Source organism: Lissotriton vulgaris, chromosome 6, assembly GCF_964263255.1.
Source record: "Lissotriton vulgaris chromosome 6, aLisVul1.2, whole genome shotgun sequence".
Taxonomy (NCBI): domain Eukaryota; kingdom Metazoa; phylum Chordata; class Amphibia; order Caudata; family Salamandridae; genus Lissotriton; species Lissotriton vulgaris.
In genome coordinates this window covers 777,857,054-778,790,741 of record NC_141694.1, presented here as the reverse complement: position 1 = coordinate 778,790,741, position 933,688 = coordinate 777,857,054, and the positions used below count along the sequence as shown (strand labels likewise).

Sequence of the window (933,688 nt, the reverse complement as noted above, 5' to 3'; positions counted from 1 at the left end):
AGCCTTAGGCCACCAGAATATTTACAAACTACTGGCTGGAAAGATAAACATACAAGGTCTAAAGACAAATAGATACAAAATATGCAATCGGAAATAATTTATTACCCAAAGAGGATTATATCATAATATGATAAAAATCTTTGACTTGAATAAGTCAGTTCAAGCCTCCGAACAGGTATTTATACACTTCCTGCATCAACATTTATACGAACAACCACACCCACTGGACGCAGAGTCCTGGTACAATAAATGTAATCTACAAGCAATTGAATATTATACACAAATTGATGTATACAAATCAAATTTGCATTCAATATTTTTCAGTGGATTAAACCAATATCTATTCTTTATACATCTTCTTGAGGCTCCATTTTGAATATCTATGTGCGTTTCGGCAAATCGCCTTCTTCAGGAAAGCCACATGCTAAGTACCAGACGAAGTACCTTGTGTTTTTATGTGACAAGTATTTGTGATACGCTTAGTTCAGTACAAATTAAATTCAGTAATCTGACCTGCCACTTAGGGATAAAGCGAAACAGCCACGTCCTACAAGGGCTCATAGGTAACATGTACCAGGCAGATGGCCACTGGCCACCTACTCCTTGCAAAACATGGACATCAAAGTTCTTCTCTGCATTGGGCACATATAGTTAAGGAGAGAGGCTAGATGAAGAGGGAACTCCCGGGGTATTAGGGCAGTACGGCACAGTGGATGGCTTTGTTAGTGTTGCCAAAAGTCCAATATGAGGGCTGGACTGTTGGTTAAACGGCATTGGAGCACAGCAGTAATGGTTTGTACTTAAAATAAATTTAAAAGCATATAATTTCTGGCCTGGGTTTTGTGTTCATAATTCTAAGCTGCCCTGGAAGTTACAATGAGTGCTCATTTGAGGCTTCAAGACTGGTCAAGACTTCAGGAGTTTGTATATATTCTCTCAATTGGCCCACCCTGTCACTTGGTGTGTATGGATTGCAAGAATGGGTTGTAGACTTCCTCAGTAGCAACAGGACAAGGCTTTGGGTGACCTACAGATGCTTCTCCCGGATGATGCAAAGGGCCAGGCAACCCAGATGGGTAGTCTTAATTCTCGGTGGGTTGAAAAACTCTGCCACTGCCCTATGCAAGAGCAAAAGTGGAATCCATGTGCTGGGCTGGCATGTCACTGAGTTCCTGGGGAGAACTCCCCTGCTTCACTAGGCTGAAAGACCTAACAGGGTGTGAGTTTTGCTTCTTGCTGGCCCTGTATGAGAACCTACAGGTCCGGTTCTGTGCACTGGCCAGAAGTGTTGCAAAGTGGCTGGGACGGGGTCCTGCAGATCCCTAGCCTGGCTCCTCCGCTTGGGTGGTTGAAAAACCTCAGGGGGGCCATGGGTCAGAGCTTTAGTTGGGTAATGGGTAGCAACTCCCTTCCTGGGTGTCCATCCTCTGGCCAAACAAGTTGCAAAGGGTCCAAAATGGGTTCCCACATGCAAAGGGTGGGCTCCTCCACTGCCTCAATCCGTCATTGGCAAACGGCGCCGGGAACTTCAAGAGGGAGCACAACACAAATAGGGTGTACCCGCCTACGTGAAACCAGAGCACTACTCTCTTATCGACTCCTCCCGGTTACAGCTCCTACTATTAACAATCAAGATTCAACTATTACGCGGACAGCGTTTTCGGAAATCTTTGACTATCCAAAAATATTTAATTTGAAGCACCGCCCCAAACGGGTTATAACCAACACGAATTCGCCCGTGTCCACATGAGGCCCTGAAGATTCGCAGTGTGTTCCCTGCGATGAAACACGTGTTGGCCTAATTAAAGGAACAATAAATTGACACTTCACACCAAGAACGGAACGTCTCTTTTGAACTTTTATTTGTCTTTTTAGAGGATTGTGATTCTCAAAAATTTACTCTGAAAGTGTTGATGTACACAACCAATCAATTCTAATGACACCAGCATTACCAAGAATGTTTTAACATTGTATAGAGCAGGGGCTTTGTTGTTTTTTGTTATTTGTGTGGATCATCTTGGTCCGACTTTGAGCGGTTGTGAGGGATTACCGCTCACCCTATTGCCTATACCACCTACTTCATATTACTATTCACTTTGCGGCCACTCAGGTTGTGCGCCTAATCACTCTGGTGACTAAAAAACCTCCTAGCTGCAAACTATCTATACTGAACTCCAGAGAAGGCTGCCCCCGCTAAATACTCTCCCAAATTTATTCACCTACTTCAGCACTAATTCTCTAGAACATCTTCACGTCTCTACCACAACATGGACAGAGACAAAATAGCAGCGGACCTTTTTGAGAATCTTGCCAAAGGCATGCCCACACACACCGCCACGGCCAATTCTGGTCCACCTCGAGCAGAGGGTTTAAAAGACAAATTTAAGAAACTGGAAAAACTAAAAAAACAAGAGAACTCACGATGGTGGGATGCCACAACCTTGAAACAATATATGCCCCTTAAACAAATACCTAGAGGCTTACGCTCTCATATCTTCCCAACATACGACGATCTCGATATAGATCTCTTGAAAAAATGGGAAGATTCTGTGACCAACAACTCTTTTGTTCTCATGGACATCTTAATAGAAAGTGCAGATCGCAAATCTATTAAACTACTAGGGGAAATTGCGATTCTGGAACAGGAGATCAAGGATCTCAATTTACCAGAAACCACGATTAAAAACTATACCATCTTAGACGAGGTCTTACTGAAACACCAGGAAGAAATCAAAAATAGGAAAGCGAGGCAAATTAAAAGAGACGATGCAGACTACCGTAATGGTAGAATTTTCACCTATGATCGTAAATATGATGCAATGATTCGGCCTAATAATTCCAAAAAATCCGGGAACAATGCATCTGCCCCCAGTTCTGTCTCATCTAGCAATACATCTTTGAATACTGCAGGCACAAGCGAGCCAGAACTAGAATTGGGTGAGAGTCTAGATGCCAATAGTCTTCCTTTTTTAGTAGAAATGGAACGAATTCGCAAAGGGAACAGGACTCAACCCCAAAGGGGGGCGCAAAACCAAAAACCCACAGAGGCAGTAGGGGAGGCAAACGAAGAATACCGCAAAAAACTAAGGTCAGGAACGACAAGGAAATAGATAACGGGAATAAAGAGGTTCAAGTAATTAACCTTTCCTCTTTTCCACTAACTCCTGACATGAATACTCTTCTCTCCAAAGGCCTTAACTTCAATCCTTACTCCACAGGGGACATCTGCCAAACTAAGATTGATCTCTTTAAATTTTTCCGCAGCCTAAAAATAAAAAAGTACTTTGCAGGTAAAACATCTAGCAACAGAAATGTGACAAATATTCCTGATTCTGTGTTGAATGATGAACATACAATAAAAGATATACAAGCTATTCATTTACTGTTGTCTATCACTGAACGGGAAGACAGCCCTGTAGAAATGGGGCAACTCTTGGAAGAACTCAATATAGACACAGAGCTTGGGATTGTTAGTGGTCTCAAAGGCAAATCTACATGGACACCTACATTACCTGGTGGTAACAATATTGACAATTTTCATAACGAGTTCTTGAAGACCTCAACAAAATCAACACTAAAAAACTGAATGAGACGTTTACATTCAAAGATAATCTAACCAAAGGAGAGCGTCACGCACTAACTACACTTACACAAAGTCCCACCATTATCATTCGTGAGGCAGACAAGGGAGGCAATATCGTGGTTATGAACGCAGATGATTACAACAACGAAATATCTAATCAACTAGCAGACCTAACTTGCTATGAACTACTTGCACATAACCCTATGGGTTCACTGACATTGACCATCAACGACAATCTACGCAAATGGAAAGAGGATGGTCTCCTGAATGATGACGAATATCTGTACCTCAAGGTACTTAAACCTACATACCCATGGCTTTACACTCTCCCAAAAATCCACAAGGATCTCCCCTTTCCACCAGGCAGACCTATTGTCTCTGGAATAGGGGGCCCCACCGAAAGACTGGCAGAATATGTGGACGTGTTTCTAGGCCCACTGGTCAGAAATCTGCCGTCCTATATACAAGACTCTAAGCATATACTGAGCTCGTTGAATGACCTAGAATGGCAACCGAACACCACCCTAGTGACCATGGATGTTGTAGCCCTCTACACCAGTATCAATCCAACACTAGGTGTAGAAGCAATCACTCGTGTTCTTTCTAACAGACCAGCATCCCTTTGGGCACATACCCAAATGCTAATCTCTATGATGAACTTGATCCTCAACAATAACGTTTTCATTTTTCACAAGCAATGGTACCAACAGAAACGTGGAGTAGCCATAGGTTCAAAATTCTCTCCTTCTTTCGCCAATCTTTTCATGGGTGCATTCGAAGCAGACCACATTTGGGGCACCCAAGGCAGCACATATACCGACTCCATTTTATTTTGGGGTCGGTATATAGATGACTGTATTTTACTATGGACAGGGACAGATGAACTACTACAGAGTTTTGCCAACCACCTTAACCACAACAACTGGGAATTAAGCTTTACCATGAAGTCCAGCAAAACTAACATAGAATTTCTAGACCTAGAATTCTACGTTAAAGACAACAAACTAGAAAGCAAACTCTACAGGAAACCCACATCCTGCAATGCTATACTTCGTGCCGATAGCTTTCATCCCTTCCACCAGATCAGAGCAATACCTTTCGGATAATTCCTCCGGGCCAGACGAAATTGCAGTGACGATACAGATCTAGAAAACACTATACAAGATATGGAATTAAGATTTGCAAAACGGGGTTATCCCAAGACTACCCTATCTGTAGCTAAAAAGAGACTGGATAAAATCAAAAGACCTGATATTTTGAAAATGAACAACTCCAAGAAGGCGAAAGACTCTACAGTGAGAATGATCACTGAATACAATGGTCTACACCATTTGATCAGAAATAGCATCACCAAACACTGGGGTCTGCTAAAAGATGACTCAGTACTTAAAGAATTGATTCCAGTAACTCCTCAAATCACTTTTTGCAAAGGGAGAACATTGAGGAATAGACTAAGCCCTACTGTTCCACGCAGATATGACCCCTGACTGGTTGACACAACGCAGTAACGGGTTTTTCAAATGTGGCTTCTGTACTATGTGTAAATGGGCTAAACACAAAACCAAGCATTTCTATGGACCTAATGAAGAAAATTATGATATTAGAGTCAACATCAACTGCACCACGAAATATGTGGTATACATAATCGAATGCCAATGAGGCAAGAAATACGTCGGAAGTACTATTAGGATGTTGAAAGACAGAATATCAGAACACATGAGGGCCATCCAAAAACAGGATCCCAAATATCTGGTAGCCCTTCATGTAGCCAAATGCCAAGCTAACACAGAAGATTTTCGGGTTTCGTTTTACGGCATTGAAACAGTGCACGTCCATGTAAGAGGCGGCAACCGTGACTGACATTAAGACGAAAAGAAGCCACCTGGATTATGCGTCTCCGCAGCATCGAATTTGGGCTCAATTATGACCCTGAACTACAATTTTTCCTAGGATAGTAAGCCCTGAAACAATTACTATCTTTGTGTTCTCTCCTTGTTAGAACTGCACAAATAGCTGTACAATTCTAAAAATACCAAAATGACAACTCATCAATATGTTTCCGATCACATATTGGATAAACACTAAGATAGCTCTGATTGTATAACGTGTTAACATATTGTTGTCTGTATAATCATCTTGTTATCATTTTCGTTCATAACCCGAGAATATTGACAAACACAAATGTCATGTATTAACTTAACATATGGCTCCATAATGACTCATCAAGATCATTAAGCAGGACACATACTTCCACCATTAGACATGGAGTATGACAATGACATTTTGGAAAGGATTCATCCTAATCACCATTGTGCCCCATATTAATACTTTTTTTATAAACCGTCATTGGCAAACGGCGCCGGGAACTTCAAGAGGGAGCACAACACAAATAAGGTGTACCCGCCTACGTGAAACCAGAGCACTACTCTATTATCGACTCCTCCCGGTTACAGCTCCTACTATTAACAATCAAGATTCAACTATTACGTGGACAGCGTTTTCGGAAATCTTTGACTATCCAAAAATATTTAATTTGAAGCACCGCCCCAAACGGGTTATAAACAACACGAATTCGCCCGTGTCCACATGAGGCCCTGAAGATTCGCAGTGTGTTCCCTGCGATGAAACACGTGTTGGCCTAATTAAAGGAACAATAAATTGACACTTCACACCAAGAACGGAACGTCTCTTTTGAACTTTTATATGTCTATTTAGAGGATTGTGATTCTCAAAAATTTACTCTGAAAGTGTTGATGTACACAACCAATCAATTCTAATGACACCAGCATTACCAGGAATGTTTTAACATTGTATAGTGCAGGGGCTTTGTTGTTTTTTGTTATTTGTGTGGATCATCTTGGTCCGACTTTGAGCGGTTGTGAGGGATTACCGCTCGCCCTATTGCCTATACCACCTACTTCATATTACTATTCACTTTGCGGCCACTCAGGTTGTGCGCCTAATCACTCTGATGACTAAAAAACCTCCTAGCTGCATACTACTCATGCCCACTGTGCCACTTAGAACCTAGGGCAGGGTCTCACAGGCCCTGGTAGGGCTCACTTGCTTTGCCAAGTGAAATGCCTCTGGCCGGGCCCCCACCTCCCATTGGCCCTGGGACTGAAGCCTAAGTCGACCTCAAGACAGGGTCCCAGAAGTATGGGGAGGGCTAGGTTAGAAGCTTTTTATCTGGGCCCAGACTCAGAACACTGGTCACCTAGGGGTGGAGGACCCCTTCCTTGGGCTACATTTTCCAGCCCACCATGTTGCAAAGTGCTCGGACGAGGTCCAGCAGGCACAACTTAGACTACCCTGCTTGCATGGGTTAAGAAGATCTAAAGCAGAGATCCAGCTGCACCAGGAGGAAGCATCCCGTCATGGTCCCTTCTTTCCAGCTCATTGAGTCACTTAGAGCCCAGTATGGGATCACGCAGGCCGGGGAGGGCACCAGAAAAAGCTCAGGCAGGGCCTCAGGTGTCAGGAATCTAGCTAGTTTGAGACAATATGTCAGGGAGACTAGCTAATTTCAGGACAAGGCAAGGTAGTAGGGTGCTTGCTATATGCAGGCACAAAGGGTTTCTAGAGAAGGGATTAAATATAAACAAGAGAGTACCTATAAGCTTGGAGGGAATCAGGACACAACAAGGCTGGAACAGACAGTGAGTAGGGCTCTGGAGTCTGCAGGGTAAACTATAAGATAACACAAGTACAAACAACAGGGAGATAAAAGAATGGAAATAGACAACCTTTCATAAATTAAAGTTTATCTGCTCCTCAGAAGAGATCTCTCTCTTTGAGGTGAAAAAGATCTTACAGGAAGGCAACAAGCAGATTAATCTCACAGAGTTCAGAAAGAGGCCTAGCAGCAACTAGGGAGAAGGAGTGTGTAGTATTCTCCTATTTCTATTTATCTCTTATGTTAACTTGCTCCTAGCTGCTCAGCCTGTGTGAGTGTTTTGAGTGGAATGTTTGGTGTGCTGGAATAAAAGAGCCACTTTTGTGATTTTGGCACCCTATGATGACCCTCAACCACCATCATTTTAATTGACTTTAGTATGTTCCTTAATGTAGGATGGTCCTGCATATGCCTGCTTCTCTTCTGTCCTGTAATCTTGCTGTCGTTCAGTGGGAGCTGTTACGAAGTGGAACACTCTTGCCATGAGCCGAGCGTGTGGGATGTGAATTTGAAGGTGTGCAATTGTGCAGGAATATGTATTGTATTGTGCATTGGTGAGAATTATGAGTTCTTACTCATTCTGTTTTCTGACTTTACCTTTCTTTAGGCAGTGCTTAGCATTGACGTGCTTTTCAATTCGCTCTTGCTTTGGGCCTTTCTGTGTGCATGGCCTAACTATCTCCGTTTTCATGACTGAAGCTATTTTCTGTGCTTGCACATAGCAGCAATGTGGGGAGGGATTTTCCTCCTGTTTTTTATACTTTTCTGACTAGAGACAAACGGTTCTTATCAGAGGAATGTTCATGGTCCATCTCGAAGCCATATCAAAGGCCTGTTCAACCGATGCCATGGCCATGGAGCAGACTGGTACGGGCTCTCATGAGAACGAGGGGGCGAGGCTTGCTAGAAGCTTTGTTATGTTTGGATTTGTATTAAAAGGGGGAGCCTCCACTTGTCTGGTGGAAGTTTGGGAGTTTAGATTCCGAGTGAGGTCAGACGTCTCTATCTCGGATTGAACCCTGGTTGCTGAGCTCTGATCCCTGGCTGTGTGAAGATTTCCCCCGGACAGAAGTGGGCAGTGTATGCATCAGGTGATGTATTGAGTTTCGTGATTATTGCCATTGTGATGTGAGCAAGTGACTGTGATTGTTTGAGGTGTTTTCTTTGTGGTGTGGGAGGTGCACATCCAGAGTGATCCTCTACTGTGTGTGTATATATACATCTTTATGATCTCTTGCAGGACGTCCAGTGTATCTTATCAGTTATTGCTTGTTTATTAATCAGTATTATAGTTTGCTCCGTTATTGATTCATGCCTTTAAATTATAAGTTTGCTACATATATTTAAATCCTATGAATTTGGTATCTGAGATAGCCTTTGTTTAGAGAGTATTATGTAATAAACCCCAAGCCTTATTCCAAAAGTGATAGAGTCTTTGCATTTTTGTTAAATGAAACCCCTTTTCAAAAGGTGCTGTATGTTTTGTGTTAAAGTCTTGCTGTGCCAGGGGTGTTGTAAGACATGCTAAAAAGTGTATATTATTCAAAAGTGCAGTGGTATATTTGCCTCCCAGGTGGGAGTGCAGTGATTGGGTGTGGCTTATTGGTGAGAAGCCACATTCAAAACAAAACATGTGTGGGCTATGTGTGGAATGCTTGGGTGACTGGAGCAGAGTGACAGTTGGATGGATGGGGTTGAGCAGCTAGCAAGCTGCTCCCGGTGGGACTGTTGAGGGACTATTGATGGAGCTTACAGAGACCTTGCTTTACCTACTCTTCAATAAACCTACGCTGACTTCCTCATACCTGTGTTGTCCTGATTACTACACTTATTTTTGGCGATGATTTGGAGACGTACCTACGCTCAACAGAGGGTACAAGTGGCCTGAGATACCTCAAGTAATGGACGACTGGATAACGCAACAAGAACAAGTTGCTACAGAAAAGAATCCCAAGAGGCCTCACAGGTATCATTCTCAAAAGACATTCAGCTTCAAATGAAACAAAGGAAACAAGCACAAAAACAGAGTGCTGTGCAGTCCCACCGGTGTCCATCACACCGGACAGCCCCCAGACAAGCGTGCTGTACTCCTTCTCATCAAACTACTACATCAAGATGTGTCATGAATGTTGCGCAGAGGGAACCTACATGTGCAGTAAGCCTCTTGATTTTCATTATGAACGCTGCGCAGAATATGACAAAATTTGCAAGTGGTTGCCTGATTTTTGCCTGCAATGGAACTGAGCCAAGAGACATGTTTGAAGTTACTCTGTCACCACTAATTAGTTATTCATCTCAACAATGGCACTGCTGGGAACATGAAGTCAGGTGACACAAAGTAAATTGTCTTTACGTTTTCACTGAAATGCATTTACAGAAAATGTGTAAAAGTGATTATTTGCAGCAGGTACCACTTTCTGGATTCACTTTTGTATGTTCCACATGCCAGATGACATCTCTGTAAAACCAGAAATCTACTGAGTGTATCAGCAGCTGGAATTAATTTTTCAACCATACCAGTCTCAACGTTTATTGATTTAACCTATGTGTTAAAAGGAAAATCAGTCTGCCGTCTTCACACGAGGAATGTATTTGAACTTGTTTGCTTTTGTCCCAGCAGAGTTGTTTTGCCGTTTTAGTGACAGTCTGATTGGAGTGGCACACAGATAGACAGAGGAATTACCATCAGAGTGAACATTGAAGAATTTCCTGAACCTTTCGTTTTCCTTGCAGTGAGGCCGCTAAGAACAACTGCTGTTCTAAGAGTTAAGCTTAGTGTTTAATTGGACTTCAGGGGGTAAGTTTTTAAAAATATTTTCTTGGCCCCAATCGTCCTCTTAACATTTGGCAGTTCAACTGCTGCTGGACATTTCAATATTCATGCCCACAAGCCAAGCAGGGCACGTGCACTTAACTGTCTTTTGCTGCCTTGCACTGAGCTTCTGTTACGTATTGCCTTCCTTGAGGGATCCTCGGATGCAGTTTAATGTTGGGGAGCACCTGCGTGCCGTGAACCTCCCGGCATCGCTCACCTAATGTGCTGCTATTTTGTGGCTGCCACCAAAGAATCACAAATTTGCTAGCATTCGCGCTAAGAATTAGCAATTCTATTAAGGACACGGAGGCGAGGATTATGCTTCTCAATCTTTATTGAAGCTCACTGCAGCCAATGAAAATGCTTGCTTTTCATTACTTAAACGTTAAACAACTACACATCCCATCATGACTAGCACATAGGCACGCCCCCCTAGTCCATAAGAGGCCTCTGCCTGCCGCCATCTTCCTCTTTCTTTAAGGCGAACAGCTCCAACAACAACTTGGATAACTTGGTAACTCCTCCAACGTGGAAGAACATAAACTTTTCAGGCGTAATATCCTGGCAGTCATCGACGTTCAGTCGTTTTTCTTATCTGAACCTGCAATAAAGGATATGAGACCGTAACCACCATAACCACTGGGTGGGCAAGCATTTATACATAACATGCCGGGTGGGATAATCCTCGCCTCCGTGTCCTTAATAGAATTGCAAATTCTTGGCGCGAATGCTAGCAAATTTGTGATTCTATTGCAGGACCGGAGACTTCAGATTATGCTTGTTTAACGCATATTAAAAACAACAGAGGTACTATCCCCCACCGGCTTATAATAATACGTTTTGAAGGTCGATTCTGATGACCAATCTGCGCTACGCATGATATCTTGTATACTGGAACCCATCATAAATGACTTTGACGCCATGGCTCCTCTGACTGAATGAGCACCAAAAATGGTGACGTCAACACCAGCTTCCTTCATGACATAACGAAGCCATCTGGCAATGGTGGCAGCTGCCACAGCTTTAAAAGGCTTTTGTATGGCAATCAATAATTGACAACAGCCCTGCGGCCTATTAGCCGCTGTACATTCCTCATAAGTTTTCAAACATTTAACTACACATAACTTGTCATTCTCTTGAAAAGCATTATATGAAATATGACGAGATAATGTCTTGGTGCATCCTGAAATGGTAAAAGAAACTCCTTCCGGAGTAAATACTCTACCTGTAACCTCCAGCGCCCGCACGTCCAACGACCTCCTGCATGCCGAGAGGCAGAGTAACATGGCTAACTTAGCTGACAACTGCTTCCTGGATAAAAGAGAGTTTACCGGCCATTTGTTAAATAATTCTAAAACCAAAGACACATCCCACAACCAGGTGTATTTGGGCTTTGGTGGGTTAGCCACCCTAATTCCTTTAAGCAATTTGCACACCACTGGGTGCATGCCTATTGGTTTTCCATCCAGCTGAGCATGGCCTGCTGATATGGCTGACCTGAAATTATTGACTGATCTATAAGCCAAACCCTCGGAAGCCTTATCCGATAAGAAATTCAGCACGTGGGGAAAGTCTGCCCCCACGAGATCCAGATGTCGTTCCATGCACCAATCCACCCAATTCTTCCAGGCCGAGGAGTATCTTTTCCGCGTGGATGGTGCCCAGGCCTGCTTGATGAAAGCGCAAGTTCTGCTCAAAACGCCTGGCAACTGCCACTGTTCCCTGAAAGCCTCCAAGCCATCAGCTGAAGTCTGCCTTCCATTATCAAGGGATGCTGTTCCTGATGAGGGCCCAGCAATAGCGTCTCCGATTCCGGGAGGAGTCTGGGACGATCGCAACTCCACTGCATTAGTTTGGGGAACCATGATTGTGACGTCCACCATGGGGTCACCATGACTACTTCCGCCCGTTGCCTAATCACTTGGGACATTGCTCTGGGGATCAGCATGAAGAGGGGGAAAGCATACTGCATCCCCTCCGACCAATCCTGGAGAAATGCATCCGGATCCGGTCTCTAGCTGAAGAACCGGGGTACCTGATACGTTAGTCTGGAGGCAAATAAGTCCGTCCTGAACGGACCCCAAATTCTCTGCAGCCATTGGAACACCTTCGGGAGCAACTTCCAGTCGCTGTAGTCCCTGAGGTATCTCGAGTTCCAGTCCGCCACCTGATTGGACTGACCCGATAGATATTCTGCAATTATCGATATCCGATTCTCTAGACAGTAATGCCAGAAGTCTTTGGCTATTTGGGATAGGGAGAGGTGTGGCGCCGCGGCCAGGGTGACTGACTCCGGAATCTGGGGATCACGGTTCGATCCCCAGGGCCGGCGGCAGATTAGCCCAGCACCATGTGACTCTGGGCAATAGCTTGCTTAATCTTCCCGACGGCCCCCAGCGCCTAGAGACCCTTACGGGTGATTGTGCGCTTTACAAATGTGGATTATTATGTGGATTAATATTTGCACAAGCATCGACGACCTCCTGCCGCCCAACTTGTTGATGTATCTCACTGCTGACACATTGTCCAAGCGCAGGAGGATACAACAAGATGTCTGCCTCGGGGACAACGTCCGCACCGCGAACGACCCCTCGAGCAGTTCTAGACAGTTTATGTGAAGCGAAAGCTCCTCCGGAGACCATCTGCCACCTGTGGAGATGTCTCCGCAACGAGCTCCCCAGCCCCAACGGCTGGCGTCCGACTCTATTGTTATTTCTGGGAGAGAGCCGAAGATAGCTAGCTCGGCCATTCCAGGCATCTACGTGTCCCAGCCACCATTGCAGTTCGGTTCTCACCTCTTGTGTGAGAGGGATACTGTCCGAATACGACAGTCCCTTCTGCAGATGTCTGATCTTTAACTGTTGCAGGGCCCTGTAATGCAGAGGGCCCGGGAATATCGATTGTACTGATGACGCCAATATTCCTACCACTCTGGCAATCGCCCTGAGTGAAACTGTCTGACTGTTCAGCAGTCTCCAGATTTCCCTCTTCAGGTCCTTCAGCTTTTCCTTCGGGAAGCCTAGCTGCGCTGTCATGGAGTCGATCGTAAAACCTAGGAAGTCTATCACTTGAGTGGGTACCATGACCGATTTCCTGGTGTTGATTACGAAGCCCAGATTCTGAAGCAACGCTGTCGTCAGAGTGAGGTGTCGCAAGAGGGTCTGCTGACACTGATCCACTATCAGGATGTCGTCCAGATAGATTATGAGGCGTATACCTCGTTCTCGGAGGTATGCCACCACTGGCTTCATCACCTTGGTGAAGCACCAAGGAGCCGAGGAGAGCCCGAAAAGCAGAACCAAATATTCGTACCATTGGTCTTTCCACCGGAATTGGAGATATCTGCGATGCGGGGGAAAAATTGGAACGGAGAGATAAGTGTCCTTCAGGTCCAGCCGGACCATCCAGTCTCCTACGTGGAGTAGATCCTACGTGGAAAGATGGATGCCCTCCATCTTGAAGTGATTGCATGTGAGAAACTGGTTGAAATCCCTGAGGTTCAGAACCAGTCTGTTTCCGCCTCCCTTCTTCTGTATAACAAAGATATTGCTGCAGAAACCGCGAGGACCCTGATGAACCAGTGCTATCGCGTGTTTCGGCAGCAACTCGGCGATCTCTTCGTCTATAAAACTGAGATCTTGTTGGGAAAAATGGAGACCTGTAGGAAGTCCCGATTGAACAGGACGAGAATAAAACTCCAAGTGAAAACCTTGAACTGTTTGAAACACCCAGGCGTCCTGTGTAAGCTCCTGCCACTGCGCCAGGCAGTGTTGTGTCCGTCCCCCCAATGGAAGAAGATAAACATCTGCTACTCTCACCTGAGTTTTGCTGGTGTTTGAAGTTCCCCCTGTTGTTATTCGATTGATAACGGCTCCTGTTGAACCTCCTACATTGTCTTTTTATTGCCCGACTCTGCTTTTATGATTTTAACAATCAAATAAAGCTTGTTTTGACTTTGACTTTGAACCTCCTACGGGAGGGGTAGAAGGTCCCACGTACTTGTTCCTGCCCCTGCCGAAGTCGCCTCTTTGGGAGCCTTGTGGACCTCCACGGCCCGACGAGCGACCCCCGCCTCGTCCGGCCCTGTTAAAAACTCCTTGGCTGAGAGCTCTCTTAATGCCTGACTGCACTTTGTCCAGCGCCGTAAAAGTCCCCACATATTTGGAGACGTCCTTAACAAATTTGTCCCCAAACAATTGACCCGCTGCTAGGGGTCCTGGCTCAGCATCCGCTAGCTCGGTCAAATTACTATCCATTTTCATGATCAGTGATTTTCTCCTTTCCGATGAAATGGCACAATTCGCGTTGCCCAGCAAGCAGATGGCTCGCTGGGTCCAACCGGCCAGCACGTCCGGGTCCACAGGAGAGGAAGCCTCTTTGGCCTCTAGAGCCATCTCCAGAATTTTGGCCAAAGGTCCGATTGCGTCCAACATTTTGTCTTGGCATCCTGACCATACCCTATCCAAACCTCGTTTGGGGTCCTTAGAGAATTTCTTCAGGAAGGTCAAGAGACTTGCGTCAATCTCTGGTGTCTCCGCTACCTTGTCCGGGATGTCAGGGCGAGGGCATTCGGACTTGAGACGGTTCCTCACTTCCCTGGGGAAGCTCGGTCTAAGGTTGTCATGGATATATGCTGCCACATCCGGAGGTGGCACCCAGTCCTGTGACCTGGGGTGCATGATTTCAGACGGATCGAAGGTAAAAGGTGTATTCAACGGAGCAATATCTGCCTGCGTCTTCTTCGCCTTCTTTGGAGGAGGATGCTCCTCAGAAGTATCCGTGTCTGTGCCTGTGGTAGTGTCCGTGTCAGTGTCCCTGTCTGCATGGGCCTTACGTTTTGCCTTGACGCAGGAATAAGAATGTTCCGCCGTATCTGGTAAGGTAGCTAGGGCCTGTGCATGAGGCCATGTGGCAGTGTCAACCGAAGGTTGACCAGACGTGGATGCGTCAGCTTTTTTTCTTTTGTGGCTTGTCAAAGCCATGCCTCTTGGCGAAGCCCTCCAATTGTTTTCTGATAGGGCGAAGGGCTGTAGCTAGGGCTTGCTGCACTGTCTGTGGGACTGTAGTCTCCATAGCCCTATTGACCGAAGACTGGACAGAGGCGTCCAAAGTGTTGACCAAATTGTCCTCCAGGACAGCTTCCTGCCGTCCATCATAAACCTCCTCCTCAGCATACTCCTCATTGTATTGCTCCCACTCCGACATTGCAGGGGTGGCTTATCTCAATGCGCTTCAGTGAAGTTAGCACTCAAGTTCGTCTGAACACTGTCCAGCCACAAGGAGGGTCAAGGGGGGGGGGGGGGGGGGGGGGGTCAGCCCTGAAAGCACACTTAATTTCAAGAAGTTCAACCCCCTCAGCAAAGCTGTATTCACAGGGGTCAGAGACCCAGGCCACACAATAGATACAAAGAGCGTGTGCACACTCAACCACTGGCCAATATATTTTACAACCTTTTCAGGCAATTCACAAGAGCAGAGCGACCACCGGTATGCAATTACGCAAAAACCGCTATGAAAATCAGTCAGGGATTCGCGCCGCGACGTGCAGCCCAAACGCGACTGAAATCCTATTAAAAAGTGACCCAATTTCAGCACGTTTAGACGCATATTGCGGCCGAGAGCCACCCGGACCCTACTCGCGTCATCGGCCTACTAGGGGTGCCGTATGCGCATGCACGAGACGCGCTTAACTGGGAACAGCCGGGATAAACATAGAAGGCTCACAGTGAACCACACAGTGTCCGTCTGCTCCCGGTCAGTGACCGCAGCAACCACGCGCCGCTAGGCGCTGCGAAAGCCAATGAGGAATGAAGTTAAGTCGCTCGGCGCCGCTGAGGCGCTAGCGCTCGTGCACAAAACACCCCCCGATATGCATATCAGCCCCGATGACAGGTAATTAACATGACAATCCTTTGCCCATAGCCCAACCTGGGACTCGACTAATCAGTACCATCTAATTAAATATCAAGGAATTATCAATTAACATCAGTAATTATCAAGTAACATTTGCTAAGCAGCAGAGGGAGGAAACAACGTGCACTTAACTCTTGCTGTGAGCAGCAAAGAAAGAGGAAGATGGCGGCAGGCAGAGGCCTCTTATGGACTACGGGGGCGTGCCTATGTGCTAGTCATGCTGGGATGTGTAGTTGTTTAACGTTTAAGTAATGAAAAGCAAGCATTTTCATTGGCTGCTGTGAGCTTCAATAAAGATTGAGAAGCATAATCTGAAGCCTCCGGTCCTGCAATAAAATTCAGCATTGCCTTGCTTCACAAGCCATTTGCAAGCACGCACATGCAATCTGCCAACCACGGAGTTAAGTCTTAATAAAGTTATTCCCTTTTCAATTCACCACCATCATCCAGTGTGGAGGATTTTTTTTTTCCATGTGTTTCCAAGTGGTGAGGCCATATTTATTTTCATTTGGACACTGCAACATAAAGACATTTCTTTATTGTAATGGGATAAACATATTTGCAAGACTTATCAGTGCCCCTGTTCTCACGAGTGCAGTGTAGGAATCTTGTTTTCTTTCATTGCAGTATTCACTGCGCTGTGGTATGCTGCCATCTAGTGGCTATTTTTCTCATTTGCTTTTGGATGTCCTAATTCCATATATGTTTGCAGCGTTTAAGTCAAAATTTCACTTTTCCATCTGTAGCAATCTTTAATGTCTTATTTCAAGTAGTGTTACTGTAATACAGCTTCCACATTTCGCATATTGAGTTTTCCTTACATTGGGGATGTTTCTTTTACAATCGTTAGCTGTTTTACATAATCCCTTCCACTAGGGATGTCTATTGGGTTTGTTACATGTCATTTCAGGTGCCCCTACACAGGGGTGAACCCTTACACAGGGTGAGTGTACCCTTACATGAGGGTTGGCCCTACCGTGGGGTAAGCTTTAGGATTTTTATGTCCAACTTTATTCTATATTACATTTGTACTCTTACGCAAGGGTGTTTTTTAAAATTTGTTGCAGGGGTTAGGTCCTGCGTGCTTAAGACGCCTTGCACCGCACAATTTTTCTTGCTGAGTCTTTACATTGTTTGTCTACTCTCATCGGAGAGTTTTCACAGGTTGTCCCTTAGTTGCTAGTGGGGCAGGACATTGGGTGCAAGTCCCTATGTTCTCATGACGTTTTATTTCAGAGGTTGTCCCTTAGTTGATAGTGGGGCAGGTCATTGGGTGGAAGTCCCTATGTTCTCATGACGTTTTATTTCACAGGTTGTCCCTTTTTGGTTGACGGGGGCAGGACATTGGGTATTAGTCCCTCTTGTCTATATTTTCATACATGTTGTCCCCTGTTTAGGGTGGGGGCAGGAATTTGGGTCCCACCCCTCTTTCCACACTTTTACATGGATTCTGTACGTTTTCATCATCAATTTATTTCCTTTATTAAGAGGGGGAGATGGGTATTTTGTATTTTATATATTTACCTTTTTCCCTTCTCTTTTTATATTGCGTAGTCGCTATCCTTCTCGTGATGTTATTTCTGTCATCCCTCGGTTACTGACTATTTTACTTACCTTTTTGCTGTTTTTATTACAGTCTTAAGATGTTCGGTATATTATGTTTTTTATTATTTATCTTATCTTGTATTTTTAGGTCGATAGTTTCAAGATGTTTAGTTTCGTCTTTCATTTATAAGGAAAGAGATACGTAGTATTCTCCTATTTCTATTTATCTCTTATGTTACCTTGCCCCTAGCTGCTCAGCCTGTGTGAGTGTTTTGAGTGGAATGTTTGGTGTGTGGGCTATGTGTGGAATAATTGGGTGACTGGAGCAGAGTGACAGTTGGATGGATGGGGCTGAGCAGCTAGCAGGCTGCTCCTGGTGGGACTGTTAAGGGACTATTGATGGAGCTTACAGAGACCTTCTTACCTGCTTTACCTACTCTTCGATAAACCTACGCTGACTTCATCATTCCTGTGTTGTCCTGATTACTACAAAGTGCTGGGTGATTCCCAGAAATCTTGGAATCTAATTGGCCCCATTGGAGGGGATTAAAACCAGGATAATAATATAAGCACTCAAGAAAACAAAAAAGAACAGTGGAAAGTTTACTGAAATAGGAACTACGCTCAGGGAACATTTGATCTAAAATACGGGTCAGAACTGGAATACGTAAAACTGATTATACTGGAAACCTACACACAAGCCAGGACAGGAATAGACAGCCAGAACAGAAACACAGAAACACAAGACAAGGAATCTGCATATACAAGAGAGGTCTGAATGTGGGTCAAGGCAACAGAAGAACTAAGAGGCAGGATAAACAGAAGACAGGAAACAGACAAATAACTAATCAGAACAGGAACATAGAATCAACAACAATGAAAACTGAAATCAAAGGCAAGCTTGGAATATAGCTGCAGGATCCAAAAGACAACAAGGACACAAAGCACAAGTGCAGTTGCAAACCACTGCACTCTCGGTTCACTGGGTAAAAATAACAGGAGGCTTAAGGGAGGTGCACAGGTACAGGATGAGAACCAGGTGCAGGGAATCAGGGAATCAAGAAATAAAGGGGAGGCAGAACTGGAACTTGGAAAGGGGAAGACCAGGGAAAGCAGCAAATACAAGACTGGACAGAAAAAAACAAGGGATGGAGTACAAGTCAGAGCAAAGGAAGAGGAAAGTGCAGAAGACAGATATAAAGAACTCAGAAAGGCCATGGGATACATGAGTCAAGAGAGAGAAGAGAGACCACCCCCAGGGTGCGAGTGAGGCAGCGTTTTGTGACAGAAAGGACTGCAGGGACCATGATGCACCCAGAAGGTGGTGTGGGAGCCGGGACTGGAATATGAAGTGTATATAGGAACGCAAGGTATAGATAAGTTCATAAATACATCTAGGGGAAAAGGCAGATCCTTAGACAGCCTTCTTTAGCACTACCTGATGATCAGATAGTAAAATCCTAACACTTTCAACTTCCCCTTCCCCCCAAAGAATCACCCCTGGGCGTACAAGGAAGAGTACAAACAATAAATAATGTTCAAATAATTTAACAAAGTTGAATGATTCAGGTGGGTACACAGTTGTACTTTGGAACATGAACATGGAAGATGCAGGAAACTCTCCTTTTCAAAATGCTGGAAATCAGTAATGTCCATGAGGATATGAGGAGACTCTCCATCTGAGTTTGTGCTATCATTGGAACAATACACTGAGATTAGGGAGAGAAACTGATTGACACACAGAATGTTTTCAAGAAGAGTCCTGGAGTCTGAGAACATGCACTTGCAGTGCCAGGAGTGTGTTTCAGAAATGTTACAGCCATTGGAGTGAGCAAGACTGCCCTCTGGAAAGGTCACCCAAGCTAGAGTGAAGAATGTCTCAGTTACCATGTTGTTGTTGAGGATATTGACAGGCATAGGAACAGACACTTTCGGAGTACACACTTCGTCATAACATGGATTCTGAAATATCCATGAGGGGCTTCCTCTGAGCAAAGGGATTGGAAACAAAAGGTGATACAGACGTTTATTCTGTTATTGAAGCACAGCTCTCTTTTAGAACAGAAGGCAAGGGCAACTCATAGTGTTAAACATACTCTTCTTGAGGTTTCAAGATTTTCTGCATCTCTCACTAGGCTGCAAGGCTGTTTCATAACAGAAAAGTCTGTACAGTCAGCACCATCACAAATTGGTACATGTAATTCTTCCATGTCAGGACATAGTTCAGGTGTCTTACTAGTTTGCAGTGAGTTTGTGGATAACTTGTGCTGGTCATCATGGATTGATTTAATAGAAACAGCTTTGATTTTTAGGTCAGGGTTATCCTTGCATTCACCCACAGTTTCAAGAAGCATCACACTGTACATTTTAGCAGACTTTGAAGCTCAATTTTAGATTGTATGTTTTTGCAGTGTCACAATAAGTGATAGTCACAGTAACAGAAATAAAGATGTATTCAGCCTTGGATAGTGTGGATAAATCATTGTGCTCAAATTCGGCTCCGTCCAAAAAGCTTTCACCCATGCTAGCATGGAAAGTAGAGAGTGATTCAGAAATGGGCTTAGGAATGGGCTTAGGCACAGTCTTTTCATGCAAATCAGCTTCTACCACTACATCCGAGATTATTGAGAAGTCTATCATGCTGTGATCTTTCAGTTCAGCTGCACTTATGGCACTGAAACATGATACCAACTCGATATATGCACAGCTCGAATATGGTTCACAGAAAGCCTTCTTGACCTTCTCAGCAAGGAAGGAAGAATGTTTTTAGATTAATCTTCAGGTGGTTGGCATCCTGTTCCTCAAGCTCTGCTCTCTGTTTTAAAGATGAATTCCTCCACTTAAAGCAATTCAGTTACACTTTTAACATCTTTAATGTTCAGGGACAGAATGTATGATTTATCGAATCAGGGATCAGTCCTAGAAAACACATATCATTTGGCATCATTTTAGTAGTTGCACAGGTTTCTTTTCAGTGACTTTCTCGGAGTATAAAGTAGGCCAGGGTGGTAAACTCCGCTACAAGGGTGGAGTTTGAGTAGCTTTTGACACTCTGTGCTCTACTTACAGCATGGAGTTATGAAAAAACTCTGCTTATGCCTTGTAGTGGAGTTTACCCACTGGTGCTTAACCCCTAACTGCAGCACGTCTATTGAATACTGAATACATATATCAGTGCAAACATATAGCAAACATTTGGTACTGTTAAATATACATACTATTTTGAAATTATGTTTGTTTCACATAAATGCCAAGGAAGTGAAACTCATCCCACTTGGTCAGAAACATTTACATTCACTGTGTAGCAGATAACATTTGGGGATATTATAAAGTGCTTTTTTAAATTTACCAAGCCAAAAACAGATGGAGGGACAAGTTATCGTGTGATCTATAGCTAAATTATTCAACAAACTGAGGGGCAAATTTACAAGAACTGATGTATCTCTGCATATTAGCAGAGATGCATCAGTTCAATTGCGTCACACAAAAAAACACTTTCACCATCATGGATGACAGATGCATCGCACATCTGTCGACGTAAAGGTAAGACATTGCTGGAGTCGTATCGCAAGCATGACACAACTCCAGCAATGCTCTGGAATGCCTATTCCTATTGTGCTGTGTCACTCCTTACGCCTGCTTCAAGAAGGCGTAAAGTTTTGACGCAGTGGCGTCGTAGAAGTGATGCAGTGAAATCTTGTAGATTTCACTGTGCTACTTTTACGAAGCTGTCTTGCGTCGGGACGCCCACCCTGCATACAATATACCTGATGGAGGTATAATGTGACGCAGGGCTTTGCAACGTGACACATCTCCCTAGATGCGTCACGTTGTAAATGTGCTGCAACGTGGCGCATTGTTTACGATGCCACTGTGTCACAAAAGTGATGCAACGGCGGTGTAAAAGTGTTGCAAGGGGCTTGTAATCTGCCCCACAATATCAATGTGGTGACCGCAACTCAGGCAGGTCAAGAAAACTTTAAAAAGTTGATGGCAAAACACCACCTCTCGGTGACCCCTCTTGCAACACAGAATGCTGCTGAAGGAAGAACGTGCTGTCTATATGAGAAGTAAATCTCCTCTGTGGACGGGCAAAGATGTGCACACAATGCGCAGCACACCTCAAGAGAGACCACAAGGAGGGTCAGCCCATAAAGAAGGATGTGGAAAAAGGCAAACACATAACAGCACAAGTCAACCTGGCCATACTAGTGATGCTGAGTCCAGACCATGGAGCAGCCACAAAGTCGGAGAGCGTTGGCTCAGTCAGGTCCCCTGAACTTCAAAGTGCATGCTCAGACCGAACTACACATGGGCATAAGTGCTCGATATTAAACACTAATGTTCTTTTTTTTTTTTTAATAATGGGAATGAACACTGGAGCGCTCGAGACTTACAGGATGGGCATACAAGATGCACAGTTACATTATTCTAATAATAATCAGTCCTTAAATTAACAGGGTTCAGCGAGGTTCTGGCACCCCTGAGCTAGAAACAAAGGCTGTACAGTTAAAGGAGGCAGCCTGCCAGGTTGGCTCTCACATGCAGGGCGCGTTGAGGGTGGGCATGTGAGGCACCGCGAGAGTGGGCATATACTTGTGCATCCAGGGGGCATATTATCAAGACAGGCGATAAAATTATCGCCGCTTTAGGAGCAGAAAACTGCTGCTAAAGCGGCGATAATTGGTTTGATAATATGCTCTATGAATTCTAAATGAAGCCCTGTTAGATGTCCTTCACATTTAACATGGGCTTCAATTGGAATTCCATAGAGCATATTATCAAGCCAATTATCGCTGCTTTAGCAGCAGTTTTCTGCCGCTAAAGCAGCGATAATTTTATCGCCTGTCTTGATAATATGCCCCCAGGTCTTTAAATGGGCCGGGTCCTGCCGGAGCTCTACATCAGCAGTTCTAAAAAGCAAGTGCTGAGATGGGTGCCTATCGGGCTCTCCATTTTTGCTCTCAGGGTGAAAAGAAAATCTGAACTTTACAGCAGTACCATTCTTTACTAACTTTGTTGTAACGGATAAGAGACTCGTTATTGTTCTTCCACAGTCTCATCATTTCAGAAGTGAAGAATGTTCCATATTTCATACAATGAAGCCATAGTTGTTGCTTATGTATCTTACGTAACTAACAACTATTGACAAAGCCAATAGTCCTGCCTTGTAGTTCGTATAATGTTACTTGCTTTATTATCTATCCGGACGCAATGACAGAAACAGCAACATTCCAGTTGTGCGGCACACTGCGCTAAGCACAGGTTTTTAGCTCAGGTGTTTTAAGCAACACCCTTAATTACATAGGCTCGCCCATTTAAAAGAACCGCCCCGCACCCCCCCCCCAGTGTTTTCATTCTACTAATATTCCTCGCCCGGCTGGGCTTGGAAGCTAAAATATAGTACTTATTGTGGTCTATCTTTTCATCTACTTCTCTATTACAACTCCTTAGGACCCTTGTTCCTTTTAATAAACATATGACCCATGGTCCAAAGGCCCCCTTTTTGGGTTTCCTTGTTCTTTAAAAACGACTTGAGCGCAAACGCTGGTTTGCAAGGCCTCACATCCCGTCCAAACTCCTTGGTTTGGGTTCCCTAGTACCTAGTACTACTTCTCTACCCCACTGCTCTTATACTTACCCCACACAGAGAAATCTCCCTCCCTTTCCTCCAGCAAGGCAACTATGTCAAATCTGGCTCCATTATACACAGACGATTATCTCAAACATTTGTGTTCTGGCCCCTCTCTGCTTTCAGATAATGCGGACATCTCCAACCAGATTAATACCTCAATACCAGAACAACTTGAAAAACTGAGGAAGAAGCAAGTACGATTACAGTTAATGGTATTAATGTTGACTGATTACCTTAAAGCTGAGGTTATTCCCCTGGGCCTCCAGGTTCGTAATATACCAGGTATCTTCACAGATAACCCAAAATATATATCAGGTTTCAGTTACATAGGGACTACTTGCTCCCGCCACTGGTTGGCACTAGGCATTGACACGGCGACTGAAACATTAAAGTCACTAGAGGTAGAAATTGCCGACATCCTTAAACAAATTGAGGACTCTGATACCACAACTGAAAGCAAAAAACTCATAGAACAGGTAGATAAGACCGTTGCAGAGTTTTACAGAATTGAGCAAAATAAGAAATCAAATAAAGTTAAAAAGGATATAAAGTCTTATAACATTGAAACAACTTACCCTTATCTACAAAAGGACTTTTATACGAACAAGTCATATACCAATCCCCAACAAAATAGACCTTGGGGGAGATATAACAGGCAACAGAATCTGGTTGGTTTCTCCGACACCTCCGCCAAATCATCTGACAACTCAGACGCAGGCGAAGGTTCGAGTACATCAAGGCGAGGGGGAGCACACCAGAATTCCAATACTTTTTTACAGAGAGGCCAGCAAGAACCGCCACAACGAGGGCATGCCAAGAAAGCTCAGAGATGGGTCAACCCCCCAGGGGAACGGAGGACCAGGAACAACTATTATCAATGGTAACACAGAGTCCCTCCGAAACTTACACTATTCCCATCTTCAATCTTACCACTCACTTGCTGGCGCAAGACGAACTCTCCCTCCTTAAGAAGGGCCTTACTTTTGTCCCAACGGTGGCACCCAACTTCATGGAGGTACACACCGAACTCCTAAGGTTCTTCAGGCGTGTTCGCCTGAAGGCATTTTTTCAAATCCACCCATCGCCCGAAGTCAATGCACATACTCCCTTCCGCCCTCCCTCAACCTTTTTACCATCTGCGGGTTTAATACCACCAGAAGTGATCACGTTCGAGAAACTGGTTCTTAAAGACCTCACGAGCATGAAACAACAAAAAAGATTTATACCATCTAACATTACACTTAAGGAGAAACAGGCAATCTGTTCCCTGAAAAGTAATGACTCAATAGTTATTAAGAGTGCAGACAAGGGGGGCGGAATTGTCATACAGGAGCATGACTCTTACACGGCTGAAATCCAGAGACAATTAGATAATACAGATCATTATCTGAGGCTCGCATACAACCCTACCAAGGTAATTCAGGAACTGATACGCAAGGTAACAACAGAAGCAGTATCAGAAGGTTTTCTGACAAAAAAAGAATTCAACTATTTAAATGTGAAAAGTCCTAGGACCCCGGTAATATATACTTTACCAAAGATTCACAAAAATTCAACCACCCCTCCGGGTCGCCCAATTGTATCAGCATGCGGTTCAATTTTGGAACCCCTAGGGGCATTTGTTGACTTCTTTATAAAAGAATTTGTCCCTCCAACAGCTTGCTATGTACGTGACTCCATGTCCATGATCAATTTGATCGAGCACCATCCCTTCAACCCTTTAACCGATACCCTGTGCACCATGGACGTGGAGTCTCTGTATACTAATATCCCGCAAACCGCGGCTCTGCTTGTTATACAGAAGACTTTAGATGGACGCCCACGACCACATGCCATTCCCACATCATTTATTTGCAAATTACTGGAACTCTGCCTTACCAGAAATTTCTTCACGTTCCAAGGCCTCTTTTATCAGCAAATAAAGGGGACTTCTATGGGCGCGATTTTTGCCCCAAACCTGGCCATATTGTTTATGGACGAAATAGAAAGGCAGGTAATCCTGTTACCATCTAATCCCTTCTTCTCCGGTATCATCATGTGGCGCAGATACATTGATGACATCTTCATGATATGGAAATTAGACACCAATGTACTGCGTCACTTTTTGCACTGGATGAATAACAACTGTTTGGGCCTCAAATTCACCTCCACATCTGATAACACTTCCATAAATTTCTTGGATTTGACAATCTTTCATCAGGAAGGTGAACTGCTCACAAGGCTATTTAGAAAACCCACTGAGAGGAACACCCTGTTAGAATACACTAGTAATCACCCCAGGGCACGGAGGGATTCTTTACCATTTTCCCAATTCCTAAGGATTAGGAGGAACTGTTCCCACAGGAAGGACTATTTTAGAGAAAGTACCATCTTGGCCAACAAACTCAAAGACAGGGGATACCCAAAGAAAATTGTAAAAAACGCCCTGAAAAGGGCTTGGTATCGCCTACGTGAAACACTGCTTGTCCCAAACCCAAAGAAAAACATGGACAGAATAGCATGCGTTACAACTTTCTCTCCCATCTCTAACAATTTGAGAAAAATGATTCTAAAACACTGGCCTGTGATAAATGCAGGCATTCTAGAATTCGCTTTCAAAAAAAGTAAGAATCTAAAGGACCATCTGGTCCGCGCAGTGCTCCCCAGTCGTAACCACTCTTCTACACTTGAGACAGCATGGGGTCTGTCCCCCATAGTTGGACATGTCAAATGTGGTGGATGCACAGTATGTAATTTGACCATTGAAGGTAAAACGCTTGTGTTCAATAATGTCACTTTTAAATGTAACACTCTCACAAATTGTAACACAAGCAATGTAATTTATCTTATCCAATGTCCTTGCAACAAAAACTATGTGGGCCAAACCTCACAAAAAATCAAAACCCGTGTCTGCCAGCATAGGAGCCGCATCAGGTACAGGACACCGAATGCGCCACTGGTCGAACATTTCATGGAGGCAAATCATGATGAAGACGACATTCGTTGGACTGTATTAAAGGCATTGAAACTTCCCCAAAGAGGGGGCAGCATGTCCAGCCTCCTTAACAAAGAGGAATTGAAGTGCATAATAATGCTGGACTCTATTCGAAACGGACTGAACCGGACAGAGGATTGGACTTCGCTACTCTAGATTTCTATGGACGTCTTGTTAGCAGTTATGCCCATTTAATGCTAAAGCAACTCATGACAAGTATCATAAATAGACTTGTACATATTCTCTCTGAAAACCATACAAGCCTTGAGGTTTGAAGAAAATAGGAAATGAGATGGAACCTATTGACTTTGAATGTTTTACCACTACCATGGCCAAAAATCAGTATTGTTTTAATTGTTTTATAATCTTATGTGTATGACTGTAGAGCACTAAAAGGCCCTCACTCCTCACGGTTATGAGCACACAATTGCACTTGAGACCACCACTGAAATCACGATTCTAGATAATCACTGGCCGATGGTTTAAATCGCACTTGGCCCAAAATACCGCATCTATACTCATTGCAAGGATAGACTGGGTTCCAGCCCAATCCATTATGGCCGCTGCAACACAACCTGATTGCACAGCCCCTTTTCAGTAAATACCACCACTCCATCATGGCCCCCAAACACAGGGGAATTGTGCCCAGTCCTCCCTCAGATTCGGCAATTCACTAGCCTTAACGACCAAACAACGAGGCACACTCTCGAACAGCGGACTCGCGCTGCCACAGCAGAGGGAGAAGACCATCGTGTTTCTTCCTCCCACCCACCGCCGCTTCCATTGTGAAGAAAGGTAAGCGCCCACCCAGTCCGCCCCAATACACAAGCCCCAATTCGGAAGGGGCCACCCTTAATGTCAATAATTTTCACTTTATAGCATCGAGCTTGCGGACCTTAAAATCCAAGGAGCCAACTCACTCCGCCAATTTAAAAAGGGAGAAGACCCTCGTGTTCCTGCCTCCCACCCACCGCCGCTTCCATTATGAAGCAAAGTAAGCGCCCATCCTAACCCGTCATATACGCCAGCCCAGACCCTGAAGTGGCCGCCCTTAATGGTAATAATAATAATTTTCACTATATAGCACCATGCTCCCGGACCTGAAAACCCAAGGAGTAAACTCAACCCTCCGTTTGATAACCCCCCACGAAGGAAGAATCGTGACCTCACGACCCTGAATCTGGACCCGTGAAGGTAACTACTCCCTGTTCCGGCAATCACCATAATTGCATGATCGGAACTAGCCCCATTCTAACAAGTATTAGTTTTCTCTCAGTGTCCTGACGAAACGGCAACAGCCCCACTGCAGTCCCACGTCCAACCAAGCCTCTCACGGACTTGGCAGGTCAGTGCTCCTCTCACCAACGCTCACCACCACCCCACCCCACCCACGTTGACCGCAATCCTCCCAAATTCACTCGGCATGCAGGACCATTTATATATTGCTGCAATTCATTCTGAACCTCACTGTTTCACTACCGTCACGAGCACCCTATGTTAGATAAGCTCGGTTTTCGCCTAACCCAAATCACAGACATCTCGCCGCCCACCTATATATGCACCAGCGAACAGACTACAAATGAATCACTAAGTCACCGCGCCGTTTTTTCACTGTGCTAAATTGAAAATGCACGCATGCATAAGGAACCACGACGAGGCATCTTGTCAGCTATATGACATTACCACTCACCGCTATTTCAGATAAATAGTTCACTATTAGATGTATTTAAGAGTGGCCTTTAGTCACACATGGACCTTGCTGACTGTTTTCTAATTCTATGATCTCAGGCGGATGCCTTATGTTGTCTCTCCATTTTTTCCCCTTTTTCACTTTTACAGGCGTTCGTATTATAAACAGGCAGTGATTTAAAACAGTCCTGATGATGATCCCGGTTCATTAGGAGCCTTAGGGATCGAAACGTTGACGCTTTAAAACAGTGTTGCATGGAACTTATTGCACATATCAATCTGTATACACTGTATGTTGAGACTTGCGGAATTGATCATTAATTCGCAAGCTACTATTGGCTCCAAAGAAATTTTTACTTGCCTGTTAAACCTCTTTCTTTACTTACCTTTTTCTTATTCTATGGTTTTTTCTATGTTCTTGGGATAGGTACAGGATTGTGCCCTATCTAAATGTTCTTATGTGACCCCCTTCAGGTCAACTAATCTCTTGTTATCTCTAAAATAAAATATTCCTCGCCCGGCTGTGCTTGGAAGCTAAAATATAGTACTTATTGTGGTCTATATTTTCATCTACTTCTCTATTACAACTCCTTAGGACCCTTGTTCCTTTTAATATTCATTCTACTAACAGCACTGTGTGCTTCGAGGATATCAAAGTAGGAATTTACCATGTGCAATAGCATTATCATTAGGTTCTTTCCAACCAGACCCCCACATCGAGCGTGAGACAGGTTTTCGTGGCTGACTTTAGAGATCTGGTTCATGTCGGTCGCATCATCAAAGTATGTAAGGTTACGGCTTTCCGTTCAAGCACATACATGCTCTTTTTGTGACCGCCATGACAGACACTGTTGATGTAGAAGCCATAAGTGCGCTTTGCTTTGTTCAGAGCCATTCAAATTAATTGTCAAAGCAGTTTTCTATGTACCGAATGTCATTGATCTTTATCATTTATTATATTCACAATAACCAGCCCACATTAATGATGGAACACCGTCATCTAGTGGCATGATGTCTCCTTACACCTCTAATAATGAAAAGTATGGATACACCTGCAAGACTCATCAAAATACAGTGACATCATAAAATATAATAATAACGTTTTTAAATATAAACTGCTATTGACTTTAAAATACAACAGATCTACATAACAAAGTGTCAAAACAAACATCCTAAAAATTATTCCTTGGCCTACTCATCATTGACAGAACGTATGAAAACGGTAGAGAAAAATACTCCGCCCGCTCTCAAAAATCAGTGGAATGCTGGTAAATTTTTCGGTAACTCCGTGGAATTCTATGGAGTATATCTCTGCGAGCCCTTCCTAGTCCTAAATTGAGGATATAAATGAAAAACACACAGGGCTAAATAATCTGCCTCTATTTGCAGGAGGACAGTCCCAAAAGAAAGTGCAACAGGTTCGTGGGAGAACTGCCATTCTATCACCGAAACTTGTCACAGACTCATACAAATACTAGCCCGCACATGCAATTGTAAAAGGTAAAATGCAGGGAATATGATTGTTAGGGTCGGCGCTGCCGCTAGGCATGGGCAGTGTGGGCAGCTGCCCAGAGTCCTACTCACAACTAAGGGGACCTGTACTGACTTTAAATAAACATTAATGGCATTAATGGGCCTTATTTATGAGGCCTTATAAAACTTTGTGATGCCATTGCATCACTTTTTGTGACACACTAGCAGCATAAATAAAAAAGGACCAAATTTACAAAGTGTAACTTTGTAAACGCCTGCGCTACATTATGCCTGTGTCAGGTATAATGTATGCAGGGTGGAAGTTCCCTTGCAAAAAGCCACATAGAAGTGGCATAGTGAAATATATCAGATTTCACTGCACCACTTCTAGGACGCCACTGCGTCAAAATCCTAAGCCTGCCTCACAGCACGTGTAAGACTAATACAGGCCCTGGGACTTGCTCAATGTGATAAGACATATTGCTGGAGTTGTGTCTGTTTTCAGACACACCCCAGCAATGTGTCACTTTTGCTCCTACAAATATGTCAATAATACTGACGTATCTGACACTCCTTGCGACATGGAGCGCCGTAAATTAAATACGATGCATCCATCATGTATCAAGGAGGGTGCAGTGAAAACAGTTGCATCGCTGTTTAAAGGCAGCGATGCAACACTTTTCATGATATGAGGCCTGTAGTGTGATGAGGCCCAGGAATCAGCAGTGGCTCAGCACTGCATAGCCACAAGGGAAGGGGGACCCAAACCCAAGGACTCGCAGCCAAGGGCTGAAATGGTTTTATAATTCTAATCGCTGGATCCAGTACTGGACTGGCCATAACAGGCATCAGGCATTTTACTGGGAAGCTGAAATGGTGGGGGCCAGTTCTGTTACTGGAGGCCGGGTTTGCTGCAGTGCTGCCATATTGACTCCCAGTAACAAAAGCAGCAAGCAAGTGTTTCCAGCCTCCTGGGGAAGGCAGTGCTGTCCAAGGGGCCAGACAGCTATCCCCGATATCCCTACCCTCCCCCTGGACTGGCCCAAGAAAATTACAAGGACTGCCTTCAATTTCCCGTCCAGCCCGGTTGCATCTGCATGATAACCATGATTAGATGCATATTTGAAGTGCTCTTATGTGTGAAGGGAGCCCTGCCCCAGTGTGAATTTAAAATACACACAATTGATGGATGGAATGCAGAGCAAATCAAAACCCTTACCCCCAGTCAAGAGATCTGGGTTATATCCATCATTCTTTTGCTCACAAGTCAGGCTTATCCCAGAGGCAATGTGTAAAGCTTTTGCGCAACACACTAGGCACACAACAAAGGAAACTCCACACAAGGTTATATTTAAAATAGCCTTTATATTACTCATAAACACATAGGATCAAAATCACAAATGTTCCACCTGGCATTTTACAAGGGTTTATATACATGACAGGGCCAATCGGGCCACTGTCAGAACCATTAGATCTCACTTAGTAGTGAAAATAAAACAATCAGTAACTGCTGGCAACACAGCACTTAGCATATGCAGAACATTTTAGGCATAACCATCACATTTCACATTTGGAGGAAACAACCAGTAATCACTGGTAAAGGTACACCTAGCATAAACATATTATGCATCATCACGTCAGCCATAAATCCAGTATGCACAATCACCATAGGCATAAACACATTATGCATATTCACTGGGCATAAACACATTATACATCACATTACAAGGACCTTAGGTGCACACAGGCCAACTGGCCTTCCTCAAGGGCCCATCTGGGACTACCCCACCATGCCCTATGTCCAAATACTCAGGGCTCTAAGCTGCCACTGAAGCCAGGTACAGGCCCAACAGGCCGTTGCCAAGAATAGGTGTGTGAGGGTGTAGCCCACCCTGGTCTCTATTCAGACCCAAAATGCTCCCAACGTTGCAGCTGCCATGAACTGGCGGTACAGCTGTGTGCAAAATACTAGGCATCCACAGTGCCTTGGGAGGTCCTCCTTCCCGGGACTCCTTTCCTCACAAGGAGTCCACCGGCTCGTACTCCCCTGGGGCGAGGATGCAAAAGAGATGCTCCTGTCATTGCAGCTGCCTGCAACCTCGTGGTGCAGTTGTGAAAATCAGCACTGGCACTAACAGTGCCTTGTGAGCCCCATTCACCAGGGCACTTCCGGTGCCACTCAAAGGCACGAAAAATGTTCAATTTCACCCCCACTCACCATGGCTGTGCTCTTTTCGCTGGCCCAAAGGAGGGGATGTCACTGCGGGGAGCCTGCGAGGCTCCGATCCCTTCTTCTGTGTCGGGGTAACCGGCAATGCTCCATCTCCCACTGGCCGGCGCGCAGGGCTCTCCCCGGCAAACCATAGCCCCGCCCACACTCAGGCACAAGATGCCTGACTTCCTGGCTTGTGCTGCTTCTTCCAGCTTCCTCGGTCAAGGCTACGCCCACGTCCAGCTAGTTTGCCTGACTTCCAGGAACCGCAGCTTCATGGAGGGACCCCTCACCGCGGTATTCCTTCTCAGGGAAATTCCACAATGGGGCAGTCTGCGCAACAAAGTGCTTTTAAGCACTCAAAGTCCTGCCACGTTCCTCGCGCCTTGGTGGTCTGAGCCCACCCGTGGGGCTCTGACAAAACCAGACCAGAAGAGCTCGTCCTGCACCAGCAAGCAAGAGCCTACTTCTAGGACTCAAAGGGCAAGGAAGACAAAGTGCTCACCATGCGCTTGCTGCAGATCACTCCCTAAGATCTAGAGGGGCAGAGCTAGGACCAGGCAGGTCAGCTCGCAGGGCCCTCCAGCGGAGGGGCAAACCCTCCTGGCAGTTCCTCCTGGGGCCCAGCAGTCCAAGCAGGCACACAGCTCCAAGTAAGCACCAAAGCACACAGAAATCGCAACTTTTAAAAGTGGCATTTCTAAAATAGTGATAATAAATCTGCGTACTCCATTACGCAGCATTTATTATTACTATTCCAAACATACCAAACTTGACCACGCTCCTCCTCTCATATCAGGAATTACCACTGAAACGCTTATCAGGGAATCCTCAATGCATTCCTATGAGAGGGCAGCCTCACAGCAGTGAGAAACCAAAATTGCTGATTGTCACTACCAGGACATGTCATACAATTAAGGTACATGTCATACCTTTTACCTACAATGCACCCTGCCCATAGGGCTAGCTAGGGCCAACCTTAAGGGGGATTGATATGTAGTAAAAGGGGGGTCACAGACGTTTCAGTCACTTTATGTGCCACATCACAGCTGCACTAAACTGCACGTACAGGCCCTGCAATGGCAGAGGCTTTAGACAGGTTTGAAAGGCATCTTTGGAGGGTGGTGCAATCAACGCTGCAAGCTCACCAGTAGCATTAAATTTACCAACCCTGGGTATCTGAGATACCACTTTACAAGGGACTGACAGGTAAATTAAATATGCCAAACAGGTCTAGACCAATCTTACCATGTTTTACCATAGACAGCACATGCACTTTATACTGGACAGCAGTGCTGAAGTTCCCAGCGTCCTAAAACCACCAACACCAGGTCAAAAAAAATACTAGAAGGAAGTCAAAATGCTCAGGAATGACCCTTGCAAAAAGGGCCAAGTCTACACTTCTTAGGCTAAATAAGAGTTGAGTGGCGATGCTTCTTGTCCCTTTGCAATTTTGCAAGTTTCATCTCAAATATTAAGGACATATGACTGTTAGTAATGGGGGTCTCCAGTTGCAAATGGCTGGCGCCACTGTCCAAATAGAGACCCTTCTTCCTAAGTCAGGGCAAGGGGGCCACCCCCTTTGACAACCCCTGCTCAACCGTGTCGGTGTCGTAACGTAGCACGAGCAGTTAGGCCTATCTCAGAGGCAGTGTGTGAAGCTTTTATGACCACGTACAATAAGGCAGTAATGACACCACAAAAGGACACACCTCAGGTAGATATAGAAAAAATAATATCTTTATCTAACAGTTTAACTCTAAACTCTCAAAGCGTTTCAACAACTACAATTCACGTCAACCCGTAGGGACTCAACAAGTCAGTAACGTATTCACCAAAGCGTGACACTGACTGAGCTCAAGGCCGGGGTCCACGCGACCCGTTGCACACCAGATACCTGTTGTTGAAAGGGGTTACAGCATGCAGCTTTGCGAAGAAGTGGAGACTGTGGCAGACGGACTCCCAGCGACCTCAAGTCTTGGAGGCTGAGGCCCGCAACGTGAACCCACAATGATTCGGGCACTCTGGGATAGGAAGGCACTCAACAGCAGCAGCACGCGGCTGAGGCGGCCCGGGCTGGTGGTGGCAATGACTCCCGTCATGCAGCTCCGTGGTGAGATCACAACAGCAGCAGCTCTCTCTTAGCTGCGGCGGCCCACGAAACGATAGCGGCAATCCTCCACAAGGGTGAACAAGGTGCAGGCACACAGCGGCTGCAGCATTCCCTCAGCTGTGGCGGCCCACAGGACAGATCCCAAGGATGCAAAGTTGTCAAAGGTGCGGGCACTCAGCGGCCATAACTCTCTCTTAGCTGCGACGGCCCACGGGACAAATCATGATAATGCCAAGTAGCTAAGGGTGGGGACACTCAGCGGCTGTAGCTCTCTATTGGCTGTGGCGGCCCACAGGACGAATCACGATGATGCAAAGTAGCAAAGGGTGTAGTCACTTAGCGGCTACAGCTCTATTATGGCTGCGGCGGCCCACGGGACAAATCACGATGATGCACAGTAGCAATGGTGCGGGCACTCAGCGGCTACAGCTCTCTCTTGGCTGTGGCGGCGCACAGGACCAATAATGATGGTGCAAAGTAGCAAAGGGTACGGGCACTCGACGGCTACAGCTCTCTCTTGGCTGCGGCGGCGCACGGGACAAATCACAATGGTGCAAAAGTAGCAAAGGGTGCTGGCACTCAGTGGCTAAAGCGTTCTCTTAGCTGCGACAGCCCACACGACAGAGGATGGTCTTGGCCAGGCTGGCACAATGATGGACGCTAAGCGGCCACAGCTCTCTCTTGGTTGCAGCAGTCCACACAGGTTCAGCAGAGGGCTCAAAGGTGCAGATGCCGGTGGGCTCTCAGTGGCGACAGCTCTCTCTCAGTAGCAGCGGCCCACACGGATCCAGTGGAAGAGTTGAAGGTGCAGATTTAGGTGGACACTCAGCTGCAGCAACTCTCTCTCAGCTGCAGCAGCCCACACAAGTTTAGCAAAAGGTTCAGAGGTTCAGAATAAGGTGGGCTCTCATCGGTGGCAACTCTCTCTTAGCTGTAGCAGCCCACACAAGTTTCGCAAAAGGTTCAGAGGTTCAGAATGAGGCGGGCTCTCAGCGGCGGCAACACTTTCTTAGCTGCAGCGGCCCAAAAAGTTTTAGCGAAAGATTCAAAGGTTCACAGTCAGCGGTCCTCACAGTAGATCTAGAGGCTCCGGATTACTCGACGGAGGCCTCCCTGCAAGTAGAATTAATCTCAGAGGAATTCTGACGGCTGGCGGGGCGATGTCTAATGTCCCTGAGACTTCTGCAGGAGGTGCTCTCGATTTAGGCCCACGGGTAGTTTCGTCGGCAAGCTGGGTGAAAGTTTTAGAGTCCTTTCCTCTGTTCACTCGGACAGAGTTTTGGCTTGACATCCAGAAGGAACACACATGGCCAAAGTTCCAGCGCAGAATTTTATACCTCAAAAGTCTTTGTTCTTTAAGGTCGCAAATCACTGACTCCAGTCAGAACCAATTCGGTGGAATCGGGGAGCACTTGGTTTACGAGGCGACATCCTGCCCTTTTCAGAATGAGGGGGCCTGCTATCAGACAACCAATGGGAGGTGGAGCCATCATTCACCTTGCCATGCACGGCCCTGCTCGGATCAAAGAGTCACCCCTCCTCACGCTCGGAATACTGAACTCTCTCTCCAGCCAAGTCTGACCCAGCTGGCCCTGCTGCTCCAAAACCAGACAGCCAATACACATACTCGCAACAGCCTGCAGTAAAGCTTTAGGCAAGAAACTACTGCATTTTCAGGAAAGGCATTTCAAAACATGTGATATATAACGGTCCTTACGAAAAGGTGGCCCTCAATGTCCTGAGCATAACCATATCAAACGCGAAGTTCCTATCGGGTTCCTAGGGCCGGATAGGGTGATAGAAAGTAATCCTTAATGAACAGGCTACAGAGATGTAGGGCCCGATTCACAGAATGAATTTAAGACTAAATCCTAAACTTACTACTATTTGGTATTCACAGAATGCACTTACTACTTTCGGGATTCACAAAGTGAACTTACTACTTTCGGGATTCACAGAAAGAACTTACTACTTTCGGTGTTCACAGAATAGATTTAAGACTACTAACTTTACGTCCGCACTCGGGCCGGAAATTCCGGCCCGTAGGCGGAGTCTCCAGCTTGGGGGCGGAGCTTACAGCCCAGAGGCGGAGCTTCTGGGCCGGAGGCGGAGCTTCCGGCTCGGAGGTGGCTATTTAGCCAAGGCTGACATATCCACCTCTGGGCCGGAAGCTCTGCCTCCAAGCTGCAAGCTCCGCCTCCGGCCCGGAAGCTCCACCTCCGGGCCGTAAGCTCCGCCCCAAGCCGGAACCTCCGCCTCCGGGCCGGAATTTCCGGCCCAAGTGCGGACCTAAAGTAAGGAGTCTTAAATCTATTCTGTGAATACCGAAAAGTAGTAAGTTCCTTCTGTGAATCCCGAAAGTAGTAAGTTCACTCTGTGAATCACGAAAGTAGTAAGTGCATTCTGTGAATACCAAATAGTAGTAAGTTTAGGATTTAGTCTTAATTTCATTCTGTGAATCGGGGTCGTAGACATTAGGGTTATCCTTATTGTTAGAAATGGGATCTCTGGTTGGCTAAGGCTTGTGCCAAAGCAAGGCAGAGACCACCACTCTAGTAAGGGCAAGGGAGTTATACGTCAAAGATAACCCCTGCTTACCACCTTGGTAGCTTGGCACGAGCAGTCAGGCTTATCCCGGAGGCCATGTGTTAAGCATTTGCACACGCACACAGAAACATCCCAGGGACACTACAAAAGGAACTCCACACAAGGTTATATCAAAAATAGCCTTCATATTCTCATAACACATTAGAATAGTAAACTCATAATTTACATGGTGCCACCTGGCACTAGGTCATATTTACAAGGGATTATTTACACCTGACAGGGCCCACTGGACCACTGTCAGAACCATCCCAAAGCGAACTTAGTAAAAGTAAAACCGATCATAAACATACAACCAGAAATCACTGGTAATCACTGTACATAGCATCAGCCTGTAACATAAACTACATTATGCACAGTATCACATCAGGCGCGAATTACATTCTGCGCCAACCTCACCAGCATAAACACATTATGCAATCCTCTCATAAGTCTAAGCACATTAGACACTAACATCCTAAGCAAAACTCACATTAGGGGCATAAATCACACAGTGAAACATAATCTCACTAGCATAACCCATATTATGCAAAACCACCTCATAATCATAAAAACCACATTTAGAGGAATAAAACAGGGTGCGTAAATCATACCACATACATTACATTTCCTAGCACCCTATAAATCACATCAGGGCCAGGAACAAACCTAATAGTGCCCCATGCCAACTGGGCATCTCAAAAGGGGCTTAAATGCCCTATGTCCAACAGTCAGGGCGTGCTGCCAAGGCAGTGGAAGTTAAGGGTGCGTAACTGCGCAGACCTAAACATTGCAGCTGCCCACTACTTGCTGGGCAGCTGAGAATATCACATGAGAGCCTAAACCATGCAGCTGGCACTAATTGCTGTGCAGCTGGGAGGACCAAATGAAGTCCTGGGCTCTCAATATGCCGCCTTTCCCACTCCAGGACCATAGATCAATCATGGCAGCTTCCTGCACTCTCGCAGGACAGCTGGGAAAATCACCCAACTGGCATGCACATGCGCTACTGGCCCTCTGGACTCTCACTGGGCCCTAGAAACAAATGCCAACATTGGAGCGGCCCTCTGGCAAGCGGGGCTGTTCAAGGAAGAGGCACTGGCACCAAACAACATGCCCCCCAAAGCTTTGGAGCGGGCCCGCTCATGGGAATCCATCTTCCAGTGCACTGCTCCTCTGGCCTCTTAAGGCCACATTTTGACCCCGATGGAGCGGCCCTCTCTCTAGCGGGACCACTCGGAATCAGTGCCTTGACCGGCACCACCCTGCCCCCCCCCCCCTCGAACTCTCACTCACCCGGTCTGGGGCGAAGGCAGGATTCTCCTATAGGCGGTGGCAGCACTTCCCTCGCGGGGCTTCCTGGGACCCCAGTGCTGCCATTGACGGTCCTTGGCCGCCTTTGCTCTTCACCCGGGCCCCCTCCTTAGACACGGGACTTTTCTTTTGTGCTACGCAAGTGGGGATGGGCACCCGTTCTCCCTCGATCTGCACACCGGGGCTCCCATTGGCTCACTGGAGCCCTGCAACAACACGGCACAACTTCCGGTCCTGCCACTGCCCCGCCCACATCGCAACAAGGGTTGCCTGACTTCCGGGTCGCATTTGGCAGCGGCCCGGCAGTTTCTTATCGGTGACTTCTCTGCAATACGGGGTAGGTTCCCGTTTTCGCACAAAGATACCGGCGGGGTGGGCCCCCGCTGTGACGGCAGTTTAGCGGGGTGGGCACCAGCACAGCTTCATAAATAAGCGGGGTGGGCACCCGCAAAGCTCACAAAGAATGCGGGTGGACACCTGCCCGTGAATAAAGAAATAAGCGGGGTGGGGACCCGCAACAGGTACAAGGCGGGGGAATCCCTACACTGGGGATTCCCTTCCAAAAGGGCTGCAGCTATGCGCTGTGAAACCCACGGTCTCTATTAGCTTCTGTTCCTGTGGAAGTAACCTCCTGCTTAGAAAGGCTACCAGTTGGTCTAGTCCCTCCTCATTGATCAGTGACAGACAAGCCCCTATACCATGCTCTGAGGCGTCCGTCTGGACAAGAAATTCCTTTGAAAAGTCAGGCCCCTGAAGCACGGGTGTGGTGCACATGGCAGTCTTCAGGGCGGCAAAAGCTTTCTGACAGGTGTCAATCCAGTTAACCTTCTTTGGCTGCTTCTTAGAAGCCAACTCAGTCAAGGGTGCAACAATGCTGCCATATCCCTTGACAAACCTCCTGTAGTACCCCATGAGTCCTAAGAAGTGCCTCACCTGTGTCAGAGTCTTGGGGGGGTTCCCACACCAGGATGGTTTCAATTCTGGGCAGGGGGTGCCACCTGGCCGCTCCCCACCTGGTGCCCCAAATATACTACAGAACGTCGACCAATCTGGCACTTGCTGGCTTTGATTGTGAGGTCTGCCTTCCATAGTGCCATAAATACTTCCCAGAGATAGAGAAGGTGGTCTTCCCAAGAGGAGCTAAACACCGCAATGTCATCCAGGTAGGGGGCGCTGAAGTCTTCCAGCCCAACTAACACCCTGTTGACCAACCTCTGAAAGGTGGCAGGGGCATTCTTCCTTCCAATGGGCATCACCCAGATCTGGTAATGCCAATCGGCGGTGGAGAATGCTGACCTCTCCTTTGCTCCCTCGGTCAAGGCGATCTGCCAATACCCAGACGTCAAATCAAATGTGTTGAGATATTTGGCCACCCCAACCTATCTACGAGCTCATCAGCTCTCGGGATAGGGTGCGCGTCAGTCTTGGTGACTGAGTTAAGACCCCGATAGTCCAAACTGATCCGAAGTTTGGGGGTGGCACCAGGTGCTGCAGCTTTCGGGACCAGGACCAATGGGCTGGACCACAGGCTGCTCGAGGACTCAATCACCCCAAGGGCAAACATTTTGGTGACCTCATCCTTAATGTAGGCCCTTACCCGGTCTGTCACTCGGTAAGCCTTATGCTTAATGGGAGGACTGTCCCCAAAGTCCACGTCATGGACATACCAATCAGTGACACTAGGCACCAGGGAGAAAAGATGACTGAATTGCCTCAATAGTTGGTGACAATCACCCTGCTGCTCAGTAGTCAGTGTCGGGCCTTCCTATTGGAATTGGCGCATGAGATTCCTTTGGCTGGACACCTGGGCCAGGACAAAACCTTTGCGCGGTTGGTCCCGCATTTTTATTGGCCCGGGATGAGAGTTGCCTCTGACACCTATTGCAAGACCTGCAAGACTTGCCAGGCAAGTGGCAAGACTGGGACTAAAGTGAAGGTCCCTTTGGAACCGCTCCCGGTGGTCAGGACCCCTTTTGAGCGGGTCGGAATCGACATCGTTGGGCCGTTGGACCCTCCGACCTCTGCGGGACACCGGTTCATCTTGGTGTTAGTGGACCACGTCACTCGGTACCTGGAGACTATTCCTCTGAGGACCGTCACTGCACCTGTGGTGGCATGGGCCCTGATGGAGATATTTATTAGAGTGGGATTCCCCAAGGTCGTGGTGTCAGATAGGGGTACAAACTTCATGTCGGCCTACATGCAGGCCATGTTGAAGGAGTGCGGAGTGACCTATCGGTTCTCCACTCCTTACCACACCCAGACTAACGGGCTCGTAGAGCGCTTCATTAAGACTCTAAAGAGGATGTTCCGGAGCCTGCCAGTCTGCCAGAGGACTTGAGGCGGAAGTGGGACATCCTCCTCCCTTGCCTGCTGTTTTCATACCTCGAGGTACCACAATAGGGAGTCGGGTTCAGCCCCTTTGAGCTGCTCTATGGCCATCACGTTAGGGGGCCCCTCTGCCTTGTCAAGGAGGGGTGGGAGAAGACTTCGAAGAAGCTTCCCCGTGATGTCGTCAGCTACATGCTGGCGATCCGCAGCCAGATGGCCAAGCTGTGGAAGGAAGCCTCAGAAAACTTGGAGGCTAGCCAGGCCGTCATGAAGGAGTGGTATGACCGCAATGCTTGGACGGTGGAGTTGGACGCTGGACAGAAGGTGTGGGTCATGGAGCCTGGGAAGCTTAGTGCCCTCCAGGACCGGTGGACTGGTCCATACGAGATTGTGGAGCGTCGAGGCCAGACCACCTATGTCGTTGATTTGAAGACCCCCCGACAGCCCCATCGGGTGCTCCACGTCAACCGCCTGAAGCCTCACCATGAGAGATCTGAGCTTGCTCTCCTCATGGTGATGGATGGGAGCAAGGAGGAGGAGAGTGAGCCTCTTCCTGACCTTCTGGCGGCTCAGGAGAAGGATGGTTCAGTGGAGGGAGTTGTCCTCTCCCCATCCTTGACCCCAGAGCAACAGAGGGACTGCCGCCAGGTGTTGGAGCAGTACGCCTCGTTGTTCTCCCTCGCGCCTGGAATTACACATCTGTGTACCCATGATGTGGACACAGGGGACAGTCTGCCTGTAAAAACCAAGTCTTACCGGCTGTCCGATAAAGTTAAGAACAGCATCCAGGGTGAGGTGGCCATAATGCTGGAGCTGGGGGTGATTGAACCTTCCAGCAGCCCGTGGGCTAGCCCGGTCATGTTGGTGCCGAAAGCGGCCCCACCGAGCACCACACCAGAAATTCGGTTCTGTGTGGACTATCGGGGGTTGAACTCTGTCACCAAGACAGACGCTCACCCGATCCCACGGGCAGATGAGCTGATTGACCGGCTGGGAGCAGCCCGGTACCTCAGCACCATTGATCTAACATCAGGGTACTGGCAGATCGCCATGGCCGATGGAGCCATAGAGAAAACAGCTTTCTCCACCGCCGAGGGCCACTTCCAATTTAGAGTGATGCCCTTCGGACTCAAGAATGCTCCGGCCACCTTCCAGCGGTTGGTGAACCAGGTGCTGTCTGGCTTGGAGTCCTTCTCAGCGGCCTACCTGGATGACATAGCTGTCTTCAGTAGCACCTGGGAGGACCATGTGCAGCATCTCATGAAGGTGCTGCAGGATTTGCAACGTGCTGGCCTGACCATCAAGGCTAGCAAATGCCTGATTGGACAGGGATCTGTCGTTTACCTGGGACACCTGGTGGGCGGGGCTAAGGTGCAACCCCTCCAGGCCGAAATTGAGACCATCTTGGCCTGGGAGCCCCCCAAAACCCTGACTGAGGTCCGAGCTTTCCTCGGTCTCACTGGCTATTACCGCTGGTTCGTCAACGGATATGGTACCATCGTAGCCCCCTTGACTGAGTTGATGTCCAAGAAGCAGCCACGAAAAGTGATATGGACGGCTGCTTGCCAAGAGGCATTCGAAACACTGAAGCACGCGTGCTTGCAACACCGGACTTCTCAAAAGAATTTATCGTGCAGACAGACGCCTCTGAGCATGGCATAGGCGCTGTGCTTTCGCTACTCAACAACGATGGCCAAGACCAACCAGTGGCCTTTATCTCCAGATGACTCCTCCCTCGGGAATGGCGAGGGAGTACCATCAAGCGAGAAGCCTTTGCTGGGGTCTAGGCCTTGAAGAAGCTAAGGCCATACCTTTTCGGCTCTCACTTCTTGATTCAAACCAACCACGACCCCTTCGCTGGCTCATGCAGATGAGAGGCGAAAATCCCAAGTTGCTAAGGTGGTCCATTTCCCTACAGGGGATGGACTTTAGGGTGGAACATCGACCCGGAGTTGACCACTCCAATGCTGACGGTCTCTCCCGGTTTTTCCGCCTTAGTGAAGAGAACTCCCTAGAGGTTGGGTAACTCTCCCCACTTTCAGCTGGGGGGACGCATGTTAGACCTGTCAGCCCTAGGGTGGTCTTTCCCTATTTTTTTCAGCATTGCCTCATTTTTTTCCCACCTTTTTTTGTTGGCCTTAGGTCTCCGGGCACCTTCCCATTGCTAATCAATGCTAAGGTGCAGGTGCTCTCTACTTCAAACATGGCTGCCACAGGCTGCCACAGGCCCCTGATACTGCAGTGTGGTCTTTTTGTGTAGCACCCTAGTTGCCAGGAGCTGGCTGGGACCCCAAACATTGTTGCAATACCAGCCTTCCATTGCCTGCCCACAGTTAGAGTGGGGAAGCTCCTTTAACCTTCCAGAATAGAGGCGGAGTCCATTTTTGCCGCCTCAGAGAGTGGTCACCTGACCTGGGCATATAAAAGAAAAGGGAGGGAAACTTTTCAGTCAGTTGGGGCATCACTGACCTGGGGGACGCCACGCAGGAGATTTAGGCGGTAGGGCCTAGTCAGGGACCTATGCCACTGGGAGTGACAGGGCTTAGGTGCTGCCTTCCAAGTAGAGTGAGGAACCCTGAACTAGCCCACTGATCTGGCCCGGTGGGAGGGGAACCCAGGGACCACCTGAAGTGACCTGCTGACAAGCCTTCAACTCAAACCCCCCCCCCTGCTCCTCAAGAAACTAAAAAAACACCTCCTAAGGGCACGAGAACCACCAAGCGGCGAGAAGACTACTCTCTTGTGTTACCAGGACTACTGGGGATCGACCAGGTACTGGGCTGTGCCACTTCTGCGTCCCTCTATCTTCATCTGGGCCTGTGCTGTCCTGCCTCATCCCCCTTGCCTAACTGCCTGGACTGTCTGTTAAGCGCTCTGATTGCCTGCCCCTGGCCCCCTGAACTACCTGTTCACTGAGAGAGTGATTGCATGTATTAACTCCCCCATCGCTCTACTCCTGTGTCCTTGAGCAGCGCTGCATCTGCCGACCTGCTGCCTGCCTGAGGCACTACCTCCGCCCCGAGTGCCGCACCATAGGAGCCTGTCCCTGCTCTTAGCGCTGTGCCTTTGGTGCGCTGTCTTCCCCCACTGTGAGCCCTACTGTCCAATTTCACCGCTGCGGCCCAGGGGTGCGCTGGAGCTACATCGCGCCGCCTAGGAGCTTCCTGACCCTACCTTTGCGCCGCGACCCCAGCGCCGCCTGTGGAGACCGTCACGGCCTACTGCATCACCCCGGCGGCCCTCGGAGCCAGGAGAGGGCCGCCGCTGCTCCAGCCAAGGAGAGTGCCTGGGAGTCCCCAAAGGCCGCGCTAGGCCTCAGAAGCCAGATCACTCGCCTCACGTGATGGGGGCACCCGGCCACATTATTGGCCACGCCCCCGCCCGCAACTGCGCAGCCATTGGCTGGCAAGACCGCACCCTCTCAGGCGAGGCCTCCGATTGGGCCCAATACAAAGAGAAGCCCCAGAAGCCCCACGCCAGTGAAACCATTGTTGCGGAGGGGGCCCAGAGGAGCACAAGCCCCCTCCTCCTGCTGCAGAATCGGGCCGGCTCTCCCCACGGCGTGAAGCCCCTATTTAGCCCCGCAACCGGCCCAGGCCGCGAAGGCCCCTCGGGGACCGCCGAAGACACAGGTACTCCCCCGGGGAGAAGGGCGGAAGGCCAGGAGGAAGAGCGGGCCCCCAAGGAGCCAAGAGGGAGCCCCGTGGCCGCCCTTCCTGGGAGAAACTGTAGTTGGGCCCTGTTGACCCGGATTAGCCCCATAAAAGAACCTGAACTGGGCCGGAGCCCTGTAAGACCATTTGGGGGCCTGCATTACAGCAAAGTGAACCCCACGTTGGGGGACTGTTTTTTTTTCCCAGCCTGCCCTAGGCAGGACTTAATGGTTTGCTGATAAGGTGCCACCTCTTCATTGGTCCCTAGGCACCAGGTTTCTATAGGCCCAATGTGTTTAAACGAAATGCTTATTCCTGCCTAAGGAAATGGTTGTGTTTACCTAAGGGAATATTTATTCATGCTTGCTGAAACGTGACCTAAATGCCTATAGTTATCTGAGGAAACGTTCGTTTGGCTACTCTAATGAAATGCGTAAAGAGTTAATGCTGTAGTGAGTATGGAATTGCCTTAATGATTTGACAGCCGTGATTTTGGTTCTAGATATGCTGTGTTGATGAGGGAATTACCCCCCTTTACTCCTGCAATGACATGGTTATAGTAACAGACTGCTTTATTGAATTGCTCCCTGTGCTCCACTCTAATGAAATGTACTTGAATGTCTCTTTAATGAATTCCTTGCAGGGGCGGGCTTCATGAAATGTTTATGGTGATATGCTACAGTGAATATTGAATTGCCCCCCCTGATGAAACGCTTTGAGGAGCTAATGTATTGAGTAATTGATCACCCTGATTTTGGTCTTAGATAAAATTAATTATTTTGAATCAAAAATCTCACTGGTGTGGTCTCAGTCATTGCGTGTGCGTTCATTGTCTCAGTGGATGCGTGTGCTGTGTAGTCACCTAACACCTAAGCTTTCGGATGCCTACCTGTTCGTGCCATGCTACCCCCTGGGGAACTGGTGACCCCAGTTCCTACAAGGAGGTTTCCTGAGATGGGAGTATCAGGCAAGTGAAGCTTCTCAGGCACTCTCATGCCCTCCTCCTCGGATTCCCTCACTGCCACCCTCCTCCAGCACCCCTCACCTCTCCGTAGCCCCTCCCCTTATTGACCTCCTCCTCCAGCGCTCCTCATCTCTCCATAGCCCCTCCCCTTATTGACCTCCTCCTTAGATTCCCTCATGGCCACCCTCCTCCAGCGCCCCTCATCTCTTCATAGCCACTCTCTCATATGCATTTCATTTGTTGTCAGTGTAGGGCATAACAGTACTTTACATCATGCACACATTGTACAGAGACATTCAATCATGCATGTATATAAGTAAATCAGTATACAGGGAATGTCAGAGAAGCCTATGATGATTAAAAGGTGTGGGAATCACATGTCATCCATACTGGTGGGCAGAATATTTTAAGGGCGTTAACTCAGGATTTAATGCACACCCCAGTGATTAGGGGTTGGCTTTGCTGATAAAGGCGTATATCTGTCCCGACAAACTCTTTATGGCAACATTCGAATGATGAAAGACTGTGAAAGTTAGGACTATGTTACAACTCAGAAATAAAGCTAAGTTCAGACTAGTAATTCAGTTTATCATGCAGCTCTTTGATGACAGTTCCTAGGTCACTGTCCTATGATAGGATTTTAACTTCTGAATTACAAGTTACACAAGTATCTCTGTGACAAAGGTTGTAACCCACTGAGCTATCCACATCAAGTGCAGTTTATCTGCAGTTCAAAACTACCAACAGAGAAAGGATTGGCTGCATCATTAATCACCAGTTATCTGGGCATTGTTATTGTTGGCTTACATCCGTGGCAGTGCCTTGATTAAGATGCAAAATGTTTAAATGAAGTATACAGGAAGTATGTATTGCTGGGCCTTCCCTCATAATTTTATGAAGAACAAATAGATAGACATTATCTCACCTGCTCGGTTTCTACTCACTGCCCGGTCTGATAAGCAGCTGCAGTGGGCAGGTAAAGTGAATCCGGAGAAATAAACTTTTCTTCTCCCTGTGGAATTGAGAAGGCGATATCCACACAGCAGAACGGTAAAGGTTATCTGGTGCAGAAGAGAGGATTTGTCCTGTTCGCCATGCCATATTTTAGCTGCACGAGTAGGCAGGGACACAGCACACCTTTCTGAAAGGAGATGTGTGATTGGGGGTGCCTGTGAGAGAGGGCTTTGGCCCAAATCTGCAACTCCCAGAACAGGAAGATAATCAACGTTCGGAGGGCCGTTTCACATGAATGTGGCCATTTACTACTGGGCTTCTTGCCGTCACTGCCAGGGCCACGGCTCATATTTGGGTGGGCAAGGCTCATGTTTGTGTAGGCCTGGTCCACCCATCCCACCTACTGGAACCAGGCCTGCTCCCAGGTCATAGAACTCCCCCTTCACAGCTGACAATTCATCCCTCCTCGGGAAGAGAACATGTCTGTCCTTGTGAAGCATCAATGCTGACAGGAAGTTACACACCACCATGCTGAACATGAGCTGTGACATCCCACCGGTGCTGACCCAGTAGTGGAGAAATGCAGTGCAGCCATAACCTTCACTGTAGCAGACAATACAGCCGGATGTATTCTTTTGGGCTTCACCTGGGGCTCCAAATGGGCACATATGTTCCTTAGTGTGCGGCGATCCAAACAGAATTTCTGGAGGATTTCGATGTCCTCCATCGTCGCCAGGTCGGGGACAGGTCAAAGAATGGGTGGACTCCTCCTACGTATGTCAGGGTACACAAGCATGAGCTGAGTTATAGATGAGATGTGGTGAACAGCTTTCTGAGAGACTCACACAACCACAACATTGAGAGAACTCGTGGTCACATGAAATGCACAAGTGACCTGCATTCAGACGTAACTTTTATTCACTCACTCACCATACTGACACTACAAAATCCAAAGAAGTCGATGTGCATGGCATATAGTACACTGCTCCATCAAGTATGAGATGACCTGTGGTTAGATGGCACAGCACTTGTGTTTTTCCAGTATCAGTGATGAGTTGCATGTAGCTGCTATCACTGCATGGCCGCAAGCCTTAGTCCCCCTATTCACAACAACATTACAGAATGGGGCCACTGAGTGTCATCTGGACAACGCAACATGGATGTACAGTATGGTGGACAGAAACATGCGGACATCATGGGGTCAGTCCTGCGTGAGTGTGTGAGGATTTAGCGTAACAGACATTGCAATATTCACCTTGATTGTGTATCCATGCCCACATGGCTGCCAATGTCCGATGATGTTGGTCAGAGCTATGTTTGTTTGTTCCACATGTGCACTTCTATGATGTGTGTGAGAACATTTACAGGCAATGGCATCTGGGCAGAGTGCACACCACTCCAGTACGTGTGTTGGAAGTGCTACGGATTATAAGTACGTCTGATTTGCAGAAAATGGACACCTCTAATTGTCTGCCTGCATCACTGGCCCTTTACAAGATGACCCCTGGTCAAGAGACGCTACTCAGACGTCAAGGGATATACATGCAATATTCACAGGTTGGATGTTTCATTACACAACATTGGTAGAGTGGGAGAGACCTTTGTCTTTTTCGGCTCCTTCCCTCATTGCAGTTCATGCTTGCCACGAAGAATGACAATGTATGTGATTTTACTCTCCTTTCTTTGGACATACCATGTGTGTGGTGACTTGACTCAAAGGTCCCACTCTCTCATACCTTCACAGTGTAGTGACCAGCTGGTCACTGTTCTAGTTGTTCTGATGTACCATCCACTCTCAGAGGGCTGACTTACCCCCCATCCAAGAGCTACCCAGCACAGGCATTACTGGACATGTGACCCAGCCAACAAACGGGGCTGGACGCAAGTGCCCTGGGCCAGTTCTCTCATCAAGTACAGTGTCTCTGTGTGTGGTTACTTGATATGCTTGGGGGCCCTGTGGTCCACAACATTACACATGGGGTGCACCAATCAATTTAGGTGAATGAGTTGTGATGTGTGGTGCAATTCGCATGGCGCCAATGCAAATGCAGTATGTGTTCGCATGCGCGGTAGCTGGCATCCGCAGTAATGACACGCATTGCCCCAATTGAATGATGCAGGGTTGCGGACACAGATTCCCAGCTGCCGCTGTGTGGCAACCACTTTGCGAATGAGCCATCAGCCAATGGGAGCCTTCAGCGTACATACTTCGATATTGCAGTGTACGTGCTTTGCAACTGCGGGACTCAGCATTAGCCCCAATTACCTTCTGGGGCGCCGAGGGTCACTCATGGGGATTGGGTGGGACTCGCACTTTACATTTGGCAGGTTGCCACATTCATCGTGTTGCCGCCATGCTTGCTGGGAGTTCTAGTTGTTCAGGGGTTGCATGCGTGGAGATGATTGGTAGGTACCTCTGCTGTTGTGTGCCGCAGCGTGTTATGTGCCGGAGGTGCATCAGATAGAGTAATGTGGAGGCCTGTGGTGCAGGATCCGTGGCGGCTCCAGTGGTTTAGATAGGTACTGTATTGGCTTTTCCTCTCCGTTTTTGTGTTTCCGCCATCCGCTACATGGTGGTTTTTACGCTGCGTTGGGAAGGGCTGTTTGCATCATTGTAATCTTGAGGGCGGACACAAACATGTTTCTGCACACTGGTCCTGCTCTATTGGCTCTGTCTGCCACTGTTGCTTACGCAATAAACGCGCGGAGCCTGACAGCCTGCAGCGAACAGAAAATGTCCTCTGTTGGACCATTGTAATTTGGCGGTCGCAATGTCCGCACCTGGAGCGGGAAATGAACATTTTCTGCCACCCCCACCAGCATGGATGGGCTTTTGTCTGGTATCGTAATGAGCTCCTTAGTATTGATTTGTGAAGGTGTCTCCATATACATTGATTAAAATTATAGTAGCAACCCTGAATTGCTGTGTGTGGGTAGGTTTTTATAATTGCCTGCTCAGAATTAATAATAATTTTTGGGTGAAATAATTATTGGGTTCTTGTTTAATTTTAAATAGTAGTTCTATATAGGGGAAGTTTTGTTTATTTGGTAGTGAGGAATAGGAAAAAAGGATGTTAGTATTTTGGGATAGTGCATGGACAGTATATAATTGATAAAGTGGTTTCGGGCATATTTTAAAAGTCCCATCCATCATCCAAGTTTCTTACTTTTGGAATTGTACTAAATTATTTGCAGTTCCAAACATAATTATTCCTTTATCTTTAGATTTGTTATCATAAAGAAGAAATAGTTCTATCTTATGTTTAATTGATAGTTCTGAGGGAATTTCTACTTCTTTAAATGTTTTTGGGGCAGGTGTGGTGGTGGTAGTGCCTTATTTCGTTCGAGCTATAGTTCTTTTCAAGGAAGCAATAGAGGGCCTTTCGCCAGTAGCATGCTGAGGTACTTTGGGCAGCAATTCCTTCAGTAATTCAGTGGTAGATGTTTGTGAGCTTGTGCTAGCTTCTTTTATATTGTCTAGAGCATTTCAAACCTCTATTTCAGTAACATTTGGGGGATGCCTATGCTCCCTAACATACAGAACAGTTGTTTCTTTAGTTGTAGCCCTCCCATAACACTTATTAGAATATTATTTACTACATTTCCAGTTTACTTCCACTCCACTTTGCTTTTCTTGGGTATACACATACCCCATGTAACGTAGTAAAAACTTTTCTTTCTGTGAAGTTATGAATTGGGCGCCTTCAGTCATTGTGATGTTTAAATGCTAAGAAAAATGTATAGAGAAGTTACCAAAAAGAATACTGTACAAGTTTTTTTATTAATGCATATACATTGTTATTTATATACTTACAATGTTGAATTGTAGGTTGTTTTCTATGCTGATAGCCTTTCTTTGTTGTTTGATTTCAGTTTTGTTGCTGATATTTCTGTTGGTAGGAAAAAGATTATTTTAATAATTGTGTTCAAATGTGCACAGGGTGGAGGGGATTTGAGATAAAGTTGGGCTTTGGTTGGGTATTTTTGGTAACTGTTTTAATAAAATTTCTTTTAATAAATTCTTTATTTCTAAGTTGATTTTTCACACTGTTCTCTAATTGTTTGAATGTTTTCGGAATTATCTGTAGAGGAAACATAAATGTAAAATAAAAATATTTATCCGTTATAAAAAGTTGTTACAGATTAGCAGTAATGTTAGATTATAAATGGTAATCTACTTACTTCCTGAAGTAGGAAATAGAATTTTCTTTAATGAAGTCCTGTGTTCTGGCAGCAATCCGGCATAGTTTCGCCTTCTTGTTTCTTTTTGGTTTGAGGTGTAAAATAATGATTCGTTTTTAGTTCTTTATATAGTGTTTAGTTAATTGTTTGTTTAATAGGATTGGTTTATCTCAATGGTGTGTGTTTTTCATTGGTTAACATTTGTTGGATTAATTGTTTTGGTAGTTGTATTATATATAAATGAAAAACGCTAACCAAGAATCAGTTATTGCTTTCTTTTTTTTACAGATTTAATCCGTTATTGTTGTTAAATAATGTGTGCATATTATTGAATTATAATATTTATTCAGTTATTAATAGTGTATTTATAATATATTTTAGGATTATATTTATTAATATTTTAGAAATAGGTTGTATTTGATTTACTTTGTATGAAATGTATGTTTATTGATTACAATATATTTTTGGTGTTAAGTTTTGTGTATTTTAACTGTTTTTAATATGTTGACATTTTTTTAAGAACAAAATCTTGTTGTCTATATTATTGTCATCGATATTTTAACAGGTATATTTTTAGATTATGTTCGATATTTTAGATAACAATATTTTAGTGTTCGATAATACTGATATGGATATCAATGTTTGAAGATATTTTAGCGTCGATATAAGTGTATTTTTTTAATTAAGTATAGGTTGTCGATATTAGTGTAATCAATATTTTTGTGTTGATAATATGGTAGGTCGATTTTGTGTCTGTGGATAGATATTATGTCAGTGATTCCACTCCTCCTCCAACTGAAAGACTTGACAGAAAAGAACAATCATTGGCCCCATAGTGTTGTATGCTGGTGTATTCTATACTAATTGAAGTAAAGGTGTGTGTTCTGTATATAGTATGTTTCTCCATAATCCATAAACTCCTCTAATAAAAGAGGAAAAGAAGCCGGATATGACCCTGGCGATTCCTTCCGGCTTTCAAATCATTTGTGTTAACCAGAGCGGAGATTGGAGGGTGAGAGGAGTAGCAGTTCTTCTGAAGGATACTTGGGAGATCTCTTCATCTGAGCTTAGTAATATAGGCAATATGCAGGGTTTAAGCTTCTGCAGCAAGATCTCATCATTTCTTTCCTTTGCAGGGCTACTGACATAAAGACCACCTGATTGTTCTTATAGCTTCATACCAGAACTATGAAATGTCATTGCCCAAATGTCACTACACTATGCTAACTTTATGGTCCTAGGTGATTTCAATCTCCATGTAGATGATCCCAGTTGTTCCCAGGCGTCTCAGCTAATTTCGACACACAATGGCTTTAACCTCACTCGGCTCGCTGTCTCACCCACTTATAGAGCTGGCCATCCATTACATCTAATTTTTTCGAACATCCAGAATCTGGAAGTGGAGGCTTTCCTCCACATGATTTGGACGGATCATTTCCTCATCTCTTTCTCCTTCTGGCTGGAGACTAAGCAGCCATCGGAGGGAAACAAATTGAAGTAAAGAGGAATTGGAAAAAGTAACAATTGACACCCTGGGGTCAGCTTTATAAGCAATTGAGACACAACTGTTGGGCAATCACAACATTGACTTCTCCTCATTTACCTTGTAGATCTCATCCGCTTTAGATACAGTGGGCTTTAGGCCAGTCATGACCCCTAAAGGATCCCCCTCTGCCCCGTGCTTTTCAGCAGACCTTAGAACTGAAAAGAGTAGGTGCAAGAGGCTTAAGCACTGCTGGAGGAAAACTTACACTCCAGCAACAACAAACAATTGCCTATAAAGAGGCGCTGAAGAATTTCCGAAAGCTGATGTGGGTTACTAGAAGAGAATATTTGGTTAGGCGCATACAAAGATTGAAGAACTCGTCAAAATTTTTTTTTAAGATTGTTCAATCAGTCCGTGTTGGAGGATATCATACACCCTTCCCCGTGCACAAGCTTGTCAGACTTATTCGAGAAAAGTGTATTCCCCGTTTCCAGCTGGGGCTGAGATTTTGGCTGCGCAGCAAATGGTAAGCTCAAACTCCCAAAGCTCCTTCACAGAATTTCTCCCTATAACTCTTGAGAAATCCTTGACTGAAATCCTGAGATGCAAATCAGGCTCCCCAGAAGATCCTTGCCTTCCCCAGCTCTTTAGATCTTTGGCCCACTTGCTGAATCCCACACTAAACAAGATCTAGAACACCTCGCAAAAAACCAGCTGGAAACAAGCATTTTTACTACCTTTACTGAAAAAAATCTAATGCGGATCCAGCTGTGCTCAGCAATTTTCGACTGATCGCCCTCTTGCCAGCACCTACAAAAATGCTAGAGAAACTGGTGCAACATCGCTAGCCAAGTTTTTTGAGACACAAGACCGCCTGCATGATTCTCAATCTGGATTCAGGTCAGGTTACAGCACTGAGACAGCTTTGGTTGAAGTCTCAGAATCCGTGAGAATGCCTTGCTAAACTTGTTATATCTATCAGCAGCATTTGACATGGTAGCACACTCAATTCTACTACGCAGACTAAATCAACAGTGTATTTGTGGGGTGGCACTCTCCTAGATTCGGTCCGATCTTAAAGACCGCTCCCAACACGTCTTTCATTGACCTTTTTTATCTGCTTCAAAACCCCTACCGTGTGTAGGGCCTCAGTTCTCTGCTTTGAGTCCATTTCTCTTTAATATCTACCTTGTGCCACTATCTACTCTCATTGTACCATGGGGGGTGAAAACAGTTTCCTATGCGGATGATATCCAGTTGGTGTTCTTGTTTAAAGAACATTCTGAGGCCACCTTCCTCAGATTCAAGGAGGGCCTGAAAGACACTTCTAGATGGATGAACAGCAACTGCCTAAACTTAAATGTTCATTAGTCAGGTCCTCCTCCTCCTCCTGCCGGCCTCTGGTGGCCTGTAGACCTGGGCTCACCGCCGGCCCCGGCGAAGACAGCATGAAATCTAGGCATCAAATGAGAAACGGATATATATTTTACCGCTCAAGTACGCCTGATCTCTACAGCTTGCTTTGGGGAACTGAGAATCATGTAGAATTTCCTTGACTTGCTACCAGAGGCCAGCCACAGGATCATAGTCCATGTGATGATGACTTCTCAATTAGACTATGCCAATACTCTATTTCTGGGGCTGCCAGCCTACCTTATTTATAGACTGCAGATGGTTCAGAACGCGAGGTAAGATTAAATCAGCAGGTTCCTTTCGGCCACCTTATCCCTCCACATGTGAGGCAGCTACACTAGCTCCAGGTAGCTGAGAGGATAGAATTCAAGGCTCTGACCTTCGCCTTCCAAGCTGTCCGTAACTTGGGCCCAGGTTACCTTAAGCTTAGGCTTAGTCTGTGTCATCTGGAACGGACTTTGAGATCAAACTACCAGTGTCTGTCCCTTGCTATGCTAAGTCTCGACTTGGGGGAAGATCTTTTGCGGTCAGGATCTCGAGACTTTGAAACTCGCTGCCACCTCATTTGTGCCAGATAAGAGTCAGAAAAGGATTTCAGGAAGACCCTAAAAACCTGGCCGGACACCTCTATTTGAGGTAGCTGTGCACTCTACAAATGCATATTGATCAATCATTTCCTTAAAAACAACCCATTTTGAATTTTGTATTTCCCTTTTTCCAACCACTACCCCTTGACCCACTCCCATCTACGTTTAAATCCCGTACCACCATACATGCAGAGATCTCAGGTGGAGGTTTGTAGATTGTATTCTGGAGTATGTAAAGTAGCAGTACTTTTCATACCCCAAAATTTCTTTTTTGTAAGGTGCTATTTATTTGTATGATGATTCCAATGAATGGTTACAACATTATCAGGTGCAGAGTGGGTTATCTATCAGGGAAGCTGAGAAAAGAGAACGAGTTTGCAAGACTGAGTCTAGCATCATGTGTTTAGCTATGACATTCTTCCATAAATGTCATTCCATCACTCTGGGTATCTCCACCCCATTACAGTACTGTTTTGTTCGCTGGTCTTTGTTGTTCCTATATGTATCAGCCCTAGGTAGGTTACTCTGCTAGGGAAAATTGTGTAAGCTAGCATTCCTAAAGTACAATTTACCCAAGTGGTGTTGTACTTTTTAAATGTAATTTTCCACATTTGTTTTTGTTATATCCGACACACCCATATTAACAGAGAGCTTTATTTTAGACCTTAGAATGATGTTCTTAAGAGTATTTAGTTTTTTCTTTGCTCCGTTAATTACCCTCTAGTCCCGTTCGTAGGACGTGCGTTCCTTTAGCTGTATGCAGCTCACTGTCTAAAAATGTAAGGCCACATTTAAGTACAGGGTGGTAGATCTGAACGCACAGGTCTCCTAACACACACTGGAATTCATAATTGATATCCATGGTTATGTCTCTAAACCTACATGAGTAGCAGCTCTCCAGGTCTAATCCTTGAAAGGTTTGTGCTTATTTTGCATTCCCAAATATACACACTTCTATTTTTACATGCAGAGAAAATAAACAAGTGTAAATCTGCTTGGTAAGTATTCCCCTTCTTGGGGAACATCTTTTTTTCACCATACAAAAAGCCTTTCTGTACACCTCCACCAATTGTGTAAGTGTTCCTTTCCAAAAATGGAAACTGATTTACTCCTGGTTTCTAACACACAAAGCTCCCTGTCCTTAAAATCATTTAAACATGCATAACGAACTTTCCTGAAAAGAAAAAACGCATGAGCCCTCATAGATTAGGCTACTTATGGATGTTAACCTTACCTGCATGTGCAATGCTAAATGCTATATTTTTTCTTTGGCAGGTACTTGGACAAATGTAAATATGAAACTGGAACATGCACGTTTTCACCTTCCACTACAAAATGTGCTTTGCTTAATTGTTGGGAAATTTTGAAAGGGTAAGGTGGACATGAAGCTCATTGACAGATTTTCAGTTGGTTTCTCTGCCCCTTTCTTGAAACAAGCCCAAATTGTAAAGACATTTATGAATGTATGTGCCCCATTCAAGATTTTATCACCATGCTTGTTTGATGGAGTAAGTGGGTCCATACATGACACATAAATCAATTATGATTTCAACATGTACTGCTAATATAGCTTCCAAATGTATTATTGTAAAAACGTCTACCATATTAGGGCTCACGATAAGTGCCATAGTAATATTAAGATATTGTGGAACATCACAGATCTAGTACCTTTCTCTTGGCAGTGGAGATATCGGGATAAAACTTCAGAGATAAATGAGGAAGTGCCAAAGCAACTGGAGAGGCTATTCCATATCAACCCTGCTAACAACTTAATTCTAAGGAGGCTCTTGAGAATCAACTTGTGATTTTGCTGCTCTTCCCACCCTGAGTTACTCATCCTAAATGATAAAAGTAACTGCTAAGGAGAAATACCAGGCCCCTTAGACACTCATCCTGAGGCCAGAGGTTTTACCTGAACCGTGACCTTTTTACTGATCTTCATAAGACAAAATAACAAATCTTTAAAGCAGAGTACGCAAATGAAAAAAACAACGTATTGCATGATCACGCCCCTAATCTAGATTCACCAACTGTGACACGAGTATTCCTATTGTTCTAAACATTTTCTTATCTGTCTGCATGTTGATACATTATTTTCTACTTTGTAATGTACGGCCAGGTTTTGGACTCAAGACCTACTGGCTATCGTACAGTCACAAACACAATACACATCTCAACACGAGAAATCTGTTATACGGTAACCCACCAACCACACGTGAATTTCATGAGGAGGATATGTTCTTGGCAATAATCTGTTTTATGGGATTTACAGGATTATTTATTTATCTGTCAGCTCCAAACCCCTTCCACCATGGATGAGCAAACACAAGAATCCACACTATATATTTTGAAGACTTTATTAAAATGAATAGTGCAGATTTAATGTTTACATTTAACAATAAAAACGCATATTTGTGGCGATGAAAGCAATTAATAAGCAAATGAAAGCAATTAATAAACAAAATATTAAGAATACTTTTTACGTTGTGATTGTGTTTCAGTAATTCACTGCTTTGAAAGATAGAACCAGTCTTTGTTAGCTAACCCCTCCCTTTTAACCTTGAGCTAAGCTACCATAGCACCAAATGTGCAATTCTGAGTTTCTTGAGGTGGCCTCTAGCCTGCATACTTTAGCTGAACACCAAGCATGTTATTCTGCTGATCAACTCGGTTGTTCTTTGTCTTTACTTGGTATTTCCTGAGCTGATAAATGGAAGTTGGCTAGGAAGAGCTGATGGCCTTTGCATGGGATATTTGCAGTGGTGCATAGTCAGAATATTGAGTAAAAAATATCAAATTGCACAAATATTGTGGCAAAATATCATGGTTCAAGAATATCGACAGACAAATTATTGTGGTCAAGAATATCGATTTTGGGTGAGTAATATTGATGTAAAAAATATTGAAGTGTTTAATATCGTTTGCAAAAATATAGATGTTAAAAATAACGGTTTTTTCTTAATGTTATGTATTATAGCCTATATTTTATAGGTGTGTGATGCATGTATTTTTTTATTTAAGAATTGTTTGTATTTTTATTATATGTGTTAAACTTTTAGTAGGAATAAAAAAAACTGTTTGAATTTTGCGTTTTTAGTTCCGTAGCGGGTTGTGGGTTTGTAAGGGAATAAGGTGGGAAGTATTTTACCTATAGTACATTTATTGAATCATTTATATTTATTAATATTTGTTGATTTAGGATGTTCGAATGTTAAAAGTGTAAATTAATTTTGGTTAATTATTTAATAATTAGGTGTTAATGAAAATAAATTAATTGGCAATTAAGTATGTTAATTATGTTAATTAAGTGTATTATTTTTAGGTGTGTGTTGTGGTGTTTATAGCTGAAAATGGAAAGGATTGAAAGTAATGTATTGTTAATTTATGACTTCATAATTAGTTGTTAATTAAAATGAGTTAATTAGTAATTAACCATGGTAATTGTGTAATTCATTTTAGGTGTGTGTTGGGCTTATTATAGTGTTAACGAATGCGTATTCAATTAATGTTTATTAATTATTTTTATTCATATTACTTTTAAAAATTATTATTAATTATGTTAATTATGGAAACTGCATCGCTGACTTCGCAATGCTGCAAGTGCATTGTAAGTGCTTTTTTAATTATTTTGTTCCTTACTCTCCACTTTCCCGTCATATGTCACACTCCACTGCCCCAGCCTCACCCCTCCCCACTGCCATACAGCGTTACCTATGCGAGCCGCCACTAAAGTCGATATTTTGTCATCGATATTTTTTACATCGATATTTTGGCAGTGATCCGTGTGAAACTCAGCTAGCATGAACTTCCAGTCACCCAGGAACTTGAAACCGCTTCTCTGCCTCATACATGTCTATACCTGGCATAAGTGCACTTTTATAATTATTTTGAGAAGGGCAGGCTTTGTGATAAATGATGTAACATCCAAAAATAGACATATTAATTAATTTGGCCGTCCTCTACATCCTATCACACATTATGAAACATGTTGATTCATATAACGAATGATGAACTATCAAATTGTGTTAAGACAAATGTTATATGTTGTAAATGTGCAATCAGTACTAAAGGCAGAACTACTTTATAAATGAAAAATGTGCACTTAAATACACAAATATATCAAATGGAATGGGGTACATAAACAGAAAATGCAAAGATCATGTCAGTATATTAGATGTATCAAATCAGGATAAGATGTGTAGTTGGTAAAATCATACTTAGCCATCTAATTCTAACAAGGTGTTTTATTAATTGTGTCTGCAAGTTTATATGTTTTCATTAATATCCCAAATAAATTTTATTGGCAGATCTTTCATCTTTTCCTGAAATATTTTGTCAAATCTTTCGCTTTTTGCCACAGTCAGTAAATTTTTCCAGTCTCCAATGGTGCCTGTAAGAGACAAGGTACAGAAGTAGTGAGATATTCAGAACTTGCACGAATTGGGAAGAAATAATGAACATACTGCAGGCTGCTACAATATCTAGTAAGCTGCTATACTAGATTGGCCTTTTGCTCTATGGAAAAATATCTTACAAAAACTAAGATTCCCACTGACGAGTGGTAAAGTCTCATTCAGGTTATAATTGATCCCCTTAAAAGTGCAACATATTAGAGAGACAAGTGCTGTGGATACTTTGTAAAAATGAAATATGTTGAAAAACATCTTCCTGCTAGCTCAGTGCTTTCCAGCTTATTTCTGAATGATAATTTTCATGCCATGCATTGTCACAAATTCTGAACATGAGAAATAAAACATGATAAAATAAACTTCATATAACAGAAATGCTTTAGGTAGATAACTGTACTGTAATTATATAATTTCAATGTTCTATATGTTGTATGCAAAATGCAGGAAACACTTGTATTTTTACACTGCACACAAGAAACCTAATGTTGGCAAGGGAGTTACACAATAGGTTATTTTCTGATCCAACTTAATGAAAATTATTTTATCTATCTCAACATAACGAAATACTTTCTCCACACTCTTAGGATTCAAACCCATTGCCTAATCTGACAATAAGATGGTGGAAGATCACAGACAAGGAGAATTGGGCCACAATTAAAGAGTGAGGAGGAATTTGAAACAAGAGCAGATACATATCTAAGGAGGACACCTTGTAAAGATGATGGCCCTAACCCATGATAGGCTGGTGTTGAATTTCCTAAAGTTTAACACCAGCTGTTCTGTCATTTTCGGAACCTTTTGCTGCCACACCAATATAACATGCATTAGCATACTTGAGTCTGAAAATGATCAAGTCATTCATAAGGTCAGCAGGGATAAATGGCAGAATGTTACTTAAAATTCTTTTTGAAGATTAATAAGCAGAAACTACTGAGTTAACCTGTGAAGTTAGACTGAGCCATTATCTATCCAAATGGAAAACTCCTAGGGGCTTTTTTACAAGCCAATTGCGCCACTTGTAGATCAATTTTTTTTATGGACCAGGGGCGAAGTTTGCCTGCCCATATTTACAAGGCCACATAAAGCCCCCCTGCATGGGTTTTCTTGTTAATATGCCCCCCTTTTAAGCATTACTCTGCATGGAAGGGACATTCCGTGGGTGTTGCTGTGGGTGTTCCCACAAAACATCCATGGAACCTGACACATTCTCAGATTTACAAGCCTTTGCGAACCTGGGAATGAGTAAGTTTCACATGCCTCTCCCGGGAAGGAGTAAAGTATGAGCAATGAGAAGAAATACGTTTATTTCTCCTAATTTTTCCTGTAACTATGCGTGCTGCTTTCATCAGTGATGTCATCAGTGAGGTCACTGAACACGTCATAAGCGATGTAATATGTGAGGTCATAAGCAGTGTATTGTGGGGGGTAAGATATAGTTACCCTAGCTCACTATAACTGCTGAAATTCACTGGTTTTGTACAAGTGAAATTTGAGCCAACTATAACATCCCTGTAACCTTTGCTTTTTCAGTGAATTTCTAAGTTAAAGTTTTTTTTTTTCCTAACTATAACGACTCTGCAACCTTTGTTTTTTAAAGTGAATTTCTAAGGTCTTTCAAAGTCTATTGCCTACCTATAACAAGCCTGTAATCTTTTGTTTTTTAAGTATACTTCTGTGATTTTTTAACTAGTAGTGGTGTTTGCAGAGTGGTGGAGAAATGGGGCGGGGCCTTCAAAGTCCTCTCAGCAATAGCACTCTGTGGGACTTACTGGAGGTAACAGGAGGGCATGTTGGCTCCCAAAGACCCTCGGTATCCAAGGTGACTTCATCTCGCAACCAGCAGTGTGCCAGGAGGTGTGTTTGCATAGTGGTGCAGAAAGAGAGCATGGCCTTCAAAGACCTCTCAGCAATCCTGTTGTGTGGGAATTACTGGAGGTAACAGGAGGGCTTGTTGGCCTCAAAGGACCCTCAGCAGCCTGGGAAACTTCATCCCCCAACCAGCAGTATGCCACGAGGGGTCTTTGCAGTGTAGTGGAGAGAGGGGGTGTGGCCTCTGAAGTCCTCCTAGAAGTTATTCTGTGTGGTCCTTTCTGGAGGTAAAAGGAGGGTTTGATGGCCCCTAAGGACACTCTAGAGCCAGGGGGACTTCATCCCACAACATGTTTGCAGAGTGGTGCCGAAAGGGGGTGTAACCTCTGACTTCCTCTCAGCAAAATCCTCTGTAAAACTTACTGGAGGTAACAGGAAGGCTTGTTGGCCCACAAGGATTCTCTGCAGCTAAGGTGACTTCATCCCCCAACATGTTGTTTGCCAGGAGGCGTGCTTGCAGAGTGGTGGTAAAAGGGGGCGGGTCTCAAACAATTTGCTGGTCTTTTAAAACAAATTATACTGCCCCTCCAACCCTGGGCCCGACCCTAAATCCCCAAAGGAATTGTTCCTAAATATGTAGAGTGTGATGATAGCACAAAATGGTTTACAGCCTTAGAGAGGGCTTGTAAAATGAGAAAGCTCAGCCAAAAGTGTTGAGGCTCTCTACTCTGGAAGATTTTCTCAGGTAAGTGCAGGGATAGACTCCTGAAACTAAATGCGGAAGATGCTGAGTCCTATTTCCTCATGAAGAATACTCAGATTGAGGACTTTGAACTCACCACTGAGGAGTACAGTATTAAGTTCAGGGAGACTCACAAAGTCCTGGGTTGATTTTGTTGACTTTTTAGTTAAAACACTAAGGGGCATATTTATGAGCTCCTTTTGTCACTGGAGCATCACTTTTTGTGACACTCCAGCGGCCAATTCAATTTTTTTTATCTAGGAGGCCATGCAAAGCCACTATGCAAGGCTTTCAATGGCCTCACAGATATGAAGTAAAGCAAGGCAGCGCAAATTGCTGCCTTGCCTTACTCTGAGCTCAGGAGGCGTTTCATTGGCATTATGGTGGGTTTTCACACACAGCACCCATGGATTTTGACAATTCTCCAGATTTACGAGAGCATGTTAACCTGGGGAATCACACAACCTATTGCCTCCCGAGGTGAGGTGTAACGAGTCGAAATAACTTAATTTTCCTTGTTTCTTCCACATTCAATGGGTGCTGCATTCTGTAGCACACATAGAAAGAGAAAAATGCCTCTTAGGATTGTTTCTGTGCAGGAAGGTTCCCCTCCCTGCACAAAAACAATCTTGCTGACAACACAGGCACCCTTGCACCATGGTGCAAGTGTGCCTGCATCAGCACTAGGCTGTCTAAACAGTGCCAGTGCGGGGAAAGGACAAGAATGCAGCATATTGCATGAACATGGTGCTTTCCTGCCCTTTCACTTCGAGAAGGGCAGTGCAGCCAACGGACTTGCTGGGCTGCCCTAAGCCAAATTACCATAAATTAGTGCCTAGATGGTTGGTTAAAGGGGAGTAAGGTGGTGCAAGACTATGAAGGGCTTTATAATTTACTGATAAAGAAGCATCTGTTTAGAACTGTACTTCTGAAAAATTCAATCAATACTTCGTGGACCTAGGTTTGGTCTTTCATCAGGAGTTAGGGAAGAAGGCAAGACTAGGGTGTCCAAAAAGTCTCATGGAATTGGTGACCAAAAGCAAGAGGTTGTTAATCCCCCCCAAGGGAAAGATGTGTGACAGTTTAAAAAAAGGTAAAGAGTCTTCTAAAGCCCCCCCCAAAACCTGTTCAGGATGGGGGCGCCCATAGACATTCCAAGGGTGAGTGCCAGGGTAAGAACTGGGATCCCAAAATGCTTGATGTTTCAATTATAAGGCCAATGGACACCGAAGTGAGGGCTCTTCCTGTCACAGAAATTCTTCCTCTAGTGCACCTCCAGTTATCAATGGGGGGTGAGTCACCAGATTGGATCTTTGGTATGCCCAGAAGAGGTCAGCGAGCACACTGAAGCTACAGTAATCTCAGAGGGTGGGATGGATGTAGCTGCCCTGAGTGTCTGGCCCAACAACCGGGAGGAATACAGACAACAGCCACATGTCAATGGGGCTAGAGTAGAAGCACTGAGGGATACAGGTGCATGTGTCACCATGGTGGCTGGGAAGCTGATATCCTCAGAGCAGTACTTGGCTGAACAAATGTCAATGTCAGCAAAACAGAAGTCATGCTGTTCGGGGAGGCTAAAATGCTATGGACTCCTGATTGGTGGCCACACGACCTGGGAGCAGTTCCTGAATCAAAGCAGGTTGTTAAAAATCTGGGGATCCGTTTAGATCAAGAACTTTCGCTGAAACAGCACAGCAACTATGTCATAGGCTCATGTTTCCACACTATCAGCCTGTTGCGCAAAGTTTTTCCCCTGCTCCCAGATTCCTTCAGGAGAACTCTGGTACAGGCTCTTGTTCTAAGTCGAATCGACTACTGTAACAGCTTGCTACTCTCTCCAAACGAGGGAGTGCTGGCCAAGCTCCAAGTAATCCAGAACACGGCGGCCCGCCTGGTCCTGAATGTCCCTCCGAGAACCGCGTCCAAACCTCTTCTGGACCAATTACACTGGCTCTCAATCCGGCAGAGAACAAAGTTTAAAATATGCTGTTTAATACATAAAAGCTTAAACGGACAAGGGCCCGTCTACCTGGAAAACAAATTAATTCCATATGTCCCTACCCGATCTCTCAGATCCAGCAACCACCTTCTTTTGGTGGTGCCCCATGCAAGAAAGGCCAGACACGGAGGCAAAGCTCTATCTGTAACTGGACCATCACTGTGGAACAAGCTCCCTCTGTCTCTCAGACAATGTTCAGAACATCTAAAATTTGGAAGGCAGCTCAAAACGCTGCTGTTTAGAAACCAGATCTAGATCCATCTGATGCTACTTTTGCTCTGTCTTTGTTTCCTTGCTCCCAGGCGCAGAGATACTCCTTCGGGAGTTTATTCAAGCGCGTTACAAACCGGCAAATAAATAAATAAACCTATACAGTCATCACTGCTGATAACTATACTAAGGTTCATCCCATGGCTATGGTGTCATTAATCAATCAGGGGTTTGCAAAGTGCACTACTCACCCTAAAGGGTTTCAAGGTGCTGGGTTGAGATGCGCATCTCTAGGACGTTACGGTGCTTCAGTGAAGAGCCAGGTCTTGAGTCCCTTCAGGAAATTGGTGAGTGAGGGTGTCTGTCGGAGTTGGGGAGAGGGGGTGGACCATGCCTTGGCTGGGAGAAAGAAGAAGGAGCAAACTCCTGTTCTGGTCTTCGTGATGCGGGGTTTTGTTGCAAGAGAGAGCTGGGCCAAGCTGAGGGATCTTTGAGGTGGGTGGAACGAGAGGCGGTGGTTCATGTAGGCTGGTCCGGTGTTGTGGGTAAGGAGCCTGAAAGTGATTCTCTTCTCTACGGGGAGCCAGTGTAATGTCCGTAGGTGTTGGCTTTTGTGGGCATGGGTGTGGAGCTTGAAAGTGATTCTCTTCTTGATGGGGAGCCAGTGTAGTGTGCATAGGTGTTAGCTAATGTGGCAGTGGCGCAGAAGGTTGAAGACTAGTTTGGCGGCGGCGTTCTAGACATTCTGGAATTTGCAGGTGAGGTTCTTGTCGATCCCAGCATAGAGCGCATTGCTGTAGTCCAGTATGCTGCGCATGAGGGTGTGGGTGACTGTTTTCCTGTGTTCGAGGGGAATCCAGTTGAAGGTCTTTCCAAGGAAGTGGATGGAGTGGTAGCAGGAAGAGGTGACAGCATTAATCTGGCGGTCCATTTTGAGTTCAAAGTCCAGAATGATTCCGAGGTTGCATGCGTGGTCCGTTGGGGAGTGTGGTTCCGAGGTTGCGTGCGCGGTCCGTGGGGGAGGGTGGGTTCCCAAGGACTGGGGGTCGCTCTAGGCATTCGGGTGTGGGCCCATGATGAGTACTTCAGTTTTTTTTCTGTGTTAAGTTGTAGGCAGCTGTTCTTTATCCATCTGGCGACTGCTTCCATTCTTTCTTGGAAGCTGTGTTTGGAGATGTTGGGTTCATTGGATAGGAAGACAATGAGTTGGGTGTCGTTGGCGTACAATACGATGTTGAGTCCATGTGATCTGACAATGGAAGTGAGAGGTACCATGTAGATGTTGAACAGGGTCGGGTTGATGGAGAATCCTTGAGGGACTCCGGAGGTGGTCGTGTGGGTCCTGAGTGGAAAGGGGACAGTCTGAACCATTGCCTTCTGTCCCGCATTGTGGAGTCTGCAGGCTAGGGTACGATGAGAGACTGTTTTGAAGGCCATGGAGGGGTCCAGGAGGATGAGAGCCTCAGTATCTCCTCTGTCAAGGAAGGCACAGATGTCATCTGTCGCGGCGAGAAGTGCTGCTCGAGTGTCATTAGAAGTGTCGTTAGAGTGGGGAGGAGGTACTGGCCAAAAGAAGGTAGTCATGTACTGTGCAATTCTTGTTGAATGCTGGGGAAAGATCCTATGCAGCCATGCTGGCAGAACCTGAATGGTTGTATGTAAAAACAAGAGCACTGACTAAAGCCCAGGGTGAAAAAGAGGAATTGGAGTCTGGAATATTGGCCCAATCCTCCAAGAGAAAAGGCAAGAAGGCTCGGAAACCAACTTCTGAGCAGACACAAGCTGATGTCCCACCTCATCATGGAGAAGACCTGTCAGCCTTAGAGGGAACTGAGCCCCAGGAACTTGGGCATTACACAGCAGAGCTCCTAGGCCCAGAGGGACCCTCTAGGGAAGATATGTGTCCGGGACAGCAACCTTGTCCCAGTCTTGAGAGCCTGAGGCAACAAGCTGCTGCACAGAAAATGGGAGATGTCAGTGGTTTCTAAAGGACCTATGGGGAGGAGGGGTTCCTGTATACTGAGGTTAGAGTTCCCAAACCTGTTGCCACTGGGAGAGTGGTTGTGCTCTGAAATACAGATAGTTCTTACTCTCATTGGCCCATGACATCCCCTTAGCTGGGAATCTTGGCCGGACAAAGACTTGGAGTAGGCTAGTCAATCACTTCTACTGACCAAACATGTCCCAGAAGGTGAATGGGTTTTGTAGCTCCTGTGTTACCTGTAGGCTTGGACTGTGAACTTCAGTTTGCGGGGTTTGTAGAGTTTTCTACACTCCGCGGAGCTCGCGGAGTGCAGAAATCTCTGCTTCGCGATGTGCAGCAGAGTTTTTCCCCGCTCACGAACGGTAAGTTCGCGATCGATAATTGTAAGTTTGCGAACACTGTAAGTTTGCGAGTGCAAGCTGCCTCTTGGGTACAAACACAAACTACAGTTTGCACTGTACTCTGCCACTCACAGAACTTTGCGGAGTTTTTTTTTTGTAACTTCACAGAGTTTCACATACCAAAACTACGCGAACTACGCCAAGGCTTAGTTACCTATCAAGCCAGTGACAAGACGGGTAACCACCAAAAGGCCCTGTTAACTCCACATCCAGTGGTTTAGGTTCACTTTGAAAGGGTAGGGATTGACAAAGTTTGTCCCCTTGACCATCCAACAGCACCAGGAAACGGATGTATAATGGTGGTAGTGGATCAAACCTCCAGGTATCCTGAGGCATATCCACTTAGGACTGTCACTGCTCTTGCAGTTTCCAGAACCCTCATCAGTTAAACCCTCATCAGTATCTTTACTAGATTGGGCTTTCCTAAGGAGGTGATGTCAGACAGAGTAACTTCATGTATGGCTATCTAAAAGCCACGTGGGATGAGTGAGGGGTGACATACAAGTTTCCCACCCTATATAACATACAAAGCATTCTTCTAATAGAGAGACACAACAAGACCATGACAGGTATGATCATCGTGCTCCCTGAAAACCTTAGAAGGAGATGGGATGTCCTTTTGCCATGCCTGTTTTTTTGCCTACAGAAAAGTGCCACAGAAGGGAATGGGCTTTGGTCCCTTTAACCTTCTGTTTGTTCATCCATTGAGGGGACCACTATAAACCTGGGAGAGGCCTCTCGAAGAGCCAGAGGCTATATATTGTGGACTGTGTGCTTGGCCTACATTTAAGATTGGCTGAGTACATGGGTAAAGCAACCAAAAATATTGAGGCAAGCCAACAGCTCCAGAAGCCCTGGTATGACCAAAAGGCTGCACAGGTAGAGTTCCAACGAGGAAAGAATTTATTGGTGGGGTGCCTACCCTGTCCTAAGAGGAAAGGTGAGATCACCTACCTAGTTGACTGAGGCACCTGCAGGAGCCCTCACAGGGTAATCCATTTAAACTGCCTGAAGCTTTTCTATGACAGGGGTGATGTGGCCATGCTGAAGGTCACTGACACGCATCAGGAAAAAGAGAGTGAACCTCTCCCTGACCTCCTCTCCCACAGTCCTAAAGATGGGTAAATTGAAGGAGTTGTCTTCTCAGACTCCCTCTCTGCCCAACAGCAAGCTGAATGCAGACAACGTCTGAGGCAGTATGCTGGGCTCTTTTCCCTAACCCCTGGACAGACAACCTGGTATACTCATTTTTTTTTTTTTTAAATATATTTTTATTGCAGGAATCAGTAAATCAGTACAGTAGCGACCAGCATTGTATCACAAGCAACATTAACAGAATAAAGCCCTCTGGCCCCCCTCCGTAAAGTCTGTACACAGCCAACCGGCCCACAACCCTGGGGTCGGGCGGCGAAATGCAACGGGGGTCAGTAGGATGCTGGAGCTGGTCCGGATAATACACTGTCCGTCATCTGCTTTTCCAAACAAGCCTAAAATCCCCAAAATAAACCCCCCCCCCAAAATGTCTACTAACTGAAACCCCCCCCCCCCCGCCCCCCCCCACCACCAGCGCCAGGGAGCTATCAACATAGGATCTGCTATTTGACCCACGGGGAAGACAATAGGACTGTCAGTGCTGACGTTCATCGGGACTCGGGGCGAGTCGCTTCTTCACTTTCAGAATCGCTGGGGGCACAATAATCCCTGAGGGCCTGCACCAGCATTTCCCACTCCAACGCGGCCTCCTGCGCCTTCTCATTACCCTGCCTCCAAGCCAGTTGATACCTCAGCGCGCTCTCTCCCGCCGCCCACTTCAAGAGCTCACTGTGCCATCTGCTGCCTGCCGGACCAGCTCGTGCCTTCCAGTTCCTGGTCCCCTCTCGCTTAGCAAGGAGGAGCCCCAGGTCGATAAATTTACTGGAAATTTTATTCCTGGGGGTATGGGGGAACCAGTGCAAGAGCCCCACCGCCGCATCTAATGATAAGAGTCTCCCTGTTACCTCCTCCAGAGTCGTCGCTACCTCCTGCCAGTAGGACGTCAGTCCTGGGCAGGCCCATAACATGTGTATGAGGTCCGCTTCCTGAGCCGGGCATCTAGGGCATTCCGCCGAAGCCGTGGCAAAATAACGCCTGATTTTCACCGGGGTCAGGTACGCTCTATGGAGAACATAATAGTGGACCAGTTGGAAACGGGCGCTACGTGTGCCCTTCCAGGCTCGTCTCACCAACTGGGCCCAGGTCGTCTCCGGGATCTCCCTACCAATATCCTCCTCCCAACGGGTCCTCAGGGTGGTGAGAGGAGCCAATCCCTCGGTAATCAACCTGCCGTAGAGGCAAGTGACCGCCTTCACCGTGCCCGCCGACATCATTACGTACTGGCACACCTGAGACAAGTGGGGTTCCTCCTGCCCGTTCTTCCAGTGTGCCTGGATCGCTCGCACTATGGCCGAGTGCAGCAGAAAGTCACCCCGGGAGATCCCGAAGCGGTCAATGAGATCCTGAAAGGACAAGAGCGCTCCGTCCTCGTACAGATCACCGACGAGCTGTAAACCGGAATCCTCCCAGGCCGCCAAACGTGACCAATCCCCTCCGCGGGGGAGGGCCGTCAGCATCCCCAACGGTATTTCAGGCGCATACGGTGTCCTCAGTTGGCCTCGGGCGTGAGCCCGATTCCAACACAGTCGGACAGTCCGCTCCTCCATCGACAGGTCCCGCAGGACCAAACGTTGTCGCAACGCTATAAAGGAGAGAACATGCCTGGCCATACCCGTCCCTCTACCGTCTTCCGGGCCCCGGAATTCCCTGGCGATCTCCTGGGTGAAGGTCTGGAGCTGCGCCGCCAGATAGTACTTCTCGAAGTCCGGCACAGCGAGCCCCACCTCGTCTTTCGGCCTCATCAAGGTATTGAGGGCCACCCGCCGCCGGCCCGTTCCCCAGAGGAATCCGACCACCATAGAGCGTAAGCGACGAAACGTGGCCGGTGGGACCCAGATCGGCAAAGTTCGGAAGTAATACAATAACCGGGGAAGCGCCACCATCTTGAGCAGGGCGATACGTCCCGCCACTGAGAGCGGCAGCGTGGCCCAAAAGTCCATGCATCCTCGGAGTGCTCGAATGCAGCGGGCAATGTTCCCATCTAGGAGGTCGGGGTGGTCGTGGTAAACGAATACCCCAAGGTACTTAAAGCAGTCGGGCTCCCATCTAATCTCCCTACTCAGCGCAGGGGTGGGGGTACCCCTGCGTACTGGAAAAAGACAGGTCTTAGACCAGTTCACTCGGAGGCCCGAGACCTCTCCGAACTCCGTGAGCGCCAATTCCGCTCCCCGTAAAGCGCCGACCGGGTCCTCTAGGAAGAGCAACAGGTCGTCCGCATATAACGAGACATAATGCGGGCCCGCAGACGTCCATAAGCCCGTATAGTGGGCTCCCGAGCGAAGGTGCATCGCCAGTGGCTCCACCGCTAGCGCAAAAAGAAGCGGGGACAAGGAGCACCCTTGCCGCGTGCCTCGTTCCACCAGATACCGCGATGAAATTAATGGGCCCGCTCGGACCCTGGCCGAAGCAGAAGCATAAAGAACCGCGGTCCATCTGACAAATCCTTCCCCGAGGCCGAATCTCCGTAACACCGTGCAGAGGTAGTCCCACTCTAGGCTATCAAAAGCCTTCTCCAGGTCCACCGACAAAACTACCGGGGACGGGGCATCCACAAATGGTTCCCCGAGCAAGCGGAACAACCTACGAATATTCATAGTCGTGTTCCGCCGTGGGATGAAACCGGCCTGGTCCTCATGCACCAGGGAACTCATATGTCCCAGCAGCCTCGAGGCCAAGATGCTGCTCAATATTTTGTAGTCCACCGTCAACATTGATAGGGGACGGTAGGACCCCGGGTCGGATGAGTCTCGGCCCGGCTTGAGGAGAGGAACCACCAACGCCTCACACATCGAGCTCGGGAGTCGCCCCAGCCTCTTCGCCTCCCTGTAGACCACCAGTAACCGAGGGGCTAGGAGGTCAGCGTAAGCTGCATAAAACTCCACTGGCAGGCCATCTAGGCCCGGGGTCTTGTTCCTCGCCATCCGTTTAATGGCCCCGCGGATCTCACCCAAGTCGATGTCGGATCCCAGAGTTTTCGCCACTTCCTGCTCTACTGTGCGGAGCTCCAGTGGGCGAAGATAATTATCAAGCCGGTCTGGGTCACGTGCGGAGCGACTGCGATATAAACATTCATAATACTGCCGGAAGCAACTGAGAATCTCCGGTTGGGTGCATACCTCGGTCCCGTCTGCCCCACGCATATTCGTCGTCGTCCGGGACTGGCGCGTAGGGTTGGCCAACCACGCCAACAACGCACTCGACCTGTCTCCCTCCGCGATAGACCGGACCGTATAGGCCTTATAATCAAAACAGCGGAGCCGTTCGACCTCCACCGCTACCCTCTCCCTCGCCTCCGCCGTTTGTGTTTGCAATTCCGGGTGTCCGGGGCGGCGAACTTCAAGCTCGCGGAGTGCCCGGTCCGCTGTGTCCAAATCAGCCAGGATGACGCGCCTCATGCCCACCTTCTTAGAGATACAGTAGCCCCTCACCACTACCTTAAAAGCGTCCCATTCTAACGCCCTAGTACTCGCGGAGCCGCCGTTGGACGCAAAATAATCCGATATTCTCTCCCCCAAGTCCGCCTTGAAGACACTGTCCTCGAGGATCTCGGGTCGCAACTTCCAGGTGGGCACCGCCGGCGTCCCAGGAAACCAGCGAAGGTCCAGCAGGAGGGGGTTATGGTCCGAGATGGTCCTCGATAAGTACTCCGATCGGACCGCTGCCGAAACCAGTTCGGGCGAACCAAGAAAGCCATCTAGTCTGACATGCAGCTCATGGAGGCTCGAGAAATATGAATAATCCCTAGATGCGGGGTGATGCGCCCTCCAAATGTCCGTCAAACCCCAGCGGGTCTGCCAATCTTGACGACCCTTAGCCGTGCGACGGACCGGGGAATCGGGGAGCGGGGGATGCGAGCGGTCTATGTCCACATCCACTACGGAGTTAAAGTCTCCCCCCAACAAGAGGGGCCCGGCGAAAAAGTGGGCCAACGAGCCCGATAACCTGGAAAGGAAGGCAGTCTGGTCTACATTAGGAGCGTATACACAGCAAACGTTCAGGTCCCTCCCTCCTAGAGTGCCTGAGATGGCCACGAAACGCCCCTCTGGATCCAACACTGTCCTTGTGACTTGGAAGGGGACCCCTGCCCTGATCCATATTAGCGCCCCCCTGGCAAAAGCAGAGTACGACGTGGAAAAGACCTGCCCTCGCCATCTACGCTGAAGCGCCGCCCCTTCCGCCTTGTTCAGATGAGTTTCCTGCAGCAGCGCCATTTGCACTCCCCTACGCACTAAATAAGCATGGACCTTGTGGCGCCTGGACATAGTGTGAAGCCCCCTCACATTCCAAGTAACACATTTCAAGTTAGCAACATCAGCCATTGTCCCAGATTGTTCTTGCACAGTCCCCCCATCCGGGTCCCCACAAAGAAAAAAAAACATCAATCCTCCCAGCGCTGATGGCGGCCATTTTCCCCAACCAAAACCAAACCACCCAAGAACCAACCCAACCCCCCCCCACCCACCCCAGAACAGGACCCAAACTGCACCATCTAGATCCCATCCAAACCTCGTCTTTCATCAACCCCAGAACCCCCACTAATCCTACGGTCGCCACCGTAGGAAGGCCTTATGGGCCAGGTGCGGGCTGGGCGGAGGCAGTGGGCCCTCGTCGCCCAGGCCACCAGGACTATAACAAGCCCCAAACAGTGCCAAAACCTTCCGGGGCAAAAGCAGAGGCCCCCCAACCCTCTCTCCCTCTTTGTCAGCAATAAAGGACGGCAACCGCCTCCCCCCTGCCGGGCCCCCACCCAAAACAAGGCAGTACACCCCGTTACCCTTGCCCATCTAGAAGGTCCTCCACCGATTTCGGTGTGATCACCGGCGTATGGGTACTGTCTGCCACTGAATCCTCCGAGTCCGATGGTGCCCCCTCAGCACCCGGGTTTTCTTCCTCCTCGATGGCTTCATCCCTTGCTCCCGACAGCTCCGACAATACTTCCAGCACTCCCCTTCGTTCCGAAGATGTCTCCGCAGTCGAGGGCCCTCCCGTGCGGCCGCGGCGATTCCTGACCCTCTTGGATCGCCTCCTTTGTTCCGGCTCATCTGCCTGTTGGGACGAGGAGCCAAAACCATCTTTCCCTGTCCGGTATAGTTCGAGCCAGTCACAGACCTCCTCCGGGGTGTCGAAGAACTGGGTTTTGTCATCGACAATGATGCGGAGCCTCGCAGGATAGAGGAGTGAATACTGAATCCCCTCGCTCCTGAGTTCGCGCTTAACCGCTAGAAAGGAGAACCGCTTGCGCTGCGTCTCGTAGGTGTAATCAGGGAAGATGTTCACCTGACTGTTCGCTACTTGGAACGGGCCATTGTGCCTGGCGGCATTGAGGATTAAGTCCCTGTCCCGAAAATGCAGCAATCGCGCCACCACCGGCCTCGGGGTACGTCCCTGCTGTGGGGGCCGTGCAGGGACTCTGTGGGCCCGTTCCAGAGTGTAGAAGGAGGACAGACCCTCCGGGACCACCGTGTCTCGGAGCCAGGTCTCCAAGTATCGCACCATGTCGCCATCCTCGATCTTTTCCGGCAGGCCCACCACTCGGATGTTGTTCCTCCTGTTGCGGCCTTCCGCATCCTCCGCCCTCCGTTCCAGGGTCTCAATTCGGGATAAGGCGCCCTTCATCGTCGCAGCCAAGGTTCGCTGCGCCGGCTCCAAAGTTTTCACCGTGCCCTCCACCTCCTTGACCCGGTCTGAAAGTTTGCCATGGTCCGCCCTGAGGAGGCCCAGGCTCGTCGCCACCTGCGCAATGTCCTGTTGGAGGGCCGATCTCGTAGCCTCTATCGCCTCTAGGACACGGTCGAACTGTTGCTGCATCGGCGCGCTACCAGAACTTTTTGGGTCCCCATGCTCCTCTTTGTCTTGGGCTTCAGAGTCCGAGGTGGTCTGGGTGGATCCCTTGGCTCCTCTAGGTTTCCCCATGCTTCCAGGGGCACTCCATGAGGGTCCCGGAGTAGGCGTCTCCGTGCACAGGTGACGATCACGACCTTCCCGGGTGCTTGTCCTCACTTCGGGTATGGGCGACCTCCTTCTCCAGAGCCTGTGGAGACTCCGCCGCTTCGGCTCACGCCACCGCCACGGCGACCGAGGGCACCGACGAGGGGGCGGAGACAGCCGTCGCCGAGTCGGGCAGACCCGTTCACCCACTATAGCCCCGGGGTGAGGGCCACCAACTCCCTCGGAAGAACTGTGGCGCCAGGGTGTTGCGCCTCCCATATAGGTGGACTGGCCAGGAAGATGTAGCTAGTTGCGGAGTCGCGAGGTGGGCCACCGCTTGGATCACAGGGCGTCCGCTCCCAGGGCCCTCCACTGCGTGGGCACCCGTCCGGCCGTCCAACCGAGTGCAAATCCGTTGCAAAAAGGTCCAATCTAGTAAATGTCCAATGTCCAGAACAGCCGGGGATGGCGAAGCCGGGCGCCAGTCGACACTCGCGGCACCTCTTCAACTCAGTAGTTCCGGCCAGGGGGACAAAGGAGTCCGGGCGCCATGTTGGGTCGCACTCCGCAACTCCGCGAACTTCGGTAATACTCCGGAGCGACCCTCGTCCAAGCTCCACCAGGGGCCCCGGCAGGTTGCCGTCGGCACGCTCAGCAGAATGCGGGGTCTGGGGTGCCCCGCAGCCTCCGATTTTCAGGATAATCCCGGGCTTAGTCCCGGAGCCGAGCTCTCAGGCGACCATCGCCATCGGCGCCCAAGCCACGCCTCTCTAACCTGGTATACTCATGTGAACACTTGAGACAATACACTTGATCAAGTTAAGGAAAGCATCAGGGCTGAAGTCAGCAAGATGCTGGAGTTAAGGGTGATTGAGCCATCTGGAAGTTCCTGGGCTAGCTCAGTGGTCTTATTCCCCCAAGCATTATTCCAAGGGTGGTAAACCAGAGCAGAGGTTTTGTGTGGACTATGGAGGTCTTAATCTGTCACCAAGACAGATACATACCCTATCCCGAGAGCTGAGGAATTATTTGGCAGGTTGGAGCAGTCATACTTCTCAGTACTTTTGATTTGACATTAGGGTACTGGCAGATTGGTCTGACCCCAGGAGCAAAAGATAACCTCAGTATTATAAACCATGGACATTATCAGGTTACTGTGCTGCCACTTGGATTAAACAATGCCCCTGACACCTTCTAAAGGTTGATGAATAAAGTCCTTGCTGTGCTAGAGTTTCTTAGTGCAGCTCATCTTGATGATAATACAGTCTATAGCTTCACTTGGCAGGATCACCTGATCCACCTCGACAAGGTCATCGAGGCTCTGCAGAGTGCAGACCTCACTATCAATGCAATCAGGTGCCAAATAGGGCAGGGATCTGTTGTATACTTGAGCCACATTGTCGGTGGAGGACGAGGTCAACCCTTACAGCCTAAAAAGCAAACAATTGAGGAGTGGGTAGCTCCAACAACCCATCCTCAAGTCAAGATATTCCTTGGCTTGACTGGGTACTACAGGAAGTTTGGGAAGGGGTATGATACCATTGTGACACCCCCCTCACTGAGTTGACCTCAAAGAAGCAATCAAAGAAAGCAAACTAAACAGTTAGCAGTCAAAAGGGTTTTGACACTCTGAAGGAAACAATGTGCTCAGGATCAATTCTAAAAGCTGCAAGTTCATAGTGTAGACGGATGCTCTGAACATGGTAAAGGAGTGGTGCTATCAGAGACCAACAATGATGGCCATGACCAGCCTGTTGCATTCATTAGCAAGACGTTGCTTCCCAGAGAACAGTGTTTGAGTGTAATTGAGAGGGAAGCCTTTGCTGTCATTTGGTCTCTGAAGAAGCTGAGACCATACCTGTTTGGTACTCACTTCCTTGTATAAACTGATCATAGGCCTCTCAAATGGCTCATGCAAATGAAAGGTGAAAATCCAAAGCTGTTGAGGTGGTCCATCTACCTACAGGGAATACACTTTACAGTGGAGCACAGACCTGGGAATGGCCATGTCAATGCAGATGGCCTTTCCAGATATTTCAACTTAGAAGATGAAGACTCTCTTGGGAAAGGTTAGTCTAATTCTCTTTCATTTGGAGACAGAGGGTTTGTAGGAAAGTACCCCCTTTTGACATGGTCACCCCCTCACTGTTTGAATGGTATTTGATTAAATTTGATTGAAGTGCACTGGGTTCCTGCTAACTAGGTCCCCAATGCCAGTGCAAATGCCCTTTTCTTAAAATAAGGTAACTGTCCAATTGTTCCCCAATTGGCAAGACCATCAGCACTTTTGTAAATCCCTAGTAAATGGCAGCTCTAGTACCTAGGGTATTAGTACTAAAGAGAGTCCCTAGGGGCTACAGCATGTATTGTGCCACCCTATGGGACTGACAACCAAAGCTCATGCAGACTGCCAGTGCACGCTGCGTGAAATGGCGCAAACAAGTGTGAAAACATGACATGGCACAAACCCTGTGTGTATACACAAAAGAGAGGAGCCCAAGGAGATTTAAAGACCAGTGACTCCCCGACATAATAACAAAACAAAAGAAAGAGATATTGACTTAAAAGGCTGACTAGAAATAAGGCGTCCCTTTAAAGGATGGTTTCCCTCACCCACCAAAGGTGGCATTCTTCATCAATTCAAATAAACTTTATTTGGTTTTACGGAGGAGAACCATAAAAGTTACAAACATACAATTACATAAAAACCATAATCCATTAAAAATACAGGTTAAAAATAAAATAACTTACACAGCCTTCCAATTTAATCTATAATCATAAAGTGCAATTTGCTATAAAAATGATCACTCCTTTGAGGATTTAACCTTATAAAGTAGTCTGAGCCTACACATCTTAATAAATTCCCAATGATGCATACGTTAACTATACCTCCAAACAAGCCCTCGTTTTCATAGTGGATTTTAGATATCTCACAATGAAGAGTAAACAGTCCTCCTTCAGCAACTGCAAGTACAAATGGGCGGGGCGAGGCTGAGTAAAATCCATCTTCTTTAAAATTGGAACCAAAAAGTGCCTTCGAGGGATTACATAAAACTTATATATAAACATAAAATGCAGCAAATCCTGTGGAGACTGACCGCCACAGGGTGCTAGCACATGACCTCTACTGCATCCCTTGGGCCTTGCTAACCAGAGGTGAAAAAGGTTAATCCCAAACCTAGTAAGTAAAAACCTCTTGTGTGTAGATAGGGGCCCCATAAGATAGGGCTCCGTGAACGGAGTTGTTTTAAGCATTAAAAGCGTACATACACTTAACTTCTGCAACTCCTGTTCGTCCCTATCTATTTTTCTTTGGGTTAAAAAGGCTTCCCTGATTGATTCCACATCTTTCTTCACAATAGTTTCACGCTTGAGAAATAAATCAACACGCCCTACCCCTTCAACCAATCAATCAATCAATCAATCATTTGTAAAGCGCTCTACGTACGTACCTACTAATCAAACAGCCAGGTCTTGATTATCCTCCTCAAGGTCAACAGGTCTTGGGTCTCTCGTAGGCTCAGTGGGAGGGTGTTCCATGTCTTGGCGGCGAGGTGGGAGAAGGATTTTCCACCGGTGGTGGTTCTTCAGATGCGCGGGATGTGGCGAGTGAGAGGTCGGCGGAGCGTAGCTGGCGGTTGGGGATGTAGAAGTAGAGCCGTCTGTTGAGGTATGCTGGGCCAGTATTGAGGAGTTTGAAGGTATCCTCTTGTTGACGGAAAGCCAGTGCAGGTTTCTCAGGTGGGGGTGATGTGGCAGTGGCGTGGTACGTTAAGGATCAGTCGTGCTGAGGCATTTTGGATGCGTTGTAGTCGTTTGATGAGCTTGGTCGGGGCTCCCGCGTAGAGGGCATTTCCATAGTCGAGTCTGCTGCTGACGAGGGCCTGGCTGACTGACTTGCTTGTATCTGTCTGGATCTATCACTAGATATTGCAGAGCATGCAGAGGGTGTTGAAGCAGGAGGAGGAGACAGCATTGACTTGCTTGGTCATTGGGAGGGTTGAGTTGAGGATGATTCCCAGGTTGCGTGCGTGGTCGGTGGGTGTCGGGGCTGCCCCCAGTGCCGTCGGTCACCAGGAGTCGTCCCAGGCTGAAAGTTTGGAGCCAAGGATGACGACCTCCATCTTGTCCGAGTTCAGTTCAGACGGCTGGTCTTCATCCAGCCGGCGACGGCCTTCATCCCTTCGTGGAGGTTGCTTTGGCGGTGATGGGGTCCTTGGTGAGGGAGAGGATCAGCTGAGTGTCGTCGGCGTAGGAGATTATGTTGAGTTCGTGCTGTCTGGCTACGTGTGCGAGCGGTCCATGTAAATGTTGAACAGCGTCGGGCTGAGGGAGGATCCCTGGGGTACGCCGCAGATGATCTCGGAGGCTTTAGAGCAAATGGGTTCTGCCAGAGAGGAAGCAGGTGGTCCAATCCAGAGCACTGTCTCGGATCCCTAGGGCGTGGACGCGTGCGCGTAGTGTGCCATGGCAGACGGTGTCGAAGGCTGCAGAGAGGTCTAGGAGGATGAGTGCTGCAGTCTCGCCGTTGTCCAGCAGGGTCCTGATGTCGTTGGTAGCGTCGATGAGGGCAGTCACAGTGTTGTGGTTGCTGCAGAACCCTGACTGGGAAGGGTACAGGATTTTGTTTTCTTTGAGGTTTCGGGTTAGCTGCCTGTTGACGGTTTTCTCGATGACCTTGGCCGGGAAGGGGAGCAGAGAGATGGGCCGAAGTTCTTGAGTTCTCTTGGGTCTGCCTTAAGTTTTTTGAGTAGGGCATTGATCTCGGCATGTTTCCAGATCTCTGGAAAGGTCGCGGTCTCGGGGGAGAGATTGATGACGTTGCTCAGGTGGGGTGCGATAGAGCTGCTTACTCTGTTGAAGACGTGGTGTGGAAATGGGTCTGACGGAGAGCTGGAGTGGATTGAGCGCATGGTCTTGATGGTGTCATCGATGCTCACGCTGGCCCAGGCTAGCAGGGGGTCGTGGTCGATGGTGTACGGTTGTATTGCTGTCTGTTGGGGCTGTCTGGGTGTTGATGCTGTTGTGGATGTCTGCTATCTTGCGGTAGAAGAAGGTGGCGAGGGAGTCGCACAGGGCTTGCAACGGCGGGATGTCGTTGGTGTTGGAGCTGGGGTTGGAGAGTTCCTTCACGCTCTTGAAGAGCTCCTTGCTATTGTGTGCATGGTTGTCGAGGTGGTCTTTGAAGGAGGTCCTCTTGGCCGCCCTGATGAGGTGGTGGTGGTTGCGGATGGTGTCCTTGTGTGCTGCGTGGCTGTCCGGAGTTTGTTCACTGTGCCATTTCTTCTCTAGTCTCTGTCAGGCTTGCTTAGAGGCTGGGGTGAACCAGCTGGCCCTCTTGCTGGTGTCTCTGTGGGGGGGTTTCTTCAGCACGGCGCAGGTGTTGGCGCAGTCCTCGATCCAGCGTCTGAGGCTGTGGGCAGCGTTGTCAGTGTTGGAGGGTTCAGTGGGTGGGCTGAGAGCGAGGTTTGTGTGTAGTTGCTCCAGAAGTGGCGGGGGATTTGTTGGGTGCGGTGGTGTATTTCTGGAAGGCGAAGTGGATGCAGCGGTGGTCGGTCCAGAGGAGTTCCGTGGTGTGGCTGATGGAGACGTAAGGGCTTGAGGAGAAGACTGGGTCGAGTGTGTAGCCCGCGGAGTGGGTGGGCGTTGTGACGAGTTGCTTCAGTCCGAGGTTGGCGAGGTTATCGATCAGGGTTGTGAAGTTGTTGTCGTTGTTGTTCTCAAGGTGAAAGTTCAGGTCTCCGAGGAGGTTGTAGTCGGTGGACGTCAGGGCGTGCGTGCTGATCAAGTCGGCGATGGAGTTGCTGATCTGAGGGCGGGGTCCAGGTGGGTCAGTAGACGAGAGTGCCTCTGAGGGTGGAATTAGGGTCTGTGTGGATCTGGAAATGCATGTGTTCGGCGGTGCTGAGCGCATCATCGTTACTAGTCAAGACCCTGATGCTGATCTTGTGGACGATGGTGATTCCTCCTCCTACTCCATTGGTGCAGTCTCTGAGGGTGATCTTGTAGCTGTCTGGGATGGCTATGGCGATGTTGGGTGCAGAGGAGTCGTTAAACCAGGTTTCTGTCAGGAAGGTGACATCAGGGGATGTTGTCTCTAGCAGCTCCCAGAGCTCGACGGGATGCTTGCGTGTGGAGCGGGTGTTCATTAGTATGCATCGGAGGTGGTTGGGGTCTTTCTTGGCAGGTGGTTAGTCACCTCTGAGACTGGTGTAGCTGCAGTTCCGGCAGGTTAAGGGGCCGTGTGTGAGTTGCGGGGCAGCCTTGAAGCAGGTGTGGCTCAGTCTGGAGCTGAGTGCGTGCAGAGTGCTGGCATTGTAGTGGTGGCGGTCATCGTGGCGGGTGCGGGGGCCAGGGGTTCTGGCGCTGGGCGTGGTCCAGGCGCGGACGGGCGCAGACAGGATCGCCTTAGGTGCACCTCCGGCGCGCCAGCGGCTGGCATATATGGGGAGGTGGGAGGGAGGAGCAGCTGGGAGGCGGGGGCAGAGAATTGGCAGTGGGCAGTCAGGGGGCGGGGCTTCAGGGAACTCAGGGGCAAGGGAGGTGAGGGACAACAAAGGTAACAGAAGGAAAAGGGGCACAAAATCGAGGGTAAAATGAGTGGCACAGAAGGCAAAAGGGCAAACAAAACGAGTGGAACAAAAGGCAAAAGGGGCACAGAAACGAGGGAAAAACGAGTGACACAGAGGGCAGAAGGGCACAAAAAACAAGTGTAACGGAGGGCAGAAGGGCACAAAAAATGAGTGAAACAGAAGGCAAAAGGGGCACAAAAAGCAAGTGGAACAGAGGGCAGAAGGACACGAAAAGTGAGGGAAAAATTAGTGGAACAGAGGGCAGAAAGGCGCAAAAATTGAGGGAAAAACGAGTGGCACAGAGGGCAGAAGGGCACAAAAAAATGAGTGGAACAGAGGGCAGAAAGGTACATAAAATGAGGAAAAAATGAGTGGAACAGAAGGCAGAAAGGCACAAAAAATTATGGAAAAACAAGTGGCATAGAGGGCAGAAGGGCACAAAAAACGAGGGAAAAACGGTGGGAACAGAGGGCATAAAAGCACAAAAAACGAGGGAAAAATGAGTGGCACAGAGGGCAGAAGGGCACAAAAAAAGAGTAGAACAGAGGGCAGAAGGGCACAAAAAAAAACAAGGAAAAACGAGTTGAACAGAGGGCAGAAAGGCACAAAAAACTAGGGGAAAACAAGTGGAACAGAGGGCAGAAAGGCACAAAAAACTAGGGAAAAAACGAGTTGCACAGAGGGCAGAAAGGCACAAAAAACAAGGGGAACGGAGGCAGAATACAGAGTACAGAAATACAGGGGCAGCTAAGAACAGAAGGCAGAACGGGCAGAGAGGCAAGGGGCAGCGAGGGGGACAGAAGGGAAAACCGGGCAGGGACAGGGGGGCAGCAAGGGGAACAGAATAACTACTGCTGTGATAGTGATCTCTAAAGTATGTAAAGAAAAAGCAAAGAGCTACGCACAATAAGCCGGTAGGTTGGATTTGATACTAAACCAGTGACCCAAGGGTAGCAAGATAGTGGATTCAACATTGGTATCTGCAGTAGTCAGGCACACAGCCCCAGCTGTCCTTAGAATGCGTGCTTAAGCTGCATGCGTGACTCCAACCTGTCTTGTTCGGGTTGGCCCCTTTTGCGCGCTGCCCACAGACACTGCAAGCAATATGTGTAAGTCATCCTTACAGCAGGCCTTATAGCTCCAATGCAGGGTGCATTATATTACATGTGAGGACATATCTGTATGAACAGATGTATCCATGTGCTGTCTAATTCAATTACTAAATGGTACACGATATATAGAGAAGCCATCTTACTTATATGTACAAGGGATTGGTCATAATGAGCTCCCCAGCTACATAATGGCTTTGCTGAAATCTTTGAAGTTTGGTATCAAACATCTGGTCTTAATAAATCCATACTGATGCCAGTAGTAGATTTATTAAGATATGCACCCAGAGGGCACCTCAGAGATACCCCCTGAAAACCTGCCAGCATCTTAGTGTGCTGTCTGACTGATACTGTCCAGCTTGCTACCACAGACATGTTTTTAACTTCGGTATGCGAGAGCCCATGCTCTCTGAATCCAGAAATAGTCCCTGCTCTGGAGGAAGGTATTCACACCTCCTTCATCAGGATGGCTAGTGATTACGCATATCAAGTCCAGGAACTTCAAAGGCCCTGCTGCCTTTGATATGCGACCCTGGCTTCCCCCAGACCTGGGAGATGTCACCCCCTGCACTGAGGCCCATTTGGCACCACGGTAGGTGGGAAATTAGCCATTCTAGAAGGCGTGGTGCACTACAAGGCCAATCACAGCCCTCAGATGGGCTGCCAGAAGTGCTCCATGAAAGAAGGATTCCGCATCTTGATTATGGGGGAATTTGGAACTCTGGGACAGGTTTATGCCCAGTCCCCACAGGAAGTGGACATATAGGGGGTGTAGCGACCCCAGGGGTAATTAGCCCATTGGCTACCACCCTTCACTCCCCCTAACACCCTTAAATTCAGTATTTATGTGGCCCTCTTCCACCAGGAACTGAGATTTGCTTTACTTAAGAAGAAGAAGGACAAAGAAGTGCCAAAGAAGCGAGAACTGTGGACTTCCTGTGGACTTTTGGTGACAAACCCTGCCTGCTCCTGTCCAGACAATCACAACAACCTCATATGCCCTGCAGCTGTTCACCCTCCAAAACCATTGGAGCACTGCCAGCAGTTTGCCAGCCAGCCAACATCTCCCTTGAAGTGGAGGAGCCATTTTCCTGCAACCTGCAGGCAGGGACCTCAACGTCTGGTTCAGCGATCTGCTGACCACTGGGGGTACCAATGCAGCAGCCAAAAAGGAGGAGGACACCATGCTCCAGAGGGTCAGATCCATCTCCACTTCAGGTTTGAAGATGCCAGGACCCCCAGGAGTTATTCTGCACCAATATTCAAGGTACTGGACCCCTTGATTCAACCATTGCTTTTTTGAAGTCCCATCAGGACTCCAACACCACAAAGACTGACCAGATGAGGAGGGACACCAGCACCACAGAGGCTTGCACTGAGAGTGGCCCAGCTGTCCTGTTTTGTCCCCCTCTGCAGGTCTGACCGAAAGTGCCTTCAATGCACAGGAGCAACTGGCCAAAACGCTCTGCACCAAGCTCCCCGGCCTGGGTCCTAGAACACTGACTGTGCCCCCTTGCTCCTCAGACCCTTACAAACTGAGTACCCATTGGGAGCTTCCAGATTCATCCCAGATCACCCTCTGCAGACTGTTTCTAGGTGCCCCCTTCCTCGTAAATGGTGCAGCTCGCAAGGCTGCCAACATGTACAGCACTTCTGAACCTGAACACTCCAGAGCAGGTAAACTCGAACTACTGTTGGATCATGTGGCCTTGATCCACTAGTACCTTAAGTCCAAAAAGAGACCCCCAAAATACATTTGCAAGTACTTCTATGCAGCATATGTTTCTCCATAGGACAACATTACAGCGTAAAATGACAACTACAAAATTCTTGGTGTTAAAAATTAAATAAAAATACCTGTCATTTTTCTACATTGGATTTTAGTTTCTTCTTGCGTGGCTCTCTCATTTATTGACTCTGTGTATTTAACAAATGCCTAACACTACCCTCTGATAAGCCTATACCAGTGGTTCCCAAACTTTTCACTCCTGAGGACCCCATTGAGTCACTACTGGAAGCCGGGCACCCCCAAGGAATTTGTATGATTTAAATGTCAAACATTAAAACTGTAATTCGAAAATATTAACACACACGTGTGCACATCAAACAAAGACTAGACTTGAATTACTAATGATTTTAGTATTTCTATATAAAAAAATATTTGCAAAAATTGAAAAATTGTAATTGGAAGGTTGTTGCTGCATCTTGCGACTAACTTATCATTGTTTGGTTTTATTTTGCTGCCCGAGGCTCCTGCTCCTGCCAATGGCTGGACTGGAAACCCAAAGCAGCCCTGGCAAATGTTGTCACACCAGTCCCTGTACAGTGCACACCAAGTGCAGTGAGTGAGCCTGACCACTACAAAGTTTGAGGGGCTCTCCTCAAAGAATATTTGGAGGAAAATGGTGTATTCTACAACACATTTGTCATTATATATTGAATTGTTTTAGCTCTTAAAGCATAGTAAATAATGACCTGACTGTGCACCAGGATACAACAATCTTTTGGCAATCTTCAATGAATCCCTCACTACTACCCTCCAAAAGTGCCTCTCATCTTCCCATGGCCCCACTATGACATGTATTTAATTTATTTTATAGCACCACTCACACCATTGTAGGGTGTCAGAGCACTTTACATCACACACATACAGAGACGATGAATCATACGTTTGTAAATCAGTGAAAAGAAAATGTTACATAAGGCAAAGGGGACTGCAATGTGTAGAGTGCTTGGTCTGGAGAAGCACAAACTCAGGATTCAGAAAATAACACAGGCGTTAGCGTTGACTTTAATAATAAGGATTTATTTCTACCCAAACAAACCTTTTTAGCAGCATTGGGATAATAAAAGACTGGGTAAAAGCATAACTTACTAACTTTTATCATGGAGTTTGCATGCAGCTTTTTGATGGTAATTCATAGCTCACTGTGCTAGATTACGATTGGAACTTGTGAACTGCACAATAACAGAAGAATCTCTATGGCAAAAGCCAGAACCCTCTGTGCTATGCACAAAACACAATACAGCTTTTAAAAAAATGCATTGTAGACATCTTCGCAGCAGGCATATTAACCATCTGCGCTTCTTTAGATGAGTCAAAGTTGCCACTGGACAAAACCCACATCTCTCTTCAGCTAATCACCAGAGATATCTTGACACGTTTATGGCTGCCCAAAAACTGTTGATTATACAAGGAACTTTGCAGTGCTTTTAAAACTGCTGGCTGCGGACCCCCTGAAAATGTGTCATGGACCCCAATTTGGGAACCACTGGCCTATACTGCTCACTCACACTGCCACAAAAGACCGTATTTGGATTAATAATGTAATCCCTGTGAGCCAATGCAGGTCATCTGGACTTTATAAAGTGTACTACATAAAAAGTCAACATCCTACACCTATCTACAGAAAATTGCACTCAGGGATTTGCACCAAACTCCTGCGCTTCCTAGAGCCTGGTGTAATGAATTGAAATGTTTTTGCCCATTTCTCCCACTTGGCCTGTTTTCTGCATTGTACATCGCATGTACAAACTGGGAAAAGTATAGTTTGTGCACTGGAATGGGTCCCTTCCAGCACCTAACTTATGCTTCCTGAAACATAGATAATTTTTCACAATGGTAAAAGGTTGTCTGTGTTGGCACATATCAGCCAAAAGTGCACCAGCACAGGTAGAGAGCTTAACAGAGACACATCTAGGTAGATTTGGCGCTATTCTGCTCCCTTCATTTCACACAATACAGCACACAAAATTTGTTTCCTGCCCTGAATTGCATGACTTCTATGTAAATCTGAACTAACGTCTTCTCAATTCCCATGACCTTTGTGGACCTACAAACAAAAAAAAAAACCAGACATTCTCCACACTAATAAGCAAAGATTACATATGTAGCCGAAGCAGCAAACATGAAGTCATGGTTGTCTTTATATGCTGTAAATATATATTTAACAGTTTGATCATATTATTTTGATTTATTGGAAATAATAGTAGTAAAAGACAAGTAGTGCTTTTATAGGCGTAAATTGGATTTAGTTATTGATACAAAGCTATGTATGTGGCCATATGTATTCTAAAGCTTGGAACTGACTATTTAGTATCTGAATTAATGGCCCCCTATTACCTACTGATAATCATCACATCTTTAGTATCTCTTCCCTGATCCAGCTCTTCCTGAGAGATCTGACTACCTCGTCAGGCTTCAGGTGACCCAATCATTTAAAGAAATTTAAAAAAACAACTTTTCTAGACCGAATACCGATTCCCAAGTTCAATGCTCTTAGAAGAACACTCCAATATTTTCTCTTGTGTTTGTATTGTATTGTATTTTAAAAAGCAAGTCATTTTTGGAAACTGAATAGCAAATGCCACACACCTTAACCATTTGCAAATATTCACAGAATAGCCTGGCACTTAATTTTGAAATTAAAATGGAAAAGGGGTGCCTGTGAGTAAATGTACAGGTGCCTATGAGCTAAAACCTTGCTAGAAAGTAACATAACTCTGTACAAAGCCCTTAAAGGGAGGGAGTGGCTTGAACCACTACAAGACTGCACCGTTTGAGTTGTGTTTCCTTTAGCGGCAGCCACGCTGTGAAGAAATCTATGGAGCGAGCGTGGGGGCAAAGGTAGCGGTCTTTTGTTTTAGTTCTAACCCACTTTTTAGACCTGTTCCCCCTGTGCCGCTCTTTCCTCTCAGACGTCTCAAGTGGCGTCCACCATTTTAGGCATTGCTAGACGCCGCTCTGTTTCACCCGGCAGTTGGAACGGCTCGTTATGCAGCTTTTTAAACACCGCTGAGACTTAAATGCAGTTCTACATGCCCAGCTGCCTCCAGTGTATGGAATACTTGCTCTAATGTGTTTGGTTGTAGAATACTGGCAGCATTTATATGTTATATGATGGTGTTTTCTTTTAGAGGACTTTTGAAGCCCCTTTCACTGCTTTCTTAATGGATGTCACCACATAAATCCCCATTTCCATGTTAGGGGATACTAATGTTTGACTTTGTCTCTTCATTTGACTGGAATCTTATATTTTGGAACATAACTGTATGGCTTGCTCTTCACACTATCCCTTATCACCATTTTTCTTCACCCGTTTTGGAGATGTTTGTTTGAGCTGGCTTCGGAATGCTTTCTAGCCAATGCTGTAGTTAACGTCTTCTCTATCTAGTAGCTGGGAGGCCTCTTCAGAATAGACTGCGCTGGCTGCTATGTTTTTTGATGCTGTTTCTTCAATGAGCTGACCCTGTATTCGTTAGGCGATTGCTGCCAAGTCCATTATCATTTGTTTAACAAGTTCCAAGTGCAGTCGCCTATTGAATTAGACATATCTATTTAAAGTTAGTTAGTAAAGGATCAGCAGTGCTTTTTCATCTTTATTTTTAGCAGGCTTCAACAAATATCTTACCAATTGTCTGTTAGCACTTATCTCCTGAGAATTACAATATATCAAGTACTCACCTACATGGAGGTTTCTTCTTCATTTGGACAAAAACCCACTTTTGTTGGTATGTCTTCTCTTCGCAAAGATTCCAACCCTGCCGCCCCTCCAAAACGTCACAAGAAGGAATCTAACTCTCCTACCAAGTCTCCACTACCTATAACAATGGAGGACCTTATGGAAGAGATAAGGATGCTTAACCCTTTCATGGTAGAAACTAACGCTAATCTTCAGAAGCTGGATAAGAAATGGTCAAATTTAGAATCCAGAGTGTCGGAGGTGGAACAATGGATTAGTAATGCTCAAGATCTAATTCCCCAGGTTGCTGATATGTCTAAAGAAATTGCTCTCCTCGAGAGGCAAACAGAAGATTTAAAAAATCCCAACAGGCACAATAATCTTTGAATTTACGGCATCCCTGAGGGGGAGGAAGGATCTGACATGCTTACTTTCTTAAAGATGCACATTCCTAAAACTGTTAGCCTCAAGGATGGCAGCGTTCTCAATCTGCAGCGTGCTCACAGCATTGGTCCTAAACCTGGTGCTTTGTCTACTTCCTCGACAGTCACTCGTCCTAGAGGGATCCTTGTTTTATTTCTGGAGAACACTGAGTTACCGGTCCTCTCAACGGCAAAGTCTAGAAAGCAAATGCTATGGTCTTGTCATAAAGTTTTTTTCTCTCAAGATGTGGCCAGTGCCACTGCTGCTTGTCACAAAGAGTTTCTTTCTCTTCACCCAGCTCTTCGTTCTATGAATGCCAGATATGGTTTAGTCCACCCTTGCATTTTTAAGGTTATGTACAAAGAGAGATCCTACTCTTTTGACCGCCCGTAAGATCTAAGACAATTTATTTCTTGTCACAAGGGAGATGTTATGGAATTTGGAGGACCATGAATAATAGTGTTGTTATTGCTTTGAATTGTACTTTTTAATGTTATGTTTCATTCCATCTATTTGAAAAGTTTTGTCTCCTTTTTGGATTGTAGGTCATAGTCTGTTGTTGCAGTTTATCTCTGGTTCATTGTGGGTCTTTTTTCCTCCTTGGAGGCCACTATATATTACTGTTTCTCTTTGTCTTTTTCTACAGATGTTCTCTCCTCCTGTATGACCCCACTACCCTGACGTTTCCCCTTCCTGCCAAGTGGTTGAGAAACATATAATATACCTTTTGTTGTAGTTGTTTTACCTGCCTTTTGTCTAATAATTGCTTCTAAGTATGTTGTTGTTGTCCCCTGTGGTTTTGTGTTATTTTTTTAATTGGCTCCCTCTCTCATTTATGTTTACTTTTATTGGTTCCGTTTGTTTCCGGTTTCCCTTCCTGGCCCTGCCGTCTGTTCTCTTTTTGCGGTTTCCATGTTATTTTTTTTTGTCTTTTTTTCCCTTCCTGGCCCTGCCGTCTGTTATCTTTTCGCGGTTCCCATGTTATTTTTTTTCGTCTGGATACATATCTCATTTTTCTTGACTGAAGTCTCTCGACTTCCAGTCAACCTTTCTTGGTCTATCATTTGCTTCCTCTTCTATTCCTCACTTCTCTTCTTTTTTTCTGTTTTCTTTTCCCTTTTTGCTATTTCTCTCTTTTGACCTCAGTCCATGCATTTCCCCTTGCTTTTAGATTCCCCCTATTTCTTTTTCTTTTCCTTCCTTCTGTAACCCTTGCTTATAATTTTTTCTGTATCTATCTTTTTACTATATTTGTCCCTCTCAAATGTACACCCTCTCATTTTTGATCGACATTTTATTGTCTTTAAAATCCTTTTGCATTTCATAGTGCTCATGTTACTGACAATCCTTACAGTATTAATGCTATTGATTATTGTTTTTTTCCCATCGATATGACTGATAATGTCCGAATTATTTCATGGAATGTAAAGGGTTTACGTAATCCAATTAAAAAACAATGTGTACTTACTCATCTTTCAAAACTACAATGTAAAATTGCTGTGTTGCAAGAGACGCACCTTAATGACAATGATATAAATTCCCATAAAAAGCAATGGGCCGGTAATGTTTACTGTTCCTCATCTAGGAATAGGAAAAATGGTGTGGTGATATTATTTCATAAGTCCCTTTCCTTTAAGGTGGAGAGTGAGGAGAAGGATACTGATGGTCGTTGGCTCCTTCTTCACACCCTCATCAATGGTTCACATATTTCTCTCCTTAGCATTTACGGTCCCACAGGCAGAGACCCGCAATTCTGGCAATCCATTTCGCTCACACTTCATGCATGCTCTGACTCTAATCTTGTTGTGGGGAGTGATTGTAATCAGGTTCTTGATCCATTTATTGACAGGAAATCCTCTTCCAGGTATTGTCCCTAACAAAATGCAAAAAAGTTTTGTTAATACATTTCACTCTAGAGGGTTGGTAGACGCTTGGAGAATTTTCAATCCTGACTCTTTGGAATTTACTTTCTTTTCCCCGACTCATAACTCTACATCTAGAATTGATTATATTTTTCTGAGCCCACTTCTTAATCTCAATTTATAGCATGCTGAAATTGGTTCCATTTTGGTTTCTGATTATGCTCCTGTCCTTATCAATTTAGATCTTCCCTCCCAGTATTCTAAATCCTGCCGTTGGCGATTTAACAATTACCTTCTCAAGGATCCCTTGTTTATTGGACGCTTTAAGGATTTCACTTCAGAATTTTTTCTTCTTAATGTTAGTCCAGATTTGCCCTTTCATACCACATGGGAAGGCTTTTAAGGCGACAGCTAGGGGATTTATTATAGATTACATCTCTAATAAAAAGAAACAATATCGTAATGAGTCAGCGTCCATCTTATCGTCCATTAAGAAACTGGAACATGCATACTTTTCATCTAACAATGCTGACACCCTAAATAATTTGGTTCAGACCTAACTAGCTTTTAATAGGAAATCTACGGAGGACGCTTCTGGAACACTATTAAAAATTAATCAAAAATGTTATGGAGGCCGTAATAGAGCCAGCAAACTGCTAGCAAATGATCTGAAGGTTAAGTCTTAAAGGTCCAGGATTGTCAAGATTACTGATGATTGTGGTATTCATCGTTTCAAAGATGTTGAAATATTACAATATTTCACAGATTTTTATACGACCTTAGACAACCCCGAATCCTCTCCTTCTAATGTTGCATTGGACTCATATTTTGATTCATTACCCCCACGCTCTTCCCCACTACCACATTGTTCTATATTGGAAGCTGACGTATCCCTTTCTGAGATCAAATCCGCTTTATCTAAGTTACCTAATGATAAAGCTCCTGGCCCTGATGGCCTTACTGCAGAATTTTACTCCTGTGTTTCCCATATTCTTTAACCCCATCTATTATCTTTATTTCAACACTTTGTTTCCTGCAAGGAAGCTAGAGGTTCTTTTTTGGAGGCTATGATCTGTTTAATTCCTAAAAAACGCTTCCCTTTGTACTAATTATCGCCCCATTTCTTCGATTAATTTAGATTTTAACATTTTTGTCAAATGACCAGCCCTCCATATTAACCAAGTTCTGCCAGAGTTGATTAGTCCTGAGCATTCAAGGTTTGTCAAGGGGAAGACAATAGCTGATATCTCCCGAACTTTTCTAAATATTATTCATTAAGCATCTAAGAGTTGTTCCCATATCGCTGCCATACCTTTGGATGCAGAGAAAGCTTTTGACCGGGTTCATTGGCCTTTTATTATGCGTGCTCTCAAATGGCATGGTTTTGGACCCTTTATCTTATCTCTGATCAGTTTGCTATATTCCTCGCCTACAACTTCAGTTTTTGCCAATGGCTCTCAGTCGTCTTATTTTCCTTTACAACGGGGTACCCGTCAAGGATGTCCTCTTTCTCCTTTGCTTTTCATTCTTTCCCTTGAACCTTTTTTACAGTCTTTGCATCATTCACCTTCCTTCCGAGGCTTTAAGTATAAGGCAATTGAAATTAAATATATGGCTTATGCAGACGATATTATGCTATATATTTTGGATCCATCTATTTCTCTGCCTGCATTCTCGGATCTTCTTTCTTCTTATGCCTCCTTATCTGGGTACAAACTAAATTTCTCCATATCTGAAGTTCTTCCATTGAATAAATATTGTTTAAAGAGAATGTTTGACGGGTTTGCTCTTAAGTGGAACACTAGTAGTATTACCTCCTTGGGGATTAAATAGTCCTCTTCTGTTGCAGAAACTATCCAACCTAATTTGGATGAGGTTCTCTTAATAGTAAATAATATGAGAAGCAAAAGGTTTCCCTTTTTCTTATCAAGGTGGGGTAGATTGGACACCATCAAAATGATGATGCTTCCCATAATTAACTTCTATTTGTCCATGTTACTAGTTAGACTTCCTTTAAAGTTTTTCAGGACCCTGAATGGGACTCTGTGTAAATTTCTCTGGAATGGACGGAAGGCCCGAATTTATTTAGCCCTCTTATCTGCTCCTAAAGACCGGAGTGGTGTACACTTTCCTAATTTTCGCCAATATCATTCTTTCTTTTTAATTCGTTAGGTATTACAATATTTATCTTCCTCTGAAGGGACCCCTAGTTCTGTTTGCCACAGTTTGGAGGACTCCCTAATTCATCCTTTTCCTTTTTCCATTTTGGCTAATTTTGCTAATCCTTCTTGTTCTTTTAATCACCCAACAATTTCACACTTTATTTCTACCTTTCACCCAGTTAAATGCAAATCCCAGTCACCTCTACAAGTATTTTTAGACTCACAACTGTGGCATAACAGACTCATTAAATCATCAAATCGTACCATTTTTGGGAACCAATGGGCCATTAAAGGGATATTCCTTGTCAAACATTCACTTAAAGATTCCCTTTTCCTCACTCCCCAAGAGGTACAGCTTAAGTTTCATGTACCAGTCTCCTCATTACTCAGATATGAATATTTGACAATGCTTTCAATTGATCAATTCTCTCTCCTTTCTGGATCTCCCCCATTTTCTTCAGACTCCATATTTGAACCCTTATCTACTTCTCCTTCTATTCGAGCCTCACACACACACACACATATATATATATATTCACTGAAAAAACCATAGGTTTCACAACAGTTATAGTTAGGTGGAAATTTTACTCGCATAAAACCATTGAAATTCCCACGTTATAGTTAGTTGGACTCACTATAACTTGCGCGTGCAATGCACTGCTGATGACGTCACATATTATATCACTCATGACATGGTGAGTGACATCACTCATGACATCACTGATGACATCTCAAATGACATCACTGATGACAACATCCTTGTGACAAAGTGTCAGACCTCCTATCAGCATAAACTAACCTTTGACACACACATTCAAAAATAGAAACTAACATTTTCTTAAAAAAGGAGAAACCAATACCAATTACAACAACTTATTAGGTAATTCCAACATCTACATACACATCCACTCATTCACCAACAGTTCTACATAGTCACTCATGCATGTACTTACTCATCATATGTACTCATACACCTATACATCCTGTTACACACTAATACTCATCCATATAGTTACTCACACACAAATTCACACATGCAAATAAACTATCAAAAAACCATTTACTTGATTATACTGCTATATACACACCACTACACATACTTCTACAGTAACGGAAACATATTTACTCTCTTAAACAATCAATTATAAAAACACATACTCACTAACCCACCCATACACACAATCATCCACCCATACAGTCTTGCACACATGCTGTCTTCAAAATACATACAAAAAGTGAGTCACTCATTCATGCATCTGTGCTCTAAGTAATATCCCCCACCGAACCATACGGACACTGATACTGATACTCAAAAAAACAACTAATAACCCATATACACACTCATGTAGCTACTCACCAACCCATGCAGCCACTTATACACAAAGTGAGACACAGATACAGATATTTAAATATTTAAACATTACTCGCTGCATGCCGAAAAATCTGTCACTCATTGCAATAAAGTTGCTGAGTTCTTCTACCAGAAAGTAAACACTATTTACTCAACCTTCCCCCCAAAAAAATCAACTCATCAATCCAATCCAACATCCCCCCGGCTCCCCCCTCTCTTTATCTCAACATACCATGACCCATTTCCCCCTACTAGACCTCACTACCCTTGAATCACTAGCGCACAGTGTCAAATCCGGCTCGCCGGACGATCCTGCTCCACCTGACATAATAATGGCTGCCTCCCAGATCACCCTGCCTATTATTAAGGAGGTACTAAATGCATCCATTACCTCCAGCACTGTGCAGACCATCTGGAAACAGGCCATGGTCAGGTCGCTACTCAAGAAACCCAACTTAGACCCGTCTGACTTGGGTAACTTTCGTCCCATCTCCCTGCTCCCATGGGTGAGCAAGGTCCTGGAAAAATATATCAATCAACAGCTAGTGAACTTCCTGGAAAATCATCATGCACCAGACCCCACCCAGACAGGCTTCAGACCGAAACATGGGACCGAGACCGCTCTCCTCATGGTCACCGAGGAAGCTAGAAAAATCCTAGATCAAGGAGGATCAGTGGCAGTGATCCTCCTTGATCTAAGCGCGGCATTTGACACGGTCAGTCATGACATCCTACTGGACCGTCTGTCCTGAGTCGGGATTAAGGACAAAGCCTGGACATGGTTTAAATCCTTTCTGGAGGACAGATCCTTTAGAGTCTTTGAGGGTGAGTCGGTGTCCTCTAGCAAACCTTTAAAGTGCAGAGTTCCGCAAGGCTTCTCTCTGAGCCCCGCACTCTTCAACCTGTATATGAGGCCACTGGCTGATGTCATCCGCCCATTCGGAGTTAAGATCATCTCTTATGCGGACGACACGCAGCTGGTGGTCTCACTGGCGCAGGAGGCAAGCCGGCCTGCGCCAGGTGGGCTCAGAGAATGCCTAGAGGAGGTGAAGACTTGGATGTCTTCATCATCCCTCAAGTTGAACGGGAACAAAACTGAGCTGATGCTCCTAGGCCCCTCAGATCTTGCCCCCCCTCCTTGTGGCCTCCGTGTCTGGGTCCCCCCCAGCTCCCAAAAACAATATTAAGAGCCTCGGAGTGTGGTTGGACAGATCTCTGTCCTTCAACGTTCAGGCCACAAAACTATCGGCCACCTGTTTTGGCATCATGAGGATGTTAAATAAAATCTTCCCCCTCCTTCCCATGGAAGCCAAACAGGTGGCTATACAAGGTCTTATACACTCACGCCTCAATTTTAACAATGTGCTCTATCTTGGTGCCCCAGAGTACACCCTGCGCAGACTGCAGATAGTGCAGAACTGCGCAGCGCGCTTACTGCTCAAGATCCCTCGTAGACAATCAGTGAGGGCCGGACTGGTCAGCCTCCACTGGCTACCGGTTCGGCAGAGGGTTCTTTTTAAGGCAATGTGCATAGCCCACCAAGCATTCTGGGATACAGGCCCCAGCATTACCCGTGACCTAGTTACTCACTACATTCCCAACAGAAGCCTTCGCTACAGCCAGACCTTTCGAGCAGAGGCACCAAGAATAATAAGATCCAGATCAGGCGGAAGCACATTCACTCACAATGCGTCCAGAACCTGGAACACCCTGCCACTGCACCTCAGAGCCAATCCCAACCTTACTGTGTTTTGTAAACAATTAAAGACCTTCCTGTTTAATTCCCCCCCTTTAACCCTTAGTCTCCTCCTCCTCTGTTCTCCGGTAGGTTCTGGTAGGTTCTGGTTACTCTAGCGCTTGGACGCCTCCGGGCAGCAAATCGCGCTCTACAAGTCTACATCTATTCTATTCTATTCTATATATGTATTCACTAAGATACATTTAATGTCAGTTAATCAATCAATTTTACACAAAAAAACATCCATTTAGACATTTATTTACCCATTTATTCTTCCATCAACCTTTAGATATACATATACAAAAAATATTTTTCAGAAAGATACACATTCACTGGATGATGTCATCAGGGATGTCATTTGAGATGTCATCAGTGATGTCATGAGTGATGTCACTGACCATGTCATGAGTGATGTAATATGTGACGTCATCAGCAGTGCATTGCACTCGCAAGTTATAGTGAGTCCAACTAACTATAACGTGGGAATTTCAATGGTTTTATGCGAGTAAAATTTCCACTTAACTATAACTGGTGTGAAAGCTATGGTTTTTTCAGTGAATTTAATAGGTTTTTTAAATGCTAATTCCTAACTATAACAGTGAATATATATATATATATATATATATATATATATATATATATATATATATATATATATATATATATATATATATATATATATATATATATATATATATATATAAAAAAAATCTACGGCAAAATGAAACCCCTCATTTTGTAACTTTTCAAATTAAATGTATTAAGTGTTACCACTTTATTCCAATCAAGATGACTTCAGGTGTGCCATACTTTTGTCATAAGTAAGACTGTTAGCGTTCTAGTTGTTCTTTAGAACACTCTGGGACATTCTGTCATTGGGCTACATCTGGCTGATATTTGGGCTACATTTGTTTTTTTTTGTCTCTGGTGGCCATCTTTGGGCTACATTGGGCTACATTGGGCTACATTTGGGCTCTAACATATATATAGCCCAATGTAGCCCAATATATATTTTTTCAAAGTTAATTTTCGTAAAAACCACTGGAGCACATATCTTGAGACATAGCAAAGGCACATCGGGCTACCAGTCCCTACAATTTTGCCAAGTTTGGTGCAAATCCTTTTTTCACTGTCCCAATATTTCCCACTTTTGGACAAAAGTATGTGAATCTATATCTTCCATCTGTTCTACTAATTTTCCTTTTGACATACATTCTATATTCCTTGGAAGTAACTCTGTAATATGGATTGGTTCTCGCAAGGTTGGTATCTTTGTGGATATGTTCATTGCTATCGCTTTTCAGGTAATAACTTCTAATTGTAAAGATGCCTCTAAGGTTTCCTATTCTGCTTGGTGGAATCCCCTCTGTTACCACCACAGACTGGATAGAGCTTTTGTCAGCTCATCTCAGCAAATTATTAGAAAAGAAGCCTTGAGGTCTCCACTCACCAATTATATATCCTCGTCTGCACTTCATATTAAGGACTCTTCTTTTGTTTACCCACCACCAACAATGTTTCCTTTTATTTTTTTTTACTTTGGTAGTATTTATTAGTCATGGTTGGGTATGTTTCATGTAAATGATATAATGTATTTTGGTAATCTTTATATGGTATTTGATGAGGTCATCTCTCATTTCTTCTTTCTTTCTTTCTTTCTCTTTTCTCTTCTTTCACCCCCTTTTTTCTTAATTCTTTTACCTTTTTTCTCTTTCTGTTCTTCATCTACTTTTCCTCCTTTCTCCTGTCTTACCCTTCTTTGAAAAATGTAAGATGCTATCACATTTTAAGGTACGACCTCTCGCTATTGCTTTTATATTTTGGGATATGTATTATTGGTAGCTATCTTGTAATGTGTATTCCTTCATCATTTACATTCTGTTTTGCTAGCCTTCTGCTCTTTTGTCGAAAAAAGCTCTTAAAGGATTGTCCAACTGTGAAGTGCCAGTTTGATCTTCTATTCAATAATTAACAAACATCAAACTTGTTAGTTGTTTACTGGAAGCATTACCTTTGCGAAGAAAAGTAAGTTTTTTCGGGGTGTCTGACAGCTCATTCCCCATGTTCTCATAATTTGCCAATGGATCTGTTTTCATGGTCTTAAATGTTGCTCTTTCCACAATGGCATCAACCGTTTTGTCATCCAGCGATTTCCCCACAAAATTACATATCTTCAGTACAGCACCTCGCAGATCCTAAAATGATTAATTACTGTATCAGTAGTGGATTTGCATTGGTGGAACAGTACTCAGTTTACTTCATCATTTATAAATTGCAACCTCAAACACGTGTTACTTTTGGAAGCCTGCTAATAAGCTGCTTCCACAAAACATACATGCAAAATCTGAACTATATGGTAGGTCTTCAACTTGCATTACAAGTGCTCTACAGAAACCAGTGTGGTATCCAAAAACTGCAATCTGTATCTCACAAAATGAAAAAATTGCTAATGATTTAGGCATACTTTTGAAACACAGAAAACATGAGAAGGGAGACAATTTACAATGGCATGTTCAAGTAAGTAGTGTAGTTCTCCATTTTCTGGGTCGGACTGGAACAGAAAATAGACCCAGACACTGAAATAAGAGAGCCCTTCGATACAGCTGAAAAGCTGTATGAATCTTTTTGTGACATATAAACTGATTTGAGACATTTCAGGTAACACATGAATAAGTGCACCAATTTCATGTTAATGAGAAATGAAAAATAAAAGTGAGAGAACTTACTTTCCCCATCGTAAAAGCATGCAGATAAATTGTAGAATAGATGAAATCATTGTAATTTGAATAATTTAGGATAATATTTCAGTAACCAGCTTTAGACTGTTATTTCACTGTGTATTAAAATGGTAAAGTGATGTACTCCTGTTATGAAATTTCTAATCATCATCACTGAAATTGTAATATGTGTAAATAATTCAATACATTTAACGTGATATAGATGATTTTAGGTCTGCTATTGAAGGGTGTCATTCTGAATTTCATAATTGGCATATGTGAAATTGTGCGCCGAATGAGAAAAAAAACTGGTGCTGCATAGCCATATTTAGTGCAAATGTCCTGAAACTGTCAGAAAATATTGTTCCTATAGGTACTATTGTAAAACATTTGAAACCATATTGATATTTCATGATTTGAAATAATTTTACATGTTAGTGCTTTGAATATGTAGTAATGTGTCATAATTACATGTGATCTTTTCAATCCGACAAATAACTGATTTTGAGTGCTTCTAAGTTGGAAGGATGTTTAGAATATTGCTTTCCCTTATGAAATGTATATTTTCACTACTTTATATTCTGCATTTTTTAAACTAACTTTATTATAGTTCTGCATTTTTCCTACTCTGCTTGTCTTACACTTGTGAGAAGTGTTTCTAAACTTTCAATATGAGTCGAAACTGTCTACTAGAACAGTTCTCTCACTTTCAAGGACTGTTTGCAACAAAGTTGATACTTTGGTATTGGAATCTGTCCTCTTGAACTCACTCATATGCCTATTGCTAAAGGTTCATTGTTTGGAAGTTTACATATACCGGATGATCTGACAACTTACGTGATCTGTACCTCCTCTTCCTATAATATGTGCCTTCCTTTATGCCATATGACAATCATCTTATAAGACCTGACCAATGGTCTGAGTATTTTGATCACAACGAGGTGAACAAGGTGGTGTCATCCTGGAACTAGAGGATTATAATATACATTGCTTTGATGGATAGATGCTGGCTCTCTGACAGACCCCAGAGACTGCTCTTTGATTTTTCCTACATCTTTCCGTTGAGACCTTTGCAGACTCTATTTACTCTTATTCGGGCTGACGCATACACTATCTGAGCCAATCTTGGACTGTTTCTTGGACACTGCCCATGAGCTGTTGTCGCTCATGTCCTTGCTGAACTTTCCAAAGCTCCTTTTTACTTCTGGCAATCCCAAACTAATTAGACTGTCCTGCACTCTTTAAATCTTAAATGTTTATTAATTATGTACTGCTCTTTTGAATATCTTTGATACATTTTTACCTTTAACTAAAACCACAGACTCTGTTTTATCATGACTTGTCTTCTAAAGTTGAATGTGCATTTCAATTGATTTATTAATGAAAAGGAGAGATCAGAATAGAGAAATATCTGCTCATCAGGTACTAATGTTATTGTTTTGTATGGCCATATCAGAATAATTGGTTTGAATGATTTTAGTCCGGCTAAATTTCTTCTGAAGGTTCAGACTAGCTGTGATAATCCTTCATCTAGATGCTCATCATATACACTACTCTAATTACTAATTTGTGAATTGGTTATCCAATTCCTGATCCTCATTGGAGATGCTGATATTTCATCCCCGATATCCAACCCCTCTGTGGCACAGTACAAGATTCATTGGAAGATCAAGTGAGTGTCGGAGAACTAAGTCATATGGAAGAGATAATAGTATTAAGAGACTAATTTTATCAAAAAGGGCCCAGTATCTGCCGTAACACCCACAACAACAAATCATGTAGCTAAAAAAGTGGTCCACATTTGAAAACTCAGGGCAGTTTAAAACTTGTAAAGACATGGGGGCCCTATTTATCAAGTAGCTGTGTCGCACATGCACCACACAACAGGGAGCATGTGTGACGCAACTACTAAATGTGATCCATCAAGCCACACAAGGCCATCTTGCGTGGCCCTGAGTGGCTTAATGAAGATGGAGTATCGCAAAGTATTGCAAATTGCTGAGTTTTGTTACAGTGCCCCTGGGAGGCTGTCCATGGATGGTGAGTGGGTGTTCCCACGCAACACCTATTGGATTTTGACACATTCCCATTAGGAGGATGTGACGCAATTACCAGAGCTGCCAACTTGGGAGCTCGGGATCTGGGTTTGTGCCACGGCGCAACATCCTGTAATTCTGGACAAATCACTTGATCTCCTTGTGCCCATGGACAACGCCTGGATACTCTCACGGGTGATAAGCCGTGCTATATAGATCTACAAACAAACAAACAAACAAACTAGCCATAAGTGGCAGACCTGTGAATGCACCACAACTTCTACACCTCTTCAGGTCACAAGGAGAAATACGTTTATTTCTCCTAGTTTTTTCCTCATTCCTATGGTCTGCATTCTGCAGCACATAAAGAAAGAGAAAAATGTAGCAGGGATTGTCTTTGTGCAGGAAGCAAAACAATCATACTTACAGCAGAGGCACCCTTGCACCATGGTGCAAGGGTGCCTGCGTAGGCACTAGGCAGCACATTATACACCTAAGCTGGAAAATGACAGGAATGTTCTGTATATTGTTAAGTGCAGCTTATTCCTGCCCGTTCCCTGTCACACAGTGCAGCAATGTGACTTTGCTGTCCTCCACTCATAATTTTTTGTTAAATATGCCCCATGATGTTTTTCAAGGTTTGGGAGATTGCATGCATTTGTACTTGCTGTAGGCAATATATGCGACTATAGCTCGGAAACAAACAGTAAAAACTGGCTCACCATGGCCATAAAACAAGCCCACAAACAGCAAACAAATAAGGCCCCAGGGCCAGAGCTAGGCATGGGCAGTGTGGGCAGCTGCCCAGGGCCTGGCTCCTGCTAACAACTAAGGGGCCCTACACTGCCTTTAAAAAAATGTTAGTGTTATAAGGCCCAGAAAGCAGTAGTGGTGCAGCACTGCATGGCCTAAGGAAACAGGGTTCCCAACCCAGTGCCTTGTAACCATGGGCTGAAATTGTTTCGGAATTCCAATTGCTGCATCCAGGGCCGAACTGGCCATAGGGGGCATCAGGCATTTACCAGGGAGGCCGTAAAAGTTGTGACAATTTTGCAGCAGTGCTGCAATGTCGGCCCCCAGTAACAAAAGCAGAAAGCAAGCTTTTCTAGCTTCACGAGCAGGGAGGGCTTTCCCAGGGGTCAGACAGCCTTCCACAACAGCCCCACCTTCCCCCAGGACTGGTCAGAGAAAATTATCAGGGATGACCATAGGTGCGCCGGAGGTTCGCCAGAGGTGAGCCCATCTTTGCCCATCCGTGACCTGGGGCCAGAACCCCTGGCCAAAATGTGCTCTATTCCAGGGGTGACCTATTGCAGCTTAACTTGGGCAAGTCTCATCTTGAGCCGGCTACTATACATCGGCTGGCTTGTGAGGGCTTGCTAATTTCTCCTAGTAGCATTCGAGGGCGGCAGCGCGCTTCTAACATCTATACCCTGAGCTATGGCCTGCTGAATACACGCTCTTTGCAGAGCCATAAGATGGAGGTCTTCACACTTTTGGAAGACGGGGAGTTAGACGTCCTTGCGCTCACCGAAACTTGGTTGGAGGATTGTTCGGCGCCAGATTTAGTGGCGGCCCTTCCAGACAATTATCTGGCAATTCATTTCAACAGGGAGGGAGCCAAGAGAGGAGGGGGAGTAGCCCTTTTTTATCAGACACGCCTCCGCGCCGAAAGGTTTCTCTCCGAAACCCTCGGGGGAGCAGAGGTTATGGGGGTTAAGCTTAGGCGGGGAGCGGTTTGTGTGGTGTTCTTGGTGGTATATCGGCCACCTTGGGCGTCGCCAGACTTCCCGACCCTCTTTACGAGACTGGTCCAGGACCTGCGTACAAGATATGATAAAATGGTTGTTGTCGGGGACTTCAACTATCATTGGGAAAAATCCCCCAAAGAGGGACAAGCATTACAGATCGAGGAGGCGATCTCCTCCTTAGGTCTTACCCAACAGGTCAAGGGACCGACACATGAGAAAGGACATTACTCGACTTAGTCTGGACTACCATGCCAGTCCAGGGTGCTACGGAAATTCTTCCCTGTGCATGGTCTGACCATTCTTTAATAACGGGTAGACTCTTATTGAGGGGCCACCTGTCCAAACCTGGGGAGGGCTGGAAAATGGCCCGGAAATGGAGAAATCTTGATGGGGATAAATTGGTACACCTCTTGGAACACCCCCCTGCAGCAAAAGAGCAGGATGTCAACGTTGATGTCCTGTGTGGTCACCTCCAGCATAAACTGGGGAGTGCCATTGATGTGGTGGCACCTCTTCGCAGGGTGAAGAAGGTGGCGAGAGGAGCTGGGGCTCCTTGGTACAATGATTCCCTAAGGGAGATGAAACGTGGGGTTTGGAAGAAAGAACGGGCATGGCGTAAAAAATATGACGCCATTGCCAAACAAGAATACGTCTCATCCTTAGCTCATTATAAACTAGCCATACAATCTAGGAAGGCTGCGTTCTTCGAGGAAAGAATAGCTGCAGCAAGAAATCCGCAAAAGGAAATCTTCCGGGTCCTGGCGGAGCTCAGGGTAAATAAAGAGCAAAGTCCCGAGTTCACTCAGGAGGACTGTCAGAGGTTTCAGGACTTCTTCGTAAAGAAGATATCCGATATTTTGGACGAAATTGCTGCAACTACACCCCTCGAATGTCCTTGCCCACCGGACCTTACCACCCCGTTAAACATCTCATCATTCGCTGAGTTCTCCCCAATTTCTAAACAGGAACTATTTAAAATCATAGACCGAGTTAAATCGGGTTCCTTGGTGGATCCATGCCCTCCTGACGTATTCAAGTTGGCAGTACCAGGAATTGAGGAAGAGGTTCTGCATTTATTGAACACTTCTCTCCGTACAGGACAGATCCCTCTAGCTTTTAAAGAGGCTCGTCTGATTCCTTTACTGAAGAAACCTGGTTCGGACACGAAGTGTCTGAAAAACTTTCGGCCCATCTCTCAGTTGCCTTTTTTGGCTAAAGTGATTGAGCAGCATGTGTTAGCTCTACTCTCGGGCCATCTAGAGAGTAACAACTTGCTGGAGACCAATCAGGCAGGGTTCCGTGCTAATCATAGCACGGAACTAGTTATGTTATCCATCCTAGATGAGCTAAGAACTCGGGCTGACGTAAAAACACAGAGCGCCCTGATACTACTGGATCTCTCCGCGGCATTTGATACCATGTGTCACAAACAGCTTCTGTCGCGGTTGAGATCCTTTGGCATCATGGGTACAGCACATGCATGGCTTACATCATTCTTGCAGGGTAGGACACAACGAGTACAGCTGGGAGATTTACTTTCCACCTCTGCTCCGATCACCTGCGGGGTCCCACAGGGCTCTGCCTTGTCACCCCTACTTTTTAATATCTACCTGCAGCCACTAATTGCCCTCCTGAATAGGATGGACTGCCTAGTGTACAACTACGCCAATGATACCCAGATAATCATCCGGCTGGATGATGGCCCGGGAGCATCCACTAGGCTGCAGGACATACTGAAAGCCACAGTCAACTGGATGTCCGAGAACTCCTTGAAAGTCAACCCGGATAAGACGGAAGTGTTGCCCATTTCTATCTCGGGCAACCTTTGGAGTGAGAAATTTTGGCCTATGGAGCTGGGTACACCACCGGAACCAGCATCCGCAGTCAAAAGTTTAGGCCTATATGTGGATAACAAATTATCCATGGAAAAACAAGTTACCACGGTAGTGGGTACCTGCATAGGCCTTCTAAGACAACTAAGGAAGATCTCTGCCTTACTTTCATTCCCTACTCTGAGACACGTGGTCTCAGCCACAATTCTGGCTAGGCTGGACTACGGGAACTCCCTATACATAGGTTTGCCCCAGCGGCTGCAGGACAAACTACAGGGGGTTATGAACGATGCAGCGAGGCTGATCTATAAAAAACCCAGGACTGCTCATTCCTCTCCCCTGATGCAGGAGTTGCACTGGCTCCCAATTTGTCAGAGGATTGTCTTTAAAGGATTGTGTATCGCTCACAAGGCTCTGTATGGCAAAGCACCAAAATATCTGAAATCCCGACTATCCCCCTACACACCGGGTGGACTTTGCGCTCGTCGGACGCTACTCTTCTGTCCCAATCCCGCTTCAAATTGACCACGGTGGGGGGTCGTGCGTTTTCCAACACGCTCCCAGCCTTATGGAACAAACTGGCCCCAGAACTCAGGAAGGAAAGTAACTTACTATCCTTCAGAAAAAAACTAAAAACTGTACTGTTTAAACAAGCATGGAACAGACCTTAAGTGCACAGATGGGTTCAAGCGAATGTAACATCTCACCACGTAAATCTGGACAAACAGCGCTTAGAGACCCCGGTGGTTATAACGTGCGATATAAATTAAATAAATAAATAAATAAATAAATGACCGGTTCACGGTCTGGCCTGCACTACCCCTGTGTGAATGTAAAGCCGGGTGTCCTGCAGAGCTCACAACAAAAGAAAGGATCATGACTCATCATCTTGATTGAACAAAAGGGAGACAGGCATCAAAAACATTCAACCAATATAACCTGCTATGTTTACTTTGACTTTCTAAAAATCAAGATCCCTGTGCCCTCACTGATTAAAATACTGCTGACTTTGAGCGTTTGGTGACCTTGCTGTGATGTCAACTTGGTTCGAATAAGATGGTTCTTGCTTCTCGGTAAGCCCCCTTGTTTATAGCACAATTCTTTTGAAAAATGTTTTCTGACAAGGTTTGTAACCTTTTCTGCATTTGAAAACTCTGCCTTGATGAGTGCATTAACTACCCACAGTAAACTTTATAGTTTACAACAGCCTTTTATCATACCGAGGCTTGAACGTAGTTCTCTCCCTGTAAAGCCAGTGGCTCTGGCTGTAATGCCAGATCCTTTTCTAAGCTAGGAATATAAATCAATTATCACATAAAATGGCCATTGAAGTTACCTAAGTACATGGGATTGTATCACGGCACTGAGATGTATTTCGGAAAAGTGAGATTTTTTAAACATGAACTGCAAAACATTGCTGCCCCTGCCTTTGTGATAATGATAATTGTGACCTAAGAGCAGGGATACTGGAATAATGTGGCAAGAAAGGACCAAATTTGGTGGCGGGATTCACTAACTTATGTGGTATGAAAAAGAAAACTATGTGGCAAAATGCAGCACATTCTGGTGGAGATTTTTTAAAAAGTTGTGCAAAGATGCGCAGCCCCCCGCGAGGCGTTGCGCCACACGGAGGGAGCAGGCTCTCTCCTCTCCTTTCCCTTGCGCAGGTGCTGATTTCAGCTGCCATGCTCCATGCACACACCTTTGAGCAGCAGCGCTAGGGTTTGTGCATGAGTGTAGCATAGGTTTTGTACAGGAAGGGTATCCTTCCTGTACAAAACACTATGCAAAGCACGATGCAAAGCTTTTTCCACTTTGCATGTGTGCTGCAGAGTGCAGCACGCATTGAAAGTCAGAAAAGCACAGAGAAATGAAAACCCCAATTTACCAACTTCCTTAGGACCTCGACAGAAAAAGCTTGCTTCCTTATTGTGTGGACAAGGGTATCTGAAATAACAAATATAACATAATATATCTATGCCATTTAATTATAACTTTAGAAGGACAATCAATTTTCATTTTATAACATTGGAAGATACATGTTATTTTTCGTTGCGTTGGAATACCCGTGCACTGGCATATTAATTTATGTATCGAAAATTAAACTATCTCCATGACCCAAACCCCCGTGTGGGTACATTGGGATCCAAAATCAAAAATGATAGAAAGGTCGACCAGATATTATTTACAATCAGTGAAAATAAACCTTAATTTAGTGAGCCAGGATGGCAGGAAGTCGGAAGTAGAGAAAGGAAGTCATGGAAAAAGAGAAAAGAAAAGGGAAAAAAGAAAAGAAAAAAGAAAAAAAGAAAGGAAAACAGAACGAAAGAAGAAAAAGGAGGAAAAAAAGGGAGAAAGAGAAAGGAGTACTTTGCTGTCTTACATCTAATGCTACCACAACTATTTAATAAGCATGCTCTTACCCTTTGGGAGCTATGAGGAGACGTATTTGTAAGGGTTGAAAGGTCGCTTGATTTGGTGATCACTCCTAGGACAATATCAAATACTTATCAGCCCTCTAATATTTAAGTTATGGTTACCATTATGAGCTACGTATGTACCCCGATTTCCTTACCTATCAGACACTTGGATTTTATCAAGGCTGCTGTTTTTATGTGATTCCTATTTGTACGTTTCTCAATGATCCAAACACAGTTATTGACGAAGATATCTGTAAATGAAGGCATATTAATGAGCTATGCTAATACCATTGTTATTGTCATAGATAAAACCCGACATTGGATCCTGACCAAACTGACCTTGCTTTCATCAGGAGCCTCGATATTATGTGGTCCAACAGTTTGTTTTCTTGTTTCTTTAATTTCCCTTTTTAACTCAATGTAGGGATGATTTAAGTCTGGAATAAGAGATGTTTCATTCTTGTTAAACATAAGGTAGTTGGTAGTCTGTTCCTTATTCTTGTTCAATATAACGTAACTGATAGTCTACTCTTTGTCTACAAATTCATGTATACAAAACACCCTATTTAAAAAAAAAAGGACCAGACATCCCTCGATAATCACTCCATCTGCCTTTTAGTTATCAAAGCGCAACCCTCTAGGACTCAAAGGGTGCTTCCTGGTTCCAATACATTGACATCTACATTTTGTTCACATATTATAACTAAGCCCTACGCATTAATGATTGCATATCTTACAGGCTTCCTGAGTAGTAGCGGTGCGTGAAATGACCAACAAGGTCTATTCACGCTTCGTTTTATTCTACAATCATGTTTTAATGTTAAAAAATTCTATTCATCACATAACATAATCTCAGTAGGGTAGTGATCCTCAAACCTAAAATCACGAGCTCCTCAGCCTCATCGTGTATTCCTACAATGTTACATCTTATTTGTCCTTTAGCTCAGACTAACATGCATTAACTGGTCAGTAGAGCCTTAATGCTGACTCCATTATGTGGGTTCAGCCTAATCTTAAAGGTCTTTAAGACTAGGCTGAACCCACGTCATGGAGTCAGCATTAAGGCTCTACTGACCGGTTAATGCAGGCGTTCAGAGTATTGGGCATGTTAGTCTGAGCTAAAGGACAACGGGACTGGGTTAAGAAGGGTTTATGTATTCTAGTCCGATACATTTGGGTTTGTTGCAAATAAGATGTAACATTGTAGGAATACACGATGAGGCTGAGGAGCTCGTGATTTTAGGTTTGAGGATCACTACCCTACTGAGATTATGTTATGTGATGAAGAGACTTTTTTAACATTAAAACATGATTGTAGAATAAAATGAAGCGTGAATAGACCTTGTTGGTCATTTCACGCACCGCTACTACTCAGGAAGCCTGTAAGATATGCAATCATTAATGCGTAGGGCTTAGTTATAATATGTGAACAAAATCTAGATGTCATTGTATTGGAACCAGGAAGCACCCTTTGAGTCCTAGAGGGTTGCGCTTTGATAACTAAAAGGCAGATGGAGTGATTATCGAGGGATGTCTGGTCCTTTTTTTTTAAATAAGGTGTTTTGTATACATGAATTTGTAGACAAAGAGTAGACTATCAGTTACGTTATATAGTACAAGAATAAGGAACAGACTTCCAACTACCTTATGTTTAACAAGAATGAAATATCTCTTATTCCAGACTTAAATCATCCCTAAATTGAATTAAAAAGGGAAATTAAAGAAACAAGAAAACAAACTGTTGGACCATATAATATTGAGGCTCCTGATGAAAGCAAGGTCAGTTTGGTCAGGATCCAATGTCGGGTTTTATCTATGACAATACACAATGGTATTAGCATAGCTCATTCATATGCCTTCATTTACAGATATCTTCGTCAATAACTGTGGGCCCGATTCACAGAACTAACTTAAGACAAAATCCTAAACTTACTACTTTTGGTATTCACAGAAGTTAGGATTTTGTCTTAAGTTTGTCTTAAGACAAACTTAAGACAGACTTAAGACAGACTTAAGTTAGGATTTTGTCTTAAGTCTGTCTTAAGACAAACTTAAGACAAAATCCTAACTTCTGTGAATACCAAAAGTAGTAAGTTTAGGATTTTGTCTTAAGTTAGTTCTGTGAATCGGGCCCTGTGTTTGGATCATTGAGAAACGTACAAATAGGAATCACATAAAAACAGCAGCCTTGATAAAATCCAAGTGTCTAATAGGTAAGGAAATCGGGGTACATACGTAGCTCTTAATGGTAACCATAACTTAAATATTAGAGGGCTGATAAGTATTTGATATTGTCCTAGGAGTGATCACCAAATCAAGCGACCTTTCAACCCTTACAAATACGTCTCCTCATAGCTCCCAAAGGGTAAGAGCAAGCTTAATAAATAGTTGTGGTATCATTAGATGAGAGACAGCAAAGTACTCCTTTCTCTTTCTCCCTTTTTTCCTCCTTTTTCTTCTTTCTTTCTGTTTTTCTTTCTTTTTTTCTTTTTTCTTTTCTTTTTTCCCCTTTTCTTTTCTCTTCTTTTTTTTCCTCTTTTTCCATCACTTCCTTTCTCTCCTTCCGACTTCCTGCCATCCTGGCTCACTAAATTAAGGTTAATTTTCACTGATTGTAAATAATATCTGGTCGACCTTTCTATCATTTTTGATTTTGGATCCCAATGTACCCACACAGGGGTTTGGGTCATGGAGATAGTTTAATTGTCTATACATAAATTAATTTGCCAGCGCATGGGTATTCTAACACAACGAAAAATAACATGTATCTTCCAATGTTATAAAATGAAAATTGATTGTCCTTCTAAAATTATAATTAAATGGCATAGATATATTATGTTATATTTGTTATTTCAGATACCCATGTCCACACAATAAGGAAGCAAGCTTTTTCTGTCGCGGTCCTGAGGAAGGTGGTACAAACCCACCGAAATGCGCGTTGACCTGGTGTGATAGTTCACATGACAATCTGTGATACCTTAGCCACAGAAAAAAGAGAGTGTATCGAATGAGAAGGGATCCATGTGTTAGTGTATGTGTGAATACATGTGTGAGTATGTTTAGGTGTGTGCTCTGTAGGGTGTCCTTTGTTCTTGAATTTGTAAATGCAATTTGATACGTTTATATATTATGATTTAAATTTTACTATTTATTGAAAAGACTGAAGAATAATACAATGAATTTAAAAAAATCATAAAACAAATTTTGATATAAATGAAAAAACTAATAAATCAATATAAATACAATTAAAAGTGTTATTGCCATATTTTGAAGGACTCTTGGGAAAAGTATGCAAACTATGTGACAAGATAAAAAGTATTTAGGATATGAGGGAATCCTTTTTCTTGTTATAACACCCATGTACCACCCATGGCATGCCCCCTCAGGTCAAAGTAACGCAAAGCAGTGCTTGGCGCTGCTTTCTGCTACTTGCAGGCTACTTTCCAAAGCAAAACAAGTTTTGTGCTGTAAAGAAAATAGCAAAACACAAATTTGCGCTGGTTAGCGTCACTTTTGTGATGCTAAACCAGCGCAAAAGTTTTGAAAATCTGCCCCTCAGTGTTAATGTTACCTAATTATTTTGTAATTCGCCCAAATACAGCAATAACCAACAGAAAGACGATCAGTTAACCTTTGCATAGGGCTTTCCACTGTGCAGCAACAAGTGTTGCTGTGTTTTTAGCGATGTTTGATTTTTTTAAGCTAGATACAAAATTATTTATATGTGGCCTACATTCTTATTAAACGTGTAGCAAAATTACAGTCTATTACATCAAACTTAAGAGGTATTGTACAGCACACACCCTGACTGCATGTATTTTTTTTTGTAAGACCTTTATTCGTAACAAAAAATGGATACACAGCCGGGAGCCTACAACCCTGGGGCCGGCTGCGTTATTGTGAAGGTGCGTTTCAACGTGAATAGTACACAGCCATATAGCCGACAACAACTGTCCGGCGGCGTAAAGCACATAAATTAGGCCTTGTTTTTTACAAATTTTGTTGGTGTATTAGAACATACACAGAAAATACAAACCATTAACCCCCAACAACGAAACCTTCACCTTTCAGTTGTACACATCGATAAGTACAGTGCAAATACATCATGTCATTTTTCCTGAACACCTCTCCCCCCAGCCCCCATCGGCACCATTACGCTCGGCATTTATCACCGGTAACTTCTAGTGTCACTCCGTGTCACTGCCCACCGTGGCCAAATATTCAGTGAGATACAACCAAAAGTCTTTCGGCCTGGATCGCAGTGGTAGGCTCTCTTCGTAAGTCAGTAGTTTGTCCCTACAGCTGGACACATCTTGTAACCATTTTAGTGTGGTGGGTACCTGAGTAGTGTGCCAACACTGTGATACCTGTCGCTTGGCCAATAACAAGGCGATTGCGCAGAACTTACGCTTAGATGATTTGAGCTGCTGTACAATGCCTAACAAACAGCATCGGATTGTGCAGTCCACCTCAACCCCCACCATTGTAGACAGTTTAGTGATTACCTCTTCCCAGTATTCCTGAATTTTGGGGCAATACCAGGCTAAATGGACAAAATCAGCACCCTTTGCGCCGCACCTTTTGCATCTGGTGTCATCCTGCATTCCGTATCTACACATTCGTGCAGGGGTGTAGTATGTCTGGTGTAAATATTTGAAATGTATGATTTTGAGATTCCCGTTAGGGGTCAGTATCTGTGTTAGTGCACATGTCTGTTCCCATTCCTTCTCTGTCAATGGGATGTCTAATACAAAGTCCCATCTAGTCTTTGCCCTGTCCGTGGACTGTGGAATTTCAGCTTGTGCAGAGGAGTATAGTCGCAATGTGAGGTGTGATAGATCCTGTGTTGTAATGAGGAGTTGTAAGGTATCCAGGATGGCCGGCTCTTCAGGAAAGGTAGGGTATAGTTCCAGCATGGCTCTCTTCAGCCTATAATGTGTGAAATAAAACATCTGTGATTTGTTGTGTATGTACTGGAGTTCCGCAATGTCTACGAATCTGCCCTCGTTAAATAAGTCTCCCATCTGTGCAATGCCCACCTGCTGTAATAGCGACATTCCCACCTTCCCGCGCGTGACAGAAAGCGCTGAGTGATCGTGCAGTGGCATGTTTCATGCATAAAGCAGCGTTTTGTGCGCCAGTCTCCCAATTTCGTGCCACACCTTGACGGTTGTGTCAACTGTATTTATGTCACGAGCGTGTAATGCCGGGCGTTTATGTGAGAGGATGGCGGTAAGAGGGACCGGATGTGCATCGCCTTCTTCGATCGCTGTGTGTGTTAGATATGGCACCATGTGAAACCAGTAAGCCGCATACTGTGACTGCGCGCATAAATAGTACCGTTTAAAATCTAGCACTCCAAATCCTCCCTTGGCATAGGGGAGCGTCAATGTCTGGAGATCGATCCGCGCCTGCTTACCTGCCCAAATGAGCTGTAATACTAGTGACTTGATGCAACGGAATACCTCTCCCGGTGGAGCAATGGGGATGTTAGTGAATAAATACAGCAGTCTGGGCAATATATTCATTTTAACTATTGCAATACGGTCTGCCAGAGACAACGGCAGTTGTATCCAGTGCTTTACTTTATCTTCCAGCTTGGATATTGTCACGCCATAGTTTGCGCGGAGTTCTATGTCTGGATCTCTATGGAATAGCACTCCCAAATAACGCACCGGGTCGGTCTGCCACTCTAGGGGGTATTCAATATCAAAGGGAGTCGTAGTGTCTGTGAGGGGAATGATGGAGGACTTTGACCAGTTGATTGTTAGTCCCGAGTGCCCGCCGAATTTGATGTACTCCCACAGCAGCTGGTTTAGGTGTACATTTGGGTCGCGAACATAGAGCACCATATCGTCCGCGTACCATGATATGTGGAGCGGTCTCGCGGGAAATTGTATGGCAGATGATTTATAGTTCTGCGGATAATGCAGGCCAGTGGTTCCAATGCCAGGGCGAATATCAGGGGGGAGAGCGGGAAGCCCTGCCTGGTACCGCGTTCTACTGCAAAACTGTCAGATAAGTATCCGTTAACTCGGACCTTGGCTCGTGGTTTAGTGTAAATTAGGGTCACCCACTGGACAAATCTTTTAAGGAAGCCCATGCGGTGCAGCACCGCAATTAAATACCGCCATTCGATGGAATCGAATGCCTTTGCAGCGTCCAGCAGCACCGCTACCGCCTTCGTTTTTGGTTGGATATAATGGGCTAGGGCAAACATTGTCCGGGTATTATGGGACGTGGACCGTGTCGGGACAAAGCCTGCCTGATCAGGTAACACCAAGTTGGTCATAAGCGGTGTTAACCTCATAGCCATGATCTTCGCTAGGATTTTAGAATCAACATTTATCAGTGACAGCGGCCTGTAGGAGTCACATTGGGTTGGATCCTTGGACGGTTTCAAGAGAGCTATGATGACCGCTTCTCGGAGCGTTGGGGGGAGTTCACCCTGATCGAACGCGGCCCCGTACATCTCCGTCAATCGGGGAGCCAGGATATCCACGTAATGTTTATAAAATTCGTTCGTGTACCCAATCGGGCCCGGCGCTTTACCATTCGGCAGTGTTTTTATCACCTCCGTGACTTCCTCAACCGTGATGGGTGCCGCTAGGTATTCCCTCTGGTGGTCAGACAGCCATGCTGTGGCCACGTCCCTAAAGTAGTCGTTGATAGCATCTGTGGAGGCTATTGGCTGTGATGTGTATAGTGTACTATAGGAAGTGACAAAGCTTTGCAGTATATCCGCCGTTTGTGTCAGTATAACCTCGTTTTCAGTTTTAATGCCAAGTACATCCGTGTGCTTCTTGCCCTCACAAATTTTTGCCGCTAGCAGCCCACCCGGCTGCCTCCTTCACCAAAAGCTCTAGCAGTGTGTTTTTTTATCCATATACTTTATTTTGTCGTCTACTAGATTTTGGTGTTCCGTGTGTAATGTGCGTAATTTTCCTAGAATCGCAACATCATGGGTAGTTTCATATACCCTTTCCAACTCCCTCATTTGCGTGTCGCATCTTTTAATCTGTTGTCGTATGTCGCGAAGTATGCCTATAGTTGTGCTCATACAAACCCCTCGAACCGTCGCTTTAAAGGCTTCCCACAGTAGGCAGGGGTCATCGACCGCCGGTTCGTTTAGCAGGAAATAGTCTTTGATTGCTGTGTGGATAGTGTCAGCGTACAGTATGTCTGTTAGAGCACGTGAGTTGAACCTCCATTGATAGGGAGGTGGGATGTGATCTGGTATGGAGAGTGTCAATAAACCCGGATTGTGATCCGATAGCGTCCTTGGAAGAACGTTAATGTCACTAGTCCAATGTATAATGTCATTAGTACCTAGCCAATAGTCCAAGCGGGACCAGCTGCTATGGCATGCAGAAATGTGTGTGGCACCTGGTTCCGTGTGAAACTTGTGTCTCCATATGTCCGTTAGCTTCACGTCCGCTAGTATATGTTGGAGTTTGGCTCTAGCATTTTTGTGTGGTTCGATGGACTGTGCGGAGCGGTCTACACCATCAGTAAGGGTCACATTCCAATCACCCCCACATATGATCCTAGTGTGTGTGAATTGTTGCAGGTGTCCCCACAAGTTGTGAAAGAAGTCGGGAGAATCTACATTAGGGCCATAAACATTAAGCAAAGTCATTTTCTTACCCCGTAGTGTCCCTGATACAATAACATACCTGCCCTCTGGATCTTGTATCACCCTCAGCACTGTGAAATTTAACCCTTTCCGCAACAGCAACATCACCCCTCTAGAGTAGGAGGAGTACGTTGCGACATGTACAGATTCGGACCATTTTAGGCCTATGGATTGATGCGTGTTCGGAGCAATGTGCGTCTCTTGTAAAAACGCAATATCTATGTAATGTCTGTTCAGGTATGCAAATACGCGTCTAATTTTCTTGGGTTGTGTTAAGCCTCGTACATTCCATGTTAGTAGTTTTATGTGTGCATTATTGGCTTGAGTCGACCTCTGAGTCATCGGTAAGGTGGTGGTGTCTGTATCTGTTGCGCATATCAATAGCGCCAGGGGTCCGCCGAGATGTGTCCAAGTGCAAACATGTGCATACAATTGTTCTCTAGTTCTACAAAATATAATCCATAGACAAAATCTGATTGTTCAGGTCTCAACATATCAACAGTTACCTCTTCCCGCCCTCCCCCTCCCACTCCAGCAACCCAAACATGCCGAAACCAGTCTCCCCCCCAATTACCCTCGACAACAGTTCAGGGCTAAACATCAAACCCATTCCTATTGAACCTGTGTGGGTAACTCCCTTGTGGAGGTCCGCTGGAGGCGCAACTCTCCCTCCAACTAAATGGAAGTGGACGGCATCCCTAACGTTAGGAAAAATATGCTCGTTGTGTCACAACACCCTCGGCCGCTCCCGGCCCTTCGTCTGAAAATATTAAAGTTGGCCATCATATGGGAACACGTACTTTGTTGCTCCCCGCCCTCCCGAGCCCAGTGGGGAACTTGCAATATATAACAGCACAAAGTCCTAAATGATGTGAGGATCCCAGACATCCCTCCATGTACCAACCATCGTTTTACTTCATACAGCACATCTCTCAAAGTGTCCAGTACCTTCAACTAAATAGTCATAATTATAAACATAACAACTTAACATAGGAGCAGGTAGGTTAGACGGGAAGCATTGTTCGTCCATGGGTGCTTCCGTACCAACTTGTGCATAAATACAGCTTATCACACCCATGAAAGTATTCCTTAAGTTTCGCTACTTCTCCATCGTGCAACCCCCCATCAGCTCTGGCCACGGGAGGGAATCAACATACCAAATGTGTATCTCCGCCAATGAGGTTTCGAATATGACCCATACCATGATGGCTCCCAAAGGTAGAGCAGCATCCACCTCTACCCAACAATCCGCACCATGCGGTCTTAAAGCATATTAGGTGACATTGCACACAATAGTCAATCTGTAATCAGTATTGTGAAAGATCACCCACCATTAGCAGTTATAAGTCCTGCAACCTGTTTTGGTCGGTCAATACCGCCTGGCATGGTCTGCATTAACGCTGGCTTAATGAAATTTTCATGGGGCGTTAAAGTGTTACATACTCACATACAGTTGCCTTTTGAACGTGGCCCCATCATACTCAATCTGTGTCCCCATGCTGTCCTTCTCACTCCCCAGCCTTTTTCCGTGAGATTATCTGCCTCACGAAGTCTTGCGCAGCTTTCGGAGTCGCCAATATAGTCGGTTTTCCCTCCCATTGCACCCGTGGTCTGGCCGGATACAGCATAGAATAATTGACTTGAAGATCCCTGAGCTTGGCCTTCACCGCCGTGTATTCTCTCCGAGCCTGTTGGACGGCCACTGTGTGATCCGGATAGAATTCCGTTTATGGCCCTGATGAGTTATGGGGCCTTTCTCCCTTGCCAGTCTCAAGATGGTGTCCCTGTCTCGATAGTTCAGTACCCTGGCCACAATCGGCCGTGGCGTCGCTCCTGGTGGCGGGTGGGGCGCAAGGGACCTGTGCGCTCTCTCTATGACGAAAATCTGCGATAAAGAGTCGTCGCCAAACACATCTTTACATAATTTCTCGATGTATTGTTCCATTCTTCCGGTGTTGGTGGTTTCCGGCAGCCCCGCTATGCGCACGTTATTGCGCCTAGAACGCGATTCCAATTCCTCCTCCTTTGCTTTGATCACCTCCAGCACCCTCTCCATGGCCGTGCATTTGGCAGTTGTGGCATGCGTTTCCGCTGTTTCCAGCCTCTCCCCGTGCTTTTCCATTTTGGCAGCCATACCATCCATTCTGCACGTTAAATTGTCCAGTTTGCCATTGATATCCTGTAGATTGGACTGGATGGCCAATAGGATCTTTTCCATATTGCTGCCAGTAGCAGGGTCGTCTGGCGATTCGCTCATGGCAAGAGGGCCCGTGTCAGTAGCCTTGGGTGTCTTTTTCGATTCGAAGGAGATCTTTTGCTGCTGCTTATCTGGCCTGACCATGCTGGACGGAGATGGGGGTATGCAGAGCCGCGTTGCGTGGCGTGGCCCTCGTCCTTCTAGTGGCCGTCGCCGTCTTAGCGCCCAGTGCTGTGCAATCGCTGGGTCCCGGGTGACTGATCTTGCTGGTGGCCCCCAGGTGTGGGGTAGCGCTTTTCCTGTATACAAGCCCTTTAGACCCTTGTTTTGGTAGCGGCAGGTTGAGCACCTCGGGCGCCCCAATCTCATCTGTCAGAGCGCGGGCACGCAATGCTTCTCCCCGGTGGTCTGCGTGATTGACTGGGGCCCGTGACGGTATTGGTCCCCTGCGCTAGCGCAGGCCTCCTGCAGTGTCTTTGATTGCTTCCGCCGAAGTCAACTATGCCCAGCGCCCCTACCAGCTGCAGCTCAGGGTCGGAGCCCTCCGGGACAGTCAACGCGCGTTATTCATGCCCCGCCGCCTCCGCATCCCCCACCTCGATCGCCGCCTCACGTCACCAGTCCGGCCGGCGGTAGAGCTCTCCCACGCGGCCCTTTTGTGCCTGTTGTCGCTCACCTTCCAAGAAGCGCTCCGCTCAAGCACCGGCCAGGAACACCTGGGACCCCATACGCCGCCTTCTCTCCAGCCGGCGAGTCCAGTACGCCGTTCGTTACTCTGGCGCGAACGGGAAAGTGATGGCCGCCATCTTGTTTGTTGTCGGCTCCCGGAGCTAGTTTGCCGTTTTTCTCAGGGAAAGTGCCGGGCACCAGGCCTCTATTACCAGCTCATTGCTTGCCCATTACATTCATACACTCGGTCCCGTGTTCGCCGTTGTTGGTGGCGGGCATTGGAGCGGCCGTAGGGCGCCTTGTTGTCAGCCGTCCGGCGGAGCTGCGGTCTTACCCAGCCATTCTGCTGTGCGCCCCCTAGCGCCTCCCCACCCTGACTGCATGTATTTGAATGTGCTCTGCTCTGATGTGTGATAATGAACAAAATGGAAGTTGATGAAATAAAACAGCCAGAGTCCGTGCAGGTAAGAGCGGTGGGGCCCGGTGGGGAGGATTTCGACATACGACCACGAGGGAAAATTCGTTATTTATTTCATTTTCCCTTGCGGTCGTATATTGAAATCCCACCCGGCCCCACTGCCCCACCGCTCTTACCTGCAAGGGCTGCAGCGTAATAAAGCATTTGCCTAGGCTTTCACTATTTGGTCAAGCAGGGAAGCCAAATTTCCAGTTTCTCACTGTGAAGTTGGGCAAACACATGGGTATTTTTTGTGGTATTAAAGCTTAATGTTTCATCTTTAATTCCTGTAGGATGAGATTAGATTCTGGGTGACAGGCAGGGTCCACATTGTATTTTTGACATTTTTACATAGCACAAACATTGTCCATGGACATAAGAGTGCCGCACCACTGATTGAGACTACAGTAATTTTCCCAGCAGCGAGATTTTCCTGGATTCACAGGATGATGAGCCAAGATCAACATTGAAGCCTGGATCCCCTTGATGCATGGTAGGCAGTTGTAGCTACAAGGCCACATCACTTTATGTGAGAGATCGCCTGATTTTGGGATCGAGGTTCCATGAGGATCTTGAGCTGGCTCTTCCACCCATAATAGCATTTTTCAAAACAGAATAATTTTAATAGGGGCAGAATCCATGTACAAATGTTAAAGAAAATCTGAGATATTGAGTCTGGAAGGGGGGAGATGGCTGTACAGAAGAGAACAGCTGACATAAGGCCGGATGCTATGGGGAAGAGTGGTAAAGAGCAGCATATGGAGGGAAGATGTGGATGTAAGAGGAGCAGAACCAGCAAAACGAGTCTGCATAAAAGGATTATATATTTCAGGGATTAGGTGGATACCAGAGGGAGATGAAGCAGTTAGAGTAGATAATAAGCTGAGAAGGAGACACGTTGAAAAGGGTTGAGGTGGATGTAAGTGGGCAGAATCAGCAAAAAGTAAGAGGCTGGAGAACAGATAAAAATGTCTTTGAACCAGTGTTTGCTGCTAAGTTCATTGAGCTTTCTGCTGAAGTTTGCAATTCCCTATCACTTTGTAAAAAATTGTAAAAAAAATGTTTTAGTTTTGAGATGCATGTGTCATTCTTTACAAATGGGTGGTAATCTTGAATCATCCTCAATGTGTCTGCTGAATTTCAGCCTGCTCTATGTGTACTCTATTACCCCTCTTGATGACCTTTCAATTAAATCTCACTTCCAGAGGGACCCTTTCCTGCACATGTCCTCACCAGAGATCTAAAGATCATAGTTCCTGTACTCAAATTCTTTTGCAATATCTTGCTTGCCTTGTCAAACGTTCCTACCAATGAAAACATTAAACAACCTTGAGCAGGATTATAACTTCCCTGCATCGTCCGACATCTCTTTGCTACTTTTTCTCAAATGTCTCACACTATTTTTCTGTAAAAGGAAAAGGATATTGTAAGACCTTTTCTTTGGGTCAGGGGAAGCAGGTGATTAATTGGCAGCATCTGTGGAGGATACTGTTGTTTAAGATTGCTTTTTCAGAAGTGACTAGTTCATTTATTTAAGAGTTGGTTCTTTTAGAAACTTGTCTCTCCAATGGTGGCAATAACGAGCAGTCAAAGCTTACTCCTGAAGGTGATAAAGGTTTTGGAAGTAAAATACAGTATGTCACATGAATTATGCTTGATAAGCACCTTATCCAGCTAGCCAAGCAATGTTTTTTAACGGGCTGATTAACACCAACATTGTGTTATGCGATTAAAAGTCCTCCAACACCCAAAAAACATCTTAAAATATCTCTGTGAGCAAAGTGTCCTGCAAAGTGATAATGGACAATAGTTCATACAGGGAAGACTTAAGTGCTGAAAGATCCAAGGAAGGGGTTAGATTTCAGTAGGAAAGGCAGAGATGGCAGAGCCACTTGATGAGATGATTTTTTTTATTTCTGTGGATAAACTGGGCTCCTTGCTTAGGATGTCCTAGCCACTTGTGCACAATCCAAAAGCATACTACAGCCTTATGGATGGTGTGTCCAGTCAGTTCGGCTGATCTCACATAAACAGCCTGAAGCGAGGGGGCATTCCATAGAGCATAGAGTACATCAATGCACATGGAGTGATCTTCCAAACATTGAGTCTATGTGAGTAGCTAGCCAGTAGTTTCAGAGAGTCTGATCTTGCATCAGAGGTTGATAGACCAAAGTGCTTGTTAGGTGCCTGGCATGAGACTTGTGGATGAAGGAAATGGCCTTGCAAGGGTCTTGCATTCAATTATCTTTTTACCTAAGATCCAATGGATTTACCCGAGGGCAGGTGCCATTTGGTTATTTCTTCTTAAGCTAAAGAACAGTTGAGTGGTGTGTTTCTTGTCTCTTTATATTTTAGCAAGTTTATTTTCAAATATTAAGCGCATGTGTCTTAATTGTTTGAAAACTGTAAGTTTCTGGTATTACTTTAGTGATATTTTGCAGGTAAAGCCCAACCTCCCCCAACATACCTATTCCACATTGCTACATTTCCGTTCCATATAGTTCTAATCTACACAGATTCTACTATGCTAAGCCCTTTTTGTTTTGTTACTTTAGTGAAGCTCTTTCGTGATTGACTTCCAGTTTAGCTTTGACAGTCTTCTTTTTCCCTGGCACAAACTGTTTTCCCTTTTAGCCGCCATCTCTTCTGTATATATGTGTTAGTTCAGCTCTTTGCATCTCTGCAAAACTGAGTTTGAGACTGTTTGCTGTGTTTATGTGCTCAGTGTTCAGGTGCGGGCCTGCATTTGGTGCTTCTGCCTGCCAATATATACTCCATTGTGCTATCTCCTCTCTTATGTTTTGGGATTTGCGCTTTCTGTTGTTTTGCTGCAGCTCTTGCTGGTCACTCATCCAATTGAGGATATATCTGTTTATGTTAACTTTCAATACCTGCTGAAAAGCAAATGCCTTATTTTGAGCTTCACTAATGTTCACTAGCGTGAAGAGAGGGTTGGGGAGTCACTTGATGTTCCGCTGTATAATTCTGGGACAATCTGACTTGGAATTTTAATCATGTCCTAATCTGGAAACAAATAGTGAACAATTAGCAATCATATTTGTTTTGGCAAGAACTATGTTAGCTTTTTCAACCAGTTTGATTAATGTAATGTATTTGCACTCAATACAGCTTTAAAATATGTGTACTTATTTTATTAATATTATTATTATTTTAATTTTTAGACATTTAGTGCTATCCACTCTAGGCACGTAGTTTCTTGTAAACCTGCGTTAACAATTCTAGATAATTCATATTCAATTGATTCCCCTTCTGATGCCACATCTTAGAGGGGCCTCACCTGGGCCCCACAAACACTAGGACCAGCCCTGTACGGCCCACAGAGTTGAACTACGCCCACATAGTTGTATGTTTTAGGTGTGTCTAAGGAAGTGGCCAGGGGGAGGGGCTGGAATGTGGGGAATAATCTACTGCAAAATGGAATGAGGAAAGGAAAAATTAAGGAGGGGCAAAGGAAGGAAAATGCAGATACAAAAACCCAACTGCAAAAAGGTAAGTCTGTTGTAACTGGCCAAAGTTACAACCACATCTACTTGTTGGCCAAATGTATATACTGGGAAATGCTGCATGTGAAAATCTGCTGTTGCAAGGGAGAGGAAAGTGTTGAAGGGGCCATTGGGATTTTTAAAGCACAAGAAGTAGCAAAGTACACGCATACAAGGAAGAATGTGATAACAGGGTTCCCCCATTCAGAAGAAGAAACTCTAGTGCCCGATGGACTGGCACCTTCACCATTAGTGTCTGAGGCCAGCCCCAGGACCACCCATCAGGACCCACAAACACTGATGCCTGAGGCTACCTTTTACAGTGTTCCTTATCTCACAGAGTATGCCGAATCAGAACAACAGGTCCTGGAAAAAACCCTTAATGGTGATGGGATTGAAAACGCATTGACTGCGGCAACTGGGATAGGACATCCTCAAGTGCTCAGGGAGAGAGTCTTTAATTAATTTGCCTCCCTTTCTGCCAACACTCTAAATCAGAGGTCCCAGAGCTGTGCATAGAGGCAGGAGATAACACACAAGTAGCATTTACACCGTTGGGTTCTTTTCTCCACCTATGTGCCATAATTATTTCTGAGTAACGGACTGGTGCCTTCTGTTGAGCAATTTTTGTTTTATCAACTATGCAGGATTTGTGTTACACACAATAATTGTGGATGTTTGATACACACTTGTAAATATATGTTGATGTTTGAAATGTTCATGTAACCTATGTAGTTTTCAATTATTTCATTATTTTGTATTTTCCTTGTTACTTAACATGATTCAAAGGCATTTAACTTTTCAGAAAAAAAGTTTAAGAGAAGTGGAATAAATCACATGAGCTTGTGAATTGAATACATTGGCTCGTCACTTGAGTAATTTTTAGAACTTAGGCTACTGGATACTGTTTTCATGCACAAATTAATAGTGGTCCCATCCAGTTAGCTTAGACCAAAGCCTTCCTTAGGGCCCGAATCAGAACTACAGAAGCTGAGGGTGTCACCCCAACACTTTTGAAACACTCAGAGGTTTCCCCTCCCTAGTCTCACGCATTTATCCAAAGGAAGGCCAAGAGCCCTTGAAGTCAGGGTGGCTGGGCAGCAGGCCATCTTTCAGGGCCTTGAGTACATACACTGGTGTAATCAAGGTTCTATAAATTACCCATGCAGCCCATTACAGTAAGCTTACTTCCTTGCTGTTCTCTTGTACTTCGACCTTGTCTTCTCCCTGTCCTTCCCACTCGTGGTTATTATCAGCCTCTATTCATCTATTAGCACTGCCCCTTTAAAGAACCTACATATCCCAGTACTCAAGAGGTGTTGGGTCCTGCCCTGCCAAACAACATTACCCCAGCCAAGGGAGTAGTAGAGAGGACCATCACCTCTGACATGTTGGTGGTCATGAGATCATGCCTCCAACCTGACATATCAATGGGGAGACCTTCCCAGAGTTAGGGGATTGACTTTTACCTTGACGTGGACAATGTTGCTTGTTGACTGTTGTTTGACATTTGCTTTCAATTTACTTTGAATTTAGAGTTTTAGACTTTTGCTGGGACTTTGAATTTCTATGTTTGTTCTTTGTTTACATACGTTCCCCTTTACATATTTTAAATATATATTTCCCTGACTTCCTTAAATGTATATTAGTTTGCTCACCTCACAATACCTTCCCATGAAACGTATCCTTCCTCCCATGTCTCAGGAACCATTATATTTTGGCAACTGGTATGATGAATAAGTCCAGAAGCCGAGATGTAGATATGATGAAGGTTTATTGATCTTAGTTCTTAGGATGGTCTTCTAGTAAGTTATGTAGTTAGTCCCACCAGATGCAGACTCCCTGCCGCTCAGCCCCCACTCCAACTGATGCTCTCTATCTCACAGGCACCCTAGCATTCCATTAATCACCATGCACTCCAACATTCAATTCAGCACATTCATTATGGCTGAGCAGCAAGGACATAGCAACAGGGAAGATAGATGCAAAGTAGAACACCAGATATAACAGCAACCCATTCCTTTGAAGCAGTTTTCATTGAACCCCTACCACCTATCCCCAGATCCAATGCCTCTTGTTCTCAAATTATTTTTATTATACACCCTATTTCTTTTTTCAAAATCCTGCTCTTCTTTGTTTCATTGTGTGCATTCCAAGTGAGCATGCCTGTTGGTGTATGTGATATCTTAGTGGACTTAGTACTTGAACAGAATTGGACTACACAGTACACTGCAGTTGTAAAATATCCAGATGTAAAGATATAGGTGCATGTGCAATCACACCCAGTGGAAAAGAGGGTGCTAAAGGTGTTTATTTCTCCCACGAGCCAGCGCCAAAGTATCATATGTCTGTTGTAAAGATCTCATCACAAACTAGGAGGTGTCTTCCCCTTCTGTCCATAAAACCAAGAGGTTCAGGTCACACTGATGTGATCATTTTCTAGGCCTTCATAGAAGTAATCTAGTTCTAAGTGTTTGCATTCTGTAAAGAAATATTTTGAATCTCAGCCACTCTGCTTTGCTGCAGGCCCATCTATTAATTGATAGTCCTCAAAAAAATATTGTTTTCAGAATGGCCTTGACCTGTTCGCCTGCTGTCATCTGCTACATTTCCTTCTGATGTAAAGCTAGCAAGTTTATGTGTTGTGGATCTAGTGTTAATTTTGCCTTCCCAGTATTAACCCCGTGGAGGTCGCCACTAGAGATGTGTTTTATATGCTGCCTTGTCATCGCCATGTGCCATGGTGTTTGATGACTCAATATATCACGAAGGGATAGATTTATCAATGTATTTCATTACCCTTGTGTCTTAAGGGCAACGCGATGCTAAAGTCAGATTTACCAAAAAATGCAAGGCCACCATGTGTCACCCTGCGTTGCTTACTAAATCGGGACGAATGCAAGGCAGCGCAAATCGCTGCCTTGCGTTTCTATTCACACCACATTCTACATTCCTGACATTTTTTTAAAAAAAATACATTTTTATTAATATTTTCTGTTACACATAATGCATATATAATTAGGCAGTTTGATAGAATGTCAAGTCATCAGTAGGCATACTGTTCTACAGAAGTTACAGATTCTAGTTCGAGTAGCCTGTGGTGTTACATTCTAATAGATCACATTACTAATATGGTTGTATCATCAGGGCCCAATTGTCACCAAATGTCTTAATGGAGTTTTTTTTATGATATCCACAATTCGATTTTCGATATGTTACAATTAAACATCTTTAACAACAATTACCTGTAGAACTTTCGAGCAACGGGAGCACTCAGGATTTTGTTATGAGATTTCTCGAGCAGCTGATAAACACTTCGTAATAGCTGGCGTTCTATAATATGGATGGGGGTCTGTCAATCACTAATGTCAAGTCAGGGGGATGAGACACTTTCAGAGAGATCGTTCCTTGCCTCATGTTGTGCTCGTACGCGGGTAGATGAGGGTAGGTATCCTTGTTCTGTGTTTTACATGACATCGGAAGGACCCTCTCTCTTGTCTTCCGTCCTTGCCTAGGCTGTTACATCTTTTTTCCAATCAGATATTTTGAGCCCAATTGAATACAGCCAACCATAAGGCTATACACCTTTTTGCCAACACTAATGTTAGGTCTATAAATTTAGTACCCACTTTTTTGGCCTTAGGCCTTGGAAATAGGCCTAGCAAGCAGACCTCTGCTGTAAGGGGAAGGGTGCCTGCCAGAATATCATGTAATATCACCATGATCCGACGCCAATATCCTTGCAGGGCCGGGCATTTCAACATCATGTGTGCGAAGCCCGCATCTAGGGTTGCGCATCTTGTGCAATGCTTGTCTGTGGTTCCTAGCATTATGTTGAGTCTGTGTGGGGAGAGGTAGGTCATATGTAGTAGATTGAACTGGGTGTATTTAAAGTTGGAGTTACTAGAGAGGTTCTTTCGCAAATTCAGTGCTCTATTCCATTCTGTCTCTGTAATTTCTATACTTAGCGCGTCCCGCCATTTCCTATGTAGTGCAAGCAGCGGCTGTACAGACATCTCCCTGATAGCCCTGTATAACCATTTTGCAAGATGTCTTGCCGAACACAATGTTACCATGTCTTGCAACAGTGCATGTGTGCCTGGTTCTTGGTTACCTCCCCCCCCCACACCTCACCCCCCCAGAGTGTACTTAAAAGATTTCAGTCAACCATGGTAATTCAAAAATCGGCCTGACGGCAGGTCTTAATGAGTGATTAAGTCAGAAAATGGGATTAATTCTCCATCCTGGTAGCAGTCACCGGTTGTCTGGATACCCGGAACAGTCCATTCTCTCAGCTGGGCTTCAGTAAAGAAGGAAGAAGTGTTTCAGCGCGGGAGGCCCACCAGAGGACGGTCAAGTGCATATAATGAAGTCCCCATTGCCAGCTGGATACCTTTGTACCAACATTTCAACGCTACTTCGAAAAGGGTGCCCTGGGGTTGGATCTGTAACTTGGGACACAAATGTTTTGGGAGTAGTCGCCCCTTCTGGTCCGTATGTGTCGAGATATCCAAGGTCTCTAATCCTATCCCATCTAACCATTGGGCCAACCACTGGAGTTGAGCTGTCAAGTAATAAGCTATGAAGTTCGGTGCTCCCAGTCGTCCTGTTGTTGGAGATCTATGCATAGTAGCCAGTGACCCCCTTGACGGCTCCCATCCCAAATCAGCTCTCTACGTAATGTGTCTAGGTTCCTAAACCATTTCTTTGGGATCGCTACAGGAAGATTTACAAAATAATATAACAGTCTCTGCAATACCACCATTTTGGAAAGAGCCATACTGGACATAGTGGAAAGTTTAAGGGAGCGCCAGAACGAAATGTTTGATTTAAGTGAGCGTATAGCTTGCCCCATGTTGCCTTCCAAGAGGTCCAGTTGCTCATGGTACACCTGTATTCCCAAGTATTTAAATGAGCGAGGAGCCCAGTTGGTGTCAGATTAGAACATTGGTGGGCGATGGTTGAGGGAGTGAGTGGAAAAACATGTGTTTTAGATGTGTTCACCTGCAGACCCATCAGGGTGGCATATTCCTTCAGTGTGATCAAAGCACTCTTGACCCCTTGGTCTCCTTTTCATTGGTATAGGAGTGTGTCGTACGCATATAGGGATATTATAACCCCCCTCCCATCTAGTAGCAGACCATGCATCCTTCCCTCCCGCCTAAATCGTTGTGCCAGTGGTTCAATGGCTAAGGCACACAGGAGGGGGAACAATGGGCAGCCCTGTCTGGTTCCTCTATGATTATATGGTGCTGAAACTATTCCACCTGTTCTGACCCTGGCCTTGGGGCAGGTATATAGCAACCTGACCCATGTGATCTACCCGTCTCTCAGTCCCATCTTTTGCATTACGTGCATCAGAAAGTCCAACTGCAGGGAATCAAAGGCTTTTTATAGGTCAACTGCCATTACTACTGCTTCAGGGTTCACAGCAATGTTTACTCTTGGATTCGGACAGTGGTCTCTGAATGTTGTCTTGCTCCCCAAGTCTGGTTCCTAAGGAGTGTATCTCATTTTCTAATTGCCGGAGCTCAGTCTCAATCTCCCGCCTCGCCCCCATGGTCTGCCCCATGCATTGGCCCTTGTGACTGTTTTAAATAAGTCCCTTTTGATCAGGGAGGAACTTGCAGTGCCCTGGTTCACTTGGAAGTATTCTGAAATAGAGGTACCTAATGTGTGCTGGAAGCAGGTGTCTCCCAACATGGCAGAGTCTAGTAACCAAACCAGGAGGGCAGCAGCTTCAGGGACTGGGGCTAGAGACAGGAGTAATGGGCTATGGTATGATAGATTGCGCCCAAAGTACTCTCAGTTACCACCAGGCTTAGATGCATCAAGCAGAGGAACATATCCAACCTAGTGTGCAGGCGGTATAGTGGGGAGTAGTATGAGTATTCATGTTGTAGCTGCCATATATCGACCAACTTCAAATGCCCCATCCAGTCGCGGAGACCGTTCACGTTTGTGCTCGCTACTGTTCTGTGCAATGGGGGAGTGGACCTGTCAAGGCCTATATCGGCAATGCAGTTATAATCAACCCCCAGTATTAGGTCATGTGCTGTAACCCCTGCTGGTGGACCAGATAGCTTGTGTAGCAATTGTAGTTGGTTCTGGTTAGGGGCATAGATACTACCCACTGTCACCTCTTTGCCCAGAAGCCTGCCTTTAACAATCACATATCGATCCACAGAGTCTACAAGTGTCAGTGTTGTCTCGAAGGGGGTCTCCATACGTATCCAAACGCATGCCCCCCGGAAGAATGCAGAGTATGTTGTCGCAAACAATTGTCCACCACATCGTCTACAGAGGCGATGCCCCTCTTCCGGTGTTAGATGTGTTTCTTGGAGTATTACTATATGTGCGCCTCTGCGCCGAATATAACTGTGTATGCTGTGGCGTTTTGCAGGGGATCCCATACCCCTGACATTCTAGGATAAGACTTTCATCCCTCTAATACGTGTGTTTGGAACTGCCATGCGAATCCTGTGTTATAATCTAGTCTTTGTAACAGGGAGAGCCTGTTTCTAGACACAGAGTGCTCATCTTAAGGTTCTTAAACCCAACTTCCCTACCCAAGGGCAACAACGCAACCAGTAATCGCTCAAACCTGTAAAAAAAACAATACGTTAAGGTAAAATGCTGCCTCCGATACATCAGACAGAACACCCTGCAATGGGGGGTAATCATGTTAATGTAGCATCTGGTCCTCATCTCGGTCCATCTCAGCTGTCCGTCGTCAAGTCGGCTGCTCTCCAGGGATTCTTGGTGCCCCCTACCGCGGTGTAGGTGTGGGTGATCCCATAAACCACTACTTTCCGTTTGAGGCCCAATTCGCGACCTCCATTAGCACCCCAGGTGTGGTGTAGTCTTGGGTTTAGCAGGTCTAAACAATGTCATCTGCTGATCGTGGAGTTAATTTGGGCAGTGGAGGGTCACTTCTGATTGAGTCTCCAGACTCAGATGTTGCGTATTTGGATCCAGAAGATGCATCTGTTTCTCGGTCGCAATTGTAAGGTGATATAACTTGTGCTACGGCTTGTAGCGCTGCTTGTCTATCTTGTGCAGTTTGGGAGGCCGTGGGTTTCTGCAACTGAGGTTTTCTCCATGGGCGCCTTTGCCTCTTCCTGGTAGAGTAAGTCAGTGTCAGAGGGCCCTGTTTCTTTCTAGGTAGGGGTGTGCCCACAATATATGCTTCCAGCCTTGACCAGGTATCTTCCAAGGAATCTAAAATGATTCTAAGCTGTGCGGGAGCCGTTAGAGAGTGTTGGATCCCTGCCTCCCGGAAGGTTCTTTTGTCTTCCAGGAAAGATGCTCCCTCGGCCTGAACCTTGGCAGTGAAGTCTGGAAATATGAACACTCTGCTGTTGTCTATTATGTAGGGGCCATGAGAGAGGGCTTGTTGTAGTATATTGTCACATACCTATAGTGGAGGAGTCTTACTATCATGTCTTCTATCACAGGACGGGGAGGTCTTCCTGGAGCCGGGGCGAGCTGGGACCCTGTGTGCCCTCTCTAGGGCGAAGAATTGTGAAAGGTGCTCCAAAGCTAACCCAGAGCAAAGCCAATTTTCCAGATAGGCCACCATGTCTATTCCCTCTGCAATTTCAAGGACACCTATAAATCGTATGTTCTTTCTTCTGCGGCGACCTTCCGTGTCTTCAGCTCTACGTTCTAAAATTGTTTCTCTGGAGGTGAGCTCTTCTATTTTGGAAGTGTTTTGCATTTTGCTCATGTTGTATTTCTGTTATTGCAGTCTCCACTTCTCACACTCTGTCAGCGAGTCTGTGGTGTTCAGCCTGTAGAAGGTTCAAACCCATGGAGACTACCCCATTATCCTGATGCAGGGCTGTTATAGTGTTGGTAATGCCCAACAGTACTCTGTCTAAGTGCGAAAGTAGAGAGTCGCCTGCTCCAGTGCCTTCCCCTCACCCATCTCTCGCCGCGCTGGGGAGGTCTCTCTGGTGGTTGGCTGGGTTCCCCCTGGGTTCTGTTTAGGCGTAGGCATCTTGTCTCACTCCAGGTTCTGCAGGCCTCCCCGAAAGCTATAAATTGCAGGAAAATCCCCTGGCTAGAGTACATTCACTCACTCCTAATTGGCTGTAAGATAGATTTAGATCGAAAAGATTCTTCGCTTATACAGGAGTATAGTAAAAATGAGTTGAAGTCAAGGTATATCACCTCAAAAGATATGGAAAGAGAGATGGCAATTGGCCGAATGCAAAGTGTGATTACCTATCGTGAGTATCCATTGTTTATGGGTACTAAACCATATCTTATAACGATGAGAAACACGCAGCAAAGCTTTTTTCTAACAAGGCCTAGGTTTGGCACTCTATATTATATAATAGCTTTCCCTAAAATGGGATAGTGGTCTCCTAAACTCTCAAATTGCCCATACGATGGGAAGTCTCCTCAGTCAACATTGCATTTTGTATTATTTTGTAATTTATATAGAGATATTAGAAAAACCGTACTGAAACCACTCTTTTTAGCAAACACATTTTATTATTATAGAAAAGCTTTTAATTTAATTTGCACCTTGGAGAATGTTCAAACTATAAATGCTGTTATTAGTTTAATTCAGATATCTATTAGGAGACACAAGGATCTCTCCTTTTTAGAGGCCTTATTCTATGAGTGATCATGACTGATTATGGTGATGTAAAAGATATATGTACTAAATGAATTTCAAATTAGATTTTTACGACCATGATGTATTTAAATTGTACTGTATGCACTTTAGGAGCTTATTTCATATAAGATTATTAGGCTAAAGATTTTTTTCTGCACTTTATTTCACAGATTTTTCACCCTGGCGCAATAATACTGAAATATGTCATTTCGTATGTTTTTTAGAAGATATTTATCAAATCCAAATCTTGACAGGCTTAATATTTCGAACTACTAACTGAAATTGAACTGTACACATGTATATACATCACTCTGTTTGGAATGTACTGTCTTTTTTCATGTTTTTATAATTATGTTAATTGTATATTATGATTACAATGCTTTTATGGCCGATTTTAACGTACCGAATAAAGCTGATTTGATGATGATGATGAATATATGATCCATAGAGAAAAAGTAAAAATTGGCTTTTCTGTCAAAATCGTTTGTCATCTGTGTTCCAATTCAAAATTTATAAGGAATAGGCTACTTACCAGTATGCATCTGTTCTTGGCATAGAGAGCTGCAGAGTGGTACATTTATGAATAGATCGCCATCTGGTGTTGGGCTCGGATGATTGCACTTGTTTTTCTCTTGGAGAAGTCTTTTGTCGTCACGAGACCGATGACTCCTCCCTTGGGTGCTAGTGTGCATGGGCATCGGCTCCATCCTTAGATTGTTTTGCCATAGTACGGTTAGATGGAGTAGTATGATAGAATACAGAAAGAGATGCCCATGTAAGTGTATCTAAATAAGATAGTGTTGGAACAGACACAGGTTCCCGGGGAGGCTGGGAGGGCATGTACCACTATGCAGCCCTCTATGCCAAGAACAGATGCATACTGGTAATTAGCATATTCCGTTCGAGGCATATGGGCTGCAGATGGTACATTTATGAATAGACTAGACAGCAGTTACCTCCCTAGCAGTGGTCACCAGTGTCTGTTGCAACAGTTTGAAATAAAGTTTTTAGTACAGCCTGGCCCACTCTAGCCTGTTGTGTTGCCTGCACATCAACACAGTAGTGTTTTGTGAAGGTATGCGGTTTAACCCAAGTTGCTGCTTTGCATATGTCATCTAGGGGAATGTTTCCTAAGAATGCCATAGATGCCCCTAGTTTACGTGTAGAATGATCTCTAGGAGGAACAGTTAATGTCCTCTTTGCTTTTATGTAACATATTTGTATACATTTTACAATCCACCTGGCAATGCCTGCTTTAGAGATAGGATTGCCCTTATGTGTTGGGGAAAACGCTACAAATAGTTATTTGGTTTTTCTGAAAGTTTGTGTTCTTTCTATGTAATACAATATTGCCCTTTTGACATCTAATGTATGTAGGGCACTTTCTGCTATCGTCTGTGGTTTTGGAAAGAAGACTGGTAGTTCCACTGGTTGATTGATGTGGAATGCTGAAATTACTTTAGGCAAGAATTTTGGGTTTGTTCTAAGAACCACTTTATTCTGGTGTAACTATAGGAATGGTTCTTGTATTGTGAATGCCTGTAATTCACTCACTCTTCTGAGGAAAGTAATGGCTATAAGAAAGGCCACCTTCCATGTAAGGAATTGTATTTCACACCTATGCATGGGTTCGAAAGGTGGTCCCATTATTCTTGTGTGTACTATGTTGAGATTCCAGACCGGGGAAGGCGGTAGTCTTGGTGGAATGACTCTTTTGAGGCCTTCCAAGAAGGCTTTTATTGCTGGCACTCTAAACAGGGATAGATGTTGCCTGTTTTGCAGGTACGCTTCTATAGCTGCAAGATGTACTCTAATGGAGGTGTAAGCAAGGTTACATTGCTGTAAGTGTAGTAAGTAGCAAATATTATCTTTTGTGGATGCGTCCAGAGGGTTGATGTTGTTACTGTTACAGTATACAGCAAACCTTTTCCATTTTGCTGCATAGCATGCTCTGGTGGTAGGACGTCTTGCTTGCTTAATGATTTCCATACAGTTTGGAGGTAAATGTAAGTATCCAAATTCTATGACCTCAGGAGCCAGATCGCTAGGTTCAATTGTTTGGGATCTGGGTGCATTATTTCTCCATGGTTCTGTGTAAGGTGCATGGGTAATATTCTTAACTTTTGATGTGGCACCTGTGAGAGTTGCAGGAGCGTGGTGAACCACGGCTGTCGTGCCCACGTGGGTGCTACTAGTATCATTGTCATTGAATGTTGTTGCAGTTTTCGAACCACTAATGGAATTAGTGGGAGAGAGGGAAAAGCGTATGCAAATTTGTTGGACCAATTTATCCATAACGCATTGCCCTGCGACAGGTGGTGTGGGTACCTGGATGCGAAGCTTTGGCATTTTGCGTTCTGATGAGTGGCAAAGAGATCTATCTCTGGTAGTCCCCATCTTTGGAAGAATGGCTGCAGTATTTGGTCGTGCAGTTCCCATTCGTGTATTTGTTCTGACTCTCAGCTTAAGATGTCTGCTATCTGATTTTGAACTCCTGGTAGGTGTTCGGCTAACAGATAGATGTTTTGAGGAATGGCCCATCTCCAAATCTCCTGCGCTAGTCTGGATAGTTGGAGAGAGTGTTTCCCCCCCTGTTTTTGAATATAATAATGTTGTCTGTTCTGATCAGGACTGCTTTGTTGAGAATCTGCAATTGAAAAGCTTTTAATGCTAGAAACACTGCTAGTAGTTCTAGATGATTGATGTGCAGTCTGTTTTTTGTTGTACACTACATCTTCCCTGCACTGTATATTTCTCCATATTCGCTCCCCATCCGGTGAGCGATGCATCCGCTGTTAGTATCACTTGTGGAATTGGTTCTAGGAACGACCGCCCCTTGGAAATGTTTGTTGTGTTCCACCACTTCACTGAGCGATGTGTGTGCGGTCGTCTACTAACACCAGATCTGTAATCTGACCTTGAGCCTGATTCCACTGTGTTGCTAGACATTCTTGCAGCGGACACATCTGTAGTCTGGCATAAGGTATTAGCAGTATGCAAGAGGACATCATCCCTAATAGCTGCATGAACACTCGAGCTGTTAGTGAGTGTTGTGGTTGAAATCTTTGAATCAATGTGAGCATTGTTTGAATCTTGACTGGATTGGGATATACTCTGGCTTTTTCTGTGTCTATAGTAGCCCCTAGATATTGTTGAACTTTGTTTGGTTGCAGGTGGGATTTTGTGTAGTTCACCGTAAACCCTAGCTGGTGCAGCAACTGAATGGTTTTTTGTGTTTTTTGAAGACATCCTTTTTGTGATTTGGCCTTTATTAGCCAGTCGTCCAAGTAAGGGAAGACATGAATTTGTTGTCTTCTTAGGTGAGCTGCAACCACTGCTAGGCATTTTGTGAACACCCTTGGTGCTGTTGTGACCCCAAACGGAAGGACTTTGAACTGATAATGTTGTCCTTCTACAACAAACCTGAGGTATTTCCTGTGGGCTTTGTGAATTGGGATATGAAAGTATGCGTCTTTTAGATCCAGTGTAGAAAGAAAGTCCTCTTTCTTCAGTAAAGGAAGTACTTGTTGGAGCGTGACCATGTGGAAAGGTTCCGAATTTATGTATGCATTGAGAGGTCTGAGGTCTAGTATTGGCCTTAGAGACCCGTCTTTTTTGGGAATTAGGAAGTATAGAGAGTATACCCCTGTTCCCTGTTGATGTTGTGGAACCTTCTCTATGGCATCCTTTTGTAGCAGTGATAGTACTTCCTGCTTTAACAATGTTAGATGATCTTGACTCATTGGACGCTGTTTGGGGGGGATGTTTGGTGGGGTAGCTGTGAGTTCTAGGCAATAACCATGTTGGATAATTTGTCTCACCCACCTGTCTGATGTGATGTTTTCCCAGACAGGTAGGAACTGTGATAGACGTCCCCCAACCGGTGTTATATGGTCTGGGGGGAGCTGTATGAAGTCACTGTTTTGGGGTAGGGGAGTTGCAGTTGTTGTTATTTCTGCGACCTCTACCTTTGTTGTTGTTACCTCTGTAACTGCCTCTAGAATTACCTCTGGGTGATGTTGGTGTAAAAGAGGTAGATTGCTGGCTTGAGCCTGTATTCTTTGATCCGCCTCTATAGGTGGACCTACGAAAGGAACCCCTTTGAGTTGGCTGTTGCAATGCTCCCATTGACTTAGCCGTTTCTGTGTCCTTTTTCATCTTTTCTAACGTCTCATCTGTACCTGAGCCGAAAAGTGTTTTCTCATCAAAAGGCTGGTTCAATAAGGATGTTTGTACCTCTTGTTTGAACCCTGAGACTCTGAGCCATGCATGTCTTCTTAACATGATACTGGTGTTCATGGATCTTGCTGCATTGTATGCTGCGTCTAAGGCGCACTTAATGGAAGTGTTAGTTATTATCTTCCCTTCTTGTATGAGCTGATCTGCCCTTTTTTGATGTTCCTTAGGGAGATATGTAATGAGTTTTTCTAACTCATCATAATGAGCTCTATCATAACGTGCAAGTAGCGCTTGTGTATTAGCTATGCGCCAGCTGTTTGCCGCTTGGGATGCTACTCTTTTGCCAGAGGCATCTATTAACTTGGACTCCTTGTCAGGAGGAGGAGCTTCTCCTGTAGTTAACGAGTTTGCTCTCTATGCCACTCAACTGTACTGCACTGTACAAGAGTTTCCAACACTCAATGACACACCATGCCACCCCACTCATCAGCATTACGCACCACTCCACTCCTCTCCTTTCAACTCTGTGACAATTTGCTACACTCTATCCTATGCCACTGCACTATACTCCACAGCACATCACAGCACTGTACTATACAAAAATGAACTCCACTCTACGATGGGCCACTCCACTCGATTCCACTCTATGACAGTTCACCCCACACTATGGCATGCCACTCTAACCGATCAACTATACTACACTTTACTGTATTCCACTGTACTCAATGCCACTCTAAATAACTCTGCTACACACTATGCCACTGTACTACACTCTAAAACTCTCTATGAACCTTAACCCCTCTGTACAACACACTACTTCACTCAATGACACTGTACAGCAACATTCTCCACTGCACGCCACTCTTCTCCACTCTGCGACAGACTATGCAATTCCCTCTATGCCACTACACCCCACTTTACTACACTCTACTTTATGAAACACTACTTCACTCTATTCCACTGTACTCCACTGTATGCCACTCCACTCTACAACAGTTTTGCCCACTCTAAGACACTCTACTCTAACTAATCCACTCTCCGACACTCTACTCTACTGTATTCAACTCCAATCTATAACAGTCAGCTACACTCTATGCCACTGTACTACACTCTACTACACTCTATACTACTATATTCCTCTGTACAACAGACTACTCCAATTTATGACACTGATTGACACCCTGCTCCACTGTACGCTACTCTACTCCGTTCTAGGATACACTACACAACACCCTCTATGCCAGTACACCCCACTTTACTCCACCCCACTCTATGAAATACCACTCCACTCTCCTCCACTGTCCACCATTCCACTTCACTCCACTCGACGACATTCTGTGGCCCTCCATCCATACAATACAACACTCTATACCACTCCACTGTACAATAGTGTGCTCTATTTGTACTGATTACGGCAGCACACATAATAGTTGCAAAAAGGATTTTTTTTAATGATTGTTTATGTGCAGGAAGGGACACCTTCCTGCACATAAACAATAACAAATCAATTGTGTTTTGCTGTTAATATGTGTGTTGTACAACGCAGCACACATGGAAACAGTAAAAACGAGGCAAAATTAATAATTTTTCTTCGTCGTGCCAGGCAAAGACAAGGTTTTCTCTGGTCTTAATTTTGGCGCTGCCCCATATTTGCGCCAACCGTGGAAATATTGGGCAGCATCAAAATCAATGGGTGTTGCGGTGGAACGCCCACCACAACACCCATCGCCCGCCCCTTTCACACTAAGTATAGTTTGAAATGGTGCCTTTACAAGGCAGCCTTAAGCCACATGCCAATGGCTTAACGCCGCCTTGTGAATAAGGCAAAGCCCCTATCATCACCACAACGTCTAGAAAAGTGACGCTGTGATAGAGATAGGGGCTTGTAAATATGCCCCTTTGTCTGTCTGAATATAATCGTTCCTGATGTCAGAGGGCTTTAAAAAGGAGGCAGGCAATGGTGAACCAAATTCTTGTATTCAAGGGTAATATGATGCCCCATCTGCACTGGAGTTATATGGTTGTTTGATGAAAAGGTCATTTCACTAATTCACTGAAATAACCGCTTGAGCTACAACAAAACAATCTGTTTGTTTAAGAAAAGGTATACCTCTGTTTAGGGCAAACAACACTCCTCTGGTCGAAATCAGCATGTACTTGATGAACAAGTTACTTACCTTCAGTAATGATATATCTGTAAGAGACATATATTAGATATGGAGTCCTCACCTAAGAATTACCCCCAGGCATCAGACTGGATCCAGGGAATTTTTTCTTCAGCAGTACCCCTGCGCATCGGTAGGTTGCGTTGGTCGACTCCACGTTCGTCGTTGGTGTTATGATCGCCGGAATGATGTAGCAGTATCTACTTAGACGCCGCCCCTGAATGCTGACATCAGTTCATTACACGACATTCCACACCAGAAGCACAGAGCCATGCAAGACACTGACTACTGGTACACAAAAACTAGGGTCCTGAAAGCGTGTCCCTTACTCTAGAAGTCAGTTTGCAGAATGGGGAGGATGGGTGGGGTGGTGAGGAATCCATATCTAATATATGTCGTTTACACATATATTGTTACCGAAGGTAAGTAACTTGTTGATCTGAAAGAGATGGTTATGGATTCCTCACCTTAGAATAGATACCCCAGCAATACCAACCCCAGAGATGCGTCTGCAAACTAAGTTCACACCAGAAAGTCCTGGAGAACTGAACGGCCAAACAAGCTGTCTCTCTGGGCCTGGCTTTCCAGAAAGTAATGTTTGGTGAATGTGTACAATGAAGCCCACGTGGCTGCCTGGCAGATGCAATGAAAAAGGACTCCACGTCCCAAAGCAGTAGTGGCTGCCGTAGCCCTGGTGGAATGGGCGCGCAGCCCCACTGGAGGTTCTTTCTTCACCAAGGAATAACAGATTTTGATGCAAAGAACGATCCATCGAGAAATGGTCTACTTTTGAACGTCTCTACCTTTCTTGGCGCCCACATAGCCAACTAAGAGTTGGTCATCCACCCGGAATTGCTTTGTGCGATCGAGAGAAAATGAAAGCGCACGTTTTGGATCCAGACAGTGGAGCCTCTCCTGCTCTTTAGAAGTATGCGGGGGTGGGAAGAAGGTGGGCAAGGTGATGTTCTGTCCTATGTGGAAAGAGGTAACCACTTTGGGAAGGAAATAAGGCCTTGTGCTAAGGGCAGCTTTGTCCCGACGAACAGCCAGGGAAGGAGGTATGGAAGAAAGAGCCTGAATTTCAATCGCCCTGCGAGCAAGGGTGATGGCACCCAAAAAGGCAGTTTTGAGTGTCAAAAGTCTGAGAGAACAGTTTCAAGTCCCACTGGGGCATTATAAAAGGAATGGGAGGAAACAAGTGAGTAATGCCCTTAAGGAAAACATTTAAAATAGGGGACTGGTAAAGAGAAGGCTGTTCAGGAAGCTGAAGAAAAGCCGAAATGGCTGAAAGATAGCCTTTTAGAGTGCCCAGAGCTGGACCAAAGAAAGAATGAAGAGGAGAACCTCTGAAAGGGGGGCAGAAAGGGGATCCACAGCCTTTGGTGCGCACCATGCCACAAATTTGTTCCATCTGCAGGTGTATACTGTTTTGGTGGAGGGACGCCTGTGAAGTGAGCCCACACAACCACAAATGGTAGGACAGATGGTATTTATTAGCCATCAGTCACAAGAGCTCCCAGGAACTGACAAACAGGCAGTCCAAGGACAGTATTCAAAGCTAAACATTCTGTATCCATAGGAATGGACATGACCAAGTAATGTTCTGATAAAGCATAGACATAGAAGAAGGAGACTAGATTATTACAACATTTCCCTTCTTTCACAAAAATCATAACCTACAAATTAAAAGATGAATGAAAAACAAATAGAAGAAAATACAGACAAAGGATAGAGGATATAAGAATAAACAGCATCAGGAAAAGAAGAAGAATCAAATAGCATATGCATTACAAAGTTTCAATAAAAACTAATTACATCCAGAAACTAAAGAGCATAAGCATTCATAAATTACATTAGAAAACTACATAGCATTCTAAAACAACAAATCCATGTTTTATTCTTGAACATAATCTTGGTTTCGAAGGGCAAGCAGTGTTAGAACATTTACCTGCAACACAGTTAGGTGAGAATGGGGAAGAATTAGATGAGTATCATAAGATAGTTAGTAGTTTACAGAAACAATTCAATGTTGAAAGTAGTTTGATTGTCGCAAGACATACGTTTTTTACTAGAAAACAAGAGGAAAGTAAAAGCATATTAGCTTATGTTGCAGCTTTAAGAATTCTAGTGTCCGAGTGTGAGTTTGAACAATTTACTGAACAGTTAATAAGGGATCAGATTGTTGTTCATACTAATTGTGGGAAAGTTCAAGAGAAGTTATTAACGCTTAAAAATCCATCATTGGATGAGACTATATCTATTGTCAAAAGTATTGAACTTTCACAAAAAGCTAAAAAAGAATTGAAACCTGAAAAGGATTCTTTAGCCAATGTTGCAAAAGAGTCAGCTACTCAGAAAAACATTAAAACTCAAGCAAGAGTGCCGTTTAAAGTAGAATATAAAGGGAATTCTGATTCAAAAGGTATTAAACCTTTTCAAAGTAAAGTCAAACAAAGGAATGTATGTACAAAGTGTGGGTTTGCTGAACATTTTCCTAATGCAAAAATGTGTCCAGCCAAGAATGCATCTTGCCATAAGTGTGGTAAACAAGGACATTTTGCAAAAGTTTGTAACACAAAAGAATACAGTTTATAGAGGAAAAACACAGGAAGATGAAAGTGATGGGGAAGTGGTGAGCTCATTATCAGATTTGGTAGTGGTTGTGAAGGATGAAACGGAAGATTGTGTAGATCCTATTCTTGAAGTTTTGGTAGACAATAAACCTTTAGATCTTTTGGTTGATTCAGGGGCACGTATAATGATGATAACTGATGAGTTATTTGAAAAGACATGGAAAGAAAGGTCACTTTTCCCACCTGACAGGAGACCACTCTCTTATGAGGGTAGGCGAATAGAATTGTCAGGTTTCTTTGAAGCTACCATAGTTTTTAGACAAAGAACTATTGAAGGTAAAGTCTATGTAGCTAAAAGTGGACTTAATATTCTTGGTTGGTACCATCAAGGCCTGTTCAAAATGCAACTTAGACCTGGTACGAAAGATCAAGTTTCTGTGGTTGAGGATTGTGAGTTAGAGGATACTTGTACTTCATGGTTTGATAGGTTCCCAAAGGTATTTGGGGATGGTTTAGGATGCATTTCAGGTTTTAAACATTTAATAAGGTTAAAAGAAGGTGCTATCCCTATCAAACATAAGTTACGGACGGTACCTCATAGTGTCAGGGATGATTTGGCTAATGAGCTCAGAAAGATGTGTGAATCCGGAGCAATTGAACCCATTGAGTCTTCTCTTTGGTTATCTCCCTTGGTTGTCAGACGCAAACCCAATGGTAGTTTGAGAGTCTGTATTGATCTTCGCAGTGTCAATAGTGAAATTTGGATAGATTTGCCCCGCATAGATGACATTCTTTCCAAGTTTGCGGGGTCTAGATATTTTTCGAAAATTGATTTAGCTTCGGCTTATCACCAGGTGCAATTAGATCCCTCTTGTAAACACATCACAGCTTTTGTTTCTCCTAGTGGAACATTTCAATTTAAGAGAATGCCATTTGGCCTAGCTAGTGCAGCTTCAGTCTTTCAACGGGTTATGGAGAAAGTTTTGCAAGGTGTCATGGAAACTGTGGTCTACCAGGATGACATCCTAGTAGCTGGAAAATCTAAAATTCAACATGATTCTAATGTGTCTAAAGTGTTGGAAAGACTTGAGCAGAATGGTACTGTGGCAAATAAGCTTAAATGCATTTTTGGTGTGCAGTCGATTGAATATTTAGGACATCAGATTTCAGGAGCAGATATAGTACCAAGGGAGGGTCTGATACAAGCAATTGTAGATGCTCCTTGTCCGACTACAAAAGAGATGGTTTCCTCGTTTCTGGGAATGTGCGAGTTTTATTCAAAATGTATTCCCAGCTTCTCTATGAAGACTGCACATATGAGAGATTTGCTAAAAAAAAGGGCAATTTTCAATTGGGATGACATCTGTGAAAGGGAATTCAAGAATTTAAAAACAAAATTAGGATCATGTAATATTTTAACACCATTTGACCCTAACATAAAATGCACTGTGTCAGTTGATGCCAGTTTGTATGGATTAGGTGGTATGATTTCACAAGTGAAAGATGGTAAAGAATCTACTGTTGGCTTTGCGTCACGGGCTTTGAGACCTAGTGAAAAGAACTAGTCAGTAATTGAGCGTGAACTTTTGGCTTGTTGTTGGGCAATTGAAAGGTTTAAATGTTTTTTGTGGGGTAGGAATTTCAATCTGCTCACTGATCACAAACCATTGATCCCCATTCTGCAAGGAAAGGTTGTGAAAGATCATACACCGCGGATAGCAAGACTTAGTAGTAAACTTTTACAGTATAGCTTTCATGTTGCACATATACCAGGTGGGAAAAATACTCATGCAGATTTCTTGTCAAGATTCCCAGTACCTATGTCTAAACACGATTTCAAAGAAAACATAGATGAACATTGCTTGATTGCTGCTGTGGATGCGTGTTTAGTTGGTTGTTTTTCTGAGAATGAATGGTTTGCTGCTATGGAGCAAGATAATGTTTTGAAGAGAGTCAAACATTACATTATCACTGGTTGGCCTAAAGAGAAGTTACTGGAAAAAGAATTTCATCCTTTTGCAAAGGTTGGTGATGAGTTAACTGTTCAAGGTGTTAAAATTCTTTCTGAAGTGTTTGCTCACGAAGGCAAATCAACTCATGAAGGCACGACAGCATACGAAGGCAGGAGACTTGACACAGCCGATGATTTGCGATATAGTTTACACACGGGTGAAAACTAAACAGATTATTGTAACCAGGCAACGAAAACACAAAAGAATGTGTGACGTTGTTTAATCACGTCCTCTATTCACTGTTCTTCCGGTAAGGCTTGACTCACGCAAGAACAATCGCCAATACCTGTGCAGCATTCCACGACGTCATCAGTTGTTGAAAGCCAGAGGAACAAGCAGATCTCCAGTGACAGAAAAAAACTTTGGGCAGCCCAAGATGAGACAACAGCTTAACTGACCAAGACGCGGTAAAAGTACTATTTTAACCTCGCGCAGTCAATATAACTCAGTATTATTTTTTTTTAAAGGCATGAATACAGTTATTCCATGTTCGGCAGAATAATTTCTGTATTTATTGATAAACAACTTTACTGTCAGACTTCTGCCTTTTCAAAACAGTACATTAGAGGATTACTCACAGTTGTCTTTAAAGATGTCATTTGTTGTGTTTATTTGCTGATAAACTGCGTATTACAAATCTGTTCTGCATCAGCAAAGCTTCAATGAATCTTTTCTAGAGCAGCAATACTCCAATGAAAGCAGGAAAATTATGGTTTAAAAGGCAATTTACATCTGTAATAATGCTGTTGTAGACTGCAGCGTAGGAAAAAGTAGGATTACTCACAGTTTATTTTGATATTTCCAAGTATTATATTCAAAGATGATAGTCCGAATCTTTTCCTTATAAGAGGAGCAGAATTGAAGTTAAAACATCCAAACCTTCACTGTTTAACTGTGTCACGGTCACAGCTTTTGATAAACGCTAAGATCTTTGATCCCATTAGCGTAAAAATAAAACAGAGGTTTTGATACACGCTGAGATCCTTGATCCCATCAGCGTAGGAGTTGAATATTAATCAAATTTTCTTCCAATTCGACAGAAGATAAGTTTAAACACACGTGGGTTGGGTGACTAATGACCAGACCTCGTCGCCAATTTGAAGTGAGCCCACACAACCACAAATGGTAGGACAGATGTTATTTATTAGCCATTAGTCACAAGAGCTCCCAGGAACTGACAAACAGGCAGTCCAAGGACAGTATTCAAAGCTAAACATTCTGTACCCATAGGAATGGACATGACCAAGTAATGTTCTGATAAAGCATAGACATAGAAGAAGGAGACTAGATTATTACAGCCTGGCTGCCAAAATAACGTTACAGACTTTGGGAGGAAGGTCGAAAGCTGTCAACTGATGGCGCTTAATCTCCACGCAGGTGGAGGCTGGACAGGTTTGGGTGGAGGACCGTCCCCTGCTGCTGCGACTGAAGATACGTCCGAAGGGGCAGTCTGAGCAGAGGATTGATGGCCATGTGCAAGAGCTCGGGACACCAGACTCTTTGTGCCCAGTCCGTGGCCACAAGAATGACTTGGGCCCGGTCACGCAGCACTCTGGGCAGAAGTGGTATAGGCGGAAAGGCATATAGAAGACCGCAGCTCCAAAGCGTCGCCAAGCGAGTGCCTACTTGGAAATTCCAACACGCAACCTGTTGACATTGCACGTTCTCTTCAGTGGCGAATAGATCTAACCAAGACTCTCCCCACCGCTGGCGTTCAAAGAACCTGCCAGGTGTTGAACCACCAGGGACATGCCCTGGTGTTCCAGCCACTTCCAGAGATGAAGTGCCTCCTGACATAGGGTCCACAACCCCACCCGCCCTGTTTGTTGCAGTACCACTTGGTGGTGGTGTTGTCCATGAACACCTGCACTATTCTCCCATTAACAGAAGGAAGGAATGCCTTCAGTGCAAGACGGATCGTCCAAAGCTCCAAAAGGTTGATGTGGAGCCCAGACTCTGCCGGAGAACAGAGGCCTCTGATCTCTGCCTCCCCCATGTGGCTGCCCCACCCCAGAAGTGATGCATCTGTCAGCACTGTGAACTCTGGTTGGGGAAGGGAGCGGGACTGTCATTGACCCAATCCTGGTTCGTTAGCCACCCCTGCAAATGGTGTGCAGTGCCCTCCAAGATCTGGATGCAATCAGAAAGATTCCCCTGAAGCTGTGCCCATTGGAACTTCAGGTCCCAATGCAGAGCCAATTATTTCAAGAAAATAGAGGAACCTTTGGCCTCCCAAAGGACTAGGGTTAAGCTGAAAATGAAAAAGAAAACGTCCTCTGGGATTTTTTTGAAAACTTTTATATACACCAGATCACACGTAACCAACCCAACTGCATACGTACCACAATCATTCATAAAGCTCACTGCCAACCTGGTGGATACAGTATATTGGCACAAATACTCATTCAAGGTCGATAGTGTTTGCAATTAACTAAGTTCATTTATTATAATTAGTTAACAAAATAGGGAAAGACTTGATTAAAATTCATTTATATTAAAAAATAATCACAAATTGTTCCAAATTAAAAAAAAAACCAGTTTATCACATAAGTAACAATTAGAATCAATAAACCAAAAACACGAGAGATAACACAGACAGTTATCTTTGTCTTTAGTGGCCACACCCCAGGTTTATAATCATATACACACGCCCTGATATCTTGTAAACCATCAGCATCTTGGGCAATGTCCGTACAGCTGGGTTTATGGCAACAAAAAAGGTGGTATAGGCGGAAATGCATATAGAAGACCGCAGCTCTGCTCGCAACACAAAGCTCCGCCTAGCGAGTACCGTCTTGGAAATTCCAACCCGCAGAACTGTTGACATTGCTCGTTCTCTTCGGTGGCGAATAGATCTAACCAAGGCTCTCCCCACCGCTGACATTCTGAGAAACTGCCAGGTGTTGAACCACCAGGGGCATGCCCTGATGTTCCAGCCTCCTCCAGAGATGAAGTGCCTCCTGACATACGGCCCACGGCCCCACCCGGTCTGTTTGTTGAGGTACCACACAGCAGTGGTGTTTTCCTTGAATACCTGTACTGCTCTCCCTTTGACAGAAGGAAGGAATGCCTTCAGTGCAAGATGGATCGCTCGAAGCGCCAGAAGGTTGATGTGAAACCCAGACTCATCCGGAGACCAGAGGCCTCTGATCTCTGCCTCCCCCATGTGGCTGCTCCACACCAGAAGTGATGCATCTGTCATCACTGTGAACTCTCGTTGGGAAGGGAGAGGGACCTGCCATTGACCAAATCATGGTTCTTTAGCCACCACTGCAAATGGTGTACAGTGCCCTCCAAGATCTGGACGCAATCAGAAAGATTCCCCTGAAGCTGTGCCCACTGGAACTTCAGGCCCCACTGCAGAGCCTGCATACGCCACCTGGCATAGTCGACTAGCCAAGAGGCCCAGTAGCCTCGGCGTCAGTCTGACCGAAACCCGGGATAGAGGCTGAAAAGATCAGAATCATAGTCCAAATATCCTGGACTCTCTGCTCGGGAGGATAAGCCCGAAACTGCGCCCAGAACAGCTCCAATGAAAAGGAGATTCCGAGATGAAATCAGGTGTGAGTTCTGCACAGTGATGGTGAACCCCAGCGAATGCAGGAGGTCGCTGTAGTCTGGAGGTGGGAGACGACAGCCTGGTGCGAGCCTGCGTTCAACAGCCAGTCATCGAGATAGGGGAAGACTGGAACCCCTGATCTACGCGGATGAGCTGCGAACACCGTCATCCCCTTTTTGAACACCAGAGGGGTGCTGGTAAGGCCAAAGCTGAAGTGCTCATGGTCTACCATAAACCATAGGTAACGCCGGTGGGCTGGCTGGACGGGATGTGAAAATAAGCGTCCTGCAAGTCCAATGCTACCATCCAGTCTCCAGGGTCGAGGGCAGACAGGACCTGATACAATGTCAACATTTTGAACTTCTCCTTCCTGAGGAAGCTGTTGATGTTCCTGAGATCCAAGATAGGGCGCAGGCCTTTGTCCTTCTTGACACCAGAAAGTAGTGGGAATAACAACCACAACCTACTTCTGGGGGAGGAACTCGTTAGATGGATCCCTTGGCCAAGAGAGCCGTAACTTCCAGGTCGAGAAGGGCCAAAAAGATCCTCTGACATGCTATGGAATTGAGGTGGCATGGATGGAGGGGTAGTCTGGAAGGGGAGGGAGTAGCCCCTTTGGGCTATGTGCAAAACCCACCTGTTCAACGTGATGTTGAACCAGTGGGGGAGGTGATGGTGAATCCTGCCGCCCACTGGCGACAGGTGGCCCTGAAAGGTTGGACTAGGAGGGCTTGGAGGCTGCTGCAAAAAGGGCGCTGGTGGACTGGCCCGCCCGCTGGCCCCCAGACACACAATGGTGGGTCCCACGTCCCCGGCCATGAAGAGGCTAGACAGCTTGTGCAGGCCTGTGGCTCTGGGATAGAACGTGGCTGGGCATCCCTTCCTTAGCCACGAAAGGGGGAAAAGCAGACTGCGCAGGGCAAGAGGTAGAAGCGAGGCCCAAGGACCTGGCCTTAGCCCTGGAGTCCTTAAGGCGCTCACGCGCGTTGTCAGCTTTGTCGTCAAACAAGCTTCGGCCATCAAAGGGCATGTCCAAAAGTGTAGCTTGGACATCACCCAAAAAGCCAGTGGACCTCAGCCAGATGTAGCGTCTCAGGGCTACTCACGTTGAAATCAGCCTGCCCAGCGAGTCGGCGGTGTCCAGTCCACATCATATGGTGAACTTCGCTGCGTCTCTCCCTTCGCAAATGCATGGGAGAGCACAGCCTGGGCCTACTCTGGGCACTGTGGCAGCACCTGTGCGACCGTGTCCCACACAGAATGGGAGTAACGGCCCAAGAGACATGCAGTGTTCACCTACTTCAGTCCTAAGCTGGAGAAAGAAAACATTTTCTTCCCAAGATGGACCAGCTTCTTGGATTCCCAATCAGGTGGAGCGGTAGGGAATGTGCCCTTAGGAAGTCGAGGCTTGGACCACCAAGCTCTCAGGGGTGGGGTGTTGGGAGAGGAAAATAGAGTCACCTGGGGCCGGGCGGTGGTGTCGGGCACTCATCCTATCCACAGGAGCCCCAGTGTTGGGCTTGGACCAAGTGGACAAAAGGATGTCCATGAGGACCTAATTTAACGGCAAAAGGGGCTCCAAAAAGGCTCCTGGGGGTTGAAGCACCTCTGTCGGGAGGTTAGTCCTGACAGCCACCTTAGGAAGCTCATGGTTTACGGCCTAACCTACCCTGCACAACAACACTGCATATGATGCACCTTCCTCTGCAGCCATGGTAGGGGGATATAGCATGCCAAGGTCTGGAGAGGTGTCCAGACTACTGGCATCACCCAACTCCTCTCTCCAGTCTGGTTCTTCTAACTGGTCTGCCAAAGGGTCAACAGACTCCTCCCAGTCCTCCTCACCCTTCTCTGGTAGCCGCTCAGGGCGATAGGGAACATCAGAGGAGAACAGGGGTACATAAATACCGGTCGGCACAGGTCCCGACGTTGGTCGAGCCCGGTCCTGCTCTGTGTCTACCTCAAGGGGAGGCTGGGGTCGACGTCGGTTGGGGACACAACCGTCATCGGAGGGGGTGAAGGCGTCGCCAATGGATTCAGCGCTTGAGGAGTAGCCGTAAGGTTGAACTTTGTCAACCGAGATTCAGGCCTGGATCCGCGGGGGCCCTGCTGCCCAGGAGCCGATGCCGCCTGCATCGAAGGCCTAGAACCCCCAGCCGAGTCTCTGGGGCCAAAGACGCACTGGTGGAGTCAGGCTGCCCAAAGATGGAGTGGAGGGATTCTTAAAAGCTACAAAGTTGGACAGGGATTGCTCCTGCTCCCAGAAAGGGAGGTAGGCTCGGAGCCGAACGAACAAGCTCCGCGGGCGGAGCCGGGCGAATACCTTCCGCATCCCTCGTCATGTCGGCTGATGGATGGGGACAACGCATAGAGCGACAATGCTTCTTCTCCTTCTTTGTGTGCTTTGACTCACCCAAAGATGAAGACTTCGACGAGGAGTGGTGGTGATGGCTCCGCGACCGGTTCCGCAACCGGTCCCGCGATCTCCCTCTCAAGTGGTACCTCGAGCGGCCCAGAGCCGACTGCCGGGCCCTCAGAAGCTTTTGGGCCCGCTCACGCAATGACTTTAGGGCCCATGGCCTGGCAGTTGGAGCATGGACTTGGGGTCGTGGTCGCGCTCCAAGCAGCATAGGCACAAGAGATGAGGGTCAGTCACCGACATCAGCTTGTGGCAGGAGCCACAAGGCTTAAAGCCAGTCCATCAAGATGACATGCCTGTGCACCAGAAGTCGGACGACTCAAAAAGATGTTGACAAAAAGTCACAAAAAGAGAGGCAAAAAGTGACATGAATCTAAAGAGTGCTTTCTCATCTAATAACATGCAGAGAACTCTTTCCTCTTGCTAAACACCGATTCAGCCATAATCTCTTCTTTTGGCTCCTTCTCCATTTCCTCCCTTTGACTCATACACTTAAATGTGAATTTACGAAGAATCTCTACGATGACGTCTAAACCTGCCACAACATACCTGAACTTCCCCAAAATTCCCTGGACATTCACTAAAGATTAACCATTTAGAATGTGATCCCTCCAGATTCAGGCAGGAAAGGTCAAATAAATTGATCCAAAGCTCATAGAGAAATTCGGGAACACCTTCAGCCCAATTTTTAAAGTTCACCCTCTTCTAATAACCATGGAAATCCATCCAATGCATCCTGAATTTGCCACCAAAGGTACCTTTGAAGTCACTTAAAGCATCTTCTAATATCTCATAACTCTTCACTGGGACCTCTGACTGAGTCTGCCAATTGCCATGCAGACTTTGTTGGACACAGTCTGATTCGACTGCTACTATAAAAGACTGAGGGGATATGTTCAAGGAAGTGGTGGAGTCAGGCGTTAGCCATCATGGCTTAACACCACACTCCGCCACTTCAGAAACGCAAGGCTGCACCATATTTACAAGGATATGGGGCAGCCTTGAGTTTCCCCCTGCGCTGGCGCTACACTTAGTAGTGTAGCACCAATGCAGGCACCCTTGCACCATAGTGCAAGGGTGTCTGCGTGCAGGGGAAAGATTGTTTATGTACAGGAAAGTCCCCCTTCCAAGGCATTTTGCTTTTTCCATGTGTGCTGCACATGGCATCACACATGGAAAAAGCATAAATGATAAATAATGCATTTCTCCTTGTTTCGCCCAAGTTAAGACCAGATTCGACCTGGTCTTAATTTTGCCGCTGCCTCCTATTTACGCTGCCTTTTTAAAAAGGGGGCAGCATCAAAATCAACGCCCACCGCAATACCCACTGCCCACCCCTTTCATGCTAAGCAAGCGGGAAAGGGGGCCTTATTTACAAGGCAGCGTTAAGCTACTTTAAGTGGCTTAACGCTGCCATGTAAATAAGGTTAAAGCCCCTAATGCCACCACAACGTTGTAAAAAGTGTCGTTGTGGTGATGATAGGGTCTTGTACATATGCCCCTGAGCCTCAAGAAATCCAATGAAAGTAACTAATGCCATTGGGCTAAACCCCAAACACCTGTCTAAAGTCATCCACTCATGCGTCTAGAGAAATGTTCACAATCCCATTGTTTCCCTAATTTTCATGAGACAGGCTTTGGCCAATGTCACTGATTTGTACTGAAAACGATCAAACATTTTTTGATTAATTGAGCTCAGTATTATTTCCCTCTAATTTTCAGTATTAAAAAGTTAGTGCATGTTTACACTTCTTATAATCTGAGGAGCTCGTATAAACTTTATTCAGCCCTTTGGTTCTTTGAACTGTGATGCTTTTTACATTTTTGCTATTTAGCGCAGCCAGTTTTACTGAAGTTCAAGACAAGGCCACTATGGGGAAACAGTTGGCCTGCCTTGGACAAAATCCCTGATGAGTGTTGTGAGAGCTGCTCAGGTACTCGCACACACCTACCTATCCAGTCCTCCTCATCAACTCCTGGGTAGATTGTTTGGATACAGTGTTCATGTTGTGCCTCGTGTTTTGTTGTTCAAAATTAGAATGACTTACAAGTAATTAGAACCTAATCACGTTGTGCAGCAAGCATTATGCACAATGAGCATACGCACAAATCACACTTGAACCAGTAGCATGCATGTATTAAATTATTTAGATTAGCTTATTATTCAGATGACTAACCTTGACCATGTCTTCATACTGGAGGAAAAGTATATTATACTCATCCTTGTGAGTGTACCAGCCTTTAACATGGTCAAACCAGGAGCCAGAGTGCACTGTTGGGAAACAAAGAGGAGTTAGCCGAATTAACACAAAACGTAAGTATGAGCAAGACACAAAGTCAGACACAATGTCAGATCGGACGAGATTATCCGTTGTTTATTTTTGCACCTGTGCCTAGGTATTGTATTTCTTTCATTGAGAAGAGATTTGACATTTTTGTTAAGAAGACTACTTACATGTAGGCGTGGCTTGGGCGCCGATGTGAGCAGCAGAGGGTCCCGGAGCTCCTCCACGGCGGCCCTTCTCCCGCAATTATCCTGGCACTAATTTCAGGCGCCCAACCCCGAAATGAGCATTGAAAGGGCTGGGGCACCTGAGGACTGCCGTGAAGAGAGCCGCAGTGCCCCGTAAACCGAGCGGAGGATATATTCCCCCTGCACCCGGAGCCGCCACGGCCTGAGCTTCCAAAATGGCGGCCGGCGTCGCCGGAAGATTTGCCAGACTGCGGCGGAGCGCTGGTGGTGAGAAGCGGATACTGATGACCGGAGCGGTGTATGTGGGGGCAGACTGATCCCGCAGGTTTCCACAGGTGGAGTGCGGCTTCCTATGCCCTCCGGAGTCGTCGCGGGCAGCCTGGCAGCACGGTGACTGACTCCAAAATGGCGGCGCCTCACCGGGGGTGTTGAATACACCTCGTCGGTGTTGGGGAGCAAGCAGAGTGATCCCTGCAGCGAGAACGCCCAGATGAGGCACCGCTGGTGCTCCTGCCCATGCTGCACTCGGGGGGGGGGTGTGAGTGCAACTCCTTAGTGACTAACCGGACGAGAGGGCAGACTGGGGCCCTGGGATCTGGTGGCGGTCTACTAGATCAGCGCCGAGGTGATGGAACGGAGAGGAGTTGAGCCGCAGGAAGGTGTTGTCCTGATGAGGTTCGCCACATCCTCGAGGGTCTGAAGCAGAGGTGGAACAGGGAATATAGCTTACCGGCACCTTGTGGGGTCCGAGCCCGAGGATGTGGCTGCAACACTGACCTGCAGGGGTGCATTCGCCACGTGGAGCAGCGGGCCGGCGGCCTGGTTTTTCCCTGGCTTCTGAGGTATTTGGGCCCATCACTGATGGACAGGGCCCGATAGTGCGACTGGTCTGCAGTTGGCTGGGGCTGAGAGAAGAGATCTCAAGTGATCCTTCCGCGACGGAGTGTACGCAGGTGGCGATGAGAGGTGACGCTTTTCAAGAATGGCAGAGTGACTACTAAAAAGAAGGGGTTTGAGGTCCTCCGGCTTGACAACCCGGGGCATGCCATGGAAGATAATCTATCACCGCATAACAAAACTGTTTCACATTCATTGGCTGGCTTTGAGCCTAGCAGAAAAATGTCGAACAACCAGGGATAATGTCCCACAACCAGATCACAATGAGAGTGCCTCCATTTTCTGGTTAGCCATAAAAATTGAAATCCCCAATTGACAGTAAGGGTGGGCATAGTATATATATCCAAGGTCAGATCCAATTCAGGCTTGGAGTAGAGAGCCTGGGCAGTTGGGAAAGAAATTGTGGCTACTCCCAATCTGACCACCACTAGGGGACCAAGACAGGGTAAAGACCAGGCCAAGTGTCTGAGGAAGTTCAGCAGGTCTTACTTTCACTGCTTTACCTTGGTCGTAGTACAGCATTTAAATCCAAGTCTAAGGGTGGGGAGTGTGTCGGTGCCCCCACTGAGGGCACCTACGCTGGATTTTAGGTATTGTGATCGCTCAGAGTCCACTTGCTCACCATAAGTGGCTGATACATTGTGTGAAAATGGAGCTCTATTACCCCTACCTCACTTCTCCCCATGACAGAGAAACACCTGTTGGCAACTATGCGTCATGGGTCACCCCGTTCCGGTATCAGAGTTTTCTGCCACTGAAAGCCCTGACCAAGATGGCTGCTTCTTCACCCAATGTCAGATCTGCTCCAGAGCGAGTCAAAGAAGTAAGATTTGCGCTGCTGACTCACCGTGATCTTCACCAGCAATAGTAGCATGTATTGAAACCCCATTGCTCTAAGTTTCTGTTTTATGCAGTCTAATATTTTCCCTTGTTTTAGCACCAGTCTGGTGTAAACATGGAAGCTCATGATGATATGGGAAATATATTTGATTTCTTTTTGGGTTCTAGTTAGCATTTAGTAGTAGTAAAGTTAGGACTCATAACTTTACTACTACTAAATGACTTTTGTGAATACAGAAAGTCGTACAATTAGGATTTTGTCTAAGTTTAGTAGTAGTTAAGTTAGGAGTCTTAACTTTACTACTACTAAATGCCTTCTGTGAATACCAAAAGTAGTAAGTTTAGGATTTTTTCTCAGATTAGTTCTGTGAATCGACCACCCCCCCAACGATCACAGGTCCTTTTATAGCAAGTGGTAAGAGTGTACTGGCAACTGGAGCAGCTAGCTCTCCTTAGGCGCTGCTGCAGAAGAATGGCCCTCCAGTCCGCGGCCAACTGACAAAGGCAGCAGCAGTGGCAATCTCGGTCTCACCTTGTTCCAGGCCGCAAAACCACCTCCACCACCACTGGCATAGGCCTCCTGAGGCTCAGAGTCTGTGCTGCTACCTTATGGCCATCAGGGAGTGCCATGAGGCCCCTCTGTTATCAACTGCAACACCTCCGGGACAGGCAGCACACCAGGACAGGCTACACACCAGGACAGGCAGAACAACCGGGACAGGCAGCACAACCGGGACAGGCAGCACAACCGGGACAGGAGGTGATAACCCTTGGCTGCAGCATAATGCAGCATATTGCAGGCTAGAGCTGTTCTAAAGTGAGCCAGCCATTTTTGGTAACTCGCCATATCTCAGGAATGTATAGTTTTAATGTCATGTATCCTACTATTGTTGTACAGTGCTGTGTTGCTGTGTTGTGAGTAGCATGGTTATGTAGGGAAGAGCCAACTTTTAACTAATCTTCAGAACCTAAGATTGTTGTCTGTGTATCTTATGTTTGGGGGTGAAAAATCCCTTAGTTTAGCTGCATGGACAGAGAAAGATGTTCCATCCAACTTTTTTTCTTGTGTGCTGGAATTTTGAGGCATGAAGTCAGTCTATAGTGGAGGATACGTTGTTGTATTTCTGATTTTCTTCCTGATACAAAGTGGTCCTTTGCTATATATTGCCTTGTGTGTGATACAAAGCAGCTTGAATGTGAAATTTATGGCATTGGTAACCAATATAGGAGCCTCAGGGAGTAGCATGGCAGCATGTAATGGTTGTATATGCCATCATCCAGCCTCATATAGACTACAGTAATGCCATGCTCCTGGCAATCCTGCTGCAATCCATACACTATCTTCAACTGTTTCAAAATACTGGAAGGTGTCGAGTTTGCTGCATTTCTAAATGTCAATTCATATCCCCCATTCTGAGACAGCTTCACTGACTCCCTGTATGCCAAAGGACTTCTTTCAAAGCTAGGGCAGTTGTCCATCAGACATTTTATCAACAGTCTCCTGATTTAACAGCTGAAAACAATAAATGGCTCAAATTCTTTTGTGATCTAAGATTTAATAATCTATTTTTGCTAAATATTCCCAGAACAGGAAAGCTTTTTTGGGGGGACTCTGCCTTTTCATTCACTGCTGCAAACATATGGAGTTCATTACCCCTTTCTGTTCTAGCAGAATCCTCTATGACATTATTTAGATAGCCACTGAAAAAACGTTTGTTTCCATCATCATTTGACAGCTTTAATAATAGCGTTTATAGAATATCCTAGTGTTAAGATACCTTAGTGTTTAAACATTCTAAATATCTGTAACCAGGGTCAATGGAATTATGCAATTTTGCAGCCAAGTTTTTTTCCGCATATTTATAGATTTGCCGCATTTGCCACAAAATCCATCATCTCCAGCGTAATCTGCAGATTTTAACAAGCTAAATTGTTTCTAGCTCAAATGGACCAAATGCTACTAAAAACCCAGCAATTAATGTTGCTTCGCACTGGAAGGCCCTCCACAAAGGTTGATTAGTCACCTTTCTGTTGCTTATTGCTTTATTTGTCTGTTAAACTGGTACTAATGATATGAAACCTTTGCCCAGACAGTGTTGACATGTAAATAGGACAAAATAAATATCATCACAAAATGTCCTGCATTAATTGCCTTTTCGTGCCACATAATTTAGTTAACCTGCCTAATATTTTTAACTTCCCCTGCCGCATATTTCCGGTGGGCCAGCCTATGACATAACAAATACCTAAAACTTGTATGTTTTTTTTTTTCAGAACAAGAATTTATTGTGTTGTTGAAAAGTTGCATGACAAGCACAGCGGCCCGGGAACCGGAGAAGCTGTGAACATTAAAGTAACAGTCACATTGTAGGCAATTCAAACAACCGTTTAAATAAAAATAACCACCCTACGTCCCCCCTCCCCTCTCCCCCCTACTCCTCCCACCCGAAGCCCCCCTCCCGCCCCCTGCACAGCAACTAGGTAGTCCAGAAACAAAAAGCATGTCAAGAAACATTCAGTGTGTATTCCTCATCAACCTGGATCAGTGTCCAAATATCTTTCCTCAGGTTAATCATGTGTTGGCGGTTCCAGCCACAGTCCTCTATAATCTGCCCATCTCTTCCAAATCTTATAATGTTTCCGGGGACAGCCCCTGGCTTCGAAGATCGGGCGCTCCACTCCCATATAAAGGTCTAGTCCCCTTTTCCACACTCCTACTAGGGGGGCCCTGGGGTCTTTCCAGGCTCGGGCCACATCTCTCTTGGCCACAGTGAGGCCCAACAACAGCAAATGTCGTTTCTAGATATTTCCCCCCACTTGTTCCAGTACATGGAGGAGACCCAATTGTGGCGTGCGGGGGAGTTCCCAGCCCAACACCTCAGACAGGCAGTCCAACACTCCCTACCAAAACCTCCGTAGTCCGCCACACGACCATACTGTATGTATAAAGGTGCCCACCTCACTGCCACATCGCAAACAATCAGGGGACGCAATCATGTCCGCCCTCCACAGTCATTCCCTGGTGTAATAGGCCCTATGTAGATATTTGAATTGAATGAATCGCAGGCGTACCGCAATGGCCGCTCCTCTTGGAGCCTCCAGCGCCTCTCTCCAGTCTTCCTCTTCAAATACACCCATGATCATTCTCCCATTTAGCCCGCAGAGTGTCTAGGGAAGATGAACAATGTGTAACTAGTGTTTGGTAAATAGTTGATATCTTTTTACTTTCCAATTCCCCATGAATACCTTAGCCTCCAGGGGGCTAAACTCGGGCAAGGAGTCCAGGCCTTTCAGGGCGGGTGTGATAGCATGGCGGAACTGCAAATATCTAAAGAACTGGGTCTGGGGCATGTCATACTCCTCCCGTATCTCCTGGAACGACTTAAGGGTCGTGCCCTTGACAACATGGCCTATGGCCGAAATGCCTATCTCGTCCCAACAACGGAACCCCTGTAGGGACGTCAATGCCAGCAGTAGTCCATTCTGCCACAATGGGGTTTCCCTCGTTAGTCTATTCCACCACCCCATGCGGCGGAGTACTCCACGCCATATATGAAACACTATTTGAGTGACCACTGGGAGCCCCTTCCTCTTAACAGCCGAATAAAGTATAGTATGTGGCGTGTCAGGGTCCATCAGGTACCTCTCCAGGGCATAGGCTGGATCACCCCGGTCCCCATACCACCACTCGTTCAGTATCAATAGGTGAGAAGCTTGGTAATAGGACAGGCTGTCTGACGTTACTATACCGCCACAATACGTGGAAAGGAAACATGTGCGGAGCGCTACTCTCGCTACTCCCCCGGCCCAAAGAAACTGACTGAGTGTCGAATTCACTTGCTTGAACCACTGCGGTGAAATGGGATATGGGTGGTTTTGTAGTTGGTATAAGAGACGCGGGAGGGCCACCATTTTAAATATGGCCGAACGGCCGTACACATTCAGGGGCATGCGGGACCATGTAGTCATGTCTGAGCGAATACGCTCCCATATGGGCACAACACTGCGCGTCCAGGAGACCCCACGTAAGTCTGTCAGGAATACTCCCAAATATTTAAGGCCTCTCGTCGCTTCCTACAATGCCGCCGCCCAGGACCCCAGGCCACGACGCTCCCCCAGTACCCACAGCACTGACTTACGCAGGTTCAGGCGGGACAGAAGTGCACGGAGGTAGACCCAACTTACTGAGTCGAAGGCCCTATCTATGTCGGCCAGTAGAAGTGCCGCCGGAATCCCTGCCGCTCGGGCCGCCTCCACCGCCACCTGCGCGCATCTAATATTGTGTCTTGTTGCTCTATGGGGCATGAACCCGGCCTGGTCCGGGTGGACAAGGTCTGTAATGTATGGGAGAAGGCGATTGGCCAGCGCTTTCGCCAATATTTTCGCTTCGGTATTCAATAACGATATTGGCCTATAGGACTCGGGTTGGTCAGGGGGCCTCCCTGGTTTGCAGAAGACCACTATTTCAGCGTGTCGCCAGTCCCTCGGGAGTCGGCCACATTCTCTGGCTGCCTCTAGCGCCCTGCCATAGTATGTACCTAGTTGGAGGTGAAATTTCTTTAAAAATTTGCAAGGGAACCCATTGGGTCCGGGGGCCTTGCCCACATTTAATTCTACGAGGGCTGTATCCAGCTCTTCCGCCGACAGAGGGAGTTCTAGGCGAGCCCGCCCTTCATCCGAGATTGGTCGTGGCGGGAGGTCTGCCAGGAATTTGTCAACGTCGTCTGCCAAGAGAAGCTCCCGGGGGCGTATTGGGCCTCATAATACCATGCAACGCTGGCTGCTAGGTCCTTCGGGCCGTCATGGGCGTTCCCGCCTCATCACAAAGACACGGTAGGGACTGTGCGTGGAAAGTGCTTTGGCAAAGCCTATACAGCATCGAGCTGGATTTGTCGCCCCACTGGTAGATCCTACTCTGAGTCGCCAGCCACAGCTGTCTAGCTTCATCTAACAGCAAGGAGGCATACGACTGCTGCGTCAGTAGTAGTTGTCCCACATCTTCCTCACCCCGCCAGCTTGGCATCTTTTTTCTTGGTCACTGACTTGGTCCGCAGCCTTCACTATATCCTCCCTACGTGTCTTGCGGGCAGCCTCACACCAAGCAATGTCCACCCCGCGAAGCGTGGGCTTCAGAGCCTCCCTGAGTGTCATATCATCTGTGTCAGAGTTATCATTATCACTCCAGTAGTGAGCAATAGCCTCCCTCATGTGGGTCTGATAGCTTTCTTGTTGTAAGTGCCACGTGGAGAGGCGCCATCTGAACGGCTACCGTCTCCTATAGAGAAGTAAGTCAATCACTATCGGGGAGTGATCCGACAGGCAGCATGGCAGTATGGACGTGGAATCCACCCTCCCAACCCAGGCATGGGGGACAAATAATTAATCAATTCTGGAGAAGGACTTATGTACTGCGGAGACATATGTGTATTCACGACGTTGGGTGTGTTGGTGTCGCCATGCGTCTACCTATCCCATCCCTCTCACCATGCCATTCAGTTTAGAAGGTGTGTCCGATGGCACCTCACCCCCCAGCCTGTGTCGATCCATCCGTGCATTCATCACATCATTCCAGTCCCCGCCTACTACTGCCATAACATCAGGTATCTCGGCCCACACACCAAACAACTTTTCTATAAGAGCACCCTGCAACGGAGGTGGGGCGTATACACTCCTGAAGACTACCGGCTCAGTGCCTATTTTGCCCTGGACAAACACATATCTGCCTGTGCATCGACCCACTGAGTCTCATGAGTATAGGACAACCTACGGTGCACCAAGATAGCTACCCCTCGAGATCCCCTCACAAACCCAGCATGATACACCTGCTGAAATCCATAACGCTGTAGACTAAGGGCCTTGGTACCCATAAGGTGAGTCTCCTGCAACAGTAACACATCAGCCTTGTCTCTCTTCCCCTGCCGCAGGACTTCTCCCCTCTTTATCCTGTCCAGCATCCCCGTACATTCCAGCTCACAAAACGCATCGACGCCCTCTGTAGGCCCGATTCGGGAGTGTCAACCGCCATCCATGGGCAGAAAAATTAACGGCCTGAGCGTCTGAGGCCACACACACACATCTTGCCTCAATAGGACTCGAAAGAACACTGTGCAGATTAATGCATCCCACCCTCTCCTACCCCCTTCAAGTCACACCCAACAAACCCCCCAACCCACACCCCGTTCCCAGTCACCTTTTCAACTTCCCTACCACCCCCCACCCCATACCTCAGTAACATTGAAGTACCTGTCGTGGTATAGATTATCTCCGGCCCCCAACGGGAGGTCAGAGACCCACTTTCCCAATGGATCCCCATGAACTACCCACACAGTCCCAACTCACCCCCCACTGAACAAACTCCTCTAAACTGAGGGGTTATGACCGCCCTCCCTTCTTCGTCCCCCAACCCACGTCCCATGGCTACCCAATTACTTATGCCTCAGGAGTCATAGTCGATAGATGGCAAGAGTTTTCATCGCCCAAGAGATGAGTTCCGGCCTCCGACCACTCCCAAGGGGTCATGTCTGGAGTCTGCCAAGTGTCTTTGGGTCTCATGCATACGGATTCTGAGAGTCTGTAGTTTCGGTCGCCTCCGCCGCACCATCATTAGGAGGGGGATTCTTCTTGGTGTGTGACCTCCAGTTACTCCTGCTCCGTGGTCGCCGGGGGTTCCTCGGGGGCCCGCCGTGGATGATGAATCCGAGTCTCGACCCGGAGGGGTATGTACTCTGATCCGGACAGTCTTGTCCGTCCAGGCAAAGACTTCTTCCGGAGTATTAAAGAGTCCGGGACTGGAAGACCACACGCAGGCGGGCCGGGTAGAGCAAGGCATACTGGATATTGAGGCCCCTCAACCGCGCCTTAAAGGACTGACGTTATTGCTGAACCAGTCTGGTGTAGTCCGGGAATATTAGGATTTTGTGATTTTCAAATAGCAAAGGCTCCTTCACTCTCGCTTGTCGCAGGATTGTGTCGCGGTCGTGGTAATTGAGCAACTTGGCTATCACAGGTCGCGGGCGAGCTCCCACCGGCGGCTTCTGGATCAGCGCTCGGTGCGCGCGTTCAATTATAAAACAGCGCGAAAGGGACTCCGGAGGGAGCCACCCCTCCAACCATTGGGTCAGAAAGGCTTCCATGTCGCCCTTCTCACAGCCCTCCGGAAATCCCACGAACCGCAGGTTGTTCCGCCGAGCACGCCCTTCCACGTCCTCAGCTCGCAGTGCAAGGCCCTTCTGAATCCCTTCCATGTTGGCTGCCTTCTTCTTCAGGGTCGCCACGTCGTCCTCCACCCCTGTAATTCTGGTCTCAGTCTCAGTGATGCGGGCCACGGCATTGCGCAGGTCCTGCCGCAGCAAAGTACCATCAGCTCCAACTGCCCCTATTTTAGCATCTAGCATGTCTCTGGATTGCGTTATCGCTGCCATGAGGGCTGCATTGTCCGGGCCAAACACCTGAGGTCCTCCAGAGGCCCCGGCTCCTCCAGTTGGCCCAGTAAATTTGTCGATTGTGCCTTATTTCGAGGCGCATCCACTGTTGCCACCCCTCATCATGGCTGCCACCGGATATGCGCACAAAGTTCAGAGCACCGTGGGGGCTGTGGGTCGGTCACCTTAACCTCCTTGGTCGCAGAACTGTGTCCGGGCCTTCCCCGCTTTCTGAGACGTTGGGGAGGATATCGTCCGCTCTCAGACCAGTCTGCGCTGTCGCCCGCGGTATCACTTCTCCTTACCCCAATGTCACGGTGCCCCCATCTATTTTCACTACAAGTGATTACTCCATCTCCAATGTGAGGGGCATATGGGTCTCAGCTTTGTCCAGGAGCCACTCCGGGGGCACAGTAGCCCCCCTCCAAGAGCCTGGGGCCCCAAAGAGCGCATGCAATTACAGGGTCTGCGCAGGATTGTCTGCCTCAGTCACTGGGCCCTCGGCTCCGCCGCCAGCTCTTCTCCACTCAGGGCCTAGGTTACAGCTCCCCGGCAATCCCCCCTCGGAGGTCGCCCCCAGGGCCCAATTCTGCCGCCGAGAGGGGTGCACGCAGTGGCGCGCCGCATGTGTAGCTCAAGTAGGTCAGGGTCCCAGCCGGGCCCGGTACATCACACCCGCCTCTTCTGCCGCGAGCGCCGCCACTGCCGTCCAAGCCCCTCCGGAGGGCCGGGGGGGGGGAAACACAGGAGAGATCCCCAGTAGTGCCCGCAGCTCAACAGTCTCCCCGCGGTCCGATACGACCGCCGAACGAGGCCAACCCGGCCCCTCCCACACTCCCCCGGCTCGCAGCCGGCGCAACCTCCGAATCCTAGGTGTGGCAGCAGTGGTATCAGGTGCCTCGTGGCCTCCGCTTGACACAGTGTACTCACTGCGGGCCTCCGTGCGCCGGATGTGTGGGTCCGTCCACTGCTCCTCACTGGTCCCGGTCGCGCCACACTTCCGCCCGGATTCACCCGGACTCGAGGTCCCGGCTTCCGCGTGTTTGGTAGGCCTCTCCACCTCAGGACCCGGATCGCCGTTGGGCAGGCATCTGAGATCACACAAATCGCCGTCAGGGCTTCCCCGCCACTTCCGACACCTGTATATCCTCGACACCTGTATATCCTTTTTGGGACGTCTCAGAATTGGGGAGACGCAGGATATTTGTTGGATATGTCGCCGGCGGGACGGAGCTCTCTTAGGCTGCGTCCGCCATGTTCGCCACCTTGGCCACGCCCCCTAAAACTTGTATGTTTAATAACAAAAATTACAACAAAGGACTAAGACTGACGAATACAGGTCTCAAAGGTTTATGAAAAGTATAACAATGGCAGTAGACCTTATTTATTGCAGAATCATTTGCTAAAGCCAATAGACTTTTCAGGATAGATTTCAAATACACTGTATTGAAGGCTGTAGATGTATATTTTCTTACAAGGAATTTTGTAGATTACCATAGCAGGCAAGAGTTTGGGTGTTATTTATCTCCTCAGGCAACCCCTTAAGATTGGAGTTCTGCAATATGTTAATAAGCATCTGATAGGGGTTGTATATTGTTTTGTCAACCATATTCCTGAAAATATTTGTAATTGTATTACTCTGTTCCTGATAGCTGCTGGCTTATGTGCAATACAGTAGACCTGACCTGGTTATAATGACAGACGAATGACAAAGCCTATGGCTATAATACCTAACTGGTTCATTTGTAAATATTATGTCAGCTTTCATAGGTATGGTCTGTTAAGACAAGGGTAGTTAGCCCGGTTTGTTCATCGTGAAAAGCATTTGTTAAATCCAAAAAGGCCTTTAAGGGTGTATTGGTATTATACTATGGTAAAGTCTGTATTTTCTTTATTACATGGAGTGTCACAAATAACTCTAGTAGGCAAAGGATGGGGGTGTCGATTCATCCCGTCTGACAAACTCTTGAGGTAGGAGATTTGCACTCTGATAATCCTAGTAAGCCCCCCTAAGGAAGTGTTGTATATTGTTCTGTTCTCTGAATTGTAATTGTGCAAATATTTAATTTTATGCCTGATGATTGCTTGGTAGGAATGATTATACTCAATACTGTAAGACTGAGTTGGTTACAGAGAAGGCTGTTAGCCTGATTAGTTCTTTGAGTAACATTATGGCAGAGGCCATAGGTCTGAATTCTGGCATCCTGATACCAACATAATATTCACTTTTTTTTTTTTTTTTTACAGAGTTTTATATAGCAGGAACTCTACCCGAATCGGGTATCAGAGCGCTTTACATAGCACCAGTTGCATTACATGAGGACACATTCATTTTTGTTAGGCACGGGGAGATTACGTAATTTGCCCACAATCACAGGATGTTCAGCTTCATTGCTGAGACTCGACCCCAGTTCCCCAGACTCGAGTTTGATCACCCTAGCCATTAGGCTAACTCCTCTCCCCAAGTTGGAAGTGACTATTTCTAAGGACTCCACAGAATGTCTCCTGTTATCCCATTGATCCAGGGTCCTTGGCTGCCCAATCCATCAATGAATTGATCAGCAGATTAGTTGACTGTGTACAAACTGCAGACGCATGCATCGTTAAAGCAATTTCAGTTGTGTGCATGCCCAGTCTAAGAAAGCAGAGGCAAATAAAATTTCTGCGCAGAGTGACTATATGCAGCCATATGAGGGCTCTACTGACTCAGTACAGTAGGAGCCCATGTGTTAAGTTACTGAATTCCTCAATGTTTTTATTAAACAACATCACAGTTGCTGCTTTTCTGGCAATAACCTTAATATTGTAGACTAAATTATACATTTTTTCATCATAATCCTGTATCTGTAGACCTATTCTAAGAAGATCAATGGAAGTGTACATTTTTTTAAACTGAAGGCTAATGACATCCACTGGGCTAGTGAACAGCGATGACATTGAGTTAAATGTTGCTCCCAAGGGATACAATCTCATCCTGGCCCCACCTCTGTTTCATTAGAATTATTTTGCAATTCCATAGCTGGTACATTTATTGGCATCTTGTTTTGACTATCTAAAATATATATTTCAGTATGTTCCCTCTGTAGCAGTAACAACACTTGGAAAAAGAAATTAGTGGGGAATCCTGGTGATCATTGAATTTTGAAAGTTAATAATTTCCAAGTTCCCAGATCAGTTTCACATGGATGTATTTTTATTAGACGGGATATCGTTGGGGTTTAGGTTGTTATAATTCCCACGGGCAATTTATTTAGCCCATATGGGGTTGGGTTCTGACCAGTGGGTGGATTAGATGTTTCACAGCTGTCAAAAATATGTTTATGGTGGCTCACAAAGTTATAATACCCGGATACGCTCTGTGTTGTGTATTGATCCTCTATCTCAATAAAATGGGTGTAGCAATTTTCAAATTGGTATAAACGGGGGCTTTAGATTGATGTCCTAGTCAAAAGAAGAGGTTTGCCCACTTGTTCAGGGTTTTAGGTCAAAATAAAATGCCTGATCGTGTTACCATACCCGAGTCTCCCTTTAAATGCTTACCTTTTGGCTGTAACAGACTAAATAGGGAAGCTTCAATTCCCAATGACTGAGGAGCTGTTAAAGGGTTTACTGAGCAAATTATTTTTATCTAAATAGATCTACCTTCTGCTGGATATGTCAGAGGTGAGGGGTGGGGAGGGGAACAACTGGCACCGAAAGTTAAATACTGTCCTCTGCACAGGGACCAAACCTTATGGACCGTCCCAGTATTCAGATGATATCCCTCCATTCCCCTCCCATTCAATTCAAGCTAAGATCCATACTAGTACTACACTTTCCATAATGTTTAATATATTTCAATTTGCCACTTTTCCCTGTCACAAGGATCCGAATCTTTTGGATTGATGAGCTCTGTCCCGTGTTTGTTGTATACCTGCAATATACCAAATAGTCCATAGTGGTATTGTCGAGGCAGATGTTGTCTCTAAATTTTAAATTTATTGAGGTGTTGAGTTGGACACCACCTCACCCTTCCCTGAGAACAGTGCCTGTGATTATGGCGGCTAGTCACAGAATTACTGGGAGGCTAGTGATTATGGGAATGGGGCAGGAGCACATCTGTTATATGTCTGTCTTGCTTCCCAGATTAGAATGGCATTTCGATAATTCAACAGATTAGGTTTTTCTACAGCTTGCTATGCAATTAGTTCCTCCGAGCCCCTACACATGAAACATTGTACAAACTCAATAGTGAAGATCCTTACAGTGAGAACTTCAGCTTTAACTAGGCTGTGCTGACTAGTGGACTCCCTCGAAGAGGGAAAAGAGAAAAGAGAGATGCCTACTGTGCCTGTGGCCGACCTCGCGGTCCTTAGGTGGACTGAAATGGAGCACACAATGGTGTCAGGCAACTGGCTCAGGATTTTGCTCCGCCAGGCACTCTCTTGTGATGCAAGGCCTGGAGCCCTGGGCCTGAGGCTAGTATCAGACCTCTAGCCTTGGAGTAAAGGTAACAGGTGGCAGCTTCTGTGTGGAGAACTATTGCTCCCTGTTCATTGCTGACCACTTGCTCATTGCACGTCACATCACTGACTGTGTTGAAAAATAACTGTTTTATTCAGTAGTTTTAATAAGCACTGTGAGGAATTATGAGGTGCTGCAAGGCTGTAGATTGCTGTGAGGCATTGCAAGGCAAAAGAATGGCAGGTTTTAACAAAATGTAGTTCGTTTTCATTGCAGCTGGTGTTGCAAGGCAAAAGGCTGGCATGGTTGAACACAATTCAGATGGTTTTCAATGCCTTTGGCTGGCCATAAACAAATTGCCACCCACCTATGCCACAAGCTGCACTGGTGCTGCTTGGTCCCTTTAATGACCCTCTGCTAACCTAGAACACTACTCACCGCAAGACCACCACGCCCGCTGACGTCTCCTACTACCTCTCGACTCCTCAGACAGCCTTTGAGAGGCATACAAGAAGGTCAGGTTCTTCACATTGTCAAAGAGAACAGTATAGAGATCACCAAAATGGATTGCTGCAGTGTCTGACAAGAGCATGCTAGCCACCGCCACAGTCCCCCAAATAGCTCTTGGCTCCAGTGCTCTGATGCTCCTCTCATACCTCTGCTCCTAGGTACCTGCTCTGGCCCCAACCTGCATCTCACATTGTTGCATCTATTCAATAGGTCTTTTTATTTTGAGAACATATGTGTTGAGGAGTGGCCTTATATGGGTTGATGCTTCTTTCTCTCATAATACATATATGTCTGAGTATCTAAATATGCTCACGGGAAAAGTCCCTGAAGGGTTTAAAAAAAAATATATATATATATATTTTTTTGTTTTAAATACAACAACCTATGCATAATTATGAACAACATGTATGTGTGTTGAACCATGCAAATATTATTACATTAATGTATAATATAGAGAACTGGATGTACGTGCAGAATGCATTAAATGCTCTCATGCTCACATTTAGAACAGTGATTGTAAATGTTTTCACACATCAGTCTATATCAGGTAAAGTGTCCCAGGGAAACGCATTGGTAAGCCAGCAGCTAAAAGAGCGTGTTGTCTCCCAATCATAAAGCTGCCCTTTGCGTATAACACTCTGAGGAATTTCCTTGTACCTACTGTTGGAAATGGCCCTTTTTGCAGGGTTATCCCCAAACTTTTTGCTTCTTCCTCCTTTAGTTTCCTGACCTGTGGTTGTTGGGAATAGGACTTTGGGCACTTTACCACTGCTGATCAGTGCTAAAGTGCATATGCTCTCTGTGTAAATTGTTATTGTGATTGGTTATCCATGTTTGGCACATTTGTATCACCAAGAAGTCTGTAGTAAAGTGCACCCAGTGTGCCAGGGCTGGTGATACAAATGCTACTAGTGGGCCTGCAGCACTGATTGTGCCACCCCCATGAGTAGCCCTAAAATGGTGTCTCAGGCCTGCCACCGCAGTGCCTGTGTGCAGTCTGTGAACTGACATGTCAACCTGGCCAGTGTCCCTACTGACAAGGCCAAACCCTTCCCTTTCTGAACACATTGGTCACCCCTATGGAAGGCCCAAGATAACCTCTTGGGCAGGGTGCAGTGTATGTGAAAGGTAGAGCATGTACTAGTGCAGGTGACATGCTCTGGTAGTAAATTACAGCCATTTTCGTTTTTCACTATTGCAAGGCTATCTTGCCCATAGGCTATCATGGGGAATGCTGGCTACAGTGGTTACCTGCATATCTTCCCATAGGCGCAAGATAGGACATTAAAAGTCTGGTATCCCTGAACTCAGAATTTAATAACACATCTTTTAGGAAAGGTGGTTTTAAAATCCTGTGTTTGACAACAGCACTTTTAGAAAGTGGCTGTTCTCTTGTCTGACCTTTCTGTGTGCCTTTGGCTGTTTGTGAATTGACTGTCTGGTTTGTGAGTGGCAGGGTTGGGGGATTCCAGGAGAGAGAATGAGTCCACCCAGTCGTGAATAGAGAGATCTGCATCTAGATGGGAGGGAGGAGTTGCACCTGGGACCTGAATAGGACTGTGCCTGACCCCCACAGTGCTGGCTCCACCCCCTGTGGAGCGTCTGATGTCTCTGCCCTGCACTGTGAAAGGAGAGAAGGAATCATGTCAGCAAAGTGCTCCAGGGCTGTGCTTTCGCTCCACAATGCTGGCTCCACCTCCTGCTGGGCGGCTGACGACCCTGCCCCTCTCTCTGAAAGGAAAGGAGATGCCAGGAAAACAAAGTGCTCAAGGAACACCGAGAACTGGTTCAGACCGGGCTCAGAGCCCTCCTGCACAAAGGGCCATATGTATGAAGGTACCGATTTGCGATTCTGAAATAGCGATTTTTAAGAAATCGCTATTTCAGAATGCTGTGTCCTCTTGCTTGAAGAGATCTCAAAGGGCCTGAGTAGAGCTGGCTCCCTGTTAAGTCCCAGGAACAAAAGAACTTCACCCCCAGCTTCCCCCTGAACTCTACTGAGAGAGTTCTGTCCTTCCTAGAGTGCTTGGTCCAGTTGTGGTGCCTCTGGAAGTTGTACCTGTTGTTTGGGAAGCTGGACAAGGAGAAACTAAGACAATCTGCAAATTTTCACGCATTGCTTGCCCGTCAGTGCGAGAAAAAATCCTGCCACAGCGAAGATCGAGATCATCGCAGCGCCTGTTGCCGCTGCAAGAACCGACGCATCCTTCGCTTGGGAACGCATCGGTCCGGTGCGGGAAGAGTACTATCGCTGCGAGTATCGTCGCAGATCCTGTCGTCACTGGGTGAGATCGCCGCACCGCTTGCTTGCGGACCGCATCACGTCGCTGCGAGAGTCGTCGCAGAGCTATCGCATCGAGTGGCCGCGAGAGGAGAAGATCGACGCTGGGCTGCGCATATGCGCCGCACCTCAGATCGTCGCCGTCCCGAAGAGTATCGCATCGTATCTTTGCGAGACGCTTTCTATGAAACCTGCGCACAGGAATCCATACAAGGCAGCGCATCCCTCCCCATACAGACCGGAGTCACAGCAACACGTCCGCTGCGTCCAGCGGGGTTGTCGCATCGCCTCCCCAGGGTCTCAGGAGTGATGCATCGCTTATTTTTCAACGCTGCAGCTTTCACTTGGAACGTTTGTCGCATCTAAAGGTACTTTTGGCTAAAACATGACGCAACTGTGGATTGTTTTAACGCAAATGTAAGAACCCTTTTGAAATCATATCCTTGAACTTTGTATGTTGGATTTTTGCCGTTTTGAGTGTTGATACAAATACTTTACACATTGCCTTTGATAAGCCTGTCTGATCGTGCCAAGCTACCAAGGAGGTGAGCAGGGGTTATCTAAAGAGTGTATCCCCCTTACCCTGACTAGAGTCCAGGGTCCCTATTTGTCACAAGTACCTACCTGTCCCAACTAGAGACCCCGAAATCTAACACCTACTGTCAAAGAATTGTCAGCATTGCTGGAAGGAGAATGTAATGTGGACACTCAAACAAGCCATGCATCAAACAAAACTGTAAAAGGGACCCCAATGGAGTGTGAAAGAACAACACTAGTAGAGTGGGGGCCCCAGAATTTTGTTTCCCAACCTAACTTGTTTGTATCATGCATGGTCCAAGTCGGAAGGATGATCTAATTCATGCTGCAGAGAAATGTAATGGCATGCCCCCTTCTTTCCTTCTGCTATTCAGAATAAATGCTACTTCTGTGTCACCCGTCAATCTCATAATACTGAGAAAGGGATCAAGAACAATTCTACTGCTCCCGGCATCCTCGGGTACCCTTCTCCCATTTGCAAATGGATTTTTATAAAATGACTTAGTGATGATCATATTACTATGTTATTATTGTAATTGTGCCTATGTGGTTGTGCTTTTGGGAAGCATACCCTTGTAAATGGGCAGATGCTGTGTGTGACTGCTGGAAAAACGTTGCAGAAAGATTATTTTCCCCATTTTGGGAGACCCCTTTCCCCCGCAAGTGACCTTGGTACCTACTATGATTCTTCCTTAGTTCAGTAACTTTGCAAGGTCCTAGAGGTACAACAACACACCCACTGCGCTTGCACCCAGAGTTTGTAGGGAAGGAAGGGCAGAGTAACTTCACATGCAAGAATTAGGAAACCACAATATGCTCAGAAACCCAGCTGAAATGACCCAGGGCTCTTCCCTTGGAGTTGGGGTCTATTTGACAATATGATGATATGGTTTTAGAATACTGCAGACAACTCATTGATTGTCTGTAAACTTTCTGTTCTCACGTCAGAACTGTGCTGACTGAGGAAGGAAGTGCACTCGGCAGTGTTGCTGGAAGGGAGTCTACCAGACCCACTGGTCCCCAGCACCACAGTGATGTGCTGATGGCTCTCTCCTGGATCGATACTAATCAATACAAGAGTGCACCATGCCTCCCGAACCTCACCAGTTTATCCCACCAGTACATCACATCTCCTGCATGCTTCCTGGTCTGGGATCTTCTTTGCTACTCCAGCCCACCCTGATGTCTCAAGTGAAGAATTTGCTGCCAGCACCTGTTTACTTCAAAATGAATTCCCTCCTTGCCATCCACTTCAGGGTCCCTCTGTGGACAATGACGTCCATCGTTGCTGCAAATCTCCTGCTTTCACAAATCTAGTTCAGCCTCAGAGAAATGTCTACTAACAGTATATTTTCCAAAGTTCTCTTGATCCTTCTCTAGAGAAATCCCAGCACCTGCTGAGACTCCCGCTCTCTGAGTTCCAGTTTGTTTCACATTTATCTCCTAAATTGCTCTCTATGGGTCGAGAATGCATAAAAAGGGATGAAATGTGGGAGTGGTTAAAATTCCATGCTCAATAGTGTGCCAAAAAGAAGCACTGTCTCATTGAGCAGCTACTTTTAATATTTTGGCTTTAATAAATACGTTTTAGACTTAGGTATGAAGACATCGCTTTTCACACATTTCAGAAGGGGCTTGCTGAACAGACTTATGTATAGTGACATGTTGACCAATTGCAAATCCTTACTGTTGGATCTGGCACTTCTTGGCGTGATTACTCCTGACTTTTTGCCTCTACCTCCACCATTTTTGACTGGCTTAGATGCTTTGGACACTTTGCCACTGCTAAACAGTGTCAAAGTGTAAGTGTTCCCTATATAAAGTAATGGTATTTGGTTGTCCATGATTGGTATGTTTACCTTACTAAGTGAAGTCCCCAGTAAAGTGCACTATGTGTGCCAGGGCTGGTAATGCAAATGCTACTAGTGGGCCTGCAGCACTATTTGTGCCACCCACACAAGTAGCCTTAAAAAGGGAACTCAGGTCTGCCATTTCCGGGGCTGTGCACAGTTTGTTAAACTGCCATGTTGTTCTGTCAAGTGCATTCACTTGCCAGACCTTACCCTTCTCTTTCTGAGTACATCAGACACCCCTATGGTAGATCTAGGGTACCCCCTGGACAGGGAGCAGTGCATGTGAAAGGTATGACATGTACTCAGGTGTGTGTCATGTCCTGATAGTAAAATATTTTCCATTTCGTTTTTTCACTATTGAAAGGCCATCTTGCCCATAGGATAGAATGGGAAGGCTGTGCAATATGTTTTCCAGCCTATCTTCCTAAAAGCTTAAGATGGAAAGGTGAAGTTTAGTATGCCTGAACACACAATGTAATAACACATCTTTTTATGTAGGTGGTTTTTGCATTGTATGTCCAGAAGCTACTCCTTTAGAAGTAGCTGAGTTTTTGTGCTCTAACTGGCTATGGATTGACTGCCAGGATTTGAAAGCAATAGGATCTGGGGAATCTCTTGACCCAGGGAAGGAGGTGAGGTAGCAACAGGCTGACCTGCATCAGGAGTGTTGGGGGAGGAGAAGCCTTTAGAGTTGAAGAGGCCTGGGTTGCTGCTATAAAACAATTGGCTCATCTCCTGCTGAATGATTGAGAATCCAGACCCCCACTAATCAAAGGAAGAAAGGTGTCACTGGCAGGGAGGCACCCAGAACTGGTTTGAACAGGGGCCAGTGCCCCCTGAAGCACAAAGACTTCAAAGCCTTTGAGGGGTATAAATATGAGAGCTGAAGCCCCTGTACTTTGGAGAATGGCTTGATCTAGTGTGAACAGGACTGGAGGTACTTCGTGGTCAAGAGGACTTGTGCCAAGGAAGAAACAACAGAAGAGACTGAAGGCTAGGCCTGACCCTTGCTGTGTGATCTGGGCCTGGCCTGGAGTTTGCTGTTTCAACCAACAAAGGCTAAAGGGACTTTACTGTGGGCGGTGTCCCCCAGCTTGAAGGACTTTGCTGTGTGCTGTGTCCTGAAGTAACTACCCCCAAGGGCCAGAGGTGAGCTGGCTCCCTGTTTGGAAACAAAAGAACATAAAGGTTTCAAAGGAGAGTCTCAGCGGTACTGTGGGAGCGTGTCTGTTGCAGTCTGAGACCCTCGTAAGAACTGCCTGTGATCGTGGGCGCCTCGTGTCCAAGTGAGTCTCAGTGACACTGTGTACGTGTTCTTTGTGCAGCACTGAGATCTTCAGGAGGATCGAACTGTGATCGGGGCACCTGGAATCCAAGCAAGGATCAGCGACGCTGTGTTTGTGTGCACTTTGTGCACCCTGAACCCCGTTGTGAGGATTGTCCAGTGATCGTGTGCACCCGAATCCAAGTGAGTCTTATCGACGCTGTGAGCGTGTGCGTTGTGCACTGTGAGACCTTTGTGAGGATTTGCCTTGCTATCGTGTGCACTGGAATCCACGTGAGTCTCATCCCCACTGTGTGTGGGTGCGTTGTGCACCAGGAGACTTTTGTGAGGATTCGCTGTGTTGTTATGTGCACCGGAGTAAAGTGAGTATCAGCGACGCTGTGCGTTTGATCTTTGTGCAGCCTGAGACATGTGTGTGGAGTGCCCAGTGATCGTGCACACGGTGTGAAAGAAGACTCAGCGACGCTGTGTGCGTGTGCTTTGTGGCAGCCTGAGATCTTTATAAGTAAAGCAGACCAGCAGTCCCGGAGGAGTTGTGTTGCCGGCCCGAGCTGCAGTTGCCATCTCACAAAGCTGCTTGGAGGCCCAGCCACTGGACGAGGAGAGGAGAGTGGGTTTGTGCCACACAGGTAACGTGTGTCGACTACCGGGGTGAGGCGAGGACGCGGAGGGAGACGGTGTTTGCCTCTCTCTCGTGTTGGCAGCGCAAACTTCTGCTTTGGCTCGTATCCCAGCCCGTATTGCCAAAGGGAGTGGCGGGACAGGGGCCAGAGTGCAAAGCTGCACTTTAGAATTACATCGTACTGTATTTAGGGCAACTGTGAGAGGCTGACTAAAGGTCAGAAGAGGAGGCAGAGAGACCGCCTAAGGCTCAGTGATCGGGGCCTGAGTGTGCTACGTAGTATTCCATTTTTGAGAGCGGAGTACCTGACTGACATATTACACATTGCAACATTTCTGTATAACGAACTACTTGATTGTCGTATGACGCATTGCCATTTTCCTGCATAATTAACTACCTGATTAGCGTATTGCGCATTGCAATATTCCTGCATAACGAATTACCTGATTAGTGTATGCGCATTGCCTCAATATTGCAGAATGAGATACCTGGTGGTTGGATTATGCATTGCATTGTTTTACCTTGCAAAGTGCCTTATTGTTGCGTTGCGCAGTGCATTCTTTTCATTGCAGAGTGTCTGATTGCTAGGTTACGCATTATAGTATATTTACATTGCACAGTACCTGATTCTAGCATTACGAACTGTATGACATGTGATTAGGAGTACGGGAGAATGTTTAGAAGTGCCCATTGACATCACCAGAACTTACAAGGACTGGCTGGGCTAACAACCGGTCAGGAGAAATATTACACAATCTCATATGTTGGTTTTATATCGTGTGGTCTTATCGTATATCTTTTTACATAAAGTTTATATTTGTTTTATAAAACTCGTGTGAAGTCTATTTGTGGAGTCATCATTGGATTATTGTGAGCGTGCTCGCGAATACTTTACACATTTGCCTTGAGGATAAACCTGGCTGCTCGTGCCAAGCTACCGAGGGGGTGAGCGGGGCTATCTAAGAAGGTGACCTTCCTTTCCCTACTTGGCCTAAGGTACCTACCTCAGCCAACCAGGGATACCGGGTCTAACACTTACCATACCAAAAGGGAGGGACAATGCTGTGGCATGGATATATGATCATAGGATATCACCCCCGTCCCTCTACTGGCCTCTGATCAGGGTGATTAGCAGCCAGACAGGGGCACAGCCTGATACCCCAAGGTGGGCAGCAGGACGAGCAAGGAAGGACGGGATGCTGAAGGTAGGTGAATATTTAGTAAGTTGGTTTGGCAGTGTATCAAATAGCCATCCTCTGCATCTTTTGTAAGTGAAAAAATTTAGTGAGGCCTGGTCTGAATCTGTAGAATATGACTTAATAAAAACTGAGGCTTAAATACACATTAGCTGTGGGGGTCTGGGGACATGTTACTTTGACAGTAATAGGCAATACAGCTGTTTACTCAATAACACCTACTTGAAATATTTACAACTTGAGCAACAGGGTAGTACAGAAATTTGCCAAGAATCACAAAAGTGTGGGGCAAAATGCAAAATCCAGCCTTCACACTAAATAAATAATTGTCAATGAAACAAAAGAGGCTGCATTTTCTTTCATAAACAGTGTGCACATTTACTTGAAATTATCTTCATCCTATGTTACAAGGCTAGATTTTTAACTTGTTTTATTCTTTAAGAGAAAGCTGTCCTTTTCTTACTCATTCTTTCAATATACAGCGTGCGTAAATGGCATTTTCTTCCCAGACAAAATTACCTTTTCCAGCTAGATAGTTCTCAAAGAATTCCTCCAGATTTTCAGGCGGCTTATCTTCAAGTTCTTTAAACATATTGATAAAATGATAGTGTGAAACAAAATTATCTTTAGGATTTCTAATGACATAAATAACCTGCAAGAAATGTAAACAATGTTAAACATATCAAACACAAATTAATTCAACTCTCATGTTTTAATCGTTTTATTACGGAAAGCTTAATGATTTAAGCGCACTCTGTGAAGAGGTTTCTGTCACTCCCAGACCACATGCGCAAATGCTGGCAGGACTGCCTCTACCCTAAATTCAAGTTTAATAAACTTTCTTCTATTCAATAGGGATAACAGTAACTTCTGTCAATTAAAGTGCTATGAAATACCAACAATTGTCTGTTGAAAGAGTTATTTTATTACCAGTATATTTTCAGATATAATCAATAGTAATAGACAAGATCCTCAAAAGATGTATATTTACTATTGTGTATAAACATTTCTGCCTTGGGATGCCCAACCCCAAAGCTTTATACAAGAAACCAAAGAAAGTAGACTTTAACCAAGCAATTCCTTCTCCACCCAGATGTAGCACTTTGTACGCAGAAGAACAGACAAGTGAATCCCCTTAACAGTAGTCCAAAAGAGTATAATTCGCAAAATGAAAGTCTAGTTCCAGTAGGAAAACAATTCTACTAATTTCTCATGGTTTGGGGAGTAGATTTCAGCAATTATGTTTATGAGGTTTGGGAACCTCTTAGACCTTTTGAAAAAATGGTCTGCCTCACAGAAGCTTATTAGACACCAAGAGGTTTTTTTCCAGCTCTCAGTTAGATTTAAGGGACTATCGGCTCATATGAACTCTAGGCAAAGTTCAGAGACTGACATACTTAATAAATGAGCTGTTAGCAGGCTTTCTTTTTAAGAATGCAATTGAGTGGGACCTTCATTCCCACCTGGATCTTAAGTGTACTTTTTAGGAGAGAGAGTAGAAATGTCCATATCTAAAAATGAAGCTTAATGTATTCTATCAAATTAAAATATTTCTGTGCTTACAACTTAAGGAGAAAATAAAAGTCCAGTCAGAGCTGATGTGCCACAAAAAGTTGCATTGCCTTTTGTTGTGCAAGCCTAAGAACCAAATGGAAGACAGTACAGAAATCTGGATTTGTGTAAGTTCCAAATTCATAAATAAGCTGAAAGAGAAACTTCACAAATAATTTAAGAGAGAAACTGGAACTAATTAGGCCGATTTTGTTTCCTTCCCAACCCTGAACACTGCAAAAATAAGGTTGGCAGGATTACAGGATCCTCACAGGAAAGTGATGGAAGTGTGCCATAACGAAGACATTCCCCAGAGGTGGAGGTTTAATAGTGATATCCTGTCAGACCAAGGAAACAAAACCAAAATCGAGGAGGCCACAAAGGAGTACCTTGTGCATAACAACACACAAGGCACTGATCCCAAGATTTTATGGGATGCACCTAAGGCGACAGTCAGAGGCACAATAATAGGAATCAAGGCCAAAATCAACAAAAACGCTAACCAACAACTGACGCAACTCGAACAAGAAATCAAAAGACTGGAGATTAACCACGCCAGAGACACCCAGAACACTAGCATCCTAACAGAGCTCACTAGGAAAAAATACGAGTACAACAAAATACTGAGCGAAAGGGCCGGGCTGTGGATGAACAAGTATAAGGCCATTAATCTCTGCGAGGCTAATAGAGCGGGGAAGCTCCTAGCCTCCTACCTAAAACACAAGCAAAGACAATTCACCATCTCATCAATCACTGACTCACACAACAACACGCACACAAGGATGAAAGACATCTAAGAACATTCCAAGAGTTCTATCAAGTGTGTGAAGTTGGCCTGGCATATGATGTCCACTATTCTAGTGGGCACCTTGCGCCAGTCCAAACGACCCTTACTGATGGTAGGTTTAAAGTCAACCTTTATAGAAAGCTATCTTAGTGGTAGCTGTGGAGAGCAGCCTTCAGGCTAAGACCTAGAGACGAGTTAAGCTAGTTGTTTGACCAATTATAATCTCTTGAATGATCAAATGAAAGCACGCCACACAAAGTATATATCAAATATATATGTATCTATTCTACACACAACCCCTCTGGACTAATTATGAAGTCAGAGGTAAAAGTACAATGCAAAAAACGTAATTAGTATACGATAAGTTGCACAGTATACGTTATGCCCTAGAGGCCTCACAAACCATATACTAAAATAGTGGTATATGAACCACATGAGAGTTAGAAAGCAGGACTAAGGCCTGTAGAACAGCTGGGGCTACCTAGAACCACCCAAGGTTAGGATGCAGGAGGCCCACAGGGGACGCGTGCAGTGTCTAAACACAGCTGTGGATCACCATTGACTTTCTATGGAGAACGAACAAGTTACAATTTTAAAGATTAAGGGCACTTAGAGGTGAACTACAATGGAACCCTTTTAGACTAGGACACTTCGACAGTCAAGACCCTCGGGAGCACCGGAGTACTCATGTTACCCCACCCAGGGAAGCCGGGTGCATAGGTGTTTTTTGGTGTCGGGTTTCGTCGTCGATTCCTATGGAGAGCTGCGAAGAAATGCTGCAGGCGACCAGAGGAAAAGTGTCCGGGTGAATCCAAGTGTGGATCGAAGACGTGAAGAACCCGAAAGCAGAGGGGACAGAGTCTGGGTCACTAGCCAGTGACCAGGAAGGCGAGGAGAAGATGCCAACTGATGTCGGGTGATTTCAGGTAAATGAGGTGAAGCTTGACTCTTCAGCCACGAGTAACAGGAGGAGTCGATGATGGCCAGGAGCTGGATTCGAGCTGTCCCAAAAAGGATCTAGCTGACTGCGGTGTCAGAATCCGGATTGGACCCAACAAGCCTTGGCAACAACAACCCACACAAGATGACACGATTGGCTTTGGTGCAGACCAGCAATGTCTGAGGGACTCCTCCTTTGGCGAGGAGTGGGAGGCTGTCTAGAGCAACCAGGAAAGCTCAAGAAACAAAGAATTGGCTTTCGTGGGGGCTCACTAGGACCCGCAAAGGCCCCTCGAGCTGCAGTGAAGAAAGGGGACTCACGGGTCACTCGTGGAGTGCTATCCTCTATACTTTGGTGCAAAAGGAGCAGGGGCTTCAAATACCCAAATGCACAACTTTGGGGTACCTCGGGAAGTAGGTGCAGTTGCAAAAATGCAGGATGTTCACGAGTTCCGGTCCCACGTCTCTTGTGTCAGCTGTGGGTCTCAGCTTTGCTGGGAGCTCTGATCAGCTTCAGAGATGTCTGGAAGTCCGTGTCCTGTGTCACAGATTCTTCGAGATCCGGCGGGAGCCTCGAAAATGCAGACTGGCAAAGATGCAGTTGGTGCCTGTTTGAACAGGGTGGTCACTCCTTGACCACAAGGGAGATTTCTTCTGACTTCCAGTCGATATGGAATGTCGAAGGTCCAAGATTTATGTTGCAGAGTTTTGTCCAGGGTAATCTAAAGTCCTAGGGACTGGGGTTCTATACTTATTGTAAGTTTAGGGGTTGGACTAACTCTAAGGTCCCTCCTATGGGTGGACCTGGGGAGGGGGTGGTTACACCCCTACACCTTTGTCCAGTTTCTTACCAGAGCTGGGTCTGAGTGCCCCAGCAACCAGTTTGAACTGGGAAATGCATGGAGCACCTTGTGTGCCACAGGCAGTGTCTGAAATGCATTCACTGAATGCAGTGGAGAAGTGTGGCTCACTGTGGAGAAGTGATGCTGGGGCTCTGTTTAATTTTAACCGGGTTTACCAGTATGTACATGTCTTCTCCCTCTAGAAAGGTAGAATGCTACCCCCGCCACCAGAACTGGCGGGTGGGGGGGGGGCTAGTATCCCAAAGTGTTTGGCACCTTACACAACATGTTTTGATAAAGCCAAACCAAAGTAAGCATTAACCGTGAGGATTATAATGCACTTAAGAGTATATGGTATGACTATATCATAGAACAGCTATAAGGAGATGGTTCCGAAAGTTGCAGAGGGGCTCAGCTTATGCTAGGGCACCTTCTCACTCAAAACCAAGCACTCTGCCTTCAGGATTGTCAGGGCCTGCCATAGGAGTGACTTATAGCTGACTATGTGTCTATATTTAGAGATACAGGTATACTATATCCAAGTAAGGGGTGCTTACACCACCTTACCCAGGCTGGAAGTACAGGCCTGTGGTGTCAGTTTGGAAGACTAACCAGGGGTGGCACAATACATGCTGCAGCCCATGGTAGGTCTCAGGGCTCCCTATGCCCTGGGTACCTAAGGTACAATATACAGGGTCTCACAAGTGTGACCCAGTAACCAGTCGGGTATGTACCTAAAGTACATGGTATCAATTTAGAGAGAGAACAGCTACGCTTTGGGCCTGATTAGCAGGGCCACCGCCATACTAAAGTCGAAAAATCAGTGAAACACAGCAAAAAGTGGGAGTAACCATAGGAAGCAGACCCTACTCTCCTTTCTAAACCCCCCCCACGCAGGAACATTAAACTAACCTTGACCAGTTCAGTCTTCATGTTCTAAGTGGAAATATCTGGAGAGTCCATCTGCATTGGCATGGTTACACCCAGTTCTACGTTCCACTGTATAGTCCATCCCCTGTAGGGAAATGGACCCCCTGAGTAGTTTGGGATTTTCACCCTTCATCTGTTTTAGCCATAAGAGGGGCTTATGGTCTGTCTGAACTGTGAAGTGATTACCAAACAAGTATGGCCTCAGCTTCTACAGAGCCCATACCACAGTAAAGGCCTCCCTCTCAATAGCTGACCAACGTTTCTCTCTAGGGGTCAGCCTTCTGCTAATAAAAGCTGCTGGCTGATCCTGACCTTCTTCATTCAATTGTGATAGCACAGCCCCTACTCCTAACTCAGAAGCATCTGTTTGAACAATGAATTCTTTGGAGTAGTGAGGACTTTGCAGAATTGGTGCAGTGCATATGGCCTGCTTCAGGTCATCAAATGCCTTTTGACAGCTGACTGTCCACTGAACTTTCTTAGGCATTCTTTAAGAAGTTAAGTCATTCAGGGGTGTCACTATGGAACCATACCCCTTGACAAATCTCCTTTAGTACCCAGTCAGGCCAAAGAAAGCTCTGACCTGAGTCTGGGTGGTTGGAGCAACCAAGTCCATTATGGTCTGGATTTTGCTCTGTAGTGGTTGAACCTGGCCTCCACAAGGTGGCCCAGGTACACAACCTGACTCTGCCCTATCTGGCACTTAGTAGTCTTAATAGTTAGACCTGCTTTTTGCAGGGCCTCCAAAACATTTTTCAGGTGGATCAGGTGATCTTCCCAGGTGGAACTAAAGACAGCAATATCATCAAGATAAGCTGCACAGTAGTCTTCCAGGCCTGTGAGGACTTTATTCACCAACCTTTGAAATGTGGCAGGTGCATTTTTCAGACCAAAGGGCATCACCACAAATTGATAATGCCCACTAGGGGATGCTGGCTTTGGCTTTGCATCATCAGCTAGTCTGATCTGCCAGAAGCCAGCTGTTAGATCAAATGTGCTCAGAAATTTGGCAGATGCCAACTTATCTATGAGCTCATCTGCTCTGGGTATTGGATGGGCATCAGTCTAAGTGACTGCATTGAGACCTCTGTAGTCTACACAAATCCCCATCTGTCTCTTCCCACCCTGGGTGTGAGGTTTTGGCACTAGGACTACTGGACTAGCCCAAAGGCTATCTGAAGGTTCAATCACTCCCAATTCCAACATTTTCTGGACTTCAGTCCTGATACAGTCCCTGACATGATCAGGTTGCCTGTAAATCTTTTTTTTTTTAACAGGAAGACTCTCCCCAGTGTCCACTTCATGAGTGCACCAGGTTGACTGACTTGGAGTCAATAAAAACATATGTCTGTAGTGTTGCAGAACTTGTCTGCAGTCAGTTTGCTGCTGGTCAGTGAGGCTGCCTGCCAAGGCTACACCATCAACTGACCCATCATCAGGGTTCTGAGAGAGCAGGTATCGGAGAGGGTCACTCTCTACCTCCCGTCCTTCATCAGTAGCCATGAGCAAGTCCATGTCTGCCTGGTCAACATATGGTTTCAGTCTGTTGACATGAAGCACCCTATAGGGGGTCCTGGGAGTTCCAAGATCTACCAAATAGGTAACTTCGCCTTTCTGTTCAAAAATAGTGTGGGGTCCACTCCACATTTGTCTTGGAGAGCTGCTGGGGACACAGGCTCCAACACCCACACTTTCTGCCCTGGCTGGTAAACAGTCAGCACAGCCTTTTGGTCATGCCAGGCTTTCTGTAATTCCTGGCTAGCCTCAAGGTTTTTGGTTGCCTTTTTCATGTACTCTGCCATCCGAGAGCGGAGACCAAGTACATAGTCTACAATATCCTGTTTAGGGGGCTTGAGAGGTAACTCCCATCCCTCCTTCACTAGACAAAGTGGTCCTCTAACAGGGTGTCCAAAAAAGGTTCAAATGGGCTATAGCCAACCCCCTTCTGTGGAACCTCCCTGTATGCAAACAAAAGGCAGGGTAGCAGGATATTCTATCTCCGCCTGAGCTTTTCTAGGAAACCCTTGATCATACCGTATAAGGTCTTGTTAAATCTTTCAACTAGACCATTGCACTGTGGATGATAGGGTGTGGTGAACTTGTAGTTCACTCCACACTCCTTCCACATTGCAGTTAAGTAATTTGACAAAAAGTTTGCATCTCTGTCAGAAACTACCTCCTTAGGGAAACCCACTCTTGAGAAAACTCCTGAGAGGGCTCTTGCCACAACAGGCGCTGTAGTGGTTCTATGGGGAATTGCCTCTGCGTACCTGGTGGCATGATCCACTATCACCAGGATAAACCTGTGCCCAGATGCAGTTTGGGGATCCATTGGTCCAACAATGCCCATCCCTACACATTCAAAGGGAACCCCCACCACAGGTAGTGGTATAAGGGGGGCCTTTGTAGTGCCACTTGATTTGCCACTGGCTTGGCATGTGACACAGGAGCGACAAACTCCTTTGTTTCTTCAGACATGTGGGGCAAGTGAAAGTGAGGGACAATTCTGTCCCACGTCTTGTTCTGGCCCAGGTGTCCTGCTAAGGGAATATCATGGGCTAGTGGCAAAAGGAAGCCCCTGAATGCCAACGGTATGACCAACCTTCTGGAAGCACCAGGCTTGGGGTCTCTACTCTCTGAATACAGGAGCCCTTCATCCCAATAGATTCTATGGGTGCCACTAACATTCCCAGCGGCCTCAGCAGCAGCTTGCTGTCTGAGGGGTTAAAGAGAAGGGCAGTCCAACTGCGCCTGACTCATATCTGCCCTGGAAGCGGCCCCTGTCCCTAAGAACTCAACCTGATCAGGTTTAAGCTCTGCTGGGACAGTTCCTTCTTCAGGCTCACAATCAGCTTCCTCAGAAGGCTGATCCTCACTCTGAGTCAGGGGGGAAGGCACTGCCTTAACCCTACTGCTCCTTTTCCTGGTAGGCAACTGGTCCGTTATTTCAGAATCCAGTGCCTGTTCAGTATTGCACTTTTTGACCTGTGACCTAGTCACTGCAAGAACATGTGCTGAGATTCCTAACATTTCTGCATGTGTCCTAAAGTCCACTTCAGACCAGGCTGAAGTCTCTAGGTCATTGCCAAGCAAACATTCTACAGGGAGGTCTAAACTAACATCAACCTTCTTAAGGCCAGTTACCCCTCCCCAGGAGAAATTAACAACTGCCATACTATGTGTGGTAGTGACATTGCTAGCATTGGTCACTTGGTAAGTTTCACCAAGTATCACTTGTCCAGGGTTCACAAAGTCAGGTATCACCATTGTGACACTGGCACCTGTGTCCCTATAGGCCTGAACCTTTTTCTCATTGACTAAAGGAGTTTGCCTGTATTTGCCCAGGTTACTGGGACTCACATAGGGGATCACATCCATGCCCCCATCACAGATAAAAACAGCTTGAGTTGGCACTCTGACTAGGCCAGAGTCCATCTCAGTTCCCAGGGTTTACCCTATTATACCCTTCTGTTGAGAACCACCACTTGGAGCTGAACTAGGGGGAACAGTTGCCTTAGGGGCAATGGTGGCTGGAGCTGTCTCCTTTTTGCTGCACTCACTAGTCCAGTGAGTATTATTTTTACAAACTTTGCACCATGGTTTTCTTGGACCTTCTTACTTTTTGGATTGGGGACCCCCACCATTAGAAGCTTTTTGGGGGCCTTGTGAAGACTTCTGGTCTTGCCCTTTCTCCCCACCCTTATGGTCTTGCTTCTTCTGGTCACCACCTTGGTTCTGTACCTTCTGCTTCACCCTGGTTCTGACCCATTTGTCTGCCTTCTTTCCCAATTCTTGGGGAGAGGTCAGATCAGAGTCAACCAGGTGCTGATGCAACAACTGGTTCTGATAGTTATTAAGAATCTGTTCTCTCATGATTAGATTTACAATCCTGTATAGTCTCACACGTTATTGCCCAGTAATCAGCCCTCCAGAGCCTTAGTAGCACAATCTACAAAGTCAGTTCAGTCCTGAGTCTGTGTCTTCTGGGTATCTGTGAACTGCAAACTATACTGTTCTGTGGTTAGGCCAAACCCATCTATTAGAGCACTCTTCAGGACATTGTAATCATCAGCATCCTCTTCTCTGACAGTGAGGCGCTTATCTTGTCATGTGGTTTGGTTTTGCCTTTGCACTGTGTTATGTTAGCATGAGATTATTAGAGGTTTAAACGCCATTTTCCTTTTCTGCAGGGTCTGTGCACGACACATTTTGTTATTGAAGCTTTTCGCCTAGTTGAATATTTTGCTTCACACGAGAATAATATATTTGCTTATAATATCAGCCTTGCTTGTTAAGCTATGTCTGTACAGTGAGTGCCGAGGCCTTCAAGGTTATTTCAACACAGCGCTTGTTGTTCAGTTTGATCAGCGCACTGGCTAGACATAATACATATGCAGCTGTGGCCAACTTTGGGTTTTAGGCGCGATTAATAATGCACTGCACAGAGCATGAGTTACACACTTGATGAATATTCGCATGCAGAGAGTTGGTGCAGGAGATGATGTGATCCATTTCTGCTAAAACCAAAGGTATGGGCCCGCCCTTCTGAACCCAAAAAGACCGTCTGTAGATATAATATAATATACTAGCAAGGGAGGGTAAACTGAGGATCTATTTAGACCTTTTCCCTTTAGCATTTTAACATGCTTTCTCCTTTGTATTTTATGGAATAGTAACTATGCTGCTAACCTTGTTCCTTATAATAGGTTTGCTTGTATTAGCCAAAATACTGCGCTTGAGGACACTGCATTAGAAATAAACATTTCAAACTTGCACGTGTCTTCATTTACTCCTTGTTCTGGATTGGTATGTTAGTATAACGAAAGAGTGTTCATGTGTTCCACGTTACCTGAGGTGTTCTAAGTCCATGTTCTGGGTTGTCTAAACATTGGGGGTGTGTAAGAACCAATGAGACACTAATTGCTAGTCTGGTAGGGGATTTTGGATACTAAGGTGAGTTTTGGCACACCCTAATTCACTGAGGTTCAAAGTCTCTATGTACAGTTCTGTGTGGGAGCAGAATCCCTGCTACATGGAGCCCGATCGTTGGCGGTCTTATTACATGACAATTGAGTAGTACTTATATCGGTCCTTAACACCCTTCACTATTGTTTCCGGAAGACAGTGGTGTCGGACAAACCTACCTATACTTACGTAGGTCTTTTCAAGCTTGATTCTTTCAAAATGGTTTCCTTGAATTACTACCCAGTTGTGCTACATAGTTGTTATTGTATCTTTTCATTTCTGTGTCACTATGGCAGCGGTGGACATTCCGCAACATAGTCGCATTGCGGTGCGCAATCACTTGCAGAATTATAATGTCCCGGTGGATGGCATGGCCGTAATTATGGTAGTGAGTGCAGAGGTGGATTACCTGTACATAATATTTTACTCGTGGGTGACCTTCCCGGCTGTGAACGCAAATACTACCCCACTCTTTGACAGCCCCGAGGTTAGGTCCCTTGTCCATTCCAGGCACGACTTGGCCTGTTTTGGCTGGATTTACACCTCATCCTCAACACGGGGCTTGTCCCATAGCTGATATCAGAGGACTACATGTAGTTGCAATTAGCGTGATTAGGTCGTTAGTACAATACATTACCCGCAATCTCCCGGGCGGGGCCCCAGGTGTTGCGGCATTTCCGGCTGGACAGAGCGGAATGAAACTTAGTCCTGTGATGGTCAAGGCTGTGATGCGCACGCGCCACCAGAATAAGGATGATTTTCCTTTCTGGCTTGCCGAGAAGTTTGACCAGCTGGAAGCAGTATTTCCTAACACGATTCCTGGTGAAAAACACAGGATTCTGACTATTAGCATGCCTAAAGACTTGATCCCAAAAGCTGGTGGCTGTGAGTCATGGGGTAAGATCTTTGCGGCAGTATATACAAGGTGCTTCGGCACACCGTCAATGACTGTACTTCCAACGGTCGTTAAGCGTGTTCAAGATGAGCACGGACCTGAGGCAGTGGTTGAATTGGGTTTGCGCCTCTGCAGCAGTTTTGACGTAGTTTCCGATCTCGTTCTTGCGAATGTCAAGGGAGATGTTGTGAGCTTTTGTGAGCTTTCAGGTGACTAATGCTTTGCAGGCTGTACCCGATGCCGACAAACCCCGACAGTTACCAAGAATTATTGTGGCGGCTTATAAGACCGTGGGCCGCAATAGTTTGGGAGTCAAGCCATTTTCCACTAAAGAGAAAAAGCAAATCCAAGGGCCGAAGTCAGAGACTGATGAACAGCCCCAGGCTAAAAAGCAAAATTGGCCGAAAAAACAAAAACAGGGTAAACAACAACAGCAGAAACAGGAGTCTCGTCCTGCATCGCCAGTACCTGCGCCTACAGAACGCATTTATGACTTGCGCGATCGCGCGACGATAAAATCATCTGATCGTTTTCAGGTTTCTGAACAACGCTCTACTCATTCTTTTCAGGACTCATCGGCCTCATCGACCGGTGGTGGAGGAGGCGGCAGAGGTCGGGGTGGCCAGCAGGGAGGCAACTAGCCCCGCCCGAAAGACAGTAAAGGCAAGCAAGACGATTCAACACCGAAAAGACCCCAGTTTCAGAAAGAGAAAGTTGCTGCTTTAACGGCGAGATATGCCACAGATAGTGAGAACGCAGCTACGGAATCAGACATGGGCTCTGACCTTGCTGGACAGCGCGGCGGAGATTACCATAGTGCGAGAGGCCCTGCGTCCGCTACTGAAGGTGACAGCGACTGACCAATATGTTGTTATGGAGACAGCTGATACTGAAGTAGCTCCCCCTGATAGACTTCATAACATAGTCCTTTTGATTGAAGGTGACATACAGCGTAACATCAAAGGGGTATTTTGGGAGAATCTTACGACTACCTATGACATTTTGTTAGGGGAGGCTGACTGGCCCCCACCTTTTGTGCTCGCAGCTCCGAGAGGGGAGGAGGTAATCCTCCCTAGCTTCGCGCACACAGTCTAGAAAGAGCATGCGCTGAATGTTGCAGAAGAGGGGGCTAAGGCTCTTGCGCCGGCTTTGTACCGTACACAGTGTGGTTGGGATAAATTTTCCCAACACCACGAGATTCCTTTGCGGTCTATGCCACAGCCTCAACCTCAACCTCAATATCCCATCCAACGTGAAGCTAAGGCTTCCGTGGTGGAAATCCTTGAACAATTGGAATATCAAGGTGTGATTGAAACTTGTGTGTCATCGATGAATAACCCTCTTTTTACTGTGACCAAGCCTGACGGCTCGTACCGTTTGGTATTGGATTACCGGCATTTAAACTCGCATTGCCGTACCTGTGCAGTACAAAATACTCACGGCTCTGCTCTTGTGGATGGTCTTGTGCGTAAACGATTTAAAACCACGCTTGACTAATCCAACCATTTTTTTGCCCATAATTTGAGTTCCCAGTGGACCAGTTTTACCTGTGGTGGCAAAGAAAGCCAGTATAAACGTTTACCTATGGGCTATAAGTATAGTCCAGGCGTATTTGCTGCCCGTATTGTCTCTCTCTTAGAGAGGATAGACACTGATGCGTGTTTGTATGTGGATGACATTTATCTCACAGACGACGAGCTTTGGGCGCATCTGTGTCGCGTTGACCGCATAATTTGCAACTTTGCGGACTTTGGTTACAAGTTCAACTTTGCAAAGTCTCACATTGCAGAGTACACAGTGTTGTTCCTGGGCTATGAGCTCAACAATGAAGGTCGAGGATTGGCTTCTCACTTCTTGGAGAAATGCGCACAACTGCACGCTCCTACAACTCTGAAGAAATTACAGTCCTTGCTGGGATTTTTGAATTTCGGGCGTACATATTTTCCTGAATATGCCCAGCGTATCAAAAGTTTGTATGCTTTGATACAACCAACTTTTACCAAATCTTGCTGGCTGCCAGAACATTCAGCTATTTTGCAATCTTTGCAGGCTGATCTTCTAGAATCTAAATTCTTACCGACTCGTGACAACCACACCAACCTGGTGATAAGAATCATCCCTGGGGTGGTGGGTTTCACGTACCTTACTTTTAACGAAGGAGATACAGTACCTATTGCTTACAAGTCACACTTGTATACTTCGGCTGAAATGCGGTTTTCCTCTGTGAAAAAAGTTTTGACAGCAGTGCAAATAGCGATTCTTAAGGAACGTGCGCTGTCGCAGGGAAAACGTATATTGGTTGTTACCCCGTTTCCTGCATTAGAGGCAGTGACGAAAGCCAGTGTACCTAATTCTAAAGCTTTGCACCCACGGTGGATACAAAGGGCAGCATCATTGACGTCTCCAGATGTTGCGTTTATTTTTGATGCCTCCTTACAGTCGCAGGAGTTTTTGTAGTATGAATTTGTTCATCCTGCGCCTTGGCTATGCGGCCTTTGGAGGATTTCCATTGCATCATATACACTGATGGTTCGGCGCATGTTGCGCATGGGTCTTCTAAGAACGCATACGTTTCCGCTTGTGCTATTGTGGTAGGTGCCATGGTGAATGATGAGTTCAAGTCCAGAGTCGTGCATACGCAGACTCTTGGAGACTGCACCGCACAATTGTCAGAGCTTCGTGCTCTGATGCTTGCATTGGAGTATGCCAATCCTAGTGTGACAACTCTTATTGTGAGTGATTCTTACTACTGCTGTGTCCAGTCTTACAATGCAAACCTGTTCTTTTGGATTCAGAATGATTTTCGTGATTCCAAGGGTAGCACAATAAAACATACAATGATCTGGGTCCGAGTGGCTGAGCTTAAAGAGCAGTTGCCTCTCGTGTTAGTGATTTACACTCTCGGTCATCAGCGTGTAGGAGTCCACGCTGTTGGCAATTCGCTTGCCGATGAGGCAGCAAAATCAGCAGTATCGACATATTTGGTTGCAGCAGTTACACGTTCCAAAAGTAAGGTTGATGATGATATCTTGGCAGCTGTTGCTGCAACTGAGAAGGGAAGTAAATATCCAAAAGGATTCCCTTCAAAGTATTCATATCACTTAAGTCCTGATAAAGTTCCTTATGTGAAAATACCTGACGTTGGTGAGAGGTTAATTCCCAACGCGGCCAGCAGGCCTACACTGATTACCGCAGCCCATGAGGTGAAGTGTCTGCGCATGCGGGCGTTTTGGCTACTGTAGCTCAGTTACAACAACGTTTCTGGTGGCAGGGGCTGTATAAACAGACGCGTGATTATGTCCTTCAATGTGACATTTGCCAGCAGATTCAGCTTTCAACTGCTGCGCATCCGCCCCAGACACAGTTGTACATATCTAATAAACTCCTTGGGTGTTTTATTTAGATCACTGCGGTCCTTTTTCTTCTGATACTGCGTATAAGTATATCTTAGCAGCAGTTGATTCATGCACACGCTTTGTGTGGGTGTGGCCACACCGCAGCGCTGATTCACGGACTGTCATAGGAGACTTGCGTGTCTTTGTAGGGATTTTTGCCTGTGATACCTTCCATTCAGATCAGGGTCCGGCTTTCGCCTCTAAGGCGAATAAGGATGCCATGATTTTGTTGGGGGTCCTGGTCAAGTTTTCGTCTCCATACAGAGATGAGGGTAATAGTGTTGTGGAACGGATGAACCGGGATTTAAAGCAGTCTTTGACAGCTCGAGTTATAGGCACTGGCAGGAACTGGCTGGCCCACCTCAATAGCGTGCAGCGTGCTCTTAATAATCTCCCTAGAAGGTCTCTGGGTGGGCAGACCCCATAAGAGATGCTCTTTGGTATCAGGATGTATGTTCAGGACCTTGACGGTCTAGACTCGGTGGCTCTAGCTGCCTCCTTTGACGTAGATGAACATTGCAATGTTTTACAGGATCTACAAAAGACAAGAGACAGTCTTGCAAAGGAACATTTGCCCTTCATCTCAGATGATGCGTTGCAGATCCCAGTAGTTGGCAGGCTACCCGAAGTTGGAGAACTGGTTCGTGAGAAGATCGAAAACAAGAAAGAATTTGGTCCCTCTTATCGAGCTTCGGTTCCAGTGCTTGGTGTGAAGGGCACTAGAACAGTCATTTTACCACCACTTCCAGGTCGTAAGGAGAACAGGTATATCTCCATTGACAATGTCAAGATACACAGAGTGGCCGATTCTTCTTAGTATGACACCGGCAGTCTCATGTCCTTCGATTTTGAGAAATTCTGTTCTGGCCGCGGTTTCCAATCCTGTGACTGATGTTGCTCTCGAGATGCCTGCTATTTCCAGTCCTTTATTGAGTACACTGCCTGGTGCTCAACATGATGAAACTTACTTCACTAATCCAACTGACTTATCGAAGCCTGATTTGCAAACTCGCTTAGCTACAGAATCCAGATTTTCATTTGACACTGATTCCCACACATCAAAAAAGCCTTCAAAGATTTCCATTCTGCCAAGACTATTTAAGAAATATTTTTTGATTCCCCCTTGGACCTATATTTGGATGGTGCTTTTTTTGATTTACCTTTTTATGTCAATTGGTTTTGTGTTTTATTTTATCCGTCTCGTCAATGGACACTAGGTCGAGGAGAGAACATGCATTCGACATATCAATGGAATATTAGCTCCACATTCCTCATCACACAGATTGAAAAGAGACTTGGCTTTTGTTACTATCACTGCTTGGCCTGTCTTAGATGGGATTGTATGGGATGCTGTTTGATTTCAAATCCATTGGCCCACTGAGGTTATAAATTTCCCCTAATGTGCTTAGAGTGTCTATGGGGGATGTAGTGAAACAAAATATACGTTCTGATGATTGGGATGCTCAAGCCATAGAATCATTGTTTTCTGATTTGAAATATTATGCTGCCTTTGATGCTGAAGATTTGTACTTGGAGTCTGCTAATTACAGTGATTTGTATTGTTATCAACATTTTGGCAATCACTGCCTGCATAAAACTAATACCAGGAGGCTCACTGTAAAGTACACCCGGTGGGAACACAGTCCGGCTCCTATACAAGGCAGTTCTGCTACCTTTTTGAAAAAGTTCACTTACTTTACAGATTTTAATCAGTCTAATCCCAATGCATTTTATTTTAAAATGACTGAAAAGTCCACATCCAAAGTTAGACTTACCGATACTAGATTATTGTATTTGAAGTCCTTTCTAGACCAGTCAGCTGTTGGGGGCTACGAGTTGTGGAGGGATACCATTAACCTTAAATCAGTTTGGGGTTCTAAAAGCTGGCAAGTGCAAGGCACTGAGGCTTTGCTCCGTGCATGCCTCATCCCGAACCATATGTTGTTTTTGAATTCTACAATTTCACAGACGACATGCTTTGGATTGGCTACTCTTAGAAAGTTAAATACTCCTTCTTTTCCTGATTTAGAGGAATATTCCAGTTGGAGTAATACTACAAAATTTTCCATGAGAGAGTTACAAACTCTGTTATTGAATTCCTCCTTTAACATATCCAGTTTGGATCCCGAGGGCTGGTTGCTCTGGCACAGAAGTGCTGACTCATGCAGCATCATTTTCTGGGTTTAGTTCATGGCATTTTCACAGGTCAGGGTAGATCCCCGTTTTGAAAGTGGCCATTCTGTGACTACCTATTCTGTAGGCAAATTATGTCAGAATTGGCTCAGACATTCTACCTTGGCGTCAGTTAAACTGCATTTATCTAAGCTGACTGACGATGTTGATCTGAATGATTTCATAAAAGGCCCGGCTAAAGGTAGATCTAAAAGATGGATATATGCTGTTTATAACGAATTCTGGAAAACATCCCAGATTGAGGCGGCTACCCGCCTTAGAGCTATAGATCAAACTAATTTAGAAAAAGTGCTAGCAGTTGTAGATAACAGCATTAACACGCTCTCTTCCCACATTTACACGTTAGATAATATTGTGTCATCTGTTGTAGATATTGTGCTAGATGAAGTGTCTGTTTTGTACCACGGTCAAAATCAATTGCGTTCTATTATGCAGTTTGAATGGACATTGCAGACCCTTAAGACCGGAGAAGTGCCATGGCATTACATGTACACATCATTATTGTTTGGTCCGTTTAATTTGACTGACAAGCAACGCTTACTGTTGATGAAAGATGCTTCTTTTTCCATGTTACACATTGAAAGATTGAAGCCTTTACCGTTTTCTGTGGCAGAGGCCAATACTGCAACATGGCTTATTCACGGTTTAATAACTCTCCCGTTCCCTTTGTTCGAGTTTAAGAACTGTATGAAGTACTTTGCCATTGGTAGATACGAGCCTTTTGGAAGTTCTTATCTCCATGAAGCTTGGTCACTTCCTTTTACATATAGATGCCTTAGGGAGGGAAAGGAAGTTTATTTCAATGGTGAAGAATGCACTGAAACACCGGATCATTCATTAATGTGTAGACATATCCAATTACATGGCTCCTGTAATCATAACGAGCCAAATTAAGCCTGTATTTTGAAAGGTACCCCATGCCTGCAATCGTTCCCACATTCACATTACTGGCAAATGGGAGTTATTTACTTTTAAACAATGAAGATTGCTGTGGGTTAATAAAAGGGATTGCTTATGTTGTTACCGTCAGTGAGCATGTGGTTTGTTGCAAGAATGTAATGTATCCACCCCCCCATGGGAAACTTGATGTTTCCATCTGGCCTAAGATTCCAACCTTGAAAGCAGAGTTCAATAAGATGAGTCGCATAAGAACTCTATTGTCCCAAAAAGAAGTTGCCCTCACATCTGCTTGTGAAACATTTGTCCTTCACGTGGCTAACACCCGCACAGAGGTGCATGCATTAATAAATACTGATTTGCCCTTGCATTTTGGTGAATTAATTCACACAATCTACAATGCATCCTCCACATCGGCGCTGGCTCACTTTTTGAAAGTTGTAAGCAGTGGCTTGGTGACTTCCTTTCAAAAGATTTTGGGAGTCTTTCCAGCTTTCTTCCATTCTATTTTTTCCAGCCTGTTCGGTGGATTTCCCTTACTACTGGCTCTTGCTGCTGGCGTGCTATTGCTGTTTTGTTTATTTCAAAATGGATGCACACCTGTATTACAAGACAAGCTGTCTCGGCTAGGGCTGATTCGCGCCCGGATGCTTGAGTACTATGGAGCGCTGCCTCTTGCTACATTGAGTGCAGCTTATGGATTATCGTTTCGATTTTCCTACTTTACATGCGTCCAGCCTGTCTTTCATTGCCTGAGTTGCGACTTCGAATGGGCCCTGGATTTGTGTCTCTGCAATACGGTGTCTCCCGATGCGGATTATAATCAACTTATGAGCTCCTTAGTTGCTCATGAATTGCTTTGTTCTGATAGAGGAATTATGGCCTTTGCAGCGATGCATGGAATACTGGGTCGTTGGAATGTATTCGCAGCGGCGCAAGATTTCTTGGCTCGCAGCTGCCTCGAAAACTCACCGAGTTGTCCTCTGATGGTGCAAGAGGCTCCGGTAATTGAAGAACATGTATGTTCCTTCCCTTTGTTAAATTGGATGGCCGAATTATTTTTGGATGACAACAGTGACTTCCTGTTGGAGGCTGTTGATGCATATTTTGCATATTCATTATTAGGATGAACTGTGTTTGCAGTCTCGCTTCCTTGACCGACACTTTTCGTTGGATAATTGGATTTATTTTTCACACAATTTTTTTTGAGCCCCAACCTATTGACTTTATCAATGTTTAAAGGCTAGATTTTTTCTTAAACAACAAAATGTAGCAGTGGGTCACAAGAAGAAATGACTAACTAAGTATCTGAAAAAATGCAGGAGAAAGAACCAAGATTAGTGGTCAATCTAAATCAACTTATTACGTGACTAAATAATATAACACTAATCAAAACAAGAAAAAAGGGTACTCTTTCCATGTGAAAAAATACCCATCAGTTGTCGATCGATACTGCCCTGTTCATCATCTGGGATCCTTCACACCAGGAAGGTAAGATTTTGTACCCACTACAGATGAGGAAGATGTATACAACTCATCTGACCAGCGAGGCCCAGTGTTTTCTATAGTGTATCTAGGTGTAAACTGACAACTGTAGAGCAGTGCATAAAAAGTGAGACAAATAATAAGTGAAAGAAAAATGTGCTTCAATATCTAAAATTGGATAGAGAAGAGGCTAGAACACTTTAATAAACACCTCCTCACTCCCAAATCAATAAAAAGAGTGCGACAGTAGTGGTTTCAATAGATAGCTACTACTCAATGTGTGCGGTCAACATGGTTCTGCAGGCTAAGCGGAGCCCAAAGGGTATCCTGCTGCTTTCATCAGGACCATTATCGCTACTACTCACTTTTAAGGTGAAAAAGAAAAAGATTTTTCACCTGGGTATTAAATCGGTCAGCATTCTCCTGGCAAAATGGCAGGAGAGAAAAACTCCACCTCACCTGGCCACAGCGAAGGTAATTGGAGCATAGCTCTTCCTGTCGGTACTCCAGACGTCCTTCTGGGCTGTCTCGGACCTCCCCGAGACAGCCCAGAAGGACGTCTGGAGTACCGACAGGAAGAGCGGTGCTTCAATTACCTGCGCTGTGGCCAGGTGAGGTGGAGTTTTTCTCTCCTGCCATTTTGCCAGGAGAATGCTAAAGAATGGTGATAGATTAAACCCAGATCAGTTGACTGGGGGTGAGTGTTTGATTGGCTCAAACGCTCCGTCCATCATCCCCTTTTGTATCGCTTTGTTCGCCCTAAGTTGGCAGACGTGAGTCCCTTGCTCACTTGGCCACTGGATTCAAGATAGCCTGGCTGATGAGGATTATGAATCCGAAACCGGTCCCAGGATGCTTGTTTCTGGTCCAGGGAACACATGGCTTGGCAGTTCGGGCTGGAATGTTCCCATGAGGCACAGGGTCAGACTGATTTGCGTATGGCCATGTCTGAACTGGGGTGGCTGAGTGAGCTAAAGAATGGTGATGGATTAAACCCAGATCAGTTGACTGGGGGTCAGTGTTTGATTGGCTCAAACGCTCCGTCCATCATCCCCTTTTGTATCGCTTTGTTCGCCCTAAGTTGGAAGGGTATGCTCAGACGTGAGTCCCTTGCTCACTTGGCCACTGGATTTAAGATAGCATGGCTGATGAGGATTATGAATCCGAAACCGGTCCCAGGATGCTTGTTTCCGGTCCAGGGAAGACATGGCTTGGCAGTTCGGGCTGGACCGTTCCCATGAGGCACAGGGTCAGACTGATTTGCGTATGGCCATGTCTGAACTGGGGTGGATGAGTGAGCTAAAGAATGGTGATGGATTAAACCCAGATCAGTTGACTGGGGGTGAGTGTTTGATTGGCTCAAACGCTCCGTCCATCATCCCCATTTGTATCGCTTTGTTCGCCCTAAGTTGGCAGGGTATGCTCAGACGTGAGTCCCTTGCTCACTTGGCCACTGGATTCAAGATAGCCTGGCTTATGAGGATTATGAATCTGAAACCGGTCCCAGGATGCTTGTTTCTGGTCCAGGGAAGACATGGATTGGCAGTTCGGGCTGGACTGTTCCCATGAGGCACAGGGTCAAACTGATTTGCGTATGGCCATGGCCATGAGGTTCTATTTAGACCTTTTCCCTTTAGCATTTTAACATGCTTTCTCCCTTTGTATTTTATGAAATAGTAACTATGCTGCTAACCTTGTTCCTTATAATATGTTTGCTTGTATTAGCCAAAATACTGCGCTTGAGAACACTGCATTAAAAATAAACATTTCAAACTTGCACATGTCCTCATTTATTCCTCGTTCTGGATTGGTATGTTAGTATAACGAAAGAGTGTTCATGTGTTCCACGTTACCTGAGGTGTTCTAAGTCCATGTTCTGGGTTGTCTAAACATTGGGGGTGTGTAAGAACCAATGAGACACTGATTGCTAGTCTGGTAGGGGATTTTGGATACTAAGGTGAGTTCTGGCACACCCTAATTCACTGAGGTTCCAAGTCTCTATGCACAGTTCTGTGTAGGAGCAGAATACCTGCTACAATCTCTACCTTTGTCTGCAAAGGAGAGCCACAAGATTGCTGCCCACTGCTCCTGGGGTACCTTCTGTACTTTGCAGGCCCTTTCCAGTGCAGTGATCCATTTGTGGATGTCATCCCCAGTCTGATAGGGAGGGACAATCTTGTTTAGGTTCCTATGGTCATAAGACCTATCCCTACCACTAGGGATATTGCTGCCACCATGGGGCTCTAGCCCCATCTTTTTTCTCTCTCTCTCAAGATCGAGGGTCTCTTTTTCTAAGGCAAGTTGCCTTCTTATCCTAAGCTTGACTTCTTTCATTCTAGCTTTATGTTCCCTCTTCTTAGGAGAAGTACTTCTCCTGTGGGTGAAGGCAGAGGACCTTACAGGTGTACCAGAATGGTCAGATTCCACTGAAGGTGATCTTTCTTTTCTAGGCACACCTACAGGTCTACGTGGGGGGGGGGGTGGAGGGGGGCCCATTCTGACCCACCTCATCTCCTGGTAGCCCTGGGTTTCCCAGGTTGAGTCTACTCACAGCATCCTGGTCTGCATCTTCCTCATCATCATCAGAGGTCTGGAGTGGCAACCCACCATTATCCTCTTCTGCTGATGGATGCCCCCTATTCCCATTCGCTAGTCTATCTGGATCTGATGCTTTTTCTAAGTCATCTGCCACTAAGATATCTATCAGTTGTTGGGTGGTGGGACTTTGTTCTTGCTTTAATTTCCTTATGACACACAAACCCTGTAACTCCTGGAAGGAGAAAATGTCATATTTAGATGTCTGCACCTGGCTGACATCTGGCAGAGATACACTAGCTCCTGCCTTTAAAGCCATGACTAGTGAGGTGTGGTGTGTGCACCTACCTACACTACTTGGTTTCCTACTAAACCTCTCTAGTAGTTGTAGTCACCTACAACTGCTAAGTTCAGTAGAACTTATGTATTATAATCTTGATTTCTATGTACCTACTGGTACCTTAATGTGATTTTTCAAATTATATTCTCAAGATTATTTGGTAAAACAATGCAAGCTCTAATCCCACACGCTGCACACCAATGTGAGAAGTTGGCCTGGCATATGATGTCCACTATTCTAGTGGGCACCTTCCACCAGTCCAAATGACCCTTACTGATGGTATGTTTAAAGTCAACCTTTATAGAAAGCTATCCTAGTGGTAGCTGTGAAGAGCAGCCTTCAGGCTAAGACTTAGAGGCGAGTTAAGCTAGTTGTTTTACCAATTATAATCTCTTGAATGATCAAATGAAAGCACACCACACAAGGTATATATCAAATATATATGTATTTATTCTAAACACAACCCCTCTGAACTCTATATGAGGTCAGAGGTAAAAGTACAATACAAGGAACTTAATTAGCATACGATAAGTTGCACAGTATACGTTATGCTCTAGGGGCCTCACAAACCATATACTAAAATAGTGGTATAAGAACCACGTGAGAGTTAGAAAGCAGGCTTAGGTCCTGTAGAACCGCTGGGGTTACCTAGAACCACCCAAGGTTAGGGTGCAGAAGGCCCACAGGGGACACGTTCAGTGTCTAAACACAGCCGCGGATCACCATTGACTTTCTATAGGGAACGATTAAGTAACAATTTTTAAAGATTAAGGGCACTTAGAGGTGAACTACGATGGAACCCTTTTAAACTAGGACACTTCAAGAGTCAAGACCCACGGGAGCACTGGAGTACTCGTGTTACCTCACCTAGGGATGCCGGGTGCATATGTGTCTTTTCGTGTCGGGTTTCGTCGTCGATTCCTATGGAGAGCTGCAAAGAAATGCTACAGGCGGCCAGAGGAAAAGTGTCCGGGTGGATCCAAGGGTGAATCGGAGATGTGAAGAACCTCAAAGCAGAGGGGACAGAGTCTGGGTCACTAGCCAGTGACCAGGATGGCGAGGAGAAGATGCCAACCAATGTCGGTGATTTCAGGTGAAAGAGGTGAAGCTTGACTCTTCGGCCATAAGGACCAGGAGGCGTTGACGACAACCAGGAGCTGAATTCGAGCTGTTCCATGAAGGATCTAGCTGACTGCAGTGTCGGAATCCGAATTGGACCCAACAAGCCTTGGCAACAGCAACCCACGCAAGATAACAAGATTGACTTTGGTGCAGACCAGCAGGGTCTGAAGGACTCCTCCTTTGGAGAAGAGTGGGAGCTCATCTGGAGCAACCAAGAAAGCTCAAGAAACAAAGGATTGGCCTTCGTGGGGGCTCAATAGCCAATGGACTAGGAACCGCGAAGGCACCATGAGCTGTGGTGAAGAAAGGGTACTCGCAGGTCACTAGTGGAGTGCTGGCCTCTGTACTTCGGTGCAAAAGGAGCTCGGGCAGGGCTTCAACTATCCCAATGCACAACTTCGGGATACCTCGGAAAGTAGATGCAGTTGCAAAAATGCAGGATGTCTAGGAGTTCCGGTCCCACGTCTCTCGTGTCAACTACGGGTCTCAGCTTTGCTGGGAGCTCGGGTCAGCTTCAGAGATGTCTGGAATCCATGTCCTGTGTCGCAGATTGTTCGGGATCCGGCGGGAGCCTCGAAAATGCAGACTGGCAAAGATGCAGTTGGTGCTGGTTTGAACAGGGTGGTCACTCCTTGACCACAAGGGAGATTTCTTCTGTCTTGCAGTCGATATGGAATGTCGAAGGTCCAAGATTTATGTTGCAGAGTTTTGTCCAGGGTAATATAAAGTCCTAGGGACTGGGGTTCTATACTTATTGTAAGTTTAGGGGTTGGACTAACTCTAAGGTCCCTCCTATGGGTGGACCAGGGGAGGGGGTGGTTACACCCCTTTGCCTTTGTCCAGTTTCGCACATGAGCTAGGGCAGAGTGCACTAGCAACTGGTTTGAACTGGGAAATGCATGGAGTACCTTGTGTGCCTCAGGCAGTGTCTGAAAAGCATTCACTGAATGCAAGCCACTCTGCCCCAATACACTAAAGCCTGTCTGGGGAGGTGCTAGCACCTCCCTGGACAGGAAACCTATTGTCCCGGCCTCCCTTGCCGGAGTTTCGTCCAGCAGCAGGAAGGCAGACTCATGTCTGTGGCAGCAGCATCCATTTTGTGATGCTGGGGCTCTGTTTAACTTTAACCGGGTTTACCAGTCTGTACATGTCTTCTCCCTCTAGAAGGATGGAATGCTACCCCGCCACCAATACTGGCGGAGGTAGTATTTCAAAGTGTTTGACACCTTACACGACATGTTTTGAGCAAGCCAAACCAAAGTTAGCATTACCCGCGAGGATTAAAATGCACATAAGAGTATATGGTATGGCTATATCATAGAGCAGCTATAAGGAGATGGTTCCGAAAGCTGCAGAGGGATTCAGCTCATGCTCGGGCACCCTCTCACACAAAACCAAGCACTCTGCCATCAGGATTGTCAAGACTTGCCATAGGAGTGACTTATAGGTTACTATGTGTCTATATTTAAGGTAGATATAGGTATACTATATTCAAGTAAGGGGTGCTTACACCACCCTACCCAGGCTGCAAATATAGACCTGTGGTGTCAGTTTGGAAGGCTAACCAGGGGTGGCACAATACATGCTGCAGCCCCTGGTAGGCCTCGGGGGTCCCTCTGCCCTGGGTACCTAAGGTACCATATACAGGGACTCACAAGGGTGACCCAATAACCAATCTGGTATGTACCTAAAGTACATGGCATCAATTTAGAGAGAACAGCTAGGCTGTGGGCCTGATTACCGATGCCACAGCCATACTAAAGTCGAAAAACTAGTTAACCACAGCAAAAAGTGGGGGTAACCATAGGAAGCAGACCCTACTCTCCTACATCAAGAACTCTACAAAAAAAGATCAGGCCTTAGACCAGGAAGGGTGTGCAAAATACCTAGACAGAATAGACCTCCCAAAGATAACGAATGAAGAAGCGCAGAAGTTAGGACAGGAAATAAGGTCGGCAGAGATAGAGATGGCGGTCAAGTCCCTAAAAGATAACAAAGTACCAGGCCCAGATGGATATACGGCCACGTTCTACAAAACTTTCCTAACGCACCTGGAACCAACCAGGAAAAAAGGTGTTCAACCACTGTGTGGGGGAGGGATTACTTTCCCAATCCATGTCAGAGGCGAACATAATTGTAATCCCAAAGGAAGGCAAGGACGCACTACTACCCAAAAACTACAGACCCATATCCTTAATTAATGTGGACTGCAAAATATACGCTAAAATCCTGGCCTCAAGACTAAACACAAGTCAAGTCAAGTCAAAGAATTTATATGGCGCACTACATACCCAGAGAGTTTCAAGGCGCTTAGGAAGGGGAGGAGGATTACTTGTCAAATATCCACGTTTTAAGTTGCTTTCTGAATGCTAGGTGGTTTTGGGTAAGGCGAAGGTAAGCGGGGAGTGAGTTCCATGTTTTAGCAGCCAGGTATGAGAAGGATCTGCCTCCCATGGTGGTCTTGTTGATGCGAGGTACAGTGGCGAGGGCTTGGCTGGAGGAACGTAGTTGGCGGGAGGGGGTGTAGAAGGACAGACGTGAGTTGAGGCATTCTGGTCCGATGTCGTAGAGTGATTTGTGAGCGTGGGTAAGCAGTCGGAAAGTGATCCTCTTATTGACGGGTAGCCAGTGGAGGTCTTTAAGGTGACCAGAGATGTGTTCGTTGCGTGGGATGTCTAATATGATCCTGGCTGAGGCGTTTTGGATTCGTTGGAGTTTCTTCTGGAGTTTAGCGGTAGTGCCTGCGTAGAGGGTGTTTCCGTAGTCCAGTCGGCTCGTGACCAGAGCGTGGGTGACTGTTTTCCTTGTTTCGGAGGGGATCCAGCGAAATGTTTTTCTGAGCATGCGAAGAATGTTGAAGCAGGAAGAGGATACGGCGCTGACTTGTCTGTTCATTGAGAGTGAAGAATCCAGGATGACGCCTAGGTTCCGTGCGTGGTCTGTCGGGATGGGTGCTTTTCCGAGGGCTTCCGGCCACCAGGAGTCGTCCCATGCAGAGGGGGATGTACCTAAGATGAGGACTTCTGTTTTGTCTGTGTTCAGTTTCAGACGGCTTTGTTTCATCCATTCGGCAACTTCTTTCATACCTTCGTGTAGGTTAGTTTTGGCGGTGCTGGGGTCATTGGTGAGAGAAAGGATTAGTTGAGTGTCATCCGCGTAGGAGATGATGTTGAGGTTGTGTTGGCGGGCGATGGCCGCGAGGGGGCTCATGTATACGTTGAAGAGGGTGGGGCTGAGTGAGGATCCTTGTGGTACGCCACAGATGACTTCGGTGGCCTCGGACTTGAATGGTGGGAGGCGGACTCTCTGGGTTCTTCCGGTGAGGAAAGAGGTGATCCAATCAAGTGCTTTTCCTTGGATTCCGATGTTATTGAGGCGTTGTAAAAGGGTGCTGTGGCAGACTGTGTCGAATGCTGCAGAGAGGTCAAGGAGGATGAGGGCGACTGTGTCTCCATTGTCCAGTAGAGTTCGAATGTCGTCTGTTGCTGCGATGAGGGCGGTCTCAGTGCTGTGTTTTGCTCGGAAGCCAGATTGTGAGGGGTCGAGGGATTTGTTGGCTTCGAGGAAGGCGGCGAGCTGGTTGTTGACAGCTTTCTCGATGACTTTGGCCGGGAATGGAAGAAGCGAGATGGGGCGGTAATTTTTGAGTTCGGTGGGGTCCGCTGTGGGTTTTTTCAGAAGGGCGGTGAGTTCAGCGTGTTTCCAGCTTTCCGGGAAGGTGGCGGAGTTGAAGGAGCAGTTGATGACGTCTCGGAGGTGCGGTGCTATGACGGAGTCTGCTTTGTTGAAGATGTGGTGAGGACATGGGTCTGTGGGGGATCCTGAGTGGATGGAGTTCATCAGGCGGATGGTGTCCTCAGTGGAGATTGGGTTCCAGTCGTTAAGGGTGTTCACGGGGGGAGAATGTTCAGCAAATGGTAGGGTGGGTTGGTTTCCGGGTTGGTTGTCAAAGCTGTTGTGGATGTCTGCAATCTTGTTGTGGAAAAATGAGGCTAGGGAGTCGCAGAGGGCTTGAGAGGGGGTGATGTCGTTGGAGTTGGCCGAGGGATTGGAAAATTCCTTGACGATGTTGAAAAGTTCCTTGCTGTTGTGGGCGTTGTTGTCGAGTCGATCCTTGAATGCTGTTTTCTTGGCTTTTCGGATTAGTTGGTGGTGAGTGCGGGTGGCGTTTTTGAAGGCGTCCTTGGTGCTAGTGGTTGGGTCTTTTTTCCAGGCCTTTTCAAGGGAGCAGCAGAGTTTCTTGGACTTCTTGAGATCATCGTTGAACCATGAGGCCTTCTTGCTGCTAGGTTTGCTTTGACGTTTTTTCAGTGGTGCTAAGGTGTCGGCGGTGTTGGATAACCATAGGGTGAGGTTGGCGGCGGCTTCGTTAGCGTTAGAAGAGAGGGCTGGGGTGTTTCGAAGGAGCGATGCGGAGATCTGGTCCGTGGTGATTTTGTTCCAGTTTCTTTGCAGGGTAGGATGGAGGTGGATGGTGGGTTTTGGTTTGTTGTAGGTGAAGTGAACGCAGCTGTGGTCAGTCCAGAGGAGATCCGTAGTGTGGCTGAAGGATACATGATTGCTGGATGTGAAGATGGGGTCGAGTGTGTGACCTGCGATGTGGGTGGGGGAAGTGACTAGTTGTTTAAGTCCGAGGTTGGCGAGGTTGTCTAAGAGGGTGGCGGTGTTGCGGTCGTTGATCTTTTCAAGGTGAAAGTTGAGGTCTCCCAGAAGGATGTAGTCTTTGGAGGGGAGCGCGTGTGGGGTGATGAAGTCCGTGATGTCTTCACTGAATTTTGCGCGGGGTCCTGGTGGTCTGTAGAGGAGGGTGCCTCTGAGTGTTGTTTTGGGGTCGATGTGGATCTGGAAGTGAAGGTGTTCGGAGTTTGCGAGGTTGGCGTCAGAGCTGGTTGAGATGCGGATTGATTTCTTATGGACGATAGCGATGCCTCCTCCTGTGTGGCTGGTGCGGTCTTTGCGAGTGATCTTATAGTCTTCAGGGATGGCAATGGTGATGTCTGGTGCGGAGGAAGCGTTCATCCATGTTTCTGTTAGGAAGGCGATGTCTGGAGAAATGGTGTCTAGTAGATTCCATAGGTCAATGGCGTGCCTGTGGACTGATCGGGTGTTGAGAAGGATGCATTGTAGGTGGTTGGGGTCGGGAGGCAGTGGTGTGGTCGTAGCGGGGATGTTGTCGGTGCCGCTGAATTTGCAGGAGAAGCAGGAGAAAGGTCCATGGGTTTGTCCGGGGGCGGCTTGGACGCAGTTGGGGGCGCGACCGGGGTTAAGGGCTAGGAGGGTGGCGGCATCGTAGGTAATGCGGGAGGTCTGGGCGGCGCGAGGGGCAGGGGGTCTGGCGCTGGGCGCGGTCCAGGCGCGGACGGGCGTAGACGGGCTTACCTTTGGCGCACCTTCGGCGCGGATTGGGCGCGGACGCTGCGCGTGGACGCTGCGCGCGGAAACTCCTGTCATATATGGGTGGTGGGGGGGGAGGGGCGAGGGCGTCTCAGCTGGGAGGCGGGGCGGGCTAGGTATCAGGACAACAACAACAAAATGGAGGGCGCTTGGGGGAATAGGCAAAAAGATCAGCAAAGTCGCGCTGGCAATGTAAAATTACTAATTATGCAAAGCGGCATACAAAGCGGGTTCCTAAAGATTCAATACCAAAAAATCCCTGTACCCTGGACGTTAGCTAGCATCCGTCTAGTAGACATGAGAACCTGATTTGCTGGAACAATATAATATTTTAGTCATGGAATGTGTTGAATTGGCTCTTACCCGCAACTACTTTATGTATAAAGACCAACTCTACCTGCAGACCTCTGGCACTTCAATGGGGCCACTATGACTCGCAGCTTGGCATGTATATACGTTGGCCAATTCGAGGGGCACATCGTCTACCCGGATACCAACCCCTTCCAGAGGCAGATTTGTCTCTAGAAGAGATATATAGACTATGTGCTCTGTATTTGGTCGGGTTCCGAGGAATCCTTGTTAAAGTTTTTGACCTGGCTAAACTCACAGGATCAGAGTCTTAAGTTCACCTGTTTGTATAGGCATACCAATGCTACATATCTGGATCTTGACATAGAGTTAGGCAGAGAGGAAGGCCTCAGTACCCGCGTCCATCAAAAACTTACTGACAGAAATTCCCTCCTTCTGTACAATTCATATCATCCCAGAGCCCTCCGTGATAACCTTCCGGTGTGTCAATTTCTCAGGTACAAGAGGAACTGTTCAGCTACAGGTACGTTCGTGGAACAGTCCGTTGACCTGACTAAGAAACTTGAACAGCAAAACTATCCTCCGAAGGTGGTCAGGAATGCCAGGAAGAGGGCACTTAACACCCCACGCAGTGCACTTCTTGAACACACTAGCAAAGAAAGACAAGATTGCCTACCAGTAGTGATGACGTTCGACCCAATGGCCACCAAGATCAGGCAGACTATCAGAAAGCATTGGAATTTATTATCCAATAAAGACTTTTCCATGCCACCACCCAGGTTTGCTTTCAAACGGTCAGGTAATCTAAAGGACAGGCTTGTCCATACCCGTGACCGGCTGCCCCCGAGAAATGAATCTACAAACCGTTCCCAATGGGCATTACCCTTGTGGGATGTGCTCGGTATGCCCATTATCAAAGAAATACAGCAGTGTGACGTTGTCAACAGGAAAGGAATGGTTTCTGAACCAATTTAGCAACTGCAACACCACTAATGTGGTTTACAGATTACTGTGCAGTTGCGGTCACCAGTATATTGGATTGACCACGAGAAAAATAAAGGTCCGTATACAAGAACACCTTAGTACGATCAAGACAGGTAAATTGGCCACCAAACTGGTCCAGCACTGTTACCAGGAGAAACATGGCTTCACATGGACTGTGCTGGAGACAGTGAAGGGTAATCCGAAGAACATTGAGGCTGTGTTACTAACTAAGGAAGCTAGATGGATTTTCAGAGAAAGAAGTGACATACAGGGCCTGAACGAGATTATTGAGTGGAACAGAGTCAAGTAGAACCACCTAGATTAATCTTTCTATCGTGGGGGTACACTTTCATGACTTTGCATATATATATATTTTTCTGGATTGGTGCCCTTACTGTCCATCTATAGTGAACTGATGTTGGGCTCATAAATAAATCACCCACCTTTGGCCCAACACTTTTAGTATGGCATTTAAAATAAAGCCCTTTTGCCACAGGCTGCCCAATGGATGTGGACGGCCCTATACCATGCATTATACCGTCAATATATGGGTTGCTTCATTTGTGAGCCACAACTATATATTTGGCAATGAAGTACCATTTGAACCTGTTAGGAGAAGGGTTTCACTGGCATAGACTCCACACTTTATTGGCAACTTATATAGTTTGTAATCCACAGGTTCCAATGTATTAACGTGTATATACACGGTTGTGTTCCTGTAATGACACACGGGAGGAGATTCATTTTGAGACACTGTCAATAAAGTTTCTTTAATGATGAAAAATAAAAAGACATTCTGTTCATTGTGAACATGCCCGAATTGTGTCGACATTAGCTGTTTTTTCCAACATCAGGCGTGTCATAAAGAATATGTGAGGGGTGCAGTTTTGTGAGTTGCAGAATGATGTAACCACCTATATTGGCGCTCTAAGCTTGAGAATAAAGTTTTCTCGAGCCGGATAATATTAATAACAATGAGTGCTGAATGTGTTTTTTATATGCGGTTCCAAAATAAGGACTCTCATAACATATTGATAAATGAGACAGGGGGTTCTGCTTTGAAAACATATAGGGCCAGATGTAGGTAGCCCTTTACCGATCGGAATCGGCCGAAAATACCGATTTTCGGCCGTTTCCGATCGGTAAAGGGCTATTGAGATGTAGGGGCACATTTTCGGTAATTTTACCGAATCGGTATCATTACCGAATCGGTAAATTTACCGATTCGGTAATATGTACCGAATCGGTAAAATAATTACCGATTCGGTAATATTTACCGATTCGGTAAAATTACCGAAAATGCAATGTAGGTAGGCAATGTACCTCCTGCACATGGCTTACAGAATCGGTATTTTACCATGGAAAACAAATCCATGGTAAAATACCGATTCCGGTGTGCATGCACATGTGTGCATGCACACCTATGCCATGTGACAGGCAGACCTGCCCTTAGGGCAGGTATGCCTGCCACATGGCACCCACGCCTGTTTAGGGGGTGCCAGGGGGTGTCAAAGTGACACCCCCTGCACCCTTGTGAAATTCGGTATTTACCGATTCGGTAAATACCGAATCGGTAAAGCCTATTGATTCCTATGGGCTTTGAAGCCCATAGGAATCAATAGGCTTTACCGATTCGGTATTTACCGAATCGGTAAATACCGAATTTTACCGATTCGGTAAAAGGGAACATCTGGATTCCCTACATACCAACCCCTCACATTTACCGAATCTTAATTACCGAATCGGTAAAATTCGGTAATTTTCGGTAATTAAGATTCGGTAAATGTTACTTACCTACATCTGGCCCATAGTTACTAACTCCACTCTAAGATGGCGCCCGCAGGAATCGGCTGTTGGCGTGGTTCCTTCTATTGTGCCCTCCTGACAGCTCGCTCTCCCGACCACGTGACCGGACGTGTAGATGGATCGGCAACAGCAGTGTAACTTTAAAAACCGAGGGCATTTGCTGTATGGCGTTCCTGGGATGATACATGGTCCTGGTTCCAAATCTGTACGGTGAGGAGTGGGGGGCGGCAGAATCGATGTATGCCCATGTAATAGTGACACACTCGATTGTAGTCACAGACGGTAATGCCTCCGGGTCGGGGCAGGTATCGGATATTTTGCATTTACTTACAGTGATTCTTACAAGGATGTGGGGGGCTACCTGACGTGAATATAGGTTAATGCCTGTGTTTGAAATGCAGAGTAGTTTAAACACGTTTTTTGGAGACAAGGAGCTTAGATATAAATAATGCTGGGAACATTTTACGCATTACCTTGAACATCAATACATAGCATGGCTGCATGTGTGTTTGGTCAGAACGTACATCGCTGACCACAGTTTGATTATTTTCAGATTGACATTACAGCCCGTGTCTGAAGTGCAGTGTAGTTTACACATAGCCTGGAGACAAGGAGCTTATATACAAATAATTAGGGACATGTTTGCTGTGAAGTATTGACGCCTTACTTTGAACACCAATGCATATCATGGCTGAATGAGGGTGGAGTAAGATATTATATCTCTAACTGCAGTTTGATTATTTGCAGATTGATATTACAATCTACAGTAGGGCGGATAATTTCCTGACCAGCTGGTATGAGAGGACATGGCTGGTTGAAGGTAATGACCCCGGTTTTATTCCCTTTTTACTACTACTTGATATAATAAGGAGATGAGTTTGGTAAAGAATTGATTTTAAGTGGGGTTTGTTTTTCAACTCGACAGTTTCCTATTTAAAGATGTCCAACACTGGTGCAGTGACAGAGTGGTGAACCCTGATGAATCTGCCATAAAGTCTACCGGGCAGTGAAACATGTTGGTTACAGGTAGTGGTATGCGATAGTGAGCTACCAGCCTTTTTAATTCACCAGTACACACCTGAGTTAGTAATAAAGTTGTACAATTGGTGTGTCTGTTGATTTTAACCTCACTCTTCATTATTTGTCACATCAGGGAGCTATTCCTCTAGCTTCTTGCTTAGCACCTTTCTGTTTGCACATTTTGCTTTGACACTGTTCTCTTCTTGGAAAAGGAATGGCAACCGATGATGAGAAAGGGGCATAGAATTGGTAACATCTGCCAAGTTCCCCGAGGGTTGTACGCCCGTGAGGTGCCTTCCTCTCCGCCACACATTTTTTCATTTATTTTTCGATTGTGGGTGGACGGACTGTCTCAGTGGGGCAGACATCATTGGATGTGTCGAGTTGAATTCTTCCCGGATTCTCCTGCTTACAGTTACAAACGGTGGTTTGTTGTGGACAGTAAGACATTAGAGAATACACACCTAACCATAAATTGAGAGGGGGTGGGTCTGGAATTAAATATTATATTGTTCCAGCAAATCAGGTTCTCATGTCTACTAGACGGATGCTAGCTAACGTCCAGGGTACAGGGATTTTTTGGTATTGAATCTAATTGAGTGGAGGGCTATCCCATAGGTACCCGTTTTTCCCTCTTAGCTCCTTTTTGTGATTACAGGGTTCCTAAAGACCCATATGTCACACGACAACACCAGACTCCTATGCCACATCCTAGTACACACCTCCAAAATAGAAGAGCCAGAGGTGGCTATCACACTAGTTGCAGAGAAAGCTTTCGACAGGGTATCTTGGGACTTCCTGGAGCAATGCATGTGGGCATTTAACCTGGGGGAAACATACACAAGGAAGGTAATGGCACTATACGGGGACCCCACACATAACATGGTGGGGTAGAATAGAAACAGTCAAGATGATGATCACCCCGATGATTAACTACCTGCTGAGCATGCTTCCACTCCTACTCACTGACGACTTCGACCGCAAGATAGACAAGATGATTAATACATTTCTATGGCAGGGCAAAATAGCGAGAATAAGCATAAAAAACTAAGACTAGACAAAAAACCGGGCGGATTAAACCTAGCAGGCTACAGAACCTTCCAAAAGGCATGCCTAACAAAACAAGGAGCCTACTGGTTGGCACCCCCTCAGGGGTACACGCCGGTATGGCTATTAATTGAGCGAGCCACCCTAAACAATCTAGAGCCACTGGTACTCCTCCCAGCCAATAAACACACACATGCCTCCAACCTAGTATTCAAAAACACAAAAATGGCCCTGCTTAAAATAGACAAGAAAATGGAATACAGTGTAAACAATTTGAAAGGGGAATCCTTGTGGGCAAACACCGAGATTAAGTATAGGGGGAAACCCCTTTCCATAGAGACATGGAAGATGATAGGAATCTCCTACCCAGCACAATTGGAAGATAGGGGCAACCACATTGTGTTCACCACGCTAAAAGAGAAACATTGGCTACCAGACATCGAGCTATACAACTTCCTAAAAATCAGAACAGCCCTGACAAAAGCAAAGTTAGCGCAACCCAATCCATCAACCATACAATACATAACAAAACTCAACGGAATAGGCCATTAGGTATAACATCTCTACAAACTACTACATCCTAGCGCCACCAACATTAACGGTAAACCAGCGGCATACTGGGCAAAACAACTTGACACCACACTTAGCGAGCATAAACTAATTCTCCTTTGGGCCTCCCCCTCACGAAACAAAATCTCCCCAGTACTAGCACAGACAAAATTCTGGCTTCTACACAAGAATTACTGGACCCCGGCTCGCCTTGCGGCGCTGGGCCTCAGGGAAGGGAAAATTATCTGCGCTGGAACTGCGACAAGAAAAAGGGGGACCTAACACACCTCATCTTCTACTGCCCCTAAATTAAAAAGTTCTGGGAGAAAATATTCACCTTCATAAAAAAAGCGCTGGGGTGCCCACTAAAACCAGAATTCTCTACCCTTGCCACCGTGTTTATGACTGCAGAGCTAGAGTCACAGCACAACAGGGACCTGTTAGATCTCCTCTTGACAGCGGAAGTGAAAATGGTACTTTTCAAAAGGAATGATACAGCTAAGGTCACATTCAAATTTTGGCTCAACTGGGTGACGTACCTCAGAGGCGGGACAGTACCGCCCTGCGGAACTCACCCTGGAGACCAGCAACCAGGGGAATGTGGGCATCACTGGACGAGTACCCGGACCCCTCCCAACCCCCGTGAACTCAGCTGGAGAAGGGTGCTTGCCCACAAGCATATCACCACGAGCCCAGAACAGACCCACGACTGAAGATATTTTCTTGTATATTATCTTCTCCTTTCTCTCTTTTATTCTCGATCTTTCCCCTTTTCACCCACTCTTATTCTTCTAGCAAGACAGCGGAAAAGGGGACAGCCAAACATATATACCACTCACCACTATCCTTGACAAGAACAGCCAGTTGGGGCTGTTACCCTGTAATTGTAAAGCAATCATAAATGTATATATAGAAATGTAATAAAATACTTTGAAATCAAAAGTAGAAGTTATTAAGAGGTTGTTATTTTAAGAGATGAACTGGAAATTAAAGTATGAACGAAGCTCGACACAGCAATGCTGAATTTGGTGTAAACCAGAAGGAGGTGGAGGCATACAGGTTTGTTGATATAAGAACTTTGTACGATTCCAAAAAGAATAATAGGTAGCTCTGCTCGCTCTTGGTTCGGTGTTTGATGAAAGGTAAATGTGTACTACATTTTATAATTGCACAAGGAATAGGGGAATCTGGCGTAATCAGAGTTGTATGGGTTGTAAATCATGGAAGGGGTAGATCAGTCCATGACCCAATGAGCAGTAACAAAGGAGCAGGAAGGATGGAAAGAGAGGGTAAACAAAGATGTTATTTAGTTGTAGTTTTAGGTGTGTTTACTCCATCTATATTGGTTATTGCAGCCCCGGTGACTAAAAACAGGTACGAATTGTAACTGTTTCTAGTTCTAAAAGCTGGTTTTTTGTTGTTGTTGTTATTAACAAATATTGATTGAGTTTTCATTTGAGATTTCACAATAAATTATTACTCAGCAGAAGCTCTGTCATGTGTTTCTGTATCTTTTATCAACACAAAAAATTGTTTCCCCAGAGTGAATATACATAATTGGTTTGATTTCCATGTGGCAATGAAATTGAAAGACTCCCCTAAGCATAATCTGCCAACTTGATGTTAAATTAGTCCCTGCTTGTCGTAAGCAACTGAAGCAGTGCAGTGATCACTATCAGCCATAATTCTGTTACTCAGTGTGCCAGTTTTGTTTTATTTTGCTCCCTAGTTATCTATATGACTGAGCAGACTGTTTGTCAAAGAGTTGTACACACTTTCATAAGACTTTTCAACCATACGGAAATGGATTGACATTTTGCTATGATTCTTTGGAGTTGTGGGATTTTCAACAAAATGGTGGCTAAGTCTTGGCCTGCGTTACACCACACTAGGGATGAGTGCACCAAATAATCTTTCTGTTTTGAACTGGAAGAAGACATCTGACAAGCAATTCGGAAAGCTTGCTAAATCAATATTGCTTCAGAAAAGGGGGTGGTGATGAACAGAGTGTCTGAATTAAGCAGACCACTCTTACCCAGTCCAAAGATCAGGGCTTGATCCATCACCGTTTTTTAGCTCACTGCACCATCCCAGCTCAGAACCTGGCTACATGCAAATTAGTCTGTTCCTGTCCCAGTGCATGATGGGAACAGGGCAAACCAAACTACCAAGCCAATTCTTATACTGGGAAGGAAACAAGCTTCCGGGGAACGGTTTCTGGCATTTCAGCCATCGTCGGCCCAGCTTGCTTGAATCCTGATGGTGCAATGAGCAAGGGACTCACATCTGAGTATACCCTTCCACGCTGATGGTGGACAAAATGATTCAGAAAAGGGGGTGGTGATGAACAGAGTGTCTGAATTAAGCAGACCACTCTTACCCAGTCCAAAGATCAGGACTTGATCCATCACCATTTTTTAGCTCACTGCACCATCCCAGTTCAGAACCTGGCTACATGCAAATTAGTCTGTTCCTGTCCCAGTGCATGATGGGAACAGGGCAAACCAAACTACCAAGCCAATTCTTATACTGGGAAGGAAACAAGCTTCCAGGGACCGGTTTCTGGCATTTCAGCCGTCGTTGGCCCGGCTTGCTTGAATCCTGATGGTGCAATGAGCAAGGGACTCACATCTGAGTATACCCTTCCACGCTTATGGTGGACAACATGATTCAGAAAAGGGGGTGGTGATGAACAGAGTGTCTGAATTAAGCAGACCACTCTTACCCAGTCCAAAGATCAGGGCTTGATCCATCACCGTTTATTAGCTCACTGCACCATCCCAGCTCAGAACCTGACTACATGCAAATTAGTCTGTTCCTGTCCCAGTGCATGATGGGAACAGGGCAAACCAAACTACCACGCCAATTCTTATACTGGGAAGGAAACAAGCTTCCGGGGACCGGTTTCTGGCATTTCAGCCGTCGTTGGCCCGGCTTGCTTGAATCCTGATGGTGCAATGAGCAAGGGACTCACATCTGAGTATACCCTTCCACGCTTATGGTGGACAAAATGAATCAGAAAAGGGGGTGGTGATGAACAGAGTGTCTGAATTAAGCAGACCACTCTTACCCAATCCAAATGTCAGGGCTTGATCCATCACCGTTTTTTAGCTCACTGCACCATCCCAGCTCAGAACCTGGCTACATGCAAATTAGTCTGTTCCTGTCCCAGTGCATGATGGGAACAGGGCAAACCAAACTACCAAGCCAATTCATATACTGGGAAGAAAACAAGCTTCCGGGGACCGGTTTCTGGCATTTCAGCCGTCGTCGGCCCGGCTTGCTTGAATCTAAGCATGAGCGAATTTTGCGGATCTCGCGTTCGCGAATTTTGCGGATTTGCGGATTCGCAATCCGCAAAATCCGCGAATTCCCGCGAATTTTTTTTTTTTGTGTTCGCCCGTGTTTCTGCCAGTTCGCGAGGGTTTTTACAATTTCGCAATTTGCGAACTTACCTGTCGGGTCGCAAGTTTTGCGAACTTGTTGTTTCTACGTGTCCAGCCTGTTTGGGACACTCTTCTTCATCACTGCCACTCTCTGTCACCACTGCCACTCTCTGACTACTCATGCCACCCTCTGGCCCACCCATGCCACCCTCTGTTTCATCACCACACCCTCTGGTTGTCCAGTGTACATTATTTTCGGCAAAGCAAAGCACACCTTCCCTGCCTCAAGTGACCTGAATTAACTTGGGGCTGATTAATGTGTCACAGAATATTTTTTTAGCTGGCACCTGCTTCCTTAGTGCGCCCTGATTAGTGATCTTTTGCACTTGCTAAGTGCTTTCATTGTTGCAAAATTAGTTACAACACCTGCCCTGCCCCAACTGACAATAATGAATTAGGGGCTGATTAATGGATTTTAACTTCCAGCCTGGCTCCTGCTTGTCTCCCTTAGCTGTAATTCAGGACCTTTGTGGTATATGTGTAACTATTCTGAGGTTCAGAGCAGGGTCACATAATAGTTTCAACTGGCAACTGAACTCTGGAGGGGCCCCTCAGGAAGCACTACAGGAAATGGCTACTAATGATGACCCTGAACTTTTGAACCTGGTAAGTAGTTACTTTCAGTTTTGCTAAGATCGTATTTCTGCAATTTTGCACTTATTCGCGGGGCGCGAACTCACGCGAACAGTGCGAGCAGTGCGAGCAAAATCCGCTGCTCGCGGATTTGCGGATTTTGCGGGAGATTCGCGAATCTCGCGGATTGCGAATTTCCCGAAAATCCGCAAAATCCGCGAGCGGAACGGATTTTCCGCCCATGCCTACTTGAATCCTGATGGTGCAATGAGCAAGGGACTCACATCTGAGTATACCCTTCCACGCTTATGGTGGACAAAATGATTCAGAAAAGGGGGTGGTGATGAACAGAGTGTCTGAATTAAGCAGACCACTCTTACCCAGTCCAAAGATCAGGGCTTGATCCATCACCGTTTTTTAGCTCACTGCACCATCCCAGCTCAGAACCTGGCTACATGCAAATTAGTCTGTTCCTGTCCCAGTGCATGATGGGAACAGGGCAAACCAAACTACCAAGCCAATTCTTATACTGGGAAGGAAACAAGCTTCCGGGGACCGGTTTCTGGCATTTCAGCCGTCGTCGGCCCTGCTTGCTTGAATCCTGATGGTGCAATGAGCAAGGGACTCACATCTGAGTATACCCTTCCACGCTTATGGTGGACAAAATAATTCAGAAAAGGGGGTGGTGATGAACAGAGTGTCTGAATTAAGCAGACCCCTCTTACCCAGTCCAAAGATCAGGGCTTGATCCATCACCGTTTTTTAGCTCACTGCACCATCCCAGCTCAGAACCTGGCTACATGCAAATTAGTCTGTTCCTGTCCCAGTGCATGATGGGAACAGGGCAAACCAAACTACCAAGCCAATTCTTATACTGGGAAGGAAACAAGCTTCCGGGGAGTAGGTTTCTGGCATTTCAGACGTCGTCAGCCCGGCTTGCTTAAATCCTGATGGTGCAATGAGCAAGGGACTCACATCTGAGTATACCCTTCCACGCTTATGGTGGACAACATGGTTCAGAAAAGGGGGTGGTGATGAACAGAGTGTCTGAATTAAGCAGACCACTCTTACCCAGTCCAAAGATCAGGGCTTGATCCATCACCGTTTTTTAGCTCACTGCACCATCCCAGCTCAGAACCTGGCTACATGCAAATTAGTCTGTTCCTGTCCCAGTGCATGATGGGAACAGGGCAAACCAAACTACCAAGCCAATTCTTATACTAGGAAGGAAACAAGCTTCCGGGGACCGGTTTCTGGCATTTCAGCCGTCGTCGGCCCGGCTTGCTTGAATCCTGATGGTGCAATGAGCAATGGACTCACATCTGAGTATACCCTTCCACGCTTATGGTGGACAAAATGAATCAGAAAAGGGGGTGGTGATGAACAGAGTGTCTGAATTAAGCAGATCACTCTTACCAAGTCCAAAGATCAGGGCTTGATCCATCACCGTTTTTTAGCTCACTGCACCATCCCAGCTCAGAACCTGGCTACATGCAAATTAGTCTGTTCCTGTCCCAGTGCATGATGGGAACAGGGCAAACCAAACTACCAAGCCAATTCTTATACTGGGAAGGAAACAAGCTTCCGGGGACCAGTTTCTGGCATTTCAGCAGCCGTCGACCCGGCTTGCTTGAATCCTGATGGTGCAATGAGCAAGGGACTCACATCTGAGTATACCCTTCCACGCTTATGGTGGACAAAATGATTCAGAAAAGGGGGTGGTGATGAACAGAGTGTCTGAATTAAGCAGACCACTCTTACCCAGTCCAAAGATCAGGGCTTGATCCATCACCGTTTTTTAGCTCACTGCACCATCCCAGCTCAGAACCTGGCTATATGCAAATTAGTCTGTTCCTGTCCCAGTGCATTATGGGAACAGGGCAAACCAAACTACCAAGCCAATTCTTATACTGGGAAGGAAACAAGCTTCCGGGGACCGGTTTCTGGCATTTCAGCCGTCGTCGGCCCGGCTTGCTTGAATCCTGATGGTGCAATGAGCAAGGGACTCACATCTGAGTATACCCTTCCACACTTATGGTGGACAAAATGATTCAGAAAAGGGGGTGGTGATGAACAGATTGTCTGAATTAAGCAGACCACTCTTACCCAGTCCAAAGATCAGGGCTTGATCCATCACCGTTTTTTAGCTCACTGCACCTTCCCAGCTCAAAACCTGGCTACATGCAAATTAGTCTGTTCTTGTCCCAGTGCATGATGGGAACAGGGCAAACCAAACTACCAAGCCAATTCTTATACTGGGAAGGAAACAAACTTCCGGGGACCGGTTTCTGGCATTTCAGCCGTCGTCGGCCCGGCTTGCTTGAATCCTGATGGTGCAATGAGCAAGGGACTCACATCTGAGTATACCCTTCCACGCTTATGGTGGACAAAATGATTCAGAAAAGGGGGTGGTGATGAACAGAGTGTCTGAATTAAGCAGACCACTCTTACCCAGTCCAAAGATCAGGGCTTGATCCATCACCGTTTTTTAGCTCACTGCACCATCCCAGCTCAGAACCTGGCTACATGCAAATTAGTCTGTTCCTGTCCCAGTGCATGATGGGAACAGGGCAAACCAAACTACCAAGCCAATTCTTATACTGGGAAGGAAACAAGCTTCCAGGGACCGGTTTCTGGCATTTCAGCCGTCGTCGGCCCGGCTTGCTTGAATCCTGATGGTGCAATGAGCAAGGGACTCACATCTGAGTATACCCTTCCACGCTTATGGTGGACAAAATGATTCAGAAAAGGGGGTGGTGATGAACAGAGTGCTGAATTAAGCAGACCACTCTAACCCAGTCCAAAGATCAGGGCTTGATCCATCACCGTTTTTTAGCTCACTGCTCCATCCCAGCTCAGAACCTGGCTACATGCAAATTAGTCTGTTCCTGTCCCAGTGCATGATGGGAACAGGGCAAACCAATCTACCAAGCCAATTCTTATACTGGGAAGGAAAAAAGCTTCCGGGGACCGGTTTCTGGCATTTCAGCCATCGTCGGCCCGGCTTGCTTGAATCCTGATGGTGCAATGAGCACCATCAGGGTCATCATGAGTCCCTTGCTCACTGCTCCATCAGGATTCAAGCAAGCCGGGCCGACGACGGCTGAAATGCCAGAAACTGGTCCCCGGAAGCTTGCCTCCTTTCTGGTGAAGAATTGGCTTGGTAGTTTGGTCTGCCCTGTTCCCATGATGCACTGGGCCAGGGACAGACTAATTTGCAACAAGCCAGGTTCTGAGCAGGGATGGGGCAGTGAGCTAAATAACGGTGATGGATCAAGCCCTGATCTTTGGACTGGGTAAGAGTGGTCTGCTTAATTCAGACACTCTGTTCATCACCACCCCCTTTTCTGAATCGTTTTTGGCCACTATAGGTGTGGCAGGGTATACTCAGACATGAGTCCCTTGCTCACTGCTCCATCAAGATTCAAGCAAGCCGGGCCGACGACGGCTGAAATGCCAGAAACTGGTCCCCGGAAGCTTGTCTCCTTTCTGGTGAAGAATTGGCTTGGTAGTTTGGTCTGCCCTGTTCCCATGATGCACTGGGCCAGGGACAGACTAATTTGCATATAGCCAGGTTCTGAGCTGGGATGGGGCAGTGAGCTAAATAACGGTGATGGATCAAGCCCTGATCTTTGGACTGGGTAAGAGTGGTCTGCTTAATTCAGACACTCTGTTCATCACCACCCCCTTTTCTGAATCGTTTTTGGCCACAATAGGTGTGGCAGGGTATACTCAGACATGAGTCCCTTGCTCACTGCTCCATCAGGATTCAAGCAAGCCGGGCCGACGACGGCTAAAATGCCAGAAACCGGTCCCCGGAAGCTTGTCTCCTTTCTGGTGAAGAATTGGCTTGGTAGTTTGGTCTGCCCTGTTCCCATGATGCACTGGGCCAGGGACAGACTAATTTGCATAAAGCCAGGTTCTGAGCTGGGATGGGGCAGTGAGCTAAATAACGGTGATGGATCAAACCCTGATATTTGGACTGGGTAAGAGTGGTCTGCTTAATTCAGACACTCTGTTCATCACCACCCCCTTTTCTGAATCGTTTTTGGCCACTATAGGTGTGGCAGGGTATACTCCGACATGAGTCCCTTGCTCACTGCTCCATCAGGATTCAAGCAAGCCCGGCCGACGACGGCTGAAATGCCAGAAACCAGTCCCCGGAAGCTTGTCTCCTTTCTGGTGAAGAATTGGCTTGGTAGTTTGGCCTGCCCTGTTCCCATGATGCACTGGGCCCGGGACAGACTAATTTGCATATAGCCAGGTTCTGAGCTGGGATGGGGCAGTGAGCTAAATAACGGTGACGGATCAAGACCTGATCTTTGGACTGGGTAAGAGTGGTCTGCTTAATTCAGACACTCTGTTCATCACCACCCCCTTTTCTGAATTGTTTTTGGCCACTATAGGTGTGGCAGGGTATACTCAGACATGAGTCCCTTGCTCACTGCTCCATCAGGATTCAAGCAAGCCGGGCCGACGACGGCTGAAATGCCAGAAACCAGTCCCCGGAAGCTTGTCTCCTTTCTGGTGTAGAATTGGCTTGGTAGTTTGGTCTGCCCTGTTCCCATGATGCACTGGGCCAGGGACAGACTAATTTGCATATAGCCAGGTTCTGAGCTGGGATGGGGCAGTGAGCTAAATAACGGTGATGGATCAAGCCCTGATCTTTGGACTGGGTAATAGTGGTCTGCTTAATTCAGACACTCTGTTCATCACCACCCCCTTTTCTGAATCGTTTTTGGCCACTATATGTGTGGCAGGGTATACTCAGACATGAGTCCCTTGCTCACTGCTCCATCAGGATCCAAGCAAGCCGGGCCGACGACAGCTGAAATGCCAGAAACCGGTCCCCGGAAGCTTGTCTCCTTTCTGGTGAAGAATTGGCTTGGTAGTTTGGTCTGCCCTGTTCCCATGATGCACTGGGCCAGGGACAGACTAATTTGCATATAGCCAGGTTCTGAGCTGGGATGGGGCAGTGAGCTAAATAACGGTGATGGATCAAGCCCTGATCTTTGGACAGGGTAAGAGTGGTCTGCTTAATTCAGACACTCTGTTCATCACCACCCCCTTTTCTGAATCGTTTTTGGCCACTATAGGTGTGGCAGGGTATACTCAGACATGAGTCCCTTGCTCACTGCTCCATCAGGACTCAAGCAAGCCGGGCCGACGACGGCTGAAATGCCAGAAACCGGTCCCCGGAAGATTGTCTCCTTTCTGGTGAAGAATTGGCTTGGTAGTTTGGTCTGCCCTGTTCCCATGATGCACTGGGCCAGGGACAGACTAATTTGCATATAGCCAGGTTCTGAGCTGGGATGGGGCAGTGAGCTAAATAACGGTGATGGATCAAGCCCTGATCTTTGGACTGGGTAAGAGTGGTCTGCTTAATTCAGACACTCTGTTCATCACCACCCCCTTTTCTGAATCGTTTTTGGCCACTATAGGTGTGGCAGGGTATACTCAGACATGAGTCCCTTGCTCACTGCTCCATCAGGATTCAAGCAAGCCGGGTCGACGGCGGCTGAAATGCCAGAAACCGGTCCCCGGAAGCTTGTCTCCTTTCTGGTGAAGAATTGGCTTGGTAGTTTGGTCTGCCCTGTTCCCATGATGCACTGGGCCAGGGACAGACTAATTTGCATATAGCCAGGTTCTGAGCTGGGATGGGGCAGTGAGCTAAATAACGGTGATGGATCAAGCCCTGATCTTTGGACTGGGTAAGAGTGGTCTGCTTAATTCAGACACTCTGTTCATCACCACCCCCTTTTCTGAATCGTTTTTGGCCACTATAGGTGTGGCAGGGTATACTCAGACATGAGTCCCTTGCTCACTGCTCCATCAGGATTCAAGCAAGCCGGGCCGACGACGGCTGAAAAGCCAGAAACCGGTCCCCGGAAGCTTGTCTCCTTTCTGGTGAAGAATTGGCTTGGTAGTTTGGTCTGCCCTGTTCCCATGATGCACTGGGCCAGGGACAGACTAATTTGCATATAGCCAGGTTCTGAGCTGGGATGGGGCAGTGAGCTATATAACGGTGATGGATCAAGCCCTGATCTTTGGACTGGGTAAGAGTGGTCTGCTTAATTTAGACACTCTGTTTATCACCACCCCTTTTCTGAATCGTTTTTGGCCACTATAGGTGTGGCAGGGTATACTCAGACATGAGTCCCTTGCTCACTGCTCCATCAGGATTCAAGCAAGCCGGGCCGACGACGGCTGAAATGCCAGAAACCGGTCCCCGGAAGCTTGTCTCCTTTCTGATGACGAATTGGCTTAGTAGTTTGGTCTGCCCTGTTCCCATGATGCACTGGGCCAGGGACAGACTAATTTGCATACAGCCAGGTTCTGAGCTGGGATGGGGCAGTGAGCTAAATAACGGTGATGGATCAAGCCCTGATCTTTGGACTGGGTAAGAGTGGTCTGCTTAATTCAGACACTCTGTTCATCACCACCCCCTTTTCTGAATCGTTTTTGGCCACTATAGGTGTGGCAGGGTATACTCAGACATGAGTCCCTTGCTCACTGCTCCATCAGGATTCAAGCAAGCTGGGCCGACGACGGCTGAAATGCCAGAAACCGGTCCCCGGAAGCTTGTCTCCTTTCTGGTGAAGAATTGGCTTGGTAGTTTGGTCTGCCCTGTTCCCATGATGCACTGGGCCAGGGACAGACTAATTTGCATATAGCCAGGTTCTGAGCTGGGATGGGGCAGTGAGCTAAATAACCGTGATGGATCAAGCCCTGATCTTTGGACTGGGTAAGAGTGGTCTGCTTAATTCAGACACTCTGTTCATCACCACCCCTTTTCTGAATCATAAATCAATATTGCAGCAGTTCAACAAAGGTCCCTTTTTTCAAGTGTTGGTACCCACATGAAAAACACAAAAATTGATGGGAGGAATGCTTGTAATTTTTCAGACCATTGGCAATTGCTAGGGGTAGCATCCAAACCCATCATTCTTTAGCTCATGTAATTGTCTCATGGCATAGGCTTTCAGTTGACCATGTCAGCCATACATTTCCATGTTAGTAGTTCAGTGCCTTGACATTTTGAAGGACAAGACATGTTGTTACCTCATAAAGATGGGCTCGCCAACATTGTAACGGGTGTTTCCTCAAAAAAGGGGAACTGTTATTTTTCTATACAACCCTACCTTTAAAATGCACTTATGGTGATGTTGTGCATGATAATGGGCTTCACTGTGAGATAGAAGGATTATCTGAAGTTGTATATGGAGCAACCTAACGTTGTGATCATTGGTGTGAATGAATGGAAAACTTGTATGTGAAAAGTAACATCAGATATTGTTAAATTGATACTTAACAGAAGTAATCTCAGTATTTTTGGCCCTGATGAAACCGGGATTTCGTGAAACACTTTCTGGCTTCTTGCATAGAAAGTGGGTACCAATACCAAAACCAAATGCTAACATTAAAATGGATGGCTGCTTTGTCAACTGAAAGACTATCATGTGACTATCAACAAAGATACCAGAAATTGGTTGATGTTATACAATTATTTTACACATAAAATGTGTACTTTCATGGTTAATGTTCAATTGTCTTTGTGATAAAATATAGGGAATAATATACAAGTACAAAAACATTTACATAAAAATGTTTTGATATTGAACTTTTTAGCGTTTGTAATGTATGCTCCTTTATTTTTTTGTAATATATCTAGGAAACTGTGAGCAGTGGGATTTTTTGGTCTTTATCATGTTGAGCACAGCAGGGCAACGTGGTGACTTAAAATCCCACATTGCTCCTGGAATGTGTTAGCTCTCCCACTCAAGACTTAAACTCCTTTCCTGCCAGATCCAAATACTAATACTGAACAGACCGAAACAATGTAAACAAATATTCAAAAGGGATGCCCACCTTGAAAAACAAACATAATAGAGTTCATGCAGAAGGAAATATCCCAGGGCCTCATTTATGAGAAGTGACGCATTGCTGCATGATAACAGCGATGCATCACTTTTCATTGCGCCCTCCTTGCGACACTAATGATGCGTCATATTTACTGTATGACGCATCATGTCAGAAGGAGTTATAGATACATCAGTATTTCTGACGTATCTGTAAGTGCAAAAGTGACGCATTGCTGGAGTGTGTCACGAAAGTGTCGCAACTTCAGGAATGTGTCCTTTCACATAGGGCAAGTCCCATGTGAAACGGCATGCGTCAGTCTTACGCTGGCTGTGAGGCAGGCATAAGATATTGACACATTTGCACTCCAGAAGTGGCACAGGGAAATCTCGTAGATTTCACTGCGTCACTTCTACGAGGCTTACTTTCGTGGGAAAGCTCACCCTGCATACATTATACCCGGCGCAGGTATAATGTAGCGCAGAGGTTTACAAAGTGATGCATCTGCTTAGATGCTTCACTTTATAAATAGGGCACAACAGGAGGCATGTTTTACGCCGCAGATGTGTCACAAAATGTGAAGCAACGGAAGCGCAAAACTGTTGCAAGGCCTCATAAATAATGCCCCCAGTTTCTACAAGCCGTGCTCAAAACAGAACAAAGTTTTATGCATCAAAAACTCAGTGTTTCTTACCTTTGCATTTTTGTCTTTCAGGCCTTTCGGGGCCATGTAATGTGGAAGGTGCGATCCAAAAATACGAGGCGAGGGCAGCTGCTCAAAATTTACCTTTCTCACATTATATTCAAAACCAGGAACACGATCGATCGACAGAAGGTTTTCTGTTTTGTTAAGATGCCCTTCATAATAAATCAAACATAAAATCTGTTGCGTCCATACGGTCCCTGTAAGATTAATTTGGAATGTTTAGTATTTATGTTCCCGGGAGCAGTATAGAGCACAACTTCTCCACATACTACGGTTTCAACGGAGAAATAATGTACCTCCAGGAGTTGATAATCCAGAAATTATATTGACAAGAGGAAGCAACCAATGCACCATTTTTCATTAAGCGGACAGCGATAGTAGCAATTTGATTTCGCATCCAGAATTATATCAGTGTAGATTACTAGTAGAAGTATTACTAGTGAAGTGATGTTAAGTTGTGTTACGTCATGATACCTTATGCTTTCTGTGAGGTTAGAGCATATCATGCTCGAGATCTTATAAAGCACCATTTAGACCTCAATCGGCCTCCTCTTGGTGAAGATACCCGACAGTTTCATTATAAACTCTTAGTAAAATTAAGAGAACCCTCGTTCATGTTGCTTTTGTAGTTTTATGAACATTTTAAAAGCAGCAAACATCTTAAAACCAGTTAACACCTATGTCAATGTTTTAATGTTTTTCTAGTTTTAATTTGAAGGCACTAGGACAGGGCAAGAAGCACTGGGTCAAAAGTGTTATTTGACACGTTAACGGTAGCTGTAAGGTAACGGTTATCTAGCAAGATTTTCATGTGACATCCTGCTCCTCATTTCAAAATTTTGGTTGACTAGTTTCCTGTGAAGAAGGCTGTTGACAGGTGTTTTACACGTGAAAAGTTTTCTGGACATTGTTGGAAATAGGGATACACCATAATTGCTCATTCCTTATCACAAGCGACTAACATCCACATCATCAGGTGGTGACTTCTGGTGGTGAGTTCTAGGACACCCCCGCGCCGCACGGCCACCAGCTGCTGCGTGTGCTCCCCGCCTTCTGCCTCACTGCCCCGGCTCCGCCGCGTGACCACGCCCCCTGACATCGAGCGGCGTGGTCTCTGCCAGCTTCCCGGCCTGTGTCCCTGCCTGCTGTTGCCATAGTGATCTGTTTGTTTGTATAGAGCTGTTTGCTTGTTTTCTTCCTCCCCCATTTGTGCCTGCCTGCGCCTTCGTTTTTCTCGTCCCCGTCTCGGCCCTGCCTGCTGTTGCCATAGTGACCTGTTTGTTGTATTAGCTGTTTGCCATTTACTGTTGATTTGTTTTCTTCCTTCCCCATTTGTGCCTGCTCTCGCCTTCGTTTCTCTCGTCCCCGTCTCAACCCTCCCCGCTCCCCGCGTCCCGCCTTCACCGCTAGCCCCGCCCCTTTTCTTTGTGTACCCTCCCCGCTCCCGCCTCCCAGCTGCTCCGCCCCCCCACGCACTTCGCCATATATGGCGACCGTGCGAACGCGCAGCGGTCACGCGCAGCGGGCGCGCCGTTTGTGCGCCGAAGGCGCGCCAAAGGTAAGCCCGTCTGCGCCTGGACCGCGCCCAGTGCCAAGACCCCTGGCCAGCGAAGACCCCGGCCGACCCGCCTGACGTACACCGCCGCCAACCTCAGCGCACTCAACACCGGTCGACTCCCTGGATGCCACCAAGCCACACCACGACGCACCCACGGACCCTTCAGCTGCCACGCCTGCAAGTTCGCCTGCATCCGGACCTGCCTCGCACCAGCACCCGCCAAGTCGAACACCAGCAGCACCCACCTCAAGTGTATCCTGCTCAACACCCGCTCCGTCCACAGACACGCCATCGAACTCTGGAACCTCATCGACACCACAGCCCCTGACGTTGCCTTCCTCACGGAGACCTGGATGAACGCCTCTTCAGCGCCCGACATCGCCATCGCCATCCCAGAGGGCTACAAGATCACCCGGAGGGATCGCACCGCCAACCAGATGGGAGGAGGCATCGCCATCATCCACAGGAACACCCTCCGCATCACGACCAGCACCGACAACACCCTCACCACCGCCAAACACCTGCACTTCCAGATCCACACCGACCCGCAGACCACCCTCAGAGGCACCCTGATCTACCGACCTCCGGGACCACGTACCCAATTCAGCGAGGACATCGCCGACTTCGTCAGCCCGCATGCCCTCCCCTCCGCTGACTACATCCTCCTGGGGGACCTCAACTTCCACCTGGAGAACAACAACGACCGCAACACCAGCACCCTGCTCGACAACCTCGCCAATCTTGGACTCAAGCAGCTGGTGTCCACCCCCACCCACCTCGCCGGACACACACTCGACGCAGTCTTCTCATCCAGCACTGACATCGCCTTCAGCCACGCCACAGAGCTTCAATGGACGGACCACAGCTGTGTCCACTTCACCTTCAAAAGAACGACGACCCACCACCACCAGCAACAGGTTGCCCGCAGAAGCTGGAACAAGATCACAGCCAACCAGCTCGCCACCTCCTTGAGCCAGCACCCTCCTGCCAGCTCAGCGAACCCCAGCCAGGCCGCCGACAACCTCACGAAGTGGATCAGCAACTGCGCGGACGAGCTCGCCCCGCTGAGGACCCCGCCCAGCAGACCCGGCAGCAAGAAAGCCCCATGGTTCACCGACAAACTCAAGAGCTCCAAGAAGAACTGCCGAGCCCTTGAGAAAGTCTGGAGAAGGGAACCAACACCGAACAACAGGACCACCTTCAAGTTTGCCACCCGGAAGCACCACCAGCTGATCCGCGCCGCCAAGAAAACTGCATTCAAGGACCGGCTGGACAACAACGCACACAACTGCAAGGAACTCTTCAACATCGTGAAAGAGCTTTCCAACCCCAGCGCAGGAAACAACGACATCACCCCATCGCAAGACCTCTGCAACTCCCTCGCCTCATACTTCCACAACAAGATCGCGGACATACACAACAGCTTCAACAACCAACCAACGCACTCCACAACCGAACCACCACCCCCCACCACCACCCTCCGCGCCTGGAATCCAATCACCACCGAAGACACCGTCCGCACGATGAACTCCATCCACTCAGGATCTCCGACCGACCCCTGCCCCCACCACGTCTTCAACAAGGCCGACGTTGTCATCGCACTCCACCTGCGAGACATCATCAACACATCCTTCGACACCGCCACCTTCCCTGAGAGCTGGAAGCACGCCGAACTCAGCGCTCTACTCAAGAAACCCACAGCGGACCCCACCGAACTCAAGAATTACCGCCCCATCTCGCTCCTCCCGTTTCCAGCCAAAGTCATCGAAAAGACCGTCAACAAGCAGCTGGCCGCCTTCCTGGAGACGAATGGATCCCTCGACCCCTCACAGTCTGGCTTCCGAGCCAACCACAGCACCGAGACCGCCCTCATCGCCGCCACCGATGACATCCGAGCCCTTATGGACAACGGAGAAACAGCGGCCCTCATCCTCCTTGACCTCTCCGCGGCATTCGACACTGTCTGCCACCGCTCCCTAGTACAGCGCCTCAGCAACGTCGGAATCCAGGAGAAGGCTCTGGAGTGGATCATCTCCTTTCTCGACGGAAGAACACAGAGAGTCCGCCTACCACCGTACAAGTCAGAGGCCACCGAAGTCATCTGCGGCGTCCCTCAAGGATCCTCGCTGAGCCCCACCCTCTTCAACGTCTACATGAGCCCCCTCGCAGCCATCGCACGCCAACACAACCTCAACATACTCTCCTACGCCGACGACACCCAGCTGATCCTCTCCCTGACCAACGACCCCGCCGCCGCCAGAGCCAATCTGCACGAAGGGATGAAAGAGGTAGCCGAGTGGATGACGACCAGCCGCCTGAAACTGAACTCAGACAAGACGGAGGTCCTCATCCTAGGCTCTTCGCCCTCCGCCTGGGACGACTCCTGGTGGCCTCCCGCCCTGGGCACCGCTCCCAAGCCGACAGACCACGCACGCAACCTGGGCTTCATCCTGGACTCCTCCCTCTCCATGACCAGGCAAGTCAACACCGTCTCCTCGGCGTGCTTCAACATCCTACGCATGCTACGGAAGATCTTCTGGTGGATCCCCACCGAGACCAGGAAGACCGTCACCCAGGCCCTCGTCACCAGTCGACTGGACTACGGCAACGCCCTCTACGCCGGTACCACCGCCAAGCTCCAGAAGAGACTCCAGCGGATCCAGAACGCTTCAGCCAGACTCATCCTCGACATCCCACGAACCAGCCACATCTCCGGACATCTCAGAGACCTGCATTGGCTCCCCGTCAACAAAAGAATCACCTTCCGCCTCCTCACCCACGCACACAAAGCCCTACACGACCAAGGCCCGAGCTACCTCAACAACCGAATCAACTTCTACGCTCCCAAACGCCACCTCCGTTCAGCCAACCACGCCCTCGCCGCCGTCCCCCGCATCCGAAGAGCGACAACAGGAGGAAGGTCCTTCTCCTACCTGGCCGCCAAGACCTGGAACTCCCTCCCGACCGACCTGCGCCTGACCCAAGACCACCTCTCCTTCAGGAAGAAGCTGAAGACCTGGCTGTTCGAGCAGTGACGGCACCCCCCACTCCCCCCAGCGCCTTGAGACCCTACGGGTAAGTAGTGCGCTCTATAAATGTCCTTGATTGATTGATTGACTTGATTGACAGTATGTGATGGCTAATTTATGGTCTTCCACAGTTTTTTAATTGCACAATCACAAGAAGACAACTAGTTCTGTCTGCATGAATCCATGCAGTTTGTCATGATGGGCCATTCAATGTTATCCTAACTGTAAGAGGAGTGTGTGTATAGTAGCACTTAAACATTAGGTGTGAGGATAACCCCAATTGAGGCCACCCCTGTATGTAGGTAGCCCCCTAATATTGTAGTATAATTCAGAGCTATAATGATAGTGAGTGGTCTGCTGTCTTCCATTCCCAGCATGTCATGCTGCTCAGCTTCCCTGACCCACTGCAGATATTTTAAAGCCATGCATATATTTTTGCTTTCACATTACTCACACTGGATCAGGAAGAGCTCTTTGTGTCTATGTCTGAATGAAATTATAACAAGGGGTTAGTGAAACTATGCCTCAGACATTTACCACACTGACATGGGTAGTGCAAAATGTGTCATGCTTTGTCACTAGTGACACAATCAAAGAACAAAACTACTGCCTAGATCTAATAAATATACGGGCTCTTATAGAGTCCCCAGCTAATAAAATTAGTCGGAAGCTCACTAGAACAAAGTTGCTTTACATCAAAAGGCCACAGCGATATTAGCAAACATTTTTTTATTATTATTTTTTTTCAAATTTTCAATTCAAACATCCGGTTGAAAAAATCATTCTATTTCCATTATAAATAATCACAACACTCAAATAAGGTCCCACACATCGATTCACACAATCATACAAAAGCACACATACATCAACAAAATTCATTCATCCTTCTCACAACACAATCAAAATGCTAACTGATGTGATGATGACTCAGGTTCCATGGGGTCTCATACAGAGTTGAGACCAGATTAAACAGCTTTGGGACTATCTTCAAGCGCCGACGCGCGTTTCGGTTTCCGGCCTGAGTTTTGGCTGCACCTTCATCAGGGCACAGTGAGGAAGGGAGGGGTAGAGCAACACAACTCTAGAACAATTTATAAGAAAAATATATATAATCAATTAACAGATTCCAATATTTCTAAAACAATTCATATTCTGGTTTAACATAATACAGAATCACATGATAAATTTAGCGTGGCCGTCAAAATAGTAAGCTTCAGATAGGATAGCAGCAATACAAGAGATCAAGTTAAAAAATAAACCAACATGAACTATGCGCTTTATGAGGAAAGAACACAGAAATCACAACACCAGATATGTGTAAACAGCAGAAGACAATATCCAATAGTGTCACACAAATTTGATATCAACTTTCATGAGCCCCAAGGCAGTATCATTTAGAAACACAATACCACATTCAATACATAAGAAAAAGGAAGAAAAAATGGACAGGTGATCTTAATTCCTGAATGATTCGAGCTTATAACACTCCACACAAGGTCTAGAACACTAATAAGTATCGCAATCTTTTCTTATTCGAAGCTGTAAATCAAAGCCTGAGTACCCTAAGTGCGTGGACATACAGCATGATAAGGTCCGTGGACAAACTAAACAAACAACTATCCATCTGTACAAAGAGTATAAAAAAGAGAATCCGGGTATAGTACCTTCCGGGATATCAAAACGGAAAGGTTGTTTATGCAGGGCTAGGGGTATCTATCTCGCCGTCCCTCAATAGTAAACTCTGAAATTTAGAAAATTGGCATAATGTCAGGTTATTAAAGGCTGTCCAATGGTTCAAGACTCATCCCGACTTAGTCTGTAGATCTAAAATATTCGGTCACAAACTCACCAAATCGCACAGGGGGTGCTCAACAACTTTCCAAATGAAGAGTGTTTCCCATTAGAATAGGCAGGGGATTGCAAGTAACCTCCACGCATTTCAGAAAACAGATCTGAAAAGTGGAAATCAATATCATGTTCAAGCCATCGCGTTTAAATAAACCCCATCAGTTTGGCTAACAATTCACTCAGTAGTCACAGGCGGAGATGATTACTTGGACGTAGTAGATGTTCGATGGTAAATGGCGCAAACAAAGCTCTCAAGGCAGGCGCAACAGGCAGGGTCGCCGGGCAACCCAAGCGCCTTTAATAGGTCCAAGCAACAAAGGGGTTCTGTTCTGAAAAGTAAGACAACAAGTAAAGAGGCTTTACCGCTTTAAAATAGGCCTTAGTAAACGGTATCTGCAACACGATGGGGAGCGGTGTGCCACGTCATGGGCCCGTCTCGATTCAAACATTCAAAACACATGTCTCGCAAGAAACGTCAGTGACAGGTTTAGCATATAGTCATGCTTATTGTCGTTCAGGCCGGGAGGCAACATAAGTCCAATAGTGTAATCCCTAATTAGGAATACCCCAACCTCCCTTCACACTGTATTAAAATGGGGGGCCGTGTTAATGTTTACCAGTCAGCTACCTTGGGGCGTACACAATAGTATGACGCCACCGAGGCACACAAAGGGTTGTCTGAAGCCTCAAAGCTGGGAGAAATCAATCAATAAGCTGTGTCCTGTAATGATATACAGGGGCATATAAGCGTGCTACATATATTGACAAAGAGAGTACACGGTACGGCGGTAAATGAAAACACCGGCAAAAAAGGCAAGCATGATTTCATGCACTAACTCACCCTCAAGACAACAACTAAGAGTCAAGCAAACGGGAGAGGCATTCTTGGTCGCGCCACATACCTTGGTTATTTCGACTCGCTCACGAAGGGGGCGGCTTCCGGAGTCCAAAACAGAATTCGACATGACAAGAGGTTCAAACCTATCGAGAGTAAGCAGGCGCTATTTAAAGATCCCGCGAGATCCGCAACGTAAACCGACCACCCAAAAAATGGGTGGGGCTTCAAACGAGGACGACAACCAAAAATAGAAACAAAAATAAACAACGGACAAGGAATATATAGGTATCCGACACTACGGCCAATGGTTGTTCATAGGTATTGCCGCAAGGTAGAAGAAGGGGCCTAAATCGTCCAGATCATACACATTATGAATAAGTAGACCGAGTAATCAGTCTCAAAATAAAAGTGTAAGACGGATATGGCAATAGCTTTGCAAATATGCTGCCATAAGGAGATAAGATATGCCAATCTGCCCATCTTGACGTACTCAGAGAGGCTAAACGAGGAAATCACAAACTAAGGGTTTGGGGGCTTACCTCGATCCCCTACAACCTATTAAATAGCCCAAATATACGAGATGGACGACGGGACACACGACAACGAAAATCGCTGATAGGACCAACAAAAAAGGAAAGAAGGAGCTAAACTTCAAGCAGCGATGGCCAGATAACACATACCATTTTATATACCCCAAAAGAGGAAGTCAATGAGAGACAATACACAATCCTCTCAACAATGGGGAGGAAAACAACTACAGAAGAAACATCCCTAGTCAGGGAAACAGAAACGCACTATGGTTCACGTAATGGCATTTTCCCACGGGCAATGCTGGTTGAGGCCATTACGAACAGCATTCAGAGCGAAGATCCAAAAAACCTCTCTTTCCTTTCTTATGGAGGTGGAGTCTTTTCCTGGGACAGCACGTATTTTTTCCAAAATGGACCACTTCAATTCAGATTCATTATGGTTTTTATCCAGCCAATGATGGACCAAAGGGTCGTCATTCTTCCGGGTTCGATTGTTCGACTTGTGCTCTCCGATTCTTAGTCTGCATTCACGACCAGTTCCGCCGACGTATATAAGCCCACACCGGCAAAAGATAATATAGATTACGTTGGGCGAGCGGCAGTTACTCATTTCACATAAGCTGACCGTTCGATTCTGGACCTCAAGATGTTGGCCCACGATGGCGTTGGGGCAAGCTTGACAAGTCCCACAGCGATGGTTACCTGATATGGGGGCAGTACCAATGATGGATGTTTGGCGAGACTCAGTGGGGTTAGGCATTCTACGACAGACTAGATGGTACCTGAGGTTCTTGTTTCGCCGAAACGCGAAAAGAGGTTTAGGAATTTTGCCCTCACTTTCATCAATGTTTAGCAGATACCAAAGGGAATTCATGGTTTGTCTCACCTTGTGGTTAATGGTGGAGTGTTTTATGATTCAAACCAGCCTGTCAGGGGTGGCAGCAGTTCTTTCTTCAAACATGGCTCCCTGTTAAAATACCTTGCATGTTTAAATGAATCCCAGATCAATCTGTGTGGGTATCCTCGATCAGATAAATTTCTCCTTGAGGATATCGGCCTGAAAGAGGAAGTCTCTCATTTCAGAACAGTACCTTCACAAGCGAAGGAACTGGCTGAAGGGAATACTATCCCGCTGGCACCGGGGATGAAAACTCCCATATTGGAGGAGGGTGTTCCTGGCGGTGGGTTTTACATACAGGGAGACCAGAAGTTCCCTGTTAGCATGTTCTAACAAACTATCTTAGAATTACTTGAATTGGCGGCAAATCTCAAATTGGTATCTGCTTCATTGATCCATAGTACTAATTCATTCAGGGATACCTGGTCCCCTTCCCAAATGAAAAAAATATCATCTATGAATCGAGACAAGGCTCGAACATTTTCAAAGAAGGGGGCCATCTCGTTGTGAATATTCGTATCTTCAAAATGCCCCATGTATAGGCATGCAACACTGGGGGCACAAGAGGCCCCCATGCTGACGCCTTGTATTTGATTAAAAAAACTGTTATTAAATTCAAAATAGTTTTCCCTAGAACTATCTTCAGACATTCAATTATAAAAGGGGCATTAGGGAGCCCACTTTCGGCCAGTAGAATTTGTTGAAGGACCTGTATCGCTCTGTCTTGCGGGATATTAGTATAAAGAGATTCCAGGTCCATGGTGACCAGGAACTCTTTATCACTATCGAACGGCATTTTTTCAATTTTCGATATGAAATGCCCTGTGTCCTTGACAAAGGATTGCAGTTTGCTCACCAGTGGTTTTAAAAACCGGTCAATGTACTTGGAGAGGGGCTCCGTGGCTGCGCCTATGGTGGATACGATAGGTCTCAGGGGGGGATCAACAGCATCCTTGTGCGTTTTTGGCCCCCCATAAATAATGGGCATTCAAGTGTGTTTAGGAGTTAGATATTCCGCTTCCTTGGGGCAAATGTGTCCATCGTCCACGGCTGCCTCAACAAGGGAAAAAATCAGCTGTTTCAATGTCTTTTCAGGGCTTCTCATGATTCTTTTGTAATGTCTGGTAGAAGAGAGGCAAGTGTTCATTTTATCAATATAGGAGGGGGTGTTAATAATAACAATACCCCCTGCCTTATCACATGGTTTGATGGTAAGCGATTAATTCTCTCTCGATGCTTCAGACAACCCTTTGTGTGCCTCCGTGGCGTCATACTATTGTGTACGCGCCAAGGTAGCTGACTGGTACACATTAACACGGCCCCCCATTTTAATACAGTGTGAAGGGAGGTTGGGGCATTCCTAATTAGAGAATACACTATTGGACTTATGTTGCCTCCTGGCATGAATAACAATATGCTAAACCCGTCACTGATATTTCTTGCGAGACGAATGTGTTTCGAATGATTGAATCGAGACGGGTCCATGACGTGGCACACCGCTCCCCATCGTGTTACAGATACCATTTACTAAGGCCTATTTTAAAGCAGCTCGTGTTACAGATACCATTTACTAGGGCCTATTTTAAAGCTGTATGGCGTCTTTACTTGTTGTCTTACTTTTCAGAACAGAATCCCCTTGTTGCTTGGACCTATTAAAGGCACTTGGGTTGCCGGACGACCCTGCCTGTTGCACCTGCCTTGAGAGCTTTGTTTGCACCATTTACCATCAAACATCTACTACGTCCAGGTAAGCATCTCCCTCTGTGACTATTGAGTAAATTGTTAGCCAAACGGATGGGGTTTATTTAAACGCGATGGTTCAAACATGATTTTGATTTCCACTTTTCAGATCTGTTTTCTTATTTGCGTGGAGGTTACTTGCAATCCCCTGCCTATTCTAATGGGAAAAACTCTTCATTTGGAAAGTTGTTGAGCACCCCCTGTGCGATTTGGTGAGTTTGTGACCGAATATTTTAGATCTACAGACTAAGTCGGGATGAGTCTTGAACCATTGGACAGCCTTTAATAACCTGACATTATGCCAATTTTCCGAATTTCAGAGTTTACTATTGAGGGACGGCAAGATAGATACCCCTAGCCCTGCATAAACAAACTTTCCGTTTTGATATCCCGGTAGGTACTATACCCGGATTCTCTTTTTTATACTCTTTGTACAGATGGATATTCTTTTGTATAGTTTGTCAACGTACCTTATCATGCTGTATGTCCACGCACTTAGGGTACTCAGGCTTTGATTAACAGCTTCGAATATGAAAAGGTTGTGATACTTATTAGTGTTCTAGACCTTGTGTGGAGTGTTATAGGATCGAATCATTCAGGAATTAAGATCACCTGTCCATTTTTTCTTTCTTTTTCTTATGTATTGAATGTGGTATTGTGTTTTTAAATGATACAGACTTGGGGCTCATGAAAGTTGATATCAAATTTGTGGGACACTATTGGATATTGTCTTCTGCTGTTTACACATATCTGGTGTTGTGTTTTCTGTGTTCTTTCCTCATAAAGCGCCTAGTTCATGTTGGTTTATTTTTTAACTTGATCTCTTGTATTGCTGATATCCTGTCTGAAGCTTACTATTTTGATGGCCACGCTAAATTTATCAAGTGATTTTGTATTATGTTAATCCAGAATATGAATTGTTTTAGCAATTTTGGAATCTGTTAATTGATTATATGTATTTTTCTTATAAATTGTTCTACAGTTGTGTTGCTGTCCCCCTCCCTTCCTCACTGTGCCCTGATGAAGGTGCGGCCAAAGCCCAGGCCGGACACTGAAACGCCCTGAAAAGCCCGGCGCTTGAAGATAGTCCCAAAGTTGTTTCATCTGGTCTCAACTCTGTATGAGACCCCATGGGACCCGAGTCATCATAACATCAGTTGGCATTTTGATCGTGTTGTGAGAAGGATGAATGAATCTCGTTGATGAATGTGTGCTTTTGCATGATTGTGTGAAGGGATGTGTGGGACCTTATTTGAGTGTTGTGATTATTTATTATGGACATAGATGATTTTTTCCACCTGATGTTTGAATTGAAAATTTGAAAAATAATAATAATAATTTTTTTTTTGCTAATATCGCTGTGGCCTTTTGATGTAAAAAAAACTTTTGTTCTAGTGAGCTTTGGACTAATTTTATAAGCTGGGGACTCTATATGAGCCCGTATATTTATTTGATCTAGGCAGTAGTTTTGTTCTTTGATTGTGTCTTTGATTCCCCTGCTCTTCTGCCTAGTATTAGCTATTCAGGGGTCCCCTTTGTTTAAGTAGTTATGTCACTAGTGCCGTTTTGTTAATGTGGGAAGCCATAGGCCATCACAATATTTACAAACTACTGTCTAGAAAGATATACATGCAATCAGAAAAAATGTATTACTCAAAAATTATTATATCAGAATATGATAAAAATCTTTGACTTGAATATGTCAGTTCAAGCCATTGAACAGGTATTTATACACCTTCCACATCAACTTTCATACGAACAACCCCACCCTCTGGACGCAGAGTCTTGCTACAATAAATTAAATCTATGAGCAATTGAATATTATCCACAAATTGATGTATACAAAACAAATTTGCATTCAATATTTTTCAATGGATGAAACCAATATCTATTCTTGATACATCTTCTTGTGGCTCCATTTGAATATCTATGTGCGTTTCGGTAAATCGCCTGCTTCAGGAAAACCACATCCTAAGTACCTACTGTTTTTATGTGAAAAGTATTTGTGATACGCTTAGTTCAGTACAAATTTAAGTCAGTAATGTGACCTGCCACTTAGGGATGAAGCGAAGCATCCACGTCCTACAAGTGCTCATAGGTAACATGTACCAAACAGATGTCCACCTACTCCTTGCAAACCATTGACATCAAAATGCCTCTCTGCATTGGGCACATCTGGTTTAGGAGAGAGGCTAGCTGCAGTTATATACTTTCATGAGTGAAGCCAAGATGAAGATGAAACTCCCGGGGGATCAGGTCATTACCGCAAAGTGGATGGCTTTGTTAGTGTTGGCAAAAGTCCAATATGAGAGCTGGAATGTTGGTAACACGGCATTGGAGCACAGCAGTAATGGTTTGTACTTAAAATACATTTAAAAATATATCATTTCTGGCCTGGGCTTAGAGTTCATAATTCTAAGCTCCCAATGAGTGCTCATTTGAGGCTTCAAGACTAGTCAGGGCTCCAGGAGGTTGTATATATTCTCTCAAATGTCTCTCAAATGCCCCACCCTGTCACTTGGGTGTAACAAAGTGAAAGAGACACAAAAGATGATTTACGTTGGAGGTCTTTATTACACAACCTCATCCGTCGACATGCAGTCTCCAACTGTCACTGTTTGGAACTTCCATGTACTGGAATCCATGTTGGAATACAAGTAATGGAACCTAGATACATCACATTGGTGTGCACAGATTACAGGAATGGGTTGTAGACTTCCTCATTAGCAACAGGAAAAGGCTTTGGGTGACCTACAGATGCTTCCCCAGGAGGATGCAAAGGGCCAATCAACCCAGATGGCTAGTCTTAATTCTTGGTGGGTTGCAAAACTCTGCCAGTGCCCTGTGCTAGATCAAAAGTGAAGTCCATGTGCTGGGCTGCCATGTCACAGAGTTTGTTGTGAGAACTCCCCTGCTTCACTAGGCTGAAAGACCTAACTGGGTGTGGATCTTGCTTCTTGATGGCCCTGCAGGTCCGGGTCAGTGCACTGGTTGGCAGTGTTGCAAAGTGCCCGGGACGGGCTCCTGCAAACCCCAGGCCTGGCTCCTCTGCTTGGGTGGTTGAAAATCCTCAGGGGGGCCATGGGTCAGAGCTTTAGTTGGGCAATGGGTAGCAGTGCCCTTCCTGGGTGTCAATCCTCTGGCCAGTCATGTTTCAAAGTGCCCAATCCCACATGCAAAGGGTGGGCTCCTCCGCTGCCTCAATCCCTGGGCCCATTCTCCGGCTTGCTGTGCCACTTAGAACCCAAGACGGGGTCCTGCAGCTCAGGGGCGGCTCTTCTGCTTGCACAGGTTTAAAGGCTGTGACCGGGCCTTGGATCAAGGTCCTGTCATCCTGGAAGTGGAAGCCCCTTTCCCTGGACAGTCTTTCCCAGCCCACTGTATCACAAACTGCATAAGACTGAGTTCTGCAGGTACAAGGAGGGCTTGCTTCTTGGTTAGTTTAAGAAGTTCTGACTGGACCCCATGTCAGAGCTCCAACTGGCCAGTGTGATAGAAGCCTGTGGCCCTGGGCCCCCCTCTCAAAAGTCAAAAAGTTTATTATGTTTTGGCTCTTAATGAGGGCCACATAAAATAAACACACCATATACAAATTTACATTCAATAAAATCACACAGAAGAGTACAGATAAAGTAACACATCTTATCACTGGTCGAGCAATCATCAAACATCTCCCCATGTATCATTAATAAATATCTAAAAAACCTTTAAAAAAATTAAAAATTCAGAAGCAAAAGATTTCATTTGGCGGACAATAAAGTGCATGGAAAAAAGTTTTTACATTTAAAATTCCTAGTTGTAGACAGATTGGTTTTAACCATTTAAGGCGTAATGGGCGTAGTGGAGTACAAATAAACAAGACATGATTACGATCCTGTACAGCATTATGACAGAGATTACACATGGGAGATTCACCATACCACTTTGCAAAGAGGAAGTTTAGTGGGAGCAAATCTTGTCTTAAAAGGTACCATAACCTACGGACTCTGTGAGGAATATTCCAAGTAAGATATTGTTGGGCCTGCTTTGGTATATATGTATTTAGCAGAGATTGTCTTTCTTTTTTCCTTGGTTGGGCAAGCATATCCAATTTATAACACAGTTCCCAGGATGCACATTTTAGTTTCGCCTTGAGCTCGGGAGGATTAAGTGAAAACAAAGTATTTGCATCCAGCTCTAACAAACTTACTGCTTTTCTAAAGTTTTTTACTAACAAAGAGAACTCATTAAAGTCTCCCAAGAGTTCCCTTTTAACGGCTTCTCGCAGGGAACCAGTTTTACCTCTAGCCAGACAGGCCACCCATCTTACAAGGGCAATCAACCCCTGGACCCAACAACTTCGCAGTCCGAATTCCAGCCTGCATGAGGATACAGAGCAGGCTGTATTAAGAGAAGAAATTTTTCTTAGTACCTTTCCTTCTATTCTTTGCAAGAAACCCCAGTGTTTTAACTCTACTAATTCAATTCCATATAGTAGAGTTGCAGGTATCTTTGCTTTAAAAACATCTAGGAATAGTGTAAAGTGTCTCTTCCCTGTAGCATTGTACAAGGAGCACAATCCCATGCCATGGGCTAATGCTTAACGAGAATTGTGCTCTATGTGGGGGTTCTCACTTAAATTTGCTGCAATTATTTTTCCTAAGAAGGTGTAGGTTTTAACCACCTCTAGTTTCTGTCCACCAATTGTCCAATTATAATTTTCAGACCTACATTTTTTCTTTCCAAATATGCACATAATTTTGCTTTTTGAGGCATTGATCTTCATGTGATGTGCTTCTGCAAATTGGTTTAATGCATGCAGGCGGTTGGACAAGCCCTTCGGGATTAAATCTAAAACAAGTATATCGTCTGCATACATTAGGACCGATAAAGGTGACCCTCCAATTATCGGGGATATTCCCCCATCAGCTGCTATGCAAGAAGGTAGGTCTGCCGTATATAAAGAAAACAATATAGGGGCCAGAATACACCCTTGTTTTAACCCATTCGGGGAAGGGATGGATTGAGAAAGACCCCTTTCACCACCTTGTAGCACCTTACACCATGTGTTCGAGTGAAGCGATTTTACCAATTCAAGTAACTGTATTGGCATGCCCAATGCAGCAAGCTTTCTCCACAGCGTTGGCCGATCTACCTTGTCAAACGCCGTGGAGAAGTCTATAAATGCTGCATATATGCCACCACCACGAACACGTACATATTTGTCTACGATCACCTGTAATGATGTCAAATTATCAAGAGTACCATGCTCTTTACGAAATCCTGTTTGCTCCAGGGGTAAAATACCATTTAATTCTATCCAATTAGTGATTAACAATAAAAGACACTTAGCGAACATTTTTCCTATAGAATGCAATAGAGCTATTAAGCGATAATTCGTAGGTTTATCCCGCTCTCCCTTTTTAAATATGGGAATCAATATACTTCCCCTCCAAGACTTGGGTACTGATCTAGTTCTGAAGCACGCTTGAAACACTGGTAATAGGATCTTGCTCCAAGAGGTGACATCCTGCTTAATTATTGACATGGGCAATTCATCCGGGCCCATAGCTCCGGAAGAGCGCATACTCTTTATCACGGAAGCTATGGATTTCTCGGTCGGGAGTTCTATGTTAAGCTCTCCAATCGGGGCTAGATCCCAGTTATTATCCTCCACTCCATTAGAAGCGTATAGGCTAGATATAAATGTTATCCAGGATTCTTCCGCAATAGAGATTGGGATGGGAGAAGTTCTTGCTCCACATCCCTTCCCTATTATAGACCAAAATTCTCTAGATTTGTTAAAGGTCGAGGCCTCTCTTAAGCTTATCCAGAGAGAATCTTCTTTTTCTCTTTTTATTTTGTTTTTCAGTCTGGTCCTCCTTCTTTTTAGTAAGGCTAACTTACGCTCATTTTCCCTAGATCTATTAAAGTACTGTTGCCTCACAAGTTTATTTATTTCCTTATTTAAGGGTAATAATATAGTTGGAGGAAGTAGGGGATTCTTAGGATTTCTGATTTTCTTTGCTGTCATGGTAAGCTTCTGCAAAAGGAATTCAAAGTGAGAAAATTCGGTACCCTGCCATTCATTTAGTTCAAGTAAAGTTTGGGCAAGAATACTTTGTACATCCTTCATGTTACTAAAATCCCAGAAGCATCTTCCAGACTTACGATTAATAGAAACTCCTTTATTGACTAGAGACCAAGACTCAGTATCAGGAGGTTGTAATGAGATGGTTATGTTAACCATATTATGGTCACTCAAGGAGGAATGAGAGATCAGTATGTCCCGAATAAAAGAAAACGTATCCTAGTCAGTAATTACATAATCCAAAATGGATTCACCCCTAAATGACCCATGTGTAAAATTAGCGGTTGTGTCAGAAGGCATTCTGCCGTTTACTATGAGCCCCTCTAAGGAGCCAAGTTCCTCAAGTAGTATCTTTCCTCTTTTGTTAGTTTTTATTTTACTGGGAAAGACTGATTGAGGTATATTATATGCTTCTTCCTTAGATTTGTTTCTAAATATATCTAGACTTAAGTTAGATACTTTACTATTTAAGTCACCCATAAGTAGGATATATGGAGGCTCATCAAGCTCTAATAATTGTTTTACATAAGAAAACATTCGCTTTAAAACAGTATTAAAAGTATCTTCAGGCGGTATATATGCATTTACAATTGCAAGTGAAGATCGTCTACCTACTGATGCTAGATTATTTATAGTTATTACCTGGAAAAGCTTACTACTATCCGTATAGTGGGAAAATTGCCATTGTAATGAATTAGTTAGAAAATAGGCAATTCCCCCTTTCGCATGACCTCTTTTAGAAGGTATAGCGGCAGCCTCAAAAACAAAATATTCTTTCCCCCCATAGTGGATATCTTTACACCATGTTTCCTGTATACATAGCACATCTGCTTTCAAAGAAAGAAGAAAATCCAATTTCTCAGGGGAATTATAGAGACCTGCTGCATTCCAGGAGATAATTTTTAATTGACTGTTAAAGATGTTGAGATAGTCGTGTACTGTTCGATGTATTATTTGATAAAACTCCTGGTAGCCAATTCCACTGCTGGGGATCTTCTATTTGAGGAGAGTTCATATTCTCAGGAAACGGAAGTACCTGAGAAACCATGCGCTTACCTCTAGAAACACAGATTTTTAGATCTTTACTATGGGGAGGCGGGACTTCCTGCCTAACACCCAACTTTGTAGTTCCTTCTCTGAAGCAAATACGTTTTCCATTACTAATAAAAGGTAACACATCAATCCCTCTACATTGAAAAGCTTCCGCTTGTTGGTAGACTAGGTTAGCAATTATTTTTGAGCTGAATTTAACCCTTGCTCGTTGCCCATTATCACACGTTATTGCTGAGACCAGGTCAATATACTCCAGGATACTCCGGCAGTAATTGTGCGCGCTATAAAACAGCTTAACATAACATAACATAACATAACAATATCACTTGACTGAATGAGTTTTAAGCTCTCAATGTCCTTTAGGCAATTTAGCAACCAAGATCTATTCAAATTTAGATCAGAATCAAATAATGGAAGAAAATCCAGTGTCAGAGTATCCACACATGGGGTAGAATCTTTCAGCGGCTTGATTGTTGAGGCCAATGTCACTTCGGGTGGAAGCCGGAAGATAGGGGCAGATGAATTAAGTACCCTTATTACTGTAGGCACAATTCTTGTATCTTCAACAACTGGTGCAGGGAGTTCTATCCCATTAACCTCGGAGGACCGGACTCTCCCAATGCTAGTGTTGCCCGGAGGGGTACCTTTCTCTACAGAGTTGGTGACACGATCCACTGCCTCTTTTCCGGGAATATCCGATGTTGAACTATCAAGATTTTCTATTATATCAGACGCTTCAGTTGTTAGATGTTTTTGAAAAATAATTTGCCTCTGTCTTCTCTTCTTATACTTACAAACTGGCTTCCTATTTTTCCCTTTGTTCTTTTTACCTTTTTCTTTTTTTATTCCCTTAGTCCCAGATGCTACTTCATGTTCTTTTTTCTCCTGATTGAAGATGGGGAAAAATTCATTTCCAGCAGTTTGATTGCCCTCTACCGGATTTTCTTCTTCCAATAATTGATCTTTTTCAGTAGATTGGTCCATCTCTACTGGACTTTCTTCCTTCCACATTGATTCTTTTTCTCTTTCCTTCCACCTTTTTGAGGAAGATGGGATTGGGGTCTCAGAAGGCTCATGCAAATCTACCTTTACCGTCATTCTGACCACTCCATTTTTTCTTAATGAGGTATTGCTGTCCATGGCATTTTGGGCAACAGATTTAGTAGGGGGAACTGTTCCATTCTCAGTATTTTTTGCCAATAATACTTTCAGAATCTCGGTAACTGAGTCCATAATGCAGTCAGAACTCACTGCAAATTTACCTAATAGAAGTAATATAGAGGCCAGTAGATCTTCAAGTGCTATCAGAGAATCCGAGATCGGTTTTTCATTTTTTGGATAACCAGAAGCAGGAAAAGCACGGATCCCTGAAAGATTAAGTTGCGGAGATTTCAAATCACTCTGCATTGAGAGGATATCATTGGATGCTATAGAAGGAGTGCTACTATATAGTAGTAATCCCGATGGCGTTGCTCCATTAGGAGTTTTAATTGGTTCAGACTGGTTCACCGTTCTCTCTCCCATATAACGACCACAAAGTTCGAGATCGATACTGGACGGAATAGATAGTTCCACTATATCTTTCTCCGGGTGTTCAGTGTCCGCACTATGCTGTTTTACTTTCGCGTTTGTTAACATCGGATTAGAATGGTCTCCTTTGGTTGAACATACTGGGAGAATTACTTCATTAGTCTGCGACCGGGAAGGCAAACTTTTCATAGTTAGTTCTTGATTAAGATTTGTCACTGCATCATGGTGCGATTCCGTCTGTGTTATCAACTCATCATCATTTTTTAGAGGAACTTCCATGTCTTTATTCACTGGTTTTTCCCATATTTGCATTAACTGCATTTGTCCCTTCAGTTGCATGCTATTTTCGTATTTATTCCTCAAGGGGTTAGATCTCGTTTTTATGCAAGACCTCCCCCCTAGAACTCTTCCAGAGCGTAATTTCTTTGCTGTCATAGTGCAGAAAAGGTTATAACCTAGCAGCAGACTTGTATCACCAAAATAGATGAATGTATATAGTTTTAAAATAAACAACAAATCGTTAAAATGCGAATCCACAGGGAGTTGCAGTAAATGCTCGGTCAGATGACAGATACGTCTCCTCACAGTTTTCTCATCTGCAAACAATATAAAGTCTTATTTAATCGAGAAGTAATAAAAGAAAATACCGGGGCCCAGCCCGGCCTACCTCGGCCACTGAGGGCCACAGAGGGCCCGCCCTTTGCCCGGGCTTCGCCCCGGGCGCTCCCGCGACACGGGGAGTGCGCGCAATTTCAAGCGCCTCCGGTGGCGGGAACTGACGATGGCGGCTCCTGCCGCTATGCCCCCAGGGAGTTGTAGTCCCGCGGCCGCTGCGGTGATATGCGGCGGCGGGAGGGCTGCAGGCAGCAACAGTGGTGTCCCAAACAGCGGACCAACGGAGCACAACAGGTCGCCCCAAATCACAAGGTTAGCAGAGTTGCCCCCCTCTCCAGCTAGCCATGTCAGTTAGAGCCCAGGACCTGGTCTTGCCGGCCAGAGGAAAGTTGCTGTGTGACCAGGAGGAAAAACTCTGACCAGGCCCTCGGTCAGAGCTGTGATTGGCCCTGCAGTGGAAGCACCCATCCCTGAGCTCCATGCCCACCATGTCTTAAAGTGCCCAGGAAGAGGCCCCATAGGCAGTGGGAGGCCTCCCCTGCTTGGGTTAAAAAACTCTAACCAGGCCCTAGGTTGAAAGCTCATGGTGGCCAGGGAGTCGGAGTCCCAGCCCTGGCCTTCATTCTCCAGCCCATGACTTAAAATGCACAGGACAAGGTCCTGCCATCTGCTCCCTATTTAGGCTGGGTTAATAAACCCTAACCAAGTCCTAGGGTCAGAGCTCCAGGTGACCCATGAGTGGAAGCCTTGGTGTCTGGGTCCAGTCTACGGCCTGCTGTGTTTCTTATAGTCCAGGACGGGGTCCTACAGGTCTGGGGAGTTCTCCCTTGCTTGGCAAGTGGAACAATTCTGACCATTCCCCGGGACAGAGCTCTGGCTCGCCCGGGGTGGAAGCCCCTGGACCTGGGCTACATTCCCTGGCCATCCTTGAATCAAAGTGTACGGGACAGGGTCCTGCCATTCTGGGATAAGTCCCCTATATGGCTGGGTGAAAAAACTATGATGGGTCCTGGGTCAAAGGCACAGTTGGCCTGGGTAAGCGTAGGTCTCTGGACTCGATTATTATGCCCGCTGTGCTACTTAGAGCCTAGGGCAGGGTCCTTTGGGCCCTGGGAGGGCTCACCTGCTTTGCCAAGTGAAAAGCCTCTTACCGGGCCCCCACCTTTCATTGGCCCTGGGGCTGAAGCCTAGGTCCCTGGACTCCATACTCTGCCACAGTGTAACATAGAACTCAAGACAGGGTCCCAGAAGCATGGGGAGGGCTAGGTTGGAAGCTTTTTTCTGGGCCCAGACTCAGAACACTGGTTCACCTGGGGGTGGAGGACCCCTTCCCTGGGCTACATTTTCCAGTCCACCATGTTGCAAAGTGCTTAGACGAGGTCCAGCTGGCACAGCTTAGACTCCCCTGCTTTCTTGGGTTAAGAAGCTCTGACTGGACCCTAAAGCAGAGATCCAGCTACCCCAGGAAGAAGCATCCTGTCACGGTCCCTTCTCTCCAGCCCATGGAGTCACTTAGAACCCAGTATGGGATCACGCAGGCCGGGGAGAGCTCCAGAAAAAGCTCAGGCATGGCCGCAGGTGTCAGGAATCTAGCTAGTTCGAGACAATATGTCATGGCCACTACCTAATTTCAGGACAAGTCAAGGTAGCAGGGTGCTTGCTATATGCAGGGACAAAGGATTTCTAGTGAAGGGATTACATATAAACAAGAGAGTGCCTAAAGGCTTGGAGGGAAGCAGGACACAACAAGGTTGGAGCAGACAGTGAGTAGGGCGGGCCTGGAGTCTGCAGGGCACACTATAAGATAACACAAGTACGGACAACAGGGAGATGAAAGCAGGAAAATAGACACACTTTCATAAATGTAAGTTTATCTGCTCCTCGGAAAAGATTTCTCTCTTTGAGGTGAAAAAGATCTTACAAGAAGGCAACAAGCAGATTAATCTCAGAGTTCAGGAAGAGGCCCAGCAGCAACCAGGGAGAAGGAGTGCTAGGTGATTCTCACAAGCCTTGGAATTTAATTGGCACCATTGGAAAGGATTAAAAGCAGGATAATAATATAGGCACTCAAGAAAACAAAAAAGAACAGTGGAAAGTACACTGAAACAGGAACTGCGCTCAGGGAACATTTGATCTAAAATATGGGTCAGGAACAGCACTGGGATACGTAAAACTGATTATACTGAAACCTACACACAAGCCAGGACAGGAATAGACAGCCAGAACAGAAACACAGAAATACAAGACACGGAATCTGCATATACAAGAGAGGTCTGAATGTGTGCAGTCAGAAATGGGGTCAAGGCAACAGAGGAACTAAGAGGCAGGATAAACAGAAGACAGGAAACAGACTAATAACTAATCAGAACAGGAACATAGAATCAATAACAATGAAAACTGAAATCAAAGGCAAGCTTGGAATTTAGCTGCAGGATTAAAAAGACAGCAAGGACACAAAGCGCAAGTGCAGTTGCAAGCCACTGCCCTCTCGGCTTACTAGGTAAAAATAGCAGGAATCTTAAGGGAGGTGAACAGGTACAGGATGAGAACCAAGTGTAAGGAATCAGAGAATCAACAAATTGAGGGGAGGTAGAACTGGAACTTGGAAAGGGGAAGACCAAGGAAAACAACAAATACAAGACAGGACAGAAAAAACGTAGGGTGGAGTACAAGTCAGAGCAAAGAGAGAGGAAAGTGCAGAGGACAGATATAAAGAGGTCAGAAAGGTCACGGTATACATGAGTCAAGAGACAGAAGAGAGAACACCCCCAGGGTGAGAGAGGCAGAGTTTGGTGACAGAAAGGACTGCAGGGACCATGATGCACCCAGAAGGTGGTGTGGGCGCCGGAACTGGAATATGAAGTGTATATAGGAATGCAAGGTATAGATATGTTTATAAATACATCCAGGGGAAAAGGCAGATCATTGGAGAGCCTTCTTTAGCACTACCTAATGATCACATAGTAAAATCCTAACATTTTCAACCCGCCCCCACCCGCAAAGAATCACCCCTGGGTGTACAAGACAGAGTACAAACAATAAAAAAGTCCAAATATTTTAAGCTGGTACATGTAATTCTTCCATGTTAGGAGATAGTTTATGTTCTTACTTGTAGTTTGCAGTGAGTTTGTGGATAACTATTGCTAGTCATCATGGATTGATTTAATAGAAAAATCTTTTATTTTTAGGTCAGGATCATCCTTGCATTGACCCACAGTTTCAAGAAGCGTAACAAGGTACATTTTAGCAGCCCTTGAAGCTCAATTTTAGATTGTATGTTTTTGCAGTGTCTCGATAAGTGATAGCCACAGTAACAGAAATAAAGATTTATTCAGCCTTGGATAGTGTGGATAAATCATTGTGCTAAAATTCTGCACTGTCCAAAAAACTTTCACCCATGCTTGCATGCAAAGTAGAGAGTGATTCAGAAATGGGCTTAGGAATGGGCTTAGGCACAGTCTTTTCATGCAAATCAGCTTCTACCACTATATCCGAGATTATTGAGAAGTCGATTATGCTGTGATCTTTCAGTTCAGCTGCACTTATGGCACTGAAACATGATACCAACTCGATATATGCATAGCTGGAATATGGTACACAGAAAAACCTTCTTAACCTTCTCAGCAAGTAATGGTTGGCATCCTGTTCCTCAAGCTCTGCTCTCTGTTTTTAAAATGAATTCTTCCACTTAAAGCGATTTAGTTTAAGTTTTAACATCACTAACGTTCAGGGACAGAATGTATGATTTATCGAATCAGGGATCAGTCCTAGAAAACACATATAACTTGGCATCATTTTAGTAGTTGCACAGGCTTCTTCTTTTCAGGGACTTTCTCTGAGTATAAAGTAGGCCAGGGTAGTAAACTCTGCTATGCGGGTGGAGTTTGAGTAGCTTTTGACAATCTGCGCTCTGCTTGGAGCATGGAGGTCAGCAAAAACTCTGCCTATGCAGTAGTGGAGTTTACCCACTGGTGCTTACCCACTAACTGCAGCACGCCTACTGAATAATGAATACATATGTCAGTGCAAATATATAACAAACATTTGGCACTCTTAAATATACATAATATTTTGAAATTATGTCTGTTTCACATAAATGCCAAGGAAGTGAAACTCATCCCACTTGGTCAGAAAAATTAACATCCACTGTGTAGCAGATAGCATTTGGGGATATTATAAAGTGCTTTTTTAATTTACCAAGCCAAAAACAGACGGAGGAACAAGTTGTCCTGTAATCTGTAGCAAAATTATTCATCAAACTGAGGGGTAGATTTACAAGAACTGACGTATCTCTGCATATTAGCAGAGCTGCGTCATTTCAATTGTGTCACACAAAAAACCCTTGCGCCACCATGGATGCGTTGCATTTACAATGCTGTGTATCATGGCACAAGGATTGACAGATGCATCACGCATCTGTCGACGGAAAGGTAACGCATTGCTGGAGCCGTGTCGCAAGCACAACGCAACTCCAGCAATGCTCAGGAATGCCTATTCCTATTGTGCTACGTCACTCTTTACGCCTGCTTCAAGCAGGCGTAAGGTTTTGACACAGTGGCGTCGTAGAAAGTGATTCAGTGAAATCTTGTAGATTTCACTGCGTCACTTTTACGAAGCTTTCTTGCGTTGGAACGCCCACCCTGCATACATTATACCTGACGGAGGTGTAATGTGACGCAGGTCTTTGCAATGTGACGCATCTCCCTAGATGCGTCACGTTGTAAATGTGTTGCAACATGGCGCATTGTTTACGATGCCACTGCGTCACAAAAGTGACACAACAACAGCATAAAAGTGTTGCTAGAGGCTTGTTTATCTGCCCCACAATGTCAATGTAGTGACCGCAACTCAGGCATATCAAGAAACCTTAGAAAAGTTGATGGCAATAGACCATCTTCTCTGTGACCCCTCTTGCAACACAGAACGCTGCTGAAAGAAGAACGTGTTCTCCACATGAGAAGTAAATCTCCTCTGTGGACGGGCAAAGATGGGCACACAATGCGCTGCATGCCTTAACAGAGAACACCAGGAGGGTCAGCCCATAAAGAAGGATGTGGAAAAAGCTAAACAAAAAACAGCACAAATCAACCTGGCCATACCAGTGAGGCTGAGTCCAGCCCATGGAGCAGCCACAAAGTCAGGGAGCGTTGGAACAGTCAGGTCCCCTGAACTTAAAAGTGAATTGAATTGAATTTTTGAATTTTGTATTAACTGTACAATTAATTAAAATCTTTACAGTAAAAGAAAAAAAATACAGAAAACTGTTTGTAAGCTGCTTTGCTTGATACAAAATGCAGTGGTGTGCCAATTAAAAAGGAAGAGGCGAAATAAAAAAAGAAAGCAGAATAAAGTGAGGGGGTGCGACGCCCCTATCTGAGTCCCCTGGAGGTGGCCTTTGTCCAACCATGTGTGCCTTGGTGTTAGTCTTGTCGGCGGACATTTCTTTCAGGGGTGGGCAATGTCAATGCTACGACGTGGCAATGTTACTTCAGCTGTCGTTCGCTTCTTTCAGGCATTGAATTCACAGGTATTAAAATGTTTTCGTTATTGGCTTTTAGGGCTAGCCTAATTTTGTGGACTAATTTCGCCAATCTCGCTAGAGTTATTGTGTTGGTAGTTGAGAAGCACAAGGCTGATGCTTTGGAGCAATGTTTTATGCTCTGAGTGAGGCAAATCGGGCTCAACAGTCTGTGGGTCGTTGTCAAAAAAAGGGCAGCAGCAGAGGAGGTGCAACCAAGATTCCCTCGTGTAGTTGCATAGCCTACAAGCTGTACGTTCCCCTCTTTGAGCCAATGCGGGGTTGAAGTCTGCTATCCCAAGCGTGGTCAGCCTCATGTATAGAATTTTGCTTTGAGCCTGGGTTGTTAGAGCCTCACTTAGGTATGATTGAGCTTTTCCTACCATATACGAGTTATTTAAAGGGTCCAAGTGTGGACTTCAACAAAGGGTTTTGTGGTCGAGGTCAAAGGAGATTTCATAAACTTGTTTGTTGACGGCTCTCTTCCATGCATTCAGTGGGATGTCCTGCCGTGGAATGTTTTCTTCCTCGCTCCTCAAAGCTTTAATTGCGTCTCCCAGCCTGGTGTGCCATATCGAGGCTGGCCCTTCGAAGATCGATCTTAAATGGTGTTTTAGGGAATTAGCCGGGGCCCTTAGTACCCTTAAATACAGCTTTATGAGCTCCCCCTGACAAATCAAGTCTGATCTTGCTAGGCCAAGTTCCAGTCTCAGCCTAGATCTTCTTGCTTTCCTTGGTATATGTAACACCAACTTGTATGCCTTCACTTGGGCCGTATTGAGAAGGACGTCCAGCTTTCCGGGAAAGGCCAGGTGACCATATGATATCGCAGGGAGAAGCTTTGCTCGTAGGGCTATCAGAATTGGGCTGGCAGATGGACTGATCAGGTTCTGACTTAGTTCTTTTAACATGTGTGTTACCTTATTGGCTTTGGAGGCCTGATGATTTAGATGTATATTGGCCTTGGCCCGTTCCGAGAACCAAACCCCCAGGTAGTTGTAAGAGGCCACCGAGTTTATTTGAGTATTCCTCAGCTGCCACTGTGCTTGCCTTTTCCGATGATAGGACCCAAAGATGATGACCTTTGTTTTCCCTTGATTGACAGTCAGACTGTTGGCGATGTTGAATCTATTTAAAGCAGTTAATGTTCTTTGTAGGCCGATCTTCGTGTGGTCCATTATAGCTGTGTCATCGGCATACTGTAGGACTGGTATCCTCACGCCTCCTAGTCTGGGGGCTACTAGGCTTAAAAGTGCATGCTCAGACCGAACTACACATGGGCATAGGTGCTCGATATTAAACGCTAAAGTTCTTATTTTTTTTACCAAGGTAATGAACACCGGAGAGCTCGAGACTCACAGTACGGGCACACAAGATGCACAGTTGCATCATTCTAATAATAATCAGTCCTTAGATTAACAGGGTGCAGCAAAGTGCTGGCACCCCTGAGCTACAAACAAAGGCAGTTCAGTTAAAGGAGGCAGCCTGCCAGGTTGGCGCTCACATGCAGGGCCCCGTGAGGCACCATGAGAGTGTGCATATATCTGTGCATCCAGGGCTTTAAGTGAGACGGGACCTGCCGGAGCTCTACATCAGCAGTGCTGAGTTGGGTCCCTATCGGGCTTTCCATTTTTGCCCTCAGGGTGCAAAAAAAAATCAGAACTATACAGCAGTTCCTTCTTCATTGCCTTTGAACTTTTGAAACTCGTTCTAGTTCTTCCAAAGTCTTGTCATTTCAGAACTGAAGCATTTTCAATGTTCTATACAACGAAGGCATAGTTGTTGCTTATGTAGCTTACGCAACTAACAACCATTGACAAAGCCAATAGTCCTGTCTTGTTGTTCGTATAATGTTACTTGCTATATTATCTATCTGGACGCAATGACAGAAACAGCAACAGTCCAGTCTGGCGGCACAATGTGCTAAGCATAGGTGTTAAGCAACGACCTTAATTACATAGGCCATGCCCCTTTTAAAGACAACCCCCCCCTTATCCCCTGGGTTTTCATCCTTCTAAAAGCCCTGTGTGCTTCGATTATATCAAAGTAGGATTATAGTTAGGTTCTTTCCTTCCAGATCCCCACATCGAGAGTGAGCCAGGTTTTCGTGGCTGACTTTAGAGATCTGGATCATGTTGCATCATCAAAGTATCTACGGTTATACCTTTACGTTCAAACAAATATATGCTCTTTTTGTGACCGACCCTGTTGAGTGGACGTTTGTTTCCCTGATGTAGCAGCCATAAATGCGGTTGCCTTGTTCAGAGCCGTTCAAATTCATTGTCAAAGCCGTTTTCCAGATACCGATCCTTAACTTTTATTATATTCCCAATAACCAGCCCACGTTAATGATGGAACAGCGTCATCTAGTGGCATGATCTAGCCTTACACCTCTAATAATGAAAAGCATGGATAATAAACCTGCAAAACCCATCAAAAGAAAGTGATATCATAAAATATAAGAAGACCGTCTTTAAATATAAACTGCTACTGACTTTAAAATACAGCAAATCTACATAACAAAGTGTCAAAACAAGCATCCTAAAAATTATTGCTCGGCCTTCTTATCATTGACAGAAGGTATCAAAACGGCAGAGAAAAATACTCTGCCCGCTCGCGAAAATCAGCGGAATGCTGCCGAATTTTTCGGTAGCTGCGTGGAATTTTGAGGAGTATATCTCCGCGAACTCGGCCCAGGTCTAAATTGAGGATATAAATGCCAAACACACAGTGCTTACTGTTGTAGTATTCTTAGTTAGGAATGTGGGGTTGATTCTTAAAATAGGAACTTGTATGTGGGGTTCCATCTCTCACTGGTTTGAGTCCATTTGTGATGATGAGAGGTAGAGAACCGATCACAAGGGATAATACTGGTTGGATGGATAGTACAAAACATATTGATTGGTCACCGGAAAAAGTAAAGGAGAATATCATAAAAGCACAACAAGTGTACAAAAGGAACTATGATAAGAAGAATGTGACCAAGGTGGAAGAACTTGTAGTAGGAGATTGGGTAAAAACTAAGAAGTGGGGAAAAGTGGCTGAGGGAGAAAGTGTATTTTCAAAGCCCTGGGACTTGCTCAATGTGATGAGACATATTGCTGGAGGTGAGTCTGTTTTCAGACACACCCCAGCAATGTGTCACTTTTGCTCCTAGAAATATGTCAGTGACGTATCTGACACTCCTTGCGACATGGAGCACCACAAATTAAATACGGTGCATCCATCATGTATCAAGGAGGGTGCAGTGAAAACGGTTGCATTGCTGTTTAAAGGCAGCGATGCAACAGTTTTCATAAATGAGGCCTGTAGTGTTATGAGGCCCAGGAATCAGCAGTGGTTCAGCATTGCATAGCCCAAGGGAAGGGGGACCCCAACCCAGGGACTTGCAGCCAAGGGCTGAAATTGTTTCAACATTTGAATCGCTGGATCCAGTACTGGACTGGCCGTAGCAGACATCAGGCATTTTACTGGGAGGCTGAAATGGTGGGGGCCAGTTTTGTTTCTGGAGGCCGGGTTTGCTGCAGTGCTGCCATATTGACTCCCAGTAACAAAAGCAGCAAGCAAGTGTTTCCAGCCTCCTGGGAAAGGCAGTGCTGTCCAAGAGGCCAGGCAGCCATCCCAGATATCCCTACCCTCCCCCTGGACTGGTCCAAGAAAATTACCAGGACTGCCTTCAGTTTCCAGTCCAGCCCGGCTGCATCTGCATGATAACCATGATTAGATGCATATTTGAAGTGCTCTTAGGTGTGAAGTGAGCCCTGCCCCAGTGTGAATGTAAAATACACACAATTGATGGACGGAATGCAGAGCAAATCAAAACCCTTACCCCCAGTCAAGAGATCTGGGTTATATCCATCATTCTTTTGCTCACCAGTCAGGCTTATCTCAGAGGCAATGTGTAAAGCGTTTGCCCAACACACTAGGCGCACCACAAAGGAAACTCCACACAAGGTTATATTTAAAATAGCCTTTATATTACTCATAAACACATATGATAAAAATCACAAATGTTCCACCTTGCACTAGGCAATTATTTTACAGGGGATTATATACATGACAGGACCAATTGGGCCACTGTCAGAACCATTAGATCTCACTTAGTCGTGAAAATAAAACAACAAGTAACTACTGGCAACACAGCACTTAGCATATGCAGAACATGTTAGGCATAACCATCACATCTCACATTTGGAAGAAACAACCAGTAATCACTGGTAAAGGTACACCTAGCATAAACATATTATGCATCATCATCTCAGCCATAAATCCAGTATGCACAATCACCATAGGCATAACCACATTATGCATATTCACTGGGCATAAACACATTATGCATCACATTACAAGGACCTCAGGTGTTCACAGGCCAACTGGCCTTCCTCGGGGGCCCATCTGGGACCACCCCGCCATGCCCTATGTCCAAATACTCAGGGCTCTAAGCTGCCACTGAAGCCAGGTAGTGGCCCAACAGGCCGTTGCCAAGAATAGGTGTGTGAGAGTGTAGCCCACCCTGGTCTCTATTCAGACCCAAAATGCCCCCAACGTTGCAGCTGCCATGAACTGGCGGTACAGCTGTGTGCAAAATACTAGGCATCCACAGTGCCTTGGGAGCCCCTCCTTCCCGGGACTCCTTTCCTCACAAGGCCTCCACCGGCTCGTACTCCCCTTGGGCGAGGATGCAAAAGAGATGCTCCTGTCGTTGCAGCTGCCTGCAACCTCGTGGTGCAGTTGTGAAAATCAGCATTGGCACCAACAGTGCCTTGTGAGCCCCATTCACCAGGGTGCTTCCGGTGCCACTCAAAGGCACGAACAATGCTCAATTTCAGCCCCACTCACCATGGCTGTGCTCCTTTCGCTGGCCCAAAGGAGGGGATGTCCCTGCGGGGAGCCTGCGAGGCTCCGATCCCTTCTTCAGTGTCGGGATAACCGGCGAGGCTCCATCTCACTCTGGCCGGTGCACAGGGCTCTCTTCGACACACGGGAGCCCCACCCATACTCAGGCACAAGATTCCTGAATTCCTGTCTTGTGCTGCTTCTTCCAGCTTCCTCGGGCAAGGCTATGCCCACGTCCAGCTAGTCTGCCTGACTTCCAGGACGCCACAGCTTCATGGAGGGACCCCTCACACCGGGATTCCTTCTCAGGGAAATTCCATGATGGGGCAGTCTGCGCAACACAGCGCTTTTATGCACTCAAACTCCTGCCACGTTCCTCGCACGTTGGTGGTCTGAGCGCACCCGTGGGGCTCTGACAAAATCAGACCAGAACAGCTCTTCCTGCACCAGCAAGCAAGAGCCTACTTCTAGGACTCAAAGGGCAAGGAAGACAAAGTGCTCACCACGCGCTTGCTGCAGATCACCTCATAAGGTCTAGAGGGGCAGAGCTAGACCCAGGCAGGCCAGCTCACAGGGCCCTCCAGCGGAGGGGCAATCCCTCCTGGCAGTTCCTCCTGGGGTCCAGCAGTCCAAGCATGCACACTGCTCCAAGTAAGCACCAAAGTACACAGAAATGGCAACTTCTTCTAAGTGGCATTTCTAAAATAGTGATAATAAATCTGCGCACAAAATTACACAGTATTTAACACTTATCAGGGAATCCCCAATGCATTTCTATGAGAGGGCAGCCTCACAGCAGTAAGAAACCAAAATTGCTGTTTGTCACTACCAGGGCATGTCACACAATTAAGGTACATGTCATACTTTTTACCTACAATGCACCCTGCCCATAGGGCTAGCTAGGGCCAACCTTAGGGGGGACTGATATGTAGTAAATGGGGGATCACAGACGCGTCAGTCACTTTATGTGCCACATCACAGCTGCAGTAAACTGCGCACACAGGCCCTGCAATGGCAGAGGCCTGAGACAGGTTTGAAAGGCAACTTTGGAGGGTGGTGCTATCAACGCTGCAAGCTCACCAGTAGCATTTAATTTACCGTCCCTGGGTATCTGAGATACCACTTTAAAAGGGACTGACAGGTAAATTAAATATGCCAAACAGGTGTTGACCAATCTTACCATGTTTTACCATAGAGAGCACATGCACTTTATACTGGACAGCAGTGCTGAAGTGCCCAGTGTCCAAAAACCACCAACACCAGGTCAAAAAAAAGACTAGGAGGAAGGTAAAAAGTTCAGGGATGACCCTGCAAAAAGGGCCAAGTCTACACTTCATAGGCTAAATAAGAGTTGAGTGGCATGCTTCTTGTCCCTTTGCAATTTTGCAAGTTTCATCTCAAATATTAAGGACATGTGACTGTTAGAAATGGGGGTCTCTAGTTGGCAATGGCTGGCGCCACTGTCCAAATAGAGGCCCTTCTTCCTAATTCAGGGCAAGGGGGCCACCCCCTTTGACAACCCCTGCTCAACCCTGTCGTAACGTAGCACGAGCAGTTAGGCCTATCTCAGAGGCAGTGTGTGAAGCGTTTATGACCACGTACAATAAGGAAATAATGACACCACAACTCAGGTAGATAGTGGAAAAATAATATCTTTATCTAACAGTATAACTCAAAACTCTCAAAGCGTTTCAACAACTACAATTCACGTCAACCCGTAGGGACTCAACAAGTCAGTAACATATTCACCAAAGTGTGACACTGACTGAGTTCAGGGCCGGGGCCTACACGACCCGTTGCGCACTAGATACCTGTCGTTGAAAGGGGTTACAGCATGCAGCTTTGCGCAGAAGCTGAGACTGTGGCAGGCGGACTCCCGAGTGACCACAAGTCTTGGAGGCTGAGGCCCACAACGTGAACCCACAATGATTCGGGCACTCTGGGACAGGCAGGCACTCAACAGTAGCAGCACGCGGCTGCGGCGGCCCGGGCTGGTGGTGGCGATGACTCTCGTCATGCAGCTCTGTGGTGATATCACAGCGGCAGCAGCTCTCTCCTAGCTGCGGCGGCCCATGAAACGATAGCGACAATCCTCCACAAGGGTGAACAAGGTGCAGGCACACAGCGGCTGCAGCTTTCCCTCAGCTGTGGCGCCCCACAGGACAAATCCCAAGGATGCAAAGTTGTCAAAGGTGCGGGCCTCTCAGCGGCCACAGCTCTCTCTTAGCTGCGGGGGCCCACGGGACAAATCATGATGATGCAAAGTAGCAAAGGGTGCGGGCACTCAGTGGCTACAGCTCTCTCTTGGCTGTGGCGGCCCACAGGACGACTCACGATGATGCAAAGTAGCAAAGGGTGTAGGCACTTAGCGGCTACAGCTCTCTTATGGTTGCGGCAGCCCACGGGACAAATCACGATGATGCACAGTAGCAAGGGTGCGAGCACTCAACGGCTACAGCTCGCTCTTGGCTGCGGCGGCCCACGGGACAAATCACGATGATGAACAGCAGCAAAGGGTGTGGGCGCTCAGTGGCTACAGCTCTCTCTTGGCTGCGGTGGCCCACGGGACAAATCACAATGGTGCAAAAGTAGCAAAGGGTGCGGGCACTCAGCGGCTACAGAGCTCTCTTAGCTGCGACAGCCCACACAACAGAGGATGGTCTCGGCCAGGCTGGCACAATGATGGATGCTCAGCGGCTACAGCTCTCTCTTGGTTGCAGCAGTCCACACAGGTTCAGCAAAGGGCTCGAAGGTGCAGATGCCGGTGGGCTCTCAGTGGCGGCAGCTCTCTCTCAGTGGCAGCGGCCGAAACGGATTCGGTGGAAGAGTTGAAGGTGCAGATTTAGGTGGACACTCAGCGGCGGCAACTCTCTCTCAGCTGCAGCGGCCCACACAAGTTTAGCAAAAGGTTCAGAGGTTCCAAATTAGGTGGGATCTCATCGGCGGCAACTCTCTCTTAGCTGCAACGGCCCACACAAGTTTAGCAAAAGGTTCAGCGGTTCAGAATTAGGCGGGCTCTCAGCGGCAGCAATACTCTCTTAGCTGCAGCGGGCCACAAAGGTTTAACGAAAGTTTCAAAGGTTTACAGTCCGCTGTCCTCACAGTAGATCTAGAGGCTCCGGATTACTCGACGGAGGCCTCCCTGCAAGTAGAATTCATCTCCCAGGAATTCCGACGGCGACGGGGTGATGTCTAATGTCCCTGAGACTTCTGCAGGAGGCGCTATCGATTTAGGCCCTCGGGTAGTTTCTTTAGCAAGCAGGGTGAAAGTTTCAGAGTTCTTTCCTCTGTTCACTCGGACTGAGTTTCGTTTTGACATCCAGAAGGAACACACATGGTCAAAGTTCCAGCGCAGCATTTTATACCTAAAAAGTCTTTGTTCTCTAAGGTTGCAAATCACTGACTCCAGTCAGAACCAGTTCGGTGGAGTCGGGGAGCACTTGGTTTACGGGGCGACATCCTGCCCTTTCAGAATGAGGGGGCCTGTTATCAGACACCCAGTGGGAGGTGGAGCCATCATTCACCTTGCCATGCACGGCCCTGCTCGGATCAAAGAGTCACCACTCCTCACGCTCGGAATACCGAACTCTCTCTCCAGCCAGGTCTGACCCAGCTGGCCCTGCTGCTCCAAAACCAGACACCCAATACACATACTCACAACAGCCTGCAGTAAAGCTTTAGGCAAGAAACTACTGCATTTTCAGGAAAGGCATTTCAAAACATGTGATATATAAACGGTCCTTACTAAAAGGTGGCCCTCAATGTCCTGAGCATAACCATATCAAACTCGAAGTTCCTATCGGGTACCTAGGGCCGCATAGAGTGATAGAAAGTAATCCTTAACAAACAGGCTACACAGACGTAGACATTAGGGTTATCCTTATTGTTAGAAATGGGATCTCTGGTTGGCTAAGGCTTGTGCCAAAGCCAGGCTGAGACCAGCACTCTAGTCAGGGCAAGGGAGTTACACGCCAAAGATAACCCCTGCTCACCTCCTTGCTAGCTTGGCACGAGCAGTCAGGCTTATCCCGGAAGCCATGTGTTAAGCATTTGCACACGCACACAGCAACAACATCCCAGGCACACTACAAAAGGATTCCACACAAGGGTATATCAAAAATAGCCTTTGTATTCTCATAACACATTAGAATAGTAAACACATAATATACATGGTGCCACCTGACACTAGCTCATATTTACAAGGGATTATTTACACCTGACAGGGCCCACTGGACCAATGTCAGAACCATCACAAAGCGAACTTAGTAAAAGTAAAACCGATCATAAAAATACAACCAGTAATCACTGGTAATCACTGTACTTAGCATCAGCCTGTAACATACACTACATTATGCACAGTATCACATCAGGCGCAAATTACATTCTGCGCCAACCTCACCAGCATAAACACATTATGCAATCCTCTCATAAGTCTAAGCACATTAGACTCTAACATCCTAAGCAAAACTCACATTAGGGGCATAAATCACACAGTGAAACATAATCTCACTAGAATAAACCATAATATGCAAAACCACCTCATAATCATAAAAAACACATTTAGAGGAATAAAACAGGGTGCGTAAATCATACTACATACATAACATTTCCTAGCACCCTATAAATCACATCAGGGCCTGGCACCCTACAAACCTAATAGTCCCCCTAGCCAACTGGCCATCTCAAAAGGGGCTCAAATTCCCTATGTCCAACAGTCAGGGCATGCTGCCAAGGCAGTGGAAGTCAAGGGTGCGTAACTGTGCAGACCTAAATGTTGCAGCTGCCCACTACTTGCTGGGCAGCTGAGAATATCACATGAGGGCCTAAGCCATGCAGATGGCACTAATTGCTGCGCAGCTGGAGGACCAAATGAAGTTCTGAGCTCTCATTATGCCGCCTGTCCCACTCCTGGACTATAGATCAATCTTGGCATCTGCCTGCACTCTCGCAGGACAGCTCTGAAAATCGCCCAACTGGCATGCACAGGCGCTACTGGCCCTCTGGACTCTCACTGGGCCCTAGAAACAAATCCCAACATTGGAGCGGCCTTCTAGCAGGCGGGGCTGCTCAAGGAAGAGGCACTGGCACCAAACAACATGCCCCCCAAAGCGTTGGAACGGCCCGCGATGGCGGGCCCGCTCATGGGAATCCATCTTCCAGCACACAGCTCCTCTGGCCTCTTAAGGCCACATTTTGACCCTGATGGATCGGCCCTCTCTGTGGCGGGACCGCTCGGAATCGGTGCCTCGACCGGCACCACCCTTCCCCCTCGGAACCTCACTCACCGGGTCTGGGGGCGAAGGCAGGATTCTCCTATTTGCGGTGGCAGCACTTTTCTCGCGGGGCTTCCCTGGACTCCTGGGACCCCCGTGCTGCCATCGACGGTCCTTGGCCGCCTTTGCTCTTGACCTGGGCCCCCTCCTGGGACCCAGGACTTTTCTTTCGTGCTATGGGAGTCAGGGTGGGCTCCCGTTCTCCCTCGATCTGCATACCGGGCTCCGATTGGCTCACGGGAGCCCCGCAACAACACAGCACAACTTCCGGTCCTGCCGCTGCCCAGCCCACATCGCAACAAGGGTTGCCTGACTTCCGGGTCGCATTTGACAGTGGCCCGGCAGTTTTCTGTGAGTGACTTCTCCGCAATACGGGGTAGGCTCCCGTTTCCGCACAAAGATACCGACGGGGTGGGCACCCGCTGTGACTGCAGATTAATGGGGTGGGCACCAGCACAGCTTCATAAAGAAGCGGGGTGGGCACCCGCAAAGCTCACAAAGAATGCGGGGTGGACACCTGCACGTTAAGGAAAGAAATAAGCAGGGTGGGCACCCGCAACAGTTACAAGGCGGGGGAATCCCTACCCTGGGGATTACCTCCCAAAAGGGCTGCAGCTATGCGCTGCGAAACCCACGCTCTCTATCAGCTGGGCAAATTAAAAGATAGTGTTCCCAGGCGCTAGATGAAGCAAAAGTCCAGGAGTAAAGAGAGTAAGTCCTAAGGAATGAAGGGGCAATGCAGGGCCCAGGAAGGCCAGCCCTTCCATGGGCCCCAGCAGCAGCATGCTCCAGCACGATCAGCACACTGAAAACTGAACATTTACAAGGGGTCACAGCCCCTATATTTATACCACATAATCCTCTATGTCAAAGTGCAGGGCATGGGAGAACCAGATGCAACTGTTTCAGGGGAGCTTTGGAGCACTTTGTATTGCTCAGCTCCGCTCTCCTTTGTCAGGTGGGGGCTCAGTGATCAGATGCACCACAGGGGGCAGAGCCGGCATTGTGGAGGGAAGGCACAGTCCTATTCAGATCCCAGGTGCAACTCCTCCCTCCCATCTGCATGAGGATCTCTCTATTCACCACTGGGCTGACTCCACCTGGCTCCTGGTGCCACCCACACCTCTCAGCTCCTGTCAATCACAAGCCAGACATGCAATTTACATCAGGTTGGCAGACACACAGTACACAGAAATGCTAACTTCTAAAAGTTGCATTTCTCCACAAGTCACCATAAATCTGCGCACACCATTGGGCAACATTTATCCCCATGACTTCATACATACTAAACTCGCTCCTGCACTCCTCTCATATCAGGAATTACCATGGACACACATATCCCCCATGCATTCCTATGGGAGGGAACGCCAATCTCACCACATGCACTCAGAGTGCACACACACTTTACACTGGGCCACAGTGCTAAAGTGCCCAGAGCCTAAAATCACTACCACTGTGTCAGAGCTTTAAGGCAAAAAGTTCAGGGGTATACCTGCCAAAAGGGCCAAGTCCAACACTTATTTACACCGTAATTTATATACAGGGAGCCTTTGCGCTGTGGTACTGATTAGCAGTGGCACAGCGCCCAGAATATCTACATCCAGCCAATCATACAAGACAGGGACAGCAGAGGGGAAGGGAGACCCACGCCAATGATGCCAGTTCTAACACACGTCCCCTCCAGCTGAAATGTGGGGAGAACTAACCATCCCCTTGGGGGTTCTCATCACTTAGGCAGAAAAATCTGGACAGACAGTCAGCATTGTCGTGTTCTGTACCAGGGCGGTGATCCACCGTGAAATCCACGCAGGGAAATGGACCACCTCAACAACTTGGGATTCTCACCCCTCATCTGCATCAACCATCTAAAGGGCCTATGGTCTGTCTGAACCTGGAATTGAATCCCAAACAGGTATGGTCTCAACTTCTACAGGGCCCGAACCACAGCAAATGCCTCACGCTCAATTGCACTCCACTTCTGTTCCCGGGGAAATAACCTTCTGCTTAGGAAGGCTACCAGTTGGTCTAGTCCCTCCTCATTGATCTGTGACAGACAAGCCCCTATACCATGCTCTGAGGTGTCTGTCTGGACAACAAATTCCTTTGAAAAGTCAGGCGCCTGAAGCACGGGTGTGGTGCACATGGCAGTCTTCAGGGCGTCAAAAGCTTTCTGACAGGTGTCAATCCAGTTAACCTTTTTTTGGCTGCTTCTTAGAAGTCAGCTCGGTCAAGGGTGCAACAATGCTGCCATATACCTCGACAAACCTCCTGGAGTACCCTGTGAGTCCTAAGAAGGCCCTCACCAGCGTCAGAGTCTTGGGGGGTTCCCACACCAGGATGGTTTCAATTTTGGGCTGGGGGTGCCACCTCGCCGTTCCCCACCTGGTGCCCAAAATATACTACAGAACCCTGCCCAATCTGGCACTTACTGGCTTTGATTGTGAGGCCTGCCTTCCGTAGTGCCATCAATACGTCCCAGAGATGGAGCAGGTGGTCCTCCCAAGAGGAGCTAAACACCGCAATGTCATCCAGGTAGGTGGCGCTGAAGTCTTCCAGTCCAACCAACACCCTGTTGACCAACCTCTAAAAGGTTGCAGGGGCATTATTCCTTCCAAAGGGCATTACCCAGAACAGGTAATGCCAATCAGCGGTGGAGAATGCTGACCTCTCCTTTGCTCCCTCGGTCAAGGTGATCTGCCAATACCCAGACGTCAAATCAAATGTGCTGAGATATTTGGCCACCCCCAACCGATCTACAAGCTCATCAGTTCTCGGGAGAGGGTGCGCTTCAGTCTTGGTGACTGAGTTGAGACCACGATAGTCCAAACAGAACCGAAGTTCGGGGGTGGCACCAGGCGCTGCAGCTTTCGGGACCAGGACCACTGGGCTGAACCACAGGCTGCTCGAGGACTCAATCACCCCAGGGGCAAACATTTTGGTGACCTCATTCTTAATGTAGGCCCTTACCCGGTCAGTCACTCGGTAAGCCTTATGCTTAATTGGAGGACTGTCCCCGAAGTCCACGTCATGGACATACCAATCAGTGACACTAGGCACTAGGGAGAACAGATCACTGAATTGCCCCAATAGTTGGTGACAATCACCCTGCTGCTCAGTAGTCAGTGTGGGGGAGAGGACCACACCTACCACTGACCCATCTTGCTTCCCGGCACACAGGAGGTCAGGAAGGGGCTCACTCTCCTCCTCCATCATAGCATCTGTGGCTAGGAGCATGCCCACTTCAGACCTCTCAAAGTGGGGCTTCAGGCGGTTAACATGTAGGACCCGTAAGGGTTTCCTGGGAGACTGTAAGTTCACCATGTAGGTAACAGGACTTTGCGCTCCACCTCCTCAAAGGGGCCGGTCCACCTATCCAGGAGCGCACAGGGCTCCACTGGGGCCATTACCCAAACTTTTTGTCCAGGCTGAAACTCAGAGTGGCATTCTGATCATGCCAGCATTTAATCTCTTCCTGGCTGGCTTCCAGGTTTGCCTCAGCAAGTTTCCTGAAACCCCAAGTCTGGTTTCTGAAGGCCTGCATGTAACTAAACACATCCTGGGGAGGCTACCTGGGAGGTTGCTACCAGCCTCCCTTGACCAGACTCAGAGGCCCTCCTACCGGATGACCAGGACTGAACCCTAAGGACTTCTGTGGCACCTCATGGTAGGCAAACAACAGGCATGGCAAGAGGATATCCCACTCATGCCTCATGGGCTCACCTAGGACCAAAATCATGCCCTTAATGGTCTGGTTGAATCTCTCAACCAGCCCATTAACCTGGGGGTGGTGAACTTATAGGTTACCCCACATTCCTCTCATAGAGACTTCATGTACTTGGAGATGAAATTAGTTTCCCTATCAGACACCATCTCTCTGGGGAATCCCAGGTGGGAGAAAATTCCAATCAGTGCCCGTCCCACCACGGGGGCTGTCACTGTCCTGAGCGTGATGGCCTCAGGGTACCGGGTGGCATTGTCCACCAAGACCAGGATGAACCTGTTGCCCATGGCTGTCTTGGGATCAAGAGGCCACACAATATCAATGCCCACTCTCTCGAATGCGGTACTCACAACAGGGAAGGGCTGTAGTGGTGCCTTAATATTTCCCCCACTCGTCCCACTTGCTAGGTAAGTTTCACACATCCTGCAGTGAGCATCTGAGCTCCTGCCCATCTGGGGCCAAAAGAAGTGGGTGATCAGTCTCTCAAAGGTCTTGGTCTGCCCCAGATGTCTGGCCAATGGCTCATCATGAGCAAACCCCAGTAGGAAGGTCCTGAAGCGCTGAGGTACCACCAGCACACAGGCTGACTCAGGCCCAGCAACCTTAGGCTTGCTGTACAGGAGGTCATTCTCCCAATAGATCCAATGTGACCCTGTCTGATCACCTGCTACCTGGGCGGCGGCTTGTCACCGCACTCCCTCAAGAGAAGGGCAGCTTCTTTATTGCTCGTAAAATTCCTCCCTGGATGGCCCCCCTTCCTGCTGCCAATGGGTCAGCTTTGGTAGGTCCCCCATTTCAGCCACTTGTTCCCCTGTAGGTTCCAGGGCATCCCCCTCAGGGACCGTGGGAACCATGGGGGCCAGTTTCTCACGCCCCCTACCCTCTCTCTTTGAGGCAGAGGCCTGGGCCATAATTTCAGGCTCCAGGCCCTCCTGAACACCTTCTGAGCTGTCATGGACCGATTGGTTGCACACGCCCACTCAGGCAGGCCCAACATTTCCAAATGAGACTTTCTCTCCACCATAGCCCACAGGGAGTTCTCTAGATCAGTGCCCAACAGACAGTCTACAGGCATGGCGGGTCTCACAGCCACTTGCAGAGTTCCTGAGACCCCCCCCCCGCTCGAAGGGAACCTGAGCCACTTCACACTGGCTCTCTGAGTTGTCTGCGGACACTACGGGACAGAACACATGGGGGACAATCTGTTATTTGGACAACCGGGAGCTGACAGCAGTCACACTAGCTCCTAAGTCCCTCAGAGCCTCCACCCTATGGCCATTGATGGTCACCCACTGCTGGTACTTCTTAGTGTTATTAGGCAGTGTGGGGTAATGGACCTTCTCAAAGTCTCCTACTGAGACAAGGGTCAAATCTATGGGATCCCACCCACCTTGGACCTCCACCCCCTCTCCCTGGGCTACACTGGCAATCTGGAGGGATGGTGCTCAGGATGGTGCACAAGGGGGTGCATTGGGGTCCCTCTGGGACACTGGGGATCATAATACCGGAGGCCAACTTGACCACACTTGAAACAAGTAAGTGGTCCCCTCTGAACAGGCCTACCTGTCGTGGACACTGGCTACTTCTCAAGGGGAGGCTGGGACACTACTGCTTGGTTCCATGGGGAATTACTTTGGGGCACTTTCTGGAACTCCCTCTGCTCACCCTGGTCCCCTCTACTTCTCTGCTGGGGACCCTGCCCACCTCTGGTAAAGTCTCCCACCAAACCTTTGCGGACCTGGGTGCTCACCCAATGGTCCGCCTCCTCAGCAAGCTTCCTAGAGTTACTCAGCTTGCTATCAATTAGGTGCTGGCGTAGCTCTGGGAAACAGTTACTAGAAAAATGCTCCCATGCAAACAAATCGTACAACTGCTCAAAAGTTTCCACCTTGCTAGCTTTCACCCAGCAATCCATTGCTCTGCATAAATAAGACACTTATTTAACCCATGTGGTACCCTCTAACTTCTTACAGGCTCTAAACCTCTGCCTGTACATTTCTGGCGTCAAACCATAACGGGTTATCAAAGCTTCCTTCACATGGGAATACACCATCCTGTTCTCCTCAGGCAGGTCCAACAGGGTATCCCTACCATCACTCACAAAGCGTTCCCACAACTCCGCTCCCCAATCCTTCTCAGTGACCTGGTGGGACACCATTGCTATCTCACATGCGGCAAACCATTGCCCAATATCCTCACTCTTGTGAAAATCCTTAATGACATCTTTAGGAATGTAAACTCTACTCTCGGGAGTTGCTAAAAGCATGCTGCCACTAGAGGGGGAGACCGGGACACTCCTCGCCCTGATCTGTATCTCCCTTAACGTTCTCTCATGCTCCATTTTCATTTTCTCAAGTTCAATTGACAATCGATTTTACTCAATGTCTAACTTCTTACTCTCAAAGTCCTTCTGACCTTCCAATTTAGACATCTCCGAACTATGCCTCCTATCTCTCTCCCTGTCCTCCAGCTCTTCTGGGGTCAGGCTCCTTTGGGATACATTAGCACATGGATTGGAGGGTGTTTTATCTCCACCCCCTCTACTGCATCATCTGGCTGCCTTGCAGCGTTCTCTTCCTCATCCCTAGCGGACTCTCACTTCCCACCAGGCCTTCACCACCTTCTGCACCTTCTCGTACTCCTCCTTCCTAGAAAGACCTATCATGGGGACTGCTTATTGCTTACAAAATGACTTCAGCTGTCTGGCAGTATAGGTATCTAATATTTCCTCCTCAAAGGTGAGATCCTCCGAAGTATTGGACATTGGCCTTCCTCTACTAGCAGTACTCATGGCTGCAATCAACAATTCACTCCTAAGACAAGCAACCAAACAATAAAAAAATGTTTGTGGCTGCGCTTGGATACCAGTGGTGTTTACCAGTTATCGTACGTGAATCATAAATGCAAGTCTTGATCCCATCGCTGCCCGCCAATGTTAGAAATGGGGGTCTCTAGTTGGCAATGGCTGGCGCCACTGTCCAAATAGGGACCCTTCTTCCTAAGTCTGGGCAAGGGGGCAACCCCCTTTGACCAACCCTGTGGTAACGTAGCACGAGCAGTTATGCCTATATCAGAGGCAGTGTATGAAGCGTTTATGACCACGTACAATAAGCAGTAATGACACCACAAAAGGACACAACTCAGGTAGATATAAAAAAATGTATATATTTATCTAACAGTTTAGCTCTAAACTCTCAAAGCGTTTCAACAACTACAAATCACGTCAACCTGTAGGGACTCAACAAGACAGTAATGTATTCTTCAAAGCGTGACACTGACTAAGTTCAGGGCCAGGGCCTTCGTGACCCATTGCGCACCAGATACCTGTTGTTGAAAGGAGTTACAGCATGCAGCTTTGCGAAGAAGCGGAGACTGTGGCAGGCAAACTCCCAGCGACCACAAGTCTTGGATGCTGAGGCACGCAACATGCACCCACAATGATTCAGGCACTCGGGCACAGGTGTGCACTCAGTGGTAGCAGCACACGGCTGCGGCGACCCGGGCTGGTGGTGGCGATGACTCTCGTCGTGCAGCTCCGTGGTGGGCTCACAGCAGCAGCAGCTCCCACGGATGCAAAGTTGCCAAAAGTACGGGTGCTCAGCGACCACTACTCTCTCTTAGCTGTGGCGGCCCACGGGACAAATCTCGATGATGCAAAGTAGCAAAGGGTGCGGGCACTCAGCAGCTACAGCTCTCTTGGCTGCGGCAGCCCACGGGACAAGTCACGATGGTGCAAAGTAGCAAAGAGTGCGGGCACTGAGCGGCTAACTCTCTGTCTTGGCTGCGGCGGCCCACGGGACATATCACGATGGCTGCAGCGGCCCACACAAGTTTAGCAAAAGGATCGGAGGTTCAGAATTAGGCAGGCTCTCAGCAGAATTAGGCGGGCTCTCAGCGGTGGCAACTCTCTCTTAGCTGCAGCGGCCCACAAAGGTTTAGCAAAAGGTTCAAAGGTTCACAGTCCGTGGTCGGTGGAAGCAATACATGTAACATTGTTCTTACTTAATCTTATGTATTGTAACAACTATACTTATCTTATTCATTCCAGTCTTTTAATTCATACAAATCACGTTTTATCATTTGTTACGAAAGTCCATATATATATTTAACAATGTTTTAAACCTTGTCCATTTATTGTGAAGAGCGTTATGCAATATTTTTATTCTATGTACTGTTCTTTTATGACATAACTGTAGAATAAAACTTTTTGGATTGGATTGGCACCTGTGTGTTTAAAGTACGCACATTGGTTCTGGAGATGCCTCTCGTATATCTTTTTGAGAAGCAGTGCACACATTTATGTTAGAGTTTCATCATTTCGCATAGTTTCAGATGCAAATAATACACAGTTGGAGCTGCACCACATGCAGACAGACATATGAACTGTGACAATGTCAAAGTAAAACAGTGTGATATGACACTTCCTTATAAATAACAGTGTCTATGTAGTTCATAGGTTGACTGGGGTAAACCTCTCCTCTCCTACCGTAGAGCGCGAAGCCTAAAAGATTCTTTGGTTCATACTCGCCCTAAGAAAGGCGAAGATGTAAGAGCAACAGTCCTGAATGCTTGGGGTCTTCCTTCAGTAATTGGTAATTTCCCCTGCGGGGGATGTAGCGTGTGCCACTTGACTAACAGTACCAGGGTTCTGAATCTTGAACCTGGTAAGGAATGGCAGCAGCAACATCATACCAACTGTAATTCGTCCAATGTCGTATACTTAATCACCTGCCCGTGTGGCCTTAAACACGTAGGGATGTCCAAAAGACGCATAAAATTGCACATCTGCGAGCACCTCAGCAATATCCGCTGTCAACGCAATACCACAATATTGACATTTCATTTTCTGACACAGAAACATGCGCCCAATGACATTAGATGGACCATCATTGAACAGCTGGTTATTGGGAATGATCAAGGACTATTTGAGAAGGAGCAAAGGTGGATATATCGCCTGTCTAGACATATTACAGGCTTGAATGATGACATCCCATGGGGCTCGGTAATGAGACGTTAATACTCCATAAATGTAGCTGCCCATTCATAAAATCCTCCTTCACTGTCATTGTTGATACCTATTTGTTTTGGCGGGCAGACTTGGGCCCTTACATACCACGTCTTTAATAATTTGTTCTTTTCTCTCTAAATCTGAGGTTACAGATACATTGGGGTCTGTTTTCCCCACTATTCGTTATGAGAGTTACATCTATGAAGATGCGTGGTATTTTCAATCAAAATGCGTCTTTGGTATGCAATTAAGAGGGCTGGTTTCCTTTCAACACTATGTACCTATGTAAGGAGTCTTCCAACGGGGTGACAGCAAGCTTAAACTTGTCTTTACTGTTATGTTACCTTTTGGTGACTCGAGTCCCAATAAAGCATTTTTTTTCTTCAACAAAAAATGTTTCACTCCAAATGGAAGATACGTGACATCTGTTATTCCAGAACTGTTTATAACTTGCTTAGCGCATAAAGTGGTTGGTAAAGAAAGGTAATTGATTGAAAAGGTTTTTTACATGAGCAAAAGCGCTTTCCTCTGATTTGCGACTTGTGCCTTACTTTATCGTTACTAAGAGGCAGGCAATGGAAGGTGGTGCCTTTACCTTTAATTCAACAAAGAGGAGAAACGATACGAACGTAGTTCTTACCCATGTGATCCTACACGTGACTCGACATGTGACCGCAGTAGGAAGGTTATCTCTCCCTTATCCGCTGGCGGTTGGTGTTTACGGGCCGCGGAAGTGCTAACAGCTAGGTACAGAGCGGGGAGTCGTCGCCTCAGAAGTAAGTGCGATACGCCCATGTGGAACCCCGTCCTGTGTTTAGAAATATGGCGCGTGGGATACAAATTAATCGCCACTTTGTTCTATTCAGTTGCAGCGCGACGTGAAGATCACCCCTGCCGTGTTGCCCATGTAGCTTGTTAATTCACCAGTTACGGTGAGTCTCCTTTTGGCTTTTTAATCTTCCAGCATGAACTTCCAGTTCTAGGAGCACAATTATTGGCACGTTTAGCCCGCACGGGACTAGTGAAATAACTGGTTAAAAATTTCCCGGTTGGCTTTGTTGCATTTACACAACGAGCACGAGTTGTTGGAACATGTAACTTTTTTTCAGACCTTTTAAATAAAGAAGGCATTACCGGTAGCGTATGAGAAGTAACCTCTGCGCAAATTGGGGGAGAGCGCTTTGTTTTTCAATACCCTTTTTTAAATGGGGGGCTCTCATTATAATATCGCAGTAATTACATATGCGATTATATGTAGGTGAAACGAGAAGGATAAGTGGAGTGTGATACAGCTCAACCAATGATAGTAACCATGACTGTCTTATTGGATGTCCTGTTAATTACATTTTGTACCTTGTACTATCATGTTCTTTTTCTTACAGCTTGTGGGCTCTGGTGACTTCCGGTGGAGCCCCCACAGTAATTCCGTGAGTTTATAAACAAAACATTTTTTTTACACATTTCCTCACGGGAGGGTGCGTCTTAGCGCACGCATACCACCGGAGGAAGTACACATTTTTTCTGGTCCTGATGAATGCTAATTGAAATTCACTATGTAAAGCAGAAACATGTTGACCTCATGATCCACAGGACAATGAGTTTTTGATTAATTAAACTCAATCTTGTCCAATAGTTTTTAATGAAACAGCCTGGCTCCTTATTAAATTTTGTAGTGGGCACTTGCTGTTTCTTTTAACATCACTGTCACCATCACCATTCATAACACCTTTTTTCAAAATAACCGGCTCTGCTGTAACACAGGCATTGTAGCACACTGGAGGGACATTCGGTCTCCCCAGTGGGAACCCCATGATGAAGCATGTCTCCACGAAGTGGTGAGTGAGGGTTCTTTCTAAGAAAATAGAATTTTTCTTTCTTTGTTCCCCTCTCCTTTTCTTTTTCTGTTATTTTACCTAGGTTCTGGTTTAGTATTTTTTGCATGCACATAAAATGTCCAGCACATAGTGTCACTCTTTAGTTGTTTATGCCTAGTATTAAGGGGTTGAGGAGTGACCCATATAAAACCCTAACTCTCTTGTTGTTTAAACTATACCATTTCGAAAATTTGCCAACCGAAGAGATTTGTGCTAGAGTTTACATTGGGTTGTGCCAGCACTGGTAAACTCTGCTACGTGGTGGGTGGCGGAGTTTTTTGCCATGCTCCAAGCTGAGTACGGAGTGGCAGAACTCTGCGAACTCCGCTGGCGGGTAGAGTTTACCACTCACCACTAATCATGACCCAGCAGTTGGAGCGCAGGGGATCTACCACTATCTGAAGCATTCTGAAAGCTAGGTAAAATAGTAAGAAGCATTTAATTACTTAAACTAACTCTTGTTCTTCAGTGATGGGGTACGCTTTGCATGAAGTTAGTTATCATAAACTTAGTGAAGCTCTGTGTACTACAAACTTTTCCTGAATAAGCATTCTGGTGGTAGTTTAAAGAAGACATTGTTACAATTGCCATGCACTAGAGCCACAGTATGGCATTCAGGAAGATACAGGCCAAGTCCTGAAATGTGGTGCGCGCGGACACGAGAAAGTGAAAGCAGAAAAGAAGGCATACATTTCAATTGCTAAACCCTAAGTTTGCCCTCTCTAGACTGTGCACCCATCAATTTTAAGTATTTGCCTGGATAATCTTCTACTGCCATTGTCCACCAATGTCTTCCACCCTTGGTTTCTTGTCTGAAAGCTGCCTTAGATGTGCAAGGAATGAGAGCACACATGTTTAAGGAAGATTAACTTCTTAATTCCAATCTAAGAAAATACAGGTTCCTATGACACCCAAAACATACAGGAAAGTCCTTTCCTGTAGAAAATAGACTGCTTCAATGGTTCTTGACTTCCTCTACATTGGTGTTCATGGATCTAAGACTTAAAGGTGGACACTGCATCTGCTATAGGCCAAGTTATGCCCATTATTGGGGAAGTTGGTTTCACCCAACTGACCAGACAAATTCAAAATGAGCCTCAAGCGTTTTGTGAAAAACAATGATCACTGTACCCTTGCCTTCTGGTTTTGTCCATTGAGCTCAGCTAATTTTGCCTCACAGCCAAGCAAGGGGGCAGGGGTGAAGCAGGCAGTTCCTCTCCACTGTAAGAGGTGAGTAGGCTAACCTTGCCTTTCAGTCATTTCTTTATATAGGTGTTGCTCAAGCCCGGTCACACAGCCTGGTATACTGCAACTGATTTAGCTCGTTCCATTGAACAACCAAATCACTTGTTTTTTACTTCTTTAAGGATGATTATTGGACACTAGACTTACAAAACATTCTGGGGAGGTAACATTTTGAAGCTATAGAGCTGCACAAGGATGGGGGGCAGCATGCTGACTTTAGGGAGTACCCTATACATCTAGTAGTTCTATATACAAGGGGCTATCAAACTCTCATACAGCTGACGCCGTTAAAAAAGGAGAGAGAGGGTCCAATTATGCAGCCTTACATGCATATATCAGAGTGAGCCATTAAGCTGTCTGTCCACTGAGATACAGACAAAAGTGTCTGTACCAAATGTCTATATTAAGCTGCCACCAACCTTTGGTAATGTCTCAGCTTGATAAGCCACCCACAATAAAATGATTACCACTTTGCAGGGACCCCAAATACAAAACAGCCTAACCCTCACTAACATGTTCAAATCAACAACAACATTAGTCAAGAAACTCATGTCTTCTGTCCCTTGCTAAAGAAAACATGCCTAGTCAACCAGGATGTAATAATGAGGAGCAGGTCATCAAATGTATCCTGTATTAGAGACTTTTGATGAGATGAAGAACATGGCCAATATTCTAAAAGTGGATGGGGTCCAGTTGGTATAAGAGAGCTTGTTTGCCCTCCCATCACTGTTGTTCAGTCACTCATACATCCATCCATCTATCCATTCATCTATTCAATGTGCCAGTACATCATCCATCAATGCACTTATTCATCTAGTCATTCATCCACCCTTTAACTCACTGTCACATTCACCATTCAACACAGGCACAAACACAAAATTGCTGATAATTGAAGAAACACTGTCATTTATTTAAAAAAAAATACTATTTGTTTTGCCAATACATTTAGGTTCGATGTGCATGGCACTTGCACCATTCGGGGCAAACCTATATTATTGTATACATACTTTATGGGGAGCTTTGGTTCATCCTGCTTCAGCCATTGTGGTCTTTGGCTCAGGAACCTTCACATACTAGCTTGAGCAATTGTCAACTACATTTTGAAAAGTCATTTTTTAGTATCATCTCTATAATAGCTGTTTGGTTGTATCCTTTCAGCATCACGGAAATGAATGAGGGATTATTTTACATAAGAAAGGTATTTTTGGTATTTCTTTGCTTAAAAAATTAAATTCGGATATGCATAAAAGATTTGAGATCTCTGAGTTAAACCAGGAAAGCATTAGGGCGGCTTGCGTTTTGTTAGAGAAAAAGATGGATGAGCTAAGTAGCCGAACAGTGGCATTAGAGTTGGACTTTAAGGATCTCAGGCAGGAAGTGACGGATAATTGAAAGGAATTAGAGAAAGTCAAGATTAAAGAGAGGGAATATGAGGAAAGGGTGGAAAGGTTGGAAAATATGCAGAGAAGGAATAATTTGAAAATCTTGAAACTCCCGGAGGGCAAAGAAGGAACAGATATAAAGAACTATGTAGCGCAGCTACTAAGGACTGGGTTACAGTTGGAGGAGACAGAGGAGGACATAGCGAGGGATATTCAGAGAGTGCATCGTGATCCCTTCAGGCTGAACCCAAATCAGGCTTAACCTGGGAGAATTTTGGTTAACTTTATGTCATATACTTTAAAGGAAAAGATCCTAGCTAGTGCCCTGAAGAAAAAGACAATTGAAGTAGCTGGTGTAAAGGTGGAGGTAAGGTCTGATCTATCGCCAGCGAGAGCCAACAGGCAATGGGAGCTTGACAAAAGGATTAAGCTGTTGAGGAAATTAGAGGCTTTGGTCCAATTGAAATTTCCCACGATGCTAAAAGTTATGTGGAATAATAAAATGCGCCCTGATACTAGAGGATACCCATCAGTAACTGTCCGGTACTGCCCTATTCATCATTTGGGCTTCCTCATACCTTGTAACTTACAAGTTCACCCATAAGGACTAGATGTATACATCCCATGTCTTAGAGTGAACAAGGTTGAGTTAGAACCGGGTATTAGATGATTTATGGTTACTGAATTGCAGTGCAAAAAATGAGAAAAATGTGTGGTTAAAATTGGCCTCGTGTGGCATCCTGGCCATTGGTGACAAGTAGAACCATTGGCCAGGGTTCTACATGACTCATGTTCCATTCTGAGTCAGTTGGCCCAGGCTCTGTTTAGAAGACAGTTCATTGTATTTATGCTAATAAATACTTATTATAATTCACTCGGTTTGGACAGAGTTTTGGATTTTACACTGGCGACGATCGGTTTTACGAATCCATTAAAGAGTCTGGAGCCCTGCCCGAGTTCTTTGTGGCAGAGCAGGAATTTCACAGTTCATCGTGACACCCAGAGGTTAAGTGACTACTTGGATTTTCAGACTTTAAGGAAACCGAGTCACTGTCACAAACTGTTAACGACACGCTGTTCTTGGACAGATTGGCCTGATTCCGATCGTAAGTACATTTGGTGCGTGTCTGCGTTATTTTGAAATGAAAATACGGAGAACGACTTTGTCATTCTGATAAGACAGTCATGCATGGAGGTTTCCAATAATTAATTTTCAACGCGCTGTGTATTTGGACTGTGGCATTCAGCTAAGCGTCGAGCCGTGCGTTTGTGAGCAGTCAAGCTTGAAGCGAGTCGGGTGATTAATTGTCTCACCTTGACAGATCAATTTCTGCTGAGGGCAAAGCTTTTGAATGTGTATTTTTCATCTTAACAAGTGAAAATAATATAAATAAACTGTGCGTTTGCGCGCTGACTTCTGAGTTAAATTCTATAATAACAACAAGCGCTCGAGCGTGGAGATTCTTGCCAGCGCTGTATCTTTGGAATTCACCGTGTCACTGTGCTGTGAGGAAAGCACGTGCATTGGTGCGTGAATGCAGTGGTCGGCAATTGTTCCTGCAGGAGGCGTTTGAAAGAAAACATTTCCCCAGTTTGTAACGTGACATTTCAGCGTGTGTGGCAAAACGTGAAGCTTGAAGGGAAGTCAACAAGCTGCATGTTGTCATTTTCAAGCTCCAGGGTGATCGGAAGAGTTTTCTACACATCGTGATTACAGAAGGTGCTGTGAAATAGTTGGGTGCGCGTCTAAACTTTCAATTATACAACAAATAATCACTCACCCTTCAGCCAGTTCTACTGTATACTCTATTTTTGTCAAGTTTTCTTCACTTCTATGCTCAAAGAGCTTTGATTGGTTAGGCTGTTCTCTTACATATTTTCTTAGGAGGATGCTGATTGGTTACTGCATTTCCTGCTTATTTTGATAGAACAAGGCCTTTTCTTTGGAAAAACAAGACCAGATCCTGTTTACAATCATTTATTATTTACTTGGGTGTTTTTGCTTGTTTTTATTTTTTTATTTTTTTTATTTTCATCATTTATACTGTCAATTTGTATTCATTACATTGTCACGTTGAAGATGGATGGTTTTGTTGCACCTGCACCTTTCTTACCCAATCCAGGTGATCCTGTTCTTGAATGGAAACAATGGAAAGATGGATTTTTAGCGTATTTAGAAGCTATTGGAGGGGAAGATTATGCTAGTAAACGTAAATTGGCAAATCTCAAACATTCTTTAGGTGCAGAAGGAAGACGTGTTTTGAATCTTTTACCACCTATTCATCTTGACGATAGTGATGATGATATGGATATATATGATATGGCTATTTCTCAATTAGACCTATTATATATTAAAAAAACAATGAAGTAGTAGCTAGGCATAAGTTTTTAACCCCTTCACTGCGGCGGCTATTCCACCGCAGTGCTGAGGGGGCGGGACGGCCGCGCGGCGGGCGCATGCTGGTGACGGAACTGCTCCGTCACCAGCCTCGGTTGAGCTGTGCTCATGACGTAGCGGTTCCGTCATGGCCCGCCCCGCTCAATAGAACGCTCAGCGCAGGCGCGGAATTCGCGCCGCGCAGGAGTTCCGAGCGGGCCATGACGGAACCGCTCCGTCATCAGCACAGCGCACCCGCAGCTGATGACGGAGCGGTTCCGTCATCAGCGTCCAAGGGGTTAAGTAGAGCACAATTACCAAATGAATCTGTTGATTCAATTTTAAATTGTTTAAGGGTTTTAGCTGCTAAATGTATGTATGGAAACATTCAAGATCAGATGTTACGTGATCAGCTTGTACAAAAGATTGGAGATACAAAGTTACAAGAAAAATTATTGGCTGCTAAAGATCTTACACTAGAGAAAGCACTTGATATCAGTCATAGATTCGAAGAAATGAAGTTAGGTATGCAAGAATTGGCTGCAAAACCTACTTCTGAAGTACAAGATGGAAGAAAAAAAATGAGTGATGTTAAGGTAGATAATACATTTTCAAATGAAGTTGTTTCGAGTAAAGAGAACACAAGGTATAACATGCAAAACATGAAAAAGAACAATTATATTTGTTTTAAATGTGGACTACCGGGTCATTTGGCTAATGATAAATCTTGTCCTGCTGTGGGTCAGATGTGCAGATACTGCAGAAATAAAGGCCATTATTCCAGAATGTGTAAAAATAGGAATAGATTTTCCAATAAACCTGCCCAAATTAGAGAAGTAGCTCAAGAATCAGAAACGTTAGATGAGGAACTCATGCTTTGCATTTATGAGGTCAATGATAATAAAAGAGATTCCCCATTGTGTATAAATAATGTGGATGGTATTGATATAGAAGTGATGGCCGATTCTGGTGCTCGTCACACTTTAATTGGTGATAATTACCTCAAGAAATGTCCTAATATTAAATTAATGCCTTCTTATTTAAAACTGGTTGGTTATGCGAAAAGACCCATTGATGTTTTGGGATATTTTGTTGCAAGAATTAATTTTAAAGGCATTACTATAACTGCTAATATGTATGTTGGCGAAGATGGTTCTTCTCTATTAGGGTGGCCACAACAAAGGGATCTGCTCATCACTTTAGATCCCAACCATCCTAAACAAGTGTTAGGTACCACTGATTGCATTGCTCAAGTCCAAGATGATAACGTAACTGAGTGGGAGAAATTATATCCAGAAGTTTTTGCAGCTAAATTGGGCTTACTAAAAGATTTTGTTCATAAGATTATTCTGAAGGAAAATACCACACCCAAGGTCCATAAGGTTCGAAATGTCCCTCTAGCTATGAGACAAGCGGTTAAAGAAGAATTGGATAGATTGTGCAGTTTGGACATAATTGAAGAGATCGAGTCATCCGAGTGGTTGTCTCCGGTAGTTGTCGTGCACAAACCGAATGGAAAAATCTGATTATGTATTGATTTGAGGGATTTGAACGAGTGTATGTGGGTGGATCGGCATCTGTTGCCCAATATAAATGAGATGTTTTCAGTTTTGAAAGGGGCTACTGTATTTTCGACCCTGGACCTATCTAATGCTTATCACCAGATTGCTTTGCATGAAGATAGTAAACCATCAATCAATCAATCATAGGCATTTATAGAGCGCTCTACTTACCCGGAGGGTCTCAAGGCGCTAGGGGGGGGGGGGGTGCTGCTGCTACCCGAACAGCCAGGCCTTGAGCTTCTTCCTGAAGGCAAGGTGGTCTTGGGTCAGGCGCAGGTCGGTCGGGAGGGAGTTCCAGGTCTTGGCGGCCAGGTAGGAGAAGGACCTTCCTCCTGTTGTCGTTCTTCGGATGCGGGGGACGGCGGCGAGGGCGTGACTGGCTGATCGGAGGTGTCATTTGGGAGCGTAGAAGTTGATGCGGTTGTTGAGGTAGCTCGGGCCTTGGTCGTGAAGAGCTTTGTGTGCGTGGGTAAGGAGACGGAAGGTGATTCTCTTGTTGACCGGGAGCCAGTGCAGGTCTTTTAGGTGTCCGGAGATGTGGCTGTGTCGTGGGATGTCAAGGATGAGTCTGGCTGAGGCGTTCTGGATCCGTTGGAGTCTCTTCTGGAGCTTGGCGGTGGTTCCGGCGTAGAGGGTGTTGCCGTAGTCCAGACGGCTGGTGACGAGTGCCTGGGTGACAGTCTTCCTGGTCTCGGTGGGGATCCACCGGAAGATCTTCCGTAGCATGCGCAGGGTGTTGAAGCATGACGAGGAGACGGCGTTGACTTGCTTGGTCATGGAGAGGGAGGAGTCCAGGATGAAGCCCAGGTTGCGTGCGTGGTTTGTCGGTTTGGGTGCGGTGCCCAGGGCGGGGGGCCACCAGGAGTCGTCCCAGGCGGAGGGCGAGGATCCCAGGATGAGGATACACCATACACATCTTTTATTACTTCTGAGGGTGCTTTTAGGTACAAAAGAATGCCATTTGACCTGATTTCAGCCTCAGCAGTGTTTCAAAGAGTGGTGCACAAATTGTTTAAAGATGTCAAAAATACGTTGTATTTCCAAGATGATATTTTGGTTTTTGGAAACAATAAGCAAGACCATTCTGAAACAATATGTAAAGTACTGAGCATATTGCGGAACTGTGGAATGACTTTTACTAAAGAAAAATGCAAATTTGGAAGGAGTTCGGTTGACGATTTAGGTCATAACATTAGTGGCAAAGGTATATCACCCAAGCAAAATTTGATTAAAGCAATTCAAGAAGCTCCCGAGCCTCATACAAAAGATCAGCTCAGATCTTTTTTGGGTCTGGCTGAATATTACACCAAATTCATTCCTCTATTTTCGGATAAGACTAGTCATATGAGGTGTTTAATGAAAAAAAATCAAAAGTTTGTTTGGTGTGAAAATTGTGCTACAGAATTTTCGAATCTTAAAAGAGAACTATCTTCAATTTATGCATTGGCAACATTTGATGCACACTGTAGTTCTGTCATCATTACTGATGCCAGTAATATTGGTATTGGGGCAGTTTTGATGCAAAATCAGAAGGGGAAATTAGTTACCATTGCATTTGCATCTAGACCTCTACGAGATGCTGAGGTCAAGTATTCAACACTTGAAAAGGAAACGTTGGCATGCTGGTGGGGTATAGAGTATTTCCGAAAGTATGTATATGGCACAACATTCAAGGTTAGGACTGATCATAGTCCATTGGTGGAGTTATTTACCACAAAGGGTTGTGGGAAAGCCACACCAAGGATAGCCAGATGGCAGTACAAACTGCAGGATTTCCATTTTAATGTAGAGTACATTCCAGAGGTCAAAAATGTTTTAGCGGACTGTTTATCCCGTTTACCCGTTAAGGAAGATTGTGAATCATTTATTCCTGATGAAAGTACTGAAAAAATCATATCTGTTTGTATGGTATCTAATGGGTGTATAAAACAAGATGAATGGAAAAATGCTTGTGCAACCGATGAGGGAATTCAAGAAGTCATCAAATATATTTCAACTCAATGGCCGTTAAAAAAGATTTAGATAAAGAGTTATTGCCTTATTTGTATGTGGCCAATGAATTGTCAGTTATTGATGACATGTTATTTCGTGGTGTACAATTAGTAATGCCCAAGGATTTGCGTGAACAGATATTGTATTTGGCACACGTAGGACATCCTGGGATGCCTAGCATGAAAAACAGATTAAGATCAGAATTTTTGTGGCCAGCTATTGACAGGTTTATTGAGTCAAAAGTTAGATTGTGTATGGAATGTGCTATGAGCGATAAGTCACAAAAAGTTGTTAAATATGATAAAGCTCCTGTATCTAGACCAATGGGTGTTTGGGAAAGAGTTTCTCTTGACATAGCTGGTCCAATTTGTTTGTCCAACAGTCCGATGTTTGTGATTGTCCTTATTGATCAATTTTCTCAGTGGCCAGAAATTAAGTTAGTCCATCATATTGATTCTCACACAATTATTCAATTTTTAAATGAAGTGTTTGATAAGGAAGGGTTTCCCAAGTGTTTGGTTACCGACAATAGTACACAGCTAACATCCACTCAAATGGAAGATGATCTGATTATGCATGGTATTTCTCATATTAGAACATCAGTATATTATCCACAAAGTAATGGAATTGTTGAAAGATGGATAAGAGTTCTGAAAGAGGGTGTACAATTGGCATTATCCAATGTCAAGAATTGTTCTCAGATTCTCAAAGATTTAGTGTGGAATTATAGGGTTACTCCCAGTGTGGTAGGTGATCTGTCTCCATTTGAGAAAATGAGGGGAAGAAAGGCTGTTCGTGACTTAAATCAGTCATGGATGTTAGAGATAAGGAACAAAGTTGATCAATACAAAGTGGTTAGAAGTTCTAGTGACATGTGAAGGTGGCCATCCAATGGAAGTCAAATTCCATCTCAGTATAGTGAAAATCCTGTGTCTCAATTTAAAATTGGTGAGTGGGTTCGTGTAAAGAAGGGTAGGTTAGTAAAGGCTGGAGAGTCCAAATTTTCTTTACCCATGAAAATAGTTAGAGTTGGACATCAAGTTGTAGAACTAACTGATGGAAATGTGTGGACCACGAGCAAGGTTGTAAAAGTGCCTGTTTGTTTATTGTCTAAATTGGACACACTGTCTGGTCAATCCAATACCACACTTAAACAACAAAGCTTTAAAGATTCATGGAATTCAGCTTCTTCAAGATTGAAATTCAAACCAGCTTGAAGTAAAGGTTATGTCATGACATAATCATTCAATTAAAGTTTGTATTCTTGTTTGGTGAACACATGTTCACTAGGATAACATTTGTTTTATATTTATGCTGATATTTGTAATGTTGTATATAGTTCAATTATATATGTGTCATGCGATTGTTTTGATAAGTATGTAACTTGCAATATTTGTGTTGACGAAAGGGGATGTGTGGCATCCTGGCCATTGGCGACAAGAAGAACCATTGGCCAGGGTTCTACATGACTCATGTTCCATTCTGAGTCAGTTGGCCCAGGCTCTGTTTAGAAGACAGTTCATTGTATTTATGCTAATAAATACTTATTATAATTCACTCGGTTTGGACAGCGTTTTGGATTTTACACCTCCCCAAGACGGTTCAATTGCAAGCCGGGTGTACCGACGGAGAGAGCGGTGCTCCATTCGCCTGAGCTGCAGCCAGGTGAGGTGAAGCCACACCCTCCTGCCATATAGTGATCTACTAACAGGAGTTGAAACCAGAAACACCTAGGAGTCCAGGTGATATGATTATTGTTTTATATTGTTTATTCGCCTATTGCAGTAGCAGTAATAATTTCCAAGGTCCTGATGAAGGCAGAGGACACCCATGTCCGCTAGTCTGCTGGAACATGTTGACCACATACATCTTTAGTAGCAGATATTTGTTTTGAACTGCTACTTCCTGAACTGTTTCTAATGTTGGATACATGAGGGACACTATTAAACTTGTTAATTTCTCTCATTCTCTCCAATTTTAACCACACATTTTTCTCTAAGTTTGCACTGCAATTCAGTAGCTATAAATCATATAATACCCGGTTCTAACTCAACCTTGTTCACTCGAAGACATGGGACGTTTACATCTAGTCCTCATGGGTGAACTTGTAAGTTACAAGGTATGAGGAAGCCCAAATGATGAATAGGGCAGTACCGGACAATTACTGATGGGTATCCTCTAGTATCAGGGGGTATCTTGATTGTAGTAATCACAGTTTGAAGATTTTCGCATCAGGTCCATCTTGTAGTTTTATGTCTTTGTAAAGTTCTTTCTATTTAGACCCATGGGCTCTTGTTGTTTGCTTAGTATTCTGTTGGGGGCTGTGTCTATGTGAGGTCGGTAAATATGCCCTAGGACCCTTTTTCAGTGGTTTGTTTTCAAGAATAATAAAATGCATTATTTTCGTTTCGTGGAGGAGGTTGATAACTTTTTGGAACAATATAAATCTGGTGATGTATAATTAGGTAATGCTTTTGCTCCTATATTTAGTTTTAAAAGAATTCATACATGTACATTAGTTAATTGGTAAAGTGTAAGTTTCTCTAACATTTCAGCCCGTCTAAAAGCACCCATAGGGCTTAAAAGCCATGGGTAATTCGGATGGGTTTTCCAGGGAAGGGGGGGGGGGAGTTTAGGTTCTTCTTTGGGTGGGGGTGGAAAGTGGGACAGGGTTAAAAAATTCGGAAAATTCCTCAAGAGCTTTTTTGTTGTTAGTAGAAGGATGGGAGTGAGAAAAGTCGATTTTGATGTCTGGGATGAGTGGGCGTAGGTCTCGAGAGTTGAGAATATTATCTTGGAATGTAAATGGAATGCGTGTGAAAAGAAGAAGGGACTTGCTTTTGAATTATTTGAAGGATTCTAAGGCCCAGATAATAATATTACAAGAGACACGTCTAACCGGGGAAAAGAGTAAGAAGTTGTTTTTGGCTCAGAGGTGGGTGGCCCATGCCATTTATTCCCCTCAGACAGCTGTGCTGAAAGGGGTCGCGGTGTTGATTAAACATGGTTTAAATATTTCACTGGAAGGGAAAGCGGCCAGTGTAGGAGGTAGATGGCTGATTGTTAAATGAAAGGTTTGTGGGCAGGTTTTTATTTTAGTGGGTTACTATGGCCCGAACCAGGATGATATAGAACCTCTAGATGATGTGGCTAGAGAATTATTAAACTTTCCGGGACAGATCATCATGGCGGGTGATTTCAATACAGTATTGGAACATAAGTTAGATCGCTCTGAAGGAAGTAGAGCAGCGTTTAACCCCAAAATGTCTAATAGAGTCAGGTTACTGATCTCCCAGTTTGGTCTATTTGATATTTGGAGACATAGATTCAGTCAGCAGTTAGGATTTACATTTCATAATAGAAAATATTATCATAAATCCCGGATTGATTATTTTCTGCTTGATAGTGGGTTTGTTGACTCGGTAGTTCAGGTGGGTCATGTTGGAGCTCATTTGCCTGACCATTCAGCTATAATACTCCATCTGACAATAGGGGAAGGCACTTCGGGTTCAGTCTGGAGATTAGATCGCACAACACTCTCAGACTATGAAGCGGTGGAGGTTCTGAAGGAGGAGACTAAACTATTTTTTGAAAAGAATCAGATATCAGCTAGGATACAGATTGTTTGGGACACTTATAAAGCGTTTTTACCAGGGAGACTGGGAGCTTTGGCGGCAAAAAAGGAGATTCTATTATGGAAGGATTACGGCCCTCGAGGAGAGGATATGTAATTTAGAGGTGGCTATGACAAAAATTAGCAGCAGTAGCTCCAATGAGAAGTCCCTTCAAGATCTTGCAGAATTAAAGGCAGAATTAATACTGAGGGAGAGAGTTAAGGAGAAGTGGGAGTCGAGTCAGTTGGCCCATTTTGAATATGGAGAGGGATGTAGTAAACTATTGGCGTGGAAAACGAAGAGTGATAAGGTTCGAAATCTAATTAAAGAGGTCAAGTCTGAGGACACAGGTCTGATGATTACAGACAATAAAGGGATAGCTGATGCCTTTTTTGATTATTTTTGGAAAGTTTATAAAGAGGACTTGGTAGTCGAAGAAAAGGATGTCCAAACGTGAGTGACATTGTTAGACCCTATATATGATGAACGGAATGAGGAGTTGAACCTGGAGTTTACTGAGTCTGAGGTTGAGAAGGTCATTAGTAAGGGGAAGAGAGGTAAGGTGTCCGGACCGGATGGTCGCCCTGCTGAAGTTTATAAACTACTGGCCGGGATAACATCACCATTTATTTGCCAACTATTTAACGGGATATTTTTGGGTGATGCATCCCTGCCTCCTTCTTGGAATGAGGCCAACATCTCATTAATATTAAAGCCAGGAAAGTCCCCCAATCTGTGGAATCATACAGGCCTATTTCATTGCTCAATACCGACTATAAGTTTTTTGCTAAAATAATGGCAAATATGCTGAATATTGTTATACCACAAATAGTTCATGAAGATCAGAAAGGATTCGCCAGGGGCTGATATTTGAAAGAGTTAACCTTCTCCCTCATTGGTGCTATCGATATGGCGTCTGCTCACGATCTCCCTTTGGCGGTTATCGCGTTAGAGGCCGCCAAGGCGTTTGATCGTGTAAATTGGGCCTACCTGCAGGCATTGGTAAAACACCTTAATTTGGGAGTACATTTTAGTAAAGCTCTATCTGCAATATATCAAGCCCCTACCTCCAGGGTATTAGTTAACAGGACATTAACTCAGCTAGTGTTGATCATGCGAGGCACTAGACAAGGGTGTCCGCTATCACCACTTTTATTTGATTTATACATAGAGGCTTTAGCGTGTATGATAAAGGTCCAATGAGGATATCTTACCCTTTGAGTTTGAAGGCTGGTCAAGAAAGATTGGTTTATATGCGGACAATATAATCATATATACTCCTAATTTACAAAAATCTATGACCTCTCTTTTAGACTTAACTAAAAAGTTCGGGTCTGTTTCAGGATATGATATTAATAAAGACAAAACAGAAATTATGGCCTGGAATATGAACACTGAGGGTACTTTATATAAAAAAGAGAAGAGCTATCTAGGAGTAGGGATTACGCAGAATATTGCAGACCTCACTAAGGTGAATTTTATTAAGATCAAAAAGGAGATAACTGCCAGCTTACGAGGGTGGTCGCATTTGCCACTCACAATATTTGGTCGGACAAAATTGGTTAAAATGATGTTGTTGCCTAAGTTAACTTTTTTATTTGAAACAATTCCCCTGATGTTTAAGAGGGATTGGTTTACAAGCTTGCAAAGTGAGATTAGTACTTTTTTGTGGGCATCAAAAGGTCCGCGCCTATCCTGGAAGAAGCTTAGGAGAAGACTTGTTAAAGGAGGCTTAGCGATTCCGGACTTACAATATTATTCATGGGCTTTCTTATTGAAAAACAGCAGGATGCTGTTGGATATCCCGACCAACAATGTGATTGGTAAAATGTTTGAAGCCATGCTCAGGAAACAAAAATGTAATGAAAAAGGTTTTATGTACAAATTTGCTGATCCGAAATTTTTTCAAAAGGTTAGGTTAAGGGTTATAAGAAGCATAGAAGAGACTTGGTTCAGAATTAGGAGACTTTTGAAGATTCCTTACCATAGTCAAATGGCTATGATTTGGGAATCGCAGGGATCTCCACTTTGGTCCAGGGATTTTTTGGCTCAATCATTAAAGGAGATGGGTCCACAGAGGTGGAAGGATTTATTCCTGGATGGAAAGCTGAATTGTTGGGGGCAGTGTGAGGAGATATGGGGGCGTTGTTTCTCCAGATTTAAGTATTTACAGATTCAGAGCTGGTTGGCGGGATCAGGTGGTCGAATTGATTCATACAACAAGTTTGAGAACAAGCTGTTTTCTAACATTCTGTTTAAGAAAGAAATATCACTTTAGTATTGGCTGATGTTGGAAAGGAAGGACGGCCCATTCAAGTTACCTGAGACCCTGTGGAGGAACAGCTTGCCTGGGATCACAACAGAAGACCAATGGCAAGTAACAATGACTAAGCTTTATAAAATAGTTAAGCCTGCGAATTTAAGAAGGAATCATTTCTTCACGTTGCACAGGGCATATTGGTCTCCACGAAGACTCTCGAGATTTGGTCCAGGCTTGTCCCAAATGCAACAGTCCTAATGAAGCTGATCTACATATGTTCATGCTATGCCCGAAGATTCAACCATTCTGGGAGGAAGTGAGTAGCTGTCTGTCGAAAGCCCTTGGGTCACAGATTAAGGTAAGCCTTGAGTCGGTTATACCTGGAAGACTCCACTTACATGGTAAGGGGATGGACGACGCTGCCAAGCTTATTTTTTATTCTGTACTTTTGGCACAAAGAGAGATTTGTAAATTGTGGGTCTCTCCGGTCTCGCCTATAGTGGCAGATTGGCTGCGTGCCATCAGATATTCATGGAAACTTGATATTTCGGATCAGACGAAAAAGAGATATACATTTTGGACTCCTTTTTTGACTTGTTTTGGGTGAGAATGGGTTTTTTTTTGTTGTTGTTTTTTGGGACTTTTGGTTTTGCTAAAGCATAAATCCAATGATTAAGCCTTAGCTTGCCTCGTTTGGTAAGAGTCTTCTTGTTATCAAGGAGATGAAGGGTCGGGTCTGATGCGCTGTGGAAGAGGACCCCCTTTAACTTTACCAGGCTTGTCCTGGATGGAGGTTTCTACGGTTGGGTGCGCTGTTGGACCCCCCCCCCCCTCCGCTCTCCCCCCCTCTCTATCACCAGCAAATGAGGTGGAAACTAAAGCCTAGGGTGGTCAATTTGAGTTTTGGGCACCGATAAGGCAAATGAGGAGGAAAAAAAAAAGAAAGGTATTTTACCCTCACTCACTTATAGCTTACTATGGTAAGCCCTTTTTGAGATTACAAGCCCTGTGATATGCAAAATCACTGCCTTATCAACTGCAAAAGTTCGATGTACAAAACTCATTTTACAAGTCAGAAAATTGATCTGTGAACCATATAGATTCACAATTTGAAATTGCCATGAAAGGGACATTCCTACCCATATTTGCTATTTGGTATTGAATAAATCAATGGTTTGGGACTGCAATCATAGGTAAAAACCCTTGACCAGTTATCAGCTCTTCGAGGAGGTGGCCAATTATTCACAAAGGGAAATGGGTCTCCTTGGGAGCCCTTCTCCTTTGGGAATTGAAATGGAAGATATAGGGAGAACATGTAGTGGTTCTGTGGACCATCTTCTTTGCCCCACCTGATGTTTCCCAAAATTGATTTTTTTTAAAGCAGCACCTTTACAGAACACTGGCTGCTTTAAAAACACTTTTCTGATTTGAAATGCATTCAGAGGGATGGTGATGTGCTGTTCCTTTTTAGCCCATCCCTGCAATTGCAGCCAAATACATGCAGTCACAAATTGAAATGTGTCTAATAAATATTAATTAGGCTGGCCATTCCGCAGCAACCTGTAATTCAATATTTTGTGAACTGACCTAATGTAGCCATATAGCCCAGTGACGAGGGCTATACTGGTTGTTAAAGGCCCTGAACCAGAGTCACATAATGAGGAAGAGGGACTTTAGCCAGTAGTATAGCCTGAGGCAGAACAGCTGTAAGGACATTAGCACATTCCACCCCCTGAGAGTCGAATGGTTTAAATAAAAAGAGGGAAACTAGTAGACAATCTTTTTAATGTTGGAGCAGAAGTGTCATACCAGCCATTATAAACATGAACTTACTTCCTTGTCTTCAATGGAGCTCCCAACATTCCAATTTTCCAATAATACATTATTATATATTTGCTAAATCTAATTCCATTTTCACAAAGTGGTGTGTAATTTACAACCACTTTTTGTGAATGAAATAACAATACATATGGCCTTTATTTTGTAGTCTCATCCAAGTATTTTAGATGCAAAGAATTTCCTTTTTTACAATGTTCTGTACTGCAAATGGCATTTTTTCTTGATTTTGTCAGTGCTCTGATACAAGCATGAAACCTACTGGCTCTGCCAGTTCTTGTTTTTAGATGCAGCCGGGTACTCATTCCTATCTTTTGGAAATTATCCATACTTATTGAGCAGTCAGGGCTCTTTGATTTGCAAACAACTACTTTTTATTCAAGAAACCTCTCTGGCAAATGACTATTAAAGAGTGTTTGTTGTCTAGTTTAGGAAATTGCAATTTGGAACTCTCTGTCAGTAACCGAGGCTGAAGATACTGCTTACTGCTTAGTCTGGTTTGTGTGAGAGGAAGCAGTACCATGAGGCCACCTGCATTGAGCGCCTTTGGGGGAGGGAAAGGCTGGCACCCATCATGGATTGTCAGAGCTGGCTGGATTGAGCCTGTGCATGGGTGCAGGACACACTGCACCACAATGCACTTGTAGTGGACTACTATTTCAGTAGGCCACTAACTTTAACAAATATGGAGAGTCAGGTACAAACTTCAGGTATAAATTCTGGTTCACAAGGTCCTTTACTAGGTAATGGTGCTATAAGTTGCTGCATTCAGGAAGTCGCTTCCTGGATTTCTGGGGCCAGATTTAAAATAGGATTGCATTGCCCTTGGAGTCGCAAACCTTAAGTCAGAGTTGCCAGGCAATGCCAGGCCACCTAGCCCTGGGTTTCATGGTATATCTGGAGTAACACACGGCACTACAAGTTGCTGCATTGCGTTACACTGCTCTGGGATGGTGTACCATGGGTGGCATGTTGGTTGGGTGTCCCAACACATTCACAAATTGGTTTTGGTGCATTCCCAGATTTAGGAATGCACCAAAATGTTATGCCTTCCCAATAGAGATGCAACAATGAGAATTATTGTTATTTCTCCCCATTTCTTACTCTTTTTAAGTGTGCTGCATTCTGCAGCACACTTAGAGAGAGAAAAAATAATTGAAGCTTGAATTTCCTGGAGCCTCCCATCACCTGCAACACTCAAGAAAGCCGGGTCCACCCCCTTTCCCAGATCTATGGTGTGGGTACCTGTTGCAGTCCCTAAGCCTACTGAGATTAACTCTCTCATACAGTCCTGGTGTGTAGTGCTGAGATTCAATGCACATTACCGCCTGGAACACTCTAATAGGAATATTGTGAATGAAAGTCCACCCGGTCATCGCATCATTCAAAAAATGTAAACCAGCCATAATAAATGCAGTTACTCCATTAAACAACAATCAATATTTTCACATGACAAATATGTGCAAAGGCTTTCCTTTCCCACATCTGGAGATCACAGAAAAAAAACTTTGAACTCCTCTGAGAGCCTTGTGCTCTGATAGTTGGGCATTAATGCATAGGTAATGGGTGGCAAAATTGAACTTATCAAATTGTATTAATGCTTACCAGTCCTGAACACCAATATTGGATATTGGATTAATAATTGTGCAGGGTGAGGCCTGCACAATTAATAGCTCCACACTTTTCTCTTACTAGAAACCAAGTGCCTCAGTGTAGTGCTTGACTCTCTCAGAACAGCGAAGCAGAGCAGTTCAAGGCCTGCCTACTCAGGGGAGGTGATGTTGGTAAGTAATCACCATTCACTGGATCCAATAATACCACTTAATAAATTATTGTCCAGTTTGTGCATTTGCTTCAGAAAAAGGGAAAGTAAATTTCTTACACACACTACAAAATACTAAGCATTAATTGACAAATACATACATTAGATAGATTTAAAATACCTTAGATAACATTCTGTAATCTTACTTGGCCCCCTATAGGGTCATGACCCACAAAATCAAAATGCTCTTCCACCTATACCAAACAACACATCAAAATATAAAGGGGTATCAGTTTATATAGAACAGGCCTATTTGCATTTTTAAGGGTTATTACATTAATAGACAAAGAATTCATATGTTTAAAAGATCCAGCAACATTAATAATAACAGGTGCAAACGTAATAAATATTATCAATAAAGTATTTCAACATTGCTCAGGAATCTTTGTCAACATAAATAATTTAAAAAACATTCAGAATGAACATAACGTGTGTCTGCGTCATTTGTATACACATTCAAGCCCAATAAAATGCAAATCTAGAGCCAGCACCTAAAACGTGTTGCACTCCAAGCACTACCAGCTGTAAAACAAAAGCTCCAACCTTAGGAGTACTTTAAATATGATGAATAACTTTGTGAGAGAAACTGCTGCATCTCCCCCTATAAATATGTTAAACATTGATGATGCCCCTGTCACCCTGAGGCCTCCACAAGGCAAGGGCAATATGTAAATGAGCCTCTTCTGAGGCATTATGTGGCAATTTAGTTGGAAGAGCAGTAACTACTTTATTACTGGCTCTCCAGCTGCTCAAGAGAATCGAAATTTGCCTAGCAGTGTAACGGTAAATTTCAATTCTATTAAGGACACGGAGGCGAGGATTATGCTTTTGTACCTTCTCCGCTGTTTTATTTACAAAAGTCACAGCAGCCAAAACACCAACAACAACAGCCCTACCACAGAACACAGGGTATGGGCAAACAAATGAAAAAATGTCCATCAACTACAACTCCCATGAGTATCGCCAGGCAGTCCATAACGTAGTCCATTCTCAGTATCCACTGCAGCTAGATAGGACATCCCCTTCATGACCACTTCCTCTTTCTTCGCGCGAGGCACGCTATGTTCTTATTGGTCCTGCTTGGCGCCATCATTTCCTACAAAAGATATCACAGCGTCAGCAGTGAAAGAGAAAAAACCTGCCAGCATCCAACGACCACACAATGCACAATGTACAATTCACATAACCACAGGACTGGAAAACCTAAGTACTTACTGCAGTACGGGCGGGAAATCTTTGCAGGAAGTCGGGGAGGGATAATCCTCGCCTCCGTGTCCTTAATAGAATTGAAACTTACCGTTACACTGCTAGGCAAATTTCAATTCTATATCAGGACCGGAGGATTCAGAGTATGCTAGTTCAAAGCTTACTCACCACCAAATGAGCAATATCAATCACCGGTTTGAAGTAAAACCTTTTAAAGGTGGAGTCAGAAGGCCAATCCGCAGCTCGCATCAAATCCTCCCATCTAGCACCTAAAGAGAACGCCTTCGAGGCCATGGCCCCTCTAGCTGAATGAGCACCGAACTGTTTCGTGTCAATGCCTGCTTCCTGCATTACCCACCGAACCCATCTGGCGATGGTGGGAGAAGAGACAGCCTTGTGCGGCTTGCACAGCGCGATTAGCAACTGTCGTTCGCCCGGAGGGCGAAGTTCCAAGGTTAGTTCCTTATAAGCCTTCAAGCACTGGACCACGCACAGTTTGGGAGTGTCCACGAAGTACGGGTAGGAAATCGTCCGTGAAGCACACTTCGTGCGACGCCCCAACGTGAAGACTACCCCATTAGGGGGAAAAAACTCTTGCCGCGACATCCAGGGCGTGCACATCCGACACTCGTCTGCATGAGGCATAAAAGCATTGCCAATTTTGCCGAGAGTTTCTTCAAAGACAGGTACTTATTCGGTGGCCATGACAAAAAAAGGTTGAGAACCAGGTTAACATCCCAAAGAACCGAATAACGCGGCTCTGGGGGCAGGGAAAGTCGAACCCCACGCAGGAGCCGACACACAAATGGGTGTTCCCCCAGCGGAACCCCGCAACCGGCTGATGGCCCGCCGAGATCGCTGAGCGCATCGCATTAATAGTACGGTAGGCCAGGCCAGCCGAAGCCGACTCTGCCAAATAGTTTAACGCAGGAACGACGCCTGCAACCACGGGATCCAGGTCCCGTCGAAGACACCAACGTGACCACCTATTCCAGGCAGAGCGATAACGTTTCGTTGTGCTGCCTGCCCAGGCCTTCGAGAGGAAACTCTCAGCTGGTCTCGAAAGGCCCGGGAGCGACCAACGTCGCCTGAAAGCCTCCATGCCATGAGGTGAAGCGAGTTCTGAGTGAGCAGGTGATGGAGTTCCCCGTCCGCGCTGAGAAGAAGCCGCGGAAACCAGGGGAGTAGGATTGGAGAATCCCAAGAAAGTTCCAAAAGAACTGGAAACCAAACTTGCGACCTCCTCCATGGAGTTACCATGACTACGTCCGCCTGCTGGCGGCGAAGATGGGCCGCCGCCCTCAGGATCATTGAGAACGGGGGAAAGCCGTAAGACCTCTCCCCGCTCCAATCCTGGAGAAAGGCGTCCGTGGCCTCCGCTAGGGGGTCCGGCCTCCAGCTGAAGAAACGATGGAGCTGGAAGTCCAGGCGAGACGCAAAAAGGTCCACCGAGAACGGGCCCCAGGCGTCGTTCAGCTACCTGAACACTTGCGGGTCCAATTTCCACTGACTGGAGTCCCGCAGATGTCGGGAGTGCCAGTCCGCTACCTGGTTGTCCTGACCCGGCAAATACTCCGCTGGCACTGAAACCTGATGCGCCAGGCAGTAATTCCAAAAATCTTTCGCCAAGTCTGAAAGGGCCTTGGAACGAGGGCCCCCTAAATGGTTGACGTAGCGCACAGCTGAGATATTGTCCATGCGAAGCAAGACGCAGGACCGAACCGTGTCCTTGGTCCAGCAGCGAACCGCGAAGGACCCGGCCAACAGTTCCAGACAGTTGATATGAAGCTCCGGTTCCTCGGACGACCAGGCACCGCCTGTGGAAAACTTTCCACAGCGGGCGCCCCATCCAGCACGGCTGGCGTCGGACTCTATCACCAAGTCGGGACAGGACCGAAAATTGCTCGGCCATTCCAGGCCTCCATATGTGCCAGCCACCAATTCATCTCTTCCCTGACTTTGTCCGACAGGGGAACCACTTGATTGTACGTCAGACCGCGTCGGAGATGGTGCTCCACCGGAACTGTAGAAAACGCCGGTGCAGGGGATGAATGGGAACCACCAAGTAAGCGTCCTTGAGGTCCAAACGCACCATCCAATCGTTGGGAAGCAAAACATCTCTTAAAAGATGGATACCCTCCATCTTGAAATGCCGGTAGACCAACCATCTTTTGAACTCTTTGAGATTGATTACCGGACGCTTCCCACCATCTGCTTTGTCCACCAGGAACAAATTGCTCAAGAACCCAGCCGGGTGCTGAACGGAGCGGCAAATGGCGCCCTTGCGAAGCAGGTCTGAAACCTCTTTGTCGACCAATCGTGCGTCCGCACAGGAGAAAACGATGGGAGGAGGCGGCCTGCCCTGGCGGGGCTGATTGTAAAACTCCACGTGGAAACCCCGTACAGTTTGCAAAACCCAGGCGTCTGCCGTGATTGCGGCCCAGGAGTCTGGAAACAAGGCATATCGCCCCCCCACGCGGACTTGGTCCGCTGAGACAACACTCACTGTTGAAGGCGTTCCCAGCAGCATTCTTGAATCCACCTCGACCACGGAAATGTTGTCCTCTGGTGGGATAGCAGGTGTTGTAATTCTGTGAGGAGTTATACTGTCCTCGTCCGGAGCCTTGATTCCTGTTGGTCGCTTGCTGACCACCACGGCCGGTCGGGCTGCCCCCTCCGCGACCGGCCCCCCTGGAGAAACGTTGGTGGAAGACTTTCTTGATACTCGACTGGGCCCTATCTAGTGACGTGAAGGTATTTACAAACTTTCCCAGTTTTTTTATAAATGGTTCTCCAAAGAGACCACCCTGGGCCACAGCCCCCGCCTCAGAAGAGGCCAGATCCCCCAACTTAGGGTCGAACTTAATTAAGAGGGACCTTCTACGCTCCGTAGACAGAGCGCAATTCGCGTTCCCCAGGAACACCACTACTCTCTGCGCCCAGTTGTAGAGGACCTCAGGAGAGATGGTCGCCCCGGACTCTTTCACCCCTTCTGCCATGTCCAGAATTTTTGTAATGGGGCCTATGGCGTCCAAGAGTTTATCTTGGCAAGATCGCCAGGAGTGGTCAATGCCTTTGCGGGGATCCTTAACAAATTTAGCTAAAAACGTGGCCATTTTCGGATCCAACTCAGGGGTCAGGGCAACCTTCCCCTCCAACGTGGGTTTGGGGCATTCCCCACGCAAACAACTCCTTGCCTCCTTTTCCAAGGGCTTGCGGAGGCGGCCAGCGACAAACTTTACCACCTTCTCCCCAGGGGTCCAGGCCGCGGATGCATTATCTCATCCGGGTCCAACATACCTGAATCATCCCGTGGAAGTTCGGCGGCGGAGCCCGAAGGCCGCCAAGAACGCTCCGACCCATCCTCATCATCGGTGTCCGCTGGGGAGGTCTGTCCTGGAGACAAAGGAGCTGACCCTGCGGAGCCCAAAGGGCCGGGGGCGGGGAGGACGCAGGGGCAGGATCTGTCACCTTAGCCAGGAATGCGTCACGCAACCTTTCAAAGGCGTCTTTGTCCATACCGCGTGTTCCACTTGACACCCCCTCCTTACAGGGTCTCTTAGGGGCTGGGGGAGTAGTCCCCGTAGGGGCCGTAGGACCAGCAGTAGCCCCTAGGTGTGCCTGAGTCACCCTCTCACACTCCTGTATAATGCGTGCTGAGAGGCGCTCCTCCATAGGTCCCACAATCTCTGACACCTATAAATCGAGCTATCCACAGCCTGGTAGAACTCCTCATCATTGAGGTAGCCCTGCGACTCCTCTTCCTCGTAGTATTCGTCCCCCATCGTCACCAGGCGCCCAGCGCTAAACCCAATGTATGAAGGTAGGATAAAAGGGGGGGCTAGAATCAACCTAACTGACAGGGATGTAGGCTATAGCCGGTGCAGGAATTTAGGGGCAGAGCGAAGCTGCCAGCATATGGTGCCCAGTGGAAACCGGGAATAATGGGGGGCACTCACCCCACTAGCGCGCAGGTCCTCCTAGCAGGACCAGGCCTTCGTCACCTCCCCGCGCTAGGCTCAATCAAGTGGAAGCAATCGGCTCAGAGTGCCCTCATACGCCCGCAGGCCGCAACGCGGTCAGGCCGCAATACAGACCCCAACCGGGGCGTTTAAAACAACTGTGGGGCAATACAGACTCAAAATCGAGCGTCTTGGTGAGGCGACAGGGGAAGGCTCGGCAGAAACGTTCTCCTCAGCCGATTCCCTGACAGAAAATCGCGCCGAGGAGAACGAGACGCACTAGCACCCCCTAGTGGCCGGAGGCGGCTGAAAAACGAGCAAAGTCGCGTAGGAGCATAAAATGCTCCCGCGACCAGAATGGGCTCTGTAAAGAAAAACGGAGCATAAAAGCAAACCCCACAATAAGAAATACACCAAAATGTGTCAATTTAAAACTCCAACAAACCCCAACCATGAAGGAAAATGAGGAGAGAGGAATAAAAACCACTTAACGGGCTGCGAAGCACCGAAGAAAGAGGAAGTGGTCATGAAGGGGATGTCCTATCTAGCTGCAGTGGATACTGAGAAAGGACTACGTTATGGACTACGTTATGGACTGCCTGGTGATACTCATGGGATTTGTAGTTGATGGACATTTTTTCATTTGTTTGCCCATACCCTGTGTTCTGTGGTAGGGCTGTTGTTATTGGTGTTTTGGCTGCTGTGACTTTTGTGAATAAAACAGCGGAGAAGATACAAAAGCATAATCTGAAGCCTCCGGACCTGACATAGAATCGCTTGCCTTTTATTGTATTTTCTTCTTCGAGGGTGCCTGGTCCCAACTGGGCACCCTTACATGCTTCCACTTCCGGGGCAGCAATAGAGCTCACCCCCGCTGCCAGCTTCTTGCCCAGCCTTCATCTATCTCTGCCAGCTTGGGAGCCATAAACTGAGTTCTCCTCTGCCTGTTCCATGTGGACAGGGTGCTTTGTGCTCAGTAGCTGCCCAGCTCCCACTATTCACAGGCAGCACAAGCGCCATTGGGGACCTGGAGATGGGGTCATGGGCCTCTTTCCCTTTGTGATGTGGTCTCCTACGTCAAGTTGGCTTTCTCGAGGCAGCAGGCTGGTGTGCCCCCTCTTCCTCTTCTATTGGAGGAGAGGTGCAATGGTGCTCCCCCCCAGCTTGCTTATGGGGCTGAAAATGGGGCCCCAGGCAACTTGTTACATGAATCGGCCTGGGAAATGAGGCCCCATGCTGCATAGAGCTCTGGAGAGGTTGCACCATACCTGCCCCCGAAGCTAGTTAAAAAGTTATAAGCTTGCAACGACCCCGTGCCTTGGGACTCCCTAGCCAATGTCTCCATGTTAAATCAAACAGATTAACTACAAAGTTCCTATTTGGGGCAGGCATCCACAAAAAAACATTCTTAACTCATGTTTTAATCTTTTAAAACAATCCTCTAGCACCCAATAGCGTGCGTTTTGACGAACATATCAGAACTTCAGTAAGGTATGGTAGCAATGTGAAATGTGGCAGACGGATGCCCCGCCTAAGAGAAAAGAATTTAAAAAAGATATGAACTTGTATATGTGCATGAAAAGCATGCAGGGGCGAGTGCTCACGAAAATATTAAAAAAGATATGGAGTTCAAGTGCAGAAAGAGAGAGGTGGTATATATACACTACTTTAGAACTGAAAGGATATGGGGCCAGCGAAAGAGAAGGGAACAAGCTTTCTCTTGTACTGTAACCTCATATTCACCTCGCAACAGAGAGTCAGAATGACTGCTTCTGAACCAATTCAGCATTTTTACAATAGATAAACAGCAACTATGCAAATGTTCGCTACTTGTGATAATGAAAGCCAATACAAATATTTTAAAATAGAGTATATGTGAATGTTATGTTTGAAGAATTTCTTCTTACCAGACTTTGGATAAGTGATTAAATATACATCAGTGTCCCTTACTGGAAAGTGCTCGAGAGAATCTATATATTCAGGTGTGGCCAACCTTTCTGCGAAAAGAATTCCCCTATGCATAAATAGTCGGCCAACAGCTCCGCTGTATGATGCCTCATCCATAATTGAAGGAGCTGCAATAGAAGAGCAAAAGATATGTTAAAGAGGACAAACAAAATTAATTCTATGGAAATGTTAAAAGAGCACACTTTTTCAAAGACTATCTCACCATCAAAGGATGATCCTAAAGAAAAGAGTCTCAAGAAACTAAGGACTTGACTTACAGTTTTGGGGACGGGCTACTCCATCACAAATGCAACAGATATCCCAGCTACCGTATTACAAGCGCATAGCATCCTATGGCACTTGTAATAAAGTGGACAGGTTATCCATCCCATTGTGATGTAGGAACCCATCTGTCAAAATCTGAATCAGGCCCTAAGCTTTGTAAGCTCTGGGTAAAGAAGCATTCTAAACTATGGATAAAGATGTGCAGAAGTTCACTTGTTCACCGTTTTGATACAGTTTATGTAATGCAAATTGTAATTAGTTTCCCTGCTCAGAAATGAATTTTCTTCTGTCCTCTATGTTGAACCAATTCTAACCATTAATGTCCAGAACTGTTACTTTTTTCTCTGCATGGGACCTTTTCAGTCTTCTTTTTAAAAACTCAAAAAACAAATTTTTCATAGGTCTGATTTGTCATAATCAGCACTTGTGACGGTGGCTGTGCCAAGGGCAGTATCATTACCATAGGTGATATTTTGACAATATCGCTGATGAGAAAAGACCATTTAGTTATGAGGCATTTGCAGGAAAAGCATGAGAAATGTGCTCCACAAGGCTGCATTAACAATGCCAGAGATAAACATGTAAAGAACAGTCAAAAACACAACATCTCTGGTAGAAATCATTTTACCCCAAGTATTTGGCATCATAGGTTCGAGTCTCAGCGTCAGCTCAACATCCTGTGATTCTGGACAAATCACTAAGGGACTGATTACGAATTTGGTGGTCCGACATAAACGAGACGAGATAAAAAATCAGATTAAGAGTTTCTTGCTCAAGGGGCATACTCAATCCTAAAATTCTAATCTTGTAGGCTCAAAACCCATTTGCTAATTCTAGATGTGGTTTTTACAATATCTTGCTAAGGCTTCTTTTTCGATAGCTGAATTTAATTTCGCATCTTTAAAAGTTCTTAATGCAAAAGCAACTATTCTTTCTTTGCCTTCTATTATCTGCTCCTAGTCCTTTATTACTACCATCTGTAGAAAGTATAGTGTCAAGCTTACCATCCAAATTTCCTATTAATGGAGCAGGAGTAATGGCCTATTTGATCTTATTAAAAGTTATTGTATGTTCAGGATCCAATTCCAATGGTACTCCTTTTTTAGGTAACAGCCTGATAGGTTGGACCAAATCAGGGAAATTTGTTATACATTTCGACATGTACTCTGACCTAAAATGATTTTACTTTATCTTTATTAGGTGGAGTAGGGGCTTTCATTACAGATTCCATTAAATCCATATTACCTTCCCTAGACCGAATGTGACAAAGAAAATCAACTAATGCTACTCCTATCTTGAATTTCTGTTTCTTGGTGGTGAAACCTGCATTTTTGATTTCAGATGAACCACTCTCAAATTGTGATTGTGTTCTGCTTTATCGACCACGATATCATCCTAGAAACACATAATTTTATCCACCCCCTCTAATATGTGCTGCATAATTCTTTGGAATGCCGAACTGCTGAAGGCAGCCCGAAATAACATTCTCAAAAATGTGTATATTGCAAAAGGGATAGTAAAAGTGGTCAGTATCTGTGATTCGGGGTGGAGCGTTAACTGATATTATGCTGAGGACAAATCCAAAACTGTGAAGTATTTGGTCTCATGTATAACATTCAGCATCTGTCCACCCATATGTCTGAATTCAAACTTCTTAAATCAACACAAAGACGTAGCTTTTCTCTTCTTTTTTAGAGGTTATTACAATGGGAGCCTACCATTTTGAATTATCTACAGCCTCTTGGACACCTTGTTCCTTTAGTCTCTATAATTCCTCTTTTTAGGGTTCTCTCATCAGAAGAGGAACTGATCTGGTTTCTTGTGGTATCCTATCAGATTTTATTTTATGAAAGCAGTTATTTAATATTTCCAACTTATTAGTGAACACCTCCAGAAAATCTTCACATGTGTCTATTCCTACTAGTGATCTGTCTACCATCAATACTTGTTCTTCTTTATTAGGATCTAAATGTATGACTACCTCTCTTTGGTGTTTTCATCCAAGCAAATTACACCCTTGTTTGGTGCTATAAATGTTTCCCATTGAGTCTATTCTTAAATAAAATACACATTCTTATCATTCCTTCGAATGGAATAGGATACTTCTTATACCCTTCCCTGGATGCACATCAGGACTCACTGGGATTTATTTTTTCTAAGGAAACATTCATGAACGGTTTGGCTATCAATGTACATGGTGAGAATGAATCTGCATACTGTCACGAGGGCAGCAGGGATGTGACAGACCAAGGGGATGACTGGTGGGAAGCCCGGGAACTCTCAACTACTTTGTTTTCTCCTCGCCAGGATGACGTATGGACAGCCTCCAACACGGAGCTTTCTACTGCCTAGGACGGTCCCTTTAACTGGGAAGAGAACGCCCCCTCCTATGACGTCATGAATTGTTGCCCAATAAGGAAGCCCAGGATACATAATGCGGTTTGTGACGACACAGGAGGAGGTTTGGAGAACACGGAAGGAGCAGGACGCTGGAGGACCTTAACGGAGGAGAACCCAAAACGACTGGAGCAGTTATCCAGCCAGAAGGGAGAAGACCCGTGGCGAGACCCGGAGCTGAAGCCAGGAGGCCAACGGGAATAAGCTCCACCGAGCCACGCCCACGGAGGAGCGTGGCTGACCCAGGTACGGGCCAGATTCTCGGGCTGGGTCGGGAGGCGGGAGAAACTGGAGGGTTGAGATCAGTTTTTCCGCCTACCGCCTCCCCTTGTACATTTCTGTAAATAGACCCCTTCCTCACCTTCACTCCTCTCACCCCGCGTCATCATTGCTTGTTTCATCAGAGCACCGGAGTGACACCTCACCCCCTTCCCCGTGTGTGCTGAGACAAACGGGACAAGAGATTGACGTTTAGTTTTCTTTGTGTTATTTTCCTTTTGGGGTACACAGAGAACATTTCCTTGTGGAAAATGACAATGTTAATGCACATAGGCGGCGTTCATTTGCTTTCATCATACCCTCACTGTAAGCAGAATGAATACCGTGAAGCGTTGACCGCATCATCTCGCCAGCATAGACCCATGCACGCACACACACAAACAGCCATTTTAGACACCGTGGCCTCTCTGCCCATTTGTTAAACTCCCGGCACCCCTCCTCCGCGCACTCTGGCTGCCCCTGCTCTCTCCTGCACGGGTCCTAAGACCTCTCCTTCTGTGCGACTCTGCCCCTGGGAATCACACTCTGCGCCTGACCAACACCTCCCTTCCTTTCATGAATACCCCTCCTTTGATGACCCCTTCCACTGAGCCCGACTGTCTGCACGGACCGCTGGTCATCCCTTAGCCTGAGGATACAGTTTATTGCCCGCTACTGTATGCACTCGCCCCTCTTCAAAGGAGCTACTATTGATCATGACCTCCCCACCCTCTGAGATCCGATTAGGCGCACACATTCCAAAGGAATCAGCGGAACACTCTGCTGCATTATAGCCCCCTCCTATTGTATGGGGGGTGAGGACCCCTACTGTAGCCACGTGTTGGAATAAACCGGAACAGGGGGGTACCGGGGATGTGTTTTCCTTGCTTCACAATGTCTTTATTGTAATAAGGAATGTTTATGCATCATCAACTTGTGTATAAAAGACGCAGTCTCAGAGAACTTGTTAGAGCACTTCCCGAAGACACTGTGTTTCGTGTCTGAAATGACAGGCTCTCCTCATGAGTAATAAAACTCTGTTCTTGTGTCCCTGTTTCCAGCGCCCGTCTCTTTGTTTGGTAACTATTCAAGATGGGAACTAAGAGGCGCCTTGCGCCAGCAGCCTGGGCATCGGTAGTATTTGTGGGCTGATTTTCCTCAATTGGCGTCCCAACGCGGGGCCCATCAGCGACATAAGGTCCGGTAAGAGAGGTCCAGACGATGGGGTGAACGTCGAAACGATTGGAGTATACCTGCCTTGAGAGGGCCCTCGCCCGGCTGCCGATTGAATGAACTTCACCGATTCTGAACGGACCTCTCTCAGGTGACCTACTGTCCTGACTGGAATCCCACAGGAATGCTGCGGTAAAAACATGGAATAAGAGAACGATCGGGCGCTGGAAAGGGAAGGCGAAGAACTGTCCACACGGTCCGGTCCGGGTAAGGTTAAGTAGGACGTCTTTACGTCTGATTGGTAGGATGGCTTTACCCATCTGATTGATTGATTGATTGTTTGTATTGGAATCGGTATTTAAATACTGATATTGTTCATTGATTGGTTCATTTAGCTTTGGTTGCTACTTGAAGTATTGGTTCTCTTTGAGACATTCTCTGTTTGCAAACAGCGACGAATAGGAACGTTCCTCTCTCTTTGCAAATAGTGAAGGATAGGTAATGCAGACTTTTGTCCCCATTGTAATCCGTCATGCCTATCTTTCTCACCACTGATTGTTTGTTATCGATTTTATCGATTATTGTTCTTTTGAGATATTCCCTGTCTACAAATAGAGAGGAATAGGAATATTCTGTCTCCCTTTGCAGATAGCGAAGGATAGGTAATGCAGACTTTTGTCCCCGTTGTAATCCGTCATGCCTGTTTTTCTCCCCACTGATTGATTGATTGTCTGGACATTTACTGTTCAAAGAATAGTTCGTTTGAGGTATTCTCTGTTTGCAAATAACGTAGAATAGAAATATTCTGTCTAGTCTTTGCAAGTAGTGAAGGGTAGGTAATGCGGACCTTTGTCCCCCGTTGTAACCTGTCATGCCTATCCACTCCCCACTGATTGATTAACTAGTTCCACCCGGACCATTTATTAGAGGTGGATCGTCTGGCTTAACCGGAGGACACCCGCCCTAGTAAAAAGGACATATGTAAAATATGAAGTAAACACCATATCCTGTTAACAGAAACTTTAGCATGAAACACACTAGGAAAGGAAGGAAAAAGGAGTCGAGCGAAATCAGTAGGCCACTGATGAGCTTTCGACTTCACTAAAAATAAGAAACGTTAGAAATAGCCCGCAATAAGAAACATTAAAATGGCGAGGGAAGCCAAGCTTGACACCAAGGCAGACACGAGGTAGTTAGGCTTCACCGCCCCTCACTGCTCCAAACATGTCTGTCCCACCGCCCGCCACACCCAATAACTATAAAATGAAATAGATACAAATCAGCAGACACCTACCCCCATTCCGGAAGCTCCCGAAGTGCAACAGGTCCACGGTCACGCCCATCCGGAAGGCGAGGCCCCGACGCGTGTAGAGCAGGGCCCGGCTGGCCGCCATCGGACGGAGAGGCCGTGGGGTGGAAGGCCCAAAAATTTACTGTTCTCCCCATTCCCTTCTTCTGCCGCCCTGCAGGCCACGGGGGGGGGGGGGATGTCTTGCCTCTGCCTCCGCCCCCCCCCCCCCCTCTATCGCCTGCTCCGGCCATGAAAAACCGGAGCCGAGGCCGACAGGGTCCCCTGGCCGACAGCACCTTTTCTTCTATCATTGCTGCCACAACACTCCTTTGTTTAATTATGGCTACAACGGCACTTTCTTATAATGGCTTCGACAACGCTGGACTGTTGGCTGCGACAGCGCCATACTGCGACAACACCGGATTGTTGCCTGCGACAGCACTTCCAATGATGGCTGCGACAATGGAGGGGGGGGATGTCTTGCATATGCCACCGACCCCCCCCCCTCTTCCTTGCCTGGTACGGCCATCCTGAAATGCTGGAGCCGAGAAACGGCGTGGGGTCGCTGGGAGGAGGAGGCGGCGCGAACAAGCCTCCCCCACCTCCCCAGGTGGAGGCTTCCAGCGACACCCCAACGCTCCTTTTAAAGGGTCCCTATCGAAAAGCGGCGCTTTTGCCCAGGACCGGCGCACGTCCTGTGCTCTTCTCCTCGACCTTGAAGATTCTAGAAGAGCCGGGGGGCCCGACCCCTCCACGCGGGCGCCCCCGTCCCCCGATGGAACCACGAGACGTCGGCGCACTCATGTCGGCACCAGCCTCAGTTTTGAAATGACCGAAATCCTGCAAGACTACCAACGTGATCAGTTCCGGTGGGACACCAGTATGACCCGGTAGGAAAGATTGTTGCCTCCCTCCCCACTTTTTGACTGATGGTTCATATCGCCAGTCCCCTATGTTACCCTTCAACATAAGACTTTTGAACTGCCGAAAGTGGTCCAGGTCCAACCACAAGTTGGTGGAGATATTTTTTTGGACTATACCGGGACCTGCCTGACCTCACCCAAAATGGCGCCGGTACAAATAGAACTTTCAACTCCTTGTTGTACCCCGATTGCTCAGCCTTGATGTTATGAGATATGTATGTAGTTTTTGGACAATGGATTGATATAAGATGGGTACTGAATATGTAGTTGGACAATGAATTGATATAAGATGGGTACTGATTATGTGGTTTGACAATGAATTGATATATGATGGGTATTGATTGAACATTTGGATAATGAAGTGATGTTAAGTTTTTACACCCCATGGTTATTGAAAGTTTGAATTCTCGACACTTACGATACTTGCTCACAATGAATTTTCGATATGATTTAATTGCACTTGCCGCACTTTCCATTATGAAATCAATGACCACCGACTCCGTTCCCCTCGTGCACAATTCCAGTCTGCTCCGTGGCCGGCCCACGGGGTTGTAGGCCCGTATTTGTGCACCAACATTTTCAATTAAAGGTTTTTGAAGAAGCAAGTATAATCGTAGTGTCTGGATTGATAAGCTTCGAATGTATGGCTACTGTCCCCGATATAAGTGAAATATAGGAGAGATAAAGCAGCTCGATTAAGGTCGAAGGTTAAAAAGCGTGGTGCACAGAAGCAGCAAATATGAATGTTCCAGGTTTTGATATGTGTGTTTTTTTCATCTTTGTGCAGCATAAAGCGATCAATGAAGGCCCTGATATTTAGCTTCTACTTTATGTGCTGCATGTATCAAGGAAGTTGTTTTAAATGTCCTAAACCACTCCGAAGGAAATGCCACCTAGCCCCTTTAGTTTCCGTGCCTGACAGACAAAAACAACCTTATACCACTGTAGACCATCCCTCTTCCTTAGTCCATCAATAATTATCTCTCCCACGCAACCGGTCCCTCTGGGCTTAAACGCCGAGATGGTAGGGACCGCATCCTGTGGAGATAGGCCGAGTATGTGGTAGGTAAAAACATTTTCGGGTTTATGAGCGCTGATGTGTTTTAAAACGCTGCCCCCACCCCTTTCATTTTTCCTTCTTTCTGCAGGTCATGTCGGGACGTCGACTAAAGTATGGAGAAGAGCTAGGCAACACGCCATGGTCCCGCGCGAAAGTCAGGCTCGCACTGTGAAGAATCGTGATTGTCTGAGGGGACAGCCCCTGAGAGTGTGACGATTTTTGTGTGATGTGAACACACGTGTGCATGCCCTGATGTGTATAGCTCGACTAAATATACGTTGCACACATTTGGATGGATGAGAGAATTATTTTGTGCGTGACTTAAGTAATGATCGAACGTCCGATGGAGGGGGGGAAAAAGGGAACTGAACATGGTACCTATACACGACGGACAAACACAGATATAGCATTCCCTTACTTACAAGTGACTCTCTCTGAACCCAGCAACTGAGGGAGTGGTCCGAAGTAGAAACTTGACGGGGTATTACAGTATGGCAAAATATGACTTCTCCTGATACCCCAAATAATACAACCAAGCAAGGACGCGCACCAATGAGTAATCTCTGCCCCGTTGTCCTCCCGGTTGATGCCCCCCTGTCGCTTCAGCTTGGAAAATCATTCGTTAGAAAAGAAAAAGAGAAATAATTCAAAGGCCCCACTGTGAGTATTAGCCCGACCAGGTTAATTCCCGACCAATTGGCAGAGGTGTAGAGAAGGAAAAAGGTAAAAAGCTCAACGCCCAGGTGAATTAAGTAGGATACTAAGAATGCGCAGCATGCAGGAAGAAATATTTTTGGCCAGAAAACTGTTCTATGTTCTGTCTTGGATCATTTGTGTGTAAATGCATGTTTTGTCACCTCTACCTGGATTCGTGTGTACGTAATGTATGGATCTATGTCGCCCTTCTGCCTGTGTTTCTATATTGCTTGACCCCTGCTGTTCTGTGTTGTGTGCGCACTAAATGGCCTATTATTGTCTCTCTCTCTCTCTCTCTCTCTCTCTCTCTCTCTCTCTCTTGTGTACCAAATGGTTCATTTAGAATGCGGACGACTCTCACTCTCTATGAGAGTCCCCCTACTCCCTCTTCCTTTATGTGGTAACGTTGTGCCCCGCCGGCACGAGCCTAATTGGGTCTTTTTTTTAAGACAAAGGTGTTCGGCAAAATTGACAGGAACTCAAACGATTGTAACTCGCCATGTTACTACCTCTCCTTTCTGCAAAATGAAGGAACTTGAATTGGCTAAAAAGGAAAGGACAGGTGAGACGACTGATGTCCCCTAATCTGGCCTTTTATAGGGGGACTATACGTCAAAGGCCTTCTATTCTCAGTCCTTAGAAAAACAACCCCCAATGCCCAGATCGTCCCACCCCTCTGCGCCCAAGTGCGGATGTCCAAAGCGTCCTAGCTTCTCCCGATTGACCCCAGCTCCATAACTGTTGCCCCCGAATTATAACTGATGACCCTGATTAACCGCTGCTCTCCGGGAAAAGAATGTTTAGCCTCTGTCCCTCTCTCATGATGCTAGATGTTAGTAACGACCCCCGTTCGCAAGAATTAGCCGATTCTGGAGGAAAAATGTAAGATTGTTAGGACTCGGGTTAGCAAACGAGTCTCTATTGAAGGTTCCAATTTCGAGTTTGATTAGATGCGCAGTTGACAGGAGCCTGGCTTCTCTCCATATATATGAATATAAGGGAACTCGCACAGCTCGTATGATCCAAATGTTAATGCTTTTAAAGAGTTGTAGTGTGCAGCTGGGGAAACACTGTCTGGCCGGCCAGTGTGGAAAGTGAACACTGAGAAGTAGCTCTCCCGCCTAGGGAGAGAACGCCCCTGCGCACAACTCTAGGGAGACCAAGAGGTCTAATTCCATAAATCCAATGTTCAATGAATGGTGTTTACCACACACGTGTTATCATCTATCCAGATTTATTAGAGTATCTTTTTCTTGATATCTTCTTAAGTATAATGCATATCAAACTTTGTAATCCAAAACAACGTGCATGATTGTAGGTGTGTTCTTTATCACACAACCCAATGCATTTCGGGCAGAGCCCATCGTCAGGGGAATACTCTACAACAAAAACAGAATACCTGGCTGTAATCACTGAGTAAAACAATGGTGACAAAACGAACTAAATGCATGCAGCGGGATAATGAAGTGACAGGCTGGAAAATGCTGAAAATCAAGCGTGCAAAAAGACCAGAGAAAGTGAATAGATCTTCAGGTGGGTAAAAGCGGAAAACGTAGACTCGATAAGCAAAGGGAGAAACAATATTAGTGCGTGAATACAAACGCCTCCACCAAGAGACAATGATGTAAAAAGCGGGGATACACCGGGTGTAAGCCGGGCGAGTGGCTCCATGCTCGTCAAACAATGAAAACAATGAAAAACCTCACCGCGAGTGAGCGCAAAGATAGGAATCCCATGGCCGTGTACTTACTCGTGTGATAGATGCATTCGGACTCCGCGGAGTTCCGAGGAAGTTGACTACCCGGCGGGGGAAAGGAAGGGGATCAAATAGCGGGTAATGGAAAGTGAGGAAGGACTACAAAAAGACTAAACAGTCCGGAGGGTCGGAGTGTGAATGAACGTGTGAGCGCCATGTTGTAGCAGGCAAAAAGTGTAAACAACGAGAAGCAACCATAGCAAAAGCAAAAGATGCAAGTGTAAAAAGAGGAGTAACAGGCAATGTAAGGCAAATGCAAATATGGCAACAGCAAATATGGAAACAAAAACAAAGGTTATAAATAACACAAAAATTCAATGCGGTCATTAAGCCCCAAGGGCGCCATCGTGGACAAAAAACGAATCCAAAAGTTCTCCCTTTTTAGTAGAAGGGTCTTATTGTTCAAGGTGATGGGTACTTGTTCCAATATCTGATATTTTAGCTGGGCCACTGAGTGTCTGTTTTCCAAGAAATGGGTGGCTACGGTGGATTTAAGATTACCAGTGCGAATATTGCTTTTATGCTCTAAGATCCTGGTGCGGATCTTTCTCTCTGTGTGCCCAACGTAGCATTTGCCACATGGGCATTTCAACACATATATGACATTTTTGCTATTGCATGTAGCGTTGACTCTCAATTTTATGGCGTGGCCTTTCATGGGACGGTTGATTTGGTTCCCTGGGATACAATTACTGCAATTACTGCAATTATGACAAGGTTTGAGTCCAGAATACGTGACCTTGGCTTTGGGTCCGCTGGGATCGCTCAGAATCTCTTTGAGATTTTTGCCCCTGGTGAATGCAAAAATAGGAGGTTCTGTGAATAACCCTTTAAAATCTGCTTCCATTGTCAAAATTGGCCAATGTTTTCGAATGATTTTTTGAAATTGAGTAGATGCTTTAGAGTACTTGGAAACCACCACTATACGGTCGGGGGGTGTCTTCTGTTTGGGTAGGAGCAAAGTAGCTCTGGTACATTTGTCACTCCTCTGCATAGCCAAGTCAAGTATAGGTGTGGGATATCCTCGAGCTCTCAAACGTTCCAAAACTGTTTGGATTTGGACTTTGCTTTCATCAGGTTTAGAGACTATTCTTTTTACCCGCAAAATCTGAGCGTACGGTAGGTTATTTTTTAATCCCATGCGGTGGAAGCTCTGATAGTGCAGTGTCGAGTTTCTATCGGTCGGTTTCCTGAAGATGGTGGTAGACCAATCTCCGAGTTCTCTCAGTATTTTCACGTCCAGGTAGTGGACGCAGGATGTACTGTAGTCCCATGTGAATTGTATCCGTTGTGTCACTTGGTTCCAGGTGTTAAGGAAGGTGACAAGGGTTTCGGAAGAGCCTGCCCATAAGAGAAAAATGTCATCAATATACCGAAGGTATAATCGGCCGTGTTCAAGCCAATTTTCTTTGCTTAGTATGTGTGTTTCTTCAAATATTCGCATGAAAATATTGGCGTAGCAAGGAGCCGCCGAATTTCCCATGGCCGTCCCGTTAAGTTGTAAGAACCATTTGTCAAAGATGGTCAAATAACTATGGTATAATGTGAAAATGGTAAGTTCCATCAGGAATATTTTTAGATCATGGTCAATGTCTGATTGAGCCAATGTTTTTTCGATGGCCTCAATCCCTTCGTCGTGAGGGATTGAAGTGTAAAGGGAGCTGACGTCCACAGTACACATGATGAGGTTGGAGTCCTTAAGTTGATTCATGATCGGTTCCAATTTCAGTAGAAAATCAGTGGTATCTTTTACAAAAGAATCTGAAGTTATGACAAAAGGTTGAAAGTATTTGTCCAAAAATTTCCCTACGTTTTCATGCATGCTAGTTCTTGTCGACACAATGGGTCGAAAGGGAGGATTGGTTGGGTGTTTATGTAGTTTGGGTAACATGTACAATATAGGAGGTTTCGGATTGATGGGTGTAAGATACCTCTTCGTTCTCTCGTTGATTGTCCCATTTTCAAAGGCTTTGTTGATAATGGTGATCAAATCTTTAGTATACTCCCTGGTAGGATCTCCCGGGAGAATGTCGTAGGTGTTGGTGTCTCCGATATGTTCTGTGACCTTTTGTTCATAAAAGGAGGTGTCCATGATCACCAGGGCGCCTCCTTTGTCAGCGTTGTGACAGGTGATGTTGGGGTTATCCGCAATTTTTTGTAGAATGTTTCTCTCCTTGCGAGAAAGGTTACCGCGTGTGGCTGGTTGTAAAAAAGGAAGTTTCAATATTTCTTGCTTCACCAAGTTCTCAAAAGCATCAATGATTTTGTGGCTTTGCGGGGCCATGAAAGTGCTGTGGGGACGTAGACCTCTGAGCATATCTTCCTCCTGAATGGTGTTGGGACTGATGTTTTGAAAGTAATGTTTCAAGCGGATGTTACGGGTTAATTTGAACATGCTCACTTCGAGTTCCAAGGTGTTGGTACCAGTAGTAGGAACGAATGATTGTCCTTTTTGTAGGATGTTAATTTCTTCTGTTGACATGGTTATAGAGGAAATATTGATCACCAAATTCTCATTGCTGTTCAGCGTCTTCCTTTCGTTTTCTTGTTTTTTGGAGGCGGAGTTTTTTCTAGTACCTCGGCGGGTTTTTCCCCCCCCGGGGTCTTTTTGTAGGTTGGTGCCTGAGTCTAAAAAAGGAACCGCAGGATCGGTTGAGGTACTCGGAGTTTGGACATCAGTATTTGGTTTATCCGTTGTAGGTCGTGTTCTTTGATCATCTTCAGAAGAGGAGGTTTCATTGGCAGAATAAGGGTTGTACGGTTTGTTGGTGCGGCGGCGGGCGTACACCTCAGCCCAGGTGTAAACCTCACCGAGTTTATAGTCAATGGTGTCTCTCTTAAACTTTCTCAATTTTCTCTCCTGGGTTTCACGTACATGTTTATCCAATTGTGTGTTTACGTCCTCTAGCATTTTCGTAAGTTCTTCTTCGGTCAGGGCATCGTCAAGTTCCTTTCTCACGCAGGTGATTTCTTGAGTGAGTTCGTCTAGAGTTTTAGCCAATTCTTCCACGATCAATAAAATAAGATCAAGGGAACATTTGTTAAGAATGGAGTACCAGCGTTCTACAAATTTGGTATTATTCTTGCAAAGGAGTGGTTTTAGATGGACCCGTAGGCCGCGGGGTATCCGTTGGACACGATGGTACCGGATGAGGGTGCTGGCATGCAGTTTTTGGTTTGATTGTTTTTTGAGTAGGTAGAGTAACTGGCGAAGATTGCTCTCTACGCTGCGAGTGTTGCTCGTGGAGGTGACATCGTCCTGTATCATGCCATAAATCTTGTCAGCATCATCTGTGGTGTACGCAAAAGTGCTGGCTTTTTGGTCGGTCATGCCGGAGACCGATTCAAAATTCATTATGAAAGCGTGCTGAGGTCCGTGGACAGGCGTAGAGAAATATATGAATATAAGGGAACTAGCACAGCTCGTATGATCCAAATGTTAATGCTTTTAAAGAGTTGTAGTGTGCAGCTGGGGAAACACTGTCTGGCCGGCCAGTGTGGAAAGTGAAGACTGAGAAGTAGCTCTCCCGCCTAGGGAGAGAACGCCCCTGCGCACAACTCTAGGGAGACCAAGAGGTCTAATTCCATAAATCCAATGTTCAATGAATGGTGTTTACCACACACGTGTTATCATCTATCCAGATTTATTAGAGTATCTTTTTCTTGATATCTTCTTAAGTATAATGCATATCAAACTTTGTAATCCAAAACAACGTGCATGATTGTAGGTGTGTTCTTTATCACACAACCCAATGCATTTCGCGCAGAGCCCATCGTCAGGGGAATACTCTACAACAAAAACAGAATACCTGGCTGTAATCACTGAGTAAAACAATGGTGACAAAACGAACTAAATGCATGCAGCGGGATAATGAAGTGACAGGCTGGAAAATGCTGAAAATCAAGCGTGCAAAAAGACCAGAGAAAGTGAATAGATCTTCAGGTGGGTAAAAGCGGAAAACGTAGACTCGATAAGCAAAGGGAGAAACAATATTAGTGCGTGAATACAAACGCCTCCACCAAGAGACAATGATGTAAAAAGCGGGGATACACCGGGTGTAAGCCGGGCGAGTGGCTCCATGCTCGTCAAACAATGAAAACAATGAAAAACCTCACCGCGAGTGAGCGCAAAGATAGGAATCCCATGGCCGTGTACTTACTCGTGTGATAGATGCATTCGGACTCCGCGGAGTTCCGAGGAAGTTGACTACCCGGCGGGGGAAAGGAAGGGGATCAAATAGCGGGTAATGGAAAGTGAGGAAGGACTACAAAAAGACTAAACAGTCCGGAGGGTCGGAGTGTGAATGAACGTGTGAGCGCCATGTTGTAGCAGGCAAAAAGTGTAAACAACGAGAAGCAACCATAGCAAAAGCAAAAGATGCAAGTGTAAAAAGAGGAGTAACAGGCAATGTAAGGCAAATGCAAATATGGCAACAGCAAATATGGAAACAAAAACAAAGGTTATAAATAACACAAAAATTCAATGCGGTCATTAAGCCCCAAGGGCGCCATCGTGGACAAAAAACGAATCCAAAAGTTCTCCCTTTTTAGTAGAAGGGTCTTATTGTTCAAGGTGATGGGTACTTGTTCCAATATCTGATATTTTAGCTGGGCCACTGAGTGTCTGTTTTCCAAGAAATGGGTGGCTACGGTGGATTTAAGATTACCAGTGCGAATATTGCTTTTATGCTCTAAGATCCTGGTGCGGATCTTTCTCTCTGTGTGCCCAACGTAGCATTTGCCACATGGGCATTTCAACACATATATGACATTTTTGCTATTGCATGTAGCGTTGACTCTCAATTTTATGGCGTGGCCTTTCATGGGATGGTTGATTTGGTTCCCTGGGATACAATTACTGCAATTACTGCAATTATGACAAGGTTTGAGTCCAGAATACGTGACCTTGGCTTTGGGTCCAGTTTTGGAACGTTTGAGAGCTCGAGGATATCCCACACCTATACTTGACTTGGCTATGCAGAGGAGTGACAAATGTACCAGAGCTACTTTGCTCCTACCCAAACAGAAGACACCCTCCGACCATATAGTGGTGGTTTCCAAGTACTCTAAAGCATCTACTCAATTTCAAAAAATCATTCGAAAACATTGGCCAATTTTGACAATGGAAGCAGATTTTAAAGGGTTATTCACAGAACCTCCTATTTTTGCATTCACCAGGGGCAAAAATCTCAAAGAGATTCTGAGCGATCCCAGCGGACCCAAAGCCAAGGTCACGTATTCTGGACTCAAACCTTGTCATAATTGCAGTAATTGCAGTAATTGTATCCCAGGGAACCAAATCAACCATCCCATGAAAGGCCACGCCATAAAATTGAGAGTCAACGCTACATGCAATAGCAAAAATGTCATATATGTGTTGAAATGCCCATGTGGCAAATGCTACGTTGGGCACACAGAGAGAAAGATCCGCACCAGGATCTTAGAGCATAAAAGCAATATTCGCACTGGTAATCTTAAATCCACCGTAGCCACCCATTTCTTGGAAAACAGACACTCAGTGGCCCAGCTAAAATATCAGATATTGGAACAAGTACCCATCACCTTGAACAATAAGACCCTTCTACTAAAAAGGGAGAACTTTTGGATTCGTTTTTTGTCCACGATGGCGCCCTTGGGGCTTAATGACCGCATTGAATTTTTGTGTTATTTATAACCTTTGTTTTTGTTTCCATATTTGCTGTTGCCATATTTGCATTTGCCTTACATTGCCTGTTACTCCTCTTTTTACACTTGCATCTTTTGCTTTTGCTATGGTTGCTTCTCGTTGTTTACACTTTTTGCCTGCTACAACATGGCGCTCACACGTTCATTCACACTCCGACCCTCCGGACTGTTTAGTCTTTTTGTAGTCCTTCCTCACTTTCCATTACCCGCTATTTGATCCCCTTCCTTTCCCCCGCCGGGTAGTCCTCGGAACTCCGCGGAGTCCGAATGCATCTATCACACGAGTAAGTACACGGCCATGGGATTCCTATCTTTGCGCTCACTCGCGGTGAGGTTTTTCATTGTTTTCATTGTTTGACGAGCATGGAGCCACTCGCCCGGCTTACACCCGGTGTATCCCCGCTTTTTACATCATTGTCTCTTGGTGGAGGCGTTTGTATTCACGCACTAATATTGTTTCTCCCTTTGCTTATCGAGTCTACGTTTTCCGCTTTTACCCACCTGAAGATCTATTCACTTTCTCTGGTCTTTTTGCACGCTTGATTTTCAGCATTTTCCAGCCTGTAACTTCATTATCCCGCTGCATGCATTTAGTTCGTTTTGTCACCATTGTTTTACTCAGTGATTACAGCCAGGTATTCTGTTTTTGTTGTAGAGTATTCCCCTGACGATGGGCTCTGCCCGAAATGCATTGGGTTGTGTGATAAAGAACACACCTACAATCATGCACGTTGTTTTGGATTACAAAGTTTGATATGCATTATACTTAAGAAGATATCAAGAAAAAGATACTCTAATAAATCTGGATAGATGATAACACGTGTGTGGTAAACACCATTCATTGAACATTGGATTTATGGAATTAGACCTCTTGGTCTCCCTAGAGTTGTGCGCAGGGGCGTTCTCTCCCTAGGCGGGAGAGCTACTTCTCAGTGTTCTCTCCATATATGCCATGAATGAACGCCAAATAGACTCAGTACAAACTCAGTAGAAATGACTGCATACACACTCCATGGTAATAACTTCTGACTGTGACCGATGAACATACCCCAAACTGCGTAGGATTGAAGGCGGAATTGAAATGTATAAATGTCTTCTCCTGCCAGTTCTCTAAAACTTGTTTTGTACCCATTTAAGGATACACAATCACCGGAGGAGAGGGGCCGGACGTGACGCTCAGCCTGGCCACAGATCATGAAGCACGTATAACCTGGACCAAAGGTGGAGCCGCAGAGCAACGAGACACGGGACGAGGCACCACTTTCAAACACGGAAAATGAAAGAATGAAGGGCTGCCCTGAAGCCCCTGTTTGCTGACCAACCTCCAGCGCATTATTAAAAACGAAGCTGTATCCCGGTCCAGACTTACCACTATAAGATGGCGGACCCGTTAACTTCAAAATATAGAAACACAAGCCACTTATCCGAAATCACGCGAGATTACGCGAGCCCCAAACAATTGGTACGGGACTGGCGCCAAAAACATCGGAGCTTAAAAAGAGCAAAGGCTATAGAATGTGAGATACTCACCGCATCCAGATGAAGAACACGTCGTAATGCCCGATCTAAAAAGCTTAAGGTATGTGGAAACATCGACAAAATCTAGGCGCCGTAATGTTTGGAACGCTCAAGTTTAAATCTTACAAAACAGCTCATGTGCCACTTATCTTATTTTTTAAATATAGCCAAAAGAATCGAATCTTAAGAGGCACAAAACGAGTCTACACCCAGCTCAAATAAAGCGACTCCGACATTAACAGCTTGATGAGAAGAACCCTATTCGGAGCTGACTTTAACATACAGGTAGATCATTTTTCTGCCTTATAGTTATTAGAGGAAAAAAAAGTATGTCATGAAAGTTAAAGCAGTGTATATATATATATTTCTTACAGAAATATTACCGAGAGGACGTCCAAAAGTAAACAATCCTAATGCTATCAGCCTCGAACTGTAGCAGAAAATTCCTTGGGCAGCCACGCTAATAATCAGGTACCTCTATCTGGCTAAAATCTTCACCATAATAATATATATGTAGCCAGTTCCAACCAAGACCACGCTACATATTGGGTGCAATTTTTACTTATAGGGAGCTATGCACTGGCTTTGAATCACGCGTATGCGACACACTACAGGTCAAGTCCACTGAAATCCAAGTCTGGAAAGTTAAGGTAGGAAAAAAATATGGACCGTTAAATAAAAATAGTAAGATAAGATTTGCCCATGTGGATTAATATAAATAGACCAAGTGATTAGCACGTAAGACTAACTCAGGCCCATGTTGACTGCCCGAGATTTTCCATTCCCTTTGAACCCTTCTCTCCCTGACCCCTGGCCTTTGAATTTAAACCTACCATATATGAGCTACCATCTGCAAGCAAGAAATCAGGTTTCGAATGTCTGAATGTAAAACATGTATAGATAAATTTACTGTAAGTTGCGCAAAATGTATATAAACTGTTGTAAAATATGTATATAAATGTATAGTTTTTGTAAATAGATATAGATGAATATAGATACGGTAACACTTAACCATGCAGGGCCGACCCATGGCAGTGGGGAAACCAGAAAATAAGAGATAGATAATATCTATGATACAGATAAGAATAAGAGAAGTAAATGTCTAGACGTTGAGAATGATTAGTCTGTTGCAAAAAGGGTAAATACTAAAATATTGTCTTTTTATTACTATAGCTACTATTGATTTAAGTAAGAAAAATGCAGAATTCCTGAGGAAGGCGAACGGCCGAAACGCGTTGAAAGGAATACTCTCTGCGTATTGTTGAATGTTTTAAAGATTTTCTGATGTGCAATAATCACAATGTATTATATGTAAAAAGTGTTTGTACAAAAAAAACAAAAAAGTGTGGATATATGTATAATCGATAGAAATGAAATAAGAGAAAATAAGAAAAGACAACAAAAAGATGAAATATAAATAAACATATTGAACAGAGATGATTTAGTAGAATTTTGATTCATCTATAAACAACGTCTAGTTTACTCAAAAAGTATAAATGTATATAACCTGACCAACTCTTTTCAAAAAAGTTCTTTACCTTGCTAAGGTTTATCCTTTTAGGCAGGGGCCCCAATCTTCCAAAACAAATGCTGACCAACCTGTGCCAGAAGTCCCCCGCCCCTCTGAGCCCGATCAATGGGCCTGCTTGCTCGTTATCATTTGCTCCCTGGGTCTGCTTCAGAGAATCTGACTCCACTCCGCCCTCTCTTCCCTCGATTACCCAACGACACCCCCATTCTAACCCCTGGATTTTGACTCAGAAAAAGGAACGACATTTAGGAAGAATAGGGTTTTTTTGCCACGAAGGGAAAAGGAAATGCAGGTGCCGAGCGTGAGGCACCCCTAAAAAAGGTTAGTTAGAAAACAGGACTGTGATCTAACAGCAGAGGACAGATCGCACCCTGCAACGTGTAAAGTTGGATCCGAGCTGGACTCATAGCTCCACCGCCGGTGATCAACAGCGCCAACGAAAGAAGACGGACTAGAGCCTACCAGTGATGGCTCGCTGCTAAAAAGACACTGTGACGAAGATATCATTCCCCTTTCCCTTGACTGATTGCTTGTACTGAACTGAATTCCTCCCTCAACCACTTTGTATTGTTTTCAAAATGTTTTATCGGTCACTTTTACTGTACATTGACACCGCCGAAGAGAAAGTCAGAACGTCTGTAGTATGTGGTATGCTGATCCCTAGATGAACAACCCACCAAATGTAAATTCATATGTACTGCATTCTGCCAACCGTATCGACTGATCATGGTTATACACAATCTGCTAGTATTGATAAACGCTATCTCATTGACCACACGCGACTATATGTACGCCCATCAATTGGGAAGAACAGGAAAATGAACTAACTTATGTTAAAAAGCGGCGACTGTGGAAAATGACAATGTTAATGCACATAAGCGGCGTTCATTTGCTTTCATCATACCCTCACTGTAAGCAGAATGAATACCGTGAAGCGTTGACCGCATCATCTCGCCAGCATAGACCCATGCACGCACACACACAAACAGCCATTTTAGACACCGTGGCCTCTCTGCCCATTTGTTAAACTCCCGGCACCCCTCCTCTGCGCACTCTGGCTGCCCCCGCTCTTTCCTGCACGGGTCTTAAGACCTCTCCTTCTGTGCGACTCTGCCCCTGGGAATCACTCTCTGCGCCTGACCAACACCTCCCTTCCTTTCATGAATACCCCTCCTTTGATGACCCCTTCCACTGAGCCCGACTGTCTGCACGGACCGCTGGTCATCCCTTAGCCTTAGGATACAGTTTATTGCCCGCTACTGTATGCACTCGCCCCTCTTCAAAGGAGCTACTATTGATCATGACCTCCCCACCCTCTGAGATCCGATCAGGTGCACACATTCCAAAGGAATCAGCGGAATACTCTGCTGCATTATAGCCCCCTCCTATTGTATGGGGGGTGAGGACCCCTACTGTAGCCACGTGTTGGAATAAACCGGAACAGGGGGGTACCGGGGATGTGTTTTCCTTGCTTCACAATGTCTTTATTGTAATAAGGAATGTTTATGCATCATCAACTTGTGTATAAAAGACGCAGTCTCAGAGAACTTGTTAGAGCACCTCCCGAAGACACTGTGTTTCTCTCATGAGTAATAAAACTCTGTTCTTGTGTCCCTGTTTCCAGCGCCCATCTCTTTGTTTGGTAACTATTCAAGATGGGAACTAAGAGGCGCCTTGCGCCAGCAGCCTGGGCATCGGTAGTATTTTTGGGCTGATTTTCCTCATCCTGCCTGAATCGGAAGCATAGGACAGGACGGAACCGGCCCGAAAGAAGAGGAGGACTCCTCATGACACTTTGGTTTCTTTTGCTTGTTTGTTTTCTTCAGTTGACTTTAAACTCAAATACTGAAGGGTAAAACTGGCTACTCAAAAAAGGCGAGACTATTTAAAAATAAAACCGTCCCTACCCCGACGAAGTGTACTTCGTATTCCTTCAGACCCCGCTACACTAGTGGAGAATGCGGGCATAGGTAACCCCATCTGTGATACCAAGATGGATGCACTAATTCAACACATAATTAAGGGGCAGGAGAAGCTTGAATGGGCAGTCGAGCATCAGATGGCCTCCTCAAAGGCTGACCCAGACGTCTTTAAGGACACAATGGCAGCACAACTAGAAGGTCTTCAAAAGGCAGTGACTGAAAACCCTGTCTCCCCATTACGCGAGAACAGAGGCACCAGTCACCTCACCCTGGCTGGGGTTTCCCTACAGAAATACATATGCGGGGAAGATCCGGATGCCTTCCTCACCAATTTTAAGAGGGTAGCTAGGGCATGTAGTTGGCCTCTAGAGAAATGGCCGTTTTTCTTGGCCCGTCTCTTGACCGGAGAGGCACAAGCGGCGTACCAGGTGGCTAACGCCAATGGTGATACCTCGTACAGCGAGATAAAGCTAATGATACTTGAACACCTCGGCTTGGACACGGAAGCCTACCGGGTGCGTTTCCGTAAGGAGAGGGGAGCACTTGGCGACAACCCCAAGACCTTGTTTTTACGACTCAAAATGGCAGCTGATAAATGGTTAACTCCCGGTGCAAGCTCCAAAGAGGACATAATGGAAAAGATTTATCTGGAGCAGTACCTAGACGCCCTACCGTACAACACCCAGAAGTGGCTACGACAGCACACCCACCTGACGGCCCAACAGGCCATAGAAATGGCGACTACTTTTTCGCGTGCCCAGCCGAAAGTGGCGGGATGGGAGTCAGAGAAACTGCGAACCCCAGGTTATCGGGGGGATAAGAAACACAAACCCACGGATATACCAAAGCCCAGACAACCCAAATATGAGCTACCCAATGTGAAGGGCCCACAGTGCTTCGAGTGTGGAGAGTGGGGCCACATTGCACATGCTTGTCCGAGGAAAAGACAGATGGAGGAACCAATGGAGGTGGGGTACATCCCTAAATCCATTTTATACACCGCTGAGATGGGGTCCGTGTTTCATTTGAGTGTGAAGGTGAACGTTAAGATGATACGAGCCATCCCAGACTCAGGCTGCAAACAGTTGGTACTACAGAGTATGTGGGTCAACCGCGAGCAACTAGTGCCTGAGGCACATATACACATTAGATCTGTACATGGCGATGTGAAGCCCTACCCCACAGCAGTCATTCCCCTTGTTCACACTGCGGGTATGAAGGGTTACATAAAAGTAGGTGTCCTTGATAATCTCCCGGAAGATCTTATTATCGGGACAGACAACCCTGACTTTCTTAAACTGTTCTGTGTGGTATTGAAAGGAAGAGGAGAGAAGCTAGATAACCAGGATAACAACCGGTCCCCTGAGTCCCCCGCGCTAATCACCTCAGAGCCATGGCTACTCGATCGTAGTTTTAAATTTGCCCAAGTAAATGATGCCTCCCTGTACAATGCATGGAAACAGGCCCATAGCTCTCAGGACAACCCCAAACCCACCTATCCCAGGTTCATTATTAAAGACTCCTTATTGTACCGGCATGCCGCCCCTTCGGAACCTCAGCAACTCCCAGTACCCATGTCATTTAGGGAACAAGTCATGTATTTTTCACATTCACACCTCACAGCTGTACATACGGGGGCCGAGAAAACCACTCAGAATGTGTTGAGGCATTTTATTTAGCCAGGGGTCTACAAAGATATAAAAATGCATTGTCAGTCATATGCGACCTGCCAAAAGAAGAACACCCATAGGCCCCCGGCCGTCCCACTACAGCCACTACCGGTGATAGGGGTCCCATTTGAACGGGTTGGTATGGACCTGATAGGTCCTCTGCCACGCACCAAGAAGGGGAATACATATGCGCTCGCGATCGTGGATTATGCAACTCCGTTTCCTGAAGCCTACCCGCTAAGTGCCCCTACTACCCGCAACATAGTGGATAGGTTCCTGGAGCTGATCTGACGAGTGGGTTTCCCTAAAGAGGTCCTAACCGACCAAGGCACCCCATTTGTGTCTCGATTAATGACAGAAGTCTGCCACACCCTGAACCTACGGCACATCAGAACGTCTGTATACCACCCCAGACAGACGGACTGGTGAAACGATACAATGGAACATTGAAAAGTACACTCAAGAAAATGTTGGAGGTAAATGGCAAAGAATGGGACCAGCTATTACCCTTAGCCCTCTATGTGATAAGGAGCCAAGTACAAAGCAGTCTAGGCTGCTCCGCATTTGAAATGCTATTTGGCAGACATCCCCGAAACCTCCTTGAAATGACAAAAGAAGCTTGGGAGAAGGATGAAGTCCTAGAAACCAGGGAGATGCTTGAATATACCCAAGGGCTGAAGGCCAAGATTGGGAAATTATGAGACCTAGCATATACAAACCTCACTAAGAAACAAGAAAAACAAATTCATTATTACAACAGAGGGAAAAAATGGAGGACTCTGAAGGTAAATGATTGGGCCCTGGTTATGCTTCCTACGTCGACTCACAAATTCCATACCGAATGGAAAGGGCCCTATAAAGTAATCGCCACCATAGGAAACACCACCTACAAACTACAAATAACACCAGAACGCACCCAAGTGTTCCACATTAACATGCTGAAAAAATGGATCGGGCCTCCTCCAAAAGCTGCCAGCTTCACGGTACCATCACACGAAAGCGACTAACACCTTAGAAGACCTGGTTGTCAACCCTGAACTCACCTCCACAGAGAAAATGGAGTTAAAAGAAGCTTTGAAGGAGTATTCTTCAATACTTTCCGACCTGCCGGGAAAGACACACCTGATGGAACATAGGATAGAGACCCACCCTGGTAAAGTGATTAAACTAAGGCCTTATAGAATCCCCGCAGCTAGAAGAGTAGCAGTACAGCAAGAAGTACAGAACATGCTAAAACTGGGAGTTATATGGCCATCCAGAAGTGAATGGTCATCGCCCATTGTGATGGTGCCAAAACCGGACGGGAGCACTTGTTCTTGTATGGATTTTAGAGTACTGAATGACGTCTCCTCCTTCGATGCCTACCCGATTCCTCGTATAGATGAATTGATCGAGAAGCTAGGTGAAGCCAGTTACATTACTACATTGGATTTAACTGAAAGGATACTGGCAGGTGCAGTTGAGGGAGGAAGATCGAAAAGAAATGGCGTTTTCAACACCCGATGGACTCTTCGAATTCACGGTGTTACCTTTCGGGTTGCACGGAGCCCCGGCAACCTTCCAGCGACTAATGAATACCATCTTGAGAGACCACCATGCATTCTCATCTGCGTACCTTGATGATATTGTGGTCTTCAGTCCTGACTGGAAGACCTACCTACTCCATCTTAAAACAATTCTAAAAACCCTACAAGCAGCCGGTTTGCATATCAATTCTAAGAAATCACGAATAGACTTCCAAAAAATAAAGTATTTGGGCTATGTTCTCGGTCACGGGCTCATATCTCCCCATGAGGAAAAAGTAAGGGCCATCACAGAGACCCCTTTCCCTTCCACCAAAAGGGAAATGCGTGCTTTCCTAGGCCTGATCGGCTATTATCGTAGGTTCATACCCAGGTTTTCTGAGATGGCCTCTCCATTGACCAATACCCTCCCGAAAGAGGTAACACCCCAAACCCTCCTACATCCTACCAAGCAAATGGTAGACGCTTTCCAGGCCCTAAAAAAGGTTATCACCACTAGTCCCGTCTTGTCCTCCCATGATTTCATTCGTCCCTTCATTCTTCACACTGATGCTTCCAACCATGGGATAGGGGCCGTACTCTCACAACTTTCCTAAGATGGCATAGAACACCCTATTGTCTACATTAGTAGGAAATTGTTCCCGAGAGAAACAAGATACCCCACTATTGAGCGTGAATGTCTTGCAGTCAGGTGGGCCGTGGATAAACTATGGTATTATCTCGAGGGTCATCCCTTCACCTTATACACCGACCACGCCCCCCTCCAGTGGATGAGCTGCAACATTGCTCACAATCCACGGGTACTCCGTTGGTTCCTCTCTCTACAACCTTTCTCATCCACGGTCAAACATCGAAAAGGGAAAGAGAATGCTAGTGCAGATTATTTGTCCCGAACCTTTCCTCTCCCCGATCGGGAGAATCAAAGGGAGGAGGAGTGTCACGTGGGTAGCAGGGATGTGACAGACCAAGGTGGTGACTGGTGGGAAGCCTAGGAACTCTCAACTACTTTGTTTTCTCCTCGCCAGGATGACGTATGGACAGCCTCTAACACGGAGCATTCTACTGCCGAGGACGTCCCTTTAACTGGGAAGAGAACGCCCCCTCCTGTGACGTCATGAGTTGTCACCCAATAAGGAGCCCCGGGATACAGAGTGCAGTGTGTGACGACACCGGAGGAAGTTTGGAGAACACGGAAGGAAGAGGACGCTGGAGGAGCTTAATGGAGGAGAACCCGAAACGACTGGAGCAGGTATCCAGCCAGGGGGGAGAAGACCCGCGGCGAGACCCGGAGCTGAAGCCAGTAGGCCAACGAGAATACGCTCCACTGAGCCACGCCCACGGAGGAGCGTGGCTGACCCAGGTACGGGCCAGATTCTCGGGCTGGGTCGGGAGGCGGGAGAAACCGGAGGGTTGAGATCTGTTTTTACGCCTAGCGCCTCCCCTTGTACATTTCTGTAAATAGACCCCTTCCTCACCTTCACTCCTCTCACCCCGCATCATCGTTGCTTGTTTCACCAGAGCACCGGAGTGACACTTCACCCCCTTCCCTGTGTGTGCTGAGACAAACGGGACAAGATATTGACGTTTAATTTTCTTTGTGTTGTTTTCCTTTTGGGGTACTACTACTAGCTATGTGAAAGTCTATATTAGTTATTGATTAGTTAACTGAGTATTTGTATGGGAGAGTGAATCTGTGCGTGGTTCGGTGGGGGGTGTGTGACTGCCCAAAGATGTGTGAATAGTTGATTCACTAGATATATGAAGTTAAAACTACATGTTCTAACAGTTGTTTGGGTGAGTGAATATCCTTATGGGTGTGGTGATGAGCAAATATATTTCTCAATGGTACATGTCCAACAAACTAGAAAAATAAAAGGCAGTGTATGTGTCAGTGGTTGTATATAAATAAGTATACATAAGACTCAATGATTGTGTGAGTGACTGTATGGATAACTTTATACTTGTAATAATGATTTTATAATTCACCAAGTATGACTTACTATCTAAATGAATAGATGAAGTTGTGTTTTTATAAGTGTGTAGCTAAGTAAATATGTAAGTATGATCCATTGTTTGCATAAGTGAATAGGATGACTTCATATGTGAATAGGACGTGTGCTGGTGTGTAATGTCGATTTAGGTGTATAAGTATTTTTGATAGTGTTCTATTGTTCATTGGCAGCATGTATGAGTGAATCTACAGGTAAGTGATTAGATGTGTGTATACATCTATGAATCACTGAGTGGGTTTTTAGATACTTGTATTGCTGTAACAATGGATTCAAATATGATACCCTGTATTTTACAAAGAGTGATGAAAGATTTTACTAGTGTATGAAAAGGTGTATGTGATTGTCACGTGGATGATGTCATCAGTGATGTCATCAGTGATGTCATTTGAGATGTCATCAGTAATGTCACTGACCATGTCATGAATGATGTAATATGTGACATCATCAGCAGTGGATTGCGGGTGCGCGAAATATAGTTAGTACAACTAACTATATAGGAGCAATTTAAATGGTTTTGTATGAGTGAAATGTCTAGCTAACTATAACACCCCTAAAACTTATAGTTTTTTGAGTGAATTTTAAAGGTTTTTTAAATGCTAATTCCTAACTATATAGGGCCTGAAACCTATGGTTTTTTCAGTGAATTTCAAAGGTTTTTTAAATGCTAATTCCTAACTATATAAGGCTATAAGGCCTGAAACCTATGGTTTTTTCAGTGAATTTGCAAGGTTTTTAAATGCTAATTCCTAACTATATAAGGCCTGAAACCTATGTTTTTTTCAGTGAATTTCAAAGGTTTTTTTAATGCTAATTCCTAACTATATAAGACCTGAAAGCACACCAGGAATCTCCAGTATGCGCCAGGGGGCTGCATTGCACAGAGGTGTAATGAAGCCACGCCCCTTTTTGCACGTCTCTGTAACGCAGCCCCCGTGCATGTTTGAAGAGGGGGAACTAATTCCCCTTGCATACTGGGGTCCCTGGGGGCCAACTAGCCCACCTGGAACCTCCAGTATGCGCCAGGGGGCTGCATTGCAGAGGTGTAATGAGGCTATGCCCATTGTTACACCTCTCTGCAATGCAGCCCCCTGGCGCGTTTGCAGAGGGGGAACTAATTCCCCTTGCATACTGGGGGTCCCTGGGGGCCAACTATCCCACCAGGAGCCTCCAGTACGCACCAAGGGGCTGCATTGCAGAGAGGTGTAATGAGGCCACACCCTTTTTTACACCTCTCTGCAACGCAGCCCCTGTGCATGTTTGAAGAGGGGGAACTAATTCCCCTTGCATACTGGGGGTTCTTGGGGGCCAACTAGCCCACCTGGAACCTCCAGTATGCGCCAGGGGGCTGCATTGCACAGAGGTGTAATGAGGATATGCCCCTTTTTACACATCTCTGCAACGCAGGCCACTGGTGCGTTTGCAGAGGGGGGACTAATTCCCCTTGCATACTGGGGGTCCCTGGGTCATATCTGCCCAAACGCCGATATTCCGAAAGATTGAAAATGACTTTTCTTGAGAAATATTTGGATTTGGATTATCATGTCCTATACTTTGGAATTTTTGAAAGACTGACTTTGAGGATGCTATAAATTATTCAAATCTGCCCGAATTATGTAGGTAAAATTGATACCTAGTCACTTTGAATAAGAAAGTACTTACGTCTCGTCTAACATTTGGAAGAAATATCTAGTTATATGACAACAGGATACCGACATAACTTGAAGGAAATAAGAACGCTCTGAAGAAGTTCTGTTGTACAGAACGAAACACGTCGGCTGGCTGTGGTACATAAACTTAAGGAAAATAAAAGCATTTGAATATACACCAAGATTCAGCGCTTCAATAAGACTCTAAGTGATATGATTTGATTGGACTTATTGTGCAAGTGGTGCTGTGCCAAACTTTGGAATATTCTCCACTACTCTCTACTACTTACTCTCTACTACTCCACTACTCTCTACTACTCATTCTCTACTACTCTCTACTACTCTCTCTCTACTACTCACTCCCTACTACTCACTATCTACTACTCTCTACTACTCACTCTCTACTACTCTACTCTCTACTACTCCCTCTACTACTCACTCTACTACTCTCTACTACTCACTCTCTACTTCTCACTCTCTACTTCTCACTCTCTACTTCTCACTCTCTCCTACTCACTCTCTACTACTCTCTACTACTCACTCTACTACTCACTCTACTACTCACTCTACTACTCACTCTACTACTCACTCTACTTTTCTCTCACTCTACTACTCACTCTACTTTTCTCTCTCTCTACTTTTCTCTCTCTCTGCTACTCACTCTCTACTACTCTCTACTACTCACTCTCTACTACTCTCTACTACTCACTCTCTACTACTCTCTCTTTACTACTCTCTACTACTCACTCTTTACTACTCTCTACTACTCACTCTCTACTGCTCTCTACAACTCTCTACTACCCACTCTCAACAACTCTCTACTACTCACTCTACTATTCACTCTACTACTTTCTACTACTCACTCTCTGCTACTCTCTCTACTGCTCTCTACTACTCTCTACTACTCACTCTCTGCTCTCTATTACTCACTCTCTACTCTCTACTTCTCTCTCTACTAGTCTCTACCTTTCTACGTCTACCTCTCTCTACACGCACAAATATACACATATATATATATGCATATATATGCATATGCATCTATATATGTATGTGTATATATATATATATATATACATATATATATATATATATATATATAATCTGCATATTTATATAAATACAAATATAAATGCATGAATACATATACATATATGCATTCATATGCATGTTATTTACATGAAAGTTTTAAAAACACTAATAAAAGCAAAGCTAAAAAGCCACCTCGATACAAACAGAATGGCTTTAACTTAAACGAGGGCAAGATCTATTGCATTTTCAATGCTTGTTTACTTTGGTTCCATCAAGAAGGCATTCAGATGTGTCACACATTTGCCATGAATTCTGAATGTTAGCACTCTAGTTGCTCATTAGATCACTGTAGTAAAGCTACTGCTCACCAGGGAAGTCTGCTGCTGGTGTTCAAAGTGCATGTTTCAGTCTGCATGTCAGATTTTTTTTAATGAAATAGAAGAGGATTTGAGAAGTCACTCAAAATGTGCCCTAATTTTTCTTTCTGAAGCACTAACCATACTTTCTATGGCAAAATTAACCCCCTCATTTTGTTCCTTTTTAAATTAAATGTTTTCAGACTTACCACTTCATTCCAATCAAGATGGCTTCTGGTGTGCCATACTTTTGTCATAAGTATGACTGTTAGCGCTCTAGTTGTTCTTTAGAACACTCTGGGACATTCTGTCATTGGGCTATACTTGGGCTACATCTGGGTGATAGTTGGGCTATATTTGGGCTCTTTTGTCTCTGGTGGCCATCTTGGGAGACTGCATGTCAAAAAATTTTAATGAAATAGAAGAGGATTTGAGAAGTCACTCAAAATGTGCCCACATTTTTTTTTCTGCAGCACTAATCATACTTTCTATGGCAAAATATACCCCCTCATGTTGTTCCTTTTTAAATTAAATGTTTTAAGAGTTACCACTTTATTCTAATCAAGATGGCTTCAGGTGTGCCATACCTTTGTAATAAGTAGGACTGTTAGCGCTCTAGTTATTCTTTAGAACACTCTAGGAGGCTGCAGTAGAACACAAAGGAATCAACTGACAGTCTCTGTCCTTGTTGGATGTACATGTTTTACTGAGAATGTCAGACTTCATTCTCACATGACTGAGAAAGATAATGTGAATTTACAGAAAATATGCTTTCAGTTTAGCTTATAGATCCCCTTCCAAACCACTATGGGAAAAGCATGAGTTAATAGTTTTCTTTCAAACATGATTCATGATATCCCAGCAGAAGGCTTTTTCACATGGTAAAATCACCTTAGAACACACCACAATCCCTAAAATGAATATGGTACCATCAACAAATGATTTATAATGTAACTATTAACTACAATGCTTTTTAATGAGGTGCTATCATGTATATTGGTCCCAAGATGACTGCCAACACTTCCTGGATGAAGTTCTGACAGCCAATCAGATCTCACGATGAGATGTGTGGTTAGGCTCCGCCCAGATATATATGTGTTTTTGAAGTTAATTTTCATAAAAACCACTGGAGCAATTTTCACCAAATATAGAAAAGGCACTTCTGCGTACCAGTTACTACAATTTTGCAAAGTTTGGTGTAATTCCATTCAGCGGTTCGGGCTGTAGCCTTGTCAGAACGTCCTATGGACAATTGCATGGGGAAAACACGTTTTGGGACCCCCCTTTTTCTCAGCCCCCACTTCACGAATCCCCCCAAAACTTTCAGGGAAGGAGCGGAGCGGAGCTGGCCAAAATTTTGGAAAATTACACGCAAATTCCTCTACCGGCGCCAAAGTTATTCCCAATAGAATGTTACGGATTTCCTATGGTAGCTAGGTCCTAACTATATATACCTACTGGCTATCGCCAGTAGGAGATATATATATATATATATACATCACAACATTGCCCAGCAATGAAAACGCCACATACAGGTGAGTGTTAACTTCTTCAATCATCGACCACAAAGTTGCAGGCCTCGTCATCACAGCCAAATTAAATCCAAATACGCCCTGCACGTTTCAGACAGCGTGTGTCCTTGTTCACGGGCATGGAAGATCTGAAGCAAGAGCAGTCATGCGAAGGAACACCTGATAATTGTACTCCACAGTCCCACCCCAGTGGGCGTGTGCCTACTTGCATCCTGGGACTTGAAGTTCCTTCGTGTTTTGCCCAGTGGTTGCTGCGCTTGCCCCAAATGAAGTTCACATGGTTACCCCAGTGGGATGATGGGGATTAGAAGAGACTGCCTCATTGTCCATATTTTGTCAGGCGACACGAACCCTTACCGTTCCCAATGCAAATAGTGGTACAAATCGCTGGATCTGCAGAGTCACAGCGGGGCGTTTTCGCTGTGTAGGCTAACCGCTAAAATCTATCACAACATTGCCCAGCAATGAAAACACCACACACAGGTGAGTGTTAACTTCTTTAATCACCGACCACAAAGTTGCAGGCTTCGTCACCACAGCCAAATTAAATCCAAATACGCCATACGCGTTTCAGACAGCGCGTGTCTTTGTTCACGGGCATGGAAGAACTGAAGCAAGAGCAGTCATGTGAAGGAACACCTGATAATTGTACTCCACAGTCCCACCCCAGTGGGCGTGTATTACTTGCATCCTGGGACTTGAAGTTCCTTTGTGTTTTGCCCAGTGGTTGCTGCGCTTGCCCCAAATGAAGTTCACATAGTTACCCCAGTGGGATGATGGGGATCAGAAGAGACTGCCTCATTGTCCATATTTTGTCAGGTGACTTGAACCGCAAGTATATATATATAGTTAGGCTCAAGTTTCAATTCCAGAGAAATTCAGCCGGTATAGCTAGTTGAGCTAACTATAACTCGCCCCCCGTGCACTGCTGATGACATCACATATTACATCACTCATGACATGGTCATTGACATCACTCATGACATCTCAAAGGACATCACTGATGACATCATCCACGGACTGGGTGTTTTTTAAAAGCTGTTATATATATAGATAAGCAAAGGTGTATTGAAGAATGAGTGGGTGTATGAGTGTCTGAATGGATGATTTTGTGGGTGTGTGACTGACTGTATAAGTGAGTGATTAAACGTGTCTTAGTGAATGCATGGGTGAGTGACTCCTCTGTGTAAATGTCGGTATCAGTCTGTCGGTTGTTATGTAAGTGGCTGCATGGATTGGTGAGTAGCTACATGAGTGTCTATATGGGTTAATGATTGGTTGGCTGAGTACCTGTACGTTTACCAGAGTATCTGTGTGGGTGGGTGGGGGTGTAATTCCCTGCATGGATGTGTGACTGGGTGATTCAGTGGGTGTATAGGTTCATGAGTGCATCTGTGAGGGGCTGTATGGGTGAGTGAGTGTGCACATGGCTGTGTTGGTGAATGAGTGAATGGATGTCTCAGTGGTATATGTGTGAGTAACTATAGAAGTGAAAGGCAGCATATGTGAGTGTTGGATTATATAACTGACTATATGTGAGAGTGAGTGGTTGTGAGAGTGGCTGTATGGATGAGTGTGTTTTTCTGTAAGTGACTGTATAAGAGAGTAAGTATGTGTTAGTATCTGTATGAATAAGTGAGGTGATGTGTGTATAACAGTATTGATGAGTGCAGTGCGATTGAATTTTTGGGTGACTGACTAGGTGTATGGGTATCTCTGTGGATGAGTGGAAGTATGTGAGTATCTGTATGGGTGTATGAGTGTATATATCAGAGGCTGTATTGATGAGTGACTGCATGTATGAGTGACTGAATGGGTGAGTGGATGTGTGATATAATATGTGACGTCATCAGCAGTGCTTTGCGGGGCGCGAGTTACAGTTTGCTCAACTAATTATGACGGCCAATTTTCTCTGGGTTTGTACGAGTGAAATGTCAGACTAATTATAACGTCCCTAAAACCTGTGATGTTTTCTAGTGAATTTGAAAGGTTTTTTAAGTGCTAGTACCAACCTGGATGGACTATTCATAAATGAACCCCTCCCGGTGATTTGGTCCGATCACTTTCTTATCCCATTCTCTTTTTCTTTGCACCATCAAGACCGTCTTAGATGCCCGGCCAAATTACAAGGTAGAAACTGGAGTAAGATCTCCCTTGATAGCCTAGCTGCTCATCTTTCCCCCATCCATCCCTCTGATACATTCTCTGACTTAGATGCCAGACTGACTAATTTCAATGGCTGGATTTCTTCCGCCATTGACCATCTTGCCCCAATCAGATCCATTAAAACTTATCACGCCGCCCCTTCTGCCCCTGGTATTCTGATGCGCTTCGAAAAAATGTAAGTCAGCATGTAAGCTCCTTGAGAGACGCTGGCGATTAACTTATTCTCTCGACCGTAAGCTCCTATACAAATCTGCCCTTAAAGAGTATAGGAAAAAAATAACTGAGCACAAAAGAATTTTTCTGGAAGAAAAAATTAACCTTGCACAGGGATCATCCAGGGAAATATTCGATACAGTCAGAACTTTCACTGACCCCTTAGCTCTCAAACGTCCTCCCCTGGTGTCTCAGACACTATGCAACAGTCTCTCTGATTTTTTCGATAACAAAATTGCCACTATATATGACTCCTTCCCTAGCAATACTAATATAGACAATCATCTAACCAGTACTGTCGCTATGGGACCAGACTGTACTTTCTCTAACTTTAATGAGATTACCTTGGATCAATCCCTAAAAGAACTCTTAAAATGTAAATCTGGCTCCCCTCTTGATCCTTGGCCTGCCAAGCAATACAAATCTCTGGCACCTCTCCTTAATCCCATTTTGAATGGGATATGGAACGATTCCCTGCATACCGGTATCTTCCCAGATTCGTGGAAGCATGCTCGGTTAGTTCCCATATTGAAGAAAGCCAATGCCGACCCTGGTGAACCCGCCAACTATAGGCCTATCTCTCTTTTACCAGCTCCTGCCAAAGTGCTCGAAAAACTTGTACAGCAACAACTAGCAGGTTTTTTAGAAACACATGGTGCTTTCCATGACTCACAGCACGGCTTTAGACCAGGGTATAGCACTGAGTCAGCACTAATTGAGATGGCCGATGCCGTACCCTGGAGGATGGACGAGGGTTCACGAGCGGTGTTGGTGCTGCTTGACTTGTCGGCAGCATTCAACACCGTCTCCCACCCCCTCCTCTTGGACCGCATACACTCAAAAGGCATCCAGGGTACGGCCTTAAAATGGATTGCATCCTTCTTGTCCAAATGGACGCAAGCAGTGTTTATCCCCCCCCACCCCCCCACCCCACACCTCGGACAGTCGTTCGCTTCGGTGGGGAGTCCCTCAGGGCTCCTCACTGAGCCCCCTCCTATTTAATGTTTAATTTTCACCCCTTGCTGAAATCATCGCCCAAACTGGAATAAAGGCCACTTCCTACGCAGATGATATTCAACTTTTATTCACTTTTAACAATATTACTCCATCTACCTTTGACCCACTAAAAAACTGCTGGGGCACCATTGCCCAATGGATGGACAACAATTTCCTCCGGCTTAACGCCGGGAAAACTGAGGTATTATTCTTTCACCAGCCTTCCCCATTGGATCCCGACATCTGGTGGCCCCTTGATCTGAGTGCCCAACCCCCCCAGCCTAAAGAGTCAGTGAAAAATCTAGGGGTCAGATGGGACTCTAACCTCTCATTTCAACAACAAGTACATACGGTCTCTGCAGCATGCTTTGCCAAAATCAGGATGGTGAAAAAGTTAATCAATTTCTTACCTAACAACACCAGGAAGACTATAGTCCAGGCGCTGATTACCTCCCATCTGGACTACGCCAATGGCCTATACATTGGACTGTCTGCAGGTCTTTGCCATCGACTCCAAACAGTCCAGAATGCTGCAGTACGGCTGGTGGGTGGCATACCCTTACGTGAGCACATCTCGCCCCACCGCCGCAGACTACACTGGCTGCCCATACAAAAAAGGGCAGAATTTAAAGCATTAGTACTGGCCCATCGTGCAGTGAGGGGAAAGGGCTCTGCCTACCTTTCCACGTGCCTCTCCCCCTACAGTAACACCAGGCTTCTTCGTTCCTCCTCAAAAAACCTTCTCACTACTCCCAGATTTAAAAAGGCCCGCTCAGGCGGAAAAACCTTTCAAGTATGTGCCTCTGCCCTCTGGAATAAGCTACCAATCTCCATCCGGACGATCCAGGAAGAACTCCCCTTTCGGAAAGCCTTAAAAACTTTCCTCTTCTGCTATCCCCCCTTCAAAACATCTAGTTCAGCTTAAGATCGCACAGGAAGCGCCGGGACACCCCGTTGGGGTAGCTGTGCGCTATACAAAACACACTAAATAAATAAATAAATAAATAGTTACTAACTATGACATCCATGAAACCTGTTACTTTTCAGTGAATTTCAACGTTTTTTAATGCTAATTACTAACTATAACGTCCCTGAAACCTATGTTTTTTTCAGTGAATTTCAAAGGTCTTTTAAATGCAAATTACTAACTATAACGTCTCTAAAACCTATGGCTTTTTTCAATGAATTTCTAAGGTTTTTTTAAATGCTAATTTAAAACTATAATGTAGTAGTCACGTTTGCAGAGTGGTACAGAAAGGAGGCTGGGCCATCGACCAGCGTTCAGGAACCCCGCTGCAATGGACTTACAGGAGGTACCAGGAGGGCTTCTTTGCCCCCAAAGTCGCTCAGGAGTAAAGTGGACTTCATCCCCCAACCAGTAGTGTGCCAGGAAGTGAGTTTGCAGAGTGGTGGATAAAGGGGGCGTGGCCTCCGAAGACCTCTTAGCAATGCCACAGTATGGGACTTACTGAAGGTAACATGAGGGATAGTTGGCCCCCAAGGACATCCTTGGGGGACAACAACCCGCCCTATTACCTCCAGTAATTCCCACACAGCAGCATTGGTAAGTTCACATAGCAAACGTGTTCCCTAGAGTGCTCTTGGATGGGGATTGAAGTCCCCTTTTCTGCTGGGGATCATTAGGGGCCAACTAGCCTACATGTTACTTCCAGTAAGCCCCAGATAGTGGGATTGCTGAGAGGTGGACACAGGCCATGCCTCCTTTCTGCACAATTCTGCAAATGTGCCTCCTGGCATGCTCTTGGTTGGGGGATGAATTCTCCTTGCCTCCTGAGGGTCCCTGGGGGCCAACTAGCCCTTCTGCTCTCTCTAGTAAACCCCACACAGCTAGATTACTGAGAGTTGTCCGAGGCCATGCCCCCTTTTAACCCCACACTGCAAACGTGCCTCCTGGTACACTGTTGCTCAGGGGGTGAAGTCCACTTTCGTCCTGAGGTCCTCTGGACACAAGAGGACCTCATCGCCCCACTACCAGTGTGCCAAAAGGCGCGTTTGCAGAGTGGTGTAAAAAGGGGCATGGCCTAAGACCACCTCTCAGTAATCCCACTTTGTGTGGCTTACTGGAGGTACCTGGTGGGCTAGTTGGCCCCTAAGAACCCTTAAGATTCTAGGGGACTTAATCCCCCAACCCAGAACATGCCAGGAGGTTCGTTTGCAGAGTGGTGTCGGGAGGAGGTGGAGCTTTTTCTTTTTTTCCTTTTGTTAGAAGGGGAGGCTGTGTGGTCCCCCTTCTCTCAATATTTTGTGGGCCCAAGAGACCTCATACCCCAGGGCCTGCATCTTTTTTTAAAAAAATGGGAATGGGGACAAAACTGACCCCCACCCTTAATTTAAAATTGCCATGGGAGAAGGTGGTCCCCAGGGCAGTGTAGGGATGGGGAGGATTTTTTAAATTTAAGCTCCAGGAAGATGGTGGTCCCCAGGGTTTGGGGGATCAGGGGGACCCCACCCATAATCAAGAATGCCCAGGGGAGGGGTCAGTCCCCGAGGCTTGGGTGGCCTGCGAGGCTCTCCACCCATAATCAAGAATGCCCCATGGAGGTGGCAGTGTGGGGGGGCAGAAGCCCCCAAGCATTTTACCAATAAGCCCCGGGAGGTGGTGGTTCCTGGGCTGCGGGGGGCGTGCTCCTGCATATTGTTTAAAAAACTCCAGGGAGGTGGAGGTCTCCAGGGCTGTGGGGGCCCACCCGGCCCCTGCATTTATTAAACACATTGCCCCGGTACCTGGCCCACCTGGGGGCTTATTAAAACAAAGTGTGGGAAATCGTGCTTCATTTTAAAAAATAAAATTCGCCCGGATTTGAGTACAGTACGCAAATCCCACCGAATCCTTTTTTAAAAAAATGCTTTTATTTGGCCCTTGGGGTTCCTGTGGGACCTACTGAGCAGGCCTAGGGGGTCAGGGTGTTTCTCCCCAGGCCCCTTTTCCTCATTGTTAACCTTTTTTTTGCGACTCTATTCAACCAAGTCACAAGATAACTGCCAACACTTTCTGGTTTAAAGTGTTGGCAGCCAATCGGAATAAAGCTCATACTCTGGAGGGTTTGCGGATCCACTGCGGCAGCCAGATATATCATTTGATTTATCTTTGACTTTCTCAGAAAATACTGAACATATTTACACCATTTAAAACAAAGGTCGCTTTCTGAACAAAGAGCTACCTTTTTGCCAAATTTTGTGTAATTCTGTTCAGCAGTCAGGGCTGTTGCCTGTTCCAAAATTTCCTATGTAAATTAACATGGAGAAGACGCGTTTTGGGACCCCCTTTTTTCTTGTCCCTGCTTGATGATTCACCCTGAAATTTTTTGGACGGGAGCTGACCGGAGCGCCCCATTAGCTTTGACAATTTCGCAAAGATTTGGCAAATCAAAAACCGCTTTACCTATGGAAACTAGGGGGCATATGTAGGTAGGCGTTTGCGAATCGCAAACGGTGCTTTGGTATGTAGGTGCATATTAGCAAAATAAGGAATCGCAAAAATTGCGATTCCTTATTTTGCTCAAGCATTTAAGGAATTGCAATTTTGCAATTCCTTAAATGCTATGTAGGAGTGAATTTTGAAATGCGATTGTGGCTTAAGGAATCGCAAAATACCACCTACTCCAAGTAGTTGGTATTTTGCGATTTCCTTTCAAAATGCAATTTAAAAAAAATTCTAAGTGCCATGTGGTGCACAGACATGCCCTTAGGGCATGTATGTGTGCCACATGTACTTGACGGCACATTCCAGGGGTGCAACAGGTGTCCTTTGGTCACCCTGGCACCCTTGGAATTGCGATTCTCAAATTGATTTTCTCATAGAAAATCGCAATTTGAGAATGTATCCCCATTCATTCCTATGGGCCTCACGCATTTGAAGTCATTGCAACAGCGTTTGTGTCTGGGAAAAGGGTCAGGAGGCCTTTCCCAACCCCGGGAGCAGCGGCACACACAAGTATTAAAGGCAAAGCCAAACCCGTCAGGATTGTGAGTCCGGATCGGAGATTGAGCAGCCGAGTGTTTGCAAAGTGTGACTGGGGTAGTATAGCATATTTTCAAAACACATCATAATCCCAGAAAAATGTCAAGTGACGAGCGCAGAGCACGGGAGCTCGCAGCAGATGAGATGTTCTCAGATGCAATAGAAACTGAAATCGCCACTATTTCAGATGCAAATGCAGAGGCAGGAGCAGAGTCTACTACTAATCTAAAGGAAATATTTAAGGAGCTGGAACAACGAAGCTGACAAGAGCAGTCCAAATGGTGGGAAGCTCGTTCTTTAAAAAGATATTTAGACGTGGGGAGGATTCCCCGGAGGCTCCGAATCATGTTAGCCCCGAGCTATGAGGCACCAAACCCCCTAATGATGGCCAAGTGGGGAAAGTGTAATCTCGAGTCATCTAGACGCCTTGTCCAGATTCATGTAAAGTACGCTGAAATAGATGGGGCAGATCTACAGAAAAAGATAGATGCCCTAGAAGATAATATAAAACAACTAGAAAGCGACCCCAGGCAAGAATCAGAATTTAGAGATGAGATGAAAAGTAGACTGGCAAAGGAGGAAGAAAAAATAAAGGCACGAAAGATTCATTAATTTAAAGGGGACAGAGATGATTATGCCAATGGGCAGATATTTACGTTTGCCAGGCGCTATGACAGTCTTAGAGCAGTAACCGCTAAGAAAAGAGCTGATGCCAATAAAGGGATTGTGGAACAACAAGTAGAAGTGTCCTCAGTGTCCAGCTCAGCACCCGAGAGTGGTTCAGATAATGAAGGCACCAGAAAACCAGCTGGAGTAAAACTGACTCTGGGGGAAGAGCTGGACATTTTAAAACAAAGCAGGCGGGATACCCTGAGACCAAGATTTGGCGGAACAGTGGCAAAACCAGCAGCCAAAGGAGAAGGGGAGACGCCAGGCCCGCAAACAAAGGCGAGCAAAACAAGCGGGGTCGGGGGCGAGCACGGAGGAACTAGGAACGCATGGCGAAAAAGAGGAAGATCCCATACTAATTGATGACATGGTAAAATCCAAATCATTCATCAATCTGGGAAATATTGATTTATCAAAAGCAGAGATACAATTACTTAGCTTAGGCCTAAGCTACTGCCCGGAATCAAACTTCAATTACACCAGAACACGGGCAGACGTGTACCAATTCATTCGTAAGCTCAAGTTTAAGAAAATCCACATACACAAATTGGCGGTGGATCCACAGCATAGCATGACATCAACAACAGCGCCTTTGGGACTTCAGGTCTCGGATGATAGTCTCTATCGGGACATCTCATTTAGCTTTTGGTGAGGAGACAAGTACCCAGGGGATATTTATTGAACAAGGGCAAAAGAAGCCAGAAACATCGTTTAGGTTGAAATCTAAATCTGTCCCAATGGCGGCACATGACGGCTTAGATACTTTTAGTGAGCATGTGGTGGCGCAAATAAAAAAACTGACCCACACAACCAATGAAAGGAAGAGAAAATATTCCAGCCACGAAAGAAGATACATCAGTTAATTCTGAAATTACAGCAGGAAAAACTGATAATACGTAATGCTGACAAGGGCGGCAATGTCGTTCTATGGCCAGTAGAGGACTATTTAAAGGAGGCATACAGTCAACTGGATAATGTTGAATGTTACAAGAAAAGCAATCCCCTGAAATATAAGGCAACACAAGAGATACTATTTGCAAACTTCCTAGCGTGGAAAAGTAGGGGTCTACTGAGTTGGGATGAATATAAGTTTTTAAAGAAAGATTATCCACTGACACCTTATATTTATTTTATCCCAAAAGTTCATAAAAATCCGGAGGCCCCTCCAGGAAGACCGATAATTGCTGCTTGTGAAGGACCATTGGAGAACTTGTCTAAATATATTGATTATTTTTTACAAAGCCACATGAAGAAACTGAAATCGTATGTGCAAGATACGAGTGACTTTTTCACTAAGATAAAAGATATAGTGTGGGGTCCGGATCTTCTATTGGTCACGTTAGATGTTTGCTCACTATATACGTGTATTAAGCATATGGATGGGCTTCGGGCCATTGAATATTTCTTGAGCACCAGACCAATAGAATTTGCACAACACACAAAAATGGTTTTAGACATGTTGGCTTTTTGTTTAGAGAATAATTATTTTCTTTTTAATGGTCAATTTTACCAACAGGTGCAAGGAGTTGCTATGGGGGCCAGTTTCTCCCCCAGTTATGCCTGTTTATTTATGAGCTGGTGGGAGGAACTGGTCCTCATACGCAAATATAAATATGCTTGCACTGATCACATTGCTTCCTGGCTACGTTTTATAGATGACCTTTTTATTGTTTGGCGTGGGACAGAAGAGAGTGTGTTAAAGTTTATTGAGGACATTAATCAGAATGATTTTAACCTTAAATTTACTTTTAACATAAGCAAAAACACCGCAACATTTTTGGATGTACAAGTTTTGGCTGGAAAGGACATTTTAAACACTACCCTTTTTAGAAAACCTACTGCTGGGAATACTTTATTACACGCCACAAGTGCTCATCCCCCACACCTAATAAAAAGCATACCATATGGGGAGCTGTTACGTATAAGACGTTTATGTAGTGACCCTGTGGATTCAATACAAAAGCAGAGGGAAAGTTGTGCGCGATTCCTTGACAGGGGGTATAGCCAGAAAATCAATCATTAAAATCAAGGGATGACCTACTTACCTATAAATCAAAAAAATTACAGGAGGTGGCAATTAGCAAAAAGGAGGAGCCAGTACGACTAACTTTAACGTATTCCAAACAACAAAATGAGTTAAGGAGCATAATGAGAAAAAATTGGCACGTTGTACAGGATGACCCTGTCATAGGAGCTTCTATGCCATCCAACCCAGCGATAATGAGGTAAGCCTGAATGTTTCGATCTAGCTTCAGGCAGTTAGTTAAAGGTGTATGTGCAGCTTGTAACTAGTCTGTATGATTCTGTCTTTATGTTTAGACGTTTGGGATAACATCACATACCCCGACTTTGAGACACCTTTACAGGATTTTGAAGTTAGGTGTTTTTAAGCCCGTTGGTGGTTTGTGCTGTTAGGTAATAGACACATTCACTGATTAGAGATCTTAATTTTGGTTTATGTTTCTTGTTTTGTTTTGTAGAATTCATGTTGGTCCTGAGGAGAACCCCACAATAAGGGGTTCGAAACGCGTCGACCCTTCCCCCCACTGGCCTATTGTCTATACCAAATATTAGAAGGACTGTAGTAGGAAACTATAGGAGTGATTCCAACTGATTCTGTTATACTACATTAATGAAAAAGTAACTAGGGCTCTTATTTGTGTATATTGAAGTAACTGTTCTGACAAAGGGCAACCCTCAGAGGTATAAGGTGTATTGTTTTTGTATGTATGTAGGTTGTATGTAGTGAGTGAGGTTTGTTGTGGATGTGATGTAAATTTGTTATTGAATAAAATGTATTCATTTGTATATAGTCTGTATATGCACTAAAAAATGTTTCTGATAAAAATGAAAATGGTTTAGAGTAGTCAAATAAATGACTCAATAAACTAGTGACGTTAGTAAAAACGGACCGGTATATTTTATTCATAACAGGTTCTCATATTAAAAGGATTGAAACCAAGTCCAGTATTGGCAGTTGTGTTGTTCTATATATCCAACCAGCGATAACATTTCGAAAAGCAGCTAGCATGGGTAATATGTTATCGAAGTCAGGAAAGCTTCGGGAAAGAAATCTGGCTTCCCCCCAGGAAAGGCTTTTATAAATGTCTGACGTGTAGAGCGTGCCAGTTTGGTATTAACACGAAATCCTATAAGACAGTATTTCCAAACACTATTAAAGATATTAAACAGCATCTTACGTATAAAACGGAGTACTGTGTTTATGTTCTTAAATGTGAATGTAAACTAAAATATATAGGGAGCACCAAACTGGCCGTGCACAAGAGGGTTTTACAACACCTAAGAGCGATAACAAATAAAGACCAAAACTACCCTGTGGCGAGGCACTTCCAGGCAGTGCATAACAAAAACCCCAAGTATTTAAAATATTTTGCAATAGAGTCTATACCATTGACTAAGAGAGGGGGTGATAGAGAAGCAGCACTTGGACGGAGGATAAGCACGATGCCATTTTAGCTATTCAATGCATAAATTGGATATAATGAGTTGAAGTGCTGGTATTTGGTTGCACTTAAACAGATTGATAGTATCATAGTGCGAATACATTTCAATGTACACCGTAAAGGGCTAGAAGTGCAGGATAAGATAAATACTGGACATCAGGTGGGGTGTCAGAACAACAAAAAGATAAAGACTGTAGGGTGAAAATGTTGGTTTTTAAAAACACTTTTTAACATAGTTAATTTATGATTTGATTCAGTTAAGTGGTACACTAGGGTGAGCACGTGAAATATTAATGATACCTTTGGCTAAACAGGAATATGAGTAATACGCATATTTTTTAGATAAAATTGATGAATGAAGCATTTATGCTGTTAGTTCTTTGGATCAATTGATATTATGCGATAAAATCGTTTGCAATGGAAAAAGAGTATAATTAACACATTTAAGCAGGTATTAATATGTACTTTTTCAAAATATGTTACTTGATATAAAAATGTGACGTATGTGCAAATGTACAAAGATGAAAAGTATTTTTTCCATGTTTATGCAGAATGGTATGCACTTGCACTTTAAATTTGGGTTAGAGACTGCGCATGATCAGGTGATCAAGGCCGCTTGGACGGCCGAAACGCGTCTTGACAGCTATGGGATTATGAGTGCATAAAATAATGCTGGTATACAAAGTTGGTCCATGCCCGTAATTTCGTTGTGGAAGACGAGTGTGTTACGAGTTGGTATATATATATATGTATTCACTGAAAAAACCATAGGTTATAGACCATATATAGTTAGGAATTTGCATTTACAAAACCTTGAAAATTCACTGAAAAAACCATTGGTTATAGACCATATATAGTTAGGGATTAGCATTTTCAAAACCTTAATTTACTTGCACAAAACCATAGCAATTCGCATATATAGTTAGTTGCAATAACTATATATCGCGCACCCGCAATCCACTGCTGATGATGTCACATATTACATCATTCATGACATGGTCAGTGACATCACTGATGACATCACTGATGACATCTCAAATGACATCACTGATGACATCACTGATGACAACATCCAGTGACTGTATGTTTCTGTAAAGTTAAAATATGTCTTACATATTGAAGAATGAGTGGATGTATAAGTGTCTGGATGAAGGATTTAGTAGGTGCATGACTGACTGTATGAGAGAATGATTAAATGTGTCTCACTGAGTGCATGGGTTAGTGACTAAACTGTCTTAATTTGTGCATCATTATATCTGTTGTTCTGTAAACTGCTGCATGTGTTGATCAGTAGCTATATGAGTAACTATATGGGTTATTGATTGGTTGCCCAAGTATTTGTATGGGAGAGTGAGTGTGTGTGTGGGGGTGGCTGGGAGGTGTGTGACTCTGTTCATAGATGTGTGAGCAGTTGATTCACTAGATGTATGGGTTCAAAAGTGCATGTGGAAACAGCTGTATGGGCGGTTGACTGTCTGCATGAGTGTATTGGTGAGTGATTGGATTTCTCAGTGCTACATGTCAAAGTACGTACATATGTAAAACACCGTACATGTAAGAGTTGACATATATAAATAACTGTGCATAAGAGCCAGTGAATGTGTGAGTGGCTGTATGGATCATTGTGAACTTGTATCAGTGATTGTATAAGAGAGTAAATATGTGTTAGTATATGTTTGATTAAGTAAGGTGTGTATAACTGTATAGTTGAGGAAATGGAGGCGTGATTGATTCTTTGCATGACTGACTAGGTGTGTGAGTAACTCCATAGATGAGTGACAGTCTGTGAGTGTCTGTTTACACTGATTGTATCTAAGGTTATATTAGAGTCTGAAGAGGTTCATCGTATTATCACATGAATGATATCATCAGTGATGTGATCAGTAATGTCAAATGAGATGTTATCAGTGATTTCATCAGTGATGTCATTTGAGATGTCATCCATCAGTGATGTCATCAGTGATGTCATTTGAGATGTCATCAGTGATGTCATCAGTGATGTCACTGACCATGTCATGAATGATGTAATAGGTGACATCATCAGCAGTGGATTGCGGGTGCGCGATATATAGTTATTGCAACTAACTATATATGCGAATTTCTATGGTTTTGTGTGAGTAAATTAAGGTTTTGAAAATGCTAATCCCTAACTATATATGGTCTATAACCAATGGTTTTTTCAGTGAATTTTCAAGGTTTTGTAAATGCAAATTCCTAACTATATATGGTCTATAACCTATGGTTTTTTCAGTGAATTTCATTGGTTTTTTAAAAGCTAATATCTATAGCTGTAAAATATATTCTTTATTACGTGACGTATCACGTAGCCACGTGAGACGCCTCATTACGCGTCACATAAACGTGACGTATCGTCTCTGCAGCGCAAACAAAAACCGTAACGTAAGCGCGCCAGAGCACGCTTACAGATATATATATATTTTTTTTAACCTTAATTAGACAAAATCCACACGTGCACATATCTTAAGGCCTTGCAAAGGCACATCAAACAAACAGTCCCTACAATTTTGCCAAGTTTGGTGGAAATCTATTCCTTTAAATTTTATTTTACTGTTTCTCTTGGTTTTCCCCTTGTTACACTTACCGGAACGCTACCCGGTACGCAAACCGGACGCTCCAAAAACACAAGATGTCGGACTCCCGTTACGCTACCGTTTAGCTGCCCGGTTGGCGTACCGGGAAGCGCCTCTACCGCGAAAAATCGCAATTTTTTTTTTCTATTTTCCTTTTGCCCTGCGGGGCACTTTAATATCCCCCTCATCAATCCTAGGGGGTCAGGAGGGGTCTACCTTGCCCCCTTTCCTTCATTTCCCCCTTCGTTTTTCACCACCTCTTGTCTCTCGATCCTACCGAGAGACAAGATGGCGGCCGCTCCGGACTGTTTACAAAGTTGACAGCCAATCAGCTTCTCCTCAGACTCCCGTTACGCTGCCGGTTAGCTGCCCAGTTAGCTGCCCGGTTCGCGTACCGGGACGCGCCTCTACGGCGAAAAATTGCAATTTTTTTTTGTTTTGCCCTGCGGGGCACTTTAATATCCCCCTCATCAATCCTAGGGGGTCAGGAGGGGTCTACCTTGCCCCCTTTCCTTCATTTCCCCCTTCGTTTTTCTCCACCTCTTGTCTCTCGATCCTACCGAGAGACAAGATGGCGGCCGCTCCGGACTGTTTACAATGTTGACAGCCAATCAGCTTCTCCTCAGACTCCCGTTACGCTGCCGGTTAGCTGCCCGGTTCACGTGCCGATATGCGCCTCTACGACAAAAAATCGCAATTTTTCTTTTTTTTTTTTGGCCCAGCGGGGCACTTTAATATCCCCCTCATCAATCCTAGGGGGTCAGAAGGGGTCTACCTTGCCCCCTTTCCTTCATTTCCCCCTTCGTTTTGGCCTCCTCTTGTCTCTCGATCCTACCGAGAGACAAGATGGCGGCCGCTCCGGACTGTTTAGAATGTTGACAGACACCGGAGAGCCAATCAGCTTCGCTTCGCAAAGCTCCGTTACGCGAAAAGTACGCAAACCGGTGCGCTATCCGGGACGCTGTCACAGATATATCTGTTTTTTTAAACGTTAATTTCTCAAAATCCACTGGAGCACATATATTGAGACCCAGCAAAGGCACATCAGGCTAACAGTCCCTACAATTTTGCCAAGTTTCGTGCAAATCCATTCAGCCGTTCGAGCTAAAAGTGAGGCCAAACGCCCTATGGAAAAATGAATGGGAAAAACGCGTTTTGGGACCCCCCTTTTTTCTCGGCCCCCCCCTTGACGGAACCCTTCCAAATTTTCAGGGGCTGCTCAGAAACAAAATGTGCCATTTTCCTGAAAATTTCAGCCGATTCCGTCCACAAACGCCAAAGTTATTAGACATAGATTTTTCAAAAGTTCCATAGAGAAAAAATCCTAACTATATATATCTATATATATATATATATATATATATATATATATATATATATATATATACCAAGCTGTATTGGTGAATCAGTAGGTGTATGAGTGCCTGTATGGCTGACTTAGTGGGTGCATGACTGACTGCATAAGTGGGTGATTGGGTGTCTCAGTGAATTTATGGGTGAGTGAGTAGGCTGTGTGAATGTCTGTATCAGTCTGTCAGTTGGTGTCTAAGTGGCTGTATGGGTTGGTGAGTGGATATGTGAGTAGTTGTATGGGTGATTGGTTGGTTATCTGAGTACCTCAATGTTGTGTGAGTGTCTGTGTGGGTGGGTGAGGGTGTGTATGACTGCCGGCAAGGATGAATGAGTGGGTGAGTCAATGGCTGTATGGGTTAGAGGGCACATGTATGAGGGGGCGTATGGGTGACTGAGAGTGTGTGTATGGCTATGTCAGTGAGTCAATGAATGTGTCAGTGGTATGTGGTTGAGTAACTGCATATGTGAAAGGCAGTATAGGTGGGTGTTGGAATATATGACTGACTGTGTGTGTGAGTGATTGATTGTTAGAGTAGCTGTATGGGTGAGTGAGTGGGTATGTGTATAACTTCTAAGTGGCTGTGCGATTGACATTATGAAAGATCGAGTAGGTATGTGAGTAGCTCTATGGGTGACTGACAGTGTATGAGCAGCTATATGGGTGTATGAGTGGATATGTCAGAGGCTGTATTTGTGAGTGAGATGGTATGTGAGTGGCTATACGGTTGACTGAGGAGATGTGTGTGTAGACCTATGAATTAGGGAGTAGTTATATAAGTACTAGTATGTGGGTGTTAATGGCTTTGAGAATGGTAGGGCAGAAGTTGGAATGGGTGTTGTAACAGGTTCTATTGGGGGAAGAGAGGGTGTCTCAGAGATGCAGTGGATGATGTCATCATTGATGTCACTGACCATGTCATGAGTGGTGTAATATGTGTGGTCATTTGCAGTGCATTGCATGGACTTGAGTTATAGTTTGCTCAGCTAACTAAGTCTTGATTTGTTTGGGTTTTGTACAGGTGAAACCTGAACCAGGCTATACAGTATCTGCAACCTTTGGTTTTTTTCAGTGAATTTTCAAGGTTTTTTAAATGCTAATTCCTAACTATGACATCCATCTGATATTTAGTTTTTCAGTGAATTTCTAAGGATTTTTTTTAATGCTAATTCCTAACTATAATGTCCCTGTCACCTTTGAATTTTTCAATGAACTTCTATGGTTTTTTCACTAGTAGTTGTGTTTGCAGAGTGGTGGAGAAAGGGGACTGGGCCTCCAACCAGTTCTTTGGAATCCCTCAGTGTAGGGCTTACAGGAGGTACCAGGAGGGCTTCTTAGCCCCCATAGTCCCTTAGGAGTAAAGTGGACTTCATCCCCAACCAGTAGTGCACCACAAGCTGCGTTTGCAGAGTGGCAGAGAAATGGGGCGTGGCTTTCCGAAGACCTTGTATCAATCCTGCTGAGTGGGACTTGCTGGAGATAACAAGAGGGGTAATTGGCCCCCAAAGATGTCCTTGGGGGACAACTACCCCTCCTGTTACCCCCGGTAAGTCCCCCACAGCAGGACTGCTGTGACCTGGTAGGAGGCCACACAACCTTTCTCTACCACCCTGTAAATGCACCTCCTGGCTCACTACTAGTAGGGGGATGAAGTTTCCTTGGATCTTGAGGGTCCTTGGGGGCCAACTACCCCTCTTGGTACCTCCAGCAAGTCCCACACAGTGGGACGTTTTCGGTTTCCATGCCCCCTTTATCCAACACTCTGCAAAAGTGTCTCCTGGTGCACCACTAGTTGTGGGATGAAGGCCCCCAGCTCTTGAAGGCCCATGGGGACCAACTGTCCCTCCTTTTACCTCAAGTAAGAGTCAGACAGCTGGATTGTTGAGAGATCTCACCTTTACTCCACCCCTCTGCAAACGTACCTCCTGGCGCACTGCTGCTTGGGGGAAGAAGTCCACTTCAGTTCTGTGGCCCTCCAGAGACAAGGGCGACCCGCCAGTAGTGCGCAGAGAGGTGTATTTGCAGAGTGGTGGAGAAAGGGTGTGTGGCCTCCAACCACCTCTCAGCAAACCCACTGTATGGGGTTTCCTGGAGGTAACAGGAGATCTTGTTGGCCCCTAGGGATCCTCAGCAGCCAAGGGGACTTCATCCCCAAACCAGCAGAATGGTTTAATATTTGAGGTCATTAGCAGTGCATTGCTGGGGCATGAGTTATAGTAAGCTCACTAACTATAACAACTGAATTTCTCTGGTTTTGTAAGAGTAAAACCTGAGCCTAACTATAACGTCCCTGTAACCTTTTTTTTCAGTGAATATAGATATAGTTTTAAAATACACATATATACATATATATTTTTTCAGTCACTATATGTGTATAGTCACTAAAAAAAACAAAGCTTACAGGAAGGTTGTCGTTAAACTGAGATTTCACTTGCACAAAAAGCAGTTATTTTTCCCTGAGCTAACTATAACTTACATCCTGCAATGCACTGCTTGAGACCTCACATTTTACATCACTCATGATATGATTAGTGACATCACTGAGGACATCACTGATGACATCTCAAATGACATCACTGATGGCATCATCAAGTGAGTGAAAGTGGTTTCAAGAGTTTGTGGGTGTTAAATATGTATACTAACCTACTACAAAAGTTACATTAGCATTAATCAATATGGTCTTTATTTCGATTGTCACAATCATAAAAGACAAAATACATTTACAATTAAAAGTGACTTGGAAAATTCAAAACACAAAACATTTCTAATATTTCCACAACCATCTAGACTTCTTTTTAAAACCACAATAATGTGAACATGTATTATTAAAACACATGGTTACAATAAATCCACACTTATGTAAAACACATAGTGTTAAAACATAATTAAAATAATTTGATAAGGATGTATAAAATATTTAAGAATGAGAAATAAGTGACAAACAAATACTTCCTACCTTTTGCCAATACTACTGGGTCGATATTTCGGCAAGGGACAAACAGGATGTACTTTCCTGGATATCAATTATCAAAACTTAAACAAATGATGGAACTACAACACCAGACCATATTATCTAAAACCTCGTACAAAAAGACTGGCAGAATTAATATACCCTCATCTTATTAGCTCGGATGACCCACATCCAGCTAATAAATTTTGCCACGGCAATCACAGTGGATTCCTGAGTTTTTGTCTTTAAAATCCTTAGTGCCTCCATAGCTAATCTTGTGCCCAGGTTCATACAAATAGGCTTAAGCCATTTGTTCCTAGGCGACTTATAGGCTGGGCACACAAACAAAATGTGTGCTAATGTCTCAGTTAGGGATGGACATGAAAAACATTTGTCAATCGTTGGGGGATGCCATCTACTAGTAAGTGCTGTTATAGGTAGTGAACCCACCCTAAACTGGTGGTACTTCCTATCATTCAGTCTGGTGATGAGGTCCCAATAGGTTTCAAACTTGATCTCATGTTTGAACTCCAAAAATTCCCTTACCAGGGTGGGCCTTGTGAAGGATGAAAAATGCTTGGTTTTAACCATATTCCAGTATGCTGCCTTAAAGTCCTTTTTTGATGGAAATAAGTTGTCAGTTAGGTCCTCCCACAAAATGCTCATCCCCTTATTATTAATCAAAGTGATTGTTATGTTGTCTAACCAAGAGATCTTACGTAAGCAACCCAACGCCCTTACTTCACAGAGCTTTAGCATACAGAGAAAGCTCAGGAGTAGTCCAAAGCCTTGTCCAGAATGCTATGGGTCTAAATCGGGCTAAGTCCTCTATACTGTGGCAACCCAAATCTAGATATAGGGGTGTGAGTGGTGTAGATTGCGGGAGGCCTATTAATGCTCTTACAAATTTATTTTGGGCTAATACCAAGGATGATATGTCCTCAAAGCCCCAGAGTTCAGCACCATATAGTATTGAGGTACTGATTTTAGAGTTGCAGGGGTAATAGGTCTGTGAGAGCCTCTGCTCTTTTATCAGTACACCAGCTAAGTGTACATGTTTGAGGACCAGCATATCAATCTGGGGCTCCCATTTAATTTCCTACCTAGTGTTATCCCCAGGTATGTAAATACATCGGTCTGTGCCAAGGGGACATTGTTTATATACACTCTCCCTTTTATAGCTTTATGTTTGTGGAGCTCCATAAACTTTGTTTTCTCCACATTTACCGCTAGCTCATGGTCGCGGCAAAACACCTCGAAGAGGGACAAAGCAGCCTGCAAACCCTGTTGAGTCTTTGATATTATCAAGGTATCATCCGCGAAAATGAGCAGGGGTATCTTCATACCAGCAAATGTTGGAGCATCTGTAGGGTGAGTGGAAAAGTACTGAACAACCCTGTTAATGAATAAAGAAAACAGGGTGGGTGCTAAAACACACCCTTGTCGAACCCCCTTAGAAACAGGCAACCTATCTGTGACATTCCCCTGTGTTCCCCAGCAAACCTGTGCGTAATTTGAATCATGCAGTTTTGCTAAAATGGCCAAGAATTCAAATGGCATCCCCATATCCACAAAAGCTCTCCACATTTTGGTACGAGGGACTAAATCAAATGCAGATTTAAGGTCAACAAAACTGCATAGATAAAGCCCCCTCCAATAATCACTAACCTCCAATAGATGAGCAGAATCCTAAAAACCTGATCGATGGTACTAGTGTAAGGTCAAAATCCCGCCTGCAGTGGTGTCAGGATATCTGTCTCTTCTATCCAGGCCTGAATTCTACCTAAAACTAGCCTGGCAACAACCTTCTGAATAGAATCTATAAGGCTATTGGCCTATAGTTGCCTGGTAGTGAACAATCTCCCTTTTTTATATATAGGTAAGATTTCAGCACCTGACCACGTGTCGGGAATAGTGGCATCACTGGCTATAGCATTGGTAAGTATCTTTATGTAGGTTACCCAGTGTTCTTTGTCATCCACAAACAAGTCAGCCGGTATACAGTCAGGACCTAGGGCCCTACCTCTCAGGATTGATCGTAATACAGATACGACCTCATGACTGGTAAAACATAGAGTAGTGGTTGGAGTAGGCCATTGGGGTAAATCATCGCTACAATTAGTGGCAGTAAACTGTGCCTCATAATGTGATTCCCACAATTCAGGAGTGACATAATTAATTGGTATCTGAATTGGTTCGCCACTGCCCCATTTTACAAGCTACCAATATTGAACCGTGTTTTTCCCATTACTGGTTGTAAGCAGTTCTTGCCAACGGGTCTCTCCCAGTCCTTCTCTGCTTGTAGTTGGGTTGTCTTATACCTGGCCCTTGCCTTTTTGATATCACCCATAACTTTTCATCTAATGGCCCTTGATAATGACTTATAGGCCTCTCTACAAGATTTGTTATGCCAGGAAGCTGCCTTTATGCAGAAGTTTTTCCTAGGTTTGTTAGGTTTAATAAAAACGTTTTTTACTTTCTTAAACAGATCATTGTGAACCTGGAGGACAATAGAAATAACGTCCTCCTGAGAATCGCAATTATGGAGAGTGGTTATCGAGCGAGCAACCATTGCCTTCATCAGTTCCAGATCCCCATCATTGTCAATGATCCTAGCCCATCTAACTCTCCTCATGTAATTTGTGAGCATGGCCTATGCTGTTACATAGTCGGCAGCCCTATTATTAAATTCAGATAAACATGGTGCCTGTAGTAGTAGTACCAGCAGGTTGTGGTCACGTTAGATCCGCTCCTGCACCAACATGTCCAAAAGGGATGTCCAGAATTCTACTTTAAGAAATATGTAATCTATGCGGCTGCTCCTCAAACCGCTGTTAAAGGTATGAGCGCCCTTTCTGTCCAACTGCGCCCTCCTGTTAGCTGCCCTCAGTCCCTTTTCCAGAAACAGCCCTTTTAACTGTAGTTCAGCCTCAGTCCATTTTTTGAAAAGTCGCCTTCTATTATCAAGTTACAACTTCCCCGTAGGCTTTCTAAGAAGTTATCAAGGAGGGTAACTACGTTGGATCCCCTGCCACCCGGCATCCCTCTTGCATAGACATTAATAATCAGAACATCAGGTTCATGCGCCATCCAAAGCCGTATGGCCATGATGTCCGGACTATCAATATATACTTCCTCCACCATGTAACCCGCTTGTTGTCTGACCCAGCAGGTAAGTCCACCTATGGGTCTACCTTTCTGTCCCCCCCAGTGCAGTTTTTGAGAAGTTTAAAAATCCAAGATGATAGATTTGGACCAAGGACCATGTTTCCTGAAATACCCAAACATCATGGTTGTCAATATATGCTGACCATTCATTTGAGATGGTTTTAGAGGATAATCCTGCTATATTCCAGGAAATTACAGACATGTGTGGGTTTAAATGCCCTTGGGTTATGTTGCTATTATTTTCTTGGGGGTTAGATACATAATTGTTATCCAAAGCTACCAAACTAGGAGTGCTAGATGGTATAGAAGTTCTTACAGGAGGGATTTTAGTTAGGCCTTTCTCCCCCCCCAGTGCTTGTTTCCACCTCTGTTCGACACGCACCCCCAGAAATATCTGAACTACAGGCATATACAACCTTCTCCTTTGAGACAACCCTAAGTTTAGACGGCCCAACAGGATCAAAAATAAGCAATCCTAAGTCAGACCCTAGCTGGCCCTTAAGGCCTTGGGTTCCGGTAGTAAAGGGACAAACCAATGTTCCAAGTCAATCTATGTCTTAATAATAAGTGAAGTTTTCAAAACGATTACTTGTGGTGACTGGATAGTTGTACTGGCCATATGCTTGGGGTGCCCCACTACTCTCACTGCACCAAAAACGCTGTTTGGTTGATAGAAGAAACCCAAGGGAAAGATGTTAACATCATCCACCTTAGTGAAGCAGTTTCTGGCCCTCTCCAATATGTGCTGGACCATGCTTGGCGACCTAAAGCTTAGGACCAGACAGTCACCGAGTAGAGACTTGTATGATTTCCCAACCCAGGGTACTCTGCGAACCATTTTAAATTCAGAAAAAAGATGATCTTTTATGCCAATCCTATTACTCAGCAAATGTAGGGCCTTCTTTCTTAACATTGACCAGTGCTCCCGTGCATTAGAAGAGAGCACTGGAACATTAACCAAGACAACTGTGTGTGGTGTAGCTTCCGGGGGGAGGTGTAAAAAGGTATGGGGATTCTGAGTGCTAACCGCATGAAGCTGGGAGGACCGTGTACTAATACCACTCTTCCCTTGCTGCGATGTCGATGGCAAAGACGTACCTCCTTGGGGTAAATTAGTAGGTTGGGTTACCTCAGAGGTTATAACTATTTGAGGTGGACGACAGCATGCATTGTCTAGTGGTCCCCTTAACACTGTTTCAACTCCCCTCACCGGTTGTGTTGCAATCCTGCCATCCCTCCGCCCGTTAAAATTAATTGGGGTGCTACTAAAAATACCCTGCTCTATTTTATTACGTCTTTCTTCAGTCGAGGTCAACCTCTTGAGTAGGAGATCGATCAAAACTGAAAGTTTCAGTTCTATCTGTTTACACATCTCATACATATTAGGCGGGAGAAGTGGATCGATAGTACCAGTGGTGTGTTTTTAGATTGCTGACTACCATTATTTCCATTTACAACTACCTTACGTTTGGCTGCTCTGGAAGGCAAAAGGTTGAAATTCTGTGGCCTACAGGCTTTCCTTTTTTTTAAGGGCGGTTTTTCGCATGTAGCCTGACTGGACTTCTGGCCCCTAGTGGTGACCATAGAGAGACTGGAAGAACTAGCCGGGCTAGATGTCATAAGTAACGTTAAATCTGATTGTGCAGTGGGGAGCTGGCTGGAATGCAGTGTGGTATCGTTAGTGTGTTTTAGCGTGGTTTGGGAAGAAAATACATTGGTGCTAAGGGTCCCAAGAGATGTTTGTGGTTCAATCGATAGCCTACGCTCAGTTAATTGGCTCTCATGCATTAACGCTGATTCTGCCCTTGAGAGAAAAGCGTCATGTGTACCCACAACCCCAGTACCCACTCCCTCCTTACGTTTGCTCATACTACTAGTCCCTGACAACCAATATACACACTAAAACTCTATTTCTATGTCATACGACAGAGGCTTACAGATCAAACGTTAGTGGGGTGGCCCAGCCCAACCTCTTCCAGTCTCTGATGGGCTCAGCCGGGCCCGCCCTTGCGTCCCGCGTTGCATGGTGCAAGGCAGCGCTTTAAAGTGCGATGGACATGCCTCCCCTAGCAGCAGCTGTGGCGGATTAGTGGAAGGTGGTGCACCGTGGGACATTAAGTCCCACCAGGGTGTTTCTGAGTCGAAAGAGTCCCGCAAATACGGAACCGGGTCAAGCTTTCAAAATGAAGGTCCGCGACCCACACAGGAGAGAACACAAGGGGAGCACAGCGGCAACCAAGCACAGCAGGGCACAGGAATCACAAGCACATCCCGCGCTGCGTGGGGCAAAGCAGCTCTTTAAAGTGCAATGGCCATGCTTCCCCTAGCAGCAGCTGTGGCGAATTAGTGGAAGGCGGTGCACCCTGGGACAACAAGTCCCACCAGGGTGTTGCTGCATCGAAAGAGTCCTGAAAATATAGAGCTGGGGTCAAGCTTTCAAGCTGAAGGTCTGTTACCCACAAGGGAGAGAACACAACGGCAGCATAGTGGCAACCAAGCACAGCAGGGCACATGAAACACAAGCACATCTCCTGTATGCTAGTTGCCCTTCTAGTGGTACTACTACTCAAATATATCTTGTGAGTAGCTATGTGAATATGTGTATCCTTCTGTGTAAGTGGTAGTATGGGTGTATAAGTGGGCGTGTGAGTAGCTGTATGGGTGAGAGACATTCTGTGAGTGGTGTACTGGTGAGTAAGCGAGTGTGTCAGTGGCTGTATGAGTGAGTGAGTGGTGGTGAGTGGCTCTATTTGTGGGTAAGAGGGTGTGTAGGGACTATGGGTGAGTGAGTAGGTATCTGAATGGCTGTATGTGTGAGTGACTTGGTGTGTAAGTGGCTGTGTGGGTGAGTGAGTGGCTGTTTGAGTGGGTGTTTAAGTAAGTTGGCATGTGAGTGGCTGTATTAGAGAGTGTGTGAATGGAGCTATGGGTGAGTGAGCAGATGTGTGAGTGCTTGTATGGATATGTGAATGGGTATGTAAGTTGTTATATGGGTGAATGAATGAATGTGTGAAATACTCTATAGGTAAATAAGTTGCTGTGTCAGTACTTGTATGGCTGAGTGTGTGGCTATGTGAGTGACTGTATGGGTGAGTGACTGGTTGTATGAGTGGCTGCAGGGTGAGTGAATGGTTGCATGAGTGGATCTATGAGTGAGTGAGTCAGTGTGTGACTGCCTCTATGGAGAAGTGAGTGGGTATATGAGTACTGGTATGGGTTTGTGAATGGGTTTTACGAGTCGTTGTGTGAGTGTGTCAGTGGGAGTATGAGAGGTTCTGTGGATGATGTCATCAGTAATGTCATCGGTGATGTCATTTGAGATATCACTGACCATGTCATGAGTGATGTAATATGTGAGGTCATAACATAAGCAGTGTATTGCGGAGGCGTGAGTTATAGTTAGCTCAGTTAACTATAGCTGCTGAATTCCACTGGTTTTGTAAGAGTGAAACCTCAGCCTAACTATAAAATCCTTGTAACCGTTGTTTTTTTCAGTGAATATATATAAAGGTTCACAAAAAACATCTGAAATATCTTCAACAGTATAATTACAAACCACCTTTTTTGAGAAATTAACACAACTAAAGGTAAGGTTATAATTTTTAAAGTGGGAAGCCCCAGGAAAAAAATTAATTTGTCAAGAAAAGTAGGCAATGGAATTTTAGAAATTGTGAAATCATATCTATATTTAGGTTAAAAAAATAGTCTGGTAATTTAAATAAAAGGACCATATTCAACATATGTCTAGGAAGGCAATCTCCCACTGTAATGGTATAAGATCTTTTGCCCTTGGCCGCCGGCGTTTCATAAATGTTTTATTTATGCATGAGAATACATTGCTTTTCAATGTTCATGATCCTCCTTTTGATGAGTTATGAGAGCTGGGCTCTTTAGGGGATCTTGAGGAAGGTCTTGTGCTAGCTTTAGTCTTCTTTTTAAGGAGGAATGTGCTTGCTTACTATTTCAGATCCAACAACATAGCAATAATCGACAAGGATCAGCAAACAGGAATGGTAGACAGGCCACAGAAGGATCAGGCAAATACAGTAGGTGATTGATGTTTGGGGGCAGAAAGCTTTGGGACCCTTGCAGGAGGTAACTTAAGTGAGACACAATAACCGGGCTTCTGTGAAACGGAGAAGTGAAATTAGGAAACAAGTAATGCATCTGGGTAATTCACAGGAAGAGTTTGCTTTGCTGACTGAGAATAAACACATGTTTTTATACTATTCACCCAGCGGAGTGGATTTCAGGCATATATGCTAATTGATCCCAAGTCATGAGTGGCCCGTTCACAACACTGATGTAAGTCACCTACATATTGTATCTTGGGAAAGGCAGTTTAGATTTTTGAACATGATAAGTAGAGTTTTAAGTGGGCAAGGCTCTGTCTCTACTCAGCCCTAATTTCTGTCCTTGACAGTGCTGTCTCCACAAAAGAAACCTAGAAGCCCCAAAAAAAATGAAATTAAAATTCTGAGTGACAGATTTGAAGGCAGTACCTGACTAAAGTAATTGTGGAAGGGGCTGGGGAAGCAAATGTAAGACCAATAGGAGGGGTTGATGATAGGTAGGAGAATAAGGGCTAGGAAGTGGACCACCAGGAGGACTAGGATGATCAGAACCACAAGTACGGGACAAATAAAATCATGCCAAGGGATACCTAATCGATGGGGGTCAGGGTTACCTATGCCTGAGGAACCATAAACAAACTGATGGAGAGGACAGGACAAGGGAAAACAGGACTGGCACCAGGGTGAGGAGGATCAGGAGGATGTGGAAAAGGGGAATTTGGACCCAGTGGATAAGGGCCTGAAGGAACAGAACAAGCAAAGGTAGAAGGAACAGAAGGTCCTGGATCAAAATGACAAGGAAGGCTAAGAAGGCCTAGGAGCACTGACCAGGACCAGAGACCAGGGCCAGGAGAAGCCAACCTTGGTAGACAGGCTATATAGGACCAGTACCAAGAAACCCATGTAAAAAAGGACCAGAGACAGAAGGGCCGAGATGATAAATATGAGATCAAGGAGAATTAGAAGTGAATGAACCAGGACTGGGAAGACCACAACAGGAAAGGACCATGGGTAGCAGGACCAGGATACCAGAGTATGATCAGGAGGAATGTAAAGGATCAGGCACTCTAGGCCTAGTCGGACCAGGATCAGAAGGTCCATAAAGGTCAGACTTGGTGGGATCCTAAACCAGGGTGACAAGGACTGCATGAACCATGGTGACCTGCAACATGGAAACTAGGGGGGCCAGTGTCAGAGGGTTGAGGAAGACAAGACCCAGGAGGACCATTAATAGGCAAACCATGATAAAAGAGAATAGAGTCAGATGTGCAAGACAAGCTGGAACAGACACATCGGGAAACCAAGACAAAATGACCAGTCTTTGGAGGACACAAACAAGGACCTGGATGAAGACGGCTAGAATCAGTGATTGCAGTACTTATAGGATTAAGAGGTCAAGGAAGTGATGGAGGAGGACTAGGACAACCTAAATGATGAGGACAAAGTCTAAGAGGGCCAGGACACAAGAGGCTATATGAACCAGGATATGTAGTACTGTGGCTAGGAGTTTCAGGATGAGGAGAACCAGGACAAGGTGACAGGGCCAAGAGAACAAGAAACAAACAGAGACACATGGGCCAAGGTTTGGGCAACCAAGAAGAGCCAGGATAACTAAAAATGAATTCTCCTTATGACGTGTTTTGTTGACCCCTAGTCTCTCGTAAATAATGAAGGTGTTCTTGTGCAAGGATTTCAGAATAAAATATTTTAAAGTTCCCGTTTAAGCCGATCTTCAAACGTGCAGGAAACATAAGATACGCCTCACAACCTATATTCTGAAAAGGTGTGATAAGTTGTCTCATTCGCCACCTTCTTTCCACAGTGGTATGGCAAAAGTCAGGGCGAGCGAAAAATTCAACACCGTTATAGCTACATTTGGACTGGGGCTTTGCTTTACTAATTATCTCTTCCCGCAATAGGAAGTTCCCGACGTAGAATAAAATTGCACGAGGCTTACCCTGTGTCTCTTTCCGTGTCATTGGGAAACGATGTGCTCTTTGTATTTCATGGTCCAGATCCCAAGCAGACAAGTCTGGGAGGGCACCCTTTAATAGTTCAACAACAAAGCCCCGAGCATCATTCCCCTCTTTCCCTTCCTGGATTCCAATCAGTCGTACGTTATTGCGCCTTTGCCTATTCTCGAAATCCTCCAGTTTCCATAACATATCGGCGGTGGTCTTATCCTGGTCTTTCCTAGCATCCTGTATTGTAACCATATCATCTTCCAATTTTCCCGTTCTGATCTCCACTTCGGAAACTCTCCCGACCATCTCTTCATACAATTTGCCAATTTTGTGTAAAGAAGATTGCATTTTTTTACGCGCATGTTTAGCCCTCCTCCTTGCCTTTTGGCTCTCGATACGAGTCTCACCTTGCATTTGTTTTAAAGTTGAGAACAAAACTTCAAAGTTAGAGGCACCTCCATCTATTTCACGAGCTGTAGCATCCTGAGAGCCTGCTTTACCATATCCAAGCTCCCCCATAGGTGGTACCAGGTTCTCCGTCACGTTATCCCATTCAAGTCTTTTTGCCACAGACTTCGTGTTGCCTCTACGAGATCCTTTTGACAATTTCTTTTGTCTGGGCTTACTATTCTGTTTCTTAGATTTGGTTTTATTCTTAGATCTAACGTTCTCCACAACTTTGATGCTGTCAGTGGTGACTGCTTTAAGCCTTGTGTGAGCATTCTTTTGAACTGTTACTTTTACTGCCTCTATAGATTCTATATCGCTATTTGTAGAGGCAGAGGTAGTTTCAGAGTCAGACCCTGATTCAATCTCATTGTCTTCTATATCAGTAGAAGGCCTAGGAGCACTGACCAGGACCAGAGACCAGGGCCAGGAGAAGCCAACCTTGGTAGACAGGCTATATAGGACCAGTACCAAGAAACCCATGTAAAAAAGGACCAGAGACAGAAGGGCTGAGATGATAAATATGAGATCAAGGAGAATTAGAAGTGAATGAACCAGGACTGGGAAGACCACAACAGGAAAGGACCATGGCTAGCAGGACCAGGATACCAGAGTATGATCAGGAGGAATGTAAAGGATCAGGCACTCTAGGCCTAGTCGGACCAGGATCAGAAGGTCCATAAGGGTCAGACTTGGTGGGATCCTAAACCAGGGTGACAAGGACTGCATGAACCATGGTGACCTGCAACATGGAAACTAGGGGGGCCAGTGTCAGAGGGTTGAGGAAGACAAGACCCAGGAGGACCATTAATAGGCAAACCATGATAAAAGAGAATAGAGTCAGATGTGCAAGACAAGCTGGAACAGACACATCGGGAAACCAAGACAAAATGACCAGTCTTTGGAGGACACAAACAAGGACCTGGATCAAGACGGCTAGGATCAGTGATTGCAGTACTTATAGGATTAAGAGGTCAAGGAAGTGATGGAGGAGGACTAGGACAACCTAAATGATGAGGACAAAGTCTAAGAGGGCCAGGACACAAGAGGCTATATGAACCAGGATATGTAGTACTGTGGCTAGGAGTTTCAGGATGAGGAGAACCAGGACAAGGTGACAGGGCCAAGAGAACAAGAAACAAACAGAGACAGATGGGCCAAGGTTTGGGCAACCAAGAAGAGCCAGGATAACTAAAAATGAAATGGTTTAAAACAAGCACAATGGGACAAGAAGGGCCAGGCTGACCAGGACCAAGGCTGGAATGGCTGGTGGATAAGGTCAGGACCAAGAAAAAACAAACTATAAGGATCAATGCCAGGAGGTTCAGTGCCAATGGCACAACATCTTAAGAGGGACAGGGACATTGTGAGAATCAGTAGCACCAGGATAAGGAGGACCAAGATCCTATACAAATATGGGTCAGGAGCAGGGCCAGGAAGGCAAGTGTCAGGAAAGACTAGAAACAGGAGTGCCGGATTCAGGAAGCAAGTACCTGGGTGGCTAGAACTAGGATGAGGATCAGGAGAACCACTACAACCCAGAAAAGAAAGACCTGGTACCGGACCAGAAGGAGGAGGACCAATACCAGAAGGCACAGAAGGTCCTAGAAGAGAATTAAGAAGACAGGGAGCAGGAGGACACCTATATGTTTCTATGCCACATGTATTAGGATATCTCTTCAGAAAATGGCTCTTAGTCATCTTGTTATGCTGTCAGCCCCAAGAAACCACTATCTGTGTCAGCTCAGGTATGGAACTGGTAAGTATTTGCTGAAAAATCAGAGCATGCAAAGGGATAAAAGGCAGTTCTGTTACACTCTGATCTCTGAGTCATAGCAGATGCTGTCTGATGCTATCACAGAAGTCTGAGGGTAGATCGGAGGGCAGAGGGACTTAAACTTGCCATAGGGGTCCGAAGTTAGATGGGTGGAAAGGAGTGTGGTTTGTGAAGAATGGCAGAAAGAGTTGGAGAAACTCAGCTGGCTGAAGTTCACGAAAATGGTTAATGGCTAAAAAAACAAGGGGGATCTAAAGGCTATGGAATTTGATGAAAGGACGCTCAGTTTCATAAGGCGGTTTAGATGAACTGAAGATGGGTGAGGGAGGCTTCAGTTAAATCCTCTCAGATGGCCTAAATAGGGATTCTGGCCCACATGCATCAAGCATTTTTGTAGTCGCAAACGGTGCGATTTCTTAAAATCGGCCGTTTGCGAATGCAAAAGTGCTTTTTGGGATGCATGAAGCAATTTTAGAATTCGTAACATGTTGGCGAATTCTAAAATTGCGGGTGCTTTTAAGAAGGCCCACAGATGTGCGATTTCTTAAAAGCAATACATCATTATTTTAAAAAGTGAAAATTCGCAAATAGGGTGCCAAATTTACCGAGTGGTTGAACCACTCGGTAAATTTGGAAAAAGTGTTTAAAATGTTGAAAATGCTTTTTTTTCAACATTCATGTTACGGACACACATGTCCTTAGGACAAGTGTGTGTGCAACATGATGCGAAAAATACATTTCAGGGGTGCATGGGGGGGTCCTTTGGACCCCCCCCTGCACCCATGAAATTTTCTAAGTGCCACTCGCAATTTGCATTGACTCCTATGGGCCTTTTGGCCCATAGGAATCAATGGGAATTGCGAAAATTAACTTAAGAATTCGGTATTTCTTTGGGATTCGGTAAAAATTGCGATTTTTACCGAATCACAAAGAAATACCGAAAAAAATGATGCATAGCATTTTGCACTTCTTAATTTGCGATTCCTTATTTTTCGCAAATTAAGAAATGCAAAATGACACAATGATGCATTTGGGCCTCTGAGTAACACCTAGCTTCATTGCCAACAGTCATAGCACTGGGAACCAAGGCCAGCAGTGATAGTGTCAGCACCAGACAAGTGGTCTATGAAACTCTAAAGGCTAAATAAAGTGTGGGGGAGATAGCTATATGGCAGAAATATTTCTAAGGCCAGCAAGGAGACAATGATTGTCAAGACAGGAAAAGTAGCCAGTGTGATTATAAGTTCTTAGAGTTGACACTCCATGTGCGAATATGTGCAGTAGATATGTACCAAATATGCAGTTGTTGGACTCCATATGTGGTGAAAGTTTAAGTTCATGGCCCATTGGGATGCATTTTGCATGCCGTGATAGAGAGTAGATACAGCTTCCTAGGCAGTGGAAATATATTGACTGCACCCATCTAGCTGGAGGGTGGAGAACCAGACATTGAAGGGAGGAAGGATGGATAAAAGGCTACCCACAGAAACTCTGCGAGGTCCTCGTTAGCAAACTGCTGATTAGTTTTGAGGGTTGAAATATGGTAAATATTAGGAGGGAGGGTTAGGTCAGAGGTTTCTCTTGGTAAAAGTGACAAAGTTTCTATGCATAAATGTCCTTTTGTCTGTTCTTTATGAAGGCTTCAGGAAGGCTGATGACTGCAAGGTGGGTGCGGAGTTCTCATGCTTCATTGTTTCTTTGTTAGGATACTCCTGCTTGGAACCAGGACGATTGCATCTGCTACGAGAGCCATCCCTAGCACAAAGGCTGTGTCTGAGCTACAGCCAGAAAATACAATTTGAAAGATAATCACCCCCAATCAGTTTTGAAACCTCAATAGGAGATCCACATCGCCTGTCTAGAAAATGAGTATAAAAGTAGAACTGTGAAATGATTCATCTGTAGGCACAAGAATGGAGGTAACAAAATGTTTCTGTTTATACAGTATTTTATTTCTTACATTTTTTGTAATAAATCCAATGAATAAAATACTTCTATGAGTTTCTTTTTTCTCTGCCCTTGATGCCTATGTGTGTTTCTCTGACTTACTGGGAATATTAATTCATATTCAAATTACATTCAGTTCAATTAATTATAATCACATTCTTTTGCTGTGGTTCCTCAATGTAATACTTCCTCTGGTGGCTTGACAGAGTAGGGGTCTTAGGAACACAAAAGTTACACTGTCCACCCCATCTAGAGCCAAAACTGCCTGTAAGGGATAGGGAAAAAACAATGACCCTGACACCCTGGAAAAAAGCTCATATGATGTGGGGGGGGGGGGCATTTGTTTTTTTTATTTTTCTAAAAAAAACTCCCATTTTAGCAATTGGTTTTTGAAAAACAATAAAAACATTTGAAATGTTTTCCGGCCAGCTGGACATCATGTCTGACAATATAGTCTGTCAATATTTTCCTTCATAGACAGGAACCTCCATTACAGCAATTCCTGCCAATGTTAAAAGTTAGCCACAGGGCAAGTGGTCAACTCTAAATTTGGTGGGCATATGTCCCTCATGATGATGGAGTTAGCTCTACCTTCGAAGTCCTGATTCTGTCCCATAGTTTTTTTTTCCTTTCATCATGAGATTGGAATGACGCCTCTCAATTATACTGTGTTGATGATTTCAAATGTTTCTATTTTGAGCAGTAAGAAACAGGGTCGGATGGCTGGGTGATAGTTTGCGCTAAGTGGTGAAGAAGAAGTCCCTGTGTGTACAATCAGGCAAGCTCTAAGGATAAGGAGATGGCCATCCACCATCAACCAAAAACCTGTACTGATGAATCAATACCGTTTATACAACATATTCACAACATATCCTGAGCTTAGGACACAACTAATAGATACAATCATGCACAGAAGTTCTGGAATTCTTCGTTTCTTCTTTTATTCACTAATGTGTAGTCTTCCAAGACACAGTCTAGCCGCCAACACGTGTTTCATCTATTGTGGTTCTCGCAACAGACTTCTTCAGGGCTAGAATATCACAATATATACAATCATATATTTATATCAAAATTACTTTAGAAACACAGCCATATTAACAGCAAGCAACTAATTCAATTTTGGCAAAAAGAAATTAATTCTATACAGAGAGTAAGCATCCTAAGGTGACTGAAGAATATCCAGTTGGATAAGCCAACCGTCATCGATTAATATTCCAAAAAAGAGAAAAGTATACTGAAGAAAGGTTGTAGAGACTGAAATATTCAATAGAAGAAAGTTACCACAATCACTGTATCAGAAAAGATTTTGTGTTACACCATTGTGATGAAAGACAACAAAGAGTGCTCAAAATATGAGACCGGGTTACCTAATACGTGTCAAAAATAATAGGATCAAAATACCCTAGACCCGCACACCCAAAGTCTGTCGCTCATGAATCCTTGAAAAACTCCCCTATAGCTAGGCTACCATTATGTTAACTTCTTAAGGATGTTATCAGTTAATTGAAGTAACTCTTCTTTCCGATTTAAACTACAAATAACCACAAAACAAATTTGTTTAGTTATCCTGGCCATAAAAGAACTTGTAACCTTACAAGAAAACGGAAAAGTGTATGCCATTCTGTTAATACCAAACTCACATAATGTTCTAGTCAGATTCCAATACTGTATTTCTTAATTTCTTCACTGGACTTCAATATCATGGAATTGCACAAAAATGACCTATTGGCAAAAATAGACGTAAAAAGTGTAAACATAATAACCTCATGATGACCTAATCAAGAAAGCAATGGAAGAAAGCGTCAAAACTATCTGTATACACGTCGTCCAATCTTTCCGTTAGTTAAGTAACTAACTACACTGAAAAGCACAAATCTTTAAATCAATAATGTCAGGTACGTTTCTAATGACAAGTCCCAAATAACGGCAAAAAAACATTTCTCGTCCCAACAGGGAGAGACCATCTGATACCACTGTCCAGAATCTATATTGACGTTAAAACAGCGGTCAGTAGAGCTTCTAAAAGTCTGGACTCACCTCTGACCGAGTACGGACCAACAGAGTATGCACGAGTAACCGGCGTGCAGCATCGCTGCCATGTTGGTGAAGTCATTAAATAGGCATTTTACTAGCCATCAAAGACGGATAACCCATTCAAAGCGCATCGTAGTGGTTCATTACCATTGTCGGTAGCGCCATATTGTGTAAACCAAACAATCACGCAACAGAACCCGAAAATATAGACCCAAAAATGTTTGTCATGAATCTTAAGCGAACTAAAATATTCAAGTTATAACGTCAAAGTGCGTAAAGATGAAATTTCATAGTTTACCGTATTTCCCAAATCGTGATTAATTTCCGCTCATGATCATCATGTTCTAATTTTTCACATCAATAACGGGTACATGAAAAGAGCCATATTGTAGCCCCCAAAAAAAACACAATCTTTCTATCGTGAGTTTAAATCAGGATTATAGCCCTTACATGTCGTAAGTAAAGGAAAATATAGAGTAAAAAGTCTGAAAGAAACAGATGTATCGAGAGACAGTGATTCAAAGAAACAGTAATAAGAATACTGTAGTAAGTTCCCCAAAAAATTATATCATAAACAATATTGTTTATTGTAACAGTATTATCTGACAAACCTAGCGTACTCAGGAGTTATGGAGACTGTCAGCAAGGAACCTGAATACTCTGAATCGGACGGACTCAGTAGTCCTCGTACACTTTTGGGGCGGGACTGGTCTGGATGAGAACCGTCTAAAGCTGGAATTGGAGGTACTTTATGAAAATTGATTTATGAATTTTGGGAACATACAAGACTCGAGCACAGATACTGTGGAACATATTTCATATCTGGTTTGGAATTATCACCGGACATATAGCTTCATTCACAGATTTTAGAGCCCTGGAGAGCGAAGAGAATTATGAAGAAGAACAATACAAGAAGTGGATATGAACATAATGTTTAAAATGTTTTGTTAATTGAAAAGAGCGTGTGCTAGGGAATGTAATGAAATAGCAAAATTTCTCTGCTATTTTCAAAGCAGCTGCAAAACAGTAAATAAATAATGTGTTCTGTTTAGCCAGAGGCCAAGTAAATGAAAGAGAAAATTCACTATTTAACCGCTGTCCATCTGAATAGCCACTACATATTCTCTGCTATTTAGTCGGCAACCAGATAAACAATGAAGTTTCTTTGATATTTGCATGACTTTGGGCAAACAGTACACAATCTCTGCTATCTAGCCAGTGACCAGGTAAATAGCAAAGTTTATTTACTGTTTGCACGGCTGTCGGCCAAATACTACATAATCTCTGCTATTTCGTTGGTGGCTGAGTAAATACTGAAATGTTCTACTCATTTACACAGCTACCGGTCAAATATTGAATAATGTCTGCTATTTAGCAAGCAACTGTATAAATAGCAGCAGAAACTTACTATTTATCCAGTGGCTGGGTAAATAGCTGCTAACATTAAAACATTATTTCCTTTTTTTGAATGTTTGTTTAAGAGTTGGCAGTGGTCCCATGACTACTAACTACTCTTAACTTTGTTTGCATTCAGGAAGAGCGCACTTTCTCTTTAACAAATATATTACCACCTCCATTGATGTGTAATACATTTTTAATGTTCTGGGATCGTATTTTGATTGCATATTATGGCAGTACACAATACTGATTCAGTATTTTTTCTACTCATAAAATGTGGTTAGTAAATGGAAAAAAACTAGGCATGGGCGCAAAATCCGTTCCGTTCACGGAATTTGTGGATTTTCTGCAATTTCGCGGTCCGCGAATCTCGCGAAATTGCAGAAAAATCTGCGAAATTGCGTGCGGGACAGATTTTCAAAACCTGAAGTACATGAAGCACCTACAGGGTTACAGCAGGTGCCCAAGTTGAAGCTAATTTCTTTGTAACCATTTACAAAATGGTTACAAAGAAATTAACTTCAACTTGGGCACCTACTGTAACCCTGTAAGTGCTTCCTGAGCGGCGTCTCCAGAGTTGTTGCCTACTTGCAACTATTCTCTGACCCTGCTCTGACCCTTGAAGCAGGGTCAGAGAATAGTTACAAGTATGGCACAATGCTCCAGGCTGTTACAAAAATTAAACCACAACAGGAAGCACTTATAGATAAGAAAGCAGGTGCCGGACAAATTCAGTAACACATTAACCAGCCCCCGGTTGAGGCTGGGCAGGTGTGCTTTCTCCCCATAGTCTGCAGTGGTGAACCAGAGGGTGCTGTGATGAACCAGAGGGTGGCAGTGGTGAACCAGAGGGTGGCAGTGGTGAACCAGAGGGTGGCAGTGGTGAACCAGATGGTGGCAGTGATGAACCAGAGGGTGGCAGTGGTGAACCAGAGGGTGGCAGTGGTGAACCAGAGGGTGGCAGTGGTACACCAGAGGGTGTCAGTGGTGAGCCAGAGGGTGTCAGTGGTGAACCAGAGGGTGGCAGTGGTGAACCAGAGGGTGGCAGTGGTAAACCAGAGGGTGGCAGTGGTGAACCAGAGCGTGCTGGGATGAACCAGAGGGTGGGCGTGATGAACCAGAGGGTGGGTGTGATGAACCAGAGGGGGACAGTGATGAACCAGAGGGTGACAGTGATGAACCAGAGGGTGGCAGTGGTGAACCAGAGGGTGGCAGTGGTGAACCAGAGGGTGGCAGTGATGAACAAGAGGGTGGCAGTGGTGAACCGGAGGGTGTCAGTGGTGAGCCAGAGGGTGTCAGTGGTGAACCAGAGGGTGGCAGTGGTGAACCAGAGGGTGGCAGTGGTAAACCAGAGGGTGGCAGTGGTGAACCAGAGCGTGCTGGGATGAACCAGAGGGTGGGCGTGATGAACCAGAGGGTAGGCGTGATGAACCAGAGGGTGGCAGTGGTGAACCAGAGGGTGGCAGTGATGAACAAGAGGGTGGCAGTGATGAACAAGAGGGTGGCAGTGGTGAACCAGAGGGAGCTGTGATGAACCAGAGGGTAGCAGTGATGAACCAGAGGGTGGCAGTGGTGAACCAGAGGGTGGCAGTGGTGAACCAGAGGGTGACAGTGATCACCCTGAATGTGGCAGTGGTGAACCAGAGGGTGGCAGTGATGAACCAGAGGGTGGCAGTGGTGAATCAGAGGGTGGCGAGATGAACCAGAGGGTGGCGTGATGAACCAGAGGGTGGCAGTGATGAACCAGAGGGTGGCAGTGATGAACCAGAGGGTGCTGTGATGAACCAGAGGGTGGCAGTGATGAACCAGAGGGTGGCAGTGATGAACCAGAGGGTGGCAGTGATGAACCAGAGGGTGGCATTGGTGAACCAGAGGGTGGCATTGGTGAACCAGAGGGTGGCATTGGTGAACCAGAGGGTGGCAGTGGTGAACCGGAGGGTGACAGTGGTGAGCCAGAGGGTGCTGTGATTAACCAGAGGGTGGCAGTGGTGAACCAGAGGGTGGCAGTGGTGAACCAGAGGGTGGCAGTGGTGAACCAGAGGGTGGCAGTGGTGAACCAGAGGGTGCTGTGACGAACCAGAGGGTAGCAGTGATGAACCAGAGGGTGGCATTGGTGAACCAGAGGGTGGCAGTGATGAACCAGAGGGTGACAGTGATGATCCAGAGGGTGGCAGTGGTGATCCAGAGGGTGACAGTGATTAACTAGAGGGTGGCAGTGGTGAACCAGAGGGTGGCAGTGGTAAACCAGAGGGTGGCAGTTGTGAACCAGAGCATGCTGGGATGAACCAGAGGGTGGGCGTGATGAACCAGAGGGTGGGCGTGATGAACCAGAGGGTGACAGTGATGAACCAGAGGGTGGCAGTGGTGAACCAGAGGGTGGCAGTGGTGAACCAGAGGGTGGCAGTGATGAACAAGAGGGTGGCAATGATGAACCAGAGGGTGGCAGTGGTGAACCAGAGGGTGACAGTGATCACCCTGAATGTGGCAGTGGTGAACCAGAGGGTGGCAGTGATGAACCAGAGGGTGGCAGTGGTGAACCAGAGGGTGGCAGTGGTAAACTAGAGGGTGGCGAGATGAACCAGAGGGTGGCGTGATGAACCAGAGGGTGGCAGTGATGAACCAGAGGGTTCTGTGATGAACCAGAGGGTGGCAGTGAGGAACCAGAGGGTGGCAGTGATGAATTAGAGGGTGGCAGTGATGAACCAGAGGGTGGCAGTGATGAACCAGAGGGTGACAGTGATGAACCAGAGGGTGGCTGTGATGAACCAGAGGGTGGCTGTGATGAACCAGAGGGTGGCAGTGTGGCAGTGATGAACCAGAGGGTGGCAGTGATGAACCAAAGGGTGGCAGTGGTGAACCAGAGGGAGCTGTGATGAACCAGAGGGTGGCAGTTATGAACCAGAGGGTGGCAGTTATGAACCAGAGGGTGGCAGTGATGAACCAGAGGGTGGCAGTGGTGAACCAGAGGGTGGCAGTGGTGAACCAGAGGGTGGCAGTGATGAACCAGAGGGTGGCAGTGATGAACCAGAGGGTGACAGTGATGAACCAGAGGGTGGCTGTGATGAACCAGAGGGTGGCTGTGATGAACCAGAGGGTGGCTGTGATGAACCTGAGGGTGGCAGTGGTGAACCAGAGGGTGGCAGTGGTGAACCAGAGGGTGGCAGTGATGAACCAAAGGGTGGCAGTGATGAACCAGAGGGTGACAGTGATGAACCAGAGGGTGACAGTGGTGAACCAGAGGGTGACAGTGGTGAACCAGAGGGTGGCAGTGATGAACCAGAGGGTGGCAGTGATGAACTGCCCGGGAGCCCTGTGGTTGTGAGCCCCCGCGCTGCTGAGCTGCCCAGGGGCTGTGAGTCCACGCGCTACTGAACTGCCCCGGGGCACAGTGGGTGTGAGCCCCCATGCTGCTGAACTGCCCCGAAGCCCTCTCAGTGTGAAAATCATTTGTGCTTAATTGCCTGGGAGCCCTCTGGGTGTGAGCACACATTGTGCTAAGTGCCCCCCTGCCCACAGTACATATATACCCGTACCGCACAGCACCATCATGCTCTTGCACCATGAAGTCTGGTGCCTGGATGCTCCTGATCCGTGTAGGTGGTACCACTGTCTGATGCAGTCAAAATGTAAAGTCATAACTTGCTACACAGCACCAATAAACATGTGTCCCCCCTGGCACTGGTATGCACATGTATCAGGCGTGGAGCACCCGCATGCCACTGCACCCTACTGCCCAGCGCCAGCATAAGCCTGTACGGGGCAGTTTAGTATGAGATGGGACATTGTCCAGCAGCAGCAGCTGCATGCGCCTGAACGCACTGAGCAGGATCAGAATGCCTTTGTACCAACACGCGCAGCAGAGCTACATTGGATATCTGAAGGAATCTGGGATCCTGTGCCAAACTTATTTTTGCATCCAGAGTTTCCCGAGCGCCATCCCCGTGTAGCTCCTGTGACCAGGAGGCTGCTTTCTCCTCATCTGCTGCTCTGCTCGGTCTCTGACCCTTTATAAACAAGATGCATGTGAACTGGCATAGAAGCCCCGCCCGTTTGGCCCCGTCCACCACACACTAGCGGTATGAAACGTCTTCCCGCCCGTCCCCACTATAATGGCCAGCTCGCTCAAGGGACCTCGGCGCGTATTGGCGCGCTGGCAAAGTTACAGGCACACGTGGTCACATATTTGTGCAAATGGCACAAAAATCCGCGAGTTCGCGGGAAAATTTGCGAACTCGCAGATTTTTTTGCCATTTTGCACAAATTCGCGGACTGCGAATTCGCAAATTTCGCCCATACTTAAAAAAAACACTTAGGGCCTCATTATGATGTCGGTCGGAAAGCATTCCGACCGAATCGGATTCCAGGAGTCCGACCGACCTATTACGATGTTTCTGAGCACCGTTCATTTGGACTCCCATTGACGAAATGGGAAATTGCTGAAAACCTTGTACCCTGTAGCGGGCACCCCATGGTGCCTGCCACACTGTGCATGGTTGCAAAGAAGGGACCGATGGGTACCCCCACAGGCCCCAACCGGAGGCCTCAGTGTGAAGGGGGGCCTGCTACGGTCCCCAAAAGTTAGATTCTGACAGCCGATCCATGTCGGACAAACCGATTCGGAAAGGCTGTCCGAATCCGACATCGTAATCGCTCAGTCAGAAAACACGCTCCATAGAGCCGTACAAGCCAGCCCAGACTGACTCTGTTTCTTAAAATTCAGGTTAAAACTGAGTCGGAAGGACCGACCGGGTACCTACCATTGTAATACGTCGGTTAAAAATGTTTCTGAGTCAGTTGGAAACATAGGTTCCGAATCGGATTCGGACAAATCGAATGCCGTTCGGAGCCTTTCCGACTAACATCCTAATTGGCCCCTTAAATAGAACCTTTGGAGTGTTTGTAACAATTAAAATGATTAGTACATCTGGCCTGTTGTGAGATTTCGTTGTCATTGATATCTTCAGGCTCGCCCAACAGTTATTTAATGAAGCAGCTGTTGTATATTTTGACCTCTCCTATGCTCGACGTGTTATTGTCACCTAAGATATGCAAATACATTTGGAATAATAATTTATTGATTTTTCAGAAAAAAAAAAATTGCAAAATAGAACTAGTAAAATGTAAGATGAAGTCTGGTAAACACATCTAAATAGGAGTCTAAAATACTCCTTTACATGGCAGAGTTTTTACTGAGGAAAAGGGCACTGAATAGAATGCACTGTACACTCCTGAAAATGTCTACAATAAAATGATCAAATTAGCCTGTGGGAAATTAATTGTGATAACGTTTCTCATATACTATGCAATTGTTCTGCATCACCAGACTTCTGGAAATACGTCTGTACCAGATGTTCCTCGCTCTTGGTGAATAACTAGTTATTAACACATGTATGATCGTGACATTTCATCTGTTATTTTACTGTACGTCTAGAGAGGTAGTGGTTAAGTATAGCCTCAATGATTTCCAAGTCCATGATTCTAAAGAATAGGAAATTTACACTGAAAATGTTCATTAGCAGTTGGTTATTGAAGAAGTCATTAGCAGTTATACTAGAAACGACTTTTTATTGTTTAGCTGAGAAGTAACATTTGTTTTTAACATCTGGAATAATTTTCTTTAATGTAAAATTAATTATTTTATGTCACTTTATTTTGTGCTTCAGCAGGTAATGTAGAGGAAGGTTCTTGTTATTTGTCTTTGTAACTTGCACCCTCCTTTTTTGTCATTGAAGTGGTGTTTATAAATTATTAACATTTCCACAGTGGTGTACCTCTAGTTAAATTGCTCTCACTATGACCTTTAGACTGTTCTAGTGCTGATAAGTTCTTGCTTCTATGTTTTGCTCTGCCCGCTTAATAAAAAACACTATAGTAAACATTATAAAGATATCATGCTAAAAGGTTTGTTCTTTGATGAGGCAACGTCATTCTTGAGTGAGAGAGATTATGTTGATAGCCAAACAACCTATGCAAAATTTTTGAGAACAAAGTGTGAAGACTCTTCTTTCTTATTATAGATCCCAAAGACATCCCCACTTAAAATAAACACCAGTGCTTCCCACTTTCAGGATAAGAGAGAATTATGTACTGAGTTGATGCTCTTAAAAATCTCCTTTTGAAAAGTGGAATCAGTGGTAGAAACTTGACTGCACTTTTGAGCACTTCAGATCAAAGCGGGAGAGTTGCTTAAAAGCACATATTTGAACAGCGATTCTTAACCTTTGGTCTACGGACCACTAGTGGCTCCCAACACCTACTCGGGGGGTCCACAAACATTGTTTAGAAGATGAATTAAGTATATGTATAAAAAGTTATTTAAACATTTCTCTCTAAATGTGAATGAATTTAAATGAAAGGCTAAATACTACGGGCTAGATGTAGGTAATTGGCATTTATTGATTCGAAAATACTGAATTTTAACCGTTCGGTATTTACCGAATCGGTAATTACCGATTTGGTATTTGCCATTCATTCCTATGGGCCTGGAGGCCCATAGGAATGAATGTCAATTACCGAATCGGTAATTACCGATTCGGTAAAATTGGGAAAAAGTCAAGGGTGGCAGGGTGTCACTTTGACACCCTGTTGCACCCCTGATTAAGCTTGTGTGCACATGTGGCACATTTACATCCCCTAAGGGCATGTATTTCTGTCACATGGCACAGGTGTAAATGCACAGATTTGCATTTATATAGGAATTCGTTATTTACCACGAACTAATAGTTAATGGTAAAAAACAAATCCTTAAAGCCCAGAAGCACTCTTTGAAGTGCTTCCTACATTTCATTTACCGATTCGGGGAATACCGAATTGGTAAATACCGATTCGTTATTTACTGAATCAGTAAATTTGCCCCCTACATAGGAAAAGCCTATTACCGGTCGGTAACGACCAATTTCGGCCGTTACCGACCGGTAATGGCCTTCCTACATCTGGCCCTGGGTTGGTATCCTTAGCTTTATCAACAGTAGCACCACAAATACATCAGACAGAATCCACTTTAGTAATGACAATCTGCAGATTCAATCAAGCATTGCCATGCACTGTCAAAAATAGCTTGCATTCAGGGCCAGGCTTATCATTGGACTGCAGTACAACACAATCCTAAAGTCAGATTTACCAGGTAAAGCAAGGCCACCTTGCTTGGCTCTGCGTTGATTGGTAAATCTGGAGAATTGCAAGGCACAGCCTTGAGTTACTCTGCCCTGGGAAGGCACTCCATTGGTGGATTGTGGGTGTTCTCATTCCCATGCTTCCACCCATGGATTTGGGCTCATTTCCTGATTTTCGTGTTCAATAAAAAGGAGCTTTAGAGGGAAAAGAAAGGCATCAAGGGTGCCCTCCACTCAGAATCAATAACAAACACAGAAGCCCTTGTTGCACACCAGAAATCAAGTCAATGCTTTTTGGGCCTCTCACTACTCACTTTCAAGTGGAGGAGGTTTTAGTGTATACCTATGAACCCACCCATTATGTGTATTTTCTTTAAAAAATCAACAACATTTTTTTATAAAACAAGTCAGGTGTGTCATGGTGAATCCTACACATATGAGTAAAAAGCGTGTATCTATAGAAAGAGCCTCATGTAATCAACCACCAAGTAGCAATTGACAGATTCTAGACAAATTGCTCACTTTTTCATCATCAGCGCTTTCCAATATTAGGGAACGGAACCAACACCCAAAATATGTGTGGAAGAATACTGTATGAGTTCAACCTAAAAACTACTCTTTGTGTGTGGTACACATCTCAAAAAAAGCCTGATGAATCCCCGTGAAGGTAGGAGACCTTTGTTCTCATAAGCACAGAAAAAGTTAAAAATGAGTTGCGAAAAGACACTCTGCATACCTCTTTATTTCGCCGTGTCTGCTTTCATGATCAAAAAACATACCATGTTTTAGACCATTTTAAGTTGAATGTTTTATTTCCAAATCCCTTTCATGCGCTGGGACCTCATTCCACCCTTGAATTGCACCGGACCATGGGGCCACCAGGTGGAGGCCTACCAGCAGACAGCAGGCTACTAACAGATTCAGGGACAAACACTCAGCACTGCCCGGCTTGGCGTATTACATCTGAGCAACCGTGATTTATCAAGATTTTCCAAGACTGGTAAACCAGAGAATGCGCAAATTGCTACGCTTTCCCAATAGAGGCACTGCGAGAAAAAATATTTGCATTCTGTAGCACAATTAAAAAGAGGCAAAAGCTTCTAAGGATTGTTTTTGTGCAGGAACATGTCCCTTCCTGCTCATAAACAATACTGCCTGCAACTCAGGCACCTTTGTACAACTGTGCAAGGGAGTTGGCATTAGGCAGCAAAATGTATGCCAGCACATGCAGAAAGCGGTAATGTGCCACATATTGGTAAATATGGTGCATTCTGGCCTTTTCCTTTTCACGTAGTACACGCAAGTTGTCTTGCTGCAGAGTGTCTTGTGTGAAATATTGATAAATCTGGCCCTCTGTACAAAAAAGGATTACTTTGTCTTTTAGAAATAAAAGCAAATATTGAAAATCTTCATCGTTACCATTAAAATGAATTAAATCAAACATGTCACAACATGTGTATTTGTTGGATAAAGAGTTGTTTCTATGTTTTTATATTTTGTTTTGAGGTTCAAATGATAGAAATTACTTATGATGGTGTCCCCAGATCCCAGTAGTGTATCAATGGGGTCAAGAGAAGTCAAAAAGTGAAGAAAAACTGTATTAGAATATTCACTTTTGATGGTCTAATTATGTTTTCTTCTTTTATGGGCTTAAAATCATCCAAATGCATGGTTATGATGGTGACAGTCTTTATCAAAGCTATGAGTGCACCTCCTATGCTCTGAAAGAACTATGGGCCAGATGTACAAACATTAGGAATGCTGATCTATGAATTGTATTCACTAATAACAGTTCTAGTACGTCACAAATTGACGTTTCTCATGAATATTAATGAGGTATATTGAAATTTCTGACCCATTATGAATCGCTGCCATCACAGGGATGGTGACCTGCTGAGGTCTGCAGACCACTTCTGTGACTGTTTTTCAATAAAGCAACTTTTTTTTTTTACGAAGCACGTTTCCCTTAAAGGAAAATGGGATGCGCCCTAAAAAGGAATAATTAAATTTTGAAGTTTCATTTTTGAAGAGTAGGCAGTGCTCCATAGGACCACTGCCTGCTCCTAAAAAAAAAATTTTCAACATTTGCAAGGGGTGCCAAGGGGTCCCTTTCTCATTTACAAATGAGTTACCTTTATTTTTAAAATGACGGTAAACTATTACTGCTTTGCAACCAAAATTTGGTTGGAAAACAGAAATACATACCATTCCGATTCGGTATTTGGAAGGGATGCCTGAAACACGTCCCTTCCAAATACCAAATCGCAAATGCAAATTGCAATTCAGTATTAAGCTACCAAATTGCATTTTCAATTTTGTACATTTGAAAAAGAATTCTGCAATTTGGGCCATTTGTGACTGCGAAAATGCTTTGTACATCTGGCCCTAGGTCACAACATCTTAATATTTATTTCAATTACTAGTCACTTCTACTTTGAAAATGTTTTTGCTTATAAATGTAACAGTTTTTTGTTTGTTTGAAGCTTCTGGCAGGTCAAGAAATAGGAAATAAATGTGTGCCAAAGGACTAGGAGATGGGTGATATAACACATTTAGATCTAGTGAGCCATCTTCTCTAACTTGCCTTTTTCTGGAACATAAAGTTATCCCGAAACGGAGCTATACTGGGACCAAATCACAAAACCACTTTACCGGAAACTGTATTTCCAGTTTTGGGTAGGCACACTGCCGTTAAGAGCAATCACTGCTAGATGGAACAAACCTAATGTTGATGTGTGCCTGGTATCTAAGTCTAGCAATGAATCTTTGGCTCACTTACTCTTTGTTTGTGCTGGATATGTGTCCGGCGTCGTGTTTGGCTGCTGCCAATTTGTAATCTTTTAGGTACAAGAAGGGCTAGCGAAGCTGAACGAATCCAGCGGACTCACACATCAGCAACGACTGTCATAGCCATGGCAAAATACTTTGGGTGGTCATGGACAATAAGGTCTAAGTCTATGCCTAGGCGAGGCTAAATGATGAAGTGATTAACTACAGCCAATTGATTCTCCGTAGTAGATGTCAGATTGATTACCTATGTTTAGCCCAGGATATATAAGTGAGAAATTGATTAACTATATCCAATTGAGTTATCATAGTAGAAGTTAGATCGAATCAAGTGTTAAATTTGCTAAAAAAAAGAAATGCAAATTGTAAATACCTTAAATGTTTATACTATGTTTTTTTGTAATGAGATTTTATTAATTCTTAACACTAATGTACATATTCTTTTTCTAAAGGTTATCTTTGCATGCCCTTCTATCCAGTTTATGTGATATTGTGATATACTATTGCAGATGTTTTATTTAACACATTTTTATCTGTATGTTTGTAAATGCTTTTATGACTTAATCTGTCGAATAAAGCTGTTGGAATGGAATGGGTGATAGTATGCTCTTAAATGACAATGCATGATGTGTGAGAAGAACTATGTTGTGGAGAATGAAAACAGATCATCATATTTTCCCAAAAATGGTTTGCTTGAAGACTTGGGACATTGTTAACAATATTGGGCTCAGACCATCTCAAGCTGCATAAAAAAAAACAATTTAAATAAAATCCACTTGAGCTTCGTGAAGCCTCGGTTTTTTTTGTTAGAACATTCTGTCCTCTAGTGGCAGAATGTTCTAATAGACTTATAGCGCTTCGTAGTAGGGCTGTACCGGCTATTAAAGTCCTATCCCTTGTTAAAGTCCCTCGCCTTTGGCTCTGGCCTTTAACGCAGGAGCGGGCCTTTAATAGCTGGTATAGCCCGTTACGGCAGGCTATAAGGCTATAATAAAGTACATAAGACTTTTCTTTTGAGTTTTTTCACATACAACATCATTTATCACTGCTTGGAGATTTTGTAATGCATTATTATTAATGTTTATATTCACTGATGTACAAAATGATAGAGAACATCTTACCTCAAAGATGAGACTATGTTTGAGGGAAAATATTGTTTATGGTCTTATAGAAGTAGCGAAACTAATGGAAAGTCAGATGTCCCTAGTTTTTAATTACTGATTTTTAGTTAAACACTTTTTGACGCACATCATAAATCTGACTGCTGAATGTATCAGGGGTGTAGCTTCCATTGGTGCAGCAGGTACAGTGGCACCGGAGCCCTTAAGCCTGAGGGGCCCACTATATCCAGTTGGGTAGCACATTTATTGAAATTCGGAGAGGCTGCTTCAAAATATATCCCCACCTGCACTTTCAAGAGGGGATATAGATCCCCTGCAGTGAGTGACTCCTCCTAAGGACACGTTTGCCTCAGTGTCAGCATCCATAAAATCAAATTGATTCCCTCATTTGCATGAGGCCACTCCCCCATGCAAATGAGGAAATACCTTATGAAGATAGTGCAAGCACTACATGTGCCCCCAGTGGAATAACTATGTGGGGCAGAAGGGTGGTCTGCCCCGGGCGGCACTTTTTTGGAGGCAGCAGCGAGTGCAAGGTAAGTCTTTTTTTCTTTCTTTTATTCTCCCTCATCATTGTCTGTCACCCCCCCCCCCCGCTTGTCATCATCTGTCGCATGCCCCCTAACCACCCACCAGCACAACTTTGTTCTTACCTGCCCGGGCCATCACTGGGAAGAAAAACTCAGGTATTGCACTGTTTGCGCCAGTGCTATCAGTATTACAGAAGGGGCCACAAAAGTGTCTGTGTTCCCTTCTGTAATACCATAATGCCCCTGGGCAGAAAAAGTAGGCATATTCACCTTTTGCTGCTCCGGGACATTATCTGTAATACTGCCCCTAATGGTTTCCTGATCTCAAAATAAGGCTGCAGTTCGGTGGGAAAGGTGAACTGTTAATTTAGTATGGGGCTTTTGCTTTGGCAAACTCTAAATGAATCATTATTAGAACATTGGAATGTTGGGAGCTCCATTGAAAACAATGGAGTGCTTTGGGCTTGAAATGGCTGGTATAAGCCTGGAGCTCCAACATTCCAATGTTTCTTTGCTCACAGCTCTGGCTGTGAACAAAGGCTTCAGGGAGCCTGAGGGGATTCCAATCCCCTCACGCTCCCAAAAGGCTTTGTTTTTTTTTTGTTAGAACATTCTGTCCTCTAGTGACAGAATGTTCTAATAGCCTTATAGCCCTTCGTAGATGGGCAATACCGCTATTAAAGTCCCTCTCCCTTGTTAAAGGCCCTCGTCTTAAAATAGTAAAACTTTTGTTTTCAGTTCTGCCTCTATTGCTCTTCTCATTCTCAAATCTACTGAATTTGGTACATTGTGTTTGTTTGCGTTCTTTACCTGGTATAGATTAATTATGAATAATAACTTCTCTAGAGCCGTATACCCAATTAAGGTAAATAAAACGTTTCTTTTCTTTCAACTATTCTCTATGTCGATTTAATGACCTATGAACCCTTCCCAATCAAAGGACAGAGTTGCAGTCCCTCATCTTTCAGTTAAAAAAGCATGAGTTTAGCTCCTCAAACAAGTTATTTTAATAAGTCACAAAGAAGCACATGCATCAAAGTTTCATTTTGCGATTACCAATTAGCGATTTATTGGAAATCGCTATTTGGTAATAGCAAAATGCAATGAAACATTACAAACAGCAAATAGTGATTCTCTGATTGCGATTCCTTAAGAATCGCAAACGCAATTAGGAAATCCCAATTTGCAATTGCCTCTCCATTCTTTCCTATGGGCCTCAAGGCCAATAGGTGAGAATGGCCTTGCATTGCCTACAATGTGATTATCTAATTGGTAATCGTAAATTAGGTAATGCAAAAGCAAGGGTGCCCGGGGGCCTAAGGCCCCCCTGAGGTGCCCCATACAAATAAAGATGCACATGTAAGGCAGACACATGCCCATAGCCATATGTGCGCCACAAGGCACTTTGAAAAATCCAGTGTTGTGCTTTTTTCGAAGTATGCACATGGTTATCATCAACTTGAAGTTGATGGTAATTAGAGTTTCCTAAATGCACAGTTCGCATTAAGGAAATGCTTCTTGCAAGTGCATTAGGGAATCGCAAATTGCGATTCCCTATTTGCATTCGCAATTTAGGGGAAAGCGATTCCTTAAATTGCGCTTTTAAAAAACTTTCATGTATTAGAAATGGCCATTTTGCAATCGCAAATGGACAAATGTTGCGAATGGCACTGTTTGCGATCACAAAATTGCTTGATGCATGTGTCCCAAAATTCAGTGATTTTTACAATGCTTCAAATTGCAATATGTGGTCCTTGCGCAACCATAATTAAAGATATGGCTGAATGGTTAGGGCGGCATCCCCTCGAAGCGGGGGAACCGGGTTCAGAGACTGGGCAGAGAGGCTCAACAGCATCCTGTGATTACGGGCAAATCACTTAGGGGCAGATGTACGACTGTTTTTTGCAATCACAAACAGGAATTTGGCTTCTTTGCGACTGCAAAATTGGTCTGCCCCATGCACAAACCATATTTCGCTGACTTATTAGTGACTTTCAAAATATGGTTTGCGACTCGGTATTAGGAAGAGGTCCGTTCCTAATAGCGAGTCTAACACCAATGTATGATTGTTTTGCGACCGCCACCTACTTGAAGCGGGAAGTAGATGGTAACTCACAAACGTGAAGGGATCCCTAGGGGACCACTTCCCCTTTGACAATGGGTGAGAACTTATGTCCCTGCCTGCCCTTAAAAACGACACTTAAAAGTCTCAGTTTTCTTTTTTAAATGCATCCCATTTTCCTGTAAGGAAAACGGGCTGCATCTTTTTTTTTTAAACTGCTTTATTGAAAAAGCAGTCACAGACATGGTGGTCGTTGGATCCCAGCAAACCACCATCCCTGTGTGTGCCAGCCATTCCTTATGGCACAGGTCTTCAAACTGGGGGGCGGGCCCCTCTAGGGGGGCCTCAAGTGTTCCCAGGGTGGGCACCAGACTGTGGCCAAGTAAAAAAATTAGAGGCAGTAAGGCTCTCTGTAGTGGGCCAGCACCAATATCTTTTGTCATTTATATCTGGCTGGTGGAAGGTGTCAAAAGGGAAGGGACTCCAAATATTCTCCTACATCCCCACCCCCATTTCTAATAATCACACTGTGGGTATTTTTACATGTTAGTAAGGCTTTCCTGACCAGAATAGTATGTTTGGCAATCATTTATTTGGTTGCATTTTTTAAACAGTAAGATAATTTGACTGTAATGTTTGAATATGTCTTCTCTTTAAATAAGTCGGGACATATTCAAACATTGCCAATATAATGGAATAATTGTAAAAAATTCGGAGGGGTGCCCGATTAATTAATTTTTTTCACTGGGGGGCCGCAGGTTTAAAAAGTTTGAAGACCACTGCCCTATGGGGTCGCAAATTGCGCTTGCCACGTGAATATTCATGAGGCATACAATTTGGGAACCTAATGGGTATCGCAAACAGTGTCTGAGACACAGTTGTACATTCTGTTTAGCGACTCGCAAATTGTGAGCCGTAATTATGTGCAATTTACGACTCGCAAAACTGAATGGTCGTACATCTGGCCCTTGATCACCCCGTGTGTAACAATAATTAACGTGCTCCTCTGTAATGCACATGGTGCCTGTGTAAAGCGCTCTGGTACATTAGGGGTCGAGTTTGCGCTGTATAAAAGTTCAGGATAACAAAACTCTTTTTGTAGTTGCTGCTCAGATAAAACGAATATTGGGAAGCCTCCTTGTCAATTGTCATTGTATTCACAATTTGTGTTACGCATAAGGCTTCCCTTTCATTAACGTTTTATTTTGAACTGTTCACTATTTTTAAGATCGCAAAAGTACATTCGTGACAACTGTCAAGGAAGGCAGCCCACCCATATTATACTGCCAAAACTTTCAAAGAGTTATTGCTTCTTTTTTTGTTTGTTCTTTGTTCTCCTGTGCAATCGACCATCTCAGTCCGGCCCTGAAGGGAGCTTCACAGCCATTGCAATCGGCTGTTACTTCTCTCTCTCGAGTGAGTTTTCTTCTCCTCACCTAATGCCTCAGCAAGACACTGTTAGTTGGCGCGAGTAACGTTTTAATGCTAATGCTGCCTTACCCTATTCCAAACGTCGTAGCTGGAGCGGGACTTGCTCAACGTGGTCACGTCACAACGCCGTTTCTAGTTCTACCGCGTCATCTATAAATATTTTGACTTAAGCCCGCACCACCCACACCCCACCTGCGACACATGCAATCACTGCTGTTTTTAGACATACCTCGGCACGGGGGTCTAGCTGTTAATAGCGTAGGAACTCCAGTGGTATCACGGTAAAGGAGTGTGCTCTGCCTACAATCAACATTTATGGCTGTTTTCCACGCCTACCTTGGCACATTTTATTTGCTTCCAATAGGGCGACTTTTATGCTGAAGGGAATTCAGCTGCCAACGTAAACTTGCATGGACCTGTATAATCGAGCTCCTGGCTTTCCTTCTGGTAAATTCAACAACGCATTTCTATTTCCTGGAGGAAAAAAACGCCTGTTAATAATTCTGAACATTGTATCTGTGATATCAGGAGCTGTGCGGCAATGAGCAACGTAGGGTCAAAGACCAAACGAAAACAAGAACTGCAATTCAAATATTTGTTTCCACCAGTGATATAACAAACATGAGGACTTACTGAATGCCTCCACATGCTGGGACGGAGGCCTGTGAGGGACAGCAGACCTCTATCTCTGGACATGGACATATGTTTTTGACACAGCTAACCCTGTTCACCGAGAAAAAGTGGCTGCTTTAAAAAATAAAACTCGGCCTCGAGGGAATGGCATCAGAAAATCTTGCACAGATGTCCTCTGATTCCCCCCCAATGCAAACAGGCACTATCCACAAGTTTAAATGCGCTGTCCTTGATTTTCCCAATTGTTGACGAATGCTTATTACATCACGCATTGAACTACTAATATTCATGAGCTGCTTCTACCTTACTTTTCTGCACCAGCAAAGCAACCAAATTGAATTTGAAATACTCTTCTCACAATGGATGAGAAGAGAATGGATAAAATGAGTTTAAATATACCCTGTAACAGTAAGAATACATGCTTTTTGAGTGGGTAGAAATGAGGTATGAAGTGCTATATAATACATGGAAGCCTGCAAGCCCTGCATAAAGGCCTGTTTTTAACTTCATTATTATAGGCAAACTGTGGCCCTCCAGTCTCCTATAAAAAAGAAATGACATAGCTGCTCAGCCCTATTAAGTTACCACAGTTGAGTACTGACATCACAATGCTTGCTGCCAAAGCCAGCGGTCAAGAGGAAAGCAGGACACAGAGCATAATTAATACATCTGGTTTGTTTTTTTAAACAGAGTGATCAGCAGAAAAGGGACATTTATGAAACCATACTTACTTTTTGTATGCTTTAGGTAATTATAGGAAAGAAGAAGCTCTATGCATGTTTTCACACATTCTGAGTTAGTGTTCTTTCAATCTGACTTACATTATGCTGATTTTAATATCTTTTTTTTTCAACAAATATCTAACTACTTTTGGCTGTGTTTGATTTTGCATTACAGAATATTTATGTCTGCAAACATCCTATCTCATATGAATGAGCAACAAACTAAGGATTTAGGTGGTTTTTGGGAAGGGTGATGATGTGACCATGTATTATAAGAATTAAAGTACCCGGTATATATTAAAAGGATTCTGCAAGTCCCCTCAGAGTTACCATGACTTTATAAAGAAAATTGACATTCTCCCTCGTTCCTCTACATGGTCACAGAACACCTCAGGGGCTTGCAATATACGTATAATGGACAGCAGAGAATACTTATATAAGAATATGGTATTACCAGCACGTTGCTTATCACTTGGCCCGGTCAAGTGTTCAGTTGTAATGTGAAATCTTTCTAATTTTAGAGTAAGTTTAAAATCCAGCTGCTACTACATAGGACTAACCTCTCCTTTACCAGGAAAGTGTAAGGACGTTCCTTGGTGGTGAGAAATGTAATTTTTCTATCTTAATTAGCCATGTAAGCACCTCCCCTATTCGAATTAGGAGCCCTCTCAGTCTCTATTTAGACAAACACTACTGGAGGCCTGGCCCAGATGGGAACTCGGGGGAGATTTCGTTCAAAGTTTAATGGGCAGTAGGGGGTGTGGCAGAGTAAGATGGTGGATAGGATGTGCTAGAGCATGGCTACTCACAAACTTTCTCTCGGGGGCCTAATTTACAGTGTGGTTTGTGTCTGAGGGCCGCACCGGTGGGGTGCGGAGTCAGTGGGGGGCGGCATTGGGGGGTGGCGGGGCTAGAGCAAAAAAAAACTGTGACCATGAGGTTGAACACGGGTACCTGCAGCGGACGGCTTCGTCCACTGAGCCACCAGACCCGGCTTACACACATCTCTCTCTCTCTCTCTCTCTCTGTCACGCTCGCTCCATCATTCTCTTTCTCTCTCTCACACCGTCTCCTTCCCTCTATCTCCCTCTTTCTCTGCCTCCCTCCATCACTCTCTCTCTGTCTCCCTCCCTCTCCGTCTCCCTCTGTCTCACTCACTCTGACTGTCTCACTCCCTCTCACTCCCTGTCTCCCTCTCTCTCCCCTCTCCTTCCCACTCCCTCTCTCTCCCTCCCTCCATCCTTCTCCCTCTCCTTCCCTCTCCCTCACTCCCCTTCCCTCTCCCTCACTCCCCTTCCCTCTCTGCCTCCCCCACTCCCCTTCCCTCACACCCCTTTCCTCTCTCTCCCTCACTACCTCCATCACCTCCCTTCCCTCACTCCTTCCCTCACACCTCTTCCCTCCCTCTCCATCTCTTTCCCTCCCTCATCCTCCCTCTCTCCTACCCTCTCCCTCACTCTCCTTCCCTATCTCCTACCCTCTCCCTCACTCCCCTTCCCTCACCCTCACTCCCCTTCCCTCATGCTCGCTCCCCTTCCCCGCTCCCCCTTCCCCGTCTCTCCCTCCCCTTCCCTCTCTCCCTCTCCGCTCCCCTTCCCTCCCTCACCCACTCCCCTTCCCTCCCTCACTCCCCTTCCCTCCCTCACTCCCCTTCCCTCCCTCACTCCCATTCCCTCACTCCCTCCTTCACTCCCCTTCCATCACTCCCTCCCTCACTCCCCTTCCCTCACTCCCTCCCTCACTACCACTCTCACTTCCTCCCTCACTCCCCTTCTCTCACTCCCCTTCTCTCACTCCCTTCCCTTCCCTCTCTCCCCTTCCCTCACTCCCCCATCACTCCACTTATCTCACTCCCTTCTCCCACTCCCCTCTCCCACTCCCCCTCACTCTCCCCTCACTCCCCTTCCCTCACTACCTCCCCCTCACTCCCCTTCCCTCACTCCGTCACTCCCCTTCCCTCACTTCTGCCTCCCTCCCTCCACCTCCCTCCGCCTCCCTCACTCTCTCCCCCACTCCCCTTCTCTCACTCCCTCCCCCACTCCCCTTCCCTCACTCCCTCTCTCCCATTCCCTCACTCCTTCACTCCCATTCCCTCCCTCCACCTCCCTCACTCTGTCTCCCTCCCTCTGTCGCCCTCCTCCCTCCGTCTGTCTCCCTCCCTCTATATGTCTCCCTTTCTCGGTCTCCATTTCTCGTTCTCCCTTTCTCGGTCTCCCTCTTCCTCCCTTTCCCTCCCTCTCCCTCCCTCCCTCCCTCTGTCTCCCTCCCTCTACCTCCTTCTGTCACCCTCTGTCATCTCACCCTGCCTGTGTGTCAGCCTGACTGAGACAGCTTCCTGGGCGCACACACACACAGCTCAGAGCTGCTCAGAGGATGAAGGCAGTTGATGCAGTTGCAGACATGCCTAGGGGTTGCTCCATGTAACTTAAATAAACATATTATTTATCCTAATCTACAGGCACTCTTAAACTCCTTTAGCAGCTACTGTGTGATTAAAGGGCTAGAAATAAACGTTGATAAAACTAAATGTATGGCACTGAATCCTAGTAGGCCGGACAAAGGGAATTTGATCTTGAACGGCGAAACTTTAGGAACTGTTGAGAATTTTTCTTATTTGGGGGTAGTTCTCGACTCAAAGTTAACATGGAAGGCCCAAATTGAGAAAAGTAAGGTGTCATATGCCCACAATGCCAAACCAATAATCAGCAAACTGAATGCTAGCACAAGTAAAAGTGTAACACCTGTACTTGAACTTTTTAAATTTAAAATCCAATCTGCTGTCCTATATGGGGCTGAGATATGGGGACCATGGGCCAGGGAGAGCTTTCAAGGCTTGGATAACAAATTCATGAGAACAATTGTAAGGGTTCCAACTAGTACACCATTAATTCCACTCCAGTTTGATTTGAATTTCAAACGAACTGACCATCTGGCCATCATTAGGCCATTAATGTTCTGGATAAGGACTTGGTCCACCCCAGAATTGATAGATTACAGGAATGGTCTTCGTGAAGTATTGAATTTAGACTCTTTCAATTCCATCCAATGGTTTGGACATATTAAAAAATGGTTCATAATGCTGGGCTTATACCCATTTTGGGAAAAGCCAGAGAATCTACCACCTTTTGCTAAATCCATGGTAAAAAGAGCCTACTGGTCTTTTATGAACAATAGGTGTGCTCATGAAAGCAGAATTGGTACCCTAACTCAAGATTTCTTATCCTTCAAAGATGAACCCTGTTTTGAATCGTTTTTGGACGAAATAGAGCCCCCTGTTGCTAAGACTCTCTACCTGAAATTCAGGTATGGGAATCTTATGTTGAACTCTAACATAGAACGTTGGTTAAAGAAAAAACCGGAACGTCTGAATAGTATAAGTGGGAGATGCCCTATGTGCTCAGCTTTGTGTACGGAGAACGAGGTCCACATGTTGTTTATATGTAAAGCGTATTTGAAAGCTCGGAAAAGATGGCTTAAACCCATGTGTGCACTCCTAGGGACTAGATCTTGTCTAACAGCATATAGGATTTTAAAAACTAATACTGCCCAGTTTATTGTATTCAGTGTCAGTAGATTCCTTTATTCAGTGCATATTGTTCGAAGAAAATTGGGTCAGATGCTTTAAGTAGGACTTTTTTATAAACTTACCACTAGTGCTAAATGAATGATGTTTTAAAGTGACTGGTGTAAATTAATTCTGCCTTTCATTTTGTATTTGTTGTTTTAAATGAACTGATGTATGTATACCGACATGATCTTATGTTTTATGTATGTATATATGTGCGTCTTTTATGGCCAATTGGCCGAAATAAAGAATAATAATAATAATAATAATAATAATAATAATGGCGACTAGGATGGGATGGAGAAGAAGATGACAGGATTAGAACTACTAGTAATCCTGAGTTGGACAACCCCTGGTGAAGAAGTATTCAAATCCAGAAGCACTTGATGTGTAGTGCTTGGAGTTGCTGGTTCGTGGAAATCACCTGGACACCTGATATAAAGAAGTGGATTTGAGGTCAGTGATAAGTGTATGATGAGGGTGCATTGATAGCACCAGCGGCAGTTGTCTGAATGGAAGTGCAGTGAAAGCACCAGCGGCTGCCATCGTGTGTAGTTAAAAAATATGCATCTGCGATTTGAAGGAAGGCTTGTTATTTAATTAATCACCTTGCGCGAGGACTAGTGGAGTACTAATTTATAAATGAATTACTGCTGGTAAAGAGTGTCCTGCTTGTAAGCAAGCTGTCCTTTGAGTAACTGGTTTTGCCTGTGCAGTCAATCGTGAAGGGATAATTAGTGCTGAAAAGAAGCTATTCCTTGAAAATAAATAAAGTGTGCAGTCAAGCTTGAAGGAAAGTAAACAAAACCTTCACGTTAAAAGCGAGTACTGTAAACGCTACTTGGAGAGCGAGAGTAGGGAAACAGCTTTTGCTTTAATTTAAAAGTAAATAAGCTTGCCACGTGTTGTGTCTGCAGTCCGACTTGCCAGGAAGAATCAAATACCTGCTGTGCTAATTGAACTGCCCTGCTGAGATGTACATTTAAAAATAAACATAATGAGCGCTTTGAAACTAGGGTGAATAGAGATTATCAAAATATATACAAGATGCGCATCTAAGGTGAACCTACTGCGTGTGAAGGAAAGCTTTCAAATGAACAAAACCTAATGCGTGTGAAAGACATTTCAAAAGTACACGTTTGAAACAAGTGTTATTTAAAAACTAAAGGCAACTTTGTCTTCAGCATATGTATTTCAAAGCCATAATTGAAAAGTAACATGCAGCCAAGTCAAGCATGAAGGGAATCGAATTAGGCAGCAGTGGAGCGTGAAGGGAATTGGGCTGGTAATTTAAAAGTAAACAACAGATCGTGTGCTTCAGCTCGTGTAGTGGAGCGTGAAGGGAAGAGAGCTGTTAATTGAAAGTAAACACTGTGTGTGTCTTAACTCATGCAGCCGAGCGTAAAGAGATTTAAGCTCTTAATTGAATGTTAGCACACAAATACAACAAAGTCCAAAGCAATATTTACCGATCTACACATGAGACCCCTGCGAAGTGAATGCTTGACTGGGATTGGCAGCAATGAAATCTCGTTTGTGAATAGCGTCAATGAGATCTTGGAGCCAGGTTTTGTGATTATTGGAACAGTTTAAAGGGACAGTACACCAGGAACTGTGATTAGTGACTGAACAGTTTAAAGGAGCAGTACACCAGGAGCCAACATGAAACTGTGATTATTGGTTTAATAGTTTAAAAGAACAATACACCACATAACTGAAACCAATAATATTCAACAACTACTTGAAGGAACTGTTATTCAATAAGACAACGGTGACTACTTTAATTATTTAAATTTCTTATGTTTACTTGAACAACCTTGTATAGGCGGTGCGTCCATTGGGGGCGTTGCCCCACTAGCATGGCCGACCGCACTGCCAACAGAATAAATAAGTCAAGTATTTTATTTAAAATTAAAAAATGAATTGGAAGCCGAGCGCACTAAGGCCCTGGGAGAAGCCCGACAGGATCGGGCATCCATAGGAAGTGGGCCGTGGGGGGCGGGACTGCGGCAGAGTGACAGGCAGGCAGCGCACAGGCAGAGGGGTGACTGAGACACTAGTAACTGCGCATGCCGGAGTAGTCCAGATTTAGACTGGCCCGCGCATGCGCACAGTTTAGACACCCCCCCTCTACAACAACTACTAGACATAGGCATGGACCCGGGGCCCCGGGTCTCAAAATGGGCAGAAAGCAGTCTGCTCTTAGCCAATCCTGGTGCAGTGGCGCTGCTAACGCTGCGCCAGGATTGGCTGCTGCAGCAGGATGGTTAATGTCGTCGGTGATTGGCCATTAGCGGGAACGCCTCAGTCACCCACCGGCAACGGTGTCGCTGGCATCAAGATCAGGACCTCGGGAGGGAAGGAAGTGCTGCAGAACCTCAGCGACAACAAGGTAGGGTGATCTTCTCCCCAATCTCCCTAAGCCTAAGGTGACATGACAGGTCCGTGTGGGCGTGACATTTCACACAACCTCGAGTCGAAACTCTGTGTAGACATGACTCGGTGCAAACACTGCTGCAGGTAGACAGGTGTCTCTCCACCACACGCCTAACTCCCTGCACACAAAGAAAATGACATCGGCTCGGAGGGGATGGGGACGCTTCTTGAGGCACCGAGAATGAGAAGTCTGTACAGGGAACGATCCCTCTCAGACATCTGAAGGCCTCACTCGCAGTGTCAGAGAGGCATTAAGCACTGTGTTCTGTTGCACGTGGCAGCTCTTCACTAATTGACTTCCATGGAAATGACTCACAGGCATGATTGATGGGACGGATTAATGATGAAAGACAGATGCAAGCAAGGAGCGTCAGCATCTTCCAGGCTGTGTCTATCCCAATCCATCCATCGTTTTCCCTTCACTCTTTCTCCGGCGGGTGATCTGCTCGTCTCATAGGCAGATGAGGAAATACTCCACTGTGTGCAGAAGAGGAGTGACTGGGGGAGGGATGGGGGAGAGGACACAGGGTCAGGCGTGTGAGCCTCTCCAGTCTAGGGGTTCTACTGGATTCGGTCAGGAAAGGACGGGTCTTAGGATGCTGTGGAATCTACACAATGGGCGACTGAAAATGGACTAGGCTGAAAACATGCCCTGTTCATGGTTAGGCCTAACCACGAGGAGCTGTGCCTGTTCCCCCATTGCTTGCACCTTTGCCCCCCAAGTAAAAAGGGGTATAAATCACAAAAATCATTGCGCACGCTGAAAAGTGCAAAAAGCTTAATTTATAGTTCTAAATCCAAATTGCTGATTCACAAAATCGGATTAAGACATGTTTTTTCCCAATCACATGAAAATTCCCAATTTTCGGAGAGATTAGGGGTGGAAGAGCCTTTTCTCTGCTGGCACCCTTTGCAATGCTCTCCCTTTGGAAATGAGGAAGACCTCCAATCAGCTCTCCTTGACAAAAGGATAAAGACTTTCTAATGGCTTTGAGGAGTGAGGCACCTGTGAGTGATATGTTTGCACCTTCTAAAAGTTATGTTACATAACCTATATTTATAAACAGAAAAAGGCTTAAGTAGGTTAGTACATTGATGAGAAAGAAAGCACCCAATGTGTCAATTTCCCTGCCTAGAACAGTAGATTCCAGATGTAGAACCTTGTTATTAAGTTATGCGTGTTAAGGCATCTCTTTGGAGTACATACGTCTGCCGACTGTGTGCCCTGCGGACAACCTGCTTAGTAACGTTTACTGAAAAATATATGATTTGTGTACATTTCTATGCAAAGTGGGGTTTGGGGCATATCATATATATCAATTCTTTACAAAAGAATGCAAAGCTGACAGCAAGAGTAAGGGCAGGGGAGACAGATAATCTGAATACACCTTGACCTGGGGCATCTTACTGTGCACATGCCTGAGGTGTGATCATTCTGGAGTGTGGAGCAGACGTCAGACTTAAAAAGGTCTGTTCGACAGGTGCTCCATGACTGACTGGTGCCATTAAACTGCTCTTGCTAACCCTACCACCCCCGCTTCATATCAGCATTGTGTAGGAGCAGGGGAAGAAGCTGTGCTAAGGCACCCCAGAACTATCAAGTCTTCACGCAGCCAGTGTAAGACACATGCTCCTGTGACCTGCCACTATGACACTCCACCAGCTGTGGATTCGGTAAACATTTGTGGTAGGATGCAGTTGCACTGTGGTCCCGCACAATGACACCAGCACGACGATTTGTACTTGACGTTGATTGAGTCTGTATGCTTAGATGGGCCATGTTGCCTACGCAGGCTGCATCAGCAGTGGAACGCATGCAAAATGGACCAACAACCATAACAAGTCTCCCAAGCGCCAAGTCTGTAAGTGTGAATTGAGTTTTTTGATTAGGCTCTCCTAAAAACAAGGGAAATAGGGCAATCTACATTGCTACATAGACAATAGAGATAACGTTTTGCTACCCGATCTCAAGGGAGCCTAAGATTTAAAACCTGGGATTTGTCAAGGCAAATGTGAAAGCCATAAACCTTACCTTACATCTCCAGATTTTTCTGTCATCGGGGCAGGTAAGGAAGGGTCAGGTCATATTGCTGTGACTGATCATAACGTCATCAGCATACACAGCTAGTTTCTAGATGCATTTGCCCATGCTAAAGCTTTTTTAAAAAAAATTATTTAATGGTTTTTATGATCAAAAAGAAATATACAATACATACATTTCCATCCAAAGGAAAAAAAACACAAAAAACGTCACAGCAATCATAAATGTGCAACACGTTTCATTAGTGGAAGAGCATTGCCAAGCGTATAGTTTGGCAAACCTCCCTGCACACTCAACGCTCTTCAGACACACCTCCCTGCAGAAAAAATTCATGCGCGCACAAGTAAATGGAGAACGTCATCCTTGCAGACACACTCCCTTCAGACACAGCTCCCTTCAGACACAACTCTCTGCACGAATACATCCCCGAACCCCAAATTTAATGCAGACACATTTCGCTGCGGAAACTGCTGCTTGCAAGCACACATCTCAGCAAGATGCAAGACCCTGGGGGCATACATCCCTTAGAACACTACTCCCTGCAGGTGCAACTCCACGTGCAAACATGTCACAAGGGCACAACGTCTCGCTGACATGTCTGACACACACCCCTGCTGGAATAACTCTTTGCAGACATAATTACTTTTAAAAATCCCTGCATGTAACGCCCAATTCAGGTACAACACCATACAGATACAACTGCTTAAATAACGGGAACTCCCTACAAATGCCGCTAACTGTAGACATAACTTCATAGGTGAGGATACACACCCCCCCCTGGCCTCAGACACAACGTGTTAAAATCATAATTCCTTGCCATTACGCCTTTGCAGTTTTCTAATAATGCAAACTTTGCATTACTAGAAAACTGGCGAAAAGAATACCGTTGGCGATAGATGTTAACCTCAGCGGTATTTGTCCTGCAGTTCAATCCATTAACATCTGTAATCCTCTGAGTATATTCACATAGCAGGCGGTAATAAAACAGAAACGACGTCACTGCGCGTGCTGGAATGAGAGTCAGTGGGTGCGTGACTGAGTTGTTGTCGGACTCGTGACCAGTACTGCGTGTGTGTATGAATTGGTGCCTAGGTCGGTGTCAGACCACCTGCCTGGACCTGCTTAAGCAGCCTGCTTTGCTATCGAGTAGCACGACCGGACCGCGTCCCCCCACTCACGTACGTTTTTGACTAATCCATCATTGAGTTTATTTATGTTACGTAACGTTATTATCAATGCACCTAACATAACCTATGGCCATGGTTTGGTGTAAGCAGGAGGCAGCAGTTCCTGCCTTTTTTTCCCATTTCAGGGAGAGTGCATCTGGAGCTGATCTGCATTTAGAAGGGAACCGGGTGATGGTGTTCACCACAATACCTGCTGTCTTGGTGCAACTTTTGGACAGGGGTGGAGGCCTTCCCACTAAGCATGGGCGAATTTTGCAAATCTGGCGTTCGCGAATTTTGCGAATTTGCGAACTCGCAATCCGCAAAATCCGCAAATTCTCGCGAATATGCGGATTTTTTTTGTGTTCGCAAGGATTTCTGCCAGTTCGCAAGGATTTCTGACAGTTCGCGAGGGTTTTGTAACAGTTCGCAATTGCGAACTTACATGTCGGCTCGCAACGGTCACGATTATGTTGTTTCTACGTCTGGTTCATCATCACAGGTTCCCAGCACCCTCTGTTTCACCCCTGCCACCCTCTGTTTCACCCATGCCACCCTCTGGTACATCAATGCCACCCTCTGGTTCATCATCACTGTAGATTATGGGGGGAAAAAGCAAGCACACCTGCCTGCTTCAACTGACATGAATTAATTTGGGGTTGATTTATTAATGTGTCACTGTTTTAAAATTCCAGTCTGGCACCTGCTTCCTTATCTGTAATTTGCTTTCTGTTGCAGTGCAAAAAATTTTTCCAGGACCTTTGTGGCCTACTTGTAGCTATTCTATGAGCCTGCTGTGAGGGTCAGAGCAGGGTCATACAATTGTTGCAACTAGCAACTGAACTCTGGAGGGGCCCTTGTCAGGAAGCACTACAGGGAACGGTTACTAATGATGAGTTTGAACTTTTGAACCTGCTTTCACTTTTGCAAAACTCGTTTTTCTGCAGAACAGCATTACAGCAACTGTAATGCCCCACCAAGCTTATATGAGAAAGTTGATTTCTAATCCAAAAGTTATCCAAAGAAGATCAAAAGGCATCAAATCCAAAAAAGTGCAGGCAAATGTCAACCTGAGGAGTTATTCTGATAAAAATCATCATTTTCAGAAGGTCTATGCTGCTTGCTAGTAGATTTCTTGTGCAGAATTGCAATTTTTGTAATTTCGCGAGTGCGAGATTGTTGCTGCCCACCGCACCTACATGTTCGCAATTGCGAACTTACACCGCAAACAAAAAAAAAATCTGCTGCGTGCGAATTTGCGGATTTTCGGTAAATTCGCGAGCGTTCGTGGATGATTTTACCGAAAATCCGCAAAATCCGCGAGCGTAACGGATTTTCCGCTCATGCTTACTTCCCACCTCCCTCCCGTCATTCAATCACTGGAGTTAACTCAGTTACTGTTCCAGGCTTGGTTCGGGGCTACACCACTGGGAGGGGGCTTAGGAGGAATCAATTGACAGTATGCTACGTCGCACCAGTCACCACAAACTGTATGTGCTCACTTAGATCTATGCAAAGGGAGAGGCAGCGGCTGCTCCCTGAGGTTTATGTCTGGTCGAAGGCGATAGAGGGATTCCATCATGACCTTCTGGTTTTACCTATTCCCTCCGTGTACCTCCCCTCAGGTGCCTCTTGCTCTTCAGCGATAATCTTCCATTCACGATCATGTGACTGAGATGTAAGTAAAAATATAAAACACCCCGTATTTCACTAACTTTGAATGGCATTAGGTGTAAATGCTAGCTCTAAGCTAGTGACATATGTAAATGGTAAAAGTTAGTTCTACAGGCCTAAATCTAAGTCACAACCGTGTATCATTATGAAGGAGACTGAATGAATGCAAAGTTCTCTTACGTTTGAAAGCTGTAATGCTGCATGGTAATTTTAGACTCATTTTCTTCTTTCACCTCTCTCTACACCTCCTCACAGTCTACGGCTACGCCTACGCCCGCTGTCCTCCTCCACTCACAACTAAGACAGCCTGTGCTCTTCTCTGCAGTTTCATTCCTACCGCCTTGACTTCTTGTCTCTTACTCTCTGTTCTCTCCCTCAAATCCTAAGCTTACTCATCCTGTCCCACTCAGACTGCCTTACTGTTACTACTCACCTGTAGCAACTACTCATGCCTTACTCCTACTACAATAGTCACTCCTCACTTATCCCTACTACTTTTGGCCTACTCCTACGATACAGCCGTCACTCCCCAGTTAAGCCTACTACTCTTCCTACACCCCTCTTCTACTCCACTAGCACACCACCTCTCTCAGGACAGTTTTCAGCAGGAGTATTTAGACCTTTCTTCCTCCACTGCCGCTCTCCTCAACTCTCTCTCCCCTCACCCACCATCTCTCCACTTCCCTATCCCCTTTTTTTTATTCTTTCACCTCCTTCTCTCATCTCCCAGCTCTCTAGCTCGAGTGGCAGGCTCTTGGGGCAAGCCCCCCTGTTGTTCAACAGTAAAAGGGCACCCTTATATCCCATACACTGATGCATCCCCTGTCCTCTTTCCCTATGGGTGTTACTCCAACGTTCTACTAGCGGCTATTTAGTTGTTTGGACCTGCACAAATCTTAGGCCTTCATTATGAGTGACTCAGTGTCTGGGCAAATATTTATCGCACCCGATAAAATGAAACCCAGCTGGGTCAGGTCTGGTAATGGAGAATAACTTGTTCTGAATAGATCTCTTTGGTTGGTACTGAATTCAATGTTTTGTGAGTGCATCTTACTTTGGACTATGTTGTGAAATGTGAGGGGTTTTAAGGTATATAAAAAATATGCATGCATTTTGTTCTGTGTGGGGGAGTGGTTAGAGCCACCAGCGTAGGACGTGGACAGCCAGCATCATGGCAGTTTTCAGTAAATCCACTTAACATTCTTTCACATAGAACGAATCTTAAAGGAACTCATTTACAAAGTCAGTGGTTGTCCTGGAAACAAGGCATTAATCTGCCTCCGTGGGCCTAGGCTGGACACCCACCTCTTATCCACCTCTTGGGGCATGCTTTTGGTAGGTGTGATTGTTGCATTTGGGGCCTATCAATGAATCTGACATTATTATTCAGGTAGTGTGTTGTGCTGGATGAGTTATTCTGCAGTTGGTAAGAAAGCTTTATCAGATAAATGCCAGTGGAAGAAACTTTGTTTTACCTCCTGAATGTTGGACTGAAGCTCGGAGGTTCAGCACGGACGTTCACGTTTGTCCTTAAAAGGTGAAAACAATGACTATTATTGATTCTGGCTAATAATTAATAATTTGATTTACATGGAATTACAGCTGCAAACTGTTGAGCTGTGGCAATGAGTGTCACATGAATAACCAGTGCCTATTATTTTATTTAACACAAATGGAGTTATTTCTACCTGGATTATTCCTTCCACGGCCCTCTCTTCCCTGCAGCTTCCCCGTGAGCCACTTTATGCAGTGACTAGCTCTTTACAGCAGCCACCCAGAGGAAGGACCACTGTGTGTGGCAGTTCGGTGAGAATACGAGTCTGCCACATGGTTTTAAAGTACGTCACAGCACTGATCAAGATAAACCAACATTAGAAAGCAGTACTGTTAGAAAGTGCTTCAGTTCTCGGCCCTGTCCGGTCCGGCTGTGTTCCTCTAGCTGCTGGGCTTCCAGGACTGGTAGGAAAAGCCAAGCGAGCTTAGAATGTGCATAGAGAGCGTGCACACACACACAAATATTGAAATGCCCCTTCCAGAAACTAATCTTGGCTCCTTTGGAAGCTGGTACGCTGCGGTCGGAGCCTGCCGGTCGATAAATACCACACAAAAGAGTCTTACACACAAAAGAGCTCTTTAATAATGTAATACCTGCACTTTCACAATTGCTTTATTAACCTTCCTGCTTTCTCATATTTGCTTGAAAATGCACCATTTTCCCACTATTTTTTCAAAATTTTCTAGGGGGCAATCCCCACGAACCCGCCTTAGGGGGTTCGGGCTGCTCGCTACGCTCACTCGCTACGGTGCAGTTTGATTAGCAGTTTATGCCACACCACTTTCAAATGTCACCAGCCACCACTGCATTTATGTATATGTACTGAGCTCGCAGCAGTATTGACTGGAACCTTCCTGGAGCCTTTTGTTTTATTATACCTGCTGGATTAAGCTGATTACTTTTACGGACCTTGCCGCATTCTGAGACGGGGCGGCTCCGGGGGACTGCGAGGACCAGTGAGCGTTGCGTTCCCAAATCGGCCCCAGCTGGTCCTCTTCCCGTCACTCCCCGCCTGCATCCACCTCCTACCTGCTGCCATAAAACTGCTCACGCCCCCCGCTTTGCGGGAGCCGCTCGCAACAGTATTGACTGGAACCTTCCAGGAGCCTTTTGTTTTATTATACCTGCTGGAAACGCCAGAGACGCTGTGGAACTTTCCTGTCCTTTGGAGCCATTAATCCACTGCTCGCCGCCTTGTCTTTGTGGGTGGTCCCACCAACCCTATCCAGTGTGGATCCTGCCTGCTGCCCGAGGTAACATCGTGGGAAGCAAACACCTAAGGAGGCTGCAGGGGTAGCACGGCAGGGACTCACTATCCCAGGAGTCCCTGCGTGACCACCTGACATCTGGTCAGCGCCCCCCTGAGTGCCCCGCCCACCACCGGCAGTTTGATTTAAGGAAGCGGACCCACCTACTCTGTGTGTCCCACGGAAACGCCAGAGACGCTGTGGAACTTTCCTGTCCTTTGGAGCCATTAATCCACTGCTCGCCGCCTTGTCTTTGTGGGTGGTCCCGCCAACCCTATCCAGTGTGGATCCTGCCTGCTGCCCGAGGTAACATCGTGGGAAGCAAACACCTAAGGAGGCTACAGGGGTAGCGCGGCAGGGACTCACTATCCCAGGAGTCCCTGCGTGACCACCTGACATCTGGTCAGCGCCCCCCTGAGTGCCCCGCCCACCACCGCCTCGCCTACATCATCAAGCGAGAGCCCGTCTTGCGGGACGCAAGCGGGACGCCGGGCGAAGCCCGGGCAAAGGGCGGGCCGTCTGGGGCCGTCCGGGGCCAGCAGGGGCCGGGACGGGCCACCCCCCTAACAACTCCGGTAAGCCTTCTGTCCATTATAAAACGAGTTGCTCATGTCTGCATTTTCACCAATGGCAACACGCTCAGGCAGATGCTCACGAAAGGGGGGAAACACCACGTTAGGGACTATGGACAATTTCATAACCCGTGCGGTATCAGTGGTAGAAAAGGAGATCATACTAGCAGAACGCAGACTGTCACGGGAATACCTGGCTCATAAACGATCCTCTATGGGGCCCCTCGCACAGGCTAAATCACCCTCAAATAGCCTCATACCAGCCGACTCTAACACTGCTGCCATTCCTAGTGATACACAACCATGTGTCATCGACACACGACGGGCTAGTGACTTTTATGAAATCACATCTGACCAGGCTCCCCTACAAAAATCTCCTACGAACGTTCAAACAAACAACACTCAAACCTCAGTACCATTGTCCTTACCCTTAGTAATGATACATGACGCTCCCTCAGTCCACCCCCTCAAATCACCTCCTAAGATGACAGGGCGAACAGCTGCTAAAAGGAAAAGATCGGTCACCCCTCGTAAAGCGTATAGATTAAAAACCCTAAAAAGAATACGTAAGAACTTCATGAATGTAGGTGACCAGAGCCAAAAAGTAGCAAACCATCTCATGAACAACGGGAATGAGCATGGAGAATCCATGGAGCATAATAAAACAAGAGATCATGCTGACACAGTTGTTACTATAGAATCAGCCAACAACTCTGTAGAAAAACCGGCATCAGGGAAGCTGATGGAAGAAATTCTTTCACTCATGACATCACTACTACAGCCAGTAACAGTAAAACTGGAAAGGCTAATGGACCGTTTGGACAAATTCGAACAAACATCTTTGGATAATTTTTTCGCCCTGAAAACGCTGGTAAAACTTCACTCAAAGATTGATCAAGAATCTGTAAGATCGGAAAAAAGTCCAATGTCACCCAGACCAGCACATCAACCTGGTCCAGCTATGAAAGACAGGGCTATGAACTCAAAAAAGCAGGTGGCCTCGAGTAGGTCAAATACTGTGCAGGAAGGACCAGGTATGGAGTCCCCGAAAAACTCAATAACCAGTAATAGACCGAAACCGGCTGATCCACCAAAACCGGCTCCACGTAAAACTAAACAAACATCAAAGTCTACCACCCTGGAAACTAAGGCACCTGTTAATCCAACAAAGGGAACGCAAGCTGCAGCCACTTGCAATAACATCAATGCCCAAACATCTGACTGTAGCACTGTCCCGCATAAGCCCAAAAGGGCTTACAATGCACATCTTCCACCAGGATGCCAACCGTATGTGGTAGTTCTCACTGGGGTTCCACAATTAAAACCAAATAAAAGGGAGTCATACGACGAGCTAAAAAACAAGACCTTATATTGGCTAAAAGAAAATAGACCTCTGCCCTACACAGTAAACTGCCAGGTTATCCACGTCCGAAGAGTCAGTTGGGTGGGAACAAGATTAAAAGACATTGAAGGAGATTGTATCCTGGTGAACTTTAAAGATCCCTCTGTTGCCCAACTTGTCTATAGCCAACAGCCATGCAGTAACAATAGAGGAATTGGGACCTGCGACCTTAGTTATTTCTACCCGATGCAAGGGGAACAGATTAGCAGAGTTCCACTTCAACATGGGATGACGACTAACAAATATTCCTTTTTTGACCCTCCGACACCACTTGAAAGAATACCACCGTTAATCGTAGGGTCAGATAAGAACTGGTCATGGTGGGGTTACTGACAAACAAACAAAGAGGTTGCACCCAAAGGTCCGCCTGCCCACCCATTCTATAAGGATCTGCAGGTAGGGAAAGCCGCAATCGTTGAAGGCAGCACTGGGGGCCACGGTTCCCTTCCACGTCCCTTGCACAACCAAGTTCATTGGTCTCAGGCAGTCGCACTGACAATCCCGGAGGTCCCCAAGGAGAGCCATCTCTCGGCTACAAGCCACTTAATTGATCGAGAACCCATCGGCCTCGAACCCTGTAAGCCAAAGCGTGACTTAAAGATCTTATCATGGAACATTGCTGGGTTGTCCAGGAACCTGTGCGACAGAAACTGGAGCTCCTTCATCGAGGAGCATGACATCATACTTATGCAGGAAACATGGGCCACCAATATTATACACAGACTTGGCTTCAAAACGTTCTTCAAGGGGGCAATTCCATCATTAAGAGGTAGACCCTCTGGGGGTCTAATAATATGGACAAGTATCTCCCTGGACGTTGTTGTATCACCACTGTATTTTCCCTCTAAAGACTTACTAGGTGTTAAGATAACCACGAAAAATATGGGAGATGTATATATGATAAATGTTTATAATAGACCCTCCCCACGAAATAAGGCATCATTGGTTATTGAACAACTCAGTTCTTACTTAGTTAACATAGAGCCGGATTCCAAAATATACATAGGTGGGGACTTCAACTGCCAGTTCGAACCCATAGTGGGGCTCGAAAAATTACTAGAAATAGAAGATAGAGCGCTTGACATCCCCCCCTTAGATAATACAAAACATGTAAAATGTTCAGTAGCTGCTATGCAAATTTATGAACTGACTGTATCGCATGGATTGCGGGCATGTAATGGTCGATTAAACCCAGATAAACCGGCCAATTTTACTTTTAGTAAAGGTTTGTCTAAATCCCTGATCGATTTTATGTTAATTTCAATAAACCTCTGGTACCTATTGTTGGCCTTCAAGGTTGTGAACAGACCCGAAAGTGACCACTTCCCCTTACAGTTAGGATTATTATCTGACCCTTTTTTGATGCAAGACTGCGAGATGGAAAATGAGAGCGGGGTAGCTGAGGTTGCTATTTCTAACAATAGGAAGGCAATTAAATGGCCCCACATTCTAGCAAAAGAAGAGACACTCATGGGAATTTACAACATCTTCTCAGATATCGTCCCCCAATATGCAAACATAAGGCTGGGATCCCACGAGGTTTTGGAAATGCATTATCACCTAGTGGAATCTCTAACTCCCCTCCTGAGTAAATGTTGTACTACTAAAAAAGTTAATGTAAATAGGCAACTGGAACTAGAAACGCCCTGGTACAACGAACAATGCAGTATAGCAAAATCGAACCTAATAACTGCAGTGAAATCTAAAGACCAGATGAGGGTTAGAGAGTGTAGGAAAGCTTATAAAACCCTTATGTTTAATGCAAAAAGGGAATGGGACGATCAAAACTGGGAAGACCTTTTGAGTGCAGCTAGGAGACATGATCAATGCACTTTCTGGAATTTAATAGCCAAAAATAACAAAAAAGGCTGTTCCAATAGGGATTTCTTCCTGGATGAAAAGGTTTGGTTTGACCATTTTGTGGGTTTGTATGATCAAGTAGGGTCCTCTGGTGTATATAATGACCCCGGGTTTCTTACTCAGTGCACAACTCCGGTACAATTTAGTATTAATGAAACGCTCTGTGCTATAAAAGCAGTTAAGGCAGGGAAAGCTCCAGGTCCGGACAAGTTACCTGGCGACTTGTTCACCCATAATTTGGAGGTATGGAGCCCGTATATAAACTTCTTGTGCAATTCAATTCTATTGGGCACCCCGATCCCTGAAACATGGAAAGGTGCGGAAATTATAACTATCTATAAAAAAGGGGATCGTTACAATCCAGGGAACTATAGACCGATTAGTTTAATCGATATTTTACAGAAAATTTTTGCTAGACACATTTTAAATCGGCTTTTAATATGGATTGATGACTCTGAAATCCTATCTAATTATCAAGCAGGGTTCAGATCCAAGACTAGCACTGTGGACCAAGTGTATAGATTTATGTGTATATGCTGGAAGTATGTTAATATTAAGAAGAGTAGCATATATGTTGCATTTATGGACCTACGCTCTGCGTTCGATCTTGTCCCCCGCCACTTATTATGGGAGTGCCTAAAAAAGATGGGCGTCCCGGACGATTTGTTGGGTAATCTTATAAAATTGCATACAGACAACTTTGCTAAAGTAAGGTGGGGTAGAAATGGAGAACTCACCCGATCCATTCCAGTGAAAAGAGGTGTGAGACAAGGGTGCGTTCTAGCACCAACCCTCTTTTCATTGTTCGTAAATGATATCCCCCACTACTTAGCTCAATGCAATCATGATTCGCCCAAATTGTGCAGCGAGGCAGTCACTGCATTACTATTCGCGGATGATACCATCCTCATATCTCAAACTCCGAAAGGCTTGCAAAATCTAATAAATAAATTTAATAGTTATTGTGTAATGAAGGGGTTAGAAATAAATTCATCCAAAACGAAATATATGGCAATTAATCCCTCCAAATCCTTTAAGAAGAACTTGGTCCTAAATAATAACAAACTTGAATATGTGGAGTCTTTTGACTATCTGGGCATTAGGCTGGATAGCAGAATGTCTTGGGCGAACCAACTCGACAAAAGCAGGTTAACACTTACACAGAATTCATTGCCCATCTTAAAGATTCATGGTGGGAGTATATCTAAAGCTATCACACCTGCGATTGACGTGTTCCAAGCAAAAGCCCAATCCGCCGCCCTGTATTGTAGAAAAAGGTAGGGCTAGGACCTTTCTCAAGTTTTGCCCGGCGCTAACCGCCCTTGTACCATTCAAATTTACCAAGCAATGAGGCAGGCGCCGGAGACCAGAAGGCAGGAAACAGAAGTTTATTCCGACGGAGCAGAACACATCAGATCAGACAACAAGGTATCGTCTCGAGGTGCTCTAACAGCCTCTCGGAGGCCTGGCCTCTTATACACTGGTTTATGGCATGTGACCTTCCTTTATTACAATTACAACTTTGTAAGGCAAGAAAAAGGACATCCCCGTAATCCTCGTGTTTAATCCCACCCCCATATACCTTCACAATGGAGGTCCTCAACCTGCTGATAAGAGAGAGAGTCATCGCGCAGCTGAGTGTTTCGTCGAGTCTTAGGATGTGTGCGCCTGATCATGTCACAGGGGTGGGGAGGCCTGGATCAATAGAGGGTCCTTTGAAGGAGAGCGACCTCATACAATAAGGGCAGTAAATGATATCTCTCGGCTTAGGCGATGGCCTCGGACCTGTGTGGACAGTCGGACACGGGGTGAGGGGCCATCAATGGAGTGGTATTCATGCTGCGTGGACAATCCAGCGTAGAGGGGAGGTTTATCAACAGAGGGGCATTCATGGGAGGAGAGGAGGTGTTGGTCAGGCGCTGGCGTGACTCCCAAGGACAGGGTCATGCAGAAGGGTCATGCTCATAAGGAGGAGGGAGGGGGAGCCAGGGTGCGCGGAGGAGGCTTGCTGGGTCAGAGGGGCGCGCTGGCGATCGATCGTGGACAGGGAGACCATGATATCTAAAATGGCTGCCGTGCACGTAGTACATAGGTGACCTAGAATGGCTGCCGTGCACGTAGTGCATAGGTGACAAGCTGGCGCAGATGATGTTCAGGTCGCAAACTAAAATTCCACAGTCCTCCCTTTTAACATGTCTCGCCAACTTGTCAGTTCGGATTTATCCCCATAAGGCCACGTATTTCTATTTCATAGAGGGGGCTCATGTGCTCATTTCGGAAGTCCAAAGTCTTTGGGCACATACAGCTAGAAGCAAGGCCGAGCAAAGGTGGCAGACATTGGATACCTAAGCAACACCCACATAATATCACAACAGGTACCAGCATGAAGGAAAAGAACTTCCAACCCCAATTTTTCAGAGTGTCCCAAAACCAGCTCCCAAGCGACCATCCTTCCTGTTCTTGGTGAACCTCCGAGGAAAGTCTGTGGAGGTGTTCGATGGCTTTGTAGACTGAAGGCGAGTTGTCTGGCACGTAGGTGCAGCAGCTGGATCCGATGATGCGGCATGCTCCTCCTCGGTCAGCTAGGACCACGTCTAGGACGAGTCGATTTTGAAGGGTCACAAGGCGGACCGCCTGAAGTTCCGCAGTGTTGTTGGCGAGGATGCCAGCCGTGATGTTGATCGTTGTTTCTACTGCCTGGGTCAGGTGTCGGATGGCACGGCTGTTTGCCATTGGGCCCCACAGAGGAACAAGTCCCTTTGCTGCATCCAGGAACTGTGCTCCGGTGGAGTCGGCTTGTCCAAGGTCGTCCGCACGCCTCTGCCGGTGGTGGTTGGCAGGGGCTACATATGTGGGTGGAAGAACGAAGGCAATGTAACAGGTGCCCTTCCAACCTCTCGGGAGCCAGGTGTAAGCCTTGGTGCCACACACAAAGTACATGTTTGGAGAAGCAACAAAAGAAGGGGGTTCAGCTGAGTCCAATGTTCTGGTGATTCGGCAGGCGCTGTAACCCACCAGTTGCGTTCCCTGGCCTTCGAGACACACGAGACCTGTGACATTGATGACAGACAGGGCCACAGTTAGAGTGGCGGAAGTTTGTTTTTGCAGATGAGTGAAGGTGGTCCTGGCTGGATTGTGGAGCACCTGTACTTCGACTCCTTCTTTGGCTGGAATGTCTTTGATGAAGGTGGCGCCTGCGAGCGCAGGACACAGGGCAGCTGGGGTCTTTCCTGTTTTATTCAGCCGGAACCCAGAGTAGAAGTGTGACACTGTCCGGCTGGAGGTGGCGTTGTCCCTGTGGCTTTCTTGCATGAGGATCAACCAGGCGAGGCAAGAGCCGTGAACTGAGAAGGGTGAAGGGATGAAGGGGATGGAGTGTCCAGTGGCGTGCGGGAGCAACCCGCAGATCCAACAGTTCGTAGCATTTGCAGCAAGGTTGTGTTGGTGCAACAGTTGCACGAAGGAATTGTTCCAGAATTCCCTGCGCCTTTCTCGGAGCTGAGGCGACAGAGAGATTAGGTGATGCTCTTTCAGGGGTGTTGGCCGTGCAGTAGGTAGCAATGTCTCATGAGCCGGTGTGCTTTCCTCCAGAATCCAGAAGGAGGTCATGAGGAGGAGGCAGAAGAGGAAGACAATGAAGAGTGCAATTGTCTTTGATTTGTGCAGGTTGTCAGTCTTTGGATTTCTATACTGGGTATTTCCCGTTGCTTCCATCATCTTCTTATCTGGCGCTTCCATCATCTTCTTATTTGGCGCTTCCATCACCTTCAAGGGGCTCGGTAGTGGGCAGGACCACAGACTTCGTTTAGCTTCTCTCCCGGCAACCCTTGATTGTGTGTAGGTCACCGTTCTGAGATTTTAACTTAGTCCGTGGCCTACTTAGCCGAGACTCCCTCCTTTCGACGCAGGAAATACCCTTCTCTGGATGGCACAGTAGGATCAGAGAATTTTGCAAGTTCGAGTGCCTCAGTATCTGGATAACAGTCCAATATCGGTCGGTCCTTGCTCAGGAGCTCTTCTTGGGTGCTGACGTTTTCTGTCGTGGCCAGGTTTGCAGAGACCTTCCGGCAATGATGCGCGTGCAGCCAGTGCTTCTTCCCCTCCACTCGGAGTGCCGTTCGGGTGGTGATCAGCACTTGCCAGGGGCCCGTCCACCGAGGTTCCAGACTCTTGGTTCGCTGGAAATTTCGTATCAATACGAAATCTCCCGGTCGGATGTCGTGACCGGGGCCCCTGGAAGCATCGGGGATGGCCTGCTGCACCTGTTGATGAATGACAGACAACGTTTTAGTTAACTTGCACAAATAATCAGATAGTAGGACGTCTGGGACGTCATGAATGGAGGTCGGTTTGGGAGCAGTCCAGAGATTCATTGGCCGCCCGAACACGACCTCGTAGGGGGTCAAATGGTGCTTGGTGGGAGTGGAGCGCATTGATAACAAAGCCAGTGGGAGGGCATCCGGCCAGTTAAGTCCAGTGGTGGCCACTATTTTTGCCAGTTTCAGCTTCAGTGTGGCATTATGGCGTTCCACTAAACCAGCGGATTGGGGGTGGAAGACCGCATGGAATCGTTGCTTTACCCCCAACCCCTTCAGGATTAGTTGGATAACCTCAGCTATGAAGTGGGGGCCATTGTCGCTCCATAAAATTCGGCAAAGGCCATAGCGAGGGAAGAATTCCTTCAGTAGTACTTTGGCAGTAGTCATGGCAGTGTTGTCACGGGTTGGATAGGCTTCTACCCATTTGCTGAAGGCACATACGATGACTAGTACATACTTCAGGTTTTGGCATCTCTCTAGTTGGATGTAATCCATCTGAAGGACCTCAAAGGGGTGATTGGGGGTCCCAAACCCTCCCCGGGGCACTACAGTTCCTTTCCCGGGGTTGTGTTGCAGACAGATAAGGCACTGCTGAACTAGGCGTCTGGCTGAGTCAGGGATTTTGTCGTTATGCCAGACTTTGGAAATGAGTTCGATCATGGGTGCAGATCCTATGTGTGCGGGGGAGTGGGCCATTGTCAGTATGGGAATCAGATATGAGTCGGGCAGCATCCATTTGCTTGCATCCTTCGTTCGCCAACAGCCTTCCTCATCCTTCAAACCCACCCCTGCCCACTTAGTCAGCTCGTGAGGGGTGCTGGCCGATTGTATGTCTCTGATCATTATCCTTGTGTCACTCCATGTTTCTGCTTGTGACCTGGTCACGTACATGCGTGTCACCGCCCTATTCTCGGCTGTGGTTCGTGCAGTGATGTCGGCCAATGCATTCCCTTGTCCAACTAGGTCTGTCACCTTTTTGTGTGCCTGACATTTGATCACCGCTAATCGTTTGGGGAGGAGAACTGCTTCAATCAGAGCGGAGACCAGATCTCCGTGGAGGATCGGGGTACCGTGGGACGTCAGGAATCCCCTCTCCTTCCACAGGAGTCCAAAATGGTGGACCACTCCGAAGGCATACTGGCTGTCCGTATATACGTTCGTGGTGGTCCCTGCGGCTATGATGCATGCTCGGGTGAGGGCTATCAGCTCCGCTGCCTGGGCAGATCGTTGTGTGATGCAGGCTGTCTCAACTACTGTTCGGGCTGTCGTTACTGCATAGGCAGCTGAAGTGGTGCCATCTGGGAGTTTGATGCAAGGGCCGTCTACCCATAGCTCTCCATCGGGGTCAGGGAAAGCAGTGTCTCGGAAGTCAACCCTACTCCTAGTTTGTTCGTCCGTGAGGGTCACACAGTCGTGGATGGGAGGAATGCCGGGGTCATTTTCAGGCAGGGGTAACAATGTGGCAGGATTCAAAGTCGTGCATCTCTTTAGTGTGATGTGGGGTGCAAGTAGCGTCAGTTCATACCCTGTCAGTCGTGCGCTAGTCAGGTGCTGGGTTTTGGTCTGGTTCAAGAGGGTGTCAACTGCATGGGGTACTAGCACTGTGAGAGTGTTGGAAAGTACAATTCCCTCGCTCTGACGGATAGAGACAGCAGCGGCGGCTACTGCTCGAAGGCAGGCAGGCAAAGCTCTGGCTACAGGATCAAGAGTGGCGGAGAAGTAGGCACAAGGGCGCTGCTTAGGACCAATTGATTGAGTCAGGACAGACAATGCGCATCCCTCCCTTTCGTGGGTGAAGAGGGAGAAGGGTTTGGAGTAATCCGGCGTTCCGAGGACGGGCGCTGAGCAGAGTGCATCCCGTAATTCCTTAAAGGAGGCTTGACACTCAGCGGTCCAAGGAAGCGGGGAGGGGACATCTTTGGTCAGTAGGGCAAGTAATGGTTTCACAATGAGGCTGTAATTAGGCAACCACTGTCTGCAAAAAGAGGTTAGGCCAACCAAAGAGCGGACCTGTTTTTGCGTTTTCGGGATGGGGGTATCTAGGATGGTTTGGATTCGGTCGGGTGTAAGTTTCCTCCCTTCTTTGGACAGAAGATGGCCTAGGTAAGTCACCTGTGGCTGACAGAACTGTAACTTCTTTTTGGAGACCTTATGGCCATTCTCTGCAAGAAAGTGTAGGAGTTGGACGGTGGCTGTCGTTGCAAGCGGGGTGGTGTCAGCCGCCAAAAGGATATCATCGACATATTGGATCAACACCACTCCCTCTGGTAGCTGGAAAGCATCCAGCTGTCTTTTGAGGGCCTGGCTATAAATGCTGGGACTTTCAGTGTACCCCTGGGGAGCTCTACAAAATCGGTACGAACGGGATTTTAAAGTGAAGCCGAAGAGGTAACGGCTGTCTGGATGGATGGGGATAGAGAAAAACGCGTTCTTAAGGTCGATAACAGTGAAGGTGGTGGCAGTGGACGGGATGAGGGTCAGAATGGTGGTGATATCAGAGACCACAGGATATTGGGGTACAACCACTTTGTTAATCTCTCGCAAGTCGATGATGAAGCGGTACGCTTTCTCATCTCCTTCACCTTGCTTCTTAACAATAGGTAGGATTGGGCTGTTGCAGACGTTGCTAACCACCTCTTCAACCACTCCTGCATCTACCAGAGACTGAATGATTGCTACCAGTGCCTTCTCACCCTCTGGCGATATCCGATACTGCGGGAGTTTCGGGAGCATAGCGTCCTGTCGTACAGTTATGTGAATAGGATCAATCATCATTCGCCCCACATCAGAGTCATTTTTGGCCCATAGGTACGAAGGCAGGGTGTCAAGCAGGGACAGGTCAGCGTCAGTTATGGAGCACATGTGTCGTGGGGGACGGGATCTGGGCATGTCTGGGTTGTCGTACAGGATGACTCGTATTCCATCTGGGGAACATCTAATGGTAGCTCGAAAATGTTTCAGTAAATCAATACCCATAATGGCGTCAGGGGAGTTGGAGGAGAGTAGGAATGTCGCGTCAGTAGTGTTGTTTTCCAGGTCAAAGGTAATAGGTACGGACAGGGGGTTAGTGGAGGGCGTCCCATCGAAACCTATCGACGTTATGTGTGAGCCAGACAAGGGTGCCCTTGGAATCAGTCGTTTTGATAACACACTACGTGTCGCCCCAGTGTCTACCAAGAATGGAGACTCTGTACCCAAGACCTTAGCGGTGACATAAGGACCTTGCTGGTCAACACAGAGCTCGACTGGATCCCTCCCTTGCCCCTGGCAGTCCTATGCAAAGTCGGGGGCATGTTCACCTTCAGATAGCTGATATTGGTTCTGTCGGGGACGGTCAAATGTGTTCAGTCTTCCTGATCTGTCATTATTGGTGTCGTTGGGGGTCCCTCGTCCCTGTACTCTATTCCTCGGACCACCCGCCACATCCCTGGACTCCCTATTTCTATTCATTTCTAGCAGAACTGGAAACTGGAATTTCCAATGACCGAGCCCTTTGCAGAAGGCGCATTGGTCATTGCTAACGTCTCTACGTCCAGTGTGGGGTGCTGGGGTGTGATCTTTAGGAGGTAGATCTCTGGGGGTGGTTGATTGGTAGTTCCCCCTTTGGTGTTCCCGTCCTAACGCTATACCTTGTATCTGGGCTATCATTACCCTTTCCTTTAAATCTTTCTTCTTTTTCTCGGACGCCCTATCATTCTCATTCTTTTGGTGCTCGTAATACTGAGCCATCTGAAGGATAGCTGCGGGTTTGGAGGCCCCCCAACTACTCTCACTCGTCTGCAGTTTTTGGGAGACCTCCTGTGTTAGTCCCTTTACGTAATTTTGCACAAACAGGTGCTGTCCGGTTGCGGTGGTCATGTCTTGGCCACTGTAGTCGGAGAACACGGTCTCGAATCGGGAGAAGTATTCTGACACATCCTCCTGGGGTTTCTGTCGACAGGCCGTGACTATCGACCAGTCGACTTTTCTTTCCGGGACCAGGGTTTTTAACTTCTGGACCAGTTTGTCTGGGAGTTCCAGTATGTCCTTCACTGGTTTACTCCCCGGCTCCCGCTGTCTATCTAGTTTACCGAGTTGGTCCCAGGTATGTCCAAACAGATCCGTGTGGTCGACCTTCCGGATCTGCTTCCACACATCAGCTGGCAGGCATAACCCAAAGAACAAGTCAATATCTGCTAAAGTCATTATTGTCGAACCCAAGGCTGTGCCTAATTCGGTATAAAATGCCGTCGGGTTCTTCCTTAAGTCGGGCAAGGTTTGCTTAAAGGTTAGGATGTCTTGTCGGTCCCATGGTTGGTAAACCCAATTGTACACAACCCTCCCCTTTGCATTTTCACTATTAACATCATCGCTCGTTCCCTGGCCCCGTGGCGGGATCCAGTAAGGAGCCGCTTCTCTGATAGGCATCATAGTATTGGCTACCTCTGCCGAGGTTGTTTCAGGGACCGTAACCTTGGCTTCTAGTTTCTGTTCCGTGAGGTGGCGGAAGACCTCAAGCATTTGCATGAAGATCTCCGTCGCCTCACGTTCAGTCCCATCTCCAACATCAATCTTTCTATACAGTGTTGTTAGTTTAGCGGGACCCTTACTCTGATACCTATCTTCATACGCGTTCAGGGTGTGGTAGCTGAACCGCAAAATGAAATGCCGTCTATGACTGTCGGCATGTGAATTATATACGCTCATTGTGTATTCTTCGCTCTCCCTTCGTGTCTTTGCTATTTCGTTGATCCCATCCCGCTCATCTTTGCTTAACCTACTTAGCCTGGCGGATGATTGTTTGCTAGCCTCGGGGTCGTCTGACGAAGTTGTTAATGCGGCTGGTGCGGAGGCCGTGAGGGCCGGTGCACTAGCACTAGGGTCACTTTCACTCATACTCGGGGATTGCAGGTTTTGTTGGCTGGGAGCATATGGAGGGGGCATGTAGATGATTGGGGGACCTAGCAATAACTCATCGTTTGCCCGTTGTTTGGAGGGTAGTTCAGGGTAGAGCGCAGAGGGGGTCCTAACAGGACATTGGCCTGTTGACCCTGATTCTTGGTTTTGTGTAGCTTCTTTTCTTTCTTTTATTTCCTCTTCTAGTTGCTTTGCGGCTAGGTGGGCTGCCTTTCGTAATTCTTTCCCTATTTTTGCTTCTTCTCTTTTCTTTCGTTGTTCCGTTTCTTTGCGCCACATGCCGATACTGTCGAGCATAGTGGGCGTGGTCTTATTCTTCTGGAGCGCTATTTCTAATGTTTTTATTTTATTTTCACTAAAGGAACCTATCAGTGGCCACTGACTTTCAGGGTTCTTTTTCGTGTATTTATGCCATAGTCTAGTGTAAGCTATAGCGACTAGTCCATACTTAGTGAACATGTCCTTATTAGGGGTGCCCTCCAGTGGAGCCGGATGGTTCATCTCTAATAAGCGGTCCGGGCTAAACAGGCTACCAACCAGTGGGGAGAAGATAGGCATGACGGTTCACACCGGGGACAAAAAGTCTGCACTACCTATCTTATCACGGCGGGCAAAGACTAGACAGAATATTTCTATTCTCCGTTGTTTGCCGGCGGTGAATACCTCAAACGAACCAATACCGAATAATCGGCCAATCCAACAATTCAGTGGGGAGAATAAGTGGGCACGAAAAGTTATCGTTACCCACTCTTTCTCTACCTGCAAAGAGAGACCTTGTTCTTCCCTGTTTGCAGAAAAAGAATCTCCAGACAATAATCCACGAACGACAGTTCAGGAAACAGTGGGGGAGGAAGATAGGTACGACGGATTACAATGGGGACAAAAGTCTGCGTTACCTATCCTTCACTGTTTGCAAAGAGAGAGCCTGTTTGTTTTTCCCCGTTTGCAGACAGCGAATCTCCAGAGGTTTCAACAAAACGTAATACTAGTATTATCCAAACAAACAATTTTCCTCAATTCGTCGTGTTTACACGACCTTACCCGGACCGCATGGACGGTTTCCTGTCCTCTGGATCCAGCGCCCGATCGTCCTCTCTCCTTCGTGATGTTCGCGGCACTCCTGATGGTTCCCAATCAGGACCGTAGATCACTCGAGAGAGGTCTGTTCAGAACTAGTGAAGGTCGGATGATCGGCTGTCAGACGAGGGTCTATCGGACATGAGCTCTTCCCGATCGTTGCAGTCGTTCACTCTGTCATCGGGACCTCTCCCACTGGATCCACGTGTCGCTGATGGGCCCCACGCTTTGGGACGCCAATTGTAGAAAAAGGTAGGGCTAGGACCTTTCTCAAGTTTTGCCCGGCGCTAACCGCCCTTGTACCATTCAAATTTACCAAGCAATGAGGCAGGCGCCGGAGACCAGAAGGCAGGAAACAGAAGTTTATTCCGACGGAGCAGAACACATCAGATCAGACAACAAGGTATTGTCTCGAGGTGCTCTAACAGCCTCTCGGAGGCCTGGCCTCTTATACACTGGTTTATGGCATGTGACCTTCCTTTATTACAATTACAACTTTGTAAGGCAAGAAAAAGGACATCCCCGTAATCCTCGTGTTTAATCCCACCCCCATATACCTTCACAATGGAGGTCCTCAACCTGCTGATAAGAGAGAGAGTCATCGCGCAGCTGAGTGTTTCGTCGAGTCTTAGGATGTGTGCGCCTGATCATGTCACAGGGGTGGGGAGGCCTGGATCAATAGAGGGTCCTTTGAAGGAGAGCGACCTCATACAATAAGGGCAGTAAATGATATCTCTCGGCTTAGGCGATGGCCTCGGACCTGTGTGGACAGTCGGACACGGGGTGAGGGGCCATCAATGGAGTGGTATTCATGCTGCGTGGACAATCCAGCGTAGAGGGGAGGTTTATCAACAGAGGGGCATTCATGGGAGGAGAGGAGGTGTTGGTCAGGCGCTGGCGTGACTCCCAAGGACAGGGTCATGCAGAAGGGTCATGCTCATAAGGAGGAGGGAGGGGGAGCCAGGGTGCGCGGAGGAGGCTTGCTGGGTCAGAGGGGCGCGCTGGCGATCGATCGTGGACAGGGAGACCATGATATCTAAAATGGCTGCCGTGCACGTAGTACATAGGTGACCTAGAATGGCTGCCGTGCACGTAGTGCATAGGTGACAAGCTGGCGCAGATGATGTTCAGGTCGCAAACTAAAATTCCACAGTATGGGGCCGAAATTTGGGGGCCTTATTCTAAAAAAACATTTGGCGTTGTAGAAAACAAGTTTTTCAGACGCCTACTTAGACTGCCCCTAAGAACACCTTTGGCGTCACTCTACTTAGACATTGATGTAAAGCGCACTGATTTCTTGTGTTTTTTGCGACCACTGCTTTATTGGGTGCGATTATGGTCTACCCCAGAACTAAGTAACTATAGAGCAGGCTTATTGGAAATTATGGAATTAGATTCATTCAACACAATTAAGTGGCTGAGACATGTATCTTACTGGTTTACAGTAATAGGCCTATCACATTACTGGGAAACACCAGCTGTATCTATCACCTTGCCTAATAGTTGTAAGATCCAGGTAAAATCTGCCTACTGGAACTATGTGAATAATCATATATATGAACGTGCCACTGGACAACTAACGTCCACATTCTTGCAATTCAAGGATCTTACGTCATTTGAACTTTTTATGGACGAAATTGAGCCACCCCTGGCTAAATCTGTCTTCCTCAAATTCAGATATGGAGTGTTACAGATTAAATCAAATTCCTGCCGGTGGGGAGGAGTAAGTAAAGATCCTCATTGTATTTCATGTGTATTAAACCAGAAAGAAGATGAGGCTCATATCCTCTTCTTTTGTCCATTATATGTTAAATCTCGAAAAAAATGGATCATGCCTCTATGTAAAAATATGGGGACACGTTCATTCAAAGAGGCAGAACGCATATTTAGATCCTCTAACAGTAGGCTATTAGTGTTTGGTCTGAGTAGGTTTCTCCATGGTGTTTGTATAATCAGAAAGAAGCTTGGATTACCATTCTAGGATTAATTGATTTTAATATTAGTCTTTTAATATTTTTACTATTGTATATAACTGTTTTAAAGAGACATAAAAAAAAAAGTTGATTGAACTAGTCGAGTATAATACCCTGGTATGTATATCCCCCTTAAAACCCATGATTAATGAATATGCCCTGAATTGCACTTTGTCCAATCAGCGCTTTTGTACAATATGAATGTTTTTAAAGTTTTTATTCATTGTAACAAATTTTTATTTTATGAAAAAGTATGTGTATTATATGTATGTTGGCTTAGTGACAAAAATGTCGAATAAAAGCTTTTACTACTTATTATACCTGCTGGATTAAGTTGATAACTTTTATGAACCTTGCCGCATTCTGAGACCGGGCGGCTCCGCGGGACTGCGAGGACCAGCGGGTGTTGCGTTCCCAAATCGGCCCCAGCTGGTCCTCTTCCGGCCCATTCCCCACCTATTTTAGCCCCACCCTTACCGCGTTTCGCGGGACCGCGCGCGGGCTGGGCCCGGGCCAAGGGCAGGCCCGTTCTAGCCCGTTACAGACAGAGTAAGACTGGACCGGGCCACCCCTCTTGGCGTTTGACTATTGCTACCAGTGCACAATCGGCACCTATTCATTCTTGGGCAGAGGTCTAGTGTGGACTAAGGACTATGACAAGCCGGGAAACCAGAAGTAAAGCCATGGCGTCAAGTACCATGGTGGCAGGTACTTTGGACAATTTTCTGCTCAGAGCAAATTCACTTGTGACCAATGAATTAACTATTCTAGAAAGACGGCTCTCGCATGGAATTGAAAGTGTTAGAAGATCCTCATTGGGTCTAATAGCTAATGCCAAAACCCCAGAAAAGGCCGGGTGTTTTCCTACAGCCATCTTAGACAGTATTGATCAAACAATAACCACTATACTTCAAGAGCTTAGGTGCAGCCCCGTAATACACAGAGACCCCCTCCCAGCTATTCCTGAGGTTAATCCTGTGTCATTACAAGATAACAGTGTGTCATCTGGAGCTGGGCACGATTCTACAACTCCCCAGTCACAAGGAATTAGGGAAGGGGCTGTCATTAAAAGGAAACGTGGGCCGCAGGTCAGGGGTGGAAAAAAGGCAAAATTAGACAAAGGGCCCACAAATTCTGAGTCCACAGGTCCCATAACACCCAGGGTGGTCCCTCCAGCTAACAATAGTATCACCAATCCACTACCCCAAAACCTGCCAGTGGCGCAGCAAACCGCATTCAGATTTGGGGATGTAATGAATGCTGGGGGTGACCAGCTCACCCATGCCCTGGGAAATATTCTGAAAACTTTCCTTGACCCCCTAGTTGCTAGACTTGACCGCATCGACCTTAGGCTACAAACAATAGAAACAGCCACTGGGGGCATGGCGGACCATCTAAAATCTTTGGAAATCGCGCAGAGGGCCCCATAAGCCATTGGGGGGGTGCTTTTCCATCTAACCTCCCCGTTTCACCAACCATCTCTCCCAAGTAATCCCCCCTGTCTCAGTACAGAACATCGAGTCTGCTGTGTCGGCTAACTCTAATAGGTTGGTCAGTAAGGTTACGGTGAATGTTGAGCGGTCTAATGCTGATGGCAATAGAGAGAGGTTAAAAAAGGTAGTCAACTTACCCCCTGAGGCCACTCCCCACGCAGTGGTTATAACTGGAGTTCCCGAGCTTAGCAACCCAGCAGTAGAATCTTTTGCGTCCCTGAAAAACAAAGTTGCTAACTGGTTGAACACCCATAGACCTCTTCCCCCTCATATTTCAAGTGAAATACTAATGGTTAGAAGGGTTCCGTGGGTGGGTTATACTAACAAAACAATCAATGGCGATTGTATTCTGGTAAAGTTTAGGAATCCTGGTATAGTTTCGCATATCTGCAACTGGCAGGGCAGAATGGCAGATACCGTAATTCAGACACTCCCATTGTCATTCTTCTACCCACCTGCTAACATTCAACCTGAACCTTGGCTTGAAGAGGGATGGACAAGGGTGGGACCTAGGGGGCACAACAGAGAGTACAGGAGTAACCCCTATGAGCCCTTTTTGCCCACCGACTACTCTCACATCAACAGGTATCAGCTGCCTGGATCAGGTAGACTGACTGCCCCATGGAGCTGGTTCAGGGAGTCGAGGTGGGGGGACAGGCGCTTCGATTCAGTGTAGTGGTCAGGAAATAGGCAATGTGAAGCTGAAACACCCAGGTATATCGGTGGCTGCTTCTTCTGGGCCTAATACTGATAGTCAGGTCATGGGGCAAGTATTGCTGTTTAATGTGGCTACGCTTTCAACCGATGTAGAATCCACCTTGCGAACCCAAGGCCCCCATCTGATTCTACATTATTAAAAATTCTTTTGTGGAATGGGGCAGGCCTTTGTAACAAAATGGTCTGCCCTGAGTGGGGATCTTTCATAGATACGAATGATGTTTGCCTATTTCAGGAAACCTGGGCGAGGGAAGAACAATTTTGATCTGGCTTTGCCTCATACTCTGTCCCTGCAAGGTGGGGGGGAAAGGGTAGACCGTCGGGGGTTAACAATTTGGGTGGGAGTCCATTTGGGCTGTAGCGTCAGGGTAATGGATACAGCAACAGAGGATGTGCAATGTGTGGTTCTAGAGTGGCAGAATGGCTCTAGACTCGCTTTGATCAACATTTACTCTGTGAGTATCACATCTGAGTCCAGAACCATTGAAGAGCTCTCCGCCTTCATAAATGAGATTCCACATGGGGTTACATTTGTGATAGGGGGAGACCTCAATTCTCATTTTGAGCCACTTGTTGGCCTATTGGACGGTGCAAACCAGGAAGAGGATGAGCACTGGAAAATTCCCCAAGTTGTGGGTCCTCCTGCAAGGTCATGGGCACCACTGGCCGTACGAATCATGACCCTGACATTGAACCATTCAATCAGGGCCTGTAACAGCCGTGTAAAATAGGATACCGCTTCAAGGTGCGCTTTTAATAAACCTGAGTAGGAGGCACGCCTGGATTATATTTTTGTTGAGTGCTGTGCTTGGCACAAGGTCCATGATTTTAGGGTGATACCTAGGGGAGAAAGTGATCATAATGCGCTGATCTTAGACTTCTTATCCCCCAGTATCTCCAAAGATGCCCGCACCGCAGAGTGCGGATCAGTCAATAGGGTCCTTTTATCAACCAACAGGCGTAGGGTTAGATGGGATAAATTGGTCACCCATCCAGACCTAGTGGCGGAGCTATATGCTCGGGTAGTTCCAGTATTAGAAGCCGCTGGCGCGCTAAAGCAGCAGCACCCCTCGCCTGAAGTATATATAAGGCTAAGTGATCTTAACAAGGAACTAGCCAATACCCTAGCAGAGATCTTAAACCCCCAGGTACTAGAGGGAGAAGTGCTGGTAATAAACCTACCTGGTACAATAAGGCCTGTAGATCTGCGAAAAATGAACTCCTCGAGGCCCTGAAACAAAACATTAACCGGGAACTTATAAAGCATAGGAGGACAGTATATTGGCAGTTAATTTACCATGCCAAGGTTGAGTGGGGGAATGAGAATTGGGAAAACTTAACATCTGCATTGTCAGTAAGAGACGCTCGGAAGTTCTGGCAAATTGTGAGCACGGGGTCGGCCGACCCTGTTTCGGGAGTAGCACCTAACATCGCTGCGGAGGTGTGGGAAGAACATTTTCATACCTTGTACCAGGGGGATAACTCTATAGAGGACCTGGCTGTAGGAGGTTTAGTTCATGTTTTTTTGGCTGACAAGACCGAGCTGGTTTTTACTGAGGGAGAAGTTAGGGCTGCCATCTCCAAACTCCCATCTGGTAAAGCCCCAGGGCTGGATAAAGTGCCTGGTGATCTTTTCAAACATGAACCAAGGGTCTGGGCCCCCTATCTAATGGTTATTTTTAACGCAGTTTTGCGGAGGGATGGCGGTCCCAAGTACTTAGCTGGGAGCAGAGATAGTCCCTATCTTCAAGAAGGGCTCACCACTGCTCCCAGCCAACTACAGGCCAATCAGCCTCATCGACGTATCGCAAAAGCTTTTCACGAGGTTGATTCTAGACCGCCTCTTAGATTGGATGGAGGAATCCGACATCTTAAGCCCTTACCAAGCTGGGTTCAGAAAGAATGTATCCACCACTGACCAGATTTTTCGATTAACCATGCTTTTCAGGAAAACTGTTAAGATCGAGGGCAGCTCACTATAGACTGTTTTTGTGGATCTTCGTGCGGCCTTCGATCTAGTCCCTCGCCAGAAATTGTGGAGTGTGCTTTGGAACTGGGTATTCCTCCCCCTCTTCTGAAAATGATAATTCGACTCCACACTGAGAATTTTGCACAAGCTCGGTGTGGGAAAGATGGTACCTTGTCAGCTAGATTCGCCGTTGGCAGGGGGGTAAGACAGGGGTGCGTTCTGGCGCCAACCCTGTTTTGCCTCTATGTCAATGGGGTAATCACCCACCTGGGTCTGGGATCTCTGTGATTATGTTCGCAGATGATACCCTATTACTCTCCAAGACCCCTATGGGTATCCAGCGAGTTCTGGACGGCTTTGTGTCTTTCTGTCAGGATTGGGGGGTTAGAAATAAATACTCTGAAAACAAAATTCATGATTTTTAACCCTCCGAGAACAACACGGCCGAGCCCCACGATAGGTGGAGTCCGGCTTGAAAGAGTTCAGACGTTCAAGTATCTGGGTCTTACCCTTAATGAAAATATGACCTGGGTACAACACCAAATAAAATCCCAACTAAAGCTCGCACAAAAAGCGGGAGCCATTCTGAAGCTCCTTAATAAATCATCAGTTAAACCAATTGGCCCACCTCTGGAAATTAATGAATTGCAGGCACGTGGGGTGGTAATCTATGGCGGTGAACTGTGGGGTCACAACTGTGCAACCGCGATCGCCGTCACAGAGAACAAATTTTTAAGACAGTTGGTATCATTGCCCCCTACCACACCCCTGCTCCCGCTCAGGTTTGATCTGGGCCTTAGACCCATAAATGAGGAACTGGGCCTCAAACCCCTAACTTTCTGGAGGCAACTCTGGGTAACCCCAGAGCTTAAGAACTACAGGCAAGAGCTTGAAGAGGTCCTAAGTCTTCCAAATGCGGGTAAACTTCCTTGGTTGAAATACGTAAGACAGGAATTAGAGAGATTATTCCTCTCGTCTATGTGGTCTGACCCGGAGCATGCTTGTAGAAATTTATCGCGCAAGTACCTGGTGAATTTGTACCATGAATCTAACCTCACTGCTTGCATATCGAATGTCCAAACCGGTACTTTAACCAGCACGTTTTTTATGACTAAAGATTTTTATAAATTTTAGTCTGTATTCGACGATGTTAGTCCAGCTGTTTTTAGGAAGCTGTATCTCCAATGGAGACACGGCTCTTTGCCAATCAGAGCCCTTACGAACAAGTGGTGCTTACCTACTTCGAAAAACTGTCCTGCTTGTACCTCAGAGTTGGAAAATGAATTACATGTGGTGTTTTTCTGCCCTGTTTACCAGAAAGCTAGAAAGAATTGGATCATTCCTATTTGTAAAGATTTGAAGATTAGGCAATGTATCCAAGCTCATAGAATACTTAAAACTGATCTTTCTCCTCTAATTGTTTTTGCTGTAACTAAATTTCTAGCAGCCATGTGGAACATTGGAAGGAAATGTGTGAATACCGCTGGAAATAGGTTCTAGCAGATACATTTGTATAGTTGCTAGGGAGCTGGACTCTTAACTCCAGCTGGGCAGGCCATTAACTGATCATGTATTTATTTATGTTTCCTGTCATGCACTTACTTGTGATGAAGTAGCTCCTAGGATACCCCATGATTATAGTTCCTAATGTGTTTTAACGTATTGTATTAATTTTTAATTGTCTAATTTAATGTAATTCTTTTATGACAACATTGTCGACATAAAGATGAAATGATGATGATGAGTGATAAATATATATTAATATAGTTCGAGCAAGTATTATAAAATAATTAGAACCCCTAACTTTTACATTTTGGTGTGCCTGCCAGCATGGATTCATCATCTGTGACAGCTCCACCAAAATGTTTACAAAACCCTGGGGAACCCATAATGCCCTGGGAGGATTGGATTGAGTCTTTTGAGACCAATCTAGAGGCAATAGGCGGCGAAGATTTTGTATCATCCCACAAAGTAGCACTTTTAAAGGACAATTTAGGGGTTGAGGGTAGAAAAGTGTTAAAAACATTACCTGTCCGAGTTAGAGTAGATTCCACCAACCAAGCAGATGAAGAATCTAATAAATGTGAGGGAACAGGAACTAGCAATTTGGATGAGTATGTAGAAATAGTAAAAGCTCTAGAAGAGAATTTTGGTAAAAAAATCAACATTGTAGTTGAAAGACACACATTTTTCTCTAAAGCACAACAATCTGGAGAATCAGTTGAGCAGTATATATCGGTACTTAGAAGACTTGCATCAACATGCAAATTTAAAGATCTAACAGAAGACATAATAAGAGATCAATTTATTAATAGAACGAATACTACCAAAATACAGGAAAAACTCTGAGACTTAAAAGATCCCTCTTTAAAAAAATCCATAGAGGTAGCAAGACGCCTGAGAACACTTCTAAGTGCGTTAAGGAACTCAATTCAAATCAAGTTAAAGATAAGAGGTATCAGACCAAAGTGTGTGCTACTGAAAAGAAAAAGCATAGCAAGTAGGCAAGCGACAAGTTTGTTAAAAGTGCGCCTCAAATTAATAAGAACTCCCAACCTAGATATAATCATGCTTGTTATAGATGTGGTAGCACCAGGCATACAGCTGATTCTAATAAGTGTATAGCACTCAAAGAGAAGTGTTACAAGTGTAAACAAATTGGGCATTTTTCTCGTATGTACAAAACCAGTACATCCAACAAATGGAGGCGTACTGTAAATGCCATATGAGAGGACAGTGATGAGGAGTTCTCTGATGAAAGAGAAACGGTAGAAGTGTGTGTGATATATGATGATGATGAAATTAATTAAATTTGTGAAGGATACAACCCTCCTAAGTGTATCCTGGGCATCAATGGTACTAAAATCCTAGTGTGGGCGGATTCGTGCTCTCCATATACGATCATAGACAAGGATGCATGGATAAAAATAGGTAAATGTAAGTTGAATTCCCAGACATTGAACCTGTGGGTTATTGTGGGGTCAAGTTACCCTTGATAAGTTTTTTTAATTGCAAACTATCTCCCAAGAATATGGAAGCAACTAGCAAAGTCTATGTAGTAGAAAAGGGGAGAACCTGGCTAGGGTGATGCAAACAAAGAATGTTAGGGATGAAATTGGATCCGAATCATCCTGATCAAGTGCTAGTAACAGAGCATTCAGAGAAGGACAAGTGGATTTTAAAATATCCTAGGTTATTTAGAAGTGAACTAGGGTGCTTAACCAAATTTGAGCCTCGCATTGTCCTTAAACCAAATTATTTTCCATATGTGCACAAGGCAAGGACTGTCCCGTTTGCACTGAGAGAAAAATTAAAGAAGGAACTGCAGAGGTTGTGCGAGGCACAAGTGATTGAACCAATCGAATCATCAGAGTGGCTTAGTATCATAGTTTTAGCACGCAAATAGGATGGAAATTTGTGCATGTGCATCAACTTAAGAGACCTCAATCGTAACATCTTCGTCGATCGCTATCCACTGCCACATATTAATGAGATGGGATCCTCAGTTACCAATGCAGCGTATTTTTCTTTAATAGACCTCTCGAGTGCATATCACCAAGTGTGTTTACACCCTGCAACGAAGCAACTCACATCGTTCATAACACCAGAGGGGGCATTTAGATTTGTGCGGATGCCATTTGGACGGTGTCTGCCTCTGCTGTATTCCAGAGAGTGATGTGCACAATATTGGAGAATTCACACAAAGTCCTAGTATTTCAAGATGATGTATTGGTGTGGGGTGAGAACAAGGAGGAACATGACATGATTTTAGATCAAAGACTTAACAAATTGCTGAATGCGGGATTAACAGTAGGAATGGACAAGTGTAAGTTTGGAGTCAAAGAAATAGAATATTTAGGACACACTTTATCAAAAACGGGAGTTAAACCAAAGACAAAATTATTAAATGCCATCGCTGATGCACTGTCTCCCCAAGACAAGTAACAATTACTCTCGTTTCTTGGGTTGGCGGAATTTTATTCGAAATTTGTTCACCAATTTGCTGATAAAGTACTTGTCCTAAGAGTGTTAATGAAAAAAGGTAATAAGTTTGCATGGACGGACGAGTGCCAGAAAGCATTTGAAATGATTAAGGAACAGATCTTGAAGGCTGTGGCTTTAAGAACCTTTAATCCAGTAGACCCAAGCATTGTTGTAGTGGATGCAAGCGCGTATGGTTTGGGGGCAGTACTTATGCAGAAACACCTGGGTCAAGAGCGGGTAGTAGCATTTGCGTCACGTATATTGAAGGGTGCAGAGTCAACATATTCAGTCATTGAAAAGGAAGCCCTTGCGTGTTGGTGGGGTGTTGATTACTTCAAGAATTACGTTTGGGGGACGCATTTTGAGGTCAGGTCTGACCATAGGTCACTATTGATATTTTCACAACCAAGGGTGCAGGGAAGGCAATACCCAGGATAACCAAGTGGTTGTATAGACTGCAAGGATATGATTTCACTTTGAATTATGTGCCAGGTATACGCAACATTAATGCTGACTGTTTGTCTAGACTACAATTGCAGTGTACAGATGATAATTGTGATACTGGTGACGAATATTCTGTTGTTTTTACCTTTACTGCTGCCTGTCCTCCTTGCTCTTCTCCCGCTCCCCTAGCCCCGGTCCGGCACGGCTGAGTGCCGATTGTCCCGGAGGGCTGACGGGGTAGTGGGCGCCATCTTAGGAGGAGCAGTGGTGATTCAAAGGTTAGCGCACCAGTCATTGCACTCCCAGCCCTAGAAAAGAGACACCCCATGCGAACGCGCAGCGCACGCTAGAACCCCAGTGGCAGTGGGTTTGAGGCTGCTGTGGTCGCGTGTGGGCTTGCCTCGCTATTTTAACCGTTGGAGTATTTTAAAACCGTTATTCTGTTGTTTTTACCTTTACTGCTGCCTGTCCTCCTTGCTCTTCTCCCGCTCCCCTAGCCCCGGTCCGGCACGGCTGAGTGCCGATTGTCCCGGAGGGCTGAAGGGGTAGCGGGCGCCATCTTAGGAGGAGCAGTGGTGATTCCAAGGTTAGCACACCAGTCAATGCGCTCCCAGCCCTAGAAAAGAGACGCCCCATGTAAACGAGCAGCGGACGCGCGCAGCGGGCACGCCGGCCAAAGGCAAGCCCGTCTGCGCCCGTCCGTGGCCGGCCGGGGCCCGGGGCCCCTCACCATGCCGGTATTTATACTTATTCTTCGGCCCAGTTACACTCCCTTCAAGGTTCGTGACCACTGGCACCCCCCACTATTGCCTATATCGCTTCTCTTGGGCTCAGGCAGACCACTCCCACCCCGCTACCTTTACCCCACTTATCTTGTTTGTCCTCCCCTCACCTCCCCTCACGGGAGCAGCACTCCCCTACTAACGCTGTCCCTGCCATTTCGGTCTGTCTTCTGAACACTAGATCGGCCGTCAAACACTATCAGGAATTATTTGTTTTGCTCGATACTCACAAACCCGATCTTCTGTTCATCACAGAGACCTGGTTTTGTCCTGATTCTCTCCCCACTTTATTAGCGGCCCTCCCTTCGCCCTACTATGCTCTCCGTGCTGATCGACCTACGGGGAAAGCTGGTGGCGGCGTTGCCCTGATTGCTCGATCCGAACTTCATTTCCAGCTGTTATCAACCCCTCCCATCACATCGGTCGACTATTTAGTCGTCCGTTCTGCCTCTTTCCAAACGCCTTTGACCTGTTTGCTTATGTATCGTCCCCCTCATTCCATGCCTCACTTTATCCCCGCTGTACAGGAACTATTGGCCACCCTGGCCGTGAACCACTCCTCCTTTCTTGTACCAGGGGACTTTAACTTTTGGCCGTAGAATCCTGCAGAGGACCATATGTCTAAAGATTTCTCGGAATTTCTTCATAGTCTTAAATTTTTTATCTCATTGTCACATCCCCACTCACACTCATGGTCACATCTTGAACCAGGTTTGGTCGCTCAATTGTCCAGTCTCTTCCCCCGTAGTTTCCCCATGTGCCTGGTCAGATCACTCTTTAGTTTCTTTCATCCTTCACCCTACTATTGTTAAAAGACCCCCCCTTCCCAAGAACACCTGGGCACAATTGGAACCACGTTGACATGGCTTCCCTTTGCTCTTCTCTTTCTGCCTCAACTCCCGATATTAAAGACCTCTCCTCCTCCGCTCAAGCAGATTCCATCAACAAATGGCTTGCTAGTGGGTGCGATCAAGTAGCCCCATTGAGACGCGTTGCGGCCAGGCGCGCCAAAGATGCAAATAGGTGGTTTAACGCCAAACTTAAAGAGAGTAAGCTTGCGGTTCGGCAGGTAGAGCGCGCCTGGCGGCGTGCTTACTGCCCTACACTCAAACTACAATACACCTCACTTCTTAATCTATACAAAAAAGCCATTCTTACTGCTAAGACTAATTACTTCTCCCTGAATGTTCTCTCTGCCGAAAACCAACCCAGACAAATTTTCTCAATCGTGCAGGGCCTAGCCTTTTCCGACAGAGTCTCCCTCAAACCCTCTCCTTCCCAGCCCCTCTGTGACTTGCTTAATAATTTTTTCATCGAGAAAATCTCTACTATTAAGTCCAACATTTCACCCCCTCTTCCCTTTTTTTCGGACCGTCAGCCTCCACCCAATCAGTCATTTCTTGATTACATTCCTCCCTTGACTCTGGAAATGTTCTTATCCCTACTTCTAAGGGTTAAGTCTGGTTCTCCCCTGGACATCTGTCCTGCCCGAATTCTCAGACAAATTTACCTGGCATGTCCTTCACCTCCCCTTACTTTTCTCAATGGCTCCCTTGCCCAGGGCATCGTTCTGCAATTGCACAAATCTGCCACCATAATTCCCATACTAAAGAAACCTGGTGCAGACCCCACCTCCATGGCCAACTACCGCACCATTTCCCTCCTTCCCTTTCTTGGTAAAATCTTGGAACGATATGTCACCCAAGTGCTCAGTGCCTTTGTCGAGGAAACTGGCAGGTTAGCTCCTTGTCAGGCAGGCTTTCGCCCTAGGCACTCTACGGAGTCAGTTGTCCTGTCCGTCGTGGACAAACTCAGAGAGGGAATGGATACCAATCTGCCCCAGGCCCTGGTCCTTCTTGATCTATCTGCCGCCTTTGACACGGTTGACCATTCCATTCTGCTCACCCGTGTCAAGGCGGCTGGCTTCAGGGGATCGGCCCTGGTTTGGCTCTCCTCCTTCCTGAGGGACGGTACCCAGGCAGTCCATCTGGACGATTTCTCTGCACCTTCTCGCAAGGTTCAATGTGGCGTTCCACAAGGCTCCTCCCTGTCCCCCCTGTTGTTTAATTGTACATCTTCCCCCTGGTTTTTGCGTCACAGCAAATGGAGGTCACAGTATATAACTACGCCGATGACCTTCAGCTTATTTTTGATTTGTCCTCTTCCCCAGACGCCATTCACAATTTTCAATCCATTATGATTTTTATCAGGGACTGGATGAATTACAACCACCTGAAGTTAAACCCTGACAAAACCGAATTGGTCCTTATAGGTGGTTGCTCCAGTCCCTGTAACCCCTCATTTTGGCCTCCCTCCTTGGGTTCTCCCCCCATTCCCTCTTCCTCAGTAAAAACTTTAGGGATAAAATTGAATGATCATCTTACATTGCACTCCCAGATTAGTTCTGTTGTTTCTTCTTGCTTTTTGGTTCTTCGCACCATCAGCAAAATTTCCCGTTTTTTTTCCCTTTCTGCTTTGAAACTCATTCTGTTAGCCATGGTCATCTCTCGTATTGACTATGGCAAGGCATTATACCTTGGTATCCCAGCTTATGATTTGCGGCGACTTCAGCTGGTTCAAAACCAGGCCGCCCGACTAGCATACAACCTCCCCAAGTCCCATCACGTTACCCCGCTACTTAAAGCCTTACACTGGCTCCCTATCCGGGAACGCTCCCTCTTCAAGATGGGTTGTATCACCTTTCAGGCTCGGGCAGGGACGACCCCTGCATTTATCAATTCAGAAATTAAGGCCTACCTCCCCTGTAGAGAGCTGCGCTCTTCCTCCCAATTCCTCCTCTCTGTTCCTTGATTTAGGAGAAAGAAACTGGGAGGCATGAAATTCTCCACCCTCGCCCCTGTTTTCTGGAACTCTCTTCCTTTTTCTCTCAGGTCCTCCTCGCACTATTCAGAGTTCCGAAAAGCCCTTAAAACCTTCCTCTTTTCCCAAGCCTTCCCACACTAGCGGCTTACCTCCTGCCCTGACCACGGGTCTGCATCCCTAACGCCAAGAAACCGCTTGGTAAATGTGCGCTCTATAAATGTTTTAAAATTCAAAATTCGAATATGTGGTGGCTAATGTCTCTGAATCGTGTAATGGAGCCATCACGGAAAGTGAGTGGAAGGCTGCAGTGGAGAAAGATGACATTGTAGTAGAACTCATGCAACATCTGAGTGTACCTACTAATTCCAATGTGGAATTAAAAAAAAAATTGTGAATATTGGACTGTTTGGTCGGAGTTATCTGTTGTGGACAAAATTATCCGCAGAGATTGAAGATTGGTAGTGCCAAGCTGTTTACGTTCCAGATTACTTAATTTGTTGCATGAAGGACATAGTGAAATGTCAGGGATGAAAAGGAGAGCAAGAATGACATTTTGGTGGCCAGGTTTGCCTAGGCGTTGCTCCATGTAACTTAAATAAACATATTATTTATCCTTATCTACAAGTTTAATTTGTAATACAGAGCACTTCACAGGTCTTTAAAAGACCATTTGTATGTTAATGGAGCTTTGTTGTATTTAACCTCCTCTTAGCGCTCCTGCAAGCTCCACTCTGACTATCGCTGGAATGAATCGCCTAGCCCCCACACAGAAGCAGAGTCTCCCAGAGTCGCGCTCCGGTTGCAGACACTCTTTAAAAAAAATGTTTTAACACATAGGTATGATGTTTGCAAGGTCCGCGGGCCGCCAGGGAAGGCTTGCCGGGCCGCTGATGGCCTGTGGGCCGTACTATAAGTACCCGTGTGCTAGAGGGAAGATCTCTCGTACCACACTTTTCTCTTGCTCCATCCAGGAGGTTTACGCTGCAACTGACAGTCCTCTGCACAGTAACTGGAGCGCGATGGGGAGGCACACGGTTAGAGGCCCCTTGGAGACTTGAGAGGTGATTGCACTGTTGCTGCAACCTTTCGGCCTGGCGGCTGGGGCCGCACCGCTGCCATGCAGGCTAGAGCCTGGTTGAGTGCTGGACGAGGTGCTCATCTCTGACCTGAGCAGGGATATGATGGAGGGGCCAGTGAGACTGCTGCTGGTGTAGTGGTTTCCCGTGTGAAGGCAGATCCACCACAGGGCGCCGAAGCCCCAGGGGAGAAGATGCAACTGCTCACCTGGGCCTCCATGAAGTAGGAATGGGAGGCGGCCTGAAGAGCTAGGGCTTTCTATGTGGGGGGCCCGAGTAGCATTCTGTAAAGGACCACACAATAGGCATCGATGGCCCAGAGAAGTGGAAAGATAATGTATTGCATAGCAGGGCCAACCAACCACGTGAAGACGTGGTGATCTGCGGCACTCTGCCACACCACTCATACTTTGAACCCATGCAGAAAGGAGCAGAAAAGGAGGAGGGGGCTGAGATATCACACCCCAGTGTAATTCTAAGCTCGTCATTGAGCTATTTGCTGAGACTCATTTATTTCATATATTTCCAGAATCTATGTTTTACCTCTGAGACTCCACTGACTATTATACTCTTCTCTTCATGAGAAGTGTTATTCAAATTTCTTAAGCTTTATGCTTACAACACTCAATCTAAAACACTTTATTGGTTCAAGATACTTTTCACGTCTTAATATTTTCAATAGGGAGTTACTTATATGGAACATACTGTATGCTATATGTTCTGTTTTGTATTGAATAAATAAATGATCTCTAATAAAGAGATACCTACTAAAAGATTTGAATAAAATCATTTACACTCACATCAAATCTCATCATTGACTACAATAATGTATTATTTAATTGTGGTGAGAAATTAAATTGTTGAATTTCAGCTTCTGATTAATTCCTACCTGCGTCAAAGGTCCAGAGCCTTAGGCCAATAAGAGAAGGGGTTTCGCTTCTCATGAATGCTGATTTATACTCACTTACTTAAGCTATTCTTACTGAAGCGTAAACCATATATTTATCGAGACCTCCTTCTCCCAGATATATTTTGGAAAGGCAAGGGAAAGAGAGAGGTAGAGGCTGTATATTAGGAGATTGTAATGCTGAGAGCAGAAGACCTATACCAAGTTATATAGGCCACTGCTGTTCAATTGTCTTCAGTGGAGCTCTCGCCACTCCAATGTTCTAATATTCTATCTTTCACCTCATAGATTTCTACAGTATTAAAACAACACCCTCAAAACTCTTACTTCGAAATCTAGGTTTGGACAGGAAGTCTGATGACACACAATCTGCCTCAGAATGTATTTGAAAACTGTCCCACACCTAAAAAATATCAGATTGGTGCATAGCTGATAAGGTTTCAGATTGCTATGTGTGACATTTTCATGAATTCAGTGTAATTATGAGTGACATTTCAACAACTATGAGTGACACTCACAAGGAAAATCAAGTAATGAAGAGGAGTTTACCTAGACTGAATAAATACTACAAATAACCAAGTGTTAACTGTATACAGTCATGGTGTGGAGCATATTTCGATACAATAATCTCTCTCTGTGCATTAGCTTATGCTGTGGGCAACTTGAAAATAGCCTTGTGTTTAGAGTTTGTGTCTCTGCCTCATGCCTGCACTCAGCAATGCTACAAAGTGTGCTGTGTATGAGGCTATGTGTGTGTCAGCACTCAGTACAGGGCACACTTAGTGAAGTGAATGCTTCAGTGTGCACCAGGCTATCCTAGCTAAGTAATAAGGCACATAGAGTATATAGCAGGGCCTCCTTGCTCCTCCCCCGCAACCAATCAAGTAGCATCAGTCTACTTCAGGGCTTCTCTATCCCACGTGCTCCTGGGCAGAGTCTCCCAGGATGTGAAAGGCCTCATCTGACAGCTGCCAAATAAATGAATAAATCAACAACACTCCAGAGCCACCGCAGACTGGCATAAGGCAATCCTCAGACAGGGAGGCTGAGACACAGTACACGTATAGTTACTTCTAAAGAAATTAAATAAACAGAGATGTGTGGTGTCATGATTGTGCGTAATAATTTCCGTAATAAAAGCTGCACTTTGTGCAGACACGTGACGTGGCTTTGCAGACACAGTGAATAGGTTGGTTTTGTTTGTTACTCACCACTCCCTTCGACCAGAGCTCCTAGTCCTTAATCATCAATAATTCATGCGCTTAACCCCTTCGATGCTTGTGACGGAACCATTCCGTCATCAGTCACGGTTGGGCTGTGCTGATGACCGAATGGTTCCGTCACGACCACACCCATTTTAATAAGGGCCAGCACAGGAGGAGAATTCCATCAGCAGGGATGGTGTTAAATAATAGACACTGCTGGCAGGCAGAGGATCCAAATTATGGGAAGCACAACATCTGGAACTTTAAATTAACATGTTTCTTAGGTGAATTATTTTATGTGTCCACAACTTGCCTTCCGCACACACTCACTTTATGCAGTGACGGCAGAGAGAGCAGCTGCATTTCCATGTCGGCCGCCCAAGGCCTCCGCTTGTCTAATGACTCGCTTGAGCCGGCTCATTGTCAGCTGAGAGCTGCAGTCAGGGTTCCCGGGCCGGCTTGCTCGGGCGGCGCTATGACCACAGTGGCCACGTGGGGTCCTCGGGGGTCAGACTCCCACTTGGTCGCAAAACCACGGGATTCATTTTACAGCGAATGGGCTCAGAGTTCAGAATTCAACTGCCGTCCTGTGTCTGCCCATTGGCAGCAGTGGCTGTGAAGTCATTGAAAGTGCGGAATGCGCACGGCTGCCCAGTGATTATTTCAACAATCGAACAGTGTTGCATGATTTTTAGTGAGCTTACCCAGGCCAACCTCTAACAGGCACATGCATCAAACTTGAAAATAGCGATTCCTTATCTGCAAAATTTGAGGAATCGCAAATAAAGAATCGCTATTTTCAAAGCACGAACAAATTAGCGATTAATCAGCGAATCGCTAAAAATCGCAATCGCTACTAACCTAATAAACTTGCAAATAAAGAAAACCTAATTAGGATCATGAAAATAGCGAAATCGCAAATAGCGAAATCCCTAATAGTGAAATCGCAATTTGCAAGGTCGCTTTTTGGCGCATAGTGATGACATCACCACCAGGAAGTCAGCCAGCCCATGCTTCATTCAGTGCTCAGTTCCTGTGAGAGGAGGAAGATGAGTGCAGGAGTAGGACAGTACATGCAACAACTCTGTTTGCAGACCTGTCCTTTGTCTAAAATGGATCCAACTACATCAGGGGAGAGTACATCAGGCAAAAAATGCAAAATAAAATTCAGTGAAAAGGAAATTGACACACCTATAGAGGATGTAGTCATAAGCCATGACAAGCTCTTTGGGAAACTTTCACTGAAGGTGCCAGAGGCACAAAAAAGAAAAATATGGCTTAGGATCCATAATAAAGTAAATGCATTTGGGGTCACACACCACTCAATTGATGAACTGAAGAAGCCTTGGTACGACCTGCGCAGCTGGGCAAAAGAAAGGATTGCTGAGAGGCTGAAGGAAGCCAAGAAGACACGAGGGGGACCTCCAACACAGCCTGGGAACACACCCATGGAGGACCTCGTGGAGTCCACACTCCAGCCGGAAACTGTGGTGGGGTGACACAGCTGGACACATTTGGAGTGGCCAGCACATCTCAAGGTAAGATGCATGCAAGTGACCATTAAAAGAGACATATTAAAATTAGCACATCACCTCAGTTCAGCACAAGTGTATAGAAAAAATCTCCAGTCCACATTTTCCAGCCACAAACAAGTGCACTATGGGAGACACAGGAATGTTAGGCAGGTTTGTAGTCAAACACACAATGAGAAGTCAGAACACGTGAACAATGTGTGACAGTCATTAATTTATTATGAGCAAAATGATGCTTAATGTGACATGACATCACACACAGAAATAATTATGATTGCACTGTTAAACATCACAGATGCAGAAGAAGGAGAGGCTGAGGACAGTGACTGCATGGGCAGTCAGGATACTACGGCTGTGGATTAAATAGACACACCTGTGGTCCCACAGACAACAGCCTGTGCTCCCACTACACACAGGGCAACAGTTGCATCACTGCAAACTACGGAGACTGAGGATGGTCCCAAAGAATGCCAGAGACAAGCCAGGCTCAAGGTACACCCGTGCCGACACCCCAAACACAGGTCCGGAATAGCACACTCCAAAGCCGTAGGTGCAGAGCAAGGTCACATGTCACACTGCAGGAGGAACAATCTACTGGTGTTCGGAAGCCCAGATGCTCCGGGTGCAGTGCCTGCAGGCAAGAAACATGAAGTTAGTGCAGGCACAAATCAGCAAGATGGCAGGTAACATTGCTGGACTGACTGATTGCGTGAGGGAACTCACTACACCTGTGGTGGAGGGCAACAGGCAGATGCAGGAGCTGACCAGGGTAAGGAAGGAGGGACAAGTGACACAGACAAGACACCATCACCAGTTGATGCAGCACATGCACAGCTATACACAAGCAAACAATTGTCTGAGCACCAACACTGCAGTGCTGGCCCGTCGATCCGTCAACATGTAGATTAAGGTGTCCCATTGTAGTGGGTAAGTGGCCAAGGCACTGAGCCAGGTGACAAATGCGGTGGAACAAATGCATGCTGCCACTATTAGTGCTAACAACATGACGGAGGAAGAAGGGAGTGAAGAGGTCTCAAGCCTCAGTAGTTTGTCAATGCCTGTCACCACTTGCATGAGGCACAACCCTCGCAGCATACACCCTCCATATCCAACATGAGGTGTGGAGATGAAGCTGGCGAAAGGCGTCTGAGTGTGCGTGGGAGGAGGAGATAGACTGGAATGTCCAGGAACATTCAACAATGGTGAGGTAACCATTGCCAAAGACATTACTAGTGACTGACTTTCAAATCAAATGTGTATGTCTTTGTAGAATTTGTCAGTAATGCTATCCATGTGCTACTGTGCACCTGATATGTGTGCCTCAACACTACAAGATATCTAATTTGAGGAAAATATAGTTAAGTCTAAAAAGCTGTGTAATGTCTCATTATTTTTCTCATCAGAAATAATTTTGTGTGATTTCTGTAAATCTCCTGTGCCCTTCTGCTGCATTTTCCCCATGCGCTGCATCTTTTTGTGCCCCTTCCTGGTTGTCGTCGTCGGACTCGCTATCAGACACCTCAATGGGAGTGCCTCTCCTTGTAGCAATGTTGTGTAACATGGCACATGCAGCCACAATCCTGCAGCATTGGTCGGGTTTGTACTGTATTGCTCCTCCTGTCTTGTGTAGGCATCTGAAGCGGCTCTTTAACACCTTGGCTGCTACTTGAATTTTTCCCCTGTGCTGGACATTCCAGAACAGGGTGTGGTCGTGACGGAACCATTCCGTCATCAGCACAGCTCAGCCGTGACTGATGACGGAATGGTTCCGTCACAAGCATCGAAGGGGTTAACAGCCCAAAAGTGCGCTCAATGATGTACTGGGTGGAGGTGTGCTCAGCATTGTACCTCTGCTCATTGGGAGTTGTTGAAATGAGGTATGGCGTCATGATGTAGTTACGCATGGTGTATGCGCTGTCACCTACAGTGAAGTAAGCAAAGGGTCAGTGATGGTAATGCATTGTCATTCGTACAATGTCTATGAAATCATAACACATGTTTACCAAGCAGATGTCCCTCTCTGAATTCATCCCTGAGCAGACGAGTGTGAATGCCACTCTGGCAAAATATGTAGGACTCATGGGCACTTCCCAGGTATTGAGCCACAATGTCAGTAATGATATATTTTGCATTGCAGACTACCTGTATAATTAGCGAATGAAAGCATTTCCTATTCCTAAATGTATATTCATTAACTGCTGGTGGACAGATTGCTGCATGGGTACAATCAATGCAACCTAATGCATGTGGGAAGCGGGCTAGCTGATAGAATTCCTGTTTGCTCTTATTCAGTTCATGTGTGGTGGTGGGGAAGCTAATGTGGTAGTTGATCCTTGACATCATGGAATGAAGGAATGATTTGAAAAATCATGAAAGGGCGCTTTGTGACACCCCTCCAGCTACAGCTACTACCACCTGAAAACTGCCTGACGCAAGTAGGTGCAGGCAACATAGGACCTGCACATGAGTGGGTATTGCATTGGTCCTACGAGTCTAACGCCGCAATATGGGATCCAATTCTTCTATTAAGTCAAGGATCATGGCATCACTCAGCTTATACTTGTCGTATATTTCCTCATCTATTTGTCCTAGCAATGTAATGCGGACTCCGAAGATGCGCTCCTGTATTCTCCTCCTTCTGTGTGTTGCTCCCTGGAGCCTCATCCTCCTCGGCATCAGGTAAAGCGCTGCCATTGTGAATGGTTCTGAGGCATTCTGGGTGTGTTTAAGTAGGTTTCTGTGGAATTTCAGCTGTTTGGTATTTTCACTCATAGTTACCACCTGGTTGTGATCCTTCTTAAATTGCACTTGCTAAATTGCGATTTTCTGTGAAAATGCTATTTGAGAATTGTCATGCATATGATTGTGATTCCTTAATTGAGAATCGCTAATTGAGAAACGCTAATAATGAAATCGCAAATACAGATTCGCAAATTATGTCTCAGAATTATTTGTATTCCTTATTTTTGCGATTTTTTTGTGTTTTTGCAGATTTTGGGTTCATGCATTGGATTAGAGTGATTTATGATTGCAAACAGGCTTATTTTGCGATTCGGGAACTGATTTTTTTTTATGCATGTGCCTATAAGTGGGACGAGTTGCATGCGCTGCGCAGCCTGCTGCTATGCCACTCCAATAGTATTTAAACAGGCCAGGGCTCGACTGCAGCGCTTGACAGCTGAGGACCACAAGCTTTAAGATGCAGGACTTCTCATTTAAGTGCAGTGATACGACCACCACACTGAAATGCGTTATTGTAATGCCTGATGCGTGGTACTTGGCAGGTCTGTTGGTGCTTGGAGAACTAGAAGCAATACTTCTCATTCCAGAACTCTGGCAAAAATGCTGAAGAAGCATCTATAAGCTATGACATAAAGCATTCAACTCTCTTGCTTCTATTTCAAAGTAAAATATTTTGAAACTCATGTATACCAACTAGTAATTCAGTCAAAGCGTAAAGTTCTCAGGTCATGCATTGCAAGCATTGTGCATGGAGAAACATTGCACTTAACGCATAACAACCATGCACTGCAAGCTATTACGCCTCACAATTCTTCCCGTGTAATCAAAGCCACCATGCCTTGAAATAACTAACGTAAGTCCCTTACCTCATCACCTTCATTCTCACCAGGCCCATAGCCAGCAGTATACCTTTTGGGGGTTCATCCCGCAACTATGACAAGGAAGTGTTCAGGGAAGGAGGGCAGGTTGGATGTGGTTGTATTTGCAGAAGTACCGTTTTAACAGTGATATTTTAAAGCATTTAAAACATTCCTTTCTTTAATGTTGATGTGTTTTAAAACTGAACTAAACTTAAAGACATCTTTGCAAGAGGGGTATTTGGTCCCGTTATATTATAGAAAAGAACAGTAACGTCTAGTGTTGTGTATATACCACAATGGGCCCGTAAAATTGGTCAAAACAAAGATGAAGACTGATGTCCAGGGTCTTCGGATTTTTTTTGGGGCTATTTAAAACATCACAAACCACACTGGCACACTGAAATAAATTAAATCGGAAACAATTTAAATAAAACTTTACAGATGATTTTTAAGATTCTTCCCACAAGGATTGTTTTAAAAGTCTAATGCTAATTGCACATTTCAAAATACAATATGTCAGTAACATTAATGAAAATTTGATAACTTAAAAGATAACTTTATAGGTCGGAAAGGGAAACAGTCTTTACAATTAGGTTTTTACCTCATTGTGCCTTTACCTCGCATTTTTTAGCACGCACATTTTTACCACATGCATGTCGTTACACTGCATGCCTTTACCACGATCGTCGGGGTCCGGTTCTGAGGCAGAATACAGGTTTCTAGCGGGCTGAGAGCGTTGAGGGCGATGTGCCAGGCACGCTCCAACCCCCCTCCCGAGACCCATGGTGCAAGTAGCGCCCGTTTTTAAAGTGCTGAGATACTCCTGATTTTGGAGTTTTTTGGAATGAGCAATTCGCTCTTCCATTTTTTCTAAAGCACTTTTTTCACCTTTTTTATTATTTTCACTTTCACGCCCTCAGGTCAGGGTGGACGATTAGAGAGTCCATACCGCCGGGGTATAGTCCTGATGAATGCCTTGGTAAATTGAAACCACCCATATGGCAGAAACATGTTGACTGACTTAAGTATTTCTTCTGAATTTAACCAATCCTAAACCTTGGCAACTAAATTCAGACACATAATACTCTTCATTCGTGTCTTAGGGATCACTCATTAAGCTTCTTTTTACTGATACCCTTTTAGGCACTTTTAATTTTAATTACCCTCACAACACGCCCCTCTTCACACAACCAGCTCCGCAGTCTTTCTGGCGTCGCAGCACACCAAAGAGGCTCTCGGCCTCTTTGGTGGGGCCCAGTGATGAAGCATGACACTGACTAGGTCGGTGTGTGAGGGCCTTCCTATCCACCCAAAGTGAGTGTGTGATTCTTATCTATCTCGCTCCATTTTTGTGGCAGTTCTGAGACTGACTTGACCTCTCTTTTTTTTGTTTACTTGCATTTTCCTAATTTATATTGGGCAGACGACACAGAAAATCTGAATTTGATTTTCCAACATCGTAGCAGAGTACGTTGCCAAACAGCAAATGCACCGTTGGTTGAACATTTTACAAGCCTAGGACATTCGGAGGATGACTTAAAAGGGCAAGTAATTAATGTGGTGCATCCGCCCCCCCGTAGCTGTGACATCAGCAGGATCCTGAATAAGGAGGAACTAAAATGGATTTTACGTACTAGCAGTCTGCATACTGGATTGAACCGCATGCAGGACTGGACTACTTGATCTGATCAATTGTTACCCTGCATCACGCATAACATTTTTAGAGACCTTGTGATTACCATGGTACCCTCCTAATTGCCAATAAGATTGGACACTGGACCATGTCGGCCACGCTCTGCACCTTAATTAATGATATGTCTAAAGCTCACAGAACTATACTGTAACAATTTGTTGCCTGTTTCTTCTGTCTCAAACGTTTGCATTACTCAATATGTAAATACTGTCACATCAATGTACTATAGTGCTTGTGACTTTTGTCGACTTTATTATGCACAACACAACATATGAAGCGATCTGGCAGCTACAACTCTTGTCATTTTAAATTGGAGGCCGACGTGTCCTGCATGTTCTTTTCCTAACCCGATATTGACACCTTGATGGATTCAATATAATTGTTAACGTAATGGATTGTCCGTTATGCAGACTGTGTTTTCATCTCTTTTAAATCAATAAAGATCGACCATGTTACGTTTTTATAATGTATATGTTTCAACCTGTGTATGGAAGTGATTTTGTCTGATTTAGGACTAACTGTTTAACTAGACATTTAGGTTGCCTCCTCTCTACTACGTTGTCGCACTCATTCTGTGTAAATAACTTGCACTTCAAATCAAATCAAAAACAGCTTTATTCGATTTTGAGTCATAAAATCATAAAAGCACAATGATGAAAAACAATTAAAAAAGAATTCATGTTTCCAACTTCAAAGGTATTATAAAGTACAGAAGAAGCAATTCATGTAAGCAAGCAGTAATACATTATTTTAAAGGATTATACCTTGATAAAAATACGCAAACACCAAATCATTATAATAGTATTACATGGTGTTACGAAACCTTATAACAAGCTTTAAAAAATCTGACACAGCCAGGATTGTACATTCATTTTCCAGCATTTACAGTTTTAAAAAGGCTATTTTATATTGCTTTAAATTCCAGCTTTTTAGTATGGGCAGCAAAAACCTTTTCCTGGGAACGACATAATATTTACAAAATAGAGTGCAGTGCATCGTGGGTAGTCTAGAAGTTTCATCGCATGGACATATTGGATGGAGTATTGACCAATCATTAATGTCAGGAAAAATAACCATCCTATAAAAGGAGCCAAAGCGAAAACGGGACAAAAGCATGCGTGTAAAGCGACTCTCTACACATATTAAATAGGGTTGTAAACCGGGACAAGTGGACATCAGCTCATTTGCTATGACCGATTTTTTCTCTTTCTCGGTGAGCCACCACTTGTTTTCCTAGTAATTCAAACAATGTGTCTTATGAGATTTTCTAGGGACACTTTCCAGGCTGCTAGGATGATAAAAGTATTCTAGGTGACCAATCTCACTTGACAGATTTTTTATATAGTTAATCCAAGGCAGGTTGGTCACCCCATCCAGATTAAGGCAATCCTTAATTACGTCCCTGTTAAATCCCGTCTCTAATGACATAAAAGCAAGAGAGTGGTCTTTATAATGTCAGAAATGTAAGCTATACCAAGTTCCATATGGCAACAGTAAGTTAAAGTTGAACACGGCAAAAAGCTATTTTCATGACGTGGAATGTGGTCCGTGTGTTCTATGCCCCATATGCCTGCCCCCTTAAGTCCCTGTGGAAATACATTTTGCCTTATAAATTGCCATTAACTCCGGAACAGGTCTCCCGCCTAATTTTTTCAAGAAATTAATTACAGCACATCTGGCTAGCGAGAAGATCAGGTTTCTACTGTTCATGGGCGCTTTCCAAGATCCCTTCCTATCAAAGGTCATGCCTAGGTAGGAAAATTTGCCCGTGCTAGCAACCTCCTCATTTTCAATAAAAAACTCTAGCTTTTAAACCACAGCTCATAGTAAAGGTCTTAGTGATGTTCAACTTTAAGCCCCGCTCTGACATGTAAGCAGCAAAAATTTGTCACAGACTTTTGCAGACCCAACTGGGTCTGCAACATTATAACCGCATCGCCTTCATACAATAAAATATGGACCGGGGAATCCCTCATCATTGGGTAGTCATGCTGTTTCTCAGCCAAAAACTGTCCTAGGCTGTTTATATAGAGTGAGAAAAGCAGTGGGCCAAGAATGCAACCCTGTATAATTAACAGTATAATATTGATGATGAATTTCATGATTGTAGGATTGATATAAGCGGCACACTGCATTTTATTTTTTTAATGTCATAACAGCAATCAGTTATGTAATAGTGATATGTTTTTATTGTTGTTTTATAGTGTCCCCTGACAAAGGGGCTTAACGCCCCGAAATGCATTGGGTCTTAAATAAACACTGCTTGGAACAAACCTCTGCATCTGTCGTGTTTAAACAAGAGGCCCGGATGGGCACAGTTTTCACCTGAGAAGTATGGAAAATTGGCAATGTTTCCCGCGTGTGGAGCACAAGACAAGTTGGTTGAAATAACAAGAGTAAAAAATTGGAGGAAATGTGTTAAATGGATTAAATGATGGATGAACAATTGAATAACTAGCCATGAAGGCTTCAAATAGCTGTGGGATTGGCTTGGGGCAAGAGGACGCCTCATCTCACCAAATCATTTCCTAAATGTAATCACTAACCTTTGACAGCGAGTGTGTGAGTGAGTGCATGAGTGTCTCAGTAAGTCTGTGAGTGGGTGTGTGAGTCTCTGAGTGGGTCTGTGAGATGGTGTGGGATTGTCTGAGTGGGTCTGTTAGTAGGTGTGATAGTGTTTGAGTGGGTGTGTGAGTGTCTAAGTGCTCTCTGTTTTGTTTTTCCTTTTCTGCTTGTTTTTTGTCTCTGTTTTGCCTTTCCTGTTCCATTTTCAGTCATATGATGTGCCTCTTTCTGCTTTGCCTCTTTCTACTCATTTGTCACCTCGATTTTGCCTCATGCTGCTGGTTTCTGACATATGTTTTGCCTCTTTCTGCTCATTGCTGACCTTAATTTTGCCTCTTTCTTCTAGTTTCTCATCGTTATTGTGCCACCTGCTGCTGGTTTCTTACCTCTGTTTTTATCTGTTGTGCCTCTTTCTGCTCATTTCAAACTTGTATTGTGCCTCTTTCTGCTCATTTTTCACCTTTATTTTGCCTTTCTTCTCTTTTCCGACCTGTATTCTGCCTCTTTATGCTCATTGCTGATCATTATTTTGCCTTTCTGCTTGTTTCTCACAGATATTTTGCCTGTTTCTGCTCGCTGCTACTTTTATCCTACCACTTTCTGCTTATTTGAAACCTTTATTTTGCCTCTTTCTGCTCATTTCCAACCTCTATTCTGCCTCTTTCTACTTATTTCTGACCATTATTCTGCCCCTTTCTGCTTTCTTCTGACCTTTATTCTGCCTCTTTCTGGCTTGTTTCTCACCTTTACTTTGCCTTTCTTCTAACTGCTGACCTTTATTCAACCTCTTTCTGCTCGTTTCTCACCTTTATGTTGCTCTTTCTGCTCTTTGCTGACATTTATTTTACCTCTTTCTGCTTGTTGCTGAATTATATACTGCCTCTTTCTGACCTTTATTCTGCCTCTTTCTACTTGTTTCTCACCTTTATCTTGCCTCTTTCTGCTCTTTGCTGACCTTTATTCTGCCTGTTTCTGCTAGTTTCTCACCTGTATTTTGACTTTTTCTGCTCGTTGCGGACCTTTGTTCTGCCTCCTTCAGTTTGTTTTTCACCATTAGTTTGCATCTTTCTGCTAATTTCTGACCTTTATTCTGCCTCTTACTGCTCGTTTCTGACCTTTATTCTGCCTATTTCCGCTTGTTTCTTACTTTTATTCTGCTTGTTTCTGCTACTTATTCTGGCTCTCACTGCACATTTCTCACCTTTATTTTACCTCTTTCTGCTAGTTTCTGAACATAATTCTATCTCTTTCTGCTGGTTTGTGCCTTTATTTTGGCTCTTCTCTTTTCCCTGGGACCTGGGGGACCCCTTCGGTCCCAGCCAGCTCCTCATCTCCTGCGAGAGCCAGCTTTGCTGCGGCATGGAGGGAGCTGCTGGAAAGGCAGCTCCCTCCAAGCAGAAGCAATCGTTTCATCTCTTTTCCCGCCCGCAAGTTTGCTGGAAGGGAAAGAGATGAAACCTTCACTTCCAGTGGGTGGGAGCACTTTGACGACTCCCTCCCCACCCATTTGCTTTAGCTTGGCAGGAGCTGTACCTCACTTGTGTGGGTAAGCCTAGTGCTCGTGACAGGAAACGACCTAAAATGAACACATCGCATTTTTCCACTGAAAACTGACCGTTTTTTCACAATGTGCCTAGCTGTGGATTTTGGACCCTGACTCAGCAAGCACCTAAGGAAACCGAGTAAACCTGTACATTTTTGGAAATTAGACATCCAGGGGAAGGCAGGATGGGGTGACTTATGTGCTCCTACCAGGTTCTGTTACCGGGAATCTCTTGCAAACCTCAAACACATTTTCCTCACATTTCTGTGATGGAAAGCTTTAGAATCAGTGGGGAACCACAAACTTCCACCCACCCTGCATTCCCCCAAGTCTGCCGATAAAAATGGCACCTCACTTGTGTGGTTAGGCCTAGTGCCCAAGACAGGAAATGGCCCAAAATGTACTATGGAGACTTCTTATCAATCACAAAAAAACTTTGTTTTGCGAGGGAGCCATCTGCATTATTGGTCCCGGGCTCGGTGGGCATCTAGGAAAACCTACCAAATCCAGACATTTCTGAAAACTAGACACCCAGGGAGGTCCAGGGAGGTGTGGCTAGCATGGATACCCCAACATTCTTTTACCCAGAAACCCCTGCATACCTCGAATATAGCTCAAAATTCACATTTTTCTTACATATCTGTGTGCCAATGTTGTGGGATCACTGGGCTGATACAAATTTCCCACCACCCAGCGTTCCCTCAAGTCTCCTGATACAAATGGTGCCTCACTTGTGTGGGTGGATCAAGTACCCACAGTGAGTAAGGGCCCAAAACTTATTTTGGAGACATCAAAATGATCTATTACAAAACAACCTGGTTTGGCAAGGGGGGCACTTGCGTTTCGGGCCCTGGGCTCGGCAGCCATATAGGGAATCCCAACAAACCCACACATTTCTTAAAATTCAGCACCCGGGGGAGTCCAGGGAGGTGTGTTTTGCATGGATCCCCCAAAGTTTTCCTACTCAGAATCCCCTGCACAACTCAAATTTAGCTGGAAAAAAACACATTTATCAGGAGACCTGGGGAACGCTGGGTGGTAAGAAATTTGTGTCAGCCCAGTGATCCCACAACTTTCCCAAACAGAAATGTGAGAAAACCTACATTTTTTCAGCTAAATTTAAGATTTTCAGGGGGTTCTGGGTAGGAAATCTTTGGAGGATCCATGCAAGGCACACCTCCTGGGAATCCCCAAAGTGTCTAGTTTTCAGAAATGTCTGGGAATGGTAGGTTTCTGTAGATGGCCAGCGAGCCTGGGGACAAAAACGCAGATGACTCCCTCGCAAAACAAGGCCTTTTTGTAATTGATAATTTTGAAGTCTCTACAGTATGTTTTGGGACGTTTCCTGTTACGGGCACTAGGCCTACCCACACAAGTGAGGTACCATTTTTATCGGGAGACTTGGGGAAATGCTTTGTGTCTGGAAGATGGTGGATCCATACAGATTCTAGAACTTCCCATCACAGAAATGTGAGGAAAATTTAGTGTTTAGTGTTTTTTTTTTTTAAGATCATGCATTTACTTATTGCATACTTATTGCATATTGACATAAACACCAGATACTCCTACCAGGATTAATCTATATCACTAGGAGATCCGGGTCTTATTTATCTGCTCGCTTGTTTCCTAGGTCTAAAAGGAGCTCATCAGCAGCTTGGACAGACCTTCATCATCTTATTGTTATACATTACCCTTAATGAGGCTGGGAATAAAAGCTGAGCTGTTGCACCTAGTTTCTTAAAGGCGTCTAAGCGCTTACCAAACTCCCATTGCTTTTCCAGCGTGACCCTACATAAGTCTGATCTTATAAGAAAAGTGAAGCCTTTACCAGGTAATGATTTTTGCTTTAAAGCCAGATTTAGAATCTGCTCCTTAAGAGCGTAGGTGTGAAAATTGACCAACATTTTACGAATTTTCGACCTTTGTGGATTTAGTTTAAAGGGGTCCCTGTGGACCATCTGAATATCAGTAGCCAAGACCTCTAGAGATTGATCCAAGGAAAGAGATTATTTTAGTAGAGGAACAATGAACTTCTTAATATCCGATCCTTCTGTTCCTTCTGGGATGTTAAGAATGCGGATGTTACCCCTTCTAGCATTGTTCTCCAACACCTCCATTCTGTCTATTAAGGTCTGATCCTCTTTATTTAGTTTGCCAATATCTTCCATTGCCTTATCCAGGTGTAGCGACATCACCCCAACCGTCTCTTCCAACACAACAGTTCTGGATGTTAACCTGTCTATTTTGTTGTCTAGGGACACGCAATAGTTCAGAATTTCTCTCTGTATAGATGCAGACTCTTCAAAACCCCTTTTAATGTCACGAGATAGGGTGGAAAACATTAGTAATAGAGAGGCTGCTGTGATGCCTCCATCCTCCAGGGATAAAACATTATCAGGGTCCAGGTCTGAAAGCTGCCTCTGGTCCAAGTCTAAGTCAGAACCTCTAATTAGCGGGTCTGGCCCTCCTGCTGCCTCTATACCCACATTTGCTGCGGTTGCAGTTGCCTCCAAAAGAGAGGGAAAGGGGTCGCTAAGTCTACCTCCTGCCCCCATATGTGCTCCAGCAGCGTTTTTTAACCCATCGGCCCCCAAGGCGTTAATAGCAATATCTACAGTAGCCTGAGCTAGATTGATCAGAGGGTCGGTTGGAGAAATGTGATCTGACTGAGGCATGGGTGTATAGACAGAGGGCTCATCTACACCCAGTGCAGCAATTGGAGTAATAGAGGCCTGACCATCTGCCTGACCATCTGCCAGAGGGGTCTGGTCGGAAGGGTTTGGGGGAGATGCAAGATTATCAGTAGATTACATATCTGATGCTGAAAGTATTGGTTTACCCTGAGACTCAGTGAGGCTCAATACTTGTGGTATCGCTTTGAAGTATGAGCGCAGCGAAGGAGTGATTTTAGAACTTAAATCAGACGAAGTGGCGGGATTACGTTTAGTTTGTGCTTTCCCTCTGACTTTCCCTCTATTGCCCTTTGTTTTAATTTCAATTGAAAGGTATGAAGAGGGTTTCTTACCTACGGGGGGCGATGCAGCAGGGTTAATGCTTATGTTAGTGCTGGCGCTGAAAGGAGGCTCCCCTGATTGTATTTTGGCCGACAGCTTGCCCCTTCTGTAATTTTTTCTCCCCTTACCTTTAGGCTGTAACTGCTGATGCTGGTAGTGCTGTGTACAAAAAGACGAACCTTCGTCGAATTTTTTAAACCCCCCGGAGATATTTTGCTCTTAAAAAAAAAAAAAATAGAATAATGTATGTATTTATGTATATAGATATAAAAATATATAAAGAGAAAGGAAAAAAACGGGAAGAAGGGGAAAAAAAATAAAAAAACTAGGAGGGGAAAATGGGAGAAATGAGAGGGTAAGAGAAATTACTGTAAAGTCTTGCACCTTATTCCTCTTTAGTATCTGTTTTTCACACATACTCACACATACTCACTTTAAGATAGGGCCTTTTTTTTTTATTTGACTTTATTGTTTTGTTTTTTTCCAGGGGCGGTAGGGGTAGCGGAAACCTGAGGTAGGGGTGCCATCTACTGGACTCGATCCGGTTAGATACAGCACGGGTTCTCCATGGGAGGGGGGTGGAGGGTGGAGAGGGCACAGGGGTGAGGGGGGGTCAAAAACTATTAGAAAATTCCTCATTTGCCGATATTACGATGTATTGTATTTAGTCAGTTATATATTTTTTTGGGATGTGTTGAAGGGGAGGTTCAGTTTAGTGCTGACTCTTATTTTGAATTGAGATGGGGAGGTCTTTGGAACAGTTATGATGACTAAACTAAAGATAATTTCTTGGAACGTTAATGGCTTACTTACTAAACCTAGAGCTAGAACACTTCTGCAGTATCTTCGTGACTCAGACGCTCAGGTTATCATCCTCCAAGAGACGCATCTGGTTCAGGCTGAAATCGATGAAATGGTCAAGGCTAATAAATGGATGGATTTTGCGATCTCTACTTCTCAGTCCCTGACCTCTAGAGGTGTATCAATTATTTTTAAGAAACATCTTAAGATTAAGCTCTTAGACTCAAAAGTGGACCCAGATGGTAGATGGGTTATTGCTTCTCTATCTATTTTGGGCTTCCAACTAACAGTAGTGGGGTAATATGGGCCTAATCAAGATGACCCATCTGTCTTGAGAACTATCTTTTTCCATCTTTTGTCTTTCCCAGAACCGGCAATATTGGCTGGGGACTTTAACATTGTTCTGGACCCTATATTGGATAAAACTCCTAATAACAGGTCCAAAGTCCCGTCGAAGTCAAGATCCTTTTTGATAAATGCAATGAAGCAATATGGATATCTGGATATCTGGAGGTTAAGGGCAGGCGAACAGCAAGGTATAGTGTGCCTACCGGGTGCAAGTCGCCCCCCTTCCCATAAAAGACATGAAACAGTTGTTGTCATTCACTGCGTAGTCTTTTATTTATTAAACTTAAACTTCAAGCAGTGTCATTAATCTTTTATTCCTCTTGATTAAGGTTTAAGGTAAATCTTTAAAATTACTTGCTTATCAACACACATTATTAGATAATCTCAAAGTTATAGATTGCCATTATATTTAGACCCCACTCTCCAAAGGGGCCTTTTGCTTGTCCTTCGGGCTGTGCCAGCAGGCCACAACCAAAATAGCCTGCTCTCCTTAAGTTGACCGCCCTCCGGTCAACAGAGCCGCAGGTAAATAATCTGTCACTACTGGTGACCAACATACCGGGGTATACCCCCTCCAATGTTTACAAACCGACACCCCGTCATACGGGTAGGGCAGGAGTGGTCAGGACCACCAGCAGGTCAGTCCCACCTCTCCCTCCAGCCAAGAGTCCCACAACGACTGCTTGCCCTTTTCCATGGGCAGCCAGTCCATACCAAAAGGGGAAGTCCACACCCTTTTCTTGCCTGGGACCCCGCCGTTCTCTTCCTTGTTGCAGGGATGGGTGGGTGGGTAATTCTACTGCTGGTCTGCTGCCGCCGGAGCTGGTGGAAGAGGACAAAGAGGATTAGTTCAGCCTCCCCCGGGGCTTTGTACCCTCGGGGGAGGGACGGTCAGCCCTGCCTCCCTGACGTCGTCTGCTGGCTCTTCCCTGCCCCTGATTGGTTACCACTTTTAAAAACATCCCTGCTGGCTCTGCCCCCGGATGCCACTAAGGGCGCCACGCCTCTAGGCGCGGGTGGCGCCGCTTATAGTGTGCCTACCGGGTGCAAGTCGCCCCCCCTTCCCATAAAAGACATGAAACAGTTGTTGTCATTCACTGCGTAGACTTTTATTTATTAAACTTAAACTTCAAGCAGTGTCATTAATCTTTTATTCCTCTTGATTAAGGTTTAAGGTAAATCTTTAAAATTACTTGCTTATCAACACACATTATTAGATAATCTCAAAGTTATAGATTGCCATTATATTTAGACCCCACTCTCCAAGGGGGCCTTTTGCTTGTCCTTCGGGCTGTGCCAGCAGGCCACAACCAAAATAGCCTGCTCTCCTTAAGTTGACCGCCCTCCGGTCAACAGAGCCGCAGGTAAATAATCTGTCACTACTGGTGACCAACATGCCGGGGTATACCCCCTCCAATGTTTACAAACCGACACCCCGTCATACGGGTAGGGCAGGAGTGGTCAGGACCACCAGCAGGTCAGTCCCACCTCTCCCGCCAGCCAAGAGTCCCACAACGACTGCTTGCCCTTTTCCATGGGCAGCCAGTCCATACCAAAAGGGGAAGTCCACACCCTTTTCTTGCCTGGGACCCCGCCACAGGGCGAGTAGCTTACTGGCGGGCTCGCCCTCCCCACCTGCCTTCTCAGTTGGCACCGCACACCTGTTTATGCAAGCCTGGGAACCCTGGAACCCATGGTGCCTGCGGGTCAACCCCCGTTCTTACCAACGTGACAATACACAGCTGATGGCATACTGGGCCGTCCATCAGCACTTCCCCTAGGCTGCAGGAGATGCTTCCGATCCTTTCACAGTCATGCTTGAGCATTGAATCTATCTCTTTAAGCAGTAGTAACTCAATTAGTAACTCTTATCTTTCCAAGTGAGAATCATATACTCCTGATATTTAATGAAAGAACTACCTATGTGTTCTACATTCCCCTGCCTGGAAACACATGTACTGTTCCAGCAGAATTATATGCAAATGTCACTATTTTTAGGTAGAGATATAATTGAGTGGCGTATTCTTGCCTTAACAATTTCCTCGGCCAGTAATAGGTCAACCTACTGGCTTTACCAACGCTGTTGCTCCTTAACGGAACTAGCGATGGATCTAGGGGGGGGGGCTTTTAGCCCACAGAATTACTCATACAAGGAACCATAATTACCTTGTGAGTCAAGTCAAACTTTCTAGTGACCTAAACTACAACATTAGGACTGTTGGAGAAAACAGGAAGATGATGCGAGAGGTATGCCGTATGCCGTCCCGAAATTTCCCAAGAGTATATTCATGATGGTGACTTAGTTATGTAATTCCACCGCTATAAGCGAGGTTTAGAATGAACACCACGCGTCCATACTATATACTAGGAGCCAACCTGTATTGTCAGGCAATGTAGATCTTCCTAGCGCAAGGGTTGCCGTTAAGGAGGGACGGCCCTGACCTAACCAAACCTCTGTTTTCAAATTAAGTGCAATTGGTTCTCCATAGCTTGTCCAATTTCCTTTGTTTGGTATTTCTAATGAGTGCGCCAGTGAGTATGAAACATGGGGGGTCAACAAGAAAGCCATTCACCGAACGTGACCTGGACCTTTCAGTAAGGCGCATTTGCCTACTTTTGGAACAATTGCTAGATACTATGAGTCCTACAAAATAGCTGTCACAGTTTAGCAGGAAGCCTCACTTAGGTATTTGGCAGGAAGCCTCACTTAGGTATACAAAACATGCCAGAGAACTGACTGTCATGAGGAGGAGAAGTAAGGTGATCCGCTACAAAGGAAAGGGAGTCATATGCAGAGCATATAGGTGGGGTGATGCCGGGGGGCGAGGCTACCAGGGAGGGATTTAGAACGCCAGTCTTTATTAAGTAGAAGAATTTTGAGTTCGACTGATTACAGCAGAGGACTTTAAGGAGGGCGTTCCAAATAAGGCAATAAATGGCGAGATCAGACCGGACAACAGGTTGCCGTGCCGGCTTGAGATATGTATAATTATGTCATTTCAGGGAGTGGCATCATAAGAGCTGCTGCACACCTGTAGCATATACAAAAAACAGGCTCCGAGTTCATGTTGAACCACCTAATAAGGACTAATAAGCATACCGAAAACATCATGTGTATGCCAAATTTCCTGATTCAAGGAATATGATTACCATAGGAATCGGGGAGTGGAGTCAAAACATTGCCGGCAATAACTCGTCCGGATGTAACCAAATAATATAATGCATTGCAATGCCGAACTTGAAACTGGGAAACAAAGGAGTCCCTTCACCTGTTAAGTCATTGTTCACCCATTTGTAATGAATCGGATAGCCGTGAGCCTATGGGTACTTACTGTGCCTAGATAAATTGTCATCTTACGCCCAGACATTAAATGACGCCAGGAAAACTTATAATAATGGCAGTTATAAACATTTGCAATATTGAGAAAAAGTCTACTGCTATGCTGCTGTAAAGGGTGTCTAACTGCCCGCTACTTTTGGTCATGCGACCTGTCTTAAATCGCTAGTTATTGGTACTATGCCCCGATGTTTTCTTAAACTGCTCTGTTATGCTAAATGTTTCGCATCATATATTAGGTATCAAGTAAAGGCTGCCCCTATTCTTACCCGTACACCTCCAAAGGTTCTTTTCAATCACTGTAGTTTGTGATAATGCTTTATGCTTAATGGTTTAACCAAGGGTGTAGCCTTTTTTAATTACAACGACACAACTCATTGTGCAATGATAAGTGACAACCTTCGTCAAAGTAACCCATACATCGTTATGAGAACACCATTAATAAGATCCACCAGATCACACATGATTGTTTGAAAGTAGGATATAGGGCAGAAAAACAGTTTATCGATTGTGTAGACAACACATCAGTATCTCGATCTTCCTCCACTGAGGAACATTTTAAAGGTTCATGGCAAGTGCCAGCAGGCCCTTTACCTTATCCATATTAATAACTTCCAGGGCACCGCAGCGCGGTCCATCCCTGGCAGAGTTACCTACTACTCGGTAACTCCCCCAAAAGATTCAATTTTTTAGGTATCCCGGGGTAGGGCCGAAAGGTCCGGGACCACCAACAGGTCAGTCCCTCCCCTCCTGCCAGCCCGGTGCTCACATAATAAACCCCCTTCTCAGGGGAAAATTCAAGTAAATCAGTCCATATTCGGGGTAGACCCCATTTCTGCTGCAAGAAATTACGCCACCTTCTGCCTATAGGTTGGTTATGCTAACTGGAGTAAATGGATCCTGGAGCTCGGTGGAGGGATATCGGACTGTATTTATTTATTTGATTTTATCTTGAGAGTTTTATATAGCGCGGACAAGATCTTTGCAGATATCGCACCATGTGTGCATCACAATTATGCTCGTGACACTAGACTGGGAGCTGCAGAATTAATCAACAAATTGCTGCGCATCTTGATAGAACATTAAATATGCACTGCAAGTCTCAGGCTATTCGCCATTTCATGGGAAACATTAGCGCATGTATTTAGGTCACTTCAATTGAAACCTGTAGTGGGTTGTTTATCTCATTTTAAATCATTAGTGTGATGTGCGCTTTACGCTGTGCCCTCATCTTTTTAAAACTGGACCACTCAGGACAGATATTAAAAGTGGGAGACTAATGATGATTAGTTCGCAATGTTTGCTAAATATCTCTCTGACTACGCTCGGGCTGCTCTTATCATGATCAAAAGAAGATGTATTGGCAAAGCCACTCAAAGGCACTCTGTGCATGCTTCCGTTATGCATGCACATAATATCATAATCAAAGAAGAGGCATTGGCAAAGCCGCTCGAAGGCACTCTGTGCATGCCTCCGTTATGCATGAACACAATACCCCTCCGCTGTGAACCAGTGATTGCTGACCAAATTGATTTCATCAAAGCCCTTCAACGCTGACCTCGTCTGCGCTTTGTAGCAATTTGTCAAGGACAACCCGCTGTCCACTAATGCTGACCATGTATAAATGCTTTATTTAAGCTGCTTACAATTCTGTTGATTTAGAAACCTCGGAAGGATACTATATGTAATTGGCATGCCCTAAATGTTCGTCCAAAAACCCATGCTCGGTAAGGATAAAGACACCTCGTTGAACAGAAAGCAGGCTCCGCGGACGCAACGTGAAAAGCGGAAACTAGCCATTGATCTAATTTGACAGAGCTAAATAAGCAATACAGAGCTCCCTGCGCAACCCCGTCTACATTCTGCTTAATGCTCCCTAATTTTTGACTTCTTTTCACTCCCACTGACAGGCAAGCAAAGAACACCGATTTTCCAAAGAGAAATAAAAAAGACATGCATAACATCATTAAGCTGCAGTATGGCAACGGACCGAACATATCATTTAAATAGCCCCCAACAACCACATTAACAAGATTTTTTATTGGCGTCGTTACCGAGACTCGAACCCAGATCCCCAGGTCCGCGGTCGAACGCCCTAGCCGTTAAGCCAACCCTGTTCTCGTTTTTATTCCCCTGAAATGTTCTCATGTATAGTTCTGTCCTTATTGGGAAGCGCTCTGATACCTTCGGGTAAAGTCCGCGCTAAATCATATACATGACCCCAATAAATACCCATAACGAGTCGGCGCCTGCCATGCCACCCGCCCTCTCTGAGGACGATTAAAATCACAGACTGTGATGCCAGGCTCGCATGCAAAAACACTGAGCAATGTAAACCGTTAAAGGTGCATGCACGCCCATGGGTGGTGTCACTTTTCTTTAAGTGGACTGAAAGCACATGGTGTAAACAAATCCGAGCAAACGCCCTGTCCGGCTGCCTCCTTTGAGCCTGCACGTTTATGTGGACTGAAAGCACATGGTGTAAACAATCTGAGCAAGCGCCCTGTCCGGCTGCCTCCTTTGAGCCTGTACCTTTCCTACAGTGCTCACCTTAAAGGCGTTTTCATGCGGATGACGACCTATGTTAAATGCGGTTGATATCGAGATTAGCAATGAAAAGGGGGTATTCCGGTCAGTTAGCATTCCCGTGGTCCCCTTTGCCTTACAGCTTGAATCTGCTTGTGCCCTCATGCAAGGTTCTGGTTGGACACAGGCAAATACTTTATTTTAATAAAAAACAACATCTGTAAAAATTACCGTTTAGAGGGTGAAAGTCTTTGTTAGATGACCGCGAAGAGCCATCCACTCATTCAAAGTGGACTAACGAGCCCTCAAAATGGCCGCTCTTAGCCCTGACCCCTACAACTGCATCCCCTAAGACCAGGCTGCCTGTCGGAAACGTCTAGCGCTATAACATGCTGGCCGCCACTTCTAGCGGCGCGAGGGCATTCACGATGTCTATTTAAATTGTATTACCCAGAACGCTAGCTATGTCGACAATAGCTGTGACGATATTATATCATATCAACGGTATTCTAACATTGTGTGTTGCTTGCATAGCGCAATTTACGTTACATGCGGGCACATACATTTTGTTTGTTCGGCACAGGGAGATCAGTGAGTTACCCGGAATCAGAGGATGTTTGGCATCGACACCGAGAGTCGAACCCTGATCCCCAGGTCCGATGTTGCCCAAGCCGATAAGCCAACTCCTTGCTGCAGTTGCAAAATATTAATCAGTCTGATTCGTTTAATATGGAGAAACAATACAGACAGGAAGCGGCGCTGGGACTCGAAGCCGCGTCGGCGCAATTAAGAAAGAGCAGTTCTTGCCGCTCGGCCAATTAGCCCAGCCAATTAACTTTTGGTTTTGTATCTTACCGGACAAACCAACTCCTCGCTCCCGCTTCCGATTGGAACTCTCCCCGACTGCATTCCTCTCCATGAAGCATTACCTCGGAGTAAGAAAAAGAGAAAACATCGTTTAGGTTACATATCTTGCGCTATTGCTCTGTAGCGCCTCTTGACTTGATGAGCCTTGTGCTAATCTGCGACACTGGTAAGCACGGGAAGACTCACCTAGCGACCACGCTGTGAGGCCCTCTTCTTTCCTCCATGTGCAGAGACCCAGCTACACTGTAATTCTACTGCTGGTCTGCTGCCGCCGGAGCTGGTGGAAGAGGACAAAGAGGATTAGTTCAGCCTCCCCCGGGGCTTTGTACCCTCGGGGGAGGGACGGTCAGCCCTGCCTCCCTGACGTCGTCTGCTGGCTCTTCCCTGCCCCTGATTGGTTACCACTTTTAAAAACATCCCTGCTGGCTCTGCCCCCGGATTCCACTAAGGGCGCCACGCCTCTAGGCGCGGGTGGCGCCGCTTATTTCATTTAGGAATTATAAGTATCACCACCAATCAAGAATAGATTATATTTTAATTAACCAGTCGTTGGTAGATGCTGTTAAGATCATTAAATACCTTCCACTACATCTATCAGACCATTCGGCCGTGCAACTGGAACTCACAACTCCTTTGACAGCGCCGGCAAGGATCTGGTCTTTTGACCGTTCACTACTCTCTCATTCTGAGGATATACTATTTATAAAAACTGAGGTAGTGCATTTTTTTAGTACAAATGTTGGCTCTGCTGATATTGGAGTTGTCTGGGACTCTCTTAAAGCATTTCTGAGAGGCCTAATTACAGCTAAAGTGGCCTATAGAAGAAAGGAGTATAGAGAGGCCGTCGCCTCTGTGGAGGCGAATATAGCCATGGTCCAGCTGGAGATTGATTCCAAGGCTAGTTCCTCGGATGATGTTTTGATATCTTTGCGCGAGAGATTACTCTCCTTAAAGGGTCAATTAGCCTCAACTCTCAACCTGAGATTACAAGAAAGATGGGAGGCCAGTAAGCTGGCACATTTCCAGTATGGGGAGGGTGCCGGAAAATTACTGGCATGGAAGGAAAAAACGGATCAGGCACGGATCAGGCACGTAACAACATTGACCTGATTAAAATTAATGACCTCCCCTTAGCTGTGGATGCTTATCAAGACTACTACATGCCTTGGATCCTTATATTTTGATGAATATTATTGTGATTGATGCCATTTCTATTGGGGTGGAGTGGGTGTAATTGATACCCATTGATTGTAACACATATTTGCTGACTTAATAGTGACTATAGGTGTGCTGTTCGAGCCCTTTCTTTTGAACTGTGGCTTTATGCACACTCTGTGTGATACATATACCTCTGGGTAGTGGGTGTTGTTGGGGCTAATTGAGCATCCATCCTTTGACTTTGACTATGCTATCCACCAGTAGCGGTCGGCAGTAGGTGTTTCTATAGGGCGGTGACGTGGGCAGGAGGAGGGGCAGGGTGGGGGGAAATAATGTATGGATTACGGAGTTTTACAGGTAAGTAAACATTTAAATACATAAAACGAATTTCGTTGCGCGCACTGCATCACCAAATGTGATGCAGTGCGCGCAACGAAATTCGTTTTATGTATTTAAATGTTTACTTACCTGTAAAACTCCGTAATCCATACATTATTTCCCCCCCCCCCTGCCCCTCCTCCTGCCCACGTCACCGCCCTATAGAAACACCTACTGCCGACCGCTACTGCTATCCACTACTTCCACGTTTATACTATAAACACTCAATATAATGAGGTTAACAAATGTGCGGACGTTTCTCTATCTAGAGAACGCTACTACTACTACCCATTTTTTGTAAAATTATTAGTTTCCAAAATGTATATTTTTGCTGGGTTTCCTTAGGTGTGGGCAGAGATAGGGTTCAAAATCGACAGCTAGGCACTTTGCAGAAAATGGGTCAGTTTTCACTGTAAAAATGAAATGCTTCTCCCCCACCCCTCATGGTATTATTAGTAGAAAATACGTCACAATCTTGGATGCAAGTTAAGAAAAGAAAAATGAACAATGTAGTTCATTGTTTGTTTGTCTATTAAACAATTAAACATTTTTTTAAACATTTAATAATAAACTATAAAATTATTTCATGCTTAATATAAAATTCTATTTAATTTATTTGAAATGTTTTCCTAGGTGTTTGTGTTACTTCCACGTCTCGGTTGATTTGTAAAGGAGTGTGCTGCACTACCAGTGATTGGCCATATGTAGTGCCTAACTTACTCCAAGGTTGGGCTGGCGTACACTGGAGCCTGTGTGATCAGTGGTACGGCTGAAGTAGATTTAAATGTGTACTTTGCAAACTGCAATTGATTGTTTCCTCTTATATGGGTATGTGTTTTGTATTAGTGTGTCTCTCCATAATCTCCACTAACAATATCCCTTAAACCCCACCCAATCCATATTTGCTATTCTCCATGTTTTCCGTATTCAAACCACTTCCCCTTGGCCGACTCATGTCTACCATAAAATCCTGTACAACCATAAAGGCAAAGATCTCAGTTGGACCTTTATAGATTACATTTTGCAGTATGTAAATTAGCAGTACTTTTCATACTCCAAAATTGCCTTTTTGAATGGGGCCCTTCATTTTTAAAATGATTCAAATGAATAGTTACATTTTAAGATGCATAGTGGTTTATCTACCAGAGAAGCTAAGAAAAGAGAATGAGTTAGCAAGATTGCGATCTAGAATCCAATGTGTTTAGCTATGACTTTCTAACACAACAGTTATTCTGTAATTCTCCCTACCTACTGCAGTACTGCATTTTGTGCTGGTGTTTGTTGTGCTGCCATTCATCAGCCCTACGTAGATCACTCTGCTAGAGAAAAATATGTAGAATAGCACCCCTACAGTACAATTTCACCTACTGGTGTTGCACTTTTTTTAAATTTCAATTTTAACATGTTTTGTTAGATATCAGACACACCCACATTTACATAGAGCTTTATTTTAGACCTTTGAATGTTTTCTCCTTGCTGTATTTTGTTTTTCTTTTGCTCTGAAAATTACCCTCTAGCCCTAATAATTGGAAGAGTGCTTCTGTTGCTGTTTGGGGCACTCTGTCAAAACATGTAAGGCCGCATTTGCTTACAAAGTAGCAAATCTGCGCCCACAGGTTTCCTAACACACTTTGGAACTTTGTAATTCATAAGCATTATCCATGGTCATGCCTCAAAATCCAAGTGAGTCACAGCTTTTCACGTGGAATCCTTGAAACTTTTGTGAAATCTATTTTGCATGCACAAATATACACACTTCTATTTTTACATGCAAAGAAAATAAACAATCAAATGTACTTGGTAAGTATTCGCCTTTATGAGGACTCCTTTTTTTCACCATGCAAAAACCTTTTGTGTACACCTCTGTCAGTTTTGAAAGAATTCCATTTCCAAACTGGAAAGTGATTTACTCCAGGTGAAAACCTCTGGCCATTTCCAGGGTTGGAAAAACTATGATAGGAGCTTACAAATACCAACAACTCTTTTAGTTTGTAAGTGGTCACACCACCCATGGCATTCACGCCCTGTAATCAGTGGCGGCTAGCAATTTAAAAATATGGTGAGGCATAATGGCACCAAACTCACCATAAATACTGCTCCTGCTCCGTGCAGCAGTCCTCATCCGGAGATCAGTGTCCAGGAGCAGGAAAGAGAAGGACTTCCTTCCTGCCCAGTGGTGCACCATTCCAACCAATCTTGGAACTGCTCTCAGGCTGTTTTTAGCCTGACAGTGGGAACAAGATTGTTTGGAGCAGACAAACCGAGTCCTCAGTTGGAGACTGGGGGCCTGTGCCAGCAATACCCCAGCTTTTTCACAGCCCTGGGAGGGGCAGCTGCAATCCTGCAATCTCAGCATTCAGCCTCACCCCTACCCTCACATTTACGCGATCCGGGGCAAAATAAAATGCCATTGCCATGCCATTTTATGGATTTGTATTTGCCTGCTGCACTTGCAGCAGGTGGGCTGACGCTTTTCCACCCTTTAGGAGAAACCACCCCTGCCTGGATCTCCAAGTCTCCCTCCAAGGGAGTAGATTTTCTACCACAGAAAGCTCACTGGCCTTACAATCGTTTAAACATGCAATAAAAGCGTTCCTGAAAAAAGAAAAGCGTCTGAGGCTCATAAATTAGACTACTTATGGATTTAAATCTTACTTGCATGTACAATGCTAAACTTTTTCCTTGGCAAGCATCTGGACAAACATGAATGTGAAACTGGAACATGCACATGTTTTCACCTTCCACTACAAAATACGCTATGGTTAATTGCTGGGAAGAGTCGAAAGGATACAAAGGAAAATTAAGCTCATTGACAGATTTCCTGTTGCTTTTTCATCTCCTTTCTTTAAACAAATCTATATTGTACAGGAATATCCAAATCTATATGCCACCTTCAAGATTTCATCACTGTCCTTTGTCGGATTATGTGAGTCCATACATGACATAATTAAGATTCCAACACGTACTGTCAATGCTTTGTCATAAATATAATTGTACAAACTTCTACCATATTCAGGCCTCTTGATGAGTGTCATGGTGATAATTGGAATTTTAAGAAATTGTGGAAAATCACAAATCTAGAACGTTTCTCTTGGCAGTGGAGATCTCTGGGTGACATTTCAGAGATAAATGAGGAAGTGCCAAGGCAACTGGATAAGTAGTTCCGAGATTCCCCTGCTAACAGCTTTATTCTAAGGCGTCTACTTTTGATTCTACTGCTTTTCCCACCCAGTTATTCGTTCTCACTGATAATAGTAACTGTTGTGGAGAAATACCAGGCCCTTTACTCAGACACTCATCCTGAGGCCAAAACCTTCACCTGAACAGTGGCCTTTTCACTGATCTTCATTTGTTCTTGTTAAGAGACAACATAACAAAAGTTTAGAGCAGAGTACACAAATGAAGCAACAACTTGTAAGATCGCTGACAATCGAGAATCAAACTGTGACCCAAGTATTTATAATTTTCAATACAATTTTTTTATCAGATGTCCCCCCCCCAAAAAAAGATGTTCTGTCTAAAGCTCCGGCACAAACACAATTCTCTATCCCAGCACCTGAAATCTGATAGACTGTAACCAACCAACTATATGTGCATTTCATGAGGAGGACATGTTCTTGGCATCGGTCAGGCCGGATTTACAGGATTATTTTTTTATTACTCAGCTCCAAACCCCTTCCACCACGGTAGCCTATTTGCTACATTTATTCACACATTATAAAACATGTTGATACATATACCAATAAAAGATGCACTTTCAAATTGTGTTAAGGTAAATGTTATATGCTGTACAAGTGCAATCAGTACTTAACACAACACTGCTTTATAAATGAAAAATGTGTACTCAAATACACAAATATATCAAATGCAAAGGGTTACATAAGCAGAAATGGAAAGATCATGTAAATATATTGGATTTATCAGGGAAATTCGGATAAGGTTTGCAGTTGGTAAAATGGTACTTAACTGTCTAATTCTAACAAGGTATTTTATTAGCAAGTTTACATGTTTTCATTAATATCCCAGATAAATTTTATTGGCAGATCGTTCATCTTTTCCTGAAATATTTTGTCAAATCTTTCGCTCTGTGCGACGGTCAGGACATTTTTCCAGTCTCCAATGGTGCCTGTGAGACAAAGACGAGATACAGAAATAGTGAGATATTCAGAACCTGCAAGAATTGCAAAGACATAATGAACATACTGCAGGCTGCCACAATTTCTTTAAGTGGCTATAGTACATTGAGCTCTTACTCTGTGGAAAAATATCTTACAAAACACTAAGGGCCACATGTATCATGTATTTTACCGGAATTCACAGAATTGGGCTGTTTGTGACTGGTAAACTGCATTTTGTTAGGCATGAATTCCAATTAGCAATTCGGTAACAAGTTATCGAATCACAATTTGGTGTTGTGAATAAATACCGATTCGGTATTAGGAAGGGGCACGTTTAATGCATTCCTTCCTAATACTGAATTGCAGCGATATGTAGGAATGTTTTGCGACGGAAATGTGATCACAAAACATTCACATATTTCCTCCTACTTCAAGTACGTGGTAACCCATTCGCACACAGGACGGGGTCTCCAAGGGACCCCTTCCCCTTTGTGAATGTTTGTAAAAATGTTTTTAAGAGCAGACAGTGGTCCCACAGACCATTGCCTGCTCACAAAAGTAAACTTTTTATTTTTCTTTAAACAAAACACATTTTCCTTTGAGGAAAAGGGGCTGCATTTAAAAATAAATGATTTCTTTATTTGAAAGCAAGTAAAGAAATGGTGGTCTGCTGACCCCAGCGGGCCACCATCCCTGTGATTTTACTGATTCATAATAGTTCGCAAATTGCAACCTACCTCATTAATATCAATGAGGTAGGTCGATTTGCGACCCATTAGGAAACGCTAAATGAAACTCATGGAGTTTCATACATTCAAATTGGGATTTCCTAATTGTGATTCGCAGAGAATCGCAATTAGGTAATCACTATTTGAAATAATGATACATGCAGCCCTAAGATCTACCAGTGACGAGTGGTAAAGTCTGATTCAGGTTATAGTTGATCCACTTAAAAGGGCAACATTTTAGAGATAAGTGTACAGTGCACATTTTCTAAAAATCAAATAATTCGAAAAACATCTTCCTACTAGCTCTGTGCTTTCCAGCTTTTTTTACGAGTGATAATTTTCATGACATGTATTTTCACAAGTTATGAATACGAGAAATAAAATATAGTAAATAAACCTTCATATTACAGTAATGCTTTAGGTAGGCAACATAACTGTACTTGTGTCATTTTAATGTGTTATATGTTGTATGCAAAATGCAGGAAACTCTTAGAATTTCAAAAGTGCATACAAGAAACCGAATGTTCCCAAGGGAGTTCAATAACGGGTTCTTTTCTGATCCAACTCAAAGAAAATAATGTTATTTATCGCGAAAGAATGAAAGGCTTGATCCACACTCTTGGGTTTCAAACCTACTGCCTAATCTGAGAGAAAGATGATGAAGACCATTCAAGAAGGAGGATGTAATAACAGAAAAAGGAACAAAGAAGGAAGAGGAATGCGAAACAGAACGGAGACATATCTAGAGAAGACGTTCTGTAAAGATGCTGGCCTCAAACCATGATAGGCTTTGTGTGCCGGAGGGATTTGAATTTAATATGGCTAGGGAAAACCAACCAGAGGAGACTCCCATGGGTTGGTGAGGACTTGCCATGCCAATTTTCCTAAAGTTAAACACCGGCTGTACTGTCATTCCCGAAACCTGTTGCAGTCCATGGATTGCTGATGCTGGTACACCCAGATGACATGCATAAGTATAGTCCAGTCTGAAATTGATCAAGGCATTCACCACACAGGTTCTAGGGAGGGCAGGGATAAATGGCAGAATGTTTCTCAAAATTCTAAACTGAGAGTAAAAAGTGGAAACTACTGAGTTGACCCTAGAAATTAGCCTGAGCCATTATCCTTACAAAACTCATAGAAATTTGGGGTAATGGGGAAATCCCTCTCATACACTAGGGTCTTAGATCTCACAACTTGGGAGTTCATTTCCAAACATTATTTCCATTTTAGAGTCATTCAACCTAAGGAAGGTCATCCACTGAAAGACCTCATAGAGGCAGACATTAATCCGACTTTTAATATCGGCAAACTTGTTGTTGAATTTCAATACGAGATGAGTGCCATCGGTTTACAGAATTATTTCAACCCCATAGCCATTTATCAGTAATTGCCAATATCTGTCATGGGCTGAATGTAGTGGCTACTCCTGTTTTCCTTTTGTGGCTTGCAAGAAGAATGGATCATTGCTTCCTGTAGTCACTTCGCCTTGTAAAACTGGAGTGACTGAATTTGGAAGAAGCTTGTGTATCTGGGGTATGGTCAAATATAGAAAAAAGAACAGTGGGCACAAAAACCTTTGAAGCAAGAACAGGAGGATCAGAGTCTTCTAATAAGAAGGAGTTACCTGGCACTAAACACCTCTTCACAACAGGACTAAAGACAACCAATGTTTAGCCTAGGAGGATTTCTTCAGCCCAAGGGCAAACAAAAAAAGGGACAAAAATAAAAAACGAGTGTGAAAGATCCTGTTGAAAAATACTTTGACTGTACTGTGACACAGCATTCTCTGTGGCAAACCTCTTTATTTTAAAAAAAGGATGTGCTGCAAAGAAGAATTGGAAATGGTGTGCAGCCAATGATGATCTTGGACGTCTTCTGTGATCTTAGATTTCAAGAGTGGAAGTCTCTTCCCTAAAGTATGCATGCCATGGTTTTCCAGGTAGAAATCCAGAATGGCACCTAGAGGGCACACTGCTACATAACCATGGAAATGCACAACTACAGGCTTAACCTTTCCCTCTTCGGTAATCCTCCACCTGTCATGATCAGTGCAAACCAGGTCCTCCCCATAGAAGACAGTGGGTCAGCTATCGAATAATCAGTGGAGTACCTTGACGTCATTTTCTGCAGGCCCCTTTTGTTATCAGAGTAAGATAGATAACTATTTCTCCACTGCTCTCTCTGACCGACGCAGGGCCAGATTTATCAATCTTTCACGCAACACAGCAAGAAACTTGCTGCACTGTCTTGCGTGAAAGGGACAGAACTGGTATGTGTCATAATTACCAATATATGTTGCATTCCTGCTGTCTGCCTGCACTGGCACACAATCTGCTGCCAACGCAGGTACAAATGTTTATCTGCAGGAAGGAGGGTATCTTTCAGCAGAAAAACAATTCTCTGTGTTTTTATCCTCTTTCTAAGTGTGCTGCAGAATACAATAAACTTCGAAAGAGGAAACAATAAGGAGAAAAAAAAGATAATTCTCCTTGTTGTGCCTCCCTTGGGAAGGCAAAGCATTTTGACGCATTCCCAGGGTTACAAGTCTTGGACCAAATGCAACAAAAACCACAGGTGGATGCGTGGTAGCACCCATGCTGCACATATGGAATGGTTTCCTAGGTCAGAGTAACGCAAGGCAGTGACTTGATTGCTAGCGTTACTACAGATTAAACAAGCAACGCCAGGCCACACATGGTGTGCTTGTGTTGCATTGTAAATCTGACTTTATTATTGCGTTCATCTTATGACACATTGTGTGATGCAAGGGCAAAGCAATACTATGAAACATCTGTGTACCTTGCTAGTCGAGAATACAACTAAAGATCACCTGGATGACACACATATCCCTACATAGCAACACCCCCAGCTATTTAGCACAAAAGCTAGAGCGGTCGGGAGGTTTTAGACATTCGCGAGAGCTCACTACTACTAAAACCTCAATCCTTCCACAAAAAGAGAACTGGGTGCAGAGCTTTCTCAGGTATCGCACTGAAGATTTGGAACAACCTTCTCCCAGACGCACGCAGAATCTCCTCTTTTACTGCCTTCAAAAAGGAAGCGAAAATGTTTCTCATGAACAAATTAAGATCCTAAACCTTCAACTTTCTGATGCCTACTTGTCACCGATTTTATCCAAACAGCAATGTCTACCTCATTTGTATTATATGTGATTCCTGATTGTATGTATAATATGTGATAATTATGTACTGTAAAGCGCTCTGATACCGCCGTGGGTCATGTTCGCACTACATAAAACTTTATAAATGAATAAATAAAATAAATAAATCTGGATCACAGTGGGCAATATCGTATTGCAGAGAAGACCCAAAATGCTTGCAGTTTCCTATTGAGACTCAGCACAAGACATTATGGAATACTACAATTGGGGGTGTGTTAGGTAATGAAGTCCAATAGACTTAGTGTAGTATCAAAAAATCCTTTATTTCAAATAGTTTTTTCTAAAGATCAGTAGTAAACAATGCTCATTAATGCGTTTTGTTCCCTTTAGGAGAACATCATCAGGGCTTATAAATTAATGGAAATAAATCCAGAAGCATAGTGGCACATTGACAATCTCTCCAGTGCATTGCACTGGAAACCGTTGGAGTTCTCACAGGCACAGGGGCGGCTCTAGGCTCATGGCGGCCCCGGGCAGGGAGCGTAGGTAGGGGGCCCGGAAGAGGGGGTCCGGGCGGAGCGCGGAGGCCAGTGAGGAGGGGGGATCAGGATATTTGGAAGTGGAACAGAGCAGGAGGCCGCCAAATCCCTGCCAGGGGCCGCCACGCAAATATGTTTCCATCCTCAGAGGATTATTATATGAAGGATATATATTGGCGTGGTGGCCCCTTGGGTTTGGGGGCCCTGTGCAAGTGCACAGCTTGCACATGCCTAAGGCCGCCCCTGACAGGCATAATAAGGCCTACATGTGGAACACCGTAATAACGCACGTCCTGCCGGACTCCAAACTACACTTAAGTCTATTAGACTTCATTGCCTGGTGCACCCCCAATTGTAGCATTGTATTTAGATCTGGAAAACAGAGGCGTCATCCAACAGCTGGAACTAGGCATCATTGCGCAAGACCAGGATTTGTTGGAACTAGCTTGAGGTGCATCGCTAGGAGTCCGCCGTTGAGATTGTGCATGTATCAGCACACAGCATTGTTTGATGTTTTACTCTATCTTTATCTGTGAACACCTTCCACCACACTAGTCATATTAAAGTTTGTTCATGATTATTCTGAGATTTCTGGCTTCTCTCTAAATAGATCAAACACTTAGCTCTTTATTCATATGTCTATCCGTAATGCAAGAACTGCAGCCAGCTGCGGAAGAAATGGACCAAACAGCAATGGGTATCTCATCTTGCAGGATATAACAATTGGAAGCTAATGCAAAACGAGCTTTTGAATGTTCTGCATATCACCGTAAATGGGGGGGGGGGGGGTTCCAATGAACTGATTGTGGTTTGGTTGGATCAAGGTTATTAAACATAGTTTTGGCTCACCATGGTCAGTATGCTACTCATTTGACTGCCAATCCCACTCTTCTAGGTAATAAATAAGGTTATAATCAATATATTTCGGAGGGGGACCACTAAACTAATAGCAGCTAAAGGAAAAGAAAGTGTTAACATTCCTGAAAGCTTCTGTCATGAGGCATTCTTAGTAAGGCATGGGGAACTTTTGTTTATGGAGACACTGGCTCAGTTCAGGATGAAATGACTGTCTGTTGAATTAAATCTTAGTGTCTCCAATCATCTGTTTGATCCCTTTTCACTCCTAAAAAGAGAATATTGAGCACCAACCTGTCATCACACATGAATTGCAGGCCCTACACAGTTGTGTGGAATTAACCACTAGAGAGTCACTGGAGATAGTGCTATTGCATAACTCATCAACTACACTTGGTATGAAGCTTAACTGATGGTTGAAATGGGCGTGCAGAAATATTGTAATTGCATTGATATAGCATGTACTACCACTGATGAGGCCTCGAAATATTTTTGGGCGAGTAGCATGCTACTCACGAACCCAAGGTGGATTTGTGGATAATTAGTAGAGGGAAATATAAATTGTTATTGGGAGTGGTGAACATGTGCACCTGTTAGTTGGATGAATAGGATAAAGGAGGGAAGAGTTTGGAAAGGGTTATTTTGGAGTCCATATTAGTATGAGAGGTTTAGGATGAGTCAGAGAGTGGAGGTAGGGGTATAGTTCGAAAGAGATATAGGGTGAGTCATAGAATAGTGGTTTGGGGAGAGTTGCAAATAATATAAATATTTTTTCCTCCTCAGTGGTAGGAAAATATGTAAATAAATACATACCCATACATAAAAGTTGTACATACTTTGGGGGTCATTATGATCGCAGACGGACTTGAGTCCGTCCGCGACCCCAGAGTATGAGGGAACGTCCGCAGGGCTGCGGCGTTCCCTCTGTGCAGATTAGGATGTGACCGCCAGGGTGGCGGTCACATCCTCAATCTTTAACATTGCGGCGGGTGCAGCTTCAAGCTGCACCCGCCGCAATGTTGAAAATGCATGCACAGCATTTGCGTGCACAAAGTGGCAGGCACCGCGCGGTGCCTGCTGCATTGAGCACGCAAATGCAGTAGGGTACCATAGGTACCCCCCATGTGCACCCCCCACCACCCCTTCACCCAGGGGGCCCGCAACGGGCCCCCGAAGTGAAGGTCCGTATGCTTTTCCACGCCGGAAAAGCCGCCGTGGAAAAGCATAGAATTGCAGACATCCTAATATGCCTGGCGCTGTCTGATAGACACCGCCAGACATGTTAGTGCTTTTCCGCCGCGGTCGGAAGGCGACTGCGGCGGAAAAGCTGCGGACAGAAAATCAGACCCACCAGCCATCCTAATTTGGCGGTGGGTCTATGGAGGCTCCGCAGCGGTTTTCCCGCATCCTCCGGGCCGGCGGTGGCTTCCGCCGGCCCGGAGGATGCGGGAAATCCGCAATCATAATTAGCCCCTTTGAGTGGTTAACATATTACGCATATGCAAAAGGGTCTAAAGGTGTAAAGTTGAACAATACAAAAACGTATATTTACATGCATGGATGAGTATTTACAAACTCAGGCATTACATGTTTTGCTGTTGATAAGTTATAATTTTTTTTATCATTATTTTCCCCAAAAATTTAAAAAGTGAAGCACTTATGGATACATTTGCTATAATTGTTTACCCATTATGCAACATATGTTTTTTATAGAAAATAAACCCAGTAGCAACCACTCATCACTTTATATGTTGGTGATATGTATATCTACTTCTATTTGGGGGACTAGATCTAGCTTCCATCAACACCTACAGATAGTTTGAAATTCAGTGGCTAGACTTCTGTACCAACTCCCGAAGCACGCCTTGGTCTCTCATCTTCTTCAAGAGCTCCATTGGCTCCCAGTTTCACAGCGCATTCAATTCAAAGTCCTGTGCTACATCTTCAAAACCAGAGCTGGAGCAGGCCCACGCTACATACAGGATCAGGTGGTGCCCTATCAGCCCACATGCATGCTGAGATCTTGGAAACTGGCCTTGCACACTGTAGCTAGGTTTTGCTTGGCTCACATGGGAGGGCACTCCTTCTCTATTTTGGTTCCAAAACTGTGGCACTCCCTTCCTAAACCCCTGAGATGCTGCACTTCCTTCCTCGCACTCCATATGGGCCTAACGACGTGGCTGATTTAAGCTGTTACTCTGCCATCTTCTCTGTTGTACAGTGCATGGAAGCCATTTTTGGGTAAATGTGCGCTTTATAGGAGTTTAATAAAAGAAAATAAATAAATAATTATGGGTAGTAGGTTTATTTCATGATCAATAAAAACCTTTGCAATCCAACATATGTAAAACCATAAAACATATTCAGAACATGCAGATAAGTGAGATAAAAAATCAGCAGACATACAAACAAGGTTCTATTGAGATTTTGACCTTTTCCTGTTTGCTAATCATATAAAGTGACAGTGCTTTTATATAAGTATTAGAATGTGCAGGTATAACCAGGGTAGGACGAGAGTCTGTAAAAACGTACAATAAATACTGATCAAATAAGATAGTGCAAATCATTACTTTTGTGTGAACGCAAATGAAACATATAAAAAGGCCCTAATATTTGATGCCTAGTCAGAAGCCACATATAAACGAGTACTTTTCACCCTTCCGACTCATACAGTTTCAGCAGTTTCAACATATGCGGAAATATTGATGTGGACTTGACAAACTTGATATTTAACATTGCATTTTGTGGGGTCATGGTTGCTATACCCTCTCGTCTACAGGTCTGCATGTTTAGAAGGATAAGCTGCTGGCGGAACAGTTGCCTGCGATGCTTGAGTAACATAGAGCACACATATATAATATGTAGCAGAGATTCCTGCTTTGGAAGCGCTCGAGGATGGAATGGCAGAAATCTATTTTTTATATATCTTTGATAATTTGCTCGCAGATAGGGATGCTCTCCCAGATGGTTATATGAGGATAAGATCATCCAGGCATGAGTATATTTATCGTCCGTTTTGCCCAGGACGCAGACATTGGCATTTGCCATTTCCCTCAATTAGTTTCAGGTTGTGCCAAGCTCCAGACCTTACGGAGACATAGGTCATCCAAGCATGTGTCCATACATTGAGCATCGGCTGTTTTACCTCTGGTATTCTTTCATTCATTCTGTAAAATACTGTTGAGTGTATCAGGTTGTGTCGACCTGATTTTGTGATACAACAAGGGCCGGACTGGACGTAGCGGGCACTGGGTGTTTCCCTGATCGGCTGCCTGCGTGGGGGGCCGTTTTTGTTACGGGGCTGTTTTGCAGGAATGTCTGACAAAATATCGACAGACAAAAAAATCAACCTACAAAAATATTGACACAGAAATATCACAGACAAAAAAATTGAAGTCCTACCTACTGTCACGATTACCAGTTCCAGTTCCACATTAAAGATGGCCACCACGCACAGCGCATGTGCGAGGAGGTCCGGCAACATTAAAAGCCTGACTTCCCGTGTGTGAGGCACTTCGCGTTCTAGTGCTCGACTCTTCGTCGCATCACTTCCGCCTCGCCGCTTCACCCTCTGTTCTGTCCTCGTCACTTTTCCTGCGTTGCGGAAAGCCCAGTGGATCCCTGTTGTTTTCGCATCGCCGAGAGTTCCCCTTTCGGCTCTTTGTCTCCCCAGGAGCCGCAACCTTGGCAGCTATTGAAACTTCCGAGCATTGTGGCCGCTCTTGCTCCCAGGGCGGCAACGGAGAATCTCAACCTTTTGTTTTTGCATTGTGCCGGCTTTCTCCTCCACGATTCCCGTGGGCTGACCGGACTGTTTCTTCTGGGTTCCGCTGCCGGCCAGACTTGCTGTTCCGTCGGCCGGCCGGATTTGGGTAGTGCAGTTCCGTCTGCTTTTCAAGGGGCATTGTGGTAGCTGAAATCCACACTACGTTATTGGCATCTCCCCTTATATTTTTGCCCTCCTTGGATATCATTGAAGTCTTGGCGACAGGCTCCCGTCACGGCTGTGAATTCTTGAAGGACTGGTAAAGGCGCCCAGCGCTAATTTTATATTACTTCTTCCAGATTAATGCACCTGTGAGCTTACCATGCTTTATATGTTTCAGAACACACATGTTAACTGAGAGATTCTAGGATTTCCTAGACCTACGCCTATTGCAGATAAGCCGGATAGGGTGAGACCTCTATTAGGCTTCAGTGTCATACTGTAAAGCATTGAGCAGGTTCACACATACTTACATATCTTTTCTTTACCTATTTAGGCTGCTTAGAATAGTTATAGTTTCTGGTCCAATCTCTTGGGGTATCCTGTGAGAAGATTTTAGTAACCTGTGTTCTGGGAACCTGCAAGAAGACCTTAGGTAAACTTATGAAAGAATAGCCTGTTTTGTTTTGTCTCTCTCTTGTTGTGTATTGATCAATATCCTGCTTTTTAGTACCTGTGTACTACACGCCAGATTGAAGACTCATCCAGTCCAAGGAAACTCTTCCCTCTTCCTTTCCTTGTTTTGTTCTCTCCTTTCCCTCCATATCACCATTGTGGATCTAGAGTTTGATAGACGCAATAGGTGTAGGTGGGAGGGGTTAGGTCTGTCTTCGGTTCTGGGACACTGCTGCAGAAACAACACTTGGATCCTTACATCTACATAAAGGTAAGTACAAAAATATCGGGAAAAAATATTGTTGTAAAAAATATCAATGTTAAAAATATTGTTATATATACTTACTCCACATATTGCAACATTAGGGAAAGCGTTGGATAGCGTCAGGGTAAAAGTTACTATTCCCAATCCAGAGAGTGCAACAGAGGGAAAGTGCTGGATAGCGTAGGGGTAAAAATTACTATTCCCACTCCAGTGAGTGCAACAGTAGAGAAAGCATTGGATAGCATAATGGCAAAAATTACTATTCCAACTCCAGAGAGTGCAGCAGTAGGGAAAGCGTTGGATAGCGTAGGGGTTAGAATTACTATTCCCACTCCAGTGAGTGCAACAGTAGGGAAAGCGTTGGATAGCGTAGGGGTAAAAATTACTATTCCCACTCCAGTGAGTGCAACAGTATGGAAAGCGTTAAATAGCGTAGGGGTAAAAATTACTATTCCAACTCCAGAGAGTGCAACAGTAGGGAAAGCATTGGATAGCGTAGAGGTAAAATTACTATTCCAACTCCAGTGAGTGCAACAGTAGGGAAAGCGCTGGATAGCTTAGGGGTTAGAATTACTATTCCCACTCCAGTGAGTGCAACAGTAGGGAAAGCGCTGGATAGCTTAGGGGTTAGAATTACTATTCCACTCCAGTGAGTGCAACAGTACGGAAAGCGTTGGATAGCGTAGGGGTAAAAATTACTATTCCCACTCCAGTGAGTGCAACAGTATTGAAAGCGTTGGATAGTGTAGGGGTAAAACTTACTATTCCAACTCCAGAGAGTGCAACAGTAGGGAAAGCGTTGGATAGCGTAGAGGTAAAATTACTATTCCAACTCCAGTGAGTGCAACAGTAGGGAAAGCGTAGGATAGCGTAGGGGTTAAATTAACATACTTATCAATTAAATATTTTTTTAATGTTTTAATAATAATGTAAAAATAAGTACATTATACATATAATTAAAAAATATAGATATAAATATTAAAAATAATAATAATAATAATAATAATGAATACATATAATGCTAAAATTAATTAAACATCTACTTACAAATTAATATATATATACTTGCTCCACATATTGCAACATTAGGGAAAGCGTTGGATAGTGTCAGGGTAAAAGTTACTATTCCCACTCCGGAGAGTGCAACGGTAGGGAAAGTGCTGGATAGCGTAGGGGTAAAAATGACTATTCATACTCCAGTGAGTGCAACAGTAAGGAAAGCGTTGGGTAGCGTATGGGTAAAAATTACTATTCCACCTCCAGAGAAGGCAACAGTAGGGAAAGCGTTGGATAGCGTAGAGATAAAAATTACTATTCCAACTCCAGTGAATGCAACAGTAGGGAAAGCGTTGGATAGCTTAGGGGTTAGAATTACTATTTCCACTCCAGTGAATGCAATAGTAGGGAACGCGTTGGATAGCGTAGGGTTAAAAATTACTATTCCCACTCCAGTGAGTGCAACAGTAGGGAAAGCATTGGATAGCGGAGGGGTAAAAATTACTTTTGCAACTCCAGAGAGTGCAACAGTAGGGAAAGCTTTGAATAGCGTAGGGGTACAATTACTATTCCAACTCCAGTGAGTGCAACAGTAGGGAAAGCGTTGGATAGCGTAGGGGTTAAAATTACTATTCCCACACCAGTGAGTGCAACATTAGGGAAAGCGTTGGATAGCGTAAGAGTTAAATTAATATACTTATCAATTAAATATTTTTAAAAAAAATACATTAATAATTACTTAAATAATATTAAATTACTTCCCACCCTATTCCCCTATAAACACACAATGTGCTACACTTAAAAAATAACACAATTAATTTAATTATCAATTAATAAATATTAATAACCAATTAATAGTTAATAAACAATAATGTAATTAACAAAACAATTAAACAGTAAATATAAAATATTTATAATTAATATAATTAAAAATTAACCAACTAATAAAAAATGTTTACCAATTAATAATTAATTAACAATAAATTAATCAATAACAATAAATGAAACATATGAATTGATTAATTATATTTAAATTACTTCCCACCCTATTCCCCTATACACCCACAACCCGCTGCACATTAAAAATATTATATTTAATAACTAATCAATTAATAAAAATATTTACCAACTAATGAATTCAAATAAATTAACTATAACAATACCTACAAATGTATATACATTAATTATAATTCATATAATTATAAATTAACCAATTAATAAAAACTAATTACCAATTAATAATGAATTAAAATTACATTAACAATCAATGACAATAAATAAAAACATTTTAATTAGTTAATTATAATTAAATTAATTCCCACCCTATTCCCCTATAAACCCACGATCCGCTCTGATACTAAAACGCAAAACAAATGTTAAAAAAAATTACTATTTTCTAAACATTTAATACATATATTTAAAATTAATGATAAAATATGAATAAAATGTTAAACATACATATAAAATACATACTAAATACATAACATTTAAAAATAAATCTTTAATATTTACAACAATATTTTTGCTAACAATATTAGTTACTTTGATATTACTTACTTCAATATTAAATAAATTGATATTACTTACCTTGCAGTCGATATTCTGGTCAACTATATTCTTGAGTTCGATATTCTGTCCCTACGATATTAAAAACTCGATCTTAGTGTAGGTCGATATTAAAATTTCGATATTTTGACTGCTCACGTTTTGCAGCATAGCTGCAATATCTGCTCCTGTAACAAAATTGTCTGAAACCGGCCCTGGCAGACAGCTCGGCCGCACCCCCAACCCCCTGGGGGGGCCTTCTGAGCACTTTGCCGGGGCATGCTTTGGTTCCCAGTCCGGCCCTGGGTACAACTTGATAAATGTGTATTTTCTGAACATCAATTGATGGGGGAGGTCAAACTCTAAGAAACCCTGGGTCAGTGATGCTGATTTCCAGAGGCGGAGAACGTTATTAAACATTTTTGTTATCAACGTGTCATGTCTTTGCCCAGCATAATTTCACTTCCATATGAAACAATTGGTAAAATCTTCGCCTTCAAGACCAGCAGTATCGGAACCATGCCATTATCCCACAACCTTTTTCAAAAGCTGACAGGGCAGCCTGAAGGGCATGTGCCCTATTTTGTATTGAAGAGTTTTGCTTCATATAGGACCTTTCTGCAACTAGCCAAACACCAAGGTATTTATATTCCAACACCTTTTTGATGTTAGGACTGCCCAATGCCATGTACCTGGTTACTTTTGCCTCCTACTAAAGATGAAAGTTTTGGGGGTAAATTTACAAGAACTGCCGCTAACTTGTTTTAGCGGCAGCTTTCTTAACACGGGCCATCGCCGAAAACTATGGCCCTGTTTTTTTTTGGTTTAAAAGTATTAATTGAGGTTTTTACATTACAGTATGCCATTTCAGACAGCAGACATATCACAGTTTCACAATCATTCATGTATATTGTGAGCATCCATAACAGTTGCAGATAGTAATGACATTCATTTTCTAGTAAGTGAAATGTGTCATCATATCTTGACCCACATGTTCATTACTGGTTTGTCTCGGTGAGTGGTAGAAAACTTTCGCCCTGTTAGCGATGTATTTACAATACATCTCTACATGTCGATAGTTTCAGGTAGCAACGGTGAAAATGGCTGCTAACACTAGTGTCAAGGTGATACAAATTCTTACCTTAGCGGGCGAAAACTGAGGAAAGGCTGATTTGCGGCCAAAAAACTAACATTAGTCAGCAGAACTTCACCTTTTTGGCCTCTAGAGGCAAAAATATCCAGCAAATCCACCTCCAATTAAAAAAAGAAAAGAAAAACAATGGAATGGAGCAGCCAGGTACAAGTGCAGCACAGATCAACAACCTTCCCAAATCCCCAACGGCCAGGAGGACCAGCCAGAGTCCCAGTGGAAGACAAAGTGCAGAATCAGGGGTTACATATATGAAAAGAGGTGCATCACTGGGGAAAACATGTGATGCATCACTTTTCATAGCGCCCTTCTTGCAACACGATAGCAGGCAAAACCTTGAAAGTGCAGACAGTCCCTGTGGCCCGGAGGCCTTGCTGTCCCTGTGTCTGGGACCCGAAATGGTATGCAGAGGTGCTGTAGAGTTTCTGGACCATGGCAGTAGACATTGAGGTGTCATCGATCACCCTTACTTGGTGGTGAAGTCTGCCAGGTCGCATGGAGACATGTTGCTGACCTATGTGAGAAGACTCTCTAGTGCCCCTTGGAGCTGTGAATGGTAGTAGGAAGATGTGCACTGCTTAGCACGTGCCACCACTACACCGAGGTGCAAGAAGGGAATTACAAATGGTGTGCCACGCCTCTCTGCATCACAGGTGGGATGATGTTGCGCTGGCTGGACTGTGGAGTGTGAGGACCCTGAGCTGCGCTGAACTTGTGTAGCACAAGCACTGCAACTTACTTTACGCATAAGGGGGACCTGTTGCATCACCTGCATTGGGAGGTTCCCCAGCGGACTTGGCGGTGACTGTGGTACCCATGCTTGTGAAATCCCGCCTGACTGAGGCTCCTACTGGCTGAGTCACAGATTCTGAGAGTAACTAAAGAACAACAAGGGTCTGGCTTAAATGCAGCAAGGCCGCGCCACAATCAGAATAAACAAAGGAAATGCCAATACTGCAAAATTATTAAAGGGAGTATTGAAAAAGTAATGACCAAAACAATTGCCCTCAAGAAACCACTTGTTCCATTTCGTCAACAAATCAGAATTTTTTATTTTTGTGTATTTTATTTTGTTTTAATTATGGGCTTTCAATTAATATTAATGATCCAAAGAGCAAACCAATTTCTTCTTAGAACAGGTTTTTAGTTTTTTTAATTTTTAAAATTAAAATTAACTGAAAGCTCATAATTAAAATAATATAAAATACACAAAAATAAAATATTCAGATTTGTTAACGAAACGGAACAAGTGGTTTCTTGAGGGCAATTGTTTTGGTCATTGCTTTTTCAAAACTCCCTTTAATAATTTAGCAGTATTGGCATTTCCTTTGTTTATACAGATTCTGAGAGAGCACCACAGATTGCGCCACAGTGTCAATGTCCAGGTGAGGAGAAGGTGGGACGTGTAGTGGAGTAGGCCTGGTGGTCCAATCGGGCCCAGGCCTAGGGCCAGTGGGTGATGAATAGGTGTGAGCGGGAAATCCGTTACGCTCGCGTATTTTGCGTATTTTTGGGAAATCCGCAATCCGCGAATTTTGCGGATTTCCCGCAAAATTCGCAAAAAAGAATCCGCGAACGTAACAGGTTCAAAAGTTGAACCCCCACTCATGCAACTATTTTACAATGGCGCCAGCAAGCTGCCAGCGCCGTTGTAAAATAGTTACAAAGTTAGCTTGCACAGGAACCACTAGATAAAACGAAGCAGGTGCTGCTTTATTTTATCTCAGTGCTTCCTGTGCAAGCTAACTTTGTAACTATTTTACAACGGCGCTGGCAGCTTACTGGCGCCATTGTAAAATAGTTGCATGGCTGGGCACAGGTCAGGTCTGCAGCTCACTCAAGGGACCCCTGCGCCCTTCGGGGCGATTGCATAGTAACACACACATGGTCGCTCGAACTAGTTGATGCTCAAATTCAGTGACTCATTCATTAGCCCAAAAACAATCGTGAGCGTCGTCGAGGCTGGACAGGTGTGCCTTCTTCCCAAATCTACCGTGGAAAATCAGCTGTGATGCTGGATAGGCTTTGCATCCTTGACTTTCACGAGCGCAATACCCGAGCTTCTTTCTCTTCATCTGCTGAACTGATCTTTCTCTGACCTTTTATTCACACAAGAGGCACATACCCTACTGGGCACATTGTGTTCGCACGGGTTTCTGCAAGTTCGCACGCGTTTTGTACAATTTCGCAATTTGCGAAATTGTACAAAACCCTCGCGAACTTGCAGAAACCCGTGCGAACATAAAAAATAAAAAAAATCGGCAAATTCGCGGGAATTCGCGGATTTTGCGGATTGCGAGTTCGCAAATCCGCAAAATTCGCGAACGCGAGATTCGCAAAATTCGCCCATACCTAGTGATGAACCTCCAGTGGTGGCTCCTCCTCTATGGTGGAAGAGCATCACCTCAGTGCGTTCAAACTGTACAAGAAGAGGAAACATAACATTATGATAACATTCTCATATTCTCATGCTAAGTTTCTTCTGCTTGGGGCTCCTCTACTAATGGAGCAGGGCAGGGGTGGAGTGGTATGCCCACTCAAGTGCGCAATGACTGTTTGATTGGCCCTCTCAGGCTACCCAAAGCAATCATGCACACTTCCCTGTTTGCAATGCAGGCTGCATTACAGCCTGCATGGAGAAAAGGCCCACCTCTCCAGCCCCTGGCTGAAGCCTTGTCATGCCACTCAAGAACAATCACAATGCTGCATTGCAGTATTGTGATTGGCTTAGGGGAGGGGGCCTGGCTGCCTGCTTCCTGTTCCTGGAAGCAGACTCAGGAGAGCAGGAGCACAGAAGACATGTGACCCAGCATTGAGGTAAGATTAAAAATATGTATATTTACAACCCCCATGTCCCCGCCCCTCCATTGTCCTTTCCTGCTTCTCAGCAGTCCAGTCCCCCTGCCCGTAGCACTACTTAATGGTGACTGCTGTGCGACCATGCACAGTGGGTGTACCACTGGTGTGCCTAAGGCAAGCCTGTCTGCATCCGTTTGCCCCTAGACTTCACACAGCATGAAGGACCATTCCTCTCAGACACTCCATCGCTTTGACACCAGCACCCTCCTCACCATCAACCCTGGATGCCACACCGCCTACCATCTAGCATCACAATAGTATTCCCTTGCACCTTGCCAAAACTGCAACCGCCCCTTCTGCCACATAAGCACACCAGCGCCTCCTGCTGCCCAGCTGACCAACAGCACAGCAGACTGGCTGAACAGCATCCTCAACGTGCAGTTCCTCCACAAACATACAACATAAATCTGGGACCTCCTCAATGCCACCTCCTCACTCATCTCTTTATTCACAGAAACCTAGACCAACCTCTGCACCAGACTGGAGATTGCATCACCATCCACGAAGACTACAAATGTACCCACACGGACCACCCGAGCACCCAGAAGGAGGGATTACCATTGTCTAAAAAAGCACACTCCAACTGACCCCACACTCTAATGACCCGACGGCTACCATGGAACGCCTCCACCTCCACTTCCAGATCCGGACCAACCTGAACCCCACTCTTCGCGGCACCCTCATCTACAGGACCCCGGCCCATGAACCCCCATTTACTGATGCTATTGTAGACTTCACCGCACCCCAGGCTCTCCCATCCACTGACTACATCCTTCTAGGAGTCCTCAACTTCCACCTGAACAACCCCATTGACCAGAACACCACCACCTTCTTGGCAAACCTCACCAACATCGGACACAAGCAGCTAGTAACCACACCAATCCACTTAGCTGGACACACACTTGACCCGGTCCTCTCCTCCAGCAGGAACTTCAACTACATCCACAAGCCGAACTCTCCTAGACCGACCATAATAATATACATTACGCCTTCAAAACGCACACTGTACACCACCACCATTGTTGCCACCCAGCTGCAGCTGGATCAAGGCCATCAAAGAACTTTTTGGCAACTCCCTCAGCAACACCACTCCACCAACACTTACAGATGCCAACACCACTGTGCACAAACTCCACCGATGTAGCTCCAACTGCGCCCTGGCAGCTCCTCTGTGTCAGTGGACCGAGGATCGGGGGTCGCTGGCCTCTGGGGAAGGTGAGAGCAGACACCCTTGATGCCAAATTAGACTCTGTACAAAGTGATGCATCTAGGCCTATGCCTGACCTTGTGAGCCCCTGTGCCACATTATACCTGTGTTAGGTAGGATGTATGCAGGGTGGGAGTTCCCACGCAACAAAGCCTTGTAGGAGTGATGCAGTGAAACCTATGAATGAATGAGAATGAATGAATGAGAAGTATTTATAAAGTGCACATCTACTCAGAAAGAGTGTCCTGGCGCTGGAGATCCTCAAAAGTAGTCTGCTGCTGTCCTTAAAGGGTGAGGGAGACTTAAGGTAAATGACAGAAGAGCCAGGTTTTAAGCATCTTCCTAAAGGTAAGTAAGTCCTTCAACTGTCTGAGTGTCACCAGCAGGAGGTTCCAGGCGCATGCAACCTGCACTTGGAAAGACGTCCTCCTATATGGGTGCGGCATATCTTGGGGACAGCAGCCAGATACAGTAAAGATGACCTTAAGGTTCAGCGGAGGCGTAGTGTATGACTCTCCTTCTGAGGTAAGGTGCGCCATGGCCCTGCAGTGCCTTAAAGGCCAGGACCATGGCCTTAAAGCAAATTCTTTTCCTCACGGGTAGCCAGTGCAAGGCTTTCAGGTGAGGTGAGATCTGGGTTTCAGGTTTAAGCAGAAGGTCCGCTCGGGTGGCAGCATTCTGGACCACCTGCAATCTATTCAGTAGGTATTCGGGGATTTCACTGCAACAATTCTAGGACACCACTGCGTCAAACCCTTAAGCCTGCCTCATGGCTGGCCTAAGGGTGATGCTGTGCCATAGGGTTAGGACTGCGCCTTGCATTGGTGGAGTTCTGTCATGCTTGCAACAAGATTACAGCAATGCACAACTTTAGCGCCGAAAGATACGTCAGGAATACTGACATATCTGTAAATCCTTGGGACATGGAGCGCCTCACAGTAAATACTGCACATCCATGGTGTTGCAAGGAGGGCGCAGTAAAAAGTGTGCCAACGCTGTTTTGTTACAGCGATGCAACACCTTTCATAAATGAGGCCCAGGACTGCGCCCTATCTTATTGTGGGACACATTCTTGAGCTTTTGTTTTGGCGCAATAATCTCTGCTGCGCTGTCCTGCACCAAAACATCTGAAATGAGGCCCCAAGCGTTTGCAGCAACTACAAGACCAGCTATTTTCTGGTCTTAAAAAACTGCCTCTCACTGAACTTAGAGGCAGTTTTTGGGGTTTTGCACTATGCAAAGAAATCCTTGTAAATATTGCGAAGTGGGGTTAGCGGGAGTTGTTTCACAGGAACGTCCACCTTGCATCTCATTTTCGTTAACTCTCGCTAACAGAAGTGGCGACCTTTAAAATTCACATTTTCACTGGAAAAGTGCTGCTAACTGCAGTTAGTGGCAACTTGTAAATAAGGCGATAAATAAATAGCCGCCCCAAAGTCAAAAAATTGTCCTTGTAAATATACCCCTTAGTTTTTTTCCAAGACCACCTCCAGTTCATTTTGCTTTGTATATTATCTCTGTAAATCAACTTGGGTGTGGCTCAGCAGGACCAGATCGCCTGCATAGAGCAAGTTGGATAAGGATTTGCTATCGAGGATTGTATGATGTGAATTAACTTTATCCTTTTTCATTTAAACATGAAGATTTGCAACACTCGCGACAAAGGCATTTAAAAAAGGCAGTTGTGCTGAAACGCGTCATTGCTGGTCAAAATAAAGTGTGCAAGCTCTTAACCTATGTGTGCTCAGATCTTTTCCAGTGAGAGGATTATTGGTCTTGGACTTGGATATTGGGTGCATCCACCAGCACCATGAGCGCCCATCCTTAAGCAGCTTGGCAGCATTAGTATCACAAAATGGATTCTCCAAAGCTCTTGGAAGCTGTCGGATTGCCACAACTCATAACAATAGCCTGCCAACACGAGTTGGACATGACTTCATGGAAAGGTACTATTTTACTTAAAATGTGCTTACAGGCAAAAACATCTGACGGGATGTAAGCGGATGGATGAAGATTCTAGAGGCTTGCAACTGGGTTTTTGTGACACTGGTGTGAGTGAGGGGAACACCAAGTGCCCCCTGCTGTGGATTATAGTGGTGCTTACCAAGAGCGCCTGCACAAACAGACTCACATTTCCGAGATCGTGGTGTCCCTTCTATGCCCACTTTTGGATTTCCACCAATCACTAAGAGACAATTTTCATTCAAACATTAAGATTTGCAACACCCGTGACTAAGGCATTTGAAAAAGGCAGCTGTCCTGAAACGCATCCTGCTGGTCAAAATAAAGTCTGCAAGCTCTTTAACCCACGTGTGCTCAGATCTTTTCCGGTGAGAGGATTATTGATCTTGGACTTGGATATTGGGTGCAGCCACCAGCACCATGAGCGTCCATCCTTAAGCAGCTTGGCAGCATTAGTAGCACACAATGGATTCTCCAAAGCTCTTGCAAGCTGCCGGACTGCCGCAACTCATAACAATAGCCTCCAACACGAGTTGGACATGACTTCATGGAAAGGCACTATTTTACTTAAAATGTGCTCACAGGCAAAAACATCTGATGGGATGTAAGCGGATGGATGAGGATTCGAGAGGCTTGCAACTGGGTTTTTGTGACACTGGTGTGAGTGAGGGGAAACAGAAAGTGCCGCCCACTGTGGATTATAGTGGTACTTACCAAGAGCGCCTGCACAAACAGATTCAAAGTTCCGAGATCGTGGTATCCCTTCTACTCCCACTTCTGGATTTCCACCAATCACTAAGAGACAAATTTCATTCAAACATGAAGATTTGCAACACCCGTGACTAAGGCATTTGAAAAGGGCAGTTGTGCTGAAACACATCCTGCTGGTCAAAATAAAGTCTGCAAGTTCTTTAACCTGCGTGTGCTCAGATCTTTTCCGGTGAGAGGATTATGGGTTTTTGACTTGGATATTGGGTGTGGCAACCAGTACATTGAGTCCCCACCCTTAAACAGCTCAACAGCATTAGTGTCCCACAACGGATTCTCCAAAGGTCTTTGAAGCTGCCGGACTGCCGCAACCCATAACAATAGCCTCCAACACGAGTTGGGACATGACTTCATGGAAAGGCACTAATTGACTCAAAATATGCTTACAGGCAAAACATCTGATGGAATGTAAGCAGCTGGATGAGGGCTTGAGAGGCTTGCAACTGGGTTTTTGCCGCACTAGTGTGAGTCAGGGGAAACAGCAAGCACCGCTCACTGTGGATTATAATGGTACTTACCAAGAGCGCCTGCACGAACGGACTCGAAGTGCCGAAATCATGGTGTCCCTTCTACACCCAGTTTTGGATTTCCACCGATCACTGAGAGGCAATTTTCATTTAGACATAAAGATTTGCACCACCCATGAAAAAAGCATTTGAAAAATGGAGTTGTGCTGAAACGCGTCATTCTGGCAAAAATATCGCCAGCAAACTCTTTAACCCGCATGTGCTCAGATCTTTTCCTGTGAGGGGATTATGGGTCTTGGACCTGGATACATAAATATGCCACGTTCGGTAGGAAACTAGATTGTGGTTCACAGATAGTGCTTTTTATGATTTGCTGTGACTCCGTTCAGTGGTTTTTGAGAAAGTTAGGGTACAAAATAATTGTATATTTAGGCAGTTGGGTCCGCAAGAGTCTTGAGAGACCCTAGCGGGAGCACAAATTTAAAATTAGTGCAATCAGATTCACTCAGTGAGCTTTATTTACCCTAGTGCCATCCCGATCCAGTGGGAGTCAGACTCCTGCGAGAGCAATCACACTGACTGGCTGCCAGCAACATGAGAAAAATGTTGCTGCCAGCCATCACAGGAGTTGGGGACATGAAGTTATAAAAAAATGAAGATATATGGGGCAGGGTAGGTATACCCTTACCCGCTAGCTCCCTTGGGGAAGACTAAGAGGGACCCCACCATGGGCCAAAGTAGAAAAAAAGAGCAAAATAATGCTGCATTCAGCCGAGACTGTCGCAGGATTGAAAAACAAATGTCCGGGGGCCACAATTAAATAATGTATGTCCCGGGGAGCCTACACCCAGGGCAGATTTCATAAAGTGGAGAGCGGCTGGGCCCCCCTCCCCGAGCCTCCAGATGCTCTGGGGATTCCATACTCGGGCCTCTAGGGAAATCAGTCAGTGGAGGGGGGTGCGTGACCCAGCCCCTAAACATAACATCAGGCCCCGGGATGAGGTCCATGGTGCCAAAATTGGCCCAGGGAGAGGGTTTTGTTTCCCAGTCCCCCTAAACATAAGGCTGGGCCCCAGGGGATGGGATCCTCACGGTTGAAATAGGTGGCTCCAGGGGATGGGGGCTGATAACAGTTGTATGTATGTAACTATGGTAAGATGCCTAATACACAGTGGGGTCAGTTCAATGTGATTATTTCTGGTCCATTAATCTTTCAAATTAAAATCTGAAAATTGATCTCAAGGTAATTAACATTATAATTCTATTTATTGATATTTTACATTAATATATAAATCAATCAATCAGGGAATTGTAAGCACGCTACTCACCCGTGAGGGTCTCAAGGCGCTGAGGGTGGGGGGGCACAGATCTGTTTAGCCAAAGAGCCAGGTATTGAGGGTATTCCTGAAGGTGTTCAGGTAGGGGGCGCATCAGATGTCTGCCGATAGCTCGTTCCAGGTCTTGGCTGCAACGTGAGAGAAGGATCTTCCACCTGCTCTGGCTCTGTGGATGTGAGGGGTTTCGGCCAGTGTGAGGTTGGAAGATTGGGTATGTGGAAGTTTATTCTGTAGTTGAGGAATTTGGATCCATTGTTGTGTAGGCATTTGTAGGCGTGAGTGAGGGTTTCAAAGGTGTTTCTTTTCTCCACAGGGAGCCAGTGGAGTCTTCGTAGGTGTTGGCTGATGTGTTTGTGTCGGGGGATGCCGAGGACAAGTCTGGCGGCAGTGTTCTGTATTGGCTGGAGTTTGCGGAGTAGAGACTTGTTGATGCCGGAATAGAGTGCGTTTCTATAGTCCAGTCTGCTGATGATGAGTGCGTGGGTGACTGTCTTCCTTGATCCACTTGAAGGTCTTGCGAAGGATGCGGAGGGTGTTGAAGCAGCTGGAGGTGACGGCGTTGACCTATCGCTTCATGATGAGTGATGAGTCAAGTATGATGCCGAGGTTCCTGGTGTGGTCTGAGGGGGTAGGTGGGCTTCCAAGGGCGGCCGGCCACCAGGTGCTGTCCCAAGCGGAAGGGGTGGTACAGATGACGAGGACTTCTCTCTTCTGGGTGTTGAGCTTCAGGCAGCTGTTGGTCATCCAGACTGCGACGTCTTGCATTCCTTTCTGGAAGTAGAGTTTGGCGGTGGTGGGGTGAGGATGAGCTGGGTGTCGTCAGCATAGGATACGATGTTGAGAACGTGTTGTCGGACTATGGCTGCAAGGTGGGACATGTAGATGTTGGAGAGGGTGGGGCGCAGTGATGACACCTGAGGGACTCCACAGGTGATTTTCGTGGGGTCGGAGAAGAAGGGGGCAGACTATTCCTTTGGCTTCTTCTGGTGAGGGATGATCGGATCCAGTCCAGGGCTGTTCCTTGTATGCCTGCATCGTGTAGACTGGCGACTAGTGTGCGGTGGGAGACGTTGTCGAAGGCTGCTGACAGGTCGAGTAAGATGAAGGACTGCAGAGTGGCCTTGGTCCAGGAGGGTGCGGATGTAGTATGTGGCGGCAAGTGGGGCGGTCGTTGTGCTGTAGTTGCTTAGGAATCCAGATTGGGACGGGTCGAGGATGGCGTACTCCGATGAATCGTGTTAGTTCCCAGTTGACTGTTTTCTCTGCAACTTTGGCTGCAAAGGGGAGGAGGGAGATGGGCCGATAGTTCTTGAGGTTGGTGGGGTTAGCTTTGGGCTACTTGAGCAGGGGTCTGACTTCTGCGCGCTTCCAGTCATCTGGGAAGGTGCCTGTTTTGAAGATGGTTTTGATGGTGTGTTGTAGTTCAGGTGCGATGGCGGCAGCGGCTCTGTGGTAGATGTGAGGGGGTAGGGGTTGGTGGAGGCCCTAAAGTGGATGCCTTTCCTGGTCAGAGCGGTGTCTTCGGCTGTGATCGTTATCCAGTTGGAGATGGTGGGCTGACTGGTGTCTCCGGGGGGGGGTGTGGGGCCATCTGGGGCATCTAGTGGATAGACGATAAAGTTGTAGTAGAGGTTTTTGTTCTTGAGGTGGAAATAGGTTCCAAGCTGTCGCAGAGGTCTTGGGATGGGGTGATGTCTGTGGCGTTGCTGCGTGGGTTGGTGAATTCTTGAATGACACTGAAACTTTCCTTGGATTTGCTGGAGTTGGCCAAGATTTTGTTGTGGATGAAGTTCCTCTTGGTGGCTTTGGTTGTGGTAGTCCACCATGGCGTCCTTTTAGGTGGTGTGGTTTTTGGTTGTCTTGGTGTTTCTCCAGTTCTTCTCCAGGCATCTGCAGGTGCGCCTGTCTTCTTGGAGAGCAGTGGTGAACCAGGGGGCTTTCCTGGGGCGTTGTGTGTCAGGGTTGCTTAGCGGGCGAGCTTGTCTGCGCAGTTGGAGAGCCAGGTTTGGAGTTCTCTGGCTGGGCCATTTGCGTCGGATGCCCAGGTGTGGGCGTCTCGGGTGAGGGAATAGTTACGTTGCTCATTGGTAACCTTGCTCCAGATCCTTCGTGGTGGTCGTGGGGCTGGTTTGGGTGCCTTGGGTTTATTGACAGCGAAGTATACCCACTGGTGGTCGGTCCATTTTGGCTGTGTTGTGTGGCTGAATTGGACGCTGTTTCCTGCCGCGAAGATGGGGTCGAGGGAGTGTCCTGCTCTGTGGGTCGGTGTGTTGACGAGTTGTATAAGTCTGATGCTGGCAAGGTTGTCACAAAGGATGGTGGAGTTGGGGTCCCTGTGGTTGTCAAGGTGGGAGTTCAGGTCTCCAAAGAGTATGTAGTTCGTTGAGGTGATGGCATGGGTTGCGATGAAGTAGGTGATGATGGTGGCGAAAGGTGTCCGGGGGCCAGGGACTCTGTAGATTAAGGTTCCTCAGAGTGTGGCTTTTGGGGTGGTCTAGATCTGGAAGTGCAGGTTTTTGGCGGAGGGGAAGGTTTTGCGGGAGGTGGTGTTGATGTCGGGCGGAGGATGTGTTGGTCCAGGTCTCTGTGAAGAACGCGATGTCGGGCGAGAGAGAATCAAGTAGTAGCTCACTTTGCCACTAAATTCAAGCTAGTCTGGCTGATGAAGGGCGCAATCCAGAAACCGGTCCCAGGATGCTTGTTTCCGGTGCAGGGAAGACCTGGCTTGGCAGTTGAGGCTGGACAGTTCCCATGAGGCACAGGGTCAAGACTGATTTGCATATAGCTGGGTCTGAACTGAGGTGGTGAAGAGAGATAAAGAATGATGATGGATTCAACCCAGATCTGTGACTTGGGAAGAGTGTCTGAAAGGTTTCAGCGCTCCGTCCATCATCTCCTTGTGTTTGCTTTGTTCGCCCTAAGTAGGCAGGGTATGCCCAGACGTGGGCCCCTTGCTCACTTTGCCACATGATTCAAGCTAGCCTGGCTGATGAAGGGTATTACCCAGAACTCGGTCCCAGGATGCTTATTTCCCGTTCAGGGAAGACCTGGCTTGGCAGTTCGGGCTGGACTGTTCCCATGAGGCACAGGGTCAAGACTGATTTGAATATAGCTTTGTATGAACTGAGGTGGCAAATTGAGCTAAAGAATGATGATTAATTCAACCCAGATCTGTGACATGGGGTGAGTGTCGGAAACGTTTCAGTGCTCGGTCCATCATGTCCTTGTGTTTGCTTTGTTCGGCCTAATTTGGCAGGGTATGCCCAGACGTGGGTCCCTTGCTCACTTTGCCTCTGAATTCAAGCTAGCCTGGCTGATGAAGGGTATTTCCCAGAAACCAGTCCTAGGATGCTTGTTTCTGGTTCAGGGAAGTCCTGGCTTGCAGTTTGGGCTGGACTGTTCCCATGAGGCACAGGGTCAAGACTGATTTGCATATAGCTGGGTCTGAACTGAGGTAGCGAAGTGAGCTAAAGGATGATAAGGGATTCAACCCAGATCTGTGACTGGGGTAATCTACCATCTGGCCACTAGTAAGACTTACCATTACAACACATGTTTTGCTGAGCAGAATCTTTTACTTTGCATGCTTTAAGTTGGCATGCTTCTTCTTCGCATATACCGTTACTTAGAAAAGTCAATTACTTTGCTGAATATTCCCAGCGTTGTTTGGAAAAAGAGGCGCTTCCGTTTCCAAACAACGATGTGCAGCTCTGACGATGCCTGAAGCAGGAGAAGAGAGGAAGCACAGTGAAGCGAGGGACCACGAGGAGAGAGAGGTCAGTGGGGCAGTGTAGATTTTGGGGTCATGCAGGGTGTTATCTTTTAGGTTTTAGGGTTGTGTTTATATAGTGTAGAGTAGTGTATTTGGGTTTAGGGAAGTGGTCGTGCAGGGGGTTGTCTTTTAGGTTTTAAGGCAGTATTTGTGTGGTGTAGAGTTGTGTATTTGGGTTTAGGGTAATGGTCGAGCAGGGGGTTGTCTTTGAGGTTTTAGGGTTGTGTTTATGCAGTGTAGAGTAGTGTATTTGGGTTTAGGGTAGTGGTCGTGCAGGGAGTTGTCTTTTAGGTTGTAGAGTAGTATATTTGGGTTTAGGGTAGTGGTCGTGCAGGGGGTTGTCTTTTAGATTGTAGGGTTGTGTTTATATAGTGTAGAGTAGTGTCTTTGGGTTTAGGGTAGTGTTGTGGTGCAAAGGGTGGTCTTTTAGGTGTAGGGTTGTGTTTATGTATTTGTAGAGTAGTGTATTTGGGTTTAGGGTAGTGGTCATGCAGGAGGTTGTCTTTAAGGTTGTAGGGTTGTGTTTATGTAGTGTAGAGTATTGTATTTGGGTTTAGGGTAATGTTGTGGTGTTTGTGTAGTGTAGGGTGGTGTTTTAAGGTAGTGTAGTGGTGTTTAGGTAGTGTAGGGTAATGTAGTGTATGAGAATAAGGGTAAAAGAGTAAAACATGTGTAGAAGTTGTATAATTAGTAATATACTGTGAAGTAAATGCAAATGTATTACTTTTAAATGTATTTGCGAACTAAAAGTATTTACAGTTAAATCTTGCATAGTAATGGTATTTGCAATGTAAAAACATTGCAGTGAAAACTTGCGAAGTAATGGTCTGCTTGGCAGTTAGGGCTGAACTGTTCCCATGAGGCACAGGGTCAAGACTGATTTGCATATAGCTGGGTCTGAACTGAGGTGGCGAAGTGAGCTAAAGAATGATGATGGATTGAACCCAGATCTATGACTGGGGTTGAGTGTCTGAAAAGTTTCAGCGCTCCGTCCATCATCTCCTTGTGTTTGCTTCACTTTAAAAAAGTTGGCATTTTCCTGCCCTTAGTCCCTTCTACCTGCAGCCAATCGTGGGTCACATGACTGGGTGTAGCTGACAGTTAGGTTTTATGAATTCATCCCAGACAGTCACACAATAGAGGGATCAGGTGTGCCTCAATGGGCCATCTGCTTGCAGGATGGGGGACTGAGCCGAGTCCTGTCCCACTTACGCCTGATGCTCTACCTTCACGCACAGACCTATCAACCCCGTATTGTCACTGCAGCCAGCTTGGAGCTTGGAATCAGGAAATCCCATACACTTCAAAGAACCTTTCCAAAAGATTTGCCCACCTTCCAGAAGAAGGTTCATCAGGGTATAAAAATAAGACATTCAGACTCTCTCTTCATTTTCTTACTGGACCTGTAGAAGGGTTTTCAGAGGACTGTCTGCTGCTGTGACCTGCTGTGCACTCTGGCAGACTACTGCTGTACCTGGAAGGACTGCCTGGGGCCTGCCTTGAAACCTGAATCCAGTCATGCTGGTGAGCTCTACATCAGAGCCACAGGTACATAAAAGGCTCCCACCACCTTGAACCCTCACCTGGACCCAGCCTGAGTAAGTCCTCAACACCCAAGAGGTGTACCACAAGTCCTGGACCCTTGCTTGCTTGTGGTGCTAAAGGTGCCCCGATGGCCAAGTTCCAAAACTAAGGACTTAGCAAAATTTGGCCAAATAGTGCTCTGATAACCAGAAGGAGACTGGGACCAACCTGCTGGCCTATCATCCCGAGGTGCATGGCAGGCCGGATTGTCTTTCCAACTTCTCCTGCTATGTTGTTCTCTGCAGCAGCAAATCTTTTTCAGCGGTCTCTTGCCAAAGGGGTATCGGACTTCATGGAATTGTCTTTAGCTACAGCTCTCTGTATCATCCCACTAGAGATTATCGATTGTCGGCTACTAAATCCAAACGTAAAACTCTTCACCACGGCTTTAACCTAAGGCAATCCGACAATGACACTCCCTCCTCTGACACTTCCTGTAGCCTTGCCTGCTGAACTTTACCCTCCCAAGCACCTTTTCGTCAAGAATATTTCTAAGTCCCAAGGTAAGCGCTGATTGGGTCCAATCCACTTCTTATATCCGAACCACACTCCGTCGCGGTCTGCATTAACTTTCGACTTTCACCCAGTCTCATGTGACTAGATGTTTGGAGTTGGTGCTTGGATCATTTAGGAGCTAATTTTCATTAAAAACTTAAAAAATGTATAACTCTGGTGCTACTGATTGGGTTTATGTCATTTTTGTGTCAAAGTTTTGAATCAAAATGTGCTCTATTTTTCTAAATTATTTGGGAATTTTTCTTCTGTTGTTTTTGTCAAGTTATTACTGTTTGTGTACTGAATAAATACTTTATACATTGCATCTAAGTTAAGCCTGACTGCGTTTTGTGGCAAGCAACCCGAGGTTAACCACAAGTTAATTTAGTGACTTTTTGTGGTTTAGTCTGCAAGGGATTGTAGCTGGTGAGTGACCATGGTTCACAATCCAGTCAACCAACAACCCAATTTCTACAAATTTTGACATAGATAACTGACATGCTTCCAATATTCGGTATCATATAGATCACTCTATAATGATACAGAACTTCCCCATACTGTTCTCAGGGCAGATGTATATCTCTCTGTCATCCGCGTGTACATTGAATTTTACCTAATGATTGTGTAGGGCTTGAGCCAAGGTAATCACATTGATATTGGTGAATTTCTGGGAGAGTAAAGACCCTTGCAGGACTCCATTCTGAACTTTATGGAGGGAAGAAAGAGGATCCTATACAGATTTATTCACTCTGTTTGTGCAGAAATAAATAAGCACATTCTAGGCATATCTCTGAAAACTCTGCTCAACACTGTAGTAGTTTTGACTGTATTGTAGGCAGTCAAGAGGGCAAGGGGGATCCGAGCTGTTTGTGGGGCTTCTTCAATATTGACAAGGTGCTCTTTTTGTTTGCAGTGAAGATTCAGTGCCACATAAATGTCTGAACCCCATCCGGCAAATTGTTCTGAATACGGTCCACTCTTTGTACTAGTGCCTTTGTCTGCTCACAATTCTTTCTTTTTCTCTACCTGGTAGCATTGAAACTGGTTGGCAATCGGACAGCGGTGGAGAAACAGACCTTTTGAAGAGGGAGATGATGGGTTTGTGGACTAAGGAATCAATAACTGTGCCACTTAGAAGTGCAGTGTTTAAGAGGGATTGAAGAACGTGCTTCATGAATACAGTTGGAAGATGTTCCAGTATGAATTTGAAAGCTTGGGATTTCATGGCCAGTTTTATTACTTCCAAGATCGAATTAAAAGAAGAAAAGAAAGAATAAAGAGTTGAGGACATCAGTAGCAGGTAAGGAGGCTGTACTGAGCTCTGACAGATTCATAGATATTGGAGATCTTAGCCTCATAGAGTCCACAAAATCTTGGTGCAGCAAAATGTTAAAGCTCTATAATATTTACTACTGATATGTTAGTCCATTTGTTAATCTGTGGCTAAAACATGTATAAAGAAGCCACACTTTGTGGAATTGAAGTATAATCATTATTTTATTTTATATTCACATTTAACCAAATGTGAATTCTTCACATTGACCTAACTGTGAGTAGGCCTCGACTGCTCAAAAGCTGTTAAACATAATATTGATTTTGAAATCTGCTTTCTCATTTTCTTTCTTGCTATAAGAGCAAAATGGAAGAGTAGCTCATTGTTTGCTTTTAGAAATCTTTGAGTAGATCATTTTAATTTAAAGTCTGTTGTTATTTACACCATGTATGAGGATGATAAAGCACCTCCTGTACCATGCAGTCCGTACTGATGATACATCCAGCATAGCTGTGTGTTCCTTTGTTTGATGATGTAAAAGAGGGGATTTTCCCTGATGCAAGTTCAGAGGAGTTGGTGGCACGAATCTCTAGACATAATACAATGTATTTAATTGAGTGTCTTAGAATAGTTTTTAGGGGTATTGTTCTGCCTTTGCAGAAGGAAGGCCTTACCCTAACTGTGTTATTTTAAACCTTATATTCCTAGTTCTTGAGCAAGACTCTTGAACACCTACACTTTCCTTGCCCTGAACCTTTATTTGGTTCACTTCAGAATGTCACCATTTGCTTAGGATTCCCTCCTGTCATCATTATAGGCCTAATCATTTTTGGCGAATCAGTGTCAAAGCGGTGCCACCCGCCACGCCACCACTCTGCCGACGCTCGCTGTCTCCCACCCGCCGGATTATGACTAATTTTGTTGTCTGGCTGGCAGGTAGTGTGGCGGTCCCGCTGCGGTGCATCTTTCAAAGGCAGCAGTGTCTTTGAAAGAGGCACCGCATTGAGAACGTCCTTTGGGGTTCCTGCACGACATGGACACGAAAGTCCATGCAGTGCAGGAACTTGGGTGCATTGAAACAGGGGGGCACATATTGTTTCAGCACAACCAACCTTTTCATGGAAGAAAGACCTCCATGAAACTGCTGGCGTTTCTGAAACTTGTAATATGCATGACAGTGCCGTAGCAACACCATCCGTATAGTACATCGCCCCTAATTGCCGCCCCTCTGCCAGGGAACAGCTGTGTCCTGGCAGAGCCAGCGCTACAATTACAGTCCGATCGTGATAGGGTGACTGGACCACCGGTGCTGCAGTCGCTGGGTCGCCAATGTCATGCCACCACGGGTCTAGCGGCCCTCGGACTTCCAGAATTATAATTAGCTCCCTATGAACCTTATTTAGTTTAGGGAAGTTCCTTTATGGAACCAATACTTCCCATGTTTTGCATCATTTACCTTGTTTTGATGTACGCTGTTATCTATCAGTTTTATGTTGTTGGACTGCTTAATACATTGAATATTATGCTCAACTGAAAAAATGATTTACTTAATGAATAAAACCTGTATTTGTGACTAATTTGCTAATAAACGTTCATGGTTTGGAAACGTACTTCTCTGTCATTTTTGTGGAGCCTAAGCTCCCAGAATACAATTTCAGCTGATATCCAAAGGTCCAAACGGCCAGTGGCTACTCTTGTGTAGTTTGACGACTACACAAGAGCCCGAATGCATAGAAAATTATCGATCGTTTCTGGGAGGGGCAGGGTAAATTTTTATGCACTTCCAGGTCGACATGATATTCAAGAGAGCCATTGAGCGGCATGGGAAGAGCAAAGTTAATAGAAAAATTATAGATTAATCTAGTGGTTTGCACCGTGGTATAAGAACAGTGGTGGCAATTGCATCCAACTCTTCCTAATATGAGATAATGCAGAGCGCAATCAGTTATCTAAGGCTGAACCTTTCCAGAAATATTGTCTGACGTCCCTTGGGACTTGTTGGTATGTTACGGCTGTAGGAATGCCAGCTTTGTTAGCTTGATCGTTAGTTAGAAGATGTTATTTGCCCCTTAACTTTTGGTGGTCCACTTGCCCTTTTGTGTTTCTTCTTCCTAAAGGTGGGAATTTCTTGCGTTTTGTGTGTCATTGTTTTATGTATTAGAAGTTAACATTTAAAAACTTGTGTATTAGAAGTTAACATATAAAAGCCATAAAACGCTTGGGACAAATAAAAAAACCTGTTAAATTTGTTTAACACATTTTCAGATTTGCAAAAAATGGCAAGTCTTAAAATTAAACATTTTAATTAAAGAATGAAACTATCTGACACTTGGATACATATTCAAATGTGATACACTCAGCATTATCATGAAATGTATTGTGCGCCTACTTAAAAAAGCTGCCTAATTGCCAGGTTTGCAGATTACATTTTCATCAGTTTTATCTAGTTGAAGTTGTTTCTATCTGAAAATGTGGAAACAGATGAATAGCGTTTGACATTATTTGAGTTAGTAATTTCGCAAAATATGCAAAAAAGGATACAAAATATAATATGTGCATGTGTAACATGCAAATCTGCCCTGATCACAGCAGCTGGCACGTGCAAAATGTACTAGAGTTGTTTGACCATATTCTCTGTTTGAAGCCTCATAAAATGTGCACCCACTGGAAACATGAGTAGGTGTATAAAATACAGAACGAAGGTGCATCTGTACAAATGGGGAAGAGCAAACCAGTTGTTGCATAGATGCACACTGTTGTCTGAGTGCATAGAGGGAAGTAAGAAAGTATTTCAATTGCTAGTTGATGTTAAGTTGTTAAGAAGTTTGGAAACAAACCTGAGAAAATTGCATTTTTACAGCACAAAGTGTGTGCACTAAGGCATTATGGTTAAAGAAAGCTGAGGGACCCAATGTGAAGGACCCCATCCTGGTCCTCTCTTGGTATTTACAGCCAGATTCATCATTGTCCCGTTTTGCGAGTCCTTAATAGCGATTATTAAGGAATCGCTATTAAGGACTTGCAAAACGGGATTCATGTAGGAATCGTAAAATAAATTGCGATTCCTACAGCTTCCTTATTTGCGATTAGCAAATTGCTAATCGCAAATAAGGAATAACTCCCCATTCATTCCTATGGACCTAAAGGCCCATAGGAATGAATGGGGAGTTATTCCTTATTTGCGATTAGCAATTTGCTAATCGCAAATAAGGATGCGATTTCAAGGGTGCCAGGATGTCCAAAGGATACCCTGTAGCACCCCTGAAATGTGAATTTACACTGATGTTGTGCACACACATGTCCAAAGGACATGTGTGTGTGTAACATGCAACTTAGAAAAATGCATTTAAATGCATTTTTCTAAGTTTTCGCTATTTACCACGAGGTTTGACTTCGTGGTAAATAGCGGTCCTAAATTGCGAAATCTCAATTTTTAAATGTTTCATGAATAGCATTTAAGGAATCTCTAATAGAGATTCCTTAAATGCTAATCCTCGCAAATTTGCGAATTCTTTATTAGCGATTTTTGCATTTGGGATGATGAATCCCAAATGCAAAAATTGCACTCGCAAAGGGCCAGATTCTGAGACTCTGGCCCTTTGCGAGTGCATTTCGCTTGATGAATCTGGCCGTAAATGATTAAAAATATATTTGATGATTTTCATGGGGCACAGGGCTGTAGTAGATGAGATGTGCAAGCAAGAGATTTGTGAAACTTGAACAAACCGCACTAGTTTCATTGATCAACATGAAAACATGCAAAAACATACCAGATTTAATGTACCAGAGGAAAATGAAACTTACGGTTTGCTCAGAGCATAGTGCTGATAAAAAGATATTGTACGTTTGTTGCGTCCAATTAGCATTGGAAATACAACGTGACCATATTTATAGTTGGATATCTGGGCCCAGACGTACAATTATTTTGCATTTGGGTTGCAATACCTTTTTAACCCAAACATGAAGTAAAGTGTGGTGGTGAGATTAACAATCCAAATCAAATTTCGATTTCTGTTACATTGTAACTCAAAATAATGCAAAGTTGCCCAATGTGGAGCCTTGAGTTACTTTGGTTCGAGTGGTATTCCATGGGTGGTGCACGGGCATTATCATGCGAAAATCCATGAGTTTTGATGCAAATCTCTATCTACCAAGAATGGTAGACAGGTGGTTGTACCAAACGCCTCCGCTTCTTTGAGCCAGGTGTAACACAGAGAAATGCTTTCATTTCTTCTAATTTGTCCCACTTTCAATGTGTCCTGCATTTAACAGCGCATATATAAACTGAGAAACACCTTAAAGCATAGTTTTTGTACTGGAATGGACCAGCGCATAACCTATGCTTCCCAAAACGCACACAGCTTTATACTATGGCACATAGTTGTCTGCCTTGGTGCATATCAGCCAAAAGTGCACCAGCACAGGCAGAGAGCTACATCTTGGTAGCTATGGCACTATTCTGCGCTCTCCCTTTCCCACAACACAGTGCGTCAACTTTGTTTGCTGCTCTGCGTTGCATGACATATATATAGATCTGGGCTTGCGTCTTCTCGATTCCCATGACCTTTGTGTACCTACAAACCAAAAAAAAATCGATTTTCTCTTTACTAAATAAGCAATGATTACATATATAGCCATTGATGCAAACTGAAGTCATGGTTGCTTGTGGATGAAATAAATATATATATTATTAACGGTTTGATCATTACATTTTGATTTCTTGTAAATAATGGTAGTAAAAGACAAGCCGTGCTTTCATAGACCTAAATCTGATCTTATTCATACAAAGCTATTGTTGTGGCCGTATGTTTTCTAACGCTTGGAATCAACCATTTATTAACTGAATTCATGGCTCCTATGACCTACTGTAATTTTCATTGTTCCAGTAGATCTCCCCTGATCCAATTGTTACAGAGATGAGGTGTGGACACCTTTTCAGAATCCAGGTAACCTAATCATTTTAAGAAAATAAAAATAAAAACTTTTTCTCTCCCGATCTCCATTTTCAATGCTCTTTTAAAAACAATCCAATATTTTCTGTTATGTTTCTCCTGCATTCTGTTTAAAAAGCAAATGATTTTTGGAAACTGTCCAACAGATGCCACACATTAGAACCCTGTGCAATATCCCCAGAATAGTCCTGGCATTTTATTTGGAATTAAAATGGAAAAGGAGTGCCTGTGAGTATATGTACAGTTGCCTTTAAGCTCAAAACTAGCTGGAAAGTAACATAGCTCTGTAGAAAGCTCTTCAAGGATTGTCCACTGGTGAAGTGCCAGGTTGATCTTCCATTGAATAATTAACAACCATCAAACATGTTAGTTGCTTACTCAAAGCATTACCTTTGCGAAGGAAAGTCAGTTTTTTGGGGATTTGCATCAGCTCATTTCCAAGATCCTCATAATTTGCGAGCGGATCTGTTTTCATGGTCTTAAATGTTCCTTTCTCCACAATTGCGTCAACCGTTTTGTCATCTAGCGATTTTCCCACAAAATTACATATCTTCAGTACAGCACCTCGCAGATCCTAAAATGATAAATAACTGTATCAGTAGCGGTTTTGTATTGGTGGAACAGTACTTATGTTCTGTCATAATTTAAAAATGGCACCCTAAAACATCTTTCACTTCTCTGTATTACTTTTGGAAGACTGCTAATTAATTGCTTCCACAAAACACACATGCAAAATCAGACTTATGTGGTAGGTCTTTGTGGTAAATGACCTCTGTGTCTCTTTCATCTCTACCACTTCATCAGAATGTCTTGTGACATCATAGAATGTTTGAGTGCCTTTCTGGAGCTAGATTGTCAGTTAGTCATCTCAGGCTGAGGAGCTGGTAGCTCGCTCCTGGTGGGGTTTCTTCCTACTTACTTATCTCCTGCTTTCCAAGTTATTTCTTTGCCTTGTTTTTGTGCCTACAGTTTCTTCTGAATTCTTGCACTTGGTCTTAACTGCTTTCTTGCTGTTCTTCTATAACAAAGGAGGATGTGTGGTAAATGACTTCTGTGTCTCTTCCCTCTCTACCACTTCATCAGAATGTCTTGTGACATCATAGAATGTTTGAGTGCCTTTCTGGAGCTAGATTGTCAGTTAGTCATCTCAGGCTGAGGAGCTGGTAGCTCGCTCCTGGTGGGGTTTCTTCCTACTTACTTATCTCCTGCTATCTTGCCACCTACCTATCCTGTCAATAAAGAGTTGTCTTCAACTACACCTGGACTACGGATCATCATTTGTGTACCACAGTCTTTAACTTGCATCACAAGTACTCTACAAAAACCAGTGTTGTATTCAGAAACCGCAATCTGTATCCCACAAAGTGTAAACTTTGCTAGTAACCCAGGCATACTTTTGAAACGTAGAAAACATTATGGAGGGGACAATTCGAGTATGTAGCGTAGTTCTCCTTCAGCCTGGGTCGGACAGAGACAGAAAGTTGACCTGGACACCAAAATAAAAGTGGCCCCCAATAGCGAATCACTTACCTAAAGAAGTGGCCAACATTTGAAAAATCTGAGCAGTTTTGAACTTGTAAAGACATGCTGTTTTGCAAGGTATGGAATGGAATGGAAGTGGTCTTGTAACGCGCAACTAAGCCCGGAGGCATCAAGGCGCCTAAGAAAAAGATCGAAATAAACCAGATAGCAAGCACTACGGATACGCCTTGGAGAATAGCCACATTTTTAGGGTTTTCTGAAAGTTCTGGACTGATGTCTGGGTTTTAATTCCAAGCGGAGGCTATTCCATAGTTTGGGGGCTACTGTTGAAAACGCTCTCCCACCCCATTTTGTTCTGCGAACACGAGGAACCACCAACAGACTCTTGGTTGAGGATCGGAAAGCTCTCTCCGGAGCGTAAGGATGCAGCAGTTTCCTCACACCCTCAGCCCCCTTACCAATAAGGGCCCCATAGGTCATACAGAGAGTCTTAAAGGCGGTTCTAGACTCAATGGGGAGCCAGTGTAAGGTTTTCCTGGCCGCCGTGGCGGAAGATAGTCTTGGGGCGTCCAGTACAAATTTGGCCGCCGCATTCTGTACTGTCTGGAGGCGCTGCAAAAGACCTTTGTTGGCCCCAGCGTAAAGAGCTTTACAATAGTCAAGTCGCGAAGCAACAAGTGCAACGACGACCTGCTTACGAGCCTGCGGGGACAGGTAGTGCTTGATTTTGCGAAGAATTTTAATAATGCCCCAACAGGTAGCTACTGTTCTATTGGCCTGCTGTGCCATTGAGAGCTCAAGGTCCATGATTACTCCCAGATTCTTAGCAGAATCTGTAGGAGTAGGGCAGGTTCCCAGCGAGGGCGGCCACCATTCGGCTGTCCAGATGTTGACATTACCACCAAAGACCAGAACTTCAGTCTTCTCCCCGTTCAGTTTGAGTGAGTTGTTAATCATCCACTCAGCAACTGCCTCCATACAACTTCTGAAGTTATGGATGGGACCGTGCACCGAGCGAGGGAGGGACACCAAGATCTGAGTGTCATCAGCATAGGAGACTATCTCCATCCCATACGATCTCACCAACCTGGCAAGTGAGGCCACATAGATGTTGAACAGGGTCGGACTTAATGCCGACCCTTGGGGGACCCCACATTGCACAGGAGTGGGAGGAGATAGAAAGTCTCCCAGCTTAACCCTTTGCTCCCTCTGATTAAAGAAAGAGGCCAGCAAGCTCAAGGCCACGCCATCTACCCCTATCTACCTCAGACGAGATGTTAAAACGGAGGGAGACAGGGTATCGAAGGCGGCTGTCAGATCTAAAAGGATCAGCAGGGAGGAATGGCCCTGATCGACCTCATTGCGGATGTCATCAAGCACAATCGTCAGGGCCGTCTCAGTGCTGTGAGCCCTCCTGAAACCATGTTGGGACTGATCTAACTGACCAGAGTTGTCCAAGAACGCCGCCAGATGCTTGTTTAGATGGGACTCCAGCATCTTGGCAGGGGCTGGGAGCAAAGAGATAGGGCGGAAGTTCTTGAGCACATCAGGGTCTAGTGTGGGCTTCTTAAGTAGGGCCTTGACTACAGCACTCTTCCATTGGTCGGGAAAAATACCATCCTTCATTGCTCTATTCATGATGTCTAAGAGCGGGGGTAATAGGGTATCTCTGCAGTCCTTCAGAACTTTAAGAGGACAGGGATCTAAAGGAGACCCTGACCTCAACTTGCTTAAAAGCAAGTCAAGATCCTGAAGAGAGAGCGGAGGAAACATAGATAGACTCCCAGTGGTGGCAGGAACATCAACTTCGAGAGAGGAAAGAACAGCACCGGGAAAAGGAGGAGGTATTAGAGCCTTTTGTGATTCAAGGGCCGAGTGGATGTCTGCTATTTTCGTATGAAAAAATCCTGCGATTTGATCACAGAGGACTTGCGAACATACTGTGGGATCAGGCATCTGTAATGTACAAAGGGAGTCAACGATTTTAAAAAGATCTCTCGAGGAGGTGAGAGTAGTCGTAAGATTGGCGAAATATTCCTGTTTCACCCTAATGACCTTCGCCTTGTACTCCTTAAGGAGAGATTTGTGTTTCTCCCTCTCTAGGGGATTCCATCTCACCCGCCAAAGCCTTTCCTGCCTCCTGCACCCCTGCCTTAAGAGTCTTAGAGGCTCCGAAAACCACGGAGCAGAAGGTCTCTGCCGAGCAGAGTAGCGCAGGGTTACAGGGGCCAGCACATCCACGGCTGTCGTGACAGCACTCGTCAATTCAGCAGTAGCTATGTTAACATCTTTGGCTGAGCTGATGGCGGATATCTGAATCAGAGGGGCGGGAGAGGCATTGGTGACCTTCCTGAAATCTCTTCTAGGTACAAGTTTACTGGGGCCTGTCTGCTTAGGATTGCAAGCAGCAACCTGACGTTCCAAAGGGACAGCCAAATGGTCCGACCAGCTCAGTGGAATAGGAAGACCTATCAGTAACCCAGGATCGTTCGAGAGGACCCCATCCAGGATGTGACCCGCCTGGTGAGTAGGAGATTTAACCAACTGTTGGAGACCATAGGCGGATAGGGAGTCCAGAAGAATAGAAGAGTAGTAGGTATGGGAGACTGCATGCATTTGTGCTTGCAGTAGGCAATGTTTGTGGTAATATCAGGGATACCAACTGTAACAAGCAATGGTAAATGCACTAGGTTTCGGCCTAGGTGATTAATAATAAGCAAGTTTTAGTTGTAAGTTGTAGCTTGCTGAGTAGTTGTACAATATATGTTTCAGAAAGTTTGTGGAAGTGTTAGGACTTGTTTATATACAAAAAAGCAATATATTGTGCTATTACTGGGGCTATGGTGCGAGTAAGTAATAGCAACATTTTGAAAGATAATTGAAAGAGGAAAATAATAGAATTAGTTGATATAATAGCAATATTATGTGTTTTCTGACAATTGCTGGCCCCGGTGCTACTCTACCTGCTGCACCATTCAAATCATGGCCCCGTTGGCTGTAAGGTAACTGGACTTGCGACTGCTTGTTTAGTAGTACAATATTGTAATATTTGGTTTCTAAAGGAGTTCCTAGAGCTTTGGTCCCTGGTGTCAATGCGCTATTGCAATCATGACCCTAGTGCCTGCAGCACCATTGACATCATGGCCGTAGTGCCTGCTAGATAACTGCAATTGTGACTGCCTGTTTAGTAGTGAAATTTAGCCATATTCTGATTTTAGTGGGGTCCCTAGAGCTTTTGGCCCTGGTGCCACTGCACCTGCAGCACCATTCAAATCAAGCTTGTTTTAACTGCAAGATAACTGCAATTGTGTCTGCCTGTATAGTAGTTCTATATAGCAATATTAGGTGTTTAGAGGAGTTGTGACAACTGTTGGGCACAGTCCCACTGCTCTTGTTGCACCATTCAAATCATGACCTTGTCTGCACGGTAACTGCACCCGTGACTACCTGTTTAGTAGTAAAATATTGCAATATTAGGTGTTTCGTGGAATGCCTAGAGCTTTTGGTCCTAGTGCTACTGAACCCACTGCAACTTTCAAATCATGACTGTATTGCCTGGTAGATAAATGCATGTGTGACTGTCTGTTCAGTAGTAGCATTTATTAATATTCTGGGTTTAGTGGGGTCCCTAGAGCTTTTGGCCCTGGTGCCACTGCACCTGCAGCACCATTCAAATCAAGCCCGTTTTAACTGTAAGATAGCTGCAATTGTGTCTGTCTGTATAGTAGTGCCATATAGCCATATTAGGTGTTTAGAGGAGCTGTGACAACTGTTGGGCACAGTGCCACTGCACTTGTTGCACCATTCAAATCATGACCTTGTATGCAAAGTAACTGCACCCATGACTACCTGTTTAGTAGTAAAATATAGCAATATTAGGTGATTAGTGGGATGCCTAGAGCTTTTGGTCCTAGGGCTACTGCACCCACTGCAACATTCAAATCATGACTGTATTTCCTGCTAGATAAATGCATGTGTGACTGTCTGTTCAGTAGTAACATTTATTAATATTCTGGGTTTAGTGGGATCCCTAGAGCTTTTGGCCCCAGAGCCACTGCACCTGCTGCACCATTCAAATGCAGCAGGCAGCTGCAAGGTAACTCCAACTGTGACTGCATGTTTACTTGTCAAATATAGCAATATTATGTGTTAGAGGAGTTCTGACAATGTTTGGTAGATGTCAGTCACCCCTAAGGTAGGCCCAAGTTACAGTTGTGGGCATGGTGTAGTATATGTGAAAATTAGGACATGCCCTGGTAGTGAATTACTGCCAATTTCGATGTTCACTATGGCAAGGCAACTGTTCCCATAGGACATAATGGGGAGTTTGTTTATGACATCTTATAAACATAACTGGCCCTGGGACCAAGGTAGGGAAAAAAAGTTTAGTATACCTGAACTCAGAATCCAAAGATGCATCTTTTAGTGAAGGGGATTTTTACAGGAAGACAGAAGGGAAGTGAGGAGACATGAGATAGAGCTTGAGAGGCTCAGGATGGAGTCACAAAGGATGGTATTAGACCATGAGCGTGGGCTCAAGGAGATGGAATTGAGGAACAAATCCAGCACAGATGGTGGCAGCAATTCTTCAGTTCAGTCGAATTAGGATTGTGCACATCCCCAAGAATGTAGGCAAAGAGTTCAAGAAGGGAGATGGCATACAGAGTAGGTTTCAAGGGTACGAGTCGTCCATTCACCTAAATAGGGTTCCTGAAAGGTACTGAGGGGGCAGAGTTGTGGCCTCTCTTTCCAGAAGAAGCTAGGGATACCCTGATAGCTTTGGGTAAGGGGCAGAACCACACCTATGCTGATAAGAAGGACGCTCTCCTTACCAGGTATGGACTCACTCCTCAAAAGTACAGGGATCAGTTTAGGTCCAGTATGAAATCTGATGCCAACACTTGGTTTGAATGTGTAGATTCATTCTGCAGGTCACTGGATGGCTGGGTGAAGGGCAGTAATGTAACAGATTTTATGGGCTCTACAATTTGATTGCATGGGAGCACTTGCACTTATTTAGTCTATGTTTTGCAGACCTGCACTAGCACTTGGTTGATTTATTTATTTATTTTCAGAGTTTTGTATAGCGTGAACAAGATCCTTGCAGATATCAGAGCGCTTTACATACATATGAAAGGAGAACGCAGTAAAGAAATCATAATACATATGAGCGGCAAACGCAATAAACAAACTTAATAAAGCTATTTGTCCATGGAGCGCACAATGTCTGGTAGTCGAGTATGATTGTGTGGTCGATTGCGGCACTGAAATACAAGGGGGAGACAAACAGGCAAACAGTAAATGCGTAGTTAATGTTCAAGTGAATTTAGCCATGAGGATAGATTTTACTTCTTTTTTGAAGGAGGCAGTGGATGAGATGAGTCTAGTTTCTGGCGGGAGGACATTCCAGATCCTGGGGGCCATCCCTGAGAAGGAACGCTTGTAAGTTTTTTTCTTGTGGAATCTTTGTGGGTTCAAAAGGAGAGTTTCTGTGCTTCTTGTGGATCTTGAGTCTCCTGAGATTGTCAGTGTCTGAGCAATGTAGCTGGGCGTGCTGTGATGTAAGGCTTTGTGAGTAATGCATGCGATTTTCAGGTGTATTCTGGGTTTGAGCGGTAGCCAATTCAGAGATTTTAAGTCCGGAGAGATATGTGAGCGTTTTTTTGATCCAGTTATGAGCCTTGCTGCAGCATTGATGGAGGCTCTTAATGGTGCAGTTGTTGAAAGTGGGAGACTGCAGAGGGCGGTACTACCATAGTCAATATGAGGGATAACTAGCGCTTGAACTGCAGTTCTAAAGTCGTTGGCTAAGAGGAAGGGTTTTAACTTTCTCAAGATATTGATTTGGAAATTAGCTCCCTTAGTTGCATTGCTAATATGTTGTTGCATATTGAGATTGGAGTCGAGGCTGATACCTAGAGATTTAGCTGAGTCTATAATGATAGGTTGGACGTTGAATGCAGTGAGGTGTTTCAGCCAGTCTTGAGCGATGAGGATTTTGGAGGGGGTGCTATTAGGAGGATTTCTGTTTTTAGAGCATTGAGTTTGAGATGGTTCTCTGCCAGCCATGCTTGTGTGTCCTTAAGTGTTGAGTTGAGAAGTTTGAGGTCTTTTGAGGTAAAGTTGGGTATCATCCGCATACATGTGGAATTGCACAATAGAGGCCTGAAGCAATGCGGTGAGTGGCTCCATGACTAGGTTGAACAGGGTCGGTGATAGGGAGGAACCTTGTTGGACACCAAGTGAAACTGGAACAGGCGTGGACATGGTGTTATTAGTTTTGAATTTCTGTGTGCGGTTATGAAGGAAGGAGGTGAACCATTTGAGTACTGTCCCAGAGATGCCCATTCTGATATTCAACAAGTCGAGTAGGTTCTCGTATTTGACAGTATCGAATGCAGATGAGAGGTCAAGTAGAATGAGGAGTCAGATGCCGTTTTGGTCTAGAATTTGGAGTGCGTCATCATGTATGTGGTTCATGGCTGATTCTGTGCTGTGACCTGCACGGAAGCCGGATTGGTGTTGGTTAGGGAGGTCAAAATGATTGATGTGTTTAGTCAGTTGTAGGTGAACACATTTTTCTAACAGTTTTGCTAAGGTGGGATATTAGAGATGGGGCTATAGTTGTTGAGGTCAGCAGGGTCAGCTGTGGGTTTCTGTTGTATGGGTGATACTTGTCCCACTTTGAGGGAGTCTGGTATAGATCCTTGTTGAAGATAACGATTAATGATTTTGGTCCAGAGCGGGAGAAGCCATGGGCTAAAGTCCTTTACGGCGTTTGCAGGTAGAGGATCCGAGAGGTGGTTGGAGGGCTTCAGGGTACTAAGGATCTTGCCTATAGATTCTTCTGTGTATGTAACAAAGGATTCCCAAGTAGCATTGTTTTTTAGTTTGACAGGTGTTTTGCTGATGGGGTTGGAATATAGGTTTAGATCCGTGATGAGATCCTTCTTGAGTTTGACTGTTTTTAAGTTGAAGAAGGTAGATAATTCTTCACAGGATGGTAGCGTGCTGGTTGAGCTAAGCACTCGCTGTGGTTCATCTTTGGATTGAGTTTTGATTAGTTCAAATAGCTTTTTTGGTCGTTTTTTTGCTTGGTTTAGTTGATGGCTAAAGAAGTCCGCTTTCGTTCGTTTGATTTTCCTGAAGTAAGTATTTATTTTTTCCTTCAGAGTATTGAGGTGCATAGCTGATGGGGTGGATTTCCAGTTGGGTTCTGCTAGTCTCATGTCTCGTCTATCTTTGTTAAGCAGACCGTCCTACCAAGGCTTTAAGCTTTTGGAGGAGACTCTCTTTATTTGGAGGGGGGCAACTTTGTTGATTATCGTAGTCATTGAGTTGAGGTAGTGATCGGTAAGAACCTGGGTGTCGTCGTTGCCAATGGGAGGTTTGAGTAGGTTGTAGCTGGGGGAGGGTGAGGAGATGGGATTGAGATTCCTCAAGTCTCTTTTCCAAACCTTGGGTTTGGTTGATTGAGCTGGGTGAAGTTTCACCAATTCATTGATGAAGAATGTGATAATGTGGTGGTCAGACCAGTCACAGGGTTGGATTGAGTCAAGATGGGTGGCGTCATCTTTGGAGATAATAGGGTCAAGGATAGAACCTTTGTCGTGAGTGGGGCTGTTGCATATTTGGGTTAGGTCTAAGATGTTGAGGAAGTTTTTGAGACTGTTAAACACGGAGTCGTGTGATCATTCCAATGAAGGTTGAAGTCACCAAGGAATATATGTGTGTTTTGTCGACCCGAGTTAGTTGTGATCATGTCCATGAGGTGTTCAGTGAAGGTGAGGTTGTCCCCTGGTGGGTGGTAGATAATATGTAGAGAGCATACTGAATTGCCCTCACTGTTGACGTCGAGGCATATGTGTTCACAAGAGGAGAATGTAGGGGAGATGCCTCTGGTTACTGAAAGGCTACTGCGATAAATACATGCTATTCCACCTCCTGTCTTGCCAGTCCTGTCTAATCTGATGATGTGATAGTTAGGGGGAACTAAAATGTCGATGAGGCGGGATGAGGATTCAGTGAACCAGGTTTCGGTGAGTATGGAAAGGTCTAGGTAATGTGCGATAATGAGGTTGGCTATGTCAGATGCGTGTCTGGGGGCAGATCTGCAGTTAAGTAGAGTGCATTTGAGCCGTGGGCTGAGGAGGGAGGTGGAAGGGTCCAGAGTGAGGGTGATTGTTTTCAGATTGTTAGAGATGGTGCCTCTAGTATTTTGCGTGGGGGGCCTGTGCGGGTCAGAGAGGATGGTGGGCATGGGAAGGTGAGTGGTGTGTGGTGAGCTATTTTGAGGGGGGTGTGTGAGGGTTGGAGTGGATGGAGGGGGTGGGAAAATGCATGGTGGCTATGTGGGTAGTGGGAGCTGGTTCGTAGGAATGTAGTAGGGCCCATATGTCATATCGTGTCAGTAGATTGGTGCACCGGAGAGGGCGGTTGGAAGAATTAGGGGCAGGGATAGAGGTCCAGAAGGGGGAGTTGAGTTTGTGTAAGTGTGTGGGATGGGTGGGGTGCTTGCGGGATAGCACGGTACTCGGTGGAGCGGGGAACCTAAGTTGACTTGAGAACAGTATTTTGAAGGTTTGAAGCTCGTCTTTGATTTGGTGAATGGTGGACATGATCTGGTCGAGAGTGTAGTTAGGAGCAGTAGTGGTGGGGGTAGTAGGAGAGCCAGGGGTAGGTTGAGGAGAGTTGGTTCAGTTCGATCGGTGTGTGGAAAGGGTATGGGTGGGAGGATAGGAAGTTGGGTATGAGTTAGACGTGGGTGTGGAGGACGTGAGGGTGGGTGGAGGAGGAAGAGGAGGTGGGGTGGGGGTTTCCCTGGTGGGTACATGAGTGAGTGTCGTGATGGGGAGAGGAGGGAGTGATGCGGTAGGGGAGGGTGGTAAAGGAGAAAGGGCGACTTGGGGTGGTATAGGAGGGGGGAGCTTGGGGTGGTGTGGGAAGGCTGGGAGGAGTTGACGGGGGCAAGGTGTGGATGGAGGGCGTGTACTGATGTGAGGGGAGGAGAGGGGCTTAGGCGAGAGAGGAGGAGGGGTGGTGAAGGGGGAAGGGATGCAAGGTAAGAGAGGGTGTGCGTTGGTGGTGCGAGAGGAGGAGGTGAGCTGGGTATGGGAGATAGCAGGCTGGGGATGTGGCAGGAAGAAGGTGTGATAGATGTAGGGGGCGTGGGGTTTGTGATAGAGGAGAAGGGGCTAGATGATAGAGGTGGGGGGTGGTGATAGAGGGGAGGGGTCGATTTGGGCAGAGGAGATGTATGTTGTAGGGTGAGGTAGAGGGCTTGAGGGTTGCACCAGATTGTGGGCAGCCAGGGGTTAGGGGGTCAGGGGAGGGAGGGTAGGGGGCTGAGTAGGTGGTGGTGTGTGAGGAGGAGGGGGGCTAGGAGTGAGAGGGGGCGGGTGGAAATGGGGCAGGGGGAGGGTGGACTAGATGTAGAAGGAGGGGGGTGAAGATAGGGGAGGGGTGCTCGAGGTGAAGGGTGGCAGGGTGGGGATAGAGATGGGGGTTGAATGTAAGAGGCAGTGGGGAGTTGATAGAGAGGGGGTGGTTAGTTGTAGAGAGAGTATGCGTGTTGTTGGGTGAGGTAGAGTGGTTGAGGGTAGCATGCGGTTCTGGGGATCCAGGAATCAAGAATGTAGGGGGTGGGAGGGTGTGGGACTGAGTGGGAGAAGCAATGGATTGGGTGTTGGGAGTGGGGGATGGTTGGGCAGGGGGTCAGTAAATTGGCACCTTCTCTTTAATGGCTGGAAATAAGGTATTGAATAGATTAAGGCTATGATTTGTGGACTGGGTGAGGATAGTACTATTGTTGTAAATGGTGATGGTTGCTGTCTCTTTGAAGAATTGTGATGGGGTAATGGACATCATAAGACCATGTTCTGACTTCCTCGTGGAGGAGACCGTGAGTATGGCAAGGAAGGCTTTCCTCCATTGCGCTCTGCATTTAGTATAGAAGATGATGTCGGTGGTCATGCGTCCAATACGGGGTGAGAAATAGGGATCTGCAAAGGGAGTTTCTGGGTGGGATTTCAGAAAGTTGTGTTTGAAGGTTTTGGCAGATTCTTTCAAGAGCTTAGGGGGGTAGTTGATTATGTATGTGTGGGTGCCGGAGAGTTCCATGGTGGGAAGTATGGCGTAGGTAAAGTGATGTGAGTGTGCGGGTTGACATGTTGTGTAGGTATTTTATGATTCGGCTAAATTGGGGATGTGTAGAACTGTGGAGGCGGGGTAGCAGCTGGAGAGAAGGTGAATGGGGTGTCTGCGGGGGGGCTATCCTAGGACTAGTAAGTCCTGGTTAGAGAGGGCCAATATTCAAGGGAGGGAAGAGAGAGGCTAAGGTGGGAGGTAACAGCTGAAGAGATTGTTCCTAAATTGCCTCCCAAGAGGTTAGTCTGAGAATAGTCAGAGACTAGTCCAAGATGGCTGACAGCTTAGAGAGGAGAAGTTAGTGGCAGAGTAGTCCTATGTCTGTTTCAATGACCGGTCCTATTTCTGTTGTTATGATTAGGGAGAAGGTAGTGGGAGTGTAGTCCTATGTCTGTTTCAGTGATGGGTCCTATTTCTGTTGTTATGATTTGGGGTACAAGGAGGGAGCTGAGATAGACCAGAGGCTAGGGGTGAGCGATTGTTTAGGTATTTAAAACATTTTTTTTAATGGTTCGGCCATTTTGGGCAGAGGCGAGGGGGAAAATCAAGGCAATTCAGATTCAATAAACTAGGGTGGGCAATAGTAAACTAACTAAGGTGCCACTGAGTGAGGCAATAGTGATATAAACAATGTCAATGTTAGGAATGAAGCTGATAGTTGCTGGTGGGGGAATACTAAGCCAGATTATCCTAATTATGCTGAAGTTAAGGTGCTGGTCGATTTTTGGGGGCGTTTGGGAAAGCCGCTCATTGCTGCTCTCTGAGGCTTACTTGTTTAGATGAAGTCCTCTGCAGCCCAGCGGGGGTCCGCTGCAATCACGATCAGCGCGACCAAGCTCTCATTGCTTCCAGGAGCAGTCCAGAGTCGCGCACGGTATCGGCTCCATTTATTTATTTATTTATTTGCTGGTTTGTATAGCGCTTGAATCAACTCTAGTTGGAGTATCTCTGCGCTTATGGAGCCGATGGTAACGGAGGTTATGAGTGAGTGGGATCTAGATCTCGTTTCTGAACAAAACAGTTTTCAGGAGTTTCCTGAATGTGAGATGATCTTTACATTGTCTCAGAGACAGAGGGAGTTTGTTCCATAGGGTGGGTCCTGTGATAGATAGAGCTTTACTCCCGTGTCTGGCTTTTTTGGCACTGGGGACCACTAAAAGAAGATTGTTGCTGGACCTGAGAGATCGAGTTGGAATGTAGGGGACAAATTTCTTTTCAAGGTATGCGGGCCCTTGTCCATTTAGACATTTATGAATCAGACAACATATTTTAAATTTAGTTCTCTGCCGGATTGAGAGCCAATGCGGCTGCTCAAGGAGGGGCTTAGATGCTGTTCTCGGGGGGACATTGAGAACAAGGCGAGCTGCAGTGTTCTGAATGACCTGAAGCTTGGCCAACACGCCTTCGTTGGCAGAGAGCAACATGCCATTACAATAGTCAATCCGACTTAAAACCAATGCCTGAACAAGAGTTTTCCTAACGGAGTCAGGTAGCAGAGGGAAAACTTTGCGTAACAGGCTAATGGTATGGAAACATATTCCTGAAATATAGTTAGTATGTTGTTTGAGTGACAGATCTTGGTCAAATCGAATTCCCAGATTCTTCACGACCTGTTTGGGTTCTGGAACTGCTCCTAGGTCTTGCGGCCACCAGTCTGGAGTCCATAGCATTTTAGCTTCCCCAAACAGCATTACCTCAGTTTTGCTGACGTTACACTGAAGGCAATTGGAGGACATCCAGTTTGCCACTGCTTTCATGCCTGATGAAAAGGAGTTTATTACATCAGCGGAGAGAGTCTTAAAGGGGAAGCAGGAGCTGCGTATCATCCGGGATGAAACCATAACTGCGCATCACTCTTGCCAGGGGTGCCACATAGATGTTAAAAGGGGTTGGGCTTAGACAGGAGCCCTGTGGCACCCCTTTAGAGATCTCTACTTCCGCTCAGCGATACGCACCCATGGTGACTCTCTGGGTGCGATCGGATAAGAAGCTCTTCAACCAGTCAAGGGCTTTGTTCTTGATGCCAGCGTTCGACAACCAATCGGTGAAGATGGTGTGAGACACGGTGTCGAACTCTGCTGACAGATCTAATAGAACCAGGATCACTGAGAGGCCCTTGTCCTGGTACATGGTACACAGTCAAAATATCGAGTATGGAATATCGATGTACCAAAATATCGTGTCAGTAATTTCGAAGGTGCAGAATATCGAAGACAAGAATATCGTTGGACAGAATATCGACCCTAAGGTAAGTAATATCGAAATACTTAATATCAATGTAAGTAATATCGAAGTTAGTAATATCGATAGCATATATATCGATGTTACTAATTTCGATTACACTAATATCGATATTTGTATTATTTCTGTTGTTTTTTATTATGTATGTGTTATATGTTTTACTTAAGTAATTAAAATAATTAATATTATATGTGTATTACATATATATATTAATACATTTATTTATAAGTAAATTATATGTTTTAGTACCGGAGCGGGTTGTGGGTTTATAGGGGAATAGGGTGGGAAGTAATTTAATTATGTTAAATTGATTATTAATTAGTAGGGTTTATTAATAAATTGTACTTAATTTGTAATTATTTTAATTAATTGGAATATAATTTTAATTAATTGATTAATTGATAAATATGTTCTGTAGCGGGTTATGGGTTTATAGGGAAATAGGGTGGGAAGTAATATAAATATGTTAAATTAATTAATAATTAGTAGTTAATATTAAATAATTATAAATAATTGGTAATTAAAATTAATTAATTGGTAAATCATTTTAATTAATTGATTAATTGATAAATATGTTCTATAGCGGGTTGTGGGTTTATAGGGGAATAGGGTGGGTAGTAATTTAATTATGTTAAATTAAAAAAAAATTGTAGTTATTTTTAAATAATTTTAAATTATTGGTAAATAAATTAAATTAATGGTTATCTCATTATAAATAATTTATTAATTGATATATATGTTCTGTAGCGGGTTGTGGGTTTATAGGGGAATAGGGTGGGAAGTTATTTAATTATGTATAATTAATTATTAATTAGTATGATTTATAAATTAATTTTAAATAATTGGTAAATAATTTTAATTAATTGGTAATTAATTTTAATTGATTGGTAAATAATTTTAATTAATTCATAAATAGATAAATGTGTTCTGTTGTGGGTAGTGGGTTTATAGGGGAATATGGTGGGAAGTAATGTAAATGTAATTAAGTAATCATTTTTTTTAATGATTGTTTTGTAAATAATATAATTGTTAAATAATTAATAATTGGTAATTAAATATTATAAAATGGTATTTTTTAATATTTATTTTTGGTTAAATATATTTAGGTAATCATGTTTTTTATATTTATGTATAGGTATTGTATATGGTTTACATTTTTTTAATACTTTATATCATTTTTTTAAATAAAAAGCTTTTATTTATAAGTGTGTTATTTTAACCCCTACGCTATCCAAGATTTTCCCTACTGTTGCATTCCCTGGAGTTGGAATAGTAATTGTTACCCCTACGCTATCCAACACTTTCCCTACTGTTGTACTCTCTGGAGTGGGAATAGGAATTTTTACCCCTACGCTATCCAACACTTACCCTACTATTGCACTCTCTGAAGTGGGAATAGTAATTGTTACCCCTACGCTATCCAACGCTTTCCCTACTGTTGCACTCTCTGGAGTGGGAATAGTAATTGTTTCCCCTACGCTATCCAATGCTTTCCCTACTGTTGCACTCTCTGGAGTGGGAATAGTAATTTTTACTCCTACGCTATCCAATGCTTTCTCTACTGATGCACTCTCTGGAGTGGGAATAGTAATTTTTACTCCTACGCTATCCAACGCTTTCCCTACTGTTGCACTCTCTGGAGTGGGAATAGTAATTTTTACCCCTACGCTATCCAACGCTTTCCCTACTGTTGCACTCTCTGGAGTGGGAATAGTAATTTTTACTCCTACGCTATCCAACGCTTTCCCTACTGTTGCACTCTGTGGAGTGGGAATAGTAATTTATACTCCTACGTTATCCAACGCTTTCTCTACTGTTGCACTCTCTGGAGTGGGAATAGTAATTTTTACTCCTACGCTATCGAATGCTTTCCCTACTGTTGCACTCTCTGGAGTGGGAATAGTAATTTTTACCCCTACGCTATCCAACGCTTTCCCTACTGTTGCACTCTCTGGAGTGGGAATAGTATTTTTTACTCCTGCGCTATCCAACTCTTTCCCTACTGATGCACTCTCTGGAGTGGGAATAGTAAGCTTTACTCCTACGCTATCCAACGCTTTCCCTACTGTTGCACTCTCTGGAGTGGGAATAGTAATGTATACCCCTACGCTATCCAATGCTTTCCCTACTGTTGCATTCTATGGAGAGGGAATAGTAATTTTTACTCCTACGCTATCCAACGCTTTCCCTACTGTTGCACTCTGTGGAGTGGGAATAGTAATTTTTTTAAATGATTGTTTTGTAAATAATATAATTGTTAAATAATTAATAATTGGTAATTAAATATTATAAAATGGTATTTTTTAATATTTATTTTTGGTTAAATATATTTAGGTAATCATGTTTTTTATATTTATGTATAGGTATTGTATATGGTTTAATTTTTTTTAATACTTTATATCATTTTTTAAATAAAAAGCTTTTATTTATAAGTATGTTATTTTAACCCCTACGCTATCCAAGATTTTCCCTACTGTTGCATTCTCTGGAGTTGGAATAGTAATTGTTACCCCTACGCTATCCAACACTTTCCCTACTGTTGTACTCTCTGGAGTGGGAATAGGAATTTTTACCCCTACGCTATCCAACACTTACCCTACTATTGCACTCTCTGAAGTGGGAATAGTAATTGTTACCCCTACGCTATCCAACGCTTTCCCTACTGTTGCACTCTCTGGAGTGGGAATAGTAATTGTTACCCCTACGCTATCCAATGCTTTCCCTACTGTTGCACTCTCTGGAGTGGGAATAGTAATTTTTACTCCTACGCTATCCAATGCTTTCTCTACTGATGCACTCTCTGGAGTGGGAATAGTAATTTTTACTCCTACGCTATCCAACGCTTTCCCTACTGTTGCACTCTGTGGAGTGGGAATAGTAATTTTTACCCCTACGCTATCCAACGCTTTCCCTACTGTTGCACTCTCTGGAGTGGGAATAGTAATTTTTACTCCTACGCTATCCAACGCTTTCCCTACTGTTGCACTCTGTGGAGTGGGAATAGTAATTTATACTCCTACGTTATCCAACGCTTTCTCTACTGTTGCACTCTCTGGAGTGGGAATAGTAATTTTTACTCCTACGCTATCCAACGCTTTCCCTACTGTTGCACTCTCTGGAGTGGGAATAGTATTTTTTACTCCTGCGCTATCCAACTCTTTCCCTACTGATGCACTCACTGGAGTGGGAATAGTAAGTTTTACTCCTACGCTATCCAACGCTTTCCCTACTGTTGCACTCTCTGGAGTGGGAATAGTAATGTTTACCCCTACGCTATCCAATGCTTTCCCTACTGTTGCATTCTATGGAGTGGGAATAGTAATTTTTACTCCTACGCTATCCAACGCTTTCCCTACTGTTGCACTCTGTGGAGTGGGAATAGTAATTTTTACCCCTACGCTATCCAACATTTTATATAATTAATTGTAAAAATATTAAAAGTGTATTTATTTTTTTATGTTTTGTACATTTTATTTATGTTATTGTTTTATGTTTGAAAATGTATTTGTAAATTAGAATATATTTTACTAATTTATAATTTAGTAAAATAATTATTACAACATATTGTTCAGAACATATATATTACATATTTACAGTATATATTTAATTAATGTATGATTATTATATATGTATTATTTATTAATTTTAAACATTATTAGATACTTATAACTATGTGTATTATATTTATTAGTGTTATTTAATTTATTTTACAATTATATTTTAAAAGAAAAAAAAAGGATTTTTTTAACATCGATATTTTTAACATCTATATTATTTTTTCGATATTTTTGTACTTACCATGTTGTAGATAGGAAGTCGATATTCTTGCCCTCAATATTTTAGACTCGATATTTCTGTAGGTCGATATTTTGGAGGTCGAAATTTTGTCAGTGATTCCTGGTACATATGTAGATCATCAGTGACAGACAGGAGGGTGGATTCTGTGCTGTGTTTTGGGCTGAACCCTGACTGAGAGTAGTCCAGGGCGCCAGCAAGTTCGATGTATCTGGACAGGTGATTGTTTACATGCTTTTCAATCAGTTTCCCTAAGAATGGTAGTAAGGATAGGGGTCTGAGGATGGCTAGGTCAGTCCATGGGGTGGCAGTATTTTTCCTTATGGGTCTGACAAGGGCTCGTTTCCATTCTCTGGGGACGGTACCTGAGCTGAGTGAGAGATTCGTCAGTTTTTAAATCGTGGGGCAGAGTTGTTCTGTTAGGGCAGGCATTATCCTAGCAGGGATGGTATCATCTGGACTACCACTTTTAATCTGTAGTATTAGTAAGGAAGTTTCTTGTAAAGAAATGGGAGGGAAGAGTATGTATCCTGCTTCAGTTCCGTATCCACCTGAGGGAGCGCCGAGTCTGTGGTAATTGTCTTGTTAGCGCAGACTATTTTGTCGTAGATCATATTAATTTTGTTGGTGAAAAAGCAGGAGATTTCGTCGCATAGCTGTTGAGAGGCCATCTCAGAGGATTCACATGCAACTGGCTTAACAAATGTTTGTAAAATTTGATAGAGGACCCTTGGAGAGTTCCCTGCATCTTTGATTTGTGATGCAATATAGGTTTTGCATGCTATGCGAATAGCTGTATGGTAGATGGATAGTGCATCCCAATACTTTTTCTTGTCCTCTGCCATGTGGGAAGTTCTCCACCTCTTTTCTAATTTCCTGGCACTTCGTTTAAGTGTTCTTAAGTGGTCAGAAAACCAGATTTCTTGTTTGTTGGCTAGTCTGGGTTTGAACTGTTTTAGCGGGGCAATTATATCTATGGCTTCCTTGGTTGCCCTTTCAAATTTTTTAAGAGCGGTTACAATATTTTCCTGAGGGGAAAAGAGGGGGGAGTTACATTTTTCCTTGAAGGTGGTGTCAGTGATTTTATGCCACTGTCTACGTACACTCGGTAGTAAAATTGGGCGTGAGGGGGTAGGTATAGAATAGGGCGTAATAAATTCTACAATAAAATGATCAGTCCAATTGACCTGTGTTGCGGGTGGGCAGGAGACTAATGGGACAATGGATAATATCAGGTCCAGGGTATGACATGCCTGATGTGCGGGCCTACTGTTCCTCTGTATTAGTCCTAAGGAGGACAGATCTGTTAATAGGGATTGCGCCTCGCTGCAATCGGACCTAACGCTATGTACATTGAAGTCTCTAACTAACATGAATTCACTATCGTTGTTGACATGTGGGGCTAGTAGCTCTATCAGCGTGTTGGTAAAGTTCTTACATGGACCGGGCGGGCGATATACTAGGGCACCCTTCTGACTTTCTTTGGGGGAGAGTATTATTTTAAAAACTAAAAGTTCGATTTCCGAGGTGCTTAATTCTTCTAAGACTGAAATGTTAATTTCTTGTTTATGCACAATAGCGATCCCACCACCTATTTTAGTGGGACGGTCTAATCTAACTATTTTATAATTACTCGGAATTCCCAGTGTTATAGCAGGAGTAGAGTGTGGTTTGAGCCACGTCTCTGTGAGGTAACATATGTCGGGTTGTTTAGAAGAAATTAAGTCCCAAACCTCCGCGGAGTGTTTGGGGAGTGACCTGATATTACAAAGGATATTTTTCCTCCCCAAGGGAGTATGTTTGTTTTCAGCAGCATTATTATTGTTAGGATTCATGGATTTTGGACATCTAGTGTTGTAAGTCTCCCTCATATGTGTGGAAAACTGGGTGTGGCAATGGAGGCAGGAAAATGGTCCTTCAACCTCAGGAAGATCCCCACACCTACAGTCAGTAGGGGATCTGTGTTAAGTCCTAGCAGTACCTGAGGAGTGTACGTTATCCATTTAGGAGAGAGTCTTTGTGAGTCTGTTGTAGCAGCCCCCATGGCCCCATGCCGCATCCTGTCGCGGACGGGCGCAGACGGGCAGGACTCTGGCACGACTCCGGAGCAGGTCCGGCGCGTCCGCTGCGCGGATGTATGGACGTCCCTTTTTATGCGCGACTAGAGCGCGGGGGATTAAAGCCTCACCCAATATGGCCGCCGCTCGTCAGAACCTGTGACCAACTCCACAGCGTCAATGCTCGGCTGGGAGTGGCCCAGGGCAACAGGGAGGAGGGGGAAGGAGTCAGAAATGGAAGCTTCTTAAATCAAGCAGATAAGGCAGTGTTGCAGGTAGATTTTAAAAAACGCCATTTTTGCAGTAATATAAATTTTACACAAAGTTAAAAACAGAGCAGCACAACCTCCCGGCTTCCGCCTCAGGAGGGACACGAGAACACTCAATCAAACAAGCGTGAGGGCTCAAGGAAACCCTTTTTATGCGCGACTAGAGCGTGGGGGATTAAATCCTCACCCAATATAGCTGCCGCTCGTCAGAACCTGTGACCAACTCCACAGCGTCAATGCTCGGCTGGGAGTGGCCCAGGGCAACTGCAACAGTCTCCTCAGGGAAGACCTCTGTGCAATCTTCCTGTCCTTACCAGAGCGATGCGACGGAGCGGTCTCGTCCATTGGGGGCGGGGTGGGGTGATCCGAGCGCTGCCCTGCGATGTTTGTGGTGCCAGGCCCGGAGCAATTAACAGAACCGATCTGTATGCTGTGAAACGCTGCCCTGCGAAGTATGTAGTGCCAAGCCCGGAGCGTTAACAGAGGCACTCTGTATGCTGCAGTGACCAGCCGTTGCAGCTCACTACCCGGTACCACAGCACGCCCTTAACCTCTGGGGTAGGATGGAGAAGCGAGGTGATAGGGTCCGTGTCCCAGACATTGTTCTTTTCAGTTGGGCACAGTTCGCGAACCGTCCCGCTTACGGTGCTGGCGGCGATCGGTGGGGTTACCGCATCCCCCTCTTTTATGATTCGGCTAAATTGGGGATGTGTAGAACTGTGGAGGCGGGGTAGCAGCTGGAGAGAATGTGAATGGGGTATCTGCGGGGGCTATCCTAGGACTAATCAGGAAGCTTGCTATGGAGGCGGACCCCTAGGTGAGTACCGGGTTCCACAAGAAAGCGTTTGGGGAGACTCAACCAAAGGTGGGCAGGTTCCCCAGCAGAAAAGCGGGGGATAAGGGCAGAGCTCCGAAGTTCACTAAAGGGCCCCAAACTAACACCCAGGGTAAAGGTTCTGATTCCCCAGGAGATAAGAAACAAGGGGTCTCTTAAGGAAAGCTTGCTGAGACCGGCCCTCACAAGTGGTTTGCATATGACCAGGTGGGTCACTTGAAGGGGGACCCCAAGTGTCCCAAAAGGACACAGCCACCCACTGGTTGGCAAACCAAGGAGTTGGTGAGTGTAGCGCTTGGTGAACAGGGGTGCCCACAGGAGGGTGGGGATCCCACAGAAATGACCCTCATCTTACTAGGGGACAGTGAGATGATCCCAGGAAATCAGGTGCCCCTAACACAAAGAAATACAGCACCTGGGTGACCATCAATGGGAAAAGGGTAGAGACTCTTAGAGATACTGGAGCCAGTGTGACCTCAGTCCGGTGTCACCTGGTCTCTGAGATGCAAGTAGTCCCCGGGGCATTCCACCAAGTAGTTGCTCTAGACAACTCAGAGCGCCAGCGTATGGTGGCGCAGGTTCCCTTTGAATGGGGGGTCTCAAGTCTCTTGAGGATGGTTGTAAGCCCGACCATGCCTGTATATTGTCTGCTAGGTAACAAATTGGAGCAGTCCTTGTGGAAGGATGTTGAGCAAAGGTCTCACTTGGAGATGCATGGGTTACCAGAGTGGGCATGCATGTCCATTCGATCAATGGCAACCAGAAAGGGTGATCAGAAGGACCTGGAGCAGGGGCAGTGGCCCAGGTCCCTGCCAAGAGAAAGGGCAGCTGGTATGGGAAACCAGCCCCTGAAGTTCCCACGGACCAGGAGGAGGCTGACCTTGAGGAGGACGACCAGGTGCCTACAGGCGAACAGGTAGCTGAACTGGGGGACATCTCTGAGCTGACCCATTGACAGCAAGAAGGAGGGCCCACCAGGGAGGATTTCTGCAGGTAGCAGAAAGAGTGCTCTTCTCTGGAGGGTCTGTGATGGCAGACTGCAGTCCAAGCACCTGGTGATGAGTCTGAATCACATTGAATCTACTGGGAGAATGGTCTCCTGTATAGTGAGTCTAAGGTTGCTGAGCCAGGGTCAGCATGTGTGCTGGTGGTACCCCAGCGCTTCAGGGCCTTCCTACTGGGTCTGGCTCAGACGTGCTTTTGGCAGGACATTTGGGGTGGGACAAGACCTTTGTCAGGCTTGTCACCCACTTCTTCTGGCCCCAAATGCGAAGGCAGTCGGATTGACATTGTAGTTCTCGCAAAACTTACCAGGCAAGTGGTAAAAGTGGGAGGAAGCTCAAAGCTCCACTCCAACCTTTTCCAGTTGTTGGAGCACCCTTTCCAACCTTTTCCAGTTGTTGGAGCACCCTTTGAAAGAGTATTGATGTACAGATGTACATTGTTGGGCCACTGGGTCCCAAGACAGCCATGGGCAACAGGTACATCCTGGTCTTTGTGTACCATGCCACCTGGTACCCGGAGGCAATCCCTCTCAGGATAACGACGGCACCAGTGGTGGGCTGGGAGTTAATGGGGATCTTTTCCCGAATGGCTTTCCCCAGAGAGGTGGTTTCTGACCATGGGACCAATTTCATATCCAAGCATCTGACATCCCTTTGAAAAGGAATGTGGTGTAACCTACAAGTTCACCACTCCTTACCACCCACAAGGTAACGGTCTGGTGGAGAGATTGAACCAGACCTTGAAGGGCATGATTAAAGGTCTAACAGAACTCATGAGGTGTAAGCGGGACGTCCTCTTGCCATGCCTTCTCTTTGCATACAGGGAGGTGCCTCAGAAGTCTCTTGGGTCCAGTCCCTTTGAGCTTCTGTATGGCTACCCTGTGAGGAGGCCTCTGAGTTTGGTAAACGAAGGCTGGGAGGCAGCTCCCAGGAAAACCCCCCTGGATGTGTTTAGTTACATGCTGGCCTTCATAAACCAAACTGCCCGCTTCAGAAAACTCGCTCAGGCGAACCTGGAAACAAGCCAGAAAGAAGTGAAGAAGTGGTATGGCCAGAATTCCACTCTGGTCAAATTTCAACCTGGGCAAAAAGTGTGGGTCATGGCCCCAGTGGAACCTTGGGCCATGCAGGACAAGTCGACTGGGCCTTTTGAGGTGGTGGAGCGCATAAGTAATGTCACCTACCTGGTGAATGTTTAGACTCCAAGGAACCCTTTGAGGATCCTTCACGTGAACTATCTCAAGCCGCACTTCAATACGTCCGAAGTGAGCATGCTCTTGGCGACGGATGATGGGGTGGAAAAGAAGAGTGAGCCTCTCCCTGACCTCCTGTCCACCAAGAAGCATCATGGGTCAGTGGCAGGTGTCATCCTCTCCCTTACACTGACCCCAGAGCAGCAGAGTGACTGTCACCAGTTGTTGGGACAGTTTGCCCCACTGTTTTCTCTGATCCCAGGTGTTACTCACTGGTGTACCCATAATGTGTGGACACAGGTGAGAGCCCTCCTGTAAAACACAAGATTTACAGGTTGAATGACCAGGGCCAGCATCAAAGAGGAGGTCTCTAAGATGTTGGCATTAGGAGTGATCCAGTCCGACAAAATGTCCGTGGGCCAATCCAGTGCTCTTGGTCCCAAAGGCTGCTGCACCCGGTGCCAATTCAGAACTGCGGTTTTGTGTAGACTACCGTGGGCTCAATGCCATCACCAGGACTGACGCACACCCCATCCCAGAGCTGATGAGCTCATTGATCGGTTGGGAGCTGCCAAGTTCCTAGGCATGTTTGATTTAATGTCTGGGTACTGGCATATTGCCTTAACCGATACGGCCAAGGAGAGGTCAGCATTCTCAACCCCAGGAGGACATTACCAGTTCCGGGTGATGCCCTTTGGGTTGAAGAATACCCCTGCCAACTTTCAGAGGTTGGTCAACCAGGTGTTGGCTGGACTGGAGGATTTCAGTGCTGCGTACATGGATGACATCGCAGTTTTCAGTTCCAGCTGGGAAGAGCACTTGCTGCACCTCAGGAAAGTGTTGATGGCTCTGTAAAGGGCTGGCCTCAGGATCTAGCCCAGTATCGGGCATGGTTCTGTGGTATACTTGGGACACCAGGTAGGAAGCGGCCTGGGGTGCCCCTACATCCCAAGATTGACACCATTCTGACTTGGGAACCCCCCCAAAATTTAGACAGAAGTGAGAGCCTTTTTAGGTCTCACCGGTTACTACAGGAGGTTTGTTAAGGGCTATGGCGCCATTGTTGCCCCCTTAACAGAGCTGACTACCAGGAAGCAGCCCAAGAATGTGATCTTGACTGAGTCCTGCCAGAAAGCTTTTGACGCCCTGAAGGCGGCCATGTGCACGGCGCCCGTGCTGAAGGCACCCGACTTCTCCAAGGAATTGGTCTTGCAGACCGACACTTCAGAGCATGGTGTGGGAGCAGTGCTCTCACAACTGAACGAAGAGGGTCTAAACTAGCCTGTAGTCTTCCTTAGCAGGAGACTACTCCCCAGGGAACAGAGGTGGGGTGCCATAGAAAGGGAAGCTTTTGCTGTGGTCTGGGCACTGAAGAAGCTGAGACCCTACCTGTTTGGGACTCACTTCTAGGTTCAGACCTAGATCGTTGATGTAAATGAGGGGTGAGAATCTAAAACTGTTGAGGTGGTCCATCTCCCAACAGGGAAAGGACTTTACGGTGGGACACTGCAATGGCACAGAACACACCAACGCAGACGGTCTGTCCAATCTCTTCTGCCTTAGTGAAGAGAACTCCCAGGAGGTTGGGTTGTTGTATAGCATTTTAGGCCCGAGTGTAATTTTCCTGATTCATGCCCTTATATAGGTATAATTCACATTGCCCTTATATAGGCATAGAACTCATACCCATATTTAGACATAGCCCATGCAGTCCAAATACAGGCATGGATACTTCTACCAGTTCCAAAAAGCCACAATGATTTCTTGGAAAATCGACTTAAGCTGCTAGGGAACCTACCCTTGCTTAAATATTGATTTGTCCAAGAACTCATGGAGTTTTCAAAGAAATACCATTCCCTTGGGCTTCTTTGATTACGTTATCATGTCTGACTTTATGTCAAACCAGGTACCTTCAAGGTATAAATATGCCTTCACTTGCCCTAGCAAACGCACGGTGGTTCGGAGCAGCTCGACTATCTACTTGCCCGACACAGCTCACTACAGCAAGTGCCGAAGGTCGTCGACCCTCCAGCTGACTCACTGACAGGGAGGCTGCCTTTCTCTTAGCGAGAATCCAGCACCAGTGTTTCCAAGCTCCCCTTGCATGGGTGTTGGGAAATCAAGTCCCGAGACAGAGAGGTACCAGACCTCCTTCATTCTAAAACCAAGGTACGGAGCTGATTAGACCCTAAGAGAAATCTGGGATAGATTCTTGGCAAAAGAAACTAAACCTATGCTACATCATACGTACTTCTTCCCTCGTACTAGACCTAGATTAGGTACATTGGGGTAGGCGTATTTCAGAAGCACCAGTTGAGTACTTTTAGTCTTTGTTATTTATGTATGTATTCTTATGGCTTAGAAACCATACAATGCTTTTACAGTATTATTTTATAATACTCTTCTCGCTGTATGCATTATACCTTACAGCCTGTATTACAATTGTATCTGTTCATTTCATCTGCATGAGAAAGAAAACTGTTCAAAAGTCCTTTTATTGAAAACGCCTGTCTCTCTATTTCTCTGCACCTCTGATGAAACGAAGCATGCATGAGTGACTGAGTAAAATATCTATCTATTGTTTCCACGACTATGAAGATACATTTCTTATTCTTGGGAAAACAAAGTTGTCATGTTTATGCGGTTTTCAGAAACTAATCCCTTCTTGTGAGCTAGCTGGCACTCACAATTAAGTGTAATATATTCAATAGAGACCCAGTCGACCTAAGTCCTACGTCTAAATCTATAGGATATATTATTCCTTTTTTTAAATTTTTTAAATTTTTTTTTAAAGGATATATTATTTCAATGCGCAGAGCTTATTAGGAATATAGGAACTACACTACATTGCGTCCAACGTTTGGTAAGGCACTAATTTAACGCTAGATACTAGAGTAACTCATTCCTGCTTTATACAGAGACCCCTTTTTCCCGTAAAATACTCCAATAGACGTCTGGAGTGGGTGAAAGGATAATATCCGCCATAACTGAATAGGACGAAAATACTATGTATTAGTTTTTGGTTTGTTCAACGTTGAAGGATACAATGTTCCAAAATATTGTGCACCTTATCTTTGTTTCCTTGATAATTGCTTTGCAAAAATTCGCCATAAATTGGCAGGGTATGCTCAGACGTGAGTCCCTTGCTCACTTTGCCACTGGATTCAAGCAAGCCTGGCTGAAGACAGCTGGAATGCCAGAAACCGGTCCTTGGAAGCTTGTTTCCAGGTCCAGGGAAGGCATGGTTTGGCAGTTTGGACTTGGACTGTTCCCATGAGGCACAGGGTCAGACTGATTTGCATACGGCCATGTCTAAACTGGGGTCGCAGAGTGGGCTAAATAACGGTGACGGATTAAACCCAGATCTGTTGACTGGGTGTGAGTGTTTGATTGGTTCAGATGCTCGGTCCATCACCACTCCTTTTGTACCGCTTTGTTCACCATAAGTTGGCAGGGTATGCTCAGATGTGAGTCCCTTGTTCACTTTGCCACTGGATTCAAGCAAGCTTGGCTGAAGATGGCTGGAATGCTAGAAACCGGTCCTAGGAAGCTTGTTTCCAGGTCCAGGGAAGGGATGGCTTGGCAGTTAGGGCTGGACTGTTCCCATGAGGCACAGGGTCAGACTGATTTGCATATGGCCATGTCTGAACTGAGGTGGCAGAGTGGGCTAAATACCAATGATGGATTAAACCCAGATCTGTTGACTGGGTGTGAGTGTTTGATTGGTTCAGATGCTCCTCCCATCACCACCCCCTTTTGTACCGCTGTATTACGATTGTAGCAGTTCATTTCCTCTGCATGAGAAAGAAAACTGTTCAAAAATCCTTTTATTTAAAACGCCTGTCCCTCTATTTTTCTGCACCTCTGATGAAACAAAGCATGCACGATTGACTGAGTAAAATATCTATCTATTGTTTCCATGACTCTGAAGATACATTTCTTATTCTTGGGGAAACAAAGTTGTCATGTTTATGCGGTTGTCAGAAACTAATCCCTTCTTGTAAATTCGAGAATGTTTCTAGTAACCTCTGAGATAGCTGGCACTCACAATTAAGTCTAATATATTCAATAGAGACCTAGTCGACTTAAGTCCTACGTCTAAATCTATAGGATATATTATTCCAATGCACAGAGCTTATTGGGAATATAGGAAGTACACTACATGGGGCCCAACGTTTGGTAAGGCACTAATTTAACGCTAGATACTAGAGTGCTTTTCACAGAGACCCCTTTTTCCCGTAAAATACTCCAATAGACGTCTGGAGTGGGTGAAAGGATAATATCCGCCATAACTGAATAGGACGAAAATCCTATGTATTAGTTTTTGGTTTGTTCAACGTTGAAGGATACAGTGTTCCAAAATATTGTGCACCTTATCTTTGTTTCCTTGAAACTTGCTTTGCAAAAATTTCAGTCAACGAATGTCAGATAGTGACGCTGAAAACAGTGAAACTTCAGGCAATATGGCCATAGGTCTTGACGTTACAGGTTTTAATGAAGACGATATGCATGCTATAATCATCCCAGAAAACTTAAGGAAAACCATAACTATAAAGCTTATAGCAAATGGCCTAACACCAAGAGGTGGTAGCGTAATTTCTGTCATTGAGGCACACAAATATCGGCAGGCAGAGGTATTCTACTCATGGATTGCTTTCCCTGAAGATAATCCAAACACAAATGTGTTCCACTTTTACAAAATAGAGGAACCTCCAACCAAATACACTCCTTTTGAGGATGTTGAAATTCCATTAACATACCAAGAGCATGCGCTCTAGTTTAAAGGCACCCTACAACATCAAAATCACATTACCATGCTCGGTCCACTAGGTAGCCCAGGAGCAACATGGCCGTTACTAGCCAGCTATACACCACATCATGACATTGAAAGAATGTCAGATGCAGAACTATTGGTTCAACTAAAACAATTAATCAAAATACATAGACAATTGGTTCAATATGTTATGCGGACTCTAACAGTCCAACCTCCTATAAGGATTCCACAAAATACCACTCACCAGCAGAAAACAAATAAAATTACATCACAGACTATACGATCAGTCATTGGTAAATTGCCCGCAAACAGGGAACAAATTCCATTCTAGATAGCTCAGAAAACTATTCAAATCGAGGCAGTATTTCCCGATAGTACACCTAAGCATGGGCGAATTTTGCGGATCTCGCGTTCGCGAATTTTGCGGATTTGCGGATTCGCAATCCGCAAAATCCGCGAATTCCCGCGAATTTGCGGATTTTTTTTTTTTGTGTTCGCCCGTGTTTCTGCCAGTTCGCGAGGGTTTTTACAATTTCGCAATTTGCAAACTTACCTGTCGGGTCGCAAGTTTTGCGAACTTGTTGTTTCTACGTGTCCAGCCCGTTTGGGACACTCTTCTTCATCACTGCCACTCTCTGTCACCACTGCCACTCTCTGACTACTCATGCCACCCTCTGGCCCACCCATGCCACCCTCTGTTTCATCACCACACCCTCTGGTTGTCCAGTGTACATTATTTTCGGCAAAGCAAAGCACACCTTCCCTGCCTCAAGTGACCTGAATTAATTTGGGGCTGATTAATGTGTCACAGAATATTTTTTTAGCTGGCACCTGCTTCCTTAGTGCGCCCTGATTAGTGATCTTTTGCACTTGCTAAGTGCTTTCATTGTTGCAAAATTAGTTACAACACCTGCCCTGCCCCAACTGACAATAATGAATTAGGGGCTGATTAATGGATTTTAACTTCCAGCCTGGCTCCTGCTTGTCTCCCTTAGCTGTAATTCAGGACCTTTGTGGCATATGTGTAACTATTCTGAGGTTCAGAGCAGGGTCACATAATAGTTTCAACTGGCAACTGAACTCTGGAGGGGCCCCTCAGGAAGCACTACAGGAAATGGCTACTAATGATGAGCCTGAACTTTTGAACCTGGTAAGTAGTTACTTTCAGTTTTGCTAAGATCGTATTTCTGCAATTTTGCACTTATTCGCGGGGCGCGAACTCACGCGAACAGTGCGAGCAGTGCGAGCAAAATCCGCTGCTCGCGGATTTGCGGATTTTGCGGGAAATTCGCAAATCTCGCGGATTGCGGATTTCCCGAAAATCCGCAAAATCCGCGAGCGGAACGGATTTTCCGCCCATGCCTACCCTAAGTACACCTCATGAGAAACACAGGATTTTAACAATCTGTTTACCAATGGGGATCGCACCACACCTGGAGGACTGCGACACTTGGGGTACAGTCTTTGCTGCAATCTACACCAAAACACATGGTGTTCCGTCTATGGCGGTAATACCAGACTTTCTGAAGCAGATTCAAAATTAATACGGGGCAGAACCTGCTTTAAATCTGGGTATGAAATTACTTAAAGATTTCAAACAGGTCTCAGCTATAATATTAGCTAATATTAAAGGTGAAGCAGCATCCGTGGCGATCCGGCAAAAACTGAAAGAACTTGATGTAACTGAGCAACCATATGAACTGGCCAGAATTATAGAAAAATCCTATGAAGAACTAGGTAGAGACCGTTTGGGTGGAAAACCAGTTAAACCCCAACTGACTGAAAGTCCTGAAAAGGTCTTTATTAAAAACACTCTCACTACTCCTAAAAAGAAGTGGGAAACACTAAACAGACACTTCCTAAAGAGAAGCGTTCTCAATCCAGAGGTAGGTCCCCTCAAAAGGAGCCCTCTGAAAAGAGGTATAACCTCAGGAACAGGGATAATTTGAGAAAACCTGATAGATATCAAGATACTGATACACGTTTCTATCGTACCTTTCAGACTTCCTCACAGAAATCGGAAAGAAGAGGACTGTCAGAATACAAGGAAGAATGCATGAAGTCTAAAGACGATCAACACATTCAGAAAAATATGAGAACCCAATTCACCAAAAAGAAGGTAGCAGGTCTAAAAATCAGACATGCCGAGGATCTTGAGGACACAACTCAAGAACGGGGAGTGGGCCCAGACAATGCTAGACAGCGCACCAGAAGTCACCATAGCTCGCAAGATCCTGAAGGGTCATCTGGAGACAGTGGACTTGAATGAATGCATTTAGGTTGAAACTGCCGATAACAGGGTTAGTGTACCGCATACGTTATATGAAATAACGCTCCGAATGGCAGGGAACATAACTAGGAAAATAAGAGCACTCTTTTGAGAGAAGCTCTATAAGGGTTATGACATTCTTCTAGCTGAAAAAGACTGGCCACCTAAATTTGTCAGGGAGTGCCCACATGGCGAAGACATCATTATGGCAGTCTTCTCTAATCATATTCCAATTCATAAAAAATACCCCTATGCCAGAAAATGGGCTGTAGCCCAGGCTCCTGCATTATATAAAAATCATGTAGGATGGGATGAAGATTCTCCTCACCACAAAATCCAGTTAAAAACTAAACCAACTGCTCAGAGGCAATATCCAGTTAAGCAAGAAGCTAAAAAACAGGTCAGGGAGATCTTAGATCAACTTGAATACCAAGGGGTGATTGAAACATGCACCTCATCCATGAACAATCCTTTGTTTCCTGTCTTCAAACCAGAGAATACATATCATCTAGTTTTGGATTACAGACATTTAAACTCTTGTTGCATAACTTTTGCTGTACAAAATGCACACAGTGCAGCACTGATGAATAACATTGTGCGCAAAAAATATAAAACCACATTAGATATTTCTAACGTTTCTTCTGTCAAAACATTGCCCCAGAAAGCAGGTACTTGACCTCTTTCTCAATTATGGGGACACAGCGTCACTTCTGTTGTCTCCCCCAGGGATTCAAGAATATCCCAGGGTTATTTTCAGCCAGAGTAACAGAGTTACTACAAACGTATAATGATGAGGCATTATCTTATGTCTATGACATCTATCTAACAGACGATGACTTGGACAGGCACTTGAACAGAGTGAATACCATAATACTTGGCTACGCATCTGAAGGGTACAAATTCAATTTTAAGAAATCACAAATTGCCCACCTCAACGTCCTTTTCTTAGGATACGAGTTATCAAGTGAAGGCAAAAGCCTGGCAGTTAACTTTTTAGAAAAGTGTGCGCTGCTCCAACCTCCAAAAATGCTGGAAAACTTAGTCAATTCTAGGTTTCCTGAATTTCTGAAGAACTTACATTCTAAATTACGCAGAAAGGGTTAAACCTCTCTACAAATTATTCAAACCTGATTTCAAAACAAATAATTGGACTCAAAAACACACAGAAATTTAGCGTTCAGTACAAACAGACATGTTGGCAACAACACATTACAAACATGCGTAAATGTACGCAACCTTGTAATCCGATCATCCCAGGGAGATGCAGATTCACGTACTTAACTTCCAATGAAGGAGAGACAGTACCAATAGCTTATAAATCACACTTGTACACACAAGCTGAAATGAAATTCAGTTCTACAGAAAGAATTCTGACAGCGGTTCAAACTGCAGTAGCAAAAGAGAGAGCCCTCGCACAGGGAAAACGCACAATGGTCGTTACACCTGTACCTGCCTTGGAGGCAGTGACAAAAGTGAGCATTGGAAATGCAAAGGCTTTACATCTGAGATGGATACAATGGGTTAATTTTCTTGCTGCAACAGATGTTAAATACGTTTTTGACCCATAATTGAAAACACAAGAATTTTTACAATACGAACAAGAATGTGCTCTGCCCACTGATATTCTGCCTCTAGAACAATACGAATGTATAATTTATACAGACGGATCAGCACAGCCCGCAGTTGGGGGTAAACAAGCTTATAGTGCTGCGTGCGCGATTGTTAAAGGTCGCTGGGGCGATGGTAAATTCCGACCTATGGTCACTAAAACACAATCTCTAGGAGATTGAACAGCTCAGCGAGCTGAACTACCGGCATTCAAGATGGCGCTCGAAAATACTGATCGCGAATTCCCCACACTCATAGTGTGCAATTCGTATTACTGTGTTCAATCTTACAATGAATACTTGCAGAACTGGATTCAAAATGGTTTCAAAGATGCAAAAGGTGGCACAATCAAGCATAAGTTGCTTTGGGAACAAGTAGTTCAATTACAGAAAGAACTACAAAAGACTCCTTGTGATCCATACACTGAGTCATCAGCGTGATGGCGTCCACGGTGCAGGGAATTCATTGGCTGATGAAGCCGCGAAGGCAGCTGTGCAAACGGCTTCCGTAGCTGCAATCACTTGTTCAAAAACAAAAATAGACAGCGAAATAATGCAAGCTGTCACTGCTTCAATAAAAGACAGTGGTAAAACACTTCCGAAATGCTTTCCACTCAAGTACTCATATATAACTGATGCAAATAATGTTCCTTTTGCTCGAATCCCTGGAGTGGGGATAGGGAAATTCCAAACGTGGAACATAGGTTAAGACTAATCTTAGCAGCACATGAAGGGCTCGCATCTGCACACTCAGGGGTTTCCGCCACAGTATCATTATTAAAACAAGGGTACTGGTGGCCGCGCATGAGGAAACAAACTAGAAACTATGTTCTAGAATGTGAAATCTGCCAGAAAGTGAAAGTTTCAACAGAGAAACGTCCTGCGCAGATGCCCCTTCTTATCTCAGATAAACCTCTAGCGTGGGTTTACCTGGACCACTGTGGTCCCTTACAGAGGGATGGGAACTATAAGTATATCATGGTCACAGTGGATTCATGCTCAAGATTCATTTGGATGTGGCCTCAGCGCTCGGCTGACGCCAGAACCTTTATAAAGGATCTGCGAGTCTTTATCGCCACATACGCAATCGACACGCTACATTCTGACCAAGGTCCTGCGTTTAGCTCAAAGGCTTACAAGGAGGCCATGACCAGCTTGGGCGTTGCATTGCGGTATTCTAGTCCATTCCATCTTGAGGGAAATTTGGTTGTGGAGAGACAAAACTGGGACATAAAGCAATCTATAACAGCTAGGGTATTAGGCTCGGGTGACGGGTGGGCAAACATCTAATAAGTGTCCAACGTAGTTTAAATAATCTGCCAAGAAATTCTCTGGGTGGAATCACTCCATAGGAAATCATTTTGGTACTAGAATGCTTGTCAAAGACCTTGATCGTCACACTTCAGTGGTGAAACAAAAACCTTTTGATAGCAAAGACCATTTGGCTGGTTTGCAGGACTGAAATGAAACAAGACGAAGTCTATGCAACACATTGCAGAAGCCAACGACCACTGTAGGAGAACTACTTGTCCCAGCAAGGCCTGCCTGGATTCCAAAGATTGGGGATCTAGTCAGAGAAAAGATCACGGATAAGAAGGAATTTGGGCCTTTTTACAGAAAGCCAGTACCTGTGCAAGCAATCCACGGCTCAAGAACAGTGTTACTGCCGCCCCTTGCTGGAAAAAAGGAGAACAGGTTTGTGTCTATTGACCTGATAAAACCACATCGTGTAGCCAATCATAAGTAGTAGGCCAAGTGGACTCCAAAGATGTAGCAGACAACCAAATCTGGCTACAATCCAAGAGGTTCAAACTGAGAGACTCATCACCTTTGAAGACTCTGCAGTGTGAAAAGACGGACTGTGCAACAAAGCCATGGAACTTGTCCCTCTTGAAACCCAAATAACAGTTCATCAAGAAACGCCTGTCTACAATGAAATAGCATCTGACTATAGAAATATGACAAGTGATCAGGTAGCTCCAGCGATTTCAAATAATCCTGATGCAATCGCTACGATTGACAGAACTGCCTCTGGCTATTTCATTAACTTTGATACGTATTCTGAGGATCCCAGTGAGCCTGAAACGACGCCAGCAAAAAAGGCTTTCAAAGAACAAGCAACAGAACTATATCATCAACTGGAAAAGACTTATCTGGTTTCACCATGGGTTGAACTTTGGATTGTGTTAGGCGTATTTTTCCTCATACTTTGGCTGACTCTTGTACTAACTCTGGGGATGCTAATAAATGGAAAATAGAGTGAAATGAACACAGCAAGTAAGAACATCAACTTACTCCTTAAGCCACACAAATCATCTCATTGTGAACAAAGAGACTTGTCATCAGTGAACATCACAGCCGTTCCTATACCTGGTGGTATAGCTTGGGACAGAACTGATTATGACATCTTTGGTTCTGCGGAGCTGTTGAAAATTCCAAATCAATTCAAAGTTTCCTTGAGTGACTTTGTTTCACCCAGCACATTTTCGAATGATTGGGATTTTGAAACTGTTAATATTATGATGTCAAACTTAGAGATGTCTGCAAACTTTACAAAACATGAATACTTAGAAGGTTCATCAGATTATGAACAAATGTACTATTATAATCACTATGGTCATCATTATTTGCACAAATCTGCAAGCCCTAGAAATGTTTACACTTATAATCAATGGGAACATTGTCCAACGCCACCAAAGGGTAGCTCAAGAACATTCTATGAAAAATGTCCATACTTTTCAAGTTTCAATGTATCAAATGCAAAAACATTTTACTTTAGAAATATGAACAGAACAGGAATGGAAAGTATGTTGACTAAATACTAAGCAAATTTATTCTGCGGCCGTTTATGCTCAGTTGTCCACATTAGGTTTTGACTTTTGGAAAGATAACATTGAGACAAAAACTGTCTGGGGCACAAAAGATTGGCAGGTGCAGGGTTTAGAAGCTTTGTTTAGAACCTGCATCATCCCTGAACAGATAATGTTTTTAAATGACACTGTTCAACAGACATCTTGTCTTGGCTTAATTAAGATGAAAGATTTAAACAAACCGTCCATCCCTACACCTACACCTGATAGTAAGAACACTTCAGAGGGGGTGGTCGATGTAAAAACTATCAGGTAGATTCATCAAGCATTTTTGCGAGCGCAAACGGTGCGAATCGCAAAATTAGGCCGTTTGCACCCGCAAAAATGGCATTTGGAATTCATCAATGGGTCATGAACTCGCAATTTGAAAAATCGCAAATAATTGCGATTTCTCAAATTGCGATCGCATTTAAGGAATCTCAATTAGAGATTCCTTAAATGCTATTCATGAACCTTTGAAAAATTGCGAATTCGCTATTTTTTACAGCTATTTACCGCGAAGTCTGACTTCGTGGTAAATAGCGAAAACTTAGAAAAATGCACATTAGTGCATTTTTCTAAGTGGTATGTTACACACACACATGTCCTTTGGACATGTGTGTGTGCAACATCATTCTACATTGACATTTCAGGGGTGCTACAGGGTGTCCTTTGGACACTCCTGGCACCCTTGAAATCGCATCCTTATTTGCGATTAGCAAATTGCTAATCGCAAATAAGGAGGCTGTAGGAATCGTAATTTATTTTGCGATCTCTACATGAATCCCGATTTGCAAGTCCTTAATAGCGATTCCTTAATAATCGCTATTAAGGACTCGCAAATCGGGACATTGATGAATCTGTGTGTATTCTACTTAACAACAGAACTAATCCTGATTGGAAAAAATGGTTAATCTGGCCCACAGACACAAACAACTGTCAAGATAGATTCCTGAATAAAACACAATGGTTTACATTCGCTAGGCCAGATCCAAGATATGTCCAGAGACAACATCCAGGGATAGTAACATCATACAGTGTAGGAAAGCTCTCCCTTGAGAGGCTACAAAAATCCACACTACCATATATAAAACAACACTTCACTTTACTTAAAGATGGCGTTGATTTGAGAGACTTCTTACAAGGGCCCTCTAAACCTAGTCATAAACGTTTCATATACACCGGTATCTATGCTGCTTATAATGAAGCATGGAAAATCACGCAAATAGAAACTGCAGAACGAATACAAGAAATTGATTGTATTAATTTAGAGAGATCTCTCTCTGTAGTTGACAATGGGTTAACAACTCTGTCATCCAGAATTTATTCTTTGGACAGTATTGTATCCTCTGCCATAAACATAATGGAACAGGACTTGCTCATGTTACAACATGGACAGTCTCAATTACGTTCTATAATGCTGCTAGGCTGGACGTTACAAAATCTTCATTCAGGCTATGTGCCTTGGTGTCTAATCAACACCACATCATTGTTTTCTGGATTTAACCTTACAGATAAACAAATCTCTTTGGCACAGAGGGGAGCAGACTATACGGTGCTGAGCATAGAAAAACTGGAAAGATAACCATTGACTGTTTCTGAGAAACCAGCCATCGAATGGATAACACATGGCACCATTATCTTGCCAGTGAAGATTTTCCAGTTTCAGTATTGCTTGAAACACATACCAGCGGGCCTATATGAAAGGTTGGGTAAAGAATACATCAAGTCAACCTGGGAATTACCATACACACACAGATGTTGGAGTGGGGGAAAAGAAGTATTTCTTAGTGGTACAAACTGCAAAAGCGCACTAAGCGGTACACTTTTATGTCAGGGTATTAATTTACACGGAGCCTGCGATGGTTCTTCTACCAACTTATCCTGCCACCTGCAAGGTTTTCCAGCTGCAGTGATAGATCCAATTGTTAAGCAGCTTTCGAATGGAAGCTATATTATGTTGAATGATCACAGCTGCTGTGGCATGTTGCCAGGAAAAGCCTATCTCGTGACTGTGTCAGCCAGGGTTACTTGTTGTATGCAAGTATTGTTTTCTAAAAGTAAGACAGACGGGGAGTCGCCACTATGGCCTTCACTGAACATCTCTTCTATACAAATTGACACTTTAAGCAGAATGAAAGCCATTCTTTTACAAAAAACTCTGCCATTGACCTCGTCCATAGAAACGTATGATATGCAGGTTGCAAGGTCCTCTGCAGAGATACATGCCCTATTATCAACAAACTGCCCCATACATTTTGCAGAAATGTTAGGTCGTATCTTAAACATGTCTGATACCAGTGGTATTGTACATGTATTTAAGACAGTTTTTTTGGGACTGTTAGCACCTTTTGAAGCAGTCGTCTGCATATTTCCAAACTTCGTGCACTCTGTGTTCGGCGGCCGGCCTCTCATTTTGGGGCTCGTAGCAGGAATACTATTTTTGTTCCTTCTGCTCCGATATGGCAATTCCAGTCACCAGCGACATCAAGATTTCCATAGAGAACACTCTCCTGGCAATGAAGTGTCGTGAGCGCATAATCCAAATTTTGGGCTTGGCTCGGCTAAGAGATCTGAATACCACGTAGTTCCTATCATTCAGACCAATCTGGCAAGATTGCATCTTACCTGTTCTACGATGCCTGCTATGTGGAGAAGAATGCATGCTGGACATCTGTCTAACACTTCCATCAGCACTGCCAATAGATGTTGATACTTTGCTTGGTTCGGTAATGGCTCTTGCACTGTGTTGTCCCCAGCAGCTACCAATCCTGATGACAGCATTCATTGAGGTCTCACAGATGCAAACTGCTGACGGTGACATACGTGGATCGACAGGCACACAGGTGCCATCTCCTATGAACATTGCTAATGCGGCTGACGGCGATGCTTCACATTTTCGTGCAATCGGTCTACTGAACGAAGTAGTCCAACTTTCACCTACTGTGGTAGACGATTTCTTTGCCAGCTCAGAAGATTTGACATTTTCTCCTAACAACGAGAATGACTTTTAAAATTAGCACATGGCATTCTATGAACTCTGTATTTGACCTTCGCTTTTCAAAACAACACTTCTAACTTTGGAACTCTATTTTTCTACAATTTTACTTTTTCCAAAATAATATTTTTTTTGGGGGGGGGCACAAAAGTAATCTGCTTAAAGTAGGACTATTCTTAGAGAACAAGAATTCTTTGAATACTTCCAAAAGACAATATTTAAACTTGTCCGCAATCAAAACAGTTTATATAATCTGCCATGAAATGATCTCGACTTTTTCTTCTGTATTTAAGAGCCATTTCATGAATGTAATTTCATGATTCATTCGGATAGCATTTCCAATGTCATACTATATGCTTTGAATGAAAACATTGCTTTTAAAATGCCTACAGCACAAATGCTCATTTTTCGCGTACAACCATTTTCAAATGCATTTTATGTTTTTTTGGGTGGGTTTGTAAACACATGCTTTAGATATGTTTTAAATACTTAGAATTTAGTAATGTCGAACATAATAAAGTGGAGTGGGTGTTGTATAGCATTTTAGGACCCAAGTGTAATTTTCCTGATTCATGCCCTTATATAGGTATAATTCACATTGCCCTTATATAGGCATTGAAATCATAACCATATTTAGACATAGCCCATGCAGTCCAAATACAGGCATGGATACTTCCACCAGTTCCAAAAAGCCACAACGATTTCTTGGAAAATCGGCTTAAGCTGCTAGGGAACCTCCCCTTGCTTGAATATTGATTTGTCCAAGAACTCATGGAGTTTTTAAAGAAATACCATTCCCTTGGGCTTCTTTGATGACGTTATCATGCCCAACTTTACGTCAAACCAGGCACCTTCAACTTATAAATATGCCTTCACTTTCCCTAACGGTTCTAGGGCAAGTGAAGGCACGGTGGTTCGGAGCAGCTCGACTATCTACTTGCCCGACACAGCTCGCTACAGCAAGTGCCAAAGGACATCGACCCTCCAGCTGACGCTCTGACAGAGAGGCTGCCGTTCTCTCTGCGAGAATCCAGCTCCAGTGTTTCCAAGCTTCCCTTGAGGGGTGTTGGGCAATCGAGTCCAGCGAGATACCAGACCTCCTTCATTCTAAAACCAAAGTACGGAGCTGATTAGACCCGTAAGAGAAATCTTGGCTAGAATCTTGGCAAAAGAAACTAAACCTATGCTACACCATACTTACTTCTTCCCTCGTACTAGACCTAGGTTAGGTACATTGGGGTAGGCATATTTTAGAAGCACCAGTTGAGTACTTTTAGTCTTTGTTATTTATGTATGTATTCTTATGGCTTAGAAACCATACAATGCTCTTACAGTATTATTTTATAATACTGTTCTCGCTGTACGCATTATAATTTACAGCCTGTATTACGATTGCAGCAGTTCATTTCCTCTGCATGAGAAAGAAGACTGTTCAATAAATCCTTTTATTGAAAACGCCTGTATCTCTATTTCTCTGCACCTCTGATGAAACAAAGCATGCACGATTGACTGAGTAAAATATCTATCTATTGTTTCCACGACTCTGAAGATACATTTCTTATTCTTGGGGAAACAAAGTTGTCATGTTTATGCAGTTGTCAGAAACAAATCCCTTCTTGTGAATTCGAGAAAGTTTCTAGTGACCTCTGAGCTAGCTGGCACTCACAATTAAGTCTAATATATTCGATAAAGACCTAAGTCCTACATCTAAATCTATAGGATATATTATTCCAATGCGCAGAACCTATTGGGAATATAGGAACTACACTACAGGGTAGTTCTCCCTACTTCAAGCTGGAGGGGACATGTGCTAGTCTTGGCGTATTTTGGCTTGTTTCCCCTGACTTTTTGCTTTCTGACCTCCAAATTTTTACTCTGTTTTTGCTGGCTTAGTGTCTCTGCGCACTTTCTCACTGCTGATCAGTGTTAAAGTGCAAGTGCTCCTGTTGTAAATTGTGTTATGGATTGGTGTTTCCATGATTGGCATATTAGATTTATTTGTCAGTCCCTAGTAAAGTGCACTGAGTGTGCCAGGGCCTGTAAGTCACATGCTGCTAGTGGGCTGCAGCACTGGATTGTGCCACCCGCACAAGCAGCCTGTAATTTTTTTATCTTTTAAAAAAAAATTATTTTCAAGATTTGCAAAATATACAGAGTGTGACATAGTGGTGTCCCCCCCCCCCCCACCCCGTTTTTACACAATAGGATAAAGTTCAAAATATTAATCAGGAACATCAAAGTGCATACGAATAAAGCATTGTGAGAGAATTTCAAAAACTGGAAGTGTAATGCGACTTGCAGAACAGAGAGAAAGACAAAGAAAAATGAAAAGAGAGACAAAAAAAAGAAAAAGAAAAGGGAGATCTGGAGGCAGGAGGTGCTAAGGAATTGAAGAGTTAAATATAGAGATTTAGTCTGAGCGTTCAAGCCATGTGGTAATAGGTTCCTATATGTCTAACCCTCTCCTTTTCCCTTTGCAACCTTTTTTAGCGTATATCACTTTCTCAAGATGGTATGTCCCCATTAGCCTGGCTTCCCACTGAGAGAATGGTGGCGGGTCTGCGACTTTCCACCCGGAGGCTACACAGATCCTCCAAACTGTCATAGCTACAAACACCAAAGGGCCTCCTCTAGTCCGCCTTAGTGTTTCACAGGTCCCTAGCATAATAGTTGTGGGGATTAGTGTGTAGTCTTGTGAAACAACCTTTCCCAAGAATTCCTGTATTCTAGACAGGACAGAGGACAGTTTTTGGCAGGTAGCAAACATATGGATGGAGTCACCTCCAACCGCTGAGCAGCGTGGGCATGTTGTTCCCTCCCCCGTGCTCCACTTTGCAATTCTGCTAGGAGTTAAATATAAGAAAAAAATGGTTTTGAAGTGCTGTACTTGCAATTTAGCTGACAGTAAGTCTCTCTGGGAAAGTTCCAAGCATTTAAAAAACAGGCTACATGGCACTTCCAATTTTGATGACCACTTGTCATCCGGTGTGTTCAGATTTAAAATGGCATAGATAGACCCTATTTGTGGGGCTTCCGAAATTGATAGCATATTGATAATTTTAACCTCTGAGAACCCAGCCAGTCCCCCCACCTTCCGTGAGAGAAAGCTATAAATAGCTGTGTACTTGAAGGCTCTTGCTGTTTTAACCCAAATTTGCTTTGAAGTTCTAAAAATGTGCTCCCTCTCTTGTTTGAAATTAGGTCCCTTGTTTTAAGATACCAGCTTTGTACCATTTTGCTAGGTAACTTAGGTAAAAAATGCCAGGCAGATCTCGATTTTGAGTAAGGGGGGTGTAGTGATTAAACCTTCCAGGACCATAATTCCTGCGTATACTAGAAAATACCTTAAAAGAGTTCATCAGTGTCTTAAACCGAACTCGCTTGTAATATCGTAGGATAGCTGTCTGAAAAGGCAGCCGCAAGCTTCCTCTCCTATTAACATCCGGAAAGGAGATGGCAATTCAGTAGAAGAAGTGCAAGGATGTGTTGTGATTAATTCGGTATTATAGTGTAAGACTGATGCCCAATAATAGAATACTATGTTTGGCAATGCCCACCCCCCGTTCTTTTGGAATTGTCAGTTGTTTCAGGGCCCGTCTAGGCTGTGAGTATGCCCAAATAAATTGTGTAAAAATTTGCTTAAACATTGCTAGCTGTAACTTGGTGAATTCTAGCGGAATAGAGTGAAAATAATAAAGTCATTTTGGAAAAAATTTCATCTTAATTACGTTGCATCTTCCCACTATTGTAAGGTGCAGATTGTCAATTGCCTTAAGGGACTTTTTCGTATCAGTGGCCAAAGGGACTAAGTTCTCTGCAACCAGGTTGTCCAAATTTGCAGTTATAGTCACTCCCAGGTACTTTGCTTTTGTTACTACCCTGCTGTTATTCCAGTGAATTTCACTATTAGTTATTATCTGAGTTTTGGAGCTGTTTAGCGCGTATCCTGAGATTTTTCCAAACCTATAGGCCTCTGCTTCTTCTAGTGCCATCATAGCATTTTCGGGATCAGGGGTGGTAATGGCCAAGTCGTCTGCGTAAGCCAGTATCTTTGTTTGCAGTCCCTGTGTGCTCATGGCTTGGATGGCTGGATCTTTGTCTATTTTTTTTATTAGGGGATCTATATAAAGAGGGAACAGCAGAGGGGAGCAGGGACAGCCCTGCCTGGTGCCTCGTGAGATACTAAAGTTTTTGGAGAGCCTCCTGTTTAACACTAGACAGGCTGTCGGATGGTAGTATAGTGCTTGCACTGCCTGCTTAAACTTTTGTCCAAACCTCATCCTCTCCATGATGCCCCGCCAGGAGGCCGGGTCAAAGGCCGTTTCGGCGTCTAGTAAAATCAGGGACATAGGCTCTCCTGACACCTGTGCGGCATCAAACAGGGTGATGGCTCTCCGTATATGCTCCGTGGTACCCTTTTTTTGGAATGAATCCATGTTGCCACTCGGAGACCAGAGATACTATTACCATGGACAGTTTGATTGCTGGCAAATTGGAGTAGATCTTAGAGTCGCAGTTTATCAAGGTAATGGGTCTATAAGAACCCATTTCTAAGGGTGATTTATCCTTTTTTGGGAAGAAAGACATTTTTGCATTAGACCAGGATGCAGGGGGTGGCCCTCTGTTAAAAATAGTGGTGATTATATCAAGAAAAATGGTATTTATTTGGGGAGCAAAGACCTTATAAAATTCTACGGGGATAAGATCTATACCCGCCACTTTACCATCCGGTAAACTGAATAGTGCAGCTGTAATATCGTCCCATTCTGGCACATTCTCTAACTGGGCAAAGTCGCCTGTATTAAGTTGCCTTAGTTCGATGTCCTGCAAGTAGTTAGTAATTTCTTGCTCTGCTAAGTTGTCAGGCTGGTTGTTTCCTTCTGAGTAAAGAGTTCCATGGAAATCTTGAAAACCCTCTTGTATCTTATTAAAATCACTGGTTTCTATCCCTGAAGGTAGACGGATTGTACATATTTCGCATTTTACCGTTTTTTGTCTTGTTTTGACTGCGAGGTGATGGCCAATACTGTCGCCACACTCATATAGTGTCTCAAGGGTGGCTGCCCACTGAGATGCAGCTCTTTCCGAGAATATTGCTCCTATTTTAGCCTTAATCGGTGTTGCTTCAGTTTGTACATTCTCAGTTTCAGCTCATTTCTGGACCCTTTGGATTAATGCGGTTTCTGCTGCAGTTAGCTTTATTTGTAGGTCGGTTATTAACTGCTTTTCTGTTTTATTCTTCCTAATTGAGAATCTTAGCGTCTCCCCCCGGATACCAGCTTTTAGCGTGTCCCAAACTACTGTGTTGGACGCTGACCCCACATTTATTTCAAGAAACTCCTGAATCCAGGCTTGCATATGGGTCTGACAGCTAGTATACTGTAGAAGTGCTTTCTCAAAGCTCCACCTGGGGGTGTCCTTCCCGATCTCGAACCCCCTAACCGTCAGAATGAGTGGGTTGTGGTCTGACATAAAACATGGGGCTAGGCCTATTGTGCATTTCTCTAGCAGAGAAGACGAGATCAGGAAATAATCTAACCTGGCGAATGTTTGATGTGGAAATGAGAAATATGTGTATCCATGTTGTGAAGGGTTAAGTTTAGACCAAATATCCCTAAGCCTGTGTGTTTGCGCTAGGTTAATTAATGCATTATAGACTAGAGGCTTCCTGCCTTTGTAATTCCTTTCACTTCCTAGTTCGTGCGGCAAGTTGATGTTAAGATCGCCACATAGAATTATTGGAGTGGGCCAATGGGCTAGCTTCCCGGATATCTGATTAATAATGCTTGGGTTGTCAGTATTGCTGCCATAGATTGAGCATAATGTGAAGGGGTGCCTGTAGGAAGATGACATTCTGCTATCACCCATCTACCTAGTGCGTCAGATTTCACCTTTAGGCTCTTAATAGATAGTTTTCTTTCAGCCAATATTCCCACCCCTTTAATATTTGCTCCTTGTGTGGTAGCTCCTATGATTTTATAGCCTAGTGTGTCCAACAGCTGTTTTTGTGATCCCTCCAGATGGGTTTCTTGGAGACATATAACATCCCCTCCTAAAGACCTTAATCCTTGCGCCACTTTCTGTCTTTTCCCGTTATCATTCAACCCACAAACGTTAACAGAAATAAACCTAAGAATTCCTTTGCTAGCCATTAATGGTTTGTTTTAAAGAGATGGCGAGTCGGAAAATCTCTGCAATTGTATTGTTCTCCTCCCTCCTTTCCTTTCCAATTTCTCTCCAGTCTCCTCTCCCCGTCCCTCCTCTTTAAAGCGAATCTGGACGTAGTGTTCGTTACAAGTATCTAAATAGGTGAATAACTGTGAAACTTAGGATGTCCCTGAAACAGGCTGATCTTCTTTGTGTCCCCCCTCCCCCCCATGAGACCCGAGCAATCAGGTATAACCTGAGTGATGGTTGCCGTGAGTGAAATACATTCACCCGCCCTACCTCTTTAATCATAGGGTCAAAAAACGGCTAAATGCCACCCTGTGTAACTGAGGCCAGCATTTTCAGCTAAGCTGAAGAAGTACCCCTTATAAAATATATCTTGCACGTGGAAAGTTGAAAAAGCAAATGCAAAAACCGTGATCTGAATTATTCCTAAGATTAGTATGACATTTTTAGAGAAAAGAGGAAGACATTTCATGTCAATATCTGTTAATGTCTATATTTGACAAGTTCCTTTAGCATTCCTCTTGATGCTTTTTATCTAGGTACTTCTTTTTTTAGAATAAATCTCGACAAGGTATTCGCTGGCTTTAATTTCGGACAAGAAGACCTGAGAGTTCCCGCTAAAGATGACTTTGAGCCTGGCAGGGTTCAAGAGATAGGCTTCTGCTCCTGCCTGCTGAAATGGAGAAATCAGTTGCCTTAGGCGCCATCTTCACTCCACTGTCTGGTGACAGATGTCTGGTTTAGCAAAGAAGCTGATCCCATTAGCCCCTTTTTTAGAGTTAGGACGGGCTTGATCGTAGATAAGTTGTCTTAGTAAAAAGTTTCCAAAATAAACTAGAAACACCCTTGGGTGCCCGCTTTCCGTGCCGCTGTTGCCGCCGCCGCGCTGTCTCCTTAGGGGAAGCGGGAAGCGGTGGGCCCTCTGCACCTCTCGGTCCCAGTCCCAGGTAGGATGTCAGGAAAAGAGTCTTGTAGGAGCTTCACAATAAACCGTCCTCCCCCTCTTTACCTTCTGGAATGCCCAGCAGGCGTAGGTTGTTCCTTCGCTGGCGATTTTCCTGCTCCTCCATCTTTGTCATTATATCTCCCAGGCAAGCGGTGTTGGCTTCGCTTTGCTTTTTGACTGCCGTAACCTCGGTCTCCAGATATTCTGTGCGCCCCTCTATCATAGTAACACAATCACTTATGTCTGTGCATGTTTTATTTAGACGTCTGAGGCCACCTTTCACTTTCTTAGCTGCATTCTTTGCTGCATGGCTGTCCGCCCGCACCTGCTCTTGGAATTCTTTGATAGACGCCAGTATTGAAGCTAAAGAGGGTTCGGATGAATCAATGGCGGCTGGCAGTCTCTTTACCTTTTCCCAGTCAGTCTTCTGCGCCTCCTCGTCTTCATCCAGGGGGTAGGACATTTGCGAGTCTGAGAAGTCCCACTTCAGTTGGCTCCTTCTTTTTCCTTTGCTTCTTCCCTTTTTGGCGCGCACTGTCCCTGTGTCTTTAACCTGTTCCTCACTGTCGCCATCCTCTTCGATTGAGCCAAGGCCCCCTTCGTCTGAAGATGTCCCGGTACCATCAGAGACAGAATAAAAGTGTTCGGGCCCTACGTCCGGGGTCCAGGGTGCTTGAGAACCAGCCGCTGCTTCCAGGGCCTGGATATAGTTGATTATCCTGGTCTCAGGTGTACTTAGTGGGGCTCCAGGCTTCTCAGACCTCTGTGCAAGCAGATCTCCCTTGTGTGTTCCGTTTAGACGCAGTTGGCTTGCCTGGACAGTGTCAGTGTCAGTGTCGGTGTCGGCTGGGAGAGATGAGAAAGTAAAGTCTTCCACTCCACCTACTTGTTCTGATGCAGCCACAGGGTTAATTTGAGACGATACCTCCAGCTTCCCATGTACTATGTCAATCTCAGGGTCCTGGGCTAATGTGGGTACAAGAGTTTTAGACAGGGTTATGTCCAGGTCTGGGGAGACTATCGGCAGAGGGTTATTGTTTGCACTAATGTTATGGCTTAATCCTTTACTCTGTCCTTTAATCTGCCCTTTGGCCCCTTGGAAGATTTTGGCTAGTGTGGGCGCGCCAATTGTATTAGTACAGTCTTTGCCTGCGCCTGCGTCTGCCACGGCCCCACCGGGTTTTCCAAGCAGTTTTTTAGCGCCACTAACCTCTTGCTGGGTGCTGCTGTTGCAGGTGCCGCTCTCCATTGAAGCATTGTCTTGAGGCTCCATGGAGTTCTTGGCTTTGCTCCCTCTCTTGACCCCCCTGCTGCTCATATTAATACAGTTTTTTGGGCCCCTCCAGGACTCCCCTGCTCCACACCACGAGCTGCAACCGGTCGCCAAGTTTCCCAGAATTATAAGGGCGGCGAGGGAGAAAACTGCCAACAGCCAGGTCAGCGTCTGTATGTAGTGGGTCCTCTGAGTCCGCTCCTGAGGATTGCGTGGGTCTCAAGGCAGAGAGCAGAAGCCCAAAGGACTTATTCTTGCCAAAGCTACAGCTCTGCTTCTTCTCAGCAGCGTGTCTCTCCTCGCTGCCTGCCAGCGCCTTTGCTCGCGCATCGCAGGCCGCCTAGCCGAGCGTACGCAACTGGCATGAGGCGGATGGCTGCTCGACCGCTCTTTACTCTGGAACCATCATTACTCCGTCTGCAACAACAAGCAGCCTGTAAAAGTAACTCTTGCCTACCATTGCAGAGCCTGGGTGCAGTCTGAGACTGCCATGGTGACTTGGCAAGTGTACCCACTTGCCAGGCCCTAACCTTCCCTTTTCATACATGTCAGTCAGCCCTTAGGTAGACACAAAGTACCCCTCTGGGCAGAGTACAGTGTATGTGAAAGGTATGGCATGCCCTGGTGTGTGTGGCATGTCCTGAAATGAATTACTGCCAATTTCGTTGTTCACTATGGCAAGGCCACCTGTTACCATAGGACAAATAGAGTTTATTTATTACATCTTACAAACATAACTGGCCTTGGGACCAAGGTAGGGAAGTAAAGTTTAGTAATCCTGAACTCAGAATCTAAAGATACATATTTTAGTGAAGGTGATTTTTACATTCTGTGTTTGAAAATACCACCTTTAGAAAGTAGGTATTTTCTTGTTCAGCCATCCAGTAGGCCTCTACTAGGTTTGTGGATTGACTGTCTGGGTTTTGGGTGACAGGGGCTGGAGAGTAGCAGTGGCTCCAGAGAGTCTAGATCTGTCAGGGAAGGGCTGAATAGACCTGGACTGCATTTAGAGTATAGGAAGGAGATTTTGTTTCAACTGAATGGGCCTGGTCGGCCCCTGACAAAGCTGTCTCCACCTCCTGCCAGGAAGCTGCACCCAGGAGGACAGAACTGGTTCTGACTGGGCACAGACAATCTCTGCCGGAGAAGACAAAGGATTCTGGGCTATAAAAAGTGGGCCCCAAACCCCTAAACTTTAGAACTCGCTAGAATCAAGGAACCTGCCAAGTAGAAGAGCTGGAAGAGCTGCCAGGAGAAGTACTGCCCTCTTTGCTGTGTTGTTGCATTGTTGGGTTGGCCTGCAGTTGCTGCTTCTGCCTTGGGCAGTGAAAGGACTGGACTGAACTTTCTTTACTTGTGCTGTGTATCTCTAAGGGCCTGAAATTGAGCTGAAGTCTCAGGGACTGCAAAGACTTCATCCATCTCTGGGTACCGCTTCTGAAACCGCTGTTTCAGTTGCCACAGAGAAGGGAACCGCAACCGAATCCGTCACGGCCTCCATCGTTGGCTCTGTGTCCTATCGGCACCGCGGACTGCACTGCCCGCATCTTCCACCTCAATCCTGGTCTAACCGACGACGGCGCCTGACGCCCCCGAGCCGCTGCTTGCATCGTGACCTGGGGGCATCACAGTCCGCACTGCCTCGCTTCACTTTGCCATCCTGGTCTCACTGATGCTGTCGCTGCTGCTGACTAACCCTATGCTCCCTTTGCGGAGTTTGCGGAGTTTCCTGCACTCCAGAAAACTGAGATTTTTTCCTTGCTCGCGATCCTCATCATCAAGTAGGCGACCACAAGCAAGGAAAATCAACCTCCCAGTGAGATTTTTCCTCCTTTGCGATTGTCGACATCAAGTTGGTGAGCGTGAGCGTGGAAAATAAACATCCTGGCGAGATTTCTCAATGCTGGGTATTCAGGTTTGTCATTGCGAGTGGTCGCGTATGATTGCGACCGCTTGCGATAAGAAACTGCTTGTTCGTGTTTAGAAAGCTGCAGCTCGAGTACAAATCTACCCGAGCGGCTGAAATGGGAAAGAAGGGATCGCTTGCGCTGTGCAAGGTGCCGTTTGCGATGATGGCACAGTGCAGACAAGCATACGCACTGTGCAATCACCGCGAACTGCATTTTTTTATGGAACTCCCCCGCTTGCAGAGCTCCACGTGGCGTGGCAGAGTTTTTTGCCACTTTGCAGACTTCTGCGTAGCACAAATCCGCCCAGATTTACTGCTGACTCGACACCCGTGACCGCATCATGGTTTGAGGCACCGCTAGTAAAGTTTCACGATTCACCGCCTCGTCTCACACAGCCGTCTGGGCCCACCAACGCCAGCTCCCGCAAACCGGCTCTCTCGCCTGCGCTGCAACCTGCCAGCAGTGCATCGAACACAGTCTCGTCTTGATCCGCAAGCCTTGGTCTCACCGACGCTGGCTGTACGTTCGTCACCAAGCCACTGCCTGCACCGCATCGAGAGGACACAGCGCCCTGCACTGCTTCCATTTTGCAAGGCAACTATAACGGTTGCCACAACCGGCTTGTACCTCTGTGTGAGCCACAAGGAGAAAGGTACTTTTACCGCAACTGTTCTTGCTTTTGCTGGCCCTTATTGACGCGGTCGGCTGGAACTGTTAGACTCTGTTGTTTTCAGCATCGCGGTAGACCCGGACGGACCTACCGACTAGTACAAACTGTGGGGAAAATGTACAATAAAGTAGCGGAACGTGTCGTTAACCTCCTTGGCTTAACGACACACTCCGCCACTTCGGATACGCAAGGCTTCACCATATTTTTAAGTATGTGGTGCAGCCTTGAGTTTCCCCCTGCGATGGCGTTACCTTTAACAACAAGGGACACCTTCCTGTACATAAACAAACCATGGCATTTTGCTTTTCCATGTGTGCTGCACAAGGCATCACACATGGAAAAAGCAAAAACAAGGAGAAATAACGCATTTCTCCTTGTTTTGCTGCCTTAAGACCAACTTTTAGCTGGTCTTAATTTTGACGTTGTCTTCTCTGTACACCACCCTTGTACATAGGGGGCAGCGTCAAATACAATGGGTGTTGCGGTGGAACGCCCACAACAAAAACTACTTCTTGCCCCTTTCACTCTAATCATAATGTGAAAGGGTGCCTTATGTACAAGGCAGCGTTAAGCCATGTTAAGTTGCTTAACGCTGCCTTGTATATAAGGCGCAACCCCTATTCTCACCACAGCGTCCGTAAAAGTGACGTTGTGGTGGCGATAGGGGCTTGTACATATGCCCCTGTGTTTTTGAGGTAGTTCTGTAGTTTAGAAGACATCTTGCAAAGTTTCTATTTTTCAAGTACTGTATTGGGGATTCTTTATCGTTTTTGGTCGTTTTGAGTATATAAAAAGATTGGTTATTTTTCTAAACTGGTGTGGTGTCCTTTTGTAGTGCTTTCACTGTATTACTGTTGGATATGTGCAAATGCTTTACACACTGCCTCTACGATAAGCCTGACTGCTCGTGCCAAACTGCCAAAGGGGTGTGCAGGGGTTATTTTAGGAGTGTAACTCCCTTATCCTTACTAGAAGGAAGGGTCCCTACATAGACATAGGTGCAAACCCTTGCCAACTAGAGACCCCCATTTCTAACATGGTGTCACTGCACCTGCTGCACCATTGAAATCATGACCCTGTTGTCTGCAAGGTCATATAAAAATCAAAGTGAGAAGTGAAAAACTACATGCACCTAAAAACCCCTAAACATAATATTAAAATAATAAAAAATAAAAGTACATATTACAGATGCCCACACAAATAACATGAAAAATTATTTTTTTAAACAGAATTTGCCCAATATCTTTATACTTGGCAGACACCAATGAAAGCATATTCTGAAAGTGTATTCACAACAGACGGACATACTTAGAAAAGTACACACCTGAGCATTATTAATAGATTATAAAAATACTCAAGACAACTGACTTTACTCATAACTCTGCACAGTCACACATCATGACTCATTGCATGTCCCAAAACACACATACACACAATTACATTTATTGCAACACATTGCATGTTCCAAGCACATTAACACACACATTAATAAAACACAACACAGCCAACACACATTCAAATAGCATGCCATTTTACCCAATACCATATTGAGAACACACAATTGTCACATTACATTTTCTATATTTACACCCAGCATCATTCCCATGTTATGTTGTTAAAAATTATTTATTGAGCACACATACAGCGGGCCGTTTCTTGGTGCTAAATATGGTCAGTTGCATTCACAAGACAGTGAGCTCAATTATATGCCTGGGAGAATAACAACTTTTGAGTAGTTTTCTGAACTGGGCATAAGAAGTGGTAGTGCGTAATTCAAAAGGAAGAAGATTCCAAAATTGAGAAGCCAGAATTGTGAATCTAAGGCCCCCATGTTTCCTAAGTTTGAAGGAGTTGAGGGTCAACAGGTTCATGTCAGAAGAGCGTAAGTTGCGAGAGGGGACGCATCACTATAACTTTGAAGCGATAAAAGCAGGGCTGTGTCCTAAGAGGGCTTTATAATGGTGCAGCCTAACTTGAAGAGACAGCATTGGGACAATGTAAGCCAATCAAGGCTCTTCAACAAAGGTCTGACATGATGGTGCATAGGTTGATCAAGGATTAGCCTGGCCGCTCGATTCTGCATTAATTGCAGATGATGTAATTGGTATGCTGTTATACCAGCATACAGGGAATTTGCATAATCAATACGCAAAATTACCAGGGCAAGGACAACCTGGGTAAGAGCCTCGGGGGTCAAGAATCTACTGATCTTCCGGAACCTTCGCAGATGGAAAAAACAAACTGAGACCACTGAGCTGATCTGGGCCTTCATAGGTAGGTCATTACTGTTCACAATTCCCAGGGTTTTGACAGAGCTGGCTGGGAGTGGGGGACTCCCTGGTAGTGGGGGCCAGAAATTTGAATTCCACTGATTGGCTGGCCCACCAGTTAGAATCAGCTCGGTTTTATCAGGATTAAGTTTGAGCTGGTTGACATTCATCCATTTGCTGATAAAACTCATTGTAGATTGATAATCTCACCACTGATGAAGCAGATGAGTCGATATTAAACACTAGCTAAAGGTCATCAACATAGTTAAAAGTTACAAATTCTCTTTTACACAGGGCCAGAATCAAGGGTAAAATATACAGGTTAAAAAGAAGGGGTGAGAGGGAGGAGCCCTGCGGGACCCCACATTTCAGTTTTCTTTTTTCAGCTGAGAAGTTAGCAAGGAGGAGTGCTTGGAAGGAGTTGCTGAGGAAGGGGGAAATCCAATTTAGCGACAGGCCCTGGATACCGGCGCTGTTGACACGGTCGATCAGAAGGTGATGGTCGACCATGTCAAAGGCGGCCAACACATCCAGGAGCACCAGGGCCTGGGTAGTGCCCTGGTCGGCCACCCTTCTAAGTTCGTTCAAGACTGCCAAGATGACTGACTCAGTGGAATGTGCAGGTCTAAAACCTGCTTGATGGGAGTCCAGATAATGAAATTGCTCCACAAAGGAACTGAGACAGTTGGCGACATGGGCTTCTAGAATTTTGCCTAAATAAGGCAACAAAGAGATGGGACGATAATTACTGGGGATGAAAGGGTCAGAGCTGGGTTTCTTCAGAATAGGGACAACTTCAGCATTTTTAAATAAGTTAGGAACAGTACCTTGAGCAAGGGAGTTGTTTAGATGCGATAGGGGGGGTCCGGACCGGAAAGGAAAACTTTCTGAAGGATGTGAGGAGGACAACTATCCGTAGGGAAGCCAGAACAGACCTTTTTAAGTAGGGCAAAGAAAACACCTCTAGTGATTGGAGGGATTTCGTCAAGGTGAAGAGAGTTTGTGTGTGGGCACAGAGGGACCAAGGGTAATTTAGATCTACGGATACTGGCCTTAATAGAGGCAATTTTCTCGATGAAAAATGAATTGAGAGAGCCACATAAAATTTGTGATAGAGTAGGTTTTGCAATGACTCGATCTGACTTAGCAAGTTCATCCACTATAGATAATATTTCCTTGGCTTTGTTGGCTGATTTTAATATTCTTGAGGAAAAATATTCTGCTTTAGTCTGGAGGATGGCACTTTTGCAATCTCTGAGTTGGGACACAAAAGTAGCCTTTTTATCGGAGCAATAGTTGCGTCTCCATCTACGTTTGGCTGGTCTCAGAGCCGGTTTCTTAACTTTTAAGTTGTCAGTGAATCAGCGTTGGGCGTCATGGGTCCTCTTAATTTTAATTTTCCTTATGGGGGCTATGCTGTCTCTGGCAGATTCAAGCCAGGTGTTGATGTTTTCTGCCTGGGTGTGGGGGGACTCCTCCTAAGTGGTGGAGGCTGAGGCAGTAAGCAAGGAGCAACATTCCTCCATGTACACCTAGACCCAGTTTGTAGCCATACCATTTCCTGACTGAGGAGCTTTAGTAGGGTGACACTGGAGATGAAAAAGGTGATAAAATGATGGTCTGACCATGTGCAAGGGGAGATCAGCAGGTTGGAAATTTCCAGGTTGGACGTCCAGACCTCATCAAGGATGTGCCCCTTGATATGGGTGGCTGTTTTTACATGTTGGATACAGTTCATTCCCACTAGGAGGTCAGTGAGTTCAATAGAACAAGAGCTTTTCCCGTGCATCGTTAGGCCAAAAGTTGATATCCCCAATTATCAAGATTCTAGAATGATTAACAACAGTTCGGCAATCATATCGCCCAACAGCTGGGGGAATGTAGGCATGTGATGTGAGAGTCTATAAAATAGGGCACAGATAAAGGCAGAGTGATGGGATTCAGATTTTAATAAAAGGCTATTGACTGAGGGGATACCTGAAGTCACCAATGAGGTAAATTGATGTTTCTGTTGTATTATAGCTGCTACCCCTCCTCCGGCTTTACCTGCGGGTCTGTTAGCCTGAAGGATGTAATTGTTATCTGGGATTACAGCAAGGAGATCAGGAGCAGATTCCGCCGTCAGCCATGTTTCGGAGAGGAGAAGAATATCCGTTTTATCAACATCTAGGAGATAGAAGATCTCAAGTTGATGTTTTACCATCGAACGGGTATTTAGGTAGCAGATTGAGAGTCCCTCCTGCGCCTGATATATGGGAGTGACTGGAGTTTGCCGATGCTCATCTTTGTTAAGGCGCTTCTATTCGTCTGGTTTGTAAGAAGTTCCACAGTGAGTGTCTCTATGGGTTAATATCCCGAACTTGCCAAGTTTAACCCAGGTGCTGGAGTCAATAGCCCAATTTCCTTGCATTGATTTTAATTCCGAAGCAGAGTAGTATAACAAATGGGCATAATGGATGGCCCCTGACCGGCCGTGGACGGGCACAGACAGGCTTGCCTTAGGAGCGCCTGCTGCGCACGTCCACTGCGTGACGGGAATGGCATGGCGTTGTTGTAGGCTGCTGGTGTGACGCTAGTCGCTAGACCCCGCCCAAAACAACCAGAGGCAAGTTACTTCCTCGCCGACACCCTCCAAAACAATCCGGGAAGCCCCGTGGTGGACCGAGGTGACGACGATAGCAATCAGGTAAGATGCCAATACAAGTAAAAAGCAGAATGCTAGTGATTTGTAAAACAATAAAAGTGTTGTGCTCAAATTACTGCTGGGCGTAGAAATCTCACTGAGTCTTAGATAATTAAGCAGTTGTAATGTGTCAGCGCGCGTCCGCTGCATGACGGGAATGGCATGGCATTGATGTAGGCTGCAGGCGTGACGCTAGTCACTAGGCCCCACCCCCAACAACCAGAAACAAGTTACTTCCTCGCCGATACCCTCCACAACAATCGGGGAAGCCCTGTGGTGTTTTGAGGTGACGCCATGTTTTATGTTTGTAGATTTACACTATGCACATGTAAATATACACTAGCATGCTTTATAACTAAACAAACTGTTGCAAAGTGGGACATTATACGTTTAGTGATGGGTTCCATTGATAAGTGTGAGGATGCAGACACCGTCCTGCAAGCAGAGTGCACTGTTCCTAGGGGAAACTAAGTTCCACTGTTTACATAAAAATTCTCAAACAATAAACTCTGCGTATTCCTTCTCTGAGGGTTCATTTATCATAAATCTATTAAAAAAATTGTAGAATGAACAATTACACCATTGTTTCTGTAAGTGTAATACATATTCATATACATGTATGTTTTTTTCAACTATTCACCAATATCACTGGAATACAACCATCACACCTCACTGCAATGTACCTTGCCTTTGGTGGTGACAAGGATAGTTGGCAAGATACAATTCAGTCAACATATAGACTTCACGGATTCAGTCATCGCTGTGTAATGGTCGAAAAACGCAGAGCTTGCTACTTTGTTTACACTTCGATATAGTCCGTGTGTAATCACCATGTCAACTTAGTTGTTACATTACGTTCTTCGTAGTAGCTTTGTTTACACATCATTTCCTCAATGATTCATTTTCTACCAGGTATCGAGGTCCCACAAACCAATTTGCATGTTTACATCATCTATGAAGACTCGCTCTGGAGATTCTACACAAGTAGATTTATTGAAGAGGTGCTATCAGTATAGGCACACGGGAAGTCGTTCTATCTTCAAGTTTTGTCACATGATCATTACGTATAAACAGACACATTGACACTTGACAGCATGTGGCAAGCGGACACACTTTCTTCCGTGGTTCTTTTTAATGGTTCTTTTGATAATTCCTCCACCACATCTCTCCTTTTATTATTTTCTCATGCCGACAGAATATAAAACAGTAATCCTTTCAATGGCAAATATTATATTTTGACTATTGCCATGTACCGGTGACATTGGTGTTCCACAGATTAAGGTAACAACTCAGTTAGTGACACCCCCTTGAGTGATTTATTCCCATTAGAATCCACTAGAATTGGATACATATCTATGTTTTAGCACACTGCCCCTGACGAAGGGAAAACATATTCCTGAAATGCATTGGGTTCCGGTCTTCCTGAAATTCAAGCTACAAGATAATTGATCATTTGTATTTTTGATTCTTGCACAATTGGCAATATGAATTAATGATTGTACAGAAATACTAATGTATAAACTTTGATGGTGAATAGTTGAAAAAACATACATGTATATGAATATGTATTACACTTAAAGAAACAATGATGTAATTGTTTATTCTACAATTTTGATTAGATAGATTTATGATAAATGAACCCTCAGAGAAGCAATACGCAGAGTTTATTGTTTGAGAATTTTTATGTAAACAGTGGAACTTAGTTTCCCCTAGGAACAGTGCACACTGCTTGCAGGCCGGTGTCTGCATCCTCACACTGTAAATTGACTGTGTAGCCAACACATGTACGTAGTGTAGCACCCTTTACACTAGAAGTTTTATTATTGTGCTAAAATTTGATATAGCAAAAGTTAGTGTGTGCACCTCTCCTCCATTTTTTCAGTTCCATTGATAAGTGCCACACATGATACCAGGCATGGTGTCCTGATCACTTTTAAAAAGTATTTAGGCCTACACTCTGTAGATCACCGTGGTATAGGCGGAGTACTACGCATTCCATCAAAAACAGAAAGCAATATAGCAGAAGTGCAGAATTACTGAAAAGTCCTTGCAGGGGATCACATTTCCCCTTTAGCCTGCTGCTTAACTTGGGTCCAGTGCCCTGAAGAAGACTGAGAAATGAGGGCACCCAACTTGATCCTGGAAGAAATTGAGTTAATTGTTGAGGAGACCCTGAAGCAATATCCTCAGATTTATTGGGAGGCCATAAACCCAGCTAGCAAATAATGCAAATAATGCATTGCCATTTGGGAGGATATTACTATGAGTTTCGTGGAATTGGGGGTTACACCTGCAGGGCTTTAATTATCGCAGGCAGTGGGAGGATCTCCTGCACTGAGCATCAAGATTCAGGCTATATTTGGACTGTTTACTGAGTGTCACTCTACGCTGCAGAAGTGAGTCCTACAGGCTATCTACCTGGACCTCCATCACCAGGAAGAAGCGGGGAACAGCCTTTACGACGCGGGTATCATCACGCGCTACTATTACAACGCTGCTATTACAACGCAAGTCGTTACAATGACTTGCGCTGGAGAGCGCTGTTGGATAGGGAATAGTTTAATTTTCTATTCCAACACCTTCCCTACTGTAACGTGGGCTGGAGTTGGAATAGAAACTTAAACTATTCCACTATCCAGCGCTTACAGCACAAGCCGTTGTAACGACTTGCGTTGTAAAAACAGCGTTGTAATGGCACGCGTGGTAAAAGCCCGCATTGTAATGCCATACAACCGGAAGAAGCACATCAGTAGCAGTAGTAAGGAGTCAGTTGTTCACACTTAAATGTTGTTCCTGACATGTTGGCACAGAGGAAACTGGTTTTAGAATGTCTTGATTTGATCAGTGTCAACATGTACTTTTGAAGTATACAAACAGCACTGGATGGAATGCTTGAATTATTCTCAGCCACTGGAAATTATTCGGGCCACATCCCAATACATCATTATTGTGTACACTATGTCACATCAGTTTGGACTCATCTATATGCAAATCAGTCTTGACCCTGCTACAATCGGAACAATCTAGCCCAAATTGCCAAATTATATCCTCTCTGTACCGGAACACAAGCAACCCAGGATCAGTTTCGCCCTAGTTATAGGCTCAGAAAGAACAATGGGTTGGAGTGCTACCCGATGTATTGCCAGGGGTTAGACTTATTGCAAGTAGCCTCCCATCAACCTTTGTGTGTTTCATGTGCCACCCTTAGTGGCGTGGGTATGCTCATACATGGGTCCAATGCACACTGAGTCACTGGAAATAAGCTGCACCTGGCTGATGAGCCCATACAGTGGGATTAACTCGTGCTGGGTTGCTTGTGTTCTGGTTCGGGGAGGATCTGGCCGGCAGTTCGGGCTGGACTATTCCAGCTGGAGCAAGGTGATGACTGAATTGCATATAGCTGGGTACAAACTGAGATGCCATGGTTAGCAAAAATTTGATGGGTTGGATTGCCACCTTACCTATTGTCAGTGGTTGGTGGAATCCGCCTCCCATCATTGTATGTGTGTACCATGCCATTTTGGCCATAATTATGTTAGAGAGCACAAAACATGTGAAAACAGCTGTTTCTTTGTTGGCCAAAGGCATCTACTGGACGATGCAGGCACATGAAAGTCAACTGTTGCTAGGGAGAGGAAAGTGTTGAAGGGGTCATTGGGATTTATGATGCACAAGAAGTCACAAAACACATGCGCTCATGAGTCTTTCTCTCTTTCCCTATTCCTATGAAGGCAGAAGCTGTGTCCAAGGCTGGGAGTAGGACCTGAGTTAGAGAAGACACGTTTCACCTGTAAGGGTCGACATGGGAGAAGACCCCCATACATACAGAAGGGGATGACTCCTGAGATGGTCAGTGTGTGCTCTCCCAAAAGTAGACACAGTAACATAAAAAAAGTCTGGGTGCAGGGTGCAGTCTCAGAAGAGGTGGGGCTCCTCCTATTCAGGAGGATGAAAGTGGACTGCCACCTTCACCATAATGGCCTGAGACCAGCCAAAGGACCACCCACCAAGACCCTCAAACACCGGTGCCTGAGGTTACCTTTCCCATTGCCCCTTATCTCATAGAGTGTGCCGAACCAGAACAACAGCATCTGAGTGCGTGTTTCACCCCAACACTGCTTAGCCCTCAGAGGATTTCCCTCCCTAGTCTTGCACATTTGTCTAGAGGAACTCGAGAAGGGCATGACGTATGGTAGTGGCTGGGCAGCAGGCCATCTTACAGGGGTTTGAGCATGTATGTCAAAACTTTGTTGGTACACTCAAGGCTCTATAAAATGTTCATACATCCCATTACAGTGCTTACTTTCTTATTGGCCCCTTGTACTTCAACCCTGTCTTCTCCCTGTCCAACACAGTCCTTCCCACTCATGGTTATTATCAGCCTCCATTCATCCACCACCATTGCTGTTTCAACTCACTCACACATCCCAGTACTCAGGTGGTGTTGGATCCTGCCCTGCCAACCAACATTCCAGCAGCCAAGAAGATTGTAGAGAAGAGCATCACCCTGGTCTGGTGGATAGCCGAGAGGTTATGCCTCCAACCTGAGAGTCAATCCCCCAACCCTGATCAGGGGTGGGGGATTGACTTTTGCTTTGAATTGGACAATTTTAGACTTTTGCATTTAATTAACTTTGAATTTTGAGTTTCATATTTTTCTGGGTCTTTGAATTTCCCTGTTTGTATTTAGTTTACATAGTTTAACCCTTCACATATTTTAAATATATATTGACCTGACATCCTTACATGTATAGTTGTTTGCTCACCTCCCATGCCTCCCCATAAAATGTATCATTCCTCTTTGGTCTCAGAAACCATTATAGTTAGGTAAACTATTCCTCGGAAGCAATTTTCATTGAACCTATACCACCTATCCCCAGATCCAATGTGCCTTCTTTTAAAATAATTTTTGTAATACACACTGTTTCCTTTTTCAAAATCCTGCTTCACTTTGTTTTCATTGTGTGCATTCCAAGTGAGCATCCCTGCTGGTGTATGTGATGTCCTGAGGGTACTTAGTACTTGACCAGAATTGGACAACACATTACATGGCAGTTGTAAAATATTTCCATGTTAGGACATAGGTACATATGCAATCACACACAGCAGAAAGTTAGGTGCTGAAGTTGTTTATTTCTCACGTGAGCCAGTGCCGAAGTAGCATATATCTGTTGTAAAAATAGGATCACAAGCAAGTTTTGTCCTGCAAACGGTGTATAGGTTGGGTAATTATATTTGATGCCTTTGGAAGAAGTGTGTTACCAATGTATGCCTCCTTTGTATTTACAGTGTCTGAGTGTGTTTGCCATAGGCCAGCAATTGTCTTTGTTCTCCATGCCATGATGTCAGGGGCCATTTTCTATAGTCAGTGACCCTAGGACTGCATATGTTCTTTGTTCCCCATGCCTTCTTGCTTGTTGTTGTGACCATGTGGCTGGCAGCTATTTTGTGTAGGCATCCAATGTGCTTTTGCAATATGGCTTCATATCTTCTTTGTACCCCATGCCTTCTTGCTTGTTGTTGTGACTGTGTCTAGAGGCCATTTTGTGTAGGTAGCCAATGTACATTTGCCATGGGCCTGCATATGTTCTTTGTTTGTGTCCACAAGAAGCAAAAAGTGACATCTGTATGTTGTTGTTGTTGCTCTTTCTTCCTGAATGTGCATCATTAAAGTTTATGCTGGTTTGGTTTTACGAATGAATAGTTACACTGTATTGCAAATTATTTAACATAACTTAAGTAAACACACTAAATGATATTTTTTGTTTGTACTACTAATTGAACTGCAACAATGCCATGTTTCATTGATGTTCTTTTTGTTTGTTTGCTTTTAGGTTCACAAGAGAAGAGACATCACCCACAGTATTGACTGACAGAAGGCCTGTCCATGATGTGACGTGGGGCTGACAAAGCAACAAAGTGGTACAAAGGGGGTGGTGATGGACGGAGCATCTAAACCAATCAAATACTCACACCCAGTCAACTAAGATCTGGGTTTAATCCATCACCGTTCTTTAGCCCACTCTGCCACCCCAGTTCAGACATGGCCATATGCAAATCAGTCTGACCCTGTGCCCCATGGGAACAGTCCAGCCCGAACTGCCAAGCCATGCCTTCCCTGGACCGGAAACAAGCTTCCGAGGACCGGTTTCTGGCATTTCAGCCGTCTTCTGCCCGGCTTGCTTGAATCCAGTGGCAAAGTGAGAAAGGGACTCACGTCTGAGCATACCCTGCTAACTTATGGCAAACAAAGTGGTACAAAATGGGGTGGTGATGGATGGAGCATCCGAACCAATCAAACACTCATACCCAGTCAACAGATCTGGGTTTAATCCATCACCGTTCTTTAGCCCACTCTGCCACCCCAGTTCAGACATGGCCATATGCAAATCAGTCTGACCCTGTGCCCCATGGGAACAGTCCAGCCCGAACTGCCAAGCCATGCCTTCCCTTGACCGGAAACAAGCTTCCGAGGACTGGTTTCTGATATTTCAGCTGTCTTCAGCCCGGCTTCCTTGAATCCAGTGGCAAAGTGAGCAAGGGACTCACGTCTGAGCATAGCCTGCCAACTTATGGCGAACAAAGTAGTACAAAAGGGGGTGGTGATCGATGGAGCACCAGCCTCCGGCGAGCAAGCTGAGAGCAACATTACTGCATCAACAGCACCAACCCCCAACCTAAGCACATGGCCGTGTCTGTCAGTGAGGCAGCCACTGCAATCACATCAATGTCGATGAGTAGGGAAGTTGAATTGGATTTTCCTCTTTTTCAGAGCAGTACACAATTGTTTCAGGAAACAGAGCAAAGCGGACAGCAGCAGCAGCCATCAATAGTACATTTGCCTGATGTTAGAGCAGAACAGGAGGCTGAGCTTCCTTTTGAGCAAGAAGTTGAACCACCTCATTTAGAATCATTGGCTTTCAGATCTCTAGCAAGGAAAAGGAAGGGGAATATTCCACCACTTTCTCCAAGCACCACTTCTGATGATGATGATAGGGGCATGAAGTTGACCCCAGCAGTCCAGCAGACAACAGGAGAGGCAAAGAAATAAAAAGTTCCTGGAAGACTTTGACTTATGGAAGGGGATAATGAGGAGTATGATGATGAAGAGGTAGTCATGGTGGGAGGTGACACAGAAAAGTCTGTTATTGCTATTCAACTTGCTCCGAGGGATGCACTGCCACCATCTCCCATATTTTTATAGCCTCAGCTGAGACCTGCACCAACCCCTGCCTCAGGAGAAGTCAAGAGTCAAATAACGACATGCCCATTACCTCCAGTTTTTCTCGAGGCATTGGCAGTAACACAGTAAAAAAGTACTCTTCTCCAGTTTGGGACTTTTTTATGGTTAGCAAAGAGGGGTAACACATTGCAGTGTGCAGCATTTGTAAGCCTGGTACAAATTATGGTACTTGAGGCCAAATGACCCATATGAAGAAATACCACATGATCAAGTGGGAGGAGCACTAAAATTGCTGAATGTAGATGTGGAGGTGAGGAACATTAGCTACGAGTACAAGTCCAATCACTGTGGAAGGTTATGATGAGAAAGCGGACAGTGACATCTTCAAACTAAGCAGCCCTGTCCCCAGCAGTGCACCAGCAGATTTACCTACCTCTGCGACTTCACAATAGTACAAGATTTGGAGTGAGATAGAGACAAAACAGCATACAATGATTGCCCCACCACGGACCACATTGAGTCTACCTCCACCTTCTACTTCTCGAAAGACGTCTGTGTCAGTGGCCCCAGAAAAGAAGAAAATACAGGCTATTATTAAGGCCATGTTTAGGCAGGAGGGGCCCTACGAGTGGAACAACCCAACTGCACGTTTGCACAATGGTAAGCTGGCAAAAATGTTAGTGCTGGACATCCTTGCTTATTCTTCTGTGAAAGGGGTGGGATTCTAAGAATTTGTGGCAGCCATCTGCCCAAAAAGGAAGGCACCAAGTCGGAACTATTTTGCCAGAGTTGTTGTTCCAGGGCTACATCACAATGTGCGGCAGTTGGTTGGACAAGCTTTGCAGCAAAGTGTTATTCACACCATCCACCTGATGCCAGACATGTGGAACAGTTGTCAGGTGACTGATTACATGTGCATCACTTCACACTAGATCTCTTTTGTGGGGGTACAGCAAAAGATATCAGTAGATCTTGGATCTCACATGGGCAGTCACAACCGATCAATTTATCCATGAGCCAAAGAAAACAATTAAAAGGACTCAAAAAATCATTAAACGGCTCGCTAAGATCTTTACACCACGACCCATGTAATATTACACTCCTCTCCAATGTGCGGGAACAGAGAACCAAACTAAAGAGGCTGAAATGGAATATTAACAACAACAATGAACAGGACCTCTGGGTAAAACTCTTGCACAACATCAAGCACAACGCCAGTGATAGATTCTGGAAAACAGTAAACAAGATAACAAACCCGAACCGTGTGGGCCCCACCTCCTATATATTAGAAGAAACATGGGCAACCTATTTAAAATCCCACTTCAGTGCTCAAAGCTTCACTGCCTCAACGCCGGGGAAGATCAAAATAGCGGAGCACGTAGTTGACACCATCGATTGTAGTAGGGAAAGTGCTAGCTTCCCCCCCGCAAACCCTATAGCTGGTTCATGTGTAAAGGCAACCAGCATACCCCCTGGAGTTAAACAACATAGCAAAAAAAGTACACCGTCACTGAACAGCTCTTAATTAAAAAACAGATCAAGAAGGGAAAAAAGGATGGAGCTCCAGGGCCGAATGGTATTCCACCAGCAGTGTTCAAAGAAAAACCGGAGGATTGGGCAAAAATACTGCACTCACTATTTCTTGAAGTACGACATCTGGGCATAATTCCAGACTCTTGGAAAGGGTCGATAATTGTGCCAATCCATAAAACGGGCAGCAAGAAACAACCAGCCAATTATCGATTAGTAGCCCTGATCGACAATGAAGCTAAATACTTTGCGGGTACACTGCTGGAGGAATTGACAACTTGGGCGGAAAACAAAGAAATAATTCCGCTTAACCAGACAGGATTTCGAAAAAGCACCGGCACAATAACTAACATCATGGCAATGTCAATGCTAATGGACATGGCAAAAATCAAGCACATGCAGCTTCACGCTTGTTTCATTGATTACAGTGCCGCGTTTGATAATGTGGACAGGCCCAAACTATGGGCGAAGCTAGCCAGATGGGGTATTTCCAACAATCTTCTATCACTGATCAAGCTCCTACACTCCAACACCTGGGTTCAAGTAAAATTGGGCTCAGGAACGCATCTTTCAAGGAAAATTCAAACAACGAAAGGGTTGAAACAGGGCTGCGTGCTGGCCCCCATGCTATTCAACCTATTCATGGCAGACTTAACCCCGGCACTTAACAACTGCAACTCACACCCACCCAGGTTAGGGGGCTCCCCAATATCTAATCTACTCTATGCGGACGACGTTGTCCTACTCAGCTACACGGCAGTGGGCCTGCAACATCTCTTGAACTGTCTAGAGGTCTATGCAAAAGAAAATTGTCTCTCAATAAACTTAAATAAAACAAGGTCCATGACAATAAACAAGAAACGAAAAAAGCCCTATCAGTGGCGCCTGGGAAATAAACACGTCGAGTCATCAGAGGCTTACAAATACCTGGGTATATATATAGACAAAGATGGTCTAGCCAACAGCCAGCAACAGGAGATCAAAAGGAAAGGGATGATTCTTGCACTCTCTCTGAAGGGAGTCTCAGCCAAATTACTGGGCCCTACTCTGAATCCACTTCTGATGGTAGCCCGGGCCAAAATATTGCCTTCTATTACTTACGGCACTGAGGCACTGTGTGGGAGAGTCAGCAATCTGCTGGACAAAACAGTTGTTAAAGCATATAGAACATTGTTCAGCCTCCCGACCTACACCTCACCGGCACAAATTCGTCTGGAATTTGGCCTTATAAAGCAAACTTGGGCTAGCTACGGCGCTTTCATTAACTGCTGGCACAAGATTAGGTCAGCAAACCCGAACACATTAAACTACCTCCTCTGGCAAGAGATTCAACAGAGGCCGAAATCACCCGCAGGCCAATATCTTGAGGAGGCTTTGACGATCACAGGCCTGTCCCCCTTATGGGACACACACTGCCTCCATTCGGCGTTCAAAAAAACGGTGTGGAAGACGCTGAAGACACTCTCCTTGCTAGAGGATAAGGCGACCTTCTCGCTCAGAGCGCATGCCTGGATGACCTTGGCCACATATAAGCACTTAGCCCCACAACATTACTTTAATCTGGGATATTCAAAAATACTAAAACAAAAATTTTTAAAGTTCAGACTTGGAGTGTTACCAACTACGCAGCAGCTCCCACCTTGGAAAAGGGAGCAGGCTTTTACTCTCTGTAGTCTGTGCAACAAGGACTCGGGCGACATCATTCATACAATCTGCACCTGCACTGAGCTGTGTCAAGAAAGGAGACAGCTGCTAAAAACCTCCTTTAATCAAAGAGGTATCAGGACAAGGAGACAAGCTGTCCTGGCATGCTTTGATCCCTCATCACCACAACTGAACACTAGGTTAGTTAAATTTCTCGAAGCAGCTCGCTTAAAAATGCCAAACTGATCGACACTTTGTAGTCTATTGCGCTATGGGGGAAATTTTACTAAGTGATTGGATAAATCTTACAGCGGATTACAACCTTTCACAGGCAGTAAAGACAAAAACATCTGGGACATTTAAATTGTATTGATATTGAAACGTCTTTTGAAGCTCATGTTGCGACGCTCATGAGGGAGCATTCACTTTTAAATATGGAACATTTTAATATGGTTGTATTAATTGTATGCATTGCAATGGTTTTAAGTAACTATGCAAATAAAGTTTTACCTTACCTTACCTTATAGTAGATCTTGGCCCTGAAGAAAGTTTTGAGAATGTTCGGCGGCTTGCAACAGTGGCCAGGTTCACCACCGAGAAATCATTTACAGCTGTATACATCTTGGAGCAATTTCACAGTAAGGTGTATGAATGGCTGTGACCCGGAGGTCTCAGAATTGGTTTTGTTGTCACGTAAAGTGGAAGTAACATAGTTACGGCCATGTCAGATGGAGTCTATTTCAGGGTCCTGTGTTTGGCCCATTGCATCAACCTGGTGGTGCAAGACTTCCTCAAAAAGGAAGCATGCTGACCACCTGCAGAAGAATCTGCACTCATTTCAGCCATTCTTTTAAAGCCCGGAAGCAGTTGCAGATTATTTAGAGTAATAATAGACCACCAGTTAAAGCTCTGATACAGGAGGTGCCAACACATTGAACTTGACCTCTTACATGTTGCCATGTCTGTTTAAGCTGTGCAAACAGATCAATGACTATTTTATCAGGAGGGGATTCAGTTGGGAAAGCTATGACCACGGATGCAGACAAATGGGGCCTAGTCAAATGCCTGACATAGATGCAACTACCTTTTGAGGTTTTCACACTGAAAGATAGCAAGGAGGACTGTATGATGGGTCAAGCTATCCCATTGTTACATCTCACACAGGACCAGTTAAAGAAGGGGTCTGAAAGGTTTCCCCTGCAGGTGTGAATAAAAACACAATAGTGCATGCTTTGCTTGAAACCTTACTCCTTCGCTTGACTTGTAATAAGAACTGAATCATGAAATGCAGCAAGCATCCTGCACAATGAACATATGCACAAATCACACTTAGCATGCATTTGTTAAATTATTTAGATGAGTTCATTATTCAGATGACTAACCTTAACCATGTCTTCATACTGGAGGAAAAGTATATTATATTCATCCTTGTGAGTATGCCAGCCTTTAACATGGTCAAACCAGGAGCTAGAGTGCACTGTTGGGAAACATAAAGGAGTTAGCCGAATTAACACAAAATGTAAGCATAAGCAATACACAAAGTCAGACACAATTTCTGGCCGGACCGAAATTATCTGTTGTTTATTTTAGCACTTGTGCCTAGGTCTCTGAATTTCTTTACATTCTTAATAGATTTGACATTTTTGTAAAGCAGACTACTTACATGTAAAACTACATCAAATAATATTTTTGATCGTGAAATCCTCAAAAGAATAAGCACTACCATTGTCATACAGTTTGAGTTTATAGAGTTCTATTGCATTCTTGTGCATGAATCTGAATATTTGATTTTCAGGTATTCCCGCACACTTTCCTTCTCATCACTTCATAACTCACCCTCAAATACCACTGCTCACCCACTCGTCCAGACCTCCATCTCTTAGAACTGGGCCCTGTCACACTCATCCTTTCTTATCCCCTTCACAGGAGACACGTGCTCCCTCACCCACACAGCTCAGTAATTGGAGAAGCGGGGGTGTCAAGAGACTGCAGCTGAGCAAAGTACACAATGGAGATTGTGACCATTATGAGTGGCTACAGCTCACAAACATGACTGTAGGTTACTCTTACACCATGTAGAGAACTGGAGATAAAAGACATGCAGGGTGGTGCAGACAACTATGGTATGATGCCACCACCTCTTATAAAAACCTAGGGCTAGGGCACCAGAAAGCAATTAGCCTATAACATGACAAAGCTACAGAAGGTCAATTTCACAACTTTGGGCCTGATTAAAAAATGCACTTTGACAAGCTAGACTATTCCTGTTGTGCAGAACCCCTGATACACTCCTGCCAATGACTTCTAAGATAAAGTAGATTTTACTGACTTATTTTCAACCTCTTGCCTTATTTTACTGCCTGTCGAAGTGGGGGAGCTCTGTAAAGTCATGTCCTTTCTTACTTTGTATCTCGCTCCGGCCTCATTTTCTTTTGATTCATCCAGAGAGACATGTAAAAATCATATCTTTCAGATTCTGCACATCCTAAGGTAAGCTATCACTGCATAACAAACTTGTTTCACATTGATTGGCTGGTTGAGAGCCTTGAAAAAAATATCAATTTTCCAATTTTTTGCAAATTTTCCTAAAGGTAACATTCACCATGCTCTTAGTAACGCAAGAGCATATCTGTGGCAACCTCCCATATGTCTTCAACTGGGCCTTCTTAGTGTGGCATTTGTAGGCATGTATAGGCTTTCATTGTTAATGGGATGCCCACAGGCACTCAGCAGAAAGCAGCGTTAATCAATATAAGGAAACACTCCAAAAATACCGGCTTGTGGCTTCTGCTCTTCAGCAAAGGCTAAACCTCAAACAATGGTAAAAATATATCAAAACAATATGTTTTAAGTTCTTCAGCCCCTAAAAAACTACTGTTGTGCGGAATACCTCATTTACCACAACTAAGTGATTGCGCACATGATCCAGTCAATATCAAAGCAAACTCCTTGCTGGCTTATTAGCATTGGCCTATCCATGTAATATGTGACACTATTGTGTTTTGTTGTTGTTGCCCTTTATTAACCAATGTGGTTGCCTCATTTGCTAATAATGTCTCAACTGTGCCATCTTTGCCTGCAAATGTTTCTTTCTTTCATGTGACCAACTCCAGTCGACCCATCTGAGTGCTCTGCCAAATCATGATAGAGCATGTATTTTGCATCCAGGGGCACAGCTTCAGGGGTTGTTTGGGGGGTGTCACCCGCAAATAACTACATTCTAGACTTGGTAGTTGGTCCTTGGGGCCCTGAGTTGAGTCCGATATCTCTCCGATGGTTATTAGATCTCGCCTAGCGAACGCACCACATGCAATGCATCGCCTTGGCGAGACTATTGTTGACGGTTTGGTGCGTGAAGGGAGACAAACCATGTGCTCCCACGGACAGGCGATGTGCAAGCGCATGCCGTCTCCTCTCTGGCGTCTTCTTTTTGCTGGTACAAATAAGCTGTCGGTTGATGGATGCCTTGCCCTCTGTTGGGGGCAGTATGGTAGGCTTGGAGTGCGAGCAGTGGGCATCGCGCGCCCATCAGAAGCGCAGTAGCGCATGAATGCAATGTCCCCGCGCCTGGCCAGGGAATTCTACCATGTTGATGAGCTGTGACTGCCGTAGAGCGCGTGCTCCTGCTTGCAGAACCACATCGGACTTATTTCTGCGTTGAGCTCTACATGCAGCAATAAAAATAATGGATACGCAGTGTAAATGCCATGAAAGCCGGAGCTCCAGCTATGCACGGCCAAAAAATAAATACATGGGTTCTCAGGGGCAGTTGCCGACCAGGACTAAACTAAAAAACGTGTGTGTTGTGCACAAGTTATGTCGAATGTTAATGCATAGGACATTATTGAACAATTTCTTGGCTTCCTAGCACTGCCTTCATGTCAGAGTTCTGAACAGACGTCAGAGTCAATAGCATGAGCCATTCGGTCATGGGTTGGGTAATGTGCTGATCTGTCGGTCTGCTTGTATTATACAAGCCAGTCACTAATGAGAGTCTGTGTAGGTGACCACACCCAGGTGCCTGGAGGATGGCAATGGATGTCTGAAGTTAAAATCACTGTCATCTAAATAGTGTGTTTTTACTGAAAGCAACGTTGCAGGGCTGTATTTGGAGTTTGGCCTTGTGATCGTCATATGCTCTCATCTTGTGGTGCCCAAGTCATGTGGAAGTGTGAAGCTAGTTAAATAGCGCATGTGTGTGTGCATGTGTTGAGGTGGTTCGAAGTCCTGGGCGCTTTATTCTGTGATCTGGTTAGCTTGTACTTACTTGGGAGAGGTCAGTGTGGTGCGATGCTGATGCAGTTGTTTGTGTGTTTGGAAGTATGGGGGAAAAGGTCGATGTGGTGTGTGTTGTCGGTCATTTTGTGTGGTTGAGTGTCTTGAAGAGGAGGGTGTAATGAGGTGGAGGTGTGATGTGCCCAAACGGTGATTCAGTAGAGAAGGGATTCCAAGTGTGTCATTCCTGAACCCATACTCAGTGGTTTAAGCACTAAAGCAGTACTTGCATCATTCACATTAGAAAAATGTTTTGACATGTTGGATGATCTTGTTCTGTGTTGTATTAAGTGATTGCCTATGCCATAGTCCACAATCTGCCAACAGCATGGTCTGAGTGATAGGTGTTGTGGGTGATTTTCCAAACGGTTACTACATATATCTGTCTATCAGGTGATTGATAAAGCACAAACCTACACCCCAAAAGAGAAGATTTACCAGACATTGCTCTCCAATAACTCTGACACATTCAGCGCCCTCAAAGAGGTTGAAGAGGTCAACTTTGGTGCTCTGAAATATGAGGACTGGACTGAGGCGTTGAGAGCAATCTCAGCCAGACTTCGACTGATCTAGTTTAAATATCTCCACAGGTTTATTTCACGTGCCATCGGCTCTGGCGGATGGGGGTGACTCCAAGCATTCGGTTTAATGTGGAGGATGGTCCTATCCTCCATACGATTTGGGGCTGGTCGTCATTGACTCGTTTCTGGCGCGGAGTGACCACCTTTGGGTAGGATTCTGTCCTGGTCGATTCCCATGGATCCAAAATGTATTCTTCTACATATCGCTGACGGTAAACAACCTTTACAATGCAACTTTTACCACGCAGTGCCTTTACGACGCAACTTTTACAACGCAAACCATTACAACGCATTGCGCTGGAGGGCGCTCTAGGATAGGGAATAGGTTTAATTTACTATCCAACACCTTCCCTACTATCCACGGGGACTGGAGTTGGAATAGTAAATTAAACTATTCACTATCCAGCGCCCCAAAGCACTATGCGTTGTAAAGGCATGCATTGTAAAAACCGCGTTGTAAAGGCATGCGTGGTAAAAGCATGCGTTGTAACGTCATACATCCATCGCTGACACATTAGGCAGCAACAGATATAAACTTTTGGTATTGTTTTTGGGTCTGACTGTGGAAAATCGGGACATTGCACAGGAGTGGAATGCCATGACTTCCCAGCCCCTGGCTGTGTGGACGAGGTGAATGGAATATTGCATGGGCTTAGAGGTGGTGGTATATTAAGCAAGAGGCTGCCCTCAAAGACACCCCAAGTTATGGCAGGCATGGGTGAACTATTGGGGCATAGAGCTGAGACCCAATTCGTTCGGTGCACCAATTGATCTATGACAAGGTTTAGACATTCACGGGATGAGAGAGGGTTGAGTTGGTGTGGGACGAATGCTTTACTACTTGGCCTTACTTTGTATTTAAGTGACAGGCATTGGGTTTGACAGGACAATGCAAGCATGAATTTGTTTTTCGTTATTCCTTTTTCTTTCCTTTTTGTTATATTACTGTACGTTGGCCTTGCATCTTGCATACAATCAAAGTCCATGAAATTGGTTTAAATTAAAAAAAAATAATAAAAGAGATAGCCCCAATGTACTCATAAACCCAGTTGAAATGACCCAATGCTCTACCCCTGGAGGCGGAGTTTATTTGACAATACGATTATATGGTTTTAGAATACTGCAAGCAACTAATTCATTGTCTCTAGAGTTTCTGTTCTAAGGTAAGAATTGCCCTAGCAGAGAAAGAAAGCATACTCAGCAGTGTTGCTGGAAGAGACTCCACCAGGCCCTACTGATCTCTAACACCACAGTGGTGTGCTGGAGGCTCCTTTCTGAAACAATGCTAATCAGTGCAAGAGTGTACAACGCCTACTCAAGCTCACCAGGTTGTCCCACCTGTACATCCCATCTCCCGCATACATCCTTGTCCAGGACCTATTTTGCTAGGCCAGCCCACCCTGATGTCTAAAGTGAAAAATGTATTGCCTGCATCTCTTTGACTGCAAGAAGAAGCCACGCCTTGTTACCTGCTCCTCCTTCTGAAGTGAAATACTGGCAACCCACTTCAGGGTCCCTCTGTGGACCTGGCCATCCTTCTTTTCTACAAATCTCCTGCTTGGATGTATGACATTACAACGCATGCTTTTACCACGCATGCTGTTACAACGCAAGTATTACAACAAAAACCTTTACAACGCATTACACTTGGGGGTGCTGGATAGTGAATAGTGACGCCATCGCCCTCAAGACAATAGGCCACGCCCCCCACAACAAGCCACGCCCCTTCCCGGTCACTACAAAGCGTCGCGCTGATCCACGAGCCGGCGTTTTCAGATAGCTCTCCTGAGGCGGAAGCCGGGAGGTCACATTGAGATATATTTTTAAAACTGCCTATTTGCACTACTGTTTGATTTTAAAAAACTTTGTGTGCCTACCTGTTGTTATATTGATTGTTGCTCTTGGGCTTGGGGTTGCCTTGTACAGCGGTCATAGGGCTGGTGCAGGGAGGGTCACCACAGCGACGCCATCGCCCTCGAGACGATAGGCCACGCCCCCCACAACAAGCCACGACCCTTCCCGGTCACTACAAAGCGTCGCACTGATCCACGAGCCGGCGTTTTCAGATAGCTCTCCTGAGGCGGAAGCCGAGAGGTCACATTGAGATATATTTTTAAAACTGCCTATTTGCACTACTGTTTGATTTTAAAAAACTTTGTGTGCCTACCTGTTGTTATATTGATTGTTGCTCTTGGGCTTGAGGTTGCCTTGTACAGCGGTCATAGCGCTGGTGCCGGGAGGGTCACCACAGCGACGCCATCGTCCTCGAGACGATAGGCCACGCCCCCCACAACAAGCCACGCCCCTTCTTTTTGCCTCTGCCAATAAATATGTGCATTACTCGGAAGCGCAGCGGACGAGCGCAGCGGGCGCGCCGGCAGCGCGCCGAAGGCACGCCTAAGGCAAGCCCGTCTGCGCCCGTCCGCGACCAGGCCGCGACGAGCGCAGGCCACTCTGCCCAATCTATCGTTAACCATGAGGCCTCCCCTCCACTATACTCTCGGGAGACTCTGCTCAATCTGAGTGAGTATGCGTGTGAAGGACATTTCTCTTTTGCCGATACTGCCTTCCCTTTGAATGATTTTGCGATCAGGGGTCTGCTGTCAGGCGGACTTCTTAATGTAAGATCACTGCCGAAGCATGCCGCTGAAATTCAATTATTAGTAGAAACCTATCAGTTAGATGTTCTTTTCTGTACCGAGACGTGGACACACTCTGATTGTGCAATTGAACTCGACTGGGCCTGCCCCCAGGATTACAAAATCCTGCATTTACCCAGACCCAAAGGTCGAGGGGGTGGGTGGGAATTATCTACAGAGCCCTCTGGCACGTTAACATCTTAGATATGGACCCGGTTGTTGGAACTGAGATCCTCGGACTTTCAATTAACAGTCACACAGGAGTTACCTTCACGGTAATCATCTGCTATCGCCCACCGGGGGCCTTCAGCGCCTAGCACCAACACTTGCTACTTACTTCTCTTTCCAACATGGCGACTTCCCACAATAAGCTAATTATCTTAGGGGATTTTAATCTATGGCCTAACGGTCCTTTAGACACTGGACTGAACAATCTTTTGGCCTCCTGTTAGAGCGTGGGGTTGCAACAGCTAGTCAGGGAACCCACTCACAGAGGCAGGGCATTGACTGGATCTTATTTTTTCCACTCCTCAGCTAGTACATTTGAATAATATCTTGCCCATGGCCTGGACCGACCATTCTCTCCTTAAATTTTACATCAACTGTAAGGGAGCTAAAACGCAGACACGCAGCACCTCCTCTGAAGTTACATATAGAGATTGGAAAGCTCTGGAAAGGCGGAGAACTTCTGGTGCCATTTTCCAAGTGGAGGATAGCTTCTCTCCAAATCTTCCGGCAGAGGATAACTATGAGGCCTTTTGTCTCAGGATATCGACAACCATTGACTCCCTAGTTCCATTAAAAAAATTTAAGCACAAGGGCAGAGTATCAGCTCCTTGGTTCGACGACTCTTTAAAGGTTCTTAAATTGGCCTGTAAGCAGGCTGAAAGAAAATGGAGACTAGGTTACCTTGATGCTAACAAGCTACTCTGGAAAACTAAACTTCTGGAATACAAAAATGCGATTATGAAATCCAAATCCGCTTACTACTGTTCCACAATTTGTACAGCTGCCAACAGCTCCAAAAGTATTTTCCAGATTCTGAACAGCCTTACCCATCCTGATTGCGCTAAGAAAATCTATCCCTCCCACACAACACCTGTGCGGCAATCTCGCACTGTTTTTCAATGATAAAATTGAGACTATCATTGGAAACCTTAGCATCTCTCCCACTCTGGTCGACTCCACCGGCCCTGAGATTGCCATTATTGACTATGGAGCAGCGAGCCAAGGGTGCCAGCCCATGGACTTCTTGAGGGAGTTTCCCCCCATTACTGTGGTGGAATTTAACAGACTGGCCCAAGGAATTTCCTCAGGCTCTCCTCTCGACCCCATCTCCCCTAAAAACTGGAAGGTATCCGGAGAGGAACTCTTTCCCACCCTCTGTAGGATTTGCAATCTATCCCTGAGCAGTGGCCTAGTTCCTGCCCCTTGGAAGCAGGCTCTCATTAGGCCACTGTTGAAAAAACCCTCTTTGAATCCTGAGTGTCTACAGAATTATCGACCAATCTCCCTGCTACCATTCCCGGCAAAAATCGCTGAGCGCTGGGTGAGCTCGTGTCTCTCCGAACATCTGGAACGGAACCACTTCCTGGACGAGATACAATTCGGATTTCGTCCGGCCCATGGCACTGAAACAGCTTTACTTACTGCCATGGAGGACCTTCATATGCATGCAGACAGGGGCCAGGCAGCAGCCTTGATTCTGTTGGACCTGTCTGCCGCATTCGATACGGTCAATCATATGATTCTGTTGGAGAGACTAAGAGAGGCCGGGGTGGGTGGCACTGTCCTGCTTTGGTTTCACTCCTTCCTGCGGGATAGGAAGCAGGCTGTGTCCCTCCCCCGTATCAATCGGCCTTCTCCCCAGTGACTCACGGGGTGCCTCAAGGCTCGTCCATCAGCCCGATTTTATTTAACGTTTATTTAAAACCTCTGATTACGTTAATAAAATCCCACAGGCTAAGAGCAATTAACTATGCCGATGACACTCAGCTCATTCTCGCCTGGGAGGGTGAGGAATCTATTCCTCTGGAGTCGTTTCATGACTGTCTGCGAGACACGGCTTGCTGGCTACACAAGAACTCCTTACAGTTCAACGCCTCTAAAACTGAGGTTCTGTTCTGTGCCGGAAGTCGGATCCCTCGCCCGTTTCCAACGGAGTTCTGGCCCCCGGAAACTCTGGAAAAACCACAGCCGGTTACCACCGTTCGCAATCTGGGTGTTATGATGGACAATAAGCTCACCATGGAAGCCCAGGTTGCGAAAACAGTGCTCACCTGCACTGCCCTTATTCGCTCACTCCGCAAGATCTTCCCACTCCTCCCCTTGCAGGCCCGGGCCTTAATAGTCAGGTGCACCATTCTTAGTCGCCTTGACTATTGCAACGCGCTGTTGCTCGAGGCCCCGGCTGTGCTGTTAGACAGACTCCAAAGAGTTCAAACAGCCGCTGCCAAACTAGCCTTGGGCTGGCCTAGAAGATCCTCGGCCACTGCGGCAATGGCCGAGCTTCATTGGCTCCCTATGAAACAGCGAGTTGCTTTCAAATCTCTCTATCTCGTTTTTAAAGCCTTACATGGAGTTGGGCCCGTTCCCCTGCAATCTATGTTTGATTGGTACATTCCAACCAGAGCCCTCCGATCTACAACGGCCTGCCTTGTTAAAGTGCCAAGATTTAAAAAAGTAAGGACAAGAGGAAGATCTTTTAGGGTTACTGCAGCAAGACTCTGGAACAGCCTGCCTCTGGATGTCCGTCAAACAAGTGAACTTCTCTCTTTCAGGAAACTGGTCAAAACCTGGCTGTTCCCTAAAAATTAACTGCTAATTTATTCAACTGTTGTCTCCCAGTGCATCTGTTCTTAAGAGTTATCTCAGCGCCAGGATACCTGCAAGGTGATAGTTGCGCTTTATAAATGTTTTAAATAAATAAATAAATAAATAATTTACTATTCCAACTCCAGTCCCCGTGGACACTAGGGAAGGCGTTGGACAGTAAATTAAAACTATTCCTTATACTAGAGCGCCCCCCAGTGTAATGCGTTGTAATGGTTTTCGTTGTGATACATGCGTTGTAACAGCACTGCGTGGTAAAAGTTGCGTTGTAAAGGTTGCATACCCTCCTGCTTTCACAAATCTAGTGCAGCATCAGAGAAATGTGTATTAGTAGTATCTTTTCAGCGTCCTCATGATCCTTCTCAAGAGAAATCCCATCAGCCTCTGAGTTCCAGTTTCTCTCACATTTATCTCTTCAACTGCTCTCTACGGGTCAGTAATGCACAGAAAGTGATGAATTGTGGGAGTGGCAAGACATCCATGCTCATTAACTTGGGGAGGAGAAGCACTGTCTCCAGAGTGCCTATTTTTGATATGTCTGCTTTAATAAACATGTTTTAGACTTTAAGTAGGTGTGAAGACATTGCTTTTCTTTCACACATTTCAGAAGTGGCTTGCTGGACAGACATATGCATTGCGACATATTGACTAATTGCAAATCCTTACCATAGCACAGGGAGGGACAATGCTGTGGCATGGATGTATGATCATAGGATGGTGGCCCCGGTCCTCTACTGGTCTCTGATCAGGGGTATTAGTAGTCAGACAGAGGCATAGCTTGATCTCCACGTAAGGTGGGCAGCAGGTGAACTGTGCTAAGTAGGGGTGAAGCACTGATGTTTTACATTACCCGGCCATTCTTAAGAGCTGTGTCATCTCTAGAAGAAAGAACAAGGAAGTAGGGGACACGGGAGGCAGTATGCCGTAGTAAAAACCGAGATTTATTGCACATTATCTCTTGAGGGCTGGGAACTTGTAACATTACCAGTAATAGGCAATATAGCTGTTTACTCAATAGCACCTATTACGAAGTGACAAGCATGCTTTGTTCACCAGGCTAACAACCAATAAATTATTAACCATGTGTTGGATTTAATCCGTCAATATTTATTTCTTTTTAGAAAATTCCAAGAAAAACACACACAGTACAAAATGTTTATATAAATATGTGAAAACACCTAAAGGTGCTTTAGGAGACAGACGTACACCACAAAAATGGACAAAAATTATAACGCATTCACACAATCTATTGAATCACCTGACTCAACTCGTCTTCATTAACGAAGACGAGTTGAGTCAGGTGATTCAATAGATTGTGTGAATGCGTTATCATTTTTGTCCATTTTTGTGGTGTACGTCTGTCTCCTAAAGAACCGTTAGGTGTTTTCACATAATTATATAAACATTTTGTACTGTGTGCGTTTTTCTTGGAATTTTCTAAAAAGAAATAAATATTGACGGATTAAATCCAACACATGGTTATTGGTTGTTAGCCTAATACAAGTTACAGCACACGTATTTAAATTATGTATAACTTGAGTCATAGGATAGTATAGAAATTTGCAAAGAATCACAGAAATGTCAGATATAATGCAAAATCCTCACTTCACAGTAAATAGATAAATGTAAATCAAGTAAAAAGGCTGCATTCTCTTTCAGAATCAGTGTACATGTACATGAAAGTATCCTCATCCTTTAAAACAAGGATAGATTTTTAACTCGTTTTCTTCCTGTGGAAAAGCTGTCCTTCTCTTACTCATTATTTGAACATACAGCATGCGTAAATTACCTTTTCCTGCCAGGTAGTTCTCAAAGAATTCCTCCCGCTTTTCAGACGGCTTTTCTTCAAGTTCATTTAACATATTCATAAAGTGGTAGAAAGAAACCAAATTATCTTTAGGATTTCTAAACACATAAATAACCTGTAGAAAATGTAAACAATGTTAAATATATAGAAGAAGAATTAGTTCAAAACTCATAATGTATCCTTTTCATTTTAGAAAGCTTAGTGATTTAAGCATGTTCCGTGAAGGGTTTTCTATCACTTACAGCCCAAGTGCGCAAATGTTGGCAGGACTGTCTATACCCTACGTTCAAGTTTGATAAAACCACTTCCATTAAATAGGCATAACAGTAACTTCTGTCCGTTAAAGTGCTATGAAATAAAAACAATTGTATGTTGAAAGAGAGTTATTTTATTATCAGGATATTTTCAGAAATAATCAATAGTAGACAAGATCCTAAAAAGATGCATTTGGACGATTGTGCATAAACATTTCTGCCTTGGGATGGCCAAACCCAAATCTTTATACAAGAAGCCACAGGAAGTAGACTTTAACCAAACAATTCCTTCTCCACCCACAATTAGCACTCTGTACGCTGAAGAACAGGCAAGTGAATTCCTTTAAATATTCCAAAACAGTATAATTCGCAAAATGAAAGCCTAGTTCCAGCAGGAAAACAGTTTTCCTAATTTCTCTTGGTTGGGGGAGTAGGTCTCAGCAAAATTATGTATATGAGGTCTGTAATTTCTTAGAGGTCTGCCTCACCGAAGCTTATTATAGACCGAAAACCTCCTGCAGAGGGTTTTTTGAGCTCTCTACATCCATGGGACAATAGTCTCATATGAACTCTAGGTGAAGTTCAGAGATTTAGGGCCTGATTTAGATAATGGCAGACAGGTTACTCTGTCACAACGGTGATGAATATCCTGTCTGTCAAAATATAAATTCCATTATTTCCATTGGGATTTATATTTCAGCGGATGGGATATCCGTCACTGTTGGGATGGAGTAACCCATCCATCAAGATCTGAATCAGGCCCTTAGACAAATTTAATAAAGCAGCAGTTAGCAGGTTTTTCAAGATTGTAATAGAGTGGGACCTGCATGCCCAACCGAATCTTCAGTAAACTTTTTAGGAGACGGTCAGAAATGTCAATGTCTAAAAATGAAGCTTATTGTATTTTTATGGAAATTTGAATATTTTTATGTTTACACCTTTAGGAGAAAATAAAAGTCCAAACTAAGCTGATGTGTCAGAAAAAAGTTCCATTGCCTTTTGTTGTGCAAGTCTAAGATCCAAATGGAAGACAGTACAGACATTTGGATTTGTGTAAGTTCCAAATTCAGTAAAATAAGTCTAAAGAGATACTTTAGAAAACATTTAAGAGAAGAAGCTGGAATTACTTAGGAGGATTCGTTTTCTTTTAGACCATAAACATTGTATAAATTAGGCCACCAGGATTACAAGATCCTCGCAGGAATTTGATGGAAGTGTTCAAAAGTAGAAGATAAGGGACCATATGTAGGTAAACCATGAATACCGATAACTTAATACCGAATATTATCGATTCGGTATTAAGGAATCGGAAAAAGCGATGTAGTTAAAAAATCGTTAAAATTTACCGATTCGCTAAAAATCGGTAAAAAATATCGATTTGGAACAAATGGGTAAAAAAAAATAGCGAAACAGCAATACCGATTCTGAATTACCGAATCCATTACCGAATCGGTAAATACCGATTCGGTAATTCAAAACTTCGTAATTTGATGAATCAGCCAATCCTATGTCCTCCAATTACCTCCCAAACCGGAAGTGGCCACACCCATGCAGCTGCACTGAACCTGGAGCTGACTGTGAGGCAGGCAGGTGAGCTGAGGAACCAGGAGCTACATATCCTCACAGCTACAGAAAAAAAACAAAGAACGTCTGAAATGGCAAGCCAGGAGGGATAGAAGGAGGCAACTGAAATGAAAAGGAAGATGAAGTTCAGTGAGAAGGAGCTGGAGGTGCTGATACAGGATGTGAGTCAGGACCACGACAAGCTGTTTGGGAAGCAGTCCCTCCATGTGCCCAAGTCTCAGAAGAGACAGATCTGGAGTGGGTTACAGAGCAAGATCAATGCAATTGGTGTCACCCAGTGGTCCATTGAGGACATACAGAAGAGGTGGTACGACCTCAGGAAGACGGCGACGGCAGGGATGGCTGAGAGCCAGAGGCAAGCTGGCAAAACTGGCGGATGGAAGAACAAAGCACCTGCACCAACACCACTGGAACTGATGGTAGAGTCCACCCTCCAGCCAGAGAGTGTGAGTGGCGTGGGAGACGCAGACAGCTCTGCCAGAGCAGCAAGGAAACAAGGTAAGATGCATGCCCAGCATGCTGTGCTACCCCCTCCCCAAGCCCAATCCCCATAGTGGTATAGGGGCTCCCACTCCACTTCATGGCTTACTCATTACCTGCTATGCATTGTGGGAGATGTAGTCCTAGGGAAAACAATAGCATGTGAAAGTAATTGGCAAGCTCAGGACAGTCACTGTGTTCATTAGGCATGATCTTTAATGCAATGCAAATTCAGCCAGATAAGTGAGTACATCTACATTCTGTCATTACAGGCAAGACATCTCGCAGTGCTGCAGAGGGTAGCAGAACAAAGACAGCCAGGCCAGAGGGGAGGCAACATGATGAAGAGCGAATGCCTGCAGGACACATAAGCTCCGCACAACCACCACCACCAACAACTTCTCCATCACCGACATCACCACAGCGCCACGGAACGCCGCCATCGCCTCATACGCAATCAGCACTGCAACAATCACCATCACCATAGTCAGGCAGGAGGCATGCCGTGACCACCCTCCTGCAGATAGAGGAGTTGGAGGAGGAGGGCACAGGGGGCAAACAGTCTCCAGTCCATGGGGAGGGCAACATAGTGAGGGCTGGTACTCCATCAGAGGGCGCCCACACTTCATCAAGACGCAGCAGGGCAGGGCCAGCCAGTCCTCAAGGCTAGGAACATGAAGAAAGCGTCTCCGCTGGACTGGAAGGCAACATGCTCAAGGTCCAGTGCCTGCAACGGAGGGAGATGCGTACATTGAACAGAGAGGTGGCCCACATGAACAAACACATATGCAGGATCGAAAAGGGCATTATTTTAATGGGCGACAACATGTGTGAGGGAATGATGGGAATTGCAACCTCTGTAGACAACCTATGCAGCCAGTTGAAGCAGGACCGTAATTGTAGGCGCAGGGAGAGACAGAGACTCCAGGCCTATACCAAGGCAGTGAACCGGCTGGCCACTGCTACCTCCCTCATGTGTCGCAGGCCTATCGCCATGCAGGAGGAGATGGCGCATTGTAGCAGGGACGTGGCCAGGGGCATGGTCTCGATGACCTCTGCATTAGAACTGCTGCAGAACATGAAGGCGGCCACAATGGAACGGGGGGATAGTTGATTGGTTGATTTTTTTTCACGTGGGTTGTCTATGAGGATGTGTACACAAGTGGGAGTTATTGTTTGCGTCTCCCGAGTAGTGAAATTATTTATCGATTTCACTCTTTTCTTTTGTTCTTTCCTTTCCTCTTTCTTTTAACGAGTGAGACAGAGTCACAGATGATGATAAGTGGGTAAGACTGGTAATCACTAGCCAGTAACCCCTTGTGGCGGCTCTTCCATGAGGGGCTCTCTCTCTCTCCTCACATTTTTTCACTATTTGAATTGTGGGGTTTAAAGGTGGCAGTTGATGTGTGGTTCGTCTTTGAATTTGACACAGTGACTTATAGGAATAAATGAAATTTCTATAATTAAGGAAGCAAGAGAAGTTCGGGTTTCCCCACTAGGTCACGTTTACAGTGAAATGTGTGTCCAATAGGAGGAGGCTCTGGTTGTAGATATAGGCTTTGAGTGGGGAGTAGCCTCCTCCTTTTTTCCCCCTGTGCTCCTAGTTGAGTGAGGTTTTGAGTACGGCGGCTCAGCCGTGAGAGCTTTTTACTGTTTCAAATTTTTTTTTATTGATTGTTGTTGCTGTACGTGGTAGTAGGGTTGGTGACGTTAAAACATAATACATTACAACACCCTGCCTCCTAGCTCTTTCTTGATCTAGTTGTAATTTGATCAGTAATGAATTGCCTAGCATTTTCAGATGAGCAGATAGCTTTGATACTATCTGGACCCTCATTACTGCCAGATGCTCCTTTAACAAGTAATTCCACAGCAAGAGAGTGGGACAAACTATCCAACCTAAAAAAACGTCAGATACGAGTGGCCCTACATGGGGCACTCATGACTGAGTACTTGCGAGCAGGAGCATCACCACCCAGCTTAATAGTGAGATTGGAACCAAAAATATTTTTAGAGGACAGGCAGTTTTGCCTGGACTGGAGTTTAATTGCCAACAAGTGCACCAGGGACTGGTTAATACTGATTATAAACACAGCCAAAAGGCTGAGTGAGAATCTGTTGAAGGAGATCCTAGATCTAGAAGAGAAATTAAAGAACGCTACTGCACTCACTGATGCAAAGGATCAATTAGACAGGATCCAAGGGGAACTTTTGGAGTATAAAAACTATATGGTCAATCAAAAGATCAAGGGCCTTAAGCAGAACTTAGATCGGTTCTCACACAAATGGGCATTCCCTTATGTTGAGGACCAATACTACGATACACCTTCAGTCCAGAATCAGTCGTTTAACCACCAAAGAAGGGGCCAGAATTTTTATCGAGGGGGGCCAAGGCAACAGAGGCGCACACCAAAAAACTGGGCATTTGATAACACCAGTAGTGAAGAGGAGGAAGTTGCTAGCAATTCAATTGCACCCAACCAAAGCAGGGTTAATTTTGCACCAGAAACAAGATCAGACGAAGACCTTGGTTTACTATTGAGGGCTTTTTTAGGGCAAACCCAGAGAGGCACACGAGAGGGAGGCGGGACTGCAGCTCAGAGAGGAAGAGGCAGAGGCAGGGCCCAGGCACAAACATGGCAGACACATTCCCCACATGTAACACGCAGCAGGGGCAGAACGTTTCAGGCTTAAATCAACTTTCGAACACTGAAGACGATAGTTTGACGGATATTGTCGTTAATCTATTGAGTCACGTCCTAACTCCTGCGGAGGTCAGAGTCTTGAATAAAGGACTCGACTTTGTTCCAACCCCCAAACACGACAGCTTCATGTGTAGAATGGAACTCTCAGAAATGATGAGGAAGATTAAATTCCACAAATTCTTTAGGGATAAAGAAAGAACGGGTCCCTCTGTATTTGACACTAATCTTCATCGCCCCTTGAGTTTTTGCCCCCCCATTTCTTCTCTTGGTCCTGAAGTGGCTGTTTTTGAACAGCGCGTACTTCACGACATTAGGATTTTGGAGGAAACTAATCACCAATATCCGGTATCCAATATGAACAAGGATGATTGGGCAGCCGTCAAATCCTTACAAGATAACCAACTGGTTACTATAAAACAGGCAGACAAGGGGGGTGCGGTTGTGGTCCTCAATACCTGCGACTATGAGGCTGAAGTATTGAGATTGTTGGGAATGCGTGCAAACTACCATCCTCTTACTAAAGACCCCACACCAGCGCTGCTGGACATGATTACTAAATTGGTCGCGGATGCCTTGGAAAAGAAGTGGATCACACCATAAAGAAGATGATTTCATTGTTAACAGAAAATCACGGATACCGGCATTTTACATCTTGCCAAAAATTCATAAGCCTCAGCGCCCTCCCCCAGGACGCCCCATAGTCTCGGGCATCCAATCGGTGTTGGAACCTTTGTCCCAATTCGCCGATTTTTTCTTGAGGGAGGCTGTCATTACTGAAGATTCTCAAAGACATTGAGTTTGACCCTGGTTCCCAGTTCCTGGTTACCATCGATATCGAGTCGCTGTATACCAGCATCCCCTAGGACGCCACGCTGGTGGCAGCAGCGCTGGCTCTGGGGGATCTCGAGTGGTTTTATGACACCCCTCCGTCTTTTGTCATGCAATGCATTGAGATAGCCTTGACAAAAAACTTCTTTGAATACAAGAACCAACTGTACCTGCAAGTGTCTGGGACTTCCATGGGGGCTACATTTGCACCTAGTCTGGCCTGCATTTTTGTGGGCCAGTTCGAGGTGAATGTGGTCCACCATCCCACCAATCCCTATAGGGATAACATTACCCTATGGAAGAGATATATTGACAACGTCCTCTGTATCTGGACAGGTACAGAGGACCGTCTGTCCAGATTTTTGACGTGGCTCAATCAGGCGGATGACAACCTGCGCTTCACGTGGTCTATCAGTGATACCACTGCTATATACCTGGATGTGGATATCAGAGGTGAAGGGAACGGGTTGGCTACTAGTGTACATCATAAGCCAACTGATAGGAATTCCCTCCTTCACTATCGGTCATTCCATCCCCGTGCCCTGAGGGACAACCAACCGGTTGGCCAGTTTTTACGCTATCGGCGCAATTGCTCTGATACCAGCACCTTCCTGGAACAATCTGATGAGTTGGTGAACAAGCTGGCAGAGAGGGGATACCCTATGAAGACAGTGAAAAGAGCTCGTAAGAGGGCCCTAAATACCCCATGTGATGCTTTGTTAGAAAGGAATGCAGGGTTAAGCACGATTGCATACCGGTTGTGACCACCTTTGACCCTTTGTCCACTCAAACTAGACAAATCTTTCGCAAACATTGGCCCTTACTGACCACACCGTCAGATAAAATGCCGCCCCCACGGTTTGACTTCAAGAGAGCACCCAATTTAAAGGATAAATTGGTGCATACCCGCAGTTCCACGGCCTGAGTGACCAACTCACTTCCTGCTGGTCACTATCCTTGTGCCACTTGCTCTGTATGCAGTCTGACTGATGCCACTAAAGAAGTCATTCTGAATGATGGGAGTACCTGGTATCTTCGACGGTTCAGCAATTGCAATACCTCACACGTCATCTACAGACTTACCTGTAGTTGTGGCTTGCACTACATTGGTCTGACGTCGCGGAAGATAAAGATACGCATCCAGGAACATCTAAGTACACTCAAAGCTAAAAAACTCTCCACACGCCTTATACAACACTTCACTGAGCAAAAACATGAACCCAGGGATCTCAGATGGGTGGTTCTGGAGAGGGTGATTGGTTAGTCACATAACATCGACAGCATATTGGCCAGAAAGGAGGTAAGATGGATTTATTCTGAGAAGGCAGACAAGGAGGGACTTAATGACCTTATCGGATGGAATAAGGTCAGCAGATACTGATCCCTTGGAGGCTTGCTGAACCGGTTACTGCCATTTCAGTAAACTATTTGCACCTCGAGTGAGTCCTGGTGACTATCTATATTGACACCGTGTACATTTGGATTCCCATTATACCATCATCGCGGTATGTTTAGACATGCTGTTAACAAGTCAGCTATTGCCCAGTATTTCTCTATTTTAAATATCAATGGATGCGAGATTGGTCTTGAATTCACTGTAAACGAGTATGGTGGTATGGGGGTGACTACACTATAAGATGGCCGCCGAGCTTTCATGTTACTCTGACCATCCTCCCGTCGTTGCGTTCTATTGGACGCGATCGAGGGAGTGACGAACTTCGCCGCATTAACTTGTTTTGGAATCTAGAGTCCTGTGTTGATGCTCCTGCAACGCCGGTGGGACGCGGCAGCAGTAAGGCGTATGAGCTTGGTTGAAGGCAGACTTAGACACGAATGTAGCTTGCTGAGTGTGGGGTCTGAAGAGGGCTCATCTCCCTGTGACGCCGTGTATGCTTTGTGAATGCCTTTTAAAAAAACACGAGGAGCGGATTGGTCCTTTCGGACTTTGTTGAGGTTCACATTACATCTCGTGAGCTGCGGAGGGCACATATACATCTAAATACCTGAGCGCCCAGTTTTAAACTAGGAGCGGTGGACCAATAACCATGGTCGTACTGTTTGGCCATACCGCCCCTGATACACATGAATTATGTTTACTAAGCAAGCACCTAAGTAAGCTAGACTATATGGTGTTTGTTCATTGAGGCATTGCCATGTTTGACCGCTTGTGTCTCTTTCTCCCTGTCCACCTGAATAGAACCCCAGAAACACGGTGGGTTTGCGTTGGGAAACGTGATCTAATGACACGATGACCCAGAGAAGAGGTGTGCTGGTATGTGGTAATTTTGCCACCTCCAGGTAATTATGTTTTAAATGATCCAACAGTCACTATGTGGAATAGGCTACCACTTGTTCCGCTCTATACAGCAATTTTCAATTTTTTATGTTTTCCACCTGTTACTGTCTACCACTGTAGGTGTTGAACTGAAAAACACCTTGGAAAGAGTGTAAGGACGTAACCCCTATGAGCCCTGATGAAGTTGCGAAAGCATACAGAAACAAAACATGTTGGCAATCTGATTAAAGGTTGGCTATAATAGAAGCCCTTTTTAATTTGATAGGCTTGCAGCCCAGAATAAAAGTCAGAGTGGCCAGCAAGCTTCTCAATTTTAATGGTGTGAATTACACTTTTGGTTGATTTTTTTTCACGTGGGGTGTCTATGTGGATGTGTACACAAGTGGGAGTTATTGTTTGCGTCTCCCGAGTAGTGAAATTATTTATTGATTTCACTCTTTTCTTTTGTTCTTTACTTTCCTCTTTCTTTTAACGAGTGAGAGAGAGTCACCGATGATGATAAGTGGGTAAGACTGGTAATCACTAGCCAGTAACCCCTTGTGGCGGCTCTTCCGTGAGGGGCTCTCTCTCTCCTCACATTTTTTCACTATTTGAATTGTGGGGTTTGAAGATGGCAGTTGATGTGTGGTTCGTCTTTGAATTTGACACAGTGACTTATAGGAATAAAGGAAATTTCTATAATTAAAGAAGCAAGAGAAGTTCGGGTTTCCCCACTAGGTCACGTTTACAGTGAAATGTGTGTCCGATAGGAGGAGGCTCTGGTTGTAGATATAGGCTTTGAGTGGGGGGCAGCCTCCTCCTTTTTCCCCCCTGTGCTCCTAGTTGAGTGAGGGGACAGTGAGGAGGCTACCACCCGTGGTAGCATTACGCCCTCTCCCACTGAGGGCAGGAGGCACAGGGAACGCCACAGAGCTGCCCAGGATCAATCTGACACTACAGACAGTGTGGCCAGGGAACGTGCACATGCAGCGCGTGGGTGCAGAAAATAGGGCCAACTGCTATTTGGCAATCATTAGATGGGTGATGTAACCCATGTCTTTATAGACACTGCTTCCAATCCTGGTGGTGTGCTGATTAAATACCATTGCACTAAAACTGTTACTGGCTTTGTGTCGTTACTCACTCAGAAATAGTTGGACGTTATCTCTGCCCCTCTGTGTCTCCCATCCTGTTCTACTGCAACACCAGCTGTGCAGGGCTCTGGCTGGGGATCGTCCTCGCCCTCGTCCTCAGAGTCAGTTAGTTCCACTGCTGTTCGTTTTTTGGTGGCTAGATTATGGAGCATTGCACATGTTGCAATTATTTTGAAGCATTTGATGGGGCTGTACTGACGTTCACCTCCTCTTTTGTGGAGGCAACGGAATCTGCTTTTCAGCAGTCTAAAGTTGCGCTCCACTACGTTGCGTGTGCTCTTATGTGCCACGTTGTATCTCCTCTCCCTTGGTGTGGTTGGGTTGAGGTATGGTGTGGGTAGGTAGGACCGGAGGGCATATGCGCTGTCACCTAAATGCAAAAGAAAGTGCCAATAATTTGTGTCACCAATAGGTTGAGCCAAGGAATACCCCAGGGTGTGTGACATTGATTTACCTAGTAGGTATCCTTCGCCAAATTCACCAGTAGCCAGACGTGTATGGATATCACTGTTCCTGAATATATACGAGTCGTGAGTACTCCCTGGGAATTTTGCCACAATGTCAGTTATGATGAATTTTGCATCACATATCACCTGCACATTTATGGAGTGAGTGGATTTGCGGTTGCGATAAATGTATTCTGTTGCTGCAGGTGGGCAGATTGGTATGTGGGTCCCATCGACGCAGCCAATGACGTGTGGGAACTGCACCATTTGGTAGAAATCCAGCTAGGTCTTCTGCAGCTCCGCCTGTGTAGTGGGGAAGGTTATGTAATGATGCATTTGGTCCATCATGGCGTCCAAGAAGGTGTTGAAAATTCTGGATAGGCAGCTCTGTGACACACCACCTACTGCGGCTATCACACCCTGGTAGCTTCCTGATGCCACGAGGTGCAGGCAACAGAGCACCTGTACATGGGTGGGTATTGCGTGCGCCCTTGGTGTCTGATGCTCAAGATATGGTTTCAGTTCCCATATGAGGTCAAGGATGGTGTGTGGGTGCAGCCTGTACCTCTCATTGATTTCAGGTTCAGTCAATTGGAACAATGTGACGCGCAGTCTGTACGCCCGCTCTTCCCGTCTCCAAATCCTCACTCCTGCTGCTCTCAAACGCAGCCGCCTTGCTATGAGGTAGAGGCCCACCATTGTGTTCACACTGTTGCATTTTGGGGCACATTTTTAAGCATTGCACCTGATTACCACCTGCTCTGGATCAGTGGTAAATAACGAATCGTTAATACCGAATTTGGGCAAATTCGGTATTACCGATTTTTGCTACATAGCATTTTGGGATTTTTAACAATTCGTTATTTACCAATTCAGTATTGTTTGTTTCGGTGTTCACCAATCGGTAAATAGGGAATCGGTAAATATTTACCGATTCGTTATTACCGATGGCATTCGGTAATGCGTACATCGCACAGGGCGAAATACCGGTCGGTAACGCCAAAATTTACTGATTTTCGGCTTTACCGACCGGTATTTGGCCTCCTACATATGGCCCATAAAGATGTGGTTATTTTAAGAGATGAAATGGAAGTTAAAGTATGTAGCAACCTTGACACGGTAATGCTGCAATTACTTACTAGTAATAGCATTGCTCTGAGTCCTTCTCTCGCCCGGATGACTCACTTATTGAGACACCTGTGCCTTCAATCACAATCTTTTCCCACAGATAAAAATCCCTCCCTCCTCCATACCGAATGAATGGAAGCATGCAATGGTGGTACCACTATTAAAGAAGGCCAATGCTGATCCGAATAATCCTTCCAACTTTCGCCCTATTTCTTTGCTTTCCTGTTTCTCCAAGATTTTGGAGAAACATGTCAATTCCTTACTTAGTTCTTTTGTTGAATCCTCCAATTTTCTCCATGGATCCCAGTCCGGTTTCAGGGCTGGTTTCTCCACAGAAACTACTCTCCTTGGCGTGTCAGAAACCATCAGGCGCCAAGTGGATGATGGTGAGACGGTGGCACTCATCTTGCTTGATTTGAGTGCCGCTTTTGACACCGTCTCCCATTCCATCTTATTATCCACCTTGGAGGCAGTTGGTGTTGGTGGTACCGCCCTGGCCTGGATTGCTAACTTTTTGTCTGATCGCACGTTTCAGGTTTTTTCTTCTACCTCTGTATCTTCCACCTTTCCCTCTTCTCACGGTGTTCCCCAGGGTTCTATCCTCAGCCCCCTTTTCTTTAACCTGTACGTAAGGCCTCTTGCGTTCTTGGCAGAACAGGCTGGTCTCACAATCTACTCCTACGCTGATGACACGCAGGTCATCTACTCACTTTCCACTAACAAAAACCTCCCTTCATCCTCTCTCCAAATTGGATTAAAGCATATATCGGACTGGATGTTGAAGCACAAACTGAAGCTCAACGGGGACAAAACAGAGCTGCTCCTGTTTGGACCCGACACCTCTCTCTGGGGCCCTCACCATTGGCCTCCGGAGATGGGTCCCTTACCCATTCCTTCAGTGTCTGCGCGCAACCTCGGTGTGATCTTCGATAACCAACTCACTTTCAAACATCATGTTGTGAAAGTTGCGGCCACCTGTACTACCATCATCAGGTGGCTGAGAAAGATCACTTGGATGCTGCCTACAGACACTTTGAGGACTGTTGTCCAGGCCCTTGTCATCTCACGCCTGGACTATGGGAACATTCTGCTCTTAGGTGCTGCCAAAGAGGTAATCAGGAAATACCAAGTGGTTCAAAATATGGCAGTTCGTCTGATTTGCCACCTTCCCGCAAGATCATCGGTCACTCATCACAGGCGTAACCTGCATTGGCTGCGCATTGAAAGCAGAGTGCATTTTAAAGCACTCTGCTACATGCATAAAATCATGACTGATAGAGCCCCGCGTTATCTTGCTGCTTTAGTCCAACAATATGTTCCCCCCCGTACACTCAGGTCCTCGTCACAAAACAAATTTAAAATTCCACGCATCAACAGAGCCAAAATGGGTGGCCGCTCGTTTGCCCTGTTGGCCCCATCCTTATGGAACTCTCTTCCTCAACCCTTGCGCACGGAATCGTGCTTTCTGAAATTCCGTAAAGGAATAAAAACATGGCTTTTTAACAACTAATGTCCCGCCCTCTCTTCACCGTTCAGTTTGCTTTAGCGCCGGGAAACCTCCGGGTAGCTGTGCGCTTAATAAATGTAATAATAAAAAAAAAAAAAAATACCTCCTGTTCTGTTCCAAAGCCCAAAGCACTACACAGTTGGACTTGCCGAAAAGGGTGGGAGGGAGGGCCTGAGTCATCAAGACGAAAGAAGGACTCAGAGTAATGCTATTACCAGTAAGTAATCCCAGCATTACCCCTTTGTCCTTCTCGCCGTGATGGCTCACTCATTGAGATGTAACAAAGCCAAAAAGAGGCCAGGACAACCGCACAGAAAATGGAAACACAAGGTCATGCCACAAGCAAAAACAAAGAACAAGACGGAAGCCAGCACTGTGGATCCCAACAACTGCAACCACTGGACCTGAGAACTGCAAGGAGACTCAAAGGGAGAAAGAACCATCCCAAACGACAATCTAACAGAGTGCCAGCAAGAAACACCATGAATCCTAGCCATGGAAGCCAACAAGCCACAAGGAGACCTCCCCAGGATTTCCAGCAGAGACAACGAGCTGAATTAGGCGACCTGAAAGAAACCACCTGATAAAGGCTAAAAGTGAAAGGTGAATCCCCCTCGGATGAAACCACGGGAGATACGAAAGCAGAAGATACCAGGAACTCTGTCACCTGGTGCAGAAAGGCCAGAACTGCCCTCCGCACAAACAGTGAAGGATAGGGTGACCAACCTTCCGTAAATTTCATGGACAGTCCGTAATTTGGACCTCACGTCTGTTGTCCATGAGGATACCTTTTACGGACGACTTTTGTCCGTAATTTTGGTCATCACAGGAAGCAGCACTGCTCCCATTTGAGAGGCCTCACCTTCCTGATGGGGCGCCTCGCGCTCCTCCTTGAGCACAAGAGCAACCCCTCCACGCCAATTGTCATTCTCTATGGGGCTGATTGCCACATACAGAATGACAATGGGGCAGTCTGGGTGGTAAAGCATGTGGTGGCCTCCTCCTGCCTCAGTGTACCGCAGGGCATTCTGTAAGATAAAAGGTAAAACGCTAATGCTGCAACTTTAGCAACGTTAGAAAACAGTTTATATAAAAAGGCCTGTAAAATAAGTTAAAAAGGACAGATTATCATTCTTTCAATGTCTCATCATTTTTTAACTGAGGTATTTTCCATATTATATTCAACAAAGCCATGGTTGCTGCTTTTTTATTTTAAGCAACTAACAACCATTGACAAAGCCAATTGTCCTGGCTTTTTGTTGGTGTAATGATACTTTCTGTTTTATATATCTGGATAAAATGACATAAACAACATAATACCAGTCTGGCGGAACACTATGCTAATTTTTAGCCTAGGTGTTTTAAACTACACCCTTAATTACATCGATCACCCCCTTTTAAGAGACCCCCCAGTTTTTTTACACCACTTAAAGCCCTGGAAGCAACACCATGTCACAGTCACCTCACATCCTGGCACTGTGCATCATGCATGACTCATTACTTCTACGTTTTCAGACTACCTATGTGCAGCAGCATAGTGAACTTTCCCCCACCCCTTGCTTTAGGAACTACAGCAAGGTGAAGGCTTTGATGGGCCTCTTCTGTCTTCAACTCTGCAGACAAAGGCTCAGCTCAAAAGGTAAAAAAAGGTGGGTGAGCAAATAAGTCTAGGAATGTGTGAATGGCTGGATGGATTACTAAAAGGATGAATGGATGAATGAATAGATAAAAGAAAGGATGGCTGGATGAGTGAATGAGTGGAAGTATGGATGAGGGAAAAGGTAAATAGATGGATGTATGGGTGGAAGGGTAGATGGATGGGTAAAAGGTGGATGGGTGTATGAAAGGATGGATGGATGAGTGAAAGCTTAAATGACGGGCGAGAGAATAGGTGGATAGATCAGTGAAAGGATGAATGGATTGAATTGATAAGTGAAAGGGTGAATGGATAGATGGATGAGTGAAAGGGGGTAGATGGACAAAAGGATGAATAGATGAGTAAAGAAGTGAAAGGGTGGATGGATGAGAGAACGGATGGATGCATGAGTGAAAGGATGGATGAGTAATAGGATAAATGGATGGAATTAATGAATGGATGAGCAGGTGGATGATGGATAGATGGATGGATGGATGGATATGTGAAAGGGGGATGGAGAGAGAAAGGGAGGATGAATGACTGAAAGGGTGAATGGGTGGAAGGATAAGTGACTGGGTGGATGGATGAGAAAGTGAATGAAGAAATGGCTGGGTGGGTGAAAGGGTAAATGACTGGATGGATGAGTGAATAGATGGATGGGTGGAAGAGTGGATAGATGACTGTACGGATGGATGGGGTGAAAGGGTGGGTAGATAAATAATGGATGGATGAGTGAAAGGGTAGATGGAGGGATGGATGAGTGAAATGATGGATGGAAGGATATATGGTGGATAGGTTTGCAAATGGTTGAATATGGTTGGATCTAAATAGGCACATAGATGGAAGGACAGAATGAATGGTGCAAGACTGAATAATAGATAAAAGAATGATTACACCTTGTAGCACCCATTATCGTAAGTAACATTTCCTAAACATTGACTTTCATGTTAATATGAGTCATTGTCTCTATATAATGTGTGTGAAGTAACGCACTCCGACACACTGCCCTACATAATTGGGATAAGTAACACTATAAGAGAAATGAAATACACATGAGTGATGGAGGCACCATTGAAGGGTGATAACAAGGCAGGACTGGCCGGACCGGGCATCGGGTGTTTCCCTGGGAGGCTGGAAAGGGGGGGAGCGGTTTTGGTACTGGGGGCTGGCACTGCAAAGTTCCTTGTATATCCAGTAGTTTTCAATCAACAATAAAAGCGGCCTCACTTATATTCAGATGTGGTTCACCATTGTCTGGTGACTAATGTACCTGCTGGAGCGAGATGCAAATTTTGAATCGTCTAAGGTAGCAAGCTGCGGCCATACTGAAAAACTGTGAAGTGCACGATTGTCTCAACCTAATATAAACGTATTTTGACTTGTACTTCTATTTACATACTTATATACTATTGTGCAACCACCTCTGACGTGTCTGTAAAACGTACCTTTTGTCCCGAAGTTTTGTCCTGAATTTTGACCTTTTGTCCTGAAATTTTGTCCTGAATTTTGACCCTTTGTCATGAATTTAAACACTCACCATCCTGAATTTGCACCTATGCCAGTTGGTCACCCTAGTGAAGGAAGCGGCACCACCACAGGAGACCGAGAAGCCAGAAAAAAACACCGGAAGAAACACAATGAGTCGGCTAAGAAACAGTGAAGTCAACAGGGGCACAAAGCAGGGACGCAAACGTAGAACAAACCTGTCCATCAGACTCCCCCAGGGGGACCATAAAAGCAGAAACACGGTTAATTGCACCCAAAAAGTGGCAGGACTCGAGCCCAGCATGAACCACCCAAGAAAATGCCAGTACCCGAGGCAGGGAAACAGAAAGAAGAGGGACCTGCCATCGAGCACACAAAGCCAAAAACGACACCTAATGCACAGCATAAGATACCGGGTAGACAATCATCTGGATGCCTGCACAGAAGAAGATTCAGAAAAGGAGGTGGTGATGAACAGAGTGTCTGAATTGAGCAGACCACTCTTACCCAGTCCAAAGATCAGGGCTTGATCCATCACCGTTATTTATCTCACTGCCCCATCCCAGCTCAGAACCTGGCTATATGCAAATCAGTCTGTCCCTGGCCCAGTGCATCATGGGAACAGGGCAGACTAAACTACCAAGCCAATTCTTCACCAGAAAGGAGACAAGCTACCGGGGACCGGTTTCTGGCATTTCAGCCGTCTTCGGCCCGGCTTGCTTGAATCCTGATGGAGCAGTGAGAAAGGGACTCATGGCTGAGTATACCCTGCCACACCTATAGTGGCCAAAAACGATTCAGAAAAGGAGGTGGTGATGAGCAGAGTGTCTGAATTGAGCAGACCACTCTTACCCAGTCCAAAGATCAGGGCTTGATCCATCACCGTTATTTATCTCACTGCCCCATCCCAGCTCAGAACCTGGCTATATGCAAATCAGTCTGTCCCTGGCCCAGTGCATCATGGGAACAGGGCAGACTAAACTACCAAGCCAATTCTTCACCAGAAAGGAGACAAGCTACCGGGGACCGGTTTCTGGCATTTCAGCCGTCTTCGGCCCGGCTTGCTTGAATCCTGATGGAGCAGTGAGAAAGGGACTCATGGCTGAGTATACCCTGCCACACCTATAGTGGCCAAAAACGATTCAGAAAAGGAGGTGGTGATGAACAGAGTGTCTGAATTGAGCAGACCACTCTTACCCAGTCCAAAGATCAGGGCTTGATCCATCACCGTTATTTATCTCACTCCCCCATCCCAGCTCAGAACCTGGCTATATGCAAATCAGTCTGTCCCTGGCCCAGTGCATCATGGGAACAGGGCAGACTAAACTACCAAGCCAATTCTTCACCAGAAAGGAGACAAGCTACCGGGGACCGGTTTCTGGCATTTCAGCCGTCTTCGGCCCGGCTTGCTTGAATCCTGATGGAGCAGTGAGAAAGGGACTCATGTCTGAGTATACCCTGCCACACCTATAGTGGCCAAAAACGATTCAGAAAAGGAGGTGGTGATGAACAGAGTGTCTGAATTGAGCAGGCCACTCTTACCCAGTCCAAAGATCAGGGCTTGATCCATCACCGTTATTTATCTCCCTGCCCCATCCCAGCTCAGAACCTGGCTATATGCAAATCAGTCTGTCCCTGGCCCAGTGCATCATGGGAACAGGGCAGACTAAACTACCAAGCCAATTCTTCACCAGAAAGGAGACAAGCTACCGGGGACCGGTTTCTGGCATTTCAGCCGTCTTCGGCCCGGCTTGCTTGAATCCTGATGGAGCAGTGAGAAAGGGACTCATGTCTGAGTATACCCTGCCACACCTATAGTGGCCAAAAACGATTCAGAAAAGGAGGTGGTGATGAACAGAGTGTCTGAATTGAGCAGACCACTCTTACCCAGTCCAAAGATCAGGGCTTGATCCATCACCGTTATTTATCTCACTGCCCCATCCCAGCTCAGAACCTGGCTATATGCAAATCAGTCTTTCCCTGGCCCAGTGCATCATGGGAACAGGGCAGACTAAACTACCAAGCCAATTCTTCACCAGAAAGGAGACAAGCTACCGGGGACCGGTTTCTGGCATTTCAGCCGTCTTCGGCCCGGCTTGCTTGAATCCTGATGGAGCAGTGAGAAAGGGACTCATGTCTGAGTATACCCTGCCACACCTATAGTGGCCAAAAACGATTCAGAAAAGGAGGTGGTGATGAACAGAGTGTCTGAATTGAGCAGACCACTCTTACCGAGTTCAAAGATCAGGGCTTGATCCATCACCGTTATTTATCTCACTGCCCCATCCCAGCTCAGAACCTGGCTATATGCAAATCAGTCTGTCCCTGGCCCAGTGCATCATGGGAACAGGGCAGACTAAACCACCAAGCCAATTCTTCACCAGAAAGGAGACAAGCTACCGGGGACCGGTTTCTGGCATTTCAGCGGTCTTCGGCCCGGCTTGCTTGAATCCTGATGGAGCAGTGAGAAAGGGACTCATTTGTTTGACCCCTTGTTGTAAATATTTTTGTCCACCCTAAGCGTGGAAGGGTATTCTCAGATGTGAGACCCTTGCTCATTGCACCATCAGGAATCAAGCAAACCGGGCCGAAGACAGCTGTAATGCCAGAAACCGGTCCCCGGGAGCTTGTTTCCTTCCCAGTGTAAGAATCGGCTTTTGTAGTTTGGTTTGCCCTGTTCCCATCATGCACTGGGACAGGAACAGACTAATTTGCATACAGCCAGGTTCTGAAACAGGGATGGTGCAGTGAGCTAAAAAACGGTGTTGGATCTAGCCCTGATCTCTTGACTGGGTGAGAGCTTTCTGCTTAATTCAGAGACTCTGTCCCTCACCACCCCTTGTTGTAAATATTTTTGTCCACCCTAAGCGTGGAAGGGTATTCTCAGATGTGAGACCCTTGCTCATTGCACCATCAGGATTCAAGCAAACCGGGCCGAAGACGGCTGTAATGCCAGAAACCGGTCCCCGGGAGCTTGTTTCCTTCCCAGTGCAAGAATTGGCTTTTGTAGTTTGGTTTGCCCTGTTCCCATCATGCACTGGGACAGGAACAGACTAATTTGCATACAGCCAGGTTCTGAAACTGGGATGGTGCAGTGAGCTAAAAAACGGTGTTGGATCTAGCCCTGATCTCTTGACTGGGTGAGAGCTTTCTGCTTAATTCAGAGACTCTGTCCCTCACCACCCCTTGTTGTAAATATTTTTGTCCACCCTAAGCGTGGAAGGGTATTCTCAGATGTGAGACCCTTGCTCATTGCACCATCAGGATTCAAGCAAACCGGGCCGAAGACGGCTGTAATGCCAGAAACCGGTCCCCGGGAGCTTGTTTCCTTCCCAGTGTAAGAATTGGCTTTTGTAGTTTGGTTTGCCCTGTTCCCATCATGCACTGGGGCAGGAACAGACTAATTTGCATACAGCCAGGTTCTGAAACTGGGATGGTGCAGTGAGCTAAAAAACGGTGTTGGATCTAGCCCTGATCTCTTGACTGGGTGAGAGCTTTCTGCTTAATTCAGAGACTCTGTCCCTCACCACCCCTTGTTGTAAATATTTTTGTCCACCCTAAGCGTGGAAGGGTATTCTCAGATGTGAGACCCTTGCTCATTGCACCATCAGGATTCAAGCAAACCGGGCCGAAGACGGCTGTAATGCCAGAAACCGGTCCCCGGGAGCTTGTTTCCTTCCCAGTGTAAGAATTGGCTTTTGTAGTTTGGTTTGCCCTGTTCCCATCATGCACTGGGACAGGAACAGACTAATTTGCATACAGCCAGGTTCTGAAACTGGGATGGTGCAGTGAGCTAAAAAACGGTGTTGGATCTAGCCCTGATCTCTTGTAATGTAATGTAATGTAATGTAAAAAGGATTTGTAGAGCGCTGCGTTCACCGGACGGTTTCTTGGCGCTGATCACTAACCCATGAAGAGGCAGAGAGGGGAGAAAGGAGAGCATTATGTATAGACACCACGGAAAAGGTGAGTTTTTAGGAGAGACCGAAAGTGAAGGTAAGAAGAGGAGAGTCTGAGGTCTAGAGGTAGAGAGTTCCAGAGTGAGGGGGCCAAGAAGGAGAATCTAAGGCCTCCGTGCTTTTTTCGCCTGAACCTAGGTGTCTGGAGAAGGGTGTGATGGGAGGAGCGGAGGTGTCTGGGGGGGGCGTACGGATGAAGAAGAGAGGAGATGAAAGAGGGGCCGATGCCGGCCAGGGATTTATGGATTAGGCAGCCAAGTTTGAACTTGCAGCGTTCCGACACAGGAAGCCAATGAAGGGCTTTGAGGAGGGGACGGACGTGGTGATGTTTTGGCTGACGGTAGATGAGACGGGCAGCCTGATTCTGGATTAACTGAAGTCTCTTTATTTGGTATTGCGGAATGCCTGCGTATAGGGCGTTGGCGTAGTCAATCCGGGAGATGACTAGCGCCAGCAGCGCCAAGGTGAGAGCTTCAGTGGTCAGGAAGTGAGCTATTTTCCGGATTTTTCTGAGCTGGTGGAAGCAGGAGGATACTGTGGCACTGATCTGATGGTTCATGGAAAGATCTTGTGAAATATAGACCCCTAGGCTTTTTACTTTTTCGGCGGGACTAGGAGGGGGGCCGAGGGAAAGGGGCCAAAAGGTGGAGTTCCATGGATTGGCTGAGCCTCCGACAAGAACGAGCTCCGTCTTGTCGGGGTTGAGCTTAAGGTGGTGAGCGCCCATCCAGTCACTGATATGGCAGAGGGTGGACTGGAAATCCTGGGCCGCTTCCTGCGAGTCAAGGTTGAAGATGAGCTGGATGTCATCTGCATAATTAAATGCAGTGACATTCCTGCCCCGGAGGGAGCGGATCAGGGGGGTAAGGTATAAATTAAAAAGGAGTGGGAACAAAGACGAGCCCTGCGGGACTCCGCTGGTGAGTTTCATCCTATCCGCCGAGAATTTGGAGATTCGAACAGATTGGTGGCGGTTCGTCAAAAAGGAACGAACCCAGTCAAGGGCCGTCCCTCCAATACCAGCCTCCTTGACACGGTCGACCAAGATGGAGTGGTCGACCGTGTCAAAGGCTGCCGACAGGTCCAGGAGGATTAAGGCTTGGCTGGCGTTAGAGTCAGCACCTCTGCGGAGTTCCTCCATTACAGAGAGAATGACCGCCTCGGTTGAGTAGGCTGGTCTGAACCCAGCCTGTTGAGGGTCCAGGAAGTTGGAGTCCTCAACGAAGGAGCTGAGGATGCTGGTGACATATGACTCAAGTACCTTGCTAAGGTAGGGAAGGAGGGAAATGGGACGGAAGTTGGCCATGATTGTAGGATCGGCGCTGGGTTTCTTCAAGATGGGTAGTACTTCCGCGTTCTTAAACTGACTGGGAACCTCGCCGAGCAGAAGGGAGTTGTTCAAAAGGGCCAGTGGAGGGGTGGGACAGGCTGAGAAGGCAGCCCGGAGAATCGCGGGGGGGGCAGCAATCTGTGGGGGAACCAGAGGAGACTTTTTTAAGCAGACTGATGAAGACTTCTTCTGATATCGGGGGGAACTGAGTCAAAGATTGAGGGTTGACAGAGGGTGCAGCCTCAGTTGAGGGTGCAGCCGGGGGAGTGGAGGAGATGCTATTTTTGATTTTGATAATTTTTTCTATAAAGAAACAGTTGAGGGAGTCACAGAGTGCTTGAGACGGAAGGGGTTTGAGAGTTACCCTATCCGGGTGTGAGAGCTCGTCAACGATTGCAAAAATATCTTTAGATTTCTGCGCAGAGTTAAGGATTTTGGTGGAAAAGTAAGCAGTTTTTGCAGCTGATATGGCTAGTTTGTATTCTCCCAATAATTTTAGGAAGAGTTGTTTCTTTACAGAGTCATAGTTTCTGCGCCAGCGGCGCTCGGCCTGGCGGAGACCTAGTTTTAAGGTTTTAAGACTATCAGAAAACCATCGATGTGCGTCGTGGGGGTGACTCTTGACTGGGTGAGAGCTTTCTGCTTAATTCAGAGACTCTGTCCCTCACCACCCCTTGTTGTAAATATTTTTGTCCACCCTAAGCTTGGAAGGGTATTCTCAGATGTGAGACCCTTGCTCATTGCACCATCAGGATTCAAGCAAACCGGGCCGAAGACGGCTGTAATGCCAGAAACCGGTCCCCGGGAGCTTGTTTCCTTCCCAGTGTAAGAATTGGCTTTTGTAGTTTGGTTTGCCCTGTTCCCATCATGCACTGGGACAGGAACAGACTAATTTGCATACAGCCAGGTTCTGAAACTGGGATGGTGCAGTGAGCTAAAGAACGGTGTTGGATCTAGCCCTGATCTCTTGACTGGGTGAGAGCTTTCTGCTTAATTCAGAGACTCTGTCCCTCACCACCCCTTGTTGTAAATATTTTTGTCCACCCTAAGCGTGGAAGGGTATTCTCAGATGTGAGACCCTTGCTCATTGCACCATCAGGATTCAAGCAAACCGGGCCGAAGACGGCTGTAATGCCAGAAACCGGTCCCCGGGAGCTTGTTTCCTTCCCAGTGTAAGAATTGGCTTTTGTAGTTTGGTTTGCCCTGTTCCCATCATGCACTGGGACAGGAACAGACTAATTTGCATACAGCCAGGTTCTGAAACTGGGATGGTGCAGTGAGCTAAAAAACGGTGTTGGATCTAGCCCTGATCTCTTGACTGGGTGAGAGCTTTCTGCTTAATTCAGAGACTCTGTCCCTCACCACCCCTTGTTGTAAATATTTTTGTCCACCCTAAGCGTGGAAGGGTATTCTCAGATGTGAGACCCTTGCTCATTGCACCATCAGGATTCAAGCAAACCGGGCCGAAGACGGCTGTAATGCCAGAAACCGGTCCCCGGGAGCTTGTTTCCTTCCCAGTGCAAGAATTGGCTTTTGTAGTTTGGTTTGCCCTGTTCCCATCATGCACTGGGACAGGAACAGACTAATTTGCATACAGCCAGGTTCTGAAACTGGGATGGTGCAGTGAGCTAAAAAACGGTGTTGGATCTAGCCCTGATCTCTTGACTGGGTGAGAGCTTTCTGCTTAATTCAGAGACTCTGTCCCTCACCACCCCTTGTTGTAAATATTTTTGTCCACCCTAAGCGTGGAAGGGTATTCTCAGATGTGAGACCCTTGCTCATTGCACCATCAGGATTCAAGCAAACCGGGCCGAAGACGGCTGTAATGCCAGAAACCGGTCCCCGGGAGCTTGTTTCCTTCCCAGTGTAAGAATTGGCTTTTGTAGTTTGGTTTGCCCTGTTCCCATCATGCACTGGGACAGGAACAGACTAATTTGCATACAGCCAGGTTCTGAAACTGGGATGGTGCAGTGAGCTAAAAAACGGTGTTGGATCTAGCCCTGATCTCTTGACTGGGTGAGAGCTTTCTGCTTAATTCAGAGACTCTGTCCCTCACCACCCCTTGTTGCAAATATTTTTGTCCACCCTAAGCGTGGAAGGGTATTCTCAGATGTGAGACCCTTGCTCATTGCACCATCAGGATTCAAGCAAACCGGGCCGAAGACGGCTGTAATGCCAGAAACCGGTCCCCGGGAGCTTGTTTCCTTCCCAGTGTAAGAATTGGCTTTTGTAGTTTGGTTTGCCCTGTTCCCATCATGCACTGGGACAGGAACAGACTAATTTGCATACAGCCAGGTTCTGAAACTGGGATGGTGCAGTGAGCTAAAAAACGGTGTTGGATCTAGCCCTGATCTCTTGACTGGGTGAGAGCTTTCTGCTTAATTCAGAGACTCTGTCCCTCACCACCCCTTGTTTTAAATATTTTTGTCCACCCTAAGCGTGGAAGGGTATTCTCAGATGTGAGACCCTTGCTCATTGCACCATCAGGATTCAAGCAAACCGGGCCGAAGACGGCTGTAATGCCAGAAACCGGTCCCCGGGAGCTTGTTTCCTTCCCAGTGTAAGAATTGGCTTTTGTAGTTTGGTTTGCCCTGTTCCCATCATGCACTGGGACAGGAACAGACTAATTTGCATTCCGCCAGGTTCTGAAACTGGGATGGTGCAGTGAGCTAAAAAACGGTGTTGGATCTAGCCCTGATCTCTTGACTGGTTGAGAGCTTTCTGCTTAATTCAGAGACTCTGTCCCTCACCACCCCTTGTTGCAAATATTTTTGTCCACCCTAAGCGTGGAAGGGTATTCTCAGATGTGAGACCCTTGCTCATTGCACCATCAGGATTCAAGCAAACCGGGCCGAAGACGGCTGTAATGCCAGAAACCGGTCCCCGGGAGCTTGTTTACTTCCCAGTGTAAGAATTGGCTTTTGTAGTTTGGTTTGCCCTGTTCCCATCATGCACTGGGACAGGAACAGACTAATTTGCATACAGCCAGGTTCTGAAACTGGGATGGTGCAGTGAGCTAAAAAACGGTGTTGGATCTAGCCCTGATCTCTTGACTGGGTGAGAGCTTTCTGCTTAATTCAGAGACTCTGTCCCTCACCACCCCTTGTTGTAAATATTTTTGTCCACCCTAAGCGTGGAAGGGTATTCTCAGATGTGAGACCCTTGCTCATTGCACCATCAGGATTCAAGCAAACCGGGCCGAAGACGGCTGTAATGCCAGAAACCGGTCCCCGGGAGCTTGTTTGCTTCCCAGTGTAAGAATTGGCTTTTGTAGTTTGGTTTGCCCTGTTCCCATCATGCACTGGGACAGGAACAGACTAATTTGCATACAGCCAGGTTCTGAAACTGGGATGGTGCAGTGAGCTAAAAAACGGTGTTGGATCTAGCCCTGATCTCTTGACTGGGTGAGAGCTTTCTGCTTAATTCAGAGACTCTGTCCCTCACCACCCCTTGTTTTAAATATTTTTGTCCACCCTAAGCGTGGAAGGGTATTCTCAGATGTGAGACCCTTGCTCATTGCACCATCAGGATTCAAGCAAACCGGGCCGAAGACGGCTGTAATGCCAGAAACCGGTCCCCGGGAGCTTGTTTCCTTCCCAGTGTAAGAATTGGCTTTTGTAGTTTGGTTTGCCCTGTTCCCATCATGCACTGGGACAGGAACAGACTAATTTGCATTCCGCCAGGTTCTGAAACTGGGATGGTGCAGTGAGCTAAAAAACGGTGTTGGATCTAGCCCTGATCTCTTGACTGGTTGAGAGCTTTCTGCTTAATTCAGAGACTCTGTCCCTCACCACCCCTTGTTGCAAATATTTTTGTCCACCCTAAGCGTGGAAGGGTATTCTCAGATGTGAGACCCTTGCTCATTGCACCATCAGGATTCAAGCAAACCGGGCCGAAGACGGCTGTAATGCCAGAAACCGGTCCCCGGGAGCTTGTTTCCTTCCCAGTGTAAGAATTGGCTTTTGTAGTTTGGTTTGCCCTGTTCCCATCATGCACTGGGACAGGAACAGACTAATTTGCATACAGCCAGGTTCTGAAACTGGGATGGTGCAGTGAGCTAAAAAACGGTGTTGGATCTAGCCCTGATCTCTTGACTGGGTGAGAGCTTTCTGCTTAATTCAGAGACTCTGTCCCTCACCACCCCTTGTTGTAAATATTTTTGTCCACCCTAAGCGTGGAAGGGTATTCTCAGATGTGAGACCCTTGCTCATTGCACCATCAGGATTCAAGCAAACCGGGCCGAAGACGGCTGTAATGCCAGAAACCGGTCCCCAGGAGCTTGTTTCCTTCCCAGTGTAAGAATTGGCTTTTGTAGTTTGGTTTGCCCTGTTCCCATCATGCACTGGGACAGGAACAGACTAATTTGCATACAGCCAGGTTCTGAAACTGGGATGGTGCAGTAAGCTAAAAAACGGTGTTGGATCTAGCCCTGATCTCTTGACTGGGTGAGAGCTTTCTGCTTAATTCAGAGACTCTGTCCCTCACCACCCCTTGTTGTAAATATTTTTGTCCACCCTAAGCGTGGAAGGGTATTCTCAGATGTGAGACCCTTGCTCATTGCACCATCAGGATTCAAGCAAACCGGGCCGAAGACGGCTGTAATGCCAGAAACCGGTCCCCGGGAGCTTGTTTCCTTCCCAGTGTAAGAATTGGCTTTTGTAGTTTGGTTTGCCCTGTTCCCATCATGCACTGGGACAGGAACAGACTAATTTGCATACAGCCAGGTTCTGAAACTGGGATGGTGCAGTGAGCTAAAAAACGGTGTTGGATCTAGCCCTGATCTCTTGACTGGGTGAGAGCTTTCTGCTTAATTCAGAGACTCTGTCCCTCACCACCCCTTGTTGTAAATATGCACAGAAGAAGAGACAGAGGCCAACATACCTAGCAGCAGAAAACCTCCCTCACAAGGGGACCGGAAGCCTGAAAAGCCTGGCAGGAGGAAACCAGCACCCGAGGCCAAAGGAGGGAAGCAAACTGCAGGCCCATAGGCCAAAAATCTGCCAGGCAACGGAACGCAGAGAAACATCGGCCACACTGCAAGCAGGAAAAGAGATGTACCACAGGTCCTGGCTCGCAGAAGATGCCCCAGCCTGCATACACTTCAATGTGGACGATGAGCAAATGAACACAGAGACAACATTGATACAAGAATGCAACTGCAGAAGCCGCAGTCCATGGATATGACATACCATATGACATGCCCAGGAAACATGCCAACAAGCCATGGCAATACAGGGCAGCATAGGAAGCCGCAGCAAAAGGTTTCCATAGCACCAATACAGCAGCCACCCAAAAGAAACAAAGTTAGAGCCATAGAATACATAGACAATACAATTTGACCATCCAGACCAGGACATCCGACATCGGACAAACTCGCCCCCTCCTGCACAGCCTCCCCAAGGAGCAAACCTACGAAGCCCTACGAAAGGCTGCCCTGGAAACAAAAGAAGAGGCCCCGAAAATCTCCATCAGGCCACCATCCGCCGCACAAACCACATGATCCGAAGAAAAAAAAACCTGGAAGGAATGAAGAATAGGCAACAAGAGGGGCCAAGAAGGAACAATCGGGCCAGAAAGTGGCATCAGCATCCCCCTCCCACCCCAATGCACAGGGGAAGCAGGAGAAAGGACCATTGCCACGCCATTGGGGGTGAAACCCCCACTACTGAATATCCACAAGAGAGCCATGCAACAGCCAACACCTGTTATTGGTGAGCAAAACAGCGATCATGGCAGGAGCACAGTTGCCCACAGAGACACAGAGGTGGTGAAAAGCTTGAAAGGGTGCCAATATTAGGCACAAGGACCAACAACAGTCTTGGAATGGATTACTCTCCAGGCACCACAGGACCCACAGGAGTTAACACAGATGAAGAAACTTAACTGGACCAACCTCAACCTAATTCAATATTGTATAGGCATGGAAAAAATGGCCAGTGCCGCAGCAGCAACACAGCCAGGACTCCAACCGCCAACACTAAAACCAACACTCCAGCCGGGGCACCACCAGCCCCCGAAAATATATGGATGATGCCAAGGAAGGCACAGGATATCAAGGCGTGGTGACACCAAGGCCGAACACTCAACACAACCCAAAGAGTCCAAGACCTGCACCACTAGCCAACAGGGATACTTGTTAGCAGAACAGAAGGAGCACAAGGACAAACCACAGATAGACTGCTGAAGTATAGCATAGCAGGCCGGGGGATACCAAAATCGCGCTGCACATCCTGCCGTGCTACCAGCAGAAACAACCGCTTCAAGCACAAGGAAGACAACCAACAACTTATAAGCTGAAAGGAAACAACCAAGCAGGGAGAGCAGGTACAGACACCAACCACAAAGAGGCCCCCAGAGCATCTTGCCACCAAAAGCAGAAGACCATGCCAGAGAGGTACAGCTCCCGGCTATCTCTGACAAGGGGCTGAGGTTAGAAGAAGGACGACTGAGGTCAGAGGAAGGACGATTGAGGGGACCAGCATCCACACAGCTGACGAGCCCTAAAAACCACCAACACAAGTGCAACAGCAAGTGTGGTAGAGTAAATCAGGGACCCCCAAAAACAAAGAGTCAGCACCAACCACAGAAATCGGCCGGGAGGGAGGAGCGGACATGGTCTGGGACTATTGTCACAGGCAAAGAAACGTATTGAAGAATGCCGAGCATACCCCAAGAAAAGATTTTCCCAGCCCACAAGCCAGCCCAGACAAACACGTTCAGATAAGACACAGCCATCACCACACTGCGCCCACCAGAGGCTCCCATCAACCTGGGTTATGCCGGAACCATGCCACTGTCACAGGCACAGCGGTGCTTCAAAGCCACAAGTGCACACCAAGGCCACAAGAAAGATGCACCCGGCCCCTATGCTCCAACAAGCAGACACCATGCCATGAGCCACAGGAGCAAAGCAGCCAAGGAGGAGACACAGAAGTATGCTGCATATCCTGCTGCACCACAAGCAGCAACACAGCCACACACACAACCCAGCTGGAGGAAGACACAGCAAACCACCTGCTGGACGAACTCAGCCATGGCTACATGCCACAACCACTCCAGACAGGGGAATGCACCGCAGACCACCAGCAGGGAGAAAAGTTGGGAACAATCATCCCCCCAAAAAAGGAAAAGTCAGCCACACCACGTGCAGACGTCCCATGCACCCCAGAAAACAGACCAGCCCAAGAAGTGCTGATGACGTACCAGGACAACACCAAAGAAGCCCACATGGCAATGCAGGGGCAGGCCAGAGTGGGACAGAACACACAAACAGAAGAAAGAGCAGCAGCACTGCACAGTACACCGCAGGACACACCGGTGAGCTAACTGTATCCCACAAGATGGCCGCACCACAGGCCCTGAGGAGGAAGTATGCCAAAATGAGCAGAGGCAACACACAACCCGACCAGAAGCACGCCGCCAGAAAGAAGGCGCCATCCGATCTGCACGCCCGCTTATGACCCACATGCCAGTCAACATTAGCTGATCATACATGGTCAGAGCATAGCCCATCAGGCAACTAGGAAGCACTAGAGCTCGGGCTCCCGAGGCTGGCCATTCAGAAAAACAGAATCCAGGGGAGACACTGTCTTCCCAGCAACAAGCACACGCCCACAAGCTGGCTAGAGTCATGCACTGCAGACCTCAGTCCAGGCGCCATGAAAAGGAACTGAGGAGGAGCCCTGATCTGCCGCACCATCGGCAGACATGCTCCCCCACTCCCTCACCTACAACACTGGCTCCCACAGCATGCCACAGATTAGATCACGGAAGCCGGTCACCACAGGCATAATTATGATTGGAGGCACAGGGGCTCAATGAGTGGGTCATCACAGCAAAAGGGACAAAGGGGTAATGCTGAATTTGGTGTAAATTAGGAGAATGTGGAGGCAAAAAGGCTGGCTGATATTAGAACTTTCTACCAATCCAAAAAGAAGAATTTGCAGCTATGCTGGCTCCTGATTCACAAGGTCATTTTGTACTAAATGTTCTAATTGCAAAAGAAGTGGGGGACTTTGGACAAACTAGAGTTGTGTGATGTGTAAATCCTGGAAGGGGTAGGCCAGTCCCTGGCCCAGATAGCAGTAACAAAGAAGCAGGAAGAATGTTAAGAGAAGGTAAACAGACACGTCATTTAGTTGTAGTTTTGGGGGTGTGCACTCCTTCTATTTTGATACTTGCAACCCCAGTGATTGAAAATGGGCATGAACTTTACCTGTTTCTAATTCTAGAAACTGGTTGTTTATTTTTGTTATTAACCAATATTGATTAAGTTTCCATTCAAGCTTCCACAAAAAATATTCATTTAGCAGAAGCTTTTTCATGTGTTCTATATCTTTTACCAACACAAAATTATGTTATCCAAAGTATATACATAATTGGTTTGATTCCCAGGTGGCAGTGAAATTGAAAGACCCCCCTTAGCAATTAGCTGCCAACTTATTGGTAAATTAGTTCCCACTTGTCATAGTCACCTGAAGCAGTACAGTGATTTTTATCAGCCACAATTCTGATACTCAGCGTACCAGTTCTGTTTGATTTTGCTACAGAGTTATCTATATTACTGAGCAGACTTTAGGCCGCATTACAATGTGGGTTGGAAAGGCTCCGAACAACAGTCGGATTCTCCTAAACGTGTTGGAACCTATATTTCCAAATGAGTCTGAAACATTTTTGACAGTCCGATTATGATGGAAAGGTAACCGTTCAATCAGTCCGAATTAGTTCCGACCGGCATTCGGAGACTCTGAGTCAGTCGAAGCCGAATCATACAGCTCTATGGACAGTGTTTCCAACCGACAGATTGCAATGTCGGATTCGGACAGCCTTTCAAACTCAGTCTGTTCAACATGAAAAGGCTGTTAGAAACTGACTTTGATAACTCCTAGTAGGCCCCCCTTCACCCTGAGGACTCTGGTTAGGGGCTGTGGGGGTACCCAAGGGAACCTCCTTTCAAACCATGCACAGTGTGGCAGGCACCATGGGGTGCCTCCGACAGGGTGCAAGGTTTCCCACAACCACCCCTTTTTTCAATAGTAGCCTGTGTTGTCCGTCAGAACACTGGCTCCCATTGAAGTCAATAGGAGACTTTCAGAACGGAGTTAGAAGCAGACTCGCCAAACTCGAGTCGGTCGGAACCAATTCTGACAAGGAGCCGGTTGGTTTTCTTCCTGACGACATCGTAATGAGTGCCTTTATATCAAAGCGTTGTAAACGCATTCACAAGACTTTTGGACCATGTGAAAATGTATTGCCATTTTGATACGATTCTTTAGAGTTGTGGGATTTTCAACAACATGGTGGCTAATATTTCTCCTGCATTACACCACACTAGGGACGAGTGCATCAAATAATCTTTCTGTTTTGGGCAGGAGGATGGCATCTGACATTTTCATTCTCTGTTTGATTAAGGACTGCTAGCCATTGAGAAAGCTTGCTGAATCAATATTGCATCAGTTCAACCAAAGTTTGCAAACATGAAACACACAAAATTGATGGGAGGAATGCTTGCATTTTTTTCTGAACATTGGCAATTGCTAGAGATAACATCTCAACCCCCAATTCTTTAGCTCATGGAACTGTCACATGACACAGTGTTTCAGTTGACAATGTCAGCCATACATATCGATGTTAGCAGTTTAACTGCCTTGACATTTTGAAACAAGGCACATGCCAATACCTCATAAAGATGGCCTTGCTGACATTTTAACGGGAATTTGCTCGAACAAGGGGAACCCTTATTTTTCTGTGCAACCTTTCCTGTGAAATGCACCTATGCAGATGTTGTGTATGATTATGGGCTTCATTGTGATATAGAAGGATTATCTGAAGTTGTTTATGGAGCAACCTAAGGTTGTAATCCTTGTTGTGAATTCATGGGAAACTTGCATGTGAAAAATAACATTAAATATTGTAAAGTGATCCATAAGAGAAGTAATCTCAGTACCCTGAAGAAGTGGGGTTTTCCTCATAAAACGTGCAGACTGCTTACATAGAAAAAATAACTACAAACATAAAAATGGATGGCTGACATTGTCACCTGAAAGACAATCATGTGACTATCATCATAGATACCATAGGTTGGTTAATTGTACTTAAATGGTTGATGTGCAATTGTCTGTGAGATCTAATGAATGGAATAATACATTATTTTTATGATATTTATTGAGGCAATCGAATGTTTAATATTGAACTTTTCAAAGCTTATAATGTATCCTCCTTGATTCATTTGCAATACATCTAGGAAACTGTGACGGGTGGGATTTTCCGGTCCTAATCGCATTGTGAACAGCAGGGCACGAGGTGACTAAAAATTCCACATTGATCCTAAAATGTGTTACCTCGCACACTCAAGACTTAAAGCCCTCTTCAGCCAGGCCCAAATACTAATACTAAACAGACTGAAACAAAATAAACAATTATTCAAAAGGGATACACGCCTTGAAAAGGGTATTTAGACAAAATATTGAGTTTGTAAAATCGACTGACACAATTATCAAGCTGTAAATATTGTGACACAGAAATATCAACAGCAAGAATATTGGAACAAGAATTTCGATTTTAAGGTAAGTAATATTGATTTTAAAAATATTGAACTCATTAATATTATTGCAAAAGTATAGTTATTTAAAATATCGATTTTTAAATTCATGTTACATATTTTAGTATATATTTAAAATATGTGTGATGTATCTTTATATAAGTATTGTTTATGTTTTTTAATATAGGTGTTACATTTTTAGTAGGAATAATTTTATTTTAATTATATTTTGCGATATTTAGTTCTGTAGCAGGTTTTGGGTTTATAAAGGAACAGGGTGGGAAGTTTTAAATGAACGAATATTTGTGAATTAATAATAATTATTGTATTGATCATTAATTATGGCAATTTTGTAATTCTTTTTAGGTGTGGGCTGGGTTGATGGGGGTAAAGGGTGAAAAGTAATGTATTTTTAATTAATTAATAATTCGTTGATAATCTATATAAATAAAAATGTAAATGTTTGTTTGTTCAAAATCATAAATCTCCGAAAGTTCTTCACTGATTGCTTTGAAATTTTGATACAACGTTGGATTCGAATAAGCGCGTGTTTTTATATACACAACGTTGGCATTGTACACGCACGTGTCGAATACGTGCATGTTTTTAATCGAAAGCCAGAACAGACACATAAAAATGTCAATGTTTGTTTGTTCAAAATCTGAAATCTCCTAAAGTTCTTCACCGATTGCTTTGAAATTTTGACACAATGTTGAATTCGATAAAGCGAGTGTCCATATATACACAACATTGGATTTGAATACGCGTGTGTCCAATACGCGCATATTTTTTATCGAAAGACCGAAAATACCCTATCGATTTGGTTGCTGCGCAACAACTACAAGGGACACATCGAGACAATAGTCTACATATATTAGGATGGACAGTTGGTGTCAGGAAGGCAGGCCGGGAAGTGGGTGGAGAGAGGGGGGAGGAGTTTGTTCACTTTGCAACATTAAGAATGGACACATAGAGACAATAGTCTACATATATTAGGATGGACAGTTGGTGTCAGGATGGCAGACCGGGAAGTGGGTGGAGGGAGGGGAGGAGTTGGTTCAATTTGCAACATTAGCGCATGGTTATATATACACACAATGTTGGATTTGAATACGCGCGTGTCCAATACACGTGTGTTTTAAATCGAAAGGCCTAACCGACCCTATCGATTTGGTTGCTGCGCAACAAATACAAGGGATGTATAGAGAAAACAGTCTACATTTATAAGGATGGGCAGTTGGTGTCAGGATGGCAGACCGGAAGTGGGTGGAGGGAGGAGGGAGAAGTTGGTTCACTTTGCAACATTAAGAAAGGACACATAGAGACAATAGTCTACATATATTAGAATGGAAAGTTGGTGTCAGGATGGCAGACCAGGAAGTAGGTGGAATGAGGGGGGAGGAGTTGGTTCACTTTGCAACATTTGCGCATGTTTATATATACACAACGTTGGATTTGAATTTGCACGTGTACAATACGCGCGTGTTTTTAATCGAAAGGAAAATACAGACCCTATTGATTTGCTTGCTGCGCAATAACTACAAGGGACGCATACAGAAAATAGTCACAAAAAAATATTGTATACCCACAAGCATTGTGAAATTAAACAAATTAGAAATGTGCGCGTATTCTTTTCTTTCTCTTCCATTTAACCAGACTGAGCCACACCAACGGGTGGCCGGGTACAGCTAGTTAATAAATAAGTATCGAAATTGTGTAATTTATATTAGGTGTGGGTTATAGGGTTTATAGATGTAAAGGGTGGAAAGTAATTTATTTTTAATTAATCAATAAATAGTTCGAAAATAATATTAATTAATTGATAATTAAATATGTTAATTGTTTACCAGCTTTGTGTGGGGGTTTTGGGTGTATAGGGGAAAAGGTTGGAAAGTTAATTAATTTCTATGAATTTTAATTTGATTGTAGATGCAGGTTAGGAGTTATATGGTTAGGAAGTAAATAAACTAAATATGTGTAATAATTAATGTTTTTGTTAAATAATTTCTAAAGAAAAATACATTTTTTTTCATTTTATTGAATATAATATTTGTAGGTATTTGTGACATGTATTTAACATTATTATAACTTTTATTTAGAATTTTTTACAATAATAAATATATTTCTATTTTAATTTTCAACCTATTTATATATTTCTTATTTAATTTGTTTTTAAAATATTTTTATTTTGATGATGATATTTTATTTGTTTTTAATTTTGAACTGATTGGAGTGGGAATAGTGATTTATATCCCTCTGCAATCCAACACTTTTCCTACTGTTGTACTGACTGGAGAGGGAATAGTAAAGTTTATCCCTACGCTATCCAACACGTTCCCTCCTGTTGCACTCACTGGAATGGGAATAATAATTTTTACCCCTCCGTTATCCAACACTTTACCTACTGTTACACTCACTAGAGTGGGAATAGTAACGTTTACCCCTCCGCTATCCAAAACCTTCCTTACTGTTGCACTCACTGGAGTGGGAATAGTAATTTTTGCTCCTCTGCATTTCAAAATGTTCCATACTGTTGCACTGACTTGAGTGGGAATAGTTAATTTTTTCCCTCCACAATCCAACACTTTTCCTACTGTTGTACTCACTGGAGTGGGAATAGAAAATTTGATCCTACCGCTATCCAACACTTTCTCTACTGCTGCCCTTAAAGGAGTGAGAATAGTAATTTGTACCCCTCCACAATCCAACCCTTTCCCTACTGTTGTACTGACTGGAGTCGCAAAAGTTCATTGTATGCCTCCGCAATTCAAGATTTTCTCTACTGTTAAACTCAGTGGAATGTGAATAGTAAATTTTAACCCTCTGCTCTTCAACAGTTTTCCTGGTGTTGTATCTGCTGGAATGGGTGCAGAAAATATTACATATGTGCAATCTATCACTTTAAGTACTGTTGCATTTATTGGAGGGAGTTCTGTAAATTTTATTTTTATCAAATTTTAATATGTATGCATTGCGCTAAGTGGGAGTAGTACATTTTTTATATATTTAGTTTAATACTTTGTGTAGGTTTGTTTAAACTGTAGTGGGAATAGTAAGTGTATTAAATGTTATAATTCATTTTTTATTGTTATAATTTACATTATTATATTTTGTCTATTTTAAATTACAATATTTGTAATTATTAATATTTGTATTTGAAAAATATTTTTTACTAAATTTAAAGATTTTAAATAGGTTATTGTTTTAATTTAATTAGAATTTTTTTATTAGATTTTATGTTATTGGTATATGTATACATCTATTTTGTTTTAATTTTACATCATTTTTTAATGATAAAATACATTACAAGTATTAGTTTATCATCTGTTTTAAAGGAAATATATACATATATATATATATATATATATATATATATATATATATATATATATATATATATATATATATGTGTGTTTAACTTTTTGAAATAAAGTTTATTTGTCATATTTGTTAGGATGTTTATTAATACTAATTTCTTTTTTAAATTAATGTTACTATTTGATATATTTACTATTTAATATGTTATTATGTATATCTAAAAAACACTATTTTGTACAACTAAATTAATGAGATCGAAATTTTTTATTTGACATAGGATGTTGATATTTTTTACATCGATATTTATGACACTATTTTGGTAAGGTGATATTTTAGGTGTTGATATTCTGTCAGCGAAACTATACATAAAAAAAATCAGTGTTTCTTACCTTTGCTTTTTTGTTTTTTAGACCTTTTGGGGTCAAGTAATATGGTAGGTGAGATACAAAAAGACGAGGCGAGGGTTGCTGATCAAAATTCACTTTTCTGAAATTATTTTCAAGAGGAGGAACACGATCGATCGTTTGAAGGTTTTCTGTTTTGTTACGATGCCCTTCATAATAAATCAAACTTAAAATCTGTTGCGTCCATACTGTCCCTGTAAGATTAATTTCAAATGTTTAGTATTTAAGTTGCGGAAGCAGTATAGAGCAAAACTTCTCCACATACAATGTTTTCAAGGGAAAAAGAAAGTATCTTATTGATAACCCAGAAATTATAATACCTAGCGGGAACAATGCACCATTAGTCATTAAGTGGATAGCAATAGTAGCAAATTGATTCCTCATTAAGAGTTATATCAATGTAGATTAGTGGAAGTATTAAGCATGAGGTAATGTTAAGTTGTGTTATGTCATGTTAGGTCATGATACCTTACGCTCTTCTTGGTAGGTTATGTCATATCATGTTCCTGATCTTATAAAGCACAACTAAGGCCTCAATTGACCTCTTGGTGGCAAAAGAGAGTACAGTTTCATTATAAACCTTCAATAAAATTCGGAGAACCCTTGTTTATATTGCTTTTGTAGTTTTCTAAACCCATTTAAAGGGACCAGAAGTTTATAAAACATACCTATACAACTTAAACCAGTAAACAACTATGCCAATGTTTTTCTAGTTTCAATTTCAAGTCAAAAAGCACAGGGTCAAAAGCGTTACTTGCATATACGTCTAATAAAAGGTGTATGAATACAGTTATCTAGCGAGATTGCCTTGTGACATGACATCCTGCTCCTCATTTCATAATTTTGGTTGATTATTTTCCTGTGAAGAATGCTGATGTTGTAGGTCTCTTGACAGGTGTGCTACATGAGAAAAGTATTCTGGGCATTGTTGGAAATAGGGATACATCCAAAGTGGTCATTCCTTATCACAAGCAACTCCCATCCACAACATCACGCCATGACTTGATTGACAGTAGGTGACAGCTACAGTTTTATTTCTGCACTTTCACGTGAAGACTACTAGTTCTGTTTCAGTAAATCCATGTTGTTTGACATGATTGGCCCTTCAAGGTAATCCTAACGGTAAAAGTAGTGTGTATACTAGTGCTTCAAAATAAGGTTTGAGTAAACCCACTAGATGTCCCCCTGTATGTAGATAGCCCCCTAATGTTGTAGAATGTTTAAGAGGTATAATGACAGTGAGAGGCCTGCTCTCTCCCATTCCCTGCATGTCATGATGCTCAGCTGAACTGTCCCCTTCTTCAGATAATCTAAAGCCATGTATATATTTTTGCCTTTGCAATACTCACAATGGATCACGAAGAGCTCTTTTTGTCTACAGCTTTATCAAATTATAATAAGGGGTATGTGGATTTATGCCTAAAACATTTACCATACCAACATGGATGGTACAAAATGTGTCATACCAATGCCACTAGTGACATTTTGTACTTAAAATAAATAAACAAAACATGCATATAATTTCCAGCTGTGGCTCAGCGTTCATAATTCCAAGCTGCCCTGGAAGGTCCATTTGAGGCTTTAAGCCCAGTTGGGACAGCAGGAAGCCGTATATATTCTCTCAAATGTCTTTCAAATGTCCTCCTCTGTTACATGGTGTGCATGGGTTACAAGAATGGGTAGAAGACTTCCTCTACAGTAACAGCGCAAGGGTGTGGGGGACCTGCAGCTGCTTTCCCCGGATGATAGAAGGGCTCTGGCAGACCTGATGGGCAGGTTTTTTTACCCGGTGAGGTGAAACTCTCTGCCAGTGCCCTAGGCCAGAGCTCGAGTGGAGTCCGCCTGGTATCCATGTGCTTGACCACCATGCAACAAATTTACTGGGGGACCGAGTTCCTGTTTACTTCTTCTGGGTTTTTCTTTTGCTTTTCCATTATGTAGAAAGCAAATGTTTGGTGGTGTTGTTGGTTTGCCTAATAGTGGCAATTAAGCAGTACTGGGCCATTGTGCTCCATTGTATTGGAATAGTTTATCCCATCTTATGATCTGCCGGTCCTGGTCATCTTGTTCTGTGGAGTATTGGTCATTTGAACTTGCTTTAGTTCCATTTAAAACTACCTATCAGCAGCTGGAGTAAAAGGGGGACATATTTTTCCCACCCAATGGGACATCTCATACTGTTTTCTTAACAACACGTGGGTGTCAGTTACTTTGTGAAATGTAGTTACCTCAAGGAAAATAAATGACACTCCCTTTCACTAGTATGTTTTGATTTATTATATGACCTTCTCTGTGGTACACCCTCTGCCTTATTGTCGACCAGAATTGATGACATACACAAAATATACACTTGCTATTTCTCCCATATATAGATTACTTGATCTAACCCCTGCTTGTGGAGGTAAATTTGCATTTTTCAGCTTGTCTATTGAGAGGCCTAATATCAGAGTGACCAGAGGCTTAATTGTTTTCATTAGAAATTTCCCTTTTCATATAATATAAGGACAGGTAATGCTTGTTTATCAAAGCTAGATCACGCCTGTGCCTTGTCAATAGTCGAACATATCAAAGGGGTTAAGCATATGGTGCTTTTTGAACTGCACTCTTATTCTCATTGTGTTTATTTCTTTTGAATGGACACCAATGTCTTTCACTGCTTCTCATCTTCTCTTTATCACTCTGCACTTCTAGTCCTAAGAAGTTAAATTATTCACTGAATAATGTGTGAAGGAATAGATTACACATGGGGTTTCATCACCAATTAAAAATAAAAATGATCATTGTTTATGTATTTCCATTTTTACTGGCTCTGAAAAAGCCCTTGGCTTGCATGCCTCCTTAGGGCGAAACAAGTGTTGGCAAATTTTGGAGTCAGTCTTTATAATACACAAAATGTGATTTATAACAAACACTTAAAGCAAAGAAAAATAAAGCAATCTATTCTGAAGATTTTGATAGAATTGACTCATCTTTATTCACACCTTGGGTATACATTGGCTCTCACTGTACTTGACCTATTTGAAGGAACCTGTGAAATTCTGGAGGATATCAATCAATCAGGATTTGTAAAGCATGGCTAATCCCCAACAGGGTATTCAGGTGCTTGTAGGTCCCGGAGGCTAATTCGAACAGCCAAGTCTTGAATGCCCTTCAGTATTCCGAAAGTGAAGTGATGGTCCGCAGTTGCATGGGGAAGATGTTCGTGTTCTTTGCTGTAATGTGCGAGAAGGAGCATCCTCTTCTTCTGCTTCAGAAGATGTGGGGAGTGTGAGCAAATGTGAGGGAGGCGGAGCAAATTTTTTGTGATGGTTGATGGAAGTTCAGGTGGGTCCCTGGTTGTGTAGAGCCTTGTGTGCGTGGGTCCGTCACTAGAGTTGGCATCTCTTCTGTACGGGGAGCCAGTGGAGTTGCTTGAGGTGGGATGTGATGTGGGATCATCGGAAAATAATGAGGATGATGCTAGTTTCGGTGTTCTGTATGGGTTGAAGAATCTATAGGAGGTGTGAGGTGATTCCTAAGTAGAGAGTGTAGCAGTAGTCAGTCAGCTGGAGATGAGGGCCTGTGTCACGGTGCATCTCGTGTGCAGGGGAAGACACTTAAAGATATTACCTAGCATGTTCAGAGTGAGTAAGCAGGCAGAGGAGACAGTGTTGATCTGTGAGTTCATGGTGACCTTGTTGTCAATGATGATTCCGAGGCTCGTGGAGTGTTTGGAGGGAGTGGGTACAGGTCCAAAAACTGATGGCCACCAGGAATCATTCCACATGTTGCTGTTGTTGCAGAAGTTCAGTACTTCCGTCTTGTTCATGTTCCGCTGCAGGCTGTTGTTCTTCATCCAGTCGGCTAAATTTGCCATGCATCTGTGAAAGTTGGTCTTGGTGGTTGTGGGGTCATCAGTGAGTGAGAGAATGAGTTGGGTGATGTTTACGCAGGAAATTATATTGAGACAGTGGGATCTGTCGATGTTAGCCACTGGGGTCGTATATTCTTTGAAGATTGTGGGGCTGAGCCCTAGGGGACACTGCTGGCGATATCCTTGGGTTCAGAGGTGAAAGGCGGGAAGTGGATCCTCTGGGTTTTTACGATGAGTAAGAAGGTGACCCATCTGAGTACCTCCCTTTAGATGCAGATGTGGTGAGGTCTTTTGATCAACGTGTGGTGAGATATGGTGTTGAAGATTATCAAGAGGTAGAGAAGGATAAGAGCTGCTGTTTCTCCTCTGTTGAGACTGCGGCCAGGGCAGTCTAGGTGCTGTTATTGCTGCGTAAGCCGGATTGGGAGGCGTCAAATAGCTGGTGTGCTCCAGGTGTGTCATGAGTTGGTTGTTGATGATCTTTTCTAGTACCTTCACTGACACACTCATTTTGTCTGATACCATAAATTATAGTTTGTCTGTTCTTTGGAAGAGATCTCTCTGTGAGGTGAAAAAGAGACCATAGAAGAAGGCAAGGAGCAGATTAATCTCACAGAAGTTAATAAGGAGAAGCAGTGCTGGGTTGTTCTCACAAGTTTTGGAATCTAACTGGTACCATTGGAAGAAATGACATACAGGAGAATACTATAAAGAAGACAAAGAAGAACAGTGGATAGTACATAGAAACAGGCACTAGGTTCAGGGAACATTTGGACTGGAGTAAGGGTCTGGAACAGGAGTGGAATACATGAAACCGGTTATTCCAGAGACCAACACACTAAAACAGCACAGGAATATGCAGTCAGAACAGAAACACTGAAATATTAGGCAAGAAATCTGTATATACAAGAGAGGTCTGGATGTGTGCAGTCAGAACTAGGGTAAAGACAACAGGGGAAATAAGAGGCAGGATAAATAAAAACCATGCAACAGAGACAGATAACGAATCAGAACAGGAACATAGAATCAACAACAGTGAAAACTGAAAGCAAAGGCAAGTTTGGAATATAGCTGCAGGATCCAAAAGAGAGCAAGGAGACACAGCAGCAAGGGCAGTTACAAGCAATTGCACTCTCGGCTCACCAGACAGAAATATCAGGAGGCTCAGTGGAGGAGCACAGGTGCAGGTTGAGAGTCAGGTGCAAGGAATCAGGAAACCAGATCAGAGGCTGAGGAGAAGTCTATAGAGCTGTAATCTTTCAATTTAGCTGCAATTACAGCACTGAAACAGGATAATAATTTGATATTCACATAGCTGGGACATGGTTTACATAAAGCATTCTTAACCTCCTAAGAAGGGAAGGAAGAATGTTTTCAAATTCATCTTCAGCTGGTTGGCATATTGTTTCTCATTCTCAGCTCTCTGTTTTAAAGATTCATTCCTCCACAAAAGCTTTCAGTTAAAGTTTTAACATCATTGGTATTTAGAAACAGACTGTCTGGTTTATCAAAACAAATATTAGTCATAAAAGACTCATTACATTTGGCAACATTTTGAAAGTAGAAACACACATAGTCATCATATAAGTCCACTATTTTTCTCTTAACTGCATTCATTTCTTCTTCAGACTTGAGTCTTCAGTTCAGTGACTTTCTCTGAGGACACGGCTCCTTTCTTTATGTCAGAAGTATCCTTGGTCTGTACATCAGACATGGCTGAATTCATTTTAAGTGTCACTGAAAACATATTTTTAGATGCAGGGTGGATTGACCAGAAATCACAGAAGTGTGGCGATTCATTAAGCAAGTAACTTAAAAACTGAACTGTTTGTGATAAGCCAACACAGAGTGTACTATCTGAAAACTTGTTAATAAAGTCACTAAAAATAAGAAGGGCACAGTTATACCCACTCTAACTGGAGGAATTGAATTAGCAGTTGTTTTTGTTGTCTTTACACAGGTTCTCTGAGTTAAAAACTTCAGAAAACATTCCCTAAACAACACCACTTTTTGAATTACTATTTTATATTTCTGCTGCTAACAGACATGTATGTTCACTGAAAGGCATTAGGTGAGGGTCAGGGTTACAAATGGAATAAATATCTAAGATAGAAGGTCAGCCAACCAAAAGGAATAATATTCAGGATGTATAAGTTACTTTTCTTTCATGGACAATTCTCTAAAGCCACAGGACATTATAGCAGACTGTGAAGACCTACCCTGACTTTCTTTCAAGCATTCTTGATCTGATGCTAAACTTCTTGAGAAGACTAGGCAGCCACTATGAAGAAGGTGCACTGGTTGGGTCTCTGTGCCAAAGGCACAAGCTTTGGAATCTAACTGGCACGCGTAGAAGCAATGAAAATCATAATAATAATATTAACAATCAAGAAGAAAAAAGCAGAACAGTGAAAGACATATAGACACAGAAACTGAGCTCAGGAAAAATCTGTACTGGAATAAGGGTCAGGAAGAGGACTGAACTATACAAAAATTAATATATTGAAACCGGAACAGCAACTGAGAAAGGATAGGAATATGGAGTCAGAACAGGAACACAGAACTCTGGCTTGCGCTGAGGTGGAGGGCCATGGGCCGGGGTCCCCTTTGCCGGCCACCCTGTGTAAAGTGAGTGAGAAGGATTGGGTTCAGTAGTCTTCCATAGGGCTTACCCTTTTCACCATTGTGAAAAGGTGTGCCTGAGGTCTAAGTCAAAGCTCAGTGAGGCCCATCTTCAACAGCCCCCTGCCTGCGCCCCAGATTTGATCGGACATACCTGTCTGGGGCGCCCCTGGCCTCTACAATGGTGAGCAGAATCTAATTAATAAAACACAGTACAACTAGATAACTGGCCTTCAGGCCCGGACATCTAGTCATGCATTCCATAAAAATGCTTGGCAACCCCAGATGACCGGCTGCCCTGGAAGTCACATTGAAGGGTGATTTGACTCTTCAAACCCAGCCAAGACTCCAGGAGGGTGCAAACATTTGCTTAAATGTCCCACTCTGGCACTTGCACAGATTACAGGAAAGGCAGGTGGCCATCCTCTGAATTATTAGGGACAAGGTACTAGGAAACTGTTTGTTGCTTGGCTGTACTCCCCAGCTGCTGGGAGGTCCCAGATGGCCTGCCTTGGCCCCCATGGGCTCCCTGCATCAGTGGTTACCATTCGAGCCTGCCTTCCTGGAGAGCAACCAGCGATATGATGCTGACATCCCTGTGCAGGACAGCATGCTTGGTGACAGTCTATGCAGCACTGTATATTGATTGATTGGGCATATCCGGTCCGTTTGGGATGGACTGCTTGTCAGAAATGGCTGTTGTTTCATTAACAGATTTTCCACTGCACCTCAACAGTTCAACTAGATGTTCTGTCTTTTGTGGAGACCACCCAATAGAGCGAAGGCCAAGCAGCCTGGTGGCTTTTACCATCCCTAATGTTCTGACAGAAGTGCATGGGGTTGGGATGTGCTAGTCCCGGATGCCATTGTGTGGTATCAGGTCAGAGTGCTGCGCTGTTGCCCTTTGCCATCAAAACACATTTCTGTAGCAACTCTCTCAGGTTTGTTCCTGATCCTCCACATTCATTGTTGAGGAGAAGGCTGAGCCTGCCGGTGACCGTCTGACTGCCCTCTCTACCCAGTCACCCTCATGTATATTACGGCTCATACAGTAGGTTCTTGAGGGGCATGATGGTTGTTCTGGGATAGGCACACAGCTTCTTCTGTAAGGGCTGAATTTCTCTGGTTTTGTATGAGTGAAATATCAGACTAACTATAACGTTCCTGTAACCTTTGTTTTTTCTTTTAATTTCTACAGTTTTTTAACTGCTAATTTCTAACTATAACATCCCTGAAACCTGTGTTTTTCCAGTGAATTTCCAAGGCTTTTTAAATGTTAATTTCTAACTTTAACGTCCCTGAAAACAGTTTTTTTGTCAGTGAATATATGTATATTTTTATTATTAATACTAAGTATTTGTATAGTGCATAGCTGCCCTCGGGCATCCTAAAGCTGGTGATCAATCAGAAAACCATTAGGAATTATGGGGCAATTTGTTGGAAGAGTCAGGTCTTAAAAAGTTTATGAAAAGGCAGGATAAGGGCTTCAGAGCGGATATGTAAAGGCAAAGTATTCCAGAGCAATGCCACTTTGTAAGCAAAGGATCTTCCTCCACTTCTTGTCCTCCTATTTTTGGGGACAACTACAAGATTGAGGTTAAGAGAACGAAGACCCCCCATGGGCCGATAGGGGGTAATGAGGGATTTGTTGATTTCCAGGCCCGTTCCCAAAACAGTCTTTTGGGCAATACACAGGGCCTTAAATTGTATTCTTTCCAGAAGAGGTAGCCAGTGAAAGGCTTTTAAAGCTGGCTTGGCTGATTGGGTTTTAGGGATACCAAGAAGCATCCTGGCAGCACAGATCTGAGCAACTTGGAGTTTACTTAATGTTGCCTCAGGAGCTCCCAAATAAAGGGAGTTGCCATAGTCCAGATGTGATAAAACCAAGGCTTGGATCAGGATTCGGTTGACAGCCATTGGAAGCAGTGGGAGGACTTTCCGAAAGGATCTAAGTATACCAATACAAACCCCTGTCACCTTCACTGCTTGGTTGTCTTGGTTGCTTGAGAGCATTGAGAGATCTTGAGAGCATTGTCTATCACACACCCATACTCTTTATCCTGTTTTTTTGGATTGGGGGACTTGGCAGTCCATGTTAGAGTGGTTACCTAGAAGCATAAGTTTGGTTTTTCCTCTAGGTCGAAGACAGGAGTGCTTCATCCAGGAGGCAACTTTCTCTAGGCAAATCTCAAAGTCTAAGGGAAAGTTGCATGCCCCATTAAGAGTTATGACCAGCTGTGTGCCATATGCATAGGTCTCAATCTTAATGCTGTGAGGTAAGACAATGCCGGCCAATGGCCGCATGTATACATTAAAAAGTGTGGGTCTAAGTGAAGAGCCCCGCGGGTCTCCACAATTGAGTTCAAATTTCTCAGAAGAGACATCCCAGAAAAAACTTGAAAAGTTCTCTTATCAATTTAAGATTGTATCCAAGAGATCGCCTTACCTTGAAGCCCCAGTCTCCTAAGTCTCTCCATTAAGATGGAAAAGTTGACTGAATCGAAGGCCGAACTTAGATCAAGCAGGTGATGGCAACTGCCCCTCCTTGATCCAGAATCTGCTTGTGATCCTCGACCACAGCCATATATATAGACGATCAGTCAGAGTGCCTGAGGCCCCGAGGGTGTTGGCGTGCGCTCCGGTCGAGCAAGCAGGAAATAATATTTCTCCAAACAACAGCATATGCATGCTCTCAGCAGCCGCCACAAAAACGCCAGTACAGGATCAATCCAAGGGTGTTTATTCACTTGCAGCTACATGCTTCGGCTTCTCACAAGCCTTGTTCACGCAAATGAAAGTTGATGTGCACAGTGTTTAAATCAAGTTGAATACAAGAAATAAAAAGAGGACTGCGGGTATAAACGAGGGCAGACATGTTGAGTAAGTCTCAATACAGACGTAACCAAAGACATTAAACACTTGAAAACTTCATGTGAAACCACATCAAATGTATGTCAGAACCACCAAAATTGATATCAAAGCAATATTCGGGTATGCTGAAAAAAGTCCGGGTAGTATGAATACAAAAAGTCACAATAACTGGGCAAAGCAAAACAGCGTGAAATAAACGCACATGTAAGCTCAAATGGCAGAAAATTGCACAAAAGTTAATGTATGCAGTCGTACCCAGAAAACGGCATATAATAAGCCGCGAATGCAAAAGTAAACACCGGGATACTGCAACCCGGTAACAATGACATGTGCTGTCTCTGGAATTAAAGAGACAGTGCAAATGAAAAAGGGATCGACTTAGAAACCCGAACCAAGGCTAAAAGGTGGCATAAATAATACACCGATGTACGGAAATTATTCCAAACTGTATAGTATGACAGGAAAATAAGTACTTGCAATAGTAGAACAGGTCACAGTCAAAAGTGTACATCATGCCCAAAGCCCGCAGAAAGTCCATAAAGTGTTCAGTGATGCCCAAGTGGGCGTGCTCTTAAATAATGACAGGAACAGAAGAAAAGTGAGATCCTGAAATGAGCAAAAGAAAAGAACAGAATTAAAATGGTACATGACCAATCATGTGCACATATAAGTAAACAAGTTCAGCAACATGGAGAGAAACATATTACAGATTAGATCAATGACCAAGAAAACAGGACTAAGTATAATCATCTTTAAGGTGAACCGCAAGTTCTTCATCCTGGTTCAATCCTCCAGGGGTCTTGGTCTGAAAGGAGATGATATATTTAGACTCCATCTAGGAGTCTTCCAGTTTGAATCCAGATCGTGCTACAGGAGTAACTAAGGCCATAACCAGTCTGTGCATACCGTCAGCGTGAGGAGTAAACAGGCGCGAGGCCGCAGAGGAGGCGAGAGGTGCGGCCCCCGGGACTGCGAGGACCAGCCCACAACATCCTCAGCTGTGTCCTCTTCCCGGGAGAGCCGCGCCCCCTCCCAGTGCCCGCCCCCATCAAAGTGCTCTTCACTCCTCGCGGCCCCCGCTCCGCGGGTGCCGCTCGCTCAGAGGAGTCTTCCAGTTTGAATCCAGATCGTGCTACAGGAGTAACTAAGGCCATAACCAGTCTGTGCATACCGTCAGCGTGAGGAGTAAACAGGCGCGAGGCCGCAGAGGAGGCGAGAGGTGCGGCCCCCGGGACTGCGAGGACCAGCCCACAACATCCTCAGCTGTGTCCTCTTCCCGGGAGAGCCGCGCCCCCTCCCAGTGCCACGCCCCCTTTCCAATAAGGAGAATATCAGAAAGCCCAGAGACGCGCATCGCGGGACGCGCGCGGGTCGCAGCCCGGGGCTAAGCCCGGGCAAAGGGCGGGCCCTCTGTGGCCCTCAGGGGACCAAAGGAGACGGGACGGGCCACCCCCCTAATAACTGTACTGGTAATATCCCGCCCAAAGGTGTTAAACGGGACCTATCGACGTCGGAAGGCTATCCATTCACTCCCAGAGGATGACGAAAGTGCCAAAAACTCCAATGGCTACCAGATCAACAACAAGACTGAAACCTGTGAGTACCCCACTACCAACTATAACTGCTATTGACTTAATGCTGCAAAAAACCATCAGTGTAGTGGCGGATGCTATCCAGGACACAGAGAGACGTCTCTCATTGACCCCAGATATGCGTTTTCCAAATCTCTCTCTACACACTACTAATAACTCTTGCATTATGGATGATAGTTCCAACTCACAAGAATCCCTATTGATGCAATCGTTTACAGACCTACCATCCTCGCACATGAAGGATACAACATCAAAACCTGCACTTACGTGTTCAACTACGCTCGCAAATGTGAGCAGCCCCCCAACCTTAAGCAATGGTGGAAATTACATAAACCACCTGCATATATCTCCTCCAGACCCCGTGGTCCACCTTATAGGAAGCCAGTCACCAGCTAGCAAAATTGCCCCAATGCCTGCACTCGATCAATCAACTCAAAAAAAGAAGTGCGCAAAGAAAAAGCGTAAGACCAAACATCCCATGAAAAACATCCATCATCCTGTAGGCAAGTCTAAGCGATCAATTAAAGACTTATGGCAGAAGCTTATCCGGGAGAAACCCATTGACAACATCCCAACAGGGCCCCCCCATATTCTCCCTTTAGTCTCGGTCCAGTCCGGTAATCATAATAACAACTCAGAGGCCATTCAGGTTAACGAGCAGACTGGTCACATAATCAAAGCACCTACATTGAATATGCCATCTCTATCCGATATTGAAACATTGATTAAATCTCTTTTACATCCCATCAACAATCGGTTAGTTAACATAGAGAAGTCATTAGGGAAATTTGAAAGAGCACAGAACGAAGTCTCATCCAAAATTCTCATAATGCTTAAAGCACCTATCACAACCTCTACCTTTGTGCCAGTGAGCACAAATCTCAATATTAGCAACCCGAAACCTAACAACTCCAATGCTACCAAATCTGTGGCTAGCTCTGCTAAACAGGCTACAACACAGAAACAGGGACCGCCCTCCACAATTATTCCTCCCATACCTCAACAAGTAACTCAAATCCCAGCTCAGACAGCACCTACTAATAATGTGCAGAATATTTTTGCTCCTGTGGATGCCGATGACAGCGAATGGGCTGCGGAGAGTTCCCCCATAGCCACAACTAGTGCTATTAACGAAACATCTAAACTCCTCAGTATCCCACCTAGTAACATTTCTTCTAATGTACCTGGGACAAACCAACCTAAATCTAGGCTACCAAGAACGACCACACATATAAATCTGCCCCCCGAGTCTAACGCCCACACAGTAGTTATGATTGGGGTACCCAAGTTAACTGAAAACATGAGGGAAACCAACACTGAACTAAAGAATAAGGTTATGCAGTGGCTAACCACTCATAGACCACTCCCCTCCCATATAATAGGGACAATCTCTCAAGTTAGGAGAGTAGATTGGGTGGGCACAAGATATAAATCAACTGAGGGAGACTGCATCGTTATTAACTTTAAAGAAAGGGGAGCTGCTAAATTTATTGCCAACTGGAGGAGCTCTTCTACAAGCAGTCTGATCCGTACAATGGGATTAAGTTATTTCTATCCACGTAACCCTGATGGCCTTAGATATAACACCAAACGTTCCTATGGTCATGACGGGCCCCCGGCGGTAGATACTTACCCCCAAACATGGGCCCCTGCCCTAGACCCCAATCAGGGGAGAACCAGGGTTCTAGAAGCACAACGCTATGCTCACCCTTGGGAAGGTAGAACTTATAATTATCCAACATATCCCTTGTACGAGAATCCAGAACATGTCTACCAACCATACACAAGACCGCATTTAACCCATAATTTATTTCAGATTCCAACCTCTAATAGATATGACGCCCTATATAACTATGACAACGCCTACCTTGATGAGGTAGATTGACTGGCGTCTGTTTCATCCCCCAGTCTTTTAAGTAACCAGGTAAAACCAGTTGTCTCTCTCAATATAATAAAATCTGTTGCCAGTGAAAACATTCACGCCACCTCTAGTGCCTACGTAGATATCTCTAATACAGAGACGACATTATCCAGTCCTGAAAGTTTATCTCCCCAAGGTGCACCCGCCCCTTCCCTTGTTGTCACAGGCCTCCCTCATTCTAATATACACCCCATTCACTCAGATAGTGATAGACGTCCCCAGACAGATACGGAGAAAAGGCACGATGATTCGCATCTGCCCTTACCATCACATATGTCCGCTGTAATAGGGAATCCCCACAATAATCTCAGCTCCACTAAAATCTTATCATGGAACATTGCAGGTTTGGCCGCAAAAATCAAAGACCATTCCTGGATAGCCTTTGTTAAAAATTACAGCATACTGTGCTTCCAGGAAACTTGGCTTACCGATAACAATGTTTTTATTGAAGGATTTCAAAGCTTTTTTGTTCCCGGTCTTCCCTCACCTAGTGGAAGGGCAAAGGGGGGGCTGGCAATATTTATTAGCCTTTCCCTGGCGATACAGATAAAAAATAAACACCAGGACAACACTAATATACAGATCTTGGAGCTTAGAAAAGGCAAAAAAGTACTAACTCTGGTGAACTTCTATAACGCCGTTTCGCCACTAGGTGAATGTAACATCACCAAACTTCATGAGCACCTTCAGGACAATCTGGCAGTTCTACCACGGAATAAAATAATTGTAGGTGATTTTAATGTGCATATCTGTGGTCACCAGTCTTCGGCATCTCTGGGCTCCCTGGGATGCGGAAAGAGGTCAGGCCTCCATTTCGTGCATTGTCCACGTGGCTCTAATATGAATAATTTAATAGACGGCCTGGATTTGAGAATTGCGATGACCCTGAAAGAGGATTCCTTTATCTATGAAATCCCTACTTACAAAGGTTCAGAACAAGGCTCCTTTATTGATCACATACTGCTATCTGTTGATATGGCAATCTCAGTTTTAAATTTCAATATCCATGAAAGTATCCATAGTGACCACAACCCGATCTCAGTGGAAGTCAAAAGCGGACTGTTTGAATACAGCAAAAACCGTAAAGACCCGGGTGTCTTAAAATTAATTAATGGCAACCGACGACTAAAGTGGTCTTCAATAAACAGTGAAGCTTTACTTGAATCAGTTAAAATGAGTTGTGCTCAAGAACTTACCCTCTGCTCCTCTAATACTACTCCTCCGGACCTTATACTATCTGCCTTCGCAGCACTGACTAATAGAGTGGATCAACTACTCTCAGTACCATTGAAAGGCCAAGTCAACCAACAGCCACGATGGTTTGATCATACCTGCTCAAAAGCCAGCCGACAACTGAAAATGGCTCTCAAGATCAAACCAAGGGATCCCACATTAATCAAAATATTGCGTTCTGATTACAAATCCGCTCTGGCTTTACGTAAAAAAGCAATAAAGGCGAACATTTGGGAATCCTTACTTGATCCATCCATTCTGGGCAACAGCTCCAAGTTTTGGAGCTTAATTAATAAACCAATGTTTGACGACCCGAACGCTGCCACCATTGGAACCTGCATACCTGAAAGTGAGTGGGTCTCTCACTTTAGTGCAATCTTTAAAAGCAATGATACACTGCATATGCAAGTTCCAAATTTTCCTGAAGAAACTCCGTTGCTATTCACAGATAAAGAAGTGGAAAGGGGGATTCGCTGTCTAACTAGCAACAAGGCCCCGGGCCCAGATGGCCTCCCCCCAGACTTATTTAAATCCAACATCTCCTTCTGGGCTCCAATCCTCACGGCAGTGGTTAATGCTGGAGCTGCTACCAGGGCCCCCAAGTCCTGGGGGGCCTCAACTATTGTCCCCGTGTATAAAAAAGGAGACAGAAGCAACGCAGCTTGTTATAGGCCAATTTCATTGATTAACTCTGTCGCCAAGGTGTTGGTGGGATCATCTTAAATAGGTTATCCACTTGGGCCAAAAATAACAATGTTATGTCACCAGTACAATACGGTTTTAGACCAGGACATTCTACAATATCACAATGCCTGAATCTATACCTAATTAGTGGCAAATACACTCTGGCCAGAAACGGTACGCTTAATATGGCCTTTATGGACCTTTCATCGGCATTCGATTGTGTCGACAGAATTAAACTTTGGGATGTCTTGCTGAAAATGGGGGTTGAAAAAAATCTAATTAATTTCTTGGCCGATCTCCACAGCGACACACAAGCGAATGTGCGGTACACTAAAGACCTAAAAGTGACCAAAGACTTTAAAATAAATCGGGGGGTTAGACAGGGCTGTATTTTGGCACCTTTTCTTTTTAATTTATACATCACTGATTTAGAGGAGCATCTTTTAAGAACAAATACTGATTACCCATATATAGGTAAAAGGGGCGTCCCAGTCCTTCTCTATGCTGACGACGCCGTCCTTATTTCAAGAACTGCTCTTGGCCTTCAAATTTTATTGGACTCATTTTTTCATTTTATGAACTCACGAGGCCTGAGTATTAACAATGCCAAGTCATACATCATGAAGGTAGGACATGGGTCTAAGAAGATTTATCCTTTTTCTGTCAACGGGGAAAAAATACCCTATACAACAACCTTTTCCTACCTCGGTGTACTGTTCGACAGTAAACTTACTTGGGGTCCAGCACTAAAGAAAAAGAAAGGAGACTTAATAAGGACAAATGCGGCAATAATTGACTTTGCTCGCAAGATGGGTAACACACCTGTGGTCGCGATAATGAAATTATATCATGCCAAAAGCACATCTGTTGCCTGTTATGGGAGCGACCTCTGGGGGTTCTTACCAGTATCTGATTTAACAATTACAGAAAATAACTTTTTAAAACAAATTTTATGTTTACCGAAGAGTACGGCCAACTTCTCCACCCATGAGGAACTGGGCACGCCATCCCTAGAGGATAAAATTGCAGTAAACCCCCTCTTGTGCTGGCTAAACTGTTGGATGAATAAGGAAATACCTTTTACCCAGAATATCTTATCCGAAGCACTCACATGGGACGGGAAGCTAAAGATACCTTGGATAAAGTACATCCGAGACTGCCTTCAAGATCTGGGCAGGTTGGATCTCTTCTTAACACCACAGATAGTAACAAAATATGACGTAACATCTGTAAAGACTACTTTTCTAATGACCCGTCAGATGACGAGGGAAGAGACTGAACTGAAGAAGGGCAGTGTGTTGAGTCACACTTTATCCAAAACATGTATCCAAATAGAACCTTATTTATCCTGGGCCATCTCCAGATATGAGCGGTTTTTATTGACCAGATTTCGTTTTGACCTTTTTCATCTGCTGCTAGCCGTGCCCAGTGGTGCCCATAGGGGACAAGTGCTGCCAGCTTGCGGCTGCGACAATAAGTCTCCGCAAGATCTGGCGCACTTTTTATTTATATGCTCCTACTACATCTTACCTCGAAAAATGTTTTTAAAACCTCTATTTAAAAAATTGAACTTCGTTCAAATAAGGCCTGCACTAATTTATCTCAAAATGTTGCATTGTGAAAGCACTTTATACGTAGTCAATTTTTTAAAGACAGCCCTGAGATTTAGGAAAAGTATGGAAGGCTAATAAGTTTTTTTGATGATTCGTACCGTTGCCCCCGCATGAGCTGTGATAGGCTACACTGTAATCCACTGTTCTTTATCTAACATTTTTAGTGATGAATTGTTTATATATGTGTTACCTTTTTTTCTCTGTACTTTTATGACTGATTTTTCTTTCAGTCGAATAAAGAAATTTTGAATTGAATTGAATTGACTCCATCTGTCTTAATTTCAGTAGTCTATTACCGCCCCTGGGATTTTTGGTTACCTGCTCTAAGATGATAAATTTCATAAGGGCTGGATTGGAAAAATGGTGTTGACTGAAGTGTGTAGCCACAGGGTATTTACTCATGGGAGCAGGCCATCTTCACAGACACATCGCTTACCGAATCGACCAACCTGGTGGTTACCTGGTGGAGGTATATCGACGACCTCTTTATGGTTTGGAAAGGCACTGACGATGAGGCGTTAAGTTTCATTGAGACTCTTAACAACAACAATCTGAATATCAGACTCACCAGTAACATCAACAAGGTGACGGCTGAGTATCTTGATGTCAAAATTGAGATCAAGGATAATAACATCACCACCTCCTTGTTTAGAAAACCCACTGCTGGCAACAGTATTCTTCATGCCCTCAGCAGTCATCCAGAATTTCTGAAATGGAGTATTCCGTACGGAGAGCTGCTGAGGGCAAAAAGAAACTGCAGCACGGATAACAATTACCAACTAGTGGCATATGAAATGCTGGAACGGTTTAAACTTAGGAACTATCAGGCCTGGGTTCTCAAGAAAGCGAAAAATAGAGCTGACTCTATTTCACGCATTGATACCTTGCGTGATAAACCATCTGAAGAGATCATTAGTGAGGAGAATAACACCAGACTCATCCTCACATATAACAGAGTGTCACAAAAAATACATAAGATTGTCTCAAAGAATTGGAACATTCTTAAGAGTGATGCAACCATTGGCATTGCCAATAAACCCAGCATCACCTACAGAAAAGGGAGGAACATCAGAGATATCTGTGTCCGCAGTGACATCACTATCTACCCTAACAACCAAGACTTAGGTTTGAAAGTTTTTTTTCCTTGTAGCCACTGCAAGGCTTGTAAATCCAGTACCGCTGTTAAGAAAGTCACATACAACGGGGTTAACAAGATCATAAACCAATTTCTTACATGTAATACCATATTCGTGGTTTACGTTATCGTTTGCCCCTGCGAATTATGGTATATTGGCAGTACTACTGCACATGCTAAGAAAAGGATTCTTGAACATTACCGTGCCATCATACACAAAGATACTAAATACCCCGTGGCCAGACACTTCAGTCAACACCATTTTTCCAATCCAGCCCTTATGACATTTTTCATCTTAGAGCAGGTAACCAAAAATCCCAGGGGCGGTAATAGACTACTGAAATTAAGACAGATGGAGTCTAAATATATCATCTCCTTTCAGACCAAGACCCCTGGAGGATTGAACCAGGGCGAAGAACTTGCGGTTCACCTTAAAGATGATTATACTTAGTCCTGTTTTCTTGGTCATTGATCTAATCTGTAATATGTTTCTCTCCATGTTGCTGAACTTGTTTACTTATATGTGCACAAGATTGGTCATGTACCATTTTAATTCTGTTCTTTTCTTTTGATCATTTCAGGATCTCACTTTTCTTCTGTTCCTGTCAATATTTAAGAGCACGCCCACTTGGGCATCACTGAACACTTTATGGACTTTCTGCGGGCTTTGGGCATGATGTACACTTTTGACTGTGACCTGTTCTACTATTGCAAGTACTTATTTTCCTGTCATACTATACAGTTTGGAATAATTTCCGTACATCGGGTGTATTATTTATGCCACCTTTTAGCCTTTGTTCGAGTTTCTAAGTCAATGCCTTTTTCATTTGCACTGTCTCTTTAATTCCAGAGACAGCACATGTCATTGTTCCCGGGTTGCAGTATCCCGGTGTTTACTTTTGCATTCGCGGCTTATTATATGCCGTTTTCTGGGTACGACTGCATACATTAACTTTTGTGCAATTTTCTGCCATTTGAGCTTACATGTGCGTTTATTTCACGCTGTTTTGCTTTGCCCAGTTATTGTGACTTTTTGTATTCATACTACCCGGACTTTTTTCAGCATACCCTAATATTGCTTTGATATCAATTTTGGTGGCTCTGACATACATTTGATGTGGTTTCACACGAAGTTTTCAAGTGTTTAATGTCTTTGGTTACGTCTGTATTGAGACTTACTCAACATGTCTGCCCTTGTTTATACCCGCAGTCCTCTTTTATTTCTTGTATTCAACTTGATTTAAACACTGTGCACATCAACTTTCATTTGCGTGAACAAGGCTTGTGAGAAGCCGAAACATGTAGCTGCAAGTGAATAAACACCCTTGGATTGATCCTGTACTGGCGTTTTTGTGGCGGCTGCTGAGAGCGTGCATATGCTGTTGTTCGGAGAAATATATATATATATATATATATATATATATATATATTCACTGAAAAAACCATAGGTTTCACACCAGTTATAGTTAGGAATTAGCATTTAAAAAACCTATGAAATTCACTGAAAAAACCATAGGTTTCACACCAGTTATAGTTAGGAATTAGCATTTAAAAAACCTATTAAATTCACTGAAAAAACCATAGGTTTCACACCAGTTATAGTTAGCTGGAAATTTTACTGATATAAAACCATTGAAATTCCCACGTTATAGTTAGTCGGACTCACTATAACTTGCGCATCCTTGGTTGCTCCAATATTACTTTCAGGGCCAGCTGACATTATAAATGTTTGCAACTATCTTATGAGCTGGACTGGCCTTGTAATGCTAATAACAGTGAGGAACGTTTGGCTGTTTTTTAGAATCGTCATGTACCTCATGGGCCCCATGTGACTATAGTGCCTCTTGGGAGGGGGCGCTGGGGGCAAAAGACAATGCTAGTGACTGCAGCATCATCCATTGACTAAGTCAAAAGGTCCCAAATGCTTCGCCAGTGCTTGTTTTTTGTTGCCCGCTAGTTTGGATTGTATCGCTTTGTGGATATTTCCTCTGAGAGGGCTTTTTAGTAATCTATTTATGGCTCGCAGTGAAGAGGAACATTGGAGAAATGATCACATTAGTATGTCTGCATGTGTTTGATGTTTTCGAGTATATATATATTTTTAATTGTTTTGTCTGTTTGTTTATCTGTTTCGGAGGTTTATAATATGACCCACTGTCGACTTAAGGCCTCTTGCACTTCCTTCCTAGTGTAGTTCATAATCAGAAAGAAAAATAAATGTGCGTCTCAGTCTTTAATGTCTGTAGATTGTATTGAAGCGTCAGGTACTATTAGGTGCTCAGCACTACTTCTTTAATTTGGAGGGCATAGTACAGGTGTTGTGTAATATGTGGTATCCCCACGGTATCTGGTATCCCCTGCTCTTCGGCATTTTCCGGAAACGAAACTCAGCCCGGGCAGGTTCAGACAGAAGCAGCTGATGACTGCTCGGGCTGAGTTAGGGGATACACGATTCAACAGGATGCAAAACTCGGCTCTGGCGATAAATCACCTGAAACTTGTGCACGAAGAGAGAGACAGACAGAAATATATAGAATGAATCGTAATGGAAATAGCAATTAAGCTAATAAACATTGTGAAAGCAAAGAAACTATTGCTGAAGCATATCGAATCGTAACGAAATAACATGAGGGGAAGAGAATAGAAACAACGGCAGGGGTTCAAATAAGGGGGAAAATGATATCAAAACAATCGAAAGATTAAAGGGTAAAAGTAAAAAAAAAAGGCAAAGAAGAAAGCAAAGTATTAACATGGGGAAAGCAAGTGTTCTGATTTTCATATCATGAATATGTTACAAGGTGTTAATGACAAACATATAACATGCACAATAATTTGAATAACAGTGCATGTTTAGTTTGACTCATATAACATACTTGGTATTTTACCAGCTGCCCTATCTTTTTGTGTCCAGGCTAATTCAACAAGCATTGGCAGCGCAATCGGTCTCATACTATTGTGAAAGTTAGAGCTATTGGCGTTGTAAATAACAATGTTTTTTACTTATTTTTTAGGTTGAGCCTGGGCAGCGCATGCGCTACTCTGCGGCATGATGTATTGGAGCATGAAATAGAAGCCCCGCCCACTCTCCTCCCATATTTGCCATTGGCTTGTGTCATTGTCCTTCGTATTGGCTTGCGTCATTGTCCTTCGTAAATGCTGGCTTCTGATTCGTTAAAAATCTTGTTAGTCCCTCCTTAGTACCGCCTTGTCTTCATTTGTATCCTCCCATGAGGACTGGCCCTTTTACTTCAGTTGTTACACAATACATCTTTTTTAGTCTGTAAGCTCTTTTTTCTTTAATGAGTTTCTCCTACTGAAGGTCCAACATGCTTTCCTGCAACATTCAGTACGCCATGCGTGCTTTCTCTTTCCGAGCAGCCAGGGATAATGGTGGCCACTTCTTTGAATAGATCTCACATTTACAAGAGTTTGAACTATTGGCATTGTAAATGACGATGCTTTTTATTTATGTGTTAATTAGCAAAACAGATAAATAAAAGTAATTGTCGTTTACAATGCCAATAGCTTAAACTCTGGCAAATGCGACACCTATTGCACTGCAAATGCTTGTCATACATGGTTCCTGGTGCACACTGGTTGCACACATTCTGATGTTCGTTTCTCACATTGCTGGTTTGCGAACGCAGATACTGGGGCACGCTCTTGTCTCAGGCTATGCAGCACACATTCTGGGACTAGTTGCCCTACTGCCTTTGTTCGTACACTGGTGCACGCTGGTGGCTCACGGCATACATCCTGGTGCCAGCTTCCTACGTTGCAGGTTGCTTGTACAGGAATTCTGGTTCACGCTCATGTCATTCACTGCACAGCACATTCTAAGGCTGGTTTTCTACATAGCATGGCAGGTTTTCCAACACAAATCCTGGAGCGTGCTTGTGTTGGATGCTGCACAGCACACTCTAATGCTACTTTTCCACATGTCTAATTTTTATTCACAGATTCTGGTGCACGCTCATGTCTCATGCTGCACAGTACACACTAATGCTGGTTTTCCACAGTGGTATTTTTCATGCAATTATCCTGGTGCACGCTCGTGTCTCATGTAGCACTGCTCATTCTAATGCTGGTTTCTAACATGGCTGGCTTTCACGCACAGATCCTGGTGCACGCTTGTGTCTCACGTTGCAGAGCATACACTAATGCTGGTTTTTCACAGGGCTGGTCTTAATGCACGGGTCCTGGTGAACGCTCATGTCTCGTGCTGCACAGCAAACTCTAACACTAGTTTCCCACATGGCTGGTTTTCGCACACGGATACTGGTGCATGCTCATGCCTCACGCTGCACAGCAAACTCCAATGCTGGTTTCCCACTCAGCTGGTTTTAGTGCACGGATCCTGGTGCACGCTCATGCCTCATGCTGCACAGCACACTGTAATGCTGGTTTCCCACACAGCTGGTTTTCGCACACAGACCCGGGTGCACTTTCATGCTACAAAACAGATACTAGTGATAGTTTTCATACATGGACCCTGGTGCACGCTCGTGTCTCATGCAGCACAGCACACTGTAATGCTGGTTTTCCTTAATGCTGTTTTTAAGGCACAGGTCCTTGTGCACACTTGTGTTTCACGCTGCACAGCACACTTTAATGCTGTTTTCCCACATGGCTGGTTTTACGCACAGAACTTGTTGCACACTTATGCGACATGCTGCACAGCACAATCTGATGCTGGTTTTCAAATGAGTTTTTCCAACTGCAGGCAGAACAGGCTTTCCTGCAACATTCATCTTGCCATGGGTGCTTTCACTTTCCAAGCACCCCGGGACAATGGCTGCTGCTTCTTTGCAAGGAAATTGGTCTCATATTTACAAGAGTTTGAGCTATTAGCATTGTAAATAACAATGTTTTTTATTTATGTGTTAATTACAAAACAGATAAATAAAAGGAAGTCATTTACAATGCCGATAGCTTAAACTCTTGCAAATGCGAGACCTATTGCATTGCAAATGCTTGTTTTTGTTTGCAGTGGAGTGGTCAGTTAGAAAACGAGAGTTAGAGCTATTGGCGTTGAAAATGTAAATATTTATGTGTTATAGAGTAGAGTCGGTGTATGTGTTGTGTAGTGGAATTATGTGGCTACCATCCAGGTAATGTGAGCATTTAAGAAGTAGAGGTGCAGTTAGGATGGATGGGTCGGTGGAATAATAGCTATTTGTATGAATGCTTGGATGGATGGATAGCTGTATGAGTACATGCATGGATGTCTGGGTGATCAGGTGAATGAAAAGATGGTAGGTGATGCATGGGTAGGAAAGTTACAGATGGTTGGTATGGAAGAAAAAGATGGATACATAGGGAAAATATTTATAAAAAGGAAAGTTTTGTACTTTATTGGACCTTTGGTCAAGACTGGATGATATATCAGGCTACATGGTGGCCCAGATCTCAATAAACATAAAATCCCATTTATAATTCAGAAGTTGGTGGTGGTTTTGTTCCCTTACCCCGAAACTATGATTAGTTGTCAGCTTCTTGGATGCCGGCATAATCTGCAGTCTTCCAACACAGTATTACACTTGGATGCTGTTTAACCCATTCAAATCTTAAATGCTGTGTTCCATCAAACCTTACAAGAGACCGTTACTAATTATGACTGATGAAGGAAAAGTCTGATGACTGGTCCCATTGATAGCACTTGCATGTGGTGTTCTGCACGTTGCAAGGATATGTTGACAATGCCCTGCTGATGAACACAATTATGCCACTCTGTGGCATTGAGACAGCCAAATATAGGCCTATTCTATTTGTAAACTTTCTGGTGCATGTCATGCACACAAAAGGCATGCTACATGTTTCCGGAGCCTTGCAACTTGTACATGTGTGAGGGCAACAGAGGGATGGCATGACTGGCACAGCAGAGGCAGCATTACGATCTTTTTGTTCTGAGGACTGCAACATTTCAGAGTGACACTTCACAGCATCAGCTTCCCAGTATCTCTGTTGCTTACTCAATTGGAAGACCAAACAAAAGATATCATATACCGGGGCCATATAACAAATGACTGCACCAGCACTAATTGTCACTGTGCACCAGATTAAGTGCCCAACAGCATTACAGAGGATCAGTCTGTGGGGGGCGTGGCTGGACGCCGATGGAGCAGGGAGCCTGAACCGGAGCTCCTGCGGGTGATCCCCCATTACAGCCCATCCTGCCCAATATAGAGGGGCCCTTCACCGAACAAACTCACCCCCGGACAGGTGGAGATCAGGGGAGCAGGAAGGAATCAAAGATCGGGGCATGACAGCTCACCTTCACCGTGAAAAGAGCTGAAAGGAGGCAACATGGAGACAGCCAATATGGCGCCCGTGCTCTGGACTACGATTCTGAGGGAGTAACTGGCGACCGTCTCTCGCACAAGGAGGCTCCGAGGGGCGATCTGAGCTGGTGGAGCGCTGGATGAGCAGAACTTTGCGGCCTCCGGAACGAAGAGGCGGGACCTGCCGGTGACCGGGCTGAGGTGGAATGGGAGACGTGGCTGGAGAAAATGGTGCAGAGGACCTGGGGGCAACCTCCGCTGTGAACCAAGGTACCGGGCGGATAACCGGCCCCAATTTGGAGCGGGAGGGCCCTGGGACTACTGCACGTGCTGCGGGCTCTGCACAGTGAAGGAGCAAGGAGGGGAGGCAGAGGGGCCCTGAGCCCCTGAGGGTCCGTGTGCGTAGTACTGCGGGCCGCTGACTGAGAGCGGGGGCCTGCCTACCAGGAGTGTGGTACCCGGCCTACGCGGCTCCGGGTGGAACTGGCTGCATATCTGGGAGGATCTGGGAGGTTCTGGGAGGAGCTGGCGGTGTCGCTAGCGGAGCCTACTCCCCTCACTCAGCCCGCACCGGTGTGGGTGTCAGCTCGTCACCTGCCTCCTCCGGAGAGACCCCACTGCCTGAAGTTCAAAGTCACAGTGTCCCGGCCCTCCTCACCACTCCAATATCCTCCAGACCTCCCGCTGCCACCTCTCCTCACCGCTCCATGGGCAGCAGCCCCCTGCTCTCCATCTCTCAAGTCGCCTGAATGGTGGGGGTTGCGATCGAAGCTGGGGAGGTCCGACCCGCCTCTCAGTCCCAGGCTTAGGAGGTGACACCCACACCGGTGCGGGCTGAGTGAGGGGAGTAGGCTCAAGAGAGACAAGGACCGGGGTTGGGGGCTTTGCCCGTACCGACGTACTGAGCGGCTACTTGACCTCCGGCCACATTGATCGAATCCCGCTTTCGAGGAGAGTGAGGAACATGAGCCGGGTGAGATTGCTCTCTTGTCGGCAATCCTTGTGGTTTCGTCTTGCTATAGGGCAAGACGAAATAACATAAGACTCCTTGGAATGCCCGAAAAAGTCGAGAGGAACAATATGGTGGCTTATCTTGAGAACTGGCTACGCACTGAGGTGGCAGAGGAGGCGTATCACTATTCTTTGCATTGGAGTGGGCTCACAGGGTTCCTGCCCGAGCGCTTCTGCCTGGGAGACTGCGGAGGCCTGTTGTGGCCCGCCTGTTGTTTTTCAAAGACAGGGACCACGTGCTGAGCCGGGCGCGCCTCAAGGGCCAATTTAAAATAGAGAACAGCATTGTTTGGATCTTCCCGGAGGTACAGAGGCAGCAAGCTTCCTTAGTCACGGCAAAAAGGAAACTGCAACAAATGGAGGTGTCGTACTCCATGGTGTTCCCCGCTAGGTTACGGATAGTACATACAGGGGAGACCACGAACAGCCTGAGAAGGACCATGCACAATCCCCTTGGGGGGGACTCAAGGGCCACCCGACGATGGAGGTAGCCCGCCGAGACAGGGAGAGCATGGTGGCCGCAATAGCCTCCCTGAGAGCGATGAGCCCAAGGAGCAACCGCTCTCTCTCAGGAGAAGATCAGAGGGACTCGGACTCTGACAGCAGCTCAAACACCGTGGGGGAGGCCAGTCAGGTGCTGCCAGATGTGACTTCTTGATCGGCGGACGACTTGATATGAATCAACCACAGCACGCAAGCCTGCGATGGACACTTCAGCTAGGGGGTGGGGAGGGGTGTCATAGCTTGAGACTCCTTTGAGGGCATGGGGGCCACGGGAGGGGTGGCACAAGAGCATACTGTGGGATGGGGTATCCGGAGGGCGGAGGAGATGGTTTACCTCCAGCCGTGCATTTTTCTAGCCACCACCTGAACGTTGGGTACTTGACTGTTACCATGCATGCCAAAGGGCAGTTTGGATGGGGGAGATGTTGGATGGGGGAGATGTTCTCACTTGTCCTGGGGAGGGGGAGTTGGGGAAGTTTAGTTGTTTGATGTTGGGGCACTGCTGTTTATAAGTTCCCGGGGGCACGAGTTACAGAGCGTAGGTTCCCTCACTTATCATATAGAACCGAGCGCCAAGCTGGGGCGCGGGTGCCAGACAGAGATAGAGAGGCTACTCTGAGATGTCGACACATAAGATATATACCCTCCTCTCCTGAATGTCCGAGGGATGCATTCTATGCACAAACCCTACAATATTTTTACCACTTGAACAGGCAAGGGATTCATATCACGATGCTGCAGGAAACACACACACTAGCTTCGGAGGGAGCGGCCTTACATCGAAGATGGAGAGGGCAATCGTACTATACTTTGCATTCAGTGTTTGCCAGAGGGGTCTTCATTTGGATCAGGGCAGGGGTCCCCTTTCAGAATACTGGCCACAAGATAGACCCAGAGGGGAGGTACGTGGTGGTCACAGGATGCCTGGATGGGAAGGATATTGCGCTCATAAATATCTACTGCCCGAATGTGGACCAGGGACTCTTTCTGGAGCAACTATCTGTGACTTTGGCACCGTATTTGACAGGGTTGATTTTCATGGGGGGGATTTCAATTGTATAGCTGACCCGGCCCTTGACCGATCTCACCCACCAATCAGAGACACCCCGGCATACAGGGTAGCTACGGTGTTTAAGGCCTGGCCATCACACTGGGGGTTGGTGGACACGTGGAGACGTACACACCCAGTGGACAGAGAATACTCCCACCTCTCACATGTACATGGCTTACATGTCCGACTGGACACCTTCCTATGCTCCCGGGACGTACATGCCAGACTACACTGGACAAAATACCTCACTCGCACGGTGCCATACCACAACCCGATACTCAGCAGATTACACTGGGGGTTCCAGCAGCAACCTATCCCCACTTGGCGCCTCAAACCTGAGGCACTGGAGGACCAGGTGTTCCTACTGGAGATCAGGGCTAGTATCATCACATATTTTGCTGACAATGCCCAGACCACGGAATCTAGGGTGACAGAATGGGAGGCTTTCAAGGCTGTAATCAGGGTGGATACATGGCGCTATCCATTGGGGTGAGGCGCATGCTACTCACAGACCTACGTCAGGCTGACCAAGCACTGCGAGAGGTGGAACTTCACCGCCCAAACCACCCAGAACTTCACCAAGAGTTGTTTGAGAACAAGGAGGAAGTGGCCGTGCAAGAGGAAAGGTTGAGGTGCTTTGATTATAAGACATACATGGATAGGACACGCACGGAGCGGGATAGTGCCGGTAGACTACTGGCTCGGCTGGGTAGCCCAACCCGCAGGGGGGAATACCATCATAGAGCTCACAGACAATGAGGGGCACTCCCTATATCAGCAAGATGCCATTAACAATAGGTTCTGCGGCTATTATGAACAGCTTTACAAGAGCTTGGAGCCTCGGGAAGAAGGGGAAATAGAGGACTACTTGGCGGACCTTTCTCTGCCTACCCTGGCGGAGGAGGATGCGGACCATTTGGGAGCGGTGATCACTGAGTGCGAGGTAAGGGTGGCTATTAAGGCACTGGCCAAGGGGAAGACCCCGGGCACAGATGGGCTCCCCCAAAAATTCTACACAGCGTACATGGATGAACTAACCCCCAAACTGGTGGAGATGAATACGGAGGCAGGAGAGAGGTGGCGCTTGCCGGATACCACTAGAGAGGCGGTGGTGATTCCGCTACTGAAGCCCGACAGGTCCCCCCTGGAGTGCGCAGTGCATCGGCCCTTGTCAATGTTGAATCTGGATTTTAAGAATCGAAGTAAGATACTGGCAATGCGGTTACTACCGCATATGACCTCCCTGGTGCATCTGGATCAGGCAGGATTTATCCCCCGCAGGAATACGACCCTGAACATACGCCACCTGCCATTAGTACTTGAGCTTGGGGTACTCAGGCAGGAGCAGTGTTTACCATCGACATATAAAAGGCCTTCGATAGCCTTGAGTGGGGGTTCCTTTACGCAGTTTTGATCAAGATGGGTCTTGGGCCAGGGTTCCTGCGCTGGATGCAATTGCTGCATGCTGATCCAGTGTCGAGTGTACGCACGGGACACACGATATCAGAGCAATACCGGGTGGAGAGGAGCACACGTCAGGGGTGTCCTCTCTCCCCCTTGCTGTTCCCCCTGGCTGTGGAGCATTGGCATGTGTGGCGTGATCTGACAGGGCTTACTGTGGACTACAGCTGTGGGGCAGAAGCATAATATAGCATTGTACGCAGACAACCTCCTATTGTTCCTACAGTGCACAGGGGAGGACCTGCCGGGGGCATGGAGGATGATGGACAAGTTCGGTTCCCTCTCAGGCCTCCGAATAAATTGGCAGAAGCCAAGTTTGTTCCCCCTTGTGGCGGATATGCCGCCACCTGAGGACCTTGGTGATCTGCGATGGGAGCCCCGATGCTTCCGCAATCTGGGAGTACGCATATCCCACGACATGGCAGATGTGAAAGAGGGGAATATAGAGCAGGCACGGCGCTCGCTTAAGGATAGCATGGCCTTCTGGAGAAAGCTTCCTCTCTTCGTGATGGACCATTTCTCCCTCCTCAAAATGGTGGCACTTCCGCGGCTGCTGTACTTCTTCACCACACTACCAGTCTGGATCTCAGCGGCCTGGTTCCGAGAGCTGGACTCCTGCCCTGCGGCGGTCATATGGGGGGGCGCTCCGGAGGCGAGTAGCCCTGAGCACGCTAAAACGACCCCGGTCAGCGGGAGGCCTAGTATTGCCAGATATGGAGGAGTACTACATGGTAGGTCAACTGCAGAGAGTCACACAGTGGGTGGCAGGAAGCATTGACCCGGACAGAGGAGTACCACCTTCACAACGGACAAAATGGAGGTGTGCCGTACACTATTAGGGACTGCTCAATCACAACATGCTAGTAGTAACAAGCACAGAGTGATCAGACAGTGCTGGAGTCGATGCTGAAAGAGAACCAGGAGAAAACGGCCATACTCGCCAGAAATGGCAATGACGCTACTGGGAGCCCTATCCCATGGGGGACACTGGTGGGGTATTGATGATTGGGTGCAGGCGGGGGCCGCAAAGATAGGAAATCTTCTCCGAGATGGGGAGCTGCTATCCTTTGAGGACTTTAGTACTGACTGAGGTATTCCACAAGGGCTCTTCCTACTCTATAGAGCAGTAACGGTGGCCATGAGGCGCCACTGGGGAACAGGCACGACTGAACCGAATCGACAGGCCACCTGTGAATATATAAGCCTGGCTGGGGGAACTATCAAGGCAGTCACATGTCTTTATAGGGCTATAGAATGAGATACCATACAGCCGCTAGACCGGTTGAAAAACCAATGGGAGGGGGACATCGCTAGTCCACTGGCAGACAAGGATTGGGAGAAATTACTTGAATGGGCTGCCAAAGGCTCCAGAAATGCCCACTTTAACCTGATTCGCTTTTATACATTCCACTGGGCTTATCTAACCCCATAACATATTAACAGATATTTTGCAAGGGAGGACACCCGATGCCCGAGATGTACTACAGTGGGAGTGACCTACATCCACATGATGTGGAGCTGTACTTCTTTAACACATTATTGGCAGGAAGTGATGCAGGAGACGGCTAGGATCACGGAGAGGGTATTCCCATGCACACTGACACATGTACTGTTGAGTTTGTTTCCACACACTGCCAGAACTAGGACCACAGACAGGTTCCAAGACATCGCCTTTGTCCTGGCGAAGCGGGAAATCACTCGTAACTGAAAAGACCTAAAAGGCCCCACTGTGCAAGTTGGAAACGGGAGCTAGTAACATGGGTAGGATGCGAGAGCAGGGTCCTCTTGAGGAATGCAAGGCGAGGGATAGGCAAGGAGGAGAGAGCCAGGGCTTGGGAGGCGATGATGGGCGACATGCAGCAAGACAGACGGGAGTCAGACACTTCTACCCCTGAGTGGTACCAAACAAGCAAGCCGGGCCGAAGATGGCTGTAATGCCAGAAACCGGTCCCCGGAAGCTTGTTTCCTTTCTGGTAAAGAATTGGCTTGGTAGTTTGGTCTGCCCTGTTCTCATGATGCACTGGGCCAGGGACAGACTAATTTGCATATAGCCAGGTTCTGAACTGGGATGGTGCAGTGAGCTAAAAAACGGTGATGGATCAAGCCCTGATCTGTTGACTGGGTAGGAGTGTTCTGCTTAATTCAGATACTCTGTCCATCACCACCCCCTTTACTGTATCGTGTTGTCCACCATAAGCGTGGAAGGGTATGCTCAGACGTGAGCCCCTTGCTCACTGCACCATCAGGATTCAAGCAAGCCGGGCCGAAGACGGCTGTAATGCCAGAAACCGGTCCCCGGAAGCTTGTTTCCTTTCTGGTAAAGAATTGGCTTGGTAGTTTGGTCTGCCCTGTTCCCATGATGCACTGGGCCAGGGACAGACTAATTTGCATATAGCCAGGTTCTGAACTGGGATGGTGCAGTGAGCTAAAAAACGGTGATGGATCAAGCCCTGATCTGTTGACTGGGTAGGAGTGTTCTGCTTAATTCAGATACTCTGTCCATCACCACCCCCTTTACTGTATCGTGTTGTCCACCATAAGCGTGGAGGGGTATGCTCAGACGTGAGTCCCTTGCTCACTGCACCATCAGGATTCAAGCAAGCCGGGCCGAAGACGGCTGTAATGCCAGAAACCGGTCCCCGGAAGCTTGTTTCCTTTCTGGTAAAGAATTGGCTTGGTAGTTTGGTCTGCCCTGTTCCCATGATGCACTGGGCCAGGGACAGACTAATTTGCATATAGCCAGGTTCTGAACTGGGATGGTGCAGTGAGCTAAAAAACGGTGATGGATCAAGCCCTGATCTGTTGACTGGGTAGGAGTGTTCTGCTTAATTCAGATACTCTGTCCATCACCACCCCCTTTACTGTATGGTATTAAACCTGGCAGATATTTGGCAGCCACCGGCAACCCCAGAACACGGCCTATCCCTGCTGACGAGGGGGTGATACCCCGAAACACGTGTCCAGGGATGGCGAAGATAGCGAAGATAGCAGATAATCGAAAGAAGATGCATCGCGGAACACGTAACTACATTGACCCACAGTCCTTAGGGGCGATAACGCTGGTGTGTGAGTAGTGTACGACCCCACCCCCAATTGTAATGTTAAAGCTCCCTCGAGCAGTTGGCTGACGAGCCTGGGACCCCGCACCTGCGTGCCTGAGTGGTACTAAATCTGGCAGATATTTGGCAGCCACCGGCAACCCCAGAACACGGCCTATCCCTGCTGACGAGGGGGTGATACCCCGAAACACGTGTCGAGGGATGGCGAAGATTGTGAAGATAGCAGATAATCGAAAGAAGATGCATCGCGGAACACGTAACTACATTGACCACAGTCCTTAGGGGCGATACCGCTGGTGTGTGAGTAATGTGCGACCCCACCCCCTATTGTAATGTTAAAGCTCCCTCGAGCAGTTCGCTGATGAGCCTGGGACCCTGCACCTGCGCGCCTGAGTGGTACTAAACCTGGCAGATATTTGGCAGCCACCGGCAACCCCAGAACACGGCCTATCCCTGCTGACGAGGGGTGATACCCCGAAACACGTGTCCAGGGATGGCCAAGATAGCAGATAATCGAAAGAAGATGCATCGCGGAACACGTAACTACATTGACCACAGTCATTAGGGGCAAAACCGCTGGTGTGTGAGTAGTGTGCGACCCCACCTCCAATTGTAAAGTTAAAGCTCCCTCGAGCAGTTGGCTGACGAGCCTGGGACCCTGCACCTGCGCGCCTGAGTGGTACTAAACCTGGCAGATATTTGGCAGCCACCGGCAACCCCAGAACACGGCCTATCCCTGCTGACGAGGGGTGATACCCCGAAACACGTGTCCAGGTATAGCGAAGATAGCAGATAATCGAAAGAAGATGCATCGCGGAACACGTAACTACATTGACCACAGTCCCTAGGGGCGATACCGCTGGTCTGTGAGTAGTGTGCGACCCCACCCTCAATTGTAATGTTAAAGCTCCCTCGAGCAGTTGGCTGACGAGCCAGGGACCCCGCACCTGCGCGCCTGAGTGGTACTAAACCTGGCAGATATTTGGCAGCCACCGGCAACCCCAGAACACGGCCTATCCCTGCTGACGAGGGGTGATACCCCGAAACACGTGTCCAGGGATGGCGAAGATAGCGAAGATAGCAGATAATCGAAAGAAGATGCATCACGGAACACGTAACTACATTAACCACAGTCCTTAGGGGTGATACCGCTGGTGTGTGAGTAGTGTGCGACCCCACCCCCAATTGTAATACCCCTGAGAGACCACCACAACAGGAGCTTCTTTAATGACCAAGGCAGAACGAGAGGGCACAGGGGGATCCCGGACAGGGAGGGATATATCATTTACCATCACAGGGGAGGGTAGATACAGAACAGGGAGCACCCGCGAAGGACTTCCACACACTGTCGGACACGAGAGAGGTAACCTTCAGAGCTCTACGGGTATAATGGGGAGACAGCAGTGCGGGTGGATCTAGTTAACTGTTTTTGATTGGTTGGGTGCGGGGGGAACACAAGGCCACCGCAACATTATTCCCTCAGAAAATGAGAATAGACAAGGACATATCCATTACAAACTGCAGAGGAATGCAGGATTGGGGGATATATTGCCAACAACTAAGGCCAGAATATTTTTGTATCAGGATATGTGGATGAACAGACTGATAATAAATGCCAATAAAGTGTGTTTTAAAAAAAAACCAGAGGATCAGCCTGTAATGCGCCGTGATGTTGGTGAAGACTTTGAACTCTGTGTTTATAAGCGTTGCGTCTGTGCGCATATTGTATTGGCGCACAGACGCAAATGCACATAACCACAGACATACTCTGGCGCACAGCAACAATTAGCGCTGGCACACTCATCTGTAGTACGGCCCCAGAATGTTTAATGTACTGCTTTGGTTGATGGGCTAGGTGAAAGTCCTTATTCTCTCACCAAACACCTGACCCATACATTCACTGAAGCGCTACGAAGAAGGAATAAGGCTGCACAGCACTCTGAAAAAACAATAGTCTAGCCTCACAAATTAGAAGTATAACTATACCCAAAGCACTCTCCAGAAACATTTTGCAAAGATGCAGATAACAGTTTCAGGTGTTCAGTATGTATTGTATTAAAAAGCACTCCTGCCAAACTTGTGATGCTGTACCTGCCCGGACAGCCCACCACCCCTACCCTACCTGAACAAATGGAGCTCCAAGGCCATGCGCGTTGCCTGCTCCAGCTTCATCAGGCCCAGTTTCACCTGCTGCTGCTGCAGCAGCGTGGACCCCATGGGCTCGTTGCTGCCTTCCAGGGCCTCCAGCAGCTCAGCCAGCACCGGAGACAGAAGGAATGCAAAAACTGAATTATTTTGACCAGCGCAGCACCCGTACATTGTCACCCTAAGGGCACCATATTCGTTAAGGTACTATCAACGCTGAAGGTAATCAGCTTAGGATGCACCATCTTGGTTAAGGGATTGCAAACTGAGTAATCATGGTTGAGGGCTCACGGACCTAATACAGCGGCAGCAACACAAAACAAGTACTAGCGAAAGAAGAGAGACGGCTCTTAGCAGAGGCACTGTCACACGGAGGGCAGACTTCATGCATTTAAGTACAAAGCATCCAGATGAGCCTCCACTATTTTATTCTCCCCACTGACTGATGAGAGAAATGGGGGGTTGTGGGCTGGGAATGAGAGAAATGCAGGGATGGGTGGCTGTACATTTGAGCTGGGTTTTACATTTATTGCATAGTGATAAAGCAAGACGTGCCGTGCTGCAACAATAAGACAAAATAGTTCTCCCCAACAATAGATGAAGAATGCAAGTGGAAAGAAACTGTATTTAGGAGGTGCTCCTCTGCGAAAAACTGAAGTGAGGTATCGCTGCATGAACCACTTAGGAGGCAACAGGAGCACATGTGCATTCCCTGGGCTCAACCTAAAAAGCAATCCAACTATGTCTTTTTTTTCCTTTTGACATTTACACCTAAAACAAGAAGCACACAAAGCAGTCCTTTAAAAAATATGCATTTCTTCTAAGATTGCAAGAAATTGGATTCATATTTGGGGTGGACAACTATACATCTCAAGAAATAATCACAACTCGAGACAGTGTGGGCCTTCAAAGTCACTAATTAACCTAAGCTCCACCTGCTGATAGGCATGGTGAAGATAAGACAGGCTTAATTTAGGGCAATGTGTGACTTGTCAGACACTGTCAGAACAATAATAACGTAAAAAACATCAAGCAATAAAAATACCAAACAGAATTATAAAAAAAGAGTAAAATTTAATAAGCAAAATGACACCAAAACAAGACCAATCCATTAAGGGATACAACAGATATGAATTTTAAAGATTAAAGTGCTGATAGCACTGAAAAGGATTACACACCATTAATAGTCAATGGCCACAGTAGAGTTTTTCCTTGGGACTCAGTCTCTGAAATTTAAGTCAAAATTCTTCAGTGGGTCAAGCCACCAGCCTGTATCCGACGGTGAGTTTCATGAGGCCGGGTACATTATCGATCAGGGCCCACTGATTTGCAGCTGCGTCGAAGCTCAAAGTGGGAGAAACCACCTTCTTCAAACCAGCTTGGCTATGCCTTGGGTGGATAGAATGGGTTTGTGTGTTCTAGTCCTCCTGAGAACTGGAAATCTAAAACCTTGTAGTTCCAAACTTTTCAGAGGTGGTATGACAAGTGCAATTAGACACAGCTCAGATTTCCAGGACCTGAGAAACAACAGTTGGGAGTCAAGACTCACTCCAGGAGAGGCCAATCTGCAGGTTGCAAGTCAGGTCCAGTTGTTATTGGTCAGCTGGGCACTTTATGGAAAAGTCCTCTTGCAGCTTGTTGTGGCCCTATAGCTATACAGGTCAATAGGTGTCTACCTTTTTGTCCAGGTACAATGGGAATCAGGTCCAATCCTTCAAGGCTCTGCTCTAATTACAGAAATCAGGTCCGTTCCTCTTCTCTTCTTCCACAGGTCCATAAAGTGTGATTAAAACGGGTGTCTTGGTTCCAACTAGTGTATTGCTCCTAATGAAAGGGTGTCTTGAGGTTCCTTATAAATGCTTGGTACCAACTAGTGTATTGCTCCTAATGGCGCCCAAAGCGAATGGGTAAAAGTTCCTAGGGGTAAACCTTAACCTACCTGCTTTTGAAACTCTTCCTGTTTGCCCTTCTGTAAATAACCCCACAGTGCCCCCTCACTCTCATAATCCAAGATGGAGAAATCCTTTTCTCTTTATGCAGAGCCTCTGTGCACTGCCCCCCCAGATGTATGACCAGGGAAATCAACACTCTCCTTCTCTGCGGTTACCCTACACCAGTTCAGGAGGTAGCATTTCGTGCCAGCCTAATAAGAACGACATAAGCCCGGACCTCTACAGGTGTTACCAAACATTTGCCTGTTACAGGGGACACCCCTTCAAAGTAAATAAAGTTCCTGGGCCAACCACACTGGTCTTTCAGCCAGGGCAAGAGAAAAACAACTCCTTATTACGAAGTCATTGTACCTGCCCTATGATCATTTTTTATACCATTCATCACGGCTTATTCCTGGCTGTGCCACTGCTTATGAGAGAATGCAAATTAGCCCGAGCAGCTTCAAGCAGGGAAAATTTTACTTTCTAAAATAGACCTTTCCCTAATATTCATTAAAAATACGACTTAACACCATTGAGTTGGGATTTTAATAACTAATGGAAAATAGTTGTTTCATCATTTTTGTAGCTGGACCCTAACTGGAGATACCAACATTAATTTTTACAATCGCTTCCCAGTGATTCCCTTTGGGATAGCAAGAGTCTCCTCACACTAAAAATTGCTTTTGCGTGCCAGTCACTATAAGGGCATGTTAACTGTATATTTCTACTGTTAACTGTATATTTCTACTGTTCTACTTTCATAGACCATGGTCACTGCCTTGTGGGCTATACGGCCTACACAGGAGTGACTTTTTGATATTTAAAAGAAAGGATTTTACCTAACAAAAAACGTTTTGTTGAATGAATGCACAGTAGATTTTTACAGTGAAGCAATCAAGAATACACAGGGTAGGCCTGAAGCCATGTTTGCCCTGCCGCTGTAGTTGATGGTACTATGGGCACTGCAGTCCTCTAGTGCCATTACATTTCCAGGTCCTGTGTTCACTTTCTACATCATATAGTAAGGACAGCCTAGCAAGTTAAATATTCAAATGATGAATAAGCCAAATTAACCATATCTAAGAGGGCGCACAGGCACTCTACTAGCAGGGGTAAATTGCACAGAGTTTTAAAGCCAGCAAAGCAGATATGGGAAAAATCTAGAGGGACCCCCCACAAATACAGTCATTTTCTACAATGATTATTAAAAGGAAGCATAATTGTTACAAATGAATATAGGGCATTTTACACAAATACCTTTTCATATGCCAACACTGTTTCGGAATAGTAAACATAACCAAATGATATTCGTTTCTAGTGCAACCCCAGTGTCAAGTCTCAAGTTTATTATGAGAGATATAAATCTTCACTTTTTAGTCTACATCACCATTCTGGGACTTTTAGTTTCTCTTTTAAGATTGATAGTATGGCTGAAAAATTGCAGCATGCAAAGCGTTCTTGAAGTTTTAAAGAAGAAGCCTGACTGGCTTGGGAACACTAAAAGTGCTGTGCGGCAATGAACAGTGTAATGGTCAACAACTCAAAGAGAATCCAGACATTCAAATACCTGCAGCTCAAGCTTCACTTTAACACATAAAAGTTACGGTCAGAATTTATAGGTGTACTAGGCGGTTGATTCAGGTGCAAAGTGAAGGGCATGCCAAATTCAAGGGAAAACATTGCAAATTAAAAAAAAAACCTGAAAGCTACAAAATATCCTTAGCTTTAATATGTTATTTGGTTTTAAGTGGCGTGTGACTAGCAGCCAATCTTGGGTGCTACTAGTTACAGGACATTCTCCCTTTGCTCTATAGCATTTTGTATTTTACATTTAGAAAACATTTGAAATGGGTAAGTAACAAGACATTTCCATATTGGTTAAGTGAACATAATATTTTTTTCAAACAATGTGTACCAATCTGTGTTTACCAATATCTTTTTGCATGGGGGTAGCAAACAAAATTGCTCATGCATTAACCCCTCCCATGCTCATGATGAGCTCAGCTCGTCATGAGCCACGGTTCTCGTGTGCTCATGGCGAGCTGAGCTCGTCATGACCTTTAGAACGCTCGCACGCTAGGCAAATACCCCTCCTGTGCGAACGTTCTAAAGAAACGGGTGTGGTCACGACGAGCTCAGCTCGTCATGAGCACACGAGCACTGTGCTGCATGACGAACTGAGCTCGTCATGTGCACGGAGGCGCTGTGTGCGCCCCTCCTCCTCCAAGCACAGCGGGGAATGTGCCCAGCAGGGAAGGGGTTAATATATCTTCGTCCCCACTTTTTAAAGGTTTCCTTTTAGCCACTGACCAGTTTAAATGGCCTTTTATTTGTTAGATGCCTACAGTCTTCTTTTGCATTTTTGATATCATTTCACAGCTTTCACATCTGGTTCCTTTGAGTATATCAAATATAATGGCCTGTACAGCCTATATAATTTGTAATTTCAAGATTGAACTTGCCAGGATACAATTTGACGTGGCCTTATGTTGGCTCCACAAACACATTTCTTTTTCTACCATATAGAATCCTTGCTTAAGTTTTCCAACATATTTTCCTAAAGTGATAGATACCACATATTACAGCTCATGCATTTCTGTAAAATCTGATTTCCCCTACTTTTCAACTCAAGTTGCCTTTTATTTGATAGCAGACTGCAGTATCTTTTCAAATTTGTGATTTCATTCCGCAAGCTTTCACATCAGGGTCCTTCTGGGGATATTAAATATAATGCTTTACAAGGGCTGTAATATTTGGTGTTCCCTATGTTTCTCGGGTTAGAATTTACCAGGATTCACTTTGACATGGCATACTTTGGGCTAGATGAACACAGTATATTCCTGCCAAATACCACCCTTTACTGTGTCCTCCAACATCGTTTACTGTGTGGATATCACATATTACTGCTCCTGTATTGCTGTAATTTCTGATATCCCCTACTTTTCAACGGTTAGCTTTTAGCCACTGACAAATTCAAGTTACTTTTTATATGATAGTAGATTACACTAATTCTTTGCATTTTTCATTTGATTCCACAAGCTTTCACATCTGGTTCCTTTCGGGGATACCAAGTATAACACCTTGTTTGGGCTATAATATTTAGTATCCCATATATTTCTTCTGCATTGCTGTAATATCTGGTACCATATATAATGGACTCTACCGCCTATAAAATTTGGTATCCCTTGTGTTTCTCGGGTAATGACTTACAAAGATTTAATTTGAGGTGGTCTAATGTTGGATGGCTTAGCACAATATTTGTTTGCCAATAAGCACCATTCCTTTTGCTTTATAACATCATTTACTATGGGGATGCCAAATATTTGGGCTCACGGCATTCTGTAATATCTCGTATCCCCTATGTTCCATGGGTTACCCTTCAGCCATTGACCACTTGAAGTCGCCTTTTATTTGATAGCAGATTACAGTATCTTTTCACATTTTGTACATCATTCCTTAGAAATTTACATCCAGTACGCTTAGGGGATACCAAATATAATAGCCTATACTACCTATAATATTTGGTATTCCCAGTGTTTCTCAGGATAGAAGTTACCAGGATTCAATTTGACATTGCATTATGTTGGATGGAGGAGCACAGTATTTGTATACCAAATAGCACCCTTCCTTTTGCTTTCCAACATAATTTGTAATGAGGATACCAAATATTATGGCTCACGCATTGCTATAATATCTTGTATCCCCTATGTTTCATGGGTTACCCTTTAGTTATTGACTAGCAGAAATTGCCTTTTGTTTGATAGCAGACTACAGTATCTTTTCACATTTTTGTACATAATTCCACAAGATTTTGCATCCGTACCCTTAGGGGATACCACCTATAATAGCCTATACGACCTGTAATATTTGGTATCCCCAGCGTTTCTCGGGTTAGAAGTTACCAGGATTCAATGTGACCTTGCCTTATGTTGGATGGAGGAGCACAGTATTTCCATACTAAACAGCACCCTTCCATTTGCTTTCTAACATCATTTTCTATGGGGATACCAAATATTATGGCTCACCCATTGCTGTAATATATTGTATCCCCTATGTTTCATAGGTTACCCTTTAGCCATTGACCAATTGAATTAGCCTTTATTTTGATAGCAGACTACAATATCTTTTAAAATTTGTACATCATTCCTCAAGATTTTGAATCCATACCCTTAGGGGATACCAAATTTAATAGCTTATATGGCCTATAATATTTGGTATCCCCAGTGTTTCTCGTGTTGGAAGTTCTCAGGATTAAATTTGACTTCACCTTTTGTTTGATGGGGAAGCACAGTGTACTGATACCAAGGAGCACCCTTCCTTTTGCTTTCCAACACCATTTACTATGGGGATACCAAATATTATGGCTCAAGCATTGTGTAATATCTCGTATACCCGATGTTTCATGGTTTCATGGGTTACCCTTCAGCCATTGAATAGTTGAAATTGCCTTTTGTTTGATAGCAGAGTACAGTATCTTTTCACATTTTGTACTTCATTCCACAAGATTTTGCATCCGGTACCCGTAGGGGATACCAAATATAATAGCCTATACGGCTTATAATATTTGGTATCCCCTGTGTTTCTCGGGTGAGAAGTTAAAAGGCTTGAATTTGACATCCCATTATGTTGGATGGAGAAGCACAGTATTTGTATACCAAATAGCACCCTTCCATTTGCTTTCCAACATCATTTGCAATGGGGATACCAAATATTATGGCTCACGCATTGCTATAATATCTTGTATCCCCCATGTTTCATGGGTTACCCTTTAGTTATTGACTAACAGAAAATGCCTTTTGTTTGATAGCAGACTACAGTAGCTTTTCACTTTTTTTGTACATCATTCCACACGATTTTGCATCCGTAGCCTTAGGGGATACCAACTATAATAGCCTATACGGCCTATAATACTTAGTATCCCCGGTGTTTCTCGGGTTAGAAGTTACCAGGATTAAATTTGACATCGCATTATGTTGGATGTAGGAGCACAGTATTGGTATACCAAATAGAACCCTTCCTTTTGCTTTCCCACATCATTACCATCCCTGATACCAAATATTATAGCTCACTCATTGCTGTATTATCTTTTATCCCCTATGTTTTCTGGGTTACCCTTTAGTTATTGACTAGCTGAGACTGCCTTTTGTTTGATAGCAGACTACAGTATCTTTTCACATTTTTGTACATCATTCCACAAGATTTTGCATCCGTACCCCTAGGGGATACCATCTGTAATAGCCTATATGACCTATAATATTTGGTATCCCCAGCGTTTCTCGGGTTAGAAGTTACCAGGATTAAATGTGACCTCGCCTTATGTTGGATGGAGGAGCACAGTATTTCCATACTAAACAGCACCCTTCCTTTTGCTTTCCAACATAATTTCTATGGGGATTCCAAAAATTATGGCTCACCCATTGCTGTAATATATTGTATCCCCTATGTTTCATGGGTTACCCTTTAGCCATTGACCAATTGAATTTGCCTTTTATTGTATAGCAGACTACAGTATCTTTTCACATTCTGCACATCATTCCACAAGATTTTGCAACTGGTTCGCTTAGGGGATACCAAATATAATGGCCTATACCAGCTATTATATCTGGTATCCCTTGTGTTTCTAGGGTTAGAACCTACCAGTATTCAATTTAACATGGTCTTATGTTCAATGGATGAGCCCAGTATTTCTATGGCAAAGAGCACCCTTCCTTCTGCTTTCCAACATCGTTGTCAAAGGGGATTCCAAATATTATGGCTCATGCATTGCTGTAATATCTCGTATCCCCTAAGTTTGATTGGTTACCCTTTAGCCATTGACCACTTGAAGTTGTATTTTCTTTGATAATAGACTACAGTATCTTTTCACATTGTTTACGTTATTCCACAAGATTGTACGTCAGGTTCTCTATGGAGATATCATATATAATGGCCTATACTGGGTATAATATTTGGTATCCCCTGTGTTTCTGGGGTTAGAATTTACCAGTATTCAATTTGACATGGTCTTATGTGCTATGAGTGAGCACAGTATTTCAATGCCAAATAGCACCATTCCTTTTGCTTTCCAACATCGTTAGCAATGGGGATACCAAATATTATGACTCAAGCATTGCTGAAATTTCTTGTATCCCCTGCGTTTCATTTGTTATCCATTAGCCATTGACCACTTGAAGTTGCCTTTTATATGATAGCACACAGCTGTATATTTTCACGTTTTTTACATCAATCCACAAGATCGTATGCCCGGTTCTCTTAGCGGATACCATATATAATGGCCTATACCGGCTATATTTGGTATCCCCTGTGTTTCTTGGGTGAGAACTTACCAGGATTTCATTTGGCATGGTCTTATGTTAGACGCGTGAGCACAGTATTTCTATGCCAAATAGCACCCCTACTTTTGCTTTCCAATGTCGTTTACAAAGGCTCATGTATTGCTGTAATATGTCATGTCCCCTATGTTTCACAGGTTACCCTTTAGCCATTGACCACTTGAAGTTGCCTTTTATATGATAGCAGACAACTGTATATTTGCACATTTTTTACATCATTCCACAAGGTTCTATGTCCGGTTCTCTTAGGGAATACCATATACAATGGCCTATACCAGCTATTATATCTGGTATCCCCTGTGTTTCTGGGGTTAGAACTTAGCAGTGTTTAATTTGACATGGTTTTATGTTCGATGGATGAGCCCAGTATTTCTATGGCAAAGAGCACCCTTCCTTTTGCTTCCAACATCGTTTACAATGGGGATACCAAACATAATGCCTCATGCATTGCTGTAATATCTCGCATCCCCTATGTTTCATGGGTTACCTTTTAGCCATTGACCACTTAAAGTTGTATTTTCTTCGATAAGAGACTACAGTATCTTTTCACATTTTTTACGTTATTCCACAAGATTGTAGTCAGGTTCTCTATGGGGATACCATGTACAATAGCCTATACCAACTATCATATTTGGTATCCCTTGTGTATCTGGGGTTAGAACTTGCCAGTATTCTATTTGACATGGTCTTATGTGATATGGGTGAGCACAGTATTTCTATTCCAAATAGCACCATTCCTTTCGCTTTCCAACATCTTTTACAATGAGGATTCCAAATATTATGGCTCACGCATTGCTGTAATATCTTGTATCCCCTGCGTTTCATTTGTTACCCATTAGGCATTGACCACTTGAAGTTGCCTTTTATATGCTAGCAGACAACTGTATATTTTCAAATTTTGTACATCATTCCACAAGGTTCTATGTCCGGTTCTCTTAGGGAATACCATATACAATGGCCTATACAAGCTATTATACCTGGTATCCCCTGTGTTTCTGGGGTTAGAACTTACCAGTGTTCAATTTGACATGGTTTTATGTTCAATGGATGAGCCCAGTATTTCTATGGCAAAAAGCACCCTTCCTTTTGCTTCCATCATCGTTTACAATGGGGATACCAAATATTATACCTCATGCATTGCTGTAATATATTGTATCCCCTATGTTTCATGGATTACCTTTTAGCCATTGACAACTTAAAGTTGTCTTTTCTTGGATAAGAGACTACAATATCTTTTCACATTTCTTACGTTATTCCACAAGATTGTATGTCCGGTTGTCATAGGGGATAACATATAAAATGGCCTATACCGGCTATAATATTTGGTACCCCTGTGTTTCTTGTGTTAGAACTTACCAGGATTCAATTTGGCATGGTCTTATGTTAGACAGGTGAGCACAGTATTTCTATGCCAAATAGCACCCTTCCTTTTGCTTTCCGATGTTGTTTACTATGAGGATAACAAATATTATGGCTCACGCATTGCTGCACTACTTCATATCCCCTCCGTTTCTTGGGTTACCCTTTAGCCATTGGCCACTTGAAGTTGTCTTTTATTTGATAGCAGACTACAGTATCTTTTCACATTTTTTACATCATTCCACATGATTTTACATCCGGTTCCCTTAGGGGATACTAAATATTATGGCTCACGCATTGATGTAATATCTTGTATCCCCTATATTTTATTTCAGGGTTACCCTTTAGCCATTGACCACTTGAGGTCGCCTTTTACTTGATAGCAGACTAGAGTAAATTTTCACATTTTTTACATTGTTCCACAAGATTGCATGTCCGGTTCCCTTAGGGGATACCATATATAATGGCCTATCCCGGCTATAATATCTGGTATCCCCTGTGTTTCTGGTGTTAGAACTTACCATTATTCCGATTGACATGGTCTTATGAGAGATGGGTGAGCACAGTACTTCTATGTCAAATAGCGGCCTTCCTTTTGCTTTACAACATCGTTTACTATCGGGATACCAAATATTATGGCTCACGCCTTGCTGTATCCCCCACATTTCCTAGATTGCCCTTTAGGCATTGGCCACTTGACGTTGTTTTCTATTTGATATTAGGCTACAGTATATTTTCAGATGTTTTACATCATTCCAGAAGATCGTACGTTTGGTTCCCTCAGGGGATACTAAATATTATGTCTCGCTCATTACTGTAATATCTTGTATCCCCTACATTTAATGGGTTACCCTTTAACCATTGACCACTTGAAGTCGCCTTTTACTTGATAGCAGACTACAGTAACTTTTCACAGTTTTTGACATCATTCCACCACATTTTAAATCCGGATCCCTTAAGGGATACCAAATATTATGGCCTATACCGGCTATAATATGTGTGTCCCCAGTGTTCCTTGGTTTGAACTTACCAGGATTAAATTAGACATGGTCTTAAGTGGATGGGTGAGCACAGTACTTATATGCCAAATAGCAACCTTCCTTTTGTTTTCCAACATCGTTTACTATGGGGATACCAAATATTATGGCTCACGCATTACTGTAATATCTTGTATCCCCTACGTTTCATGGGTTATCCTTTAGCCATCGGCCACTTGAAGTTGACTTTTATTTGATAGCAGAAAACAATATCTTTTCACATTTTTTACATCATTCCACAAGATTGTACGTCCGGTTCCCTCAGGGGATACCTTACATAATGGCCCATACCGCCTATAATATTTGGTATCCCCTGTGTGACTTGGGTTAGAGCTTACCAGGATTCAATTTGACATGGTCTTTTGTTGGATGGGTAGGCACAGTACTTCTATGTCAAATAGAGCCCTTCCTTTTGCTATCCAACATCGTTTACTAAGGGGATACTAAATATTATGGCTCACAAATTGATGTAATATCGCGTATCCCCTACGTTTTATGGGTTACCCTTTAGCCGTTGCCCACTTGAAGTTGTGTTTTACTTGATAGCAGACTACTGTATCTTTTCACATTTTTTACATAATTCCACAAGATTGTACGTATGGTTCCCTTAGGGTATACCATTATATTGGCCCATACACCTATAATATTTGGTATCCCCGGTGTTTCTTGGGTTTGAACATACCAGGATTCAATTATTTTGGATGGGCGAGCACAGTACTTAGTGCCGAATAGTGGCCTTCCTTTTGCTTTCCGACATCGTTTACTATGGGGATACCAAATATTATGGCTCACCCCTTGCTGTAATATCTCGTATCCCCCACATTTCATGGGTTACCCGTTAGCCATTGGCCATTAGAAGTTGTCTTTTATTTGATAGCAGGCAACAGTAACTTTTCAGATGTTTTACATCATTCCAGAAGATTGTACGTCTCGTTCCCTTAGGGGATACTAAATATTTGGGCTCACTCATTGCTGTAATATCTTGTATCCCCTATGTTTCTAGGGTTACCCGTTAACCATTGACTACTTGAAGTCGCCTTTCACTTGATAGCAGACTACAGTAACCTTTCATATTTTTTACATCATTCCTCAAGATTTTACATCTAGTTCCCGTTGGGGATACCATATATAATGGCTTATACTGGATATAATATCTGGTATTTCCTGTGTTTCTAGGGTTAGAACTTACTAGTATTCAATTTGACATGTTCTTATGTTGGATGGATGGGCACAGTATTTCTATGGCAAATAGCACCCTTCCTTTTGCTTTCCAACATCGTTTACAAAGGGATACCAAATAATATGGCTCACACCTTGCTGTAATATCTTGTATCACTTACGTTTCAGGAGTTACTCTTTTGCTTTTGACCACTGGAAGTTGCCTTTTTCTTTATAGCAGACTACAGTAACTTTTCACATTTTTTACATCATTCAACGAGATTTTACATCCGGTTCCCTTAAGGGATACCAAATATAATGGCCTACACCGGCTATAATATCTGGTATCCCTGGTGTTTCTTGGTTTAGAATTTACCGGTTTGATGGATGAGCACAGTATTTCTATGCTGATTATAACCCTTCCTTTTGCTTTCCAACATCATTTACTATGGGGATACCAAATATTATGGCTCCCACATTGCCATAATATCTTGTATCCCCTATGTTTCATAGGTTACCCTTTAGCCATTCACCAGTTGAAGTTACCATTTATTATATAGCAGATTACAGTATCTTTTCAGATTTTGTACATCAATCCCACAAAATTTTACAGCCGGTGCCCTTAAGGGATAGCCCATATAATGGCCTATACCGGCTAAAATATCTGGTGTCCCCTGTGTTTCTGGGGCTAGGTCTTACCAGAATTCAACTTGACATGGTCTTATGTTGGATTGATTAGCATAGTATTCCCACAGCAAATAGCACCCTTCCTTTTTCTTTCCAACACCGCTTACAGTGGGGATACCATATATTATGGCTCAAGCATTGCTGTAATATCTTGTATCCCCTACGTTTTATGGGTTAACCCTTTAGCCATTGACCACTTGAAGTTGTGTTTTACTTGATAGCAGACTACTGACACTTTTCACATTTTGTGCAGCATTCCTCAAGACTTACCTCTGGTTCCCTTTGGGGATACCATATATAATGGCCTATACCGGATATAATAATATCCGGTATCCCCTGTGTTTCTGGGGTTAGAACTTACTAGTATTCAATTTGACATGGTCTTTTGTTGGATGGATGGGCACAGTATTTCTATGGCGAATATCAACCTTCCATCTGCTTTCCATCATCGTTTACAATGTGGATACCAAATATTATGGCTCACGCATTGATGTAATATCTTGTATCCCCTGTGTTTAATCGGTTACCCTTTAGCCATTGACCACTTGAAGTTGCCTTTTGTTTGATAGCAGACTACAGTAACTTTTTACATTTTTTACATCATTTCATGAGACTTTACAACTGATTTGTTTAAGGGATACCAAATATAATGGCTTATAACGGCTATAATGTCTGGTATCCCGGTGTTTCTTGGTTTCAAACTTACTAGGATTCAATTAGACATGGTCTTATGTTGGATGGGTGAGCGCAGTATTTCTATGCCAAATAGCATCCTTCCTTTTGCTTTCCATCATCGTTTAGTATGGGGATACCAAATATTATGACTCATGCATTGCTCTAATATCTCATATCCCCTATGTGTCATGGGTTACACTTTAGCCATTGGCCACTTGAAATTGTCCTTTATTTGATAGCAGGGTACAGTATCTATGCACGTTTTGTACATCATTCCACAAGATTGTGCGTACAGTTCCCTTGGGTGATATCATATATTACGGCATATACCAGCTAGTATATTTGGTATCTCCTGTGTTTCTTGGGTTAGAATATACCAGTATTCAATTTGACATGGTCTTATGTGGGATGGGTGAGCACAGTATTTCTATGCCAAATATCACTCTCCCGTTTGCTTTCCAACTTCGTTTACTATGGGAAGACCAAATATTATGGCTCATGCATCACTGTAATATCTCTTATCCCCTACGTTTCATGACTTGCGCTTTCGCCATTGTCCAATTGAAGTTGTCTTTTATTTGATGGAAGACTACAGTATCTTTTCAGATTTTTCACATAATTCCACAAGGTTTTACATCAGGTTCCCATAGGGGATACTAAATATTATGGCTCACACATTGCTGTGATATCATGTATCCCCTACGTTTCATGGGTTACCCTTTAGCCATTGACCACTTGAAGTTGTCTTTTCTTTGATAACAGACTACAGTATCTTTTGACATCATTCCACAAAATTGTACGTCTGGCTCCCTTAGGGGATAACATATATAATGGCCTATACCAGCTATAATATTTGGTATTGCTTATGTTTCTTGGGTTAGAACTTCCCAGGATTAAATTTGACATGGTCTTATGTTGCATGGGTGAGCACAGTATTTCTATGCTAAATAGCACCCTTCCTTTTGCTTTCCAACATCACTTACTATGGGGATACCAAATATTATGGCTCACGCATTGCTGTAATATCTCGCATCACCTAAGTTTCATGGGTTACCCTTTAGCCACTCACCAGTTAAAGTTTCCTTTTATTTTATAGCAGGCTACAGTATCTTTTTAGATTTTTTACATAATTCCACAAGATTTTACATCCGGTTCCCTTTGGATGGATGAGAACAGTATTTTCATGGCTAATAGCACCCTTCCCTTTGCTTTAAAACATCTTTTGCAATGGAGATAACAAATATTATTTCTCACGCATTGCTATAATATCATGTATCTCCTACCTTTCATGCGTTACCCTTTAGCCATTGACCACTTTAAGTTGCCTTTTATATTTGATAGCTGACTAAAGTAACTTTTCAAATTGTATACATCATTACACAAGATTTTGGGTTGCCCTCTCTCTCCTTTGCTGTTTGCTCTGGCATAGAGCCACTAGCGGCACGGGCTAGGATGGGCTAGCACTATCCAGGGTTACGAGTACAAGAACAAATTCACCATATTGCGTTATATGCTGACGGCCTCCTTATGTTTTTGGCTGATTGTGACGGTGCCCTTCTAGGCACGAAGGAGTTATTGGAGAACCTTAGCAAAATTGCCAGTCTGAAGGTAAATTGGGCAAAGACTTGCCTGTTCCCTGCAGCGCTGCAGCCTGAGAGCTGGGATTATACGCAGGGGGTACAATGGGAGCCACAATGTGTGACATATCTTGGCACTCACATTTATTATACCCATACTGACTTATTGGAGGGCAATGTAGGCAGGGCCATTAGAGCACTTAAGGGTAGTATTGAGTTCTGGGGCACACTTTCACTATCAGTAGCTGGGCACGTGGCCATACTTAAGATGAGGCGCTCCCCAGATTGTTGTACTATTTCAGAACACTGCCGATTTGGGTTCCAGCGTCGATCTTTAAGCAACTTCAGTCAATGGTGGTTGGGTTACTTTGGGCTGGGGGGCGACGGAGACTGGCTCTCAGCACACTGATGAGACCGCGTTCGGAGGGTAGTCTGGCGGTCCCTGATTTTGAATCGTATTATTTGGCAGCGCAATTCAAGTGGCTCATTCAAGCAGTGGCATGGTTATTTTGTAGTGATGATGAGGGGAAAAGGACTCTGTTCAATAGGTAAACACTTTCCAAAAAATTATTACAATTGCCAATTCCAGCCTCCTCTCTGACTCGAGAGATGGGGACCTTTAAGCTCTCCTGGAATAGAAGTCAACCGCGGGCACAAATAGAGCGTCTATATGCCCCTGAACTCCCATTGATGATATGTAGTGCTCTACCGCACGGCGGAAATTGGGCGGAGCTGGGGGATGGCCACCAGGGGAGATCTATATGAAGATGGATCCGTGATGCTGTATGAGATGTTGCAGGATAGATATGATCTGGCTTGGGGAGACTATCTATTGCACCTAGTGCTCATAGCAGCCATCCAGGCGCATTGGAAATTGGGACTCAGTGAACCGCCCACCACTATGGTTTGCTAATATGTGGTCCTGGCTGCTGGCACCATCAAGGCGGTCACATGTTTATATCGCCGAATGACTACTGAACGACTGACTCCATTGGAAGTGCTTCGGCAGCGGTGGGAAGTGGACTTAGGTGACGAAATCCCTGAGGGGAAATGCGCTGGGCTAGGGGTACGTGCATGGAAAAGCACAAGAAATGCACGCTTCCGGTTGGTAAATTTTTTTATTCTACATCGGGCATACCTTACGCCGGAAAAAATGTAATAAGTATTTTAATGTGACTTCGGCTATGTGCCCGCGCTGCGGTAGGGTAGAAGCGGATTTCGGCCACATGCTGTGGAATTGTCCTCATCTTGGCACATTCTGGGAGGAGGTTGTTGCTCTTCTGCGGGCTATTACAGACAGGGACATCAAAGCCCTTATAGGCCTTTGTTTGCTACACTGGTTTCCCCATACCTCTCAGAATAAGATATCAAGTAAATTTTAAAATTTGGGGCTTGCATAAGCAAAGAGTGAAATCACAGCCCACTGGAAGGCCAAGAAGGACCCTAGTTTTCAGAGATGGCGTACTGACTTTCTTAAAGGGGCAGAATGCGAGGGATCCACGCGTCTGCAGCTAGCAACACGCGCTAAAAGCGATAGGGTGCTGAAGCTGGGAAATGCTTGGGAGGCAATAGTACACTTTATGAGGGCACCACGTTCTGACTCTGATGACGATTCTGGCACGTCGGGGTTAGACACTCCACCTCGAGGGATTGCACCTCCTTAAGAGAACGGCTCCACTGTTTCTACTCATGTAATTACCCCCTGTCAGTGCAGAATGCTTTTTTGGACAACTGAGTTGGACACACTAATGTGATTTGTTGTTATCATTGTTGATACATTTTTGTTACGCCATTGTGGAGGTGGGAGGGATAAGCGGGAGGGAATAGGATTACACTTTGTGTTATTTGAACTAATGATAAGTGGATAGCTAGCGCTGTATGACGTAGACGGGGATGCTATCTCCATTGACTCGGATTGATGTTATGATGTGTAAAGAAGTGTCAATTGGCATGGTTAGCATTCTTATACATTTCTGATGTGCAACCGGAAGCAAGAGGTAGTATCCGGAAGCAAGAGGTAGTATCCGGGAAAAGGTGTTTCACCATGTGTTGCTAAATGTACAGTTGCCCATGTCGTAAACTGCAATTGGTTTGCTGAGAAAATAATAAAAATATATTTAAAAAAAATAATAATTATTACTCAAGATTTTACATCCGGTTCCCTTAAGGGATACCAAATATAATGACCTATATGGGATGGATGAGCACAGTATTTCTAAGCCAAATAACATTCTTCCTTTCCAACATCGTTTACTATGGGGATACCAAATATTGTGGCTCAACCATTGCTGTAATATCTCATGTCCCTTACGTTTCATGTGTGACCATTTAGCCATTGACCACTTGAAGTTGCCTTTATTTGATAGCAGACTAGAGTACATTTTCACATTTGTAATTTCATTTTGCAAGCTTTTACATCCGGTTCCTTTAGGGGATACAAAATATATTGCCTTATAAAAGCTATACCATTTGGTATCCCCTATGTTCCTCGGGTTAGAGCTTACAAGGTTTCAGTTTGACATGACCTTCTGTTCGCTGGGTGAACACAGTACTTTCCTGCCAAATAGCACCCTGCCCTTTGTTTTCCAACATCTTTTACTATGGTGATACCACACATTACGGCTCCGGCATTGCTGTAATGTCTGGTATCCCCTACTTTTCCATGGTTACCTATTAGCAGTTGACCAATTCAAGTTGCATTTTCACACTTTTTATTTCACAAGCTTTCAGATCTGGTTCCTTCAGTGGATACCAAATTTAATGCCTCATAGAAGTATAACATTTTCCATCGCCTATTTTTCTAAGGGTTAAAACTAGCATGGACACCATTTCTCATTGCCTAATGTTGGCAGGTTGAAGACACTGTTTTTCTGTTACTATGCACCCTTCCTTGTGTTTTTCATTCTCTCATTCTATGGGGATACCCACTATTATGGCTTAAGCATTGCTGGTATGTTTTGTATACCCTCTTTTTCAAGGGTTACCATTTCACCACTTTCAAATTGACTTTTATTTTACAGCAGATTACAGTATAGTTTAGCACTTTTAATATCATTCCTCAAGCTATCGCATCTGGTTCCTTTAGGTGATACCAAATATAATGTCACCAATGAGCTGTAATATTTGTTATCCCCTCTGTTTCTCAGATTAAAATTTACTAGGACATCATTTTCCATGGTCTTTTGCTGGCGGGATGACACATTGTATCATTCTCAGACTACTGTGGAGAGGCAGCCTTTGTATAGGACGATGTTTCTCATTATAGGAAACAATGGAGGTGACTCTCAGCTTCAACACCCACACCGTGGACAAAATGTGGTTTGGGATCTTCCTGATGCAGCAATTTGGGACAGGCTGTCTACAGGTCTGTCCTAGAAGCTATAAATATTTAGTAAAGCTGAGGTTGGTATCCCAACCCTTGTCACAGCCATCCACCAGGCGACTTTGCTCGGGAGGAGTATTCTGCAACTCCTTGATAAACAAAAGGCCTCTCGGAATTTCTAAATGTAGCCTGATCTCTTCTTTCTCACCTCAGTGTCTGAGTATCTCCCTCCAGCTATCCGAATGGAGGTAATACACTTCCACTCTTCAGGAAGCTATCCTCATCTTGTACAATTACAAGCCAGGGCCATTCAAATTGACCTCACTTTGCTTTGCAAGGGTAAGCATCAGAATACATCAGTTATAGCATTCAGGGAATCTTCTTTTCAATGTTTGGATTACTTATCTTGCATATTCTCTCATGTTGCTTTTATCATGAAGTAACTGATTCATTCATGTGCAGCCGAAAGTGCTTGATATTTTCTTTTAAATGCATCCAGCCATTACTTTGTGGTTCCAACCCCTGAGCTGATCAGCGTTCTTTGCTCAATCGGTGGTCTAGCAGTAGCCTGGTAGTGAACAGACTGTTCATCGGTTTATAAGGCCCATCAAAAAGGGCTTAATGGAGAACAATCCCAAACGCAAACAATGTTTTGAGTCCTTAATGGATTGAGTATCGTAGCTTCTGATTGGCGGCTTCACTAGCACCAACCCAGCGCAACACATATTGATGCCAACAAATGGCCCAACAATGCATCTCGACTCAACGTGACGCATCTCAACGCAAGTACTCGCACCACTAGCGGCTTCATTGACCTCAATATAAAGCATCTTGTTGCCCGCATCACAGCTCTGTTTGGTGGCTTCAACAGAACTGACACAATGGAACACAGCGCATCTTGATGCAGTATCTCAAGTGCTCGTCGACTTCTCCTCAACAGTCACACCACACAGGCCAATGCAAGGACTTGTCATCTCTATGCCCAGGGCACTACTATACTTTATAACTACGGACTAGACGCAGTCCAGTATCCGACTCACGCTCCATCGTAGTCGGCCTTTGTGACTTGGATCCCAATCTACACGATTGGTTAAACACAATTAGTGCTTCTTCTTTCTAAGAGCTACTTTTCTTCAAAAGCTTTAAAATTGCATATTTCTGGTTTTACTTATCTGATTTTTGTTGTTTTTCCCACAGTTTAATCTACTTTTTGAGATTGGTGTGGGATTCTTCTTGCGTTATTTTTCACTTTATTACTGTTTGAAGTGCTGCATAAATAATGTAATAATATTCTGTGTGCTTATTTTACATGTGGTAGGCAACAGAATCATAATAGGGATTTAGACAGAATGTTGGAAAAAAAACTTAGATTGGGACAAAATATTGTGTCAAAAATCTTCATAGAAAATCCTGCTATGACATGTGAACGTATACATGCAGCACAGAATCCGTGAGGTGCGAGGAACCTAGATCCTGTGAATTGAAAAATCAGGTTCTATTGGCATAAGGAAGGGCTATATTTCCCCAGTGAGGAATTGTATATCTCTGCAGCCTTACAGCTCAACTAGGTGGGCAATCTATCAAGAAAGTAAGCTATTGGGCCCACTTGTGAAGCCATGAATCTTTTCAGTAAGATTTGGGCTTAAGCCAAGAGATTGGATGGAAATGAAAATTGAGCCAATTGAACACGAAAAACTCTCACTTTCATTTGGTGTATTTTAATATTGTGTAATCATGTATGGGAGATATCGTGTGGTCCTTAAGAAGGTGGTCAAAGTCTGTGTTAACCACCAAAACACTTTGACGTTTAGGTTATGCTAAATCTGATGAACACATGGATAAAATAGATGATGATCTTTTCAACAATCAGGTGTCCCATTCTTCGATTCACACAAATTAGCATGATACAAAGACAGATATAATAGTTTCGTGTGTGCTCCCTCTTTTTGAAAAAATCTTTCTATTGTGTATGAATTTTGGTCATTTTTTATGTAATATATTTGTTTTTTAACTGATGATTTCAAGTGATTTTGTTCACTTTTATATAGCTTTTGTACACTTTATTTGTTGCACTAAATGTAATGTGTAAACATTTGGAATTAAAGATCTGAACAATCTGGCACTTTTTGTTGTATTTGACTTGATCAATGTTGGGGCCATTAAGGAATTATGTCTGAGTCCATTGCGGTGAATGTTTGAATGAATGTTTGTAGAAACTAAGTTGTGGTTGATTGAAGTCTCAAAAGGAGATTTTTTTGACTTTTTAGTCTTACACAGGTCCTTCTCTCTTTACCTTCGTATCAAGAATATTGAGGACAAAAATATCATGACGAAAGGTTTGTATAGGTAAGCAAATTTTAACTATATATAACTCCACATATATATACCTTTACAATACCATATGTCATCAAAGTACGTAGACATGGAGTTAAGAATAGTAATTCTATACTTACCTATTTCCATTTACCTTCTCAATAGTTTGGTTCTTCATATTTTTGACATGAGATTCTGTCCACACTTGTTTCCGATATTCTGTTAGTGATCCATTAAAGCATTTTTCTTAGTGCAGTGATTGTGTGTGATATTGGAAACAACAACACTGGGCTCTCAAATTACTACTGCATCTCTGAATCCCTGTTTGGGGACTGTTGGCAGTGGCGGCTCCTTTGTAATAGCGGAGAAGAATCGCCCTACTGCAGAATAAAAAATTAAACAATTTTATTATCATTTTAGTTTTCACTGGCAGCCAATGCTGCAGAGTCCAGGGCATGCCCAGGCAATCCTTTCTTGACAGCACTAGGACTGGGAGGAGTGGAGTTCACTTGTAAGTTTCATGTCAGTTTTGGCCTACCATGTTAGGCCAGTCAAACAGATAAATGCACTTCAATTTCTCCAACCCAGCTGTATTGTACAGCTTGGTTATGAAATGACACAGGCTCCCAGTCTAGTGAGCACCAAACCAGGCCGCTCAGACCAATCCAGGCACTTCTCTCACAGCATTGGATGGAGAGTCTGGGAGCCTGTGCTGGCCTAGAGACATCCGGAAGAGAAGATCACCGAGGCGGCAGGTAGTGGGAGCTGCAGCTGAAGTAATATATGAGTGCTTTTTATTATTATTTGCCCAGTGCTGCCACACCACTGTATGTTGGCACCAACTGCTGCTGACTGTTAGAAACCCAAAAACACAGACATCACTTCAACTATGTATTGGGTTGTGGAGGGCTACAACCTGTCTTTCGCATTCAAGCACTGGTGCAGTGAACTAAGTTTACTTGTTGCATCTGTTGTGATGAAAACAAACCTTGTAGATCTAAACCAGAGCCTTAGTTTACGCAATATCATGACAGGCAGAATACCCAATGGACCCTTCAATAGCCCTGATTAACAAATTACCTCAATCTCAAATGTGCTTCAAGACACAGCAAATGGAATTTAACACTCAATAGGAAGACCTAAGTATTCACCATCTCAAGCCCCTATCTGAGGTAAACAATATTGTTAACAAAAATATTCTGTTAAAAAATATTGTTTGCCACAATATTGTGTTCCTATACTAATGAAGATCACAAAAATATCAACAAAAATTGTAAACGTTATTATTATCCAAAAATATCAATTTTTGTGATATATATAAAATTATATAATGTATAACATTAATATAATGTACAGTAAATAAATTACACAAATTATTTAACACTATATATAAATATATTTGTACATAAAAACACACATACATATGTGTGGATGTTAAAGAAATAGAATGGATTACACTAGTGTACAGTTGAATGCTATAGAGTGGAGTTATGTATGGTAGAGTGAAGGGGCACAGAGTGTCGTTCAGTGGAGTAGAGTGTCATTGTGGGGAGTAGTGTGGAGTGGCGTACAGTACACTGTAGAGTGTAGTAGAGTGTGGTAGAATGGAGTTGTATAAAGTGGAGTAGACTACATTGGCATACAGTAGAGTAGAGAAAAGTGGAGTAGATGAGAGTAGTCTGTCATAGTGGAATGAAGTAGTGTGTCATTGGGGAGAGAGGATTAAAGTGGGGTGGAGTGGACTAGAGGGAGTTGCGTAGTGTATCTTTGTGTGTTGTAGATTGGCATAGAGTAGAGTGTCGTACAGAGGAACAGAGTGTAGTAAAGTGTTGTACAGTGGTGCGTAGGGGCATACAATGTAGTATAGTGGTCTACACTGCATAGAATGTAGTAGAGTGTTGTAGAGTGGAGTTGTATAGAGTAGGGTAGAACATTGTAGAGTGAAGCAGCATTGAGCGGAGTGTCCTACAGTAGTACTGAATGGGGTAAAGTGTTGTACAGTGGAGTCTAGTGGAGAGGCATAGGGTAGAGTGAAGTAGAGTGTCATGGAGTGGAGTGCCATGTTGTACAGTGTAATGTAGTTCCTATATTCCCAATAGGCTCTGCGCATTGGAAATATATATCCTATAGAATTGATGTAGGACTTAGGTCGACTAGGGCTCTATTGAATATATTAGATTTAATTGTGAGTGCCAGCTAGCTCAGAGGTCACTAGAAACTTTCTCGAATAAACAAGAAGGGATTAGTTTCTGACAACCGCATAAACATGACAACTTTGTTTCCCCAAGATAAAACGTATCTTCAGAGCCGTGGAAACAATAGATAAATATTACACTCAGTCAATCGTGCATGCTTCGTTTCACCAGAGGTGCAGAGAAATAGAGAAACTGGCGTTTTCAATAAAAGGTATTTATTGAACAGTCTTCGTTCTCATGCAGAAGAAATGAACTGCTACAATCGTAATACTGGCTGTGAAGTATAATGCGTACAGCAAGAAGTGTATTGTGAAATAATACTGTAAAAGCATGGTATGGTTTCTAAGCCATAAAATATATAGAATACATACATTAAATAAATAAGGACTAAAAGTACTCAACTGGTGCTTTTAAAATACGCCTACCCCGATGTACCTAACCTAAGTCTAGTACGAGGGAAGAAGTAAGTGTGGTGTAGCATAAGTTTAGTTTCTTTTTGCCAAGGATCTATCCATGATTTCTCTTAGGATCTAATCAGCTCCGTACCTTGGTTTAGAATGAAGGAGGTCTGGTATCTCTCTGTCTCAGGACTCGATTTCCCAACAACCCGCAAGGGTAGCTTGGAAACACTGGAGTTGGATTTCTCAGCTAGAGAAAAGAGAGCGTCTCTCTCAGTGCGTCTGCTGGAGGGTCGGCTTCCTTCGGCACTTGCTGCAGCGAGATGCGTTGGGCAAGTAGATAGTCGAACTGCTCTAAACCACCGTGTGTTTGCTTGGACAAGTGTGGGCATATTTATACCTTGAAGGTGCCGAGTTTGACGTAAGGTTGGACATAATAACGTCATCAAAGAGTCTCAGTTCTTTGAAAACTCATTGAGTTCTTGGATAAATCAATATTCAAGCAAAGGGAAGTACCTAGCTGCTGAAGGCGAGTTTTCCAAAAAATCATTGTGGATTTTCGGAACTAGTGGAAGTAGCCATGCCGTATTTGGACTGCATGAGCTATGTCTAAATATGGTTATGATTTCTATGCCTATATAAGGATAGGGTGATTTATACCTATATAAGGGCATGAATCGGGAAATTTACACTAGGGTCCTAAAATGCTATACAACAACAGTGCAGTGCCATCGAGTACAGTGGAGTGACATAGCATAGAGTGGAATAAAGTGGCATAGAGTGGAGAGGTGTGGCATGTCATATAGTCTAGGAAACTGTCATAGGGAGGAGTGGCATAGAGTATAGCACAGTCTTGTAGAGTAAAGTGATATTGAGTAAAGTACAGTGTGGCAGAGTGTGGTACAGTGGAGTTCCAAAGAATGTCTTAGAGACGAGTGGCGTAGAGTGGAATGCAGTGGCATAGAAGTGAGTAGTTGAGTACAGAGGAGTAGTGTGTCATAGAGAATCATGGAATAAATTGGGGTGGAGTGGTCTAGAGGGAGTGAAGCAGAGTGGAGTAGAGTGTGATAGGGTGTCATAAAGTGGACTACAGTGCTCTACAATGACATAGACTGTAATACAGGGTTGTACAGTGGAGTAGCATACAGTGGAGTAATCTTTGGTAGAGTGGAGGGGCATAGAGTGTCAGAGTGGTGTACAGTGGCATAGAATAAACAACTGTGGTATACACTGGTATAGACTGGAGGACAGTACTGTACAGTGGAGTAACATAGAGTTGAGTTGAGTTTGTACATTGGGTGGCAGATTCACACGTCCTTTTTTTCTATTTTTTATTGAGCATTTCAAATTAACATCAACAATGTATACACATCACACTTGTCAAATGATAGATTAAAAAAGTAAAGTTCGACCATCCTATTTGAACATGTAACATTCCACGTGGACATGTAACCTTCCATTTACAAATATTTCACAGTATTAACTATTCTTCAGCCGGATAGCACTAGTCATTGGAATACTCTAGGCATCAGATAGCGCAGAGACCTGTATAAAGTGACGTGAATGTTGAGCTGTATTTCATTCTGCTCTATAGATGACAGGTAGGCCTGGAAAGGGGCCCAGAAGTTTTGGGGATGTGAAATCAGGGGTTGCATCTGTGCATAATCCTCCCCTACTTTCTAGCAATGACACATACTCTCCAGCCATCCCGAAGCTGTGGGGGGACAAGCACAACCCCATTGCAGTGCTATCTCTCTTTTAGCCAGTAGCAGTGCCATTGTCACCAACCTATGGGAGCTGCGTGGCACCTTGAGGGTATATCCCAATAATGCCATTAGATGACAAGGTGCAAGCCCTGCACCCGTCATAGCTGAGATCCGTTCGAACACCGTCACCCAGTAAGCATGTACTATTGAGCAGGTCCAGGCAAGGTGTGCAAAGTCAGCTCCCGCATCTTGGCACTTAGCACAGGCATCAGATCTAGTATAGTCAAACTTAGCAATATCGGATGGGGATATATAATATCAATGTAAAAATGTAAAGTGTAACAATTTGTGGCATTGACAGATAGAAATGCGCTGCATCTGTGTGCAGCAGTATGCCCACATTTTGTCATTGATCTTCATCCAGAGTTCTGTTGCCCAAACCTTACGCACTTTATTGGTAGTGTCGGGTTTTAGCTCAAGACCGGATCTATATAGTCTAATAATCATGCGTCCTCCCTCGGTAGTCGAGATTGTCAGTGGGGCAAAATCCGTCAGGAGGGTGTGGATAGGAATGGTAGAACGATTGTAACTTGTTGCACAGTCTCCTGAAAATAAATTGGTCTATGTATGGAATATCCCTATCCCATGGTCCCTCTAAAAGTGGAGTAATATGCCCATCAGGGAACAAGTCCCCCATAGTGTGGAGGTCATACCTATGAAGGGTGTCTTGGACTAGTTTCTCCCTAGTGAAAGGGAGCCAAGGGTTGTCATGCAGCGGGATGGCGTTGGAATAGAGGGAGCCACCTCCCAATGTGCCACTCATACGGCGCCATGCCCAACAGGTAAAGGACACCGTTTGTATGTCCATATCGTCAAGTGGGTTTCCCTTGGGTAGAATCTGGGTGTGCCTGATTATTTCAAGAACCACTCTTTCAGGGCATCAATAGGGTATTCAACTGTCAGGATGGTATGAGGTATGGCATTGAACTGCTACATGATATAAATATAGGTCAGGGACATATAGGCCCCCACGCTCATAAGGGAGTGTGAGTGTATCCCAACGAATACGGGGACAGGTTCCCGTTCATATTATTCGCAAAAGGGTTCCTCTTAGTGTGATGAAAAAGTACTGTGTTAAGGGAATAGGGATGTTAGTGTAGAGCTATAGAAAGCGAGGCAGGATGACCATATTTATAAATGCAACTCGCCCAGCTATTGACAAAGGGAGTTTTATCCAACGCTCCTCCTGTGCATTGAGATCTGACAGAGCTGGCCCGTAATTTTGTTGTAGTACCTGCTCCTTTTCTCTATGGATATGGATGACCGAGTATTTAGTTCCATCAGGTGCCCATTTAAAGTCAAGCTCAGCCAGGGTAGGAGCCATTGCGTCCGTTAACGGGAACAGCTCTGATTTGGCCCAATTTATACGGAGGCCTGAGAAGACACTGAATCTGACTGTCTCCTGCTTAAGAATGGGAGATTGAGGTGGGGGTTACAGATGAACAGTAAAATGCCGTCTGCATAAAGTGATATTAGTAAAAAGCCCATGGGTGAGTTGGAACCTGCGATGCAAGTGGCGCTGCTGCATCACCTAGACCAGAGGATCCATCGCCTTTATAAATAAAAGGAGGATAATGAGCCCCTTGCCGAGTACACGCAGAATCAGGAACGCATCTGATATAGCACTGTTCACTCTAATGCGGGCCGTTGGATTGGAATAGAGTAGCATAATTAGTAATATGAACTGGGGGTAATGCCCAGTTTGCCTAGCACAGCCCGGAGAAAAGGCCTCTCGAGGGAGTCGAAGGCCTTCTCTGCATCGAGAAATGCCACTACAGCGGGCATGGTGGGAGAAATTTGATTAAGCATGGCAAAAGCAGTAGAGAGATTCAAGGAGGTGGACTGGTGTGGAACAAACCCATACCGTGCCGAGGAGATGAGCTGCTCCATTTGCAAGGCTAATCGGGTTGTTAGCCCCTTGGCCAAAATGTGTTTAATATTTATCTTTAACAGAGATAGTAGGTGATGTGACACACAATTACCAGGATCTTTACCGGGTTTCAGCAGCAAGTCGAGGACTGCCTCTCGGGGCGTGGGGGGTAAAGTGCCAACCTGCATGGCCTTGTTGTATAATGTCAACAATCTTGGTGCAAGTTATTGCTTATACACTTTATAAAATGCCCCCCTGTTATTTCGTTGAGCCCAGGCACTTTTGAACCATCTAGAGTGCCAATAGCTTTGGTCACCTCCTCTAGGGTGAGTGGCTCAGTGAGGAATTGCCTCTGACCATCCTCAAGCCATAAATGGCAGCATACGCTAGGTATGCTGTTAGTGTCTCAGGGTCATTGGTTAGTTACCTGAGAAGAGTACAATTTTTGGTAGTAAGTACAGACCGTGGCCATGATACGTTCTGTGCTCGTAATTACCCCTCCATTCTCTGCTCTGAGTTCTGCAACATAATTAACTGATCTGTTGGGGCGTAGAATGCGAGCAAGGGTGCGGCCAGGTTGCTTGCCTTCACAATAGCAACAAGCTTGGGAGTGTTTACTCTGATATGCGGTTTCCAGTTCTGCCAACTTGCGATATTCTGCCAGTAGTTTTGCCCATCGAGTCAGTCCAGGCGCTCAATCAGTCTCCTTGCAATGCTCCAGATCCTGCAGTTTTGTTTCAATCCATATTAATTGCTTGCGGATATCACTTGGTCCCAGGGAGAATCACTGTTGAAACACCAGCTGAACTCAAGGCCACTTCCATATGTAATCTTAAGTTTCAATAATACTGGATTGCGATCTGAGAGTGTTCTAGGGAGCACGGTTACCTCGAATATCCACTAGTGAGATGTGTCCGACATTAGCCAATAGCCTAATCGAGTCCAGACCGAATGGGGTGCTGAACAGAAGGTGTATCTGGATTGCGTAGGGTGATCGGTATGCCATGCATCATGCAGCATATAAGTCTCAGGTTTGTCAAACGGGAGCGTGCTAGCGGAATCGGCGTGCATACAAAGTGGTAAATTAAGATCCACACCAATAATAAAATGGTACACCACAAATCTGTCCTGTCGGGAAAAGAAGTTTTTAAAAAATCAGGGTCGTCAGTGTTAGGGGCATATATATTGACTAATAATGTACTTTTGTCTCCTAGCGTTCAATGTACTAGCAGATATCGGCCTACCATTTCCGTGTAGTGAGAGTGATAAAGAAAAGGTACAGTTTTATGAATTAAGATACAGGTACCCGCAAGTAGGAACTGTAACATGAGAAATATCGATGTGTGCCCCAGTTCATAGAAAATGTATAGTCAGCACATGGGGAGAAATAGGTTTCCTGAAGAAAAACAATTTTATCGGAATATCTAATAAGATATTTCAGTACCTGTTTCCCTTTGCGGGTATTGTTAATACCGCGTAGATTCCGGGTAACTGCACCTAGGTCGAGGGACGTGACCATGTTGTGAAGTTAGTATGAAGTGATCATACATCAGGCCAAGGGCCTTGTGCCATACAACAGTGTAGGTGATGAATACTAAGATGCGATGTGCAACATCAAGAACATTTCAACTCTAGTAAAAGAGTCAAACAGTAGAGCCACCTCCCACCCACACTAGATCCAACATTATCCTGTGAATCCCATTTAGTCCCTCAAGAAAGAAAGATACACTTAAACCACAACAATCTAAAATGGTGTTCACCATGGGGGCATGGGAGCAACTCGGTCTCCGGAGGTCCCTACAAAGTAAAGAGCCAAAGCTGGAATGCGGTTCTTGCCAACATGAATTCAGATACGCAAACGAGGAGATATTCAATATGAGTCATTTGCTGATGTATATACAAGCAAGGAGGCAAGGGTATCAGACATCAGACCCAGCAGCCAACCACCCCATTCTCATTTCGAGATGTGGTGGGTGGGCTCCTGTGTCCCTGTGTCCCATCAGCATCCGGGGTGCATGGTCATTCTATAGAGATTCAGCATGGATAGTTTTGTAATAGGCCTTGGCGTCTATAAAGGTATTTTCGCTGAGCTTCCTCTACTATTTACTACTTCCCTGCCTTGGCTCCAGACTAACTACAGGGGGTATGCAGCCCTTAGTGTGGAGTCAGGACACAGCCTATTCAAGTGTAACTAGCGCTGGGTCCAGCCCCACCCTCTAATCCTGCCAGTGATGGAAACTACTAGGCACACCGTAGCTCTCTAGTGTGTGTGCTTGTCTAGGAGGAACCTACAAAGCCCATCTGTCAGCTACACCCAGTCATGTGACCAAGAGAAATGTTACAGGCACTAAATGGCTAGGGCAGGAAAATGGCAACTTTCCAAAAGTGGTATTTTCAAAATTGTAACCTAAAATCTGACTTAATCATAAGTTAGAATTTTTCAATACACTTCCAAAACCACCAAACATGAACTGGTTACCTGCTCCCATTTAGAAATTACAGCTTATTAAAAGTAATAGTGTAACAGCAATGCTATCCTGTGGAAGAGGCATGCCTTGCAGAAGAAAAAAGTGAATTTAAGGGTTTTTGACCACCCGGACATGTCAACACTGCACCCTGCCCTCAGGGCTGTCCACGGTCTACCCTGGGGGTGTCTTATATGTATTAAACAAGAAGGTTTGGACCTAGATAAAAGGTTTAGTTTGCCAGGTTCAAAAGGAAGTTTAAATGAGCTTACACATTCTGTGATGACAGGCTTAGAAATGTTCCGAGGGCTACTTCAGTGGGTGTCCCAATCAGTGATGTAGTTCTATGAGTAGCATTTAATTTACAGACCCTGAGCAAAGGTAGTGCCACTTTACTAGGGACTTAAAGGATATTAAATATATGCAAATTGGGGATAAGCCAACGTCACCATGTTTAAAGAATTGAGCACATGCACCTTAGCACTGGTTAGCAGAGGTAAAGTGCGCGGAATCCATGGAGGAGGAAAGTCAAATATTTGGGGAAATTCCACCTGATGGCTGGCAGATCTATCAGAGCTTGTCACTTCATAACTACTCAAGAGGTAAACTAGGGTAGATGCTTCATGATGGAGGTGGAAGATGTTTGACCCATCCATCATTTGGTGTAATGTTTGAAATTTCCAAACTAAGACATATGTAAGATTTATTAGAATGTCAGATGCATCTTTCTGAGTCATTGTTAGGATACATTTACTAATACAAGGCTCACCACACAAAAAGTAATAACCCACTGAGCTGTCCACTTAAAACACAAAGCTATCACACAAGAATACATACTTGCATGTTACACACTGTGCTTTGCAACAGGCATATTAACCCTTAATAAGATTTAAAAACAATCTTTTATTGTGTATTTAAAGTGAAAAATACAATGAATACACAATAATGCATTTGAGTCACAATTCATTATACCACGCAGCATACGTATCAAGGTGTAAACATCTTGGGGGAGGGAGGGTCATGCCCTCTGCTGGTAGTGTTGGAGCAAGATCTGGTGAGGTCTATGCTATTTTATGATAAATGAAACCTGTAACTAGGCTGTACACAGATCTGTTCAGCAAGGACATTAACCTTCATAGATATCTCATCAATGTTATACATCGGAATTTGCTTACACAGTGATCTCAACAGCAAGTGCCTTATTGAGATGTAATATAAAATGTAGACTATTTTTGACCGAAAAAGTACACATTTACTGGTGTGTGTGTGTGTGTGTGTGTGTGTGTGTGTGCGTGCGTGCGTGCGTGTGTGTGTGTGTGTGTGTATATCTATATTTATGAGGACCAGAACATGTTTGCACACCAACGCTATGAGGACCAGTGCGCTATGAGGACCGGAAAGCCGGTCCTCATAACGTTTACAGTGCTTACATACTGAGGGAAGCTCTCTCAGCTGTCTGAGTGAAATTTTGAAGAGGGCTTCATAATTCCTATTTTTCAGACAGTGTGTGTGATGAATACCCTCCTATACACACAAAAATATCCTCTCTCTACACACACAGACAGTGCAGTTGCTAAGGACAGAAAGCAACCAATCAGATTTCAGGGGTGTGTCTTCCTGGTCCTCATATTATCAATAGAAGTCTTAAAGTGTGTGTGATGCTGCAGGTTCCCATACCGTCAGTAGAAGTCTAGGAGAGTTTGAATATATCCTTCTAACCTTCAGAAAGTGTATTTTAATTTATCATTTTTGCAAAAAAAAAAACATTTTATAGCTGGAAACCCAGCTCTAAACATTATAAATCCTAACAGCCAGAGTTTAAAAAGGTTTTTTTTTTGTGTGACATAGGCTCGGAAGAAGAAGGGGTTTTGAAGACTCCAATGATGTGTGTTTTTAATGAAAAGTACTAACATAGGGCCAACCATAAAAAAAGATATGTTTTATAAATAGTCATTTCAACTTCTCAAAATTGGGACTGGGAATGTCCCTCCTACAGTGAGATAGCTGAAGGTGTACACGCTTCAGAATTTCAATCGAAGTGCTATTTTCTCACTGGAAAGCACCTGCCAAAGGTTTTGGAGTGTCAAAAACGAAAATGTGATCATTAAAAGCACAGGCTCGATTCTGCACACAACAATGTGATGTGGAAATGTCTCAGTGGTTTCACTGTTTTTCTATTCAGTTCCAAGGATGAATTCTGGCCGGCCAGTGCTCACATTCTTTCATCTCCTTACCATAGCGGTGCTCACCTCTGCGCAGCTGTAGCAAGAGAGGAAAGTACTAGAGCTTAGCGTGATCTGAAAGTGCTTGGAATGGAGGATAGATCTGGGATGATCTGTCAGACTGGGATGATCTGTCAGAGGTAGAAGAGAGCTGTCAGAATTATAACAGTTTAAGGATGAGGAGCACAGAAGACAGTAGGAAGGATGTACATGACAATGATTAGTGTAAGAAGTGGCAACTGAGACTCTGGCTCACACACCACATAGACATTCAGTCCATGGACATACAGTAGACCTCCATGTTGTAATAGGCTGACATTTGAGGTGTAGCCATTATTCCAAACCATATGCAATATAAAAACTCCACCCCCCCGCCACCCTCCAGTGGATCTGGTGATAACTTGTACGGGGATGGTCCAGTCTTGTATGCTACCTGTACGTTTGGGACATAAACTGCAAATATATATATCTTTTGTCCTGGTCAGCAGAGTCCAGGAAACTTACAATATGAGTCTCACAATGGTGCAATGACAACATCAATAAAATATGCCGACTGCAATCCTCAGTAAGGTTTTTTTTATCATGTCACAGCAGAAAATAAGCAACTCAGCTTATATATAACCCATAGCTATTTGGCAAACCAGATACCATAAGCAATCTTGCAGGCAGGAAAGCATCATCATATCATTCAATGCAAACTTGCCCTAGGGTATCAGATATCACTTTGCACTCATTACACGTCCATCACCCATTTGTAATAGTTATGTGTATCATCATCAACTGGACTAAGTACTGATGACAGTGAGCCAGGTAGCAGTAAACGGCGCAATAAACAGTGAGGGGAATGTTTCAATTTGAAATCTTTCTTTCCAAATTCATCTCTATCACCAAAGTGCTCGACCTGCGAACTTTTACTTTCAATTACAAATCAGGCTAATTCCAAGTCTCAGTAAACATTTTAATCAAGAATCAGAAAACTCAGACAGAAGCAGAGTCCGGATATGCAATGATTTTGAGGAGGCCTAGATGCAGGGAGAAAATTGTCCCTATGCATTTTCCCCACATATTAATGCTGTAACTAAGCGAAAACCAGCATTGGCATAGCCAATAGGTCTCGTCTTTGGGACCTTATAAGTGTTTAGCCATGCAACAGTTGATGTTGTTGCACCAAGGATATTGTGCTGGATAACTAAACACTTATAAGGTCCCAAAGGCGAGATCTAATGGCTATGCCAAGGGAAGCTAAACCCCCACTGTACACTCATTACACATGTGGCTATTCATTCTATGCTAAAACTGAAAATAAACTTCTGTAGCCCAAGGAGAGTCTGGAGAGAGATTTAGAGAGAGAGAGAGATTTAGAGAGCGAGACATTTAGAGAGTGAGATATTTAGAGAGAGAGAGCAAGAGATTTAGAGAGATTTAGAGAGAGAGAGCAAGAGAGAGAGAGCAAGAGATTTAGAGAGAGAGATTTAGAGGAGAGATTTAGAGGAGAGATTTAGAGGAGAGATTTAGAGAGAGAGAGATTGAGAAAGATTGAGAGATTTAGAGAGAGAGAGAGAGAGATTGGGAGAGGACTTGTGGGTTTCAAAGAGCTAGTTGGAAAATAATGAAAGATTCTGGATGAGTTTGAAAGCAAGAAAATGCCGACAGGGGGAGGAAAAATTGAGAAGAGGGGGAAGCTGAGGGGGGGGGGGAAGAGAGAGAGAGATTTTGAGAATGAGAGTTTTAGAGGGAGAGATATATATATAGAGAGAGAGATATAGAGAGAGAGATTTAGAGAGAGATTTAGGGAAATAGATTTATAGAGAACGAGAGATTTAGAGAGAGAGATTTAGAGAGAGACTGAGAGAGAGAGATAGAGAGATTTAGAGAGAGAGAGATTTAGAGCGAGAGAGATTTAGAGAGAGATTTAGAGAGAGAGAGAGAGAGAGAGAGAGAGTTTTACAGAGGTTCAGAAATGAAATGAATGAAATGAAAAGTAGATTTATAGAGCGCGGTTGCTGCCCAGAGGCGTCCAAGCGCTAGAGACCAGAATAGAAATTGCTTGAAGAGGTAACTTGTTGATATTACTGAGGGGAGTTAAACAAAAAAGTCTTCAGCTGTTTCCGGAATGAGGGGAGATTAGGGTTGGATCTAAGATGAAGAGGAAGTGAGTTCCAGATCTTGGAGGCATTATGGGTGAATGTCCTGCCACCCGCCCTTGCCTTTTTTATTCTCGGAACTATCGCCATAAAGGCCTGGCTAAATCGAAGGTTTCTGCTGGGGTGGTACTATTTTACTAGGTCCCGGGTAATCCTAGGTCCTGTGTCCCAAAAGGCCTGATGGGCAATACACATGGCCTTAAAGATGATTCTCTGTCGCACTGGCAGCCAGTGCAGGCTGATCAGACAAGGTTTGGCTGATTGTCTGCGTGGCAGCTGTAACAGTGTGCGGGCTGCACAGTTCTGCACTATCTGTAGTCTGCGCAAGGTGTACTCCGGGGCGCCAAGGTAGAGAACATTATTGAAGTCGAGGCGGGACTGTATAAGACATTGGATGGCCACCTGCTTTGCCTCCATAGGTAGAAGAGGGAGGACTTTCTTTAGCATCCTAAGAATTCCGAAGCAGGTAGCCGAGAGTTTTGTAGCCTGGATGTTAAATGAGAGGGTCTTGTCCAGCCACACCCCAAGGCTCTTGATATTATCCTTGGGTACTGGGGGGGTACATAGACAAGAAGGCCACAAGGAATTGAAAAAGGTGGGGTTTGCAGGGCCCAGGAGCATCAGCTCTGTTTTGTCCCCACTGAGCTTGAGAGATGAGGCGGTCATCCAGCCCTTTACCTCCTCTAAGCACTTCATTAGCCCACCTGACGACGGCAGGTCGGCCTCCTGCGCCAAGGAGACCACCAGCTGGGGGTCGTCCGCATAAGAAATGATCTTAACCCCAAATGGGCGAACGACCTCAGCCAGTGGTCTCATATAGATGTTGAAAAGCACAGGGCTTAAAGAGGAGCCTTGTGGGACTCCGCACCTCAACGGCCTACTCATGGACACTGTCTCTCCATCAAAGAATTGGAATGATCTGTCGCTCAAGAAGGATTTGAGCCATAGCCAATCACTATCTACTATTCCGACACTCGAGAGGCGGCTCAGCAGGGTGTCATGGCTGACAGTATCGAATGCCGCGCTTAGGTCAAGGAGGATCACTGCCACTGACCCCCCCTGATCTAGGATTTTTCTGGTTTCCTCATTGACTGTTAGAAGCGCGGTCTCTGTTCCGTGTTTGGGTCTAAAACCCGCCTGGGTGGCATCTAACAGCTGGTTATTTTCAAGGAAATTCACCAGCTGGAGATTGATGTACCTCTCAAGGATTTTGCTCACCCAGGGGAGCAGAGAAATCGGCCGGTAGTTGCTAAAGTCAGAGGGATCTAGATTGGGTTTTTTCAGCAGAGCTCGGACCATGGCCCGCTTCCAAGCGGGAGGGACAGTACCAGAGGTAATGGAGGCGTTCAGGAGGTCCACAATAGTTGGTAAAGTGACCTGGGGTGCCAGCATCATGTCTTGTGGAGATGCTGGGTTGCATGGGGTCCCAGATTTTACCTTGCGGTCAATGGAGTCCAAGGATTCAAGGTCTAGGGGGGGAAGTGGTCCAGTGTAGGACGGGGTTCTGATAAAGTGGTTCCCAGATTTGTTTGATCCTGGGCTATGGGGACAGTACCTGTAGAGGGGAAGGATGAGTAGATTTTATTGACTGTTTGGTGGAAAAATTCTGCCAAGTCATTACAGTGGTCTGTTGTTTTTTCCTTGTGCAGGTTAGAAGATGGAGGTTTTATGAGTTTTTTCAGAATTTGAAAAATTTCCTTAGGTTTGGATTTTGCTAGTATGATTTTGTCCGAGAAATATACAGATTGGGCAGATTTGACCTCGCCTTTGTAGAGTTTGATTGCCTCTCGGTAACGGGTTTTTTCCTCCTTAGAGTAGTCTAGACGCCATCGTCTTTCTATTTTTCTGCATTCGCATTTCTTTTCCCTGAGAGCCTCTGAATACCAGGGGGCCGTTTAGTGGGAGTGTTTCATCGTTATTTTACTCAGGGGGAGAATGGTTTCAAGCGCTTTTGTGATCCAGTCAACGTGATCCAGGTTGGCCAGGCATGGGTCCTCATTGTAAGAGTGTTTGTCAATCGCGAGTCTGCTAATCCAGTCATCGACTGGTAGCCGCGCCCAGGTTCTGGCATGTCTTACCGTGGGTCTCACGGGGGGTGGCTTAAATGTGGTCCAGGTGAAAGGCACTAGTAGATGATCAGTCCATGGGAGGGAGATTGGTAGCCCAACCACAAGGTCTGCACAGTTACTGAACACAGGGTCCAGTAAGTGGCCCTTAGCGTGAGTCGGTGCCTTCACTCATTGTAGTGCAGCTAGGTCGTCTGTAAGTGCTGTAGCTGTATGGTCCAGGGCAGTATCAAAATGAAAATTGAGATCCACTAGCAGAGTGTAATTAGAGGCAGTGCTAACACGGTCAGCCACAATCAATGGGAGGAGATTGTGAAACTGTTTGGGGGGGCCCGGGGGTCGATATATTAATGTTCCTGAAAAGCAGTTGCTAGGGGAGAGTTCTAGGATAAATGCTAAGCTCTTACAGTCTGGAATTGCTTCAGAGATTACTCGACAGTGGTATTGTTCTTTATAGATGATGGCTAGGCCTCCTCCTCTCCCATCAGGGCGGTCCTGTTGGATAATTTGGAAGCCTGGAGGGAGGGCGGTCACTAATGCAGGGTCGGAGTCCGACGTGAGCCATGTTTCAATGAGAAACACTGCGTCTGGCATGCGTTCCTCTAACAAAAGGGCAATTTCCACCCTATGTTTGGGCAGGGATCTGCAGTTTAATAAGAGCATACAGTAATCCTGTTTCGCATCTAGGACCTGCTTAGGTTTGAGCGATAGATTACATTTTGGACAGATCTCTGGGAGCTCTGTAGTATGATGTAAATGCAGGCCACAGTTCGTTCCTAACGGCCTTATGCTGAGGAGAGCTTCCATGCTATAATGCCTGGTCTTTTGTGGCCGAGATGTAGGGGGCATGGCCCTCGGCCGCAAACGGCAAACTCTCAGAGAGAGAGAGAGATTTAGAGATTGATTTAGAGAGAGATTTAGAGAGAGAGAGAGAGAGAGAGACAGAGAGAGACAGAGATTTAGAGAGAGAGAAAAAATTGATTTAAAGAGAGAGAGATTTAGAGAGATTTAGAGAGAGAGAGTAAGAGAGAGAGAGAGATTATCCAGTCTGGCGCCTGAAGAGTATGAAGGTGATGAATCTCACATTAGAAATGGACGAGGAAGGCTTGTTCTTATGATGGATGTACCACTCCCCATCGTACCCTTTCAATCTGTGAATAGTGGACTTGTAACAAATGTTATGTTTGACATGTCCTAGGTGAGCTTTTCTTTTTTTTTGCCCTTGCATGCATCTTTAATATATGATTAAAAAAAACTGAATATTTAAAAAGGAAAATCCCAAATGCTACACTTGCTATTCAGATTTCTGAGCTAATGTCTGGGGTGGTGTCTGTAGGACAAATAAATGAAAAAACAGAAAAATACTCCCATTCAACCCACATTCAGAAGTTTTCTAAAAAAGGCAATAAGGAAGTAAACACAGCACAGGCGTTGACTGGTCCAAATGCACCACATGTTCTGCTCCTCAATGGAGAAGAGCGACAGAAGGGACACTTGAGGAGACTGTTTCTAGAATATGTTTATCCATTTATGAGCAGTGTCTATGCAGGTGTTTTGGCAAGGCATTCTAGTCACTCACCATACCATCCTCAAAATGTAAATGAAAAGTTCTGCACTTAAATCGTACAAGAAAAGCAGGCCATTAAGTCTTCCAGCACTGCAGCTTTCACCATTGTTCGAGTATAGAACATGGATTTTTTGTGCTGAAAGACTGCTGTATTCGAGGGAAACTATTTTATTGAGACATTAATTAATTACCATGGGTTCCCTTTGCATATTTAGGCGGCTTCATTAACAATTCCAAAACATATGTGAAGGTCGCAGTGGCGGAGGTAAAAATGAAATGGAGCCATCTTTCCCAACATGGCGAGTGGACAGAAAATGATTGAGGAGGACGGAAGCATGAAGGTTAGGAGATGCTAAATGAAAACCGCATGTAAAGAGCACAGACTTCGGTCCAACCACACAGAAACTGAACGGGTCACTCTTTTTATTCTTATAAACTAGCGGGAGCAGTGGGGCTTGGCCCATGTGCGCGCGCTATAAGAGTGCCCGCAAGCCATGCGCTTAATCAGCCATGACGATGGAGTGAGTGGCGCGCGCGCAAGAGCGAGCACCAGACCATATGTTTTGAATTATCGCATCTGTGTCTGGGCACCATAATCCAAAACATATGGCGCAGGTGTGGGTAACGGCAAGCAATAGGCCACACACGCACGAGCCTGTGGTGAGCTTTTCAAAGCCCCTTACTAAAAGTCTCGCCAGTGCAGCGCATGTGCAATGCTGCAGGCTCAACATAAAAATGAAAGTAAGAAGAAGAAAATTGGCCCATGCAAAGTGATGACTCCTGCCAGATCTGAGCCAGTGACGTGAAGATAGAGATAGGGACTTTCCAATCATGTGCCACAGGAATTTTACGAGCACTCGACTGCCAGATAGGAGACCCTGCTGAAGTGACTGCAACTCTACTGGAACATTCTGCCTTCACGAGAAAAGGAGAGAGTAGTAAAATTGCTAAATACATCTTTTTCTGGAGACAGGTAAAATGCACATATCTAGACAGCCCTCTCCTTCACGCTGCAGTAGTGCAATGGCGAGCAGACAGGTGGGATTAAAGGCATCTGTGAGGCTTGGAGGAGGACGATCATCCAGGGCATGAGAACCACAGCCCTACTGTGAGTTGGATCAAATGGTGGGGTCAATCTGTGAGAAGAAGCCAAAAGCCCAGTTTACGCACTGAACCATGGATCTCAATTGGACAAGTCTAGGCTGAGCCCGTGATGGCACATGGACCTCGTCTCATCGACTCGATCTATCGAGGTCCAATGGCTGCATACAGAGCTGATGTATTCTGATGTTCTCGTGAATATGGGATGTTCCAAGAATACTAGTCTACCTAATTGAACAATGGCGCGGAAACCAAAAACAGGCTGAAGATCATACACTATGGAGGCAGTAGTCATAGGAGGACCAGACTAATGCGTGTACAAGGATTCCACACAGACCAATCCCAAACAACAGCTGGAAATTAAACAAACATTCACATGAACATTTCCATAATAATGAACTTTTCAAAAGTGACAGTTTTCCGTCCGTCCACCAGCCTAATGACTGTGAAAACTGCAAGGAAGATAAAGCAGACAAAGTGATAGTTTGTACCAACCAAAAAGTTGCTAGCGCATCACCACTCAATGGTGTGTGTCCAATAGAAACAGATGGTCCATGGTGTGTTTGCTACACAAGGGCTTTCAAACATGAGGAGGACGTGTGGTACCACCAGGTGAGATGAGGGAGACTGCTGGAACAAGCAGCAACTGCATCCATCCAGTACAGAAAGCGCCACATCAGTAGCCACCCTGTTGGCCGTGCTTTCCTGACAATAGTGTTTCGTAGTTACTATTTTATGCCCACCTTCACAGGTTTCTAAGTCAACTACACGCATGCAAAAAGGGTTCTTGGTGGCTGGTAGTTCAAAGACTCTAACGGATTCTGAAGTCAGGGCACTAAAGCGTGCTCTTTAAGTCAAAACAGAGGCTACAGATAAGAATGATTTTTAAAAAAGGGAAATAAGTTAAGCCCTCACTGCTGATAGCTGGAATCAGCAGATCGCCCTGGAATCCCAGCATGGCCATCTAAGCCTTTCATCCTTCAGATGTTAAGCAACATTGACAATGGCCTCAGTAGAAAATACACCATTAATGCACCCTGAGGCCACAACAACCATCTTGGACATCACTTACATTTTCTTAGCAAAACAAAAAAATCCACACTTTACCCCATTGAGGGGGGCGCTAGAGAGCGCGCAAGCAGCATGGCCGCACTGATGTGAGGCTCCTGGCTCCTGGAACTGATATCCTTCACTTATCCTGAACAATTGGGCGCTAATTGGGGTAAATTGTCGAGAGATCGGTGGCGCTACCCCGCAGCTACAAGTGGAGTGAAGTGCGGAAGGATCGGCGGCGGACAACCGGAGCGGGGGGCGCCTGAAATCTGAGCCGCGCCGCCCGCCTGACCTGCATGGAGCTTTGACTCGGCTGCAGTGACTGGGAAAGGCCGGGATTACCACGAGGCAACCAGGCCGCGCGTCAGGCAACGACACAGTGAGTCAGCGTTATCGCTAAAAACCGAGTCACGGCGCAGAGGAGGACTGCCGGTGCAACAGGACGCCAAGGAGGCATTTGTGGAGATAGTACTGCTGGGGGTGGCGGCGCAGTTTTCCATGAGGCCACTGCGCAAGAGACTTTGCCGAGAGCCATAATGGTGTTGCGATTTGATTGATGGATGTGGACATACTGACGGAGGCGGGGAGGACTGTGTAGGTGAATTTGTGGGGAGCCCACATAGCGCAGCGGTGGAGGATTGGCGCGTGTCCCCCCCCCCCCGCTGTGAAGATCTAGTGAACACCGGGGCAGGATAATAAATATACTGAGGAGGCCGGACATACAATGGCGGCTGCGGGGAAAGCGCCTTTGGCAGGGGAGCCGTTCCGAGGTGTGGGGACAGGCTTCGCGAAGATACTGAGCAGTGTTCTTCCCCTACACGCCTCGGTTACGGTATGGAACAGTCTGTGTGATGCCCGTGGTGAGAGGGGAGATGGGCAGTGGCAGTGCGTGGATAGCCGGCTGAGACGAGAGTGCAAGAGGAGTGAGACCCTTACTGGCCGGTGCGGAGCGCCTGAAGCGACCTGCGACAGGTGCGATCAACCCCCTTGGAGCGGGGGAGCATTGGGTGGTGGTTTGACAGGGACTGTGACTGCCGGGCCGCCACGAGTACTCCACCCCCATATTGTGGGTGCTGGATGTCACAGGCTGCTGCGGTTTTACGGACTTAGCAACCTGCTGCCGTTGTGCCCTACAGGGCTTTGAAAGGGGCTCAAGTAGCTCCGTGAATCGCCATACATTGGTGGAGAAGGCAGCTGGCGATTATGAGGTGATGCTTCAGTGGGACACAGTCTTGGGCAAGTAGCTGACCCAGTGAGGTGAGAGCTGCTGAGAAGCGCTGGACAGAGCAAGCTGACGCGACAAGAGTGCGGGGCAGGATCAGCTGTTGACGACGAAAGGGCCATGTGGCGACTCGGGCTGGCCCTCACACTTCACCCTAGACTGGTGGTTGCCTTGATTACTCCTGATACATACTCAGAAGGCGTCGCACTCTTGCTGAAATATGGGGAAGACCGACACTCGTCAACCGAAACTAAATTTTGAAGCTGCAAAGAAGGGAAGCAAATCTACTGCTGACGACCAGGAGCAGGACTTGGCTGAGTGCGCTGGAGGGGGAGCCAATTCACAGGCCTCGGTCATGGCCAATATACTACAAGAGATGCGGCAAGGATTTGCAACAGTGGTGGACAAGGTGGACCGGATGTCCTCTAGGATGAATGCCATTGCACATAAGCTAGATGGCCAGGAAGACTGCATTAAGGAGGCGGAAAGACACATATCAGAATCAGATGACGTCACTGCAACCCGTACAGTGCAACTTATGAGAATGGATAAACTGCTACCCGTCATAGCCGCAAAAAATGAGGACTTGGAAGCGCGCAGTCGGCGCAACAACATACGCGTCATAGGCTTACCAGAATCGACAAATACTGGTAGAATGGAGGACTATATAGAAAAACTACTGCTGGAGTCCATAGGCAAAGACGCCTTTTCCTCGCAGTTCATAGTGGAAAGGGCGCACAGAACCCTCGGTCCACGTCCGGTGCCGGGAAGCCCCCCACAACCTATAATTGCACGATTACTTAATTATAGAGACCGGGATGTAGCCCTCAGAGCTGCGAGAAACAAGCAGAAGTTGACATATGATGATAACACCTTTTCCATATATCCAGACTTCACACCTATCGTGCAAGAAGATCGCCGCAGTGTTTGTGGAAGTCAAGCGGAAGTTGCGATCGGAGCAAATTGATTACGCACTCCTCTACCCAGCCAGGGGAAGCAGCGATTCTTCACGTCTCCCCAGCAAGTCGAAGACTTCCTCCGAACATTGAAATGAGCAAACCGGGGTGGAGAGCGACTGGAGGCCTCGCAGTGGAATGATGACATGAATGAAAAAAAATGAGGATCTGGAATGACTGACTCCAGCAAAGTAATCTGCACACATCCAAGGAAACTATTACGGATTGGTAGGCTTGGTCGGACAATCTAGCTGATGCGAGATGAGATCCTTTCAGTATGGCTCAATTGTTTACATGTTATTGTGGTTCCAGGCCTGCTCCCCCCTCCTCATGATAGGGCCGGCAGCGCCTTCGGAGGAGAACTTAAGGGGAGTGAGGAGACTGCATAGCTGTCTACAAGGTTCCCCAACGGGTATTACCCCATGGAAGTACAAGTCACGAACTATGAGGGGAGGGTAACGGAAGTGGGGTTTCAATTTGGAGGTAGGGTGGGAGGGTGGACGTGGGATTCTGGCAAGATTGGGTTGCTTCAGTGGGTGGGGGGAGGGAATTTGCAGTTCTTGTTGATTAGACGTAGGTCTGTGGGGGGTTTGTTCAAGGGGGTTATTTGGTACATGTGGTTGTCAATAAGCACATCCAAGGGATTTACTGTATGGTCGTACACAAAGATTAATATTACTTTGAAATGTCGTTGTTGTACTGGAGCCGCAGTTGTTGAGTGACTAAAGGTGGTGGATCTGGAACAGAGGCGATGCTATCCGATGGAGCACTGTAGAGATGTACAAGGCCTAGCTCATGACCCCCATTGACAGCACTAAACTAAACATAATTACATGGAACGTATGGGGGCTGCGTGACCCGCGTAAGGGACGCCAAATACTATCCTATCTTGACAGACACCAGGTACACGTAGCAATGCTGCAGGAGACACACTTCAACCCAAGACGTAACATCACATTTGCTTGTAAATGGGCGGCACACAGGATCTTTTCTTCTTTCTCTTCCTATGCGAGAGGTGTGGCGATTCTGGTTAAGAGGGGCACTCCGTTCACACTAACGGGAGCCACGTGGGATGCCCAGGGGAGATATTGCCTGACTTGGGGGAGGTTGGGGTCTGATTCTATTACCCTGGCCTGCTGTTATGGTCCAAATGTGGACGACCCCCAGTTCATTACAGAACTATGATTGTGGACATTGGGTCCAACCATATTGTGTGGGGAGGTGACTAACATTGCGCGGAGTCCGGATATTAATAGGTCCCACCCAGCTCCCCATCATTACACAAAAGCCCGTGCCATGCTGCATTCCACACTCACGGACCACAATCTGATAGATGCGTGGAGACACTTGCACCCTAACGACCTAGAGGGAACCCACTTTACTGCGCATGCGGCTACTGGGGCGAGACTCGACTATATTTTCTTGAGTGTCGGGAAATGTCCAGCGATTTTACAAGTGCAACACTTAGCCAGGACTTACTCGGATCATGCACCGGTACGGCTTACATTGTCCTCCACAGATTATGGTCCTCCCAGAAGCAGCTGGGGGTTGCAACCTACCATACTACTAGACACTGTGTTTCAGGAGGAGCTCAGAGAGGAGATCAAAGATTTTTTCATACGTAATAAGGATTCGGTAGATAGCGTAGAAATTATCGGGGAAGCTTTCAAAGTGACGTTACAAGGTTTTTGCATAGCAAAGGGTGCTGGGATGCTTAAAAATATTTTGAACACGTTACGTACACTTGAGACCAAACTTAAGTCATTGGAGAGCAGATTAGCTACTAGGCCGGATGGCATATCCAAAAACAATCTCAGTTTAGATCGAAACTCACAGCCTACATGGATGAGGCTCGCAGAGAGGCGAGATTTCGAGGGAAGTATTGGACGGCCCGCCGCTAGGGGGAGAGGCCTGGGAAGGCGCTGGCAGAGACGATTCGGAGGTCATGAGGCTCTAATGTAATCCTAGAATTGGAAGGGTTGGACGGCATTGTATATTGGGACACTGCGACTATACTTAATGCCTTCACTGAGCACTACACGGCATTGTATACAACCACTAGGACGGGAAAATTGAATCTAGACGCATATTTGGACGATATATCGCTGGGGTGGTTGAACGATACACAGCAGACATTTGTGTGTGCCCCGTTTGAGCTTGACGAGGTCAGGAAAGCCATCATGCATATGCAGTCGGGTAAGCCCACGGGGTCGGATGGTATCCCAGTCGAGTTTTATAAAACCTATATTGATATGATGGCTCTGTAGGAGAGTAGGGTCTGCAATCCTATGATCACCCAGATTTTTTGCTTTTGTTTCACTGGTTTACGACTTTCTCTGGCTGTGGGCCTGCTAATCAGACCCACAGCCTAGCTGTTCTCTCACTAAATTACAACGTGTACCTTAGGTGCATTTACCAATTGGTACTGGGCCACCTTATCAGACCCTGTAACTCAGGGCATAGGTGTACCCAGGGCCTACCAGGGGCTGAAGCATGTATTATGCCACCCCTGGCTGGCCATCTAAATCTGACACAACTGGCTGCACGACAGCTGGGGCAAGGTGGTGTAATCACCCTTTGCTTTAGATATAGTATACCTATATCTAACCCTAAAAATGGACACACAGATTCCTATCAGTCACTCCTATGGCAGGCCTTGACAATCCTGAAGGCAGAGTGCTTGGAATCGTGTGAGATGGTGCTCTGGCATGAGCTGAGCCCGTTTTCAGCTTGCGGAACCAAGTCCTAATAGCTGTTCCATGATAACGCATACCATATACTCTTAAGTGCATTTTAATCCTCGCGGTTAAATGCTATCTTTGGTATCGCTTTATCAAAACATTTCGAGTAAGGTGTCATAGGAATTGGAATACTATCCCCTCGCCAATTCTGGCGACGGGGTTAGCATTCCACCCTTCTAGAGGGACACAACATGTATGTAACTGTGAACCCCGGTTAAAGTTGAAAATGGATGCTGCCACCACAAACACGAGTCTGACCCCCTACAGCTGGGAGTCCTTCCAGCGAGGGGAGCTTGGACAAAGGGTTTACTGTCAGGGGCGGTGCTTGCACCATCCCAGACAGGGTTTTGTGTATCCTGGGTAGGCAGGGCTTTTCAGGAAGGTGACTGCAAGTGGCACCCCGGTGCTCACTACGCATCTGCCGGCTAGAACCAGTTCCAGGGGCACACCAGCCCCTGGCCTGGGGAAAGTCCGGCATGGGAGAGGGGTGTAACCACCCCCCTTCCTGGTCCCACCCCTAGGGCAGGACCTAGTCGCATACCCACCCCTTTCTTTAGGATAAAGGCAGGAGCGGGGACCCTTCCAAATTAGATCATCTTTGAATAAAGAAACTCCACGAAAGGAACTCTCGACTCTTCTCAAGATTTCTCCCTTGTGACTAAGGAGTAGTCACCCTGCATCCGCAGGCACCATCTAAGAACTCTGCGGTTTGCTGCACGTCCTTCCTCCGGAATCCGACTGACCAGCTCGACGAGACCCGGCTTCCCTGGCACCTCTGACCTCTACCTACCTCTACAGCTAAGCTGAGAACCGTAGGTGCGACGAGACCTCGAGGGACCGGCCATCATCAGAACTGCACGACTTCAATCCAGCACGACCGCCGAGGGATCCTCTGGTGAGTGCTTTGGGGTCTGAGAAGCCCCGACCCTGAGCAGCTCCAGCCCCGAAGTCCAACCCCCCAGCATCCACGAGATCTGCGTGGGGCCCTTCTGCTTTTTGGCTGCTCACTGCGTTGTCTGGCTACTAGCCCGCTGGCTTGTGGTCTTCCCGACGACGCCCGACGACAACAACGCTGCTGGTCTGGTTGCTCCAGACTGGCCCTTGCTCCCTTCCAAAAGAGGAGCACCCCGGACCCTCCTGGTCCACTCAAGACGCCATTTTAGGTCCACCGCGTGGGCTTGAATTTGCCAAGACTTGTTGCCCCAATCCTGGGTCCAGCGACGTCGACAGCATCAACCATCGTGGGACAGCTCGCACCTCCATCCTGGTCGCCGACAACACCTCCTGGTCCGTGAGTCTGCAGAGCCCAGCGTCGCCCACTCACCTGGTCGAGGTGACTACCATCCGGTGCCCTCCTGGTGCCATCTGATCACTGGCTAGTGGTTAAGAACTTGGTCCCCTCTGCTTTCAGGTGTCATCCATCTTCGATCCAGGCTTGGGTCACTTCGAACAATCTTCACTGGTCGCCTGCCAGCAACTCTTTCTTCAGGCTCCTGGTTCGTCAACGAGGATTCCCGACGTCTGTACATACCCATGCAACCGCAGACCCTGGGCTAGGTAACTTCGGCATTTCGGTGCCCCAGCATAGCCTCACTATCCAAGGGTCCAGAGTCACTGTCGTTTTCGACCTACCTTATCGGGTTCGCCCAAGAACACTAACTTTGCTTTTACTAACTCCCATAGACTTTGTCCCGCATCCCGCGTGAGAGTGCACACTCTGCACCCGAGTCCCCTAGGCCTCCTACTAGTAATCTGAAGGTTCAGTAACGTTGTCCTAGCGTTTCCAAAGCCTATTAGTCCAGTACTTACCTGCTAGTAATTTTGCATTCCACTTTCATAGTATATGGTTTTTCGTGCCCCTCGGCATTTGTGTAAATTGTGCAACTTAAAGTATTTTCGTAAGAGTTTTGTTGTGTGCTTAGTACCCTGTCCTCATAAAGAGTACAGGGCTGTTGTGATCTAAATAAATACACTGTTTATTTTCATAACACTTGTGTGGTGTCCTTTCACTTGGTGTTCAAGGGGTATATGTGATGGTATAACAGCTGGCTTAACACGCCCTCTAGAGTTTAGCCCGAAGACTGCTCTTGTCCATGCTACTTGGATAGCTGGTCTATCGGTTGACTTACAACCAATCACCATAACGGTTGTTTGGACTGATACATAGTGATCACTAGAATAGTGAACACTGAATATCAGGCCAACTTCTCACATTGGTGAGCAGCGGTTGGGATTTGAGCTTGCTGTTGTTTTACCACACGTATCCTAAGAATATCTTTGTGAAAGATCACATAGGTTAAGGTACATATAACTTAGCTTAGAATACTCTGAGTTCTACTGAACCAGCTGTTGTAGTTTAACAAAGCTTAGCACACCTTGACTACAACTCTTAGCAAGGGATCGGTAGGCAAAAAAATAGTGTAGGTAGGTGCATCACTCACACCACACTAGAAGCATGTCTAACCACGGAGAGTCTTCAGAGACCCCTCTTCTGGTTGTGGACCCTCCACAGGTCCCTTCCAGATATGCTGCTCTTAGTTTCCAGGAGATGAGACAAGTGTGTACCTCCAGGAAACTAAAACAGGGTTCAAACCCTACCATTCCTTTTCTGATTGGTCTCTTAGAGACTTATGATGCTAGGAGGGCTGCTAACACAGATCCTTCTCATCCAGATGGGAACATGCCTCCCCTAGAGGGAACCCAGGGTGACCCTGACCGACACCTCCAGGCAGCAGACAGTGCTGAGGAGGGAGAGGAAGACGAGTTATCTGGGGATGAGGCAGAAACAGGTCAGGTAGAAGTCAGCAGACTCACTAGGACCAACTTAAGTAGGCACTAGAATGGATTTGGGGGACCCCCAGGGCCACTCTCAGGCAGACTTAACATTGGGAATGGATGAGTTAGATCTCTATCAAGAGGTTCTAATTGATCCATTCGAACCAATGGCTCTCAGGCCTCTTCTCATAGAGGGATGTCCTCCCCTAAGAGAAGGGAGCACAAAGCTAAGATGAGGGAAGCCAATCTGAGGATTGAAAGGGAAGAACTTGCCCTGGCCAAAGAGAGGCTTGCCTTTAAGAGAGCAAAAGTTAAGTGGACTAGATTCCGCTGGTGGCAGCATTCTCCCAAGAGAGAACAGGAGTTTAGATACTAGACACCTGACTAATATAGTGCCCCCCTTTAAACAAGGGGATGATATCCACAAATGGATAACTGCTTTGGAGAGGGCTTGCACTGTACAGTGTGTCCCCCAGAGTCAGTGGGCAGCTATCTTGTGGCTCTCCTTTGAAGGTAAAGGTAGAGACAAGCTCCTCACTACTAGAGCTGAGGATGCTAATGATTACCAAGTCCTGAAAAATACACTGATAGATGGGTTTGGCCTAACCACTGAGCAGTACAGGTTTCTGTTCAGGGATACCCAGAAAACTCAGTCTCAGGATTGGTCTGACTTTGTAGATTGTGCCACTAAGGCTTTGGAGGGCTGGTTGCTGGGCAGTAAGGTTACCGATTATACAGGATTGTACAATCTGATCATGAGGGAACAGATTTTAAACAATTGTCAGAACCAGTTGTTGCATCAGCACCTTGTTGACTCGGATCTGACCTCTCCCCAAGAATTGGGAAAGAAGGCAGATAGATGGGTCAGAACAAGGGTTAAGCAGAACCTGGGCCAGAACCAGGGTGGTCAGAAGAAAGCAGACCAGAAGGGTAAAGATACCAAAGGCGAACAAAATGACCAGAAGTCTTCGACAGGTTCCCAACAATCCAAAGAGGGTGGGGGTCAGGCTTCCCAGAAGAAGAAGAATCAAGAAGGCCAGTCTAAAAGGTGGTGCCAATACTGTAAAAGTAAAACTTACTGGTTTAGTGAGCGCACCAAGAAAGGAGGGCAAACTCCTGCCACTGCAGCCCCTAAGGCAACTGCACCCCCTAATACAGCCAGCAGTGGTAGTGCACCTCCCAAGGGATTAGTTGGGTTAACCTTGGGTTCTGAGGGGTATGACAACTTAGTTGGCACACTCACTCAGGCTGTCCTTGTCTGTACAGGGGATGTGGATATATCCCCTGATGTCAGTCCCAATACTTTGGGCAAATACAGACAGACACCTTTGATAAATGGCAAAATGGCTCAGGCCTATAGGGACACTTGTGCCAGTGTCACCATGGTGACACCTAACTTTGTGGACCCTGGACAGATCATGCCAGGTACAGATTTCCTGGTGACCAATGCCAGCAATGTCACTACCAGTCATAGTATGGCAATTGTTGCTTTCTCCTGGGGAGGGGTAAATGGCCAAAAGAAGGTTGTAGTTAGTTCAGACCTCCCAGTGGATTGTTTGTTGGGCAATGATTTGGAGTCATCACAATGGTCAGAAGTGGAGCAGAGGACTCACATGGAGATGTTAGGCTTGCCAGCACATGTGCTTGCTGTGACTAGGTCACAGGCCAGAAGATGCCCCACTGAACAGGTGCTGGATCCTGGAACAATGGACCAGACACTTTCCAAGAAGAAGAGCAGGAGGGTTAAGGCATTGCCTTCCCCCTTGCCCCAGGTTGAGGATCAAGTCTCAGAGGAGGCTGACCTACAGGAACTGAGGGAAACTGAGCCTAAGGAATTTGAACTTGATCAAGTTGAATTTCTGGGCTCAGGGGGACCCTCCAGAGCAGACCTGGGGAAGGAACAGTTAGCCTGCCCTTTTCTTGAACCCCCTCAGACAGCAGGCTGCTGCTGAGGCTGCAGGGAACGCCACAGGTGCCCACAAGGTATACTGGGAAGATGGACTCCTATATTCTGAGGCAAGAGACCCCAAGCCTGGTGCAACCAGGAGGCTGTTCATCCCCTTGTCTCTGAGAGGTTTCCTTCTCACCTTGGCCCACGAGATTCCCCTTGCAGGTCACTTAGGCCAGAACAAGACTTGGGACACAATTGTCTCACACTTTCACTGGCCTCACATGAATGAAGATACCAAGGAGTTTTGTCGCTCCTGTGTCACTTGCCAAGCCAGTGGTAAGTCAGGTGGCACCACAAAGGCCCCCCTTATACCAATGCCTGTGGTGGGGGTGCCCTTTGAAAGGGTGGGGATTGACATTGTTGGACCAATGGAACCCCAAACAGCATCAGGGCACAAGTTTATACTGGTGGTGGTGGACCATGCCACCAGGTATCCTGAAGCTATTCCCCTTAGGACCACTACAGCACCTGTTGTGGCAAGAGCCCTAGTTGAAGTATTCTCCAGAGTGGGCTTCCCTAAGGATGTTGTCTCTGACAGAGGTGCAAACTTCATGTCAGGCTACTTAACTGCTATGTAGAAGGAATGTGGTGTCAACTACAAGTTCACCACACCCTATCACCCACAATGCAATGGGCTTGTTGAAAGGTTCAACAGGACCCTAAAAGGGATGATTCATGGACTACCTGAAAAGCTCAGGCGTAGATGGGATGTCCTGATATCCTGCCTTTTATTCGCTTATAGAGAGGTCCCATAGAAGGGGGTTGGCTACAGCCCTTTTGAACTTTTGTATGAACATCCTGTAAGAGGACCTCTGAGTTTGGTAAAGGAAGGATGGGAAAGACCTCTCAAAAAGCCTGCAACCAGCATAGTGGACTATGTACTTGGTCTCCGCTCCCGGATGGCTGAGTACATGGAAAAGGCATCTGAAAACCTTAAGGCCAGCCAAGAACTCCAAAAAGCTTGGCATGACCAAAAGGCTGTCCTGACTGTCTATCAGCCTGGACAGAAGGTGTGGGTGTTGGAGCCAGTGGCCCTAGCAGCACTCAAAGACAAATGGTCTGGGCCCCACAAAATTCTTGAGCAAAAGGGAGAGGTCACCTACCTGGTGGACCTTGGAACTCCCAGAAGCCCCCACAGGGTGCTTCATGTGAACAGGCTCAAAGCATATGTCGACAGGAAGGACATGAGCTTGCTCATGGCCATAGATGAGGGACAGGAGGAAGAGAGTGATCCTCTCCCAGACCTGCTCACTCAGAATCCTGATGATGGATCAGTAGATGGTGTTGTCTTTTGTGGCAGCCTCTCTGAACATCAACAGAAGGATTGCAAACAAGTTCTTCAATCCTTCAGGCATATGTTCTCTCTAACACCCAGTCAGACCAATTGGTGTACCCATGAGGTTGACACTGGTGACAGCTTGCCAGTTAAGAGTAAAATCTACAGGCAGCCTGATCATGGTAGAGACTGCATCAAAACAGAAGTGCAGAAAATGTTGGAGTTGGGAGTCATTGAACCCTCAGATAGCCCTTGGGCTAGTCCCGTAGTTCTAGTGCCAAAGCCTCACACCCAGGGTGGTAAGAAAGAGATGAGGTTTTGCATAGACTACAGAGGTCTCAATGCAGTCACTAAGACTGATGCCCACCCAATACCAAGGGCAGATGAACTTATAGATAGATTGGCTTCTGCCAACTACTTAAGTACATTTGACCTGACAGCTGGGTATTGGCAAATCAGGTTAGCTGAGGATGCCAAGCCCAAGACAGCATTTTCAACCCCTGGTGGACATTATCAATTTGTGGTAATGCCCTTTGGTCTGAAAAATGCACCTGTCACCTTCCAAAGGCTAGTGAATCATGTTCTCACTGGGCTGGATGACTTCTGTGCAGCGTATCTTGATGATATAGCTGTCTTTAGCTCCACCTGGGAGGATCACCTGGTCCACCTGAGGAAAGTGTTAGAGGCACTGCAAGCAGCAGGTCTCACTATCAAGGCCACAAAGTGCCAGATAGGGCAGACACAGGTTGTATACCTGGGCCACCTTGTAGGTGGAGGCCAAGTTCAGCCACTGGAGAGCAAGATACAGTCAATCAGGGACTGGGCTCCTCCAACCACCCAGACTCAGGTTCGAGCTTTCTTGGGCCTGACTGGTTACTACAGAAAGTTTGTCATGAATTATGTTCATGTGACTCCACTTAATGAACTGACAAGTAAGAAAATGCCAAAGAAAGTTCAGTGGACAGCGAGCTGTCAAAAAGCATTCGATGACCTAAAGCAGGCCATGTGCACAGCACCTATCCTCAAGAGTCCAGACTACTCCAAACCATTCATTGTCCAAACAGATGCTTCTGAGTTGGGTGTGGGAGCTGTTCTATCTCAACTGAATTTTGATGGTAATGACCAGCCCATTGCTTTTATAAGCAGAAGGCTGACCCCCAGAGAGAAAAATTGGTCAGCTATTGAGAGGGAGGCCTTTGCTGTGGTTTGGGCCCTGAAGAAACTGAGGCCATACTTGTTTGGCACTCATTTCAAGATTCAGACCGACCATAAGCCCCTCTTATGGCTAAATCAGATGAAGGGTGAAAACCCCAAACTGCTTAGGTGGTCCATTTCCCTACAGGGGATGGATTTTACAGTGGAGCAAAGACCTGGCACTGATCATGGCAATGCAGATGGGCTCTCCAGGTATTTCCACTTAGAGCAAGAAGACTCACCTGGTCAAGGTTAGTTTATTGTCCCACAGTTTGGGGGGGGTCATGTAGGAGAGTAGGGTCTGCAATCCTATGATCACCCAGATTTTTTGCTTTTGTTTCACTGGTTTACGACTTTCTCTGGCTGTGGGCCTGCTAATCAGACCCACAGCCTAGCTGTTCTCTCACTAAATTACAACGTGTACCTTAGGTGCATTTACCAATTGGTACTGGGCCACGTTATCAGACCCTGTAACTCAGGGCATAGGTGTACCCAGGGCCTACCAGGGGCTGAAGCATGTATTATGCCACCCCTGGCTGGCCATCTAAATCTGACACAACTGGCTGCACGACAGCTGGGGCAAGGTGGTGTAATCACCCTTTGCTTTAGATATAGTATACCTATATCTAACCCTAAAAATGGACACACAGATTCCTATCAGTCACTCCTATGGCAGGCCTTGACAATCCTGAAAGCATAGTGCTTCGAATCGTGTGAGATGGTGCTCTGGCATGAGCTGAGCCCGTTTGCAGCTTGCGGAACAAAGTCCTAATAGCTGTTCCATGATAACGCGTACCATATACTCTTAAGTGCATTATAATCCTCGTGGTTAAATGCTATCTTTGGTATCGCTTTATCAAAACATGTCGAGTAAGGTGGCATACGAATTGGAATACTAACCCCTCGCCAATTCTGGCAACGGGGTTAGCATTCCACCCTTCTAGAGGGACACGACATGTATGTAACTGTGAACCCCGGTTAAAGTTAACTCGAGCCTCAGCATCACAAAATGGATGCTGCCACCACAGACACGAGTCTGACCCCCTACAGCTGGGAGTCCTTCCAGCGAGGGGAGCTTGGACAAAGGGTTTCCTGTCAGGGGTGGTGCTCGCACCATCCCAGACAGGGTTTTGTGTATCCTGGGTAGGCAGGGCTTTTCAGGAAGGTGACTGCAAGTGGCACCCCGGTGCTCACTACGCATCTGCCGGCTAAAACCAGTTCCAGGGGCACACCAGCTCCTGGCATGGGGAAAGTCCGGCATGGGAGAGGGGTGTAACCACCCCCCTTCCTGGTCCCACCCCTAGGGCAGGACCTAGTCGCGTACCCACCCCTTTCTTTAGGATAAAGGCAGGAGCGGGGACCCTTCCAAATTAGATTATCTTTGAATCAAGAAACTACTTTCCACGAAAGGAACTCTCGACTCTTCTCAAGATTTCTCCCTTGTGACTAAGGAGTAGTCAAACTGCATCCGCAGGCACCATCTAAGAACTCTGCGGTTTGCTGCACGTCCTTCCTCCGGAATCCGACTGACCAGCTCGACGAGACCCGGGTTCCCTGGCACCTCTGACCTCTACCTACCTCTACAGCTAAGCTGAGAACCGTAGGTGCGACGAGACCTTGAGGGACCAGCCATCATCAGAACTGCACGACTTCTATCCAGCACGACCGCCGAGGGATCCTCTGGTGAGTGCTTTGGGGTCCGAGAAGCCCCGACCCTGAGCAGCTCCAGCCCCGAAGTCCAGCCCCCCAGCATCCACGAGATCTGCGTGGGGCCCTTCTGCTTTTTGGCTGCTCACCGCATTGTCTGGCTACAAGCCCGCTGGCTTGTGGTCTTCCCGACGATGCCCGACGACAACAACGCTGCTGGTCTGGTTGCCCCAGACTGGCCCTTGCTCCCTTCCAAAAGAGGAGCACCCCGGACCCTCCTGGTCCACTCAAGACGCCATTTTAGGTCCACCGCGTGGGCTTGAATTTGCCAAGACTTGTTGCCCCAATCCTGGGTCCAGCGACATCGACAGCATCAACCATCGTGGGACAGCTCGCACCTCCATCCTGGTCGCCGACAACACCTCCTGGTCCGTGAGACTGCAGAGCCCAGCGTCGCCCACTCACCTGGTCGAGGTGACTACCATCCGGTGCCCTCCTGGTGCCATCTGATCACTGGCTAGTGGTTAAGAACTTGGTCCCCTCTGCTTTTGGGTGTCATCCATCTTCGATCCAGGCTTGGATCACTTCGAACAATCTTCACTGGTCGCCTGCCAGCAACTCTTTCTTCAGGCTCCTGGTTCGTCAACGAGGATTCCCGACGTCTGTACAGACCTATGCAGCCGCAGCCCCTGGGCTAGGTAACTTCGGCATTTTGGTGCCCCAGCATAGCCTCACTATCCAAGGGTCCAGAGTCACTGTCGTTTTCGACCTACCTTATCGGGTTCGCCCGAGAACACTAACTTTGCTTGTACTAACTCCCATAGACTTTGTCCCGCATCCCGCGTGAGAGTGCACACTCTGCACCCGAGTCCCCTAGGCCTCCTACCAGTAATCTGAAGGTTCAGTAATGTTGTCCTAGCGATTCCAAAGCCTATTAGTCCAGTACTTACCTGCTAGTAATTTCGCATTCCACTTTCATAGTATATGGTTTTTCGTGCCCCTCGGGCATTTGTGTAAATTGTGCAACTTAAAGTATTTTCGTAAGAGTTTTGTTGTGTGCTTAGTACCCTGTCCTCATAAAGAGTACAGCGCTGTTGTGATCTAAATAAATACACTGTTTATTTTCATAACACTTGTGTGGTGTCCTTTCACTTGGTGTTCAAGGGGTATATGTGATGGTATAACAGCTGGCTTAACACGCCCTCTAGAGTTTAGCCCGAAGACTGCTCTTGTCCATGCTACTAGGATAGCTGGTCTATCGGTTGACTTACAACCAATCACCATAAGGGTTGTTTGGACTGATACATAGTGATCACTAGAATAGTGAACACTGAATATCAGGCCAACTTCTCACAGGCTCCCATACTGCGTGAGGTCTATGAGGATGCACTGGAGGTAGGGCGTCTGCCCCCTTCCATGAGAGAGGCGATCATCGTCTCCCTATTAAAACCAGGGAAAACACTGCGCCACTGTGATTCGTATAGGCCCCTGTCACTGCTCAATTGTGATGTTAAAATATTAGCTAAGCTCATAGCTAATCGTCTCAGTCTACTCATGGAACATTTAATACTGCCTGACCAGTCGGGATTTGTGCCCGGGCGTGCAACATCCCATAACTTGCGGACGATATTCACAATATTGAATAACGTTTCTTCGGAGTTACCTTTGGCAGCAGTTTTCCTGGATGCCACAAAGGCCTTTGACTCCATTGAGTGGGACTATTTGTTTGGTTTGATGTCCCGAATGGGGTTCCTCCCCTTTTCCTTTCCTGGATATGTTTGTTGTATTGCTCACCTACAGCTAGAATAGTGATTAATGGCAAAACTTCTGAGGGTTTTTCAATAACGAGAGGTTCGAGGCAGGGTTGCCCCCTGTCCCCCCTGTTGTTCGCGATCGCGGTGGAACCACTGGCGGCTAAATTGCGTCAGCACCACCGTGACAGAGCATTGCAATGCAACATGAGGCAGATATTGGTTTCCCTCTATGCGGACGACATTACACTCTGCATACGAAACCCCCAACAGAACTTAAATATTATCCTTCGAGAATTTATAGTGTTTGGATTGCTTTGAGGGGTCCAGATAAACTGGGGTAAGTAGAGCATCTTTCCCCTTACTGATACAATGAGTCGCTTTCCCTTGGACTATCCGATGGCATGGTGCGAGGATGAACTGAAATATTTAGGCATCCGTGTGACGAGGGATAGAGATGAATTGATGCGTCTTAATTACGGGACCGCTATGGTTCGAATTGCGGATAATATATCAAAATGGATTACCCTCCATCTCTCCATGGCGGGCGTGTCTCTTTGATAAAGATGGTTATATTATTTCAACTATTGTATATGTTTCTTAATATACCCTTTCACCCGGGGTCATTTTTTTTTAAACAGTTGCGGTCAGAACTAACGCGATTAGTGTGGGGGGGTAAAACCGCGAGATTACGGTGGGATGTATTGACGAGGCCTTTTTCTCAGGGTTAATTTGGTGTACCTAATTTTGAATTAAACTATTACAGCCCACAGGCGCATTATGCCCATTTTTGGGTGCATCAACCATGTTATATGCCCCTGGTGGCGGCGGAGCATTGGCTCACTCTTCCCGTCCCCATTGAGGCGGCGGTGTACATTCCGACCCTCATGCGGGATAAGACGCCGACCACGGTGAGTTGCACGGTGGCGGCCAGGGCACATGTGAGTAAGATGTTGGATGTGCCTATGATTTACTCGCCATTGTTACCGCTGGTATATCATCCCGCCATGCCTCTTCTTCAGGAGACACTTTTCCACAAGTTTGAAGATCACACTAGGATACACAACTGGGGGGACATGTATCAAGAAGGGTCATTCCTCACAGTGGCGCACGTGTTCCAGAATATAACACAGACACCCCTAGAAACCTTCCTATACATTCGCCTGCGGCAGGGAATTCGCTCAATTTCTCCTGATTTCCCTTCGGACCCACCGACCTTTACACCGCTACAGCTGACACTTCATAACGAGATGGCTAAACGGCTGGTGTCAATACTATACAAAGCAGTACACACACAGAAGATTGAGCAACCTGCAAAGGCAAGGGAAAGGTAGGACCTCGAACTGGGTATAACTCTGACGGATAAACAGTGGGAATTCTGCTCGCTGCAGACTGAGCGAATTTCAGCTAGCAGTAGGCTTAGGATTATCCACTATAAATTCCTACATAGACTGTATTATACCCCAGCCAGAATGTATAGATACAAATTGAGGGATACCGACTCGTGTGATAGGTGTCATGCTGAAGGCGCTGACTTCCTGCACCTGGCATGAGGCTGTCCGGAGATATATAAGTATTGGGCGCAGATGATTTTTCAGGCTCTGTCTACTATGATTAATGCCCGGATTGACATGTCCCCACTGAAGGCTTTATTGGGGTATGTGGAGCAGCTAAGGGCGGAACATTGTAAATGTGTGGCCTTGACGTTGCTTCTAGCTAAAAGGAGAGTGGCATGCCGCTGGGGAAGAGGGAGAGCACCCAAGTTTAAGCTGTGGCTTCATGATCTAATATATTGTCAGGAACAGCAGGCGATCTATGCTATCACACCAGCTGGATTAGACCTGAGGGAGGGTTTGGGTGCTAGCTGCCTCACTAGTGGTTGACCTGTTGGGTTGTGGTGGAGGTGCCCCCTTGCCCGCCTACCCTTTCCTCAATATGACCTGTTCTAGTCCCTGGGTTTCTATTGTTTCATTTCTTTTGTAATGGGTGTGTAATTTATCTGACTGGTTTGCTCTGATATAACAACGTTGAACAATATAACGGGAAATAATTGATTTGCAAGACGAACACTAAATGTATGTTTATGACACATTGAAATAGCTGTATGTGTATGACAACATGTGTACCACGTTTATGGTTGTTTTCTAAAAACCAATAAAAAGATTTTCACAAAAAAAAACACTTTACCCAAATGAGCTTCCCATGACAGCATCATCAAACACCTTCCCTTCCAGCGGAAATCTCAAACATGACAGTCGCTGGAAATCTTCCAGACAGCAACTTCGTCTTCAGGCCCAGCTCCAACCCTAGGAATCGGGGTCTCCCTGCTACTGTGGTAAATAGACTTCCACCACACTGTCAGCAGACACACTAGATATCATTGCTTATAGCAGGAACACAGCCCACTGTTGGAAATGGCAGACACGCTATCAACCAACGGTAATGGCAGACACGCTATCAACCAAAGTTAATGGCAGACACGCTCTCAACCAACGGTAATGGCAGACACGCTATCAACCAACGGTAATGGCAAAGACGCTGTCAACCAACGGTAATGGCAGACACTCTGTCAACCAAGGGTAATGGCAGACACACTGACAACCAAAGGTAATGGCAGACACGCTGTCAACCAACGGTAATGGCAGACATGCTGTCAACCAAAGGTAATGGCAGACACGCTGTTAACCAACGCTATTGTGGTAAACAGACTTCCACCACACATTCAGCAGACACACTGGAAATCATTGCTTATAGCAGGCACACTGCCCACTGTTGGAAATGGCAGACACGCTATCAACCAACGGTAATAGCAGACATGCTATCAACCAAAGGTAATGGCAGACATGCTGTCAACCAAAGGTAATGGCAGACACGCTGTCAACCAACGGTAATGGCAGACACGCCGTCAACCAACGGTAATCGCAGACACTCTGTCAACCAAAGGTACTGGCAGACACGCTGTCAACCAAAGGTAATGGCAGACACGCTGTCAACCAAAGGTAGTGGCAGACTCGCTGTCAACCAACGGTAATGGCAGACACGCTGTCAACCAACGGTAATGGCAGACACGCTGTCAACCAACGGTAATGGCAGACACGCTGTCAACCAACGGTAATGGCAGACACGCTGTCAACCAAAGGTAATGGCAGACACGCTGTCAACCAAAGGTAATGGCAGACACGCTGTTAACCAAAGGTAATGGCAGACACGCTGTCAACCAACGGTAATGGCAGACACGCTGTCAACCAACGGTAATGGCAGACACTCTGTCAACCAAAGGTAATGGCAGACACGCTGTCAACCAACGGTAATGCAGACATGCTGTCAACCAACGGTAATGGCCGACACGCTATCAACCAAAGGTAATGGCAGACACGTTATCAACCAAAGGTAATGGCAGACACGCTGTCAACCAGCGGTAATGGCAGACATGCTGTCAACCAACAGTAATGGCAGACACTCTGTCAACCAAAGGTAATGGCAGACACGCTGTCAACCAAAGGTAATGGCAGACACGCTGTCAACCAAAGGTAATGGCAGACACGCTGTCAACCAACGGTAAGAGGCAGACACGCTGTCAACCAAACGGTAATGGCAAACACGCTGTCAACCAAAGGTAATGGCAGACACGCTGTCAACCAACGGTAATGGCAGACACGCTGTCAACCAAAGGTAATGGCAGACACGCTGTCAACCAACGGTAATGGCAGACACGCTGTCAACCAACGGTAATGGCAGACACGCTGTCAACCAACGGTAATGGCAGCCATGCTGTCAACCAAAGGTAATGGCAGACAAGCTGTTAACCAAAGGTAATGGCAGACACGCTGTCAACCAACGGTAATGGCAGACACTCTGTCAACCAAAGGTAATGGCAGACACGCTGTCAACCAACGGTAATGGCAGACACGCTGTCAACCAACGGTAATGGCAGACATTCTGTCAACCAAAGGTAATGGCAGACGCGCTGTCAACCAAAGGTAATGGCAGACACGCTGTCAACCAACGGTAATGGCAGACACGCTATCAAACAAAGGTAATGGCAGACACGTTATCAACCAAAGGTAATGGCAGACACGCTGTCAACCAACGGTAATGGCAGACACGCTGTCAACCAACGGTAATGGCAGACATGCTGTCAACCAATGGTAATGGCAGATATGCTATCAACCAAAGGTAATGGTAGACACGCTGTCAACCAACAGTAATGGCAGACACGCTGTCAACCAACGGTAATGGCAAACACTCTATCAACCAAAGGTAATGGCATACACCCTGTCAACCAGTGGTAATGGCAGACACACTATCAACCAACGATAATGGCAGACACACTAACCACCGCTGGCAATGGCAGACGCGCTATCAAACAGTGACAATGGAAGACACGCTATCAACCATTGGTAATGGTAAACAGACTACCCATTATTGGTAATGACAGACACACTATCCATCATTCGTAATGGCAGTCCATGCTTCTTGGGGCCACTAGGCAATATAAGATTCATTGATATCATAAACCAGTTTTTCTTGCTTAAAAATTCTCCCTTGAAATGTGCTCACCACTGGCTTAAACATAAATTGAGGAACCTCCTACCTCTTAGGACAAAAACTATTTGCACTGAAATTCCTATACATCAGGAAACGAAACCCCAGCTCATACTATAAACATCCCTGCATGACTCTATATCCTAGCTAATTGACAAAGTATGATGTTACAACATTCATACAGGGTGTTTTTATATAAAATAAACAAAACCATGAAATTGGACTCTGCCTGTTCAGGCTTCTGTCCTCCCTGCTGCCTGATCCATCAACCCTACTCTTCCGCGTGGGCTCCCTGCCTGCTCAGCACTCTGCCTGCTCCTTCATCTACCCTCTCTGCTGCCTGCTTCAGCCACCCTGCTCATCCACTTGCGCTTTGCCTGGCCAGTCCTCTGAGATCTCTGTGCCTACTTGGCCTCTAATGTCTGGGTGCCCGGGTGAGGTAAAGTGCGCATCAGAGAAGGCAGACACTTTGAGAAGTTGTGTGCACGGGGTTAGCAACACTTAGCAGATTTTCAGCCTTCCTCGCTCTGAAATTGTCGCTGCAGTTACAAAACTACAAATGAACCGCAGGCGCCCTTCGCAGGGACCCACAGCAGCAGCGCAGCACACTCTGTGCAGGCACACAAAGTAGACGCGTTGACAGACAGACACAAACCTATCCATGCACAGTGTGCCCTGCCCGCATGTACGCTGCTGTCACATTGGATAGCGCTCCCTACTTCTGTTTAGGTGCAGAAGAGCTTTGTACAGAGCTGTGCGAATGTATGCACACGGGTACAAACTGCATCATCCGTATGTAAATGCAGACAGCATGCATGAACACTGCACAGGGCACTAGCACACATAGAGACGTGTATTTGTACATAGACACGCACATGTATGTACACACCTAGATATCCACACAACTTGTAAATCACGGTCCAAAGACCACGAACGTGTACGTATGGAAACGCGTTAGACATCCACATTTTAAAATTCAATCGTATCATAGCAGTATTCTACGGACGCTTACACGCACAGCACCCCCCACACATGCGGGCAATGCACATGTATGTCACGTATGCCCTTCCGCAGGGAAGATGACACAGCAGGAGCGGGGCCTTTGACATGAAAAGTTTTGTGTTTGCAATAGGGTAAAGTGGACAGGACTTGATTAGAATCAGCATTCCGGCCCGGAGGGCCACATGGGTAGGAATGTTATGTTTTGAACAGATGGTGTTTGTCAACGGTGCGCTAAGGTCGGTACCGACCTTAGCACCCCTTGTGTTTTCTATTAGTCCATTAGGGGTAGGGTCAGGTGTTGTTAGGTCTTTAATCTTGTACCCCCCTCAGACCCTTTCCACTTTTTGTCTTTTCCTCCGTTTGTCAACGGTGCCCATTCGGAAATACGTGACTTGCTATCAGTGACTACAAGTATCAGCATGCCGGGAGAACGGCACACCTGTGTGCCATGAAATGAGTGCATGCGCATAAATACTTTCAAGCCGTTTAAGCTGTTGAACACCATTTTCCTCTGATGAAGGAGCCGTAGTGCTCTGAAAAGCGTCACGATTAAAGGACATTACTTTGAACTCTACAATGGTATGCTGTTTTTATATCCCTTGTCCTGGTCAGCAGACTCCAGGAAACCTACAATATGAGTCTCACACTGGTGCAATGACAACATCAGTAAAATAGGCTGACTGCAATCCTCAGTAAGCTTTTTTTTATCAGAAATTAGGCAACTCAGAATATAGGCCATGGTCATTTGGCAAACCAGACACCATAAGCAATCTTGCAGGCAGGAAAGCATCATCATATCATGCCAGTGCAAACTTGCCCTAGGGTTTTAAAATCTTGCACATTTAAGGTAACATTACAGATTCAGTCATTATAGGCAGGATCACCTACTCTTTCACTAGTGATAGTTGCCGAAAAATGTTGTGCACCTCCTCTGGGGCGTATAACTAGAAAAGGTAAGGAAGCAATAAGTGCCTATTGTGCTGTTCCTATTGAAGCAGGGTCAAGATTGATTTGCATTTGGCTTGGTCCAAACAGGTGGCATGGTGGGCAAAAGAACAATGGGTTGGAAAGCTATCCAGAACACTTGCCAGTTGTTAGATATATTGCAAGCATCCTCTCATCACCTTTTGTGAGTTTGTTGTAATGGTCCAAGTGGCTATATGTATGCTCAGTCATGGGTCCTCTCTCATGGTGCACTGGAGTCAAGCTAAACCTGACTGAAGAGTCCCAAACATGGTGATACCGGTCTTGGGTTGCAAATGGCTGGGTCCAAACTGGGATGGCATTGTGGGCAAAAGTGATTAGACAGAACATTATTTTCATCACCTTTTGTGCTTTTCCGATCTCGGATGTTCATGTCCTCTTTGTTCTGGTTCCCCTGGTCATCTGGTTCTCTTTGACTTGCTGTGAGACTTCCTGAACCTGCTCCTCCTGGGCTTCATAGTGATATTCCTGGTCTCCTTTGTCCTGGTCCTCCTAATGCTGGTCCTGTGCAAATGCCTATGCATGTAGGAATCGGAATCAAATTTGTCATTCCTTAACATTGGCTAATAGCGATTCGGAAGTTGCCAATCGCTATTAGCTAACGTGACTCCTTTCTTGGCCCATAGGAATGAATGGTAATGCATTTGCAAAGTGCAATTACCAAATTGGTAATCGTAAATTACAAATGGAAATCCAAGGGTGCCGGGGGCTTAAGGCCCCCCTGAAGCACCCCCCAAAAAAAGTAAGTGTGCGCATGTGAAGCAAAGTGCGCTACATGGCATGCTTCGAAAAATGCATTTTTGTGCATTTTTCGAAGCATGCACAAATTGCCATCAACTTGAAGTTTATGGTAATTAGCGTTTCCTAATTGCACAGTTTGTATTTAGGAAAGGCATAAACGCCTTGGCATTACGGAATCGCAAATTGCGATTCCCTAAATGCATTCGCAATTTAGATAAATCTGATGACCTAAATTGCAAATGACAAAAGGTACCTGCATTGGAAAAGGCCTTTTTCCATTCGCAAACGGGCCAATTCTGCGAATCGGCCAGTTTGCGAATGGGAAAAGGCTTGATGCATGTCCCCCTAAGGGAATAAATTAAATGCAACTTTTAAATCCAGTACCATGTGCGTTAATTGAATTGCTTTCTGATAAGCATGACGGGAAAACTTCACTCCCTTCTTTTCAGTTGACCCGATTTGGGGCGTGTGCTAAATTTACTAAAATCTGCTGTGACAGGGGGCGGAAATCGGGACTGTCCTGGCAAATCCAGGACATTCTACTTATCAAGTACTGGGAAAATAAATACTAGACTTAAGGAAGCACAAATGCAGTTTCCATCTTCCGAGCATATTACTGATGTAGCTGTCTTTTATTTATGCTGAGGTTGTTGAGAATAATGAGAAAATCAACAAAACAGATATTTTTCCCAATTCACTGTACATATCAAAAACAAATACATGAAGAAAACACTTCAAAAGAATTTTAGAGCTATCTATTCCTAAATTATTACCAGCACACTCTCAGTGTTGCCAAGCTAATAAATTAACAGAAAATCATATTTAATTATCAGCTCCATGCCTTATTAAAATCCGGCAACATGAATAAAAGAGCAATATTTTTCTTCTGCGACCTTATTATATTACTGATCAAAAATGGGGCAAACATGCAAAGCAGGTGTAGATGAATGCCACATTTAAATAGTTTAGCTTAGCCACTTGCACAGGCGGTACCTCACTGCTTTTTGGCTACATAAAACACTTCCAGTCTAAGCAGATACACACTTTTAAGCCATCTTTGTGTAGGTGTGCTCTAAAAAACAAAGAATCATTATGCTTTTGGCCTTTTTTAAGAGAAGCAATACAACATTAGCTGTAAAAAAAAAAAGGTATAAACGTGTAGCCTTACGTATGTTATGTTAAAAAAACACTTTACAGTTTACGGATTGGGACTGAAAATTCAAAAGCAAAATAATATTCTGTTGTCACATTAGGTTTTTGGAAACATCTAGTGGTTGATTTCAAGATGGCCGCCCCTTTTGTCCAGCAATGGGAGCCATTTGGTAGTCCTTTCTCTATTTACTGATGTTGTAGAATTTTCCAGAAGCAGAAGACATTCAGTTGTTGTACTGACTTGTGAGAGATTCTACAGTTGTTACATCTCCATTGTACAGTGAGTGCATGTTTCATTTTTATTTATTTGTCCTCAAAGATAGAAATATTTATTTTGAAGAACACCTAGCTGAGCTTTTGATGCAGAGTGCAGGATAGTGAATTTTGCTGTGGGTTCAGATTTGAGTGCAGGTTTCTGTAGTGAATCTAGCATGTGCTTTAAGTTTTGAGGAAGCAGTTGTATTGATTTGTATTGCAAGTGCTGGAATGTAGAGACTGCAGCACTGCTGTTGAGGCACAACCTGGATTTAAGCTCCATTATACAGTGGGTGCATGTTTCATTTTTTATTTAATCGTCCTCAGATAGAAATCTTTATATATATTTGAAGAATACCTAGCTTTTGATACAGAGTGCAGGATTGTGAATTTTGCTATGGGTTCAGATTTGAGTGCAGGTTTCAGTAGTGATTCTAGCCTGTGCTTTAAGTTTTGAGGAAGCAGTTGTGTTGATTTGTATTGCAAGTGCTGCAATTTAGAGACTGCAGCACAGCTGTTGAGGCACACTCATAGCATGATTTAAAGGTGCAAGTTGATGGTTGCAGTTTATGGTTGCAGGGACCATGTTGCAGTACTCGAGTGTAATTCATTTTCAAAGTAGTCAAATATTTTGGAAGTTACAATTCAGCCATGGGTGCAGATGTCTCAAACTAATGTGACATGCAGTTTTTCTTCTCAAAGTGACTACAAAGCAGTGCTATTTTGATTCAAACATATGATAGGTAAATTATATTGCAATCTCTGGTTGCATCTTTTGTGCAGGGTACTTTACAAAAGACCTCCATATTATGCCATGCAAACCCGACAAGCCTCAACCTTTTTAAAATAAGTTAATAATAATAAAATAATTTAAGGAATCATTCCAGATTCTCTGGGCTGCCAAGTTCTTGACCTGCTTTTACAAAACATATTTTTGCCGCTAGTGGGCTTATCTTTTTATTCATGTGAAAATACACTTGTAAACTAAAACTCAAAGCGCATAAGTAAATGTCTACCATAAAATAGATCCGTCATCATTTGTCTGAAGTGTGTTTTATTTAAATTGTGTATTTCTTTCCTGCTCCTCTTTCATGCTAGAAATCTGTGAGCACTCTTACCTCAGCATTGATCACCGTCGCTTGGATGGTGCTCTTCTTTGCGTTTGTCAGAGCTCTGTCGCTAGGACTTGGCAGTGTTCCTCAGCCAATCACAGCAGATGGAACATTCTGTGTTGATGCTACTGTTTAGCTGTCACAGACATAACCCATTCCTTAGCCCACAGTCAAATGATATATCGAACCTAAACCTCCCTTTACAGAAAGATAATTTGGATGTCATTATTTAAACTTTGAGGTAAAACTATAATGAAAGGAATAATGAAGACCATTAAAATACAAAGTGCTTAAAATGAGTAATTTGTCAACCTCTGGTATGTGTTTCATCAGGGCACTGAAATTCTGTGGCAGGGAGGGGCCAAATTATCTGGCATGGTTGGCTAAATTATGTGGCAAGAAGATACAAATTATGTGGCATAGTATGGCACATTGTAAGGCAGTTTTATTTTGACTTTTGTAATATTTAATACATTTTAACAGTGTCTTACAGAAGTTTTCATCTCAGAACTACCAATTTAATACTGAGAATCAGCAGTTACCAACTGAATGGTGACCAGTCTTTGCAACTTGCATTTCAATGCGCAGATGCACGCGTTTCCACACTAATATTTGTTGTTAAAATCTGCAAACATGCAGCAGATAAAGGATTATGTACAAATGCTACGAATCCATAACTATGCAGAAGATGCTGGAGCTTCTGACTCACATAATTCAAATGGCCTTGGTTTGAATAGGGCTGTACACTTTTCATCTCACAAATGAGATTACATGTGTATGCATTAGATTACAGATATTAGTATCCGATTCCTACCCCATCCTTCAGTATTTCACATCTTATTCTGCAGCAATAGAGGATGAGGTTACCACTATAACAATAATCATAAGGTTATTTATGTAAACCTTTATAGAAAGGCATACCTTGAGGGCAAAATCTCGTTTAAGAACAGATTGCCCTAGTGTAGTAAAATAACCCTGTATAAGGGCCAGAGAGCCCTAATCTGCAGGCAGATTCTGATGTAAAGACCAAGGGCACAAAGTCAGATTCTAATATAAAGTCAGAGATCTCTAACATCAAGCTGATCCTAAAATGAAGGACAGAAAACCCCAATCTGTGGAGAATATTGGGGTTTCCTGGAAACACCTAACCTTAGGTCAGACACTCATGCCAGATGCATAGAGTCATCACCTAGGAGCAGAGTGTATATAACATAAATGGTAGTGAGAGCTATAACCTGAGAAAGAACCTGAAATAATAGGGAGAGGACCAGAACCAAGGACTGCAGGTGCCACAGGGAGATTAGAATAGATCACGATACGTGAGTCAGATAACTCTAACCTGGAAGCTGATCTTAATATATAGGCCACCAAACCTGAAGGCGGAACCTAGAATAATGGAAAGAAACCTCTAAAACACAGTGAGATCCTGATGTGACATGAATAGGGGCTTAATCTGGGAAGAGATCTCTTAACAGGGAACCTATACGGGCAGATCTTAATATGAAAGACAGAGTTTACCTTTTTGTAGGGTAGAGAAAGTAGGTGCTGGTTTCTGATGTAAGGGGCAGGAAACCATAGAAAGAGATAGTGCTTGATATAGGAGGCAGAAGTATTTTACCTTTGAATATATCCTTTACTGTGTGCAGAGAGTTCTAAGCTTGGGAAAGACACTTTTTTAAGAATTAGAGGTCCTTCCCTGAGGATAATGTGCACCCTTATCAACATTTTCCTAATGGAGAGAGGGGCTGGCCTATGAGGCAGATATGATGACCAAGGAGAGAGTTAAGAAGTACAAAATAAAAAATTTATATTTCTGATGGATACTTCTAAGTGTAGATTCCTCCCTTTTGAAAGCACCAGACTGCACCCAGAAATGTTTTCAGCAGTGCTCCTGCAGGCTGCTATGTGGAACCGTGTGGCTCTGTGCTGGCTCTGCCCTTCCCCGGAAGTAAGGGAGTAGTGCCTCATAAGCGCTATATACAAGCTCACCCCCTGTTCAATACACCAACCCATGCCCTCGTCATTCACCCACTCATTTACTTTTCACTATAAGCTCACTGTTCACTTGTCTGCTCTCATTTCTTATTCCTTGCTCGTCCACTCATGTATTGACATACTCGCAAGTTTCTCTGCTTACTAACATAAACTCCATCTCTTAATCTTCAATAAATACTCACTCGCTCATTTCTCCTTACTCACTCCTTTAACATGCACACATTGCACCAGAGTTGTCAATTAGCTCCACATCACCATTCTTTTCTGGCAAGTCCTTCCTTTTTAGATAACAGGAGTTTGGATTCTACTACCTTTGCTGTTGCTTTCCCAAATTATGATATATATAGGACAAGAACTATATATCAAAATGGTATTGTATAGAACAACTCAAGTGTCGTTAGGTAACTGATAACATTGCGCTTATTGGTAATTCTGCCCCTCACATATCCATTAGCTCACTCCACAGTGACAATCTATACTTATCCTTACTTAATACTCAAAGCCTCATGAATCAGTCCTTAGTCACTCAAAAGTCACAGATAATGTATTTGCTCTTCACACATACAGCACACACCTCTGTCTCACTTATTTCTTCCATATAATATCCTCTATTGCTAACTTCTTACTCATTCACAGCTATTCCCACTCATACTTGTAGGAAAGTAGGATCTGGGTTTATGCTTACCCCCACTTTTCGCTTGGTGTTATGCTGTTTCTGACAAGTCTAACTGGGACCTGCTAATCAAGACCCCAGTCTCTGTGCTTTTTCCCCTGAATTGGATATGGTGAGGACTTGGATACATCCCAGATTGGCTACTGGTGTACACTTGTAAGTCCCAAATATATGGCACTGAGGTACCCAAGGAATAGGCACACTAGGGGCCTCCCATGGGCTGAAGCATGTATTATGCCACTCATGAGAGAACACTCAAAGTGTGACTGTAGACCTGCCATTGCAGCCTGTGTTTCTCTATATCTGAGGTCACTGCACGTGAAACCTATAAGTCACCCCCTTAGGCAGGCCTTTCAATCCCGAAGGCAGGGTGCTTGGTTCTAAGTGTGAGGGTACCCCTGCATGAGCAGGACACCCCTACAACCTTTTGAGTCCATTCACCCGGGTTGTAAGTGCATCAGCCATTATGATATATACAATGGCCATGCGTCATTACATGATGACCATCTCTAAATTAGCCAGAACAAACCATGCTGTGTTTGGTATCAAACATGTTAGAATCATACCCCCACACTGTTTGTGTGAGAGATATGACTCCATGTACTGTGAATCTCCTCCGGGTGGCCCTCAGTGCTCCCTGTACCGGTCTTTCACAACCGGACAGCATGCTAGGGCTGCTGCCGACCAGAGACATGTTTCTGCCCTCATGCTGTTGAGCCAAGCTCAAGCAGGGGACGGCAGAACAATAGATATCTTGTCACAGGGAGGTGTGACCTCCTCCCAGACAGGGCTTAGTATATTGGGGCAGGGTAGGGGCGCTTGCCAGTGCCACTAAGACTACGTGAAGGGCACACTTGGTGCCCTCTTTACATAGTCCACTTCAAACCAGTTCAGGAGCCGTTGGTTGCCACTCTGGCGCGAAACCGGACAAAGGATATGGGAGTATCCTCTCCATTGTGCAGCCACTCCTCAGGGAGGGACCCCGGAATCGTCCCAACCCTTTCCTTAGGGTACTTAAGGGCTTACCTATGGGTGGGTCCCTAGATTCATTGTGGGACAAGATTCAGATCAGACACCACTTCATCTTTAACCGTCTGGGCACTCTGTACTTTGATGGACGTTTGCTCTGGACATCGAGACTGCAGCTGGGAAGACTTCTGCTGCTCCTGGTCTCGTTGTCCTGCTCATCCACTGTAACGTCTGTGCCTGTGCTCCATACAGGAACCTTCCAAGGCCTGTGGACATCCAAGACACCTGAAGGATTATCCATTGAAGTGAAAGAGTCACTTCCCTGCATCTGCAAGCACCACAACTAATCTAACCGGTCTGCTGCTCCTGGGCTCCCATGGACTCCAGAAGGCTCAGCAACACAGGTGGTGGTTCTACAACTCCCTTGAGGCCTGCTCTGTCTTCTCCACGAGTTTGAGGCCAGTATCCCTCGTCGGAACTGCAGGAACCAAACCCCTGTGCACCGGGTTGACTTGTTGTTGCAAAGGCTTGTTAGCTCTCTTCCTCAGAGATCTTCAGGCTCCAAGTAGTCATCAACCACAAGCATCGGCTGTGACTAAGATCTTTGTCCTCACAGCATCTCTTGCACCGTGGGCCTGCATCTTTGGTGAGCTGCTTGAGGTCCTCTTACGACTCCAGTGCCTCCCAACCTGCGGGTCCTCTTGAGGGTCTTCTTTGATTCCAGTGGGCTCCCCTGTTTGCCTGGGCCTACTCTGACTTTTCTTCTTGTGGCAAGTCACTTGGACCTTGCTGGTCCCTACACTGTACCTTTTTTCCCTTGGCTGGAAGGAATGAAGAGATTAGCATGGATATTGGCCAATAGCAGACTTTTTGCTGTTTCTTTGAGGCATGAGTCATCGATGTAGGATCCAACCAAAAAGATCCAAGGCTCAGTTTTTCATACCAGGATTGAACATGCCTAAACCATGGGAAAGTTAGACATGTATTGGATTGACAGCTGTTTCTTTAATGTGTTATGGTATAGCTTAAGCCCCTCTGCAGTCCAGATCCTTATCCAGTACATAAGGAGCCTGGGTTGGCAATATCTCCCACCTGTTTGGGAGCCACGTCAAGAAACATAGGTATTAAGAGATTATTCTTGGGGAGATGAAGGAGCATTCACAGGAATTTATTTTCATAAGAGTAAGAGAGTCTGTATTCATGTGGCCTCAATGTTTGGTGCCATATAAGGCAGCTGAATAGACTTTTAGTCTGTATAACTCCATTGCCGGGAGTAGGGCCCTTGACTTTGTCCCATGATATGTTTTTTTTAAAGATAATTGATGCCTGATGTTGGAGCACCGCCCTTCTCTTCTGGATGTGAGAAGACCATGAAACCCTACTATCTAGCATAATGCTCAAATATTTGAATCTAAAAACCTGCCTTACCTAAGACTATGGTGTTTTTAAATGATCTGTTCGGTCTGACTACCATAAATTGTTTTTTTGAAATGTTAATCTCAAGAGCCATAGCCACACAGGAAGAATTAAAATTGTCTGAAAATTGCTGTTATCCCATAGGTGTGTGTAAGATTAGGAGAGTGTCGTCGGTGAAAAGTAAAGCAGGCATGCTATCCTCTTCAAACTTGGGGGTGTCTATATTTCCTTTTTGGAGGACCTCAATATCATCATTGACGAATAAGGAAAAGAGGGTGGAGGACAGCACACACCATTGTCTAACCCATCTGCGTATTGGGATCTGGTCTGTTAGGTATCCCAGAGGACCCCATCGCACTTGGGCATAATTATCTTGATGAAGTTTTACTAGTTGACCAAGCAGGGCATCCAGATACCTCGAGGGTTTTTAGTGACACCCATAGGAGCTCCTGGGGGACTTAGTCAAAGGCTGCTTTGAGGTCAACAAAGGCTATGTACAAATGGCCTTCTTTGAGTCTTTCATACTTCTAAATTATAAGGAGCAGAATCAGTACTTGGTCTGTCGTGCTGACTTTAGGTCTGAATCCAGCTTGTTAGGGGGTTAGGATATCTGCACCCTCAATCCACTCATTTAATTTGTTTAGCAACTGTCTCGCTTAAACCTTTTGGAGAATGTCAAAAAGGCTTATTGGCCTATAATTAGCAGGACTACACCGATCCGCCTTTTTGTAAATGAGACTAATCTTCGCCCCTTCCATGTATCTTGGATTGGAGCCCCTGCAGCTATTGCATTGCTCAGGCAGTTAACATAAGAGGCGCAGACTAACATGGGATTTTGTCTGATCCTGGGGCCTTGCCCAATTTAATTGCACTGATAGCTATCATGGTTTCTTCTAGTGTGAAGTGAAGGTCTAAAGGAGGCAAGTGGATGCGAAAAGGTCGATTGCGGCATGATTGTATAACTTAGTGAAGTGATCTACCTAAGCCTCAGGATTCAGGTGACAGTCTACTTGTAATTTTGAACTCCCGCTCCCATGGGCAACTTTTTTCCAAAATGACAATTAACGCTAGACCTTGCAGCCATTACCAGATCGCTTCAGCTGGCATCCACTCCACTTGGCCCTTGCACTTCTTACTGTCTTCTTGTATAAGTCCCTGGCTATGCGGACCTCAGGTAGATTTTTAAGGGCATTCCCCAGTATTTGTTTTGCCAATCTACAGTCCTTTGAGTACCATAGATTACTATCTACATTAAGCGCCCTGGTAGGGGGCTTCTTTTTTTGGTGGTTGGGTCAAGATCAGTATTAAAGATGCTACCAGCTTTGTGTGTATATAAGTGATAAAAATCCTTGGATTTTCCAGGCTATTTAGGTGAGACAGAACACTCACAAATATGTCATATATCTCTGTCATGGTCTCTGCATTCCCCACAATTGAGAGCAACCTGGTGGACCTATGGTTGTTTCCCATTATTGGCATTATTTGTGGTGCTGTAGGGGTGGGTAGTTGGAGCTACAACCCAAGATGTTTAGGTGTAAGGGGTAGTGGCTACTCTCCTCTCTTATCCACTTCAGAGTCCGCCAATCTTTCCCACATGACAACCCTGGTCATGATGCAATCAATTTTTGATCTTATAGAACCTTTCTTAAATGCAAATGCCCCAGCTTGTCAGATACAGATCTCCATTACATGCCCTCAGCCCATTTAGTGTAATGAAGTGGACAACCTGCATGGAAACCACTGAGCTTAAGATATAGGATCTTGAGCTGAGGGAAGGGAAGGGATACCCCACCACTAAATCACAGCCATATATGGTTTCAAAGTCTATATTAAAATCTCTACCTATAATGACCATATCATTGGAGTTGATCTGTCTAACAGAATGTTGCAAGATGTTTACAGTAGACAATTCCACACTTCTGCTTCTGGGTCTACAGTAGACAATAAACAAATACCTACAAGTCTTCACTGGGGAATACATTTTTAGCCCCAAAATATCTGACGAGTCAATGTTTTGATTCGTCGGTTTAAATCAATTTGACCCAAGTCCAATGGCCCCCTGATGCCCTGCCTCGAACTGATGTCAGTGCTTTGACATGATGTGTGGTATAGCCAGATTTAAACTGGGGTTCAATTGCCCACATCTCTTGGAGCTTACATACATTGAATTGGTCTATATATTCTCTACAGTCTGGTGCGGCTCTTTGGACTTAATACTAGCAACGTTCCACAAGAGAATTCTGATTGTCCCTGCTGAGTTGGAGCTTTGGCTAGGGTGAGGAGAATTAGAGAACAGAGATGCCAGTCTATGGGATACACTTATTGGAGAGGACAGAGGTGCAAAATCGTTGTGTGTGCCCTTTGTTGGTGTCAAATTGGCAGTAGTTGTTATGGCATTAACAGGGTCAGAATCAGAATCAGGAACAAGATGCATCTATAGCGCAAATCATGGAGGAAGGGGAATCCACTGGAAGGAAATGAGCCCCCTTTGATGGTACTAGATTTAATGTACTTGCGAATCCAGGTTATTCTGGTAGTTCCCCCCTCTAGGGGATGTGCTGATGCCCCGAGTAACATTTTCACACATCGTCAATCTTGGGCATTCAAAAGTAAAAGGGGTTCAAAAGTGTTTTTTGTGACTATTTTGAAAATGAGTTGGCCATGGTTGCTGATGGGTGTATCCCAATTAGAGGTGAGCGCAGCAACTGGTCTTTCGAAATACATTTCTGGAAGCATTTGAATTTGGTCTAGAGGAGAAGTCATTGAGCTAAATCGCAGTAGAAGCAATTCTACCAATAACGGAGGCTTGAAGTTAACTAATACTCTGTCCCCAGAACAGTCATTCGGATGTTTGTCTAAACAAGGGACTCTTCCTACACATTTGCACACCAGGGGCTATCCCAGAAACATTCTGGAGGACAATCAGGTAGGGCGTGCACTTTGGGGACAATGGGGGTGGGGGTCAAACATTCGTCCCCGATCAAAGATCTGGGTTTAATCCATATTTTATGTTTTGCTCACCACTCCATACCAGTTGGTACCCAGCCATTTGCAAATCAGTCTTGACCCTGTCTCCCATGGAATAATCCAACCCAAATTGCCAGGCCACGCCCTCCCTGGACCAGAAACTAGCATCCTGGGACCAGTTCCCTGGTATCACCCCACATCAGCCAGGCTAGATTGAATCCAGTGGCATAGTGAGCCTGGGACCCACTCCTGGGCATACCTTTAGCACTTAGAGTGATTATAGCAACACAGAAAGATGATGGACAGAATGTGAACATTGTCAAACATTCACCATGGCTGCGATGATGTGGTGAGCAAAAAACAATGGATTCAACCCAGACATGTGACTGGGGTGAATGTTTGCATTGTTAAACATTCCGCCCATTATCTTTTCGTTTTGCTCTTCCTAAATGGCCATTTGTGCTGGACATGCCTTTTCTTTCCACCCACTGCATTTTTGTTACTCCGGGCTCGTCCCTCTGGATTACCCACTAAGCCTGCTGCACCCTCTCAAGTTTTACATTCAAGCAGACAGGGCGTTTACAATAAAGGGAAAGGGTTGGGCCTTACTTGCTCAGCTTGATGTAACAGCACAATAGTGGGGGGAGATGTAATTCCTACCGCAGGGGGAGGAGGACTCCTAAGGGCCTCTATTTTGATGTCCAGAGCATCAAGGCGAGCTACTAAGGGAACAAGCTCTGCCCTTAGAATAATCTATTAATCTGTTTGTACAGCTTACAACTAGCATGGACATGTACTGGGATGGGGGTTCTTGAGGACCCTCGTTTTTCACGGTCAGGAGGGACTGAGGATGCAGGTCGCACTGCAAAGCTTTATCTGGTAAGCAACTTGATTTGTTAGAGGAAGCGGGGTTTGTGGTCTTAGCTCCCTGCTTGTTTGTTTTGGGCTTGTTACCCTTTTGGATTTGCGGGGGGCAAGGAAGTGGTATGGTCAGGGGAATGGTTGTCATTCTCCACACTGGTGGCTTCCACCAAGGCCAGGGATTGTGGTTTTGATGTGGAACTGGGAATTAGACCCTGGAATGGGGTGGCAGGTAGGTCAAGATCTGTATGAGCCTCTGTTGAGAGGCTGGAAGGTCTGTAGGGGTTGTGAGGCCAGAGTTGGAGAGCCTAGATTTAACAACATTCTCCTTTCTGAGAGGGTGATCTTGGTGCTCACTACCCCTTTTTCCTTTTCGAGCATACGATCTATGGAATTAGGGTAGTGGTAAAGGTGTGAGTCAGGGTCCCCTCTGCTGGCTTTTACTCCCGATGATATATACTACTCAGGCCTCTAGCAGGAATTTGGTTGAGTTAGGTTGGGTTCCTCTGTAAAGGTGGTGCCAAGTACAGTGGCCTAGCACATCTTCTTTCAGACTATGATGAAGTACGAAAGACCCAGTCTCTTCTGAGTTGCTGTGGGCTTAAGAATGTATGATCCTGAGCTCTTCATGGGTTGGTTGCTAAGCGACGTAGTCCCACCCCAGCCTAAGCAAAGTTTCACTATACAATATAAATGACCTGACAATCATTGTCATGGTTAGTAGGCTGTCCTGGGGTGACTAAGTGAGAGAGAGGGAGAGAAGATGTGAATGAGAGTGAGAAAGAATAACGAGAGAGAGAGAAAGAGAGAGAGAGAGAGATTACCAGGGAACATGATATATATATATATACATATATATGTATATATTTATAAATATATATACTATTAGAGAGAGAAGAAAAGGTAGGAGAGATAGATATCCTGACCGGTTCAGGTGAGATGAAAATCAGGTGAAATTTCACCTTAGGCAAAACACGCCTTTTCTGAAGGACCCATCTGAGTTGCATGTTTTGGGGATTTCGATGAATTTCCATCTCTAAAAAAGAAAGCAAGTCAGCCCTTTCGAATCATTATAAACATTAAGTTCCAGCGTTTCCATGTTTATTTCTTTACCAAAGCATATCATTTCTAATCAAAGTGCAGCTGTGTTTTCCCTCCTCCTCTAGCTTGAGTGTCTCCGGTTGATGACCATTACCTTCACTGTGTTTCCCGGGGAGTAGGGCTACACCGAAGCCCTACACCTAAGGCTACAGCAAAGCCCTACACTAAGGCTACACCTGCAGGCATTGGTGGCATGAAAACACTATTCTTCGTGCTTTCCTTCCCTTTTGTTTGAAACAGACTTTAGGGCACACTAAATGATAGACTGCGCATGCCACATTTGTTCTTAATTATCTATAGTGCCAATGATCTTTGGCAATAGCTTGCATTAAAGTACTGTTTTACTTAAGTCAAATCAACAACTTTGCCTATTTGTTGGTGTTTTGATGGTAAATCATAAGATGTGTCCTTACCAACTGAGCTACCCTCCTCACACATTACTTTAGTATATCTGATGTCGTAGTTTTGACTATTATTTCACATCTTATACCTGCTCTCAAAGTTATGATACAGTGCATCCTATTCTGTCATGTAGGTGAGTTAGATGAGCCTCCTTTACTGTAACATTAACAGGCTGACTGTCAAGATCACATTCGCCTTTAGGCTTCCCTCAAAGTTTGTGGGACCCTCCATGGGAACTTCCTCGTCCTCATCATGGTGGCTCGAGCTGTTGTGCATTTCTGTGATCCTCCCTTCAGCACACAATCTCCAGATTAGGACAAGGCCTGCTAGATTTGCACTTCTGTCCTAGGGGGAAGTGGTTTCTGGCTGGGTCAATCCAATGGACAACCCCCAATAAAAACACAGGCTGTTTTCTGGCTAGGACCTAGCAGAACTAGCAGCTTCAGGCATTTTCTCCTTAATGAATCAATTGGTGACTTCTGCTGCCCATGTTTTCCGTAATTGTAATTGTAAAAAGCATTTATATAGCGCATGGCTGCCCGGAGGCATCCCAGCGCTTACAGTTTAAAACAGGGGGATGTTACTCAGTTTGGAAAGAGGAATGTTTTCAGGGATCTACAAAAGGAAAAGTGGTTGGCTTCTAGGCGGAGGTGAAGAGGAAGGGAGTTCCAGAGTCCAGCAGCGTTAAATGAGAAAGATCGACCTCCGCTTCTTGCCTTCCTAATTCTAGGAATAATGGCCAAGTTCTGGGTTTCGGAGCGAAGGGATCTCTTGGGCTCATAAGGCTGAATAATGCCCTGGAGAATAGAGGGTCCGGTTTTAAACATAGACTTATGAGCAATACACAAGGCTTTGAACTTAACTCTCTCCTGGACTGGCAGCCAATGGAGTGATTTAAGGGCAGGTTTAGCAGAGTGATGGTTGGGGATGCCCAAAAGAAGTCGTGCAGCCCAATTTTGAGTTGTCTGTAATTTGGAGATAGTAGCAGCAGGGGAACCCAAGTAAAGGGCATTAGCAAAATCCAATCTGGATAACACCAGCGCTTGGACCATTATTTTTCTTGCCTGGAAGGGGAGGAGGGGGAGTTTTTTCCGGATCATTTTAAGGATCCAGTAGCAAGAGGCAGATGTCTTCCGGGCCTGAGATTTAAATGTAAGTTTATGGTTCATCCAAACGCCCAGACTCTTTAACTGGTTTTAGGAGTGGGGTAGGAGCCCATGGATCTAGGCCAGATTTCAGTCAAATCAAGGGGGGAGTGGTTACCCAAAATCATGATTTCACTCTTTTCCCCATTAAATTTTAGGAAGGAGTTGCTCATCCATCTTGCAATTTCTTCCATGCAAGGACGAAGACTGGAAGGAGAGCTTTCCGCTTTATTGAGCCCAATCACCAGTTGTGTATCATCCGCATAGGAGACTATGTGGACTCCAAAGGGTAAAACTGCCTCCGCAAGAGTGCAGGTATAAACATTAAACAAAGTGGGACTTAAAGAAGATCCCTGCGGCACTCCACAACGAAGGGGTGTCCGTTTGGACGTGACTTCCTTGTCAAAAACATGGAAGGATCTGCTGTTCAGAAAAGATTTTAGCCAGGCCAGGGCAATACCAGTGATACCTGATTTATGGAGCCTATGGATCAAAATCTGATGGTTTACAGTATCAAAGGCCGTGCTGAGGTCCAAAAGGAGGACCACCGCTGTGCCACCGGCGTCGACTATCCTTCTTAACTCTTCCACCACAGAGAGAAGGGCCGTCTCTGTTCCCTGTAATGAGCGGAAACCGGTTTGAGTCCGATGGAGAAGATTATGAGTCTCCAAGTGCGCTGATAGTATTAAATTAAAATATTTTTCAATAATTTTACTAACTCCAGGGAGCAACGAGATAGGGCGATAGTTTCCCAGGTCTGAAGGGTTAAGGCTTGATTTTTTAACAGAGCCTGTAAGCTGTAAGCAGCATTACACATTATCCCCTCCTACCCCGTGGATCTGTGAGGATTTCCCCTTCTGAGCTAAGGGCCCTGCTTCAGACGTCCTCCTTCGAGCTTCACAATCTGGTTGAGGTGGCTCTTGTCTACCTTGTGATACAGCTACACTCATGCTTGTGATTGCTCGGCTTGATCTGACCCATGAACATTGTGCTCACACTTACAATGGGCTGGTCTAAAATCACAGTGACTCAGGAGACAGAGTTACAGAGGCACTTTGTATAACCATACAGAGCCAGATACCCAAATACAACTTTAGAACTCAGTTTGCCGCTGACTACATGTAACATAGGCACAACTGGTTGGCCTCTACAAGCTGGCATCAGTCTAGTTGTCCTTCAATCATAGTTGCTGCAGGAGTAGATCTAAAAGCAGTGCATTGAAGCCAATATCGTGACCTAGCAAAGCATCCAGTTACAGGTCATACAAGAGGGTCTAACTAGGGCCCTGTTATGCACTGTTCAGTAATGATTATCAATACATAGACAATAGGCAATTATTGATTACTGTCACTATCACACAGATAAGCTCTACTTTTTGGTAAATGAACTCCAAGTCTCCCTGTGGATTCCCACCTTTGTGCAAGACTGCTCATGTCTATTCAGCATAAGCTTCAGGCACAAGCAGGCACACCATTAACACCAACTTAACCACTCATAATGAGAAATGTAAAATACCAGTTGACTTGTGTGCGAGTGTCCCTTGCACTTTTACAACCCCATAAGAATTTTCCCTGGATATTGTAATAAGTAGTTTGGTTAAGGGAATGTTGCGGCTGCAGGTCAGTGTAGATGCAAGACAGGCTAAGCCAATTTCCTTACAGCAGCCTTCCAAAACAAAGTTGTCAGTGATACACTATTGTTGCTAAATAATATGTTGTTTACCAGATCCATAATCCTATTTACAGTTGGGGCCATTGGTGTCTGTGCTCGTGCTAATTTTGAGTTGTGAATGCCACTGTCACATGTGTTCCCCTTCTTAGAAGTGTTGTCCTTGAGTAACAGTGGTAGATAAAAGCAAAGTTGGTGTCTTAACCCCTAAAAGTCTGGTCTCTTCACTGTTGCCTGACATTAAGACTTACAGAAACTGTTCATTTTGTTGTCATTCTTGTTTCAGGCTTAGACTGGACATCTCCATGGTAATCTCTTCACTTTGTTTCAATTTTGAATGTTTTCTGTTGTACCATTTACTCATTGTCTGGCAATGCACACATGTTATTGTTTTGTTCATGCCCTTTCTTTGTCTCAGTTTTAGTCATTTACCCGTTAAGGTCTGCACTGCACATAGTGGTGCAATGTTCTTCATGTGCAGTACATTTAAAAGTGTTGTCAGGTACTGATTCTATTCCATGGCATTTTCTGCTCAGTTTGGTGTCCGGATACATTTATATTAATTGCCAAGTTTCTGATTGCATCAGGCTGACTCAGTTGTTGTCCATTTGCTTACATATTTATCAATTCTCTCATCCTCTCCTTTTGATAATGTCACCTATTTACTGCCCATCCTTCTATTAAGCCTCTTTTTGTTCCCTTTTCTATTCATTCCTAAATGGTTTACTATTCACACCCCCTTGTTGCATTCATTTGCCTTGCACATTTATTTCCTATGCTAGTTCTCTGTCAGAGAAAGAGAGTGGCCTCAGTGAGATTACCCTCAGCACGGCGGCCATCTTGGACTGCCTCTGACTGCATTAAGTCTCAGTTTACACAAAATGGAGGTTGTTCTTCAGTGCACCAATATACAAATTTGCAAACAGTTGTGAGCTTCAATTCTTTAATTTAAAGCTAAAGAATCGTAAACAAAGGTTAGTATTTTCAGTGAAAACACACTTTTATCTTTAACAAATGATAGCACAGCTGATTCACATTTCCCTCACTAAACATTTGCTTTTTTAACAATGTTTTTGATGCCATCAAATACATAACATGATTTTCATAAAAACATACATTTTCATTCATATTCTTTTAGGTATTGCTGTGGCATGACACATTTTATCCTCAGCATAGCAGGCAGTTTTTGTGGTTCTCACACAGGCGAAAACCATAATGTATAGTTCTAAACATGCTTTTCATTTACAAATCCAGTCAGAAAAAAACGTATTCCTATGGTTATATTAGATACAAATTAATGGACTGTGGTTTTCTCACTGTTCTGAACTGTTGCATTGATCACCTGGCCAGATTGGTTTTACTTGGCCTTTCCTATTTAAGAAATGACTTCATAAAAGATACAGCTTTTGTTTGCCTACCCTGTATTGAGACAATGGGAGTCCACTTTTTGCTTTATTGTGGTTCAGGGGAGTAGGGTAAAAGGCTTTTGTGACGATAGGTGCCATCCTATAAATGCGAACACTTAAACTCTCTTCAATGAGCATACATGCCAACATACCTGATTCAAGCTTGAGACTACCAATGTTTAAGCCAAAATGGCTTTATCTGTTTCCGACCTGAAATTGCTTCTTCTTTAATGTATATCAATTGGCAAAATACATTCCCCCTAATTTGTTTCGAAAATATCTACTTTTAAAATGTTGACATGTCTGAATGAGGCTGAACCGAATATATGATGTTACAACGCAAACAGTTACAACGCATGCCTTTACAACCTGGCTTTTACATCGCAGCATCCATTACAACGCATGATTTTACAACGCATGCCCTCACAACGCATTTTTAGAAACTAAATTTACAACGCATTCCATTACAACGCATACAATTACAACGCATGACATTACAACGCACAATATTTTTAGGGCAGGAGTAGTGTAAGTGTTAGATAGCGTAGAGGTAAAAATTACTATTCCCACTCCAGTGAGTGCACTAGTAGGGTAAGTGTCGGATAGTGTAGGGGTAAACATTTCTATTCCCACTCCAGTAAGTGCAACCGTAGGGTAAGTATTGGATAGTGTAGGGATAAGAATACTATCCCCATGAACCCCAAAACCCATACCCACCCTAAAACTAAAAAATCCCCATTACTTACCTTATAATGCGTTGCAATGGCATGCGTTGTATTGATATTCATTGTAATGGCATGCGTTGTAGTGACATGCGTTGTAATGGCATGCGTTGTAATGGTATGTTATGTAAGGGCAGCTGTGTTGTAATGACTGTGTTGTGAAGGTAGTGCGTTGTAATGACTGCTATGTAAAGGTTGTTTCCTGGCTGGACTAGTTAAAGACTGTAGAAGTATTTTGCTTGTTAGGAGGGCCCGGTTATTGCCAAAAAGTAATATGCAGTTTATCCAGCAGTCTGGCTGAAAGAGGGCACACACTTTGAGTGGTATCTCTATCAGCTGAGTTGAACTTTTGACCTCTTCTGCCACCAGGGCAGAGGCTGGCTGGGACATTCTGAGAGAAGAATGCCCTGTGTCAGTATTCTGTGCCAACATTCTAAAGCTTCCCTGCCCAGCCCCCACTTCAAGCACCCTTCTCAGAGAGGAACACGAAAAGTGACAGAAGCTTTAGATACAGAGATCGGTTCTGGCTCATGTCACTCTTGCTTTGGCCAAATGATTGAACCTTACAACAACCTTTCCCAACACTCTCCAGGTTATCCCTGTCCCTCACTTCACTCACTTCATATTCATTACATACACCCGGTATTGTTCCCTTTTCTATTTATTCCTAAATTGGTTACTATCCACACCCCCTTGTTGCATTCATTTGCCTTGCACATTTATTTCCTATGTTGGTTCTCTGTGAGAGAAAGAGAGTGGCCTCAGTGAGATTCCCTCAACACGGCGGCCATCTTGGACTGCCTCTGACTGCATTAAGTATCAGTTCACACAAAATAGAGGTTGTTCTCCAGTGCACCCATATCCAAATTTACAAACAGTTGTGAGCTTCAATTCTTTAATTTTATGCTAAAGAATCGTAAACAAAGAATAGTGTTATCAGTGAAAACAGACTTTTATCTTTTACAAATGATAGCACAGCTGATTCACATTTCCCTCACTAAACATTTGCTTTTTTAACAATATGTTTGTTGCCATCAAATACATAACATGATTTTCATAAAAACATTAATTTTCATTCATATTCTTTTAGGTATTGCTGTGGAATCACACCTTTTATCCTCAGCATAGCAGGCAGTTTTTGTGGTTCTCACACAGGCAAAAAACTAAATGTATAGTTGTAAACATGCTTTTCATTTACAAATCCAGTCAGAAAAAATGTGTCGCACTCACTGGAGTGGGAATAGAAATATTTTCCCCTACACTATCCAGCACTTACACTACTCTTGCCCTAAAAGTTGTAATGGTATGCGTTGTAATGGAATGCGTTGTAATGGAATGCGTTTTAAATGTAGTTTCTAAAAATGCGTTGTGATGGCATGCGTTAAAATGTTGACATGTCTGAATGAGGCTGAACTGAATATATGATGTTACAACGCAAACAATTACAACGCATGCCTTTACAACGCGGTTTTTACATCGCAGCATCCATTACAATGCATGATTTTACAACGCATGCCATCACAACGCATTTTTAGTAACTACATATACAACGCATTCCATTACAACACATACCATTACAACGCATGCCATTACAACGCGCAATACTTTTAGGGCAAAAGTAGTGTAAGTGTTGGATAGCGTAGGGCTAAAAATTGCTATTCCCACTCCAGTGAGTGCAACAGTGGGGTAAGTATTGGATAGTGTAGGGGTAAACATTTCTATTCCCACTCCAGTGAGTGCAACAGTAGGGTAAGTGTTGGTTAGTGTAGGGGTAAAAATGTCGATTCCCACTCCAGTGAGTGCAACAGTAGGGTAAGTTGGATAGTGTTGGATAGTGTAGGGATAAAAATACTATCCCCATGTACCCCAGAACCCATACCCACCCTAAAACTAAAAAATCCCCATTACTTACCTTATAATGCGTTGTAATGGCATGCGTTGTAATGATATTCATTGTAATGGCATGCGTTGTAGTGACATGCGTTGTAATGGTGTGCATTGTAATGGTATGTGATGTAAGGGCAGCTGCGTTGTAATGACTGCATTGTGAAGGTAGTGCGTTGTAATGACTGCTATGTAAAGGTTGTTTCCTGGCTGAACTATTTGAAGACTGTAGAATTCTGACCTGAAATTGCTTCTTCTTTAATGTATTTCAATTGGCAAAATACCTTCCCCCGAATTTGTTTTCAAAATATCTACTTTTAAAATGTTGACATGTCTGAATGAGGCTGAACTGAATATATGATGTTACAACGCAAACAATTACAATGCATGCCTTTACAACGCGGTTTTTACATTGCAGCATCCATTACAATGCATGATTTTACAACGCATGCCATCACCACCCATTTTTAGAAACTACATATACAACGCATTCCATTACAACGCATACAATTACAACGCATGCCATTACAACGCGCAATACTTTTAGGGCAAGAGTAGTGTAAGTGTTGGATAGCGTAGGGGTAAAAATTACTATTCCCACTCCAGTGAGTGCAACAGTACGGTAAGTGTTGGATAGTGTAGGGGTAAAAATTACTATTTCCACTCCAGTGAGTGCAACAGTATGGTAAGTGTTGGATAGTGTAGGGGTAAACATTTCTATTCCCACTCCAGTGAGTGCTACATTAGGGTAAGTGTTGGATAGGGTAGGGATAAAAATACTCTGCCCATGTACCCCAGAACCCATACCCACCCTAAAACTAAAAAATCCCCATTACTTACCTTATAATGCATTGTAATGGCATGTGTTGTAATGATATTCATTGTAATGGCATGCGTTGTAGTGACATGCGTTGTAATGGCATGCGTTGTAATGGTATGTGATGTAAGGGCAGCTGCGTTATAATGACTGCGTTGTGAAGGTAGTGCGTTGTAATGACTGCTATGTAAAGGTTGTTTCCCGGCTGAACTAGTTGAAGACTGTAGAATTCTGACCTGAAATTGCTTCTTCTTTAATGTATTTCAATTGGCAAAATACATTCCCCCTAATTTGCTTTCAAAATATCTACTTTTAAAATGTTGAAATGTCTGAATGAGGCTGAACTGAATATATGATGTTACAACACAAACAATTACAACGCATGCCTTTACAACGCGGTTTTTACATCGCAGCATCCATTACAATGCATGATATTACAACGCATGCCATCACAACGCATTTTTAGTAACTACATTTAATACGCATTCCATTACAACACATACCATTACAACGCATGACATTACAACGCGCAATACTTTTAGGGCAAAAGTAGTGTAAGTGTTGGATAGCGTAGGGCTAAAAATTGCTATTCCCACTCCAGTGAGGGCAACAGTACGGTAAGTGTTGGATAGTGTAGGGGTAAAAATTACTATTTCCACTCCAGTGAGTGCAACAGTATGGTAAGTGTTGGATAGTGTAGGGGTAAACATTTCTATTCCCACTCCAGTGAGTGCTACATTAGGGTAAGTGTTGGATAGGGTAGGGATAAAAATACTCTGCCCATGTACCCCAGAACCCATACCCACCCTAAAACTAAAAAATCCCCATTACTTACCTTATAATGCATTGTAATGGCATGTGTTGTAAAGATATTCATTGTAATGGCATGCGTTGTAGTGACATGCGTTGTAATGGCATGCGTTGTAATGGTATGTGATGTAAGGGCAGCTGCGTTATAATGACTGCGTTGTGAAGGTAGTGCGTTGTAATGACTGCTATGTAAAGGTTGTTTCCCGGCTGAACTAGTTGAAGACTGTAGAATTCTGACCTGAAATTGCTTCTTCTTTAATGTATTTCAATTGGCAAAATACATTCCCCCTAATTTGCTTTCAAAATATCTACTTTTAAAATGTTGAAATGTCTGAATGAGGCTGAACTGAATATATGATGTTACAACACAAACAATTACAACGCATGCCTTTACAACGCGGTTTTTACATCGCAGCATCCATTACAATGCATGATATTACAACGCATGCCATCACAACGCATTTTTAGTAACTACATTTAATACGCATTCCATTACAACACATACCATTACAACGCATGACATTACAACGCGCAATACTTTTAGGGCAAAAGTAGTGTAAGTGTTGGATAGCGTAGGGCTAAAAATTGCTATTCCCACTCCAGTGAGTGCAACAGTGGGGTAAGTATTGGATAGTGTAGGGGTAAAAATTTCTATTCCCACTCCAGTGAGTGCAACAGTAGGGTAAGTGTTGCTTAGTGTAGGGGTAGAAATGTCGATTCCCACTCCAGTGAGTGAAACAGTAGGGTAAGTTGGATAGTGTTGGATAGTGTAGGGATAAAAATACTATCCCCATGTACCCCAGAACCCATACCCACCCTAAAACTAAAAAATCCCCATTACTTACCTTATAATGCGTTGTAATGGCATGCGTTGTAATGATATTCATTGTAATGGCATGCGTTGTAGTGACATGCGTTGTAATGGTGTGCATTGTAATGGTATGTGATGTAAGGGCAGCTGCGTTGTAATGACTGCGTTGTGAAGGTAGTGCGTTGTAATGACTGCTATGTAAAGATTGTTACCCGGCTGAACTAGTTAAAGACTGTAGAATTCTGACCTGAAATTGCTTCTTCTTTAATGTATTTCAATTGGCAAAATACATTCCCCCTAATTTGTTTTCAAAATATCTACTTTTAAAATGTTGACATGTCTGAATGAGGCTGAACTGAATATACGATGTTACAATGCAAACAATTACAACGCATGCCTTTACAACACGGTTTTTACATCGCAGCATCCATTACAATGCATGATTTTACAACGCATGCCATCACAACGCATTTTTAGAAACTACATTTACAACGCATTCCATTACAACACATTCCATTACAACGCATACCATTACAACGCGCAATACTTTTAGGGCAAGAGTAGTGTTAAGTGCTGGATAGTGTAGGGGTAAATATTTCTATTCCCACTCCAGTGAGTGCGACAGTAGGGTAAGTGTTGGATAGTGTAGGGATAAAAATGTCTATTCCCACTCCAGTGAGTGCAACAGTAGGGTAAGTTGGATAGTGTTGGATAGTGTAGGGATAAAAATACTATCCCCATGTACCCCAGAACCCATACCCACCCTAAAACAAGAAAATCCCCATTACTTACCTTACAATGCGTTGTAATGGCATGCGTTGTAATGATATTCATTGTAATGGCATGCGTTGTAGTGACATGTGTTGTAATGGCATGCATTGTAATGGTATGTGATGTAAGGGCAGCTGCGTTGTAATGACTGCGTTGTGTAGGTAGTGCAATGTAATGACTGCTATGTAAAGGTTGTTTCCCGGATGAACTAGTTGAAGACTGTAAAAGTATTTTGCTTGTTAGGAGGGCCCAGTTATTGCCAAAAAGTAATATGCAGTTTATCCAGCAGTCTGGCTGAAAGAGGGCACACACTTTGAGTGGTATCTCTATCAGCTGAGTTGAACTTTTGACCTCTTCTGCCACCAGGGCAGAGGCTGGCAGGGACATTCTGAGAGAAGAATGCCCTGTGTCAGTATTCTGTGCCAACATTCTAAAGCTTCCCTGCCCAGCCCCCACTTCAAGCACCCTTCTCAGAGAGGAACATGAAAAGTGACAGAAGCTTTAGATACAGAGATCGGTTCTGGCTCATGTCACTCTTGCTTTGGCCAAATGATTGAACCTTACAACAACCTTTCCCAACACTCTCCAGGTTATCCCTGTCCCTCACTTCACTCACTTCATATTCATTACATACACCCGGTATTGTTCCCTTTTCTATTCATTCCTAAATTGTTTACTATCCACACCCCCTTGTTGCATTCATTTGCCATGCACATTTATTTCCTATGCTGGTTCTCTGTGAGAGAAAGAGAGTGGCCTCAGTGAGATTTCCCTCAACACGGCGGCCATCTTGGACTGCCTCTGACTGCATTAAGTCTCAGTTCACACGAAATGGAGGTTGTTCTCCAGTGCACCCATATCCAAATTTACAACCAGTTGTGAGCTTCAATTCTTTAACTTTAGGCTAAAGAATCGTAAACAAAGAATAGTGTTTTCAGTGAAAACACACTTTTATCTTTCACAAATGATAGCACAGCTGATTCACATTTCCCTCACTAAACATTTGCTTTTTTAACAATATGTTTGTTGCCATCACATACATAACATAATTTTCATAAAAACATTAATTTTCATTCATATTCTTTTAGGTATTGCTGTGGCATCACACCTTTTATCCTCAGCATAGCAGGCAGTTTTTGTGGTTCTCACACAGGCAAAAAATTAAATGTATAGTTGTAAACATTCTTTTCATTTACAAATCCAGTCAGAAAAAAATGTGTTCCTTTGGTTATATAAGATACACTTTATTGGACTGTGGTTTTCTCACTGTACTGCACTTTTGCATTGATCACCTGGCCAGCTTTGTTTTACTTGGCCTTTCCTATTTAATAAATGACTTCATAAAACATACAGCTATTGTTTGTCAACCCTGTATTAAGACAATGGGAGTCCACTTTTGGCTTTATTATGGTTCAGGGGAGTAGGGTAAAAGACTTTTGTGACAATAGGTTCCCACCTATAAATGTGAACACTTAAACTCTCTTCAATGAGCATACATGCCAACATACCTGATTCAAGCTTGAGACTACCAATGTTTAAGCCAAAATGTTTTTTTCTGTTTCTGACCTGAAATTTCTTTTTCTATAATGTATTTTAATTGGCAAAATTCATTCCCCCTAATTTGTTTTCAAAATATCTACTTTTAAAATGTTGACATGTCTGAATGAGGCTAAACTGAATATCTGATGTTACAACGCTAACAATTACAACGCATGCCTTTACAACACAGTTTTTACATCGCAGCATCCATTAAAACGCATGATTTTACGACGCATGCCAGCACAACACATTTTTAGAAACTACATTTATAACGCATTCCATTACAACTCATGCCATTACAACGCATTGCATTACAACGTGCAATACTTTTAGGGCAAGAGTATTGTAAGTGTTGGATAGTGTAGGGGTAAAAATTACTATTCCCACTCCAGTAAGTGCAACAGTAGGGTAAGTGTTGGATAGTGTAGGGATAAAAATACTATGCCCATGTACCCATGTACCCCAGAACCCATACCCTCCCTAAAACTAAAAAATCTCCATTACTTACCTTATAATGCATTGTAATGGCATGTGTTGTAATGATATTCATTGTAATGGCATGCGTTGTAGTGACATGCGTTGTAATGGCATGCGTTGTAATGGTATGTGATGTAAGGGCAGCTGCGCTGTAATGACTGCGTTGTGAATGTAGTGCGCTGTAATGACTGCTATGTAAAGGCTGTTTCCCGGATGAACTAGTTGAAGACTGTAGAATTCTGACCTGAAATTGCTTCTTCTTTAATGTATTTCAATCAGCAAAATACATTCCCCCTAATTTTCTTTCAAAATATCTACTTTTAAAATGTTGACATGTCTGAATGAGGCTGAACTGAATATATGATGTTACAACACAAACAATTACAACGCATGCCTTTACAACGCGGTTTTTACATCGCAGCACCCATTACAATGCATGATTTTACAACGCATGCCATCACAACGCACTTTTAGAAACTACATTTACAACGCATTCCATTACAATGCATACCTTTACAACGCATGCCATTACAGCACCCAATACTTTTAGGGCAAGGGTAGTGTAAGTGTTGGATAGCGTAGGGGTAAAAATTCCTATTCCCACTCCTGTGAGTGCAACAGTAGGGTAAGTGTTGGATAGTGTAGGGGTAAAATGTCTATTCCCACTCCAGTGAGTGCAACAGTAGGGTAAGTGTTGGATAGTGTAGGGGTAAAAATGTCTATTCCCACTCCAGTGAGTGCAACAGTAGGGTAAGTTGGATAGTGTTGTGTAGTATAGGGATAAAAATACTATCCCCATGTGCCCCAGAACCCATACCCACCCTAAAACTAAAAAATCCCCATTACTTACCTTATAATGCGTTGTAATTGCATGCGTTGTAATGATATTCATTGTAATGGCATGCGTTGTAGTGACATGCTTTGTAATGGCATGCGTTGTAATGGTATGTGATGTAAGGGCAGCTGCGTTATAATGACTGCGTTGTGAAGGTAGTGCGTTGTAATGACTTCTATGTAAAGGTTGTTTCCCGGCTGAACTAGTTGAAGACTGTAGAATTCTGACCTTAAATTGCTTCTTCTTTAATGTATTTCAATTGGCAAAATACATTCCCCCTAATTTGCTTACAAAATATCTACTTTTAAAATGTTGACATGTCTGAATGAGGCTAAACTGAATATATGATGTTACAACGCAAACAATTACAACGCATGCCTTTACAACTCGGTTTTTACATCGCAGCATCCATTACAATGCATGATTTTACAACCCATGCCATCACAACGCATTTTTAGTAACTACATTTACAACGCATTCCTTTACAACGCATAGCATTACAACGCATGCCATTACAACGTGCAATACTTTTAGGGCAAGATTAGCGTAAGTGTTGGATAGCGTAGGGGTAAAAATTACTATTCCCACTCCAGTGAGTGCAACCATAGGGTAAGTGTTGGATAGTGTAGGGGTACACATTTCTATTCCCACTCTAGTGAGTGCAACAGTGGGGTAAGTGTTGGATAGGGTAGGGATAAAAATACTATCCCCATGTACCCCAAAACCCATACCCACCCTAAAACAAGAAAATCCCCATTACTTACCTTATAATGCGTCAGGACACGTTTCTTAAGTAGAACCTAAAATGAAAATATCTGTATTCTTTTTTTAACGTTGCCTTTCTGTCTTTTTTCACTTTAGTTACCTGTCAGGGGTCATTAGGGCAGCAATAGAGCACATTTAAATTGTTTTCATCCTACATTTACTGTTTTAAGTATGTATTGAAAGAGGGAATAAATACAGTCTTTAGATGATTTTTTTCATATTTTTGTACCTCTCATGCTGCTATAAAAGTGGCCAGGTGGCATCAATAGATACCTACGTCATTAATTTGCTCACTTGCCTTTCATTATTCGCTGTCCGCTCATCTGTCCTCACTTCGTATTCATTGCTCGCTCCCTCAAGTATAGAGACACTCATAAGTAATGTTTCCTGTGCTAGTTTTCCTCTGTATGTAGGATCGCAATATTTGTATGCACCTTTTTATCACTGTGTGCACAGCAGTATGTTGCGGTAAGCAGAAGTGAATAGTGTGAGAAACCGTGCCCACTTCACTTCAGGCTAGTAGGAAAGTGGGTTTCTGGTTGCAGTAACCCACCTACACACTATTTGCCAGGTTTCTGATGCACTTTGACTTGATGTGTCCTGTGTCCCTGCCAATCAGGTTTCCAGGGCACTATGCTCTCTCCCAAAATAGTACCCTTTTGCGCCCGATTGTCACCTCTCTGGCCACATTTAAGTCCCTTGGAAAAAGTATCATGGGTACCAAGGACACTGTGCCCAGGTAAGCCCTCTATGGTCTGCAAAAACAACAATTGATGGACAGAATGCAGAACAATTTCATACATTCACCCCAGTACAGAGATCTGGGCCTAAATCCATCGTTTTTTTGCACTCCACAACACCCCAGTTCAGACATGGGCATATGCAAATCAGCCTTGACCCTGTGCCTCAAGGGAACAGTCCAGCCCGAACTGCCAAGCCATGTCTTTCCTGGACCAGAATTAAGCATCCTAGGACCGGTTTCTGGCTATCAGCCGTCTTCAGCCAGGATAGCTTGACTCCAGTGGTGTGGAGAGCATGGGACTCACGTCTGAGCATACCCATCCAACTCGGGGTGACACATGCAAAACCAACAATTGATGGACAGAATGCAGAACAATGTCCTACATTCACCCCAGTACAGAGATCTGGGCCTAAATCCATCGTTTTTTTGCACTCCACTCCACCCCAGTTCAGACATGGCCATATGCAAATCAGCCTTGACCCTGTGCCTTATGGGAACAGTCCAGCCCGAACTGCCAAGCCATGTCTTTCCTGGACCAGAATCAGGCATCCTAGGACCGGTTTCTGGCTATCAGCTGCCTTCAGCCAGGATAGCTTGACTCCAGTGGTGTGGAGAGCATGGGACTCACGTCTGAGCATACGCATCCCACTCGGGGTGACAAATGCAAAAACAACAATTGATGGACAGAATGCAGAACAATGTCATACATTCACCCCAGTACAAAGATCTGGGCTTAAATCCATGGTTTTTTTGCACTCCACACCACCCCAGTTCAGACATGGCCATATGCAAATCAGCCTTGACCCTGTGCCTCATGGGAACAGTCCAGCCCGAACTGCCAAGCCATGTCTTTCCTGGACCGGAATCAAGCATCCTAGGACCGGTTTCTGGCTATCAGCTGTCTTCAGCCAGGATAGCTTGACTCCAGTGGTGGGGAGAGCATGGGACTCACGTCTGAGCATACCCATCCCACTAGGGGTGACCAATGCAAAAACAACAATTGATGGACAGAATGCAGAACAATGTCATACATTCACCCCAGTACAGAGATCTGGGCCTAAATCCATCGTTTTTTTGCACTCCACACCACCCCAGTTCAGACGTGGCCATATGCAAATCAGCCTTGACCCTGTGCCTCATGGGAACAGTCCAGCCTGAACTGCCAAGCCATGTCTTTCCTGGACCAGAATCAAGCATCCTAGGACCGGTTTCTCGCTATCAGCTGTCTTCAGCCAGGATAGCTTGACTCCAGTGGTGTGGAGAGCATGGGACTCACGTCTGAGCATACCCATCCCACTCGGGTGACAAATGCAAAAACAACAATTGATGGACAGAATGCAGAACAATGTCATACACTCACCCCAGTACAGAGATCTGGGCCTAAATCCATCGTTTTTTTGCACTCCACACCACCCCAGTTCAGACATGGCCATATGCAAATCAGCCTTGACCCTGTGCCTCATGGGAACAGTCCAGCCCGAACTGCCAAGCCATGTCTTTCCTGGACCGTAATCAAGCATCCTAGGACCGGTTTCTGGCTATCAGCCGTCTTCAGCCAGGATAGCTTGACTCCAGTGGTGTGGAGAGCATGGGACTCACGTCTGAGCATACCCATCCCACTCGGGGTGACGAATGCAAAAACAATTATTGATGGACAGAATGCAGAACAATGTCATACATTCACCCCAGTACAGATATCTGGGCCTAAATCCATCGTTTTTTGCACTCCACATCACCCCAGTTCAGACATGCTCATATGCAAATCAGCCTTGACCCTGTGCCTCATGGGAATGGTCCAGCCCGAACTGCCAAGCCATGTCTTTCCTGAACTGGAATCAAGCATCCTAGGACCGGTTTCTGGCTATCAGCCGTCTTCAGCCAGGATAGCTTGACTCCAGTGGTGTGGAGAGCATGGGACTCACGTCTGAGCATACCCATCCCACTAGGGGTGACCAATGAAAAAACAACAATTGATGCACAGAATGCAGAACAATGTTATACATTCACCCCAGTACAGAGATCTGGGCCTAAATCCATCGTTTTTTTGCACTCCACATCACCCCAGTTCAGACATGGCCATATGCAAATCAGCCTTGCCCCTGTGCCTCATGGGAACAGTCCAGCCCGAACTGCCAAGCCATGTCTTTCCTGGACCGGAATCAAGCATCCTAGGACCGGTTTCTGGCTGTCAGCCGTCTTCAGCCAGGATAGCTTGACTCTAGTGGTTTGGAGAGCATGGGACTCACGTCTGAGCTTACCCATCCCACTCGGGGTGACAAATGCAAAAACAACAATTGATGCACAGAATGCAGAACAATGTCATACATTCACCCCAGTACAGAGATCTGGGCCTAAATCCATCGTTTTTTTTGCACTCCACACCACCCCAGTTTAGACATGGCCATTTGCAAATCAGCCTTGACCCTGTGCCTCATTGGAACAGTCCAGCCTGAACTGCCAAGCCATGTCTTTCCTGGACCGGAATCAAGCATCCTAGGACCGGTTTCTGGCTATAAGCCGTCTTCAGGCGGGATAGCTTGACTCCAGTGGTGTGGAGAGCATGGGACTCGGGTCTGAGCATACCCATCCCACTCGGGGTGACAAATGCAAAAACAACAATTGATGGACAGAATGCAGAACAATGTCATACATTCACCCCAGTACAAAGATCTGGGCTTAAATCCATGGTTTTTTTGCACTCCACACCACCCCAGTTCAGACATGGCCATATGCAAATCAGCCTTGACCCTGTGCCTCATGGGAACAGTCCAGTCCGAACTGCCGAACCATGTCTTTCCTGGACCGGAATCAAGCATCCTAGGACCGGTTCCTGGCTATCAGCCGTCTTCAGCCAGGATAGCTTGACTCCAGTGGTGGGGAGAGCATGGGACTAACGTCTGAGCATACCCATCCCACTAGGGGTGACCAATGCAAAAACAACAATTGATGGACAGAATGCAGAACAATGTCATACATTCACCCCAGTACAGAGATCTGGGCCTAAATCCATCGTTTTTTTGCACTCCACACCACCCCAGTTCAGACATGGCCATATGCAAATCAGCCTTGACCCTGTGCCTCTTGGGAACAGTCCAGCCTGAACTGCCAAGCCATGTCTTTCCTGGACCGGAATCAAGCATCCTAGGACCGGTTTCTCGCTATCAGCCGTCTTCAGCCAGGATAGCTTGACTCTAGTGGTGTGGAGAGCATGGGACTCACGTCTGAGCATACCCATCCCACTCGGGGTGAAAAATGCAAAAACAACAATTGATGGACAGAATGCAGAACAATGTCATACATTCACCCCAGTACAGAGATCTGGGCCTAAATCCATGTTTTTTTTGCACTCCACACCACCCCAGTTTAGACATGGCCATTTGCAAATCAGCCTTGACCCTGTGCCTCATTGGAACAGTCCAGCCTGAACTGCCAAGCCATGTCTTTCCTGGACCGGAATCAAACATCCTAGGACCTGTTTCTGGCTATCAGCCGTCTTCAGGCGGGATAGCTTGACTCCAGTGGTGTGGAGAGCATGGGACTCAGGTCTGAGAATACCCATCCCACTCGGGGTGACAAATGCAAAAACAACAATTGATGGACAGAATGCAGAACAATGTCATACATTCACCCCAGTACAAAGATCTGGGCTTAAATCCATGTTTTTTTTGCACTCCACACCACCCCAGTTCAGACATGGCCATATGCAAATCAGCCTTGACCCTGTGCCTCATGGGAACAGTCCAGCCCGAACTGCCGAACCATGTCTTTCCTGGACCGGAATCAAGCATCCTAGGACCGGTTTCTGGCTATCAGCCGTCTTCAGGCGGGATAGCTTGACTCCAGTGGTGTGGAGAGCATGGGACTCAGGTCTGAGCATACCCATCCCACTCGGGGTGACAAATGCAAAAACAACAATTGATGGACAGAATGCAGAACAATGTCATACATTCACCCCAGTACAAAGATCTGGGCTTAAATCCATGTTTTTTTTGCACTCCACACCACCCCAGTTCAGACATGGCCATATGCAAATCAGCCTTGACCCTGTGCCTCATGGGAACAGTCCAGCCTGAACTGCCAAGCCATGTCTTTCCTGGACCGGAATCAAGCATCCTAGGACCGGTTTCTCGCTATCAGCCGTCTTCAGCCAGGATAGCTTGACTCTAGTGGTGTGGAGAGCATGGGACTCACGTCTGAGCATACCCATCCCACTCGGGGTGAAAAATGCAAAAACAACAATTGATGGACAGAATGCAGAACAATGTCATACATTCACCCCAGTACAGAGATCTGGGCCTAAATCTATGTTTTTTTTAACTCTACACCACCCCAGTTCAGACATGGCCATATACAAATCAGCCTTGACCCTCTGCCTCATGGGAACAGTCCAGCCTGAACTGCCAAGCCATGTCTTTCCTGGACCGGAATCAAGTATCCTAGGACCGGTTTCTGGTTTTCAGCCGTCTTCAGCCAGAATAGCTTGACTCCAGTGGTGTGGAGAGCATGGGACTCACGTCTGAGCATACCCATCCCACTCGGGGTGACAAATGCAAAAACAACAATTGATGGACAGAATGCAGAACAATGTCATACATTCACCCCAGTACAGAGATCTGGGCCTAAATCCATCGTTTTTTGGCACTCCACTCCACCCCAGTTCAGACATGGCCATATGCAAATCAGCCTTGACCCTGTGCCTTATGGGAACAGTCCAGCCCGAACTGCCAAGCCATGTCTTTCCTGGACCGGAATCAAGCATCCTAGGACCGGTTTCTGGCCATCAGCTGTCTTCAGCCAGGATAGCTTGACTCCAGTGGTGTGGAGAGCATGGGACTCACGTCTGAGCATACCCATCTCACTCGGGGTGACAAATGCAAAAACAACAATTGATGGACAGAATGCAGAACAATGTCATACATTCACCCCAGTACAGAGATCTGGGCCTAAATCCATCGCTTTTTTGCATTCCACACCACCCCAGTTCAGACATGGCCATATGCAAATCAGCCTTGACCCTATGCCTCATGGGAACAGTCCAGCCCGAATTGCCAAGCCATGTCTTTCCTGGACCGGAATCAAGCATCCTAGGACCGGTTTCTGGCTATCAGCCGTCTTCAGCCAGGATAACTTGACTCCAGTGGTGTGGAGAGCATGGGACTCACGTCTGAGCATACCCATCCCACTCGGGGTGACAAATGCAAAAACAACAATTGATGGACAGAATGCAGAACAATGTCATACACTCACCCCAGTACAGAGATCTGGGCCTAAATCCATCGTTTTTTTGCACTCCACACCACCCCAGTTCAGACATGGCCATATGCAAATCAGCCTTGACCCTGTGCTTCATGGGAACAGTCCAGCCCGAACTGCCAAGCCATGTCTTTCCTGGACCGTAATCAAGCATCCTAGGACCGGTTTCTGGCTATCAGCCGTCTTCAGCCAGGATAGCTTGACTCCAGTGGTGTGGAGAGCATGGGACTCACGTCTGAGCATACCCATCCCACTCGGGGTGACGAATGCAAAAACAATTATTGATGGACAGAATGCAGAACAATGTCATACATTCACCCCAGTACAGAGATCTGCGCCTAAATCCATCGTTTTTTGCACTCCACATCACCCCAGTTCAGACATGCTCATATGCAAATCAGCCTTGACCCTGTGCCTCATGGGAATGGTCCAGCCCGAACTGCCAAGCCATGTCTTTCCTGAACTGGAATCAAGCATCCTAGGACCGGTTTCTGGCTATCAGCCGTCTTCAGCCAGGATAGCTTGACTCCAGTGGTGTGGAGAGCATGGGACTCACGTCTGAGCATACCCATCCCACTAGGGGTGACCAATGCAAAAACAACAATTGATGGACAGAATGCAGAACAATGTTATACATTCACCCCAGTACAGAGATCTGGGCCTAAATCCATCTTTTTTTGCACTCCACATCACCCCAGTTCAGACATGGCCATATGCAAATCAGCCTTGCCCCTGTGCCTCATGGGAACAGTCCAGCCCGAACTGCCAAGCCATGTCTTTCCTGGACCGGAATCAAGCATCCTAGGACCAGTTTCTGGCTGTCAGCCGTCTTCAGCCAGGATAGCTTGACTCTAGTGGTTTGGAGAGCATGGGACTCACGTCTGAGCTTACCCATCCCACTCGGGGTGACAAATGCAAAAACAACAATTGATGCACAGAATGCAGAACAATGTCATACATTCACCCCAGTACAGAGATCTGGGCCTAAATCCATCGTTTTTTTGCACTCCACACCACCCCAGTTTAGACATGGCCATTTGCAAATCAGCCTTGACCCTGTGCCTCATTGGAACAGTCCAGCCTGAACTGCCAAGCCATGTCTTTCCTGGACCGGAATCAAGCATCCTAGGACCGGTTTCTGGCTATCAGCAGTCTTCAGGCGGGATAGCTTGACTCCAGTGGTGTGGAGAGCATGGGACTCAGGTCTGAGCATACCCATCCCACTCGGGGTGACAAATGCAAAAACAACAATTGATGGACAGAATGCAGAACAATGTCATACATTCACCCCAGTACAAAGATCTGGGCTTAAATCCATGGTTTTTTTGCACTCCACACCACCCCAGTTCAGACATGGCCATATGCAAATCAGCCTTGACCCTGTGCCTCATGGGAACAGTCTAGCCCGAACTGCCGAACCATGTCTTTCCTGGACCGGAATCAAGCATCCTAGGACCGGTTCCTGGCTATCAGCCGTCTTCAGCCAGGATAGCTTGACTCCAGTGGTGGGGAGAGCATGGGACTCACGTCTGAGCATACCCATCCCACTAGGGGTGACCAATGCAAAAACAACAATTGATGGACAGAATGCAGAACAATGTCATACATTCACCCCAGTACAGAGATCTGGGCCTAAATCCATCGTGTTTTTGCACTCCACACCACCCCAGTTCAGACATGGCCATATGCAAATCAGCCTTGACCCTGTGCCTCTTGGGAACAGTCCAGCCTGAACTGCCAAGCCATGTCTTTCCTGGACCGGAATCAAGCATCCTAGGACCGGTTTCTCGCTATCAGCCGTCTTCAGCCAGGATAGCTTGACTCTAGTGGTGTGGAGAGCATGGGACTCACGTCTGAGCATACCCATCCCACTCGGGGTGAAAAATGCAAAAACAACAATTGATGGACAGAATGCAGAACAATGTCATACATTCACGCCAGTACAGAGATCTGGGCTTAAATCCATCGTTTTTTGCACTCCACACCACCCCAGTTCAGACATGGCCATATGCAAATCAGCCTTGACCCTGTGCCTCATGGGAACAGTCCAGCCCGAACTGCTAGCCATGTCTTTCCTGGACCGGAATCAAGCATCCTAGGACCGGTTTCTCGCTATCAGCCGTCTTCAGCCAGGATAGCTTGACTCTAGTGGTGTGGAGAGCATGGGACTCACGTCTGAGCATACCCATCCCACTAGGGGTGACCAATGCAAAAACAACAATTGATGGACAGAATGCAGAACAATGTCATACATTCACCCCAGTACAGAGATCTGGGCCTAAATCCATCGTTTTTTGCACTCCACATCACCCCAGTTCAGACATGCTCATATGCAAATCAGCCTTGACCCTGTGCCTCATGGGAATGGTCCAGCCTGAACTGCCAAGCCATGTCTTTCCTGGACCGGAATCAAGCATCCTAGGACCGGTTTCTGGTTTTCAGCCGTCTTCAGCCAGAATAGCTTGACTCCAGTGGTGTGGAGAGCATGGGACTGATGTCTGAGCATACCCGTCCCACTCGGGGTGACAAATGCAAAAACAACAATTGATGGACAGAATGCAGAACAATGTCATACATTCACGCCAGTACAGAGATCTGGGCTTAAATCCATCGTTTTTTTGCACTCCACACCACCCCAGTTCAGACATGGCCATATGCAAATCAGCCTTGACCCTGTGCCTCATGGGAACAGTCCAGCCCGAACTGCTAGCCATGTCTTTCCTGGACCGGAATCAAGCATCCTAGGACCGGTTTCTGGCTATCAGCTGTCTTCAGCCAGGATAACTTGACTCCAGTGTTGTGGAGAGCATGGGACTCACGTCTGAGCATACCATCCCACTCGGGGTGAAAAATGCAAAAACAACAATTGATGGACAGAATGCAGAACAATGTCATACATTCACCCCAATACAGAGATCTGGGTCTAAATCCATCGTTTTTTGCACTCCACATCACCCCAGTTCAGACATTCTCATATGCAAATCAGCCTTGACCCTGTGCCTCATGGGAATGGTCCAGCCCGAACTGCCAAGCCATGTCTTTCCTGAACTGGAATCAAGCATCCTAGGACCGGTTTCTGGCTATCAGCCGTCTTCAGCCAGGATAGCTTGACTCCAGTGGTGTGGAGAGCATGGGACTCACGTCTGAGCATACCCATCCCACTAGGGGTGACCAATGCAAAAACAACAATTGATGGACAGAATGCAGAACAATGTTATACATTCACCCCAGTACAGAGATCTGGGCCTAAATCCATCTTTTTTTGCACTCCACATCACCCCAGTTCAGACATGGCCATATGCAAATCAACCTTGCCCCTGTGCCTCATGGGAACAGTCCAGCCCGAACTGCCAAGCCATGTCTTTCCTGGACCGGAATCAGGCATCCTAGGACCGGTTTCTGGCTGTCAGCCGTCTTCAGCCAGGATAGCTTGACTCTAGTGGTTTGGAGAGCATGGGACTCACGTCTGAGCTTACCCATCCCACTCGGGGTGACAAATGCAAAAACAACAATTGATGCACAGAATGCAGAACAATGTCATACATTCACCCCAGTACAGAGATCTGGGCCTAAATCCATCGTTTTTTTGCACTCCACACCACCCCAGTTTAGACATGGCCATTTGCAAATCAGCCTTGACCCTGTGCCTCATTGGAACAGTCCAGCCTGAACTGCCAAGCCATGTCTTTCCTGGACCGGAATCAAGCATCCTAGGACCGGTTTCTGGCTATCAGCAGTCTTCAGGCGGGATAGCTTGACTCCAGTGGTGTGGAGAGCATGGGACTCAGGTCTGAGCATACCCATCCCACTCGGGGTGACAAATGCAAAAACAACAATTGATGGACAGAATGCAGAACAATGTCATACATTCACCCCAGTACAAAGATCTGGGCTTAAATCCATGGTTTTTTTGCACTCCACACCACCCCAGTTCAGACATGGCCATATGCAAATCAGCCTTGACCCTGTGCCTCATGGGAACAGTCTAGCCCGAACTGCCGAACCATGTCTTTCCTGGACCGGAATCAAGCATCCTAGGACCGGTTCCTGGCTATCAGCCGTCTTCAGCCAGGATAGCTTGACTCCAGTGGTGGGGAGAGCATGGGACTCACGTCTGAGCATACCCATCCCACTAGGGGTGACCAATGCAAAAACAACAATTGATGGACAGAATGCAGAACAATGTCATACATTCACCCCAGTACAGAGATCTGGGCCTAAATCCATCGTTTTTTTGCACTCCACACCACCCCAGTTCAGACATGGCCATATGCAAATCAGCCTTGACCCTGTGCCTCTTGGGAACAGTCCAGCCTGAACTGCCAAGCCATGTCTTTCCTGGACCGGAATCAAGCATCCTAGGACCAGTTTCTCGCTATCAGCCGTCTTCAGCCAGGATAGCTTGACTCTAGTGGTGTGGAGAGCATGGGACTCACGTCTGAGCATACCCATCCCACTCGGGGTGAAAAATGCAAAAACAACAATTGATGGACAGAATGCAGAACAATGTCATACATTCACGCCAGTACAGAGATCTGGGCTTAAATCCATCGTTTTTTTGCACTCCACACCACCCCAGTTCAGACATGGCCATATGCAAATCAGCCTTGACCCTGTGCCTCATGGGAACAGTCCAGCCCGAACTGCTAGCCATGTCTTTCCTGGACCGGAATCAAGCATCCTAGGACCGGTTTCTCGCTATCAGCCGTCTTCAGCCAGGATAGCTTGACTCTAGTGGTGTGGAGAGCATGGGACTCACGTCTGAGCATACCCATCCCACTAGGGGTGACCAATGCAAAAACAACAATTGATGGACAGAATGCAGAACAATGTCATACATTCACCCCAGTACAGAGATCTGGGCCTAAATCCATCGTTTTTTGCACTCCACATCACCCCAGTTCAGACATGCTCATATGCAAATCAGCCTTGACCCTGTGCCTCATGGGAATGGTCCAGCCTGAACTGCCAAGCCATGTCTTTCCTGGACCGGAATCAAGCATCCTAGGACCGGTTTCTGGTTTTCAGCCGTCTTCAGCCAGAATAGCTTGACTCCAGTGGTGTGGAGAGCATGGGACTGATGTCTGAGCATACCCGTCCCACTCGGGGTGACAAATGCAAAAACAACAATTGATGGACAGAATGCAGAACAATGTCATACATTCACCCCAATACAGAGATCTGGGTCTAAATCCATTGTTTTTTTGCACTCCACACCACCCCAGTTCAGACATGGCCAAATGCAAATCAGTCTTGACCCTGTGCCTCATGGGAACAGTCCAGCCCAAACTGCCAAGCCATGTATTTCCTGGCCTGGAATCAAGCATCCTAGTACCTGTTTCTGGCTTTCAGCCGTCTTCAGCCAGGATAGCTTGACTCCAGTGGTGTGGAGAGCATGGGACTCACGTCTGAGCATACCCATCCCACTAGGGGTGACGAATGCAAAAACAACAATTGATGGACAGAATGCAGAACAATGTCATACATTCACCCCAGTACAGAGATCTGGGCCTAAATCCATCGTTTTTTGCACTCCACATCACCCCAGTTCAGACATGGCCATATGCAAATCAGCCTTGACCATGTGCCTCATGGGAACAGTCCAGCCCGAACTGCCAAGTCATGTCTTTCCTGGACCGGAATCAAGCATCCTAGGGCCGGTTTCTGGCTGTCAGCCGTCTTCAGCCAGGATAGCTTGACTCTAGTGGTGTGGAGAGCATGGGACTCACGTCTGAGCATACCCATCCCACTCGGGGTGAAAAATGCAAAAACAACAATTGATGGACAGAATGCAGAACAATGTCATACATTCACCCCAGTACAGAGATCTGGGCCTAAATCCATGTTTTTTTTGCACTCCACACCACCCCAGTTCAGACATGGCCATATGCAAATCAGCCTTGACCCTGTGCCTCATGGGAACAGTCCAGCCTGAACTGCCAAGCCATGTCTTTCCTGGACCGGAATCAAGCATCCTAGGACCGGTTTCTGGTTATCAGCCGTCTTCAGCCAGAATAGCTTGACTCCAGTGGTGTGGAGAGCATGGGACTGACGTCTGAGCATACCCGTCCCACTCGGGGTGACAAATGCAAAAACAACAATTGATGGACAGAATGCAGAACAATGTCATACATTCACCCCAGTACAGAGATCTGGGCTTAAATCCATCGTTTTTTTGCACTCCACACCACCCCAGTTCAGACATGGCCATTTGCAAATCAGCCTTGACCCTGTGCCTCATTGGAACAGTCCAGCCTGAACTGCCAAGCCATGTCTTTCCTGGACCGGAATCAAGCATCCTAGGACCGGTTTCTGGCTATCAGCAGTCTTCAGGCGGGATAGCTTGACTCCAGTGGTGTGGAGAGCATGGGACTCAGGTCTGAGCATACCCATCCCACTCGGGGTGACAAATGCAAAAACAACAATTGATGGACAGAATGCAGAACAATGTCATACATTCACCCCAGTACAAAGATCTGGGCTTAAATCCATGGTTTTTTTGCACTCCACACCACCCCAGTTCAGACATGGCCATATGCAAATCAGCCTTGACCCTGTGCCTCATGGGAACAGTCTAGCCCGAACTGCCGAACCATGTCTTTCCTGGACCGGAATCAAGCATCCTAGGACCGGTTCCTGGCTATCAGCCGTCTTCAGCCAGGATAGCTTGACTCCAGTGGTGGGGAGAGCATGGGACTCACGTCTGAGCATACCCATCCCACTAGGGGTGACCAATGCAAAAACAACAATTGATGGACAGAATGCAGAACAATGTCATACATTCACCCCAGTACAGAGATCTGGGCCTAAATCCATCGTTTTTTTGCACTCCACACCACCCCAGTTCAGACATGGCCATATGCAAATCAGCCTTGACCCTGTGCCTCTTGGGAACAGTCCAGCCTGAACTGCCAAGCCATGTCTTTCCTGGACCGGAATCAAGCATCCTAGGACCGGTTTCTCGCTATCAGCCGTCTTCAGCCAGGATAGCTTGACTCTAGTGGTGTGGAGAGCATGGGACTCACGTCTGAGCATACCCATCCCACTCGGGGTGAAAAATGCAAAAACAATTGATGGACAGAATGCAGAACAATGTCATACATTCACGCCAGTACAGAGATCTGGGCTTAAATCCATCGTTTTTTTGCACTCCACACCACCCCAGTTCAGACATGGCCATATGCAAATCAGCCTTGACCCTGTGCCTCATGGGAACAGTCCAGCCCGAACTGCTAGCCATGTCTTTCCTGGACCGGAATCAAGCATCCTAGGACCGGTTTCTCGCTATCAGCCGTCTTCAGCCAGGATAGCTTGACTCTAGTGGTGTGGAGAGCATGGGACTCACGTCTGAGCATACCCATCCCACTAGGGGTGACCAATGCAAAAACAACAATTGATGGACAGAATGCAGAACAATGTCATACATTCACCCCAGTACAGAGATCTGGGCCTAAATCCATCGTTTTTTGCACTCCACATCACCCCAGTTCAGACATGCTCATATGCAAATCAGCCTTGACCCTGTGCCTCATGGGAATGGTCCAGCCTGAACTGCCAAGCCATGTCTTTCCTGGACCGGAATCAAGCATCCTAGGACCGGTTTCTGGTTTTCAGCCGTCTTCAGCCAGAATAGCTTGACTCCAGTGGTGTGGAGAGCATGGGACTGATGTCTGAGCATACCCGTCCCACTCGGGGTGACAAATGCAAAAACAACAATTGATGGACAGAATGCAGAACAATGTCATACATTCACGCCAGTACAGAGATCTGGGCTTAAATCCATCGTTTTTTTGCACTCCACACCACCCCAGTTCAGACATGGCCATATGCAAATCAGCCTTGACCCTATGCCTCATGGGAACAGTCCAGCCCGAACTGCTAGCCATGTCTTTCCTGGACCGGAATCAAGCATCCTAGGACCGGTTTCTGGCTATCAGCTGTCTTCAGCCAGGATAACTTGACTCCAGTGTTGTGGAGAGCATGGGACTCACGTCTGAGCATACCATCCCACTCGGGGTGAAAAATGCAAAAACAACAATTAATGGCAGAATGCAGAACAATGTCATACATTCACCCCAATACAGAGATCTGGGTCTAAATCCATCGTTTTTTGCACTCCACATCACCCCAGTTCAGACATGCTCATATGCAAATCAGCCTTGACCCTGTGCCTCATGGGAATGGTCCAGCCCGAACTGCCAAGCCATGTCTTTCCTGAACTGGAATCAAGCATCCTAGGACCGGTTTCTGGCTATCAGCCGTCTTCAGCCAGGATAGCTTGACTCCAGTGGTGTGGAGAGCATGGGACTCACGTCTGAGCATACCCATCCCACTAGGGGTGACCAATGCAAAAACAACAATTGATGGACAGAATGCAGAACAATGTTATACATTCACCCCAGTACAGAGATCTGGGCCTAAATCCATCTTTTTTTGCACTCCACATCACCCCAGTTCAGACATGGCCATATGCAAATCAGCCTTGCCCCTGTGCCTCATGGGAACAGTCCAGCCCGAACTGCCAAGCCATGTCTTTCCTGGACCGGAATCAAGCATCCTAGGACCGGTTTCTGGCTGTCAGCCGTCTTCAGCCAGGATAGCTTGACTCTAGTGGTTTGGAGAGCATGGGACTCACGTCTGAGCTTACCCATCCCACTCGGGGTGACAAATGCAAAAACAACAATTGATGCACAGAATGCAGAACAATGTCATACATTCACCCCAGTACAGAGATCTGGGCCTAAATTAATTGTTTTTTTGCACTCCGCACCACCACAGTTTAGACATGGCCATTTGCAAATCAGCCTTGACCCTGTGCCTCATTGGAACAGTCCAGCCTGAACTGCCAAGCCATGTCTTTCCTGGACCGGAATCAAGCATCCTAGGACCGGTTTCTGGCTATCAGCAGTCTTCAGGCGGGATAGCTTGACTCCAGTGGTGTGGAGAGCATGGGACTCAGGTCTGAGCATACCCATCCCACTCGGGGTGACAAATGCAAAAACAACAATTGATGGACAGAATGCAGAACAATGTCATACATTCACCCCAGTACAAAGATCTGGGCTTAAATCCATGGTTTTTTTGCACTCCACACCACCCCAGTTCAGACATGGCCATATGCAAATCAGCCTTGACCCTGTGCCTCATGGGAACAGTCTAGCCCGAACTGCCGAACCATGTCTTTCCTGGACCGGAATCAAGCATCCTAGGACCGGTTCCTGGCTATCAGCCGTCTTCAGCCAGGATAGCTTGACTCCAGTGGTGGGGAGAGCATGGGACTCACGTCTGAGCATACCCATCCAACTAGGGGTGACCAATGCAAAAACAACAATTGATGGACAGAATGCAGAACAATGTCATACATTCACCCCAGTACAGAGATCTGGGCCTAAATCCATCGTTTTTTTGCACTCCACACCACCCCAGTTCAGACATGGCCATATGCAAATCAGCCTTGACCCTGTGCCTCTTGGGAACAGTCCAGCCTGAACTGCCAAGCCATGTCTTTCCTGGACCGGAATCAAGCATCCTAGGACCGGTTTCTCGCTATCAGCCGTCTTCAGCCAGGATAGCTTGACTCTAGTGGTGTGGAGAGCATGGGACTCACGTCTGAGCATACCCATCCGACTCGGGGTGAAAAATGCAAAAACAACAATTGATGGACAGAATGCAGAACAATGTCATACATTCACGCCAGTACAGAGATCTGGGCTTAAATCCATCGTTTTTTTGCACTCCACACCACCCCAGTTCAGACATGGCCATATGCAAATCAGCCTTGACCCTGTGCCTCATGGGAACAGTCCAGCCCGAACTGCTAGCCATGTCTTTCCTGGACCGGAATCAAGCATCCTAGGACCGGTTTCTCGCTATCAGCCGTCTTCAGCCAGGATAGCTTGACTCTAGTGGTGTGGAGAGCATGGGACTCACGTCTGAGCATACCCATCCCACTAGGGGTGACCAATGCAAAAACAACAATTGATGGACAGAATGCAGAACAATGTCATACATTCACCCCAGTACAGAGATCTGGGCCTAAATCCATCGTTTTTTGCACTCCACATCACCCCAGTTCAGACATGCTCATATGCAAATCAGCCTTGACCCTGTGCCTCATGGGAATGGTCCAGCCTGAACTGCCAAGCCATGTCTTTCCTGGACCGGAATCAAGCATCCTAGGACCGGTTTCTGGTTTTCAGCCGTCTTCAGCCAGAATAGCTTGACTCCAGTGGTGTGGAGAGCATGGGACTGATGTCTGAGCATACCCGTCCCACTCGGGGTGACAAATGCAAAAACAACAATTGATGGACAGAATGCAGAACAATGTCATACATTCACGCCAGTACAGAGATCTGGGCTTAAATCCATCGTTTTTTTGCACTCCACACCACCCCAGTTCAGACATGGCCATATGCAAATCAGCCTTGACCCTGTGCCTCATGGGAACAGTCCAGCCCGAACTGCTAGCCATGTCTTTCCTGGACCGGAATCAAGCATCCTAGGACCGGTTTCTGGCTATCAGCTGTCTTCAGCCAGGATAACTTGACTCCAGTGTTGTGGAGAGCATGGGACTCACGTCTGAGCATGCCATCCCACTCGGGGTGAAAAATGCAAAAACAACAATTGATGGACAGAATGCAGAACAATGTCATACATTCACCCCAATACAGAGATCTGGGTCTAAATCCATTGTTTTTTTGCACTCCACACCACCCCAGTTCAGACATGGCCAAATGCAAATCAGTCTTGACCCTGTGCCTCATGGGAACAGTCCAGCCCAAACTGCCAAGCCATGTATTTCCTGGCCTGGAATCAAGCATCCTAGTACCTGTTTCTGGCTTTCAGCCGTCTTCAGCCAGGATAGCTTGACTCCAGTGGTGTGGAGAGCATGGGACTCACGTCTGAGCATACCCATCCCACTAGGGGTGACGAATGCAAAAACAACAATTGATGGACAGAATGCAGAACAATGTCATACATTCACCCCAGTACAGAGATCTGGGCCTAAATCCATCGTTTTTTGCACTCCACATCACCCCAGTTCAGACATGGCCATATGCAAATCAGCCTTGACCCTGTGCCTCATGGGAACAGTCCAGCCCGAACTGCCAAGTCATGTCTTTCCTGGACCGGAATCAAGCATCCTAGGGCCGGTTTCTGGCTGTCAGCCGTCTTCAGCCAGGATAGCTTGACTCTAGTGGTGTGGAGAGCATGGGACTCACGTCTGAGCATACCCATCCCACTGGGGGTGAAAAATGCAAAAACAACAATTGATGGACAGAATGCAGAACAATGTCATACATTCACCCCAGTACAGAGATCTGGGCCTAAATCCATGTTTTTTTTGCACTCCACACCACCCCAGTTCAGACATGGCCATATGCAAATCAGCCTTGACCCTGTGCCTCATGGGAACAGTCCAGCCTGAACTGCCAAGCCATGTCTTTCCTGGACCGGAATCAAGCATCCTAGGACCGGTTTCTGGTTATCAGCCGTCTTCAGCCAGAATAGCTTGACTCCAGTGGTGTGGAGAGCATGGGACTGACGTCTGAGCATACCCGTCCCACTCGGGGTGACAAATGCAAAAACAACAATTGATGGACAGAATGCAGAACAATGTCATACATTCACCCCAGTACAGAGATCTGGGCTTAAATCCATCGTTTTTTTGCACTCCACACCACCCCAGTTCAGACATGGCCATTTGCAAATCAGCCTTGACCCTGTGCCTCATTGGAACAGTCCAGCCTGAACTGCCAAGCCATGTCTTTCCTGGACCGGAATCAAGCATCCTAGGACCGGTTTCTGGCTATCAGCAGTCTTCAGGCGGGATAGCTTGACTCCAGTGGTGTGGAGAGCATGGGACTCAGGTCTGAGCATACCCATCCCACTCGGGGTGACAAATGCAAAAACAACAATTGATGGACAGAATGCAGAACAATGTCATACATTCACCCCAGTACAAAGATCTGGGCTTAAATCCATGGTTTTTTTGCACTCCACACCACCCCAGTTCAGACATGGCCATATGCAAATCAGCCTTGACCCTGTGCCTCATGGGAACAGTCTAGCCCGAACTGCCGAACCATGTCTTTCCTGGACCGGAATCAAGCATCCTAGGACCGGTTCCTGGCTATCAGCCGTCTTCAGCCAGGATAGCTTGACTCCAGTGGTGGGGAGAGCATGGGACTCACGTCTGAGCATACCCATCCCACTAGGGGTGACCAATGCAAAAACAACAATTGATGGACAGAATGCAGAACAATGTCATACATTCACCCCAGTACAGAGATCTGGGCCTAAATCCATCGTTTTTTTGCACTCCACACCACCCCAGTTCAGACATGGCCATATGCAAATCAGCCTTGACCCTGTGCCTCTTGGGAACAGTCCAGCCTGAACTGCCAAGCCATGTCTTTCCTGGACCGGAATCAAGCATCCTAGGACCGGTTTCTCGCTATCAGCCGTCTTCAGCCAGGATAGCTTGACTCTAGTGGTGTGGAGAGCATGGGACTCACGTCTGAGCATACCCATCCCACTCGGGGTGAAAAATGCAAAAACAACAATTGATGGACAGAATGCAGAACAATGTCATACATTCACGCCAGTACAGAGATCTGGGCTTAAATCCATCGTTTTTTTGCACTCCACACCACCCCAGTTCAGACATGGCCATATGCAAATCAGCCTTGACCCTGTGCCTCATGGGAACAGTCCAGCCCGAACTGCTAGCCATGTCTTTCCTGGACCGGAATCAAGCATCCTAGGACCGGTTTCTCGCTATCAGCCGTCTTCAGCCAGGATAGCTTGACTCTAGTGGTGTGGAGAGCATGGGACTCACGTCTGAGCATACCCATCCCACTAGGGGTGACCAATGCAAAAACAACAATTGATGGACAGAATGCAGAACAATGTCATACATTCACCCCAGTACAGAGATCTGGGCCTAAATCCATCGTTTTTTGCACTCCACATCATCCCAGTTCAGACATGCTCATATGCAAATCAGCCTTGACCCTGTGCGTCATGGGAATGGTCCAGCCTGAACTGCCAAGCCATGTCTTTCCTGGACCGGAATCAAGCATCCTAGGACCGGTTTCTGGTTTTCAGCCGTCTTCAGCCAGAATAGCTTGACTCCAGTGGTGTGGAGAGCATGGGACTGATGTCTGAGCATACCCGTCCCACTCGGGGTGACAAATGCAAAAACAACAATTGATGGACAGAATGCAGAACAATGTCATACATTCACGCCAGTACAGAGATCTGGGCTTAAATCCATCGTTTTTTTGCACTCCACACCACCCCAGTTCAGACATGGCCATATGCAAATCAGCCTTGACCCTGTGCCTCATGGGAACAGTCCAGCCCGAACTGCTAGCCATGTCTTTCCTGGACCGGAATCAAGCATCCTAGGACCGGTTTCTGGCTATCAGCTGTCTTCAGCCAGGATAACTTGACTCCAGTGTTGTGGAGAGCATGGGACTCACGTCTGAGCATACCATCCCACTCGGGGTGAAAAATGCAAAAACAACAATTGATGGACAGAATGCAGAACAATGTCATACATTCACCCCAATACAGAGATCTGGGTCTAAATCCATTGTTTTTTTGCACTCCACACCACCCCAGTTCAGACATGGCCAAATGCAAATCAGTCTTGACCCTGTGCCTCATGGGAACAGTCCAGCCCAAACTGCCAAGCCATGTATTTCCTGGCCTGGAATCAAGCATCCTAGTACCTGTTTCTGGCTTTCAGCCGTCTTCAGCCAGGATAGCTTGACTCCAGTGGTGTGGAGAGCATGGGACTCACGTCTGAGCATACCCATCCCACTAGGGGTGACGAATGCAAAAACAACAATTGATGGACAGAATGCAGAACAATGTCATACATTCACCCCAGTACAGAGATCTGGGCCTAAATCCATCGTTTTTTGCACTCCACATCACCCCAGTTCAGACATGGCCATATGCAAATCAGCCTTGACCCTGTGCCTCATGGGAACAGTCCAGCCCGAACTGCCAAGTCATGTCTTTCCTGGACCGGAATCAAGCATCCTAGGGCCGGTTTCTGGCTGTCAGCCGTCTTCAGCCAGGATAGCTTGACTCTAGTGGTGTGGAGAGCATGGGACTCACGTCTGAGCATACCCATCCCACTCGGGGTGAAAAATGCAAAAACAACAATTGATGGACAGAATGCAGAACAATGTCATACATTCACCCCAGTACAGAGATCTGGGCTTAAATCCATCGTTTTTTTGCACTCCACACCACCCCAGTTCAGACATGGCCATATGCAAATCAGCCTTGACCCTGTGCCTCATGGGAACAGTCCAGCCTGAACTGCCAAGCCATGTCTTTCCTGGACCGGAATCAAGCATCCTAGGACCGGTTTCTGGTTATCAGCCGTCTTCAGCCAGAATAGCTTGACTCCAGTGGTGTGGAGAGCATGGGACTGACGTCTGAGCATACCCGTCCCACTCGGGGTGACAAATGCAAAAACAACAATTGATGGACAGAATGCAGAACAATGTCATACATTCACCCCAGTACAGAGATCTGGGCTTAAATCCATCGTTTTTTTGCACTCCACACCACCCCAGTTCAGACATGGCCATATGCAAATCAGCCTTTACCCTGTGCCTCATGGGAATAGTCCAGCCCGAACTGCCAAGCCATGTCTTTCCTGGACCGGAATCAAGCATCCTAGGACCGAATTCTGGCTATCAGCCGTCTTCAGCCAGGATAGCTTGACTCCAGTGGTGTGGAGAGCATGGGACTCACGTCTGAGCATACCCATCCCACTAGGGGTGACCAATGCAAAAACAACAATTGATGGACAGAATGCAGAACAATGTCATACATTCACCCCAGTACAGAGATCTGGGCCTAAATCCATGTTTTTTTTGCACTCCACACCACCCCAGTTCAGACATGGCCATATGCAAAAAAGCCTTGCCCCTGTGCCTCATGGGAACAGTCCAGCCCGAACTGCCAAGCCATGTCTTTCCTGGACCGGAATCAAGCATCCTAGGACCGAATTCTGGCTATCAGCCGTCTTCAGCCAGGATAGCTTGACTCCAGTGGTGTGGAGAGCATGGGACTCACGTCTGAGCATACCCATCCCACTAGGCGTGACCAATGCAAAAACAACAATTGATGGACAGAATGCAGAACAATGTCATACATTCACCCCAGTACAGAGATCTGGGCCTAAATCCATGTTTTTTTTGCACTCCACACCACCCCAGTTCAGACATGGCCATATGCAAATCAGCCTTGACCCTGTGCCTCATGGGAACAGTCCAGCCCGAACTGCCAAGCCATGTCTTTCCTGGACCGGAATCAAGCATCCTAGGACCGGTTTCTGGCTATCAGCCGTCTTCAGCCAGGATAGCTTGACTCCAGTGGTGTGGAGAGCATGGGACTCACGTCTGAGCATACCCATCCCACTCAGGGTGACAAATGCAAAAACAACAGTTGGTGGACAGAATGCAGAACAATGTCATACATTCACCCCAGTACAGAGATCTGGGCCTAAATCCATCGTTTTTTTGCACTCCACACCACCCCAGTTCAGACATGGCCATCCCCTTTTGTACCGCTTTGTCGCCATAAGTTGGCAGGGTATGTCAGACGTGAGTCCCTTGCTCACTTTGCCACTGGATTCAAGAAAGCCTGTCTGAAGATGGCTGTTGGCTGGGTGTGAGTGTTTGATTGGTTCAGATGCTCCGACCATCACCACCCCCTTTTGTACTGCTTTGTCGCCATAAGTTGACAGGGTATGCTCAGTTGTGAGTCCCTTGCTCACTTTGCCACTGGATTCAAGCAAGGCTGGCTGAAGACGGCTGTAATGCCGGAAACCGGTCCTAGGACGCTTGTTTCCGGTCCAAGGAAGGCATGGCTTGGCAGTTCGGGCTGGACTGTTCCCATGAGGCACAGGGTCAGACTGATTTGCATATGGCCGTGTCTAAACTTGGGTGGCAGAGTGGGCTAAAGAACGGTGATGGATCAAACCCAGATCTGTTGACTGGGTGGGGGTGTTTGATTGGTTCAGATGCTCCGTCCAGGAGTGTTGATGTCATGGGCGATTTCTTAAAAAATATAAAAAGTTTGGTTACAGTTACCTCACGATGATACCAGCCGAGCGGTATGGCTTTAAACCATACAGAGATTGTAATGGCCAAATCTCCATCAGAAATCCTGCAACATGTGCCTCTGGTGCCTGGGATTTGACCACGACCCACAGGCCTGCAAATCATGTCAGTGTATGCATCCAAAGGTGAATAAAGAACAAGAGGCAAAGATGTTTATGGCCTAGCACAAGACAAGCATTGGGGACGACAAAATCGAGACAGTGATTGAAGTTGCTGCAGTAGCCATCTTCATCAAAGTCACCGAAGAAAAAAGAAAAATTTATAGAAGAGGCATGAGTCTCTCCGACATACTTCAAGAAGTAAGTCTCCACAACCCAGACTTTGCCACATTCAATGTCGGACAAGGAACCAATGGTAGTCCCCATGGAGTCTATGGCGCATGTGGTTTCTTCAGACCTGCAGCTGGCTTCGGAGTCAATTTTTCTGCATCATCGATCCGAAGGCCCATGGCCAGTCAGCTTTGCCCATGTTTTCCGATTTGTTGGGTGGAGGACCCTTCAGCATCCCTGAGTGACATGATAAGCATTTTAAGCAGATCTGTGGTCCCTTCTAGAGTGCTCGCTGGTCCCACAGGCCCAATGACTTGCTCTTGTCGAGCACTGGAGGGCTACCAGCGTCATTCCACTCAACGCCCTTTTCACCCTTTTTATCCCTAGCCCGCATTATCATGGTCAGCAACACAGACTCAGTGCCACCACAGCATTCGGGATCAGCGCCGCGGCTACCACCTCCACTGAACAGCCCTTCTTACTCGCCTTCAGCGCCAGACCAAAACACCTCTCTGGTGCCACAGATGACGTCTCTAATTCCACTAACGCCACTGACAATACCCTGGTGCTGCTACTATTGATTCTTCCACCTCTTCTGACTCCACCAGTTCAGCTGACCACTCGAACAGACTCTCTTCCATTTATTAACCATCAACTTTATCGCTCCAGGAGAGGCCAAAGGTTAATAGAAGAAGGCAGTTTCTTCTTTGGGGCTCAGATCTAGATGCAGATGATTAGGATGGTTAGTATACACTGGACCTGGACTTTACAGGCCTGAAAGATGCAAGTGGTATTGACACTTCACCAGAGAGGGAGCTTCTCTCTCTAACGGGTTTGCCCCTACCAGAGGTTCATTCATACCACTCGGTCATTAGGAGGGTCGCTAATACCTCCAAGTGCCGTCCATAGAAACAAAGATCAGACCCCCTTATTGAGGTTGTACATTTAACCCCCCATACAGTAGAATTGTTACTTTCTTTCAATAAGGCCCTAAAAGAACATAGTCTAGCTATTTGAAAAAAACAATAACTTCTACTGAGATTTCTGGAACCGATACCTGACACTATAAGCCATTTCCAGGAGGTCCCACCTTCCTCTCGTCTCACCCATCCCTGGAGAGCCTAGTAGTGCAAGCTTGTTATTTTTCCAAGCTAACACCTGGTGCCTTTCCCACAACATAATCTGCGGTTTTAGCAGGGGATTTACTTTTGGGACCATCAGCAATACACCCAACAGCAGCACCAACAACAGGGGATCTACCCTCTACAAATAGTAGAGAGGACAAAGCAAGGTCACACCTGATGCCTTTCCCACAATATAATCTGAGGTTTCAGCAGGGGATTTACTTTTGGGGCCATCAGCAATACACCCAACAGCAGCACCAACAACAGGGGATCTTCCCTCTACAAATAGTAGAGAGGACAAAGCAAGGGAAGAACAGATGCTCTACCCCTTTCTCCCTCCTCCTCTTCTTCCCCAACCACTACAGGGAAACAGCCATAGTTACCCTTGTCCGAACACACACAGTCATTTTGGGGACAGACATCCCATTTTCACACATTTAGACCCCTCAGACCTTTCACAAGTTTTGAGGATTCCAGACCTTTGGGTCTTGTAGATTGTGGAAAGGAGTATGGCCTATCCTTCCAGCAGAACCCCCAACCATCTCTTCCAGTTACCAGTACTCCTGCCAGACCATCTGACTGTCCTTCAGCAAGAGGTTCTGACCTTACTAGTAATGGGTACTGTGGAGTGTGTTCCAGAGCAGGAGAGGGGCTAGTGATCCTGTCCCTAGCTCTGGTTCTTCTAGCACTGGAAATGGAAGTCTAGATTGTGTCTGTTGACCTGCAAGATATCTACTTCCACCTTTCTATCCTGCGGATACACAGGAATTTTCTATGCTTCATGGTCCGATCTGAACACTATTAGTTTGCTGTTCTCCCATTTGACCTCACTTCGCTCCTCCAGTCTTCACAAAAGTGGTGGTGGTAGATTCAGACCTTCACAGATGGCAATTAATTCCAGAATTCCTTTACCGGGATAACTGGCTCCTAAAAGCCAACTCACCAGGGATGTGTCCTACCATTTGCACACAACTGACAAGTTGTCGGTCAATATGAACTTTTCCATCAACAATCCTATGTCTCCCCTAGTTCCCTTACAGTGCATCTGGAGGCATATTTATCAAAGTTTTGCATTGCCCTTTCACCGCGCAAGGCAGTGCAGGGCTACACAAAACTAGAATGAGATTTACCAAGCCTGGCTAGATTAACAAAAGGCTGCGCAAGTCATTGCCTTGATCTACTCTGCCCTGACAAGGCGTTCCATGGGTGAAGCATGGATGTTTCTATGCATCCATCCATTGATTTTGGTGCATTCCCCGAATAAATCTGGGAATGTGTCAACATTCTACACCTTCCCAGGGGAGGTACAGCGAGGAGAAATATGTCTATATATTCTTATTGTTTCTGCTTTCTAAGTGTTCGGCATTCTGCAACACACTTAGTTGAGGGAAGTGTCTTTCAGCGTTGTGTTTGTGCAGGAAGATGCCCCTTCCTGCACAAAAACAATACTGCACCCCTGTGCAAGGGTGCCTGCTCTGGTGCAAGCAGTACATGTTGCGCCATCACAAACAGAGGACAGGAATATGCCAAATAATGTTAAATATGGCACATTCCTTCTCTCTCCCTTTTGTGCAGAGCAGCAAGGTATCTTGCAGCAATGCTTTGCTTGAAGACGTGATAAATTGGAAGGGTTGGGATGGTATACCATTGCAAATTGAGCCTTCCCTTCTTCTCAGAAGGTTCACAACATCCAGGCTATGATTGTGATGTTTCAAAATGGAGCGATTGTTCCAGTCCTGATGGTCTTATGCCGCTTCGATCTGCAATCCTCCTTCATCCTTCTGATCACCTATGCATGCTGACACATGAGGGCACTCCAATGATGTCTTTGCAGGCAGTGGTTCAAGCACCTTGGAAACACTTTAGTGGCCTTACAGTGGTAGAGGATGGACAGCAATCTATCCCAAGTAAGTCCATTTCACTCTATCCCTCCGGTGGCAACAGTTATCACTGATGCCTCCACTCTAGAGTGGGTAATATATCTGGAAGAATGTGAGCTCAGAAGTCCCTGGTCCCTAGATGAACGGAGATTGCTCATTAACCTCTAGGAATTACAGGTCAATAATTTTGGCACTCAAGGTCTTCCTCCATTCCCTCAGTGATCAGTGTTTTCAGATCTTGATGGACAATAAACTATGTAGTATATCATCAAGCAGGGGTGGGTAGGGTCATACCTCTCTACCAAGAAGCTCTGAGACTCTAGTCTTGGGTTCAGGAACATTAGATTTGCCTGGTGGCACATCACCTTGCAGGTGTGCTCAATGTGCTAGTGGATAGTTTCAGTAAGAATCATCTTGCCAACCACAAGTGGCATCTGGAATCGGAAGTAATCCAGGACATATTCCAGCCTGGAGGACTCCTGATATTGACTTATGTGCCACTCACGAGAACGCTCAATTCCTGAAATTCTGTGACCTCTAGTTTCCGATGCAGGGAGCATTGGGGGACATGTTTCAGTTGAAGTTGAACTTTTCGCTCCATTATGTGTTTCCTTCCATTCCCTTGATTGCTCAAATTCTGAGGAAAAGTTTTCTTGATCAGGCCCAAGTAATCCTCATTGCCCCCAGATTTGCCACAAAGGGTGTAAAATGTAGACCTTATTCGCTTCTCCCTGTGCCCTCCGCTCTGTCTCCCTCACAGAGTAGACCTCTTGTTGCAGTCACATGGCGGGTTCTCCATCCCAACTGCTAAAGCCTCCACCTGTCTTTCTAGAGATTTAACGGGCAACATGAGATCTCTTTTGTTTACCTTCTGAAGGTGTGGATATTAATTTATGTGCCCACAGTCATGTCACCAAGATAGTGTTCGGAGGCAGATGGAATTCATTTACCAACTGATATGTAGACAGCTTAGTAGACCCTCTTCAGGTTCATCTGTCTAACATCTTAGGTTTGTCCTTTCACTAGCTCAGCAGTGGGGCGCAGTGGGTACTGCTAAAGCTCACTTATCAGACTTTTCGGCTTTTCTTTGTTTACCTGACCAGCTGTCCCTTTTCAAACCATCCATAGTTATGAGGTTCCTAAAGGGACAATTAACAAGTTTCCACCAATCCCTTTTAGGATGCCTCAATGGGGCTACAACTTGGTTCTCATGTTTCTTTTATTTTCCCCTTTTGAACTATTACATAGTTGTTCTTTACGTTACTCACATTTAAGGCAGTCTTCCTGATCACTAACACATCAGCTAGACGTGTTAGCAAATTGCAAGCTTTTAGTGTCAAACATATATTCATTTCTTTCAGTCCTAACAGATTGGTGTTAAGAACCAAGGCTGCCTTCCTGCCATGCAGACTCCCAACCTTCTTCACTCATCCACAGGCAACCAAGTAAGAACAGAGACTGCATCGTCTTGATCATAAGAGAGCAGTTAGCTTCTACGTGGACAGAACATGCGAGTTAAGGCTAGATGATCAGCTGTTTGTGGGCTATATGGGGAAGGTGAAAGGCAAGAAAGTGCATAAGAGGACATTATCAAGATGGATAATCCTATGAATTACGACGTGCAGTGCTCTGGCTAACAAAGAGCCATCAGAAAGTATTCAAGCTCATTCCACCAGAGCAAGTTTTGTACTTCTGCAATGGCAACAGGAGTTCCGATAGCACACATCTGCAAAGTGGTGAGTTGGGTGTCCCTCTACACTTTTGCGTAGCATTACCATTTGAACTCAGAAGGGAGAATGGGAAGTAATTTCGCTCGCTGGTTCCTTGAGAAGTTCTTGGTAAAAACAGCCATGCACCCACACCTTGTCTTGTGACTTTTGGGGGAATTTATTCAAAAGGTGAGGAATCTGCAAGAAGAGCAAATACGCCCTGGAAAGCTCTCTATCCACACACACAGAAATATGTATTTAATCAATCAATCAAATCAAGCTTTATTCGGATCATAAAAAATGTCCATAAAAGCATTCTATGAAATACAATAAAATCCATTTATAACCAAGAATATGCAAAAGAAACAACATCTTAACATAATTAAAATAAGCACAATCATTATACATGTATACCTATAGTAATTCTTAGTTCAATTTTTCTAAGTGAACAAGTTCATTCCTTTGTTTTTTTGCTGACATTATTTAACAAATTACTGCATTGCAGACTGGTATTTTTTCCAAATTCCGTTAATAATTAAAAGAAGTTTTATAGGATTACAGGCAATTATCTTTAAAAATTGGACGGAGATACATTTTTCTAATTTCTATATAAAAATTTCAAAAGAATAAAAATTGAAGGTTGCTTTGTTTGGATCTACCATCACACGGGCAGTTTAGAAGATTAGCACACCACTTGCCCCTTTTAGGAAAAGCAAAAAGATAGTGTAATGTATTCATCCGTAGCCTGGTTAGGTAGAATCTATGCTGTACCTTAGTTATAAAAACGAGGTATGGCTGCAGACCCATGGCGATTGGTCCCTTAAGATAAGATATAGCAATTTTCTTAGAACCTGAAACCTCATCTCTTAAGGCTGTCCTAACATTCAGGAGACTCCTTTTCAAATCAACCTTACTGATGTGTTGTATGTCTTCAGGTTGATTTCCATTCAGGGGCAAGTTGCATTCTTCTAAGAGACCACTAATATAACTCAACCAAGGTATTTTCTTGCATCGGTCTTGGGACAGTCTAAAATAATATCCCTCGTAAAGCGAGTTTCTTCCCTAGTCCAGATACGGTGCCACAAATTTAAGGCGACTATGCTAATCAAATCGTGTATATATGGTGTTCCGGTTTTTCTATGCAAGATAATGAAAGGTGTTCCGGTTTCTCTATGCAAGATAATGAAAGGGGTGAAGGCCGGTACGGCTAACAAACGTCTTAAAAAGTTGTTTTCAAGAATTTGTAATGGCAAAGTATCCGTCTGGCCCCATAGTGCTCCCCCGTAACAACTCCCGGTGATGCACTTTGCTCCGTATAGCTTGAGAATCTCCCGTACGGATTTTTTACCAATTGTTTGGGAGAATCTAAAAATAGCCTCCACCAATTTCACAAATTTCAACTTGCATAGAGTTATATGTGTACTCCAAGTACCTTTACTGTTAAAAAGAATCCCTAAGTAAGAAAATGTAAACATTCTCTCTATTAATGGCTCGTTAATATAATGTGATTTTGTTTTAATATTCTTTTTACCTTAGGACATAACCAAAGTCTTACTCAGGTTACTTTTTAAATGTTTTCCGTCATAAAACTAGTAAAATTGTCCATCAGGGTCTGTAATCCGTTCGCTGTCCTTGAAATTAGGACAGCATCATCGACGTACAATAATAGGGGTGTTGCCCGCTTACCGATCATTGGGACATCTACCCCCAAATTCTGTCGTAAAATATCAATGCCATTTATATGAAGTGAAAACAGAAGAGGTGCAAGTGTGCAGCCTTGTCTTATTCCATGTGTAATATTAAAGTGCTTTGTGCATTCCCCATGTATTCCATAACGTATATTTGCGGACAGACGAGCATAGATTTGAGATAAGAAACTAATAATATCCTCCGGGGCTCCCATCCCTCCCAACGTCTCCCATAAAATGCACTTGACAAATCTACAAAGCAAAGGTGCAAGGATCCTTCCCTAGCGAAGGTGTATTTTCCTATTATTGTTGTTGTAATACTTTATTCGATATAATCATATCATAAAAGTACAAACATTCAAGTTAATAAAAAATGGCATATATGATAAAAATGTACAATTCATAAGATAAAAAACAATAAAAATACTATTTACACTTTAAAAACAACTCTGATAGCGGTACTAAAGTGCAACAACGGTAATATACATGTGGGCTTTCTGTACATGCAGGATCTATACTTTATTAGTATTTAGCAATCTGGTGCGAGTAAGCCAGGCACTTGATAGGTACTTTGCAACTCCGCATACAACAAATAAAGATGTTGTATCGGTTAAGAGAATGCGGAGGGCGACCCTAAAATCTCTAACACCCAACTCCCTGCATACTGGCTTCAACCATCTCGATCTCGCCCTCTTGTATGCTTTGCAACCAAACAGAAAGTGTGGTAGGGATTCGGTCTCACATGGACAGCTTGGGCAGGTGCCATTTGAGACCCGCGTTCCTTTCCATCCCCTAATAAATTTGTTAAGGGGTAGTGTCCCATACCTCATTTAAAAAAGAATTGATCTGCCTTTAGTATTTGGATGAAATCTAATAATGGTTCAAACCTCCTAGTGGGCTTATGCTCCAAATATTGTGTGGTTAGAGCTCCCCATTTTGTACTCTTCTGTTCCTCAGGGTGTACCCACTCCCAGTGCATTTTCTTAACAACTTGCTTTGGAGGAGGGGACTGTGAGGTCCAGGATTCAGCCAATCCCAGCTTCATGACCATTTGCCTCAATTTGTTTAGCCACTGGATCTCATTCACACTATTCAAGGATAGCAGTTCGTCCATCACCAGGGCGTAATTTGCTAGTTCTGAGGTCCTTCTCAGGCGCACCCAGAACAGCACAGGGCGAAGGCGTACTATGTCTAAAATCGAGCGTTTGCCCATATCATGAAAAAGGGGCTTCAATGGGGTTGAGATAGGAACGGCAACTAAGTCCCTTATAAACTTATTCTCGGCTCTAACCAGATCGGTGACATTTTCGCAGCCCCACCGTTCCAACCCATAGACTGCGGAGGACAGCACCTTCCCTTCATATACAGCTAGAGCCGGGGCTATAAGCCTGCTGACTGACATACGCTGACTCCTCAGAATGGCTCCCGAGACTCTCTTGAGGTTTAGCAGCATCTTGGCAACATGGGAGTCCCATTTCATTCTATTGTTAATCCTGATTCCCAGGTAGTCAAAATCCTCCTCCACCTCAAGAGGCGACCCATTAAGGGTAAAATTAATTTTCTTTGCTTTTTTTGAAGGGGCAGCACCATTAACTTGGTTTTGGATGTATTAATGGTCAGCCCGCATTCATCGCAAAAATAGACTGAATCTGTCCAGTAGTTTCTCCAGCCCTGAGGGGGTTTTGGACAACAGGAGGGTGTCATCTGCAAAGAGGAGGGTTGGTGTTTTCTCCCCCGCCAGGACCGGAGCATCGGCATTGTCCTCCCTCAAATGGTCTACCACCCCATTGATAAAGAGGGAGAACAATGTCGGGCCATCACACAGCCCTGACGTACCCCCCTATTCACCTGTTAGCTGTCCCTCATTCCCCATCTAATTCTAGCATAATTGTCTTCGTGAAGTTTAACTATAAACTCCAGGAGGTAACGCGGGAACCCCATTTCCAGCAGCACCCTCCAGAGTTTATCACGAGGCACCAAATCAAAGGCGCTTTTGAGGTCTATGAAGGTCAGATATAAATTCCCCTTCATAATGGTTACTGATTTCCAGTATATTGCCCAAAACCTGAAAACATGGTCCATAGTACCCACATTCTGGCGGAAACCCGCCTGGAAGTGGGACAGTATATTCCCCTCCTCTAGCCACATACCTACTCTATTTATAATGACCCTGCCAACTATTTTCTGAGCAGCGTCGATTAAACTAATCGACCTGTAGTTGGCAGGGTCCTCCCTATCGCCTTTCTTATGGATAGTAACAACTTCAGCACCCATCCACGAGTCAGGGACAGGGTATCCATGAAGGATTCTATTCATTAGAGGAGCAATAAAATCAGACCACAGCTTAGGGTCATGTATGTATAGATCGCCCGGTAACCCATCCGGGCCTGCCGCTTTAGAGGGTGTTATGCTCCTGATAGCATCAGAAACTTCTCGGGCTACAAAGCGTTCTACAGGTGTAAGTTCCTCATTAATAAAGTTATTTTGTACCCTCCATGATTGAACTAAATCATCTTCACCACAATACAGATTTGAAAAATGGGAATGCCATGGTTGCTCAGTTATATGGTTAGGGAGGGGCTCTACTTCTCTCCTGTCAAGTTTGTTTATCAAGTTCCAAAACAGGGTAGAGTTCTTCGAACTGGCAGCGATCTTAAGTTGTTGCCAATATTCTTCCTCCCAGTCCTTCTTTGCACTTTTGATGCAATCGCTATATTCCCTTCTAGCCGTCCTAACTGCTATAGCGTCCTTTCTCCTAATGGCGTTTGCTATAGCCCTTCTCTTTTCCCTACAACCTTGTTGTATACCATAGGGTGCCACTTTTTGGTGGATTCTTCTTCCTTGGTCCACTAGTATCTCTTATAGTGAAGAATGAACCAATTTTCTCTATTAGACTCTTGTAGGAGTCTATAAAATTCAGACTTTGTTTGGTTGACTGGGCGGAGGTATGGGATAGGAGTTCCCTAGTTTCTGCCTCTACTAGTTCTTTAATACGGATCAAACTATCTTCTTGGCACATCACCCTGTTCCACTTTAATCTGTGTTTGCAATTAGATGGAACTACTTCTTTTGTGATCATAAGTGGGGCATTTAATGCTTCCCTCTCATTACCCCATCTTATTTCCATGCAAAATGGATTATGATCGCTATCCTGTGACTGTCTGACTTCCATGTCAACTGGTCTGTTCCAGGAACCGGTATCGAGCAGAATGTAATCAATACGGGATGGACAACTAAATCTGTTATAGGTCATCATACCATTTGGGTCTGAGGTTGTCCTACCATTCAGGGCACGTAGGTTATATTCTAGTGTTAGGACATTTATTTGGATCGCTCTTGGCGTCCATTTTCTGATTGGCGCTATGGTTAGAGGCGGGATGGACTGTCTAGAATCCTCTTCATTAAGTCCCAGGAGATCTTCTTTGCTTAGGGGTTCATATGTACAGTTAAAATCTCCCCCTACAATAATGCTAGACAATGGGGGGATACCTGCTAGCACCACCTCGAGTAAGGCTATAGTGGGTGAAGTTTGACCTCCTGGGCAACCTCTAGCATAAATATTAAACAGCTCCATCGAGCTTCCAATATGGGAGCCCTTAGTGGAGATTTGTAGTATGTCCTGCGATGGTAAAGTATGCGCAGTAAGTGCCCAATTCAAAGCCACACTAAACCATACGTGCAGTCCTCCCGATGGGCGAACTCTCCCTGAACTAATTGCCGGAATAAAGTGGGTGGAATATCCGCATTTATATAGGGGAGACATGCTCCATGTTTCCTTGAACATACAGATGTCGAACGTATCTATGAATTGGTTCCATTCTGGATTTGCCATATTTTTTTGAAGCCCCGCTATGTTCCAGGAAAACAATTTAATCATGTTTGTGTTTGTAACCCTCTCTGTGTGAACTACTTCTGAAGCTAGTCTTACAACTGCTGTTAGGGGATATTGAGCGTTGACCACTTCATTAGACCTTTCTTCCCCCGAGGAACAACCTCATCATTAATCTTCATAGCCTCCAACGCCCTGTATGCTGGCATCCCTGCATATAGCTTGCGGCGCCTACAGCAGATACAAAACCAGGCGGCCCGCCTGGCCTTCAAACTTCCAAAATTTCACCACTCTACCCCTCTTCTGAAATCTTTACACTGGCTCCCCGTGCGAGCCAGAATCCAATTCAAGCTCGCCTCCATCACTTTCCTGGCCCGACTTGGCCTGGCACCAGCGTTCATCTCCTCCGAGATCGTTCCATACGTTCCCACCAGGGAACTTCGCTCGTCTTCCCAGTCCCTACTCACCATCCCACGCTACCGGAGAAAGAAGTGGGGAGGCTCTAAATTTGCCACCCTTGCCCCAACCCTCTGGAACTTCCTTCCCCTTGAACTTCATACCATCACTCTCTACCCACAATTCTGTAAACACCTCAAGACCCACTTGTTGACGAAGTCTTTTGAATAACACTCCTTTAGCTCTCCCAGCCTTTTAGCCCCGGATCCTGTTAGCTATAGCGCCAAGAAACCGCTGGTATACGTGCGCTCTACAAGAAATTTTAAACTCAAACTCCATATCTATAAGGCTTGTGGTGGAATTGGTCTGACCCTCGGGCTTGCACATATTGTGTGTTTGTCTTACACTATTCAGATAGTTATCCTTTAATGGTCAGTCTATGTTGTTTAGACCCGATGCGTCCTCGAGCCTAGATTTAGACCATAGAGGTGCGTGTCTGATTTGTATGTTACAATTCCTAGGGGGGCATGTCCTACTAGGTTCTCTGCAATTGCTATGTTACCAAACTGTATCTCAATACAGTCTGTTGATGAACTAGGCAAGGAAATTCTTTTAACATTAATCATATCCTCCCTAATGACTGATCTGCACCCTCTCACGTGGCGAAGCCCGTGAATGGCTTTATTGCGTATGGATTCACTGTTCTCATAAGTGTTAGCAGCTCCAAGCTCCAAGCTGGGTGACCCCGGTCATGTAGACAATACCACAAGGGGATCTGTATGGTGTGTTTATCTGTTTGTTACTCCAATTAGTTGTTTCAACCATGTCACTATAATATTTATTATCCCCCTGCAGGACCCTGCATTGTGATATTGACCCCCTCAATTTTGCTACTTCGGCATATGAGCCCGAGGTGTTTTGCCTGGCGGGCATTTTAGCTAGAGGGTTATGAGCTGGGATTTTGGGTCGTAACTCTACTACAGTTTTGGAAACACATAATGGAGCTGTTAGTGTATTGGGTTTAGATAGGGCCGCTCCTGCTGTTTGGTTTGGTGGGGCCGATCGCAAGATAGGGGCTTTTACCAGGTTGGACACTAACACTGGGTGTAGAGTATTTGTTATGTGTAGTTCCTCCCGTTTTGTAAAGTCCATCATGAATTTCTTAATAATAGCTATATCCCTTTCCAGGCTTTCCATTTTCATCATGATTAAATTATTAAAATTCAAACATCTGGAGCATTCACCTGGACTATTCACAGCCTCCACAGTCCCCCCAGCCCTTGCGATAAGACCTCACTTAATTCCCTGGATTCCCCTTCCAACACTGAAAAGCGATTAGTACAAGTGATGCCCATTTCACATGCTATCACCTGCGAGGACCTGTCTATATTCCCAGTTGATATAGCTGGAAGTTTGGCATTAGCACTCATGTTTGCCCCTCTTAATGCCTCTGTAACATTTACCTCAATGGGGCAAGCAGGGTTAGAATGCATATCATCTACTGAGCACTTGGATGTTGGTCTTTTAGAAAAAATAGCTGGGATCACTTTGCTCTTTATCTGCAGTAAACCGTCGACCAGGGGATCAGGGTTATCCACATTTCTTAAGGATGGGGCCGTCAATAGAATGTCCTCAAAATCTTATACAATAGATTCGATGCTTGACATAACACAATTAGCGGCAGCATGTAGTGACTTTTTTGACTTCTTCCTTTTTTTAGTTGTAATGGCAAGTGCTCCCCCCCCCCTCCGTTACCTTCCTTTTACCCATTGCTAGCTACAACTTTCCCTGGTAAATGGGATAATATCCAACAACTCGAAGGTGGCCCAACACTATCTTGTGTATCAGGGAGCAGTCAACTTGACGAACAAGCACAGTACCTTTTTTTTATATGGGTGGTTCAAGTTCTCACATGTAGGGGCGGGGCCCTGCCCTGCCTCGGTCTGCCTAGGACGGCCGCTGATGGCCCCGCCCTTGTCCCGGACTTCTCCCGGCGCGCTCCCGCGCGCGTCCCGCGGGACGAGGTTCAAAGGGATCCTTTATGCGCCTCGTGGCGCTTCCGTCTGACGTCCGCCGCGTCCTGGCCTCTAGTGGGGCTGCTGGGAGGTGTAGTCACAGGAGTGGAAGGGGCCCGGCAGAGCCAAGCCCGGCCGGAGGAGCGAGCGGAGCAAAGCCCGACCCACAAGTGCTGCCACAGGAATGCGGGGCTCGGCGGAGCCAAGCCCGGCCAAGATGATGAAGCAGAGCAATGCCCGGCCCTCAGGAGCGAGTACAAGCAACAGGTAAAGTTCCCCCGGGACTCGGCACCAAGGGAGCCTTTATGCGCCTCCTGGCGCTTCCGTGTCACGTCCGCGGCATCCTGGCCACTAGTGGGGCTGCTGGGAGGTATAGTCACAGGAGTGGAAAGGGCCCGGCGGAGCCCAGCCCGGCCGGAGGAGCGAGTGGAGCAAAGCCCGGCCCACAGGTGCTGCCACAGGAATGCGGGGCTCGGCGGAGCCAAGCCCGGCCAAGATGATGAAGCAGAGCAATGCCCGGCCCTCCAGAGCGAGTACAAGCAACAGGTAAAGTTCCCCACGGACTCGGCACCAAGGGAGCCTTTATGCACCTCCTGGCGCTTCCGTGTGACATCCGCGGCGTCCTGCCGCTGGTGGGGCTGCTGGGAGGTGTAGTCACAGGACTGGAAAGGGCCCGGCGGAGCCAAGCCCGGCCGGAGGAGCGAGTGGAGCAAAGCCCGGCCCACAGGTGCTGCCACAGGAATGGGGGGCTTGGCGGAGCCAATCCCAGCCAAGATGATGAAGCAGAGCAATGCCCGGCCCTCAGGAGCGAGTGCAAGCAACCGGTAAAGTTCCCCCCGGACTCGGCACCAAGGGAGCCTTTATGCGCCTCTTGGCGCTTCCGTGTGTCGTCCGCTGCGTCCTGGCCGCTAGTGGGGCTGCTGGGAGGTGTAGTCACAGGAGTGGAAGGGGCCCGGCAGAGCCAAGCCCGGCCGGAGGAGCCAGTGGAGCAAAGCCCCTGCCCACAGGTGCTGCCACAGGAATGCGGGGCTCGGCGGAGCCAAGCCCGGCCAAGATGATGAAGCAGAGCAATGCCCGGCCCTCAGGAGCAAGCATATGGATTCACTGTTCAGGTAACAGGTAAAGTTCCCCTATTAGTTCTAAGCTCAGAAACTGTTCGACCACCCCAACACCTCGTCTGAAGCCATACTGAGCTACAGATAAGATGTTCTTTTCTTCTACCCATTGCTCTAGCCTGGCCAACAGCATTCTTGCCATTACTTTAGAAGAAGAGCCAAGCAAAGATATTGATACAGAAAAGGGGGTGGTGATGAACAGAGTGTCTGAATTAAGCAGACCACTCTTACCCAGTCCAAAGATCAGGGCTTGATCCATCACCATTATTTATCTCACTGCACCATCCCAGCTCAGAACCTGGCTATATGCAAATCAGTCTGTCCCTGGCCCAGTGCATCATGGGAACAGGGCAGACTAAACTACCAAGCCAATTCTTCACCAGAAAGGAGACAAGCTACCGGGGACCGGTTTCTGGCATTTCAGCCGTCTTCGGCCCGGCTTGCTTGAATCCTGATGGTACAGTGAGAAAGGGACTCATGTCTGAGTATACCCTGCCACACCTAAAGTGGCCAAAAACGATACAGAAAAGGGGGTGGTGATGAACAGTGTCTGAAATAAGCAGACCACTCTTACCCAGTCCAAAGATCAGGGCTTAATCCATCACCGTTATTTATCTCACTGCACCATCCCAGCTCAGAACCTGGCTATATGCAAATCAGTCTGTCCCTGGCCCAGTGCATCATGGGAACAGGGCAGACTAAACTACCAAGCCAATTCTTCACCAGAAAGGAGACAAGCTACCGGGGACCAGTTTCTGGCATTTCAGCCGTCTTCGGCCCGGCTTGCTTGAATCCTGATGGTGCAGTGAGAAAGGGACTCATGTCTGAGTATACCCTGCCACACCTATAGTGGCCAAAAACGATACAGAAAAGGGGGTGGTGATGAACAGAGTGTCTGAATTAAGCAGACCACTCTTACCCAGTCCAAAGATCAGGGCTTGATCCATCACCGTTATTTATCTCACTGCACCATCCCAGCTCAGAACCTGGCTATATGCAAATCAGTCTGTCCCTGGCCCAGTGCATCATGGGAACAGGGCAGACTAAACTACCAAGCCAATTCTTCACCAGAAAGGAGACAAGCTACCGGGGGTCCTGATGGGGCAGTGAGAAAGGGATTCATGTCTGAGTATACCCTGCCACAACTATAGTGTCCACCATAAGCTTGGAAGGGTATACTCAGATGTGAGTCCCTAGCTCATTGCACCATCAGGATTCAAGCAAGCCGGGCCGAAGACAGCTGAAATGCCAGAAACCGGTCCCCGGTAGCTTGTTTCCTTCCCAGTATAAGAATTGGCTTGGTAGTTTGGTCTGCCCTGTTCCCATGATGCACTGGGCCAGGGTCAGACTAATTTGCATATAGCCAAGTTCTGGCTCTGAAGTCCAGTAAATAGGTTCCCGCGAAGCGGGAGCTGCGAGCACCTTTATACACCTCCGGGTGCGAGAGAATGGCGGCAGCGCCTCTTGGCGCGGTAATCAGGCAAAGCAGCGTGGGCTCTAAAGTCCAGTAAATATACTCACATAGAAATCTATATGCTAGTCAATCTTTTCTAAGTCTACACATATACTTTATGCACAGTAGCACTAGGGTTTCCTTACTCTTCATTTTCTTTTGAGAATCCCTTTTTTCCTTGAACATGTTTAAATGCTTGGAAATATTGTGTAGCAAGTGGGAGAAGTAACATTTGAAAAACATGTTTCACTGTTGAGTAATCTCTTCATCTATGCCATCTCCGAAATTCCTTCCTATTCCCACTCTGGAAACAAATTTACTCCACCTCTTGTGAGAAATGAATCTTAAATTGTTCCCCGGGTGGAAATTGGCAGAGAAAGTGTTTGTGGACAGTTACAAACTCACAAGTTTGCCGGCACACACATACTTTGTAAGGCAATAAAGCCCTTAAAATGTCTCTACATACCCACATAAAAATATTTATTCACATAGATATCTGTATGTTTTTTAATCTTTTTCCAAGTGTACACATGTACTTTGTGCGCATTAGCACTTTGTCTTTCTTTGAATTGAGATAAATGTATGCCGTATAGACCAGGCCATTACATAGCCATAATTGTGATGGATAGGTGCACATATTTCCAAGATAAAATACAATGTAGTTCTCTTTGAGTTACACATTTGTAATATAGTGCTTAATCTGATAGACGCTTACTGTTAAAGGAATAATGATAATATGGTACTCTTAATTATGGATAAATTAACATGAACTTTTTCAATACAACATGACGTGAGCATCGATAACACCATCAAGACTAAGCATGGGCGCAAAATCTGTTCCGCTCGCGGTTTGTCGGCAAATTCGCGATCCGCGTATTCCCTTGAATTTGCCGAAAATCCGCGAGCGGAACGGATCCGGGGGGCAAAAGTTCAAGCTTCAAGCTTGTAACTATTTTAGAACGGCGCCGGCAAGCTGCCAGCACCATTCTAAAATAGTTACTAAGTTAGCTTCAACAGGAAGCACTAATAGATAAAATGCAGGTGCTCGAGCAACTGCTTTATTTTATCTATTAGTGCTTCCTGATGAAGCTAAGTTAGTAACTATTTTAGAATGGCGCTGGCAGCTTGCCGGCGCCATTCTAAAACAAAACAGGAGTGGGGCAGAGGGCAGAAGGTCACAGAGTGGGGCAGAGGGCAGAAGGGCACAGCAACAAGTGGGGCAGAGGGCAGCAGGGCACAACAACAAGTGGGGCAGAGGGCACAACAACGAGTGGGGCCGAGGGCAGAATGGCACAAGAACGAGTGGGGCAGAGGGCAGAAGGGCGCATCGCGGTCTCGCACAAAAAACCCCCCGCGAACACGCAAAGCGCCCCGCGAACACGCCAAGCGCCCCGCGAACACGCAAAAATAAAAAAATTCGCAAATTCGTGAATTTTGCGGATCGCGAATTCGCAAATCCGCGGATCGCGAATTCGCAAAATTTGCCCATCAAGACCATGCGCACAATCCACTCAGGCTCTCCGTCAGACCCATTCCCGCACCACGTCTTCAACAGAGCAAACTGCTCCATTGAACCCCACCTGCCCAACGTCATCAATCTCTCCCTCGAGACCGCGACCTTCCCAGAGATCTGGAAACACGCCGGGATCAACGACCTAATCAATCAAGCATTTGCAATGCAATAGGTCTCGCATTAGGAAAGTTTGAGCTATTGGTATTGTAAATGACAAATTTTGTATTTATGTGTTGGTTTTGAAAATAGCTAAATTAATAGCTTTGTCATTTACAATGCCAATAGTTTTAGCTTTCGCAAATGTGACACCTATAGCATTTGTAATGCAATATGTGTTGTATTTACGTGACTTAGATGTACTGAAATTACAAATAACAAAGGTATTTTTTTAATAATTAATACTTAAATAAAAGTTATTGTAATGTATAATGGCAATAGCTTAAACTTTTGTAAATAACTTTTGTGAAGAATATGTTTGTGACATTTGTAACATTTGTAATAAAGCTTGAAACATTGAGAGAACATATTTGAACCAGTTGTTGTTGAATGGTTGCACAGATTGATGCAGTGGCAACGCTGAGTGATGTTGTGGTGGCGACAAGTGATGCTGTGGCGTTCAGTGATGCTGTGGTAGCGCATAGTGATGTTGTGGTGCCCCTGAGTGATGCAGTGGTGCCCTGGAGTGATGCTGTTGTTGTGCGATAGATAGTTAAAGTGAGGGCGATAGATAGCTAGAGGGAGGAGGAAAGATAGATAGAGTGAGGGCGATAGATAGATAGGGGGAGGGCAATAGATAAAGGGAGAGAGGGCAATAGATAGAAGAAGGGAGGGCGATAGAGGGAGGGCGATAGATAGATAGATAGAGGAAGGGTGATAGATAGAGTGAGGGAGGGCGATAGATAGAGTGAGAGCGATAGATAGATAGATAGGCAGATAGAGTGAGGGCGATAGATAGATGTTTTATATAGCGCGAACTGGGCGATGGATAGAGTGAGGGTGATAGATAGAGTGAGGGCGATAGATAGATAGACAGATAGATAGAGTGAGGGCGATAGATAGATAGATAGATAGATAGATAGATAGATAGATAGATAGATAGATAGATAGATAGATAGATAGATAGATAGATAGATAGAGTGAGGGCGATAGATAGATAGAGTGAGGGCGATAGATAGATAGAGTGAGGGCAACAGATAGATAGTGAGGGCAATAGATAGAGTCAGGGTGATAGATAGAGTGAGGGTGATAGATAGAGTGAGGGTGATTGATAGATAGATAAAGTGAGGGCAATAGAGTGAGGGAGATAGATAGATAGAGTGAGGGCGATAGAGTGAGGGAAATAGATAGATAGATAGATAGATAGATAGATAGATAGATAGATAGATAGATAGATAGATAGATAGATAGATAGATAGATAGATAGATAGATAGATAGATAGATAGATAGATAGATAGGAGTGAGGTCGATAGATAGAAGTGTAGAGAGAGAGGTAGAGAGAGGGGTGTAGAGAGAGAGGGGTGTGTAGAGAGAGAGGTGTAGAGATAGAGAGGGATGTAGAGAGAGGGGTGTAGAGAGAGAGTGGGGTGTAGAGAGAGAGGGGTGCAGAGAGAGGGCTGTAGAGAGAGGGGTGTAGAGAGGGGGTGTAGAGAGAGGGGTGCAGAGAGAGGGGTGCAGAGAGAGGGGTGTAGAGAGAGGGGTGTAGAAAGAGAGGGGTGTAGAGAGAGAGGGGTGTAGAGAGAGAGGGGTGTAGAGAGAGAGGGGTGTAGAGAGAGAGGGTTCTAGAGAGAGAGGGGTGTAGAGAGAGAGGGGTGTAGAGAGAGAGAGGGGTGTAGAGAGAAAGGGGTGTAGAGAGAGGGGGCAGAGTGAGGGGGTAGAGAGAGAGGGGGTGTAGAGAGAAAGGGGTGTAGAGAGAGAGGGGAGTAGAGAGAGTGAGGGGTGTTGAGAGAGAGAGGGGTGTTGAGAGAGAGAGGGGTGTAAAGAGAGAGGGTGTAAAGAGAGGGGTGTAGAGAGAGGGGTATAGAGAGCTGTGCCCCTGGGGGTCAATTTGACACTAAGAAGGGTGCTAACGGTGGGTAAGGGGGAGGGGGGCATTCAAAGGTTATGGAGCAGACACAAGGGCACAAATCTCATACAGTGGGTCCTGTGGGTCAATGTGACACTAAGAAGGTTGCTAACGGTGGGCCCTGGGGGTCAATGACACACTAAGAAGGTTGCTAACAGTGGGTCATGGGGGGCGGGGTATTCAAAGGATAGAAGCAGACAGCCTTATAAAAGCGATAAAAATAGCACGTATCACTGGTGTCAATTTATATTTAAATCAAGATAAGGAAAACTGACAAGTGTGTAATATGTCCCGTGTTCAGTTTGCACACCTAATCATTAACAATAATAATACGTGTAGTGCTTGCTCTCATAACACTACTAGTAGTAGCGGTCACTGTTGCCCAAAATAATGGTACTTCTTTTATAGGCTAGAGGGAGAGGAAAGGCAGAGCAAGAGTAGGGAGGATACATATGAACCCAAGACGTGCAGGTTGCACACTGATTTCAGTAGTGAGCTCTTAACTCACTGAGCTAGATTCTGAGCAATTGGGCTTCCCTGCTCCATCATTTGAAGCAAGTTGTCCTGGATGCTTTCCAGATTTGCACCGCCTGTAACTACTACATGAATAGGGATGCTGCTCGTCCCTTTCAAGCTGCTTGCACTTGTTTTAAACACTTTACGTTCGTATGAGCTGATTTGCACGGTCCGTACCTTTCGTCCGCCCTATAAATGAAAAAAGCAGGTATGACATTACGGGCTAGATGTAGGTAATTCCCATTTACAGACTCTTAAATACCGAATTTTACTGATTCGGTATTTAAGAGTCTGTAAATGGGAAGGGGGCAGATGTAGGTAATTTTAAAATCTGAATTACCCAATCTGTAGAATTCGGTATTTACCGATTGTGTAAATATTGGATCGTTATTTCCCATTGATTCCTATGGGCTTTGAAGCCCATAGGAGTCAATGGGAAATACCGATTCTGTATTTACAGAATCGGTAAATACCGAATCCTGCAAGGGTGCAGGGGGTGTCACTTTGACACCCTCTAGTACCCCAAGTACAGGCTTGTGTGACATGTGGCACACATACATGCCCTAAGGGCATATCTGTGTGTCACATTGCACAGGTGTGCACGCACAGATGTGCATACACACCTGAATTCGGTATTTTACCACCCAATGGGATTGGGTGGTAAAATACCGACTCTTAAGGGCCTGTGGCACTGTAAACTGTGCCACCGACATTTGTAATTACAGAATCGGTATATTTACCGATTCGGTAATTTACCGAATCAGTAATTTTACCGAATCGGTAAATATAGCGATTCTGTAATTTTCAGCCCCCTACATCTGAAAACCCTAATACCGGTCGGAAACGGACAAAATCTGCCGTTTCCGACCGGTATTAGGGCTCCTACATCTGGCCCTAGGTGTCCTAGCGCATATACAGACAAACATACAGAAATAATGAGTGCGTGCAATAATAGCACATTAAAGGTAAACGGTTGGCTTTGCCGACAAAGAGAAGCAGTGTCACGCTGTTCCCCTCCCAACTTCCAGTGACTGGCGAGTTAAGAGATGAAGGGGAGGTGGAGGGCATTGACTAATGGCAGCAACGGGTGAGGAAACAGTGGAAATGACAAGGGGAGGGGAGGAATGCCAGACGGGTATGAGGGGACATGGAGAGATATGCCAGATGGGTGCAAGGGAAGCGGCCAACAGCGAAGAGAAAGAGACGTGCAGCAATAAGCGCTCTGACATCTTCGGGTGAAGTCTGCGCTATATAAAAACACATAAAATAAATAAATAAAAGGAAGGTAGTGATTCCTAATGGTGAGTGTAGGAGGGAGCCTTGTGACAGATGTTGAGAGCCTTAAAAAGCTGAATTGATATGGGTAAGCAAAGATTTGAGTGAAAATGTATTTAAGAGTACGTGCGGGAGGGAATGAGAGTGCCTTGTGTGCGTGCTGTGGCGGGGTGGGCGGGGGAGCTGCAGCCTTTAAAGTCTGATGCCTAGGCACAGACAAATGGTGGTGCGCGATGTGCACGAGGGGGGCGGGGAGCGGCAGCCTTTGATGTCTGATGCCGAGGCACAGACAAATGATGGTGTGTTATGTGGCTGGCGTGCACGCGCCTGTCTCACATGAACTGTATGGGATCCGCAGCCATTTTGGTAGACTTTTCTTTTCCACTTACTATAATTCTCGCCAGCAATGCGCAAGCGCATTGGCAGGCGAGACCTAAAAACCTAAGGCAGACCCAAGAGACCTCAAGAACTTCCGGCCCATTTCTCTGCTCCCCCTTCCTAGCCAAGGTCATCGAGAAAGCCGTCAACAGGCAGCTAACCCGATACCTCGAAGAAAACAGAATCCGCACCCTTCCCAGTAAGGGTTCTGCAGCAACCACAGCACAGAGAATGCCCTCATCGCCGCCACCGACGACATCAGGACCCTGCTGGACAATGACGAGACCGCAGCACTCATCCTCCTAGACCTTTCTGCCGCTTTGACACTATCTGCCATCGCACACTTCGCGCACGCCTCAACGCCGCAGGGGTCCGAGACAAGGCTCTGGATTGGATCACCTCCTTCCTCTCCGGCAGAACCCAGAGCGTCCCCCTACCCCCATTCCGTTCCAAAGCCTCCGAGATCATCTGCGGTGTACCCCAGGGATCCTCCCTCAGCCCGACGCTGTTCAACATTTACATGGTCCCGCTCGCACACGTAGCCCGACAGCACAACCTCAACATAATCTCCTACGCCGATGACACTCAGCTGATCCTCTCCCTCACCAAGGACCCCATCACCGCCAAAGCCAACCTCCACGAAGGAATGAAGGCCGTCGCCGACTGGATGAAGACCAGCCATCTGAAGCTGAACTCGGACAAGACGGAGGTCCTCCTCCTCAGCTCCAACTCTTCAGCCTGGGACGACTCCTGGTGGTTGACGGCACTGGGGGCAGCCCCGACACCCACCGACCACGCACGCAAGCTGGGAATCATCCTCGACTCAACGCTCTCTATGACCAAGCAAGTCAACGCTGTCTCCTCCTCCTGCTTCAACACTCTCTGCATGCTCCGCAAGATCTACGGATGGATCCCGAAAGATGCAAGAAAGACAGTCACCCAGGCCTCGTCCGCAGCAGACTCGACTAAAGAAACGCACTCTACACGTGAGCCCCGACCAAGCTCAACAAACGACTACGATGTATTCAAAATGCTTCGGCACGAATGATCCTTGATGTACCACGCCACGGTCATATCACCCCCCACCTGAGAAACCTGCACTGGCTCCCCGTCAACAAGAGGATATCCTTCAAGCTCCTCATCCACACACACAAGGCACTCCACAAGACCGGCCCAGCCTACCTCAACAGACAGCTCTCCTTCTACTTCCTTAACCACCATCTCCGCTCTGCCGACCTCTCACTCGCCACCGTCCCGCACATCCAAAGAACAACCACCGGTGAGAGATCCTTCTCCCACCTCGCCGCCAAGACATGGAATACCCTCCCACCGAACCTACGACAGACGCAAGACCTGCTGACCTTCAGGAGGGTACTCAAGACCTGGCTGTTTGATCAGTAGCGCCCCCCCCCAGCGCCTTCAGACCCTCACAGGTATGTAGTGCGCTTTACAAATGATTGATTGATTGATTGATTGATGTGACTCTGTGATAGAAGAAGCACACATGTCCAAAATACACCAAAATGTGGTCCTCATTGTGTTGGATAAAAACACACAATTGTGACACACATCTTTATACAATCCTCATTGTGATGGGAAAAACACCAATCTCTGTAATAGGCAGCATAATATTTCTTGTGACAGATAAAGGCATACAAACCTGTTGTACACAATTTAATATGGTTCTTAGTTACACCACTGCCTATAGGACCGTGGGTCACATTTAAATAGGAGCTATTGTAAAGCACCAAAGAGCACAATCTTGTGACACACAGTATGAAATGGTTTTCAGTGTCCAGAACAAACGTTCATATGCTTGAAACATATAAAGTTGTGGCAGTGTGTATTACATGTTTAAAATGGCAACACAAAACTGTAACATGCGTCATGATGTGCTCCTTTTTGCAATGGATAAAAGCTCACATGCTATACACGTGGTCACATGAATTGCATAACACAATGCAGTCTTCATTGTGATGGATGAAAATATGTGTGAGATGTTGTTTTCAGAGTGAGGTGTTATAGCGCAGAATTAAAACACGCACTGTGATGTAATTCATATTCATTGACAACAGAGGGGACCAGTCTCTCACAGGAATGCACATGCAATGAGGAACAGGTTTGTTTCTATTAGGTATCTTAAGACATCAGGTGCTCGATGCACATGATGAACTCAAATGAATTTGTAACTGTGTCACAAGGTCGAGGATGACTTATTGGAGGAGATTCCATACTCCCCGGTGACTATGGTGAATGAGGCACTCTTCCTCTGTGTGCAGGATTTTTCTCCGGTCTGTCCCTTTAAGGAACAGGACTCTGACACCCAAGAAGAAGGCGGTCAGCAAGTCCGGATGACGTCTCTGCCCCCTGACCAATCGGGAGAGAGAGCCCCGCTGATGAAAGCGGAAATGGATGTTGGAACGGATGCTGAGGAAGAAGTGAGACCTAAAGAACGCGGAGAGAGCCAGGTGAACCAGAGCGCGTGATGGAGAAATGGGACCTCATCGCCTGCAACAAGTGGGGAGGTAACCCCTGCAGAGGAAGAGTCGCCAGGAGGCCAACCGTTTCACGCTTCGCTCTGCCACGCTCTAGGAGGAATGTGGCTGAACAAGGTACAGTCCGGCTGCGGGCTGCTCACGGGCACTGGGCTGGAAGGCAGCAAAGTAAGTAGAGGACACACCTCTGCTAAACCGGTGGGTTAACCGGACTACACTTGGTGGTGGTGGCTTCTTTGAGTGTGGTGATACTCCCTGCACTGGCCCTCCACACTTCTACATATTGTCGATGTTCCGACGTTCACCAGTGGTTTTCTGACCGAGGAACATACGAGTCCATGACTGACCTGGTGGCCTCATAAGAGGAAGAACGGAAGCAGTATTCATACCTAACCTCTACTAGCTGTGTAAACAGACGAACTCGGACGTGAAAAATAAAAACATATTCAAACCATACCTAATAAAAGGGATAAAAGAATAAAGTTGCACGTTGATTCCTTCCGGGGCTTAACCCCTTCCTTGACGACCCGGTGACAAAAATATAATGTAATATAATCCTATTTGTGATTAAAAGAAGTTTATTCTTGGCAACAGTAGTTTAGATAATAGCACATCTCTGCAACAGGCCTAGTGGTATCGTCCTCGCAGTGCTAGGAAAAAGCTCAGATATGTAACACACAACATCATACAATCCTCGTTGCGATGGATAAAAACAAACAATTGTGATGCACACCAAGACTTGATTCAAAGTATAATAGTAGCTCACTTATATAACTCCCCAAAACACCTGTAACATTCCAAGCTATGGTCATTGTGCAGGGTATGAGCAATCCACTGGAAAGATTGTGATTGTGACCCTGCTGTGATTCATGTAGACAAACACCTTTATACCCCTTCATCATTGGCTCAATTCCCAAAACCAAGTGCTTTGTTTAGTATCATCATTTTGGATTACAGAGCAAGCTGCTTTTTAATTCACAAAGGTTGTCTTGTTGACTATTAGCTTTATAGCTACAGACGATATATTTCAAGGAGTAGGCTTCATTTTCATTTGAGAATTCCATTTTCCCTTGAACAAGTTTACATGCTTACATTTCTGAAAATATTACAAAGCAAGTAGAAGTAATAACATTTGAAAAACATTTTCCCCTGTCAAGAAATCCCTTCAGCTATGCCATCTACAATTTTTAGTCTGATTCCTTTCACTTTCCATCCTGGAAACAGATTTAATCCGGCACTTGTAGAAGTGAATCTCAGATTGTTCCCTGGGTGGGAATGGGCTGAAGAATTGTTTGGGGACAGTTACAAAGTAACACATTTGGAGGCACACAACTAGTTTGCAGAGCAACAAAGCCCTGTGAAGATCACTTTCCACACAAACAAAAATGTTTGCTCACATTCAATAGTCATCTTTTTCCAAGTGTACATATATGCTTGTTCACATTAGCCTCTGTGCTTTTTTGTGATGGATCGTTCGATGGATGATGCATGTCCTATGGACCAGGCTGTATAGAGCCGTCATTGTGATGGATAAGTGCATGCATTTCCAAAGTACAATACAATATAGTTTTTTTTGTTACTCAAGGCCATACACTTTACTAATACACAGCATAATGTTATACATGCTTTCTGTTAAAGGAATAGGTGATAACACTAATTCACATTAATGTGGTACTTTTAATGATGGCTAAATTAACATGAACTTTTTCAATACAATATGATGTCACTCTGTGATAGAAGAAGCACACTTGTCTAAAATGCACCAAAATGTGTCCTCATTGTGTTGGATAAAAACACACAGTTGTGACACACATCTTGATACGGTCCTCATTGTGACGGATAAAAACACTAACCTCTGTAATAGGCAGCATATTATTTCATGTGGCAGATAAAGGCACACAACATTAGCCCTTGGGGATTTTTTGTGATGGTGATAAATTCATGTCCTACGGACCAAGCCTGCATAGAGCAGTCAGTGTGATGGTAAAATGCATTAATTTCCAAGATAAAATACAATATAGTTTTCTGAGTTACCTAGGATCATACACATGACAACTAAACAGCATATTGTTAAAGCATCTTACTGTTAAAGGAGCTTTCTGTTAAAGGAATATGCGAAAACACTGAATCACATTAATGTGGCATTTTTAATGATAGCTACATTATCATGAACTTGCTCAATGCAACATGATATTTCTCTGTGATAGAAGCACACATGACTAAAATGCCCCAAAATATGGTCCTCGTTGCATTGGATAAAAACATGCAATTGTGACTCATCTTGATAAGGTCCTCATTGTGATGGATAAAAACACCAACCTCTCTAATAGGCAGCATATTTCCTCTGGCAGATAAAGACATTCAAACCTGTCTCACACAATTTAATATGGTCCTCAGTTTAACCCTTAAAGTGCACATAGGAGCATAATCTCAATATCTCAACACAATTCTGTAACATGCGTCATGATGTGCCCTTTTTTGCAATACATAAAAACTCACATGCTATACACATGGTCCCATGAATATTCACCTACCACGATGTAGTCCTCATTCTGATGCATAAAAACATGCATGTGATTTTTTTCTTTCAGAGTGCAGTGTAATAGCACACAGAGTTAAAACATGCAGTGTGATGCTGTTATGAGTTTGATGGACTACTCTTCATAAACAATTCATATTTACTGACACCAGAGGGGAACAGTCTCTCACTGGAATGCAGTCTTAATGAGGAACAGGTCTGTGTCTATGAAGTATCTTAAGGCTGCCTTATGATCGTATGCAAGCACATCACAAATTCTCTGCAATGAATTACAAATGAAGAGGTAAACCATCAGGCAGTTTTAGTGCACCTCATGATATTGCCCTCTTGGTAATGGTTAACCCCTTCCATGCTCATGACGAACCCCAGCCGTCATGCACTACGGTGCTCGTGTGGTGATGACGGCTGGGGTTCGTCACGGCCCGCCCCTGTTCGTGCTGTTTACAGCACACCAGGGGAATCGCGGCCGCATCGAAGGGGTTAAAGCAGGCACATCTTTGTAAAACAGTGCATGAGATTGTCCTCTGTTATACATAGATACTGTCTCATATTACTAACAGAATTCATGATGTGCTACTTAATGTGATGTATCAAGGCAAACAATCTTGTAACACTTAAAGGCATTTAGTGATCATTGTACTTAATAAACCCACATTAATTTGTAATATACAATGTAATATAATCCTATATGTGATGGAAAGAAGTTCATTCTTGGTAACAGTAGTTTAGATAATAGCACAACTCTGCAACCGGCCTAGTGGTGTCGTCCTCGCAGTGCTAGGAAAAAGCTCAGATATGTAACACACAGTATCATACGGTCCTCGTTGCGATGGATAAAAACAAGCAATTGTGATGCATACCAACACTTGATTCAAAGTATAATAGTAGCTCACTTATATAACACCCCAAAACACCTGTAACATTCCAAGCTATGGTCATTGTGCAGGGTATGAGCAAAGCACTGGAAAGATTGTGATTGTGACCCTGCTGTGATTCATGTAGACAAACAGCTTCATACCCTTTAATCATTGGCTCTATTCCCAACACCAAGTGCTTCGTTTATTATCATCATTTTGGATACAGAGCAAGCTGCTTTTTAATTCACAAAGGTTGTCTTGTTGACTGTTAGCTTATAGCTAAGGAGGATGTATTTCAAGGAGTAGCCTTCATTTTCTTTTGAGAATTCCATTTTCCTTTGAACACGTTTACATGCTTACATTTCTGGAAATATTACAAAGTAAGTAGAAGTAATAACATTTGAAAAACATTTTCCCCTGTCAAGTAATCCCTTCACCTATGCCATCTCCAATTTTTAGTCTGATTCCTTTCACTTTCCATCCTGGAAACAGATTTAATCCGGCACTTGTTAGAAGTGAATCTCAGATTGTTCCCTCGGTGGGAATAGGCTCAAGAATTGTTTGTGGACAGTTACAAAGGAACACATTTGGAGGCACACAAATACTTTACAGAGCAACAAAGCCCTATGAAGATCACTATCCACACACAAAAAATGTTTGCTCACATTCAGTAGTCATCTTTTTCCAAGTGTACATATGTACTTGTGCACATTAGCCTCTGTGCTTTTTTGTGATTGATTGTTCGATGGATGATGCATGTCCTATGGACCAGGCTGTATAGGGCCGTCATTGTGAGTGATAAGTGCACGCATTTCCAAAGTACAATACAATATACTTTTTTTTAGTTACTCAGGTCATACACTTTATTAATACACAGCATAATATTATAGATGCTTTCTGTTAAAGGAATAAGTGATAACAATAATTCACATTAATGTGGTACTTTCAATGATGGCTAAATTAACATGAACTTGTTCAATACAATATGATGTTCCTCTGTGATGGAAGAAGCACACGTGTCTAAAATGCACCAAAATGTGTCCTCATTGTGTTTGATAAAAATACACAGTTGTGACACACTGCAATGGATAAAAGCACTAACCTCTGTAATAGGCAGCATAATATTTCCTGTGGCAGATAAAGGCACACAACATTAACCCTAGGGATTTTTTGTGATGTAGATAAATTCATGTCCTATGAACCAGGTCTGCATAGAGCCGTCAGTGTGATGGAAAAGTGCATTCATTTCCAAGATGAAATACAATATAGTTTTTTGAGTTACCTAAGATCATACACACTACAACTAAACAGCATATTGTCAAACCATCTTACTGTTAAAGGAGCTTTCTGTTAAAGGAATATGCGAAAACACAAAATCACATTAATGTTGTATTTTTAATGATAGCTACATTATCATGAACTTGCTCAATGCAACATGATATTCCTCTGTGATACAAGAAGCACACATGCTTAAAATGCCCCAAAATATGGTCCTCATTGCGTTGGATAAAAACATACAATTGTGACACACATCTTGATATGGTCCTCATTGTGATGGATAAAAACACCAACCTCTCCAATAGGCAAAATATTTCCTCTGGCAGACAAATGCACACAAACCTGTCTCACACAATGTAATATGATTCTCAGTTTAACCTATAAAGTGCACATAGGAGCATAATCCCCATATATATAGGAGCAATTGCAAAGCATAAAGGAGCACAATGTTGTGACACACAATATGAAGTTGTTTTTAGTGTCCTGAACAGATGTTCATATGATTGATACACTTATAAAGTTGTGGCAGGGTCTATAATATGTTAAAAATCTCAACACAATTCTGTAACATGCGCCATGATGTGCCCTTTTTTGCATTACATAAAAGCTTACACGCTATACACATGGTCACATGAATTGCCTACCACAATGTAGTCGTCATTCTGATGGATAACAACACTGTTGTGTTTTTGTGTGCAGTGTAATAGCATACCGAGTTAAAAACATGCAGTGTGATGCTGTAATGAGTTTGATGGACTACAGTTCTTAAACAATTCATATTTATTGACACCAGGGAGGACCAGTCTCTCACTGGAATGCAGTCTTAATGAGGAACAGGTCTGTTTCTATGAAGTATCTTAAGGCAGCCTTATGATGCTAGGCAAGCACATCACATATTCTCTGCAATGAATTACAAATGAAGAGGTAAATCAACATGCAGTTTTAGTGCACTGCATGATATTGCCCCACTGGTGATGGTTAAGCATGCACATCTTTGTAAATCACTGTATGAGATTGTCTTTTGTTATACATAGATATTGTCTCATATTACTAACAGACAGCATGATGTGCTCCTTAATGTGATGTATTAAGGCAAACAATCGTGTAACACTTCAAGGCATCTAGTGATCATTGCACTTAATAAACCCAAATTAATTTATAACATACAATGTAGTATAATTCTATTTGTGATGGAAATAATTTCATTCTTGGTAACTATAGCTTAGATAATAGCACAACTTTGCAACAGACCTAGTGGGGTGGTCCTCACAGTGATATACAAAAGCTCAGATATAAAACACACATCATATAGTCCTCGTTGTGATGGATACAAACAAACAATTGTGATGCACACCAAGACTCGATTCAAAGTATAATAGTAGCTTACTTATATAAAACCCCAAAACACCTATAATACTCCAAGCTATGGTCATTGTGCAGGGTATGAGCAAACCACTGGAAAGACTGTGATTGTGACCCTCCTGTGATTCATATAGACAAACACCTTTTATACTACTTTATCATTTACTGGAGAAGCGTGGCTCAATGGTTAGAGCGGCAGACCCTGATGCAGAGGTCTGGCCCGGCACCAGGGTTCAATTCCCGCCTCGGCGGTTCTTGGACTCAATTTCCCCGGACCTGATAATTCTTGCCTCGGTGCCTAGTCTAATCATTGGTCCCACTCTGTGACTCTGGGCAATAGCTTGCTTAATCTCCGCAACGGCCCCAGCAGCGCTTGGATGCCTGGCTTCACCTTGGGGGTGCCCAGGAGTAGACATTTCACAGGAATGCCGGGATGGGTTCCACAGCGGTATGAATACAGCGCTATGAGGCCTCTGGGTAGGAGTGTGCTATATAAATACTATACATTTACATTTACTCAATTCACTACACCAAGTGCTACATTTATTATAATTTTGGATTACATGAGCAAGCTGCTTTTTAATTCACAAAGGTTGCCTTGGGGACAGTTAGCATACAGCTACAGAGGATGTATTTCAAGGGGTAGTCTTCATTTTCTTTTGAGAATTCCATTTTCCCTTGAAAAAGTTTGCATGCTTAGATTTTGAGAAATATTCTGAAGCAAGTAGAAGTAATAACATTTTAAAAACATTTTCCCCTATGGAATAATCTCTTCATCTATGCTATTTCCAATTTTTAGTCTGATTGCTTCCACTTCCAACCCTGGAAACAGATTTAATCTGGCACGTGTTAGAAGTGAATATCAGATTGTTCCCTGGGTTGGGATGGGCTGAAGAAATGTTTGTGGACAGTTACAAAGTAGCACATTTGCAGGCACACAAATACTTTGCAGAACAACAAGGCCCTCTGAAATTCACTAACCCCACACACAGAAGTATTTACTCACATTCACTAGTCATCTTTTTGCAAGTGTAAATGTATACCGGTGCACATTAGCACCTGTGCTTTTTTATGATGGTCGATTGGCTGGATGGTGCATGTCCTAGGGACCAGGCCTGTATAGAGCCCTCATTGTGATGGATGAGTGCATACATTTGCAAGATACAATACAATATAGATTCTTTTAGTTACTTAAGATCATACACATTACTAATACACAGCATAATGTCATAGGAGTTTTCTGTTAAAGGAATATGTGATAACACTAATTCACATTAATGGCTAAATTAACATGAACTTGTTCAATTCAACATGATGTGACTGTGTGATAGAAGAAGCCCACTTGTCTAAACTGCACAAAAATGTGTCCTCATTGTGTTGGATAAAAACACACAGTTGTTATACACATCTTGATACAGTCCTCATTGTGATGGATAAAAACGCTTTACTAATACCCAACATAATGTTAAAGAAGCTTACTGTTAATGGAGCTTACTGTTAAAGGAATGTGCAATAAAACTAATTCACAATAATGTAGTACTTCTAATTAAGCTACATTAACATGAACTTGTTCAATATCACATGGTGTGACTCTGTGATAGCAGAAGCACACATGTCTAAAATGAACCAAAGTGTGGTCCTCATTGTGTTGGATAAAAACACACAATTATGACACACATCTTGATACAGTCTTCATTGTGATAGATAAAAACGCCAACCTCTGTAATAGGCACCACAATATTACTTGTGGCAGATAAAGGTACACAAACCTGTCTCACACAATTTAACATGGTCCTCAGTGTGACCTATAAGTGCACATAGGAGCATAAGCCACCTTTATATAGGAGCAATTGTAAAGCATAAAAGAGCACCTTCTTGTGATACACAAAATATGAAATGGTTTTCAGTGTCCAGAAGAAAGGTTCATATGCTTGATACACATGTAAAGTTGTGGCAGTGTCTACTACATGTTAGAAACACAAAAGAAAACTGTAACATGTGCTTTGCTATGCTCATTTTTGCAATGTATAAAACCTCACAATTTACACACATGGTCATCTGAATTGCATACCACAATGTAGTCCTCATTTTGATGGATAAAAACACGCAAGAGTTTTTTTTCATCAGAGTGTGGTGTAATATCACAGAGAGTTAAATCATGCACTGTGATGTCGTTATGAGTTGGATGGACTAAAAGTCTTAAACAAATCATATTTAGTGACACCAGATAGGACGGACCAATCTCACATGAATACAGTTGTAATGAGGAATTGGTCTATGTCTATTAAGAATGCTACGGTAGCCTTGTTATTGTATGCCAGCACATCACAAAGTCTCTGCGATTAATTACAAATGAAGAAATAAACCAACATGCAGCTGTAGTGCACTGCATGATATTGCCCTCCTGGTGATATTTAAAACATGCACATCCATGTAAAACTATGTGAAATTACCTTCTATGATAAATAGACAATCTCTCATGTTGTAACAGATAGCATGATGTGCTCCTTAATGTGATGTATCAAAACAAGCGACCTTGAAACATGTCATGGCATCTAGTGCTCATTGCACTTGATAAACCCAAATTAATTTGTTACATACAATGAGATATATTCCTATTTGTTATGGAAAGAAGTTAATTCTTGGTAACAGTACTTTAGGTACTCACACAATTTTGCAACAGACCTAGTGGGGTGGTCATCACAGTGATAGGAAAAAGCTCAGTTGTGTAACACACAACATCATGTGGTCCTCATTATGATGGATAAAATCAAACTGCTGTGATGCACACCATGACTTGATCCAAAGTATGATAATAGTAGCTCACATATATAACATACCAACACACCTGTAAAAATCAAAGCTATGGTCATTTTACAGAGCAGGAGAAACCACTGGCAAGATTGTGATTGTGACCCTGCTGGTTCTTTTTTTTTTTAAGGTTTTCAAAGAAAGTTTTATTCGGCTGACGCGTTTCAACCACACTGGTCTTTCTCAAAGCCAATACATACTTGGTGATTATACCATATCACCTATAAACACCAAGCTCACATATGAGTAAACATAGTGAAAAGACTTTGTTGGACCTTGTACGATGCCTAGAACCTTTGGAAGAAAGCCTGGCATTAATAGGTCTAGGCAGCGTAAATAAATTAACACAAGTGCATGATTTACCTTATGCTTTCACATGATCACAAAATATATAGGGTCATCAAAAATTTATATAAATATTTATCTTAATAACAGATAAACATTTAAGTTCTACTAAGTTTCTAAACTTGCATAATTAATGAAAAGCACATACTCGACACGGGTACATTGAGAAACGCCACCCGAAAATAACAAATCCAATGCCTGTCATCCCGGCACACCATGCGCAGCCGCCACGCCGCCCCGCAACCATGACCCTGCTGTGATTCATGATGCTTTTTCAATAAAGCATTTAATAGCGCACAATGTTGCAATATGAAATGTGATATAATCATTTTAATGGACTAAACTATCAAAAACAACTCCTGCTTATCAGCACCTAAGAGGAACAATCTCTGTCAGGAGTGCACTCAGAATTGGATACAGTTCTGCCTCTATCAAGCATCTTAAGGCAGCCTTATGAAATTTTTGTGCAGTGTAATGCCGGCGGTGGGGATTGCGAGTCTTTCAATGAAGGGCTCAGCTCCTTCAATTATGTATAAGTTCCCGATCGAGTTCTTCCTCTGCTGCATCGTCTCTCCCTGGTATGCCAACAATGCGGAAGTCATTGAAATACTTCTGTTCCCCGCCACTGGCATTACACTGCACAAAAATGTCAATGCATCACGGTTTCTGCCAGAAATCATTCGCTTCACATATTATTATTATTATTATTAATGATATTTCTAAAGCGTGAACAAAGGCCCATGGGCGTCTCGGCGCTAAGATATCTGTAATATTTAACCTGAGAGGGGGAGCTGAGTCTAGTGATTAAAGAGCCAGGTCTTAAGTTGCTTACGAAAGGACCAGAGGAAAGGACTGGCTTTAATCAAATGGGGCAGCGTGTTCCACAATTTTGGAGCTGACACCAGGAATCTTCTGTCACCCCAGAAACAGTTTTGGTCCGAGGAACCACAAGATCAATAAGACTTGAAGAACGTAGTGTTCTGGACGGACAATAGGGAATCAGATTTTGGACAAGATATGCTGGTCCCATATTATGCAAGGCCTTGTACACAATACATAGAGTTTTGAATTTTATTCTGTTTCTGATGGGTAACCAGTGTAACTCTCTGATTGTGTCCGAGGCGGATTGATATTTGGGAATTTTTCCCAGTAGCCTGGCAGCTGAGTTTTGTATAATTTGCATTTTGTTTAAAACTCCTTCTTGTGCATTGAGGAATAAAGCGTTGCAGTAATCCAAGGTGGACAATACAAGGGAAGTAACCAGGGTTTTACCAGCTGTATCAGGAACAAAGGGGAGGATTTATTTGATGAGTCTTAGTTTGTGGAAGGCTGAGGAGGTGATCTGGTTAGCGTGTGGATGAAAAGTGAGGCGGTTATCAAAAATGACTCCCAGGTTCCTCACCTTACTGACAGGCTCGGGAGGCGAGCCTAATGAGGATGGCCACCAATTGGATGACCATTCCGGAGTCAGCGGTCCGAAGATGACTACTTCTGTCTTGTCGGAATTTAATTTTAGGCAATTGGAAGCCATCCAGCTCCCAATTGCTACCATGCCTGATTTAAGATCTTCCGCTATTTTATGGCCGTTGTTCTTAATGGCAAGGACCAACTGTGTGTCATCTGCATAGGTAGTAAGGCTCATCCCATGTGCACGAATAACATTGGCTAAGTCCGACACATAGATGTTGAAAAGTGTCGGACTTAGGGATGAGCCTTGAGGTACTCCACATGGCAGGGACAAGGTGGAAGAGTGAAAGGGTCCCATTGTGACCATCTGGGTTCTATTGGCCAGAAAAGAGGCCAGAAGTTTACTGGCATTTTCCTGGACACCCATGTTTTCGACACTATCGATCAACGTAGCATGATTGACCGTGTTGAAGGCTGCCGATAAATCAAGCAGTATCAAGACTGCTGTACCCCCAGCATCGCGGATGGATCTAATATCATCCGCCGCTTTGATCAGAGCCGTCTCCGTCCCATGGAATTGGCGGAAGCGAAACTGGGATTCATCAAGTAAATTATGTTGCTCTAAGAACGCGGAGAGTTGTTGATTCAGAGCTTTTTCAGCTTTTTTAGCCAGTACTGGTAGGCTGGCAATAGGTCGATAGCTCTTAGGTTCTTCCATGTCGAGATGTGGCTTCTTTAAGAGTGGTTTAATGAGGTTTTTTTTTAGAATATCAGGGTAAGTGCCTGTACTAAACACTGCGTTGCAGATAGAGGTGATGGCAGGAAGAACCGTTTCAATAACAGGTAGCAGTACTTTAAATGGACAGGGGTCAAGAGCAGAACCTGATCTAATGGTGGATATAATATCAGCAATCTGGGAACTAGAAATTTCTACGAACTGAGAGAGGATGGGTCCAGTATGGGCGGCGGTCGACAAGTTGGGAGGGAGTTTGGTGTTATTAGCAAAGGCAGAATAGATGTCGTTGACTTTACTAAAGAAGAAGCTGGCTATGGCGTCACAGAGGGGTTGTGAAGGAGGTGGAGTCAGGTTTGTGGATTATCCTGCTAGCTGCTTAGTAGTTTCGTACTGAGCTTTATTGGAGTTTTTGGCCATTTCGATTCTAACGCTAAAGAATTTGTTCTTGGCCTCATTAATCATAGTTTTATATTTGGCTACCGTTTCTATATACTTAATTTTGGCTTCTACAGAGTAGTCTTTCCTCCAGTGCCTCTCCTTATTCCTACACTGTTGTTTTTGTTCTCTTAAGGCCTCCGAATACCAGGGGGCCGACGGGTTAGATCTATTGCGAGACCTTGTTTAACCGGGGCCAGGGAGGATGCCGCCGAGCCCACCCACTCATAGAATTGGGAGGTGGCGGTGTTAGGGTCGGTTGATAGAGGGGGAGTGGATTTGGTTAAGAGAGTTTTCAGGCTGGAACTATCAATGTCATTCCACACCTGGAAGGACTGTTGAGAGTTGGATGGTAGTGTGGAGGCTCCAATGTCTTGAATGGTTAGTGACGCCATGATGGCATGGTGGTCTGACCAAGTAACTGGAAGGATTTGAGAGACTTGTAAATCCTGTGAGTTGGTAAAAATGCCATCCAATATATGGCCCCCATCATGTGTGGATGATTTGACCAACAATGGGAGACCAAAGGTGATCATATCTCCTAGAAGCGCAGCAGTATCTTTGTCCTCTGTTTTGTCAAAATGAAAGTTAAAACCACTGAGGACAGTGAGGGAACTATCAAGGGCTGAAGATTCCAGAATGGACCTGAGGTTGGAAATGAATCCGGTCCTTGATCCTGGTGGACGATACAAAAGGATCCCATTAAAGTTATGGGAGGGAGTCAGTTTGATAGAAAATTGCAGAGCTTCACAGGATGGTAGTGAGATCATGTTGGTTCTGGCGATAAAAGTGTTGCGTAAAATGTCGGCAATCCCACCACCTTTCTTGCGTTGTCTGTCCAGTCTATGGATGGAAAAGCCTTTTGGAGCTGCAATCACTATATCTGGATCGGACGAACTATCCATCCAAGTTTGTCATAAATAGTAAGTCTAAACTATTGTCCTCCATCAGGTCGGCTACGTCCTGTCGGTGTTTCCCGAGCGAGCGGACATTAATAAGGGCAAGTGAAAAAGATTTGGGTGATTTATATAAAGGGGTATCTGTGATTTACAACAGGGACAGAGTACATAGGATGTACATCGTACATGAGGAGAGGAACCATGTGGGGCCCCCATGAGAACCATTCACAAAGCTACAGCTTGAAAGCCATTAACAAGTCCCCCCTGTCATCATCTAATTATTTTGAAGCGTGAATATCATATTGAAGCACCAGCAACCGCCGCAGTCATTTCTGGACACAACAAGAGAAAAAGGACCACACCCCTTAAGTTCATAAGGCATCATCACCCGTGAGAATTCCCTCACCTCAAATGTGAATGACCAAGTCCTGGTCCTGAGGAGAACCCTGAAATCAAATAGGGTTCTGAAATGTGTCGACCCCACCCAGCCAGCAATTATCACCACCAATCAACCGACCCATACCGAGTACAAACAGGACATTTAGGCCTGGTGTAACTGTTTAACTGCTTCGCTGGTTATGGCAGGTGTATGTAGTGAAACACATAACTGAATTGTACCGCTATTGTTCTTTATGTTAAAATAAGGACTGGTCTATTGTTTTGTCATGTTTGGTCATTTCCTAAGTATTTGTTATATGTCCAAAGTACTATCACCATTGTGTTGTTGATATATGTTGGTACTAATTGTTCTTCTTTAAGACATGAAAGAAATATCTATCTTGTTTGTTCCACAAATAAATGAACAAATAACAAGTCTAAGGAAAACAATATAACTACTTGAGAATCTAAGGTGGTTATTTATGAATGTATTTATTCAAAAACGTACGTCCAGACCTTTTTCTTGTTTCCAACTTTCTAAAAAGTGGCATTTTTAAAATTGAGGATTGAAATATGAATTTACCATTCAAGTGGGTTTTAAATTACTCTGATACCATTCATGACTTTCCTACCTGCTCCCAATAAAAAATTAACACTTATTAAATGTAATAAGGTACCCAATGGTATGCTATGAAAGAGGCAGGCCTTGCAATAGTGACTACCAGGACAGGTCAGATTAAAAACTACATGTCCAACTTTTTTAAGTAAACTGCACCTTGCCCTATGTGCTTTTGAGGGCCTACCCTATAGGTGACTTATATGTACTCAACAGAATGGTTTACGCTTGGTAAAAGGTTTATTTTGACAGGTGGAAATGGCAGTTAAAAATTGCACCCACAAGCTGCACTGGCAGACCAGGGACAGGTTAAAAAAAGTCTACTTAAGTGGGTGGCTCAAAAAGTGCTGTAGGGACACTAATAGCATTTAATTTACAGGCCGTGGGTGTACATGCAATATTACTTTACTAGGTACTTGCAAATAAATTAAATGTGACAATGGGGTCTGTAGCCCAATTTTATCATGTTTTAGGGAATGTGAACAAGCAGTTTAGCACTGGTTAGCAGTCCTAAGGCCAACAAAAGCAAATTCAGAAATATAGTGGGGGTGAAGGCAATCAGCTTTGGGGACGACCACTCTAAGGCTGACTGGTCTAACAAGCATTGACTTGTAACACACTCCATAATATTTTTCTCCTGGTGATGTTTAAAGCATGCACAACCCTGCAATACACAGTATGAAAATGTCCTCCGTGATGAATAGGCACCCGCTCATATTACTAACAAACACCATGATGTGGCCCTCAATGTGATGTATCAAAGAACAAAATCTTGTAGCATGCCATATTATCTGTTTCTCAGTGTGAATGGTAAAACCACATGCAATTGTAATATACTAGGTGATATAGTCCTTATTGAATAGAAAAGAAATTCATGCTTGATAACAGTAGCTTTGATAACAGCACAAATTTGCATCAGACCTAATGGTGAGGTAATTGCTATGAGAATAGGGTCAGATGTTTAACACACAATATCATATGGTCCTCGTTGTGATGGATAACAGATCACACTTTTTTGACACACACTAAGATATGATCCATATGATGGCAATAGAAGCACAGACATATCAGGCACCTAAACATGTGTAAAACTCATAGCTACAGAAAGACAAACACCTATGTATCCCCATTTTAAAGATCAAAATAGGTTCAGCTCTACTCTTGCCTTCCATGTCTTATCTGAGCGACCTCAAGCTCTTATGTTGAAGTTGACGTTTAACCAGCTTTTCACAATTTATGGACAGAATTTACTTACAAATTGTCAGATGCCATAATTAGAGTTGAATGAATGGGATACACCTTCACAAACGAGATGGAGATCCCGTCTGCAGTTTTACAAGGGCTACAATGCCTAATCCGGGCCCTACATTTTTTACCACTTTAAGAATATAGCACATGTGGCTGGAAACTGAAAAACAGCTCTTCACTTCGCAAATGTTCAAAATACCAACTGAATTGAGGATGCAGAACTACACAAATTCAAAGGGAAACACAGTGAAAAGATGGATATTTTAGCAGTTAGGAACTATTTTTTAAAGGTATTGTCTAAATAATACACTTATTTGGAATCCAGTATGGTCAGTTAAATATACGCTGGATGATATAAGAAAGCAGTGTTTGCTAAATGCATATGTATTCTGTAATAAATTGTCAGTCACATACGAAAGGGATCCAAATAAAGGCTGTTTTTTTGACAAATATATACTGTACCAAATAGGAAGACACTATATGTAAAATATAATCTGGTCCTCATAAACAGCCTTGTATAAAAACACACACCGGTCCTCGTAAAGCTGTTTGCTGTCTTTATGTAGTGTGTAAAAATGGTCTTCATAACTCTTGGATACGGGACATATGCGGTCCTCATAAGGGGGTTATGTCAGAAAGTCTCAAAACTATTCCCATAATCGTTTTTTGAAAATCTGATATAACTTTCATACTGTCATTATAGTATAAACATAAAATGTATGATCATTTTGATTCTCTGATGATCAGAAAGGGTGGCCCTCATAATGTAGGTTTTTTTCACTGGTCTTCATAGAGTGATATAAACATGTAGGTGTGTGTGTGTGTGTGTGTGATATAGTACGCAAAAGAGTGCTGGCATGGAAGGCCTAGTCAGCATCTTATCCTTCCAACCTTGATGTAGTACGCATGGGAGTGATAGCACGAGTGGCCTAATCAGCATCTTACCGTTCCTAGCTAGAGTGTGCATCAGAGTGCTGGTACGAGGGGCCTAATTAGCATCTTATCCTTCTGAGCTCTATATAGTACGCATCAGAGTGCTGGCACGAGTAGCCTAGTCAGCATCTTACCCTTTGGAGATGGATATAGTATACATTAGAGTGCTGGTACGATGGGCCTAGTCAGCCCTCTGTCTTTCCAAGGTCCATACAGTGTGCTTCAGAGTGCTGGCACGATGGGCCTAGTCAGCATCTTATCCTTCCCTGCTGGATATAGTGTGCATCAGAATGTTGGCACGATGGGCATAGTCAGCATCATATCCTTCCTTCATTGGTATAGTACGCATGAGAGTGATGGCTGGAGGGACCTAATCAGCATCTTATCCTCCCGAGCGTGATAGAGTGTACACCAGATTGCTGGCAAGGGGCCTAATCAGCATCTTATCCTTCTGAGCTCGATATAGTAAGCATCAGAGCGCTGACGCGAGTGGCCTAATCAGCATCTTATCCTTTGGAGCTGGATATAGTATACATCAGAGTGCTGGTACTATGGGCCTAGTCAGCCCTCTGTCCTTCCAAGGTCGATAGTGTGCTTCAGATTGCTGGGACGAGGGTCCTAGTCAGCATATTGTCATTCTGAGCTTAATGTAGTATGCATCAGAGTGCTGGCAAGTGGGGTCTAGTCATCATCTTGTCCTTCCGAGCTGGATATAGTACACATCACAGTGCTGGCACAAGGGGCCTAGTCAGCATCTTATCCTTCGGAGCTGGATATAGTATACAGCGGAGTGCTAGTACGAGGGACCCAGTAAGCCCTCCATCCTTCCAAGGTCGATGTGCTTCAGATTGCTGGGACGAGGGGCCTAGTCAGCATTGTATCCTTCCAAGCTCAATAGAGTGTGCATAAGACTGCTGACACGAGGGGCTTGATCAGCATCGTATCCTTCTGAGCTGGATATAGTACACATCAGAGTGCTGACACGAGGGGCCTAGTCAGCATCTTATCCTTCCAAGCTGGATAGAATATGGATTATAGTGCTGGCATGAGGGGCCTAACCAGCATCTTATCCTTTGGAGCTGGGTATAGTATGCATCAGAGTGCCCGCAAGAGGGGCGTGATCAGCATCTTATCCTTCCAAGCTGGATATAGTACGCATCAGAGTGCAGGCACAAGGGGCCTTGTTAGCATCTTATCCTTCCAAGCTGGATATAGTATACATCAGAGTGCTGGCACGAGGTGCCTAGTCAGCATCTTATCCTTCTGAGCTGGATAGAATATGGATTAGAGTGCTGGCATGAGTGGCCTAACCAGCATCTTATCCTTTGGAGCTGGATATAGTATGCATCAGAGTGCCCGCAAGAGGGGCCCGATCAGCTTCTTATCCTTCCAAGCTGGATATAGTATGCATCAGAGTGCAGGCACGAGGGACCTTGTTAGCATCTTATCCTTCCGAGCTGGATATAGTATACATCAGAGTGCTGGCACAATGGGCCTAGTCAGCATCTTATCCTTCTGAGCTGGATAGAATATGGATTAGAGTGCTGGCATGAGGGGCCTAACCAGCATCTTATCCTTAGGAGCTGGATATAGTATGCATCAGAGTGCCCGCAAGAGGGGCGTGATCAGCATCTTATCCTTCCAAGCTGGATATAGTATGCACCAGAGTGCAGGCACGAGGGGCCTTGTTAGCATCTTATCCTTCCGAGCTGGATATAGTATACATCAGAGTGCTGGCACGAGGTGCCTAGTCAGCATCTTATCCTTCTGAGCTGGATAGAATATGGATTAGAGTGCTGGCATGAGGGGCCTAGTCAGCCTTCCACCAACCCAAGGTTGATACAGTTTGTATCAGAGGGGTGGCACGAGGGTCCTAGTCAGCATCTTATCCTTCTGAGCTCAATAGAGTGTGCATCAGAGTAGTGGCACGAGGGGCTTGGTAAGCATTTTATCCTTCCAAGCTGGATATAGTACGCATTAGATTGCTGGTACGAGGGACCTAGTCAACATCTTACCTTACAAGCTGGATATAGTATGCATCAGAGTGCTGGCATGAGGTGCGTAATAAGCATCTTACCCTTCCAAGCTGGATATAGTATGCATCAGAGTGCTTGCAAGCAGTCCCGGACTGGCCATAGCGGGCACCGGGCAATCCCCCGGTGCGCCGCACCGGTGGGGGGCAGTTTTGGGCCCTTAGGGGTCGTTTTTGTTACAGGGCCGTTTTTGCAGCATAGCTGCAAAATCGGCCCTGTACCAAAATCGGCCGAAAACCGGCCCCGGCAAAGAGCTCGGCGGCACCTCCAACCCCCCAAGTGGGGAGGGGGGGCTGGCCGAGCACTTTGTCAGGGCTTGTTGTGGTTCCCAGTCCGGCCCTGCTGGCAAGAGGGACTTACTCAGCAACTTATCCTTTTGAGCTCAATAGAGTGTGCAGCAGAGTGCTGGCACGATGGGCCTAGTCAGCATCTTATACTTCTGAGCTCGATAGAGTGTGCATCAGAGTGGTGGTACAAGGGGCCTGTTAGACCTGGCACCTTGGCGTGAGTCTCCCTTCCACTTTTTGCTGATGTGCCTCCGATGTTTTGCTGGTTTTCCGATACTCAGGGCACTGCGCCACGGCTGATCCGTGCCGCAGTGCAAGTGCTCCCTACTGTAAATTGTACATGCGATTGGTATCCATGATTGGTTCTTTGGATTTACTGTTAGTCCCTAGTAAAGTGCACAAGAGAGTGCCGGGGCTTGTAGATGCCAATACTGCTGGTGGGCCTGCAGCGCTGGTTGCGCCACCCACCGAAGCAGCCATAAAGATGTGTCTGGAAACTGCGACCGCAGAACCCGCGTGCGGTCTCGTACTGTCACGCTAGCTGGGCAAGTGTCCCCACTTGCCAGCACCGACCCTTCCCTTGACTACATATTAGTCACCCCTATGGTAGGCCTGCGGGCAGGGTGCGTTGTAGGTGTAAGGTAGGACAAGCCCTGATGTGCGTGGCATGTCCTAGTAGTGACTTACAACGAAGACCGTATTTCACTATTGAAGGCTACCTGCTCCATTAGGCCAGACTGAGCTGCGAGGATTATTACACCCTATAATCCCCGCAGGCTCAAGGAGCATGGTAGCGAGTCATGTTTAGTATGCCTGAACTCAGGATGATAAGATATTTCTTGTAGTCAAGTTTATTTTAGTATCCTGGGTTTGCAAATGCTACTTTTAGAAAGTTAGCATTTGCTTGCTTAACCATTTCAGCCGCCTCTGCTGGTATGTGTATCTGACTGTCTGGGATGTGTGAGTGACAGGGCTGGAGGGATGACAGGTGGTGAATGCGCAGATTACACCTTAGTGGGAGGTAGGAGTGCCTCTTGACTCGAACTGTCACTGTGCTCGGCCACCACAATGCTGGCTCCACCCTCCTGGGGAGCGGCGGATGACTCTGCCGGCACCTGGCCCAGGAAGGGCGAAGCCCCCATCAACAAGGTACTCTGGCCACCCCTGTCCAGACAATGCTGGCTCCACCTCCTGTGGGGCGTCTGATGCGCCTGCCCCTCACCCTGAAAGCAGAAGCCGGAGTACACCCGCCGGGGTACTCCAGAACTGAAAGTGGCTATGCAAAGGCCCCCCTGGCCTGCGAGAACAAAAGAACTGGCCTATAAAAGAAGGAGCCCTGCTCCTTGAAAGTTAGATCCGGTTTGGGCCACAGAAGGACTCTGCCCTACGAGAAGGACCGTGAGAGACAAGGAAGGGTGCTGACTCTTGCCTGTGTCTGGTGCCTTGCTGCTGAAGGAGAGGAAGAAGAAAAGACTACGAAAAGACTTTTGCTTTACTTGTGCCAAACTCTGCTGAAGAGATCTCCAAGGGCTTGCAACTGAACTTGCCCCCTGACCGGCGTCCCAGGACCAGTGGACGCTACCCCCTTGGAAGAAAGCGACTGCGGGTGCTGACCATCGCCGCAGTATCGACAGAGGAATCTCCTCTAAGGCATCCACGTCATCCCGACCACCGTGACCGGGGCCCAAAGCAACAGCGAGAGCAAAGTAAGGACCAGCCGCCGCTGGCCCGAACACCGTGACCGCAACTGCACCGGAGCCCGAGAGCAAAGGGAAGGAGGACCCGTCCGGTCCGAGCTCTCGAGGGGACTGCATAGCGAGCAGTCACTCACCTGCAAAGACGGACAGTTGCCCTACGAGAATCCGCAAGGTCGGTAGCCTGCCTGACAGCCCAGCTGTGAGCCCACAGCTGCACCGGCACTTGGCTGGGTGCGTCCTGCACTTGGGGACCGTACTGCCACTTGCCACCGCCGCACAGCCGCCGCCTCCAGGGTCGGAGCGGACGACGAGGAGAGGGCCCTGCCGCCACAGAACACCGCTGCCCCGGATGACCAGTGACCTGCTCGGCTGAAGAGCCGCAACGATCAGCGACCCCGGGAAGGCAACGCGACGTGGGACAGATCCCCTGGAAGCCGCCGGCTCCACAAGAACTTTGAGTAACACCGGCCTACGGGCCTCAAGAGAACTGCATAAGAACTGTGGTAACCCGAATTAAGTAATCTGCAACCGTTTTCATAAAGTACATTGACTGTATTCACAAGCCTGCTTAAAATCTATATAAAGATATATATTTTTACAGAATACAGTCTGGTCTCGTTGTGTGGTGGGTTGGTTGTAAAGGTGTACTGTTGCAAGTGTTTAACCCTATGTGCCCCAAAGATTAGCCTACGACTGCTTAAGCCACACTACCTAGAGGGTAAGCAGAGGTTGTCTGGAAGGTAACCCTCAGCCCTGACGAGGAAGAGAGAGTCCCTGCTTGTCGCTAGTGTTGCACTGCGCCAACTAGAGCCTCCCCCTTCCTACAGGGCCTAATCAGCATCTTATCATTCTGAGCTCGATAGAGTGTGCTTCAGAGTGCTGGCACAACAGGCCTTGTCAGCACTCCGTCCTTCCAAAGTTGATAGAGTATGCATTAGAGTGCTGGCACAAAGGGCCTAGTCAGCATCTTAACATTCTGAACTCAATAGAGTGTGCATCAGTGTGCTGGCACAAGGGCTAGTCAGACCACCTTCATTCCATGGGTGTTCTGGAAATCTTCGGCATGCTGACAACAGCCAGATTGTCAGCAGACTAGCTAGCCTCCCATCCTTCCGAGCTTAAAACATTGTGCCTCAAAGTATTTAACATCTATATGAAGCCCTTAGTTGCAATCATCAAAAAATATAATATCGAAATTGTCAACTACGCTGATGATACTCAGCTGATTTTCTCCTTGGAGGGAGATGATTCAATCTCCCTGGAAGAATTTCACAACTGTCTGCGAGACACGGCGGGAAGGTTGAAGGCTAATTCCCTGCAATTTAATGCAGAGAAAACGGAGGTGTTATACTGCCCTAGGCCTAGGGTGCAAACTCCCTTACCCTGTAACTTTTGGCCTGCGGACTTCTCTTCAGCGGTACAGCCAGTGAAGGTAGTGCGAAACCTAGGTGTTATGTTTAACAACGATCTTTCCTTGGAGGCGCAGGTATCGAAGCTGGCAGCTGGCTGCCTAGCCATTATTGGACTCCTGAGAAAAATCCTTCCACTATTACCGCCCCCCGCCCGGGTAGAGGTGGTACGTTGCACTGTGCTCAGCAGGCTAGATTATTGTAACTCTTTGCTGTTGGATTCTCCGAGCTATCTTATGGATAGACTCCAGAGAATCCAGTCTGCGGCGGCCAAACTAGCGCTGGGGTGGCCGACGAGAGCTTCCTCGTCTAAGGCCTTGGCCGAGCTACACTGGCTCCCGGTGACACAGAGGTTACAATTTAAGTCTCTCTGTCAGGGCTTTAAGGCCCTGCATGGTTTGGGTCCAGTTGGCCTACATAGGAAATTCCGGTGGCATGCTCCAGCCCGCAGCCTACGATCCTCTTCTGCTAGGTTGGTGACAATACCTAGGTTTAAGAAAACCAAAGCAGGAGGAATATCGTTTGGCGTAGCTGCGGCGAAATTGTGGAATGCCCTCCCGGCTGAGCTAAGACATATGTTCGATCTCCTCCTGTTTAGGAGGAGACTGAAAACACTGCTCTTCCCGAAACCCTAGCTCGCCAACGGCTGCCTCCGTCGTTATTAGTCTGTCAGCGCCAGGATGCCTTCTCTAGGTGACAGCTGTGCTTTATAAATGAAATAAATAAAATAATAAATAAATAAAAAGTACCGGCACGATGGGCCTGGTGAGTCTCCCATCTTTCTGAGCTCTATACGGTGGTCTGTGCCGTGATGACTAGATAGTTAGACAGATAGACAGATAGATAGATAGATAGACAGACAGACAGACAGACAGACAGACAGACAGACAGACAGATAGACAGATATATAGATACACACTGCACACCTTAGACACACCACCCTAGTTTTTTAAAATCTTCATAACTTTGTAAAGGAACAATGGTTCTAAAGTACTAGCAGCATTTTTACTTGCTGTCTTCAAATAAACATCAGGGATGTGGTTCTTCATGGCTTTGGAATGTTATCTTCCTTGAGAATCCCTTACCCCATAGTCTACCTGCGTCTCATGAAAGAGCTCAGCCTTAGAGCCGCTTATTTCGTACATGCCAGGCGCGCAGCGCCCATAGGACTGAAAGTGCTTTAGCCCTTCCCGTTGTGTGTCCCAGCCCGTGCTGCTGCAGCTCGAGCTGCTGTAGGCTAGGCTAGGCAGTGTCTGGAGTGTCCGGAACGCCCGAGTTTTTCACAGGTCTTTGAAGACCATTTGCATATATACATACATTTGTAAACTGGTCACCAACGCTTCATTTATTTTCTGGTTTCAGTACCCCCTGGGCCCCCTTACATTTGTATTTTACATTTACTGTCGTAGTGTAAGAATGCATTTCATGAAAAGGAATGCTATGTAGGGTTGCCGAAAGAAAAATGCCAGCCATGTGTTGTTTAAAAAGCCTGCAAAGACCTTGTCTTGACCCTAAATAGGGTTATAAATAAAAAAGTATGTATTCATTTGTAATGTGACTTCTCTGTCTTTGTTCCCTTTAATTGTCAGTCATGGATCATTCAGGCAGCCCTAGAACACAATTAAAAGTCCTTTCTATATATATTTTCTGTTAGAAGTATGCACAGATAAATGCGGAAAATACAGCATTATGTGACTGTTCATTTTTGTACCGTCTGGGACATCAAAATAATGAGCTGGCAACCCTAATTATAAGACTGGAAGTTTGTTGCAGAATCAGCACATTATTTATTTCCTCCTCCCTTGATCCCTGGTTAAGGCCATAATAGCAGGGCTTTAAGTGGGCCAGGACCTGCCGGTGCTCAGCACTGCAGTTCTTAAAAGCAGGTGCCGAGACGGGTGTCTATATGGCTCTACATTTTCACCTTCATACTCAGAATGGAAAAAAATCTTAACTCTGCAGCAGTTCACTGTTGTGATGTAACTTTTATTTTTTTGCTGTTCTGTATTGCCAAACTCAAAGTGCTTTACATCAACATCAACAAGGACGTCTTCATTTATTTTTTGGTAGGCACGGACGATTAAGTGATTTGCCTTTATAACACATGTTCAGCCGACGTTGAGACTCAAACCTGCTTACTCAGCACCAAAGTTGACAGCTCTAGCCATTACGCCATAACCGCTTGCGCAAGAACTAAATCATTTTCTATTATAATATACCAAAAAGCCATTGTTGTATGTATGCATGTAGTATATTTATCTTATGCAACTAACAACCTTTGACAAAGCCAATAGTCCTGGCTTGTTGTAGGTGCAATGTTACTTATTTAGAGGCAATAACAGAAGCAGTGAAATACCAGTTGGGCGGCACATTATGCTGAGCACAGACTTTTAGCATAAATGTTTTCATCATATCATCCACGCCCCTTTGAGAGACCCCCCCATTTTTTTACCCCACTCAAAGCCCTGCATATTAGCAATAGTTTAACTTTTATCTGAAACTCTATGCTGCTGTCAATAACATGCTGAGTTACTCCAAGTGTCTGGGATTACACCCTGCATTCAGACAACTCACTCCTCATTCTCACCCCTTCACTTTCATGCTCACCCTGCACTCATAGCGATCACAATGCACTCACACTGATCACCATGCGCTCACACCATTCACCCACTCACCCTGCATTCACAGTAATCACTCTGCACTCATAATGCACTTGTGCTGTTCACCCTGTACCTCACCCTGCAGTCACACAATCACACTACACCCTGCACTTATGTGACACTTTACTCACCTTTCAGCCTCAATCCTCACTTTGCAATCTAACTCAAACAAGCCCATCACTAACCATGCATTCATTAGTCCCACTTTGCACTAACATGTGCGCCCAAATTCATATGGTCACCTCATCAGCCTACTCTCACACTATCGCATCGCTCACAGTGCATTCACCTGGGCACTCCTGCCAACCACACAGCGCAGAGGATTAATGTGCCTGCTACCAAGAAAATGTACCATGCAGATCACAGAACTGAGTGTAAGTAAACTATAAGTATCGCTATAAAAAATGAAATTTTTGTCAGAAAGGTGCTACAGCAAAATGAGGTGCATTGTTGGTGAGTGGTAGTGAGGGAATTCATGAAGAAGGAGGAAATGGGGCAGGGGGCCCCAAAAAAACGGTTACACTGTGCCAACCTCGCCCTCCCCCATCTCCCGAAGTTCGGGACTTGTTGTGCCCAGGTGCGCAACGCCCATTGGACTCAAAGGGCTTCAGCCCCTCCCCCCGTCGTGTGTGTCAGCCGGGATGAGACACCTTCCCGGGCACACACAGAGCCGCACCCGAGTACTTCAAAGTTCTTTAAAATACCTTTTGCTTTTAAATGAGGCTTTGATGTTTTTCACCCCTTCTTAGAGCCCCTGCAGCTCGCCTCTGCCTTTTGCTTGAAGAATCAACCCCCACAGAAATGTTTTCTTAGCGCCCCCGCCCCCCCCCCCCTCCCCCTCCGAAATTTGGCTCTAGTTGCGCCTCTGGTTGTGCCCCCGGGGCCTCATTTATGAAAAGTGACCAATGATGCGTCATATTTACTGTATGACGCATCATGGCGCAAGGAGTTACAGATACGTCAGTATTTCTGACGTACCTGTATGGCGCAAAAGTGACGCATTGCTGGAGTGTGTCACAAAAGTGACGCAACTCCAGCAATGTGTCCTTTCACGTGGGGCAAGCCCCATGTGAAAGGGCCTGCATCAGTCTTAGGCCTGCTGTGAGGCAGGCGTAGGAAATTGACGCATTTGTGTCCTAGAAGTGGCGCAGTGAAATCTTCTAGATTTCACTGCGTCACTTCTATGACCCTGTCTTGCGTCAGAACGCCCCCCCCGCATACATTATACCTGGCGTAGGTATAATGTAGCGCAGGGGTTTACAAAGTGACGCATCTACCTAGATGCGTCACTTTGTAAATATGGTGCAACAAGGCACAGTTTTTTACACTGCTGGTGCGTCACAAAAAGTGACGCACCAGCGGCGTAAAAGTGACGCACAGCCTCATAAATGAGGCCCCTGGTACATGTCCACACCCAAAGCGCACTGGGGCAGGTGTCTAGTAGAGCTTTACCATAGCCCTTATTATTACAATAAACTAAAACATTATCATTCTACATATGACAATATACAACATAGCGCTGTGCTTACAAAGATGTAAACCCCTCTATTAATTAAAAAAACGAATGTCTGCCAGAGAGTTTCAAAATTGGAGCAAGGTACACGCATTTCACTGTACTAGTAATGCCACGTTTCTGTTGCTTTTAAATGAGTGAAAGCGTGTCCTAAATACAAGTTAGAGGGAAAACAACTCGTACAACAAGGGCTCATAGTGAAAATAATACGAACATGCCACTAAGCCTTTCAGGTCTTGTGCAGTGTTTTAATCATCCTGTTTACGGACTACTTCCAATCATACGATTTCTGTTCATTTGTAAACTGGTGGTTTCCTTTTACAATTGCATTGAAAGAATCAACACAGCGTCTTAACCCTGTATGAAATAAATGGCTCCTCGGCTTTAGAGCAGAAAGGTGCAGTCCCAACAGCAGTTTGGCTCGGCACGCTGCTGCTTCTGCCTGCTAAAGCCGAGGCTCGCATTTCCAGTGGTGGGCGGGGCTTCCGTGGGCTCGCTCGAGGTGTCCAATAGACAGGACCTCCGGAGGTTGTCGAAGGCCAGGGGATACCCGATCCCAAGGGGATACCTGATATTACACAACACCGGCACTTCTCAGTACTGCTCCAATGCTTTTAATTGTGAGAGCACAGAGTACTACCATCACTACTCAACTGCAAACGGGCACTCCACTCTGAGACAAGGAGTACCTGCAGACTGCACTTCTTCTATATTGCTCTTTCAAGCATTGGGTTATGTGCCTGGAGTCCCGTGGACACAAGATGCTGGCAACTGACGTGAATCACCGGCTAAATTACTAGCCGTGGAAGAGAGAAACTTTGTTCACCTGACCTTAAGCGGCCGAAATGTGTAATCCTGGGCGAATCATTTTTTCTCCCTTTCCCAGTAATCTCATTAGCCCAAAGCAAACAGACCACCACTAAACATGACATATAAAACTGAACATCTCCATATAGAATCAAGGGTTTAACGTGTTGTTTGTAACTTTAACAAACATGTATTGCAAATGATGTATTTGTAAGTCTATTGAATACCCCCAAGAGGAGAGACCCTCCTTCTTTGCTGAGCTGAATTATGTTTATTGCCTGCGAGGCTAAGGTGCTGTGCACGTTTATTCTTCGCTATTGGGCTCTCGCTGCTGGTGCACGAGCTGGGGGTTGAATAATATCATATTTCACTTCCAATTTCTCAACAGAGACCAGCTGAGATGGAGAGCCCCCTGCACGCCGATTCCAGCAGTGACCAAGGGAGCTCAGAGAACAGCCTGAACGAGGTGCTCACTTTCTCTCCAGACCTGGGACTGTTGCCTGTCGTGAGTCTTTCTCGAAATATGGACCACCTGAGCTGCGGCGACAGGTACCGTTGCGCGCTTTACTGGTCCACTGCTAATATTCAAATATCGGCTGTTGGGGTATGCAGCGTCGAGCTACAACATTATTTTCCAACTCTCATTTAGTAAACGTACAATCAGGTACTGAAAGCAATGCTACAACCCAGCTATGACTTAAATATCACAAGTAAAATTAGCACTTCGATATTTAATTAAACGGCTTTCCAGGTTAACGAAATGGGCGAAAACGGTATGAGCTTTTAACTCATGCGGTAAGACCACATGCAGAAAATGCTTGACGTAAACTAAAAACATAGGCGAGTACTTCAGACATACTTAAAACATAGGCGAGTACTTCAGACTTACTAAAAACATAGGCGAGTACTTCGAACTTACTAATAACATAGGCGACTTATTAAAAACATTGGCAATACTTCAGACATTCTAAAAACATCAGGGCCGGACTGGGACCCAAAACCAGCCCTGGAAAAAGTGCTTGGCCAGCCCCCGAGGGGTTTGGGGGTGCGGCTGAATCACCTTAGTAGTGAACTACAGGTCGGCCCTGCCCCATTCAAAAGTATTTTGGGGCCTTACATGCCAAGAAACATCCACCCATCCCGTCGCATCTTCCCTAACCCTCCCCACCACCCTGCCCTTCAAAAGCACACTTCCGCACATTTACCACCTAACCAGAGGTGTTAAATGTGTGCATTAAACCAAACCGAATTGGGAGATCTGTGAGGAATTCAAACCACAGTCAAATGGACCTGCGCAGTTCCTCCGTTCTGTGGGGTTTACCTAGTATTCAGAGTAAATATGTGCAGAGAAACCAGTTATATTGATCTCTGGTCCAAAGTTTTCAACCATGTGTCCAGAAGCAAACAAACCAGATACCTCCTGTGTGCAATACATGAAACTGCCTTAGCAAAACATAGCCTAACCTCTTCTCATCCTTAGGATGAAATGTACTTTTTGTTTCTCCATCCAATATATTTACTGCAGTACAGGTCATTACTGAGACCCAATCTGACTGAGCGCTCTGCATGCACCACCCCTTTGTCCAGAAGCAAATCAACTGGAAACTTGCTGTGTGCAATAAAGGAAACTGCATTAGCATGAAATAACAACCTTTTTATGATCCTGAGAATTACATTATTTTTCTGCCCAAAATATTTGCTCAAGAGAGAATCATTGGTGGGATCCAATCTGAGATATCCCAGTGTACCACCAGTCAGGTGGCCTAGTTCTCTTTACCACTGTCTAGAGGCATCAAGTTCTGTCATGGATGGCTGGGGCCTCACTGAAGCTGTACAGCATTGGTAATTTATTGAATAGCCGCCAAAAAAGGTCCTCCTAAATTTACATGCTCGGATATTGACATATTGTGTCAGTGTGTATGATAAGACTGAGTGTCAGAAGATTGTAATATGTATGTGTGCGCTCGTCAAACAGATGTATTCTGGGGCCAATAAACTATAGACTGTGTAAGTGGAAGCGTGTCAAGTGCCAAACACTCGAGCCCTCATTTCTCATCACTCACACTTTAGGCGGAAAAAGTTGTCTTCAAGATAAGCAAACAGTGTAAATGAGTAGAGGAGCAGGGTTCATTCCCACCCTTTCTCCCCACGGTTGGATTCAACCTCTCTGCCCCTGGATGTGGCTGGGGCTTCTCATCGGAAAGCTCCATGTACGACGTCAGTCAATAGGTAAAGCACCCTTAGCTGCCACTCAAGATGATGGACGACCCCGGCTCAGCCGCTGTGTGGACGCTTCACACTGAAAATGGCGGTCAGGTTTGTGAAATAGGTGATGACTATTTTTATCCTGTAACATTTCCTTGTTTACTTGTTTTTTTTAAATTATAGTATTCTATAAATACGGACTGTCAACCTGGTCCTTGAAACGCTTCTTTCTGTTTGTTATAAGTTGATAAATAAATGATGATACAAACTAAAGCGTGCAGCAATAGCAGGAGAATCGGTCCCAGCCTGTTTGCCGGGGCCGGTTTCGGCCGATTTTGTAACAGGAGCTGATTTTGCAGCTATGCTGCAAAAACGGCCCCTGTAACAAAAACGGCCCCCAGGTGCAGAAAATCGGCCCCCCACCCTGGCGGCCTACCGGGGAAACGCCCGGTGCCCGCTATGGCCAGTCCGGGCCTGAAAAACATAGGTGTGTACTTCAGACTTACTAAAAACATAGGTGACTTACTAAAAACATAGGGGAGTGCTACAGACATACTAAAAACAAAGGTGAGTACTTCAGACATACTTAAAACATAGGTGAGTACTTCAGACAACACAAAAAGATGATGGACGTAATGCTGAACGTTGTCAAGCATCCTGGAACCGTTGTCGGGGTATCACCCCTCATCTTTTTGTGTTACTAGAGTACTTCAGACATGCACGCCACCTAAACCCTGGAGCAAACCTCAAAATGTAAGTACAAAAGCCCCCACACTCCGCACTTCATCACAGCACCACACATACAGCGGCAAATAACTGCAGGACCGCTAACGGTCATGTAGTGAAGGAACAGATTCAAAACAAAATGCAGTCACACCACCCCTGACCTTTCAGGTACATTCTCTGGCGGCCATGCATGTACTCATGCAACAGGCATTGTCTCAAAGGAGCAGAAAGAAGGTGCAATAAGTTTGCATTGTCGTGTATATGACAGAAAAATGAACCTCTGCGAAACTGATTGACATTACATGTATTGACATGGCTAATTCACGCATGCAGTCTTTGCACACCTGATTTTTGACTGAACTGGATGGCTATTTGTGGGTGTGGTGCAGTTCCAGAGGATTTGGCACTGATTACACGCCTGTACACGCTTGTAGGACTGGTAATCTATATTGGTGTTAAAGTGCATGTAATACAGAAAACAGAATGATCCTAATAGCCCTGCTTAATTATCAACAAAGAAATAACCAAAATATATTCGGTCTGTTGTAAAACAAATGTATCGGTTTTATGTAAGATATATATAAAGAAGAGAAAAAAGAGAAGCCAGCATCTCGCCGGAAGCCCGCCCCCTCCCCCACCACTCTGCAAACGCACCTCCTGGTGTGTTTTGGGTTGGGCTTATGGGCCAACTAGCCCCCCAGGAACCTCCGAAAAGCCCCACACAGTGGGATTGCTGAGATGTGGCTGAGGCCATGCCCCTTTTAACACTACTCTGCAAATGCACCTCTTGGCGCACTGCTGTTGAGGCAATGAGGTCCCTTTGTGTTCTGAAGACTTCAGGACAAAAGTGGACTTCATCTCCCAAGCAGCAGTGTGCCAGGAGCTGCATTTTCGTAGTGGTGTAGAAAAGGGGTGTGGCCTTGGGCCACCTCTCAGCAATCCAGCTGTATTGGGCTTACTAGAGATAACAGGAGGGCTAGTTGGCCCCCAGGGCACCTCAGGGGGCAAGGGGACTTCCTCCCTCAACCAAGAGCACACCAGGGAGCGCGTTTGAAGAGTGGTGGGGAAAGGGGGCGTGGTCTGCAATGGCAACCTCAGCAATTCTCTTGTGTGGGGCTTACTGGAGGTAATAGGAGGGGTAGTTAGCCCTCAAGGTTGTCCTTGGGGGCCAACTACACCTCCTGTTACCTCCAATAAGTCTCACACAGTGGTATTGGTGAGGCGTCTTTGGAGGCCAGGTCCCCCTTTCTCCACCACTCTGAAAATGCGCCTCCTGGCACACTACGGGTTGTGGGATGAAGTCCACTTTGCTCCTGAGGGACTTTGAGGGCCAAGAAGCCCTCCTGGTACCTCCTATAAGTCCTACAAAGCAGATTTCCTGAGCACTGGGCGGAGGCCCAGCCCCCTATCTCCACCTCTCTGCAAACGCTACTACTATTTGAAGAAGCATTTGCAATGTAATAGGTTTCACATTTACAAAAGTTAGAGCTATAGGTGTTGTAAATGTAAAAGTGTTTTACTAATGTTTCATGGAGTGGAGTGGATGTAGGTTGTGTGTAGTTGAATAATGTGGTATGATGGGCAGTGAAATTATGTGGATAGACTTCGACTTTGATGTGGATAGAAAGTATGTGGTATTTAGTGTATAGGAATTATGTATAGTGAGATTATGGGTTATGGAGAGTTATTACGTGGTATGGTAGTCTGTGTTGTGGAGTGGTAACCTTAGGTTTAGTCTTCCTCATTTCCATAGAAGCTAAACTATAAACTCAATGAAACCAAAAAAGAAGGAACCAATGAGGAGCAGTTCTGGACCTAGTCAGAGGTATGAGCAGGGCCACTGGAATTATGCGACTGTTTGGCTGCACTGACCTTTGCACAATTATACATTTTCCACAGTTGCCACATAATCCATCATCTGCTGCATAATCTGTAGATTTGAACAAAAAACCTTGTTTCTAGCTCAAACGGCTCAAATGCTACCAAAAATGCAGCAACAAATGTTACAGTGTGGTGGAAGGCCCTTTGCAAACCTAGAATGGTCACCTGTTACTTATTGCTAAATGTGGGTATAAAATTGGTACTAATGGTGTGCAAACCACTCTTGCTGCTTTTTGCACCTCTCTTGCCTCTTTCTGCATTTCTGTTGCTTCTTTCTGCCCCTTTCTTTCTATTTCTGCACTTCTTTTGCCTCGTTCTGCTCATCTCTTCTACTTTCTGTACCTCTCTTGCCTCTTTCTGTATCTCTGTTGCCTCTGTCTGCACCTCATTTGCTTCTTTATGTACCCCTATTGCCTATTTTGCAGCCTTCTTCCTGCTTTCTGCACCTCCTTTGCCTCTTTTTGTACCCCTGCTCCCTCTTTGTTTACCTCTCCTGCCTGTTTCTACACCTCTCTTTCCTCTTTCTGCACCCCTCTTCCCTCTTTATGCACCTCTGTTGCTTCTTTCTACACTTCTCTTGCTTCTTTCTGCACCCTTCTTTCCTCTTTGTACAACTCTCTACCCTTTTTCTACTCCTCTCTTCCTTTTTGTACCCGTCTTGCCTCTTTCTGTAATTCTGTTGGTTCTTTTGCACTGCCATTGCTTCTTTTACCACCTCTCTTGGAAATGTCTGCACCCATCTTGCCTCTTTCGACACTCCTCTTCCACTTTCTGCATCTCTCTTGCCTCTGTCTGCACCCCTGTTCTCTCTTTCTACACCTCTTTTGCCTGTTTCAGCAACTTTATTGCCTCTTTCAGTTCTCTTACCTACTTCTGTAACTCTTTATGTACTTCTTTTGCCTCCTTCTGTACCTCACTTGTTTCTTTCTGCACCCTTGTTGTCTCTGTCTGCACTCATCTTCCCTCTATCTGTACCTTTCCTGCCTGTTCTTACTTCTCACTTGAGTATCTCAGTTTCTTTCTACACCTGTGTTGCTTCTTTCAGCAATTCTCTTGCCTCTTTGTGCACTTCTCTTGCTTGTTTTTGCACCTCTCTTGCCTCTTTTTTTATCTCTGTTGGCTCTTTCTGCCCCTCACTTGCTACTTTCTACACTTCTCTTGCCTCTTTCTGCACCCCTATTGATTAATTCTGCACTTTTCATACTTCTTACTGCATCTGTCTTACTTCTTTCTGCACCCCTGTTGTCTCTTTATGTACCTCGTTTGCCCTTTCTGCACTTTTCTTGCCTTTTTCTGCCTCTCTCTTCCCTCTTTCTGCATGTTGGTTGCCTCTGTATGCACCTCTCTGGCCTCTTTATTCACCCCTGTTGCTTCATTCTGCACTTTCCATGCTTCTTTTTGCACCTGTCTTGCCTATTTCTGCACCCCGGTTGTCTCTTTATGTACCTCTTTTGCCTCTTTCGCACTTTTCTTGACTTTTTCTGCAGTTCTCTTCCCTCTTTCTGCTCGTCTTTTTTCAGCGAATTCTTTTGCCTCTTTTTGCACTTCTCTTCCTTCCCTCTGTACCCCTCCTGCCTATTCCTGCACCCCTTTTGCCTCTTTTTACACCTCTGTTTTTTCTTTCTGCACTGCTCTCTTTTTTCTGCACCTCACTTGTCTCTTTCTGCACTTCACTTGCTTTTTTCTGCACCTCTCTTGCCTCTTTCGGCACCTCTCTTGCTTCTTTCTGCACTTCTCTTGCCTCCTTCTGCAGCTCTAAGTTAGAAGTAGTTTTAACCCCCTGTCCCATTATGTACTAGGGAGGTCATGCCAACAACAGGGGGACCCCAACCCATAGTGTAGAAAAACGACTATGCCCCTGCACTCAAACAATTTAGTGAAATCAGATTGTAACTGTAGTGTTAGTTTCTTTCACTTAGTAAATGATACATTAGACAAATCTAAACATGTAGTCAATCTCCGAGAATAAACTTATATGCATGGAAATACATAGGTAAAAACACAGTCTGTTCTTAGTGTGGACACTTCTGTTTTATTGTTCCGTTTCAAGAGCCAACACATGTTTCATCGCAGGGAACAAGCTGCGAATCTTCAGGGCTGGATTGGGAAAGCCTTTAGGACTAGAAACAATCGGTGCGGATGTCTAGTCATCTGTCGTTGTTAAGTAAGTGAATTTTGAAGGAAATGGCCGGTCAGTGTACACGGCTCTGCTCCGTGTCCTCGTTAGAAAAAGTTTTGGTAGATGTTCGGTCGGAAAACAGCCCAGTCCGGGCGTAGCGTGGAATCCTGGTTTGGATATCCAATTAGTTTAGCGGGTTGTAAGACATCTTATTACTCCCCATGAGAAGAATTGACCGGGAGGAGAACTACGTTATCTGTGGGAGGGGTACGCCGTCTTGCCCACGTAGGCAACTAACCTTGTAGTTGTCGATCTCCCTCTTTTAGATTTCCCGGTTGCCTACGTGGACAAGACGGCGTACCCCTCCCACAGATAACGTAGTTCTCCTCCCGGTCAATTCTTCTCATGGGGAGTAATAAGATGTCTTACAACCCGCTAAACTAATGTATTATTTACTAAGTGAAAGAAACTAACACTACAGTTACAATCTGATTTCACTAAATTGTTTGAGTGCAGGGGCATAGTCGTTTTTCTATTGTGAGTGGATCAGCTTGCTGGTCCACAATTGAGCGGTTCAGAGGTATTACCGCTCGCCTCATTGCCTAAACTTATCACCATTTAGAACGTTACCTTGCGGTTACTAAGGAAGTGAGCCCAGTAATTCTGGAAAACTAAAAGACCTCTTAGCTGTTTCTGTGCCAACCCATAGTGTACCCTAGTGTATGTAGGTGTTTTCACTGTATTTTAAGTGTCTTTCAGCACAGTACTGGCTCTGGGCCTGGTTAGTCAGTCAGTTACCACCAGTACCCATCAGCAAAAAGTTGGGGCACAGGATGACTTTGCAGCAAGGCCTCTTTCTGCTTCTCTGTTGGTTCTTTGTGCACATCTCTTGCTTCTTTCTACACTTTTTTCATCTTTCTGTTGCCTCTTTCTGCATTTCTCTTGCTTATTTCTGCGCCTTTCTTCCATTTTCTGCACATGTCCTACCACTGTAGGCAAAGTTAAAAATTACTATTAAAAAACCTTTGGAATTCACTGAAACAACTGCAGGTTTCAGGAACATTATAGTTAGAAATTAGCATTTAAAAAACTTTTGAAATTCACTGAAAAAACCATAAGTGTCAGGGACGCTATAGTTAGAAATTATCATTTGAAAAACCTTGGAAATTCACTGAAAAAAACATGGGTTTCAGGGATGTTATAGTTAGTTCGACATTTCATACATAAGCAGAGAAATTTGGCCGTTATAGTTAGTTCAGCTAACTATAACTCGCGCCCAGCAATGCACTGCTGATGATGTCACATGTTGCATCATTCATGTCCAAGACGAGTCGTACTGAGGCGTTCTGGATGCGCTGGAGTCTTTTCTGTAGTTTGGCGGTGGTCCCAGCGTATAGGGCTTTCCCGTAGTCCAGACGGCTGGTGACTAGGGCCTGGGTGACCGTTTTCCTGGTTCCAGTGGGGATCCAGCGGAAGATCTTACGGAGCATGCGGAGAGTGTTGGCCATCGTGAGTCAAGGATGAAGCCCAGGTTGCGTGCGTGGTCCGTGGGCTTGGGTGGGGGGCCCAGAGCAGGGGGCCACCAGGAGTCATCCCAGGCAGAGATGGATGGGCCGAGGATGAGGACTTCCGTCTTGTTCAGTTTCAGGCGGCTGAGCTTCATCCAGTCTGCGATGTCTGTCATTCCGTCCTGGAAGCTGGCTCTGGCGGAGGTGGGGTCGTTGGTGAGGGAGAGGATCAGTTGGGTATCATCGGCATAGGAGATGATGTTGAGGTTGTGCTTGCGTGCGATGGCTGCGAGGGGGCTCATGTAGACATTGAAGAGGGTGGGGCTGAGCGAGGAGCCTTGAGGTACGCCGCTGATGATCTTGGTGGCTTCTGCGAGGAAGGGTGGGAGATGGACTCTTTGGGTTCTGCCGGAGAGGAAGGAGGTGATCCATTCCAGGGCCTTTCCTTAGATCCCGGCGTGGCCGAGGCGGGTTGTCAGGGTGCGGTGGCAGACCGTGTCGAACGCAGCCGAAAGGTCGAGCAGGATGAGGGCAGTGGTTTCTACATTGTCCGGCAGGGTCCGGATGTTGTCGATGGCCGCGATGAGAGCGGTCTCGGTGATGTGGTTCGCTCGGAATCCGGACTGCGAAGGGTCGAGGGAGCCGTTCGTCTCCAGGAAGGCTGTCAGCTGTTTGTTCACGGTTTTCTCGATGACTTTTGCAGGAAGAGGAGGAGCGAGATGGGGCGGAAGTTCTTTAGGTCTGAGGGATCTGCGGTGAAATTCTTCAGGAGGGCGCTGATCTCTGCGTGCTTCCAGCTCTCCAGGAAGGTGGCGGATATGAAGGAGTTGTTGATGATGTCCCGAAGTATGGGTGCGATGATGGAGTCGGCTTTGTTGAAGTAGCTCACTGTTATACGTGGACGTTTTTTTAAATTTGGGGGTGCGTGTTAAAGCCACACTAGCCAGTAGGCCCAGGGGTAGTCAGTGGTGCATGGACCAAGTCTTTCTGTGGGGTCGCTTGAATTTAAACATCATTTAGGGCATGGATGGCATTGGGTTGAGGTGATTTTGTGGGTGTTGTTGTTGGGGCCTGGTCCAGGGTCTGGCCATGGGGGGGGTATTTTGAGGCCTAGTCCAGGGCCTGGCTAGCTGGATGGGGGTCTAGGGGACATTTTGAAGCCAGGCAGTGTGCTTTGTGCCATAAGCCTGCACCCAGTCTGCCATGCTTTTATCCATTATGCCCAGGGGTACTCAGTGGTGCATGGACCAAGTCTTTCTGTGGGGTCTCTTGAATTTAAACATCATTTAGGGCATGGATGGCATTGGATTGGCTTGATTTTTGTGTGTTTTTCGATTTTTTGGGTGTTGTTGTTGGGGCCTGGTCCAGGGCCTGGCCTTGTGGGTGGGGGGCATATTGAGGCCAGGCAGCTTTTGCCATAGGCCGGCAAGCTTGCGGGACAGTAGGCCTAGGGTTATGAATGGGTGCATGAAACAACTCTCTCTGTGTGGTCTCTCTTCTATTAATTTAAACATCCATTTTTGATTATAATTGCAATTTTTATTTTGGGTCTTTCAATTGTAGGTGTTTTGTGTTAATAATAAGAAATGCCTAGTTGCAATAGTATTAATTGAAGCACGACATATGCAACATTTATTTAACTGATGTTCCTCTGGCTTCTTTGCTTTTAGGTGCACAAAGACTGAGAACCAGGAATCATCCTCATCATCATCACTTGTTGTAGTGCCAGGAAGAAGTCCTGCTGCGGTCAGACAACTCTGCAACTTGTGCAACTGCGTCCTGCTGTTCTGACATCTGAAAAAGAAGGGCCAAAGAAAGGTGGTGGTAGCTCCTCTACCAAAAAAAGTTGCCAGCGCCACTGCCACTTACCAAGGAGACTGGTGTGCCGACCAACACTTTTTTTGGAGAAAAAAAACTACGCCTGCAGCAGCGGTGTCCGCCGGGGACCAAGCTGGAAGCAGCATCTCCACTTCATTGGTCTCAGTGCCACCAAGCCAAGTTAGGCCCAAGCCCATGAGTGCCGCAGAGGCAGCCACTTTAATTGCTCTTTCATCATCGACCAGTGATGTTGGCGTTGACTCATCGCAAAGTACCATCCAATCAACGCAGGGTATAACTCATCTGACAAGTGTTCAACCACAGCCGCAACAACAACCACCGGTGCAACAAGGAGAGGCGCAAGGAGAGGCGCAAGGAGAGGCACAACTGCCCACAATGCTTGTTCCTCCAGAAGTAGCGGCACATCAGGAAATCGAGATTCATGCAAAGGTATCAGCCGAGCAAGCCACTCCTGATGATCCATTGTCTTCCAGATCCCCAGCAAGAAAAAGGAGGGATAGTACAAGTTCTTCTTCAAGCCCCCTTCCATCTGATGATCTAGATCTTGATTGGCACCCACCAATTCAGTCTGAGAGGGAGGTACGCCATGAGCCGACAAAGCTAGGTAAAAGGAAGAATCCCTCAAGGCTTCCACTTATGGGTGATGACGAAGAAGAAGTAGAAGTGGTGTATTCTGCTGCTGATGAAGAGTCTGACGAAGACGACCCACTCATCACAGTTGTCACTCCAGTTCCGGCGGGAATGCAGCAGACAGACATTTTTACCCTATCCTGAAATGCTGTGCGGGATGTGGGCAGCGTGGCACTGGTACCACCACCAACACAGGTAACTACTACACCAACACGACCTACAGCTTCCATATTTAATGTTCAGAAGGGCCGGCAGGGATTTCCATCTAGCTCGACCTCCATTACCTCAAGTAGTGGTGCTGTAAGTGCACAACAGTGCACAACTTGCCTGCATTTTGTCACGCAGCCCGAGCGCTGCTCTGCTTCTGGTCACCACCCGCTTTCCTGCACCCTCGCGCCCACAGCCCCAGCACTACCACTCCCAGGGGGCTGTGCGCGGCACCCGCTGCAGACGTCATCAGGAGGTGCCGGGGGCCTTGAAAATCGGCCCGGTCCTCCCGCAGCGCGGGACGCGCTAGCTGGGGGACACCTGTTGGTTCTTTGCCCCCCGTCCTGGTCACAGCCGTGAGGGAAACGGCATGGAGAACGAACTTGCCTGCATTTTGTCACGCAGCCCGAGCGCTGCTCTGCTTCTGGTCACCACCCGCTTTCCTGCACCCTCGCGCCCACAGCCCCAGCACTACCACTCCCAGGGGGCTGTGCGCGGCGCCCGTTGCAGACGTCATCAGGAGGTGTCGGGGGCCTTGAAAATCGGCCCGGTCCTCCCGCAGCGCGGGACGCGCGCGGGCTAAGCCTGGGCAAAGGGCGGGCCCTCTGTGGCCCTCCGAGGCCTGAGGAGGACGGGACGGACCACCTCCCTTGGCACCCCGACTACACAAGGTACAGAGATCTATACTATACTTTGACTTGAACATTTCTTTCCACGTTGAAAGACATTAACATTGATCATATACCATCAAGAATGATGCGAAAGGAGGCAAACAAAAATTCATTTTTACAGCGGGGCTCGAGCAAGGGGATGGAAAAGGAAATCCCCAGTAGGAAGATACTGTCTTCCCTAAGTGAAGTAGATAATGATGTATCTCGCCAACTTCTAGATATTACGCCATCTCCCCCATTAAATATGGGTAGACCGCACAACTTGTCCTACTGGGAGGAACTAAATGCTTTGTGTGGTACTAAGTTTGCTCCAGTAGCATCCCCCTCCCCTGTAAAAAACTCTAGTATCGACATCCCTCCTGGCAAACTGTGTGAACCATCCCTACAACCTAATGAGGTCAACACCCAAGCCGCTGTACTGCCATTGGGCTCAAGCGTTAAAAGGCAACATGACGGGGTTAATGACCATGGAACTCAACCCAAAATACAAAAACTTTGTGCTGGTCTCACATCGCCCGCCATGAACTCCACCGTATCTAAGGGGGGTGTTGAAAGTTTGGATGACCAAGTGTCATTGCCCCAGTTGCCATCACTATTTCAGCTCGAGCAAATGCTAAGATCTATAATAGCACCCTTGATAGAAAAAATTAATATCCTGGGGGATAGGCTGACAAATATAGAGACAACCATTAAAACCAACTCTTTACCTCTTATAAAGACGGTAGTACCCAATCGTTCCAACCTACACAATGCACCCGAAGCCCCTATGCCAATTAACATCAGGAAAAATGTCCCAATTGAAAGTCAAACTCCTAATATACCACTCCTAACTGTTACTAAATTTGCCCCCAAATCTGTCTTAACTAATTACCCTGTTGTTAGAGCAGAGCGAAACAGAGTAGCACGCATCCATTTACCTCCAGAAGCTGCCCCCTTTGAGCTTGTTCTTTCAGGAATACCGGCACCCACTTACGGGAAACCCGAAAGACTCCAGGACCTATTAAATAAGGTCATATTCTGGCTAAATAAAAACAGACCCCTCCGACACAATCAAGACGGTGGAATCCTGAGCGTCAGAAGGGTGGGTTGGTTAGGGTAATTACCTAAAGACATCCCTGGGGACCTAATTCTAGTTAAATTTAGGAATCAGAACATTGTCCCCTATCTACGATCCTCCCAGCCCAAAGAAGGAGATGGCCCCATTTCCATCTGGGACTTGTACGATTTTTACCCAAGTACCCCACATATCCCTCCACTAAGATCAACAACAGTACACAATTATTTGATGGGAAGTGGACTTCGTGCTTTTACTGGTAGTAGCTCTCCTGCCCGCAATAGATTTGATTTATTGTACAAAAATTGTAATTTCTGAGGGGACAAGCCAACGCGTTAACCCAGACTGTAAATGCTAATTTTATGTACAGTGCGATATAATTAATGAAATGTCCTAACAGGCTGAGCACACGTTTTTTTTAACTTGTAGATATATTATTATTTGTATGTTTTATTTTTCCTGTTTGTTTGTATGCTTTTATGATTTTTAATTCAAAAGTCGAATAAAGCTAAGTGACTGACTGGGTTTAGTCAACGTTGAAGGATACAGTGTTCCAAAATATTGTGCACCTAATCTTTGTTTCCTTGAAACTTGATCTGCAACAAAAACTTTTTCTACCAGTAAAATGGGGGAAAGTGAAGACGAGAGGGAGGCAGCTAGAATGGCAGCTCGACTCCTAGAGGAGGACTACAGACTGACCCGAATGCCATACTCATTCCGGTCAACATAAGAAAAACTATAACTCTTAAACTTATGGAAAACGGACTGACACCACGAGGTGGTACATTCATATTCATGGTAGAGGCCCATGAATATCGGCAGACAGAGGTATTCTATTCATTGATTAATTAATTAATTCATTGATAAACTTTCCAGCAGCAAACGCTGTAACACACGAATTCTACTATTACAAAATAGAGGAACCTCCTGATGAATACACTCCTTTCGAGGATGTTGAAATCCCACTAAATTACCAAGAGCACCTGCTCTGGTTTAAAGGCGCCCTAAAACATAATGATCACATAACCAGGCTCGGTCCACTAGGTAGACCAGGAGCAACGTGGCCGGTTCTAGCCAGCTACACACCACATCCAGAAATCGAAAAAATGTCAGACCGGGAACTTTTAGCCCAGCTAAAAGTACTAATTAAAATACATAGACAATTGGTCCAATATGTAATGCGGACTTCAACAGTCCAACCAGCTATTAACATTCCCCAGCTGAACCCTCATCAGGGAAACACAAACAAAATTACACCACAGAACATACACTCATGTCTTGGTAAAACACCCGTAAAACGGGAACAAATTCCATTCTGGCTAGCATAAAAGATAACTCAAATAGAGGCGGTATTTCCGAATACTACCCCTAGTGAGAAACACAGAAATCTGACTATCTGCCTTCCAATGGGGATCACAGCACATGCGGAGGATTGTGACACTTGGGGCACAGTCTTTGCTTCCATTTACACAAAAACTCATGGTGTTCCGTCCATGGCGGTAATACCAGATGTACTAAGACAGATTCAAAATGAATACGGTCCAGAACCTGCTTTAACTCTGGGTATGAAATTACTGAAAGACTTCAAGCAGGTCTCGGCTATATTATTAGCCAACATAAAAGGAGAAGCAGCATCTGTGGCGATCCGCCAGAAATTGAAAGAAACAGATATAGCAGACCACCCAATTGAACTTGCCAGAATCATAGAAAAATCCTATGAAGAACTAGGTAGAGATAGTTTGGGTGGGAAACCGGTAAAACCCCAACTAACTGAAAATCCTGAAAAGATATTTATTAAAAATAATCTAAACACTCCAAAAAAGAGCTGGGATGGAAATAAACAATCCACTCCCAAAGAAAAAAGATTCCAGTCCAGAGGAAGGTCTCTTCGGCGGAGAGAAAGATCTCCGGCCCAAGGACACAAGTCTCCCCAGAGGGAGCCCTCTGAGAAAAGATACAACCTTAGAAATAGGGATAATTTGAAAAAGCCTGATAGATATCAAGATATTGATACACGTCCCTATCGATCTTTTCAGACTTCCTCGCAGAAATCGGAAAGAAGAGGACGGTCAGAACACAGGGAAGAGCACGTCAAGTCCAAAGACAAGGAACCTGCTCAAAATAAAAAATTACAATTTCCAAGAAAGAAGGTAGCCAGTATTAAAATAATCAAACATGCCGAGGATACTGAGGACACAGCTGAAAAACGGAGAGTGGGCCCAGACAACGCAGCAGAAGTGACAATAGCTCGCAAGATCCTGATGAATCATCTGGAGATAGTGGACAGGAATGAATACATTCAGGTGGAAACTGCAGATACCAGAGTTAGCGAACCTCATAAAATATACGAAATAACATTGCATATAGAGGGAGATAAGACTAGGAAAGTAAGGGGTCTGTTTTGGAATAACCTTTCAAAAGGCTATGACATCCTATTAGCTGAGAAAGACTGGCCACCAGAGTTTGTCAGGGAGTGCCCTCGTGGCGAAGAAATGATTATGCCTGCCTTCTCAAATCATATTCCAATTCATAGAAAATACATATATGCAAGAAAATAGGCAGTAGCTCAAGCACCGGCATTATATAAAAATCATGTAGGATGGGATGAGGACTCTCCTCCTCACAAAATCCAGTTAAAATGTCAACCAACTGCACAAAGGCAGTACCCAATTAAGTAAGAAGCTAAAAAACAAGTCAGGGAGATCTTAGATCAACTTGAATACCAAGGGGTGATCGAAACATGCACCTCTCAAATGAACAAGCCTTTGTTTCCTGTCTCCAAACCAGACGATTCATATCGTCTAGTCTTGGACTACAGACACCTTAATTGTCCTTCAAGAATAGCCCAGGATTATTCTCAGCAAGAGTAACAGAGTTACTACAAATATATGATGATGAGGTATTATCTTATGTCGATGACATCTATCTCACAGATGATGACCTGGATACTCACTTGAAAAGAGTGAACACCATAATACTTGGGTTCGCAGCAGAGGGTTACAAATTCAACTTTAAAAAGTCACGAATTGCCCACCTAATTGTCCTGTTTTTAGGATATGAAATATCAAGTGAAGGCAAAATCCTAGCAGACAACTTCTTAGAGAAGTGCGCTGTACTCCAAGCACCAAAAACGCTGAAGAACTTACGATCAATACTAGGTTTCCTGAATTTCGGAAGAACTTACATTCTAAATTATGCAGAGAGGGTTAAACCTCTCTATGAATTAATAAAACCTGATTTTAAACCAATCAATTAAACACACAGAAATGTTGAGATCATTGCAAACAGACATGTTAGCTAAAACAAAATTACAAACTCGCGACAACACACGCAACCTTGTAATCCGAGTCATCCGAGGAAGATGCGGATTCACGTACCTGACCTCTAATGAGGGAGAAACGGTACCAATAGCTTACAAATCACATTTGTACACAGAAACTGAAAAAACATTCAGTCTTACTAAGAATATTGTAAATGCGGTTCAAACTATTGTAGCAAAAGAAAGAGCCCAAGCCTAAGGCAAAGGAATAACTGTTTTTACAGCAGAATCAGCCCTTGAGGCGTTTTTCAGCCCAGTTAATCTAAAAACGGTGGCATTAGATCCAAAATGGATACAGTGGGAAAATTCTCTTGCTGCAGAAGACGTGAAATACTATTTTGACCCGAACATGAAAAAACTGAAAGATTCTGACTCCATCAGAAGCGGTCGCTCCCCACGCTCCCTGGCCTGGGTATTGTTTGTGCTTTGCCCACATTGCTTGAAAAGAATTGGTGCCTGCTACTGCTCACTGCTGCCTAGATTTATTTTGTCCATTGCTCGCATTTTAATTTGTGCGTCTGTCCATTGCTCGCATTTTAATCTGTGCAAGTTTATACTTTGCTCGCATTTTAATCTGTGCCAGTTTATTTTCAGAGCGCTCGCATTGCTTGATTTAAATTAATAATTAGTGCCCGATTGTGCCAGTGCCACTGCCCATAGCGACATTCAACTTTGTGCCCCAATCTCGTCCTGTTTCGGTTTTGCTTTCCCTGCCATTTTGTTGTTGTGCCTCGTAGCCAGCCTCTCCACCCCGCTCCCGCCTCCCAGCTGCTCCTCCCTCGCTCCGCCCCCCTCCACTTTCCACTTATGACTGACGCACCAATGTGCAGCGTTTACGCGCAGCGGACGCGCCCCATGCGCGCCAAAGGTGCGCCAAAGGTAAGCTCGTCTACGCTCAGCCGAGCCTGGACCGCGCCCAGCGCCAGACCCCCTGGTCCTCGCAAAATCCACTCCACCCGCATAACGTACGACGCCGCAAACCTCTTAGCACTCAACCCCGGCCGACTTCCAGATTGCCACCAAGCCGCCCCCGGACACACCCATGGACCCTTCACCTGCCACTCCTGCAAGTTCGACTGCATCAGGACCCACACCAAATCCACAAACTCCAAACAGAGCTCCCACGCTAACCACCTGAAGTGCATCCTGCTCAACACCCGCTCGGTCCACAGACACGCCATTGAACTTTGGAACCTACTCGACACCACATCGCTGGACACCTTACAGAAACCTGGATGAACGCATCATCAACGCCCGACATAGCCATTGCCATCCCGGACGGCTACAAGATCATCTGAAAGGACCGCATCAACCAAACAGGAGGAGGCATCGCCATCGTCCATAAGAACACCATCCGCATCACGACCAGTTCCGACGATAACCTCGCAGCCGCCGAACACCTTCACTTCCAGATCCACACCGACCCCAAGACTACACTCAGAGGCACTCTCATCTACAGGCCACCAGGACCCCGCACACAATTCAGTGAAGACATCACCGACTTCATCAGCCCACATGCCCTCCCCTCCGAGGACTACATTCTACTGGGAGACCTCAACTTCCACCTGGAAAAGAACAACGACAGCAACACCACCACCCTTCTGGACAACCTCGCCAATCTCGAACTCAAACAACTTGTTGACACCCCCACCCACTATGCCGGGCACACGCTCGACCCAATCTTCACTTCCAGCAAGCACATCTCCTTCAATCACACCACTGCTCTCCATTGGACGGACCACAGCTGCGTTCACTTCAACTACAAAAAGATTACGACCCACAATCACCCACAACCAATTCCCCGCAGAAACTGGAACAAAATCACCACCGACCAGCTCTTCACATCGCTTCACCAAAACCCTCCTGCCAAATCATCGGACCCAAACCAAGCAGCCACCAACCTCACACAATGGATCACCCACAGCGCTGACGTTTTAGCACCCTTGAAAAACCATCAAATCAAGCAAGGTAGGAAAAAAGCCCCCTGGTTCAATGATGACCTTAAGAAATCTGAGAAGACCTGTCGCACCCTGGAGAAAACCTGGCGAAAAAACCCAACCACTGACAACATGATCACCTTCAAGAACGCCACCCGCAAACACCACCAACTGATCCGATCCACCAAGAAATCAGCATTCAAGGATCGACTCAACAACAACTCCCACAACAGCAAGGAACTATTCAACATCGTCAAAGAGTTTACCAACCCCACCGCCGGCACCAACGACATCACTCCCTCCCAAGACCTCTGCGACTCTCTAGCCTTGTTCTTCCACAACAAAATCGCTGAAATACATAACAGCTTTGGCGACCAGTCCACCCCACCCTCCTCCGATCTAAAACCCCCCTCCAACATCCTTTGCGCCTGGAACCCAGTCACCACTGAAGACACCATCCGCCTGATGAACTCCATCCACTCAGGATAGCCAACCGACCCATGTCCCCACCACATTTTCAACAAAGCAGACTCCATTATCGCACCCCATCTCCGAGACGTCATCAATTGCTCCCTCAACTCCGCTACCTTCCCGGAAATCTGGAAACATGCCGAACTCAGCGCCCTCCTGAAGAAAACCACAGCAGACCCCACTGAACTTAAGAACTACCGCCCCATCTCGCTCCTCCCATTCCCTGCCAAAGTCATTGAGAAAACAGTCAATAGTCAGCTCGCCGCCTTCCTCGAATCCAACAAATCACTCGACCCGTCACAGTCCGGCTTCCAAGCCAAACACAGCACCGAGACCGCCCTCATCGCAGCTACAGACGACATTCGAACTCTACTGGACAACGGAGAAACAGCTGCCCTCATCCTTCTTGACCTCTCCGCAGCCTTCGACACAGTCTGTCATAGCACCCTTATACAACGCCTCAGTAACGTCGGAATACAAGGAAAAGCATTGAACTGGATCATCTCGTTTCTCGCCGGAAGAACCCAGAGAGTCCGCCTCCCCCTTTCTAATCGGAAGCCACTGAAGTCATCTGCGGCGTTCCACAAGGATCATCACTCAGTCCCACCCTCTTCAACATATACATGAGTCCCCTCGCATCCATCGCGCGCCAACATAACCTCAACATCATCTCCTACGCAGATGACACCCAGCTGATGCTCTCCCTCACCAAAGACCCAAACACCGCCAAAACCAACCTACACGATGGGATGAAAGAAGAGGTCGAGTGGATGAAGAACAGCCGTTTAAAACTAAACTCGGACAAAACGGAAGTCCTCATCTTAGGATCATCCCCCTCCGCCTGGGACGACTCATGGTGGCCACCGGCCCTGGGAAACGCACCCAAACCAACGGACCACGCACGTAACCTGGGCTTCATCCTGGACTCCTCCCTCTCGATGACCAGACAAGTCAACGTCATCTCATCATCATGCTTCAACATCCTACGTATGCTCAAAAAAATCTTCCGTTGGATCCCCACCGAAACAAGAAAGACGGTCACCCATGCACTGGTCACAAGCCGACTGGACTACGGAAACACCCTTTACGCCGGAACCACAGCCAAACTACAGAAAAAACTCCAACGCATCCAAAACGCCTCAGCCAGACTCATCCTAGACATCCCCCGCCAAGCTCACATTTCTGGTCACCTGAAAGACCTCCACTGGCTCCCCGTCAACAAGAGAATAACGTTCTGTTTCCTCACCCACGCACACAAAGCCCTGTACGACCTAGGACCTGAATACCTCAACACACGCCTGTCCTTTTACACCCTCACCCGCCAACTACTATCATCCAACCAAGCCCTCGCCGCAATTCCACGCATCAAAAGATCAACCATGGGGGGAAGATCCTTCTCCTACCTAGCGGCCAAGACCTGGAACTCTCTCCCCACCCACCTCCGCCTTACACAGAACCACCTCTCCTTCAGAAAACAACAAAAAATCTGGATATTTGATAAGTAACGTACCCCCCCTCCCTCAAGCGCCTTGAGACCCTCTGGGTGAGTAGTGCGCTATAGAAATTTTAAACTTGAACTTGAAGAAAAATATCCTCTGCCAATTGAAATTCTGCCTCTCCAACAGTACTCTTGTGTAATCTATATGGACAGATTTGCACAACATTACGATGTGGATAATAAATCCTACAATGCAGCGTGCGCGATTGTTAAAGGTCGCTGGCGCTGTGGTAAATTCAGACCAAAAATAACAAAAACTAAATCACTGAGAAACTGTTCGGCTCAGCGAGCTGAAATCAGATCTTTAAAGATGGCGCTTGAAAATGCCGATCGTGAATTCCCGACACTAATAGTGTGAGATTCACATTTTTGCGTCAAATCTTACAATAATGCAGAACTGGGTTCAAAAGGATTACAAAGATGACACAGGTGCCACAATAAAGCATAAGAAGCTTTGGGAACAGGTAGTTCAATGGGATGGCGTTCACTTTGCAGGGAATTCATTGGCTAATACAGCCACAGCGGAAGCAGCTCAATCATCTTCCGAAGCCACAAAAAAGCGTTCAGAAAAATACATAGACGGGGAAACCATGCTGGCGGTAAAAACGTCCTCAAAAGGCGACTGTGCAGCACTACCCGTGAACTATCCACCCAATTATACATACATAATTGATGCAAACTCCGTTCCTTTTGCTCGAATCCCTGGAGTGGGGATAGAGTAATTCCCAACACGAACAGGAGAATCTTATTAATAGCAGACGCACACATGGGTGAAGGTCCGAGGCACAAACAGATCAAGGAATCTCTGAAAGAATTACAATCAAAATACTGGTGGCCGGGGATGAGCCTGCAACATTACAAATTTGCAAAGAGCTGTCCAAACTGCAACAGAGATCGCAGTAGTGAACCGACCATAGTATTGCCATGGCCATTCTTGTAGTTAGCATAAGGCTATCTATACGTAAAATCCAGCGTCCCATTAATTTCCTTTTAAGACTAGATTCACCTAAAAATACAGACACCAGCGCTCGGCTGACGCCAGAACTGTTATAAAAGATTTGCGAGTCTTTATCGCCACATACCCAATTGGCATGCTACATTCTGACCAGGGTCCTGCTTTTAGCTCTCGAGCTTATAAGGAGGCCATGACCAGCATGGGCATTGCATTGTGGTACTAGAAGGGACATAAAGCAATCTATAACAGCGAGAGTATTAGGTTCGGGTGATGGGTGGGTCCAACATTTAACAAGTGTCCAACGTAGTCTTAACAATCTGCCAAGAAATTCTCTAAAAGGTTTCAGTCCGTACGAACTATTGTTCGGAACTAGAATTCATATTCAGGACTTAGATAGTCAGACTTCAGTGGTAGAAAGAAAATGCTTTGATATCAAAGATCATTTGGCGGTTTTACAGGACTTAAATGAAACAAGAAAAGACCTGAGCAACATAAAGTTAAAACAGCAGCCAACAGCCACTGAATATAAACCACCTGTCCCAGAAAGGCCTGTCTGGATTCCAAAGATTGGGGATCTGGTCAGAGACAAGATTGCGGTGAAGAAGGAATTTGAGCCTTCTTACAGAAAAGCAGTACCTGTCTTAGCTGTCAGCGGAACAAGATCAGTTGTACTACCGCCCCTTGCTGGTAAAAAGGAGAACTGAGTTGTATCCATCGACCTGGTAAAACCACAATAATGTGGCCAATAATAAGTAGGCCCAGTGGACTCCCAAGAAATAGCAGAAAACCAAAATTTGCTACAATCCAAGAGGTTCAAACTGAGAGACTAATCACATTTGATAAACCTGCAGTGAATAAACAAGCAATGGAAATGCAATAGGGCTCGCATTAGGAAAGTTTGAGCTAATGGTCTTATAAATGATTTTTTTTTTTATTTATGTGTTATTTTTTAAAATAGCTAAATTAATAGTTTTGTCATTTGCAATGCCAATAGTTATAACTTTCGCAAATGTGACACCTATAGCATTTGTAATGCAACATGTTTTGTATTTACGTGACTTAGATGTATTGATATTACAAATAACAATGGCTTGTAATTTTTTCAAATAATTAATACTTAAATCATTTATTTAATTTGTAATGGCAATAGCTTAAACTTTTGTAAATAACTTTTGTGAAGATTATGTTCAGTGTTTTTTATTGTGACGAAAATCCAAGAACAGAAGTGAAATATTAACATCTTTTTGGGATTTGTAATAAAGCGTGAAAGCTTGAAAAAAGTTTGAAACATTGAAAGAACATATTCGAACCAGTGATGCTGTGGTTGCGCTGAGTGATGCTGTGGTTGCGCTAAGTGATGCAGTGGTTTGCTCTGAGTGGTGTGTGCATCGGGGGAGCTTAGTGGGGGCATTGGTGGTGCATCGGTGGAGCTGTGTGGTGGGTGCCTCGGCGGAGCTGTGTGGTGGGTGAATCGGCGGAGCTGTGTGGTGGGTGCATCGGTGGAGCTGTGTGGTGGGTGCATCAGCGGAGCTGTGTGATGGGTGCTTTGGTGGAGCTGTGTGGTGGGTGCATCTGTGGAGCTGTGTGGTGGGTGCATCTGTGGAGCTGTGTGGTGGGTGCATCGGTGGAGCCGAGTGGTGGGTGCATCGGTGGAGCTGAGTGGTGGGTGCATCAGTGGAGCTGTGTAGGTGGAGCTGTGTGGTGGGTGCATCGCTGGAGCTGTGTGGTGGGTGCATCAGTGGAGCTGTGTGGTGGGTGCATCGGTGGAGCTGTGTGGTGGGTGCATCGGTGGAGCTGTGTGGTGGGTGCATCGGTGGAGCTGGGTGCATCGGTGGAGCTGTGTTGGTGGAGCTGTGTGGTGGCTGCATCGGTGGAGCTGTGTGGTGGGTGCCTCGGTGGAGCTCTGTGGTGGGTGCATGGGTGAAGCTGTGTGGCGGGTGCATCAGTGGAGCTTAGTGGGTTCATTGGTGGAGCTGTGTGGTGGGTGCATTGGTGGAGCTTAGTTGAAGCATCGGTGGAGCTGTGTGGTGAGTGCATCGGTGGAGCTGTGAGGTGGGTGCATCAGTGGAGCTGTGTGGTGGGGGCATCGGTGGAGCTGTGTGGTGGGTGCATCAGTGGCACTGGGTGCATCGGTGGAGCTGTGTAGGTGGAGCTGTGTGGTGGGTGCATCGGTGGAGCTGGGTGGTGGGTGCATCAGTGGAGCCGTGTGGTGGGTGCATCGGTGGAGCTTAGTTGGTGCATCAGTGGAGCTGTGTGGTGGGTGCATCCATAGAGCTGTGTGGTGGGTGCATCGGTTGAGCTGTGTGGTGGGTGCATCGGTGGAGCTGTGTGGTGGGTGCCTCGGCGGAGCTGTGTGGTGGGTGCATCGGTAAAGCTGCATGGTGGGTGCATCGGTGGAGCTGTGTGGTGGGTGCTTCGGTGGAGCTGTGTGATGGGTGCATCTGTGGAGGTGTGTGGTGGGTGCCTCTGTGGAGCTGTGTGGTGGGTGCATCTGTTGAGCTGTGTGGTGGGTGCATCTGTTGAGCTGTGTGGTGGGTGCATAGGTGGAGCTGTGTGGTGGGTGCATAGGTGGAGCTGTGTGGTGGGTGCATCGTTGGAGCTGTGTGGTAGGTGCCTCGGAGCTGTGTGGTGGGTGAATCGGCGGAGATGTGTGGTGGGTGCATTGGCGGAGCTGTGTGGTGGGTGCATCAGCGGAGCTGTGTGGTGGGTGCTTCGGTGGAGCTGTGTGGTGGGTGCATCTGTGGAGCTGTGTGGTGAGTGCATCTGTGGAGCTGTGTGGTGGGTGCATCTGTGGAGCTGTGTGGTGGGTGCATCAGTGGAACTGTGTGGTGGGTGCATCGGGGGAGCTGTGTGGTAGGTGCCTCGGAGCTGTGTGGTAGGTGCCTTGGAGCTGTGCGGTGGGTGCTTCGGTGGAGCTGTGTGGTGGGTGCATTGGTAGAGCTGTGTGGTAGGTGCCTAGGAGCTGTGTGGTAGGTGCCTTGGAGCTGTGTGGTGGGTGCCTCGGTGGAGCTGTGTGGTGGGTGCATCGGTGGAGCTGTGTGGTGGGTGCATCGGTGGAGCTGCGTGGTGGGGGCATCTGTGGAGCTCTGTGGTGGGTGCATCGGTGGAGCTCTGTGGTGGGGGCATAGGTGGAGCTCTGTGTTGGGTGCATCGGTGGAGCTCTGTGGTGGGTGCATCGGTGGAGCTGTGTCGGTGGAGCTGTGTGGTGGTTGCAGCACTGGAGCTGGGTGGTGGGTGCATCGGTGGAGCTGTGTCAGTGGAGCTGTGTGGTGGGTGCATCAGTGGAGCTGGGTGGTGGGTGCATCAGTGGAGCTGTGTGGTGGGTGCATCAGTGGAGCTGTATGGTGGGTGCATCAGTGGAGCTGTGTGGTGGGTGCATCTGTGGAGCTGTGTGGTGGGTGCATCTGTGGAGCTGGGTGGCAGGTGCATCTGTGGAGCTGTGTGGTGGGTGCATCAGTGGAGCTGTGTGGTGGGTGCATCGGTAGAGCTGTGTGGTGGGTGTATCGGTGGCGCTGGGTGCATTGGTTGAGCTGTGTAGGTGGAGCTGTTTGGTGGGTGCATCGGTGGAGCTGGGTGGTGGGTGCATCAGTGGAGCTGTGTGGTGGGTGCATCGGTGGAGCTGGGTGGTGGGTGCATTGGTGGAGCTGTGTGGTGGGTGCATCAGTGGAGTTTAGTTGGTGCATCGGTGGAGCTGTGTGGTGGGTGCATCCGTAGAGCTGTGTGGTGGGTGCATCGGTTGAGCTGTGTGGTGGGTGCCTCCGCGGAGCTGTGTGGGGGGTGCATCGGTGGAGCTGTGTGGTGGGTGCCTCGGCGGAGCTGTGTGGTGGGTGCATCGGTAAAGCTGCTTGATGAGTGCATCGGTGGAGCTGTGTGGTGGCTGGTTCGATGGAGCTGTGTGGTGGTGCATCAGTGGAGTTTAGTTGGTGCATCGGTGGAGCTGTGTGGTGGGTGCATCCGTAGAGCTGTGTGGTGGGTGCATCGGTTGAGCTGTGTGGTAGGTGCCTCCACGGAGCTGTGTGGTGGTTGCATTGGTGGAGCTGTGTGGTGGGTGCCTCAGCGGAGCTGTGTGGTGGGTGCATCGGTAAAGCTGCTTGATGGGTGCATCGGTGGAGCTGTGTGGTGGGTGCTTCGATGGAGCTGTGTGGTGGGTGCATCTGTGGAGCTGTGTGGTGGGTGCCTCTGTGGAGCTGTGTGGTGGGTGCATCTGTTGAGCTGTGTGGTGGGTGCCTCGGTGGAGCTGTGTGGTGGGTGCATAGGTGGAGCTGTGTGGTGGGTGCATAGGTGGAGCTGTGTGGTGGGTGCATCGGTGGAGCTGTGTGGTGGGTGCATCGGTGGTGCTGTGTGGTAGGTGCCTCGGAGCTGTGTGGTGGGTGCCTCGGTGGAGCTGTGTGGTGGGGGCATCTGTGGAGCTCTGTGGTGGGTGCATCGGTGGAGCTCTGTGGTGGGGGCAAAGGTGGAGCTCTGTGGTGGGTGCATCGGTGGAGCTCTGTGGTGGGTGCATCAGTGGAGCTGTGTGGTGGGTGCATCTGTGGAGCTGGGTGATGGGTGCATCAGAGGAGCTGTGTGGTGGGTGCATCAGTGTAGCTGTGTGGTGGGTGCATTGGTGGAGCTGTGTGGTGGGTGCCTCGGTGGAGCTGTGTGGTGGGTGCCTCGGTGGAGCTGGGAGGTGAGTGCATCAGTGGAGCTGGGTGGTGGGTGCATCGGTGGAGCTGGGTGGTGGGTGCATCGGTGAAGCTTAGTGGGTGCATTGGTGGAGCTGTGTGGTGGGTGCATCGGTGGAGCTTAGTTGGTGCATCGGTGGAGCTGTGTGGTGGGTGCATCGGTAGAGCTGTGTGGTAGGTGCATCGGTTGAGCTGTGTGGTGGGTGCCTCGGCGGAGATGTGTGGTGGGTGCATCGGTGGAGCTGTGTGGTGGGTGCATCAGTGGAGCTGTGTGGTGGGTGCCTCGGCGGAGCTGTGTGGTGGGTGCATCTGTGGATCTGTGTGGTGGGTGCTTCTGTGGAGCTATGTGGTGGGTGCATCTGTTGAGCTGTGTGGTGGACCTGCACCAGTGATATATTCAAGGGTGGCCTTACTATGAAAGTGGCAGCCACCTACTATCCATTGCCACTTGAAAAAACCCTATGCTAGTCATGTGGCTCAACTTTGGACTGTTTTGATGAATACAATTTCAATTAAGATGCATAAAAGACTGCATTCTGGGGGAAAATAGAGTAAACATAAAGTGCCTCCCTTCCCATAGAAGTCCCTTGATAGTTGTGTTTTCAGCTGGCTAGGGAGCATAAGGAAAAAAACACAATTGGTCAATGGTGTTTTATGAACTACAATTTCATTTTTTTGCATTTAAGTTTGTGGTATCTTTTAACAATGTGCTGGGGGGAAAATAAAATCCTGGTAGTCGTTGCCAGGTTTTTGATAGAGTTGTGGCACAGGAGGAAGGGTACACAAAAAGTGTTTGGGGTTAGAGAAAGGAGTTTAATGGAAAGAGTCAGCCATGAGACAATGGCGTGGTCTCCAGATATAAATGCCAGTAGAGACGACTAGATTAAGGTAGTGTATAAGTTAGATAGACACTTATTATTGGCAGCAGGGGTGAAAGCTTCAAGAGTTTAGCGGAAACCGGATTAAGGGTTAAAATACCAATTAGATTAAGGATGGTCTTCTGAGGACTTCTTGTGGTGATTCTAACCTCTGCAGTGATGCTATAAGCCTATATTCTGCATTTCTTCCACACGTCGAACGGCTGTATTTCCAGAAGGCACAGGAGTCCCCTCCCACGTCGTTCCTACTGCCATCATTTTACACAACCAAGAGCTAGATTTCGAAACAAATATTCGGAATTGAATTAGACTACCATTAAAGTGGTTGATTATGTAACAAAGAGAAACAAATGGGCTGATGAAAAGTATAAAGATGTTCCCTTCCTAAGCAATTTCTCTGTTTGCATATGTGGTGGCTTGTTTGTGAATGTCAGTCCACGCTTTTTCACATCTTATGTACGATGCATGCAGCAGCATGTTTTTTACCTTCTGATTCCAGTAGGTGGCAGTATTTCAAAGCACCATTTTCCTCATCTTCTCTTCTCACTTGCGGAAAAAAAAGACAGCTGCTCCCAAAACTTGCCAGCCACCCAACGCAGAGCCGGAGGCCTGGCATGGTACCATCCATGTGCTCGCACAACTGGAACCCAGGCAACGTCACCGGTGCAGCCTGCACGAGCCTTGCCTCAGCAGCACCAGCTGAGTTTGACCCGGCCGTTCCCAGGCAGGCAGGAAGAACCCTTTTAGTTTGCACAGTATGTACATGCACGCGTTTATCTGTCGAGGACACGCATTTAGCACGGCCGGTGAAAAAGACAGGAGTGGTGGTGTGAACTCGGACACTTTCAGAAGCAGCTGGTTGTGTGTTAAACATGGCTCCTCCACATCCCTGGACGAAGTACGTTTAATACAACTTACAAGGTTTGTGATGCTGACAAGGACAGCAGCGAGGGGAGGTGCTGCTCTCCGACCCACACACCAGGAGCTAATCATTCACATGAAAGGATTTAAAGCTGCAGGAACTTTCTCTTCACACGACGAACACCATTCTAATCAGGTCACAAGACAGAAACTAGGCAATAGTCCATCAACTAGGCGGTTAGTAACAAACTGGGCAAGCCATGATGTACATGGGCAAAAAAGTAGGAAATTGGGCAAAAAAGTAGGAAATTGGGCACACGCTAGGCCAAGGGGCAAAACAGATAACAGCATGCACAATAACCAGTGGCAATAAAGGCAACAGTGAGCAAACTAGGAAATGCGGCACACAAAATGCCAACAGCAGTATCGTGCAGCGACACTGTCATTTTCTTTCAAGGGGCAAGTCTACCGGATAAGCATGACTGCAGCCTCCCAGGGCGTGATAAACCCAACATTCCTCTCCTTCAAGCTCAATAAATTTACCTCAAAAGGTAAACGAGTCTGGGAGAAGGCAGACAAGCCTTCGGCATTGCTGTGGTGGGGAGGTGGGGAGGGGAGGAGGGAGTGGGGGGGTTGGGGAGAGGCAAGAAGGGAAGAATAGGAGAGAGTAAGGGTGACGAATTGCACTGGGAGCAGCAGCCTTTTATGTGCTGACCGTCCGTGGGCAGTGAATAATTAGGGGAGGAGACATTCCAGAGCAGGGGAAGCTGGTGGCTTTGTGCACGCGCTTTTTCCACGGACACAGCATCAAATCGCCCGTTTTGTTAAGCTCTGGATAAGCACCAATATTTCTCGACATCTGCAATGCTTGCGCATTGGCAGAGGTCGAGCCCTAAAAAGGACTATGCAACAATGCCATGGAACTTGTGCCTCTTGAAACCCAAATTGAAACAGTTCGTCAAGAAACACCTCTCTACAACGATGTAGCCTCAGACTATGCTAATGAAAGAAAAAATGAAAAAGCAAAGGAAAATTCGGAAGCAATTCCAACAATTGACAGAACTGCATCTGGCTACTTCGTCAATTTCGATAACTTTTCTGAAGATCCAAGCGAACCTGAAGAAATACCAAAAACAAAAACTTTCAAAGACAAATTAACTGAACTCTTTCATCAACTCAAAGAAACCTATCTGATTTCTCCATGGATTTAATTTTGGATTGTGTTAGGTGTACTTTTCCTCCTGCTTTGGCTCATCATGGTACTTTGTTTGGGAAAATTCATTGAGGGAAAATACAGTACAATGGACACAGCAAGTCAGAACATCAACTTGGTCCTATAGCCACACAAGTCATCTCACATCGAGAAAAGAGAACTATCATCAGTGAATGTCACAGCCATTCCAATACCCGGTGGGGTAGCTTGGGACAAAACGGATTACGAAATCTATGGCCCGGTTGAACTCTTGAAATATCCACATCAGTTCAAGGTTTCATTAAGTGACTTTGTAAAACCAAGTACATTCTCTGATGATTGGGACTTTGAAAGCATAAATAATATGATGTCAGATTTAGTAATGTCAGCAAAATTTACAGAACATGATTACTTACAGGGTTCGTCGAATTATGAACAAATGTACTGCTACAACCACTTTGCACATCACTATTTACATAAATTTGCTCAACCTAGAAATGTTTTTACGTATAATCAATGGGAACATTGTGCAACTCCACCAAAAGGCAGTTCGAAAACATTTTATGAGAAATTCCCATACTGCTCAGGGTTTAACACAAGTGATGCAGAAACGTTTTAATTTAAACTGTTAAATAGGACAGGGAAAAAAACAATGTTGACAAATACTAAATTAATTTATTCTGAAACATTTTATGAAAAAATGATTACATTTGGTTTTGATTTCTGGAAAGACAACATTGAAACGAAAACCATCTTGGGTACAAAAAATTGGCAGGTCGAAGGTTTAGAAGCATTTTTTAGAGCCTGCATGATCCCAGAACAAATAATATTCTTGAATGACACCATTCAACAGACTACTTGTCTTGGCCTAGCTAAGATTAAAGACTTAAACAAACCGTCTATTCCAAAGCCAATACCTGATAGTAATACCACTACAGATGTGGAGATAGACGTATCCAAGTAGGGTCTATAAAAATGGCGGCAGCGTTCATGTCGGGGTCAATATCGTGAAGGATCGCAAAGAGGATGCGCAAAGTATGGGAGGTGCCCTGGTTGGCACAAATCCTGATTGGTCAGAAAGGACCAAAACAGGCATAAGAGGGCTGATGTGATTCGCTATTAGTTCAGCTAAAATGTTGGTGTCGACGTTAATAAGGGACAGGGGTCTATATGAGTCCACTTGTGTGTTCGTCTTCCCCGGTTTAGGTAGGGTTATAATCAGTGCGAGCTTCTTTAAAGACATGGCGTAGAATAGGGATGAGCAAATGTCAAAAGTTTTGTAAAATTTGGCCGGGAGGCCGTCCGGCCCCGGGGATTTGCCAGACTGCAGTTGCATTATGGCAGAGATAATCTGTTCATCTTCGTGATGTGACAGGAGGAATTGTCTCTGCACGTCTCACAGCCATGCGATGGCAGTGTCCTCAAAGAACGGGATAAAGTCTACTAGCTGTTTTCTGTGTGTTTTGTTTTGTATAGTTGTTTATAGAATTTTCTAAAAATGTTTACTATGTCTGAGGTGAATCGCAGAGGCAAGTGGTTTTCCCGGCCTCTCTTCCTCTCCGTAACGGCGTGCTTGATGGTATTTCCCTCTATATCTGCATTCCCTCTCAGCTGTCTCTTGGTAGTCAGTGATTAGGTGACGTAGGCGAGCCTTCAGTTAAGGGGTGGGCGAGGAATATTTAGTTACATCTGTTTGATATCAAGTTCAAGCTTCCGCAACATGGCGCGGCTATCTTTTAGGATCCCTCCACTTTCGGCTATGCAAAAGCCACGTATGGTATCCCTCCCACTGTAAGCTTTCAGCCCGTCCCATCGCACGAAGCGCTGTGACCGTCCCGAGATCTTCGAAGGAGGTCGCTCCCCTCGTTGCTGCCAATCCTATCCTGGTATCGTAGCGCTGCTAGCACTGCTTGTGCCTGTGCCTTGCTTATTTATCATTTGGACATTACTTAATTATTTAACTCTGCTGCCTGCGCCTTGCCAGTTATTCAATTGGACACTGTTACCTCTGCATTCGTTTTATTTGCCCCGCTGTGCTGCTAGACTGCTCTCTGCTGATTTAAGTACTTCACATTGCTGTCTGTGCCTGCCGTGCATTATTGCGCCGATCCCACTGGTGTTTTTTGACCGCCATTGCTTGACCTGTGCCCCTAGCTCGTCCCGGTCGCCTTTTGGCTTGCAGCCATCTTGTTGTTGTTGTGGTGACCCCCAGCCCGGCTCTCCGCCCCGCTCCTCGCCTCCCAGCTCATCCTCCCTCGCCCCTCGCCCCTCCCACTAACCACATATGACAGATGCTTTTGCGCGCAGCGTTCACGCGCAGCGGTCGCGCCCAAGGTGCGCCAAAGGTAAGCCCGTCTACGCCCGTCTGCGCCTGGACCGCGCCCAGTGCCATACCCCCTGTCCCCCACAAACCGCATTCCTCTTGCATATCGTATGACGCCGCCACCCTCCTAGCCCTTAACCGCGGACGCACACCTCAATGCTACGAATCTGCCCCGGGACGTACTCACGGTCCTTTCGCTTGCCACTCCTGCAAATTTACTAGCATCAAATCCCATACCACATCCACTAACCCCAAACACAGCTCCGACTCTAACCACCTGAAGTGCATCCTGCTGAACACCCGCTCGGTCCACAGACACGCCTTCAAACTCTGGGACCTACTCGACACTACATCACCGGACGTCGCCTTCCTTACTGAAACATGGATGAGCGCATCATCAACACCCGACATCGCCATAGCCATCCCGAACAACTACAAGATCATCCAAAAAGACCGCACCGTCCAAACAGGAGGAGGCATCGCCATCGTCCATAAGAACACCATCCGAATCACGACCAGCTCCGACGATAACCTCACAACCGCCGAACACCTCCACTTCCAGATCCACACCGACCCTAGGACCACACTCAGAGGCACCCTCATCTACAGGCCTCCAGGAACACATAAACAATTCAGCGATGACATCACTGACTTCATCAGTCCACATGCCCTCGCCTCCGTGAACTACATTCTACTAGGGGACCTCAACTTCCACCTGGAAAAGAAAAACGACAGCAACACCACCACCCTTCTGGACAATCTGGCCAATCTCGGCCTCAAACAACTTGTTGACACCCCCACCCATATAGCCGGACATACGCTCGACCCAATCTTCACTTCCAGCAAACACATCTCCTTCGATCGCACCACAGCTCTCCATTGGACGGACCACACTTGTGTTCACTTCAGCTACAAAACCACCTCGACCCACAACCCCCCACAACCTATTCCCCGAAGAAAATGGAACAAAATCACCACCGACCAACTCCTCACATCGCTCAACCAAAACCAACCCGCCCTCTCATCGGACCCAAACCAAGCTGCCATCAAATTCAAACAATGGATCTCTCACAGCGCTGACGAATTAGCACCCCTGATAAACCATCACACCAAACAAAACAGCAAAAAGGCCCCCTGGTTCAACGACGACCTTAAGAAATCCAAGAAACTATGCCGTACTCTCGAGAAAACATGGAGAAAAAACCCAACCACCGACAACATGACCACCTTCAAGGCAGCCACCCGCAAACACCACCAGCTGATTCGATCCTCCAAGAAATCAGCACTCAAGAATCGACTCGACAACAACGCCCATAACAGCAAGGAACTATTCAACATCGTCAAAGAATTCACCAACCCCACCACAGCCTCAAACGACATCACTCCCTCCCAAGACCTCTGTGATTCGTTATCCTCCTTCTACTACAACAAAATTGCCGACATACATAACAGCTTCGAAAACAGTTCCAACGAACAATCCTCTCCACCCCCCTCAGAACCTAAACCGCCCTCTAACAATCTCAACACCTGGAACCCAATCACCACAGAAGACACCATCCGCCTAATGAATTCCATCCACTCTGGCTCGCCAATCGACCCATGTCCCCACCACATCTTCAACAAAGCAGACTCCATCATCGCACCCCATCTCCGTGATTTCATCAACTGCTCCTTCAACTCTGCTACCTTCCCTGAAAGCTGGAAACATGCCGAAGTCAGCGCCCTCCTGAAGAAACCCACAGCAGACCCCTCTGAACTCAAAAACTACCGCCCCATATCCCTCCTCCCATTCCCGGCCAAAGTCATCGAGAAAGGAAAGCCGTAAATAGCCAACTCGCCGCCTTCCTCGAATCCAACAACTCCCTCGACCCCTCACAATCCGGCTTCCGAGCCAAACACAGTACCGAAACCGCCCTCATCGCAGCAACAGACGACATCCGAACACTTCTGGACAACGGAGAAACAGTGGCCCTCATTCTACTCGATCTCTCCGCCGCCTTCGACACTGTCTGTCACAGCACCCTCATACAACGCCTCAGCAACATTGGCATAAAAGGAAAAGCCTTGGAATGGATCATCTCATTCCTAGCTGGGAGAACTCAGAGAGTCCGACTTCCCCCATTCAAATCAGAGAACACCGAAGTCATCTGCGGTGTACCACAAGGATCATCACTCAGTCCCACCCTCTTCAACATTTACATGAGTCCTCTCGCTTCCATCGTGCGACAACACAACCTTAACATCATCTCCTACGCAGATGACACCCAGCTGATCCTTTCCCTCACCAAAGACCCCAACACCGCCAAAACAAATCTTCACGAAGGCATGAAAGAAGTAGCCGTATGGATGAAAAACAGCCGCCTAAAACTCAACTCAGACAAAACGGAAGTACTCATCCTAGGATCATCCCCCTCTGCCTGGGACGACTCATGGTGGCCTTCGGATCTGGGCTCAGCACCCATACCCACAGACCACGCACGTAACCTTGGCTTCATCCTAGACTCCTCCCTCTCGATGACCAGACAAGTCAACGCCGTCTCATACTCTTGCTTCAACGTACTTCGTATGCTCAAAAAAATCTTCCACTGGATCCCCGCCGAGACAAGAGTAGACTGTCACCCACGCACTGGTTACGAGTCGACTAGACTACGGAAACACCCTCTACGCCGGAATCACAGCCAACTACAAAAAAAACTCCAACGCATCCAAAACGCATCAGCAAGACTCATTTTGGACATCCCTCGCCAAGATCACATTACCGGCCACCTGAAAGACCTCCACTGGCTTTCCGTCAACAAGAGAAGAACATTCCGTCTCCTCACCCACGTACACAAGGCCCTCTACAAACTAGGGCCCGAATGCCTCAACACTCGACTATCCTTCTACACACCCACCCGCCAACTAAGATCCTCCAATCAAGGCCTCGCTGCAGTTCCGCGTATCCAAAGATCCACCATGGGAGGTAGATCCTTCTCCTACTTGGCGGCCAAGACCTGGAACTCACTCCCCACTCACCTCTGCCTTACACAGAACCACTTCTCCTTCATAAAAGAACTTAAAACCTGGCTATTCGACAAATAATGATCCCCTTCCTCAAGCGCCTTGAGACCCTCTGGGTGAGTAGCGCGCTATATAAATTCCTGAACTTGAACTTGAACTTTTGTTTCAGGGATTGAAATCTGATATTTTTTGCTCGTGTTCGTCCTTGAAGACGGGAGCTAATAAAGTTTGTGGGTTGAAATGACAGGAGATGTATGGTGGGTCTTCATGGGGTGGCGTGAAAGTGAGGAGTATGGGAGAGTACGGGAGAGTGGTCTGAATATGTGTGCTATTCAGGTTGCTAAAACTTTGTCTATTAGCCATTTGTCTATGCGAGACCAAGAGGAATGAGCCTTGGAGTAGCAAGTCCCTTCTCAGGTTTGTGGGTGGAGAGTTCTCCATACGTCTATAAGGTTGTGTTCATCCCCAATGTTTTTAAGGGCATTCTGCGAGTTAGAGTAGTGATGATTTATGTGGATGTGACCTATCCAGTCGGGTTTATGGTGACATTGAAGTCTCCCCCCATATCGGGTGTGTAGAGCCTATACCCAATATTTTGCCCCAAAGCATTCGGAAAAATTCTGGGTCATCAGTGTTGGGCCCATAGCCTGAGACAAGTGTAATGGATTGTGTGGATAGCCTCCCCCATAGGATACTGTAGCATCCCTGTGGGTCTCCATAAGATCCAATGGGGGTGTAGGGGAGTGTGCATTTCACCAAGATAAGGGTTCCCTGGGCATATGATGAGTAGGACGAGAAACATTTTCTGGTTGCCCCTCTGGTTGCAAATGTGGGGGATGCTGTGGGAGGCAGGTACATTTCCTGAAGCATGGCGCAATGAATGTTGTGGCGGTCTAAGTAGAATAGGTTATGGCGACGTTTGCGGGGGTCCCCCAATCCTCGCACGTTCCATGTTAGAACGTTATATTGCAGGGAGATGGGTCGGTTCTCCATTGGTGTGTGCAGCATAATGTGGATGAAGAGTGCTTAGTGTGTATTCAGAATGTTCAGAGTCGGCATGTATATGCAGAATGATACAATAGAAAGTGGCGCAAAAACATTTCCCATTCCCCTCCTCATCCACATTAGCCCAAACTCGGCGTGGCACATCCCTCCCCCCTCCTCATAAGTCCCAGATTCCGCTGACCCAACAAGGGACAGCAGGATCCACTGTTTAACCATTTATAGTGTACCATGTTTAGGGTTCACCTGTCGGTTGGAGTCTAGAGGGCTAGCAATCTCTCCTCGCAAGGCGAGGTTGCTCAGGTGGTGATTAGTAGTTTCATCTCATCACTGTGGCTGCTTAGATTCTTCAGTTGGAAAATTCTGGCTGGTGAAGCGCCGCGGAGCGTGCATATTTCAAGCGGCATTTTCAGCTTATGGATAGTTTGTCGTGAGTCTATTGCAGAGGTCAGACATTAGTCCCCTGCCATCCATGGGTGTGGTTGCAGGAAGGCCTAAGAGGCTTGCTGGAAGATGCTTTTGAGAAAAGTCTAGTGGCAAGTTCCACCTCGTCACAGTAGTTGTTAACAAACGTCTCCTTCCAGGCTACAACGTTAAATGCGTGTTCTGGACTCCGCGCTTTTTTCCAGTCTGTGCAGTATGGGCGGATATACGCAGGCCGCTTCGGTTTCTGCCATGTTTTCATAATATTGAGCTTGTTTGCGAGGGTTTAATACGTATCAGATCAGTTTCGGGGTTGATCTCCCCAAGGTTTATTCAACATCACATGTGCCGCCATTGTCCTCTGGTCGATGGGCAGGGGATGACTGGCCTGTGGGGTGTTTGGGTAGGGTCCTGAGGAAGTCCTGGGCATGTTGCGGATTAGTGAAGAAATGCTGTTTTCCTTGATGTGTTACTTTCAGGCGGGATAGAAACAGCATGGCATAGGGCATGTTGAGCTGTTGTAGTTTTTTCTTTACTTGGAGGAACTTTTGCCTTTGGTCGTGGATGGCCATTGTGAAGTCGGGATACATCGATATCTCCGTCTCCTCGTTTTTTAGTTGTCCTTTTTCTCTAGAGAGGCGGAGGGCAGTGTCCTATTTCAATAATTTAATAACTTGGCTATAATGGGCCGAGGAGGGGTCCCGGGAGCTGATCGGTTAGCAAATGAGCAGTGTGCTCGTTCGACAACCGGGACTGGTAAGAAAGCCTCTCTGCCGAATGGGGTTATAAGGAGACACTCCACATATTCTTCCATCCTGCCAGTGGCTGTCGATTCCAGCACTCCAAGGATTTTTAGATTGTTTTGTCTCGAGTGAGATTCTAAACCCTCGTTTTTGGCAGCTTTCGCCTTCAAGACCCTCCCCATCTCCTGTGTGCGACTTGCGATAGCGCTGGATGTGTCCTCCAGGTCAGAAATTCGTCGTTCCGCTTTGGTTAGGCGCTCGTCATGCTTTTCCACCCAATGCGTAAGGCCATCCAACCTGGCGTTCATAGAGTCCATTTTCGATTCAATAGATGTCAGGCTTGACTGCATCACTAGCAACAGCTCCTTTAAATCCGCGGTAGAAGTCTTCGGCGTGTCTGGTTGGTCTTCATCAGGTTCTTTTTGGGAGCAGGCAGACTTGCGAGTATCGAAGTTAAGCTTTGTTGCCACCCGTCTGGCTTCCCAGTGGCCGCAGAGCGGGGAAGGCAGTGGCGCGGCTGTATTTGGGGTGGATCAGTTGTGTACCTAAGTTGAGTGCTCCCAGCATCCCATGGCAATGGCGCAAGGTTGATGCGTGTGGGGGCTGGGAGTGATCTGGGGAGGTGACCTTCAATATTCACCACTCGTAAAAATTGTCAATGATTGAGATTGTCTGGTGGTCACAGCGGAGTTTTTCAGCCACCTCTATATTGTTCCCTCCCAAGCTACAGGGGTATTGAAGGATGGTTATGAGGATGAAGCAGGTGATTCTGAGACCGATCCGAGCAGCGTCGCTGACAGAGCGCAGGTCTGTGTACTGGACTGGATTCTCAGCAAGGCAGCGTTGCATTGGCGTTGTGGTGCCCCCGCCTGTTTGACACCCGGGGTGTAAAGCTGTGGACCTCTGGGCATGGCGGCCACCAAGTGCGGCCTGCGGTATGCAGTAATCAGGTGGCGATCAGGGCAGCACCCATGGGATTTCAGCAGGCGAAGTGTGATAGGAGGGTGTCGACTTTCCTCCCTCTATGGACCCAGTTCCCGGGGGGGTCCAGGTCTCGGTGAAGAGGCGGTCGAGTATGCGCTGGTTATGGGAGGCTCTGCCGCGCTGCAAAATGGATTCTAGGAGGGGTGCCCAGTGCCGTTGTTTTTTTTCTCTTTATATTAAACTCTTTTTAACACTTAGAAATAATAGACTTACAATAATTGCACTGAGTCGCCAGTCTGCACAATAAGTCAGTTCACATCCTCCTGAAGCAAGAAAAAATCAACAATAATAGCGACAGTCAGGTTTAAGAATTTTCCAACACTTCTAAATCATCCGTTGACGTCGGGGGAGTGCATATGTCGCCTCTATAGGCATTCCAGGGCCCCCAAAGTGCTGTTGTTTTTGTAACAAAGGCAGCGTGTTGCCTCTACTTCTGTAGCTCAGCAAAGGGACAGGCATCAGGCGCTAGGTGCAGCAACATCGCAGTGGCCGGGGTCAAGTCCATGTGTGTTTGGGGCATTGTAAAGATGATTGGTCAAGCCAATCCCGCATTCAGAGTCCGGGCCGCAACGGTAGATGTTAGCGGCCGTGCAGGCGGCCCGTATTTTGATCGGGCCCCCACAGTACTAGGCCGGGAGGAAGGCGCAGCTCCACCCCTGCGAGGCCAGAGTAGGCAACCGTGGCCCTACAGCAGCATGGGTACCTCAGCGGCCACGGGGGCAGCAGCAGGCAATGCAGGACACTCACCGCCAGTTTTAGTCGCTGCTCCTCACAGCCGTATCGGGGTCCAGTGGTCTAGTGTCTATACTGTTGTATAGCATTTTAGGTCCCTAGCGTAATTTTCCCGATTCATGCCCCTATATAGGTATAAATCACCTTATCCTTATATAGGCATAGAAATCATAACCATATTTAGACATAGCCCATGCAGTCCAAATATGGCATGGATACTTCCACTAGTTCCGAAAATCCACAACGATTTCTTGGAAAACTCACCTTCAGCAGTCAGTAACTTTCCCTTGCTTGAATATTGATTTGTCCAATAACTCATGGAGTTTTCAAAGAACTGCGAGTCTTTGATGACGTTATTATGTCCAACCTTACGTGAAACTCAGAACTTTCAAGGTATAAATATGCCCACACTTGCCCTAGCAAACACACTGTGGTTTGGATCAGTTCGACTATCTACTTGCCCAACACAGCTCGCTGCAGCAAGTGCCGAAGGAAGCCGACCCTCCAGCAGATGCACTGAGAGAAACGCTGTCTTTTTTCTTGCCGAGAAATCCAGCTCCAGTGTTTCCAAGCTCCCCTTGCGGGGTGTTGGAAAATCGAGTCCTGAGAGAGAGATACTAGACCTCCTTCATTCTAAACCAAGGTTAGACCCTATGAGAAATCTTGGACAGATTCTTGGAAAAAAATGCTAGACCTATGCTACACCATACTTACTTCTTCCTTCGTACTAGACTCAGGTTAGGTACATTCGGATAGGCGTATTTTAGAAGCACCAGTTGAGTACTTTTAGTATTTATTTATTTATGTATGTATTTTATGGCTTAGAAACCATACCATGCATGCTTTTACAGTATTATTTTATAATACTCTTCTTGCTGTACGCATTATACTTTACAGCCAGTATTACGATTGTAGCAGTTCGTTACTTCTGCATGAGAAAGAAGCGTGTTCAATAAATACTTTTATTGAAAATGCCATTCTCTCTATTTCTCCATACCTCTGGTGAAACGAAGCATGCATGATTGACTGAGTGAAATATCTATCTATTGTTTCCACGACTCTGAAGATATGTTTTATCTTGGGAAACAAAGTTGTCATGTTTATGTGGTTGTCAGAAACGAATCCCTTCTTGTTTATTCGAGAAAGTTTCTAGAGACCTCTGAGCTAGCTGGCACTCACAATTAAGTTTAATATATTCAATAGAGACCTAGTCGACCTAAGTCCTACGTCAATTCTATAGGATATATTATTCCAATGCGCAGAACCTATTGGGAATATAGGAACTACACTACATAGCGCCCAACATTTGGTAAGGCACTAATTTAACGCTAGATACTAGAGTAACTCAGTAGTGATTTTCACAGAAACCCCCTTTTCCTGTAAAATACTCCAATAGATGTCTGGAGTGGGTGAAAGGATAATATCTGCCATAACTGAGTAGGACGAAAATCTTATGTATTAGTTTTTGGTTTAGTTCAACGTGGAAGGATACAGTGTTCCAAAATATTGTGCATGTTATCTTTGTTTCCTTGAAACTTGCTCTGCAAAACTTTCATTAAACAATGTCAGTTAACGGCGACAACAACGCAACCGGTGCAACTGCAGCAGCAGCACGACCAGGTTTTGACGTTACAGGGTTTTATGAAGACGACGATGATGCAATAATCATCCCGGAAAATTTAAGGAAAACCATCACTATAAAGCTTATAACAAATGGCCTATCATCGAGAGGTGGTAGGGTAATATTTGTAATAGAGGCACATGAATATCGGCAGACAGAGGTATTCTATTCATGGATTATCTTCCCAGAAGCAAATCCTACAACACATGTGTTCCACTTCTACAAGATAGAGGAACCTCCAGCGGAATACACTCTTTTCGAGGATGTTGAAATTCCATTAACATACTAAGAGCATACGCTCTGGTTTAAAGGCGCCCTACAACATCAAAATCACATTACCAGGCTCGGTCCACTAGGTAGACCAGGAACAAAATGGTCGGTACTAGCCAGCTGTACACCACATCCTGACATTGAAAGAGTGACAGATGTAGAACTATTAGCTCAACTAAAACAATTAAGCAAAATACATAGACAATTAGTTCAATATGTCATATGGACTTTAACAGTCCAACCTGCTATAAGGATTCCACAGCACACCCCTCACCAGGGGAACACAAATAAAATTACACCACAGACTATACAATCAGTCATTGGTAAATTGCCCACAAAAAGGGAACAAATTCCATTCTGGTTAGCTCAAAAAATTACTCAAATAGAGGCAGTATTTCCCGATAGTACTCCTCATGAGAAACACAGGATTCTAACAATCTGTTTGTCAATGGGGATTGCACCACACCTGGAGGACTGTGACACTTGGGGTACAGACTATGCTGCAATCTACACAAAAACACATGGTGTTCCGTCTATGGTGGTAATACCAGACGTCCTGAAACAGATTCAAAATGAATACGGGGAAGAGCCTGCTTTGAATCTAGGTATGAAATTACTGAAGGATTTCAGACAGGTCTCAGCTATAATATTAGCTAATATTAAAGGTGAAGCAGCATCCGTGGCAATCCACCAAAAACTAAAAGAACTTGATGTAACTAAGCAACCATATGAATTAGCCAGAATAATTGAAAAATCCTATGAAGAACTAGGTAGAGATTGTTTGGGTGGGAAACCTGTAAAACCCGAACTAACAGAAAATCCAGAAAAAGTTTATATTAAAAACACTCTCACTACTCCTAAAAAGAAGTGGGAAAACACTAAACATACACTTCCTAAAGAGTACCGTTCTCAATCCAGAGGTAGATCTCCTCAAAAGGAGACCTCTGAAAAAAGGTATAACCTCAGAAATAGGGATAATTTGAGAAAACCTGATAGATGTCATGGTACTGATACACGTTCCTCTCGTACCTTTCAGACTTCCTCGCTGAAATCCTAAAGAAGAGGACAATCAGAACACAAGGAAGAAGGCGAAAAGTCCAAAGACAATAAACACGTTCAGGAAAATAAGAAAACCCAATTCACCAAAAAGAAAGTAGCAAGTGTAAAAATCAGACATGCCGAGGATCTTGAGGACACAACTCAAGAACGGGGAGTGGGCTCGGACAATGCTGGACAGCGCAGCAGAAGTTACCATAGCTCGCAAGATCCTGAAGGATCATCTGGAGACAGTGGACTTGAATGAATACATTCAGGTTGAAACTGCCAACACCGGGGTTAGTATACCACATAAGTTATATGAAATAACGCTCCGAATGGAGGGAGACATAACTAGGAAAATACAAGCTCTCTTTTGGGAGAAACTCTCTAAGGGTTATGACATTCTTCCAGCTGAAAATGACTGGCCACTTAAATTTGTCAGGGAGTGCCCACATGGCAAAGACGTCATTATGCCAGCCTTCTCAAATCATGTTCCAATTAATAAAAAATATACCTATGCCAGAAAATAGGCAGTCGCCCAAGCTCCAGCATTATACAAAAATCATGTGGGATGGGATGAGGATTCCCCTCATCATAAAATCCAGTTAAAAAATCAACCAACTGCTCAGAGTCAGTATCCAGTAAAGCAAGAGGCTAAAAAACAGGTCAGGGAGATAATAGATCAACTTGAATACCAAGAGGTAATTGAAACATGCACCTCGTCCATGAACAGTCCTTTGTTTCCTGTCTCCAAACCAGATAATACATATCTATCTAGTTTTGGACTATAGACATTTAAACTCTTGTTGCAAAACATTTGCAGTACAAAATGCACACAGTGCAGCACTGATGAATAACATTGTGCGCAAAAAATATAAAACCACATCAGATATTTCAAAGGGTTTCTTCTGTTAAAACATTGCACCTAAAAGCAGGTACTTGACTGCTTTCTCACTAATGGGGACACAGCATCATTTTTGCCGTCTCCCCCAGGGATTCAAGAATAGTCCAGGGTTATTTTCACCCAGAGTAACAGAGTTACTACAAACGTACGATGATGAGGCATTATCTTATGTCGATGACATCTATCTAACAGACAACGATTTGGACAGACACTTGAACAGAGTGAACACCATAATACTTGGCTTCGCATTTGGAGGGTACAAATTAAATTTTAAGAAATCTCAAATTGCCCACCTCAACGTCCTATTCTTAGGATACAAACTTTCAAGTGAGAGCAAAAACCTGGCAGCAAACTTTTTAGAAAAATGTGCGCTGCTCCAACCTCCAAAAATGCTGAAAAACCTACAATCAATTCTAGATTTCCTGAATTTCGGAAGAACTTACATTCTAAATTACACAGAAAGAGTTAAACTTCTCTACAAACTAATCAAACCTGATTTCAAACAAAATAATTGGACTCAAAAACACACAGAAATTTTACGTTCAGTGCAAACAAACATGTTAGCAAAAACTCATTTACAAACATGCGAAAACATACGCAACCTTGTAATCCGAATCATCCCAGGGAGATGATTCGGATCTTAGGATACAAACTTTCAAGTGAGAGCAAAAACCTTGCAGCAAACTTTTTAGAAAAATGTGCGCTGCTCCAACCTCCAAAAATGCTGAAAAACCTACAATCAATTCTAGGTTTCCTGAATTTCGGAAGAACTTACATTCTAAATTACACAGAAAGAGTTAAACTTCTCTACAAACTAATCAAACCTGATTTCAAACAAAATAATTGGACTCAAAAACACACAGAAATTTTACGTTCAGTGCCAACAAACATGTTAGCAAAAACTCATTTACAAACATACGAAAACATACGCAACCTTGTAATCCGAATCATCCCAGGGAGATGTGTATTCACGTACCTAACCTTTAATGAAGGTGAAAAGGTACCAATAGCTAATAAATCACACTTGTACACACAAGCTGAAATGAAGTTCACTTCAACAGAAAAAATTCTGACAGCGGTTCAAACTGCAGTAGCAAAAGAGAGTGCCCTCACGCAGGGAAAACGCATAATGGTCGTTACACCTGTACCTCCCCTAGAGGCAGTGACAAAAGCAAGCATTCCCAATGCAAATGCTTCACATCCAAGATGGATACAATGGGTTAATTCTCTTGCTGCAACAGACGTTGAATACGTTTTTGACCCCTACTTGAAAACTCAAGAATTTTAACAATACAAACAAGAATGTCCTCTGCCCACTGAGATTCTGCCTCTAGAACATTACGGATGTATGATTTATACATCCGGATCAGCACAGCGCGCTATTGGGGGCAAACAAGCCTATAGTGCTGCGTGCGCGATTGTTTAAGTTCGCTGGCGCGATGGTAAATTCAGACCTATGGTCACAAAAACTCAGTCTCTAGGAGACTGTACAGCTCAGCGAGCTGAACTACAGGCAGTCAAGATGGCACTTGAAAATACCGATCGCAAATTCCCCACACTCATAGTGTGCGATTCATATTACTGCCTTCAATCTTACAACGAATACTTGCAGAACTGGGTTCAAAACGGTTTCAAAGACGCAAAAGGTGGCACAATCAAGCATAAGTTGCTTTGGGAACAAGTAGTTCTATTACAGAAAGAACTACAAAAGACTCACGTGATCCATACACTGAGTCATCAGTATGATGGCGTTCACGTTGCAGGGAATTCATTGACTGATGAGGCCGCGAAGGCAGCTTTGCAAATGGCTTTCGTAGCTGAAATCACTCATTCAAAAACAAAAATAGACTGCAAAATAATGCAAGCTGTCACTGCTTCAGTAAAAGACAGTGGTAAAACACTTCCAAATGGCTTTCCACTCAAGTACTCATATATAACTGATGCAAATAATGTTCCTTTTGTTCGAATCCCTTGAGTGGGGGCTAGAGTAATTCTAAACATGGAACTTACATTAGGACTAATCTTAGCAGCACATGAAGGGCTTGCCTCTGCAAACGCAGGTGTTTCTGCCACAATGTCATTGTTAAAACAAAGATATTGGTGCTCATGCATGAGGAAACGAACTAGAAACTATGTTCTAGAATGTGAAATCTGCCAAAAAATTAAGGTTTCAACCGTGAAACGTCCTGCGCAGACACCCCTTCTTATTCAGATAAACCATTAGCCTGCATTTACCTGGACCACTGTGGTCCCTTAAAGAGGGATGGCAACTATAAATATACCATGGTCGCAGTGGATTCATGCTCAAGATTCATTTGGATGTGGCCTCATAGCGGGGCTAACGCACAAACTGTTATAAAAGATTTGCGAGTCTTTATCGGCACATACGCAATTGGCACGCTACATTCTGACCAGGGTCCTGTGTTTAGCTCTCGAGCTTACAAGGAGGCCATGGCCAGTTTGGGCGTTGCATTGCAGTACTCAAGTCCATTCCATCCTGAGGGAAATTCCGTAGTGGATTGAAAAAACCGGGACATAAAGCAATCTATAACAGCTATAGTATTAGGCTCGGGTGACGGGTGGGTCAAACATCTAATAAGTGTCCAATGTAGTCTTAACAAGCTGCCAAGAAATTCTCTGGGTGGAATCACTCCATATGACATCCTTTTGGTACCTGTCCAGGATCTTGATTGTCATACTTCAGTGGTAGAACAAAAACCCTTTGATATCAAAGACTGTTTGGCTGCTTTGCAGGACTTAAATGAAACACAAAGACATCTAAGCAACACATTACAGAAGCCAACGGCGATTGAAGAAAAACCACTTGTCCCAGCAAGGCCTGTCTGGATTCCAAAGATTGGGGATCTAGTCCGAGAAAAGATCGTGGACAAGAAGGAATTTGGGCCTTCTTACAGAGAACCAGTACCTGTCTTAGCAATCCACGGAACAAGATCAGTGTTACTGCCGCCCCTTGCTGGAAGAAAGGAGAAAAGGGTTGTGTCCATCGACCTGGTCGAACCACATCATGTGGCCGATAATAAGTAGTAGGCCCAGTGGACTTCAAAGATGTAGCAGACAACCAAATCTTGCTATTTTTCAAGAGGTTCAAACTGAGAGACTCATCACCTTTGAAGAATCTGCAGTGCGAAAAGAAGGACTATGTCATAAAGCCATGGAACTTGTACCTCTTGAGATCCAAATAACAGTTCGTCAAGGCACTCCTGTCTACAATGATATAGCATCTGACTATACTATTATGACAAGGGATCAAGAAGCTCCAGTGATTTCAAGTAATCCGGATGCAATTCCAACAATCAACAGAACTGCCTCAGGTTATTTCATTAATTTTGATACGTTTTCTGAGGATCACAGTGAATCTGAAATGACCCCAGCAAATAAAACCTTCAAAAAACAAGTAACAGATTTCTTTCATCAACTTGAAAATACATATCTGGTTGCACCATAAGTTGAATTTTGGATTGTGTTAGGTGTACTTTTTCTCCTACTTTGGCTCATTCTTGTTTTAAGTTTGTGTAAGCTGATAGATGGAAAATATAGTAAAATAGACACAGCAAGTAAGAACATCAACTTGCTCCTGAAGCCTCACAAATCATCTCATTGTGAACAAAGAGACCTGCCATCAGTAAACATCACAGCCGTTCCTATACCAGGTGGTATAGCATGGGACAGAACTGATTATGACATTTATGGTCCTGTAGAGCTGTTGACGATTCCACATCAATTTAAGGTTTCTTTGAGTGACTTTGTTTCGTCCAGCACATTTTCTGATGATTGGGACTTTGAGACTGTTAATAACATGATGGCAGATTTAGAAATGTCAGCTAAATTCACCAAACATGAATACTTAGAAGGTTCATCAGATTATGAATAAATGTATTGTTTTAAACATTATGGTCATCATTATTTGCACAAATCAGCAAATCCTAGAAAAGTTTATACTTATAATCAATGGGTAATCAATGGGAACATTGTCCAATGCCACCAAAGGGTAGCTCAAAAACATTTTATGAAAAATGTCCATACTTTTCAGGTTTTAATGTCACAAATCCAGAAACATTTTACTTTAAAAATGTTAATAAGACAGGAATGAAAAGCATGTTGACTAATACTAAGCAAATTTATTCTGCAGCCTATCATGCTCATCTGTCTACATTAAGTTTCGGCTTTTGGAGAGACAACATTGAGACAAAAACTGTCTGGGGCACAAAAGACTGGCAGGTGCAAGGTTTAGAAGCTTTATTCATAGCCAGCATCATCCCTGAACAAATAATGTTTTTAAATGAAACTGCTCAACAGACATCCTGTCTTGGCCTAGCCAAGATAATAGACTTAAACAAACCGTCCATACCTCAACCCAGTCCTGATAGTAATGCCACTACAGATGAGGAGGTAGACCTAAAACATATTTTACAACAGAACAGAACTGATCCTGATTGGAAAAAATGGTTAATCTGGCCAACAGACACGAATAACTGTCAAGATAGATTCCTGAAAAAGACACAAGGGTTTACAGTAACCAGCCAGATCCAAGATATGTCCAGAGACAACCTCCAGGGATAATATCAACTTACAGTGTAGGAAAACTGTGCCTTGAGTGACTACAAAAATCCACTCTTCCAGAAATAAAACAACACTTAACTTTACTTAAAGATGACGTTGATTTGAGAGACTTCTTACTAGGACCTCGTAAACCACGTCATAAACATTTCATATGCGCCGGTATATACGCTGCTTATAATGAAGCATGGAAAGTCATGCAAATGGAAACTGCAGAACGAATACGAGACATTTATTGTATTAATTTAGAGAAAGCACTCTCTGTAGTTGACAATGGGTTAACGACTCTGTCATCCAGAATTTATTCTGTGGACAGCATTGTATCCTCTGCCATAGACATAATGGAACAGGTCTTGCTCATGTTACAACATGGCCAGTCTCAATTGCGTTCTGTAATGCTACTAGGCTGGATGTTACAAAATCTCCATTCAGGCATTGTGCCTTGGCGTCTAATCAACACCACGTCATTGTTTACTGGATTTAACCTTACAGATGAACAAATCTCTTTGGCACAGAGAGGAGCAGACTATACGGTGCTGAGAATAGAAAAACTGGAAGGATTACAATTAACTGTTTCTGAGAAACCAGTCGTGGAATGGATAATACATGGCACTATCACGATACCAGTGACGATTTTCCAGTTTCAGTATTGCTTGAAACACATACCAGCAGGCCTGTATGAAAGGTTGGGTAAAGAATACATTAAGTCGACCTGGGATTTACCATATACACACAAATGTTGGAGTGGGGGAAAGGAGGTATTTCTTAGTGGTAAAAATTGCAAAAACTTACTAAGCGGTACACTTTTGTGTCAAGGTATTAATTTACATGGAGCCTGCGAGGGTTCCTCGGCTAACCTATCTTGCCACCTGCAGGGTTCCCCGGCAGCGGTGATAGATCCAATTAGGCAGATTTCCAATGGTAGCTACATAATGTGGAATGATCACAGCTGTTGTGGAATGATGCGGGGAATAGCCTATCTCGTTAGTGTGTCAGCCAGGGTACCTTGTTGTATGCAAGTATTGTTTCCTAAAACTAAGACAGACGAGGAGTCGCCTCTATGGCCTTCACTGAACATCTCTTCTATACAAATTGATACTTTAAGCAGAATGAAAGCCATTCTTTTACAAAAAACTGTGCGACGGACCTCGTCCAAAGAGATGTATGATCTGCAAGTTGCAAGGTCCTCTGCAGAGATACATGTCCTATTATCAACAAACTGCCCCATACATTTTGCAGAAATGTTAGGTCGTATCTTAAACATGTCTGATACCAGTGGTTTTGTACATGTATTTAAGATGATTTTTTCGGGACTGTTAGCACCCTTTGAAGCAGTCATAAGCATTTTTCCAAACTTTGTGCACCCTGTGTTCGGCAGCCCGCCTCTTGTTTTGGGACTCGTAGCAGGGATACTATTTTTATTTCTTCTGCTCCGATATGGCAAGTCCAGTCACCAGCGATACCCAAATTACCATGGAGAACGCTCTCTTGGCAATGCAGTATCGTGAACGCATAACACAGATTCTTGGCTTGGCTCGCTTGAAAGATCTGAATACCACTTGATTCTTATCAATCAGACCAATTTGGCTAAATGCATGTTGGATAGCTGTCTAAATCTTCCATCAGCACTGCCAACGGATGTTGACGCTTTGCTTGGTTCGGTAACGGCTCATGCATTGTGTTATCCCTACCGGCTACCAATCCTAATGATGGCATTCATTGAGGTCTCACCAGCAATTCTAGCTAACAGTGAGATACGTGGACCAACAGGCACACAGGTACCATCTACTGCGAACATTGCTAATGCGATTGACGCTGACGGTGATGCTTCTCATCTGTGTACAATTGATCTACTTAATGAAGTAGTACAACTTTCACGTACTCTGCCAGCTTAGAAGATTTAATGTTTTCTCCTGTCAACAAGAATAACTTTTGAAATTAGCACACATCTTTCTATCAACTCTGAATTCGACCTTCCTTTTTCAAAACAAAACTTCTAACTTCTATTATTTAATTTGACTTTTTTTCCAAAATTGAACTTTTTTTTGGGCACAAAGTAATCTGCTTGAAGTAGAACTATTCTTAGAGAACAAGAATTCTTTGAATACCTAAAAACAATATTGACCTTATCCACAAACAAAACCAGTTTATATATTCTGCTATGGGGTGGTCTCAACCTTTTATTCTGTAATTAAGAGCCATTTCATAAATGTAATGTTCATGATTTATTCAGTTAGCATTACCGATATCATACTATGTGCTTCAAATGAAATCATTACTTTCAAATGCGTACAGTACAAATGCTCATTTTCGTGTGCAACCGCTTCAAATGGATTTTGTGTATTGTGGGTGGGATTGTCAACACATGCTTTAGATATGTTTCTTTATGCTCTTTACTAATGTTGAACATAATAAAGTGGAGTGGGTGTTGTATAGCATTTTACGACCCTAGTGTAATTTTCTCGATTCATGACCTTATATAGTTATAAATCACCTTATCCTTATATAGGCATAGAAATCATAACCATATTGAGACATAGCCCATGCAGTCCAAATACGGCATGGCTACTTGCACTAGTTCCGAAAATCCACAACGATTTCTTGGAAAACTCGCCTTCAGCAGTCAGGGACTTCCCTTTGCTTAAATATTGATTTGTCCAAGATCTCATGGAGTTTTCAAAGAACTGCGAGTCTTTGATGACGTTATTATGTCCAACCTTACGTCAAACTCGGCACCTTCAAGGTACAAATGTGCCCACACTTGCCCTAGCAAACACATGGTGGTTTGGAGCAGTTCGACTATCTACTTGCCCGACACAGCTCGCTGCAGCTAGTGCCGAAGGATGCCTACCCTCCAGCAGACGCACTGAGAGAGACGCTGTCTTTTCTCTTGCCGAGAAATCCAGCTCCAGTGTTTCCAAGCTCCCCTGGCGGGGTTTCGGGAAATCGAGTCCTGAGAGTAAGATACCAGACCTCCTTCATTCTAAACCAAGGTAAAGAGCTGCTTAGACCCTAAGAGAAATCTTGGATAGATTCTTGGCAAAAAAATACTAGACCTATGCTACACAATACTTACTTCTTCCCTCGTACTAGACTTAGGTTAGGTACATTGGGGTAGGCTTATTTTAGAAGCACCAGTTGAGTACTTTTAGTATTTATTTATTTATGTATGTATTGTATGGCTTAGAAACCATACCATGCTTTTACAGTATTATTTTATAATACTCTTCTTGCTGTACGCATTATACTTTACAGCCAGTATTACGATTGTAGAAGTTAATTTCTTCTGCATGAGAATGAAGACTGTTCAATAAATACTTTTATTGAAAATGCCCGTCTCTCTATTTCTCTGCACCTCTGTATGTAAAAATACTTTTATTTGATCTGTTAAAATCATAAAAAGAGTGGAACTTACCACCATAATGAAAACGTCAACATTCAGATACGAATATTTACATTAAAACATTTAAGTTATCGTGACCCTCGTGTGGGATGGAACCAGAGAGCAGCGGATTATCATTAACAGCAATGTAAACATGTCCATGCTTTCTGTTAATGCCTGCAGAAAATGGAGAGGGAGCAAAGTTCAAAACAGCTATGCATTTTTTTCTGTCCAGTTTCTTAAGTCACTTTAGTTTCATATCCTTGAACATTTACTGGTTAGATCATGTTTGTGCCTAGGGCTTGTCATCAAGAGGGGCTTTGGAAGAAAGGGAGTACAGAAAAAGGTCTGAAGAGGACTTTATACCCAACTGCTGGGTTCTTATTTTGATGTTCAATTCCCTCCTAGGTTTTATGCTGATTCTTTCTTTACTGGTTATTGTGATGCTAGAGACAAAAATTTGATGGTGTTACAAGACAGTTGAACTAAAGAGCCGTTACAGCATTTTATGACGGCCGCTCTGCAAGTCCGGATTTGAATTGCTCTTAGGATTGGCCTTAAAAGTAGCATCCTTAGGTCATGTTGTGCCGAACAGATGCATAATAGATGTAATAGGGACTCTGCTCCGTTGCTACAGAGGCGGCAGTCCGGGGATGCCCAGGTCTGTAGCCATTTTGGGGTGAGATCTTTGTTTGAAAATGAACCCAATCTCAGTAAGGTCAATTTCCGCTTGTAGTGGTCTCTGAAGTATTTTTGCAAATAGGGTTGTGGTTTCATATGCTTATAGGATGAAATCACAGACCATGCATGACTTTTGCCGGCAAATGTGGTTTTATCTGATTGAAACGCAAAAAATGTAATTGATTTGTTTGTGATTTTTAAAAAAACAGGATATGACATGGGTGTTTGCCAAGCTTCCTCCAAATTTAGCATTTGAAACGTTTGTTTTAAGATTTGACATATCGAATTTTTGTTCGTTGATTGTGTTTCCACCTCCTCCCAACAATGGTGGGCAAGTGTATTGTCTTCGGCAGCCCTCATACGCCAGTAATATTTGGCCAGAACACCTTGACTGGCCTGCATCTGGTTCGTTAATCCATATTCCAGGCGAATCTGCGCCTAAGAGATGTGTCGTGGGATTAAAAACAGTTTTTTATACAGTCTGGACTGAGCTAGATTTAGCATTTGGGAGTCCTTAGTATTCAGCATTTCCAAGCCGTATGTTATCGCTGGCAAAAACTTTGCAGCCACCACCTTTAGGAGATGGTTTGTTGAACTACCACTTAGGCTTTTCTGTATAGTTTTAAATGCAAAGCATAATTGTTTCATTTTTGTGTTGACATGTTCTAGGTGTTATTTGAAACTTAAGTGAAGATCTAAAAGAACCCCCAGATATTTATATACTTCTACCTGCGATAAAATATTTGAATTTATCCTCCAGATGAATATGGGGCGTTTTTTATGAGTGCTGGAAAAACATAAAACATTAGATTTTTTAAAATTGATTATCAGTTGTTCTTTTGAAATGTATATTGCTAGTTGAGAAATCAAGCGCTGTAGACCAAGCGGGGTTTGAGAGAGTAACACAATGTCGTCCGCATATTGCAGACTTACTATTGGTGACCACCATTTAGCGCCGAGCCCTGCCTCGTAGACCGCGCTCCTTTACCATCACTGTCCCCCTATGTGTAAAGGAGTCAAGGGGGACGCACAGAGCTCTATGGGTGTGGCGCAGTGGCCTGCTGCATAGCTGACACTAAGGCCTTTTCGGGACATTCCTCACTCTTGGCTCTCCTGCTTTCACCCTGCCCAAGGCCTTCCTCATCTGCTCGCCTGCCATGACCCCTATTCACCTGCACGGATAGGCGCACACTGGTCAATTGGTTTCTGCGTCCCCGGGCCTCCATTCTGTGGGGCTCGGTATCTGGCCGTCATTTGAGCAGGTCAGCTGCATACTCCAGGCCGGCCCTGCCCATCCAGATACTGCGCATTTGTGAGGGGGGGTGGACACGACTGAGGCCTACCTAGTTTCTACTTCTGCGTAGTGGTTGCAGTGTGCTCTGCTCCGACCTGCCTGGCCATCCCAGACTGGAAAGTTGGCTGTTGCTCGACACACGGTACCTGGCCCTCCTTCTCTTTCCCCGAACCCCTATATTGTGGCTTGAGTGTGCTTGCTGGGTGTCACCAGAGCTGCCGTGGGGGGCCTGCCTGCTCCAGCTCCTGCGACCCCCTGACTCTACCTGCTCTTGTGGCACTCTGATATGCCCTCCCCCCCTCATGGACTCCAACAGGGGAAATAGGGAGCCCCGGGACCCAAGCCGCCTTCACCTGCAGCCAAAACCCTGATGCTTGAGGATGTAATGGAGGGCATAGCTGGGGTACGTACCTCTCTTGAGATCCGAATAAACTCTGTTAATACCCTACTACGAACAGACCTTCGCAAAATTGACTCCAAGGTCAAAGACGTGGAGGTTAAAACGGCGGCCCTCATCGACGACACCTCTACCCTCCAGCAGCAGGTGGCCCACCTCCAGAAACAGCAACACCAGATGAGTGAACTCCTGGATGACTATGAAGGGAGGGCGCGACGAAACAATCTCCGTATCCCAAGTGTTACGGAACGCATGAGGAGCCTGCTGCCGACCTCTTTGTGGAGGACCTTGTGGTGAAACATCTCCAGCCGAAGCGACTCTCCAGCTTCTACTCCATTGAAAGGGCCCATCGGGTCCCGGGAGGTAGGCCAAAACCTGGTGCCCCCCCATGTCCGATCCTGGCAAGGGTCTTTAACTTCCGGGAGAGAGACGTCATACTCCAGGCTGCCCGGATGAGTGCACCGCTCCGGATTGACAATGCCGCTATGACATTCTTCCCGGACTTTATGACCAAAGTACAAGCACGACGCCCCAGTTTCATGGAGGTCAAGAAGGCGATGCGCGACAAGAGCATAAAGTACTCCATGCTGTTTCCGGCCGAATTGCGGGTCGAGGCGGAGGGTAAGACTTGGTTTTTCCTCTCCCCAGAGGAGGCATGGGAGTGGTTGGAAGGATGGTGTCCTGCAGGGAAGACTGCACGCGATCGTGGTGCCTTCGGGCTGGAGGGGCACCTAATCCACTCACCCACGTGTCAGGAGCCAGATACGGAGGTGGACCGTGACAGCAGACAGTGACTCTCACAGCGGCACGACTCGCTCCATTTGAACAGTTTCCTCTGTTTCTTTGTTACTTGACATCCCGTCGCATCTACAATTCAATATCTTGGGGGGCCTCCCCCCACTATTGGACCCTTACACCTGCCCCCTCGGACTGCAGCGTGGCCTGTGTTGTAAGTTTATTGGACCTATGCGTGATGATATCGTGAGCACCTGGACTGGTATGTTTTACCTGATTATTGTGATGTAACTCCTTGTTTTCAGTGATAGAGATGATGCGGTGGTTTAGCTGTCACCCCGTGTATGGCTGGGAGGGCAACGGGCACTCTGCCCAGTTGGGGTGTGGATAGTTTCAAGTCCGCGGGCAGGGAAGCAGGGTGGGGGGAGGGAGGAAGGGTGGAGGGAAGTTTTTTTGTGATTTTATTGGCTTATGTTTGTTTTTGGAAGCAGTTTTTATGTTTGTTTTGAGTCCTATCTCCAATGTGGTTTCCAACCCTTTTTAGTTAATCTTAGAGTCCTCCTCGATTTTGGGCATAGTAGTCATCACCGTCTGGCCTTTGGTGCCACCTTGCTTCTGAGGGCAGTTTGTGCTTGCTCCCATCTAGGTCACCCCCTGACCGCACTACCACTCACATTGATGGCCTTAACGTTATCTCTGGCTCCTCCAGTTGAGCCCTTGAGCCGTCTTTTACTATACGAACCACCATGACACACTCCCACACTAGAGTGCTCACCCTCATGACGTGGAATATTAATGGACTTGGCAGTAAGGTAAAGAGGGGAGTGATGCTACAGTATCTCAAGCGTCATGCTCCTGACTTGGTGCTGCTTCAAGAGACACACCTGATGGGCAACACTTGTCGGGCACTCCATCGAGGGGGATACAATCTATTGGTCCACGCCGGTTTCACCTCTGGCTCCTGAGGCACTGGCATTCTTGTCAGGAAAAGCCTTCCACTTACCTGTACTAAAACATGGGCTGACCCCCTTGGCCGCTTAGCTGTGGTCGAGGCCACATGGGAGGGGTGACATCTGAACGTTATCTCGGCCTACATCCCACCAGCACTAGGCAAAGATGCGCTGCTTACCCTAGAACGACTTATGTTGGATCTCCCCCAGGGTACATTGGTTATTGGGGGTGACTTCAACATGACGATGGACGATGCAGTAGATAGGCATCCCCAGCGCGCCTCCCATAGGCAGGGTTCGGACCTTCTAGATTTTACGCAGGCAATGGGTCTAGAGGACCTCTGGAGAACGTTTCACCCAGACACCTCGTATTTCACACACTACTCCAACGCTCACAATAGTATGTCCCGCATTGATTATATTTTTTGCCCCACAGCAGACGTTGGTTTCTTTCGCAACCCGAAGGGACTCCCTCAGGGTATCTCGGACCATTCTCCACTCACTGTCGAGCTCACCTGCCATCGGCAGGTGACCAGAGGACCCACAGTCATCAATCCATGGCTCCTAAAAATCCCTGACATTAAAGATAGGATGCTTGAGCATACCAAATATTATTTTGCTGAGAACCTCGGTTCGGTCCGATCTGCTGTCACGATCTGGGAAGCATACAAAGCTGTTATCAAGGGGAGGGCAGTAGCTCTTAAGTCCAGATATCAACAAAAAAAACGAGCTATTGCTTCAGACCAAAAACCGATCTGCTCTGCCTGGAGTCGGACCTCAATGCCAACCCATCCGATGAGACAGCTGCCGGTCTCAGACTTAAACAGGCGAATACCAGTCTTTGGCCTTGGAAAAGGCTCAAGCTAAACTCTTGCAAACTCGCCACAGAGTATATGAGCTGGGGGATAGGGCAGGTAAACTGCTTGCTTGGCTAGAACGACGCGAACAGGGCTCCAGATGGGTTCCGTTACTGATCCGACCAGATGCCTCACACATCACTTACCGAAAGGATATAGCTGAGGCCTTTGCAGACCACCTAGAACAGATCTACTCCTCTAGGATGTATTATTCTACTCACGAATCCCGACTCCTTCTGGAGGAAATGCATTTACCCACTCTTTCCGACTCAGATAAGGACGAATTGGACGCCGATCTCACCACTGAGGGGATTAGGAACACTCTGTTTGCTATAAACTCGGGCAAGGCTATGGGACCTAATGGTGTCCCCATTGAATTCCTTAAGGGGATGGCCCAAGAGATAATTCCTCACTTGAAGGCTATGTTTGAGGAAAGTATTGATCGAGGCAGCCTACCACCTGAACAACGATTGGCTTCAATAGCTGTCATCCACAAACCTAACAAATCGCCCACTGACTGCGGCTCCTATAGGCCGATCTCTCCTATAAATGCTGAGGTCAAGGTTCTGGCCAAACTACTGGCTACCAGACTCCTTACAGTCCTCCCCTCCCTCGTCCATGATGATCAATCGGGATTCCTGCCGGGCCGAAACACAGCTCTAAACCTCCGTAGATTACACAACGCCCTGGGCAGGCAGCCCTACATACAAGAGGATGCCGTAATTATGTCCCTTGATGCCACCCTAGCATTCGATTCCATAGAGTGGTCCTACCTTTTTGAAGTCCTGAAACTCTTTGGATTTGGCCCTGTTTTTATTCAGTGGGTCCGATTGCTTTACACTGATTTGTTGGGCCAGGTGCGAGTCAACGCCCACACGTCCAGCCAATTCCAGCTGCATAGAGGGACCAGACAGGGTTGCCCCCTCTCTCCCCTCCTGGTTGCACTTACCTTAGAACCCTTGGCCCACTGGATCCGGTCTGATGCCTCCATCAGGGGGCTTCGGTGGAGTGATGACACAATTGATAAAATCTCCTTATATGCAGACGAAATACTGGTTTATGTCTCCTCTCCCAGGTCCTCCATTAATAGTTTCTTGCATGTCATCACAAATTTTGGTAAATATTCTGGTTTCTCCATCAATCGGTCCAAGTCGGTTTTGTTTTGACTCCATGGCCTCCTACCCACTCTTCCGAGAGGGTTTTCAATTGCCATAGCCAAGGACGGTTTCAAGTATCTGGGCATTTTTGCTACTTCGGACCCCAAACTCTTTTATGAACGCAACCTGAAAGGCTCATTACAGAGACTCCATAGTGATGTATCTTATTGGCGTGCGCTACCTTTATCCCTCTCAGGCAGGGCGGCTCTTTTTAAAATGTTAGCACTCCCGCGTTGTTTATATGTCCTTCAAAATTGCCCATTCCCAATTGCTAATTCCTATTTCCGTGCGTTGGACGGAGATCTGTGGCTCCTCTTATAGGACGTAAAGGTGCCTCGAATTGCCCTAATAAACTTACTCAGGGATGGTACGAAGGGGGTATCGCCCTGCCAAATATGCATCTCTATTATTGGGCCTCCCAACTGGTGGCCACCAACTCCTGGATTCATGGGTCACTTGCGAACCCAGCTTTTCACCTTGAACGCTACCAGACGGGGCGGGAGGGGTACTTGGGCGCCTTGTATGATAGGTTCACCCGGACTCGCCATGTGGAGCCCATGTCCCAAACCATAGCCATTTGGCACCGGGCTATCAAAAGCCTGGGATGGTCCGACGTATTTACTAAGGCTACCCCACTCTGGGCCTCACAGAAGCTGGGCTCCCTCTGCCATCATAAAAGGTTTGATAAATGGGACATGATTGGCATCTTCACCCTAGGTGACTTGGTCCACAAGGGGAAACTACTGACTTTTACTGACCTCCAAAAGCGACACGCTCTTGCCCAGAGTGAGACCTTCAGATACCTCCAAATTACACATGCTATCCTTACAAACGTATCCGATCTTTCCTCTCTTCCAGAGGCCTCTCCCCTTGAGGATAGGTTACTCTCTGAACCTCTCCTGACCAAGGCAATATCTTGCACATGCCATAAATTATGCAACAATCCTGGAGGATGACGAATGGAGATCGGCACTAATGTGCCCCAGGGAAACGTCGATGAATCACCATTTCAGGTTGATCCAATTGAAGGTCCTACACAGAGACTATATGTCTGCCCCTCTCCTGGCCAAAATAGGTAGGCGCCCTAATGACATGTGTCTCCATGGCTGCGGCCTCCCTGGTTCCTTTTACCATGTCCTCTGGGAATGTCCTGTAATTTAACAGTTCTGGGATAGGGCGGCCCAAAAAATGACAGAGGCAGTAGGCAGTAGGGAAGCCCATCCCTCTTTCCCCTAAGGAGGGGATCCTTAACATCTGGGGTGCCGTGGACCTCACGGAGGTGGAGCTCCAGTGGGTGGCACTGGGATTTCTGTTGGTGAAACGTGCAGTGGCAATTCAATGGGGTGCCACCCAGAGGCCCATCGTACCTGATTCTGTATTGTATGGACTAATTCTTGGATGTAGACTCTGCTTTTTGTTTTTGTTTTTCAATAAAATATTAAATTAAATTAACACCACCCCTTCCCCTTCAGGAGCTCGGGGAAGTACTGTAAATTTCTCCTTTTGTCTGGGGAGTCCTTTGTTCCCTGTGCTATGGAGCAATGTAATTAATCTTGCCCAGCAAGGTGAGAAAAGGTAATAGGTCCACAATGTCCCTGCACTGGGAACCAATCACCTCATTGTAGCGCTTGAGTCTCTTAGGGTAGCAAAGAACAGCGGTCAAAGATCTACACAGAGGAGGTGTTGTGGGGAAGTAATCCCCATTCACAAACCACCAGCAAAATTAATATTTCCAGGTGCAAATTAAATATTTATTAGCAATAAACCATTTCAATATTGCTCAGCTTTCACTGTCAACATAAATACATTTTAAAAAGCATTCAGAGGGACCATAACATATGTCTGCATCATATATATATACACCTTCAAGCCAAATAAAACACAACTCTAGAGCCACCCCCTAAAGGGCGTTGCACTCCCAGATTTAAATAAAAGCTCCAACGTTAGGAGTGCTTTAAATGTGATGAAAATCATTGGGGCAGGGGATGCTGTAATCAATTTTACGAACCCAGAAACGTCACATCAATTTTTAAAAACTTTGCGAGGAAAACTGCATCTCTCCTGCAAACCAAGCCCTTTCTTTTTTTATCATATTGGTGGTGCTTCTGCCCTCCTGGGGCCTTTACTGGCCAACATAAATATGTAAATGAGCATCTCCTGCGGCATTATGGTGCACTTTAGTTGGAGGATTAACGACGATTTTATTACAGGCTCCCCAGAGTGCTGATTCCCTTTTGTATTTTAATTTTGAGGGTGCCCAGTCCCATCTGGGCACCCCTACATGTTTCCCCAGCTGGCAGCTATCTCTGTCAGCACGGCAGCCAGAAACTGAGTTCTCCCCTGCTCACTCTATATGAACAGGGTACTTTGTGCGCAGTATCTTTCTTGCTCCCCCATACACCAGAACAGAGAGAACAAGTGAGACCATTGTCTTTGGTGGCCTGAAAATTGAATCATGGCCCCCTCTCCTTTTGTAATATGAGATCTTGCCCCAGGTTGGCTTTCTCAGGGGAGAACAATGGTGCTACTCCTCCTACTGTTCCATTGGGGGGCGCAATGGCACTTCCCCTCAGCTTGCTTCAGAGGGCGTAGATGGGGTCCCTGGTCCGTGGGTACATGAGACGGCCAGGGAGATGGGGCCCCCTGCAGCATAGAGTTCCAGGGTGGGGGCCTAAAAGATGTCCCCCCCAAAGCTCTTTAAAAATGTATGAGTTTGCATTGACCTCCAGTCCCCCCCTCCCCGGCAATGCCCCTTAGTGTTTTTTTTTAAATATAAGAGCTTCCTGCAATTGTGTCTGTTGTGTGTCTGTCTGCTCAGCTTCCCACTTTAATGTACACAGTTTACTCTCAATCTCTGCAATTTGATCAAGGAGGACAACTCTGGCTCCCACCTTCGTGCAAATTGCTACTCCCCGTATGACAGTTTTAAACGCGTCCCACTCCATCTGACGCGTGCTCGTAGTCCCTTTATTATCGGAGAAGTAATTAGTGATGGCTGTTGATAGTGTATTACGGAAGATAGGGCCCTCCAGATGTAGGGGCTGCAGCCTCCAGGTTGGTACCGGGGTAGGGATCCTGCCCCATTGTAGTGTCAGTTTGATGGGGTTATGATCCAATAGTGTCTTTCCCATGTGCAGCGCATTAGTTACAGAACCAACCAGGGTTAGGGAACAAAGTATTCTATCAATTCGCGTATGTAACCTGTGCGGTGGGGAATAGAAGGAATATTCTCTGCTAACCGGGTTCGACCCACGCCATGCATCTCCTAGCTCCCAACCATCTGCCCATCACATGAGCGCTTCCGCTTGTTTTTTACTTCCTGCATTATGCAATGGCGGATGCAACCTATCTAAGTCAATGTCAAGTACTGCATTAAAATCGCCACCCAACACCCAAGGATATTCACTCCAGTCCCACACTAAGGATTTCCAGATATTTATCCTGCTCAGCATTTGGAGCATATATGCTTCCCAGTACTATATGTGCCCCATCTAATAAACCGTGAATCAGGGCATACCTGCCATTCAGGTCTATCTTTTACTCCAATAGTTTAAAAGGGGTATTACTTCTAATCCAGACCGCTGCCCCTCTCACAAATACCAAGTAGGATGTAAAAAACAATTGTCCCCTCCATTTCCCTTGTAGCTTGATCGCTTCATCATGATTTAAGTGAGTTTCTTGAAGAAACGCATTGTTAACTTTCCCTCTGTTCATTTGTGCAAATAATCTATATAATTTGTGACCTGACCCTAGTCCCTTTATATTCCAAGAGGTGCATATATATCTATTAGGTGATGCCATCTAATTCCATGTATAACAATCCTGCACTCGTCTAGTGATATAGAAGCTAAAGCTGAGCATGCAAACGCAATGCCCCTTCGTTAAATCCAATGGGCTAACTACAAAGCTGATTTTTGTCTGTGTGGAGGTAACCCCATAGGGGCAATCTCACCTCAAATTCTAATCTTTTTTTAAAATTCCTCTGGCACTTAATAAAGTGTGTTTTGGTTAACATACCAGAAGTCCGACAGGGTATGGTAACAAGGTAAAAGATAAAAGAATGCAAAAAAAAGATATTAACTTGTATATGTGCATGAAAAGTATAAAGGGGGAGTGCTCAAAAAAATATTTGACAAAATATGGAGTTCAAGGAGAGAAACAAAGGGGTGTTGTATATACTGCATTATAACTGAAAAATATTGTGCCCAGGAAAGAGATTAGGATACGCTTCCTCGTGTACTGTAACCTTGAATTCACCTCGAAACAGACAGTCAGAAGGACCGCTGCTGCAACCAATATGGCATTTGTACTATGGATGAATAGCAACTGTTAAGTGTATGTTACTTGTAAAATTCTATAAATAACAAGCATTTACAATGCAACGGTCTCGTCTTTGCAAAAGTTAGAGCTATTGGCATTGTAAATGACAATTTGTTTATGTATGTGTTTGTTTTGAAAACAGATCTCCTGGGAAGCAGACCCGGCAACAATAGTATCGCCTCTGCGCGATGGCATATGGCTTCGCCATATGCATCGCAGGCGCGAGACCTAAAAAGGCAATGATGACAGCAATTTTCAGAAAAGGAGTTGAAAAAGCTTTCTTTGGACCTGGGTCATAGGAAGACCACTGCAGGGAGCTCCAGCGACCCACTAGAGATTGGTCCCTGGATGTGGGCCTAGCTTGCACATGCTAAAGGCCAGCCCTGCTACCAACATACCCCAATATATGGAGGTTGTCTTCTTGAAAAATCCTGACTTTACAACAACTAGTGCATTGCATTTTGGGATTGTAAGCCTCTACTCTGTACTCGGGTAAATAAAACCCACATTTTTAGCATGCTTAATGGTTTGCTAAAATCAGGATTATGTGAGACTCCCTAAACTGATATAGTGTCAGTTAAAAGCTATGTCACTTTTTTGTGAAAATGGCTGTGCTTCTACATTTGCCGAATGTATAACAACACTAACCCCCCATGTGATCTGAGGAAATATCAGCCCATCCTGTATTTTGTAGCCAACAGAACTTTGCACAGTGGGCCTTTTTTGGGCACAATCGGTTAGATGAGACCTGAGTTTATTTTGTGGTCTGCATGATAAACTAATCCAGCAGAGCACAAGCTGATTTATGAGGATTTCCAGAAATATTCCCTCATTGCTATATATGAGGCAGTATTCCCTTTGGGAATCCTTGCAAAAGACCTTCAACCTGGTTACAAGAATTCAGTAAGTGTATGTTGTCGTGTGCACACTTGCTGTTTACACTTAGGTGAAGGTAGCACAAGTTAATGGATCCATCAGGATTGGTTGTGTTTTTACTAACAGATTATACCTACCCCTCATGTGCAACGCTTGAATATGTTTCCTTTTATCTTCTTTCACAGAAAAACCCTGACGAAGGGACGCATGTGCCGAAATGCAATGGGTTACAAAACGATTGTTTTCAACTAATTGTATCTTCAGAAACGATTTATTTTGTTGGTTTCTATGCAACTAATAAGATGTTATGATTAGAGAAATTGGATAACAAAACGTGATTTATTACCTATGTGCAAATCTTTTATTAAAATTCAGTTAAGCTGCATATATTGTAATATATTTGATGCTTGTTAGAGTCCTAGTCGCCTACACGGGGCTAGGCCACTATTTTTAGTTCACGTATATATGTTTAGCAGACATAATTCTAACACTGCACACATACCAGTCAAACATTGAATTACCATAATATTGGAGTGCGCTTTTCACCAACTTTCACTGTTTAAAATCTTACTAGGGCCATACAAGCTCTTATGCTCCATGAAGTAATATCTGTTTCGAGCCTCACTGCCTGCACCATTGAAGACTTCAGCAGCGAAAGTACATTTTCAGAGCTTTTCCTTCCTCAACATCCCAGCAATGTCTACCACTCAGATATAATAATTGTGCCCCATATAGGAATTGTGGTGGGACCATGGCTACATAAGCCTTTAAAACTGGCCTATCCGATTTTTCCCCATAAACTCTGTTGAATTTCTTTAGGCCTCTAACTGAAGCAGATGTCCGTACTTTTAAGGCTTCAATGTGGGTGGCCCAGTTCAGATTTTTCTGAAACCACATGCCCAGATACCTATATTCATCCACTATTTCTAATTTTGTGGACCCCTGAAACCAGTTAAACCCTTATTTCATTGTTCCCATATTTAGTATCTTAGTTTTATCCATGTTAACTAATAGTTTTTTAAGCATACAGTATTCGTTAAATGTATTCAACTTTATTTGTAGCCCAATCATTTTCTGCATCATACAAATCTATGGTCTTTACAGTGCTACTGACAAGTCTGGAAGTATAAGTATTTTATTTTATCTGCTAACAGAATAAGGGAGAAAGTAGTCCCTGAATGGTCTGTCCAAGTTAGAGATACAAAGTCAAACATTTGTGTGGCTTTAATGTTTTAAGTAAGGAGATCTAGAGTATGGCCAGCTCTATGGGTGGGCCAGTGATCCGTTGTTTGAGTTGGAGCTTTTTCATATCATTGCCCAATCGTCTACAAAGGGTGTCTCCAGTGTTCTCAAAGTGTAAATTAAAATCACCAATAACTATGTATTGCTTGCGCTTAATTCTTAGTGAGGTTAGCAGTGCCAGGAGGTTGACGGGTATTTGGGGTTGATATCTTGGTGGTCTATGAAGGACTGCGTCTCCAAGAGGCTTTCGTATTTTACAAAACAGCTGGAGAGCTACAAGTTCTCAGTCTGTTAGGGGGAACCTACGTTCAGTGGAGTAGGAAAAGGTATCTTTCTAATTAATAAGAATAAACATGTGCTTGGCCCATGCACCAGAACAGAATTGCTGCAATAAGGAGGAACATGGAAGAAGTGACATTGAAGCGAAGGAATGGTAAGCAATGGATAGGCCCCAAGTCTTTTTTTTAAAAAAAAATAGTGTCTAGTAAGTGAGAGTGTATGCGCAAGTGAGAGCCTATGCCCTACCAAATGACTCACGCAGATTCAAAGTTAAAGAGTTCAGCCAGTTGACTCAGGAGAGCTAAATGTATTATTATTTTTTTTACCCACCTGCATAATGCATTCTGCGGCTTGTAGGTCAAGTGCCAGAAATCTGTATGCTGTTGGCTAATATAAGCCTGGGCTGGTAGAGGTGACCCCCATGGGATAGGAACTGAATAGAAACTAGTAAAATGTAATGGACTTCACCTATGTCAGTGAACATGGTGGTAACCAGGTGTACCCGACGCACTTGAGCCATGGTGGCTACTTTCACGTGACCACACATGCCTGCATCGATTAGTGCGCACACTAGAGCACGGAATCTGTAAAAAGTTTAACGAATTCTCTTGTTTACTGGGCGATTCATGTGGGTTGTGAAATAGTGAAAACACTGAATATAACGGCATGCTCGTCAGCATAAATCTCATTGTTGACTCTCCGCGAAGAGCTAAGTGAGATCTTCTTGTTGAAGCAAATGGAGGCAAACTACCTCTGGAAGGGTGCGCCCTGTGAGCGATTTGACTGCAATGGGGACTAACTACTTTGGGCTGCGGTTCAGTTGTGCTGTTGGGGTGTGACATTTGAACTCTCTGCAGGCGGTTGATGTGCTCGCACCTTCCAAACGAAGGTGCATGTTCATGTCTTCCTTCATGAATGCCATAAAGGAAGACATGAAGACGCCTTACCAGTCTCACTGGATCAGAGTTTCAGCCCCTGTCCCCTCCTCCACCCACCATGTCAGCACTAGAGCCCAGAATTACTCACCTTTTGCGCCAGGTTTACATTACTTTAATATGCAAACCTGGCACAACGTGTTGTGGTGTTATTGACTTTCTAATGCAAATCAATATGTGCCTTGGAAAATGAGCCAAAGTAACACAAAGTAGCGATATGCACTACTTCGCCGCAAGGGGGCGTACCATGGGTGGTACATGGGAGTTCCCAGGCATCCACCTATGGACTTTGGCGCAAATTCCTATCTACTAACATTGGTAGACATGCATATGTGCCAAAAGCTGACGCATCCTTGAGGCTGACGTAACTTTGGAGAAACTTTTTCAATTCTCTACATTTCTCCAACTTTGCATGTGTGCTGCCGTGTACAGCACACATGCAAAGTGGGCAAAGAATTGAAGCATAGTTTTTGCCCCGCAAGGGTCCCCCCGTGTTTTGGCGCATGCAGGGAGAGAGGATCACAGAGCCATATCTTTATACTTATGGCCCTGTTCTGTTCTCTCCCTTCTATGCAGCGCACCGGGTTGCATGAACATGTAGTATATCTGCTTCTAGAGGTTTTTAAATTATCGACACCCAAAACATAAAGCCCAATCGTTTGTAGGGGTGCTCGTGGGTTTAAGGCTGTCAGGCAGAGATTTGCATCTACTCTACAGGTTTACAAATTCAAATGAAAGCTCGGCGGACTCATCTTTTTGACGCAGGCAAAATATTGCCACAAATTAGTAACGGAATCTGTCATTAAAGCGCCAAGAGGCCTTCGAGCGTGTGCGCTACTTGGCCACATCCACATGCATGACATACAGGACACAAGGTCAGCCTCAGCCTCGCGTATACTCCAGAAAGGGCTATCTGGCATCTCCCCTTGAGAGCTCGGTGCGTTCAGTGTTATTTCCAATGATATAATGCTTGCGCCTGAGTGTTTCCAGAGAGTAATCAACAGGTATGTGAAAAAGATCTGCGATTCTTAATTTAGGAGTTTTCTCCAGAGCCTAAGTGGTCCAGGTGCGCACTTGAGATTGTGCGAATTGTCACTACTGTATTTGTTTTGACGTTATGATGACCGCTTCTACCATCCCTTATTAAGACAACACCATATATCGCCTTTCTGTCTGTGTGTGTAAAGTGCACTTGGCGACCCTCTGGTCAGCGGGGCCGTTCCCAGAGTTCAGGAATGACGGACCGCAGGCCCGGAGGTGTGCATTCAGTGTCCGGGGCAAGGGTCGGCTCATTCCGGTTCCTCCGGTCACACAGGCCTGCAGGCTGGTTCGGGGCCGGGAGGGCTCCGTGGGAAGAACGAGGCGACAATGGGCGTCCCTGGGTGGGGCCGTTACCTTGGGGTGGGTGAACAATGGCATCTCGATGCGGGTGCCATCCGTCTGATTGAAAGCCATCCACCCAGAAACGCCCAGCCATTAGCAGCCCCTGTGGGCAGAGGAGCGCGCCCGGCACCCGGGGGTGCCCACTTAGCTCCTGTTGATGAGTTTAACATTTTAAAAGACGCGGCAATTTCAGAAAAACAGCCTCCCCTCTTTCCACAGGGACAAGATGTTATCGCTCTGTTTGCAGTGATAATTGTATTTAGCATTGGAATGAGTCCTTCGCTAGGTTACCCCTTGAGATGTAAATCCCCTCTGTGGAGGGGTTATTCAGCCCGTTTTAGAGACCGCACCTTCGTAGCTTGTTTCACTGCTCTGACGTACGTCCTACGACCGCAGGTGGATAATAAACCTTATGCTAGGACTTCGAGTCGACGATGGAGACCGTTAGGTTATCTTGGGATGTTTTTTAGTCAATATCTCAGCAGTTGTTTCCTGCCGACTTCTGCTTTGGGGGGACAGGGGGTTGGTCGGACTACGGGGATGAAGCTCGTCATATCTCCAGTCTTTGGACTGTCTCGGCCGTTGCAGGAGGCACCGTTGAACAGAAAAGAGCGAACGGGGCGCATCCACGTGACCGGGGTCTTCATCCAAACGCACATTCTGGCTGCATCTGCGCAGGGCGCTCACTGGGAGAGGGGGCGCCCTGGGCGGTTTTAAACTCAGTTCTTTCGTACAGTGAGGTATAGGGGGTACCAAGCGTGTTTTAGACTGTAATCAAACAAGAGACCGCCCGGGCATTAGCCTGGGTTTCAGAGCAGGCAGGACTTGGAGAGAAACATCAGACGTCGGGTTTCAGCAGAGTTAGAACAGGACATGAGGATTTGATTGCTGTTTCTAGAGTACATTAATGGTTCAAGGGCGTAGGCAGGTCCAGTGCAGTCACTGGGCTTGCTTGTGTGCTTCCCAGAGAGACAGGAGATTGGGAAACGCGCGCGCGCGGCCGGCGCCAATCGCTTTCCAGAGCGTGCGCATGACATCTCCTGTCTCCTGGGAAGCAGACCCGGCAGCAATAGTATCGCGCCTACGCGATGGCATATGGCTTCGCCATATGCATCGCAGGCGCGAGACCTAAAAACATATACAAATATATTTAAACATACATAATTACCATTTATGAATGCATTGTTTGTAGAAATAAAAAACAAAAATCAGTAATTCGGTCTTACCAGACTTTGGATAAGTGAATAAATATACATCACTGTCCCTTACTGCAAAGTGCTCGAGTGAATCTATATACTCAGGTGTAGTAAGCCTTTTTTCGAAAAAAATCCCTTTATGCAGAAATAATCCGCTAACAGCTCCTTTGTCTGCTGCCTCATCCATAGCTGAAGGAGCTGCAATAGAAGAGAAAAAAATATGTCAAAGAGGACTAACAAAAATGACTTCTTTGGAAATGTTAAAAGAGCACACATTTTTGGTCAGTTTTCAAAAAGTATCTCACCATCAAAGGATTATTTTAAAGAGGAGGCTTTCGAGAAATTAAGGACCTTAATTAGAGTTTGTGGGCTGGGCTACTCTGTCACAAATGTGACAGATATCAAAGCTACCTTATTACAAGCGCAGTGCATCCTATGGCACTTGCAATAAAGTGGACAGGATGTCCACCCCATCACATTGTGATGTAGTAACCCAACCACCAAACTCTAAACCAGTTTTGTAAGCTCTGGGTAAAGAAGGTATCTAAGCTGTGGATAAAGATGTGCAGAAGGTCTATTGTTCACCTTTATCATACAGTTTACATAAAGCATATTGTAATTGGTTTCCCTCTGAAATGAATTTTCTTCTGCTCTATGTGAACCTGTCCTAAGCACCGATGACCAAATCTCTTATTTTTCTTTGCACGAGGTCTTTTCCATCTTCTTTTTAAAAACTAAAGAGCACATTTTTTTCTAGGTCTGATTTGTCATATTGCGCAATTCTGTCATTGGCTATGCCAAGAGCGCGATCATCATCGCAGGTGATACGTAGAAAACATCGCTGATGGTCCGATGTTGACCATTATGCTATGGACCTTTGCAGAAAAAGCATGAGAAATTTGGTCGATCATGTCGCATAAACAATGCCAGAGATAGACAGGTAAAGACCAGTAAAAAACACAAGATCTCTGGTAGCACTCATATTAACTGAAGTAAAAACAAAAGCCTGGTATCTCCTCATCAGATTTGAGTGTGATCTGGAATCCAGTGATGAAGGCCGGTGAAGTTCTTTCTGCTATGCTATACAAGCAAACGTGCATAAAACACAAATACGACAAAAAAGATAAAGTTAGATTACTTATATCGTTCAGTTTCTGCACTTGACATATGCTATTCTTTTTTAACCAAACATAAAGCAAAGCTGTTAATTATGCTTAGATCCAGAGCTCCGTGTGAGCATTCATTTCAGCGTCAGAGACTCAGGGCGCATGGCAAGGGGTGTTTTTAAGTTTAGAATTAGTTTTTCATTAAAGCTATTCCGGTTACTTTTCACTTCAGACCTAATGTCACTGCTGGGCTCAGGGTCAGAGATTTGGTTGGTTGTTAGGCTCAGTATCAGATTTAATTTCATTTCTAGGCATTTAGAAAACAAATGTTTGATATTCTAGTCATAACAGTTGTAATAATCATTTATATTTTTTGTTTTTCATGGAACGTTTTTTATGCATTACAGTTGAGCTATTATGACTTGCAAATCTTATCCTGAACATTATGCTTCAGAGGTGGGACTAGATATGCCTGACAAATACTGTTAGTCTACAATGTACGCTTTGCAAAATACAATTGGTTTAATTGACATCACCCACTTAGCCTTTTTGCTTGTAAATATCCTTGTATTATACGTTACGTCCTTACAAACGCTAATCACATACAAGTCAACACATTAAAAAGACTTACACCTCATTGACACAGGCATAAAGTACACAGTAACATAATTAATAAAATCCATGAACATTTTTTTTAAACCTTTCCTTCTGTCAGGCGTTCTTCAGGACCCACACTGGTTACACAAAAATAGATTTTTAAATGAATATTTATGTATCGTCCATACACAACAGGTAAAAACATACAAATCATACACAGGCTATTCCTAAACTCACGACCAAGAGCAGCACATAAGAACACCCTCACTTTTAAGGGTATTACCATCAGCGGCGTGTAGAAAGTGCATTTATTCTATATTCTGAGGAGCTCTTTATTTAAAGGTGGCAGGAACTCAAAAAGTGAAATTGGCAGCTGCCTCAATCTTTGATAAGACTGCACCGTGCCTAAGAGAGAAGTTTCATTGTTAGCTAAAACACTTATAAATAATGTGTCGAGAAACTCTTTTGAAGAATCTTTCACAAACGGTAGCACTAGAGGTTCTTCTGAGTAAGGTAAAAGTACTTGGGGATTCTTTCTCACCAAGATGCCCTCCGAAGTTCACTGTTATTTCATAATGTGTTTAGCTGGTATGTCCACTAAACTATTGCTGATGACCCCAACGTCTAACGTATACATTCTGGTTTTGGTTTAATTCATATGTTATTGTAACTTTTTCAGCCTGTGTTGTATGCATTGACAGAAAATACATAGAAATATTAGTTATTGCAAATGCACAATAACACCATGCAAACATACATAATTAACCTATTATGCCACTAAACTACCTATCTAAGCTTAAACTTCCTGCCTCAACTTGGCGTGAACTTGCCTACCCATTCCCGTTTCAGCCTGAACTGCCGCTGACAACAACAATAAACTTCAGTAAACCATGGCAACTTCTCCTAAACTCCTGGTGTACCTTCTTCTGGCAACAACATAACTTAACAGTATAACCCCCTTTTGCACTCCTGTAGCAATAACCCATGCCCAAATTAAAATGGGAAAATTTAACACCAAAACAAAAAACCCCAGGAAAATGGACAGGAGGATGGCGAAACAAACTACCCTGCCAGCCACATGTCACCTGACAAGATTGGGACTGACACACAAAATACCTGGTTTTATTCCCTTGGCCTACCATGTAGCCCAAAATAAGCCCAAACCCAGAGCAGACAACTAGGCCTAAACTTCCGTACCCGGTTCCCCTTCGAGCCTGAACTGCCAGTGACAAGAATGCTAAACTTCTGTAAACCATGGCAACTTCTCTGCCAACCGTCACCCAGAAAAAATGGGTACACCCCCCGCTCCTCCCGCCTTTTCTACTCCACTCCGATGATGGTGGTAAGTTCTATGATTAACTAACCTTCAATACCCTCTCCTGAATCAGCTTAACCTGTAATAAGTTAAGCTACATTCCAATTATTGATAAATAGACTCCATCACTGTGGAAGAACCTCTGATTGTCGTACCATAGGTCTCAAAGTTCCAACTTGCCTATCCCTACAGAAAAAACGCATTTCTTTATACAGTTTTCTCCTCGACTTTATCTATAGCCACTTGTTTCTTCAACCCCCGCCACACTCTCATCGGTACGAACTCCGTCTGGATCACACGGCCTCCTGCCCACAGAGCAAGAATCTCCCTTAGGTCTGCCTTCATGCGTTTTATCAGTGCAGAACCTTTCTGCACCACCAAATCGTTTGGGGCTAGATGAATCAACTGAATGTCCGGGCAGCGCCCCTGCCCTGAGTTTATTAAAACAAGTAAGGAGCTTTCCCCAACTCATTCCCACTTTACCATACCACTTAATATCATATAAGACACATCCAAGCCCAAATGTGTCCCCTGCCCTGAAGACCTTGTGTGCTGTTCCACCCACTTCACTAAGGAATATCCTACGATCCATATCTGCACACCTGCTGCCTGGGAGCCGGAAACGGACCTGGAATAGAAACCAAATACGACAATTCTCACTATGAATTAGCACAAAACGTTCCCTCCCCATGACATAGCGCCTAAAGCAATTTGATGACCACCTGCCTACATTCATGATACCTTCTGGGTCCCAACCCTGCCTACCTGCTTCAGTAGTCATGCCTATGCAAAAAGAATGGTGCCATCTCTGCATGGATCTACACCAACCAAACTTAGCCCCTTGCGCCTAACTGGCAGCAACTAGAAGGGGGAGACTGGCGAACCATCCTAGAGCTGAAAAACCCTTCTCTTCCCCGGTCCTATCCCCTGTTGGATGGCTATCCCCAAATGCGCATGACATAAACGTGCTACCTGGTACTCCCTAAGGAATACCCTCCTGCCCTTGCCCCTCTAGTCCATTTGGACTTGTATAACCAAATTGGCAGGACCTTGTGATAACTACAACATTTCTCCCTTATGACCCCTCAACCCCCTTTACCCCCCCCAGCAACTCTGACACTCTAAAGGCCTGAAGACCATCCAGGACATGAGTGCTGAAAATAGTGACACCTCACTCTCCAATGCACACACTGCTGAATGGCTGAATGGGCCCATCTCCTGACCAAAAATGTCTCACAACAGTGGCCTCCTCTTGGAATCAGGACACCCTGCCTCCCTAACCCAAACTTCAAAAATCCACTTAACTAGTTAATCAGCAAATGAAGAGTACCCACAATTAAGTTTACCCATGAAAGCTTTGCCTGCTAATTTTCCTGCGATAGTCACCCTTGACTGGCCTAGTTGTTTGAGAGACAACATGAATTGCACTTTGTCCTCTGTCCTGAGCCAGCTATCCTGTCTCGGCCTGGCTCCCCTGGCTACAAATTCAGGCCAACCCTGCATGTGAGCTCTCTGTGTGGATGGTGCTTTAGAACCTGTTACCAGCTGAAGCATCCTTTCTCTCCTACAGACCAGATCTCCTGCTGCATCGGGGACCAGACTCTGCCCTCTTCCGAGGCCAGCCCATGGAATCTCTTCCACTGCGAACAAGACAAAGTATCTGCTATGTCATTGTTTGCACCTGACACGTTCAAGGCCTAAATATTATGTCACTATGTAGGCATTGAATGACAAAGACCCTCAATAGTTACAACAACTGGGCACCCTCTGCTGACTGCCTATTGACAACCTATATCACGGATATGTTGTCCACCATGAAGAGCACCTTCTTGTGACACAGCTGATCCCCCCCAGAGCTCCAGTGCAACTACTAAGGGGAAGAATTCCATCAACATAATGTTGCAGCCCCCTTTTTTCCACCACTGCAGCCATTCTTCTGCGCACCAATGCCCTTGCCAGTCCTGCGTCCCCTGCTTCATCAGAGAAGATCTGTGAATCCATTTCTACATCTTTCAAGGCTGTTAATGGGATCCCGTCAAATGAGTGAAGGAATGTCCTCCACATGCTTAAATCCTCTTTTACACCTGCTGAAAGCCTGAAGTGATGATGGGGAAGTGTGAGACCTGACAGTGACATACCCAACCTGTGACAAAATGTCCTTCCTGAACGGCTCACTCAGCAAGCAAACTTCAAGTGTCCCAACAGTACCTGCACCTCCTTTACCATGACTTTAGCCTTGCTTAACATTGCATCCAGCAAGTGCTGAATTTTCTGTTTCTTGTCATTCATTAGTCTGGCTACCAACGCCTGTGAATTAATCTCAATACCCCAAAAAGACAAGAGCGTGCTGGGACCTATTGTCTTCTCTGATGCTAAAGGCAGGCCTACATCAGCAATGAGCTCCTGGAAACTGTTCAGCATACACCTGCAGTTTGCGGAACCAAGCCTCCCTACGAAGAAGAAATCATCTAAGAAGTGGGTTACCAAATCATTGCTGGTGTACCACGTGAACATTTACTGAAGAAAGGAACTGAAGCACTCAAACAGAGAACAGGAGATCGAGAAGCCCATTGGCAAAGCCTTAACAGCATACCAGCTGCCCTTAAACTGTATGCCCAGCAAGTGTAAATCGGCAGGGTGTACTGGCAGCAAACGGAAAGCTGACTTAATATTGCTCTTAGCCATAAGCGCCCCCTGTCCTACTCTAGTCACCAATGCCAAGGCCATGTCCACTGAAGAATATGTGACCGAAACTTGTTCTGCGGGTACAAAGTCATTCATTGACTGGCCCTGCCGTCAGGACAGAGATTGAATGAGATGGAACTGACGTTGCTTCTGTTTTGGGTACCACCCTGATTAGTGACATAATTAAGTGTTCTATCGGTCACTTATCTAGTGGCCCCGCCATCCTCCCTTTGCTGATCTCCTTTTTCAGCTTTTCTCTCACAGTTTATTTGTGCTCTGATACCAATTGCAAATTTGGTGCTCAACTCAGCAATTTCAGGCCCTGATATTCCAACTTAAAATCCCAGCAAAAACCTTCCAGCAGCAGCTCAGCTTCACCATGCTGATCATAGTGAACGTGCCAAAGTTCTGGTCTCTCTAGTTTAATAGGCATCCCCTTGTCCCCCTTTGTATGTGTTACCCTGCCGATATTGCTGTTCCCATGCTGTTGACCTCCCATAGACCCCTGCTGGTACCCATACCTCCTGCACCTGGAGCCCCCCAAAATTAGTTGACCAGGGGATGCTTGCCTATACATTTGGAACACTTATGGTGGAATTCACAGAATTCACTTGTGCAGACTCCCTTATTATTGTCCCAGCATGTTCCGAAATTGGTAGTTTGACCCTTGCTTGACACTCCCATCCTTCCCCGGGTCCAGCTGCCCTGAAAGGGCTGATACGTATTTGGCAACCCACTGGTTGTAAAAAGCATCTTGCCAAACTTTGCCAGGCCCACTGTATGCTGCCAGTGATCCATGTCTAGTTCTCCCCACTGTGCTTCCATGCCAACCGCCTTGCGGGCCCAGAACTCATCATCATATTGTACCCAGGCATACCCTCCGTAATTTAACTCTGCCTTCCTTATCACATCCATGCATTTGAAGAGCTGTACAGACCTTTCTGGGTGCCACTCACAATAAACACTTGCATATATGAGGAAAGCATCTGTCCAATTTTCAATGGTTACCGGTACTCTCGGTCGTATGGAAACCTCTAGCCCCTCCTCTTTTAATCCCTCTTTAGACCTCAGCTCCATATGTAAAAGCTTCAACATTTCTACTTAATCACCCTTCCAAATGTTCGCCTTCCTTGCAAGTATGAGGTACGCCCCTAGTGGTTTAGATTCCCCCCTGTAAGACAACTTTTGAAACTTCACTTCTTTACTCTCCAACTTGTCTGCCTAAGAGGAATCCTGTTGTCTCTCACTTGTCATCACTGACCCTGAGCTAACTCCTACCTCGTCCTTGCTAGCTGCCTAACCTGTTTCTCCTGTGGATGCTTCCTCCTTTTTGCCTTTCTGCCCTGGAAGTATTTTCTCCACTAAGCTGTCATCTGTGCCCACCCCAGCATCTTTTACATAAAGACCCTTGGGGAGGCGGGCCTCCCGCTCTCCTGAGGCTCCTTCGCCTATTTAACCATGGAGGTCATGCGAGAGAGGTTGGCACTGCTATGCAACACCTTAGCTGGTGCCAAAGTTGATGCCTATCAGGAGCCTGCAGCTTCACTACCCTCTCTTGATGCCAGGTTCTGCGCTGACCTTCCTGATGTTGCCGTGTACTCCTGAAAAACACTGTGGCAGAGGATTAGAAGAACCCCCCACCACCCTCTTTTGCCACCATACAACCTTTTCTGCCCGAACTTCATCTTCGTCCCTCAACTCCCCCTCCTCTAAGCTTTGTCTGTCTTTGACCTCATAATTAAGCAAAGTCTGCAGTCTCACATCTAATGAATCCATATCCTGTACATCCCCCTCCAACCGGTTTTGTAACCATGACCCTTGTTGCCTAACAGCATTCATAACCAACTTACTTATGTGGGGGTTGTATACCTTGCCCTCCCCACTGATGTAAAGATGAAGGATGCACCTTCCTGTGATCTCCTGCTCTGGAAGCTGCTCTCAACCCTTCCAGGTTTTGCACTGCCGAGAAAACAGGAAACCTTGTTGGGGCAGTGGTGTCACCATCTTCAACGCCATCCAGCTGGCCGCCTGGGGCCGCACCTTCTCTTCTCCTCAGGGTTGATAAACCGCACATGGCTCTCCCGAGTCTGCCCGCCTTTAACTGCTTTAACCTGTATCAAAAATGAAGACTTTCTGCACTCCCTGCTCTGATACAGTGCTGCGAACCCATCCGCTCCCTTTGCCAAAACCCATTAAAATAGGGTCTGTTGGCTGTCCTTGGGAACCTGCCTGTCGCAACCCAGTATTCCACAAGATGCCTCTTTTCCATATACTTTAGTTGGGGACCTAACCAACCAGGCTTCATGCAGACTTTCAGCACGGGACTCCCACGTACTACCGCCTCAATATCTAACCCTTCTTCCCCATCCTCACACCACTCTAAGTGAGCATGTGACATTGCTTCGGCAGCTCCTTGTCTCTGTACCCCCCTTGGGGCTCCAGGCCCGCCCAAGGGGGGCCTTGCATGCTCCTTCCTGCCAAAGGTGCTGTGGATGTGGCCTTCCCCTCTCCATCCCTCATCACCTCTGTCCAATGACCCTCTGGGGTCCCTGTCCAACCATGTGGAACTGCCCCACTGCATAGCATTTCACCTGGTAGGTGGGTTGCAGTTAAGCCCTTGGTTCTGCTCATAAACATCTGCCTCCCCATGCATACAGGAGCTCATAGAAATCTTCCCTAAAGTTGATTGCCTCCCCAGGGACACTTTTCTCAGATCCTCCTGTCCTGATGCTCTCTCCCTCTCCCCCTCTTCCTGCAACAGGGGCTGCAGCGCTCTGTTTCCCCCAGTCACAGTCCTATTTCCCTCCCCTTCTGCAAAGCAGTGTGCCCTTCGCCATGGCTCGCACCCATTTGGAACATGCAAGGCCTCCTCTGCCTCACCGGATGCCTTGCAAGTGCATGGAGTAGGTTGGACCTGCCCCTGGCTATCGGCCTGTCCACGTTGGCTCCCATTGTGCCCCCGCTGTGCACCAGAGAAGCCGGTCTGCCCTTTACATGGTTCTGCTGTCCTAGTGTGAGAACGCTCTTATCTGTCCTATAGTTGCATACATTGGGGTCCAGCATGGCGACCCACAAGCCAACAGGGCAGCCGCGACCCCGCTTGCCTCCTTCCTGCTAGGGCAACCTCTATTAAGCAGATCCCTCGCCACCAGAAGTGTTTAGCCGATGACAGGAGCTTCATCACCCGATCAACCATCTCGCCCTGGAAAAACCCCCCACCATCATAATCGTAAGTGAAATCACTATTCTAACGACCTACAGCTACTTTGTACACTCCTAACCCAATACAACTACAGGACTAGCCCTCAAAACAACCTGGAACAAACTACCTGCTATGGGAAACTAACGGCAAAACAAAAAACTTCCAGAAAATGGATTGGAGGGTGAGGAACAAACTACCCTGCCATCCACAGTGCCACCTGACAAAATGGTGGCTGGCATACAAAATTCCCGATTTTATATCTTTAGCCAAAAAGAAGCCCAAACCTCTCAGCAGTCGCCCAACTGCTCCACTTCCCAAAAATACCCGGGGGCGGACCTCCTCTGGTCAGCTGCCCCCAAATTCCCCTTTAAGAAGAGGAAAGTGTGAGATTTAAAAAAGTAATCAAGAGAATATATTTCTCCCATTGACCTGAATCAGGTCTATTGTCATGTACAAGACTTGCGAGTGTGCTCCAGCAGGATCGGGTATAAGAAATGCAAATATATATTTTTTTCCCTTAACTGTTAGGAGCATGGAGAAGGGCCTATGGTATGCTGAGGGAGTGTGACATAACATGTTGTACAATGGCCTGCAAGAGCAGGTCACTGGCAGTGCATCTGAGTCACACAAGTCAAGCCCTGCCATCTGAAGCCAACAAGGAATCCCTGCTCTTTTCAGAGAATAATCACCCGAGCGATGAGACAAAAGCAGCAGATCATATTTCAGGGCTACACGAGGGCATATGCGATTCAACTGTACGCCAAACTCAAGTCAGGTTATAAATCATCTGAAATGGGTCGATTCCAGCAGGGGGACATTGCTGCAAAAGAATTGACAGCTTGAAAAGGGTGCTTAATGAAGCAAATAAAAATCAAAATAAAGGACAATTAAATAACAGCATCGGCATAGTGAAAGCACTGAAAATATTTGAAGGAGGACATAGAATTAAATAATGAATTAAACATGATGGGATTAGAAATAAAGAAAATGGAAACAATGGCAGGTGTTAAAATAGAAAGCTACAAGAGGAAAAACCTCATCAAATGTAAGAAAGATTAAGGCGCGTCGAAAGAAAAAGGTAATTAGAAAAATCAAGAGAGGAAAATAGGGAAATAAAGCGTTTAAAAAAAAATCTAATGAACTTGTTACAAAGCATTATTGACGAACACAGAACTTCCACAATAATTTCGATAGCAATGCATGTTTGAATACATTTATACAACAACAAGGTTGCTACCTTGAACGCTGTCAAGTTTCCCAGGTCCATGCGTGATGTGCTGCTGCAGTCCAGGCATTTTTCTTTTAATTCTGGGACTTGTAGTGTTGGTTATTCTATGATAAAACAGGACTTCAAGTCCCAGAATTCAAAGAAAAAAAAGCCTGGACTGGACTACAGATTATGCATGGACCTTGGAAACTTGGCACCTATGCACTTTTACCAGCCTACCCTATATTTTTGTGTCCACTCAGTAAGTTTTAGAAAACACTCACTGGATGATGTCATCAGTGATCTAATCAGTGATGTCATTTGAGATGTCATCAGTGATGTCTTGAGTGATGTCATGAGTGATATCATTTGAGATGTCATGAGTGATGTCTCTGACCATTCCATGAGTGATATATTATGTGACGTCAAAAGCAGTGAATTGTGGGGGCGTAAGTTAACTCAGCTAACTATAACTGCTGAATTTCTCAGCTAACCATAACTGCTGAATTTTTCTGGTTTTGTATGAGTAAAATGTAAGTCTAACTATGAAATCCATGTAACCTTTGTTTTTTCTGTGAATTTCTATGTTTTTGAACTAGTAGTCGCTTTTGTAGAGTAGTGGAGAAAGGGAGCATGGCCTTTGACGAGTTCTCATGAATCCTGCTGTGTCACACTTACTAGAGATAACAGGAGGGCTTCTTGGCCCCTAAGGACCCACAGCTTCTGAGAGACTTCATCCCCCAACCAGTAGTGCATCAGGAGGCATGTTTGCACAGTGGTGGAGGACGGGGGCATAGCCCCTGAAGACCTTGCAGCAAACCCGCTCTGTGGGATTTACTAGAGGTAACAGGAGGGCTTGTTGGCCCCCACAGACCCTCAGCAGCTATGGAGACTACCTCACCCAACAAGGAGTGTGCCAGGAGGCATATTTTCAGACTGGTGAAAAAAGGGAGTGTGGCCTCTGTCAACCTCAAACCATTCCAGATGTTTGGGACTTACTGGAGGTAACAGGAGAGCTTGCTGGCCCCCAAGGACCCACAGCATTCAATGGAATTTCATTCCCCAATTAGTAGTGCACCAGAAGGCATGTTTGCCGAGTGGTGGAAACAGGGAGCTTGGCAGCTTACCATCTCCCACTAATCCCACTGTGCCCCAGGGGGTCCATTTGGCCCCACTTTAATTAAAGATAAAGCCCAGGAGAGGTGGGGGTCACCAGGGCTGGGGGTCCATGAGGCCACCCATTTATAAAAAGTAAGCTCTGGGGAGTTGGTGGTCCCCGGGGCATCAAGGGAGGCAAAACAGGCCTCCCTCGTCTTTATTTGAAAAGAAGCCCCAGGGAGGTGGTGGTCCTCAGGGCATCAATGAGCCCCAGGTGAGGCGGCTGTGTGTCCCCCTCCTTTATTTTAATGCCCCCGGACCTGGCCCACTCGGGGGCCAATTGAAATAAAGTGCAGGAGTATGTGCTTCATTTTAAAAAAAGAATTTCAGCAGCATCTGCAAATCCCGCCAAAAATGTTTCCATAAATGCTTTTCTTGTCCCCGCTGGGTCCCATTGGGACCCACCAAAAGAGGCCTAGGGGATCAGGGCATTTCTACCCTGCTCCTTTTCTATTTTTTTAAACATTTTTGGTATGACTCAGTTCAGCGGTTTTGGCTGTAGTCGTTTTCAAAAATGAAAATTTCCCATAAACAAAACATGGGGATAATTTGTTTTTTGAGCCCTCTTTTTTCTTGGCCTCCACTTGACGGATTACTCGGTAACTTTCAACACAGCAGCTAAACCCAAAAAGGGAAGTTTTTTGAAAATGCTGTTAAGATTTCTCAAGCAGCGCTAGAGTTATTGGCAATACAAAAATCACTTTTCTGATGAAAAATGTGGTCCTGACTATAACTACCTACTGGCTATCACAGGGCCCATAAAGCAATTTGAAAAAATGTCAGCAGGAGTTGCACTGGATCCATGAATCCCACTGAAGATGTTTTAAAAAAACAAGGCACTGTCTCCCGTGCTTCATTCCTAATTGGTCTCGGGGGCATTTGGAGATTGTAGGAGGGGGCACATGGGTCCTCCTTCCTGGCGCTTACTAATGCCCTTGGGACCACCACCTCCCTGCGACTTATACTTTTATAAATGGGTGCCTCTTGGACCTCCTGCAGCCCCAGGCACTGCCACCTCCCAAGAGCTTTACTTAAAAATAATGGGGGGGGGGTGCGCTGACCCCCACAGCCACAGGGGCCACCACCTCCCTGAGGCTTTAATTGGAATGAATGCGGGGGGCAATACACCCCCACAGCCCCAGGTACCACAACCTCCCCCGGGCAATTAGAAACAAAGGAGTGGGCTGCATGGCCTGCCCTCCTGGAGCCAACAAGGCCCTGGAGCCCGTCACCCCCCCAAGTCTGGCTTCTGCTATGTCCCGGGGTGCCCACCCCCTGGGACCTAGTTGTTTGCTATGGCTTGGCAGGATCTTTACACCTCCCACCAAGCCATAGTAAACGGTGCTCTGCTTTGAGCTAGCGTGAGGATTTTGGTCTTGCTTGCTTAAAGTGGAGCCCAATTGATTCGACAGAGAGGGAGCTGCATGTTCAGCAGCTATCTCTCTGTCAAAGCAATGCCAGTTCCCGCAGGAGGCGGAGAGCCGGCAGGGACTGCAAGATCCTTCAGGCTCTCCCTGCAGTCCCGATCAGTGGCAGTGGGTGCACTGGGTGGGACCAGGGCACCCACTATAGAGGCTGGGCCCTGGGGATGGTGTCCCCAGGGCAGAAATCAGCCCCCCTCCCTCAAAAGGCCATCTCCCATCCCTCAAAGTTATTAAATAAATAAAAAAAGAAGGCCAGGCCCTGGGGGCAGAAATTGACACAGGGAAGGACGGCCACTTGGCTTCCATCCCCGAATAAATATCACTCTGCAAACGCACCTCCTGGCACAGTCCTAGGTGGGATGAAGTCCCCTTGGCTCCAGAGGCGCCTTTGGAGCCAACAATCCCTCCTGTTATCTCCAGTAAGTCCCACAGAGCATGATTGCTGAGAGGCATTCGGAGGCCGGTGCACCACTCTCCGCCGCTCTGCAAGCGTCTCCATGTACACTGCTGTTTGGGGAATGAAGTCACCTTGGCTCTAGAGTGTCTTTGGGGCCAAAAAGCCCTCCTGTTACCTCCAGTAAGTCCCAGATAGCGGAATTGTTTAGAGGTCTTCCGAGGCCAAGACCCCTTACTCCACCACTCTCCAAATGCGCCTCCTGGGCTCTGCTGGTTAGGAGATGAAGTTCTCTTGGATGCTGAGGGTTTTTGGGGGCACAGAAGCCCTCCTGTTGCCTCCAGTAAGTCCAGCACAGCAGGATTCCTAAAAATTGATCAGAGGCCCGCCCCCTTTCTCCACCACTTTGCAAACACGACTACAAGTTAAAAAACATAGAAATTCACTTAAAACACAAAGATTACTGGCACATTATAGTTAGGAAATAGATTTTGAAAAACCATAGAAGTTCACTTAAAAAACCAAAGGTTGCAGGGCTGGTATAGTTAGCAAATAGAATTTTTAAAAAAACCTTAGAAATTCACTGAAAGGCAACAAGGACGTTATAGTGAGGCTCAGATTTCACTCATACAAAACCAGTGAATTCCGGCAGGTTGATTTACCTGAGCTAACTATAACTTACACCCCTGCAATGAACTGCTTATGAACACACATATTACATACCTCATGACATAGTCAGTGACATCACTGATGATATCACTGTTGACATTTCAAATGACCACTGATGACATCATCTAGTGGAGAAGTGTGGCTCAATGATTAGAGCGGCAGACCCTGATGCAGAGGTCTAGCCCGGGACCAGGGTTCAATTCCCCGCCTCGGCGGGTCTTGGGCTCAAAATTCCACTGACCTGATAATTCTCGCCTCCATGCCTATTCCAATCATGGAGTCCCACTCTGCAACTCTGGGCAATAGCTTGCTTAATCTCTACAACGGCCCCCACAACGCTAAGGATGCCTGGCCTCCACCTTTGGGGTGCCCAGGAGTGGACGCCTCACAGGGAAAGCCAGGATGGGTTCCACAGCGGTATTCGTACAAGCGCCTTGAGACCCTTGCGGGTGAGTAGTGCGCTATACAAGTATCAATTTACATCCACAGAACCACTCACACACCGATTCACACCCCCATACAACCTTCCACACCCACTCAGATACCCGCACAACTACTCACTTACCCATTCACAGACCTATACTACTACTCACACACCCACTAACTCCTCCATAGAGCCACTCCCACACCCACTCACTGACTTGACAGACAGTCACATAACCACACCCTCACCCATAGAGCTATTCACACACCCACTTATTTATCTTACAAAGTCACCCACACACCCACTCACTCACCCAATCAGCCTCTCAACATAGCCACTCAACCACCCATACAAGACCTCATACACTCACTCATACACCCACACAACCACTTACATACCCATTTACACATTCATACACGCACTCACACACCTGCGTACTCACCCATTCAGTCATTCACACATACACTCACTCTCTAATACAGCCACTAACACACCAACTCACTTAGCAAAACACCCACTGAAACAGTCACTCCCTCACCCATACAGCCACGTACACACCCAGTCACTCACTCATACAGCCATTCAGACACCCACTCACTCACACATACAGTCACTACACACCCAATTACTGACCCATGGAGCCACTAACACTGCCACTCCCCCACACATACAGTCACTGACACACCCACTCACCAATACAGTTACTCACAGAGCATCTCACTCACACACACAATTACTCACACACCCAGCTATACACCCATGCAGCCACTCACATTGCCTTGCTCACAAGGATACATACAGTCACACAGCCACTCACATAATATATAATAGAAGTAGCATCAGTCATTAGTAGTACAACTAGAATATTAATGTAACTTTTGTATTAGACTAGTATATATGTTTAACTCTCATAAACTCTGAAAAACACTTACACTCACTTGATTTTGTCATCAGTGATGTCATTTGCGATGTCATCTTTGATGACATCAGTGACAATGTCATCAAAGATGACATCGCAAATGACATCACTGATGACAAAATCAAGTGAGTGTAAGTGTTTTTCAGAGTTTATGAGACCATGTCATAAGTGTTGTAATATGTGAGGTGCGAAGACTGAAGCAGTGGAGCGCAGATTGCCAAACGTGAGTGAGAGGAGGGTGAGAGGATGTGCCGGCAGGCAGGCAGGCGCGGGCGTTACCGTCTTCAACACATCGTCGGCCCCTCCGCCCCACCGCCTCCGCCTCTCTGCCTCTCCCGGCTGAAGATCCGAAAATCTGCCTGCTGTACCCTGCTGTACCCTGCCTGTACCCTGCCCTCCCGTGCAGTGAGGTGCGGAGCGCGGGGGTGTGAGCGCAGGATGCCGCCAGAGCCGGGCAGAAAACAGGAGCGGCCCGGTAGCGGCGGGAGCCGCTGCGAGGCTCTTTGCAGGCGGCTCGGGCAGCTGGGGCAACAAGAGCGGCGGGAGCTCTTGGTGGACTTTGGGACTTTGAGACAGTCCGGAAGGCGGGGGGGCTTCCAACCGCGGCTTGTTTGGGTTTGTTTGTGGCGGAGCTGCGACAGGAGACCGCGCAGAGCCAGTGCCAGAGGAGTGGAGCAGATTGGAGCAGCAGGAGCGGAGCTAAACGGCTTGAAGCTCTTGCTCTCCTCGAGTAAGGGGAGCAAAGGAAGTAATATCCACTGCAGTTCCGCAGTGGTGGTAAAGCGGTCCGCAAGCTGCTACAGGGCCGGCTCTGAGGCGAACGCTGAAAAATGAAGAAAGCGTGGAGATAAGCCAGACAATGAACAAGACATCAATGTGATGCTGAGGTACTGTGTCATTTGAAAGAAATAGTGCTCCTATACACTTTGCAATCGTATTTTTTCCCCTTTTTCCCTACCTGCTGTTAGTGCCATTACCTTTCCCCGACGGCTGCTGCTTATGATTGCCTATCACTGTCTGCCTACCACCATTGTGCCTTGCCAAATTGTGCATTCGATAATTGACTGAGCTCGCTCGAAGGTCTTATTCCCACGCTGGTTGGTCTCGGTGCGTGGTGCTATTGGCGGCCGTTGAACAAGTGTATTAGCAGTGAGGAGACAGGCTGGGGAGGCAGTTGGTCTACAGCTTGGATCGATGAGATAAGGGGAGATACGGAGCTGGAAAGACTCATCTGCCCTGTGCTTAGCCTTGCGCTTAGACAGGTCGGCAAATAAGGCAATTCAAAGTACCTATTCCAATACTTTCTGTTGATCCCGTGCTGGAAGAACTTACACTTATTGTAATCTAAAACCCGAAAAGAACGTCACTGTTTATTGCAGAAAGTATTATATAAGGTACACATGGTATCACAGACGGGCTAAACTACACACAGTTTCTCTACCAGGGAGTTTGATCGGTCCTAATTCATACTATATACTACATTGATATCACTGTACCATATAAGTAACAATGCGTTCTGGGAGGGAACGGCTATCTGCCCCCCCGGCACGTAGATCTCGTAAATCTAAAGCTCCAAATACCATAAAAAGTTCCAAGGCACAATCTAAGGAGCTGAGACAAATACTCATCTCACCAATTGCGAGAATGTTTGAAAAATCCTCTAAAATTCCTAAAAAATGTGACTTTTTAAAGGATCCAACAGGAGTTTTATTGTCAATCCAAGGCGACCAAGCAATAGGTAATCTACAAACACCCATTATACCTATTAATGTTATACCACATAATAACCAAGAAAGCAAAAATAAACAACCTGGAATAAATGAGGCAAATATTGTGATCACACAATCTAACAGCTCAGTGAACTCTGTAAATCAAATATCAATGGAAGCCTCGGACCAGGACGATCGGCATATAATGAGCTCACAGGAATCTGTTATTATAGGGAATACTAAGGATTGGATAAAAACTGGAGACACCTTTGTTGGTGATTTCGATGGGGACTCAGGAATAGTATCCATGCCATTTAGGCTACGTTTGGAAGTCAATGTTGAAATAAGGAAAAATATAGCACAAATAGGGATACTAACACCCAATAATCAAACCATCTTAAACACATCTGATAGTTGCATGCTCAAGAGTCAACTAAGTTAAGAGAAAATGGTTTCATTGGATATCGAAAATGCCAGGCTATCATTAAGCAAGGAAAGTAGAGAACAATGCACTCAAATAAAAGATTCACTATACCCCAAATCTGCCGAACCATCGAAACAAGTAACCAATGCAAACTCGGACAGGGAGGTAACACAACTTGCGGGAGTTAAAAGAAGGCGAATCTCTGAACCGGAACAATTATTAGACTGTGAAGACAATACTAGTAACAACGAAAATGTCTTTATTAGTAATGATCTTAAACTGCAGGGGAGGGAAAAAACAAAACCATTGATAACCAGGACTCGGCCTCGGTTTGGGATATTTTCTATCAAACTTCAGCACTTACTATAGAAGCATTATCACTTCAGTCTAATACAATGGACATCCAAATTGATATTCTAAGCACAATGGCTAAAGCAGTAGCAGGAATAGATCTCAAATTAGCTAACCTCAACTCCCTGATAACCAGAGTACAGGCAGACAACTCAACATCGTACGTAGAATGTTCACAAATACCAATAATTAACAAACTAGCAACTATACCAGAGGTTATTAGTACGATGCTAGAAGATGTTAAAACAACGCTTAATAGGGGCCTTAACTGGTCAATGGATGGGAATAGAGGTATGATTTGCCCATCTGGAAATAAAGAAACTAAAAAAGAGAACAAGGCATGTCAAATTGAATTTCAAATTGTTAATTGATTGACAGACCGACTAACTCCAAATATAGGAGAGATTATTAAAAATACTGTTAAAAATACTGAAACTGAGAAAGAAATTGAACAAGAAATGGAAATAAGCAAAGGATATATCGAAATGGAGGAAAAAAGTGACACAGACCGGAACCCATTTATTATGTCAAAAAGGAACAAGAATAAGTTACGCAAATCCAAAAATAAAGCAAAACTAGTGGAACAAGTAGGACTATTCCCTCTAGGGGAATCATTACAAAGCAGACCACTTAAGGGAAATATAGAAAATCAACCTATCAAGGAAATAACTAGGAAAATAAGTAACAAGTCGCCAATACAGACAAATGAAAAAGTTAAGTATTATGATATATTTGCGCAAAAAAGAAATAATACTAATATGGATAAGAATATGGAGAATACCATCTGCGGAGATAAGAAACCTAAACAAAATACATCAAATCACATAAGTGCCAATAGTAACCTTTCCAGTGGTAAAGCTGAAAAAATTAAGACTCAAATAGTACTCAATTGTTGCAATACAAATGGGCCAATAACATGAGAAATAGGTAACACTGTATAGGAAGAAAACAACGCAGGTACAATGTATGCCGTGGCAAGGGACCAACATCCAGCGATTTATGTTCAAAATGAAGAAGCTAATAGGAATGAACTTTTGTCAACTAAACTGGTAAAAGAAAAACAAAAAACGCCAAATAAAACTATCACAGACAAAAGACAACTCCCTTGGGTTGTACCAGCAAAACCCTCGGAACCTATTGCACTGACAGAAACTGTGATTGAAACAACAAAAAAGGATCAAATACAAATTATAAAAACTGCCAACAGTGAAACAGTTATAAACATCGTCAAAGGGGAGTCAAATTTCCATAACGACAATAGGAGGGAACAACTAACTTTTAAACCAATATATGAGTCCAGAGGTCGACATGATACGCTCAATACAGGCAACTTATTGTGCCTTTTTTCATCAGTTCCGTCTCTGGAAAAAGTGACAACTAAAGATATTGATTCTGTTGGATTTTTAGAAAACCCAGATGGCCAATTACCAACAACAATAATAACACTTGCCTCCCCTGCCATAGCTGAGCAAATTATAAGGCAAGAAGACACCTTCCGTAAATGGGGAATATTGGTTAATAGAATCATGCCAAAAGAATATCCCACACCGCTTTTAAAAACCTTAAATCTGAATGGTACAGAAAAAGGCAAAATGGGCCTCCCAACCTATTTGGTTCTTAGAAATCCAAATCAACGTACAGATAAAGGAGTGTTAGACCAAACAAAAAACACTATTGATAAAACAGAAATTGGGATAAATGATTTATGGATTAAGAGTGCCCTACATGGAAATAACACCTACTGACAAGCAAAACATGAAAAAACAGTTAAAAATACAAATAAATTCACTACGGAAATAACGATTTGTTCATGGAACGTAAATGGTATAACTAACAAATTAGACAAGATAACCGAGCTACTTAAGCACTATCAAATAATTTTGCTACTAGAGACCTGGGCAATAACCCTGTTTATAATACATGGTTATAAAGGATACTACATACCTGCTATCAAGGAAAGCATCTATTGATCTCAACGTGGAACATGCTGAAATATTTACAAACAGTACGAAGCTTCAGTCTATATTAGTGAGGTATTGGATGTACGGAGAAAAAAGATCATTGAAGCTGGTTAATATATATATCCCTCCTACACTCATCGCCAGGAAAACCATCTGCGCAGCACTGTCCATGTACCTGCTTGAGCAAAGGATTGAGGACCCCTTTATGGATTTTATTATTTCAGGAGATTTCAATCTTTTAATACCATTTACAAGGGACGAAGTAACGCAATCGCAAGACCACCAATGGTCAATCCCGGTTCAGGTAACAGACCCTTTGAATAAACAAGGTCTCCAACAATTGGGTATAAATTTTATAAAGGATATGGAAGCCTTGGGGTTACGAACACTCAATGGAAGATTTCCAACAGATTCACCGCCAGCATGGTCCTATTACACCCACAGTACTAAATCCTGCATAGATTATACTATGGTATCACTAAATATCTTTGGCAACTGTACATCATACCATTTAAAGCAAGTCTTGGAGAGTGATCATAGTCAGCAAATCATTACCACAACATTCAAAAATAAAAATCACCAAATCTATCTAACAACTGAAGGTCAAATTGGAACCGTTAATTATAAAAAGTTAATTTGGGAAACAGAATCTTGAAACAACCAACTAACAAGCGATTTGGCACTGAAACGGCTACGGGAATGCAGCGAAGAGGCACCATTTGCATCAGCAATCGAACAATGTGCCAGTTTCACTGCCAGATTGCCTACCAGTAAAGGTAATCCCAATATCTTTAGAGATGGCCAAATGACTCAGGTAATAAAAAGGATAACCAATATTAATCTTACACACGCAGTGCAGAAAATGAAACGAACCAGAAATATACTAAGGAAAGAGCTGACTAAATTCCCAGATAAAGAAGAAACTAGAACTGCCCTGAAAGTGGCAAATAAAAATTTAAAGAAGATTATATGGAATGAAAAAACTGAAACCAATAACGCTCTCTGGACTCGTATATTTTATGCTATTAACCTAGGAAATTCGAGGGAGTTCTGGAAGATGGTTAATACCCTAAATAGGCCGGATAAAGTGATAGTCTCATCAGTGTTGACTGAAACTGAATGGGTAAATTTTTTAAGCCATCATTTAAATCCACATCCAGCAATACAGGGAATTGAAGACCATAACCTATGGAAGGAAACTGCAATAACAAATCAAGAACCAGTCATGGAGATAACACAGGAGCAGATTGTTAAACTAATAAAGAAGCAGAAAGATGGAGCACCAGGACCGAACGGGATACCCTTTTCTGTATAGAAAGATGATCCAGAAACATGGGCCGAAGTACTTGTAAAGGTCTTTAAAGAAATAGCTAGTAAAAGGGAGATACCTGAAAGCTGGAGAGGCTCCTTAATATCCCCAATTTTTAAAAAAGGAGACTGGGCGCTTCCTGAAAACTATCGTTTAATAACGCTACAAGACACTGATGCAAAACTTTTTGCAGCCTATCTGCTAACAATCTTATCTGACTTGGTGAAAAAGAATAACATCCTTCCGCCAAACCAAACCGGCTTCATTAAAGGACTTGGCACATCCTCTAATATCCTGGCACCATCTATTTTAATGGAAAAGGCAATCTTAAAGGGCGAATCACTGTTTCTATGTTTTGTTGATTTTAAATCAGCTTTTGACTGTGTCAACAGAGATCTTTTATGGAAAAAGTTACAAGCACAAGGGATTCCTCAGCCTTTAATACACCTGATCAGTCTCCTGTATACAAAAACCTGGGCCAAAGTTCGTATTGGGGAACAGCAGATCATTAACTGAGGAAATACCAACGCTTGGCGGTGTGTAGCAAGGCTGCGTATTGGCAACTTTATTATTTAATCTGTTTTTAACTGATCTAACCGAAGCATTGAACAAGATAAATGCCCATCCACCGAAACTTGCAGATAAGCACATGTCAAATTTGCTATATGCAGATGATGTTATTCTTTTAAGCAGAACAAAGGTAGGCTTACAAAGGTTAATTACAAGTATACAGGAGTACGCAACAAAAAATAAAATGGTAATAAATGAATCAAAATCTAAAGTTATGGTTGTCTCAAAAAATCCAAGAAGGAAATACAATATGAAATGGTTCTTAGGTAAGGAAAAACTGGAGCAAACTAAAACCTATAGATACCTAGGACTGGTTTTTGATGACAATGGTAGCTTTAAACCCCAGAAATCGGACATCACCCGGAAGGCGAACTCCCTAACAGGTGCATTTGGTATGATAAAAAAATCCACCAGCAATTTAACCTACCAGCTGCTACTCAAAGTCATATCTGCAAAATTGTTACCTTCCCTAACGTATGGCAGTGAAGCATTGAACGGAAAGGACGCAATAACAATAAACAAAGAAATCTCGAAAACTTTTCGATCCCTTTTCTGTTTACCTAAAAATGCCTCACAGTCCCAAATTAGATTAGAATTTGGCTTGAACAACCAACTACATACTCGAATGGGTAACACAATTAAAGTATGGTATAGGGTAAAAAATGACAAGGACAATTTAATCTCAAAGCTTTTATGGAAAGAAGTAGAGGGCAGTAGTAAATTATCTGTCTGGAAGTATCACGAGAAGGCTTTGGATGAATTTGGGCTTAGGGAGATTTGGATGACCACTATTTCTCATGAATCTTTAAAAAAAATTGTAAATAAGACAACTGATATTTTATCTGTAATAAGTGACAAAGAGTCCCTGGTCAAAATGAAACATGCTTGGTCTATATTAAACAGTTACAAAAAAAAGAGTCTGCAACAATATTTGAATACAGCTTGGACTTGGAAATATAAAAATATATCATGAAAGCCCGGTTCGGAATCCTGCCCGGAGAATCTCATGCACTGCCATGGAAAAAGCTTGAAAATAATATATCATGTCGGCTGTGTAACACAGGAGAAGAAAATATCATACATCTATTGTGCCTCTGCCTGGAACTAAAAAATGAAAGATTAACACTTTTAAAAAGGTACTTCAATGAAAGATCAATAAGGACATGTAGACAAGCACTAATCCAATGTCCTTGCTTGGAAGATGTACATATTAACTCTGCCTTCTCAAAATTCTTAGCAATGGCATGGAAAAAACTGGAATTTTTAAAACATTAACTATGATACTGTTTATACTTCTGAATTTTTAACATTATGAAATTATTGCTTATTTTTTTTTTATTATCGCCCTTTTACTGTATTACTATAATTGAAATTTTATATTGTGAATTCTCTTTTGGTAAAGATTTTAAATAATCAATCAATAAACATATCTATCTATCTAATATGTGAGGTTATAAAGGTCAGCAACGAGCAGAAAGAGGCTATGTAATGGAGAGAAATGAGCAGCAAGAGGCAGAATTGGGGTCAGAAATTAACAGAAAGAGAGAGTAGAGGTCACAATTGAGCAGCAAGGTGCAGAATAGAGGTCAGAAACAAGCAGAAAAAGGAAAAATGGAGGTTGGAAATGAGCAGAAAGAGGCAGAATAAAGGTCAGAAATGAGCTGAAAGAGGAAAAATAGACATCAGAAACGAGCAGTAAGAGGTAAAATAAAGGTCAGAAACAGGCAACAAGACACAACATAAAGGTCAGAAACAAGCAGAAAGAGGGCAAATAATGGACAGAAATGAGCAGCAAGAGACAGGGTCAGGAACAAGCAAAAAAGGCATAATTAAGTTCAGAAAAGAGCAGAAAGAGTAGAAATAGAGGTTAGAAATGAGCAGCAAGAGGCAGAATAAAGGCTAGAAATAACCAGAAACGGGGAGCGTGGCTAGTTAACACCTAAGATGGCCGCACTGGAATAGAGCTCCGGTCGGCCACCAACTAAATCTCCCCCTAGATCCGCTACATCTAACCGCTTGCCCACAGTTCTAGACGCCACTGAAGCTCCTAGAGTCAAGGATCCGTACAATCCGTAGGCGAGACGAATATGACCCCGTTGGCCAATACAATCAGCTGTTGGCATTGCTGGCAGGGAGGAGAGCGAAGATCCGGCTGTGATGTTGCGCGGCCTCTCCGGCCCCGGCTGGTACATCTGAGGCAATCGGCCCTGGGGGATGCCCAGCGGGAGGTGACCCCGCTAATGGCAGCTGCCGCTTTGTTCCTTTCAAGGTCAGAGGCTCACGTGGGCCCCCGCACACTGCCAGTGAGCGGGTCAGACCCGCAGCACTCAAGAAATCACGCCTGGGATACATACGTCACATGGAGATGCGCAGTATTCCTCCAGCGGCTGCCCTCGTCGGATACAGACGGAGGCCCCTGTCACTGTGTAGACCCACTGCACTTACAAACGGTGCTGGAGCCCGTTGTTGGGATGGGACTACCGGAGATGCTTTTTTCACCCCCTTTTCTTTTGGGCTCTGCGGGGGGCCGGGTGTTCTCTGCAGTGACTGATACAGCCGCCTTGCCAATTTCCCGGCGGTCCTCCTGGCGCACTGTTGCTTTGGGCCCATTACCTCCTCGGGGGCTCCGGGGCTTCCGTGGCAGTGCCATGACTGCCTAGGAAACAATCACCGCCCTTTTATGCTAACTAACAAAGGGACACTATCGCTGCTGAACTGACCTCGACTGTCTGCTGTACTGCATTGACCGTGCTTACCGCTCCCTTGATCCGGCGATTCCCAGTCCGAGGTATAGAACGGGCCACAATGGCCACAGCGAAAGGACCCAGGCAATCCGCTATGCAAAAACTGTTGCAGTGCCCATTCGAAGTCCGATGAAACAGAGGGGAAGCAGGATGGTGCAGAGGTGAGACAGCAACCTGAAGGCTGGGGCCCAACACTGCTAGACATCATGGAGGCTGTCCAGGGAGTCCGTACAGCACTGGAACTCAAGATTGACACTGTCTCTATAGATTTCAACCTCATCCGCTCTGATCTGAGGAACATGGGGGAGCTGGTCAAGGTGAATGAAGGCTCTATTGCTACACTCACGCATTCCACGACGAGGCTGGAAACCAACAGTCAAGCAACTGCAGTCCCAGACGTCCGACCTGGAGATTACGAAGGGCACGCAAGAAGAAATACCATGAGTATCCTTGGGGTTCCCGAACGGGTGGAGTGGCAGGCCGCAGACCTGTTAGTTGAACTCTTGATCCAAAGTCATCTGCAACCCCAATCCCTCTCCAAATATTTGTCTGTCGAGCGTGCCCACAGGGTACCTGGAGGCCCTCCGAAGCCGGGCGCTCGGCCCGGTCCCATCCTGGTACGGATCTTCAATTTTCGCGACTGGGACATCATCCTTCAAGCTGCGAGAGTTGGACCTCCTCTCAAAATTGAGAACTCGAGCTTCACCTTTTTCCCAGACTTCACCTATAAGGTGCAACAGAAATGTTGCTCCTTCCTGGAAATAAAACGGGCATTCAGGGGCCACAATTTGAAGTATGCCATGCTCTTTTCAGAAAAACTGCATGTGCAATCAGACGGTAAGTCATTGTTCCTCCAGTCCCCGGAGGACGCTCAGGACTGGCTAGAGAGGTGGCGTTCCTCCGCAGACCGAGGTGGCTCATCCAGGATCACCCTCATGGATCCGACCATCCTCTGGGAAACATCAACTGAGTTAACCGGACACAGGTATCAGTAGACTTTGCACAAACTGGGGTCCCATCCGGTACCTAGTGTTTAGCATGGCACTGACTATACTGGCCCCTGCCATGATCCCTGGTTTAATTTGCATCAGAACATTGTCTAACGTTTGTATTATTTCCCCTAAAGAGCGATCTAGGATCACTGTCAGTGTTTATTTGCAGCTTGATTTTGGGGAAGGGGTGGAGAGACATTCCGCCCCGAGCGATTGGAGCAACATATTCCTAGCTTTGGGCTACGAGGCCCTTTAGGTTTCTTTCTGGGCAAATGTAACTGTTCTTTAGAGGGGGTCGAATCTTGGGGTAGTTTGGGGGAGCGACCCATGATGACCCTGTTTCCAGGCAGCTCCCCACACTGAGCAGCTCCACTTGACTACACCCTTGTCTTGAGCCCAGCTGCTGCGAGTTTGAGGCCTCCCTCCACCCACAGGCCACCACCTGCACCTCATCCCTGGTGGCCAGTGGTAGGCCTTAGGTTTGCTTTTGACTGTTTCACTGTTGTTTTGACTGTTTTTGCCTTTACTGTTATGGCCTGTACTGTATTGCCTTTTCCTCCTCCTTTCACTCCCCCGGAATGTAGTGCCCATTTTATACTGTATATTTTGCGCTTGTTTCCTACTCCTTGCATTCCCCCTGATTGTTGTGCATGTTTTGCTGTCCGTTCCTTTGCCGGTCCCACTTCCTGCCACTGCGTCCCCTGCGGCCCTTACCCCCGCTCCCATTTGGCGACTCCCCCCCTCCCAGCTGCTTCTCCCTCCCACCTCCCCTCTTAGTGCAGCCACTGAGCGTGCCGAAGGCGAGCCTAAGGCAAGCCCGTCTGCGCCCATCCTCGCCTGGATGGCGCCCAGCGCCAGAACCCCTGGCCCCCGCGAACACCATGACGCCTGACTCTGCTATGATGCCAGCATCCTCCACACACTCAACACCGGACGAGCACACTCCTGCTTCCAGGTCACGCCGAAGCGCACCCATGGACACTTCTCCTGCCGGAACTGCCGCTTCACCAGCAACAGACCCGCCAATCCACCCACCAGGACAAGATGCAACCACCTCAGATGCATACTACTGAACACCCGCTTCGCACGCAAACACGCCATCGAACTCTGGGACCTGCTCGACACGTCCTCCCTGGACGTCACCTTCCTGACAGAGACCTGGATGAATGACTCCTCGGCACCCAACATCACCATAGCCATCCCGGACGGCTATAAGATCACCCGCAGAGATCACACCAATGGAGTAGGAGGTGGAATCGCCATCATTGACAAGTCCACCGCCAAGGTCTCTACCAACTCTACCAAATACTGGTTGTCAATGCTTCAAGCAAAGGCAGCGGTGCAGCGTTACCTAAAAGGATTCCACTCAACTACTCATATACAATTGATGCAAACAATGTTCCGTGTGCTCGAATCCCTGAAGTACGAGATAGGGTAATACCAAACATGGAACATAGATTGGGACTAACCCTAGCAGCACATGAAGGCATCGCCTCTGCTCATGCAGGTGTTTCGGCCACAGTATTGTTATTAAAACAGAGATACTGGTGGCCAGGCATTAGGGAACCAGGAATTATGTTTTGGACTGCAAAATATACCAGAAGATGAAAGTCTCTACTGTGAATCATCCTGCGCAGACGCCCCTGTTAATTTCAGATAAACCATTAGTGTGTGTTTACCTGGACCACTGCGGTCCCTTACAAAGGGATGATAACTATAAATATATCATGGTCGCAGTGGATTTGTGTTCAAGGTTCCTTTGGATATGGCCTCAGCGCTTGGCTGACGCTCAAACTGTTATAAAAGATTTGTGAGTCTTTAACGGCACATACGCAATTGGCACACTACATTCTGACCAGGGTCCTGCGTTTAGCTCTTGAGCTTACAAAAAAGCAAGTTTGGGTGTAGCATTGCGGTATTCTTCTCCATTTCATCCTGAGGGAAATTCTGTTGTTTAAAGAAAATAACGGGACATAAAGCAGCCTATAACAGCTAGGGTATTAGGTGCAGGTGATGGGTGGGTCAAACATCTTTATGGGGTCCAACGCTCATTAAACAATTTGCAAGAAGTTCTCTAGAGGGCGTCACTCCATATGAAGTTCTATTTGGAACTACATAGTTGATTCCGGACCTTGACATGAAAGGCACAGTGGTGGAAAATAAAAAGTTTGAAATCAAAGATCGTTTGGCTGTTTTACAGGACTTAAATGAACTAAGATTGAAACAAAGCAACATATTCCTGAAGCCTACCACCACTGGGAAAAAAACAACCGTCCCACCAAGGCCTGTTTGGATCCCAAAGCTTGGTGATCTAGTCAGAGAAAAGATCGCGGACAAGAAGGAATTTGGGCCTTCTTACAGACAACCAGTATCTGTCCTAGCAATCCACGGATCAAGAACAGTACTACTGCCACCCCTTGCTGGTAACAAAGGAGAACAGATTTGTGTCCATCGACCTGATCAAACCACACTATGTGGCCAATACTAAGCCCAAGTGCACTCTGACAATGTAGCAGACGCACTCTGCTAGCTAGTTCAAACATAGAGACTCATCACCTTTGATGATTCTACAGTGAGAAAAGAAGGGCTAAGCAACAAAGCTCTGGAACTCATCCCTCTTGAGACCCAAAAACTAGTTCGCCCAGATACACCTGTCAACAATCAAGTAACAAGTGATTAACTGGTTCCAGCGATTTCAACGAATCCTGATGCAGTTCGCACGATTGACAGAACTGCCTCTGGCTATTTTCATTAACTTTGAGGATCCCAGCGAACCTGAATCGATGCCAGCACAAAGAACTTTCAAAGAACAAGCAACATACTTTTTTCATCTACTGAAAAAGACTTATCTGGTTTCACCATGGATTGAAGTATGGATTGTTCGGGGAATATTCTTCTTTCTACTTTGGTTAGCTCTGGTTTTAACTCTGGGTATGCTGATAAATGGAAGATATATTCAAATGGACACAGCAAGTAAAAGTGTGAACTTACTTCTGCAGCCACACAAATCATCCCATCGTGAAGCAAGAGACTTGTCAGCAGTGAACATCACAGCCGTTCCTATACCAGATGCTATAGTTTGGGACAGAACTGAATATGACATTTTTGGCCTGTCGGAACATTTGAAGATTCCACACTTATTTAAAATGTGATTAAGTGACTTTATTACCTCTAGTACCTTTTCTGATGATTGGGACTTCGAGACTATTAATAACATGATGTATGATCTAGAAATGTCTGCAGTATTCACAAATCAAGAATATTTAGAGGGTTCATCAGACTATGAACAAATTTATTGTTATAACCACTTTGATGAAAATTTCTTGCATAAAACTGCATGACCTAGCAATGTATTTGTGTATAACCAATGGGAACTTTGTGCTACACCTCCAAATGGTAGCTCAAAAAAAATTTCAATGACATTTCCATATTTTTGGGGGTTCAACTTATCAAATACAGAATCGTTTTATTTTAAGAATATGAACAAGACAGAAAGGAAACATATGCTAACAAATATGAAAGAGATTTTTTCTGCAGCTTTTATTGCCCGACTGTCTAGACAGGGTTTCGATTTTTGGAAAGACAACATTGAGACAAAATCTGTCTGGGGTACAAAAGATTGGCCAGTGCAGGGGGTAGAAGCTTTGTTTAGAGCCTGTATCATCCCTGAGCAAATTATGTTTTTGAATGACACTGTCCAACAAACGTCTTGCCTTGGGTTAGCCAAGATGAAACACCTACCTTACCTATATTCGCAAGTAATAGCACTACACGGGGGTGGTCGACGTACATAATATTTACCATCACAACAGATCAGATCCAGAATGGAAAAAGTGGTTGCTCTGGCCCACTGACACAAACAACTGTCAAGTTCGATTCCTGAACAAAACTCAGGGTTTCACTATCAATAGGCCAAACCAACGCTATGTTCAAAGATAGCATCCAGGGGTGATAACAACATACAGTGTAGGGAAACTCTGCCTTGATTGTCTACAGAAAGCTACACTACAGGATGTAAAACAACACTTATCATTACTTAAATAAGGTGCAGACCTTAGGGAATTCTTGCTAGGACCAAGAAAACCACGTAAAAACATTTCATATATGCTGGTATCTACGCTGCTTATAATGAAATATGGAAGATTACCCAAGCAGAGTCTTCAGTATGAATACGAGAAATTGATCGTATTAATTAAGAGAAACCTCTCTCTGGAATAGACAATGGGTTAACGACTTTGTCGTCCAAGATATATTCATTGGACAGCTTTGTGTCTTCTGCCATAGACATCATGGAACAAGACTTGGTCATCCTGCACCATGGTCAGTCTCAATTACGTTCTATAATGCTATTAGGTTGGACGCTCCAAAACTTGTGTTCAGGCTATGTGCTTTGGCGTTTAATCAACACTACGTCACTGTTTTCAGAATTCAATCTCACTGATAAAACAGATCAAACTGGCACAAGGAGGAGCAGACTATACGGTGCTGAGCATTGAAAAACTGGAAAAATTACCATTCACAGTGGCAGAAAAACCAGCTACTGAGTGGCTCATACATGGTGCAATTATTCTGCTTGTTACAACTTTCCATTTTCAGTATTGCCTAAAACATATACCAGCAGGCAAATATGAAAGTCTGGGTAAAGAATACATCAAGAAATCTTGGGATTTACCTTACACTCAGAGATGTTGGAGGGGGGGCATGAAGTGGCTCTTAGCGGTACAAACTGTAAAAACGCACAAAGCGGTTCTCTCCTTTGTCAGGGTATTAATTTACACAGGGACTGCAATGGTTCCACTACAAACCTATCCTTCCACCTGCAAGGCTAACCAGCTGCAGTGATTAATCACATTTTTGGAATAATTTCAAATGGAAGTTACCTCATGTTGAATGATCACAGCTGCTGTGGCATGTTGCCAGGTATCTCATATCTAGTAACGGTTACGTTCAGGGTCACTTGCTGTATGCAAGTCTTGTTTCCACAAATACAGACAGTCAGGGAGTCGTCTCTATGGCCTTCACTGAACATCTCTTCTATACAAATTGTTAATCTAAGCAGAATGAAAGCCATTCTTTTACAACAAACTGTGCCACTGACCTCGGCCAAAGAAACCTATGATCTTCAAGTTGCAAGCAATTCTGCCGAGATAAAAGCCCTTTTGAATACAAACTGCCCTGTATATTTTTCAGAAATGTTGGAAAGTATCTTAAACATGTCTGATACGAGCGGTATTGTACATGTATTTAAGACCGTGTGTTCAGGACTGTTAGCACCTTTTCAAGCAGTCCTCAGAATAATTCCCAACTTCGTGCACTCTGGGCCCGATTCACAGACTGAACTTAAGACTCAATCCTAACCTTACTACTATTTTGGTATTCACAGAATGCACTTACTACTTTTGGCATTCACAGAATGAACTTACTACTTTTGGTATTCACAGAAGTTAGGATTTTGTCTTAAGTTTGTCTTAAGTCAAACTTAAGACAGACTTAAGACAGACTTAAGACAGACTTAAGACAAAATCCTAACTTAAGTCTGTCTTAAGTCTGTCTTAAGACAAACTTAAGACAAAACCCTAACTTCTGTGAATACCAAAAGTAGTAAGTTCATTCTGTGAATACCAAAAGTAGTAAGTGCATTCCGTGAATGCCAAAAGTAGTAAGTGCATTCTGTGAATACCAAAATAGTAGTAAATTTAGGATTGAGTCTTAAGTTCAATCTGTTAATTGGGTCCACAGTGTTTGGCAGACTGCCACTCTTTTTGGACTCATTGCAAGGATCCTATTTTTGCTCTTACTGCTCCGATGTGGCAAGCCAAATCACCAGTGTCATTCCAAGAACCCTAGAGAGACATCTGTTGGAGATGAAGTCTCATGAGCAAATCGTCCAAATTTTAGGTTTACTTCATCTATGAGAATTAAATACCACATGGTTTCTGTCATTCAGACCAATCTGGCAAGATTGCATCTTACCTGTTCTACGCTGCCTGCTTTACGGTGAAGAATGTGTGCTAGACATCTGTCTAACACTTCCATCAGTCATGCCTACGGATTTCGATACTCTGCTGGACCCGGTAACGGTCCATGCTCTGTGTTGTCCCCAGCGGCTACCAATCCTGATGATGGCATTCATTGAGATCTCACAAACGCAAATTGCTATTGCTGAGGTATGAGAGGAAACAACAGGCACGCAGGTAACATCCAATACGAACATTGCTGATGCGACCAATGCTGATGGTGATGCTTCTCATCTATGTGCGGTTAGTCTTCTAAACGAGGTAATCCAACTTTCACCTACAACAGTAGATGACTTTTTGTCTACAGAATTAGAGGATTTCATCTTTTTTCCATCCCCATACACTGACTTTTGATTCAGCACACAGTGTACCGGGAAGACTCTGAATGATGAACGAGTGCGGCCGTGTTAGATTGTTCCACTTGTTACTTTAAACACGCAAGAGGCACCTAACACAAAATCAGTTCAAACTTAGTTTAATGTTAATGTAAACATCGTGTTTTCCAATAGACCTCTCCTCTGTCATTACTGGAAGCCCCCGAGTGTTGCCCGGCTCACTCTGACAACTAGAGGGCTAGCCTGCACCTTCTAACCACTGGCGTTGTCCCCTTTCTGATAGAGAAATACCGGCTATTTGTTCGCATTTTAGATTCTGTACAGTCCATGAACTCTGTTGTTGCCTAGCCAAGCCTAGCCAGCCCAGCAAGCGTGAGGACGCAGGACAGAGAATCGAGCACAGAGCGGCCGATCACTGCGATAGCCGTGGACAAGCCGTGGAGGAGACCGCAAGTATAACGGCTACAAGACCGTGAATGAAGCCTGCGGTAGAAACCTGAAAGACAGTCTAAAAAACCCACCCAAGCTCCTAAGAAGCACAGAGCCCACCCGGAACCTGCAGAGAACTGCCTGCGCAGCCCAACCTAATCCGGCGTGTAGTAGCGGTACAGCAGGGGGGGGGGGGCGGCACTGGTGCATAACAGCAAGAAGGCGCCCGTTGAGCCCAGGACCCACGGGCAGTACTGAGGGCAATTTCGCCCTGGGCAAATCCTGAGTTCATCAACATTGCGCAAAGGAGGTGAATTACCAAGGGCTCGGAGTCCAAGGAAAAGCGTCTCCGGGAAGGTGCTCAGGAGAAGTGCACAAAAAGGATGGCAAGGCAGGCTGGCAGACAAGAGGCACAACAGAGGTAAGTGAATGTATAAGGGAATGGAGTAGTATATATATAGCAAACCCAAAACCCTGATAACAACAAACCAACACCCAGATACCGATATAACATTGCGAACTGGGACTGTATAGGGAATAACTGCGACAACGCCTGAGTGAAAGTGGTATTATTGAAGAAAGATGGGCCTGAAAAGAAGGCAAAAATCAAGTAAAGAAGCTCCAGAAGAAAGCCCAGAGAGGAGCGAGTTAACGGAGGGGTGTAGGACCTTGGAAGAGAGCCAAGAAAGTCAGGTTTCCGTCACGAACATTAGTATGGGACAACGTAAGAAGAGGAAAGTAATAAAAAGGGCCACCAAACAGGTCCCGCTAGCCAAAAGGGGTTGCACCTCAACATCCAATCAGAAAGATAGTGCGATAGCCTCTAGATCTATAAAGGACTTTGTAGGGAAACACTACAAAGCTATAGAGACGCCAATAATAAATCTGGAAAATGAGGACGCCGTGAACGGAGAAAACACGGGGGCTGAGGAGGAGAGCCTGACAGGGAAGGATATGGGAGGACCAAGAGAAGAAGAAATTGAAGAAGAAACGGGGGACCCCATATTGATAAACCTTACTCTTCTGAGCCAAAATCTCCAAATAGCAGCACCCCGTCTTTCATCATCCCCCAAAATGTTTTCACAACAAACTTCAGAGAATGAAGGGCATACGGGGAATGAAAGTCAGAGCCCAAGCCCTGTATGGGGGCAGCACTCGACCAAGCTTTTCAGCATCTAATTGGCCGAAAAAATATAACCCAGCAGGATGCAGTAAGAACTGGAAGTCAAGTTACTTCAGAAAGAAACAATCCACAGGATCCGGATCTCTTCGCAACACCTACATCCTCCATGATGGACTTACTTTTGATGTTACAGAAAACATTGCAAGGAATCTTAGAAGTAACATTATTGAACAATGGAGTTTTAAAAGCACAAAAACTGTACTTAAAAAAGATTGAAGAGGAGTTGGGGGGGATTAAGAGCCAAATGCCAAATATGATAAGACCAGCAGTTACCCCCCAGCCCACAGAACAAAGTATAGCGAGTGAACCTGCTGAGGCAGTAGAAAATGTATATATTTCCAAATACCCAATGCTAATAAAAAGGCGCCGTGAATATCTGAGGGCATCCATAAAAAACAGGGCAAGTAAGAAGCGGGCCCCTCATACAACAATAAAGAGAAAAGGGAAGAAACCAGAGAATGAGGTACAACTGAGCTTAAATGCCTCTGCCCAGACCTATGTACCGATTGGATCCCTGCAATCAGGGATTAAAACAAGAAACACCCCAAAGGTACCAAGGAAGAGCCAGAGTAATAAGGGTCGAAATGAGAAACCCCCAAAAATCCACTTTGCAAATGAGAGAGTGTATGCATCCTCAGGAGAACAACCCCACCTCAATCAAAGATCAGACAACTCACAACTGCAAGCTCTAGCAGGAGTGGGAAGCAAAATGAGACCCCCTAGGAGACCAAAAAATAACCAGATAAAGCCCGAAACAGAGATATTACAAGAGGTGGAGAACAATAAATGGGTATATCTGGAATCGGTACAAGCAGGTCAAAGGGGAAAGAAACTGAGAAAAATGAATCCACTAAACAGGGAACTGATTTTGATTTCCTTTGCCAAATGTAGTAGCCTGAATCGGATCGGTACAAAAGATCTGAGGCAGATGGGCTTCACAAAGAATAAAAATGGCAAGGAAATAACAAAAGTTTTACTTCACTCAGACCTGGTAAAAATGGCGATAATAAAAGCATCTAGGGAGATAACTCAAGTAGGAATAAGGATAATACCAGAAAGAGAAGTAAATGGCCCCTCTGGAAGTAGTTTCCTGAAGTGCCATGCAGGTCTAGGGAGGAGACAAGTGAAGTTATCGAGAGATAATGAAGAAGATTTCAGCCGCCTGAACATAGTGCTAAACAATACAAGAAAGGTTGACTCATGGGATAACTGGAGTCAAAGCAGTTACGTAGGAGAATCCTCTGAGAGATACACTGAGGGAAGGATTGAAGATGGTGGTCTAAGCGAGGTAGAATAGGATGGGGGGATGTCGCAGAGTCTAAGTCTCTTGACATGGAACGTAAACGCTTTGGCAATGGGATAAAACAAGAGCATATAAAGGAAGTAGTAAATAAAATGGAAATTGCCTGCCTACAAGAGACTTGGATATGCGACGAAACCCCATCCATCGAGGGCTACATACAATTAAACCGACTAGCAAGAAGAAAAAGATTTGGTTGACCATCTGCCGGGATAATGACCCTTGTTTCAAAAAAGTAATAAGAGAAGTAACACCCATAAAAACTAAATGTAAATGGCTATTGGCTTGTAGACTAGAACTATTGACATCAGGAAAGAAACATAAAATGCTGATTGTTATAAATGTTTATATGCAGTGGGACAATGTTGCAGAGTATGCTATCGAGGTAGAAATTTTCAAAAAGGATATTGACTTTTTATTAAATAAATATGTCTCAGATGTATTGATAATCATGGGGGACTTCAATCATAAGTTATACCCTAAAAAGGTTGATATCTGGAATAGAGATTTATTGGATGTTTATGGAATAAACTATGCCAGTTTCCCAGTATGCGATCCATCGAAACAGGATATGGAGTTAGTAACATTTCTAGGAGAAAGGGGTCTTCTCTGCCTAAATGGCAGAATTAAAACAGACTGCCCGGCACGGAAGACCTTTAAACCAGGCTCACAGAAATGCCCGATTGACTACATGTTTATGTTAGCCTGGAACTTTCACCTAGTACAGGAATTTAAGATATATCAAAGTGAAATTAGTGATCACACTCCACTGCATCTAACAATACTAGGGGGGAGAAAGGTATATAGAGATAAAGTGATTGGACTAGAAGTTGAGTACCCCAAACGTGTGACGACAAGACTAACGGAGGAGTATCATGAAAAATTAAAGGCCTTTCAACAGAAAACTGAACCAGAAGATTTTGGGAGTAGGGGCTTGGAATGGTATATAGGGAAGTTAGGTCAAGTAGTTCAGTGCTTAAGAATAGAAATAAAAAAGGATAAAAGAAAAAGTGCAAAAACCCCGGTTAGTCGAGTGAAATAGTACTCTAGTGATTGCCAATCTAAAAAAAGGGAGATACGGGCAGTGCAAAGAAGCCAAAGGAAACATTTCACCCAAGAGAGAGAAGAATATTTAAACAAGCTGAAAATTGATTTTTAAAAAATGGTCTCTGATGCAAAAAGATTTTATAAAGAGAAATGTTGGTTAAACCTGCTAGTATCAATTGAAGATAAAAACCTGAGGCAATTCTGGAAAATGGTAAAAGCAGCGTCTGGTCCAACTGATGGAGAAATGAAATGTGTTGTTAGCGAGGCGGCTTGGGAGGAATACCTAAGGAAACTGTATAAGGCACGAGATCCCCAAGGGTACACAGAGCCCCAACCCTGGCAGGAAATATCGGAAGATTTTAAATTAGATTTCAATGAAGAGGAAGTGGAGAACATAATAAGAGAATTGAAACTAACTCGTGCGGCAGGCCCCAATATTCTTCCCGCAATAATATTAAAATCAGAGATAAAGTGGTGGGCAAGATTCTTTGCCCAGATGTTTCGTGTAATACTTCTGGAAGGCATAATGCCGCTGAACTAGAAAGGCGCAGTAATCAGGCCAATCCATAAAAAAGGCAGCATGGACATGCCACAAAATTACAGACTGATTAACATTCTAGATGTAGGAGAGAAGGTATTCTCAAAAATTGTGCTAAACCGACTAAATGCGTGGGTCGAGGAGTTTTCAATTGTACCCACTGAACAGGGAGGGTTCAGAGAGGGGCACTCCACGATAGATCACGGTTTCGCAGTATGGGCTTTGGCGAGGAAGTAAACGGAACAAAACAGCAAGCTGTGCTGCTGTTTCGTTGACTTCCGAGCAGCGTTTGACTCAGTAGATCGGGAATGCCTGTGGGAAACTCTCACAAAGAGAAATATCCCTAAAGACCTTTTGACAATAATAAAAGAATTACACCAAGGCAATTGGGCTCAGGTAATCAGAGACACTGAGGGGTCTTTAACACAAAAAATACCAATTGCAAACGGCTTGAGACAGGGCTGTGTTTTGGCCCTACAGCTATTCTCCGTATTCCCGTCAGATCTACCCGCCTGTTTAGAGGTTGAGGGTAGAGCAAGTCCCAGAATGGACGGAAATAAGGTACCCTGTCTTTTATATGCAGACGACTTGGTAATAATAGACCAGACAGAGATAGGCCTCCAAAGAAAGCTGAAATCTTGTAATGAATATTGCGTTAGGAAATTTTTAATAGTAAACTTAGACAAGACGAAAATGTTATGCTTTGGTAAAAAGGCAACTAAGTTTAATTGGTTTTTAGGTGATCTTAAACTGGAAACGGTCAATGAATATCGTTACCTAGGTATATGGTTCGATAAAACATTAAACTGGCATACTCATCTGGAAGCCCAAAAAGCAAAAGCACATGCATCAATCTGTGGATTAAAAATGTTTAACCGGGAGTATGGGGATATGTCACACCATCCATTATTAAAAAAATGTAACACAATGATAACCCCACAAATCCTCTACGGCGCAGAAATCCTTTATTTGAGCGGTAAAGGAGTCTGGGACCTAGAGGAAGGGAAATGCCTGAAAAGCCTTTTATCCCTACCCCAATCCTCAATGGTCCAAGCAATAAGAATGGAAATATGAACTAAGTCTTGGGGGGTAGAAGTACAAGTTGCGTTAATTAGATTCTGGAAACGATTGGAAAATACAAAAGGCCAAAAAATTGCACAGTGGTGTAGGAAAGAGATCGAAACCAGTGATCTAAAATGGGCAAAAGCATGTAGGGAAAGAATGATGCAGGTTTGTGAAGCGGTACAAAAGGGGGTGGTTTGTGAAGGGCTAAAGGTGGAGATGTGCCAAAAGACCCAACAAATAGCGTGTACTAAGAGTGATTTGAAAATTAATGGGCAAGAAGTATCCAGAAAGACTGACATGGGATACCTTGCAAAGAAAAAATCTGTAGAATTTATGATGCACTCATGGTCAATGGGAAACTGGTTCCCCTACTTATACATTCTACCAAATCACTGGTATAGACAGGAGATATTAAGGATGGGAATTGGGATCAATCTGTGGTTAATAAATAAAGACTTTAAATTAAAAATGTTAGATCACAAAGGGTGTTGTAGGTGTAATTTGGGCACCAAAGGAGATTTGATGCATATCATTCTAGACTGCCTAACAATATTAGAAGAGCGTAAAATGTGGCTACGCCCAATATTTCTAAAATATGCTATAAGAACAAGGGCACATGCGGTCAACCTCTTAACAGAAATGCCCTCAATCGAAATTGCCATTGCTTTAGGGAAATACATAAAAGTAGCCCAGAGTCCCCAAAATAGCCAGGAGTAATCTAAAGAAATTTTAAAACATTTAAACTATATAAACTTGTCTAGGAGAAAACAAAAGGTTGTTTTTAATAATTGTTTTATAATAGATGTCTAAAGTTTGTGTAAGTCTTCTTCTAAACTATACTGGAATATTGTTATCTGTAATGACTTTTATTACCTTTTTGTAGAACATTTTTAATCATGTAGCTATGCTTTTATGCTTGTTTAAAGATTTTTATCTAAATAAACATAATCTCTGACTTGACTTGACTCTGAATTTGGCCTTCATTTTTCAAAACAAAGACTGAACTTGTAACTTGTTCCTAGATTACATTTTTTTTCAAATTAGAATTTTCCTTTTTATGGCATAGTAATCTGCTTACAGTAGAACTATTCATGAAAAACAGAATTCCTTGAAACACTTTCAGTGACAATATGTCACCTTGTCAATATCAATTGTTTTATGTAACTTGACATGAAATGTTTTTTTTTGTCCTTCTTTATTTACGAGCCATTTCATAATGTGTATATATTTGTGTATGTTCATTCATTTAGCATTTAATGTAAATATATGCTTAAGATGAAACATTGCTTTAATATGTACAGCACCAATGCATTTTTATGCATGGCAAACAGTTTTTATGCATTTTTCAATGTATTTTGAGACATGTTCTTAGTCATCCATATGTGACTATATTTTAGATATGTTTAGCATGTTAAGAATTTATTAATGTCATTCATACATAAGTGGAGTACGTGTTGTGGGTCGATTTAGATACCGTATATAGGTTTCCCGATTTATGTCCTTATACAGGCACAATTCGCATTGCCCATATTTAGGCATAGAAGTCCTACCCTTATTTAGGCATTATCCATGCTAACCAAATACAGGCATGGCCACCTCCATCCGTTCATCTACGTCACAACGAGTTCTTGGAAAACCAGACTCTTAAGCCTTTAGGACTTTCCCTTGCTTGGATATTGATTTCTCCAAGAACTCATTTATTATGCATGAACATCTATTCCTTAGAAGTTCATTCATGACGTTCTTCTGCCTGACTTTTACGTCAATTCCGGCATTCCTACACACCTTCAAGGTATAAATATACCTTCACTTACCATGGCAAACCACAGTTCGGCTGCCTACTTGCACGGCTCACCATGGCAAGTTCGTAAGGAAGTCAAGTCCCCGCCTGAAACACTGACCAGACGCTGTCATCCTCCTCACAGAGAATCCAGCTCCAGTGTTTCTGACTCCCCTTGCGGGGTGTTAGAGATCAAGACTTGGAAAGAGATTCCAACCTCACTCATTCTAAGGTATGGAGCGGACTAGAACCTAGAGGGACTTTTGGCAAATCTTGGCAACTATAGCTAAACTAGACTATAGACAAACAGCACCTACTTCTTACCTCGTAATACACTTAGGTTAGGTACACTGGGGTAGAACTAGCTAGAAGAATCAGATGAGTATTCACATTTTAGCCTGTGTTATTTATGTATGTATTTTTATGAATATCTGTCAATAGCTACAAACCATGCTATTGCAGTATTATGTTATTTTACTGCTAACGCTGTACGTATTATACTTCGCATTCTGTCTTATGATTGTAGCAGTTCATATCTTTTGCACGAGAAATAAGACTGTTCAATAAACCCGTTTTTTTCAACGCCTGTCTATCTATTTCCGTGTACGTCTGTAGAAACTAAGCATGTACGATTGACTAGGTGAAACTGTTATCTATTGTTTCCACGATTCTGAGACTGTTCCGATTCTAAAGGGAAACAAAGTTGTCATGTTTATGTAGTTGTCAGAAACTAATCCCTTCTTGTTTATTCAAGAAGTTTCTAGTGACCTCTGAGTTAGCTGGCACACACAAGTAATTAAGTTTAATGTACTCGATAGAGACATACTGACCTCAGTCCTATGTCAAAACTATAGTGTATATTATTCCAATGCCCAGAGCCTATCAGGGATATGGGAAATACACAACACTATGTTTGAGGAAAAAATAGTTCATGGTCTTATAGAAATAGCAACCATAATGGAAAATCAATGGCGCTTAGTTTTTATGTAGTTATATTTATTTTAGTTTTATTGACGCACACAAAACTGGCTGATGAATGTATCAGGGGCGTAGCTCCCATTGGTGCAGCAGCTGCAGTTGTACCGGGGCCCTTTGGCCTGAGGGTCCACTAAACCTTGATTATTGCTGTATTTCATGATTTAAACTGCAGCAAAGTAGGCCTATTCCTTCTTTTAATTAGGGCCCATGACACTCTCCATTGAAATATATTGCAATGGTTCTGCAATCTATTTTCTCCTCATCACTTTAGAGTAAATAATATTCTCTAATCTGTACCAGGGCAAAGGTAAATTTGCTTCCTTGAGATTTACACGTGCAGTAAAGTAGTAAAAACTATTTTCTCTTTTTCTGCATGAGTGCAATGCTTAAATATTTTGGTTCTAGCTAAGTCTGCTGCAATGATATACTAGGTGGGTACATCCCTTGCTTACTTTGTTTTTCTTCTTAACAGTTGCATCAAGCACACCAGGTATTGCTACCAAACTGTGATTACACGTAGGGCAGCATTGCACCAAGTGGAGGCCCTTTCCTCTAACCCACATGGCAGGGGTCTGACCACCCAGTCCTGAGATCCCAGCATGCATAACAGGAAAATGGGGATCATTTTGGCCAAAGCTTTCTTGCTGACATTTTCATCAAAACAGTATTGCATGGCAGGTCAACATGTCATGAAGCCCATTCGATAATATTTTTGTTTTTCAGAAACTAATCTTGGGAGCTGGGGTTGATTTTAAAAATATACAAATATCAATTCTCATGATGAGTGTTCATCTGGTACCCTAGGTATGAGGGTCTATGATTATCTTTTGTCTGCAGGCAGGATAATATATGTTGGAAGATCAACTCTACATCCAACACATTGCTAGTCCTGTGGTGCATGGTCATTTGTGTTACACTTTGTGACAGCTTGAACCTTTTTAGACTCCACATTTGGAAACCTATGCCCATATCAGTGATATGATGCAATGTCTCTGTTTGTGACTTGACGCTCCTTTAAACAGCCCAAACTGCCAAGCCATGTCTTCCCTGGACCGTAAACAAGCATCCTGGGACCGGTTTCGGTCTAATTGCCCTCATCAGCCAGGCTAGCTTGAATCCAGAGGCAAAGTGAGCAAGGAACCCACATCTGGGCATACCCTGCAGACTTAGAGCGAACAAAGCAAACACAAGAAGGTGATGGACGGAGGGCAGAAACATTTCATACACTCACCCCCAGTCACAGACATGGCTTGGCGATTCGGGCTGGACTGTTCCCTTGAGGCACAGGGTCAAGACTGATTTGCATATAGCCGTGTCTGAAATGGTGTGACGAAGTGAGCTAAAGAAAGATGATAGATTCAACCCAGATCTGTGACTGGGGTAGAGTGTGTGTGTTTGCTCCGAACTCAATACAATGAAATATAATTTAAGTCAACATGAATAGTAAACCTAAATGTAATACTACAGCTGTTTATACTTTGTCAAATATTGTCAGGGAGGAGAGGAAGAGACAGTAGACAGTGAGAGAGAGAAGGAAGGGATAGAGTAACAAACAAGTTAAAAATTAAGGAAAAACCATCCTAAAACAAATTAAAGAGTAATAAGGAGATAAGTCATAGAAAGAGAAAATGGGAAACATCCATTACAACGCAGTCATTACATTGCACTGTTATTCCAACACAACTGTTACAACGCATGCCATTACAACACATATAACTACAAAGCATGCCATTACAATGGATACCATTACAACGCATGCATTTACAATGCATATTAAGGTAAGTAATGGAGATTTTTTTTGTTTTGGGGTGGGTATGGGTTTTGGGGTAGATGGGAATAGCAATTCTGACCCCTACACTATCCAACACTTTCCCTTCGGTGCACTCACTGGAATGGGAATAGTAATTTTTACCCCTACACTATCCAACACTTACCCTACTGTTGCCCTAAAAGTATTATGTGTTGTAATGGTATGCGTTGTAATGTACGCGTTGTAATGGAATGTGTTGTAATGGTACTTTAAAAAAATGCATTTTAATGGCATGCGTTGTAAAATCATGCGATGTAAAAACCGTGTTGTGAAAGCATGCGTTGTCATTGTTTGCGGTGTAACATGATATATTCAGAGAAAACTGGTAAAATGAAATAAAAATGTGAAAAGAAAGAATGATTTAAGATTAAGCAGAGAGAATAGGAATTCGCAGGGGTTTAAAACTTTCAGAAAGCATAGAATTAATATTTAGCACACTAACTTATCTAACAAATTTGATAATGGTAACCAATACAACTGCCTATTTAAAGATGCTTACGATAGGCAGCAAAAGCTATGTCTAACCTATGATAGTGATAAACATTATAGAACCATGCTTTAAATATAATCTTAGAGGAATATTTTATTTTGAACTCTCACTGTTTTTAATATCACAAAAGTACATTAATGGCAAATGCCAAAGGAGCCCACCCTATTATTAAACTAAAGTTATGGCTTCTCCTTTCAGTTTGACCCCTGTTTTCAAGTGCAATCTACTCCTCTGGAAGAGGGCTCTCACTACCATTACAATCTGCTTCCCAATAAAACTCTAAGGGAAAAAGGTGCAGTTGTTACAATATGCCGATAATGCAACACTTATGGATCAAACTGCAATTGGTCTTCAAAAGCCTTATCAACTTTTGCCGAGTACTGCGAGAGAAATAAACTCAGTATTAACACATTGAAAACTAAGATCACAGTCTTCAAGAATAAGAAAAACAAAAAATGTACTCGGTATATATTGCCCAGAAGATTGAAAGCTAACCTACCATCAAGTACCTAGGGGACTGGCTCATTAAATGCAGCCTTCCTACCCTGCATATTGAGGCTCTATAAACATCAGCCAAGGCAATGAATTTTGCTTTTTATCGACTACTTCGAAACCTCAGTGACCTTGATTTGACAGCAATCTGCAAAGTCATTGAAAGCAAATGAATGCCCACATCTTAAAAGCCGGCTAGATGGGCTCAATGCCAACGTTACAGTTACTTATTCAAGCAACAACATGCTCTGCACATGCTCAGGTCTGTTTGGAGATCAACTTAGTTCAACAAACAAAGCATTGTTCAACATCTTTTTATCCATGTGCTATAAGCTTGCATTAGCTGAGCAGGGGCCATTAAAAAACTTCTGTGGGACATTACCAAGGATCTACAATCTGACTCCTACAAGTTTATCCAGGTAGCCAGAGACCACCTGGTTGCAACAGACATTTTGGAGATCGATTTGCCTTCAAAAGGTATGTCAAAACTACTAATAAAGCAAGAGAGGCTCTAGTCACCTCATGAGGACTTGCTCTCTATTAACATCAAGAATTATGCTGACCTGAAAATGTATTTATAGCAACCACTATCTCGTCCGGGGTACTTGTCGCGTCCTATAAACTTTACTCTAATGAATGCACCAAGGTTCGGCTTACTTCCACTCAAAGCATACCAATATGGCTGTCTGACTGGAACTTCAAACTTTACTTATAGGGGCTGTTGTTATATGCAGGAGGCACTTTTACGCGTGTTATGCTTGTGTCCATTTTTATGTTCACCTAGAGGATATTATCTTCCTCCAATTTTCAGGCAGTTGAGCATAAGGGTCTGCAAAACAGCAGTAATTGATGTCTGAAAGGTTACCCCTGTCAACTGATGGTAAGATTTATTAAGTTTATGACAATTGCCTCATCAATGCTTAAAAATGTTACACCTTGAGAGCAAACCCCCTTCCACTATGCTGGGCATGATCCCCTTCGGAATGGACCGGGTGACCCTTTTGCCAACTGGCATCTTGCACTTTAATTTTAGTATATATAGACAAAGGGTTCTCGCACTTCTGTAGGTTCTGTTTAGCACTGCACTTTTACTGAGCATTTGTCTAAGCTTTCCAGTATCTCCCATGACTGTATGACCATGACCAATACAATAGCCCGAAGGCATGCAGTCTTCAAGGAGCACCCAAGTAGGATCTAATACATTTAATTTGCGTCTGCCCTAACTTAAAACCATATCGCCTGTGGTTATTGAAAAAATATTTTAATAGAAGTGGTATTCGCACCCGTAGAGCAGCAATATTAAAATGACTTTATCCAAATGATCCACAGCTCAATTGAAACGTGGTGAAATGTTTAACCCTGCATTAAAATTTAGTTAAGTGCGGTCCAAGGGGAATGACAGAATATCAAATTGGAGGGCACATATTTCACAATAGTCCTCTTCCAATCCTGACCCGTTTTTAAGATGTTTCTGTGAATTGAGGCGGTAACCCTATCAGGTTCCCTTGGAGACTGTACTTCATAAAACAGACTACTGTTTCCTGATTTTATTGCATTCTATCACTTTTTACGTTTAAATGAGCTGTGTAACCAATGTACTGTGAATCAATTGAATATATATATATATATATTACCTACTGGCGATAGCCAGTAGGTATATATAGTTAGGATTTTTTCCCTATGGGACTTCTGAAAATTCTATGTCTAATAACTTTGGCGTTTGTGGACGGAATCGGCTGAAATTTTCAGGAAAATGGCACATTTTGTTTCTGAGCAGCTCCTAGAAATTTGGGGGGGTTTCGTCAAGGGGGGGCAGAGAAAAAAGGGGGGTCCCAAAACGCGTTTTTCCCATGTTAATTTCCATAGGGCGGTTGGCCTCACTTTTAGCTCGAACGGCTGAATGGATTTGCACGAAACTTGGCAAAATTGTAGGGACTGTTAGCCCGATGTGCCTTTGCTAGGTCTCAATATATGTGCTTCAGTGGATTTTGAGAAATTAACGTTTAAATCAAGATATATATCTGTAACAGCGCTCCGGGCAGCGATCCGGTTCGCGTACTTTTCGCTTATCGGAACTTTGCGATGCGAAGCTGATTGGCTCTCCGGTGTCTGTCAACATTCTAAACAGTCCGGCGCGGCCGCCATCTTGTCTCTCGGTAGGATCGAGAGACAAGAGGAGGCCAAAACAAAGGGGGAAATGAAGGAAAGGGGGCAAGGTAGACCCCTTCTGATCCCCTAGGATTGATGAGGGGATATTATAGAGTCACGCTGGGCCCAAAAAAAAAAAAAAAAAAAATCCGATTTTTTCGCCGTAGAGACGCGTCTTGGTACGCGAACCGGGCAGCTAACCGGGAAGCTAACTGGCAGTGTAACGGGAGTCTGACAAGTAGCTGATTGGCTGTCAACATTGTAAACAGTCCGGAGCGGCCGCCATCTTGTCTCTCGGTAGGATCGAGAGACAAGAGGAGGCCAAAACAAAGGGGGAAATGAAGGAAAGGGGCAAGGTAGACCCCTTCTGACCCCCTAGGATTGATGAGGGGGTATTATAGAGCCACGCTGGGCCCAAAAAAAAAAAAAAAAAAAAAATTCCGTTTTTTCGCCGTAGAGAAGCTGATTGGCTGTTATCATTGTAAACAGTCTGGAGCGGCCGCCATCTTGTCTCTCTGTGGGATCGAGAGACAAGAGGTGGAAAAAAACAGGTGTAAATGAATGAAAGGGGTAAGGCAAACCCCTCCTGAACCCCTAGGATTGATGAGGGGGCTATTAAAGTTCCCTGGGGGGTGAAAAAAAAATTGCGATTTTTCGCGGTAAAGGTGCTTCCTGGTACGTTAACCGGGCAGCTAACCGGCAGCGTAACGGGAGTCCGACATATTGTGTTTTTTGAACGTTTATGATATGTGCACGTGTGGATTTTGTCTAATTAAGGTTAAAAAAATATATATATATATCTTTAAGCGTGTTCTGGCGCGCTTACGTTTTGGGTTTGGTTTGCGCTGCAGAGGCGATACGTCACGGTTATGCGATGCATCCTGAGGCGTCTCACGGGCTACGTGATACGTCACTTAATAAAGAATATATTTTACAGCTATAGATATTAGCTTTTAAAAAACCAATGAAATTCACAGAAAAAACCATAGGTTATAGACCATATATAGTTAGGAATTTGCATTTACAAAACCTTGAAAATTCACTGAAAAAACCATAGGTTATAGACCATATATAGTTAGGGATTAGCATTTAAAAAACCTTATTTTACTTGCACAAAACCATTGAAATTCCATATATAGTTAGATGCACTAACTATATATCGCGGACCCGCAATCCACTGCTAATGATGTCACATATTACATCATTCATGACATGGTCAGTGACATCACTGATGACATCACTGATGACATCTGAAATGACATCACTGATGACATCACTGATGACATCTCAAATGACATCACTGATGACATCACTGACATCTCATTTGACATTACTGATTACATCACTGATGATATCATTTATGTGATAATACATCTTCAGACTCTAATATAACCTTAGATACACTCAGTGTAAACAGGCACTCACAGACTGTCACACATCCATGGAGTTACCCACACACCTAGTCAGTCATGCAAAGAATCAATCCCACCTCCATTTCCTCAACTATACAGTTATACACACCTTACTTATTCAAACATATACTAACACATATTTACTCTCTTATACAATCCTTGATACAAGTTCACAATGATTCATACAGCCACTCTCACATTCACTGGCTCTTATGTTCAGTTATTTATATATGTCAACTCTCACATGGAGTGTGTTTTACATATGTACTTACTTTAACATGTAGAACTGACATATCCATTCACTCACCAATATACTCATGCACACAGTCAACTGTCCATACAGCTGTTTCTACATGCACTTTTGAACCCATACACATAGGGAATCAACTGCTCACACATCTATATACACCTCCCAGCCACCCACACACATACTCAGTCTCCCATACAAATACTTGGGCAACCATTCAATAACCCATATAGTTAATGATATAGCTACTGATTTAAACATGCAGCAGTTTACAGAAGAACATAAATAATGATTGCCAAATTAAGACACTTTAATCACTAACCCATGCACTCAGTGAGACACATTTAATCATTCTCTCATACAGTCAGTCATGCACCTACTAAATCCTTCATCCAGACACTTATACATCCACTCATTCTTCAATATGTAAGACATATTTTAACTTTACAGAAACATACAGTCACTGGGTGTTGTCATCAGTGATGTCATCAGTGATGTCATTTCAGATGTCATCAGTGATGTCATATATATATATATATATATATATATATATATATATATATATATATATATATATATATATATATATATTGTATAGTTCTTTTAAATTTAGTATACTATCTATAGCATAATGCTATAGTTTTAAATAACAAACAATAAATAATGTTTTTATTTGAATATCCCATGGCTGCTATTATGAATAGGGTTTTTGCAACTATATTGTTAATGTCAGTGTGCATTGTATCCTGATATTGGTATCTTTTAGAAACTGAATGGTATATTATTATCTCCCGCAGCTGCTATTATGAATGGGGCTTTTTGCTGCTAATTTTTTTATATATTGTTAATCATGTGATTTTGTATACTTTTTACTTGTCAAAGGTATTTTTGTAATCTAATTGATACTGTCGTTTTTAATACCGGGTGCTCTTTATATTGTTGAATGTTTACAATGGTTTTAACTAATCATGCAAAAAGAAATAAACGTAATGCAATCGGCTGTCTCTTGTCTCACTCCAGTGAGTTACCTTCTCCTTATCTAACGTCTCAGGAATGCAATGTTAGTTTGTACATGTAAAGTTTAAAGTTAATGTTGTCTTACCTGCTTCCAAACGACGCAGCTGCTTGGAGAAGCTGGGGTGAACTGAGGATAAACCACAAAGCGCTGGCACACAGAGTGACTGGCACAACTTGGTTTAGATTGTATCACGCCAATTCTAGTTCTGCAGCGGCATCAACCTTTGGCCAACCCCCACCACCCCACCTGCGACACATGTGCAATCTTTGCTGTTTTTAGGCTTACCTCGGCACAGGGGGCTAGCTGTTAATAGTGAAGCAAGTGCAGTGTACCAGGGCCAAGGAGAGTGCTGTGCCTTCAATACACAATTATGGCTCTTTTCCACGCCTACCTTGGCGCAGGGGTGGATATTTTACTTGCTTCCAAGAGGGCTACTTTTATAATGAAGGGGATCTAACTTGACCTTGATCTGGGCGAAAATTAAACTTGGCATGGGCCTGTGTAATTGAGCTCCTGAGTTTTGTCCTGGTATTAACTCTGAACGGTATATATGTGATATCTCAAGCTGTGTGGCAATAAGTAATGTAAGGTCAAAGTACAAGCGTCAGCAAGAACTGCAATACAAATATTTGTTTCTACCTGTGAAATAACAAACTTAGGGCCTGATGTACCTTGGCCAGGTTGCACTCTAGTGGCGAATTTGATACAGCAGACCTCGATCTCTGGGCATGGATATATGTTATTTTTAAAAGCCAACCCTGTCCACCAAGAAACAGTGGCTGCTTTGGGGGGAAAAAAAGTTTACATCAAGAGAATGGCATCAGAGGATCCCGCAGGGGTCTTTTGAACGCCCTCTGGTCCCCCTAATGCCGACACAAGTTCGAAGGTGCTGTCCCTAATTTTATGAATTCCACGCTTTGTGACAACAAAAATGCATATTGCACTAGGCCCTTAACAATTAATAAAGACACACGAGTCTCATCTGCCTCACTGTTTCGACACCAGCAAAGCAACCACATTTAATTTGGAATTTTCTTCTCTTAATAGATGTGAAAAGACTGCATAAAATGAGTTTCAATATATCGTGTAACAGTAAGAATACCTGTTTTTTAAAACGGTTAGAAATGTTTGATGAAGTGTGTTGGACCTGGCCCTTTTTGGCAGCTTCACCCCGAAACTTTTTTTGCTTTTTCCTAGCCTGTTTCTGTGACCTGGTATTGGTGATTTTAGGCATCTGCGCACTTTTTCACTGTGGTACAGTGTAAAGTGCGTGAGCTCTCTGTGTGTGTGGTGAGAGTGACCTGCCCTCCCATAGGAATGAATAGGGAATGTGTATGCCCATGGTAGTTCCTGATGTGTGGTGAGTGCAGGGTCGAGTTTGGTATGTGCAAACTCGTGAGATTGAATGCTGCGCAATGATATATGCGGCATGATTGTGTCTAGTGTGGAAGTGCTTCTAGAAGTTGGCATATTTGTGTAATTTGTGTCTGGCGTGTGATTGGCTGAAGCTGGCTGGTGAACCTGGCTCCAAGAGTCTGGGTGGGACTGCCCCGGTGGTGAATGGAGTGATTAGCATGCTGATGTGAGGGGAGGGGTGCACCTGGGCCTGAATAGGGCTGGGCTTTCCCCACACAATGCTGGCTGCACCCCATGTGGTGCGTCTGATGTCCCTAGCCTGGCCTGTGAAAGGAGTTCCCTATAACCAGTTGTAGCTGGTTCTCACACTGCCTGCACCCTGCTAGACAAAGGATTTCTCTGTATAAAAAGGAGCTGTGTCCTCTTACAAAATGTTCTTGTTTCTACTTGAATCCAGCCAGGGGCGTGCTGCTGCTTGGGCCCAGGGGAAGGCTTGCCTCACTGAGCCCTGCCCAGCCCCTGGATGCCCTGGATGGCTGAAGAACTTTTGACCCCCGAAGTACTTATTCTGGACTTTTTCCCTTAAAACCTTTCCCAGGACCTTTCTCCAGAGGAGAGCGCTGTGCTTTTGCTTTTGGTAGCTGAGGCCCCTTTACTATGGGAGCCCTTGTTGGGCGGGGCTTGGGGTCTGCCTGCTCCCTGGCGCTTCGTGAGCGCTTATTTGGGCTCTGCAGCGTGGAGCTGCTCTCTGTCCTGCTTGTGTGGATGGCAGGTGCCCACCCTGCATTTTGGCCGTGCTGTGTTTGTTTTATTTGCGGGTGCCGTCCCTCGTCATGGCCGTCAACCTTTATATTTAATTTCGAGGGTGCCTACCCCTCTTGCCCCCGAGAAAAGGAAAAGCCGGTGCCACCGCCGCGGGGAAACCGGAAACCAGACCCAAGCCCACCTGACTGTGGGCGGGGCCTTGAGGCGGTCACTTCCGCTTCCCCCTGCCCGGGGGAAGCCTGTTTTTCTACGTTGCCGGTTTCCCGTGTGGAAAGGGAGACCGGAGATGCTGGCCGCGAGAGGGAGGATGTCGGCGTCTGCCAAGCAGGGCTCCCGTGTCCCGGTGAGAGCCCTGCGCATGTGGAGTGCTGCCGGTCCCGCAGCCCAGGAGGAAGAAACCGGCGCCAGAGATGGCAGCGCGACGCTGCTGCCCCTCTGAGCGGAGACTGCTCCCTGCACCTGGAGAGCCCGTTAAGTGTGGGGCTCTCCGTGGTAGTGGTGCCGGGGGGGGGGGGTAGATGAAGTCAGAGCGGCCCGTGTGCTCAGAGGGCCGCTGCAACATGGTGAGGTAGTGCAAAGGCCCCCGTGGGGGGGTACGCGAGAACGAGGCTTTCGGGGCACCATTCTTCTTAGACCCTGCGAGGCCCAAAGTGTCATTGGGTGTTTCTGAGTCCCCCGAGTGGGGACTCCACCATCGAGGCCTACATTGATTTTAGAGTCCCCCCGAGGGACTTGGGGCATATTTGTTTTAGAGCCTTTGTGGCTCCAATGTTTGGCCATGTGTGGTGTCAGAGCCTGTATGGCTCCAACGTTCTGCGCAGTGTTGTGTCAGAGCCTGTGTGGCTCCAACGATTGGGCGCAGTTCTGTTCTAGGGTCAGTGAGGACCCTGTCACAGTTTTGATTCCCAGCTGCCCAGCAATTAGTAGGCAGCTGCACCGTTTGGGCCTTGTGATTGTTCTCAGCTGCCCAGCAAGCAGTGGGCAGCTGCAACGTTTAGGTTTGCTCCGGTGGCGCACCCCTGTCTGGCGCTGCATTGGCAGCGCGCCCTGACATTCTGGACACAGGGCTCTTGAGTCCCCTTGTTGGATGGCCAGTTGGCCAGGGAGCTGGTAGGTGGGTAGGGTGCAAGGCCCTAAGGTGATTTCTGCGCAATGTGATTTTGCTATGTTTATGATAATAATTGCCTAAGGTGATGTTTGCGCTATGTGATTATGAGGTTATTTTACCTATGTAGGTTTATGCTACTGAGAGTTTATTTCACTATGTGAGTTACGCCCCTAAATGTGAGTTATGCTTAGGGAGAGAGTCTAATGTGTTTAGACTAGCGAGAGATTGCCTACTGTAGTTTTTATTGGTTAGGCCCAAAGGTGAGTTATGCGTAATGTACTATGCCATTATGCCTGTGACACCTATGAATGTGATTTATGCATTATGTGTCCTACCTACACCTCTGGATGTTTTCATGCATCATGTGTTTTCCTGTGCTGCACCTCTGAATGTGTTTTGATACATCATGTGCCTCTTTCTTACACCGCTGAATGTATATTTATGCATCATGTGTTTCTTTCCCTTACACCTCTGAATGTTTTAGGCATCATGTGTTTCTCCATCACCTCTGAATGTGTTTTGATGCGTCATGTCCCTTGTTCCTTACACTGCTGAATATATGTTCATACATCATGTGTCTTTCCTACACCTCTGAATGTTCTATGCATCATGTGTGAAACTTCTAATTGTTATATGTTCAAAAGTGCTATTTCTAACAGTATTTCTAGTTCTAAAAGTGTTGATTCTGACAGTGGCCCATGTGGCCCTGTCCTGTAAATAATCCCTTGTGAATATTGCCCGTGCCAGTTGGCATAATGTATATTGTGTGATTACTATCTGATGTGTTTTGACAATACAGAAGTTATTTTTATATAACCGTGTGTGGAGTTCCTTTTGTGGTGTGCCTAGGATGTTGTTGCTGTTGTGTGCGTGCGCAAATGCTTTACACATTGCCTCCGGGATAAGCCTGTCTGCTCGTGCCAAGCTATTAAGGGGGTGAGCAGGGGTTATCTTGGCGTGTGACTCCCTTGCCCTGACTAGAATGGTGGTTTCTGCCCAGCTTTGGCGTCAGCCTTAGCCAACCAGAAATCCCAGTTCTAACATTGTTGGACAGCGGTGAGGATTAGAACTTGTGTTTGTGCAGTACCGCAGCGACAGCTGGCTACATTACAAAACTCTGCATTCTAGATAGTCACATGTTGGGGATTATTGTTTTTGATTTTGTTTTTCCTCAAGAGTGTCATTTTCAAATGGTGTTTTTGCGCTTTTATGTTTAGTGGCAGATGAGAGAAAATGACAGGGCGGGATGCCAGTACAGGGGGAGGTTCCCATAGATTAGGAATCCCTTGCTGGGTCCAGTGCCCAATCCCTGTTCCTGTCCCTGTGTGGGTAGATGGAAGACAGGGAGCGTGGAGGAGAAATGACTAGCTCAGGAGGGTGGTTATCACCTGAGTGTAGTGTGTGTCTCTGGATTCCCCAGTATGGTAGGATCCAGTGGTGGCAGCTAAAATATGTCCAGTGCGTGAAGTCCCATTCCCAGTTCCCTGTGTATGGTGCCTGGTGCTCAGTAAGAGGGGTACAGGTTGAGAGTCAGGGTCAGTGAGGAACTGTCTCACCAGTCTGGAGGGGGAGTGTGTTGATGAGTGGTGTGTTGAACTAGAGGAGTTGGTGTGTGGTTTTTTTTGTAATAAAAGGAGCTTGCACAGGAGGTGTACCTCTGGTGGTGTGCAGGAGGTCCTGCAGAGGCACTGGACAAGAAGGTGGATGTCTGGTGGTGTGCTAGATGTCTTGCAGAGGCATTAGGGAGTGATTCTAAAAGTAGTGGCTTGTGTATCTGATGATCCTGTGTAGGGGAAGAGGTTCATGTGTAACCCAGCTAGGTCCCAGTAGGATGGTAGGGGCTCACGTCCTGTCTCCGTGGAGGCGGAGTGAGTGTGGGACGGTGTGTCCCACGTTGGCCCGAAACCCTGTCTCAGGGCCTGGCGGGTTCCCTAAGGGAGCGCCAGGTCAGGGGCCTAGGCTGTACTTACAGGTCATTTGAGGAGGATCTTCCTGTGTCTAGAGGATGGGGAGTGTCTGTAACCAGAACTCCGGCGGTCCTGGTGTTTGGCAGTACCGCTCCTAAGTGGAGGGTGCAGAAGTCCTGGTTCGCTGGGCATTTGACCGTCTAGAGTGCTTGAATATTTGTGGGGCCTCTGGAGGTCGATCCCCGAGGAGGGGGGAGGCCAGGTTCAGGTTCAGCCTGACCTGGAGGGAAGGGCATCTGTAATCAGTGTTCTGACCGGTTTTGGCTTCCAGGGGTACTGCTCCAAGGCGGGAGGGTGCAGAACTCTGGAAGGGCTGCCCTTGCTGTGTTATCTGGGGCTCACCTGCAGTTTGTTGTTTCTACTAAGGTAGAGGAAAGGGGACTTTGCTGTGTGCTGTGTCCCCCCACCTGCTTGAAGAGGGACTGTGCTGTGTGCTTTGTACCTCCGAAGTGAAATAGTTTCCAAATCCCAGGTGGTAGACCAGTGACGGAGAGAGGTCCTGATTTGGTGGGAGAGATCTGTTCTGGTGGGTGCCTCCCTGGGAGGGTGCAGAACCCCAGAAGTAGAGGTAGGGTGGGGCATTCTTGCCCGTGACCTCTGGTCAGCCTGAGGGTATGGTCCCTAGGTTGAAGGATCAGTGGTAGTTGTAGCTACACTGAGAGGGAGAGTGGAGAATCGCTATTGTGTGCCAGGGGTTACTGCCCCACACTCTGTGGATTGGACAGGACCTGTGACATTTGGAGGGCCTAGGGCCTGGTCCTGGCCGTGGATGACTAGAGAGTACCAGTGGGGAATCCTAGTTGGGTCAGTTGAAGGTAACCATGTGGGTTCAGAATGGCGTAGAACCGGACGGTGTCCCTGCCGTGCGGGCCCGTGTCCGTGTTTTGTCGCCCAAAGCATGGAAGCCCATCAGTGGAGTGATTGGTCTACCCTGCGTTTTGGCTGGAAGGGGGTTGTGTTGGACCTGGCCCTTTTTGGCAGGTTCACCCCAAAACTTTTTTGCTTTTTCCTAGCCTGTTTCTGTGACCTGGTGTTGGTGATTTTAGGCATCTGCGCACTTTTTCACTGTGGTACAGTGTAAAGTGCGTGAGCTCTCTGTGTGTGTGGTGAGAGTGACCTGCCCTCCCATAGAAATAAATGGGGAATATGTATGCCCATTGTAGTTCCTGATGTGTGGGGAGTGCAGGGTCGAGTTTGGTATGTGCGAACTCGAGAGATTCAATGCTGCGCAATGATATATGTGGCATGATTGTGTCTAGTGTGGAAGTGCCACTTCTAGAAGTTGGCATATTAGTGTAATTTGTGTCTGGCATGTGATTGGCTGAAGCTGGCTGGTGAACCTGGCTCCAAGAGTCTGGGTGGGACTGCCCCGGTGGTGAATGGAGTGATTAGCATGCTGATGTGAGGGGAGGGGTGCAACTGGGCCTAAATAGGGCTGGACTTTTCCCACACAATGCTGGCTCCACCCCCTGTGGTGCGTCTGATGTCCCTAGCCTGGCCTGTGAAACGAGTTCCCTATAACCAGTTGTAGCTGGTTCTCACACTGCCTGCACCCTGCTAGACAAAGGATTTCTCTGTATAAAAAGGGGCTGTGTCCCCTTACAGAATGTTCTTGTTTCCACTTGAATCCTGCCAGGGGCGTGCTGCTGCTTGGGCCCAGGGGAAGGCTTGCCTCCGTGGGCCATGCCCAGCTCCTGGATGCCCTGGATGGCTGAAGGACTTTTGACCCCTGAAAGGACTTATTCTGGACTTTTTCCCTTAAAACATTTCCCAGGACCTTTCTCCAGAGGAGAGCGCTGTGCTTTTGCTTTTGGTAGCTCAGGCCCCTTTGCTATGGGAGCCCTTCTTGGGGGGGCTTAGGGTCTGCCTGCTCCCTAGCGCTTCGTGAGCGCTTTATTTGATCTCTGCAGCGTGGAGCTGCTCTCTGTCCTGCTCGTGTGCATGGCAGGTGCCCACCCTGCATTTTGGCCGTGCTGTGTTTGTTTTGTTTGCGGGTGCCCTTCCACGTCATGGCCGACAACCTTTATATTTAATTTGTAGGGTGCCTACCCCTCTTGCCCCCGAGAAAAGGAAAAGCCGCGGCGAAACCGGGAACCAGACCCGAGCCCACCTGACTGTGGGCGGGGCCTTGAGGCTGCCACTTCCGCTTCCCCCTGCCCGGGGGAAGCCTGTTTTTCTACGTTACCGGTCTCCCGTGTGGAGAGGGAGACCGGAGATGATGGCCGCGAGAGGGAGGATGTCGGCATCTGCCAAGCAGGGCTCCCGTGTCCCGGTGAGAGCCCTGCGCATGTGGAGTGCTGCCAGTCCCGCAGCCCAGAAGGAAGAGACCGGCACCAGCGACGGCAGCGTGACGCTGCTGCCCCTCCGAGCGGAGACTGCTCCCTGCACCTGGAGAGCCCGGTAAGTGTGGGCTCTCCGTGGTAGTGATGCCGGGGGGGGTAGATGAAGTCAGAGCGGCCCATGTGCTCAGAGGGCCGCTCCAACATGGTGAGGTAGTGCAATGTCCCCCGTGGGGGGGGGGCTCGAGAACGAGGCTCTTGGGCACCATTCTTCTTAGAGCCTGCGAGGCCCAAAGTGTCATTGGGTGTTTCTGAGTCCCCCGAGTGGGGACTCCACCAACGAGGCCCACATTGATTTTAGAGTCCCCCCGAGGGACTTGAGGCATATTTGTTTTAGAGCCTGTGTGGCTCCAACGTTTGGCCATGTGTGGTGTCAGAGCCTGTGTGGCTCCAACGTTCTGCGCAGTGATGTGTCAGAGCTTGTGTGGCTCCAACGATTGGGCGCAGTTCTTTTCTAGGGTCAGTGAGGACCCTGTCGCAGTTTTGATTCCCAGCTGCCCATCAATTAGTGGGCAGCTGCACCGTTTAGGCCTTATGATTGTTCTCAGCTGCCCAGCAAGTAGTGGGCAGCTGCAACGTTTAGGTTTGCGCTGGTGGCGCACCCCTGACTGGCGCTGCATTGGCAGCACACCCTGACATTCCGGACACAGGGCTCTTGAGTCCCCTTGTTTGATGGCCTGTTGGCCAGGGGGCTGGTATGTGGGTAGGGCGCAAGGCCCTAAGGTGATTTCTGCGCAATGTGATTTTGCTATGTTTATGATAATAATTGCCTAAGATGATGTTTGCGCTATGTGATTATGAGGTTATTTTACCTATGTAGGTTTATGCTAGTGAGAGTTTATTTCACTATGTGAGTTATGCCCCTAAATGTAAGTTATGCTTAGGGGGAGAGTCTAATGTGTTTAGACTTGTAGTGAGAGATTGCCTACTGTAGTTTTTACTAGTTAGGCCCAAATGTGAGTTATGCGTAATGTGCTATGCCATTATGCCTGTGACACCTCTGAATGTGTTTTATGCATTATGTGTCTTACCTACACCTCTGAATGTTTTCATGCATCATGTGTTTTCCTGTGCTGCACCTCAGAATGTGTTTTGATACGTCATGTGCCTCTTTCTTACACCGCTGAATGTATGTTTATGCATCATGTGTTTCCTTCCCTTACACCTCTGAATGTTTTAAGCATCATGTGTTTCTCCGGCACCTCTGAATGTGTTTTGATGCGTCATGTGCCTTGTTCCTTACACCGCTGAATGTATGTTCATACATCATGTGTCTTTCCTACACCTCTGAATGTTCTATGCATCATGTGTGAAACTTCTAATTGTTATGTGTTCAAAAGTGCTATTTCTAACAGTATTTCTAGTTCTAAAAGTATTAATTCTGACAGTGGCCCATGTGGCCCTGTCCTGTAAATAATCCCTTGGGAATATTGCCTGTGCCAGTTGGCACAATGTATATTGTGTGATTACTATCTGATGTGTTTTGACAATACAGAAGTTATTTTTATATAACCTTGTGTGGAGTTCCTTTTGTGGTGTGCCTAGGATGTTGTTGCTGTTGTGTGCGTGCGCAAATGCTTTACACATTGCCTCCGGGATAAGCCTGTCTGCTCGTGCCAAGCTACCAAGGGGGTGAGCAGGGGTTATCTTGGCGTGTGACTCCCTTGCCCTGACTAGAATGGTGGTTTCTGCCTAGCTTTGGCGTCAGCCTTAGCCAACCAGAAATCCCAGTTCTAACAAAGTGCTATATAATACATGGGGGCCTGCAATCCCCGTATAAAAGCCTGTCTCTCATTTCGTCATTATAGCCAAACTGTGACATCTCTGCGGGGGCGATCTGCCCGCCATCCATCCATGATACACCCCAGCCACATTAGGATGGCTGGGGGGTCTGCGGCGGACGGGAAGACCGTCTGCCACTTTTCTGCCGGTCCGCACGTCGACTGGGCAGAAAACTGCCACAATATGGTGTCGGTGTCTGTAAGACACCGCCATCCATATTATGATGAGGACGGAAATGAGCCAATCCATGGTGGCTTTGCTGCCATGGAAAGGCATGCGGTCTTTGCTGTTGGGGGCCTGTAGCGGTCCCCCAGGATGTTAGGGGAGTGGAGGGTGCACATGGGGGGTACCTATGGTAACCCGCTGCATTGGCATGGTCAAGGTGGCAGGCACTGCGCGGTGCCTGTCACCTTGTGCATGCCAATACACAACATGCATTCCCAGAATTGTGGCAGGCGTTGCTGTGAGCACCGCCTACCACAATGCTGGGAACGGGGGATGCCACCGCCACAGTGGCAGTGGTATCCTAATTGCAGGTGCGGAACCGCCGCTCCCCCGGCAGATGGTCCCGCATTCAGTTACGGTGGTGGTCCACCCGCCATCGTAATGGTACCCTTAGTGCTTTCTACTGGGTTTAATTTGCAACACAGATTCTTCATGTCTGGAAACATCCTATCTCATATGAATGACCGACACACTAAGGATTTAGGATTTTTTTGGGGAAGAGTGATTAAATGAAATAAAGTACCCAGCATACTTCAGACGGATATTGCAAGTCACTTTGGAGTCCCATGACCTTCAAAATGCAATTTATCTTCGCCCTTGTTTCTCTGTATGGTCACGGAACCCCTCACATGCTTGCAATGCCCTTATAATAGATGGCTGGGAGTGCTTATCTAAGAATAAGTTATTACTAGAATCTAGCTTAGCACTTGGCCCAGTGGTAACGTAAATCTTTCCAATTTCAGAGCAAGTGTAAAATTCAGACAATGATGAGATTTCTACCACCATTACTTTTATCCACAGAGCACCAGCAATTTAACCCTGGCCATCAGTGAAAAAGTGCAGAGTCCTAAAGCCAGCAAAAAAAGTTCAGCACACAGTCAAAACAGGAGCTCAGAGAGCAAAAAGGCAGGGAAAACCATGCCAAAAAATACCAGGTCTAACACTTCTCATTTACCAGAAAAGCAAAAGGATGTTCCATGGTAGTGCCAAATAAAATATTTTGATCTTAATTAGTCATGTTGGTACCATACCTTTTAAAAGCAGGATCCCACTCAGAGTCTATGGAGACAAACACTACAGGAGGTCTGGACCAGATGGGAACTCAAAGGAGGTTTCATTTTAACTTTATTGGGCTGAGCAGAACAGGCTTTGTGTGGCGTTAGAGGAGATAAGAGTGAGCTCTACGCTCTGAGCAAAACACCTACATGTTCAAGTCTTAGGTGCATGAATGTCCCAGGGAAGAGAAAGCATCCCATTGCTGGCAAGTTGTGTAGGGGGGATAAGGAATCAAGCAATCACTGTGTTGGAAGGGGCAGAGGAGGGCTGAAGGGGATACTGGCAACACACAAGTGACAGTTTGTATAGTGGTGGTTGGGAGGAATGATATAAGTCATGCTGGTATATTGTGATAGTCAAGAGAGGTGAACTGTGGCAGGAATCCGGACAGGTGGAGATCACTGTTTTAGTAGGTACAGGTGTGCGCCTTTACATTGGGTCACAAGACAAATTCAATCAATTGTGGACTGATAAGAAACTGCATCTTCCTGATGTGATGACAGTGGCTTTTCAAGGAAGCAAGATAGATCTTTGTTATATTCGCCCTTTTGCTTGGTGTCACGACGCATGTCGCGCGCTGTACTCGCGCTGCTCCGCTCTGTGACATGTCCTGTGTTCTATCTAACGGTTGACAGTTGCCCGTTGGATCTTGTGCACGATGGTTGGGTTTTCTACTCAGCGACTTATTAAACTACCCTGAACTACACGACGTTGGTGTGCCGCCTCTTACTTCGTTTACAACATTTTTGGCGACTGCTGAAGGCGGAGGGTAACGTGAGGAAAAGTGTCTGCCGGTAAAGACGACGCGAGAAAGAAAACCCGACCGGAGGATTCGTTTTAAAAGAGAAAGCGGTTTGAAAGTAAGCCTCGACAGAAGGTATGTTACAAACTCGCTCACCGTGAAGGGAAGTGTACTTAAAACTCTCTTCTCCCAAGCGCGACGGAGCGTTAACTGTTGCTCCTCGGCCCGTCGACGCAGGCAACAGCGCCCCTTGCTGCCATTGGCCTTAAAAGGGAAATTATTTTTGAAGGAAAGGCAATACCAGTGAGCCCCACTGCTCGGAGGGCGGAGTGCCTTAAAAGGGAAACGCGCAGCCAAAGAAAAAGCGGTTTAAAAGAAACAGATACCACTGCTATTCTTTCTGCAGTGACACACTCACTTCCATGCAAGTTCGCTTTTGTGTGTCACGCTGTCTTTAAGACGTTTTGCCATCAAAGACTACTGTCGTTGGTCTACAGTGACACACTCACTTGTAAATCGATTTCTTTACAGTGTGTTACTCAAACGTCAGTGACACACACACTTTAAAATAAGACATTGCGAAGTTTGCAGACTGTTTTAAATTTTGGCTGTTTAAGTTATTGTTATCGTGGTTTGTGTATCACTCCTGGGTATTCACTATGAATGTGAGCAATGCCATTCAAGCGCCTGTTCCTTTTCTGAGTGCCCCTGGTGAACCCTCAATGGAATGGGATGACTGGTGTGAGACATTTGAGAATTATATAATAGCCTTAGATGGTACAAAGTTTTCTGCCATCAGGAAGAAAGCTTTACTACTGGGTGCTCTAGGCAAAGAGGGTCAAAGGGTGTTTAAATACTTGCCAAATCCGCCTCTTGACATTGATGACGTTTACAAAGATGCTCTGTTTAGACTTTATACTAGGTTTGCTAAACAAGAAAATGTTGTAATGCGCAGGCACAAATTTTACACTGCTCCTCAGAAAGAAAGTGAAACTATTGATGAATTTGTTTCTAGGCTGAGGGAACTCTCTGTGAAGTGTCAATTTGGGAACATACAGGATGAGATGATTCGCGACCAATTAATTGTACAATGTTTTAGCAAGAAGACACAGGAGAAGTTGTGGGCAGCTAAAAACCCCACCCTTACTGAGGCAATTACCATTGCTAAAGTCGCTGAAGAAAGCGATAGGTGTATGAAGGAACTTAAAAGAATACAACTGGGACACACTAGTTGTCAGGAAGTTGCAAGCCTACAGGCAGATGCTTCAGAGAGCATAGCTTTAATACAAGGGAGACAAACAAACAAGGGGGGGAAACCCACAACCTCGTTTAATAAAAGCGGGACAAGCAAATTTAGACCAGCCACACGGTCTTGTAATAGGTGTGGAAGCCCTTTTCATTTAGCTGATTCCAAAAATTGTACAGCTTTGTCTAGGGATTGTTTAAAATGTGGAAAGAAAGGGCATTATGCACGAATGTGTAGGACAGTTGGCACGAAAAAGGTTGCTATGGTTGAGGGTGAAGTTACTGATGATGAAGCAGAGGTTATGATGATTACGTCTGCTGGCAACATGGAGTCAATGGAGGATGTTGTCTTATCTCGGCCTAAAGCAGATTTTGAATTGAATGGTGTTATTATCAATTTAATGGTGGATACAGGATCGCTTTACACAATCATCCCTAAGATTTTGTACAATTCATCTTGCTCTGGTTCAACTTTAGTCAAATCTGACATCACACTAAGGGGTTACCAGGGTGTGAGCATTGGTGTCCTTGGATATTTTGAGGCAAATATCAAGTTTAAAGGGAGGGTCACTCAGGGGAAGGTTTATGTGTCCCCACATGGCCCTGCCATTTTGGGGTGGTTACACCAGTATGAACTTAACATAAGAGTGAACCCGAGAGCTGATCCACTTGTAATGTGTATTGACGTTGAAAGTGCATGTAATACAGTCCATGATAATTTAGAAACTATTCTTAAGAAGCATGAGTGTATTTTCAATGAGAAGTTGGGGGAAGCCATTGGTTACCAGCACATCATCAAAACCAAAAGAGATGTAGCACCTGTGAAACACACTGCAAGGAAGATACCTCTTTCTGCAAGAGATGAGGTCAGGAAAATCATCAAGCAGCTATTAGAGGATGACATAATTGAGCCTGTGGAGGCCACACAGTGGTTGAGTCCAGTGGTGATCACACAGAAACCGGACAAATCCTTGCGCTTCTGTGTGGACCTGCGAAGCCTCAACAAAGCGGTGATAATGGATAGCTTTCCGCTTCCGAACATAAATGAAATTGTTCTGAGTTTGGGTGGAGGAAAGGTATTTTCAAAATTAGACCTTCGCAGCGCATACCACCAGATAAAGCTTCATCCGGACTCAAAGCAATTTACATCGTTTATCACTCCGGAGGGTACTTACCAATTTAAAAGACTTCCTTTTGGCCTATGTTCTGCAGCCAGTGCTTTTCAAAGGATCATTACGGATGTACTAAAAGACATTGAAAGGGTAGTATTTTTCCAGGACGACATCCTGATTCATGGTTTGGATGTGGGTGACCATGATGTTATTCTGGACAAAGTTCTCTCTGCTCTCTCAAGGGCTGGTTTAACAGTCGTAGAGAAAAGTGTGTTTTTGCTGTTAAAGAAGTGGACTACTTAGGGTACCACGTATCTGGTCTTGGTATACAACCCAAAAAAGACCTTGTGAGCGCAATCTGTAACGTGTCGGAACCTGATGACAAAGACAAATTAAGGTCTTTTATGGGCATGGTTGAGTACTATGCGAAATTCGTAAAGAATTTTGCGGAAAAGGTTGAACCTTTGCGTATTATCATGCGGAAAGGAAAAGGTTTCACTTGGGGAGCAGATCAGCGGAATGCCTTTCTATTGATCAAACAGAACATATTAGATGCCAACATTCTGTCAAGTTTTGTGCAGTCTTATCACACCATCCTCACTGTTGACGCAAGTTCCTTTGGGATTGGTGCGGTCTTAACACAGAAAGGGGGTGGCAAACAGAACACCATTGCGTTTGCGTCACGTTCTCTGACTGAGACCGAAAGGAACTACTCGGTCATAGAGCGTGAAGCTCTTGCAGCCGCGTGGGCAACTCGATATTTTAGGGTGTATCTATGGGGAATCACCTTCACACTCAGGACTGACCATAAGCCCCTATTAAAGGTCTTGGCCCCTGGGGGGATTAGGAACTGCTCTGGGAGATTAGCGAGACTTGCTGTTTGTGTACAAGAGTTCACTTGTAGTGTAGAATATTTGCCCGGTTGATGCAACAGGGTTGCGGACTGTCTTTCTAGATTACCTGACACTAAAGAACCACCTAAAGAGTTAGTGACTGAAAATGTGGTTGCGTTTTTAGATGACTTGGAAGGTGATTTACCCAGCTCCATATCTAGGAGGGAATGGATTGAGGAAATGGGGAAAGATCCTGTTATGGCTGGCTTAGTCAAGATGTGCAAAGAAGGGGTATCAAGGCAGAGTACTGTCTCACCTGCTCTTAGGCCTTACGTTCAGTTACAGGATGAAATTTCTTTACAGGGCGAGCATATCCTTGTGCGAGGAGAGAAATATGTACCTCCGGCATCCCTTAGACCCCGTATCATTGCGCTGGCGCATGAGGGCCATCTTGGCCAAACCCTTACTGGCAAACGTGTCAAAGCTGATTTTTGGTGGCCTGGTGTAGATGCACAGGTGAAGGGTTGGGTTGAGCAGTGCCAGCTGTGCAAGGAGTCTGAAAAGAGGCTACAGGTTTGTGCTAGTAAAGATGGCATGGGGAAGATTATTACAGATGATGGTGTATGGCAGAAGATCTGCATTGATTTCATAGGTCCATTTCATGATCTGGTAGATGCTGAGAAATTCGCTTTGGTTGTGGTTGATTCAACTTCTAGGTGGGTTGAGGTTGCCTTCATGAAAAGCATCACTGCAGAATCCACTGTCAAGGTCCTTGATGAGATATTTCGACGTGAGGGCATTCCCTCAATGGTGTTAACGGATAATGGTACGCAGCTTACCTCTGCCATTATGGAGGATTATTTTGTTTTCCTTGGTTTTGAAGCACTTGCGTACATCGCTCTACAACCCACAAGGGAATGGACTTTGTGAGCGAATAAACAGGCTTGTTAAGGGTACTATGCAGCTCGCTTTAGCGTCAGGTCGCCCTGTGCAGAAGGAGATCAAAGAAATGCTGTGGGCATACCGCACCACTGTTCATAGCAACATGTGTGTAACACCTTTTGAGCTCATGAGGGGGAGGGTGCCAGGCACTAAACTCATTCCTACTTGGCTACATGAGAAAAAAAAGGGTGTGGGAGGTGACTTCATGGGAAAAGCTGTTTTTTCCAAAATAGCTGAAGGGGACCTGGTAAAAGTTAAACCTGGGGGTAACCAGAGGATGTTCAATAAATTTAGGGGACCCTACCAGGTAAAGTCCGTGGTTGGCAACAATGTTAAGCTACAAAATGGCCAAATGTGGAACCTCCGCAGGGTAGCACTTTACCAAAGAAAGCTTAAGTCTGTTCCTTCAGCTCTAACTTCTAAGGATGTGGTTGCTGATAGAGTTGGCAGACCTCTTCGCTGCAAGGTTGTTCCTGCTTATTTGAAGGACTATGTGTAACTTTGTCTGTTTAAGGGAGAATGTGGGGTTGAATGCCTTGTTTCATTTTGTTCTGCTTTTCCAAGAGCAAGTAATGTGTTCAATGATGCTTTGTTTTTTTCTTGTGTTCCACCTTTTCTTCGTAAAAGGTTACTGTGAGCTTTTGACCTATTTCTGTTATTGCATCCTTTTCTTTCTCTGTTTAAGAAAAGGAGATGTGTTATATTCGCCCTTTTGCTTGGTGTCACGACGCATGTCGCGCGCTGTACTCGCGCTGCTCCGCTCTGTGACATGTCCTGTGTTCTATCTAACGGTTGACAGTTGCCCGTTGGATCTTGTGCACGATGGTTGGGTTTTCTACTCAGCGACTTATTAAACTAGCCTGAACTACACGACGTTGGTGTGCCGCCTCTTACTTCGTTTACAACAATCTTATTGGGTATTTTTGGGCTTTCATTGGAGTATTCGTTTGATGTCATTCTCTGAAAGGTTTATGTGGCCAAAAAGGAGATTATTGTCCTAGGATGGTTACACCAAGCTGAACTCAATTTAATTTCATTATTAAACTCGTATGGGACAAACCTGTTTGTAATGATGGGAAAGAGGTAAATTGACTTAGGAACACTGGCACCATCAAATGTGTGTTGTGAAAATTACATTCGAAAGGGTTTTTCAAGATCGCTTATGGAAGATCACAGATTTTCATCACACCATAAAAGTCAAGCAGAGTGCCTGTAAAGGCGAAATAGCGTAATATACGCCTGAGTACCAGAAAGAAATTATCAAAGCGTTTGGGAGATTTGTGTGAACAAGGCATCATTTAAAAGTTTGATACGAATCCTTGGTTATCTCTCATTGTTTTGGCAAGGAGATGTGTGTCCATTTGAGGAGTCTGAATGAAGGTATTTGGGTAGATCATTTTACGTTGCCAAGGATTCAGGATTTAATAATAAAAAGTGGGTGCTCCAGCTCGTTCACCAAATTAGATTTGAAAGCTCCATATCACCAGGTAGAATTGGAGACCCAGTCTTGCCAGTTTACTGCATTTGTGAATCCTGCTGGATTATATCCATATTTTCAGGTTACCTTTTGGTCTGGCATCGGCGGCAGCTGGTTTTCAGAGACTGATGTCAGAAATGTTTCAGGACAATTCTCACGTAGTAATAGTCCAAGATGACATTCTGACCTTTTCTATTCCTGATGTGGAATCTAATAATATTTTGTGGGAAGTTTTGGGCATTTTAGAAAAGAGGAGTGTGAAGTTAAGAAAGAACAAATATGTTTTCAAAAGCGTGGAAATAGAATATTCGGGACATATTTTACCAGAGCATGGAGTCTGCTTAAAAATGTTTTGAAAGCTCCTGCTCAAGGAAACAAAGAACAATAGTTGTCTTTATTAGTGATGTGTGAATTTTATGTGAGATATTTTGAAAGATTTCACTAAGAACACTGAATGTTTCAGATCACAATTTAAAAAAGGGAGCCACATTTGTGTGGTCTGAGGATATGTTTCAAAAGTTCAAAAAAGAAATTATAAAAGCACCAGCATTGCAACTATTTGTGGAAGGTAGGAAAGTTATTGTGATGGTGGATGCATGTGAGCATGGCTTAGGAGCTGTTTCATCACAATATGATGGTGTACATGAAAGCACAATAGAGTTTGCCTCAAGAACAATACACCAAGTGGAACAGAAATATTCTGTAATCAAGAAAGAGCTTCTTCGTATTTGTGGAGTGTGGAAACATTTAAGCACTATTATGGAGCAGGCCACTTGTTTTGAAAACTGGTCATCACCCTTTGGTGGACATCTTATCTGTAATAAAAGAGAGAGGGACCCTCTACCAAAGGGATGGGGTACCAACTATTGACTATGTCAAGAAAACAATTCCCTTTGGACACATTAATCACGACAACAAAACATACAGAAAAAATGCAGGCAAACTAAGAGCAGTGCACTAGTGACCCAAATTCTGAAACAACAAATAAACTTTCAAATGTACAAATTTATTAAAAATATAGTTAAAAACAGGATAAAAATAAATGTATAACACTCAGAAGTGGGGGAGAGAATTCACAACATTTCCAAAGGACTATTCTGACTAACGCTGAATATACCTTTTCTGAATTCCTCTCTTTGTTTTTTGCTTTAGGAACCTGTGTCATGAATTTTTAATATAATCTGTTCCATATATTGTCTGTTTCCCCCTGAGTGTTATACATTTATTTTTATCCTGTTTTTAACTATATTTTTAATAAATTTGTACATTTGAAAGTTTCATTGTTGTTTCAGAATTTGGGTCACTAGTGCACTGCTCTTAGTTTGCCTGCATTTTTTCTGTATGTTTTGTTGTCGTGATTAATGTGTCCAAAGGGAATTGTTTTCTTGACATGGACATCTTATCTGGCAAGAAACTGAAACGGCAACAGCTCATATTGCAAGACTTTCTGCCATACGTTTAGAGTTTAACTTTAACATTGAGTACATTCTGGGAGGGAAGAATTGTAGAGCAGACTGGTTATCTAGACTACCTATTGGGGATGAGGAACAAGATTCAGAGACAGAAATTGAGGCTTGCATCAATGACATTAATATGTGTGTGGAATAGAACGAATAGGTGGATGCAGTAATAAAGATACGATTTTGAGTGAAGTGAGGACTTTGACTAAAATGGGATGGCCTAAGGAAAACACAGTCTCAGCTGATTTGCAAGTGTTCAGATGAGTTGTCCATTGAGGGGGATAAGCCAGTGAGGGGGAACAAATTGGTACCAGCTGAATGTTTTTGGCAAAAAGTAATATCAAAACCCATAGTGGTCATTGTGGGCTAACTATTACCAAAAGGAAAATAGGAAATTATTTCTGGTGACCAACAGTGGATGAGGAAATTGATGAGTTGGTCAAGATGTGTTAAACGTGCGAAGGGGCGAAAAGGTGTTGGCCACTGAGGGTACAGAGGAATCCTTTGTTCCTTTGCCGAACAGAGCATGGCAGAATAAATGTAGGACTTGATTTTTTAGGACTTTTTTAGATTTTGACACCAATCCACGTATTTAATTGTTATAACTGACCATTTGCTTAGGTGAGTGAAGTTGAACCAATTAGTGTCCCAACTATCAGAAGTGTAATTGATTGCTTGACAAATATTTTTATCAGAGAAAGTTTTCCAGGGGCAATTTTGACTGATAATGGAGTGCAATTTGTTTTTTTTCTTTTTACATTTTTTATTGAAGTCCTTTAGTGACATTTCTGATTGACATCACAAAATAAATTCATCAAGAACAAAGTCAAACCTTCAGATACAACAAATAATTACAGTTAGATTCACTCCTCTATATCCCATATGGAATTTAATCAAAATAGGATCCCCAAATTGTATTACATTTTCTTAACCCCCCTACCCGCAATGCATAAATTTGTTCACTTTTCTTAACTCTCCTCATTTTCTGTAACCATTCCTGCATGGATTGGATCTCTTCGGACCGCCATTGCTGTAATAACAAAGATCTGGCCACTGCCATTGCAATATAAACTAATTTAGCTAGCTGATCAGAGAGCTTAAGATCGAAGTCAAAACCATAAAGCATCAATTTTACATTCACCGAAATTATAATATTATAATGAGTTTGAAAGAAAGCAAATATTGCATCCCAAAATACCCCAATTCTAGCGCAGTGAACCATTACATGGGACTAATTAGCCGGAGCATGGTGTAGACATATAAAACAATTTGATGGATAATTAACATACATTTTAGAAATAACAGCAGGTGTACAGTACAACAACCATTTACCAAAGAATAACATTCTACGTTAATTGGCGCCCCACAGCGTTCTAAAGTTGAATTTATTAATAGTCATCCATGTATTCAAAGACAATGAACTGTTTTCCTGTTCCTGACATTTTTTGATTGCTTTTTGACTTAAATCCATCTCCCTACTCTGCGCTAAGCAACGCTTCCAGTCCCCTGTTTTTCTAACAAGTTAAGTCAAAAAGGTCATTAATAAATTGGCTTGCTTGTTCAGCTGTATAGCGTCCAGTTGCACCAAAAATTTATAAACCATATTATAGGACCCTAACAACATAAAATTCCTGTGGATTGAATGTGCCATCTCTATCGGGGTTATCCATGATCCATTTCTAAAAAAGTCGGTAACTTTGATAAATCCTGCTCTGGCCCAATTTTTAGCTAGCTCTGACCCTTTTTTGATCCCCATTAACGAGAATATGCTAGCCAATAAAGTTGTTGAGTTAATAGTGGGAAGTGAGTATCTTTTAAACATAGTGCACCATTTTTTCAAGAACCATAACAGTGTCTTATAGCTAACTAATTTGGGAAATTTAAGTACCTGGACGGGGGAGGTATCTGACTTTCGATACAAATTAACTCCCAAAAAAAGTTTATAAATACATTTTTACTTTGTGTTTGGCCTTTGAATCTCGATAAATACTGTGCGAAATATGCATTATAGTAATCCCTAAGATTTGGTAGAGAGAGACCTCCTTGATCCAACTCATAAAGTGTACCTATTGCGATGCGGGGGTCTTCTTTGCCCAAATGAAAGCCGAAGACATAGATTCTCTCCTAGAAAAAAAGACCCCTTTCAAAAAACATGAAATAGTGGAAAACAGAAAATTGAATAAAGGAAGGACGGACATTTTTATCAGGGCGACCCGACCCAGAATCGTCAATGGCAGTGAATTCCACTGGGCAAACATTGCCCGAATCTTTTGAAGCAGGAGATCAAAATTAAGCCCGTACAAATCTTTAACTGATGCAGAAAAAAAACTCCAAGGTATCTCTTAGGCTTAGTATTAATGCAGCTACTTACATCAGGATGCAGTTCTGGGTCCCTACCCCCACATATCAAAATTTCCGTTTTCTTTTTATTAATACGGTATCCCCCCAGGGCTTCAAATTCCTCGAAAATCTGAAATACTCTAGCTTGCGATCATAATTCAGGTTGAATTAGAAGCATAAAGTCATCTGCGTATAGTTTAATCTTAGCCATTGAAGGAACCGGGGGAAGAATATTCGCACAGTTCCTCATTGCAACTGTCAAAGGTTCAATAAGAAACGCAAAAAGAACTGGCGATAGTGGGCAGCCTTGCCTCGTGCCACATTTGACTAAAACTGACCCAGCCATTACAGTGTTTATAATAACATTGGCTTTGGCACCGGTGTAAAGATTTCGAATTAAAGTTATAATTTTGCCTGAAATACTAAAATGCTCCAAAATAATAAAAAGTGTCTCCCAAATCACCAAATCAATGGCTTTTTCTGCGTCTAATAACAAAACCAACGCTGGAATCCCTTGTGTCTCAAAATAATCTAAAGCTTCAATCTAATAATGAGTATTTGTAATCAATTCCCTGCCTGCAATGAAACCATTCTGATCTGGGTGGATCAAATCTGTTGTAATTTGATTAAAACGTATTGATAGTAGTTTTGTGGCGATTTTATAATAGGAATTTAATAAGGTGATGGGTCGATAAGAATTTGGATCTTCAGCATCCTTCCCCTTCTTCAGAAAACTCACCACAGTAACCTCCCGAAAGGAATCTGGTATCGGGCCGCCCTCCAACATCGAATTCAATAATTGTAAAAAAATATCGGAAAAAACGCAAAAAAAGACTTTAAAAAACTCTGCAGGCAGGCCATCTGGACCACAAGCCGTGCCATTTGGGAGCTCCTTAATGACCAATTCTATTTATTCCATGGAAAATGGGCTTGCCATTGTCAATTGTTCAATTTGAGAAAGAGTGGGTAATGCATACTTTTGTAAGAATTCTACTAACTTTTGCTGGTCTATGTTATGTTGCTGACTATAGATATTTTTGTAATGACTAAGCATTATCTTCCCTATTTCAACCGGATCTGCTGTGTCTATCTGGGTAACTGGACACTTTAGACCTCTGATCAAATTAGCAGCAGCTTGCTCTCTGACCTGCCAGTTTAAAAACTTCCCGGTAAAATTACTTTCTTCGTATGTTTTCTGGGATTGTCTACGGAAAATCTCCTCGCTTTGGGCATAGACATTTGCACTGAGTTCCCGTTTCGCCTCATCAAGTTGATGTTGAATGCTACTTGAGGGATTCAACTGCCTTAAATTACTTAACACTTGTACTCTTTGTTCAAGCGAGTTCTTCTTAAATCTAGCTGCTTTAAGTATGGCTGCATCCTTGCCTATAACGACTCCACGGATAAAAGCCTTTAAAGCATCCAAGACAATATTAAGTGGGGCTGACTCAATATTGCGAGAGATGAAATCTCTAATCCCATGCTTCGTCATTTAGATATTGTTTGTTAAACACCCAACGTTTAGGAGTTTTCAAATTTTTTCCTAAAACAAACTCAATAACTAACATTGCGTGATCCCATTATGAAGAGTCCTCTGCTGATGAAAGTTAAGTTGTTTAGAAGCCCAAAAAAAATCAATCCGTGAAGAGGACTTAAATCTCCCTGACCAACATGTGAATTGTTTTTTAGCCGGGTAGCGTGTACGCCATGGATCACAGAGGTCTAGCGTTGTTTTAGAGTTAAGGATAGTTTTCAGCGATTTTGGTTTTGGCTGCTTTCTTGATTGAGTAGTTGAGTCCAAGATTGAATTAATGAGGACATTAAAATCCCCTCCAATAATGATATCGCCTATCACCGTCAATAGAGATTGGAACAGATCTTCATATGCTCTAGAGTTATCTTCTACTGGTGCGTAGAAGCTTACAAAAGTAATGGGCCTCTGCCTATTTTTAATTTTGCAGGTGGCCCAACACCAGCGCCCTGAGCCACCATCTTCAGAATGTATAATTTCAGTGTGGATATTCTTATTTAAAAATATCGCAACCCCTGCTGAGATTCCGTAATCGAGGAGAAGCCTCGATATGAGGCCCATGTTTTAAACACTGAAAACTCATCGAGTTTTGACGATGAAATGTGTGTCTCCTGCAACAATATTACTGAGGGATTTTCAGTCTTAATCCACATTTCTATGGCCCGCATTTTCTTTTTATTATTTAAGCCATTAACATTAAAAGAAATTATTTTCAGATACTCCCTACCAGACATCCTGAATACATTCCATGTTTTCCAGCCAAGTCTCTCTCTTCACATTTTTCATTTGGCCTTAGACCTATCAAGAGCAAAATGATTAAACAGAAAAACACCAAGGACTTAATTTTTTCATTACCCCCCACCACCCCCTCTGACCCCTTCCCTCCCCATCGTGCTCCACCACCTACCCATGACTCCCACCCCCCCAACCTGCGGCCCTTCTTTCCTCTCCCACGCCAGCCACAGAACTCTACCCCTAACACTTGGGTGTCCTGTTGTTACACCCCCTGGGCCCTAAGACCCCTAGAACCCCTCCTCCTCACCTCCACCCCCCTTGATGACCCCCGTGTGACTCCAGAGAAATTAATCAATCAGAGTTCACCATACCAAGCACACCTCAAATCTTCTTTTTTTTAGTTTAGGATACACCTTCAGCTATGATCAAAAAGAGAACACTTCTTAGACATAACGACATTGTTCATAACGGGATAGTATGTTTTTCCTCCTTCTGCCCTATTAGTTAAATGTCCCCCTTTTTTATTTTACCCCTTATGTCCATGTGAAATTTCCTTCAGTAAATCTTGTGATTCATGTAAGTCTGACAGCATATAGAATTTGCCGTTCACCAACACTTTCAGTTTAGATTGCTGAGCAATCATGGCTTGGGCACCATTGGCTTTAAACAGATGAAGAATTTTCACAAACTCCTTCCTCCTACGTGCTGCAGCTGCGGACATGTCAGAAAAAATTTGGCACTTAATTGTCTCATTCACTGCGAATTGTCTTTGCTGAATGGCTTTAGATAGAATAGTTTCTTTTATCCGGACATCTGAGAAATTTAGCAGAATTGTACGAGGAAGTGTGGAATTAGGGAAAGGTTGGGACGGTACCCAGTATGCTCTGGTAATTGTTAACTCCCCTTCGTATTCTGGGATCACTTTCTGTTTTAAAAAGGAAGTCACCCACTGTACCATATTAGATCCCTCTATCCCTTCAGGGGCCCCCACTATTCGGAGGTTAGATCTTCTGTTATAATTTTCCAAATCATCCAATTTTGTTTCCAATGCCCGTGTACTCTTATTAATCACTTTAACATCTTTTTTAGCCTCCGTCATCTGGTCCTTCAGGTTTGAGATTCGAATCTCGGCTTCTTGGAGACAAAGTGGAAAGGTGGAGACTGAATCCTCGATCTTTTCCAGTCGCTGATGGATTGAAGCCAGTTCGGCTTTTTGAAATCTTTTAAGCTCCCGCACCTAATCTAAAATTAAGTTCAGAATATCCTTTACTGTCATCTGGATTTCGCCCATTGTCTTGGTATTCATATCTAAAATGGGGCTGAATGGGTCAGTTAAATATGTAGATCGCGTATCCACAGCCGAAGGAGAGGTAGACTTCTTGAATATTGCTTGACCAGCGTTGGAATCGGTGGCAGTTCCAGGACTCGATTGATTACAGCCTTGTGATGTTACTGCATTCACCAATCCATCTTCCCTTTGTACTGACGACAATGATGTCTTTTTATCTTGCAGTGTAGTCAAAGCAAGCACTGAGATAGTATTGGGCACAGGACCAGACATTATAGAGGTTTCTGAAAAAACAGTAATGGCCGATTTTTTTGTAGATTGAATAGGTGCTAACAGAATTACTAATTGAGAAGCTCCAACATTACAGCCTTGAGCAGGGTTGCTTATAGAGTGTATGCTTGTTTTTTTTTTTAAACAAAAGAAATTGTTTTGAACCCCTAAGCGCTCCAAGCGTCTGAACTTTTTTAACTTCATTTGGGCCATCGTGGTCGGATTGATTAGGATGCGCAGAGTGAACAGGTTGAGCAGGCTGAACAGGTTGAACAGCATCCGGGCCGGTATTCAACGTCTTTGTCTCACCCAACACCGTGTTTTCCACTGAGCCGGTTTGGTTAGGCTGTTCTGTGGAGGATCCCTCTAGCTCATCTGTACTTTCAGGGGAATCCTTATCAGCCAGCTTAGCGCCATCCTCCGCTTCCTTAGCCTGCCGCCGAAGAGCTTTCGCTTTATTCCGTGCGTTAAGAAGCTTTCCCATATTATCCAGAAACTTTGCTCTCTTTTTTATTTTTTATTTTTTATGAGGGAGAGAGACCGCTTTCAATGCAGACTGATTAGTTACTGTTTCACCAACAAAAAAGGAGCTTCTTAAGTTTTCTTAAGTTAAGTTAAGTTTTTCCCCCCTAAAAATAGAATAAAGTCAGTGCTGGGAAGTAGACGAGAAAAAGAGATTTCTGTGAAGCCTACGAAACCTGTTGCAGAAACCTGCCCGTCACTGAAACCGCTCTCCAGAGTGCCGTGGCTTTAACACAAGGGGCTTTAACGCAGGGGCAGCGCTCACCTGCTCTCAGCCATTACGAAGCACATTTCTCTAGCAACACGGGTAATGTCGAAATCGGCACCCTGTCCGACTCGGCCTCAGTACACATCACCACCGCAGGGCAGGACACACTCCAAACTCCGGCACGTCAGAAGAACCGGGAACGCCAGCAACTGGCCGCCATCAATATCGAGGGAGGGAGGAGCAAGGAGGAGCAAGGATCCCAGGTGCTACGCGGAGGCGTGGGACTCCGTCATAGCCCCGTCTACCATTAGCCCCTATGGAGTGCAATTTGTGTCATCAAAAAAATGCTCACATTTATAAATAAGTGTGGGATTAAGACCATCAGGACCCTTTATACCACCCACTAAGTAATGGCAAGGTTGAGAGCTTATAAAATGTGCTAGTGGAATGTATCCAAGCTGCACACAGGAACAATAAATGTGGGGCCAAGCAGTTAAGGATTTAGGGCCTGATTAGCATGCCAGTCGGACTCTAGTCTGACCGGAACAGTGGTGGAAGCATGACTGCCCAACTAGAAGTCAGCTGTCCCGCTGCCCGCATTACAATGCTCCATGCTCACCTCATCCTTGTTGAGGGGGACAAATTGTATGGTTAACAAATGAGAAACCGGTCAGTGAACAAATGAAATTAATTCTATATTGGAATAGTGCACACATAGAGGAAGAGCACACTCCATTTTTGAGTGCAAAACCAGGAGGTAAATAAACTTGATATAATGTTTCCTCCTAGTTAAATACACAGAGTGTGACTACAGGGGGATGCTCACACTTGCGCTTCACTGCGAGCAACTACACAGATGATACTTGGTAAGAAGAGAGAAAAAAACTGCCCTTACTATCATTTCTAATAGTATTATCTTTGACAGTGTCTTTTCCATCCGCACGGTATGTAGCTTGAGTGATGTGAGATTTTAATTCTGTCCAGTACAAGTCGGGATAGTTTCTCGACTCTACTGTTGGACACAGGTGACCAAGGGACACGTTAGAAAGACAGACATCCCTATGATCATGAATCCAGAGATATGTGTGTATATATGTATATATATTTTTCCAATCCTGGCTTGGCTTCGAAAAGAACAGGCACCGACTCCGTGGATGAAGATCAAAGGTTTTTATTCACCAATATAGATGATCAGACGCGTTTCAGCGGACAAGTCCGCCTTGTTCACTACATCTGCTTGCACCATGTTAGTGAGCCTCATTTATACTAGTGCATATTAGACATGTGGTAGAACAACCATGTGACATAGGTAACCATGTGACTGTAAACATAGAAAAGTTGGTTGCGCTCAAAACATGCAAGTCATTGTAACGCATAAAGCAAAATATTTAAAAACAATGTAAATACATCTTTACAATTGATAAATGATGATTTTGTATACAGGTTACTGATATTAGCGATTTGTAGCTGTTTAATTTCTAAAATGTAAACATGTGTAGCACTAATGGCTGCTGCCTGTTACGTGCTGGTTTAGACATGGAAGAGTTCCTTTACAGCGTGTATAAGCTCCCAGCTGCTCTGCAGTCTGTAACCTCGTGGAGCTGGAGCCCGATCAGGACATTTTGTGTATGCATTGCATCCCTGTCTGAGTGTGTTTACAAGTAAGTGCAGGGTGGGCTGATCTAGAGGCATGCATGTCATGATGAAGTTGGTGAAAGCACGATGTGAAAGAATTGTTGGACGGGCAAGGCTCTCTCCGGGATAAAAAGTGCAATGTTAACGCAAGTAATTATCTCGTAGAAATGTGATGGGCCCGCTGAATCTGGCTGTTGCTCGCTCGATGGGCAATCGTTTACTCAAGTGAGTTCGAAGCTAAGATAGGTGTCACGGTTCATCAAGTGAGACCTGATGGCTGGGATAGAACGCAAGTGTGTGAGAGTGAACGGGGTTAGCCAGAAGGGGGCAAGGGGTCCCTCCCATGTGGGCATTGGACGCGTATCTCGTAGGAGAAGTGCCTGGTTGCCTCAATTCTAAATCTCCCTGTGACTGTTTCTAGTGCCGAATGTCATGTAAGGGAGCAACTGTTTGTCGTTTACGAAGGAACCCTAATTTGGAAGTGGCTTGCAAAGTTATTTGGAGCGCATGGTTGTTCTGATAAGTAGTGAGTGTGTGTGTGTGAAGAAAGGTGGAAAGGAAATAGAATTAAATTAAAAGTGCACTAAGTGATTTAAAAAGGACCAAGTCCTAGATGGTGAAACTTGATGTTCTCAGTAGAAAGGGTATGTTTCAGGAAACATGAGAGGGGATATCGTTGCATTATTCTGGGTGCTGTATCATAGGTGTACACTCAGAGCCTCATCAGCATTGAGACCAAATGGGATCTTGCTATTGAGCTCTATGATATATTTAGATTTGAGTAGTCTCAGTTTTTGTTGTCTGTTCCCTCCCCTGGGGTTTCGTGCTACACTGTCCAATACAAAATAGGTGAGTTCCTCAGTTTTGCTGCTGTGGTGGGCATTAATATGGCGAGCCACAGGATATGCTGGATCGTCATTGTAGATAGCTCTGAGGTGTTGTAGGATCCTCACATGAGCTGGGTGTATAGTGCTCCCCACATAGATTAAGTCACAGGAGCATTTGAGAACGTACACCGCAAAGTCTGTTTTGCACGTGTAGTGATGTCAGATTTTGAAGGGGGATTTTCTGAAAGGGAACCTGACTGTTTTAGTGTTGACCCCATGTTGGCAAGCTTTGCACGTGGTGCACTTGTAGAAACCCGGTTGGGAATGCAACCAGATCTTTTTGGTTGGAGCAGATGGTGCGTAATTAACCAATTCTTGGCTCATTGAAGTTGCTCTCCTAAACGTTAGCTGGGGTAGTTTGGCACAACTCTGGCCTATGACTGTGTCATTTTTAATCAGTGGCCAGTGCCTGTACAGGATTTTCCTAATGTTCTTATGGTGCAGGTTGTATCCTGTGATCAGTCTAGGCGTTGTGTTTGTGTTGGTTGTTTTGGTATCATTCGCTGCTTTGGGCTTTTATTGGAGCAAAACCGACCTGTCCAGGCGGTCGCTCTTATGTCTCGCTTTGTTCAAGGTGTTTGGGCTGTAGCCTCTTTACTTGAGTCTGGCACAGAGGCTGTCTGTGCTTGAGGTGAGGTCTTTCTGTAAACTGCAATTTCTCTTCATCCTTATTCATTCAGCATACGGAATTCTTTCTTTGAGGATTGTAGGGTGAAAGCTTGATGAGTGCAAAATGGTGTTCCCTGCAGTTTCTTTTCTATGGGTGCGAGTCTGTATCTTGCTTCCCTCATGAAAAACCTCAAAGTCTAGAAAAGTGATTCTTTCTTTGCTGGCCGTACAAGTGAATTTCAGATTCAGGTTGTTATTGTTTATGACCCTGGAGAATTGGAGGGCGCTTTCTTCCGTGCCCCGCCATAAGATGAAAATATCCTCTATGTAGCGCCTGTACAAAACCACGTTGTTGGTGATTACGTGATTGTATTGGGATATGAGTACTTGCTCCTCCCACCAGCCCATATGCAAATTAGCATAGCTGGGGGCGAAGCAAGTACCCATGGCCGTCCCTTGTATTTGTTTGTACAGGAGCTTGTTGTATGTAAAGGTGTTGTTCTCCAGGCACCATTCTGCCATGTGTAAAAGCATCAGAATGTGTTGAAAAAGGGTTATGTTTCTGTTACCAAGAAAGTGCTACGTTGCTTTCAAGCCGTCTCTGTGTCTGATGCTTGTATATAAGCTCTGGACATTTAAGGTAACAAAGCTAAGATCTTGTTCCCAAGCATGATCATATATACAATTCAAAAAGTCCCCAGTGTCCTGAAGATAAGCTGGCAAAGTTCTCACTATCGGTTGGAGGAAAAAGTCAATGTATTTACTAGTGTTCTCAAAGAGACTTCCTATAGCAGACATTATGGGTCTTCCTGGTGGGCAGCTTGGGTTTTTGTGAATTTTAGGGATAAGATACAGCTGTGGGATGATTGGATAGTCATTTTTTAGTAATTCCAGTTCTTGTTTTGAGATAAGGCCTTTACCCCTCCAGCTGTAGAGACAAGTGTGGTATCTCTCCTTGATGTTATAAATGTTTGTGCTGCTGGTTCTGATATAGCATTCTTTTTCTCGTACATATCAAACGGCCATAGCACTATATTACCTCCCTTGTCCGCGTTGCAAACTACTATGTCAGGTCTTTGTTTCAGCTTTTCTATTAGTTTGTCATATTTTTTCCTTTGGTTGTTGGTATTTTTGATGAAGTCATTGCTGCTCGAGGGAGCCAATTCTTTGAGGTCATTGATCACTTTATCCGCAAACATGTCAATGTTATCTCTGGGCATAGGAGGGTAGAACGTGGATTTTGGTTTGAACTGGCTTTTTTCCGTGGCGTGAATTTGGATGTTTGACAGTGCCCCTGTTTGGGTGTTTGTTAGGCTCCCATCTTCCAAGTTCATTTCCAGTTCCATGATGTCCTTCAATGCCTCGAAGTCTGCAACCCTCATGGGGTGTGGGGTTGCATTTGGTTCTGTTAAGAACACACTGTCTTGAGTTTTGTCTTTTTGTGATGAAAAGTGTTTTTGTAATTTGAGGTTGCGTGTAAACTGATAAAGATCAATTCTTGTTTCAGCATAGTTAAAATTAGTCTCTTTGCAAAAGGAAAGTCCCAGTGTTAGAGTTTTTACTTCATCGTTTGTTAGCTCCATGGTTGAAAGATTTATAACTGTGTTGGTGGTTGGTGTGTTGGTGGTTGGTGTGTCTGTGTTCATCGTCTCCTGTTGCGTCTGTATGTGGTTTTTGTTCTTTGTACCATGTCTGCCCCAGTGTCTGTTTTTCCTCCTTCTGCTGGTCGATTGGTTTGGATGGTTTGGATGTTTGTACTTTGATCTCCCCTTCGCGTTCTGGGTCTTAGGCTCATTAGCCGCTCCATCCTTAAAAAAGCAAACTCATCCACTGGTGTTGGGACAGTCTTTTTAGGGTTAGCATTGGTTCCTGCCTCTTGGTCTGACTCTGCTCCTGAGCTTACTTCTAGTCATTTCTGTCCCTCTGGAATTTTTCTGCTTTCCTGATCTTGATGGTACTTTCAAGTTTCTGTACTCTGGTTTTAATATCTTCCAGTCCCTTTTTGACCAGTTCCTGGTTAGGTACTTTTGCCAGCTCTTCCATGACGCAGTTAATTTTCAAGAGTAGTTTCTCCCTGTCAGAAGTGGCATATTTCACCAGGATGCGCAACATATTACGTGATGATTCCGCACTGTTATCTGCCCAGTCTTGCAGCATGGCTGGGTCAGGGTCCTCATATGTGGGCGCCACCAATACTCTTAGGCCTCTGGGTACTCTACCAACATCCAGGTATTTTTTGAGGGATGTACACTCCCACCACTTGGCTCCTTCAGCCTTTCTTAATTTTTCAAGTTCAGTCAACAGTTTCTTAGTTTCAGTTCCCTGGGGTGCCTGCTGTGCACTTGTACTTGCTGTTGAGGTTGTTGCTGGCTCAGCTTGCTCTTTAAAGATGTCGAGAGCAGCCTCTTCACGTTCTTTGTCCCATTCTGCTGACATTGCTATATTGGTATTAAATGCTCTCCTTTGACACCCACTGCCTTTCTGGCGCGTTACGCGCTAAGGACTACCTCTCCCGCTGGTCTTTGTAAAAGCGTTCCTGGCTTCTGCACTCACTCCCTGGCCCTAACCCGCGGTTCCCCAACTCCCTGTCAGCCCTCCGGCCACCACTGGATCAGGATTACTCACGGTTGCGTTGCGGAAGCAGTGTCTGCCAGATCTGAATTTCACCGCGGGGGGCTCCCAGTATTCCTCAAGCTGAAGAAAAATATCCAAAGTTCATTTTTCTGGTTGTACGGGGTGCTCCTGAACGAGGAGGGTCGGTGTAAAAGGCTCCAGACAGCCTTAAATTATTTTTCCAATCCTGGCTTGGCTTCGAAAAGAACAGGCACCGACTCCGTGGATGAAGATCAAAGGTTTTTATTTACCAATATAGACGATCAGACGTGTTTCGGGGGACAAGTCCGCCTTGTTCACTACATCTGCTTGCACCATGTTAGTGAGCCTCATTTATACTAGTGCATATTAGACATGTGGTAGAACAACCATGTGACATAGGTAACCATGTGACTGTAAAGATCAAACAAGAGAGGAGAGCCTGCCCTGTATGGTCTAATAGATGGCCTCAAAGAGGTCCACTATATTATGAGACGTACCCAGAACCCAAAAAGGACACTTCAAAAATACATTGGCTCCAATTTATCAAAATTATTTTTTATTATTTTAAAGTTCATTTTTCTTATAGAGAGGTTGCAACAATCCTGTGAATAAATATGTATATAAATATAAAAAAGAGTAGGAAAGCAAAATTATCAGTGGTTCTTACTCCACACTATCATACCAGCTACACACATACTTAGACATTCACACATCACACAACACTATGCAAGGATGGTCTTAGATGGAGTGGAGACCGATGGTTTGGTATCCTAGTTGGTTCAGTGAGTTCCAGGGTAGGAACAGACGCCAACGCGCGTTTCGGTGTGCGGCCCCATCCGGGGCTACACCTTCATCAGGGCAAAGTGGAGTGGAGCAGAAGGAACCACAAGGAAGGTAGATAATCTGTATGAAACAATATATTTAAAAAAACATGGTTTCAGAAAGCATCCTTACAAGGGTTCGGGGCACATTTATATCAAATAATTCATGACTAAGGAGATAATGACAACCTGGTTGCCCAACAATAATGACTAGGCCTATATACAAAAATAGAACTGATGAGACAACATGCACATGTATACAAATTTCAAGTGAACAAAAATAACAATAAAAACAGATGAAACATAAGACAGGGTAAAAAAAAAAGAGAGAGGGGTGCAGAACAGAAAACAGAATGTGCAGATTATGAGTAGTTGCAGTTTCCATGTCCTAAATTTTACCCATTAATACTAAGCTTAACTAGCTTCAAGTAGAGAAATCTTCTCCTAAGTTCTATCGGTTTAACCCGGGAGAGCCCGGGCGTCCAGATCTTTTAATATCGCTAGGGATGGGGGTAAGGAGGATATTTAAACATGGTAAGTACTAGCTCCTGGGGATTCTTAGATGTTGTGCAAAAGGAGGGGAGAGAGAGGGCCCTTTATTTTTAAGAATCAAATCATACCTGTGGGAAAATTCGAATATTTTGCCCGGGGATTGGTAAACAAGAGGGAACTGCTGTAGACGATAATACTCAGAAGCTGATAGTTCGAGGAAGCTGATGGTTTCCTGGGGAGGGAGGAGGTAGGGATAAAATATCTAAAACAGACAGGGTAGGGGTTCTGCAACATAGAGTAACTATCCCGCCATAGCAAAAGGGGGTAACAAGTATCTAGTTAAACAGGGAACAGCTCTGTAGATTGGGATTCCGTTAGGGATGAAAAAATTACATGTGCTAGTGCGCACGCACGGCCGGCCGGTAGACAGCTGATGCAGGTCCTAGAGGAAAGTACGAACTTCTTAATTACTAGTATCTATAGGTTAAAAGATTTTGTAACTGGTCCCAGAGTGGGGAAGTGCCCGGGTTCTAAGAGGGCACTTTCTAGTTGTACATGGAGCATATAACGGGAAAAATATGCAAGTATCCTTACCAGGTAAGGGAACTTCTCCTCTTCCGATAAAAATTTCAAAGAAGCGGCTATCTCATGACGTGAGGTTTCCTTAAAAAATAGGGAAAGGCAGAGGAAATGTAAACAGTAAATAAATACATGTTTACGGGTATCAGGGAGGTAGTTAGCGTTCCTGAAGGGGGGAGGGGGAGAGAAGCAGGAGAAGAAATAAAGCCGGCATTCTTACCAGGTAGGAGGTCTTTGGCCCTTTAAAACAAGTTCAAAAAGGAACAGCTTATTTGCGGCGTAGGGTTTCCTTAAAGACTAGGACGATGCAGGGGGGGCGCAATCTATGCACAAAAATAAAAAGACAGAAGTATAGTTTAAACTCGGTTAGCAAAATAAGCTCAAACAATGAATTTGAGCCTGCAGACTATCAAGGCACGATCAATGGCATGGTCATACCTGGGGAAGAGATGTCTCAAGCGTGTTCGGTCGACGGCGGCGGCAGCACACACGGGGGCAAAGAATCAGCAATGGAAGTACCGTGAAGGCGACCCTTTATAGAGAAACGCAAATTAAACTCAGGCCAGCTGGTGTAGTACGAGATTGCTGGCGCGTAAACGACATAAACAAAGGATCAGAGGGACCGAACCTACTGATGAATAGCGGGGCGGCCATGTTGGAAGAGGAGTACCAACCCATAATTCAAGATGTGGACTTCTCTGAGCAGTTACACACCCTTCACAGAAGACGGGTCCTTAGGAGTGTATGCGAATACTGCAATAGAATGCCAATACGCATAACAGATGAAGAAAAACAAAATTAAAGGAATGAATGGAAAAAAGGGGGAAGAAAAAGGATAAAATAAATAAATAAACACCAAAGGAAGCGGACGGAATAAGTGTATAGGCGCATCATCGTAAGGGTAGGAAAGGGGGAACCCAAAACCGTGCTGACGGGTATATTGCGATTGAACATGGATGCTAGTTCTCAGATCGCATCATAATATATCAATCAGTTCAAGGGCATAAAAACGGAGGGAAGGATAAGGCAGGGACAAAGGGTGAGGAATTACAATAGGGCGTTAGCCCATGGGCATTCCTCATTGAGGCCCTTCTCCATACTGTTGAGGTAGAAAATCCAAAAAACCTCCCGTTTTTTTTTTTGGGATGTGGGATCAACGCCATTCGGAGTCTGGATTTTTTCCAATATGGACCACCTTAGGTCAGTTTCAGAATGACCCTTGGTCGTCCAGTGTTCCACTAAGGGGGCTCCCCTCTTGCCCGTACGTATGTTAGACTTATGCTCCCCAATGCGCAGACGAATCTCCCTCCCTGTTTCACCAACATAGGGTAATTTACAGGGGCAGAAAATGATGTAGATAATGTTGGTGGAGCGGCAGTTCGTCATTTTGGTTATGTTGATGGTAGGAGTGGGGGTATCGATCCTATTTTTTGTGACTGTAAACATAGAAAAGTTGGTTGCTCTGAAAACATGCAAGTCATTGTAACACATAAAGCACAAATATTTCAAAACAATGTAAATACATCTTTACAATTGATAAATGATAATTTTGTATACAGGTTACTGATATTAGCGATTTGTAGCTGTTTAATTTCTAGAATGTAAACGTGTGTAACACTAATGGCTGCTGCCTGTTACGTGCTGGTTTAGACATGGAAGAGTTCCTTTACAGCGTGTATAAGCTCCCAGCTGCTCTGCAGTCTGTAACCTCGTGGAGCCCGATCAGGAGATATTGTGTATGCATCGCATCCCTGTCTGAGTGTGTTTACAAGTAAGTGCAGGGCGGGCTGATCTAGAGGCATGCATGTCATGATGGTCGGTGAAAGCACGATGTGAAAGAATTGTTGGATGGGCAAGGCTCTCTCCGGGATGTATATATATATATCTAGTTTCTTTATTTCAATACCTCTTTTGAACAATCTTGCATTTAACTTATGACTATTTTTCATAAGTGTGCACCCGATATATCTATGTTGCAGCGATAGTCTGTCTTCACTGTTATCACCCACGTGACACGGGAGGTTACCACCAGGGGGCGGTAACACACATGGTGCACTGCATTTAAAAAAGGCTTGTGATTGCTTTATTCTTTCACTGCAGCGTGAACAAGGGCACTTGTGCTCAAAACGAGTCGCTGAAATTGGCTTTGTGAACTGAAATAAAACAAGATTTACTTGCTGATTTGGTGGTCCGTATTTCCTTCCTGTGGATGGCGTGGAGGCTCTGACCGCGTACGCAGATCTGGAGAGAGGGAACTTGTGCTCTCATATGTTTCCGGAAGAGGATTTGCTTCCGTAACGGACCCCTTCGCCTACAGCTGACATCCGCTTTACAAATCACCTGCCTCGGATCTCTTTTGGGAATCATAGCGGTTGTCCCCATGATTACAGCTACTTCATTCGCGAGTGTTGATGGCGGGAAAAGTCTCGCTGATTCGGGTCGGAGGACGCGGAGCAAGGAGCAGCTTCTGCCACACACGAGCGGTGAGTGAAACGTATATCATGTCACGGCGGCGAAGTTAATCAGCAGCGGCAACACACTGTGGCAGGTACTTCACGCAATAAGTTATCTGCCTAAATCAAAAAACACACGAAGCCATTATGAATGATGACGAAATTGACAAGTTGCGGGAAGAAGCCGCATCCACCATGTTTAACGGGACTACAAGCCGTTTGGACAAACCACCATCACATAGTGATATTAACACCACACAAAAACGAAATTTGCAACAGTTGTTTAAAGAGTTAGAAAAACTACGCAAGTCTGAGTGCACCAAATGGTGGGAGCACAAATCCCTCAGCAAATATGAAGAGGTGGGCCGTGTCCCTCGTGGATTGCGCATCTTACTAGCGCCCAGCTTTGATAAACCGGACCCGGCCATGTTACTGGAATGGGGGGAGAGCAACCTAGCGGCTTCGATGAACTTGGTATGCATACTAATTAAATATGCCGCAAGCGATCGTCTTAAACTTTTGGATCAAATAAAAGTTTTAGAACTAGAAATTAATGCTCACCCAGACCAACAGGAAGTCCAAAAGCTCACTGAAAAAATGACTGAGCGTCTACGCAAGCACGAAGAAAAAATAAAAGAGCAAAAGGCCTCCAAATTTGCGCGGGATGCGGATGATTACAGCCAAGGCCGCATTTTCACATTTTCCAGGAAATATAACAACGCCAAACGACAGGCATATTCTAATAGAAACTCCACGGAAAATCCTAGCAATAGCGCCTTACCTGCTCCCACTCAACAAACCAGCTCTGGCAATATCGCAACCTCTATGCCTAATGATGACAGCAATAATTCCACACCACTACAGAGTGATTATAGTAGTGACGCCTCATCCACGTGCTCCTCCACGTCGGATTTAAACTTACAAGGACTTGCGAAACTAAATAAACAGCAAGAAATGGATTTCGTAGTGGAGGGGAGGTTGCAGACTCTGCGATCATGGCAGCCCAATCCACAAGCAGACAAAAGCGAAACCAGCGCCGGAAAGCAAGGAAGCGCAAGTGGAAACAACGCCGGAGGGCAACCGCAGAAAAAGAAAAAGAAACCTTGGGTGAAACGCAGATAGTGGACAATACTATCGTAAACCTATCTAACATCATTTTAAGCAAAGCAGAGGAACAATTACTTTCCCTTGGCTTAAATTTCTCACCCATACAGAGTTTCAACTATGCAATGACCAGGGTGGATTTATTCTGTTTCATACGAAAACTTAAGTTAAAAAAACATTTTGCTTCTAAACCCACCAAAACAACAGGCGAAGCAAACATAGTTAATTCTGTGACCAGTACTGATGAAATTGCCCTCTTAAGCACAGCGGACACGCACACTTTCCTGGATGCCAATGATTTGGCAGCTGATGCGGATCCAACAGAAATAGATCCAGATATAGCTACACAAAACCGCTTGCGTAAAATATCCATTGAACAAACTGGAGCTGGGTTAAGTCCATTCCGCAGTAAGTCTAAATACATCCCTATGATGCCTAGAGACGCTGTGGATGTGTTCCATGACTGCGTTGTTAATGATGTGAAAAAATTGTATATAAGATCTAACAACAAATTTCGTAAAAAGGAAATACACAGAAAAAAAGCATTTGATGCATTAATGAAGAAATTGAGCAACAACCATGAAATAGTCGTCAAAAAATCGGACAAGGGGACCTGGTAATTTGGCCTAAAGCGGACTACATTATGGAGGCCAAGCGACAACTTGATGATTCCAGCTGTTATGTAAAAAGTTCGCATAAAGACTATGAAAGTGCTAAAAATAAACTGCACAAAATGCTAGGCCAATGGAAGCGAGAGGGCCTCATCTCGTCTGAAGAATTTAAATTTATGTGCATCAACTTCCCTGTATTACCCTCTTTGTACCTAATACCAAAAATCCATAAAGCCGTAACACCTGTGCCTGGCAGGCCTATAGTATCAGCCATTGGAAGCGTGGGGGAAAAAGTGGGAGAATACATCGATTTCTTTCTCCAAGACTTTGTTAAAGAATTACCCAGCTTTGTAAGAGACACCAGTGATTTTATCAGCAAAGTTGAGAACATCGTATGGAATTCGGATATGTGGCTTATTTCTCTTGATGTGGAAACGCTTTAGACCAGTATAAACCATGAACAGGGACTCTTGGCTGTAAAACATTTTCTATCTAAGCGCTCCATCAAATTATATGAACACAATAAGGTCATCATCAGCTTGATGGAATGGTGTCTCCATCACAATTTCTTTTCATTTGGCAAGGAAATTTTTCGGCAGCTTAGGGGTGTGGCAATGGGGGCCTGCTTCTCTCCCAGCTATGCGTGTTTACACGTAGGCTGGTGGGAGGAGCAGGTCCTCATGACGCGCCACAAAGCATGGATGAACAATCATGTTATTAGTTTTTTGCGTTATATTGACGACATTTTCATAGCCTGGCATGGCACCAAGGCTGAGGCAATTGAATTTATTGATAATATCAACCAGAATGACCTCAACCTCAATTTCACTGCTCATGTAGAAAAAGACAGAATTCAATTTCTTGATGTAGAAGTGTACATAAAAAATAACAAAGTCAATACTACTTTACACAGAAAAAAGACAGCTGGAAATGCCACACTACATGCCACCAGCATGCACCCAAGACACACCATCACAGGCATCCCTTATGGTGAGATGTTAGGGCTTAAAAGAATATGCAGCTCTGCTTCTGATTACGAGCAATACCTAAAAGATCTTAATTCCCGCCTTAAAGCTAGGGGGTATTCTGAGGCTGTGCTGAAAAAAGCCTATACAAAATCCCTATCTCGGACAAGAGAGAGCCTGTTTCCAGTGAGCAATTCTGATATTGAGAACCCTACTATTAGTGAGCCCCTAGATTCTGGTCCTCGCATGATCACTACCTTCAGTAGGGAGGAAAAGAAAATTAAGGCCATTCTTAACAAGAATTGGCCGATAGTTCTTAGTGATCATGTCCTCAATTCAGTGTTACCCTCAGCTCCTCAGGTGACCTTTAGGAGAGCAAAAACTATGGGTAGCTATTTGGATACCGCTGCACCTGAACTAAAAACTAAAGCAGCTTGGTTACGACCATCTAGGGGGTTCTTTAAATGCTCCAGCTGTCGGGCATGCAAATTTGGCATGTCTACCACCCATTACACGACTCCATTTAGCTCTGTAGATAAACCTATATTGGGCAATTACTCCTGCAAAACCGATTATGCCGTGTACGTTTTGGTATGTGCCTGCGGACTTAGGTACGTGGGCAGTACCAAACTCCAGGTACATATGCGTATATTACAGCACCTACAAGCCATACTCCATAATGATCCGGCTTATCCGGTCGCCAGGCATTTCGATCTAATCCACAAGAGAGATTTGTCTTGCCTCACCTATTTTGTGATCGGATCTGTACCCCTGTCTAGGAAAGGTGGCAATAGAGAATTGCTATTGAGAAAGTTGGAATCAAGATTCATTCTAGAGCTCGACAGTCGCTGGCCAAATGGGCTTAATAACATTGAAGAGATGCACCATTTCCTAGAAGAATTTTCCTCTTTCAATATAGGCACATAGCATTGTCATCGCTCCCTGTGCATTATCATTTTTCTCTCTCTTTTTGTCGGCTACGGATGCACTAGTATAGATATCTCAAGTTAGGTTCCCTATTTGTGATATCAAGATGAATGTGCTCATCTCATATCTTTGAGTTCCCTTATCTGCAGCACTATACATTTACACAAGTTAGGTTCCCTATGTGTGTATACTGAACAAATGATTTTTTCCATCTTAGTCGTGTTGCATTTCTGAAAATATTGGATCCTGCGTAATTAAGATAGTTTTTTGACTTTGCACTTTATAAGCACTTTATAGTTCTATATCTGCACATCAGCGTAATTTACCTATGTATTGATGATGAAGTGATCTGTCTACTCTTTTTGTAAATATATGAATTTATGTAAATCTTTGTATATATATATACCCGTTTTTTAACACCTTTTTGATACTGCATTTTTTACCATTTATGACTTTGATAGCCTAAATATATTCATGATCATTTTTATTCAGGGCTCTGAATTTTGTAATATATGTACATACGGCATCTTTAGTCCGGTTACAATGCGGCTAATATTGCACTTTTACACTTTTTTCGTCGCAATCACTTTTTTTGCACTTCTTTCACATTTGCACTTTATTAAGGTCTATTTGCTGCTATTATAATATTGCTAACTTTTGCACACCGAAGTCATTGGTTTACATGTTTCTGAACATTTTAGATTTTAATCACTGTATTAGAAATACTAATTAGTATACAGTCTGTTGTTCATGTTGTTAAGGTAGTGGAAAGTCTAGTTGACCGTTACCATTGCATGTTTGTAGAAACAGTGACCATTTAAGAGGTATCATGGATTTAACCAGTTATCTAGTTTCTTTATTTCAATACCTCTTTTGTACAATCTTGGATTTAACCTATGACTATTTTTCATAAGTGTGCACCTGATATATCTATGTTGCAGCGATAGTCTGTCTTCACTGTTATCACCCACGTGACACGGGAGGTTACCACCAGGGGGCGGTAACACACATGGTGCACTGCATTTAAAAAAGGCTGTGATTGCTTTATTCTTTCACTGCAGCGTGAACAAGGGCACTTGTGCTCGAAACGCGTCGCTGAAATTGGCTTTGTGAACTGAAATAAAACAAGATTTACTTGCTGATTTGGTGGTCCGTATTTCCTTCCTGTGGATGGCGTGGAGGCTCTGACCGCGTACGCAGATCTGGAGAGAGGGAACTTGTGCTCATATATATATATATATATATATATATATATATATATATATATATATATATATATATATATATTCTACATGTTGCGTTTGTCAATGTCGGCGGACACAGTTGTCATGGCGATATTTAAACATATGATTAATTCATTCAAACATAAAAATGTATCCTTTTGAGCGCCTTCTTTGAATATGTCAGAACTATAATTAATTATAATAAATTAATTAAACAGCCTATTAATTTAATTACAAGCATGTTCATCATCATTGTGGTCATTCTACCATTGCATTTCGTATCAATCAATTTCTATTTACAGTCTATGTACAATATATACAAAAATTGCGATCTCCTAGCGTGCAAGCCCTATTGTCAATCATGATGTCATGAGTGATGTCACTGACGATGTCATGAGTGATGTAATATGTGACGTCATCAGCAGTGCATTGCAGGCGCGCTTGTTATAGTGAGTCCAACTAACTATAACGTTGGAATTTCTATGGTTTTATGTCAGTAAAATTTCCAGCTAACTGAAACCTATGGTTTTTTCAGTGAATTTAATAGGTTTTTTTAAATGCTAATTCCTAACTATAACTGGTGTGAAACCTATGGTTTTTTCAGCGAATATATATATATATATATATATATATCTATATATATTACCTACTGGCGGTCGCCAGTAGGTATATATAGTTAGGATTTTTTCCCTATGGGATTTCTGAAAATTCTATGTCTAATAACTTTGGCGTTTGTGGACGGAATCGGCTGAAATTTTCAGGAAAATGGCACATTTTGTTTCTGAGCAGCTCCTGGAAATCTGGGGGGGGGTTCGTCAAGGGGGGGCCGAGAAAAAAGGGGGGTCCCAAAACGCGTTTTTCCCATGTTAATTTCCATAGGGCGGTTGGACTCACTTTTAGCCCGAACGGCTGAATGGATTTTCACGAAACTTGGCAAAATTGTAGGGACTGTTAGCCCGATGTGCCTTTGCTAGGTCTCAATATATGTGCTTCAGTGGATTTTGAGAAATTAACGTTTAAATCAAGATATATATCTGTAACAGCGCTCCGGGCAGCGATCCGGTTAGCGAACTTTTCGCGTATCGGAACTTTGCGATGCGAAGCTGATTGGCCCTCCGGTGTCTGTCAACATTCTAAACAGTCCGGAGCGGCCGCCATCTTGTCTCTCGGTAGGATCGAGAGACAAGAGGAGGCCAAAACAAAGGGGGAAATTACCATAAGGGGGCATAGTAGATCCTCGTTGACCCCCTAGGTTTTATGTGGAGGTTTTAAAAGGGCCCAGGAGGGTCAAAAAAAATATATATATATTTTTTTTTTGCGTGGTAAGCGCCAAGTTCGCGAACCGGAAAGCGTTCTGGGCAGCGTACTATAAGGATAAAAGAATGATAGACTTTTCTAATACTGTATG

At 45.1% G+C, this 933,688-nt stretch overlaps 2 protein-coding genes and 1 long non-coding RNA gene across 9 annotated transcripts; 1 reads left to right on the top strand and 2 right to left on the bottom strand.

The window, feature by feature from the left end:
- Positions 1-55,436: 55,436 nt before the first annotated feature.
- Positions 55,437-412,772, bottom strand: LOC147707980 (amine sulfotransferase-like). 5 transcript variants are annotated; one of them, XM_086926799.1, is made up of 7 exons: positions 412,602-412,772; positions 285,198-285,365; positions 214,082-214,290; positions 168,043-168,175; positions 145,343-145,437; positions 94,423-94,606; positions 55,437-57,485 (listed from the first exon to the last, which is right to left on the bottom strand). In XM_086926799.1, exons 2-7 carry the CDS (start codon positions 285,352-285,354, stop codon positions 57,361-57,363), a joined length of 903 nt encoding a protein of 300 aa, XP_086782925.1. In that variant the 5' UTR covers positions 285,355-285,365; positions 412,602-412,772; the 3' UTR covers positions 55,437-57,360. The 5 variants fall into 5 exon arrangements, with proteins under 5 accessions (XP_086782925.1, XP_086782924.1, XP_086782922.1 ...); XM_086926798.1 differs by lacking the exon at positions 412,602-412,772 and adding an exon at positions 372,123-372,204; XM_086926796.1 differs by lacking the exon at positions 412,602-412,772 and adding an exon at positions 366,070-366,188.
- A 26,670-nt stretch (positions 412,773-439,442) lies between these two features.
- On the bottom strand, positions 439,443-892,591 carry LOC147707978 (amine sulfotransferase-like). 3 transcript variants are annotated; one of them, XM_086926801.1, is made up of 7 exons: positions 892,362-892,591; positions 844,658-844,825; positions 584,967-585,175; positions 549,931-550,063; positions 539,197-539,291; positions 474,403-474,586; positions 439,443-439,761 (listed from the first exon to the last, which is right to left on the bottom strand). In XM_086926801.1, exons 2-7 carry the CDS (start codon positions 844,812-844,814, stop codon positions 439,637-439,639), a joined length of 903 nt encoding a protein of 300 aa, XP_086782927.1. In that variant the 5' UTR covers positions 844,815-844,825; positions 892,362-892,591; the 3' UTR covers positions 439,443-439,636. The 3 variants fall into 3 exon arrangements, with proteins under 3 accessions (XP_086782927.1, XP_086782928.1, XP_086782929.1); XM_086926802.1 differs by having other exon boundaries at positions 892,161-892,404; XM_086926803.1 differs by lacking the exon at positions 892,362-892,591 and adding an exon at positions 857,894-857,915.
- On the top strand, positions 533,305-540,883 carry LOC147707979 (uncharacterized). Its single transcript, XR_015296628.1, has 2 exons — positions 533,305-535,605; positions 538,342-540,883. It is a non-coding gene; the product is annotated as an uncharacterized LOC147707979 (long non-coding RNA).
- Positions 892,592-933,688: the final 41,097 nt, after the last annotated feature.

Coding starts and splice junctions, on each gene's coding strand:
- LOC147707980 (XM_086926796.1), bottom strand. Junction 214,291..285,197: donor AATCACTTATCCAAAGTCTG/GTAAGAAGAAAT, acceptor TTAATCTTACAG/GGACCGTATGGACGCAACAG. Junction 168,176..214,081: donor TGAAAGACAAAAATGCAAAG/GTAAGAAACACT, acceptor CATTTCTTGCAG/GTTATTTATGTCATTAGAAA.
- LOC147707978 (XM_086926801.1), bottom strand. CDS start 844,814: ATGGATGAGGCAGCAGACAAAGGAGCTGTTAGCGGATTATTTCTGCAT. Junction 585,176..844,657: donor ATTCACTTATCCAAAGTCTG/GTAAGACCGAAT, acceptor TTAATCTTACAG/GGACAGTATGGACGCAACAG. Junction 439,762..474,402: donor ACTGACTTTCCTTCGCAAAG/GTAATGCTTTGA, acceptor TTTGTCTCACAG/GCACCATTGGAGACTGGAAA.